Source organism: Castor canadensis, chromosome 2 (genome assembly GCF_047511655.1).
Source record: "Castor canadensis chromosome 2, mCasCan1.hap1v2, whole genome shotgun sequence".
Lineage (NCBI taxonomy): Eukaryota > Metazoa > Chordata > Mammalia > Rodentia > Castoridae > Castor > Castor canadensis.
Genome location: NC_133387.1, coordinates 51,137,832 through 52,244,511, shown reverse-complemented (window position 1 = coordinate 52,244,511; position 1,106,680 = coordinate 51,137,832). Strand labels below are relative to the sequence as shown.

Sequence of the window (1,106,680 nt, the reverse complement as noted above, 5' to 3'; positions counted from 1 at the left end):
ATTCACCAAACATGAGAAAAAAGGCAGTGATTCATCCCAATCCCAACCCTGTTACCCTACTAAATAAGACATGAAGTGATGTTGGATGCATCAGTGGTATAAAATAATTCTTTGAACTCTTTTCTGGTTCTGACCACCTGAAATTTTCAGACATTTTAACTAGCATGAATGTGTTAGCTTTCTTGTCACGGAGACAGAATGTCTACAATAAACAACTTAAAAGTAGGAAAGACATATTCTAGCTCAAACTTTCAGAGATTTCAGTCAATCATGGCCAGCTCCATTGTGTCTGGGCCTGAGGTGAGGTAGAGCATTATGGTGGAACGAGCTGTGGAGGGGAGGCTGTTCACTTTATGGTGGAAAGGAAGCAGAGCAAAAACCGGAAGGAGTCAGGCAAAAATATGCTCTTGAAAGATATGCTCCCAGTGACCCACTTCCTCCAACCAGTCCCCACCTTCTAGAATTTCCACCCACATCCCAGTAGTCTATTCAAATTCTGAATCCATCAATGTATTAATCCATTCATTAAGGCAAAACCCTTATGATCTAATTATCCCTGGAAACACCCTCACAGACATGCCCAGAGGTGTGCTTTATTAATCTCCTAGGCGTCTCTCAAACCAATCATGTTGACAATCAAGATTAACCATCACAATTAACATAAGTTTATGAACTTTAGTGTTCCTTAATTAAATTTTAAAAAATTTGGTGTCAGGAATTGAACTCAACATGCTCTATGAATGAGCTTTACCCTCACCACCTAAGTTTAATTTGGAGGGACAGATGGTAGAACATAAGTAGGTAGGGAAAGATGGCCGATTCCACAAGGCACCAGTGGAGCATGGATATGCCCTTGGTCTGGGGAGATCCCTGTGCTTCCATTCTTGTGTAGTGCTTGTGCGCAAAGATAGGGGAACCAATGGAAAGGATGCTTTCCTACCTCCTGCATATAGGTGGAGGATCCAGTCAGGGACAGAAAAAAACCACATGGACAGAGGGTATACCCATCCACCTAGGGGGAGGAAAGGGAGGATCTTAAAAGGTGATATCCCGAAGGACATCAGCGGACTACCAGTTTCCATGTCCCCTTCTCATTGGAGAAGTTCCTGCTTTACTTTCACTTTTTATTTCCACAATTAATCTCTGCCACAATTTTCCTGCCTCTTAATTCTTTATCAGGCAAAGAGAAAGAACCCATACCCCTAAATGGTAACAACTTTATTTAAAGTTGTCTTTTACTTTTAACTGACATATAAAATTTGTACTTATTTATTATATACAGTTCATAATTCAACACATGTATGTAGTATTCAATGATCAAATTAGGGTAGCTGAAACTGTGGCTCAAGTAGTAGAGTGCCTGCCTAGCAAGCATAAAACCCTGAGTTCAAACCCCAGTACCACCAAAGGAAAGAAAAAATAATAAGGGTAACCAGCATTTTCATTTTCTCAAATATTATTGTTTCTATGTTGGGAAACCTCAGACTCTTCTCTTGTAGTTATTTTGAAATGTGTAATTAGTTGTTTGTAGATGTAGTTATCCAGTTATGCTATATAAGTACCACCTCTCCTTTTTAATTTTGTTTTGGTACCTACTACCCACCCTCTCAGTACCACCTCTGTGCCTCCTAGACTCTAGTGACCTCTATTCTCTCAACTTCTGTGTGCTCAGCTTTTATTTTCCACAAATCAGTGAGAACATATGGTATTTGTCTTTCTATGCCTGGCTTATTTCACTTAACATAATGTCCTTCAGTTCCATCCATGTTTGTGCTACACTTTTTAGAGAAATGTTGTGCTGGATTGATATAGCTTTGACTCAGTTGTAATTCCTATGTGACTACATGAAATAAAATGAATCAACATTACTCAGTTTTATGTCCTATCTGAATCTAATTCTGTCCTTTTATATCTAGCCGTATAGTAATGTTTTACAAGCAATCTTTGTTTGCTTTCTTATTGTAACACTTTAATATCTTAGAAGGAATAACATGAAATTGAGGTTTTTTTCCTCCTCTGTGAACTCTAAGTAATCTTTATATATTATATATCTCATCTTCTTTCAAGAGTCTTCCTTAGCTAATAAAACACATTTTTCTTTGCTAAAAATAAAAAACTACCTTTCATCTATGAGAAGATTTACTGTCAGAAGACTGAGCTAAATTTTTTTCTTATATAGATAAAAGAATTATATAACATCAAGGGTTTGAAGGATTATAGTATCTTTTGATAACTTTTTTCTGCCCTTTATTAGCATTCAGTTTGTTCAACAAAATGGGGCATATCCCATAACTTTAATTAACTCAATAGTGGACATTCCCAGGCCAAATAGGATATAGACCAAGGAAAGGGTGTAGTGAGTACAATCTTTGGCAAACAGTAAGAACAGAAAGTTCTGATGTGCTGAAAAGTGACTGGCATGTGTAATGAATATGAAATTTTCTGAACGCTCCTCAGTAATCAATTGATTCAGTGTTGTGCAAGAACTAGATGAATAAATGAATTTAAAAGTCACATAAAATTACCACATGTATAATTTTTTAAAAACTACAACTTTTAAATGCTTATGACCCTTTAAAATGTTAAAAAGAAACTTTAGTGATCTATTGAAATCTTGAATCCAATGATTTCTCAATAAAACCTTATCTCTGTGTATAATCATATCCTCCAATAAACTGTGCACTCTTCTCCTTCTGATAGTGTACTCTGTGCAGACTCTACAATGGATGCATTGTACACAAGTGCTATTCCATCCTAAAGTGGGAATGTAACACATATGGAATAATAGTCTATCATATGTGGTAGGACAATGACTAACATACTCTTACAATACTTTGTTTTAGAGACTAGCCGATTAGTTTATGATGTAATATTAAAAAAAGACTTAAAATAATATGAATATGCTAATATAGACATTTATTTCCTTATTTTTGTTTCTTATTCAGATTACCTAAAAATTCTATTCTGCTGTTATCAATACCTTTATGAGATCTAAGTAACAATCAACAATGAAGGTAAACTAGGCAAATGAGAATTCTGAATACACTCCCAACTTTTCTGCTATATGAGTATTGTTTTGTATAAGGACCAAGCATTATTATGAAAGTCCCTTCTGAAAATTCCACTGTCTATCATACCTGTTGATGACTGAAAGAAAATGTAAAAAAGTAATTGATGATTAATAACATAGTAGAAACACCTTAAAATATTTTTATTCCTGTAGGGCAAGTGATTGATAGTGAGTGGTAGTACTAAAAATAATGCAAGTTAAAGTAACCTTCAAATGACATCTTTCAAATTAAAAAACAAGGTGTATAAGAACAAATCAATGTTCAACAAGAATATTTTTGCTACTCACTATGCATTTAGGTATCAAAAGATTAACATTTGCTTCTTTCTGCCATTAATACAACTATTCTACTTAGCTATTGCTGCTTAGCTAATCCAGTTATCATGACAATGTTCCAGCACATAGCTGAATGTATGGGGCAAACTAGGAATTCAGAAACTGTTGTACAAATGAATGAATGAATGAACTGTAAATAGCTTGGAAAAAAGGCAATAAGATGGATCCATTTTTTTCCTTCATGGATGTCCTATATAAGGATAATAATTACTGTCCTGAGGCCCTCACTTTGACAATTTAGAGATAAAGATCTTAGCTGGTGTAATTTTAATCCAGTTATCATTTGGGAGAATTTAAATGATTTCATCTTACATTATAAAAGCCTAATTTACAATGGTTCTCAGAGTAACAATATTTTGAATAACATGAAACAAAGAATATTCGTGATGTTATTTTGGGGTGATTATAAAGCTAAAATAAGAATAATTCTATTCACCATGTCAAGTAATTCATATGCTGTAGGAGTTAGCATTCTAGCTATATTGTCTTTCTTTTGAATAAATTAATAATTAACAAACAAACATTCAGAGTTTCCAAGGTCTGAGTCACATAGAACCTGTTAGGTCCTTTTGGACAAGTATTATAGATAAAAGGTGGGAAACTAATTAACAGCAGGTGGGAAAACAACAACACAGGCTCAGTGGAGATCATCTACAAAATCAAGGTAGTCTGCTAACAAAATTAAGCAATAAAACATTAGATTTGTTAATATATATTTGTACATTTTATGTTTAAAAGAGTAACTACATTAAAATGGTAGTTAGGTTAAATGCAATATGTCCAGTGTTAGATTCTGGAACAGAGAAAGGTTAGAGCAAGTAAGTTCGCAGCTTAGGGCTGGGATGTAGCTCACTGGTACAATGCTTGAGGCTTGAGGCTCTGAGTTCAATCCCTAGCACTGCAAAAAAGAAAAATAAAGTTTTATTTTTAGTTAATAATATTACACCAACATTAACTTTTTCACTTTAAGAATAGTTACATAATATGTTTACATTAGAAGAAGGTAGGCAACGGATATATAGGAACTCTTTGGGTTATCTTTGTAACTTCTGTAAATTAAAAATCATTGCAAAAGAAAATATTTTAAAATTTAGCTTAGGGGCATTCTGGTTTATATTGAAACTGAATCAAATGAAATAAAATTGTGAGTTACACCAATTGGTCATTTGGAACTATTATAGCTTATATGTAAGATTCTCTAGTGCCATTAAGTTTAACGGTTTGCCATTAAACTTTCATCTGAGAATCCATGGAGAAGGCATTCTCTTTTTATAGCAGAAGTATTTTCATTCAGTAATGACTTCTGCTTCTAATTTCATGGGACATTTCACCTCATGTTAATTTTAGTTGTACATTATAAAGGGGACAATGTCCAGATTCACAATGTTTTGTGTTCTTTTTCTACCTGGTAACCAGAGCCATACTAAATACTTCAGGCTCTGAGCATGTTTTGTTCAAGATAAATATTATGCTTTCTCCTTTGTTTCCAGCACACAATCAGTCTCAGCATTTTGAGATAACCATTTCTCGTTTATTTTTATTTGATGTTATGATTTTCCCATATATGTATATAATATGGGAAAGAAAATGGATATGTTCATTAATAAAAAATAAGCATTACAACATTAAGTACATTAGGTCAACATTATCTGACATAAAATCAGATAGTAATTTTAATGGCAGCAAATGTCATCAAGACTCATTTAAAACATTTAACAGTAACAACCCAAAGTCCTGATTAAATAAGTTTGCCAATGGAGACAAATATCTGATAATATTTGTGTTACTATTCAACATTAAAGTAATCCATACAGGCAAAATACATATACCAATAACAGGTTCTATGGCAAGTTCAGCTTCACTGATGGTGAAGAAGGAGAGGTCCAGTAACAGTGAAGGGAGTCGAGACAGACAGTTTACACATCGTCTACTTGACAGGTGAGGGGACTGTCACGTTGAGGTGTGAAAAGGATTCTAGAAATTAATAATCTCAGCCTGCTCAGATCCTCTTGCCCAAGCCGAGCTAGGGCAACTTTCCTAATCTCACAGAGAGGCGCGCTTCAAGTGACAGCTGGGTTAAAAAGCAACACAAAAAAACTTGGCTTCCTGACTGGGAGACACTACGCTCTCACACTTGATGACAAGTTTCTGTCCTCCACTACATACAGCATTCTCACAGATCTGTGAGCTTGGTAAATTTTTTTTAAATAATACTTTTGTGCCACCAGTTTAATTCAGTTTCCTGAAGCTTCAGTTTTGGCTGGCGATTACTCAACTCGTGATTGAACAGCTTTTTCTTCTGTTGAGTTTCCGTGGTTGTATTTCTGTAGGTGGAACCTCATAGTTTCCTCCACTAGCATAAACATTGGGCCAAAGCGCTCGGTCTCCAGTTCCATTCCATTCAAAATGTTAATTCCTGAGGCACCTACTCTGCTTCCTGCACTTCTTCTACGTTATTTCAGCGCCTTTATTTCGCTTTACCTGCAAAGACAAGCCATCTCTATCCGCCTCCCTGGGAGTTGGAGGGAAGATCACGGACCCCAACTACCAGCAACGCACAGAGCGCATGCGCCTCTTCCGGCCCCCAACACTCCACACCGCGCATGTGCCAGTCCGTCTGCGGCCTGTGGTGACGTAGAAAAAGCGTCGCACTAAGGTTGGCGCGGCTTCGGCGGCGGGCAGTCCTGGCTGGTCGTAGGCATGGTGCATTGCGGTTGCACGTTGTTTCGAAAGGTCCGTACCTGGTGCCCTCACTCCACGTCAGGGCCCTGTGGCTTCCTCGCTCCCCTTTTCGCTTTGGGGCCTCCTTTCTGCTTGGTTTTGCCAGTTCTCTCCGCCCCTCCCGAAGTCGGGCTTTGCCAACTGGGGGTCGGAAGGGTGTGTCCATGACATGATCAGAAGGTTTGTTAGTCTTTTAAATATCCTCAGCCACTTTTTATAGGTATCCCCTTCAGTGCACTGTTTTTAAGGTATTTTTAAAGAAGACTTACCAAAAAACAAAGATGTGTAATTGCGGTGCTTATTACAGAAAATTTAGGTTAGTTTTTATATAGTGTCGGTCTTGGAATACTTTCCATAAAAGTTGACAGCTGCTTCCATTTCTCCAAGTAAATAAAACCCACGGACAACCCCCCTCTCAACCTATAAAGGCTTTACTAGTAATGCTTTTTGAAGGATTTTTTTGGGGGGGGAGCAGTACTGGTTTGAACTTAGGGCCTCATACTTGCTAGGCAGGCGCTCTTCCACTTAAGCCCTCTAGTAATGCTTCTTGAAAGCCTGCCGGCATCACATTTTGGTCATTACCTTATTTCGAAGGGCCACTGTAAGATATTATTTTTAAGCTTACGAATTGGATGAATCTATAGAAGTGAAAAAGTCAAATATTAAATGGAACTTAGAAAGCCCTCCTCAGCAATATGATGAATAGTCAGAACAGTCACTGTTTCAATTTTTGAAATTCCCAGATATTTTTGATACTTACAGCTATCCTAAATGACTAAAAATGTGTTGATTATCAAAGAAATTACTCTATTGTGATAGTCTGGGAGGTTAATATTGCAAGGAATTGTTTAAATTTAAACAATTGAGGAAAACGAGCTAAATACAGTATAAGGTTTGAAAGGTGTAATAATAGAGATAAAATCAAATTGCTAAGAATGCCAGCAAAAGTCAGGGGAAGCACTGATGAAAGGAATTAAGAAATCCGTTCCTTTAGTGCTTTCTGAAATAATGGAACCATATTTTGAACCACATTTTGGCTCCATTATTTTAAAGTACATTTAAATTAAGGTGGGTCAATGATGGAAAAGAACAAATGGCATTCTAAATAGAGGAAAAGCATAAATAGAGTGGCATAGAGAGAAAACAGAGCATCATATAGAAAAGAAAAGAGAAAGAGGAGAATGAGAAGTGTTACACCAATGAAAATCCTGGGATGGCTGAAGAAGGGCTTTGTATACAGTATTATGAACTTTAGCCATTAAATAATAAAAAAACCCAAAAAGTCATGGTGGTTGTGAGTAGGGGAGAAACAAAATTAGAGATCAGATTCATTTCAGAAAAACAGCACTTATAAACAAAATGAAGGATGCATCACAGATGGAATGACTAGACACTGAAAGACCATTTAAGAGTTAACGTATTGGTCAAGGTTCTCAGGCAGAGATATTGGATAAGAGAAAGTAGGACTTCTGGGAAAGAAGTAAGTATAGTCTGAAAGACAACTATTTGTTCAGTATCAATGAATAGATAAACTATAATTTCCATTATTTGAGGAAACATTGGAGGGGTAGAGTTTGTGTGGAGCACTTGATTTTGTTAACATTTGTTTTTGAGGTGAGTATTATCCATTCAACTGATACCTACCAGATTATATTAGGGGGTTTTCAAATAGAAGTGAAGTACAGATCCTCCCTCACTTGCTTTAAACTACTCAAAGCTTAATCCTCTTGGAGAGCTCCAATACACTGGATGTAGAAAATATTTCACCTAGATGAAGAAAATATTTCACCTAGATGATAGTTACTGGTATAGGCTGAGATTGCCGGGGAAAGAAATTTAGAATGAAAAGGAGTCCAAAGTCAGAGACTGTGAAGATAAATGGGACAATAATTGATAATTGAAAAAAGAGGGTCCTAAAAGAGATGAATGGGAAAAGAAAGTGATACAGGGTGTAAGGTAAGAAAAGGCTATAGAATTGGTATACAGAAGCCATTATTGATTCTTTCTTTAAAAAAGTCTTAGTAGAACAAAACTAGAAAGGATGTCTATGTGGATAAACACATTTTATATACAAATGTTTCTCTCTCTTTCTCTTAAGTATGGAAATTTTATCGATAACCTGAGACTCTTCACCAAGGGAGGAAGTGGTGGAATGGGTTATCCTCGCTTAGGTGGAGAAGGTGGAAAAGGTGGTGACGTCTGGGTTGTAGCCCATAAAAAAATGACATTAAAACAACTCAAAGACAAATATCCTCAGAAACGGTTTGTGGCTGGAGGAGGGGCAAACAGTAGGTAAGTGCTTACTGAATGACTTTAATTTTATAAAATCAAACCTTTCTGGAAGAAAAAAAGTCTTAAAACTGGTAATTTTAAGTAAATGATTTACTATATTTGTAACCGGGCAAAAGTCTAAAGTGTCAAAACTCATAAAAAGCTGTTACTAAGTATTTTTTGGGTTTTAAAAACTTTATTCATTTCTTCTGACAGAAAATGATCTGAATCCCTGTTATTTTTTTCTAAGCTTACTTTAGACAACCTTTAGGAGACCTTTCTAAAATTTGAACTATGTTACCCCACCCCATCACCATGAAATATCAATTACTTACAATTCTTTCACCCAGAAATGATTGCTATTAATCTTTTCTTGACTTTCTAAGACTTTTATGTGTGTACAAGTGTGATCAGGTATATATGTATAAAATCCAGCACCAAAAGAAGAAAAATGAGAGCACAGTATTTTACAGTCTCTTCTTTTTACTGAAGTTTTTTCATGTCTGAAAATTATTCAAAATGTTGTATCTTATTATAGAACCTGAATCAACAATTTATTTTTATCACTTGTTCATTTAGGTTATTGTTGATTTCTGTTTGGTTTGGTTTTGTTTGCTGTCATAGCCACAATGTGACATCCGTATGTACATATTCTTAACACAGTTATTCAGTTTTTTAAATAAATTTCCAGAAGTGTAATTACTAAGTGAGAAATCTATACTCTCATAAGAAGTTTCAGAGTAGCTTTTTGTAATTTAAGTACTGTCATTAAATTTCATGGATTTTCTAAGTTGTCGCCGCCCCCCCCAACTTATTTGTATTGTAGCAATGATCTCTGTTTTTCAGACATTCAATACATTAGTTTATTTTGGATTAAAATGACTTTTGGTGGTTAGTTTGTTAACTTAAATCATTAGCATTTATGTAGGATACAGTAAACTAAAGTACAGCAAATAGGGATAATATGGGTTTTCCTTTAATATTTGACTATTTAATATCTGCATTAGCAGAAGAGTTGATTGCTGTTCTTTGTAAGCCATTATATTTGCTTAAAGAAGTATAAACCAGCCGGGCACCAGTGGTTCATGCCTATAGTCTTAGCTATTCAGAAGGATCAGGGTTTGAGGCCAGTCCCAGGCAAATAGTCCCAGAGAACCTATCTCAAAAATACCCAACACAAAACAGATGGAGTGGCTCAAGTGGTAGAGTACCTGTCTAGCAAGTGTGAGGTCCTGAGTTCAAGCCCCAGTACCACAAAAATTAAAAAAAAAAAAATAGTATATAAAGTATTTGTGGATTTCCCTTATTTTAATTTAGGGTTTTTGTTTTTTTGGTTTTGGTAGGGTCAGTGCATTGAAAGGCTCTAAAGGAAAAGACTGTGAAATCCCTGCACCTGTAGGTATTTCCATAACTGATGAAAATGGCAAAATTATAGGTGAGTGTATTGATGAAGGGTTTTGGGAAATAGCTTGCCTTGAGTTTCAGAAGAATTTTTTTAAACAATAATTTTTGCTGCTAACTTACAAAAAAGAAAAATATCATATTATTGATTTCATTTATTAATCTTTGCTATAAGTATTTTTCTCCTTCTTTTAAAGGAGAACTCAATAAAGAGGAAGACAGAATTTTGGTAGCTGAAGGTGGCCTTGGTGGTAAATTACTTACAAATTTCTTACCTTTGAAAGGCCAGAAACGAGTAATTCACCTTGATCTAAAACTTATAGCAGATGTAGGCCTAGTAGGGTAAGTACATATTTTTATTTTACTTTCAGAGACAGTTCATGAATAAGAAATAAATGTAAATAGTAATTTGCAGTCAGAATTATTGGTAGTTTATGGAATTTGTGTGCTGTACTTTGAGGATATGCTGCTGAGAATACAGTTGGCAGTTTAACAATGAAGTAGTTGGGGTGCCAATCCCATCACTACTACCCCTGCAGTCAAAAATCTAGATAGAATTACTAATAGTCTTCTGTTAATCAGAAGCCTTATGGATAGCAAAAATAGTCAACATGTATTTTCTGTATGACGAAAAGTATATAAGAACTGCAAGAGATCACTTTTTACCCTGATAGGCAGTTTATCAGACAGATAAACTACTTTTGTGCAGATGATTAACATCATGTTTTAAGTGGGTATTTGCAACACTTGAGCTCACTGCAATAGTACCAGGAGGTGGCTATGGAATTTTTACAGTAATTCAATATGTCCTACATTTAATTGTATGCCGTTATGATTTAATACTGCATCTTTTTGTTACATTTCTCTTAACTGTGAATGACACTGGGTATGATCTTTGTGATGGTCTTGATTGTCAACTCGGTTACACTGAAAAGCACCTAGAACATAAGTAAATGTTTGTGAGGGCATTTCCAGAGAGGATTAACTAAGGGAGAAAGACCCACTATTAATGCTCGCAGCACCATCCCATAGGCTGAGGGCCTGGATGGAACAAAGAGAAAAAGAAGAAAGCCCACTAGTGCAGACTTTATTTCAGTCTCTCTGTCTAGGTCTGTCTGTGTCTGTCTCTGTTTCTCCCTCCCTTTCTCCCCTGCCACCCCTGCTCATCCTTCTTGCCTATCATGAAATGCTCTCTTCTGCTTTGCCATGTCCTTCCACCATGATGGACTGAAACCTTTGAAACTATGAGTCAAAATATATTTGTTATTCCTTCAAGTGGGGTTGTTGCTCTGACTACCTAACCATGTAGTTCAGAAGTTTTTAGAACTGGTTTGTGGGAGGAATTTGAAAAAGTTTGGAAAAATGGGCTATAGAAAGTCAAGAATGCTATAAGCTCAGCTTAATGGGAGATTTGGGAGCTCAGAAGAACAGAATGCCAATAGGAATGTGGACAGCAAAGACTGTTGATGAAGTTTCAGAATTCGACTAGAGGCCATTTGTATCACATTGTGGTAAAGAGCCTGCCCTGAGACTATGAAGCTGGGTTTAAAGGTCATGGACTGATTAATCTGATGGAGGAAATTTCAAGGCAGCCTAGCATTCCAACTGTGGCATGGTCATTGCTAACTGCTTTTAGCCAACTTTATATAGATAATTGTGAGCAAAATCAGAGCAGAAATGTTTGGAAAATGCAGTTTGGCCAGAAAAGAAGCCTGTGTAAAACTGGGGCCAAGGAAAGTGGAACTGGTGAAAAAATTAGGACCATTTAAAAGAAGGCAAGTACTTTGGATTGGGAAGATGTTGCTTTGAGAAGAAAACTCTGGGGCCACCCAGAAGTGTTTCCTCCCTGTTCAACCATCCAGGCACTCAAAGGCTGCTGCAAGTCCTGGTCCAAGAAGGCCTGGCTGCTGCTTGAGCAGCAGACCTTGGCATCATTCATGCGATGCTGGTTTTGGAGACATGCAGATGCAACAGTTACAGGGCCATTGAGGCTTCCACCAAGTTTTCTAAGGAAAGCCTGGGAGGGCAGGCAATGTGTGGCAGAGACAGGATCCTTGTAGGCAGCCTCTGAGAGGGCGATGCACGAAGCTGTGAAAGTGACAGGCAGGAGAGACAGCCAAAGAGGAGCTATGCAGGCAGCAAAGAGCAAGACTGGAGTGGCACCACTGTTCAAGCCCTTTGCAACTCACCTCACACCACCATGCGCCCCAGATGCCAGGTGTGGAGCTAGCTACAGGATGTAATGTTTGCCCTACTGGGGCTGGGTCTTGCTTTGGTCCCATTCCTCCTTTCCATTCCCCTGTCTCCTTTTTGCAATGCAGATGTTTACTTTGTACCACTGTAGTCAGAAGTATGTAACTTTTTATATACTTGCTTTTTAAGTTTTATAGGGACTCACAGTCAAGAGTTTCTCTTGAGTCTCAGGAAAGACTTTGGAGTTGGGCTTTTTGAACAGTGTTGAAACTGTTAAGACCATGGGGACTCGAGATAGACTTAATGCATTTTACGTTTTGAGCCTTTGGGGCCCGTGGGTGGTATATTATGGTTCGAACTTAAAATGTCCCCCAAATATACACTGTTGAAGGCTTGTTCCTCAGCTGGTGGAGTTATTTGAGGTTCTGGAAACTTGAGGAGGTGGGGCTTCCCTGGAGGAAATAGGTTACTGGGGACATGTCCTGGGGGACTATATTTTATCTCATATCCCTCTCTCTGCCTTCTGTCCATTGTGATGTGAGTAGCCTCTCCCACATGTTCCCACTGCCATGTTCTGCCGGTATTGTCCTCTTCCACCAGTCTCCATTCTTTTATTAAACAATGCTATTTAGCTGTAGGGTTTCCAGTGCTGATACTCACTGAAGAAGGCTGCATAGCAAGGTAGAAAGCAGATAAGGGAAGAAAAAAACTTAAATTTGCTTTTCTGTTCTCTCTTGTCATCCTCTTCCTAGACCCCTAATACAGCATTGCAATTATTCAGGTAAAAAGCTTAAAGAAAAGGTAGGGAAAATTGCCTTATTGGTGCTATACTCCAAATTTCTAGTCTGTTCCTTTCCCAAAGGAATATCTCACCTCTTCTTTAAGTCTAAATTCCTTACCCTCCCTGACCAGCTACTAGGTGTTAACCACCGTTGACTTAAGAGTTCCCAGATGCCTCATCCTGCTAAAGTTATAACAGGGGAAGATGTAATCCTGGCTTTCCATTTACATTTAATTTTTAAATAAAACATAGTTATGAGAGATATGCATAACTTCTGTAGTCTATATTCTTAATAGGGTTTTGTAGACAAGACTGGGAGTCTAGCCATTCACAGTCTCATTTGGTAGAAGAATGTGTTTCACATTCTAAAGAGACACCTTTACAGACTAAGAAGAGGCTGAGTAGTAACGGTATGGGGTTCAGGTTAGATTATTTGGGTTAGAATCTCAAATCTTCCAGAGGCTGGCAGACTGTTATAGATAAGTTATACAGCCTTTCTTAGCCTGTGTTTTCTCATCATTAATAGTAGATGGAGAGAGTTATCATCTTAAGAGGTTTGTAAGATAATGTGTTAATGTATGTTCAGTGAATTGTAGTGCTGTCATCACAATTGCCAATTTATTGGAGACTTCATGTAGTGAATACTGGACTTTTCAGAATTAGGTTTAAAACTGCAGTCTGTAATTAAAGCACCAAAGTTATTAAGCAGAATGTTTAACCTGTGTATTCTAAAGCTTTTAGCTGGCTTCAGGAATGAATTGAACCTTACATGAAAGTTATGTAATTAGTGCACTGTACTGCTGTTCTCACATTTGATATTTGCATAGGTTAGATTTTAGCCTCTAAAATTTTAATTAGGTACATGCCAAGAAAAATCTCAAATCTATTGTTCAGCCATTAGCATCCTTCTTGTACTCATACTTTCTAGAATTTATAAATTTTTATAGAATTCCAAAGTAATATTTATAAACCATGACACCATTATTCCAAATGAAAGTTTGGCAGGCTTTTGAAAGCGCTTCCTCAAATATGAATGAAAATTCTGAAGGCAGAGATTGTGTTTGTTTCATGCTGTATTTCTGATGCTTAGTGTACTTATTGCCTGATGTAGTCAGTGCTCAATAAATGTTTGTTGGAGAAACTTAGTGAAAATATGTGAGTGAGAGTTAGAAAGACTCTTAAGTGACTCCTCTTCTAACTACTTTTTAAAAATACATGATTTCCCTTTCTTGAGGGGAAATTTAGCAATAAAATCAAGAGCCTTTAAAATGAGCATATATTTTAATGCAGTATTTCTTCATGTAGAAATCTACCAAGAAAGAAATTAAAGATATGTGCAAAGGTTTAAGGCTAGCCACCGCATTGTTTAAAGTTTTTAGAAAAAAGACAAGTAATATACGCATTTGCAGAAAGAAATGTATATTAATCTCACCACTCCAAAAAATGCTTATTACCAATGTATGTCTTTTTAGCTGTATCCATGTTTTTGCAAATGTTGTTCATAATCACAAAAGTTAGAGGCAATGTAAATCTCTATAAATAAAAAATTAGTTAAAAAATTGTATTTCATCGTTGAAAGGTGTTCATCCTAATGTTACTCGGTAAAAGGAACCCAACCAACAATTATGAAGTAGTCTTTAAAAAAAAAAAAAGAATTTATAACTACCAATTTATAGAAAATACAAGGCAAAGGAACATGTTAAATGATACCATGTAAATATCAGTAGAAAAATTCAGACTATGGAAAAACTGTAGGACAAATGACCCAGTTTCTTAAAAAATAAATTGCAAAGGAGAAATAAGATGGAAGAAAAGCTTACATCAAAAGAGATTTAAAAGATCCAGCTAATTGTAATGTTGGGACCTTATTTGGCTCTCTACTTAAACCAGATTTTAAAAATTATATTGGTAATGTGTTGGTATTTGTTGGAGCAAGATGATGATTAGATTGGATACATTACTTTTCTCTACTTTTGTATGTCTTTGAAGTTTTTTTAAAATTTTTTAAAGGCCATGCAAAATACAATATGAGTAATATTTTGTCAATGTTTGGTTAGAGAGCAGATTGCTGTTTTTGTTTTGTTTGTTTTTGTTTCTTTTGGTTTTTTTAGTGAAGGTTTTTCTTTACATAGAGTAGCAGTTACTTTACTCTCATAATTCTGAAATATTTTCAATGTCTAGTGTAAATTTATCTTTACCATTTCCGTAAGCATGTTTTGTCCTCAAGTTTTTTCAAGACTATTTTAGATTTATATTCTATGTTTTGGTGCTAGAGGGATTAAACTTAGGTCCTCACTCATCTAAGTATGCAGTATACCACTGAGATACTCAATATTTTACTTTTAGTTCCAGTAATATTTAAGAAGCCTATTTTTTGAATTGTTGAGAATTCAGAAATAAGCAATCATTAGTAATATTGATATTTATTGTAATGGATAGCTGTGTTTACTCATTTCAGATTCCCAAATGCAGGAAAATCCTCTTTGCTAAGTCAGGTTTCTCATGCAAAACCTATGATTGCAGATTATGCATGTAAGTACAATTTATGTATTTTAATGTGTGGACCAATTTTCCTCTGAGTATAAATAAAATGACAACTCCTGAGGATAGCCTTAGTTTGAAAATTTTTAGCAATTAGAATGCATGCATTTCTTTTTAATTTTTGGAATCTCTAAGTTTCTTGTACTTGTTAGTTTGTTACATTTATTTTTCTTATGCATAATTATTTGTTTTCTGTAGGATTTTATAGGCTACTTGCCTTTTTTTAAGCACTGCGATTAATACTAGGAAGGCACAGATGGATACTTTAACTCATTTTGCAAGTACTTATTTCTAGGAACCACGTTGGGGTCATAAGGTTACAAAGCCTGGTAAGCAGAACCAGCTAATGTTCTGACATTAACTGCACTTAACAGACAAGTGGGGAAAGGCATACGTATCACTAATGAGTATAAGGAAATATAAAAGTGTTCTATGAAAGAGCATAGACAACTGCTTGAGATTTCCTTAGGAAGTGTGATTCTTGAGCTGAGATATGATGAATAATTGGAAGTGAAGGGTCTTTAAATCAGAGGAAACAGCTGATACACAAAGGCTCAGTAGTGGGAGATTTGTGTGTCTAGAGAACATGAAGTAAGGGAAAGAAGGAATTGAGGTGAGGTGGAAACCATATCACATAGACCAGTATTTCACTTTATTAATAATCTTAAGAATAATTGGAATTAAGGGCTAAAATATTTAGATTTGTTTTTTCACATGTTCTCTCTGGAGGGTTGGGGGATATGACTTAAGTGGTAGAGCATGAAGCCCTGAGTTCCACCCCTAGTACCTCAAAAAAAAAAAAAAAAAAAAACAAGTTCTCTCTGTCTATATTGTAGAAATTGGTTGGCATGGGGCATTAATGGGTCTGGGAATACTAGTAGGCTATTATAGTAGCTAAATGAGATATAATGAAAGCTTAGGTTAAGAGTAGTGAGTTAATATGACAGGATTTCTGCCATTATTAAACAAAAAGACTTTAGAACACCATTAACCAGGAAAATGAAATTAAACCATTCAAAAATTATACTGATCAAGTAGAGTTAGTTCAGGACTAACTGCTATAAATTACATGGTCAGTATTAGTTAAAATACATAGGACACTTGAGAAGGAAAGGAGGAAAAGCAAAAAGTCACAGGAAAGCACCTAGAGTAGGATGGAAGGCTTAAAAGTAACGGCACAAGAAAAGATCAGAAGAATTTCCCCTAAAGGCCTAGAGATAGAAACCTAAATTCTGAGGTCCCTAAACTTCATTACCATGCTCCTTAAAGTACAGCAGAACATTGAGGCCCAGTAATTAGGTTAGTCTTCTGCGTATGCAGATGATAAAAATCTGTATGTGTCGTTTTTCAAGTACGTTGTAAATGACAATGATAATGGTAGCTTCCATTTCAACAAATTAGAAAAAAGCTGAATGAAACTGTTCACAAAAATAAAATATGATTTATTCTAGACATAATGTTAAGACAATTTTGAGAGAACTAGTCTTCATTTTGGCCTTATTTTATCATTCTTCCTTTCAGTTACAACATTAAAGCCTGAACTTGGAAAGATTATTTATAATGATTTTAAACAGGTAAGGATTTTTTAAGTAAAACACTAGCTTAAAAGTGAAAGTACTTTGTTTTGGTACTAGGACTTCATAATATTTTCCTTTGCCTGTGGTCTTAGGGAAAGAAGTAGTAAGATTTTATTTTATGAAAAATGAAACTATGGTCAAATTAATTATGCTCCGTACTGTCATAGTAAAATACTGTGTAAGAATTTAATTTCTGTTCTTCCAAATGTTATGTCCAGTCTATCCCTATCATACTATGTCTTCCTTAATCTCTGTTTCTTAATACAAGAAGTATTGATTGTCTGTGTTTTACTACCATAGCAGATTATTGATCTCCATTTCCTAGTAACAGTTTCTAAAGTTCATGGAAATAATTTTATTCCCACTTTCTTTTGTGGGGGGAAAAACTTTCATGGCGTTTTGAGCTCATCTAATTATTAAAATTTATTTTTCTTTGATATGGAAGAACTATAGATCTTTCTGCCCACATAAAAGCCTTTATGTGGATATTTATAGTAGCTTTATTCATAATTACCTAAACTTGGAAACAGCCAATATATCTTTTAGGAAGTCAAGGATAACTAAACTGTGTTACATCTAGAAAATGGAATATTGAGCTGTAAAAATAAATGGGCTATCCACGAAAAGGTATGGAAGAATCTTGAATATATTACTAAGTGAAAGGAACCAATCTGAATAAGCTATATACTATATGATTCCAACTATTTGACATTCTAGCAAAAGCAGAACTATGGAGAAAGCAAAGATCAGTTGTCAGCAGGATTAAGGAGGAAGGAGAGATGAATGGGCAGAATACAGAGACTTTTTAGGGTAGTGAAACTATTCTGTGTGATAATGCAGTGGGATACATCTTTCAAAACACACAAAGTATACAACACTAAGAATGAATCCTAACGTAAAGTATGAACTTTAAGTGATAATGATGTGTCAGTGTAGGTCCATATAATTCTCTGACATAATTCTGAAGATAAGAAAGGTTTATATTTATTGTTAATAGTGACATAAGTGGAAAATAAAATATTAATTAGTGTAAGATAGAATATTATAGTAAGTAAGCTTGTATATACTACATTGTATAATATCTATTAGCATAGATTCATTGTAGAAGGGAGATTCATTGTAGAAGGGAGATTCATTGTAGAAGGGAAATTCATTGTGACAATTCTGGATAGCCTTACATTGTACATTGGTTAGATCACTCAAGAACATTTTTTATACCTAACTTTTTTTTGGTGGGGGGGAGCGGTACAGGGGTTTGAACTCAGGGTCTCACATTTACTAGTCAGGTGCTCTACCACTTGAGCCACTCTGCCACCTCTTTTTGCGTGTGTGTGTGTTCAGTTTTTTCAAGATAGGGTCTCATGAACTATTTACCTTAGTTGGCTTCAAACTTCGATCCTCCTGATCTCTGCCTCCTGAGTAGCTAGGATCACAGGCGTAGACACTAGCATCTGGCTATACCTAATTTACAAGAGAAATCAATAGAGAACCTCTAAAGAAACTTTCAGGACATGAGACCTCCATTGTGTACACTTCTTTGTCATATAGCCACAACTTACCTTTATGACTCTGAAGTTCTTATCCACACTGAGCAATGGATATAGAGCACTGCTTCTCTCCCCTTTACTGCACATCAAAATCATCTGGATGACCCTTAGAAGAACAGCATTAATAAATTGCTCCTGGGGCCTAGAGATTCCAAACTAAATCTCTTGGGGGTAGGGCCTGGCCATCTGTTATTTCTAGGAGTTTGCTAAGTGACTATGATCATACACAGTAAGGTTTATAAAGCACAAGAGTAGAGTAATGGCTAATAATTCTTATCACCTCCAGAAGTATAGGGATGCTACATTCTTTCACTTGTAAGAACAGTCAGTAATTCTTTAAAACTTAAAGCTATAGGGCTATACTGAGTAAATATCTGCTACATATTATAATGTCCCCATAAGCTTTAATGAATTCAGAGTATAAAACATGTTAAAAAGAAAAAAAATCCAAAGAGTTGAAATTCTATAAAAAATTCATAATTAACAATACAGTTTATGGAATTACAGACTTGAGTGATTAGTAAGTGAAAGCAGTAAATGTTAAACCAATCCCCCAAATTCATAGATTGTTAGATTAATAAATTAAAATGGGACTCTAGTATAGCAAAGAATTTTTGATTCCTTACATTTATTTTACTGTAAAGATATCTCTTGGCTTTTCAAAGATGTAGTAGAGATCGTAAATCAGGAACTGTGTGTATTTGAAATATGAAAATGTTAGCATATAATTGAGCTTTGGTTTTGATTATTTTTCTTTCTTATTAACTTTTTACTAGATATCAGTAGCTGATCTTCCAGGTTTGATAGAAGGAGCTTATATGAACAAAGGAATGGGCCACAAATTCCTCAAGCACATAGAGAGAACTAGGCAACTACTTTTTGTTGTAAGTCCCACATATCAATGTGATGTTTAAACGAATGAACTTAGTTTTCCTAGAAATATTTTACAAGTAGATTTAAAAATACAGTCATGTACCACAATCATGTTTTCATCAGTGATGGGCTGTATGTATCTTATGTTGCTACCATAAGATTGTATTGAATAATGACCCCACAGCTATCTTAGTTTGATCTGTAAACACACTCTGTGATGTTCACACAATGATGAAATCATTTAATGCATTTCTCAGAGTGCATCCCCATTGATAAGACTTAATTCCTTAAGATTTCTGTCACACTATTAAGTTAGTCTCTCTTATATATTGTTGATGATATTTGAATAGTATATATATGAAATTGTCTATATTGGTATAAATTATCTTACCTATTACAGTTTTTATTTTATTAATGGGTGTCATTTTATCAGAATAACTAGTTATCTTGATACCTCAGTTTCTGTTATTTATTTTAAATTGCTAGATTATAGTAGAATGTAGATTGAGAAATTATTTTTAACTTGAAAGAATAAAGCATTTCAAAGCATAGAAACGTGTAACCATTCTTATGTTAAAGACTGTATTTCCCTTCTTTTTTAGGTTGATATTTCTGGATTTCAACTTTCTTCCAGAACTCAATACAGAGCTGCCTTTGAAACCATAATACTGCTTACAAAAGTAGAGTTTTCTGTTTTACTGTCTTTTCTATCTATTGTAATATGTAAGCATGTAACATAGTAACTAGAATAAGTACATTTTCCACCTTTTTAAAGATTTTATATCAATTAACAAATTACACTTGACATCTCCAGTTCTTCACTATTCACCTACTCCTCAAACTATTGCAATGGTAAAACTTTCCTGGACTTCTAAATCCCTAATGCATACTTCTCACATTTTCTCATTCTTCAGCTTTGCTGTGTCTATTTCTTCTTGAAACATTTCTCTTTTCTTAGCTTCATCAACCATAATTTCCTGGTTTTATTCCTACTTCATGGACTGTTTCTCATTGTACTTTTTAGGTTCCTTTCTATTCATTTTTTACTTTATTGGTGGTGCTTGGGATCAGACCAGGTCCTCACAAATGGTAGGAACTGTTTGTAAATCAATACCTAGTACCCAGATCTTGTGATTGTGCTTTATGTAAGATACTTGTTGGGAATTTTTGATTGGATGTCTTATCAATATTCATAAAATGAGGTTTTAGTTTTTTTTTAAAAAAAACCAAAAAACTCTATCTCTAGACCTTTATTGAGTATATAAGCCAGAAACCTGGGTGGTGTTCTCAATTCTGTCTTCTCACCACCTGCATGAAGCTCTGTCAGTTTTATATCCTGAATCTCTGAAAGGAATCCACATGCCTTCAACCATAGTTACAATCATCAGCCCCTTTCACTGGAATGTATCTGATTCTGTCTTGTCTCTGTACATCCAGTCTTGCTTCTCTCTAGTCCATTTTTATGTGGCAGCTAGAGTGATCTTTGTAAGAGAATCAACCTCATGTTTGTTCCCTACTTAAAACACTTAGATTGTCTCCTGTTGATGTTGGGTTAAAGTCAAATTTCACCATGATCTGTGAGGTCTAGTAAATTTGGGCTCTTACCTAGTATCTCTTCCTCCCACTTCTTCCCTTACAGGCTACATTCCAGCTGTATGATTTCTGTGTAATACAATATGATGTTGTTTATGATGTAATACAATATGATGATGTTCCCAGAGTTTGTAGATCATGTTTTGTTTGCCTCATGTTACCTGTGATGGGTAACATGTAATGGTTGCAGGTAATGTTGCTATGAACATTTGTGTAAAGGTTTTTGTGAAGACATGTTTTCATTTCTCTTGGATATATACCTACTAGTGGAATTGCTGGATCATATGTTAACTCTCTGTTTAACATTTTGAGGTACTGCCAGACTGCTTCCCAAATTGGCTATACCACTGTACCATTTTACAATCCAACCAGCAGTGTGTGAAGGTTCTTGTATTTGACATCAATGTTAATACTTGTTATGGTCTTTTCTTTGTGGGGGGAGTTGCTTTGTGGGGTTTTTTGGTGGTACTGGGGTTTGAAGTCAAGGCTCCCTGCTCGCAGGGCTGGTGCTCTACCACTTGAGCCATGCCTCCAGCCCATTTCTGTCATTTTTATTTTAGCCATCTTAGTGGAAGTGCAGTGTCATTTCATTATGATTTTGATTTGTATTTCTCTTATGATTAGTGATGCTGAGCGTATTTTCATGTGTTTACCAGTCATTTGTATGTCTTCAGAGAAATGTCTATTCAGATTATTTCCCTGTTTTTTTAAGTTTATTTTTTAACTGATACATAAAAACCTAAAAACTATACACTTTAAGGGTGTACCATGTAATGTTTTAACCCATGCATAGTGTAATGTTTAAATCAGTTTAAACATATTTATCTCAAACATTTATGATTTCTTTATGGTAAAAACATTCAAAACCTTTCTTCCAGTCTTTTGAAATATACAGTACATTACTATTATCTATGTTGTCACCCTACTGTGCAATAGCACACCAAAACTTCTATCAGATTGTAATTTAGTACCCATTGATCAATCTTCCCTTCCCCCCAGCCCTTGGGTACCTGACATTCTACTCTCAACTGCTGTAAGTTCAACTTTTTAGATTCCATATATGAGTGAGGTCAGGTAGTACTTGTCTTTTTTGTCCCTGGCTTATTTCATTTAACATAATGATATCTAGTTTCATTCATGTTACCGAAAATGATGGGATTTCATTCTTATAACTGAACAGTATTCAATTGTATGTGTATTCTTAGTGCAGCAGTGAACATGGAAGTACAGATGTCTGTTGAACATACTGATTTCATTTCTTGTGGCTATATACCTGGTGAGGCAATTGCTGGATCATATGCTAGTTCTATTTTTAATTTTTTGCATAACTTCTATACTGTTTTCCATATGGTTATACTTATTTACATTCCCTCATTTTACATCCTTGCTAGCACACAGGTTATTTTTTGTCTTTTTGATAATGGCTATCTTAACAGGCAAAATTTATATCCTTTTTTTCTTTCTTTTTTGGCAATACTAGAGATTGAATCCAGTGCCTTGCTCATCCTAGGCAAATACTTATACAACTTAAGCCACGCTCCACCATTGTTTGTTTTTGATTTCTTTTTTTCAATATTGGGGTTTGAACTTAGGGCCTCACATTTGCTAGGCAGGCACTCTATCACTTGAGCCATGTCACCAGCCCTGTATTTTGTTTTTAAGACAGGGTTTCATTGCTACCTTTGGTAGGGATGGCCTCAAATTTACGATTCTCCTTCCTGCACCTCCTGAATTGCTGGAATTACGGTACTGACAAAAAAAAAAAAAAAAAGACACATAGACCAATGGAACAGAATAGAGAGTCCAGAAATAAATCTATACATTTACAGTAAACTGAATTTTGACAAAGATGCTAAAAACATTCAATGAGGAAAAGATAGTCTCTTTATAAATGATGTTGGAAAATGATATCCTGAGGAATGAAATTCAACCTTTATGCCATCACATATACAAAAGTCAAGTCAAAATGGATTGTAGACTTAAAGTAATTCTTTTTCTTTGTAGTGCTAGAGATTAAATTTGGGGCCTTGACCATTCTAAGCATGTGCTCTACCACTGAGCTACACCCCAGCAAATGTAAGACTTGAAAATGTAAAGCTAATAAAAGACAACATAAGGAAAAAATTTCATGATGTTGTTAGAATGTTGTGGGTTTTTGGATATGCCCCCACTAGCACGGTGAACAAAAGTGAAAGTAGGTAAGTGAAATTATATTAAAATCTTGTGCACAGCAAAAGAAACAGTCAACAGAGTAAAGAGACAACCTTCAGAATGGGGGAAAATTTTGTAAACTATACATCTAACAAGGGATTATAATCCAAAATATATTAGGAACTCAGTTGGGCACAATGTCACACTCCTTAGTCTCAGCTACTTAGGGAGGCTGACATAGAAGGACCAGGAGTTGAGAGGCCTAAATCATGAGACCCTGTCTTAAAAGCAAAAAATACCACATAAAAACAAACTCAAAATATATATGTATTAGGAGTTCAACTTAATAACAAAAAAAAGTTTTTAATTTTGGTCAAGTGTCATGTCATATTTTTTCTTTTGCTTATGATTTTGATATTATATCTTAAGAAACTTTTGTCCAATCCAAAGTGATAAGGATTTGCTCCCAAGTACGTTTATGTTTTCCAAGAATAGTATAGGTATAACATTAAATTACTATCTTTTTTATCATGCTGTTGTTGTCATGGGGGAACGCTGTGACATTATAAAAGTTCTTACAATACATCAAAGATGAATTCACCCCCTCTATTCTCTTTTATTCCCCCCCCCTCCTACTCCTGGAATAGTTTTAAAAGGTTAAATTGTTAATTTAAGAATTTTATGTCTATGAAGTCCAGGTACTGTATTTGGCTCTATACATAAAGTCAGCTGTCTCTGGGAAGTCATATGGGCTAATTCCCATGACTTAACCAGAAGCATTTTCTGATTTCCTTTGTTAGTTTTTATGGTTGTTGGGACTTACTGCATTTCAGTGATATGAATGAGCTCTAGATTTCCCAGGTCATTAAAGAAAGATACCACATATAGTTAATTTACAAATATTGTTATATTTTGTTTTTATCTTTTATTTAAAGGAGTTGGAGTTGTACAAAGAGGAACTTCACACAAAACCTGCACTCTTGGCAGTTAATAAAATGGACTTGCCAAATGCCCAAGATAAATTTCATGAACTGATGAACCAACTCCAGAATCCTAAAGGTAAATCACTCATTCACTGAATTCTAGATTAATGGGTATTTACTGTGCTCAGAGAATGTTAAATGTTATAATCAGTGGAAAAGAAAACTGATAGTTTCTACTCTTAATAACTGGATGTGTTTGAAGAAAGAACACATACCATATAAACATTTAAATAACAACAAAATGTGTGATGTGGACAATAAGAGGAGATAAAAGGAAAGAAAGATTAATTTGATCTGAAAAGGTTAGGCTTTATGAAGATGTGTAACTTAAACTGGTCCCTTAAAGAGTTCATGGGACTTTTGATAAAAGGAGGAAGAAGTCAGCATTTACACGTGAACTCTTTCACCTTAATAGGGGTGCTTCATTCCCCTAGTAAACCATACATTTAAGAACAGACCCAGTAGTTCTGAAGAGATATGTTTCTTTGGAACACACTCCATAGATCTCTGAAGAGTATTAATCTTTTAAAAAGAACTTCAGTACTACATATTGTGACACAGAAAAATAGATGCTGTTACTCCAAAAGGATTCCTCTGAAATTTTAAATGGACTATTTTGTATAAGGAAACTTAAAGGGACCCTCTGAAGTTTTAATGTTGACTATTATCCTGTGGTGATGATGTTTTCAGTTTTCTGAGTGTCATAGAGAGCCTCATGTACAAATGAGGAAAAGTACAGCACGTGGTAGATGGCTAACATTTTTTTAAATAATACTAATTTCTTTGTTTTTATCCTTGGAATAATAATTGGGAAAAATAAGTTATAGAGTACTAGGACCAGTACCCAGAAGGTTCTTTCTCTCCTTTTGAAAATCTGTGCCCTAAGAAATGTATGTGTTGGAGTTGTCCTTGAGTTAGCAAGTTACTCTTAGAATATAAATAGTCACAAATATTATTATATAGTCTTTATTCCTTAAATCATTTGCTTTATAATGTTGTTAGTTCTGTGTGCTAGTTGGTCTTACAAAGAAGAGAATTTTACCAGAAGTGAGGGTAACTATGCTGGACTGTCATAATTCTTGAGTTAACTTCTGATTCTCTTGGAGATTTACAAATTTCAGAAACCAAGCTCCATATTGACTTGCCAGTTGTTTTCATTCTAGCCTTTTGCTAATCCTTACAGTCACTTTACTATCCACCTCCCATTGCCATGGTGGCAGAGAAAAGGAAAAAGCAAAAAAAAAAAAAAAAAATGTTAGTCCCTGAAAGTGATAGAAATGATCTCTCCTTGACTGTTCCCACTTCTTCAGTTTCAAGGTGGATCCTACCATCGGTGACCAGGGAAGTTAAAGTTCTCCTGTGTAGTAACATCAGCTAGAATGTCCCAAACTATAAATTATTATTTTTTATGAGAAACTTTCAGAGCCATCAGTGTTATTGATAGATACTTTGTTGAGCCCCCTCAAAAAGCAAATTCTGTTATTTCTGTAAGTATATAGTCTTCTGATTCATCTTTTGTTTATCTTTAGTTTGGTTTAAAATATATTCATTCAATAATTACTTACTAAGTAGCTATCATGTACCAAGAACCTTACCATTGTCATTAGTAAAATTCAGAGGTTCTGAGAGCTTATTAAAGAAGGAAAAACAGGAATTTAAAATGTTAAATTTTTGGTTTCCTCCCTGCTTCACATATCAAACCTCTTAACATAGTGTGGACACACTTTCAAAGACAATAGAAATAACCTTAGCTTTCTGTTCTTTGTTTCAGATTTTTTGCATTTATTTGAAAAAAACATGATTCCAGAAAAGATTGTGGAGTTCCAACATATCATCCCCATCTCTGCACTAACAGGAGAAGGAATTGAAGAATTAAAAGACTGTATAAGAGCGTCACTGGATGAACAGGCCAACCAGGAAAATGATGCATATCATAAGAAACAGCTGCTTGATTTAAGGATTTCCAATACAATATCTTATAGTAGGCTACCATCAGAGCATACTGTCGCTAGTTCAGAAATGATATAATTTAAATCTAGTAAAAATACTATTAATGGAATACTGTTCATTCCTAAAAAGAAGGAAATCATGTCATTTTCAGCAATATGGTTGAGCCTGTAATATATTATGTTCAGAGTAATAAGCTAGGCACAGAAAGATAAATACCACATTAACTAAATTATATTTGGTTTAAAAAAATTTGAACTCATAGAAGCAGAATAGAATGGCTGTTATCAGGGGTTGGGGAGATAAGAGGTATTGTTTACCCAAGATACAAAGTTTCAGTTAGCATAAATAAGTTCTGAGGCTCTGTTGTAGAGCATGGTGGCTATAGTTACAATAATATCAGATTTTGAAAGTTGGTAATAAAGTAGGTTTAAGGGTTCATACCACACAAAAAAAAAAATCTAAGGAAATACATGCTGTTTAGCTTGATGAGCCATTCCACAGTGTATGCATACTTCAAAACATGCTGTACATGATAATTATGTACAATTTGTATATGTTAGTTAAAAATGGTATTGAAATTGCATTAATTTTAAAGCTTTCCACACTTTTTATTATTTAGTGCCATCATTCAGGAACGATAGGTTTTAAAGTTATTATTTTATAACAAAGAATATAAACAGCAAAAATGTAACTGTGAGTTAAAGTTTGTAAAAAATGTTTTATGGTCAATCCACTTGTTATAACATTCTCTGATATTCCTTTACTTATAGTGTTCCCACTGAAATCATTTTTTAAAAATTATATAGGAGGGCTCCCTTGATAATTAGAATGAGCAACTAGGATTTGATAGCTTGTTTGTTTTGGGTCTTTCATACACCTGGTTGCACAAAATAACAATTCTCTTTTGTGGAAAATCTTAAAACTAAATTTGAACCTATGGTCAGTGAAAATAGAGATCACTGATAATACTTAACAGAAAACAGCAGATCAGTGTCTGATTTGAGCTTTTGGAAAAAGCTAAGTATGATGAGTATTTTATTTCCCTGCTTTGGATACTGGTTTATATATCTCATTTTCTTATGTCCCACTCTTTTCATTTTCCTCTTTCATATTTTATTAAAGAGAGAATAAATAGGAAGTGCCAGCTTTAAACAATATCAGTCATTAATATATTTGGAAGAGATTAAATTTCTAAATTTCTCCCTGAGTTTGTAAAAAATAATTACAAATAGGATTTTTTCTCTTTAAATGAGTTTTATTATAAAATGTACATCTTCATTGTGAAAAAAAAGATTCAAACAGTGCAAAAGCATGTAATGAAAAACAGTTCCTTCTTCTTCCATGAGGCCCCTTAATCCTTCCCAGAGAAAGCCAGTTTTAATAGTTTATGGGGTTTTTTTTCCTCCATTGTTCTGATAGTGGTATTTCTTTTTTTTTTTTTTTTCTTTTTCTTTTTTTGGTTTTTTGTTTGTTTTTGTTCATTTATTCACATGTGCATACACTGTTTGGGTCATTTCTCCACCCTGCCCCCTCCCCCACCCTTCCCCACCTAAATTTAGTTTATGTTCTTGCAGAAGTTTTTTATACCTATAGATTTTTTGCCCAAATGGGTTAATCTATAAATTTCCAACTTTATTTTACAAAATAGTAGCAAGCTAATAACCCCTAAAAATGTTCTTCGAAGCTACTTTTTATTCAAAATTATTTTGGAATTTAAAGACTGTGGCTATTCCTCCCTCCGTAAATTATTAAATAAAAAATGTTGTTTTGGACTTAACTTTTTTCTATTTTGACAATGTGGATGACGTTTTACAAGTGTTATATCCCTTTGTTCTGCTTTCTCCCATTCTAGTCCTAGACTGGCTTTTCTTGTGTCCTTTTTTTCTTCATTACATCGGTACTTGTTGAGTATCTCTCTTGTGCCACACACTGTGCAGGGTGCTCCCTATGTGATTTTGATGAGAACAGACAGGTCCTGCCCCTCTCTGAGTTCACATTCCATAGTGGAGATGGCCGGGAATTGCAATGGCCTAGTTCCATTTCACAACAAAAGAGTCAGAGTGGGGAAAAGCATTTGGAGTTTACACTGATGTGACCATATTTTATATTGGATATGTTACACACTTGTAACTTCAGTGTCATTTTGGGTTTCTTAACTATATACTTCCTAAAATAAATAAGTGGCAATCTGAGCATGGTTTCATGAGATGAATTTCAAAAATTCCTAACACCATAATCTTACTTTGTGCTGTGACAAATGACAGTAGATATTAAGGTTTAAGAGAAAATTGTTTTGTCAGTAATCTGGGAGTACCACTCCAGCATTAACTACAGCATTTTATGGTTCATTATATAATTCATTAAAATATTCCATTCATTAGTGTTTTCTGGTTATTGAAAGTATAGTCTTATATACCCTTTTCTGACCTTTCATTTTTATTCTTAACAAAAGGAGAAAAATCCAAATTCACTTATTAATTTTATAAAAAAATTGAAAGGGCTGGAGTATAGTTCACTGGTAGAGCATTTATGCAACATATGCAAGGCCTTGGGTTTGACCTCAGCACTACAAAAATATTTTTTGTACTTGAAAGATTTATTTAGAAGTAAATCTTTTCACGTTATTTCATATGCATTTTATTTTGCCTGTGTGAAAGACTTCATTTTTACCTTTCAAATTACATCAATCAAAATGTATACCATTTGGATTACTTAATGATTATATTATTATATAACCAAATTATCAATATGCTATGCATAGCAAATTTTTAGTAAGTCTCAGCCATATATCACATTTATTTATCATCATGAAATACAAATTTATACTAACAGGCAGTTGTCAGGTACTATATTGTTCTCTGAAACTGGATCTGTGCTTTGAAGATTTTACCTATGAATATTCCAGAGTGCCTATTATTTATGCTTTTTGTAATTTTCAGCTGTTCATTACTTAACAAAAGGGTTACAGTCTAAGAAATGTATCCTTAGAGATTTCCTAGTTATACAAACATCAGAGTACACCTATACAAACTAACTACATTGTCACTATTGACAGCTACATTGTAATATTGGCTAGAATAAGTATGAAAAGGCCAGGGCCAATTTTAGGTATCATTTCTGATCAGTACCCACTAATTTTAGTCATTCTAATTTTAAACAATTTATTTTCAACATATGACAGTTGCTTAATAATTGTTGGGTACCTGGGAGACTTAGAGGAAGTAATCACCTTTGTATGTATTATTAAAGTGTTTATAATAGAAATTAAATCCTTTGAGATGCCCAGATACCAAGCTAAGTAAAGCCTAATTATCACCTAAATCATGTCCTTTGAAATACTTGGCATTTGAAGAACAGGATATGCAGTTTATATTATAACTAATTTTGGAGCAATATATGACAATGTAATTTTTCCTATTTATTTTGTAAACTCTTGAGTGCACTCAAAGTTGAAAGCAAAGGACAAAAGCTTCCTTTGTTCATGGCCCTACTCCAGTGTATTTTTCCAAAATTGGCAATATCTTCTGATCAATGCCTTCATTATTATTTCTATATAGGAAGCTTTTTGAAGACTGATGTAATTTTCTTATTAAGAAAAAAGATATAATTATGCAGCTAAAATATACCTCCATTTTTTTTTGTCTATAGTTTGCTACAAATTGAGGGAGATGAAGAATATTTTAACTCAAGGACGGATGTTGAGTAAAAATCTATGACTGGGTAGATCATGATTAAATGACAGCACATAAAAGCCCCATGTCAACTGAATCCTAATGGAGAAAATAAGACTACTATATAATCATTGAGCCCAGCTTCAAAACAAATCTTTCCAGGAAGTGGTACTGGGATCAAGAGAAACAACTATATTATGAGTACACATGAACTTTCCTATAAAAATATGAACTAGAAAAACTGTTTCAAAGAATCATTGATACTATAATGCCAGATATATAGTACATTTTTTCAAAAGTTTAACATACAGGTTTATTTTTTTTAAAACTGGGTGGAAAAAAACCATGGTGGTGGTCATGGTTATGGTAGAAACATAGGTTTTAAACACCTGAAAGCAATTACTTATTGACAAATTCTTTCATAAGTTGCTCACCTTCCTCCTGTCTCCCTCTTCACTAGTAACCAAATGTGCCATCATACTACTATTGCATTGTGCACGGTATGTTCCTAACAGTTCTTGAAAAGATAAAAGCTTTGGTTTATCAGAGGAGAGACCATCAAGGGCATGTTCTTCCTCTTGTCCTTTGTTTTTCTATTATTTCCTTTTGTTTTCTTTGAAACTAAAAGCATGCACCACCAGGCCCAGCTACCTGATGGTTTTTTATCTATCACTGCTTGATATATTCAGATTTTTCTTCCTTTATTAATTATCTTGGGATTGTGTAACAAAATACCACAAACTGGGTGGTTTAAACAACAAAAGTTTATTGTCTCAGGCAGAAGTCTGAGATCAAGGTGTGACAGGGCTGTACTTCTGAGGGCTATGAGAGAATCTGTTCTGTACCTCTATCCTAGTTTTTGATGGTTTACTGACAGTATTTGGCATTCCTTGACTTGTAGAGGCATTACTCAGTCTCTGTTTTCATCTTCACATGGTATTCTCCCTGTGTGGTGTTTTTCTCCAAATTTCCCCTTTTTATAACAATACCAGTCATTGCATAAAGACCTACTCTAATGACCTCATTTTAACTCCATTACCTTTGTAGTGACCCTATCTCCAAATCAGGTTGCACTCTGGGATGCTGCAGTTAGGATGGCAATATATGAATGAGTGTGCTGGGAGGGAACAACTCAACTGGTAACACTTTCCTATTTTTCTCTCTAAATTCCTCAACTAAAAATAATAATAATACACCTTCTAATTAATAGGTAATATTACCTTTTATTTGACAGGCTCTTCTAAAGAAAAATAGCATATAGGGAAAACTTTTTCTTTTGTATGTTGAATTTCAGTTACAGACTTAGAAATACTTTGGTGAGATATGACTAACATAAAAAGGGAACAATATATGCAAGTTAGTTTGCAATTTGGAGTTGATAAATTGTATATAATGAAGGTACAGATATTCAGAGAAGGGAGGGAATGTAGATAGGATTTTGGTGGGCAAAAATCATAGTAGGAGGCCATTCCAAGTTCAAGAATAGCTTCAATGATCCGGTGCCGATGGTTCACACCTGTAATCCTGCTATTTGGGAGGCTAAGATTGAGAGGATCTCAGTTCAAGGCCAACCTGGTCAAATAATTCGAGACCCTGTCTCCAAAAATAACCACAGCAAAATGGACTGCACATGTAGCTGAAGTAGGTAGAGCATCTGCTTTACAGGCATGAAGCCCTGAGTTCAAATCCTAGTCCCACCAAAAAAATAAAGTGTAGCTTCAATGAGCATTTAAAATAAAATCTTAGAGGAGAAATCCAAAATAAGGAAACTGGCCTGTGTGTAGAGTTCTGAACAGTGACAGCAACCTTCTAGGAAGCTCCACAACTTAATACATCTCAATTTTGGGCAAGTTATCTAACCTTCCACATCTCAGTTTACTTATCAGTAACGCAGGGCTATTAAAACTAGATGATCCATGAAAAAAGAGCCCAAGTGCCTGGTATGAAATAAGAAATCAATGTTATTTATTATGTTTAGTTGAGCTCAATATGTAAGGAAATTGTTTACCTACCTTGTTGTAAAGTGGCAAAGGCTTGAACAGGATCACAATTCTTTGTAGTGAATGAAGGACAAGGAAATATTTCAAAGGAAGAATCAAGATGTGGTTCCTACTCTTAGCAAAAGTATGATAGACAATAGAAAGTAAAGTGAAACCACTGGTGAAATAAGGAATAGTGGAAGACATAGGTGTACAATTATTAATTTGTACTTGGAAAACACTGAAATTGGTGTACTAGCCATCAACCATATGAGTTGGTAATTAGAAATAATAAAGTTCTTGAAAGTCTGGGCCAAAAGGTTTGGATTTGGAGAGATAGAAATGGGGTGGTTTTCTTCCTTCAAGGAAGTTTATTGACTGGGGAGTTGTGAGGACAGAACCTTTTGATAAATAGATTAGAGAATGAGAAGAAGAAAGTAAAAGCCACAGGTTGGCAGGGAACTAACTAGATAAACTAGAGCTAGAAATATTGACATTTCCAATTTCAAGGAAAAGGGGTTTAGGAAAAAAGAAGTGGCCAAATTGCACAATATAGATATGAAAGTGGAAGTGAATTAGGACAAAAAAGGTCAGACCTTTTTGGATTCAGCCCTGAAGAGATTTTTAGGAACTATGATAGGCAGGATAATGATCTCCTAAGGATGTTCACTCCTCATCCCTGGAATCTGTGAATTGAGGTTTTGTATAGAATTAAAATTGCCAAACACATGACCATAAAGTACATTATTCTAAGTGATTTGAGTGGATCCAGGTCATCACAGGCTTCTTAAAAGTTGGAAGAGGGAGGCAGAAGAGTAACTGTGACAAGGCCTTGACCGACTGGTTTTGAAGCAAGGAAATTCAGGTATGTTCTGAAAGCTAGAAAAGGGAAGAAAATAGATTCTCCCCTAGAGCCTCCAAACACATACACACACACACACACACACACACACACACACACACACACACACACACACACGTGTGTGCTGGAGGTGGGGGTAGGGAATAGAGCCTTGTGGACATCTTGATTTTAGCCCAGTGAAACCGGAGTCAGACTTCTGAACTTGGGAACTATAAGATTAATAAACTTATAGTTTTAAGCCTCTGTGTTTGTCGTGATTTGTTATAGCAGCAATGTAAAACTAGTCCAGTGACCAAATGGGAATATTTGTGGAATTTTGGTGGTAAACAGTATATTGCAGTCAATTTGCTGTACTATTTGACTTTCTCATTAAGTTAAGGAATCTCTGTTGAGAAAACAAGAAAAGCCAGAATTGCTAATTGCTGAACTAATGTCTTAATCTAAAGTGCTTTTGAAAATTGTATTCTAATAGTCTAATCACTGAATCTCACTGTGCTTTTACATGTTCTGTTCCATCTTTGCTATACCAAGGTAAATGAACTATAGACCCCCAACTAGATCAATAAGGAAGAAGGTTGTCTTCCCCTCCTTTTTGTGCAAGTAGTTAAAAAATTATAATCCACTACATATAGATTCCAGCCGAAGTCTGCTAACCAAGTAGCATTCATCAAGGATTGGTAAATATATTATGTAACGATTTTGTACACATGATTCAATTTAGTTTTTGGAGATAAGATGATTGAAGTTCAGGGCAAAGTGATTATTCTGTGTCAAACAGCCATCATCCATCAGTTACCCCAACTCTGACGTGGAGTCAAGGATCTTTTTGTACCCAGAGATCTTTTCATTATTCACACCTATCTTTCTTCCTCATTATTACATTTTCCAGTCTGGTTTTTGGATAGGATTGCTTCTGACTTTAGAAGTCCTTATTTATTCTGTGATGCAATATGGCAATAATAAAGGGGTAATAGTGGACAGCTAAAATAGCCTTTCCCCTTTTTCTGTAACAGTCCCATTATTATGAGAGCAACACAAAATGGAAAATGCAAATAGCAAACAGTCCGTTATTGACAGATACTGTTGTAAACTTCTCTATTTTCTGTGAAAACTAAACTCATTTTCAATTCTCATCATGATTTTCTTTTTTTTATTGTTATATTTTAAAATTGAATTTAGAGATTCCCCAAAGAAGATACATGGACAGCATAAATATGCTATACTAATATTTATGAAATTTCACCATGAATTTCTGATGTGAATATACTATTGCTACAGATAAGAACCTGAGGCACAAAGAGGTGACTTAACTTGCCCAAGATCATACAGGATAGGGATGAGTGCAATCCTTTTGTGTAAATTGTGATACCTTTTTTCCTTTTTCTACTGAACATTTTCAAAGCTACTGAGAATTTGAAGGAATAACGCAAGAAGCACCCATATATTTGTCCTTAGATTCAACAGTTGTCAATACTTGCCACATTTTCTGTATCCCCATTTGTGTATGTATGCGTGTGATCGATTGGAAATAATTCTTAAAATCAGATCACTTCTATATAGGAATCGTTTAGTTTAGTTCAGATATTCATTCACCTGCACATTTAAGAGAAGCCCAGAAAGGGGACTGTTGAAATTGTGGGAGAATAGTTAATTTAAATATGTAATAGCTATATACACAGTACGGAATTTCAAGACAATGTTACTATGTAGGTAATCTTACCCCTATCTTTACAGGTAACCTCAGACAGAGAGGTCACTGAGAGGTAATTTGCCTAGGGCCACCCAATTACTCTGGTAATTGACAGAGTCCCTGCAAACTTCAGTTGTCTGGTTCTGGGTTTAAGCTCTTTTTCGTTTTGCACCTAGGTAAATATTTTGTCGCGGTAGAAGATTTAAGAGATTTTTGCGAGCATTTAATAGGATGCGCTGCGGCCGGCGCCCGGAGCATTGTGGGAACTGTAGTCCCAGGCTTCCCGGGTATTCCCACTCGCGCTCCCACAAGCCTCCGGGCGGCTTCTTCTCTGGAACGCACTTCCGGAGACGCGGAGACGCGGAGACGGAGACTGAGACGCTCCTTGGTGTGGGCGACTAAGGTTCCCTGGCAGTGAGGGACAGGTAGGTGTAGTGAGTGGTGTTCTGGTGTCTGAGTCTTTTTGCGTAAGTAACTGGGGGTTTTATGTAAAATAACTGAGTCGAAAGGCATTGAAAGATGCTTACCACATCTGTGATGTGAAAATCGCGTGCGGAGGAATTGGATGAAGCTTCATGTTTTCTAGAAGGAGCATGGAGGTGTCGCGGGGTGCGGACGGATCATCCGCCCTGCGCACTCTACATACCCAGCCAGTGCTAGTTGTCTAATGGTGACCCGCTAGCGGTTCCGACCACGCAGTGGAGGGACGGGCTCGCGCCCGGATGCGGTCTTTCCATTGGCTCTGACCCGCGGCCCCCACCTCACTCCGCTCCATTGCTGCCAGCTCTGGTTCCTCTGAGGACACCGCGGGGGGAGGGGGTAGGATGCGGGGTACCGGGAAGCCCCGTTAGCTTTCCTCTAAAACCCAGATTCTGTGTTCCTGGCCTTGGAAGGGGCCGGTCATCACAGTAGAAGACCGCCAGGCTCGGTGACCTCACTCGACCTCTTGTGTGTTATTCATTATAAAACATCTCCTCTGACTTTGAAACAATTATGCTGGATAACAACTCAAGAATCGTCCTTGGAGGAGGGGAACTTGGTTAAACCTCAGTGCAGACAACGTTCTGTATAATGATCATAATAGCAGGGGTGATAAACGCTTTAACCCAGGAAGCTCGCGGGCGTTTACAAGTTTTCACTCACTCTACCTCTTCGAGCTAAATAGCATTCGAAGAGGAAGTTGCTGATGTTCGGAGATTATGGAAACATCTTTAAATGGCAGGTTGAGCCATTGGCGGAACCATAAACTTAAGAGAGCTTTCTGGTTGCAAGTTTTAAAATGCAGAATGCAGATCAGCTTTGTCTGGTTTTGTTGTCAGTATCCTTTTAACGAATATTAAAAAGCAGTGTTTCTTTTGCTTCCAAGATGACTTCATAGTGTTTCCTTATCCTCTTTATTCTTTTACTCTAGTCATGGAAAGGATCTTTAAAAATTCGTTAAATATTGATCATATATTTCCAAGACAGTAAAGTGATTTTTTATCCTTAATTCTATCTTCTCAAACCACAAAATAAGTTATTTTTCTTCTGTAGACTACACATAACAATGCATGAATTTAAGAATAGACTACCCTTTTATTATTATTTTTTAGCTTGTGCATGCTAAAAAGTGCTCTACCACTGGGCTACACCCCCAATCCTAGAGTGCCTTCTTGAAAAACTTACTGTCTCCCCTACTTGGCATAATATTTCATTAGTTTTAGGTGATCGCTATTATTTTTTCTAATTCCATGTGAATTCAAATGAGAAACACTGTATCAATTGGGGCACTTTTCCTATTTCTGTAGGCCACATCATCTGTACTGTGTGTTCATTCAGATGTGCATGTGTTTCTTCTAAGTTGACTAGAGCCGTTTTAGAGCTATCAGGTACCTCAAAGGGTAAGTACATCCTTTGATTATATCTTATTTCCATGCTTCCTGCTATCTTAGTCAATAATAATGCTTCTCTTCAACAAAATAAAGGTATAGAAGGGACTTCCAGTGTTACCATAAGGAATTAATTTAGCTGATAATGCGACATCTTTTATAGCTATTCCTTAGAATTGTCCCTGAAAAGATTGTAATTAGTCTGTGAAGCCACTATCTCTGCTCCATCCTTCTTTGAACTCTATTCAAAAACCACAGAAAAATACATCCTTTTGAAAATATTTTTATTCAAAATGGTATCTTTGATAACATTTAATTGCATGCCAAATTTTTCTGAAAATCCCCATGGAACAGATAGTCAAATGACTAATGTGAAGTTCTTGTTTTGAAACAGAGTCTATTTGATTTGGTCAATAACTCCTTCAAAAAGAATGCTCTGTCATTATCATTACATGACTATAACCATCTGTGGTTGTTTGCTGAGGATCCAGAAGAAAAGTGTGTTTCTACCTGCAGAAAGCAAATAACTTAATAATAATCATTACAGACTTAATTTCTGACCACATTCTGGTGGGCAAAGAGTTTTACTATTCATCATCTCACAACTATCGTAACAGACATTTTACTTATTAGAAACTTGAAATTCAGGGAACATAGATAACTTGTTCAGTTTGTAAGTGATAGATTGGAAGGGAGATTAGTCTTCTAGATAACAGTGTCAATCTGTCCTCACATCTGTATATATGACCCAGCTCAGAGCTATCACCCAGCTAGTGTTCGGAAGTGCTCATCAGATTTGCTAAGGTGTTTTCTTACTCTGCTACATTTTCCACAGTCCCTAATTAGGAGTTTTCATATGGCAAAAGATATGTTTTTAGCTGGTGATAGTGGCTCATGCTTGTAATCACAGCTGCCCTGAAGGCAAAGGTAGAGATTCAGGAGGATTATTATTTGAGGCTATCCTGGGCAAAAAGTTAGTGAGACCCCCATCTCAACAGTAGTTGGATGTTGTGATGCATGTTTATCATCTCAGCTGTGCAGAAAGCATAAATAGGACCACAGTCCAGGATGGCCTTGAACGAAAACTTAATGCCCTATCCTAAAGTAACTAAAGTCGTGGAGGGCATAACTCAAGTGATAGAATGCCTGCCTACCAAGCTCAAGGCCCTGAGTTCAGTCCCCAGCACCACCAAAAAAAAAAAAAAGTAGATGTTTTTCCCCAATACTATGAAAAGGTATGTAAATACAAATGCAATAAATCAGATAGCTTTGATAAATGAACATTAATTTGATACATTATTAAACCACTCCTAACAATGAGGGGCATATCCCATTAAGCAGTGTGGCCAAACATATAATATTTCTAGACATAGTCTCTATGTAAATATTTGGAAATAACCTCACGTTTTCTGATCACGTGTTTCTGGGGGAAGATAATAAACTTGCTTTTTACAAAAGTGAGAGAGACTTTTGGCCAGAAAGGAGCAGAAAGAAAGGCATAGTATAGAAATAGCCTGAATGCTTCAGAGTACAGGATGGAGTGAACTGTTCCAAATGAAATGAGTAGAACTGAAACTAAAGCAAATTTATAACTTTCTCTTTGTCCTGTCCAAACTTGTATAGAATTTGTATTTGTTCATTCCCTTATTCATCAAGTAACTTAGTGCCTTCCATGTGCCAGTACTGAGGGTTCTTTGTTCAAGGTTCTCTGTTCTGGAATTCATAATGTAGTAGGATAACAATACCAGAATCAGGAATTATAAGCATGATCACTACTATCAAAGAAAAAGTGTAATGGTGCTACCACAACATACAACTAGGGCTGGGAGAAGGCTAATGATGGAGGCAATAAAGGGAAGAGTTAGGGCAGGCCTCCCTAGAAACAAGAAAAATGCATAGATGTTAACTAAGCAAAGAAGAGGTGGATTTAAGAAAGTTCTCAGAGAAAGAATAGCACATAAACTATGGTACATAAGGTTGTAGAGTGGCATATAAAAAGGTTGAAAATTCCGGCAGGAAGCAGATAGTCTGAGCTGTGGGGAAGATTTGAAACTTTAAATATGTTATTCTGCGGAAATTGTTAAACTGTTGAATAGGAAAAAGACAGAATGACATGATCAGCTTTACATTTGAAAAAAATTTTTTTCTGAAAGCAGAATTAATTAACATAGAACAAAAGTAGAGGTCTTTTTATGCTCTCACATATGAACAAATCCTAGTCTGAAGGTCAGCATTTATATTTCAGTTTGAAAATTAAACATTTTTTCCTCAACTATCCTATATAAAGTGTAATAATCTCTCTAGTAGAATACATGATATATTATCAAGTCACAGATACATAGAATTATTAAAAGGCATAAAAAGTTAAAGCAACCACAGGAAATTACTTATAGAGATTCATTCTAACACCAAGGTTGAAATTTAGTTTAAGAATTGAGGTTTATAGTATTCCCTTTCTGAAAAAAAAAACATGCCATTGTATCTTTGTTGACTCTGTACAAAAAAACTTTTGAGTCAATGCTTGAAATCTGAGCTAAGCATCCTTCATCGAAAGTAAGTTCAGGGAATTCCTGTAACACTTGTATTGATTTGATGCAGAATGTAGCTAAACATACTTACTACTGAAATAAATACTGGCTCACTTCTGTTCATTAATGTTGATAGTCTATAGGCTAAGAATTATAGGAAATTTTTAATAATTATCTTGATCTTGTTTCTCACTGCCTTTGGATTATAATTGGTGATAAAGGACAGGCTGAAGAAATTTCAGTTACTTTGAAATTCCAAGTACTTGTTCCCTATCTCTGGAAACAAGAAAGACTCGTGATTAGGTTAGGAATTTGAGTGGGTTAACTAGAGTCTCAAAAATTTGAAAGAAGCATAGGCAACCTTTTTTTTGGTGGTGGTGGTACTAGGGTTTGAACTCTGGGTCTCATGCTTGGTAGGCAAATGTTCTACCACATGAGCCACTCTGCCAACCCTTTTTTGTGATGGTTATTTTTGACATATGGGGTCTCGAACTATTTGCGTAGACTGGCCTTGAACTTGCAGTCCTCCTGATCTCTGTAATAGCTGGGATTCAGGGGGTGAGCCACTGGCCTGGCTAACTTTTTTTTTTTTTGTCTTTAATGTCTCCACAACTTTAATCAAATTTTTATTCTCCTTTATTGCTTAGTCTTTCACTGACTCAGGATGATAGATTTTTATTTACAGATACATTATACCAAAGTTCACTTTGGTAGCTTGATACCTAAAAATAACCACTTACTATGTAGTAATCATACAATTAATGCATCATCAATGTTTTGAGTTTACATAAAACAACATATTCCTTAGGACTATTAACACACTGGGAATCCGGCCTGTATCTCAGTGTCCTTCCAGAGCCTAAGAGACTGTTTTGCATATGCAGAATACTCAGCACACTATAAATACTTGTTGAATGAATGATTGCTTAGTCATAGTTATTTCCTTCTCCACTTCTACATTATCAGTGCCCCACTTGTGTGAGTGACTTGTTCTTGATACAGGGCCTACTACTCACTTATTCAAATAATCGTAGATGACTTTTATGCCAGGCTCTGTGGAAGTTACCATGTATGAGGAGATAAACAAATAAATGGTCAAAAACCAACAGGTAAATTCTGGAGTTTAGTGTTATTGGTAGCCTTTCCCAATGTATACATTCTCAAATCTACAGTAGTGTTTCCATTGCTAGACCAAGATTTTTGGTTGCTAAAATTAAGTGAGTCAGGGTTTTGGTTTTTTTTCCCCATTTGCATGAGAAAAGAACTAATTGTCTTTTCATTGATAATATTTTCTGAAACAACTGCAATAATACTGACAGGGCAACATAATAAGTAGTAAACTAATAGCAATGGAAAAACTTAGAACTAGCCGTGTTTAATTTGAGAACTTTTAATTCAAGGTTATTTGCATCTAAACATTTAGATGCTCTTATATTGTATACTTATAAATATATAATTGAAATATATGTATTACAGAGGCATATAATTTTTGCTAATGAGACTGGAGGCATGGAGCACCTACCTAACAAGTACAATGCCCCGAGTTAAAGCTCCAAAACAACACAAAAAACTAGGATGTTAACTCTTTTAGCTGGGTGTAGTGGTTCATGTCTGTAATACCACCTACTAGAAATCCTCTGGGAGGATCTCAATTCAAGGCTAGCCTGGGCATAAAGTTAGCAAGACCCCATCTTAACCAATAAATCAGGTATTGTGGTGCACACCTGTGATCTTAGCTTCTCAAGAGACTGTAAGTAGGGGACTTGTGGTCTAAGGCTCTATCAAGCAAAAATTTGAGACACTACCTGAAATTTAACTAAAGCAATAAAAAGGCTGGGGGCATGACTTAACTGAAGCCCTGACTTCCATCCCCACTGCTACAAAAAAGAAATTTGCTAGTGAAATTATTGCTAATTCATATGACTACATTAAATATGTAAACAGCATTGTTTTCTAAGGAATGTTGTGCTCTTTACTGGAACACATTGGTGAAACAAGTCCTAACCCAGTTTCTTAGCATTTTGGTCATGGTTGTCTTTCTGATCCTGACCTCCTGGCAATGTTCCTCCACTATCTCAGCAGGTAATATGTGATTCTGCTAAAGATGATGGAGTCTGTAAACTAATTATATTGTATCCAGAAATAAAAATTCTTTTCAGTTTGCCCATTTATTGTGCTGTGACCCAAAAAGGTAAATGCACTACCTTGAAGTTGTCTGCTCTGTTGCTTTATGGTAGAAAACACATTTGAGTAGTCTTTTGAGGTGAATTTCAAATCCTTGAAGAAATTAAAGCTGAGTAGGATACTGGTTTTTATAGTTTGTCATACAGTTTTTTAATTTGCGATGAGAAAAAGGCCCGGCTGCTGTTTTTCTTACAGTAGCACTAATAGAATCATGTTGTCATTACTCAGAAATCTTTGCATTCATCTTATATGAGCACTAATAGCATAATAACCACCAAATGCTATAGATTTTCCTGAAAAGCACTTGGGCCATCTTGAATCAGCCAGGAAATAGTTGAACAGAGTAATTTTAGGGAACTTTATACTCATCTACTCATTTGACTACTCTTTGAATGCGAGCCCACTCGCTTCTCACAATTCCCTGGTATGCCTCATATGTAGAAATAAGATCAGTTTGCTTTTTCTTAATATTGAGCCAACAAGTGTTGGTTAAACTCCAGGGTGCCAGGCACTGAGCTGTTTACTGAATGCTAAGAAGTAGTCAACTTTCACAAAGCATAGTGCTCCAGACATGTTTTAAAACTTAACATTATATTAACCCTTTGAATCCATAAAACAACCCCATGAGGAAGGCACTGTTGTCTTATTCATTTTACAGATGAGGGATGTGAGGTACAGGCAAGTTCTGAGGCTGACTCAAGGTCAGTTAGCTAATAAGTGAGGAGGGGATAAGAATCCAAGCAGTTTAGCTTGGGGTCAGCTCTCTACCACTCTGCTGCAGTGCTTCTTTCCCCATTCCTTTGCCTTTTATGAGCCACTTTCACCTCTGCTGTGTGCTAGTCTTATTTTATACTTGCATGACCATTTGAGGCTGAATTTGTGATGTTTTAAGCTAATTGACAGTTGATAAGAGGCCTGGCCTTTGCTGTATATTTGTATGCCTGATACATAAAAGTGGCTAATATATGTGTGCTGAGTGGATATTGACAACCAAGAGAATTTTAGGTATCATGTTGAGAATTGACATAATTTTGTTTGTTGCTCTCATTAACTGTGATGAAAATACTGATGACTGAAGATTTTCATTGTTTTTGACACAGTAAGTGATAACCAAGCATGTGTGTGGGTGCACCTGAGCTCCAAGCCTACATGCTTATGCATTTATAAACATTTATACTGTTCTGAGAGGAAACATTGCATTGACATTTCACCATTAAATGTGTTACCAGGTGGTACCACTTTCCTGCTGTGCTTTCCTCTTGTCTTCTGATTTGTCCTCTTGTATGTCACCCCTAGTCTGTCTGATAGTACTGCGCAAGCCTGCCTGCCATGGGCTGTCGGGATGTCCACGCAGCCACAGTCCTCTCTTTCCTATGTGGAATTGCCTCAGTTGCAGGCCTCTTTGCGGGGACTCTGCTTCCCAACTGGAGAAAATTACGACTGATCACATTCAACCGAAATGAGAAGAACCTGACTGTTTATACAGGCCTGTGGGTGAAATGTGCCCGGTACGACGGAAGCAGTGACTGCCTCATGTATGACACTACTTGGTACTCATCAGTTGACCAGCTAGACCTGCGTGTCCTCCAGTTTGCCCTGCCCCTCAGCATCCTGATTGCAATGGGTGCCTTGCTGCTTTGCCTGATTGGAATGTGTAACACAGCCTTCAGGTCCTCAGTGCCCAACATCAAACTGGCCAAGTGTCTGGTCAATAGTGCAGGCTGCCATCTGGTGGCTGGTCTGCTGTTTTTTCTGGCAGGTACTGTGAGCCTCTCTCCATCCATCTGGGTCTTCTTTTATAACGTCCATCTGAACAAGAAGTTTGAGCCAGTCTTTACATTTGACTATGCAGTGTATGTCACTATTGCTAGTGCTGGAGGTCTGTTTATGACTGCCCTTCTACTGTGTATTTGGTATTGTGCATGCAAGTCTTTGCCTTCTCCTTTCTGGCAGCCACTGTACTCTCATCCTCCCAATATGCATGCTTATTCACAGCCCTATTCAGCACGTTCCCGCCTCTCTGCCATTGAAATTGACATTCCAGTAGTTTCACACACTACTTAACAGGGATATAATTAATGGGTTTTTTTTAAAAGTTCTTGTAGCCACATATTCCCCTTGTGCAAAGAGCCTTTTTGAACCTATATACATTTTCCTTTGTTCCTGAACAGTCACTGGAGCCAAATTGGTATATCTTGGTAGAATGAAGTGCTGCTAGTTTTTATGAGAAGTAAATTACACTATTTTAAGTACTCTTTTTGTCTTCTTATACTGGGAAGAGTTTTAACCTCCTTATTGACATCTGCTCAGTTATTCAAGTGGAAAGGATCTATGCCACAATTGAAGTGATTTAGAACAACATAGTAAAGAATGATGGCCAAGATAAGTTGTATACAATCTTTATGAATATTTCAGATTGTGTATTATCCTTTTTCTGTGCCCTAAACTGAAAAAAAAAGCAATTTCTAATATAAGAAGTTCTCAGATAAGGGTAATATTTTGACAGTAGTCAGTTATCTACCACTTATGGTTGTAACCTCTACTTCTCTCTTGGGGCTAATTGTATCGAACAGCCTTCAGTGCATTGAAGATTACTTTATTCTGTGAGTTTCTTATCTTCTACCTCATACCAGTGTTTAAGGGTAAAATGCATTTTAAGAGATGTCAGAGTAAGACTAACATTTTAAATATCTATTATTAATAACATTTAACTTTTGGGTGAGGCCGTACTTGGGTTTGAACTCAGGGCCTACACCTTGAGCCCTCCACCAGTCCCTTCACCTTGAGCCCCTCCACCAGTCCCTTTTCGTGATGGTTTTTTTTTTGAGATAGGGTCTCTCGAACTATTTGCCTGGGTTGGCTTCAAACCATTATCCTATTGATCTCTGCCTCCTGAGTAGCTAGGATTACAGGTGTGAGCCACCGTTGCCCAGCTAGTTAACATAACTTTTAAAGCTAGCAATTCCATAAGTTATACTGTTGGAATTAAAATGTGCCATATGAGATTGGTGCTTCCTCAGATACAGAAAGCTTTTTTTTTTTCCCAGATACCATCCATTAAACACTATCTATTCCCATGGCCATATATAGTCTCTTAGTGACTAAGAGAAATTAATAAAAGTTTGTTTAAACCAATGGTTTCTTCTCTTTTAAATATAGGTGGTAAGGGGCAAGAGTCGGTTCTTCAGTAACAATGTAAGAGATTCACTCTGATGACTGCTACGTTAGTAAGTGGGTGAAGTAAGGTCTGGCTTTACTGTGACCACATTGACCCTTGATTCAGTTCCTGCCCCATCACTGATTATATCCTGAGTATATTCACCTAATACTTTAGTGGGTGCTTTGAGGATCTGTGAAAAGTAGGAGATTTGGTCCCATATGTGAAGAAATTTTAATCTAGTAGAGAAGATCAAACTGTTACCTGACAACTAGGGAACAGTCTGATTTCACTGACACCTGGCCTTAACTTCTCAATTGTTGATTGAGGAATATATTTCAACCAGAGACATGACTTTCTGACAAACACCAGCAATATCATGGACCCTAGAAATTCACTTTTATTTAAATTCATTGGATCCTTAGGACATCCACCTTACTTTACATTCTGTAATAGCACTATATCAGATTCATGAAAATGGGAAAAGTGGTAGAGAAATGGTATCCTTTCCACCGCTGAAAGTATGATGTATTAAGAAGGAATGAGTCTTTTACATCTCTCTTCTAAAGCTGGGCCTGGTGGTGCACATCTGAAATCTCATCAGTCAGGAGACTGAGTCAGGAAGATAATGAGTTCAAGGCCAGCCTGGGCTATGTAGAAAGACCCTGTCTCAAGGAAAAAAGAAAAACCACAATTCTAATGTGGTATCAATTACATGAGCTAGCACTTAGAAATTCAGGGATATTTGGTCTTTACCCATATGGACTTGAGCTGCTTGCTTAATTGGTATAATTTGCTACATATTAGCATTATGTTTATAAGGATTTTGTTTTATTAACCATTACAAATTTTACAAACAGCTTATAGTAGGGTAAACAGATTGTTATGCCTCTTTTACAAACTTGAGTATAATTCTGGTATTTCTATGGATACATGTACGACTTTTTTTCCTAATTTCAACATTATGTATATAGCAAATTCAGTCATATAATTTTTAAATGCCATCAATAGAAAGCATGCAAAACTGATTTTTAATTGTAGCTTCTGATTTCTTTTATTTCTGATTCTTTTCATTCTTCTTAGATGTAGCTGAGTCTTGATCATTCCAAGACAATGGCAAGTGGAATTTTGACATTTGATATTAATTTCCCTCTTCATAAATCAATTTGAGTCCTTTCTTTCACTTAACTTTTGTCCAGAAGAATCAAGAATTCCACCATCCGTTGGTCTTTGTACAGTGTTAAAGAAAAGTAGACTCAACCATTAAGACACTAGATAATTTTTAGTTCATGGGATTATAAACATTAAGCTTTTGAATGAGAATCTTTTGACTGCATAATCTATAGCCTCAAACTAGTATTTACTATGGATTCACTGAGGAAAAGGAACAGCTTTTTCCCTTAATTATCTTTTCCTTTTTACTATTTCAGATTTGCTATCAGTAGCTGTTTTTTAAAGCCATCAAAGGAAAGCAAGTCTTTACAGTTCTTTTTAAAAAGTCATTTTTGAGCACTCATCAGGCTGTTATTGTGATTGTGACTCTTTTTGTTGTTGTTAAAAGCCTATTAATGTTGAAGGTCTTTTACAGAAGCCAACTTGGAAAACAACCTTAAATGTTGGTGCACCAGGTTTGGTTTATCCAGCTACAGAAGAAAATTAAAAACAAGAACCTGAGTTTACTTTGCTTATATATATGTATATATATACAAGTAAAAAATATATATATATTTTACATATATATATACACACACACATTATAATACATAGTATGTTTCTTGTAAACTGCTAGGTAAAACCTCAATAAAAGTGTACTGTACTTCTTGATGTTTATTAAAATATGTATTTTTACAAGTTTCCGCTTCTGTTCTTTTCTCAGCTTTAAATTAATCTGTTTTGAGAAATATTTCTTAAGTGTATGTAAACTGATGATAACACAGTTCCATTTAAAGCCCTGCAGAAATTGGAAAGGTAAATATGAAATTATTCTAGAACTGTCAAGACCCTTGATCCATTTCTAAGTGTGGCTCTAGGAGTTCCCTGGAATATTTTAACAGTTCACAAAAAAACACTGAGTGAAGTCCTATGCCAGATTTGCCTCATCAGTGGACTTCTCTAATGGCCTGTGATCTTGGAGATTGGAGGTTCTCAGATAGTTTAAATAAGGGAACTTTCCTTATTCCAAAGTTTGATGTTACCAGAAGTGGCAGGCAAGACACTTCAACATTTTCTAAACCTGTAATGAGCTTTTAGTTTTGGATTATAGCCATCTGGAGACATTCTCACAAAATCTCCTTACTGAAACCCACAGCTCTGTGATAGTATACTAGATGGTGGAGCCATACGTTTTACAGGAAATCAAAAGCTACTTCAAGTTGGGTATCTGCATCTAATTACATGAAGGCACAACAATCCAGTCTACCCTCTGTTCAGTATGTTCACTCCAGGTGACTAAATGCTAGAGAATCCTTTTATGATAACCATACAAGAAACAGGTTTATCAACCAGAAGTTGCAACAGTTATCTAAGACCAGTTTTTAAAAATGAGCCCTGCACAGAGCTTGGAAAAAAGCCTGATTTCAGTGCTGCCACAGGGAGAGTACCAGGTGAGCCCAGCACATCTTGTTCTATCAGAAAGTAAGGAAATGCTCAAAGAATCATGAAGGCTCATCAGATTACACAGCAGCTATCTCAAACGAGCCACCACTGCCACTGGTCAATTAGAGTATCAAAATAAATTATAGTAATGGGTTGCAGCCTATTGAATAAAACAGAACTATGTGACCACGTTAGTAGAAATAAGTGGGAAAGAAAGAAAAGCTTACAGTTAAATTTTTAAAATGAGAGAAAAACATAACTGGTTATGTGAAAGAGGTCCTTGATTCAACTGGTCTCTTGTGTTCCCAACCTGCTAACCTGCTTTTCTGGCTGCTTCTGCTTCTGCTTTTAAGGACTCAAAGGTAGCAGTGGAGTACTGGAGCCAAGTGGTACTGACCAATAAGAACCAACTGGGCACATCTCTTCCCAGCACCTTGAGCAGTGACACCATTTTAGTAGCTTGAAACTGGTAGAGTATTTATGCTCCAGAAGTTGGTAAATGCTACAAGTTAGGGCTTTTCTTTTACCACTGCTCCAGAGAAGAAAATTTGCTGAGTTTTGTGTTAATTGATGAGGAAACTAAGAATCATAGAAAATGTTGAGAGTTGTAAAATTTTATCTGTGATGAATGGACCGTTTGAAATGGCCCCATAATAGATCACTGTCTTTAGTGTTGCTCCATCTCCCTCCCTACATGAACCCATCCTATACACAGACAACAGAATGATCCTAATAAAATGTAACTGACCTAATTTCTTCCATACTTAACATATCCCCTCAAGAGTGTAAGCTCTTGCTTTAAGTCCAAATGGAAAGTCTCTTTGCAGTGGGATAAACAGAAGTACATAAAAGAATTTGGGGCCAGGAAAAGCAGACTGCCTGGTATAGCCCAGAGACATAGGTGTTATTTAGAAGGAGGAATTTTTCATGGGGTCCAAAGCTAGTCAGATTCTTAGGATTATTGACATTGATAATATCTCACAAAACTAATGTTTTAAGGGAATCCAATAATAGTAGGGAATATCTATTTTCTGTCACTAAAATTGACACATTCCTTATTCCAGAATTTCTGTTTCCTACATTATGGAAAGAGACAAATAAACATAGCTAGTCACTAAGGTAGCCCCCAATGATCCCATCTTTTGTCGTTCATACCCATTGTAGTCCCATCCCCCATTGAAAGGGCTTACTTATGTTACCAAAAGGGTTTTGCAGAAATGATAGTAGGTGATTTCTGAAATTATAGTCCATAAAGGACATGGTAGCTTTAGCTGAAGCTACATGAAGTACATGGATCATGTACTCTTCAGGAAAGCCGGTCACAAGATTGTGAGGACACATGGAGCTGAATGATTAACATAGGAGGAACCCTCTCCCATGCCACCAACCAGTACCAATTTTCAGCCATGTCAGAGAACCATCTTGAAGGTAGATTTTCCCAAACCCAGAGAGAATGTCAGATGACTGCAGCCCTGACCAACATATTTTTTAAAACAGTGTTATATTAGCACATATTAATTATACAGAGGGATCTCATGATATTTCTATATATGCATATAATTTACTTAAATCACTCCATTATACTTACCCTCTTTCCCCCTTTTAAACAGTTTTAATGAGTTTTATTATTTTATTCTGACACATGTTTATGACATAGTTTGATTGTATTTACCCCCACCTCACCCTCTCCTTTTACCCTCTCACTGGTTCTTCTCCCAAACAGTGCCCCCACTTTACATTCATGTCATTCTTTTTTTAACGTATAGATTCCACATATGAGAGAGAATGTGAAATACTTGTTTTTCTCCATCTGGCTTATTTCACTTAACATGATTTCCAGTTCCATCCATTTTCCTGCAAATGACATAATTTCATTCTTTATGGATGTATATCTTTCCGTATCTATAAAGGTATATAGATTCACTTCCTGGTAAACCTCTTAATTGCAACCTGATTGAGAGACCCAGTCTAAAGAATTACTTATTTCTATGTTATGAGGCATTTTGAGCTTTCCTTGTTCCATGTCAAAAAGATCTCTTTCATAGCCCCAAATTCCCTTGGAAAGTCCAGAATGTTTTTTATGAAAAGGTAGTGAACAACCAGATCAGAAGGTATGGAAGAGGGAAGATCTGAACTTAGACTGGGAGCCACAGTTCGAATTTAGGGTAGATATGAGTGACTGTTCTTACTACCAAAGCAATAAACACTGATCAGACAAGAGTTTGGAATAGACATCAAATACATTTACAGTCAAGCTGATACATATATAATGGTAATGTTGTCCTATTGTTACCAGGAACAACTAAACTATTCCTATTTTAAAATAAATCATTTGTCTTTAATTATATCTGGGGTCACTATTTAGGAAGGAAACACAGTGGGTATTTTCCCAGGTGGAAATGGAAATGCTAATTTTAAGAACCATTAGTAGTTGAGTTGACAAGCTTCTCTCTAGTAAAACACATGGCAAGATAAAAGCCTGCAGCAGTGGTTGTGAGATAAGGGTTGGGAGAAGGTAACTGATTGTACTGACATTTTAGTACAGTAAATTTAATCTGATTATTTTCCTAACATTTGGCCAAATGGAATGGCTTCAGACTCACAAAGAGCACACCACTTCTTGATTGGACAGTGAAAGAGTTCAATTGTAGAAGAAAATCTGACACAGGTGAAAGGATGGCTTTCTTTCCCCTATCTTTTTAAGCTCTCTTCTCTCCCTCAGCCTGCATAACTTGTTAGGAACTAAGGTTGAGAAAGCCATAAATGATAAAAGTGGAGTAAGGAAGACCTAGTTTTTCTCCAGGTGGAACCACATTGCCTGTGGTCTTAAGATAGCTTTGACAGAGAGTAGAACATAAAATAAGGAAGTCCTAAACACCTTGTGGCTAATGAGAAGTACCTGTAGCTCAGTTTAAGTGAAATTCTGTGCCTTAAAAGTGATACAGAAAATGAATGGTGAGCACAAATTCAGTTTATTCAGAGAACAAAAATATGTAAGTATGAAGGATATAAAGGTATCAATTTAAAGATAATTCAAAGAAAGAAATGGCAAAGAGGAAATGGTTGTCTTTTTTTTTTTCTATGTAAAAACTCTGCCGTATCAAGACACTGGAAACCTTGGAAACCTGTCTTTCTATGTTTATGTATTTTTTGTTTCTCAGATGCCTCTGAAATCTTTGTTAGAAGCAAAGGCTCTCAGACTGCCAAGAGAAATTAGCAGGGCTTCCAAGTGGCACAGCCATGAATCATGTCTATGATTCAGGACAGAGAGAAGTACCCTGTATGCACTCCCCCAACACCCACTAGATCTGTCTTTTGGAAGACACTGTGACATGAGGCAGGGCTATCATGAGCATGAGACTTACGCGGTGGTACAGGACCCAGCACTCAGAAAGGCACTACTCTTGGTGTAATATTCTGTGGTTATCGTCTTCAAATCCTTAATTTTCAAACAAGGGACCTTCAATTTTCACTTTGTCCCTGCCCCACAAATTATGCAGCCCCATCTTCCATGAAGGTCTGTGAAAGACAATACACAGGTTTGGAGGCAAGCAGACTTGGAATCCTACCCCAATGCCTCCTTACTTGCTGTGCAACGGGAAAGCTATTTATCCCCTGGATTTCAGATTTTCATCTGCAACAAGGACAATGCTGCCGACCTCCTAGGGTGATTTTTATGAAGATTAGATGTTGTTGTGAAGGAATGCAGGTAAAATACCTAGAACCGTGTAGCTGGCTTCACTACAATTATTATTCATAAAAGTCTATATATTTAACCCCAAATGATGTTAGTGTTGGTCATAAAAGTAACTATCTTTAGAAAAATAGTTCTCTATTTTACATGGAGTTATGGACTTAACATTGTCACCACTATCACCAGTATCTTCATAGCTTCTACTGCAGCTGCAGTCATAATAGAGACTAATTAATGATCCTCTCAGATGTTAGCTACTACTTGTAATGTAGTTTTGTTTTTCATGATTCTGTACCGGAAACAAAAGTCAGTGAATTTCCCTGACTACTAGGAGATATGAAGGTGACTAGAATATGAAATTAAATATATGTATGAATATATGTGTATGTGTAATGGTGCCCTTTCTAATAGTCTTAGACAAAGGATTTTTGTACTGTTGTCATTGTTCCTGTTATCAAAACAAGAGGTCTTGTTACCAAAACCATCCCCCAAAAAAGTTTCAGAGAAAAATACTTTGCTGTTCATTACTTTGAAAGAAAGAGTGATGGAACACCAATTCATCAAACCCAAACCAAATCTTAAGAACTACCTTGATGTGCTTTGTAGTCCCCACAGTAGGAGAGGACAGGGAAGAATGATATTATGTAAGACTGAGATGATGTAACTCAAACACATATGAGGTTTTGTCCAAAGTAGTCTGTTTTATTCATAATAGTTATGTTCTATAAAGTCACCATAAACACTTTATTAGCAAATACATTGCTCCTAGGGGAAACATGGGGTTAGATACCTGGAAACTTCTGGTTATATTTTAATCAATTGTTACTTAATAAATAACCTTGTTTTATGTGTTCCTTTTTAGAGGTACCTTATTTAATGTACATTGTTGATTTATTAACATTGAATTCATTGCCAACAGCATTATAACTCATGACTAGGGAAGCTTATCTAATGTACATAGCATTTCCCCTATAAGGCACTCTCAATCTTCTGCTTGTGAACACTATATAACACTTCCAAACTGTACTTGGAGGACATTTTAAGCAGCAAAATCACAAAGAAAGGTAGAAAAATACAAAAATGTGGCCCTAAATAGATTACAAAAAGGACACTTGTTTTTAGCATGAGAGCTGAAACAAAAAGGCAAAGAGTTGCTTTCTTAGACTTCAACTGAGAACATGTATATTGAACAGTTTTGCAGCTCTGCACATATCTGAGCGTTGCCACAAAAGCACAGTGAGTGTTTATTCTGGCGTCACAAATTTTTGTGGATAGGCAAATTTGCAAATATAGAATCCACAAATAATGAGTATCAACTCCATATGGAAGTTAAGAGATAGTAATTCTACTGCCTTTCTGTACTTAAAGAGAAAAATTAATCCAGAGTATTGGTTAAGAGATACACATTGTTGGTTGTGATAGTGCACTGCTGTAATTCCAGCACTCAGAGATTGAGGTAGGACAATTGAGATTTTGAGACTAGCCTGGACTACATATCAAGGCCTCATCTCCAAAAAGAAAGGAAAAAAACCCCACAAATTTGTGACAATGGATTATGTCTTGCATATCATTTTTAAGTGGATACAGGAGAGAGCATGCAATCAGAAGAACAAGATATCTGTAGTTCCAGGTCTTTGTCTTACTGGATATATTTGGCATGTGAAACTCCTGTTTCTCAGTTTCCACATTTGTGAGTTAAGAGCAATAATATTCATCTTACATCTATCAGTGTGTCCATGAAGGTACAGTGGATTTTTCTGTTTTTAATTTCTCACTATTACCTAATGCTGGGGCTGGCAGGAAAAAAGGTGAAGCAAGTGTCATTATGTGCATCAGAATTTCTCTTTGTAGATGATTTTTTTCCCAGAGATACATGCCAAGTCCCAGCGAATACTGGGATTTGAATAATGGGTATGTTTTCATTTAAAATATATTACGAATTCAGGAGAAAAGAATATAATCACAAGAATTTTCTGATTAAACTGGCTGTCCTAGATAAAATAAAGTAGTTGAGTAAGTAGTTTAAAAGTCCTACCCCACTTTTTCTAGGAATTTTTTTTGAGATAGGGTCTCACTATATAGCCTGGGCTGGTCACCAACTCCCAATCTTCCTGCCTTAGGCCCCTGAGTTCTGGGATTATAGATGTGGTCTACCAAGCCCAGCTTCTGGAAGGATTTTAAGAGGAAAATGGGAATGGGACATAACATTAACCTTCTGATGCAACAGAAGTTCCCAGTGAAAAGTTGGTTCTGCTGTGATGGACAGGATTTGGGATACGTAGAGGAGATACTACAAAAAAGAACAGCTCTCAACCAGCCTGGAGCCACTACAAAAATCCTCCATCCTGTTGAGTTAAAGTGTCAGGTTAAGTTGGAGTGCCAGATTAAAGAATATTGAATTTAGTGAAACCTATACATAGGTTAGAGAAAATTGACAACAAGGCTGTTAGTGTGGTTAATATCAATACAAAAAGGTAATTTTTCGGAGAAAGACAAATAAAATAATGCATGAAAATCTGCTTTAAAAATTGTAGGCTGCTCCAAAGACAAAATATTAGGAATTGACTAAAATTTACAGCTAAGTTATACTTCCAAATATTACTTTATTATTGTAATTCCTTTCCAAAAATGTCTAAAAAGCAGCTGTGTCTTCAGGTTTTGTATTCCACATTCATTTTGCCAACATGAGGTCTTCTCAGTCCTGTTTATTATTATAATTTTATTTTATACTTAATAGAAACTAAATTAATGAGTGACTAGTTCCAAAAGTTATTAACTAACATAGTTGATATACTTTCCTGCTTAATCTGTGTCTCCTGATTCTTTTTTTGAAGAAGAAATTCATTTTTTATGGTCATTTATTTAACCTTGTGTCTGCATGCAATTGTTATATTTGGAACTCTTTAATCAGAAACTACATGTGGACTTGGTTTCAGTATTTGCTTCAATGATCAGTATGAGTATGGAAACAAATAAAGTGATATCTATTTCCTAATATATTTGTGCTTATTTATTTTAGATCAACATAAGATACACCACTCCACTTCTAAGTAAGCTATGACAACATGAATTTTTATATGTCTCAAGTTTCATGGTGTGGTCACGCTTCTCAGTGCACTAAACTGTAATTTTCAGCTCGAAGGATAATAGAGTGGATATCGAGAGCCCAGGCTAAGAGCATCTTTTCCTACTGTGCTGTCACCCCACCCCATCCCTTTTCCTTAGGCCTCTGTCTTATGTTTCACTCATAGGTATCCTTTTCTTTTAAAATCCAACAAATCTTTAAGACCACTCAGTAACAGTACTTTAGGGGTCACTCTTTCCAGAGACACTTTACAGTTTAACACGCTACTCTGAAAGATTGGAAACTCAAGCTCCTCAAAATTAATGGTGGACTTTGAGGTGTCAAGCATACTAGAGATGAGAGATTCTGGTGCCCCAGTTCCTCTTGGAATCTGACCTTACCCAATTTTAGTGATTTTAGGCTAAAGACTCATAAAAGCATTTAAATATGAGTCTTCTTTATGAGGACATTTCTAAGAGAAAATTTGAACATCATTCTATGACATGCTGTTTTGGAAAGCACTATACCATATGGCTACATATCTGTATTTCAGAGCTTTCACTGAGTGGCATGTATAAGCACTACTTACTTTAAAGTGGAGGAGTACAGATTAGGATTCTTTACAATTTCCACATTCACCGTAGCCTGATCTTTATTTCTGTGGAACAATCATGACATCTAGTGGTCCACCCAAGTAATTCCAAGGAATGGTTTCACTTCCTATTTTTTCTTCACTAAATTTACTGAAGTGTGAGAACGTGCTAATAGAATAATACTGTAAGAAATATCCTTGCACACATCTCTTTACCTACTTAATTATGGGATAAAGACCAAGAAGTAGAATTCCTAATGAAAGGATATGTCTACTTGGAATGTTGACATTGCCAAATCACCCTGCAGAAGTGGTTGCATCAATTTGCCCCCACAGTGGGTTAGAACAGTTCTTCACAACCGGCCAACCGTGTTATCAAATGCGATCATTTTTTGTGTTAATTTTCATTTATTAATGAATAAAGCAGTTTGTATTTTTATTTTTCCTTCATTTTTGTTTTTATTTTGTTTGGCTTTTTGCATTTCCTTTATTATTTATTTACTTACTTAGTTCGTTATATTTTGGCAATACTGGGGTTTGAATTCAGGGCTTCACACTTGTTAAAGCAGGTACTCTACTGCTTTAGCCCCATTCATATTTCTTTATCAGTGAAATGCCAACTCATGTCTGTATCCCATCTTTTATTTACTGGTTCATGAGCATCTTTTTTTTTAATTTGTAAAAGGTTTTTGCATACTGAGGGAATTATTCATTTATCCATCCTCTGCATTAAAAAACCTTTCTCAGTTTGTCCTTTATTGTTTATATTTTGAGATTCTTTTGCTTTTTCAAGTTTTTTCATATAATAAGATATATATTTTCCTTTATAATTTTAGTTTTTTGCCATATTTAAAATGTCTGTTTCTGGTGTTGGCGAGGATGTGGGGAAAAAGGAACCCTCTTACACTGTTGGTGGGAATGTAGACTAGTACAACCACTCTGGAAAAAAATTTGGAGGCTACTTAAAAAGCTGGACATCGATCTACCATTTGATCCAGCAATACCACTCTTGGGGATATACCCAAAAGACTGTTACTCCAGAGGCACCTGCACATCCATGTTTATTGCGGCACTATTCACAATAGCCAAGTTATGGAAACAGCCAAGATGCCCCAGCACTGACGAATGGATTAAGAAAATGTGGTACCTATACACAATGGAATTTTATGCAGCCATGAAGAAGAACGAAATGTTATCATTCGCTGGTAAATGGATGGAATTGGAGAACATCATTCTGAGTGAGGTTAGCCTGGCTCAAAAGACCAAAAATCGTATGTTCTCCCTCATATGTGGACATTAGATCAAGGGCAAACACAACAAGGGGATTGGACTATGAGCACATGATAAAAGCGAGAGCACACAAGGGAGGGGTGAGGATAGGTAAGACACCTAAAAAACTAGCTAGCATTTGTTGCCCTTAATGCAGAGAAACTAAAGCAGATACCTTAAAGCAACTGAGGCCAATAGGAAAAGGAGACCAGGAACTAGAGAAAAGGTTAGATTAAAAAGAATTAACCTAGAAGGTAACACCCACGCACAGGAAATCAATGTGAGTCAATGCCCTGTATAGCTATCCTTATCTCAACCAGCAAAACCCCTTGTTCCTTCCTATTATTGCTTATACTCTCTCTACAACAAAATTAGAGATAAGGGCAAAATAGTTTCTGCTGGGTATTGAGGGGAGGAGCGGGAGGGGGTGGAGTGGGTGGTAAGGGAGGGGGTGGGGTCAGGGGGGAGAAATAAACCAAGCCTTGTATGCACATATGAATAATAAAAGAAAAATGAAAAAAAAAATAAAAAATAAAATGTCTGTTTCTCCCAGAAGTTAAAAGTTTAAATCATATATGTTTATTTATGCAGCATAATCTTGTATGTTATGTATGGTTGAATTCTTTTCTCATTTATCCCTTTCATCTATCTGATATTTTGGTAAAATAGGAAAGGCAGAGATCCAACTTTATTTTTTGCCTCACAATATAAAGGAGATTAGTTAATCTAACTATGGCTATTAAAAAAGATTGAGGTAGGATTCCATATATACTAATGAGAAGAGATGCCAAAATATACAGAGACTAGAACAATATTGATAATATTCTATTCATGTCAAAAATTATTTCCCACAAAGGCAAAAAAAATGACTGTAAGGAGAGATTGAAAGAGAGATGCTTATGCACATTACTATTTATAGTGAATTCTTTTACCTATAGAATATTGGCATGATAAGCAGAGTTTTACTTTTACTTCTATACAGTTCTCTACTTTTTGAATATATTACCATAAACAAACATTACATATAAAGATTTCTTTTTAAAGAGTGTTAAAAAATATGGGAGGAGGCTATAGTTTGGGTCTGGAATGTTTCCTGAAGGCCCATATGTTAAAGACTTGGTCTCCAGCTTGGTGCTTTAGGAGAGTGGTAGAGCTTTTAAGAGGTGGGGCCCCATGAAAGGTCTTAGGTCATTAGTCATGCCCTCAAAGAGCATAGAGGAACCATAACTTTTGCTTTTGCTTCTAGTCATGAGGTGAAGGCTTTCTCCACCACACACTATTGCCATGAGGGCCCAGCCCCAAAAGCAATGGGCTAACTGGCTATGGACTGGAACCTCCAAAGCTGTGAACCAAAAGGAATCTTTCATCTTTTTAAGTTGATTATCTTAGGTATTTTGTAACAGAAATAAGACAAACACAGAAAATATTTAGATCTATAGTTAACTGCAAATTATAAAACAACTAAAATGCCATAATATTATTTTACAAAATAAAGAAATGTCTATGCAAAGAAAAAAGACTGAGTAGATATATAACAAAAATGTTAACAATGACCTCAGAGTGAAAGGATCTGGATGATTTTTGTTGTTTTCTTTTGTACTAATCTCTATTCTCTAAACACTTTACAGTGGGCATGGATTATATTTGTGACCAGAAGAAGTAAAAAATCGCATCACAATTCGTGTATTTGTTTGCATAGATATCTATAAGATATTTCAGTTTTAAGTAACTTAAGTTTTACTTTTCCAAAGCTGAACTGCCTTTCTCTCTGTTAGCTGGACATGGTAGAACATGCCTGTAATTCCAGTACTTGGGAGGCTCAAGCAGGAAGACCATTAATTTGAGACCAGTCTGGACTACACAGCAAGACCTTGTCTCCAAGATAAAAAGTTGACTCATCAGGCATTTCTTTTAAAGTAAGATGGTGTGCTTCATTAATAGCTTTACAAGAAGAAATTTCTGGTTCACGGAGACAGGAGATAATGGATACAAAAGTATCTGATACACCAGTTATTTTTTTCACCAAATTTCAGTCATAAAAGACTTAATCCTTGGATTTCCCCTCCATACACGACTGGTTTCATCTGTATTGTATCTGAAATAAGTAGCAAATACTTCTGAAGTTCTTTGAATTCTTTTAAAGTTGTTTATATAAGTATATTCAGTCTTGTTTCAGAAAGAATATAAAGTAGCTAGTAAAAACATGTAAAGTTTAAAAATAAATCGAATATAAAGTAAAATATAAGTGAGTGAAGAAATCAGGACAAAGAAATATGAGAGAAGAAAAGGAAATCACAAGATGAAATTTATCCCTTAATAAGGACTAGCACTCTCTTTGTGGGGGATACTAACTTTCCTAGCAACCCCTAATCTCCCTCCCGCCAAAAAGAGACCACAGTTGGAGAAGGTCACACTGTCCTGAGACTGAGACCAAAAAAGAAGTCATTCCAGAGCCTGGGGACTATGTAGCCAGTATCAACAATGACAGCAACACCTACTTAGGTTTCCTAAGGGACATGAACAGCATTAAGCTCTTTAAGTCATGATTTTATTCACTCCTCAGAGTAGCCCCCTTGTTAGTATGTCAGTCAGCTTTCTATCACTAAAACAAATATCTTATATAACCAACTTATAAAAAGAAAAAGTTTCTTTTGGCTTCAGAGGATTCAGTTCATGAATTGTTGACTCCTTTCTTTGAGCCTGTGATGAATTGTTGACTCCTTTCCTTGAGACTGTGGTAGCACATCATGGTGAGATGTGTGGCAATCAGAACTACTCATCTAATGGGTGGGAAGTGAAAGAAAAGAAGAGGAAGGGGCTGGTTTCCACAATCCCCCTCAAGGGAAGGTCTTCAATGACCCAGGACCTCTCACTAGGCCCCACCTCTTCAAGGTTCCACCACTTCCCAATAACATCAGGCTGAGGGTACAGCTTTTAACATATGGGTCTTTGTGGAACATTTAAGATCCAAACAATAGCTGTGAGGAATATTTTTTTCCTGATTCCCATGTTTCCATTACAGAGGCAGCAGGAGAAAAGCTAATGTCCAATTGACTACTAGGAGGAAAACATTGGGTGGAACCCTCTGGACTGCTCAATTTTGTCTCCTTCCTTATTTATTTTTCCTCAGGATAAGCTTGTTAGAGTTAAGTTTAAGAAATGATCAATTTCAGTTTCTCTATCCCATGAGGATCTCTGCCCCTCCGTTCACTAACCTTACTCTGCAGAGCTCTGCCTCTGTACTTGTGGACGCCTGATATGTCCAATTCAGGTTTGTCAGTTAGTGTCTTAGTTACTTTTGTTGTTGCTGTGACCAAATACCTTGCAGAAACAACTTAAGGGAGAAAAGATTTTTTTGACTAATTGTTTCAGAGGGTTCAGTCCGTCATAGTGAGGAGAGAATGGCAAAGCAGACAAATTCATATCATTGTCAGTGAGGAAGGGAGAACGGGCATACAGGAAGAGGCCAGAGCAAGATATATCCCTCAAGGACATGGCTTCCAGTGAACTGCTTCCTCCAATTAGTCCCCATCTCCTGTCCTTCATCACCTCCGAATAATGCCATCATATTATGAATCCATCAAGGGATCATCAGAGCCCTCATGATCTAATAGTCTCTGGAAATGTCCTCACAGTTGCACTCAGGGATGTGCTTTAGAGTAACCATCACAGTTAGTTTTTGTTACTGTAACAAAATACCTGAGAAAACAACTTAAAAGGAGGAAAGATTTATCTTGGCATACAGTTTTAAAGGTTTCAGTCCCTGGTCTCTTGGTCCCATCCCTGTGGGTCTACGGAGAGGCAAAGTATTGTTACATGCTGGTGTCAAAGTGTTGCAGGCCAGTGTCGAGAGTCCTTGCCTTCACAGGCCAGGGAACTGGCTCATGAGGCAGCTGAATGATGAGCCAAAGCTGGGATTTATTAGAGAGAAAGGACAGGCTACAGCTAGAGAAGTGCAGTGGAGCCCAGAAGCCGAGAGAGCTCACTGCTCAGGTGAAGGCTGGGGTTTTTATGGATGTTTTAACTCTGGGTTGGGGAGCGGTTCTCATTGGCTGTGGATTCACAGGCTTTCTCAGGTGAACTGGTATAGATAACACCTTTATTGGGGGAAGGGAACAATCTTGAGACCATTTTGCTCATCAGCCCTGTGGCAGATCTATCAGACTCTGTATCTGTCCTTTAGGATGCAGGAATGCAGGCCTCCATCTCCTCAGGATACAGGAATGATATTGCTCTCCATGGGGGATGGGATATCACTCATCTGCCTTAGGTCTCCAGACCCAACAGTATCATGGTGGAGAGAGGGGAGTGGAGCAGAGCAACTCACTTTATAGTGGCCAGAAAGCAAGGAGTGAGACAGAAAAGGGTCAGGGACAAGAAATATCCTTCAAAGGCACTTAAAAGGAAGTGACCTCCTTCCTCACACCAGATCTCACCTTCTGGTTTCCACTACCTCTCAATAAAGTCATCAAATTATGATTCTGTCAATGGGTTAATCCATTATGTCAGAGCCCTCATGATCCAGAGCCCTCACTTCTCTATGATTGGATCCGGAACTGGGAATCAAGCCTTCAACATGAGAGCCTTTTGTGGGATACTTCATATCCAAACTATCAATCAGCAATAAACCTCACCCCATCCACAATGTTTATCTGAAACTCCTGGGCCAGCTGGGTTTCAAATTCATAACCTTTCAGATTTTAGAGATGTTACATGGTTTATATACAGGCTTTGGGGCAACACCCCACCAAACACATTTTTACTTCTGCAATATAGGTATGATATTCACAGAGTATAATTAGTTAAGACTACATTGCATCAATTCTGGTCAGATTTTACTGTCAATTAAGTTTAGGTGATGTTGGATTTTGTGGTCAAATGAGTTATAAAAATTTTTGAGGCAGACTAGAGTTAGGGAAAGTTTGGGACTCACAGAAAAGATATAACTTAATATTGCATTTCAGATTGACCTTGCTCTGAGGGATCACCCATGCCCCTCCTCACTCATTGATTATTGAACGGGAATCACCTGGTTCTTCCCTTCCCATAGGTTAGCATAGGTTTTATAAGTACCTGGAAAAGAGAAGCATGCTCCCTGCCTCCAGATTCCACCTGGCCCCACCATGCTGGCTTTTATATTTCCCTTCCCTAACTTCTAATAAGGATCCATGTGTCCTGCTATGGATTCTTCCACGTGGGACACAAAGAATTTGAAAGTCTGATCACAGACTGCACCGTGGCCATTAACATGTGGCAAGCCAGCCAGAAGAAAGGGTAAAGCCCCATAATCCTCTAAAGGATTAAATCCTATTAAAGAGCCATTTCTACTCTGTTTTCTTCTGTTCCTTCAGCTTCAGTCTCTCTGAAACCACAACCAAGGAAATGGGATGAGGTCTTCCCTGGGGAAATGCAGCTGGACCACGGATCCCAGAGTACCCAGCAGTGTCTGTCTGCTTGACACATGGTGTCTCACACCCCACCAGAGTCCAAGATCTCCTCTAGGCTACATGTGGGGGCACATGCCTGTCTGCCTTAAAACCAGGATGCTCTTCCCCCTTCTTCCTTCTCCCCCCATGCCCCCCGCTCCCTTTTTGCACGATAGGCTTGCAGTCCAGCACCATCTCTTCCAAAAATGCCACTGTGTGGAGTGCCAGTGCCAGAGTCTCTGACCACTGGGCCCAGGCAGCTGGATGGCCTGGGAGGGTAATCAGGACAGTCCCAGAGCCCTGGGTAAAGCTAGCCATGGTGGCTATCACCTCGAGCACTCAGGCTGGACTCCTCTCCACCCACCCTCCACCTCCTAATCTGACCCATGCTATAGGCCTCCAGCAGGGCCCTGGAGGGCAAATGAGAGGCGCGCCTCACCCAGTGGAGTTACCTGTAGCTGTTTCCTGCAGTTACCATGTGTCCACACCCTTCTTTCTCTTTCTCCCCTATCCTGATTCTCTGCCTGTCTACCCTCCAAGCCTCTGTTTGCTCTGGGGCCATCCCATCCCAACTATCACTCCCAACTATCCTTGTCCCCATGGCCTGTAAGGGTGCAGAAATGCTAATCCTGAGGTCACATTCCCATCCCAGGGACACATGCTCCATGCTCTCACCCTTCACTGATGGGGGCTTTTGGGGTCAGATACCAGATTCTAAAGATAGTTTCTAAGTCTCCTTTCTCTAGGTAAGCTAACAAAGACTGGAAGAATGCCTCAAATGATAATATGCTTGCCTAGCAAATTTGAGGCCATGAGTTCAAATCCCACCTTAGTGTGCTTCATTATTTGGTCTCTTCATTAGGATAACAATTAGGTTAGCATGCAAGATCAGCATTCTATTAAAGAGCCCCATGAAGGGGTGGAGAGGTGGTCATTAGGAAAACAGTTGACTCAAAGTAAGGAGCCCCAGCCCCTCTTGTTCACTCCAGAGATCTGACAGGAACCAGGTCAAAAGGAAGCTTCCTTGGTACAAAGGGACATATTGTGGATCTCAATAGTTTTCACTTTCTCTAAAAGTGCAAAAATTACCCCTTCTCTTTCCCTCTCTCTCCACCAGCCAGCATAGGGGAAGCCAGCATATTCATCACTTGGCTGCATCCTTAAATACTGGGAGCACTTTGATCTTGCTAACCTAAAAAAAGTGCCTTAATCCCTACAGTACTAACTCACATGGGCAATAACACCAATCTGTCAGGGGGAGATCTTTTATTCCTATAACAGATTGCCATTTTGAGCCTGTATGTTGCATGTAACATGTCTTTATGTTCCATTGGGATCCCCTTTTGGAGAGACCATGTTGTCACAGAAAATGCTCCCACCATGATGGAGCCACCACATGTCCAGCACCATCTTGCCATTCCCGAGGGATAGGAAACTCATGGGCGACGCCATCTTCTCATCCCCCAGGAAAATTATAACTAACTTGTGCTTAAAATTCTCTAGATTAATATAGTTTTGTACATGTTTTTAATGCATTACTCTGTTAAGGACTGAACAAAACTGGAGTATTTGTGTTAAAAATCTGTTGTTAAACTACTTAAAATCTAGCTGACTAACCTAAAAATAATGGCAAACAAATGATTTATTTATGAGTGCACTCTGAATTCGTGTGTTGTTTTGTGTGTCATTGTGTGCTTTCTGTGTACATCTTAGTCTGTTGCCTACCAATTGTGGCCGTTTAATTTTTACTTTTTTTTGAGTTCTTACATGTGCACTTAAATTGACATTTTTTAGCATGCCTAGGTAAAGACATGTATATGTGTGAAATAGTTTTAGGATGATTCTTAAACTAGTTTTATGAAGTTAATATGTAAAACTGTCTCAAAAGTTATCTAAAGTTCTGATCCCAACCAGGTCTAAGTATCCTCTGTCTTAGAACTAAAGAAAAATTATGGACAATAATCTGTTTCATTCAATTGTGCGTGTAATTTACATTTAACTCTTTTATAATTAGGTGTATCAACCCATGTAGATCACTATTATAAAAAATTGTTTAATTTACTTTTCTTTCTGAGTCTTTTAAAGTATAAGTTTGTTAAGAATATTTAATTAAAAACAATGTTATCTAAATTTGGGTTTTTACAAAGGTTGTTTCAAGATACAAATTAAGGTCTTAAAGTTTATAAGTTTATATGTTGAATGATTGAGTTGGCTATAGTTTAAAGTTTGCCTAGAAAATTTTCTGAGGTCAAAATTTAAGGGACTAATGTATGTCTAAAATTGGGTTTTAATATTAGCTCTTTTATCTAAGGTACATTCTATCTAATAAGGTCCTTGACATCTCTGCTGTTTATAAGTGCTAAAAGTTCTGACATTAAGGCCTGACATTTTTTTGTCAGGTAAACATTGGTTCATTTGACATTGGTTACATAAACATTGTTTTATATATATGATATGCAATTGAACATTTAAAAAGGGGCTATTTGGGATTATTGATGCTGCCTTTTCCTAACTAATAAAAAATTTAGAGTTTTTAATTGTCAGCACTCTATTGTCAGTACTGATAACCACTAGCCTGTTACTTTAACCAAAATTTGAGGCTTCTGTTAGGTGTCTTTGTGTTCCTCAAGTATATAAGCCTTCTAAAATAGAGTTTTAAAAAGACACTGTACCAAGCTGGTGTCTCAGCCTCTTTTCTTAATTGTAATAAGAGGCTTAGTAATACTGTATACAATAAAAATAATTAGACTATTATGTTAATTGCTAAACTGATAACCATGGGTACTTTAAGTTTTGTCATTGCAGTTCTGATACTTCTGGAAAATTTATAGACAAGTCCATGAAAAATTACTGATAAGTAATTTATCAGTCAACTAGGATACAGTCTTAAGCACTGGGGTCATTTTGTACTTTTCTTGTAAAACTTTTTAACTGTTACCTGTTAACACTTTACAACAATTTAAAGGTGTCAGTACATTCTTAATGGGACAGACAATTAGATTTAATTAAGCCCAGCCTAAGAGCCATTTTTTAAAATAAATCTCTTTGTTGCTTAATTTGACCAGAAATGTTGGATTGGCACTGACTTTCAAACTGTTTGATGCTTTACTCCCCCTCCTCCTTGGGACAAAAATCTGACTTTCTAGGAGAAGCTACCCTGGCTCTGAGGAACAAAACTGCCAAATTGCCAAAATCTTCAGAGGCAACTGTCCAGAGAAACAGTTTAAGAAGACTGCAGTTCAAAAGGACTACATAAATGTGGGATTTATCTAGAGAAAGTCAATAATGCCAGATCTCTAAAAGTAAGCCAGGAGATTTTAAGAAGGGGCTCGTACACACGTCCTTTAATATTTAAGCCTTCTTGGCTTCTGGCAAAAGGCAAACACATGTCTTTGGCTGAAGCCTTCTGTTTAAGCAAAGGCAATATGACTTTCACTGGTATCTAATTTCTGGTTAGGGATACAGTGAGTCTTTTTTCTGTACAAAACTGACTTATTGATGTTTACCCTCTACTTGGACTGGCACCTACCCTCTGTTCCACATGGCCCCTAATGTAGATATTGCCCCAAACAATCAATCCTTAACTACTCAATACAGTGGGAGTCCAGAGGGCCATCCAAGGGTTAGGTAGATATTCCTATGGCTATAGGTATAGATACCTATAGAAAAAATAACCAAAAGATTGGTTGTCACCTTTTTAAAAAGTGCTGGATCTGGCATGTCCCTTCTAATGCTCCTATCAATGTCATACCTTCTAAACCAATTTTATCTCTTCCAGGATAGCAGCCTTTAGGACCTAAATCATAAAGCAACAGGCCTATTGATCTCTACAGATAAATGAGATCTCTATGAACAACCTAGATCTCCAGGCGGAACCTTGATTATACTTGACTATAATTCAGACATTTGTGTCCAAATGAGTCCCAAGGAAGAGAAGTAGGAAAGACAATTTCCCCCTTGTAGGTAGTGTCTGCTGCCCCTTGTCAGCTTGAAGCAAATTCAGAAGAGAACTCCAGCCCCTCAGCAACTTAAAATGATTTTTTTTCAGGATCTTTTCTCTCAGGGGGATGTTGGGGCAGACTACAGTTAGGGAAAGTTTGGGACTCATAGAAAATATATGACTTAATATTACATTTCAGATTGACCATGCCCTAGCCCAGGGACCACTCTCTTACCTGGCACAGGAGCCATCCATGCCCCTTCCCACTGATTGATTATTGGATGGGAACCACCTGGTTCTTCCCTTCCCATAAATTAGCATACATTTTTTAAGTACCTGGAAGGAGAAGCATGCTCCCTACTTCCAGATTCCAACTGGATCCACCATGCTCCCTTTTATATTTCCCTTCCCTAACTTTTAATAAGCTCCAATTATACCTACATGTCCTTGCTATGATTCTTCCACACAGGACACAAAGACTTTGGAAGTCTCCTGATCACAGACTGCACCGTCACCATTAACACTTTTAGTGTTTAGAGCTTCTTGGATTTTGGAAGAGTAGGTGAGGGATGTTTGGTTGTCTTTTGACCTGTTTGACTTCTTTATCCACTTTCTCAGTTGGGTCTTGGCTTACAGAGTGGAAGAAGGCCTAAGTGAATGTACTACAAAGATAATGAAGTATTAACTTTAGTCATTCTCAATTGCACAGGCCCTTTCTTTGGCCCCACAACTTATTTGTAATTTTGCATTCTCTTTCTTTAAATAGAATCTTCAAATATACAAACTTTAAGCTTTGCAAACCTAGATGCCCCTAGGAGAGAGGTATTATTGCTTCCTCTGAAACCCTGGTGCCCAAAAGGTAGGTACTGGTAGCATCACCATTTCATGTATGTAAAGACTGAGGCAATTCAGTTATAAATGGCAAAGTGTGACTTCAAACCTACAGTCTCACTCCTGAATTTGTGCTTTTAATCACTGTCTTTCTACATCTGTGGATAAAAATAAGAAAATATTTGAAATTCTCTTTCCAGCTAAAGTAAATCCCATAGGGTGTGCTTTATCTCAACAAAAAATATCTGAAGGAATCTTAATTTTTATTGAAATCTCAGTCTGATTTCAGACAGAGAAAGTGAAGTTCTTTAAAAGAAGTCCTAATAATTCAGGAAAAGTGTCCTTTAATATACTTCTGTCTAAGGAGAATCCCGGGGATTAAATCCTATTGGAACCTTGCCATTTTGCTAATAAGGAGTCTTTAACATTAGGCAGATTCTTTCTCTCCTCTTTTTCCCCAAAATGTAATTGTATCTTCACTCCCCAACATTTTAACTAGGTTTGCTTTTTCATGATATTTGATCTTGAAATGAGTGCAACTGTACACAGAATCCTCTAACATTTCTATAATGGTGAACAGTCTCACAGTTACACAACCCCATTTATACAGCAAACCCATAGAAAGAGTAAGCAGTGAATACCCACATTTTATAAATGAAAACACAGTGAACAGGAGGAAATAACTTCTTGCAAGATCACCATGTAGTTGGCAAAATTTGCACCCAGATTTGGGATATTTCCCCTTAGTACAGCATCACTACAATTACCTCTATTGTATAGAAACTTGAGAGGTAAGTTTCTCCATAGCAGAATATTTATCAAAACAGTATTAACTCTAGACATGCAGGTTACAACTTTGTGCATTACTCCATCTGCTGACTAAAATGCTAATGACGTTTTCCAAAACAAAACCATTCACACATTAAGGCTGATTCATATTTCATTTTCAGATTCTGCAACAGGAATAAAAGACCAACAAAGAAAATTTCATTTTACTCCACACAAGTACTATAATACTTAAAAACATTTTATTATAAAATGTAAATAAGATGGTAGAGAATAATGAAGGGCAATAATAATGATGTTCTCCACCCAGGAGTAACATAACATTTTGCCATACATTTGTTTTGGACTTTTTTCTTAAGTAATAAAATCCCTTCAACTCTTTCTGGAATTCCATTCTTTTCTTGTACTACCCAGAGGTAACCAGTAATCTGAATTTTGTATATCAATTCATAGATATTTATATAGTACTTTTAATTTAACATTTTTAAATACAGGATTTTTGTATTTATAAAAGTGACAAATTTATCATCTATATAAATATGTCTGCCATTCTACAACTTTTTTTTTACATTTCATGTTGTTTTGAGATTTATGTTGATATTTAGAGCTAGTGGACTCATGTGTTTAGCTTTTGTGATATTATGAATAGATCTTTATGTTGAATAGCAGCTAGACATAAGAGGAAACAAGGAAAAAAAAATCATTGTAACTCAACTTTACAACTCCCCTAATCTCTATTAAGATGAAGTAGCCAGAGCCCAGAGGTTATCACAGAATGTTTTGAAATTAGCCCCATATCTAAAGCTTAATCCACTCTTTACTTAAGAGTAATCCACATCTTAAATATCAACTAGGCCTGGTGCTGGGAGTTTACTCAGGTAAATTTAACCAAACAAAGACCCAGACCTAAAAGCTGGATAGAGCAAAGGTTAGGAATTTCAAACAGAAACTCTCTATCAATTAGAGCAGGAACTCATAGTTTACATAGGTAAACTCTCAATGAACAAGACAATGATCCAAATGCTGGAAACCATCCCAGGGGCCAAATGGACTCAAAGCTAAAACTTCTTCAATAGTCCAACTTTAAAACCTGATGGAATATTCTCTCCCTTGAGGCGAACCACTTTCAGTCCATTGAAAGTGTATTCCTTTCCTAATAAACTTTATTATTACTTTTACTATAATCTTTGTGTCTTGCTTAAATTCTCCTGCCAGACACAAGAACCAAGGTATTTATCAGAGCTATTTTTTCAGTAACATTTATTTTTGTACATGTTCTAATTAGGATCGCTAATGACTTGGAATCAAGGAAACATTCTGGATTATTTATTAGTTTGTAACAGTGTGTAGTTTTTCTTGGACTTTCTGTGTGGGCTATTTACTAAAAGTAAGAATGGGCAAGTGTGATTATCTTTCTCAGTGCGATCTACTATTTTGCAGACTCAAAAGCTCACGGAATTTCTGATTTGTAAACTAAAATCATTCTTCAATATCCACAAACATATTATTCCAATGCATATATTCAGGACTAACTCATCACCCATCATCAATTTTTTTCAAGAGATATAATTATAGCAATGCTTTTTTGTTCTACCTCCCAAAGATTTTATTCACCAAGGATTTCTTCAAATAAAGCACTATAAAGTAGAATTGGAAGCCAATGGGTGATTTTTCTTTTTATCAAGGAAAGCATATTACCTCACTTAAGAATACCTGTAATTTCAGCTACTTGGGAGGCTGAGATCTGGAGAATTATGGTCCAGGCCAGCCTGGGCAAAAAGTGAGACCTTATCTGCAAAATAACCAGGGCAAAAAGGACTGGGGTCATGGTTCAGGTGATAGTGTGCTTGCCTAATGAGTGCAAGGCCCTGAATTCAAACACCAGTATTAACACACACACACACACACACACACACACACACAAAAGAATACCTGTAATTTGACTTAGTAGTGAACATTTTTGAGAAATAGTATTTGTATTTAGGAAGTTTCTAATCAGATTTCTGAATAAATAAATTGAAACAACAGTATTCCCTTTTTGCTTGTCAATAACAAAAGCTGAAGAAACACAGTGAGTTCGACATCATCTGCTCCCATTGGGAAGAAAAGAGTCACATAATAAAAATAAAGGTCAAAGACCCATTATCTTTGTGGCATTTATTCTGACCACCTCTCAGTGCTAAGGAAAAAGACCAGTAGTCTTAATAAAGCAAGGTCTCCTGGGAAAGCATCGTCTGGTTTCAATGTGAATTGGAAAGCCAGAGCTTTTGCTGTATGTCATTTCTCATTATTTTGAACTGACATTGTTAAAAGACATTTTCCCAAAATTCTGCTCACTAGAAAACATCACCAAATTAACATGTGCCAAGTAGGGTTCTTGGAAGCAAACAATAGAATCTGACTAACTTAAACAAACAAGTTATTGGAAGTATTCTGGATAGCTTAGGGAGTCTCAGGAAATGTCAAGAAATTAAACTTCAGGAAGAAAAGGTCTGGGAATCTGTAGCAGGCACTAATGTATAATCTGTTCAGAGAACTGCCATGTGTCAGCTCTCACATATTCCTGTCTGTGTCATTCCATTCAAGAGCCACTCTCCTGGAAGAGATTCATCTGCCTGATTCATGCCATCTGGCCCCCTCCATGATATGTGCACTGGTAGCAGAAGTACAGAGGCAGGGAGGGAACCCTCATTTTCATGTCCTTCCCAGATTATCCACAATGGTGAGGGGAAAGTTCCCAAGGGAAATCAAGGCTTTCTGTAGGAGAAGTTTGCCCTATAGGGGCACACATCAGGCCGTGGGTTGCACTCCTATTGTGCTTTTTTATCAGGACTTAATATAGCAGTCTCTTAGCAGCACCAGCATAGCACCAGAGCAGTCCCAGAAGGAGATGACTCCAATTCCAGTGAGAATTTGGGGAAGGGAAATTCCATCAAGTCCCCTGGGTGTTGGGAGGATCAGGCTGTCAGAATGGACCTCAGTCATCTCAAAGTAGCCTATCACACACGTGAATAATGGGGGCTGAGGCTTTCAAAACTGACAAGTCTGTTTAGTGAGCACTTACCAGTGGGCTGACCTGGAAAGCTTCCAGAAAAGCAAAAATGTCCCTAAAAGACTTTTTTTTAAACTTCTTTCTATTGTTGGCAGTAGATCCCTTGGGAGACTTTGGTGCCCATCTCCTCAACTGACTACAGAACTCAGGTTTCTTCCTATAATGTGTCTCCCAATCATCCTTGTTTTTCTTTGCTGCTACTCCTTGCCCGACTGTAAAGCTAGCAAATGCAACAATTCTAGGGTGGACCATGGGTTCAAATTCTGACTGTACCACCTTCTTCCTAGGTGACATTAATCCCAATTAATATGATTGACTACTGCCTTATGATTTATAGCTTTAGTCTCTCACTAATTGTCCCTCATTCTAGACAAGATTTATTAAGATACACAATCATAGAATTACTCCTACTTCTTGTCAGCATTCATTCAGGGACATGTCCTACTTCCTTAAGACCACTCCCGAATCCCCTAACATAAGACCAAAATCTACAGTAGATCCTTTCAAACACCCTCTTACAAAGACATCCCTCATTTCCCCATGATGTGAATTCTCTCTGTAATAAGAAATAAAGCCAAGACAACAACCGAAATACAACTGTATGCTGAAAAATTTACTGAAACTATATTGCATTTGAACTTGGGACACTTTGTGGTGTTTTGGTTTTTTGGGGTTTTTTTTCCCTTTTGATGAGACAATGACAGAACTACTTCTGAGACACCATCTCCAGGTTTGGAGGCTGAGGGACTAACACGAAAATTATTAAGACTGAAACTTTATTGCATTTGAACTTGGAGATTTTTTTAAATCCTCTTTCTGTCTCTCTAATGCCTGTTTAGCTTACTATTGATTAGTACACTATCTCTCCCTGTTTATATCTTTGACAGTGTTTTTGTTTGTTTGGTTTGGTTTTTTTACTTGTTTATTTGTTGTTCCCTTTTTCTTTACCTTCTTTCCTTTCCCTCTTCTCTCACCCTTCCATTCTAAATATCACCATTGTTATTATTACAAGCAAGAAAATACTTAATTGCACACAGTACAGGGACAGTAACAATACCAAAGACAATAATAGGAAGACAGAAAAAAGAGGGAAACCAGTTTCCCCACAGCAAAAAATTAGTACAGGAACCAGAGGGAAATGAAGAAAACAGAAACTCAGATCCAGACTCCAACAAAACGAAGATAAACTATGCCAAAGAACCCAATGAAGCTCACAAGAATAATCTGAAAGAAAAAATCCTCCAAGTAATCAATGAGAATTTTATAGAGATGATACTGAATAGGGTCAACCAAAACGTACAGGAAACACTCAAGAAATCCCAAGCCAACAAAAATAGAGAATTTGAAAAGCACAAGAACAAATAACAGAAACCATAGAAGCACTATATAAACACCAAAGTGAAACAAAAAAAACGATTAATAAAAAGATAAATGAACTCAGGACAAAAATAGACAACATTAAAGAGGAAATGACTCAAGATATGGAAAACCTCAGAAAAAAGAATGAAACAGAAATGCAAAACAAAATGGAAGGCCAATCCAGCAGAATAGAACAAGCAGAAGAGAGAATCTGAGAACTTGAAGATGAAATGGTAATTAAAGGAAAAATCAAAGAACTATTAGTTAAACAACTCAAAACCTGTGAAAAGAGAATGCAAGAATGCACTGACTCCATCAAAAGACCAAACCTGAGAATCAAGGGCATTGAAGAAGGAGAAGAGGAGCAAGCAAAGGGAATACATAATATATTCAACAAAATAATAACAGGAAATTTCCCAAATTTAGAGAAATCCATGCCCATACAGATGCAAGAGGCCTCCAGAACACCAAACAGACCAGACCAAAATAGAACTACCCCAAGGCATATTATCATTAAAACAACAAGTACAGAGACTCGAGAAAGTATATTGAAGGCTGTAAGACAGAAAAAACAAATAACATACACAGGTAAACACATCAAAATCACAGCAGACTTCTCAACAGAAACATTAAAAGCAAGAAGAACTTGAGGTGAGATCTTCCAGGCACTGAATGAAAATAACTTCAACCCTAGGATACTCTACCCAGCAAAACTATCGTTCAAAATAGATGAAGCAATAAAAGTCTGCCATGATAAACAGAAACTAAAACAATATGTGACCATAAAGCCACCATTACAAAAGACTCTTCAAGGGATTCTGCACACAGAAAGTGAAACCCAACATAACCATGAAAGGGCAGGCAACACCAAACTACAGGAAAAGAAAAAGCAAGAAAGTAGAGAGTGACCTCAACTTAGGTACACACAATCAAACCTTCAAACAACTAAGACAACTAAATGACAGGAATCACCACATACCTATCAGTACTAACACTTAATGTTAACAGACTTAATTCACCCATCAAAAGGCACTGTTTGATGAACTGGATTAAAAAGGAAGATCCAACAATTTGTTGCATACAGGAGAACCATCTCACTGACAGAAATAAGCATAGGCTTAGGATGAAAGGCTGGAAGAAGACTTACCAAGCCAATAGCCCCCAAAACAGGCAGGATAGCAATCCTTATCTCTGACAAAGTAGACTTCAAACCTACATTGATCAAACAAGATAAAGAAGGACATTCCATACTAATAAAAGGGGAAATAGACCAAAAGGAAATAACAATTATCAGCCTATATGCACCCAATGTCAATGCACCCAATTTCATCAAACATAACCTAAAGGACCTAGAAGCATATATTAACTCCAACACAGTGGTTGTGGGAGACTTTAATACCCCATTATCATCAATAGATAGGTCATCCAAACAAAAAATCAATAAAGAAATCCTAGATCTAAAATATACCACAGATCAAATGGACATAGTTGATGTCTACAGAACATTTCATCCAACTTCTACACAATATACATTCTTCTCATCAGCTCATGGAACCTTCTCCAAAATAGATCATATCCTGGGGCACAAAGGAAGCCTCAGCAAATATAAGAAAACAGAAATTATACCATGCATTCTATCAGATCACAATGCAATAAAACTAGAACTCAACAACAAAAATACAGACAAAAAACATGGAAATAGCTGGAAACTGAATAACTCATTGCTTAATGAGCAATGGGTCATTGATGAAATAAAAGAGGAAATTAAAAAGTTCCTGGAAGTCAATGAAAATGAAAACACAAGCTACTGGAAACTATGGGACACAGCAAAGGCAGTCCTGAGAGGAAAGATTATAGCCATTAGTGCATATATTAAAAAGACTGAAAGATCTCAAATCAGTGACCTAATGATACATCTCAAACTCCTAGAAAAACAAGAACAAGAAAATCCCAAAACAAATAAAAGGAGAGAAATAATAAAAATAAGAGCTGAAATCAATGAACTAGAAGCCAAAAAAAACATACAAAGAATTAATGAAACAAAAAGTTGGTTCTTTGGAAAAATAAACAAGATCGACAGACCCCTGGCAAAGCTGACTAAAATGAGGAGAGAAAAAAACCCAAATTAGTAGAATCAGGAATGCAAAAGGAGAGATAGCAACAAACACCATGGAAGTCCAGGAAATCATCACAGACTACTTTGAGATCCTATATTCAAATAAATTTGAAAATCTAAAAGAAATGGACAGATTTCTAGATACATACGATCATCCAAAAAAAAAAACTGAACCAAGAGGAAATTAATCACCTGAATAGACCTATAACACAAAATGAAATTGAAGCAGCAATCAAGAGTCTCCCCAAAAAGAAAAGTCCAGGACCTGATGGATTCTCTGCTGAATTCCATCAGACCTTTAAAGAAGAACTGATACCAACACTCCTTAAACTGTTCCACAAAATAGGAAGGGAAGGAAAACTGCCAAACACATTTTATGAAGCCAGTATTACACTTATCCCAAAACCAGGCAAAGACACCTCCAAAAAGGAGAACTATAGGCCAATCTCCTTAATGAACATTGATGCAAAAATCCTCAATAAAATAATGGAAAACCAAATTCAACAACACATCAAAAAGATCATTCATCACAACCAAGTAGACTTCATCCCAGGAATGCAGGGGTGGTTCAACATACGAAAATCAATAAACATAATAAACCACATTAACAGAAGCAAAGACAAAAACCACTTGATCATCTCAATAGATGCAGAAAAAGTCTTTGATAAGATCCAAAACCATTTCATGATAAAAGCTCTAAGAAAAATAGGAATAGAAGGAAAGTACCTCAACATTATAAAAGCTATATATGATAAACCTACAGCCAGCATTATACTTAATGGAGAAAAATTGAACCCATTCCCTCTAAAATCAGGAACCAGACAAGGATGCCCACTATCTCCACTCCTATTCAACATAGTACTGGAATTCCTAGCCAGAGCAATTAGGCAAGAAGAGGAAATAAAAGGAATACAAATAGGTAAAGAAATTGTCAAAATATCCCTATTTGCAGTTAGATAGATTTGCAGATACTATACCTTAAAGACCCAAAAACTCTACTCAAAAGCTCTAGACACCAACAATAGCTATAGCAAGGTAGCAGGATATAAAATCAACATAGAAAAATCATTAGCATTTCTATACACTAATAATAAACAAACTGATAAAGAATATATGAAACAATTCTATTTACAATAGCCTCAAAAAAAAAAAATCAAATACCTAGGTGTAAACCTAACAAAGGATGTAAACAACCTCTACAAGGAAAACTATAAACTTCTGAAGAAAGAGATTGAGGAAGACTATAAAAAGTGGAGAGATCTCCCATGCTCATGGACTGGTGGAATCAACATAATAAAAATGTCTATACTCCCAAAAGTAATCTACATGTTTAATGCAATTCCCATCAAAATCCCAATGACATTCATTAAAGAGATTGAAAAATCTACTGTGAAATTTGTATGGAAACACAAGAGGCCACAAATAGCCAAGGCATTAAATATTCAGTCAAAAGAACAATGCTGGAGGTATCACGATACCTGACTTCAAACTATATTACAAAGCAATAACAATAAAAACAGTATGGTACTGGCACAAAAACAGACCTGAAGACCAGTGGAACAGAATAGAGGACCCAGATATGAAGCCACACACTATAACCAACTTGTGTTCAACAAAGGCACTAAAAATATATGATGGAGAAAAGACAGCCTCTTCAACAAAAACTGCTGGGAAAACTGGTGAGCAGCCTGCAAAAAACTGAAACTAGATCCATGTTTATCACTCTATACCAATATTAATTCAAAATTTATTTATGATCTTAATATCAGACCCCAAACTCTAAAGTTGGTTCAGGAAGGAGTAGGAAATACTCTGGAATTAATAGGTATAGGCAAGAACTTTCTCAATGGAACCCCAGCAGCACAGCAACTAAGAGATAGCATAGATAAATGGGACTTCATAAAACTAAAAAGCTTCTGCTCAACAAAAGAAATGGTCTCTCAACTGAAGAGACCACCCACAGAGTGGGAGAAAATAGTTGCCAGCTACACATCAGACAAAAGACTGATAACCAGAATATATAGGGAACTCAAAAAACTAAATTCTCCCAAAATTAATGAACCAATAAAGAAATGGGCAACCGATCTAAACAGAACTTTCTCAAAAGAAGAAATTCAAGTGGCCAAAAAACACATGAAAAAATGCTCAGCATCTCTAGCTATAAAGGAAATGCAAATAAAACCACATGAAGATTCCACCTCACCCCTGTTAGCATAGCCATCATTAGCAACACCACTAACAACAGGTGTTGGCGAGGTTGCAGGGGAAAAGGAACCCTCATACACTGTTGGTGGGAATGTAAACTAGTACAACCTCTCTGGAAAAAAATTTGGAGGCTTTTTAAAAATGTAAACATTGATCTACCATTTGATCCAGCAATACCACTCTTGGGGATATACCCAAAAGACTGTGACACAGGTTACTCCAGAGGCACCTGCACATCCATGTTTATTGCAGCACTATTCACAATAGCCAAGTTATGGAAACAGCCAAGATGCCCCACCACTGATGAATGTATTAAGAAAATGTGGTATTTATACACAATGGAATTTTATGCAGCCATGAAGAAGAATGAAATGTTATCATTCTCTGGTAAATGGATGGAATTGGAGGACATCATTCTGAGTGAGGTTAGCCTGGCCCAAAAGACCAAAAATCGTATGTTCTCCCTCATATGCAGACATTAGATCAAGGGCAAACACAACAAGGGAATTGAACTTTGATCACAAGATAAAGTGAGAGCACACAAGGAAGGTATGAGGATACGTAAGACACCCAAAAAATTAGCTAGCATTTTGTTGCCCTCAATGCAGAGAAACTAAAGCAGATACTTAAAGCAACTGAGGCCAACAGAAGGGGACCAGGAACTAGAGAAAATGTTAGTTTGAGAAGAATTAACTTAGAAGGTAACACACATGTACAGGAAATTAATGTGAGTCAACTCCCTATATAGCTATCCTTATCTTAACTAGCAAAAACCCTTGGTCCTTCCTATTATTGCTTATACTCTCTCTTCAACAAAATTAGAGATAAGGACAGAATAGTTTCTGCTGGGTAGCTAGGGGTAAGGGGGGGTAAGGGAGGGAGTGGGGCTGGGGGTAAGGGAGGAGGCAGGTGGAATGGGGGAGAAATGATCCAAACATTGTATGCACATATGAATAAAATAAAAATTTTTTAAAAAAGAAAAGAAATAAAGCCCACTTATTTACAGGTGGCTTTCTGGTAGTCTTAGTTGGTAAGTATTGATACAATTATGGGCATTAAAATGTGAGTGGCTTGGAATCCTTTCTCCACCACTTACAGCAACATGACCTAAGTCAGGTATCAATCTCCCTGTGCCTCAGTAATTCATTTGTAAAATGCAGGTAATTATAGTGCTTTTCTCATTAAACTGCTATGAGTATTAAAATGTAAGGATCTTAGCACAGGGCCTTACATATGACAAGTTATCAATATTAACTTTTCCTTTCATTGAAAAAAATTGTATATTTTTATAATATATAACATAATTGTTTTGAAAAATATATACATTGTGGATAGCTCAATTTAACTAATTAGCATATGCATTATGGGACATACTTATCATTTTTTTGTGTTAAGAACACTTAAAATCTCTCAGCAAATACATTATTTACTATAATCATTATGCTATGCAATAGATCTCTTTAACTTATTCCTCCTAGCTAGTTGAAATTTTTTATCCCTTGGCTAACATCTCTCACCCCCAGCCTGTGGTAACCATCATTCTGCTCTCTTATGAGTTCAACTTTTTAAAATTCCACATATGAGTGAGACTATAAGATATTTGTCTTTTTGTGCTTAGCTTGTTTCACTTACCATAATGTCCTCCAGAATCATCTGTGATTTCCTTTGTGTTAAAGCTGAAGAGTATCTCATTGTTTATATAGACCATATTTTCACTTAGATCGATTCTATTTCTTGGATACTGTGCATAATGCTGTAATGAACATGAGAATGCAAATATCTTTTGCTGTACTGATTTCACAGCCTTTGGATATATACCCAGTAGTGGAATTGCTGACATGTTTTTGTTTCTTGAGGAACTTCCATGCTATTTGACATAATGGCTATGCTAAAATGCATTTCCGTCATCAGTGCCAAGTTCCCTTTTCTCCACATCATTGCCAGCACATATTGTCTCTCTTTTTAATGATACCCATTCTAGCAAGTGTGAGATGGTATCTCATTGTGGTTTTAATCAGATATTAGAGATGTTAAGCATTTTTTCATATGCCCACTGACCATTTGTATGTTTTGTTTGAAGAAATGTCTATTCAAGCCCTCAGTACATTTTAACTGAATTATTTTAGGGTTGTCTGAGTTCATATATTTTGCATGTAACCCTCTACCACATAAATGGTTTACAAATATTTTCATTCATTCCATAGTTCGTTTCTTCACTCAGATGACTTTCCTTTGCTGTATAAATCTTTTTAGCTAAATGCCATGTCATTTGTCTATTTTTGCTTTTGTTGCCTGTGCTTTTGGCATCATATCTAAAGTATCACTGCCCAGGCCACAATCATGGAGTCTCCCCATGTTTTCTTCTAGTAGTTTTAGTTTCTGGCCTTACATTTACATCTTTAAATTCCAGTTGAGATATATATATATATATGATATATTGAATGAGGGTCTAATTTCATTCTTCCAGTTTCCCCAGCAGCAAGTATTGAGGAAGATGTCCTTTCATCCATTTTGTGTTCAAGGAACCTTTGTCAAAAGTCTGTTCTTTATTTATGAGCTTTCTATTCTGTTCCATTGGTCTCTGAGTTTATTTTTATGCCACTATCATGCTGTTTTGATTACTGTAGCTCTGCAGTTATATTTTGAAGTCAGGTAGTATGATGGCTCCAGATTAGTTGTTTTTATTTAATAGTATTTTGGCTATTTTTTGTGTGTGTATTTCCATATAAGTATTAGGTTTTCTTCTAGCTTGTGAAAAAGGTATTGGAATTTTGAAAGGGATTGCATTGAATCTATTGATCACTTTGAGTAGGATGGACATTTTAACAATGTTCTTCAAATTCATAAATACAGGGTATCTTCTATTTCTTTTATCAATTTTTATAGTTTTAAGTATACAGGTTTTCCAAATTCTTGCCTAACTTTACTGTGTGTGTGTGTGTGTGTGTGTGTGTGTGTGTGTGTGTGTGTGTGTGTAGCTACTGTGAATGAGATTGATTCTCGCAATTTCTTTTTCAGATATTTCCTTGTTAGTGGACAGGAATGCTAATGATTTTTATACATTGATTTTGCATCCTGTAACTTCACTGAATTTGTTTTTGACTTTTAACAGGTTTTTAAGAAGGCTTTATAGTTTTCTTTGATGTTTTGTTTTAAAAATACATTTATTGAGTTACAATTAACATGTAATAAATATTATACATCTAAAGAGTACAATTCAAGTTTCAACACATACATATACCAGTGGAACCATCATTACAATAGATACAATAAACATACCTATCACCCCTGAAATTTCCTTGTGCTCTTTTGTAATCTATCTTTCTATTCTTCCCATTCCAACCTCCATCCCCAGGAATAAACTGATCTACTTTCTGTTACTAGACAAGTTGGCATTTTTTGGGTTCATGCACTGTATATTCTCTGTTGACTGACTTCTTTCAGCATAATTATTTTGAAATTTTGTTGCATCTTTATTCTTTCAATTGTGAGTAATATTCCCTTTTGTGGTATATGAGAGTTATTTATCCATAAACCTGCTGATAACCATTTGGGTTGATTCAAATTTTGAGCTAGCACAAATAATAGTTCTATGGTAGCCTATCAGATAAATATGTAGGAGCAGAATGGCCAGATCATATGGTAGGTATTATTTTAACTTAAGAAATTGCCAACTTCTTCTCTAATCACTTCATTGTCAACAGTTGATATGTTCACTATTTGTTATTGCAGATCTTGAATAAGTGCTGTAGAAACCCACTGTTGTTGTTTTGTTGTTTTGTTTTTTGTGGAGGGAGTTCTTTGTATTATTTCATTTTTGCAGTGCTGGAGATTCAAGCCAGGGCCTTGCACTCTACAACTGAGCTACATCCTTACCTTCATTGTGATTTTTAACTTGCATTTCCCTTATGAATAATAATATTGAACTATCAAGATTACTTATTGTCTCTATATTTTTTAGTTAGCAGACATTAATTGTACAAAATATTGTGTTTCATTATTACATTTCCATACATGCATATAACATACTTTGATCATATTCACTCCTTCTATTACCTTCTCTTATATCTCTTCTCCTGTCCCCCTTCTCCCCTACCACATCCCTAATAGTCACACTTTTATTTTCATGTCCCTTTTTTCCTTCATAAATTCCTCATATGAGAGAAAACATTTGATCCTAGTCTTTCTGAGTGTGGCTTATTTCACTTAACATGCTGACCTTCAGTTCCATTTTCCTGTAAAGGACATAATTTCATTCTTCTTTATGGATAAATAAAATTCCATTGTATGTGTGCATTTGTGTGTGTGTATGTGTGTATTACATTTTCTTTTTTAAATAAGTTTTTGTTAGGATATATTCATGATGGGGAGGAGTTCATAGTGACTTATATTCAGATTAGACTTATATTGTACGTTTTTTACATTGCCCCCATTGTCTCTCCCCTCAACCCCCTCCCCACCTCATTTAAAGCAATTGCAAGAGGTTTTCTAGTTTTTTTCATATAGGCATATGAAGTCCATCTACCATATAACATCACCTTAATCTCCTTTGGTCACCCTCCCCCTCGACTACTAGTACCCCCCCACACACACACTATGCCTATTTTATAGTCTTGGTTTTTGTAATTAATATTTGAGTTGATGCTTAGAGTGGTGTCTCAATGTATGCCCTCTGTGTGTGTGCTTTACTTTGGTCTGTTCAATCTCTTAGAATACTCCACCTTACCCCTTCCCCCCTCCACCATTTTTCAACACCTTTCAATATACATTCTTATATCCTCTATCTTCACATCTGTGGTATGTGATATTACTGTTGCTCCATACTACATTTTCCTTGTATATATCATCTGTGGATGGACCTCAAGGATATTTCCATGATGGCTATTGTGAATAGTGGTGCAGTAAACATGGATGTAGTGGTGTCTCTATTGTATGCTGACTTTGATTTCTTTGGGTATATAGCAAGGAGTGGTATAGCAGGATCATATGGTAATTCAATTTTTAGTTTCTTGATGAATCCTCATATTGACCTGCTTAATGATTACACTAATCTGTATTCTCACCAGCAGTGTATAAGGGTCCCCCATTATCCTTGTCAGCCTTTATTGGGTTTTTGTTGTTGTTTTGTTTTGTTTTTGATAGTAGCCATTCTGACTCAGGTGAGATGGAATCTCAGTGTGGTTTTGGTCTGCATTTCCCTGATGGTGAAAGATGTTGAACATTTTTCATGCATCTATTGGCCCTTTGGATTTATTCTTTTGAAAAAAGATCAGTTCATTTGCCCACTTTGTGATTGGATAATTTCCTCTTCATGTTTAGGGCTTATTTTAAAATATTAGATCATGTCCTCAGGAAACAGTAACAATTTGTCTTCCTCCTTTCTAAATTATTTCTTTCTCTTGCCTGATAGCTCTAGTTTGGATGTCTGGTGCTCTGTTGAATGAAAGTAGTGAAAATGGGCATCCTTGTCTTGGTCCAGATCTTAGAAAGCTTTCAGCTTTTCCCCATTAAGTGTGATGTTGGCTGTGGACTTGTTATACATGGCTTTTATTATGTTGAGGCACATTCCCTCTATACTTAATTTGGCCAGAGTTTTTGTAATGAAGGGATGTTGAATTTTATTAAATGCCTTTTCTTCATCTATTAAGATGATCATATAGTTTTGTCCTTCATTCTGCTTATATGGTATATCACATTTATTGATCATCATGTGTTGAGCCACCCTTGCATCCCTGGGATGAATCTCACTTGATCATGGTGAATGACCCTTTTAATGTGCTGTTGAATTCAGTTTTCTGGTTTTTGTTGAGGATTTTTGCATCTGCTTTCACTGGAGAGGCTGAGCTGTCATTTTCTTCTAATCTGATTTTGGTATTAGGGCAATGCTGGCTTTGTAAACTGAATTTGGAAGTATTGGCTCATCATCCATTTTTAAAGCGAGTTTGGGAATAATTGATGTTCTTCAAAAGTTTTATGCAATTCAGAATGGATCAAGGGATCCAAAATGGCAGTTAGGGTAGGGAATCAGAAATCCTAAAGTCCATGACCCCACAAATCTCCTTGAAATGTTGGAACTACACTTGAGTAATTCTGATCACTCTTAGCCAAACTAATAACCACCATGACATATCTTAAGGATTTAAGATAAATCCTTAAATGAGCCTTTATTCACACCTAACAGCCATGAAAATCCCACATGACACAGCTAGCAAGGCATGTCCTGCCCTGGGAAACCCACCCCCCAGCCATTTCCCTTTTCTTTGTTTTTTCTTTCTCCCAATAAGCAGAAGACAGAACATCAATGAGAATCAAGTTCTGCAACACTGTGGACCTCTGGCCCATGGAAAGCCTCCCTATGCTACACTGCACTGAAAAAAAGGACAAACATTTCTCCCTGCCAGCCAGCTCCAAAGCTGCTTGCATGAAACTGCAGAATGAGCAGGTGAGCATCACACACAACACGTGACATCGCTACCCACCCCCAGGGAAATAATCCATCAAGGCCTCTGGGCAGACTGAAAGTCTCCCATAGAAAAACTGAAAAACATAAACAGTGAACTGCAATCTAACACTGACAGTGGAGGTGGAGGTGGAACTCTGAACCTGACCCAGAGAATGGGGGTGGATCAAGGAGCCAAACTCTCAGCACTAAACTCTCAGTGAGCTAACATGTATGCAAAGCAGCAAAGGCTGAAAGCAGGATCAGGGTGACAAGCCAACCTCCCAGAGGAGCCACTGACACCCAGCAGAGATTGCAAAAAGCACAAAAGCTGAGAACGGGGGTGGGGCAATAGGCCAACTCCCAAAAGCAGGGCAGGTGATGGATCCTGGAGCTGAACTCTGGGACAGAGGGCAGCATTCAAAACTGAATTGCCCCACCTGGCTGGGGTAGTAGCTGACCAAACAGAACTGCAGCTGAAGGGCAATGCAGTTGCTGCCTGGTGAAAACAACAGCTCTGACCACTCTGCTCTGACCACTCTGCATGAGCTGGCAGTCTTACCTCACCTCACAACTCCAACTAATCTTGTAGATATAAGGTCCACTTCAAGGGATTTTCTATATAATATGTAAACAACTGGTCTGGGATTGAACCTGTGAGTTTGTTATTGCTATATTACACCTCCAGACCAGGGACAGAAAGAGTACATCAACCTAGCTAACAACCAAGTCAGTCACAACACAAAAATTAAATCAGGGAAAGAAATCAGGCAATCAAAGCTACCAAATAACCTATCAAAAACATAGTTGACATTACAAAGTGGAGTGATGGGAATAAGAAAAAGAAACCACTCTCCTAAAAAAAAAAATCAATACAGGATTCAGTGGGAAATGAAGGAAATGGATACCCAATTTCTGACCTCAACAAAACAATGATAAATGTCACTAAGGAGCCCAGTGACACCCATATAAAAATGCACAAAGAAGAAATTTTGGAAGCTATCACCAAGAAATTCATGGAGAAAATGCTAGACATGATTAATCAGAATGTACAAGATGCATTTAAGAACATTCAAAAAACCAAATATAAAGAACATGAGAAGACACAGAAACAAATAAAGGAACTCAGAGAGGACCTCAACAAACATCAAAATGACACAAAGGACACTACAAAAAGGAAGATATATGAGTTAAAGACAACAACATAAAATATAAAAGAGGAGTTGAACAAAATATGGAAAACCTCAGAAAAAAAGAATCAACAGAAATCTTGGAAATGAAAAGTCTCTTTAGTCCAACAAAAAACACAGTGGAAGGCCACTCCAGCAGACTAGTGAAAGACAGAATCTCAGACCTCAAAGATAAAATAGAAATTAAAGAAAAAACAGGAGAAATCTTAGACAGCTCAAGAGCTATGAAAGGAATATGCAAGAACTCAGTGACTCCATCAAAGACAAAACCTGAGAATCATGGGCATTGAAGAAGGAGAAGAGGTGCAAGCCAAAGGGATATGTAATATATTTAATAAAATAATAACAGTAAATTTCCCAATTCTTGAGGAACTTTTGCCCATTCAGGCACAGGAAGCCTCCAGGACACTGAACAGTCTTAACCAAAATAGAACCTCTCCACAACATATTATCATTAAAATAACAAGCAGAGAGAACAGAAAAATAATATTGAAGACTGTGAGACAGAAAACACAAATAACATATAAAGGTAAACCCATCAAAATAACACCATATTTCTCAATGGAGGAGATTCCAAGATGGCGGCTAGAGGTAGGAAGCAGAAAGCGACCCTCCTATAGTGAAATCTTGGAGAGACGCTGGAGACACACTTTGCAGGCATAATCACCGAGAAAAGGCATAACTTTGACTCCTCCACATCTCCAGCCGGCGCAGAGAATCTCCACTTCACGTTAAACGGAGAACCGAGGAGGCCCCCGGGCCGCCAGTGGCCGGCGCCCATACGGCTTGGGAAGACGCGGACCAGGTGAGCTTCGCGGTACCGCGGTTCCCCCACAGACAAGCCTGGGCCAGAGCAGCATAGCCCCCTGGACAGACTGACCTCCACCCGGGAAAAAAAGAGAAACTGAGTACTAAGCAATAAGAACAGTTAAGACACGCTGGAAAGAGGGTGGGGCGCCCTGAGCGCTGAAGATTGGGGGAAGGGAATCCTTCCCGGGACTGTAAATAAACGAGCCGGGCGGGCCGGAGAGGCTCTGGCGGGAGCGGGGCGCGCCAGCAACCAGGAGCAGGGACGCTAATGAGAGGAGGGAAGACCCACTTCCCACGTGAACTGTAAATAAACACGCAGGCCTGACAACGCAGGGCAGTGTCACCTTTCCCAGTGCTTGGAAAGGGAAAAGCCTGTAGCAGAGGCCCCCCTCCCCCGCACAGGAGAACTCTGAGCAAACAAAGCCTGTGGGACCAGGTGAGTGCTAAGCTCACCCCAGAGATCTGCATAAATAACGCCGCCAGCTACAGGCGGAGAGCAGCAGGCAGGCAAGCCACAGTTGCAGATACCACTCTCAGAACTGCCTCCAGACGCTTTTTTTTTCTTTTACTCCCTACCTTTGATGAGAGAACAACCGAATTACACCTGCAAGCTGAAAAACGTACTGAAACTGTATTGCATTTGAACTGGGGACACTTGGTGGGGCTTTTTTTTTTTTTTCTTCTGTGTGTGTGTGAGTGTAGTTTTGTTCTACTTTATGCATCCCCTTTGATGAGACAACTACAGAACAACATCTGAGGCACCAACTCCAGGACTGGAGATTGAGACGGACATCCAAATTATTAAGACTGAAATTGCATTGCATATAAACTTGGAAGTTTTTTGGTTTTTTGGGTTTTTTTTGTTTTTTTTAATTTTCTATTTTCCATTTTATTTTAATTCATTTTTATAAATAGATATTACTTTCATATACTTATTTTTTATTTTTTTTATCTTTGATTTTCAATCCTCTCTCTGTCACTCTATTGTCTGTTCAGCTTACTGTCGATTAGTACACTAACACTCCCTGTTTATACCTTTGAAACTCTCTTGTCTGATACCTTGTTCTGCTTTCTCCCTCTTGTCTGTATATTTGTTTTCCCCTTTTCTTTAACTTCTTGCTTTCCATCTCAGCTCACTCTTCCATTCTCAATATTACCATTGTTATTATTACAAGCTAGAAAATACTTAATTACACACAGTACAGGGACAGTAACAACACCAAGGACAATGACAGGAAGACAGAAAAAACAAGGAAACCAGTTTCCCCACAGCAAAAAATTAGTACAGGAACCAGAGGGGAATGAAGAGAACAGAAACTCAGAGCCAGACTCCAACAAAATGAAGATAAACTATGCCAAAGGACCCAATGAAGCCTACAAGAATAATTTAAAAGAAGACATACTACAAGTACTCAATGAGAATTTTATAGAGATGATACTGGATAGGGTCAACCAAAATGTACAGGAGACACTCAAGAAATTCCAAGACAATAAAAATAGAGAATTTGAAAAAGCAAAAGAAGAAATAAAGGAAACCATAGAAGCACTGTATAAACACCAAAGTGAAAGAGAGAACACAATGAATAAATGGATAAATGAACTCAGGACAAAAATAGACAACAATAAAGAAGAAAACAGCCAGGATATGGAAAACCTCAGAAAAAAGAATGAAACAGAACTGCAAAACAAAACGGAAGGCCAATCCAGCAGAATAGAACAAACAGAAGACAGAATCTCAGAACTTGAAGATGAAATGGTAATTAAAGGAAAAACTGAAGAACTACTAATTAAACAACTCAAGACCTGTGAAAAGAAAATGCAAGAACTCACTGACTCCATCAAAAGACCAAACTTGAGAATCATGGGCATCGAAGAAGGAGAAGAGGTGCAAGCGAAGGGAATGCGTAATATATTCAACAAAATAATGACGGAAAATTTCCCAAATCTAGAGAAAGATATTCCCATACAAATGCAAGAGGCCTCCAGGACACCAAACAGACCAGATCAAAATAGAACTACTCCACGACATATCATCATTAAAACAACAAGTTCAGAAACTAAGGAAAGAATATTGAAGGCTGCAAGAGAGAAAAAACAAGTAACATACAAAGGTAAACCCATCAAAATCACAGCAGACTTCTCAACAGAAACATTAAAAGCAAGAAGAGCATGGGGTGAGATCTTCCGGGCACTGAATGAAAATAACTTCAACCCCAGGATACTCTACCCAGCAAAGCTATCATTCAAAATAGATGGAGCAATAAAAGTCTTCCATGATAAACAGAAACTAAAACAATATGTGACCACAAAGCCACCATTACAAAAGATTCTGCAAGGGATCCTGCACACAGAAAGTGACACCCAACTTAACCATGAAAAGGCAGGCAGCACCAAACCACAGGATAAGAAAAAGCAAGACAGTAGAGAGTAACATCAAGTTAGGTACACACAATCAAACCTTCAAACAACTAAGATAACTAAATGGCAGGAATCACCACATACCTATCAGTACTAACACTTAATGTTAATGGACTTAATTCACCCATCAAAAGACACCGTTTGACAAAATGGATTAAAAAAGAAGATCCAACAATTTGTTGCTTACAGGAGACTCATCTCACCGACAGAAATAAGCATATGCTTAGGATGAAAGGCTGGAAGAAGATTTACCAAGCCAATGGCCCCCGAAAACAAGCAGGAGTAGCAATACTTATCTCTGACAAAGTAGACTTCAAACCTACATTGATCAAACGAGACAAAGAAGGACATTCCATACTAATAAAAGGGGAAATAGACCAAAAGGAAATAATAATCATCAATCTGTACGCACCCAATGTCAACGCACCCAATTTCATCAAACATACCCTGAAAGACCTAAAAGCATATATAAACGCCAACACAGTGGTTGTGGGAGACTTTAACACTCCATTATCATCAATAGATAGGTCATCCAAACAAAAACTCAATAAAGAAATCCAAGATCTAAAATATGCAATAGATCAAGTGGACCTAGTAGATGTCTACAGAACATTTCATCCAACCTCTACACAATATACATTCTTCTCAGCAGCCCATGGAACCTTCTCCAAAATAGATCATATCCTAGGGCACAAAGCAAGCCTCAGCAAATATAAGAAAATAGAAATAATACCATGCATACTATCTGACCACAATGCAGTAAAAGTAGAACTCAACAACAAAAGTAAAGACAAAAAACATGCAAACAGCTGGAAACTAAATAACTCATTACTTAATGAAGAATGGATCATCGATGCAATAAATGAGGAAATTAAAAAGTTCCTAGAAGTCAATGAAAATGAAAACACAACCTACCAGAACCTATGGGACACAGCTAAGGCAGTCTTGAGAGGAAAGTTTATAGCCATGAGTGCATATATTAAAAAGATTGAAAGATCCCAAATCAATGACCTAATGATACATCTCAAACTCCTAGAAAAACAAGAACAAGCAAATCCCAAAACAAATAGAAGGAGAGAAATAATAAAAATAAGAGCTGAAATCAACGAAATAGAAACCAAAAAAACCATAAAAGAATTCATGAAACAAAAAGTTGGTTCTTTGAAAAAATAAACAAGATCGATAGACCCCTGGCAAACCTGACTAAAACGAGGAGAGAAAAAACCCAAATTAGTAGAATTAGGAATGCAAAAGGGGAGATAACAACAAACACCATGGAAGTCCAGGAAATCATCAGAGACTACTTTGAGAACCTATATTCAAATAAATTTGAAAATCTAAAAGAAATGGACAGATTTCTAGATACATATGATCATCCAAAACTGAACCAAGAGGAAATTAATCACCTGAAAAGACCTATAACACAAAATGAAATTGAAGCAGCAATCAAGAGTCTCCCCAAAAAGAAAAGTCCAGGACCTGATGGATTCTCTGCTGAATTCTATCAGACCTTTAAAGAAGAACTGATACCAACCCTCCTTAAACTGTTCCATGAAATAGAAAGGGAAGGAAAACTGCCAAACACATTTTATGAAGCCACTATTACACTTATCCCAAAACCAGGCAAAGACACCTCCAAAAAGGAGAACTATAGGCCAATCTCCTTAATGAACATTGATGCAAAAATCCTCAACAAAATAATGGCAAATCGAATTCAGCAACACATCAAAAAGATTACTCACCACGACCAGGTAGGCTTCATCCCAGGGATGCAGGGGTGGTTCAACATACGAAAATCAATAAACGTAATAAACCACATTAACAGAAGCAAAGACAAAAACCACTTGATCATCTCAATAGATGCAGAAAAAGCCTTTGATAAGATCCAACATCATTTCATGATAAAAGCTCTAAGAAAACTAGGAATAGAAGGAAAGTTCCTCAACATTATAAAAGCTATATATGACAAACCTACAGCCAGCATTATACTTAACGGAGAAAAATTAAAACCATTCCCTCTAAAATCAGGAACCAGACAAGGATGCCCACTATCTCCACTCCTATTCAACATAGTACTGGAATTCCTAGCCAGAGCAATTAGGCAAGAAGAAGGAATAAAAGGAATACAAATAGGTAAAGAAACTGTCAAAATATCCCTATTTGCAGACGACATGATCCTATACCTTAAAGACCCAAAAAACTCTACTCAGAAGCTTCTAGACATCATCAATAGCTATAGCAAGGTAGCAGGATATAAAATCAACATAGAAAAATCATTAGCATTTCTATACACTAACAATGAGCAAACGGAAAAAGAATGTATGAAAACAATTCCATTTACAATAGCCTCAAAAAAAATCAAATACCTAGGTGTAAACCTAACAAAAGATGTGAAAGACCTCTACAAGGAAAACTATACACTTCTGAAGAAAGAGATTGAGGAAGACTATAGAAAGTGGAGAGATCTCCCATGCTCATGGATTGGTAGAATCAACATAGTAAAAATGTCTATAGTCCCAAAAGTAATCTACATGTTTAATGCAATTCCCATCAAAATTCCAATGACATTCATCAAAGAGATTGAAAAATCTACTGTTAAATTTATATGGAAACACAAGAGGCCACGAATAGCCAAAGCAATACTCAGTCTAAAGAACAATGCAGGAGGTATCACAATACCTGACTTCAAACTATATTACAAAGCAATAATAATAAAAACAGCATGGTACTGGCACAAAAACAGACATGAAGACCAGTGGAACAGAATAGAGGATCCAGATATGAAGCCACACAACTATAAGCAACTTATCTTTGACAAAGGAGCTAAAAATATACGATGGAGAAATAGCAGCCTCTTCAACAAAAACTGCTGGGAAAACTGGTTAGCAGTCTGCAAAAAACTGAAACTAGATCCATGTATATCACCCTATACCAAGATTAACTCAAAATGGATCAAGGATCTTAATATCAGACCCCAAAGTCTTAAGTTGATACAAGAAAGAGTAGGAAATACTCTGGAGTTAGTAAGTATAGGTAAGAACTTTCTCAATGAAACCCCAGCAGCACAGCAACTAAGAGATAGCATAGATAAATGGGACCTCATAAAACTAAAAAGCTTCTGTTCATCAAAAGAAATGGTCTCTAAACTGAAGAGAACACCCACAGAGTGGGAGAAAATATTTGCCAACTATACATCAGACAAAGGACTGATAACCAGAATATACAGGGAACTTAAAAAACTAAATTCTCCCAAAACTAATGAACCAATAAAGAAATGGGCACGTGAACTAAACAGAACTTTCTCAAAAGAAGAAATTCAAATGGCCAGAAAACACATGAAAAAATGCTCACCATCTCTAGCAATAAAGGAAATGCAAATTAAAACCACACTAAGATTCCACCTCACCCCTGTTAGAATAGCCATCATCAGCAACACCAACAACAACAGGTGTTGGCGAGGATGCAGGGAAAAAGGAACCCTCTTACACTGTTGGTGGGAATGTAGACTAGTACAACCACTCTGGAAAAAAATTTGGAGGCTACTTAAAAAGCTGGACATCGATCTACCATTTGATCCAGCAATACCACTCTTGGGGATATACCCAAAAGACTGTTACTCCAGAGGCACCTGCACATCCATGTTTATTGCGGCACTATTCACAATAGCCAAGTTATGGAAACAGCCAAGATGCCCCAGCACTGACGAATGGATTAAGAAAATGTGGTATCTATACACAATGGAATTTTATGCAGCCATGAAGAAGAACGAAATGTTATCATTCGCTGGTAAATGGATGGAATTGGAGAACATCATTCTGAGTGAGGTTAGCCTGGCTCAAAAGACCAAAAATCGTATGTTCTCCCTCATATGTGGACATTAGATCAAGGGCAAACACAACAAGGGGATTGGACTATGAGCACATGATAAAAGCGAGAGCACACAAGGGAGGGGTGAGGATAGGTAAGACACCTAAAAAACTAGCTAGCATTTGTTGCCCTTAATGCAGAGAAACTAAAGCAGATACCTTAAAGCAACTGAGGCCAATAGGAAAAGGGGACCAGGAACTAGAGAAAAGGTTAGATTAAAAAGAATTAACCTAGAAGGTAACACCCACGCACAGGAAATCAATGTGAGTCAATGCCCTGTATAGCTATCCTTATCTCAACCAGCAAAACCCCTTGTTCCTTCCTATTATTGCTTATACTCTCTCTACAACAAAATTAGAGATAAGGGCAAAATAGTTTCTGCTGGGTATTGAGGGGGGGAGCGGGAGGGGGTGGAGTGGGTGGTAAGGGAGGGGGTGGGGGCAGGGGGGAGAAATAAACCAAGCCTTGTATGCACATATGAATAATAAAAGAAAAATGAAAAAAAAATATTTCTCAATGGAACCCTTAAAAGCAAAAAGGGCATGAAGTGAGGTATTTTGGACACTGAATGAATATAACTTCAGCTCTAGGATACTCTACCCAGCAAAACTTTCATTCAAAATTAATGAAGCAATAAAAATCTTCCATGATAAACAGAAGCTAAAACAGTGTATGACCACCAAACCACCATTACAGAAGATTCTACAAAGAATTCTGCACACAAAAGATGAAAGCAAAGAAAACCACAAGAGGACAGGAAGCATCAAAACACAGAAGAAAAGACAAGTAATCAGAGAATGGCATTGCTTCTACTGCACACAATCAAATCCTTAACCAACTAAATGGCAGGAATGACCACATACCTATCAATGTTAACATTAAATGTTAATGGACTCACCCCCCCCCCATCAAAAGACACCTCTTAGCAAACTGGATTAAAAAGGAAGATCTGACAATCTGTTGTTTGCAAGAGACCCATCTTATTGACAAAAATAAACACTGGCTTAGGGTGAAAGGCTAGAAGATTTACCAAGCTTCTGGCTGCCAAAAGCAGGATGGAGTAGCAGTACTTATATCAGACAAAGTAGACTTCAAATCTACATTGGTCAAATGCAATAAAGGATACTTCATACTAATAAAAGTGGAAATACATCAAAAAGAAATAACAATTATCAATCTATATGCACCCAAAGTCAGTGCACCCAATTTCATCAAACACACTCTAAGGGATTTAAAAGCATATGCAGACTCCAACACAGTGGTAGTGGCATACTTTAATACCCCTCTATTATCAGTAGATAGATCATTCAACAAAAAATCAACAAAGAAATCCTAGAACAAAGTGACACCATAAATCAAATGGACCTAACTGATGGCTACAGAATAGTTCATCCAACAACAGCTCAATAGACATTCCTCTCAGCAGCCCATGGAGTTTTCTCCAAAATATATCATATCTTAGGGCACAAAGGAATCCTCAGCAAATGTAAGAAAATAGAAATAACCCCTGCATTCTATCTGATCACAATGCATTAAAACTAGAACTCAACAATGAAAACAACAGCAGAATATACGCAAATAACTGGAGACTAAATAAAACATTGCTGGGAGGATTCCAAGATGGCGACTAGAGGGAGGAAGCAGAAAGCGTGCTTCCTAAAGTAAAATCTTTGAGAGGCACTGGAGATACATCTTGCAGGAAAAACCACCAAGAAGAGGCAAAACTCCGACACCTCCACACACCCAGCCCACGCATAGCATCCCCACTCCATGTTAAATGGAGAAACCAGGAGGGCTCCACACCACCAGACACCAGCTCCTAATCTGCTTGAGAGAAGCAGACCACCAGGTGAGCTAAGCAGCACACAGTACTCCCACAGACAACCCTGGAACAAATCAGCATAGCACCCTGGACAGACTGACCCCCACCCAGGGAAAAAAATGAGGAAAAAAAAATAAACTGAATAATAAACAAGCAGCTGAAAAAAAAAAGAGACATGTAGCAAAGAGGGCAGGGCACCCTGAGCTCCAGAGAGTGGGGGAGGGGCACTCCGCAATCCAACTGTTAATAAACAAGCTGGCCAGAGAAGGCAGGAGTGATACCACCTCCCCCAGTGTGCTTGGAGAAGGGAAGGCTTGTAACAGTGCCTAAAGTGTGGCACACTCCACCAGAGAATGGGGCAGGGACACCTCTCCACATGAACTCTAAATTTAAAAAAGACTGCAATTGCAATAGGGGGGTAGGGCTATATACTGAAGAAAACAAAAGGGGCATTCCTCCATGAGAACTCTAAATTAACAAAGCCTGCAGGGCTAAGTGAGTGTAAAGCTCATTCCTGAGATCTACAATAAATAAAGCCTGCAACAGCATCTGGCAGACAGCAGGTGGAAGGTGAGCCGCAGCCTCAGATAGGCATCCATAAAGCTGTCTCCAGACTCTTTTTTTTTTTCCTCTTCCTTTGATGAGACAATGACAGAACTAGGACTGGATGCTGAAGGACTAACTGAAACTGTATTGCATTTGAACTTGGGGTTTTTTTTTATTGTTTGGGGTTATTTTGTTTGTATCTTTTCCCCTTTGATGAGATAACAACAGAAATACTTCTCAGGCACCAACACCAGGACTGGAGGCTGAAGGACAAACACCAAAATTATTAAGACTGAAACTTTATTGCATTTGAACTTGAGGATTTTTTTTTCTTTTTTTATCCTCTCTCCATCTCTAATGCCTGTTTAGCTTGCCATTGATTAGTACACTATCTCTCCCTGTTTATTTCTTTGGCTCTGTTTTTTTGTTTTGTTTTGTTTTGTTTTTGTGTGTTTTGTTTTTTTCTCCCCTTTTTCTTTACCTTCTTTGCTTTACCTCTCCTCTCACCCTTCCATTCTAGATATCACTGTTATTATTACAAGCTAGACAATACTGAATTACACATAGTAAGGGACAGTAACAATAGCAAGGGCAATGATGGGAAGATGGAAAAAAGAGGGAAACTATTTCACCCCAATAATAAATTAGTACAGGAACCAGAGAGAAATGAAGAAATCAGATACCCAGAACCAATGTGATGAAACAATGTGGGTTGCCATACATATGTGCATGGAAGCAACACTAGGAATCTCTCTGTATAGCTATCTTTATCTCAAACTAGCAAAAACACTGTCTTTCTTGTTATCTCTTATGTTTTCTCTTCAACAAAATTGGAGAAAAAGAGGTTCTGCCCAAAAGCCAGAGTAAGGGATGGGGGGATGCAGATGTGGCCCAAACAATACATACACATGTAAGTAAATGTAAAAATGATAATATAAAAGAAAGAAAGAGAAAAGAAAAGTAAATCATAAAGCCCATGGTGAGTGAGGGGATTCAGAATGGATCCATTTTTCCTGAGATTTTCTTTGATGAGAGCTTTTTGTTGTTGTTGTTTGGGATTTTTGTTTTGTTTTGTTTTGTTTTAGAGTCAGGGTGTCACTATATAGCCCAGGCTCACCTCAAACTCACAATACCTCTACCTCAGCCTCCTGAATTCTGGGATTACAGGCATGTACCACCACACCAGGACTTGATGGGAGATTTTTGTTGTTACTGATTAATTCTCCTTACTCATTATTAGTCTCTTCAGATTTCCTATTCATGATTTAGCCTTGCAAAGTTGTGTGTTTGTTGGAATTTATCCATTTCTTGAAGGTTATCAAATTTGTTGAATTATAGCTGTTTATAGTAATCTCTTATGATCACTTATATTTCTATGGTAGCAACTGTAATGTCTCCTCTTTCACTTTGTTTTTAAAAATGTTAATAGTTTTATTTTGAATTAGTATACATTAATAACATGGGGAGTTTCATTGTAATAACTGATAATTCCATACATGAATACAGTGCACTTTGTGTAAGTTCACCTCCTCCATTTCATTTCCTTCCACACTCCTCCCCTCCTCCTCAAAGCACTTGATGGGTTTCATTATGCTGCATTCTTGTATGTGTGTGTGTGGGTGTGTGTGTGTTCTACTTTCACCTTCTTCACCCCTCAGCATTCTTTCCTTCCCTTACTCCTCCTCCCAGTGATCTCCTGCCGGACACATATTTCACATTTCTATGTCTGCTTTCATTTCTAATTTTATTTATTTGAAACTTCCTTTTTCTTAGTTGAGCTAAAGGTTTGTTGATTTGTGTCATCTTTTCAAATGACACAAATACCCAAATCTTTTTCAAAATACCCAAATCTTATTATTTATTATTGGTTTTTGAGTTGGGCATCTCACTATTTTTCCCTGGCTGGTAGTGGAGAGTGCCAGGAGAATAGATGTGAAACAACATGCCCAGCTTTCCAAGTCTTATTTGATCCTTTCTATTGCATTCTACTCTCTATTTCATTGATTTCTACTCACAGCTTTATGGCTACTCTCCTCCTATTAACTGTGAACTTAGTTTGTCCTTCTTTTCCAGTTCCTTTAGGTTTAATGTTAGGTTGTTTCTTTGAAATCATTTTTTAATGTAAGTATTTATTGCTATAAACTCCCCATAACTTTTGGTATGTTGTGTTTTCCTTCTCATTGTCTCAAGATATTTTTATTTCAATTTTATGTTATGTTTATTTTACCAATTTTTTTTCCTAGAAATAACATCTTTATTGAGATTTACAATGTTTATTACCAAGGTTTTCAAATCCACATTAACATTATTTTCAAAATCTCCCTTTTAATTTCTTCTTTGGCCTGTTGGTTGTTCAGAAACATGTTTAATTTTCATGAATCTGCTAATTTTCCTAAATTCCTCCTATTACTGATTCCTAGTTTCCTACCATTGTGGTTGGAAAAGTTACTCCACATGATTTCAGTCTTCTTAAACTTGTTAAGACTTGTTTCATGTCCTAAATTATGGTCTTGGATAATGTTCTATGTGTACAGGTACTTTATGTATCTTTTAACAGTGAGTACACAAAGGACAATAATGAAAATAACTTAATAGTTCGTGTTTAATTAAATGTAATTTAATTCTTATGTTTCCTTATTAGAAACGCAGATCATCTGGATGATTCATTGCTAAGGCAGGTTATTGAAGTCTCTTACTATTGTTGTATTACTGTCTCTCTCTCTCTCTTGTCATATCTATTAATGTTTGCTTGATGTGTTTAGTTGTGCCAATGTTGGGTGAAAATATATTTATAATTATTAAAATCCTTTTGTTGAAGTCCTTATCATTAAATAATGACCTCCTTTGTCTTGTTTTGTACTTTTTAAAAAAATTATTGTGCTGGGGATACATTGTGACATTTAGAAAGATTCTTACAATAATTCAACTTCCATTCTGTTTTCTACTTTTTTTTAAATTAAACTCTAAAAAGCTACCCTTGCTTTCATTTGGTTTTCATTTGCATGGAATATCTTTTTTATTCTTTCACATTGAAATGAATCTTACTTACATACCATAATGTTGGATCTGTTTTTGGTTTTGTTTTTGGACAGTCTTACTAAGTAGCCCAAGCTGTCCTCAAACTGGTTATATTCGAGGTTCTCTAATTCACAATCCTCCTGGCCCAGATTTTTAAGTGCTGGGATTATAAGTGTGTACCACTATGGTTTATTGATGTGTTTGGTTTTGGCGGGACTGAGGCTTGAACTCAGGGCTTCACACTTACAAAGCAGGTAATCTACCATTTGAGCCACTCCTCCAGTCCAAAATGATGTGGTTCATCCATTCCTTTATTTGATAAGTATTTATTTATTTATTTATTTATTGGTGGCATTGTGGTTTGAACTCAGGGCCACAAATTTGCTAGGCAGGCTCTCTACTACTTGAGCCACTTCAACAAGCCTGGTGTGTACCACTCTTCCTGGCTTTCTTTTTTTCTTTATCCAATCAGTCACTTCATGTCTTCTGATTATAGAATTTTATCTATTTGCATTTTATTTATTTTTTAAAATTTTTATTTCTTTTATTCATAAGTGCATACAATGTTTGGGTCATTTCTCCCCCCTTCCCCCCACAACCCTCCCTCTTCTCCCACCCCCTCACTACCAGGAAGAAACTATTTTGCCCTTATCTCTAATTCTGTTAGAGAGAGAGTGTAAGCAATAATAGGAAGGAACAAGGGTTTTTGCTAGTTGAGATAAGGATAGCTATACAGGGAGTTGACTTGCATTGCTTCCCTGTGCATGTGTGTTAGCTTCTAAATTAATTCTTCTCAAAGTGGTTCCTGTTCCCTTCTCCTATTGGCCTCTGTTGCTTTAAAGTATCTGCATTGGTTTCTCTGCATTGAGGGCAACAAATGCTATCTAGATTTGGGTGTCTTATCTGTCCTCATACCTTGCAAGTGTGCAGTTGCCATATCATGTGATCAAAGTCCAATCCCCTTGTTCTGTTTGCCCTTGATCTAATGTCCACATATGATGGAGAACATATGATTTTTGGTCTTTTGAACCAGGCTACCCTCACTTGGAATGATGTTTTCCAAGTCCATCCATTTACTTGTGAATGATAACATTTCATTCTTCTTCATGGTTGCATAAAATTCCATTGTGTATAAATATGACATTTTCTTTTTTATTATTATTATTCATATGTGCATAGAATGCTTGGGTCATTTCTTCCCCCTGCCCCCACCCCCTCCCTTACCACCCACTCTGCCCCCTCCCTCTCCCACCCACCCCTTGATACCCAGCAGAAACTATCTTGCCCTTATCTCTAATTTTGTTGTAGAGAGAGTATAAGCAATAATAGGAAGGAACAAGGGTTTTTGCTAGTTGAGATAAGAATAGCTATACAGGGAGTTGACTCACATTAATTTCCTGTACATGTGTGTTACCTTCTAAGTTAATTCTTTTTGATCTAACCTTTTCTCTAGTTCCTGGTCCCCTTCTCCTATTGGCCTCAGTTGCTTTTAAGGTATCTGCTTTAGTTTCTCTGCATTGAGGGCAACAAATGCTAGCTAATTTTTTAGGTGTCTTACCTATCCTTAAAACTCCCTTGTGTACTCTTGCTTTTATCATGTGCTCAAAGTCCAGTCCCCTTGTTGTGTTTGCCCTTGATCTAATGTATGAATATGAGGGAGAACATATGATTTTTGGTCTTTTGGGCCAGGCTAACCTCACTCAGAATGATGTCCTCCAATTCCATCCATTTATCAGTGAATGATAACATTTCGTTCTTCTTCATGGCTGCATAAAATTCCATTGTGTATAGATCTACATTTTCATGATCCATTCATCAGTAGTGGGGCATCTTGGCTGTTTCCATAACTTGGCTATTGTGAATAGGGCTGTTATAAACATGGGTGTGCAGGTGCCTCTGGAGTAACCTGTTCACAATCTTTTGGGTATATCCCCAAGAATGATATTGCTGGATCAAATGGTAGATCAATGTTTAGTTTTTTAAGTAGCCTCCAAAATTTTTTCCAGAGTGGTTGTACTAGTCTACATTCCCACCAACAGTGTAAGAGGGTTCCTTTTCCCCCACATCCTCTCCAACACCTGTTGGTGGTGGTGTTGCTGATGATGGCTATTCTAACAAGGGTGAGGTGGAATCTTAGTGTTGTTTTAATTTGCATTTCCTTTATAGCTAGAGATGGTGAGCATTTTTTCATGTGTTTTTTGGCCATTTGAATTTCTTCTTTTGAGAAAGTCCTGTTTAGATCACTTGCCCATTTCTTTATTGGTTCATTAGTTTTGGAAGAATTTAGTTTTTTGAGTTCCCTATATATTCTGGTTATCAGTCCTTTGTCTGATGTGTAGCTGGCAAATATTTTCTCCCACTCTGTGGGTATTTTGGTGTCTAGGAGCTTCTGAGTAGAGTTTTTTGGGTCTTTACGGTATAGGATCATATCATCTGCAAATAGGGATATTTTGACAGTTTCTTTACCTATTTGTATTCCTTTCATTCCTTCTTTTTTTCTTGCCAAATTGCTCTGGCTAGGAATTCCAGTACAATGTTGAATAGGAGTGCAGATAGTGGGCATCCTTGTCTGGTTGCTGATTTTAGAGGGAATGGTTTCAGTTTTTCACCATTAAGTATAATGCTGGTAGCCCCCTGGACAGACCGACCCCCACCTGGGGAAAAAAGAGAAACTGAGTAATAAGCAATAAGAACAATAAAGACACATAGCAAAGAGTGTGGAGCTCCCTGAGCGCTGAAGAGGGGGGAGGGGAATCTCTCCCGGAACTGTAAATAAACAAGCCAGGCCTGGCCGGAGAGGGCTGGAGCAGGGGCATGCGCCCAGCCACCAGGAACTGTAAAGCTTATGAGAGTGGCGGAGGGAGGAAAACTCCATAGGAGAGGGGGGATAAACACGCCAGCCGGCAGGAGCAGCAGCACACACCCAGCAATCAGGAGTTGGAAAGCTTGTATAAGCAGCAGTGGGAGGAAAACTCCACAAGTGGGGTGAAGACCCACTTCCCACATGAACTGTAAATAAACATGCAGGCCTGAGAAAGTGTGTGTAGTGTCACCTCCCCCAGTGTGCTTGGAAAGGGGAAAGCTTGTAGCAGTGGCATCCACAGAGCTCTAAGTAAACAAAGCCTGTGGGGCCAGTTGAGTGCTAAGCTTACCCCAGAGATCTGCATAAATAAAGCCTCCAGCAACATCAGGCTGACAGCAGCAGGCAGGCAAGCCACAGCAGCAGATAGCCATTCACAGACCTGTTTCCAAACTCTTTTTTCTCTCTCCCTACCTTTGATGAGAAAACAACCAAACTACACCTGCATGCTGAAAAACTTACTGAAATTGTATTGCATTTGAACTTGGGACAATATGTGGGTTTTTTTTTTCTTGTTTTGTGCAGTTTTCTTCTATTTTTATGTTACCCCTTTGATGAGACATCTACAGAACAACATCTGAGGCACAATCTCCAGGATTTGAGAATGAGGGACGAACACCAAAATTATTAAGACTGAAACTTAATTGCATTTGAACTTGGAGGTTTTTTAAAAATTTTTATTTATTTATTTATTTTAGTTTTAATTTTATTATATATATATATATATATATACTTTTTTCTTTCATTTACTTATTTTTTTATTTTTATTCTTATCTTTATTCTTTTTATTTTATTTTTTATTTTTTATTTTCAATCCTCTCTCTCTGTCTCTCTAATGCCTTTTCAGTTTATGGTTGATTAGTACACTATTTCTCCCTGTTTATATCTTTGAAACTTTTTGGTTTGATTCTTGGTTTGTTTTTTTTTTTCTACTTGATTATTTGTTTTTCCCTTTTCCTTTAACTTCTTTGCTTTCTATCCTCTCTCATACTTCCATTCTAAATATAACTAGTGCTATTATTATAGCCAGAAAATACTTAATCGCACACAGTACAGGGACAATAACAACAAAAAGGGCAATGACAGGAAGACAGAAAAAACAGGGAAACCAGTTTTCCCACAGCAAAAAATTAGTACAGGAACCAGAGGGAAATGAAGAAAATACATACTCAGATCCAGACTCCAACAAAATGAAGAACACAATGAAGTGTGTGCCAAAGAACACAATGAAGCCCACAAGAATAATTTAAAAGAAGACATACTACAGGTAGTCAATGAGAATTTTATAGAGATAATACTGGATATGGTCAACCAAAATGTAGAGGAGACACTCAAGAAATTCCAAGACAACAAAAATAGAGAATTTGAAAAAGCAAAAGAAGAAATAAAGGAAAGCATAGAAGCACTGTATAAACACCAAAGTGAAACAGAGAACACAATTAATAAAGAGATAAATGAACTCAGGACAAAAATAGACAACATCAAAGAGGAAATGACCCAGGATATGGAAACCCATAGAAAAAAGAACAAAATAGAATTGCAAAACAAAATGCAAGGCCAATCCAGCAGAATAGAACAAACACAAGACAGAATCTCAAACTCAAAGATGAAATGGTAATTAAAGGAAAAACCAAAGAACTATAAATTAAACAACTCAAGACCTGTGGAAAAAAAATGCAAGAGCTCACCGACTCCATCAAAAGACCAAACTTGAGAATCATGGGCATCAAAGAAGGAGAAGAGGTGCAAGCAAAGGGAATGTGTAATATATTCAACAAAATAATAACAGAAAATTTCCCAAATGTAGAGACAGATATTCCCATACAATCCAAGAGGTCTCCTGAACACCAAACAGACCAGATCAAAATAGAACTATCCCACAACATATCATCATTAAAACAACAAGTTTAGAAACTAGGGAAAGAATATTGAAGGCTGTAAGAGAGAAAAAACAAATAACATACAAAGCTAAACCCATCAAATACACAGAAGACTTCTCAACAGAAACATTAAAAGCAAGAAGAGCTTAAGGTGAGGTCTTCCAGGCTCTGAATGAAACTAACTTCAACCCCAGGATACTCTACCAGCAAAACTATCATTCAAAATAGATGGAGCAATAAAAGTCTTCCATGATAAGCAGAAACTAAAACAATATGTGACCACAAAGCCACCACTACAAAAGATTCTTCAAGAAATTCTGCACACAGAAAGTGAAACCCAACTTAACCATGAAAGGACAGTCAGCACCAAACTACAGGAAAAGAAAAAGCAAGAAAGTAGAGAGTGACCTCAACTTAGGTACACACAATCAAACCTTCAAACAACTAAGACAACTAAATGACAGGAATCACCACATACCTATCAGTACTAACACTTAATGTTAGCAGACTTAATTCACCCATCAAAAGGCACCATCCGATGAAATGGATTAAAAAGGAAGTTCCCACAATTTGTTGCTCACAGGAGACCCATCTCACTGACAGAAATAAACATTGGCTTAGGATAAAAGGCTGGAAGAAGATTTACCAAACCAATGGCACCCAAAAACAGGCAGAGTAGCAATACTTACCTCTGACAAAGTAGACTTCAAACCTACATTGATCAAACAAGATAAAGAAGGTCATTCCATACTAATAAAAGGGGAAATAGACCAAAAGGAAATAACAATTATCAGCCTATATGCACCCAATGTCAATGCACCCAATTTCATCAAACATACCTTGAAAGACCTAAAAGCATATATTAACTCCAACACAGTGGTTGTGGGAGACTTTAATACCCCACTATCATCAATAGATAGGTCATCCAAACTAAAAATCAATGAAGAAATCCTAGGTCTAAATTATACAATAGATCAAACAAGCATACTTGACGTCTACATCACATTTCATCCAACTTCTACATAATATACATTCTTCTCAGGAGCCCACGCAACCTTCTCCAAAATAGATCATATCCTGGGTCACAAAGGAAGCCTCAGCAAATATAAGAAACAGAAATTATACCAAGCATTCTATCAGATCACAATGCAATAAAACTAGAACTCAAAAACAAAAATAAAGACAAAAAACATGGAAATAGTTGGAAACTGAATAACTCATTGCTTAATGAACAATGGGTCATTGATGAAATAAAAGAGGAAATTAAAAAGTTCCTGGAAGTCAATGAAAATGAAAACACAACCTACCGGAACCTATGGGACACAGCTAAGGCAGTCTTGAGAGGAAACATTATAGCCATGAGTGCATATATTAAAAAGACTGAAAGATCCCAAATCAGCGACCTAATGATACATCTCAAACTCCTAGAAAACAAGAACAAGCAAATCCCAAAACAAATAAAAGGAGAGAAATAATAAAAATAAGAGCTGAAATCAATGAACTAGAAACCAAAAAAGCCATACAAAGAATTAATGAAACAAAAAGTTGGTTCTTTGAAAAAATAAACAAAATCAACAAACCTGACTAAAATGAGGAGAGAAAAAACCCAAATTAGTAGAATCAGGAATGCAAAAGGGGAGATAACAACAAACATTATGGAAGTCCAGGAAATCATCACAGACTATTTTGAGATCCTATATTCAAATAAATTTGAAAATCTTAAAGAAATGAACAGATTTTAGATACATAGGATCATCCATAACTGAACCAAGAGGATATTAATCACCTGAATAGATCTATAACACAAAATGAAATTGAAGCAGCAAATCAAGAGTCTCCCCAAAAAGAAAAGTCCAGGACCTGATGGATTCTCTGCTGAATTCTATCAGACCTTTAAAGAAGAACTGATACCAACACTCCTTAAACTGTTCCACAAAATAGGAAGGGAAGGAAAACTACCTAACACATTTTATGAAGCCAGTATTACATTTATTCCAAAACCAGGCAATGATACCTCCAAAAAAGAGAACTATAGGCCAATCTCCTTAATGAATATTGATGCAAAAATCCTCAAAAAAAATTGGCAAATCGAATTCAACAACACATCAAAAAGATTATTCACCACGACCAAGTAGGCTTCATCCCAGGGATGCAGGGGTGGTTCAACATATGAAAATCAATAAATATAATAAACCACATTAACAGAAGCAAAGACAAAAACCACTTGATCATCTCAATAGATGCAGAAAAAGCCTTTGATAAGATCCAACACCATGTCATGACAAAAGTCTAAGAAAACTAGGAACAGAAGGAAAGTATCTTTCTTTTGTATAGCTTTTATAATGTTGAGGTACTTTCCTTCTATTCTAAAGATGTCTTTGACTGGTTTTGGGATAAGTGTAATACTGGCTTCAAAATTTGTTAGACAGGTTTCCTTCCCTTTCTATTTTGTGGAACAGTTTAAGGAGGGTTGGTATCAGTTCTTCTTTAAAGGTCTGATAGAATTCAGCAGAGAATCCATCAGGTCCTGGACTTTTCTTTTTGGGGAGACTCTTGATTGCTGCTTCAATTTCATTCTATGTTATAGATCTATTCAGGTGTTTAATGTCCTCTTGGTTCAATTTTGGGTGATCATATGTATAGAAATCTGTCCATTCAAGGTTTTCATATTATTTGAATACAGGTTCTCAAAGTAGTCGCTGATGATTTCCTGGACTTCCATAGTGTTTGTTGCTATCTCCCCTTTTGCATTCCTGATTTTACCAATTTGGGTTTTTTCTTTCCTCATTTTAGTCAGGTTTGCCAGGGGTCTGTCGATCTTGTTTATTTTTTCAAAGAACAAACTTTTTGTTTCATTATTTCTTTGTATTTTTTTTTTTCTATTTCATTGATTTCAGCTCTTATTTTTATTATTTCTCTCCTATTTGTTTTGGGATTTTCTTGTTCTTGTTTTTCTAGGAGTTTGAGATGTATCATTAGGTCACTGATTTGAGATCTTTCAGTCTTTTTAATTTATGCACTCATGGGTATAAACTTTCCTCTCAGGACTGCCTTAGCTGTGTCCCATAGGTTCCAGTAGGTTGTGTTTTCATTTTCATTGACTTCCAGGAACTTTTAAATTTCCTCTTTTATTTCATCAATGACCCATTGTTCATTAAGCAATGAGTTGTTCAGTTTCTAGCTGTTTCCATGTTTTTTGTCTTTATTTTTGTTGTTAAGTTCTAGTTTTATTGCATTGTGATCTGATGCAATACATGGTATAATTTCTATTTTTTTATATTTGCTGAGGCTTGTTTTCTGCCCAGGATATGATCTATTTTGAAGAAGGTCCTGTGAGCTGCTGAGAAGAATGTATATTGTTTAGAAATTGGATGAAATGTTCTGTAGACATCAAGTAGGTCCATTTGATCTATGGTATGTTTCAGATCTTGAATTTCTTTATTTTTAGTTTGGATGACCTATCTATTGATGATAGTGGGGTGTTAAATTCTCCCATGACCACTGTGTTGGAGTTAATATATGCTTTTAGGTCCTTCAGGGTTTGTTTGATGAAACTGGGTGTGTTGACATTGGGTGCATATAGGTTGATAATTGTTATTTCCTTTTGGTCTATTTCCCCTTTTGTTAGTATGGAATGTCCTTCTTTATCTTGTTTGATCAATGTAGGTTTGAAGTCTACTTTGTCAGAGATAAGTATTGCTACTCCTACCTATTTTGGAAGGCCTTTGGCTTGGTAAATCTTCTTCCAGCTTTTCATCCTAAGCCTATGCTTATTTCTATCAATGAGATGGGTCTCCTGTAAGCAACATATTTTTGATCTTCCTTTTTAATCCAGTTTGTCAGATGGTGCCTTTTGGTGGGGGAATTAAGTCCATTAACATTAAGTGTTAGTACTGATAGGTATGTGGTGATTCCTGTCATTTAGTTGTCTTAGTTGTTTGAGGGTTTGATTGTGTGTAGCAAAGTCAATGTTACTCTCTACTTTCTTGGTTTTTCTTTTCCTGTAGTTTGGTACTGCCTGCCCTTTCATGGCTATGTTGGATTTCACTTTCTGTGTGCAGAATTTCTTGAAGAATCTTTTGTAGTGGTGGCTTTGTGGTCATATATGGTTTTAGTTTCTGCTTATCATGGAAGACTTTTATTGCTCCATCTATTTTGAATGATAGTTTTGCTGGGTATAGTATCCTAGGGTTGAAGTTATTTTCATTCAGTGCCCGGAAGACCTCACCTTAAGCTCTTCTTGATTTTAATGTTTCTGTTGAGAATTTTGTTGTGATTTTGATGGGTTTACCTTTGTATGCTATTTGTTTTTTCTCTCTTACAGCCTTCAATATTCTTTCTCTAGTCTCTGTTCTTATTGTTTTAATGATAATATTTTGCAGGGTTTTTCTATTTTGATCTGGTCTGTTTGGTGTTCTGTAGGCTTCCTCTAGCTGTATGGGCATAGTTTTCTCTAGATTTGGGAAATTTTCTGTAATTATTTTGTTGAGTATGTTATTCAATCCTCTTTCTTGCACTTCTTCTCCTTCTTCAATGCCCATGATTCTCAGATTTGGTCTTTTGATGGTGTCAGTAAGTTCTTGCATTTTCTTTTCACAGGTCTTGAGTTGTTGATCTAATAGTTCTTCAGTTTTTCCTTTAATTACCATTTCATCTTGGAGTTCTGTGATTCTGTCTTCTGCTTGTTTTAGTCTGTGGAATGGCCTTCCATTTGTTCTGCATTTCTATTTCATTCTTTTTTCTGAGGTTTTCCATCTCCTGAATCACTTCCTCCTTAATATTGTGTATTTTCATCCTGAGTTCATTTATCTCTTTATTTATCATGTTCTTTGTTTCACTTTGGTGTTTATACAGTGTTAATGGTTTCTTTTATTTGTTCTTGTGCTTTCTCAAATTCTCTATTTTTGTTGTCTTGTAATTTCTTGAGTGACTCCTGTACATTTTGGTTGATCATATCCAGGACCATCTCTATAAAATTCTCATTGATTACTTGCAGGATTTCTTCTCTCAGAATGTTCTTGTGGGTTTCTTTGGGGTCTTTGGCATAGTTTATCTTCATTTCGTTGGAGCCTGGATCTCGGTATCTGATTTCTTCATTTCCCGCTGGTTCCTGTACTAATTTATTATTGGGGGAAAATTATTTCCCTCTTTTTTCCCTCTTCCCATCATTTCCCTTGCTATTGTTACTGTTCCTGTACTGTGTGTAATTCAGTATTGTCTAGCTTGTATTAATAACAATGGTGATGTCTAGAATGGAAGGGTGAGAGGAGAGGGAAAGCAAAGAAGGTAAACAAAAAGGGGGAAAAACCAAACCAACCAAACAAAAACAGAGCCAAAGAAATAAACAGGGAGAGATAGTGTACTAATCAACAGTAAGCTTAACAGGCATTAGAGAGACAGAGAGAGGATAATGATAATAATAAAGAAAAACACACACACACAAAAAAACTCCAAGTTCATATGCAGTAAAGTTTCAGACTTAATAATTTTGGTGTTAGTCCTTCAGCCTCCAGTCCTGAAGACTTCTCAGTGTCTGTGCAGTAGTTCTGTTGTTTTCTCATCATGGGGTAAAAATAAACAAAAAAAAAAACCAAAAAAAATTAAAAATCCCAAGTTCAAATGCAATACAGTTTCAGTTAGTCCTTTAGCATCTGGTGTGGTTGTCTCATCAAAGGAAGAGGGCAAAAAAAAAAAAAAGAGGGTCTGGAGACAGATTTGTGAATGTCTATCTGAGGCTGTGGCTCACCTGCCTCCTACTGTCAGCCATCTGCTGCTGCAGGCTTTGTTTATTTAGAGTTCTCCTGGATGCATGTTCCTATTGTATTCTCCTGTATACAGCCCTACCTGCCTTTTCAATTGTCATCTTTTTTTTTTATTTACAGTTCACATGAGGATTGCCCCTTTCGCCTCCTCCAGTGGAGCTTTCAACAGAACAGGCCGCAGTTACAAGCTTTCCCCTCTCCAAGGTTGCTGTATGGGTGCCACCACTCCTGCCTTCTCAGGCCAACTTGTTTTTTTACAGTTCACCTGAGGGAATGCCCCTCCCCTACTCTCCAGAGCTGGGGCTCCCTGCCCTCTTTCCTACATGTCTTTTTTTTTTCAGCTGCTTGTTTATTATTCAGTTTAGGGGGCTATGCTGATCTGGCCCAGGGTTGTCTGTGGGACTACCGCATGCCGCTTAGCTTACCTCGCGGAGCTGGAGTCTGGTAGCATGGGAGCCCTCCTGGTCTCTCCATTTAATGTGGAGTGGGGATTCTATGAGCAGGCTGGGGGTGTGGAGGCATCGGAGTTTTGCCTCTTCTTGATGGTTTTTCCTGCAAGGTGTATCTCCAGTGTCTCTCCAAGATTTTACTTTAGGAAGCATGCTTTCTGCTTCATCCCTCCAGTTGCCATCTTGGAATCTCCCAATTCTCTGTTTCTATGTCTTCAGTTGTGACTCTGGTGTTCTTCAGGGGTCTTATTTGTAATATTCCCAGTATCCAGAACAGTGTCTGGCATCATGCCTAGGACCAGGGTCCCTTACACAGGAAAAACGGGCTGGACCCCAAGTTCTCCAGCATCTGAGGAAAGCCTGGGACCTTGGTCCTTCATAGGAAGACACAAATCCCCTCTATTTGTATTTTAGTTAATTACTAATAGGTAAGAACTTACTATGACCAGTATCATGTTCCTTAAAAAATTAAAAATAGAACTCCATATGACCCATTGATACCACTTTTGGGCATATATCTGAAGGAATGTAAGATGGGATATAATAGAGATACTTATTATACTTATTGAGGCACTATTCACAATAGCCAAGCTTTGGAATCAGCCTAGATGCCCTTCAACTGATGAGTGCATAGAGAAAATATGGTATATATACACAACAGAGCATTATTCAGTCATAAAGAAGATTGAAATTATGGCATTTCCAGGAAAATAGATAGATCAGGGGATGATCACAATGAGTAAAGTAAGTCAGGTTCAGAAGGACAAAGGTTGCACATTCTCATAATTAGAATCTAGGCCTAACACACACTCTCACACACACACACACACACACACACACACACACACACACACTCATGCATGCATACAAAAACATGACTAATAAAGGGACTGTCTGGGGGGGAGAGAAGGGAATGGGGGAGAAGGAAAGAGAGTGATAGGGGAAACAATGCCAAAATACCTTGTGTTTATGTATGAAGATAGCACAAGGCAACTTGCTAGAAGCTGTTAAAAAATAGGAGTGAGAAGGCACAGGGAAAAGAGAGAAAATAGAGGGGGTTAATTTGATCAATATGTAATATATGAATGTGTGAAACACCATGGGATAATCGCTTTGTACAACTGGTATACAGAGAAAGGAAGGAAGAGAAGAAGGAAAAGAAAGAAAAAGATAAAAAAGGAAAAAGAAAAAGCAAGAAAGAGAGAGGTAAGGGATGGAGAGAGGGAGAGAAAAGAAGGAAGGAAGGAGAGAAAGGAAAGAAGGAAGGAAGGAAGGAAGGAAGGAAGGAAGGAAGGAAGGAAGGAAGGAAGGAAGGAAGGAAGGAAGGAAAGAAAAAGAAAGAAACAAAGAAAGAAAGAAAGTTGCCACATTATTTTCAGGTTGTTTTCTGGATCCCTTGTTCCTGTCTTCCACGTTTTGTTGTCCTCCTCTTTAATTAGGTGATTTTCTCTAGTTGTATGCTTTGACTCCTTTCTTTTGTCCTTTATAAATACACTACCCATTTTTGCTTTGTGATTTCTATGGGGCTTTCATAAAGATTTTTTTAATTTTAACTGTATTTTAAGCAGATAACAGCTTCACTTTGATAGTACACTTTTACTCTCCCTTCATTTTATGTTCACTGTCACAAATTATATCTTTTTGTATTTGTATCCCTTAATGAATCATTGCACATATTCATTTTAGTAGTTTTGTCTATTAGCCCTCAGTTCTGCTGAAAGGACCTGCTATCCAGCCATCTTTCTGAAGAATGTGAACTGATTTAAGTCTGAAGCAAAGATTTATATTTAATATTCAATTCCTTGCCAATGAGATGGCCTTCAATATTTTCCCCAAAAAATATCTTTTAGAGCCTGCAAAACAAATTCAACTCACATAAGAATGTAAATCAAGCTAGTATATGAAATCACATATGCTACTTACTGGCTCCATACATGTTTGACAGTAGAGTTTAAGTTGCAGCACATTTCGAGATACCTGAGAAGACCTTTCAATTCATGGAATTATTAAATGATTAAAATTGCTCTTTAATAATTAAACATGCCATCTGTATAAGGCAGTATGACCTTTCACCCAGGGTCTCTTAGGCTGTTCTAGAATTTCTGCAGTTGGCACATGTGGTATCAGAAATCCATTGCTATTCTTCCTTTGAAATCTTAGAGGGGTGGACTTAGAGCAGCTGTTTTTGTGCTGCCAGATTTCATTGAAATGTGGGTTTTAAAAGCCCTTGGCCTGTCATTTTGAGTTAGCATACCTTAATCACAAATCTCACCATAATATAATTCAACTGATGCCTGAAATTCAATATAGCGGAACATTTGCTGAACAGTGCACTTAGCAACAATAACCAACCAGAATATATGTTTTCCATTGAAATGTTCTTTCATGTTCTATGTGGCCTCAGAAATGCTGATAGATTATAAATATTACTTTTTCTATAACAACAAAACACAAACAGTTTCCATTATGCTTTCCCCTCTCCCTCCTCTTATTGGGAATATGTAAGGGAATATGACATTTGGAAAATTATCTGCTGTAAGATTTAGAGGGTGACAGAACTACTAAAAAATTGATGTGACCCAGACATTAAGCTAACTGAAGCAATTAAACAGCCAGTGATGAACACATTTCTTTTTTATATTGTATTAAATGTCATATCAGACATTTCCACAGTTCAGTGACTGACAGTTAAAATGGTCAGAGCAATGGAATATCAGTCACCATAAATGTAATTCCTCTGTGTGTTTGGGAGAAAAGGTATGAACTCTGGCTATAACCATGCTCACCAATTAATTAACCTATGGGATACTAGAGACTTTTTATCTGCTTGCCTTTAGCAAGGTGCCTTTTTTTAAAAGTTTGTTAGACTGCTTTTGAATGTGTTCTGTATTGACTTTAGTGCTGCTTTTAGAGATAAACTTGACTCCACTTCCATTTAAAGCTTATGTTGTGGGGTTTTAGCCACATACAAAGACAGGTAAAGTTAGTCTCATTTTAAAAATATACCACAAATTTTTATGTTTAAAAAACACTCTGGGTCTTAAAATCTGTCATTTGAGTTTGTTTCACACATAAAATTATACTCAGGAATCAAGAAACGTTACCTTAGTCAATTTATTGATGTATTTATTGTATTTAGAATTGAAACTCGATGTACTGAATTCCACATGGATTTTCTGGGCATTAAAACACAACATAAAGTAGGTTACACTTGCCCTTTTTTCTCTCCAGCAGGATTTTAAGTCATAGAGATAGATAAGGAGTATTCACTTTTCTTTTACTTATTTTAGAATATTTATTTATGAACTCCTTCTATAATAGGTATAGGAGTACTCACCGCCATGGATAAGACATTTAAGAACTCAACCAATTAATAAAGGTAGCCAAGTATGTAAAACAAGTATCTGTAATGCAAAATGATTTTTATTTTATATATGTGTGTGAGGAGAGAGAACTTTGTTTTTAGAAGGGAAAGTTAACCCTCCAAATCAATTTTCCATGCTTCTCTGCCTGCCCTGCCTTTTACAGATTACATTACCAGAGTTTCTCTGCTTCTCTGGCTTTGGGAAGATAGATAGTAGAAGAAGAAAATTCCTGGCAATTATTCTCCCCACTGTCTCCTCCAAATTATGGCTACAGTTCCTGTTGGGTAGCTTTTCTTTAGTTGTCACTGATCCTACCTCCCCACTCCTGGGTTAGTCTCTACAGTTCCGGGGCTAATAATATCGTCCCTCTGTTATTAGTTCCTGGGTTCTTCACCATCCTTTGTTCTTATTACTCCTGTCACACCTCTGTACTTTGTCTCTTCATTGAGATTTCAGTTAACTCTTGGGTTTAGCTACTACCTGACATGAAGGAGTACAGAATGAAAAGGGAGATATCAGAGGCAGAGGTTAGTTTACCTTCACATTTTCAACATATACCCTCACTAGATCAGAACAAAACTAAAACCATGTCATTTCTGCTGCCACCAAGAGATGGCATAAGTGGTCACACTTACACAATTTAAGACTATGAATTGTTCTTTTCTTGAGTTTTGACTATTTTTGTCTTTTTTAGATGTTTAAAAAATATTAACTTATACCTGTCAAATTTGAATTTAGTGAAAGTGTTCCAAAAACTATTTAATTGGCATACATTTGCTTATAATTAAGACAAAAATAGAGACTATTTGAAACAATGGAAAGATGAGAGAAAACAACACAGGTTGTATGTGCATATGGAATGATTTTGTGGGGGGGGACAGAAGCAATTCTGAAAGATAAAAAGTAAATTAAATGATGAGTTTAAAAAGTGCTATGCTTAGCTGTTATGGGCTGAACTGTATGTTCCATCCATCCTCAACTCATATGTGGAAGCCTTAACGCCCAATACGACTATATTTGGAGGTAGGGCCTTTAAGGACTTAATTAAGGGTAAATGAAGTCATAAGAGTGGAGCCCTATTCTATGAGAACTGCTGTCCTTATATGAAGAAGAAGAGACAGCAGCTGTGTGTGTGCATGGAAGAAAGCACAAGTGAGGACACAGTGAGAAGGTGGCTGTCTATACTTCAAGGAGAGAAGCCTCAGGAGAAAGCAACCATGGCGGTACCTTGTTCCTGGATTTCTAGCTTCAGAACTGTAACAATCTATGTGTTGTGGAAGCCAATCAGTCTGTGGTGTTTTCTTATGGTACCTCTACGCAGACTAATAACAATGGACAGTTTTCCACAGGAGATTAAGGCTGAAGCAGTTAAAAAAAGAAAAGTTTGCTTGTGTTTTCTTAGAACACTTCCATCAGTATTTGTTTTACTTTAGGTCCTTCAAGAATCACCCCATCTACCAAAGTGTGTAAGATGTTTATTGGGAGAAATGTTGGAAAAGATTAAGGAGATGTGCTGAAGGTAAGGAGAACCTTCAAACAGTGATGCAGGTCTGACACCTGAGAAGAAGAGAGGAAAGAAGGAAGATTTTGTCAGTAGAATGTCAGAGTACAGGAAAGTTTCAAACTGATTGAGAGTCCTCAAGCCAAAATCTTCCATTAAAAGCATTCCACATTAGTTCCTCTGCATGTTTAGTCTTGACTGAGAGCAGCTTGTAGGAAGAATGGACTTGGAATAAACATGAAGAAATTTGAGGGACAGCAGCTGAGGTCATTAGTCAGTTATGCTTTGATATAGGCATTTTCACAGCCCATGGATATCATACTCCATATGATATCGAGACAGTTTTTAGCAGATATGGAGACCAAATCCTTCCAAGTTTGAATTCAGAGATGATAGGCTTCTCAGCCCCAGCATTCTTAGTAAAAGCCCTGAAACCGTCTTGGATGGGACTCATTTAGGTAAGGTTCCCACCTCTGAGCTAGTTATGGTGCAAGGATAATTCCATGTCCTGATTTGCTCAAGTGTAATTTTTAATGCCCTTCTTCCAGGGTAGAAGTTGTAGCTCCACCCATACTATGAGAATTGAAGAGCAGTGAGAGGCAGATTCCCTGACTACATGCATTTCCTATACAGAATATATATATATATATATTATTTTATTTTATTTTAATAGGTTTAGCCAGGTTGCTTCCTTAAGAATTCAGTTCTATAAAAAAGTATCATGGTACCTTTTCACCCACATCATCACCAGCAATTTATGTTAGCTTTCTTTTAGATGTTTGCCTACCTGATGGATACAAAGCTAGACAGCTCATTATTACTTTGATTTATACCTTCCTAATACTAGTGTTTAAATCTCTTCCCATACTATTTATTCCCAACTTGGATTTTATTTTCTGTAGATGGACTTCATATTCCTTGTCCATTTTCCTATTTTCTCTTTGTCCTTTCCTTGCAGGTTGATAAGGACACATTTTGTTTATAGCTATAGTCCTCTATGAGTTGTCTACATTGCAAATAAGAAAAGAAAAAGTAAGGTCTGTGCATCTTCCCTTTCTCCATGTTTATTATCAGTTCTAAGATCCATCATCCTCAAGAGGCAGTCTAGATCAGTATCCCAGGAATGTATGAGACAGCTCCATCACTTATCACTTCTTGCAATAGCCTTTAAATTGTGTACTATCATTTATATTTCTGAAAATTGACTTCTTAACAAGATTTACTTTAAAAGGAAAGCTAATATTAATGTGATTACAATATTGTAACTACTAGTTATATTTTCCAATACACATTAAATTCAAAGCTATGAAAATAAGTTATTCATTTGCATACCACTGAAAACCACACTGTAAATTTGGGAACTGCATTACAGCACTTGAGAGTGCCATCAGACTAGTCAAGGTCAAGAGCAAAGATTTTCAGGGTTTAGGGTTTCCTGGTTTTGCTACTTACTGATGATGCTACCACTCCCATGAAGTGGGGTGGATGGTGAGTTCACTCACATCTGAGGAAAGGCCATCAGGAGGGTGCAACTACTTTCCATGCTATGGAGTAGTGGAAATTAGAATCCAGGTCTTTCTCCAAAACAACAGCATAACAGGGAAAAAGCAGTGAGCTTTGAAGAGAAATAGACCTGGAATCCAATGCAGTGGATGAACCATATGTGGCGTTCAAGGCTCAGGAAGTCGGGACCTCACGCAGACCAGGACAGCATTCTCAACGTTCCTCATTCTCGCTGGAACACTGGATGTTCTAAGATTCGGCTAATTGTTCTGGATCCAGGGCTCAGAAGGCAGAGCCTCAAGACCTGGGACTGCCATGGTCACAGTCCCTCTGACGGCCACTTTCCCACTCAGGCCACTGGGAACCAGGAGCAATGTGCGGGCTGAGGGCATGGAGCCACATCCTCCTGCCGGTCTTCCTCTCCCTAGCACTCATCCAATTGCTTATCAGCTTCTCAGATAGTAACTTGCCCCAAATCTACAAACACAGGACCCAGCAGACGCAAAACAAGTCGACTGAAGAAAGTGAGTGATGCGAGTCCCTAAGCTGGTGCCACACCTCCGCCGCTGCTCATCCTCCCTTCTGGTTGTGACACCTGGCCCCATAAAGTTGCCATTTCGTGTTTGTGAAAGATTTTTAAAGACTGTGAACGTTTTTTGGGAAACCTAGTTAAACTGGACTCCAACTAATTTGCTTTAAAACGTAAAATGTGGAGTAACACAGGTTTAAATTTGCAAAAGGCAGCCGAGCGTCCCAGCGCTTGAGGGTTTGTGGCAGCAGTATCATGAATTCGAGGCCAGCCTGGGCTATACAATGAGTCCCTGCCTAAAAAACAAACAAAAAACAGGAAAAGCGTGTTTTCTTCCTTTCACTTTTTGCGTGACCTATATCAAAAGAGCTTTGTGCTGTGAATAAGTGTGAATAAGACCCCAAAGAGTCATTGACCATTTTTTTTCCTGATGTTTTAAGGTCTCAGCTAATAAATTGCTTATTTTTTTTCCTTATGAATTACTTCAGTTGGAGGTTTCTCTTGGTTTTCCTCACCAGCTGAAGACATTTTGAAATGTTAGAAGTCATGTGCATTAAATTTATGTACCTGGAAATAAAGTTTTTAATACCCCAAATTGAAATTATATTGATAAAGATAGAATTTGACTTATTTGGCAAATGCCCTGAAAGCCAAGATTGCCATTTTTATGAAGACAGAATAATTACTGTTGTCTCCTTTCCAGAGTATAAATGAATGTTAGTTTGTGTAAGCAAATCAGTCTTCCTCACTAAAACCCGGCCTACAGTTCTCAGCTTTGCACTGAAATAAGAATCTTTTTTGAAGGATGTGGATGGGAAGAGATTGAACCAAAGGGCCTAGCTTGTTACTTTTGGCCTCATTTTTCCCATGGATTTCTCTTTTTTAACTTCTTGGTCATGACCATACATATTCCAAGAGAAACTGTGTTCCTGTTCCATCTTCTCCCCTTCTCCTTAGAAACAATGCCAGTGGTATATATATGGGGACACTCTTTACCTTGGTGTTCTAGCAAAATGAAGTCATACTAGAATTTTTCAAAAGATGGTTTTTAAATGGTAAAGAAGAACAAAAAGAAAGTAAGCAAACAAAACAATTTGAGAAACAGAGCCTAGTGTGGACACCAAAGACTGAAGTTTCTGAGTCTTGTGTCTTGGATCTGGTCAACCCTGGTCCATGTTTCTGAGAGAACAGCTTGCCTGTACCTGGGGACCCTGATTCACCCTGACATGGGCTCCCTGGGTGTTTGCTCCTAGCCTCAGACAGATTTCCCTTGTGCTCAAATTCAACTTTTCCCTATAATAGGATTTGGTTTCTTAGCCATAATACTTTTCACTTCCAAAACCAAGAAGGGTATTCTATACTCTGAATGACAGGTAACAGATAAGACTGTATAGAATTTCCAACCTAACACTGAGTTCAGCTAAATATTTACTCAAAAAAGTCTGAATTTATTGCTTTAACTTGAATTTCCAGGCTTAAGTTTTTCTACCACTTGCAGAAATGGGGGGAGGGGTAGAGTTATGCTGAGTTGTGATATAAAACTAAATTCTTATATTGAGAAAACTAGATCAAATTCTTTCTCTTTTCTGATGTCTTCCTTAATCTGAGTGGATAATTGTTTCTATCCTTAGCTTTGCCTCTCTGACAGTCCACATTTCATTCTAAAAGGAGATAACTCAGAGATCAAGAGCAACAGCTGAGACACCTGGACTCACCTCCCAGCTTTGTCACTTACCAGGCCCATCATTACTGTTCCACAGTTTCCTTATCAGTTAAATGGAAATAGTATCTTCCTCAAATGGTGGTTGTGAGGATCAAATGAGCTAATACATATGCATTCACATCACAGTGAGTGTCCATGAGAGCGCTGGAAAGCAAGATGAAGGCATGAATGTTAAGCATCTGAAAAACAGAAAGCAGTTGAAATCAGACTGATGGAAAACCCACAGATAGGAGGACTTTAAAGATAGATATGGTTCTAGGGTTGCTTCAACCTCAGCAGCAATGATTACAAAGACTGTGAGGGAGCTGTGCAGCAATTAGCAGGGTGGTTATCTTGGAACACTAAAACTGATTGCCCCTCCACTTTCTCAGTTGTCTCAAGAAGTAGGCAGTAGAAGCAACAGAGGTGACTGCCCAAGTTAGCAATGAATGTAAATTCTTGCCCAACACACAGAGCCTGCCTGGTAGCATGGCCCAACTCTCCCACATCATGGATGTGAAAATAAAATCTGTATCTAGACATATAAAAAATAGCACAGAGTCAACAATCATGAAACCCAACAAATAAAAAAAGTAATTTATTAAGAAACATTTAACAGAAAGAAAAAACACTATGAATCCTTGTAGAGGAGTAACAAGATTCCAAAAGAGACGACTAAGCTAGAAAGCAGGTTGGCTTTACCATTCCACAAGTGCTAAAAGTATGCAGTGAGACTCATTGGATCATAGTAAGACAGTTAATTACTCATAGAACAGCAAACAGCAGGAATGTCAGCATGGGAACAGTAGTCTTTTTGCCCACAAGTGCCATGGAGCAATGCAATGGGACCAGATAGTAGCAGTGCTACAGGTGAAGAACCCAGGGCTAAGAGCGTATGACTTTTTTTTGCAAGCAGCAAAAAAATCTAATCCCCTGGGGAATGAGTAGTTGTAAGCGCAGTCACACTGTGGTTTCTTTGATCTATTTAATTGACTGTGACCAGACATAGAATGTGCTCAGGGTCAAAGTTGATTAAGCCACGAAGTTTGGCATACTCACAAAGGAAATACAGTGATACTCAGGGCCTACGTGGATGGCATCTCCTAACATAACAATTAATTTCTCATTAGGAATATCCAAGAAACAAGATCAGAGTATTATGATTAAGTATCTTGGAAATCAAAAATATAACAAAAATGAACATAGCTATAGAGTGAATTACCAAGCTCAATGATAGAATCAGGGAATTCTTACTGAGTACAGCATGAATGGACAGGAGATAATAGACAGCATGGAGAAAAAAGAGAAGCGTTTATGTCAACATTAGTGTAAGAGGAGTTTCAAGAAGAGAGAGAAATGGAAGAGAGGAGATACTCAGAAAGTTTATAGAAAAAGCCTTTAAATTTTTAAGATTTTAAACTAGAACATATAAACATATAAGCAAGAGATGTTCAGCTTTAGAATATGTGAAATAAAAGCATTTGAATACCTAAAGAATCAAAGAGTTTATCATTCACAGTCCCTGTCTAAGAAAGATACTGAAGAATATAATTAGTAAAATGAAAAATGAATCTAAGAAGGAAAATGTGGAATTTAAGAAAGTGCAATTTGCAAAGAAACTAGCAAAATTAGAGTTAATTCTAAATGATTGAGTCATTAGCAACTTAAATGTGAAAATGGTCTAATAACCATTAGTGATTATTTAATAATAGTTACAGTTTCCTATGCTTTCTCCTTAGGAAGTGGCATGGGGAAGAAGAGGATAGTAAAAACATATTAGGGCTTTCTCATTAGACAATGACATAAAGATACATATAAAATATCTTTCAAAAAATTAAAATCACAGCTCAAGAATAAGATGTATGACTTTGAAAACAGAGGAAATAAAAGAATTAATTGGTAGTGTAAAACATCTTGTGAATGCTATTGAATAAGAAAATGTAGCAATATTAAGTAAAAAAGAATTCAAGTTGCAAAATAATTAAGTAGATGAATGTCATTAATATTCCTTATTGACATAGAGTACAATATACCAAGATGACACATTTGTGAACCTGTTTTTGCAGCTAACAGTATAGTTTTGAAATAGATACGGCAAAAGCCAGTCAAAATAAAGAAGAACATTAGACAAACTCAAAACCACATGAACTCACATTACATGTCTCTATCAGAAATCAACAGATCAAGTAAATAAAACATAAGGGTACAGTATAGACATTTTAATTTTATTCATCTTTTGCTCTTAGCTGTCCTTGAAAAAAAATTCTCTTCCAGATAACGTCATTTGTCTACACGATTAACTTACTAATTTCAATGCCCAAAAGGAAGTTTTGATTTGGTATAAAGCATAATGTTTTGATGCCAGGCATCCTAGGTATTTGAAATTGTGATCCTTCATGGCAGAAGAGGAGGACATAAGTGGACCTTTTAACAACATTCTGCATATCGGAAGTAGTAGTAGAACCAGAGAAACTCACAATGGCTGAAGATGTTCCAAGAGAACCAGCAGAGAATGATGTTGCAGAAATTATGAAAACTATAATCAAGAGGAAGGGAGTAACCAGATGGAAATTAAATATACAAACATCAAGTACTAGAGTGAAGTATTTGGTACCTGATAATGCTATAGAAATAGCTAGTACCTCCTTCTTCAGGAGTCAAACGAAAGAAAGAATCTACAGATTCATATACCACATAAATGACTGTCCCTTCATTAATTTTCCAAAGAGGGAAAGAATGACTGCTAAAGAGTTTGCTGAGCCAGATGCCGATGGTTCATGCTTATAATCCTAGGTACTTGGGAGGCTGAGATCTGTAGGATCACAGTTCCAGATCAGCCCAGGTCAAAAAGGAAAAGAGTTTGTGAGACTCCGGTTTACTGGAAAAAAGTTGGTTGTGGTGGTGTGCACCTGTCATCCCAGCAACAATGGGAACCACAAAATAAGAGGATCATGGTTCAGCCAAGCCTTGGTAAAGAGCAAGACCCTGTCTCCAAAATAACCAGAGCAAAAAGGTCTGGAGGCACCTGCCTAGCAAGAGCAAAGCCCTGAGTTCAAATGCAAGTACCAAAAAAAGAGAAAAAGAAATTGATTCCTGGTTAGTTACAAAAAACTCTGAACCTCTGGTATAGAACCAGTTCACGCCATGTGACACAATGTATTGAGGAGAGTGATTCACTTTGCCAGTGTTCTTTGTCAAAAATCATATCCCAGTCTAACCAGGTGAAAAGCATCAGATGAATACAAATTGAGAGATGTCTTCTTACAAGACATATGACTAGCCAAAACTGTAGGGGTCATGAGCAAAATGAAAGACTGAGAAACCGTCACAGACCAGAGAAGACATGACGACTACATGCAATGTGGAATCCCAGATGGGATCCTGGAACAGAAAAGGGACATTAGCACAAACACTAATGAAATCCTAGTAAAATCTGGAGTTTAGTTAAAAGCAATGCATTAACGTATGGTTCTTTATTTTGATAAAATGTTCCACAGCAGTGTAGGATGTTAACAATAAGGAAACGGAATGAAGGGTATATAAGAGCTCCTTATACAATATTTACATTTCAGTAAGTCTGAAATTATTCCACAACAAAAATATAATTAACAACAACAAAAAAGCTGTGAAAGCTGAGTTTGGACAATGATGGACAAGTTGTGTACCACATGTTTCCATGCTCTAGCCTACAAAACTAAGCCTGAGGCCAGCTGTCTGGACATAGTTGAAGCAGGAGAATCTTTCCCATTTACCTTGCCTTTTCTTCTACTCATCTTTCCCATGGGAACTTTAAGGATTCTGTTGGGAAGGAGGAAGTAAGATTCAAAAGACTTAGTATGAAATCTGAATTGTTAGTCTTTCCCTAGCCAGGTCAGATCTGCATCTAATCAAACAATTTGACACTAAATAGACCTTTTCCACAGAGTCTGTGGAAATTCTGTCCCCCAAAATAATATGTGGAGTGAATTTATTGCTACTGTGTCACAAAACAACTAGCGCATTAATTCCATACCTTTCCTTTCAGAAGACATTGGAGTAATGAACCATCAAAATGGTTTTTTGCTGAACTAAAAATTCTAGATCTAAAAATACAAGTTGTAGTATTTATTTTTTCCCCAAACTTCATTTGGGGGATGTTTTTAAAACTTTGTGACAAAGAGAGAATGGAGAGTTACTTTTCTTTTAATAAAGGACTAATTAATTAATTAATCAGGAATATTTTGCAAAACCATGCTAAACAACCAATGAGTTATTAAAAGAGGTTTTTAAAGGTATAATGTTTTAAATATACAGTAGTATTGTCAATTCATTTTTAGCTATTTTTTTAGAAGCTGTTTTTAGAACTTGGCTAATCTACATTCAGTGATGCCATTTCATGGTTTTCCATAAAACGAGGAAATGGTGGGAAAGTATCTAGATATGTTAAAATAATAAAATAAAATGCTTGACTTTGAATGAATATGGCTTGAAACAGGATTGACTAAATGAAATATACTTTTTTAATAAAATGGCATGATAAAAAGTCTTCAGATTTACATTTTTGAACATCATTTTTTTCTTATAGTATGTGCCCAAAAGAAAAATTGTCAAGTATGCACAGAAGACAAGAAAGTAAGTTAACTTTTTTTGTGTTTTGTTTTGGTTTTTTTTGGTGGTGGTGCTGGTGTTTGAACTCAATGCCTTGCTCTTACTAGGCAGGCACATCACCATTTGAGCTCCACCCCCAACCCTGTAAGTTAACTTTCTTCTGAGGAAATTTTCTTGGGAATGATGTAAACTCAACATTTATAGTTGTCATCTAAAAAATATGCTGACCTTTGTTTTACACAATTTTTTATAACAGGAATGGCTAATAACTGCTAAGATTTATTTCTCCATTTCAAATAATTTCTGAGGGCCTACAAGTAAACAACGGAAATAATTTAATATAAGTATGTACTTCTTGATAGAAACTTATACTTCAAAAAGAAAACAATTCTTTGAAAGACTTATGGTGAAATTTCAGAAATTTTTGTAAGGCAAAGGGAAAGAAATGCCTTTTGAGATGTGGTGAAAATTTCCTTCTTTCTTCTTATTCTTAAAGACTAGAAAGTGGCACACCATTCCTTAACCACAATGTGGGTAAGATCCCTTCTTCGATGGTTAAATATCTGACACCATTATTCTTCACTTTGGATTTGAAAGAAAGCAGGAAAGTCAGACATCCCAAGGGAAATGGCATTACTTAGCTTTGTAGCAACACTTTACAAACCATTTTAGTATAATTTGTATTGGAGAACTGACACCAAAGACACAGATGCAGAATCACTAACTAGAAAAAGACCCATAATGGTAGTTGGTATCTGTCATAGTGACCTGGACATACCACCCTCTGCCTTTTATCTTCTTCCAGCTCAGTTGTCTGTCTTAATGAGGACCTGGGATTCTGGCTTAAGGAATTTTCCCCCCAATCCCTACCATGACTTCCATACTCTGTACAGCCAGGGACAGCCCTGACACACAGTGTTCTGACTTCCTGAACCCTGTACATTAGGATATCACTTTCATGATACAACCTGAGCCCTACACAATCTACACTAGCTACTACTTTCTTATTTCCTCACACTGTACCTACTCTTGGGCCTCACTGAGGTAAACCTATTCCCCAATCCTTTATTTTTCCTCCCTTCATTTTTCCTTCAGGTTACAAACCCTTAGCTTGAATTCTCATGGTTGTTCACCTGAATATTCTCCTACTTTTTGTTATAAATTTTAAACACATAAAAATAGAGACAACAGAGCCTGGTACTATGGCATATGCCTGTTGTGCCAGTAACCTGGGAAGATGAGGCAAGAGGATTGTCTGAGTCCAGGAGTTCAAGGCCAAGAAGAGAAAGGAAGGAAGAGGATTCCATTTAATTTTTTGCCAGGAATATTTCATGCTAAAGACTTTCATTAGGACATAAATAAGGATCATTGCCTAGTATTTGGTTATGTTAGCAGGTTATAATATTCATTGCCTGGATCCATTATATTCTTAGAGGTTACAAAAACCATGACTACTTTACTAGCCTTCCCTTCTTTTTGTGTGTGTACGGGCAGTAGGGGCAGGGGTTGGTTGCAATTTGAACTCAGGGCTTCGCACTTGCAAAGCGGGCACTCTACCACTTGAGCCATACCTTCAACCTGTGCCCTCTTATTTTAACTGTGCCTATTTTACATTCCTCAGCCTCTGACTGGTTCTTCAGTTTATCCATTTGCCATGCATTATTAGCTGATTACTGCTCAAGCATATTACATTAAAGTCTGCATTGGTAGAACTACAAATTTACAATTTCTGGATTACCTGAGCTCTGGTACTAACCCTTACTTGCCTTTGGTTAGCAGTATTTCCTAAAATGTACCTTAACAGCAATTCCAAAACTTTGTAAACATCCTTAAAATGCCACTATTATCCCTCATCTCATCAATCTGATTTTATAGATAAAAATAGAGGTTCTAGGTGTTGACTTCACTCCCCAAATTGATAAAATTTCTGCCATTTTTTATCCAATCTTACTCATCCTTATCCTTCTTGTTAGAGGAAGAAGAATACCTCCTCTAGTTCCCTTATTCCTTTTGGGCTTGAGCATATATACTTTTAAAACGGTAACTCATGTCATATAAGTTGTTTTTATTTTCCTCTTCCCTTGTTCTCAGTTCTCCAAGGACATAGTCTATGTTTTATTCGTCATTGTACCTCTAACACCTCATACATTTTCCAGCCCGTGGCAAGTGTTCAATAACTATTGAATTAGCTCTTGGCCATTAGAAGATGGTTAAATTATAGTTAATACACTCTGTAATGTAACATGGTAAGGAATTTTATCTTAAAATATTTTCAAGCACAAGCCATTATGGAAATTACCACATTATGGGATATATGTATTTTAGTGTAATTTTTACAATAGTCCTAGTACCTCACAGAAAAAGACTAAAGGATAGCATAGAATTAGGGTGTTATCTTTTGGAAAAGGATTCTCTGTCCTCCCAGAAATTCCAAGGACTCTGGCTTTTACTGACAGTTTCTGCCAACCTCCTGTACTCCAAGAGAGAGTGTCATGTTTATAGATGGCAATTCATGAAGCAACCAAGAACATTTATGTTCTTCTTGACTAAAAGTAGTGTTATGTCCAGGACTGTCCTAGTTGATGTGCATTGACCAAGAGAAATTCTTCAAATCTGCTCCTAATTTCCCGTAACATTCTAGTTTGGATGATAAATTATATGCTTATCCTTAGCTATAAGGGAATCTTCTTTAGATTCTATCTGAAATTTTTCCTTGTAACTTACTAGTACAGATAAGCCTTCTTACATACTGAAAATTTCTTACCAGAAACAAATCCGTAAGAAACAACTTGTTTTCAACCCTACCCCAGAACACTACTCATAAACACAGCTTATGAAAAATATGTTTTTGCTGATATATTCTTTTCCATCAGAAATAAAACTTCAAAAACCATGCCAACTAAAACAAGGTAAGCACCCTTTCACCTGGGCTTTCATTGCCATTTAGAGTTGTTATGCATCACTGTTGAATAGTTGATAGTTCCCAGTCATGGTGTCATAATGGTGAGATCATAATTAACTTTAATTTAGTTAAATAAGAGTTATAAGACTAAGTTTTGAAATTGACTCAAAAAATAAAGCAGAATACACTCTAGTTTTTTCTCCATAATCAATTCTTTCTCATTCATTGCATCCTCTTATAGATGACTGGTCAGGACAGAAAGGAGTGAAATTGCAACAAACTTAATGGAACTTGTAAATCTCCCACAGCTTAATTTATCTGTTAAATAGTTTATGAGATGTGACCATTATGCACACACTTGTAATATCCATTTATAAGTGTCATACTTCACATGCTACAAAGATACCCATTTTGATATTTATTTTTCTGAAAAAAGTGTGTGTGGAGGAGCGGAAAGTGGGCAGGGTTACGAGTCCAAGTCTGGATGTGCCAGTGAGCATGTGGATATCACTCAGCTAAAAATGAAGAAGAGAGACATGTATATTTTCCATGGCAGCTATTCCCAACACCTTATGTGCTCTTGGCATGACCTTCCTTTTGAGATCTGACTGGCCCTCCTTCTGGAGTTCTTGAGAAATATAAGGCCATCTGTTAGACTCAATTTCCCTCATTTTTCTTCTGAACCAACTCTGTCTTCTCTTTTATAGTCTCTTTCCTCTTAAGAAACCTATTAAACCTATTTTCATTCCCAAGGCTAATCTCCTTAGTCTTTGCTTCTATGCATGCATCATTCTCAAATACATGCACATTTACAAACTCAGAGCCTTTCTCATTTCCTCATTCTGTCTGTGACAAATCCAGTATATTTCTCTGCTTTACTTTCTTCGTTTCTGAGTTCAGACAAAGTGGGAAAAAAAACCCAAATCTTTTTGTTTCTTCTTAGTTGCTAAATATTTATTCTACTACCTCTTGTCACACAGTGTGATTTAATCTTTAGCAAATGAATTCAAAGGTTACAAAAGGCTCCCCACAATCAAATGCAATGACCTGTCGGATTAGTCACTCATTCTTCTGGAAACTTGTTCCTTCCTTGGTGGTCTTGACTTCATACACTGCCTATTTTTTCTCTCGCCACTGTTTCACTTACCAACTCTCCTCTTTGTATTCCTAAATGAGAGCATTTCTTAATACTGTGGGCTCATCTTCCTACTATCTCACCTACAGTCAATGGCTTCTACCACTAGCTGCATATAAGGAAATCTCAAATGTGCATCTGTTTACCTAATGGGTCCTCCAGTAGACATGCTCACAGTTGCTTGACTGACATTTCCTCCAGAATAGTTTTTTTAAAAAAGCATCTCAAGCTCAAAATATTTATAAATAAATTTAGCATTTTTTCTTCCCCAAAGAAATTTTAGCTCCTTTAAAACATCTGTTATCCATTATTTTTCTTTCAACTGAAGCAATTCTAGACTTCCTACACTGCTGTCCCACCCTGTCTCCCCACTTTCATCCCTCTAGTCTCTCCTATGCTGTATTCATCTTCTTTAATTATTACTTCTATTATATCTTCTTTTAGCTCCAAATAATTCAGTTGAATCTCTGCTGTTAAATAAAACACAAAACAAAAACTCCTTAGTCTGACATTCAGAACCCATCACAATCTAAAAGGAGTTTATCTTTTCAAATTATCCTACAAAACTCCACCATGATAGATTTTTACTCTTGCCACATGGTACATGCCCTTTCATTCTAAGTGCTTCCCCTTTGTGGCAGAAATTTTACCTATTCCTAAAGACCTATACCAAATTCTTCTTCTTTGAAAGAAATCTTATCTAGTCATTCCCACTAGAAATTAGTACTTTCTTTTCTTAACTATCACATTTTAAATATCATATATTCAATCATTTTGAAATTATAATATTCTTACATTTAGAGATGTATATTGTTTTGCTGTAAAGTGTACATAAATACCTGCCAATTAAATTGACCCTCTAGAAAGCAAACACAGTGTTTTGTGTGGCCATCTGTGTGACCTCTGCTGCATCTAGCATGTGCTTGACTTATAAATTCCTCTTTGCACAGTAACACTCATTTTCTACAATATTAAGCCATTTGTTATATACAATGTTAGCAAACCACTAAACATTATTATGTACTTTCTCTATATTTTCATTTTAATGGTATCTTCTTATGAAAATTGCAATTTTGTTGTCCATATAAGCTCATGAAAACAAGCTTCTTCCCAAAAATGAGTACTGAAATTTTCTCATGGAACAATAACTATCACCTTAAGCCTGGCTTCTCAGTAGTTACACACCTAAGAAGCTAAGATTGGTAAGACCTGAGATTTATAGGAGCCATATTCCTTAGCTATAAGAAAAATCAGTGTAATTTGTCCTAAATTGTAGGCATGTTAAATATATTATACTGCTCCTCTGGGCAATGAATGTGAAGTTCTGCTCTTTGAAGATTTTTTAGAGTTAGTAAAAGTAGTTAAGGTATCACATCTTCTTGTGTAAATGGCAGAAACTCACCTCAAGCTAACTTAATAAAAGTGGGAATTCATTGCCTCATAAAATTTGGTGGCCTTGACTTCAAGCTCAACTGACTTTCAAAGGATCTCATGCCCATTCCTTTCTTTCCTTTCATCTTCTAGCTCTGCCTCCCCAAGTCATTGACCTAATTTTCTCCTCTAGTAAATGGACATTCTGCATACTGCTGAGGAAGAGGCTGGCTGCCATGTCTTTCTCAATGTCTGTATATAAATCCAAAGAAGATTCTAATTGGTTTTGAGTCTTACATCCAGACCAGCACAAGTTACTGGACTAGAGATATGAACTACCCTGAGTTCCACTACTTGGGTCAAATGACTACTCTAGTAGTAGAAAAGAGTCAAGACAAAGCTAATTGACAGCTGCACGACCAACCAGAGTTGGGGGAAGAAGTCTGCAAAGGGTAGAGGATATGACCACCATAAGAAGAATGGGAACAGAGATGGGCAGACAAGCATTTAAGAAAATAAGTGAGCCAGGTGCTGGTGGCACATGCTTATCATCCCAAGCTACAGCCTGAGATTGGGAGGACTGAGGTTCAGGCCGAGATTGGGAGGACTGAGGTTCAGGCCAGCCTGGGCAAAAAGTTTGTGAGACCTCATCTCAATGGGATAAAGCTGGGCATGGTGGTGTGTGCCTGTCATCCCAGTGAGAACGAGAAGCATAAAATAGGAAGATCATGGTCTAGGCCAATTTGGACAAAGAATGAGACCCTTTCTCCAAAAAATAACCCTAACAAAAAGGACTGGAGCCATGGCTCAAGTGGTAAAGCCACCAAGTGTAAAGGTCTGAATTCAAACCCCATTACCACCAAAATTTTTTTTTAATTACTAGAAAACAACTTCAGTCTACTTTGCCCTTTCAGGACACACATATTCTATGTCCTGCCCTATATTTTAAAACATGCATGCTGTTTATCTTCATATTTTTTAAAATGTTCCTCACAAAATAATGCAACTAACCAACTAAAATTGTGTAAGTCACTGTCAGCTTCTGCTCCCAGCAGTAAGTCTGGAGTCTCAGAGAGATGTTCTTTATTCTTGATCATGTTTGAACAAGCTTCTCATGCTGCATACTCCAACTCAGCCATACAATCAATTAAACCAACTCAATCTCCCAAACGAGCTTTAGTAGAAAAGGAAACCAGATAGCAACAGTAAAAACTCCCAGTCAGAAATGAGGGTTGTGGTCAGTGTTCCTATGATGTACTGAGTCTATTATACTCTGTTGAGTTTCCCTAGTTGAACAGTGAGTTGGTTGGTCACTAGTTTGGTGGTGCCAGGCTTGGTCTTATGAAGGAGTTCCCTTTTCCAGTGTTTTCTGAGCCCCCATCAGAGAGAGGAATAGGAGAGAATTCTGAAGACTGAGCTGCTTTAGGAGCTCAATTGCTATGGACTTGGTTATTGGGGCCAGTGAATCAGCTTAGCACTAGAGTAACCATGAGCTCCTCTCTTCTGGGTTCACATTCATTTTGGCAATTTATCTCCCTTAAAACTGTTAGATATTATGGGCTTGATTTCTAGAAACTCTGAGAACTAATATCCAAAGTCAGAAGTGTCTGCAGGCTATAGTCCTTGAATCAAAGCCTTATCTTTTTTATTTGTAGTCTTAAAACAACAATCTAAGAGGATGGCGCCCATTCTGCCTAAGTGGCTTCAATCTTAGATTTGCTTAAATGGCTTGACTTGACCTTTGATCTTGGTCAACATGAACAAAAGCTGACCTGTGATATACCTGCTTCTCTCAGGTACTATCTAAGGGGTGGTTCTTTACATTGAGTGAATCATTACCTCTGCTGGTCTCAGAATATACAGTAAGAAGTGACTGGGAGGGTCTGGGTCCAGTCTTATGGGACTGATTACTAGCACAGAAACAGGCTGCTTAGGTCATAGCCCAGGCTCTCCTATTTACTAGGTATATGACAGTATTATGTTAGTCACTTAACTGCCGTGTACCTTAATGTCCTCATTTAAAAGTGTACAGAATAAAATCTAACTCACAGAGTTGTCATGGTGATAAATGAGTTAGTATATATGAAAGACTAAGAACAGTACCTGTCACATGGTAGGCCCTATGTGACAGCCATTTTTATCACTCTGTTCTCATTTTCTTTTGACTCTTACAGGTTCCTGTATTATCTCCCACAATAGTTTTCACCATTGTGCCTTTTTTTGTTTACTTTAACAAGGGACTTAGAATTCAGTTTTCCTGAATTCTGATCATCAGGAAGGAAAAGGTATAGGGAAGTGAGCAAAGGCTGGTTGACAGCACCATCAGGGCCGCATGAAACAGATTCCTCAGAGGAAAGAGCAGATACTGCAGAACGGGGGAATGGGAAGAATGCTGGAGATGTTTTCTAAAAAACATCTAATGCAGTCCTTATTACTACTTTGTGAAACAATGTCTTGGGCTTAGTTCTCTAAATGCAGAGGCATAAAAAGAGATTCAGATGCGTGTGATTTTTAAGTGACTGCTCTTTAGCAAAATCCCATGAAGGAATAAGGGATCCCAGGAAAACAAGGGATAAGAGCCAAGAAAAGATGGGGTCCCAGCTAAAGCCCACATTTGGCCTGAATCATTGACAGTCCTTGGGCAAAAAAATCACATAGCAGAGTTGTGCTGACTTGAGGCAAGGATGTCCCTTTTTTTGGAATCCTGTATTAATCACTTACCCTATGAGAATAGTAACCTCAAGGGCAAGATGGTCCTCTTCCACAAAGGGCAAGTATTCAAAGGATTTGTAGCCACTGGCAGCAACACTCATGCACCTGAGGTGTGTGAGCCTGGTAAAGATCTAGACAGACCACCAATGGTATCTACTACAATAGTAGTAGTAATAATGATGATGATCATGATGATGACTGTTATTTATTGAATAATTATTGAACTAGTCTAAAAACTTACTGTGATCATGGTTATGTTACTTGGACACTGTTTTATTTGTTTCTTTCCAAATACAGTGTATTTGGTGCAAAGAAGAAATGGCTTGCAAAAAATACTGTTTTCCATATTCCGGATGTCAATTCAGTTCTATATTTTGGGCAAACTGTAAAAGTGAGTTCTCTTTATTTAAATTTTTATGTACTTTATTTCAGTTGGCTTGCAAATAGTAATAATTTGTTCCATTTGAAGGACATTAAGTTTTTATATATTTTTAGTAACATGCAGCAGTCCAGAGCTGTTTATCAGTGCTTCCCTGATACATACTCATTGATTGTTCCAGCCAGTGTTGATTCGTGTTAAGTCAGCCCTTTCCTTACTGGTAGAAGACTCAACATGGCACTTGTTAAATAGCTTAAATTTCATTTCTAAAAAACTGATGTATGGTATTGTTATGTGCTGGAGTGAACTGTTGTGGGCTGGTGTTGAGGGTTCTTGCCTTCACAGGCCAAAGAACTGGCTCATGAGGCAGCTGATTGACTTGTGAGACAAGGTTGGTACACAAAGTAGGATTTATTAGTGAGAAAGGAAAAGGCTAGAGCAGTGTAGCAGAGCCCGGAAACCGTTGGCTCCCTGCTCAGGTGAAGGCTGGGGATTTTTATGGATGCTTTAATTCTGGGTTAGGGTAAGGGTTAGGGGGGTTCTTATCATTGGCCTTGGATTCGCACATGGGGGCTCTCTTTGACGATATGGTGTGTTTGTCCCTTATGGGGGAAACAACCTTGAGAGCATTCTGTTTATCAGCCCCGTGGCAGATTTATGAGACCTGTATCTCCTCCTCAGGGTGCAGGAATGCAGATTTATGAGACCATGTAACTCCTTCTCAAGGTGCAGGGCTCACAGTGCTCTCCATGGGGGATGGGATACTCACTCACTCATCTGTCCCTTAGGCTCCCAGACCCAACAGTATCCATATTCTAGTTAAGGGATGTTTGTGCTTTTATGTTATTTTAGGAACTCTAAGAGTTCTTTTTTTTATATTCATTTATTCATATGTGCATACATTGTTTGGACCATTTCTGCCCCCTGCCTCTGCCCCCTCCCTCTCCCCCTACAATCCCTAGCTTCCAGGCAGAACCTGTTCTGCCCTTTTCTCCAAATTTGTTTAAGAGTAGACATAAGCAATAATAAGAAAGACATAGTGTTTTTGCAAGTTGAGATAAGGACAGCTATACAGAGAGATTCCTAGCTGGAAAGAGTGCATACTTAACATAGAATGTATTTCCTCAGTTAATATATTCTATTTTTAAATTTGCTATTCAGAATGATTAATCCTTAAAGAGTGAGAAAATATCAATCATTGAAGAATCTTTAAATTATATCCATAATGCCATACTTTTGGTATGTTATATGATGTTTACCAAGACAGGAAGATGTACCCGTATCTTTTAAGGAGTGTTCTAGAAAATTTGAAACAGACTTTCCATTCCAGGCGAACCCTAACCATATGAGAAAACTCAATCTAGAACAATTAGTTTGACTGTTTTTTTTCCTTAAGTGAAAAGATACAAATTTTCCCTCCAATCTCTGTTTGCTTCAGGCACTATTAGGTATATTTAAATTATGTCTTTGTAGTTTATAAAGAAGTAATAATGTAATTAATATGAACAGAAACTTTAGTCCCCTTTTCATTTTTTCCCTTCAAGTTGCATTTTATAGTACACCAAGCTAGTAAGCTGCACAGGACTGAAGGAGGGAAAATATTTACTGGAGTTAGAAATCTGCTTGCCAACACACATGGGTTGTCTGTTTGATCGTGAATTGCTGAAACTCAAACATCATGCCCATCTCTTTATTGAAACAGCAACATGAGGGATCTGCTATTTTATCTGTTGAGAAAATACCAAAAATGAAATTAGAGGTAAAACAAAGGAAGAATAAATCAGTGGTCTAATGATTTACCAATCTGAAAAGAAAGGATTCAAATGTTTCCTCCTTTTTAGCAACCCAGATTATTTTCAAAATGCTACTGATTGTTGTGCTAAAGGCAGTTTTACGATCCATATTATTGTGTCATTATTTTCAATGACGTATGAATGTGTATTTAAGACTATATGATACTAGAAAAGATACAAATGTAAGAAAGTTTTGATTTCTGTCATTAACATACATTTCTTTTCATACATTTCAGTTGACCTGTTTGGAATCCTGACGCTGATACTCACTGGAATATTAATCATGGCATTCTTGTGGTGTTGCTGTTCCTATTACTTTTACCTCAATGAGTATGTTCATTTCTATCCTGCGTAAGAATGCACTTTGGAATAGTATCATTGAAGAAAATGCTAAACTAGTTATTGGGAAATGTTTTATGGATTTTTTTTTTATTGGTGGGACTGGGGTTTAGACTCAGAACTTCACACTTGCAAAACAGGCACTCTACCACTTAAGCCACACCTCCAGTCCATTTTGAGCTGGAATTTTGAAGATGGAGCCTTGTGAACTATTTGCCCTGGCTGGCCTTGTACCACAATCCTCCCAATCTCAGCATCCTAAGTAGCTAGGATTATGGGTGAGCCAACATCTCCCAGCTACTTTATGTTTTTTATGTAATCAAAATAATATATCCACATGGTAAGGAAAAATCAAAAAGTACAGAAAATTGTAAGATGAAAGGAAAATATAAATAAATTTCCTATCCCCATCTCCACCCTTTAACACCTCCTTCTTAGAAGTAATCCTTTTAGTATGGTTCAATTTGTAGGGCTTCTGTTGATTATATGCTTAAACCAGATTGTTACCTCTTCTTTCCATATTAATGTTATGTGTTAATCCAATTCCCCATCATGAAAGTTGAAATTTTTATTTTGCACTATTCAGGTATTTTTGTAATTTTTCTGTTAGTGGATAGTATCATTTTATGATTTTTGGATTTTTAACTTTTGCTTTTCATTGTTTTTAGTTATGGATCTTAAGATTACTAAGATTTCTTTCTGGTCATCTTTTTTATTTTGAGTAGTTCCTTTAATTCCCTGTTTGTATATCTCAGTCCTTCCCCCATTATTTAAGATAAGAAAATTTGATTCTCTATGCTTTCTTCCATTTATTCTCCTTTCTTTCAATATCCTAAAATCTGTACATTTCTCATTAATGTGATCTTAGCAAAAGTGTACCATTTATAGCATAATTATGTCTCAAAATGGATTCTCTTTCCTTATGCTCCTTTTCTCAAAATCATGTTACATTTCAGCTTGCTTCAAGTGTCCATTGTGACTTTCTTATCCAGTTTTTGCATTTTCTGGTTTCTTGTTAAAAATACATGTATCTTTAGTTACATCACTTTGGTTATTTATCTTTGCATTTGATAAAATATTGTCACCTTCTTACAGGCATTCTTCTGAAAGTCTTCTGATATCATATTCTAATTTATAAAAATTGGCTTCTCTTCCTTGCTCCATTACATTGGGAGAATTTTTTGGATTTCCTTTCTTTCTCTTTTTGGGACTCTTCCCCACCTCCCTTTTCCTGGAGTACATTTTAAAGTAACTTTTTCCAAAGGGAGTTTGCAGAAAGTTTAGCAAGTATTTCTATAGTTCACACCTACCTACAAATTTGTTTTTTCTCTATTCTCCTATATCCCAGCATGATACGATTTTCCTTTTTTTTTAATTATGTACCTTTTGTAAAGAAGGACCCATAGACAAAGTAGATAGAGCCAAAGATAAAAATCAATGCATACTAACAGGCCTGTCCATAAGTCACAGACTAATTAAAAGACACAAGATGGCCAAATGTTGTGTTTGTTTGGTTGAGACTTCCACTGTGTCTAGAAATTTGTATTTTCTGGTTTCAAGATTTTATGTCCTTTCTTTATTAATACATAAGCACAAGGCAGGTAAGACAGAAAATATTCCTTATTCTTTACCCTCAAACAACAACAAAAAATTAAGAGAGAAAAATAATAAGACACATCAAATATATGGCAAAATGGTGTGGCTTATTTACTTTTTACATCTTGTTTCCAAAATATTAATTTATTGTGTCATCAGTTTTCTGTATGGTGCTCATGAGTAAGTGACTAATTCCCCTTAAGAGCAGGGGCCTGAGAAAATACCCATTCTAACACTAGTTTTATCTACAATTCAAAAGAAGAAGCCTGGATCTTCTCTGCAAATATGATCCAACAATTGTACTTGGTTCCAGTTTAATTTAGCTATTCACCCATCACCTCTTCTTTTTGAATGTCTTATAGAGATATTCTAGAGTTTGTTAGTTAAATGGATGCTGTGCTCTGTGAGAGAAACTTATCCTATTAAGGATTTATTATACTTCAAAATCCAACAATCATGCTTGGGTTCTAGACACATCAGTCTCCTGGGAATGTGGTTCAATGTTGGGGCACTTGTCTAGCACACATGAGGTCCTGGGTTCAATACTCAGCACTTCCTCCAGCAAAAAAACAATTCCTTGTAGAACTGTCATTCTTTCTTTTAAGAATACCCTTGAATGACCAAGGAAGCATCAAAATATCAATTGCTACATTTTGTATAATATTCTACTTATTCAGCAGATATGATTATAAAAATTAAAGTACTTTAAAATTTTTGAAAAACCATTCTAAATATTAAGAGAATATAAATGCTTGACTTCCCATGTACTTCTTACCTCCTTGACTCTTATCTATTCTTTCAGCAAATAATCACTAAATATTTATCATATATATGCAATATCTCTGTCACTTGGGATATGATGGATAAAAAAGAAAGATTAAATCATTGCTTTCATGGAGCTTACATGCCACTAAGGGGACACAGATAAGTAGACAAGCAATTGTTAACTCTATTGCTAATTTGTTCATTTTAATTTCTATTCCATTTATTTTTAATTGTATTTTTCTCTACAACTTTAATTATCCTGGTAGATAGATAAAAGGAGAATTCAACTTATAAAGCAAGGATAATAATAAAATACTACATAAATGTAGTCTATCTAATGAAATAAAGTAATTTCAATTATAACTAACTATGAAAATAAACCTAATCCTAAATTCACCATCATTTTGAACAGACGTCAAGCCTTTGTTTATGGAAGACAAGAAACAGTTCCTGTTTACGACTTGTAAGCCCCTGGCAAGTGCTTTTATTTATTTGATAGAATATTCCAGGATTTTTCAGTAACTGACAGCTGGAAATCATTACTTGTTCCAGACATCAAAATTAAAGTATGAGTAGAAAACATGACAACAGCTTTCACTGCTCTCACTTCTAATATATACCTCAATGGCTACACTAGGATTGATAAAATCACAATATTGATAGCGAAGGATTAAAGTTTTTCAACCTATTTGGGGATTTGGCTTCCCCAGTTTGTAGAGTTGCCTAGTATCTCCTCTTCTCAATTTCTTTTTTGGTGCTACTTGGGTTTGAACTCAAGCCTTCAGGCTTGTGATGCAGGCACTCAACTGCATGAGCCATGCCTCCAACCCTTTTTACTCTAGTCATTTTGGACACAGAGTCTTGCTTTTTTGGCCCAGGGCCTGGACCATGATCTGCGATTTTAAGCTTCCAGCTGTAACAAAGATGACAGGCACACGCCACCAAGCCCAGGTTTTACCATAATCAGCTTTTCTTTTCTTTTTTTTTTCTGTTGTGAAATGAAAAATGGTTTTGCCCAGGTTGACCTGGAAACATGATCCTCCCAATCTCAGGTCCCAACTAGTTAGGATTACAAGCATAAGCCACTTATACCTGGCTTCAACTTAATTCTTTAAACTTTCCATTAGTTAAAGGCTGTCTCTTACTCGATGTCCTTTGGCTTATCCCCCACAGCTCCTTAGCAGGCCCTTTTGCCCCTCCTTTGCTCAGGTTTGGATTCTAGAACCCACTGGAGTCAGAGCTGTGGACCTTGCTCACTGGAGTAATAGGACCACAAAACTTTTAGCTCTGACTACTATGACTAACAAAGGGCACTACATGGCCCTGTCTAATTACCATTAAAGATAACTTTTTAAAAACTATTGTGTTGCTCAGGGATGTAAAGACACAGTGCTACAGAATGCAGAAAAGCCTGGGAACCATGTTTTAGGTTACAAAATTTGAGTGAAAAGTAGGGTGAACCTTAAAGCCAGGATGAAAGGTTAAGCTCATACACATACATTGCCAACTTCTAGGTCTTTTTATATAGAAATTGTTTGGGGGGGAATGGAATCATTATGTTTCAGAAAGCAATTTCTGGAAGGGAATTAAGGTGCAGGGCACTTGCTACTTCTTCCTTGGGTTGAAATCAAACCAGAAACCTGAAGAGAATGATATCACATTTCAATTTTTCTCCCTCCATTTAAAATTGCACATGAATTTCTAGGAGAAATGCTTGGAAAAAGAACCTAAGACTGGGTATTTCTTTAGGTAGAAACAGTTCACAAAATAAGGGTCATTTGCTACATCAGATTCTTTATAGGGAATAAAACCCAGACAGATATGCCAAGCAGGGTTTTTTTCCTTTCCATCCAGGAGAGAGCTCAAGAGGAATCCCATGTAAAGGGTATCTTAAGGGAAAGAGAATCTTGCATCCACAGGTTTTCTGAAGCTGGAGACAACTAGTCTTGTGGCTTCCTCAAATATGTAGCCTTTTCATCTCTGACAATTTCACACCCAGATTGGTACTATCTAATAATAAAATAGCAGTAACATTAAAATCTCAGAATAGAAATTGTTTTATTATTCATGAATATTATGTTTTTTTTAATTAGGTAAGTTTTTGTTGGCATTTTTTAGAAAAAATTAAAAAAGGTAAATTCATTTTCTCTTTTTATTTTTATTTTTTTCATTTTTCTTTTATTATTCATATGTGCATACAAGGCTTGGTTTATTTCTCCCCCCTGCCCCCACCCCCTCCCTTACCACCCACTCCACCCCCTCCCGCTCCCCCCCTCAATACCCAGCAGAAACTATTTTGCCCTTATCTCTAATTTTGTTGTAGAGAGAGTATAAGCAATAATAGGAAGGAACAAGGGGTTTTGCTGGTTGAGATAAGGATAGCTATACAGGGCATTGACTCACATTGATTTCCTGTGCGTGGGTGTTACCTTCTAGGTTAATTCTTTTTAATCTAACCTTTTCTCTAGTTCCTGGTCCCCTTTTCCTATTGGCCTCAGTTGCTTTAAGGTATCTGCTTTAGTTTCTCTGCATTAAGGGCAACAAATGCTAGCTAGTTTTTTAGGTGTCTTACCTATCCTCACCCCTCCCTTGTGTGCTCTCGCTTTTATCATGTGCTCATAGACCAATCCCCTTGTTGTGTTTGCCCTTGATCTAATGTCCACATATGAGGGAGAACATACGATTTTTGGTCTTTTGAGCCAGGCTAACCTCACTCAGAATGATGTTCTCCAATTCCATCCATTTACCAGCGAATGATAACATTTCGTTCTTCTTCATGGCTGCATAAAATTCCATTGTGTATAGATACCACATTTTCTTAATCCATTCGTCAGTGCTGGGGCATCTTGGCTGTTTCCATAACTTGGCTATTGTGAATAGTGCCGCAATAAACATGGATGTGCAGGTGCCTCTGGAGTAACAGTCTTTTGGGTATATCCCCAAGAGTGGTATTGCTGGATCAAATGGTAGATCGATGTCCAGCTTTTTAAGTAGCCTCCAAATTTTTTTCCAGAGTGGTTGTACTAGTCTACATTCCCACCAACAGTGTAAGAGGGTTCCTTTTTCCCCGCATCCTCGCCAACACCTGTTGTTGGTGGTGTTGCTGATGATGGCTATTCTAACAGGGGTGAGGTGGAATCTTAGTGTGGTTTTAATTTGCATTTCCTTTATTGCTAGAGATGGTGAGCATTTTTTCATGTGTTTTCTGGCCATTTGAATTTCTTCTTTTGAGAAAGTTCTGTTTAGTTCACATGCCCATTTCTTTATTGGTTCATTAGTTTTGGGAGAATTTAGTTTTTTAAGTTCCCTGTATATTCTGGTTATCAGTCCTTTGTCTGATGTATAATTGGCAAATATTTTCTCCCACTCTGTGGGTGTTCTCTTCAGTTTAGAGACCATTTCTTTTGATGAACAGAAGCTTTTTAGTTTTATGAGGTCCCATTTATCTATGCTATCTCTTAGTTGCTGTGCTGCTGGGGTTTCATTGAGAAAGTTCTTACCTATACCTACTAACTCCAGAGTATTTCCTACTCTTTCTTGTATCAACTTAAGAGTTTGGGGTCTGATATTAAGATCCTTGATCCATTTTGAGTTAATCTTGGTATAGGGTGATATACATGGATCTAGTTTCAGTTTTTTGCAGACTGCTAACCAGTTTTCCCAGCAGTTTTTGTTGAAGAGGCTGCTATTTCTCCATCGTATATTTTTAGCTCCTTTGTCAAAGATAAGTTGCTTATAGTTGTGTGGCTTCATATCTGGATCCTCTATTCTGTTCCACTGGTCTTCATGTCTGTTTTTGTGCCAGTACCATGCTGTTTTTATTATTATTGCTTTGTAATATAGTTTGAAGTCAGGTATTGTGATACCTCCTGCATTGTTCTTTTGACTGAGTATTGCCTTGGCTATTCGTGGCCTCTTGTGTTTCCATATAAATTTAACAGTAGATTTTTCAATCTCTTTGATGAATGTCATTGGAATTTTGATGGGAATTGCATTAAACATGTAGATTACTTTTGGGACTATAGACATTTTTACTATGTTGATTCTACCAATCCATGAGCATGGGAGATCTCTCCACTTTCTATAGTCTTCCTCAATCTCTTTCTTCAGAAGTGTATAGTTTTCCTTGTGGAGGTCTTTCACATCTTTTGTTAGGTTTACACCTAGGTATTTGATTTTTTTTGAGGCTATTGTAAATGGAATTGTTTTCATACATTCTTTTTCCGTTTGCTCATTGTTAGTGTATAGAAATGCTAATGATTTTTCTATGTTGATTTTATATCCTGCTACCTTGCTATAGCTATTGATGATGTCTAGAAGCTTCTGAGTAGAGTTTTTTGGGTCTTTAAGGTATAGGATCATGTTGTCTGCAAATAGGGATATTTTGACAGTTTCTTTACCTATTTGTATTCCTTTTATTCCTTCTTCTTGCCTAATTGCTCTGGCTAGGAATTCCAGTACTATGTTGAATAGGAGTGGAGATAGTGGGCATCCTTGTCTGGTTCCTGATTTTAGAGGGAATGGTTTTAATTTTTCTCCGTTAAGTATAATGCTGGCTGTAGGTTTGTCATATATAGCTTTTATAATGTTGAGGAACTTTCCTTCTATTCCTAGTTTTCTTAGAGCTTTTATCATGAAATGATGTTGGATCTTATCAAAGGCTTTTTCTGCATCTATTGAGATGATCAAGTGGTTTTTGTCTTTGCTTCTGTTAATGTGGTTTATTACGTTTATTGATTTTTGTATGTTGAACCACCCCTGCATCCCTGGGATGAAGCCTACCTGGTCGTGGTGAATAATCTTTTTGATGTGTTGCTGAATTCGATTTGCCATTATTTTGTTGAGGATTTTTGCATCAATGTTCATTAAGGAGATTGGCCTATAGTTCTCCTTTTTGGAGGTGTCTTTGCCTGGTTTTGGGATAAGTATAATAGTGGCTTCATAAAATGTGTTTGGCAGTTTTCCTTCCCTTTCTATTTCATGGAACAGTTTAAGGAGGGTTGGTATCAGTTCTTCTTTAAAGGTCTGATAGAATTCAGCAGAGAATCCATCAGGTCCTGGACTTTTCTTTTTGGGGAGACTCTTGATTGCTGCTTCAATTTCATTTTGTGTTATAGGTCTATTCAGGTGATTAATTTCCTCTTGGTTCAGTTTTGGATGATCATATGTATCTAGAAATCTGTCCATTTCTTTTAGATTTTCAAATTTATTTGAATATAGGTTCTCAAAGTAGTCTCTGATGATTTCCTGGACTTCCATGGTGTTTGTTGTTATCTCCCCTTTTGCATTCCTGATTCTACTAATTTGGGTTTTTTCTCTCCTCATTTTAGTCAGGTTTGCCAGGAGTCTATCGATCTTGTTTATTTTTTCAAAGAACCAACTTTTTGTTTCATTAATTCTTTGTATGGTTTTTTTGGTTTCTATTTCGTTGATTTCAGCTCTTATTTTTATTATTTCTCTCCTTCTATTTGTTTTGGGATTTGCTTGTTCTTGTTTTTCTAGGAGTTTGAGTTGTATCATTAGGTCATAGATTTGGGATCTTTCAATCTTTTTAATATATGCACTCATGGCTATAAACTTTCCTCTCAAGACTGCCTTAGCTGTGTCCCATAGGTTCTGGTAGGTTGTGTTTTCATTTTCATTGACTTCTAGGAACTTTTTAATTTCCTCTTTTATTGCATCGATGATCCATTCTTCATTAAGTAATGAGTTATTTAGTTTCCAGCTGTTTGCATGTTTTTTGTCTTTACTTTTGTTGTTGAGTTCTACTTTTACTGCATTGTGGTCAGATAGTATGCATGGTATTATTTCTATTTTCTTATATTTGCTGAGGCTTGCTTTGTGCCCTAGGATATGATCTATTTTGGAGAAGGTTCCATGGGCTGCTGAGAAGAATGTATATTGTGTAGAGGTTGGATGAAATGTTCTGTAGACATCTACTAGGTCCACTTGATCTATTGCATATTTTAGATCTTGGATTTCTTTATTGAGTTTTTGTTTGGATGACCTATCTATTGATGATAATGGAGTGTTAAAGTCTCCCACAACCACTGTGTTGGCGTTTATATATGCTTTTAGGTCTTTTAGGGTATGTTTGATGAAATTGGGTGCGTTGACATTGGGTGTGTACAGATTGATGAGTATTATTTCCTTTTGGTCTATTTCCCCTTTTATTAGTATGGAATGTCCTTCTTTGTCTCGTTTGATCAATGTAGGTTTGAAGTCTACTTTGTCAGAGATAAGTATTGCTACTCCTGCTTGTTTTCAGGGGCCATTGGCTTGGTAAATCTTCTTCCAGCCTTTCATCCTAAGCCTATGCTTATTTCTGTCGGTGAGATGAGTCTCCTGTAAGCAACAAATTGTTGGATCTTCTTTTTTAATCCATTTTGTCAAATGGTGTCTTTTGATGGGTGAATTAAGTCCGTTAACATTAAGTGTTAGTACTGATAGGTATGTGGTGATTCCTGCCATTTAGTTATCTTAGTTGTTTGAAGGTTTGATTGTGTGTACCTAACTTGATGTTACTCTCTACTGTCTTGCTTTTTCTTATCCTGTGGTTTGGTGCTGCCTGCCTTTTCATGGTTAAGTTGGGTGTCACTTTCTGTGTGCAGGATCCCTTGCAGAATCTTTTGTAATGGTGGCTTTGTGGTCACATATTGTTTTAGTTTCTGCTTATCATGGAAGACTTTTATTGCTCCATCTATTTTGAATGATAGCTTTGCTGGGTAGAGTATCCTGGGGTTGAAGTTATTTTCATTCAGTGCCCGGAAGATCTCACCCCACGCTCTTCTTGCTTTTAATGTTTCTGTTGAGAAGTCTGCTGTGATTTTGATGGGTTTACCTTTGTATGTTACTTGTTTTTTCTCTCTTGCAGCCTTCAATATTCTTTCCTTAGTTTCTGAACTTGTTGTTTTAATGATGATATGTCGTGGAGTAGTTCTATTTTGATCTGGTCTGTTTGGTGTCCTGGAGGCCTCTTGCATTTGTATGGGAATATCTTTCTCTAGATTTGGGAAATTTTCCGTTATTATTTTGTTGAATATATTACGCATTCCCTTCGCTTGCACCTCTTCTCCTTCTTCGATGCCCATGATTCTCAAGTTTGGTCTTTTGATGGAGTCAGTGAGTTCTTGCATTTTCTTTTCACAGGTCTTGAGTTGTTTAATTAGTAGTTCTTCAGTTTTTCCTTTAATTACCATTTCATCTTCAAGTTCTGAGATTCTGTCTTCTGTTTGTTCTATTCTGCTGGATTGGCCTTCCGTTTTGTTTTGCAGTTCTGTTTCGTTCTTTTTTCTGAGGTTTTCCATATCCTGGCTGTTTTCTTCTTTATTGTTGTCTATTTTTGTCCTGAGTTCATTTATCCATTTATTCATTGTGTTCTCTCTTTCACTTTGGTGTTTATACAGTGCTTCTATGGTTTCCTTTATTTCTTCTTTTGCTTTTTCAAATTCTCTATTTTTGTTGTCTTGGAATTTCTTGAGTGTCTCCTGTACATTTTGGTTGACCCTATCCAGTATCATCTCTATAAAATTCTCATTGAGTACTTGTAGTATGTCTTCTTTTAAATTATTCTTGTAGGCTTCATTGGGTCCTTTGGCATAGTTTATCTTCATTTTGTTGGAGTCTGGCTCTGAGTTTCTGTTCTCTTCATTCCCCTCTGGTTCCTGTACTAATTTTTTGCTGTGGGGAAACTGGTTTCCTTGTTTTTTCTGTCTTCCTGTCATTGTCCTTGGTGTTGTTACTGTCCCTGTACTGTGTGTAGTTAAGTATTTTCTAGCTTGTAATAATAACAATGGTAATATTGAGAATGGAAGAGTGAGCTGAGATGGAAAGCAAGAAATTAAAGAAAAGGGGAAAACAAATATACAGACAAGAGGGAGAAAGCAGAACAAGGTATCAGACAAGAGAGTTTCAAAGGTATAAACAGGGAGTGTTAATGTACTAATCGACAGTAAGCTGAACAGACAATAGAGTGACAGAGAGAGGATTGAAAGTCAAAGATAAAAAAAATAAAAAATAAGTATATGAAAGTAATATCTATTTATAAAAATGAATTAAAATAAAATGGAAAATAGAAAATTAAAAAAAACAAAAAAAACCCAAAAAACCAAAAAACTTCCAAGTTTATATGCAATGCAATTTCAGTCTTAATAATTTGGATGTCCGTCTCAATCTCCAGTCCTGGAGTTGGTGCCTCAGATGTTGTTCTGTAGTTGTCTCATCAAAGGGGATGCATAAAGTAGAACAAAACTACACTCACACACACACAGAAGAAAAAAAAAAAAAAGTCCCACCAAGTGTCCCCAGTTCAAATGCAATACAGTTTCAGTAAGTTTTTCGGCTTGCAGGTGTAATTCAGTTGTTCTCTCATCAAAGGTAGGGAGAAAAAGAAAAAAAAGCGTCTGGAGGCAGTTCTGAGAGTGGTATCTGCAACTGTGGCTTGCCTGCCTGCTGCTCTCAGCCTGTAGCTGGCGGCGTTATTTATGCAGATCTCTGGGGTGAGCTTAGCACTCACCTGGTCCCACAGGCTTTGTTTGCTCAGAGTTCTCCTGTGCGGGGGAGGGGGGCCTCTGCTACAGGCTTTTCCCTTTCCAAGCACTGGGAAAGGCGACACTGCCCCGCGTTGTCAGGCCTGCGTGTTTATTTACAGTTCACGTGGGAAGTGGGTCTTCCCTCCTCTCACAAGCGTCCCCGCTCCTGGTTGCTGGCGCGCCCCGCTCCCGCCAGAGCCTCTCCGGCCCGCCCGGCTCGTTTATTTACAGTCCCGGGAAGGATTCCCTTCCCCCAATCTTCAGCGCTCAGGGCGCCCCACCCTCTTTCCAGCGTGTCTTAACTGTTCTTATTGCTTAGTACTCAGTTTCTCTTTTTTTCCCGGGTGGAGGTCAGTCTGTCCAGGGGGCTATGCTGCTCTGGCCCAGGCTTGTCTGTGGGGGAACCGCGGTACCGCGAAGCTCACCTGGTCCGCGTCTTCCCACGCCGTATGGGCGCCAGCCACTGGCGGCCCGGGGGCCTCCTCGGTTCTCCGTTTAACGTGAAGTGGAGATTTTCTGCGCCGGCTGGAGATGTGGAGGAGTCAAAGTTATGCCTTTTCTCGGTGATTATGCCTGCAAAGTGTGTCTCCAGCGTCTCTCCAAGATTTCACTATAGGAGGCTCGCTTTCTGCTTCCTACCTCTAGCCGCCATCTTGGAATTCCCTCTCATTTTCTCTTTTTATAGCATATGGAAAATAGATAACTGAAAAGATAGATCTTCTGGAGAGAGAAGGAGAAAGTTTCTTCAATGGTAAAGTTTTCAGTAACATTGCATGAATTTTCTGTTTGCTTTTTCCCCCCTCCTATTAAGCAGCTTTTTAGGAATGTAATCAAAATTAAGAAAGAAAATGGAAATCAAATCTGTTAATTATAGATAAACTTTCAAATGCATGAACATGTAAGAGAAGGCAACAGGAAATGGGGATATAGCCATTTCTAAGTCAGGCTATCTTAGTTGATGTCTGGGCTTTGTCTGGTTAAACGTTTGTTAATTAATATATTTTATCTTTTTACTTATTTATTTATTTATTTTTGACAGTACTGGGGACTGAACTCAGGGCCTCATACTTGCTAAACAAGCACTGTACCACTTGAACAGGCAGGATCTCACATTTTTGCCCAGGCTGGCCTTGAGCCGTAATCCTCCTGTCCTTCTGAGAATCTGAATTAAGATGTGTATCACCATGTCTGACTGATATGTTATGTTTAAAAAATTATTTTTAAATTAGAATACATTTAATAATAGGAGGGGATTGCATTGTGATAATTCCATACATGTGGACAGGGTAACTGGCACAAGTTCACTCCCTCCATTTTTACCCTACCTATTTTCCAGAGTGTTTGGTGGATTTCATTATGTTGTCTTCATAAGTAGGTATGTACTATGCTTCAGTCCTCTTCACCCCTCAGTGTCCTTTCCTTTCTGCCCCTTCCCTTGATCCTGCCCAGTCTCCCAATATGCATTCATATCCATTATCATTATTGTTATCATTATTATTTTGTAATTGATATTGGCTATCTTTTTTTTTCATTTTTCTTTTATTATTCATATGTGCATACAAGGCTTGGTTCATTTCTCCCCCCTGCCCCCACCCCCTCCCTTACCACCCACTCCGCCCCCTCCTTCTCCCCCGCCTCAATACCCAGCAGAAACTATTTTGCCCTTATTTCTAATTTTGTTGAAGAGAGAGTATAAGCAATAATAGGAAGGAACAAGGGTTTTTGCTGGTTGAGATAAGGATAGCTATACAGGGCGTTGACTCACATTGATTTCCTGTGCATGGGTGTTACCTTCTAGGTTAATTCTTTTTGATCTAACCTTTTCTCTAGTACCTGTTCCCCTTTTCCTATTGGCCTCAGTTGCTTTAAGGTATCTGCTTTAGTTTCTCTGCATTAAGGGCAACAAATGCTAGCTAGTTTTTTAGGTGTCTTATCTATCCTCACCCCTTACTTGTGTGCTCTCGCTTTTATCATGTGCTCATAGTCCAATCCCCTTGTTGTGTTTGCCCTTGATCTAATGTCCACATATGAGGGAGAACATACGATTTTTGGTCTTTTGGGCCAGGCTAACCTCACTCAGAATGATGGCTATCTTTTTAAAAAATAACTATTAGTTTTCTATTCTTTTTCTAGTTTAGATTTCATTTATTTCTAATCTTTACTACTGCCTTTTTCTACCAACTTTGGACTTAGTAATTCTTCTGTTTCAAGTTCTTTAACATGTGGGATTAGGTTGTTTATTTGAGATTCTTCTTTTTCAGTGGTCACTTATGGCTATAAAGTTCCTTCTGATAACTACTTTTGCTGCATCCTACAAATTTTGGTATGTTGTTTGTCTCAAGATAGTCTTTTATTTTCCTTTGACTTCTTGGATTCATTGGCTGTTCAGAAGAATGTTGATTAATTTCCACATACCTGTGAATTTTCCAAATTTTCTCCTGTTATTGATTTCTACTTTCATATTACTGTGGTCAGATAGGGCACTTGATATGATTTTTGTGGTTTTGTTAATACTTATTTCATGGGTGAATGTGAAATGTTTCCTGTGCCCTTGAAAAGAATGTGTGCTCTGCTGCTGCTTAATGGAATGTTCTGCATATGTCTCTATGTCCATTTAGTTTAAAGTATAGTTCAAATCCAACTTTTCCTTATTGGTTTTCTCTCTAGATGTTCTATACATTATGGAAAGTGGGGTATTAAAACTCCTTCTTATTGTTGTGTTTTGTCTGTCCCTTCAGATCTATTAAATATTTGCTCTATATATTTAAGGTGTCCCAATGTTGGGTATATATTTTCTTGATGAATTGACCCCTTTAACATTGTATAGTAAATAACAGTAATAAATCCACACCTTCAAGGTAAATGCACTAAATTCTTCAATCAAAAGACTCAGCTTCATTATGTACCCAATGTTGGTACATCCAACTTTATTAAACATACACTACTAGACTTAAAAACACAGATAGACCCCAACACAATGATAGTGTTGAATGGATTAAAAAACAAAACCCAACAATGTGCTGCCTACAAGAGACTCTCTCCACCTTTAAGGACACACATAGTTTGAAAGTAAAGATATAGTAAAAGACACTGTATGTAAATGGAAATCAAAATTGAGCAGGGCTGCCTATATTTATATCAAACAAAATAGAATTTAAGTCAAAAGTGAGGCATTCTTTTAGAAGGGGTGAGGGATAAAGTCATCACATTTGTAAGGAAACATACCTTGAATTAGGTATGTGTTATTAGGGGGGGCAGGGAAGTTTTGGGGTTGGTGAGTCCTTTAGGAAGGGAGATTTAGGCAGAAAGAACAGTTTTAAAGGAAGTTTTGATGAGAATGGTGAATTTATGGTAATAGCAAGTCATGCAGGTTGGAATTCTATTCAGGACTTGGGACTGTGGGACTGGAGTTGGAGGTGTTTGGGCTGGAGGCCCAAGTGATGAAATAGTGTACCATGAAGCCCTAGGTGTGGGCAAAAATAACTGTGAAATGCATAGAGAGAAGAGATGAAGGCTAAGAATGGATCTTTCAAGATGGCACAGATCTACATGGTGGAGGGACACTGTGGTGTTGGAGGAGGCTCTCACAAGGCCAGTGAGCCAGAACATACAGTACTGAGATGTGGCATAAGGACAGTCAGGAGCAACTTGGCACAGGCCAAAGTTGTTCATACTCAGTCTATCTTGTAAACTGCAGTAATGCTTTTTAACTATTAAGGTGTTTTCAAGGTATTAAGAAGCACTTTGCTAAATAACAGGTCCTACAGCAGCTGAAAATGGATTGTAGTTTTCCAAAGTGCCTTGAATTGCGGGATACATTTTATATGCTAGGAGAATGGTCCGACACTGAAAATATTATACCTTGCAAGACAGTGGTTTCCTGGAGCATCGTGTAGAGAAGGAAGCTAAGCAATGCCCGGGTGGGACAGAGCACTGTGATCTACTGGCAATGTCTGCCTTGTGTGGAGGAGTGGGACTACTGAGCCTCAGCACCCCTTCCCTCCATTTCATGCTTTCTACTGCACCGTTAAAACGGCATTCCTATGATTACCAGCATGTAGTTTATTGTACATGTAAGCCTTACAAAAAGGAAAAGAAAAAAAAGAAGGCAAATGTCTCCTCACGATTTTGTAGCAGCACAGTTTTCCAGTGCCTACATTTGTGAAATGAAGCTGAATGTCTGGCTCTCAAGAATGAACAAATGAAAAAATTATGTGCTTTTGATAGGATAAATAAGGGACAATAATGAACACACCTTAAACTCAATCTTTGCCTAATATAAGATTTGTGTGTGCACACACGTGTGGGTTTGCGTGTGTGTGTGTGTGCATGTCACTTTAGTTTGGGACTTTAGAAAGATACTCTAAGTGGAAGATGGGAATGTGTAAGGTGAAGTAAAGGTGTATGTTTCTTACTAAAAAAGAAAAAAGGTGATTTACTTTTCTCCAGCCCAAGAACGTTTCTTGTAGAAAGTCACAGGCAGAGAACATAAAAAACAGAAGCGAAGCTGGATTGTTCGCTGGGGGAATTCGTGGCAGCCACATCAATAATTATAGATGAGGCTCTGCACTGCTCTATGTAAGTAGCTATGCTGAAGTTTTTATTTTATAAGTATTCATCATAGAAATTTACTGGCTTTAGTTTTCAAAAATTAATGCATAAACACTTTTAAAATACTCTTGTAATTTAAATAACTATTGGAGTTAATTTTTAAATAATTTTGTTTTACAAATTTGTGGTCTGAAACTCTTTGTATTTCTTGTAGCATAGTTGTCAGAATTTACAGAGATCATCATTTCTGCATCAGAATATAAGCTCTTTAGGGCAAGGACATTATTTTGTCACTGTATCATTGGCAAATAAAGCTGGTATAGTGCCTGGCATCTGTCCAGTCTACTCTGACCTTTCTCCTTGCCCACTGACATTTTCAGAGTCTGCTCTCATAACCCCTATTAGGAAAGTACAAGATTTTGATGGCATCTGCCATCAGAAGCCTTAAAATCCAACTTCTGAGAAGAAAGTCACTAGAAACAGATAATGAACAAAGGAGTGTTACTAATAACATAGAGAATAGGTATACAGTAGTTACCACAGTAATTTAAAATTTTTTTATTCCTTTTACAGCCCCAGATGGGTTCCTTAGTGAGATACATAAGGACTTGTACCATTCGGGCTCAGGAGATGGAAGAAGATGTCATAACTGTGCTATTGCTATTTCCTGCACACACTTAGTGTCTCTTTCCCCTGTAGGTGTGTTCCATTTTCTTTTCAATAAAAGCCAGTTCCTAGTATTTGTTAAAACTCTAACTTTTCAAAACTTGACTTAACTGCCATCTCTAATTGTCCCTGGTCTCCCATAAGCAGATGTTCTCTCTTTCTTCTTAAATTTCCAAATCACTTTCCTTTCCCCTCACTCCTGGTTCTCATGGTAAGGTGGAAATCATGTTTTACTCAAGAGAGAGAGTAATCCCAGCTCTATCATTAACTGTTTGTGATACTTTGGCACATTATTAATCTTTTCATGTCTCAGTTTCCTAATCTATAAAAAAGTAGATACTTAAACATTCACATATTCTCACAGTTGGAGGTAGTAGAATGAGATGCTGTACGTTAAGCACAGATAACAGTGTCTAGCATGTAATACGCACTCAGCAAATAATAACTATTGTAGCAACATCTTACAGTTCCTGGCATATAGTAGATACATACTGACTTAAATAATAATGATGAAATTGAGTAATAATGAGTTCATTTTATTTGGGATTCCACAACAATAAAGAGAGTTGAAATGAGATAGATTAGGGTGGGATAAACTTGATTGAACAAGCATTTATTGAGATTTTGTTGTGTGACAGACACTGGGTATACAACTTGAACAAGACAGCCAAAGATCTCTTCCCTTAGGGAACATATAGTTTCCTGTGTGAATATAAAAAAAGCAAGGAGCAGTGAAAATTGTGACACTACTGGAAGAAAAGAAGAGACTAAAACTGGAAATAGGTGGGGTAACCTATTTTAAAAAGTAGGAAGGTTCTCTCTGAGGGAGTAGGGTTTAATCAAAGACCAAAATATGATAAGGAGTCATCCAGAAGAGTGGGAGAAGAAACATTCTAGATGGAGGTTCTGAGGAGGGACTGCCTGGCCTGTTACAGAAACTGGAAGGTCAATGTGACTGGAGACTCTGGAGACTCATTCAAGGATGTGTAGGAATTTAGAGGCCATTCTGAGGAGTTAGGCTTGCACTAGATCTAACTGAGAGGGTGCAGTTTTCAGTTGGGCTTAAAACTATGTAAAACAGAAATATGTGGAAGTAGAAATTTGAGATGGAAAGACAAAGTCATGGGGTTTGACTTAGAATGACACTAGGGGAGACAAGCTGGTATGATGAAGCTGAGAAGGTGCATTGAAGAATATGAGCAACTTCTCCTTAGGAAGGTGTAAGTCCACAGCACAGCTGCTGCTCTGCAATGATGGACTTTTCTCATAGCAAAAGAAAAGCTGAGCTGATGTGGCAACATTTTGAAATAAATGGTTTCTTTACTGCCAAGTCAAACCCTTTCTGAGAATGTTTGTGCTGGGTGGTGAGCTCTCTAACCCTAGTGTATAGTGGGTAAATGCTATTCTACAGGAACATTCAACTCATTCCATTTCATGTCAGCAGAAGGAAATAAATCATTTATGTTCATTTGGGTAATTGAAGAAGCTTTACACTTCCAATTTACTCTGGCATGTGTGACTAATTTGAGGTTATAATCATTGCCCATGTTAGCTTTTCAAGAGATAAACCATGAGTTAAAAAACATTATACTTGTATAAAAATCAGAATGATGTCTTGAACTTTAACTTTCTATTTTGAACATAAAACTAAGAGTTAATTCTGTCTTATATTTCCAGTAATGACTGTGTCCTTTTACTTTCAGGCTTCTTTCAGCATTTTAATCATCTCTACAATCTTTTTGAGAATGGTTGAACATCAAATTCCCTTTAGTTAAAACTTTGAATTCTACCAAACATTTTTGTAGAGTATTTCATTATTTTCACATTATATCTTGTAATTTGAGATCATATTAGACAAGATTTCCTGGTTAGGTTTTTTCAAAAAGAGTTCTGAATAATCTCCTTCCTATATAGTTTCATGATCTTTGTATTCTTCTCTTTGAACAAAAGGTGGTATAAATACAGACTGTTCAAGCACCAGACATGTAAATTTTTATATGGCTTGAGTTTTAGAGTTTATGATTGTTTTGGACATTATTTTCTTATCAGTGCTACCAGAGAACAAATAAATACTCTAATTTTAATTTTGTTTATATTTATTATTATAAAATGCTTCACTGTTTAAATCTTCCCTACAATAGTAAATTTGAAATAATGATTTATATTATTTGATAATGTTTTAAAAATATGTATATATTTGTATGCCCGAACAAAAGAGATGAAGGCTCTTTACAAACCGAGAAGAATATTAGAGGATTGGTTTTTCTTTTTGGTTTCTTGAGGCAGGGTCTCACTCTGTGTTCAGGCTGGCCTTGAATTCACTGTGTAGCATTGCTACTGTTTGGTATAATGGGTTTCCGGTAAGTAAGTTGAGCTGCATGAAGTGACAATGGCATGAGCAGCAGACTCTACTTCTCCAGCTCATCCTTGCCATCATCCTACTTGGCACCCTGACCTTCATGTCTTGGGATGGTGAGCGGGATGGGGCCATGCACATAGCTTTTCTTTCAGATCAAAATGAGGGCAGGATAGCCCATGAAGAACATGACTGTTGCCACAATTGTCCTCCATTTGTTAGTGTCCCCATTCAGCTCAGCAAATTGGATTCACTAGAACTCCACTCTCTGGTCCCTAGACAGACTGCTGCAGGAGGCTTCTGGCAGGCAGACACCTACTTGACCTGAACCTCATCAGGGAAAATGTAGTCAAGCCATGGTCAAAACTGGGGAGAGCAGAGTTGTCACTCTTCACAATACTCCCATGTGCTCACACATGGAAAGAGCTCACTTTGCCAATTAGACTAAATACTCTGGCAGCTGACACTGCTGTCACTACCTGGCCACAATTACTACAACTATCCTCTGCACCCTGGCTGCCCATGACCAAAGAGCAAGTCCGTGACTGGAAGCACCAACTTTTTTTTTTAAATGTCCGCCTGTTAGGCAAAATTTGGAAATACTTAAAACTGTTTCTGTTTGCAGTAGTATGTTGATCTAAAACTAACAACTTGAGCAGAACTCATGGACATGGAGCATGCAGTTTCAAAATTTGTGAGAAAAAAATTATCTACTGTCCCAAAGGGGTAAAGTTTTCCCTAAGACAGCAAAGCAAGAATTACTTGAGCTAAGAAAAACTAAATTTGTCTAAGTTGAGGTGGCTGTAACTCCAGCAAGACATATCTTGAACTGGATCAAAGATTGATTTTTATCTTATACAATATGTAGTCAACTTTCTGTTACTGTCACATAATACCTGAGAAACTCAACTTGAAAGGAGGAAAGGTTTATTTTGGTTCACAGTTTTAGAGGTTTCATTCCATGCTTCCTTGACTCCATTGTTTTTGTTTCTGTGGCTAGGCAGAACATCATGGTGGGGGAGCATTCATTTCCCCTAATTATTTCATAGTGGCAGAGAGAAGAGAGAGACAGAGAGAGAGAAGACTGACAAACAAGCATTTAACACATGGTGGGCCCTCGGGAGACATTTGATATTCAAATTATAGCAGGCAGAACTTTGACTTTGGGCAAAGAACTGAAACAGCAATGTGGAAATAGTGATCTAATTTGCTCTGCCAGAATCCCAGAGCTTCCTCTGCCCCATTAACAAACGGTCACTAGTCAACTGAGGCAGACTTCCCTCTGCCTTGTTACTTCCTTGCACATCAATTGTATTCTGGAGTCTAACCTCACTGTCAAAGGAGGATATCACAGTATGCTCGACCTTTTTTTTTTTGGCAGCACTGGAGTTCGAACTTGAGGTCTCACACTTGCTACTCAGGTGCTCTTACCTCTGAGTCACTCTGCTGGTCCTCAATTAGCCTTATGGTTGCTTCTTTGGTGATAATTTTTTCAGTAGCTTTTCTGCAATTTATGCCTATCACATAAACCTAGTCAGTCTGCCTCTTTGGTTGGAAATATAATGTTGGCACAAAGATACAGTAAACAGACAGATGGAGCCCAAGAAATTCAAATTTTATTAAACTTGCTTATAATTCTGGGTAAAGGTGAGATATTTATGTGTAGAACAATTAGGAAGAATGACTGGAGGGCATATTTGTTTTGACTGTGATACTACAATTGCCAGCTTTAAATATGCCTTTTTAAAAAGAATCCATACACCAAAAATATGCTTTTAGAATTTTAAAAGTATACCCAGTTTTTGCTAATTCTTTACTTATGGACATTTTCACCTACCTTTCAAAAATCTCATTAATTGATGTCTCTGTGGGAACTTAATTTTTTCTCCTTTCCCCATAACAAATTCCAGTGTAGCATCTTAGTTCAATCTGCTATAGATTCAAACTGATATAGATTCAATCTTAGTTCAATCTGCTTAGTAATCTGCTATAGAAGGTCATGTGACAAAAATATCCTTTAATTATATCACCTGAATATGGCTTTTGATTTATAATCATCTGAAAAGCACTAAAGAAAATAAAAGATATTAAAGCCATAGTAAGAACTTTTATTTTCTTGTAATTATAGTGGCTTTTTCAATTAATTTCTTCATGATTAGCCCTGATTAATTTATTTTAGACTCTATCATGATTTTATGGTTACAAAAACCATTCATTGCCTTTTTGGGGTATTGGGAATTGAAACCTGTGCCTCATATAACATAGGCAAGTGCTCTACTTCTTGAGTTTTGACCTCAGCCCTTTTTCTGTTTGGATTTTGTTTCTAAGATGGGACCTTGACAGCTTTGCCTGGACTGGTCTTGAAGTTGCAATCCTCCTGTCTCTGCTTTCGGAGTAGCTAGGAATATATGTGCGAGCCATTATGCCTGACGTTTTTCAGCCTTTTAATGCTTTATCAGATACAATCGCTATCGGTATGTCATAATTTTAAAATGCATAATACTGTATAGAAAATATTCGATTTTTTTTCATATTAAATGAAATTATTAACGGCCTTGTTCTTTGTGTGTTTGAGTTTTTTCTTTCATCACCATCAGTGAATTTTAAAAAGTGCCACTCAGCCTTTGAAGAATAATGATTTGAGGTGAGAATAAGTTGATAATGTAGTAATAAGGACTGGTGATAGATTTCCCAGGAAATTTGCTATGCAAAAATGATGGAAGCCTGCTTATCATTGCACATGGAGTGCTGACATTCTCGACTTTACAGGAAAGCGTTTATCTTTTTGCACCTGCTCCAATGTATGACTAACTGTCATGTACTCCACAAGAAAGAGGAAATACTGTCACAATGATTTAAGAATATGCATTGGCATAAGAAAAAGCAAAATATTTTGAGCTCTTAGAATTTATTTTTTGCCCTATGATGCCTGGTTTCTACAGTGAATGATTTAAGTTTTGTTTGGTAGTATTAATATTTTCTATTGAGTTCATAAGTATGACTTCATCATTCTGGAAAGCTCTGTGAATTATTAAAGAGTGCCTGTGTCCATGCTGTAGAAATGAAAGCTTGGTGCATTTAGGATTCTTCCATCTTCAGTGGTGTGTATCAAAATGAAACATTCAGATACAATCTAAATGCAATTTTTAGAATTATGTCATTAAGATATAAAATTTAAAGTTGATAAAATTAAAAATTATGCCTAAAATTACACTAATGAAAGTAACCAAAATAATGAAATAAAGTGTACTTTGAAATTATTAAAAAACCAAAGGCTTTTTACAAGATTTTTAGATTCCTGACATGTTGACCATGGGCTGAGCCTTTAAATGGGTAAAAAAATACTGAAATGAAACTGCCTTTCTTCCTGAATATTACTGTTTTCCTGCATAAAATTATGAAATAATCCTGTCAACTCTCTTTTACAGTGATGTTTTTCTAGCGAGTGTTTTTTCCCATGGCATTTTACATGCTAATTTTTCTTCTGCTGCTATATTTTAACTTGCCTTTTAAAAATATGGAAGAGATTTTAATATTATACACACCCAAGCCACCACTGAGTGATATACATATATATGATATACAGATAGTTTAATTTGACTCATCTTTTAACAAACATTCTAAAATGAAGACCCAAAGTAATTTTCTTCCTTGAGAGCATTCACTGTGGGGAATTACTTCTTTTAATACTACTGATATTTAAAATGTCTTTGGACCTCTCCCTTTGAAATGTCCTTAATAATCTGCAGGACATTTAAAATATATAAATATTCAGTGGTGCAGGGCAGTAATCTTTGAGGATGGTTGAGAAAAGCAGACAAAAGAATATGTTTTTGAAGTATTAGAAAGGCATTCAGAGCTGTATATGATGAACAGGTAACTAATTGTTTCAGATAATCCATTTTTGTTCAATGTCAAATTCTATAATTTGTTACGTTTGGGGGAGACCAAAACTGAAAAATCAGGGAAGAAAAGGAGGGACCCAAACAGACTATGATAGCAATTTGAAAAGAAAAGGCAGAAATTGTTTCAGCCATTGTTGAAAGAAACAGAGTTTTCCTTGGTGACAACTTTTTTGAAAGAAGTGCAATCATTTGGAACTACTGACAACCCATGAGGCTCTGAGATTTTGTTTCCATTTCTATTTCTGAGCCCATTAAATCCACATTGGGATTTAAAGTGAACAGCATATAAATTAAAACTGAATCTGAGTGATTCTTCCTAAGGTGCTTCGATCTACCTAGTATCTAGTCTCACCTCCCTTGTACCAGCCTATTAATGGAAAGGTATCTTCTTAGCTTTGTTCAGTCTCTGAAAACCGTTGTGTTGCACAGATAAAGGTGAATGAAGGAAGTATCAGCTTTGGACAGAGGGAGCAAAGAAAAGAAGAAAAGGATCCTTGAACTTTGGGCAGTTTTCACATTAGAAGCTACAATCTGGCCAGGCTTCAAAAACGACCAATTTAATCAGATGCTAGCTGAAACTTCATACCTATTATCCAATCTTCTTCAAGAGACTAGCGCTATGCTTGGAACAGGAAATCAAATTTTAGACTTAGGAGACTTCATCCTGGTTCAGCTCTGACATTAACCTACTGGTGAATTGACAAATGACTTGAAAAAAATGGTGAGACAAATACTAGAGCTTCCATTTTATAGGTAAGGAATTTTGTAAACAAGTCAGTCAAGGCAAAGCAAATTGCCTGAGATCATATGGTTTTAAGAGATGGAGCTAAGATTTGAAGCACAGCTTTTGTCTGATAGGAAGCTGGCGATTTGTGAGATAACAGCTCAAAAATTTCCTTCAAATTTATCTGAAATCATTTGAAAGAGGTTAATGGTCTAGAAAAGACTCCCCTGTCAATGAAATGGAACAGTGATGAAGGAAAATGCTTTCTCAACTGTATGCAGTCAGCCAGAAAAATTCATGCTGGATTTAAAGTTGAGGAGAGGTAACATTTTCTATTACTCTCTCCTTCCAGTGATTTACTGCTCAATGTTTTCGTTGTTCATCACTGAAAAATCCTACAGTATATTTTTTGGTGGTACTGAGATTTGAACTCAGGATCTCCTGTGTGCTAATTAGGTACTCCACTGCTTGAGCAATGTCCCTAGTCCTTTATGGTGTTGGTTAATTTTTAAATAAGCCCTTGCTTTTTTGTCCAGCTGACCTCAATCCACAATCCTCCTACGTACCATCTCCTGTGTAGCTAGGATGACAGCCATGCACAACCATGCATGACTTGTTGGTTGAACTGGGATCTCACTCACTTTTTGTCCATGTTGGCCTCAAACTTCCAACCTCCCTATCTCTGCCTCAAAAGTAGCTGGGATTATAGACATGAGCCACCACAACTTGCCTAAGATTACATTAAAGGTGGTCTTCTAGTAATGTGGAAATCAAATATTAAAATCTTAAGGAATGTTGTCCCATTTTAGGAATTGTTTTATATCTAATGTTTGATCTAACTAGCAGCATTTGAGAGTCTACTATGCACAAAGCATTATAGGTTGCTCAGAATAATTACAATAACAACATTGCATATAAAAATATTACATAAGGCTACTAGACATCACACACTGTGGATACAGCTTGTAACTTATAGAAAGGGTATTTTCATACCCTTTTGTAGTTGCTTCTCTAGCCTATAGGCCAGGGTTATTTTGAAAGATAGTTACAACAAAGAAGATATCATTGGAATGTTCACAATTCTCTCCAATGGCCATTACGTCTTTTTTATGAGAAGAAAGAATATCCAATCACCGTGGTTCAAAATGTTTAGTCAGCTGTCTCTGATTCTCTATAATTTCTCCTCAAAGATATCTGGCTCACTCTCCAAAAGAACCCTCATCAGTCTATAATTTTACACACATTGATTTGTGGCACTAAGAGAAAAATAAAGTCTGGGTTGTTTAGATGGTAGAACCATTCATGATGGCTAATGACATTGAGCCATCTGAAATGTAATAGGAGTTGATTACCATGTTGTGCTATCTAGTATATGCATTCTGATGTTTTATAGTATATATCATTTCACTTAAAGCTAAATATATTTGAGGATATTCAATTAAAATTTATTATTTTATTTTGTGTTTTAATTTTTACTTATTTGTTTTTGCAGTGCTGGGGATTGAACCCAGAGCTTCTCTGTTGTTAGGCAAGCAACTTGAGCCATACTCATAGCCCTTTTATTTGTATTTTGTTTTTATAATAGAGTCTAGCTAACTTTGCCTGAGTTGGCTTTGAACTCAAAATCCTCCTGCACAGCTAGGACTTTCTGAATAACTAAGTCAGGAATGCACTGCCATGCCCAGTGTTCATTTTAACATAGTATTTTTCTCAACAAGGGGATTGGACTTCGATCACATGATAAAGTGAGAGCACACTTGGGAGATACGAGGATAGGAAAGACACCCAAAAAACTAGATAGCATTTGTTACCCTCAATGCAGATACTTTAAAGAGACAGAGGTCAATAGGAGAAGGGGACCAGGAACTAGAGAAAAGATTAGTTCAAGAAGAATTAATTTAGAAGGTAACACACATGCACAGGAAAGCAATACGAGTCAACTCCTTGTATAGCTATCCTTATCTCAACTAGCAAAAACCCTTGGTCCTTCCTATTACTGCTTATACTCTCTCTTCAACAAAATTAGAGATAAGGGCAGAATAGTTTCTGCCTGGGAGCAAGGAGTATGGGGGGATAAGGGGGAAAGGAGGAAGAAATGACCCAAACATTGTATGCACATATGAATAAAATAAAAATTAAAGAAAAAAAAACTAGCAAAAACTCTTGGTCCTTCCTATTATTGCTTATAATCTCTCTTCAACAAAATTAGAGATAAGGGAAAAATAGTTTCTGCCTGGTAGCTAGGGGGTAGGGGAGAAGAGGGAGGGGGTGGGGGGAAGGGGGGAGAAATGACCCAAACATTGTATGCACATATAAATAAAAGAAAAAAAAACATAGTAGTTTTCTAACTTTTACAAAATGTGGACCCTCAGATTTTAAGATGTAACTTTTGCCATATTTTTCCTTTGAGTATAAAAGAATCAGCTTGCATTATTATTAGTTTACATTATAAACATGAATAAAATATTATGTAATGCTATGTTATCAAAGCACTGTCACAGTATTATAGCCCATGGAAACAGGCTTTCCCTTCATGTCCTTCTCCCTTCACTTCCTTCATTCTTCTTTGTCTATTCCACTTTGCCCATGAATATCCCAATTTATTCCTGTCATCTTGGTGTAATGAAAACTTGAGCTCTCTCAAGCAAGCATATGAAAACATATCCACCATCATCAATCTGTAGGAAAATGGAAAATAAAACTAAATTTAGATGCTCACTAGAATAGTTAAAGTAAAAAACATTGATCATACAATTGACAGGATGAGGAGAAACTCATTACTGTATAGTTTTACACATTACTGTAAAATGAATAAAAAATGTTGGAACCACTTTGGAAAATTATTTGACAATTTTATGAAAACTTTGATACATCTACAATCCATCCAGCAATTCCACTTCTAGGTATCTGAACAATAAAAATGAATATAAATGTCTACACCAAAGCTTTTACATGAATGTTGATTACAGCTTTATTTATAGTAATTCCAAACTGGAAACCCAAATATCCACCAGCAGGAGAATGGTATATCCATACAAAGAAATACTACTCAGAAATAAACAGGACTAGACTATTTTTACACACAACATGTAAGAATCTCTAGTTATGTGAATGAAGTCAAATGACAACATAGTATATGATTCTGTTTATATGAAAATTCTCAAAAGTGTGAACTATAGTACCAGAAACCAAATTGGGAGTTTCTTGGAGATAGGAAAGGGGAATGAAAAGGGGGACTATGAAGAGACATGAGGAAACTCTCTGAGATGTGAACATATCTATCATCCTGACTATGGCAATGGTTTCCCAGGCAAATGTAAAAATGCAACAAACTGTACAATATATGCAGTCTTTGTTGTATGTAAATTATGTCTCAGGATATGAAAAATAGTGCAGTGCCACATTTCAATCTCATTAGTATCTCAGTTTGAATGTTGGTGATACTTTATTTTTTGACCTGGAAGCTGGTTTAATAGAGTTTTAATCTGGGTGTTCGTTTCATACATTTACTCAGTTTGTGAAAATCTACTTAAAACATGCATACTTTTCTGTATATATTTCTATTTCAGCAACCCAGGCTTTACCAAAAAAAGAAAAATAACCTAAAAGGATCCCTCCTGAAGGGGACACACATAATGTATCTCAGTAGTACCACAAATTATAGGGAAACTTATTTTTTTCTTTCTCTTTTTCCAACATAGAAGCAAACTAGGATTTAGAAACAACTTACAAAAATAGTAAATATTTCAGTGGAGAATTTAGGTAGGCATTTAAAATAATCTATGTGCTTTCTTATGTTTTTCAGGCCAGTGAAAGGACTGGCCTATGAAGGTTATGTTAAAAAAATGATATTTATTCCTTTATGGTCATTCCTTATGCTTCCATACCATAATTTACAATGACTAACATCAAATTCCTTCAATGACGAATAACATTCACTTCAATAGTTACAGCAAGTTATGGAATACAAAATAACTGAGCTTTGTCGGTTACCATGATGTTGCCAATATGGTCTTTGGGACAAAGAATTGTTATTTAAAAAAAGTGATTTAAGGAAACAAAAGACCTCCTGCTAATGGAGAATATAGTTATTATCATAGAAAGAAACAACAAGCAGATGAAAATAATATATGCAACAGAATTTTGAGGTACCATGAATAATTACTTAAGAAGAAAAGCTCATGCATTTTGGGGTTATTTTACTTTTTTTTTTATTTTATGGTTTAAGATTTTCTAACTCAGTGGACAATCTTTGCCCTTTGGAATATTATTCATTACCAATTTAAAAAGAAGAAAGCAAATGAACCTCTGATATTAAACAGCAATTTATTATAGAAATTGACTTACAAACTAATAAGCTGAGTTAAGTAGTAAGTTTCATGTAAATTTAATACACGTACTCTGAAAATTAAGTCATATTAACAAGATGTTTTGCATGTAGTAGGCCCTCAAAGTGGTGCAGACCAATTTTAGTTCATGAGTACTTATAGAAGGAGAGGGAAGGAGAAGGGGTAAGACAAGTAGGGAAGAGAAAGAAAAATATAGCACAGGAGAGCAAGAAACAGTTGAAAAATGTCCCCTAAGTTTTAATAATGTATTTTCAGTGATCTTCAACTGTTACTTGGGGCTTTGGTCCCTTTTATAGTATAAAAGATACTATTGGTTGCTACCCAACTTCTGTATCCCCACAAACATGCTAAAATGCTCCTAACTTTGTTCAAATAACCATCCTTCTCGCTATGGTCATGTATTTGAGTGAGGCAGGCCTGATTCCCAGCAAATGCTAATTGATCTATGGCACTCCCATTTTAGTTGCCATTAATTTTTTAAAAAGAACAAATAACCCAATTCTGCACAATCAGAAATAAGAAATTTGATGGCATTTTCTAGGAAAGAGTCTTCCACTTTTAAACAAGACACATGAAAGACACTTTCCTTTCTAGCTGGACAATATTTTATGTATATGCGAGTTCCTGAGCTGCTTCAGCTACTTTCCTATAATAAACGTTTGTGGGAAAAGTCAAAATGTTGAGTGGAACAGAACTGAAAATTGAAAAGAATGTAGCCCTTGATCATGCTGTTGAACCACTAAGTAATCCAATTCTATAGTTGCTACTAACCAGCCATGTAACCTTGAAGGGTTGGTCTGGGCCTGTTTCCTCAAATCTAGAATGAGGAGGGCCATTCTTTTTTTTTTTTTTTTAAGTTGATCCATCTGGGACTCTTCAATTCTACTGGCATTCCATGGATCTCACAATCTACACACTATTTCTCTAAAGCTACTGAGCATGCTCTTTACTGGTGAAAATATAAATGGGACCAGTGAGCTCTAACATGATTTGTTTCAGCATAATTTTTAGGAACACGAGTTTTAAAAGTTGGCTAGAGCCAAACTATTAAAAGATTTCCAGTCGTTCCAAATATCACAGGCTGATATATACCCAGTATTGACATAACGTGAAAAGTAATTGGTAAAAATCCAGAGTAAGCATCAGCCAGCAGTGTGCAGGCTGGAACTCCCACTGCTCCTATTATTATATTGTGTACTCTGTACAAGAAGAAATGGTAGTCCAGGTAATCTCACCTCACCCATTTTGCGTTGAACTGTTAGACAAACCTATGTTTTGTGGCATTTCAGAAGTTGGTGATTTTCATGCTACTCTGTTTCTATAATTTTGAATCTCAGCTTAAATGAAACCAAATGGAATTGTTCTTTGTGCCAGGAGGTCATGGGGGGAGTCTATTTTTTACTTTACATGGTATTGCTTCTACTACCTAGCTGTTAACTTACAACCAATATTTTAAAGACATTTTCCCTTGGTCTGGGTTTGTAGCAATGTTTTAGAATTGCTGGGCACTTATTTTCAAAGCCAAAAACAAAAGGAAGAGAATTCTTGCATCCAATAAAAGTGTAAGGTAAATGCTCCTTAAGGACTTATTAAACATTTTTTCCAGTAGAATACTTCTGATAGAAAAGAAATTTCTTGGGCGGGGATGACCACTCTAGTGACCTTAAAGATCCCATCTCCATACCCAGTCACTTTCTGAGGACCTGGAGATTAGAACTTCAGCATATGTATTTTGAGATGCTACAATCTGGCCCATAATGACATTCAATCTGAATATTTGAGAGTTTAATATGTGCTGTTCTAATTACTGGGGACAACTCTGAAAAAGAAAATCCCTCTTACCCACCCTCATAAAGGTTAAAACCTTAAAGGCTTTTTTTTTTTTTTAATTGAGAATGCTGTTTAAGCCCCTGTAACAGAGACCTCGGAAAATTACATGTTGAAGTTTCTCTCCCACATGAGTCTCAAGGTAGAAAGCCCAAGCCTGCCAGCTGCTTGCGCCATCCTACCAATGGCTCTCTCTCTGGGATCAGGGTTGCTTCTCTGGTTCACATAATTTCCTGCACATCACAACCAGTGGGAAAGAGAAAAGGAAAGGCACATTTCTTCCAAGGTATCACCAGAAGTCCCATTTATTATTTTTGCTCATGTCCCTTTGGTCAAAAGAGAGTCATAAACCCACAGCCGACTACAGGAAGGCTTTAAACATTACCTAAATAGTCACAAGCATAGCTAAAACACAATTTGCTAAGGATAAAAGGGAAAATGGATAGTAGGTGACAATTAATAGAGACAAAGTCTGCGATGGTTTGGGTCTTATATGCTTATATGTTGAAGGACTGGTCAGCTGATGGTGCCATTGGGAGGTAGCTAAAACTTTAGGAAGTAAAGCCTAGTTGGAGGAAGGTCATTAGCACATTGGGGCCCTGGCCCTTCCCACCCCCCAGCTGCCATGAGGTGAGCATCTTTCTTCTTCCACATGTGTTGTGCTGTGAGTTACTAACTCACCACAGGCCCAAAAGTAATCGGTGAAGTGACCATAAACTGAAACCACTGAATCGTGAGCCAAAATAAAACTTTTAAAGTTTTTAAGTTGATTTCTCAAGGCATTTTATCATAGTGTACTAATACAGAGGCCATCCCAGGCAATGATTCTATAGAAAAGGACACTATGTATAGAAGCAGAAAACACTGGTGTAAAGAAAGAGATGGAAATATATAGAAAAGTGGAAATCAGAGACCAAAAATGCAGAAAGAGGACAAATAAGAGAAGAGCCATGCTCCTTTTTAGATCCCAATTCTGATCCTTCATATTGTGACTGCACTTCCTATTCCTGTTTTAAAATCCTAAATTGTTTATAAATTCAGGTTTTAGTCTCCTTTCAAAGTTACTTTTCTATTTCCAATGCCTACTTACCTGCCAAGAAAGCACCAGCCTTCAACCAATAATTCAGAAAAACAGGTCTTACTGTTTATAATTATTGAAAAATAATTGCCATGATAACAAGTGAAAAAGAAGTCAGATCCATGGTTTCTTGGTAATATACACTGATGCTTTAACTATGTAACTACAAAAGAAAACACATGAAAAAGATATGTGTAAAAGGTATTGAAAGTTATTAATAAGTCTTGCTAAACCTATTTTATTTTTGCCAAACCCTTTTATGTTAGAGTAAATCAACCTTCTAAAGAAATAGTTCTCATAGAAAATGCTTAGCACATATTAGAAATTGCCACCAACAGGACTGTTTCATTTTCTAGCAATAAGATTTCTTTGTAAGGTATGATAAACATATGCAAAGCCATCCCATCGAAAGTTTTGATTGAGTAGTGGTTAGAAAAGCTCCGGTAATCTTACAGAAGTTTAAAGGGGAAATTTAATCATTTTATATGTTTCCTGGATTGATTTCTAAATGAAGGCTCATAAAATATTTGTTGTTAATAATCTAGGACTTTGAAATGTGTTCACTCTTAATGTCAGAGACCTCAGACTGATAGATTTGACCTACAAATGTTTGGAATTTAACCAACATTCATTCTGCTTTCTTAACAGCATCCCAGTTTTCTTTGGGAAACTACCTTTTCTGAATTGTAAATACTTTTGGTAAAATGATAAATTCAGGTAACTTCTATCCCACTACGAATGAAAAAGGGGACTTCTGAGGCTCCTTCCACCAGCACCTTCCACTCAACAACCAGATGGAGCTAAATAGCCAGCACCTCACATAAGCTAGGCTGATTTAAAGTTCACGCCTATGAATTTAAGTCTTGGATACAGTGCCATAGAAACTCAGCAGAATTTACTTAGTTTTGCACTAGCACTGTACTCATGTAGTCCATGTCTAGATTTTCAAAGACTTGAAAAAATTTTAATTAAATTAACTCCTAAATTATTCCGTTTTCTTTAAGTACAGCAGATTTTATTTCCATAATTTCCCAGTCCAATAGTCCTAAGAATTGACCTATCTACTAATTTATAAATTGACCATATTTAACGATGACTCAAAAAAATAAACAAGTAGAAACCCCAACTGTTGTTAACCCCTAAACCAATGAAGGAATTTAAGCAGAAACCACCTAATTAAAAAATTGACAAAAAGGGCAGAAATATGGATAAAGCTATTACAAAGCTTCCTCACATTTTTCAGAAATCTTCTGAAGTATGGTAATTGTTCCCAATAGGAAAGGTTTTTTAAAAAACGTATCTATGAGTCCCAAAAAATAGTTCAACTTCATCAGTAATCAGAGAGATTAAAATAGAAGTATATGTTGGCTTTTTCAGTGCTATTCAAAGGGTGGAGAGACTAGCATTTTCATAAACTTCTGGTGGGTGTGGAACTGATTAGGAGCTTTCAGGAAAGCAATCTGGCAATGTGTACTAAGAACCATCAAAAATATTCATATTGTACTAGACAGGAAAGCAGAACCTCCAGAAAGGTCACAGAATGAGAGATATGTAATATTAATAGACCTTACACAACTGTGGGGAAGGCTAGGGAAGTGAAATTTCCAGATAGGGAAGTTTTGAGAATCAGAAGAAAGAGTCATTAACTAATCCTCCACCCATGGGGTGGGTAGACAACCAATGCTTGCAGAAAAAATCTAAGTAACTAATGTGGACACAGATGTTGAAATTCTGAAAAGGAGATTTTTTTGGAGAAGTCTTTAGAAAGCCATTGTCCCTGGAGATCTGCAGCTAGGCAGGTGATGACAGGTCTGGGGCCACTGTCCATCAGCAGGGTCAGCAATCAGGAGGAAGGGGAGAAGAGTGAGGACAACATGAGACCTTCCCTGTTCTGATAGCAAAAACCTTTGGAAAGTAAAGGAAGCCATTGCCTCACTTCTACTGCTCAAATCTCCCTCAAGTTCCTCTTTTGGCCAACCCCATCTCTAAACACCAGGGAAAGGAATTCTGGGAATTTTAGTCCTCAGCTTAATGAAGTTGATAGTAGAGCAATCCAACACTCACATCTTCTGACCCTGTGATCCATTTCATACCTACAAATGAGTTCTGATGAGGGAGAAAATGTAGTCATAGATTAAAAAACTATTGAGTGCCATAGTTAAAATAGGTAAAACTGGAAACAAGTTAATTTCCCCACAGTAGGAGAAAGTTAAAATAAATTGAGGTAAAACATAAATAAGACTTCCCTAGATATTTTTTAAAAAGTACTGCAAATAACTTCCAATGACCTAGTTATACTCTCATGATAAAGAATTTTAAAAGTATACACAAAACTGTTCTTATATTGGAAATACACTCATAAGTTTAATTTTCTTTTTTACACTTCTTTATACGCTCCCTTATTCATTCTCACAAAGAAGCCAAAGTCACCTTTTAAAAATGAGTATCAGATCATGTGTATCCCTTGGTTAAAATTTCAACAGGTGTTTCTATTACAACTACAACAAAATGCACATCCATCCGACAGTCCACAAGTTCATTCACGGTTCTGCTGTGCTGGCTGCTGTAACTGCTTTCTGACAGCTCTCAGCTTGCCTCACCCAGCTCTAGCCTCACTGGGCTTCGGTCAGTATCTAGCATAGGCCAAACTCTCTCCAATAATAACATTTTGGAAATAATTATTGCTTTCACTTAAAAGCCTCTTTCCTCAGGTGCCATTATTCATATCTCAGATCAAGCATCACTTTCTTAAACAGACCTTTGTCTGCATACCACATCTAACATGTCCCCATTCCCCACCCCCCTCAGAAGTCACTCTCCTGCTGTTTACCTTGCATATTTTTTCTTCATGAACTAAAATTATTAAGATTTTACTCAGTAGTCTCCCTCACTAAGCTATATGGCTCACTAGAGAAGAGGCCTTTGTTCACTGTTGTAGTCCTAGGTCTCCAATACGGCCATCAAGATCTCTATGTTTTGACTGAATGAATGGATTCACAGATGAATCAACTTTTCAAGTTTTCTACAATGACTATTTTTCCATGTAGAGTAAGAAAAAATAAAGGGCAAAACATTTAGAAGGGATATGTTGCTTGAAGAATCTTGTGTCAGGATGCATTTCACTTGTAATGTAACTTAAGCCCTCTCAGTTGTTACATCTACCAGTGATCATCCAGGCCTGACTTGCATTTCTGTTCTAGTAGATCTGGATAGTACTCTCCACTCTACAAAAGAGTGGTAAAGTAAATGATTGTAATATACACAGGAATCTGGAAATAATTCTCCTGTATAAATCAAGTCATGTTAGCAGTTATGCCCGTAATGGCATAATGACACTGTAAAACTCCCAGAGATCATGGATTCAAGCCCTGCCTCTCTGCAGCTCACAGGTTCAGTCACTTTCACCACCTCTAGTCTATCTTGTCCATACCATATACACACACACCCCTCCCTACCCCTTCTGTGACAGTTCTGCTCTGTCCATATCTCAGCCCCTCCTGCCTTCATGTCCTATTCTTTCATGGCCCATTTGTCAACAATTCTAGTGGTTAATCCTAAACTTATTTGTTTTTCATCTTTCAGCACCTGAAAAAATTCTCAACTATCAAGAAATGTACCTGCCTTTTTCTCCACATATGTGCTTTGTTTTTAAGCAAAGTTTTATCTCTTTTTGCCTTAGAATGTCTTTTAATGTTGCAGTCTTCCAATGGCTCTTGAATAAGTAAAACTGAATGAAGTCAAGCCTATTTTATCCAGAAAGGTAGGAGACAGTACTGTTTATGTGTTTGTTAGGCCCTTCCCTCCGCTGCAGTGGGCAAGCTTACCTGACAGTCAACAGGAGAAGCAAAATATCTACCTGAACCCTGTACCTAGCTAGGATTCCAGTCGAGGGAATCTGTCACATTCTTCTTGGAACAGGGAAAAAATTTTTGTGTGAAAAATAAAAGCATCAAAGTTTAATTAGGTTTTATTCAGAAGGTAGAATTTCTCAAAAGCTCATTTTGGGAATTTTTTATAAGATAATCTTCCTAATCTAATCAGTGAAAAAATTTTAATCCTCTTCTGTGACTGCTAGATTTGATTTTATTAGCAAACATGAATGCCAGTAAAGGCAGCTAAATAGAAAACTTTATGACATGGAATTTAGCAGTCTGGATTACTTTTTGATAACCTGATTTCTCTGTGATTCTTTGCAGCAAATGAAACTCTGTGTGACAGGTCCCTTTTTTAGGTTTGGAAACTGGCAGCTCTTTTGTTAGATTTTTTTTTGTGTGATTATATGAATTTTGGTATCAGTCTTAGAAGTTCTTCATGCTTTCAATGACCCCCTAAGGAAAGTGGGCAGTTATTAGAAATCAGTCACAGAGCACTCCTCTTGCTTCTTACTAACGGGGCAGACTGATTTTACTGTAAATTTATGAACATCTACTTCAGCGGGTCCACAACATTCCCAGCCAATCCTGTTTCCCAACTCACCTCTTTTCCTCAGTCTCAACATGATTTTTTTCAAACCTTCTCTACCATTTTCACACCCCTATCTACTTCTGTACTATTAATCCTCAAATCACTCCAATTCTCTCTTCACTTTCAGAAAAACTCTTCCTCTGCATAGCAAATAGAAGTCATCTGAAGGTACTTGTTTCATTCTTACCACAATCATACAAAACTAGTCTAGATGCCTTTCTGATGCCATGGAAGAGGTCTTTCCATCTCCTAAAAGTTCATCTCTCTGTAGTGGGGACATGTAAGATGGTTCCCAACAATCCCCACTTCTTGGTTTTTTATGTCCTTTTCTACTCTCTCTCCTCTTAAAGAAAGATTAGACATAATGACTTGATTCTAACAACTAGAATATAGCAAAAGGGACAGAATGTCACTTCTGAGGTTACTTTAAAAAATACTGTCTATATTTTCTGGGGCACCCTATAGGTCTCTCCTGCTTTTTCACTCTGAAAGAAGCCAGCGACCATGTTGTGAGCTGCCCTATAGGAGTTTAGGTTGTAAGGAAAGCCTGTTCCTGACAAGGAACTGAGGTTTTCAGACTAACAGTCTATGAAAAACTGAACGGTGACAACAGCCATCGCCACAAACTTGGAAGCAGATTTTCCCTCTAGTTTTTTTTTTTTTTTTCATTTTTCTTTTATTATTCATATGTGCATACAAGGCTTGGTTCATTTCTCCCCCCTGCCCCCACCCCCTCCCTTACCACCCACTCCACCCCCTCCCGCTCCCCCCCTCAATACCCAGCAGAAACTATTTTGCCCTTATCTCTAATTTTGTTGTAGAGAGAGTATAAGCAATAATAGGAAGGAACAAGGGGTTTTGCTGGTTGAGATAAGGATAGCTATACAGGGCATTGACTCACATTGATTTCCTGTGCGTGGGTGTTACCTTCTAGGTTAATTCTTTTTGATCTAACCTTTTCTCTAGTTCCTGGTCCCCTTTTCCTATTGGCCTCAGTTGCTTTAAGGTATCTGCTTTAGTTTCTCTGCATTAAGGGCAACAAATGCTAGCTAGTTTTTTAGGTGTCTTACCTATCCTCACCCCTCCCTTGTGTGCTCTCGCTTTTATCATGTGCTCATAGTCCAATCCACTTGTTGTGTTTGCCCTTGATCTAATGTCCACATATGAGGGAGAACATACGATTTTTGGTCTTTTGAGCCAGGCTAACCTCACTCAGAATGATGTTCTCCAATTCCATCCATTTACCAGCGAATGATAACATTTCGTTCTTCTTCATGGCTGCATAAAATTCCATTGTGTATAGATACCACATTTTCTTAATCCATTCGTAGGTGCTGGGACATCTTGGCTGTTTCCATAACTTGGCTATTGTGAATAGTGCCGCAATAAACATGGATGTGCAGGTGCCTCTGGAGTAACAGTCTTTTGGGTATATCCCCAAGAGTGGTATTGCTGGATCAAATGGTAGATCGATGTCCAGCTTTTTAAGTAGCCTCCAAATTTTTTTCCAGAGTGGTTGTACTAGTCTACATTCCCACCAACAGTGTAAAAGGGTTCCTTTTTCCCCGCATCCTCGCCAACACCTGTTGTTGGTGGTGTTGCTGATGATGGCTATTCTAACAGGGGTGAGGTGGAATCTTAGTGTGGTTTTAATTTGCATTTCCTTTATTGCTAGAGATGGTGAGCATTTTTTCATGTGTTTTCTGGCCATTTGAATTTCTTCTTTTGAGAAAGTTCTGTTTAGTTCACATGCCCATTTCTTTATTGGTTCATTAGTTTTGGGAGAATTTAGTTTTTTAAGTTCCCTGTATATTCTGGTTATCAGTCCTTTGTCTGATGTATAATTGGCAAATATTTTCTCCCACTCTGTGGGTGTTCTCTTCAGTTTAGAGACCATTTCTTTTGATGAACAGAAGCTTTTTAGTTTTATGAGGTCCCATTTATCTATGCTATCTCTTAGTTGCTGTGCTGCTGGGGTTTCATTGAGAAAGTTCTTACCTATACCTACTAACTCCAGAGTATTTCCTATCTTTCTTGTATCAACTTAAGAGTTTGGGGTCTGATATTAAGATCCTTGATCCATTTTGAGTTAATCTTGGTATAGGGTGATATACATGGATCTAGTTTCAGTTTTTTGCAGACTGCTAACCAGTTTTCCCAGCAGTTTTTGTTAAAGAGGCTGCTATTTCTCCATCGTATATTTTTAGCTCCTTTGTCAAAGATAAGTTGCTCATAGTTGTGTGGCTTCATATCTGGATCCTCTATTCTGTTCCACTGGTCTTCATGTCTGTTTTTGTGCCAGTACCATGCTGTTTTTATTGTTATTGCTTTGTAATATAGTTTGAAGTCAGGTATTGTGATACCTCCTGCATTGTTCTTTTGACTGAGTATTGCCTTGGCTATTCGTGGCCTCTTGTGTTTCCATATAAATTTCACAGTAGATTTTTCAATCTCTTTAATGAATGTCATTGGAATTTTGATGGGAATTGCATTAAACATGTAGATTACTTTGGGGAGTATCGACATTTTTACTATGTTGATTCTACCAATCCATGAGCATGGGAGATCTCTCCACTTTCTATAGTCTTCCTCAATCTCTTTCTTCAGAAGTGTATAGTTTTCCTTGTAGAGGTCTTTCACATCTTTTGTTAGGTTTACACCTAGGTATTTGATTTTGTTTGAGGCTATTGTAAATGGAATTGTTTTCATACATTCTTTTTCCGTTTGCTCATTGTTAGTGTATAGAAATGCTAATGATTTTTCTATGTTGATTTTATATCCTGCTACTTTGCTATAGCTATTGATGATGTCTAGAAGCTTCTGAGTAGAGTTTTTTGGGTCTTTAAGGTATAGGATCATGTCGTCTGCAAATAGGGATATTTTGACAGTTTCTTTACCTATTTGTATTCCTTTTATTCCTTCTTCTTGCCTAATTGCTCTGGCTAGGAATTCCAGTACTATGTTGAATAGGAGTGGAGATAGTGGGCATCCTTGTCTGGTTCCTGATTTTAGAGGGAACGGTTTTAATTTTTCTCCGTTAAGTATAATGCTGGCTGTAGGTTTGTCATATATAGCTTTTATAATGTTGAGGAACTTTCCTTCTATTCCTAGTTTTCTTAGAGCTTTTATCATGAAATGATGTTGGATCTTATCAAAGGCTTTTTCTGCATCTATTGAGATGATCAAGTGGTTTTTGTCTTTGCTTCTGTTAATGTGGTTGATTACGTTTATTGATTTTCATATGTTGAACCACCCCTGCATCCCTGGGATGAAGCCTACCTGGTCGTGGTGAATAATCTTTTTGATGTGTTGCTGAATTCGATTTGCCATTATTTTGTTGAGGATTTTTGCATCAATGTTCATTAAGGAGATTGGCCTATAGTTCTCCTTTTTGGAGGTGTCTTTGCCTGGTTTTGGGATAAGTGTAATACTGGCTTCATAAAATGTGTTTGGCAGTTTTCCTTCCCTTTCTATTTCATGGAACAGTTTAAGGAGGGTTGGTATCAGTTCTTCTTTAAAGGTCTGATAGAATTCAGCAGAGAATCCATCAGGTCCTGGACTTTTCTTTTTGGGGAGACTCTTGATTGCTGCTTCAATTTCATTTTGTGTTATAGGTCTATTCAGGTGATTAATTTCCTCTTGGTTCAGTTTTGGATGATCATATGTATCTAGAAATCTGTCCATTTCTTTTAGATTTTCAAATTTATTTGAATATAGGTTCTCAAAGTAGTCTCTGATGATTTCCTGGACTTCCATGGTGTTTGTTGTTATCTCCCCTTTTGCATTCCTGATTCTACTAATTTGGGTTTTTTCTCTCCTCATTTTAGTCAGGTTTGCCAGGAGTCTATCGATCTTGTTTATTTTTTCAAAGAACCAACTTTTTGTTTCATTAATTCTCTGTATGGTTTTTTTGGTTTCTATTTCGTTGATTTCAGCTCTTATTTTTATTATTTCTCTCCTTCTATTTGTTTTGGGATTTGCTTGTTCTTGTTTTTCTAGGAGTTTGAGATGTATCATTAGGTCATTGATTTGGGATCTTTCAATCTTTTTAATATATGCACTCATGGCTATAAACTTTCCTCTCAAGACTGCCTTAGCTGTGTCCCATAGGTTCCGGTAGGTTGTGTTTTCATTTTCATTGACTTCTAGGAACTTTTTAATTTCCTCTTTTATTGCATCGATGATCCATTCTTCATTAAGTAATGAGTTATTTAGTTTCCAGCTGTTTGCATGTTTTTTGTCTTTACTTTTGTTGTTGAGTTCTACTTTTACTGCATTGTGGTCAGATAGTATGCATGGTATTATTTCTATTTTCTTATATTTGCTGAGGCTTGCTTTGTGCCCTAGGATATGATCTATTTTGGAGAAGGTTCCATGGGCTGCTGAGAAGAATGTATATTGTGTAGAGGTTGGATGAAATGTTCTGTAGACATCTACTAGGTCCACTTGATCTATTGCATATTTTAGATCTTGGATTTCTTTATTGAGTTTTTGTTTGGATGACCTATCTATTGATGATAATGGAGTGTTAAAGTCTCCCACAACCACTGTGTTGGCGTTTATATATGCTTTTAGGTCTTTTAGGGTATGTTTGATGAAATTGGGTGCGTTGACATTGGGTGTGTACAGATTGATGAGTATTATTTCCTTTTGGTCTATTTCCCCTTTTATTAGTATGGAATGTCCTTCTTTGTCTCGTTTGATCAATGTAGGTTTGAAGTCTACTTTGTCAGAGATAAGTATTGCTACTCCTGCTTGTTTTCGGGGGCCATTGGCTTGGTAAATCTTCTTCCAGCCTTTCATCCTAAGCATATGCTTATTTCTGTCGGTGAGATGAGTCTCCTGTAAGCAACAAATTGTTGGATCTTCTTTTTTAATCCATTTTGTCAAACGGTGTCTTTTGATGGGTGAATTAAGTCCATTAACATTAAGTGTTAGTACTGATAGGTATGTGGTGATTCCTGCCATTTAGTTATCTTAGTTGTTTGAAGGTTTGATTGTGTGTACCAAACTTGATGTTACTCTCTACTGTCTTGCTTTTTCTTATCCTGTGGTTTGGTGCTGCCTGCCTTTTCATGGTTAAGTTGGGTGTCACTTTCTGTGTGCAGGATCCCTTGCAGAATCTTTTGTAATGGTGGCTTTGTGGTCACATATTGTTTTAGTTTCTGCTTATCATGGAAGACTTTTATTGCTCCATCTATTTTGAATGATAGCTTTGCTGGGTAGAGTATCCTGGGGTTGAAGTTATTTTCATTCAGTGCCCAGAAGATCTCACCCCATGCTCTTCTTGCTTTTAATGTTTCTGTTGAGAAGTCTGCTGTGATTTTGATGGGTTTACCTTTGTATGTTACTTGTTTTTTCTCTCTTGCAGCCTTCAATATTCTTTCCTTAGTTTCTGAACTTGCTGTTTTAATGATGATATGTCGTGGAGTAGTTCTATTTTGATCTGGTCTGTTTGGTGTCTGGAGGCCTCTTGCATTTGTATGGGAATATCTTTCTCTAGATTTGGGAAATTTTCCGTTATTATTTTGTTGAATATATTACGCATTCCCTTCGCTTGCACCTCTTCTCCTTCTTCGATGCCCATGATTCTCAAGTTTGGTCTTTTGATGGAGTCAGTGAGTTCTTGCATTTTTTTTTTCACAGGTCTTGAGTTGTTTAATTAATAGTTCTTTGGTTTTTCCTTTAATTACCATTTCATCTTCAAGTTCTGAGATTCTGTCTTCTGTTTGTTCTATTCTGCTGGATTGGCCTTCCGTTTTGTTTTGCAGTTCTGTTTCGTTCTTTTTTCTGAGGTTTTCCATATCCTGACTGTTTTCTTCTTTATTGTTGTCTATTTTTGTCCTGAGTTCATTTATCCATTTATTCATTGTGTTCTCTCTTTCACTTTGGTGTTTATACAGTGCTTCTATGGTTTCCTTTATTTCTTCTTTTGCTTTTTCAAATTCTCTATTTTTATTGTCTTGGAATTTCTTGAGTGTCTCCTGTACATTTTGGTTGACCCTATCCAGTATCATCTCTATAAAATTCTCATTGAGTACTTGTAGTATGTCTTCTTTTAAATTATTCTTGTAGGCTTCATTGGGTCCTTTGGCATAGTTTATCTTCATTTTGTTGGAATCTGGCTCTGAGTTTCTGTTCTCTTCATTCCCCTCTGGTTCCTGTACTAATTTTTTGCTGTGGGGAAACTGGTTTCCTTGTTTTTTCTGTCTTCCTGTCATTGTCCTTGGTGTTGTTACTGTCCCTGTACTGTGTGTAATTAAGTATTTTCTAGCTTGTAATAATAACAATGGTAATATTGAGAATGGAAGAGTGAGCTGAGATGGAAAGCAAGAAGTTAAAGAAAAGGGGAAAACAAATATACAGACAAGAGGGAGAAAGCAGAACAAGGTATCAGACAAGAGAGTTTCAAAGGTATAAACAGGGAGCGTTAGTGTACTAATCGACAGTAAGCTGAACAGACAATAGAGAGACAGAGAGAGGATTGAAAGTCAAAGATAAAAAAAATAAAAAATAAGTATATGAAAGTAATATCTATTTATAAAAATGAATTAAAATAAAATGGAAAATAGGAAATTAAAAAACAAAAAACAAAAAACAAAAAACTTCCAAGTTTATATGCAATGCAATTTCAGTCTTAATAATTTGGATGTCCGTCTCAATCTCCAGTCCTGGAGTTGGTGCCTCAGATGTTGTTCTGTAGTTGTCTCATCAAAGGGGATGCATAAAGTAGAACAAAACTACACTCACACACACACAGAAGAAAAAAAAAAAAAAAGCCCCACCAAGTGTCCCCAGTTCAAATGCAATACAGTTTCAGTAAGTTTTTCGGCTTGCAGGTGTAATTCGGTTGTTCTCTCATCAAAGGTAGGGAGAAAAAGAAAAAAAAGCGTCTGGAGACAGTTCTGAGAGTGGTATCTGCAACTGTGGTTTGCCTGCCTGCTGCTCTCAGCCTGTAGCTGGCGGCGTTATTTATGCAGATCTCTGGGGTGAGCTTAGCACTCACCTGGTCCCACAGGCTTTGTTTGCTCAGAGTTCTCCTGTGCGGCCTTTCCCCTTTCCAAGCACTGGGAAAGGTGCCACTGCCCCGCGTTGTCAGGCCTGCGTGTTTATTTACAGTTCACATGGGAAGTGGGTCTTCCCTCCTCTCACAAGCGTCCCTGCTCCTGGTTGATGAGCGCGCCCCGCTCCCGCCAGAGCCTCTCTGGCCGCCCGGCTTGTTTATTTACAGTCCCGGGAAGGATTCCCTTCCCCCAATCTTTAGCACTCAGGGCGCCCCACCCTCTTTCCAGCGTGTCTTAACTGTTCTTATTGCTTAGTACTCAGTTTCTCTTTTTTTCCCTGGTGGAGGTCAGTCTGTCCAGGGGGCTATGCTGCTCTGGCCCAGGCTTGTCTGTGGGGGAACCGCGGTACCGCGAAGCTCACCTGGTCCGCGTCTTCCCAAGCCGTATGGGCGCCGGCCACTGGCGGCCCCGGGGGCCTCCTCGGTTCTCCGTTTAACGTGAAGTGGAGATTCTCTGCGCCGGCTGGAGGTGTGGAGGGGTCAAAGTTATGCCTTTTCTCGGTGATTATGCCTGCAAAGTGTGTCTCCAGCGTCTCTCCAAGATTTCACTATAGGAGGCTCGCTTTCTGCTTCCTACCTCTAGCCGCCATCTTGGAATCCTTCCCCCTCTAGTTTTTATAAGACCACAGTCCAAGCAACAACCCTGCCAGCAACCTTCTGAAACATCTTGAACCAGAAGTACCCAGTGAGGCCGAGCACTGGCTTATGACCATGAAAACTGTTAGATAAGTTTGTCATTTTATGTTGCTAAATTTTGGGGCAATTTGTTGTGGAGCAGTAGATAAAACACTCATGCGTGAACCAGATCCTTCTCACCTGCTTCTCCCTTTTCTTCAAATCTTCCTTCTCTATCCATTTTTTAGCAATGAAACATGGCAGAGGATGAGTAGTTTAAAAAAATACACTTCAATTCCAATTCTTATTTCAGCCACTGCTACATTTCTCCCCTCCTCTTTAGAATCACAATTGGGTTATCAACATTTACTGTCTCTATTTCCCCTCCATTCCATTCACCCCTAACACATTCCAGTGTAATGTAGTTTTTACCTCATCAGCTTCACAGAAACTTCTCTCATCAGCATCTCCAAAGAGCCCAATGGGCATTTTGCACCTTATTCTATGTGAAATTTTGTATCATTCAGCAAAGCCTATCCCTCTCAAAAATGTTTTTCTTCCTTTATATCTATTATAAAGGAGTCCCTGGGTTTCCTTTTATCCTTTGGACCTTTCTCTTCAAGTCTCCCTTGCTGGCTCTCATATTGTGCCCTAAAAGTTTATGCTTCTCAGGGCTCAGCCCTAGGTTGTCTGTACCTCACAATATGCACCTCACCTGTGTAATCTCACTTCCTAATGAATCTCATAGTGATACCCCAATATCTCCTTAGCTCCAGACACAAATATCCATACGTTCTCCTCAGAGAATATAGAGCTAAACTTATCTTTAGCTGCCACCTTCATCTTCCTCTTTTTCCTCTTCTTCCTATCATAGTAAATGGCATTACTACCTGGTCATTTTTTGCCCAAGATAGAAAAGTAGTCAACTTGACTCTCACCTGTCTGTATACCTAATTGTCTAGTCTCCTTAATCCTTTATAATTCTGTCCACTTCTTTCCACTCACAATGCCATGCCTATGGCCCAAGACACCATCATACTTTACCTGGATAACCATAACAACTTCTAACAGGTCTATAACTTGTTATTCTCTCTGAAGTCTGAGGAATTATCCAAAAGTACTTAAAAACAACAACCCCCTGCTTAAAATTCTTCAATATTTTCCCATTGCCCTTAGTATAAAGTCAAAGTTTTATATCACAGCTCGTAGGTGGTACGGCCATTTAATTTATCATCCAAATGGTATTTTTGAGAGTAAAAAGGAAGTGCTGTCAATAACTATAGAGACAGATATAAGCAGAGTCTGGGAAAATGAGACATAGGTTATCTTACTTGTAAGGCCATGCATGATCTGGTCTGTTGAATGTATGAAATCTGTAATTTTACTTTTATTTAAATTTACACAATTTAAAGTTAAGTGGCCTCATGTGACTTTAGTGACAATGCACCTCTAGAGCCGTGATTTTCAACTGAACATCAGAATGATCTAAAAGGCTGAAATCAAAGATCTCTGTGCCCTCCCAGCTGAAGTTTCCAATATAATACTTTTAAAGCAGGGTCTGGAATTTGCACTCTGATCTGTTACTGAGTGAAACTGATGCTGCTGGTCCAGGGACCACACTTTGAGAACACTGCTCCAGATTGCCAAAAATATAGACTCTCGGGTTTCACTCTAGTTCTATGAAATCAGAACCTACATTTTAATAAAGTCCTCAGGTTATCTGAATGAACATTAAAGCTTGAGAAGCACTCATTTAGAAGTCAGACAATTCCAAGTTTATCCCATGCATCAAGCTTTTATGCTATAGAATTATTGTTATATTCTTACTTAACCTTCACATTTCAAACTGACTTTTAAAAAAAGAGTCAAACCCGAATGGATTAGGAAAATGTGGTATTTATATACAATGGAATTTTGGTTAACTAAAAAGAAGAGTGAAATTTTGTCATTTGCAGGTAAATGGATGGAACTGGAGAACATCATCTCAAGTGAAGTTAGCCAGGTTCAGAAAGTGAACAGTCACATGTCTTCTCTCATGTGTGTACACCCAATACAATTAAAGCAATATTATGAAAAACAGGTCATTCTAAGGGGAGGTCACATAAAGAAGGGGAGGGTAAAAGAAGGAAGTTAAGAAGGTGAATATGGTTGATGTACTCTCTATACAGGAATGAAGATAGAATTCTTAAACCAGCTGAAACCACCATAAGAAAGGACTGAGGGAGAATGAAAAAAAATAGAGATGAACCAGTTGGGGTTATAATACATATATATATAGACATATCACAAGGAAACTTCCTGTGTCACTACCTTTATCTTAAACAAGCAAAAATGTCATTTTTCTCTTTTTCCTTCTACAAAATTGAAGGACATTAAGGTGGAGCAGGTCTTGTCCATGGGGTTTGGTACCAGTGGGAGGTGGGAGGTGATGGGGAAAATGTGTAAGAGGGTGAATACGGTACAAAAAATGTGCACTCATGTATGTAAATGCAAAAATGATACCTGCTGAAACCATTCCAGGAATGGGGAGAGGGATAAAGGAGAGCGGTAGAGGTGAACTCAAGTATGATATAGTTGATTCATTGTAAGAACTTTTATAATTGCCACAATGTACCCCCACCCAGCACAATTTTTAAAAAGTCAAGTAATATATTCGACCCTAATCTTTGTCACTTTAATTTTTTTCTTGATCTGAAGAGTCCTTCTTGAAAACAGAAATCTTAGCAAATACCTGATGCTTCACAGATGTCAGATTATAATGTTCCATCTAAACCAAAGGCTTGATTTTCTCTCTGTGATTTGTATTCTGCTTTCAAATTTTTCAGTTTTTATTTTGGGCTTTTCACAAGTTACCTGACCCCCAACATTCCAATTTAACTCCAAGCTGAAGCACATCCCCTCTCAAAGGTTTGGGCTTCATGGAATGGAAACGGCAAAAAAGCAGCAGCTGTGCTTCAACAATTCATAAGCCACGCCTTTCCCAAAGGTGTCCAACTGTGACTTCATTCCTTGATGTGCTGTTAAGATGTCCTTCACCTGTTTCACTCTTGACCCCTGCCGTCTATTCCACGTTTATGCCTTCTTCCAAATTCCTGTCTACCGAGAACACAAACCCTATCTCATCTGAGGACCTGACAGGAAAAAGATCTAGTTCTCCCTCTTGCCCTGGTCTAATGCCGGCCCCAGCCCAGAATGTGTCGCCTTTTGTGGTTTCACGTTTTGGAATCCCTAAAACCCTCCATTCTGCAAGAGAGTTTGCTTTTATCTTTGCATAATGAAAACATTCATCAAAAGTTTCCAATCACCATTTATCCCTGTAAAGAAAAATTTACCTGCTTTCAGAGGCATTTAGCGAGACAGAAAAGTGCTGCAGGTTTTCAAAAAAAAAGTTAGATTTCTATTGTAGATAGAGCAACTTTTCCATATAAAATAGTTTTGTTAGTTAAGATAATAGCTCTTGCTGTCAGAAATTCATGTGTCATGACTGTATTTTTTAAAAAGTATATTAATCATCATTTTTGTATGCTTGCTGTTTGAGTACAAAGAATGATTCAAATATGAGTCAAGGACCCTTCTTACTTCTAATTTCCTTTTGTAATCTTTCAAAAGTTTCCTGTTTCTTGACATACTTTCAGTGGAATTAAGCTAGAATAGTACTGGAACAACAGATATTTATATGAATAAAAAATGGTCCTCAACTAACACCTCACATTGTATACAGATTTGAGAAGGATTTTTCTAAAACAGAATATCTAAAATTCTCATGCTTCTAAAAGGAATCATGAGAAAATATCCTTTGCAACCTTGGGTAGGCAAAGATTTGTTAAGGCGAACACTGAAAGGACTAACCGCTGAGAGGAAAAAAGGTAAATTGGACTCCATCAAACTTAAAAACCTTCAAAGATCACAGTAAGAGAATGAAAAGACAAGTCACAGGCTGGGAGAATATATCTGCAACACATATATGTAACCAAACACTTGTGCCAAACGTGTATACAGAACACCTACAACTGATTTTATGTGTATGATCATTTTTATTATTATTGTACTAGGAGTACCATGTGACATTTAGAAAAGTTCTTATATCATTCCTGAACTCACCCCTCCATCATTCTTCTTTACCCCTCTTCCCCCATTCCTGGAATAGTTTCATTCTTATTTTTTAATAATTATTTTAAATAAATAAACTTGAAACAGTGTAAGTACATGATTTCACTACATACCTAAGCTTCATGTGAGGAGTTCAAGAATAGACACAAGTGCTCTTTAGTTACAGGAATCAGAATCTGGAGGGAGGAGGGAGGGATAACTGTAGGGGCTGAGGGACTTTCCTGCCATGACAGTATTTAACATATGTTGATCAGGGTGTTGGTTACATAGGTGTCAAAACTGATCAGACTATTCGTATAAGATCCGTGCATTTTCTCTATGTTTTTGTATTTTAAAAAATTTAAGCAGTTTGAAATACTCAGGCTGTTATAACCACTGATCCTACCAACTCAAGGAGTAAAAGTAATTATTCAAAGATGATAGGGAGTGGCTGGTTTATGTATGTTGTCTAGCCAAAACTGTTGTTATAAATCTGATTTTTGCTAAACAGCTTCAGATTTCAATCCTATATTTAACTGTAACACACTATTGATTTGTGTTTTTTTTTAAATAGCTGATTTTCAAACTCAATTCTGTCAATGTTTTTCACCAACACATAATTCCCTTATGTGATTTTATTTGTGTTTATTTTCTGTTCTGAGGCAAATGTCTTCAACATGTTCTCTACTACAGTCCTATAATCTGTCACAGTCCTGATCCAGTCCGTTTCCTCTAGGCAGCTTTATCTCCCCTGCAGCTAACACAGCTGTTGATTCTTTTCTGAACTAGTGAGACACTTTTATTTTCCCAAGCTCTAATTCCCATGATGATGTCACAGTTTAAAATGCAGTTGGAGCTTCTTTCTGGAATGTCCTTCTTTTCCATAGTGTAAATAACAAGACTAGGCACATAGAAAGTTTTCAAGTACCTAAATAAATATTTGATCTCAAAAAGTATTTAATCCTGGCTGGACATAGTTGTTCATGTCTTTAATCCCAGCTACTCCAAAGGTGGAGATTGAGAGAATTGTGGTTCAAAGCTAGCCTCGGCAAAAAGTTAACAAAACCCCATCTCAATCAATAAGGCAGGAATAGTGCCATGTACCTGTAATCCAGCTCTGCAGGAGGTGTCAATAAAAGAATCATAGTCTGAGGCTGGCCCCTGGCAAAAATTCCAGACTCTATTTGAAAAATATCTAAAACAAAAAAAGGACTGAGGGCATGGCTCAAGTGGTAGAGTTCCTGCCTAGCAAGCACTCAAGGGCTTGAGTTCAAACCCCATTACTGCCAAAAAAGAAAAAAAAAAGGTTTAATTTCATATACTGTGGGTCTCTTTCCTGTGAACTCAGAGTATATACATGATAAAATAAATAATTTAAGTAGTCCAAATAGATATTGCCTTGGCTAAAAAGAACAATCAGAAAGATTGGATGATACCCTAACTTTTAAACTCTTAAAGTGAAAATACATTGTTCTTATAGCCAAGGTCATTATAGATATTAAAGTCACTACACTGGATAAAGTTCAACAAAATAAAACAAAAAGTATTGGCTATTTTGATTTTTTTCTTCAAATGATGAGATGGTTTAACTAGAAGTATCTGTTTTCAACAGACATATCCTGCTTACCTTTGGCAGAAAGTTAAAAGTTCTGTATTTCAAATTATTTGGTCCAGTGATAAATATTCAGCAAATTTATTAATGAGAATAACTTACGTTTCTATTGCAGAGATTAGCTATTTTGTTTTGTGTGATATAAGCGTTTCTAATATGTATTATGGGCAATCACTAAGCAATTATATTTTAATTTTCAGGTGTTTTGGTTGCTATATTCCATACTTTGTGACTGAGGCTCCTACCACTCAGTCTGCACTATGATAACAGTAAGAGAAATAATGCTAATGAGTGATGTAATTACATTGGATGTCGGTGAATTTCCTAGTTGTTTTTTCCTGTTCTGCATATTAGCCAGTGTCCATTCTTATTAAACGAATATATCTAAAAGGCTCTGATGGAAAAGTACATATAAGAAATAGGAACTAGGATGATACTAAACAAACTACAATAGTTTAAATATACCACACATCAGGTATTAAGGAAGTTAACAAGTTTATCAAATTAAAAGCCACCAGAGGGCAGCTTAATACACTGGTGATGGAATACTGAAAACAATCCCATTGGTATACTGTTCTAAGTAACTTGAGTATGACAGATGCTAGATACAGTGTCATATCGATGCACATTTTAGTAGAATACTTTAAATTCAAGTATTAATTTAAATTATGCTTCCTCCTTCCTTCCTTCTCACCTCCCTCCCTTCCTCTTTTCCTTCCTTCCTTCCCTCCTTTCTCTTCTTTCTTTTTTTTTTGTGACAAAATTGGCTAGGAGGTCAAGCAATTTGGCCAGTATTTACTTTTTGTGTGATGCTGAGTATCAAACCAAGGACTTGGTGCGTGCTAGACAAGCAAGCACATACTTATGAGGTATATACATATACACAGCCCCAAATTTTAAACAATGTGGTTTTGTTTTGTTTGGTTTGGTTTGGTTTTATTGAGATAGGGTCTCAACATGGCTGGCCTGGAGCTCTCTATGCAGTCCAGGCTGGCCTTTAACTCTCCATCTTCCTGCACTGCCTCATGAATGCTGGGATTATAGGCTTGCACTACCACACCTGACTGTAAATAATGTTACCTTGAAGGCCCCCCTACTGCTCAGTAACCACCACTCCTCATGTAAAAAGAAATTAGCACCATTAACTTGGGGTTTTTTTCATTTAATGGAATTTAAAACATAAATTATGATGTGATAATTCTCTTTAAAGTATTTCTAATGATTTTTAATCATTTGATGCTTAATGCACTTGTTCTTTGTCTCATCCCAGCTGGATGGTCCCAGGAGGTCAGGACATTTACTTCAAGGAACTTGCTGAACACAGTGAGTGGATAGCAGTGGAACTTCAATAAATATCTGTTAACTCATTTAAGTAATTAATTGTAAATTCTTTAGGGAATAACCTTTCTAGAGGGTATTTTGCATTTTCTTGTAGTCAGTAGCCAGTCAGGCAGTCATCAACCCATTCATCCATTGCCCATCCATTCGTTTATCCCTATAGACATCTAACTGTCAAAGCAATCTTCAGAAAAGGTTCTTTTCTCTTTGGTAACTGAAAAATTACTGTTCTCAGTGAAGGGATATTCTAGTTCAAAACCTTCCTGAACACATGAAGTTGCTTGTGTATTTTTTTTCAATAGGAGTAGTACCACTTACAGACTCCCAGCTTCCCTCAATTTCTCCCCTTAGCCAATTCACTAGCAAAAGAGCATATAGCATTACTCTTCATGTCTAACTCTAAAACTGGTGGTGCAGGTTAGGAGCTACTTTTGGCAAAGTAGTTCTCTTTTATAGAATTTGTTTCTCTGTCTTATAAGATACCAGATTTTTTGAAGAAATTTCACTGCTACTTCTTGTGGTTTCTTAATAACAAATAACCTCTCAGACTCTTTGCTCTGGGCCAGGATCTCTTCTCATTCATAAGCCCTACTAGTTCAACCATCATCTCTATATTATACCTAACAAACCTGTACCTTGGACCCTGCCTGCTTCCCTGAACTTCAGGTTTTCAGGGATGACACACAGCTATTTTTCATACATAGTGGGAAGGTACAAAAAGAAAAGGAAAGTACGAATGGGAGAAGAGAAGAGAGAGAAAAGAGAGATTGGTATTTTTGTAGAGTTTACTTCCCACCTCTTCTCCCTTCCTTAAAAACCATGAGAATCGAGGCTTCCAGAGAATTCCAGCATCCATCAGTGACAGGGATGTGTACTCCAACCATGTAGAAGTTTTGGAGGAAGATGACATACAAAAAGCCCGAAGACAGTGTGGGATTGTCTCAGTCGACTGGTGTCTCATCTTTTCAGCAGAAATGGATGGAGAAGAGCCCTCACTCCCCAGTTCTTCCAAGTCTGCATGAGGCAGAAAGAAGAGACAAATGGTCTACATCCTGGAGGTTGGAGCCAGTGGCCAGCCAGAAGTCACCGGGAGGAGCTCACTTAGAAGTGAGGGGTAGCATAGTGGAGGGATCAAGTACAGAAGTAGAGTCAGGGATGGGGACAAATTGACAGCCACAGGACACTACTAGTATGTGTGCCAAGAGAAGAGATCAGAGGGCAAACTGTCCAGGTACTCAAAAAGCACAAAAATTGAATCAAAAATCATCCCCACCTAGTGTCAGCAGGAACCGGCAAGGGAGGGCCAGAGACCAGAGTCCTACCCCCAATGCTGTTATGTTCTGAAAACTACCCCCTCCCCCAGAGATCCTGAGAAGAAAGAAGGGACAAAATCTTGAGAAATAAAGACCAAGTTCAAACTTTGAAGTAATAAAATAATAAGTTTTCTCTGGTTGGACTTCTCCAAAAGGGGAAAATTATTATGCTGAAAAATAACTAAGCTACCTGTATTTGGCAAGATTTCAAAACAAATTGAGCTGAGTTTGGAGTAAGAAAGTAGTTTACCTAGATAAAAATCTTCTAAAAGTTTTATTAACTATCTTGTCTGTCTCCTTTTATGCATAACACCAAACTTTCATAATGTTCATTATTTTGGTTCATACTAAAATTTATTAATGCTTTTTAACCAGTTCTTTTTCATACAACTAAAAATCCCAGACATATCTCCAAATATTTTTCCTCGGTATTTTTAACAGCTACATGGTAATTGTTTGTATTGATATTTGGCAGGTAAATTAACTTACTCTTTTATTTTGTTTTGTTTTTGTTTTAGTAAAACTAAGATTCTTTCCTCTTTTCTGTTATTATGAATAGCAAGATTATGAAGAACCCTATATATATCTTTAGGGGCTCCAAACATAATTTCCTCTTCAAATTTTATTTTAATTAATTAATTTTGAGACAAGGTCTCACTATGCTACCCATGCAGGTCTTGAACTGTGTGTGGCTCAGGCTGTCCTCAAACTCACGATTTCTCTACCTCAGCCTCCTGAGTATGTGCCACCAGGCCTGGCCTGACCCAAATATAAATTTTTTAACAGTAAATTCCTTAAAGTGGAGTTTCTGGATGAAACAGTACACATATTTTAAAGGCTTTTGATGCTTCTGGCTAAATTTGCCTTGGGAAAAGTTATGCTACTTTAAATTCAAAACCGCAGTGTACGAGGACCTTCCTTCCTTCCTTTCTCAACAATGGGCATTGAAGTGCTTGAATTCTCTTTTCTTGAAAAACATCATTCAACTGAAAACCCCGTGTTGTTGTAGTTTGTAATTACAGATTATCGGGGAATCGGACTCTACATGTGGATGGGACAATCTCTCGCTCTAGTAAGGATGCCAGAACTTTGCCATGTACTACCAACACCTCTCCTTCCCCGCTTAGTTTTTGAGTGAATCCATAGAGACCAAAAGCAGACTATGGTTGCCAGAGGTGGGGAGGAGGGAATGGGGACTGACTGCTAATGGGTACAGGGTTTCCTTTTGGCATGATGAAAATGTTCTGGAATTAGACAGTGGTAATGTTGCACAATTTTGTGAAAGTTCTAAAAGCCACTAAATTATATATTTAAAAGGGTGAAGCTTTATGGTATGTGAATTATATATCAATAAAACCATTATTTTTTTTTTCATTTTTCTTTTATTATTCATATGTGCATACAAGGCTTGGTTCATTTCTCCCCCCTGCCCCCACCCCCTCCCTTACCACCCACTCCACCCCCTCCCGCTCCCCCCCTCAATACCCAGCAGAAACTATTTTGCCCTTATCTCTAATTTTGTTGTAGAGAGAGTATAAGCAATAATAGGAAGGAGCAAGGGGTTTTGCTGGTTGAGATAAGGATAGCTATACAGGGCATTGACTCACATTGATTTCCTGTGCGTGGGTGTTACCTTCTAGGTTAATTCTTTTTAATCTAACCTTTTCTCTAGTTCCTGGTCCCCTTTTCCTATTGGCCTCAGTTGCTTTAAGGTATCTGCTTTAGTTTCTCTGCATTAAGGGCAACAAATGCTAGCTAGTTTTTTAGGTGTCTTACCTATCCTCACCCCTCCCTTGTGTGCTCTAGCTTTTATCATGTGCTCATTGTCCAATCCCCTTGTTGTGTTTGCCCTTGATCTAATGTCCACATATGAGGGAGAACATACGATTTTTGGTCTTTTGAGCCAGGCTAACCTCACTCAGAATGATGTTCTCCAATTCCATCCATTTACCAGCGAATGATAACATTTCGTTCTTCTTCATGGCTGCATAAAATTCCATTGTGTATAGATACCACATTTTCTTAATCCATTCGTCAGTGCTGGGGCATCTTGGCTGTTTCCATAACTTGGCTATTGTGAATAGTGCCGCAATAAACATGGGTGTGCAGGTGCCTCTGGAGTAACAGTCTTTTGGGTATATCCCCAAGAGTGGTATTGCTGGATCAAATGGTAGATCGATGTCCAGCTTTTTAAGTAGCCTCCAAATTTTTTTCCAGAGTGGTTGTACTAGTCTACATTCCCACCAACAGTGTAAGAGGGTTCCTTTTTCCCCGCATCCTCGCCAACACCTGTTGTTGGTGGTGTTGCTGATGATGGCTATTCTAACAGGGGTGAGGTGGAATCTTAGTGTGGTTTTAATTTGCATTTCCTTTATTGCTAGAGATGGTGAGCATTTTTTCATGTGTTTTCTGGCCATTTGAATTTCTTCTTTTGAGAAAGTTCTGTTTAGTTCACATGCCCATTTCTTTATTGGTTCATTAGTTTTGGGAGAATTTAGTTTTTTAAGTTCCCTGTATATTCTGGTTATCAGTCCTTTGTCTGATGTATATTTGGCAAATATTTTCTCCCACTCTGTGGGTGTTCTCTTCAGTTTAGAGACCATTTCTTTTGATGAACAGAAGCTTTTTAGTTTTATGAGGTCCCATTTATCTATGCTATCTCTTAGTTGCTGTGCTGCTGGGGTTTCATTGAGAAAGTTCTTACCTATACCTACTAACTCCAGAGTATTTCCTATCTTTCTTGTATCAACTTAAGAGTTTGGGGTCTGATATTAAGATCCTTGATCCATTTTGAGTTAATCTTGGTATAGGGTGATATACATGGATCTAGTTTCAGTTTTTTGCAGACTGCTAACCAGTTTTCCCAGCAGTTTTTGTTAAAGAGGCTGCTATTTCTCCATCGTATATTTTTAGCTCCTTTGTCAAAGATAAGTTGCTCATAGTTGTGTGGCTTCATGTCTGGATCCTCTATTCTGTTCCACTGGTCTTCATGTCTGTTTTTGTGCCAGTACCATGCTGTAAAACCATTATTTTTAAAAAGTTGATGTGCTTATATTTCAAATACAAAGATGATATTTAAATTTGAGTAAAAAGGACAAGATATTTTAAATCATTTTCCCAAATCAAAGGGTCAAGAGTCTGGGACTCTAGACTTACTGATCTAATATTATTTCATAGCTAATGGGTTTACAGTTTCTATGTGAAGTAGTGAAAAATTTTGGAATTAGAGGACAGTGATGGCAGTATAGCCTTGTGAATAAACTGAAACCTAGTCGAGTATAGAATTTGAAATGGTGACTTTTGTAGTCTGTGAATTGTACCTCAATATTTTGTTTGGTGGTCCTGAGATTTGAACTCAAAGCCTCCCGCTTGCTAGGTAGATACTTGAGCTGTGACTCCAGCCCTGGCATCTCAAGAAAGAAAAGGCTAGACTCTCTCTCTCTCTCTCTCTCTCTCTCTCTCTCTCTCTCTATATATATATATATATATATATATGTACACATATATATACTCATACTCGTGTACCTGAATGTTTATAGCAGCGTTATTCATAACAGCTCCAAAGTGAAAGCAACCCAAATGTTTATGAAATCATGAAACGACAAAGTGTTGCATATCCATGTGGTGGAAATTACCCAGGAACAAACAGAAGTGAAATTCTGCAGCAAGAACGAACTTTGAAAACACTATGCCAGGTGAAAGAATCCATTGCAAAAGGCCATAAATTGTATAGCAAATTTACAGAAACTAAATTAGCAGTGTCCCCAGGACAGGGAGAAATGGGGAGGGATTGTTAGGTAGGGGCTTTTTGAGGAGTGATGAAAATGTTCTCAAATGAGGTGGTGATTATTTGCCTTGTGAGTATATTGAAAACCACTGAATTGTGCGTTTTAAGTAGATGAGTTGTATGGTATGAAAATTGGGTTCCAATAAAGCAATTGAAAAAAAGAAAAAAAAACTGACAAGTGGAAAATGTTTAGACAAAGGTTGAAAGGAGACAGATGGCAGAAGACTCTGTTAACAGACAAAAAAGAAACCCTCTTTTTTTTTCCCAGCATCTTCATGAATTGTAGCTAGTATTTACCAATGTCTTGAATCTATATGATTTCTTTACCATTTTCTATGTCTCAAGAACATTAGTTTAGATTTATTTAACCCTCCCCTATCCCTTGGGGACTCACTTTTCAATGTCCACACATTTCAAAGTTTGAATGTTCTGTCTCCTCACAGTTTATGAAATTCATGTGAATTTTTTGCTTAAGGTTATGCTGTAATATATTACAATGAGAAGTACAATGCTGTCTTCAAGTTTTTAGCACCTTTTCATAAATAGAAATGTTAAATTAAGCATTCATGCCAAATGGTCACCAAAATTGTTGATTCTGCCAGAAGACCATTTACCACTAGGCTCTGGTTCTTGTTATTATTCAACCGCCTCTCCAAAAAAAATTGTGTCTCCTTAGTAATGAGGTTGTTTTGGCAATTGTTTTGACTTTTAATGGCCTTGGGAGTGGAATCTTGTCAAGTGGTTTAAATTATAGCACTTCCTAATTCATTCAACAAACATTTATTGAGTGCTTACTATTGCCAGACACCTTCTGTTTATAACTAACATTAAAGAACTCCAGTTGATTAATTAAGTGTGACTTTTCTCTTACAGATACTGGTAAGAGCACTTCAAAGATGTGAATGGAATTCATTCAGGCCTGTTGCTCCTGGAGATAAGTCAGTCTACCTGTTGTTGTGGTAGACAGAAAAGAAATTATTAAGAAAAAGTTATTTGAGTAAATTCCTTTTGCATTTGTAGACTGCTTTTGTTTTTGATATACATATTCATATATATATATATATATTCTACACATATATTAGAAGATAGCCTCTGTTAACAACAACAAAAAAAATCCTCGTTTTCTTCCCAACCTTTTCATGAATCGTAGCCAGCATTTACCAATATCTTGAATCTGTAATATTCTTCAATTCACTTTCTAGGTTTCTGTATTATACATACACGCACATAATCCTCAAAAAACCTTGGGAGTTAGACTGGATATCTTTTCTCCATGGTTCTTCTGTGGAGGAAGAATGGATTCAGGGAGGTTATATGATGTGCTTACTCCCTCAGATGTTCACATGAATTCATAAAGTCCCACCCTTATTTCAACTTGTCCTCTAGAAGCAAACAAAATTGATTGTCAAGTCTCCTAACATTTTATAAACCATATATTTTAATCAAATTGGAATCTAAACTGAAGTTGCCTGTAATGAGGAAAGAACCTCTCCTAGCCATCTGCTCAGTAGGGTCTGAATTCCACCTAATCTCCATATATCAATATACACATATTGACCAAGGTTAAAAACAAAACTGAATCTTTTTTGGGGGATAGTAGAGTTGATCAATTTATCTGAAAGGGTTAAAAAGGTAAATTGATCTAAAAAAAAATCAAACAGAAACCCTTGAAACGAAACATTCCTTAAGTCAAATAAAAAATACAGTTGAAAGCCACTCCAGCAGACTGGGACAAGTGGAAGGCAGAATTTCAGGGCTCGAAGACAAAGTAGATGCTAAAGAAAAAACAGAAGAATGTAAAGTCAGGTTGCAATAAAGGCACCTGCACACCCATGTTTATTGTAGCATTATTCACAATAGCTAAGCTATGGAAACAGCCAAGATGCCCCACTACTGATGAAAGGATTAAGAAAATGTGGTGTTTATATGCAATGGAATTTCATTCAACCATAAAGAAAAATGAAATTTTGTCTTTTTCAGGTAAATGGATGGAACTGGAGAACATGATCTTAAAGTGAGGTTAGCCAGGTTCAGAAGGCCAAAGGCCACATGTTTTCTCTCATATGTGGAATGTAGACCTAACACAAATACAGTAATGTTACGAAAAAACAGGTTACGCTAAGGAGAGGTCACATATGAGAGAGGGAGGATAAAACAGAAAGTTAAGAAGGTGAAAATGATTGGTTTATTTCCTATACAAAAATGAATATAGCATTTTAAAACCTATTGGAATCACCATAAGAAGGGGACTAAGGAGAAAAGAGAAAACTAGAGAGGATGAACTAATTCAGGTTGTGATACATATATACATGGAAATGTCATGATGAAACACCCTGTATAGTTCTCTTAAACAAACAAAAATGTCATTTGTTTTACAAAAACAGAAAACAGGAACACAAAACAGGTTCTGTGTTAAGGACTGGTACCATTGTGTGTGGGGGAGATATAAAGAAAGGTAGGAAGGCGGATACAGTAGAAGTATTATATACTCATGTATAAAAATGGAAAAATGAGACCTCTTGAAACTATTTCAGGAATGGAAGGAGGGGGGATAAAGGAGAATGATGGAGGGAGTGGAGTCAACTATGATAAAATGTAAGAACTTGTATAAATGTCACTATGTGCCCCTAGTACAAGAATAATAAAAAACAATTTACCCATAGCCCTAATACAAAAGATATAAGACAAAAATATTAAGAAAAACTACAACAGTAAAAAAAGAAAAAAAGGTAAATTGAATCTCTGCTCTTTGGTGAGACAAGATTAGAAATGTCTGCATTTTATTACGAACATTTCACAATGTTTATCTTTGGCTCAAGATTAAGTATGAAAAGTCTACCCATTGAAAATGATAATTTTTGCAAAATTATACATAAGAACAAATGGATCAGCTTCTTTAGGTTCTGCAGCAGTTTTGAGTAGTTTAACTATTGCTCATATGTATATAAATGCTGTGTTTGGGGCCATTTTTATACTAATAATTTCTCACTTTTATTGAGCATGAGTTATATACCCAAAACTATTATTCTAAGTGGTTCATAGTATTAACTTAGCTCTCATACACACTGAAGTGAACTCCTTAAAATAACACAATGTAACATCATCTGCTCTAACTTGATAAAAAATAATGTAACACAATGATAAGTCCACACCATTTTATAGATGAGGGACCTGAGACAGAGAGAATGAGTTTCTTTTTTTGTGATGCTGGAGTTTGAAATCAGGGCCTCATTCTTGTTAAACATGTACTCTACCACTTGAGTCATTCTACCAGCCTAATATTGAGTTTCTTGATCAATGTCTCTTCTAAGGAAAAAGGCCAAGATTTGAACCCATGCACTTAGGCACTACTGTTTTCTATCTTACTTAGATTGAGCACTCTTGTGTTAAGTGTAGTTCTGTTTGTGTTCCCACCACTCCAAATTTATATGTTGAAAACTTAACCCCAAAGGTAATTAATGGTTAGGAAGTGAGGTCTGTGATTGGTAATTAGGTCATGAGAATAAAGCCCTAGTGAATGGGATTGGCACACTTATAAAAGAGGTCCTAGAGAGCTGCCTTGCCCCTTTCACTGTGTGACAACACAGGGAGAAGATAACTATCTACAAACCAGGGTAAGAAGTTTCTTACCATACCCCTGATCAGCAGGCATCTTGATCTTGAACTTTCTAGCCTCCAGAAGTATGACTAATAGACATCTGTGGTTTAAGCCATTCAGTCTACAGTATTTTTGTGCCAGTAAACTAAGATACATTCTTAGTTTAAATACCAACAGCTTCCCCCATTTTAATCAAAAGCAAACAGTGAGTTCACCATCACTAGAGCCTTAGGCAAGGGTTAAAACCTTTCTTCACATATTTCCATTTCCCTATATATATATGTCTTCCTCTTCTTTCTCTTTGTCTGTCCTTTTCCTCCCTCCCATGGCCTCTGGTTCTGGTCTCTGATGCTCATGGAGACCAATCCAGGGCATGTAACCCTTCTTTGTTCTGAATCTAAATGCCTCCACTGCACCTCAGCTGTTATGAACTAAGACATATGTCTCATGGGAACCTATTGATTTAGGCCAGAGTAAATCTAGTTAGGATTTGAAGGTGAGTGAGAATAATGACTTGTAACTTTGCTTTCTCTTTGGTTTACTGCAAACAGCAGAAAACCAATGTGAAGAATAAACAAGATGACAAGAAGAAAATACACACATATATATAACCCATAAAATATATTGTATATAATAATTTTAATGATTTTGCACAAGTTAAATGCTCTTACAATACATTTAAAGTTGGCATTGCACAACGTAAAGATAAATGATAAGATTCATGTTAATAATTTCTTTTTCTTTTTTATTTAAATTATTGTTGTTGTACTTGGGGTAAATTGTGACATTTACAAAAGTTCTTATAATATATTATAGTTGAATTTACCCCTCCATCATTCTCCTTTATCACCCCCTCTGCCATTCCTGGAATAGTTTCCATAGGTCTCATTTTCTGATTTATATATATGTGTACACAATATTTCCACTTTATTCACCCTCCTACACCCTTTCTTTATATCCTTCACCTCCTGCTTCATGTTAATTTAAATTTTTAATTTTTCTTTATTTAGAATGATGCTGAGTGGAAAATTTAAAAACATAACAAGTTGAGAGAGAGAGAGAGAGAGAACCTTTAACCTCATTTTTTCCTTGCTTCTTTTCAATTTGCACTGAGCTCCACATATTAGGTAGTAGGCCTCTATGAAAGAGGGTGCATTCCACCAACAGCCAAAGTTCCTGATGGGGGCTCATCTCTGGAAGCTACAGGTCTCCCTGGATTCCAAAAGTTGTTTACTTCCCCTTGTGTCTTTAAGTTGGCTCCTGGTAGTACTTCCCATTGTCACCAGCTCTGGGATGGGTGGGGGAGAGGGATGTCAGTGAAGGAAGAAGGGAGACTTCACCTTCCCTTATTTTCCTTTAACTCTGTCCACGCCTTCATAAGTCTTTCTTATACTCCTTCTTTTGTCTATATTTTATTACAGCCTATTCAAACAGTCAAATAGAGTTCAGAATAGTACAATGGATGTTCATGTACCCAGCTTCAACAAAAACTTTTTGCTCCTTTGTAGTGTGCTATTTATTTCCTGCTGCAATCATGGCAGTGTAAGTGCTTATTGTGTGTTTTGTGTATTCAGGGTCACTGCACCCTCTCTTGCATGGGGAGAAGCAACTTGGCTGCCGATTTCTAAAAAGAAATTAATGATCATTAACCCACAGATTAAAGTGGTGAAGTGCCCTTAAGTATGTTCCTTGCCTGCCATGAAGTTTGGTCCCCTCTCTCCCTCCTGAGTATTGGGGTTCATCTTAAACAATGCTTTGCTTTGCACATAAAGCTGCAAAGAGAATTATATTAACTAACAGTATTTATTCCCTCAGATTAATAAATGCTTCATCTTTTCAGAAGATAAGGAAAAAGGAAGAAAGGAAACACTTGGGGAGAATTATTTTCTTTGTGAGGAGGTCCTCTTTGTGAGAGGATTGATTACATTGTCTTAGGTCAGCAATATATTTGTCTTCCACAATTTCATGAAAATAATTTTGTCATTAATGAGATTTGCTAGTAAAGCAAAAAGGTCATATCCACAGAGATAAGTCATTTGTAACACAAGACCCTGCTCCCTTTTCTCAGCAAGGAAAGAAATATATCATTTCATGTACAGTCTTTTTACTAGGAGACAATATAAAGATGTATTTTACTAGTATACAATATAAATATGTATTTGGAACAAGACTCTTCTTCATCACATCCCATCAGAGGTACGATAGAATTGTCCAAATCAATAGGAAAGTAGAAGAGGAAGGGTTGGGGAAAGAACGAATATTCACTGGATTCTTCTTGCTATGAGTACTCATTTATTATCAATTTAATCCTCATAGTAATTCTGGGAGGTAGAGGTTATTGCTCCTGTGCTAGAGAGAGAAGTAAAGCTCAAGGAGGATAAATTGCCCCAAAGCACACAGCTACATAAATAATTACAAAAGCCACTGATTCTGGGTGTGGTGGTGCACATTGTAATACCAGCACTCAGGAGGCAGAAGCAGGCGGCAGGAGGATTTTGAGTTCAAAGCCAGCCTGGACTACATAGGAAGACACTATCTCAAAAAAAGAGGGGGGCTACAATAGCCACTGTTTGTGCTCTGCTGTACTTGACTATGCAAAGACCTTTACATCCATTATGAAATCCAACTCTGTGGTAAGTCACATAATGCCATAAATAGATGAGCTGAGTTAAGCATCTTGTCTGTGGTCACGCTGATAATCACAAGCACAGTCAGAATTCTGAGTCAGTCCTGTTTGACTCAGATTCTTGCTCTTTCACTACTTCTCTGGTTTCCAAGGGAGATGGCTGTTACAGTTTGTTTTTCCATCTTGAGCTTCCTCTTTACTGATGCTCATTCAATCATTCTGAGGTAGATCTTCTCTTTGATAAAGGACACAAAAGCAAATGTGAGTAGACAGGCTCTTTGTTATCATATTGCACAGTTAGTCTCAACAGTAGACCTATTCTTTCCTGTGACAAAAAGGATTATTAAAAATATTCTACTCAGTTTCTCAAAACAACATCAGTTTGTAGAGGACATTTCATATTCAAGCCATCTTGCATGTCCAGAGATGACAAGCTAGGCAATGCACTCGTAAGTTTGGGATGGGTATGAGGTCTGTCTCTCTATTGTCAAGCTCTAAAAGAAAAGTAACTACAGGAGAGGCAGGAAAGGAGAACAGCCTGATGCCTGATCCATACAAAGTTTCTTGGGTCAACTTAGCACATCTTATCTGAAGACAGATTCCCCTGAAACTGTCCATGTCCATTTACCCTTGGTAAGACTTCTTTCACCTCCCACTCCTCAATGGGAAGGTGGCTGATCCTGGGAAGGTAACTGATCTCTAGCACTTGTTTTGTCCAAGCCTGGTGCTTTAGCATCCTTGTACTGTAGCTAGTCTCTTACCATTGTGCTATGGAATGGGCTTTCACTCTCCCTTTTATGGGCCAGACTTTAACTACCCTGGCCAATTGAATTGGGGTGGGGGGGTGATGGAGAGAGAGATACAGAGAGAGAGAAAGAGCAGGGAGGCAGAAATCACAAATACTCTCAAAGATGGAATTTTAAATTACAAGAGATAATTCTATATGAAAAGTTATACATGGAGTCTCAGGATTCAGTTCTCTCTCCCACACTTATACCAACATTGCTCACCTCTGTTCAGCATCTATTCCTCAAGAGCACTCACAGCTCATTCTTAATGATAAGGCTTTGGTGATTTATCCCATCTCAACTCTAGGGTTGAGATTTTTAGTTGTTGACCTAGGTCAATCCCATACTCTTGGCTATAGGAATTGTTTGGTTTAAGTTAGCACATAATTCAATCCAAAAGATGGTGCCTGTACTTCTGGGCTGAAAGAAAACATACACAATTTAAAATATACATTAAATAGATATTTAATGTATTTGCTGCTGGGCATAAGTGAGGTAATATAGCAAGTATCTTAAAACAGACCCATGGACTAAGAGCATGGCTCAAGTGGTAAAGCACTTGACTAGTGTGCAAGAGGTCCCAAATTCAATCCCCAGCACTAAAAAAAGAAAAGAAGATCCAATGCTTTTTGTCTTTATTACAACTCCTTTTTCCATTTTAAGATTCTGAGAGCTCTTGGTAGAGCCAAGAATTAAGAGAAAGAAACTGGATACTGGCCATGGTAATTTGTCTGGGATTAATCTCCACCTCATCCAAACAGATCCCCAACTACACTGTTGTGTGAACTGTCAAAGGACAAAATTATAGTAATTTAATTTAGCAATCTTTATTTTTGATGATAGAATCAGATAACACTTCATTCCATAAAATAAAATGAGAATTCTTCTGAGCCAAGCAGAGGAGGTTGGTTTTATAGACAGACAAGAGCAGAAAAAATACTAAAAGCAGATTGGTCATTTCAAAGTTACTTTCCTTCTAAGGCAAGGACAAAGAGACGGAATAAAAAAACAGAGCTGATTGGTTAACATCAGGTTACCTTCCATAACATTTTTTATGAGAGGATAAAGGCAGAGGGAACCTCATCAGGCCAATTGAAACTGGCCTTTTTGAAAAATTTGGCTGTTATGTTTCTAATCCTGATTTCTCAGGTCAAATAAATAGCTTGGTGAAATGGGACTTTGGCATGAATGACTCCATTTCAATTTTTAGCCTGGTCTGTTGGGGCCTAATGCAGGCGCTTAGTCCAAAACAATGGTCTCCTGTAAATTTTATTTAACAGAACTAATGAAATTTCCTTACCATTTTGTCAATTTGAATTGGATTTCTGTTACTTACAGAAACAATGATAAGTTATATAAGAATGGTAACTTAGAATCACCCACTGTAATCAGAGTATCTCTACATTTATTTTACTGTGATTTTGTTTTCTGCATAGGGATTCACATGGTTTAAAGAAAGAATACCCTTGTTAACAACACTGAGAAGATTCAGACCCTGGATCTCCACTCATGTCAGGGAAGAGACATTGATGTATACAGGGCTCAATTACTAGCATCCCCTTTTCTCTACCTGATCTCCAAAGCCTTTGAGCTTCCCACCAACGTGTTAGCACTCTTACTAACAGAGCTGCTGCCGTCATGACTCAGATGTATCGTTGCAATGGGCTTCTTAATACTTCAGACCTGACATCTCTTCTTCTGATTTTGTATAACAGTACATCAATATTTCAGCTGTAAACATGCTAAATTTGAGATACATAGTTGAGATTCAACTATATGGAGAGGTGAATCTGGAGTTTAAAGGAAATGTTTAGTCTGGAGATACACACTTGACAATTAATCAGCAAATAGATGGCATTTAAAGCCATAGGAATGATTGAAAGCCCCTATAGAGAGGACAGATGAAGAGAATAGGCCCAAAGAATTGTAACCAGAGGCCCAACTCCATTTTTTATACATGTCAGATCTGGCCATTCACCTCAATACACCAAATAAAGAGACAAGTAGTAGTGAAGGACAGAAAAAGAAAATTTATTACACGGCACAGTTACGCCACAGGAAGAGGAAAAGTATGCATGTCAGCCCATCTTTGGGGGTACAGACATGAGCCTTAGGTTTGACAAAGGAAGAATTGGGGCAGGGGAGAGAGGTGTACATAATTACACAGTCCCAGAGTGTGGTCTAGTGATGATTATCTCAGTTCTGGTTCTATGAAGGGTTCTGGAGAAGCTGTTATTGGAGGAATGTGGTTCCTGTAATAAGATTACTCCTGCTTCAGAGCGCAAACTCCTCATTACAGATAATTGTCCTCATTTGGGAGTGGGCTGTACTGCAAAGGCTCTGTTGCTCCTTTCCTTGGGGGTAGACTCTGTCCCTCATCATAAAGATGCTATCATTTAGTCCTGTCCTTCCTGGAATCCAGGGTAACTGAAGGGGAGAGAATAAAGGAAACAGATGTAAAATGGAGGTAGGGAGGCCTTGTTTTTATCTTGCTTTTAGTTAACTTGTGGGGCCAAATGAGGAGTCATTGTGCTTTAGCAAAAGCAGTTCCTAAGTACCTGCTATAGTATCAGAGAATCCCCACTTTGTAGAGGTTTGACAGAATGAAAGGAGCTCGAGAATGGGTAGCCCACTAGGTAGATAGAAAACCAGAGCATAGCATCATGGAAGTTAAGTGAAGAGTATTTCAAGGAAGGTGTGGTCAATTGTAACACTTGTACAGCAAGAGCACTGTAAGATGAGGACACAGAAGTCTTTTGCATCTTTCTCATGGAAGTTTTAGCTTGCCCTTGACAAGTGCAATTTCAGTAGGGGAAGGAAAGCTAATTCATTAAATAATGAATCGGATGGGGCAAGGATAGTCTTATCGCTAAATGGTGTTGCGACAAGTGGATATCTGTGTGCAGAAGAATGAAATTAGACTCTTACCTCATTCATGTAGATTAAAAAAAACTGAAAATGGATTAAAGATTTAAACATATACCCAAAGCTCTAAAACTGTTAGAAGGAAGCATAGGGGAAATGCTTCATGATAGAAGTCTGGGCAATGTTTTCTTTTTAATATGATTAAAAGTACAGATAACAATAATAAAAATACACAAATGAGATTTCATCAAACTAAAATCTACAACATAGCAAAGGAAACAATCAACAGACTAACGACATACCCACAAAATTGGAGAAAATATTTGCAAACTATATATGTGATAAGGGATTAATATTCAAAATACATAAGGAACTCAAGTAATCAATAGTAAGAAACAAATAACAAACTAAAATATGTGTAAGAGATTTAAATAGACATTTCTCAAAACAGAACATACAAATGACAAGCAAGCATAGGAAAACTACTCAAATTTACTAGTCATCAAGGAAATGTAAATTAAAATCACAAGGAGATCCCCCTTAAATCTGCTGGAATAGTCATTCTCCAAATGCAAAATATCACAAGTGTTGGTGAGGATGTGGAGAAAAGGGCACACTTGTACTCTTTGGGAATGCAAATTAGATCAGGCATTATGGAAAACGTTCATCAGACAACTAAAACTAGAACTCTCATGTGATCCACAATCCCACTTCTGGATATAAATCCAAAAAAGAAACCTGTGGCATAAGAAAAAACTGTACTCACATTGCAGCACTATTTGCAATACCCAAGATACAGTGTCAATCTAAGTGTCCGTAGACAGATAAATGGATGAAATCAGAGCAGCATATGCACACATATGGAATACTGTTCAGCCTTACTAGAGATGGAAATCTTAAAATTTGTGACATGGCTGAACCTAAAGGGCATTTCATTATGCTAAGTGAAATAAGTCAGGCACAGAAGTGCAAATACTATATGATTTCACTCATATGTGGAATCTAAAAACGTTGAACTCATAGAAGTTGAGAGTAGAATAGTGAGTACCAGCAGCGGGGGGAGGAGGATTGGGGAAATGTCAGACTAAGGATACAACATTTCAGTTAGAGGTGAAGAATGACTACCCTCAATAAAAATTTATTGTTCACTTGAAACACCACTAGGAGTGTAGGATTTATGTCTTCTTATCTCAAAGAAATGATAAGAATGTGAGGTAGCAGATGTGTGAATTAGCTCTATTTAGTCATTCTACCATGTGCACATATTTCAAAACATTTTGCATACCATAAATATACATAATTTTCATTTATCAATTAAAAATAAACCATTAAAATAAACAGCTGAAATAAATTTTAGTGAAAATATAACTAAAAGTTTAGAGAAAACAATAATTTAAATATAAAGAAAAAAGAATGGTTGGTGAAGAAATGGAAAGAGAGCTGCAGGCAACTCTTGAAATCTTGCTGTGAAGGGGAGATACAGGGCTAAGGGAGTGTTTGCGTATGTATGTGTTTGCTTACAGAGAAGAGACTCTTGTTTGCTGGTGAAGATGACCTGGAGGTTATGACATATAGAGAAAGAGGGCTGAAGCCACTCAGAGACATCCTGGAGAGCAGAGAGAAGACAATTCAGAACATAAAGATAGTGAGACTGAAAACTGAGGGTAAAGGCCTGTCATCTGCCTAGCAGAAGACAGAAGGCAGGCTCAGAAATGAGAAAGCAAATAATATGAGGAAGTTTCCATTTCTACCCTATATTTTCTTACTGCTGTTCAAGGCCTAGGATAGAGTAATATGGCTGTATCACTGTACAGATGTTCAATGTCTTATAATTATGTTTTTTAAATGTGGCTATAAATAAATCAAATTATGGTTTAATTTATAACATTGTGAGTCTTTCTATAGACATAAATTCACAAGGAAAAACAAATTATTGGTTAAAGCATGTGTGCAAGTTTTTAAAAGATAAGTACATTCTAATTGGCCACATTTAGGGTTAAATATGGGAATCAAGAGTGTTCTACAATTGTGATTATAGATACAATGACAAACATTTGGAATCTGCTTGCTTGAGTAGACCAAATAATTACAATATTATGGTAAATGGCTGAGGCTCAAATCTAGAAAGGGCTGAGAGCTTTGCAGGGATAAAAATTTCCATGGCTAGAGAACTACATTCTTAACCTGGGCCAGGTATTTCAAAAATATGTTCTTTGGAACATAAGGGAGTCAGGGAGGAGGAAGAGTGGGTGGGGAAGGAAACAGTACAGATGGCTGTGTGTACTCATCACCCCTGTAGGAAAAACACCACGAAACCACAACCCAGTCTATAACATTATCTTTGGCCTATAATGAACCAGTACATTTTTTGGCTGAGTGTCACTCCATAATTTATCTCATTGTTACATAGCATATTTCCTTAAGAAGACTCAACAAACCCAACACATGTTATTTCATTTGTCTTCATAACATTCTGAGGCTGACACCAGCTTAACTTCAAGGGAAGTTGTCCAGACTAATGCTGATCAATAGAAATATAACTTGAGTCATATATGTAATTTAAAATTGTCTAGTAGCTACATTTTTTTAAAAAGGAAAAATAAACAGGCAAAATTAATTCAAATGTTATAGTTTATTGATCACAATATATGTAAAATATTGTCACTTCAACATGTAATGAAAATAAACAATTGCTCATGAAACCAAGTACATTCTTTTGTTTGTACTGTGTTTGAGATCTAGGGTGCATTTTATACTACACATTTCAGTTTGAAACAGTCACATTTCAAATGCTCAGTAGTCACATGACAGCACAACTCTCAAGAATCAGAAAAAGGTGATGGTCACAGAATTCAAAGTCTGGACTGTACCGCAAGCTAATATAATGTGAGTCAGAGTTTGTCATTGTCACTTCCCTGCTTCAAATCCTCTAAAGTCTTCCTGTCACATCTGGACAGCTAAAGGCTTACCCATGAGACTGTATATGGTACAGTCCCTGCCTGCCTTGCTGATTTCATAGACTTTCAATTTCCCCCTAGATCTGCCCCATGTAGGGTTGCTGAGTCAGGTTTATTCCATCTCTGGGTCATTGCACTTCTTACTCCTTCAGCTTCGAGTGCATCTTCTCATGTCTCAAACTTTGAATTGACTTAGGTTTTTGCTGAAACATCATCTTAGAAAAGCCTATTATCAAAAGTAAAAACAGCTTTCTTCTCTAACCTCTCTCCAATGACTATTTCCTTAGCATTCATTGCACCAAGTACTGAAGGTACACAGAGTTTGCTTACTGTCTATGTCTTCCACTACAGAGTGAGGCACGAGGTCAGGGGCTTTGCTTTGTATACTGTTGAATTGCCAGCACTTGGAACACAGTAGCTCTGGCACACAGTAAGCTTGCTTAATAAATGAGTGAGTAGTGTTATTTTGGGCAGATCATTTGGAGGGGACAGTGTGATATTTAAGAGTTCGCACTCTGGAATCAGACTAGAGTTCAAATTCTAGCCTGACTACTGCCTAGTTTAATTCCTGTGAATAACTGCTTCACCTCCTTCCACTTCAGTTTCCTAACCTAAAAACAAAGGTACTAGTAATAGCATCTATTCCATGAAGGTGATGTTATTTCAAGGATTAAATGAGATGAAGTATGTAAAGTACTTGATATAATATCTAGCCCATAATAAGCTCTTGAGAAAATTTGCTATTATTATCTGATAAAGAGAGATTCAAGTGAGTGTGTGTGTTTAAATGTACTCCAGAGACATGACTCTGGTTCTGCCCCTCCATGTGACCACATATCTATCTCAGTTACCTTTTTGGTACCACTACAGATATTGGACATTCTCTTTCACTATTCCCACAGTGCATAGACTTTCCTACTCCTTCTCTCTTGTCCATTTTTACCCTTGTTTCAGCTCTTTTCGTCTTTCTTTTTATATTCCTTCAGGCTCTACCTTGGATACTGATTACTCCATGATCCCCTTCCCCCATGTTACATTTTATCTATCTATCTATCTATCTATCTATCTATCTATCTATCTATCTATCTATATTTATAGATAGATATATAAAATTACCACTTTAACCATTTTTACATGTAGAATTTAGTGCTATTAAATATTTATAATGTTACACAATCATCACCAGCATTCATCTTCATAACTCTTTTCATCTTATAAAACTGAAACTACACAACTAAATGATAACTCTCCATTGCCCAGTCCTCCTATCCCATGGTATCCACAGTTTCACTCTTTTCTGCTTTGAGTTTAATTACTCAAGGCACCTCATATAAGTAGAATTATACAGTATTTGTCCTTTTCCAACTGGTTTACTGCACTTAACACAATGTCCTCAAGGACATTATTTTTATGGCTGAATAATATTCCATTGTGTATATTACCACACTTTGCTTATGCATTCATCTGTGAATTGACACTTAGGCTGCTTCCAGGTTTTAGTTATTGTGAAAAATGCTGCTATGAAAATGGCTGTACAAATATCTCTTTGAGACCCTGGCTTCAGTTTGGGGGTATATACCCAGACACTGACTACGCTTTACACAACCCTCTGATCAATCTCATTCACCCGTAGGACTTCAGCTGGCATTTCTAATGCTAATTCCAAATCTTCATCTCCAACCCAGTTTTCTCTCCTGAGTTCCAGGTCCATGTCCGTGAAGGGCTTATAGCCATGCTACTTGGATATACAATGAAATCAACTCATTTCCTCCAACCCCATTCCTCTTTAGTTTTTCCTGAGAAAATGAAAGGCATCCCCACACACCCATTATCTAAATCAGAAAATGTAGTGACAGTTTTGGGTCCTCCTTCTTCCATCCCACAATCACAGATCTGTTTCCTTCTATGGATCTGGGCCACCATACTTGAATCCAAGCCAGTAACACTTCTGTCCACTTCCTAGATTCCAGGCTTCCGTTAACTAACAGCATCTTTATAAATACCCCTGCATCCATTCTTTTCTCCTTTAAATTCTTCTCTGTAAAAATAATGAGTAATTTTAACAAAATGTAAATCTGATTGTACTATCAGATGATCAGAGCTTCATTGTTCATAGCTCCAAGGTGACAGGAGGTCCTCAGTGCTTTTAAAACAAAGTAAACTGGGGTGGGAAACATTAATAATTAGTATTAAAAGTTATAGCATGGTGGCACAGACCTATAATCTCTGGTTGCTGAGGAGGCTGAAGACATGAGTTCGAGGTCAGCCTGGGCTTCATAGCAAGACCCTGTCTCAAAAAACAAAACAAAACAAAAACAAAACACAAATGGCAATCTCCAACAGACTGTCTCTCACATCACTGTCCACTATTTATTATGCCTCAACTCGCTAGGAGCAACCACTTCAAACATAACCATCTACCTGATTCTTCTGGAATATTTCCGTATTTCTAATTTACATGTTTGTATTGCTACCTTTTTTTCAATTAGTGACTTCTAACTCTAGAAATGAAGACTTAGCTCACTTTCACCAAACTGTATGGGACCTACATATATGCACACCTCCCATTCCTCATCTTCTCAATATAGCCATGACAATATTATTGAATTCATCGTTTGCAATAATTACTTTTTATAATTTTTTCACATCAGTCACAGAGGATCGAGGATATTATGCTGTGAATGCTTTTCTATTCCTCTATAACCTTTTGCTTTTTCAGGAGTCAACTTTTTTTTCTCCCCCCTTAGCTTGGTTTTTGAATGAGAACGCTGATTTCTTCCTTCCTTCCTTCTTTCTTTTTTTTTTTTTCTTTGTGGTACTGGAGTTTGAACTTAGGGTTTCTCACTTAAGAGGCAGATGCTATATCATTTGAGCCACACCTCCAGCCTCTGATTCCATTTTTGATGTCTGACAGCTTTTACTCTCCATCCCTCTTTCCTATCTCTCCCATATCTGGGCAAACAAGATAAAAGAACTTCTGTAGGCCTTGCCTTTGAGAATCAGTGGGAATTTCAAACTAGACTCTAGAGGAAATTCAGACCTTCACACCATGCTGACTGCTATCCATAAAAAAGCTCCAGCAATTTGTTCATCTCATCAGTGCATAAGCACTTTCCCTGTAAGGAGCCCCAGATTAGTGTGAATACTAAATGCACTTTATTTATATTCACTAGAGAATACATTGATTATCTGGTTATCTAAATAAATTCCTAAATGGGCAATTATGCCCATCTCTGGGGAGATTGATCAAAACAGTTTTCTAGTATTTATTAATATGTCCCCAAATTGTCCTTACCTCCAGTTTTTCAAAACTTCCCTACCATGCTCTAAATATTGGGCATTTTATCAATGTTCTTTTCTTTTCTTGGCAGTACTAGGGTTTGAACTTGGAGCCTCACACTTGCTAGACAGGTGCTGTACCACTTAATTCACTCCACCAACCCCAATGTAATTTTCTTGATGAGTTTTCTTCTAGGGTCTTCTACCCTGCTCTAGTCCTTGGTCAGCATCCTTCAGAGTTGTGGTCCTGGGTTTTCTCTTTGCCTTCATTGTACCTTTCTCATATATTAGAACCCCATTTCCTGAATCCCCATTTTCTAATTTTTTTGTTTTGGTTGAACAAATCTTCTAATAGCTTTCTGAGAAATGGACCAGTGAGGTAAGTGTTTCTTTTACCTTTTGTTTCTGAAAACATCTATATTTTACTGTCCCACCTAAGTAGTAATTGGCTGGGAACAGAATTCTAGATTGGCATCATTCTCTTCTAATATTTTCTTGCATTTGTTGTTGCTGTGCAGAACTCTGAAGCCATTCTGATAGCTGATCTATTTGGAATCCTAGCTTTCTGTTTCGAAAGCTTTTAAAATATTCTCTTTGTCCATAGGGTTTTACAGTTTCATAAGGGTGTGCCTCAGTGTACGTCTGTTTTCATCCAATAATTTGGTAGCTCAATAGGAGGTTTTAATTTGAAAGTCAGCTCTTCTTGTTGCAGGAAAATTTCTTGAATTGTTTCTTTGGTAATTTACCCCTCTCTATTTTCTCTTTTCTTTCTTTCTAGAACTCACATTGTTCAGATATTGAACTTCCTGGACTAGTCTGCACCTTTCTCATCTTTTATTCTCATTTTCCATATCTTTATCTTTTTTGCTATATTCTCTAGAAGACTTTCTCAGCTTTATATTTCAAACTTTCATCTGAAGTTTTCTTTTACACTGTGGTTTTAATATTCAAGACTTTTTTTTGCCCTCTGACTGCTATTTTTTGGTAGTCAAAATTTATAGTAAAGCCAGAACAAATTTAACAGCCCTAAATTTGTAGATGGATAGGGCCAGATTAAATGTCTGTCTCTGAATTATATATGAGGAAACAGAGGATTGCTATTATTCAGGTTATGAGAGAAGAGTCTAGAACTTAGATATATCATCTGCTTCACTGTCTAACATCCATCCAGGATGTTGTCTGTCTTAGTCATTTTTCATCACTGTGACAAAATCTCTGAGAAAACAACTTAACAGGAGGAAGATTTATCCGGCTTACAGTTTCAGAGGCTTTGGTCCATGGCGAGCTCCACTGCTATTGGCCAGATGTGAGGCTAAACCATCACAATGCCAAGTGTGTGATGGAGTACACCTGCTCACCTCATGGCTGGGAAGCAGAGGGCTGAGACTGAGCCTGTGTTGATGGACTCCCTCCTTCTGCTTTGATTCTGTTGGGATTCCTAATCTATTGGATGCGGTCACCCATATTCACGACAGGTCTTTCCCTCTCAGTTGCTGTCCCATGTGCCTGCTGGTTGTCTCTGGAAATACCCTCACAGATACACCAGAGATATGCTTTGCCAATCTCCTAGGCATCTCTCAATCCAATCAAGTTAACCATTTCACTCTCCAAACCTATCATCCTTCGTCTTCTATAGACATCTCCATATTGTCCTGTATATCTGACTGTCATCAAATAGTTGCTATTGCTTGCTATTCCAGTGACTAACTCAGTGATTCTTACCTGGTGGGGGGTAGTGAAATAATCACCTTGGAGGGTTTTTAAATCTGCACCTCCTGCTTCTTCTTTGCTGTTCTACTTCCTGCCTAGAGTGGTATTTTGAAAATGTTCCCCAAGTAATTTTGGTATTACTCATCCTCATAGGTATGGAATATTTGATTAGATATTAATCATGACCGAGCTGACTACTGATCCAGCACTGATACTAGTAGTACTACATGAACCAAATAACAGCTTTACAATTGGATTGACCTGCTACTTACCAGCTAGGCTGGCTTATTGCATTTTAACCTTTTATTTTTAAAATCTATCAGCCTGCTGAAAGTTGAAAGAAAAATACCATGAATGCTGTATGTGCTTCAGCTATGCTCACCACTTGTTAACATTTTGTTACATTTGCTGCCTTCTCTCCTCTCTGTTCTCTTCTCTCTTTGTTGGACCATTTGAAATCAATTTATATATGTCATGACATTTTATAAATAAATACCCACAGTACTTAAGAAAATTAACTTTAATTCAGCAGTATCATCAAAAACACAGTTGTTTTAATTTTCCATTCTCTCAAACATATTTTATAACTTTGTGTTATATACTGTGTGTTATTTGGTTTATTTTATTCTTGGCAGGACTAGGGTTTGAACTCAAGGCTTTGCACTTGCTAGGCAGGCACTATACCTTTTGAGCCATGCCTCCAGCCCTTTTTGCTTTAGTTATTTTTCTAATAGAAAGACCAAGATCTTCTTATTTACACTTCCCATGTAGCTGAGATGACAGGTACACACCGCCACACCCAGCTTTTCATTGGTTGATATGGGATCTCTCACACTTTTTTTTCCCCAGCTGGCCTTAAATTGTGTTCCTCTTGATCTCTGCTTCCAGAGTAGCTAGGATTATAGGCATGAGCTATGCTGGGTTTGATTGTATTTTTGAATCCAGGATTCAATTAAAGTTTGTATCTGACTTTTGATTGTTGTTTCTTCATTCCTTTTAATTTAGAACAATCTTCTTGCCTTTGTTTTGTTTCCTTGAACAAACATAAATATTGAACATTTTGAAAAATCCAGGTCAATAATCCTGTAGAAGGTCTCACATTCTGAATCTGTCTGTCTGATCAATAAACACTGTTGGCAAAAATACTAAACAGGTATTGTGTGTGTCACTTATTCCTTTATATCAGGAAGAATGTATACAAAATTAAAAAAATAATATACATCATGCTACAAGGATGATTAATTTAAAAACACTTCTTGGTAACCAAAAGTGCATTTCAATGTAAAACTGGAACCTTGGGAGAAATGACCCAAACATTGTATGCACATATAAATTAAAGAAAAAAAAAACTGGAACCAGTGTGCTGATCTTGGACATGTTCTCTTGTATCTGTAGGTCCGTTTCTATGTGTGCATAGTGATGATGATAATGTCTCTATGAGTAGTATGGGCTCAGATAAAATGAGCTCATTAATTCATAACTTGTCATAAAGCATAAATTATTTTAATTACATTTTAAAATTACAAATAGTTAAGTCATTTTAGTTAGGGAATGTGATGCATGTGATTATTCTATAGATTAATTTTGGGCTTGGAAGTACTTGATTAGAATAGACACGTGAATGCAAATGAATTGCCAAGGGATGTGGAAGGAAAGACTAGGATGCTTTTGATAGCACAGCTACATTTTTTAACTTAATTGCTCCTTACGTGGCTTGTCTGGATTGCTCAAAAGGCATTAGATTTTAGTTCTCTAAGGTATTAGCTTCTGACCATTTATGTATCTATGTTCAGAGTCAATTACAGTACGGGCTTCTTAATTTTAGTTCTGATAGATGCCACACAATACATTGAAATTGATAATATTCATAAATAAGGATCCTTAGCTAATGATATATCTGTACCACACACACAAGAAGCACCAAATGGTACAATTAAGCAAATTTTATTTTAGTTAGAAATGGTGGTAGATATTTTTCATATAAATTTCAATGGTACAAATTATATAATAATGAAAACCAGGAATGACATGCCATTATAATTTTTAAGCATAGTTTAATAGGAAAAGGGAATTTACTAATTTTTAAATGCATGCTTTGACCTTAGTAGTTTCTCATCTTCAGATCTGTTCTGTGCTAATTCATGTTTAACATCATTTGGAAGATTTTGTTTTTGGTTGCTTGTTTATAACTTTGTTCTTCTTAGAGTCATTTGCAAGTAGATCAATTTATTTATGTCACTAGGTCTCCTTAAATGTATATGAAAAAATATAGGCTTACCTATAAAACAATTAGGCAAATGTAGGTCTTATTTCTGAATAAACATGGAGGTTTGTGTCAGCAAAGAACACTTTCTGTAAACGTGAAAAGTATATGAATTAGGAGTGAGCAGGCAATGATGGCTGATGGATGATTAGGAGGAGAGATGGGAGAGCCTTCACTTACCTGACTGTGAATGTACTGGTTCCTGTCATCATTTATACTCCTCTCCATTTCTGATTTCAATTTCTCCTTGTCGAAACAACAACAACAACAACAAAACAAACAAAAACAAAATGAGTGAACTCTGTCTAACACTTGTAAGAGACAGTGACAAAGAGTTTTGGATTCCAATGTACTGATTTCACAGATGACTCATTGAAAAAGTTTAAGTCAGTTAACCTTGTGCTACTTCAGTTCCTGGAGTGGTTCAAAAAAAGGATAATATTGATCCTAAAAATAATTAACTAGGGGGACTTCTTAGAGTTAAGAGGATATTTAATTATGCAAATTTTACCACTGAATATTCACACTCTGGATATCAATCTTTACATTTTGACTAAATTCTAAAATTTTACATTAATAAACATATTTTCTTTTGTCAACTTCATTTTCCATCTCTGTTATCTACATCCTTGATTTCCTTGTTGCATGCAATTCTTTTCTTTGATAATATCTTCTCATACTGTTTCCTGTCTGAGAGTCTACTTCTGCTTTGCTGGTACTTGAATTCTATTCAAATCTTTTATATTACATCTTATTTGTGTTAGCATTCTTTCCCTTAATATCTACTGCCAGCATATTAACCTTTTCTTGTATGGAAAGGATACATAACATTTTATTTTATAATAAAAGCACACTTTATGCTGAATGTAACTAGAAATAATATATCTTAAACATTATGTAATTTTTGTTAATGGATCTATCTTATTTCTATATGAATACTCTCCTGTGATACATCTACCTTTGGTATGTAAGGTGGGAGAAGGAACATTTCACCATCAAATTTAGGATCAGACATTTGCAACTGTGAATGACTACAGAGGTCATCTAGTTTGAATATTCCATTTTATAGATAAGGGAGTTGAGAATCACTTGCTGAAGGCTACATAGCCCTTAATGATGGAGTCGGGACTAGAACTCATGGGTCCTGGGTCCCCAGCCCTTGGTGTTACCTCTCCAGGCCTAATATGCTTGCATACTTTAAGTGATGAGCTCGGCAGGTCAACCTATGGCAGGTTCAGCACCGAGATAAGCTTATCTGTACTTGGGCACTGCACCTTTAATTCAGGCCATCCAAAACTATAACCTTCTGATCTAGCCATAGAGACAGAAAATTGGCAGAGACAGATCCTCCCGCTGAAAAGACATATGCCACACAGCCGCTCATAGTCATCTTTGTATCCAAAAACAACACATCAGTTCTCTCAATGACAGCAATCCATGCTACATTCATTTGAGAAACATTTAATTTGTGTCCTCTGTGAAGCAGTCACTGTGTTTTTCCCATCTCAGGGTCCCTTCCCTGAAGGAACTTATAATCTAAGATGAAGGCAAATGTGAAAAAAGTAACTACACAAAGAATCAAATCCTTAAATAGAAGTATGCATATCTTAAAAGCATTAAGTTAATAACCTTTGCATTGTAATTTCTTGCAAAATTTGCCACTTTCATATATAAACAAGAAAGTAATCAGGTAAGCATATAATAAAAACTTAGAAGAAAAATAGAGGAGAAGAACCAAATCAGGCTATAATACATATAAACATGGAAGTGCCACAAGGAAACTCTCTGTGTAGCTATCTTAAACAACCAAAAATGTCATTTTTCCCTCTTCTTTTCTTATACAAAATCAGAGAACAGGAGCACAAAACAAGTCCTACCTAGGGGTTTTTGGTATGGGGGGGGGGGAAGAGGTAGGGAAACGGTGAAGGAGGGTAAATGAATAGAGTGCAAAATACTGTGTACATACCATGTATTATAAATGGAATAATGATGTCTGTTGAAACTTGGGGGCAGGTCAGGATGAAGGAGAATGGTGGAGAGGGTGAATTCAAGCACAATATATTTGATATATTGTAAGAACTTTTGTAAATGCCACAATGTACTCCCACCCAGCACAACAATAAAAAAAGTGAAAAAAAAAGAAAGTTGGTTATTCAAAATTGCCAAGTTTGATTTGGCCCATGATTAAACACCTGTTTCTCTGCCACATACACTGTTGGAGTTGGGAGAGCTGAAGTTTTGGGTCAGGTAGAAAAAGGAAGTAAATATCCATTGCCTTTTAAATTAGTTTTTTTTTAACTATATAAAAGTAATGCATTCTTTGGGTAAGATATTAAAACTATAGTCACAGGTATAAAGTACAAAGGCAAATTTGTCTCTCATCTATGTATGTACTCTTAACAATTTTTGTCCTTTTTTCCAGAAAATTTCTATGTACACAGAACCATATATATATATGTATATTTTTGCTACAGGTAGCTTACCATTAAACTTGCTTTTACACTTACCTTAGACATACCAGTATGGGTTGATCTATCTTATTTTTTTAAATGGCTGTATATTACAGCTTTGTATGAATAGATGGTAATTTAAGCAGAAGTTGACTTTTTTAAAATCAGAAATACTGTGGAGGTAAAAACAAAGGTGTGTGTATATATGCATATATGCTGAATTTTAGAGCAAGCACTCTAGAACTGAGTCACACCACTGAGTTGTGAACAATAGCATAGCCGTAGACATCTAGTAGTCAAAGTTTATTAAATTAGTGACTTTCTTCACCTTTGTTGATTGAGTCCAGCAATGTATTGGTTGCTTGCTTTTTTTCTTTTCATTCATAACTGCTGACAACTTTCTTCCTACCTAATCTGAGGAAGTAGTAAAAGTAAAACCTTTTTCCTGCATGAGGCCACACTTGGTGCTGTCTATGATTGTTTGATATGGCTGCCATCGTACCATATCCTTGCATTTTAATCCCTACTGAGTTTCCTCATGAATTCCTGGCTCTCCTCTGCTCTGCACTTGGCTTGGCTTCCTGCCTTTTATCAGTGGCAATCTATCAAGACCCTGTAATGTGCTCAGTGCAGGGCAGAACAAATCAGTGTTCCACTTCACAATTTAAGGAAGGCAGGGGGCTAGTTTTTGTTTTAAGATAAAATCTTTCAATGGAACATAAACTCCCCAAAACTTCCTTTAAACCAACCAGCATTGTCACACCCTCACAAGCTTTTACTACATAAAGCCAGATGACTCAAGACTACTAACATTTCTATTCATGAGGAGTTTCTTGGCCCCAAGTCAACACATTCAGTCCCTCCCCCATCTTCCTCTTCTCTCCCCAGGGAGACTGATATTTGGAGCTCTTACCACACTAGCACCAAGTTTATTAGAATAAAGACCATGTGTGTTGTTGCTGGAACCATTTGTCCTGACTTATTTTTTTCCTCTTTTTTTGGTGGGACTGGGGTTTGAACTCAGGGCTTTGTCCTTGCAAAGCAGACATTCTACCCCTTAAGCCACATCTCCTTTCCATTTTTCTCTTCTTATTTTGGAGATAGGGTCTAGGGAACTATTTGCCTGTGCTGGCCTTGAATGGCCATCCTCCTAATCTCATTCTCCCAAGTAGCTAGGATTCCAGGCCTCCCCTACCACTTTTTAAAGTTCATTTTCTGAGGTGGGAAAAAAGGAGCTCAGAATCTTCTTAGCTTCTAGAGTTCCAATTCAGAAATATGTTGTAAAAATTGGATGTATTTACTGAAGAACACAGAGAAAAAGAAATCATATCAGAAACCACCTACATGTACGTTCCTGTCATCCAGTGTTGGAGATGGGGCCTTCTGGGGGAGAGGGGAATACAGTTGAAGCTTCAGTTTCTGCACTCAACCTCAAAAGCCAAAAAAAGCAAAACAAAACAAAAACCTGGCCCAACTTTCCCTTTGGATCTTTCGCTTCACATCTTTCTCTGCAAAATCAAAATAAAAAAATCAAATCTTCACTAAAGCTGAATGCGTCTCCGACCTGGGACACCCCCATCCAAGCCCGCGCCTTTGTCGCTCGCGGTGATGGCCCAGAGAAAGCCGCTGGGACCAGGGGGACTCTGTCCGTTTGCTTTGGGGTAGCCTCGGCACAGCCCGAGACGAGCTGCGGGTTGGCGGCCCTCCGCGGCCGCGGTCGTAAGCGCGCGGGCGGGGCGGGTAGAGCGCGGGGCGGCCGGGAGGGGGCGCCGCAAGGGCGCGGGCCGCCAGGAGGACCGCGGAGGACGCGGACTTGGATTGCGGAGCGGGGTCGCGCCGGGGTCCTGCGCCCGCGGGCCTTCGCCGAGGGGGAGGCGGGGCGGCAGCGGCAGTCGGGACCGCGCGGGCGGAGGTTTCCCGCCGTGGCTTTTCTGCCGAGCGCCCGCAAGTCGGGGCTGAGAACTTCTCCCCGCCTGCGCCCCGCGCCCCGGCCCTCCGGCGGCTCCCGCACCTTGTCCCGGGTCCCTTGTCCCTGGCCCGCCCCCGCCTCCTCCTCCTCGGGCCGCGCTCCCCCCCTGCCGGCCGCCCGCCGCGCCTCTCTCAGTTACAAAGGAGGGAAAATGAGCCGGGCGGCGGCGGCGCGGCGAGGGGCCACCTCGGAGGCGGTGGCGAGCGCGGCCGGCCCCGGCTCCGCGTAAAGCTCCCCCGCCTGCCCAGCGGCGGCCCAGGCCCGAGCGGAGCTCGTCCCCCGCTTCCCGAACCCTAAGCGTCGACTCCCGGCCCCGGAGGCGCTGGAGCCCGAGCAGGAGGCGCCGCCTTCCCCGCGCCGCGCGCCCTCGCCGTTGTCTGCGCTCTGCTCTGGACCAGTTTGGGGAAGTTGCCGGGGCCCCGCGTCGCCCAGATGTGCGACCTCATTGAACCGCAGCCGGCCGAGAAGATCGGCAAGATGAAGAAGTTGCGGAGAACTTTGTCGGAGAGTTTCAGCCGCATCGGTGAGTGGCGAGCTGTCTCCGGCATCCAGCCAGGCGTTCCCCCGCGCCCGCTCCCTCGGCCCCGCGCCCCCGCCGCGCTCCTGGCACTGGCGGTACAGCTGCCACTCGGGGGGTTGAGCTGCAGACAGGGGATGGAGTGCTGGGGACTCGGGGGAGGATCGGGACCAGAAGGAGAGACACCGTCTCCCCAGGATTTGGGCTTGATTTGTGGACTGTCTCAAGCCTTCAGTTTGGGTTCCTCCTCCCTGCCACTAGTGCTGTATCTTCGCGCCAGCAGGGGACAGACGAAGGGACACCCGGCCCCCACCTCCCACGGGTTGGAGGACCGCTCATGTCACTTGTTTTTTTTTTTTTTTTTTTTTTTTTTTTTTAACGCGCAGGCTTTCGTATTGGGTGTTTAGTCAGTAATTTAGCTTTGAAAATTGTTGAAACGCTGGTTTGTGCCCTAGTATTGTTTAACGTAGCCAACCTAAAGGGAAGTGGGACAGATACCTTGGGACCTTTTGTTCCGTACTTCGGGTCCTAGAAAGCGAGATTTGGGTGTTCACTCCCAAGGTTCTGACTCTCCTAGCTGCTGGAGAGAAATGCGTCCTGTGAAGTTGCCTGAATATTTAGGAATAACTCATTTCACTTACTAGATCAGGGGCTATTGTCCTCACCCACCCAACAAAAACCGGCCAAGGAATGTGCGGGATACTTGAACATAAATCCAGGTCACAGGCTATGACAGGGTGACAACAGCGTCATGTAGAATGGGTTTGTTCAATTCTGAGTTTTAGACATAGAAAATGCCTTTTAACCGGAAGACATAGCTGCCTCCCCAACTGTCATAACTTTCATTGACATAGGTAACTGCTCAGCCAGAGAATTCTACCAAAAAATAACCTATCAGCATGCCTAAGAAACCTCCTAGCCTTTGTTTCACATGTCATCCATGTTAAGAAAGGTGCTCATGGAAATTAACCATGAAGGTGCTAATTCCTTAGAACTCTGGAGTGCCAATGAGTGTTACAGTATGTTCCACCCATTTATTGTAAAAGCAAACTTTCTTCAAGTGAGAGAAAACATGTATCAAAATTTAGTCAAATTTTTTTTTTTTTTACTTACACTTTTGTGTTGGTATACAGAATCTTTCTCGAATTGACTGTAAGTTATGTGGTGAAACTAACATACAGTCCTGGTTTTATTTGTTACACGTATCAGATGTTTATAGTTTCTTCAGAGTGAGAGATGCATACATTCAAATGGAGTTTGAAACCAGGAAGAGTGTGAGAGAGCAAGGTGTCAGTCCTGTGCATTATTAACAAGGATGTCTCAACCCGGACCCAAATCATCACAGAGGCAGGTTCTGGAGTCCATTAAGCCCTGTTCTAAAACACATTAACTGTATATTTACTAATGCTAATGACTTTGTTGGAGTCTTTCCAGTTTTGTGCTAAATAATTCATTAAAATTGAGTCTCAGTAAGAAACCCAAGGACATTAATATAAAAATTCCTTATGTTTAAATAGTTTCAAGGTTTTGATTGAAAATCAGTAAAATTTGGATTAACTGGAATGCTGGCAAGTGAGGTATTATAGTTAATTGGATTTTCTAGCTTACTGAGATTTAGTGATGTGAAACTCCTCTTTAGTTCAACTCTTGTTAAATATGTCTTCTAAGATCTATTGGATTTTATATCCTCCCTTTAGGAAACAGTACAGTGCAGCGAACATAATTGATTATTTCTGATCTTATGGGAGAAATGTTCAGAATAGCAGTCACACTATGGAATACTGTAAGAGGAGGTAGTGAAGTTTGAGGTGATTAGAGTTGCACTGTATGTGTAACCAAGCCCAGGGTATTTATTAGAAATAGCATTAGAGAAAAGTAAATCTTATCTATTTATTTTCTTGATTATTTTCAAAATTAAAAATGTTAGAAGTTTGATGATTTACAGGGTTTTTGAGATACAGAGGCTGTTAACCTAAGGCTTTGCTATGGGTTTATACAGTCCATAGCTAGGAATGTGGGCTGTGTCAGATGACTGGGAATTCCTGGTGTTGCACTCTTTGCTGAGTGACCTTGAACAGGTCCCTCAACTCCTCTGAGCTTCAGTTTTTCATGGACAGTTCAGTTTTCTTGGCCCTTAGTTAAATAGGAAATAGAATGTCATGTGTTGTATGTGAGAATCAATAAATGTTCCCAATATGATATGATTAGAGATCGTATCATACTGGCATAACTGATTTTACAGATAGAAAGCAAAAGAGAAGGTCAAAGAGGTGGCCACTGATTTGTAGTATAGTCAGCCTGAAAACAGGATGGGTTTTAGACTCAGACAGGCCTGGATTTGAACCCTATTTCCCCTGCATGCTGTGTGTCTTAGGCAACCAGTAGCAATTCACAGAACTCCTCATCTGTGAATATTCATATGGTTGTTGAAAAGATTGTATCATACACAATACCTATCTGACACAGTATCTATCACATAGTGAAGATCAATACTGAAGTTGTTTTTATTCCTTCAGTTTCTCTGTTTATCCCCTGTTATCCTCTTCTCTTCATTGGCACCTTAGAAGGAGATCAAGGAGTAAATGGTTTATTCCTGTTGGACAAACCCACATTGCAGTGTATTCATTTCCTTTGACTAATCTTTGATGGCTTTATTTCACTTTTTTAGAATGATTCAAAAGTGTGGCTTGTTAATATGGTGAGATGTATACTGTTACTCTTTAGCTATAAGAAATCAATAAGAGTTATCTATAGGAAAAGAGGACAATGTTTAAAAGTATGTGATAGCCAGTCAGTGTTTATTAATAATAACCATTCTGAATACAGGAAGTAGGAAATGCTAGTGTTTCATTTGTTCACACATCAGAGATCATGCTGATTTGGTCACTACTCACAACCAAATCTCAGCTTATCTGAGATCACTACATTCTAAAAGATCTAATAAAACACATTGGCTTTCAAGTCATAGTACTCTAATTTATGACATCTGTCAGGGAGTAACTATAATATAGCCATGGTCTTTTATAAGATGGTTATAATTGAATTTTAAAGTCAACCATCAGTTTCAGTAGTGAATATTTATGGTTTTCTGCTAAATAGTGTCAGTGTGGTCACTTATTTAGGATTTGCTGCAGACTCACACTTTTTTTTTTTTTTTACTTCTAGGATGAATACAAATAGGAATTTAATTTTTGAATAGTTTCAATATAATAACAACTTGCTTTACTTGTTTTCTATTTTTGAATGATGGATTAGGAGGAGGAAGGCTCTGTGAATACAGTGTATGATTAAGGTGAAACTTGCACTTCTTTATATTCATTTGAATCAATTTCTTCACACTTATTTGGATCTTCTCCTAGAGGAAGGAAGTTTGTACTCTCTAATATTGGAGGTGAACCCATGCATACTATTTCGTTAAAGAATGTGGTTTGTGAGAGAACTGAATCAAAAGAGGCTGTGATTACCCAGAAATTTTGGGTTTGTTACCTTCTGCTGTGTGTAATTCTAGAGTCCAGTTGTCATTTGTTGAGCTCATTCTGTCAAAAAAGAGAAATGTAACGTTAAAGGTTCAAACACAGAATTTAACCGTTGGACCATATCCTTTCCCAAAGCAATTTCGAAAGATTTCAATTTGGGCCAGGGATGTAACTCAGGAGTTAGAACCCTTGCGTATCATGCAGGAGGTCCCAGGATCAATCCCAACCACTAGGGAAATATTTTTTAATTTGAATATTATAAGATGGAACTTCTATCTATAGGTCTTCCATAAGATAGAAAAATTATACTTTTATGTGCCACAACTTTAGTGTATCTCAAAATATGAGATGGAATCCTTTTGCCACTGAGATAGGACTCATTAATCAAACACATTATTATTGGGTACCTCCTGTGTGCTGGAAGTGCTGGCACTCAGGTTTAGTGACCATGTGGCTTGTCCTTCTTAAGCCAGTGAATGAGAACTGGAAGACAAGCCAGTGAATGAGAATTCACCATATAAAGTGAAACTTCTACCAGGAAGATTAGTGAAATTTGCTGTTGGAGAACATAGGAGGAGCACCACTTTGATCATGGTGAGGTCATGGGAAGCTTTCTAGAGCACAGTATCTGAGCAAAGGACTGAATAGGATTTCTGATCATATTAAATGATTTAAAATGTAATCTTTTGTTAAACCAGAATAATGCAATATGCTTATTGTTCTGTAATCCTTGAAGACAATTGTGGTTTTATATTAACATAAATGATTAATGACAATTAGGAAATGTTGTGTGCATGTTTTGGTCAGAGTTTACTCATATAAATATCTGACAAGGACATCTTTAATTGGTCTTTGTTGTCACTATTACTTTTTAGGACAAGAATTCAATATTTAGAAGAAACCATATATAAAGTTTCAAGGTAGCAATGAAAGATTTCAACTAAGTAATGGACTTCTTGGTCTACATATGCCCTGCCTGATGATACACAGGTCTTGTGAGTGTTGTTCAGGGGACAGAATTGGTTTCCTACCACTAGTATCTTAGTAAATGCACCTGAAATTTTTTCCTTTATTTTCTCCTTCTCTTGCTACCTTCAGGATGCCCCCCCCCCCTTTTTATCCAGGATGATGGAAAATTGTCAAGAAGAAATAGGCAATCTAGATGTTCAAAACATTCTGTTTTTCTGCTCTCTTTATTTCTTAACTTGGGGGGGGGTCTTCATTCGGTGTCTGCAATTCCCCAAGGTATAGTATCTAGTTCAATCTGCTCAAGAAAACCCATAGCTAAATTTTCATAACTTTTTTTTTTTGGTGGTAAGGGGATGGTACTTGTGTTTTAACTGAAGGCCTCGTGCGTGCTGGGTAGATGCTCTACCATTTCAACCATGCTCCCAGTCCCCAGAAATTTTATAATGTTCAAAGTAGAGAAAATATATTTAAAGGTCTATGCTCTGAATTACAAGCTTTCTGTTATAGCTTTGCATCTTGAATAGCAGTCACGTATGTGCTCCATTAACCTTTGTTCAGTGAAGTAGATATAGGACTCTATGATAATCTGCTTTATATGCAACTTTGTATTTAAAATCAGTGAATCATTTACTTAATCCAAATATATGTATTTTTAAAAATGGAGCAACTTGTCTACTTAGAATTATGTTACTAATATTGTGTAAAAGACTCACTAGTCAAGTATATTAATTAAAAGACACACCTTGGGTTGAGGAAGTAAGGAGTTAAGGTACAGTCTAGTAATGTTCACTGGGACTTAAAGAGAACCTTCCAGATTAGAAGTTAAATTCTAGTGAAAAGGTAGCTCTTAGGAGTCAACTAGATTAGTATATCTTTCTGTCAAAATATGTTATTTTAGATTTAACATAAATTAAGTCAATTCTGTAATAAATTATGTGCAAATAATCGAATGCAACATTAGCCATTTGAGACAGGACAAAATATTGTATTTTAATTATCCATTCAGTGTAAATTGTTCTCTGACAAAGTACAGAATTTATCATAGATTAGTTTCTCAAGTGAAAGAGAAAAACTAAGAACAAACCATAAGAACTGTTCTCTCTTCTTTAGCAAGCCTGCACCACCCTTAACCCACCACCATAGTTGATCTTCTTGGAAAGACAAGTTTGCTATATAAAGCAGGAAATAATATAGTATGTGATAGCTTCCATTTAGGCACATTACTGTTTTGGAGCTTAATTATCAGATAATTTGCTTTTCTTTGCTTTTTTCAGAACATAGTTTTAAAGTAGTAACTACCCAGGTCCTTTTATTATAGACCATTGAACACCTAAATTTGAAACATTTCTGCAAGTAGTGATTTCAGATAGATTATTTTTGTGTATTTCCCTTACTACGAAGCATTATAAGTAGCATTCAAGGAACTAAATATCTGCTATAAATATCAGCTATAATTGATATTGTTCTCCTACTCTTTCAAGTGGTAAAATTCCAGTGCTAAATCTACATGTATTTAAAATAAATTTAAAGTATTTGTTCTTATAAAATACTTTGACCATTGTTTTTGGAAATATTTTGCTGTAAAAGTTGTCAAGTTAAAATGTTTAAATTATATTTCTTACTCTTCAATGCTTACTTTACATGCTTGGTCTCTTATCACTGTACTTAAGTTCTGTTATTATGAAAATATCATTTAGGGCACCATACAGAATAGATTATCATCCCGATTGGTTTAGAGGTCCATAGACTATGATGATAATTGCTCAAAAACCAGGAGTTTAAGGGGAAATTTCTTCAAGCTTACGTTGAGCTTTTTTTTATTCTTTCATTAGAACATGTTCAGCTACAGAAGAAAAAGGGGAAAGTTATGCATGATTCTTTTCCCTATCTGGGAGGATGGCTCCATTTACATATTTATGAAAAGTGTTTCAGAAAGATGCATGCTGTGCAATTCTCTCTCTCATTTGCAGTTTCCATATTTGTATCATAACATTGTTATTCAGGTTGAGGTACAGTTTTGCTATCTGAAATGAAAACACTACACTGCCTTTTTTTTTTTTTTTCTGTTTTCTAGAACTTAGATACAACTCTTTGGGATGTTTCACAATAACTGTGTCCTTTCCATTTTCATTTTACAGCTTTGAAGAAAGACGACACCACCTTTGATGAGGTAGGCCAAATTTCTTTATCTAATGTTAGGTGTATTTAATTACTGCTAGGTAAAGTTAGTAAGTGCCAACTTTGCATTTAGAAACTGAAAAGAAAGTGCCTTAGGAAACAAAGACAGCATTTGTTTAGTTGCATTATATTGTTTTCAAATTTGTAGCAATCATCAGAAACATGTCTTTAAAAATCAATAAGCAAACTTACTAGAGGACATACGCAGTTGTTGTGTTGTTGCCTCTTGCTGGTGGTAGTGCTTGAGAAACTCAGTGTGCTGAGCTTGCTTTATGGCAAGTCTGGAGATGTTGGTAATTTGGACACCAAAGCTCCCTTGCTGACCTGGGCTGAATCAGGTGTGATGTGGTGTTGACGCCACATATTGTCTACTAGTCTCCCAAAGGACCAGCTGACTTTTCCTGTTCTACTTTCCCTATTCTTTGTATCAGATGTGTCTTGATTACTTGCTACAAAGTTGTAAAAAAAAAATAAAAAGCCTGTCTAAGTAAGACAGAGGGTTCATATGTAATTAATCGCATTCTGAATGTGATTTTTAAATTGTACTTTTTCCTGAGTTTTTGTTACTGCCCTTAGAGTGCAATACAATGAAGTGTTTTATTGTAACCATCCAAAGCCACAGTCATTGATCTGTGTTGTGAAGTGGCCACCTGTGTGTGCACAGTGTATGTATTTATATATGAACAGAGATGTATCCAGACAATGTGCTGACCCTACAGCCTAGTGAAGACATAGATTAGGTTGCTTTGGTTGTTTGATTTGTTTTCGCACTTTAAGATCCATAAAATGTGCTACCTGTCCTCCGTCTGCAGCAGAGCTTCAGTGCTGAAAGAGTTTGTGTGTTCATGGAATGTCTTCATGGCCTTGTGGTTAGCAGGTCCACTCAGGGAGAACCCGCTGCAGGCCAGGATTTCTGGATGGGGCCAGCGTCACTTGGCTGTCACAGTCTGCTTCTTCATGTACTGCACCTGTTCTTTTTTTTTCTGGTCTGAGCTCTACAAAGCTGTGTTCCCGAACTCCAAAACAACTCCCCTTGCAGGCATTCCTATAACATCTTCTAAAACTTAATTTTTCTAGACCTGAAGCAATAGAATTTTTTTCTTTCCCATCCATAGTAGATGATATTAGTGTTTTCCTCTAAACTTGTATTTCTGGAATTTCTACCATGTTGTTACCGGAGTGTTTTCAGGAGAGTATTTTCTTTTCTTCTCAGGAGAAATCAGTGTGAGAATATTGGGCATTCTTTCTCTCTTTATAAAGAAAGGTCTTCCCTCTAATTATAGAGGTAATCTAATCTTATATGAGAAAAGTCAGGAAAAAAATTGGAGTAAAAAAACAATCTCTTAAATACTGTTATCCAGACAGAACCACTGTTAAATAGTCTTTCTTCTTTCCCTGTGTTTTAAAATCATAGCTCATTATTATGTCCTGCTCTTTCCCCTTAAGATAAAGCATGATATTTTCCCATGTTTTTGCAAATTCCTCCTAATAATAATTATGAATTAAAAAAAAGAAAAACTATGTTTAAGTATCACTGTTTGGTTGTGTGTTATTCTGTCATGTGTCTATGTGTACCTTTTGCTTAAATGAACAAAAGAGCAAACGATACTGAGGGTAGAATCCAGATGTAAGGTAAGAGAATATAAGGATATGGGTGTATCAGGCCTGTTCCTACTCTCCTACACTTATTTTATTCTGAACCTCTGCACAGTCAGAGGTCTGGAGTTTGTAATTTGGAGCAAAATCATCTTCAGCTTTTTCAGTGTTTCCTTCCTCTGTGGCACAAGAGATTGGCTAAATACCATAAATCAGTAAATCACTGAGTGGTAGGCTTAGAACAACCATCAGAAATCATAATTTCCCCACCCTGTCATTTTACAGATAAAGAAATTAAGATCCCCAGGGGGTCAGGGTCATTTCCAGCTAATCAAGCCCTACCGCAGCCACCCTCTGATTCAGCAATTCACTACTTATTCCATGGGCTTTGTAAGATAGAGATTATAGTCTCTCCCTCTTAGGGTAGTTGAGAGAATTAAATAAACTAATGTATGTAAAGATTCCAGAATAATGACTGGCAGACACTACATGTCTTATAATTGGTATGGTCATCTTCATTGCATCGTCAGTCTTGCTATCATCACCACAATCATTGATGTGCTAACCATGACATTCACCTTCTGAAGGGCAACAAAGAAGACAGAAGGATTCAATTGGAAATTAAGAATTAGGGTTATGAAGGGAGTAATTTTCAGATAGTCCTCCTAAATTCTATATAAAGATTTGTATGATGATTTACATACTAAAACTAAAAATATCTGAAAATCTACCCAACGTTTAGATTCCTTAAGGGGATGATTGCTTTTGGCTTTGCAATCCCTGTGTGTGTTGTACATGGTTAACATCCAATAAATGTCTACCAAATATGAGTAGGTATCTGTTGCAGAGTAGAGAAAGCAATGAACTGAGTGTCAGGCAATATGGAGTCTCACCACTTCCTAGCTATTTGGGAAGTTATTTAATTTACCCCAATCTCAGTTTACGCATTTGTAAATCATTCATTTGAACTATAGTCTTTAAATTGCTTTCTAGCTCAAAGTGTAGGATTCCAAGCAACACAACAACCCACACAAAGTTACAATTTTGTCAAATCAGAGAAGAGCTTAGGTGCTTATATAAGTAGGAAGTAACTGATTTTCTTTCTTAAGTATTTTTTTGAGATGAGACTTGCTATGTAGTGTAGGCTCTCTTCAAACTCATGATCCTCTTGCCTTTGCCTCCCAAGTGCTGGAATTACAGCACATCTGAGTGTAACTGAGTTCATTTGTGATTATTTTCAGATCATAGTGGTAGACGTTTTCTTGAAAGGGTGGTTTTCTACTTTTCCTCCCTTGGAGTTGGGATGCTCAGTATCTCTTGGAATTCCATTGAGATTAGAAACTTCCACACTGGGTCAGTTTCTTAGCTATGAAGCAAGGTGTGGACAGCCTTCTCCTCACTGTTTATCAGCCAGAGGCTTCTTATCTCAAGGAGTGGTCTCCCCCAGAGGGTGCCTAGCTGGAGGGTAGTTGCTACTCCCTGATTCTTTTGGAAGATTCCTCTACTGTGTGGTAAATGTTTGATCTTGAACAGAGTAGAAAAAGAAATATAGATGTAGATATACTTGCTTATTCTTTGACTTAAAACCTTGACTGCTAATTTTCAAAGCAGCTTGGAATTGTGTTCAGGAACTGTGTGCTAATGCGTATTGTAAAGCAGGCTGTGTGTGTGTGTTACATGTGAAGAGTTTGGAAATTAAGTACTGAGATCTTCAGATATTTGCAGCAATTAGAAAATAATAGGAAATTTGCTGAAGTCTATCAAAATTGGAGAAAGTAAATTTTAAGAATGGTCATTTCCCCCTTTATTCATTGTATATTTGGGCCCTAACTAAAATGTTAGAAAATTTATGTTCTGTGGATTTAACCTACAGATTTGACTTAATGGATTAATCATTTAAGGGATATATATATATATAGATATATATATATATCTATATATATATATATTTATTTATTTATTTTTTTGGTGGTACCAGGGTTTGAACTCAGGACTTCATGCTTGCTATGCAAGCACTCTTACTGCTTGAACCACTTTGCTAGCCCTCCCCAACTTTTTGATGTTTGGATCCTCAGGGGCTAAATAAGAAACTGTGTGCAAATCTTATTGTAAAGTAGGCTGTCTTTGTGTGTGTGTGTGTTGTGTGTGATGATATGTGAACAGAAACAAGCTAGACTGAAGGTGAAAGAAGATTGGTGTCTTGTGTCATAATTTTTAGTGGACACCGTGTTTTGGAGGAGGCCTCCAGTAAGTGTGAATTTCATGTTTATATACTATTGTAGAACTTTCTAAATGTCTTTTTAGCATTTCTTCCCCAGTAAGTGCAACAGCTGTGTCCCTTGAGTAGCCACTTTCTTCCTGAATGGTTGAACAATGATGTTAGGTGGGTTGTTAAATCTTGTTTTTTTACTTAATTATTTATTTTAGAATAATAATGATACATAATGTATCAAAATATGAGAAAATATAGTTAATCTTTACCACATATAAAAACTTTTGAACTTTGGAGACAAAAACTCCAACTAAGTGTGAATAGATGTGTGCAGAAAGACCTGGAAGTGTGCAGACCTGCAGCAATTCATGACCTGTTCTTGAATAAATTAAAAGGCTAAACTATATAGTTCCTCTTCATGCCTCTGTTAAATAAAATAAGCTCAGATGAGGAGTCAAAGTGTTGACTCTGCTTGGCATTTTGGTGAGAAGTACAAAAATTTTAGTGATTGAAATAAACCTTTAGAATGTAAAGAGTTTCATTTGTTTATGGTACATAATGTAGAGAGTTAAGTATGTATTTAACATGGTCAATCTTTTCTAGCTATTCCCCATCCTGCTCAAGTTACTTCATGTTTGTGAAACAGAAGTGTGGGCAGTACTTATTTTGGCATTTTCTACCTATTTTGTTTTTTGAATCCTAGGAAAATGTATAGAAAACATATGAAAATTTAAAATTTTTTTCATCTGATCTGAGTGCGTCAAGAACATTTTGTAGACTCATCTGCTCATTATATGTTTAATGTACTACTTCTGATAGATACATGGAGACAGTGCACGTTGATCTCAACTTCTTGTTCATGTCCATCTTTGTCATTTTCTACAAAGATGTAATACCTGCAATGATAAATGTAACTGATTTTTTTTTTTTTAATGAGAGCCAGTGGCCAGGGAACATACAAAGATGATTTGGGGGTATTCCTGGACACTGTTTCATTCATTGAAATAAGTGGAATTTGGTGCAGTCTTTTCTCCCCATCATTGTCACAGGCAGTCTCATTGTCCATACCAATGATGGGCAGCAGTCCAGCTCCAGAGTTTCCTGACTTCCTTAATTCGTGCCTCTCTCACCCATACTCAGTTTCTGGGGAAACTGGATCATTTCACTGGGATAGTCAGTAATCTAAAATATTAAATCCCAGTCACAATCTTTCCTTCTTAGCTCTCTTGCTCCTTTTCTACTCTCTGTATCTCTGTTGGTTTCTCTTTACCACAGGCCTCTTTGCCTGCCCCCTCCCACTGTCCCTGCCCACAACTCCCCCCTCCCTCCTTTTTTTGCTTCTTCCTGTTCACTCAGGGCACATCACTTTCTGGCCAGTATCTTCAGTGGCCTCCCCACTTTGTACTTTGTTTGTAATCCACTCTACCAGCCCTGGGTTTTGATCTGTCCTCTTTTTCTCTCTTACATAGTAGCTGCCAGGAGCTACTTGAGAAAATCACTCTCCAGATAAATTTATCATTTCCAGCCTTAGCTGAAACCTCAGGCAACTGGGGCAGGCCTACATTTGTTTACTGTGTTTCTGGTCTGTTTCCTGCTGAACCTTTTCTGCTTTCCTCAAACTCTCTCCTTTAGTAGATGCCTTCCCCTCTGTATTCATTTCCTAGGACTGCTCTAGCAAGGTGCCACAAACTGGGTGGCTTCAACAACAGAAGTTGTATTGTTTTGTAGCTCTGGAGACCACGAATCAGAAATCAAAGTGTTGGTTGAAGTTAGTTCTTTCCGTGGGCTGTGAGTAAAGACCTATCCCAGGGCCCTCTCTTTTCTTGTAGATGGCCATCTTTTCCCTGTGTCTCTTTATATCATTTTCCTTCATTGTGTGTCTTTTTATCCAAATTTATTTATTTATACATGTATTTAGAGATAGTGACTCACTAGGTAGCCCAGACTGCCTGGAACTCATGATCCTCCTGACTCCATGCTGAGTGCTGGGATTAAATTTCCCCCTTTAAAAAGGACACCAGTCAGATTGGATCAGGTACTTACCCTACTCCAGTATGACCTCCTTTTAATTTTGCTAATTACATTTGTAACTATCTCTTTTTCCAAATAAGATCACTTTTGGAAGTACTGGGGGTTAAAATTTGAGCATAAGAATTTTTAGTGGACACAACTTAATGAGTAAGATCCTTCGACTTCTAAGAACACTCAGTACTGTTAGGTGTCAGTTCCCTGCCCACGCATGTACCTTCCTTGGTGCCAATCTTGTTTTCTTTCTCTCTGATGTCAGGGTGTGTTTGACTTTTCTCCAGTTTGGGCCAGTTACTTCATATCCTCTCCATTCCTTCCCCTCCTTTCTATTCTAGAAGCTTTTATGATTGATTCTTTACTAACTCTTCCTTTTTTGTAGCTATTTTGGCATAGACTCTGAACATCACCCCATCTCTTCCATCATAACTGTGGCCCTCTGTCCTCTGCAGTCATTTTTCTCATGCTCTCATTGAGAGGTTCATCTGTCCCTTGTTTTTGGCTCCTTGCTTATTGTACTCACATTGATGTGGCTGACTCAGCCTTCCATCTGTACTCTGCTTCCAGATGTCAACTGCCCACTTAGATGTTTCTACCCCTGTGCCTCACAGTCTTCTTGGTGCCAGTGTACACCAAGTATCACTAGTTCTTGTATTCTCCAAATGTGCACTTTCTCTTTTCCTCAGGTTGGCAATCATTTCTCCCAGCCACTTGATTTTCTGAGGTAGAAACCTAACACATCCAAAACTCTCCAAACCCTGCACAGGCATTGGCTTGGTTCTTGTTCTCTGCCATTACCTCCCTTCCTACTCCTAATGTTCACCTCATCATCTCTTGCCTAAACGTGCAGTAGTCTTCTGTCTTTCCTGCTTATTGCTTACTTCCCATTCCAACAGAATGATGGCTCTGAAATACAAATTGTGTTATTGTGCCACGTCGTACTTTAAAGGTCCCTTCCAGCTGCAAGTTCAAGTACAGTCTCCTGACTTGGCACCCAAGGCCTTTTGTGATCTACCTTCTGCCTGCCCTATCACTTGCATCAAACATTTATTTCTTATTTTAGAGCCTGAATTACCATTTCAGCTCCTGCCATGTTAGTCATTTCAGAGCTTTATCACTTTTACTTACTTTCTGTTAAAGAGCTCTTCATTGGTCTCACTGCTCCACCTCTTTGCTTTGCTCATAGATAGCCATTGTTCTCTCTCTTATTCCTATACTCTAGCCTTTCCAAAACATCTTTCTTGTTGTGATACTCTTTAAAATACTCATGCATTTAGCCATGTGTGGCTGTACAGGTCTGTAATCCCAGCACTTGGGAGGCTGAGGCAGGAAGATCACAAGTTAAAGCACAGATTTGGCTACATAGTAAGGCCTTGTCTCAAAAAATTAAAAGAAAAAAAAAAGATTTGTGCATCATGTACTTAACTGGTGACTGTTTTGTGATGTACAGTGGATGTGCTTTCAGTCTAATTCTTGATCTAGTCAGACTCATAGTGGTCAGTATTGCAGGCATTTAGAGGTTGAACAGTTCTTGGCATCTTTTAGCGTTGGGCCTGGGCAAAGATTCAATCTTACTCTTTCTAATAGGAAGATTTTTAAAATTACCTTATGTACTGTTTTATTTTCACCATGTTCATGTCTGCCAACCTTAGATGATAGGAACCTATCATCCAGGAATCTACAGACTGTTCTTTGATTATGGCAGAAACCCAGTAAGTCATTATATGCCAAATTCAACATTTTGGATGATTTGAAAAAGAACCTCACTTCATCCTAATTCTCTCCTTGCAGATTTAGTTTAAATTTTTAGATACTTAAAACTTTTTGTGATTTGGTTTTTTCTTCCTATAAATGTTTGATCAGATTTGCCATCTCCCTAATTATGGTAGAGAAAATTACCATAATTATGTCTAGTCCCAGACAGTGGCTAGAATGTCTGAGGAGTTCTGTAAAGAGTCAGAGAGGAAGTACATGTCACAAAATGTAAAATATATGACATTGGGAGAATTAGTCACTTTTGTGTTCCTCCTTCCCAAAAAGCAGAGTGTTGCAGAAATTGAAAGATTTGAGTAGTGTCCTCTTCTTCTGTGAGCACTTTGCATCCTGAAGGCAGGCTCATTAGGCTGCAGGAAGTCCCTCCTGTGAGGGGTGAGTGCTCCATCCTGGGTGATGGCCTGATTTGCATGTTTGAATACATTTTTAGAAAGCTGACCTTTGACATAGGGAGGTGTTTTTGTAAGCTTAAGAACTTATGATTTTCTTTAAGTCCAAAGTGGGCCCAGCTGCAAGGACTATGTTATGCCCATTACTTCTGACTGGAATTTGGAATACTGATTTATAAATCCTCAAGTTACTTACTTGTGGCTGAGATGCCCTCTCAGACTAGAAGCTAAATGGTAACTGAAATATGCTAAGCTTGGGTGGGTGGTGAGTGGATAAGGTTTTAAAGGACTGTAATCTGTAGTGTACATTTGATTTTTTTATAGTCTCAACAAACTTACCTCTTTTTTTTCTCGCTATCATAAAATTTTCAAATGGCAGAATTACAAAATATTGGACCAGCAGTGTGCTCTCAGTTTTACAAACTTAGTTTGTTTAGGACACATTGGTGTTTTTAAGTCCTTGAAGGAGCTCTTTTACCATGTAAGAACAGTAAGTAAGGTAATACTTCTCCCCTCTGAGTCTATTTTGTTTTTAATATGTAAAGTTGTTCTTGGTTATCTTTTGTTTTAAAATTTTGTTTCTCTCTTTCTTAATACCTTTTAATCAATAATTTTTTAAAAGCATATGAGCCTGGAGATTGTCTTAAAATTTTAAAAATGATGTGAAACTATGGTAGTACTATTTAATACAGTGTCTTATAGTACATTATATGCTTAATTTTTAAATAATGAGATTAATAGTTTTCCTCATGTCTTTTCAATAGCTACTTTAAATGCTACATTAAATGTCATATGTATGGGTAAGGAATTTGTTGAAAAAATCTTTTAAAGGTTTTTATGACCATATAGTTAAAATAGAAAAAAATGTTCCACATTTACTTGTATACCCTGACTGAAATGCACCAGGAAAGTACACACTTGACTTTTCACTGATAAAAACATTTTTTCATGCCTTAAAAATCATACTTGTAAATATTGTAAGAGACTTGGAATTTGAGAGAGAATCCAGGGAATCTTGGAATTTCCAATTCTATTTGCTTATTTTGTTTTTCTCAGTCTGTGGACACCCTCATGTGAGGTGTCTGTAAAGTGTGATGTTTGGAAGATAGCTTCGTATTCAGAGTTTGGGAAATACCTTTTTAGTCTAACAGACCTTAAGTGTGTTGCTCCACCTGTGTTCTAATCAGCTGAAATGTTGAACTGTGCAACTCATTTCCTTTAAAAAAAATAGAGCAGCTTGATGTCAACTTCTCAGTTGTGTTTTGATGATTCTCTGGAGCTGGAATGAAAGGGGAAGAGTTGCATTTAGAGTACCAGGAATTTGGCAATTTCAGAGTTTGCCTGGGCCAAGTATGAAATTATCACCCATGACATATGTTTTGGTAGAAACAAACTGAAATTTGTTTCTCTAAACTATTTCCTGCTTTAAGGCCAGGCTGTGACTACAACTTAGTTATCTGTGAGCATTACTTATTCTATTTTAAATGATTTTTAAAAGAAGAAGAGTGCAGCTGTGCTGTAAAGCAGTTAGGAACCATGGTGGAGGTGGAAGGTAAGAGCTTGCTAAACACTCACTGGAGATTTTGTTCAGGCCCCTTCACTTCCCCTAAGCAGAAGTCACACACCTTTGCAGCACTGCGTCTATAGTAAGCCAGGGTGAGTTTTGGGAGTGTGTCATATCCCTCAAATGGATTTGGATGATAAAAATGGATACTGGGGTTTGAACTTAGGGCTTTGTGCTTGTTAGGCACGTGTTTTCCCTCTTGAGTCATGCTTCCAGCCTTTTTTGCTTTTGTTATTTTGAAGTGGGTCTTCTGTCTTAGGGTGGCCTGAACTGCAGTCCTCCTATTTTATTTATGTTTGCTGCTGTAGTTGGAAAAACAGGGGCATGCCACCACATCCAGCTGCCTTCTGTTGAGCTGGGATCTCATAAACTTTTTTGCCCAGGCTGACCTGGAACTGCAGTCCTCCCCATTTAAGCCTCTCAAGTAGCGAGGATTATAGGCATGAGCCACCAGTGTCTGGCTCGAGAGCCTCTCTTTAAAAATATCTATTATTTAAGTATTAGAAAGGAGTTGAAGATAGATATTGCTATAGTCATGTGAAGTCTTAATTTTTTGGAAGAGATTTTGATTTCAGATCATGCTTTCTGATTTTTTTAAATTAGAAAATCTCTTATTTCTCAAATGTGCATTTATTAATATCAGATTAACATTCTAGATATTTTAGCCCAAAGAAAAACTGAGACAGTGATATAAAAATTTTTTAACAAAGCAAGGGATACATGAACATTATTTCATAGTAGCTAAAAATGAATTATTGTTAATGTTTTCTTTTAATGAAAATGTTTTTAATTTAAAGGGATTGTAGAAAAGTAAGAAATAAGGTTAATGGGATCAAATTGTGTGTTAATCATAGCCACTCAATGCATGAATTACAAACTCTTGTTTTGAAGGGGCTCATTTATTTTAAACCTTCAGCTCTATGGCTCTCTTTAGCTCTCTGTTTCAAGTGAATATGATGGAGAGTGCCCTGCAGTGCTTGGTTCTCATCTCTTAAAAGGGAGACTGTTTAATCTTACAAGTGAGGATCCTTGGGTCATTAGATGTTGGGGTTCAGGTGTGCAAAGGCTTAGTAACATATGGCCTGTCCCCAGATGCCTTAATTGAGTTAGAACTTTCCCCAGGAGGTTTGCGTTACTTTAACCAAGTGATATGCAATAAAAAGTACTTCAGTCATAAAAAGAAAACCAAATATGTACTTTGCAAGATACACTGCAAAGTGTGCTGCGTATTAGTTTCTGCGTAGTTATTAGAAGGTAAAAAATTAATAACCCATATGATGGACATGAATTGGATGACTACAGTTTTGGCTGACTCGCTTTAACTATCTTCACCATTCCCTTTATTTTCCTTATTATATCAGCTTACATATACGTTATATGTGGATTTTTTTTTCAGGTAACATAGGCTTATTAAGTGCAACCTGGACTTTTAAAAAATTTCAGTACTTTTCCCTATTAAAACATTATGTAGTTTTCATTGCTATCAAGAAAAGTAGTTATGTTGCTTGAAGAAAATATATAAAATACTAAAAGGCATAAAGTAATATTTACAGCGTTAATGTGAAAACAACCATTTGTATGTGGAGTATGATCTCTGCTTTGTGAGACATGAATGTCCGCTGCATGGGGGGAGACATCCAGAAAAAGGAAAGACAATGAAGGATGATATGGACACTCAGGGTCCTCGAAGCTGTGACTTGAGTCCCTGAGCCGAAGTATCTTCAACCATGATTTCAGCCTAGATTCTACCTGCAGAGAGTGTGTGTGCACAGTATTTTACTAGGCTGCCTCCCAGAGGAAGGGAGAAACACCACACAGGAGGTATGTGGTGGGTGGCGTCCGGACCAGGAAAGAACCCAGAGTTCTTATAGAGAGACACCTGATGTTTGGTAGTAATTCTAGCAGATGTACTTTGTTTGTTTTCCTAATAAGGTACAACAATAAGTGAACCTAAATGATTTCTGTAGGAGATTTATGTCAGTTTTAAGCCAAGTTACATCCGTTTTACCAAGAAGAAACTGAGGCCTAAGTACATTAAATCATTCAGTGTTGTTGAAGTTATTTTCATTAGTTATTGTGAAACCAAAGGAGTCTCTGTCCTAAATTATTCTTTCTATTTCAAGTTTTAGTTTCAATGTTATTTTAAACTATGTATTGCCGTTTTCATCTGTATTTAGGGATTGGGTGGAATTGTTTGGTGAGATGTGAGCTTGGTAATATAAATTTCTGGTTAGACTTGAAGGCTCTGTAGACAACGTAGGTTTGGAGGGATAACTGTTAGACAAGGTACCATGAACACCTACATGAATTATAGACTGGTTGAAGCCAGGATGGAATGAGTGTGATGAGAAGATATGGTATGTGTTTTAACTGGTGTGTTCTGAAAACAGTGTCAGAACATTTTTCAGTGGCTGTAAATCACCTTTGTTGAAGAATCAAAATGGTTAGTGTTGAACAGCAATTGCTAGATAATAAATTCATTGTTTTTTGAGTTCTGACCTGGGTTATCCTGTATGTGAAATATAAGTGTATGTGAAATGACTCCACCTTCATATTTATTTCATATCCTGAGAGCTGAAATCTTTGCATAGGTTAAAAATATAGAGGAAATGGGCAGCTCTTTTCAATACTTACATTTAGAAAGCAAGATGAAAGACTTTCAGTGGGTATGGGGAGTGACATTGAATACTTGAATTCTTTTTTATTGGTAGGGTTGGTGCTGAGGAAATGGACTAATTTTTTCCTTTCTTTTCCTCCTCTTCCCTATGATTCCAATTTCATTGGGTTTTTTTTTTTTTTTTTCCTGAAAACTGCCTGGTTTTGGTGGAAACAGGTATCTGTCTCATCTGTAGTCAATGGTTCAGCTGCCAGCCTCTTGAGCTGCCTCTGTCTTGATCCTGTTTACAGCCTGGGCACTGGGCCTAGTAAGTTTAGTGGCCTTTCAGTGCCTTCCTTCCACTGAGACAGATGTACTTTTCTGGTGTGTGACCCAAGCAGACCAGAGAAGAAGGGTCTCATTTTGCTATGAGACAACAGACTCATGACCCTCATAAAAAGACTTGGACCTCCGTTGCTCTCCACTGCATTTGTGACTAGTTCTGGCTTGAACCTCATTTGATTTACACTTTTACCTCCAGTTGAGTTGGGAAGATGTGAGGACACACATATATGTGAAGAGTGATTTCAGATTCTTCTTGGGTATGGTTTGGACTCAGAAGTATGAGAATTTGTTTCTTATTAGTGGTTTCTTTCTTTTTGATGAGGAGTAGAGAAGTGAAAAATCTCAAGAGAGCAGGATCAGTTTTCCGGTCACCAAGCTCATTAAGTTAATATTTACTTTTAAAATGATTGTGTATTTGCCAGCCCTTCCTGTTGTTTGTTGGGGAAGCATTTTATGTACATTTGAGAGCCTCAAATTAGTTTCCACTTCCACTGGATTCTTAACAAACTCTGAGGCTGGCAGCTAGTGTGTGCCGACCACTTGTGACATTGGCTTTACTTCAGGTCACGTTCACTTTGAGGATAAGGAAGGGAAAGAAATGAAGCTAAGTCAGTTTTCCTGTTTCTTTATATCTGCTGCTCAATCTTGCTCAAATGATATTTAACATTCCTAGTGCTTTTAAATTCATTTCTAATAACCTAACTGACACATATGTAAGAGTTTAAGAAAACTGATCTTTCAGAGGTGCTGGGATTTGTACTCAGGGTTTGGGGGCAGGCAGTGTACCACTTGAGCCACGCCCCAGCTCTTTTTGCTTTGTTTCTTTTTTTTGACAGTCTTACATTTTAACCCAGGGTTGGCCTTAGGCCTTGATCAATCCTCCTACCTTTGCCTCATGAGTAGCTGTGATTACACCACACCCAGCTTGTTTTGTTGAGATGGGGTTTCAGTAATTTTTTGTTGGGACTGGCCTCAAACTGCAGTCTTCCTCATCTTCCCCCTCATCCCACCCCATTGGATACTTGATTAAAGATACAACCTGAAAACTCAAGATTACATTTGAAAATTGTTTATATTTTTGTTATTAATTCTAATACTGTTGACATTCTTTTATTACAAAAATAGCACCTGGTCCTTAATAGAAAGATGAAAAATACAGATGATGTAGAAATTTTGCAAGTTTCATTTCATTTCATTTTATCAAAAAAATAGTTTTTTGATATTTAAAAAAGAATATTCATTCCAGTTATACTCCCCTCATGGCAGAACATCTTATGTCCAAGTACCGTTTAACTCTTTCCTTTATTTTTTATTAGTGTTTATTAGTTGTATAAAGGGGTTTCACCATATTTCTGTACATGCATATAATATGCCTCAACCAAATTCACCCTGTCTATCCCAACCCTGACCCTGCCCTCTCTCCCCTTAAAACAATTTTAACAGTTTTCATAGCTCGGCTGCATTCGCGGGCTTCTATACCTCAATCATATTACCCCTCACCTTCCCCTTTTGCCTTCTCTCCTCTCAGTGGTATCCACCCCCAAACAGGACCTACTTTACATTCTTGTTCTTTTTTTTTTTTTTCTTTTCTGGCCCTACTGGGGCTTGAACTCAGGTCCTACACCTTGAGCCACTCTAGCAGTCCTTTTTTGTGATGGGTATTTTTGAGATTGGGCCTCATGAACTGTTTGTCTGGAACTGCTGGCCTGAAACCTTGATCCTCCTGATCTCTGCCTTGTAAATAGCTAGGATTATAGGTGTGAGCGACCTGTTCAAATTACACCTTAGTGGTATAATTTTTTTTAAACCTTCCTTTATTGTCATTTTGAGGCATCTTTTAAAATAAATTGGTAGCTAACAAGGAAAATCACTTTATATTGTTCTTAATCCTATACATTTTTATAAATTTATTCTGCATTTTGATATTTTCACTAAACTCTATTGATTCCAGTAATTTTCAGAGGTTTCATTTGGGTTTTCTAGGTATATTATCATCTGCAAATAGATTTTTTTAAAAAAAATCTCTTTCTTTCCAGTACTGCAAGAAATGTTTTCCACTTTTTTCCTCCCTTGGCACTTGTAACTTTCTAAATGAAAGCTTTGTTTTTCTTTAGGTCTCCAGTATTTCTTCAATATAAAAATACTAATGAACATAAAATGTTCATTATTTCAGTTTCTCTAGATATTTAATAAAAGGCCCTCTGATATGTTTTATAGTCAGTTTTGTTGATGAGTTTTAAAGGCACTTGTGTTAGAGAACTATCAACTTAATTATTTGGAGGCTCTTTTGAGGAATCTTTAAAGTCATGTTGAAGAAAAAGAGATAGGGCTGGTGGAGTGGCTCAAGTGGTAGAGCGCCTGCCTAGCAAACGTGAGGCCCTGAGTCCCAACCCCAGTACTGCCAAAAAAGAAAAAGAGATATATTCTTCTTTCTTTATTCTCTGTATGACGACATCTCTTGGCTCTTAGAAGTATGTGTAGTAAATGCTGCTGTAATGAAATCCACAAGTAAGTCCTGCAGGCTGTTGCAATCCTAGTGTGGTAGTTGTGTTTTGCTGAAACCTGAGACAGTTTATTTATTTATGTTGGTTTTAAGGATGGAACTCAGGGCCTTTTCCATGGTAGGCAGGTGCTTTATCGCTGAGTTGTGTTCCCAGCCCAGAGGCTCAGGGGCACGTAGTACTTGTCTAGCTTTATCTTGGACACTAGTGATGTAATTTTAGGAGCATCCTCATTTTAAAGATGAGGAAACTGAGGCTGTAAAGCCTAAATTTAGTGGTTCCTTCTCCTTGCCATGGCCACTTACTGACTGGATCTGGCAACAAATAGTGTCTGCTGGTGGCATTTGTCTGCCAGGTGGTTCTTGGTGGGGAGAAGTTTTACATCTTACCAGACAGGAACTTTTGTGAGCACTATTAACCAATGGCTTATAAGGAAGCAAGTTTGGTATGCATCACATCTACAGTGTGCATCTGGTGGCAGGAATTTTTAGACAGATCAGTGATGATTATCCTGGGTTATAGAGGAAGGAAAAATCTTCCTCTCACTTCTGGTTTGGTGCCTCCCTGGTAGGCTCTGCCATTTCTATTTGGTTCTTTTTTTTTTTAATTTTTATTTTATTTATATGTGCATACATTGTTTGGGTCATTTCTCCCCCCTTCCCCCTGCCCCCATCCTTATCCCCCTTCCCGTCACCCCCTCCCTTCCCCCTTCCCCCAATTTGGTTCTTTTTCTTGGTTACCAACATTTTTACTGGAACATATTCATTTGCCAGGCTAGGGAAGCCTCCTTTTCCCTCTTCCATGTGTTCTGTGTTCATGCGTTGAATAATTGGGGCATTTTCTCCATCAGGATGTTCTTTACTCTTAGACACTGAGTATCAAGATCTGTTGTTTGGGCAAATGTTCACATCCTTAAAGTCATGTCTCCTCTCCCCCATCAGTGTATAGGGTTTCTGAGGGCACAGTTAGCACTTCTCCCTCTCTCCATATCTCATTTGTTTAGCACAGTCCTTTGCACTTAGGTGCTTAATATGTATTCCTTGAAAGAATAAACAGCCAACACATTTTAACGTAGTTTTGGTGAGTTTATTTGAATAATTTGGACTTTTAGTCTTTCTTTCAGAATGCCATTAGGAATTCACCAATCTGTATAGATCAGGATGAGTCTTAAATTTTTTTTTTGTTTATGTATATTAGTTAAATTTCTCAATTAGTAATGCCCAGGTTGGCATTACTATTTCTGTTTTTACAAATAGGGAAAAACTGAGGCTTAGAGCTAACTCAGGGCAATATGATAGCAGCTGAGGATGGCCTGTTAAATTGTTGGCCTTTGAAAAGGAACATTGAAAGTTTCTTGCTTTGAATGATGATTGAGTTACATTTACTGTTGAATTGTAGCTTTCTTCTTATACAGTTCTTTATTAGAATATATTCATTATATAGGGGGGTTTCGAAGTGACAATTCCAATCAGACTTATATTGAACATTATTTACATTTCCCCCATTGTCTCTCCCATTCAGCCCTCTCCCCACTCCACCCAAAGAGGTTTTTTAGTTCTGTTTTATCAACTATATACCATCACCTTAATCTCCTTCCTTCACCTTCCCCCCTTCTACAAGTTACCCCCTCCCACACACACTGTGCCTATTTTACAGTCCTGGTACCTGTTATTAATATTTAAGTTGACTTTCAAAGGGGTGTCTTCTCAGTGTATGTCCGTTGTGGGTGTGCATTACTTTGGGCTGTTTAATCTGTTCCATTGCTCACCCTTACTCCTTTACCTCCCACCTGAATTGTAACTTTTAAGTTGCAAATTAATTCTGAGAGAGTGTATTAGGGAGCCTTTGGCTCTGGGACTTAATTGAGAAACAAAACAAAGTACAAAAGGAAAGTACAAATTGACTTTCCTACTTATAGTGGATATTTAGTATAAATTCTGTGGCATTTGCCTTAAGGAGTCTTTCTTACTTAATTAAAAAGTACAGGTCAGATGTTGAGCACTGCCAATAATTCAGAGAACACGTCTTTTTTTTGTATCTATTATTTGTTTGGAAACAGTTCAAGAATAATCTGAGCACATTATTTAAAAACATAAAATGACCATCTGATTGTGAGATAGTGCTCCCCCCACCCCATGAATGTGTGTTGTCATTTTGAGGTTATGCATTTTCTGTACTGATCTTGAAATTTCCAGAAAAATCCAGTGTGGTGACCTTTCTCACTAGTCCCCAGCTTGTAATTGGATTAAAAAAAAAAGTTGTGATCCCTGAGCACATATTTTGGGGTTAATTCTACTTGTGCTTGGGTTTTCTTCTTCAGTCCTAAGATTTATGAAAGTTAAACACTTGAGTGCATTGGATTTTTATCTGGTGTCCCTTCTCTAAGTGGAGAATAGGGGGTGTGGAAAGGGGCATACCTATTGACTTTATTAGTAATTTGGGAGATGTTTTATCCTTATTCCAACGCCCTAAGCAAACACTACCCTGGGTGTTGTTTTACTGAAAGCTCTTCCTGTCATTCTGAGTAGTTTATGCTGTTTATTTATTTACCTTGTGTAAGGAAATTCCTTCTTTATCATCACATCTTTTTTTTTTTTTCATTTTTCTTTTATTATTCATATGTGCATACAAGGCTTGGTTTATTTCTCCCCCCTGCCCCCACCCCCTCCCTTACCACCCACTCCACCCCCTCCCGCTCCCCCCCCTCAATACCCAGCAGAAACTATTTTGCCCTTATCTCTAATTTTGTTGTAGAGAGAGTATAAGCAATAATAGGAAGGAACAAGGGGTTTTGCTGGTTGAGATAAGGATAGCTATACAGGGCATTGACTCACATTGATTTCCTGTGCGTGGGTGTTACCTTCTAGGTTAATTCTTTTTAATCTAACCTTTTCTCTAGTTCCTGGTCCCCTTTTATCATCACATCTTATTGTAGATCAAAGTTTCCACCTAAGGTCCTTATTTAAATAGTATTTTCAGAGGCTTCCTATTCTCCTTTTCCTTCTTTCTTTAAAATATGTCATTATTATTATCATCTTTTTTTTTTTTTTGCACTGCTGTGGATTGAATTCAGGGTCTTCACAGGCTAGACAACTGCTCTACTACTTAGCTCTATCCCCAGTCCTCTTTCTTTTTTAAAATTTTCTGAGGTTTCTGCCTCATCTGTACTCTGTTTTTCATTTCTTCTATTTATGACTGTTGTATAATGAATATTCATAGTTTCCATTATTGACATAATCACTTGCCATTTGTCAGCTTTTGGTTTTCTTCAATTAAAAATCTTCTGTATTTGTTTTTAGATTTTTATTGTCTGGTTTTTTTTTTATTAGAATTTGTGGTCATTTGAATTTTCTCCTCTAACAGATATGTGTGTAGCTTTAAAACTGCACAGTGCAATGTCAAATGATTTAAAAATATTTCTGCCATCGCCTGAAATAGTGACTCTGCCCTTCTGAGGGTTTTGCCTGACTGCATGAATACCAGTAATTAGGTACCTTTTAAGAGGCAGGTAGCTAGTTGTGTAATCAAATTTGGAGATCTTTAGTCATTTTGTTCTTTTTAAGAGGCTAGTCTCCATATAATCATCTCTTTAATAAGGATGGTAGAGTGGAATACTGGCATAATGACAGTTTGAAACAAGGAAGAAAAAAAGCACACCTATAAAGGAGAATCGGAAGGGTTCTGAACATTAGATTTTAAGGTATAAGATTTATTTTCTCATACTTTTTTTCCAGTCTGTTTTTAAAAAGTAGAATAGCTAAGCATTGTGTCTTTCATTTCATTTTCAAATGATTTTCACCATGTCACACTTGATCAGAGCCTAGCAATTAACACTCCCTTCATCCATCCCTGGAAGACTTGATTAGGGTGGCAGTTGCAGTGGCAATAATGCCTTCTTGCAGGTTCCAAGCCTTTCATTTAAATCAGTGCTTGTTATCTCTCATGCTTGTTTAAAGACACAGCTCCTGCACATCAGATCCAGTGATGATTTTATCTGGAAGGTTGGGTTATTGGATGTGTGGGATTTAGAGGGACAGATAACTGCCTCCTCTTCCTCCTCCTCCTCTTCCTCCTCCTCCTTCTTCTTCTCTTCCTTCTCCTTTCTTTTCTTTTCTTTCTTCTTCTTTTTTTTTAAATCATCAGAGGCCCTGAAACCCCTTCTTATGCTGACTAATATCAAGCAAAAGTGTCACTGTATAATCATGACAGATTTTGTAGGCTTTCAGAGTTTACAAAACAGTTCCATTTTTTTTCAGTGTGTTCTTGCAACTCTGTAAAGTAGTGGATCTACCTTTCTGTTTCTGTTTTGTATAGGAAAACTGTACTTGTCGAAGTAAATACTGTGCCTCAGACATTCTGTTCTTACAGTGGAGCTTTGTCTGGAACCCAGGTTTCTTGTCCTCCCACCTCACCTCATTATTCTGCTTCACCTGAGAAAGTCAGAATTTAACGACATTGCAGTTAGCATCAGATTAGGGGACAAATGTGACATAGAAACTCTTAGTAATGTGGATTTCAAAATGATACCTATTTCCTCAATATTATAACATTAGTATTTAAAATAGTATGAGTCATTAAATCGTGTATTCAGACAGATGCATTTCATTTTCTGTGTTTTGGTTCCTAAGTTCCAGATTTATAAATCTCAATATTTGATTTTGCATACTTTTGAGAGCATAAAGCCTATGTTGTATTCTTTATATGCCTGAAGAGCCAAAAGTTCCAGCTAGGGTAAGAGTACTGGCAGTCTGTCTAAAAGGTGAGAAAGGAGAAATGGTTAGCAACCATCTCCATGAGGACAGGAGAAAATAAGGAACATCTGACAGCATTACAAACTGGGGTGAAGGAAGCCACTTAGGAGAAGGACTTAACATTGGATGTAGGCTCAAGTCTGCGCTTCAGCATAGAAGCTTTGTTACCATGAACAGACAGCTGCTTAATCACTCTGAGCCTCAGCATCTTCATCTGGGCGTGAAGGCTGTGAAGCATCTTATATCTTATAGAGTATGAAGTCAGGGTGTTGGGGCTGAGCTGCCTGGTGCCATAACTTACAGCCCCATCTAGGCTCCCACACTCTAAAAGTTAGTTTTTGCTGAGTGGGGTTAAGTTGGAGAAGTACCTAACTCTGAGTGTATTAGTGTCTTTCTCTTGCATATAGATGTGGTGAGGGTAAGCCTAATGAAAGGAATTTAAAAATGATTAGGATATAATATTTTAATATTTGCATCAAATTTAACTCATGTACCAACTGGACTTTTACATCTTGGGCATATATTTTTAAAATACGAGATTTTTGCACTACTCATCACTTAAAATACTGTCTCATATCATGTCTAGGAAATTCATTATAAGCCTTCTAAGAGAGAAGGCTTTGTGATGGAAGCCAGCTGCCCAGATGTTTCTTCCCTCCTCTCCCATCCCCCGGCAGGCTGCAGAAGCAGGGTGTTGGCAGAGCTCCAGATTTCCTAAGTGCTGGGATTGTTCCCAGGCCAGGAATGAGAGGAATCTGCCTGGATTGGAGATGGCTTGAGCTACTTTGCTGGCTTCAGATTTGTAGTCGTACTCCCTAACTAAATTTGACCCAGCACCATTTTCCAAGGTTGGGGCTGCTGTTATAACACTGCTACATGTGGAGTTCTTGCTATTAAAAAAAGATTTGAGTCTACTGTTTAATCCCTTGGCAGTTTTTGTTTGTCTTTGTACTGTGGAAGAACTGTGAGTTAATTTTAATCTATAGTCCGGTCTCCATAAGTCAATATAATCAGCTCCTGACTGGGTTCCACAAGTAGCAGCTCTCAATATCTTAGGCAAATGTGGAGACGGAGGTTTTGCTTTCCTCATTTTTCTTAGAGGTGGGAAGGTTTAATTATTTGAATGGCTTAAACCGGTAAATTATTGGCTATTGTCATTGGAATTTGTTTATCTTTTCCACTCCTGCATTCCTAGACTGTGAGAGCATTGGTCATCCTTGTGAGTGTATTTGGTTTCTTTTTTTTTTTTTTTTTCAGCTTCTCTTCTTTACTTTCTCTTTATTAAATGCTAGATGTTTCTTTCTCCTTTGGGTATAAATTCAGGGACCCCATGCCGACACTTCAGAAAGGACTGTCTACCCCTTGAGCCACACCTCCAGCACTGTGCCTTTACACTTACTTGTTTTGTTGTTATCATCATCGAGCAGGGGAGTGACCCAAGGGCCTTGCACATACTAGGCAAGTGCTCTACTAGCAAGCTGTACTTTCAGCCCTCATATATATATATTTTTTTTAACCCAAAATAATGAAAAATATTGTAATCTGGCCATGCAGTCAATATATAAAATATTTTTAAGGTATTTTCCTCTTTTATTTTACTGAGGCTTCAAACCTCTGCTTGTATGTTTTGTATTTACAGCCCATCTCAATTTGGAATAGCCACAGTTCATGTGCTCAAAGAGATGCTTAACATCCCTGGCCATAAAGGAAATGCAAACCTAAACCCCATTGAGGTCCCACCTCACTCCCATTAGAATAGCTACCATCAAGAACACAAGCAACAACAAAGGTTGGCAAGGATGCAGGGAGAAAACGGAACGCTCATACACTGCTGGTGAGAATGTAAACTAGTATGATCACTGTGGAAAACAGTATGGAGGCTCCTCAAAAAAGCAAAAATAGAAATGACTTATGATCCAGCAATACCATCTCCTAGGAATATACTCGAATGAATGTAAATCAGGTTACAACAAAGGTACCTGCACACTCATGTTTATTGCAGCACTGTTCACAATAGCTAAGCTATGGAAACAGCCAAGATGCCCCACTACTGATGAATGGATTAAGAAATGAGGTATTTATAGAAAAAGGAATTTTATTCAGTCACAAAGAAGAATGAAATTTTGTCATTTGCAGGTAAATGGATGGAACTGGAGAACATCATCTTAAGTGAAGTTAGTCAGGTTCAGAAGACCAAAAGCAGCATGTTTTCTCTCATATGTGGAATATAGACCTAATACAGGTATAGCAATATTGTGAAAAACAAGTCATGCTAAGGGGAGATCAGATATAAGAGGGGGAAGGTAAAAGAAGGAAGTTAAGAAGGTGAATATGGTTGATATACTCTCTATACAAGAATGAATATAGAATTTTTAAACCTGTTGAAACCACCATATGAAGGGGACTAAGGTAGAAAGAAGAAAAATAGAGGAGATGAACCAATTCAGTTATAATACATATGTACATGGAAGTGTCACAAAGATACTTCCTGTGTAGCTATCTTAAACAAGTAAAATGTTATTTTTTTTCTTTCACAAAATTAGAGAACAGGAAGGCGGAACAGGTCCTGGGGAGGGTGGTTAGTACCAGTGGGAGTGGGGAGGAGGTGGGGAAAGGACTTGGGAGGGTGAATATACTGCAAATATTGTGTACACATGTATATAAATGGAAAAATGAGACATGTTGAAACTCTTCCAGGAAAGTGGGGGTGCTAAAGGAGAATGTTGGAGGGGGTGAATTCAGTTATGATATTTTTGAGATATGGCAAATGCCACAATGTACCCACACCCAGCACAACCATAAATAATATAAAAGATAAAAATAAAATAAGTAAGTAGCTACATATAGCTACTAGCTACTATTGGTCAGCAGAGATTTACAGTGTAACTTTTCTTCCATCTAGAAAAGGTATTGCATCACACTGGCAGTTACTTTCCTATCAACATGGCCAGGAAAAAAAAGGCATGAATCTGTATCATGTCCTTGCTCATAATTAACACATGTAGAGGTTTCCTTTGTTAGAAAACCTAATTGTGGGATAAGAGATCCCAAAAAATGAATTCATATGTAGCATGTGTCAAGTCGCCAAAACAATAGGCTGACTTCTTAATTGATAGTCATAAAATTTTGCCTTGTCTTGTGGCCAAAGTTAACAGTCAGTACATGACAGCATTTGGCATTTGGGTACAGTTGCTCATGTAGAAGATGTGGAGCTTTGTTTTATGTGAAGTCTGCTGCAAAGCTGTGAATTATTATTTGTTTGAGATTGGTACTTTGTTGTTTTTTTTCTTTCCAATTCCTGTTCAAGGTCATGTAGTTTAACCTGTGAAATGTGATTGAGTTTTAGGATACTAACTTGTCTGTTTTATGTTTCATCTTGCACACTGATTTTTCTAGGATCCCTCAATTACCTTCTTTGGAAAATGGTTTTCAGGTGTTGAAGGTCATTGCTGAATCTTAAGTGCATGTGGCCGATGATGAATTTCAGCCATTGGAGGATTCAGTTCAAACTAGATCTCTCCTAGTACAAAGCTCCACACACTTCAGGGTAGATGTGAATCTCCTGGGGATCTTGTTAAGTGAGATTTGATCCACGAGGCCTGAGGTGGGGCTGGAAATTTTGCTTTTCTCACAAACTCTCAGGTGATGCTATTGCTGCTGGTTCACAGACCACACTTGGAGCAGCAAGGATCTTGCGTGATGGTAACAAAAAAATGCAAGTCTCTCACAAGTTTTTACCAACCTGCAGCCAAAAGGGTTCTAAAATAAGGATAACGTGGTAAGATTTTCACCAAGCTAAAAGTAATAAGCAAACTTCCTGTTTTATTTTTTTTTAAATTCACATAGTTTCCTTCTTTTCTTGTTGCCATAGTTATTGTAAATGGTAGTTATTATTTTTTAAAATGATATTTTTAGCAAAATTCAAAAGCTTTTTGAATTTTGTCTCTGAGTTAATAAAATAAAATTATTTTACTGGTCGACAAACTCTGAGAGTCTGATGTTTCCCTACTGTCTAAAACTATAGCATTTACAGTGTTTTGCATTATGTAATTACTTGGGTAGTTGCTTTATGTCAACTACTTTACGTTTCCTAGATTTAGGCTCCATTTTTTAAACAATCACTTGGTCATTAGTGTCTAGTATTGACTCTGGTGTCTGTTGGTTCCAAGTGAATACTTTTAGAGTGGTTTTATTCAGTGGGAGTGGCACTGACTCCTAATGGAATATTTTGGAAATTATTGGGAGCTAAATTTGGTGTCCCAGAGAGTGTGGCATGGTAGTGGTATTGGATGGGCAGGGTAATAAGGGATGTTAGGCATTCTCTAGTATATAGAATGGCCAAGCAAATGAAGGCTTGTTCTGTGAATTTTGTAAAATCTTCATTTGAGTGTTCTTATTGGAGATTTAGTTGGTGAAAGCCCATCTACAATTACCAAGCAAAAAACCGGGCTCTATTTAACCTATAAAGACAAACTCTGTGTGTGTGCATGCTCAGTTTTAGTGTATCCTAAAATTTTCAAGATCACGACTGCTGAGCCCTTCAAAAATTCTGCTTGATTTATTGTTTATTTTATAGAGAAATTTCTATCATTTGGTCAAGTCTTATCATTGATAGCAGTGGTGCTTGTGGTATTTGAGTTATACACACACCTGCACTAATGCACAGTTGTAGGAAAGATGGTGATTTTGAATATGTGTATATGTATATGTACATATATTTTTAGCTCTTATTTCCAAGTAACCTAATAAGAAGTGCTGAAAATACTCAGTTGGATTATTTTTATTTGTGTAAAATTCAAACTTACTTATTGAAAGTAGTTGTAAGCATCTTACTACATAATTAAATCATTTAGTGTAGTGAAGGCCTAGTATTTATATCTTGACATATACATAAAAATACACACATGTATGCACACACGTATACACATACATATATATGTACATACATACAGATTATATTTATTGTCCTTAATAAAGGGCAGTAAACATCATTCTTCTTTTGCCTTTACATTGCAGTTTAGACATTTTATTGTTTCTCTCTCTCTGTGTACATACTATCTCTATAGATTACAAACATTTGTTTTCCAAAGGTGGCACTAGACAGAGTTGTGAACTCTTGCTCCTATGGAAGCAGTGTGGGTCTGTGATTTTGTAAATTCTGGTCTTGGTTCAGTTTTTCAAGCTGTTTATTTACGTACTCTGAATTCACTAGTTGAGCCACGTCATTTCTGATAAGGTAACAAGTCATTGTGTGGAAAGTCACAGTAAGTGTTTTGTGGATGGACCTGTGGAAAATGCCTTGGCTTCCTTGGTGGCTCCTCAGAAAGGCAAACTGTCCACTTGAGACCCAGTGTTCTGTTTCACTTCCATCTTCAGTTAGAGGAGACAGACCATCTTGGAGATTTGAAGTGGTGTGGGAATGGTGCTAGTGTTGATGAAGCAGTATGAATGAATTAAAAGATCATGTTAGTCAAGCAAATAAAATTAGACTGTTGTAATTTTCTAGGAAGAAGTTATGATCCATAGAGTAGGGACAAGTATTGCAAAAGGTTTTGATACTTCCATGTTTTCTGTTACGAGTGCTCCACAACAAAACATGGATTGGAGAGAGTGTGTTGCTCAGCATTTGCCTTGGGGTGGGCCAAAAAGCTGGAAGGCCAAAAAAGGAGTACAGACTGCATGCTTACCATGACAGGAAAGGGGATAAATTGAATTGGTGATAAACCATACCAGGTTCCCCAGCAGAAAGCCCCTTCAAAGCAAATAATTTTATTCTGCTTAGATCTGGCTATAATGTTGTTCATTAATTGGATCCAGAAGGCTGACTGGAAAAAGGTCACTGAATGTGAATCCAGATGAAACAAATATCAAAATTTCATGGTTAAGTTTGATTGGAATTGGCTCTTTATAGAAAATAAGATGAAAAGAATAATCCGAAAATAAATTGAAAGTAATCATGAAAAGAAAGTATATTGTTTTTACTTGCAGCCATGTGCTAACTCTTGGAAAAAGCAAATGATGTAAGATTTTTTTAGAACATTTTCTTCTACCGATTTTATATGATAATAAAATAATACTACTATCCTTTATTTCAGTGTAATCACAAGGAAGGTCCTATATACTTGTTTTTATTTTCCAAGGGTTAAAAACCACTTTGTATATGTTTCATTCACTTTAAAAGAGCTGTAGGATTTTCTTCTTTAATTATTAATTATAAAGAGGATTCTGAGATTCTTATTTTCTGTGGCTGTTTATGTGGCTTAAGCAGTTTTCCAAAGTCACTTTGACTGTTGTCTGTTTTTCAAGCTTGTAGTTCCTTTGTGTTTTCACACCATTGGTGGAGAGGGTGTTCAGGAAAGAATGTTTGAACTGATTTCAGAAATGATAGTTTCCTTAAGAACATTTTTGAATTATGTAAACCTAAATTTGGGGATAAATATTTAGATTACAAGTTCCCCTGTAACCCTCAGTCTCTTTATGTATTTGGTGGTTGTCAGAATCTTTTCAAGGGCAAAGTGTGTATGTCATCCACAGTTTCTATCACAGGGTCTTAAGCAAGGTAAATTTTTAAGTAAATGCTTGTTGGATGATATTGTTGAATATTATGACTTTATAGTCTTCTAGGATTTAATATTTACAAAATTTCTCTGATTTGCCCATTATATGTGTGTGTGTGTGTGTGTGTGTGTGTGTGTGTATGTGTGTGTGTGTGTGTGTGTGTGTGTAGTACTGGGATTTTTTTTTGGTAGTACTGGGATTTGAACTCAGGGCCTCACACTTGCTAGTCAGGTGCTGTACCACTTGAGCTATTCTGCCAGCCCTGTATTTCTTTTTATGTTATATTTTATAAGGTAACATTTTCACCTAAGATTTGGATCGTGGCTGTTAAAGGTTTGCTTCAAAAAGAACGCTTTGTTCTTTGAAATTAATAATAATTAGAAAACCCCACACAGTGGATAGCATCTGTGCAGGGATCTTCCCCCTCAATGTTATGAGCAGTTATCAATCATGACCAAAGAGCAGCCTTGTAAATTATGAATATTCTGAAAACAATGAGGCATCTTCTTCTGTTACAAAGATAATGCTAGAGTTAATGGAAGTGCCATATGCCTAGGGGAAGATGTCATTTAGACAAACATTTAGTTTGTCAAAGTGACATTTACATGACTGTAAGCAATATTAATCCAGTCATAAGCTCATGTCAAGCTTAGTCTGATTTTAAAAATAGTAATTTTGGCCTACTTGTAGCAAGTGATTTGAAGCCATCACACTTTTAGAGTGAAAATTAGAAACTGGAATAAAATTAAATCAGCATTTGGATGTGAATACAACTCTTCTTGGTTATTTGAACTGCCCCCAATTACTTTGTTATTTTATTTTAAAATATCAAAGAACATAAATTTCTTTCTCCATATGTTTCCAGTTCTGCCCTGTATAGAAAGAGGTGTTAGCAAAGAGAGACTGTGTGTAATGTATCAGGAATTCATCATGCATTGCCATCCAAGAGAGTGTAACAGTGTCTAGGATCCTCTAAAGCAGTCTTCTTCCAACCGAGGAATAGAATGGCCTTCCAAGAGGTATGTAGGCCTGGTATTTACAAGAGAATTGATCTTCAGATCCTCAACTCCTGATATATTCTTTCTGAAAATTGATCTGCCTGAAAACACACCAATGTTCTAGGCATCACGCAGAATCTTCTTTCCTACTTTTTCTTCTACCACAGCTTAATTCTGTTTTCCAGAATAATCCCATTCTTCCTTAGCCATAATCTTACTATGGTATGTTGACTCAGGGTTTCAAAGCCCTGATCATCAAAGGACCAGTTCATAGTTTGATGTCAGGCAGATTTTAAGGCCCCCATAACCACCCCTTACCCCATCTATCTTATTAGGTAATACATTACCAATAAAATTTATTTCTTATGTTTATAACTCTGCTGTATCAAGGAAATAATATGTTTATTGTGTTCTGTTAATAATTATATTAACAGAATCCAGAAAAAGTATTTAAAGCTCAGGTTTTATTGTAATAGGAACTTAAAAATTTCAAAGTATGTACAGTTTTTTTGTTGTTGTTGTTGCAGAGCAACATGATAGAGTGTAAATAAGGGAAAAAACTTTCAAGTATGAAACACATTACGTTAGGGGGAAATTCTTGGGGGGGGCAAATGAAATATGATTTTAAGGAGGAAAGTATATGATATAAAATTTTCTAGTTTTTTTCACATATATTTTATGTGGTAGGAATGAAATCTCCCTGGTAGTTAGTGTTCTCTGGAAACATTTAAAAGAATGTTAAGAAAGTGAAAAGAAGGGCCAAAGAGTGGGAAACATTTTTCCAAATCATATATTTGGTAAGGTGTTACTATACAGAACATATAAAAATCTGTTACAACTCAATAATGGAAGACAACCCAATTAAAAGTTGGAAACAGTTCTTATTAAACATTTCTTCAAAGAAATCCAAATGATAAGTCAGCATTTGAAAAGATGCTGAGCACTATTAGTCATTGGGGAAATGCAAATCACAAGCACAATGAGATACCTCTTCACACTCTCCTGGATGGCTGTAATAAAAAAGACAGGAATTACAAGTGTTGGTGAACACATAGTGAAATTGGAACCCTGCTACCCTGGCATTGTAATGGGTTCAGCTGCTTTGGAAAGCATTTAGTAGTTCTTCAAACTGTTAAGCATAGAGTTATGACATGAGCCAATAATGTCACCCCTGGTATTTGTTCAAGAGGAATGAAAATATATCCACACAAAACTTATACACCAGTGTTCATAGCAGCACTATTCTACATGTCCATCAGTGGCTGCATGGGTAAATAAAATGTGGTATATTTATACAATGGAATGTTATTCATCAATAAAAAGAAATGTAGTACTGTACTGATAGATGCTAAAACAAACGAACTTTGATGACATTATGACAAATGGACCACATATTGTATGATTCCACTTATATAAATTATCCAAAATAGGCTTGTCTGTACAGACAGAAAGTAGATTATTGCTTTCCTAGGTCTGGTGTGGAGGATGTGATGGAAGGATGTGAAATTAACAGTTAAAGAGTATGGAGTTTCTTTTTGAGGTAATTGAAATGTTCTTAAATTGTGTTGATGTTTGCACCATTCTATGAATGTACTAAAAGTTGTTGAATTTCGCACTTAAAGTGAGTATGTTGTACGTTAAGCAAATTATATCTCGAGCTGTTTAAAGAAATAATGTAATAGTTTTATTTTTAAAATGAAAGTTTTATAATATGCCAAAAATGGCATACTTTATACCCTCCAAACCAGCTCATGATGAACAGTTCCAGGTAAAAACATGTACCATATTTTCATAGTCTTAAATGATTAGTTTTAATGGTTTTATTTCCTTGGGGATGTAGATACTCTGTTCACTCTCCTCCTGTTTAACTACTTCACATATTTTGATGTTTTAAATAATGACAGTTTCTGTCCACATTAGTTTTATTGTTTGGATAAAATCCTGCTTTACTCTCAGGAATGAATAGATTGTTGAGGTTTTAAATAGATGCTATGTTACTTTTCTTCCTGGCTACACCAATTTTTTAATCACTTGGAAAAGCTTGTTGCTATTTTGTTAGGTATATAGAGTGTTACCCAACATAGTAAAAGTTACATTAAATTGTACTTCTTCAGGAGTGGCATATGTTTTTATTTATTCAGTGAGTAGTTGCTGAATAACCACTGTGTGCCACGACTTTGTGCCAGATGCTAACGATTGGAGATGCGAAGATGAGAAGGCTTAGATTACAATAGGTAAAATGAAGGCTTCAATCAAAGAATAAAGAAGTGTTTGAGGAGAAACCTAGAGTATGTGGCCAGCGTAGGATGGGAGGAGGGATGTACGCTTACAGCTTGGAAGATGAGTAGCTTTTGCCTGGTGGCTAGAGAAGGGGCAAGGAGAGGACATTGCCTCTAGTTATGAGCCCCGCCTTCAAACACCGTGATGTGTGTAGGCAGGAAGTTCCCAGAGATTCCCTTTGGCTGGAGTATATTCAGTTCCCATTTATTTGTTAGCATGTGCAGCTGCTTTGGTTTGCTTGTTTATTTTGCATCTGTTCTTTTCATTCCATGGACATATAAGTAGTAATGTTAGTTTTTGTCATTTTAATGACAGATACTTTCATTTAGTCTGTTCTTTGACCATTTATCTTAGTTATTTTACATCTAACTTTTACATTCTGCTCACATTAGATTATGACAACTTGTTTTGATGTACATTATATGATACAGTTTAAATTTGTAACATGGATTTAGCTGTCCAGTAGTGGTTTTCCCACGAAAGGTTGAGAAGAGTTGTAAGATATATGTGGGTCCTGGATATCTCATGCCCAAATTCTTCCTATGTCTGACCCCTTTATGATAGCACAGACTGGTATTCTCCTGAGAGCTGAGCAAGGGAAGTCAGAGGACAGCTTCTCTTTACTTGCCCATCCCCTAGAGGAGCGTGGATTTATTCATTCTACTGAAGAGGCAAGCCATTTTTTTACTCACAGTGAGTCTCTATAAGTCTGTGGCAGCAATAAATAAATAAATAATAACATAAATAAATAATAAATAAATAGAAAAACCTGTTCACATGTCAACAGTCTGAAATATTTATTCTTTTGGTAATATAGTGGATATTGTGGAGTGAGAGGGTAGAAATCAGATGGAAGAGCAATGGCTATGAACTGAATTTTGCCCCTATCCCAAATTCATGTTGAAACGCTAACTCCCAATGTGACTGTATTTGGAGACAGGGTCTTTACAGGAGTAAGTGAAGTCATAAGCATAGATCCCTGGTCTAGTAGGATTAGTGTTCTTATAGGAAGAGAAAGAGCTCTCTTCTTGAACGGTAGGAAGAGAATATACCGGGAACCAAACCATTTGTTTTGGACATTGCGTCTTCTGGGATTGTGAGAAAATAAGTTTCGGTTGTTTGAGTCACCTGGTCTGCGGTATTTTGTTATTGCAGCCTGAACAAACTAAGATAGCAATACAGTTATTGATTGCTCAATATATGCTCACTTCGAATGTCTACACAGCAATTATTAAGTTGTCATATCTTTATCCTCCATTCTATAGGTAAGAAATCTGATGATTAAATAACTTGTCTTAGGTCTCAGTCCTGAGAATGTGAATCTGTTGCTAAGCTTGTGTTTAATTTGAGGAAACAACTCTATGTAGTTCATTTAGGTATTTTAGGGCAAACAAGATGAAGATTACAAAATGTTTTCTGCTTAAATAAGTTTGGGAAACTGAAATCCTCTTCTTGGCGAATCACATTTGCTGCTCAAGGCTCTAAGGAATCCTGCAGCGAAGAATTCTGTTTAGCTTTACCTTCATGTTTCTGAGAGCGCTTACGTGGGGTATCTGTGGTGATGCCCTGGAGAGTGATGTTTCATAGCCACCAGTCTGGGTAGTTCAGATCCCTGCACTGGCCACCAAAGTCTTATTTAATTCATACTGCACTGAATGTTTGATTAGAATATGTTAGTCAACTTTCTGGCATTTAACAAAATACCTAGATAAATAACTTAAAGGAGAAAAGAATTATTTTCACTCAACGTTTTTAGTCTATGATTGCTTGACCCTATTGCTTTGGACCTGTGGCAAAGCACAACATAATGGCAGCAGAGAGTGTGTTGGTGGAGCAAAGCTGCTCGAATCATGGTGTGTGGCAAGCAATGAAAGAGAGAGGGAGGGGTTGCTGGCCCAGTGTACCCTTCAAGGACAACACGCCCAATGACCTAACTTCCTCCCACTATTCTCCACCTCCTACAGGTTCCACCACCTCCCAGTAGTACCATCAGGTAGAGACCAAGCCTTCAGCACATGAACTTTTGGGGGACATTTAAGATCTAAACCATAACAACATATGTGCTCATTAAAATTTATTGAATTAAAAATGTAACTAGAATATATGTTCCTGTTACTCCAAGAAATTCTATTAAATTTAGGATTTCTTTTTATATAAAAATTAGGCAGAAACCACAAGGTGTAGCTAGTTGTGAACTTTACACATCTTACTCTAAGAGAAGAAACTAGGTGTCTGTATAAAAGAAGGTCTGTAGATCTTCTTTGATTCTAGGGAGCACCAAATGTGGCAGGCATTTAGCAGGGCAGAAAAAACGAGGGTCTGAGTCTCATGGGATTTACATTGTATGGGAGATGTGGAGATTAAGGGTTATGCATGCCCTTTTCAATGTGTGTATGTAGATTTAAATTATTATTAGGAGATTTTTTTCTTTTGATTATATCTTTGGGTATTTGGCATTTTCTTTGTAACTAAGTCCGTGGTTTTTTCAGGCATTGGTGTTTTGATTATGGAAAATGACTTTGGGCCCATGCTTGGCTTATAAGTTTTAGTCTTCAAATGAATCACATTTATAACTGCTATTAAAAGAATTATATCCCTTTAAGCAACTTAAAAAAAATCTCTTAAGAGCCTGGTTAATTCTGTAAACATTCCCCCACTTTTTATATAACTTAAAAAAAATTTAGAATTTTTTTCAGGTCTGAGTTGAAAGAGAATTTGAGCAGCTGGGTGAAGGCATTGTTAGAGTTGTCTGGAAGGTTTTCTGTCTAATATCATAGCATTGCTTAAATAATTTATAAGGGGAACTCTGGGTATTTTCCTTCTTTTTTAAAGTTGGACTTAACACATACTTGATATTACTTAAAACGAATGTTTCTAAGACAGCTATAATGTATTTATACTTAGATGAACAAAATGCACTTTATTTTCTGATACTAAATGCAAGCCTATTTCAAGACAGGATCTCATCTTTAACACATTGACCTTTTTTTTGAAAGTGTGTTATCCTACTTTAATTTCTCTTCTATGTAATGCACACTGAGAATAATTAACAGCCACTTTCAAGCCTCTTGCAAAGCAGATCCAGGATGTAGAGAGTGCTCTCTTAGTCTCAGAAAGGGTTTGGTCAGTGGAAAAGAAAATAGCAACTGGCATTTATGGGTAGAGTCAGAGGCCAGGAGCAGCCAGCTTTTTTAACGGCAGTTGTATGGTCCGGGTGACTTGCACCAGTTGGTAAAATGAAGACTGTCTTCCTTTTTGTTTCTTTAACCTCACTATTTTCCTAAACATTCAAAGAAAGGCAATTCCATTACATTCATGATCCATAAAGCTTAGGTCAGGAGGATATTCATCTCATGGATGCCTCTGGTTGTTGAGTTAGTGGTTTGTGTTAAGATGACAAGAGAAAGCTCTTGGTTCTTAATTACTGAGAGACCTAGTGACAGTGTGAAGGGTCCTTTTGACGGTTGAATGTGCACGTGAGTGTTTTAGGCCCAAAGCTGGAGCCTGGCTACTTTGATCAACTGCCACGCATACACTTTTATTTTTTTCTCTTCTTTATATTTTCCGCATTAAGCTTTTTTCCTCTACTTTAAAAAAAAACCAAAAATATAATGTATGTATATAGTATAAAATAACGTATAATAAAAAGTTTTACTCCTTGTCCTAAGTTCCAGTTACTCTTCCTGTAGGTGACCACGAACATCATTTTAAACACTGCTTCTGACACTTTCTTTGTTTGTGGGTCCCTTTTCTCCTTTTTTACACCAGTGGGAAATCTCTTGTATCTTTGAAAGTGTTTTATATCATCACACATACAGTACCGATTTGTTCTGCTTATAGGTTGTAAGCTATTTACTGTTTGGGTATGCTGTAATTTGTTTACCCATTTTAAAGTTGGTGAACATTTAGATGTTGTACAAGTTTTGTCTGTACAGAGATGAGTGGCCAGTTTTGTTCAGCACTGTAAATGTACTTCACACAAGCTATGTACCTTTAAAATTTTCATATAGTCATGTGTCTCTTAGTGATGGGGACCCATTCTGAGAAATGCAGTGCATCCTTAGGAAATTTCACTGTGAACATCTGAGTGTATCTACACAAACTAAGATTGCTATCACATCACTAGGTGAGACAGTTTTATGGGACCAGTGTTGTATATGTGGTCTGTCATTGATAAGCAGCTCATAACTATATTTTGCCCAAATTGGCATCTTTTCTTTTTTTGTTTATAAGCCATTTTAATTTTTTCTTTCTTGTGAATAACAGGCTACTTTCAATACTTAGTTATACCTGATGAGAATTACTGCATAGCTTTGGGGAACACACAAAGGCTTGTGTTTTAGAAATGCCTAGCCTTTTCAGGAGCTTGCAGTTCCCTACTACCAGCTGTGTAAGAAACATTTTTTTATACCCTCTGTGACTTAGTCTTTGATCATCTGCTTGAATGCTTCCAGTATTAGGGGGCTTAAAACCCCATGGGCATCTAATTCCTCTGTTGGCTTTAGTTGACAGAAAATTGAATATATGTTAAAAGGTTAGTTGAATAAATAGGATGAGAGCAGCTGGCCTCTTTAAATAAGCTATATTAATGGAGCTACAAGACCAATTGGGGGACCAAGAACAATGCATGTTTAATGAGTCTTGTCCATTTGACTAGGGCATGAGACAGTATAATCAAGGAGAGCCCTTTGAGAATATGTTAGTTATCTGGTGCTGCTTAGTATGTTATCCTTAAAATCTAGTGTTTTAAAACAGCAGTAAGCATCTATTGTCTCACAGAGTTCCTGTGGGTCAGGAATTTGGGAGGGGCACACATGGATGGTTCTGGCTCTGGAGTCTCTGAGGTTGTAGGGAGGATGCTGGTTGGAGCTGCAGTTATCTGAAGGCTTGACTGGGCCAGGAGGTCTGCTTGCACAGTGACTCACTCACATGGCTGTTGGCAGAAGGCCTCAGCTCCTCGCCACGTGGATCTTTCTGCAGGACGGCCCAAGTGTCCTCACATTCTGGTGGCTGGCTTCTCCCAGAGAAAGTAAAGCAGTTTAAGAGAAAGCGCCTGGAAGTCACGTCTTCAGTGATCTGGGAAGTTGCACATGGTCGTTTCTGCGGTACTCCATTGGTTGTACAGGTTAGCCTGTTCAATACGGGAGTACATATTATGAGGTAGAGATCTGTGGGTATTTTTTGGAGAGTGACTACCTTTTGATCTTCAAAGATTCACATCTCTCCCATTTGCCAAACAAGATATACTCACTCCTCTCTCAAGACCCTGAGTCTTTTTCTAATATGGAGTCCAATTTTGTATAAGAGGATGAGGAGATACTTAAACAGATTTTGGAAACCAGGAATCTATTAAGAATTTTCCTGTATTGGAAGAAATTGTTGGATTTGGGTAGTGTTCTTAATTATAAAAGAATTTTTTTGTTCTCTGTCCTATGAAATTTCTGGCCTAAATAAATAGGAAATAGATTTATAATCAAGAGAGAGGAATGGAAGTCTAGTGCAATATTCCAATGTGTTTTTAGTCAGAAAAGTTTTGTAACATTCACTGGTTCTGAAATATGTGGGTTAGGTTCCTGGAAAACCCGTGGTGGGGAGTTCTCAGTTGAGGAACTTGAAACCTAATAGGGAAAGTATGGATATCAAACTACACTGGCCGTTTAGCTGTGGTTTAGCTTTAAACCTCCCATTTTATATTTTGTTTTGTGAGATTGGGGTTAGAACTCCATAAATTATGCTTCCCAGATTCCCCTGCCTGTGGATTCCTGTTCATTTTTGGCAGTAGGAGGTAGTGGTAGAAGACCAAAATGTAGGAGAAAGAGGTGGGGCACAGATTTTGTGGCTGTTTCCAGCTCCTGTCTGCATTTCTCCTGGGCCAGCTCCAGCACTACCTTCTATAGTGATCCATTGTGGTTCTAGAAATGCTATTATACAGAATGCCAGATAGTTTTGTTTAATCCGCTTAACTTAACTCCTTAAACAAACAAAAAACATCATCAACAACAAGAAATAAAACCTATTTCCCAATACCAGGGCCATGTCGGGGTATGTTTGGTGCTCCCACCTCTTCCTGATACCTAAGCCTCTTCTACATACTACTTAGTGGCCTATCTCACAGACCCTGCTTACCAGCATGCAGTTCCAGCACCTGCACTAATTTTCCCTTATCTTCTTTTATTTTTCCCCAAACTTTTATTCCTGCTCTGCCATCTGCTTTATTTCCTGTTTTTTATTCTCAAACCCTAATTCCCTCTTTTTCTTATTATCCCCAATTGGAATGATTGATAGTTTGTGTATATTAAAATTTGAAGCACTTGCTGGGAAGATATATCTGCTGAATTACTTGAATTTTACACAAGGAGAACTCCTGCATGAAGAAGCATAATTATGTCAACTTATGATTCAAATGAGCACTTTATAGACCCAGGGAAAACAGCTAGTGAAGTGATTTCATTAATGGTACCTCTGTTCTTCAGGTTAATAACTTGAGTAAACCTTTCTACTTTTATTAGAGGGGTTATAGGTTTCTTTAGTAAACACTTATCTTGTTGCCCTGTTTGCACAGCATTGTCAGGCAGGTGCACTGGGGGAAGACAGCCGAGTAGAATGACCTAGCTCTTGTCTTCTTGAAAGATTTCACTGGAAGGCAGACGTATACATTAAATAGAAAAGGGATAGAAATAAGTATGGGATGATGTGATTGAAATGCTATTTAAATATATGCTGTGGGGAAGATAATAGTGGTACTTCCTGTGCACAGGCACTGAACACTTTCTGTTGTCTTATTTAATCCTTACATCTCTAAGTAGTTACTCTATTTAGTTGTATTTTACAAGTGATGAATCTGAGGCATAGAGGTTAAGTCATTTGCCCAAAGATATACATGTACAGAGTGACCAAAGTTAGGATTTGAATCGTAGCTGGCCTGAGTAGAAAGATTATGATATGTCAAATACATACAACTGTGCCCATGCTTGTGTGTTCTTATGTTTTGAGATGCGCTAGGTAGTTCCACATGCTCCCTTGGATTCCTTTTCCATCTTGCCCTGTGACCTAGCTAGCTGACCTGCATGGATTTCACCATAAAAGCCCTTATTTCTTGGTCCCAGTCAGTCAGGTTGGAACAGTGGAAAGAGGAACTCAGGACATCAGAGAACAGGTCAAGAAAAATATTAGATGTTTATTTCTCCTGCTCTTCTCTGCTGGATATCCATACCTCTGTAAGTCTTTCTGTCCCTTTTTTAGCCTCTCTCCCTTTGCACACTTTCTTGCCTTGATTTTAGGATTCCTCTTACCTTTTTACTTTTCCAGCACCATTCCTTGTTAGTGATAACCCTTCCTACCACTTTAAAAGTTGTCCCTTGATCAAACTCAATTTGAATGTATCATAACCAATTTGAGTGTGTCATGTATTCCTGCTGAGACTCTGAGTGCTTTAGGGAAAATTTTGAAGACATTCCATTCTTCCCCCCCCCCCCTTTTCTTCTGTCCTATTTCAATATGTTGAACATTGAGGATAAGAAAAAGCTAAGACATGGTCCCTGCCCTCAAGGAATTTACAGTATAGGTTAAAATTTGATTCATAACAATGGAAATGAATACATGTATGAAAATATAATGAAACCCATTTTTATACAATTAATATATGCTAATAAAACCCAAAGTATAATCTAGTAAAGGCATTATTTAGTTATCCACAACTTTTACAAGCCTTATTTCAGAATATCTATCATAGGTAACTTTTTTCTAAATTATGGTTGCCTCTCTCCCCACACCCCCAGAAAACTAGTAATGTACTTAAGAAAGCAGAGTGACTGAAGAGAGAATCTAGCACATAAAATTGGTTGATTATGTGATTGCAAACACAGAAAGAAATTCAAAGTTTGGTTGCTTATTCTTTTTACCAGGTATATAAACTATTCCTTGGCCAAAATTTTCTTTCTTTGTTTAACTTAATAAAACATCAAAAAGAGTTTAAAGACATTTTAAAAAATGGCATGACTGAAACTCTTTTTCAGAACTCATCGTTTTACTAAAAGAAAAGTTTACCATAAGAGGTGTCCATCAAATCACATTACTGACTGACACCTCTGAATGTAACATGCATTCGAAGTTTGGGAAGGCCTACTGATTTTAAAAAAATAATTAGACTTAATTTTTTGGCATAGTTGTAGGTTTTTAGAAAAGTTGTGAAGAAAGTAAAAAGTTTTAATATCATCTTTCCTATCCCCCATCTCTAGTACTGGATATTTGTTACATTTGGTGAACCAATATTGTTCATTATTATAAACAGGTTTTTCCTTGCGGTTCACTCTGTGTTGCACATATCTAGGGATTTTGACAAATGCATGACATGTATTTACCATTTAATATGAACAGAATAGTTCCAGTGAACTGAAGAAAATTCCCTGTGCTGCACCCGTTATTCATTCTTCTCTCCTTGCCTGTGACCCCCGGTACCACTGATCATCTTACTGTCTCCCTAGTTTTGACTTTTCCAGAATGCCCTGTAGGCATGAACAAATAGTACACAGCCTTTCATACTAGCTTCTTTCAATTAGCAATGTGCGTTTCAGGTTCCTCCATGTCTTTTTGAGTTGGTAACCCATTTTTTTCTTATCTTTGAATAATACTCTATTGTCTTGATGTACCATAGTTTATCTTTCACCTATTGATGGATATCTTGGTTGCTTCCAATTTTGAGAATTGTGGATGAAGTAGTATCAACATTCTTGTAGAAGGTATTGTGTGGGCCTAAGTTTTGAATTGGTGTCCTAGGATTTAAGATTCATGTGGAGTTCTGAAAAGGAGTATCAGGGGTTTCTTTTTAAAGAGGTAGGAAAAATGTAGGTTTTTTGGTCTCTGCTAGTGTTTAATTTTCATACTTTTATAATGGCTTGGCTGTTATAATGGCTTAGCTGACTAAACAAACACCAAGGCAAGAACATAATATCAGAAGTTAATGTGGGAAAGGAAGTATTTCTCAGGTAAATTCTGAAAAAGGAGCTTCTTCTAACTAGTCAAAGCCAAGGGCAGATGTTGACTTCCTTGCCACTCTTGAGCTTGTTTAATTTATTAATATATTACATACTCATATATCAGCTAAGAATTAGAGTTGAAACACAAACAATATCTGGCAAGTCAAGTATAAAATATTTATGTTTGTTATTTTACATAAGTAACTTACTCACTAATACTTGTTTCAAACTGAGAACACCAAACACATTGCAAATGCATATCTGGAGTATGAACACATCTTTGGGATGCTAATGTGGCTCTTGCTTGCTTTTGAGTAAGCAGAGGGCCATTCTTTCAAGACTTCCTGTGGTCACCAATAATTCTGCAAAGGGCTTTCACATCCTGGGATTTTGCCAACCTTTCTTTAGAGACTGACTCATGGCTGAAGCACTTGAAAGTTTCTAGTGCTCTGTTTAAGTCTTCTGGTTCAGTGCATGTGTGTGTTGAGCCAGAACATACAAATTCCCACCTGAAAATCTAATTCTGAATGGTATAACTTCAGGAGAGCCCCTTTAACTTTTTTGTGTTTTAGAGAATATCAGGCTTCTCTCTGCTGCCTGGGGATTATAAAGGTGGATTAGTCCTCGTTTTTAAAGCTCTTACAGTTCTCAGGGGAAATTGCTATGCAACTTCTAGGCATAATTACTGGTATATTCTAGCTGGAATAAGGCAAAGTGCACTCGATTTAAAGCCAAATGCTCACCCATTTTTTTCCACAGATTCCATTTAGTTCCTTCAGAGGAGTACTTTACCTTGGATGTGAAAGCATCTGAGTTGCAATGGGGAATATTTTAATTATTCAATATTCCATCATAAATCTGGACTTATTTTTTATTTTAATATTGGAACCTAAATATGTCATACACAGTGGCCTAGAATCTTCCTTAACCAAAGTTGAAGTAAACAGATGCTTCTTATTTTGAAGAACACTCCTGGCTTCTTGATATGGTCGTGCCTGATTAATGGAAGCATTCCAGTCTGAGTATTGTCCCTGTGGTTGGAACATGAATGTGACAAAAAAGTGACCAAATTGAAGAACGACTTTCTAATTTCCTATAATTACTCATAAAGATTATAAAGAGGAAGCTTTTTATATATGTACAAGACACACACAACGAACAGTAGTGAAAAAATCAGGCTGTTTCATAGAAAATGAGTTTTGCTAAAATCTGACAACATCTTGCTGCTCTTGGAGATTGAAGTCTCTTTCTGATGACTTAAGCAGGGTCATGTGAGCTGAAAATAAACTCAGAGAAAGAGATATTTTAAAATGTTTTCTGTAAACATAATTTATTGATGAAAAATTGTGTCACAAACATTTAGTTGATTAGAGATTGCTGTTTCTCATTCATTTAAACTCTTTGTTTTGTAGAATCAGAAGACTATCATAGTTTTACATGTTGAAAGTGCTTATTCAACATGCTTAGATGATTAACTATGGTGAGGACTTTGGTTTCAATTTGATTCATTTTTGCTTCTTGTTTGAAATACCTTTCTCAGATGTTTTCAGCGAGCATTCAACTTAATTTTTTTCTCCATATTTGTCTTGACAATAAAAGTAGTTGATACTAATGATCTGTAGTTGATACCAATAATTTCTTGGAATGTAATAGTTTATTCCTAGGTGTAAACATAGGCATAATTTGAGTATCTTTAATTCCCTAGTCAGTGATGGTAGAATTGTTCTAGGTCTATGTACCTTTATTTTTCAATGTTTTTCTAGATAAAGTCTAATGTTGTAGCCAGTAGACACTTGTGGCTACTCAGTATGTGGAATGTGGCTCATGTGAGTGAAGAACTGAATTTTAAATTTTAATTAATATAAATACTGTGGTGAGTGGTTACTGTATTGGGTAGCATAACTCAAGAGACTCATTTGGTTTCTAAAGGATTACCTTAAACTTTATCTTAATGTCCTGGCAGACTTAACAATAAAAATAAAAGTTTACTGGGCAGTTTTTTTACTCCATACTGAGAATATCACTGCATATTTAATTTTTTTTTTTACCATGTGTAAGAACCCCGTGAGCTCCTGTTTTACTTCAAGAAAACCAAGACCCAGTGAGTATCAGTAACTTGACCAAGGTCATGGAGCTAGTTCACAACTTTGCTCTTTCTATTTTGCCATAAGATCTTATTTTGGTTCAAACTATAGGTTTTATTCTTTTGTGAAATATTTCCTAAGTTATGCTTGTCTGATATTTTCTTAAATTAGATAGCAGCTTTCCAATATTTTTATTACCCAAAAATGAAACCTCCTGCTCACTAGCAGTCATTGCCCATTCCTCCCTCTCCTAACCTCGGGTAACTAATTTCCTCTTTTCTGTCTTTAAAGATTTCCCTGTTCCAGAGGTTTCACATAAACAGAATCACATACTGTCTTAGTCCACTCATGGTCATGTTAACAGAATACTTTTAGACTGGCCTACAAACAAAAGATGTTTATTGCTTACAGCTTTGGAGGCTGCAGATCTGAGAGTAGGGCAGCAGCCTGGTTAAGTTCTGGTGAGAGTACTTTGCTGGGTTGTAGGACTGCTAACTTTTGTGTGCTCAGATGATGGAAGGGATACTCTGCTCTCCTTAGACCTTTATAAGGGGGCTGATTGCGTTTATAAGGGCTCTACCCTCATGATCTAATCACTTTCCAAAGGCCCCATTTTCTACGTCATCTCCTACTGGAGATTAGACTGAAATATAATGAATTTTGGGTTGGGTATACAAACATTCAGAGCATAGCATATACTATATAGTCTTTTGTGATTGAGTTCTTTCATTTATTGTTTTCAAAGTTCATCCATGTTACTACGTGTATCAGTACTTTTTATTCCTTTCTTATGACTTAATAATACTCCATATTGTTACGTGCTGCTGTGAACTGTTGTGGGCTGGTGTCGAGAGTTCTTGCCTTCACAGGCCAGAGAACTGGCTCGTGAGGCAGCTGATTGACTCTTGAGCCAAGTCCAGTACACAAATTAGGATTTATTAGAGAGAAAGGAAAGGCTATGACTAGAGCATTGTAGCAGAGCCTGGAAACTGGTGGCTCCCTGCTCAGGTGAAGGCTGGGGTTTTTATGGACGCTTTAACTCTGGGTTAGGGTAAGGGTTAGGTGGGTTTTTACTGTTGGCTGTGGATTCATGTGCAGGGGCTCTCTTCCATGAGGTGGTCTGTTTGCCCCTTATGGGGGGGCAGGGAACAACCTTGAGAGCATTCTGTTTATCAGCCCCGTGGCAGATTTATCAGACCTGTATCTCCTCCTCAGGGTGCAGGAATGCAGATTTATAACTCTGTCTCAGCATGCAGGGCTCACAGTGCTCTCCATGGGGGATGGGATACTCACTCACTTCCTTTAGGCTCCCAGACCCAGCACTACATGGATATACCATGTTTTGTTTATTCATTCATCAGTTGATGGGGATAGAAGATGCTGTCCTTTTTATGGTTATAAATAATGCTGTTGTAAAGATTCATGAATAGGTTTTTATGGAGAAATATAGTTTCAGTTTCTGTAAGTATGTAGCTAAGGGTACAATCGCTGAGTTTATATTTAACTCTATATTTAGCATTCCTGAGTCAGAGGTATTTTGTTTGCTTCTTTCTTTTTCTGTGGTACTGGGGATTGAACTCAGGATCTTATGCTTGCTAGGCCAGCCCTCTACCACTTGAGCCAGTCCACCAGCCTGCTAGCCTGGTAATTTCCTTTTGATAAACGTGTTCTACTTCTTCTTTCTGGTGGTTTCTCTGCAGTAATGAATTAGGGTTAGAGCAGAGTGTAGACTTAAAACAACAATAGTTAATGAACAATAGTGTATCCGTACTCTCCATCAGTTCTTGATTATTTAAAAACCTTTCTGTTTTAAATAATTAATACTTGTTTTTGGAGTTTTGCAGATGCTGTTAAACATTGGGGAATTAAGTAAATACATGAACACTTTCCTTCTTATGTGTTCAACTTTTATTTAAAAGACATATAGGTTGTTTATGTAAGTGACAGTCCCACTATAATATGGAGAACATGAATTCATAGATTGTTAGTAGAATATTAATTGAAAAAGCAATCTTCATTTTTGAGTAAGTATTAAACATATCTGGGGGAAATTTTATGAACTCAAAGCAGGACAATGATCTCTGTTATTGATATCATTTTTCTTGGCCTTACTGTGTTCATATCCTGAAGGATTGGGTTACATGCTTCCCTGCTGATCTGTCTGCAGTTTTAAGGCAATATAGCTTCTTTTTTGTTCAATGAACAGACATTTCTTGCTGAAATGACAGAAACCTGAAACTCTTTTTTTAAAAATGCAGTTTAATAGTTCCATGTACATTGCCAGAAATGTTCTTATTAAAGTAAGATATGGTAGACTTGGGCTTATAAGAATATTACCCTGAATTATAGTGCAGTTGATGAAGAAAGAAAAAAAATTTGCACACTTGGATGTTGTCCTGACTTCTTGTTTTATCAAGGAGCTTATGCAAATAATGACTTAAGGCAGAAATGAAGAAAAATGTCCAGGAATGGTGCAAAGGTCTGTGGGAAACTTCCAAGCAGTTCAGAAGGAGCCCAACAGTCTGAGGCCCTTGGAGGGGTGGAGCTGTTGTGTGTGTGTGTTTTGCATGTATGTGCATGTGTGTGTGTATGTGCACGTGTGTGTGTTGTGTACATGTATGTGGATGTGTGTGTAAATCTTTGGACCGATTCTTAACAGTAAAAGCACAATGTTATTACTCTGCACTCCAATAGTTTGGAAATTATTATAAATGAATAAGAATTGAGCTTAAAATTTAGATTTGGTTTTTTGAGAAATTGTTTCAGTCAGGGTTCTTCAGAGGAATAGAATCAATAATATATATGTGTGTGTGCATATATATGTATATATATATAATTCTAACAGGGAATTTCTTAACTTGGCTTATCCATTTGGATGCATAGTTCCACAATGACTGCCTGCAGGATGGAGAATTTGGGAAACCAGTCAGTGCTCAGTCCAAGAGGCTGGAAGCCTTAGAACAGTGGACCAGTGATATAGCCCCCAAAAGCTCCTTGGGGAGTGGCTGGTGCAAGTCCACATTCAGAAACTGATGATCTTCCGTCTAATGTCCATGGGCAGTGATAGCAGCAAAAATACCCCATGGAGGAAGAGTGGGATGTGTTCATGTGCAAGCTTCCCGCTTTTCTACTTTTTTGTTCCATCCAGCCCACCAGCCTACTGGATGATGCCACCCATGTTTGGGGATGTTGCTCCCACTCAGTTTGCTGCTGCACATGCTGGTTTTCTCTGGAAACATCCTCACAAGCACACCCAGAGGTGTACTTTACCCGTTTTTTGTGCATCTCTTAATCCAGTCATGTTGACAACCAAGATAAGTGACATAAATTATATAAATACTTGACTTATTTAGGCAAAGATAATTGCTTAGAGCAATTCTATAACAAAGGATCTATAATTATTTCAAGCAACACTTAGTGAGTATATGGAATGTTGGAAAAGAATAGCGCATTCGCTAAGCGCACAGGCTAACTTCAGACTCCCTGGTGTCAAACATTGGTCCTACCAGTTACTAGTTCTGTTGCTTAATTTCTCTGAGTCTCAGTTTCTTCTTCTGTAAGATTGGGATAATAGTCTTGACTACCTCTTAGCATTACTGTGAGGATTAAATTTATTAATACACAAAAATACCTAGACTCATACCTGGTACCCAACAAAAGCTCAGTAAGTGGTAACTATTATTTTGGCACTGGGCTAAGGGCAGTGGAGTACTAAAAGAAAATTTAAGGTGTCAGAAATCTCCCAGTCTAGCAAGTAAAACAACATGCATGGATATATACATACAAATTCAGCATACTATAGTTCAAATAGGTGCATATTTTCTTAAAAAACAAAACCTTTTTTTGCAAAATTTATGTTGGCAAAAGTTACTTGTGCCTACTGTTGCTCTTTTTGTCTTTTTTCTTTCTTTTCTTTTTCCTTTTAACTTCATTGCTATTTTAGAAGTGTGCTGAGCAGGGATACTGCAGTGCACAGCTCCAGGGGACACCACTCGTAGAGATACTATGTAAAGTGTGCCCCCTGGAATTGTGAAGTACATGACCTGCACAGACACACATGGAGAGCCTAGTGCTAAGTTTGGTTCTTGGTCGTGTTCTTAGAACCTAATGTAACAAGTTCTCTGGAACGTGTACTGGTCTTGTTGATGAAATTTGGCATTTAATTGGATGAGATCTTGAGCTACAAATATTCAGATGACCCTGTATTTTATCACATGCTTTCTATGTCTGCTGGCACTAACCCAAACTCTCACTGTTACCACACAATTTATAACATGTTTTACTGTAAGTCATCTAGGGACTGTTTTAAAGAATTTCTAACCCTTGTGTACAGGGACTCCACAAAGCAGTTTTTGCTTTTAACCCTGGCTTGTGTTATTAAAGCCAGTGTTGCTGGTATGGATCCTTCTGTTGTTGCTTGAAGTTCTGCAAGGTTATAAATGTGTTGATGTTTGTGTGCTGGAGGCTGCTCTAGCTCACACAGAATGGCTGGCTGTGCTGCCAGCTGCCACAGGCACAGACTCTGGCAACTGCAACAGCTGCCTGGGAGCAGTCAGGACTCTCCTACATGGCAGAAAGATTAAATGTGCTACATGCTAAAGCAGTGTCTGGTAGGAGGCTTAGAACTTTTCTAAGAAGTAAAAGCAAAACTGTATTTCAACAAGGAGTAAGAAAGTTGACACCTATCTCCATGAAGTCACTTTACTTTGGACAAAAAGTTTGTAGGGTATGCTGTTTGTTTTAACCCAACTGTGTAGGTACTTTGAGGAATATTGAAGTTTGTGATTCTCACTTAGGAAAAAAATTAGCTGTAACATGATGATTTATGTTGCTTATACAGGTTATTATGAATTTATGTTTACTTATCAGCAGAATAGATCACTAATTGTTTATACCCAGATTTATTTTGTCACATTTTGGTAGAAAGCATGTCTATCTACATCACAGCCATTTAGAAGTGGACAAAGTTCTGATCATGAGCTCTTCATTTCACAGGTGACAAAGCGAAGGCCTTGGGAAACTAAGTAACTTGTGGGAAGTCACAAGTCACAGAGAACATGGGTAGTAGGATCTGCTTTGCTCTTTTGAGTCTTTCTCCAGGGTGCCCTTGGAGAAATTAGAAACCCACTTGGGGCATTAAAACAATTCCTCTTTGCAGCTGAGGTTATTTCTCATTTGAACCCTTCTTTGGCATAGTATGGTATAATGCTAATGAAAAACTGTGTCATTTATTAGAAGAATGAACTTGGGCAGTGAGTTAACCTCTCTGTGCTTCTCTTTTCTAATCTGCAAAATCATATTTATTTCCTCATAGAAATGCAGAGATGGTATATGCTAACACTGCTTGCAGCAGTGTGTGGCACAGAGTAAATGCTGTGCAGCTATGTGCTGTTGGGATTATGTGGTAAAAGTTGCCTTTTAACTTTTTAAAACATATATAGAAGAGAGGAGATATCTATGGGAAGGTTAAAATAGTCATCAAATTGTGATCTTGCTTATATTACAAGGGGCCAGGCATGTATGTATGCATCTGTAATCTCAGCTACTTGGGAGGCTAAAGCAGGGGGATTACAAGTTCAAGGTCAACACAGTTGATCCCATCCCCCACCATCTAAAAAAAAAGAATATATGAAAAGGGAAGAGACTTTGGCATAGACAATCACGAGTTTGAATCTGGGCTCTTGTACTTTCTAGCAGTAGATGGCCTGCCACTTGTTCAGTTTGCACATCTGTAAATTGGAGATAAAATGATATGCCTTAAAGTGAAGATTAGAGGAAATGGATGGGAAACCCAGCCTTAGCCAAGGGTGCCTTTTATTCCTTTTTTGCTTTGAATGGATACACTTTGGGATTATTGGAATGTGGATGGAAACACACACACACACACACACACACACACACACACACACGATGATGTTCTAATTCCTCCCTGAAGCTCCCCTTTCTAAAATACTCTCCAACTGTCATGATCTCTCGCCATGTAAACTATGCCACATCCCTTCATGTGTGTTGTCTTGAGTTACCTAAAATCACTTAGTTTTTATTTACTTCGTCTCAGAAGCTGAATGCTTCTTGAGAAAAGCATTAATGTACATATTCTGGACTACCCCTTCCTTAGTACTGAGGTGTCATGGGTCCTCGGGAAGGGATTGTTGATGCTTATGGATGAATCCACAGCAGTAACCAAGGAGTGGGCCTCCATGTCCAGAATCTATAGCTTCAGGTTTCTTCTCCCTCTGTCAGTGAGTCTTCAGTCTCAGGCCCTCAGTGTTAGTGGTATCTGCTTTTGATCTCTGAAGAGATGCCATTATTCCCTTGTTTCCATTTCTCTAGTTCAGGAAACTACAAATATTCCTGGACAGAGACTTGTTAGTAGCAAAATTTCTGCTTAAAGCTTTTGGTGATATTCATTTATTAGAGTGTTCCTGGTAAAATTCATTGTGCCCTTCAGTCACCTTTAATTTTAATAAAACAAAACCAGATTTCCATCCACTTTCATGGTTCAGGAACTCCTTGATAATACTTGCATTTTATAATACTTTTGCTCTGCAGAGTAGAACTTGCTTTTCAAAAAATGTTATAGAGATTGAAGCCAGTGAACATTATTTATACCATCCACCTGGAATCCTTTAAAATGTAATCTTTGCTAATCTGTTTTCTATAGCTAATTTTTACATTCTACTCACATTTGCTGAAAAACTTTCTTTTTTTATTATTCATTTATTCACATGTGCATTCATTGTTTGGGTCACGTCTCAAATCCTGCCCCCTCCCCCCTCCCCCCCCCTCCTCCCCTGCCCCCATTGTTTCCCCCCTCCCCCCATTCTCTCTTCCCCTCCCCCTTGCTTCCAGGCAGAACCTGTTCTGCCCCTATCTCTAATTTTGTTGAAGAAAAGACACAAGCATAATAAGGAAGACAAAGCATTTTTGCTAGTTGAGTTAAGAATAACTATACAGAAATATTCCTAGCATTGCTTTCATGTACAAATGTGTTACAACCCATGTTGATTCATCTCTAACTGATCTTTACACTGGTTCCTGATCCCCTTTTCATGTTAACCTCTGTCGCTTTAAGGTTTCTGTATTAGTTCCTCTGGAGTGGGGACATCAAATGCTTTCATGTTTTGGGTTTTCTACCTATTCCTATATCTCCCATATGTGCTCTCCCCTTGTCATGTGATCCAAGTCCAACCACATTGCTTCATTTGCTCTAGATGTAAAGTCCGCATATGAGGGAGAACATACGATTTTTGGTCTTCTGAGCCTGGCTAACCTCACTCAGAATGAAGTTCTCCAGTTCCATCCATTTACCTACAAATGATAAGATTTCATTCTTCTTCATGGCTGAGTAAAATTCCAGTATGTACAAGTACCACATTTTCTTGATCCATTTATCAGTAGTGGGGCATCTTGGTTATTTCCATAACTTGGCTATTGTAAATAGTGCTGCAATAAACATGGGTGTGCAGGTGCCTCTGGAGTAACCTGTGTTGCATTCCTTTGGGTATATCCCCAGGAGTGGGATTGCTGGATCATATGGCAGATCTATGTTTAGATTTTTAAGAAGCCTTCAAATTTATTTCCAGAGTGGTTGCACCAGCTTGCATTCCCACCAACAGTGTACGAGGGTTCCTTTTTCCCCACATCCTCACCAATACTGTTGTTGGCGGTGTTTTTGATGATGGCTATTCTAACAGAGACGGAAGTGGAATCTTAGTATAGTTTTGATTTGCATTTCCTTTATGGCTAGAGATGGTGAGCATTTTTTCATATGTTTTTTGGCCATTTGAATTTCTTCTTTTGAGAACGCTCTGTTTAGTTCAGTTGCCCATTTCTTTATTGGTTCATTGATTTTGGGAGAGTTTAGTTTTTTGAGTTCCCTGTATATTCTGGTTATCAGTCCTTTGTCTGATATATAGCTAGAAAATATTTTCTCCTACTCTGTGGTTGATCTCTTCAGTTTAGAGACCATTTCTTTTGTTGTGCAGAAGCTTTTTAATTTTATGAAGTCCCATTTGTCCATCCTTTCTCTTAGTTGCTGGGCTGCTGGGGTTCTATTGAGGAAGTCCTTGCCTATACCTGTTAGTTCCAGAGTGTTTCCTGCTCCTTCCTATAGTAACTTCAGAGTTTCAGGTCTAATATTAAGGTCCTTGATCCATTTTGAGTTGATACTAGTACAAGGTGATAGACATGGATCTAGTTTCAGTTTCTTACAGACAGGTAACCATTTTTCCCAGCAACATTTGAAGAGGCTGTCTTTTCTCCATCATATATTTTTGGTACCTTTGTCAAAAATGAGGTGGGTATAGCTGTGTGGATTCATATCTGGGTCCTCTGTTCTGTTCCCCTGGTCTTCATGTCTGTTTTTGTGCCAGTACCATGCTGTTTTTATTGCTGTTGCTTTGTAATATAGTTTGAAGTCAGGTATTGTGATACCTCCAGCATTGCTTTTTTTTTGCTGAGTATTGCCTTGGCTATTCGTAGTCTCTTGTGTTTCCAAATGAACTTTAGGGTAGATTTCAAAAGTATCATTCAAAATAGATGGAGCAATAAAAGTCTTCCATGATAAGCAGAAACTAAAACAACATATGACCACCAAGCCACCACTACAAAAGATTCTCCAAGGAATTGTGCAAACAGAAAATGAAAGCAAACAAAACCATGAAAGGGCGGGCAATACCAAACCACAGGAGAAGAAAAGGCAAGAAAGTAGAGAGTAACATTGATTCAGCTACACACAATCAAACCCTTAATCAACAAAGAAACTACATGACAGGGATCGCCACATACCTATCAATACTAACACTGAATATTAATGGACTAAATTCCCCCATACACTGATTGGCAAACTGGATTAGAAAGGAATATCCAGCAATCTGCTGCCTATAGGAGATCTACCTCTCAGCACTGGCTGAGAGTGAAAAACTTTCTGAATTGAATTTTTTCCATGAGTGTTACTTAAAAACTATGTTGTTGTTAATATTATTTAAAAAGTATTAACTTATCCCATATTTGTTGTGCTATCAAAGGTGCTGTGGTAGGTCCTGGGAATATAGTAGTGAATGACCCAAACTTGGCTTTTACCCTTGAAGAGTTTACAATGTAGTGGAAAGCAGTTAAAAAAAAAAAAAACAAAACAAAAAGAAAATCAAAAACAAAAGCCTTCAAATGAAATAATCACTGAAAAAGAATTAAAGTTAGCAGAAATTACTAAATTTTACCAGCACTAAAACTAATGAATATTAAAAAAATGTTCAATAGATAATGATATGGTGAAACAGGTCAGGACCAATGTATTTTCCTCCATGATTACTTAGTTTTGCACATCTATAATATTTTATGTCTCTAAACTTTTAAATGTGGCGCAGAACTCAAAGGATCTTAGAGCTTTTCTTGCAGCCATCTGACAGCACAAATAAAACCTTTGGAACAGTGTCTGAGACTCTGTGTGCAGCAAATCAAGGTAAAGAAAAAATATCATTCTGTAAAATTTAAGATTGTAAGTAGCCACAAGGTGATTCTCCTGCCATGTCCATCAGAAAAAGGACAGTGCACCCTAAGCTAGATGAAACTTTGTGTACCTTTACTGTGTGTTAGCTAATTATCTGGTAATTGTAACATTTTGGGTTATCACAGTAAGAGTCACCTTCTTGAAGGCAAAAGAACACAAACAAATAACCTCTTTAAGTCTTCTTTTTCCTCTACAGATTGATATTATGTAAGTTATACTCACATGTAGTGTGAAATGTTTTCCCATTTTGAAAGAGGGAAACAATTGACTATTAAGATAGAAGTAGCTAAAGGAAGAACCAGCAGAATGCAATACATTAGCAATGTTTAAAATTCATAAACGATTTAGGGCCTTTATCTTCTAACAGACATTACCTACATGGATTAGATTGATAACCCATAGCAAGACCACAGCAATATGGAGGCTATTGTGTTCTACAGAGAATTTATAACAATCTAAAAAGCAAAGCAAGTTAAAGGAATTCTGCTGTCAGGTTGATGGGGTATGATGATCCACTCTAAAGTTTTACTTGAGGAAAAATAACTTGAAATTATGTATTACTTAGGCAAGGTCAGGATTCAGCTGCAGCAATTAATGTCCAAGCTACCAGGGAATTTTGTTTGCTTGTTACTTGTAACTGATGGGTATTGTTTTTATTGTCAGTTATCTTGTTTTATCTATCTATCTATCTATCTGTCTATCTATCTATCATCTATCTATCGGCAGTACTGGGGTTTGAACTCAGGACTTTGTGCTAACTAGGCAGGTGCTCTGCCATTTGAGCCATACATGCATCCCAGTTAGCCTGCTTTTATGTATTTGATAAACTGATTACATTTTTTGGATGACATTTTGATAAGTCTGTTTCTCTTTCAATAAAAATAAAACTAGGATCATAACCCCTGTTAAATGAATGTAAATGTATAAAGTGTGTGTGTGTGTGTGTGTGTGTGTGTGTGCATGTACTTGATCTGTTTGAAAGGCTCATCTAAGGCAGGGATTGGGGTGTGTGGAGGACAGTCCAGATACTTTATCTTCAGTTGTTATAGGCTGCATAATTCCAAACTCAATATTGTCAGATCTTCAAAACTATCAGGGAACTCGGGAAATCCAGGTTTCCATGTTAAATCTTTAAATGTTCTTAGCTAATTTTTTTCCCCAAAAGGACAATAAATGACAACAAACTAGTTAACAAGCAAATCCGTAGACACAAGGCAAGGGGACAGTTTTTAACCTTATTTGTGGTCAGGGTTGTTAATTAAAAGTATAGCAAAGAAATGACTGGGAGTGGCTTTTAAGTAATGTGGGGAATTTCTTTCAAGCGGCAGCATATCCTGGAAGCATTCTCCTGTCTCCAGAAATCCTAGCATCTTGAGAAAAATATGAGGATTTTAGAAAGATACCGTCCAGTGTTTATAACACAGGATAGTCACCCATGTAAGAATGCTTGCATTTTCAGCCGTAGTAGGATTAGTTGTAGTAGTAGTATTGTACCTTGTAGTAGTGAAGTACACCTAGGCTGAATTACAGATGCAAACTAGTTCTCATGTTGACACATGGCTTACCCAGGGTGATTCATTTTGCTTAGGATGGATGTACATCTGTTTGGGGCGCCAAAAAGTGACTGCAGATTTGACTACATCACTCTGTTCAGTCCTTAAATTGGCTTTTCACTTTTCACATACCCAATTCAATAGTCCAGCAGAGTTCCCTGCCTGCTCCTGTAGCTTCATCTTCTGCCAGCCTTTCTCCCCTGTGAACTTGTGTTTCCCAGTAATAGGTGCTTCATGGGTCCTTGTGTGCTTGGTTAACTCCATGTTTTATTTCCAGTCTCAGCTCCAATCTTTATCTGTAAGGCAGCCTTTCATAAACTCTGGTTTAAGTTGGATCTTAGAAGATGGGCAAGAGCCAGGCGTGGTGGTGTGGTAGAACACACTGTAAGTCCAGTAACTTGGGAAACTGAGGCAAGACCTGGGCCACACAGCAAGACCCTATCTTAACTCCCCCTTCAAGAAAAAAGGCAGATAAAAGTTGTACTTACCTTGGGTTCTGGAACTGATTCTGATTCTCTGCCATGGTTGTAACCCTGTGGCTTTTTAAGAAGTACTTTATGAGAAGTACTATATGAGATATATGAGATAGACATGCTGTAGTAATAAGTGAATTCACACGTTTCCCAAATGAGGCATGCTGTTGCTCCTTTTGGATGACTCCCCACACATGTGAGCATATTAAAGGCTCTGAGAACTGGGTGCCTGTGGCTCACTCCTGTATATAGCTACTCAGGAGGCAGAGATCAGGAGGATCACAGTTCGAAGCCATCCTGGGCAAAACAAGACCCTATCCCAAAAAACCTTTCACAAAAATAGGGCTGGTGGAGTGGCTCAAGGTGAAGGCCCTAAGTTCAAACCCCAGTACTGCAAAATAAATAAATAAATGAATAAATAAATAAATGAGAAGTCTCTAGGAATTACTGTAGCAAATACATTAACTTGATCTAGTGTTTCTCAGGCTTATTTGACCATTGGACACTTGTTTGAAAACATCTGTTTTTATCTTGAAAAATGTTTGATATTTCATAGAATGTACTTTGGGAAAATGTCTTAAAATGTGGTTTTGATTAATTAGAGGAAATGTCTTAGGAAGGAATGTTCTGGAAGAAATGGAAATATCAGACAGATTTTGTCTATCTCTTTGAATAGACTCCATGACTTAGCTTTGGTATTTCAGTATTTATTTCATTATCAGTGGATACTTTCTAATGCCATGTTGGCCTAATTGTCACATAATCCAAGCACAAGAAATGCAAACTTTGTATCACAATCTCTTTTAATAATTTTTATTTGAAAAAGTTCAAACTCACACAAAAGTAGAAAGAATATTCAGAATCAACTATTATCAAGACTGTGCGATATTATTTATCATTTTCTTTTTTTTCTTTGCAAAACTATTTTAAAGCATAATAAAAACATGCATTTCATTCTTACATTATTTAATGTGCGTATTTTTTGGAGGGGTGCTGTGCTGAGGGTTGAACACAGAGCCTTGTGAATATTGCGTACACACTCTGCAACTGAGCTGTCTCTCCACCCTCTGTGTGGGTGAGTCTGTGCTTTATATTTCACCATTAGTATTAGTGCACCTACCAAAATTGCAGTAATTTCTGGGTAATGACTAATACTCAATCCATATTCAGTCTTTAAAAACTGAGATATAAATTATATGGTAAAAAATTCATTTTTTTACTGTGCATTCAGTAGTTTTTCATATATAGATAGTTATGCAGTCATTACCAGTAACTAATTCCAGAATATTTTTTTTTATCACATCCAATTAGCAATCACTCCTGATTTTTCTCTCTCCTCTACTGCTAAATTTTCTGTGTTTGCATTTTGCCTGTTCTGGATACTATATGGCCATTGTGACCAGCTTCCTTCATTTATCTTAATATTTTCAAAGTTTACCCATGATATATCACATTGTATTTATCCATTCATTAATTGGTGGACACTTGGGTTGTTCCCACATTTCCATTGTTCTGAACACTAATGTATAAATTTTTGTGTTGACACATATTTTCATTTCTTTTAGGTATATTCTTAAGAGTAGAATTACTGGGGCATACAATGACTGTATAACTTTTTGTTGAACTGTCACACTTTTCCAAAGTGAAGGCCACATTTATAGTCCCACTAGCAACTTAAGAGGTTTCTAATTTTCTACATCCTTTCTGATATCTGCTTGATTTTTAGCCATCTTAGTGGACGTGAATTGTACCTCATTGTGCTTTTAGTTTGCATTTCTTTATGATTAATGACTTATCATTTAACCATTAATGGTATTACCCATTGTAAGTCTTCTTTGGAGAAATGTCTATTCATCCTTCCCTGGTTTTTAAGTGGGTTATTTGTCTTTTAATTATTGAGTTGAAAGAATTCTTTATTGATTCTAGATGTTTAGTACCTTATCAGATGTAGGAACTGCAAAATTTTCTCCTATCCTTTGGTTTATATTTTTACTTTCTTGATAATATACTTTTAATACAAAAGTTTTAAATTTTGATTAAGTCCAGTTCATTTTTCTTTTGTTCTTTGTGGGGTTTGTGCATATCTGAGAAGTCATTGTCTAATATAAGTCATATAGATTTACAACTTTATTTTCTTCTAAGAGTTTTATAGTTTTAATCTTAGGTCATTGGTCTGTTTTGAGTTAATTTTTGTATATGCTGTGAGGAAAAGTCACACTCTTAAAAGTAAAATTTTAACTTCAGTTTAGGGTGACTTAGAAAGGTAGCGTTTTCTTTTTGCTTCCATCCACTTGTGTTCCCTATCTCCCAGCCCAGCTCCTTCATCCTTGACCAGTCATGACATAGTTTGTTGAATATGTGTAGTAGGTATAGCACAATTAGAATCTGTGAGAGGACAAAGTCTCTATTACAAATCTGATTACATTTAATTAAGCAAACAACCAAGTTGTAATGGACATCTGCTGTTTTTGCCTTTCTTGCTATTCTTTCTATTTTTCTGGAAATGTAACATGGTTTGTTCTTTGTGATTTTTCCCTTTCTACAGTTTAGTGTATAGACTGACTTTACTTAAGAAGTGGGCAAATTGTGCTCACTTGACCATAAGAATTTTGTCTTTAGAGCCACTGTGTGGTTCAGAAATGTACACAGATCCAAAAAAGGGTAATGAGGGAGATAACTAGGATTCGTGGGAAAGAAAACCAGTGTAACATGGATGTACTTTTATCTCACCACACTGAAGGGGCATCTTTCTGCTTATGAAGTCAACATGAAGAACAGTGAGATAAAAGATGGAGGGAGATGGACTCTTAACTACCAGCTAGATCTAGCTGTGCCTGAAGATTAAACTATTACTGGATCTTTCAGTACACGTGTCTGAACATTCCTTTTTAGGTTTGTACCTGAAGTAGTTGTGATTGTTAACGCAAATATAGTGCTGGAAGCCAAGGACACAAAATATATGTTTAAAGCCTTTGTGAACTTGACAGCCTAAGAGCAAGACAGACACAGAAACAAATAAATGACAAATGCAAGAATAGACATCTGTATGAAATAGACTGACAGCACAGAGGAGGAAGTAGGTAACTATTGGGGAGAGGTTAAAGAATTGGAGAAAGTCCTCAATAATCACAGTTCCTGACAGATGAATTCACATTCACCAAGATGAATTTACATTCACCAAGTCTTTGTATCAACAACAAAATCACAGCAGCCTGTAAAAGTAATGGAAATTACTTTTGAGAAGTTGAGTGTGGGGTTATTTTCTGGTACTGACCACTGTTAATGGCACTGACCATCAGATAGGCACACCATGGAACTTTTCTAATAACCATGAATAGGATGTAGAAAGTACATGTAGCAGGTTATCTGAAAATTGATAATTTGAGAAGTGGCATTCAGATTTTCAGAACTTTATTTTATTTAATTCACTTTTGAATAAAGGTCATTGTAGGATGGTGGTTTAAATTGATCTGCTTGAGTAGACTTTGGTCATTTAGTCTAACTTATTCATTTCAGAGGAAAAAAAAACTGTAGCACAGACAGACTGCAGAATGTGCCAAAAGTTGCAGGGCTGGAAGTATTATTTTGGTTTCCTTTGCTGCAGTCTTTCTTGCTATTTCATATGTTCATCTGTATGAGGCTTGTTCTTAAGAAGGAGGTCTTAAAGAAGAACCAAAATTGACTCTTGCTTCTAGAAGAAGACCCCTGTCTTCAAAAAGCTGGTGGACTTTACAGTAAAATTCCCGAGGGAAAAGATAAAGATTAGGTTGATTTTTATGTGGATGAGCCTTTGTTTAGCACATTGCCAGCTGGATGTTTTCATCCTCAGCATGGTGCCCAGGCTCCACTGGAATGGCTGGATGGCTGCCATTTTCACCCAGATGGTGCTCCCTGGTCTTGCTAACTCAGGCAGGAAGTTGTGATCCTAAGTGCAGATTGTCAGCATTCCTATTTCCAGCTGTCAGGATTTCCAGCAACTGAATTTAAAAAGGGGCACTCATTAGCAGGGACAGATTCCTCTTTCCTAACTCTTAGAAGATGACTTCTTTTTGCAGTGATAGGGGGGTAGAATCTTCTTTACTGAGCCGCCATCTATCTTCTCCCCTCTGCAGCCTCCACAGTAAGGTTATACAGACTCACCATAGGTATGAATAAGGCTATATGAAGTAATTATGAAGATCTTAGAATGTAAGCAAATGAAAGAAAAAAGAGAGAGGGAGAGAGGGAGAGGGCAATGGAGGGGAAGGGGGAGAGCAGGGAGGGAGGGAGGGGGAGAGAGAGAAGGTTCACTTTTTTCCTTCTTTAACACAAAGTGTATATATGCTATATTAATTTTAGGTCCTTTCCGGTGTGTACTCCTTTGTGTGACAGTTGGTATGGGATGACTTGTCTTGTACTTTCATGTGGGTAATATTTTCTTATCTTATATGCTATTTAGGGTAGCTGACTAGGGAGCAGCTGATAGGATTGTGGGCAGAAGAGTAATGATCCTCAATTTAGGCATTTGTGTCACCACTGGTCATTGTTTTGTATCTTCTCTGATGGTCAGTGGAACTGTTTCTCATGAATTTTTCACTGTTATGGCTATGAAACATGGCCAAAAAATAAGCAATAAGCAGTTCCTTTGGCACATTTACTAGATGGTCTATAAAAACAAACCCAAAATCAATATGGCCTAAGCCCACTAAAACTTGTCTGCCTAAAACTGAGGGTGATATAAAAAGACAACTGTGTTTAAGCCCAGCTGTAAATTATTCTGCCTCCTTCTGATGTCCAAGTGCAATTTTTCAGAGCTTCAGGAGGTGAGTAGCCTGTTAGTTGTCTTTATCTTGAATGTAGTTCATGTTTGAGGAATAAGTAAAGTAGGAAGCATAACTTTTGGAGTTACTTAGAGAATGTGTGGAAAGGTGACTGAAAAAGGTAAAGTCTGAATAAAGTCAAGAGAAAAGAATATGATGAGAAGTACACACGAATACATGTATAATTTTGGTAATCACTTTATTGAGCTAATTCACATGCTATACAATTCACTTAAAGTTTGTATTTCAGTGATTTAAAAACTATTTATAGAGTTGTGCAGCCATTATTATAGTCAATTTTAGAGCATTTTCATCACCTCAAAAAGAAACCTCTTATTCTTTAGCTATTAACCTATCACTGTCTCCTAGATTTAATCAGTTACTAATACACATTTTTTGGGGTGTTGGGAATTGAGCCAGGGCATTGTGCATGCCCTGCTACCACTGAGCTGTACCCCCAGCCCTGCTCTTTTTATCTCCGTGTGTTTGCCTATCTCAAAACTTTTTTTTTTTAATAAATGGAATCAAACAATGTTGGCTTTTGTATCTGACTTCTTTCATTTAGCATTTTATTAACAAAGTTCATCTGTGTTGTACTGTGATCAGTACTTACTTTGTTCCTTTTAATAGCTGAATAGATGTATGGCTATACCATATTTTAAAAATTCATTCATCAGTTGATTGACATTTGAGGCTTTTCTAATTTTGAGTTACTTTAATAATTGCCACTGTAAACATTTGTGTATGTGTTTACTACTCTATGAATGTAATACAATGGAGTAGGTCAGCAGAACAATTATTCTAACATGCCAGAAATATTTTAGTTGGCCAGCATTTAAATTCTGGTTGATCTTTTATAACATAAAACACCATGTTTACTTCTAAGGAGAAGATAAAAAAGGTTAGAAGACTGGTTTTAAATCAGCTGGAGCTTCCCAAGTGGTTCCATTCTGAGTAATTATTAAGTTTGTCTCCTTATACGCTGTTAAAGGTAGTGGTTTTCACACTTTTATCAGTTCAGTCTGTCTTCAGTTTCTCCCATCAGAATCTGTGAGGCCCTGTGGCAGTGTTTCTTTTTCTTTTTCTGTAGTACTGGGAGTCAATTTCAGGGCCTTGTATTTGCTAAGCAGGTACTCTATTACTTGAGACAATTCCTTTTTGTGTTGGTTATTTGCTTTATGTCTTGGCTGGCCTGGACCTTGATTCTTCCATGTAGCTGGGATGATTGACATGAGCCTCCATGCTCAGTCATTGGTTGAGGTGGGGTCTTGTGAATTTTTTGCCCAGGCTGCACTCGAACCATGATCCTCCCAATCTCCACCTTCCAAGTAGTTAGGATTATAGACTTGAGCCACTGTGCCTGGCTCCTGAGGTAGTGTTTTTTGTGGAGTACGAAGGGACAGCAAGTTGAAGAAACAAACCCAAGGATAAACATCAGTTTGTGGTGCCATTCTAGGTTTGCCAAAGGTTGGGAAAGATGAGGGAGTGACAATCATCCTGAAAGTGTCAGGGAAGGCTTAACTTTACAGATGGGGCCACATTCAAATTTGAAGTTTAAAAAACCAAATGAGAACCTGGATTTCTTTTTGCAATAAAAAATAATTTAAATTTTTTGTTGCATTGTAATCGATATTGTTTAACATATGTGTTCGTTTTCTCATACTACTCCTTTAAGAGGGAAATAAAATGAACCCCACTTATAAAACACATCCAAACTTTTTTAGTTATTCAGAGTTTAAAGAAATTTCTGTGAACTTCTGTTATTGGTACATTCTTCTGAGCTATTTTGTATTTGTATTTTGACTAACTTATATTTTGATAAAATACTTTTTATTGTCTATTATCCACCTGTGGTCATAGAAACTTGGATATTAATGAAGAGAAATAGGTGGACCTTAGGTCTTGGTGTTGAAAACATATTCTACTAGAGTTAAAAATGTTAGCTATAGTCTTCCAATTAATGGAAGTGTTTGTATAAGTTTTCACAAATGACACTGGAGGCCCCAGATTAGTGTTCAGAAAACACTGCTAACACAAAATATTTTTTTATAAAATTGCTTATGCTATTTTGTTAAAAGTTTTAGAATTTGGAGGAAACTGAATTAAGTCCAGGAGATGGTTCTTGAATAATATCTCTCTGAGGACTTCAGTATGATAATTGTCCTCATGCACATGGTTACACTGAGAACAATCTGGACATGAATAATCAAAGACTCATCTTTTTATAAGTCATAACGCTACAAATATCCTGCCCTATTTACTGTGCAGTGCATCTTTGCTTTTGTGGTTACTACTGATTGTATCATTAAGATAATCGAAGAATACGATTGATAAAGTTTTAAGTATTCTGACATTGATGATTTAACAATTAAAACTTATTTTTATGTACATATTGAGGACCTAATAAACTGAGTAAACAGCTTGTTTATCACTCCATGTATGCATACTTGCAGCTTTTATGGAATGTTCAATTGTGCTGATTGCATTGTGGAGAATGTTTTGTTATGGAAACATTATTTGGCTTCTAGGCCCTAAATTAAGTTGACTGTCTTGGATCCTGTTTCCATCTTGAGATAGTCCATTGTTCATAATGAAGAGGATATCAGATTGCACAAAGTTAAGTTTTGTGAAAGAGCTGTGTCCAAGACAATTAAAAAAATACGGTTGTCTGTAACAAAGAAAAAAGTGTAACTTTTGAAACAGAGTCCAATATGAATTACTGGACTATGAGTCAGCTAGGGTAGAGTCAGGAGGGGGAGTATCACTGGTGGAGGTGAGTAGAGACATGTGGTTGGATTGGAAGTTTTAGTCTTAGAGAGAGAACAGTCATAGCTAGAGAAGGATATCAGTTTGGAGAGGAATTTCGTGTATGAAAGGTAAACTGTTGCAGATGTAGCCATGTTCAGGGTGAGAAGAAAAATGAGCCTCTAGATTTACCTCAGTGGCTTAATTTGCATCCATGATTATATTTGGAAATGGGAAAGTAAAAACAATTTTAGGCTTTTAGATTCAGACATTTAAGGAGGATTCTCCTCTTAGAGAGCTAAAAAAAACCCATAACATGCATAATTATGGTTTGTGCAAGTTTAATTTGTCTGGGCAATTTAAAAAATGATGAGTAGAAACCATAGTGACACACTTGCCTTCCCCTCCAAAGCAGTGCCCTTCCCACCCTGCACATCAGGCACTATAATCCTCCCGGGACAGGGCCAAGGCCCCTCTCCAGAACTCCTGTCTGTCTGGGCCACCAAACAGGTGCTTTTCTCCCCTCTCTTTTCCTGCCTGGGCAGGGGTACCCTGTCCCCAAAGGTGGAGCCTGGCCCTGTCCCAGTGAGATTGTTGAATATTCTGTAGAAGATTTAAATGTCCACCAAATAGTCAATTTTAGGAGCCACATTTATTGGTTATAGTTCTTTTTCATTATGTGGTTCTTGGCCATGTTTGGGACAGAGGGAAACTTTTTAGTGACTTACCAACGAGTCTGATGAATGCAGAGAGGTTTAGGGTTGAGGGATGGTTTTGAGGATGAGAGTGTGGAATCCTGTCCACTGACCTTGATATATAGTAGGGATTTTTATTTTATTTTATTTTTATTTTTTTATTATTCATATGTGCATACGATGCTTGGGTCATTTCTCCCCCCTGCCCCCACCCCCTCCCTTACCACCCACTCCGCCCCCTCGCTCTTCCCCCGACCCCCTCTATACCTGGCAGAAACTATTTTGCCATTATTTCTAATTTTGTTGAAGAGAGAGTATAAGCAATAATAGGAAGGACCAAGGGTTTTGCTAGTTGAGATAAGGATACCTATACAGGGAGTTGACTCACATTAATTTCCTGTGCATGTGTGTTACCTTCTAGGTTAATTCTTCTTGATCTACCTTTTCTCTAGTTCCTGGTCCCCTTCTCCTATTGGCCTCAGTTGCTTTTAAGGTATCTGCTTTAGTTTCTCTGTGTTGCTCTCGCTTTTATCTTGTGATCAAAGTCCAATCCCCTTGTTGTGTTTGCCCTTGATCTAATGTCCGCATAAGAGGGAGAACATAACGATTATTGGTCTTTTGGGCCAGGCTAACCTCACTCAGAATGATGTTCTCCAATTCCATCCATTTACCAGCGAATGATAACATTTCGTTCTTCTTCATGGCTGCATAAAATTCCATTGTGTATCAGTACCACATTTTCTTGATCCATTCGTCAGTAGTGGGTCATCTTGGCTGTTTCCATAACTTGGCTATTGTGAATAGTGCTGCAATAAACATGGGTGTGCAGGTGCCTCTGGAGTAACCTGTGAGTAGGGATGTTTTTTCTTGAGGTATTATTTTCCATTTATTTACTTATGTAGCTATGTACCAAAACTGTGCTGTTATTATTATTTTTTTTATTGCATCCATGTAACATATCCTAAAACCTAGTGTGGCTAATATGGTCTTTAATTCATTATTTTCAAACTTAACTATTTTCATCTATTTGAATGCTTTACTTTTAAGGCCTGAATATAAGCTTTTTTTCCTTCCCAAAGGAATGTTCACATAGACCATTTAAAACATTTTCTTTGAAATATAGATCTGGCAACTGCTAGCAAAGTCCCAACAGTTAATTTTAGGTATGAAACTATGAGGAAGGGATGTCTGGGTGTGTGGGGGATTCTCTATAAAACAGCCAGCCAACTATAGTAATTCTTACGAGTTTGTATGTGAAAGTTTAAACAGCACTTTCTTGAATTTTACTCAGAAGTAAAACCAATTTAATGTACTTATGTTACTGATTCTGTTCTCTGTATATGCCAAGCCAGCTTTTTTGTGTATCAGTTAAGTATTAGTCTCCTTTCTGTGTTTTATATGAATATGATATTATAGTAAAATGAGTCAAAGATTGCAAAAACATCTAAAATGGAGGGGCAGAGAGAGAGAGAGAGAGAGAGAGAGAGAGAGAGAGAACCTTTTGTGGTGATCATATCACATTTACTGAGTGATTTCTTTACTTCATGTTTACTTTCATGAATGACTCTTTATAATAAAAGTCCATTTTTAGTAAGACCTAAAACAGTAAGTACAGGATTGAAGAAGAAAACTAGAAGAGGAGGGGATGGGCAAAGGTCCTATGAAGTGGAGTCAGCAGACCTGGAACACATCAAGAAGGCAGGCTGGAGACCAACCTAAGCGCAGATTTTGTTTGGATTTACTCATTTACCCAGGAAATAGTTGCTGAGCATCTACCATACACCAGGAGCTTTTTTAGGCACTGGAAATGTAGTAGTAAGCAGCTGAAACAGAAGTCCTGGCCGTCATGGAGTTCACATTTTAGTGATAGGGAGACAGTAAACAAAATGCACAGTCTGTTTAGTACACCAGTAATAACTCTGAGGAGAAAAAAAGCAGTGAAGAGTGACAGGAGGTGTTGTGGTGGTTGTGGGGTTACATTTCTTACGGAATGACCAGGGAAGGCCTCCCTGAGGAACTAACTTTGGATCAAAAGGCTATGAGGGAGCTGAAGGGGCGTCAGGCAGGGGCTCCTGACAGAAGAAGTAGGCAGTGCAGGGCCCTGCTGGGCTTTTAGGAGAAGGTGGGGAGGGGGGTGGTGGAGTGGGTGAGGGCACATTGCCCTGAGGTGCATTGTGATTGGCACTTGCAGCTGAGGACCAGCTGCAGATGTGTAGAGGTCTTTGGAATAGAAGGGGCAGAGACCCAAATAAAAACCAAAGAAACTGGCCATGGTAATCCCAGGTGTACACTCGGGGGGTGGAGATCGGGAGGATTATGGTTTGAGGCCAGTCTGGACAAGGTGGGCACGGTGGTGCATGCCTGTAATCCCAGCTACAGGGGAGGAATAGGTCGGTGGATTGCAGTCTTGCACAAAATGTGTGAGACCCTAGCTTAAAAATAACTAATGCAAAAAAGAGCTGGAGGTGTGGGTAAACTGGTAGAATGTCTTCCTAGCAAGCATGAAGCCTGGAGTTCAAAACCCACTACCACAAAGGACAAAACAAAGCATAAGAAAATAAATTTAAAAACTTAAGAAACTATCGCTACCATGTTTTCTTCATGCTTATTCAGTTGTATATCAAGTTTCTTAATATGCTGGAGTTTCCAACACTTGCAGAATGAAGAGAAGAAAAGATGTCCACAGATACAAGTTTTATGATTTCTTTCATATGTATTTTGATACAGACCATTTTGTAATCTTAGTAGACATTTGAGGACATGCTTCTAAATTTGATGCCTGTTTATTTTGAAAGCACGTAAGAAGACCTCTGTACATCCACTTAGCATTATGACTACCTAAACATACACCCACGGTAAAAATATTGTGCTGTATAAGATGATGAGCTTTGAGATTGGTAATCTTGCTTAAGCCATCAGAGTTGCAAATAATGATCCCTCAAAATATAATTTCCTGTCTTCCATTTGCCTGTGATTTTCCCGCCAAACTTATTGGTGCCCAAAAACTTACTGGAAGCTTGAGCTGCTCGTAGTAATTAATTTCAGACTAATTTTACTTTTTTTTTTTCTAGACAAAGATGCCTTAAAATTATGCTGCTGAAGTCCTGTAATCATTTTCACACTGTGTCACTGTGTTCTAGGCTTTTTTCTTATCTTCTGATTTAAAGAAAGTAAAGTGATATGTGTAAAATCATGGTTTCAGTTCTACTCCAATAAAAAACCTAACTTAGTAAGTCATTTTACTGAGGTCTCTTCTGTGTATTCACTCCAGAAAGCAAATCACTTTGCTTTTTAGAGGTGATGGAGAAGAATACATAATGTGTTTTTCTGGAAGCTGTTCTTTCTTCTTATGAATAGGAGGACAGCCTCCCAGCTGTACCCCATGCATGTATAATCAAGCCTGTTTTCTTTGAAGTTGGTATTTGGTGCCTCAGACAAGTTGATTTTTCTTCCATTTTTGTGGCATTTGTGAATATTACCCCTTGGTTTAATGGAAGTGGGAAATGGGAGCATGTATTCCAAAGGTCAGGTCTCTGTGGATGATACATTACTCCCCCACCCCAGGGAGTGCTGTTCTTTAGGCTGCCAGGGAAATGGGTCAGGAAGATGCCCAGTGGGGCCAGCTGTGTGGCTGACAGGCAGCTGGCCACAGAGGCGCCTCTTGGACAGAGTCAACAGTTGGTCCCAAGAGGCTGTGACTCAGCAATGAATGTCAACATTTGCTTAGTTTAAATGATTAGAAGCTGAGCATCTAGTTTCTGGTTATTAGCTGATAATAAGAGGAAAGCCACAGCCTTTGTTGGAGAACAGTGCTATTAGAAGCACAGAACCTCAGGCTTCAGGAAAGCCACTTGGGTTCAGAATATCAGATGAAGTCACAGCTTTTGGAGGACCTGTGGTTGGTGGGTGCTTCCAAGCTGTTCAGAGTTACCAGCAGAGGGGAGGATGGAAGTGGTTTACCAGCTCCCTGGGACCAGGCTTTGTTGGAGATGAGGGGGTAGTTGCTGGCTCTCTTCACAGTCATGTCGGTTGTTAAAGGAACCAATAAACCTGACCCCAAGCTGAAGAGGAGAGGAATGAGGGAAGCACTAGCCATATTGTTATTTGCTTGGGTTATGTTTACCCTGGCAGACTGTGGATGTCCTGAGGGTAGTGTATGTGCTTATTTGTCTTACATCTTCAGCATTATAGAAGTGAATCAAAAAGATGAGATGAACTCCTCTTTTTAATGTACCATATTTTCAAACATTTTCAGGCTGATAACTTGTTTAGACATAGTCTGAGGAGCACAGAGTCTATAACATCACTTTTCACTTTTTAAAGGATTTGTTGATGAAGGATTGTACAAGAACAGAGGGCAGGGTTCTCTTTATATAAATACAGAAGTCATCATTGGTTACTGTCCATCCATCTGTCCATCCATCAGATATGTAATGGGTATATCTGTTATATATAGGAGCTGGAAATGCACGTCTTCATGCCCTGAAAAAGAACTCGCATCCTGCTGTGTTTGAGATAATAAGGACAAGGGAATAATTTTCCACTTATACATAGTTGTCTCTAAAGGAATTACATTCGGAAGAGTTACAAGACAGTTGGGAAGAGTTCTTAAGAAATCTAGCTCAGAGGTAATATTACATGATCAGCTTAAAATGTATTAACTGATTGCAACTTGAATTAAGATAATTTGTGCTACATATTCAAACAAAAACATTTAAAAGCTTGTTACTTAAGATAATTTTGTCATGATAATTTACCCAAAGTATTTCTATTTATGTTTTTAATAATACTAATGACTTATTAGAGTAATAACATACCGCCTCTTTAATAGCCTGTGGTAGAAATTATCCTCATTGAATAAATGTATATTAAGTTGTTTGCCATGTATTCCTTCTGAGGACCTCCATCCAGCAGTTTGTTTTAAGTGTGCTCTAGGTAAACCAGGTGTACTTTCTATACTCTTCAAATGTTCTGCACATGGTGATTATGCAGGCAGTGCTCTTCAGTGACCCCAGAAGTTTCATTACATCGAAGCAGGTAGTTTTCTATTTACAGATCAATCCATTTTTGCTGTCATTGTGTGGCTGTTTTGTACAAATCATTGGATCTCACTTTTTAGAATGAATTTTTAAAATGATCTTTTGTTGTATATATACAGTCACTGTAGGTTATTGAGGAGACCGTCTCAGAGTGTTGAGGATGGATATCTCCAACTTAGAAAAGCACCTGGCTCTCCGAGGCCATTGACTACATACTATTTCTCCTAGTGCCTTAAATGGGATTAAAAATAATTCTTTGTAATTGAGCATGAGGGGCATATAGCATTATTATTCTATTTTTGTTTATATACATAATTCTTGTTTTATATATTTATTACATATATTTGTGTGTTTATGTGTATATTCTCATGAAAACTTTATGGTAATTTGCAGAATAAATAAGAAAATTTCTGCACAAAGATAGGAGTCTTGTGTAGCATCTGAAATTTTTTTAAATTGTGAAATACTACCTTAGCTAATGATAGAAGGACATTGGTTTATATCATCATTGGATTTTATAACAACCTTTTTGAGGTGAATTCATTAAACATAATTTTTGATGTCTAATTAAAAAGCATTCAGTTTATTTGAATGTTATTTTAGGTCACCAAATATTTAATATAGTTAAATTTCTATATGCATAACACAATGGGGATAGAAGACCACCACTTCATTGATTGAAGAATAAAAATACACATGAATAATAAATTCAAAAGCATGGCACTTAATCTAATTTATTTTTGTGTATCTCCACTTTAGACGTCAGTTTTGCTTTGTCCAGTTACTGGTGGTATCCGCTACATTGCTAGTGGTGTATAATACCTTTAAGTTTGCCTATAATCTGTTTATTCACTGAGGCTGTATTTGAGCCTTATTAATTTGTTATTTTTATAATTCAGTTAGAGGCCTAGAATATTAAAATTTACATTTTCACTATCTAGTAAGATATATGGAAAACAATAATAACCTAGAAAGTTCTTTAGGGGAAATATGTAAATATCTAAAAAAAGACTTATGTGTAGAAGTAAGCTAAATATGTTTTAAGACTTTTATTTGGAAATAAATTTATAGAAAAGTTTAAAAAATAATAGAGTGTTAAAATATCCTTTACAATTTTCTTTGTCTATTCCCTCTCTCTCATTTTCTTTCTCCCTCTTCTATCTGTCTATCCATCCGTCCATCTACCTGCCTACCTACCTACCTATCATTGCATGTGTAGATACATAGGTAGACATGCACCTTTTTCTGAGCTGAGAATAAGGTGCATATAAGATAGTATATATTAAGACAATCATATTATCTAGTATAGTTGTCAACTTCAATATATTTAACATTTATTCAATACTTTTAATCTAACGCATGATTTACTTTCCAATTTTGTTAGTTGACCCAAACAATTCTGTTGTATGGCATCTTTTCACCTCTAGGGCAGACCCAAGTCTAGAATCACATACTGTGTTTTCTTTTTTAGGTGTTTTATTTAGTTTTCTTTAATCTGGCATAGTTCTTGAGACCTTTTTCTATATTTGTGGCATTAGCATTTCTAAATAAATGATTTTTTCTTTTTGAAGAATAGAATGTCTTCATGTTACGTTTGTGTGCTGTCTCCTCTTGCCTAGATTTAGATTATGTATTCCCTGCCAGAAACATTACGTAACTAATGCTGTTCCCTCAGGATGTCACATCTGGAGGCACATGATGTCCATCTGCTCCTCAGAGTTGATGGTAATGTTGATCATCCAGTTAAGGTGATGCTATTTTTACTCTTGCTACCATAGGCAATAAATGGGTAGACATTTTAATTCCCTGAACATATCTTGCTCCTTATCAAAATATTCTGCCCTACCTTCCACATTTAGCATCCATGGATAGTTCTTCATTGTGGTAGTTTATGGTGAGATTTCCCTCCACATTTTGGCCTTCTCATGTAAGCAAGTGCTCTTTTTTTCTCTTTCTTTACTCATTTCTATTGGTATGTACTTAATGATTTTCATTTACCCCAATAGTTTGTAATTTATTACCTTTTTTGTGGCTGTGCTGGGGTTTGAATTCAGGGCTTCATGTTTGCTAGGCAGGTGCTTCTCCTTGACCCATTGCCTCTAGCCCTGTAATTCATTACCTTTTAATAAGTCATTTTGCTGCTTAAACTGTCTGAATGGGCAAGAAGAGGCACTTCAAGTTGGCCCTACTTAAGGTTGGCACTTATGTCTTTGTGATAGGCCCAACTATTTTGTTTAAGCACCTTTCTTACTTTATGACATATCTAGATTTTACAGGCTTTTATGCTTTGCCCCAGCATTTCCCTAAAAAGCCCTGATTCCTTTGAGTGGGGAGTGATATTAGAAACCAAGTTCTGGGTAGGTGTTTTCATTGCTACTGGGGAGTCTGCTTCTTGAGCCTTTGAACACACAGAGCTAGAATATAGACACACATATACACACATACATTTACACATGTATATAGCTGTCTTATGTACATGGATATATACATACATACATATTTTAGAAATGTTAAGTTCACAGAAAACCTCAAGCCTGATCCAGCCCACAGAGTTTTGTTGTGTTCCTGATTTTACATTTGTATCGCTTTTCCTTCATGGCTAGAACCCTAGCTCCCAACAACTACATATATTTACTCATTTCCTCAAATCTGTGGTGTACCTAGAGTAGTATTGCTATAGCACTACAGAATCAAATCTAATAGAGTTTAAGGTTGTTTATACTCTGTCCCTTCCCACCAAGAATATCCTGTAACTGAATACTGTTTTCATAAACTTGCAAAGCTTTTTGTTCTTCTTTTTTGTATGTATTTAATATGCTTAAACCATGATGTCTTGATAGATATGTACATCATATGTCACGATATATGTGATTACTGTAACAAATCCATGATCTCATGTATTTGCTTCTCTTCTTTTTTGTGGCAGTGTGGTTATTATTTGAAATACAATAAATGAGTTTATTTAAGTTTTATTTCAACTTTCCCATCCGTGTTGCTTAATTTATATTTTTGAATATCAGTAACATTTACATACTTCCAAAAGTCAGAACGATTGAGAACGATATACTCAGGAGAAGTAGTTCTGTCTCTAGTGTCCTTTCTGCTGTTTCTCCCTTCTAGCTAACGTATAGGTAACAAACTTCAATAGTTTCCTGGTGCAGCTCACATGGAAAGGGAGGGGAGTTAGGATATATCTTTTGAGGGGAGGCGTATCAAAGAATTTAGATACATATTTTAAAACCACTGCAGCATGCTTATGTTCCTTAAAAGTTAGCTGTGCGTCCTACCATCTAGCCAGCGAGCACAAACATATGCATGCTTCCTTTCAGATTCTACTCACAGTCTCTCTCACACACAAATAGGATCCTCTGTGTCATATAACCTGTTTTTCATTTCTAATATATTGTGCACATGAGCATATTAAAGTTTTTGAGAAACTTAAAAGTTAAATGTCAAATTTTTCAAATTTCTTTGACCACAAATTTCCTTCTCCCCTTTTTAATAATGTCCCAAAGAACTCAGGCTCCCACATACAAACTTTTTTCTGGTAGCATCTTTAAGTAGGATGTTTGCTACTGTTTTCATATAAATCTCTTCATTATGTTAAGTAAATCCCTTTTTCTGCTTAGCTGACTGATTTTTTTTGTTTCCCTTCTTTGTTGGGGATGGATTGAACCTAAGCCTCAGGCATGTTCAGCCAGTGCTATACAATTGAGATACCCCACAGTCCGGGTAATTTATTCAAAAAAGTTTTCACCATTTTCCAATCCATGAACCTGTGTGGGCTGCAAAATACCATATAAAAGTGAGAACTAGGAATTTTTAAAGGATGTCTAGAGTAGTGAAATATATGTTTATAAGAGTTTTTCTAAGCCTAGAAAGTCATCTCTAGGATGAATTTCCTATAACTGACCAGTGTTACTGGTTTAATTCGGGTTGGTCTGTACATTAGGCTGACAGGAAGAACTACTCGACTGTTGGGTCCAGGGAAACTAATTAAAACAAGAACTGTGAGAGGAAAAAAAGCTTTACTTAGAAGGGGGGTTAAAATTACGTTCTTAAGGGTGAGTGGGGTTTTGGTTCGGTAGAGGTAGAAAAACTAGTTTTACTGGACAGGGGGAAAGATGGAGTGGCATTACTGAAAACAGAAATAATTATGAGATATGAGACCAGAACTGATGTAGGCACATATTAATAGTTAAATGTGTAATGAGAGGGGGAAATGAAGAAAGGATGTGCTAGGTTTTGATACCTAGGCAAAAGGTTTTTACCTGTGTCCTTGGGGTTAAGAATCTCTCTCTTCCTCCCAGAAGGATTTAGGTGGTTATTTAAAATAGTATTTTACCTTTAAAACACAGTTAACTTTTTTTTTCCCCCCAAAGGAACTCAAAAGAGAAAGACATTATTAATCTTGAAGAACAACTTAGATTTAAAAGCAATTCTTGAGGTATGCTGATAAATATAGTTGCAAAATGACATTTTTCTACTGCTGATGATCTAAAACAAATAGAAACTGTCCCTGCAGCTAAAAGCGATGGCATCTGTGGAAGGACAGAAAAGAAAGACAATAAAGACTTGATTTAAGTTACCAGATTTGACAGCTGAGAAATGTGACTTAGAATTATGATTCATTTTTCTAAGTCTCACCCAAATCAATATGAACAATATCAGAATGACAAGAAATGAAGTAAAAGGCTCAGGCTATGAGGAAAGATTTCTGAGGAAAGTTCAAGAGGTCCAGGTTGGGTTGTAATAATCACAGCACTCAGAATATACATGTATAGCACACTCATATGACCTATCTAAAATGAAGTGAATAAATGGATTGCTTCAGAGATATCTTGTGGACATCCAATATCTGATTTTGACACCTGGGATCATTCATAGTACAGTGAATACAGATTTCTAATGGAAGTCAGTAATGACACCTGAGCGGATAAATAAAGAATGGAAAAGTAAATGGGTGTCGCTTAACCTGAAGACTGTCTTGGGATGTAATTAGCCTTCCCTATATGCTACTAGGTCAAATTACATAATTAAAATCTATTTAGTAAATATTGTTTTTCATTGTTTGTTAAATGCATGGAAATGACTTAGCAATCATTTGTGTTAAAGCACTGAATCTGTAATTCATGGGCAACGACAGTAACAGATATTTACAAAAAACCAAACCAAATCAAAACAAAAAACCCCAAGGGCTAATAGAGTATTACCAAAGCAAACTGGAAAAAACAGTGTGTGATATATTGTAAGTATACATGATAATGTTGAAAGTGTATTATGGTAATGTAATAAAACTCTTCTTAGCGACCCAATGGGAGAGTGTCTTAAATTGGGTTTTCTGATACAGCAGACACTGCACTCTAATGACTTCAGAGACAGTTTTAAATAACATTCATGTGTATTTTCAATGTTTACAATGTGATGATGTCACTCTGTCAACCCATAAGCTATAACAAACATGCAGTTACACCCTTCCCTTTCTTCTCTTCATTCTTCCATCCATTCACCACGACTGTGCTCTTTACCTGTGTGGGTTGTAGTGGCTAATAAACAAGACAGAACAGCCTCTTCCTCTCCCATGATGTTTAACTCATTGAAACTTGAATTCTGCCCTCCTAACTCTTCCACCTGCGGTGCCCCCAGTTTTTAAACAAGTAATCAGACAACATACAGTGCCAATATGTGTGTGGGAGAATTCTAGCATAAAAAGACAAGCAACTCTGGCTGACAGTGGATGAAGGGAGTTTGTTTTTGTGGGTGTTGTTCTAGGGTTTGAACTCAAGTGCTATGCAGGCACTCAAGCAAACCATTCCCCAGCCCAGTTATGGAGTTCTTAGGGGCTGTGGTTACTTTCAGGCCTCATAGAAGAGGATGGTGATGATTCTAAATGATTAACCCCCAAAATTCTGGTTTTCTTTTAATCTGGTACAGATTAGACACTACCTTTATTTTATCTGCTATCTCTAGGATCTTTTGTTGTTTTATATATGGATCAAAGGGATTTTCAGGGAGGCTGAATATGAGAAGAGAACCTCTTTAAGTTGAGCAAGAAATGACAGAGCATGGAGGAAAGACTGTGCTTGAATGAAAACAGAATTGCTTCCTTAATTAAGCCCTTGATCTCCTTTGAGGAGAAAAAAACCAGAAGGTATTGTTACCATCAAATTTCCTTTTACTGCCGCAGGGGACATTGTTAACACAGAGTAGTTTAGTTTCTGACAAAAGTCTTCCTTGGGGAAGGGGAAGCAAATTCATGGCTTTGGGAATAGCCACATCCAGTGTTCATGAAGTTCCATAACTCAGGGAATTTTGACCTCAAACTGGCATTTGAAAATATATATAATTTGTTGTAAATGCTTGGATGACACAAAACACATTTTGTCTATTTTTGGGTTCTAGGTAGTTAATAGTTCACTAAATGGATGAAAGAATTTAAAAGTTGGTTATAAACTGTTACTTGGAAATCATTCTTTGACAATCTAATGGAAAGGGAAAATTGTGGTATTTGAGAAAATTTTCATAGAATTTTAGGATTTCTGGTTGTTGCTAAGAATTATATTATGGATTGTAGTTATAGTATTAATGATGGAACCTATATTTTTAGTTTATCTTTACATTTGAAAAATTAATGCATTTTTAAATGGATCCATATAAAACTACATTAGAAGAATCCAATAATTTATCCTGGGCATCTTAGTTTCTAATAAAGTGATGTACCCTCAAAACTGAATGTCCACATCTGTAGACCGTAAACCCTATAAGGTGGTCTCAACCTATTATTATTTTTTATTTTTTTAAGTACATGGAGTTTATTTATTTATTGGTGGGACTGGGGTTTGAACTCAGGGCTTCACACTTGCAAAGCAGGCCCTCACTGCCTGAACCACACATCTAGTCCATTTTGCTCTGGTTATTTTGAGATAGGGTCTCAGGAACTATTTGCCCTAGCTGACCTTCAATGGTGATTCTCCAGATCTCATCCTCCCAAGTATCTAAGATTATAGGCCTTGGGTCACCAGCACTTGGTGAGTTTTTTTCTTTATTATTGTTATTATTATTATTTAATTTTGGCACTACTGGAGTTTGAACTCAAGTCCTTTCACTTGCTAGTCAGGCACTCTACCATACCTTCAGACTCAATTGATTTTTAAATGCAGTTTGTTTATGAAGTATTTGTTCAGTAAACAAAATATCGCAACTTAATTTATTTCATCTTAAAAGGAAGTTCCTTTAGAAATACTGAGTACTATTCAGCACAGTAGTGTGGTTTCTCTCACACTGAGCCAGATGGCGTTCTCTAGGTACAGAATGAGGACTCCTTTAGCTGTGTCATTTTATGAGCAATTACATACATTACTTTAAGTTATAGTTAACGCAAAATTAAAAAATTTATCTTACAAAGGTATAGAATTTTTACAATTAGAATTGTGACCAAGTGAATTTTGCATCCAGTTATTTTAATAGCAACAAAGGATGCATTAAAATAATTACATTGCTAGTGTTTGTTTTGACAAAGATTATTTTAGAGATAAGAAATAAGAATAAAACCAGAAATCATCTATAAGTTTGTTTGTCAACATGACCAGTACTCCCTTGATGCCCAACTTGGATTTAAGGACTCTGTCTACTCTGTATTGTGATTTTTTAAAATTTTATTCATGGCAATACTTACTTTAAAAAAAAATCTTTAAAATATATTTTAAAAAACCTTTAAAAGGTTGGTTACATGCAGCTTGGTAATTTGCAGATCACTTCCTTCATAAATGTTTTTTAAACATCTGGGATGTGTTTCTCTGTCCTGAGCCATGAGGATACAGTGGTGAACAAAACAAGTAAAAATCCTGCCTTCCTGGAACTTAATTGTGAAGTGAGGCAGGCAGTAAACTTATAGGTTAAAGTTGTTTGATGGGAGTAAGTACTAGGGAGAAAAATAAAGCAAGGGAGGAGCGAGGAAGGCTTATGACTTTAAATAGACGGTAAGGGAAGACTTCACAGAAAATGCTACTTTTGAGCCTAAATGTGAGGCCAAGAGGTGGTGAAGCATATGCTGCACCAGAGAGTGGTATTTTCTATGGACGGATGGTAAGGAGGCCACTGTGGGTGGAACCGTGTGAGCAGTGGGGAGAGTAGTAGGAAAGAGCCAACAAGATCTGCAACAAATAGGATATTAAATTGGTGCCATCAAAATTTCAGGTCTGAATAATTTGAAGGTTGTAATGACCATAAATGAGGTTTTAGGGAATTGTTGTAGGAATTGATTTCAGGATTGTGTGGGGCAGGATCAATTTTGATTCAGGTGAGTTGAATTTGTGTGGAGAGGTACAGGTTTCTACAGGTAGTCTCATTCCACATGTGTGTTAAACTCAAAGATGTAAAAAATAAACAATAAAATATGGTGTTCTTTATTCTGAGAAGTATATGTGTCTTACATTTGGAATTTTTCTTTAAGATACACTTTATTGCAACTATTTGGGAACCTGCTGTTTTGACTTTCCTCCTTATTGGTGTTGATCCATCTAACTGGGGCATGAACTTAGGGTCCACACCTTGACCCACTCTACTAGCCATTTTTTTATGAAGGGGTTTTTTTCAAGATAGGGTCTTGAAAGCTATTTCTCCAGGCTGACTTTGAACTGTGATCCTCCTGATATCTGCCTCCTCAGTAGCTAGGATTATAGGTGTGAGTCACCGGTGCTTGGCCTAACACTTCTTATGTAAACCAAGAATGTAGTTTTTGTTTCATTACCTTGTTTTTCAGACATTCTGTTACATATCAGTCTTTAAAAGACATATCTTTCAAGAACAGTGGTGCAAAATAAAGATGGATGTGCAAGTGTCTCTATTGTATCTTGACTTACACTCCTTTGGATATATGTCCAGGACTGGTATCACTGGGTTGCATAATAGTTCTATTGTTAGTTATTTTGAGGAGCTTCCATAGTGGTTTCCATAGTGGTTGCACTAATTTACATTCCCATCAACAGTGAATAAGGGCTCCTTTTCCTTGCATCCTCACCAGCATTTGTTGTCTGTGTTCTTGATGCTAGCCATTCCACTAGAGTGAGGTGAAACCTCAGTGTCATTTTGATTTACATTTCCTTTATGGCCTGGGTATTTGAGCATTTATTCATGTATATTGGTCATTAGTACTTCTTCTGTGGAGAGTTGTCTGTTCCACTCATTTGCCCATTTATTCATTGGGTTGTTTGTTTCTGTTTTCTAAATTTCTTTGATTTTGTTTTCTAATTTCTTGATTTATATTTTTATCATATTTTTAATGTTCTCAGTCATCTGTCTTGGTCAGTGATGATTTCTTTTATATGGCATTCTGTTCTTATTTTCTATATGCAGTGTCTTCTTCCTCTGAATATACTAATTATAGGTTCTATTTGTTTTGTCTGTACTTAAAGTATTAAGTGTGGGGAGTGGATTATGAAAAGCCTATGAGAACTAGATGTAAGCAATGTGAGATGCAGCTTAATTGCTTTTAGCTGTAGGTCAAGATAGGCACAGCCCCGGTCACAAAACAGAAAAAGCACAACAGCTGTGTCTCCTAAGCTTGCTTCAGAGAAGCAGAAACGCAGGTTTCTCTTGTTACAATGTCAATGTCAAGACTCTCCCAAGAGCCTCTGCACCACCCTGTTTGCTTTATAAAAGGCCTGCTGAAGCAGGGTGGGGGGCTTTTTCCTTTGCCTTTGGCTTTTGGTTTGGAGGGCTTTTTGGGCTTGGATTTTTTTGGGGCTTTGGCTTGATTCTTTTGCTTTGGGCTTTTTGGTGTGAGAAGCTTTTGGAAGGGAAAAGAATTAGTGAAGGGAAAAGAATGGCTGAAGAGGGGTTGATAGAAAGTCTGCACTGATAACTTTAACATTAGGCTTTCTTAGGAAAGCAAAGCCAAAGAAAGACCTTTAACATAGGCTTTAGAAGCTAAAGAAAAGCCAGAGAGAATATGGGACAGTGCAAGAGAGAGGACAGACACTTGCAAGTCTGAACACTGAGGCTTTAAGAAAGCTAAAGAGAGAATGCCAAAGAAAAGCTGCAAGCCTTGGGGCAAGAGACTTTAAGTGCGATTAAACTAAAGATAAGCTAAGAGAAAACCTGGGACAGATCGAGTCTAAGGAAAGGGTTTGAAGCAAGGTTTTAAAGAACTGTAAGGAGTAAGGCCTTAGGGAATAAAGATAGAGAAAAGAAGCAATGAGGGTTGAGCGTCCAACAAACCTGACCCCACTTTCTATCTGTCTGTCTATCCTGTGCCTTTTCTGAATCTCCAGTCACCCCCAGTTAAGCCCAGTTTGGCTTGGTAATAACCAGGGAGGGTGAGAGAAAAAGCTCGCTTTAACAAGGGAGGGAGAGAAAAACAGCAAACCCTCCAATTGAGGAATAATAATTAAGGGATAAATTTAATATTCTGTAAGGAACAGTAAATGTAGTTAAAAAAAAAAGTTTCTTTCTAAGTATTTTTCTGTTCTTTATAATATCTGTTATCTCCAGACCTCCTTTTTTCCTGCTTATTTTGTGTGTTGCTCTTGATGTATGAAGCTGTTCCTGTATGCATGGCTATTTTCCATCCAGTGTTTACCAGTGAGGCCTGACATGCTGATTAGCACCTGTATATGCATATAAGCTTTATTAGCAGGTTGCTTGGCTGTATGATGATAAAATAGCAAACAAGCTGCTTCCTTCGAGGTGTCAAATGTCATTATATGAGACTTTTTTTCTTAGAGACCAGAGGATAGGTACTCTTCTAACCTCTTAGATGGGGAAGTTGAACTCTGTGTGTAGGAGCAGTCAAGGGAGTATACCTGAGGGTCCCAGTGTTGTTCAGTGTTCATTCAACACCTTTGAATTTCATCCTGATCCTCACTGTACTTGCCCTTGATGGTATCTCTCACCTTCAAGTGTCTAGAGGTCAGTATCTCAAGAGAATACCCTGGCTTACATTGGGCAGGACACGCCACCCAACTTTTCCTATTTCAGTTTTGCTTCTTACCCCCTCTCCCTGGTTTTTTATCTGTGTGTGAATTGGCTTACATCTCCTGGCAGCAACTTGACTAGCAACTTCCTCTGTTTTCTCGAACCAGTAATTGCTCCTCCAGAATTGTTGAGTTGTTTCAAATGTTCTTTTTGACCTGGATAGTTTATATTCTTTTATTCCAGGCAAGTATCTTGGTGGGGGAGTGGTTAATCTGCCATGTTTAACCAGATGTGCCATCCATCTATTTGAATTTTTGTTTTAACTTGGTGAGTTGTAAGCATTTCAGTCTACTGTGTAATCATTTCTGGAACAAAGCTGGGTATAAAAACATTTCAAAGCTCCTTTTGAATGATGGCGCTATGTGTTAGTATGCAACTGCAATATACTATGGAACACAGAATTGAAAGTCCAATGAAACTTTAATATAGTATGATTGTGAGAAGAATTTAATGGAGTGAAAGACATTCTTTACATTTTTACATGACTGAAATATATAAACACTGTTGTTTTTCTACTCAGATTATCTTTTCCCCAAAAGAAAGAGAAAAAGTCCAAAGAATGATAGTTTGCTCTCTGGCCTACTTTTTTCTCTATTACAAACATTCTCTTACTGGCTTTATGGTTACTTCAGAAATATGGGCATCTTGTAAGATAGCTATGACCATCTTAATTTTTTACAAATCCTATTACTGAAAGTAGATTTTAAAATAAAAGGAATTCCGATTTTCAAGGTTTTATCTGTATGTATTTTCTATCTGATAGAACAATTCCACGAATTGACAGAACACTGATGACTTATTACCTGTTACTTTCCAAGGATATCTACCATTTAGTAATCATATGAAAAACAATTTTAGTTAGGCAAGGGAAAACTTTAAAAAAATTATATTTGTGTTGGATTAAATAGTGTAACTAGGACATCTATTTAGAGTCTTATGAAGAAAACATGAAAACTTTCTCATACTTGTTTTATATATATATGTGTATATATATATGTATATATATATATATATATATATATATATATATATATAATAAAACATTTCTGTCCACATCTCCTAAATGGAGAATAATTCACTACAAAAAGCATAGTTTTGCTGGCACCTGTGGCTCATGCCTATAATCCTAGCTATTCAGAAAGCAGAGATAAGGAGGATTGAGGTTCGAAGCCAGCCTGGCCAAATAATTTGTGAGACCCTATCTTGAAAAACAGGACTGCCAGGGTGACTCAAGTGGAAGAGTGCCTGCCTAGCAAGCATGAGACCCTGAGATGAAATCCCAGAACCTCCAAAAAAAAGAAAAACGAAAAAAAACAAAACCCAAAACAAACGTAGTTTCCTTGCCACGTATTTTTTGTTTCTTATTATATAATAATGTATATTTATAAGACATATTTCTTACATTGATATAGGTATAAGTCTTAAGTTAATTACCCTTTGAGTTCATTGTAATTGGTTTCCCATCTCACTGCTTAGTGCAGTGGCAAAAGCTCAGTATTTAGTCAGCATTATTTTTATTTTATATACTAAATATCTCTATCATCTATCTGGATATGTTTATTATGTGCAAATTATTGTTCTAGTCTTTTACAATAATCAATTAACTTAACAGTCCTCAGTGGTCGGTACTATTATTCCCATTTTCCCGCAGGTGAACTCAGAGGGCTGAAGGAACTTGGGGGTCAGACCTGGCAAGTGGATCATGATCTATATCACTGTGACTTAAAATAGACACTGACACCAGAATTATGCTGACTTTGTTTAAACATAAAATTGTTATATCTCCTTTAGCATTTACCTGAATCATGACAGACATTAAAGGGCTTGCAGAATAACTGTAAAATTCCAAACAATGCAAAAGTCTATGAAAGAAAGAGCTGTTGGCTGTACTAATATTAGTACAATAAAAACAACAAATTGAGAACCTTATCACCTGTACATGCAATGATCCTGAAAAAGGAAAGCATGAGTCTGTCTGTATCCCCTTTCAGAAACTGTAGCTGGGATGAAAGTCATGTACCATCATGCCTAGATTTTCATTGGTTGAGATGAGATCTCCCTAACTCTTTGCCCAGGCTGGGCTTGAGCCATGATCCTCCTGATCTCTGGCTCCCAAGTAGCTAGGATTACAGGCGTGAGCTGCCATGCTTGGTGTTATTGTCTGTCTTGAAAGTACTATGCCAGTTGGGTTTGGCAGTTACCTGGGAGATTTTAGATCCAAAGAGTCACACAATAGGCAGGAGGAATAATACCTCAAGTATCTCAGAGGTATATGTACTGTTGACCAAATCCTAAAACATCCTCCTCTCTCTGTAATCATTCTCATTGTGTGACTGGGAGGAGATGGACTGAGCACATTTTCAGAGGTCATAAAATAAATCTATGTCTGTATATTTTCCTTATGAGGTCCTAATCCACACAGGCATTAGATTGCTATAAACCTTGATGCTCGTGTCCTTCTTACAGTAGTGGGTCAGCAAATAAACTCCCCTCCCAAACCCAGCTCTTCATTAACTTGGGGAAAAATGAAAAGCCTTGTAGGTCAGGGTGGACTGTAGCTAGGTCATCTGGTTCTTCATTAGCAGGTAAGGCTGTGTTGGATGGAGAACTGCATACAATTCAATACCAGAGCTGCAGCTACTGCTGCAAGGCCATGGGGTTTAAGTGGGAAGTGCAGAATGTCCTGCTTTGTGTCCAAAGCCAACAAGGCACTCATGTGTTACGTGAGGAAGAGGCTATCCCTACTGTAAAAGACATGCCATCAGGATACTCAGAAACCAGAATAGGAGGAGTGCTATGGAAATCCATTGTCTCACAATAACGTGTGGATGCCTTTAGGAAAATAATGTTTTTTGGCTACCCACAAATTCAGAATCCTGAGAGACTTTGGAGTGTCGGCAACAGTGTGGCCTGAGGGCTATGGCATCAGCAGACTCAGGCTTGAATTCCAGTTCCACCACTTATCTTATAACCTTGGATGTGCTGCAGCTCAGCATCTCTGAACTTCATTTTATTCTTAGGCAAAGTGGGAAAGAATAATAATTACCGTTCTAGAACAGTAAATAGTGTTAGGAGAGAGAATCTGAACAAGAGATTAACGGTGTTTGTAACGACTGGCACACTGGAACACCCACTGAATTTTAATAGTGATTGTATTAGTTGCAGCCGTTACCATTATCATCATCAGCGACTGCCACACTTCCCTCTTTTAGTATCCTCATCCTATGGATTTCATGTGCAAAATATTTCCTAAATTTCTTTTCTGCTCCTGTCACTTCAGTTTTAGTTTTCATCTGTCGCCGTTACTATTATAGGAGTGTCTGGTTTGTCTTCAAATTGACTCACTTAGTACATCTAAAATTTATCCTCATTTTGCTTGTACACTTTCTAAAACTGAAATGTGCTGGTGTCCCTTCACAGCTGAATCGGTGCTCCACATGGTCTTCAGCAAATGCCCAGTTTATTTAGCACGGAACTAAAGCCCATATACTTAGTAATCCTTCTCATAGTTTGCAGGAGAGTCTGTTTTAGGTTTGAGACATGGTAGGTTGTTTTCAGTTGTTACAGGCTACCCTTCACAGACTTGGAGAAAGGGACTCAGAGTTCCCCTTTCTTATTCTGCCCTAGATCACTGAGTCAGCCGCTGAAGGGCCATCATTGTTGCACTGCGCATTTCTATGAAAGAGATAATAATCTCAAGACTACCATCCATAATCTTCAGTCAAGCCTGTAAATATTTATGGAAAATCCTCTCAGCATTTGGCGAAATAGACTGGACTTGTTCTTTCTGAATCTCAGTCTGATGCCTTTTTCATTTAAATAAGTTTTATGTTTACTGTAGGCTGGAAATCTTATTGGAATGTGATGGAAAATAGGGTCTGCATGTTAGGTATTTTCACCTTATTTGGACTCCCCTAGTATTTCTATGTTACCTCTTTTGATAATATAGAAAATTTGGGAGGAAGGCTGGTAATCACAGTTAGCCTCCCAGTAGTATCCAGGTCTCCTGTGGAAAGATATCATTATCAGGAGGGGGTTCCTACATGCCTAGGCTTATTTGTATTTTCTTTGTTTCAATTGCCTGAAGGAACTCTAAAGTTATAGATCTGACACCCTTGCAGATACAAACCCAGGTTTCGTTTTCTACCTTATAGCATTGATTTGCGTTTTTCCTTTTATTTTGCATAGAGAGTGTCACTGTGCTACTCTGATGAGAAAGAAAAACTGCTTTAAATTCCAGCCACTTATTCTGTGAAGTTAAAAAAAATTTTTTTCCCCCCCAGAGAAAAAGCATTTTGCTAGCAGGGTTCTGTAGCTTGGGGGTTGTACTAGGAAAAGGTTCATAAACATATGACGCACATGAATGAAAGAATGCTACTTTTAGCTGCATATGAAAAGTAGGTTCCTTTTTCATGTTGCTATAGGAAGTATCTCAGATTTTGTGCATATTTGCTCTTTTTCCATTTTGAAATGGTTGCACTGTGTATTCTTCCCAAAGGTATTTAAAATGTGACTGCTTCTGTGGAATGTAAATATTAATGTTCATGTCTAAAGGTCGTTTTTAAAATTTAAAACATCTGCACTCCTTCATACTTAAATATTTATTGAACAAAGGTGTGTAAATTGGTGGGGCAGCCTGACCTGGAGTAGACCCTCATCTGTGATGCTAGCACAGATTTGGCGGAAGTGTGCTAAGGTTAGTTCTCACCAGGTAGGTGCTCCCTGCTGGGACAGACATTTTTAGGGTTTTCCCCTGCTGTTCTATAATGAATAGCTTATGCAGATACCTGTCTTTGTGACTTTCCCTGTGATGCCATACATTCATGGTTGTACTTTTGGAACTTCTAGGAAAGGCTCCTTCAGGAATGTGGATCAGGAGGGCAGAAATTGGATGTTTGTGCAACAAAAGGAACTGTGCTTTGGTGCTTCCTTGCCCCTAGAGTCAATTCTGTGGACTTAGTGTACATGAAGAAGTCCCAGTGAGATAATATCCACTTAATCATTGACTTTGGGTCTTCTGTCTTTGTCCATTCTTCTTAATGGTTCTCTTTCTAAGTTCTGTCTTTATGACATTAGTCACAGACTTGCTAATTAAGCAGAGAGAAATTGTTTAAGATAGCTCTGCTGTCATGCATTATTCATTTTTTGATTGCTTCTTTTAAAAAATGAATCTATAGTGGAAAGAGGCTAATGTAAGAAAGATCATTGAGGAGGAGCAAATATGCCATTGGAATTAAGTCTTTTGGATAAAATATAAAGGTAGATCTAGAAAGCCATATACATTACAGACGCCACATACATTAAAGAGATAGTGGCAGGGGGGAGAAATGACCCAAGCATTGTATGCACATGTGAATAATAAAACAATAAAAATTAAATTAAAAAAAAAAGATAGTGCCATTGTGGATGCCTAAGAGATGGGAAGGAAGAATGGTGGGTAGGTGGGCTGACAAGTGGATCTGAAGTGGTTAGAGGGTTTATCTTTTTTTTTTTTTTAATATTTGCATCTTAGTGCTTGGCACGGTACCTGATGAGTAGTAGGTGTCCACTATGTTTTATGAAGCAATCAAAGATGGAATAGGTGCTAATTGTGATGTGGGTAGTGATCTAAGATATGAAAAAAGTAATGATTTTATTAATAATGATACAGAGCAAGCCAAGAAAAGAAGGCAAGTGATTGGGGAAAAAAACTATCAAAACATGCAATTTTAATTGAAGGGCATTTGATTAAAAGAGAAACTTAGTAAACCAACGGTATGCATTATATATTAAGCTTTTTATACTAGTAAATATTAAATACTAAAATGAAACCTGTCTCAACCTGAAAATATAGGACTTATGTTTCTTACTTAAATTAGGTGAACTCTCATATATTTTTATTAACAGATATTAAGTTCACAAAATAATTTCATTGTGACATTTTCATACATGTGTATGTTTACTGCTTGTATTATTCTCTTATCTCCTGCTCCCCCATCACCTTTCTCTTTAATAGTTCTCCTTCTACTTTCATGTTTTGGTTTTTTTCCATTTTGCACATATGAGAGAAAACTTGTAATATTTGTCTTTCTGTGAACTCATATTTTAACTTGAAGTTTGTGTAGTGGATAAACTAGATGATCTTGGTATTTTACTAATTAAAACAACTATATTTGAATTTTCTTATTGAATATTTCACTACCCTAAGTAGTATTAACATTTAACATGTTAAGTTAACTGATTGTGCATAACAGGAATCTGTGTGTGTTAATTAAATATTTTGTAAGTGCTCTTGAAGAGCTAATTGACTAAAAGCTGAAACTTTTCGAATTGACATGCTGAGAAAATATCTTATTGGGGAAACTGATCAGTTTAACGTTCATGAGCAAAATAAAACCCTCTGGATACCTTTTTAGGTATGAATGATAAGAGATTAAATAATCATTTGTGACTGACATGGTTGTATGTCTTTGTACTTCTCTGGAGCAGCAAGGTTACTACTTCAACTAATAATAGACATGTTTATGTGGGTTATGCAGTCTTATGTGTTCAGTCACTTTTCAATTGAAATTTCTGCTTGTTGTTTTCATGCTTATGACACCTTACTACCTATAAGTTGACATTCAATTCTCAGGCCAGCACACAAGATCCTTTATCTTGCCTTTCACCTTATCCCACATCTCATCTTCCACCTGTCCTCCTTCCTAATCACCCCCACTCTCCCCAACTTTGCTGTAGGTAACTCCCTGTATTCCCTGAAATGTGTTCTTATAATTATTAGCTTGTTGTTTTTCCCAAGCTGCTCCTTTTGCAGAAAGTAGATGTCTCTTACCTGCCATTATAAAGCTCTAAAAATTATTTATTGCTTCATTTTGACATTATACCATATGTATTGCATCAATAATTGGAATATATATTCTCTACCTCAGTAAGCAATATGTAATTATAGAAATGATTCATTCATGTATAAATTCAACAAATGTTTACTGAGCACTCACTGTTTACCAGGTACTGCTCTTTTTTCTTTAATTTTAATTTTTTTTCTTTTATTCATGTATGCATACAATGTTTGGGTCATTTCTACTCCCTTCCCTCTCCTCCCCTACCCCCTTGCTATCAGGCAGAAATTTTTTTGCCCTTATCTCTAATTTTGTTGAAGAGAGAGGATAAGCAATAATAGGAAGGACCAAGGGTTTTTGCTAGTTGAAATAAGGATAACTATACAGGGAGTTGACATGCATTGATTTCCTGTGCATGTGTGTTACCTTCTAAATTAATTCTTCTTGAACTAACCTTTTCTCTAGTTCATGGGCTCTGTCGCTTTAAAGTATCTGCATTAGTTTCTCTGCATTGAGGGCAACAAATGCTATCTAGGTTTTTGGGTGTCTTACCTATCCTCATACCTCCCTTGGGTGCTCTCGCTTTATCATGTGATCAAAGTTCAGTCCCCTTGTTGTGTTTGCCCTTGATCTAATGTCCACATATGAGGGAGAACGTACGATTTTTAGTCTTTTGGGCCAGGCTAACCTCACTGAGAATGATGTTCTCCAGTTCCATCCATTTACTTGTGAATGATAACATTTCATTCTTCTTCGTGGCTGCATAAAATTCCATTGTGTATAGATACCACATTTTCTTAATCCATTCGTCAGTGGTGGGGCATCTTGGCTGTTTCCATAACTTGGCTATTGTGAATAGTGCTGCAATAAACATGGGTGCTACAGGCACTGCTCTTGATCCTGAAGTTTTAAGTGAGCAATGTAGACAAGTCTCTGCCACCATGAAACTGTTACCATAGTCTGGGTAATAGGCAGGTAATCAACAGATGTATAATCTGGTCAAGAGTACAAGGAATATAAACTAAAGCAAAGAAAGACAAGAGCCATGGAGAGCATTGATAATGTGGTCAGGGAAGATATTTCTGAGAAGCTGCTCACTGAATATAGTTCTGAAAGAAGGGAGGGAGGAAATCCTACGAATGTTTGGTGGGAGAATTGGTCCAGAAAAAGGTACAACAACCTGGAGGTTTAGAGAGCTTAATGTCCTTAAGAATCAGAAAGGTACTCAAGGTGGCTGGAGTGCAGTGAGTAACATGCCTGGTGAGAAGGTCAGAGACATACCCTGCTGGCCATGGTTAAGATATAACATTTTATTCCAAGTAAGAAGCAATTTGGGGTTTTGATACTTTTAAAAACTCTGGCCTTTGTGTACAGCATAGTCTGGGGCAGGGGGAAGATAGGTGTAAGTGGCAGAAAGACAAGGCAGGCGACCTTTTTGCTTATCTCAGTGAGATGTGATGGTGGCTTGGACTAGGATGGAAGCTTTGTAGGTACTGAGAAGTGGTTGGATTTGAATATTTCTGAAATTATAGTCAAGAGACCAAGCTGTTGGGTTAATTGTAGGGTACCAAAGCATAATGAAGGATTCTTGAGTTTTATCTAAAGAAATTGAGTGAGTTAAAGGTGTGGCTATTTTGAGGTGGGAATAATGGAAGGAGGAGCAGGTTATGGAATCAGGAATTTGGGTTTTGAGGTTGCTAGTAGATATGTGAAAAGAGTGGTTGCATAAGTAGTTGGGTGCATGTATCTGAAGATGATGGAAATAGTAGAAGATACAAGTTTGGGAACCCTCGGTGTACTGATGGTGTTTAAACATGGGACATAATAAGATCACCTATGGAGGGAGTGCAGAAAGAGATGAAAAGAAATCTGAGGTCCCTGTACTGGATATCCCAGTCTTCAGAAGTTGGGAAGAGGAGGAGTGTCCAGAAAAGGCTTCTAAGAAGGAACAGCCAGGGAAGTAGGAGAGAACTGGGGGTCCTAGTTTGAGCCCAGCAAAAAAAGGGTTTGAGGAAGGAGGAGATGATCATTTGTGTCAGATGCTGCTCAGAGGTTCAGGGAAGGCCTAGGGATTGCCCAGTGGAATTGGCCTGGTGGAGGCCATCACTGACCTTTAGTGGAATAGAGAGAAAATAGAAGTCTGATGAACATGGGTTGAAGAATGAGTGGAAAAAGAAGAAGTTGTGTTCAGCTATTCCTTTGAGGAGTTTTGATATACAGGAAAATAGAGAAATGGAGTTTTAACTGGGAAAGGTTGAGGGGTTAAGAGAGATTTAGTGTGAAAAATAACTTTGGAAGTAAGGACAGTTTCATTCCCTTTTTGCATTTGTTAAACAATAGACTTTTTTTTAAAAACCTGACCAAATACTTAGTTCTAATACTTAAAGTTCTGTAATCATGAGCAATTCATCATTGAAAGAGATAGAGCTTATTCCATTCTCTGTGGTACTAAAAGTCTTTTTATAAGGTATCAGATCTCATTATAGTTATAGCATACTTTCTTCCTTAAATTTTCAGATGGTCTTTTTGAACTGATACAATGCTGAAAGTTCCTGTATGAGATTTTTCTATAAACCTGGAAGTAATCTCAGAATAAAAATTTTAAGAGAAGACTTCTAGTCTGAAGCAAAGTTGGTACAATATTCCAGTTCTTTTGAAATATCTAAGTAGGGTTAAAAGAGTCATTCATTTTTCCAAGCAATTATTCCTACTTAAATAGAAGCATTTCATGGGAATGCCAAGTGTTTAAAACTAAAGTACTTAAATACTTGATGAAAATTAGCTAACCAATGCTACATGGCGTTTGTTCTGATACATAGGGTTAGTTTTGGTTAAAATTAATTGTCCAATTATATGCTTACATTTTTTGATACTGGGGAGATGTCTTTGAGGAAAGGATATCTGCTGAGCATCGGGGTAGTGACACTTCACTTGTGCTTGTATGTATTTTACTAAGTAGTTTTCACTAGTATTTATATTCTTATTTTATTTTCATGCTAGTTGCAATGATACCTATTATTGGATTATTGTTTCTTAGTTGTCATACCTTATGCTATACTTTTGTATGTGAGAGGAAGAGTAGAATGGTAATGCAGTTTTCTGACTGAGATATAACACATGTGGGTAGATGTTGCTTCTACTTAGATATATGCATCATGGATGATTCACCAGAATTTTGTAAAGAAAGCCAGTTATTTGTGTATGTATTAAAAGCTGATGTCTCATAATTTTATTCCTTCTTTGATCAAATAGAACATTTTGTTTAGTGCTCTCTCAGAAGACAGAGTCCTGCTTCCTGATTGACATCAATTATCATAAAACATCTCCAATTTCTTTTGAAATATGTGCTTGACAATTTGAAACTCTTTACCTGAAAAGTTACTTGGTTGCTATTGGTGAAATTGATTCCTGATGAGTTTTTGGTTTTTTAAAATCTTCTCTTGTTCAATATTTATAGTGTCAGTTAAGTATGAATGCATTACATAGTTGTATGTATGTGTATATATATATATGTATATGTATATATATATATATATATAATTTTCTTGTAGGTAAATTTCACTGCTTCTTCCAGCATTTGCTGCCCACTAAATTTCCCTTGTGTATTGTAGATGGTGGTAACATCTCTTCTCATCATTCTAATTTGTTCAGTAAACCTTTTTGCAGTTTTATTATGTAACCATGGGTTTGGTTCTGACTTGACTCTTACCTGCAGCTTTGTACTTAATAATGGGAAAATATGATGCAGAGAAAAGGAAGAAAGGAGGAGGGAAGGGGGAGGAGGAAAAGAGAGAGTAGAGTAGGTGCTAAGGGCTCTAAACTTTCTCATTAAAGCCTTTGTTGAACTATAAATAGCTGTTTCTACCTCTAGCCAAAGGAAATCATAGGAAATATCAAGAAAGCCTGTGGGGATAGCCCAATAACTCTTAAAAATGTTTGAATTTCTTGGAATGGTGTGGAAGTAAAGTACAGAAGCAGTAGAAATATAGATACTGGGGAAGAATCAATAGAACTAATAAAATTAAGAAGTGACTCAGAGGTGGACCTCATAGCCCAGCTGATACAGACGTAGACAACCTGGCTGATATGAACCAAGAGAACTGTGATGGTACACCAAATCTCATGCAAAAGTGTGAACCTCAGGAGGCAGGTTCTGTGATGCATAGAAGCTTAGTGCCTGTGCAGACCTAAAGATCCATTATGTTATCACTGGGTTATGAAGTTTCTTTCTTTGTTGAGCACTGTTCTAAGCAGTTTGTATACCAGTTAGCTTCTCAACAACCTTCTTAAGTATAGGAACTGCTATTCTTATTATTCACGAGTGTCTTGCCTAAGGCCTAGATTAGGAACCCAGGTTTGTTCTATTCTTGAGCTCACGTCCATCTAGCTCTGAATTTGTTGTAGTGCTCCACCCTATGGTTTCATCTGTTATGTTGTTGCATTTCCTATCATCACACTTGTTTTATCCCTTAGAGTTCTGAGGTAAACTCCCTTGGTGGATGTGCCGAGAAATATCTGAACCAAGGTGAATTGGCACTGCATTGTGATTCCGTGAAGTTGGGTGGTCCTGCTGGTGTTGTAGTCAGCCTTTGCCCTCAGAAGAGACTGGTTGTGATGGTCCAGTCAGAACGCAGCTTTGTATTTTATCAGAGCTGAATCTTCCTTGAATGAGTAGGAGAAACACGATTAATGAGGGAGTCAGGGGCTTTAGGAGAGGATTGAAAAAAACTAAGTTAATTGATTTGCCTTTGCATTGTGATAAGTAAAACCTCACCTTTTCTAAACTAGAATCAATATTGGGGAGAGGAATAGAGAAGTAAAGATGGTTTCCAAGTTCCTCATGTTGAACTGTTGCAGCAATTCCCAAAGCGAAATTTTCCTTAAGGAACATGGAATAAGTGTGGTTGTCTGCATCCAGGGCAACTAGGAAAAAACACATCTTTGAACCATATGGGTAGGCAGTGTACTTGGAGACTGGAGTTCATCCAGATAATCTTCCACCAGAGGGGAGAAAAGAACCATTGTTCGAAAGAGTTCTAGTTACAGAACTTGTTTCACTCTTCTAGGCTGTGTTCCTATTATATTACAAAGCCTGTTTGTTATATTATCAAATTACATCCAGATATAGATAACAGTTCTTATGCTAAGAGTGATCATTGCTGGTCTTTGTATGTATAGGTCTCCACCTCACCACCCCATCATCTTTCTATTCAGAATTTGATTACCTAAAGTGAAAACCTGCCAGTTTTGCTTGATCCATCTTTCTGAAGCCTCCCTTAATCTGAACTCCATAATATTTTCTGTTACCTTCTCTATGGGAATCATTTCCTGTATTATATTTATTTGTATAAGTATCTGTGAGAGCAGTGGTTGTGTCCCATTCATCTTTATACCCCATATAGCGCCTAATACAAAAAGCTCAGTAAATGGCTGGGAGAAACTTCAGGAGTGAAACACAGAAATCATAATTCATTTTATCATGTCTTTTTAGTACTTTCTTTACATGCTCCACAAGTCCCTAGCATACTTTTGTAGCCTTTTTCTAAAATCCCCTTGCTATTACTTCTTTAATAACCTTCTTTCCTTCATTACCAGAATTGATAAAGGCCAGGATTGGTACAACAAACTGTTTTCACTGTCACTGTTTCTGTGACATTCCTAGCTAGTTATGGATAGTGATATTAACCAACAATTTATATATGGTATTTGTAATGCTAGTCAGTTTATTTCCTTGTGGGTATTGTGCCTGAAGTTTAGTATGTGCTACCTCAGTAACTTGGATACCTGGCAAAACTAATTGGTAAAAGCATTCGGGCTTGCTATAGATGCAGATGATTGATTGGTAGCTAAGACTCCATGGCTTTTCCTTATAAATTATAAGAATGAACAATATTTTAATAAGTGATATGCAATTTAATAGAAATTTATAGAGTTATTATATATAGTTGGGTGGGTGAAGTAGCTTTGTAAAAACCTTTGATGTTTACTAAACCCATCCTTTCCAATATGATATATGTAAGTGAACATCAACCTGATTATCTTCCTTTCTTAGAGTTGAAAACAGCATATTTTAAAACTGTTTCATCTTCTGTCATTAGTGCTTCATCCTAATTGTATGGGTCAATATCCTAATTGTATGTCCATGTGTACTAGCACTCTTGGTTCTAAGGAAGAGAAAAATCAGCTTCAAGTGTCTAAAATTTAAAAAATGAAATTTATTGGGAGGGTAGGTGTGGTGAAATAGAAACAAAGGCTAAGCAACTTTGCCTTAGACAGCTAGTCAGCCAGCAGCACTAAGGACTGTGGGGATGGGGCCAGGCACCCATCAGTGCCATCTGTCTCGTCCTCATCTCTACTCTTCCCACCAGAGCTTCAGGATCTCAGTCCAGCTCCTCATGTAGAGACACTGCCACTGGCTGCTTCTAAGCTGACACCTGCTCTGCTTTGCCATCATTAAAGGTGGAGGGATAGAGTGCTGCTGAGGTGGAGGGAAAGAAGACTGATCTAAGTTGGATCCCTTGTCTGGTCCTCCCCAACCGGACATGGATAGGGAGGTGGCACTCCCTAGGAGAGAGAAAGGTTGTGCTGGCTATTCCAACAACTGATTCTACTTCCTTTTGGAAGTAGGAATCTATCCTATTTTAACCACTTCAGAAAAAGATTCCAAAAGGAATGACAGAAAGGATTCAACTGATGTTTGAGTGCTGCTGTTGACATTGTTGTCCAGGACACAAAGGATTGTGGAGTGAGTGAGAGCATTTCAGAGTTCTTAATGTCTCTTCTACACCAGTGAGATTAGACTGGTTAAGTGCTCACATGATGCATCCTCCTTAGCCAAATGCCAGCTTCAGTTTGCCTTCTGTTCTTTGAGGATGGTGTACATGCGGTTTTAGGATGACCTAAATTATGCCAGTCTTACCTTGAAAAGGCAAACATGAAAAAGAGGCCACAGGAAAGTCAAATTATCTACCAGCACATGTTTTGATTTCTGAGTTTTTTCGGTTGGCTGTCTTTTTCATCATAAGTGTTTATTGTTGCATGTATTGCCTTGTTACCCATTCTTTCCTATCATCCTGTTTTCTATTTTGTGCTGTTTCTTAGGTATAATAGGTGATATATAGATATATAATTTATATATAGATTATATATACATATATAATTTGAAAAGATAGCAAATTATTTAATGAATAATTTTTGTTTTAACATTTAAAGTCCATACTATATCAGTGATAGTTTTAACAGATTTTTTTATTCATATTTACACACAATGTTTGGGTCATTTCTCCCTCCTTCCCCCACCCCTTTTCTTACCCTCCCTGCCCCCTCCCTCTTCCCACCACCTCCTTGCTACCCAGCAGAAACTGTTTTGCCCTTATCTCTAATTTTGTTGAAGAGAGAGTATAAGCAATAATAGGAAGGACCAAGGGTTTTTGCTAGCTGAGATAAGGATAGCTATACAGGGAGTTGACTCACATTGATTTCCTGTGCATGTGTGTTACCTTCTAAGTTAATTCTTCTTTCTTTTTTGTTTTTTATTGTTTTATTATACATATGTGCATACAAGGCTTGGGTCATTTCTTCCCCCTGCCCCCACCCCCTCCCTTACCACCCACTCTGCCCCCTCCCTCTCCCCCCAACCCCCTCAATACCCAGCAGAAACTATTTTGCCCTTATCTCTAATTTTGTTGAAGAGAGAGTATAAGCAATAATAGGAAGGAACAAGGGTTTTTGCTGGTTGAGATAAGGATAGCTATACAGGGAGTTGACTCACATTAATTTCCTGTGCATGTGTGTTACCTGCTAGGTTAATTCTTTTTGATCTACCCTTTTCTCTAGTTCCTGGTCCCCTTCTCCTATTGGCCTCAGTTGCTTTTAAGGTATCTGCTTTAGTTTCTCTGCATTGAGGGCAACAAATGCTAGCTAATTTTTTAGGTGTCTTACGTATCCTCATATCTCCCTTGTGTGCTCTCGCTTTATCTTGTGATCAAAGTCCAGTCCCTTGTTGTGTTTGCCCTTGATCTAATGTCCACATATGAGGGAGAACATACGATTGTTGGTCTTTTGGGCCAGGCTAACCTCACTCAGAATGATGTTCTCCAGTTCCATCCATTTACCAGCAAATGATAACTTTTCATTCTTGTTCATGGCTGCATAAAATTCCATTGTGTATAAAGACCACATTTTCTTAATCCATTTGTCAGTGGTGGGGCATCTTGGCTGTTTCCATAACTTGGCTATTGTGAATAGTGCTGCAATAAACATGGGTGTGCAGGTGCCTCTGAGTAACCTGTGTCACATTCTTTTGGGTATATCCCCAAGAGTGGTATTGCTGGATCATATGGTAAATCAATGTTTAGATATTTAAATAGCCTCCAAATTTTTTTCCAGAGTGGTTGTACTAGTTTACATTCCCACCAGCAGTGTAAGAGGGTTCCTTTTCCCCCATATCCTCGCCAACACCTGTTGTTCGTGGTGTTGCTGATGATGGCTATGCTAACAGGGGTGAGGTGGAATCTTAGTGTGGTTTTTAACTTGCATTTCCTTTATTGCTAGAGATGGTGAGCATTTTTCATGTGGTTTTTGGCCATTTGAATTTCTTCTTTTGAGAAAGTTCTGTTTAGTTCACTTGCCCATTTCTTTATTGGTTCATTAGTTTTGGGAGAATTGAGTTTTTTAAGTTCCCTATATATTCTGGTTATCAGTCCTTTGTCTGATGTGTAGCTGGCAAATATTTTCTCCCACTCTGGGTGCTCTCTTCAGTTTAGAGAACATTTCTTTTGATGAGCAGAAGCTTTTTAGTTCTATGAAGTCCCATTTATCTATGTTGTCTCTTAGTTGCTGTGCTGCTGGGGTTTCATTGAGAAAGTTCTTACCTATACCTATTAATTCCAGAGTATTTCCTAATCTTTCCTGTACCAACTTTAGAGTTTGTGGTCTGATGTTAAGGTCCTTGATCCATTTTGAGTTAATCTTGGTATAGGGTGATATACATGGATCTAGTTTCAGTTTTTTGCAGACTGCTAACCAGTTTTCCCAGCAGTTTTTGTTAAAGAGGCTGCTATTTCTCCATTGTATATTTTTTGCACCTTTGTCAAAGACAAGTTGGTTATAGTTGTGTGGCTTCATATCCGGGTCCTCTATTCTGTTCCACTGGTCTTCATGTCTGTTTTTGTGCCAGTACCATGCTGTTTTTATTGTTATTGCTTTGTAATATATCAGGTATCGTGATACCTCCAGCATTGTACTTTTGACTGAATATTGCCTTGGCTATTCATGGCCTCTTGTTTTTCCATATAAATTTAAAAGTAGATTTTTCAATCTCTTTAATGAACGTCATTGGAATTTTGATGGGAATTGCATTAAACATGTAGATTACTTTTGGGACTATAGACATTTTTACTATGTTGATTCTACCAATCCATGAGCATGGGAGATCTCTCCACTTTCTATAGTCTTCCTCAATCTCTTTCTTCAGAAGTTTATAGTTTTCCTTGTAGAGGTCTTTCACATCCTTTGTTAGGTTTACTCCTAGGTATTTGATTTTTTTTTTTTTTTGAGGCTATTGTAAATGGAATTGTTCTCATATATTCTTTCTCAGTTTATTAGTGTATAGAAATGCTAATGATTTTTCTATGTTGATTTTATATCCTGCTACCTTGCTATAGCTATTGATGGTGTCTGGGAGCTTTTGAGTAGAGGTTTTTGGGTCTTTAAGGTGCAGGATCATTTCGTCTGCAAATAGGGATATTTTAACAGTTTCTTTACCTATTTGTATTCCTTTTATTCCTTTTTCTTGCCTAATTGTTCTGACTAGGAATTCCAGTACTATGTTGAATAGGAGTGGAGATAGTGGGCATCCTTGCCTAGTTCCTGATTTTAGAGGGAATGATTTCATTTTTTCTCCATTAAGTGTAATGCTGGCTGTAAGTTTGTCATATATAGCTTTTATAATTTTGAGGTACTTTCCTTCTATTCCTAGTTTTCTTAGAGCTGTTATCATGAAATGGTGTTGGATCTTATCAAAGGCTTTTTCTGCATCTGTTGAGATGATCAATTGGTTTTTGTCTTTGCTTCTGTTGATGTGGTTTATTACGTTTATTGATTTTCATATGTTGAACTACCCCTGCATTCCTGGGATGAAGCCTACTTGGTCGTGGTGAATGATCTTTTTGATGTGTTGTTGAATTCGGTTTGCCATTTTGTTGAGGATTTTTGCATCAGTGTTCATTAAGGAGATTGGCCTATAGTTGTCCTTTATGGAGCTGTCTTTGCCTGGTTTTGGGATAAGTGTAATACTGGCTTCATAAAATGTGTTAGGCAGTTTTCCTTCCCTTTTTATTTCGTGGAACAGTTTAAGGAGGGTTGGTATCAGTTCTTCTTTAAAGGTCTGATAGAATTCAGCAGAGAATCCATCAGGTCCTGGACTTTTCTTTTTGGGGAGACTCTTGATTGCTGCTTCAATTTCATTTTGTGTTATAGGTCTATTGAGGTGATTAATTTCCTCTTGGTTCAGTTTTGGATGATCGTATGTATCTAGAAATCTGTCCATTTCTTTCGTTCTTTTTTCTGAGGTTTTCCATATCCTGAGTAGTTTCCTCTTTAATGTTGTCTATTTTTGCCTGAGTTCATTTATCTCTTTATTGATCATGTTCTTTGTTTTACTTTGGTGTTTATATGGTGCTTCTATGGTTCTTTTATTTTTTGTTGTGCTTTTTCAAATTCTCTATTTTTGTTGTCTTGGAATTTCTTGAGTGTCTCCTGTACATTTTGGTTGACCATATCCAGTGTCATTTCTATAAAATTCTCATTGATTACCTGTAGTATGTCTTCTTTTAGATTTTTCTTGTGGGCTTCATTGGGTTCTTTGGCATAGTTTATCTTCATTTTGTTGGAGTCTGGATCTGAGTATCTGTTTTCTTCATTTCCCTCTGGTTCCTGTACTCTTTTTTTGCTGTGGGGAAACTGGTTTCACTGTTTTTTCTGTCTTCCCGTCATTGCCCTTGGTGTTGCTATTGTCCCTGTACTGTGTGCAATTAAGTATTTTCTAGCTTGTAATAATAACAATGGTAGTATTTAGAATGGAAGGGTGAAAGGAGATGGAAAGTAAAGAAGTTAAAGAAAAAGGGAAAAATAAATAAACAAGTAGAAAAAACAAAAGAAAGAAAGAAACAAACAAAAGTTTCAAAGATATAAACAGGGAGAGATAGTGTACTAATCAACCGTAAACTGAACAGGCAATAGAGAGACAGAGAGAGGATTGAAAAAAAATTATTAAATGAAAAAAAAATCTCCAAGTTCAAATGCAATAAAGTTTCTGTTTTAATAATTTTGGTGTCAGTCCCTCAGCCTCCAATCCTGGAGTTGGTGTCTCAGAAGAAGTTCTGTTGTGTCATCAAAGGGGGAAAAAGTCCAAACCAAACCAAAACAAAACAGCACAAACAAAAAAAACCCACAAGGTGTCCCAAGTTCAAATGAAATACAGTTTCAGTAAGTTTTTCAGCATGCAGGTGTAGTTTGGTTGTTGTGTCATCAAAGGTAGGGAGAAAAAAAAGTCTGGAGACAGTTATGTGAATGGCTATCTGTATCTATGGCTTGCCTGCCTGCTACTGTCAGCCTGCTGTTGCTGGAGGCTTTATTTATGCAGATCTCAGGAGTGAGCTTAACACTCACCTGGCCCCTCAGGCTATGTTTACTTAGAGTTCTCCTGGGCAAAACCGCCACTGCTACAAGCTTTACCTTTTCCAAGCACACTGGGGGAGGTGACACTGCACCTGCTTTCTCATGCAGTGGGCGTTGCCCCTCTCCTGTGGAGTTTTCCTCCCACCGCCACTTTTACAAGCTTTCCCGTTCCTGGTTGCTGGGCAGTGCCACTGCTCCTGCCTTCTCCAGCTGGCTTGTTGTGAGGGATTTTCCCTACCCACCTTCGTGCTTAGGGTGCCCCGCCCTCTTTGCTATGTGTCTTTTTTGTTGTTATTATTAGTCAGTTTTTCTTTTTTCACTGGGTGGACGTCGGCCTGTCCAGGGGGTATGCTGATCTGGCCCAGGGTTGTGTGTGGGAGTACCGTGTACCGCTTAGCTCACCTTGTGGTCTGCGTCTTCCCAAGCCGTCTGGGCGCTGGCATCTGGCGGCAGCACGGGACCCCTCCTGGTTTCTCGTTTAACGTGAAGTGGAGATGCTCTGTGCAGGCTGGAGGTGTGGAGGAGTTGAGTTTTAACATAGTTAATGATGTCAGATGTATTTAAAAATTATTTCTGTATGTTTATGTGACATTCAGTTAGAAAATTTTCTTTCTCTTGGTATTTTCCCAATTTTCTAATTAATTAAAATTTTAGAAAGCTGGGATAAGTTTCCTAAAGGTAGGAAAGCTGACTTATGAACTAGAAAACTTCTCCCCACCCCCACCTTTTTCACAGTTCATTCAAAAACGTAGGTAAGTTTTTTTTTTTTTTTAAATGGGACTTAGTTATTTAAGGAACCTTTTGACAGTTGAGGACTTACAGCTTTGGTCCTCACTGGCATCATGACACCAGCAAGAGGGGAAAAATACATCTTTTCACAATGCCTTTTCCTCCTTATTCTGCTGCAGTGTGAAGATTGTGTTTGTCAATGAAGTTTTATAATTTCATTTCCATTTCTTAGATCATAGTATCTAACCATTTTGAATTCTCTGTTAGTATACTTTTGTGAATGTGGTCATAATAAAAATCACTTTTACAGCTGAGTTTTCTCCATTCTACATAGTTGGTGTGAGTGTCACAACTGCAGTTGTGTTTCTGCTGGGTTATAGATAGGAGAAATGCCCATGTATTTTACATATTCTCTCAATACATAATCAATAAATAATCGTGCATATATATGTATGTAGAGACCATAGCCCTAGTGGGTTTGTTCAAAACCAATATCTTTTGCAATGCAAATACAAATCTGTGTGACTGATAACACAAGACTTTACGATTAGAAATTTAATCAAGGGATAGCAATAACTGATGCAGAGAAGTTGTTCCCCAAATTAACTGAGGACATGGAATGTGGAAAATCCTTCCATGAGAAGGAGTAGCCTGAAAACTTGAATGGAAGTGTAACTGGGCCTGACTTGAGTTTTTTTTGAAAGCCAGGCAGTGGTGAGACCTGCCTTTTATTACTACAGTCCTCATCGACCTGTTTCTGTTATTAGAGTCATGATTCTCACTTGGCTGCTGCTTGTTGAGAGCCATAACCATCTAGAGTTCCTCTGCAATAGCTCTCATTTTTGGACTTTTAATTTCCAGCCAGATGCAGTTCATAATCGAACTTCTGGACTTATTTTCTGCAGTTTGCCATGACCAATGTAAGATTTATCTCAGCCATGAAACAGTATCTATCATATACAAGACTGAATCAGCACTGTCGGGAATTCAGAGAGGAAGACACAGATCTGCAGTCTCATTTATGGGTATCTACCCCCAAATATTTGAAATCAGCTTTCTGAAGAGGCATCTATACTTCCATGTTCATTGAAGCTGTGTTCACAATAACCAAGTTGTAACCTATGTATACACCAGCAGATGAATGGATAAAAACAGTGTGGTCCATGTAATGGAATATGGCTCCGCCTTCTGTCATTTGTGACAACATGGATGGAACAGGAGAACATTATGCAAAATGTGATAAGCCAGGCCCAGAAAGATAAATACCACATATTCTCTTACATGTGGTATCTAAAGCAATTTAACTCATAGAAGCAGAGAGTAGAGTGTTTCTCAAAGAAGTTGGGGCATGGGGAAATGGGTGTTAATGTCAGAAGGTTCAAAGTCTCAGGAGGAATAAGATTTTATTTATTTATTTTTTAGAACTTTTGCACAGAATGGTGAGTGCAGTTAACAATAGTGTATTGTACACTTCAAAATTGCCAAGAGAAATTTCAAATGCTCTCACCACCAAAATAAGTATTTAAGATGATGGGCATGTTAATTTTTATTAACTTAATACTAATTATTATTCCACAATGTGTGTTTATAAATCATAATATCACTTTATACATAAATTATATGATTTAAATTTTTTCAATTAAAATTAAAAATAAAATATGGACCATGTGAATGTTTCTACTAGAATTTTTTGTTATTGTTGTGGATGTATGAATTTTCAGTGGTATACCTCTCAGTCTTATCTTCCTGATAATGTCTCTTGGTTTTAGGGTGCAATTTAAAAGAATGCAGCTTTTTTTCAAGAACTACTTTATTGGGTTGTGATAAAATCACTTGTATTTATTGATAAAATTGGCTCCATTTTACCCCTTAGAATCCAGAAAATCCCAAAGTTGGGTAATATTAAGAGGAAAGTCCTGAAGTTACCATGAAATGGCACTGGTTTCACATGGATAATTTAGACATTGTGGTTTAGAGATGGCTTTTAAACATTCAACTCCTAAGTCCTCCAGAGTTTCTCAGTGTTTTGAGAAAGCATTTTCAGTAAATGACATTTCTACAAATATATGGGAGTGTTAAGTACCAAATGGTATCAGTGCAAAAGAGTTAAACTTTAAAAATTTTCAAGTTCACTAAAAAGTTAGGGCTTAGCTTTAGGAAAACAATATGAATCTTTAAAAATCAGTCAATATAATATGAATATTTCATTGTAAATTTTTGCTATAGAAAAATTGCTAAGGTTATATGGAATCATAACCATTTGAAACCCATCTTATTTTTGGAAATTTTCTATTTTTCTTTATCACTTTTCCAAGTAGAATATATTTTTTTCTCATTTATACTTAGAGTTAATGAAATTAAGTCATAAAGTAGGTGACTTTAATTAGAGTTACATGCATAGCCTTTTCTCCTACCACCTGCCTAATCTTTAAAATCTTAATGTTTCTTTTTCTAGGTTCAGTTATATGTTTCTTTCTTCAAATACAGTTTTTTTCTCCATTCTTTTCCTCTCTCTGTGTGATCCTTCGTTTGTGAAATCAGGCATCTGATAGTGTCTGGTGTCTGCAAAATCTCCAGGTTGGTCGGTATAAAACAAGGGTGCCTAAATAGACAAGGACAACCACACAGCCTGTGGGCTGAAGCCTACACATTTTCTTCTCTGGAGAAAATTCTGCAGTCTACTTTGAAGACTCAGATCCTTCCTCTAATCACGTTCTCTTAGATAAGCCTATTTGCCCAATACGAAGATGATTAAAGGAGCTTGTGGCGAGACTGAGAAAGTTCTTAGAAGGGGAGGTCATAGGAAAGCCTGATGGGCAAGAGAGAATGAATCATAAAATGAAGGAGGGACATGACAAATGTCAGGTTATTCAGATTAGCAACCTGTCATTCCTGTGTATCCATGGTTAAACCCTGAAGCCTGTCACTCATGTTCGTGATTGACCCCATCATCAGCTGAAGTAATTCGACGAGTGTGCTTACTATAATCAACTTAAAAAGTCAGAGATGTGCATTACACATTGTAGAATTATATAAAAAAACTCACATAAAGGAGGGAGGGATTTCAGAGGCTCAATTTTTGTTTACCTGCAAAGTATCTAGATGTCAGATACTAGCCTTTTTGTTGGTCAGTCTTCTTCCCATCTTTCTTTCTGTGTCCAGTGAAGTCATATTTGGTTTTTTGTTTGTTTTTAGAAGACTTTTTGTCTTTTTTTCTTTGAAACTAAAAACTCTGTTTTAATCTCTACTATATTCTTCCGCAGTGTGGTTTCACATACATCAGTGTCCCTAAGAAAGATGCTCTTCATAGCATGAATATAATGATTAACATCCTGCAGCTTTGTCCCCTAGCCACTGTCTTTACTGCTGCCTTATAGCCAAACATAAAGTTACATTTGTTGACACTGCTTTTTTCTTCTCACACATTTCTTAAGCTCCCCATCCATTTCCACCTCACAGTCATCCACACAATTTGTTTGAACTACTGTCACTGGCAACTCCTCCTAGTGTTTATTTATTCAGCAAGGACCGAGTGCTATTCTAGAGGCTGGGGAGACACAGGAGGACAGATGTAAATCATGGCAGTTTCTATTCTAGCAGGGGATGAAGATAAATAAACAAAGCAAGTTAGTGAACAAAAACAGCAGTGTGATTGAGATGGGGAGGATTTTGAGGAGGGGATTCCAACATCCAGGTAAGTAATGAGAAGGAGTTAGCCAAGTGATCACCTGTGAAGAACATTCTAGCTAGGCAGAGAGAACAAGATAAAGATGCCTGAGGCAGGAATCAGCTTTAAGGAAACAAAAATTTTCTTGTATGACTGAACCATAGTTTGAGGGGAGCTGTAGGTACCTTCTGTGACCCTCTTGGTTGTGGGAGCCTAGCCTACATGGAAGCCCTTGTTCTCCAGGCCCCAGTCAGTGGTTGACAGGCCAGGGTTACAAGTGGCTAATGTTGGGTGCAAGTGTTTTATGTGTGGCCACATTCTTCTTTGGCTTTTCCCCTCCTTGTTGACCTCTTTGCTCCTTTTTATGGAGAGCATGCCCGCAATAAATCAGGTGAACAAGGATCCTGGCTCAGCTCTGTTTCTAGGAAACCATGGCCCAGGCACGTAGTCACATTTTTGACCTGGCTTCTGAGATGCAGACCCTTCTGTGGCAGCCTGTTCTGCATGGCCACTTGCATGTGCCAGAGATACCTAAAACTCAGTGTGCAGAAAGGCAACTCATGATAGTTTCCCTTCTTCAAGCTGCTGCTCTTCCTGTATCTACTCTTCTATTTTATGATCCCCTCTTTCACCTATAGTTATACTAGGAATTTAGAGTCATAATTGAATTTTCCCTTTCAGTTAGACCTCATGTCCAGTCACGAAACAAGGAACTCATACCAAATATCTCTCATACCCTTTGTCTTTCCATCTCCAGTTTCTTTGCCTTGTGTGGGATCTTGTCTAAGCCCCTCCTTTTCTCTTCCTTCATCTCTACAAACCTGTTTTCTTTGTTTACAATGAAAAATCCTATCCAGCCCATCGTCTTCCTTTTGGATTAAATGGTGACCTCCTGTTTAGGCATTGGACCGCCTTTCCTTCAGCCTCCACAGCTGCCACTGCTGTGCACACCACATGGTTGTTTCCTCAGGTAGCTTCCAGTTTCAGACCTCATGCTGTCCCTCAAATGCCCTTCCCTGCCTGGCCTGGGCAGAGCCTGCAGCCTTAGCGTTATGCTTCTTCTGCTGTGAAGTCTTTTCTGAGTCATCTGAGGGCGGTCATGTGTGCCCAACCAAGTGTTTTTAACAACTGCTTTTGCCTGGTGTGCTGGCACACACCTTAATCCCAGCAGTCAGGGAATGAGGCAGAATGATTGTGAGTTCAAGGCCAGCCTGGGCTACATAGAGAGTTTGAGCCCATCCTGGGCTAGCTATATAGTGAGACCCTGCCTCAGAAACAAAACAAAATAAAACTTAATCCATTGTATTATAAAAAATTTTGGTGGTATAATCACTTTCACTTTTTTCCCTTGAGTTTCTATTTTTATTGATGTATACTAAATTGTACACAGGGGTTTCATGTTGACATTTCCATACATGTATATAATGTAATTTGATCATATATTTTCATTTTCTTTAGATTTTTTTCTGATAGATTTTATTAAGTATTTGGAGTTAGAGCTCATCTAAACTATTTGCATTTTATTCTAATTTCTCACAAACATGTGTTTGATAATTCCACATACTCTCACTATCCTATAATTCTACATCTATCTTGTGTGTGTCTTTGTGGTGCTGAGAGTTGAACCCAGGGCCTTGCACATGCTAGGTGAGCTCTCTGCCACCGACTTGCTTTTTTTCCAGTCACTCATTTGTTTTCTGGAATGTAGAGAACATGGCTGTTCACGTTCCTGTGCACATCAATGCATGTTTGTTGAATGAATGAATGAAAATACGAAGGCAGAAATGTTATTGAAGTAAGCTTGTTGATTTTTATACAGGGTACCTTAGTAAACACAAACAGTTCATATGCTTTTCTCAGCCACCTTGATGGGGAAAAAAGACATTGGAACTATTTAGATGACGTGAATAAGGTGGTACTTCTAATGTGAATTTTTCTCAGGGACCATTGAGTGACATTAGCCCTGAAATATGGAGTTGGGAAGTTCATTAATTATTTTCCATATTTATTTGATATTTGCTAGATACCCAGGCTTGTGCAATGTGCTATGAATGAATAAAAAAATATACAGTTGACATGGTTTGTGTCTCAAGCACCTTAAAAGAGGGAAAATGCCAGTGGTGCAAAAGAGTTTTCTGAGACAGTCAATGACTTAATTCTAAATGATCCAAATAGAAAGTGCTCTTGGTTCTGACAAGAGAGTTGTGTGATGGAGGAATAAGCAACCACATGTTGACTCATATGTCGAAATAAAGTCTACTCTGCAGAAATGATGTTCAGTAATTTTCAGATGTTAAGGACATATCTATCTTTCTTGACTTTGATGAAGAAGTACAAAATAGTTGTATTTTAAGAAGAACCTTTTTGGGGGAGCAGTGATAAAGGAGAATGATAGAGAGGGTAAATTCAACTATGATACACTGTAAGGAATTTTATAAATGTCACAATGTATTCCCAGTACATTAAAAAAATAAAAATACAGCATAAATCACAAAGAGAAGAACTTTTTGTAAGATTTTCAATGAGCTTTTGTACTGTGGAAAAAGATAAAGTTGAATGTCTTCATGATGTAGTGCGAAGTGATGATGGTGAAGATGATTTTCAGGTAGGGAGGAAGCTGATTCATTTAAGCCGAGTCGGATGTGAAGGGAGCGTGCTTTCCCCAGCCTTCTGATCATCAGTGTGTATGTTCGCATGCGGTCAAGCCCATTGAACACTCGTCACTGACACAGCAGTCACCTCCTCTTGTACCTCAGTTTCTCAAACAAGTGAGGTCCGATTTCATGTTTGACCTTTTAGTTTCTTGTCTAAAGTGTTTCTCAGTTGTATTCCTGTGTCTTAATCGAATTCTTGAACTTTTGTGTTTTGTTTCTGAGGACAGCAAATCCTTTAAATAAGGATGAACTGTAGGTCAACCACTCTCCTGTAGGGGGCGCTCAGAGAGTAGCAGTTTGGCATCCTTCCTTTGCCACCCAGCGCCTTGTGGCATGACTTGGCACAATTTGCCTAAGGATTGTGAGATGTGGTTTGTGTTGGCATTTTACTTTTGAGCGTGGGATGAGGTATAAGCTCATTGAGGATTCTGTGGCCTCATAACTATGCATTCTGTCACTTTAGTTTCATAAATCTTACACCTGTGCATTTTTTTTAAACCTCACATGTTTGGTACATGGTTATTTTAGAATTGTCATTATGCTCCATTTGCATATGACAAATGTACATACATAGACACATAAAGACGTTTTCCCGGCTTTTGCAGCATTAATGATGGTAGCCTAAACTTGGCCCTTCTGTAGGACCTCAGATTCTTATTTAATGGGGTTGTCACTCAGGACACTTACTGGCTTACTCTAGCACTTTTAAAAATTGAATTGTGCATGGTGAGGCATCTCCTTGATTAAATGTGTTTTCCTCCCTTGCAATCACCATTAGCTGTTTGGCTCCCATTCTGTATTCTTTTGAAGCAGCCCTGTATGGCAAATCAATATCTTTCTGAACAGACAGTGTGTTGTGGATTGCCTGGACAGCATATGCACGGTTACTTTGGCTGCAATGCTGCTGCAGAGCCCGGTTACTCTGCCTTCCTGGGAACTCCACAGGCAAGTCCATCGTGTTTGGAGGAAAAGAAAAAAGATTTTATGGGGAAAAATTGAAGTGTTAAAGCTATTGATACAAATGTTAGCATGTCCTTTTTGCTCTTTTGAAACCATTTTTGGTCTTACTCCTCTGAGATCAGCTTCTTTTAGGTGATTTCTGGATTCTTTTTTTTTGCTTGTGCTTCCCCCTTTCTTGGTTGTAGTACGACCGTACCATTTCAGCTTGCTAGTGCAGAAAGATGTGAATTCAGTAGCTGTGTGAGGCTGGCCTGGTGCAAACACATAGCTAGAGACATGTTAAAGAGTTCCAGGTGAATCGAGCCTGAGACAGACAACAGCAAAACGGTAAGACAGAGCATGCCTAAAATTATAGCAAGGGCTTTAATTTTGGAGCCTCTCGGCAAGTATGAATCCTGACTCACTCACTTACAACTTGAAAAGGATTCATTTAATGCATGTCATTTTACTCACTCCCTTCTATTGAACTGCCAAAACCATCATAAATTGATAAAGGGGTGTTTAAATTAGGGATTGGAGAGGAGGCTCCTCATGGAAGTCTCTGGATGTCCCCGAGGCTATGGGTTGTAGTTTGTAAACACCAGTAGCAGGGATAAGATGAGGAAAATGTTCAAAGACTGCTTCTTTGCCATAGCTGAGTCTTATTTCTTTGGAAACTAGTCTTATTTATTATAGCTTAAAGAGAGCTTATAGATTGTCTTGACTGGCTATGCTTGGCTGAATGTCCTCTGAATCAATCAAGTGAAGGACAGGAGACTACTTTTTTTTTTCCTCTTTGGGTGAACTGATGAACATGAATTTAGCTGGATTGGATCTGGGTGGATTAAATATCTCTAATGTGTTAGAGAACTGGAGCTTTCCCCCTTCATCTCATCCTCTTTCCTCTTAGAGCACAGAAATGCACCTGCCTTAAGTGTGTGCTGCGAGCAGAGGTCAGTGTGCTGTTATTTTGCATCGTTGCACCTGTAGTGGTTATGCTTTCATGTACAGAAGTGATAATCGTACATGCAGTTATGCTGGCTGTAGTACTGGACTCTTAGCATTTTGGATGCTGATGGAGAACCCCTGCATCCCTGAAAGACCAGGGCAGCAGAAAGGCTACTCCAAAATGATGCTCACCTGCTCCTAAAGCAGATAAAATCAAGAGATTAAAATGTAAACCTTGTCAACTACAGAGGTAGAATTTCTTTTTCCTTTCCTAATTGGCACACAGTATTTGGAAGTGAGGGGTTTGAAGTCGAAGGACATGTCTTAATATTGTTCAGAGTGAGACTAATACACTGAATGGTCTTGGTGAGTTGATTTAGATCCACCTATTATGTAGGTGTTGAATGTTAAGAATGTCAGCATTTGATTTTTTTGCATTAAAGTCTTGTGTTTATATAAACTTTAACTTAATAATTCATGTGAAATGTAAGTGTAATGGACAGTGAATATCAGTTGACAAGATCATTAGTAACTTGCATGTTGACCATTAGCCAGTTGTGTATAATTTTGTGATACACATAAATTAAAGAAAGAATACCTCATAAATTGATAGGCTAGTTGACAGAAATATTGATAAGATGTTATGGTGCAAAATAAATAATTTTTTGGAGGGGGCAGCCTTAAATGTAATTCTGTATTTATTCAATTATTTAAAGTTTGGACATTGATTTTTAGAAAAGAATATTGGAGTTTTCTTCTAAAGGGGGCTGAAATTTTCTTTTATTTTGATCATTCATTATATCCTAAAAAAAATCTTTCTTTTAAAAATTCTATTTAGAAGACAATATGCCCTGTGTTTGCTGTTTTCTTTTCTCAGGGTGATATGTTCTAGCTATTTATATTCTTACCTTCACTTGTGTAAGCTGTGAGGTCTACTTTATTATCTCATGACAGAGGGAAATCTACATCTGCAAATAGTAATTTTTAAAAAGGGGAATAGTAGAGAAGTAATGTGAAGTAATCACATTTCTCTTGTATTGTACAAACATTAGCCACCTACTGTGTGTGAGACATGCTGTGAAGGAAGCTCAGATGAAACAGACTTTAGTCTAGTAGAGTTGTATTTTCTCTTGGAGTATGTCCCATCATACTTTCTCATGGATACTAAGTATGATGCTCTTTAAGTATTATATTTCCTACTTAGGAGAACCCTTCCTTTTACTTTCTTTTAAGCATTTATTTATTGAACAAGCATTTATGGAGAATCCTCTGTGCAATAATGGTGAATAAAACAGATCTGGTCCCTGTCCTCATGGAACTTATGATTTACTCATTTTTAAAATAGTTCATGGGAAATTCTGTGGCAAGTTTTTGTTTGTTTGTTTCCATTTTGGTAATTGTGAAAGAGATACTGTATGCTTTCATTTTAAAAATTGTGTTTAAAAAACATACTACACAAAATTTACCATTTTAACCATTTTTAAGTTTATACTTCAGTGGCATTAAGTATATGCAGTGCTTTGAAATCATTACCACTTTCCTTTTCCAGAACCTTTCTATCATCTCAAATGTAACTCTGAAGTCATTAAATACTAATTTTCCATACTCTCTCCCCAAGCCTCTGGTAAAGTTTGCTCTACTTTCTTTGCCTGTTACTTCACCTGCTCTATGGGCCTCATTTCATATCAAGTGAAATCATACAATATTTGGCCTTTTGTGTGTGACTTACCATGTTTCCAAAGTTAGCTATGTTGTAGCATATATCAGAATTTCATTCCTTTTTAGTGTTATGCTTTGATTTTTATATGGACAAGACAGCAGTTTTTCCCTCATTATGATGTCAGTAGATCAAGTTCCCACATGATCACCATAATAAATAATGTACAGCTACTAAAAATAATAACTTGTGGGAATGGACAAGGAATACGGAATAGAAATGCACCAATGGAAAAATCTATTGATATATTTGGGCTCTTTATATGTCCTGGTAATTGAGCATGCTAATTGGGCTGCTAAGATTTTCATGTCTGATATTTGCTGATAGAGAGCAACAATCAGCTGAAATACTCAATGAGACGCTAGATTGAGGCTTTTGTCATTGTTAACATTAGGATTTCATCCACTGTGCTTGTAGTCCCTCACTCAGTCCAGCTTTATAATCAGAAAGTGGTGAAAACCCTACTCAAGTCTCCTGAATCGTATTTGAGACCATCTTTCATTCCCTGTTCCTGTTTTCAGTGGACAGTCAATCAGAAACCCCCAGATATTCCCTGAATTATCAGGGAGAACAGAAGAGGGTATAAGTATGATGCATAGTAAGAAGTTTCCCATTGGATGAGGTAATACTAGCTTCATCAATAATTTTCTCTTTCTTGATTTTCTTTTTTTCCTGATACTGTTTCCCTTAAATCCAGATTGAATTTCTGATGGGGGATCCTTTTGAGAAAGCCAAGGTAAGGCCCCCAACCTGTGCATTTGTTTCTCATCAACTGATTTGATGATTTCCATACTAGGTCAGTCACCAGTTTACATCTGTGACTTTAGCTCCTGTCCTGGGGACCCAAACATATGTGAGAGGAAGATTCATAGGCAGTGTCTGTTACCTGAATCATCCCATCTTCCCCAGTAGCCCAGTCCTTCTTAATGAGTCTTACTGCTTTCTGCTCCCCTGTTTTTCTGCTATCGCCTGAGTTTTGATATGAGGCTGATTCAGTATTAGGTTAGTTAAATGCATGGTCAGTTGGGTGGTGGTTGGGAGGAGGGAAGGATTGGCCAGCAAGCCACAGACCAGTTGTTTTCATGCTGCTTGAAAGTGCTGTTTGTTTTGCATTAGGAGAGGTAAGAGAGAATAAAGAGAAGTATGGCAAGTCAGGACAATCCTTATGACTCGTCCCAGGACCTAAGTCTCAGAGGACATGTAAGAAGGACAACACAGTGGTCAAGAGCTTATGCTTTGTAGTTTGAATCCTGCAATAAATCTCATCTCCAGTGAGGCTTTAGGCATGTTGCTTAACTCAGGTGTGCCTAACTTTAATCACCTGTAAAACTGAGAAAATGATAACCCCCACCATGGGGTTGTTATGTAGCTTGAGAAACTATGTTTAAAGCTATTTTCATACTAACAGTTGTATAATGAGAGCTCCATCAAAGTTAGCCAAGGTGACCATCATTGTTACATCTAGAGTCCTCAGTTTCCATTTTTTCCTAGGACTGCATTATAGCTTATTATAGTTGCTTGATTATAGAGAGCATATATGAATATTTCTTACTGCGCTTGGGGATGAGTGGATAAAAGGAAGAGTTAATCGAAATGTGCCAGTTTTCTGTTACCTCACAGACTTTGGAAGTGTGGGTGTTCAGTAGAGTTTCTCTTTCCCCAGTTGATAACACATTTGCCCAACAACCAAAGAGATCTTGCTAAAAATACCTAGTCGACAGTGAAATGCTTCTGGAAGCCCAGGGGTTTGTTTTCAGGTGGCAGACAAGCAGCGGGATATGAGCATTCAACTGCTCTGCTCTATTCACCTTGGATAGCTCGGTTAGGAATCACTATTGACTTTTCTCAGTTGTAGGAAAGGTTTACAAAAGTCCTCATGAAATTAGCAAGGTCTTTATTAATGGATTGCTGTCAAATTTATTATTACTAAAATTTTAGCTCTTTACAGTAGATGGACCAATTTTGTTAGAGCTGCATTTAAAGATTCTTCCATTTTCTTTTCAAAGGCTTATTGTTCCCTCTGCTTCTCTTCATAAGCTCTGTGTGGTTACTGACCCATATATAATTCTCTGAAAATGTTAAGAGCTTCAAAAGTCAATCCTATATTGAGCAGTGTCCTATATATTTCTGAATTCTTTGGGGTTTAAATTTAGGTTGATTTTATTGGAAGACAAAAATCAAACTTTTTAAACTTTATAACATTACTCTTAAAATTAACCACTACAGTATTATTTAAGTACTAATAATGCATTTCAACTTTATTAAAAAGAAGGCTGTTATAGATGAAAAGAAACAAGTTGTGTTTATATAGCCATCTGTTTCAGAGTGAAATGATTCTATACACAATTTTATTTCTCCTTCAAGAAAGGAATTTAAAAATACTCATAATCTTTAGTTTTAAATGGTGTTCATCTGGCTACCCAGGGGAAAGAATTCAGGTCCTAATGGATCACTCATACCTCCAGTTGTGGATTTTCCTTTGGTTTCCATTTTTTAATGTTATTGCACTTTCTGGATGCTTTATCTTGCACCAGGGAACAGAATAGCAAGCTACAGATATTTGAAAGGTATAAACACAAAGGAAGACCTGGGCTGGTATAGTACAAACAAGCTAGAGGTGGTTCAGTGAAACTCAGAAGTGAAACAACAGGATTCAAATGGCACCTGAGACTGTTGCCTTTGAGACAAATGACAGCTTTTATAGTCTCTTATGGTGTTTTAAAAAAACATCAAACACCAAGCAGGTATATATAGGTACAAACTATCTAGAACCATGTTATTAATTTCAAATTCAGCCTATTTTGTTAAATAGTTATTAGTACTTTTGAGCTGGTACATTTTCTTAGTTTTAAAATTGCTGTAGTTAACATTAGTCAGTCTCCCTGGCCAGGTTATTTCACACTTCCGTACCATGTGAGGTCCTTTGAAAATGGACTGTGATTTCCCTTTCTTAGGCAGGACCCAAGATAATACTTAATGAAAAGAAGAGCTATATTTAAACCTTTGCATTCTATGACAGTGGAAAAAATGCCCCTATGTGCAAGAAAAGACTTTTTTCTTTTATAGAATAAGATCTTTAAGGGAATAGTGTCTTGATGAAGAAACTAATTAGCCATGCAGTGTGAGCTACTTTGTGTAGCTTGATTCTTCTATTCTGTTGAGAATGGGTATTCCATTTCCCGCTGCAGCTGTAGGAATTTTGTAAGTTGGCATGGGCTTTTGTTTTGTGGAATCTCAGGACAAAGTCACTCCCTTACTGTGCATGTAGATTCTTATCACATATGCCCCATTTCTGAGCTCTCTGGCTAGAAATATGAAGTGCGGGGAGCAACGTAGATGTTGGTTCTAACATTGCACTTCCAGCACCGGTACTTGTTTAGCCATCTGATATAAATGCCACACCATTGACTTTATCTTTTTTCCATGATAGAATTTTAACCAAATTATAATTATGGATATCAAATGGGAGTCAGAAAATGTACACTCCTTCTTCTTTCTCCCTTGATCTTTTTGGGATATTCAGTAAATTTTTAGTGGAAACAGTTTCTGAAATATGTCTCACTCAGAATAGGCGTAGGAGTTTCCTTCTCCAATATGGAGGGAGAAATGTTCAGTTCTGCCATATAGGCAAAGGGTTTATTTTTTTCCCCCCAAGAAGGACCTGTTTTAAGGTACATGGTACTCTTCACAAATACAAGTACCTTTAAAAATTTATTCTCTGGATCCAGGAGTGACTTCCTTCTATATTTTTTTCCTAAACTTGCCAAATAAACCCTGATAAGTAAAAAGCAAAGCAAAGTTCTGCGTTCAGTTCTCTTTAGAAAAATCTTGTGGCAGTTTTCTTTTTTTTTTATGGTTATGGTGGCCAATGGCAAAAACAGTTCTATTGTGTTAGAAATGTGTAACTCCCTAAATTTCTATGTAAGAAGTAGTATCACATATGCTTTCTTTCTTGACAGTACTGGGGTTTCAACTGAGGGTTTCACATATGCTGTTATGATACATGTATATTCTTCTCTATTCCTCACTGTAATCCCATTGTTTTTTGTATTCTTACATATATTGGCTATACATTATTAGCAAACTTATTTCAGTATTCAAAATTATATTAAAGAATTATCTAAAATTGCCATGATATTCTGTGGAAAGTTTCAGCAAAATGTTACATTATTTTCACTTCCGTTGTATCCAGAGACTGAAACAAATTTTGCCTCTAAAGGAGTTGACTTCTCTCACAGTTTTAATCCCTTATTTGACTATAAAGCAGAATGTATCATTGGATGGTGTGGAGTGCCATTTCTCACACTTTAATGTATGTGCAAATCAAATTCAGCTTCTGACCTAGTAGGACTGTAGTGGGCCTGACATCCCAGGCTATGCCAGGGAATCTTCTGCAAGCAGCACATGGTTAGAGGACACCCCACATGAAATTCTGATCTCCAAAGATAACATGCTGAAAAATCTATATTGGCCTCAACTAATAATAGAGAGGATGCTTTACCTTTGCTATGAGTGTTCATTAAACCTTGTGTTAAACTTACCATTATGATTTGGAAAAAATGAAGAACCTAGAGGTCAGTAAGTAGATGCATCTATTTATATGAGCCTATAAGCATATCTCATATATCTGATCTGAAGTATGTAATTATAACAGAAGATGAAGCAGCTAAATAAAAAATTTTAGCAATATTCATCAAAACTTAAGCTGCTGGAAAGACTACCTAAATATTTCATAATAGAATTAGTACAATGGTTACCCAGCCTGTTTATGATAAGCATTGCAGCCCAGGAAGGGTTGTAACCATACCACAGTCACTGAAGCCACATAAAAGAATGCACTGTCCTCAAGAATTTTCCATTTGACTCTGTCCACTGGTTGATGGATTCAGGGTACAAATGAAATTAGGTCAGGCCTCAAAGAAACTGGTCATTAGAGAAATAGACATTTTAGAACGAAATCACAATATTAGACATTGAATTGTGGTGAGTAGAAATAGTTGGTGAAAGCATTTTCATTGACTGGAAAAGATATCAACTCTGAAGGTGCCTCATTTTAATGTAGTTTCTCAGAACTAATATTTTAAGGGCCTGCTTTTAGTTAAAGGGAGACATTTAAAATAAAGAAAACAACCCATTATTGAATAACTACTAACAGAACACCCATCTCATGGCCAGTGCTTTCGGACACTGAAGATATGGAAAATAAGGTTGATGTACTTAAGCTGTTTACAGTTAGGTCATGGAAGTATAATTAATAAATGAGAAAGAGCACCAAATAAAGATGGACTTCTTGCCCCACAACAACATATACCAAATATATGAAAATTCTACAGTAGTTTATATGAAAATGTATGATAGCAACATATATTTAAATGACAACAACATATATTTATGAGGTACAATCTAAAAGTGACATAGTACATCGTGAGGGTAGTTTTGCAGCAGTGATAGTGATGTAGGGGCATGGTTAGCATTTAATAGGCAGAACCAGGTTTGCCAAATCTCCTATAATATATACTGCTAAGAAGACTGGAAACATCAAGAGAAGTGCTCATGGTGTGTTTCTGTCTTCATCCTTTCTAAACCCTAAAATCCTAAGGTGAAAGGAATGTAAAAAGAAATACAAAGTGAATTTATGTGTCTGGTTCTGTCTAGTTGATCAATTTAAAGTAATTTGCCAGCTACAATATGCTGGCCAGGGTTCATAGTAAGAGTGTCAGAGCTGTGAAAGACCGACAGAGCTGCAGTTCAGCTGTTGTCATTTACCAAACAAAAAGACTGAGACCTGGAGAGTTTAAGAGGCTTGTTCTAAGTGACTTTGTTCTGACTTATGGGTATTAGCTAATATTCTGAAGGTGATTTGGGGTAAGAGCTAGATTTTGATAAAATACAGCTATAAAGTAAAGCCCTCATACACATATCCCCTGTGTACATACAAGTAATACAACCTGTATCTTTGCTCCATGTGGCCATTCATACTGCCATTTCTACCTACACACATGTTCACAGATACACAGACATACTCAGAAGCCCTATTGAGGAGAGAAAACTACAACCCACAACCAAAGATAGGACAGCATGCTTTTAGATCCTGCAGGTGGAAATAACAGATGAAGAGAGCTGTCATGTGTACACTTCCAGTGGCATTAGAAATTCTTCCTATCCCCTTCTACCCCAAGACACTGTGCCCATTTCTCCCTTGTTGCTGAAATTACTTTCACAAGGGTTGAAAAATTTAAAGTTCAGGTAATTCTGCGAGAGGTAATACTTGGATTTAAGTACTCATAAATGACTGATGATGTTTTTCTCTTTTTTTAAATTGGGAGAAGAATTTTAGAGGAGGTATTCAGTAGAAGGAAGCACTCAGTCCCTCATGGGTTAATGGGAAAGGAGGAAAAACAAATGTAAGATGTTGCAAGATTTTTATTTGATGCACAGTATTGCATTGACTCTGTGATAGATATTCCTTTCATGAATGTTGGAAGATCATGACCTAGCTACTGCCTCATACTTGGTGCATATTCACTGTAGGTCACCTTGGAGTTTTTAAAACCAATTCTTTTCCAATGTCTGTCCTCAACTAAGAGTGTGGAGTGAAAAGTAGAAAAGAGTACACTGGGAACTTAGAAAAATGCCGATCATCAGAAAATGGTTGATTCAAAGGGACAATTTCAGCTCAAATGAATTCACTTGCAGTAATACCAGCCTTAACTGAATTAAGTTGTGCTCTTTCACACCCACTGATGAGACTGCAGGAGATGGTTGTCTGGGTTTCACATGGCTCTAAGCTAAAATCGTAGGTCAACTGTGGCTTTGGAGCCTCTAATGCTATTTGAATTTCTAACAGTTTTTATTGAGCTTAGGGTCTGCCAGCAAATGACAAATCTCTGTTAGATAGTGGACCAAATTAATTAAGATGAGGATTCATATGTGTGGTTGTTTCTTTCACCTAGACTGAAATTCTAAGTTCTTTTGAATTTACTGGGAAAAAAAAATGAAAGAAGTTTATTTTTGTTATTTGTGATGATTTCTTCTTTTTATGTGTTTACAAGCACCACGAGACATCCTTGCTTATGCGATTTTTGTCACTTCAGTTTCTAAATGGAATAAATAGAAAAAAATGCTTCCCCTATGAATGCTTATCATTAATGTGCATTAATATGTGAATGTCTTGTTTTCACGTGGGGCGATAACATATTATTTACTGAGATGGGCCTTGGGCACACGTACACAGGGTGTTTTCTTCTGGCCCCAAGATTTGAGAAAAATCACTTTCAAACCACAGAAACCTCTTATTTTTCATGAGTTAGTCAATAAACGTTTACTAGAGAATTCCAGAGGAGATTTGAAAGCAAAGGTGCTCTTAGGGGGTATAAAATAGATGTAAGACACACTCATTTCCTTATGGGGGAGATAATCAGGTTGTTGAGATTGTTATTAAAAGAAATAATTACAACTTAAGGTATGCAAAATATTGGAGCAGGCTAAATGCAATCACTGAGGTGATTTCCAATAAAGGATTGGCTTGAGTAGAATGGACTTAATCAGCAGGGGCTTCTGGGCAAAGGTAATTTTTGAGACCATTTGTGGCTTTGTGTGTCAGGAAGGTGTTTTCAATGGAGACCGCTGACAAAGTGTGTGTAAAGACAGTGAAAGCTAGTGGTGTGTGGAATGTCTGAGGTAGCTTGTGGTCTTTACTTGGGGGAGTACCTACTTTCTTAAAAATATATGTAGCTAATAAAAGTAATTTTGAAAACCAATTTGTCTCTCAATTTAAGCACTGATTGCAGACTTAATTAAATATCCTAATTTTACATACTAATTTAGTGTGATTGATTATTTCAACATATTTCAGATACTTTAAACAAAGAAGACATGCACAAAAAAAAGATTATTGCAATTATATTGTTACATTTACATTTACTGTGTTTTCAAACATTAACAATGTGGGTTGGGTTAATTTCATTATTATTTTTCATTCCCTTTATACTTTTCCAGGCTTATAAACCTACTCATTTATATTCTTTTAAGGGCAGTGAGTAATAACATTTTTTTGTGTCTTGGGGTTGTGTTTTCTTGAGAATCTCATGTAGAACACTTTTCTCAGAGCAGCCTGGGTTACAGTTCCTGTCATTGACCATTGAGGTCTTAGCTGCTTTTTCCAAATTAGTGATTCAGATTTGAATCATTGGTTGGCAGTCCAGATGAATTTCCTTTTTAGGGGTTAAATTTCACATATGTCTTGAAAGCTAACTTTTCTTGTTGTTTAAATAAGTTATTTTTAAATAAAGCATTTTTACACCTTCTGCACTGGTTTCACGTAGGTTTTCTTTGCAACCTGGTGTCTCGGTGCCAGGTGTGTACTTTGTAAAATGTTGCTTAGAGATCATTACCTATGCTTTAGTGTAGTTTTGTTGTACTTCCCTGATCTTTTATTAGTGGAGCAGACTGTATTCCTCTTCTTTCTGCTCTGGAGCTGCTTGGCCTTTCTCCCCACATTCCCCAGGAGCTATTCCTATTCTTGGGACAGTTCCTACTTTGTCTAGTGCTGTTTGGCTACTTACCAGTCTCTGTGTTAAAACCAACCATATACATTCGTTCTTCTTTTATTTGCCCTTTGTAGTAACTTTTCTCTTTTGGAATTATAATGAACTCATGGTCTTTCATTAACTTGTTCCATTGAACCACAATTTTATTTTTCTTTATGGTGATCAACTAATCAAAGTTTTGTTAGTGGGATCCCTTTTAGGCAGATTTGTCCTGCTAGCATTCTCCTTGATGATTTTGAAGGGCTCTTAATTTTCTGGTAATAGTTAGCTATTTCCCCTGCTTCTTTTTCTGTTTTCATTTTCTTTTTTCTTTCTTTCTTCCTTTTTTTGTGCTTCTAGCAATGAACTGGAATCCATTATTTTGCAAGGATTCCTTTTTTCTTTCTTAGTGGAGAACTGTAACACAGGCCAACATCTGGGCATACATCACAGATGCCCATGCCATGCCATGTTTCTATCCTTACTTTTCCTGTCTATGGGGCTTATATCTTTTACCAAGACTTTCTGGCACACTGTAAGCATTTTGTAGGGGAAAAAAGACAAATTCTACTTGGGAGCAGAGAGTTTATTTGGGTTGACGACAGGTTGATACAACAATTCACTTGAAAATATACTGCTGGGGTAGCCACAGTGTCATCTGTTCTTCAGTACCCTTGTCCTCTGCTGGATGCAGGTTGAGTACTTTTCTCTTCATGCACGCTGGGCACATCGATCATTTTATCCTTAAGATTTGCAAGAAATTGCAGCTTTTGGCAATCAGTGAACACTGTTCTTTCTTCACCTTGTTGGGTCCTTCTTTAAGTCAAACCTCTTGTTTTTATATTTAGGGTCTGCAGGGTGAACTGCCAGACAAGCATGGGAGGTCAACAGACTGGCTCCTCAGCTCCTTAAGAAGGATTCTGTGTGCTTGCAGTAAACAGAGATACTCAGATCTCATTTGAGTAGTTTGCCCCAAATATTGGAAACTTGAAACTTTTCCACAAGTTACTTTGCCCTATGTGGAAAATTCAGTATAGATTGCTTTCCTGGATGAAGATGCATTGTGCAAAGCATGTGCTGATAACAGTATTATTCACACAAACCTGGCCGAAGTGGAGACCACTATAAATTGTGTATAAATTTAATTATTTGGAGAACATGTTCATGAGCTTTAGAATAGTGATAGAATTATGGCATATCTTGTATATGGTCAATATTGATAGCAGTTATGAGAATAATTGCTTATTTTCTCCTGGATTTGATGCAGTGTACGAAATTTGGAAAGTGGTATGTGTAACAGTGTTCCTTAAGAGCATTCTGCTAAAAAACAAAGTGCTTCAAGCAAGTTCAATAAAAGGAGTATATATTTTTCTTCTGTGTAATACAGTACCACAATCACACTGGCTTATTATCTCACAGTTTCATAGGTTCCAAATCTGGGTGCGATGTGGCTGGTTTCTTTGCCCAGGATCTCACCAGGCTGAAATAGAGTATTGTCTGTGGTTGTGATTCTTATCTGGAACTCAGGGTCCTCTTTCAAGGTTGCTAGTTAGTAGAAGAAATAATTTTCTTGTGCCAACCAGACAGTGATCTCCATTTTCTCTCCAGGCAAAGACCATTCTATGCCATGTGGTCCTATAGACAGTTTACAGCATGAATGTTTGCTTTCTTTCAAGCTAGCCATATCACATCCCTCTGACTTTTATTTCTGCCACTAGCTGGAGAAAATGCTCTAATTTTAAAGGGCTCACCTGGTTTTGTCAGGCCCACTCAGGTAATCTCTCATTTGCCATATAACATAACATAATCATAGGAAATCTCATTATAATCACTCTCAAAAGGGTGAGTGTTATTCAAAAGCAAGGGATATTGGATGACATTTTAGAACTCAGCTTATCACTCAGCCTTTTTTGAGTTTGCAATCAAAAAAGTCAGATGTTGGTAGCATTTTATGAGTATATGGACTTATATATTATTTTTGTGTCAAGTTTGTACTTTTTTTTGATAACTTTTGGATAATGAATGTCTCTTTACCAAGGAATTACAAACATTACCTATTTAGATGGATTTTCTTGACTCTGACTTGTTAATTCAACAAAATCTTCTTAAGCCTTACTGTAGGTCAGTATCTGAGTAAGGCATTGTAGGAAAGGATGCAGTAAAACAGGAGTATCCTTATTTGCAAGGAACCTAGGTAAGAAGATACTGAGTCTCACTTGCATTTTGATGGTGGGGTGCCTGAAAAATATGGTACTCTGAAACCACTATAACATACTGCTGTATTTTAAAATAAACATTTGAGCTAGGAACTAATTAGCAAGAAATATATTTGTGAACGTAGTAGATAAAATCACTGCCACAGATGTGTGTCTGTAAAAGTATACTGTTCATAAGAAATTTGCACAATGTTGATTGTTTTCTCTCTGTATTTTGTTATGTACTAGTAGTGGATGGAAAAAATGATAAATGTGAAATGTTTAAGAATTTTCATAGGAAATACTTTAGACTTAAATGTTTAAATATTACTTCCACCCCCACTTAAACATTAAGAAAAGGCTGCCACTCTTCTGTCTTAATGGTAGAATACTTTAGAGAAGCTGATTTTCCATAGGCACGTAGTTTTCACTGATCTGTACAATTGAGAACTCTGCCATAGGGGCTGGAGGATTGGCTCAAGTGGTAGAGTGCCTGCCTAACAAGTGGGAAGCCCTGAATTCAAACCCCAGTACCACCAAAAAAAAAAAAAAAAACCAGAAAAAAAACCAAGGGTGCCATAGTCAGAGCCATTGAATGACAGCCCCTTAAGGCATAAAGATGGAGATAAGGCTTTACTTTCAGTAGATTCCGTAACAATATCTATTGCTTAAATTGTATGTGCTCAGAGATGTATCAGAATTTCCAACTCCAGCACTCCTCTCTCCTACAGCCAACAGAGACCTGTGAGTCTTAGTCTCACTGGCATTGGTAGCCCGAAGGGCTACATATGGAAGTGTTATATGAGTTTATGTGATTTTATGAACTGGTGGAATGTATAGTTCACGATTTTAGTTCTCTGCTGCCCTCGTTGTTCTTCTCTCCTATGCTGTCATTGTTTTACCCTTGCTAATCTTTTTCCTTCTGTGGCTGTGCTGGTATAATATGCTACATTTATTCTTCATTGTAAGCTTTTCCCCTCAGATTTTTAAGTTAGCAAAATAGAGCTTTTGTCTGAAAAATCTAATTAAGTAATACGGTTCAATGACCTTTACTGAAAACTAGAATATAAGGTTAAATTTAGTTTCATATTCTATTTGGAGGAATCAAGAGATGTTTCTGTGGGTTTTATGTTCCTGGTGCTGATTTGTAGGAATAGGGATGAATTCAAAACGTGCTACCATTTCCCTATTATGCATGTGTCAATTCAAATCGTATTTACATCTTTTTATATTACCATTTTACATACATTTATTATTTTACCACACTTAATTCACATAAATGTGTAAATCTACTTTTAATTTAGAAACTAGTATTTTATAATTGGACCATAGAGATTAGATTCTTCATAAAAGTGTCATAGTACATTTCAAGACTCATGAATTAGTCCCTCTCTTTTTGTCCTGTCAGTCTCCCACCTTCCATGATCTTACGTTTTGCTTCTCTCTGCCATTTTTTGTATTTTCTCTGATTAGATTTTATACAGCTTCTGTCAGGTTTATCACTAAATATTTTGTAGGGTTTGATGCTTTTGTAAACAGTGTTTTTGAAAATTTAAATACTTATTGTTTTTTTCTACTATTTATATTTAGAAACATAATACTATTATATTTAGAAATATGTTTTCTGTCCATTGGTTTTTTTATCTTGCACCCTTGCACCCTTGATAAATATCATTTATCTTTATAAGTGGCTTTTTTGGTGTTTTTTTAATTGTTGTGCTGGGTGGGGATACATGGTAGTATTTACAAAAGTTCTTACAATATATCAAACATATCATATTTAAATTTGCCTTCTCCACCACTCTCCTTTATTCCTCCCTTCCCCCATTCCTACAACAGTTTCAGCAGGTATCATTTTTCCATTTATTTACATATGTACCACAGTATTTGTACTATATTCACCCTCCCAAGCTTTTTCCCTACCTCCATCCTCCTCCTACTGGGATCCCTCCCAGGTAGAATCTGTTCTGCCCTTCCATTCTCTGATTGTAAAAGAAAAAAAAATGACATTTTTTGTTTAAGATAGCTACACAGGTACTTTCCTTGTGACATTTCCATGTATATATGTACTGTAACCCAAATTGGTTCATCTCTACTTTTCTTTTTTCTGCCTTAGTCCCCTTTGTGATTTTACATGTTTAAAAATCCTATATTCATTCTTGTTTATATCAATTACATTCACCTTCTTAACTTCCTTCTTTTACCCTCCCCCTCCCATATGTGACCTCCCCTTAGTGTGACCTGTTTTTCATAATAGTGTTGTATTTGTATTAGGTCTGTATTCTATAAGTGAATTTTTGTTGATAGAGTTCATTGTACTTTCTACGTAGATGAGCATGTCTTCTGTGAATATAGTCAGTTTTCTACCTTTCTGATGTGAATGACTCTTTTTTTTTTTTGCCTTATTGCATCTAGAACATCTTTGCTGCATAAGAAGCTATACCATCACTTAATATTTTAGAATGACCAGTGTTTTTATTTTTTCTCACAGTTTCTGTGAGGCTTAAATCTAGGTGCTTCTTAGGTGGATGCCTCTGACTGTGGGCCTTTCACAGGGTTCCAGTCAAGCTGTGGTTGGATGTGAGACTCTACTCATCTGGTTGTTTTCAGGCCTTAGTTCTTCTGCAGATGTGCCTCTCCAAGGGCTGTCTCATGACATGGTAGCTGATTTCCCCAGGGACAGTGATATAAGGGAGGAAATGAGAAGGAGGGAGCACCAATACAGAATTCACACTTTTTTTTTCCCCAAATAGTATTTTCACAGAAATAGTATCCCAAGATTTCCACCACACTTTCTACACTGGATACAAGACAATAAATACAGCCTACACTTAAAAGAAATGAAGAGTGGGACTGCTGCTGGGCCCTGGTAGCTCATGCATGTAAACCTAGCTGCCTGGGAGGTAGAGATCATGAGGATCTTGGTTCAAAGCCAATCTGGACAAATACCTTGAATCCACCCCCCCACAAAAAACGGGGCTAGCAAAGTGCCTCAAGTGATAGAGTGCCTTCCTAGCAAGTATGAACTCCTGAGTTCAAACCTCAGTACTGCCAAAAAACAAGTAAATAAATAGAATGTGACTACCTAGACACACAGGCAATACTGAGACCCATCTTAGAGTGATATTGAGAGCCATCTTAGAAACTACCTGTCATTGTATATTAAATTGATAATTATACATTATTGAATTTAAGCCAACCTTGCATTCCTGAGATTAGTAATATTGTCATGATTTATTATCTATTATTGAATATATTATTCACTATTATTATTGAATATATTATATTATTGGATTCAGTTTCTTAAACATGGAACTATAATTTTTTGCACCTATGCTCATGAATGAGATTGATCTGTAGTTTCTTTATAATGTCTAATTTTAGTGTTGGAACAATGTTGACCTTGTACTGAGAAGTATTTGTTCCTCTTCACTGTTTTGGAAGAATTTCTTGTAGAGTTGATGTGATTTTTGTTTCCCTTAAATATATGGTTTATGTAACCACTGGTACATGACCACAAATGGAATGTTTTTAGTAGGCATGGGCCTGTTCAGTTTATGTATGTATTCTACAGTAAGTTTTGGTAGTTTTTGTCTTTTAAGTAATTTGTTATCTATATTGCTGAATTTATTGACATAAAGTTGTTCATAATATCTGTAGAATTTGTTGTAATGTCATCTCTCCATTTCTAATATTGGCAGTGTATACTTTCTACCTTTCCTTATCACTCTGGTTACGGGCTTCTCATTTTTTTATCTTCAACTTTTGTTTTTATTGGTTTTTGTTTTGCTTTCTGTTTTCTTTATTTCATTCAGGTTTTTTGCTTTTTATGATTTCAGTCTTCTGCTTATTTTGGGTTTCCTTTGCTTTGTATCTTATTATTTTCTTGGTACCTTATAGTAGAATCCAGAGTCATTGCTTTGAGATGTTTCTTCCTTTTTATATGCATTTAATATTATAAATTTGATTTTGATGTGCTTTTACATATTTTTCTTTGAACTTCTTGTGTTTGGAATTCATTGTCTTTGGGAACAATATGTTTATAATTGAATAGCCTCAGTTATATGGGTGGTTTCTCATTTATTGTCTTCATATATTTAAGAATACAAATCTTTAAAGCTATTGAGTACATTTAACCTACTTATGGTAAATTGTTAGGCTTCAATCATGAGTAGAATATTGTACCTTCAGTCTTTAAAAAATATTTTCAGTGATTTTTTTGTTGTGTTAAAAGCATGATAGTATCCTTCTCATTTGATTTAATTAAAATTCAACCTGTGCTTAGCGGTAAAGACACTCTTGGGACAGTGTTAATGCTTAATATTTAATTTAAAATATTTTGTTTCAAAAACATGAAAGAACTTAGTTTCATTATATGCTTTCCTATCTTAGTGGGTTTTAAAAAATAATATAATTTGGTATATTTGTTATGTAATTTAAAGGATATTAGAACATATAAAAATTACTAATCTTAGCCTTTACCTGTGAAGTTTTGGAGGTATTTGAAGTTAAGCTTGGTGTGTTTTCTCCTATTCTCTTCACTGCTTATATACACACCCAAATATTGATGTCTGTATCTGTGTCTGGGTTTATATCTCTGTCTGTATATATCCATATACATAGATACATTTAATCTCTATGTGAAATCAACCTACACATATTATTCCAAAAATTTACATTTTTACTTTAATAATATGGACTTTTCCTGAATATCTTCTGGTTTTCCTCATTTGATAGCATATAAGGATGTGAAACTAAAAGCAGTTTTATTTTAAGTTATGCTGTCTTTGGAGAAAATAATAAAATTTAATACTTAAGCTTTCTGTTCTGTGACAAAATACCTAAGATAAACAACTTAAAAACATGAAAAACTTATTTGTGCTCACAGATTCAGAGGTTTCAGTCTGCGGTCACGTTGCTCTGTTGTGTTTGGGCCTGTGGTGAGGCAGAACGTCATCATGATGGGGAGCACGTTGTTGAGCAGAGCTGCTCACCTCTTGGTGCCTGGAAAGCAAAGGAGACAATGGAAGGGGTTAGGGTTCCAATAGTAAGAAAATGACTGTAGATACTGGAAAGGAAGCAAAGGCCTAGTGAGGTAATGTAAACAAACTTTTGAAATGAGTGTTACTCAATGTTTTTTGTTAATAATAATATTACTCTTTTTTTTCTGTTAGCTTTGGAATTAAAAAGAAGATACCACCATTGTCCTCATTATTTAATATCTCTAACCATTGTTTCTATTCCATTTAGAAGATGAAATCAAGATGGGAACAGATTTCAAACATATGTATTCAGACATAAACCTTTAAACAAAACAATGGCTTTTTCCCCTCAAACCTTCATCAACTGCTTTTGAGATGACCCTTCAGTTAGTAGCTATCTAATTCAGCCAAGCTGTTTTTTTTTTTTTCAACTAAGTTAACCACCCTTTTAATTATTCAGAAATATCTTCTTATAATCAGGTGGTGAATCATGTGACAGTGTTGAAGAACCACATAATGTTCTTGTGGTCTATACTGTGAGCTTGTTGTTTTGGGGATAGTTTTGCCCTCCCCTCCCCTCTCTTCCCTTTTAAAACATAAGCTCTATGCCACTATAAACAAAGTGGTTATAAGGAATTTTTCATATTGTGATTGAGCTGGTTTAATTTTTATAATGTGGGCTTTTTGGGTATTTCCTGAAATTGAAGTTAGCACACTTTCTAGAATAAGAAGTCAGCATATTTAAGTGCTATTAAAGTTTCGGTGGAGAGTTCTGAATTTAATTTCTCTTATTTTCCAGATATGTGTCACAAAGATGTCTACACGGAACTGCCAGGGAATGGACTCAGTGATCAAACACCTGGACACAATTCCTGAGGATAAAAAAGTCAGGGTTCAGAGGACACAGAGCACTTTTGACCCATTTGAGAAACCGACTAATCAAGTAAAAAGGGTACATTCGGAGAACAATGCTTGCATTAACTTTAAGTCCTCCTCAGCTGGCAAAGAGTCACCTAAAGTTAGGCGGCACTCCAGCCCAAGCTCGGTAAGTCCAGCCTTCCCGTTTATCACCAAGTAAACGGAAGGACCAGCACTCTATCCCTTCTGATAAGTAGTAACACACTGTGCTGGAAGAGCTCAGATGGTATAATCAGTGAGGTTTTATGCATTTTCTCCCAGGGTGGTTTCATGGTTTGAAGGAAAGTGAGCAAATTATATTGGACTCTTGGCTTATAACCATCTAGCAAGATAATGAAATGATTCAACTTATTTTTGGAAAAATCCTTTTTTTTTAGGAGTTTTTAATTAGAAGGATTTATAATTAAAACTCATTTATAGTTCAAACTCTTAGGTTCTTGAACTTTACTGTTTTGGGGAAGTTTTGAAACTGACGAAACTTACAGGAATTTCATTTCAGAATAAATGTTAAAATTTGTTCACATATGATTTTATAATTGGTTCCTAATGGAAATCTTTTAAAATGTAACAGCTAGTCATTGAAATTGATCTTCAGAGAAATTCTGTTTGTTGTAATGAAATTCACTAAACTCTAAATCAAGGCAATTTTTGCCTTTCAGCTTCAGGCAGTTGTTGGGCTGCTAAAACAGAATATCAGACTGAATGGCTTAAACAACTGAAATTTATTTCTTGCAATTGTAGAGCTGGGAAGTCCAGGATCAAGGCTCTAGCAAACCTGGTGTCGGAGTGCCCTATTGCAGATGGCCATCTTCTCCCATGTGGCAGAGAGACAGGGAGGGAGGGAGAAAGAGAGAGAGAGAGACAGAGAGGAGAGAGAAGAGACAGAAGAGAGAGATCATGGAGATTAAGTCTTTTCAACATTAATTTTAGGTGAATACAAATATTCAGTTTATAGAAGAGGCATAAAATTCTAAGGTGATTGCTACTTTTTGCCTAGAACTCATATTTTCAAGTCTGTCTTGCATTTAACATTATTTTAAAAAAATCCTCCTTTTTGAATTTAAGTAATTTTCAGATTTAAGCCATACTTAGAATCTTTTGACATAGATGCTGTAAGAGTTAAAAATGTAAGAGGAGAATATTCAGAGAATTTTGATTCTGTTACCTTACTAATAAACACATGCCATTTCACAAATTTTAAGTTGTAACTTTCATGAAGTCAAAACCTGAGCATGAAATATCAACTGTTAGAACACTGAAACTTCAATTTTATTAAGCTCTGTGACATTGCACAGGTCTTGTGTTACATTTTATGTTAATAAAGCTGAAGCAAGTACTGTTGATGTAACATTTGTGAGAATTCACTATCCAGTTTTCCCAAAACTGTCCCCTGTTATCTTTATCTGTGATTATAAGATAGGGTCCACCTATGTCACAGGTATGTTACTAACTCCTAGAAGAGCTTTTAGATTTAGAATCATGTAGAAGAAATGAAAGAAATTGTTGAGAATGATAAAACCCATGCTATGCAGTGAATTACATATGTCTTACTACATAGTTATCTTAATGTTATATATATCAACCTATAAAATATATAGAAGTTGGCATACCAGATATTACAATGAGGTGTTCTTATACTAAAAAATATTCATTCTATCTGAAATTCACGTTTAACTGATTATCGTGTATTCTATCTGGGAATCCTAATTACAATCCACTGGTATATTATTTTTTTTCCATTGTTGTACTAATCATTCTTGTTTTTTTAGGTGTTCTTTTGAGATGTTTTCATCCCCTTGAATATTTCCTGTCCTATAAGATGCTCTTGGTTTATAATTATATTTTTCCCTGTCTCTGATCTAGAATCAGCCATTTTTTCAAAGCGCTCTTGTTCTTTTTATGGGTGAATGATACTTAGAAACAAGTGTCTGGGTGCTGGGTGCACTTACTGCTTATTGAGGGTCATGAAGTTTTCAAAGCCATGCTTAGATCATATTATAAATAATAATGGCAGGATTTTGATATTCATTTTTGATCTTTAATAAGGAATTAATTCAAATCCTTATCCAGGAAAGTTGGGACTCATCTGTCTGATGTGCTCTGTATTTCTTTCTCTTTAAAGTTAAGTTTTATTTTATTGAAGAATTACTTGAACATAGCTTGAAAGATCAAATAGGAGAGGACTCTGGGAAGATGCTAGAGGTGTATGTTTTTAAAGCTCTCATGTAATTAGAGAAATTAGTATAGTAAAACCAAAATCAGTGGATAATATCTATAACAAAGATAGATGACAGAGTATCTCTCTGAACCTCACCATAGGAGTGATTTGACAATTCAGAAACAGTTTTAAGACATAGGCAATATCAGAGAAAATGTTAGAGATTAAGCTCAGGGAAGGCATAGGGATTGGTGACTCCTCTCAAAACCCTGAGAACCCCAACCTGTCATCAAGTACCCAGTGGTAGCTCATTGGGCTATTCTTAGGACAGCAGTGGCTACTAGGAGGGGACCTTAATGGTTTCTGTGAAGAGACCTATGGTAGTGGGATAGTACTTATTATTCCTTTTGACACTTTTCTAAAATGACAAATTGAAGCACTTTCATGCCCTAAATAGCAGTTGTTGGAGTAAATTGTGTACATGACAGTTTTAATAGGACCAAAGAAAGACAAGGTCAAGGAAGAAATGTTGTAGGGAAATAAACTGTAGATATAATTAGTGATTTACAGGATAAAAAGGAACACAGTTATGTCTGTCTGTATGTATATATGTGTGCATCCACACACACATCACATATATATTGTACACTATTTACATACTGGATATTGTCTGTATTAGGAGCCATGACTGAAATCAAGGAACCAAGAATGCCTTGGTGTTAGTGGCCATCATGTTAGTCTACACTATGCCACTTTAAAATTCGGGCATAGTGTAAACAATGTGACTTTATTTCAGTTAGCATATTTCAATGGAGTGTTTGATTTTATTTATTTGCTTCAAACATTTTTTAAGTGTCTACTTTCCACAGGGCTAGGCCCTAGGTAGTGTTTAGTACTATCACTGACATGATAACCCTTCACTATCCTTTCCTATCATTTGCCTTAACCCAGCTCAATAGCTACAACTATTGAAAGAACCATAGTTAAACTGCTTGTCTTACTGGCTCAAGTTAGAAGAGATTTAATTAAGCTGTACTGTTTTAAACTAAGCTTAAAGAGAGCATATTTTCAGAAATTCATATGTAAGTTTCTCTATAGATTCTAAAAATTGCTCTAAGTTTACCTCTTTAGATCCCCTGATAGATAGGCCTATCTAGAGAGAGAGAGAGAGGAGGAAGGTATAGACCTGCAAATGAGAATGCTACTTAATTTCTCAGCTACTCTTTCTTAGGGAAATTTCCGTTTATCATTGCTTTCTTCTTATGAGGAATAAAAAGTTCCCAGATAGAATCAAGACCCCTATCAGCTCATTACCATGTGTGGTTTTGGTTCATCCATCTATCCAGTATTTACATTTATTTTACAGTCAAGTTACCTGTCAACTGTGGGTATAAATGGTGTGTAGTACAGCCTTTTCTGGAGGTCAAAGGCAAAAGTCAGATTTGACTTCAAATTTTTGTATAATGTGGTCATGTAGATCTGAATGAATCCTTTCTAGTTCATTCTCACACTCACTTTCACAGTTACAGTACAATATACTATAGCAGTGATTCTTTCCTTGTTTTTGTTTTTGTGGGGACTAAGGTTTGAACTCAGAGCTTTGAACTTGAAAAGCAGGCTCTCTACTGCTTGAGCCACACCTCCAGTGCATTTTGGTCTGGTTACTTAGGAAATGGGAGTCTCATGAACTGTTTGTCCAGTCTGGCCTCCAACCTCCATTCTCCTGATTTTATTCTTCCAAGTAGCTAGGAGTAAAGTTGTGAGCCACTGGCACTTGGCAGCAGTGATTCTTAGTTGTGGTTTTCCTGCAGTTTAGAGTGACAGGGTATGGATCTTAAAGGTCCATCCCCCAACGGCCGTGTGTGGAAGGGTGGTCAACCAAGCCTTTAGGAGATGAAGCCTACTGGAAGGAAGTTGGGTTATTGGAGACAGGCCCTTGAATGGAATGTTGGGGCCACTTCCCCATTCTCTCTTATGCTGCTTCCTGGTCAGCATGAAGTGAACAGAATTCTTCTGCTGCGTGCTCCAATATGATACGCTGTGTTGCTGCAAGCCCAAAGCAGTGGGACCACACAGTCCTGGACTGAAACCATGTCCCAAACTGAGCTGTTCCTCCTTTAAGATGTTTATCTTAGGTGTTTCCTCATGGTGATGCAAAGTTGACCACACACAGGGGGCACTCAGCAATCTCTAACAAAGGGTTTGGCTAGAGTTAAAATTGATTTTCAACAAAGTCAATACCAAACTGTGGACATCCTTATGGCCATTTCATTGTATTATTACAGTGAACACTGAGGACTGTACATGCAGTTTATAAAGAAGCAATTCAACAGCCTATCGCTGCTTCTAGGAATGAGGTTTTTGTAGTAGATTGACTCGTGTGATTAGTATCTCCTTCATTTGGGTGGTAATTGAGACTTTATGGGAATATTCCATAAGGAGAGTAGCGGTAAAGAAAATAGATTCTTCATTCTGATAATTTTGTTTGGATTCTAGTTCTGCCGGTTCCTATAGGATCTTAGATGAGTTACGTTATTTCTCTAGTCTTTACATTCTTTGTGTTCAAAAGGGGATAGTAACAGAACTGATCTCATGGTGAGATTTTTTAGGGATTAAATTTAGGTAATGTATGTAAACTCAAAGCCTGGCACATACTAAACACTCACTATTTGTTGGTAGTTATTATTATACAAACAATGAAAAAGAGCCATTAAGGTTCTTAATGGCAGGATGGCAAGTGCTGTTCAGCTGGAACATTATCTGCACTTTCATTATCCACGCCAGCGTTCCCCTCCACTGGTCCAGACAATTGACAGTTCTCTGTATTTTATTTTGGTTTTGAAAAATGTATTAACATTATCTCATTAAATTCCACATCTCTATGTAGTTAGTGTCTGTTAGCAATTGAAGATTAGCCCTCTGTATTTCCAAGTCACTAATGTGCTATCTCCAGCCTGCATTTTAAACACGGAAGTAGTGATAAGAAGAAATTAGTTGTCTCACAAAGCACCTGACATCAAAGAGCCAAAGATAATGTTTAGGACTGACTACATCTTAGTTTGGTCTTTGTTTAAATGTAATGATTTAATGAAGTTGCAAGAAAAAAGGCAAACAAAAGGGCCAAATTTTAATTATTAAACAAAATAGGACCTCTCTTCTGAATTTTTCTTAGTTATGTTCATTTGATAGAAAGGATTTTATTATTGCCTCTTTATAAACTTGGCATTTGGATTCCTTCTTTATATGCACAGTAATTATGGGTCTGACTATTTCTGCATACTTAAAATAGGAGACTTACTTTATAAGAATCTAACTCTTAAAACTCATACTATCTCATAGACGTGGCCTATCCCATAAGATCGTTCTTTTGTAGATTAGAACAATTTTTAGAAAGGAATTATGTTCCTGTAATTCTCCCTTTGAAACCAGTGTGATTGATCTGTAAATTATAGTGTATTTCTACAATGTCTACATATCAGTTTCACTGGGCAAATAGCTGACTGTTTTACCACTAGATGTGGCAAAATATTAATTTTCTGCCATTGGAGTGTTAATACAATATATTTTAACTATGGCAGCTAATGCATCCAAAACCATTTAGAGTATATGGTACCATAAGCATATTCGCTTATTTTTTTGTGACTAAATGGAGATTGTTCCTACAACAAGAAAATTTTCCTTGTTTTTAGAATTTCTTAGTTCATTTTTTAAAGTGTATGCTCTGTTTTGTCTTAACTAATTACATATACAAGGCAGATTATGAAGATATACAAGGCAGATTATGAAGAGCAAAACACATAATTTTTAGAAAAATACTTGTGCCTTTCTCAAAAGAGAAAATATTGGCTTCTACTCTCTTGCCAATTTTGTGGGACTGTGTCTTGTACTTGCTCTAAATATGCATTATTAGTTTATTTCCTAACAAGAGTTTAAGTTTTCTGCCTTAGATTGGATTCATTCTTAAAGGAGCAGAAAAGCAAACACAGACCTCTCATTCTGATTTTAAATAATTTAGAGTGGAACTGTGAACACAATATTTTCCTCATTGAAGATCATTTTATACTGAAGTTTAATATAGGTTTTTAAATTTCTTTTTAAAACTTGGGCTCAGGAGGGTGATGGTAAAGTGTGACATTCGCAAGCTGTTTCCTGGTGATGAAAAATGCATGAGAACATAACCCACACAGGACTAGTCAGGCGACTTTGGATGTAATTTTCCATTAAATTTTACTTGATTTAACTTAACACATGGTTTATATCTTCCAAGTGTCTTGAAGGAAAAGAAAACAAATGGTCCTAGGTGAATGTAATTTCTGGAGCTCAGAGGGATCATCTTTGTAATCTATGGTTTAAGTCACATGGGAACTAATTAAATTCCCTGAAAACCATCTCTTAACTCATCATCCCTTCTTCCCTTCCCTTCCTTCCTTTCTGCATTAAATGCCTATAAATATATTTGTCTGTCTGTCTGTCTATCTATCTATCATTAATCTATCTTACCTAGCTTTTCTATGGACTGAATTGTGTTTGCCCAAAATTCATATGTTGAAATTCCAAAATCCAGTATCTCAGAATGTAATCATATTTAGAAACAAGGACTTTAAAGGGGTGGTTATGTTAAAATGAGTTTTTTTTTGTGGGGGGTAGGGCCCCAAGGACTGATGTCCTTATAAGATATAGAGACACATACCGTATAAAGACACAGTGAGAAGATTGCAATCTGCAGGAAACAGAGAAGAGGACTCAGGAGAAGTCAAACCTTCTGACTCTTTGATCTTGAAATTGTAGCTTCCTGAATAGTGAGAAAATTTTTGTTGTTGTTGTTGAAGCAGCCTAATCTGTGACATTTTGGCACATCTAGCAAACTAATGCAAACATATAAAATAAACCATTGCTATCTCGTTAGGATGCTCCCTTAAAATGTTATAGTGTTTTTGCTACTTTTCCCCTCCTCATCCTGAGTGGTAAATGAGAACACATTAAATAGATGGGTCTTCTTTGAGGAAAAATATGTTTAATTAAAACTTAGTGTATGGTCTTGGACAAATTGGTCTTTCTGGGAGGTTTTCCTATTTATACATTTATATTAGAGTCAATGATTCTGAAAGCACTATACAGCCTTATGAATTCTGATATTGAGAAGGCAGGAATTCTATTTTTCATTAAAAATTAGCAACACATAATCATGGAGCTTGGGATGAAATTGTCCGTACATTGGATTTTTGTTTAGGAAGTGGGTTACTGTGGTGTTCAGTTCTGTGGCAGATTTGGTAACTGACCCTGAAAGCATTCTTGTAGCATTTATTAAATTTCTCAGCAGTTGTTTCTGCATTTGCCACATTCTTCCCATGAAGATGCTCAGTCATTGTCTGGAGACATGCTGGATTAACACTCAGGACTTTTAGAAATGAATTCTTTCTTTCTCCTCTTTTATTAGCATTAATGATGAGTAGCAGAAGTTGCCTTCCTAATCATGCTTCCTCAGCATGTGCAGCTTTACATTGCCATGAGTTAGCTACACTTTAAGACTTGAATTTAGACTAGGAACAATCTTTAGTTCAGCACACAAATCCTGTTCTTTGTCATTACACAGAACAAGTGGTTGTTAAGGAAGTAACATGAGAGCCTACCTGTAGTGGGTTGAATTTCAATCCTTGAAACTTCAGAATACTTACAGGTGATTTAGGATGTAGAAAATTTGCATGTGTACTTGTTTTCTGCAGTCTCTGTTTCATTAATTTTAGGCCCCTAACATTCAGATTTATTTAGAGATTTATTTGTTGGTGTAAGGATTAAGATAGTAGATTCCTATTTTGTGTAAGATGTTAGTTTTTAAAGCACAAATGCTTGTAAATGACTCTTACATAGTGGAAATTGGGAGGATTCCTTGTCTTGTTCTTTAAAATTCATGAATCTAATGTTTCACCATTAAATATGAAGCTTATTATAGATTTTAATGAAATAATCTGTAGTAAATTAGGAATCTTTTGTTTCTAGATTACATGATTTTCCTTTTTTGTTATTTCAGATGTATACAGACTTTAAAAATTATTTTCCAGAATTTATTATAGCTAGCATATTTGTTTTTCCATATGCAGTGAAATACACACACATACACACACATACACACATATACAAACACATACACACTTATATACACATACACATACTTACACACTCACATACACACAAAATTATTATTTTTTTGGTGGTATTGGTGTTTGAACTCAGGTTCTTGTGTTTGCTAGGCAGGCTGTCTACTATTTGAGTTACTTGCCTAGTTCTTTTAGCTTTAGTTATTTTTCTGATTAGGTTGTATGCTTTTGACCAGGCTAGCCTTGAATTATACTCCTCCTACCTCTGTTTAGGTTAAAGATGTGTACCACCGTACCTGGCTCTCAGTAAATTTTTTTTTGTGATTGAGTTATTCTTGAATTCATGGTTTTGATGTGTTGTTTTACCACATTTGCAGAAATTGTTTCTCTTGCATATATGCTTCCATGTTCATAATATTTGCCATTAGAGTTTTGATAGTTTCAGAAAATGAACTTGGTAGCATTTGATATTTTTGAGGTATTTGCTCTATACAACTTAGTAATTATTCATTATCTGAGTTTAAGTAGAAATTGATCTTAGTAGGCTGTTACTAAGTTTTATCTTTTAAATTTGTTTTATTCTTTTTGTGTTTTGCTTAGGTCAATTTGGGTAATTGGTATTTTTCTAGAAAATAGTGTATTTCTTCTAAATTTCAAGAATGTTGCTATAAAACTATATGTAGTATTCCAGGTTAGTTAATGACAGTTAAATATCTGTTCTTATTCTGAGTAACACTTTCCTTTGAATCTTGATGTTTATTTGGTTCTGTCTTTCTTTAGTGATCCAGGGAATTATCTCTTTTAACAGTCTTTACAAGTAGAATTTGGTTTTACTGATCATGTTTACAGTAGTTTTGCATTCTATTTCATCAGTATCTTCCATTCTTTTTATTAGTAGTTAAAAGTCTAAATCATATTCCTTTCTTCTTTCTTAGCATAGGGATATATATTTAACTTTTCTTTTACATATTGATTTGGCTGGTCTTAAAATGTCATATTCTTATTGCCACATATTCATGAATTTTTAGTTTGGATTTCTGTTTAACTCAAGTGGCAAAATTGTTTAGTTTTCCTTTTATTTTAAAATAAAATTTTAAAGTATATAAAATGATGTTATGGGACATATGCACACATACACATCTAGATAGTTAGATCGATAGATAGATAGGAGATAGTAAAATGATTACTGTAGTGAAAAAATTACTGTATCCATCATCTCTCTAGTTACCCAGTGTCTGTTACTGTTGTAAGCAAGAGCAGTTACAATGTAGCTATTTAGCCAGAATCTCAAATTCAGTACAGTTTTACTAATGGTAGTCTTAATTTCTAATCTTACTGTATCTTGTTTAGAAAAACTAACTTGGAGTGAAATGTTTCTGTAATTTTTATTTTGAGATATTCTGCTTTGTTTGTTTTGCAATAGGGGAACAAACCCAGGGTCTTATGCATGCTATGCACTCAGCTGCACCCCAGTCTTTAATTTTGAGATATACTTTGTGACCTAATCTGTGAACATTTTAAAATTACTGTTAAGTGTGTATTGAAAAGAATATAAACATGTATTAACCTATGGACTGGACTAAGATTTAATGCTATCCTCAAGTCTGTAGATTCCTTACTTATTGGTTATCTGCTTGCTTTCTTGATGTGTGAGCAGTTTAGACAAACTGTTATCACCATGGATTTGACAGATTCTCATTTTATTACTGCCAACAAATGTTTAATGTCTTCAAAGTGATGTTATAGGCTTTTATTAGTTTATAATTATTAAAATTCTCAGTAAAATTTATCATTCATTTTATAGGATATTCTAACTTAAGCTATTTCTTGCTTTGTGAATTCTGTCGTATCTGCCATCAGTGCTACTATAATCATTACTTTCCTCTTTACTCACCCTATGGTTCCCCCCCTTCTTTATTTTCAGATTTACTCTTATTTTAGTTTTGTCTCTTCTTAATAACATACTGTAAATTTTCCTTGTTTTTTTCAGTCTGAGAACTTTTCTGTTGCTATGGGAATTTGATTCGTTTATGTTTATTGTAATGATATGTTTGAATTTAATTTTCTTCATATTTGATATTTTACTTAGCATGGTCTTTTATTGAGAATTCTCTCCCTACCTCACACTTCTTACCATCTTCCCCTTTCTTCACTGCTTTTTTCCTCCATTCCCTTTTCCTTAGTTTGAGATTTGTACAGCTTATTTATACCAGTCTAGTGATTATCTTTTGAGAGTTAAGAAATATGGTAAAATTTGTATCTTTGGAATTAATCAGTATCTGCAGTCTGTCCTGATTATTTCAAGAAATCTCAACATATTATTTTTCTTTTCCCACTATTTCTTGCCTTCCTGCCTTCCTGTACTTCTTCCATTACTCCAACTAAGTCTTGTATTGAGATGATGTGGAACTTTACATTTTTTACCTACAGGTGATAAAATTCCACTGCATCCATATTTCATTTGGGAGGGTAACTTGAGTGTTATATTAGTGATGTGAAATCATTTCCTCTTTTAATTTTGAAACTATTGCTTAATTGTCATTTTGTAGCCACTGTCATCTGTGAAAATACTATGCTTGTTGAATAATTTTTCTAGTTAGATGCAGTCTCTTCCCAATTTTTTTGTGAGAGAATTCTGTTCAAACATTGACCTTACTAGCTTTGCAACTATATCTGTTCCTCTATTCACTATCGAATAAATGTTTTATGTCACTGATTCAATATTTAATCTTTAAGATTTCTGGTTGTTTTGTATTTTAAAGGCTGTGGTATCTTCTCAAAGCTTCTTGAAGTATCAGTTATTTATATTTAAAATTATTTTTACCTTTGTCCTGTCAACTCTGTTTCAGGGTTTCAGTTATCTGTCTATTAAATTTTGTGCTTCTCTCAGGGTTTTGATTTTTTTGAAATGATTTGTGATTGATTTTGGGGTATATACTCATCTCTGTATTTAAGAATCCCTTTCAACTTATTCTACTTTCAGTAAATTTGTCTTTATTGCTTGTGTAAAAGAGGCAGTTATGACAGTTTAGGGGATGTGGAAACACTGCCCTTTCTCTGGATGTTTGGCTCATTGAATCTTTGCTCATTCTTAACAGTCTACTTCTTCAAATGTCCCTCTAGCTTGCTTGGGAAGACACTATGTGTTCAATATATTGGTCAGTCTCATGTATTCCTGATGATTTCATCTAATAGTCTTCTCATAGGATTGGGACTTTTCTCTGAAGTTTTGCTCTCAGTTACTTTGTAACTTCCAGGATACCTAAAAATTTCTGTTTTGATATTAATGCTCATTTTCCTGATTCTGATTTATTATTTAAAAGTATTTCTTAGTCACTGTGGGGTATTTTGGGTGGGAAGCCAGTAAGAAGCATGTGTTTATGGAATATATGCCTCATGGAATCTTATCAATGCTGGGAGTCTGAATCATTGCCCAGGTATCACTTGTTTTTTCATAGATGGTACAAGAGTACACTGTAATATAACATTCACTTGGGAATAGTGTCTATAAACTTTCTGTTGGAAGTTCTTTACCTAAACTTCTAAAGTTGTTTGTTTATGAACTATCAGTAAATTTTAATGAATATATATGTACTTACAACTGTGGCTAGATAGTCCCTTTTTGAGATATTTTAAATTCCTATGTAATTATAATTTTCTAATATATTTTGATAGTAATCTTTTATAAAGTCATTAAGGTAATAGATAATTTCCTATTGAAATAAGAGGTGAATACTTCTCTCCCACAGAGGACAGGACTCCTGTTTTCTTGCCCCATGGTAGAATTTGGGACTAAGTTGGGCACAGGAAGGGTGATGAGGTTACCCATGCTTAGCATGTTTTACTCATGGTGGGTTGTGACCTTTCTAGAGGAAGAGTAATTTTGTAGCAGCTGAATTTATGGATGGGTTTTTACATAAAGGAGTTTCATGTTGTATAATTAATTATATCTGAATGATACATCTTTGATTATCTGTTTGCATTATGACTAAAAGGTGTTGGAGGAGTATCTTTATATGACTATGATAGTCATGATTTATAAATAATATTTTCAGCTTTGTCAGTGATATGATCTCTATTTCAGCCACAGCTCTGTTGTAACTAGAAAGCCATAAGCTATTTGTAAGCGATGAGCACAACCATTCTAATAAAACTTTACAGATACTAAAATTTGAATTTTATGTGATAAATTTTATTATACTTTTGGTCCCTTCCTCACCATTAAAAAAAAAAGTAAAAAACATTTTAAGCTCATAGGATGTACAGAAACAGGTGGTGGGCTGGGTTTGACCCATGGATCATAGTCTGGTGTCCCCTTAATTTAGAAAATTATGTAACAACATGGAAAATATTCATAATATAGTTGATTAAAAAGGCAGATTATAAAATAGAATGTGTAAAATAGTGTGATACAATCTAATGTAAAAAGTACAAGATAGTAATGGAAGATGAGATATCATAATACTTATGCTGGTTCCTTAGATTGTGGATACATTTATTTCTGCATGTGTTCATTTGCATGTTTTGAGTTTTATACTATGAGCATTTATTGTGTTGTTTTTAAAGAAACTATTCTTATTTCAGAAAAAGTTATTTAATAAGTGTGAGATTCTCTACATTCTCAGCAAAATCAGTGTATTTATTGTTAAATAATTTGATATAATCGGTTTTGTTTGCCCTCTGTTTCATTCTTAGCCAACAAGTCCCAAATTTGGAAAAGCTGACTCATATGAAAAACTGGAAAAGCTAGGAGAAGGATCTTATGCTACAGTATACAAAGGGAAAAGCAAGTGAGTTTATTATTCTTTGAATATGTCATATGTAAAATATATCTGCTCTCTGAAATTTATATGCCTACTTAAATAAGTATTTATTTACTTAAATAATTCTCATCTGAATTATTCTCATCCAATATACCATAGAGTTTTCTTCTGTTGGTTTCCTTTTTCTTTTCCCCCTAAAGAAGTGTCAAAGCCAGTGGAATTGGTTTTTCCCTGCTAGAAAATCGTTTTTCAGACTTGTCCAAATTATGTTTTCTGTTTTACCCTCCCCTAACTTTGCTTCCTGTTTCTCAGTGGAATTGGGACCCTCTAATGAGAATTCATTTTCAAGTGAATGATATGATTAATTTCTTTTGAGAAAACATTTTTTTGGCCTATATTACCTATACAGGGGATTTCATTGTAACATTTCCATATATGCTTACAGTGTTTCTCAGTTCGGTTCATTGCCATCTTCGTTCTCTCTCATCCCCCTCCCTCCTACTTAAAATGATTTCAGTAGGTTTCCGTGTTCTATTCACACAGGTATATAAAGTACAAAGGACATATTCATCCTCCTTTACCCTCTCCATTTGCCCTCCTTATCTCACTAGTGCCTTCCCCCAACAGGACCTGTTTTACCTTCCTGCCCTTTGTAATTTAAGTGTGTATTCATTGTTCAAAGGGGTTTTTGCCATGGTATTTCTCCTGCGAATATATTGTACTTTAATCATGATTAATTTCTCATGGAGGTTTAGTGTTAAGAATAAGACCAATGATTTGACAAAGTCAAGTGACATCTTTTTAAACTGAAGGTTTTACTCCATCTGTCAGAAAGTCACTTAGTTAAAAAAAAACCTGCAAAAATTCTTTGTCTTTTTTTGGCATTTTGCTGTATGTATTTCACACAGAAGAGCAACACTTCCACTTAGTCCTTTCTCCCACCATTGCTATGCTTGGGTCAGGACACACGTTTAAATTCTTAAAATCTCTTCCACATGTATTTCTCAGTGACCTCCTCCTCTCCCTTATCTACTGTATTTAGCTGCATGTAGCTTGTAGAAAACTTACTGCTGTTTTTGCTTTACTTCAGGAGAGACATAAGCTTTGTTTTCCCTTCATAATTTTACCAAGTGATGTTGAAGAACAATTTTGTAAACAATCCCTGTTGTTTCTTATACAATCTTCACAGAAATAGGATCTTGTAACCTAATATACCTATTAAATAATAAAGATATAAATGAGAATTCTCCGAGGCACTATTTCAAAGACATATTTAGAAATTTTGACTAAGTGCAAATTTAGGTAATCTGGCTTTTTCTTATATACTCTTATAATTTTGTTCATGGTTTTTAAGATAAAGAAATATTCCATATAAAATGTTTCTTTATGAAACAGAATCTTTAGGTGCAGAAATGCTATGAGTAAATTTTAAGAGTTGTAAATAAGAATAAAAGGTCTGTTTTTTATTTGAATGAGAAATCAATATAATGGGAAATAGAAAACAAAACTAAATCAAAGTTGCTAGGGAATTATGGATTTCTTTCCTTTTTTTTTTTGTGGGACTGGGGTTTGAACTCGGGGCTTCATGTTTGCAATACAGGTGCTCTATTACAGCCACACTCCCAGTCCATTTTGCTCTGGTTATTTTGGAGATGGGCTCCCACAAAGTATCTCCCTGGACTTATCTCAAACCACAATCTTCCTGATCGCAACCTCCCAAGTAGCTAGGATTACAGGTGGGAGCCACAAGCGCCTGGCTTCGTTGAGCTAATTTTAACAGAGGTGTGTCCCAAGCTTTTATATTCTTTCCTAAAGAAAAATTTAATACTCTACTCTCTGAAAATTACTTGAACATTTAAATTAAAAATGTAATGCTAACTTCCCTTCATTAAGTAACCTTTATATAAAATAGAATACATTCTTTTGTCTCATTTAGTCCTCCCAATGTCCTAAATGATATGGTTTTTTTTTGTTAGTCATCTTCATTTGACAAGTCAGGCATCTTGTGAGTAGAGAATTTTCACAACTTGCCTATGTGCACACTGGTGATTAGTAGCAATGCTTGTTTTATCTCATGTATTTTCTGGCTTGAAGCCATTTTTTTTCTCTAACCAGCATATCATTACTGCTTTATATATGGTAAAGGCCTTAGAAAAAATTGATCCTTGTTGAATAGCCCAAATATTTTTCATATAGGCTCTGACTTGTTTTAATTGTGACTCAAACAGAAAGGAACACACTATTTCATTCAAGAAAACAAACCAAGAACTTGGAACTGCCTGTTCGCAAAGATGTGCTCAGTCGACTTGCAGAAATAACTTAATAACTCTACTAAATGCTTAACTTGAAATCTTGTAGATGGTTGAGAAAATTTCCCTTTATTATGCCTGAATACAAGAAAGACCTTATAAGTACATGTAATCTTTGAGAAGGATTTTTGTGGACAGTTGATAGTTTTTACTCCTGCAGACCTAAATTTATCTTGTCAGCTTTTCTTGAGCAGTTTCAAGTCTGTTGGTCACATGTAAAATTTAGTTTCCTCTGGCTAGACATGAAAGCCATTGCTTGCTCACCTGCTTTAAGAGATGACAGGCTGCCTGAGTTTGCTTGCTTTAAGGTGGCAAGGTCAGTCAGGATGAGGAACCACAGCTACATAGGTATCCTGTAGCAAGACTTGAGAGTTGTATTACTTTGTTGTGTCTCCAGAATACTACATAATTTAAAGAGTCAGCTAAATAAATAGTGGGGTCCTGTTTCAGTACTCCTTATTACCTTTCTGTAAATACCTGTACCCTGCTTCCCCCATCGTTCGACATCCTCTTTAGCATCCCCCTTAAGAGTGGCTCTCATTATTTTGAAGTAAAGTTGCCTGGCATTTGAGAAAGAACCATAAATCAGATGGGTTAAACACCAAAAATTCTTTTTTTTTCTTGGTGATTCAAGGGTTTAAACTAGGAGTCTTGTGCTTGCTAGGCATGCACTCTACCAGGATAGCTATACCTTCAGCCCTTTTTTGCTTTGGTCACTTTCCAGATAGGGTCATGTGCTTTTTGCTTGAGCTGACCTCAGACCCTGATCCTCCTACTCTGCCTCATGCATAGCTGGGATTACCAACATGCACCACCATGCTCAGCTTTTTTTTCAGATAGGGTCTTTCTTTGTCTGGGCTGACCTTGAATCGCCATCCTCCTATCTCCACATCCCACATAGTTGAAATTTCTGGTGTGAAGCACCACATCTGACCCCAGAAATTTATCATTTCACACTTCTTGAGGCTAGAACGGTAAGATCCAAAGTTCCTTTTAAGTGCTGTGTTGTATGCCTCTGACCTAGCTTCTGGTGGTATGCTGGCACTCCTGTTTAGATGCATCACCCTGACCTCTCTGCCTGTGTGTGTGTGTGTGTGTGTGTGTGTGTGTGTGCCTGTCTTTGTTCAAATTTCCCTTTCCCTTCCCTTTATTTTCCTTGAGTGCTGGGGTTACAGATGTAAGCCACCACACCTGGCTCTCCTGATGATCAGGACAAGTCTTTTGGATTAGGGCATTCCCTAATGACTTGATTTTTAACCTGATACCTCTTTAAAAGCCCTACTTTCAAATTGTCAAATAAAAATTCACATTCTGAGGTGGTTAGAATACCAAACAGTTTTTTTTTGGGGGGGGGGACACAGTTCAATTCATACAGTTATCAATTTCAAATACCCCTAATATGGCATTGTATCCAGTACAGCAGTTTTCTTTGTCTTCCTGTAGTATATGTCAAGAGTCCTTTATTTTATGGTTGGTCCTTATGCAATGTAAATAAGGCATTTTACTCTCATGAAGAGGTTGATGTAATTTTTGATTTTGGAATCATTGCAGTTAGCTATAGTTTAGAAACTTGAGGAGGAATAGAAAGGGGTTCTCTTACTCTTGAATTCTCCTGGGTCACCTATTCTTATAGGAACACATACACTGGGAGAAGCTGACTTAGATTCCTATAGGTAGCCTGTTGGGTAGTGAGCTTGGTGTGTAAAGAATGGTTGACTGACTGTGTATATGTCAAATATAGTAATCAACAAATGCAATTTAAAGTTTGAACTTTTCATATTTGAGCAAAAAGTTATTTTTTGTTGTTTGTTTTTATTGGTATTCTCCATCCTTTTTCTACAATGTGTGTGTGTGTGTAAGTGTGCATGCATTTGCAGTAGAGAAGCAATTTGTCATTAAAGGTGCCACTAATTTCTCTTCTGGTTTAGTTTCCTGATTATGTTCTCCTTTCTATGTTCCTGTATCATTTAATGTAGATGTAAAAAATCATGCCTTGTCATTTTGCATTTTAAAATATATTGTATTTTAAATTTCCTTTAATTCAGCATCTCAAAATTGCCTTTCAGTTTGCTAGGGACTTTTTTGTATTGCGACTTGTTAATATTTTTGAAGCTCATTCAGTCAATGTTGAATGGTTATTTTTTATATAATTATGCCCTTCAATGCTATCAGTGAAAAGAGGTAACTCAAATGTGGATTTTGCCCTTGGGAAATGTAATCTTGAAAGGAGATGGTACATACACATAAATAATTCTACATAAGTTAGAATGTAATATATGCTACATGAGCAAGAATGCAGTAAGATAGGCCTAGGTAAGTAAGAGGTTGTATGGTTTCAAAAGGAAGAAATAATGATGTTGATTACATTATTTTAAATGTGTTGTTTCCAGTGGTGACCCAGTTCAGAACCCATAGACTTGTGTGTTTGTAAATCAGGCCTCCTTAATTCCTGCGTGTCCTGGTGGGATCCATAGCATGGTTCTTTTGTGGTTTATTGCCCCTAATGTCTCCAACAAATATAATGAAATTTTCACCTTTTGGTTTATCAGACCAAATCTTTTGAACCCTGTCAGCCTTATAGTAAAAGCAAACAGATTCATTTTGATATTCTGCAAATTTTGATTAGGCAAACATATTGTTTGATCATTAAAGTGGAATTGGCTGTAACCAATAAAATTTGGAAGGATTAGTGGTTTGCTTTTGTGTGGGTACCCATGAATAATACCTGGCTGTTGTTAATAAGATCTAAGATCACCAGCCAGATCAGCCCCCAGAGTAGAGCCCATATTCTCCAATCACTTGAGTTCTTCCTCTCTCCTGGATGCCTAAATCCAACGTGTATGATAAAGCCACAAGCTTTTGCTCTCCCCAGCTGAACCTGGAGAGGCTGTGAGACTGTAGCTGCTTCTGATTTTCTCAGACTTTTTGTGCCATTTAGAGGAAGAACAACATGCTCTTTGTTCTGTCTCTGGACTTGAAACATCTGTCCAAGTCATCCCACAGATGGTCCTGATCACTGGTCATTTTCTCTGCTTATCTTCAGTTTCTGTTGAGGTGGAGATGACAGACCTTACTTTTGGAGGAGCCTGCTAAGTTGCTAAGAAGAAGCCTGCCTGCACTAGTTTGTGCCAGCAGTAAATTGTTACCTCAGAGGTCAATAAGAACAATGCAGTGATTTACTCACTTGTGTAACACTAGATTTATGTGATTGAAAGTGCCAATCTTCTTTTAGCATTTCATTCTGCCAATTTGTGCTGAATAATTGAACTTGAATTAAACGACCTCATAAATTGAGAGACTAGCCAAACCCAGACTGAAATATACTAAATTCATTTCAAAGTGTTCTTTAAAACCCCAGGAGAAATAAGGTAAAGAAATGCTGTTAATTAAAACAAGCAACAGCAAGAAGAAAGGCAGTAGGAGTTAACCATCTTTCCAGAATATGTGAGTTAAAGATGTGGCTCTTACTGCTTTCCCTGAAGGTCAACTGCATTGAAATACTATCAGGAAGACTTTGCAGAATTGTAAAAGTCAGAAATCCCCAGGTAGAAAACAATGGGCTCCTGGTTCATTGGAGTTTTAATCTTAAGTGTTGATACCTGGTCTGCCACACTGACTTCAAGGGTCCCTAGAGGTCTCCTGCCCACAAATGGGAACTTTGTACTAAGGAGGCAAATCTGATCACATTTTATAAGCTCTGCTGTAGGATGCTCCTGAGACCCACTCTGTGTTTCTCATTAGGTCTGCTCCAGTTTCGTTTAGACTTGGGATCCATGGGCCTAAGCTTATTATTGTAGCTTGCTTTAAAGATCAAGCCTGTAACATCATTAGCCATAGGATATGAAAATGAAATTATAGTATACTACAGTCAGTGAGAGTTAGTAATTTAATGTGTAAAATATGGTGTTAAAATGTACAACAGGGGAAACTGAGCTTTTTAAAAAAGTAGAATAAATGAAGTTTGTACATGGGATTTTAAGACCCCTATTCCTTGTGTATAGGTGAAATAGGAAAAAGTAGGGCTCATCCTTACCTTGTCCAAGGAAGATAATAGTGCACCCACCATCTGTTAATCTTATTTTTAAAAATATCTGAAAGCCTACTCAATTATAGATTCAGCCCTGACTTCCTTTGAAGGAAGAATACAAGCATTAGAGTCTGGTTCCTTGGTACAGCTGGTTTCATTTAGCTGCAGCAGATAAAACAAACAATGCCTAATCTTTTTGACAAAAGTGACAATGAGGTTATTGTTTAAGTAAGAAGCATGATTTCAATTATTAGACAAAAGTACACTGGAATAAATTTCCTATTAGACAATGCTTAAGGCCTCTGTTAGCCATTTTTGTTATCAGGACTCTTTGATCGTTAGATTAGGAGACCCTCACAATAACAATCAGTGATATTTGTTGTGTTCAACAAATATCTGAGGTGTTAGTGTTTTCACAAATGATTCAACTCATCATGTCAGGGCTCCTAGAATCTCCCTCCTGTAGTTTGGTTTAAGTGATTCTTGAGGAGAACCATGGGACTGATGGTGAAGAGACTGGTTTCTGTTGCTTCATTATTATTACCATCTGTTTAGTTTAAATCAAGATGCTAGAAAGTAGCACATTTCTAGTCTAAACCGGAGGTTCTCAGAGACAGTTTTGTTCACTAGGATGCATTTGATAGTGTCTGTCAACATTTTTGGTTTTCACAGCTTGGGAAGTGGTGTTGGTGTTTCAGGCATCTAATGGGTTAAGACCAGGGTTGCTTGTCTTATCTCTCTCAACATGATTGTCTTCCATGTTTATTGCAGCACTATTCACAGTAGCTAAACTATGGAATCAGCCTAGGTGCCCGCCCATCAACCCAATCCAATGAATGGATAAAGAAAATGTTGGTATATATGCACAATAGAATGTTATTGAGCCATAAAGGAAAATGGAGCCATGTTTTACTACCTCACATGGACATGGATTTTAGTCTAGTATGAAGTAAATCTTTGCTCAGAGGTCTTTCAGTTATCTTTTCTGAGCACTTACTTCTTTGTGAATTAACCTTATTAAATTTTTAAACATATTCTTGAGAAGGGTGAGGATTTGGTATAAGTTGCTTTATGTAGAAGGAGACCTTATTTCATGATTTGCCTTGCATAGCCCTGATTTATGCTGTTTTTATATGAGGTCCCCCCTTTCCCCCTCCCCCAGCCCCAGTGAGACAGGGTCTCCCTATTTGGGATTTGCTATGTAGCCCATGCTGACTTCAAACTTGTGAACCTTCTGCCTCAGCCTCCTGAGTGCTAGAATTACAGATACACAGATATTGTGTCCATTGGGAGAGATTTTGAAGTATACTGGATTCTGGTAGGTGTGGTAGACCAGGATCAAAAGGGAGGGCTTTGGACAAAGTAATGACCCTTCCCTTAAGTATGCTTGGTTTGTAAGGGAAGTTCAACTTCAAGGGTCTGTTTATGGCTTCATCCTGAAATGCTGGAGAGTGGTATTTATCTTTGTCAGTAGAATCTGAAAATGACAATGATACAAGTTTACTGGCTTTGATCCAGGAAAGTATCTAAGCTTGAAGAGTCTCCCAGATAAAGGAAATTATTTAAAGATCTCAGATGCAAGACATTTTTCATGCTTAATGGTTGATTCCTGAGCAGATTTTTTTCTCTCTTCTGAAGTTCCAAGGATACAGATGCATTTCTCTGCATAAACAAATTTTTTGAAAACTTAAAAGATAAATCTGTCTCTAGTTCAGAATGGCCTCTTTGGGATTGCAATATAATTTTTAACTATCTCTGTTTTCAGGGATTTAAATCAGTGATCCTGTAGACCTGTAAGCATTATATGAGCCAGGGAAAACTGTAAACAGACACTTTGGTTAATAGTTGAAAGCTCTGTATGATCCAGTGGAGAATAAGATGGAAGTTGTTCCTAATTGGTGAGATGGAGAGTGAATTCTGAAGCAGTTTAGCAGCCATCACAGGTATTGACAGATAGAAAAAGGCCCTGAGGCCATAGGAGAGGAACCAGAGGCTTTTGCTACATATTTGATGAAACCTCTTAGGAGAAAGAACAGGGAAATTGAGAAACCAAGTAAGTGTTGTTACAAAGGGGACCTACTGGAGATCCCAAAGAAAGCTGTATTCCTAATGAGAAAGAAATAGATTAAACAGGGACGAGATTAAAAAAAAAAAAAAATATATATATATATATATATATATATATATTTTTTTTTTTTTTTTTTTTGGAAAAAAACAACTTCCTGTTCTCAGTAAGTGTCAATGCTAAGCTGTAGAGAGTTGAGGTCACCCTGGACTGCCCAAAGTAAAGCATATAAATTAAAATAGAACATCTCTTTCTGAATGGGACAGTAAGTAAAAGAACAGCAATGTTTAGTTAGATAAAGGGAGGAACAAAGAGCAGGAAGGGGATTGCCTAGAGAGAAAGGAAGGAAGGAAAGGAGGGAGGGAGGAAGGAAGGAAAGAAGGAAGGGAGGGAGGGAATTAGTTTCTGAAGTGGGCGAATAATCCATGGCATTTTGCAATCAGGAAGGTTTTTGGGGACTAGTAGGAACAGAGACCTAGAGAAGTAAAAAAAGGAAGGTGAAATATAAGGTAACTCTTGAGGAATGAGGCAGGGAAAAGTGTTTCTGGTTATTTTTGTTTTAAATCAAATGGAAAAGAATTGAGTATGTATAGAGACTAGAATGATGGAGTCGGTAGAAAGGAGTGGGCATCTGATTAAAGAAAGATTTGAAGTGTGGTTTTTTTGGGGGGGATGGGACTGGAATTTGAACTCAGGGCTTCACAGTTGCAAAGTGGACACTCTACTGCTTGAGCAGTAGAGTCCATTTTTCCCTGGTTATTTTGGAGATGGAGTCTCCAGAACTGTTTGTCTGGACTGGCCTCTAACCACCACAGTCCTCCTGAACTCAGCCAACAAAGTAGCTAGGATTACAGGTAGGAGCCCCAGGATACCTGCTAAAGTATATTGTTGATGGAAAATTTTGAGGAGCTCTGCTTTCTTTGTCACTTGATTCTTATTCCACATGTCCCAGAAAATTGGTCTTCCCCTTTCTTGTGCTGATAATTTAAAGATCTGAAATAGTTCTTTTGATTGTCAGCTTCATCTCATTTAGGATTTAGACTTACAAGGAAATTCTTCTTACATATTTCTGCCCTCTTTTTATTCACATCCTTTTAAAATTCAGGTACATCACGGAATTCTTTGTGTATATCATTAGTTTTTCTTCTTAGCTCTTTTTTTCTTCTTTGATCCTAGTTGTAATTTTAAAATATGTTTTTTTGTGAATCTCCCTTGATACTACCGTCCTCTTTGTAATTTAGAGTCATGAAATAAAGGCAATATTTTATTGAGCACTGGGCCAAACTCCATTGTTTTCAGCCGTAAAAATAGTTAAAAAAGAGAATTGGTTGCATACAGCTGTGAAGAATACATGTGAGTGAATGCATTTAAAATGTTTAGAATATTCTCTCCCATACAGTACATATTCAGTGAGTACTAGCCGTTTCATGTGTCCCATATTTCTTATAGTAATCCCAGAGAAGAACTGAAATTAACCAATTTCTCCCACTTCATACATGAAGCAACTGAAACCCTAACAGTCAGTCAAGTAAATTGACTGCAGTCACATAGATAAGTGAAAGAGCCAGAATTTGTATCATGTCAGTCCAACTCCATATCTGAGTTTTAATTTTTAACATTTTGGGGGAAAGTTAAAAAAATTTTCCATGTTACCCTTCCTTGTTAATTAACTCTAGAGGTACAGAGCCAGTTTCTTCCATTGCTTCCATTTCTTCCCTCTGTGCCAGTGTGGTAATTTCTTCTTAGTTGTTTGCCATTCATTTTTCCACTGTCCTGGGAAACTCCACAGTGACATCATGGCTGTTACCCTGCTTATTTCACCCAAGTGATTTATAGATTGCCAGGTGCTATGACAGGTAGAACCCTTACTAATCTGTTTTCTTTCTATTGGGTAGACTTTTTTGGGGGAAGATTTTGTGTTACTTTGCTGCCTTCTCCTATGGACCTCAGCCCAGGATTTCATGGCACCCATTTCTCTTACTACTGTTTCATTCATTGCCATGAGTATATGGCAAACACAACTCTTGACCTGCTAGCACCGTTACAACCCTTTTATACTTTTTACAAATAACAGCAGAATGATGTTATAGTAAGAGCTGTATCTTAAAAGATATAAATTTCTTTTTTAAGTTTTTGAGAAACATTTTTTTCAGAAACATTGTTATGCCCCACCTGATGTATATCCCTGTTTCTTGTTGTGAATGTAGCTAGTATTCTTAAAAAGATGAGATAAAAGAAAACATTATTTTCTGTATCTGTGTGTCCTTTGAAACTCTTGCCAAATTTTCATGGCTTTTGTTCTCAGCTTTAGCCACTTCATTGTGTATTTCATCTAAGTAGGAACATTCATATTGTTTGTATATACTCACACACAGTGTCACATGTATTGGACTTTCTTAAATTGTTAATAATTTTTGTGATAATTAATGTGACTTCAACTAATTTACCATTGACCCCTCTCTTTATAAAAGGGTTTATTTAATTAATAAAGCTTGGAGAAAAACATGGTATTTAAGGCTATTTTCTACTAAATATGGTTGTATAGATGATGCTAATAATCATACATGCAATTTTTGTAGCAGATCTCTGCTTAGAGGTAATGTTAGTAGCCCCACTTAATAATCAGCCTGTATAGCTAGGCACCAGTGGCTCACACCTATTATGCTACCTACTTGGGAGGCTGAGCTCAGGACAATCATAGTTATATAGTTCATGAGACCCTCATCTCCAAAATATCCACAGCAAAATGGACTGGAGGTGTGTCTCAAGTGGTGGAGCACCTACTTTGCAAGTATGCAAGCTCTGTCTTCAAACCCCAGTTCCATGCAAATATATATGTGTACACACACACATACACACACACACACACGCCTGTATAGTTATATTTACCTTTCTACTCTTCAAAAGCTTTTCCTTGTATTTTGTGTGTGTGTGTGTGTGTGTGTATGTTAAAAAACCTCCAAGACATTGCAAACATTGTCCTTGAAAGTTGGGGAAAGCAGAGTTGGCAGGTTAAATGATGGAGCTGCATGAACATACCTGGTCAGTAAAGATCTGCATGGAAAACATGGGTGTCTCCACTTCTCATCTGTCACTTTCTTGCTATACTGTAGAGTTGGCACCCTTCCATCTGTCAGAAATGGGTAAGTCATTCTCACTATTCAAATGTCCTATAATTTGTTCATGTGTTTCTTAGTCACTCAAAAGTAGTGAGTTTTTGTAGCATACTGATTGGATGCTTATGTGACACACGAGTGACCATGTTGTCTCACTTTCTTAAGTTCAAAATCTGTAAGTCCAGTTGACTAATTAGTAGTCTAGATTTTTAAGATCATGGTAGAAGGACAAAAATAAATAATGTATTTTCTTTAAATATTTGTGTTTTTCAAAACAAAGAGAAGTGTGCTATTAAAACCAAAGTTCTTCTGCCATGGGCAAGGACATTAGTTTTATAGTATCTTATTTTTGATACTAATTTATATATGGCTATTTTACATTTGTAATAAGAAAAGAGTAGAAAAATATTACAAGAGGCAAAAAGTAGACAATTGCTAATCAGAGATTAAAACCATTATCTGCAGATTTTTGACATAAAAAGACTTAGATGTATGTATTTACTACGCTTTTAAAAAAACCTTTTTATACATCCTCTTTCAGATTCAATAGAATTCGTTGCCCATTTTGGATTAAAAATGAGCAAATGTCTAATTGCTTTTGAGTGTGTTGCCCATGAGACCAGGGACTTTTCTTCTTTAACTTTCATTTTCAACTTAAGTGAATGCATATCAGAATGCTTTCTGTTGGTGACTGTGAGGGTTGACAGACATGAAGGAGAGACATTTAGGAAAGCTGATTTTTGTGACTTCTTAATTATATACATTGTTCCAGGAACAGGAAGAGCTGATGTAATCTGTCTTTTGTAGTTATTTGCTGTTTTGGTCCTCATTTGAGAACGTTGACTTCATTCTTTCTCTCATATATTGAAGGTAGACTTCAGGAAGGGCATTTAGTACAAGGAAGAGCTGTACAACATGGATTTTTCTTGAAGGGGTTAAATTGTGTTTTCTCTCATGAAAGTTAATTAGATTTCTTATTAGAAAACGGATTTGGTAGTTGAGGTCTGACTTTGCTGGCTAGCTTTTGATTAAGACCTTGTAAGTTTTCCTCGTGTTGTAGCACTAAGCCTAGCAAAACAGGTATCTCTGTAGGAATGGGAAGTGAAAGCCCTGCCTGATGATGGTGAGCATAATATATGACACTATATTTAATTTCATTCAAAACATGTTTGACCACATTTTTACTGGTGAAAATAGAAATATCTCAGAATCCTCTTGGCTTAATAGAAGTATCCAGAGTCCTCGTGTGAAATATTCTTTGTTAGTTCTCCATGGGCATTTGTAGGCACACCAAAAAAAAAAACCCAAAACAACAGAAAATACTAGCCTGCTATTCTAGTTGTAACATGAACTCAAGGGGGTTTGTATGTGTGTTTTGGTCTTTGTTGGAATGGTAGAGAATAGTGTGAACTCTGAATACCCCTGCCTGAATCACTCTCCAGGGTTGCTTTAATTGGTTTACCCTGCTGTTCCAAACTTCACTTAATTTTGCATGGTTATTTTTGCATGGGAAAGGCAAGATCTCTGTGGTTAACGCTACTTGGCAATGAGTATGTGGGGACTCTGCAAAGCCTCGTAGTGAGCATGATGTGCTTTTTGGTGCATCTCATTTAGCTCCTTTAGAGATGCTTATTTCCTAGTAATACAAACTTGACTTCTGTCTTATACTGCTGGACATGTATTCCTCTGCCAGAGGAAGGGTGTCATTTATGACTCTGCTGGAGAAATAAGAACATCATGCATTGAACCTATCTTTGGGCCAGGGTGCTTGAAGTGCTGTAAGGTTCAGCATCAGATCTTATCTTCTTTTCCTTAATCTCCACTCATATAATGACTCACTCTGATCGTGATGCTGTAGTTAGATTTTTTTAAAAAGAAAATCATGAATGAATGGGTTTGACTTTGATTTTTGGATGTAGTTTAAAATACAGTATATAAGAATTAACCACAACACTGGAAAAAATGATAAGATCATCAAGAAGTATATCCGTTTTTTTTTTTTTCTCTCTCTTTTTTGGAAACATTTTTTGTGGGGACAAAAAAAAAAGCCACTGAAGATAAAAATCTATTTGAAGTGGCAGCTTGACCTCAGAGAGAAGAAAATTTGATTTCTCTAGAAATGTAAAATGCAGGCTTTTCAAAGCCCTCAGTTAATGTGTTTTTCTAGAGACGTGTACTTGAAAGTAGGGCTAGGGGAAAACAAGAAAATCCCAACTAATGCAGTTTTTTTTTTTTTTTTTTACATTTGGTGTTTCTTTGCCTTCACTTCATCTCTTCATCCTTAACTTTCAGTGCATGCGGGCCCATGTACATGTCATATGTTTATGAGTGTAAGTTTCATGTTTATGGATAAAAACTTCACAGAACTAATTAAAGCAGTAAGTTTCAAATCTCACTTTTTGTGGAAGTCAATCGAGAAAAACTCCTCATGAGGAATTACATTTACTTATTTTGAGTGACAGCACCGTGGCCAGTTCAGGAGTGTGTGCAGCCAGCTATCTCCATGTCTGTTGGTGCCAGACCATTCTGAGCTTTGCCTTCACCTGATTATCTTGGCAATACCTCTTTCCTGTCCTTTGATAACTGTCATACTTTTCTGTAGAAATTTGCCTTTCACTCTTTACTCTTCCTGCATTTTGGTTGCTTCATACTGTTTCTTCTTTCTTTCTTTTTCATGTTGAGACAATGTCTTATTATGTAGGCCAGACTGACCTCAAATTCATGATCCTCCTGTCTCAGCTTCTGGAATACTGGGATTGCAAGTGTGCACACCATGCCTGGCTTTTGATACTGTCTTGTCTCCTCTGTTAGCCAGTAATCTCCTCGAGGGCTGTCTTGTCACCCCAGAATGGTTCCTTAAATCCAGGAGTTGTTCCTTTTTCAAGTTCTGAGAAGGGTGCAGTCCACTGCCCTATTACTCCAGGAGGTTAATGTATCAAAGTAGATGAAAGAAACCTCTTGAAACTGAACAGACAAACATCGAACCAGATGAGGGTAGCTCACCTCAGTGAGTATGGGGAAGCTAAGGATGAGCTCGGGTGTGAAGTCTACACATAGAAGATGCTACTGGCATAGATAGGTGACAATGAACAGTTGTGGTTACTCACATTCTGTTTTGCTTGCATCATTGCTACAAAGGAGAAGTAGTATAAGGTGTAAAAGTACAGAACAAATAAAGGAGTGTCTGAGGATGTTTAATAGCACTGTGGTTCTCCAGGGAGTTTTGTTTTATGACCTGAAATGACTGTTTCATGGAATTTTAAGGATATTTGGAGTTGAGACTGTTCCATCACTGTCAGTTATCTAGAGGAACTATGAAAAATTACAGCAGCATTAGGAGCCTTGAGATTCCCCACATAGTCACAGAAGGTGATGAATTCTATGAAACAGAGCCCAGGTAATAAATGTTTATGAATGGTTGTTGGCCGGGTGATTTCCGAGCAATTAGAAAGCAAAATAGTGAGGAGTTAAAAAAAAAAATCTTATCTAAATAACTTTCTTTTTCTGATCAGATTGTTACACTAGTGGATGAACACCGTGGACACTGTCTACATACTTGCTTCTTATGTCTTGGTAAATATTTCTGATTATGTAATGGTAGATAAAAATGTTATAGTCAGTCAGATGATATGTTGTTGCTGCTATTGATTTGAAACGGGCTGATTAACCTAAGAATGGTAAGAATTCCAATACGTGATGTTTCATTACTTCTTTTATATGGTAAGGGATTGGCTCATTTGTTCACCAGAGCGCTGAACTGTGTGTGAGAAACTGTGCTAGGTGCATATTTTCCAGCACAGTCCAGTGGTAGAGGTAGACTGTCCATCCAGTGGTTAGTGATAGAGACAAAGCCTGTCTGAGAGAGGGGGCATGGAGAGCAAGTGTGAAAGTGAAAGACAGGTTGAGGGAGTGGATAGTAAGAATATAATGAATGAAACCAAGACTCCCTGGGGATATACTCAAAGGAATGTGACACAAGTTACTCCAGAGGCACTTGCACACCCATGTTTATTGCAGCACTATTCACAATAGCCAAGTTATGGAAACAGCCAAGATGGCCCACTACTGATGAATGGATTAAGAAAATGTGATATTTATACACAATGGAATTCTACTCAGCCACGAAGAAGAATGAAATCTTATCATTCGCAAGTAAATGGATGGAACTGGAGAACATCATCCTGAGTGAGGTTAGCCAGGCTCAGAAGACCAAAAATCATATGTTCTCCCTCATATTTGGACTTTAGATCAAGGGCAAATACAGCAAGGGGATTGGACTTTGGTCACATGATAAGATGAGAGCACACAAGGGATGTATGAGGATAGGTAAGAAACTCAAAAAAACATGATAGCATTGGATGTCCTCAGTGCAAAGGAACTAATGCAGAAACTTTAAAGCAACAGAGGCCAATAGGAGAAGGGGACCAGGAACTAGAGAAAAGGTCAGTTCCAGAAGAATCAACTTAGAATGTAACACATATGTACATGAAAGCAATGTGAGGAATCTCCCTGTATAGCTATCCTTATCTCAAGTAGCAAAAACTCTTGGTCCTTCTTATTATTGTTTATATTCTCTCTTCAACAAAATTAGAGATAAGGGCAGAACAGTTTCTGCCTGGAAGCGAGGGTTAAGGGGGAAGAGAGGGAGGGGGTGGGGGAATGGAGGAGAAATGACCCAAACATTGTATGCACATATGAATAAAAGATAAAAAAAAAAGAGACAAATATGTACATTGAAAAAAAAAAACAACAAAAAAATCCAAGGTTCTCAAAAGGTGGATGTGTGGGGTCAATAGTAGAGTATCAAAGAACACAGTGCTGGGCCACCTCCTGTTCAGTGTTTTCATTCCTACCTAGCATGAGGACACATAGGATGATGGGCAGCCTATGCCTGTTGTAAGCAGGGTTGGAATTTAGAACTGACAGGTGGAGGTGTGGGTATTTGGTGGCTGCTAACAAGTTGGTGTAGGAACCTAAAGGCTTAACACCCTGGCTCTCAGCCCTGGTGTCAAGTTAGAATTAGTAAGAGTGTTTTAAAAGCACAGATGCTAGGACCCCACTCCACTCCAGTAGAATTGGGGATGGGACCAGCCACATCTATGGATTAGCTCCCTCGGTAATAATTCTATGTATCCAGGGCTGAGAAATTCTATCATAATCTTTTGCATAACTCCAAAGACCGAATGCATCCGTCTGTATGTCTAGCCTTGTGCACACAGAGGCTGCTGTGCTGGGAAGCAGACCCTATTCCACTGCTTCCAAGGGACTGTCAAAGTGGAGTCTCTTTTTCCTCCTTCCTCCATTTATCCCAGACACTGGTCAAGACATAAAACTCTCTGATCACCCACTCTTTCCCAGAACTCATGTCCATGTTTCTTAGTACACCCCATATTCTGTTACTTCTCGCATCCTTCAGGCTCTTCTCATGTCTTCTTGATCTTGAACACTGTTCCAAGATGAGCAGATTTTTACCTAATTTCTTTCTCTTTTTTGAGTGTTTTTTTCCTTCTCTCCTGCTTTAACAGAAAATTGGCTGTCCTCTGTGGTACTCTAAGTGACTCACAAATCTATGTCTGGCTTAGATTTTGTACTGAGGTTCAGACCCATAAATACCAGTGCTTCCTTTACATCTCTGAATGTTTCCAGACCAGTTATCTTCCAAACAGAACTTGTGGTCTAAGTCTTCCATTCTTTAGTTTCCCTCACCTCAATAAAGGGTACCTACAAACATCCACATGCTGAAATGAGGAATTGGTAGTCATACTTTTTAATTTCCCTACACTCAATCCAGTTGGTTTTCTTTTCAGAATTGCTCCTACCAATCCTATGGTGTTAGTGCCACCACGTTTCACCTGGACCACATTATCAGCTCCCTGACTGCCCCTTTTGTGCTCTGTCAGGAAGTCTCCATACCACAGGGAGTGAGCTGCAGACACAACGTAACCATGCTGGTGCCTTCTTCTTTCAATCCTTTCTGTGGCCTGAAGGGACATCCAAGATTGGCTACCTCCCCCATTCTCCCAGCTAGCTCTGCCCACATTTCTTCCTTTCCTGGCTTCCTAGCTCCTTCCTACCTCCCTCTTTCTTATGTTTTCATTTACCATCATGTTCTTTACCTCTGGACTTTTATGCAGGTTGTTCCATTTGCCAAAAGTGTTATTTACTTACTCTTCTTTTTTTTAGCTTAAATACTGTATTTTCAGAAAGTCTTTTCCTAATTGCATAATCCAAAACTGGTTGTTTTATCTTTTTTTACATGGCACGTTGCAGCTTTCCTTTATCACATTTATCCCAATTCATACTAGTTTTTTTTTTTTAACAGAACTTTTAATGGAAAACAATTAGTAGAAAATACAGTCATAGTATACCACTATGAACTTATCTCTCAGCTTCACATATTGGCAACCTTATGACTGGTATTGTTTTGTCAGTGTTCTTTTCTTCTAGTAATTTTGAAACAAATCCCAAATATTATTATTATTTCATCGTGTATTTATTCTTTGAAAGATGATGATTCTGTTTTAAAATATATAGCCATGTCAAGTAATAACATGACAAAATTTAAAATAATGGTTTTTTAATATCATTAATAGTCTGTTAAAATTCACTTTATTTGAATCAAGGAAAAAATTGGATCCATATATTGCAATAAATTGCAGTTGGTTGATATGTCTGTCTCTCCTTTAACTTGTGGGTGCTTCCTCCCACCTCCCCCTTTTTTCCTTAGAATTTATTTGTTGAGGTTCTTTCGTCTTACAAGAATATTGTTATGTAGTCTGGATTTTTTAGGTTTTATCTCGATGGTATTTTTTATTTGTCCATTATGTCCTTTAAATAAGTACTCGGCTTTAGGTGTGGTCAGATTTGGGTGGATTCATCTCATGGAGGGACATGAACTTTCCTCCTGAGGTACATAATATTTGGTAGCTTCTTTTTATGATTTTAGCAACCATTGATAACACAGTACCTGATTAAGGTTATTAAAAAGGGTGGTATTTTAATTGTTTCATTCCCTCTCCATTCATTACATGCCATGAATCTTTTCTGAGAAACTCCCCCATATCAACTACTTGGTTATACTGAAGGAAAAGTAAATGCTTTATCCAGCTTCCTTATTTAATAGTTTTGAAACTGAAATGGTTCCATAATACCCCAAATATGGCCAATTAGTTTTCTTTCTTAGTTTCATTGTAAGCATATGAGTTTAAAGATATTTGATGTCTTTCAATTGCCATTATTATTTTATTGATGACCAAATCTTCCCATTTGACATGTGGGAGCCTGCTAACGCCCTTTGACCACAGGCCTCAGTCATGCTTGTACTTAGGTGGTCTGTCCGTCTCCTTGGCTGGACTGTCAGATCCTTAAATGTAAAGATGAAATATTTATTACTTATCCAAAGTACAAACTCACGATCTCTCAATATTTGTTGAATGAGAGACGGGAAATTAAAAGTTCACTTAATGAAGGCCTGTTTTGTAGGGGAGAACTTAGTTTAGTCTTTGTATATTCAGAACATAAAGCAGAGAGTAGAACTCAAACTTAGAGGAAGCATATTTTTGTCTCAACAGCGGAGGAATTAAATAATTTGGAAGACTATAGAGGAGTTTGAGCTCCAGCAAAGTCTTCGAGAGACTACTTTTTTCTTCCCAGGGCTAGTACTAAGGTAGTCAAGTGAAGGAGGATCTTTTTTGTCTACTTAGGAGCTTGAATTGTCACTGAGGTGACTTCTATTCACAAGATAACAAGATTTAAAAAAAAAATCCTTTGTTGATAGATTTAATTTTTGGAAAGGTGCAAAGTTGACCCGTTTAAAATTGTTGAAATGTACATAATTCTGTTTCTTCCATGAACATTATTCATGTTCAAAGCATTCAAAACACTAATTTTGTTTTAAAGCATTATTAGTTTAATCTAATTATGCTTTTGTAGCAATCAATTATTTGTATATGTAATAATCATTGATTGAACATGGCCTTTCTCATTTCATTAAATTCGTAGACCTTGTATTGTTAATCACATCCTAATAGCCATTATACTATCATTTTATTACTCTTAGATTTTATTTTAAAAGAAATTAATTTAAAAGGAACTGGTATTATTCTTGTAGGACATCTGTGTATCATTTTACTAAAGATTAGGGCAAGATATAATTATGGACGGTTTACCTTGAACTTCAAGTTATTCTAATTTTTTTTCCAGAATGAACTGTAGTAGATAGCACTGTCAAGATATGCCAGAGCAGCAAAGGTGAAATAGTATTGAGATGACTTTTTTATTCACACCTGAATAAAAATTGAATTTACATAACATTAGCAAGACCATAGTTGTTTTTAATTATTGAAATGTGTATATAATTCAGGACAGTGAGCATTTTAACTATTTTAAAGAGACTATTAATGAATGAAGATTAGTATAATTTTTGAAATATTTTTAATATTTTGTCAAAAATTAATAAACTCAGCCCCAAATATTAACCTTGCAATATGGCATCTACAATATCTTCTACTGTCTCTCTACCAATATAGAATGGCAACAAGAGAAGTGAAGTTGATATTATTTTTCGTTGCAGTTTCTCTTGAGACAAAATCATACTGGATGAGAGGCAGAATATATTAAATTTCCCAGAGTATATTAAATTTCTTTTAGGTATATTGCTTTAATTTCCTTTATATCCTCCAGATATAATTTCTTCTAGGTGTTAGCACATGGACACTCTTTTCAAAGATGACCTAGATAATATTTATAATTTTATTTTATTGTACTAAGTTATCCTATTAATTTGAGGTAAATAATAGAATAGAAATCTTTTAGGCTTTCCTTTGAGAATTGTTTATTTTAAAGGAAATTCTTTTGGGGCCTTATCTTTTGAAACTGAAAAATGTACTCTGAACAAAGAGGGAACTTTTCCTTTGTAGGTTTTGCATACCTTTGAATGAATGGATAAAAAACCAAATAAGCTATGCTCTATATTCAAAGCTTCTACACCTCCCTTCATTTTCACAAGAGAATTTTTAATCTACAAATATAAAAGGCACACAGAATTGTGGGCAGGTTCTAAAGGTGTCAGAGTTTCTGATTTGTGGTTGGAACCAGTTTGAAAGTTGGACCTGATTTCATCATGGCTCTGCCTGGCTATCCATTGTCCCCATGTATCTGTTCCTACTATGTGTGCAACTCTCCCTTGTGCTACACTTGACAACTCCACCTGTGTGATGAACAGACTAAAGCAATGAGTTGCTCATCCCTGGTTCTGAAGTGTGTCTTGCAGTTAGGCCACACTAGGAATTACAGTTGTTGAAGAATAAGAGACAAATGTGAAGTAAAATGGCTGTCTGTGTAGCTTAGAGCAACTGGATGCAAAGGTTGCAGTATCTCCAATAGAGCTCTGTGGTACTATCAAAACAATTTAAAGCATTTTTCCCACCATGTTGTTTACATGAATTAATGTCTTCACTGGCAATCAAACCTTGATTACCTTCTATTCATTAGCTTTTGATTTAATTAATAAGACTTGTTAAAGAGGAATCCTCAATGTTTTCATGTAAACAGCTTTAATTTATTGATTCAATTCGAATTTTGTGTTTACTTAAATCAGTGCTTGAATTACATGTTTTGAACCTTCATAAAGTAACATAAACCTACAAGATAATTAGAAGATACAATGTTCAGTTTGTTTTTCCATAGAATAACAGGTATTAATATCTTTAAAATTTTGACATGTTTACATGAGTTAGTAACATAATTTTAAGCATTTCAGGCAATATGAAAGTTTAAGACACATGCGTGTGTGGGTGCATGCACACGCATGTACAACATTAGAAATTTCATAATAATTTTTTTTTCAAAAGTACCTTTTCTAAAAGTAGAGTCAATGACTGAACATTTACTAGGCTTTAAAACTGAGGGACTTAGCAGTTGGTGAGTGTCCAGACATGTAGAGAAAAACTAATTAAGAAAGGAGAAAGTCACGGTGACTCTTAGGTTAAAGAGCAATTTGATGATCAATATGATTCTTAATGGGAAACCAATGAAGCATTTGGAGAAGAGGGAGATGGTGGGTAGCCGTTCATGTTCAGATCATTAAAGGATAGTGAGTGTTTTGTTGGGTGTAAGAAAGTTAATTAACAAACCATTCTACAAATTCTAAACTTGAATGAAATGAAAAGTTACCTGTATCGACATGCATCAAAAACAGAGATTGCATCTTTAATCTGAATACAGGAAAATAAAGAAATAGTTAAATCAGATGTGAAAGGACACATTCTGATATTTTGGGATTTTTGGAAATAATTTTTGTAACTTATTCTGCTTTTATTTTGTATGAGGAAGAAAATATCAATGTATTTTAGCAGTCTGGATACTCATTTAGTAAAACGTACCCTGTGTTAGTAAGATTCTAGCTATTGGGCACATATCAGTTAACAAAACAGTCTCTGCTTTGTAACTTATAGTGTAGTATGAATATTAGGGAAATGTTTAGTTTCAAATAACTGTTAACTATTGCAATTATCATAGCAAAAGTAACACTTGGAGGTTTGATTCGTAGCGATTTCAGAATTAGAATTCCAGGAACTGGGTCTTTTTCTTTTATGTGGTTATCAAAAGCACATTAAATTTTATTTTCCCCACAAAATGATGCAAATTAGTTTATGAGTACTCATAGGGTTCCATTTTTAGTTGCATTTAAAGAGTAAGTGCTGACCTTCAGCCTGCTTTCAGTGTGTTACAGGCCAGTCATCGTATCATGGCCTGAGAGTGTATTTTAAGTATATAACCTTTACAAGCCTGAGGCCTCTGTATTCCAGAATTCAGTTCTTGGTACATACAAGTTTGCTTCTCAAGGGAAGTGGAAAGCCTTCTGGGAAGAAGGCTATGTGTGTGTTTTATGAGTGAGGGGAAAATATCTGTAAATGAGGGGAAAATCCAAGGCATTCCTGGAATCAGTTACTGCTTCCTCAGGGATCCAGGGATGAGCTCAGCTGGGCTGATGAAAATCTGTGCAGATGTCAGCACTGACTGCATCGCAGCCTCAAGCCCTGCCAAAGGCTTTCTCAGTCCTAAAGGACAAAGTGAAGAGCACAAGGCACAGTCTCCAGCTGAACCCCACATAGTTGATCAGTTTTTGCCTGCACCTGGGTACCTAGAGCACAAACAGAATTAGAGGAATCAAGGTAATGTACCCAGGAGAGGAGGTTGTGGGACAAAAAAGCAGCAGACTGGTCTTTCTAGCTGAAACACAAGGAAAAACCAGAACAACTTCTAACCTCCAGGAGATGGCACACTGTGGAACCTCATAAGCAGATGTCCTTATACTGTTACCACAACTAGTAATAATGGAGTTAGCAATCATTTCCATGAGAAATGCAACAGGGACAGTGGGCTGTGATGAATTCTTTGGCCTTTTTGTTTCTGTGGCAGTATTTTGAGCAAAAATAGACCAAGTAGATGTAGTTTTTAAAAAAAGACATTAAATATTATTTCAGACTCAGGTACTAGATTCTCTGGGCCACATGAACTCTCCTTTTTGGTTCCTCTGAAAAACTTTGGTAGCAATTTAAATTTCAGTGTAAAACTCTTTTTGACCTATCAGACTGGCAAAACCAAACATTGATAACATATAGTATAGGTGATAGAGGGAAGGAATAGGAACTTCTCTGTGTGTGTGTGTGTTTGTGTGTGTGAGTGACACACCCATTCTTCATTCTTCTAATTTTGATGAGTATTATACATTTATAACACTCATCAAAATTAGAAGTTAGAAATAATGTGTACCTTTTGAACTTGAAACTCTGTTTTTAGGAGTTTATCATATATTTTTTCAGGGATGAAATTACATGCACAAGAATATTCACTGCATCATTGTTTGTCATAGTACAGTTAGCAACAAGCTAATGCCAGTTAGTAGAGAGATTAAATCAAGTGTGCTATACTCACACCCGGTGGCCTTTGAGAGCAAGAGGCAGTTTTCTGCAAGTTTATAAGAAAATCACCAAAATGCATTGCTAAGTGACAAAAGCAATATAGAATCTACTTTGTATTGTATACTATCATTTGTGTATATGTGTATGTTCATGTGATACAGATACATGGAAGTCTGTAGATCTGAAACCACAGAAACAGTGGTAAGTGGTGGCATCAGAGGATGGCAGCTAGTGGCTGAAGGATGGTGTGGCAGGGAGATTTACTTTTTACCAAATACCTTTTGCACTTTTCACATTTTAATCTTGTACTTTGTAAAAAATAAACCCTATTTTAATAACAAATGAATCACATAAAGTAAACTATCATAGAGATAGAGCAGTCAAGAAGAAGACCAATGTAGACAGTTAATGTTTTTGATAGTTGACAGAATGAAATGGATGAGACGTTAACTCCATAGTGTAATCTTACTTTTAATTAGAGCTAACACACATTTAGAATGTGTCTGGAAGAACCATCTGCTTTGGATAGGTCGTGTGTTATCTTGTAATAGTATATTCATAACTTTTTGATAATCTATAATATAAAACACAACCAGATCAAAGATAATTTTAGAAGGCTCTTATTTAAAAAACAGGAAAAATGGAAAAATGAAAGAGTGGGTGTAACACAGAGAGAGAGAGAGAAAGAGAGAGAGAGAGGAGGCTGAGTGTCAATTTCTGTCCTTGGGGATTGAATGACCTCATTCAAAAAGTGAAGAAACAAAGAAGGAGTTTTGAGGAATATAGGAAAAGAATTATTTCTGCTTGCTTTCTAATTAATCTGAGAATAATTGTCAAGCATGGTGATTTTGTTAAATACTAGTTTCTTACTGGAAAGAACAGAATGAGTCATAGAAAACTCCAGTTAAATCTTGGCCTATGCAAATGTGAATATTTAAAATGTGAATATTTTTTGATGATGATACCGAGTTTCTAGCCTTACTGAAATTAATCTTGCTGTAGCAGTGTAATTGAGTCACTGACATTTTCAGTGCAAAATTGCATAAAATATAAATCGTAAGGAAGATAATTAGAACCATAATAGGTCCATACTTTCAGATTCGCTTTTCATCTTTTCTTTCATTTCCCACAGGGTAAACGGGAAATTGGTAGCCCTGAAGGTGATCAGGCTGCAAGAAGAAGAAGGTACACCTTTCACAGCCATCAGGGAAGGTAGGCACTTTTGTTATCTTTGCTTTTGTGTTTGTATGACGCTTGAAATGGTGTAGAATGCATCTCTGAATATATGGAATTTTTAAATTACATTGGTGTATCTCTCATTGTTGGATGTAAGTGGAAATTAAAAATTCAGTACCTCTTATAATCTTAATAAGTCATGTTAAATAAGACAAGGCCTCAGACTGTATGTTGAGAGGTAAGTTAAAACATTGATGATACAACTATCTAGATAGCTGGGTGCTGGTGGCTCACACCTGTAATCCTAGCTACTAGGGAGGCAGAGATCAGGAGGATTGTGGTTCAAAGCCAGCCTGGGCAAATAGTTCCGCGAGACCCTATCTCAAAAAAACCCTTCACTCGAAAGGGCTGGAATGGCTCAAGGTGTAGGCCCTGAGTTCAAGTCCCAGTACAGAAAAAAGAAAAGAAAGAAAGAAAAGAAAGAAAGCTACCTAGATAAGAATTTTTTTACATCAGTTTGTTTGCAGAGCTCCTAAAATACATATTAGTGTGACATTCTATATTTATGACTCTTACATGAAATTCTTAAAAATGGGGGGTTAATATTATCTTATTAGTCGTTTGAATTTATTTATCATCTTTCAATCAGTTTATCTGTCTGTCTGTCTGTCTATCCATACATCCATCCATCTTCGTGATACTGGGTTTGGAACTCATCTTCTTGTGCTTGCTGTGCTAGGCACACTACCAGTTCAATCATGCCTCCAACCCTTTTTTGTGTGTGTGTGCTGTAGTTGTTTGGGCTCTTATTTTTTTTTTTTGCATTATTGGAGTGTGTACATCTTAAGCCACTCCACCAGCCCTTTTTTGTGGTAGATTTTTTTTTTTTTAGATAGGGTTTCTCCAACTATTTGCCTGGGCTGGCTTCAAACTGCAGTCCTCCTGATCTCTGTAGCTAGGATTACAGGTGTGAGCCATCGGCACCTGGCTCGTAATTATTTTTTAGGTAGGGCCTTGTGCTTTAGCACAGGCTGGCCTGGGCCACAATCTCCCTCATAGCTGAGATGACAGGAGTGCACCACTATGCACACTGTATTGGTGGAGATGGGGTCTCAGTAACTTTTTGCCTGGGCTGACCTTGAACCTCAATCCTCTTGATCTCTGCTTGCTTCCAGAGTAGCTGGGATTACAAGTGTGAAGCACCATACCCAGTCAGCTTTCTTTTTTCTTAATTTCCTTGTTCCCATACTTTATTGTATTTTCTACTGACTTTCTCATTTCTGCAAAGATATTCTTTATATATTAGGGTCACATATATTGAAATATTTCTCCCACTTTTTCATTTTTTAAAAACTTTATGATATATGTGTTTTGTATGTATAAGATTTTAATTTTTATGATCTAAAATTACTCTTTTACTTCATTAATTTCTGTATAGAGAGGTTTTTCTGCTTGAAGAGACATAAAATATCCTCTCCTTGGGAATTTTCAATTCAGTTTCATAACTCTTAGAATTAGTAATTTAACTTCTGCTACATTTTTAAAAGTACAAATTATCTTGACTTAAGATCTCAATTTATTTTTGTATTGAAGGGATTACAGCTACTTGTTCTGAAGAGCAGAACAAAATAAATATCACTGGCTTGCCATAATGGTTTTGTCAAGGTATTGATGAATTAAACCTACTCTGTCTCTGTTCTGGTTGGTTATCCACAACTATCAATATGATTCATGCTATTTTTGAAAAATCACCTTTCTGTTTTTACTATCTCTTCTCTCCTTTTCATTTCAGTCTGGCTTCCTTCATTCCTATTTAGCTGAAGCTGTTCTTATACAGTTCATCAATTACCTCCTTATTAATAATCAAATACATACTTCTTTTTTTTAATACAACTTTTTAGCAGATTGCACATAGATGAAACATTCTTTTCTGTGACATTACATTTTCCATATATGCAGGTTTTTTCTTTCTCTTGTGTTGGCTCCTTCTCTCTCTACATCTGTCTATTGTGTATGGATTTCATCTCATAGTAGTAGCAAAGAAAAGTAACAAACATGTTTGTTATATGAAGAGGGCACTGGTAGAAAAAGTAAAGAAAAGCAGTAAATGTTATTGTTATATAATGAGAGCACTGAGTCTGATGGGATTGCAAACAGTGGCTGAGATGGATCTTGGGTTCCTACTGAGTTGTGGAGGAAAGCAAGATTGACAGTGCTATTGAGTTTTATTCTGCTAGACACTAAATGTGAGAGAATGGAAGAGGGGCAAGAGACATTAGGCTAAGAAGGAAGCAGGAGGAGAATGGAATTGGTCAGCAGGCATGCTCCTTAGTATGTTGAGTATATACTAGAATCAACAAACCTAACCTTGTTGGTGTTGGTCCAAGTTCAAGGTTAAGAGCAAGTACATAACAACATTACAGAATCCATTGCAACAGGTGAGGCCATTAATAGAAAGTTCAAGGAAAGAAGCAAGTAGGATCAAATTGAAATTGTTGGTGATCTACTTGTTCATATTGGCTTGGTATGAAACCAGGTCCATGGCCACCTGAAAAGGTAGGCTTAAAGGCAGTACAGGGGATCAAAGAACACAGCGATGCTTGGCACAGTGAGGGCTGGTTGGCTGCCAAGATGACTTCATTTAAAGCCACGAGATGAGCTTACCAGTTGACATTGGTCTGCAGTTGTGTTGTAGAATACAGGGCTGCATAGGTGGGAACTCAATCTGTATGTTAGTAGATCTCTAAAGGGTTTTGAGCTGGCTATGTCAGGAAGAGAAATCTGATGTCAGGGTGTGTTAGATTAGATTAGGAGGAAACTGGAGGCTAATAAACCAGTCATTCAAAGTATTGAAAATTTGAAATTATGGATTTGTTAGAAGCCAAGAACAAATATGAGAGGAAAATAATGTCAGAGCTATGCAAATTATTGATATAGATGATATATGAAAGTTTTGAGTTTTTATGAGTGGAGAGTGGTGCCAGAAATAGAACTAGTTCATGATTGTATGGGGAATTGCTTTTTTTTTTTTCCTTTTATTATTCATATGTGCATACAAGGCTTGGGTCATTTCTCCCCTCTGCCCCCACCCCCTCCCTTACCACCCACTCTGCCCCCTCCCTCTCTCCCCCACCCCCTCAATACCCAGCAGAAACTATTTTGCCCTTATTTCTAATTTTGTTGTAGAGAGAGTATAAGCAATAATAGGAAGGAACAAGGGTTTTTGCTGATTGAGATAAGGATAGCTATACAGGGCGTTGACTCACATTGATTTCCTGTGCGTGTGTGTTACCTTCTAAGTTAATTCTTTTTGATCTAACCTTTTCTCTAGTTCCTTCCCTTTTCCTATTGGCCTCAGTTGCTTTTAAGGTATCTGCTTTAGTTTCTCTGCGTTAAGGGCAACAAATTTTAACACTTTGTAGTTTGAAAGGATTGTGACTTGACTTAATCTCCAAATTATCCCTTATTCTATGGTATTTATATTATTTATGGAATTTGTCATATAAATATGGAATTGAGGCTCAGTGGAGTCAGATAACATGTTTAAAGAGTTGGCTCTTGTACATAGACCTTGTTAGATTCCAAAATAGTATAATGGCCAACTTTTTGAAGTGGTTGATTTGGATTGTAGACCTTTTGAGTTTGTGAGGCATCTATATGAAACTGTCTTGTTTCTGGAGGACCTCACACAACCATTTAGTGTAAGCAGTATATTTATCATGGTCTTTAAGAACTTGCGCTCATTTAAGATTTTTAAAAATGTAGATCAGGAATTTATTTTGCTGGCAGCTCCGCAGGCTAGGGAGTGTAAGAGTAAGGCCCTGGCTCCTGATGAGGGCCTTTTTACTGTGTCATCCGATTCCAGGAGACAGAACACAAGAGAGGGGAAGAGTGAGAAAGAGAGCAAAAGCCAGAGGCACATTTAAGGCTTTTGATAGAGAGAACTTTGAGTGTAGACAAGGAGGTCATTGCGAAGCTTTTAGTAAGAGGAAACCCTGTGGGTTTTGGAGTTTGGAATGCTGGGGTTTGACCCTCTCTCTGTCATTTTTCATTGTATCATATAAGATAAGCCGTCTGTATTAGCCTCCCAGGGTTGCTGTGACAAGGTCTCACAGGCTAGGTGGTTCAAATAACAGGAAGTATTTGAACTCTTAGAGTTCGGGAGGTCAAAGTGTCATGACCTTCTTTATTGGGGCTGATAGGGAGGTCAAGTTGTCATGACCTTTATTAGGGCTGCCAGAGAAGGATCTATTCTAGGTCTCCTTCTTTGGCTTGTAAATAGATATTTCCCTGTGCCCTCTCATGGTTTTCCTTCTGTGCTTATCTGTGTCTAAATACCTTCTTTTTGTAAGGATACCAGCAATATTGGATAAGGGTCCACCCTAATGACCTCATTTGAACATAACTACCTCTGTAAAGACCCTGTCTCCACAATCACATGTTATGAAGTACTGGGGTTAGGACTTCAACGTGCAATTTTTTTTTTTTTTTTTTTTTGAGGAGAGGCACATTTAGGCCCACTTAATAGTTTAAGGCTGTAGTAACCCTACTTGCAGAAAACCCTATTCTTAAGAACTGTCTACTTCAGCACTAAGCTTTTGATTTTCCCAGAGAGTCTTTAAATCAAGAATGATAGAAGAATTGTTGAGGCCTGAATGGACTTACCACAACATGACATTGTGTTTTCTTTTTTATGCAATATTTTGAGGTTTTTCTAATAAAGTCTGACTTCTAAGTGATCTCTGATAAAGGTCAAATGGCTTTATGGTAATAGGAAGAATTAAACTCTGGGTCAGTTTATGTTCTCTGTTTCTCTTTTGCCTTTTCATTACAGTCGTTCATGGTCACTTTTCTGCTGTTTATATGTGGAAGCAAAAGCTGTTATTAACTATCGCTGACTCTTTCTGACTTTTTCCATTAATACATGTAGAATTGCATGCACAATAATTCTGGTGTGTATTTTGTGGCAGAACTTGAAATGTTTAGGAGGGTGGGAGATACTTGGGTTATGTTCATTTTCCATTGACAAAGGGACAGCAAGGCTAGTTCAGTGGAGAGGCAGCACTTGAATTTGAGTTCCTCTCTCTTCTGCTGTTCTGGTCAGTTCTTGATTCACAAAATGTCAACAGCAGGAAGAGTTCGAAGTAGGAAAGCAGTATTCTCAGTGGTATTCAAGTGGCTGCTTTCCACTTAGAGGCTTACCTAGGAATTTAAGTTTTAACATATAATTTTCAACTAAAGTGGAAATGCTTAGCAACCCTAATCTTACCTCGAATTATGTCTGGAGTTGGACTTTGAATTTTATCTTATCAAGATAGACTGTGTAACAGCTTAATCTGGGTGTAGGTGCTTTGAGATTTACTCTGTCTTTGATGGCAGCTTAGAGAAATTAAGTACCAGTACAGAGGCCAGCTTTTCTATTTTAATTTAAAATCCTGTGTCATATCATCGTGGTACATGGTGCCACTTATAGTCCGTCAAGAGATACAGGAAAAATTTGAAAGGGCATTGATAAAATGTCTTAGGATATCCTGTCTTTAAAACAACTTCAAAGTGTATGTGTTCTTACTCTGTGATGTCATATTCTAGATATAATACAATTTTTTTCTCTAAGATTTCCCTAGGCCTGAAGGTAAGAGAACCCACTTTCACGTTCATGGATTCTTAAATATATAATGGATTTCATAGGCAAGGATATAGAGAAATATAAATACTAGAGTATTTGAAGAACAAATTTAAATTAAAATAGTAACAATATCAATAGACAGTGTACTGGAAAACCCATACTCCCTACAATGGTCGTAGGGAAGAAATCCTTGCTCACCTTTTCCTAGCTTTTGTTGGCTCCCAGAAATCTTTGGTGTTCTTTAGTTTAATCCACCAGCACTCCAGTTTGTGCCTCTGTCTTCTCTGTGTGTACTTCTCTATGTGGACTGTGTGTCTTAATCCTCTTCTTATAAGGAAATCAGTCATTGTATTTCAGGCCTATCCTAATCTAGTATGGCTTTATCTTAGTTGTGTCTGTGAAGACAGTCTGCAAATAAGGTCACATTTTTTCAGGTCCAGGTGGACATGAATTTTGGTTAGATGCTGTTCAAACCACTACAGGTGTTTATTCTTCTCAATTTCACAGAGACATTTGTAAGTAATAGTGGATGGAGCCCTGCATTTCACCTTCAAAAGCTTTGATGAAAAATGTACTATATAGTTGTTTTGATACAATTTACTAAAGTTTTTGAATATCAGTTTCTGAAAGGAATGAATAGATTAACTTTCTTCAAGGTGACTGGGCTCTTGTTATTGTTCATTTGTTTTGACTTTTAAGAAAAAATGAAATTCTTCCTGGATGTTGAAATATTTACAATCGTGGCATTTGTGGAGATAGATTATATCTTATCAGAGCATTGTCATTGGACTTAGTTTGGGGTTGAAGATAGGGAGAACTGATACGATGGTGATCCCCAAGGCTACTAAATAAATGTGAAATGATAAATGCCTACTCCTACAATTCTATGGTTTGGTTGTTGGGATTTCAGATACATTTACTCAAAGACGTAGTGTTATAAATCTTGATTCGCTTTTTAGAATAGTCCACAAGAGTGAGTCTCTCTCCCTCTCCCTCTCTATTTTCCTCCCTCTCTCTTTCTCTCTCTCAAATCTAGATATGCAGTCTATGAAATTATAACTTCAGTGACTAAATAGAACTTGACTGATAGCTATATAATCATTTTTGGTTATAATATAAATAATCTTTTCAAATGTCTGGATGCCAAGGCATACCTTATTCCATCACCTTCTTGATGAAAAGAGAATATCCAAGGGAGCTCAGGCCTTTAGTTCTCTCTCTCTTCTCTTAAATGGGGGTCGGCATGCTCAGGCTTGTGGGAGCTACCTTGAGAGAATGGGCACAGTTTCCCTCTGTAACACAATGGGAGGGTGGTCCTGGGGAGGGGCAAGGAAGACAACTGTTTGCTTACAAGTTTGTTTTTTATCAGTATCAGTATTTCGAACTGTTCATCAACTTGGAATGCTTTCAAAGTTGATAGGAGACTAAGAGCAGAATTTTTAGTTATCCCTTACCATATGTTAATGCAACATCTGGCCCTATGCAATAGGTAATAGATTAAATTAGGTGTCTCCCCAGATCTTAATGGCTTTAGAATTCAGCAGTTCTATTCTCAGCTTAGACATTTCTGACTTAAGCTGTTCTATCTGAAAGTGTTTTTTAAGTCACTAGTTGTGCTATAATCACATGAAGTACATTAATCCTATATGAGCTAATTTGGAAGCTAAGTCAGATCTTAGAGATTCCCTTGTCCAGAGGTTTTTCATTTATGTACTGTCAGGGCTCAAGCTGCATGCTTGGCTCTTACAGTGAATGTTACTTAATGGGATTAGTGCCAGTAAGAGGCAGTTTAGTGTAGTGGTTAAGTGCCTAGGCTCTGAAGCCCAATTGCCTGAATTCAAATTTGACCTGTATTCCTGCCTGAGTATATGATTTTGAGCAACTTTTAAATTTTCTGTGCCTTAGTTTCTTCTTCTATATAAAAGGTAAAAATACCCCTAATCTTATAAGGTCATTAGGATATTGTATCCATTAAATATGAATGTGGAACCATAAAATGGAAATAATCAAGAAATAATGAATATTTATTAGAAACAAAACTGCATTACTAATGGAGATACTTTAAAGTGACAGAGGCCAATAGGAGAAGGGGACCAGGAACTGGAGAAAAGGTTAGTTTGAGAAGAATTAATTTAGAAGGTAACACACATGTACAGGAAAGCAATGCAAGTCAACTCCCTGTATAGCTATCCTTATCTCAACAGGAGTTAAAAATTTAGAAAAAGAATTTGGTGGTGACTTTTAGGATATCTTCTAAAAGAAGATCAAGAAGAGTTTCTTCTCTTATATCTTTGAGGATAAATTTTATAATTCTGTGACTTTTCTTCCTTATTGTCTCTGCCTCATTTTTACCCTTGTTAGTTTTTGGTTTCTTTCTTATTGAAATCATCCTTCACCTGCCTGAAGGTCTTGAATTTCAGTTGATATTTAAGAGTCGGATACTCATATGTTGACTGGAAGCCTGGGTGCTTGGACAGGGGATGTTGGTTTCTGGGCTTCACTGTAGTAGATAAGGATAAATTAATCATTTTTTTCCTTGCAGTCTGTCCAGTGTCAGTATATAGAGGTCTTTTCTTGGGAGGAAGCTTCAGTTTCTGCATGGAAGAATTGTTGAATCTCCTGACTAGAAGATTTAAGTTTGCTGCATTATGAAGACTAATTAAGAGAAAGAGGTTGCAGAGAATTCTCACTTTTCAAAATAGAGATCTTTATCGAACCTCCCTGTTTTCAGATCAATGAAAAGGTATTGAAATAGTTAAGAAAAAAAATGAAAGGGGCTTCTTTTAAAAAGGCCTGGGCAGTAATGAGAGATGAGAGATGAATGTATGGGCCTTATGAGGAATGCCTGGTAGGTTCTGGTGTTTAACTAGACATCAAATTTGATGGAGGTGGAAGTATTCAAGGTGACTTCCAGGATTTGGGGTTGGGTGATGGGGTAGATATAGGAGCCAATGATAAGAGGCATCCTATGAGAGGAAGGGCACGTAGGAAAGATGCTGAATTCAGTCTCATATGTATCAGGTTTGAGACCCAGCAATCATGTACCAGTTGTTTACATGGTAGTGTAATTTAGGTAACAGGTTAATTATACCTAAACTGAAAATCTTGCTAGTCATATTCAAAGTACATAATGTGATATTTTAAAAACATTGTGAGGAAGGTTGATGCTAATTAAGAACCTGAAGTCCAAGGAGATTTTTGTCCAAAGTTACACAGATAATTAAATACAGAGTTCAGCTAGGTTCTTCTAACCAGTGCCTGTAAAACTGTGTGGCAGATGATAGGTACTCATTACAGTTTGAACAACCAAGTGAATGAATGAGTGAATAAACTCTAAATCCTTTCTTTTTATTCTGTACTGCTTTGGTGTTAAGACAGAAACCCACATGATTAAAAACTACTTCCAGATTGTTTTACCTCTGCTAAGAAACAGAGAGAGATGAGGTTTGGAAATACCATAAGTAAGTCAGAAAATTTTAACTCTTAATGGATACTGTGCCACTAACCATGTGATTATGAGCAAGTACTTAATGTATTTCATTTTCATTTTTAACATGAAATTGGTACAGTTTTGGAGCTTTTGTTTTAAATTTATAACACTATCATGAATTTCTTACCTGGTGGAAGAATGCATAATTGCATCATTAGTGTTGTTCATATACACATACTGTAATATTATGCACATTTTTAGTGTTACAATATTTCTTTTAAACCCTCTAATGATAACCCTTTAGTCTATCACTGCAAAAATGAATATGGATTGCTTTGGAGCATTCTACAGTGACAGGCAAAATTTTGTAAATCAAAGACAAAATTCCATTAGTCTAGACAACCTATGTAAGCTTATGTAAATTGCCACAATTGTTATTCTTTTTACGTATGAATAATTTGATGAATATCTGCCAACTGATGTCAACAAAAATTTGTAAGCTAGCAGATCACGTGACTTTAGAAACTATGAAAGTCATGTTTTATTTTTCATGTCATTAATTTTAAAGATTAAAATTTGCTTTTTTTAATAAAGTGACTGATTTCTTGCTGTTTTAAATTTGCAAAACTTTATATTACATTTAGTTCTATTTTGTCAAGAAGAACTATAATTTGAGGTACAATACTTTTATATTTAAGATGTTTTTTAAAGGATTATGTGACAAGTTTTCATCTGAATACATTTGTAATTGTCTAAAAATCCATGGACCTTTTCAGTTCTTACCTTGCTAATCTTTAAAAATGCTACCTTATGGAGGTTGCCAGTTCTTTTCCTTCCATCTTTTGTTGACACATTTGTGTCATGTTGTTTTTCAGACCCTTATTATTTCTTTATGGGAATTCATTTCTTTCCTATTTGAAAATTTTTAGTGTTTCTCTGGCTCCATGGTTCTCTCTCATTCATTCTCTTCTTTCACCACATGCTATGGCTTGAATGTCCCTCCAAAACTCTTGTTGACGTTTACCTCCCTTTGTAATAATGGTGAGAGGCTTCTAAGAGGTGACTAGGTCAGGAGGGCTCTGCCTCCTTGAATGGATTAGCACTGATATGGTGGGTGTGGGTTCCTGATAAAAGGATGAGTTTGGCCAAGTTCCCTCTTGTTTTTCTGCCTCCTTCCATGGATGACCCTGGACAGATCTGGCACCATAGTCCAATAAACATCTACCGGTTATAAGTTAAAAAAAACAAATAAAAATGCTACCTTATATAATTCTCACAATAATCCTATGTTAATATGTACAAGTTACAGATAAGGAAGTTGAGACCGGGAGATAGGTAGATTGTGCTTTGTCACACAATTTGCCAGTAAACAAGATTTTAACTGATACTTTTAACTAAAATGTTTGTTCAAAGGTAATACATTCTTCACTTAAAAATTTCTTGGCTAAATTTAGATAGTGATGTGGATTCATAATCTACATGTAAACTGCTTATCATAATAGTTATTTAAAAAACTACTATGAATTGATTTTAACATGGAACTCTTGGTATACTTTTGTTAACTTCTTAATCTTTGAGAAACTGCTTATTGTTTAGCCACATAAGCCATGTACTGTCTAGTAATGCAGAAATAGGCAAAGGATGACAAACCAAGAATAGCAATTCATAACCACTGACATAGTTTAGGGCTCTATATATCTTCATGCTCTAGATTAAGACACATTGTCTTGCACATTTAAGGGACACTTAAGGAATATAGCAAACAAGGAGATTCTTTAGTGGTCATTTTAAAAAACAGGTACATCATGAATATTGGAGCAAACTTTCTGGAAAGGAATTTGATAGTTCCACAAAAAGAGGAAGCAGATGTGAAAAAAATATTAAAAATTCTCAAAGAAAATCTTTAAATTTGACTAATCTATTATTTCAAGTAGATTAGTGAACCACAATTAAGAGAAACATAAAAAGAGCCAATACTAGATTCATAATAGTAAACCTGTTTAAAGAAAAAGACAAAGAGACAACCTTGAAGGCGTGAAGAATAAAACAACTCATAATAAACAGAGAAAATTACATTTAAGAGCTGACCTTTCATCTAAACCACTAGAGGCAGGAAGGCAATATACTGACCTATTCAGAGTACTTAGAGACAAAAGAAAAGAAAACAAACTTACCAGCTGAAATTTTGCATCTAACAAAACTGTCCTTCAAAAAGTGAAGGCTAAAGACATTTTCTTTTTTTTAAATTTTATTATTCATATGTGCATACAAGGCTTGGGTCATTTCTCCCCCCTGCCCCCACCCCCTCCCTTACCACCCACTCCACCCCCTCCCTCTCCCCCCCCCCAATACCCAGCAGAAACTATTTTGCCCTTATTTCTAATTTTGTTGTTGAGAGAGTATAAGCAATAATAGGAAGGAACAAGGGTTTTTGCCGGTTGAGATAAGGATAGCTGTACAGGGCATTGACTCACATTGATTTCCTGTGCGTGGGTGTTACCTTCTAGGTTAATTCTTTTTGATCTAACCTTTTCTCTAGCTCCTGGTCCCCTTTTCCTATAAGACATTTTCAAATCAGCAAAGCCTGAGAGAAATACTAAAGTCCATTAGGCTGAAAAACAAGTGATACTCAATAGCAGTTCACTCCCAGAGGAAAAACGTGAACATCCTAAACGGTAATAGGTGACCAAATATACAAGGTTTTGTAACTCTAAACTTTCTTCTTAGTGCTGCCTCTGCTGTTAAATTCTAGTTTAATTTCATTATAGTCTGAAAAGATACAGGAAGTTATTTCAGTTTTCTTATATTTGCTAAGACTTCATCATGCCCTAAGATATGATCTGTTTTGGAGTAAGTTTCTTGGGCTGCTAGGAAGAATTTGTGTTGTGCAGCTGTTGGATGAAATACTCTGTAGATGTCTGTTAAGTCCATTTGGTTTGTGGTGTCATATAATTCTGAGATTTCTTTGTTGATTTTCTTGTCCTGATGACTTGTCTATTTGTGAGAGTGGTGTCTTGAAGTCTCCCATTATTATTGTTTGGGGCCTATCTATGCTTTTAAATTCAGTAGTGTTTATTTAATGAAGCTGTGTGCACCAACACTTGGCACATATACGTTAATAATATTATTTCCTCTTGATTTACTGTTCCCTTTATTAATATGAATTCACCTTCTTTGTGTATTCTGATTAATCTTGGCTTGAAGTCTACTATATCAGATATGAGTATTGCTATTATTGCCTGCTTTGAGGGGAGTCCACTTGCTTGGAAGACTGTTTTCTACCCTGTCACCCTAAGCCAGTGTTTAATTTTGTCAGTGAGATGAATTTTTTGCAGGCATCAAGTGATCAGTTCCTGCTTTTTGGTCCAACCTGATCTCCAACTCTTGGAAAATTAAGACCAGTAATATTTAGTGCTAATATAGAAGAATATGCAGTAATTCCTACCATTTTGTTGTATTTACCGGGGGTCTCAAATAATTAGCCTAATGATGCATCTCAAGCTCTTAGAAAAACAAGAACAAGTCGAATCTCAAATTAGCGTATGGAAAGAAATAATAAAGATCAAGGCAGAAATTAATGAAATAGAAACCAAAAAATTATACAAAGAATCCACAAAACAAAAAAAAATGGTTATTTGGAAAGATATGATTGATAAACTCTTTGCCAATCTGATGAAAAGGAGGGAAAAGACACAAATTAATAAAATTAGAGATAAAAAGGTATTATAACAAATATCAGTGAACTCCAGAGGATCCTGAGAGAATACTTTGAAAACCTATATTTCAACAATCTGGAAAATATACAAGAAATGGATAAATTTCTAGATGCATTTGAGCTACCAAAATTGAAGAGGATACAAACCTCTTAAATAGAACTTTAACAAGCAATGAGATTGAAGCAGTAATCAAGGATCTCCCAACAAACAAAAGCCTAGAACCTGATGGATTCCCTGCCAAATTCTGTCAGACCTTTAAAGAAGAACTAATACCAGTACTCCTTAAACTATTCCAGGAAATAGAAAGGGAAGGAACATTTCTAAACTCATTCTGAGTTTCGAAGATAAGGAAAAACTTCATCCTACAAAGCTAGATTATCCTTGTATCACTGCCAAAAACATTGTTTACAAATGAACTGTATTCTGCTATCCCACATAAACATGTGTGCAAAATTCCTTTCCAAAGTATTAGCAAACTGAATCCAGAAACATATCAAAAGATAATGTAACATGACCTGGAGGAAGTAACCTTGGGAACTCAAGTTTAGTTTGACACTCCCAAATTACTAAACTATTTCATGCTAACAGTATAAAGTTTGAAAACCACATTATCATTCTAATAGATGTTTTTAAAAGTAAAATATTAGCACCTATTTATATTAAATATTTAAAAGTTTTGGAATAGAAAGTAATTTGCTCAGCACACTGTTGTATTTGTATATGCTAGCAATGAAGATATATAAAGATTTAGAACACACCATTTAAAACCAATCCAAATAACTATTAAACAAGAAAATCCAGGGATAAATCTTAAAAAAAAAGTTCAGAATTTATATGTTGAGAACTGCAAAACCTTGATAAAAATATCAACTTTAAATTAAATGGAAAGACATACTATGGTCATGGAGTGAGGAGGCAATGGTTTTAAGATGTCAGTGTATTCTTATTTTTCTATTATTCAGTGCTATCCAGGTGTTTATAGAAATTAATAATATGCTCCTTAAATTATATGGAAGTGGATTGAGTTAGAATTGTTAAAGCATTTCTGAGAAAAAAAACAAAGAATACATGAAGAATTATCCTACATGATTTCAAAATTTTGTATGGTTGATGTACTTTTTTATACAAGAATGAATATGGAATTTTTAAACCTGTTGAAATCACCATAACAAGAGGACTAAGGTAGAAAGCAGAAAAATAAAGAAATAAAGGAGATGAACCAATTTGGATTAATACATATTCATATAGATATGTACATATATGGAAATGTCACTATTCCCGGTATAGCTATCTTAAACAAACAAAAATTTAATTCCTTTTTCTTTTACAAAATCAGAGAACAGGAGGGAGGAGCAGGTTCTGCCTGGGGGTGTTGGTATCAGTGTGGGGGGGAAGAGGTGGGAATAGGGCATGTAAATATAGTGCATATATTGTGTGCACATGTATGTAAGTGGAAAAAATGATACCTGTTAAACTATTTCAGGAATGGGAGGGAAGGGGGTTAAAGGTAAACGATGAAGGGGTGAATTCCAGTATGATATATTTGATAGATTGTAAGAACTTTTGTAAATGTCACACTGTACCCCCAGCACAACAATAAAAAGAAATTGCTTACTCAAAATGTAATATATATGTATTTTAGTGGTTAAGGCAGCACATTACTGAAGTAAAAGTAGATATATTGGCTGATGGAATAGAATGAAAAGTTCAAAATTAAATTTGTGTGTAATTAAATTTCAATTGAGTTGCCAAGCCAATTCAGTAGAGAAATGATAGTTTTTCTACAGATGGTGCTATGACAATAAGACATTTATATTCTTACCTCATAATATCCACAAATATCAACTCAAAATTATAACAGGCCACAGTGTATAGATACAGAACTATAAAATTTCTGGAAGAAAATCTAGTAGAAATTTATTGTAACAGTGGGTTAGGCAAAGATATCGTAGATGTGATAACAAAAGCAAAATTTGCAAATGAAAATAGTTAATAAAATCCTTCCTCGCTCCTGAATTCTTTATGGCTTTCATAGAAATGACTTTGTGCTTTTCTTAATTTGTTTTGTTGGTGTTGCATACTTACACACTTCTCTTTTAGTGCTTACCATGTTGTACTTATGGTGTAGCTTGTTGTATTCAGTGGTAAACTACTGGTGACTTCTTGGAGCTTTACAGGGCTGTAGTGTGAAGCAAGCACTGACTAGTTAATAACGTGCTCTTTCCCTTCTGCCATCAAAGTGGAAGTAATCCAGAGTCTAGTTACTGTTTTAATAGAACTTAAGTAGCAATAAAAAGGACCATAGTGGGTTATGAATTGAAAGAGAAAGAAATCCCTGGTGCAGTCCTGGGAGAGACAAGATTTAGTCCAAGACTGCAAGGATAGATAGGATTCATATACCAAGAAATGAACAGAGAAAGTCATACTGCAAAGGTAGTTGGCTTAAGTAAAGTAGAAATAACCTTCCTGCCAGCCAGTCTTCCTACCAATTCGGCTGGCACACAGGGAATTAAACCTCTTGTTATGTTCCTGAAAGTTTTCTAATGAAACTCCAGTTGTTCTTGTATTCATTATTATTTTACTGAAATGCTAATTTGTGTATTGTTCTGGGCAGTATTTCAGGACTTCTTTTAAATTGTATTTTGTTACTATTGCATTTGTTACTAGAGTCTGAACTTTACTGTTGATGTTGGGTCATAAATCTAGCCAAGACACTTGTAGCGATTAGTGAGAAGAAAACCAGGTGACCCAGAAGTTGATAAGAAAGTGTCACAAAGTTCGGGAAAAAGGAGGTAGAACAAGGTATCAAAGACTGTGGTCCATTCAGGGGATTCGTTATTTCTGAGAACAATTTGAGTGTCGTATTAAGTAAGGATGAGTTTGAGGTTGAAGTCAGATGTGGCAGCAGTTGTAGGGCCGGAGTTACTGGGTTCATGCTTCATTATGCTGAACCTGAGGTGACAGCCGTTTATCCGTAAGAAGTTACTGAATCCTAGGATACGAGAGCAGAGAGCAGAGAAGAGCATTGGAGGGTATGCAAGCTGATCCTTTCATTTTACAAAAGAGCCAACTGTGTCCTGGACAGAAATGTTAAGCGATCAGCGGGAGTTGAGGCCCAGAATGGGAGCCCTCTAAATTGTCATTTGTCAGAATATGGTCAGTGAGTCACATCTTTAAAATGCAGCTCTCACCACAGATTTTTATCTGGTCTTGGTGTGAAGTGCCAAAAAATAGGTCATTCAGATTTCTCTGTATTTCTCATTTTATTCTGATATTTTGGAAGGTGTTAGAACTCTTCATAGAACCACCAAGTAATTCCTATTTTAATTAAAAAAATTAATACCATATGTGGGGGAAAATGTACCATACAATATATTGTGGGAAAAGTTAGAAGTAGAAAGTTAAAGGAAATTTTAGCCTGGGACATTTATATTTTTTGGATACATGCCATCTCAGTCTGAGTATACCCGTGAGAATTGAACTGATAATAGCACTATTTTAAAGCCTTAGTAATTTGAACGGGACCCAAGAAAAAGAATTAAAGGAAATAATAAGCACGAACTTGGCAGTGGTTCTGTTATCTGTGAGCTGTTTCTGTTTTTTCTGACCTACATCTGAGGGCTGGTATGGGCAGGACCCAACAGTAGGGGTCAGTTTTAATGATGACAACTTGGTTTTACAGAAATATCTATTATTATAAAATTTTCTTCATGGAGAATAATTTTTCTATAGGAGCATTTTGTTTTAATTTGACCATGTAATTGTGCCAGTTTCCATGATGAACAGCAAACTGGTTGGGTTTCCTTGTTTAAGGTGACCTGTATAATATTTTTTTAAAGTGCTAAAAACATAATAGCCACTTAACAAATGGTTGTCTCTGACCAATTTCCTCCCCCCACCACCTCTCCCCCTCTCTCCCTCCCTCCCTATTTCATTTTTCCATTCATTCTTTCCTTCCTCTTTTAGGTTTTTGAGATTATGTCTCACTATGTAAGACAAATTTGTGATCCTCCTGCCTCAGCATCCTGAGTGCTGGGATTACACATCCAGATCAGATGTTGCTTTTTTATTTTTCCCCCTGTGGTTCTGGGTCTTGTGATTGCTTGGCAGGTACTCTAACACTTGGGCCATGCCCCTAGCCCTCTGTTGTTACTTTCTATTATCTTCAATTAAATTATGAAAATTGTAAGCCTGTGAGAAGCAGTTAAACATTTCTACTCTCCCAGGGACATCAGAGTTGGTTTGGATCAGGAGTAGGTTTTTCCCTCTTCCCCTTTTATGTTACTACATTTGGAATATCGCAGATGGATGATGGCTAAGGTAACTGATTTCTCATCATCGACCATTTCTAATCAGTGGGTTGCAGATCCACAGATCTGATCAGGTGGATTCAAACCTATGTCCATCTGTTCTAAAGCACAGGTCTTAATACTGGGATGAGCTCCTTCCTGAGGTAAGATCATAGAAGACTTAACTCCTCAATGATCTGCCACTCACTTGGTCAGGAGCTTCAGGCCCATACCACAACTCCTGCTCCAGATTTCTGCTCTAGCCTAACATGTACATCCTCTCTAGGAGGATTATGACCTGTTAGAAAACTATCAAGACTTAGAAATTCACTCATAACCCGTTCAATCTCGAAAAATCTGACTAACCAAATATTAAACAGCTTGCTATTTGATAAGACAATTAATAAAGCAGAGCTTATTGATACTGCACACAGTGGAATAATTGGTGTAAAAGAAAAAAAATTACAGTGTTGCTCTATCATGAAAGATATCAAACTGAAGATGGAAAATACATGAATGTACACTTGCTGTATTACACAGTTTTGTTTTCATATGCAAGCTTTGGTGTTTTCAAATTTGAAGAACACTGTCAGTTTAGCTATATTTTGAAAAACTATACTTCTAGATACTTCTTAGACATGCCAAAGATTTTCACCTCAGTAGTAGTTTATTGAAAATATTTGACAAATAGTCCCATGTAATTACAATTTTGGATTTACCTAAGCTGTTAAAAATAAAATCACCAGAATATCTGAGTGAACAAATGATAATAAACATGGTTTGTTAGAAATAATGTCTTCTCAACATTGAGGTTAAGTAGTTTATGGAAAAGTACTCACATTGAATTGTAGTATTTAATAGGAAATCCTACTTTCTTTAAATAAAACATTCATTAATCCAAAAATAGTTTTGAGCAGACCAAAATCTTAAAATCCACAAAGAGCAAAATGGCCAATATTTTTGAATATGTATAATTTATTACCCAAAGTTATATTTGCTGCCATATTTATTGTACATAATGCTATATTTGGAGCAAAAATATGAATAGAGAAATATATGGGCTTATTATTTTAGTGATTTGATAAACCTGTATATTGCTTTTGGGTTTCATAAAGCATCTAGGCAAACCCTTAAGTAGAGTGATATATTGCTTAGATCTTTGTGTGGAGTTTTTAGTGGAAGCTTTATGTGTCATTGGAGGGCAGTATATGGCCTTTTATATTTCAGAGATGAAGTATAATGCAAAAACAAATTTGAGGTGACAGTCAAGCACCAAGATTTGCAAACCTATAGACTTTTCTTATGAAGAGTGTTTATTCTTCATTGGTTACAAGGAAGTAACTGAAATGATTTGTTTTGCAGATGTGACCCAGGGGGTACACAGCAAGCTTTTTTTATTGCTAATATATCCAAGTACAGTCCTTTCTGTATCCATATACATCCACACATTCCTACAAATTAAATGCTTATTTTAGAAAACTCATGTTTAATGAGTGCAGTTTGTGTTTTACATTTCCCTGGTGAGGACGATTTAAAAAAAAAATCATGAAAATAAACATGTAGAAAACTGTCTTTTTAATTGCTGTGGGCCCCTTGAGTCATGGAATCACCCTAAGCAATTTATAGTCTTTAAAGAGAGAGTGAGGACACTTCTTCAAGATTTGAAATGGTCATTTAAATGCATATATTAATATAGAAAAACAGTCTTTTGTGAGCTTCCAGATTTGTGGGGAAAATTTGTTACCCTTTCCACAGTAGGCAGAGGAGGAGTTACAGTACCTGATCTTTGCTGTTTTTCTGGAAGGGCAATGGTATTCTTCTCTTTGAGGCAGTTTTCCTAGAGGAATAATTTAACAGGTACTGCATAAGGTAAGAAAAGAACAACATAGTAATTCAAACACAGGAAGTAATTAATCTTTCATAGAATTTAAAAAATAATGACTACAATATTTTCCCCAAGGCTGTCAGAGCCTTCCACTTAGCAAAAACTCATGACCCTTTCAAAGTTTTAATACACCATTTGTGATTTGACACCATCAACAGCTGTCTCTTTCCTTAGATTCTATTATGCTGTGCCAGAGAAAATACAGAATGGCTGGGTAAGTTTGAATTTTTAAGATGAACTATAAAATATATATTGAGTGTAAGGATGACCTTTGCACTATTAGCTGGGCATACTGTGTTTTTATTTGCTAAGTTGGTCATGTTGAAGTGGTCTCTCCTGCTTCTGGTGTTCTTTTCTTTCTGCTTTCTTTGGCCATCCCAGAAATCCATGGTGGACAGCCTTGCAAGATCTCTGCTCTGCCAGGCCACGCCCCTAAGGCCTGCCTTGCCTGAGATACAAACACGCACTATCTCTGTTCAGCTGGGCCAGGACCCCAAGGCCTACTCAGCCCTACAGGAGCTCTGTTTCGCTCTGTTTCTTGTTGGCCACGCCCCCAAGACCTGCACAGAAATCCATGGTGTTGATTCTCTTTGCTTCTTAGTGAGAGTTAGTCTACTCTGATGGCACTAGCTGTCAAGGTCTTTGTGATAATTCCCAATTCACATCTCTACCTCCTGTCAGCCCCAAAGTTCATATCACCTAGTGTAACTAGCTGGATGTGCCTCTAGTCTCTCGAGCTTCACACCAAACCAAACTCTATTCTGAATGTCCTGAACCAAATATCCCAGTGTTCAGGGTTAGCATTGTTTTCACTGACTCCTGGATTGTCTATGGTTGTGATCATGTTAGATTCCCCTTTTTCCTCATAAGAAAGCTATCAATTTTATCTAAAATGCTTGTAGAATTTTCATGCCAGTCCTTTTCAGCTTCATGGTGTTGTAGGCTCCATCAATCTCTTATCAAAAGATTCCCAAATTCTTGGTGTCACTCTTGGAAGAATTCAGGCAGAACATGCAGTAAGGAAGGTAACAGAGTTTATTAAACGTGGGAAAGGGGAGGCACCACAAAAAGCAGTGGTGGCTCCATCTGCTGGGTGGGCCAGGTGGGATGGAAGCATGCATGCTGGAAAAAGGAAAATGGAAGGGAGCAGCCATCTGTTTCGAGGCCCTTTAAACTACCTGTAACCTGTGTGAGGGGAGGGGTTTGGGGGTGTCTGGACTAGAGTAATGGGTCACTCTGCATACACTTATGCTAATTCTCAGGTACCCTAACTTCATGTAGATGGAAGTTTCAATAACTTTTTACCCCCTAACTGCAGCTAGCAGAGGATTTGCAGTTGAAAAGGAGGCTAAGGAGGGGTGAAGGGAGGGTGTCAAATCTGAAATGCCCTAGGTTATGTTATAGAAGTTTAAGAGTCCCAGCCTTTCCCTATTTCTAATGTGCCTCAATTGCTGTTATCTTATCTAGGTATAAAATAGTTAAGAGCCTTCAAACAATTTCCTTTCTGGGCCCCTCACTCACATGGTATCCCTTCTTTCAGTTTTATCCTACATTCTACCAGTAGGTCCAGTAGGTCAGTCCTTTAAAAACACAGTCTTAGATCAGGTTCCCTGGAAACAGACCTGGAGGTAGAGTCACATTTAAGTTTTTTTGCGGGAGTGTATCAGGAGATATAATTCTAAGGAAGTGAGGAAAGTTAGGGCAGGCAGAGAGAGAAGTTGACCCATGATGAAATTGTACCTGAAGTCTCAGCTGATTCTCCACAGTGGGAATAGGCTTTAAGAGTAAGCAAAAGGTCTACTCTGAAATAGGTAGGTAGTGAGAGCAAGGGTATCTCACTTAGTGGTCCTGAGGTGACATTTCAAAGGGCCTCTAATTTTTCTCTGGCATGGCTATCCTTTGCTCTGTGACTACAGTAATAGTCTCTTTGTTTGTTCCTCCTGAAATACCATCATAAAGTAGGGGAGATTCTTCCTATAGCCAAAGTCTGTTCCTTCCAAATGTCACAGCTGTGGAGCCACACAGTGACACATGTGTTGGCACTGATAAGGCCTTCAGGCCATCCACTACACCCAGGATCAACATGTTACTTTACTATTGGAACCTCTGATGGTTCCCTATCACCTGCTTCTTCAAGTTGAATGTGAAAGTCAGACTTCAAGGATCCCTCCTTTATCTCACCCACTTTTTCTGTTACTGAGCCCAGATTTTACCATCTCCAGGGTATACCCTGCAGTCCAGAAAGGGTTATCCACACCTGGAAGTTTGAGCTTCCTCCACCCACTGGCCTACTCTGTCTTCATTTAGGCCTCAGACCTTTGTTTCTGGTGTCTGCCTTCTGGATTTTCCCTCTTCTGTAAGCTTTCTGTTCTTCTCTAATCTCGAACCTGTGAGTCCTGTTTATGGGATTATTAGTACTGAGAGTGATGAAATAAGATGGAGGAGTTTTCTAGAATGATTGTATTTGAGCTGAAGGGATTGAGTTTTCTCAGTTTCAGGGTTACATATCTTTAAATGTTTGTATGGCTACTGTGTGAATGACCTGTAGGATCATGAAGGAGCTTCTGTTTCCTTCTCCTCTTGTACTGGTTCATGCTTGCACACTGAGCTGTGTCCAGAGCAGCATTGGAGTCCCTTCTCTGTGATTATAGTTCACATTTAGGAATTGACCCCTGTCCCAATATTCTCCATTCCTTGCCATCCTTAACTATTCTGTAATTAAATTCCCTTCCCTTATGCAAAGAGAAGCCCCTCCAGGACAATACCACTGAGCCCTGAATCTTTTTGACCTGCTTTCCTATTAAAAACTTAGGTATATCAGTGAAGGAACCCTAATCACAGAAAGCAAAACATGGTGTTGGCTGAAAGAATGCAGCCCATACAACAGCACATAATGATTGTTGCAAAAATAGGTAAAACTGGGCTGGTGCAAGTATTAGAGTGCCTGCCTAGCAAGTGTGAGGCCGTGAGTTCAAGCCCTAGTAACACCAAAAAAAAAAAGAAAAAAATAGACAAAACTAATATATGGCATTAAAATCAGGATAGTGGCAACTCATGGAAGAAATATTAAAAGAGGAAATGAGGGGCATCTAGAAATCTAGCCATCTTTTATTTTTTGATCCAGGCACAGTTTATTTGCACTATGTACTTGTTACTTACACTTCTTTGTATGTTTATGATACTCTGATTAAAAAGTTACTCAAAATTATCACTCTCCTTGGTAAGCTGAGACCTCCTGTGAATAGGGCTAATGTGTTGTTCTTTCCAGTGGTGCAGATTTAGAGATAAACAGAAAGAGAGAATCATAAACTTGGTCCTCTTTGTTTGTCCTCTGCATGGTAGCTCTGGGGAGAAGTTGGAAGATATCAAGCTTGTCTATATTTTAGTACTTCAAACTCATGTTCAAAGTCTTAAATTTTCTCTCAATTGTGCCAAGCTATCAGACTCTTTTTCCTTTATGTCTTATTAGTTCCTCTACCCTAAAGGAAATGTTTTTACTCCTTATCATCAGAAATATTTAAAGAAGAGTTGTTGATGACAATTCTCCTTAGGCATTCTAAGCAGAACATTAATTAGTTTGGTGTGAAGGAAAAAAAAATCCACAATTAAATACTTCAGAATGCTGAGAAGGGGAAGAATGAGGTAGAATGAATGATTCTTACTTTTTAGTTTCTTTGCTTACATCATTCATTTTGCATGTACTTTTTTATGGTGTCAAGGCTTCCAGCGATAGACCTTGTTGGACTTTTGCATTTTGCTTGGGTGGTTAGCATTAATGTTCCCAGATGGGAAAAGTAGAAGGAAGGAACAGGAGTATTGGTAGCAGATTGGTCAGCCTACCTCATCTCTAGCCTGGGTCCTGGCACTTGTTAGGAACATGAACTTGGGCAGGTTGTTTAACCCATCCTCTAACAGGCAGTGGCCATGCTCTCTTCCTATGCCAGGTTCTTGTGTAGACTGAACATAATGAGCATGAAGCTCTAGACGCAGGTTGTGGTAGTTTCTGGAACAGAGAGGACATACGCTTCCAGATTATTATTTGTAGTGCACACTATTTTGATATGGATAATACTTAGAATTCGTTTTTGTCTTTTGGGGAAGTAAAAATAAATAAAATGAAACAATCCCTCCTCTTCAAACAAAAACCATAATTTTTTGTGAAAGAACTAAACAATTTTATGGTGCTATATTGGCAAATGGTCCACAAACCTTTCATCGACACAAAGGGAATCTAAAGTAAATGAAGAATTTTGTGAAATGGGGTTTGTCAGGGAAGACCTGTGTTACCAGATGTAGTTGAGCCAAGAGCTGCATTTTTGGAAATTAATTGTAGGGATGATACACAAATTTGATTCTGCATGGACTGTAAGCTGCATGTGTTATCTCGTGGAACCCACGGAACTGCCCTGTGAGACGTTGTTATTGGCCTTTTCTCCATTGCAGATGAGAAAAACCAAAGCTTCAGGGAGAGGATGTAGCTTGCTCAGAACCACATAATTAGTGAGGTAGTGGGGCAAGGTCTCTTTCCAAAGCCCTGTGGCTATCTGAATCATCCTAAGAGTAAACAGGTATCAGTAGGAGATGGTGCCAAAATAGTTTTGGAAACAGTTGCTCTCAGGGGAGCTGTGAGTCAATTGGAGACTCAGTAATTCTGCTTCTATTTTCTAAAACACAATGAAACAGCAACTTGATAAAAGGTTGTGTTGTGTAGTGGAAGGAATGTGGATTTAGAGTGAGACCTGGTTTCAAGACTCTGCCTCTTGATAAGCTGCTTTGTGGCCACGGAAAAGTTACTCAACAAAGCTGGGCATCTCTTTCACTTGAAAGAGGTTCAAGAAATAATGTAATTTGCCATTTTGCTCTCTGGAGCTCTTGTGGGCTTATGAAATTGTCATGTGTTACAAAATAAATTCTTTCTATTAATAGTCTAAAAGGCATGATATACTAATGATGAGTATGATGGTATAATAAAAATGATAATAGTAATTTTAAGAAGTAATAAAAATGGACAATAATAGCTTGGAGTCAAATGGCCACAACAATTGAATTACCCTTTGCTGGCAATGTTTCAAGCATTTGCTGATTGAGTTATTTTGGTAGATATTCAGTTTATGTCCTTCTTGGCTCAAACAAGCAATTAAATTCTCCTCAGGAAGTCATGAAAGGTTACCTTTGGTTGTACAGCCCACACTGCTGAAATTTTGGCTTCAGCTCAGGATCATGGACACATTAACATTGGAATCACTGGAGGCCTGTTCTTCATAAAAGATAGGATTTGCACACCACTGAAACGTGTGTACATAGCTAAAGTAACTTGAATTTTAGAATGTAGCCGGGAGGTGGAGACCGTGCTCCTATACTCCATTCAGACTGAAAAGTAGCCAGCTAAGGGTCTTTGGTAGTGTTTATACATAAGTAAGTGCCTGACATTGGCTGGAGCTTGCTAATTTCTTATAGCATGCACCCACATTAGCAACTGAGATTTGCAAAGGGTCCCATAGAACCCTCCAGGAAATGATCCTATAAATGAGAAATAATGGCCTCATTACAGTCATTTGCAGATCCTCTAAGTAAAATGCCTGTGAAAACCACTACAACCATACTATAATTACTTCTAAAAATTTAATTCTAATATGCTTAGAGGGATATCTTCAGAGGTAGAAGATGTTTATTGCATACTTATAGTAGTCTTTGTCCTTTGCAGCCTTGCTGTGGTAAAAGTAATGGAGATGTATATATACAAACAATTATCTTGGAAGTGACTCTTTTTAGATATAGGTTTGGAGAATCTTTTTTAGAAAAAGATAGTGTGATATGAAAATTATAGCAAATATGCTTCTTATGCATTTTTAATGGTGGAATGAACCTGCCTACTAGGAATTTGTGAATTATTTTTAATAAGCTGCTTTGCTAAGATGATTAATTCTGATTGATATGATGTCTGTATAATACATCGCTTTATCATTCTTTAAAAATTTTATTACTCATGTTTTGGAAAGGATTCTTTGAGAATATATTAATGTAAAAATGACCAAATAGAGTCTGGTAGTTATGTCTCTGTTATTCAAAAGTCTTAGCAGTTTTATTTTTTTAATTAAAGACTTGATTAGTCATCTGGATAGAAATTTCAAGAAATCACTTTTGCAATTATAGCTATCATAGAAGAATTTCTTCCAGGGAAATTGAGCAAGAGTGCCAATTAATTCCAGCTGTTGGAGTGAATTATTTGTGAATGTCTGTGAGTTCAACCTCCAGTAACTTAGGGAAAAGCTTTATATGTTATAAATGGCAACTAAAAAACTTTGTAGGCTGTTAGTGCATTCACTTTGACTGAATTCTTGAATGAATCATAAGTTTCTTCATATTATTTTTAAAGAACTCTATGTCCCTGGCACTTTGGTCATCTTTGTTGAGACGCTAGTTCTGGTAGGAAGGCAAAGTTGTGGAAGATTTTACTTAAAGGCTTACTTAAATTTTTTTTTATTATTTTAAAATTTCTTTTTATTTAAATTTGCATATTAATTTCATGTTTTTTATTTTAAATTTATTGGCTTCATTTTTTAGAGCAGTTTTGGTTTATACAAAAATTGATTGCAGAGTTCAGCATTCCAAGAAACCCCTCTTATTAGCGTCTTGTATTAATGTGGTACCTTTGTTACAAGTGAACACATCCTGATACATTATTATTAACTAAAGCCATGTTTTACATTGGGGTTTACTCTGTGCTGTACAGGTTTGTGGGGTTAAACAAATGCATGATATCACCTATGTATCATTACAGTTTCACACAGAATAGTTTTATGACCCTAAAAATTTCCCTTGCTCCCCCTGAAACTCACCCCAAGCCCTGTGAACCATTGATCTTTTTAGTGTTTCTATAGGTTTCTTTTCGTAGGATGTGGTATAGTTGGAACCATAGATTTTGTAGGCTTTTCAGATTGGCCTCTTTCACTCAGCAATATGCATTTAAAGGTCTTGTATGTCTTTCTGTAGCTTGATAGCTCATTTCTTTTTGTATATAACAGTATTCCATTATATGGATGTACTACAGATTGTCTGTTCACCTACTGAAGAACATCTTGATTGCTTCCAAATTTAGGCAATTATGAATAAAGTGACTATTAATATTCTTGTGCAGGTTTGTGGGTGGACATGCATTTTCAGTTCATTTTGAGTACTGTGTTAGTCAGACTTTCCACCACTGAGAGATATGATTTTAGATGAAAGGTATATTTTGGCTCATGGTTTCAGAAGTTTCAGTCTGTAGTCAGCTGGTGCCATTGCTGTGGACTTGTGAAGCAGAAACTTCATAGTTAAATGGCATGGCGGAAGCAATCTAGTCACCTCATAGTGTCCAGAAAGCAGAGAGGCATGACAGAAGGGGGCCATGGACACAATATACCCTTCAAAGACACACCCCCAGTGACTTATTTCCTCTTGCTATGTGACACATAGTTTCTACCACCTCTCAGTAGTGCCACCAGCTGGGGACCAAGCGTTGAATACATGAGCCTATGGTGCGCGCATTCTAGATCCACACTGTAACAGGTACTGAATTTCTCTTAACTAACATGGCAATCAGGTAGACACCGAGTATGTAGATGAGGGTCAAGAAAAGCTCACATTCTTATGGGAGTGGGAGATGGGGGAGACTGACTCTAGAAGGTGTAAAGTTTGGGTCTGGCAAAAATGCCAGCCTGTCACCTGCCAGTGGGTAAGAGGAAAGTGTGGGAAGCGGGAAGGGCATTTTTCTGCTTGGTTACAGTCAGAACAGCTGAGAGAAGTACCAACTAAGTCCCAGTTACAAGCCTGGTTAACTGAATTTCACAAACACTTTTAAACTACATTTGTAAATTTAATATGCTTGGCTCTTTTTAGATATTCAAATGCCTTCATCTAATAACCAAAATTTCTCCAAGTACTTAACCTCTTCTTGTAATCCTAATAAAGAAAAAAAATTAAGTTTAATTCATCTGAAGCAGTCCAATATTGGTAGAACCTAGTAAAACCCTCTCATACCTTTTATTTCAAGTTTAAAAACAAAATTATAAGCATGGTTTATTAATATATCAAACCGACTTATAACAAACACTTCATTAACTAAATATGGAACCCAGTTCAAATGATTGCACATTAATTCCAAAACTTGATATCAAAGGTTGTAGTACTGTGATTTTGATGCAGAATTGTTATCTTTTGATTTAAAAGTGAACATTCTTAGAGTCCTTTTAATCAGGGCGATCAGGAGGTTTCATCCCAGAAGTGGCCTTGTTCTACAACATGATGTAGATGACTTGACCAGCTGGAAATCTGAGGTATGGTGGAGATTGCTCCAATGTCCAGTGGCATTATCCTCTACCAGCCTCTGAAGGACACCTGATCTTTTTTGTGGTATCAGTATCATAAACAGAGGACACCAAGTCTCTACTCTGGTTATGCTTTCATTTTGAATTTTTATTCCTCCAAATCAGGAGGCATTTAGCTCCCTCCAGCTGATCTCCTCAAATTCTCATTGAATTTTATATTCTTTACATTTTTTTCTTGTTGGTTAGCTCAGAACTCTTAAGGTTATTTTAATCTAATATTACTGAATTCTCCCTCTTTCTCATGCCTGTGACTGACATCTATGCTTAACTGAGTTTCCCATTGAGATATTCTTCTGTTGGTTGAATGACTTACTGACAGAGTAGCCACCACTGAATCATATGTATTAAGGAATGTTAAAGAAATAATGTCCTTTTACAACTGAGATATTTGAGTTCTTGTGTGACATTTATATTGTGTATGAGTATCTCTTGCAAGTGGCAGAAGAAAATTTAAATACAACTAAAGGTTTTTCATAAAAATTACGTTATGAATTATAATTTCTAAATTAAATTGCCTTTTTCAGCCCCACATCTAATCCATCAGTGGATTCCACTGACTGTGCCTAAAGAATTATTTTGGAACATGACTACTTCTTCCTGCTTACTTGGCTTCCATTATCTGTAGCCTGGGCTGTACTGTTAAAAAGGCTCCTAACTGTCTCCTCCCTCCTCTCCATAGGGCACTTTCCACATAGCAATTACCATCATCTTAAAACATAAATCCAATGGTTATTCTCTCAGTGTCAACCCTCCAGTGGCTTTAGTCATAACAGAGTGAAATCTGGTCTTTACCTATGTCTGCTAGATCCTGGCTTCTCTCCAACTTCACATCACATTAGTGTCCTTAGCCAGACTGGCCTTCTGTGATGTTCTTTGATTACTCAGCACATGGGAGGTTCTACCTCAGGACCTTTGGGCTTACTGTGATTCATCCTTCACCTCTTGGCCCTCATGTGTTAGCTTGTCCTTCTCCACTTCAAAGTTCTGTTCCTCAGAGAGATGTTCAGAAAACACATATGATCATCCTTGCTGATTTAAACTCCCTCCCTGCCTCTGAATACACTCTACCCTAGTCCCAGTCACATTGTAGTCTTTTCACTGGCTAATTTTATCCTCAGCAACAGCTGGAATTTTTCTGTGTATTTATTTGTTTTTGTTATTGTAAGTGCATGGCAGTAACTTCAGCATCTAGAAGAGTTCCTGACACTGACATGTTCACCAGCATTTGTAGCACACATACTTGTTGAATAGATGAATAAATGGCTCCTTCATTAGAATGAAAGCCCAATAAAAGCAAAGGCTTTGCCTCTCTAGTTTATACCTGTGTCTCAGTGATGACAGCTGTCAAGCACCCAATAAATATTTATTGAATGAATGACAGACTGATTTGAATTCAGTTCGGTGAGGCATTTCAAATCCTGGTCTTAGATTCCCTTGACCATATCTTCTTTACTGACAGTAGCCTTCTTCCCACCTCCTTGGCTGTTTTCATACCTCCCCAGTGATAGAGTGACCCAAGTGAGTCTTCTGTAATTTACACATAAGAGACCAAATTCAAACACTTGTGACTGGGCCCTGAGTGGATTGATTTAGTTTTCGTTCTGTCCTGTACTTTTTATGTCACATAATATCTGTAAGCACAAAAGAGAATAAAATGAAATACTGGAAATTATTTGAAGACTTATCATTGCTAAGGTAACTTATTAACCCGAAGCACAGAATTTTTATTAAACATTGCCATTTACAGCTATTTAAAACACCACTTTATATACAGAGTAATTTATAGTAAAATGCATAGTATTTAAAACAAGATATTCATGTTTAAAAGGAATAGAGCTGTAAATTGTCTAAATAAGTTTGAATTTAAAAAATGTAAGTCAGGATGAATAGAAATAAATATATTGCTGAATACTGAATTGTTACTAAGGACAAAATATTCCCTTGGGTGGAAAGGGCCTTCCAGTGCCGGAAGCACTCACCCCATTATCTTACGCACGTGTGGGCCTCAGATCAAGTTTAATAAAATTGTTAAAGTTTCAGAATGTAGGTAATGAAGAGAAGCTCATGTAGATGAAACCAAGTAAGTTCTTTCAGAGGATGCCACTCAGCCCACAGTGAGTACCATTCCTACAATGAATCAAGGAGATGAGAAAATTAAAATGAGGAAGGCCTTGTGAATATTTCTAGAACTGGCAGTGCACTGGGAGTTGATATATTCTTGTGTCCATCTGCCTCCCACACCTCCAACCTCCTCCTTGTCCCTGGATTGTCAGGTGAGGCTCTCCACTCTTTGCTCTTGTCTTTTCTCTGGAGAGGAAGTAGAGCAGTTAGATTGTGGGATTCAGAATCATCAGGCCTGAGCATGGCCTCAGCTTTGTCACTTCCTGTCTCATTGGTCCACTTCATTTTAACTCTTATTTATGTTCTGTAAAGATGGGGATGCTTCCAGCTATTAATTGATTGGCATTGGAAGCCACTTCACTTCTAAAATTTGTGCAGTTATTAGGTAAATAATGGCTATAATGTGAACACCATGGAAGCGCTTTGAAGTTGTGATTTGGGAACATAACTGCTCACCATGATCCCCAGAGAGCACTGGGAACATTCCTAAGTGTATACCCCACATCTGCGAATCAGGTTTAGGGATCTTATTGAGTTCCCAGGGGTTTTGATCCACCGTCATGTTTGAGACTACTCTTCTGGGATGTACAACAAGAATTTTAAGACTCTTGAGTCTAGTTAGAAAATGAAAATAGAAGTGGCTCAATTAGACAATTTATTGGAATTTTTTTGTTTGTTTGTTTTTGTGTTTGATTGACATCAATGTAGGGGAGTGTAGATTAGACAGCATGAGGTTAAACATTTGATTTATTGTTGGGTAAGGTACCAGATAGTATGAGTAGTATAACAAGGTTTATTTTAAGGTGTAGCATTCTAATTAAATAATATTCCTCCTCCCTTCTCACAGCTGATAAGATTTTTCAAGCCAAGGACTTAAAAACAGACCCCAGCCATTTTGGTTTAGTTTGTTTTTATTGCTAAAATAAATAAGAATACAACATCTTTTATAAATTAAGTTACATTTATTTCAAGTTCTTATAAGAATGAGAAATTTTGATACTGCACATTAGTTCTTATAATTTTAACAACTGTTAGGAAGCTCTTTTGGAATTTGCTAAATGATTCCTTGGTGATAATGAAATTTATTAGTACTTTTCAGTGTTTGTCCTCATACTTTTATGGCCAAACAGGTCAGTGACTTTCAGAATCATTATTGTACAGATTTCTATAAGTGATCTGAAAATAAGATGAAATCAATTAGAGAAATAATTCCCTACTTTGTATCTCCCGCTCATGAATGATTTATTTATGATGATATATATCTTCCTAGAAATTAAAGGAGATACTAGGATGTTCTCTGAGCACAAAGTCATGATTATCACATCAATTCATTTTTTTAGAACAATGGAAATACATTCCGCATAAAGATTTTCTTGTTTGAAGATTAGTAAAAAGCCAGTGAGACTGGCAGCTGAAGTATAGAGACTGAGGGTGATGCTCAGTAGAATGGCATCTAGTGTGAAAAGTTACAATTTTATTATGAGTGCAATGGGAGACCATTGGAGTGACTGGAAAGAAATAGGAGGTTTCGTTTGTTTGCAAGGGGAAGTAAATGGTGCTGGGGTAGTTTTTTGGTGGCACTAATAGGAATTGGGATAAGAGAAAAATCAGCATCAAGGCCAGCTTCTAGGATTTATTTGTTTAGCAGGTAACAAAATGTGATCATTTTGTGAATAATGGGATAGATTCTGGGGCAAATCTGGGAGAAATAAAAGATTCTTTGAGATTGTTACCCATTTTGAGATATTTGTTTGACTGCCGGATATATAAGGTTAGTGCTAAAAGGGTCACCCAGACTAGAGGAAAAGGCTGGAGATTTATCAGTGAATACAGGGTCTTTAAAGTCCCAGAAATGGATGAGATGATTTATTAAGTGACCGTAGATAGAAAAGAGGACTTAGGACGCAGCCCAGTGTTTAGATAACAGGTAAAGGAGGAGTAAGCAAAGGTGACTGTCAAAGGATTTAGAGGGGAATATACATCAGGGAATAAAGGCATCCCAGGAAAGAAGAGTAAAATTCGTCAGATGTTTTTGAAAGACAGAAATTGAGTTAAAAAAAATGAAAGGCAAGTATGCCAAATTAGGTTGTGGACCAATCAGAAAATAATCAGAGGAATCAGAAAGGATTGTCAGGGGTAGGAACAGTAAATGAAGATTGGCTGTTAAGGGTTGCTAAGGGTGGCAGGTGAGGAGTGGGGAAATTGAAGTCAAGGGAGAGCCTTAAAGATCATGCTAAGGTATATTTGAGGACATTGATATAGTAGAAAGAGAAGAAGGATAGCAAGAGAGGACAGATAGATACTGTAAGGAAGAGAAAGGAGAGATGATTGAGTTTGCCCTTGATAGAAGCAGTGGAGTGAAGAGACTATGAATACAATTCCTTCTGCTGTATGCAGGACTCTATAAGATAGTGACAATGAAAGTCAACCTGAAGTGCTGCATAAATGTGAAGCAATGCTATCTCTTACCAGGACTTCCACTGTTATTGGAGGCACTCCTTCCTTCTGCCTCTGTCTCAGCTTCCACCAAGTCACATGTAGTAGAACAGTAATAGTATGGTAATGTGTGTGTGTATTTCTCCATCCATTGAGCAGCAGGTAGGGTGCCCACTTCTTTTTGTCACAGATTCTTTTGAAATCTTGCATAAGCAATGAACCCTCTCCTCACCAGAAAAAGAACTCTTTAGAAGTAGCATGCATTTTAGGGGTTTCTTGGACACCTGGTACTGGCCCAGTGTCTCAGTTTTTGAGTCAGTTGTAGAATTTAATGAAGTAACTAAGCCATTTCCCTCAATTCCTTTTGGACCACATGGCAGTAACTAATCCTGGGTATTGTGTTTAAGTGCAATTTTATGTTAGAGAAAATCAGTACCCTATGCAGAGTTCATTTTTAAATTGCTATACTTCTGCAGAATAGTTTTTGTAATATTTATAAATAAAATTCTAGACTGCTGAATGATAAGCTTAGTATGTTAGGACATGATTTCAGAGTCATTACAGATTACAGAGTGGTCTAGTAATGGCCCAACTGCCACTCTTTCATAAAAGCCCCTTTCTTTTTGCTCTCCTCTGATTTTATAGTCAAAGACTGTTGTACCATCTTTATGGAGAGAAAGACTTGTGGGTCCTCTAGGAGGCTGGCCAGAGCATCAGTGATACATTCAGAAGCCCAGCAGAGCTGCTCCTTCTGTGGCTCTTACTATTGAATTCTGCCTTTTGGACTCCTATCTCCCCTGATCAGGGGCAGTTAGGCAGACAGATTTAGAAGGCGTCATCTCTGGTCTGTGGTATGCCTAGGTTTTATAAGATGAACCTGATTTTATAGATTCTCAAAATATTATTGTTCTAAGGCTTATTGAGTATTATCTAGTGCAATGACTTTCAAGCCTAGTGGGCTGCATATCAGGATTTTGGTGGGGAGGCAAAACCTGTGCTGTTTAATAAAGCATGCTGTCACGTGTGCTATTTCCATATACAAATTATAGAACAAATGCTGATCAAAGCTCTCTCTGCTGCAGCAGCTTTGCTGGTGGTCAATGAGAAAGTTTTATAGAAAGTTTGGATTTAAAAATGTTGAAGTCTGGTCTTTATTTAAGAGGTGAGGAGTTGAATCAAGTCCCAGACACTAATTGAGTTACCCAAGGTTGAAGAGTTGGTATTGTAGAATTGGAACTATGACTTGTAGCCCTCTGCTTTTTCCTGTTGGGCATAAATCCCTTAACTCCATACAAAGAAGTTCATTGGCCATAGTGAACGGCCTGGCTGTTCCATTGTGGCAGCATAACTTTCTGGCGACAGAGATGGTGAGCAGGAAAGGTCTCTGCTGACTCAATCCTTGCCCATCTATTCTTTTCCCTGAATACGGTACTTAAATGGTTTCTATTTACTGCTGTGTATGTCTCAAGAGTCAAGAATCTTAGAAAGGTCTTGTGGAAATTGCATATTACATGTAAGAGACAAAAAATTTTCTGGTCATTTTTCAGACTTCTTCCAAATGGCATAACTGCTATGCTTACCCTCCCTCTCTAATATGAACTATTGATTTTATAAATGTAACTTATTATAAACAATAGAGTTTCTTTTCTTCTTTATTTCTTTTTTATGATACTAGAGTTTGAACTCAGGAGACTTTACTCTCCCACTTCCAGTCTTAAACAATAGAGTTTTATTCATGGTTTTCATTCATGAACAAAGTGGAATAGGTTCCTAAGTGCTTTGGGATAGTGGATATTTTTTTCCTTTTTGAAATTGTTTCTCAGCATTATGGTGAATTTTCAATGCCTCCATTTTGTACTGATGCACTGTCTCCTTGCTGGAGCATTCAATTCAATGCACCCAGCATTGGTGGTATACCTACCATGTAGACATCTGGAAAGATACACAAGAACAAAGAGTGAGAGTTAAGCAGGCTGTCATTTAAATTTCAGGATGAGAGCCTAGCCATAACTTGCTTCCGAGACAAGGCTACATATATTTTCCTTCTAAGAAGGATTTGCTCTCTTACTACCTTGTCACTGTCACCAAACACTGTTGACTTTTCACGCTAAGATCTTCTTTTCTCCAATTTTCTTCAAGCCTAGCAACTGCCTATCTTCCTTTCAGTGCCCCACTTTATTTTAAATAGTGCAAAAGATGGTGAGTGCAGTTTTTTTTTTATTGGCTGAGTGATTTTCAAAAACCAATGGATGAGTGGTGCTCAGTTCTTTCTTGTCATTTGAGCTATAACATTTGGAAAGTTCATAATCCTTAAAAGTAAAAATATAAGAAAGCTTTTAGTTTTCTTTAAAGCCTTATTGATGTGCCAAAAAACATCCAGCAGAAAAACCAAAGTAGAACATTCCCTGATAAAATATACAAAAAGTAAAAATATAAGAAAGCTTTTAGTTTTCTTTAAAGCCTTAGTAATCTGCCAAAAACAAATTCAATACAAAAACCGAAGTAGGACATTCTCCTAAAATTATAAAACCCCTTTTGATATATTAAGACTTAGGCAGACAGGGAGAAAGAAGTTAAAGTACTTCCTTGTGTATTTGGCAATGGTCTTTCTCAACCTTTACTTTCCTAGGTAGGGCTGGTGGTAGAGAATTGAACACAAAAAGAAACTTGTAACCTGAGTTTAAAACGGGAAAATCTGGAAAAGTTGTATCAATACAAACTGAGCAATGGTGCAAGGCACCGTTGCTCCTTACCCTTTCTTATTTATTCACTCACACTACAATGTTCTCTTCTTTCACAACCAAATACTTGGGCTTTACCCTTTGCAGTAGAAGATGAGACAGACCATTTAACATGGATTCTCATAGACCAAGATCTGGTCTGCATTGAAAAGTGTAATAAGTATTGGGGTTTTGGAAATTCTGGAAGATCTTCATTTTTTTTCATTGATATTGTGTCTGTTGATTAAAATACAAATTAATAAGGGAAATACACACATGCACACACACACATTTGCATAAATTACATATATGGTAACATGAATAGAAAAAAAAAGAAAGGAAAAGACTCCAAATCCCAGTTTCTACCAACTGGGATTATGATAGATTTTCACTTTTTACCTTTTGGAATTGTTAAACTTTTTTAGTGAGTATACTTTTATTTTATAATTGAAGTGAAAACACAAAACATAAAAATTGCAGGCAAGTTTTAGGACACCGAAACTACTCTGTCATACGGTAATCTTAGACTTATTTCCTATTTGTCACAACCCATAGAGTGTACAACACAACCAGTGAACATGACTATGGATTTGAGCTAATAAAAATAATCATTATGAACTCATCAACTATAACATCTTAAATTAGCCCACTAATTTAAGATGTTTTTGTAAATATAAGACTATTCTAATAATAAGGTCTATTGCTTAAAAATAAAAGTAGTATTGACTCCTGTTAAATTTGTGGTGGCAACTGAACATGTTGGGGCGTCACATGCAGCAACACTTATGTATGAAATTTCTGGTGGAGTAATGATACTTTCATCATATGTGTATCAGCATCAACTTTCTTGGTGGAACAAAGGGAGCTTTGGGAAGATTAAAAGCTGGATCATGGCTAATTGAGGATACATCTTCTAATTTAATTTATATTTTGCTATGTTTTGACTAACATGTATTGATTGTACATATCAGTGGAGTTCAGCATGATTTTTCAACACACACATACACTGTGCACTGAGGCAGTGAGCATTTTGCTCTCCCTGTCATTTATGTTTTTAGCTTTCGAGATCCTCTTTTACAGATTTGTGTAAAATATGCAACTGGTTATTGTGAACTATAGTCATTTTCTCTGTGCTGTTAAGTACCAGAACTCATTCCTTCTATCTATCTGTGTGCTCATTATCTATTATCCCTTTATGGGGTACTTACATCCCTGGTAATTTCAGATACTTGCTTATGAAAAGAAGGAAACTAATTTTTATGGTGTGGCCTTGTAATATAGGTCTTAACTTAATGTTATAAATCAGGACAAACTTGAACAAGTTCACAAACTAGCAGGGACAATGCCAAAAATTCAGTGATCTGACCCTATGTTCTTCTGGCTTACTGTAGTCAAAACTATGGTATAACTTAGTTTGTTATGTAGTAGACAAATTTAGTACCTTATTTTATATGTTTTTCCACAAGATGTTATTTTAATCTATTAATCTGTTATTTGACATCTTGGCAATGGTATTAGACATCTGGTTATATTTTTTTGGTTCTGTCAAACAGCTTCCAAGAGTCTTTGGTATACTGTGTGAGTCTCCTGTGCAAGCTTGGTAAGACTTTGAAAGATGTCACCTTAAGGTGGGAAGTGTTCACTTATTAATGAACCATCATTAATCAATACAACAGTGTTAGTAGGCACTGAAAATAGTTTGGTACTGTAACTAAAGAAACGAGGGCAGAAAGTAAGGGGCTTGGGAAAAAGTGATATGGAATGGAGAAGGCAGAAACCACTAGAAAAGTCTTTTCAAACAAAAGGATGATTTTCCTCAAAAGAACCAGACTATATTAAAAACAATCTGAAAGCTGAACACTCCTGTGGCGTGAGTGTGTGTGTGTGTGTGTGTGTGTGTGCCTGAACATACATGTATACAGTTGCCATCTTTGGTGGTAAAAATTGGTTCCATAGTTATCAGGTGGCTATTACTGAGTACTCTGTGTAACTAGAAGATTATATTAGATGCAACCTGGAATCCTACTTTGTAAAACTTAGTAATCTTTCTCATATGGTCTGAGTTGAATAGGATTTCAACTTATATGGAGTGACAGCATTTCCTAATTTGTCCTACACATCTTTCACAGTGCTACCTTTAGTGCTATTGCTGCTTTTGTCTGAGAGATTTTCACAGTAATGAAGATTTTCCCATTTGGTTTTATTGGGACCAAAGCTTATTGTACTCCTGGAAAGTGTTCTGCTGTTAATTTTTTTTTTTTTGCTTGTTTTAAGTACATGAGAAAAATTCTGGTAACTCCTTTCATCCACAGCTTCTTCATTAAGGATGGGAGCTTGTGATGTTTGATTTGATGTCCTGCGAATTTGACATAAACAATGATTTTAAGAAATAGTACTACTCCTTTTCTAGCCCTAATATTTGAGTTCCTAGTCCATTAGTCTCAGTCATCTTTTCATTAGAACAATATGTATTATAGTTGTATTGTAACTCAGAAATACTCATGACACAGAGATATACAAGTTTCAATGTTAAAAGTAGTTGCCAGGCACTGCTGCTCATGCCTGTAATTATAACTACTCAGGTGGCAGCGATCAGGAGGATCACCGTTCAAAGCCAGCCTGGGCAAATAGTTCATGAGACCCTGTCTTGAAAAAACCCATCACAAAAACGTGCTGGTGGAGTGGTTCAAGGTGTAGGCCCTGTGTTCAAGTCCCGGTACCACAAAAAATGTAGTGATTTGTCTTAATGATTTGATAATTTTATTCATTAGAATTAATAGTGCTATTTCTTAAGCCGCTCAAAACTATCTCCAACGCGGTAGGTAATCCTTGAATGTATGAGAGATTTTATCTTTTTTTTATTGTTTTATTATTCATATGTGCATACAAGGCTTGGGTCATTTCTCCCCTCTGCCCCCACCCCCTCCCTTACCACCCACTACGCCCCCTCCCTCTCCCCTCCACCCCCTCAATACCCGGCAGAAACTATTTTGCCCTTATCTCTAATTTTGTTGTAGAGAGAGTATAAGCAATAACAGGAAGGAACAAGTGTTTTTGCTAAGTTGAGATAAGGATAGCTATACAGGGAGTTGACTCACATTGATTTCCTGTGTGTGTGTGTTACCTTCTAGGTTAATTCTTTTTGATCTCACCTTTTCTCTAGTTTCTGGTCCCCTTTTCCTATTGGCCTCAGTTGCTTTTAAGGTATCTGCTTTAGTTTCTCTGCGTTAAGGGCGGCAAATGCTAGCTAGTTTTTTAGGAGTCTTACCTATCCTCACCCCTTCCTTGTGTGCTCTTGCTTTTATCATGTGCTCAAAGTCCAATCCCCTTGTTGTGTTTGCCGTTGATCTAATGTCCACATATGAGGGAGAACATACAATTTTTGGTCTTTTGGGCCAGGCTAACCTCACTCAGAATGATGTTCTCCAATTCCATCCATTTACCAGCGAATGATAACATTTCGTTCTTCTTCATGGCTGCATAAAATTCCATTGTGTATAGATACCACATTTTCTTAATCCATTCATCAGTGGTGGGGCATCTTTTATCTTAATTCTGTATTTTAAGGATAATTGTTGTCCTACAACCACATCAATGGCTTCCATCCTGAGTTCCCTGCTGTCTGAGCCAGAGAATCCTGCATGAGAAGATGAGGCAGTGGCTGTTTGTACTGTGTCATCTGAAGCCCATTCTCTATTCACTATTTCTAGTGGGACTCCACTAGAAATATTAACACTATGTTTTTATCTTTTACTGAGAATATTCCAGAAGATGGACTATAAATTTAGGGAACATTTAAGGTAGAAATTCATGCTATGAAGATAGAACAGACAACTTCTTCACTCTCCAAAATCTGAGGCAAGCACCATATGACATTATGACTTGAATAAAGATGCAGAGAACTTAAAAAAAAAAAAAAGAAAAACAGCATCTTGGAAAATGATTGTGGCTCTGGTCTCCGTATTGCTGGTGTAATGGAAGAGAGGCCCTTTGAACCCAGACCTATGATGGCAAGGCTGCCTGGGACAGAGGCCCATTCACCTGAAAATGAGAGTTCACCTGTGCATAAGAGCCAGGAGAATCTCTAGGGACTTTTTCTGGTCTGGAAGCCAAAGTTTTCCTCCTGATTAGAGGAAGGAAAATATTTATAAAATCAGGGTATAGGAGACTTAATAGCCTGTATTGAATCTGAGTGACTTTTATACCTTTTTTGCCTCAGGTAATGAAGTTTTTAGCTGATGCATATTAAACTATAATTTTTACTGATGTATGTTCTATTGCCAATCTTCTATTGGTTTAACATTTGGAAAATTTTGCTAAGGTAAGAGTTACCATCCTGTTTCCACAGAGCTGCCAAGTTAGGATTTTGATTTTTCAGTTTAAAATGGAATGGATTAAAAAAAATTCCCATTGCTCCTTGGAGTGCCCTTAGCCACAGGCATGTAACAGAGCAATAACAAGGTCTTTAAAGTTTAGAAAGATTTTGAAAAAATTAGAAAAGCACTTCAATAGCTAATTGCATAGGCAATTAATACTGAAGCTTGGAGGGAGGTGACCTCTGCAAATGTCGTTGTGACTGGGAATTAGAGGTGAATCTAATCTGCTTTTTATAAACCTTGACCTTCGTCAAGGAATTTAACTTCCTAACATCTTAAGTGAGTTTTTAGGGGAGCTAGAATGAGGAGGGGTACAGTTTTTAGTCTACCAAATGAAGGGATGGATTTGATGATCTGTAACCTGCCTTTCAACCTCCATTGTCTTTGTCTAGAACAGATGGTGCAAAGAGCTCTGGCCATAGAACGAGGTAAGGTTTCTACGTCCCTGTGCTATGTTTTGGACTTTGTATGCTCAGAGCTTCTATATAGAAAATTATCTGCTTTATGACTTTTGTTCATATTTTATTTGCACAGATTTACAGAGGATGCTATGAATAGTTGGGTTTCTTTTCTAAGTTTCAGGTTGTGGTTCATATGATCTTAACCTGCTCTGAAGTCAACAAATGACCCAGAAGGAAGACTCAGAGGCATATATGTATCAGGGTATTTCAGCTGCAAGTCCCGGACTACCTTTTCTCAAAGTATTTAAATAAAAATGAAATGTATTATTTCACACAGTTAAAAAGTCCAAAGGGAAGGTGAGGCTCCAGATGGGGTGTGATACCCCTTCCCCACCTCTGCAGCTCTTGCCTTAGGGTTGGCTTCATTTCAAAATGATAACCGTTGAGTCAACCATAACACTGCAAGCTTGTGGGCACCTGTCTAGCAGGAAAGAGAGAGCAGTGGGCATGAAAACTTTATTTTTCTCCTTGGCAGTTATCACATCTAACAAACTACAAGTTTTATACTTCTCTTTTTGGATTGTCTCTGCTGGCCAGAATATAACCATCAAGAGGGCAAGATTATTTATTTATTCATTTGGTGATGCTGGAGATTGAAGCCAGGACCTCATGCATGTTTTAGGAAGCACTCTATCACTGAGATACATCTCTAGCCCCTGTTTTACTTATTTTTGTCTTTTCTTTAGTGCTGTATCTTTCACATGTAGCCCTGTTACTCTCACATAGAAGTCGCTCAACAAATATTTGTCAGATGAATACGTCAGTTCATTTAACATTATATAAGCAAGTATTGCCTTGCATATATCTGTAAGCTTTAAAGCTACATCTTCTGTTTTCAGTTATAGAAAATACATTATGTAAACCTGGCTAACCATTTTTGGGCATCAGTATTTTTATTACACTCATCTAAAGGTTTCATTTAATTTCTCTTTTCTGTCTTTCTACTTCTCTCTGTCTCTGTCTCTCTTTGTCTTTTTTTTTTTCCTTTTTTTGAGATAGGATCTCTTTGTGTAGCTCAGGTGACCATGAACCCCCCTGCCTTGGCCACCTCAGTGCTGAGATTACATGTGTGAGCCACCACATCTGGCTTCTTTATTTCTTTAAATTTTTTAAATGGAAACATTTCCATAGGGAAATTGAGTAAGTTCCTCATTTGAATTTCTCTTATAATTCATTTTTTCTTCAAAATGCAGTGATAATTTCAAGCCAGAAGAAAAGAAAATACTGAATTTTAAATGGGACATGTATAGGCGAGGAGAGGAGATTGTTTTTGCTAGCTGTCTTTTCTGGTGCCACTCATGTTTGTATACATTTTCAATAGATCTTCTTGCTAAACTCACAGTAAATTATATTACTCATATGACAAGTAGCAGGCAGCACTCAGTGCTAACCTTTTATTAGACATATGCCATTTTCATTTCAGTTATAATATCTATATGAGTTTTTCCAAAAAAGTAAAATGAGAATTGTCCTCCCCCTACTACTTCCCCCATTGACATTATTATGTCGCTAAGCTAGGATGGCAGTCATTAATCTGGCTTAGCCATTAATAGCTATTCTATAGTTGTCTCTAGAATAGTGCATTCAGGTAGTTTTATGGGCGAGGACACCCTCTTTTTCAACCTTAATCCATCCTCTGTTTTCCTGCTGGTTGAATCTTCTAGAAACTCAATTCTTATTTATAACCCTTCCCTCTTTTTTTTTTTTTAAAACATATGTATTGGTACACACAGCTATAAGAATCTGAACAGTAGGAACCTTTGCCTCCATCTTTTTCCCCATCATTTGCCATCAGATATTTTGAGTTTTAGCCACAATACTCTATATATTTCTCGATGATTTGTTTTTTCCCCATACTAAAGTTCTTGGAGCTTAGAGTGTCCTCTTACTATGACATATTCCCAGGGTTTTTGTCTAAATTTTTAGTAGTATATAGTCATTATACAAGGGGGATTCATAGTGACAATTCCAGTTAGACATATATTGTACATTATTTATGTTGTGTCCATTGTCTCTCCCCCTCAATGTCTTCCCTGCTCTACTTAAAGCAATTGCAAGAGAAATCTTAGTTCTGTTTCATACAGGTATATGAAGTCCATCTACCATAGGCCATCACCTTAATCTCCTTCATTGACCCTCCCTCCCCCCCAGTTGTACCACCCCCCCACACTGTGCCTGTTTTACAGTCCTATTTTTCATTATTAAAATTTAAGATGATGTTCAAATGAGTGTCTCAATGTATACCCATTGTGAGTATGCTTTACTTTGGTCCATTCAAACCCTTCCATTACTCTCCCTTACCTCCATTTTTCAACAGCAGTCAATACACACACACACACACACACACGTTATATCCTCTTCCTTCACATCTTATGTTATGCCTTATCACTGGTGCTGTATCATTGTCTTTTCCTTTCCCTCTTTTTCTGACTTGAATAGAGTAGTTACACTGTTACAAACATGTTCTACATCTGAGTTTGTATATGATCATGCTTGGTTTTGTGTATATGTTTATCTTTGGACCTATCTTCCATGTATGAGAGAAAACGTGTGGCTCTCATGTTTCTGAGTCTGGCTTACTTCACTTAACATGATGTCTTCCAGTTGCATCTATTTACCTTCAAACCACATGTCATTATTCCTTATGGCTGAGTTATACTCCATTGGGTATCTATACTACATTTTCTTGATTCAGTCATCCATTGAGGGGACCTGGGTTGTTTCCAGAGCTTGACTATTGTGAATAGTGCTGCAGTGAACATCGATGTGCAGGTGTCTCTATTGTATCCTGACTTATGTTCTTTTGGGTAGATGCCCAGGAGTGGTATCACTGGATCATATGGTGCTTCTATCTTTAGCTTTTTGGGGAATCTCCATGCTGCTTTCCATAGTGGTTGTACTAATTTGCATTCCCTCCAACAGTGTGTAAGGGTTCCTATTCACAAGTTCTTGAAGAGCAGCTCATATGACACCTGTATTTAAGGTTCTGTCCTTTGTCCCCATTGGGCATTATCTTTCCTCTCTCTTCATTCCCTTAGTATTTTAGTTCTTCAGTTATTATACTCTCATGGCATTTATACAAATCTGTTATAGTAATTTTTATTTGTGTGTCTCATAGATACTTACATAGAAGTTTTGCTTGAAGTGAGTATCTTGGCAAGATTCTTGTTTGGAGTGTTGTGATTTGGGCTGTTGTGGAACATTCTCTTGACTAGCTTCAGGAACATTTTGCACAGAAACCATTTCAGTTTTGCTGACATTGCTCACTTCCACATTTCCACCATATGAAGCAGTACCTGATGCTAAAAAGGGGGAAAAAAAGAAAACTATTTCCATCATAGTAGGAGAAAAGAAAAACAAGCAAACACCTCAGTCACTTAGTGCCCTGTGTCAGAGTGGGATTAGAGCTGTGATCAGGGTTGGGTACATGTGGCCAGCAACAGGTATGATCAGCCGTCAGCTAGTTGTGACCCATCACTTGGTGCCTTAGTTTTATGAGGTGACCTCCTTGGAAAGATTGAACATCACCTAACAAACCCAAATAGAACATAGTGGTCTAACATTTGGGACTAGCCTCTGTGTATCCTTCCTACTGCACTTCTCCCTCCTCTCTCTCCCTACCCTTGTAAAGGCAGTCCATTTTTTTGTTGGTCCATTTCTGTAGAGCTATTCTAGATAAATGAAAAAAGGACAGAAAGAACCTTGTTTTTCATTGCCTTCTCTTAAGTCCGTCAGAGGATGTTTTGGGGAGACAAGGATTCTGATTCATTTTTTATTCGTTTGCTTTAACTTAGGTAAGCAAGGCTTGCAGTTTTACTTAGCAAAACATTTGCCTCGGCAGGCCATACCAAACGGTCTGTAGTTATTCTTGGATGCTTTTCTACATAGCTCACCTATGTATTATATAGTTTTTGCTTATATTCCAGGAGGAGTAAAATCTTAAAAGTGTCTCAGCACATGCTTTACCTTTCTACATCTTCTCAGGTTAGATCATCATACACAGGACATGATTGTTAAATAAATATTAGTTGAGTGAATGAGTAAGTAGTTTGTTAGCTACTTTTCTATGAAAAGAGAAGAAAACAAGGAACTTAAAAAATATTTCTGCTAATTTTTATTCCTTATAATTATGACATAAAACTATAAATTATTTAGGTAAAAAATTAAATAATCAATGTAGGTTAAAAGGTAACCCACCACTTTACCCACACTTCCTACACCTCTGTTTATAGCTTCTAGAATATGTCAACCTTCTCCTCTTTCTTTTTAAAAACATGTAGTTCTCAAAGTTTTTTCCCACTAAATATATCTTAGATATGTTCTAATATCAGTATACACGGAACTGTCACATGCTTTTAAATATCTGCATAATTTTCTGTTATATGAATAACAGAACACAATGAGCGACAGTTTAGATTATTTCTAGTTTTTCATTGTGAATATTGCAATTAAGATTTTTGTCTTTGTTTCTTTCTGCCCTAATGTCTATAAGGATGAATTCTCAGGATAAATCTGCTTCAAACACTGTGAGAAATATTTTAGTTTTTGATAGACATTGCCCAATCTCTCCTTACCCCAGTCATACTCTAACTTCAGAAAAGCTGAGTGTTGTTTTTTTTCCTTTAGTTCTTGCCAATGTCAAGTATTATTTTGGTGAATTTACTCTGAGTTTCATGTGATAGGTTTCCTGTCTGATGATTGTCTTTTCCCCAGTGTATTCCTCCTGTGTGTGTGTGTGTGTGTGTTGGGGGCAGGGTCCGTCCAGCCATTGTAAGCATTGCCTGTAGCTTTCTTAGGGCAAATTCTGCAGTTTTACATGTGAAAGCTTGAAGACATGGCGTGGGAAACAGAAACCTGGCTCTTCGCCCACGTTTGCATTTGGCTGTTTGTTGCTACATTGAATATATCCATTTCATTTCTCTATTCCTAATTTTCCTATGGGGTAAATACCAGAAATTGAATGTCTACCTGAGTTTTCAAAGACTGTGAGAATGAACTGGAAAATAGAGGTAAAAAATGGGAAGAGACATACCAAATTGTCTGATTTTTTTACATCATTCTGGGTAAAGAAAAAGTGTATTATTTGGACTGAGTGTCCTCCAAAATCTATTTAGCTTTGTCAGTCAGTGAATCTATATTCAGAGTGACATAGTAAAAAAAAAAAAACACACACACAAAACAAAACCCTCAGAAAAGTCTTCTACTGGCAACCCTAAGGTCTGCTTTTCTACTTAGTGGGAGTCATGGGTGTGTTTTGATAAATCATAATTGTTTTTTCTGCCTGTTCTTTAGCAGGAATTATGGGCATACTGTAATTGCTTCTCCCTCATTCTTTTTCCTTTTCTTCCTCTTTTTGTAGATTTGTGGGACCTATAAAATCCACTTTGAATAGGCTACTTCCATTTTCCTCATAATTATTTCTTTATCATGTACAACCAAAGTGATATTGGATTTTTACAGATCACATTCAAATATTAATTCAGGGATTACAAACTTAGATGTCTGGCAGATAACCGGGTTTCTAAGAGCTTCTACTCTTGGATGGTGGGGAACCGTAGCACTGAAGCTTATATAAGAGACCTGTTTTGTAACTCCAGATGAAAAGCATTTGCCCACATCATGAAGCATGGGATGGTAAGAATTCTGATTTTTCTGGAAAATCAAGAGTTGTGCATTGTATGGGAAATTCTCTAATCTTTATGTACCTAATGAAGGTTTTAAAACATTGCACAACCCAAACAAAGCAAGTCTTTCTGTTGGTTCTATTTGGCTGTATTGTGAATCCACGTATGGTCAAACATCTGCCTTTTCTCTCTGATACTGCCTTCTTGTGTATAAGCTTACTTCATGCTGGGTACAATACTGGGCTGCAATTCTAGTTTCTGATATGAGGCTCCAGAAATGAATGATAATTTCAAAGCAAACATTTTGCCATCTTTCCATATTCTGAATTTGAGTGGAGATAGAAAGATGAATTTTTAGTGAGAGCATTAAGCGTAGCATTTCACCCACTTATGAAAGGAGAGTTCCTGATGACATTCTATAGGATGTTTCTTTGTTTCTTTTTAAAATTCAGTGAAACATGTGGCTCCAGTGTGTTTGTCAGTAATATGAAAATGAAACAGATTTATCTTTATTAAGGTATCCAGGCTGAACTAAACACGTGGTGATATATCCAGTATGCAGCAGAATGTAATGCTAAAAACTGTTGCTATAAACTGTCCTTGCAACGATTTATGGAATATCATTTAAGGATTTTATTTTTCTTGTTCCTGCTTGTGTTATTCAACCTGTGCTTAAGAGACATCTTCCATAAACTCAGTATTGAATTGAGTGCATATAATGCAGGAATAAGTGCATATATGAGTGAGTAAGGGGTGCAGACAGATGGAAATAGGTCATCAGATAATTATACAACACTGACAGTGCAGCACTTTGTGTTGAACTACTGGTAGAATATGCACCTAACAAATTTGGGATGGAAGTTCAGGGAATATTTCCAAAGGAAAAAAATAGCTAAGTTAAGATCTGAAGATAAGGTGGTAATTGATGAGGCCCAGAGGCTATGAGATAGACAGAAAGGGTAACTTTGCAGAAGAGATCTTGTAGCTTTGAGATCCAAGGAGAGTGCCACATGGCTGGAGTTTGGAATGTAGGAGGACTGTGGGGAGAGCACCCACCAAGGGTCTGTTGTGCAGGTCCCCATGAATCCTGTTAAGATGCTGTTGAAAGAAGAGAAGTGACTTGATCAGATAAAGGAAACTTTAAAAAGCCCATGTGTGCAGTAATTTTCCCTTTTACTCCCATCTTTACTTATTACGATCAGTGGTAATGCTGCAAGCAAACAGTAGTCATAAGTAATTCAAAATATATCTAGTGTCCTTCTGGTCTTTTTAGCTTGAGGTTTTTCCTTCCTCAACACGTGTAATCATTAAGATAAATGGAAAACAAGAAGTACAGTAAAAAACTAGGAACAAAGGTAAGAAAATGAAGAAAAAGGGAGAAGTAGAAAATTCTTACTTTGATTATAAAAGCAGAATTGTACTGTATTGGGAGAATAGAGTTTAAGATCTGTGGTCAGATTTCTCTATTTTGGTGTCTGTAATTGTCAAGTGAAGTATTGGATTTGATGCTCTTGAAGGTGACATTTACCTTTTCAGTTCTCGAGGATTATTTCAGTTGTGAACGTTAAATCAGTCACCTTTGTATAAGTCAAATAATAGATGTATTTAATACACTAAGGTTTTGTGTGCATATCTGTGCAGGTGTAATGCACATGAAACAAGATGGCATATTTTAGAAAGGGAAATGGGGGTCAATGGAAGTTGAATCCATTTGCAAAAGTGAAGACAATGGACTGGATCCCAAGGCAGGATGGAGGAGCAGGTGGGTCAGTACAAGTAAGGGTACCTTGCAGAGACATGAAGGAAGCCCCTCTGTTGTCACTCTGTTTGTGATTCAAAGTGTCAGGATCAGATAGTTTCTTACATAGAGGAATGTATGGTCAGATTACCTTGACCCCCAATACCTCTGATAGGGGTAGAGACGAAGATGCAAAATTCTTGAAATTTTTAGTCTGTTGTAGAGAAAGCTGTCTTCTTACCCTTTGCCATTTTCTTGAATAGATGGTATTTTTTTTAATCATGGCAATCTGAAATTACCTTCTTAATTCAGAAACAAAATATATAATGCACAATTAGCTGTTACTTTACTCATAGTTTTCATAGTCAATTATATTTTCAAATGTCTTGTCATAAGTGATTCATACTCTCATGAATTCTAGCACTTCTAAGGTATTACTGGTTTCTGACAAGTATACATGACTTTAATAAAATCTTTGAGATGGGCGTGATGGCTCATGACTGTAATCTCAGCTACACAGAAGGCAGAGGAAAGAGGATCGTACGTAGTCTGAGGCTGTCACGGCAAAAACTAGAGACTCTATACGACAAAAAAGTACTTAAAGCAAAAAGAGATAGGTGTGTGGCTCAAGTGGTAGAGCCCTTTCTAGGTAAGTGTCAGACCTTATGTTCAAACCCCAGTACAACAAAAAAAGTCTCTTAAAGTTGTCAGTGTTATTTTTACTAAAGTAGCTTTTTTAGTATCAAGGAGATTTAGAAAATTCTCATTCACAGAAAAAGTTGGGAGAAGAATCTTCCCCAAATCATTAGATAACATTTTGCTGGGTGTAACTTTATTTAAATAATTTATTTTTATAACTACAGTCTCTGAATGCTGCATTAGTTAGAGTAGTTTGAAGCAGGAGAGAAGTAAGACCACACAGAAACTGTGATTCTTGTCTTTTCTACTATATAGTTGGAGAGTCTGACTGAATCCATAGTTACTTTTCACTGATTAAATATCTTGTAAAGATCATGGACATTTGTTTGTTGCTAGAGTGGACCAAGTGTTGTATCATCTGCAGACACTGAGAGGAAAGGTTAGCATGGGTGACAAGGGAACAATTTGGAGCTCAGTGTGTTAGTTATCCTACTGTAATTGGCTTAGCTCAGTCAGGGCCACTGCTGTTTGGAGATTGTATGGAGGAAATTAAGGCTCTGTCCAGGCCTAGATATAATTTACTGGGTTTTGCCAGGAGTGCTGTAGGGGTGAAGGTGACATGACTGTCTGCGTGTGAACTGATTCTAAAGAACAGGTTCTGAAAGTGTACACTTTCCCCTGTCTTGTGCTCTAATTTGTCACTTGTTAGCATGGACTTTGTTATTCAGTCCCATGAAAAAGTAGTATGTTTGAAATTTCAATTCAGCGCCAACCCAAATTCATACTTGTTTTTTGTGATCCTTCCCTTCTCTTCCCTCTCTGCTCATGACCTGTTTATAGCATCACCAGAGCTGCCTGTGTCTCTGCTTCCCAAAGCACTAGTTCTGGAGCATTTTACAGCAAATCTTATTCACAGACTTTAGAAATTGCTGTGGGTTTGAAAATGCCATATAATCGTGATCTTATCGATGTTTTATTCTCACTGAAAAACTATATGCTAACGTATTTTGGCTTTTTGTACTGAAAGGAGAAAACTGAGCAGGTCAAAATATCATCAGAGTTTCAGAATAAAGAATTCCTTCTCCCTTCTAGCTCAAGATCCTAACTTTCAGTGGAGTCTTGTTCAATGGCTCTATGTGTGTGTATATGTGTGTGTGTGTGTGTGTGTGTGTGTGTGTAAGAGAGAAAGAGACAGAGAGAGAGAGAGAGAGAGAGAAATGAACCAAGCAATCAGTGACTTTGCTGTTTCTGTTGATTTGCTTGTGAAACTGTGAGTATACTGAACTGTAACTAAGTATGTAAACACACAGAGACACACACGCACACACACACAAGCATCCCATAAACATACTACCCCCTATATCAAAGCCATAGCACAATGATTTCGAAATTTAGGATGCATAAATATTGTGTAGAAAGCTTGGTCAAATATATAGAATATAAGCTTCATGAGAACATGAGTTTTTGTCCATATTTGACTTGCTTTATCCCTAGTACCTAGTGACTGGCACATAGTAAATATTAAACAGATATTTGTTAGATGATTCATTGGGTTCTATCTATGTTTGTTCACTTTCGTGTTATTGTACAAAATACCTGCGAAACAACTTAAGGGAGGTGAGATTTTATTTTGGCTCCTGGTTTCAGAGGTTTCAGTCCATCATGGTGTGGAGGGGGACATGGTAGAGTTAAGACCAGGTAAGATCATTGTGGCCAGAAGGAGAGGGAGAGGGTACCTGAGCTAGGGGAGTTTTTTTCTTTTTTTCTCCACTGGGCCCCAGCTTATGGGATTGTGCTGCCCTCATTCGGGGCAAGTCTTCCCTTTTCATTAATCCTCTCTGGAAATGTACTCATAGACATATCTAGTGGTATATTTGTCTAATCTCCTAGGCACTTCTTAGTCCAATCACATTGACAATCGAGATTGACCATGACACTATCCCTAAACACTCAAATTGGTTTGGGGATGGTAACTAATGAATCTGCATTCAAATCAGGTGCATAAGTTTAATTTGATGTAGGGGGATAGAGAGTCACACTTTGAGAAACACTACATGTGAGCTCATGGCTGTTATGAAGTGAACATCCTGCTTCTAGATGAAGCTGGGTAGTCTAATGTGTCTAGTCTAAATATGCTTCAAAACTAAGTGTTGTGGAGGAATCTGATACTGCTCCATCTTCATTGAGTGTCCTGTGTCACACCTTCAGGCCCTGGGATGTGTAGCCATGATGAAGGTCACATTTCTGACTTTAAATGTATCTTTATTTGTACAAAATAATAACAATTATTCATATAGTTTATGTAAAGAGAGGTTGGTTTAAGCCTAGTCTAGGAGCAATAGCCAATATGATATAAATGTTTATTCTTCTGAATGAGAATACATAATTCATTTTTTTATTAGGGGCTTTCTAGAGTTCTTACTGAATATGTGTACATCCCATGTGTAATAAAGTATAAAACAATAACTGAAGCAAGCTGCCTAGAAGATTTTAACCTAGCTTTTATAGCCTAATTAAAACTAACTCTAGGTTATCAAATCCTCCAAAACCCCTCTGTTCCTGAATTGGCTCTTTTCTGCCTGAGGACAGTTCTTGAAGCATAATCACTGCCATTGACACTTCTGTTGCTAATAAAAAGTTCAATATCTGCAGAAGTTACTAGTAGTGTTTGCATTTGAGAGGAACCATGTGTCCACAGTCTGAACAGATCTTTCTAGTTGCAAACAGGAAGAGACTAGCTAGACCATGAAAAACCAGCTGATGGGTCATTTACAGGATGAACTGGCATTAATTGGACACAATAAGACTTGATGTGTTTTGCACTGAGCAAATTAATTTTAACTGTAGGGAAATAAGTATTTAGACAAGGAATAGTTTCAACATTTTGAATTAATGTGAGATGTTACAGCAAATTATAGGTTGATATAGGGCCTGTAGTGTATTAGGGTTAAAAAAAAAAGATACTCTTATACTGTAAGTGTTTCCACCAATATCCTATAAGGAGGGAATAGTAGTGAAGAATCTCATGTCAGTAATAATGCCTCATTATTGTAATTCTGTGGTTGCATACTAATTGTGTGTTTAAGCATCTGTATTTTTATTTTGTAGTGTTTAATTTCTTTAGTCAAGCCATTGAAATTAAAAAATTCTAGATACTTCTTTTTGTTATAAAAGTAATAGATCTTTATCATAACCAAGTCAAATGATGCAGAAAGGAACACATAGGAAATTAAATTGTTTCTGTGTCCCTCCCCTTAGTTATAACAATAGTTTGATAGCCGTGTTATTCTTATTTTTTTCCTATGTATGCCATTCTTGGCTATTTGCTGGCACATTGATTGGTTTTGATATTCATGGTAGGAAAAGTAAATGCATTTATGAAAAAGTTGAAGTTGCTTTGAAACAGATAACCTCTGTTAGGCTGAAATATGCAATATTGCTGAGTTTGTTGGTCCAATCTGTCAAATATTTACAGTTTCATGTGGGTAAGCTGTACTATTAGAGGAGTTTGTTCTTTGAATTAGTTGCTAATGTGGTCATGTGAGGCTGCAGTGTGGAAATAGCCCCCAGCTGACTGCTCTTTGCTAGTAGTCGAGCGATGGAGAAACCGGTTATTGATGGTAAGAAGCAGTGAGAGAGGTAGGAATTTCCAACATGGCATTTCTGTTCTGTGATGTTACAGAAATCAGAGCAGGCAGAACAGGGAGAATATGCAGTGGGATTGAATTTTTGCCCATCCCCCAATAGCAAAACTTAGTTAAAAGCAAGTAAAAATTAGATGCAGACTTTTTGATGGTTATAAAAAATTATGTGCTACTTATAAAATATTCCTAATCTGTTTTATTATCTTTTCATGTTTACATGACATCTGGTGAACAAAAAATATGTCTGTAAATCCTGACTGTGATATGTGATGTCACATTTATTTTAACCTTGTGTTTTGGGTGAGCTGTGACTTCTCTCTCCATAGCCCAGAGAGTTGACATTTTGGTATGTGTGTATAAAATATAAAAAGAAAATACGGAATCAAAGATAATAGTCCTACTTCTTATTAGTCTAAGATTGTGTATGTGTTTGTGTATATTTAAAATATTAAATATTATTAAGGGGAAGGGCAGGAAATGAGCAGAACACAGCATTTATAATTGCTCTCCCAGTATATAGAACAAATTAGGCAAAATGTCTTATACAACATTGACGAAGAAACCAGCTGCCTATCAGTCATCAGGGTTCATGCATGCTTTTCTTCTAGCTAATCCATCTATTCATTACAGACAATTCTGTTTTTCTGTTTCATTCTTTTAGTTCAAGATTTTCCCACTCAGAATATTTTAGCTATGAAAATATTCAGAATCCACTGACTGAGACAGAAGTTCTTAGTTGAAAGTAGTTTTACTGTTTTCAGTAAAAAGTGAATGTCAACAACTGTAGAGCTATCTTGCTGTGGGCTTGAAGAAAGAGTTGATATCTGTTGTATTTGTAACTTGAGATGGGGTCAGATCTTTGGGTTTTATGGACAATAATTCTTATTGTCTAGAAAAATCAGACAGCAGCTTCTGCATCCCATCCCATTGAAGAAGAACCTGCAGGAAGGATGAGAGGAAAATGTGAATGCACTATTTTTTCCATACTTGGTGGAATAGGTAAGAGAGGATGGGTTATGTAAATTTGTGACCTTCTCTCCCTTCATAGGAGAATGTCAAGCAATGGCATAGAAAATCATCTCAAATGTTAATGAAGGTTTCTTTTTTAATTATTAACATTGCTTTTTATACAAAAAACTATTCCAATAAGAACCTGATAAAATGAGTCTACTCTGCCTTTCTGTATTAACACAAATTTTATTTTAAGCATGATGGGATTGGATGTTAGATAAAATGAAATCCATGTTTTCCACGTCTGAATGGAAAAAAGATGTTTTTTCCCAAAGTGGGAGGCCAAAGTGTGGATATGGTTGATGAATCTGAAACCTGTTGTCCAATTAAGAGAGAGCTCCTGTTGTTGGTCTGTCCTATGGATACTTTATCAGAAGCATATTTACCTTTATGAATGGAAAGTTTCCATTTTTGTATAATTTTAATATCATAGCCCCAAAACAATTGTGATTTTCATATTCAACTTTAATTTCAAGTATACTGGGGCTTGAACTCAGGGCCTGCACACAAGTGCTATATAAATTGAGTCATCCCCTCAGCCCTTTTTACTTCAGTTATTTTTCACGAAGCCTCTTTTGCTTTTAGCCTGGGCTGGCCTTGAACCATGTTCTTCCTGTCTCTACCTCACAAGTAGCACCTGACTTGAAATCTTTTACATCTTGTAAGATGGTACTGATTCTAACCTTACTGGTGAGTGAATTTGAAATGTTTCCACATGTTAACGTAAAACTTGTGGAGAAAGCAAGTGTGCTGGCATTACCAAAGCAAATGTTGCAGGATTTGATTTGTATGCCAATGGTTAGAGGATAATAGCATTAGGATTACATGAAGCATTATTTTGACAATGTTTGTCACAGAGAGAGACATACTAGCTCCAGAACTTGAAGTGCTTAATCACCAGACTGTTGGAAACTCACTTGCCTTGGTGGCAGTGGGAACTCCAGTATCTGGCACCTTGTTGTGACCTGTGGCTACTGCACTGGCCGCTTCCAAGTTGGTTGTGTCTGTCACCTCCTCTGATGTTGGGATGTCATTGGCTGTTTTCTGTCCTTGTATGCCATTTTTCTGCCATTACCTTTGGAATTATTAGCCCTGTCCTTTTCTAGCTACAAAATAATGTTAGTCTCAAAAAAGGGCTTGCTTTTAAATTCAGGCATTGGTACATAAGTTCCTGCTGATGTGTTTCAAACGTTTATATAAGTGTATTCTGAAATCTAAAATTTGTACTAATTGAGATTTATTTGAATGAAGTGTGGAGGCTTTGAGACTTCATGTAGAATTGGTCAAAAATATAAAATGTTACATGCTTCTTGCTGTTTTAGGCATTATCAGGAAAACAGTGTTTTTTCCCAAGGTGAATGATGGTGAGGACTTGATGTTAATGAAATTGTTGGGACACAATTGTGGGACACAATGGGTGTGAAGACTTTGCTTCCAGAAATGAGAAACCATTTAGCTCTAAGTGTTGAGAGAAGAAAAGCAGTAATGGTGAGAAATGGGGAAGAAAAATCCCAAGACAAAGGGGCGTCAGGATATGAGATTCTTAATAAAGGAGAAGCTGCAGTGCCTTTTTGCAGTTTTTAGCCATAAGGATCGATCATCATCAAAGTTGACAACCTAAGGAATAACTTGAGAAATGAAATTGGACAAGGTTACAAATAACGTTACATAATATGTTTCCAAACTAGCTCCACAAAGTTATGTTCCTATCTGGCAACATGATATTCAGTAGGTCCTTAATTCCTTTCACTGTAAACAGTCCTGAACAGGTTAGGTGTTAAATACCATGTCTGACCATCATTTCTGATACTTTATTGTTGTTTGATATGATGATCTTTGAGGAAAGGCAGCCTCAGAAGAGTAGGGCAGAAATGAATATCCTTCTGAAAATGTACAAATGTGAAGTTGTTCCCCAGATTAATATCTGAATGCTAGCTATTTAATAAGGTTTTAATTGTTTAAGATTTATGGGCTAGCTGAGCAATTAAAAGTGAGGATTGTAAATTATTAGAATGAACTATAATAAAGTATCTTAAATCTGTGGTGGTGGTTTCTTCAAAGTTCTTGCACTGTGATTGCAATTTTTATAATTATTTTCTCATTTGTGTACTATGTTGTAGAGATAATATAATGTTCAGATTTTTTACTGTAAGGTTTTCAGTATACAACACTAACATCCTTGCCGTATATATGTGGGGTGAAAGAGAAGGCCTCTTTGCAATAGTGAGATTATACTTGGCTGGCCTTGAAATAGACATTGTTGTTGCTGATTCAGTTTCAGAGAGAACTTCCTTCTTATTGACTTCTTGTGTTATAAGCAACTGTACAAATCACCTGTGTGTATGAATGACCTCCTTTCAACCAATTGTGGGTTTATGAAAGTTTATTCTGAACTTAACAGTTTACATACTTTATCCTTACCTTCTGTAGGTACTGTCTAACTGTATGGTAATTGCATATCTAAAATACTGTTGTATTTGAGTGAGTAAAATATTAAATAATATAGATTATATATTAGTATATATATATATAGTATATATATATCCTTTAGTATATTTAACATGGGTAAATCACTTGATTTTTAATAGACTTTATTTTGTAAGGAAATTCTAGCTTCACTGCAAAATTGAGCAAAAGTGCAAAGAGTTCCCACACACCCTGCAGCCCCACACAAAAGCACAACCTTCAGTTACCAGTAATCCTCTACCAGAGTGGTGGTGCATTTGTTGCTGTCATTGAGCCTAGGTTAACACATCATAACCACTCAAAGTCCATAGTTTTTAATAGAGTTCACTATTGGTTGCTTAAATCTCTTTTTAAAGATGTGATGTTGCAATATTATTGTTTGTGAAAGATCAAGGTGTGCTCAGGTCTGCCAGTGCCTGCAACAGGATTTTGAGTAAACATTTGATGAATAAATGAGTTATTTCAAATTCTTGATAGAATATGTTCAAAACATTTTGCTTTTACTTTTTATTTTGTGCAGGTTCTTAAGCCAAAAAGAATGATTGCTGTTAAAAAGTAGGATAGTTCTGGTACTTCTCTTCTTATTGTGGATGAAGTAGGGTTTACTATTAAGTTAATACTTATGCTTATGAGTATATAAAATATTCATATGTATTAATTTAAATTATTTATTAGTATAAAGGTTTTGATTATTTGAAAGGATGGGTTAATTGCTTTGTGTAGTATTATGTTTTCGTATTTTTCCTTTCTGTCATAGTTCTCTTAATTCTTACAGGGAATTAGAAAAATGAGAGAGTGAATGTACCACCCAGATTTAATGTCTAGTGTATGCTAAGGAATACCAGTACCAGTACCAGCCCCTTTCACTTTCAGCCTCCAGTGCTGTGAACCATCTCAAGGTTCAGCTTTCTCTTTCTGGAGTGTCTTTTGAACTTATAGTTCCATTTTAACAATTTACTATGAGGAAGAAATCTAAAATAAGAAAAAATACCCAGTTATATCTTTTGTAATATTATTCATAAAAACTGAAATTTTAATCTTATTTTTTTGAGATGAGCAATGTCACAAAGAGTCTGATTACAGATTGAGGTTGCCTTGTTCCTTTTTGTAATCAAAGGGAAAGAGGCTTATATGTTGAAAGGAATGTTATTTAAGAGGCAGTATTTTCTTGCTCAGGTCTTGAAATGCTACTACTGGTAATTGGTCTTCTGGATTTTTGGAAGCCCTATGTTGAAACTTGAGTGTCCTTAGCCTTAAATTTGGGGCTGGTGCTAGTCTCAGAGGTAGAAGCAGAGCTAGAGGAAGAACTGCTAAGTGGCGGCAGGCCATTTTCATTCAAGGAATAGGCACTCCATCCCTGGGGCACTCATATGACAGCCGATAAACTTGAGTTCAGTAAATTTGAGTTCCTACTATGTATCACGCCTTGATTTAGGTATAGTGATATACCAATGGAAGTAGAAGTCCCTGTTCTTGTGCAGTGAGAAGTTTGGAAGATAATGAATGGTGGCTTCTGGTTTTGACCGACACTCTCAAAAAGAAATAAATTGAACATAGAGAACAAATAAACGACCATATGATCCACAACCTCAGGACCCAGAACTTCAAGATTAGAAAACAACAGCAAGCCTGTAAGTGCAGAGTGTAGTCCTGGGGAAGCTTAAGAGAGAATTAAGAGACTGGAAAAGAGTACAGGTAGAGACTTGATTGAAAGACAGGCACAATCATTATAGAAAGAGAAAGCTGGAGCTTGATGTGGTTCATAGCACTGGCTATGGAGAAGGATGTTGGAAGTGGAATGGACTGGGACCGGTAGCCCTTACTTCTTGGGGAGCTTTTATCATATAGAGAAAAGGAGGGGTGCATGATCATGAGGGTAAAGAATGACTGAAAAGAGAAAATTAAAGATCTCATGGAAATGGAAAGAAATAAAACATCTCACTTTCTATCTTACATTTCTCTTTCCAGCACCAAACATGAAAACTATAGAGAGGGGATAAAAGTGACAGAAGACAGGACTCTCAAACTAGGAATGCAGTCCATTAAATGAGTAGGAATAGAACAAAGTAGACCACATCTATATGAATCTGCTATAAAAGTGAGAAAATATAGTGTATATATTTTAGCTTATACAATCTCTGTAAAAGCCAACCATGACTTAAAGGAAACTATACACAACAGTGTAATATGAATTAAATATTCTCACTCACTAAAACAAACAAATAGTTCACTAAATTGGAAATCTAAAAGAAATCTTCAAAAACCAAAATGAAGTGAAATGAAAGTCAATTGAACTCTTACAAAATAAAGGAGAGAAGACAAAATGAAAACTAACTTGTAAGGTACTTAAAGGAAAAAAATAGATGAAAGTGATAGGTAACCTCACATATTAATGTCTACATTAACTATAAATGGCCTGACCACATCAATTAAAAGTCAGAGATTGATAATGGACTTAAAAAGTACATGACCCATGCCAGTTATAAAAATGCACTTCAAGTATAGTGATATTGGTAGAATTTAAAAATGAGTCATGACGAATGGATTAAGAAAATGTGGTATCTATACACAATGGAATTTTATGCAGCCATGAAGAAGAACGAAATGTTATCATTCGCTGGTAAATGGATAGAATTGGAGAACATCATTCTGAGTGAGGTTAGCCTGGCCCAAAAGACCAAAAATCATATGTTCTCCCTCATATGTGGACATTAGATCAACGGCAAACACAACAAGGGGATTGGACTTTGAGCACATGATAAAAGCGAGAGCACACAAGGAAGGGGTGAGGATAGGTAAGACACCTAAAAAACTAGCTAGCATTTGTTGCCCTTAACGCAGAGAAACTAAAGCAGATACCTTAAAGCAACTGAGGCCAATAGGAAAAGGGGAACAGGTACTAGAGAAAAGGTTAGATCAAAAAGAATTAACCTAGAAGGTAACACCCACGCACAGGAAATCAATGTGAGTCAATGCCCTGTATAGCTATCCTTATCTCAACCAGCAAAAACCCTTGTTCCTTCCTATTATTGCTTATACTCTCTCTACAACAAAATTAGAAATAAGAGCAAAATAGTTTCTGCTGGGTATTGAGCGGGGGCGGGGACAGGGAGGGGGGGAGTGGGTGGTAAGGGAGGGGGTGGGGGCAGGGGGGAGAAATGAACCAAGCCTTATATGCACATATGAATAATAAAAGAAAAATGAAAAAAACAAAACAAAACAAAAACAAAAACAAAAAAATAAAAATGAGTCATGAAAGACGTACCATGTAAACACTAATCAAAAGGAAATTGGAGTACTTTACTAATTATAAGACAACATACTTTGGAGCACAAAACAAATCAGGAACAAGAAGAGCATTATATATTGATAAAAGGGTCAATTCACAAAGACATAGCAATCTTACAGCTTTTTTTTTTCTTTTTTGGTGGTACTGGGGTTTGAACTCAGTTCTTCCCACTTGCTAGGCAGTTGCTCTACCACTTAAGCCACACCCCCCAGCCCAAAGACATAGCAATCTTAAATTTATATGAAGTAAGTAACAGAGCTTCAAAATACAAGAAGCAAAAAAATAAAACTGTAGAGAACTCAAATGCTAAATTGATAAATATAAAAATTATAGTTGGGATATCAATACTGCTCTCTTGAGGGGTGAGGATAGGTAAGACACCTAAAAAATTAGCTAGCATTTGTTGCCCTTAACACAGAGAAACTAAAGCAGATACCTTAAAAGCAACTGAGGCCAATAGGAAAAGGGGACCAGGATCTAGAGAAGAGGTTAGATCAAAAAGAATTAACCTAGAAGGCAACACACATGTACAGGAAATTAATGTGAGTCAACTCCCTGTATAGCTATCCTTATCTCAACCAGGAACACTTGTTCCTTCCTATTACTCCCTATAATCTCTCTTCAACAAAATTAGAGATAAGGGCAAAATAGTTTATGCTGGGTATTGAGGAGATGGGGGGGGGAGTTGGAAGGGGCGGAGTGGGTGGTAAGGGAGGGGGTGGAGGCAGGGGGGAGAAATGACCCAAGCCTTGTATGCACATATGAATAATAAAACAATAAAAAAAAATTAAAAAAAATACTGCTCTCTTTCTAATTGGCAATTTTTATTCAGAAAATCAGCAAAGATGTAGAAGAACTCAATGACACCATCAATTTCAGAATCTATTGATATTTTTAGAACTCTATCAACTTCAGCAGGATATGTGTACCATTTATAAAGATTAACCATATTCTTAAAAAACAGTCCTCATTAAAACAAATCTAAATAATTTGAAAGAGTTGAAATCATGCTCTTATTATGTTCTCTGAATGTAATAGAACCTATAAAATGACAGATGACATATTTGGGAGAGTCCTATCTAAATGAAAACCTTGTTCCTCTAACCAAGATTCTTAACTGTTATTACTATTAGTGTGGAACTTGGGAAAATATTTATCTTTCATTTGACAGTGTGCCAAAATGATAATGAAGCATGTAGTTGATTGTTACCCATGATAAATTATTTCTCTGTCCACTTTATTTTACAGCTTCTCTATTAAAAGGACTAAAACATGCTAACATAGTACTGCTTCATGATATCATCCATACAAAGGAGACGCTGACACTTGTCTTTGAATATGTGGTAAGTTAAGTAAGAATTCAGGCTTTTAAAACATGAATAATATTCTTACAGTGTTATCAAAGAGTTTTATTTTTGGATTTCTATACTGAAGTAAGTTTTATCTGAGTACTTGAGATATAATTTTGCATGAAATAGTGACCTTATAAGGGATTTATGGATATTTATCTGAACAGAATGTCCAAAAAAATGTCAAGTTGAACTATTGTATATATTGTCTATTTATGGTCACTTGTTTTCTAGAATACATTATCATTTTTAGACTTACAGGGTTAAACATCATATGATGGTCACCATCAAAGGAAGGTCAAAGATGATAAAAATGTTTTTCCTTTGAATTGTAACTTAGTTTCACAAAAGCATCTTCATGAAGATTTTTTTTGTTTTGGAGGAAAGCCTGATACTTACAATTTAGGTTTCAAAGTTTTCCCCCTCAGTTGGTATTTCAGCTATTAATTAAGACTTCCAATTTGCATCGTGCACAATGTAATGATCTTATTGTGTTGAGAGTATTACTGCTAGAAGACTTGGACTTTAACTCATAATTAGTCTTTCTTCATTTCCCTTAGAAAAACGTGGTATTTGTATAGCAGCACTTCAGCATTTAACTGTGGAATCATGAAATGTAACCATGATAATTAACATCCCAATTTTAACAGATGGATCTGAGAACATGTAATTTATAAGATACAAATGACATTGGTGCAGACTTTTTATTGAGAAGAATAGCTATTGGTATTGTGAATGCATTAAGGTCCCATTTTGTAATTACCACACTCATTTAAAAAAAAAATTGAAATAGTTTCCATTTGCCTTAAAAAGTATAAAAGAGTGAATATTTGAAACATTTTTATCTTGCTAATGTCTGCCTGTGTCTGTTTGTCATTTGAAAATTGTTGTCTCATGAAGAAGCCATTCATCTTGTATATTTACATATAAATGATAGCTACATTTGAATAATATTGTAATGCGGCTACACGGACAGCTAGAGCTGAACAGTTGCATATATTACATGCTACCAAGAATGGATGCAGATTCACACATCAATGCAAATATAATTTCTTTTGTTTAATACATGATTTGGAGTCAATAGTATATTCAGCTGATTTAGACTTGGAAGTTTTGACTCAGATTTTCCAACATGTCTAATTTATATATTTCAATGAAATCTAAATTTTTCTAACTTTTCTGATGTTTTAAAGAAAAGGTATTTCAAAACTGCACTTATTTCCCTCCTCAAATTGGATAACTGAACTAAGAGGAAAAAAAATAGTTTAGGTACCAAAATTATTGATATTGAAACAAACAACAAGGATGTGAAATATGTTCTCCAAATCTTAAAAGAAAATGAAATATATTTGTGACACTACAAAATATTACAATCAAATATGATTGATCACTTTATATTTTTTGGAGTTGCCACAAAAAAGGAAAGCAATTCTCTGCCTTGTGATATTTGCTGATTAAGACTGATTTTTTAAAACATAATCATTGTTTTTTGTGTGAGTGAAGTTTTCTTTGGTCCCAATCCTTGGGGAGATGTTCCAGGTTGACTTAGTTCAACCACATAATAGCTTGGATTTATACGGTACTCTACCAGTAACATTTTCTCCCTAACTTTTCTGGGGCGGTAAGACGTGTTATAGATAATTCTTTCAGAAAACAAACAACCTGTGTTAATCATGCTATATGACCACCCTGACTTTTCTTTATTTCTCCTCTCAGCTTTTATATCCTTCCCTTCCCTCTGTTTCTTGCTCTTTTTCTTATCTTCTCTTTACTATTTTCTGTATTGCTACCTTTTTGTTCTGTCTGGTGAAGCACTTTACCTGTTATACCTAAAGTCGTTTTTTGCTTAAGTAAAATATTTTTCAGAGTTTGAAAAGGGAAGAGCTTTGTTCTATAGAATATTTTGAAAGTTTTGCCAGTTAGGGTAGGGGAGTGTGGACTCCTGAGCAGGATTAGCCTGACTGTGGTAATTTCCCAGTAAAAAATAACTTGGCTGAATATTGTCTAAAGTCTTTATTTTCTTGCACTTCTTTCTGATTGCTTATTCTTTGTACACATGCTGATACCTCAAGAAGAACTATGGTTCTTACATATTTTAGTGGATTAATCTGATTGTTCTTCTGACAGTGTCTAGCAGCAATGAACTCCACCATTTTCTTGCATGTTTCATAGTAGTGGGAGGCAACAGCGATTTTGCAGCATGCCTTAAGCATGCCTTAAGAATGAGATCAGATGTTAGTGGGAAACATAGAGTGGGAACTCGGAGAGTACTGCAGGTTTGGCTTGAAACGTGAGGGATGCAAAACAGGAGTTGAAAAAATGTTCAAGACAACTATGTCTCCTGAAAACCGCCACTGTTTTAACTTGTGGAGTTATAGGCAGGGCTCTGGCAAAGGGGTTTATATTCATTGCAGTGTTTGTTGTGCTCCGCACCTGCATGGAACTCTGGCCATAACATCTACAAGGGAGAGTCCAAAGGATTGGGGGATTGAGTAGCTTTTCCAGGGTTTTATACTGCGTAAGGTAGATGCATGCCTATCTTACTCTGAGTTGTAATCAGAATATATTTCCTGCTCTTTTTTGCAGTTTTACTTCGATGGAGCCTTTGGTCAGAAGAGGGAAGGGACTTTCCTTTTTTTTTCTACAACCCTGTTTTTCTGTACTTAAGATCATGAGTCCAGTTAAATTTTAAGTACAGTTAAACTGCTTTATAATGCTTATAATTTTACCAACTTGTCAAAAACCTAGCCATTTCCACTTTTTAAAGTTTCTATTGCCTCGTTATTTATAAATTCATATATAAGATTACTGGCAACCATGTAACAATGGAAATTTTCATTAGAATAGTGGAATTCTAAAATCATTTATGAGCTTGCCACTGTTACTTGCACTTTCAGCATGGTCAAAAATTTAATAAACATGCAAAGGAGATGCATTGATTCAGAGGAACTATGGAAAAATAACAATGACATATATAAAATTTCAAATGAAAATTTGAGTTGATCAAGTAATTGCTTAGAAATGAAGGCAGGCACTCTGCATCTATCCCAATAATACTTCAGAATAAAAGGAAAAGTCACATACTGAAAGGTTAAAATTAGAACTGCTACTAAACTATTCTAAATGGTTTATTTCAATTACAAAATGTGAAAGTTTTCATAAAAGCAAATTTCCAAGTTACTGTATTGGCCCATATTTTCCACATGTATATATACACACACACACAAGCACAGAACTTTGTTGTTTAGCAAGTTTTAAAATTCATATCAAAGATTTCAATGTAAAATTTCATGACCTAATGGATGGGATTACCATATTTCAAAGATGTTAACATCAAAGTTATTTTCCAAGTAATGTTGATTTTCTAATTCTATATAATTAACAGCACCTCTTTTTTTGAGGGATCTGACATAACAAGTTAAGCAGTTTAGGAAAAATCAATACCCCATGCTCATTAAAACCCTAGATATGAAAAAGAAGCAAAAAAAAAATTAAAGGTTTGTTAGGCAGTATTGGATATTTCCTTTTGACTTCAGAGTTAAGTGTTTAAGGGCTTTCTGAGACACATCTGTAATATGAGTCTTACTAAATGTGGGATTCTTATTTATGGTAATGTACAGACTGTATAAATATATTTCTGTTCCGTGCCTTAAAGAAGAGCTGTAATCCAAGATCTTTTATAGTATTCCAGTGAATGGTATTTTAGGTTTCATAAAAGTCGTCTGAGGGCCACAGTAATGAAATAAGTGATGAAAATCTAGTGATGTGGAGGAATACTCCAGGAAATGACTTTGGAGGTAATTATTAAAGCATTTCAGTGGGTAATAGAGTATATTGGCTCTCTCTTAAGTATTAGGAAAAGCTTCTGAAATATTCTGAAATGTAGATTGCTGCACAGTGTGTAGATAGGATGATCTGAAGCCTCAAGGTTGGGAACATGGTGGGCAATGTGTTCCCTCTGTTGCATCTGTCTCAGTCACGTGACACAGGGATCCCGTGGTACATGCTTTTTTCAGCACTGCCCTCCTCCAATAGTTGTCAGATGTAAGGGAGCATCTTTAATCCAGGAGTGTCTCAGTTAGCTTCGTAAGTAAACTGGTTTCATAATCATCTACCAAATTGTTAACAGCTACCTTTTTACCTGCATAGGTTTAAGATATGGGAGAGAAATATAGGAAGTAGCACAGAAACATTGATTCCAGAATATATGTAATGTTAAAGTGCTGACACACTTTCTTTTTACTTAAACAGGTAGCTAAGTGTGTGTGTGTATTTTGTTTTTGGTGGGCCTGGGGTTTGAACTCAGGGCTTCAAGCTTGCAAAGCAGGAACTCTACCACTTGAGCTACCCCTCCAGTCTCTGTGTTCTGTGTACTTATTTCTCTAAAAACAAATTAGTACCATATTACCCTATTTAACACCATTTTGAAAAATTTAAAGCATATTTCATAAATGGAAGCTAGAATGTTAAAATAAACATGATTATGAAATTATACATTTCCATTAAGCTCATAACTATTCTGTTTTATTTTAAATTACAAAAGAACAAACCATGTGGAGCATCATTTTCCTCACTGATTTAATAATTACTGATAAAAAGAAAAGTTATATAGAGTGGCAATTTCCAGAGTATGAGGAGTAGGGGGAAATGGAAGGTTATTAAATGAGTATAAAGTTTCAATATTACAAGATATATAGGTTCTAGAGATTACTGTGAAATATAGTACCTAAAATTAACAATATGATATGTGAGCTTGAAAATCTGTTAGGACGATAGATCTTAGGTTAATTGTGTTTACCACCAAAACAATAAAAGCAAAGGGATGCAAAAAATTGTGGGAGTAGATATTTTTATTACTTGGTTATCTTGGTTGCATATTCGTGTCATACACATGAACCTATGTTCAAATTCATCAGATTGTGTACATTAAATATATGTGGTTGTTGTATCAGTTACAGAGCAACAGAAGTGTACAAAGAGGAAGGAAACCAGTGAACTCATGGCTAACCATGGTATTGTTAGAAGCAGTCTTTTTAATTCAATAATGCTGTAAACTAATAAAATATATCAAACTAATATATGGCATTACCTTTTAAACAGTCTTTAAAAGCATAAGATTTTTCTAGGTAAAAAAAGTCTGTGATGTATCTTTAAAATCCCATAAAATGTTTTTATAGTTCTATATATTTTACAAAGCACTCCCATACATATTATCTCATTAGATTCCACCTTAGCCTTTTGTGGTACATAGACATGCATTTTCATCTGCTATATTATTGATGAGAAAAAAAATAATGAGTGGAGAACTGAAAGCAAATTTATTAAAATCACTCAGCTAAGTTAAGGATAAATATGAGGTTGCAACTCAATGAAGAGACATTGTTAGTTTTGCCCTGTAGGCTGATTGTGTTACCCATCTTCATCATTTTCTGTGATGATCTGAAGTTTTTATGACGTGGGCCTGGGAGCTAAAAGTCATGTTTTATCTTCAAAGATTGCCACATGGTTTACCTAATGATGTAGTCTCTGCCTCATACATTTTTATTTTCAAATCTATGAAGACTGCTTTAATTAGCATGATTTTATATCACATCTCTTTGTGAAAAACTATAACCCTCCATCAATATTCTGGTTTCCAAATTAAGCTGAGAGCAGCTGAACATTTTTCTGCTTTCCCACAAAATAAATCCTATGTGCACACAAACTTGCACATACAGCTTTCAATGGGTTGGTCAAGATAGGCTTCCACAAGAAGATGAAGGAGGCTGGCTCACATACATTTGGGAGAAGAACATTCCAGACAAAAGGCTTATGTGTGGAGCAGCAGGTCTTCTGTGGATGTAATGCAGAGAGCAAGTATAACAGGAGGAAGACACAAATTCCAAGCTGTGTTGTGAGTCCAGAATGTGTTGGGCTTGTAAGGTTTTGTTCTACTGAGTTTGGTTTTAACACCAAATCTATGGAAAGCAGCCAAAGGGTGGTGGGCTAAGAAGTGGTCTGATATGACTTACATCTTAATTGGATCTTGCTTGAGACTGAAGGTGTGCAAGTTCTGTAATAGGGAGACCAATCAGGAGGCTTTTTCTGTATAATCTAAGCCAGAAAGGTTGTCAAGAGAGGAGGTGGGAAGAAGTGATTGGGCTCTGGATTTCATCTCAAGGTTGAGATGATAACATTTGGTGTGAGAGTTGAGAGATTTTCTATAACTAAAAAGATTTAGTCTTTAAAAACCATAGTAGTGGATATTCTGTGAAGAATGGTAGGGCAAACTGTAGGAGGGAGAATGTGAGAAGATATAAATTGGCTTGAAATGTGTTAAGTTTGAGATGGCTGTTGCTTAAAGCCACTAAGTCCTTAAGCAACTAATACCCCATATGAGAAAATGAAGATAGAAAATTGAAGAGAGTTCCATGGACTGAACACTGGGACACTCCAATATTAAGGGTCACAGTGAATGACCACCAAAGGATATTGAAGCAAATCCACCACTATAGGAAATTACTCATAGTTTCAGATAAAACTCATTTGAAAGTCTGAACTAGATGAACTGAGTTTCACAGGACAGGAGCTATCTCTCAAGTACCTAACAGATTATCTGGTACATCTTAGGTGTTTGTCAAATACTTTTTATCTGAATGAATGAATGAATGAATGAGTACTACTTGAAGCAGGAAGAACAAAAGACTATAATAGTTCTACTGTATAAGGCAAGGAACAAAATGAAAGAACTACGTAACTCATTTAATTCTTTTCATTTCTCTACCTATTGTATCTATATAATATCTATATTTTCTATGTATAATCTTTATTTTTCTACCAGTGCAAATCCTTTGTCAAGTTGAAGATGCAGAATAAACCCACTCCCTAGCAGTTAGAGCAGGCCTCAGACAATACCATAGTTGCAGACAACTACTTATTGTCACATCATTCTTTTTGTCAAAGGAATCAAATAATCTGGTTGCTTTGAATGAATGTACCAGTCAGAGTTTTCAACTGCAAGCAACAGAAATTCTGCTTGGCTGATTTAATCAGAACAATTTGCAGAGGGGATATCAGGGTTTCCCAGCCCTGTTGGGAAGACTTTAAAATGAGCAAGAACAGTGTGAGGCTGGACAGCTAGAACTTGAGCCAGAATCATGCCATGGAACTGTCTGCTCAGTAGCCTATTGCCACTAGGAGAGTTGAAACTGGACATTGTCTCTTAATTTGCTTGCCTAACTGCCCTGGGTGACTAGTGTTATTGCTCTGCTAATGATGTCCAAGTTACATCTCTGTTCTCAGTGTGTCCTGCCTACTGTTACCTTCCAGTGATAAACCAAGACTAGCTGTATTTGATTGTCTGAGACAAAGTCACATGCTATGTTTTCACTGTATAGGACCCTAAAAAAGTATCTAGCATTTTGGCTTTTGTAATGGTGAATAGGTCCTGTCTCGTATTAAGATGCACAAAGCAAGGAATTTTCCTGACATAGGAAATGTATTTGGATATAGGACATGCTTCCCTTGGTTTCCTGAACCATCTCATAAACATCCACTAGAATGACTTTATTATCTACTCTCTGGGAAGTTCCATCTAGAGTGTGAAATGAATTGCAGGTGCCATATTCACAGATCTTTGAGAAATCATCAGAAATGCATATAGGTGAGAATAATACTGGTTTTAAAAAGGCTGTGGGGAACAGATTTCTACATCTATAGACATACAAGCTTATTGCAGAACATTACTGTAATTCAAACCTATTTATTTAGACCTTAAGTTTTGTTAATCTTTGTTCTGTTTCTCTTAAAAACAGAATAGAAATGAAACCTAGTTGTTAGATTATTTTTTTTTCAGTTTATCTCTGGTTGAACAATTTTACCCAAAGCCTATTGATTAATGAATTGACATCATTGAGGAGAAAAGTCAATTGGCGAGTGCTAGTGGGTACTGTCCGTGACCTTGTTCTACTTTATATTTTTATAATGACTCAGATGAAGACATGGTGATGATATGCTTGACCTGTTTGTGTGCATGTATGCCATAACTAGGAGCCATAATTAATTAGGGTCCATGACTTAGGGTCATAGAATTAAGGGTCAGAAAATAATCTGATGAGATGAATATAACCTACAAGGTGAATTTCCATGGGAGTAAGTAAAACAATTTATTAGATTAAATAAAAAAGACAGCTCATCCTATTACAGAAAAAGAAAGTGGAACAAAGTTAAGTAATTTATATATATGTGAACTGACAGTGAGGTATAGCTACAACAATAGAAAAGTCATAGTAGAGCATGTGTCCTGACAGGAACTGAAGCAAATCCGAGTGGATGGAGGAGGGAAAATAAGATGACAAGATGGCACCAAAGAAAGCGCTGAGTAGCTTATTCAGGAGAAGTAAAGACATTCGAGAAAGGGAAGAAAAAGGTGGCATGCACATTCATTCTAGACAGGTTAAGAAAGCCAAGTATGAGAGTTTGAGGAGGCTGGTTTTAGCTTAATCTTGGAAAGAATGTTGAAATGCTTTGTGTTACCTGTAAATTAAATCAGTACTTTGAAGTATACTGCATAGCTTATCATTAAAAGTATTCAAGTAGAGGATAAATAGATCCACATCAGAAGTACATAGTAAGGGAAAGTTCCTAACTTGTATTGCATTATAATATGTAATTTAGGTCTTTAATTTCACATAGTGCTAACTGACTACCAGTTAGGTATAAGGGCCTCCCATTTTGCAGATGCCAAATACTTTATGCCCTTTCCTGTCGCTGCATCACATTTTCTCCTGAGTCAAGTGTCAGTCCAGTTAATCCCAGTTTACACTGCAAAGTACTGCCTGATTTTTTGCAACTTTTACATAGATGTGTACCATTTGGTATAATTTTTGGAAATAAAAACAGAACTCATTATGGTCATTCACTTAACCAGTCATTGATTCCTTTATTTTTTTTTCCTTCAGCATATATGGATTGTCTTCTGATGCTAGGGAATATCGTTAGATTCTGGAGATACAAATATGCAAAGCCAGACCTGGTGGCTCATACCTGTAATTCCAGTACTTGGAAGGCTGAGGCAGGTGATCTTTTGAGGTTAGCCTGGGCTCCATAGCAGTTTTAAACCAGTGCTACCCAGTCTGGAAGTATATATGGCCCTTGCTTTTAAAGCGATTGAAGTCCTCTGATCTTTGTCTCTCTAATCCTCTATGGAACATTTGAGTTACAAGTTAATGTCATATTTCTACATGTGTCATGAGACTACAATATATTTGTGTGTTCATGAAAATTGTTGAAAAAGTGGATTTGACTCACGGACTTTTCTTCATGGAAGGCTTTCAGGGATGTTTTTGTTTCGTATACAGAGAGCTAGTTATGCAGTACAGTCCTGTGATTGCATACTCTGAAGGAGGAGTTTGCCATTCGGAACCAAGTACCAAATGTGAAGGGACAGATGTAAGCATTGTGGATGACTGAATGTGCAGGCAGTGTAAGATGGAGGGATTCTGAGCTATAATGAGAAATTAAATAAGTGAAAGGGAAACAAGCTAGCTTCCAATCAGTGTGCTTTATGAACTCTTGTTTTCTCTAATTGGTAGGATAGAGTCAATTAACTTCTTTTCTGTCCTTTTCTCTAATGACTTTTCTCATCTAATAAGGAACCATGGTTTATTTCAGTCATTTTCAACTGTTTGCTCATTGCCACATTGGGTGCGGAGATATTAGTTGTCTTTTTCTTTCAGTTGATATTCTAGTTTCGTTTCATGTGGTTGTCATCCTTTTCATGTACCTCTAATCATAAATCAGGGTTTACTTCGGATGATCTAAGGCAGAAGTACATTTGTACATAAACTTACTGTAGTAAATGCCTGGTGATCCACAAAAACACAGCACTGAGTATATTCTAATACAGATTAGGCTGTTGCATGAGAATACCTTATAATTCTGTGGTTTAATTTTTTTTTTAATTTTACATAGTTTGTCACTTTATTTTAGAATGTCATTGTTTAAATTATAGACATTTAATGGTACAAAAATCATAAGGAAGAAAAGAACAGTAATAAAAGGAGAATTCCTTTGGAAGGAAAAGAATAAACTTCTCATTTTCTTTTTCCTCACAGGAATTATTGTCAGATTTGTGATGTTAAGAAAACAGTAATCATGAAAAACCATGCATGTTGGAGGGACTAGGAGAGGCAGGAGAGTAATACATTAAGTGTAATTAAATGACATAATAATCACCTTGGAGAAATTAGAGAAAAGCTTTGGAGAAAGGTATTAAGGTTGCTATTTGATGAAAGTACCCAAGATCAGGATGAAGGTGATCAATAATTCCAGTTACTTGCACGTTAAGTTTGATTAGGTCAGTAGGTAATTGGAGAAAAAAATCACTATCAAGTTCAGCTCTAAGTGGGAAAGTATACACTATTATATGTCTTGCAAATTCGAGTGTCTAAAACTTTTCACCAATTTTCATTGTCAGGAATTTGACAAATATATAACATTGTAATATTGATATCTTTCATTTTATTTACTTTAAAATTTTTATTACTATTTATTGAATTTCAGGAATGGTTTGTTAATGCCTCATAATGTTTTTGTTTAATGTACATTCTTTGCTTTGGTAAAGGAATATTAAGCCACTCTAGTTTTAATTCAGTTTTGTTGCTGTAATAAATGTTATACTTGTATATGGATAAAAAGGAGTCCATTAATGGTAGGTATGTTATGAGAAACAGAAGTTCGTACCTTCAACTTTTTACTTTTTTAGCTGATTCTATTTTTTTCTAAATAAAACTTAATTTGACAGTTACTTTTTGATTACTCATCTCCAGGATCAGCCATTGATCCCGGAGATGAATTCTCCTGTAACGGGAAGTGGTAATTTAGGATTTTCCCTCATTCCTCCACTCTAAAACAAAAAGACCCATCTTCTCCTGCCAGCCTCACAGTAGAGTTGTGTTACAATTGTGACTAGATTAGAACTGAATATTTACAGTCTTACGTCCGCGTAAGACTTTATTGCAGAGGCAGGAAGTATCCTGTGATTACCTTTCTCTCTCTGTTCAACTTGTGGGCTCTCTGGAGTTAGTATTGTTTTCCTATTTTTCATTTTTATCAATTCAAGGTTTCCCTCAGACTGGATTATCTTCCTTGATTTCCTGGCATGCCCTTCCCCTCTTTCTTGGCTTGGGCTGTTTCCCTCTCCATCTTATTGTTGTTTTGTTTCAAAGAACATGGTTCCTAATACACTCTTGGAAAGGGTGTATGGAAGATTGCTGTGAAGCATTGCACTTCTAAAAATATCTTTATTCAGCTTTCATGCTTGATTGACACTTTGGCTTAATGTTGAATTTTTGGTTGGAAGTAACTCCAGTAGAATTTCAATAGAATTGCTCCATTGTTGTCTAGTATTGTTTCTGTTAAAACTTTTCATTTTCAGAGTTCTAAAATTTTTTGTGGAAGCAAAAATGAAACCAAGATGTAACTTTAATTTCATTGGGTCCACCCTTTCAACCTAAAATCTAATTCCTCCTCCTTTTCCTCCTCCTCTTCCATCTTCTCTCTCTTCGCCCCCACCTCTCTCACACACACACTTACACATAGAAATACAGCTATATGAAATATAACTTTTGTAACAACTTTCACTCTTTTAAGTAAACAGTTCATTATTTTGTAGTATATTCACAGAGTTGTGGGATAATCACCACTATGCATTTTACAGTATTGTATCTCCCTTAAAAGAAGCCCCATATTGATTAGCAATTACTCCTAATTCACCACCCCACTACTGCTCATACTAATGACTCATCTGAATACGTCTCTGTGCATTTTCCTGGACATTAAATATAAACGGAGTTGTATTTATGTGTGACCTTTTGCGACTTGCTTCTTTCACTTATTATAATGTTTTAACATATATCAATACTTCATTATATTTTTAAGGCTGAATAAAAATTCCATGGCATGGGGGGTATACCATGTTTTGTTTATCCATTCATCTATTGATGCATTTTTGTTTGTTTTTTTTTCACCTTTTGGCTGTGGTGAATAGTACTGCTATGACTTTATTGTATACCAGCATTTTTCTGGGTGCTTATTTTCCATTTTGGGGTTATATACCTAGGAATTACAGAATCATCGTACATCGAACTTTCTGAGGGACTGCCAAACTGTTTTCCAAAGTATATGCACTATTTTGTGATCTAACTGTGGGGGTTCTAATTTCTCTCACTCTCACCAACGCTTGTTATTATCTGCCTTTTGGATTCTGGTAGATTTTTAGTGGTATATGGTTATCATTTGATTTGAATTTTTCTTATGACCTAGTGATGTTGAGTATCTTTTAATGTGCATATTTCCTTCTGTTTTAAGAAATTATCTTAATTTGCTTTGTTATATTTTCCTCCCTTCATCTTCTCTTTGCTCTACTTTCTGGATCTTTTATTATTTGAATATGTGACATCTGGATTGCTTTTCCAATTTTCTTTTTTTTAATCTCCCATTTTATAATTAGAAATGATAAAGAGCATTTCCTCAATTTTGCATTTCACATATTGAATTGAAACTTATAAAATTATTACACTATTAATTACTAAGATATCTTGTCTCAGACTATTCTGCTAGTATCATTTTTTGCTTATTTTAAACTTACAATATCCTTCATCTTTTTTCTTTTGAAAGTATTGATAATAGTCTTTTTGAAGTTTTTCTAATAGTAAAACTGTTACCACCAAGTTATTTATTTTTTTCCTCTTATTTTTTCCAGGCTCTGTCTTTAATATCAGAGCTTTGTCAGGTAGCTTGTACAGAAACAATCTGATTGGGAACTCCAAGCATATGGATAGGTATGAACTTCATTACAGTGACTAAGTCATTTTGTTGAGAAACCCTAATGTCAGCATCCATCTTTCCTGAAGTGCTTGAGATTCTTCTAAACTCCCGTTTGGAGTTGAATGCTCTGAAGAAGTGTTGGGATAGGATTCCACTTAATTCTCCTGTTTCAGAGCAGTATCACTGTCCTTAACTGGTTAGGTTTCTCAATTCAGACACCTTTTCTGTGTTTGGGAATGGAACCTATCTGTATAAACAGTGGGAAAGGGGATCTAAGGATTTCAATAGCTACTGAAGATTTTCAACAAATCTGCTGTGCCATAGACTTTTATATTAGATGTTTATATACTTTTATATTAAACTTTTATATTAGTTGTTCATTCTTACTTTGTGGTGTCACCGATGATTCCTCAGTCTTTTGGTTGGTGAGTGCATACATAGTGTTGCTTCTAGGCTTTCCCCATCACCAGTTTAGCACACTATTTGTTTGTAATTTTCTATGCCAATGTTGCTGTCTGTTGTGGAGCATCTAATATTGTTGAGTAGGGATTTGGCAGAGGTCAGAGTAGATGTGCATATTCAATTTGCCACATTTGTTTTTGAGACAGTGTCTTACTGTGTAGCCCAGGCTGCCTAAAGCTCCTGCCTCTGCCTCCTGAATGTTGGAATTACAGGCAGGTGAGACTATGCCTGCCTTCAGTTTGCCATTTTATCTTGGAATCTCATCCATTCTTAATCAGTTTAAATATGAGCAAATGGTTTACTATTTTTATACTATTGTAATCAGGTCATCTTTTCACATTAATCTTGTGAAGCATATATGTTTTCTGCTATTTATCGATTGTCAGAGTTTATCAAATGTTATTAAAATTTTAGATACATAAGTAGGGTCTGAATTAGAAATGTGCCTTGATTATGATGTACTTCATGGATAGTATTTATACTTGTTAATTGACTGGTTAATCATTACTTTGATGTTTGTTCTGAGCTGTTAAGACAATTGTGGAATGTTGACACTCAAATACACATTCATATATTTGCTAGTATTTTAAAAGCAAGAACATATTTACAATGTGAGTGTAGATTTAAGGAAATACACAGTGTCTGAGTTTAAAACTTAATTAGTGAGAATAAATACATTTTTCACTTTACAGTCTCATATTATTAAAGAACTCATTTTTTTTCATTTTTCTTTTATTATTCATATGTGCATACAAGGCTTGGTTCATTTCTCCCCCCTGCCCCCACCCCCTCCCTTACCACCCACTCCGCCCCCTCCCTCTCCCCCCCCTCAATACCCAGCAGAAACTATTTTGCCCTTATTTCTAATTTTGTTGTAGAGAGAGTATAAGCAATAATAGGAAGGAACAAGGGTTTTTGCTGGTTGAGATAAGGATAGCTATACAGGGCATTGACTCACATTGATTTCCTGTGCGTGGGTGTTACCTTCTAGGTTAATTCTTTTTGATCTAACCTTTTCTCTAGTACCTGTTCCCCTTTTCCTATTGGCCTCAGTTGCTTTAAGGTATCTGCTTTAGTTTCTCTGCGTTAAGAGCAACAAATGCTAGCTAGTTTTTTAGGTGTCTTACCTATCCTCACCCCTTCCTTGTGTGCTCTCGCTTTTATCATGTGCTCATAGTCCAATCCCCTTGTTGTGTTTGCCCTTGATCTAATGTCCACATATGAGGGAGAACATATGATTTTTGGTCTTTTGGGCCAGGCTAACCTCACTCAGAATGATGTTCTCCAATTCCATCCATTTACCAGCGAATGATAACATTTCGTTCTTCTTCATGGCTGCATAAAATTCCATTGTGTATAGATACCACATTTTCTTAATCCATTCGTCAGTGGTGGGGCATCTAGGCTGTTTCCATAACTTGGCTATTGTGAATAGTGCCGCAATAAACATGGATGTGCAGGTGCCTCTGGAGTAACAGTCTTTTGGGTATATCCCCAAGAGTGGTATTGCTGGATCAAATGGTAGATTGATGTCCAGCTTTTTAAGTAGCCTCCAAATTTTTTTCCAGAGTGGTTGTACTAGTCTATATTCCCACCAACAGTGTAAGAGGGTTCCTTTTTCCCCCGCATCCTCGCCAACACCTGTTGTTGGTGGTGTTGCTGATGATGGCTATTCTAACAGGGGTGAGGTGGAATCTTAGCATGGTTTTAATTTGCATTTCCTTTATGGCTAGAGATGGTGAGCATTTTTTCATGTGTTTTCTGGCCATTTGAATTTCTTCTTTTGAGAAAGTTCTGTTTAGTTCATGTGCCCATTTCTTTATTGGTTCATTAGTTTTGGGAGAATTTAGTTTTTTAAGTTCCCTATATATTCTGGTTATCAGTCCTTTGTCTGATATATAGTTGGCAAATATTTTCTCCCACTCTGTGGGTGTTCTCTTCAGTTTAGAGACCATTTCTTTTGATGAACAGAAGCTTTTTAGTTTTATGAGGTCCCATTTATCTATGCTATCTCTTAGTTGCTGTGCTGCTGGGGTTTCATTGAGAAAGTTCTTTCCTATACCTACTAACTCCAGAGTATTTCCTACTCTTTCTTGTATCAACTTAAGAGTTTGGGGTCTGATATTAAGATCCTTGATCCATTTTGAGTTAATCTTGGTATAGGGTGATATACATGGATCTAGTTTCAGTTTTTTGCAGACTGCTAACCAGTTTTCCCAGCAGTTTTTGTTGAAGAGGCTGCTATTTCTCCATCGTATATTTTTAGCTCCTTTGTCAAAGATAAGTTGCTTATAGTTGTGTGGCTTCATATCTGGGTCCTCTATTTGTTCCACTGGTCTTCATGTCTGTTTTTGTGCCAGTACCATGCTGTTTTTATTGTTATTGCTTTGTAATATAGTTTGAAGTCAGGTATTGTGATACCTCCTGCGTTGTTCTTTTGACTGAGTATTGCCTTGGCTATTCATGGCCTCTTGTGTTTCCATATAAATTTAACAGTAGATTTTTCAATCTCTATAATGAATGTCATTGGCATTTTGATGGGAATTGCATTAAACATGTAGATTACTTTGGGGAGTATCGACATTTTTCCTATGTTGATTCTACCAATCCATGAGCATGGGAGATCTCTCCACTTTCTATAGTCTTCCTCAGTCTCTTTCTTCAGAAGTGTATAGTTTTCCTTGTAGAGGTCTTTCACATCTTTTGTTAGGTTTACACCTAGGTATTTGATTTTGTTTGAGGCTATTGTAAATGGAATTGTTTTCTTACATTCTTTTTCAGTTTGCTCATTGTTAGTGTATAGAAATGCTAATGATTTTTCTATGTTGATTTTATATCCTGCTACCTTGCTATAGCTATTGATGATGTCTAGAAGCTTCTGAGTAGAGTTTTTTGGGTCTTTAAGGTATAGGATCTTGTCGTCTGCAAATAGGGATATTTTGACAGTTTCTTTACCTATTTGTATTCCTTTTATTCCTTCTTCTTGCCTAATTACTCTGGCTAGGAATTCCAGTACTATGTTGAATAGGAGTGGAGATAGTGGGCATCCTTGTCTGGTTCCTGATTTTAGAGGGAATGGTTTTAATTTTTCTCCGTTAAGTATAATGCTGGCTATAGGTTTGTCATATATAGCTTTTATAATGTTGAGGAACTTTCCTTCTATTCCTAGTTTTCTTAGAGCTTTTATCATGAAATGATGTTGTTGGATCTTATCAAAGGCTTTTTCTGCATCTATTGAGATGATCAAGTGGTTTTTGCCTTTGCTTCTGTTAATGTAGTTGATTACGTTTATTGATTTTCGTATGTTGAACCACCCCTGCATCCCTGGGATGAAGCCTACTTGGTCGTGGTGAATAATCTTTTTGATGTGTTCCTGAATTCGGTTTGCCATTATTTTGTTGAGGATTTTTGCATCAATGTTCATTAAGGAGATTGGCCTATAGTTCTCCTTTTTGGAGGTGTCTTTGCCTGGTTTTGGGATAAGTGTAATACTGGCTTCATAAAATGTGTTTGGCAGTTTTCCTTCCCTTTCTATTTCGTGGAACAGTTTAAGGAGGGTTGGTATCAGTTCTTCTTTAAAGGTCTGATAGAATTCAGCAATGAATCCATCAGGTCCTGGACTTTTCTTTTTGGGGAGACTCTTGATTGCTGCTTCAATTTCATTTTGTGTTATAGGTCTATTGAGGTGATTAATTTCCTCTTGGTTCAGTTTTGGATGATCATATGTATCTAGAAATCTGTCCATTTCTTTTAGATTTTCAAATTGATTCGAATATAGGTTCTCAAAGTAGTCTCTGATGATTTCCTGGACTTCCATGGTGTTTGTTGTTATCTCCCCTTTTGCATTCCTAATTCTACTAATTTGGGTTTTTTCTCTCCTCATTTTATTCAGGTTTGCCAGGGATCTATCGATCTTGTTTATTTTTTCAAAGAACCAACTTTTTGTTTCATGAATTCTTTGTATGGTTTTTTTGGTTTCTATTTTGTTGATTTCAGCTCTTATTTTTATTATTTCTCTCCTATTTGTTTTGGGATTTGCTTGTTCTTGTTTTTCTAGGAGTTTGAGATGTATCATTAGGTCATTGATTTGGGATCTTTCAATCTTTTTAATATATGCACTCATGGGTATAAACTTTCCTCTCAAGACTGCCTTAGCTGTGTCCCATAGGTTCCGGTAGGTTGTGTTTTCATTTTCATTGACTTCCAGGAACTTTTTAATTTCCTCTTTTATTGCATCGATGATCCATTCTTCATTAAGTAATGAGTTATTTAGTTTCCAGCTGTTTGCATGTTTTTGTCATTACTTTTGTTGTTGAGTTCTACTTTTACTGCATTGTGGTCAGATAGTATGCATGGTATTATTTCTATTTTCTTATATTTGCTGAGGCTTGCTTTGTGCCCTAGGATATGATCTATTTTGGAGAAGGTTCCATGGGCTGCTGAGAAGAATGTATATTGTGTAGAGGTTGGATGAAATGTTCTGTAGACATCTACTAGGTCCACTTGATCTATTGCATATTTTAGATCTTGGATTTCTTTATTGAGTTTTTGTTTGGATGACCTATCTATTGATGATAATGGAGTGTTAAAGTCTCCCACAACCACTGTGTTGGCGTTTATATATGCTTTTAGGTCTTTCAGGGTATGTGTGATGAAATTGGGTGCGTTGACATTGGGTGCGTACAGATTGATGACTATTATTTGCTTTTGGTCTATTTCCCCTTTTATTAGTATGGAATGTCCTTCTTTATCTCGTTTGATCAATGTAGGTTTGAAGTCTACTTTGTCAGAGATAAGTATTGCTACTCCTGCTTGTTTTCGGGGGCCATTGGCTTGGTAAATCTTCTTCCAGCCTTTCATCCTAAGCATATGCTTATTTCTGTCAGTGAGATGAGTCTCCTGTAAGCAACAAATTGTTGGATCTTCTTTTTTAATCCATTTTGTCAAACGGTGTCTTTTGATGGGTGAATTAAGTCCATTAACATTAAGTGTTAGTACTGATAGGTATGTAGTGATTCCTGCCATTTAGTTGTCTTAGTTGTTTGAAGGTTTGATTGTGTGTACCTAACTTGATGTTACTCTCTACTGTCTTGCTTTTTCTTATCCTGTGGTTTGGTGCTGCCTGCCTTTTCATGGTTAAGTTGGGTGTCACTTTCTGTGTGCAGGATCCCTTGCAGAATCTTTTGTAATGGTGGCTTTGTGGTCACATATTGTTTTAGTTTCTGCTTATCATGGAAGACTTTTATTGCTCCATCTATTTTGAATGATAGCTTTGCTGGGTAGAGTATCCTGGGGTTGAAGTTATTTTCATTCAGTGCCCGGAAGATCTCACCCCATGCTCTTCTTGCTTTTAATGTTTCTGTTGAGAAGTCTGCTGTGATTTTGATGGGTTTACCTTTGTATGTTACTTGTTTTTTCTCTCTTGCAGCCTTCAATATTCTTTCCTTAGTTTCTGAACTTGTTGTTTTAATGATGATATGTTGTGGAGTAGTTCTATTTTGATCTGGTCTGTTTGGTGTCCTGGAGGCCTCTTGCATTTGTATGGGAATATCTTTCTCTAGATTTGGGAAATTTTCCGTTATTATTTTGTTGAATATATTACGCATTCCCTTCGCTTGCACCTCTTCTCCTTCTTCGATGCCCATGATTCTCAAGTTTGGTCTTTTGATGGAGTCAGTGAGTTCTTGCATTTTCTTTTCACAGGTCTTGAGTTGTTTAATTAATAGTTCTTCGGTTTTTCCTTTAATTACCATTTCATCTTCAAGTTCTGAGATTCTGTCTTCTGTTTGTTCTATTCTGCTGGATTGGCCTTCCGTTTTGTTTTGCAGTTCTGTTTCGTTCTTTTTTCTGAGGTTTTCCATATCCTGGCAGTTTTCTTCTTTATTGTTGTCTATTTTTGTCCTGAGTTCATTTATCCATTTATTCATTGTGTTCTCTCTTTCACTTTGGTGTTTATACAGTGCTTCTATGGTTTCCTTTATTTCTTCTTTTGCTTTTTCAAATTCTCTATTTTTATTGTCTTGGAATTTTTCGAGTGTCTCCTGTACATTTTGGTTGACCCTATCCAGTATCATCTCTATAAAATTCTCATTGAGTACTTGTAGTATGTCTTCTTTTAAATTATTCTTGTGGGCTTCATTGGGTCCTTTGGCATAGTTTATCTTCATTTTGTTGGAGTCTGGATCTGAGTTTCTGTTCTCTTCATTCCCCTCTGGTTCCTGTACTAATTTTTTGCTGTGGGGAAACTGGTTTCCCTGTTTTTTCTGTCTTCCCGTCATTGTCCTTGGTGTTGTTACTGTCCCTGTACTGTGTGTAATTAAGTATTTTCTAGCTTGTAATAATAACAATGGTAATATTTAGAATGGAAGAGTGAGCTGAGATGGAAAGCAAGAAGTTAAAGAAAAGGGTAAAACAAATATACAGACAAGAGGGAGAAAGCAGAACAAGGTATCAGACAAGAGAGTTTCAAAGGTATAAACAGGGAGTGTTAGTATACTAATGGACAGTAAGCTGGTCCGCGTCTTCCCAAGCTGTATGGGCGCCGGCCACTGGGGGCCCTCCTCGTTTTCATTCTTTTTTTAGAGACTGAATTTTAGTGTTCTGCGTAAACATCAGCTCCAGTGAATAATTTACTCCTTTTTCACTGGCAAATACAACCCAGTTATAAATCCCAAACAGATGCTCATGCTTCATTTCTGTTTCATAATTCAGGAACTAAGAAGATAATTGTCATGGTAGCTATTTGCTAAGTAAGACTTCTTTTTTCTCTAATATGTGATCTTTGTTTCACAATGTTGGATCTCAGTTATCACCTTCTGTGTCACCCATTGGTGAGGAACATGAAAGTATAAATTGATTCTTTTCTCTCCTGTTTCATTACCCTTTTTACTTAGATTGGAAGTTAGAATCAGCAAGGAAAGACAAAATACTACATAATGTACTTAGAATTTTAGGAAATATATTCAGGAAAATTATCTAAATTTACAACAGGATAGTCAACAGTGCTGAAGGAAAGAGGTATGCAGAGAATATGATTGTTAGTTGACTATTTTGAGAGGAAAAGAAAGGACTAGGGATCTTTATTTTTATTAGTGTATGTTAATTGTATAAAGGGGTTTCATTGTGATATTTTCACATAGGCATGCAATGTACTTTGAACAAATTCACCCCCTCTGTTACTATTTCTTTTTATCCCTTCCACCCATTTTAGGATAATTTTAATGGGTCTCATTATTTCTGTTTTCATACATGTATGTGTAGCGCTTTGTCCATATTCATCTCCCTTCATCCTTTTTCATCACCCTCCGCCCTCCTGCTGCCTCCCACTTCCAAATCGACCACCTTTTTTATACTCCTGTCCTCCTCCTCCTTCTCCTTTTTCTTCTTTTTCTGTTCCTCCTTCTTTCTAGATTACACATGTGAGAGAGAACATGCAAATTTTTTTTGAAAAAAAATCAGATTTCAGCTGACTGAAAAATGCCATAAATTGAGTGGCAAATTTTAAAGCGTTCAGAGGTCATCTTGACCCTTCGGTTTGTCATAATGGCAGCTGTATAGATGAACAGGCAGCCTGACTCCCTCAGGGCTAGAACAAGTTTCTCATCTTGTGTACCTTCTAGTCCCAGTTGTACTACGCACTCTATAAATCTTGGCCAATTTGAAGTGAATATTTCCACAGAGCAGAAGAATGGACATGTGTGTGTCTGTGTGTATAACAGAATACAGAGTCATTTTTCAAAGCTTTCATTAAAACACCCTTACAAAGTGTGGTAGTCACTAAGATTTAGTGGCTGTACCCTCCATCAAGAGAGACCTTGCTGCTTAGCTACAGAAACTACTGCTAGTAGAATGCCTCCAGCTGTTAGCTCCTCTAGATATGTGTCAGCTGCAGAAAAATCATGAATGCAGTCAGGCCTTTCCCCGGGCCTGCTGTATCGGGAGACTGTGAAAGGGGTGGATGTGGCTCTGGCTACTTCAGTCCAGTGAAGGGCAGCTCTGTGAAAGCTGGCCAAGGGTTTATTAGGCAACATCATACTCTGACATCCTTTATGCAGACTCCCTTCCTTCTCTTTTATTTCAGCTCTTTTCATTTTATCCCTCTTATGTAATTACTGCTTAAACATAAATATTATCTCATTCCCTTTACATAATAAGCACACTGTACCTCACTCTTTATCTGGAGGACCAAACCTATGTCAAAGAGTCATAAAGACTAATTTATAAATATCCTCCAGCTTACCAGAGATTTGTTGTCTTTTAGGCAAGTTACAGTCAGAATATAGGGTTTTTGCTTTTTTTTAAGTATCCACATACTTGAGACATGATAGCAGAAAATCAGGAGATTCTTAGAGTTCAGAAGGAAAAAAAATAGCATGATGTAACATGAATAGCTAGAAAGTTAATTTTGAAAGAGAAGCAATTAAACAACTTAATCCAATTTTAGCATTTTTTGAAAGTTGCTGAATTTCTGATCAAACTCTTTTAAAATTCAGTACAAATATATACACATGTGTATGTATTTAATATTCTTGTATTCTTTTTATATTACCCATGAAGAGAAATTTGTTTGTGTGTGGTATTTGTCTAATGTCAAACATAGTATTACTATTCTCAAATATTTGAATCCCACTCCCTTCAAGAAAAGTGTATCTCCTTCCCTGTTATTCTTATCTTTGGCCATGTCCTTTGCTTTGGGTAATAAATTATGACCAAAGTTATTTGTTATTACAGCATAACTTGGCCTGTCCTGACTAATAGGTCCCAAATTACTTGCTCTTCATTCACCCTGGAGAGAGCCAGCATTATCTAAGAAGACTTGAGGTTTATATTCACATACATGTGTTATGTGTATATTCTTGCTTATGTATTTATGTATATACTATTTTCAGCTACTACTCGTACCTTTTTAAACATTTTTATCCTTGCAGACATTAACACTACCACCATTCCAGATCAATAAATGTGATTATGTATCAATTTTACTCACATTTAAAAGCCATGCAACCTTTTTACTGAGATATAAATTCCATGTTCACCTCTGATGTCATTTTAAATTTTGTATAAATAAAAATTCCTCCTAAAATAAATGTAAGTAATGATGATTTTAAAATATTTTGTTAATTGCATGATTCTTGCTTTTTAGCATTTAAGGGCATAGTGTTTTCTCAGTGAGGACAGTGAGTCAGCTTGTTTATCATAAGCTTTTGTACCACAGATAGCGTCCAGAGTGGAATGAAAGTGTGGTCACTGTCACCTTCCTTGCCAAGTGTGGATTATGTGCTTTTCTTTGACAGAAATGACTAAAACCAGCTTCCTATGTTGATTATGGTAATTACAGCCAAGGCTGCTAATTTGTTTAGAACTAAATATTGAGAGATATTTTACTAGAAATACCCTAAGATGATTTTCTGAAGTTATTTTTGGTAATTGATTTAAATTAGAGCACAAATGTTAAAATTTTTAAATTTTGCTCAGGCTGACTTTCCAGTGGAATTTTCAGCCCCACATGAGGAAAGCATTACCGAATTCAGACACACAGACTATGTGAGATTTCATGCTTTCCTTTGAATTTTTTTCAGTAGTCTTTTAATGGCACATGCCCTAAGTCAAGAGAATGGAGGGATATTTTTAGCTCTGATTCACTGACTAGATGTTGGCATAGAAGCTTTAAACATATCATGAGGAGCGGTAATGTTGGTTTCTGTTCTGGAAGTCTGAGGATTCATACTCAAAACATCAACTTTATCTGCAGAATATGTCAAGTTCCTGGGAAAGTTATCATCTTTGAAAGTTTGCAAGTGTCTGATAATTGAGGGGAAAACCTGTTCATTTTTCAGGGTATCTTTAATTTCACACTTGTGCAGTAAGAGTTTTAAGCACATTTTCTTTATCCTTGCATTGTGTAAAACTAGAATCAAAAAAAGAAGAGAAAGCATGAAGAGTTTATCTTTGGAATTATTTTTTTAATCAAAGGCAAGCCAGCAGTTTGACTGTTGGCTGCCGATACCAAGAACAAGGTAGTTTAGAATATTTATTCCCTTGTCACTTTTGGAAGTACTCAGAGTACAAGCATTTATAAATCTTCTCCCACCCTAACTTTGTGACCTTTTTATTGTTTGCTACTTAAAGAGCTGCTTGAAGTAAGATTTTTAAATTTTATGAATTTTTAATAGTATATTTCAGTACTCCTCATATTCTTGTAGTTTGAATATTATATATTTTGTACGTAAAAACTTGAATTTTTTACTCGTTGTTGAAAACATAGATTACTTTTCCCTTTTGTGTATACAAAAGGGAAATAAAAAATAAATAAAATAAAAAATAAAATTCTATTTGGAAACAAATATTTACCTAAAAATATTCATGCCTCTAGTATACCATAGGAATAATAATATAAATTGCCTCTGTCATCATATATATACAACAAACAGACATTTCATATACTTCATTGCATCAGGACTTTCTCTAAAAGTATTGTCATTCTATGTTGTGCATTATGTCTACCAGAAAGATACATGTGTAATACAAATTTATTTTCCAAGTTATATTTTCTAATTGAAGAGCTTTTTGATTTGTCCCAGCTTGGTGTCTGTAGACCACAACTCTTCTCCAATAAAAAATTAGATATTCATAATTGTGTTGGAGAACTCCACAGCATTTTGCATTGTAAAATCTTTGTAACATTGGTTCTAATCCTTCTCTATTGCCTTGGGGAAAGTCTCCACAAATTTTTACCCATCAGTTAAATATATGAACAAGATTATATATGTTTTATTTTACTTAACAAGAAGGGTAGAGATCAGGAGGACCACAGTTCAGGACCAGCCCAGGCAAAAAGTTAGTGAGTCCCCATCTCAACAAATAAGCTAGGTATGGTGGTGCATGACTATGATCCCAACTAAATGGAAATCATAGGGAAGTCAGGGGTGAGCTGGGCAAAGCCTCTACCCGGAAAAAATAACTATAAAGCAAAAAAGGTCTGGGGGCATGGCTTACTCAAGTGGTAGAGCACCTGCATAGCACGTGTGAAGCCCTGAGTTCAAACCTCAATACCACTAGTGAGTTTTCAATAAGCTCCTAAATAATGAATATTTTTATTCACTTTTGTACTAACTTTACAATTATTCACTCATTGTAAGCGTTTGAAAATCAGTATTGATTTTTAGATGGCATGTCAAGAAATGGGTGAAAAAAATAATTAAAATGGTTCCTTTCTATAATTACTGTTTTTAAAATTAAAAATAACATCACCAAAGCTCATTACAATGTAGCTCAGAGAGTTTTCCAAGCTGTGCATTTAGTCTGGCCAATTCCTATGTAGGTGTTACTCTTACCCTTTTAAGACCAAGCTGATAAAAATGTCTCTTCTATCCAGCAAAAGTTATCCCAGGTGTCATTCATTGTTTCTTTTGTCTTCTTTCCCTGGTCTTTGTCTCTTGTGTCTCTTTAATTCTAGAATTCTAGAATTAATTCTAATTCTAGAGAATTAATAAGTTGTCTAAATTAATTCTAGTTCCTTAATAAATTAATTTTCGAAATTAATTCTAGTTCCTTTCATTTATGTTGCTCTTAACCTGTTATTTTAGCATGTCTCATATTTCTAACAGGGTAGCTTTAGTATTTTCAGACTTAAGATATTTCTGAGTGATACTCCAGTTCCATTTTACTTTTCTGTCTCAAGTTTTGACTCTAAATTTTTTGTGTAGCCCACTTTAACCTTTTTTTTTCTTTTTCCAAATTCTTAAGGAAATTGTATATTCAGAACATTCCATTCGCTATAGTCATTGGCCTTTTATTTTTCCTTAAAAAACTGCCTGTTTTCTAAGTAGTATGAAAGTCTTTTTAAATTGGCTATTTGATGTTGATGCCTTTAATATTTTTATGTGGTTTAGGCTTGTGAATGGTTTGCCACAAGGTGTATAAACTGTACTGAGTAGCCTCCCCTGAGTTAAGACACATTTTGTGTGTGTTTCTGTAGAATGTCTTCTTTTAGGATTTCCACACATTTCTTGACATGTCACATAATTATACACTGGATTTATTTAACCTTAAAAAGGAAAACTATTTTCTCTCTTAGAAGTTTTCTAAAACAGTAAATTAGTTATCAATAAATTACATTGGTAAAGATGTGGATAGGTTTGGGTTTAAGAATTAACTTCCACAATATTGAAACTACTTCAGAGATACACTCTTGGAGCCTGAATATCTACATATCTTTTTATAAGAGAAGAATGACTTGTAACTGTCTTCCTGCCTTGGGAGAGCTGTCCAATCTGTCTCCCTATGATGTCATTGCCAGAAGTCAAATAGTAAGAGCTTTGTTTTAATGGGAGAGATTTTTCAGGTTGCTGGTTTTACATGATGGGAATGTGGTTGGAAATGTTTCCTGATCCAGTCACCAGCCCCAGGCTGCTCATGTGTTTTGGATTCAGAAATGACAGCTGAAACTATTTAGGCAGAATTATGGGACAACCACATACAGGTTTAGTATTACCAAAAAGCAGGGGAATATATCCTATGATTAAAAAGAAATTGATAATTTAATTAGGAATGAACTGCAACATTGTGATTACTATGGAAAAATTTTTATGTAGCCTAAACTACTTTGTGTATTAACTAACTTTACCCTCCCTAAGGAAGATGTGTGGGATTTACTGGCAGAATTTCAAACATTTCCTGTGTGGCTTAAAACCAGGAAAAAATGAAATAGTATGAAAAATCATTCTTTGCAGGAGTAATTAATTCTTTGAGAATAACCTATTTTTGTGTGATGATGGAATAGAATGGGAAGCCATATTATTTCTGTTGCTGTGTCTTGTGATTTAATCTGAAGGACAATGATCTAGTTGTAATCAGAATCTCTAAACCTGGTGCTGTGTCCCAACCTTGTAATCCTAGCTACTTGGGAGTAGAGATCTGGAGGATCAGGGTTTGAGGCCAGCCAGGGCAAAAAGTTCCCAATGCTCCATCTCAACCAATGAAAAGCTGGACATTGTATCACATGCCTGTCATTCCTGCTACATGGGAAATGTAAATAGGAAGATCACATCCCAGCTGGTCCCCTCATAAATGTGAGACCTTATCTCAAAAATAACTATAGCACAAGCGGCTCATGAGGTAAGTCTCCTGTCTATCAGACACAAGACCCTGAGCTCAAACCCCAAAACCACCAAGAAAGAGATCCTCTGCTTAAGAGGAAAGAGGCTTTAGTGTTGGTTTATATGTGTGTTGTTTTTGTTGTTAAAAATGGTAGGGTATTTTAATGCATTAGCATAAATATTTGTTTGGATACTTACAAAGTTTTTATTTTTTTGTTTGGAATAATGGCTTTTATTAATATGATTTTAAAATAAAGGAGACGTTGGAGCTGGAGGAAGGAAGCACATAAATCCCTGGAGATTTGCTTCTCCCATTCCGATTTATAATCAGAACTTTCATTCTGTTTTTTTTTATTGTTATGCTGGGTGAGGGTACATTGTGGTATTTACAAAAGTCTCTACAATGTATCAAATATCTCATACTTGAATTCACCCCCTCACCATTCTCCTTTATTCTCCTTCCCCCCATTCCTGCAATTGTTTCAGTAGGTCTCGTTTTTCCATTTACATACATGTGTATACAGTATTTGCTCCATGTTCACCCTCTTTCACCATTTCTCCACTAGTACCAGCCCCCCAGGCAGGACCTGTTCTGCCCTCCTGTTCTACGATTTTGTAAAAGGGAAAAAAATATGACAGTTTTGATTGTTTAAAATAGCTTTAAAAATGGGCCCCTCTGATATATAGTGACTGCACACTTCCTTCATTAAACATTCTGAATACCTATGATTTTTGTTTTAAAGCAATGAGTTGGTTAAGGTTTCTTTTTATTTTTCACTGTTAATGAATGAATCTCATGGTTTGGAACTCACAACATTATGATTTCACTGTTAGGATTTGAGAGTGAAATAGATGAGTACTATAAAGCTTCATGGGGAAAATACAGTTTTGAAGTCAATTTAAATCCGTGGATTGCACATAAGAGCAGTTTGAATCTAACTGCTCAGTAATTTGAAGTTTTGATTCTCACAGCAACGTGGGCTGATTAAAATGGAGGTTATACCTAGTGAAAAATGCAGTGATTGCTGAGAAGAGAGGAAGGCTCAGGTATTATAAGTTTTCTTCAATTCCCTCTAGCAATCATAATTCCCCAGTGAATTATGTGACTGTAACTAGGTACAGGTAAAATAGATTAACAATGATAGTGCATTCTTCCAAAGTTCAGACCCCCCCCACCATGTGGTTTTAGTTAGAATGCAGGTGTGTGTGTTTGTGTGTGCGCGCGTGCGCGTGTGTGTGTGTGTGTGTGTGTGTTGTCCCAGACATGGAATAATTGTGATGTTAGGCAGTGGTAGAACAGTCTGACCACACTTGCCTTGGTCACATTACTGTCATTGCTTTAAATTTTGAGACCACACAGGAGATCATGGGATAGCACTGAAGAGTAGAAAATAATTGTCCTTTATATGCAGAAAATTGAAAATTATTGATTTATAATTTATTGATCTCTTAATATTAAGACTACTAGTAGTTGTTCTCTGTTTGAGGCCTGTTTGAGGGTGTGTTATATAAAATAAAACTTGATAGTGGGCTAGGAGGCTTCTTAAACCATCAAAGATCAGAAAAGGGAAGGGACGGCTATATATTTTTGTCCTTCCAATTTGCTATAATGTCATTTAACTCCTACCATATCTCACCTTTTTAAAGAATCATGTTTCCTCTTAATTTTTTTCCCTTGTAAATCACATTTCATTTGTTTAAACATATAAAAAAGCCCACCAATTAAGAATACAGAAATTCAGAATTAGTTTTATCTTCTGTAATCATTGAATATTCTTATGCAACTTTCTTTTTTTTTTTTTTGGTGGTATAAAGACTTCACCAAGCTTGAATGTATGGACTCTCCTCTCATGGTCAAATGGAAAAACAAATGAACAGAATTAAAGGATATGGAGGCTATATTTAACATAACTTCAAAATGAAGATTTCTGTTGATTATCTCTGTGAGAAGACTTCCTTATTTTTGCCTTGATCCTTAAAAATAGGGCTGTGCTGTTTTCAGTCTCCCATTTTGGCACTATTCTGTAGGAAATCAGAATTAGCCAACAAAATATTAATATTCGTAGATGACAGAAATGAATGCATGTGTTTGGAAAGGGGCTTTATTTGCTTAATGAGGAAAGTCCATTCTGAAAGCTAAGGTTATTGCGAAAGCAGAATCACTCTCAAGAATGTAATACCTCTTGAACACGTTTGGTTATTTGAAGGGTCAACCACTGAACAACTTCATGACTAAGAAATTAGATAAAATCAAAAGGCACATAAATACATAATGAATGGTGAGACCTACTTAACAATTGATATATACTTGTTTCTGCCCTGGAAAATGGGCAAAATGTCATGTCCAAGAGGATGCCTGCATTTCAGATAATCTTACCAGTGGTTTATGTGGAGATATATTGCTTCTTTCTCCCAACCCAGGTCCGATTCAAAAAGGGAAAGGGATGGGGAGTTGAAAAGGTGAATGTCACAGTTCTGCTCCTACCCATCCTTTTCTTCTGCTGGCTTCTCTCTCTCCTGGTACTGTTTTAAAGAGCTGTTATCCACTCAGGTTGTATGAAAGTTGTCATGATGTACATAATTTATTTTTGCAGTTTTCTTTCTTGTGCTTCATTTAAGCCTCATGACTGTGTGTACCACATCACTAATGCTGGTCACTGTGGTTCTCAGACCTACATCTGACTGAAATTCAACAAGACCCAACTGAGTGAAAGTGCTTATGACTAAAACGTCATTTCAGTTTTCTATGGTCCTGCCATTTTACTAAGGAAGTGTTCTCTCTAAATTGGTCCCACCATAAGAATTCAGTTCAATATGGGCAAAGGCAAATTCTAAACACAGAAAATTCTTTTACAGTAAATATTTATCCTCCAGGGGTTTCTGATTTTAGATGCTCTTCTCAGATTCCTTCCACTAGAAACATCCCTGCACCTTTGTAAACTGAATAATTGCAACCCATTGAGTAATCAGGTGAGGAAAAGAAGACATCTGGGTGTGGACTGAGCCTGCATTCCCATTGTCATCTGTTAAGTCTGTAAGTCTAGCCAGGCTTGGCAGCTTCCTTTGGAAGCACCCATGCCATGGAGTATTGGTGTGCTGTTCCTAGATATTCAGGAACTTAAGAAGAACTTCGTTTCTAATGGCATTATCCTGAAGAACAGTAGTAGTGATGAAGTGGATGAAGGGAGGTGTGGGAAAACAAGGTGAAGCACAACATAGGGAGGAAAGGGATTTGACTCAGAACCATGGTAGACATTGGAGGGAAATAAGTCATGTCATCGAGAAAAATAAGTAGAGAAAGATAAAACATTTCTTAGACACAGGCAATGACAACTATATCCCAAGTACTTCTTGGGGAATAGCAAATAATGGTATGATTCCATTATCAAAAATGGAAAGAATTGTATCTGTTGAGTTGATGAAATATACTATACTTTGATATAAATTTTATTCAGTTATATGGAAAGAGTATAATATGACTTCTGCTTTCTAGGATTTTTTGAGATTTTTCTCTTTCCCTAATACTTGTCAATTTCTATGACTATGTCATAGAAACATGCAGCTTAAGTCTACTGGGCTTAGAAGTAAAAAATTATAATTTTTTGTGGTATTTGTACCTTTTGTGGATTTACTTTTTGCCAACTCCATTTGTTTTTTGAAAAAAGACAGTAATCCTTTCAGATTTTGAGGAACTTTTCATTTTCTTACCTTTTATGTATTAAATATTGCTTTATAATGATATGCCCTATTGTTAGGTACTTAAGTGTTAAACACATGTTTGGTGAATTCAAAGTACAAGGAGGGACCAGGGTAATAAGAAGACTTCTACCTACATTAAAACTGTTTCTTTCTCCTTCATATGCCTAAATTACAAATTACATCTGTTCATTCTTTATAACTTCTCAGTTTATTGGATTATGGGACCCTTATCACTTACACTTGTCCAGAAATTTATTAATACAATTATAATATCTAGTTCCTTTTTGTTGTTGTATAGCAGTATAAAGCAAAATGTAAAAAATATAATATAAAATATCTCTTTATTTTCAAACCTCTCTTGTATTTAGAAAACTATGATTTTGATTTTGTTTGGTGAGTTGAGGTTTTGTTTTTAATAACTATTTTAGTACATCATGGATATATTACAGTGTTAGTCTGTTTTCTGTTACTATAACAAAATACCTGAGGCTAGATACTAAGAAAAGAGGTTCATTTAGCTCATAGTTTTGGAGACTGAAAGTACAAATAGCACAATGCTCGCTCTGTCAAGGGCCAACTCCTTCACCTCAGCCCCAGCTGTGTCAACCATGATTTAGGGCATTATGTTGGAAGCATGTATGGAAAGCTAGATGCTAAGCTGTGGTTCAGGGATCAGACCTACAACTAGCTGTCAGTCAGTTGTGGGGGTTCATTACCTGTAATCCCAGCACTCAGGAAGCAGAGGCAGAAGGACTGTGAATTCAAGGCCAGCCTGGGCTGCATAGCAAGACCCTGTCTAAAACTAAAACAAAACAAAAAGCAGTATCCCATGGTCTTGAGAAACTTCCCAGGGTTCCTCAAGCACTACCATGTTCCTTCCAAGGGCATACTCCGATGTCTTATGACCTTCTACAAGGGTCTGTCTCTTCAAAATGCTACCTTTTAACACTTCATTCTGGGAACCATGCTTCCAGCACAAGAATAGGGAACATACTTAAACCATATCAGATCATAGCATTGAGTATTGATATGACTGGATGTGCTTTTTCTTTTTAACATGTTGTTTGTTTTATGTGAGGCATTGAACACATTAAATATCATTCTTTCCCTTATGCGTCTTAATGTATTACTGGGCAGTGTTTAAATAGTACCTTATTTTTATGTGCTAAAATCTTCTTACAAGTAAAATGCACTTTTTCATGTACTATTTTGTGTGTTCTTCGGAAACAACTGTTCTCATGTTCTTTTTTGCTTTTCTCTGAGAGTAGTTTTACCTATATTTGAAAGGATACAGACATGAATAATGTGCAGTTATGGAGTGGCGTTTTTGAGCCCTAAATTCATTTGTTTTTAAATCATGAAATAATTACTCAGAAAAAAAAGTCCATGAAGCCCACTATACTTATATTTTAGGGTTGTTTTTAATGATCTTATCTTATATGTAAAACAGTTTCTACCTGTATCGCTTTCCTTCTGTGTGTAGGATACTGCCTAGACAATTTTTTCTAAATCAAACACAGTTTCTCCTGTTGCAGAGTGTGACTTTGGTTTGAGAGCTAACCTTCTTGGGTATGGTCCTAAATAAAAGCAGTTTTGTCTGAGACCGTACCTACCAACACTTCTGTCCTCTTTTATTTGGCTTTACACCTCAATGTCTTCTGTTTTAAAAGACACTTTTATTAGCATATGATATTTATGCAGGGGGTTTCATTGTGACATTTCCATTATATACATGTACTGTATTCCAGCTTGATTCATCTGCTCCATTGTTTTCTCTCTTACCCCATCCCCCTTCTGAAAGAATTGTGGAGGGAGAGAATTCAAGTACAATATATTGATATATTGCAAGAACTTTTGTAAATGCCACACATTGTACCCCCATCCAGCACAACAATAAAAAAATAACTTCAACAGGTTTCATTGTTCATATTCATACATGTATGGACATTATATCAGCCATGTACAGGTTCCTTTCCCCTCTTCATTTACCTTCTTCCTCCCACTAGTGTCCTCCCTTAACACAACGTGTTTTACACTCCTGTCCTTCATTTTTTTATGTCTGTTCATTTTCAGTGGGGATTTTGCCTTGGTATTTTACCTATAAATATATTGTGTTTAAATCAGTCTAACTCCTTCCACTGTTCTTCCTCCGCCTTTTCATTGTACGCTGTGTTGTTTAACAGTTTTTCAGTGTGTTACTTAAAACTAACTTCTTCCAAAGGACTTTCTGAAAATTTTAAGCCATATTAGGTTCTCCCTGATGTAAACTCAGTCAATACATGATCATAACTGCATGTCTGATCTCTTCCCACTTTTGTCCATTTCTTCCCATTCTGTGACCTTAAATGATTAGTGTCGTGCCTAGAACCTAAAAATGGCTCAAGTAGTACAGGTGAATGAATGAAGATTAGAATTTTACTCAATATCATCAGCAGTTCCCATCTGGCATGCAATAGAAATAACAGCATTTGAATTGTTGTTGTGATGATTGGTGCAGTGTTCTTGAATATGTTATAAGTCTTGAAATTCCTCACTAATTCAATCCTAATAATGAGGCTCAAAATGATTATTTGTCTTGCAAATTGTATAGTACCTTCCAATAAGAGAAGAAAAATTTGGATAGTAACCCTACATGATTTTCAAAAACTCTGTGTAATTCATCATATAAACAGAAAATGAAGTAAGAGAAATACAGTTGTTGGCAAATTGAAGTTGCCTTATGTAAATAAACAACAGTATAAGATGTTATCTGAGAATATCCTCTTTAACATACATGTGGATGTCTTTTGGTCAGTTATAACTTTGAAAGTGTTTCTTTTAAATTATAAAGTTCATTCACTCAAATGTATTCAGGAGTTCTGGAAAGCAAAAGTATAGATATGAAAATTTAAGGCAGTCTAGTGGTTAATTTTATTACCATAATTGTTTGAGTGTTTTATTTCATAAAATAAATAATACAAATTTCCACTTGAAGTTGGAAAATATGAGATAAATAAAATTGCAAGTGAATTATTTTTTCTTGTAGGGATCAATATTCAATGGGGAGAAAATTAGACATTGAACAAATTATGGATATGTATTCCTTTAAATACATGGACAGGTTTAACATAAAACTTAAAGGTTGTGCTTACAATCGGGGATGAGGGAACATGCAACTGCGTACACTAGAAAATCCTCTACTTGTCTTATATTTGCTTTGTTCAGAAGGTAATGGTGACTTTGAAGTAGAAAAATATTGATTCATCATGTTATAGCTAGGGGATATTAATGCATTTTCCCTTTTTTTTTCTAGCACACTGATTTATGTCAGTACATGGACAAGCACCCTGGGGGGCTCCATCCAGATAATGTGAAGGTACGAAAAGGGATTTTTAAGCCAAGTGTTAATATTCTTCATGTGCATTTTTGTGCCTAAGTCTAATATCTCTACCATAATTAAAAATTTAAATATTTTGCATAAAAAGAAGTAGTATGAAAGTGAACCACAGTCCTTCTTTCCCTCATTTGGTGGAAACTGTGTTTTAACATTAAAATTTTTCTCTGTTAATTCTTATTTAGATTTTACTCTATTTTGCCCTTATGGAGTATATTTGCCAACATTGAGTAGGATACATGGGACCCTATTTTAACAGTACTTTCAGTAGAGAGGAGTGTGGTAGCTCTCATTTGGAAACCCATACTGAAGTCAACATAAGGCATTGTTGATCCAAAACAGTGTTCTAATGGGTTCACAGTGCACCATTTTTGATTCGTGTGTCCAAAATATCAAACCATTCACCTTCCTGCTGATCTTTTTCATTTCTAGAAACTTGATAGCTATTTATCCAAACAACTATGTTTTTCTAAGACTTAACCTCCCCACCCTCTTGGCAAATGATTCAAAAACTTCAAACTTAAAGCAGAAGACTTTTTTAAAGCATATGCTAGGGAATTAGAAGACACGGAAGTTATATCTGAAGAACTAATGATGTGCTTACTTTTTGTACTCATAACTGAGTACATTTCATGATCCTGAGAACCAGGTGAATATTACAGATGTATGTGAAATAAAACTGTTTGCCTCCATTCATTATCTATATTGCTCTTCAAAAATGTTTATTAGTATAAATTAATTATAAGAGAGAATTCATTATGATATTTACATACAGATATATGACATAGTTTGATAAAATTCATGCCATCTATATTACTCTTTCTTAAGCTCTTTCCCTTCCCCCCATCCTTTTTAACAGTTTTTGGTGGGTTTCATAATGCAATTTTCATACATCTATATTATGTATTTTGATCATATTCAGCCCCGCCACTCTCTTCTTTCCTCCTTCCTGCTCTTGATGGCTGCCCTCCCCACACCATCCCCCTTTGTCAATCATGGCATATTGAATACCACTCTTTGCAACATCATATGTTTTTTATTTTATATTGTTTCCTTTATATATGCAAATATGGTATTTGGGTATTTATTTCTTTTTCCTTGAAATATGAATTCTTTTTTCATTTAAAATAATATATCATGGGTATGCTTTGTTTTTTTCTGAAGGTGCTGGGGTTTGAACTAAGGGCCTCACACTGCCTAGGCAAAAGCTCTCTCAGTTCAGCCATGACTCCATCCTCCCCTACCCTCCCCCTTTTATTTTTTGCTTTAGTTATTTTTTGGATATGGTCTTCTGCTTTTTTTTTTTTTGCATAGGCCAAACTCAGGCCACCATCTTCTTATCTTTGCCTCCTGCATAGTTAGGATTGCAAGTTTGCACTACCACACCCAGCCATGGATTTCCATTAGAATCAATATGTCATCATTTAGCTCAGGCTTCCATATAATTGTATATTTTTCCAGAGTATGAAGAAACCATAATTTTCAGCAGTGCTTTAATCATGAATATTTGGGTCGTTTCCAGAATGTTATCATTGATTCTTGAGTAAATATTAGCATAGAACCATTATACTATTATTTCTCTTGGCCATTTAGTTAACAGGTTTTCTTTATTTAGTCAGAGGCATGGTTTCTGCATTAATGAATTTGACAAGCATATTTACACACAAGATTATAAATTCCAGAAAGACTGTTTTCATCTGCTCTTATCAATCATCTGGCATAGCCATCGTTTTAAGTTTTGCCTGTCTGATGAGTACGAATGGAATGTCTTATCTTGATACTTGATTACTAGTGACATTGAACATGTTTTCACATTTCCTGACCATTTGTAGTACTGCTGTTACAAGTTACCTTTCCTATACATTATTTTTCTCTGTTTACTTTTTTTTTTAATAAGTTATGGGTTCTTTTTAACATTTATGATATTAATAATGAAGGTTTTTATTTTGGTCAGTTATGTTATCCCATTTAATAATGCAGGAAGTTAAAGGAACTCTGGCCAAACATTTTAAAAATAAATAATCAATATGGCATTTTTAACCTGTTAATTTTTCATATATTTTCTTTTTTATGATAGATTTTCCTTTTCTATTTATAAAGTTACATTTTTTAAATTCTATTTTTCTTGAAAATATGTATGTATTGACATGGTTTTTAGTAGTTAAATTCAGGAAGAAATTTTAACAAAAAAAAGTACTTGTTTTATTAATGTTGCCATTTCTCATCTAACCATAAACATTAATATAACACGAACATAATTTTTTAAATGAAACAATCTCAAGTTCTCTCATTTATACATTCAAAAATTTTCTTTATAGGATTGATTGGGTTGAAAGTCAGTGGTACCGTATATCCTTATTTCTGTTTCCCACTCTTGTTCTGGAAATCTGTAGAGAACTCAGCTAATAAGACCTTTTGCTGTGGGGAGTACAAAGGCCTATCAACCACAATGGAATTTAGCAATCATTCTAAACTACCTGCTGACCCAAAGTCAGTGGCAGGAATCAGATTAAGAACTGACTCTACCTTTTCAGACAGCCATGATATCACAGGATTTTATTATACTAGTTCAGTTTACTCATTAACCCTCTGTGGGTTACTAGGTATGGGCAAGTGTTGGTTGAGAATTTTGTCAGTGAAACAAAGAAGATTCATTCCACAAAGTATTGTGTGTTCTTTCTTCTTAGGTCTGTGTCATGAGTGAATTTTTGCTACATTTTTATCGTATGTTCTGCTTCTTCCATTATATTTCATTTTTCCTCATCTCCTAATGGTCATTGGGAGATGTATGTTTTCAATAACTAGGCTGTACTTGAAACTTGTTTCAGCAGCTCTTAGCCACATATACATGCTGTTCTTTCATATGACCATTCATCATACTTCAGGCACTTAAAATTTGCTACTTACTCACTGTGACAATAAGGACTGATACTGTGAGAGTTGGTGGATCTTGGGATATGTTACGTAACTTAATGGTGAATGAGATGTAGATTCAGCATACATATAATGTAGGAATTAGAAGTGACATCTGAAGTGAATCTAGGTACTAGTTATATACAACATGAATTATTTCCCCTCACAAGTTGTCTAACATGGTCACAGTTTGATGGTCTATTACATTTTTTGTAAACAAAATGTATAATTTTCATATATCTTTTTTGAATAATTGAAAGTCAGCAACATATATTGATACATGGTGTCCCTTTCCACATAGCTAATTCATTGGTTCTTTGAGGATTTTCCAAGATACACTGGACTTCATTTCTCAGAATGATTAAGGGTACAACAAACTTCAGAAATTGTATAAGGCCTTCAAACAGCTCAACATGTGACTCTTCATATATATGATCTATCTATCTATCTATCTATCTATCTATCTTTCTATCTAGATATCTCCTTACCTTCCTGAATCAGAATCAGTTAACTCTGTTTAAGTAGGAAAAGTGGGTATTTTCTCAGACTGAAGGTAGAGAATCTGGAGTTCTCCATGAGTTGTGGTGGTGCCTTGCTTCCTCTATGACTGGTGGTGGCATCTTGCTTCCTCCATGACTTGTAGTGGCTCCTTACTTTCTCTGCTGCTCTGCATATCTCCAATTTTTCCTCCCACCATATGTGCTTGCCAGTGATCCTGATCTGTTGCTCTCTCTCAACCCTGCAGCCTGCCTACCTCCATTGTTCCTCACTCTGCCAGAAGAAGAGAGAAAATAAGTTAGCTAAAGTTTTTTTTACAACCTCCCATGGTCAGGTCAGGTGGGAGAGCACATGCAGAGAGTAAAAAACAGGATTTGGCTTAGGATCCTTCAGAAAACACATTTCGTGTCTTCAGGAAGAAGATTGCAACAATCATCTGTGGAGAATTTGATCGATCAGGAGAAGAGACCCAAAGAATCCAGTCTTCTAAAGTGAAGAACCCTGTTTACAAAATCAGTAACTTTGAGTAGGCAAAGTTGTTTGTGTTGATTGAATATGGAATGATAAAGAAGGCAATTTCAAAATAAATTGTCACTAATAGTCTCAGAGAGGTTAAAAAATAGGATAGTTCATCAACAAAACAAGAATGATGTGTTAATTTTTCTTTCTATTTTCTGGTTTTTGGTGGTACTTGGGTTTGAACTCAGGGCCTTTTGCTTGCTAGTCAGGGGCTCTATCCCTGAAACATGCTCCCAGCAGTTGTGTTGTTTTTTAAAAGCAGAATTTAGTGAACAAAAAAATAACTCTTGGAAATTAAAAGTATAACAAGTTAAACATACAACAACAATGAAAAGGTAGAAGATAAAGTTGGAGAAAATTTCCAGAAAATAGAGCAATTTATATAAAAATTGGAAAGGATCTAAAACTTAGAAGTCTAGTCTAGAAGATCCAACATCTGAGTAATTTGAGGAGACAGAAAGAGGAAGGGCTCAGTAAACTAATAATTACTAAATTATATATTTTCAGAAATAAAGAATACGAATTTTTATATTAAGTAGTTCCATTAAATGCCTGAAATAGTTAATGAAAATAGGCTGGCAGTAGTGTTCATTATTGCAAAATTTCAGAGCATTGGATTCAAAGTAAAACCCAATAAAAATGAAACAGTTTTAGTTCATAATACTAAGAAGTACAATGAAATTAGACTTTCTTTTTTCTTTTTTGTAGTACTGGCATTAGAACTCAGGGCCTCATGTTTGCAAGGCAGGCATCTACCACTTGAGCCATTCTGCCAGCCTTTTTTTGTGTTGGGTATTTTCAAGATGGTTCTTGGAAACAATTTGCTCAAACTTTATTTTTTTATTTATTATAAATTTTTTATTAGGATATATTCATGATACAGGGGAGACTCATAGTGACAATTCCAATTGGACTGATATTGTACATTATTTACATTGTCCCCATTGTATCTCCCCCCTTCCGCCTCCCCACCCCACTTTAAGCAATCAAGGTTTTTTTAGTTCTGTTTCATACAGGTATATGAAGTCCATCAACCATATGCCCTCACCTTAATCTCTGTCCTTCACCCTCTCCCCTCCCAGTAGAAAACTCCCCCTCACCCCACACACACTGTACCTAGTTTTCAGTCCTGATTTTTGTTATTAATTTTTAAGTTGATGTCCAAAGGGGCATCTCAATGTATGCCCATGGCAGGTGTGCTTTACTTTGGTCTGTTTAATCCCTTCGAATACTCTCCCTTTACCTCCTACCCTCCATTTTTCAACAGTTTTCAGTACACATCCCGGTATCCTCTAACTTCACGTCTTACATGATACGCACTATTACTGAAGCTCTGTGATTCTCTTTTACTTTCCCTCTTTCACCAAGTTGCATAGAGTAGTTACACTGTTAAAAACTCGTTCTACATCTGTGTTTGTATATGATCATGCTTGTTTTTGTATGTACTGTTTATCTTTGGATCTGTCTTCCACCCATGAGAGAAAACATGTGCTTTTTGTGTTTCTGATCCTGGCTATTTCACTAAGCATGATTTCCTCCAATTGCATCCATTTACCTTCAAACCCCATGTCATTATTCCTTGTGGCTAAGTAATACTCCATTGTGTATATGTGCCACATTTTCATGTTCCATTCATCAGTTGTAGGGCATCTGGGTTGTTCCCAGAGCTGAGATATCGTGAATAGGGCTGTGATGAACATCATTGTACAGGTGTCTCTACTGAATCCTGTCTTATGTTCTTTTGGGTAGATGCCCAGGAGCAGTATCACGGGATCATATGGCAGTTCTATCTCTAGTTTTTTTGAGAAATCTCTATACTATTTTCTATAGTGGTTGTATTAACTTGCATTCCCATCAGCAGTGTATAGGGTTCCTGTTTCACCCCATCCTCACCAGCATTTGTTGTTTTTATTACCTTTGATTATGGTCATTCTAACTGGGATGAGATGAAATCTAAGAGTTGTTTGGATTTGTATCTTTTTTATAACCAGGGAAGTTGAATACTTCATCCTGTATTTACAGGCCATTTGTACCTCTTCCTTTGAAAATTCTTTGTTTAATTCATGTGCCCATTGTTTTCATTAGGGTGTTGATTCTTTGGGGGCTGAGTTTTTTGAGTTACCTGTAGATTCTGGATATTGGTCCCTTATTAGATGAGTAGCTGGCCAAGATTTTCTCCCATTCTGTGGGCTGGCTCTTGAGTCTGATGCCTGTTTTCTTTGCCAGGCAGAAGCTCTTTAGTTTGATACAGTCACATTTGTTCATTGTTGCTCTTAGATGCTGAGCCTTTTAAGTTCTGTTTAGGAAGTCACTCCCTATACCTGTCTGTTCCAATGTATTTCCTATTGCTTCTTGAAGTTGTTTAAGAGTTTAAGGCCTTATATTAAGATCTTTGATCCACTTTGAGTTGATTTCAGTACAGGGTGAAAGACAGGAATCTAGTTTCAGTCTTTACATGTGGATACCAGTTTTTGCAGCAGCAGTTGTTGAAGAGACTATCTTTTCTCCATTGTGTGTTTTGAGCCACTTTGTCAAAGATCAGTTGGCTATAGATGCATGGGTTTATGTCTGAATCTTCTATTCTGATCCATTGGTCTTCCTGTGTGTTTTTGTGCCAATACCATGTTGTTTTTATTGTTATGGCTCTGTAGTGTAGTTTGAAGTCGGGTATTGTGATGCTGCCATTATTGGACTTTTCACTCAGAATTGCTTTGGCTATTCGAGGTCTTTTGTGTTTCCATGTGTATTTCATGATTTTTTTTCTATTTCTTTGCAGAATGTCACTGGAATTTTGGTAGGGATTGTGTTCAACATGTACATTGCTTTTGGTAGTGTGGCCATTTTCACAATGTTGATTCTGCCGATCCATGAACAAGAAAGGTGTTTCCATCTTCTGCTGTCTTCTTCGATTTCTCTCTTCAGTGGTTTATATTTTTCATTAAAAAGGTCTTTGGTTTCTTTTGTTAAATTTATTCTAAGGTACTTTAGTGTTTTTGAGGCCATTATATTTGGGATTGTTTCCCTGATTTCTTTCTGAGTCTGTGCATGGTTGGTATATAGAAAAGCTACTGATTTCTGTATGTTAATAGTATGTTAATACTATATTAATAGTTAGTATGTATCCTACTACTTTGTTGAAAGAGTTTATGATTTCTAGTAGTTTTTTGGTAGAGTTGTCCATTTGAAAGGTCTCTGGTATTTTGATGTAGGCACTTATAGCTATAAACTTTCATCTTAGCATGGCCTTTGCTGTGTCCCACAGATCCTCGTAGGTTGTATTTTCATCTTCATTGTATTCTAGGAACTTTTTGATTTCTTCCCTTAATACTTTGGTCACCCATTGGTTTTTCAGCAGTGTGTTGTTCAGTCTCCATGTGTTTGAATATTTTCTGGGGGTTCTTTTGTTGTTGAGGTCTATTTTTATTCTGTTGTGGTCTGATTATGATGCAGGGAGTTATTATTTCAGTTTTTTTAAATCTGTTGAGACTTGCTTTGTGTCCTAAAATATGATCTATTTTGGAGAAAGTTCCATGAGCTGCAGAAAAGAATGTGTATTGCCTAGTTGTTGAGTGAAATACTCTGTAATCAACCATGTCTGTTTGGTCTAATGTGTGGAGAAGCTCTGAACTTTCTATGTTGATCTTTTGTTTGGATGACCTATCTATTGGTGACAGTGGGGTATTCAGGTCTCCCTCTATCACTGTGTTAGCATCTATCTGTACTCTTAGGACCATTAGATTTTTTTTTTAAATGTAGATGGGTGCCCTGTGTCTGGTGCATATATGTTAAGGATTGATATTTCCTCTTGATGAATTAATTATTCCTTTCATGAATATGCAGTGACCTTCATTGTCTCTTCTAATTGGTTTTAGTATTAAGTCTACTTTGTCACACATGAGTATGACTACTCCTGCCTTTTTATGGTGTTGATTTGCTTGAAAAACTTTTTTCCAGCCTTTGACTCTAAGCCAGTGTTTATTTTTTTCAGTGAGCTGAGTCTCTGGTAAGCAACATATGGTTGGGTCTTGTTTTTTAACTCAATTTGCTATTCTTTGTCTTTTGATTGGGAGCTTTGAGGCCATTTACGTTCAGTGTTAATATTGAAATGTGCCAGTTTCCAGTCATTCTTGTTCCTCTGTTGTTTTGTTTTACCTATTCCTTGTTTACTGGTCTGCTTGTTCAAAAGGATTTATTCATTCTCGAGTCTTCCTGTCTCACTCTAGTTTCTTTTTCTATATGTATAAGTCCTTTAAGTATCTTCTGTAGTGCTGGCTTTGTGGTTTCAGTTTCCTTTAATTTTTCCTTGTTGTAGAAGGTTTTAATTTCTCCTTCAATTAGGAAGATTAGTTTTGCTGGGTAGACTAGTCTAGGTTGACAGTTGCTTTCTTTCAGGGCCTAAATTATGTCTTTCTTGACCTTCCTCTGTTTAGAGTTGAGAAATCTGGCATTATTCTAATGGTTTGCCTTTATATGTGACTTGTCTTTTCTCTTTTGCAGCTTTTAGAACTCTTTCTTTGTTCTGTGTGCTGAGTGTTTTGATTATGGTTTGTCTGGGGGTGTTTCTTTTTTGTTTCTGATGGTTTGGTGTTCTGCAAGCTTCCTGCACCTGATTGACTCTCTCTTTCTCGAGGTTAGGGAAGTTTTCAGCTATTAATCTATTGAATAGGTTGCCAATGCCTTTAGTTTGTATCTCCTGTCTTTTTTTTCTTTATAGCCATGATTTGTAGGTTTGGTCTTTTCATGGTGTCCCAGATATCTTGCATGTTCCATTCGTATTTTGTTAGCATTCTTTCATGATCTTTTTTTGTTTGTTCTAATTCCTCTAGTTTGTACTCTGTTCCTGATACTCTATTTTCAACTTGTTCCACTTTGTTTGCCAAGCTTTCAATTGAGATATTTATTTGGAATATTGACTTTTTTCAGATTATTTTTCAGGGTTTCCATATCTTTATTGATTTCCTCTTTCATATTCTGGATATCTTAATTTCCTTCATCTATTTTTTTGTATTCTCTTTGAGGTCACTTAATTGTTCATTTACATTCTCTTTGAGGTCAAGTACTAACTTTCATGTTTGTTCTTTGAGGTCATTAATCATTATTATTATTGTTTTTTTGATTTTGTTATTTGATAGCTCATCCTCTATGTAGGTGTTTGGATCCTTAGTGGTAGAATTGGCTTTTGATGGAGACTGATTATTTTGTTTCATTCTCTGTTGAGATTTATGCATCTGGAGTTGTTTTTCATTAGGGTTTTAATTCCTTGTTGTTGGGGTTTCAAATTTTTTTCTCCTTGAGCTCCAGCAGTGTTCCTCAAAGAGGGGTATGCTTAATATATTACTCCTTGCTGGTTTCTTGCTGTGGTGCCAATTACCTCTTCTCTATTCAGCAAAGGGGGCTGGCGTTCCTGCTCTTTGGTGGGAGCACAGGGGCTCTCCTGCAGTTGCAGTGGGGAGCGCTGGACCTCTGTGCACCATGGCAGGCAGGTCTCCATCACCAGCAGAGTAGAGAATTGCCACTTACTGGAGAATCTGGGATTCCAGCTCTTGGACAGGAGAGAAGTGGCTCTTCTGCAGGGACGTTGGGATGAATTGCTGGGCTTCTGTGTGTGTGTGGGGTGGGGGGAACAGGGCTTCTGGTGCTGCCTGCAGAGTAGCAGGTTGTAGCTTTCCTCCCCTTAGGGAGTCTGGTTTTCTTGCTCTTTGAAGGGGGTGTGAGAACCTTCTAGAGACAGTGGGGAGTGTGGGACCTCCATGCCCTCTGGGGAGGGAAGTCTCCTGGAACCAGCAGAAAAGCAAAGCATGTGGTTTACTTATATGTGTGGTGGCAGGCTCCTGATTTCCTGCATGGGTTTCAGAGAGAGCAGTTCAGTGGCTTTGCTTTAGGCTCCACAGAACCAAGCCTGTAAGCAGCAGAAGTTCTGGGACCTGATTTCCCATATTGGCTTCAGAGAGCAGAGTTCTGCAGTTCTGTTTTGTTGCTTCTGCAGAAACTGAGCTCGCTGGCTTGCATTTTCTGTTACCTGTGTAGCAGTGGGAGCCCTGGGTCCTGCTTACATAGGGACACTGGTTTCCCTGGCATTTCAGGGTGAAGGTAGCAGGTCCTGTAGTATGTGGAACATGGAGTTCTGAGTGTATATGTGTGCCAGGAAGCAGGATGTACTGCCAAACAAGCACCCAGTAATGGAGCCTGGAGCCTAGAGCCATGCAGCAACTTCAGTGGCAGGGGATGGGGGGGGGAGTTGAGCTGTGAGTTGTTCTTCCCATTCTTCCTGTGGTTATTTGCTTCTCTATTTGCAGGTTTGGAGAGGGCTTTGCTTCTTGCTGTTTATGGGACCCTGTGGGTGCTTTTGAGGTCCTCTGATCTTCCTTTTTCAGGGTACTTAGTCACTGCTGGGCTGTAGGAATGTCAACAATCCGCCATCTTTGCTTTTTCCCACCTGTAGTGAGCTTGACCACCAAGAAGGTCAGGGCGTACTTGTGCCACATGGCCCTGGCTCACGGAATTGTTCACTTTTTCCGCACTGACCCGTTGCCCTCTCAGGCAAGGCCAGCACAGGTCAGAGCCCATCTGAGAGGATGGAAGCTCCGGAAACCTGTCAGACTGACTTTGATCTGCAATCCTCTTGATTGCTGCCTCCTGAGTAGCTTGGATTACAGGTGTGAGTCACTGGTGCTGGGCTGAAATTAGACTTTCCAACAGCAGCCCAAGCAGGAGAATGCTTGTGGGAAAAATACCTTGCGAATTTGGATGTAAAATTATTTCTAGCCTAGAATTCCATGTGGACTGCCAGTGGCCTCTGAAAGTAAATTGACCACTTAAGTTGTTGAAGGAGTTGAAAATTTTGCCTGCCCTTTACCCTTCTCAGCAAGCTACTTGAAGATTTTCTCCACCAAAATTAGGGAATAAACCAAGGAAGAGAAGACCAGGAAACCAAGTAATAGAGTACATGGCAGGAGAGAGGTGAAGGAAATAACTAGGAAAATAATCAGGAGATTCCAAGAGGATAATTAGGCATCTGGCTCAGAATCACATCCCAGTGGGGACAGGTCCAGAGTCTCCAGGAGACATTGTGTCAGGAACACAAAATGGTTACCTATGTATTTGCATTGATTTATGTGATGAGAAGAGAGTCTTGTGTTGACTTGGTGAATAATGCCAAAGAAAGCTAATCAGAGGAAAACACACCAACAAACTAAAGAACTAGATTATTACTAACATCAGTGAAAACTAATATTTCAAAGCAAAAGTATTTATGGCAAACTTCACTACTTACCTTTAAATAATATTTATGTGATCATAGTAACTTAAACATTGAATATTGATATGAAAAAGAATAAACCAAAACACACTGTTTAAAATTTTCCTGCTATAGCCAAGTCCATTCAAGGACTAGCATCCTAGAACTGTAGTCTATTCTGGCTCCCAGTTCTGTAGAAATCAATGTCAGGATCATTGGGATGAAGAAACTTGTTAATGGGCTTTTTGACTCTTTGTCCAATATTTTTTTCCCTGTACCACATGATAAATATATTAAATTACTACAGTTAGTTTGATTATTTGTGACCTTTACTGGAACTCATTCATATAGGTTTATTATAATTTTCATATTGAAGATAATAATGATATCTTCTCTGAGTTTATGGAAAATTAAGAAATAGATGCAGCTCGCTACCTTGTGTTCTGGCATCTGAATAGCAAAGCAGGGAAGCAGGCAGACCTTATTACCATTTTGGTTTCCATGGGAGGCCATTCACCTAATTATGCATTGGCTTGTCCTTACTGTTTATGCTAAGAGACAAGCCACCCCTAGAGTTACATGTAGGATCTGCACTGCAGGTGAAATTATTCTCAAAGAAGTCAGACTATGACATAGTGACAGATGTCCCATGGGTATTTCTGTTGATGTATTAACATTTTTTTCCTGTGGTGATGTTTATTGTCACTTAAATCCATGAATACAAAACAAAGAACATAAGAATAATATTTACTAAGATAACAGCTGTTTGTAATGCTGTGCTAGATATTAATTAAAAGAAAGCCAATTAAGCTCAAGTAAGCCATTGTCCTAGTTCTTCCAAGATTTAAGGAGATGTTAAAACCAGATGATATATATATATTATTATCTGTAAAAGAGAATGTCTCTTTAACCAATCTGATGCTTTGTGTTTGGTTAAATGCTTCATAGATTATTAAATGATCAGAATGTAATGGATCCCAGACTTTTGGTTTCATCACTGTGCAGCCTGAAAATATATAGAAACATTTTAAACATTTGTCTTGAATTTAATAAATATACATTATTAGACATTACTTTATTGCAAAAATGTGAATGCTATGCACATAAGAATTGAAGAGATTGTTCTTGGGTAGAATTTCAAGGATTAGAAAAGTATCATGGAAGGATGGAAGGTTTTGAGAACAGCAGGATCACCTGAGTTTATGAAAAATTTTACAGTAAAACATGAAGGGTCTTAAGTTCATTTTGTACTAACTTTCAGTAAAACATCTCTGAAAGTTTTAGCATTTGTTGAATATTCCTTATAAGTACAGGAGTAGACTCAAGCAAAAGGAGTCAGTGTTAACTAGATTTCTAAAATTGTTTTGCTACTTTCATTGCCTATAGCATGTGTCTGTTGTCAGTATGGCATTCTGAAATAAATATTCACTTTAAGTAATGGTTTGCTTCTAAGCATTTTTATCAATTTTTGACAAATGAGTAATTGTAGCAATTAATTATTTGTAGGGCAATTTAAAACCTGAATCAGAAGCCTGAAGACATTGGCCTTATTATAAATATTCATGATGATTAAAGCCATAGTAACAATTTCTGGAACATGACAACTGGTATCATGGAAACAGTTTAGATTTTTTGAAGACTAATTAATTTTCCCCCTTTTATATAATACTTGTTTCAAATTGTGTTTGGGTTTGCATAACATAGTTCAGTTGAATACAAACTTGTTCGCAATTTTATATTTCTCTGTGAGTAGCAGATTGACTATTGAATTTTTTAAATGACCATAATAGTCTAAATTCCTCATTTATTCAGTTTTTCATGTATTCTTTAAAAATTGATAAGCATGAGTGACTGAAAATTAAGTTGATGAAAAAAAGAAAAGATTAATTGATGCTGTCTCCAGCTGATGTCTTGAACTGTCGATGTCCTCATCTTATTACCATGATAAGAATGAATCGTCCTGTGCTTTTGTGTAATGTGCTTCCGTTTCCATGGTATAATGACTTTTCTAGAAGGTTTTCTGAAAAATGACATTTGCCATATTTTTTTGAGCTATTAAAAATCACCGAAGTAATTTTGAACTCCCTGCATTATTCTCTGATGCATTTGAAATCCTATTGGCATAAACCTGATTTTTGTTTTTCATTTTAGTAGATGTACTAATTAAAGAGATATGAAGTTCATTATGGTTGAAAAGTTGCTATTTTTATTTCATAGTCCAGAAAACAAGCAGGTGTATAACAGATAGAGTAATGTTATGCCAAATTAAGATTGTCTTATGCAGATGGTGCAGGGAATTGATTCCTAAATGAGACTTTCTAATGCTCAGATAGAAGAATCAAATGACACATGATTTTCTCCATATTCTTCATTAGAATGACCATATTTCGTAATGATTTCCTACTCTGCATTACTTGGAATATGATAGGACCTTTCCTTCTGTATGTTAGGAAATGTGATTATTTTGTGAGGCCAGTTAGGAGTGTTTTTAAAAATTCGACATACAGTCTCAATATCTGTCCAGGCTTCTTCAAATGTTCTTAATCCTATTTTTGTTATAAGAAAATAACATATCTAGAATTTGGAAGGTTAACAATAAAATAAATATGAAATTTTATATAGTAGTTAATATTGTGTTAGACATTCAAAGTGGAGCTGGGGAGTGAATTTTATGGTGAAGATGTGGAGCCAGGATTCAGTGGTTTTGAACATGTCTTTTGCATTCTTGGCATCATCTCCTGATCTGCTTGTTAGCAATTTGGAGCCAACAAAGGAATGAAAACCAGCTAAACAGTGTACTCTTCTCTAGAGGGGCCTTAAAACCCAGGTTGAAAAGGAATCATCCAATGAATGATAAAATGCAGACAACCATCTGAAGTATATTATGTGCTACTGTAACTGTAAGATGGAGATACTCACTTTGGGGAGTACCCATTGGGAACAGGAGAAAATTTCTCCTAGAAGTCAGTCTTAAAGCAGCTCTGCAACTTCCCTCTCTCTGCTTTGATGGAGCCTGTGCAGAATTTCTTTTTTCGCATGTTTACCAAGATAGACATGACATGGTGCTCCATGAGGAAAATCAGCCCATGTAATTGGAAATACACTAACCAGGATTTTTCTGCTTGTCTTTGATAGGGACAACTTTCAGGAGACAAACCAATAGAGCTCATAAATATTTTCTCACTAGTATATAAATTCCTATTACTTCACACTTCTCTAAGGGAATATTGAGAGAATTCTGTTGATTGCATGTATCCAAATTGATAAGTCTTTATTACATTCCATGTGAAATTAATTTTCTGTCTTATAGTTTGCTTTGGGGAACTTTCTCTAAGACTTTTAGATTCATCACCTTTTTCCGTTTTCCAGCATGCATCTCTCTTTTTAAAAAAATAAGAAAAGAAGTTATATTAGCCTTCTCAATTGGTATTAAGAGACTTCATATTGATTTAGTATCTAAGATGTTAACATTGGAACTACAACCATTTCAAGTCTAAATATTTGTGCATGAATGAATGATCCTGTATTTAGGAAATGTAGTATATATTCCCAAGGGAAGTTGAGTAGAAAAGTTGCTGACTCATCCTTTATCAATTTGTATTTCCTGCTGTTTCTTTGTAGTTGAATAAAGCACTCAGTCCTTTGTATAATTGTATAATTCTGACAGACAGAAACTTTACAATAATGGAAGAATATTTGAATTTCTTAAAACATCTCCTTCACTTTCATCTTTTATAATTATGTTGGATAACAAATCTTACAACTAAAATTTGATCATCTTGACTTTTAAGAGTTTCTACTCAGCTAGAAATACTAGATTTAGACTGATGACTGACTTCATTAAAGGGAAGACTCAGCCCTGCCCACTTTCCTCATCAGATACACAAATACTAACAACATGGAAGTCCACTTACTCTACTAGGTCTGCTTTCACAGGGCTTGATCCAAAAATAATAATAAAAAAATTTGTCATACAAGTCCCATCTTACTCCTTATAAGTCTCACAGTTCTGGATCCTGAGACTTCAAACTGCTTGCTCACTATGAGTACCTCCGTCCTGGAAGGACACCTTGCTTGAGCTCTACCTCTGTATTGAGTGGCAAGCCAGCAGGCTAGAACGAGAGATTTACTGACTTAGAAATTCAAGGGTCACAAAAATGGCAAGCAGTTATTTCCTTAAGTGATTATCACATACTTCAAACTCTCATTTTTTGAGTTATTCTTCTTCAGAAAGCTATCACATGTAGGAAAAGCATATTAATAATGTCCCAAGATCTTAGGTAAATTAATTGTGGTTACATTATCTAGCAGTTATGGAACATGCTATGTATCTCAGGGCCTTGAAGGAATGTACTGAAGAAGCAGAAAATACAATGAGAAAACTCAGGATAGAAAAGTAGTAAGACAGTCTTCCTCTTCTACTCACACTTTCCCAGAGCTGGACCTAGATGAAATGCATTGCAAAAGAGGACACATGTGTGGCCTGGTGCCCTGGTATGAATACTTGTGTCTTATACCATCCCAGTAGCACATGCAATACTTTCAAGTATGTCCAAAATGACAGTATAAATTATACCATGATGTTGAATAGTTAGGTTTTTATTTCTGTCTCTTTTATAGTTCTGTATACCTTTCTAATTACTTCTTAAAATTTAACACATCAGGCTGGGCACAGTGGTTCATGTCTGTAATCCCAGATACTTGGGAGGCAGAGATCTAGAGGATCATGGTTCAAGGTCAGTCCAGGCAAAAAGTTAGTAAGATTCAGTACCAACAAATAAACTGGATGTCTTGGTGGTCATATCTGTAATCCCTGCTATGTAGAAGGCTGTAGGTAGTAGATTCATGATCTGAGACCAGCCCTAGGCAAAAATGTGATCCCCCTATCTGAAAAATAACCAAAGCAAAATAAGGCTGGGAGTGTGGCTCAAGTGGTAGAGCACCTCCCTAACAGGCTCAAGGCCCTGAGTTCAAATCTCAGTACTGTCAAAAAAAATCAGCACATTAAATTGCAATGTTGATTTGTAAAATGAAATTAAAGGTACTTGCATGTATGTTAGTTACATTGTATTACATACTAGGTTTTTTCAAAATCAGAGTGAATTATGATGAATCATTCTGTCACTTTTAAAAATTGAAGACCTAGTATTGCAATAAAGCCCTTATCTGATACATATAAAATATTATGACATTCCTTAGACATTTTAGGGACTCAAAGTTTCTAATTGTCATTTCTATATGGGGTTTAAAATAACACAGTGTTAAATATATCACATATTATTTTAAGTATTATCCAGGTTCAGCTTTGATTTACTTGCCATTGTGATCCTCTGTCTCACACAATGTAGAAATACTTCAATCAAATAGTATGTGTACTTTTCGGGCTAGCAGTATTCTTAATTACAGTGTCAGAGTAAGACAAAAGTGGGCTCAGTTATCAGGACTACTGCCTCTTATTTGCTATGTGTCTCTGTATTCAATTCATATAATTTCTCTGGGCCTTTATTTCTTTTTCTGTGAAATAGTGGTAATAATATCTACGTAAGGGTATTGTGAGAATTGAATTATCTAACAAATATACAATATTTGACACATTGTCTATCAAAGTAAGTTCTCAGTAAATGGCAGATATTATAGTTTGATTTATACAGTCTTATCCATTTTCTATTTTTCACAAAATGATGGAATGATATAAATTTATAATGTAAATGACTATTACTGGCATCTAAGACTCAAGTAGTTTTCAAGATGAGAAACCTAAGATCCAGAGATAAGAAACAACTCCAGATGACAGGAAAGTAGCTTAGCTGTCTTTGTCATATATGGCAGGTGTGCCACGAGGACACACAGTCCATTGCTAATAGCTCTTACTAGTAGACTTGGTAGTCCTCTGTCATCCCTAGGAGACCCTGGACATTTATGTCTTGAAAAACTGCAAGTTCTTTGCTTTTCATATCAAGTGGAACCACACATATTAAAGAATCCATGTATTTCTGACCATTCTTGCAACATAATGACTCTAGACATTGAAGAAATGAGCATCTGAACTCACATGTTTAGACTTTAGTGGAAGGGGTTATTTATAAATCTTGTTGGTCAGTATAAGTGCCAGTAACTCTTCTAAGAGGTAAACATACTATATTATGTCTAGTACTGTTTGTTTTTTATCAACTTACTTTAAATGTTGTGATCCAATACCTGAGGCCAATATGTATTACCTTACTTAAAGTTTAAAGAATTTCAGAAGGGAATAGATGAAGTATTAAGAGATACTCCAGAGAAGTATGTGTCATGGCACTGAGAGGGTAGACTGCTTCCTGCAGGAGATAGCAAGACAATGGGACTAAAAATAGATTTATTGATGACAAAAGTATCCCTACTCATCAAATCATTGCTTTTAAAGGCATTTCTCATTGGCATTTTTATTACAGAAATTGAACATACTCAAACTAGAATATAAAATCTTTAGTGATCATACTGATGGATTTGGAGGAATTTCCTTTCATAAAAACTGAGTATATATCCTGAGTTGACAAAGTGTTCTTTGGAAGACCTTTTGATGAGCTCCTACAGTAGGAGATGGGAAGACAGTTCCTAATATTATTTATCAACATCACAACATCACATTGCCTTTTGTCATGCTTTTATTTCTGAGATTTTAAATAGCAGAAATTGAAATTCACAAAACTTGTGTTTGTTGTACTATATGCTAATTGAGGCTTTTACAAAGTTCATTAAAAAATAAAAGCACTTTGGTTATTTGGGTATATAACTATACTCATCCTTGTATTTAGTAAACATCAGCCTCTAAGAAACATCACACATTAAATGCTGTGTGATGGTAAATAGCTTTGAGTAAGTTCTGTGGTTTTTTAGAGCTTTAGTTTTCTCATACATTGAAAAAGAAAAGAAAAATACAAAATTTAAGAGAGGATTAAGCAGTATATGTTAAAGTTCTTGGGAACAGCTTCTAGACTGAGCCTTTAGTTAATACTAGCCTCCCTTTTGTTTTCAATACCTGAGATTTCATTCAGCAAAGCTGATTCTTACTCTTTCTATGAGTAGCTCCCTCTTTGGTGGTCCTTCTTGTTTTCACATTGTCCTCTGGTATTTAGAAAATCAAGATTGATAGTTGTAACATGGTTTATACAACAACCAAGAGAAGTGACTTTCTTGAAAATTTGAATAGGGAGATTAGGCATTCTTCTGTGTGTCTAAAGAAAGAAATCCCCAAGATTGATTTCTCTACACCTTCCCAAATAGTGCATGGGGCATTCATTTAACTCAGCAAGGGGCTGAGTCCTTAGGGCTTCCAAGTTCTACCTACCAGCGCATATGCTGTTAACCACATGGTTTCAATGACATCTTTTATTGTCCCTTTGCCACCATTATTTTTATGGTATTAGGTTGGTAGTTTAATAATTTTGTGTTTTATCTTCTTTTATTTGTTTATTTTTTCTTCTGAATTTATGTTATACCTGCTTGCTTGGTCTCCTGATCATTTCCCTCAGATAACAAGGGCTTTATCATGTCTTCATTTCAACTTCTGTGTCTAGTGAATGCTCAAGTCAGTTTCCTTTTAAATTTTTATGCATAATGAATTCTGTTTTCAGAGTGGCACGTTTCCTGATTTTTTTCTTCTGACAGGCTATTCTTCCTATAATGACAGAATCAATCCTCAATCTTCTGTGTTGTTAGAGCCTCTCTCCTCTGTGTCTTCAGTATACTCAGTGTGCACTACCGTTCTGGTGCAAATCTCTTTAAGTGGCAGTGATCTGCTCATGTGTCAGTTAAAGCCAATGCAGTATGAGTTCCTCAGTCCAGAGATCACATCTTATACCTAGTTGCCTTTGCACCACTTTTGCATAACAGTACCTACAACATACAGTTGGTGCTTCATTAAATTTTCTGTGAATTTACTGTATGGAGATTTGTTGTTATTTAACTTTGTGCATTGCTCAAAGAGCTAAAACTTTGTTTGGGGCTGTATTTGTCATGTTTGGGACTTGTGTTCACTTACAACTACAGTGTGGAGTTGCATTCTTTCCTAATACTGATTTTCCTAATCTCTTTTTAGGTGGTATCCTATTTGAATAGCTTCTGGATTAGCATGAGGATTATGTATTTTCACTAATTATCAAGAGTATTAAAAGAAGAGCCCTTTGCTACTGCTTGACCTTCCTACTTCTCTCTTTAGCTGCTAGAGAATCATATTCTAGGGTTTCATATCTATTATTATTATTTTATTTGCCACCATACAGATGTTTTAAGTTCAATTCGGTAATCCCATTACTGGTGTAGCAATGCCAACTACTCAATTTACGAAGGTGATTGAGTCACATGATCCATGGAGGGAGGGTAAATACCACACAGGTTAGGTATGTGCAGAGGCCATACAGGGAGGACAGAGAAAGAGCATCACACAGACCAGAGGGGCTGAGAGTGAGCGCCTTGGTCAGGGAAGGCTCCGGGGAGGAGGAGATTCCTGAGAAGAGACATAAAGAATAATGGAGATTCGTAGGCAAAGGATAGAGGGTTTTTCTGATAGGAATGAGTTGAAGACGCAGTTACCAAGTTGAGGGGCACCATGCTCTGAGAGTGGGTGTGGGCAAAGTTTGCTTGGGTCCAGAGAGTGTAGAGTAATAATGACTGAGCACCCAGTTGGAATCTATTCCCAGTTTAGTGGCCTTAGAGGCCATGTTGTTTGATGTTCATATTTTAACCTGTCAGTGGGGAAAGCAGCTTCTGTACAAACATTTTGCCTACTTTTGTTGATTTCTGGCCATAATTCCTATAGTGGGCTGACTGATGGCAGAGGATTTGTAATCAGACTGTCTGAGTTTGAACTGTGACTGTGCCCTTAATTGTTGTGTGATCTTAAGAAACTCCACTCAGTTTATTCACTATACTGGAGATTATGATAGACCTACTTCATTGCAGTTGTCAAACGTTAAATGAGATGGTGTTCTGCAATGCATAGGAAAGCAGCCAGTGTGTGGTGACAGTTATGTGTTTATTAAATTAAAAAGCATTGCTGTAGTGTAAATAGACAACCAACCTACATCACTGCTAGGTTCCAAAGATCAGTTAGCACCTTTCAGAATTCCAAACTGTTTCCTTCCAAACTGCTTATTTTTTTAATTGAATTTGTTATATAGTCTGCCTTTGTGTGTGTTTGCCTTAATTTGCCCATCCTTTATTCCTTCTGTATAAAGGAGAGTGGATATTCTTAGAAGTTATAAATTTGAAATTTCAGGATGTAGGAGACAGAAGTAAGGAATGACACTGGAAGCTGCTGTTAATGGTGGAGTTATCAAGACTTTCCATCTTGTACACAAGAAAGGTTAAGAGCAGGTGAAGTCTAGAGAGATGTTTGCTTCCTGTGTTCTGAGGTTTTAAGGCAGTATTTTAATCTACAGTAATACAGATTTCCACATTCTGGTACTTAGACTCTGAAACCATGACAACAGCCTGTCATTGCCCCATGCATATTATTATACACAAAGGTTTTGAGATCAATTAATTCTACTGTAAAAATGTATACTTGGCTTTTATGGCCTATAGTTAGTTGGAATATCCCAAAAGTGCCAGCTTTTGTGATACTCAAGGAGCTGCTAATCTTTTGCACTTGTATGATCCAGAATCCTTATATTGTCCGTCTTCAAACTCATTTAAAAGTCCTTGAAATTGTCTTTTATTACTAGCTGGTTATATAGACTAAATACTGTTGGCACTTAAAAGTAAGAACACTTATTTTTATTTTTGTTTTTTTAAAATACTATGCCAATTAGATTAAGTTGACAAGTAAATTGTTTTAAACTAGCCTCTTTTTCATAAGCAGACTAATGAATTACACTTTTTGTTATCAAATTATAAACATTTGATAAGGTCCAATAGAAACTTCACAGAGGAGGCCATTAAGTTATATATCCTGCAAAAGAATTGCTCCTGGATATTTGACATCTCTGTATTCCATTTCTTCTCCCTTTAGCATAGGTCTGCTCTGTAATTAGTGAAGGTACACATCTATCTTTAGGTATCAGCCAAATCCCTATGGCCATATGTGCAAAAGCAGTATAATTACAATGTAGTATTAAGTGGACCATGTGACTGTTTTTGTTTTAATTATTTTAAATCATCTTAACTGTCTATTCCTTGAAGTATTTTAATGCGTAAGTTCATGGGCACCATGTTTATGTCATTTTTGCATATTATATTTACATAAACATAGTAAACAGTTCTACAGTTGTCCTTTTTTCTCTATTAGACATCATTTTAGGCCTATAGAAATAAAATATAAAGAACTGATATTTTACATTTGGCTTAATTTATGAAACACAGATTATAGCTCTCTCTGGTAGAGGAGGTATCAATGTGGGTTGATATAATAGGTTTTTAGAAATTTTCAGATTTATTGTCTAATGAATTAGTATTTATATGACAGTATTGCATATTATGTTTAATAATTTAGTAGGAACTTTAGCAGTGAGTCCCCATTTTCATTAAATGTAGACTGTATGTAGAAACTGGCATTTATCTGAATTCAGATTTTAACTTGTGTCTCCTTATTTTTTTTCAGTTGTTTTTATTTCAGTTACTGCGAGGGCTGTCTTATATCCACCAGCGTTATATTTTGCACAGAGACCTGAAACCACAGAACCTCCTGATCAGTGACACGGGGGAGTTGAAGCTGGCAGATTTTGGTAGGAAAACAGTTAATTACCAGTATATTTTGTCACCCTGTGAGAATACCAGGCAGATGGTGGCACTGCATTTGTTTAGGTGCACTTCTGTCATCATAGATCATGGTAAAATTTTTTCTGGAAAGAAGAATTTTTGTCTGTCTTTTCTAACATAAAATATAATGGTTGGTGGGTTTTTATAAAATTTAGGTCATTTCTTTGAGTCTTTCTTAAATAATCATAAGGAAAAATCAGATCTCAGTATATATTATCAAAGAAAAAGTCAGAAAATTTTTGAGCATAATATACTCAAGGATTTTTTTAACTTTTTATTATGAAATTATCAATCATATTCAAAAGTAAAAGAATGGTATAGCCCATCATCCAGCTTCAGAATGAACCAATATTTTGCCAACTTGAAGAAACCTGAAGTGAAACCTCTGGACCATTGAGGGCATTGTAGGATGCACAGTTTTCAGTAGTGTATGTTGCCCTAAGGATTTAATAACTTAGAAATCTAGGGACAGTTTAACCTTTCAAGAAGGAGTATTTTTTTAACATTATAAATGCAGACACTTACTCCTGTTTAAATTTCAGTTAGAGTCAGCCCATGATAAGTTACTCCTTCCTTACAAGTTTTGGTCTTTTACAACTTAGACAATTTCCTCCAGACATGTCTTTGAGCATCCAAGGGGGAGTAAAACTGATGTAGCCTCCTCCCCAGATCCCCTTTCCTCCATAGAGTCTGATGTTTCTGCATTACCCAGGCTCTCTATCCCATCAGCATCCTGTTCAGTTGGTGCCCGGCACTGGGGAATGATGCCTGATGGCAGCCTGATATGTTGACATCGCATTGCCTCAATTATTTTTGAATACATATTCCGATTAGAAATTTGTTCCATTAAGAATGGAATGAAAATATTACTCTTGAGACATAAGGATGCCTGAGGTTGGCACATGGGCTTCTGCTGAAATGTGACTGTCATTTCCCACTCCAATCCCGAACAAATAATGGAAAATGGGAAATGATTATTTCTCATTTCAAGGTTAGTAGACAGTTGAATTAATGCCTTTGAGTGAGTGTACTCTGTTGGGTTTGGTGTATTTTTTTTCTTCAAAAAATTAAACAAAATTTAGCATGATTAGAGTTATATTCCAAAACTTGGTTGTCTGTCTTCATCTACTCTGATGAAAATAATTACGCTCTGTGTGTGTGTGTGTATTTCTGTGTGTATTGTTTATTGCCAAATCTGGCATTTAGATTATAGGTGGCTAGGTGTAAAGTCTTTCTATTATAGATTAGAAAATAATGGGAGGAGGGTTGATGAAGGAGAAAAGGTTTGCAGTTCCTGAAATCCAAGGTTAGTAGATTTGCCTTGAACATATTTTGTAATTTATCAGTAACAGTAAATTTAAAAGGATTTACAGTGATGTTCTTATGGCATGCTAATACACTATAAAATATTTGTTATAATAAATTATTATTTTGAACGTTTAATTGTATCGAACATATTTTTGTTTGTTTATAAAATATATTTTGTTAGAATTATTTGTGTACGTGACTAAGGATTTGTCTACATAACTGCACTCAATGGGATTATATGTAGGTTCTTTCTGGGCATAATTTTTTAAGATGTTTTTATTATAATATCCTGGTAAATTCATCTTAGAAGAGTCTCACGAATCTTTAAAATTGACATTTGATAATATCATATTCAGAAACATATTAAAGCATAATTTTATAAACTTAAAATTGTTTTTAAAGAAAATTAGTATATTTAAAAAGTATGAACAACTCAGAGATGACAAATGTTAACAATCCAATTGTATCTATCTTCTTCCTTTTCCTTTCTTGCTTCGTCTGCTTCTTATATACCCCCCAAAAAAAGAAACATGCTACTTTATAGATATTTTTATATAAGAATAACTGAATGTTTTCTCATGTTATTAAGTATTTGTAACAACTGAAATTTTTCCATTACTGGCCCAAACTTAGTGTCAGTACAATCCTTTATCAATGAGAATTTTAGTGCTTTCTAATTATTTATAATTATACACAGTCCTGTTTTGAAACTGTTTGTAGTGAATGCTATCAGTGCTACAACGTGCAATGGTGAGGGTTTTAAAGCAATTGATTTTTCAACCCACACTGCTCTGCAGAGTTGTACCCCTGCTCCTCCCCTCAGTGTCAAGGACCCAGGCATATAGCTTGAGATGCATACTTGGCATACATCCTGTGCACAGGGTGTAATAAGTGAGACTCATTCACCAACTGACAGTTTCCTGCAATTAATTGTGCATTATTTTTGTCTTTTAATTTAAGACATGCAATTAACTGTGATTTACTGTGTTGGGCACGTGAGTGTCTGAGATGAAGGAAACTATAGAGAAGCTTAATACTCAAAATGAGATAGTTTCAGGCAGCAGAACAATTAGAAACACAAGTCTTAACTCAGAGTTTGGCATATGAGGAGCTTTAGAAACCACTTCTTTGTCTTACCTTTTCTTATATGAACAATACCACAAAATTTTGATTAAAAAAGGAAATGCAATTTGTATGTTTGCATTTCGCATATTGTAAATGCTACTTGCTTATTAGAAAACACATTGGGAGGTAATAACGCTTAAATTTATTAGGTTTTCTCTATGTTCTAGACACTTAGAAATTCTTTCTTTATTATCCCATCAACCAAGTAAGGTGTAGTAGTAAGTAACCCATCTGTTTTGAGAGTGGCATGAGGTTCAGAGAGGCTTAGAAGCTTGGGCTAAAATTGCAAAGCCAGAATTTCATATCTTCCAATCTAAGGTGGCCCAAGCTCTTTATTTTTATATGTATAGATTTTTTGCTTTATAGGGCTGCCTAATTCTCTAGTAAATTATTGATCATTTTACAGATATATACATACACACATATATGTATTTACTGTTTTCTGCATATAGCAAATATGATACTCATACCACATAAATAGATTGCACTAATACAAAAAATGCATCTCATAACAAGAATATTTGTCACTTGACTAAGTCATTAGTCATTGTGAGTTCACACTTGATACTTGGCAGATGGTTTATCTCCTGACCAGTAATTTATTTACAGACCCATTCAGCTTTTTAAACAGAATGTAGTTCTGAATTCTCAGTGGTCAGAATGCTTCAGCAAGTTTTTTTCTGATAGGAAAAGTCATCTTTGAGCACTTACCTGAGCCTTATTTTCAAAATGTATTTGGAATATGCAAATTCTTATGGATTTAGAATCATTGGGGCTTTCCTATTGTACCATTAAATTGAGCAGGGGCATTCAGACTCATTTTCAACTAGAGTTTGTCTAGTTGTTTGTCTTCACATTATCTATAAGAAAAATATTTCAAATTTCTTTGTCATCCTGTGTCTTCATCACCTTACTGCTCAGTGTACACTGTGGTGCAACCAGATCCCACATTTGTTCCCATTGTCACTGCCTTTTCCTTGGCCTTTCCCTTTATCTGTGATAATACTTCTCATATCACTGTCTTTCTCATCTTAGAGCTTTAGTTCGTGTAAGTAGAACCTTTCTCATTATCATCCATCTTAACTGCTTCAATAGCACTTCTGTTACAATGAAATTCTTTTGTTCATTTATTTTTTTTGCCTCAGCTACTTAATTATAAAGTCTAAAAGTACAGAAACTTGTAGTCCTGCTCCAACTGCATAGTAGATGCTTAGTATATAGTGGATGCTCAGTAAATGTTGGTTGAATGAATAAGAAATATGCATGACCAAACCAACTGTCTGAAGACTAATACTCACTTGAATTTATGAATTACTGCTTGATTAGCATTAGCAAACTAGAAGTTTATAAAATATTTTTCCTTATCAGTGCTGTCCTGGATCTGCACAAAGTGTGGATCGATTTGATGCGTGTATGTAGTGCTGAGCTTCAAGATTGTGTCAAGTCTCTTACATATAAGCCTCGCACACATGCATGGTATTTATTGTTTTGTAACCTCAGGCTGCAGAAATAATCATCACTGAGTGAATGTAAACATACCCAAAAGATGCATAAGATACGAATTTTTAGTCTGCACATCACAACTCATTGCCTAGTTGAACTATTCTTATAGCAAAGTTTGCAAATACTGAAGTCAGAAATCTGTCTCTGTAATGAAATGTGGCTTTAAAGAAATCATTTATCCCTTTTGAAACTCATACTCCCTATATGGAAGAGAGAGGGAGAAAGGGAGAGAGGGAGGGAGAGAGATAGAAAGGGAGAAAGGAAGAGAAGGAGGGAGAGAGGGAGGAAGGGAGGAGAGGAACAGATAGTTTTTAAGGTTCATTTGCTGCTAGTCTTTTATGTTGTACATTTCTGAAAATTTTAATCTGTTTTCTAATGACCAGATATTTCCTGGAGGTGAAATCTCTCTGCTGAGTCTGGAAACAGTGCTATACCATCCCACCCTAGACTCTAGCTTTTTGTGCGATTTTCTGAAAAGTCAAGTAGAGGAAATGTATGCTTTTGTGATATGTATCGAGTGCACATTAAAAGAAAATTGTTGAAGCTCTACAAGTAAATGCATAAATGTACCCAGTAGTTAAAGTTTATAATAGTTATGAAAACCTAAAGGTATTTTTCCATCTAAGTGAGACTAAAGCAAAATGGATAAGTCTCTAGAATTGCAGCTTCCTGCAATTCATGAAGATTGTGTTGGTGTCATCCACATTTGACAGCAATCTTGTGCTATTTTTAAGGGTTATATTCTAACAGTGTTGAAAGACAGTTGGGTTAAATTTGTCCTTGAAAAAGAGAGACAGAAAGAAGTCTGTTGTGTAAACATTTAAAGTCTTGGCTTATTTTATTGGCTTTCCTAATAAAGGAACCGAGTTAAACAGCTCTATGGTTTTAATCGAGTAAATCACACAGATCTCTTTGCCTCCCGAGGCCTGAAACACTACCTTCCTAGTGTTGATGCTTTTTTCCTCCAGGCTGTTCCTTGACTAGAGTTTAGAAAGGAAATTATTGTACATCACATTTTAGATTAATTTAAGGAACATACCAGAAATGTGACTGTGTAGAGGACATAGTAAGTGCATTGTTTGTTTGTTATATGCCTCTCAGAATTCACCTAGGAAGTAATAGAAAACAGAAAGAGATCAGCTTCTTTCAGATACAAAGTAGAGTCTATCAGTTTGATAAATATAAATTCTCTAAGTAAAAGTCTCAAAGGTATAGACACTTACCTATATTTTATCATTCACATACAAATTTATCATTGTAGGTATAGTTAAAATTAAAGTTCGATATAGTTTACCCATGTGTTTTAAAGTCTGCCAGATTCAATTTTACTATATTTTTAGCACACATTTTCTACTAACAAAATGACTTTATTACCTAATGCAGTATCACTCTAATTTAAACAGGTCCTTGAACAGTTTAACACATAAACAGTTTCAATGCAAAGTTTAGACAGTTGCTTTTATGTAGATCTAAAAGTGAAGGATATATTTAGAATAATTGATGCTCCAATATAAGATAAATAAAGGGCTCTTTTCCTCCCCCCAGTTTTTTCTAGGAAACTCCATTAAAGCTGCCAATGAAAATGTGTGTACTTTAAAATCTATCTAGTAGATCATCACAATTACATGTTAGAGATAATTTTGATTTGATGTGTGAACTAGACAATTATTTTCACTGGACTCATTATTTTTAAAATGTAGCTTTTGAAAAGGAATATTAATCTTAAAGTTTTCTTCTCCCTGACCTTAAAATCCATCATTCATATTCATAGTTTAAATTTTGTCTAATATCCTACTCCTCCTCAAGTTGTTTTCCATTTATGAGGAAAAATGGTGGTGATGATGGTGTTAATATTGTTTTTCTGTTTTTTGTTATCAAAATGCAACATTTCCAAGGCATGTTAAAATGCTAAATGTATGAAATTTTTTTTTCTTTAAAAAAAACTACTTTTAGGTTTAGAGCAACTTTGAAGAACAGGCTCCCATTCTGTCAATATGTGCCAGAAAAGCGGCATCTTTGTAATAACTGCTGAACCTATATTACCCATCAGTATCACTCCAACTCCATATTTATTAGAATGACATTTATAAACTATTACAGTGTTATTCAGAATAGTTTCACTGCCCTGAAACTCATCTAGATGAATTTTTTAAAAAGCTGATACATGAAAAGAAGGATGCATATGAATTGCAACTAATACGCATACATGAATATCTATGCAAAATCTCTCTGTGCAGTCACCATAAACCAGATTGAAGCAATGTGGATAGGGGTTGATTGCTAAGAACTGCAGCTTTAAACTCCATGGAAATGAGAAAATTTGAAAGAGTTAGCTCAGTTTCAGCCAAATCATATACGTGAGGTAATGAGACATCTTTAAATACAGAACATACTGCTACAAATAGAGCTGATCATCTTATTCTCCTCTGTTGATGGAAATCTTCTGGGCAGAGGGATTTCAATATGCAAAAATATTGTGGGTTTTTTTTCCCTATATAATATGAGGAAAGAATTTTGTGCAGTGAATCAGATAAGTGATACTGGATTTGAGTAGAAATATAGCCATGTATCCTTAGGAAATATACCCATAGGGAAAGACTTTATGGGCAAAACATGGTAACTGGAGTGGAAAGGTGGTAGATGATGTTAAGAAGAGTAGCCAAGAATTATGAACCATGCCACTATGTCACACCTGCTGGTCTGATGACATATGTCAGCTGAGCAGTGAGAGTCCATGAGGAAGGTGGGACCCAGAATACAGATATCACTGTGTACCACAACTGAAACTACAACATATGACTTAAATAAGCTGCAAGAAATGACACAAAGAACATTTCTCACAAGTAGACTTATAGGAAACCTTGTTGGAAATAAAAGTTGGAATGAAGTCTCAATAATTTTTGAATTATGGAACCACTCTTTTTAATTGTATTCCTGGAAGAAATTAAGGCATTCAGAAGCCATTTAGGCAGATGAAGCCTGAATTGACTTAAACAGTGTGACTAGTTCCACCGAAAAAATATACTTGACTTCTTCCAGTGGGAGTAATTTTCTGGTCACCTGTCTTTTCCATGGTACTCTGCTCTTTTTCACTCGTAACACTTTTAACACCAACTTTTTTTTTTTGCAACCATGATCTATTTTTTTCATTTTTCTTTTATTATTCATATGTGCATACAAGGCTTGGTTCATTTCTCCCCCCTGCCCCCACCCCCTCCCTTACCACCCACTCCGCCCCCTCCCTCTCCCCCCCCTCAATACCCAGCAGAAACTATTTTGCCCTTATTTCTAATTTTGTTGTAGAGAAAGTATAAGCAATAATAGGAAGGAACAAGGGTTTTTGCTGGTTAAGATAAGGATAGCTATACAGGGCATTGACTCACATTGATTTCCTGTGCGTGGGTGTTACCTTCTAGGTTAATTCTTTTTGATCTAACCTTTTCTCTAGTAACTGTTCCCCTTTTCCTATTGGCCTCAGTTGCTTTAAGGTATCTGCTTTAGTTTCTCTGCGTTAAGGGCAACAAATGCTAGCTAGTTTTTTAGGTGTCTTACCTATCCTCACCCCTCCCTTGTGTGCTCTCGCTTTTATCATGTGCTCACAGTCCAATCCCCTTGTTGTGTTTGCCCTTGATCTAATGTCCACATATGAGGGAGAACATACGATTTTTGGTTTTTTGAGCCAGGCTAACCTCACTCAGAATGATGTTCTCCAATTCCATCCATTTACCAGCGAATGATAACATTTCGTTCTTCTTCATGGCTGCATAAAATTCCATTGTGTATAGATACCACATTTTCTTAATCCATTCGTCAGTGGTGGGGCATCTAGGCTGTTTCCATAACTTGGCTATTGTGAATAGTGCCGCAATAAACATGGATGTGCAGGTGCCTCTGGAGTAACAGTCTTTTGGGTATATCCCCAAGAGTGGTATTGCTGGATCAAATGGTAGATCGATGTCCAGCTTTTTAAGTAGCCTCCAAATTTTTTTCCAGAGTGGTTGTACTAGTCTACATTCCCACCAACAGTGTAAGAGGGTTCCTTTTTCCCCGCATCCTCGCCAACACCTGTTGTTGGTGGTGTTGCTGATGATGGCTATTCTAACAGGGGTGAGGTGGAATCTTAGCGTGGTTTTAACTTGCATTTCCTTTATTGCTAGAGATGGTGAGCATTTTTTCATGTGTTTTCTGGCCATTTGAATTTCTTCTTTTGAGAAAGTTCTGTTTAGTTCACGTTAACACCAACTTTTAAAAGATTTCCTCCCCACAGCAAAAACTAGTTAGCCAACCACTCTTTACACCAACAGGGTCTAAGATTTAATTTAATCCTGACACTAACTACCTAGAGTTTTCACAGACCCCATAGGTTAAGGGATCTGACCTACAAGACTGACTCAATGTTATTTATTTACTTTTTTTTTTTTTTTTTTGGTGTCACTGGGGTTAGAACTCAGGGCTTTGTGCTTGCCAGGCAGCGATTCTATTGCTTCAGCCACTCGCCCAGCCCTTTAGTCTCTGGTTATTTTTTATAGTGGCTCACTTTTTGTCCAGGCCATTCTGCACTGTGATCTTCCTATTTTATGTTTCCTAGTGTAGCTAATGTGGCAGTCATGCACAACCATGCTGGTTTTTCCTACTGAGATGGTGTCTTGAGAACTCTCCCACTTCCTGGGCTGTATTGGAACCATGATCCTCCTGATCTCAGCCTCCCAAGTAGCTAGGTTTATAGATAGCTACTATAAACCTAGTGGTTTATAGTAGCCTATCATGCCCCCACTTTAGGTACCAGTGGCAAGTCCCAGACCTCATATATTTTTGAATGACCAGCTATTATTTGGGCTTCCCACAACTCCCTCCTTGGTTTCAGTAATTTGCTAAAATGGCTTACAGAACTCAAAAGCACAATTTGCGTAGATTTACTGGTTTACTATAGGGATCATCTTGGGAGCACCCAAATGGAAGAAGTGCAAAGGGAAGGGTGTGAAGGGAGGGGAGTACTTTGCTTCCATGTTCTTTCCAGGATTGTCAACGTCTCAGAACATCATTGTGTTCACCAACCTGGAAACTCTCTGAACCTCACCATTTATCTATAGAACCCATCCATCAGTCAGTCATCTGCTTAGCATTCAAAGAAGATAGTCCTATTGCTCTGGAGATTCCTAGGGTCTTATGAGTCCTTCTGTCAGGAACTGAGGACTAGAGACCAAATGTTACAAACAATCACTCTTGTCCACCCCTTAGGAAATTCCGAGAGTTTTAGGGGTTTAGAACTCTGATAAGATCAGAGCTGAAGATCAAATCTATATTTCTTAATATATCATTATATCATATACAGGTTAGAAATACAGTACACATTCTGTGTTACTCCTCTAGGTAAAGGTGTAACAGAGCTCTGTGTAAAAATGAATGAGTCTGAAAGGTAAAACTTTTTACACGGAAGCAAATATTCTCAAGTGAAAAGTCAAGCTAAAGTAAAGTGCACCCAGATGAATATAGTACAGATCCTCCAGCCACATGAATAAGTTTGAATCCCAACTCAGCTGCTTATAACTAGTGTGTCTTTGGGTAAGTTACCAAAATTCTTTGTGCCTTAACTCACTTATTAAAATGGGGATGATGGCAATACTGTATACTTCACAAAATTGTTAAAAGAACTTAAAAAGTTAATACCCGCAAATCATTTTATAACAGGGACTTGCTTGTAGATAGTCATGTGAATTTCATGCTTATCACTAACCTCTCAGATGTTCACAATGCTATTTATTTTTACCCTAAAATGTATGAGAAACCTTCTTGCTTTCCTGAACAAGGATACTATAAGAATTAAAATTCAGTAGTTCATTCAACAGATTTTTAATGAGTGCATATTATATACCCCAGCACTATATTAGATGCTGGGTATCCACTGCTAAGTCAGAGATGTCGTTCAGATCAAGGATCCATGGCTCCTATACTCCTCCTCTAAGTTTTCTTTTCAGCCTTGGGCATCACCATTTTAAGTTATCAGTTACCATGTTATACAAAGGTATAACCTGGGAACTAAGGAAATTTTTAAAGGATTGATTATTTAATTATTATGTTGCATATTTTATGGTAATTATCATCTATTTTAAAGCCTAACAATTTAAAAAAGAATTATCTCTGTAATAATGTTAACAACTTTCTGTTGTTTGTACTTCAGAATTAAAAATATGTTCCCATCATGGTGCTATTCAACTTAACTTTCTGGTAGAAACACTAAGACTAATTTAATAAAAGGGAATCATCCATATGCTAACATTTTTATGTCAGATTTATATCTCTAGTGTCATGCCTCAAGAATAAAATTGTACTTCCTGTTAATTCCTTTAAAAGATAGAACACTTTCTTAGCTTAATGTGAAACCACTGGTATTATAATATTCTCTTCTCATAAACAACTGAGTGGCTTTTGCCAAATGTTTTCATTAGAAGGAAGTTATAAATGAAAAAATTCTGTGGCCCATAGGAAAAATCAGTCCTAAAGAAAAGCATTATACCTTGCTTGGTACATGCAGCTGGCTTTTGTATTCCAGGTCCCCCTCTGAGGATTCAGACATCTGCAGATGAAAAACATTTGAATAAAAAAAATGACATCTCTCCTGAGCACATACAGACTTTTTCTTCCTGCCACTGTTCTCTAAACCATAAATTTGGTAACTATTTGCATAATAATCACTTTGTATTAGATATTATTAGTAATCCAGAAAGGATTTAAAGTATAGGGAAATTGTTTAGATTATATGCAAATAATATGCTATTTTGTATAATGGACTTAGCATCCTCAGATTTTTAGTATCTGGGGGGATTCTTTGGAGATACAGACAGATCAGTTTAAAAAATTCTAGATGGGGAAGGTCCCAATCTAAAAGGAACAAGACTGCTGTTCAGCATCAATGTTTGTGGTCTTTTGAGAACAAATCTTGCTGAAAGTATTACTTGTCTATTGTTAAGTAACATGGAAGCTAAATGTGAAATGGAGTTTTGATTTCTAGAAGTCTTTCACTGCTCTGTAAAACAGTGAAATTAGAAGAAAAGTAAAGATCATTATAACTTGTTTTCTAGGGCTTTTGGCAGCTTTTTTCTTAATTAGATTGATGTCATAGTTTATTTGAACAGTTTTTAAATCTCAAGATAATAGATATACAACTAGAAATATGCATAAATTAAGGAAGACCCTTACATTCTTTAATAAGATGTGGATAAATTATCAAAATGAATGACTCGAAATAGTGGTCAATTGTGGATTCTTCAGCAGTTTCATATAAATCAAGTGATTTGTAGCTTGTATCCTTCCTTTCACTGAAAAATGTCAGTACCCTACAGTTTTTCAGCATTGTCTGTTGACAGTAAACTGTATCATTAGATCTTGAGATTTGCTTTTTTATTTGACTTCCTGTGTGAATGAAATGTGTGTGGTCTGCTTTGGATGTGGGTACCAGTATAGAAATAAAGAACTAGAGTTTTGCCTGCTACCAGATGGCAGAAGTCAGTCTGAAGAGTATTCTGACTTCTGAATATTAACTTCAACATTTGGAAGCATTCTAGTTGTTGAATTATACGGACATTTGATCTGCAGCAGTTGACATAGATTGCTTTTAGGACATGAAATTGACTCCATTTTCAGTTATTTTCAATTACAGTAATAGCCTTTTAGTGTTTACAAAGTGTTTCTTAGCTCTTTATTTTATTTTATTCTCAACCCGGTGAAGTAGGCAGGACAAGACTCATTACCCTCTTTTTGTGTAAATTTGTCTTGTTGGAAAACAGTGTGTGATCTGCTTTTGCTCCTAAAGATATCATGCTTGGATATTTAGAGAGATGCCAGAGAATACTATGGAAATATTTGAAAACCTTTTTGTCCTTGAATGATTTTTAGGAGGAGTTAGTCATTTTCCTCCAATTAGATGATTATTAGCCCTTTTGCTCACCTATCCTGCCTTGTTTCTGAGGCATTCAGCTTTGGATTTCTGCATCTTTTAACTACTTCTGTAAATCTAAATCTAAAACGTCATTTCTAAAACTGTGTTCCATGGTACATACATTAATGAAAACTAATTTTAAAAATCATAAGTTTCCTTGGTCAAATCCATTTAGGAGTGAACTGAATATGAATCTTGTCCCTCCCTCCTCCCTCCAGTGGAACAATACCCATTAGCTAGTGATTAAAGGAAGGCTCTTAGTCTTTTTGTATTTAAAATAAAATCTGCCATTGTTTTTCTTAGATTTATTGATTAAGGACAAATTTTTGGCAGCATAGAACATAAATTTGCTGCAATCAGTCAGCCAGTTCTTCTGAAGGATCTACTGAGGAATCATTGGTTCTTTGAGTCTGGTGGACTGAGTGCTTCAGCTCCAAGCTTGTTGTTGGCTAGAGGACCCTGGTAGTCCCTGCCTTTGTGGACCTCTCCAGTTGAATGCTTGCTTCATTCAACAAAGTAACAAGTAACTTTTTATGCTGAACATGAGATCAGAAAGGGCATGAGAGTTTTACTTGAGAGATTTAGAGGGGACAATCCAAAGTCATTTCAAAAAATGAGCAGGATTTAATAAAGTTTCTGAGACAAAGACCAAGATAGGGCCTAGTATTAGTAAAGGTGGGTGAGGTTTTTACAATCCTTTACTACTAACATACCAAAGGACATGAGCAGAGATGGTGATGGGTGTGTGCGCAGCAAATCGGAGTAGATTACATGTCAGTTAGGGTGGCAGCAGCATCAGATAACAACTTCTTGGTTATAATTTTTGAAAATTTATTCGCAGCCTCTCTCCATATGGCTATTAAGCAACTGCTGACTGAGGTCCTCTTGATTTATTCTCTTTAGCTCACAGACTGTGCTAGGCAGACTTGTTTCCATCTACCACCTGCCCCTCCTGGTGGTGGTCTCCAAGTGCTGCCTTTGCTCAGGTACATCTGGAAAGGCAGTCAAATGCAGGGCCCAGGGCCACAGGGCTATGGCACAAGAGGATTGCAATACACATTTCTCTGGACTCCAGTCAGCTATAACCTGCTGCCAGTACTTGGGCTAGAACCAAGCCCTGCTGAGCTATGCCTTGGGAACCTTGCCAGAGCCCTGAGCTGGGTGCCTGCAATTGTCTGCGTTGCCATGTACACAGCCAGTTGACAGATGCAGGGAGGGCAAGGCTGAGAGAGTAAGTCCTGATCCTCTGGGTAGAAGGAGACAGACAGCCAAGATTGGCATCAAAGACTGAGACTGAAATGCTAAGAACCCACATCTTCTCCAGAAGCATTTCCCTTGTGCAGAGCTGACCGCAACAAAAGGCAGACTCATTTAGTAGTGAAATGTGCTCAAAATAAAACATGCTAGCAAAGGATCTGGAAGAAAATATTTCTTCTGTTACTAATTAGCTGATTGACCTTGAACAAGTCATTCAAATGGATAGTTTTGTTTTTTTTAAGTTAAAAAAATAGGACTAGATTTCAGTGATCATTATGCTTTAAATTCCAGGCTTTGATACTTTAAAATGTGCCTTAAAACTATCTCTTATGTAAGTTTTTTCCATTCCTTACCAGATGTATATATAATCTCTGACCATTTCCTTAAACATATCTTTGCTAACTTCAAAGTAAATTTCTGCTTGGCCCATGAGAAATGAAAGAAACTAACAAATACAGATTCATTGTGACTGCCAACCTTATTTGGAATGAAGATTTTATGGTTATTTTAGTCATTTTCTCTAGTCCATTCTACTCTGCTTATAACAGAATATCACAGACTAGGTAATTTGTAAAGAATAGGCATTTCTTTCTTCATAGTTCTGGCGGCTGAGAAGTGCAAAATTAAGGTGCCAGCATGGAGCAAAAGCCTTCTTGATGCATCCTGCCATGATGGAAGGTGGAATGACAAGTGACTCTGTGTGTGTGTGTGTGTGTGTGTGTTTGAGGTAGGAGAAGTGGGCTGAACTTCTTCATTCATAATGAACCCACTCCTGCAATAATGACATTATTCCACTTGTGAAAATAGATTCCTTATTGTCTAATCACCTCTTAAAGATCCTACTTCTTAGTACTGTTACCATGACCCTTAAACTTCAACGTGATTTTGAGAGTGGACAGTACTCAGACCATAGCAGTCATCATTCCAGTTGCTGCAAAAGGTACTAAGAAAAAGAGTAGTAACATTTTTAACGCTTTTAAAAATTTTTGTTTTTAAAAGTGAACAAGGCAATTTTTTTTCCAGTACTTGGGTTCAAAACCAGAGTCTCATGCATGGTAGGCAAGTGCGCTACCACTGAGCTGTATACCTAGCCCTTCAAGTCAAAATTTGAAAAGAATCATTCTTTTCCTTGCATTAAAAAAGGCAATGCAAAAAATAAAGAAAAAGCAATGCACAATTTTTCCTTTCTTTCTTTATATGTATTCATTGTTGTAAATGTTAAGAATAAGATAATACCAAATAAAAATAATCTAAAACTCTTGCTTATTATCTTTTGAATGTAATCACAGTAGCTATTTAATTGTTTTCTAAATACCTTCAATTCCTTACTTTCATGCATGTCTCTGCATAATGGAAGTTATACCATTGATAATATTGATAGTTTTTTTCACTAATGTACCAGTGAGATTTTTTCATATATTAGCTTTTTTAGTTTTAAGTGTTATTTTTAAAGGAGGTTATAAATAGTTTTTTTTTTTTCATTTTTCTTTTATTATTCATATGTGCATACAAGGCTTGGTTCATTTCTCCCCCCTGCCCCCACCCCCTCCCTTACCACCCACTCCACCCCCTCCCGCTCCCCCCCTCAATACCCAGCAGAAACTATTTTGCCCTTATTTCTAATTTTGTTGTAGAGAGAGTATAAGCAATAATAGGAAGGAACAAGGGGTTTTGCTGGTTGAGATAAGGATAGCTATACAGGGCATTGACTCACATTGATTTCCTGTGCGTGGGTGTTACCTTCTAGGTTAATTCTTTTTAATCTAACCTTTTCTCTAGTTCCTGGTCCCCTTTTCCTATTGGCCTCAGTTGCTTTAAGGTATCTGCTTTAGTTTCTTTGCATTAAGGGCAACAAATGCTAGCTAGTTTTTTAGGTGTCTTACCTATCCTCACCCCTCCCTTGTGTGCTCTCGCTTTTATCATGTGCTCATAGTCCAATCCCCTTGTTGTGTTTGCCCTTGATCTAATGTCCACATATGAGGGAGAACATACGATTTTTGGTCTTTTGAGCCAGGCTAACCTCACTCAGAATGATGTTCTCCAATTCCATCCATTTACCAGCGAATGGTAACATTTCGTTCTTCTTCATGGCTGCATAAAATTCCATTGTGTATAGATACCACATTTTCTTAATCCATTCGTCAGTGGTGGGGCATCTAGGCTGTTTCCATAACTTGGCTATTGTGAATAGTGCCGCAATAAACATGGATGTGCAGGTGCCTCTGGAGTAACAGTCTTTTGGGTATATCCCCAAGAGTGGTATTGCTGGATCAAATGGTAGATCGATGTCCAGCTTTTTAAGTAGCCTCCAAATTTTTTTCCAGAGTGGTTGTACTAGTCTACATTCCCACCAACAGTGTAAGAGGGTTCCTTTTTCCCCGCATCCTCGCCAACACCTGTTGTTGGTGGTGTTGCTGATGATGGCTATTCTAACAGGGGTGAGGTGGAATCTTAGCATGGTTTTAATTTGCATTTCCTTTATGGCTAGAGATGGTGAGCATTTTTTCATGTGTTTTCTGGCCATTTGAATTTCTTCTTTTGAGAAAGTTCTGTTTAGTTCACCTGCCCATTTCTTTATTGGTTCATTAGTTTTGGGAGAATTTAGTTTTTTAAGTTCCCTGTATATTCTGGTTATCAGTCCTTTGTCTGATGTATAGTTGGCAAATATTTTCTCCCACTCTGTGGGTGTTCTCTTCAGTTTAGAGACCATTTCTTTTGATGAACAGAAGCTTTTTAGTTTTATGAGGTCCCATTTATCTATGCTATCTCTTAGTTGCTGTGCTGCTGGGGTTTCATTGAGAAAGTTCTTACCTATACCTACTAACTCCAGAGTATTTACTATCTTTCTTGTATCAACTTAAGAGTTTGGGGTCTGATATTAAGATCCTTGATCCATTTTGAGTTAATCTTGGTATAGGGTGATATACATGGATCTAGTTTCAGTTTTTTGCAGACTGCTAACCAGTTTTCCCAGCAGTTTTTGTTGAAGAGGCTGCTATTTCTCCATCGTATATTTTTAGCTCCTTTGTCAAAGATAAGTTGCTTATAGTTGTGTGGCTTCATATCTGGATCCTCTATTCTGTTCCACTGGTCTTCATGTCTGTTTTTGTGCCAGTACCATGCTGTTTTTATTATTATTGCTTTGTAATATAGTTTGAAGTCAGGTATTGTGATACCTCCTGCATTGTTCTTTTGACTGAGTATTGCCTTGGCTATTCGTGGCCTCTTGTGTTTCCATATAAATTTAACAGTAGATTTTTCAATCTCTTTGATGAATGTCATTGGGATTTTGATGGGAATTGCATTAAACATGTAGATTACTTTTGGGAGTATAGACATTTTTACTATGTTGATTCTACCAATCCATGAGCATGGGAGATCTCTCCACTTTCTATAGTTTTCCTCAATCTCTTTCTTCAGAAGTGTATAGTTTTCCTTGTAGAGGTCTTTCACATCTTTTGTTAGGTTTACACCTAGGTATTTGATTTTTTTTGAGGCTATTGTAAATGGAATTGTTTTCATACATTCTTTTTCCGTTTGCTCATTGTTAGTGTATAGAAATGCTAATGATTTTTCTATGTTGATTTTATATCCTGCTACCTTGCTATAGCTATTGATGATGTCTAGAAGCTTCTGAGTAGAGTTTTTTGGGTCTTTAAGGTATAGGATCATGTCGTCTGCAAATAGGGATATTTTGACAGTTTCTTTACCTATTTGTATTCCTTTTATTCCTTCTTCTTGCCTAATTGCTCTGGCTAGGAATTCCAGTACTATGTTGAATAGGAGTGGAGATAGTGGGCATCCTTGTCTGGTTCCTGATTTTAGAGGGAATGGTTTTAATTTTTCTCCGTTAAGTATAATGTTGGCTGTAGGTTTGTCATATATAGCTTTTATAATGTTGAGGAAATTTCCTTCTATTCCTAGTTTTCTTAGAGCTTTTATCATGAAATGATGTTGGATCTTATCAAAGGCTTTTTCTGCATCTATTGAGATGATCAAGTGGTTTTTGTCTTTGCTTCTGTTAATGTGGTTTATTACGTTTATTGATTTTCGTATGTTGAACCACCCCTGCATCCCTGGGATGAAGCCTACTTGGTCGTGGTGAATAATCTTTTTGATGTGTTGCTGAATTCGGTTTGCCATTATTTTGTTGAGGATTTTTGCATCAATGTTCATTAAGGAGATTGGCCTATAGTTCTCCTTTTTGGAGGTGTCTTTGCCTGGTTTTGGGATAAGTGTAATACTGGCTTCATAAAATGTGTTTGGCAGTTTTCCTTCCCTTTCTATTTCATGGAACAGTTTAAGGAGGGTTGGTATCAGTTCTTCTTTAAAGGTCTGATAGAATTCAGCAGAGAATCCATCAGGTCCTGGACTTTTCTTTTTGGGGAGACTCTTGATTTCTGCTTCAATTTCATTTTGTGTTATAGGTCTATTCAGGTGATTAATTTCCTCTTGGTTCAGTTTTGGATGATCATATGTATCTAGAAATCTGTCCATTTCTTTTAGATTTTCAAATTTATTTGAATATAGGTTCTCAAAGTAGTCTCTGATGATTTCCTGGACTTCCATGGTGTTTGTGGTTATCTCCCCTTTTGCATTCCTGATTCTACTAATTTGGGTTTTTTCTCTCCTCATTTTAGTCAGGTTTGCCAGGGGTCTATCGATCTTGTTTATTTTTTCAAAGAAGCAACTTTTTGTTTCATTAATTCTTTGTATGGTTTTTTTGGTTTCTATTTCGTTGATTTCAGCTCTTATTTTTATTATTTCTCTCCTTCTATTTGTTTTGGGATTTGCTTGTTCTTGTTTTTCTAGGAGTTTGAGATGTATCATTAGGTCATTGATTTGGGATCGTTCAATCTTTTTAATATATGCACTCATGGGTATAAACTTTCCTCTCAAGACTGCCTTAGCTGTGTCCCATAGGTTCTGGTAGGTTGTGTTTTCATTTTCATTGACTTCTAGGAACTTTTTAATTTCCTCTTTTATTGCATCGATGATCCATTCTTCATTAAGTAATGAGTTATTTAGTTTCCAGCTGTTTGCATGTTTTTTGTCTTTACTTTTGTTGTTGAGTTCTACTTTTACTGCATTGTGGTCAGATAGTATGCATGGTATTATTTCTATTTTCTTATATTTGCTGAGGCTTGCTTTGTGCCCTAGGATATGATCTATTTTGGAGAAGGTTCCATGGGCTGCTGAGAAGAATGTATATTGTGTAGAGGTTGGATGAAATGTTCTGTAGACATCTACTAGGACCACTTGATCTATTGCATATTTTAGATCTTGGATTTCTTTATTGAGTTTTTGTTTGGATGACCTATCTATTGATGATAATGGAGTGTTAAAGTCTCCCACAACCACTGTGTTGGCGTTTATGTATGCTTTTAGGTCTTTCAGGGTATGTTTGATGAAATTGGGTGCGTTGACTTTGGGTGCGTACAGATTGATGATTATTATTTCCTTTTGGTCTATTTCCCCTTTTATTAGTATGGAATGTCCTTCTTTATCTCGTTTGATCAATGTAGGTTTGAAGTCTACTTTGTCAGAGATAAGTATTGCTACTCCTGCTTGTTTTCGGGGTCCATTGGCTTGGTAAATCTTCTTCCAGCCTTTCATCCTAAGCATATGCTTATTTCTGTCGGTGAGATGAGTCTCTTGTAAGCAACAAATTGTTGGATCTTCTTTTTTAATCTATTTTGTCAAACGGTGTCTTTTGATGGGTGAATTAAGTCCATTAACATTAAGTGTTAGTACTGATAGGTATGTGGTGATTCCTGCCATTTAGTTATCTTAGTTGTTTGAAGGTTTGATTGTGTGTACCTAACTTGATGTTACTCTCTACTGTCTTGCTTTTTCTTATCCTGTGGTTTGGTGCTGCCTGCCTTTTCATGGTTAAGTTGGGTGTCACTTTCTGTGTGCAGGATCCCTTGCAGAATCTTTTGTAATGGTGGCTTTGTGGTCACATATTGTTTTAGTTTCTGCTTATCATGGAAGACTTTTATTGCTCCATCTATTTTGAATGATAGCTTTGCTGGGTAGAGTATCCTGGGGTTGAAGTTATTTTCATTCAGTGCCCGGAAGATCTCACCCCACGCTCTTCTTGCTTTTAATGTTTCTGTTGAGAAGTCTGCTGTGATTTTGATGGGTTTACCTTTGTATGTTACTTGTTTTTTCTCTCTTGCAGCCTTCAATATTCTTTCCTTAGTTTCTGAACTTGTTGTTTTAATGATGATATGTCGTGGAGTAGTTCTATTTTGATCTGGTCTGTTTGGTGTCCTGGAGGCCTCTTGCATCTGTTTGGGAATATCTTTCTCTAGATTTGGGAAATTTTCCGTTATTATTTTGTTGAATATATTACGCATTCCCTTCGCTTGCACCTCTTCTCCTTCTTCGATGCCCATGATTCTCAAGTTTGGTCTTTTGATGGAGTCGGTGAGTTCTTGCATTTTCTTTTCACAGGTCTTGAGTTGTTTAATTAGTAGTTCTTCAGTTTTTCCTTTAATTACCATTTCATCTTCAAGTTCTGAGATTCTGTCTTCTGTTTGTTCTATTCTGCTGGATTGGCCTTCCGTTTTGTTTTGCAGTTCTGTTTCGTTCTTTTTTCTGAGGTTTTCCATATCCTGGCTGTTTTCTTCTTTATTGTTGTCTATTTTTGTCCTGAGTTCATTTATCCATTTATTCATTGTGTTCTCTCTTTCACTTTGGTGTTTATACAGTGCTTCTATAGTTTCCTTTATTTCTTCTTTTGCTTTTTCAAATTCTCTATTTTTATTGTCTTGGAATTTCTTGAGTGTCTCCTGTACATTTTGGTTGACCCTATCCAGTATCATCTCTATAAAATTCTCATTGAGTACTTGTAGTATGTCTTCTTTTAAATTATTCTTGTAGGCTTCATTGGGTCCTTTGGCATAGTTTATCTTCATTTTGTTGGAGTCTGGATCTGAGTTTCTGTTCTCTTCATTCCCCTCTGGTTCCTGTACTAATTTTTTGCTGTGGGGAAACTGGTTTCCTTGTTTTTTCTGTCTTCCTGTCATTGTCCTTGGTGTTGTTACTGTCCCTGTACTGTGTGTAATTAAGTATTTTCTGGCTTGTAATAATAACAATGGTAATATTGAGAATGGAAGAGTGAGCTGAGATGGAAAGCAAGAAGTTAAAGAAAAGGGGAAAACAAATATACAGACAAGAGGGAGAAAGCAGAACAAGGTATCAGACAAGAGAGTTTCAAAGGTATAAACAGGGAGTGTTAGTGTACTAATCGACAGTAAGCTGAACAGACAATAGAGAGACAGAGAGAGGATTGAAAGTCAAAGATAAAAAAAAATAAAAAATAAGTATATGAAAGTAATATCTATTTATAAAAATGAATTAAAATAAAATGGAAAATAGAAAATTAAAAGAAACAAAAACAAACAAAAAAAACCAAAAAACTTCCAAGTTTATATGCAATGCAATTTCAGTCTTAATAATTTGGATGTCTGTCTCAATCTCCAGTCCTGGATTTGGTGCCTCAGATGTTGTTCTGTAGTTGTCTCATCAAAGGGGATGCATAAAGTAGAACAAAACTACACTCACACACACACAGAAGAAAAAAAAAAAAAAAAAGCCCCACCAAGTGTCCCCAGTTCAAATGCAATACAGTTTCAGTAAGTTTTTCAGCTTGCAGGTGTAATTCGGTTGTTCTCTCATCAAAGGTAGGGAGAAAAAGAAAAAAAAAGCGTCTGGAGGCAGTTCTGAGAGTGGTATCTGCAACTGTGGCTTGCCTGCCTGCTGCTCTCAGCCTGTAGCTGGTGGCGTTATTTATGCAGATCTCTGGGGTGAGCTTAGCACTCACCTGGTCCCACAGGCTTTGTTTGCTCAGAGTTCGCCTGTGCGGGGGAGGGGGGCCTCTGCCACAGGCTTTTCCCTTTCCAAGCACTGGGAAAGGTGCCACTGCCCCGCGTTGTCAGGCCTGCGTGTTTATCTACAGTTCATGTGGGAAGTGGGTCTTCCCTCCTCTCACAAGCGTCCCTGCTCCTGGTTGCTGGGAGCGCCCCGCAACCGCCAGAGCCTCTCCTGCCCGCCCAGCTTGTTTATTTACAGTCCCGGGAAGGAGTCCCTTCCCCCAATCTTCAGCGCTTAGGGCGCCCCACCCTCTTTCCAGCGTGTCTTAACTGTTCTTATTGCTTAGTACTCAGTTTCTCTTTTTTTCCCTGGTGGAGGTCAGTCTGTCCAGGGGGCTATGCTGCTCTGGCCCAGGCTTGTCTGTGGGGGAACCGCGGTACCGCGAAGCTCACCTGGTCCGCGTCTTCCCAAGCCGTATGGGCGCCGGCCACTGGCGGCCCGGGGGCCTCCTCGGTTCTCCGTTTAACGTGAAGTGGAGATTCTCTGCGCCGGCTGGAGATGTGGAGGAGTCAAAGTTATGCCTTTTCTCGGTGATTATGCCTGCAAAGTGTGTCTCCAGCGTCTCCCCAAGATTTCACTATAGGAGGCTCGCTTTCTGCTTCCTACCTCTAGCCGCCATCTTGGAATTCTTAGTTATAAAAAAGAAAATAACCATTATCTGCTACCTTCCTTCCCTAATACACCCTGTTAGCATAATTTATAGGTGTTCATTGTACTTACACATGCCACATTTTTCTTTTTTAAAAAGTTGCTTTATTATTACTTTTTTTTTTTTACCAGCTGTGTTAGATTTCCATCACTATGACAAAGTGCCTGAGAAAATCAAACTTAAAGGGAGGAAAGGTTTCTGGATTTTGGTTTCAGAGGTCTCAGTCCATGTGTGGTGGACTCTGCTGTTTTTTGAGATACATGGCAAGGCAGACCATTATGATGGAGGGAGCTGTGTGGTATAGCAAAGCTGCTCACTTTATGCAGCTGGGTAAGAGTGAGCGAGATGGGGGCCATCATCCATAAGCCCCTTCAAGAGCATGCCCCAATGACTTAACTTCCTTCATAAGACCCCACCTCCTACTAGCACCACAATCTGGTAACCATTTCTTTAACAAATGTGCCTTTGGGAGACAGTTAAGATCCAAACCAACACCAGCACAAATGCTTCCTTTAAGGCTGTATGATTTTATTCATTTGGTGATTTTTCTTGTCAGGCAATCACTAGTGTATTAGCTGTTCCAAATGGAATTCTTAGTAAAGTCAAGTTTTATGTGAGATATCAGAAATACAGTAAGAAGTGGACAAATGTTATTCTATAAAATAGTAATAATCTTTATGTTGAAATCAAGTAAGAGTGCATTCCAACATAAATAAGCCTTCTGTTCCTTTTTTTCTCAATATTCAAAGAATGTACTATTAATATTTTTAATGAAGGATAAAACTTGTATAATCTAGATTAATGCCATTTCTCTTTTTTTGCTTTGAACTGATTGTAGTTATTAGATTTGCTTAATAGGTAATAGATTTCTTCAAATGTATGAAGTGGTCATTGTTTTAATTTTTGATGTGTATATAAACTGAATAATTCTTTAAGTCCATCTAAAACTTCAACTTTGGTGTCCTTAGGAAGGTGTATAGTTTTCCTCAAAAAATAACTAACCATCCCTTGGTCCATCCCTGACCAGTCATGTTGACTCTACCATCTAAATTAAACTATCATGGATAATTAAAATTACATGACATACATGGTGTCTATTATATAACTACAAAACATAATTAGAATGAGTCTGTGTTGCCCAATTTTCATTATAGTGGCAAAGAGATAATGAAAAATTACATAGTTTGAATTTATATTTGTATTAAAAGCCAAAATATAAATTACAGATATTAAATCATACTGCTGACCTATAAAACTTTTATAGATTATTGGCTTCCATCACACTATATTTTCTTTTTATGCACTATTGCAGAGTACAGTTATTTTCCTGCAGCAAATGGCATAAGTCTTTTCAAACAATGAATAATCTGTGTTTTGTAAGTTTTTTGTAATTATTTGAATGACTCTAGGAAATCTCGAAGGTTAGGTAGCTTGTTGTAGAAGTGTTAGCCTTGGGTTCATGGAGCACACTTGCAGTCTAGGCATTGATTAGAGTACTTTTGGACACTGCAATTCTGCCTTCTGGACATAGGGCCTTTGTCATGGGCATCTCTTCTCTCCTCAGAAATCCAATTTGCTAATGTCATTTGGGGTCAGGTCAAAGTCGATGATTATTTTTTATAAAAACTGGCCATCTGTGACTCTATGATAATAATAGTGAAAACAATGGGTGTTAGTATAAAGTAGTTTTAGGAAAAGTATGTTAGATGGCTTTCCTTTTAAGTTAAAAGTGAGTGATGAGGAATTCCAAGATGGCAGCTAGAGGGAGGAAGCAGAAAGTGTGCCTCCTATAGTGAAATGTTGGAGAGACGCTGGAGACACACCTTGCAGGCAAAACCACTGAGAAGAGGCAAAACTTTGACCCCTCCTCACCTCCAGCCGGTGCAGAGAATCTCCACTTCATGTTAAACAGATAAACCAGAAGGGCCCCTGGGCCGCCAGTCACCCGTGCCAGACGTCTTGGGAAGACGTGGACAAGTTTTGTTCTACTTTATGTGTCCCCTTTGATGAGACAACTACAGAACGAAAAATGAGGCACCATCTCCAGGATTGGAGGCTGAGATGGACACCAAAATTATTAAGACTGAACCTTCATTGCATTTAAACTTGGAGGTTTTTTTTTTTCTATTTTTTCATTGTCTTTTATTTATATATATTTTTTCTTTCATTTATTTTTTATTTTTATTCTTCTCTTTATTCTTTTTATTTTTTATTTTCAATCCTCTCTCTGTCTCTCTAATGCCTGTTCAGCTTACTGTCGATTAGTACACTAACGCTCCCTGTTTATATCTTTGACACTTTTTTGTTTGATTCTTTGTTTTGTTTTTTCCTACTTGTCTGTGTATTTGTTTTTCCCTTTTTCTTTAACTTCTTTGCTTTCCATCTCCTCTCACCCTTCCATTCTAAATATCACCCTTGTTATTATTACAAGCTAGAAAATACTTAATTGCACACAGTACAGGGCAGTAACAACACCAAGGGCAATGATGGGAAGACAGAAAAAATAGGGAAACCAGTTTCCCCACAGCAAAAAATTAGTACAGGAACCTGAGGGAAATGAAGAAAACAGACACTCAGATCCAGACTCCAACAAAATGAAGATAAACTATGCCAAAGAACCCAATGAAGCCCACAAGAATAATTTAAAAGAAGACATACTACAGATACTCAATGAGAATTTTATAGAGATGATACTGGATATGGTCAACCAAAATATACAGGAGACACTCAAGAAATTCCAAGACAACAAAAAATAGAGAATTTGAAAAAGCAAAAGAAGAAATAAAGGAAACCATAGAAGCACTGTATAAACACCAAAGTGAAACAGAGAACATGATGAATAAACAGATAAATGAACTCAGGACAAAAATAGACAACATGAAAGAGGAAACCACCCAGGATATGGAAACCTCAGAAAAAAGAATGAAACAGAACTGAAAAAGAAAACAGAAGGCCAATCCAGCAGATTAGATCAAACAGAAGACAGAATTTCAGACAAGAAGATGAAATGGTAATTAAAGGAAAAACCAAAGAACCATTAATTAAACAACTCAAGACCTGTGAAAAGAAAATGCAAGAACTCACCGACTCCATCAAAAGACCAAACTTTGAGAATCATGGGCATCAAAGAAGGAGAAGAGGTGCAAGCGAAGGGAATGCATAATATATTCAACAAAATAATAACAGAAAATTTCCCAGATCTAGAGAAAGATATTCCCATACAGATGCAAGAGGCCTCCAGGACACCAAACAGACCAGATCAAAATAGAAATAACCCATGACATATCATCATTAAAACAACAAGTTCAGAAACTAGGGAAAGAATATTGAAGGCTGTAAGAGAGAAAACAAATAACATACAAAGGTAAATGCATCAAAATCACAGCAGATTTCTCAACAGAAACATTAAAAGCAAGAAGAGCATGGGGTGAAATCTTCCGGGCACTGAATGAAAATAACTTCAACCCCAGGATACTCTACCCAGCAAAACTATCATTCAAAATAGATGGAGCAATAAAAGACTTCCATGAGAAGCAGAAACTAAAACAATATGTGACCACAAAGCCACCACTACAAAAGATTCTTCAAGGGATTCTGCACACAGAAAGTGACACCCAACTTAACCATGAAAAGACAGGCAGCACCAAACCACAAGAAAAGAAAAAGCAAGAAAGTAGAGAGTAACCTTAACTTAGGTACACACAATTAAACCTTCAAACAACTAAGACAACTAAATGACAGGATCACCACATACCTATCAGTACTAACAATTAATGTTAACGGACTTAATTCACCCATCAAAAGGCACTACTTGATGAAATGGAATAAAAAGGAAGATCCAACAATTTGTTGTGTACAGGAGACCCATCTCACCAACAGAAATAAGATAGGCTTACGATGAAAGGCTGGAAGAAGATTTACCAAGCCAATGGCCCACGAAAACAGGCAGGAGTAGCAATACTTATCCCTGACAAAGTAAACTTACATTGATCAAATGAGATAAAGTAGGACATTCCATACTAATAAAAGGGGAAATAACAAAAAGGAAATAATAATCATCATCCTGTATTCACCCAATGTCAACACACCCAATGTCAACACACCCAATTTCATCAAACATACCCTGAAAGACCTAAAAGCATATATTAACTCCAACACAGTTGTTGTGGGAGACTTTGACACCCCATTATCATCAATAGATAGGTCATCCAAAAAAAATCAATAAAGAAATCCAAAATATAAAATATACAATAGATCAAATGGACCTAGTTGATGTCTACAGACATCATCCAACTTCTACACAATGTACATTCTTCTCAGCAGCCCATGGAACCTTCTCCAAAATAGATCATATCCTAGGGCACAAAGCAAGCCTCAGCAAAGATAAGAAAATAGAAATTATACCGTGCATACTGTCTGATCACAATGCAATAAAACTAGAACTCAACAACAAAAGTAAAGACAAAAACATGCAAACAGCTGGAAACTGAATAACTCATTACTTAATGAACAATGGATCATTCATGAAATAAAAGAGGAAATTAAAAAGTTCCTGGAAGTCAATGAAAATGAAAACACAATCTACTGGAACCTATGGGACACAGCAAAGGCAATCCTGAGAGGAAAGTTATAGGCACGAGTGCTTATATTAAAAAGACTGAAAGATCCCATATCAATGACCTAATGATACATCTCAAACTCCTAGAACAACAAGAACAAGCAAATCCCAAAACAAATAGGAGAGAAAAAATAAAAATAAGAGCTGAAATCAATGAAATAGAAACCAAAAAACCATACAAAGAATTAATGAAACAAAAAGGTGGTTCCTTGAAAAAATAAACAAGATCGATAGAACCCTGGCAAACCTGAATAAAATGAGGAGAGAAAAAAACCCAAATTAGTAGAATCAGGAATGCAAAAGGGGAGATAACAACAAACACCATGGAAGTCCAGGAAATCATCAGAGACTACTTTGAGAACCTATATTCAAATAAATTTGAAATCTTAAAGAAATGGGCAGATTTCTAGATACATATGATCATCCAAAACTGAACCAAGAAGAAATTAATCACCTGAATAGATCCATAACACAAAATGAAATTGAAGCAGCAATCAAGAGTCTCCCTAAAAAGAAAAGTCCAGGACCTGATGGATTCTCTGCTGAATTCTATCAGACCTTTAAAGAAGAACTGATACCAACCCTCCTTAAACTGTTCCATGATATAGAAAGAGAAGGAAAACTGCCAAACACATTTTATGAAGCCAGTATTACACTTATCCCAAAACCAGGCAAAGGCACCTCCATAAAGGAGAACTATAGGCCAATCTCCTTAATGAACATTGATGCAAAAATCCTCAACAAAATAATGGCAAACCGAATTCAACAACACATCAAAAAGATTATTCACCATGACCAAGTAGGCTTCATCCCAGGGATGCAGGGGTGGGTCAACATACGAAAATCAATAAATGTAATAAACCACATTAACAGAAGCAAAGACAAAAACCACTTGATCATCTCAATAGATGCAGAAAAAGCCTTTGATAAGATCCAACATCATTTCATGATAAAAGCTCTAAGAAAACTAGGAATAGAAGGAAAGTACCTCAACATTATAAAAGCTATATATGACAGACCTACAGCCAGCATTATACTTAACAGAGAAAAACTGAAACCATTCCCTCTAAAATCAGGAACCAGACAAGGATGCCCACTGTCTCCACTCCTATTCAACACAGTACTGGAATTCCTAGCCAGAGCAATTAGGCAACAAGAAGGAATAAAAGGAATACAAATAAGTAAAAAAATTGTCAAAATATCCCTATTTGCAGATGACATGATCCTATACCTTAAAGACCCCAAAAAGTCTACTCAGAAGCTTCTAGACATCATCAATAGCTACGGCAAGGTAGCAGGATATAAAATCAACATAGAAAAATCATTAGCATTTCTATACACTAACAGTGAGCAAACTGAAAAAGAATGTATGAAAACAATTCCATTTACATTAGATCAAGGCCAAACACAACAAGTGCCTTGGACTTTGAGCACATGATAAAAGCGAAAGCACCCAAGGGAGGGGTGAGGATAGGTAAGACACCTAAAAAATTAGCTAGCATTTGTTGCCCTCAATGCAGAGAAACTAAAGCAGGTACCTTAAAAGCAACTGAGGCCAATAGGAGAAGGGGACCAGGAACTAGAGAAAAGGTTAGATCAAAAAGAATTAACCTAGAGGGTAACACACACGCACAGGAAATTAATGTGAGTCAACTCCCTGTATAGATATCCTTATCTCAACCAGCAAAAACCCTTGTTCCTTCCTATTATTGCTTATACTCTGTCTTCAACAAAATTAGAGATAAGGGCAAAATAGTTTCTGCTGTGTATTGAGGTGGTGGGGGTGAGAAGGAGGGGGTGTAGTGGGTGGTAAGGGAGGGGGTGGGGGCAGGGAGGAGAAATGACCCAAGCATTGTATGCACATATGAATAATAAAACAATAAAAATGTGAGTGATATTTAAAGTCACCATCATGTAATAACAGAAAAAAGATTTAGAGAAAATAATTGATTGTGTAAAGGATATATGTTGAAAAATTGTCAATATTTTATTTTGAACATTAATTCCTTTGAAAATTAATTTTAGAAATGTATACTACATTGATTACAAAATTTGTAAAACTGTCATCTATAAATCCTCGGCATTGATTTAGATAATTTACATCCATGAGTTACTGCTTTTTGGAAATTTTGATATACAGTCATGAATTCAAAGATTAATCCACAATGTACTAAATTTCACTTAACTTCATCACATACTTTTGCTCCTGCAGTGGACTATTCAACAAAAGAAATTGTCAATAAAAGAATAGACAACAAAAAGAAAGTGCTTTATGATTCTAGAACTCAAATTTGGCTTGAAGACAGCTTCTAAATTTAAAATATCTTTAGCTATATGTTGTAAGATTTCAAATAAAGTTTTATTGGAGATAATATGTGCTTTGGACAAATCATTTGGACTGACAAGATGAGCATATTTGAAGTACACTTAACAGACTCAGAAGAAGTAGGGCATGTGCTTCAGATGTTAGGTTTCTGTGTGTAATTCTTAAAAGATAAGAGAGCTGTCTAGTATAGCATAAGATGGGTTTACATTTTATGGCTGAGAGCTCTTTTAAAACCATAGCAGTCTTCTGGGAACATTTTTGATCCTCTAAACTTAGCTGTGTGATGTTTGCTGACAAGCGAAGATACATGGCTTGTCAGGTTGCTGATTATGAGTTCAAACTCCCAAAGTCTGTCCAACTACATTCTTGCATCCATTAGTTCTTATTTAAATCATTCCTTATTTAGAACACATTTGGATGCAGAAATGAAACATTTGCGGTATTCATTGTATGAATTGAAATTTAAAAAAAAAGCCTAGCTGCTCAGCCAGTTTTGAAAGTTTCATCTTATCAAAATCTACTGAGTTTTATACTGCAAGTTTCCCTTTAAGATAGATTTAAGCTCAGAATTGCTTGATGATTCAGATTGCTCATGCAAGCTAATCCCAAGTTTTAGTAGCTAAACTGGCTATTATGGAGTCAAGCCTGAGCTTTTAGAAGGCAATGTGGTATACTGGTGAGAATAGTTAAATAATAGTTTATTTCAGCTGGTTCCACCCAGTCATTAACTCACTGCTGCCAGCCACCAGTTTCCCTGCCATGCCAGAAAAGCCTGTCATTTACAACCAATGACAACTATTTTAGGACTGTACTATAAAGAAATAAGGCTGGCGTTTTGGGGGCGATGGGTTGCCAGGCTAGGTGAGAACTTATTTGACCTTTTTTCTTTCTTTGTTTTAATTTTTTTTTCAGTAAGTAACATGCACATACAAAATAGACGTTTCAAAGAATATAAAATGGAGGACAGTGAAAAATAAATTTCCTTCTCCCTCCTATTTTCTTGTTCCTTTCCCTATAGGCAGTTGCCTTTAGAATTTTCTTCATTATGTTTTTAGAGATGTAATATGCATCAATAAGCACATATTTTTATGCAAATAGTCCATAATATGCCCTCATATCCTATTTGCTTTTTTCCATAGCAATATATTTTTCTTTGTTTTATATTAGTATTTATAAATTTATTGGCCTTATCTACATTTTATGTCTGTACCATAATTTATTTAGGTGGTTCTTTCCTGGAGCTTTGGGCTGTTTTAGACTTGCAATAAACAATGTTACAATGAATCTCCATGAAGTTATGTCCCTGTGTGGATAAACATAGGATAAACACCTGATGTTGCCATTTATTACTCTCTGAAACTTTTGAAACATAACCTGTGACTTCTAAGCTAAGTTCAGTGAGTCAACTCAATAAGCAAATTACTCCTGTGTTGGTTCTTGCGGGCTTTCAAGAATCAGACACAAGCTGGGTGCTGGTGACTCACACCTGTAATCCTAGCTACTCAGGAGGCAGAGATCAGAAGGATCACGATCTGAAGCCAGCCCAGGCAAATAGTTCACAAGAACCTATCTTGAAAAAAATCCATTATGAAAAGGGTGGGGTGGGGGGCAAGGGCTCAAGGTGTAGGCCCTGAGTTCAAACCCCAGCACTGAAAGAAATAAAAAAATCAGACACAGCCTCCTGCCTCACTTGGTCAGCGACACTCCCCTGGACTATTATACTTTAAGGTATGGTTCTAGGTGTCAAATCACCACCTTCTATAGAACCTTCAACAGTAGGAAGAACTAACTTGCATTCTCAGGGTGAAGGGAGAATTGTATAAAGGATTGGAATTAGATTTAGATATGGGAGTTGGCAGGAACGGTCAAGTTGGGAGGATGCCTCTAAGCCTGGGAGCTCCAAAGTGCAGCAGGGCACATGGCACTACATCACATAGTCCTCGGTACCACTTTTAAATGCCATGCTCACATCTATCTCAGAACATAAGAAATGCTACCTGGAGTTCATGTCCCCCAACCTGGACCACTTCCCCAGATTTCTTTTTAACTTGTTCATTTTCCTGTGATGTGCACAAGACATCAGAGCTACTCAGCATGGGCCCTGCCATTTTTACAAGTGCTCCAGTATTGGCCTGTTTTTTTCAGAAATAGGCATGACCCATCCTCTACTCTGATGTTTCTTTTGGTGCCATCATAAAAGCGCCTCTCATTATGACCCTTACTGGCTCTTCCCTGTGTATTCCAGCACTGCCATGCCCCATGGCCATTCTGCCCAAAGACAAAGCAGACCGTTCTCTTAGGCCAGTACAGTGTATCTGATATCAGGCTATCATTTTCAACAGGTTTTTATGAAGGTTGGACATTTTGGGTGGAGTTGAGGAAAACAGGACTAAGCAAGCTTATTACACGCTTCTCTTCAAGTTATTCCTTTAAGAACCTGGAGGTCCATATAGCATGGGGACTTCTGCTCATCTGTTTCTGACTAGAACTGGCTTCTCTCCTCCTAAAATGTTTTTATCCTACAAATGCTACCTGGAATTTAGAACCCCTATCCCCAAGGCTTGGGAGAAAAGAAGTACCTTTCTCATGAGAATCTAAGACCCTAAGAATCTAATTTCAGACCTTGGGGTTCATCTCCCATCTTTCAGCCACAGGACTGAGACCTCCTTCTCCAGTCACAATAATTAATCATAGCACTTAATGCATATGCCAGAACACAACCTACAGTCCAGTCTCAGTACTCCTTGTGAGACTTAGACTTAAATGTTACTTGGGCTTTGTTGGTCCTGTTCTGTCCTTTTGAAAGGTGAAGAATCACTCACCACACACACTTTCTTCAGTTCTCTGTTTTATGAAAACCTCTAATCAAGAACTGAGGGTTCCTTTTTCCCCGCATCCTCGCCAACACCTGTTGTTGGTGGTGTTGCTGATGATGGCTATTCTAACAGGGGTGAGGTAGAATCTTAGCGTGGTTTTAATTTGCATTTCCTTTTTTTTTTTCATTTTTCTTTTATTATTCATATGTGCATACAAGGATTGGTTCATTTCTCCCCATTGCCCCCACCCCCTCCCTTATCACCCACTCCGCCCCCTCCCTCTCCCCCCCCTCAATACCCAGCAGAAACTATTTTGCCCTTATTTCTAATTTTGTTGTAGAGAGAGTATCAGCAATAATAGGAAGGAACAAGGGTTTTTGCTGGTTGAGATAAGGATAGCTATACAGGGCATTGACTCACATTGATTTCCTGTGCGTGGGTGTTACCTTCTAGGTTAATTCTTTTTGATCTAACCTTTTCTCTAGTAACTGTTCCCCTTTTCCTATTGGCCTCAGTTGCTTTAAGGTATCTGCTTTAGTTTCTCTGCGTTAAGGGCAACAAATGCTAGCTAGTTTTTTAGGTGTCTTACCTATCCTCACCCCTCCCTTGTGTGCTCTCGCTTTTATCATGTGCTCATAGTCCAATCCCCTTGTTGTGTTTGCCCTTGATCTAATGTCCACATATGAGGGAGAACATACGATTTTTGGTTTTTTGAGCCAGGCTAACCTCACTCAGAATGATGTTCTCCAATTCCATCCATTTACCAGCGAATGATAACATTTCGTTCTTCTTCATGGCTGCATAAAATTCCATTGTGTATAGATACCACATTTTCTTAATCCATTCGTCAGTGGTGGGACATCTTGGCTGTTTCCATTACTTGGCTATTGTGAATAGTGCCACAATAAACATGGATGTGCAGGTGCCTCTGGAGTAACAGTCTTTTGGGTATATCCCCAAGAGTGGTATTGCTGGATCAAATGGTAGATCGATGTCCAGCTTTTTAAGTAGCCTCCAAATTTTTTTCCAGAGTGGTTGTACTAGTCTACATTCCCACCAACAGTGTAAGAGGGTTCCTTTTTCCCCCGCATCCTCGCCAACACCTGTTGTTGGTGGTGTTGCTCATGATGGCTATTCTAACAGGGGTGAGGTGGAATCTTAGCGTGGTTTTAACTTGCATTTCCTTTATTGCTAGAGATGGTGAGCATTTTTTCATGTGTTTTCTGGCCATTTGAATTTCTTCTTTTGAGAAAGTTTTGTTTAGTTCACTTGCCCATTTCTTTATTGGTTCATTAGTTTTGGGAGAATTTAGTTTTTTAAGTTCCCTATATATTCTGGTTATCAGTCCTTTGTCTGATGTATATTTGGCAAATATTTTCTCCCACTCTGTGGGTGTTCTCTTCAGTTTAGAGATCATTTCTTTTGATGAACAGAAGCTTTTTAGTTTTATGAGGTCCCATTTATCTATGCTATCTCTTAGTTGCTGTGCTGCTGGGGTTTCATTGAGAAAGTTCTTACCTATACCTACTAACTCCAGAGTATTTCCTACTCTTTCCTGTATCAACTTAAGAGTTTGGGGTCTGATATTAAGATCCTTGATCCATTTTGAGTTAATCTTGGTATAGGGTGATATACATGAATCTAGTTTCAGTTTTTTGCAGACTGCTAACCAGTTTTCCCAGCAGTTTTTGTTGAAGAGGCTTGTTCCTTCTTATTATTGCTTATACTCTCTCTACAACAAAATTAGAAATAAGGGCAAAATAGTTTCTGCTGGGTATTGGGGCGGGGGTAGAGGGAGGGGGCAGAGTGTGTGGTAAGGGTGGGGGTGGGGGCAGGGGGGAAAAATGAACCAAGCCTTGTATGCACATATGAATAATAAAAGAAAAATGAAAAAAAAAAAAAAGAACTGAAGGAAGCATCACTGTGCATTTCTGTTTCCTGAGGCAGCAAACATCTTCTGCAAAGAAACCACAGAGCCTCTGAAAACCAGCTGTGCCAGTACATGTACCCAGTTTACGCTAAACATTTTCCCTGTTTCAAACATCAAGATGCAGGTTAATTTCACAGTTTGCCCCGGAACAGTAGGGAGGGATTTGCTTTACATTATGTAACAGGAATTGCCATTAAGTTAGTTTTCATAGAACAAAGAAACAGCCTCAAAGGTAAATTCAGGTTTCTGAAACTGAACAGCTGGAAGCTTTGAAATGAGTGTTTTTGTACTTTTGCCCATCAAGGCTTTAAAAACTCTTGAGTTAACTTTCTGAGAAGCAGATAAGTATCAGGAAAGCCTGACACTACTATGGTTGAGATCTGATCTGATTTAACACATCTGAGTATTATAATTTATAGCATGAAATCCAAATAATAGGAAAACTGATGCCCTTTCTGAATCTGCTTCAGATAGACTTAGTCTTTTCTAAGTTCTGAATTTTATAGATCTTCAGTTATGTTGTGCAGAAGGGGTGGAGAATAAAGGTAAGACTTGGTGTATCTATAAGAAATGATCCTTGCTCTTAAGGAGCTTATGGTATAGCTAGAGCGATAAACACAGAGATAAATATATGAACTAAAACAGTAATATACGCTGACTGCTAAGTAGAGGAGAGATAATATAAAAGTTTACAGGAGAGATTGTTTAATTATTGAGGTGTTATTTATGTAACTTTTAAGTAAAGTATATAAATTTTGAGAAATTATGAAAATGTACCAGGAAAGTTCATCTTTTACGATATATTATAGAACCAGAGCCAGGTACAAGAGTTCTCCTCTATAATCTCAGCAACTCTGGAGATGGGGATCAAGAGTATCACAGTTTGAGGCTAGCCTGGGCAAAATGTTAGTGATACTCCATGTCTATGAATAAGCTAGACATGGTGGTACACTTCTGTAATTCTAGGTAAGCAGGAGGCCATAGGTAGGATGATTGTGATCTGAGGCTGGCCAAGGGGAATAAAATCAGAGATGCTACCTGAAAGAATAACTAATGCAAAAAAAGCACTGGGGTTTGACTCGAGTGGCAGAGCACCTGCCTAGCAATATTGTGTCTCAAAAGGAAAGAAAGGAGGGGTGGAGGGGAGGGAGGAAAGGAAGGAGGAAGGAGGGAAAGAAAGGCCACTAACTTGTACAGTGATTGGTTTATTGCTATGATACCTTTTATATTTTCATTTAAAGTGTATGTACATCATAAAGGAATTTCATTAATTCATATAAGTTTTAAGGCTACTTATCCACAAACTAGATGTTGTGACTGTGTTTCAACTCACATTAGGTGTTTAAACATTTTACAATCCAACAACAGTTTTTTAAGTTGACGTCCCAAGGTGTTATATAGATGAAAACAGATGTGCTGTAGATGAGGTGGGTTGGGGTTAACTCCCCATTGGCCAGGACCACTAAGAGGGCATAGTTGCAGATGTTCATGCAAGGTGGCTGTTCTTGCTACCTGTCACTTCAACAATAGACACCATTCCAAAAGCTGGGGCTACAACGTAAGCAAATGAACTGTGATCCTGCTTTCAGGGAAACTGGTCTTATGTGGGGCAGGTGGAGACTAACATGTAAGTAACTGCTGTGGGATGTCTGTCTGTCCAAGTGCAGGACTGAAGTCATTCAGAGCACAAAGGAAGGTTCGCTACCTGATCCAGAAGGGAAGGGTGAGTCAGTGAAGCTTGTGCGGGGTTAAGTCGGAGTAGAGTTTTGAAGGACACGCAGGATTTCATTAGTTGAATAAGGCTGCGCAGGTCAGGAGACCATGTTGTACCAAGCAGCCAACAGAAGAGAACATTGAGGATAGGTTACCCATTGAGGGTAGTTACTGATTAACAATTGGCTAGAGCACAGAAAGCCACAGGAAGAAACGAGGCAGCAGGAGCCCTGGGGCACTTTTACTCCTCAGCGTTTATACTTTAGAATACAGCCTAGGGATCCCATTAGGTCCTTCAGCAGAGGAATGACCCAGTCGTGTGGAGGTATAGTTAATGTACTTATGTAAGTACATTATGTTTTTTCATGCACAGTTTTCTATGTTTTATCAAATTTAACTGACACAAATACTCTGTGAGTCAGATGTGGTGATTGCATCAGAGATCCTCGAAGGAAATCAAGGCCAACTCAAATGGGGCATTGAGAGTTTGATGAAGGAACTGTGCATGAAGCTGTGGGCAGGGTTAAGGGTTTGAAACCCCTGCAAGCTAGCAAAAGTGAAGAGCTTTTGCCACTCCACCTCCTCAGAGTTAAAAGCAAATTGATTCTGGAACCACCTGAGCAAGAGCTGGAGCCTTCCAAGGGAGGATTTAGTCATTGCTAAGTCCTGCCAAACTGGGACGGAGCCATGGGAACAAGTACAATCAATGACCTCACTTTTTTCTTTCTCTCTGATTTTTGGTCAATATGCCTGCCTTGGCCAAACTGAACTTGAGGCTCTGGGAGCCTAAAATTGGGTGCGGAAGAGTCTACAAAACATCAGGAGGGGTGAATAGAGAATATCCAGCAGAATTGTCACATGCATTTTAGGTCACACAGTAGAAACTGAGCCAGGTTGCCTTTTGCCCCATATCACACAACATGTAAGAGGTGGTCCTGCCTGACCCAAAGAGTAAGCTGATACATGCATGAAACACTGTCTTCTTCATAGGGAAGAAAAGGGACAGGAAGGCAAACTTTGAGGTTGAGACGGTAACTAGGAGTTCTTTCTAAGGTTCAAGACCCTGAAAAGTAAGGATCTGAGGTAGCAAGGGGGACAGAGACAGTGGAGGCAGAATGGGCAGAACTTTGGACATCTATTTCCTTCCTGCTTAAAAATACGTATAATATTATAGAAGACACAGGATGTCTTAGATTGTTTTCAGCATGGAAACTGTGGTGATTCTTCTCTGCAGTGATTACAATGTATATTTATTGCATAGAATTAAATTAGATTTGAAGTTGTGACAATCATTTTTTTAGATTAGCAGTGCCCACCTCCAATTTCAGGATAACCAAGATTGTAATCAGGTATCATAATTCATGTTTAAAATCACCAAAAATGAACACAGGCATCTCTATTAGTAGATACTTGCTTCTAATTATTTTGTTTGAAATCCTATATTGGATTGTGTTGAGGTTCCAAAATTAACTTGACCTCTCTTCAAAAAGAACTAAAAGGATATTGTGTTACACCCATAAGATTGAAAAGTATTACAATATTTCAATATGATCTAAACATTTTTCCTTAAATTGATTCAGTAATTGCCTAATTAATGTGCACTGGTTTAGATGGTCATTTACCGTTGTTAAAATGTAAAATCCTCTTAATTCAAGTTTGAAAGTAATTGCCTATTTTCAATCTCGTGGAACATTTTAAATTTTGTTTTGATCAAGGTATTTTGAAGAGTCTTTTCTTTCAGTGTGATTTATTGCATCCCCTTTAGAATGGTTTTGACTATACCCTGGATTGAGGTTCTGAAAAAAGGGGAGGGGGGCTTGGGATCCTGTAAGATAAATAGGCCACCCCCATCTCTCCAACAGTTTCCTTTTCCAAGGGCTAGAAGTGTAGCTCAGTGGTAGAGTACTTGCTTAGCATGTGTGAGCCCTGAGTTCATACTCAGAACCACACCCACAAAAAGAAATCTCCATTTTCACTTACCCTGCAAGCATTCACAGCCACCTAGTTAACTGTTCCAGTTCTGGACTAATGCAGTCTACCATTTCCACTTTAAAACAAACCAACAAATAAATGCTGTTCACATTTCAACAGCCAGACCCTATCTTGAAGATTCCTAAGCCTTTCTCTGCTGTCCTTCTTTATCAAATTTCTCTTTTTTCTTAAGAGCTGTTTGTGTGATTATTATGAGTCTCTCTAAACAAATCATTCCTTTGGTCCAATTTGCTTATATTTTCGGGTTTTTCCTCCCTGCTCCTTCTTCTCTCCCTTGCTTTCCTTCTGCCAACCCCATCCTTCTCTGTCTCTCTCATCAGAATAATCTGTCACTGTTCTGGATTTTGGAGCTGCTGAGTCTAGGCCACCATCCAGTTAGAGTCCAGGCACTGGTCCCCAGGCTCACATCTTCCTAGGGAGACGGTCACATTGCATACATTCAAACCCTGGCCCACTCATTAGTTATCACTGTGTGACCTAGAGCAAATTAGTGTGTGTTGGTACTAGATTTCTTTCCATTAAATTGGGAGTCTAATAATCATACTGCATTATTGCTTGGTGTAACCATTAAACAATATAATACATTCAAAACCCTGAGAATACCTAACAGATTGTCGTTGTTTAATAAATTCTTATCATTTTGCCTCTGTGTCCTAAACACTAGCATATCCAGTGATTTTCAAGTTTTTGTATTATCTGTAGTAAGACCAAGTAAGGACTTTGTTATCATTTAACTGTATCCCCCAAAAGGCCAAATGTTAGAAATTTAACTCAGAAATTTACATGTTGCTGGCATTTGGAGGTTGGGTCTCTGGGAGGCAGTTAGGATTAGATGAGGTCATTAGCATAGGGTCCCCATGATGTCATCACTGTTTTTATAAGAAGTAGGAAAAGGTACTCTGCTAGTGCATTTGCTCTGTCTCGCCATGTGCTGTAGAAAAGGCCCTCTCCAATGCTGAGCAGTTGTTGGCGCCATGTTCTCAGACTTCTTAGCCACCAAATAAATTCTATTCTTTGTAAGTTACCTATCCATGGGTATTTTGTTAGAGCAACATAAAACAGACTAAGATACTGCCCTCTTTCCCTACTTAAAAAAAAAGGCAATCTAGGAAGGAAATGTGAATGTTTTTCTCACAAGGCTCCCAGAGAAACACTTGTCCTAAATTCATTTTTATTTTAAAAGCAATAGGAATTAATACATAAATAAGAGTCTATAGTATCATTTCAAATAGTATGCTTATATAATATAGATTTTAGATTGGCTTCTTTCCTATCAAGTATAGATCACACCTCAGGCATAAGATAATACTTATTCTTACCTTATTTGACCTAATTATAGTTGTTATTATTTCAATAAACATTTTTTCTTGAACATATCCAGATCTGTATGCATATGATATTCTGGTCACATATTAGTACACATTTATAAATAAATGCCATAAAGGTCTATGCCCTACATCTTGATTTAAAACTTAGAGTCTCATGATGAATTTGGTGTTTTTTGCCTTTAATTTTTAAAAAGTGGAAACAAATCAGCATGGCAGTGGAAATTCACTAAAATTGCCAATTTAGTCAAGTCAGGAAATCTGTTTTCTACATTGTAGTGTCATCTAGCATTGGAATGATAACTATGAGTTTCATTAACTGAGAAGCAGAGCCTAGAAAGTGAAATGTAAACCAGTGAGCTGTGAAAATGATGACATTCACATGTACTCCACCGAAAATGATTTTGAATTCTCTGCTAATGCAGATGTGATGTGATGAGATCATTTATTGAGATGGAATTGCTTACTGAATAGGCTTCTTAAGAACTTGGGCATATATAATCATACATCTAGTGAACAAGATTTTTAACATTTTCATAAGATCACTGATTTGGGATACTTGGATGAATCTTAAAGTTAACTTAGGCCCAAAGGTCAGCAAACCATTTCTTAAAGGACCAGATAGTAAATATTGTAGTCTTATGGTTCAGTTGGTCAGTTAACTACTCAGCTTGGCTGCTTAATGCAAAAGCAGCCTTTGCCATATGGCAGTAAGTGGGTATAGTTGTTTTCCAATAAAACATAAAAAGAAAGGTGGCCGTCTATTAGGCCATAATTTGCTGACCCCAGATCTCAACCCTCTCATTGGACACATAACAAAATCAAGGCTGGAGAGCTCCAGAAACATAATCAAGGAGACACAACTAACTAGGTATTGCCAGAACTAGGCACTTAGTTTTGCCATATTTGCAGTCTTTCAGTACTAATACAACAACAAAAGTGGGTTTATCGTGGTTTTTAGCCAAAGAATTCTAACTAATTGACCTTATCATGTCTATTAATTTCAACTTTGTTTAAAGAGGTATCACCCAGAGAATCATATTATTTTTATTTTCTATGAAAAAATAGAAAATTAAAAATTTTTCCTGTATATGAAACTTAATTGCTTCAACATTTTATTTCTTCTTTGGAACATCTTTATTAAAATGTTATAATTCCTGTTGTTTAAAACTGAAAGAGGAAAAAACCTACGCCCTTTAGGATAGACAAATTAGACATAGCTTGTTGATGCTCAAAAATTGGGGATAATTAAATAAAAGCAGAATTAATTAAAATATTGCCTCAATATTTAGAAGTCTCCAGATTTACTTTTCATTTTATTATAGCAAAGATTATTCTTACTCAGTAAAAGACTGGCAAATGCTAGTAAAAATATGTTTAAGGGATTTTGGTATCTTATAAGAAATATTAAAAAAATAGCTTTTTTTAAAGTAGAAGTATAAATAGAAACCAAAACAAAAATGTTACATTTATTGGAAAGAAAAGAGCATCATAATTGTAGTCTTTACAGTGTTTTCCACTTTAGACAATGTCACACAATGTTAAATGTAGGAAAACTATAAATCTGCCTTTAAGATGCCCTGGTTTTCTGGGAAATATGTTCCCTGTGATGGCAAATTACATGGAGGCATTTGGAAGGTTGTCATCTTTCATGGTCATTCTATGGGAAGATTGGGAATCTAAGTCTTTTGCTACTCACAGTGAAGAATGTTTCAATTAAACTTTAATTTTCAGTAAAATTAATTTCAACAAAGGCACATCATTTATTGCCTAGAATGTATTTTGAAATCAATTACATTGTTCCATGGACAGATTTGAAGATAGCGTAAGATGGTAATGAAGACCTAAAAGGAAGAAAGGAGGGAAGTTGTACGTAAAATCCACTGAATTTTGTGATTTTTTTTTTAACTGGAAGGAGTCTATGATGAAACAAGTCTTTGGGTTTTGGTGACTGAATGGCTGAAGATCTGTATAGTAAGCTATGAATACTGGAGGAGAAATGGAGACAGGACAAATGTTTAAGATCAGATGCAATACAAGTACAAGCAATATAATGAAAAACAGGTTAAGCTAAGAGGAAGTCACTAATGGGAAATGGAGGGTAGAAGGAAGTTAAGCAGGTGAATATGGTTGATGTACTTTCTATGCAAGAATGAATATAGACTTTTTAAACCTATTGAAATTATCATAAGAATGGGACCAAGGTAGAAAGGAGAAAAATAGAGGAGATGTACCAATTTTGGCTATAATACATATATTATAGCTATACATATGTATAGCTATCTTAAACAAGCAAAATGCCTTTTTTTAAAAACAAAGAATAAGAAAGTAAAACAGGTTCTGTTTGTAAGGAAAGGGTGTGGGAGGGTGAATGTAGTGGAAATATTCTGTAGTCATGTATGAAATTGGAAAAATGAGACTATTCCAGAAAATGGGGGAGCAGGGGATAAAGGAGAATGATGTGATGAATTCAACTATGATCTATTGTACGAAATTTTGTACACATTGTACAGTTTTGTTGCAGTGTACCCCCAGTACAACAATAACATGATAATTTTAAAAACATTTAAAATTTTAAAAGGACATTTCTTATATAGAAGTCTGAAGCTTTAGGGAAAGATTTATGCTAGAAATATGTGTTTGGAATTATCAGCATATGGGTAGTTATTGAATCAGTGGGATTAAATAAGATTTTCCAGAGAACACTGTCAAGTGCAAAGGGAAGAGATTATATATCCCAGAACCCTGGAGAACACCAGAAGAAAATACTTGTTTTATTTTTTCTGTTGGTTGTTTAGTGACATACTGTAAAAGCAGTAATGAAAAGTCTTAAAACAGCTTCAGCACATCCTAAGATACTTTATAAAGCCAGCAAAAAGGAGATCATTAAGATATTTTAAAAAAAAAAATAAATTCTTGGTCCATCACAGGGACTGTGGAATGGGAAGGAAATCTAAAAGACTCCCTGTGCCCTAACATTGTGAACCTACCTACACAGAATCAAGGCTTCAAGACTTTCTCTAGCTTCATTGCATGATGGTAAAATATTAAGTAGGTATTTCGTTTCTTTTTGGAATCATGTCATGAAGAAAGAAGCCATTCTTCTAGAAATAATGATTTTCTAATTAACCTAAGCATGCACACTTTCTCTGATTGTTTGGGAAATGAGGTGTGGGAGTGGCTCTAATATAAAATGAAACCACCGTCAAGCACACATAGCACACATAGCCTGTTCTCTGGAAAGTCTCTGCATTAGTCAAAGATACTCCTGTACACCATGTTTTGGTTGACTGATTCATATTCATCTAGCTCACACCCTTATTAATTCCACTTTAACTAGAAAGGAGCAAGTCAATGTTACCAGTTCCTTCTCAATTTCTTAGACAATGCAGGGAAATAAGAACTATCATTTTGGAACCCCCATCCTAGATTCATTAATTTTCTCCATAATGTTAAGAGTTCCAAATTTCCAACCAGTTTTACCAACTACAAAGAAAGGATGTATTGGAACTTGAAACAATTATTATATATGCCTGAAACATAAAAGAGGTTTGGCTGTTTTCGGGACCTATAACTGTTTGCTAGTAAAATACATTCCTTCCTAGACTCTTAAGGTACATTCCCTGTACTGATTCTGATCAGGGTTGTATTTGGTGCCAGAAAGACACCCTAGTTCATGTGTTCTTAGGAAAGTAGATAGAACATATCTGAAGCCCAAGGATAAGTGTGAGAATGAAGAAAAATTTTGGAAGCAATCACTTATGCATGGTAGTTAAAAACATAACTTTAGCCACAATGACATACATAGCATATACCATTTGAGTAAGCACTGTGTGTTAGTTTTCATCACTGTGACAAAATACCTGAGAAAAAAAACTTTAAGGAGGAAATAATTATTTCAACTCATGGTTTCAAAGGTTTTAGTCCATGGTCACTTGAATCAATTGTTTCTGGTCTACAGTGAGGCAGTACATCATGGCAGGGAACAGATTGTAGAGCAAAACTGCTCACCTGATGGCAGAAAGGAAGCAGAGAAAGAGAGGAACTCTGGGATGAGAGATAAGCTCTTCAAAAGCATCTCAGTGACCCACTTCCTCCTGCGAGGCCCTATCTTGGTTTTAGTTACCTCCCAGTAATACGCTCACATTGTGAATCCATCAATAGAGTGAGAGCTTTCACAATCTATCTCATCACTTCCTAAAAGCCCCACCTCTGAGGATTGCACTGGGGACCACGCATTCAACACAGAACTTTTTGAGAGTTATTTCATTTCTAAACCATGACACACTGATTTGAGTGTATGGTCCTAGACAAAACAAGCAAAAGGCAAATAGGGAAGGTTCCAGAAAGAGGCTGAGTCGTTCCTGGTTAACTGTTCTGTAGCAGAGAAGGGAGGAAACTTAAAATAATGGGAGTGGTCAGCAGAGCCTAAGGCAGAAGAGAGAGCTAATATGATAAGGCTTGAAGTGTCTCCATTGTTTGATGTAGAAGGGCTGATCTGCTTAGGCAAGTGCTGTACTGTCCTGTGGTTTATTCTGTATCCATGCCAGAGGATTAAATACACTTGAGATGGCAGCAGGTGTTATCTCTAAGGTAGTCATTTTATAGAGATATGAAAAGGACTCTTTTCACTGGTAAGTGGTTAGCTATAAAGCCTGTTAACTCCTGTGGAAATCTAAGATTGTGCTATGCCAGTATCAGGGCAGTCCAATTTTAAGTCATTGGCAATAGTTCTTGACTATCAGGATTTTCTCCTGTACTCTAGGGCCTTTCATTAGTTAGAAATGGCAACAAATTAGCTAGGTACACTGAATTGTTGCGCAAGACATCTTAGGTGTCCGTAGGAACTCGTACCCCTTTGTGTGCACAGACTTAGCCAAAGCAGCAATGTGCAAGTAACATGCACTCATCTGGTTAGCATCTCACTTTGCTTTTTGACTTTTAATTCAAACTAAACATTAGTATAAGAAGTTTTGATAATAACCCGTGAACTTCATCTTTTTTTAAAAGGTAGTGTCTCTCTCTTCCTGTAGTGTAACCATAGCAACTGACAAGGAACAGAGAAAGAAAGCTTTCACACATGCTGTGCTAATTAATCCTGTCCTACAGTTTTCCTTCAGCTGGAAAGTGCCGTTTAATAAATTTTGCATGAGTAAGTGTGTTTTGATTCATGAACTATATAAATACATGGAACCATCTTTAAACTATTTGGATAAAATATAGTTATGTATTCATACTTTAATATGAATATATTTTCTTTCTTTCTTTTTGGAGCCATTGTTTTAATAATTTGCTTCTTCTCTGAAAAGTTTGGGATCTTGTTGATTGAATAGAACCATCAGGGTGCCGTATCAACATATGGGACACTTTTTACAAAGTGGTTTTTAATTGATTATTATTAAGGTGAGAGAGGTTTTATTCCACGTTATACAGAAGACTATCTTATTTTTTTTTCTTTTATTATTCATATGTGCATACAAGGCTTGGGTCATTTCACCCCCCTGCCCCCTCCCCCTCCCTTACCACCCACTCCGCCCCCTCCCTCTCCCCCCCACCCCCTCAGTACCCAGCAGAAGCTATTTTGCCCTTATTTCTAATTTTGTTGTAGAAAGAGTATAAGCAATAATAGGAAGGAACAAGGGTTTTTGCTGTAGAAGACTATCTTAAAACACAACACTCTTAATGTTATATGACACACTTAAATGCAAGCCATTTTAAGAAACTCAGTCTTAGTACTTTGAAAAGTTAGATTTTAAAAACTCATTTTCATTGTTGTCATTTTGAGAAGTTATGTGGCCCATCTGAAGAGTTTGGGGTATTCATGTAGAAAGAAAATAATGTGGACTAAGAACTTTATCTATTTATATTTTCCACAATTATTTAACCGATTAAACAAACTCATATTTGATCTGAAATTCCATGTAATTATTTTGATTTATACTATATTTCCATGTTATTTTAAGGGTTTTTGTTGTTGTTGTTTTATAGTTGGGAATATCACATTTCCTTATTACTAGTGTGGTCTCTGGTCTGCCAAAAAATTTTCATGTTTTTCCATTTGCCTAACTTTCTGACAATAGGACCTTGGGAAAACCAAGAGAATTCAGCCTGTATTATTTATTTATTTATTTATTTATGCATCCCACTTGACAGCAACATATAGGATGAGCCAGAACCTACTTGAGAACCTGCGTGTAGCTCTTTGGTCTCTCTGAGGAAGTACAACAGTCATGTGGAGAACCAGATCTTTGATGTAATACCAAATTTTGAGTCACTTTCCTATCCTGATTGTCTTCTCTGTTGTTCAGTTTTGCCTAAATTGAGGTAGTATAAAACCTTATCGAGAATAATAGAGGTTATTATGGAAATCTGTCGTTGAAAATAGATTTGGTACCATGAATGTGTATGTTTTTACATGTATAGTCTGTACATTTTAATATGAAGATTTATAAGCATTTTATAACATGCCCTCACATTATCATAAAACCGCATTGTAGAAAAACATGGACTGTAACCACAGTTGAATGCACTAGAATTCTTTATCTGACCAGTATTCCTATTAATTTTTAAAAGTGCATATAATACAGAAAATGGATTGTTGTGTTCAGTAAATAGTTAAAGGTCATCTTACATGCTATATAAAAATTTAAATATTCTGGGGCTTGGACTGATTTTCTCTAGCCCGTCCCACATGAGAGTCTTTGTTTTTCTTTTCTAATAAAACTTCTGTCACTTTGCAAAAATACTAAATATTCTGAACATATGGAAAATGAACATACCGTGTGGTAGGTTTACTATAAAATGTCTTGTGCTTTGAACATCATAGTAACTAAAATACTTTATACTTGTTGTGTTTATCAGCTTTCCATTGCTGGGGGAAAATATCCGAAATAACTGACATAATAGAATGAAAGGTTTATTTTGGTTCATAGTTTCAGTCCATGGTTGGTTGACTTTGTTGTTTTTGAACCTGTGGAGAGGCAAGACTTCATGGCAAGGGAGCATGTGGTTGAACAAAGCTGTTTAACTCATGTCAGCCTAGAAAGAAGAGGGATGGGGAGGAAAAGAGAGAGAGAGAGTCATTCCCCAATGACCCAACTTCCTTCTGCTGTGCCCTACCTCCCTAAGGTTACAGAAACTCCCAGTAGCACCACATCCTTGTGACCAGTCCTTCAACACATGAGCCATTGGGGAACAATTCAGATCTAGACTGCAGCACTTGTCATTAGTGAACATAGCCAGAAAGAGTAAGTTTTGTGACTTTTAAAAAAATTATATATTCATTGCACAAAACTTGGGGGAAAAAAGCTCAGCAAAACTAAGTTAAAAATAATGGATGATCTTATATTCCAGAAGTAATACTGAAGACATTTAAATATATTTTCTGCCAGTTTTTTTCTATACATGAGTATTTATGGTTTGTAGTTCAAATTTCATATACTTTTTCACTAAAAATATTATTGTGATCATTTCCCAGTTGCTAAAAATTTAGAAGACATTTTAATTTATTATATCCTATTTCATCTTCTATATGTATAAGATTTATTTGACTATTCCTTCAAAATGACTTTGTTGGTTTTCAAATAAAGTTTCTCAGTACACATTTCCTAGTTTTGATAGAGCACTGAAACTATAAGTTTTAAGACAACTCCTTTTGAAAAGTGTTGTGCTTTCATCTTGCAGATTCACAAAAAGCATTAGAAAAATTGGTGGCACCAAGAAGTCTCACAATTGGGAAACTCTTTGCTTCCTAAACCCATGTGTTCTCTAAATTATTTGACCAAGATACCTTTTCTGCTAAGACTTATAAATTTATAACACTCAGAACTGGACTTCTGTCAGATATAACTCTGAAAATTTCAAATTTCTAAGCTTTCCCCATTATATCTAACAGTTTATGATGTACTTGTTTACTCTGCCAATATTTTATTAGGTATGTGACATAGGTGCTTTACTTGGAAATATAATTGATTTAATGGTTATTAGCATTGCTGCAAAACATAGAAACCATATGTGTTCTCTCCAACCTTTCTGTTACCCTTGACTTGCGTTCATGATTCTGAATTACAATGGTGTATTTGACCTTTTAAAATTGCAAACATTCACGTTTAAAATTCTTGTTCTATTATAGCCCTTTTAACTTCTTTATGTTTCATGTAACCCACAGGTCTTGCAAGAGCAAAATCCGTCCCTAGCCACACATATTCCAATGAAGTGGTTACCTTGTGGTACAGACCTCCAGATGTCCTTCTGGGCTCCACAGAATATTCCACCTGCCTTGACATGTGGTGAGAAATGAATGCTTTACACTTGCTAAACTATGTACAGTGCTTGGTCTGGGTCAAGCCTAGACAAACATCCTAACCATTTGGATGAAGATTAATGATGCAGGAGTGTTTTCTGTGTGTGGCAGTACTCCTAGATTTTTGAAACATGATTGGGAATGTTCCCTAATCAGAGTCTGCCTACAGATGGTGTCTGGTAATGGTTTTTGATGGACAGAGACATTTTTCTAACAGTCAGTACTATGATTGTCTCCTTATAGATCTTAATTTGGCTTCATTTTATAATAAGGGACATGTACATCTCCAAATAGCAATAGAGTTGGAAGTAACAGGGAGCATATTTAAATGCACACCAAAATTCAGCTAAGTGGTCTGAAAATTTTAATGTAAATGCTAGGCACTAAATTGGCTAATGATATACCACTTTAAAACTGTTGATAGTAACTACTCAAAATGAAATTAAATGATTACTTTTTAGAAATATTTCATTTCAGGAGAGTCCCAGTTTTGCAGAATAGTTCAGCAGAGCTCAAAATCTATTTTATGACATTCAATGACTGGTAAGATTTAATACATAATTATTATCAATCATAGAGTATTATGAGTTCCTAATCAAATGTAAACTTATTTTTAGCATTCAGGACAGCCTCACTCTTGGCTGTCAAGCATGTCTTCTCTTTACAGAAAAGTCCCCTTTATAGAATTATTGTGTTCAAGAAAAACAACTCACATAGTGCATGGCTATTTTATATCAGGAATCATCTTTCCTGAAGATGCCTCTGAATATAGAATTCAGCTACATGGTCATGAAATGTTTATGACCTCAGCAAAACTCCTACATGTCTTACTTCTCTTATTGCTCTATATTTATTTCACAGCTTTGCCCCCAGGAATCTTGGCTTTTAGTAAGTTAAGTGTTGATGAATTCTTGCTTCTTCCATGATCCGTTTGATCAAAAGAAAAAAAATTGGTGAGAAAACAATCAACTTTTGCAATGTAGGGCACACAGAAGACTTTCTTAATACAGGTTTCAGCAATCTCTTAGAAATGAGATTTGAGGATCTGTAAAGCCACTGAAAATATAAGAAATATTTTATGTATATACAGTTATTTTTATTTATTATAAGATGTAGGTATGTAGTCTTCAATAAAGGAAAAATAAATCTGGGTCATTAAACATCCTAAGGACCATTGTCATAAATTTTGTAATGCCTTGTAATAAATCCAAAACCATTTTAATGATTAAATACTGAGATTAAACATAACCATCTCTCATTGAGCTAATCCATTTTTTCATCACACTTCTTTGCTTTTTATTTTAAGGTTATTTACACAATTAATTTCTTCCCCAAGGATAGGCATGTCCTTGGGCAAAATAGATATTTAGATCAGTAATTGTAATGGAGAAAAGCTTAGAAATAAAAGCCAGTGCACACATCAGGATAGCACTTGCTAACTCTTTCATTCCCTTTCTACTTTCTGCTCTTAGTTGAGAGTTGCTATACAAATAGCCAACTAAAATGTCACTCAATATTTTTGAGTTATGGAATGCTTTTCTCTATTTTTTGAGTGTGGAAATTCTAGATTGTTTTTCAATGAGTTCAGTTAAGGACTTTGCTAATAAAACATAGCTTAGGAACATTTGTGGCTTGGAGCCAGTTTTGTCTTAGTTGCTTGACAGTTAAGTGTGTATCCTTATAATCATGAGAAATTGTTTTTAATACTCCACTGGCTAATTTTTCCCAAAACTTTAAAAATATTCTTTAAAATACAAACAATTGCATGGAGTCTGATTTGCTAATGTCTGTTTCTAATGTATAGTATTTGCTTTCCAGTCTGTGTGTCCAACTCCACCCCACGTTTCTTTCTCTCCCCTTTCTCTCTCCTCTCTCTCTCTCTCTCTCTCTCTCGCTCTCTCTCCCCTCTCTCTCTCCCCTCTCTCTCTCTCCGATTCATTCTCTCTCTCTCTCCGATTCATTCTCCTAAGAAAGATGGTTGGGCACTCTGTGCCAATTGCTTTGAGCTGAGCCATAATGGGAGCATAAGAAAGAGAGTGTAATTTAAGAGGAAGGGAGGTAAACTGACAGCAAATAGTGGACCCCAAATGCCCTTTTCTCTACACACCAAGATTATTTATTGCCAATGACAAATAGCAAATGTGTTAGGCTTGAGCAGCTTCCTATGCTTCTTTTCACTTCACTTCCAAGCCCTAAAATCTGAGTTATGTCTAGGCTATGCCTGTCATTCCAAACCTGATTTCATTCCTAGCCATTTTCTAAAAGCCATTTTGTTATTGTGCTTTAAGTCAGGTAGAATGTATGTTTTTTCCAATTAGAAAGACGTTCACAGGGCACTGATTTTTACATAATAAATGACATCAATGCTGGATATTTAGACACCTAGAAATGGGATTATAATTGAGTCATAGCTCAGCTGTACCACAAAGGAGTGCAAATATTACCTCATGGAGAATAGCAGAGAGGCAGGTGGCAATAGTTTTGGGCTGTTATTAGTTCATCTGCCCCATCCTGCGGCAGTACGTAAAAACTAATGGTCCCTGCACAATGTTACATCTTCCAGGTTTTTGTTTAAGCAGCCATAGGCAATAAAAATATTAATGAAGACACACACACATTAACATTGTCAGCAAGTGATGGAAATCAGAGCTGGCCCTGTTATGATCTACTCCTCTATATCTCCAACACTATAGAGATGTGTGCATTCACTGTGTGATTTGAGAACTCCTCAAGAAAGATAGTTTTTGATACTTTTGTCTCTGTCTTTAAATGAAGAACTAAGCATTAGAATCAAATTGACATTGTATAACTCCTCTTAATTCTTGGATTTTATAATTCTTGAAAGTCAGAGGAAAGGAAATCATTGCCAAGCTTCTAAACCAAAAAGGCTTACCACGTTCTGAAAGCCACATTAAGAGAGGCACAGATGTAAAAGGCAGTTTATCTGTGTAGTTATTCCCTTGCCGCTGTTAAGGTCATTGCTCTAAATAAATTTATATTCCTTCATAGAAGTGCATAAATATGTTTACAGCTACATTTGCTTTGTAAAGCAGAATGTTGTTTGGGATTACTATAAGGGATTAATTTTTAAAGCAGGTAACAAAGTTATCTCTAGCTAATAAATGATTATCTGATCACGATCACAGTGCATTTTTTGGGGGGAGGGGAATTGTGTTATCAGCTTCACTGTTCCCCAACACAATATGCAAAGAATGATAGTGTGTCAGTCTCTTCCTTTCATCATCTTTCTAAAAGCTAATTAACATATTAACTATGCTTGTCAAAATGTGGGGCAAATCATTTATAAATAAGCCTGTCAAATGTAATGAGATTGCATATTAAATCACCCGTTTCTCTATTACATCTCTGATTGAAGATTAAAATTAATTTATTTAACATTGTAGCAGCTGGGTGGTTAGGGAAAATTTCCATACCAGTCTTGATATATAGGGGAAAGTTTGCATCAAAATTGATTTTGCATATATCAGGAAAGAAATTGTCTGTTTATTAAGTATTATAAAACCATTTAGCATTGCTTTTTATTAAATAAGTCTAATCACCATACATATTGGCAATATACAAAATTCTGCCATTATCTTTAATGATTTCCCTTGAACCATGGAGCTCTATGTAATAAAATAAATTGTCCTAGGACTTAGGTTTAGTTACCATTGTTTTAAGAGAGAGAATCATAAATGAACCTTGCTGCAGCTTCCACCCTGAAAATACATTTGTTGTATATGAGGTCCTTTGGTTTAATTTGAAACTTGAGCAATAATAATAGTAACAGTAATAGGTAGTGTTATTGAGCCCAAACTGTACTCTAAATCCTGCATTGCTTATTCCTATGCCATGACACAGGAAAGGAAAAGAAAACCTAGACAGACTAAATAGTATAGTTAAATAGAGCTAACATTCAGATACAAGGCCAACACACTTAAAGCCCTTTGTCCTTTCAACATATTATATAATCTTTTAAGATGATTTATAATAAATTGGTCTTATCTTACTACTAAAATTACTTTAAAATACAAACACAGTAAAATTCCTATTTTATAGTGTAAACTATATTCTGAGTTATGCTAGGTCCTTTGTGTAGTTCAAATATATTGTATAGCTTTCACTCCCTCTCAATGACCTATAGACTTTTCCTGACAACAATGTTCTAATAGATTGTAGTATATAATTTTGTCACAGGAAGAGTTTTTTGAAATAAACAAAGACATGAATCAGTGGATTGAATACATTTTCATTGTACTATTATCTGTTCTGGCATATATTTTTCCAACTCCTAGTCATTACTCATTTACCCCTTCTGTTAAAATAAATGAGTCCATTTTAAATAGAATGCTAGTAAGAATGAGAATTTGAGTTACTCAGCTGCATAAAGTCATCTCTCTGTCAACATTGTTTGCACATTTTCCAATCAATCAGGTCATAAGACCAAGGAGTACATGAATTAGTCATTGTCAAATGTAACAACTCTTTAAAGCCCTTTGGAGCTTTTCAAATAATGCATGATCCAAGTGTCTTGTGGTGAAGATGCAGTGGAACATAACAAAAGAACTGATGACAGTCAGAAGGGTATGCAGGTATTTGGAAACTGAGTTCATGGTGGTTGCTTTGATTTCTGAGTCCACTCCCACCATGCCATGAAACCTTTGAGAGTTCATAATTCTTTTTTTTTTAATTATTCATATGTGCATACAAGGCTTGGGTCATTTCTCCCCCCTGCCCCCTCCCCCTCCCTTACCACCCACTCCACCCCCTCCCTCTCCCCCCCACCCCCTCAATACCCAGCAGAAACTATTTTGCCCTTATTTCTAATTTTGTTGTAGAGAGAGTATAAGCAATAATAGGAAGGAACAAGGGTTTTTGCTGGTTGAGATAAGGATAGCTATACAGGGAGTTGACTCACATTAATTTCCTGTGCGTGTGTGTTACCTTCTAGGTTAATTCTTTTTGATCTCACCTTTTCTCTAGTTCCTGGTCCCTTTTCCTATTGGCCTCAGTTGCTTTTAAGGTATCTGCTTTAGTTTCTCATAATTCTTTAAGAACAGTAGGCAGTCTAACTGTCAGATGTGGTTGCCTATCTTATAATACAGAAAAATAATTTGATAAACACTCTAATCAGAAGAAATTTAATGTATTGCAGTGGTTAATTAACACTTAAGGATTCTTGTTTACAAATTCAAATTCCTTGCAGAAAACATAGGCTATATTGCTGTGAATTATCTCCATAAGTACAGTTGTATTGCCTATTGTTATTATTATACAGTTAACATTATTACTATTGCATTGTAGATTAACTATCAGGGTGCCTAATTTATTGATGGCTTTGGAGACCTGAATGGAAGCAGTCCTGTTTTTCTATCAGAAATTTAATGTGATTATGGTTTTTACATCTCATTTATTAATGTACTTTTGATAGAAGTATATTTGTGTTTTCCATCAATATATTTGGTGATTTAGTAGAGGTCCATTAGTTGAATGAGAATATATAAAGTGAGGTCACTGTATATAGATAGTCTTCATTACTAAATTAAATTTTTCCTATTTTAATTACTGTTAGCACATTAATTGACTACCCCCAAACTGGTTTTTGGATAGTTTTTTTTTAATAGCCAATCACATTAACATGTTTCATGTCATTATTATAACTTTTGGTATACTCATCTGCCTCACTAGTTTATAAGAAGGGTAAGAAATCACTTAATGAAATTGTGTAGGAAATATAAAATTAACAACTGTTGGGAATCATGTTCTTATAATTCTTAGTACGTCAATTAACACCTAAAAATATATTGTGTTTCTTTTGGGGTATAGCATCCACAGTTGCAGTGGGATATAAAAAGGAAGTAGAAGAAGATTAACATACAGTCTCTTTCTCAAGAATTAGAAGTTTTGGCTCAACATATCGTCATCCTATGTTCATATATATTTGTCAGTTTAGAAGTATATAAGTCAGTGATCAAAGTTTGGAGAACATTGGTTGTAAGCTAGTCTCCTGCATGTTTTAAATTTTGTGTAAATTCATGTAGAAATCATTTCACTGAACATGCAACTAGCAGTGGCTTGTTGTGTAATGCGGAGACAATGTTGTAGTAGAAAGCAAATTAAAATCCAAAGTTAATTTCTTCTTGCCACTTCTTAGCTGTGTGTCCAAACACCCTAAATACTCTTTTCTTTTGTTTCTGAATCAGAAAAACTATATCAATAAAACATATTCTAGGCATAGCCAGTATCTAACAGCTACCACAAGTGACAATAGCAGAATAGTGATCTCTTACTTCACGCATTCCACCCTTTAAATTCCCAGGAGTAGCTATGTGCTTTCAACTCTTTGGGCAAGAGTAACTACTTCATAGGTCTTACATAATTGTATGTATTGTTATTTATCAGTTTACTATTTTAGACATTATCTACTAAGAAGGCATTACAGTAGATGAGGACTTAGCTTTCTTCCATCAACCTTGTCCCAGTCCACTTTCACCTCATTCCCCCAATGAAGAATCTGCATCACATTTATAAACATGAATATGTTAATAGTAATGGTAAGTCAAGTAGCGTTCATAATTATATCTCCTTTCTTGTATACCTTTTGCTTTCTCTGGACATAATTATCTATGATTTTTATCAGTTTAGTTGTCTTCCTTCCTAGTACTAGTCATTTGCAGTTATAAAATGTTTGTGAATTACCCAGGAAGAAAATGTTTTCCAAATGCTCAATACATCAGCAAACCTGTCATTCCTATTTAATTTAAAATTTTTTAATTTGGACATCATTTGCAGGGGTACATTGTGGTAATTCAATACATATATGCAACATGTATTATGCAACAGGGCAATATATATACATATTTATCTCTTCAACCATTAATCATTTTTATTTGTTAAGAATTTTCATAGTCATGTTACTATGTAACATATAGGTTGTTCTGCCCAATAGTTACCATACTATGCTACAGAATAACCAGGAATGGTTCCTGAATACCATTTTTCATTCCCCCTGTTGAATTTCTTTCTCTACCCCCACCCTTTTCCCTTCCCCAGTCTCCAGTGACCATAGCGTCATTCCATTCTTCTACTACTTAATTTTCTTGACATCTTCCTCTCTAAGCTTTCTTCTCAACACTTTTTTCTTTCTACCCTCTGATTTCTTGTTGAATATCTGTCATCACAAAATGCCATTTGTCCCCTCACCCTTCTCATTGTTGTAGGCCCTTAACTCCAATTCCATTTTCTATTCTCTTCTGCACTGTCCTATTTCTTGGGTGACTTACCCCTATGGAATGCATCCTCCAGTGTGCCTTACTTAGTGGTTTCCAGTTGGGTTCAGACAAAAGGAATAGAACCAGAGGAAAGAGAATGGATATTTTCCTCTATTTCATCTGGCTATATCTGTGAGGATGCCCCTCTTTCCTGGCTGAAGCTGTCAGTAGACTCTAAAATCACATAAGGACTTAGGGAAATAGAAGGAACCTACTAGATCTCATGCTAGCTTCTAGACATTTAAATATGTCATATTGACTCCCTTATACTTCTCTTAGTAGTTACTTCTAGAATGGATTAGTTTTCCTTCTGGAACTTTGCTGCTTGCTTATTCCCTATATGCTGAGATCTATATCTACCTCCTTTAGTTTTTGAAGAAGGGATGCATTAGAGAGATAATTTTTAAATTTTAGTTTTGCAAAAATGTCTTTGTTCCCACACAAGACTGATGAAGTTTAGTCTGTTTTTCCTCAGCATTTTCAATGTGTTACTTCATTTTTCTAGAGCTTCTACATAGACAGATAAATATACATATGTATATATAGTCATAAACATATACATACACATGTACTAATTATCCCTTCCTCCTTTTCCTCTCATTTCTATTGGAAGCTTTCATCAAATGTGGAGATAGGGGGATACTTGACTGTCCATTTACCTTTATAAATCTGTATACTTAGGAGGGACCAATTGACTGGCCAGGTCATTGCACACTGTTCCAGCATAGAGCTGGACTTTTCAGTGAGAGAGCCATGGATGTCGGTGTCAGGTGTTGAAGACCTGTTCCTGGATCTGCCTCAGATGCTGATTCCTAGCAGCTGATATCTTCAGATCACATTCATACAGACCAATAAAAACACTTTCCATTGGACTCTCCTTTCTTCATCTCTTCAGTGCCCCACCCTGCTCTTGACTGCAACTCTTGCCCTCAGTTTGAAGCCTTTTGGATTCAGTTTCATGTGCCCTACTGGCATGTGTTTGGGTTAAAGAGGGTCAAAGAGGGAGATGATTGGAAGAGGTCTGTACATCAATTGCTTTTCATATAAACACTCCATCTACAACCCCATTTTCAGCTGTTAGTCTCATCATTACAACTTTTACAACCTGTGTCTCCAAGTCCTTAGGCATTTCTGAGTTTCTGTAGATAAATCTTTAGACTGTACCTTGAAGCTGTAGCTGCCTGTGGGCTGCCCAGATTGCTACCTTCTGAAAACAGAAGATGCCTTCACATATATTTCTTTTACACATGTGTATTGTTCCTTAACACATATTGTTTCATCCTGGTCTCTTTGGAGAGGAAAGAATGAATCATGCATATTTTACTGCATGTCCTGCTCTTGTTGACAATTTAATATTCATGGCTTTAACTATAAATAGTGACTACTAGGGTCCTTTCCCTGTGGAAATTTGTAACTTTACTGGGGTACAGATTTCAGTTTCAGGTGCCTGTGAGTGGGAGCCAAATTTTATGGTTGCTAGCATCTTAGTGTGATGATGGAAATTATAATCCTTACCATTTAACTGTTAATGAAATAACAACAGCTTTATTTATGAAAGCAGATGTGAAAGAAAAAAGCCATATCCTGGTGTGGTTGATGAGCTAGTGATAAAAAGGAATAAAATGTGAGTAATAGTTCGTTTAAAGATACAAATTTTAAGACCACACACAATGGCTCGCATACTTAATCTCAGCTAGTGGGAGTCAGAAGGTGGGAGGATCATGGTCTGAGTCTGGCTCAGGCAGAAAACACGAGACTCTATCCAAAAGCTGACTGAAGCCAAAAAAAGTTTGGGAACCTGACTCAAGTGGTAGAGCACATACATAGCAAGTGTGAGTCCTTGAGTTCTAACACCAGTACTACAAAAAAAAAAAAAAAAGAAATTTTTACATAAATTCAAAACTGGGGTGTAGAAAGTAGCATTTTTGGATTCATGGAATGTATGAATCCATTATTAACTGGCTATTAAAACAAGCAAAATGGCCAGGTGTGTTAATGCATACCTGCAAACACAACTACTCTAGAGGTGGAGACAGGAGAATCAGAGTTCTAGGCCAGTTCAAGTTATCACAAGAGCTATCTGAAAAATAAACTAAAAACTGAGGGATGTGGCTCAAATTGTAGTGTACTTGCCTAACAAGCAAGATGCCCTGAGTTCAGTTCTCCACTTCAGAATTCTCCATTTCAGTTCTCCATTTCTGAATTCAGTACCACCATTTTTATTTAAAAAAAAAAAAAAGCAAAAGTATTGGATAATTAGTTGAACTCTTTCAACAAATGGTTAACCCAACACTTCTAGGCCAATGAAGCTGGCTTATATGCACAGGAATGATATAGCTAAATGGAAATGTGATTGGACAGAAATCAGGAACCTCTACGTCCTCGTGTAAGAGTAGTTAGTAAGTGGACTAAATTACCTACTCCATAATGCTATTGAAGGATGGAAGTGGGACTTCTACACGATTGTGATTTTTGTGAATTCATTCCTCAAACGACTGAGTTGCCTAGGGTATATTTGGAGTCAGAATCACAATTTTATTTACAGGCATTGCGCTGTATAAATAGATACGTACTAGTAGTGTTCATTATTTTAAAATGGTAAATCACCTAATTTATAAATTCAGAAGTTTGTAGGTTTTTTGTTTTCACTTTTCTCTTCAAATATATTATCCTTGGATTCTTATTGGTGAAAGACAACATTAGAAAGAAAGAAAAGCAATAATCGAAAATAATTAAAGTCAAACATAACTAAACTAACCCATTAGTATCCAAGAAACAACTTGCTAAATTCCATTAGAAATACACGAAACTTAATCATAGTATATGTCGGACACTTAGTGATTTCTCATGAGTGAATATGACTAGTTTTATGTTCTCCTATACACATGTGGGTAGTTCACCTCTTACTATGGCATTTTATATTTCTCTGTATTTCCATATGTGATGATAGATTTAATGAGTGAGATGTTTATCTAAGTACATTTTTTCTAGAGCATGGCAAGGCTTTTATCATTCTCTCTGATTGATAATTCAGTGGTTCTTCCTTTATTGCTAGCTTTTATCCTGTTTGCTTTTAAAAATTGAACATAGTCATAGCCTGAAAGAACGCAACAGATTAAAAACTTCTTTTTTATAGTAACTGTAAACTTTCATCTATTTATCATAGTTAATCCTAATACATTTAACTTAGAAACTGTTTCAGAATTTCTTTTACTATTGTTTTATGGCCACATTTAAAACATGAATGTGTTTGGCTATATATCCCATATTGGCTATTTGGTGGTGGCATAGAAAAACAACAACAAAAAGAAAAAATCACAAAACATAAAAAACAGTTGTAGAATCTCAGGACAGCCCCCTTTCCATAAATTCTTCCTTATACAGTGTCCCTGTCCATTCATTCAGTCATTCCACAAAACCTTACAGAATGTTCAAGAGTAAAAAAGACCTGGTCCCTGCTGTAAGCAGCATCCCCTGACTCTATAGTTGGTTGCACAATTCCAGCAGGCATTGTTAGTTGTTGAGTGTCCAGCATGCACAGACAGTATTCTAGGGAAAGTCTTTCACAATACTCCAAGAACCTCACAGTTTTCATTTAAAAAAATGGAGGATTTATAATGGAAAGGTTTTGGCCTGCTGATCTTTCATGTACCATCTAAGATATTAGATGGCTGTCAAATATTTTACTGCCAAATATCAGCTATTCTGCCATATATCTTAGTAGTGCCCATTTCAATATTCTTAACCCAACTTCAGCTATGATTTTCATGACTGAGACTAAATATATCATCTTACTGTTCTACATGGGCATTCAGAATTCTGGTAGGAGGGTAATTTCCTCCTGCTTCACCAGTGACTTCTCTTCATGATATGCCAGATATGGTTTCTAGAAAAGATGGCTTGAGCATGTCATTTGCTGTGATCTTTAAGGTAATTACCCATGAACAAGTTTTCCTAATTAATTCTCTATATTATTGCACAAGGATTAATATATTTACAGAGAGAAACTTTAATATATTACTTCCATATTCTGCATCAGCTGTCATATAAGTTGAAATTATAAATGTGCAAGGCTTACTAATTTGCTTTTTCTTGTTCTGGTTGTTTTATGCTTACCCCTTGGAAAAGTGCCATCACCAGCAGTATTTAAAATGATTTATCATAACTTCTCAATACAAAAAAATTTCTCTGATGCTCAATACAGTATTTTGCATTTTCTGTATATTTTTTTGCTTTCAATAGTCTTCCGTAAGGGCATTCTCTCTCTCTCTCTCTCTCTCTCTCTCTCTCTCTCTCTCTCTCTCTCTCTCTCTCTCTCATATATATATATATGTAATTATAGATATATATTATACATGATTGTCCCGTCCTGCAGGACACATCAGCGTGGGTAGCGAACCTAGAAGGGGAAGAATGAAGGGACAAGAGACACGAAGGAGACAGCAAGACAGGAGTTCTGATCAAGCTGCAAAATTTTATTGTTCACACAGGGGTATTTATGTGCTGAGGGAGTGAGGGGTATGAGGAGGTGCAGGCTGGTTGGCTGGTTCTGCTATAGGACTTCTGATAGGGTGCACATTCGCGCCGGCGGCAAGGTAAACTCCTGGAAGAGAAGCAGGGACGGCGCCATCTTGTGCTGGAGGTGGAGAAGTTGGGACAAACAACCGCAAAATATTCCAGGACAAGGTCAAGACAGAATGGCTCACAAAGGGAGCCTTGTCTCCGACACATGATAATAATATACAATAATGTATATTATTGATTGTGACTGACTTCTGAATGTTACTATTGTGAATATTCCTAGCTATCTGTGTATTATTTTGAGACTTTTATTTCTAGAGACTTCTTTATCCATATTTGTCTATTTTAATTTTCAAACATTTTAAAGCATCAACAGCTATCATATTTTGATGGTACTAGTGATGGTGGAAAACTTAGTTTTTTAGAGTAGTTTTATTGTGTTCCTCTGAACAAACTCTAATTTTGAATACCTGATTTCAGTTTTCTCTTTATCCTTGCTAGCCTAGCATCTGTGTCAACTATAGTGAAAACAAACTTGCTATCCTTTTTTCTTTACTCTGACCATACTGATCTAATAAAGATACATTATTCTATTTGGGGTGGCAGCATAGCATAATGAAGGAAGCCCTGGCCTAGGCGATAGGAAGTGAAGTTTCTATTATGGTTCAGAAATGCTTAGGTATATAATATGGATGCTTTATATGTGAAAAAATCTAAATATTTTTTAACCATTCTCCAAAGTTCTGCTATCTCTAAATTTTAGCATGTGAGGAAACTATACTTCTGAACCAGAGGTTTCCATGGAGACTGCTGGAGTTCCTTCATAGTGTCTTATAAATGAAGTTAGGGTTGATATATTTTGGTAAAATTAATGAATTGATTTTTTTAGTGCTTAATTTCAGACGGTAATATTAGTTCTCAACTTTCTCTCCTGCTATCTCATGTGTATACTCCATGACTACTTTATATAATTCATTCATTCATTCATTTTAAAGATACCTACTGATCACTTTACACTGTCATGTCCTGGAGCTACAAGAATGAGAAAGGCCCATTCATGCATTCAAGATCAAAGGGAAAGGCAGTGTGATGAGTAATAACATAGGAATATAGTCAGTGGAGTGGTGACTATAGTCACCACTATAGTAAGTAAAGGTAAAAACTTTATCCATGGTAGATGATGAAGAGGTGCGGGTCAAAGGTGCTTTGCCCTGTCATAGTTAACCAACATGACTTGAGAAAGCCATCCTTCTAAGTTGACAGTGCTCAGGTTGAAAGACAGTGGCTCATGCCATGGACCAAGGCATCACTAAGAGGTAAGACAGTTGATATTGTGGATAGCACTTGGGAAGCAGGTGGAAAAGAAGGAAGGAAAGAAGGGAAAGGAAAAGTGGCTGAAGATCAGAATGGAAGAAGTATTTAGGAATACTTAGGACATGAAAACAGTAAGGGACAGGCAAGGATTTCAGATATTCCTGTTTCTGGTTCAGGTAACACAGTCAGCTTTGTCATTTGATTAAAAAATACTACTAATAAAACACACACATATGTACATACTACTTACACTGTATGAGCAAAAATTATCATTGGACCAAAGGACATATATGCTGGTTGGCCTCATAACATGGTTGGGCTTCTTGCTTTTCCCTGTCAGTCTTACTGCAGATACAGGCTGTGGTCTGGGGACTCCAAGTCACCTTGAAGGCCTCCTGTGAAGTCAGCAGTGGGCCTCACTGGGCCTTGACTCTTCTGAGCTACATTAATTTTCTCTCTTGCCTTCTTTATTATTATTTAACTTTCATTTTGATGTGCTTCATTTGTAAGTACACCTTGCTAGAGAAATAATTTTGTTAAATAGTTTGAATAAGTCTTAAAGTTTCACTTTATATAAAACCTTACCATTTTATTCTAATGGCTTCTAAAAGGCATTACTTTTACTCGCAGTCTAGGGTTTTGTTTTTGGTTACTTGAGAGCTAAGTACTCCGTAGAAGTATTTGACTAAGATATATTGTGCCTGCAGGTGCCTAATGAAGCACTAACCACATTAAATGATGAGTGACAGTTTAATCAATTCAGTTCCTTCAGTAGTCACCAAGGGTATGGTGGAATGTAATTTTTCAATCTTTCACTTCTCAACTTTGAAAGCCAAAGTGAAAAGATCACATCTGCTATATATAGTATGTTTTCTTACAGGTTATAGCAAAGAAAAAAAAGTTGGTTTTAAATTCTGTTCTTTTAGAAGCTGATTCCTAGAACCAAGCTCTTTGGTTGGTTTTTTACTAGTATATACATTCCTTCAGAAAAAAGCAAGGTAAATATATGGCTGCCGTGGTGATCAAATGGCTCCAGCTTTCATTGCATAATGTTGGATTTCTGTGAACCGTGACTAAGTAAAATTACCCACTAGGTTAGTGAATGTGGAGGCTTTCTGAGCTAGTATTGCATCCTCTCTGTGTTAAATTTTGCATTTGATTTAACTTGTTTTACTCATCTACTGTTTCTTTGTTGTCCCTTTGGCTAGAGCCTGAATACATACTCAGAAATTGATCTTCATGAACAAAACTCCTTTGGAAACAGAATTACCCAGTCTCCTTCAGATTCTTGCTCTTCACTCTCTGACTTTGAGAATAGCAGCATAGCATCTCTTGGAAGCTTATTAGAAACACAGACTCTCAGGCCTCAGTGCATAGTTAGTAATCAGAATGTAGATTCTAGCAAGATCCATGTGAGAACCATACACATTAAACAGGGAGAAGCACAGCTTTGACCGTTTTTTGTTTTGTTTTTTGATGGACACATAAGCTTTGAGGAAATTTCTGGTACCAACATAATGTTGAAAGGGAGACAGGCAAGAGAATTAGCTTGAATTATGTTCTGTTAATCTGCTTGCTTCCTATAAATGCAGCCTGGCAGTGTCCTGATCTACAACCTTCTTTTCAAGGACTTTGACAATGTGGATGTACTCAGTGGCTCCAGTGGTTTCCTGAACTCAAGAACTCTCGCTGAGGCCTCCTAGTCTGTGCCATGTCACAATCCCCAATCCACCAGACCTTGTGAGCAAATGATGCCACTTGAGAGTGAAACTCATTCTATTTAAAAGCTCTCTGTGCTAAGGAATCTTAAATCTTTGCTTAATGAATTAAATTAGAAACTAAAATCTGTGAAATTTTTCAAAATTTTAATTGCATTATAGTTTAAAATATTAAAGTCTTTCTGCATTGTTGACCTTGAACCAATACTGTTCTGAGAATTATGAAAGGAAAGCAGTATTTCATTTTTTAAAATATTTTGGCTAAGACCAATGTTAGGTTAATTTCAGCTAGAGGAATAATAATATCTAGGCACTATTTTACCTTTCTTCATGTGGAATAATCCTTTATTGGATTAATTGCCATCCTGGATGCAACAGTAATGTCTTTCTGAGAAAATTGAGCACATTATGCTTGAAATATTATGTTTCCGGCTGCCCAGGGTGGCTCACACATGTAATTCCAGCTACTCAGGAGTTGGAGATCTGGAGGATGGAGATTCAAGGCCAATCCCAGGCAAAAAGTTAGCAAGAGTCCCCATCAAAAAATCTGAGCATGATGGTATGCTTGTACGGGTATGCAGGAGACATAAGTTGGGCGGGGGGGGGGGGGGTGCGGCGGAGCGGGGCTCACGGTCCAAACTAGTCTGGGCAAACAATGCAAGACTCTATCCAGAAAAAGAACAGTAACTAAAGCAAAAGGAGCTAGGTGCATGACTCAAGTAGTAGAGCCTCTGCCTGCGGAACCACAAGGTCCTGAGTTCAAACCCCAATACCACCTATAAAAAAAGAAAGAAATATCATTTGTCAAAGGGAGGTATTCTTGAATACTGATGAATGTAATTAATCCCTATCCCTATGTGTTTTTCCTTGGGTAATGGGCAGGATCTTGCTATGTAGCTCAGGCTGGCCTAGAACTCATAATCCCCATGCCTCAGCCTCCTGAGTGCTAGGATTACAGATGTGCACCACCATGCCTGACAAACCTCATTTTAGTTGAAAGATATCAAAGTTTTCCTGAACCAGAAAATCTCAACACAGCTTTAGAAAGCAGGTATTTTAGAATGCATATTAGCTGCTGGACACAGTGGTTCATGTCTATAATCTTATCTACTTGGGTGGCAGAGATCAGCATGGGCAAAAAGTTCATGAGACTCCCATCTCAAGTAACAAAAGCTGGGCATGGTAGTAAATGGGAGACCCTATGCAAAAATGTATAAAACAAAATGGGAGACCCTATGCAAAAATGTATAAAACAAAATGCACTGGGGACATGGCTCAATGGTAGAGCCTACCTGGTAAGTGCAAGACCCTGAGTTTAAACCCAGTATGCAAAAAAAAAGTCTTATTTGCTGGTGACTTTATTGACCTAACCCTGTTTCACCCAGGTCTTGGAGGTGTTACCATATTGCCATCACCCCTTTCATATGTTTGCCCTATGTCTTTAAAATGCTGGTGGCTAAGACATATATAAGTAAGTAATAAAATAAAGTTGTAGAATGTGTAATGGGAGTTAGGGAATTAGCTCAGTCTGAGAGGTTGGGAAGACTTCCAAAGACATAACATTGAACTTTTCTGTTCCCACTCTATTGGAGAGAAGTTCTCATATCTTTCTGTCTTCCATTTTTTCTCTGCATTCTACACACTATTATTTTCCAATTTGAATTTCTTTTTCATAGAGTGTATTAGTTTTTAAATGACTCCTTATCAAGATTACAGAATCTTTTATTTGCTTGCTGCCCATGTTCTTTAAGATTGAACCTCATCTACCTCACATTCTGAGCCTACATTTCTAGATTGCTCTTGTTGTTTACAAGAAAAATATCATCAAAATGTTTTTTCATTGTTTGTTTTTCCACTTATATAGAAAAAACTAGAAATGCTGCCACTTTTCTACTTATGTGACTACTTCTCTGTCCTTTTCCATTTTGCCTTTTTTAAAAATTCACTTTTAATTTTAGAATAGCTTCATATTTTCAGAAATGTTGGAAATATATTAGAAACAGTTTTCACCCAGGCCTCCCTATGGCTAACATCTTACGTAACTGTAGTACATTTGTCACAGTAAGGAGCCCACATTAGTACATTATTACTTACTAAGTGTGTGTGTGTGTGTGTGTGTGTGTGTGTGTGTGTGTGTGTGACTGGGGATGGAGTTGAGCCCAGGGCCTTGCACATGCTAGACAAGCACTCTACCACTTGAGCTATGCCCCCAGCTATTTAACTTATTTTTCTTACTTGTTAAAGATGGGGTCTTACTATGTTGCCCAGGCTGGTCCTGAACACATGGACTGAAGTGATCCTACTGTCTCTGCTTTTTGAGCAGCTGGGACTATAGGCATGAACCACCATCACTGGCTCCTAAATAACTTCATTTTAATTATGCTAGTTTTTCCCTAACTTCCTATTCCTGTTTTCGATCTCATCCAGGATTAATATCAAGTAATACAAGTAATTACATTTACTTGTCATGTGCCGTTAGCTTTTACAGGGTTATGATTGCTCTCACTTTCCTTTTTTATGGCATTCATAATTTTGAGGAATACTTAACAGGTATTTTGCAAATTATCCCCTCAATTGGGATTTGTCTAATGTTTTGGGAAGAAGGCAGCAGAGATAAAGTGACATTCTCAGACATTCTCGTTATATCCTGTCCAACAGTACATGCTATCAACATGATTTTTCATGATGCTAACCTTGACTGTATGGCTCAGGTTTCCAGTTTGTTTGCCAGTTTTCTCCATTGTGAGGTGGCTAATCACTCCTCTGTGCTGTAATTTGGATACAAGTCATAAACTCAGCTCACCCTGGGTAGCTGGGGGGAGAGAGGGTTGCATTGCTTTTGATTCATTCAACAAATTTTTGAACCTGACACTGTGCTGTTTCCTAGGGATAAGACCATAACTATAAGCTTGTTTCCAGTCTTCTAGATCTTCCATTTGGAGGAGATGTATCCCAAAAACATAAGACAATTTAACAGTTTTAAAATGTTACAAAGGAAACTAATGCAAGGAGGGTGAGACATGAGGCTAGGTAGCAGGTAAGACCTTGGCTTTCATATGATGGCTGGGAAAGGCATTTCCAAACAAAGCCATTTGAGCTGTCCCTGAATGACAAGAAACATCCATGCACAGAGTAGGGAGAGGGAACAACAACTCATGCAGAGATCCTGACATGGGACAGTTTCTGCATATTTTAGGAGTAGACAGCAGAGCAGTAGAGCTAGAATCAGTCTCAGGAATAGAGGTATGATGTGAATTTGGACAGCAAGGTCAGCAGTATGGTATATGGGGCCTTTATTGCCCCTGCTATGGCTTGGATATGGTTTAAGTGTGTTCCTAACAGTGGTTCTTGTGTTAGAAGCTTGGGCATAATAAGCATAACACCCAATTGGGGTAATACCCCAGGGTGGTGTTATTGGGAGGTGGTAGAACCTTTGATATCTGGGGTCTCATGGGAGGTCTTTGGAAGGGATTGAGTTATTTCTCATTGACTCTGTTCAGTTCTTGCAAGAGGGTTGTTTAAACAAACAAACACAAGAAGCCTGGACTAACCCAGTTGCTTTGTCTTCCTAGTTCAAGATGTGACCTTTTTCCCACCACTTCTGCCATCATAATTCACCCTATGAGGTAACACAGCCAAGGTAGGGGCACCCATCAGATCCTGCACCATGTGTTTTGGACTTTTGCCTCCCAAACTGGGTGGCTTTTCTTTATAAAGTCATATTGCCACAGATACTTCATTACAGTAGCAAAAATACAGACTAATGCAGCCTCTAATCCCCATATTGATCTTAAGGGTTCCTCTCCTTTATCAACATAAAGACAGTGATGTAGGGCATGGGTAGTGTGGACAGATGGGGAAGAAAATCCCCTGAGCTTCTTTCTGGTCCTTCTGAAGCTAAATTCCTTGTAACTCAGGGCTGTGGGTAAGGCCAAAGTAGAGGAGAGTCCCTAAGCATTAGCCTTCAGGGCAGGAACCAGCTCTTCCTACAGTTCAGTTCAGCAGTCATTTGTAGTCATTGCCATTGCTGAAGAGTCAAGAGGAAAAATCAATGGCTGTTAGACTTCTGAAATCCATATACCAGGAACTGGTAACCTTCCAAGAGATAGCTGTAGTCATCTTCCAAAAGAAGTGGGATTCTTTATGTTCTTCTCAAAGGCATTTGTACTGTAATGTGATGTTAGAGAACTGTAGGATCTTGGTTTTCTAAGCCAAGCACAATACTATTGTTCAAACAAGGAAAAGAGCTGTGGATGGCAAAGAAAGAGCTGAGAAGATGGCTTGTGCCAAGGTCTGTAATCCTGCTGGGATTAATTTTTGAACATTACTTGAAGCTGCATATCTGTGTGTGAGACTGAACAACTAACCCTAAAACAGGAACTTTATAATCATCCCAGAAGGCACTAAAGAAACTTACCACTATTGGCCTTGATGTCCTAGTAGGTGACAGAAGAAATTACAATCCTTGGCCTTGTGTACTCCAGCTTGAGGGAAAAGTGGAAATGTGAAGGCCATTTTGAGAGGCAACCAGCACATCAGAAGGCATTTTTCAAGGTCTTCCTTGAAAATGATCTTAGTAAGATGATCACTTCTAAGAATCCCTTATTAATGAGAGAGAACAGAATATAACAAATCTTGGGAAAGTTTCCATCAGAACACACTGCTTCATGTGCAACAGATAATCCTCAAAAGAGGAGAAAAGATATAAAGGTGACATATGTAAGAATAACATTTAAAAGTTTCATAGCTATTAAGCTTAAGAGTGCCTATGCAAAGAACAAACTTTTTTGAAATACAATGACTTTTAAAAAGTCTTCAGCCAGAGCTCATCCCTCGCTCTTCATCAAAGACTTCATACTGGAGAGAAATCCTGTAAGTGTGTAGAATGTGTAAAAGCCATCAGCCAGAGATCAAACCTTTTGCAGCATCACAGAATGCCCACTGGAGAGAAATCCAATGAATGTAAGGTACATACAAAAACCTTCAGTCAGAATGAACATGTAGTTCAACATCAGAGCGTTCATACTGGAGAGAAACCCTATGACCGTATTAAATGCAGGATCATATTTAGCAATAGAACATCAGTCACTCAACACCAGAGAGTGTGTATTGAGGGAAACCTTGTGAATATAATGTTTGTAAGAAAGCATTTAGCCTTCATGCATACCTTATTGTACATTAGAGAATACATATGAGAGAGAGGCCCTATGAACAGAAGTAATGTGGAAAGGCCATCAGCAAGAATGCACACCTTGCTCTACATCAGAGAATTCATACTGGACAAAAACCTTTTCAATGTCAGCAACATAGAAAAGCATTCAGCCAGATTGCCCACCTTGCTCAACATCAAGGAGTTCATACTGGAGAGAATCCCTGTGAATATATTAAATGTGAGAAGACTTTTAGCAATGGCTCATCCCTTACTAAACACCAGAAAGTTCATAGTGGAGAGAAACCTTATAGATGTAATGTTTGCAGGAAGGATTTTATTACTGTGGGCCCCTTACCCAACATCAGTTTCTTCATACCAATAATGGACCGTGTGATTGTAATGAATGTAAGAAAACCTTCGCACAACATGCACATCTTGCTCATTATCAGAGAATTCACATTGGGGATTCACTCTCACCACCCAACCCAGGTGATCACCAAGTCCTGTAAATTCTATATTCTGAGTATTTCTGGAATCCACACTCTTTTACTTTATCATTAGTTGTCACATTAGTCTAAGTCTCATCTCACTGGGATCACTGCTGTTGCTTTATAAATAACCTTCCTGTATCCATTTCTGTTTCCCTTAAATTTACTTCCCACATGCACCCAAACTGGTCTTTTTAAAAAATTAATATATCATTGTCTCCAGTTAAATGTGTCCTTTGCTTGCTATTGTTTTTGACTCACAGCCTTTAAAGTAGTCTAGGTAGCCCTCCATTATCTGGTTCTTACATACTATTCAGGATGATTTTATTCAGTCTCCTCTAGGCACTAGCACTTCCCAGTACTAAGAGTTTACATTCTGGAATCATAGTTCTACCATTACAATGACATTGTGTGACCTTGAACAATTTACTCAACTACACCTCAGGGTTTTCTTCAGTGCTTAAAATAGAGATAATAAAGACTACTGTATTGTAAAAATGTGTTAAATGAAGGTGAATATTGTAAATTGATGCATACAAAATGAGAAGTTTGCATTTAAAGTACTTCATGTAGTATGTCAGCCATAGCAAATATTCAGTAAGAAATAACAGGCAACTTGTATTGAGTGTCTACCATTTTCTAGGTACTGTTCTGCATACTGAACATATATTAACTCATTGACTTCTCATAGCTAAAACAGCATTTGTTAGTAAACAAAGTAGAGCATTCTTGGAAAGCACCAGATTAAAACTGAGAAAACCTAAACTTTTTAGAACATAAGTGACAGACTTTGTTCTCTGGGTATATAATCAATATGGACATAGGTAGTAGAACTGTAATGCTTTTAACTAGCTTTATAAAGAGATGGAGTGAATAAACCAATAAAATAAAGAGAATTCTCTGGGAAGAATGCAGCGCTTACATTCAGATCAAGGAAATAATAGAAATAATCATAATTAACTCTAAACAAATACAGAAATTAGCATTAAGTCCCATAAAAGACACCAAACCCAGATAATTGTATGGGGGAATCCAGGTAATTTTGAAAGTATGTAAATAGTTCTATACTATAGAAAAAAATGTACATTTTCTAAGTTTTTATCCAGTGGTTGCAAAATTGACATCAAAAGGGGAGAACAGGAGAAAAACTACAGCCCTCCATTCACTGAATGAATGTTAAATAGCTGCATTTGCTAGATAGGGTTTGAGAAATGAGAATACAATGAGGAACATGAAGACCACATTCTCATGAATTAAATTCCAGAGGCTGAAACTGTTAAATTAATACTGAGATATAAAATAATAGAATTTTCTAAATCCAAAAACATGAACAATAACGAGAATAAATTAAGGACCATTATACAGCATAGACTGAAAAGATTCAATAAAGTTGGCAGTTCTTCCTAATTTACAAATTCACTGCAATCCCAACCAAAATTCTCCAAAGAATCCTTTTGTCCTTTAATTTCCCAGGTTGTTCTGAAATTCATCTGTGAAGTATAAATTCTTAAGAATGGCAAAAAATTATTGAATCTAATTATATTTGTTGAAATCTGAATACGACAGTGACGGTTCACAGCAGTAGATAATTGGTGAATTGGGGAATATTTTAGTTTTTGACTCTATGTATCTCTAGTAGAAAGTTCCATGCAAAATAAAACCACAGGAGCCATTTCAAAATCATCACATTGGCAAACACATTACAGTGGAAAGATGTGGCCCAATAGGAACGTTCATACAGTGCTAATGGAAGCGATTGTATTTAGCATGATTTGGCCATATCCAATACACTTGAGGGTGGGAATATGCTTTGTCCCAGTGATTCTACACTTAAACTTCTGAAGAGTCTCTCCTAATGTTTCACAAGCATTGCTTGTGAAAATGAACTGTTGAAATCAATCTAATAACTATTAGGCTGAATATGAGTTAGAATGCAAATAAAATGGATAGTTGGAAATACTTCTATCAGCATGAATCAATTTCAAAAATAGTATTAACAAAATTAAGCTAGAGAGTGTTTTGTGTGGTGCGTTACCAGAAAGCTTGGCAATATGCACATTAATCTTACATATATTTTCAATGACTAACTAAATATTATATAGGAAGAATGTAAGAAGATTTATGAAAACGACCATGAAATCCATAACAGTGGTGATATCTAGGGAGGAAGAAAAATGAAATTGGGGAAAGGATGCAAAGGGAAATTGGGGAAAGCATTTTTAACTGCTTTAAATATAAGATATACTCAATTCTTACTATTTGATAAAGCAGATTTGTGAGTATAGGGATTGGCTTTTATTCTCTGTATCTTTCTGTCTATTTAAACTGTGTTACAATAAAAAACAAACAGCATTTAAGTGAAAAAATTATCTGGAATCAGTATAGAACATAACAACTATACATTTATACACTTCAATTTAACAAAATTTTCTAATATTTACAACATCAAAGGTAGTACTTTTAATAAATGAGATATTGCCCTCCCCATCTTCTGAGCAAAAACCAAAACTTTTTTTAAAGGTTCATAATGGTTAATTCTTCTACCCCCATTGTGCAAATCAATTCAACAGATCTCCTATTTTGAGAAGAAATTATTATATAAATGAGCATAGAAATATCCTTATTAAAAATCATTATCACAAAATATGTGTATTATATATATACTAATTATTTCTGAGTTAAAATTGAAGACTAAAATGTTCATGCCCAATTGAGAGATTGATAAAAAATTACACTAAGGAGGAGTAAGTTCAATATATCTGTATAATATGGTGATAGTTGTTAATGACAATATATTCTTGAAAAATGCTAAGAGAATATATATCAAGTGTTCTCACCACAGATAATGCAGATGTTAATTTCACCATTACGCAATGTATATATACTTCAACATACCATATTGTATACAAAAAACATATACTTTTATCTGTCAAGTCAGAAATAAATAGCTGGAAGTGAGGTTCAAGTGGTAGAGCCCCTGCCTACCAAGCACAAAGCTCTGACTACAGGAGTGGAGGGAGGAGGGGAAAGAGAAATGGTTAATATTGCTGGCAGAGTGTCTCAAATGTCTCACTTAAGAGTGGCTAAGCATCTGCCTAGCAAGTGTGAGACCCTGAGTTCAAACCCTAGTACCACCAAAAAAACCAAAAAACAGTGCCTCAATTTTTCCTGCCCCATGTCCACCCTGGTTCCAATACCCCATCATCCACCAATTTAAACTTTTGTAGCCCATCAGTCTTCAGGTGTGTAAATTCTTCCTAGACCTCCACACTCAGCACAGCCTGTCCTCCTTTGCTCCTCTAGTATCTTATCATGGAACATTGTAAAGTAGAATAGGCTAGAATTACTGTGTTTATAGCATATAGAAATTTGGCAGAGATTTTCCCAAAATTAACATTTCATAAAGTTTGTATGCCTTACCACCTAAATAATTCTATAACCCTAAATGAAATTGAAGCAGCAATAGAGTCTCCCAAAAAAGAAAAGTCCAGGACCTGATGCATTCTCTGCTGAGTTCTATCAGACGTTTAAAGAAGAACTAGTACCAATGGTCCTTAAACTTTTCCACAAAATAGAAAGGGAAGGAATACTGCCTAACACATTCGATGAAGCCAGTATCACACCCATTCCAAAACCAGACAAAGACATATCAAAAAAGGAGAACTATAGGCCAATCTCCTTAATGAACACCAATGCAAAAATTCTCAATAAAATAATGACAAACCAAATCCAACAATATATCAGAAAGATCATTCACCACAACCAAGTTGGCTTCATCCCAGGGATGCAGGGGTGGTTCAACATACACAAACCTATAAATATAATACAGCATATTAATAGAAGCAAAGACAAAAACTACTTGATCATCTCAATAGATACAGAAAAAGCTTTTGATGAGATTCAGCACCACATCATGACAAAAGCTCTAAGAAAGCTAGGAATAGAAGGAATGTACCTCAATATTAAAAAGGCTGCATATGACAAACCTATAGCCAATATCATACTTAATGGAGAAAAACTGAAACCATTTCCCCTGACATCAGGAATGAGACAAGGGTGCATGCTATCCCCACTCCTATTCAATGTAGTCCTGGAATTCCTAGCCAGAGCAATAAGGCAAGAAGAAGAAATAAAAGGAATACAAATAGGTAAAGAAACTATCAGAATATCCCTATTTGCAGATGACATGATCCTATACCTCAAAGACCCAAAAAACTCTACCCAAAAACTCTTAGACACCATAAACAGCTATAGCAAGGTGGCAGGAAACAAAATCAATTTACAAAAATCATTAGCTTTTCTGTACACCAATAACGAACAAACTGAGAAGGAATATATGGAAACAATTCCATTTACAATAGCCTCAAAAAAAAAATCAAATACATAGGAGTAAATTTAACAAAGGATGCGAATGACCTCTAGAAGAACTACAAACCCCTGAAGAAAGAGATCAGAAAGACTACAGAAGGTGGAAAGATCTTCTGTGCTCATGGATTGGTAGAATCAATCTACATATTTAATGCAATTCCCATCAAAATCCCAATGATATTCATCACAGAGATTGAAACATCTACCCTAAAGTTCATTTGGGAACACAAGAGACTGCGAAGGGCCAAGGCAATAACTTAACAAAAAGAGCAATGCTGGCAGTATCACAATACCGGACTTCAAACTATATTACAAGGCAATAGCAATAAAAACAGCATGGTACTGGCACAAAAACAGATTTGAAGACCAGTGGGACAGAATAGAGGATCCAGATATGAATCCACACAGCTGTGCCCACCTTATCTTTGATAAAGGTGCCAAAAACATACAATGGAAAATAGCCTCTTCAACAAATGTTGCGGGAAAAATGTTATCTGCCTGCAGAAAATGGAAAGTAGATCCATGTTTATCACCCTGTACTAGTATCAACTCAAAATGGATCAAGGACTTTAACATCAAACCCAAAACTATGAAGCTAGTACAGAAAAGGGCAGGGAATATTCTGGAAGCAATAAGTATAGGAAAGGATTTCCTCAATTGAACCCCTAGCAGCTCAGCAACTAAGAGAAAGGATGGACAAGTGGGACTTCATAAAACTAAAAAGCTTCCGCACAACAAAAGAAATGGTCTCTAAACTGAAGAGAACACCCACAGAGTGGGAGAAAATATTTGCCAGCTATACATCAGACAAAGTACTGGTAACCAGAATATTCAGGGAGTTCAAAAAACTAAACACTCCCAAAATCAGTGAACCAATAAAGAAATGGGCAACTGAACTAAAAACATTTTCAAAAAAATCCAAATGGCCAAAAAACACATGAAAAAATGCCCACCATCCCTAGCCATAAACAAATGCAAATCAAAACCACACTAAGGGGAGATTCCAAGATTGTGGCTAGAGGGAGGAAGCAGAAAGCGTGCCTCCTATAGTGAAATCTTGGAGAGACACTGGAGACAAACCTGGCAGGCAAAACCACCGAGAAGAGGCAAAACTTTGACCCCTCCACACCTCCAGCCAGCCCAGAGAATATCCACTTCACGTTAAAAGGAGAAACCAGGAGGGCCTCCAGGCCGCCAGTCGCCTGTGCCCAGACGGCTTGGGAAGATGCGGACAAGGTGAGCTTAGCAGTACCACGGTACTCCCACAGACAACCCTGTGCCAGAGCAGCATAGCCCCCTGGACAGACCGACCTCCACCCAGGGAAAAAAGAGAAACTGAGTAATCAGCAATAAGAACAATAAGGACACGTGGGAAAGAGGGTGGGGCTCACTGAGCGCCAAAGATTGGGGGAAGGGAATCCTTCCCGGAACTGTAAATAAACAAGCCGGGCAGGCCGGAGAGGCTCTGGCAGGAGCGGGGACACGCACAAAGCAACCAGGAGCGGGAAAGCTTGTGAGAGTGGTGGAGGGAGGAAAACTCCAGAGGAGAGGGGGTAAGACGCACCACCCACATGAGCTGTAAACGAACACAGCAGCCGGCAGAAGCAGCAGCACAGGCCCAGCAATCAGGAGCGGGAAAGCTTGTAAAAGCAGCAGTGGGAGGAAAACTCCACAGGAGAGGGGGGAAGACCGACTTCCCATGTGAGCTGTAAACAAACACACAGGTCTGAGAAAGTGGGTGCAGTGTCATGTCCCCCAGTGTGCTTGGAAAGGAGAAAGCTTGTAGCAGAGGCTCATGCACAGAACTCTGAGTAAACAAAGCCTGCAGGGCGAGGTGAGTGTTAAGCTCACTCCTGAGATCTGCATAAATAACGCCTCCAGCAACAGCAGGCTGACAGCAGCGGGCAGGCAAGCCACAGCTGCAGATACCATTCACAGAACTGTCTCCAGACTTTTTTTTTTCCTCTCTGTCCCTACCTTTGATGAGAAAGCAACCGAATTACACTTGCATGCTGAAAAACTTACTGAAACTGTATTGCATTTGAACTTGGGACACTTTGTGGGTTTTTTTTTTTTTTTTTTGGTGCAGGTTTGTTCTACTTTAGTGTTTCCTTTGATAAGACAACTACAGAACAAAATCTGAGACACCATCTCCATTATTGGAGACTGAGACGGACACCAAAATTATTAAGACTGAAACTTCATTGCATTTGAACTTGGAGGTTTTTTTTTTATTTTCTATTTTTCATTTTGTTTTATTTTTTTTATATACACATATATTTCTTTCATTTACTTATTTTTTATTTTTATTCTTATATTTATTCTTTTTATTTTTTATTTTCAATCCTCTCTCTCTCTATTGCCTGTTCAGCTTACTGTCGATTAGTACACTAACACTCCCTGTTTACATCTTTGTCACTTTCTTGTCTGATTCCTTGTTTTGTTTTCTCCTACTTGTCTGTTTATTTGTTTTTCCCTTTTCTTTAACTTCTTCCTTTCCATCTCCTCTCACCCTTCCATTCTAAATATTACCATTGTTATTATTACAAGCTAGAAAATACTTAATTGCATACAGTACAGGGACAGTAACAACACCAAGGACAATGACAGGAAGACAGAAAAATAGGGAAACCAGTTTCCCCACAGCAAAAAAATAATACAGGAACCAGAGAGGAATGAAGAAAACAGATACTCAGAACCAGACTCCAACAAAATGAAGATAAACTATGCCAAAGAACCCATAGAAGCCCACAAAAATAATTTAAAAGAAGACATACTACAGGTACTCAATGACAATTTTATAGAGATGATACTGGATATGATAACCAAAATGTACAGGAGACATTCAATATATTCCAAGAGAACAAAAATAGAGAATTTGAAAAAGCAAAAGAAGAAATAAAGGAAACCACAGAAGCGCTGTATAAACACCAAAGTGAAACAGGGAACATGATAAATAAACAGATAAATGAACTCAGGACAAAAATAGACAACATAAAAGAGGAAACCACCCAGGATATGGAAAACCTCAAAAAGAACGAAACAGAACTGCAGAACAAAACGGAAGGCCAATCCAGCAGAAGAGAACAGAAGACAGAATCTCAGAACTTGAAGATGAAATGGTAATTAAAGGAAAAACCGAAGAACTATTAATTAAACAACTCAAGACCTGTGAAAAGAAAATGCAAGAACTCACCAACTCCATCAAAAGACAAAACTTGAGAATCATGGACATCAAAGAAGGAGAAGAGGGGCAAGCGAAAGGAATGTGTAACATATTCAACAAAATAATAACAGAAAATTTCCCAGATCTAGAGAAAGATACTCCCATACAGATGCAAGAGGCCTCCAGGACACCAAACAGACCAGATCAAAATAGAAATAAGCCATGACATATCATCATTAAAACAACAAGTTCAGAAACTAGGGAAAGAATATTGAAGGCTGTAAGAGAGAAAAAAACAAATAACATATAAAGGTAAACCCATCAAAATCACAGCAGACTTCTCAACAGAAACATTAAAAGCAAGAAGAGCGTGGGGTGAGATCTTCCGGGCACTGAATGAAAATAACTTCAAGCCCAGGATACTCTACCCAGCAAAACTATCATTCAAAATAGATGGGGCAATAAAAGTCTTCCATGATAAGCAGAAACTAAAACAATATGTGACCACAAAGCCACCACTACAAAAGATTCTGCAAGGGATTCTGCACACAGAAAGTGAAACCCAACTTAACCATGAAAAGACAGGCAGCACCAAACCACAGGAAAAAAAAAAGCAAGACAGTAGAGAGTAACCTCAACTTAGGTACACACAATCAAACCTTCAAACAACTAAGACAACTAAATGACAAGAATCACCACATACCTATCAGTACTAATACTTAATGTTAATGGACATAATTCACCCATCAAAAGGCACTGCTTGATGAAATGGATGAAATGGATTAAAAGGGAAGATCCAACAATTTGTTGCTTACAGGAGACCCATCTCACCAACAGAAATAAGCATAGGCTTAGGATGAAAGGCTGGAAGAAGATTTACCAAGCCAATGGCCCACGAAAACAGGAGGAGTAGCAATAATTATTTCTGACAAAGTAGACTTCAAACCTACATTGATCAAATGAGATAAAGAAGGACATTCTACACCAATAAAAGGGGAAATAGACCAAAAGGAAATAATAATCATCAACCTGTATGCACCCAATGTCAACAGACCCAATTTCATCAAACATACCCTGAAAGACCTAAAAGCATATAATAACACCAACACAGTTGTTGTGGGAGAATTTAACACCCCATTATCATCAATAGATAGGTCATCCAAACAAAAAATCAATAAAGAAATCCAAGATCTAAAATATGCAATAGATCAAATGGACCTAGTTGATGTCTACAGAACATTTCATCCAACTTCTACACAATATACATTCTTCTCAGCAGCCCATGGAACCTTCTCCAAAATAGATCATATCCTAGGGCACAAAGCATGCCTCAGCAAATACAAGAATACTATCTGATCACAATGCAGTAAAAGTAGAACTCAACAACAAAAGTAAACACAAAAGACATGCAAACAGCTGGAAACTGAATAACTCATTACTTAATGAACAATGGATCATCGATGAAATAAAAGAGGAAATTAAAAAGTTCCTGGAAGTCAATGAAAATAAAAACACAACCTATCAGAATGTATGGGACACAGCAAAGCCAGTCCTGAGAAGAAAGTTTATAGCCATGAGTGCATATATTAAAAAGATTGAAAGATCCCAAATAAATGACCTAATGATACATCTCAAAATCCTAGAAAAACAAGAACAAGCAAATCCCAAAACAAATAGGAGAGAAATAATAAAAATAAGAGCTGAAATCAACAAACTAGAAAAAAAAAAAAACCATACAAAGAATTAATGAAACAAAAAGTTGGTTCTTTGAAAAAATAAACCAGATTGATAGACCCCTGGCAAACCTGACTAAAATGAGGAGAGAAAAAAACTCAAATTAGTAGAATCAGGAATGCAAAAGGGGAGATAACAACAAACACCATGGAAGTCCAGGAAATCATCAGAGACTACTTCGAGAACCTATATTCAAATAAATTTGAAAATCTTAAAGAAATGGGCAGATTTCTAGATACATATGATCATCCAAAACTGAACCAAGAGGAAATTAATCACCTGAATAGATCTATAACACAAAATGAAGTTGAAGCAGCAATCAAGAGTCTCCCCAAAAAGAAAAGTCCAGGATCTGATGGCTTCTCTACTGAATTCTATCAGACCTTTAAAGAAGAACTGATACCAACCCTCCTTAAACTATTCCATGAAATAGAAAGGGAAGGAAAACTGTCAAACACATTTTATGAAGCCAGTATTACACTTATCCCAAAACCAGGCAAAGACACCTCAAAAAAGGAGAACGATAGGCCAATCTCCTTAATGAACATTGATGCAAAAATCCTCAACAAAATAATGGCAAACCGAATTCAGCAACACATCAAAAAGATTATTCACCACGACCAAGTAGGCTTCATCCCAGGAATGCAGGGGTGGTTCAACATACGAAAATCAATAAACGTAATCAACCACATTAACAGAAGCAAAGACAAAAACCACTTGATCATCTCAATAGATGCAGAAAAAGCCTTTGATAAGATCCAACAACATCATTTCATGATAAAAGCTCTAAGAAAAGTAGGAATAGAAGGAAAGTTCCTCAACATTATAAAAGCTATATATGACAAACCTACAGCCAGCATTATACTTAACGGAGAAAAATTAAAACCATTCCCTCTAAAATCAGGAACCAGACAAGGATGCCCACTATCTCCACTCCTATTCAACATAGTACTGGAATTCCCAGCTAGTGCAATTAGGCAAGAAGAAGGAATAAAAGGAATACAAATAGGTAAAGAAACTGTCAAAATATCCTTTTTTGCAGACAACATGATCCTATACCTTAAAGACCCAAAAAACTACTCAGAAGCTTCTAGACAACATCAATAGCTATAGCAAGGTAGCAGGATATAAAATCAACATAGAAAAATCATTAGCATTTCTATACACTAACAATGAGCAAACGGAAAAAGAATGTATGAAAACAATTCCATTTACAGTAGCCTCAAAAAAAATCAAATACCTAGGTGTAAACCTAACAAAAGATGTGAAAGACCTCTACAAGGAAAACTATACACTTCTGAAGAAAGAGATTGAGGAAGACTATAGAAAGTGGAGAGATCTCCCATGCTCATGGATTGGTAGAATCAACATAGGAAAAATGTCGATACTCCCAAAATTAATCTACATGTTTAATGCAATTCCTATCAAAATTCCAATGACATTCATTAAAGAGATTGAAAAATCTACTGTGAAATTTATATGGAAACACAAGAGGCCACGAATAGCCAAGGCAATACTCAGTCAAAACAACAATGCAGGAGGTATCACAATACCTGACTTCAAACTGTATTACAAAGCAATAACAATAAAAACAGCATGGTACTGGCACAAAAACAGATATGAAGACCAGTGGAACAGAATAGAGGACCCAGATATGAAGCCACACAACTTAACCAACTTGTCTTTGACAAAGGAGCTAAAACTATACTATGGAGAAATAGCAGCCTCTTCAACAAAAACTGCTGGGAAAACTGGTTAGCAGTCTGCAAAAAACTGAAACTAGATCCATGTATATCACCCTATACCAAGATTAACTCAAAATGGATCAAGGATCTTAATATCAGACCCCAAACTCTAAAGTTGATACAGGAAAGAGTAGGAAATACTCTGGAGTTAGTAGGTATAGGTAAGAACTTTCTCAACGAAACCCCAGCAGCACAGCAACTAAGAGATAGCATAGATAAATGGGACCTCGTAAAGCTAAAAAGCTTCTGTTCATCAAAAGAAATGGTCTCTAAACTGAAGAGAACACCCACAGAGTGGGAGAAAATATATGCCAGCTACACATCAGACAAAGGACTGATAACCAGAATATATAGGGAACTTAAAAAACTAAATTCTCCCAAAACTAATGAACCAATAAAGAAATGGGCAAGTGAACTAAACAGAACTTTCTCAAAAGAAAAAATTCAAATGGACAAAAAACACATGAAAAAATGCTCACCATCTCTAGCAATAAAGGAAATGCAAATTAAAACCACGCTAAGATTCCACCTCATCCCTGTTAGAATAGCCATCATCAGCAACACCACCACCAACAGGTGTTGGCGAGGATGGGGGGGGAAAAAGGAACCCTCTTACACTGTTGGTGGGAATGTAGACTAGTACAACCACTGTGGAAAAAAATTTGGAGGCTACTTAAAAAGCTAGACATCGATCTACCATTTGATCCAGCAATACCACTCTTGGGGATATACCCAAAAGACTGTGACACAGGTTACTCCAGAGGCACCTGCACACACATGTTTATTGCAGCACTATTCACAATAGCCAAGTTATGGAAACAGCCAAGATGCCCCACCACTGACGAATGGATTAAGAAAATGTGGTATCTATACACAATGGAATTTTATGCAGTCATGAAGAAGAACGAAATATTAACATTTGCTGCTAAATGGATGGAATTGGAGAACATCATTCTGAGTGAGGTTAGCCTGGCCCAAAAGACCAAAAATCCTATGTTCTCACTCATATGTGGACATTAGATCAAGGGCAAACACAACAATGGGATTGGACTTTGAGCACATGATAAAAGCGAGAGCACACAAGGGACGGGTGAGGATAGATAAGACACCTAAAAATTTAGCTAGCATTTGTAGCCCTTAACGCAGAGAAACTAAAGCAGATGCCTTAAAAGCAACTGAGGCCAATAGGAAAAGGGGACCAGTTACTAGAGAAAAGGTTAGATCAAAAAGAATTAACCTAGAAGGTAACACACATGCACATGAAATCAATGCGAGTCAACTCCCTGTGTAGCTATCCTTATCTCAGCCAGCAAAAACACTTGTTCCTTCCTATTATTGCTTATACTCTCTCTACAACAAAATTAGAAATAAGGGCAAAATAGTTTCTGCTGTGTTTCGAGGGGGTGGGGGAGAGTGGGAGGGGGTGTACTGGGTGGTAAGGGAGGATGTGGGGGCAGGGGGGAGAAATGACCCAAGCCTTGTATGCACATATGAATAATAAAACAATAAAAAAATAATAATAAACCACACTGAGATTCCACCTCACCTCTGTTAGAATACCCATAATTAAAAACACCACCAACAACAAATGTTGGCGAGGATGCGAGGAAGAAGGAACTCTCTTACACTGCTGGTGGGAATGCAACCTACTGCAACCAGTCTTGAAAACAATACAGAGGCTTCTTAAAACACCAAACATAGATCTGCCATATGATCCAGCAATCCCACTCCTACCGATATACCCAAAGGAATGCGACTCAGGTTATTCCAGAGACACCTGCACACCCATGCTTATTGCAGAGCTATTTACAATAGCCATGTTATGGAAACAGCCAAGATGCCCCACTACTGACAAATGGATTAAGAAAATGTGGTATTTATACACAATGAAATTTTACTCAGCCATGAAGAAGAATGAACTCTTATCATTTGCAAGTAAATGGATGGAACTGGAGAACATCATCCTGAGTGAGGTTAGCCAGGCTCAGAGAACCAAAAATCATATGCTCTCCCTCATATATGGATTTTAGATCCAGGGAAAAGGCAGTCATGTTGTTAGACTTTGGTCACAAGACAAGGGGAGAGCACATTCAGGAGTAATGGGAATAGGTAGGAAACCTAAAACTTTAAAGTGTTTGATGTGCCCACTGTAGAGGAACTAATATAGTAATGTTAGATGACAGAGATCACTATGGGAAGGTGACTGGGAAGTTGTAAAGAGGTCTGGTAGAGATGAATCAATTTGTGTTACAATACACATGTGCATGGAAGCAATGGTAGGAATCTCTCTGTATAGCTATCCTTATGCCAAACTAGCAAAAACACTATGTGTTTCTTATTCTTGCTTACGTCTTCTCCAACAAAATTGGAAAAGAGGGCAGAACAGGTTTTACCTGGAAGTGAGGAGGATTGCGGGGAGGGATGGGACAGGCGGCAGGAGGAGAAATGACCCAAACAATGTATGCATATATGAATAAATGAATAAGTAAAAAACTAGGGGAAAAAGTTTATATGACCTTACATAAAATGAAGAAAAAGCAGGTATTATTGTGCTAGAGGAAAGTAAAATTATCTCTATATTCTCCTGCTAGAAAAGGACATTATAAGTCAAGGGGTATAAGTCAATGATAGGGCACTTTCTTAGCATGTGCCAGGCGCTAGGTTCAATCCCAGCATTAAAAGAAAAAAAGGAGAAAGTAAAGTACACTGGTCTGGTAATGTAGTTTAGAAGAACAGAACTTGCCTAGCATGTGCAAAGCACTGGATTTAATCCCCTGTAAAGAAAACTGTAAGATTATTATGCGTTCACTAAAGTCCATGCACCCCAAATTACAGAAAGAAAAGAAATAGATATATCACTTAATCATAAATACTACTGTATTTTTTTCAAATTTTAGGTTATTACATTTGTTAGCTTTTAAAAACTTGTGATATCTTTTGACTAATATTCTCATTCTGAATTCATTTTTGTATTCATTTTTAATTCTTAATTTTATATTCTTTTTCATAACAAAACTCCAAAATTCAATGACATTCATGCCTAAAAGAACATCTGTCTCTGCTTATACTGAGAAAGAATTATCTACATGATTTAAAGTCTCATTTCACATTGTAATTTTAAAACTCAGTCATATACCTGTGACATATGCTGAATTTGGGAATTTTGAGTTCAAAATAATTAAGATGTGTCAGCATGTGTGGTGGGTATTTTACATATTACCTTATCAGTTGACTAATCCCAAAATAAGGGTTTGAACTTATTATTGCATTCTGACATCTTTTAACTGTAAACTTTAGTGACCAGTTGTTATTCTTGAGAAATTTAGACCAAGTGTGTGATAATTATATAATCATTCAAATTCTGAAAAGAAACCACAAATTAGACATATCCTCATACAAGATTATATATCTTCCATATAGTTCTAAAGTAGACGAATTCATTTACAGTAAACCACTTGGTGAAGTCAGTTTAATCTTTTGAGAAAGGCAGCACAGGACTAATGGAGGGAATAAAAGGGGAAAAAACTGGGAAACAGACAATGATCCCTTCATATTAAATTGAAGGGCATTTGCTGTTTGTCGATAAGGTAACTCCAGTAAAAAAAGAAATCTGCTATATTAATATGCTGATTTGTTTTATTATTCTGTTTTTTTCTTGTGCATTATAATTTTGTGTATGTCCTTTAAGTACAATTCGTTCAGCATCATTAGTACACCCTCAAGCATCTTAAAAATAGATGATGTCATAGGAAACATCCATTAGAAATGAAAATCCAAGTTCCTTTGCCAGCCAAGCAGATAAGAACCTATAAACTGTATCATTTCATTCCAGCTGAGTAGCATTTATCTTTTAATTGTTCTAAGTACCATAGTTTGGAGATGATAAAAACTAAGAACAAGTAGTGATAAAGAAAATTCTCTAGATAGTTCTAACAGTGAAATAATTGTCTCCTCATATAGCTAGGTAGCCAGTTTAGCTGTGGCTTATGCTCAGGGACTTCTCAGAGTTGCAGCTTGTGTTGGGAAAGAGGAAGGCTGAGAGGTGGAAAATAGAGAACATATTTTGATGTGAAACCGTGTTTTGACGTAGGTATTAAAGATCTAAAATATTTCACATAAACATAAATAAGAAAACAATAGAAATAGAGGTCTGCAGTCTTAGAAAAGAATTCTTGGCAGAAAATTTGGAAAACCACCATACTGGAATTTTAAATAGACTGAGTCAGACATCTGAAACCCAATATTTATAAACATGCCATTGCATTTTATTTCCTATTTCATCTCTCAGATCTAAAGTTGAAAATAACTTGCTTTAAAATCAATCTAGCTAGAACAATTATTTTAAAACAATTCTTTATTACTTAAATGAAATTATTTTCATGATGTAGGATAGAATTTACTTGATATAGTCATTTTTGGCTCTCTCGATATAAATATGGGTGTGAATATGTGTGTTTAATTTTAATTTAAAAATTATATGGCATAATAGGAAAGGCATTATTGGAAACATATTACTTTAATTCAAAACACTGTTTGTACCCAACTGTGATAACAGGAGCAGCTGTAGAGAACTAGGTCACTTGCTTTTTACCCCATGGGGTTCTGAAATAAGTAAAGACACAAGGGTTTGCTTGCCCTAGATTGAAGTAGAAGCAGTTGAGCAAATGCCTCATTATGTACGTGGTTTTATAAGGATAGTTGCAGGAAATATAAACTCATTCAAAGCAGAGTTATTAAGAAAATATGAAGAATTGCTAAAAGATAATGAGGTCTAGAAAAACATTGAGTAATCTGCAAATCCAACTGTCAAGAAGGTAGGACCCAGATCGTTTCAGGGGACTGAATATTCGAAAATGGTGTTATTCATGATAGCTCTCTACCATTAATGTGACTTGTTCCATCTACCCATTCCTTACTGTCCTACCCCAAAGGGATCGTACCCTCAAGTCCTGGTAGAAGTATGTAACTGTCTATTAATACTATGATTTGGCTATTCCTGTTAGGTTAGTTGCAGGCTGCTATGGTCCGGGAAGAAAGCTTCTCTGACATACTGGACTGCCTTGCTAGATAGGGACTGTACCGTGGCAGAGAAGGTAGGAGAGAAAACTATTGAGTATAGTAGATGACTGATATAGTGAGTAAGGGCATAACCAATAAGCCATAAAGGGAGCTTCTTGTCTGCTTGAAGGTTTCTAGAAGGTTTCCTAGAAGAGATAGCATCAAAACAGGATTATAGAGGTTAAATTGGATTCTGATGTCAAGAACAAATAGGTGAGTAAGGCTGTTCTAGGTAGTGAAGCAATTTGAGCCAAGTTCTATAGGTTTATATTTGACAATAGATCAGTCTGGCTCAGAAATCCTCAGTGTAGCTCCCCTGAACCATCCCAGCCACTCATATCAATGCCTGAGCAGAATCTCTAGGGTTTGTGGTCAGAGCATTTGTGGTTTTTAAAAGTTCCCCCAATGATGATGATGCAAAGAGAATTGAGAACCACTGGTAGTTCTAGAGTAGTATACTACATAAGAAGTTTGTGAAACACAACTAGAAAAAGGATTTTAGAACAGGACTGTGGAAGCTTTTGTCTGTCAAGCCAGGGACCTTCTCAACTATATCCTACAAGTAAAAGGAAGGTACCAAGGCCTACTATTTTATTAGTTTCCACTGTTTTATGAGCCAACACACCTGCAGCTATTGACAGTACTTTCAGGAATTCTTTCAGGGCAGTAAACAGAGTGAGAAGAGGGTCATGGTCTAAGTATGCAGCATAGCTTTGTGCTTATTAAGAATGTTACTTATCTTTCACCTCTCCCCTGTGGCGTGAATATTCTAATCTCAGATTTAGTTTTTTAAGCAGAATGTGTTGAAGCTTCCATCATGATTCTTTCTTCTCTTCAGGGGAGTTGGCTGCATCTTTGTTGAGATGATTCAAGGAGTCGCTGCTTTTCCAGGAATGAAAGACATTCAGGATCAACTTGAGCGAATATTTCTGGTGAGTTCTTTACAGAGTACTTCTGAGAAAAATCGTCTTCTAAGTAGCCACTTAGTGACAAATTCTACAGTAATCAGCAGAAAACATTTTTGAAAAAGTTATCTTTTGTCGCTTTTTGTTCTAATGATTTTGGACCTTTGAAAATAAGGAAATTCATTTAAGGACTGTGTTTTTAAACTACTGTACATGCATAATATGCCAAAATAGAAAGAAAGAGTACAAAAAGAAAGGCCATGTAAAGTAATAGGTCATAATGAGCAAGCACTCAGACATAATAATTCCAAATAATTTACATAGATGCCCACCCCCTTTCAAGTAGGTAGAGCTTATCTACCTGCCACCTTCCATATCTTGTCTATAGGCTATGACTGGTAATGGTCTTCTGTAACCACGAGCATGGAAAGTTGTGGGTGGAGGGAGGCTGGTAACCTTATATTGGAGACACCTGGCAAACAGTACCTCTACCAGGTCTTCAAGACCAACCTCTGGTGATAAGTCATGATGGTAGCATGTGCCCGCGAGGTGATGTGTTGAGAATGGCAATTCATCTCTGTGGTCTTCTTCCCCAAACCATAAACCCAGTATAATTATGAAAAACACATCACATGAAACCAAACTGCAGGAGATGCTATTCAATTCCTGACTAGTATTCTTCAAAACTATTAACATCATCAACAACAAGGAAAGTGAAAAACTGTCTCAGCCCATAGGAGGGTAGGGAGGCAGGACAACTCAATATTATGTGGTCTTGTGGATGGTATCCTGAACCAGATTAAATATATTAATATTTGGACTCCACTTTTATTCAGTGGACATTATTTGGACTCCACTTTTACTCAGTAGGGTGTAGAGTTAATATCAGTGTACCAATGCAGGTTCCTTGGTTGCTACAAATGTGCCATATAATGTAAAACTTTAACAAGATGGGAAGTTGAATGAGAGTTGTACATGAACTTTTTATACAATTTCTGTAAATTTGAATTTATTCTAAAATTAGGAATTTATTTTGATTTTTTAATTTGCAAAAAATAAATGTTCTGGTGCCAGATCATCTGGGTTTAGTACCTTACTCTGTCAGTTTTTAACTGTGTAACCTTGGTCAAGGAACTCAGTAGCTGCCTGAACCTTGGTTTCCCTGTAGGTGAAATGAGGGTTAATAGTAATAACTACCTCATAAGCTGCCTTGAGAAATCACTGACTAATTACACAGAGTGCTTTTAGAATGCCTGGCATATAGTAAATACTCCATTGTTTCATTATATTAGTTTCATACCAAAAATTTTTATTCAGTAAGCTTTTTATGTTAGCTAATCATCATATAAGCCTGTTATTTAAAATACGGAATCAGAACTAGACCAATTGAGGTTTTTGTTAAAAGGATTCCAACTAAATACATTGTAATTACTAACATTATCATATGTTTCTCTTCTTTAATGATCCCCATATGAAATCACTGAGAAATATTTTACTATAGCCTATGTCAAGATATGTACTGATTAGATTATCATTCATTGTATTTTGCCAGCACCACATTAAAATGTTGCTTTTGTCTTGAGTATAAGAATTGCAGTAGGATGTAGGGACATAAATTGAGACTCCGTGACTATTGTGTTCACCTCACTGTCAGCAATAAAGTGATAAGAAAGGAGAGTAGAACCTAGAGAATCAAAGCTCACATGATCCCTTCATGCCATGTCCTGGGTTCTAGTGAGCGCCCATACACAACAGTAAATCGACAAGTGGGAGAGTCCCTGACATAGAAACTCTCTTTCAAAGAATTGTGCTATTGTGTTTTTTTTTTCCTCTCAGAAGCTGTCTTTATCTACTTCCTTTCAGTTTTATTATGCTTGGTGTATATAAATTTGTACATACAAATGTTAAAATGATTTATGACTATGAAATAATGTATTTTTAATTATGAAAAATTCCCACAATGTCAAAAATGTAAAAAAGCTGAAAAACTCTTATTACTCAGAAAAAAAAATCACATTTAGTATTTTGGTATATAGTGTCTATAGGTTTTTTTCTATACATGTTAAAAAATTGAATCATATCTTGTATACTATTTTTATAACTTGGTGCTTTCAATTAACAATATTGTAATGAGCACTTTTCATTAAAAAAATTTCGGAGTGCCGTCATTGTCAATGACACAGGACTGTTTCATGGTGTTGATGAGCTAATGCTTACGTAAACAGCCCAACACTACACCTTTGTTTTGCAGCTTTTCAGTATCGTAATGTGCTGGCACTGTACACCTGTCCTTTTAAGAGCGATTACTAGAATTGAAAGTCCTTAATTCAGTAAAATTTGATTTTCATAAATGTATTGACTATTCTACCTTCATAGCAATTCCTTCTCCCCTTTTCCAACAAAATCTTTCATTTTCTCCATTGGATTATATTGGGCCTATAGATTATATTAGGAACAAGTGGTATAAAATGGAACTTTCCCAACTAAGTAGAAATCATCCATATTTTATGGCCCTTTGTATGTATATGTAATTTTATGAACATGTTCTTTTGTTTTTACTATACAAGCCTTTATTTTCATTCAATTATTTTAAATACATTTTCCACACGTATTTTCTTAAAAGCATCATAGATTTTTTTCACATTTTTGGTACTGGAATAAACACCAAGAAAGAGAATTTTAATGAGCTTTAGTTTGCATCATACAGATTTTTATGTGAAAACATATCCTAATATTTAGCCTTTGAATTTATAAGTATAATAATTTTATCACTTAATTATATTCTGAGAATAATTTCCTGAACTTTAGATTCCACTTAACTTCTTATTCTCTGATAGCTGTGTAATAATAATTATGTAACTTTGTCAAGTTGCTGATTTGTTTTGTGCTAAACTAATTCATTTTTTCTGTATAATAAATCAAAAAATTCAAACAGGATCATATAAAAAGAAGTCATATCTCCATTTATATACTATTTCAGGATGAATTTTAAGGAAAAGGAAGTAGTTACATAAATAAGTTTTATTAAATAGCAATAGAACAAAAATGAGTTTTATGAGAGCATTATTTGTTGATATAGCTTACTTAGTGTTTTTGTTTGAAATATTTATATAATTTAAATAATTTCCAATGGCTAGTATCTTGTTGGATTGCTTCCTCTGTGGGATTTTGCTATTATTTCTTAATTTCATGGTAATAGTTTCCTAATTTTATGGGTATTCAGAGACCTTTGAGCTATGACTAGGCTTTTAATAAGCCAGAAAAATAAGCCACTGCAAATTTCGCATGCGATTATTGATACCCTCTTCTACTATTTGCTTTTGTTTGAACACAGTGACCCTTAAATGCAGATAACCGTCTTGACTAAGGGCAAAACTCTTTAATTTAATGTAGTTATTTTAAATGTGTAATGCTTTGTAAAATAAAGTATCCTTTGATATTTGGAATGAAAGATCATCATTAATTTAAAATTACTGCTTTAAAATCAATTAATGTTACATTTTTACCCTGAAAAATTAGACAAAACCAAAATAAGGGAAAATTCAAAACCTTTTGACATTAAATAGTATCATCTTAAATATTCTGAGTTTAAATTTTAAGATGCTAGCTATATATATATCACATTAAATAAGCAGACTCAGGACTTGTGTGATCATTGAAGGAGAAAATTTTACAAATTCACTATAGTTGAATCACTGGGAAAATACATTTGTCCTCAGTGATCGTTTATTTCTGTTCTGAAGAGGAATGACTGTTAAATCGAGATTAAATCCTCTTTAACAGACTTCTGCTATAAAAACTGTCAGATACTCTTTTCTAAAGTGGTCATTGTATATCCAGCCTCTGGTAAAGCATTGCCATGGAGTTAGTCAACTTTGAAAAGTCATAGAACATGGAATTATTTGGTTTGTTCAGTGTTTTAATACCAGGATTAAGTCCATTCATTTGCCTATGAACTGTACATAGAAAGGTGGTTAATAACTTTGAATTATAAAATTAATAGTGTGTTACCCAAGATAACTAATATAATTAGCTCCCACATACTGGGTCTTTATAAAAAATGTGTAAGACAACAAGGATTAGTCAGTTAAAAGGCTATATATTTTTCTTCCCCCCTTCTTTTATGGAAGGGAGCAGTTCACATTTTTTAACAAATCCAAGAAATCCTTTCTAGAACATTATATATCTATGCAGCTGGCTTTGCTGCAATCTGAGATTTCACCATTAAATCTTTTTTCTTGAAATTGCGATGCTCATATGCAAGAAAGGAAGGAAGGTGATACGATTTTGACAAACTATATCCAAGACACTTTTAGTTACCAAGTGAATAGGTACCTATTTCTCTAAACAGCAATTCTGCTGTTATGTGGGAAGAATGATTTATTTTCATTTCTTCAGCATTACCCATTTTTAAATGTAGCATGATATATTCTATTCACCTCCATTGGTTCCAAAAAACAAACAAACAAATAAACAAGCAGCAGATGGCATTCATTCAGGTGAGTATATATTCAAGAGTGACAAAATCACAACTAATAAAAAGAATTTATTCTAACGACACTATTCTGAATTGAAAAAAGAATTCTACTTGGTGCAACCTTGGGAATATGTGACTCTCACTTCAGAGCAGCTGAACAAATGGCAGAGAGTGCTCATACAGCTGTCTGAAACCTTTGGCAAATGCTTTTGGATTTGTGTGGCTCATGGCCCAGAATACAGCAGTCATGACAGAGGGGGCGAGTGATTCTATTTTTTGGGTTTGTTCTTTTTCTCCCTGTCTTTGAATGTTGATAACCCTGACAGTCTAACTTTTCCCTGCCTACTGGATCACTTGTCTTTTAATAGAATTTTATCTACCAGTTGTTAACCAATTTTATATTATTTGATTGGTATACTTGGTAAAATATTTTTCTTTGGGCTGGAGTTGTGGATCAGTGCTATAGCCCTTGGGTAGAAAGTGCAAGTACCACCAACAAATTTAAATATTCAGGATTTAAGTGTGTGTGTGTGTGTGTGTGTGTGTGTGTGTGAGAGAGAGAGAGAGAGAGAGAGAAACTTGCAACTTTGAATTTTGAGTGAGATTCTTCCTTAAACCCCTGTGTGTAGCACTGAACTGACTATAGAGAAGTAGTCTTGTTGCCCCATTTTGGCACTGTTTCCAGGATCTTAAAATTGGAAACACAATCCTATGGTTTCATAATGGGCTAAGGGAATCTTAGAATGTACAGGAAAGTTGGTACTACCTCCTTTCCATGTGGTGTAGCAGCCATGTAATTAGGGTAGAATATTGGTATTACAGATTTGCCTTAGATCATTTCACTGAACTACTTCAGCACTTTCTCTGCAGCTCTAGACACAATGAGATATAAAGGAATTGTGTGCCACAGTGTCAACCCTGGAGAATATGACCATGACAGTCAAATCAGGTAGGCAAGGCATACCTTTAGAAATGGAGTCATGATTAATTACATGACTCCATGATTAAAAACAAATGATCAGTAGATACAATACCCAGTAACAATACTGGGTCTTACATTAGTTAAAATACTGAACACTAAGAGTTAAGTATTGGGTTCTAATCCTAAATTCTTTGTTACCCTGAAAAAAATTCACCTTTTCTAACTGGATGGTAGCTTTGCATCTGCAAAGGAAAGAGGTGAGCTAAATGATTCCATTGTTCTCTTGCAATTGTAACCTTTTTCATTCTAAAAATGCATGATATTATAGGACTACACCTAAACTAATGGAGTTTAAAGTAGAAATTGCTAATAAAAATTGGGTTACCCATGAAAGAAAATAATAGTTGAATAGTTGAAAATAAAGGGGAAAATGGGGAGAGGAAGCTGGAGGAGTTCTGTATGAGTAGAAGGTGAGACTGAATGTTCCATTCAAGACTGGACTTTTACAAGTTGAAGATTTTTTTATCTTATTCCAGCTGTAAAGCAATAAGAAGATAGTACAACTGTATTGAGAAACAGCTTTTTTGAGAAATAATTCTCAATATTATTGAGACAGGTTTATTGAGAAATAATTCATATAATTATACAATTAAAATTGTTCAATAATAATTCATACAATTCACTCAGTGAAATATATAATTCAGTCACTTTTAGCATATTTATAGAATTGTGCTACCATCACTACAATCAGTTTACTAAAACTTTGATGTAAAAAAGTAACTTCATACTTTTTAGCAGTCACCTCCCATTCCCTTCAAACCTTCCATCCCTAGACAACCACTAATATAGTCTCTGTCTCTGTAGATTTGCCTGTTCTGGCATTTGATATAAATGGAATAGTACAATATGGGTGGATCTTTCATGACTGTTCTCTTTCCTTAGCATAATGTCTTCAAGATTCTTCCAACTATAGAATATATCAGTACTTCATTCCTTTTAATTGCCAAGTACTATTCTGCTGTGTGGATGTACCACATTTATTTACCTCTTTATCAGCTGGTTGACAATTGTTTTTACAATTTTGACTGTTATAAATAATGCTATGAATATTTGTGGACAAACCCTCTTGTCTATATATTTTCATTTCTCTTGGGTATGTAACTTTGAGTAAAACAGCTAAGCCAAAAAAGACAGTATGAAATTTTAACAAGAGAGTAATAATGTTAAAGTAGTATTTTATCAAAATTAGGACAGTGTGATAAAGTAATAAACTCATCTATACAAATATTAAGAACTTATATGAAGAAATAAAGAACTAAGCAGTGCATATTGTGGTGAAAAATATTGAAAACATTAAGCAAAAAAATATTAAGTCAATTTCAGAAAAACAAAGTGGAACAATAGGTTATACCCCTTCTCACTCTGGAACAAATCCCTCTTATCTTGTACATATTTCCTTCAAATCTCCTCAGTAGTCATAGTCATTATGTGGTAAAAAATATTTTTGGAACATTAAGTATATACAAGAAAAACAGAAAAACTTTTAAAATAGTTTGAGAATAAATAAAAGTTATCATTCAGAGGTAACCAGTGTTAAGCTAAGTATTTTTATATTATTTCTTTTTATCTAGTTTTTCACATTTGGATTCATAATAAATTTTTGGCTTTGTATTCAGTTTTACCTTACTTTATTTTAATTCATTTTGTTTATTTTTTGGTACTTAGGATTGATTTGGGGAAGGGGGTATTGGGAATTCTACTCTACCACTGAGCTATCCCCCAACCTTCTTTTTAGACATAATGTAATAGGCAATTTCTGAGCCATTAATATATACTTGAAAAATGTTCCCAAAATTACTAACGCATTCCCTTACTGCTAGATAATTTGGTTTGTTTTTTATGCAGTGAAAAATATTGCATATATTGACCCCATTCAGTTATTCATTTATTCAACAAGGTCATTTAGGCATCTATTTTGTGCCATTCACAGTGCCAATAGGCAGCAACAGAGCACATCTCAAAAGTACAGTCAAGTGACATGCATTTGAAGAGCTTCAGAAAATCTTATCAGAAGGATGTTGTTACAAAACTGTTAGGTCTTGAATAACATACATGGCGAGGAAGAGAAAGGAGTCAAAGATAATGTAAAAGTTTCAAGCTTAGGAAACTAGGTGATTAGTGAGGTCATTGGAAATAATGGGGACATGGAAAAGGAAAACCAGTGAAGGGAGGTAAAGAAAAGAACTTTGTGTTATGGCAGGTAACCCCCAATGGAGATGTCCAGTGTACAACTCATACACAATAGCATAGTAGAAAGATGGGAATCAAAGGCCATTAGTCTTTCATTAAAGAGACAATGATGAGTTACAAACTGCACTCATTCTTGAATCTCTAGAGGGATAATGCAGTGGAACACTGCCTAAACCTTAGGGGATGCTTAGAATTTTGGGGGTAGGGTAGAGGTAGGGAGCTAGACCAGAAGAGAGGCAATCCAACAAGACAAGGGAAGGGTGAGCAATAGATAGTGAAAGATAATAAAATAGAAAAACAACCCCACTCACTTGAATGAGATCATACTTCATCTCATGTGTGTTTAGCTGATGGGGTGAGGGAGTCATGAAGCCAGAGCCTGCCTTTTCTTGAGTTCTCTTAGTGCATTCTTCATAGTGCCCTAGCACACTGTGTATGCTAAGTAAATTAGCCCAGAAGACAAGGGTTTGCCCAAATACATATAAAGGTGAACACAGAAAACACATGTAAGTTTAATTAGGAAAGTGTGCACTTCTCATATTTTTTCAAAGGAGATCTGTGATTCTTCTTGGTGTTCTAGTGATGCAGGAGTGAATGTGGCTATCACCCCACAGGGAAGTACAGATCCAGAGCTCCACTCCTGGTTCTGTCTTTGTTAAGTTGTACATGAAACAAACCACACTGCTGAAAAAAAAATGTTAAAACCCACTGAATTAATGATATCTTGAAGTCCTTCCCATCGAGTTCTATGAAAAAAAACCAGTCCATATATTAGAAAAATCTTGGAGATCCAGTAAAAATGAAGGTATTACAGAAATAAATATTCAGCAACTCAGTGTTGCTCTGAACTTTCGATGTCGGAGACTTCTGTGCTTCCTTGGGTAATAGAAGTGTTGGTAGCAAACTTCACTGGGGTTATTTGTTATAAGAAAAAAACTAAGACAGTGAGCTAATCTACTATGAAATAGTTAATTATATTCTTTTTTGCAAAGAAATGTCTGTTAAAAGACAATCTGGCTGTTATGTAGATATGTTAATTAGCTCACATGGTCAAAAACTATTCTAAATGTTCTTGAATTTATGTTACAAAGTTTATGTAAAATAAAAGTTGAGAGCACTTTATTTTAAATCACTAATGTCCTCACTAAGTTATCCATTTCTTCAACAAGTATTATTTATGTGGTTACTCTATGTTAAATATTCTTTCTGTGTTCTGGAGAGAGATGAATACATAAAAGAAACTCTCTGCTCTCACAGAACTCGCATCTGTATAAGGGAGAAAAGACTGTAAGCAAAGTGTATACTGTATTGCCCAAGTGCTCGATGTGAGATGCATTTTTTCATACCATGTTCTGGGGAGATCTCTCAGAGGTGTTACCTGTTCATTGAAGGTTCATATGTATAAGACATAAAAAAAAAAAAAACCAGAGATCAGAGCATTTCAGACAGAGGAAATAGTTAATGATAATAGTATTAAAATGAGACTTCTCAAGCCTAAATTTGTTAAATTAAGGATCATTCTTCCTAGTGATCAAGGTGATTTCTGATGCCCTTGTTACTTTGACCTCCTTTATACAAAGCATTTTCTTACTTGAGAAGTGTTTGCTTTGTGTGAAACATTCAGATTCTGTATGTTACTATTCAGACATTAGCTTGAGTGAACCCACAAAGACAGCACAAAGTAAACCTGAGTGCATGTTTCAAGTTAAAATTATGCAGGAGATAGAGAGGAGGACTTTCTGAATTAATTCACTGTGAGAGTTGGTGTTGATAGAAGAAAGCAGGGAATGTTTTGGAGATTAGATCTTAGCACAGAGAAGATACTAGGGGAAGAATGTTCAGAGTACAGAAAGCCTGAGAGCATCTTTCTGAAAATCAAAGGTAGAACTATAAAGAGGAAGGATTTATCAACCCCCTCATATAATACAACAAGGCCAGTGGAAGACAGACTGAGAAAAGGCCACACTTGGTAATTTCCCAAAGAATAATTCCAGGAGTTTTGGATGTATAAATCTAGATCATAGTGAGTTTAACACATAACTAGGAAGTGAAAAACTGAAAAACCATTTAGTAATGAAAACTTTGAGAACTGAGTCAGTGAAGAAGACTGATGTCATTCTAAGGGTATTTCAAAATTAATATTTATACATTTTATGATGTGTCATAAATATTCTTAAAATAATGAAGACAGGTATATTTGCAAGATGAAGGACCCTAAAGATTAAGGAAGACATTTAATGGTCAAGGAGCAGGCAAGAGGATGAATGAAAGAGGTAGTATCTTGAAATGTGGGTTGAAATGATATCCAAAAGACAAGAAGGAGGGGAGGGAAGGAGGAAACTTGAATAAATGCTAGAGAGGTGAAAAAGGAATTTGGAAGTGTCATGGTCTGCATGGCCCTTAAATGAAGGAAGGAGCATGACCACCATGGTGATGTGCATATGGGGACAGATGTTGAAGTAAATGGATAATTGATACTGGTAAAATAACAAATATTTGTAACTGTGATATGATGGAGAAGAGGTAATTGTTGACCAACATTAAAATCTATTGTTGATTTGAGGCATTATTCCAATTCCTAATTTGTAAAAGTTTATTTACTTATTAAGACAGGATTACTTTTAGCTATATTCATTCTATCTGTAAATGTTTCCTGGTTGTAATTAATAGTTTTTACCAGACTTTTCTGCGTTAGATATTTTAATTTTTTAGCCTATTATATCCTCATTTTATATTACCATTTCGTTTATACATTAATTCATTGTCAATATATGACTGCTTCATCACTATTCCAGTTGCCTCTTGTCCTGTAAGCACATCAAAACTCTGCTTAAATCAATTATGATCATTTTTTAAATTATCTTTACATAATTTCAGGGTCAGTAACTCAGTAAGGACTTCACTGAGTAGTCCTAGATTTGGGTTGCATACAGAGAGTGGCTAGAGCCACACCAAGCAGGACCTGGAGTAGTTGCTTCTCTCTTTACAGTTTTGGGGCCCTCTATGGGAGCTAATTTGGGCTTCCTTATGGCATGATGTTGGGCCCCAAGAGGAGCAGATGGAACTGTATCATTTCTCTTAACTCAGCATCAGAAGCCACATAGTAACTCTCTGTTGGCCAAAGCAGTCACAAACTCTCACCCATGGTCATGAATGACTGGACCATGTTTTAAAACTGACTCCATAAATTTTCACTAGAATATCTCATCATTGAAGCTGACAGCTTTGTAGGACTGGAAGTATAACTCAAGTAGTAGAGCACTTGTCTAGCAAGTGTGAGGCCCTGAGTCCAAACCTCACTACCACCAAAAAATTAAGTAAGAACAACTTTGTAAGGAAAAACAGTTTTATCAAGCTCCTTATTGTTTTGTACTTTTTCTAGTACTCCTTATAGTCATTACAGGGCTGATTCATATGAAAGTGTGAATTGCTACAGTGTGCTTTGAAGGGAATTTCCTCATCTTTACTTCTTTACTTTTTGACTACCAAGTTCACAGGTGGGTCAGACTGAGAAAAGATGGTGAAATACTGCCATAGTGAGAAAATTTGAGGTGAGTAAGGAGGTGCTGAAACTTCGTTGTAAATTTCCAGGATGTTAGCCTTAAATTAGACTTCCATTAAACTCAAATCTGCCTTAAAACTTTTCTTTCATTTGTAATGTACATCCACATGTAAGTCCTCCACTTCTAAGAACATCAGAAGTGTTATCTTGTATATGCAGCATGTGTACAATCTGTGTAGGCTCCCAGTGAACCCTGTCTTCTGGAGTTTATGTTGTGTGTAATACCTCCTGTTGGGCTGGACCTAGCGACTTGCTTCTAATAAATAGAATTTGGTAGAAACAATGTTATACCACATCTCAGGCTAGGTTACACAGAGGTTACTTCCTCCTGGAATTCTAATAATGAGTGACTAGTATTGTGTACACAGCAAATGAAGATCTGTAATCTTGGTACCACTGTAACTTCTTGTCTTGTCTGATTACTTGATTAACATTCTATTTTCCCCTTTCATTTTCCAACCTACCTTTTCTTATACTTCAGAAGACTTTACCCTCAAGGGTAAGCCTGTACAGGTTGTTAATCTTTTTGTGAAGCATGAGTTCATTTAAAACACGACCTTGCATCATTTCCTGCCTAAACCTCTGCAGGAAAAAAAAGGTTCCTCAAAATATCTTATCCTAAATTGATCTCTCATGTCTTACCTTTGCATAACTTGATAAAAATGCTATAGCTGTTTGATTAAAATTTATCATATAAAATAATCTACCTAAACCTTTGGAGCATGTCCCTTTGAGAACAATTTCATTCTAAGTCAAGTTAACAGATTATCTGACCTTGGAGCTGAATTTGTCTTTTCACTTGTCTCCTTTGACAATGATAGCCATGCATTTTCCAGGTAGTATGTATGCTATGGCATTTTGTAATTCTCCCAAACTCTCTGTGTACGTTTATTTATACTGGGAAAGTGTTGAGAACTGTGTGGTTTAAATATACCATTCCATGAATTTCTTCTTAGAACAGTACATAATCTAGACTGAGTTAGGAATTAACAGAAGTTAATTTTCGATGACTCCAGACATAAAAATTGTCAGTGAATGTGAGTCTCTGGTTGGGGGCATGCTCTTCCTCAGGAAAAAAGAAAATGTTAGTCTTGTAGTACTTTACCTTTCATGTTGGGCAGTCCCTGGGAACCAGACAAGAGTCAACTGAGGGACACATTCTGTGCTAGGCAGCCCCAACTTCTGTACCTTAGCACTTTTCCTGTTGCCTAAATATAACTCATCACTCTAAATACTAAAAGTGTCCCTCATTACATGGTGAATTTTTCTCTGATTTCCCACCTGGAGGTGTTAATCTCCTTCCCCTTCACTTCTGGTATTCGAACCTCTCTGCTGTCTGCCTTCAGTTTTAGTCTCACCCTGCAGATGGTTTTGCTTTTATTCACTAATAGAATTTAGGATTTGGGAATAGGTGTGGGAAGGAAAGGAGTACTTTGTGAGGAGGAAGCATTAGTGTGCACTCTGACACTGCTTAGATACTGATTTGTGATGACTGAATTATTGCAAAGGCAAGGGCATTTCTTGAAATTCTCTTTACTCCTTTTTAAATGCATCATTTGGAGAATTCTGGTGGGATGACTTTAAGAGCCACTTTAAAAATTAAAGATGATTTTGCTTCTTCCATTTGTTTAAAAATAGATGTGAGTCTGTGTCTTCCTTTAGTTTCTCCTTTTGCACATCCTTGTTCTAATAAATGTATAAATCACTGATGCAGATAACATTCAAATGTAGAGTTCATTTTATTGGAACTCAATAGAACAAATTTCTACCAATTTGCTCTAAGCAACATTCAGTATTAAAAATATTTTATGTTTGCCAAGTGGAAAGTAAATAGCTGAAAGATGTTATTGAAACCTTTTTTGAAGCATTATATCAGACTCCAAATCCCATTTCATTCATGACAAAGTGAAATATTTCTTATGTCTCATACAGAGTAGGGATATAGGCACATTTAATCTGGTTATTGACTTGTGGGATATAATTCAGCTCATTCAGCAGTTGTGTCTTTGATATGCCTAGAAGAAGGTTTCAGTGAATTTTATCTTGAAGAAGGTTGGCAAAATTTCCTTTGAATTTTCTTTGTAATAGTATTAGGAGTGCTAATCTAAGAGAATTAGGAAACTAAAATCATAAGGGCACTAAATTTGATTGCAAATTCTTAATTTCCTTCCTTATAATGAAAATCTTTTTAGATATAAATTATCATAAAATGCATAGAATGGTCCATCCCATCCTAACTTCTGTCTTCCTGAGCTGCCATCTTCATTTAGATGTAAAATGGTAAAGACATTAACTTTAGGGAAATTATAACCTTTTGTTAGAAATAACAAAAATAGATAAACAAATGTAATACAGCTTCTGTTCTTCTTTCTACATGTTAAGCCCCATTTTTGCAATAAATAAAATATGATTCCAGGTCGGACATCTCTGTACCTTCCATTCAATTTTGCCATGAACCCCAAACTGCTCTTAAAAGTAAAGTGCGTTTTTAAAAGGTATTATAAATGAATTGAAGCAGAATATTCTCCACAAAATTTATTCTCCTCTTTTAGCTAATAATAAGATTCCCCTTTGGGATTTTTATCTCCTTTATTTCAGTGAGACATGGTATGGAAAAGAATTAGGCACTTGGTCAAGAAAAGTATTTTTGCCTGTGGTAGGTAGGGTAGGGAAGTACAATGATCAGTAAATACCAGGCCCTGCCACAAAAGAACTAGCAGTGTAGTAATGGGAAAAAGTGGAGGCATTAAAACCTATACTCAGTACCATAGGGGTAGTGACTAGGTCACAGGATGTTCCTGTGAAGCATTCTGCTTCCTGTGTATTTACATTGGCACGAGTCAGTTGAAATGGGAACATCTGCTTCATAGAAGAGAAGAGATTGCTCAGTCATATCGTCCCTCACACAAATCTCATTGTCTTCAGTAGAGAATAATGTTTTTACCTTTGAACTTAAAATAGTGGTCTCTTTGTTCAAATGGAAGTATTTTGTGACATTTACAAATATTGAGTTATTAAGATTTGCTAGTAAACTGTTCTATCTCAGCTACCATTTTAGCATTTCTTTCATATCAATTTTTTTCCTTTATTGTTGTGCTGAGTGGGGGTACATTGTGACATTTACAAAGGTTCTTACAAATGTATCGACTATATCATACTCGAATTCACCCCCTTCCACTGCTCTCCTTCAATCCCCCTCCTCCAATTCCTGGAACAATTTCAACAGGTATCATTTTTTGCATTTACATACATGTGTACACATTATTTGCATCATATTCATCCTCCTACCCCTTTCCCCACCACCTTCTACCTCCCACCTGTGCAGTCCCCCTCCACCCCCAACCCTTAGAACTTGCTCTGCCCTCATGTTCTCCAATTTTGTAAAAGAAAAACTTAAAAGCTAAAAAGAGAAACAGGATGTTTTTGCTAGTTTGATATAGATAGCCACACAGGGAGAGCCTTGTGTTGTTTCCGTGTATATATGTATTACAACCTCAACTGATTCATGTCTTCTGGTCCTCTTCACTCCTCTCTAGTCTCCTTCCCATGGTGGCCCCAGCCACTTTAAGATTTCTACATTCATTTCTGTACTTTGAACACATCAACCTTCCTTCCCTTGCCCTACCTCTGCTCTACCTGGCTTCCCCTTAGTGTGACCCACTTCCCATAATATTGCAGCACTTGTAAGTCTACAACCCGCATATGAGGGAGAATGTGGGGCTCTTGGTCTTCTGAGCCTGGCTAACTTCACTTAAATGAGTAAGCCATACAATTAAATAGGTTCATATTCTCTACTGATACATGTTTCTTTGTCCTGAAGTTTCTAATACAATCATTTTGTTTATGAAAATGCTTTAAGAAGGAAGCTGAATTTTTTTGTTTTATTTTTAAATGAGCCAACTGCATACTTTTCCATTGCTCAGAAAATTAAATAACTGAATAAAACACAACATAGTGCTCATTTCCTCTTAACTTTTCTTATCATCCACTTGTAAGCTTGCAGCCCAAGAACTGAGTTTTTTGACAAATTCCAGGAATCTAACAAAACCCTACATTTAAAAAAAAAGAGCTACAAGTCTTCAATAGGCTACTTCTATCTCTTTCCTTACTATTTAACCATCTTTTCTCCTATCCAAAAGAGCAGCCGAGTTTTACTTCTTGCTAATCTGCATACTTATCCTGGTTGTTTCCAATGATGTCAGTCAGCCTGGCTTGATGAGTCATGCCTTATGCTCATAGCATTGGTGTGAGATCCCAGAAAGTATTAGGAAGATAGTGCTACCCCTTCAGGTACCTGAAAAGATGCCGAGCTTCATCTCAGTACAGCCCTTCCTTAAGGTATTATTGCAATGGCAAAGAGTATTCTTTTTTCCTTCCATATAACCTAGACTAGGCTTTGATAACTTTTTTATGCTTCAGAGCTACCTGTGACAATACATTGGATAAGTTTCAGAAAATAGAAAAAGAAAGACAAAGATAATAAATTATTTTAAGAGGCTCTTTCTCAAGCCCTTAAAATACAAGTATTCATGGTTAGGTTGGCACATTTAGTGACTTCTTCAAAAGAGTACCTTATATAAGGAATGATCCAGAATGCTTATGTATACTTCAGGCAACTTTATCAGGACATCAGTGTATTTAACTAAGAGGATTAAACATTGAAAAATCAATGCATTTCTAAATCTCTTTAAAAATGCTGATATTGTCCTCACTGGAATGAAGGTAATAGGAGCAGGTTAGTCATATGTCAGGTGAATTTTCAGAAATATGTAACAATCAGCAGACAAAAAATTTATGTTAGTTGGTTGTTATAGATTTCTTTTTTTAGTCTCAGGATCTCAAACTCCTCGGATTAATGTTTCACTTCGTGCTCTTTAGCAGCTTTAGTTTGAAAATGCATCCTTTTCTTTTGTTCTGGTTCATCTATGATAAATTTTCATTACAATGAAATTGGCTTTTAAATATTGTGGAGAAACAGTACACTCTCTAGGATGACAGATTAATTACCTTTTGTCTCCCTTAAGGGAGTTTGCTAAGAATTTGAAGACATATTGTGGCTGATAGCTTACCCCTAAGGTCTCAGTGTTCTACCAAAAATAATGAAAAAGGGAAATTTAGTCCTGCTACTGACTCAGGATACAGAGCTTTGATAATACCAGCCTGTCATTTTATATGATAAGATAAAAAAATCACTTAGAAAAGAAAGAAGAAAGCAAATGAGATTTTGCTCCACGGTGTGTTGTAGTTTAACCTGCTGTATAAATAATATAGTGGTAATAAAAATATAATCTGTAGGTGGAAGGTGGACTTCAGTAATGGCTCCACTTTTTGTTTTTTCTTTTCATAAAGAAAGGAAGTATTTTTTCAAATGTAAATGTAAAGATATTTTCTTTTTATCCTATTATTATGTCCTTTATTTCTAATTAGTATTTAATTATTTCCACTGAAAACTCAGGGGGAAATTAGGATATATTCTAGTAATTTGCATATTCATCTCCTACCAGTGTTCATAGAATAAAGCTGCTTGAACTGAATACTCTATGCTACCTCCATTAAAATAACTCTTTCATATATAATAGTAACTAGCAGAACCTAAACTCAAATGTGATCTTCAAAGCTCCTTCTCTCTGTATTACACTGTGTTTAAACCCAGGAGAAATGATACAACTTAATCATTTGTTATAAACATATAGAATACATGTTTCCAAGAGGTGACATATAGTAAATATGGAAATATGTCAAAAATGTCCTAAAAATAAATTCTGCAATCAAAGATCAGAATCTCTAGATTAGTTGTTGGAAGACCCAACTTCTAGTCCTAGCTTTATTTGTAAGTAGATATTTTAAAGCAGGTTTCAGTTTATTTACCTATGGAATGAAGTTTGGAGTATCTATAGATTTCAAAGAAAAAATAGTTGTATAATTCCTTTTTGAAATGAAATTTCACCAATAATCCTGAACCTCTGGCTAAAAAAATACATGAAGAAATGCTCAAATCTGTATAAAGGGAATACAGATCAAAACCACATTAAAATTCTATTTCCCTTCTGTTAGAATGGCTGCCATCAAGAACACAAACAACAAATGTTGGCAAGGATGTGAGCAAAAAGGAGCCTCATACACTGCTGGTGGGAATGTAAGCTAGTACAACCACTGTGGAAAACAACATGGAGGCTCCTCAAAAAAATAAAAATAGAACTGCCATCTAATCCAGTAATTCCACTCCTAAGGATATACCCAAAGGAATTTTAGTCAAGTTACAATAAAGGCACACCCATGTTTATTGCAGCATTATTCACAATAGCTAAGCTGTCAAAACAGTCAACATGCCCCACTACTGATGAATGGATTAAGAAAATGTGGTATTTATATACAATGAAATTTCATTCAGCCACAAAGAAGAATGAAATTTTGTCATTTTCAGATAAATGGATGGAAATGGAGAACATCATCTTAAGTGAAGTTAGCCAGGTTCAGAAGGCCAAAAAGCCACATGTTTTCTCTCATATGTGGAATACAGAACTATTACAAATACAGCAATGTTATGAAAAATAAGCCATGCTAAGGGGAGGTCACATACAAGAAGAAGGAGGGTTAAAAAAAAGGAAGTTAAGAAGGTGAATGTGGTTGATGTACTCTCTATACAAGAATGAATACAGAATTTTTAAGCCTGTTGAAACCACAAGAAAGGGACTAAGGTAGAAAAAAGAAAAATAGAGGAGATAAACCAATTTGACATATAATACATATATACATGGAAGTGCCACAAGGAAACCCCCTATGCAAAATTTTTTTTTCTTTTACAGAATTAGAGAACAGGAGGTTGGAACAAGTCCTGTGTGTGTTGGGGGGTGATAACAGTGGGAGGGGGAGGAATGGGGAAAGGGTGTGGAAGGGTGAATGGGTAAATGTAGTATAAATACTGTGTACACATATATGTAAATGAAAAAAATGACACCTACTGAAACTATTCCAGGAAAGGGAGGAGGGAGTCATAAAGGAGAATGTTAGAGGGAGTGAATTCAAGTATGATATATTTTATATATTGTAAGAACTTTTGTAAATGTCACAATGTACTCCCACACTGCACAATAAAAAAAAATCCTGAAACTCCCAAATCCCACCTACTTGACTATCTTCCCCTGCCAGATATGCATCCAAGAATTCCAGGGAACATATATGAAAACAACTAGACCAGATGATTTTTATGGTACCTCCAAAATTGTTCAACTTTTTGTGCCATAGTTATTTTTGTTTTAATCTAATACATTTTTAAATTAATGTCATGAAGATCTTTTTATATCTTGATATACTCTTCTAAGTGTATTATTACCTTCATTAACATATTTTCTCCTGATTTCCTTTAGCTATTTAATTATTTTTACCACTCATGCAATATAGGTAGGTACTTTAATCCAAAAGAATTTTTTATAGTTCATAGTTTGAATTACCTTTTACTAAAACTGATTCATGGACTAATGCCACACCTATTTATTGATTATCTACTTTATGTCAGCTACTGTGTTAGAACCCAGGATATAAAAATAAATAAGACATTGCTCATTCCTCCGTGGTCTGCACATGGTGGCCAGGGAGAAAGACCAAGAAGCAGATAGTTATGATACTACATGGTGAGTGCTGAGTCTGGGCCATGTGTGCACAGCCTTCTTATTAATTCTTTCTCTCGAATGCTTATAAGAATAAAAGATGTAACCTATCTAAATCATGGCTCTTGATGTGTCACAAACAAAATAATTCAAATTTGTTCTTCCCCAAGTTTTTGTATTTGAATAAATGGCAGTATTCTGTACCCATTGGCACTTAAGCCAGCAATTTAAGAATTTTTCTTAATTCTTACCTTCTCCTCATCCTGCACATCAAATTTATTAGTTAATTCTATTTGTTCTAGTTCTAAAGTAGATATTGACATGACCCACAACTCTCCACACTTGTCTAAGTTGCCATTATGTATCACTGCAATAGCCTTCATCTTGTCTCTATCCCTGACAATTTTCCTTCTATTTTCAACTGACGAACAGTATGAGTTAACATATTAGTTTTCCTACTTTAGAAGAGGCAAAAATAATGATATATTTTAAAAAACAGATTATTTCTTATGTGTAATGCAAGCTGGTGGGTCATGCTATGACTCCATGAGCTATCTAGGGTCCAGCATTTCTTATCTCTGTAGCCCCTCTCCTTGGGTGTTGCCATCATCCACATGGTTGAAACTCTCTAACCCACTGTGGCATCCAGGAGATTTTTCTTACTGGTGTGACCTCAAAGTTGTGCCTTGCCACTCAGAAAATTTTGTCCAGAACCCTGGAATATGGTTAGAACATAATGAAAAGAAGAGTGGATCATCATGCATCAGAGAAAATTCAGGATGACTGACTTTTTAATGGAGAAAGTAGAGACTAGTTATAATTAAATGCTCAAACAAAGTGATGACTCCAAAATGTCAGATTATGATAACAGTCCTTAATAACTTTGTACTGTACTTTGATTAAAACACCAGATCCCCTCAAACACCCCATTTCAAAATGTGTGGAATACAGCTAAAGTGGTGCTTTGAGGGAAATTTATAACATTACAAGCTTGTGATAGAAAACAAGCAAGTTTTAATATTGATGATCTATATGTCTAGATTATGACATAGAAGAATAGAAGCAAATTAAATCAAAAACAAACAGAAAAAATAAATGTCAAAGAAGAAATATTTAGATAAAAACAGAAAACCAATAGAAGATGTTAACAGAGTGAAACAGTATTTTTTTAAATGATTAAGAAAGCAGTAAACACTCAGCCAAACTGGTCAGAAAAAAAGGAGGAGGAACATATGGTTAGAATTTGAGAAAGAAAGAACAACCCACTAGATGTCAGACATGGGCAGGTCCATAGCTACGAACAGGTGCAGGTGGCATAGAATCACAAGTCAGGAGTACCTAGCCAGAAGTCCCCCTCTGGGATACCACCGGGCCTATGCTGGTGGGCAGGGCATTCATTGTGAGCAATGAATTGGCTCTTGGGTTCTGGCAGACTGAGCCTGGTGGACAGGTGAGAAACTGTTCCCAGGGCTGGAGAAACGGAAGGCGAGCAGCACTGGGTAGTGGATACACAGCTAGGGACTCCTGTCTCTGGATCAAGCCAAGATCTTCCTCCTCCTGGGTCCCTCCAGCGTCATCTACTGACAAAACTTGCCATGTGTCTGGCAAGGCAGAAATAGTCCAGTGTTACAGGGAGGTGCCAGGAGATATGCTTGGGGATGAATGGCATTACATTTTGATAGCAGAAACAGTTCTTAAAGTCTACAATAAAAAATCATTTAAAATTTCAAAGGCTTTATTTCTTTTTCAATCACATGTAAATACACAGGATTTTATTAGTATCTGAAAGACAGTAAAATCAGTCTTACATATTATAAGTCAAAGGTTATAATTCCAAGTCCAGGAAAGATTACAGCTCCAGTCCAATGAACCTGTACTCAGAGAACCATAGAATACAAACAATTTAAACTGAATTTGCTATGCTTGGAAGAAATGACACATGTTGGCAGAATTTTAAGGTTTACAATTTCACATTCCAGGGTGTGGTTGCTGTATTCTGAAGCAGAATTAGCATCTCTAATTAATGTTATGTAAAACAGAGCCCTGTGAGGCAGAACCATAGGAGACCATTCCTTGTGAAGCCAATAATATTTTTAGGACCAAACCAGATTTTTCTTTTAGGGTCCACATGGCACTTAACAGATGGTGATGTGGGCGGCTGTGGTTTAAGATCTGAAGTAGTTCATAAAGACACCCGGTCTTGTCCCCATCCCACCCTAGAGGCAGAAATGGCTACAGGCTGGTCCAGACAACTCTGCAACAAGATGCTGTCAGCCATCCCCGTGGGTGGACACCACTAGCCCTGCAGACAGGCAGCCCCTGGACTGCAAGTTGCTGGGCACTCAGCCTGCTTCAGCCTGCTGGCTGTGCTCAAAATTAGCATAGCCATGCCTGTTTTAATCTGAAAAAGAACTTGTAGTTTTTCCTCTCATAGCTCTTTTTAGTTCTTAAATAAGTAAGCGTAACATTGAAACTACCCTTTCTCAGAGGGTCCCTCTTTGAATTTTTCCTTAATGTTCCACTCCATCTGCTGTATAGGCTACATTAAGGAGACAAGAGAAAGTCACTTAACATTGTTCTTTTTTTACCAAAAAATATTATGCATTCTCCCTGATAGGAATTCCTTACTATCAAAACAACTATATTATCAAATCCATTTCCTTAGTTTGACCACATCCCATTTTTATCATTTGTTGTCTGTATCAGTATCCTGGTATACTTAAATTTATTTGATCTTATCTTTTTTAACTTCCTAAATTCAAAAGAACTCCGGTTCCCATTAGATTGTGGATGTTCGTAAATTTAAAAGTTAAGCTTTTCCCCGGCATCACTGTGATCCCTTTCCTCGTAACTTTTATTAAAAATTTCATGCACATCCTTTCTTTTACCCCATTCAGTCACTCACGTACATAATATGTGTTTGTGAGTGATATGTGTTTCATTAAAAAATTGCTATAAAATTGTCTGCAACTTAGGTGTTTTTTTTTAAACCTAAATCAGTCATGAATACCTTTCTCAATCATTTCACATAAATCTTAAATTTTGTTCTAACAGCTGCATGCTGATCCATTCTGTGTTGGTCCATATTTATCCTACCTGGTTCTGCAAATTTAGGTTGTTCCCTGTTTTGTTTAGTTTTTTATCATAAAAGGACAGGCATCCGTGTTCATAACCAGATCTTTATATGTTTGCATGTTTTCTCTGGAGAAATGATTTTAAAAGAGGACAGTGGAGTACACCTTTAACATTTTTATAGGTTTTGACAAATAATTCTCAAAACATGGTAAGCCAGCTTGAACTTCCATCAGCAGTAGCGCACATACTTATTACTACTGTTAACTGACTGGTTGGTACTTGTAGCGGTGTTCTTGCTTGGCCATGATTTGTTTTCGTGACACTCAGTGAACTCAACAAAGAGTTGTTTCGTGTCTTAGATAATTTTCCATAGCAGCATTTTTCCCAAGAGAACAGACCAGACCTTCCTGATGCTTAAATACTCTCTGGTTACAATGAGGCGTGAGCCACGTGGCTAAATTAACCAGGGTCAGTTTTCTTCTTTCTGTGGTATGGGAGATTCTAATAGGTATTTTCTAAACCAAATACAAATGTACAGGCAGTACTCTGCTAGACACATTTATAAAATGTATAACAATCAGACAACTATTACCAGTAATTGGCAGTCAAACAAATCTTCCCCAGCTACAACCACCCACCACAGTAGCAAAATAAATGTTATTTTTCCTTTTTTTTCTCCCAGATGAGTAGAAGCCTCAGATTCATTTCAGCTGGATAAAATGAAAAAAACTTCAAGCTAGCAGCTGTCAATCAACTTTTTTTTCCATAAAGACAATATAGCATCAATAAAGACAATTTGTGAAAACTGGAGGGAGAAAAACAAAAGCCCTGACAACTTCTGCATTTACTTTTTTACATGTCCTTCTAATTTGTATCCATCTGTTGGCATTTTTATGTGGTTGAAGTCTTTTCATGAATACAGTTTTACATTCTGATTTTTAAAAAATGTAAATACATTTTGTTAGTCAATGTAATAGTTATAGCCTTTACTGTCAATGTGTGAAAGTTAAGGATGGTGGTGACCTCCCCAGAAAATGCCTTTACTCTTTAAATATCCTGTTAGTGGAAATGGATTGTACATTCTGAGCTTACCAGAGTCATACAGAGTGTCTGGGAATGTGATTCAGTAAACAGTACATAATGGTGACAACATTAGTTGATGTAATTTCTCTCAGGAATTTGTCATATGACACATCACAAAGCTCTGCTGACTCCAGGTGAAGCCAGCGAGCGCCTGGAGTTGTGAATTTATTGTGGCTAGTGGGAACTTCAGAGTAATCAAGGGTAACAGGAAGGCAGATGAGGAAAAATGAACAGTTACCCAATAATCATCGCAGCTTTTGAGCTAAGTTTAGAATAAAGGTTAGATGTAAACTTTCTTGAATTTAGACTGTAATTGAGGTCATTTTTTGAGGTTTCTGTGTATTTGCTGGTAATTTTCCTGGCTTATTTCCCTCCCCTCCCTCCCTTCTCTCCTCCCCTCTCTTCTTCCTTGCCATCTTCCTTCTTTCTTCTTTCTTCCCTCTCTCCTTCTTCCCTCCTTCCCTCTCTTCCTTCTCTTATATTTGCTGTATGTCTTCCAGTGCCTGTTTGATAGTAATTTTTTTAAAATCTTTAAAATAAGGCTCAAAAGGGCTAGAGTTTATCAAAGTGAGTGGAGGATCATTTTCAGTTAAAAAGAAAAGTGTATGCAGTGGTACTGGCACAAAAACAAATACAAAGATCAGTGGAACAGAATAGAGGACCCAGATATGAATCCACACACCTGTGCCCACCTAATTTTTGACAAAGGTGCCAAAAACATACGATGGAGTAAAGATAGCCTTTTCAACAAATGTTGCTGGGAAAACTGGATATCTGCCTGCAGAAAACTGAAACTAGATCCATGTTTCTCACTAGTTGTACTAGTATCAACTCAAAGAGGATTAAAGACCTTAATATCACACATGAAACCTTGAAGCTAGTACAGGAAAAAGCAGGGAATACACTGATACACTGTAAACAGTAGGCATAGGCAAGGACTTCCTCAGTACAACACAAGGGGCTCAGCAACTAAGAGAAAGGATTGACAAATGGGACTACATGAAATTTAAAAGCTTCTGCACAACAAAAGAAATGGTCTCTAAACTGAAAAAACCACCCACAGAGTGGGAGAAAACATTCCCTAGCTTTACATCGGACAAAGGACTGATAACCAGAATATACAGGGAGCTCAAAAACTAAACTCCTCAAAATTAATGACCCAATAAAGCAATGAGCAACTGAACTGAAGAGAACTTTTTCAAGGTCCAGCTGGCCAAAAAACACATGAAAAAATACTTACCACCCCTGGCCATAAAGGAAATGCAAATCAAAACCACACTAAGATTCCATCTCACTACTGTTAACAGCCTCATACACTGCTGGTGGAAATGTAAGCTAGTACAACCAGTATGGAAAACAGTATGGAGGCTCCCTAAAAAACTAAATTTAGATCTGCTATATGATCCAGCAATACCACTTCTAGGGATATATCTGAAGGAATGTGAGTCAGATTACAGCAAGAACACCTGCACATCCATGTTTATTGCAGCACTATTCACAATGGCCAAGTTATGGAAACAGCCAAGATGCCCCACCACTGATGAATGGATTAAGAAAATGTGGTATTTATACACAATGGAATTTTATTCAGCCAGAAGAAGAATGAAATCTTGTCATTTGCAGGTAAATGGGTGGAACTGGAGAACTCCATCTTAAGTGAAGTTAGCCAGGCTCAGAAAGCCAAAAGCTGCATGTTTTCCCTCATATGTGGATTATAGACCCAAAAAAAATGGAGCAATATAATGGAACATGAGTCACACTAAGGGGATGCTTTGCAAAGGAGGGATAGGGCAAGGGAAGGAAACCAAAAACTTGAATGAGGTTGATTACTTACTGTACAAGAATGAATGTAGAAATTTTAAACTGGCCGGGGCCACCGTGGGAAGCAGACTAGAGAGGAGTGAAGAGGACTGGAAAAGTCGAAACAACTGGAATTGTAATACACATATTCATGGAAACAACACAAGGAAACTCCCTGTGTAGGTGTCTTTATCTCAAACTAGTAAAATGACTTATTTCTCATTTTATCTTTTTCTTTTATGTTTTTTTCTTCTACAAGATTGGAGAACAAGAGGGTGGAAGAAGTTCTGCCTGGGGGCGGGGGGGAGGGTTGGCACCAGTGGGAGGGAAGAGGTGGCAGAGAAAGGGTAGGAGGGTGAATATGGAGCAAACAATGTGTTCAGATGTATGTAAATGCAATAATGATTCCTGTGCAAACTGTTACAGGAATTGGTAGGGAGGAGGGGAAATGGGGAAGAGAAATGGAGGGGGGAATCCAGTATGATATATTTGATACATTGTAAGAACCTTTGTAAATGCTACAGTGTACCCACACTCAACACAAAAATTTAAAAAAGCATATGCAGTTATTATTTCTTTTGTCAAGAAGAAACATATGCATACATTGTTTAGGTCATAATTCTGACATTTGAAAAACACTTGAGGGTTCTGTGTTCAAGAGAGGGTGTTGAGTTAACTAAGGAAAGAGAATGTTAGAGAATGAAGTGTTGAAACATCCCATCTGTATATGAATATAATATAAAGTAATGCACTGTAAGCTGTTGGATAATAGGAGAGCTCGGTGGCAGAGAAAGAGTAAGTAATGGGGGATTAATCTGATTAAAGAATGATATATCCATGTCTGAATTGCCAAGGCAAAAACCCCCTTGGGCTTACAATATACACATTAAAAAAATGGAGAGTAGGGTAAAACAGGTCTTTTCTGGAGAACAAGTACCAATGGGAAGGTGGAGGGCATAAGAAAAGGGTGGATGAGGGTGAATATGGTGGATGTATTATGTATTCATATATGAAAAGAGAATAATGAATCCTGCTGAAATTGTTCTAAGAAGGGGGAAGAGGGATAAGGAAGAATGATAAGAGGATGAATCTAAGATATTTTGTAAGCACATATATAAATATCAGTGTCTCCCCTTGTACTAATAAGAAAAATAAATAAATAAAATATAAATTTGGGGGAAAAAGTTCATGAAACACTACCTTGAAACATCCAAAATTGCATTTTATGCTGAATTTTCACCTCTTTAGAAATTCACTTTTTATGAAATTTTAATTGCCTTCTTGAGGTATAACTTACAGATAATAAATTACATGTGTTTAAAATATACAGTGAGTTTCAACATGTATATATAACCATGAAACCATCATCACATTCAAGTTAGTTTTACACACACACACAACCACCCAAATTTATCTGTACCTTGTAATCTCTGTTTGTTTCCGTTCCATCCCCAGGCAACCATTGATCTGTTCATTGTCACTACAGATTAACTTGTACCTTCTTAAATTTAGAATAATTGGAAATAATAGGTGTGGTTTCTTTGTTTGGTGGTCTGGCTATTTTCAGTGAGCACAATTACTTTGAGAGTCATCTCATGTTGTTTCTAATAACAGTATTTCACTCTCTTTTATTGCTGAGTCTCATTCCATTATATGGATATGTCACATTTTTAACCATTCTTCTATTGATAGACATTGTAGTTGTTTCTATATTTGGTTTTTCTGGTTATTACAAATAAAGCTGCTATGAATATTGATCTGAATATGGAAAATTCTTTATGTGGACACATTTCCTTTCCCCTTGAATAAATATGTAGGAGTAGAAAGGGTAGATCATATCATAGATGGATGCCTACCTTTAAAAAAAACTGCCAATCTGTTTTCCAAAGTTGTTATACCATTTTGCATTTCTCTCAGCAGTGTATGAGAATTACAGTTGTTAAATCTTTATTCTTGGGAGTTATGACTGATTCCTACTAGTGGTCTTAGTTTGCATTTCTCTAAGGAGTAATGATGTTGAGTGTCTTTTTATATGTTTCTTTGCTGAAGTGTCTGTTCAGATATTTGTTAATTTTCTGTTGGGCTATTTATTTTTTGATTATTGGGGTTTGAGAGTTCTTTATATATTATGGGTAGAAAATTTACCAGGTATGTGGGTTACAACTATGTTTTACAGTTTGTGAATTGCCTTTTCATTCTTCTAGTAATTTATTTTGAAGAGCAAAGAACATAAATTTAATTAAATAAAAAAAAATCTTGTCCTATCCCATGGTCACAAAGATTTTCTTCTAAGACTCTTATAGTTTGAAGTTTAGGTCCATAGCCTATTTTTAGTTAAAATTTTGGTGCCAGAAATAGTTTAAAAATTCTTTTGCGGGTGGCATACAGTTTTCCACTACCATTTGTAGAAAAGACCATTTCTCCACTTAATTGCCTTTGCAACTTTTCTGAAAATATCCCCACCCAGCACAAAAATAAAAGAGGAAAAAAGGAAATCAGTTGATCATGTTAGTATTCTTACACTCATTCATCTTGATACTAGTAATTCTCAGTCTTGACTTCCATACCTTTCTAATGGAACTTCAAGTTAAGTCGTGTATATCCTTCTCTTTACACAAAGATATTTCCAAAGTTGTTGGACTTTTTTTAGGTCGTTTGTATTCCCATATGAATTTTACACATTCCTGGTAAGTTTCTACAAAAAAAGCCTGCTGGGTATTTGAATTAGTTTAATTGATATGTCATTCTAGAGATAATTGACATTTTTTTTAATCTGAGTCTTCTGAACTATGAACGAAATAGTTATCTCCGTTTATTTAGATCTTTAATTTCTCTCAGAAATGTTTCATATTTTTCAATGTACAGGTCTTGCAAATTCTTTTACAGATTTATTATCTTTAATATTTATACTATTTTACTAGAAATGGCATTTTATTTAAATTTTCAGTTGTTCATTGCTAGTATATGAAAATATGTTTGATTTTGTATATTCATCATGTACCTTAAAATCTTTCTAAAATGAGTTTATTCTTGCAGAATTTTGTAGATTTCATACATTTTCTTTTTTTTTCTTTTTCTTTTATTATTCATATGTGCATAAAAAGCTTGGTTCATTTCTCCCCCTGCCCCCACATCCTCCCTTACCACCCACTCCACCCCCTCTCTCTCCTCCCCACCCCCTCAATACCCAGCAGAAACTATTTTGCCCTTATCTCTAATTTTGTTGTAGAGAGAGTATAAGCAATAACAGGAAGGAACAAGGGTTTTTGCTGGTTGAGATAAGGATAGCTATACAGGGCATTGACTCACATTGATTTCCTGTGCGTGGGTGTTACCTTCTAGGTTAATTCTTTTTGATCTAACCTTTGCTCTAGTACCTGTACCCTTTTCCTATTCGCCTCAGTTGCTTTTAAGGTATCTGCTTTAGTTTCTCTGTGTTAAGGGCAACAAATGCTAGCTAATTTTTTAGGTGTCTTACCTATCCTCACCCCTCCCTTGTGTGCTCTTGCTTTTATCATGTGCTCATAGTCTAATTCCATTGTTGTGTTTACCCTTGATCTAATGTCCACGTATGAGGGTGAACATATGACTTTTGGTCTTTTGGGCCAGGCTAACCTCACTCAGAATGATGTTCTCCAATTCCATCCATTTAGCAGCAAATGATAATATTTCGTTCTTCTTCATGGCTGCATAAAATTCCATTGTGTATAGATACCACATTTTCTTAATCCATTCGTCAGTGCTGGGGCATCTTGGCTGTTTCCATAACTTGGCTATTGTGAATAGTGCCGCAATAAACATGGGTGTGCAGGTGCCTCTGGAGTAACCTGTGTCACAGTCTTTTGGGTATATCCCCAAGAGTGGTATTGCTGGATCAAATGGTAGATCGATGTCTAGCTTTTTAAGTAGCCCCCAAATTTTTTTCCAGAGTGGTTGTACTAGTCTACATTCCCACCAACAGTGTAAGAGGGTTCCTTTTTCCCCGCATCCTCGCCAACACCTGTTGTTGGTGGTGTTGCTGATGATGGCTGTTCTAACAGGGATAAGGTGGAATCTTAGCGTGGTTTTAATTTTCATTTCCTTTATGGCTAGAGATGGTGAGCATTTTTTCATGTGTTTTCTGGCCATTTGAATTTCTTCTTTTGAGAAAGTTCTGTTTAGTTCACTTGCCCATTTCTTTATTGGTTCATTAGTTTTGGGAGAATTTAGTTTTTTAAGTTCCCTATATATTCTGGTTATCAGTCCTTTGTCTGATGTGTAGCTGGCATATATTTTCTCCCACTCTGTGGGTGTTCTCTTCAGTTTAGAGACCATTTCTTTTGATGAACAGAAGCTTTTTAGCTTTACGAGGTCCCATTTATCTATGCTATCTCTTAGTTGCTGTGCTGCTGGGGTTTCGTTGAGAAAGTTCTTACCTATACCTACTAACTCCAGAGTATTTCCTACTCTTTCCTGTATCAACTTTAGAGTTTGGGGTCTGATATTAAGATCCTTGATCCATTTTGAGTTAATCTTGGTGTAGGGTGATATACATGGATCTAGTTTCAGTTTTTTGCAGACTGTTAACCAGTTTTCCCAGCAGTTTTTGTTGAAGAGGCTGCTATTTCTCCATCGTATATTTTTAGCTCCTTTGTCAAAGACAAGTTGGTTAAGTTGTGTGGCTTCATATCTGGGTCCTCTATTCTGTTCAACTGGTCTTCATGTCTGTTTTTGTGCCAGTACCATCTCTTTTTATTGTTATTGCTTTGTAATATAGTTTGAAGTCAGGTATTGTGATACCTCCAGCATTGTTCTTTTGACTGAGTATTGCCTCGGCTATTCGTGGCCTCTTGTGTTTCCATATAAATTTCACAGTAGATTTTTCAATCTCTTTAATGAATGTCATTGGCATTTTGATGGGAATTGTATTAAACATGTAGATTACTTTAGGGAGTATCGACATTTTTACTATGTTGATTCTACCAATCCATGAGCATGGGAGATCTCTCCACTTTCTATAGTCTTCCTCAATCTCTTTCTTCAGAAGTGTATAGTTTTCCTTGTGGAGGTCTTTCACATCTTTTGTTAGGTTTACACCTAGGTATTTGATTTTGTTTGAGGCTATTGTAAATGGAATTGTTTTCATACATTCTTTTTCCGTTTGCTCATTGTTAGTGTATAGAAATGCTAATGATTTTTCTATGTTGATTTCCTGCTACCTTGCTATAGCTATTGATGTTGTCTAGGAGCTTCTGAGTAGAGTTTTTTGGGTCTTTAAGGTATAGGATCATGTCGTCTGCAAATAGGGATATTTTGACAGTTTCTTTACCTATTTGTATTCCTTTTATTCCTTCTTCTTGCCTAATTGCTCTGGTTAGGAATTCCAGTACTATGTTGAATAGCAGTGGAGATAGTGGGCATCCTTGTCTGGTTCCTGATTTTAGAGGGAATGGTTTCAGTTTTTCTCCGTTAAGTATAATGCTGGCTGTAGGTTTGTCATATATAGCTTTTATAATGTTGAGGAACTTTCCTTCTATTCCTAGTTTTCTTAGAGCTGTTATCATGAAATGATGTTGGATCTTATCAAAGACTTTTTCTGCATCTATTGAGATGATCAAGTGGTTTTTGTCTTTGCTTCTGTTAATGTGGTTGATTACGTTTATTGATTTTCGTATGTTGAACCACCCCTGCATTCCTGGGATGAAGCCTACTTGGTCGTGGTGAATAATCTTTTTGATGTGTTGCTGAATTCGGTTTGCCATTATTTTGTTGAGGATTTTTGCATCGATGTTCATTAAGGAGATTGGCCTATCGTTCTCCTTTTTGAAGGTGTCTTTGCCTGGTTTTGGGATAAGTGTAATACTGGCTTCATAAAATGTGTTTGGCAGTTTTCCTTCACTTTCTATTTCGTGGAACAGTTTAAGGAGGGTTGGTATCAGTTCTTCTTTAAAGGTCTGATAAAATTCAGCAGAGAATCCATCAGGTCCTGTACTTTTCTTTTTGGGGAGACTCTTGATTACTGCTTCAATTTCATTTTGTGTTATAGGTCTATTCAGGTGATTAATTTCCTCTTGGTTCAGTTTTAGATGATCATATGTATCTAGAAATCTGTCCATTTCTTTAAGATTTTCAAATTTATTTGAATATAGGTTCTCGACGTAGTCTCTGATGATTTCCTGGACTTCCATGGTGTTTGTTGTTATCTCCCCTTTTGCATTCCTGATTCTACTAATTTGGGTTTTTTCTCTCCTCATTTTAGTCAGGTTTGCCAGGGGTCTATCGATCTTGTTTATATTTTTAAAGAACCAACTTTTTGTTTCATTAATTCTTTGTATGGCTTTTTTGGTTTCTATTTCGTTGATTTCAGCTCTTATTTTTATTATTTCTCTCCTTCTATTTGTTTTGGGATTTGCTTGTTCTTGTTTTTCTAGGATTTTGAGATGTATCATTAGGTCATTGATTTGGGATCTTTCAATCTTTTTAATATATGCACTCATGGCTATAAACTTTCCTCTCAAGACTGCCTTAGCTGTGTCCCATAGGTTCCGGTAGGTTGTATTTTCATTTTCATTGACTTCCAGGAACTTTTTAATTTCCTCTTTTATTTCATCGATGATCCATACTTCATTAAGTAATGAGTTATTTAGTTTCCAGCTGTTTGCATGTTTTTTGTCTTTACTTTTGTTGTTGAGTTCTACTTTTACTGCATTGTGATCAGATAGTATGCACGGTATAATTTCTATTTTCTTATATTTGCTAAGGCTTGCTTTGTGCCCTAGGATATGATCTATTTTGGAGAAGGTTCCATGGGCTGCTGAGAAGAATGTATATTGTGTAGAAGTTGGATGAAATGTTCTGTAGACATCAACTAGGTCCATTTGATCTATTGCATATTTTAGAGCTTGGATTTCTTTATTGAGTTTTTGTTTGGATGACCTATCTATTGATGATAATGGGGTGTTAAAGTCTCCCACAACCCCTGTGTTGGCGTTTATATGTGCTTTAAGTCTTTCAGGGTATATTTGATGAAATTGGGTCTGTTGACATTGGGTGCATACAGGTTGATGACTATTATTTCCTTTTGGTCTATTTCCCCTTTTATTAGTATGGAATGTCCTTCTTTATCTCGTTTGATCAATGTAGGTTTGAAGTCTACTTTGTCAGAGATAAGTATTGTTTCTCCTGCCTGTTTTCAGGGGCCATTGGCTTGGTAAATCTTCTTCCAGCCTTTCATCCTAAGCATATGCTTATTTCTGTCAGTGAGATGAGTCTCCTGTAAGCAACAAATTGTTGGATCTTCTTTTTTAATCCATTTTGTCAAACGGTGTCTTTTGATGGGTGAATTAAGTCCATTAACATTAAGCATTAGTACTGATAGGTATGTGGTGATTCCTGCCATTTAGTTGTCTTAGTTGTTTGAAGGTTTGATTGTGTGTACCTAAGTTGCGGTTACTCTCTATTGTCTTGCTTTTTCTTTTCCTGTGGTTTGGTGCTGCCTGTCTTTTCATGGTTAAGTTGGGTTTCACTTTCTGTGTGCAGAATCCCTTGCAGAATCTTTTGTAGTGGTGGCTTTGTGGTCACATATTGTTTTAGTTTCTGATTATCATGGAAGACTTTTATTGCTCCATCTATTTTGAATGATAGCTTTGCTGGGTAGGGTATCCTGGGGTTGAAGTTATTTTCATTCAGTGCCCGGAAGATCTCACCCCATGCTCTTCTTGCTTTTAGTGTTTCTGTTGAGAAGTCTGCTGTGATTTTGATGGGTTTACCTTTGTATGTTACTTGTTTTTTCTCTCTTACAGCCTTCAATATTCTTTCCCTAGTTTCTGAACTTGTTGTTTTAATGATGATATATCGTGGAGTAGTTCTATTTTGATCTGGTCTGTTTGGTGTCCTGGAGGCCTCTTGCGTCTGTATGGGAATATCTTTCTCTAGATTTGGGAAATTTTCCATTATTATTTTGTTGAATATATTACGCATTCCCTTCGGTTGCACCTCTTCTCCTTCTTCAATGCCCATGATTCTCAAGTTTGGTCTTTTGATGGAGTCGGTGAGTTCTTGAATTTTCTTTTCACAGGTCTTGAGTTGTTTAATTAATAGTTCTTCGGTTTTTCCTTTAATTACCATTTCATCTTCAAGTTCTTAGATTCTGTCTTCTGTTTGTTCTATTCTGCTGCATTGGCCTTCCGTTTTGTTTTGCGGCTCTGTTTCGTTCTTTTTTCTGAGGTTTTCCATATCCTGGCAGTTTTCCTCTTTAATGTTGTCTATTTTTGTCCTGAGTTCATTTATCTGTTTATTCATTGTGTTCTCTCTTTCACTTTGGTGTTTATACAGTGCTTCTATGGTTTCCTTTATTTCTTCTTTTGCTTTTTCAAATTCTCTATTTTTGTTTTCTTGGAATTTCTCAACTGTCTCCTGTACATTTTGATTGACCCTATCCAGTATCATCTCTATAAAATTCTCACTGAGTACTTGTAGTATGTCTTCTTTTAAATTATTCTTGTGGGCTTCATTGGGTCCTTTGGCATAGTTTATCTTCATTTTGTTGTAGTCTGGATCTGAGTTTCTGTTCTCTTCATTCCCCTCTGGTTCCTGTACTAATTTTTTGCTGTGGGGAAACTGGTTTCCCTGTTTTTTCTGTCTTCCCGTCATTGTCTTTGGTGTTGTTACTGTCCCTGTATTGTGTGTAATTAAGTATTTTCTAGCTTGTAATAATAACAATGGTAATATTTAGAATGGAAGGGTGAGCTGATATGGAAAGCAAGAAGTTAAAGAAAAGGGGAAAACAAATACACCAGACAAGAGGGAGAAAGCAGAACAAGGTTTCAGACAAGAAAGTTTCAAAGGTATAAACAGGGAGCGTTAGTGTACTAATAGACCGTAAGCTGAACAGACATTAGAGAGACAGAGAGAGGATTGAAAATCAAAGATAAAAAAAATAAAAAATAAGTAAATGAAAGAAATATCTGTATATAAAAATGAATTAAAATAAAATGGAAAATAGAAAATTAAAAAAAAACAAAAAAAACAAAAAACCTCCAAGTTTATATGCAATGTAGTTTCAGTCTTAATAATTTGGGTGTCCGTCTCAGTCTCCATTCCTGGAGATGGTGCCTCAGATGTTGTTGTGTAGTTGTCTTTTCAAAGGGGATGCATAAAGTAGAACAAAACTACACACATACACACACACACACACACACACACACACACAAAAGCCCCAACAAGTGTCCCAAGTTCAAATGCAATTCAGTTTCAGTAAGTTTTTCGGCTTGCAGGTGTAATTCGGTTGTTCTGTCATCAAAGGTAGGGAGAAAAAGAAAAAAAAAGAGTCTGGAGACAGTTCTGAGAGTGGTATCTGCAACTGTGGCTTGCCTGCCTGCTGCTGTCAGCCTGCTGTTACTGGAGGCGTTATTTATGCAGATCTCTGGGGTGAACTTAGCACTCACCTGGTCCCACAGGCTTTGTTTGTTCAGAGTTCGCCTGTGCGGGAGCCTGTGCTACAGGCTTTCCCCTTTCCAAGCACTGGGAAAGGTGACACTGCCCCCACGTTGTCAGGCCTGTGTGTTTATTTACAGTTCATGTGGGAGGTGGGTCTTCCCTCATCTCCTGTGCTGTTTTCCTCCCACTGCCACTTTCACAAGCTTTCCTTCTCCTGATTACCGGGCGGTGCTGCTGCTCCTGCCAGCTGCCATGTTTATTTACAGTTCATGTGGGAAGTGGGTCTTCCCTCCTCTACTGTGGAGTTTTTCTCCCTCCGCCACTCTCACAAACTTTCCCTCCCCTGGTTGCTGGGCACGTGCCCTGCTCCCGCCAGAGGCTCTCCGGCCTGCCCGGCTTGTTTATTTACTGTCCCAGGAAGGGTTCCCTTCCCCCAATCTTCAGCACTCAGGGCACCCCACCCTCTTTCCAGCGTGTCTTAATTGTTCTTATTGCTTATTACTCAGTTTCTCTTTTTTTCCCTGGGTGGAGGTCAGTCTGTCCAGGGGGCTATGCTGCTCTGGCCCAGGCTTGTCTGTGGGAGAACCGTGGTACCAGGAAGCTCACCTGGTCCACGGCTTCCCAAGCCTTCTGGGTGCCGGCCACTGATGGCCCGGGGGCCCTCCTCATTTCTCCGTTTGAGTGAAGTGGAGATTCTCTGTGCCGGCTGGAGATGTGGAGGGGTCAAAGTTATGCCTTTTCTCAGTGATTATGCCTGCAAAGTGTGTCTCCAGCATCTCTCCAAGATTTCACAATAGGAGGCTCACTTTCTGCTTCCTACCTCTAGCCGCCATCTTGAAATCTCCCCTCATACATTTTCTATGTAAGTGATCAGGTCATCTAAGCATAAAGGTAATTTTTCTTTTTTTTCAATGTTTTGTTCTTTTATTTCTTTTTCTTGTCTTATTACAATGACTAAATACTCCATTGAACAGAAGTGGTGAGAGTTTACTTCCTTGCCTAATTGCTTATAGGGGAAGAACAATCTTTAAACATTACAGATAATGTTTTAGGTTTCTTACAGATTCTATTAATCTGGTTAAGGAGATTCTTTTCTTTTCCTTGGTGGTAGAGTTTTTTTTAAAATCAGTAATAGATGTTAGAGTTTTTCAAATGTTTTTTCTCATGTACTGTTCATATCATATTGGACAAGAAAAGTCTGCCATTCAACTTACTAGTATTCCTCTGTACATAAATGTGTGTTTTTTCTCTGATTGCTTTTGAAATATTCTCTTCATCACTGGATTTAGGCAGTTTGATTATAATATGATTTGGTGTGCTTTCCAGCATGCTTTTTTCCTAAACTTCTTGGGTGTTACTGTATAATTTTTATCAAATCACAAAACTTTTAGGTCATTGATGTTTAGCATTTCATTCCTACCTCCGACTGTTGCTCCTTTCTTTCAGGGACTTCAACTCCATGCCTGTTGAGCCAGTTGATCTGCTGATTATTACATAACTCACTGATTTCTTAGTTCCCCTTCATTCATTTTTCCTTTCTTTTCCCTTCCAGGTTTTAATTACAGTATGCCTGTTGCCGTGTCTTCAGGTTCACTAATCTTTTCTTCTTTGTCTTAATTTGTCATTATTCTCAAATTCTGTCAATTTTGTTATTCTGAACCAGTTTGATAGACTCAGTTTATTTTTATTCTAATTATGGGTTATATTTTCATTCTTCTTTGAATGCCTAGTTTTTTTACACAATTCCATATATTGTAAAATCTTTCTTGGCAGATTTTGTATTTTTTTTATTTCTCTAAATAATCTTCTGCTTATTCTGTAACATATTCAAGTTACTTGAAACAGTCTCACCCTTTGGTCTCATTTTGGGGCCTTGATAAATGGGACCTAAATGGCATTGACACTAAGGTGAGCTTTTCTATACTACTGAAGCAAGATTTTTCTAAGTATTATAAGCAATACCATATAAACTGTAAGGTTTCCTGCTCTTGCCTTAGGGAATAGGTACTATTCCCATACCTATGTAAACTCTGGATGCTATTCCCTCTAAAATTGTGGATAGTTCGTTTCCTAGAATCGGTAGTTTCCTTACTTCATACACTTACAGTATAAGCATCATGGGGGACCTTCTGCAGACCTTCAGAGTTTTCCTATAATACAGATTTATCCTTTCTGATGTTTGTTCCATGTATTGCAGCCTTGGCTTCCCTGGACTCCCAGCTAAAGATTTAGGAGAACACCAGAGTCTTTCTTGTTTTCTCAGATGGTTAATTTTCTTCAGATGGTTAATTAGCGCAATCATAGATTTCATCTTGGGCTTCCTGGAATTGCATCGTGTCCTAGTCAGTCACACAGGTCATCAATGTAGCAGAAGTTTACCTTCTTTTAGTACTGCTAAGTAACAGAAATAATATGGGTATGAACCTGGACAGGTAGGTGTGGTGGCACATGCCTACATGATGCTAGGGATGTGGAGGCAGGAGGATCAGTAGTTCAAATCCAGCATAGACTACATATTGAAACCCTGTCAAAAGAAAGAAAGGAAGGGAATGAAGAAATTTAAGGTGAGGATATTATGGTTGATGGACCTCATGTACTTATATGAAATAGAACAAAGAAACCTCTTACAATTGCTTTAAGTGGGGTGGGGGAAGTGGAGGGGGAGAGAGGATGGGGGTGAGCTAACCAATGTACAAAAGCCTAATTAGAACTGTCACTATGAATCCCCCCCATATAATGAATATATCCTAATAAAAAATTATAATTAAAAAAAGGGAGGGAAGGAGAGAGGGAGGGAAGGCGGGAGGGAGGGAGGGAGAGAGGGAGTGAAGGAGAGAAGGAGGGAAGGAGGGAGAGAGGGAAGGAGGGCATCTAAAACTATATAATTCGTTACCTGACCTGATTAATAAAAGCCAGGGTTGGGGGTGAGGGCATGGACAATAAACCTAGAAGTCATCAAACACAGACTCAGATTTGCATAGTAAACAAAAAGCAAACAGTTCATTCTTCTTTGCTTATGTCTACTAGAACCTCTTTGTACTTTACTTTATTTTCTATGACTCTTCTACAAGCCTAGAAACTCAGTCAAGATTTAAAGAAAGACAGTCTAGATACCATCAAAGGAGTCTACCAGGTTATTTTCCACATGGAGTTTTTCTCCCCCTTTTCTTTCAGTGTGTCACTTTGACATTGAAAATATTTGAGCAATCTGTTACAAACATGATTTCCTATCCTGGCAATTTACCTACATTATCAAGGAAAGATCTTTCTGTAGACCACAGTGTTATTGTCCTTGTGGGTTTTTCTCCTGGTTCTTCTCTTTAATTTACCTTGAGGTAAGAAAAGTTGGTTATGATTTAGGAGAATCTTAGTGTCTGACTATCATAATCCAAACTTTATGTAACAGGATTATTTGAGGAAACATGTAATTAAGACTCCATTGAAAGAAGTTTATTAGCTTGCACAGGAGAGAATGCTAAAGAATCTTTCCAACCTACATGAGTCTCTGTGACTAATAAGATAACTCTTGAAAGATTCTGAAGAGTTGAATTGAAAAGTAGGTTACCTAATTTTATTACCTTTTAAAATTGTAGATGTGTCGAGAGTATCTCACCCAAACTCTTCTCCTGTTTAAGCTGACGACATTTTTTGTTAGGTGTCAAGCTATTAGAACCTTAAAACATCACACTAAGTGACATCTGGAGATCAATCACCAGACTTCACCTTCAGTTTTTTATAATTCAATGCTGACTTTAGAAAATCCAAAGTTTAACTATTTCTATTGCTAGTATAGGGTAGCCAAGGATTGGGAAATGAGGGAATAGAATTTAACTGCAAAACAAACTTCCTTTTGCTTATATTAAGCTGACCACCATTTGTTGTCTCCCTGTTGCTTTCTCAAATTAGTTTATATTTCAGGATTTCCTCTTTTGCGACTCCATATGTTACTATAGACATGGGAAAACTGAAACATGAAGACATCCAGAACAGAAACCAAGATTACATTGTGAATCCCTCTTTCTTTTTCTTGGATCTAAACATGGGATCATGTTTAGAATAATGGTCTAGCCCATATTCTTTTACCAAGACTTTTAAAATATATGTGACCCATTCTACAACATACACCAATAATGGCTTTTTCCCCTTCATCTTTATTAGGAGACCATATATTGTCATCAGGCTAAATGTGACATAAAGGTGGCAGCAGTACTAACCAAGCATAGGGATTTCGTGAGCACTAAACAAGCTAATATTTTAAACAACCATACCACAGGTTAATTTTCATTAAACTAGGCTAGCTTCCTGTAAAGGTTAGTAATTTGTATTATGAAGAAGGGGTTGTTTGATTTGAAATGTAAGTGTTAAATTCTATTGTGTACACCCCAGAATGGGTGAGAAGCCTGCATGTATGAGGAGACTCAGGATTCATAGCCTGAGTGCCTACCTGCAAAGCTGTATAGACCAATCATCTGTGAAGATGCACCTTTGATTGGGGAAACTATGAAAGTCCTTTAGTTTTCATAGGCTATGATTAGTTACTTATTCATATGAAAACCTGTATCCCTCAAAGTTAAGTTGTAAAAACTGTTGCCCAGTGTCATTCATATTTCTTAAATATATTTTCAATATATTTAGTATATTTTCCTTCTAGGATGCTAATGCTATCTTTATGTAATGGAGAATATTCTGTGTAATGAGTCATTTGAATTTGCCTTAACCTATTTGAACTTCTGCTTGTTGTCTTTCTGCTTTAGAAGAAGACCTGACACCTTAATTTCTTCTTTTCTGACTCTACCTCATTTGCTCATTGTTCACTCCATCAGATTTAATCAGTCTCCTTACTAACCAAGCTCATTCTTACTTTTCCTTCTTTCCTTAAACCATAACCCCTCATTAATGTACTCTGTTGTCATTGATTTATCCATACGTTTTATATTCTCACTATTCTGGAGTCTGCAGCCTCAGCAAAGTTTTTCTTTGCTAATTACTCTTCACTGGCAGTTCAGATCACATGGTTGTTCTTATCCCATTTGCCATCTGCACCTGGCATTGCTCACAATAATTACAAATACATCCTGTGACAAACATCTTCCAATAGTTTTTTGTTTCCTCCCAGCAGAACATGATTTTTCATATTCTGTTTGATAGAATATAGGTAAACCTCAATTCCATGTTTATATATTTTAAAAGGTGTATGTACATGTCACAGAACATTTATCTGATTTTTCATGAAGCATCTTGAAATGACAATACCATATTGACAGTGAATACATTAAATACATTTGGGGGAAGCTATATAGCATACCAAAATATTTTCCATTTAAAGTAATGGGAAGTAGGCCATTAGCACTCATGCAGAACGTTGGCTTCCCAGAAATGGACTACTGACCTTAAAGTGAGTGATGCCTGAACTAACCATCACTAAATAAATAGCTGCTTGGCTGGTGTCACGCTGAAGGATGTGGTATGGAGCTGCCTATGAATGAAGTAGCCTATAAGCAGCCCCCACCTGCAGAATATTGCTTGCAGGTTAGTCTTCCCCTGTGAATTTTGATTTGAGAATGTTTGGAATCCAACACGTTTCCTCTCTTGGAAAAAATATAATACTCCAGCATGTTTCTAGCAATTGCCCTTTACATATGCCTCTCATTTTACCATGATTTCTGGAAGCTCTTCAAGTTTCACAGACTGAATTTTGTGTTCCCTATTTTTAAAAGCAGACTATTCAAAACATGCCCTTGAGTATTGTTGAAAAGCTATCAATCCATTATCCTAGATGATATGATCAACTAGACAGAGTTCATTTATTAAATAATAGTATTTATAGATCATACTCTAATTGTTTAATGTCTGCCTTAGGGCCTCGCCTAGACTGTCAACCTCTGCTGAAAGTGAGTAGTCCCCCCCCTCACCCCCCACTCCTTCCCAGCCGACCTTACCTGGCCTCCATTCCTACCAGGCGCTCAGTAAGTGCTTCTGATAGAAGCAGAATTGCAGGGTGAGCCTGAAACTTAAGATACCATTCTTAAGCCTTGCTGTGGCAAATCCACCGTTACCATGTATGTTAGAAGCCTTTTATATTCATCATCTGTAGCAAGTTTTAAGGTTTTAAAAGAAAACAGATTCTGTTGGAGGGATAGAGGTGGTATGAGTGATTTTTTTCTCTCCTCTGTTAAACTTTCAAACAAAACTAAACAAAGCATTGTCAATGGTAAGTTCACATGCACCAGTGCTGCAGAGGCACAGGAGGTGGCCTGGAAGGCACCTCTGTAAATGCCTCTCACAAACTTCAATATGCCTACTATTCCTATTCAGAAAAAGAGGAAAAAGAAATAAGAAACAAAACCCTTACATCAAGGAGGAAGGCAGCCAAAATTCCTAGGAGGCTCTGTGTTTGTCTGTATGTGGGGCCCCAGTGATGTTCCCTTTCTTCACTTGCTCTGCTGGAATCCATTTGTAATGAGCAAAAATGGTTTAAGGACATAGGTCTATTTTCTGTGAAGTTAATACTGCTTAGTGAGATGTATTCCACTTTTCAAAAGAAACTGACCTAGACTTTTATGTCCTACTGTTTTCTCCAATATGGAAAGATCTTCAAGATATGTTAAAAAAAAAAAAAAAAGAAAAAGAAAAGAAAAAAAGCTAAGTCCAAGCTAGGTGTAAGCACTTTTAGTGGGAGGAAGAGAATAGCTGAACAGATGGGCTTGATGTGGTACCCTGGGAGGCATGCAGGACTTCCAGCTGATAATTCCCCCAGCTCCAGGACTGGGTCTAAGCTAATTATTGAATTCTCTCTCTCTCTCTCTCTCTCTCTCTCTCTCTCTCTCTCTCTCTCTCTCTCTCTCTCTCTCTCTCTCTCTCTCTCTCTCTCTCTCTCTCTCTATATATATATATATATATACAGACATAACATACATATATATATATATATATACTGTTAATTATTATTTGTTGTTTGGACATTTACCTGTGATATTTCCTAACTTTTTAAAGTTGGAGACTAAATATTTTTGTAGAGAAGAGACCCCCTTTTTAAAACAAGCGCCTCCTGGCCAGCTTTGATATGAACTTTCTGCTCAACGGTAGGCTGGGCATTGAATGATGCTCTCAGAATGGTGGACTTTCAGTCTGTGCAGTGCTATTATTGATGACTTCCGATGCCTGAATACATGTATGTGCTTGACTTAAGCAGGGCAGTGTCATGCTTTATCATGGATGACTGTCTGGCTTCTGGAATGGCTCTGTGTTCACAGAGCTCTGGTAGGAAAGGCAGATGCCAGTGTATTCTGTTATTGCTCTTATTTTGTGAGTGGGTGAATCTGTGCACCAAGATAACAAAGCATTTTGAATTGCTGGGCCATTAGGGAGCAAGTGCTCACCAGCCTCCAGATTATTTCCATAACTAAATTATGGTGCTACTAACCAACTTCATCCAGTTTTAGTGGTTGGATGAAACCAAATTTCATTCCAACCAAACACAATTTGTTTTAGCCAAATTGTGCTGGCAAACAGTAGACAAATGTGGCCATGTTTCCTAAAAGAAGCATGAGGGAAGTAGTATTTCTGAGTGTATTTAATATATAATTAATGACATTAATTGAGAGTTGAGAAACACTGGACAAATTTGAAATTTCACTGCAAAGGAAACAAGAAGAAACAGAAATGAAAGGAAGCCATTTGGGTTCAGAAGCCCAAAGAGCAGTGAGAATTTATGGAAAGAATCTAGGCCTTGGGGCCAGAGCCTTCTGTTATGGTCCCTGTTCCCTCATCTTCAGTGTACTAGCTATTTGTCCACATACAGTGGACTTCACTTGATTTTTGTAGTACTGGGGCTTGAACTCAGGGCCTTATGCTTGCTAGTCAGGCTCTTTACCACTTGAGCCACTTTACCAGCCCAAACTTCATTTTTTGACCCTTATCTGTACCATAAATATAAGCCTACTATCTTGATCTATTTTGGCTACTATACTAAAATACTGTAAACTGAGTAGCTTATAAATAATAGAAGTTTGTTTCCCATAGTTCTGTAAGCTGGGGAGTCTAAAACCAAGGTTCTGGTATATTTAGTGTCTTGTGAGGGCCCTCTTCCTAACAGAAGGTGTCTTCTCGCTGGATCCTCATATAGTGGAAGGGAAGAACTCTGGTCCCTTAGCTGTTTCAAGGACACTAATCCCATTCATGAGGGCATCACCTTCATGACTTAATCACATCCTTCACTAATACCATCTCTTTGTGGATTAGGTTTTAACATAGGAAATTGGGTGGTAAGTAGGGGAAGGAGGGAACATAAACACTAGTCCATAGCTTGTTGGGATCATTGTGATGACTGAAGAGAGTATTCAGAGAGAGTTTTTGGCAGAGAGAGAGACTGGCATACTATAAGCCCCAGTAAATGAGAATAATTCTGCTATTCTTGTTGGCAGAGATGTAGCGCCACTGTGCTGGGCTGGCTTCCATTTGCATCATCTCCTGAGCCCCAGCGGGCTGGCCTGCCTCTATGAATGGACATTTCATCCAACTGATAGCTCCAACGGACTTCTTCTTTCATGATTTTAACACTCCTACTGCATCTTTACTGAGGGAAAATTACACCAAATAGATCTGGCTTTGATCTGTTTTTCAATTTTGAGTGAATTGTGGACAACAATACACTATTTTAAATTATAGCCAGAGACTCCAGACTACAAAAATTCAAACCCTTTTTAGTATTTTCAGTTCTTAAAAATAGATGATTAACCATTGTCAGCTCTTCATTGACTTGGGCTTTCTTGGCTATTGAACTCCTGGCTCCAATTCACACCTTTAATCCTGCATAATATAATTTTTTTTTAATGCCTTAATTTCAGAACTGTGTATTCATACATTAGTTCTTTTTTAAATCTTATCACAATAATGGTCTTTGGTGTGTTCTATTCTAAAAGTTGTTTTTAATAATGGTTATAAAGCATTCTATAGCTGACAAAAGGACTATCAAAGAATTAATTACACCTGGTTTTACTATTTGGGGTTTTCTTCTTCAGTGTACTAGTGCTCTTAAGATACCATGTTAGGAAAGCTTCTGGTGGACTAGAAACCCAAGGAGCTCTTCCTGTTCCATGATTATGAAACCACCTCTGAGACTGTGGCTCAGAAGAATTATTCTTGTTCCTATGCTCATGGATGGGTTGAAGTAGGCTGATCCAAGCTCAGCTTACCAACTATAGATTGATTGAGTCCAGGTTTGCTCTACATAGTTCTCATCTCCTTTAGACCAGCAGGCTAATCAGTGCCCACTCTTCTCTGGTTATGGCAGAAGGGCAAGAGAGGTGAATGGAAACATGTCATGCCAACTAAATCCCACACTTGTACCTGCCCCTTTCACTTCCAGCCCAATCATATTGGCCATGCAAGTCAAGCCTCCATGAAGGAGCTAGGACATTATATGGCAGAGGGTGCAGTTATAGGAAAGGGTAGAGACTTAAGGTCAGTAATACAGTAGACTGCATCTGCCTTTGCTACTAATCATCAAGGGACTTAGAACAGTCTCCAAACCTCAGTTTTCAGTGATTATATTCATTCATACATTCAACAACAATTTTTTTTACAAAAACCTACCTAATGCCAGGCATTGTTCTGGGTAATGAGAATAACACAGTGAACATAACAGAAACCTTTGCTTATGTGAATTTCATATTGCAGTAGAGAGAACAGCAATAAATAACTAACATGTGCATTTGCATGCATGAGTGTTTAATATGTCAGAAAGGGAAAAGTGCAATGAAGAGTAAGGTATGCAGCCATGGCTTAGCAGGGGCTTACAAGATGGCAGATTGTGTGTTGGCTGTATTGCAGTCCTTTGTGGAGCTTGGGATCCTCTTCCACTCTCTCCTGGTTGTTGGTAGAATTCGGTCCCTTATGGCTGAAGTACTGAAGTCCCATTTTCACGCTGGCTGCTCTCAGCTTCTACACGCCCCACAGCCCTTGCCATTTGCTTCTCTACAGGCCCTATCACAACAGGGCCAGCAGAATTCCTGTCTCTAGTTCACTAAGTCTGCTACAGCACAGTGATATATGACTGTACCACCTTTGCCACATATTGCTGACTGTCTAGTGTCAGAGCTCTGCCTACGTTCAGTGGGAGAGGCCTGTACAAGGGCAAGACTAATTGATCATCGGCTTGGCATTCTGCCTGCCATACTCGGGTACTTAACCTCTCTGTGTTATGTCCCGGTTCCCTCTTCAGTTAAACAGAGCTGATATTAATGTCTACCTAATAGGGTAGTTTTGAGGATTACAGGAATTAAGAGACGTAAAGTCCTTAGAACAATGCTGGCTGCCAGAATCCCTATGTTATGGATTTCTATTATCTGTAATATATGATTTTAAAGATCCTTCCAACCTCAAACATTATGGTTTTGTTTTTGTGCATTATAATATAAAAAATGAACAAATATAGGAATTCCATTGATTAAAAGAGGGAAAGAACAATGTAGGGCCATATTGAAGTTAGCCTAAATAGGCTGTGGCTGTGTTTCCTCTTGGGCCCTCCATAAGTACTCAAAGTTTCTGAGGTGTCTTCTTAAGGGATCCCTTTGTTGTCTGAAGCTCTCCATGTAAGTGCTGCTTTGAGAGAAACTGTTCTCCTTTGATTACCATACTCTCTTCTAAATTAATTGAGGCCCACGAGTCTAAAATAGTCCATTGGATGAAGTCACTGGCTTATAACATAATAGTGTGACTTACAGGTGTCAGTGTTATATTAGAGAAATGAAAGTGTGAATAGCTTTAACCAAACTTTTTAAAACATGAATAACCAGGGCAGTACAGCCTCTGAGTGCCCTTTCCCACCCACACAGGCCCATGAAGGGAGAGCAGTGTAGTCATCTCTCTCTCTTAAGTTAGCTTGAGGCAATGGGACAAGTCCAGGTCTTGCCGTTACTGCTGTGCAGGTGAGAGCTACTGGAGAAAGCAAGTCACCGTCTATGGGGTCATTCCCATGGCATCTCTTTGGATGATGGACTGTCTGGAGTAGTGAGGAGCAAAGAGTAAGCTTCTGTAGTTGTTTGTGTAATTCATTAAGAGACGGTTTCTGAGCAGTAGCACTTGTAACTTTTTCAGCAAGCTCACTCCTTATTGTCTGTGTTCTATGCGTTTGATTATGCTTAACAGCAGCCCTGGTCTTCATCACTAATCGCCAGTAGCTCTCCTCCCCAAACCCCAAGTTATGAGAACTAAAAATGTCTGTAGACATTGCCAGATACCCCCAGCACATTTATGTATTTATTCACTTACACATTGTCATTAATTTTTAAATAAGCAAAACTTGCATAATTTTCATAAATTCAAGCCACACGAGAGGACGAGCAGTGAAATGCGTGTCTTTCACCCCTGCACCCTAGCAATAGATTTCCTCTCCAGAGGCAAACATGTTACCATTAGTTAAGTTACAAGAAATACCCAGAGGTTGCCCTGAATTTTGTGGAAATACACAGTCTACACTGGGTATAGACTTATAATACACCCAGATTGTGCACTTTATATTTTTATTAGTAACTTTTTTTCCATTTGTGTTCAAGATGAAAAGAAAATGACCAGAATGGATCTGCTTTAGTTTTTTTTCATTGTGTTTTTTAAAAGACTTGTCGGCTCTTTCTGGACTAATATACACATTCAAGGAGAGTTATTTCTTACATGGTTGAGAAGCTACATTCCCTCAGCCTTTCACTGTGGCCTCTTTTAATACTGATGCCTTATGGATGTGAGAAAGAGCACTTTGAGGCATCAATATTTTAAGCTCTTGAAGTATATGTTTTTCATCTAATGAAACAACTGAACTCTTCAAAAATCCTAACAACTGTGTTTTCAGTTGTTGTTGGGAATATGTGAACTTTGGTTTTATTGATTTCCTCATGCTATCAAGGACACAGTGTCCATCACAATGCATTTTTCACATTGCAGCACCACCTGACTGCACAGTGGAATACAACGCTCATGTCAAGCATGGCCATTCATCAGTGTGTGTGATACACTGTTTTTCATAATAAATACATTACTGTTCCTGCTACTCCATAAATCTGTTTTTTTTAATTCTGGTACCATAAAACTTAAGTTGGGTTTTTGTTGGTGATGGGGTGGTGGTGTTCTTCATATACTGTTGACTTCCTTAGTTTCAACATGATATATAATCACTCAGGAGCAGTCTTTCAAAATGGTACTTGCTACTTGAGTACTACTAATGGGATTATAAATTGATACAATGATTCCACAGACTAGATTAGAAAGAATTTAAATATATCTATACCATATGATTCAGAAACTAGACTTTTCAGAATGCAAAATAATCACAGAGGCATAGATTTCTTAATAGAAATGTCCATCTGTCGGGAATAGAATGACAAATCGTTTTTATTGGTGCTACTGCTGCTGCTGCATGCAGCTGCTACAATTAAATAGACCTTTGGTATGCATGGGCATATTGTTCTAAGGAGGCCACTATTTAGGAAAAAAACACAAATTCATAGAGCACTATACTGCACATTCTTAATTCACTTTCCCATAACACTGGCCAAGTTCTGCTACAGACATGCCACATTTCAACACATCTAAAAATTTTCACTTTATCACTTCAAGTAAGCAAACGCATGCCCTTTTTGACTTGGGATGATAGCCATAACTTTTACCATGGTTTGGGGGCACCTTTTGCTTGTTGGTAGACATATTTTCACAGTGCAGGGAAACACTCAGCAGATGACACAATTTAAACAACTTATAATAGCACAAGACTGTCTGAGAGCTTCTCTACATCAAGTAAGCTGTGTAATGTACATGTGGGAATTTAAAATTTTTGTTTTAGAACTTTCTTTGATATTTACTTATTTATTTATCTATTTGACCTTGCTTGGTCAAAACTGGGTGTAATAAATCCATGAATATGGAAGGCTTATTTTATTTCCATTAGCTAAGAAAATACCATGCTAAACACGTTTCATGCATTGTGTCTCATTAACTCCCACAATGCTATGAAATAGGTTATTGTCATCCCATATTCCATAAAAGGAAAGTATGCCTTGAAGAAGGTAAGTGACCCATCCAAAATGGTGGTGTTGATGATGGTGATGGCAGCTAATATTTGCTGAGTGCCACTGGGTGTCTTATGGTATTCTTAGTATTTTACATGTGTTACCTTATTTAATGTTTTTACAAAAAACCCAACAAATGCGTATTGTTATCCACTTTTTACCTAACTGGAAACTGAGACACAGGGAGGTTAAATGAGCATAAATTACAGCATTTAAAATATTTAAATTGGGATTTGAATGCAGATAGATATATTTTGGCAGCCACAGTCTTGTCATAGTGTCTACTACCATAATCGTATGGTTGATAAATGGCAGACCCAAACCTAGTCTAACAGACATTCCCTCAATCACTGAGCAGAACAGATCAGTTCATTCCATTTGACTGTTACCATCTTTAGAACTACGTGGAACAGTTCCATAACAGGAAAGGATCACCAGGGATAGGGGATACAAGGAGTTCACCAGGGATGGGGGATACAAGGAGTTCACTTGGGTTAGGATTACCCACACGCCTTGCATGCCTCCAGAATGTCTTGGTGGCTTTCCAACCAGAAAAAATGCCTGTTGGATTAGACAGTTTTCCTCCCAGAAGGATACAGACTGAGCTCAGAACTGAGCAACAAGGTCATATCAAAGAATATGACCTTTGAAGCCAGATACTTAATTTTATTTTTATTATTTGACAAATTGTAATTGTATGTAACTGTGGGGTCCACTGTGATATTATGATGTATGTATAAGACATGGTGTGATTGAATTAAGCTAATTCACATATCCATCACCCTGAATACTTATCATTCATCCTCTGTGAATTGCAGCTCTTTGACCAACATCTCCTCATTTTTCACAAGCCATCAATCTCCGTTCTCTCCTCTGCTTCTATGAGTTCAGTTGTTTTAGATTCTACATATTAGTGAGACCTGTGATAATTTGGCTTTCTGTGCCTGGCTTATTTTACCTAGCAAAAGTCTTCCAAGTTGATCCATCCTGTTACAAATGACTAAACTTCCTTTTTAATATTTCACTGTGCATATGTACTTTTTCTTGCAGCTTTGGAGATGGAACCCGGGACCTTGTGCATGCTAGGCAAGCACTCTAGCAATGAACTATACCGCCACCTCTACCACCTAAGCTTTACCCAGTCCTGTGCTAATAGACACTCAGGTTGTTTCCATGTCTTGGCTATTGTGAGTAATACTGCTGTAAGCATGGAAATGCAGCTGTCTCTTCTATATGTTGATGTCAAGTCCTTATAATATATGCCCCAAAATGGGATTTCTGAATCATATAGTAATTCTAATTTTAGTTTTTCAAAGGGACCCCAACAAAGGACACGACTTTTAAGTCCTTCCTCTTGTGCCTGCTTACCCTTAGTCAAGTATTAGCACTGGTAAGCCTCAGTCTCCTCATCTATAATGTGGAAGAATTTGGCTCACCTGGACCACTGTTGTGTGGATTGGATGAGGTACACTTGGTGGTGTGGCAGAGTCCCTCCATTTCCTTAGCCCTCAGCCGGCACCACCAAGAACTTCTTCCTTACTTACCAGCAACGCCTGAGCACCAATGCTCATGCCCTGCACACAGCCCACCCCTGAAGGCTACAACCTGAACTTTCCTCATACCCAACTAAGAGTTCTTTATCTACCTTAACCTCAGTTCAAACACAGTCCAGCCTGGTCTCAAATACAAATAATGCTGAGTAATTTTGAAGTTGTTTAGGAACTGGGGCTATATGTCTGTAGGTATTGTCAGTAATTGCCTGCTTTGAACCACTGGTATCAACTAAAATAAATGAGGCCTTTTTGCTTGGAGGTTGGGGGGTGTATTTTCAAAGCATTTGCCTCTAACCTAGTAGCAGAGCTTTTCATAGTGCATGTTAATGAGAACCTACTTGTGCTTTGTGTTGTGAACACACCATAACAAAACTGCATTGCTCTGCACTCTGTTGCAGTTGGAACTGTCACTTTGTTCAGATTTCTTCATTCTGAAGTCACATGCTGAGGTAGAGATAGGTTTGTACCAGGGGAATTGTCCAAAGATAGAAATAGAAATTTTAAAATGCATGTTGGGGGAACCTAGCTAGTCAGTTCAAGTAGGAAGTGGTTTAAGGCCTACATAGGGAATAAATTCAGAAATGGCTAGAGTGTTGTACGACTTAAGTCTTATTGAACTGTATGCATGCAAGCCTGGTACCTGGAATGAGAAAGTGATGGAAATGATGATGATTGTTCTTGGACTCAAGTCTAGCACTTTAAGGGACTGTGGGTGACCTTGATCATATGGCTGCTGCCTCCTGTGACAAGGCTAGTGGAGGAAGGAAGGAAGGAAGGAGGGAGGGAGGGAGGGAGGGAGGGAGGGAAGGAAGGAAGGAAGGAAGGAAGGAAGGAAGGAAGGAAGGAAGGAAGGAAGGAAGGGAGGGAGGGAGGGCTATATTTGTGAACTTTAGTGTGGTCTGAAAATGTATATACCAAAGTCAGTCTGGTAATAATCTGAACCCATTCCTGTGCACTATCTCTGTAGCAGTGTAGGAAAATAGGAGCACTGAAGGCTTTCTTTTTTTTAATTTAATTTTTTTTATGTGCTGCCCCAAGACTCTTAAGCAACAGGATGATTATCAACAATCCTGACTTTTTATCTTTCAGTAATCCCTCTCCACTACCAGTCCTGCTCCTCAGCTTGTTGCACTGTGAGCCTATTTTAATCATAAGAAAACAACAACACACAGGTGGCTGAAAATTTAAAATCTGGGCAAGCTCTTTCAGAGGACTGAGGTCACTGACTTTCCAGGGAGCATGATCATCAGATGACCCTGTGCCTTGGTTGGACTGGCTCTGCTCCTGCTTGTTGACAGGGGTCTGGCCAAGCTGTCCCCTCTCCCCACAACCTGTCAGCAGGAGAGGAACACAGTGGAGAGAGTGGTGAGATGCCTCCTTCCGCAGAGACCAGAGGCAGAGCAGCTGCTGCAGCTCAGCTGTGAAGGAGGCCATGCCATGTCAACTGTCCATATCCTAACTTTACGGAAACTTTATCCCTTACTGAAAATAATAAGCCATCTTGGCAATGTCTTGTGAAGTGTTGATAATCCACTGTGAAAACATCTTTTCAAGCAATAACAAAACAGGATGGTCCTATAAGAAATATGATAGAAGTACTGCCCCTGATTTATCTGAGTCTCTTTGATCTCCATTTGGTCTTTCATATAAGGGTAAAACTCTCTGTCAAAGGCCAGCATACATTTAAAAATTATTTTTATGGCATAATCTAATAGCAATTAAATTCCTATTATAGTCTGAAGACCACCCCCTTTCCCTTCTCCTGCCAGTCACGGCTAGCTTTGTGACCCGAGGTAAGTTATTCAACCTATTTCAGGCACCTTTTGTACATATCAGCATAAATCAGGGCTAGGGCTTTGTGTTTATTTTATCACCTTTTGAGGTCACATCTGGCAAAGTCCCCTTCCCCCAGCCCTCAGTTATGAACTTTGTCCAAACTATCACAATGCCAGATAATTTAAAACTTTGTGTGTTTCTCTTGTGGAGATCCTCTACAACAAATTTCCACTTTTTCATTTCCTTGGTCCACTTAGGTAGGCAAAAGATCTTTTTGTTACCTACCCTCATTCTTTCCTATTTAGCTGGGAAGATTATTATAAAAATTGGTCAAGAGGTGAGAAAGAATTATGTATCTGCTTTAATATTAGTCTCTTAGCTAATTTATTTATAACCCACAATGCAAAATTGTTATAATTTCTAGCTTTTGAAAAATCATTGCCCAAATATGTTATTTATGTAGAAATACATTAAAATGTACTGTGAAGTTAACTAGGCATGATGGTGCTCACCTATATTCCCAGCACTTGAGAGGTAGAAGCAGGATAGTGAGTCCAAGGCCAGCCTGGGCTACATGGAAAATTCAAAGTTAGCCTGGGTTACATAGGAAGACCCTTTCTCAAACAAACAAACAACATATGTGTGTATACATATATATAAATATATACATATATGTGTGTATATACATGTATAGTCAAGTTAACCAGATAGCTCACAATTATCTAGGCTGATGCTAAGGATGCAAAATGATTTATAACTTAAACCATAAAATAACAGCAGCTGAAAGAAGCAGCCTACACTAACACTGGTGATAAACTCATACTTCATTGCTGTCCAAAAAACTGCAGAAATTCAGCTTTCTTGATGTACTAGTGGTTATGAGGAGCATCCCAAAGCTGTCAGAGATGTAGCCATCCTTCCTGAGAGAACTCTTAAGGCTTTTTTTAATTTTAGTTTACGAGTGACAAATCTTAGTATTGGGATTCTAAATACCAATCCCTGACCCACTGAGGCCCCATTTGCAGGCAGCAAAATCAGTTGTCAAGAGAGCATTGTATTGGGGGCGGGAGTCTGTTTGTTGACCAGGAATAGGCTTGTTGGCTGTAATTGTTGCCTGCAATTTATGATGGCATCACCCTTTCTTTTTCCAGAGTTGTAGCCTACTTTTTTTTTAATCACAATTCTTGGCAAAAGTAGGCTCATGATAGATGAATAAATAGATAATAGCGTACCCATGTTAAACTTGTGCTTTTACATGTCTAAATGGCATAAATACACAATTTCAAAAGTGAGGTAAAATACTGTAGGTGCAGTACATTTTTATGGAACTATCTTGACCTAAATTTCTTAACACATTTCCTGCTAATACACTTACTTACCAGAGGTTTGGTTGTAACTCACACATTCCTGCATACCCCATTCAAAGCTCTAAAAATAACAGCATCTTTTTTTTAGGACAGGTAAATGTATGGATTTTCTTTGTATAGGCAGGCCTTGACCTACATTCTCCCTGTGTAAGAACAGCTCTTATAGACCAATACCTGCCTCCTGGCACAGTACCCTGGGCTCTGTTCTGCTCACCTTCCTCCCCACTCCACTGTAGACACAACAGTACAGAGGAGGGGACACCTCCTTTCCAGACTCTCCATCTCTTCCAAGAGCCTCTGTTCTGCCTCTCAAATGCTCCATCCTGTGTGCAAGTAGATGCCCCTATAAAAAGTTGTGAAGAAGAGAAAGAAAACCCCAACCTGTCACCTCATGATGGTGCCTGCCAGCAGCCTCCTGACTTCACCTTGTTATTGCTACTCTTTGACAGGTGCTAAAAATGCAGAGAAAACTCGTTTACTTTTTACCGTCCCTAACCCCTTCCACTACAGTTCTTCTCCCTTCTCCTGAATCATATCTCCTTTTCTATTCTTAGCCTCTGAGTCTCCATGTCACCTTCTCCCATGACTTGGCAGCCTCAGGCCTTCCTCCTTGTGGCTGGAATTGCTGCCCCTGACTCCAGCTTGGAGAAGAGAGACCAGAAACCTTGTTCCACTCCCTGGGCTGCCTCCGTCTGAGGACCTCTGTGATGTCTGCAGTGGATGCATTCTTTTTAAATCATAAATGTCTTTGCACCAGGGTAGTTTGTCCCTGTTGGTCTTTTTGGTTTACTGTGAATTCAGCAGTGCATCAACCAAGGACCTACCTACCAAGTAGAGAATTGTTTTGGGGGGAAGTACATTGTGATACAGCTCTCACATTGTTGGAACACAACTCCATTTTAGGTGCCAGTATTTCGTGTTTTCACTATGGAATTGTAGAAGGGTAAAGGGCCAATATCTCATTCCACTTGCCAAGTGCAAGATGCACTTTTCCTTCCTGTAATATGGGCAGAAAGTATAAACAGTGAAGATACCCATCAGCAGCCGAGAGGATGAATAGTATTCCATTCACATAGTAGTTACACGAGAGTTTAAATGACGCTTAGCCATATAATGTAAAGTTTAAAAATCCCCCCAAAGTACCTACAGCACAATATCCTGTACATAAAGTTTAAAATAATCAGTATAAAAATATATCATCTTCACAAGAACAAGAGTTATATAAAAAAAGAAAGACAAAGAATAATGAACACGACTTAGGATAGCGCTTGCTTCAATGGAGGAGCTATAGGATTAGATACGGCTCAAATGACCTAGCCCTTCTCTGTGATAGGGAGCTCGTGGGTTCTTATTAAGTTAATCGAAACAAAGTACTGTGCGCCAGATCCAAAGGAGGAAAAAAATAATAAATACATTCTTGTCTCCTTGGTTTAAGGGTAAACACTTCTCTTACATTTGCCAGGGTCAAATAAAAACGAATCACAAAGTTGGTTTTCATAGTAAGTAGCCATATGGGAATAGCACTCCTTCATTTTGAAACTAAGTTAATGGTGTCCAGGAGGTCAGCAGAAGCCCAGCAGCATCTGCTGGGAGCAAAGGAGTGTCTTAGCAGAGGAGATGGCCTGCGTGACCCCACTGGTCTGTGCTGGTCTTGCTTTACAAATGGGCTGAAATGAATTAAAGTCCTATTAATAATGTCTCATCAGATACATCTGTGTGCTGAGGTGGGGAGGGCACTAGATAAGAGATCATAAATCCAAGTCATGCCCTGGTACTGTTCCTCTCTTCTAGGGGACTTAAGCAGGGACCCTATAATTTTACTCACAGTTGTCCTATTTCATTGTGTCCATACATACCTTGTAAAATTACAAGTGTAAAATTGTAGTTAGCTTATGTGAAGTTACAGCTGTAAATACTCATATTCCAACAGCCTTTTCTGTTTACTTCACAGATTTTATAAGTAAAAAGTATCCATTTTGAGTATCATTTATAAATAATGTCTTATAAATAGTGTTTTTGCTGTATAGTAGGCTAAATAATAGCTGCTCAAAGATATGAAGTAGCACCTTAATACCTGAAATCCTAATTTCACCATATTTGGAAACTGGATCTTTGTGAATGGAATTAAGCTAAGAATCAATGAGATGGAGAGATTGTCTCCAGTCCTGCAGGTCATAAATTTAGTCATCATTGTCTTTCCAAGGGTAGATGGAGAATGATGGAAGGGGTGAATTTTAAGTTTGATGTGTTTGATATATTGTAAGAACATTTGTAAATGCTACAGTGTACTCCCACCCAACACAACAACTACAAAAAAGGTAGATGGAAATTTGAGAAGGCAGGAATTGGAGTGATGTGGTCAGACACTTAGGCAGTAGCCACCAGAAGTTAGAAGAGGCAAGAAATGGTTTGTCCCCCAAAGAGCCTCTGGAGGGAACAAGACCCTGCTGACTTCTTGGTTTCACACCATTGAAACCGATGTTGGACTTTGGGCTCTAAAACTGTGGGAGAATAAATCTCTCTTGTGGTAAGGCACCAAGTTATTGTTGTGTAAACAGCCACAGGACACAAATTCATTCACATTGACACATTTTTTAATAGAATGTATTTTTAAAAACAGACTTGAGGGTGTTGAGGTTTCATAGTGTTGTGAAACAGCTTTGGTAGCTTTGACATATTTAATAATGTAGTCAAAATGAATATTAAAATTAGATATTTAAAATACTACATTTTTTAGGACAAAAGTTAGAGCTATGCATTTTTGCATCTCCTGATAATCAGCACATGAAAACCAGAATTAAAACTAGTTTAACTGATTAAAAAAGATGATGACCAGTTTGGTCAAATTTATATGTCATAAATGTATCAAAATTTTAATTGGCTTCAACTTCACAGCTGAAGGATAAAAGACATTAAAGGATGAACCTGGTATTATTATTTGTGTCCTGCTAGTTTCCAGAAGTGCTTCGGATCCTTTTGCCATAAGAGACATGCAGGCTATGAGACAGTTAAAGGAGAGAGGAGCAGGTGTGGTGGCAAGCTCTGATTTATAAGCACTGAGCCAGTTCTCGGTGCAGATTGGTGACAGCTCCTGATCTGAGGTACCTGCACCACTGACCTTGGGCTTGCTCCCAACCCCTCCTCCCAGGTACTGTTTTAACAAATTATCTAAAATACATCCTCTAGATGAAGGTAGGCCAGTAGCCACTACTTCCTCTCTACTGCTTGTGCTTTTTAGGTTGGAAAATCTAGTTAGAGTGAGTCTTACATCAGTGTACTTTGAATCACCTGAGGTACTTTGAATCACCCCTAGAGTGAGCAGAACTTAAGCATAATACTGTTAGTTGAAGGACCATGCTTTGTTTAGGAGGGCATCTATTGCTCCTGCCTCTACATCCCTCTCCCTAGTTCATATTTCTAGTCTGGAGGCACTGCTCAGACAGTCAGCTGGTTCTGTGTTTGCTTGGCAGCCTCTCCCCGCTCCAGCCTCTGCAGCCTCCACCCTCAGACTATGGAGCGAACAAGTACATTTCATGCCTTTGCTCCTACAGTGCACAGTTGGAGACTAACAGTCTGAGGACCTGTCACAATAACTTCACTCAGTTCTGAAAAGTCATTGAGTTGAGAGTGAAATTGATGAAAGAAGCAAGGTCTAGGCAGACAGAGAATAGAAACAATAGGAGAAATTAGAAAGGGAAAAGAATGAAAATTTAGATGGGCAAAATATTTTAAATGAGCTGCTTTTACTATAGAATTCTCCAGTTAACATAAGCTAAGAGCATTTTCTGGAGTGATTTTTAAAGTCACTTTCTGGTTCCCCTTTACTCTCTCTAATAGCTAACTTTTTGTTTTATTCATTCATCCACTGCAAATCCTTTGTGGCCCTCTGAATCCAAGACAAAAACTTTAAAAATAAATCTAAACCATCTAAACAGCCGACTTAGACTGTTTAGGTCGATGGTCCCAATCCTTGCTAACATTAGAGTCATCTGGGTGGTTTAGAAACTTCCACATTGTCTCTGCTGCTGTTCAGCCAGTTAACGCAGAATCGTTGGGGTTGATCCCAGTAATTTTTTTTTAATTAGATATTTTTTCGGGGGGTCGGGGTAGGGGAGATGAAACTAGGGTTTGAATTTAGGGCCTTATGCTTACTCAGCAGGTACTCTACCACTAAGTCATATCTGTAACCCTTTCTGAGTGGGTAATTTTTTAGATAGGGTCTCTCTTTAAGCCTATACCAGCCTGGACTGTAATTCTCCTTTTTATGCTATTTATGGCTTTGATGACAGGCACATGCCACTGTGCCCAGCTTATTGGTTGAGATGGGGTCTCATGAACTTTCCTCCCAGCCTCCTGAGATAGCCTTGAGCCAAGATCCTCTTGATCTCTGCCTCACAAGAAGCTAGGATTACAGGCATATGGCACCATGCCTGGCCTTCATGAATATTTTTTTAATGTCCCTAGATGATTTCTATATGCTATCAGTACCACTAAGTCAGCTCTTTACCATCTAACAGGATTGAATTCACTTTAAACAAAATTCTAAAATCTGCCCTTTACTTATTTGGGTGCCTTTTCATCTAAACCTTGCCTATGTTGAAAACACTGAATGATATTTTGGAACCACAGTCTTCAATCCAGCACCATCAGCTGAGCAGCCAATTAAATATTCAAGTCACTTTTCAGAAGACCTGGCAGCTTTCGCTTTCTCAGTCTAGGGGCTCCCCCTGCTGGCCTTGCCCAGGTAGCGCTTAACCGTTCTGCAGAACCTTGTTATGGGTTCTGCTGTGCTGCAAAACATACCCCAGAATCACAGCTTTTTAAAGCAGTTTTTTTAATTCCACATCCAACTTGCATGCCCTTGCCAGATGTGAATAGTCAGAGCACTCTAATTCCTTATCAAGTGGAAGTTTAGGTAAGACCTAGGAATGGTAGAGTACATGTGTGTAAGTATGTGCACAGACAGGCAGACACACACATGGCTTCGCGTTTATTGCTACTAGCTTGCCCTGTGGTAGGTACAGATAGTTGTTTCTGCTTAATTAAATGTTGAATGTTGGCTTATCATTAGAATATTAAGTGCACCCCCTCTGGTGTACTGGCGGTTGAACCTAGGGCCTTGTGCGTGTTGAGTATATGCTCTGCCACTGAGCTGTGCCTTCCAACCACTCAGATCCCTTCTGTTGTGCTTTCCATTATGTCAGTGATGAAGATGCTGAAGACCTTGGTGCCAGTGTGTATATGCAGTACACACACACACACACACACACACACACGCATATACACAAACATGTATTTTGGATGAGCAGGAGAGGATGAAAAAAGCCTTGTTCCCAGTGCTCAGAACCTCCTTCGAGAGTGATCAGTGGAATGTGATTCACCTGAGGCCTGTGTCTGTCTAATCCTCCTGGGAACCAAGAAGTATGGCTCTTAAGACCAAAGTCCTTCTAGTCAAACCAACCTGACTGAATTTCAGCTCTATCACTTTATAACTCTGCAACCTTAACCAACCAACTTCTGGGGGACAGTAAGTGACATTGAAAAATGATAGCTTGTTTTGTTAGTGCCTGGTTAAAACCCACATACACTAGAGCAGAGGCCACAAGCTAGCTGTTCTCTAAATTCAGAACATAGACAGGTCCTATCTTACCTACTTCACTTGGGTTTGTTTTAAATTTGAATTAGGTATTTTTCCATAGAAACTTGAAGTAGGTCATTGAGTTAAGATAATTTCACAGGAAATCCAAGGCTCATCTGGTTTTCTTACTAAAATGAAAGTCACAGTGATGCTGGAGCTGCATTCTACACAGCAGCCACAGGCAGGAGGTGTGCAGTCACTGCTGTCCATGGACAGAAGGTGTACCACATTCACCCAGCCAGCGTTCCCCAGGCCTCCACCCAGGCCTTTCCCTTTGTCACCTGCCTGTTTACTGATGCTTAGGATGATTTGCATGTGCATTCTGGTTCTTTGCTTGGAAAGGAGAGTGGAGTGGGAGGGAAAGCCAGAGATACTGAAGTCGAAGAGACCTAGCCTCTACATTGAAAAAGATTAAACCTGACTGTTTTTAGTGAAGTCATCGACCCCTGCAGTTACTCATCTATCATTCATGAGGATCCTTCCTGTCTAAACTGTTCATTCAACAAACATTAATTGCCTGCTTTATGCTACAGTCTTTGATAGGCAAAAGGAACATGAAGTAGGCAAACAAGACAAAACAAAATTTCCCTGTCCAATGAATTAAATGTTGGGTTTAACAGAAATAAATGTAAAATTTTAACTGTGACAATAACTGTGAAGAAGTTCAAAGTGTTACATTATGGGGCTTCTGTCTTAGCATGAAGGTCACAGGGGCTTGAACTGAGAAAGTGATGCTTCAACTCCAAGCTGAAAAATTAATTAGTAGCTAATTAGGTGGAGAGAGCACCGATGTCCGAGCTTCAGAAATGAGTATGTAAAGGCTCTAGGTGGAAGGAGAGCATAACAAGTTCAAGGCACCCAGGAATCAGTGTGAGAAGAGCTCAAAGGGAAAAGGGGCAGGGGCAGAATCTTTCTAGATAGGGAAGATGGACAGTCAGGCCCAAGCTAGGCAGCACCCTGAGTGTGATATGTAGACGAGGGTTCTCCAGAAACAACGAGAAGCCATGGAACCAGTGAAGGATTTTATTCACAGAGTGGCCCTTGATCAAGTTTGATTTTGAAAAGACCACTCAGGAATATGAAGTCATTACTTGAAAGAGGACAAGAATGGAGGCAAGTATACTAGTGGTGAGGGTTCTAGGTATGTGAGGTGATGGGACTTGGTAAGCATGGGCTGCCAGGAGAGGGAGAAAAATAGATGAATTCAAAACCACAGGGAGGTTGAAGTCAGAAACTGTAATGAAAATAAATATGGTTGGAGGGTGGAGACATAAAAATAACAAGCCTAAAGAAGTTAACGAGGAATGTTTCAGGAAATCCCATCCTGACTTTATAGCCCTTCATTCTAGTTTGTCATCCTGACTGGGGTTCTGAAGTAATAACAGGAAGCCCCCAAACACCCATTCTTCACCATTAATCCAGAGGGTGAATCCAAATGCCCTTTCCTGCCATTCTGGCATGAAAGAAATTCAGTATGGAAGAGTAGAAGCCAGCAGATGCCTATTGGGGGCTCTACCTGGTGTCCTCAGTATTCAAGCCTTCCCTCTCTTCGTCTAGGACCATGTATCCCTGAATGGCTATCTTATTCCACTTCTGAGATTTTTGCTGTAGCATCATGGTATACTTTTCATGACTTATTATATTTTCTTTCAACCAACTCATTTCAAGTGATTTTATTTGTTTTTTTCATATCACTGTGGAAAGCAGGAAACCTTTATGATAATTTCCATAAACAGAAAGCAAAGCAAAAATAAAATCAGTGAAGATCAGTGAGTATTCTTATTAAATTGGGTCTTCTTACCGACCTAGGATTCTGACCCTGAGGCCTGCCTTCCCTGTGGAGGGATATGAGCAAGTGCTTGGGAGGTTGTAAAAAAATGAGCACCAAGCTGAGATTTTCTTCTTGATGTTCTCAGAAGAATTGGAAGAGAATCAAAAGGATATTTTCTCATTGTGAGTCAATGTGCCAGCTCCATTTTGTCCTAACATGATTTGCATTATAGGGTCCACACCCCATTCTGGGGACAGCTACTTTAGACCACTGGAGGTAGAATCAGAGTGGAGCTTTTTACAGAGAGCAGATTTAATGATTCTGGGCTGTAACCTAGCCAGAAATATTTTTAAAAACAGTAATTCTCAATAGAAACAGAATGGGGGCATGTTGAAAATTGAGATTTTTTTTTTAACCCTTGGTTTTCATACTAATTAAGGGTAGCACTGACTTTTAGAAGCTGGAGCCATGAGGCTAAATTTAGAACACTGTGTGGGTCCGTCCTGCCCAGTGAGGAACTAAACAGCTCCTAGACACCTGTAAGTGAAACCCCTAGTTAAAAGTTGTCTTAATAAATTAAGTAACACTTGTTCTTATATGCAAACACAACACGCAAGTAATGAAATGAACACAACATGTATAAATACCGTGCTAACTTTGAAGCACAAAATGTTTACTTAGTTTTAATGTGCACTAATTCTGAATATGTACTGAATAATACAGGCCTTTTCTGGGTACCCAAATAATCAGTAACTTCAGTAAATCTTGCCAGTAATAGCATTACTCATACTCATTACTATATTTGAGTCTCCAATGCAACACAGTTAAATTTGTCATTTTTCATAAGTGTGGCCCTATACAGGCTAACTTGACCTTATCAGCAGCTCAAGCGGCCAACAGGTTCACTTTTCTGTTCAGTATCATCCTGGTGGAGTTTTTCCTATTGCAGTGTGTGTGGTTTTAGTAATGTGTTTTTATGTTCTCTTCCATGCAACAGTTATAATGAGATACTGATTTTTTATAGTTATGTTTAGGTACCTTTTGTGGTCTGCACATTCCATTTCTGGAGAGCAGGAACAAGTGTTACAAAGTGTGTTGTAGGAAGGGGACATCAGGCATGTGAAGACTGAGCAGCACTACGAGCAACACTACTTCAGCTGCGTCAGGGTGGTTCTCACATGTGCCAGGTGAGGCCTTGCCTCCACCTCCCCTATGGCCTCTTCACTGATCCTCAACTTCTGGTTGGCCTCCTCCATACCATCTCTGGGAATTTGGTGAGGCACAAATCTGGTCTCATCACTCTTGCCACTTAATTTTGTAAATGTTTGTGTGTTTGTTTTGGCAGTACTGGGGTCTGAACTCAGGGCCTCATGCTTGCTTAGCAGGTACTCTACCACTTGAGTCATGCCCTCAAGCCCTTTGTTGCCTTTAGTTTTTGTTGCTGTTGTTGTTGTTGTTGTTTTGGATAGAGTATCACAGTGTTGCTTGGGGCCATCCTCAGACTTCATGCATCCTATCTATGGAACCCACATAGCTGGGATCATAGACATCTACCATCATGCCTGCCTTGTTGGTTAAGATGAGGTCTTGTGAATTTTTTTCCTGGTCTAGCCTTGAACTGTGATACTCCCAGTTTCTGCCTCATGAGTAATTAGGATTATAAACATGAGCCAGCACACCTGGCCTCTTAATTTTTTAACTTTTATCTTTTGCACCTAGGAAAGGAGTGGCCATGTTGTCAGCACTTAATATATATAAATTTATTACCAGATAGGAAAATATAATTATTGTGTGAAGAGGTAATGTGTATGGTACAAAATTTTAAAAAGTATGCAAGTGTATCCAGTGAAAAGTGAGGGCCTTTCCACCTTTCCACCTCCTTTCCAGAGACCACTGCTTTTACTGCTTTTAGAGATAGTCTGTGCCTGCTCAAGAAGTTATGTAGAACCCAACATTGCAGCACATCCTTGTAATCCCAGCACTTTAAAGGCTGAGGCAAAAGACTTGCAAGTTCCAGGTCATTCTGGGATACCTAGTAAGTTTCAGCTTGGGCTACAGAGTAAGACTGTCTCCAAAAGAAAAACCCTGGAAGGAACACTGCAGTCTGCATCTTTGGGCATTCCTTCAAAGTCACCTTTGACTTTCCCCTTCCTCCTAGCGTAGCCTTCTTAAAATTTATTTCTCACCACCATCCACGAGGCCATTGGACCCCCAGACCTTTCCTCAGTGGTGTGCTGTTTTAGGACAACACAAGCTGTTCTGCACCTCCACTGGATCGTCACCCTACATGGAGAGCACAGCCGATGGTCAGCTTCCTCTGCAGCCCTTCCCAGAGCTCTGTGCGGTCTCTTCCAGTGTGGGGTGTGTAACATCCCAGCAAGGTCTGCAGAGTCACTGCATCGATGTCTTTGGGCTTCTCATCATCTTTGAAAGTGGTACAGTCATGAAGCAATCATTATTTAGAGATATTCTGTGTGCGAGCTCTGCTCTCACAGCTTTAGTCGGAAATCATTTGATTGTTCTCCATTCCTCTAGAACTCACAGCTAAGTCAGTTTGAAATCGTCTAAGTTGTGATGCTCAGAAAACCTGAACCCTTGAAGAGAGAACCCAGCACTTTTGTGTCACCTCCTTAGTACATGCCTGTATGGGCCAGTTTTATTTGTATCCTGTAGGCCAGAGTTCCTGGTGCTAGAGGCTCTGTTAGAGACTTCTCAGCTCCTTGAGTTGGGAGGAGCTGCTGGCAGTCATGATTCTACCTAAGCCCCAGGTGTTCTTGGGAGAAAACAAATGGATTCATGTCACCAAAGACTAGAAAAATGTGAGAACTTATGGAACTATTAATAGTTTGGAAGGGTAAGAAAATATTTCAGGCAAACGCTAGTTCTTGAACACAGCTCCATAAGTTTACTTGTAAAGCAGACATTTCTAGAGGAGGCCCTCTTCTCAGCATCTCCTCTGCTCAGCATAGAGTCTGATATGAAGGGCAGAATTTAATGCCACACCTGTCAGGGCCTAGCCTGGAAGAGCAAATCTAAGCTATCCACCATGAGAGTCAGGAACATAGACCTCCACCAATCAGGTGTGCGCATGCCGTTTTTCTTAACAGATACAAATACTCCAGTGACTCATAGAGACACCCTTCTGGAAGCTGTGTGTGTATAAACAGAGGACGAGAGAAAGTGAGACCGTCCTGTAGCCCATGTGTAACATTCACTTTCTGTCACCATCTATACCCTTAGGAATTCCAAGTATTCCCCTCCTTGTGAAATTCTCTAAGATCCATGTCTTGGGTATGATCTGGCTGTATTTCCAGCTGCCCTTTCCATGCCCCGATCTTGACCTGCAGGACTTGGTGACACTTGGTAGGCCCCAGACTAAACTCATTGCCCTCTGCCTCTAAACTTGCTTTATCTCCTGCATTCTTGATGTCAGCTCTCAACTTCTTATTAGAACTATAATTGCTTTTGAGCAGCTGGATACACATTTTACCTCATGACTCTGTTCCTTTCTTTCTGCCAACAGAGAGACTCAAGTACACCTCCTCTGGGCTCTCACTTCCCTCACCCATGCCTCTAAGTGGCCCCATGATATACTTCAACTCCACCACTGCCCTGTACTTCTGCCCCACTATCCAGGAGCTCCTGGAAGGGGAGCCAAAGTCCGAGCCCTGTATCCTCTGTGAGACACAGGGAGGTACATAAGCTTTGTCACAGGTTTAAGCTGCTTAAATGAATACATAGGAGATGTCTTAGCATATCATAGCACGCTGCATTCAAAATGACAGTGTCCTCAGATATAAACCCACTTATTTAAAGATGTGGAGACCACATTTTAATTGTTATAGCACAGATACAATTTTCTTTTTCACTGTTTAATTTGCAAAAGATTGCTTTTTGACTTCTAGAGAATACTCTTTTTCCTTCAAACATAAAAGTGTCTTGGTAGTGGAATTTATTAGCCAACTAATGCAAATGAATATCAGGCATCAAAGAAAGCACTCACCCAGTTTCCCTGGTACAAAGGAACAGATCATTGCCAATCATCCACTTAGCCCAAACCTCCTTTTCTAGAAAGAATTTTATAGAAAGCAAAATTAAATTTTAATTCTTCTTTTCGTTTCCAAACTTTGCCCAGTTTGCATTTCCTGTGCAAATGCTCCAGGACTGTTGGCAGGAGAAGAAAATTGAGTCTGGAGTCTCAGCAGTTGAGTCATAATTGAAAAAATGACTTATGTATTTTTTTCCTGATAGTTTTTATGAGACAGCTATAATATTTGATAATCACTTTGCAGCTGACCACTGGATATGAGTGAGAGTGATGCCTATGTCTAGGAAACAGTTTTGCATAGTAGAAATAGGGACTACAAACATATCTTTATTAGGGGCAAGAGAACAGGGTTCAGGTTCTGGAGGGACTTTGTTTATAAAATGTTCAGAGGGTCTCTATGTGATGGTCAGGTGGTTTTACTTGAAAGTTCCTCCCTTTGGTTGTTAAAGTTAGTGCTATTGAACACCTCGTCAGCCAGCCTTGAGAATAAAGAGGAGAACTCCCAGATAAGGCCTGTGTGCCACCTGCATTCTTGTTTGCCCCTTCTCTTGAAAGAACGGTTAGAATTATTGAATGGGGAAAATGCCTTTTGTAGAGACCCTGTTACCTCAATTTTTATGTCACAGACAATGCCTTTGTCCCTTTTCCTGTCTTAAAACTCTTCTGGACCACTTGCCTGCCTCCCTCCTCCTTTCCTCCCAGCCCACCAATTATGTAACCTGTTAATGCTAGTATTAATTAGTGAAATTAACTAATTGTGATTTTAAAGAAAAATTGTATTACCTTGGGTGCTGATTTGGTGTTTCAGTGAGGCACATAAATACATGTATTTAACCCTGACTCCCTGAAGGGGGAGGAGTAGGAAGTCAGCTATGAGTAAAACACTCATTGTGTGCGGTCCCTCAGTAAAACCAGGCAAAAATAATTAGAGATCTGCACTACCTGATTGCCTCGCGTTGCCCACTCTCCTCAGAGATAATCAAAATAGGCCTCACTTTCTCCCATAACACCTGCCCTTCTTCCCTCTCCTCTGCCGTTCTCTAGCTTTATCTCTTGCCATTTCATTTCCACTGGACTCCTTATATTTATCCATCATCATTTGAATGTGGAAAAAGTCGGTGTTCTACATTCTCCCACACGGCTGCTGCCTCTCTGACCTGGTCCAGTTTTCCATGGGTACTTTGAATAATGTGTAATACTTACATCACACTTACTACGTGCCAGGTAGTGCTAGCCACACAGGTGAGGCAGGTGCTGTTATCACCCTCCAGCTTACAAATGAGGAAATGAAGCTCAGCCAGGTTCTTTCTTGCCTAAGGTTACATGGCTAGAAAGTACAGGAGCAAGAATTTGACCCAATGGTATCTTCAGGATCTGGCCTTTTAACCCTTAAATTCTGCTATTTTCAATCTCTGATTTACCACAGTCATCGAGTATGAGAGCAATAGATAATGGCACTGAAAATTCAGTTATGTGAATTATTTATATATATGTTATACATGTGAGCTGGATTTGCTCTTGAATTCCTTTCACCAGATCAAACATTGTGGTGATAGAAATTTAAATGGGGAAAGAGAGTAGAAGTAGGAATAGAAAAAGGAGAAAGTATGGGAAAGGCAGCAATCTGGCAAGAAGAAACTATAAATCACATAATTAAAGATTTTAACGGCCATGAGAGAATTTGAGCATTCTAAGTTGTTGCGATTGCTTCTTGGAAATGTTACGATGTTTAGAGGATGTGGGGAAGAAATGACAGCATTCTTAGAACTAATAAATGATGACACATGTGATAGTGAAGAACAAAAAGCTCATGAAAGAATCATAGCGGACACAGACATACTTTCAGTTCCATGAGGATGACATCTTATCATTTGATTCTGTAGCCTACTTGCTAAGTTTGGGCTTGATCAAATGTAGCAGATTGAATGTGTCACATTCAGCTGCATTTGTTAGAGCACAGATTCATCTTGGGTGGTTCTTTAGCTGGGTTTGTTTTTATTGAAATAAAAAATACTGGCACACCATAATGGAAAAAAACCCAGAGTTTCATAATATGCAATATACTGATTTCTACACTTGAGAATTTTGAGTGCTTTGGAACTAATAAGTCTGTTTCCACAATTTCCTCCTCTACACTAGGTTCTTGGAACACCAAATGAGGATACATGGCCTGGAGTTCATTCTTTACCACATTTTAAGCCAGGTATGTTTCATTAATGACAAATGCTAAGTGTGTCCTATATGCAAAGTAACATATATGTGCTAAAAAGTAACATATATATGTAGTAACATATATACATATATATATATATATATAAATGTATGTGTTACTCTCAAGTAATATACTGCTTGAAAAATTCTGGTTCCTTTAACTAGTGTTTATATTATGTATCAGTGGAGTTTTCCACTTTTTTTCACAATCCATTCGTCTGTAAAAAATTGATGGCACACCCCCCACACACACCAAGAGTTTTTTACCACATGAACTTTCTTTGGTTTGACTAAATGATCTTGAAATAATCATTAATCATATTATCAGTTAGGCTAGAGTCCATGCCTATAAAAGCAAAACTTAAATTTGAGCACTACAATTCATGTATATTGCTTCTTTTACTAATGCTGTGAAATTGTAAAAAGGAACATGTTTTTATTTCTTTTTACAAAACTAGTACTATATGGTCAAATAATTTGAATTTAAAAATACAAAATGTTTTGAATGTCCTATTGCACATATTCAGTATGTTTCAATGCAAAACTTTAAATATAAGTCAAGAGAAATGACCCAAACATTATATGCACATATAAATAAAAGAAAAAAATCTTAAAAAAATAAATAAATAAAAGTCAATTTTCCCTCACCAGTAGGTGGCAGTCATGAAACTTTCAGTGTTAAAGATTACAGGAAAATTTCAAACAAGGTCTGCTTAATTTTTATAAAAGAGATGAAAGATTGGAGTTGGAAATTTAATAAAGTCAGTAAAATGAGTTATTGTAAAATTATTCTCATCTTGGTTGTTTTTTTCTTTTCTTAGTTACAAAACATGGTTTATAAAATGCAGACCCACCATAAAATTACTGAAAGGGATTTTATGGAAGATGTACTAATCATCATCCTATCAGGGGAAAAAGCTATGAATAATTTCTGCCAGGGAGCCAAGGATGTTCTTTTTCTCTTCTTCCCCTGTTTTGGGGACTATTAGGAATCAATTATCAATTTCAAAGAATGACTGAGTTGGGAAACTATTTTTATTCCTATTTTTCTTCTGAAAGTGTACAATGTGCAGAAAATTCTTTTATCTTCTTCAGCGGCCCCAAAGACTCTTTGTACTTTTACTGAAAATTCTAAATGACTTCTTTGTTCTGAAAGACTCTAGAAACTTAATTTAAAATGAATTTTTTTAAAGCTAAGTAAGAAGTATCCTCCACTTATTCTTAGGGGAGTCTAAGCCAAGAACTCAGTTCTTTGTAAATGGGCTGTTACAATTATGGGCTGTTAAAGACAGTTAGCTTCCTGTGTTGGGATCTGAAATTTTAAGTCCTAAAGATAAAAGAAGAGAACTTCGCAGGCTGGGGAGAACTCAGTGGTAGAGTGCTTGCCTAGCATGTGCAAGGTTCCAACTTGAGAAGATTTTAAATGAAAAATGTTCAATACAAAATAGGAACGATTAAGGTTCCTATTTTGAACTTCCAACTATCTGGACTAGAAAACATGGAGTAATTTATCTGTTTTGATGTGAATAGAATTTTTCTTCATCAACAACACATACAGGCATTTCAGGCAATTATTAACCATGTTCTGGAAAGTATTATGATGCAAACAGACACATAATAAGTACATAGGCAGCCATAGGAGTTGAGAGCTGCTGCATGTTTAGATGGTGTGAGGCATGGGTGCTGATGGTCATGCAAGATAGTCCAAGCAAAGCTTGGGGCTATGGATGAGAGTAAACATGGGAAGTGATTCCTGAGTGGCCTTCAGGAATCAAGAGGAGACAAATTCTAGACTGAGGCTAAGGAAGCAAATCTGTGCAGCCTTGCATGCAGCCTCATTCTGACCCTAAGGCGAGCCCTACTCTCTGACCTCGCAGACCTCATGCTTCCTGGGAAGAAAACACTCATTCCCCAAAGCAGGAAACTGTCCCACCCGCTCTCTACCTCCTTATTCTACCCCAAAGATTGCCTTGGAGATTCTGAGACCAAAAAACGTTGAGCCATGAATACATAGTTTTTAAACTTTCAATTGATAATAAATTTAAGCAATTTGAAAAAGTAAACAATGTTTACCAAGCCTTCTTCCCACTCCTGCTCCCCATGTGCCCACTTCCCCAGGTACACTGCTCCACCCCAGGCCCTGAATGTATCCGTTTCTTATGTTTCCTTATGTAAATGTAAGAAGTTATTAATATATGTTTCCTATATTAAACACAACTCTTGGTTATGTTAGGGTCCTAGAATCCTATTCCTCCGAGAGACAGAGAGTCACGCGTGAATGCAATCAACAAAGCAGAGTTTATTGAGCTGGCAAGCCAGGGTCAAGCTCCCACACAGACACACAGGTCCGATTGGGCAGACAAGACCCCGAGCATCTTTAGGGATTATATAGGCCCCTACCGGCCGTTACAGCAAAAGCCCGCACAGTACATAGCCAATGAGTTTGTAACACCACATACATTTCCAGCCTATCCATTTAAGAGTACATTACTTCTTAGCCTATAGATTCAAGGGTCAGTATTCGCGCACACGGTTACATTTAGCAAGCAGGCAGGGCACATCTTGCACGTACTTCTAGTTGTCTTTCGCAGTCTGCTCACATTCCTCACATTCCTCACATTCCACCTGCCCCCATCCTGTTTATCTTATCCTGCACGGGCATCCTGTGCTGGCTTTACTGGTTTCTGCTATGGGGATCTGCTGGGGCAAAGGGCACATCCTTTCATTCCCCCCTTTTTTTTTTGGGCTATATTGAGGAATCATTCTCAAGGGGATGAAGAGCCTGGTATTGTTGGCGGAGGACCAGAAGTTGGACAGTGTTAATTCGGTTTTTGATGAAAGTCACAAGTCGGTTTAGAATACCAGTTCCTATTGTTAGAGTTGAGACTGATTGTCGCACACGCTGCAAGGTAAAAAGGGCTCCTGGATGATTTGTTTTGTAGAGTATGACTCCCCAGGATTTACCCAATTCCCAATTTGTCGCCTTTTTTCCTAAATCAGTGAAATTTATCATAATGGGATTACAACTGGGGGGAGTTGGGCATCCCTTATTTATAGGTCTAGGTTGGTGGTATGTAATACCAGATTGAGAGACTCTACTTAACTGAATAAAGTCCCCCTGTTTGGGGGGTGGCCACCATATGTCCCCTGAGCTCTCACAACCCCATGACTTACAATAATAGTCTGCGATTCCTCCACATTTTTTCTGTGGTTGGGTTGGGGAGCAGGGCAGACATAGAAGTAACTTTGGCGCAAATCCCATTGTCCCCTGCCAGTGAATAAGGCCCTTAAGTCAAAGTATAATTTTGGGAACCAGGTGCTGGGAGGGGTCACCTTGGAGGTCTGGTTAAGAATGTCTCCTGTGGATACATCTACAATCATCCAGGTCAGGTTAAAAGGTTGATGTGGATTTGTATGCCCCAAGCAAGTGGTGGACAGGGTTAGAAAAAGGAATAAGGTTACGGAGGTCCAGTTTGCTGAAGTTTGAGTTTGAAGGAATTGTCCTTGTGGTGGGACACCCTTCTTGTTGGCAGGAAGTCTTCCTTCACAGCTACCGGGTCTGCCGGTCTGATGTGGGTGTAGTGGACTCAGGTAATGATCCCATTCTAGGAGGGCTGTGGAGCATCTGGGGTGTTTTCGTTTTCTGGAGCATCTCGTATCAGCCGGAGCTTGAGTGGATTTGTGGGATGCTGTCGTGCAACCCAATTTCCCTGCTCCTCCTGAGGACGTGCCCGTCTCACATGGGAGTGGTGTACCCATGGTGCAATTCCATCAACCTTGAGGGCGGTGGGGGTAGTAAGCAGTACAACATAAGGTCCTTTCCATCTAGGCTCTAGGGTTTTGGACTGATGCCTTTTAACCCATACCATGTCACCCGGGACTATGCCATGTTCCGGAGTCGGGACCCTCTCAGTAGTATGGTACGCTTGAATTAAGGGCCATATTTGTTGTTGCACCTTAGCTAGAGCCTGTAGCATAGTCAGGTAATTTGGGGCCAGATCACCTAGTCCCGGGCTTAAGGTCCTTTGAATGATGGGGGGTGGAGCCCCATACAGGATCTCAAAGGGGGTTAGCCCATGGACATAAGGGGAGTTCCGGACTCGGAAGATGGCCAAGGGAAGGAGTGTCACCCAATCACCGCCAGTCTCCAGGGCCAATTTGGCTAAAGTCTCCTTTAGTGTCCTATTCATCCTTTCTACTTGCCCTGAGCTCTGGGGGTTATATTCACAATGTAGTTTCCAATTGGCCCCCATAGCCTAGGCTAGTCCCTGCAGGACTTTACTAATGAAAGCCGGACCATTATCTGACCCAATTGCCTCAGGCACCCCGTACCTGGGTATGATTTCCTCTAGTAAGGCTTTTGCCACTACCTGACTCATCTCCCTCTTTGTAGGAAATACCTCCACCCAGCCCGAAAAGGTATCTATGAACACTAGCAAATATTTGTACCCAAACTTCCCTGGTTTTACTTCGGTAAAATCCATTTCCCAGCTTCTTCCCGGGGCCCTCCCCCGTTCCCGAATACCTGTGTGGTGCCCCTCCCTTCGTCCTGGTTTCATAGCTGTACAGCTAGCACAATCCTCCACAATTTGACGGACGGCCGTGGTCTGGTTCGGAAATCAGAGTTGTGCAGATGTCAGCAAGTCTAGCAACTTTCTCTGCCCCAAGTGGGTGGACTTATGTAAGTTAGCTAACAGGAATCGGCCGAGTTTCTCGGGCAGGATTAGCTTGCCTTCCAAGTCGCTTCTCCATTCATCCTCCCTTTTTCTAGTGAGGGAGTGGGCTCTCATCCAAGTGAAATCCTCCGAGGAGTACTCTGGTTGGGGAGGTAGCGAAGGGAGCTCGGGGACAGGCACATCTATAGCCGCGACCACGGAGGGACTCACCATTGCTGCTCTCCTAGCTTCTTGATCCACCCTGTTGTTACCGACAGCTTCCGGAGTCTTGGTAGACTGATGGCCTGGGACATACATTACTGCCACTGCCTTCGGTTTTTCCACTGCTATTAATAGACGCTGGACTTTGGCCAGGTTTTTTAAGCCTTTCCCTTCTGCTGTGTGAAATCCCCTTTTGCAATAGATGGCTCCGTGGATGTGGATGGTACCGAAAGCATAGCGGCTATCGGTGTAGATATTGACTCGTTTTCCTTCTGCCCTTTCCAGGGCCTCGGCCAAGGCAATTAATTCTGCCTTTTGGGCTGAGGTTCCGGGTGGGAGGGCGCTGCTCCATACCATGTTTCCTTCTTGGTCGACCACTGCTGCCCCTGCCCTTCAGACTCCATTTTGGACAAAACTGCTTCCATCAGTGTACCAGCTTAATTTACAGCCGGACAGTGGGGTGTCCTTTAGGTTAACCCGTACCTGGGTAACTTCAGAGAGGAACTCCTTGCAGTCATGGACAGGTGTCTGTAGTTCCGGGTTGGGCAACAGGGTGGCAGGGTTCAGAGTTACGGGATCTGTGAAGGTGATCCGAGGGGAATCCAGCAAGAGCCCCTGATAGTGGGTGAGCCTGGCATTCGTCATCCATTTCCCAGGGGGTTGTTTAAGGACTCCCTCCACCGGGTGAGGGGCCGTGACCCGGAGGGCCTGTCCAAAGGTTAATTTGTCTGCTTCTCTCACTAACATGGCAACGGCCGCTATGATGCGGAGGCAGGGGGGCCATCCTGATGCTACTGCGTCTAATTTCTTGGAAAGATATGCCACGGGTCTCTTCCAGGGACCTAACTGTTGGGTCAGGACTCCTTTGGCTAACCCCTTTTTTTATCCACAAACAGAGTGAACGATTTTGTGGGGTATGGTAGGGTCAAGGCAGGGGCCTGAAGAAGGGCGGCCTTTAGCTGGTCAAAGGCTCACTGTTGTTTCTCTCCCCACCTCCAATCTGGAGCCTCTTTGGTGGCCTCATATAGGGGTCTGGCTATCTCCGCAAATCCCGGAATCCAGAGTCTACAGAACCCTGCGGAGCCCAGGAACTCTCTCACTCCCCTAGTGGATGTGGGGGGGTGGAATAGTCAAAATAATCTGTTTCATGGCATCAGTCAGCCATCTTGCCCCATCTGTGATCCGATAACCCAGATATGTCACTAACCTTTCACAGATGTGGGTCTTCTTGGCACTCGCCCGATATCCCAGCTCACCTAACTCCGTTAGCAGGTGTTCAGTAGCCTCGCTGCACTCCTCTCGGATTTCTGCTGCTAACAGTAAGTCATCAACGTACTGTAGTAGAGTGTCTCGCAGGTGACTCCGGTGAAAGGGCTCCAGGTCCTGGCTCAGGGCCTCGTTAAACAGGGTGGGAGAATTTTTAAATCCTTGTGGCAGTCTGGTCCAAGTGAGCTGTCCAGTCCGGCCCCCATCCTCTTGCCATTCGAATGCAAATAGCAGCTGGCTGATTTCTGACAATGGAATGCTGAAGAAAGCATCTTTCAAATCAAGGGTTGTATACCATACTTGTGAGGGCGGTAGGTGACTAAGCAAGGTATAGGGATTCGGTACAGTGGGATGAATGTCCTCCGCCTGCTCATTTACCTTTCGCAGGTCTTGCACAGGCCTATAGTCCCCCGCTTCCCAGCTTTTGGACGGGGAGCAGAGGAGTATTCCAGGCGGACCAACAAGGCCACAGTACTCCTTCCTTTATTAGCCTGCGGATATGAGGGGCTATGCCTCTTCGAGCCTCTTTGGGCATAGGATACTGTTTTACCCGAATGGGAAGAGCGGAAGCCTTCAATTGTATAACTACGGGAGGAAGGTGTTTGGCGAGGCCAATTCCTGCAGTCTCTGCCCAGGCCGTGGGAAACCTTTTTAGCCATTGGGCTATGTCCCCTCCTGGCTCCTGTCAGCTCTCAAACAGTCGATATTCGTCAGCCAATGATAGGGACAGGACGTGTATCAGGCACCCCTCCTGATTTTCCTTTCTCAATTTCTCCTGGGCCTCCCTGTCTTCCTTTCTCCGCCTTTCCTCCCTTTCTTCTGGAGTTTCCCTTGCGGTAAAGACCTTCTCTGCTATCTGTAACATTTCCCTAATGGTTATCTCCCCTAAGTTTTCCTGTTTATTGAGTTTTCTCCTAATGTCTGGAGCTGCCTGATTAATGAATGAGAATACTACAGCAGACCGGTGGAGCTCCGCCTCGGGGTCAATAGGGGTGTACTGACGGTATGCCTCATAGAGGCGCTCTAAGAAACCGGCTGGGCTTTCATTTTCCCCTTGGACAACTGCCTTTACCTTTGCAAAGTTGGTGGGCCTCCTAGCGGCCACTCGGAGACTGGACATAAGAGTCTGGCGGTAGATTCGGAGACGCTCCCTACCTTCTGTGGTCCCGAAATCCCAATCAGGGCGGCGTAGGGGGAAGGCCTCGTCTATGGCCGGTTGGAGGGTTGTGGGTCTCCCGTTGTCCCCCAAGACGTTCTTTCTAGCTTCGTGGAGGATGCGCTCCAGCTCCTCCGTTGTAAAAAGAGTATTGAGCAGCTGGTGACAGTCGTCCCATGTGGGGACGGTGTGTATGCATGACGGACTCCAGGAGATCTATGAGACACTTAGGGTCTTCTGAAAAGGGTGGGTTGTGCGTCCTCCAGTTATATAGATCACTGGAGGAGAAGGGCCAGTACTGAAACTGTTGACCCCTCCCGGTCCTCCTTGGCCTACCGTCCGGACTGGAAATGTGGGGACAGTTTCCTCCCCATGTGTTGATGAGGAGGGCCCATCTTCTCCCTCCCTTTCCTGTACCCCTCGGGGGCGGAGTCTTCAACCCATTCCTCCTCTGGCCGTCGGTCCTGTTGAGGAGGATGAGGAAATTTCCTCCTCCGGAGCACTGGCCTGACCAGGGGGAGTCACGTGTGGGGGCGGCCGATCTTCCTCTACCCCCGCGAGGGATGGGTAAAGGGGGGAACTCTCCAGTAAGACCGGAGGTGGTAAAGAGGGTGTCCTATTTTGAGGACTGGTCAGGGAGGGAAGGGGAGGTTTCTCTTCCTCTTTTATGACCAAGGCAGGCGTGACTGGGGTTTTAGCCCCGGGAGCCGAACTGGAGGGGTGAGTCAGAAAAGCTGTTAACCAAAATGTAGGGGACCTGATCTGGGTGGCGTTGATTGCCTGGTCGGAAAATGACAGCCTTGACCTTAGTGATCAGGTCTAGGGAGAGGGAACCTTCTTGAATGGGCCATCCGACTCCGAAGGTGGGCCATTCTGCAGAACAAAGGGTGTCGAACTTACCTTTCTTAATGACCAGACCCGCATTTAATGCCCTTTTTTTGACTTCTGGAAAGTGAGAGAGAATCAAAGACTTTGGGGTTGCTTGTCCCTGTCCCATTGTGGGATGAGAAGCAACCACCAGGAGAGATAGAACAAAAAGGGTGAAAGCAACAATAACTCCACACACACAGAACACTCTCCACCACTCGCTTGGACTGGTCCTTCTCTCACGCTGGTGCGCACCCCATTCAACCTCCTCACCGTCCAATTTGGATATCAGGCCGAAAGGCGTCCACTTGACGGGTGGTCGGTCGACTAGCTCAATTAGTTCTTCACCTGGCGCCAGGATTCCTGAAATGCTCGAGCCCAAATGAGAGGAAAGCCTCTCCCAGCAGGACCTTGTGGTCCCCTTAACGAGATTCCCAGAATGATTCTCCCTGGGGATTGGCCAAATCCCTGCCACGGCCCAAACAGGAACAATCATCTACCAATTAGTTCCCTCCAAATGAGAATCTCAGACTCTCCCAATGCCTAGGACTTGGAATCACCTCTGCTTTCTCGTGGACGGTCTGCCTTCTCGAAAAAGGGTATCTCAGTGGGACCTCCAAATGTTAGGGTCCGAGAATCCTATTCCTCCGAGAGACAGAGAGTCACGCGTGAATGCAATCAACAAAGCAGAGTTTATTGAGCTGGCAAGCCAGGGTCAAACTCCCACACAGACACACAGGTCCGATTGGGCAGACAAGACCCCAAGCATCTTTAGGGAAGATCTTATATAGGCCCCTACCGGCCGTTACAGCAAAAGCCCGCACAGTACATAGCCAATGAGTTTGTAACACCACATACATTTCCAGCCTATCCATTTAAGAGTACATTACTTCTTAGCCTATAGATTCAAGGGTCAGTATTCACGCACACGGTTACATTTAGCAAGCAGGCAGGGCACATCTTGCATGTACTTCTAGTCGTCTTTCGCAATCTGCTCACATTCCTCACATTCCTCACATTCCACCTGCCCCCATCCTGTTTATCTTATCCTGCACGGGCATCCTGTGCTGGCTTTACTGGTTTCTGCTATGGGGATCTGCTGGGGCAAAGGGCACATCCTTTCAGTTAATGGGTCTTGTGTGTCTTTTTATGTCACTGTACAAGGAGACCATGTGGCTTCCCTCTTATTCCTTAGAGCTGCATTGATTTCTGTTACACAGGCTTGGCTGGATGTCACCCTAATTGTGGCTATTTGGGTTGTTTGCAATATTTTGCCACTATAAGTATTAATGCAGTTAATAAGTTTATATAACATACATATACATTGCAGGTATCTGAAGAACACATTAGAAATAAGATAAAAGGGTCAACAAGTGTAAACAATTATAACTTTTAACACTCTGTCAAATTATTATCCAGAGAGGTGGTACCTTTGTCCCTGTTACCAGCAATACATGAGAATACTTCTTTGCCACAATGTCTTCACTCTGCAGTATGTGATCAAAATCAGTCAGATGACAAAAGGAACCTCACTTTAATTTCAGTTTTGTATACTTTACTTACATTTCCTTTTCTTCTTTTTCTTTCCTTTTTCCTTTTTTTTTTTTTTTTGGCACTACTGGGATTTGAACTTGGGGCCACTTATTCAGTACCACATATCTCTAGGGATGTTGCATTGGGACAGAATACAAAAGATCTCAATCAGGAGACTCATACAGAAAGTAAAACATACAGTATGTGAGGTGGCAGTGAGTACCAGGAGGATAACGGAACAGGAAGCATGCGTGACAAGTGCCAGGTAAAGGGCTGACATTTTTAAATAGGGTAATTAGGAAAAACTCTCTGAAAAGGTGACATCAGACTGAAGGACATGAGAAGAGAGTCATGAAGATATTAGAGAGGGAGACTCTTCAGACAGTGAGAAGAGCAAGTACAAATGCCCCACAGTGGGAAGGAGAAGGCAGTTGAAAATGAAGCCATAGGCTACAGGGGCAAGAACAGGTCATGAAGGACCTTGAGGCTACTATGAGTCTTTCTCCATCTACTCTACCTTTGCTAAGAAGCTCTGGAAGACCGTGAATCAGAGAGTGCAGGAGCTGGGTTATGTGTTAGTAAGATTGCCCTACCTATTGACCTGAGAACTAGAGGTCAGGGCAGAAGCAGGGAGACCAGTCAGGAAGCCATGGCAGGAGTCGGGAGAGATGATGGAATGTACCATGGATGAGATGACCTGACCTTTCCATTCCCCTCAGAATGTGTAACAAAATTGAAGAGACATTTCTGAAGTAATTGTTAAGATAGTAATAAAGCAATTTTATTCTTTAATATTTAGCTTCTGTATTTCCTTCTCTACACTCACACTTGTGCTAACACAATGTTGGATTTCCAAGTGACCAGGTAATCATGACAAACCACTTTGCAATGTATAAATGTATATGTACATGCACAAGTGAGATATAGATATATAGATATATATACCTGTATTTGCAAATAAGGGGTGCTATCTATGTGTGCATGTGTATTCCATATGAGGAGTCTAACCTCAGAAGCTGCTATTTTTCCATCATTTGCTTCCATTTGAATTTCTCTTAGCTTGGCACCAGTGGCTCATGCCTGTAATCCTAGCTACTCAGTAAGCAGAGATCAGGAGGATCAAGGTTCAAAGCCAGCCTGGGCAAATAGTTCACTAGACCCTATCTTGGAAAACTCACAAAAAAGGGCTGGGGGAATGCTCAAGTTGTAGACCCTGAGTTCAAATCCCAGTACCATACACACAAAAATAATCATAATAAATTTCTCTTAAAATAAGTGGGAGGTGGGTCTGTTTCTTCTCTGAGACCTACTGCTGTTTCTTGACCTTCCCCTCCAGAACTGAGTCTCAGTTAGTGATTCAGTAACTGTTTTTCCTATTGTACATCTTAGAATATCATTCTACTTGATGCAGATGACGATTTCTTGTCAACCCTCTTGTAAAAACGTTTAACTGACGGTCTATTTTTTAAATCAGAAAAGTAGAGAGTATCTCATCTCTGTGTTTGATAAAATATGTACACAAAATCTCAAATAACACTTTTCATAAAATGGTTTTGTAGCAAAATACCAGAGACCCATATGATACCTTTATTTCCAACAAAAGGGACATTCAGCAACGATTTAATGACAAATTCTTATTCAGGAGTTCAAGCAGGATGGCACTGTAGAGTTCAAGGAGGAAAAAAATGCTGCCACACTAGAAGCAATTAAAAGCAATGACATTCGAATAAAATAATTATTTTCCTAAAGCAAGGAAACAGAACATTTCTAAAGTGATTTTTTTTTTTTTTTTTTTTTGCGTTTTACCATTGGAGGTTATGTAGGGGGTGGGTGGTATTTTAAGCATACTATGCTGCAAACTAAGCCTGAAGACACACTGACCTTGAAGTCAACATTTATATATGAACTTAATCAGGCTAAGGCTTTGTAATGAAGTAAAAAACTTCTCCTAAAGTCCTGCCTATTCCCGGATAGGGGACCCCAAACCGAATAGAGCAAGGCTTTTAATTCCAAAGGGAGGAAGTAAATTACTTCACACATACAATACCATGGTGACAATACCCTACATTTTATGTTGTGTCTTTATTACTTACAAAACTTTTCAATATATTATCTTATTGTACATTCAGAATAAGTGAGTTATTGGAATAAATTCTCTTAATGTTATTTTCCTATTTTCCATTTCTGTGAAAATTGAGATATCCTGTTTTTTTATATTTTCTTCACATTTGTTATTTATTTGTACTCTACCTATTTTTAAGAAAATTTGAGCCAGATAATACAATTAATATAAAAAATAAATGTTTAGGGGGTGGGAGGTAAAGGGGTAAGGGAGAACAATGGAAGGGGTTGAGTGGACCATGGTAAAGCACACCCACAGTGGGGATACATTGAGAAACCCTTTGAACATTAACTTAAATATTAAGAACAAAAGGCAGGACTGTAAAATAGGTACGGTGTGTGTGGTGGGGTACTGGTGGGAGTGGGGAGAGTGATTGAAGGAGATTAGGTGAGTGCGTATGGCTGATGGACTTCATATACTTATATGAACTAGAACAAAAAAAACCTCTTGCAATTGCTTTAAGTGGGGCAGAGAGAGGGCTGAGACTGGGAGAGACAATGAGGGCCAATGTTACTAATGTACAATATAAGCCTAATCAGAATTGTCACTATGAATCCTCCCTGTACAACACATGTTTCCTAATAAAAAAATTTTTAAATAAATAAAATTGAAAAAGAAGCATCTTTATACTGTTACAGCTTACAGTTATACAGTATTATCCCTATCACTAAATATATCTTCTGCCTGGTATTTTCTTTTGTACTTGCTCTCTATGCTTTTCCTCCAGAACGATTTTTTTTTCTTTTTTTTTAGCTTTTTCTTTTTATTTCATTGATAGCAACTGTGTTTGATTATGGGTCAGGTCTAAGTGTATAAAGAAATAGCTATGCGATGACTGAAAAAATGAACTTACTTTGGGAATTACTTTGCAGATACCTGGTTCTTATCTCAAATTTTATTTCTAGAAGTCCCGAAGGTCTGCTTGATTTAGGTTTAGGACATAGAGAGCTCTCTCCACCCTTTATTTTCTGATGGTGGCAGTCACACTGGGAGGTCACCAGTGGCTGCAAACTGGAGAGCAAGAGCTGAACTTAAGAGTCTGTTCAGCCGGTAGTAACTGCTTTGTATCCACTCAGGAGCTCTGATTCTTTTTGAGTGCTCACTAAGTGCCGGCCAGTTTTGCAGGTGCTGAAGATACAGTCATGAACAAAGAAACAAATCACTGTCCCAGTGGAGCTCATGTGCCAGGGAACAGATAATAGCCAAATTACACGTTCCAAGTGTGGCTGGAGAAGTGTGACCACTGGGAAGGCAACAAGGAATGATAATATAGAGGACCAGGTCCTTGGAAGGCCAGGAAGAATAGTTGAGATTGTATCTGAAGTGTAAGAGGAACCATTGGAGGATTTTGAGAAGGGGAAGAAGTTGATGTTTTGTATTTTCAAAAGGACCCATGGCTATAAAAAGTCACGGACCTATCCTATTTCTGAGCTGGAAAGAGGTTTCATCTCAAGTGTGAACTCCTGTTGATTGGTCCCTTCTGCCGGCAGCCTTAAGAGGTTCTATAAAGGCAAGTCCTGGATCAGAGGGAAATTACTGTCACACAAGTGAGCAGAGATACTAGCAACACAGGGATATTTTTCCCCATATGTTCATAACTCACCAAGGATTTGATATGAAATGTCATGGATATGGCCAATGATATAAAATAATAAAATAAATAAAAAGTAGCCCATAGTCTTGTTAATCACTCAAAAATGTAGAATAATCCAGCTCTTCTCCAATAAACTGAGGATGTCTATAATGAATTATAGAAATCCATTTCAGTGCAAAGCAGGGGCTATGTGTGCCTGCGTTCTCTGCATCTGCTTGAAGAAGTTCCTGTTTACTTTCACCAGAGGGTGTCAGTAATGATGGAAGGTACCAAATCTCTAGAAAATGCTAAAAAAAGCATAATACATTTTCAAGGGGATATGAGGTTCTTCCGATTGTAGACTTATTTTTCAAAATCCTAAAGAAACTTGTTTCACTATTAAAATTCCCTAGAATTTTACAATTTTCAGCACAGGAGTTATCTACTGCTCACCTCACCAAAGTTGGTATGAAACGCCAATCACTAAATAAAGCTTCTCAGTCTTTTAGTAAGCCTAACCCCTTCCCGGGGAGGTGGGGGGGTGGGCGGCATCTAATTTTTGTAATTTGATTACAGTCATATAAACTTTTATCCTTAGAGTTGAGATCAGAATAAGTGCAGACATGAATAACTTTCACGTACTGAAAGAAGCATTATCTCCTTTATAATTGAATATTTGATTGAGTTGTTATATACCAATGGCATTACTATAAACTAGCCAGACGCTTTTTATTTCTGTCTTTAATTTGGAACTTGATGTCTTCTGTTTTTCCTGGTACAAATAAATGCTAGCTATGCATTATATATATCATGCTATGCTTTATAAATCTATGCATTTTAGGGCCAAGTGTGGTAGTGTACATCTATAATCCCAGCTACATGGGAGGCAGTGGTAGGGTAGGTAAGAGGATAGCTGTTTGAGGCCAGCCCAGACACATTACTGTGAGACTTCATCTGAAAAGCAAACTAAAAGCAAAAGAGCTGGGAACATAGCTTAAGTGGTAGAGCACTTGCATAAGAAGCATTAAAAATCCACAGTCCTCCATAACTCAGGACTGAACTTTTAGGTCCCTTTCCAAATATTAAAAAAAAAAAAAAAAAAGCCAGTTGCTGGTGGTCATGCCTGTTGTCCTAGCTACTCAGGATGCAGACATCAGGAAGATCGCAGTTCAAAGCCAGCCTGGGCAAATAGTTCGTGAGACCATAGCTCGAAAAATCCCATTTTCAAGTATAGGCCCTGAGTTCAAGCCCCAGTACCACCAAAAAAAAAAGAAAAAAGAAAAAAAAATCAAGATCTAAGAAGGAAGATGAGTTATTGGAAGTTTGGAGCCAGTTTTCAAGTTGGTTCTTGACAATAGCATCTTGAATAGAAAACTATCTCAGGGAACAAAGTGGAACTTCACAAGACACAAGGCTTGCAAGATTATCCTCCTGATTGTCCTCCCTGAGCACAGTTCCACACTGCCAGGTGACATTCCTAACTAAGTGGTTAAATGAAGGGCAGGATGAAAGGTTTTCTCTCCTTTGTCCCTAGAAACATGGAAAGTACAAAACCCACCCTGGTGCTTGGTAATTTGAGAAGCCATGACTTATTCAACATTTGCAAATTCTTAGAATTACAAATGAAATGACAAAAATTTTAATGCTGGCTTGTTGATTTGTGCTGCATAGTTCCTTATTGTGTTCCAAATGCTGCTACAGACACTACCTCATGAGGGCTTCTTAACAGGGCAGGTAGCCATGGCACAGGGAGGAAAGCACTGTTGATGGTACATGGTAGCCCTGGACATAGGTCAGTTCTGCTATGATGAAGTTCAAAATAAACCACTCCCAAGTCAGTGTCACACAACAATAAGTGTTGGTCATTGTGTGTGCCCTGTGGTGAGCTCAGTTTCAGCTGATCCTGGCTCAGCCCTGCGGTTCTTGGCTCTGAGCTGCAGGTTGGTTGGACTCAGGTGTGTGGCATGTGTCCTTATTCTCCTTGGAGCAGCAGCTGTGGGAGAATGCTCTGCTTACTGTGAAAGGCAAGATCGCAAAGAGCTGCCCCAGTGCCATAGGCAACTTTCAAGCCTCTACTGTGTCCATACCACTAACATGCTGCTGTTCACACAAACTGTCAGTGGGGCACAGAAGTATATCCCACTCATGAAAGAGGGAAGGAGTGATTATTTGCTGAATAATAATTCAATCTCCCCTGCCAGGTCTTCTGACTTCAGGCTTATCAGCTCTTCCTGGCTAAGAGAAATGAATCAAACTCTTATTCTGCTGTTGTTTAAGAACCTCATTAGACCATTTTCATAGGGCTCCTTCAAGACAAGTACATGACCATGGAATAATAATTATGCTAATGTACAGATGAAAGTAAAACCTAGGTTTCCATTATTTAAGATGCAAATAATATTTTGCTCTCCAAATATTCAAGTCAGACCAATAAACTGACTACTAATGATTAGTGATTTGTATATTCTGTTAGTATTCTATAGTGTGAGAAAGAAGGACAACTAGAAATTACTAACTGAATATACAAAGCTGGTTCTAGAGGCACAAGTATCTGTTTGCATGCACATTTATGTCCTTTCTTAATAATACCCATGCAAACATCAATGCCTGTTAGCTACAAGATGCTTTCTGGCAGTGCTGCGTCAAAGACAGGTGTAGGTGAAGGAAATTTCATCAGTTCCTACAACTGCTCCAACCCTCGTTTTCTACTACTACATTAGAATCACAGGATTACTACCAGGCATGATGGTGCACACCTGTTATCCCAGCACTTGAGAGGCAGAGGCAAGCATGGGCTACATAGTGAGTTCAAGGCCAGCCTAACCTACATAGTGAGTTCAAGGCCAGTCTCAAGCAAATAAGAGCTGAGGATGTAGCTCAATGGTAGAGTGATTACCTTGCATGTACAAGGCTGTGGGTTCAATCCCCAGAACTAAGAAAAAAAAATCACAGAATTATATATTGGGAGAAGAGGATTGACATATCTGTGGTTTGTACTCATTTCTTTAAAGGAATAATTTAACACAGATGATTTACTCTCTTTGGAGTGATATTGCTCCCCAGGTATCATATGTCTCCCAGGTACACATATGAGTAATTGCACAAGATGGTCAGTTTTCAAGCATATTATTATTAATAGCTGTGATGACAGCACAATGGCTAACTGGTAGAGCACACATTATCAGCTCTTGAGATGTATTTTCCTATTGTACATTCTCAGTAACTCTGTAAGGTACGAACTGCTATATAATCGTGGGACACTGAGGCACAAGAAGTTTAAGTAGTATGTCCAAAATGACTAGAACTTAGAAAACTCATATCTTGTATTTTCTGTGAATATAAGACAGACTTGTTCTCCTAGGTGTAAAAGGGTAAGGCAGTTGGGCAGCAGGTGGGAAGGACACTAGAAGTAGGGAGTATTGAGTTCTCTTGATCTGTTTGTCCTGGCTTTATGGGCAGGGTGATCCTTTAAGCTTTCGCACCTGAGACCCAGATGTCATGGTAGAGTGCCTGGGAACACAGACTCCACATTCAGAAAGTCTCTGTTCAAGTCCCAGATCTGTCACATGAGCAAGTTGTCCAGTGTCGCTATACCTCAATTTTCCCATATAGACAATAGAGATGATCATGCTCCCTACCACACAATATTGTTATGAGTGTTTAGCTGAACTCATATTTGAAAACCACATAGGACATAGGAAATGTTTACTGAATATCAAACAGGAGGCTTGGGTGTCCAATCGTGTGGCTAAAGTGGCCTGGGAGCAGCGTCCTAGTTCAGCCTCTACCACTAGCCTACGTCATGACCTCAGGCAACTCAGTCTTCCTGACCTCCATGGCTTATTTGTAAGATGAAGTGGGAGCACCACCTGATTGCTTGGATCTGTTCCAGCTCACAGATCTTCTGGAATATGCAGATTCCCCCTTCTTGCTGTTCTCTTTCCCACTTTTGATACATTTTCTATTTTATTTTCTGGGAGTTCTAATTTGTTTGTGAATAGTACATTCTTAACTTTAATAAATGCCCAACTGATTGAACTTTACTTTTCTAGAGAAAAGGGTCTTATGGAAAGACAAGTGTTCTGTGACTTCCAGGTTGAGTAAATGTGGATAGGCAGAATACCTCCTCATGCACTCACAAATGCATATTAGCATGTATGCCACAGCAAGTAACAATGTTTAATAAATAGAATATTTGTTTCTAGAAGGTGCTCAGATATTGCTCATTTCAAAAAGCACACAATTGGGAATTGAAGGATGACTTGTTGCAGACAGTAAGTGTAAATGGATTTATTAAAAGACACATTAAGATGCCATGTCTTCCATTTTTAGGACTGAAAATCACTGCTCAGCCTTGTAAGGTTGCTCCTCTGGTGACAGTGACAGACAGTGCATTTGGGTTCAACATGGATGTGTCACATCAGTGTCTCTTCCTTATAATCCTCATACTATCGATTCTCAGCCACTATATGTTTTGGGGCTATCAAATGTTTTAAAACTGTGAATTGCAGGTGTTTAAGAAACACCTGTCACAATCACTAAGCTCTTGGAGTTAAGATAGTTAAAATCCTCAGAGTTCAGAAAAAGTCTGGCCCTCTCTATTCAACATAAACTCTCTTCTGTTGTTCATGAGTTTTACTTTACTTCTGTTCCAAGGACTATAGATCCAACTTTTTAAATATCTTGATCAGAATCCTAACTGATGTGTTCACTGCTGGTTTGGTTTTCCTAATAAATATAAGAAAGCAAAATGTGTATACAAATTCTCTTGAATGTGTATGAATACAGTTCTTCTATTGAGGGCCATTTAGTGTTGGTTTGCATGATTTATTACAGGCTACTAATACCATTGGATGTTTTGTGCACTGCTGTATTCACAGTGACTGGCAAACAGTAGAAAGAATAAATATTTATGCAATGAATGAGAGAATGAATGTGCCTTCTATCCAAAAGGATTTGATGATGTTAGCTGTTACATAAACAAATAATTAGGGTGATTGTTTGAAAAGTAACCAGAATGATGCAAGACTACACTAATAGATTACCCTTATGAAGGATGAGTCTTTTTTCCCTCCATGAAGCAATCCCAAGAAAGGCATTAAACTCAACACCTCTGCCAGGTGATGGGGTACCCTTGAGAATGGCCTCAGTTCTTTGTTTAAGTCCTTGCTACTTTCTTGCCAGCTCAGTAAGAGTAACTGCATTTATTAAAAGGCAAAAACTCCTAAACTTAAATTGTAAATAGCTGAATACATGATTTAAAGGAGTTAATGATAAAGAGTATCTAGCATTGCATATGGCATTTTGGACATACTCTTTTTATGTTGATTTATAAACTAATGCTTATTCCTCAGTATTACTATATTGTATGATAGCAAGTCTGTTTGGCAAAAATACACTGAAGTTTGAGCCTTTTTATGATCTCCTCTGTTGCCACCTCTCCTTGTCTGCTTCCCTCCCAAAAGAAAAGTATTAGCTAAGAATCCTGCTTCAGCCTTTCAAGTCCTGTGTGCATACCTGAGGTTTTTTTTATTAGTTGCTTGGTTGGTTACTGAAGTTAAAAACACAGCAGTATCTTATAAGATACAAAAACATTGGTGAGAAAAGAATGAGGAGAATAAAATTTTTAACTTAAATTCTTGGCATATACAATGCATACCTATAAGCAAATGAATGAAATACAGTTTAGGTTTTATCTTCATGAGGGTTACAGTTTGCTTTCACAGCGCCTCCAGCCATGTCAGGTCTAGGTCTTTTAAGCTGGGTGACTTTACAATATGTAACATTGTTCTCAGGTTTTCCTGTGGAATGTCAAGGAGTTGCAGAGCATAGCATTGGTTTTGAGGGTAAGCCTTTCCAGCCTTGTAGCATCATGTTGCATAGCATAGGAGTGATTTCTGCTCAGCAGGCTGTTCTCCCTGCTCTCCTGCTGTGCAGAGATCATCCTTTGCAATGTCCCTGCTTGAGAGGAGAAGGTGAAAATCAGCCTGCAGGTTTAAATTAATTGCACTCCTCAGTTATGCTATGAGTTAGCCAATGCTTTAAATAATAACACTCCAAACTTCTAGTTGAAACATAATTGGAAAGAGAAAGTTGACATTAAAATAGCAAGGGAGAGTAAACTTAACTGAAGGTGACCAGTGTAAAACATTCGTATGCAAATGCTTGAGTCTTATTCACAGGCAGTTGACTATTTTTTGAAATACACCTGTTACTAATATAGGACACTAATCTAAACATCTTTTTGTTTCAGACCTTACAGAACTAATTATGTTGCTTTTATTCTAATGGAACATTGCTTTTATTCATGATGGAAGTAGTTTTTAAAATATAATCTTTTGATGTAATTTTCAGCTCACTGCTGAAAATGTTAGAAATGACTCCACTTGAATTTGTGTACTTTGTCAATTAAGATCTGAAAGATGCTAAGTACAAATAATCAGATCTGTGTGCTCCTAGAGCTAGCTGCAGCTGTATGCCTTTGTCTTGTCTTCATTTGAAAAAGAAACAGTTGAGATTGGTGTCTCTGGCTCTAGTTTCTCATGGACTGAGTTCATATCCACATTGTAGCATTCCCACCTGAGTCTATAATTCCACATTGACAATTCTCTGCTACTAAGCTGTTGTCAGGACTTACTCATTTTTGGGTGTCCATTGCCCAGTGCAGTCACCTGGCACACAGGGAGAGCCCAGACAATATTTGCTAAGAGAATGCCCCACCACTGACGAATGGATTAAGAAAATGTGGTATCTATACACAATGGAATTCTATGCAGCCATGAAGAAGAACGAAATGTTATCATTCACTGGTAAATGGATGGAATTGGAGAACATCATTCTGAGTGAGGTTAGCCTGGCCCAAAAGACCAAAAATCATATGTTCTCCCTCATATGTGGACATTAGATCAAGGGTAAACACAACAAGGGGATTGGACTATAAGCACATGATAAAAGCGAGAGCACACAACGAAGGGGTGAGGATAGGTAAGACACCTAAAAAACTAGCTAGCATTTGTTGCCCTTAATGCAGAGAAACTAAAGCAGATACCTTTAAGCAACTGAGGCCAATAGGAAAAGGGGAACAGGTACTAGAGAAAAGGTTAGTTCAAGAAGAATTAACCTAGAAGGTAACACCCATGCACAGGAAATCAATGTGAGTCAATGCCCTGTATAGCTATCCTTATCTCAACCAGCAAAAACCCTTGTTCCTTCCTATTATTGCTTATACTGTCTCTACAACAAAATTAGAAATAAGGGCAAAATAGTTTCTGCTGGGTATTGGGGGGCGAGGGGGGGAGTGGGTGGTAAGGGAGGGGGTGGGGGCAGGGGGGAGAAATGAACCAAGCCTTGTATGCACATATGAATAATAAAAGAAAAATGAAAAAAAAAAGCTATATGGCCAATAAAAATAAATAAATAAATAAATAAATAATAAAAATAGAAATAGAGTTAAGTCCACCTGATTTACAGATTGTTTACAAGCATAGTATGTATGAATATCAAAAGAAATTTCAAAAACAAAAATTTTAAATTCCTGCACACACATCACCCAACTCAGTCCCACGTTATAGTCACTGACACTTAAATCATGTATGATCTGCTGAGTGTTTCTGTGCTCTAATTTTATGAATATCTGCCTCCCCAAAATCAAATTGTCCCCAAAAGCATGGTAAAATTTATAGTAGTCCACCCAAAGCAAAAAGGTGATGTAATGAGCTTAATTTAAGTGATAAAGTGAAAATTGTAGATTTGTTGAAAGGAAGCATGTTTTTAGCAGAAGTTGAATGGTGGTATGAGAAAAAATGAATTATACATAATATCCATAATAAATATCCATAAAAAAGAGCTGGAAATAAGTCTAGTTTGGGGTGAGCAGTAGTAACATGTTCAATAGTAATTTTGTGACAGTGAAGTAGCTTAGTTGATGCGGTTTCAAGTGATGGGTGCTCAGACCTCCCCTATGTACAGTGTAGGTAGACGGGAGTAATTGTAGAGTACTGGACTCTGCCTCTTGGGCATGCATGACTTTTATTCAGTGGAGATCTACTCGGAAGCATCTACCCACAAATACCAAGGGTCTTTGCAGTATATTTATGTAGGGACCTACTGTGAGTGGAGCTCACTGGGTGTCAGTGAGTGAGTGAGTGTGAAGGCCATGGACACGACCCTCCACTTCTGTGGACTGTTTAAAACTGCACTTAGGCTACACTAAATTTATATTTTAAGTTTTTCTTTCTTCAATAATAAATTAGCCTTAGCTCATCTTACTGTAACTTTTTATGTCATAAACTTTAATTTTTGTAAACATTTTGTCTCTTTTGTAATAACACTTCGCGTAAATGCATTGTGCCAAGATATTTATTGAAGCATCGTTTACAAGAGAAAATAACTGGCAGCTATGCTACTTTTATCCCTTGGAATGTTATACAGTTTTAAAACAATTGTTATATATGTTTTCTTCCACTATCTATTACTAAATGCCAAAAAAGTTTCAGAGTAATGTTTTTGTATGATTCATTTAAAATTTAAGATAGTTTATTTGTTTGAATATGAATTATGTATGTGTGTATTTGTAAAGAAATATGTGTAGAAGGCCATATCAAGCCATTAACAATTGGTGTATCATCAGGAGTGAAAAACCAGGAATAGTTGAGATTACTAATATCTATTCCATTCTACTTTATTATTAAAGTTAATAAAAAATGAAATGTGTTCCTTTTTAATTTAAAAACTCTAATAAAATTGTTCAGTAGTAAATGTAAATACACACTACAGGGCATGGGTAGTTTGATATACCATGTATTTTATGAAAGGTGACTTAACATGACTATATTTGGTAAGAGAGATCTTCAAAGATAAAACAGCCAGCAAGTCTCACTTGACCAATGTGTCAATCTTTTTCTGTAAACCTACTTAGAGTTTAGAGATTGGAACTTGCATTACTTTTTTTCAAATTAACTAAAACTTATTCTAAGAAATAATTACTGAAGAAACTAGACTAGGAAATAAATCATCCTAGACAAAAGAAAATAATGTTTTGTTGTTTAAAATGTTGTAATCATCCTTTTCACCTTTATAAGCTGCCCAAAGTTAAGGGAAAGACCCTTCTAGGCTAACCTAACTACAACTAAACCAAGCACTATCTTTTTTTAGAAGTCGAGTTTTACTAGCATGCTTGCAATATGTACATTTGATACAAAGATTTTTTATCATGTTTCTTTTTTATTTCAGAACGCTTTACCCTGTACAGCTCTAAAAACCTTAGACAAGCATGGAATAAGTAAGTCATCATACAGATTTTGCTCATTTCCTTTCTTGCTCTTTCAGTATATTTACACCTCTGATAAAAGTTTGTCTCAGCATTTTTCATTCATTCATGTTGTTACCCATTCATTCATTTAGCCATTAAACCATTAATAAACCCTAACTATGTGTGTTAACTATGTGATCCATCTTGTAACTAAAGTTCAAGAGATATTTTAATATCCACGAAGCAACACTTACAAAATATAATGTAGTAACTGACTTTCTAACTGAAATGATGTTGATGACAGCTTGTGAGCTAGACAAAATTGATGACTTAGAATTTTTTTTCAATTTATGTATTTTCCAAGTTTTATTAGGAAACTAGGTATCTTTATTGTTTGAAGTATTGACTCCATTTTTTTTCATATCTGTTCTCTCATCTGATCTTGTTGAAATAGTTTTATTTATTAGTATCAAAATTTCACTAAATATGAAGTCCTGGGTTGTGCAAGTTATTCACAAGTATTTTAGTGCAAGCCATCCTGTTAGAAAATCAGTGGAAGGTACAAAGTAACTGAGTCACTTGGTTTTAGTCAAGCATCACATTTCAAACAATATGCTGAAAAAATGATAACCAGAGCTTCCTTGATTAAATAAACCACCATTCCTTGTAACAGTATTTTGTCTGTGGGGAATTTGGTATGACAATCTCACTTTTCACTGTTAGGACTTGTTTAATTTTGGATACCATCAGTTATGAAGATAAAAAATAAGAAAAAATCTTTTTCATGTTAAAATACTTTTAATCAATGTCAGTAGAGACAGCAGACATCTGATCTTGACAAACTCATGGAATGAATACATTCAACTCTGCAGTAGTTTATTTGAAGGATAAGTCATTTATTTTTATTGAATCTGTGCTTAGGAGAACACACTAGTATAAATGTTTTTGCATAGTAAGGCTTTGTATTTCCCATAGTAAAGAGTCATTTTCAAATTCTAGAGTCTCTGCTGGGAGGCATGGGGACCCCCCTCAGCCTGCTCCTCATCTTTTACCAACACCTTTTCTGGTCACTGGATTAAAATTTAAGTGTTTTTGTATACCAGTTAATATAAAGTGTGCAGCTCCTACCATAATTTATAATCAAACACACTCCTCTCTCCTAATTCCTCAAAAAGTGTTACTCAGAAAGGTAACTTTTATGAAACAATTCTTGAGAAAGCAGTTGAATTTCCTAGTCCTGTATTTGAAGTAATAGGAAAATCTGACTACAGTGTGATGTGGGGAGTTGACCATTAGGTTACAGAACTTAGAAGTAGAATTAAAGTCATTTAATAAACTGAGTCCCACCTTAGATTTCTTTTAAAATACCTTAGGGAAAATATTAAAGGCTAAGCTTTAAGGTAAAATTTTAAAATGATGATCATGGCTTGTCTAACATTATGCTATTTTAAGTCTCCTTAAGTCTCATTTTTAATGCCTTAAGGGCTTATTTCAGAAACACTAATATTAAACCCATCACTAATTTTTTAAAATATTTCTTTCTTGTATGCCAGTGTTAAGTGCCGAATCTTTGGAACCAAATTGTAGCTTTCAATCAATTCAAACTTAAAAAAATGTAAAGAGAACTAAGAATTCAGAGGCATTAATTATATTATTGATTTTTCCTCTAAATGGACCTTGCAGACATCATTGACATCCCAACATCTCTCACCTCAGGAGTATGGTCTTTATTTTAAAGAACTGCATTAAAAGACTATGAAACAAGTGTTGGATGTCCCATTCCTGCTACTTAATTTGCTTATCTATAGCACAGTTACTAAACTGAGGAAATTGCTAATTTTCTTGTACAGTGATAAAGGCTTAAAATTAAGGGAACTAATTTGTAAGAAGTAATTTGAATGCAATTTAGATGGGTGGGTTAATATAAAAAAGTAAGTTACTATTCAAAATTAAGTAACAGTGTCTTTAAAGATGGGATTAACCTAGCTATTACAGTTGTATGGGTGTTCCACTGCCTTAGAAGATAGGGACTTCTTGAACAATGAATCCTTCAGTCTCTTTGAATAGCTGTTGTGACCCAGTCCCTTTGAGGGGGCCTCATCCCATGTAGTTCCATGGAACTACCCATGTAGCTCCCTGCTAACTTCATTTATTTTATGTCAGTAACCATAAGCATAATTTTTCCCCTTTGAAATATTTTTTAGTATTCTGAGAAAATAAAGCAGTGATGGGGAAAATATCCAAAGATCCAACAGATATCCACATTGAGAGTATAATTTAAAGAAGATATCTTAATTATAGGATTGGGAATAATAAATTTATATCAATAAAAAAGAAAGCCCTTTTATTCTCTCATATTGGAAGCATGTGGCCCATGCATGACCCATGTGAGCTCTTTGTACATAAAGGAGATTTGGGGCTAAATGGAGACAAATCTTAATTTTATAAAAATATGACTGCCTTCAAAACATTCCATTTTATTCTGTTGGAGTTGTACTCTCCCTATTTCTCTTCCAAATCTCTCTATTTATAGTTGTCTGACATTGGCATGTATGTGCAATCAACCAAGAATTTCAGCCACTTAAAAGATCTTTTATTATTTTGGCTGGAGAAGAAGCCTTAGTATATACTCTCCAGCAATGTTAAGGGTAAGATTCCAGGAACACATTTGCTTGTTTTGGAACTTTTTAACAGCTGAACAATTTGGTAGGTTTGAAAGTATCGAAATGAGAACTAAGAATTAGCCACAACAGTACAGAAGACAGATCTGGAAAACACAGCACCTGGCTGGTAAAATGAAGCCAGCCATCCTCAGGCTTTCAGTGAGTGCCAGTCACCTTTTCTTGCTTCTTCCCCTACACAGCAAGTTCTGCTTATCATCTGTTTGTTAGGTAAGGATAGATGAGCCTTACCTAAGGATAGGCTGGATTTCTCCCCAGAGTTTGTGTAAATTGATATATTTTTAAATATGTAGTAAAAATACAGAGACACTGTAATGAAGCCACCTTTTTAGGAATGCAAAAATAGAAAAGAAAACATTTCCCTGCTATGTTTCAATGTCCCAGCAGAGTCACAAGCCCTAATTTGGAAGATTTAGAATGTTTCCCAACTTTGTGCTCATGAACTTTCCTTAACTATTTTAATCTGGCTCCATGCTTAACCCCCAAGACATATTTTGAAGATGACTTGCTAGATAGTTGTGTTACATATGCACAAGACGTGTATATTTAAACTAATATTTACAATAATCTGCATTTCACTTTGTGTATTTATGTTAGAGGTACTCTTTTGTGTTTTTCTTGTCATCATGTCTGATGTATCCCATTAAGATTATTGTCATTCCTCCTGAAGAAACTGAAAGACTCCATTTTCTACTCTATCATGTCCTAAAGTTATCCAACACAACAGTAAACTGCAAAGCAAGTTAGAACTTTACATTTCTTTACTGCCTTAGAACTGTGAGGAAGAAAAATTGCTGTTCGTACACTAGGAGGAGCAGTTGAGTCGAGTCAGAGCTTCATCTTTCCCACTTTGATGTTTTTTCCACTCTTGATTATTTCTGTTAGAATTCTATTTACTTCAAAGTAGCAGTTTTAATTTATTTAGTGCCTGGAGACTTCTTCTCATAATACTGCCAAATAAATTACTCTCTACCTCTTCAATTCACGTTTTGGGGGGTGGGTTTATTGGGGTGAGGTGCTCTGAAGCAGATATTTTGGAATCCCAGGCACTTAACTGGAAGAATGGCCTGTGATTGTCAACCACCCAGCTCTGTGGATTCAAGACCAGCAGTAAAGGCTACATGGGGTATAAGTTCTTCCCCACATCCTGCTCCCTTAAAAATACAGTTTTCAACACATGAATAATCTGTTCCAAGCAGCTCTCCTGACTTTGGCCTTCCATGTTGTGTTTGAAGGTGTTACTTGAAGACCCCAAAGGCTTACCTGCATTCTTGAAAGGTGCAGTTCAGAGTAATTTCTGGGGACACTTGTTTTCACAGGAACAAATATTAGTTCAGTTACTGAAAGCATTATGTGGATATGGCATAATTCAGACTCACTTACCCCCTTGCCACCTAACAGAGAGTAGTTCTAGGAAATTGCAGATTGGATTCCTAAAAGGAAAAAAGAGACTCACCTGAAATAGGAGATGCTTTCTAGGCCCTGGTGTGTGTTCTAGAGAATCTCAAAGAAAGCAGGATTAAGTCTGTCCAAAACCACAGGTTGGAGGCAGGTTCCATGAAGATGAAGAAGAAGCCAAAGTTTGCCAAAGGCTGGGTTACTAGAAACAGCAACAACATAAATGTGAAAACATATGACACATACCTAGCCAAAGGGCTAGTAACACTTATTGCTATAGTCATATGGAGGTGGTGGTGGTGATTAACATTTGGACAGACTTTTGCAATATAGAATGTGCTTTCACATACATTGTCACATCCTCATGTATCCTTACAGCAGGCTTTTGAGGTAGCTGGGGAAGATACTATTATCTCCATTTTATAACTCAAAATAGAAAACATGCTCGAGGTCAAATGATCAATGCAATTGAAAATTACAACGTGGAATGGATGCTTCATAGTGCATTTTCTGAAAACAATCAGGTATTACCAGTTTTAAAACCTTAATATTCATGTGGACTTATAAATGTCTGTTTTATTTTCTTCTCACCACAACTTTGGGTAGAGAGGTATCTTCTGGAATGAATGTCATTCTCTGTCTAGATTTTACATAGCAGAAAAACCAGGATAGAGTGGAAAGCTGACTTCTTCCATCCTGGGGAAAACTGTGTTTTCAGCAGGCTGACCACCCACAACCATCAGCTAGGTCTCTCCTGCATCACTGCTGGGGAATGTGCCAGTGGTGGATTAAGGGCTGGGCTTGTGACAATCTAGTGCCAGAGGTGACAAGCCTGCTGCTACCCACTTACACCCCACTAGTGAGACTTATTGCCTATCCACTAGCATCTTATGTCATTGACAGATTTGTTTTCTTCTCTCTCTCTCTCCCCCTCCCACAACAATAAATTCACTGCCATTAATAATCTCTAATGGTAAGGACTGTAAAACAGATATAGTATGTATGTAGGAGAGGCACTAGTGGGAGTAGGGAGGGTGAAGGAAGGAAGTTAAGGTGATGGTATATGGCAGATGGACTTCATATAGCTATATGAAACAGAACTAAGAAACCTCTTGCAATTGCTTTAAATAGAGTGGGGAGGGGGTTGAGTGGGAGAGACAATGGGGGCAATGTAAATAATGTACAACGTAAGTCTAATCAGAATTGTCATTACGAATCTCCCCCGTATAATGAATATATCCTAATAAAAAATTGTTAAAAAAAAAACTTAAAGCTCCTGTTTATAACACCCCCCCCAAAAAGAATCCCTGGTGGTGGCCAAGGGCTGTCCTCCTGCTATTTGTTATCTACTAAGCACAAGGTTTTTGTTCCCCTTCTGCTGGACAAAAAAAATATCCATCTTCTCTCTTACTAATTGGTGGTACATTCCAGGGTTGGGAATTGGCAACAGCCAGCCATTGTTTTTCATCCTTCTGGATTATGTGTTGGGTTCCTTATCCAAAAGCTAGTACTTCTGGTGTAGCTGATACTACCCTCAGCTGTGAAGCTCATTAGGGAGTAAAACCCATCCCCACTTGTGGGCAGCCCCAAGCTCCCAGGAGTGGGTCAGCTGTTTGTTTCCCACAGGAGGATGATGGAGTTGGGAATTCTTAAACTGTTCCTAAAACAGATTCAGGCAGGGTGAGCTGAAATTCTCCATCTCCCAGTATAAAGTAGCTATCCATGTTCTGTGACTACCAACAGTGACCACAAATTTATTGGCATAAGGCACCACAAATGTTATCTCACTCTTCTGTTTGACAGAAGTCTGTGTGGGCTTATCTACTTTCTTTGCTCTGGATCTGAGAATGCCAAAATCAAAGTGCTGGCCAACTTAGGCTGTTCCCTGGAGTGGGGAGTTTGCTTCTGAGTCCATTCAGGTTGTTGGCAGAATTTAGTTCCTTGTGGGAGTAGAGCTGAGGCCCACTTCCCTTCTGGATGGAAGGAACTCCTGGTTGCCAACCAGGAGCCTCATCCAGTCCCTGAAGGCTTCCTTCATGCTTTATCACATTGGCACGTCCTTCAAACCAGTTCCACATCTCACAACTTCTCCTTCTGCCCCATCTTTTCTGCCTGCATCAGGGGGAAGTGCTCCATGTCTAAAAGTTCATGTAATTAGATTGGGCCCACCTGGCTAACCCAGGTTAATCTCCCTTAATCATATCAGCAAGATCCCCTTTGCATTGAAAAATAGCATGTTCCTAGATCTCAGAGAGTAGCAAGTAGACATTTTTGGGGGCCATTCTGCATACAGTGGGTACTCTTGTTTTCTTTGTAGTCATGAGCCATGGATGAAGCAGACTTCTACTTTGCCCGGTCTCCTGCCCATCAGGTGACAGACATGGGGCTCTGACTGCAATGGATACCCTCACAATGATGTCTAAGGAAACAGTCATTGTCCATACCTCCTGCAGAGAAATAAAAGATGATGCTTAGGAAGGCTGCTGATAACCAGCCCAATGTTGTAGCTATTAGATTGCTATGGCTCTTGAACACTTAAAATGAGATGAGTATGACACAGGAACTAAAATTTAATTTTATTTAAATTTAATTAATTTAAATGTAAAGAGTCACATAAAATTAGTGACTACCATATTGAGCAGTATGTTTCTAAGTCTTCCTGTGAGCTATCTGTTTATTAAGTGCTTGCCATGTTATACAGTCCTGGGTGTCTGATGCTTTGGAAACTATGCTTAAGAGAATAGAATTGTTTACATTTTATACCCAAGTGTCCAGAGATCTTGCTTTATATTTTTGCCTCTCACTCCTATCTTTTATTTGTAAACACTCTGAGAAAATACTAGCTCTGGAGTACCCAATAAGCGTAATAAATCTGCAGAGGGAATAGTGGAAATATCAAAGAACATCAAGCAAACATGCCTTCCCCTTCTTCTCCCCCGCAGAAGCCATGCTGTTCCCTCCTGAGGGGTGCTGCCTGTTGCAAGTGTCTCTCTGCCTTTCTCCTCCTTGTGTTCTCTCTCTGTCTTTTCTGTTGGGAACTGTTAAGGGTTAGATACACAGCTCTCTACCCTTTTTGAACTCCCTGAAGAATTCACCTCTCTGCTGTTGTTCCCATTCCCCTTGATCTACCCTCACTCTTCTCAGAAAATACTGCAAAGGCTCAGCTTCCTGCTCACCATGTAGGAGATGCTATTGCTCCATTTTCTAAATAAGCCTCCCAAACCAAGTGCCAGGTCTCTCTCCCTGGGCCCCTGTGGGTACATATGTTAATTCTTAGGCTTTAGAATATCAAGAATGGCCACCTTTTAGAAAGTGAAGCATGAACAGAGATTCAGAGGTTTTTTTACCTCTTCATTTAGAACAACTGATATACGATCCCCTTTCTCAACATTTCCTTATATAATTCTCTTTTGATTAAGAAAATGGTTATGGATTTAGTGTATTTTTAGCCTCAAAAAAGAATGATGAACACATCATTCAGCCACATCTCCAGTCCTTTTTGCTCTGGTTATTTTGGAGATAGCATCTTGCTTTTTTGCCCAGGCCAGCCTGGACTTCCATCCTCCTATTTTATGCTTCCCACAGTAGCTGGGATGACAGGTGTGTGCCACCACATCAGCTGTTGATTGAGATAGGGTCTTGGGAACTTTTTACCGAGGCTGGCTTCGAATCATGATCCTCTCAATCATAGACTTCCAAGTAGCTAGGATTACTGGTGTGAATCACTGGTGCCCAGCTAAAAAAGGTGATTTTTAACAACAGTATCTTCCTTTGTGTGTGCTGCCACCAATACCACCTTTACCATGATTGATTGTCATGAAACAAGGCATTTGTCTCACTGGGAAGACTTTCTATAGAAGTGGTGTTCAACTCCCACTTACTACGAGGATATGGTTACCAGACTATTCATGTTGGCTCATGTATCCAACGACTGTTGTGTATTTAGTGGTCCTACTAACCTTCTAAGGAACGTGGTCCACAAATATTATTGATAAGAATCAAGAAAAAGCACAGAAAAGAGGAAGGAAGGTTGTACAACCTAATTATTGGCACAATAATTAGGCCTGAGGCCAGTGTCATCTTTGCCATTGTAGGGACTAAGTATCGACTCTAGATATTGTGCCAGGCAACAGTCAGAAGGCTCCCTAACCTCCAAACCTCAGTTTTTTCAGTTTTTTTTTTAAAGCACTTTTCAATGTTATTGTTTAATCTTTAAATAAAGCATGGATGTAAATTACCTAGCACCTGAGCAACCCCTGTCCTTGGCATACATTAATTTATCTCTGCTGCTGCTTTTCTGAACTCCCTGCCCAACTCAGCCAGAGAGTTTCATTCAGTCCCAAATGAAAACCAGCTGTCCTTGAACACAGATGCTACTCCTATATAAGGTCCCCAGATATCTGGAATATTCTTCCACCTTCCTAAGAGCACATGCTGAGCTGCTTGGTCACCTGTTTTCTTTTTTTTATTTTTTGTGAATACATCTCATGTAGAAACTAGATTTCATTTCCCTCAACAGTTCCTTCCTAAGATTGGTATGTTAACAAATAGCATTTTACATAATTAATGCAAAACTGTGATTTATCTTAAAGCTGAACACACGTCTCCTAGACAGTTTTCCTAATTAGACTGAAAGAAACTCATATGAATCACTGTTACCAAGTTCGAATGTGTGTTAGGCCTTTTCTATGATGTTGTCTGTTCATGCAAGGATGGGTGAGCCTAAGCCAGGGGTATAGGCCCTGAGTGTTCACTTGACCCAGTATTTCAGCGGTGAGACTAAAAGTAATTATTCTTGCTGTTTGGAGCATTTAAATGGCAAGAGTAGGTCACTGTCTCTTGAAACACATTGAATAAAGGCTGGGAGCGTGTCCTTGCTGCATGTGTCACAGGAACAGGAAGAGGGTTCCAAAGGCAACTGGCCTTTTTCTTTAACATTGAGCCAAGTCCATACCCTAAGTCACAAATCCATGTTAAATGACTTTAACAGTAGATTTTAATGTCTTTTTGAAAACAAAAGTATATAGAACTGCCTTTAACACAGAGATACACAATTCCCAAGTCAATCCTTTTTGCCCTACCTCAAAGAACATTTATACATAATTTCAACATTTGGGGGATGTCAGAAAAATCTGGTTGTGGTTTACAATTTAAGTCGCATAGTTCGTGTGTATGTGTGTGTGTTACCTGGTCTATAAATGACATGTAAATGAATAGAAATATTATGCAAAGAGATGGATGTTAGGGTCCTCCCCTCAGTGCATTGTTAAAATGCATATCTTTGTGCATCTGTATGTGAAATGTCTGCTAGTCCTCAGCTGTATTTAATCCCTCAAGACTTGATATACAAACATGATGCCAAATAGAGAACTTCCCTTAAATTATTCAAATCTCCCCATAAGTGATATCCCACTCTTCCTGCAATGGAAAACATTTGATCATAAATTCAATTAAATCAGCCATCCTCTTTGTGATGTTTGTCCAGCTAAATCCTTTAGCGGCTAAACTGATAAACATACCAGCTGTGTGTGTGTTATGTGTGGTGTGTGTGTGCATGTGTGAGTGCATGTGTGGTGTGTGAGTGCATGTGCGGTGTGGTGTGTGCATGTGTGTGTGCTCTGTGTGCAGGTGTGTGTGGCATGTGTGTTTGGTGTGTGTGTGTGGTGTATGCATGTGTGTGGGGTGTGTGCATGTGTGTGGGGTGTGCATGTGTGTGTGGTATGTGCATGTGTGTATTCATGTGTGCATGTGTGTGTGTGGCATGTGTGTGCATGTTTATCACTCAACTGTTGCAGAAAAATTAATCTGAAGTAAACATTAAGGGATAGCTGTTATTTCTTAGGCCAGGTTTTGACCAGTTCACTGCAGTCAGGGTTTAAAACATTAGGGAGAAAATTATGTGTGTTTCTTTAAACTCACTTGCTTTTATTTCTCAATTTAGAACTGAGTTTTAATATATTGAATTTTAGATCAAAACTGATACTGATGCTTTGGAAATATTAGTAAGAGCTGTCAAACTACATCAACCATTCTTCCTCCTCTTTCTTCCCTACTCTACTTCCTAGTTAAAGGCAAAATGACTATGGACATACTTCTTTAAGTTCCTTAAGGAAAATGCCACAATAGGACTATAGTACTATTTTTGATTTTTCAAATCTGTTTGTCAGCTGAGGAGGTAAGGTTTGTTAGAGTCATATGAATGTTGATTGCTTCTCATCTTGATCCTAAAGCCTTTCAGACACACAGATATAACCACCCTCTTCCCTTCTTTTTCATCTTATCTTTATTAATGATTCCATTGATTTGGATATAACTGACCCCTTATTATGTGTATGTTTAAATACATGTATATCCATGTGGCCTGTAGAGGGCAGCATGTTCTGAGGGAAAAACAGATTACTGGGCAGCTACTTATCTCTATAAAATATAAGGTAAGTAGCTGTGTGTGTGTGTGTGTGTGTGTGTGTGTGTGTGTGTGTGTGTTTTGTCAGCTAAACAGGTAAAATATAAATATCTCTGGTGAGAAGCCAGAGCTGATGCCTGCTTTGATCATCTGCCCTTGTCTGCTCTTTGAGGATCTGTCTGGATGATGAATATTTTTATGAATTGGCTCAGCCACTCTGGAAGCTACTTAATTAGGGGTTATACCAGGTCCTAGGCATTTGCCTCAAATGGAGCTCAGCATGTCATTTTATTTGTAAAGAAGAATGCAATGGGATTGTCCATTTGCCTCTCGTTTTGTGCCTATACTTCTTATGTTATTTGTTGGTCTACATGCGGCTTTACTTTCCTGTCTTAGAATTCTACTGACCTTCATCCCTTACTTTCTATGAACACCAAAAGAATTCAACTACAATTTTTCTCAAGGAAATATAAAAAACATTTCCACAGGGAAATGTTCCCTTCTACCATTGTGGACTTGAACCTAAAAGCTGACTCCTCTTCTTGCCAATCAACACATCTGTAGGTAAGTCCATGACCTAACTCTCTTCTCTCTTGCCACATTTATTCATATTTTTTCCTTTTCTCTTTTTTTAGTACCTGGGTTTGAACTCATGACCTCATCCTTGCTAGGCAGGTGCTCTATCACTTGAGCTGTGCCCCCATCCTTTTTTGCTTCTACTTATTTTTTTTTTTCCTGGCTAGGTCTCAGATTTTTACCTGGGGTAAGCCATGGTCTCCCTACTTATGCCTCTCAGATGCTGGAAATACAGGCACGTACCATTACCTCCTTCTTATTGATTGAGATGGGGGAGGGGGCCCACTAATTTGGTTTTGCCCAGTGCTGATCTTTAACTGTGATCTTCCTGATTTCCATCTCTCAGGGTAGCTAGGATTAGAGGTATACACCACCATGCCCAATCTACATTCATTGATTTTCTTTTCTCCTCCTCCTCCTCCTCCTCCTCCTCCTCCCCCCCCCTTTTCTTTCATCTTCTTTCAGTGGTACTAACATTTGAACTCAGGGCCTCACACTTGCTAGGCAGGCACTCTACCAACTTGAGCCATACCCCAATTTTCTTAATCCAGTCTCTACTGTTCATCTAAAGAGCAAATACTCCCAGTGTACAAACTGCATAATTCCTTTAAGAAAATTTAGCAGTTTCTAGAAGCTGCATTAAATTTTTTAAGGACATAGAACAGCACTGTCTAATAGATCTTTGTGCATGGATGGAAGTGTTCTGGACCTTCACTTTCTAATATGGTAGCCTCTAGCCATGTGCAACAATTGTTGAATAATTTAAAATGTGGCTAGTGCAATGGAGGAACTGAATTTTTTGTCATTTAATTTTTTGCTAATTTAAATTTAATCACATGTGGCTAATGGCTACTAAATTTGGCAATCAGGCTAGAGTATGACTTCTGGTCAGTTTGAGGCAAATGATTCGCCTGAGTATATTATGAGGTAGATTGGGTTTTTCAGCTAAAAAACTACTAGCTAGGTTTTTCTTTTCTCATGTATTTCTTTCCCAGATAGTTGTAGACTTAAATCCAAATCCTCTGACTCTGCTCCAGGATTTACTTTCTTTCAGAACATCTGAGAGATTTTCATATTTCAAATTCTTCAATTTTGTTGAATACTGAACATATTTCTCTGGGGCATCCAGAGCGGAGTTTCAAAGCATGGCTTCTCAGCGTGGCTGTGTGGGTGCTGGCTGTTTCATAGGCCAAGCTCTGTCACCATTTATGTCTGCTTTTCCTAAATATAAAACACAACCTAGAACATGTGCTGAAATGCACCAAACTGCACACAAGCTTGACACATGTTAGCATATTTCCTGAATAAATTGTGTGTGTGTGTGTGTGTGTGTGTGTGTGTGAGAGAGAGAGAGAGAGAGAGAGAGAGAGAGAGAGAGAGAGAGAGAGAAGGAGGGAGAGAGAGAGAAACAGCTATTTACATTGACTACAAATGAAGCCTGTGGATGTATTGTCTATTTTGAGATGACCTCAATGTACTTTTGAAAATTTTCATGTAAGTTTCCAAGTAATCTGATAAAATGTTCTTTTCTTTCACTTTTTAAAACACTTGCATACATATAAGCTGCAAATGCATGTCTCCAATTTTCTATATTACACTGATACTGTTGGCTGTAAGACAGATTGTTTTATATATGTCATGTCACCAGCTTCTGACTCATGCTAAGGATGTGCCTGAAAATGCTCAGACCTACATTTAACTAGAAATTACTAGTCAGTGGACCCCAGATGATAGTAAATAAGCAGGTTTTTAATTCCATTCATATCTTACTTCAGTTGTAAAGACAGAAGCAGTGCTCAAAAAGATAAACAACTCTAGCATTCATGCTCATCTTTAAGCCGTGGACATGGGTGATGGCACATTTTATACAAATTATTTTATAGAAAGAATCTGATGTGAAGTTAGTCAGGAATAAAGGAATGTGTGATTTGAAATTGTGCTCACTTTCAAAGATAGCCTCAGACTACTCTATGCTCACCATCCAGCCACTCTTTGTAGCTCCCACACCCCCAGACTCACAGCCTCCTCCACATCACAGACAAATGCAAGGCAGGTGGATAGATTATTCTTTAGGCAACTGACCTCTTTGACAACCCTAGGTGTTCCCTCACAAGGCATGAGAGAGAGAAGTGTAGAGAGAACATGAACGTTTTGTGATGGCCTTTAGGACTGGGCTCCCATGCACAAATTCAGTTCCTTGCCATTTTAAGATTGCTAGGCTTTCCGTTAATGGACATGCAAGCTATCTGCAGAGAAATTGTTCTCCTGAAGTCTCTGTGATGTGCAACCTATTTCTGGATTGTGAGCAGCCATTTGCAAATGCAATCACTTTAGACAATTTGATAATAGTAATGTGTAGGTTCACATAAGGTACGAGGAGAAAATAAAGACAAGGGCTTGGAAGTAGGAGAACACGAGGTATCACGTCTTAGCTCTTCTTCATCACATAGGATTGGAATTCACCCTCTAGATTTGTTGTTAAAAATGAATAATCATAAATTATTCATTCATAGTCAGGCATTGTGGCTCACCTCTGTAATCCCAGCTATGTGGGAGGTAGAGATTGGGAAGGATCGCAGTTCCAGGTCAACCTGATCAAAAAGTTAGCAAGGACACATCTCAACCAATAAAGTTGGGTGTTGCAGCACGTTCCTGACATCCCAGTCATGTAGGAGGCATAAATAGGAAGCTCATGGTCCAGGCCAGTCTAGGCAAAAACATGAAACACTATTTGAAAAAATAACCTTAAAGTAAAAAAGGGCTGAGGGCATGGCTCAAGTGTTAGAGCACTTGCCTAGCAAGCATGAGGCCCCGATTTCAAATGCCAGTATGTGTGTATGTATATGTGTACATGATATATATACATATGTGTGTATGTGAATATAATTCATATATGTAATTCATTCACAATCTAATGTAGGAGGAAATTACATCTTTTCAAGTATATTTATGATATATTTTCTCCAAATATTTAAAAATCTCTCCTCTGATGGGTTCTCATATTAACAGCATACATCACAGAGTAGGAAGATTATTGCCCAGATTTTGAACCACAAAAACAAAACACAACAAATATGTTTTTTATACTAATTTTAGCATCTGCCACATAAGACATCACAGTATTATCACCCCAGTTGCAGCACAGTTGATCTGACTTTTAGTAGCTAATCAGTCTTATACTGTGAAACTCTGAGAGCCCTGGTTCAGATGTTTGTAATTCACTCTTATTTGGAGGCCATTTGAGCACAAGGGCTGGGAAGAAGAAAGGAGGAATGAAGATTCCCCCATTAGAGGACATGCATTTAAATGGTTGTCTTGACCAATCTGGATTTGAGGTCCCTGTTAGTCAAGAGAAGATAAAGTCGTATTAGACTGAGATAGCCAGGGAAGTAGAAACCAATCTAAGCAACTCATAAAATGAAGACTTTGAATATTTAGAAAAAGGAGTGAAGGGGAGATTGGCAGAGAAGTGAATATACTTTAGTAGGTAACACAGTAAAACACAGTTACAAAGCCTTAACATTTGGAGGCAGATTCCGAACATTCTGTTCAAGAGAATGTCTCCCCACTTTAAGAGGTGCAAGATAATATTGAGAACATTTTTACTTAAGATACTCATTGTGCTTTTATTTTAGTGAGTGTTTTTAAAATGATGAGATCTTTTATGTATAAGTTCACTCCTGACCTCAATCCTTCTAACTATTCTTTTTTTCCCCCTGAATTACAACTCTTTGAATGAGGTGTCTGTTACTAAAGGGTTTTTAGAGGTGTATTCTGATGTGAAAAGGAAGATTGCAGTCCTAAAAGGATTATTTTTACTGAATTTAGTACTGGCAGTAGAGTTTTTTGCATGTGTAAATATAATGGAGAAGTAGTATTAAAACAAACAGCTGTGTTTGTCCATGGAACACATGGCTGTGCTAGCTGACATGCCAAATGCGTTGTCTGTATTAGCTCATTTAATCCTGAAAACAACTCTCAAATATTTTTTCTCATAGAAACATTCCAGCTCCTCTTAGGAATTTTATTTTCCTGTCTTCAATTATTTTACAGCCTCAAGAACATATCTATAAAATAATCTCCTTTAGAATATTATATAAAGCAGGGCTGAGACTAGGGTTTAGACAAATAAGGCACTCCCATTGGGTTCTGAATTTCTCAATGGTCAAGATACATAACATTTTAATGTTGTATTTTTAAAATCAAAACATAGTTTCAGCATTTTCTGCTTTCTCCATCAAACTACGTATCCTTGGATAGCACCATTCCCTGAATCCACAGCCTCCTCTTCAGAAACACCAGTACTGATGGGGTTATAAGAACAAGGCTCTTAAGACTGAACAACAATATTGAACCATGTTGGAGGCTCTAACAGTATCGTGGGCACATTCCTGGCATTTGATTTGTAGTTCTGGGAGCTTGGGAATGCACATCAGGATCCCTGCTCTCCTAGACCTCACCCTCTACAGTAGTGAAGACAGTAGACAACTAATAAACTAGGTAAGTTCAGAGCGTGAGAAGTACATTGCCCCACCGAGAGCATTGTGATTAAAGGAAGAACGTTGGCAGATAAGAGTATAGTAAGCGTGGGGAAAGCGAGAGGAGAGGACAGTGGACAGTGGGGAGAGAGACCAAGCAGGGAATGGCCTGGTGGGCTTCAGTTTCAGATTTTACTTTACTTTTACCAGCAAACCTGGGATATTATGTTTTTCACTTAGTAATTTTACTCCTTCATGTTTCTCTTGAAACAAATCAACCAAGTAAAACGCTCGTTGCCCAGAAATTCTCATTACTCAGTTGTAGGTTCAGTTTTTAAAAAGAGTTGGCACCATTTTAACAAAAACTAAGGGAATGAAGATACAGGTTTAATACATCATGGCTCATGAACCCAGAGGAATATTACACAGCAATGTCAGGATAGTATTACAAAGACTAAAGTTAGGAAATTCTTCATGTACTTCCTAAAATGAGTAGAACAAGTAATTGTATGCACACAAACATAACTATTATCATGTCTTTGAAGTATAACTGAAATGTTATGAATGAAAATAGTTGTGTTAATAGAATTTTGAGTGCTTGTATTTCTGCTTTTCAAAAATCATCTTTAAATGTCATTTTAATAAGAAAAACATGTTAATTAGTTTCTATTTAGAGTTCTGTTTAGGGTGATGACAGAATTTTGGAAATAGATAATGATAATGGTTGTGTGATATTTTGGTCCTAATTAATGCCACTGAATTGGATACTTAAATATAGTAAAAATACAATATTTAGGTTTCATGTATATGTGTGTGTGTTTACCTACAATTTAAAAAAACTAGATATCGTCTATAATTATCAATGTGGTCAGCACCTCCAGAATGGCTCCCAATTATCCCATCCTCTAGTCTTAGCACTTTTTGCCTCTCCCACATTATACCAGGGTTGATCATGGTGACCAATAGCATACAGCGGAAGTAATTGCATTTTAGTTCCATGGTTAGCTTGTAAAAGTTACGTCTCCCTTGGACTCTGGCTTGACTCTTTCTGTTCATTGACTCTGGGAAGCCAGCAAACATGTCATGTGGCCAGTCCTATAGAGGCCCGCCTGGTGAGGAACTAAGGCTTTCCAGCAACAGCGTTATGACTAAGCCACCATGGAACTAGATCTACCAGGCTCAGTCAAGTTTCAAATGATCATAATTTTTTCTTCAGTAGAGAGAAAGTGAAAAGCTAATATAACATCAGTATGGACTTGCATCAAACTTCCAGGAGTTTAAGGAGAGTTTTTTACATTCAATTTGTGGAAAGAAAACTTTATCATATGAAAAAATGCATGTTGTTATTAAAAATACAAAGAACTAAAATTATGTCTTTGTTCTGACCTCTACACAGAAGTAAATGTATCTTTTTTGGATATATATTTTAATTATATTATTGCTGTAATGGGATTATATTGTGACATTTACAAAAGTTCTTACAATAGATCATAGTTGAATTCACCCTGTCCATCATTCCTCTTTATTCCTTCCTCTCCCTAGTAAACGTATTTAATTAATAAAAATTAATTGTCTCTGGATGACAATCTTTCTTTCATCCACTCAGGATTTTCTGAATGTTCTAGAGTGATCATGTCTTGCTTTTACAATGAGAAAAAAAGCAAGGCATAAGGAGAGCTTTCAGATGAGACAATGTAGAGAAGTGAGCAGCAGTGTCAAGGCCCGAAGAGCGTGCTCTGCTTCTCACTTGCTCTGTGACCAGGGCCACATTGCTCCTCCTCCCTGAGCCTCAGCTCCCCTATCTGCAAGGTGGAATAAGAATGGTCACTCCATGGGCTGAGAATGTAGAATAAAGAAGAGCTATGTGAAAAGCCTCTAGCACATAGTAACTGTTCAGTAAATGTTTCCTTCTCTCTTTGAATGCCTTAACACGAGGGTTCCATCTCCTAGATGGTCATGTTTTGTGTGATAATGGTGGTAGAGGATCAGATAGTTCAACAGATTGTTGGTTCAGTGTGCATTGTGGGAGACACTGTGTGACAGGGAAGACTGACAGGAGAATCCTTGTGGGAGCAACAAGGATTAAAAAAGAGATTTTTACATTTTTTTACAACAATCAGGCCCTTTTATAGAAGACATCTATTTTTTTATTAGATATAAGCACAGTTTCTCTTTACACCAAAGTGAAATCATCTACTCTCAAATTCCACATGCAACTGTCATAAGATTAAGAATCAACATGGGTCATAACACGTGTACACGAAAGCAATGCTAGGAATATTTCTGTATAGCTATCCTCAACTCAACTAGCAAAAACGCTTTGTCTTCTTTATTAGGCTTGTCTCTTTTCTTCAACAAAATTAGTGATAAAGGCAGAACAGGACCTGCCTGGAACTGATGGGGGAAGAAAGGAGAGGGTGGAAAAGGGGGGAAGAGGGGAGAGGGTGGGAAAGGGGGGAAGGGGGGAGAAATGACCCAAACAATGTATGCACATGTGAATAAAAGAATAAAAAAAAAAAGAAGTTTAAGAAAAAAAAAGAGTGAAGTGAAGTGAAAAAAAAAGAAAACTGAAACTTGAGTCCACAGAAAATGAATTTTTCATTTATTTGAGCTTAACTTCAATAATCCATGGCTTGTGGCCTAACTTCTTGTCTTTCATCATTTTTTAAATGGGAACAATATTTTTGGTGACCTTCTCCAATCCTAGCCATGTACTAGCTTTAATATTCAAGATGATGATGCTTTTAAAAAAAATGTGGGGAAACATCTCTTCCATACCAGCATAGAGGACTCAACTGTATTTTTTTCCCTTAAAAATGAAAATATTCCTTTTTGCACTTTTCTTATTATCTTGGATAATGTCCAGTCTGTCAGGAAATAAACAAGTGAAGAAAGTTCTGTGGAATGTTAACTGTGCTTCAATTTTTCTTCCTTTTATCATGCCCCAAGATTCACCAAAGTTGATATAAATTCACCATGCCTTCTTTAAAAAGCGGAACAGCAAGGCATTCTTCCTGTAGGAGTCAGACTGTAAAAGGTTATTTCCTTTTACTTCATTTGGTTTAAGCTTGTAAAAAGCATTAAGTGAAAAATCTGATATATTTGTTAGGGCATTTATTGCATTACTGAGTTATATTTTCAGTTCTCAGTGAAAGGTTTATTGAGAAAATAAACTTTGAAGAGGTTTTGTTCAGGACTAAAGGTATTTTTTTTTCTTCTCTTTTGCTAAAATAATATCACACAAAATGATGCCTTTCAGGTGCTATTTTTAGCACTGTTTATAGTGGAAGGACACACTGTTCCATTCTGGTGAAGCAGACATCAGCCTTCCAAAACTTCCCTCTGATGATGAGATCTGTGATTTCTATATGATTTCAGAATAACAAATGCTATGAAGCTACCACTTCCATGAACTGTGTACCATAATACAGATGCATCAATAAGTTAAACTTTTTACAGTGAAAATGTTTTTCACACTGTCCATGTAATTTGGACTAAATATTTATTACTATTTATCTGAAATGAGCTATTTGTATTAATATGGATCGATTTAAACTCTCGATTCAATCTCTTAGCATCAAAAAATGAAAATTATCCATTTTGGGTAAAATAGTGCTTTCATCAACCACTTTGAAGTCATAAAAATTGGATAATTTTTATTTCTAAATAACACAGATTTAACATTCACTAACAATTTACTTCTTCACTATTGATTTTCCTTAAAACATTTTAAGAATTGGTAAAATAAGTTTTGGTAGAAAAATACAGTTCTGTGAAGTAGGAAAGGGCTATTGATTACATCCTGATCTGTATCCAGAAGGTGCAAAGGTTGTGAGTCACCTGGCATCCTTGAGGTAAAATGGAATTCCACACGGGCAGGGGCATGCAGTTATGAAGGTCTTGAGCTTATGTGACTGGATATAAACTATAAATTAAATAACTGGATATAAACTGTTAAATAATGGTATAAACTGTAAATTAAATAACTGAATTGGAAATCAATTCTTTTGAATGCACATCTTGGGGTTTTAAGGATATTCTACACTAACTTCAAAGTTTAAAATTTTCAATTAAATATTCTATAGACTTTACGCTTCTGATTACAGGGATAATTATTATTGTAAATGTATTGTTATTTTCTTTGAATGAAATAAAATTTATCTATCTTTTTCTACCATGTCCTTCACTTAGAGGATTACAAAGCTAACTATTAGTGCCTTTTCTACTTTTATCTGCACTGTTAAGTACTTTTAAAAATCACAGAATATGCAGGGGGGAGAAATGAACCAGCCTTGTATGCACATATGAATAATAAAAGAAAAATGAAAAAATAAATAAATAAATAAATAAAAATAAAAATCACAGAATCACACAATAACTGGCCTACAAAATGTAGGACTCTTTTCTAAAACATAACTGAGATACAAGTATATTGCCTAACAGGTTTGTACCATCTTATTTTTTTTAATTAATTTGAAAATATTAATTTGGTACGCTCTGACAAATTATAGTACAGTTTTAAAAATTATAATATTTAGGCATGTAAAATTATAGGATAAGTACACATGGATGCTTTCTTTATATGTATATTATACACTATTAAAAAGTGAAACTTCACAGCTCAAAAAAGTTATCACCACCCCTTGGCATCTGAGAATTGGGAAGGAAATAAAGTATAATCTCTGTAAGAAACGTAGTGAAGTAGTTCTCTGATTCTTTCCTGACAGCAGGTAGAGTGGGAACGTGGTCAACTTTTGTGGTGGTGAAGTGTAAAGACATTTAAATACACAAGAGCTCCTTTAAAAGAATATAGCAAGACGTTTACTTATAATTCATTTTGTCATGAATATTTTATAATCATATGACTACATTAATACATTTATGAAATGCAAATAAAAAAATAATACCATGTTAGCTCATGAGCTGAACTAGTATAATTATGTCATAAGTCAGTTCACTTTTTGTTCGATTTTACAATGAACTTAAGCATTTTTCCAGGGGAAACATTAGCTAATAAAATCAAGGCTGCTAAATTTGAGGTGAATATCAAGCTAATCTCTGAAATTCAATGCAAGAATTTAACATTAACCTTTTTCTGACCCACTTTTTGGCATTTTAGAATAACTTTACTAATCTCAATGTGAATATTTTCAAAAACATGATTCATACAGACCCTGCTGAGGGCTCCTCAGTACTTTCTGTACTTTTCACCAAGTAGAGCTGAGTGGAAGAGTCACAGTGCACTAAGTCAGGGTTGGGTCTGAAGGGGAGGCCTAGCAGTGTATATTTGTATCCCTGGCTGTGGGGATTATTCTTGTCTGTGTTAAGACTGGACTGTCTCTACTGTCTATTAACTATATGACATTAAAGTTGTTAAGACTATAGAATGAATAGTCTCTATAGCAATAGAGATCAGAATTCAAGGAAGAAAAAGAAATACAGAAAAATGTATAACCCAATTACCTCTTTGCCATCTGAGTGATATACAGCTTGCTATGTGCACATTTTAGCAGTAAATTCTAGGCCTGGCATGCAGTAGACATTAAGATTTAAGAGTTGGAAGTCTGGATTCTCTCCATTTTATAAATATGACTCTTTGATCATCTGGATCAAATAAAATAATATATGTGAAACATGTCACAAGCTATAGAGCTACTACAATACTATTAGCATTCTAGAACATTGGTAGTCAGGTGAACTCATTATGGGAACAAGTGTTTGCCAGGGAGATTGTAGCATTAAACAATGGCATTAGAATTTCTAAAAGAATAGGAATTGAGTAATTTTCTATGCACTAAAAACCACAATCTATTTATGGAAACTAATGTAAAAATGTTATCTATTTACCTTGAGGGAAGGAATCTCATTAATTTTTAACAAATTTTTACAAGAAGAACATTGACAAAGGACAACTCAGTGTTAAACAACTTTCTGTCTTCATAATTAATGTGACCAGGACTCTTGCCTCTCATTTCATTGCACAGCCTGGTATCCAGGGTTGAGAAGTCCTCTGCACAGGCCTATAGTTTTCTTTATATTAGTCTTTATTTTTTCAAGGGTTTATTCCAATATAGGAATTCCGTAATGTTATGCTTGACCAATTACTGTCCCTCTTTGCAAGTTGAATAAATTTAATGTTAACTTTCCAAAAATAAGTCTCTTTTTCAAAATGGAAAGGAGTCTTACAACCATAATAAGTCAAAAGCTTTGGTAAAAAGGTGGTTATGTGGACATTTTGCTTTTGAGTTGTGGATAAGACAGAGTGCTGCATTTGACAGTTCTGTTCAGTATTGTTAAAGAAAATGGACAGACTGTTCTTTACCGGTGAGTGGACTGGTTCAAAAGTCCCCCAAATTACTTTTAAGGAGCCAGGTGTCTAACCCAGTGGCCAGTATTCATGTTGGCATCTTTGTCACAGAGTTGACAAATGCAGTGTCAAATAGAAGGATCTAGGCCTTCTAGCTTTGCTCCGTGGAGAGTGTGTGGTGAGCATATCAGAGCATCAAGACCTTCCACATCACTCCAGGTTGCTCCGCTTCCAACTTACAAGAGACAAAGCATACTATTGCACTTCAAACACAGGCTCACTGTCTATGTAATTCTATACCAGCACTGTAGAGAATGCAAGTAAGGAGTGTTCTAGAACTTCTTGTTCCTTGTTTCTTACTTTTAAGCTTTTACATGGAAATTAATATATTGGTTGAATGTTCTAGTAACTAAGTTAAACTTACTATATTTCTACTCTTTGTATCTAGCTTTCATAAACTAAAGCATTAATAAAGGCTAGAGAAGATTTTTATATAGCTACTTAAAAGTCAACCTTAGAAACAAAATGTAACTTCCCTTACATGTTCTATAAGCAGCTCTTTCATCAGTTGTAGAGGGGCTCTTTTGGAACCATAGTATAAAACAAAAGTCAAAAACATGCATTACTACATTATAAAGTAACTTTGAAAAGACAAGGACCAATTTCCTTCCCACTTGCAAAAACAAAATTATATCCTTCCAGGGATGTATATTTTGAAGAGATTCTTTAAGGATCAGGTCTTGAAAAGAAATGTTTTTATTAAAAAAATGATAGTTTACTTTTAAAATTATTATTTCTCATGTAAGATGAAATCTCCACAGGAATAACTTCTATTGAAATACTCAGCCTTGAAGCAAACATTCAGTCATTCAGCAAATGTTTCTCATTTTTCACCAGGAACCATGCCTTCCAGGAAATAGCCCTCTTCACCTTGCCATTGCCAGTAGCCCTCTTCTTCCTGTTTTTTTGCACCATCAGTTTCATCATCTATTTTCCATTCTCTCATCTCAACTTTGGCAGTCTTCTTTAGTCTGACAAAAGATTCTGGGTTTTCTTTGCTCTCTTAATGTTTTCAGGAAGACTAAGAATTTTAGGTGTGCTTCTGACAAGTAGAGAGAGACAAAAGGTACGTTTGTTCTTTTCATTGGTGGCAGGGAAGAGATTCTGCAGGTCAGTCTTTGCAGGCCAGTAAATCTGTATTAACCCTCTTGCCTGTAGTTTTGAGTCACCTGAAAATGCCTGTTGTCTACCCTTCTAGATCAAGATGTAGATCCATCCAAAAAGATTGTCTAGCCCTCCTTTATTAACCCCTCTCACTCTTCCAGACTTAGACAAATACTGATCAATTTCCTGTTTCTATAATTTTGGCTTTTCTAGAATGCTGTATACATACATACATATATATACATATATATATGTATATATACACATATGAATATGCACACAAATATGTATACATGTGCACACACCCATGGAAAGAGAGTGTGTGCCTTTAGCTTTTTCATTAAAGAGAATGCATTTGAGATATATGTGAGAATTGTATGCTGGCCTGGGGCTATAGCTCAGTGGCACAGTGCTTGCCTAGAATGCATGAGGCTCACCAAAAGAATAAAAGTTGTTTGGTGAAAGAACAGTACTCTGACTCAACTTCAGATGGCTTATTTTTGAGGCTAAACAGAGGGAACTTAACAGAATTAGTTGAGAGAGATAACAGAGATGAGGAAACAACAACAATTGAGTTATTCCAGGAATAAAAATCTAAAAGTTACAACTGTAGATGATTTTTTATCAACCAATTAAATTGTGTAGAGTATAAATATGTACCTGTAGTGGGAAAAAAAACTCTTTACTACCACTAAACCTCACCTGCAATGCTAGATAAAAGCTCATCCTTTCAGATGCACAGCAGAACCAACAAGAAAATAAGTAAAATCTCCATAGGGTCAAGAATGAAAAAGGAAAGGATATCAAAGGGATGCAGTTGTCCTGGAACTGTTATGTACTAGGAATATGAAAGCAAAGGTCTAGGCCTGAGAAAGTTAGGACACAGGAATTGAAATTCTCCAGATTGAAGACCCTCATAGCACAGCAATAGTCTTCAGTAATATAAGTCAGCTTCAGAAATGGGCTGCACTAAAAAGAAAATCTGCTTCCAGCAAAGAGAGAATATAAGAATTGTTTGTGCCAGCCTTTCCTCTAAGTGGGAATGAAAAATTCTTCCCAGAGAATTCCTCTGAGATTGCCTTAAATTTACACATTTTGCAGAGTCTTGGAAGCCAACAGCAGGAACTTAGAGTGCTTACCTCTTAAAAGAGTCCCAGGGCTCTTGGAAGAAGTAAAAGAAAATTTCCTATGGAGAAACACATTTAGTCCAGCTCCTCTAAATTCCCACAGATCAACTTTAACTAAGGATTCACTTACAATCCAGAATTATAAAGCAATTAGAAAAAATTATTGGGACTGAGAATCAGTAGCAAAAGTAATAAAATTGAACTGTACACCCACCCAGAACTTCAGTTGGGAATTATTAAACATATTACTATGTACAAAATGTTTAGAAACAAAAGATCAAATGAAAAACTATCAAAACTCAAACAGGGAAAACAGTATAGTAGTTACAAGTGATGAAAAAATTAGTTGAAATAGAAGATAGCTCAGGAGGCAGAGATTAGGAGGATTGTGGTTCAAAGCCAGCCCAGGCAAATAGTTCATGAGACCCTATCTCAAAAAAACCTATCACAGCAAAAGAACTAGTGGAGTGGCTCAAGGTATATGCCTTGAGTTCAAACCCCTGTACTGCAAAAGAAAAAAAAAAAAAGATAGCTCTGAGGTAATTATTGAAATGGGAACAGCAGGACTAACAGGTGCAAAGTTTGAACGAGTGAATAAAGTCATCAAAAGTCTAATGGGACGGCATTGCATTAGCATTGCAAAATGAGCCAATTGGTGAAAGAGAATATTCAAAGGGCAATGACCAGGGTATTTTTCTCTAGAGTTGATGAAGTACATGAAACCTCAAATTCAGAAAACACAATGAATACTAAGCAGGGTCAATAAAAAGAATGCATACATTGCTATTTTAGAACTTAGGAGGGGAAGAGCAAAACTAAAAGGCAGCAGCAACTAGAAGTCTGTGGAATGATATCTTGGGAGGATGAAGGGAACATACTTTGAACCTGGTTATGAAATTATAATACCCAACCAAATTATTATCCCATACTAAAACAAAACAGAATTTACCACTCAATGATCCTCAGAGAAAGAACCTCTATGGTTTGTATTTTTTAAAAAAATCTGGGAAGAGATGTCTAAAACATGAGAAGAAAGGTGATTTAATGAATTACTAAACATAGGTAAATAAGTAATAATAAATAGTAGCAACAATAATAGTGTCTACAAAGAAAGCAGAAAAAAACCCTCTAGCCAGTGCTGCCCCTCTCTTGTGCTACAATCCAATGTTCTCCCTCCCAACTCCTCTTTCTGTCTCTTCTCATTCACTCTCTCCCCCATCTTTGCCTCCCCCTCCTATACTTCCCCAATCTGTTACCACACTACCCCTCCCTACTATACACTCACCACCCACTGACTAGCCTACTTTATCAACTGTATACAACCCCAGCACCCTACAACCCCTAACACAAGTACCCTCCACTACAACAACAAAAATACACCCAAACATGTACAAGGGCCACAAAACCCAGCATCCCCCATACCTTCCCCTCCCACCCCATTTCTTGCCCTCAGCTTTTTTAGTGCCACCTTTACAATTACCCAAATTTCTATATCTAGCCTAATAAACATTAACCCCCCCAACTCCTACTGTTTATAGATATTATCACAAAGGGGTTTTATATATAATATGTAAACAACTGGTCTGGCATTGAGCCTGTGAGTTTGTTATTGATAAATTACACCTCCAGGCCAGGGACAGAAAGAGCACATCAATCTAGTTAACAACCAAATCAGTCACACAAAAAAATTAAATCAAGGGAAAGAAAACATGCAATTAAACTGGTAAACTAGCCTAGCAAGAGTATAGTTGCACAGCACCAAGTGGAGCAATGAGAAGAAGAAGAAGGGATGGAAAACACACTCCTCAAAAAAATAATTCAATAGAGGATTCAGTGGGAAATGAAGAAAGTGTATACCCAGTTCCTGACGCCAACAAAACAATGATAAATGTTACTAAGGAGTCCAGTGACACCCACAAAAAAACCCTCAAAGAGGAAATCTTGGAATAAATCACTGAGAAGTTCATGGAGAAGATATTAGATATGGTTAACCAGAATGTACACGATGCACTCAAGAAATTTCAAGACACCAAAAATAAAGAACATGAGAAGACACAGAAACAAATAAATGAACTCAGAGAGGACTTGAACAAACACCAAACTGAAACAAAGGACACTATAAAAAAAAAGATATATAAATTAAAGAAGACAACACAAAATATAAAAGAATCTTTGAACAAAGACATGGAAAACCTCAGAAAAAAGAATCAAACAGAAGGCCTGAAAATAAAAAGTTCCTTTGGTCAGCAAAAAACACAGTGGAAGGTCACTCCAGCAGACTAGAATAAGTGGAAGACAGAATCTTAGAGCTTAAAGATAAAATACAAGTTAAAGAAAAAATCAGAAGAACTCTTAGGCAAACAACTCAAGAGCTGTGAAAGGAATATACACAAATTCAGCAACTCCATCACAAGACCAAATCTGAGAATCAAGGACATTGAAGAAGGAGAAGATGTGCAAGCCAAAGGGATATGTAATATATTCAATAAAATAGTAACAGAAAATTTCCCAACTCTCAAGAAAGTTTTTCCCATTCAGGTACAGAAAGCCTCCAGGACACCAAACAGATTTGACCAAAATAGAACCTCTCCACAGCATATTATCGTTAAAACAATAAGCACAGACAAAGAAAAAATATTGAAGGCTGTAAGAGAGAAAAAGCAAATAAAGTATAAAGGTAAACCCATCAAAATAACCTTAAAAGCAAGAAGGGCATGGAGTGAGGTATTTCAGACACTGAATGAAAATAATTTCACCCCCAGGATATGCTACCCAGGAAAACAATCATTCAGAATTAATGGAGTGATAAAAGACTTCCCTGATAAATAGAAACTAAAACAATACATGACCACCAAGCCACCACTACAGAAGATTCTACAAGGAATTCTGCACACAGAAGATGAAAGCAAACAAAATCATGAGAGGATGGGAAGTATTAAACCACAGGAGAAGAAAAGACAAGCAATCAGAGAGTAGCATTGATTCACCTGCACACAATCAAATCCTTAACAAAAACAACTAAATGGCAGGAATCACCACATATCTTTCAATATTAACACTGAATGTCAATGGGCTCAACTGCCCCATTAAAAGACACCATCTGGCAAACTGCATTAAAAAGGAAGTTCCAACAATCTGTTGTTTCCAGGTGACCCACCTTAATGACATAAATAAACACTGGCTTAGGGTGAAAGGCTGGAAGAAGGTTTACCAAGCCAGTGACTGCTGAAAACAGGCAGGAGTAGCAATAATTGAATCAGACAAAGCAGACTTCAAACTTACATTGGTCAACAATTGGTCAGACAAAGAAGGACACTTCATACTAATAAAAGGGGCAATACATCAAAAAGAAATAACAATTATCAACCTATATGCACCTAATTTCATCAAACATACCCTAAAGGACTTAAAAACACATATAGACTACAACACAGTGGTAGTGGATGACTTTAATACCCACCTATCACCAGTAGATAGGTCATCCAAACAAAAATCAACAAAGAAATCCTAGACTTACATAACACCATAGACCAAATGGACTTAACTGATGTCTAAGGACTGTTTCATCTGGCAACAGCACAATATACATTCTTCTCAGCAGCCCATGGAATTTTCTCCAAAATAGATCATATCTTAGGGCACAAAGCAAGCCTCACCAAATAGAAAAAAAATAGAAATAACCCCCTGCACAATGCAATAAAACTAGAACTCAACAACAAAAGCAACAACAGAACATACGCAAACAATTGGAAGCTGCATAGCACATTGCTCAACAATCAGTGGCTCATAGAAGAAATAAGAGAGGAAATCAAAATCTTCCTGGAATTTAATGAAAATGAATATACAACCTGTCAGAACCTATGGAACGTAACAAAGGCAGTCCTAAGAGGAAAATTTATATCCATGAGTGCATCTATTAAAAGGTCAGAAAAATCTCAAATAAATGATCTAATGCTATATCTCAAGCTCCTAGAAAAACAAGAACAAGCAAAACCCAAAACACACAGAAGGAAAGAAATAATAAAAATAAAGACCAGAATTAATGAAATAGAGACCAGAAAACTGTACAAAGAATCAATGACACAAGAATCTGGTTCTTTGAAAAACTAAAGATTGACAAGCCCCTGGCAAATCTGACTAAAGTGAGGAAGGAAAAGACCCAAATTAGTAAAATCAGAAAAGAAAAAGGGGAGATAACAACAAACACCAAGGAAATCCAGGGAATCATCAGAGACTACTTTGAAAACCTAATTGGAAAATCTTGAAGAAATGGACAAATTTCTAGATACTTATAGCCATCCAAAACTGAACCAAAAGGATATTAACCACCTAAATAAATCTATAACACATAATGAAATTGAAGCAGCAATAAAGAGTCTCCCAAAAAACAAAAGTCCAGGATCTGACAGATTCTCTGCTAAATTGTACCAGACCTTTAAAGCAGAACTAATACCAACACTCCTTAAATTTTCCATGAACTAGAAAGGGCAGGAACACTGCCTAACTCATTATATGAAGCCAGTATTACACTCATCCTAAAACCAGACAAGGACGCATCTAAAAAGGAGAACTACAGGCCAATCTCCTTAATGAACATTGATATAAAATAATAGCAAACCAAATCCAACAACATAACAGAAAATTCATTCACCACAACCAAGTCAGCTTCATCCCAGGGATGCAGGGATGGTTCAACATGCACAAATCAATAAATGTAATACAGCACATTAATAGAAGCAAAGACAAAAACCACTTGATCATCTCAATAGATGCAAGAAAAGCCTTCTATAAGATACAACAACATTTCATGATAAAAAGCTTTAAGGAAATCAGGAATAGAAGGAATGTACCTCAATATTATAAAGGCTACATATGACAGACATATAGTCAACATCATACTTAATGGGGGAAAACTGAAATCATTTCCCCTAATGTCAGGAACAAGACAAGGGCACCCAGTCTTGCCACTCCTATTCAACATAGTCCTGGGATTCCTAACCAGAAAAATAAGGCAAGAAGAATACAAATAGGTAAAGAAATAATCAAAACTATCCCTATTTTCAGATGACATGATCTTATACCTTAAAGACCTCCCCCTCAAAAAAAATCCACCTAAAAACTCCCAGACACCATAAACAGCTTCAGCAGTGTGCAGGATACAAAATCAACTTAAAAAAATCAGTAGTCTTTCTAGATACCAACAATGAACAAATTGAGAAGAAATATAAGAAAACAATTCTATTTACAGTAGCCTCAAAAAAATCAAATAGCTAGAAACAAACTTAACAAAGGATGTAAATGACCTCTACAAGGAGAATTACAAACATTGAAGAAAGAGATCAAAGAAGGCTACAGAAGGTGGAAAGATCTCCCATGATCATGGATTGACAGAATCAACATAGTAAAAATGGCTATACTGCCAAAAGCAATCTACATGTTTAATGCAATTCCCATCAAAATCCCAATGACATTCATCACAGAGGTTAAAAAATCTACCCTAAAGTTCATTTGGAAACACAAAAGACCACAAATTGCCAAGGCAATTCTCAGCAAAAAGAACAATGCTGGAGGTATCACAATACCTGACTTCAAACTATACTACAGAGCCATAGCAATAAAACTAGCATGGTACTAGCACAAAAACAGATATGAAGACCAGTGGAACAGAATAGAGGACTCAGATATGAATCCATGCAGGTACACCCACCTTATTTTTGACAAAGGTGCCAAAAACATACGATGGAGAGAAAAGGCAGCCTCTTCAACAAATGTTACTTGAAAAAGTGGTTATCTGCCTGCAGGGCACTGAAATAAGATCCATGCTTGTCACCCTGTACTGGTATCAACTCAAAGTAGATTAAAGACCTTAATTTCAAACCCGAAACATCAAAGTTAGTACCTGAAAGAGTGGGGAATACTCTATAACCAATAGGTGTATAGGCAAGAACTTCCTCAGTAGATCTCAAGTGGGCCAGCAAATAAGAGAATGGATTGACAAATGGACTACATGAAATTAAAAAGCTTCTGCACAACATAGAAATGGTCTCTAAATTGAAGAGACCACCCACAGAATGGGAGAAAATCTTTGCTAGCTATACATCATATAAGGGACTGATTACCAAAATATACAGGGTGTTCAAAAAACTAAACTCCCAAAATTAATGAACCAATAAAGAAGTGGGCAACTGAACTAAACAGAACTTTTTCAAAAGAAGAAGTCCAAATGACCAAAAAACACATGAAAAAAATGCTCACTATCCCTGGCCATAAAGGAAATGCAAATCAAAACCACACTAAGATTCCACCTCACCCCTGTTAGGATAGCTATCATCAAGAACACCACCAATAAGGATGCAGAAGTACACTGCTGGTGGGAATGTAAACTCATACAACCACTTTGGAAAACAATATGGAGGCTTCTTAAAAACTAAACATAGATCTGCCATATGGTCCAGCAACACTACTCCTAAGGATATACCTGAAGGAATACGACTGAGGTTATTACAAAGGCACCTTCATGCCCATGTTTATTGAAGCACTATTCACAATAGCCAAGCTATGGAAACAGCCAAGATGCCCCACTACCGACGAATGGATTAAGAAAATGTGGTGTTTATACACAATGGAATTTTACTCGGCCACAAAGAAGAATGAAATTTTGTCATTCACAAGTAAATGGATGGAACTGGAGAATATCATCTTAAGCAAAGTTAGCCAGGCTCAGAAGGCCAAAAATCCCATGTTCTCTCATATGCAGATTATATTCTTAAAACAAATGCAGTAATATTATTTGAAACGGGTAACACACTAAGGGGAGAACACATAGGAGGAATAGGGAAAGGGAAGGAAACCTAAAACTTTAACGTGGTTGATGTGCTCACTGTTGAGGAACAAATAAAGTAACCTTAAACTGGCAGAGGCCACTATGGGAAGGGGACCAGGAAGTAGCGAAGAGGTCTGTTAGAGATGAACCAATGTGGGTTGCAATACACAAGTGCATGGAAGCAATGCTAGGAATCTCTCTGTATAGCTATCTTTATGTCAAACTAGCAAATATGCTATGTCTTATTATCTCTTATGTTTTTTCTTCAATAAAATTGGAGAACAAGAGAGCAGAACAGGTTCTGATTGGAAGTGGGGATAGGGAGGTGGCCTAAATAATGTATACATATGTAAATAAATGTAAAAATGATAAAATTTAAATAAAAAAATAATAGCACATAATGTGTTTCTTTAAAAACATAGAACATAGAAATAAAGTGTTGCACAATAATATAAAAGACGAGAGTAGTATCTTTAGAATTAAAATATTCTGATATTCTTGAATTGTTTGGTAGGAAAGTGAAAATAAAATTTGACTATATACTTTAATAGTCAAAGTTAAATGTTTAAAAGTTAAGGGGTAGGCTAGGGATGGAACTCAGTGGTAGAGTGTTTGCCTAGAATACACAGAGACCTGGGTTTGATCCCTAGTGCTGCGATGAAAAAAAGAAAAGAAAAGCAAGGAGTCATTCACTTGAAGAGCTGAGGGTGAAGGTATAAATTGTGAGAGTTTCTTCTGGTATCTTTTACTATAAAAAGCACTAAGCCAATCTGCCCCCAAGAGAGGTCACTATTAATCGCAATTTGGGCAATTCTTTAAAAGTGTTCTTGGTCACACATTTGTGAGGTGCCTGAAGGCCAGCAGAGATCATTGCCAGACACATATGCATGACTTGTTACTATCCCACCAAGAAGCTCCAATGGAAGGATTGAATTAAAATCAGGAAGGCATTTTACTAGAGTTCTGACCTAGATGGGTAAACCTGGGGGAACTTCCTTTCTATTACCTTATTCCTGGATGAAAGAATTGCTGCTCATGACAAAGTCCATTTCACTTCCTATTACTCCAACTTCATACTCAAAGCACTGAGAATTTCAAATGCAGTTTATTGAAGTTTCCTTACATCATTTCTGTATTCTATATTCAAATCATCTTGATTCTTAATCCTATTGAGTGTTCTTTAACTAGCATGACCTGAATGAACCAGTCGTCTCTTGTGAAATCATATGCAGGATAGTCCAACTAATGTGACCTTAAATAGTGAGACTATAACACTGCTCTCCTGAGGAGGAAGGCATCCTGATTGTGGATTAACCATTTGATCAGACTTGATGACTGGTTATGTCTTATAAAGATGAAGTTTCTTGAAGGACCTGGTTGTTGTATTGCTATCCATGGATTGCAGGTCTTGGAAGAACTAATATTTGTAGCCCAAGCATTAATTGAAGATGGAATAAAATATGAAGGTTCTGTAAAATTCAGACGATTAAAGTAGAATGGAACTTAACTTTTGTATTTGAAGAAATAGTGTCTTAAAACTCAGCTGCACTTCATACACACGGGTAGTTGTAAAAAAAAAATATTACAGTCACTGAAACTGTAAAACTGGACTGTCTGGTGCTATTGCCTTAGGAACAGAACTTAAGACTGGACCAAGCTTATCATACATATTAGCTGATATGAAGGCTTAATGAATTTAACGTTAAGTGTAACAAAGTTTCCACTTGCATGTTGTTTTACCAGGCCTCAATCTTGACAAAATTGCAACTTCTGTGTTTGGATTGTGATCAACCTGTTTGGACACTGAGCAAAAGATGCTTACTGTCCAGCAATTAAGATATGCTTACCATTTGTGTGAACTGACAATTCCTGAAAGCATGCAGTATTATTATATCTTCTTCACATATATTCCCATGCCAGACTCTTACCAATATATGAGAAATGTAGAGCGATTGGGTGCCAAAATACTGAGGAAGAATACTTGTATGTTTTTATTAGCATAAGGAATTAAAATCCCAAGAGCTATGAACAATAGTCTAGACCTTTGTTGTTTAATCCTTCAGTTATTTCAGATATTGGTTGTAGGGCCCACAAGGCTATTTGTCTGCTACTTTAAGTTTGTATCTTCCACACTTCAAACAGTATACATCAGATTTGTGTAATCCTTAATTTTGTTGGGGTTTGTCCAAGTCTTATGATGACCTCTTAATGTCTTTCTATAAATTTTATCTTGTACTGGAATGAAAATTTCCATTTTGAAAATCACAAACTGAAAAGTTTGTGTAAAATCCACATTGTGTAGAAGCACATATCTTTAATGTCTCCACACAAAGATGAAGTTCGTGTTTGTATTGTAGGTTATAACTTGAAAGAAAGAGCCAAAGAAAGAGTTGGAGTGGGCTATTAAGTATTTTTAGAAAAATGTGTTTGCCTTTTGCAGTGTGTATGAATTTTAATTTTGTAAATGTTTTTTAAAGGTAGACATGCTTTGTGGTTTTAGCTAAATCATAAAAACTTGAAAATTTCTGTAATAGTTGTTCACCAACTATTTTTGTTAGAAGGGTGATTTTTTTCTTTCTTTTCCAAATATCTCTTGCAAAAAAAGAAGTGAATTGCTGCTAATGAATTAAGAAGACATTTAATATTTTATATGCCTGTTGAGCAGTATAACTTAATATTTGCATGTAAAAAAACTTACTAAAAGAGCTTAAACATCTAAGAAAATTATGAAACTAAAAAATAAATTAAAGGAAAAAGAAAAGTTAAAGGTAACCACTAAGTACATGGAAGTAAAGTGAAATATAATATGTCATCTCTAAAGTAGAAGATGAAATTCATTGATTTGCAAAGCTTAACTTAAAAGAAGATAGGAAAAGGAAAACAAAAGCAAAGGAAGAATGGGAAATTAAGCTGATGGCAGTAATTCCAAATACATCAGAAATAACAAAATGTAAATGGAGTAAACGTCCTCCTTAGAAGACAAGGATTGTTTGGATAAAAACTAAGCCCAGCTATGTAATATATATGAAAGAAACACTTGCAGAATAAAAAATCATTATTAAAAGTAAGGAGGTGACAAAAGGGGTACCTGGGGTCATTAATTTGGTGGAAAAAAACAATGAATGTTAGCTTAGAAAGTTGTATTAAAGATAGAAAATGTAAAGATTAAATACTCACTTTGCCAGGAAATTATAACAGTGCTAGACTGTTACATATTTAATTACCCAGCCTCACAAATACATAAAACCAAAACTGATGGACTTACAAGGAAAGATTGAAAAAGTGCACCACCATAATGAAAGATCAAAAACAACAACAGTTATTCTAACAATTTGATTGTAAACTTATGGCCTCAGATACAACTTCTAATCATGATATTATACACATAGTCCCCAAAGTGTCGTATTTCATACAACTTAGATGGACTCAAAAAGTGGTTCTAAGGACTGGTGGCATGGCTCAAGTGTTAACAAGTGCAAGGTCCTGAGTTCAAACCCCAGTACTGCCCCAAAAAAGTGGTCTATTAATGAAAAACACTGATATTGAAAATGCATGTAGAGAATTGGAATAAAATTGGTTCTTGAAATGTGGGTGAGGAAATAGTAAAATTTCTAAACTAAAATTTTTAAATATTTGTATATAAGCTTAATAGCACAAAATTTGATTATTAAAATTTAGTCAATTTGGGTGGGAGAAATGAGGCTCTTATATTGGTGAATTTCTTGTATTCGGGTGTATTAATTATATCTAAAGATCAACAATCTGTGCTAAAGCAAAGATACAGCTATAAATATTTATAACTCATCAAACAAATAAAACCATGCTTCAAGTATAATTCATGGTGTGTTGGAGCTGGAGGAACTACAGGCACATATGGTTCACCATCCTTGTTCCATAGATGAAAACCCTAAAATAAAAAATAGTATGTGCTACTTTGTGTTTCATGTGCTTATAGTCATGAGTTTAGTGTTACTTGCATACCAAGTATTACAGCCATCTTCTCTTCCTGCACATGCAACATACACAGTACAGTTTGGATACTTAACAATATTCTTTTTTCTTTTTAACTATTTATTTAAACATTTAAAAATTGTGCTAGGCCTAAAGCTCAGATCTACTTCCAATCTGGCTTTGTTGTTCTGTCAAAGCTATATAAAATTGATACACATATACTATACATGATTATACATATATATTAACTATACTTTCAACTTAAATGCAACTTTTACCACAAAGTGTATCATCTCAAATTGCATTTGATTTTTAAAAATATAAATGAAAAGTTTATCATCAAGAAAGTCTTAAGAAGAAGAAATAACATTATAAACGGCCCTAGGCCCTTTTATAGGGGAGAAAAAAAAACTGATGAATTTTGAGAGTTCTTCCTTTTCCTATAGACAAATTTTTCTGTGCCAGCCATTTAAAATCAATCCATTAATTGTTGGTGCAAAAATAGCCATGTCAGCAGCCAGACACTGAATGTAGTTCTGAGACCTTCACATAGGAAGATTTAGAGAGGTCTCTTAGATTGGTTGTGTAGAGTAAGGTCTTCTTTGCTTTTCTCTACATTACTTCCTTTCCTCTTCTTCAATCCTGACTGCCCTCCCTCCCCGTAAAAAAATTTAAATTAATATTAACTGCTGCTTAAGGAGAATTGTGTTGGTCATTGAGAAAAAAAATGTGGGTTTTTAGAGGAGGAAGGTTGCTTGGTGGGGCATTTTTGCCAATTATTTGCTAATTGTGTGTTTAATACCTTCAAGGCTTTTAAAACAAACTCTCAAAAGTGACTTTCCCCCATACCTCTTCCTGCCTCTTTTGTGGAATTTCAGGGATCCCTGACTAAGACTTGTTAGAGAACAGGATTGCTACTTTAGTGATCACCACCATCTCTGACTCCTCCTAACTTCCCATGCTATCTAATGGGGACCATTAACTTCTGGGTGAAATGTGAAAAGTGTCTGACACATGTTCAACTATCCAGAAATGGTGGGCAGTATTAGGAATACTCTTATTATCAGTATTATGTTAACTATCCATATTTGATTGCTCTGAGCAGAAAAAGAGATTTCATGAAAAGCAAGATTGGGCTACACTGAGCATTGCTGCTACCCATTTCAAAGCTTATACCACATGAAAGACTTGATTTCCATCCTATTTTTTGATAATCTCAACTCACATACTTTTTTACCTACTGTAAAATTGAATTGATTCAGCCCTACATCATTTCAGCTTATCCCCTTTGTTTGAACCTTGTACGTTAATATTATGATGGTTGGCATTTGACAGTGAAGTTGTTTCAATTTTATATTCAGTGCAAAAAAATATAAATTCTTAGAAAAAGTAATTGTAGTAACTAGAGACTTTAATTACACTTGTATTCTAATTCTTCTAATTATTTGGTACTAATTTCATGTAAATGCATCCAGATGTGAATGCAGTGTGAAGATTCTATAAATAAATGCTGGCAACTATTTGGTAGTCTTCTGAAATTTTCTACTTCTGGACTTAGTTTTATCCTTTCTGAAAGTATCCAGCCTTTGCTCATAGTAGAAACATTTTGAATCAATGATACTAGGGTATCAGACATTTTAAGAACCAATGTAAATTCTGCTTGTTTACTTTCAGCAGGTAACCTAAGTTGTTTTCCTCACCACAAATAAATTGAAGTACAGAAAAATTATATGAGCCTATGTCTTACTTAGTAGATTTTCTTCTTTAGCCTGATTTCTTTCTCTTTTGCTTGTGTTTTTAGGCTCAGCTATGTGAATCATGCAGAGGATCTGGCTTCTAAGCTCCTGCAGTGTTCCCCAAAGAACAGGCTATCTGCACAGGCCGCCTTGAGCCATGAGTATTTCAGTGACCTGCCCCCGCGGCTATGGGAACTGACCGATAGTGAGTACTACACTCCTGCAATATGCAATCAAATCATTTTACCATCTGTATGGAATGTGCATGTGTGCACGAACATAAGATTATGTATTATGCACGTGTGCACATTACATATGTGTGTTTGTGCATGGTGGGGGAAGAAAAAGAGAAAGAGTGAGTCACATGTATATATATTCAGTGGAATCCTGCCATTCAGTTGCTAGCTTACCAGACACAGTAAGAAAATGGATTCCTTTTTTGCTATCTCTACTCTGCAGTCTGCAGCTGTGTGTCTTTGTATTTGATTATGTGTGTGTCCAAAAAATGATCTGAGCAGTCATAAAGGAAAAGGAAAATATGATTTACATATTTAGTGCTTTATGCATCCAGTACTATTTTAACTGGCTACAGTACACAGAGGAAAAATGATTAATTTCTGTTTGATTCTCAGAGACCATCTTGGTTGTAACAATAACCTTAAAAAGGACTGCTATGCAGTTTGCTGAAGAACAGAATTGGCAATTGGCTAATGCACTGAATTGACATGTAATTCATTTTAACTACACAGGCTCTTGGTATTCAAACAGACAGCTCTTCTCTGGATCTTTTAAAACAAAACACATTCCTGGGTGGGTTTCTGTTTTGTTTTTACAGAAGTGTTCATATTTACACAGGCTTTTTCAATTATATTTTAAATATTTGGGAAGGATTTATGACTGGGAGGATCTCAGCTTTCTTCCCAAGTGTGAAACCAAATTCTTGTGAAATTTTGCAAAACACTATTGCAGTAGAAATATTTTCATTCAGTGGCAATACATTCTTTCCAAATACCCATTAGAGATATTTCTTCTCATAGTCTTTTCTGATTGCTTTTAAAAATAACACTGCATATATCCATAAATATTTATATTGTTTATTAGTCCTTCTGCATATATCATTTACAATAGACACAAAGTTATTTCCTTTGTCTCTTGGATTCTAGGCTTTCCAGCCCCCATTGCAGTATGGATTTTCCTTAGCAATAATTCTTTATTTAATAATTCTTTATTTTGGAAGTAAATCACAAGTAACAGCTCCTCTTGAATATTCCTACCCTAAATATTTTTTGATATCCTATACTTACTTCAAACTACTTTTGCCCTAAAGTGATCACAGAAATATCAATAATCTACTGATCTCTTTATGCTTAGCAAATCCTTATTAACATTTCATGTATTCCCAGCCCACATTTACTCTATATCCTGCCCACTTCCTTTCTAAAAGTCTACCCACTGATCATTATTACATTTATCCCCAATTTTATAAAAAAAAAAATAGAGATGAAATCCTTATAGAAAGATAGTGAATTGGTGATACATCTTCCTATACTGAAAAAAATGGTCCAGATAGGTCATTAATTTATGGTTCATTGCACTCAGACATATAGTTTGTTTTCCCCATGTAGTGTAACTTGATATCACTCCTCCTTAGTGACATCTCAATCCCATCTGACTTGATTGAGTTTAAGCCAGGATTTTAATGGTCTATGAATTCTGAATTCTGTACTAGTGCTTTTCTGTTAATATGGACTTATTACCCACTTGCCACTTAGTTTATCAGCCAGTGGTTAAATCCAGTTTCTATCAGTGAGTAAATGCCTACACATTATCACTAGGCAGCAGACTGCCAATGGAGACAGCCTTGTTCCCATCATTAACAAGCACAATGTATGCAGAACACCAGAGGGGAATTAAAACCACAAAAAATACCTCAGGGTGGTATTTTTAATATGAGAATTTAATTTGTAATTTCACAGATTAAGAATTTTGGCTGCATTAATCCCTTTATCAGCTCACAGCAGGCTATTTGCAGAAGCATAACCATCAGGCGATATTCATTGGCAGAAACACGTCTTTGCATAACGTTGAACATCAGGAGCAGTGAAACCTTTTGAAGGGGGGAGAATAAAGATGAAAAATCATTATATTTTTAAAGCAAGATTCTACTAAATGCCTCCAGTAACAGTTTTGAGTTACAGAAATTCTATTTCTGTGTCTAGAAGATAATCATTATGAAGCATAAATCCAGTCACACAAGAAAGGACAATCCCAGTATTAATACTACACTCATTTCCATTTAGAACAACGTGGCTATAGTTGTAAACATGTTTACAAAACAAAGAATTCCCAGACTTTGGGAATTAATTCCTTAAAATAAAACGACTGGTTTGGTGACTGTTGTCTGGATTAGAAATCTGCAGACTATATTTAGATACTCTTTAAAGTTCTTCAAATTAAATTTCACCTTAGTGTAGAGTCTTGTAAAAATTCACTGTCTGGGAAAAGGTGGCGGCGGCAGCACAGCTCGCATGTGCTTCCTTTTCAAGGAGATTTGGAAGGAGCTCCACCTGGGAGAAGTGTTGCAGAACCAATAAGTGGATTGTCTTGCAACCAAATCCTAGTGTCGACTCACCAATTCCAGGAACCTCACTGTCTTACTTGGCTTAGATCGCTATGATGAAATACCACAGAGTGGGTGGCTTAAACATTTCTTTCTCACAGTCCTGGGGGATGGGAAGTTCAAACTGAAGGTGCTGGCAGATTCTGTTTCTGGTGAGAGCTCACTTCCTGGCTGTGTCCTCACAGGCTGATGAGATCATTTCTCTCTTCCCTTCCTTATAATTCCGAGCCCTTCCCCTCCCCTCCTTGACCTCATCTAAGCCTAATCACATCCCATCTCCAAATGCTAAGCACATTGGGAGTTAGGGCATAATATATGAATGGTGGGTGGGGGGTACATACTTCAGTCCATAACACTCCCATTTTCTATGATGGTTCCTAGAACTCTTTAAAGAATGTCCACAAAAGGAAAACACTTATATCGACATGAAATAAAACCAAGTTAAAAGGAGAAGATTGGGAACAATAATAAGTCAATTGTGGACTCCAACATGCTTGACCTGTTTTGATCTACCAGGCCTTGAAGGAAGAACATGGGTAACACAGGGCATTGTAACCATCCTGTGGATTAGTAAAAAGATGAGGTGGTATCCATATGCTAGACTTTTACTTGTCTCAGAAGAATATATAACAATTGTGTTATTTTTCTTATTTCATTATTTCTTAAAACCTCATCAGGTTACTGTTCAAGTTTCCCCATCAACCTAGCTGGTAGCTACTGTCTCCAGCAGACACCAGAAACCCAGAGAGAAGAGTACCTGCAAGGGTTCCATCTGCACCTGTTTTTCTAAGGAGTCCTCATCATCAGGGGTCAAATCACAAGCAAAACAACTATAATGTGACAGCTTAAGAGTTTTAGTACTTATAGGGCCTAAGGAATAAATGACATGCCTGTTCAGAGAGGTCAGGGAACACAAGCAAGAAGAAAGAGGAACTATGGGCCAGTGCCTTTCAAGGGCTTCATCCAAACTGACTTCCCTTGGGTAGTTGTAATTGGTGGGTTTAAAGCAAGCAGGCAGAAATGCCTAAAGAGGTGGTTCCTGCAGCCTATCAGAACAGTCAGCACAGGAGGTGATATTTAAGGGACACAGAGGAAATGGAAGGGAGGAGTATAGAACTGGAAACCATGTGACTGATTTCTGCTTTGGGCATGAGAAAATCCAACTTATTTTCAAAATGGATGCCAAAAAACATTAAAACTATAAAAGCATTCATTACAATTATAGAATACTAAAATTTAGAAGTACCAGTGCATCACCAAAGTAGGAGTTAATCAATGTACCAATCAACAATAATTATACAGTTGCCTGGAGATCTGGAGTTAAAGCTGCCTAATTCTGGTGGCACGCTATCATTCTCGCTCCCTCCTGAAACCCCAGCAGCCCACCCCACTTCTTCACAAAGATTTAATTGCAGGGAAGTAAGTTGAGGGCTGATTTAGAAGAAATTCATTATTTTTCCCCAATACACCACAGGGCGTTCCCCTGTGTATACTATCAAGTTACATAAATAATTGAAGTGAACCACCCTTGTCAAAGTAAATGAACAAAATACACTTCACAGCACTGAGTCCTTGATTTCATTACATTGGTTTGCTAATTCACAAAACTCAAATCCAGTAAAGGAAGACCTACCAATTGGTAAGTGTGAAGAGTACCAAGCTGGGAATCAGACCACCCAGATCCTAGCTTCAGCTCCACTGTTACCTAGCTGAGCTACTATTTCAAGTACCTTAGCCTCTCACTTAGAGAACAAGTGAAAAAGACCCTTCCAGATCTAATGTTTGCAGGCTTTGCCCACACAGTCCTGTGTATTATTCTAGAACAATATGATGCCATTATGCAATCAGTACATCTGTGCCCTCCAGTTCCTTAATGTTCATTCTGTCTTCAATCCTTTCCACCCAAGCTTTTGCACCCACAGCTCCTGAGCTATTGTTTTCAAAGTTGTATGCTTTGGGTTTTTCCCAACCTTCATCTTGATCTATCAGCAGAATTTAGAATAATTGGCCACCAACTCATCCTAGTAACAATTGGTTTCCAGGGCAGGATTCTCTCGTGATTTTTCTTTTGCCTCCCTTAACTCTTCTCTTCTGACTACTTTGCTGATTTCCCCTTATCTGTCAAACCTCTCACTCTTAGAGTGTCCTGAAGCTTAATCTTCAGCTCGTTTTCTCTACATACACTCTCTGGAGCCCTGATGATCTCATCCAGCCTCAAGATTTAAATACCATCTAAGCACTGGCAGCTCCCAAAGTTCTATCTCCAGACCTATCTCCCCTGACTCCAGACCTATATATCCAGTGGACTACTAAGCATCTCCACTTGGCCATCTATAGGCATCTCAAACTTAGAATTACCAAAACTGAATGACTAATCTTTCCCCAAGACTTGCTCCTTCTGTAGTCTCCCCTTGTGAATGAGTGACAATATCATTCTTCCAGTTGATGGAGGTTGTCCTTGACTCCTCTTTTGTCACACTCCACATTCAGTTCTTCCAGGACTCTTTAGGTGTCTACCTTCAAAATGAATCACAGCTGTCCTCACTTCATTGCTATCACCTTTCACAAATCATTCACCCTCTTTGTTTGCCTACACTTTCACAGTAGCCTCTTACCTGGTTTGCTGGCTTCCCTTCTTGTCTTCTAGAGTCAGGTCTGGCTGTTTCCTCTTTCAACATTTTGTATTTACTCTCCCTCTAGATAGATGGAGGGCTTGCCCTCCATTCTTTTGAGTCTCTGCTCAAATATTCCTTATCAGAGAGGCCTTCACTGACCTCCTTCTACCCCAAAGTGTCCAATTTCTCTTCCCTGCTTTATTTCCCTTCAGAACATTTACCACTATTTATTATATTTGCTTAGTTATTTACTGTCTGTCACCCCCAGCCAGAATCTACAACACCAGAGATTTCCTGGTTTATTCACTGTAGAATTCTGTAATTCTAGGACACTGTGATTTTTCTTTTGCCTCCCTCAATAAGCATTTCTCTAATGAGTAAAAGAATGGCACAGAAAAAGAGAAAAATATGTTGTTCTTAAATTCAAGTTAATCTCTGAGGATCAGAGGTATGTAAGAAATCATCTGAGTTGTGGTTCCAAGGAGAAGGCAGACTCCCATCGTGTGTGTGTGTGTGTGTGTGTGTGTGTGTGTGTGCTATGATTACTTGACATATCAAAGACTAACAGCACAATGTTCAGTGTGCTTACATGCAGAATTGCCTTTCAATCTCCATCTTAATAAAAGGAAAGACTATAAACACATCTATAAATATGTAAATGAAACTTTTCATTTTGTTCTCAGTGTCTTCTATTTTTACTGTTCCAAATGTGAGATTGCAACCAGAAGCTGGAGAGAGCTTGCGGGCCTTTGGGAAAAACAATAGTTATGGCAAAAGTCTATCAAACAGCAAGCACTGATGAGCACAGCATTCTCAAGAGAGCACAGGTAAGATGACCTACTTTGCTTGGAAGGTAATATTTCATATATATTGAGTAGATCTTTTAAATGAAATATTCCAGACTCAATTTTTCCATTAAATTATCTTCTAAGTCCCCTGCGTTTATCAGGGCATTTATCAAACATTCTACTGAGATAGAGTGCAGTTGGTCATTTCCATGTTTTCAAGTACCTGCTAGATTCTGACTAAAATTATACTGCCTCTTGCACTGCAGTTGTGTAGTCATAAGCAATCCATTTGAGCCAAAAGGAAATCATCTTAACTGTTCACACATTCTTCACTGAGGTTAGAAAAATGTTCTCTGTGGGCTGTGTCTAAGCCACACAGTGTTTTTAATTAGTTATTATTTTTTTTAACTTGAGAGATTTCACATAAAAATCTGGATTTCTACCTTCTTAAAAAATCAGCAGCTTTGGTAAGGCTGCACTCATATTCCTACAAGAAGTTTTTGTGTCACTGAATCATGGTTGCCTCCTTTGGAAAAGACTCAGGCTCCCCAGTTTAGCTCAGCTGCTATCCCCATTTCTGATTCATTTCTGATTTCAGCATGGACTTTATCATTGATGAAGAGTCTCTTTTTCACCATTTGATTTTTTTACCTCTATTATTTTACAGATAGGACATATAATCTAAACATAGTGAGGTCTAGTCATGTCAGCCTGTCCCAGTAATCACACGTACTACACGGTGACACACATGAGATAGGAACTTCTAAAAAAGCTGTGTCTTTCTTGATTGCCAGATGGAAATGTCTGAGGTTTCTTTTTGAGTATGTATGTGTGTGTGTGTGTGTGCATCATATCTATGATATATTAATATACAAATATTGATATATATGTATAATGTTTTATTTCCTTTCAATGTAACATATATCCTGAAGCAAATAGAAAATGAACTTCCCTTTGGAGGAAGGTTCTTTATGCTGGTTCATATAGGGAAATGCACGCTTTTTCCTTACCCCTGAGGATATTCAATAATTAAGTAGTGAAGTGAATTGAAAGATATCTGCAATATTGCAAGAGCTGCTCTTCCCTCCTCTCCTAATCTGAAATATCTTTTTTTTTAATTTTTTTTCTTTTATTATTCATATGTGCATACAAGGCTTGGTTCATTTCTCCCCCCTGCCCCCACCGCCTCCCTTACCACCCACTCCACCCCCTCCCGCTCCCCCCCCTCAATACCCAGCAGAAACTATTTTCCCCTTATCTCTAATTTTGTTGTAGAGACAGTATAAGCATTAGTAGGAAGGAACAAGGGGTTTTGCTGGTTGAGATAAGGATAGCTATACAGGGCATTGACTCACATTGATTTCCTGTGCGTGGGTGTTACCTTCTAGGTTAATTCTTTTTGATCTAACCTTTTCTCTAGTACCTGTTCCCCTTTTCCTATTGGCCTCAGTTGCTTTTAAGGTATCTGCTTTAGTTTCTCTGCATTAAGGGCAACAAATGCTAGCTAGTTTTTTAGGTGTCTTACCTATCCTCACCCCTCCCTTGTGTGCTCTCGCGTTTATCATGTGCTCATAGTCCAATCCACTTGTTGTGTTTGCCCTTGATCTAATGTCCACATATGAGGGAGAACATACGATTTTTGGTCTTTTGGGCCAGGCTAACCTCACTCAGAATGATGTTCTCCAGTTCCATCCATTTACCAGCGAATGATAACATTTCGTTCTTCTTCATGGCTGCATAGAATTCCATTGTGTATAGATACCACATTTTCTTAATCCATTCGTCAGTGCTGGGGCATCTTGGCTGTTTCCATAACTTGGCTATTGTGAATAGTGCCGCAATAAACATGGATGTGCAGGTGCCTCTGGAGTAACAGTCTTTTGGGTATATCCCCAAGAGTGGTATTACTGGAACAAATGGTAGATCGATGTCCAGCTTTTTAAGTAGCCTCCAAATTTTTTTCCAGAGTGGTTGTACTAGTCTACATTCCCACCAACAGTGTAAGAGGGTTCCTTTTTCCCCGCATCCTCGCCAACACCTGTTGTTGGCGGTGTTGCTGATGATGGCTATTCTAACAGGGGTTAGGTGGAATCTTAGCGTGGTTTTAATTTGCATTTCCTTTATTGCTAGGGATGGTGAGCATTTTTTCATGTGTTTTCTGGCCATTTGAATTTCTTCTTTTGAGAAAGTTCTGTTTAGTTCACTTGCCCATTTCTTTTTTTTTTTTTTTTTTTTCATTTTTCTTTTATTATTCATATGTGCATACAAGGCTTGGTTCATTTCTCCCCCCTGACCCCACCCCCTCCCTTACCACCCACTCCACCCCCTCCCGCTCCCCCCCTCAATACCCAGCAGAAACTATTTTGCCCTTATCTCTAATTTTGTTGTAGAGACAGTATAAGCAATAATAGGAAGGAACAAGGGGTTTTGCTGGTTGAGATAAGGATAGCTATACAGGGCATTGACTCACATTGATTTCCTGTGCGTGGGTGTTACCTTCTAGGTTAATTCTTTTTAATCTAACCTTTTCTCTAGTTCCTGGTCTCCTTTTCCTATTGGCCTCAGTTGCTTTAAGGTATCTGCTTTAGTTTCTCTGCATTAAGGGCAACAAATGCTAGCTAGTTTTTTAGGTGTCTTACCTATCCTCACCCCTCCCTTGTGTGCTCTCGCGTTTATCATGTGCTCATAGTCCAATCCCCTTGTTGTGTTTGCCCTTGATCTAATGTCCACATATGAGGGAGAACATACAATTTTTGGTCTTTTGAGCCAGGCTAACCTCACTCAGAATGATGTTCTCCAATTCCATCCATTTACCAGCGAATGATAACATTTCGTTCTTCTTCATGGCTGCATAAAATTCCATTGTGTATAGATACCACATTTTCTTAATCCATTCGTCAGTGCTGGGGCATCTTGGCTGTTTCCATAACTTGGCTATTGTGAATAGTGCCGCAATAAACATGGATGTGCAGGTGCCTCTGGAGTAACAGTCTTTTGGGTATATCCCCAAGAGTGGTATTGCTGGATCAAATGGTAGATCGATGTCCAGCTTTTTAAGTAGCCTCCAAATTTTTTTCCAGAGTGGTTGTACTAGTCTACATTCCCACCAACAGTGTAAGAGGGTTCCTTTTTCCCCGCATCCTCGCCAACACCTGTTGTTGGTGGTGTTGCTGATGATGGCTATTCTAACAGGGGTGAGGTGGAATCTTAGTGTGGTTTTAATTTGCATTTCCTTTATTGCTAGAGATGGTGAGCATTTTTTCATGTGTTTTCTGGCCATTTGAATTTCTTCTTTTGAGAAAGTTCTGTTTAGTTCACCTGCCCATTTCTTTATTGGTTCATTAGTTTTGGGAGAATTTAGTTTTTTAAGTTCCCTGTATATTCTGGTTATCAGTCCTTTGTCTGATGTATAGTTGGCAAATATTTTCTCCCACTCTGTGGGTGTTCTCTTCAGTTTAGAGACCATTTCTTTTGATGAACAGAAGCTTTTTAGTTTTATGAGGTCCCATTTATCTATGCTATCTCTTAGTTGCTGTGCTGCTGGGGTTTCATTGAGAAAGTTCTTACCTATACCTACTAACTCCAGAGTATTTCCTACTCTTTCTTGTATCAACTTAAGAGTTTGGGGTCTGATATTAAGATCCTTGATCCATTTTGAGTTAATCTTGGTATAGGGTGATATACATGGATCTAGTTTCAGTTTTTTGCAGACTGCTAACCAGTTTTCCCAGCAGTTTTTGTTGAAGAGGCTGCTATTTCTCCATCGTATATTTTTAGCTCCTTTGTCAAAGATAAGTTGCTCATAGTTGTGTGGCTTCATATCTGGATCCTCTATTCTGTTCCACTGGTCTTCATGTCTGTTTTTGTGCCAGTACCATGCTGTTTTTATTGTTATTGCTTTGTAATATAGTTTGAAGTCAGGTATCGTGATACCTCCTGCATTGTTCTTTTGACTGAGTATTGCATTGGCTATTCGTGGCCTCTTGTGTTTCCATATAAATTTAACAGTAGATTTTTCAATCTCTTTAATGAATGTCATTGGAATTTTGATGGGAATTGTATTAAACATGTAGATTACTTTGGGGAGTATCGACATTTTTACTATGTTGATTCTACCAATCCATGAGCATGGGAGATCTCTCCACTTTCTATAGTCTTCCTCAATCTCTTTCTTCAGAAGTGTATAGTTTTCCTTGTAGAGGTCTTTCACATCTTTTGTTAGGTTTACACCTAGGTATTTGATTTTGTTTGAGGCTATTGTAAATGGAATTGTTTTCATACATTCTTTTTCCGTTTGCTCATTGTTAGTGTATAGAAATGCTAATGATTTTTCTATGTTGATTTTATATCCTGCTACCTTGCTATAGCTATTGATGATGTCTAGAAGCTTCTGAGTAGAGTTTTTTGGGTCTTTAAGGTATAGGATCATGTCATCTGCAAATAGGGATATTTTGACAGTTTCTTTACCTATTTGTATTCCTTTTATTCCTTCTTCTTGCCTAATTGCTCTGGCTAGGAATTCCAGTACTATGTTGAATAGGAGTGGAGATAGTGGGCATCCTTGTCTGGTTCCTGATTTTAGAGGGAATGGTTTTAATTTTTCTCCGTTAAGTATAATGCTGGCTGTAGGTTTGTCATATATAGCTTTTATAATGTTGAGAAACTTTCCTTCTATTCCTAGTTTTCTTAGAGCTTTTATCATGAAATGATGTTGGATCTTATCAAAGGCTTTTTCTGCATCTATTGAGATGATCAAGTGGTTTTTGTCTTTGCTTCTGTTAATGTGGTTTATTACGTTTATTGATTTTCGTATGTTGAACCACCCCTGCATCCCTGGGATGAAGCCTACCAGGTCGTGGTGAATAATCTTTTTGATGTGTTGCTGAATTCGATTTGCCATTATTTTGTTGAGGATTTTTGCATCAATGTTCATTAGGGAGATTGGCCTATAGTTCTCCTTTTTGGAGGTGTCTTTGCCTGGTTTGGGGATAAGTGTAATACTGGCTTCATAAAATGTGTTAGGCAGTTTTCCTTCCCTTTCTATTTCATGGAACAGTTTAAGGAGGGTTGGTATCAGTTCTTCTTTAAAGGTCTGATAGAATTCAGCAGAGAATCCATCAGGTCCTGGACTTTTCTTTTTGGGAAGACTCTTGATTGCTACTTCAATTTCATTCTGTGTTATAGGTCTATTCAGGTGATTAATTTCCTCTTGGTTCAGTTTTGGATGATCATATGTATCTAGAAATCTGTCCATTTCTTTTAGATTTTCAAATTTATTTGAATATAGGTTCTCAAAGTAGTCTTTGATGATTTCCTGGACTTCCATGGTGTTTGTTGTTATCTCCCCTTTTGCATTCCTGATTCTACTAATTTGGGTTTTTTCTCTCCTCATTTTAGTCAGGTTTGCCAGGGGTCTATCGATCTTGTTTATTTTTTCAAAGAACCAACTTTTTGTTTCATTAATTCTTTGTATGGTTTTTTTGGTTTCTATTTCGTTGATTTCAGCTCTTATTTTTATTATTTCTCTCCTTCTATTTGTTTTGGGATTTGCTTGTTCTTGTTTTTCTAGGAGTTTGAGATGTATCATTAGGTCATTGATTTGGGATCTTTCAATCTTTTTAATATATGCACTCATGGGTATAAACGTTCCTCTCAAGACTGCCTTAGCTGTGTCCCATAGGTTCTGGTAGGTTGTGTTTTCATTTTCATTGACTTCTAGGAACTTTTTAATTTCCTCTTTTATTGCATCGATGATCCATTCTTCATTAAGTAATGAGTTATTTAGTTTCCAGCTGTTTGCATGTTTTTTGTCTTTACTTTTGTTGTTGAGTTCTACTTTTACTGCATTGTGGTCAGATAGTATGCATGGTATTATTTCTATTTTCTTATATTTGCTGAGGCTTGCTTTGTGCCCTAGGATATGATCTATTTTGGAGAAGGTTCCATGGGCTGCTGAGAAGAATGTATATTGTGTAGAGGTTGGATGAAATGTTCTGTAGACATCTACTAGGTCCACTTGATCTATTGCATATTTTAGATCTTGGATTTCTTTATTGAGTTTTTGTTTGGATGACCTATCTATTGATGATAATGGAGTGTTAAAGTCTCCCACAACCACTGTGTTGGCGTTTATATCTGCTTTTAGGTCTTTCAGGGTATGTTTGATGAAATTGGGTGCGTTGACATTGGGTGCGTACAGATTGATGATTATTATTTCCTTTTGGTCTATTTCCCCTTTTATTAGTATGGAATGTCCTTCTTTATCTCGTTTGATCAATGTAGGTTTGACGTCTACATTGTCAGAGATAAGTATTGCTACTCCTGCTTGTTTTCGGGGGCCATTGGCTTGGTAAATCTTCTTCCAGCCTTTCATCCTAAGCATATGCTTATTTCTGTCGGTGAGATGAGTCTCCTGTAAGCAACAAATTGTTGGATCTTCTTTTTTAATCCATTTTGTCAAACGGTGTCTTTTGATGGGTGAATTAAGTCCATTAACATTAAGCGTTAGTACTGATAGGTATGTGGTGATTCCTGCCATTTAGTTATCTTAGTTGTTTGGAGGTTTGATTGTGTGTACCTAACTTGATGTTACTCTCTACTGTCTTGCTTTTTCTTATCCTGTGGTTTGGTGCTGCCTGCCTTTTCATGGTTAAGTTGGGTGTCACTTTCTGTGTGCAGGATCCCTTGCAGAATCTTTTGTAATTGTGGCTTTGTGGTCACATATTGTTTTAGTTTCTGCTTATCATGGAAGACTTTTATTGCTCCATCTATTTTGAATGATAGCTTTGCTGGGTAGAGTATCCTGGGGTTGAAGTTATTTTCATTCAGTGCCCGGAAGATCTCACCCCACGCTCTTCTTGCTTTTAATGTTTCTGTTGAGAAGTCTGCTGTGATTTTGATGGGTTTACCTTTGTATGTTACTTGTTTTTTCTCTCTTACAGCCTTCAATATTCTTTCCTTAGTTTCTGAACTTGTTGTTTTAATGATGATATGTCGTGGAGTAGTTCTATTTTGATCTGGTCTGTTTGGTGTCCTGGAGGCCTCTTGCATGTGTATGGGAATATCTTTCTCTAGATTTGGGAAATTTTCCGTTATTATTTTGTTGAATATATTACGCATTCCCTTCGCTTGCACCTCTTCTCCTTCTTCGATGCCCATGATTCTCAAGTTTGGTCTTTTGATGGAGTCAGTGAGTTCTTGCATTTTCTTTTCACAGGTCTTGAGTTGTTTAATTAATAGTTCTTCAGTTTTTCCTTTAATTACCATTTCATCTTCAAGTTCTGAGATTCTGTCTTCTGTTTGTTCTATTCTGCTGGATTGGCCTTCCGTTTTGTTTTGCAGTTCTGTTTCATTCTTTTTTCTGAGGTTTTCCATATCCTGGCTGTTTTCTTCTTTATTGTTGTCTATTTTTGTCCTGAGTTCATTTATCCATTTATTCATTGTGTTCTCTCTTTCACTTTGGTGTTTATACAGTGCTTCTATGGTTTCCTTTATTTCTTCTTTTGCTTTTTCAAATTCTCTATTTTTATTGTCTTGGAATTTCTTGAGTGTCTCCTGTACATTTTGGTTGACCCTATCCAGTATCATCTCTATAAAATTCTCATTGAGTACTTGTAGTATGTCTTCTTTTAAATTATTCTTGTGGGCTTCATTGGGTCCTTTGGCATAGTTTATCTTCATTTTGTTGGAGTCTGGATCTGAGTTTCTGTTCTCTTCATTCCCCTCTGGTTCCTGTACTAATTTTTTGCTGTGGGGAAACTGGTTTCCTTGTTTTTTCTGTCTTCCTGTCATTGTCCTTGGTGTTGTTACTGTCCCTGTACTGTGTGCAATTAAGTATTTTCTAGCTTGCAATAATAACAATGGTAATATTGAGAATGGAAGAGTGAGCTGAGATGGAAAGCAAGAAGTTAAAGAAAAGGGGAAAACAAATATACAGACAAGAGGGAGAAAGCAGAAGAAGGTATCAGACAAGAGAGTTTCAAAGGTATAAACAGGGAGTGTTAGTGTACTAATCGACAGTAAGCTGAACAGACAATAGAGAGACAGAGAGAGGATTGAAAATCAAAGATAAAAAAATAAAAAATAAGTATATGAAAGTAATATCTATTTATAAAAATGAATTAAAATAAAATGGAAAATAGAAAATTAAAAAAAAAAAAAAAACAAAAAACCAAAAACTTCCAAGTTTATATGCAATGCAGTTTCAGTCTTAATAATTTGGATGTCCGTCTCAATCTCCAGTCCTGGAGTTGGTGCCTCAGATGTTGTTCTGTAGTTGTCTCATCAAAGGGGATGCATAAAGTAGAACAAAACTACACTCACACACACACAGAGGATAAAAAAAAAAAAAAAACCCACCAAGTGTCCCCAGTTCAAATGCAATACAGTTTCAGTAAGTTTTTCGGCTTGCAGGTGTAATTCGGTTGTTCTCTCATCAAAGGTAGGGAGAAAAAGAAAAAAAAAGCGTCTGGAGGCAGTTCTGAGAGTGGTATCTGCAACTGTGGCTTGCCTGCCTGCTGCTCTCAGCCTGTAGCTGGCGGCGTTATTTATGCAGATCTCTGGGGTGAGCTTAGCACTCACCTGGTCCCACAGGCTTTGTTTGCTCAGAGTTCTCCTGTGCGGGGGAGGGGGGCCTCTGCTACAGGCTTTTCCCTTTCCAAGCACTGGGAAAGGTGCCACTGCCCCGTGTTGTCAGGCCTGCGTGTTTATTTACAGTTCACATGGGAAGTGGGTCTTCCCTCCTCTCACAAGCTTCCCTGCTCCTGGTTGCTGGGCGCGCCCCGCTCCCGCCAGAGCCTCTCCGCCCGCCCGGCTCGTTTATTTCCAGTCCCGGGAAGGATTCCCTTCCCCCAATCTTCAGCGCTCAGGGCGCCCCACCCTCTTTCCAGCGTGTCTTAACTGTTCTTATTGCTTAGTACTCAGTTTCTCTTTTTTTCCCGGGTGGAGGTCAGTCTGTCCAGGGGGCTATGCTGCTCTGGCCCAGGCTTGTCTGTGGGGGAACCGCGGTACCGCGAAGCTCACCTGGTCCGCGTCTTCCCACGCCGTATGGGCGCCGGCCACTGGCGGCCCCGGGGCCTCCTCGGTTCTCCGTTTAACGTGAAGTGGAGATTCTCTGCGCCGGCTGGAGGTGTGGAGGAGTCAAAGTTATGCCTTTTCTCAGTGATTATGCCTGCAAAGTGTGTCTCCAGCGTCTCTCCAAGATTTCACTATAGGAGGCTCGCTTTCTGCTTCCTCCCTCTAGCCGCCATCTTGGAATCCTAATAATCTGAAATATCTTAAGAAGCTGAAGGGACAGTGCGGCTCACCTGTGCATCGTCCTCTGAGAGGTCTGGCAGTATCTTGAGCTATTTCAGGACTTAGCTTTTCCTGCCCTCAACGTGGGATCCAATTGAATCCAGTTTTGGCCACCTAGAGCTATGACAGTGATTGGTGGATGATTTAGGTAAAAAAAGGCTTCCCAGACAAAATATGATTAAAAGTGAGGTTTTCCTTCTTCAGGTTATTTCTCCCTATTGGATACAAAGTTACCCAGAAGCACAACTTTGTGAACTAGCGTTTGTACTCCCCATAGGAGCTCGAATTGGTCACACAACGTGGGACTGTCCGTTTTGGATAATAGTCTTGATCTGAGGGTGTGGCATATTGCTTTTAAAAGTACTTACCCTTCGCTATCCTAATGAGGGCTCTTGGCTTTATAAATCCAGTAGAGCAATAACAGCAAATGGACTTCGTGTTACTGCCTCATACGCACATGTACACAAGCAAGCCTGAATTTCAATCACAGAACTGTGTCCTTTCTCCTTGGCTCTTTTGAGATCTCCTGACATGAGCCTAGCCCGTCAGAGATGCTAGGACATGTTTCAGGTCAGCTAAGCCTTTTAAAATCAACTCAAGCTGCCTGGACAGAGCATTGACCAGAAAGTCTCAAAAATTCCTAATAGAAAAGAGATTCTTGAAGGTCTCAAAATGGCAGTCATCTGTATTTAAAAACATTTACAGCATGTTTTTTAAAGTAGATCTAAGTTCAAGTTTTTTCTCTAGAATTATTTGTTAGCAGTACAAACATTTTTCTCTGTGAGTCTTGTCTTTTTTCACATCTACTTTTAAAGCTTTAATATTATTGTTGTTCCAAATCCAAATACCTCAGCTCAATTCAACATGATGCTGAGGAAATATCTCATTTTTCTCTTTTCAGAAAAGCTATAAGAAAACTGGGTTCTAACACTTTTCACTCAGTCAGCAAAAAAAGAAATCATTTTACTTGCTCATATTTGCAGGCTTAAAAAATTAATCATATGTGGCCATCTTAAAGATCAAATAATATGCTTTAAAATTGGCCTCATACATTATATGAAATGGCTTTACTCTGACCAATAGCTGAATATCAAATTACAGATGTTATAGAGCAAAAAGTCTACACAAATAATTCAGAGAAAAACATGGACTCTCTAGCCTTTGATTTTCTTATTTTCATTGAATTCATTAACTGTTTAGAACAGACTGTGGCATCCTAAATTTCCCTTGAATGTCCTAGTTCTTTCCAAAGCCCAGAAAGATTGGAAAGGAGAGGGAGGGGGAAGAAATTGGGTGCTCAGTCACTGAATCCAGGCTAGCATTTTAACCACAGCTGTCTGGGGAGTAACAGGGCAGTAAGGGTGGACAGAGCAGTGTGTCCTTCTGTCTTTGAAATGACTGGGGACTGGGAAGACAGGGATGTTTCAAGTCCCGATATTTCTCCCATACCTCAATGTCACATTATTCCTTCCTTTGCATACTAAGGTCACTTCAATTATTTAGTTAATAATGCTGGATCTGCATAAATTGGCCTCAGCAGAAAAGCTAATGAGATGCATTTTGCTTTGCAGCAGAAAGCAATTTTGGTTTTAGATCTTGTAATGAAATTAAAAGAGAACCACAAGCACCTAAGTTAAAAATGGAATAGCTGCCACTGTTGATCAAAATTGTGAGCTTCCTACATTTGAATTGATTGAGGTAGACTAAAGATTTCATAGAGTGTTCCCACTCATTTGATCACTGTTGAAGGGCAAGACTCTTCCAAAGTCTGAGGAAGCCTTAAATGTTTATAGAAATTTTCCTCAGGAAAAGTCCAGAAGCTATATTGAATGCTATAATCATTAGTAGCAGTTATAGATGTATAGGGGGACACCAAAAATATCCCTATGTTGAGTTTAGTTTTCTAGTCATTCTAAACTGACATGGGAAGTGTGTGGTCACTGTCAACTTCTCATTTTACTGAAGACAAGAGATAAGAATGGCTGCTATGTTTTTAGATATCTGTTTTATAATGTTCCTGAAATATTTGTGTTCATTATGGAATATCTCTTTTCAGTGAGTCAGTTAGTATTCAGACCCCATTAAATTCATGGTAATAAAACAAATATCTGCCTATTGGATGGAACAATTTTGTTTGGTTCAAGTGCAAGAGGTTAAGCTGTAAGCATACTTTGGTGACCCTCTCCTTACCTTTTAGCATATTATCTTTGCTACACCATGTTATTTAAGAATTGTAAGACAATGAAAAAATTATTAAATACTCTCCATATAATTCAGTCATTACGCAGTGATTTCCTAAAAGTAGTTCATTAGGTAAAGAAGTGAGAGTGCATTAATTGCTGAAGAAATTTTATTTAAATAAGATAATTTTTTTAGGACCTAGAATTTGGACAGAGCCCAGTGTTCTGGTGCTTCAGAGTCTCTAGCAGCACCCTCTGAACACATAGGAAAGCAGGAGTCTCACACTCTGGACACCAAACTGCTGCCAAGATTTCCAAATCCAGTTCCTGGGGCCCATGACTCTGCATTTTGTCAGTATTAGGGTTTGAACTCATGGCCTTGCACTTTCTAGGCAAGCACTGTACCACTTGCACCAACCCCATCCCTTTTTGCTTCGATTATTTTTGAGATAGTGTCTCACTTTATGCTGAGAACAGCCTGGACTGCATTTCTCCTATTGCCTCCTGCAGAGTTGGAATGAGAGAAGCACACCACCATGCCTACCTATGGGGGTCTCAGGAACTTTTTGCCTTGGCTGGCCTTGAACCTGGATTCTCCCAATCTTCATCCCCTGAATAGCTGGGATTAAAGCATGAGTCACTGCACCAGGCCATGAGCCTGCATTTTAAAGAACTCCAGGGGATGCTGAGGCAGGTAGCCTTTAAACCACAGATAATGAAATCTACAGTAGATATACAGACATTATACATTTATGAAGTAAAATAATCAACTTATTTGGGTTAGGACTGGGTAAAGACAAAGCTGGAAAAATAATCAATGCTCCATTGCATAAAGTGAAGCATTTTCTTTGTTCTTCCCTCCTTCTCCACTTCCTTCCTGCCTATCTCTTTCCTCCCTCCTTTTCTTTTCTTTAAGAAAGAATAGTGTCATGATATTCAGTATGGTAATGGTATGTGCCTATTGCAGTTTAAGTTTTAATTAATTTCAATTAAATTAAGAGTTGCTTTCCTCAGTAGCTCTACCACATTTCCAATGCTCACTAGCTGCATGTGAATAGTAACCACTGTTTAATACAGGCAAGGTACAGGACAGGTCCAGCATCACAAAATGTTCTATTGGACAATGTGGAGAGCATTTCTCCTACCTGCCTTTTAAAAGGAAAAGGAAACTGAGTTTGTTAAGTAAACATGTGTTTTAGGTCTTAGTTATAACCTCATAAGAGCAGTGTAGAGTGTGTGAGGAGGACAAATGTGTGAGTGAAGAAAGAGGCAGGTGCCAAAGTGAGAGGTATGGATCCCAATAACTGAGGACAGAAAGAGCTATGGCAACCCCAACCTGGTGACCATAGGAAGAAGAAAGACTGAGAGAGACTGGGTCTCTCAATATAGGTGCCACTGTGGCAGTGGTCTCTGAAAGGAAGGACAGATTAACAATCTATGTAACTGCAGAGGCAAGCTTCCCAAAGACTGGACTCTGTCAGAAGCCAACAGTAGCTTTAGTTTGTCTTCCAACTCAACTCAAGAAACTGCTCCTAGCAAAACAACCACCTATGGTTCTCCTTCCTGCTGTGACATTATGGTGACCCACATTTTCTGTCTCTGTATCAATCCATGTTGCTTTCATCTTCCCTTCACTGTATGACTTCTGCTGCCTTGTTTCTCCTTCTTCATTGATCTTGTGTATTGTCATTTCCCTTTGTCCTTCTACTTCTTGGGCAGTCTGCTGCTGAGCTCTTTTTGCTTCACATTCAAACCATTCTGAAAAGTAGAGGGCAAGGCTGCTGGGTCAGGTACCTCCACATGAGCTGATGGCCAACTAGAGGCTACTGAACCTGATTCAGTCAGCTGAGCTGTGAACTGGATGGCCAACCTGTTCTTAAGGACCCCTCAGAAGAGGGATTTAGGTCTGGCCATCCCAAGCTTTTGTGAGGCAAACAGTATAACTAGAAAGCACCTTTCCTGGCCTATAAACTATGAAGTAAAAATCAGAGGAGTACAGAAGGAAACCCGATTTTTAATGGAGTGACAACATCTTCATTTTATGATACTTAAGAGCTTCACTGTGTGATATTTTTGACTATTGACTAGAGATTTTTTAAGTCATGTTGCATTTTCTCAACTATAGACACAAAAACAGATAGTGATCATTGGAACATATCACCATATAAAAACAAATTCAAGTGTTAAATCTAGTTTCTTTCATGAAACTTTCTGGTATTTTACCCTCATAAACTATTGTTTTCCATATGCTCCTACACTTTTTTCCTATCGAACACCTACAGTTTTTTTTAAACACCTACAGTTTTATTATCTCTATTGCCTCATGTAGTTGACAATAGTGATGAAAATAATAGGCAGAGAGGAAAATAAACCCTAGTGTTCCTCACAAGTTTTGTCTGAAAAGATCTCTGGTTACTGTCACTAACCCCACATCACTGCAGGTTGAAAGATATGTCTTAGCTGAAAAATTGGCAGTTTTAAGACACAAATGCATGCCACATATTATGAACCCTGGATTGAGAAGACGCCAGGATATTCTTTAAACTCTAACGCAACAAAGCTGCGGAAGTTTGCTTCTTCTATGCCCCTTCTCCTTTTGCTGCTTTTGCACACCTTCCTTTCTTTGGGTCCTCTGTCATCTGTACTTTATGCCATCACCACCCTCAATTCTGTAAAAGGGTCAGCAAAAGACTGAGGTCTTGACACCATAGTCTGCTTAATTATGTCCTAGAATTGTCACGAAACAATAAAAATAATGTCATGCTTCATCCAGAGTGCATTTGTGAAACACTTACTTTTTTATGTTGACATAATCTTTTATCTATAGAAAAGTTGTAAGAATGGCACATAGAATTCCTGACATACTTCACTCACTTTCCCCAAATGTTAACATTTTACACTTATTATATTAATTTTATCAGAGATTCTCTCTCTTCCCTCTATCCCCTCCACACACAAATGTGTGCACACACACATTACTTTTCTAAACCATGTATGTCATTCATATGATGCTCCTTTATCTTTAAATAGTTCATTGTGTTTATCTTGAAAAGACATTCAGCATGGTAATTTTTAAATTAAAAATAATGATAGTCTTTTGACCTTGCTTTTCCTTTACCATTCCCTGATTGAAAGATTTTAAAAGGAAAATGGCGAAAAAGAGAGAAAAATGGCTTGGTACTCCAAAAATTGGTTCACCAGCTTATGGATCCTTGAAAATTGACTATATTTTTCTGGTTCAGCATTTTCAGATTAAATGAGGTTTCACATTGAGGGGGGAGGGGAAAATAACACTGCAGCTTGCATCTTCTGACTTCTTAAAACCCAAATTAATTTCTTGGGGACTGTTTAGCCAACAGCATAATATGAGTGAAGCTTTCTAACAGAGAGTGGGCACAAGATTTGATGTGGTTGATAACTAAGACACCCATCACAATGCTTGGCCAAACTGTTAGAAATTAGCATTCACCTATAGATTGTAGTTACACTCAGTTCAGGTGCTGTTTTTCCTTTTCATTTAATGTGATTCTTATGAATTTGGGATGCAGAGGGAATTGTCTATACTCTTAAGTGCACTGTATTGTATTATTAATACCAGGACAGCAGCTGAGTCCCACTAGACTGTCTTTGTGGTCTGCTGGTACTCTAAGAAGTATCTGAGCATAAAAGGAGGCTGCTTGAGTTGAAATGGGCTGATGGTCTGGGATGACATTTGAATGCACAGAATACAGTGTCTAAATGATAATGTTAGAAAGGAAGACAAAAAAAAAGTTCAAAACTATTCTCATTGTCCCACAGATGTTCATTGCTCCTCCTGAGATGTTCCTCACATGGGAGTGTTGTCTGGGTAGAATGTGGAATGGAATTAGGGAGGGCTAGACATTGGGACCTAGGGACAGAAGTGAAGGGTTCAGGTTCTTAGATGCATTAGAATTCTAAACAGCAAATGTAATGGGAGCCACAGCCAGAATGTATTTCAATAAAGTCAGACATTTTAGGTAAATTATTACAAGTGTAATTAAAATATTTGCAATATTTTGTGATGCTTTTATGAATAAAGCTTTCAGTTTGGTTGTATAGATGAATAATTTGCTGAGTCTCTTGGAATTTAAAACAGCTGCTTCTTCTACCAGCCTACATACACACACACACACACACACACACACACACACACTCACACGCACTCACATGCACTCACACACACACATACATACAAAGTCAAAAAAGTAATTTTTCAACAGTCCTAGAGTTGTTAAGATAAAATTGTGGATTGGTCAGAAGATTACTTTTCCACCTATGGAAATAATGTACAAGGTCTAGAACAAAAACTGAGAAATTGATCAAAATATATCTCACAATAAGTATCCCCATGTATGTCAAGCACATAATCAACTACTGTACTGTTAACTTCCATACCAGGGTGAATCTTTCACTGTGAAGGCGCACCATTCTTTTAATGTAGTTTGCATTATGTATAGTGCCCTTGGATTTTTAATTGCTCTGGATTATCATTTTCAATATGCAATTAGTAAAATGCCCTCAATTACATATAATAATTACTGTATATGAGGCTATTGGCCTAATTACTATAAATGAGGAAAGATGTGTGGTTATCATGTGCAATTAAGTCATATAGAGTATTTATTTTACATTATTACATACAATGGCATAATGATAATACATAACTATGTTGTATCATCCCTTGGTCAACAAATCTACTCCATATTAAGATGTACACAGTTGTAATCCATTGCCAAATTAACCATCTAATGAATCTTTCTTCCAGAAGTAACTGGTTGGTCTGTGAGCCAGAGACCCACTAAGTTTAAATATAATAAATCAACAGATTCTGCATAGGCAGGACATATTTGGAAGGAAAAATATTATTTTACCTCCATTAATTAAGAGTGCCCAGGTTATCCTATTTTGTTGATGTCAAGAATTTAATCATTCCTGAGCTAATACTAACCTGCACCATACCTGTTTGCTTTTTTGTGAATGTGTAAAAACCAACACCCATAACCAGTGGCAACACTGAAAATATGCCTGAGAAAAAAGAGGGCTTTTCTTCACCGTGACAAACATTATAATCATCCCTAGTTTACAAATGCACACTTAACGAGCTTATAGCACATAATTAATTCTGTAAAGGATGCTGTTTGACAGAGTGGGATTATGAGAATTGCATATTGATAGTGGCAGAAGAAATAAACCTATTTTCTCTGAGTAAGGTGGGGTATTCTTGTGTTCTTTAGAAACTGGCACATCTCAGAGGTGTTGCTCTCAAAATGATCTCAGGAAGGAAAGAAATCAGTAATTACAGAGCCAGGCATTCAGTTGTGTCCTAATTTTCCCACCAGTTTTTCAGTGTTTCAGTTGCCTCCGAGACTTAAAGTATTCTCATTAGGTAGCTGCAGAGGCAGCCTCGCCGACTCCTTCATTCTCTCACTCGCTTTTCCTTTTTTTTTCCCTCTTCCATTCCTGCCTTGGGAGTGACTGTGAAGATCATTTGCTGGAATGATTGGCAGGTTAGAGGATTCGATCAGATGAGTTCCTCTTAGTGCAGGTCAAAAAGGCTAGTTAGCAGGAGCTGTCGAAAAATGCCAGCAGCATTCGAAATGGGAAATGTCATGACTTCCAGGCAGGGGGTGCCACCTGGAACAGAAAGCCCTCAGCTCATTAGCAAGTTACAGGATGCAGGCTTAACTGGAGGGAGCGGGAAGGAAAGATAATACCCAATAGGGAAAATGATTGTGAAGTGGAATTGATTTCATGTATAATTTGTTTATCACTAGAGGGGACAAATGCTGTCCTTCTGACATGAGCGGAGGAGTTTGGACTATGAATGAAGCAATTTAGCATAATCTCCAGGTTGAGCTTTGGATTTAAAGAATGCAAACTTCTTTATTCTTAACTGTGGAAATGATCAGGTCATGTTACGTTAATTAAAGCTGACATACTCTCAAATGTTTTATCTGGGCAATTGTGGCAATTTGACAGAAACGGATAGAGATGGGCAACTTTAGAAAATAAGAGGGATTTTTTTTCCCCTCTGCTGATGTGGAAGAGGAGCTCAGTTGCATACTGAATTATAAGAGGGATGGTGTGTATATTCAGTGATTAGCTAGGCTGTACAAATCAAACTGGAGTGCCTGATTCACACGTGATCTCATTAATAAAGGGGACCAAATGCCTCTTGGGAGATTTAGAGCCAACCCATGTTAAAATAGATACGTATGTTCTAGAATTTGATTGTATTACATGTTGATACAGGTTAATATTGTAATCTCCAGTTTTTTAAAGGGGAAGCTCTCCGATTTCATTACTGCCTAGGTGTCAGTTCACCTGTAATTTGGTAGTCAACAATTTGTAGTAGCTTTATTTATAAACAAAACAATTTAAGAAGATGCACTTACAGAGAAAAAGATTCTGCAACTTGTAAAAAGAGATAATATGACAAAATAGATAATATTTCCTAACCTGTGCTCACACTAAGCTCTGAATTTAAAGCTTCCAGTATTTTTTCAATGTATTAAATGAGCCTGTGTGTTAAGCCTTTCCCTACATAAATTCCATTAGAAAATGTATTTTCTTTTGATAAGAAACTTTTACGATATCGTTTATCTTTTGCATGGAGATCTTCATCTTGTTATTTTAAGCCACAAATGCCACAGCTGCAAGTCCTTTTGACTGACCACTAAAGGATGTTTACTCAGCATCCACATTCTGATTAAAACATATATTTTCCACATGCCTCTGCCTTGACTTTCTCTTTTCTCTTACATACTGAGACATTTTATGAGACAGTTGATAAATAGCCAAGGCTTGTTTTATCAAGCAGTCTCAGACTGCTGTCTCATGTGACTAGGAATATTAAACCCTCCCAGTCAAAACACTAGTGCAAAATTCATTCTATTCTGTATTCAGCATAAAAAGCTTAGCATTAAGCTGCTGTATATAGCTGTCATGATATAGTGCATTAGTTAGTTCTGTCAAATCTAAAAATTTAAACATCACTGTGAATCCATTCATCCCCTCATTTGGAAATTTTACTGTGTGGACAAAAAGCTGGCCTTGAAAAAAATTTTTTTTATAAAATACTGTGTGAAATCATCTAAAGTTAATACTTTTCATCATAGTAACTCAGTTTGTTCAAAACTGACAGATTCATTGGGAAATTAAAGACCTTCAAGAGAAAACATTTTCAGTATTTTTTAAATAAAAGAGTTAGAAACCAGAGATGTAGCTCAGTGGTAGAGCATTTGCCTAGCATTTGGGAGGCCCTGGGTTTAATCCCTAGCACCACAAAAACATAAAAAGCAGCAACAACAACAGAATTGGGTACAGTTGTCTAAAAGTGAATTTCCCAGGCTTTATCCCACCCTTAAATAAGAAGTCTGTATTTCTCAGGACAAGCAAGCCTGAGGTAGCTGGCCAGGCAGAGTGGAAGGAAAAGGTTTGTGCAGCCTGGTTTCATTGCATACCTTTTTCCTCATTCCCTGCCCAAACCTCCGCCCTTCAAAGTCTGCTGTGTTCACTTACTTCATACTCTCCACTGTTTTGCATTCCTTCTAATCTCCTCTCCATTAACTAAAATAGTCTCTAATAGATAATGACGTTCTTATATTTATCATTCCCTTTGTTGAGCCTTTCCACATCTGTGTGGATCAAGTGATCATGTGCTAAAAGTCTCACCTTCGGGTTTGTGGATTCTCCTCAGATAAGGCTCCTTTTCTAAGGAAAAGAAATGGCATCCTTATAAGTGCACTCTGTATTAACAAATCTCAAAGTGTGATCCAATACTCTATAGCTCCCCAGTGGCTTGATGAGGTCAAAATGATTTTTATAAGAATACTCTAATGTTCTTTGCCTTTTGAACTGTGTTGGCATATGTACTAGTGGTGTGAAAGCAATGGTAGGTAAAACCACTGGCTCCTCATCATGATGAATCAAGGCAATGGCACCAGGCTGTATTCTCGGGTGGTCATTTTTTTTAAAAAGTCAGTTTCACTGAATACTGTTTTGATGAGGAAGGTCTTAATTTTTATTAAATCTCTATCTCTGAGTAAGTGTCTTTTTAATGTCCTGTGTGACTACGTGAGATTGTGTAAATCATTTCCACTGCATACCCAACCACCATGCTTGCCTCAGGCAAAAGCTCTTGCACAGTTGTTTGAATCACAAGCAACACTATCTACTGTTTTCCTGGAATATGGTTTTTATGTGAAAGAATGACTAATAAACTATGGTTATTCAAACTTGAGTGCATATTTGGCTGATATTTTCTCAAAAATGAGCAAAAAGCGAGTCTTGTTATTTATGGAAAGCAACCAGTAATACTTCCTGCCAGTGATAAATTAGAGTTTTCAATAGAAAATTAAAATTTGGGAAAACTGTGGAAAATTTTGATTTGCTACTGTGAGCAAATCAGTTTCCCAGAAGACTTTTCTAATGAGATTGGTGGTGTTATATAATCAAATGGGATTTTTAAAACTATGTGTAGTGAAATGTGTTGAGATTTGAAAGATCCACATAAACGCATTGCATTGATATTTTCCAAATCCGTGACATTCATGCATGGATGAACTAGTCACTGAAAGTGTAAACCAATAGGCTTTAAACTTAATGGAGTACAGAGTTCATTGATACAGTTTCAGAGTCTAGTACATCCAACTTTTAAGAAACTAGCACTTGTTGGGTTTTGTTGTAGTATTCAAAAGCATATATCTATACTTATCCGAAAAGGCCATTAAAATACTTCTTCATTTTCCGACTACTTACTACTAAGAGGTCTATGTTTTTGCCATTTGCTTCAATCAAATTAGCATATCACAGGAGATTATTGGATGCAGACATGAATATGAGAATCCAACTCTCTTATTCAGCTAGATACTAGAAAGATTTGAATAATTATAAAGCAGTTTCTCCCTGCTCACTAATTCCATTTGTTAAATACATTTTTACTAAATTAGAATTTTACATTAACATGCAATCGATTTTTAAATAAATTTAATACTATCAAATTAACTATTTTGATTTTGAATATGCAGCTATAATCAATGTAAGCAAAAGCTCTTTGCGGGTTCCTCTGTACTTTTTAGCGTTTAAAGGGGTTCTGAGATCAGAAAGTGAGAACCACTTCCATGTTTCTGTAGTATTATATATTTATCCTAACATACTAATTATGTTAGTAACTTTCCCCCCTTGAAGAAATTACTATTCACTGCAGATTTTTTTGCTATACAAAATTAATCCACCTCTGTCAATTTAATTTAATATCTCAAGTTTTTGGGGATACAACAAATAAAACTGTGCTCACACAGGTATCATCTGAAAATCATGAAAAGTGTCATTTACTCTCTTTTGATGTTTCATAGATGCATTTATACAAGACTTCTTGCTGTATGTTAGTTTGGGGGCTAATGTCCATTGGCCCTGTGATACTAAATCATCAGGCTGTTTTACTTAGCATGTTTGTAGAACTCAGAAAGGCTTTCAGCAGAGCCCTGTCAAACAGCATAAATGCAACTTCTTGTCAGGACAAGGGACTCAGAAACTTCCCTGTCCACTTTCTGTGAGGCAGCTTATGGAAATCTGGGTGTATTTTAGGGCTCAGAATCCAAAATAACTACTCAGTATGAGTAGCAGTTATTAGAGTAGTATTTTTTAATTTTTCATTTTGAAATATTTTTAGATTTATAAAAGAGTTAAAAACAAGAACAGAACTTCTAATATTAATAATCTTTATAACCATGGTATGTTGAGCTAAGAAATTAACCTAATTACCATACAATTAATTGCAGTACAACTTTAGATATTACCTGTTTTCACACTCATGTCCTTCTTCTGTTCTAGGAGCTCACACATTATTCCCCATGTCTTCTTAGTCTCCTTTGGTCTGTGATAGTTTCCCAAACCTCTCCTTGTCTTTCATAACCTTGATACTCTCAAGGACAACCATTCAGGTGTTTGTAGAATGATGTTTCCTTATTGTTTTACTGGAGTTATGGATTTGGGGGAAGACTATCATTAAGAAGAAGAACCCCTCCTATCACACCCTGTCAGGAAATACATGATACTCACATGACTTAAACTAGTAATGTGAACCTTGATCAGTTGGTTAAGGCAAATGCTTGTTTTTGTCGTTGGTGGTGGTGTTTTGCTTTTTTAGCCAATGTGTGATAGCACAAAAGTAAAGTCAGAGATGCAGGAGGTCTACAACAGGTTCTCAGTCAAATAGATGGAACTCTTAAGTGGTTACTGAACTGAGGGAAGAGATGCCTGATGTCAGTACCAGAAGAGAAACAGAAGGAAATCATTTTCAAGGCTCCAAGTTTTGTTTGCTTGTTTGTTTTAACACAAAATTGGTAGAAACAAATAAGGAATTATCCACAAAGAGTAAAGTGTCTGAGTTAAGAACCCTGAGGCATTGCAACCTTTAACTTCAGTGATAAAATTTGGCAGTGTGTCTAACAAAGTGTGAACTATATTTTGTGATCATGAATTAATGAATGGGTCTTCTTCACATGTTGTGAGCAAAGAAAGTTTCAGTCCCTTTATATTGAAGTCCTGTTTGTCTGCCTTCACTGGTATCTAAACCTCAGAATACAGAAACTTATTTACTGTTTTATCCTCATTTCACTATTTCTCCATGTCTTACATTGGCACATCATTTATGTCCATTAAATATAAATTTTGATTAAGTAAGTAAATACCCAGTTGACTCCTTATACCATCATCTTCAGTCTTTCAGCAAATATTTTTGAACAACCACTATGTTGGTGCTGGACTAAAGCATCATCTTCTAAAGTAGAAGAACAACCACTATGTTGGTGCTGGACTAAAGCAACATCTTCTAAACTAGAAGATAATTTCTAGTTTCCAGACACTCACAGTTTAGAGACACGATACAGTCATTTAAATTTCAGGGTGGTGAGACTACCTACAGTAGATGTTTATGTGAAGCTACAGGGGAGAACAAATGAGGGAAATTTTATCCAGATTCCCGTGACTCATCCCTATAACCCTAGCTACTTGTGAGGCTGAGATCAGGGGGAGCACAGATCAAGACCAGCCTGGCCAAATAGTTTGTGAGACACCATCTCAACCAATAGCTGGGCTCAGTGGCACATATCTGTTATTCCAAGCTATATAAGAGGATCACAGTTCCAGGCCAGCCAGGCAAAAAAAGGAAGACCCTATCTCGTAACCAGAGTAAAATGAACTGGAGTTGTGACCCAAGCAGTAGAGCACCTGCCTAGCAAGCATGAAGGCCTGAGTTCTAACCTCAGTACCACCAAAAAAAAGAGGTGGGGGGAATATTGATTTTGCTAGAGGGGTTTGTAGAAGTTTTGCCCAAGGAAGACATTTTGAGCAAAAAGAAGATTTGGATTCTATATGAGCATGAAAGATGAGAGTGTTTTCAAACAAAGGAGACAAACACCAAAAGTGAAATCCTGTTACACAGTGCAGCATCTTTCAGAAGTGGTCTAGTAGAGGACAAGGAGTCTGGGAGTGAGCAGAGGTGGGACTGAAAAAGTAAGGAGAAGCCAGAGTTTGAAGGGTCTTGAATGATATGCTAAAGAGCTTAGATTTTAATGTGATTGCCCACCGGGAAATGTGTATGACTTCCTGGTGAGACTCAAAGAATGAAAACATCTTAAAGCTGGAAGATCCTTTAGGAAGCATTTAACAACCCTGAAAGAAGATGTGGTATGTTTTTTTCTTTTCTTTGTACTTATGGTAGATCATGTCTTGGACATAAGTAAAGAAAATGTACAAAATTCCCTTTGCATTTCTATCTAACACAATGTTAGACCTTCTGCCAACACTTAATCTTTTCATTGGCTGAAAACTTACTCATCCTCCAACCCTGAAATTTTGTGCCACTGTTGTAGGAATGGTTCATTTATTATGTATTTGTCAACTTATACACAATATGTTTCTTGAAAAGTTATGCAAAAATTCATCATTTTGAGTTGAAAGAATGTTTTGTTCAAATATCTTTTTATAAAATGAATGCCAACCCCCTTAATTTGACTTTGGTGAATATTCAGAATTCCATATATTAAGAAATATTGACACCATTTAGAGGAAATGCAGAAAAAAAAAAACCTAAAATGTAAGATAGCTAGTTTTTCACAGATAAAAATTTAAAATCATTTTCAAAGATGAAAGAAATGTTCAAGAATTCGGTTTCTTCATGGCTTTACTAAACACTATTTGGCACAACAGTGTTTTCATTAATAAAGTCACGCTGGTGTCTACATACTCTAAATACTTTTAAGTGTTAACTCTAGTTTTTATGCCTACCTTTGCCTAAATCCAAATAAACTGTAAAGTATTTGATGATCTTAAAGTGGGTCTAATCAGATTTTTAAAACCAAGCAATGTTTAGTAACTCAATTTTTGGTAGTGATTATAATTATAAAGAAAATACATTGGCATAGGAAATCAACATAAAGACAGATTCTGCATAAGATATTAAGAATAAAATAAACCTTAAATATTTGTTAAAGAAATCAAATAAATGGAAGTATACTAAACTAGGTCAAATATGATGCAGGCTGGAAAATTGCAGTTACAAAGGCAAGTACATGGAGAAATAACATGTGAATGTGAAAAAAAGTAGAATATTTTGCTTGAATGAATAAAATTTCTGTGTAGCAAAAATGACTGAAAGAAAATACATTAAACTGCTAGATCCTTGGTTTAGCAGAGAAAATATTTTTTACAAATTTTATTGTACAATTAGGAAAGATAGTGTATAGTTTTATAGCCATAGGAGGCTTTCACTATAATGCCAACCTTAAGGTCCCTATAGGTGGGCCCGAGTTTTTTGATTCTATCTCATCCACAGACCCTTCTTTGGATACACAATGACAAGTCTAAAACCAAGCCAGCTAAACTGATTTTATACCCGCAGGGCATTTCATAAGTTAACATTTAAAGTATTTTTTGTTAATGGTCTCTAAACTGAAGAGACCACCCACTGAGTGGGAGAAAATATTTGCCAGCTATACATCAGACAAAGGACTGATAACCAGAATATACAAGAAACTCAAAAAACTAAACTCTCCCAAAATTAACGAACCAATAAAGAAATGGGCAAATGAATTAAACAGAACTTTCTCAAAAGAAGAAATTCAAATGGACAAAAAACACACGAAAAAATGCTCACCATCTCTAGCCATAAAGGAAATGCAAATCAAAACTACACTAAGATTCCACCTCACCCCTGTTAGAATAGCCATCATTAGAAACACCACTAACAACAGGTGTTGGCGAGGATGCAGGGAAAAAGGAACCCACTGCTGGTGGGAATGTAAACTAGTACAACCACTCTGGAAAAAAATTTGGAGGCTACTTAAAAAGCTAAACATTGATCTACCCTATGATCCAGCAATACCACTCTTGGGGATATACCCAAAAGAATGTGACACAGGTTACTCCAGAGGTACTTGTATACCCATGTTTATTGCAGCACTGTTCACAATAGCCAAGTTATAGAAACAGCCAAGATGCCCCACTACTGATGAATAGATTAAGAAAATGTGGTCTTTATACACAATGAAATTTTATGCAGCCATGAAGAAGAATTAAATCTTATCATTTGCAAGCAAATGGATGGAACTGGAGAACATCATCCTGAGTGAGGTTAGCCAGGCCCAGAAGACCAAAAATCGTATGTTCTCTCTCATATGCGGACTTTAGATCAAGGGCAAACACAACAAGGGGATAGGACTTTGATTACATGATAAGGCGAGTGCACACAAGGGAGGTATGAGGATAAGTAGGTAACCCCCCCCCAAAAAAAGGTAGCATTTGATGTCTTCAATGCAAAGGAGATAATGCAGGAACTTTAAAGCAACAGAGACTAATAGGAGAAGGGGACGAGGAACTAGAGAAAAGTTAGTTCGAGAAGAATCAATTTAGAAGGTAACACATATGTACATGGAATCAAAACTAGGAATCTCCCTGTATAGCTATCCTTACCTGAACCAGCAAAAACCCCTGGTCCTCCTTATTAATGTTTATACTCTCTCTTCAACAAAATTAGAGATAAGGGCAAAACAGTATCTGCTTGGAAGTGATAGGGAGGGGGTTGAGGAAAAGAGAGGGGGTGGAGGGGAGGGGGGAGTAATGACCCAATCATTATATGCACATATGAATAAAGGAAATAAAAAATAAAAGTATATTCTGTTATCCCCAAGAAATGCTGCTGAATTAACACTAGAAACAGCAGCGTCCATATGACTAAGAGACAGCATGGAATCATAATTTAGCCCAAAGCTAAAATAGTTAAAGTAGTCAAGTTGGCATAAGAATTTGGGACTTCTCATTCTTCACTTGCTTCTTATCTCAATGGGTTTTTCAAAAGGCTGAGCTTCTTTAGTCTTTCTTATGAAACAGTATGTACTTTCTTATGCCAAGACTAACTCCACAACAGTGCATTGTGGATTGAGGGCATGGCAATGTTGCAAGAAAGCCTTGTTTTCCACATTGTTCCACTGAACTGTAGCAAAACAGCTCATGACTGATGGAGTCTTCAGGGTAAATAAACTTGCTATCACCTCACCTCATCCCCCAGTACCTCTGATTATGTCAGTATTGATATCCTTGCAAGAACATAAGACCTTAGTAGTTCATTGCCACATAGACACTGTTTGTAAGAAGTTAAGATTCCTGACCTTATTTCTGTTTTGTCTGCAGCTTAAGGATAATGATGAGAGAGAAAGCCACTATCTTTTGTTTGTACCCTTTATTTGTAATTCAGGATAAAAATTAATTTTGAGAAGAATCTTATATTAAAATGAATTTGTAGCATTTTTATATGTGTGTATCTATTGTGTGTATATACAAACACATCTGGGGACCAAAACTGGCTTGTTATATCCATCTTACATAAATAATGTTCATATATATATGTATTTATATATTTATATGCACATGTATTTCTGTCAACAAAAACAATGTGTTTCCTTTTTAGTTCTCTCACTTTCTTTGTGGCTTTCCACACAGTGCTTCATCATTCAGTACATTCTGCCATTTCAACTGCCTGTCTTCCTGTAGTTTCCAGTTCCCAACTTCAGTCCATCTCTTTATTTGCAATGTTACGCAGGAAAAGAAAGCAGAAAAAATGGAGGAGGGAGTGTAAAGAAGGCAGAGGGAGGATGACTGCTGAGGGAAAAAAAGATTTGAATGAGAAGTAAGATGAATACTTCACTTGTTGGCTTTTAACACAACTACCATACCTTAGGACTATGCAGGGAATAGTTCATTATGACTAAATGAGCCTCTTTTAGAGCCAGTGGCAGGCCAACTCTGACTGTCAGGGCTGTGAAAGATGCTGACTTGGAAGGCTCGCCTCAGTGTCAGGCAGTGGATGGTCTGCGGCTGAGCCAGACAGAAAAGATAGCTGGGTAAGAGTAGCCTCAAACAAGGGAGCCATGGAGAGCATTTGCATACTTTTCCTGCACAGGGGGTTTAATCCAAAGAAAGAAGGAGATTTCAGTATTGTCAGTCGGCTTTGTTCTGGTGAAGAGCAGAGGGAAATCAGCTGAAGGGCCCTTTCTCAAAGCCTTGCTCTCAGCCTGGAGGTTGTCCCAGTAAAGTTATGTTCTTGGGGCTGTTTGCACACTATTGTCTGTTTGAAGATCTTCTAAACCCAAAGGGCTCAAAATAGCCCCCTTTGCCAGCACAAAAGAAGGAAATTTGTGTGGTAAAAATGACTCGTGTTGCAGACTGAATCCAAGCACCCTTTGTTCTTGCACAGAATATTCTGAAGTTCTGAGGTGCCTTTTGGGGCCAGACTGAGTGAGTCCTACCATAAAAGTCATTGCAGGCCAGAAAACAAGACAAAACTAACCTACACTTGTGTCTTTCTTTGCCAGCCCAAAGGAGTCTTAATGCACTCTCCGGACTCTCCCAAAGAAATCGTGGCTCAAAAAAACCATAGGAGTTAAAAAAACAATTTTCCATTGGCTGGATCATTTTTTGCCCCACCTCCTTATGGGATTTTCTGAGTTGGTAGTGTGTATGTGGAAAGCTGAAGCAAATTATTTGGACCACTAAGCAGTGCAAATTTTCTCACCACTCAAGCAACCTTATTCTGTATGCTATGGTCTATATGTTTTTCTAATAATCTACCCATTTACCATGAGGAGGTGTATCTGCCACACCTGCTTATTTAATGTCTTCCTGGTATATATGGGTCAGAAATCAGGACTTGTTTTAATTTCAGTAGTTGGCTTGAATCTAAGTATAATTCCTACACAGTTCAGGAAAATATGTACTAGAGACTCTGAGGGTTTTCTTTTAAAGGCCAATACGGACAGTTGTGAGTGCCTTTTAAATCGTATCTTAACATATATGTGTGTGTGTGTGTTGTGTGTGTATTTCAAAACATAAAAGCTAAACATTCCTTGCAACTGATCAAGTAGGATATACAATAAAATTTGACATTGTGACATTGGAAATTGGAAAAATATATGTTTTTATATACAGCAATGAATTTAGCCAGCAGGTTTCTTTCTTTTTTTTTTTTTAAAGATACTGCTTTATCAATTTCTTTTTGTGGTTCTTGATCCTTTTCCTAGATTTTTGGCTCATTTCAAAACTTTTTTAGATGACCCTAATATTTTACAAATGTAAAATTAAGTAATGAAGTGTTTAAGTATCTGATAGGCAATGTTTGAGTTTCAAAATAAAGGCAAAACTGATAACAGGTAAAAATGAAGAGAAATTCGCATGAGCCAGCTCCTGGGAGAAAAGGTCTCCCCTCTTCATTGGTGGAGTAATTAGGAGACCTTTTATCAGGGTAAACATACTTGGGGCTTCCACTGCTGTTCTAATGCTAGTGGGTCTGAGCCACAAGGTGAGGTGGGGAGCTAAGACACTGGCAATGACCAGATAAGAGCTCTTTGAAGTTGTAAGTGAGTGTGGTAAAACAGTACTTGCTACTTGCCTAAATGCGTTATTTTTGTTATGGGTGAGATGCTCCTCTCTGATCTAAGTCAACTCTCTTTGCTGGAAGTGCACGTTTCTTTCTCCTGCTTAGCATTTTCCCTGTGAGAAGCGTGTCTGAATTGGGGGGACTTGAATATGCCTCTTTGTTGAGGAGCTTGTCAAGCACAGCACTGTGTTCTCTTTCCCACCAGGAAGGTCAGGCCGCTGGGGGCCAATCTGTTTTCTGAAATGAACCCTACTGTCTGTCCCTGGTGTCTGACAGATTGAAACAGTTGTCTGTGCTGCGGTGCTTTCAATGCTGTTTAAATGACTTGCTTTCTGGGAAAAAGGTAATATATGTAGGCTATGTTGAAAAAAAATTTTTTTAAGGGCTGGACTTAGGATGTTAATATTTATCTAAAAGGCAAATTTAATTAAGTTTTTAAGAACATATTTACAGATCCAGGAAGTTAACTGTATGCACAGTTAACACACATACACACACACACTCACTCACACCAAGATAAGCCTTCACTTCTGAGTTCTACTTCTAAAGATTGTGTGTGTGTGTGTTTAATTGGAGTAATAAAATTATGAAGTATGGAACTGTTTCAATAGTAGACTTACAGAAGTGAGAGTCTTTTGTTCACTTAGATTTCAGTTTCATGTACTTGGATCAGAGGTATGTATAAAGCCTGAAGAAATTTGTACTGTGCCGAGCTTCACTTCAATACTCTCCAGATAATTGAGCTAATTAAATCTTTACCAACATTAACACAACTCCAGCATTCCTTGGACGGTGGATAATTATTGCATGAACATGGCAAGCTTAAACTGAACAGATGAAAATAGAGTTCTATGGAATGGGTATTGAGTTTATTCTTTATTCATCTTTTGATAAGGTTTAATTAAAACTGCCTCTCTCCATTGTGGTGAGAATGAATGTGCTTGTTTTCTTAGTCAAAAGCAAATTATTCACTTCAGCCATGGTTCAGTAATCAAAGCCTTCACAAAGTTTTGGGTTATAGTGTAGCTGTGGGGATATAATTGCAGCAATTCTGTATGAAGGCTTTATCTTTTTTTATTACTTTCTCTTATTTATTTTGTAGAAAGAAATTTATAAAAGCCCGTTTTGTGATTTGGTGTGGAAATGCATATGTTTGAAGCCTTGTTACAGGTTTACTGTGACTACATCTTTTAAAAGGTATATTTCTTAGAAGCTCTTGCTGACATGAGAGGTGAAAAGGGCTCAGACATTTAAATAGGTGGCATGAGAGGTGGATTTTCTATGTTAGTGAAGAAAGTTGAGTAAAACCTTTAAATCCTGTGGCTGCCACTGGACTGACACAGCAAGTTGACATTCCTAAGGGTGGAAACCCATAGATGTTGGGAATCTTTCTGAAAATACATGTTTGCATTCTCTTTAACTTAGTTTAAACCCATCAGAAATATTTTCCACATTCTTTTAATGGGGGTGATTTTGTAACATGAATAAATTGTATGTACCTTGATGACAACTTATCAAACTTACCGTCAAGACTGTGCTACGATTTCTTTCCTTCCTTCTCTCTCCTTTTTTTTTTAATAAAATATGAGATTACATGGGTGTAGGATATTGTATGCAACAACAACAAAAACAAGGTGAGACTATGGACATAAACTGGAAGCAGGGACTTCATAGAGGAGCTTTTTGTCCTCCTCCATCTTTCTGTCACCTTGATTCTGGCATTCCCTACTTCTCTGGTCCACGTGATAGAAACCAGACATAACTTTAAGTCACCTTTCTAATTCCCTACAAAGGGAACCTGCCCTTCTTAGCCCAAGGGAATCAGAACTACAGCCAAATTCAAGTGCCTTCACATACCACTTCTTACCACATTTTGCTTCATCAGTTCCTTAGGGAGGAAGGAGGCACAGACTGGAGCTACAGTTCCTTCATCTGTGGAATTATTTTAAGGATTAGATCATTGGATGCAGTGTTTCTAACTCCCTTAATGGACAGTGATTCTAATGGACTGGAATAGTGTTTATTAAGTAGAATAGACTAAATGGGAGAGAAAAATGTCTGGGTGATCACATGTAGGATTGTTTCTTGAGATTTTTGTCAGCTGTGTGTGTATGTGTGTGTGCACCTGTGTGCACACTTGTGCATGTGCACTATACTGAGTCACTTGATAAAATGTATTTTCTTTACAGTGAGCTGTGGCCAAACAACTTTCAAAGCAGTGCCTGCTCCTCAGATCCCCTTTCTTCAAGGTTTCTCCTGGGAGGCAGGGGGAGGGGAGAGAGCTGGGCAGGGCTCCAACCCCATCACTCTCCCATCAAAGTAGCTCCGCTTTAATCTGCTTTACACTTTGTGCTTTTACCTAAGATATTTTTTAAACAAAGGCTGCAGTGGCCAAAAGTTTGAATGAATGATTTCCCAGGTTCCTTTTTGAGATTTTTAGAGCTAAATGCAGTAGCATTTGGGACCACACGAGGCATTATTTTGTTTTTCTATTTTAGAGAAGGTTTGGGAAACCATCCAGGCCTCAGTGTTTTGGCTTTCTTTATTCTTGCTCCTCTTCTTCTCCTCCCTGCTCCTCTCCTCTCTTTCTCCCTCTCTCCTGCTTTTCCCTACCCATCTCCTTTTCCTCTCTCTCTCTCTCTCTCAATCTCTCTCTCTCTCTCTCCCCCTTCCTCCCTCCCTCTTTCTCCTCTCTCTCTTTCTCTTTTTCTGTTTCCTCTCTCTGAAGTTGAAATGCAGCTTCTCTACTTAAACACATTTTTAAAACTCAGACTCATCATGTAACCAGGATGATACTAAATCTGAATCAATGTTAAATAGCCTTATAATTAAAAAAAAAAGAGAGAGAAAAGCAGTGAGTTCTCCCTAGACTTTTTCCTGTTCTGTTCTTTAGGCAGAAGCAAGCAATGGTGTCATGAGTGAGAAAGACTTCGGCAGCTTTCTCATATGCTGAAATAAGGTCTGTAGAGAACTGAGAATCACGGAAAGAGGCAGTCTCCTTAACAGAAATAAATATAAGAAAACAAAGACTAAACAAGAAATCAAGTGATTTCCCTCAAAGTGTATTTTATGTGACTTCCTTTGGAAAGTTGAAATCTATTTAGTGATTACTCTTTCTACCCTTGACATTGCAGGGTGGATCTAGGTAACACTGACCATCCTAGAACCATACCCTTATGCTGAGCTCTTTTGTTTACTGATGAGTTCTGTGGTGCTTATTTGCAGAAAGATATGAAGAGGCTATGGGCTGCCATTATTTTTACTACTGTTTGTTTGTAGGCCTTTTGATAGTCATTTATTACATTAATCTCAGCCCTGTTTCCAGTGGGCTTCATTTGATGCAACAGTTCTCTCTAACTCAGGCAGTAGTGAGAGGAGGGACTGTTGGCTACTGTTGCCTGACTTATACTGGCATTCTGGGCTCTGAGACTCACTGTGCCACCTACCAGCTCAGTGTCTTGGGCTATCTTCGCTTTTCTAAACCTCAGTTTTCCCAACTTTAAATCAGGATTAGGAATAGTACCTATCCTGTCATCTTGTTGTGAAGATTAAATGGGTTGCATACACACAGTACTTGTGTGGTCCTAATAAGTGCTCAGTAACTATTATGTTTTCTAAATCATGAAGTATGTAATAAAGAAAAGACGGATTTCTGGTATTTTTCTTTTCATTTCCTTTATCTAAAATGAAAAAAAGAGAAAAAGTTAGACAACCTTTCCATATAACATAATACTGGATAGAAATGATACAAAACAATGACAAAAGGAGTAGCAAATCAGGGCTTGGATTGACATGAATTTTAAAGGGAATGAAGAAAAAGGATTGCTGGCAATTGAGAAAAGATGTGCAAGAAAATTTTTAAATCAAAAAGCACAAATTCAGAGCTGAATGTGCTACATACAAGAATTTACTTGAACAAAGCAAAGAAAATAATAAGTGGAAACAGTCTTTGAGCAAGACTATTTAAGTTCCAAGGTCCTCAGTAGGGGCCATTCCAAAGAAGTCAGCAGTATGATATAGTCATGTGGTTGAAATGGGAAGAGATAGGCAGGAAAAGGATTAAAATTGCCTCTGTGTGAGTGGGCAGTAGGTAAGGATAATTTGGCCAAGTCTAGGAATATAAAATAGAAGTCTCCACTAGTTTAGTTTGGTATATCAACATGGTGACGATAGAGATAGATAGATAGATAGATGATAGATAGATGATAGTTAGATGATTGATAGATAAGTGAGAGAGAGAAAAATTAAAAGCAGAACTTAAGGCTTGGTTGCCTCTGCACAATAGCCCTCTGATGGGTAAACATCAATATTCACAAGCTGAGTCACTGTTTCTGTTGCTGAGTTGTGGATAGAGACAACAGAGAGCAAGGTCAGGCTAGAAGACAGAAGTTACAGGTGCAGCTCAGTTGTTGCCATTTCTCCCTAATGACAAACCAGCATACTCCAGCCTACAATTGTAATGTTTTTTTCTTATTTTAAAAACACCTGAAGCAAAAGATGGGAGCCTTTGCAGTGTTCTTAAGTCTTTTAAGAGTCAACTTGTAGAACTATGTAGATTTTATGTAAAAATACACTTTTTATGCATCTCGCTTGAAAAATTAAAAATTGAGCCACCTTGAGCACTCTCTAACATCAGGGACCAGCTAGGACTGAGTAGTGGCTGCCTTCCTTAGAAGGGCTATGACTGAAGTTTGCCACAGTCCCCACCAGTCCTTCTTGTCTCCCTGCCACTAGGAGCTTCGCCCTGAAAGAGGGATGATGTTAATGTAGTAGTAGAAGAAAAGAAAAGTAAAATGTTTCTTGTAACAATGTCACTGCCTTAAATATCAAACTTAAAAATAATCCAAAGGGGCCTTTTGTTGGATGAATTGACAAGAGCATATTGCTTTTATAGAAAATAGTCTAGAACATTTCACTCACTTTTAACTTCTTGTCCTTATTGAGCAGCTGTCTTAGATTTTTTTCTAATTGTGGGGCTGTTAATCAGGTTTAATATCATATTTGTTCACCTTCTTTTCCCAAGGGGACCATGAGGCTTCTTGGAGGTAAACTTTTTGCGTAGTATGTGTATGACGTTGTGCATATGGTGTAGGTGTACTGTTTGCTTATAGTCACTGGGGAACCAGGAGCAAAGGGAATAGAACAAGCTTCCAAGAAAGAAAGATCTTAATGGTAATAAATGACCTAAATGAATGAAAACCAGAACAAAGAAGCAAACATTTATTAAATGCCCACAAATCTCAGGGATTTCGTGAGATATATGAGACATGGTCACTGTTGTCCCCCAGTTTCATTGTGGTAGGTAACATGAGATACAGATGATTAATTTCACCTATTCTAGATTAAATGTGAAAAGTACTATCGGATAAGTATAACTAAGATGCAATTAAAACAGTAGGAACAGAGTTCCTGGAGTTGGGGATTATGGAGAACGTAGCATCTGAGCTAGAGCTTAAATATCGTGTGGGAAGTTCATTGTCATGGACAGGGTCCAGGAAGGGGTACCAGGCCAAGAAAGGCTGAACAGTCCAGAGTGTGTTTGAATCTGGAGAAGATCTGAGATAGCTTCAACAGGAGGGTATGTGAGTGAGGACATGGGTCCCTGCAGAAAGATAGGAAAAATGTGTGACCAGAAGCTGGGTGCTGGTGGCTCACAACTATAATCCCACCTACTTGGGAATGAAGAAGTTCGCAGTTCTGAGGCAATAAATAAATAAATAAATAAATAAAAAGGTTTGGGAGACCCAAATCTCAACAAAAGAAAGCCGATCATGGTGGCACATGTCTGTTTTCCAGCACTGGAGGCAAGCATAAAATAGGAGGATCCAGGCAAGTTTAGGCAAAAAGTGAAACACTATCTCCAAAATAATCAGAGCAAATATGGTTGGAGGTATGGCTCAAGTGGTAGAATGCCTGCCAAGCAAATTGGAAGCCTTGAGTTCAAACCTCACCAAAAAAAATGTGTGATCAGAAACCATTCACTATAGTGTCAGAATAAGCACGAGACACTTTTTTCCATAACCTGTCTCTTTGCTTCTTATTTTAGAGAATTCTGTTACACCATAAAGCACAATAGGATTATTAATACTACTACTGCTATTAATAGTGATAGCATTTCACTTTTCTTCTTGCGCTGCTGGGGATTAAGCCCAGGGCCGGCTACAGGCTCTATGGCACTCTGCCACTGACCTACATCTCCATCTCTTATCACCTTACTTACTGAGTGTGCCAGAAGCCATGGTTAGCCCTTTGCGTGAATGATCTCATTTAGCCCTCACAAGTGAGGGAGGGGTACTTATCCCCATTCTTCAGAGGAAGAGACGGGCACTTCACCTGTTCCCTTAGGTCCCTAGCACCACACCACTGAGAAGTGGTGGAGCTGCAATTGTAAACTAGAAATATGTCATCTCATTACACTGATCACTGGTCTTTTTATTCCTACTTCTGACAAGCCCACTTTATTTCAGACACTTCAATTGTAATCAGTGCAAGCCTATGCAGTTATTTACTTGCAAATGTCCAGAGGAACTTTGGCTACCTCTAGAGATAAAATTAGAGAATCAAGAACTACAGTGCTCCCAAAACCTTGTCCAAATTGAGTTAATTAATCTGTAGCTTGAACACCCTAAAGGCCCTATTTAAATACAATTTCACTGTTAGTGAGAAGCCCCAGGAACCATAATTAAAACTGAATGCAGTGAGAAATAAAAAATGTGAATCTGTCTTTAATCTAAAATTCTCGACATGAAAATGTGGCACTTGTGTCATTGTTTGAGTTGGTTCTTCAAATATATATATCACAGTTGGTTATTAATAAAATGATAATGTTCCATACAAATTTCATGAAAGCACATTGGTCTGAAAACATCTGAGACTTCTACATAAGCATTTGTTTTCCAAAAACATACATTTAAAGTGCTGTCAGTATGGGCTACATTTGAATGGTATTGGCTTGTCATAAATATTTCTGTCAAGAAACAAATGTAGTAGAAGCAGTAAAATCCAGCTGCACCTGTAGTCTCTGACCAGTTTTATCAGATCTAAGCAGCTCTCCCTTGTTTATGTCAGGGTCAGGGAAAAATGACACAGATAAAAGAAATCATTTGGTTTGAGAATGAATTGTTTGAACCACATCTATACTATTGTAGCAGTTGTTGACAAAAATAGTCTAACAGTAAATTCATTTGTATTCCTTAAAATACTTACCGTTTTGGAACAGTTATTCCAGAACATCCTGTGGCCTTGGAGCAAGTCCACAAAAAAGGGATAATCAACTGACAGAGTGCTTTGAAAAAAGTGATTAAAACCAACAAGGCAAAGAATCAAAAATAAAACCTGCCAAAGAGAAATGATTGAAGGGGAAAAACATAAGCTATTTCTACCACTGGACTTTCCAGTTATTTCCTAGAGAGGTGTTAGGGACATTGGGAAAAGAGAAACAAAACGGGAAATTGTTCCTTCCTAAAGGTTCGAGTACAGAGACAGATGGCACCTCTCCTTTCATTTTCACCTTCTGATTCTTACTTAACTAGTTGCTGAATCTTGTGTGAGGAAAGCTACAGGTTTTTGCTGCCCAGATATCAACTACACTTAAAAAACAGAAAGGATTGGTGCTCAGAATTCTAAGGAAAATACTATCTGAAAGATGCAGGGAGAGAGGCAACCTATTCTCTTCAATGTTTTAGGATTTCCCATTGATATTAATAACCAGTGTGTTCGTGAAGACCTGTTCCTATTGAGCCACCTCACTGTGACCCACACAGTGCCTTATTTCTTTAGACATACCTTTTTAGAGGGCTGAAATTTAAATTAATAAACCAGCTAGGGCTGCATGCTGACATGACTTGAAAGTTAACTAGAATTTATTGATCTGCAGCCTACAAGCTGTTCTATGCCGCACTGCACATAAGAAAGCCAGTCTTTAAAGTTGCCAACAATTTTTTTTAATTACCTCAAAAAGGATCTTTTACATCTTTAGACAGCACTGTTGTTTGGCTGAAACCTTCTCCCCTTCACCCCTCTTCCCCTAAATTGGGTCATTAGTGACTAGTGTTGACATCAGCGATAGCTAATTCATGTCATTCTCAATTTTCTGCATTGGTGGAGGGGAAGGGAAGAAGTAACTTGCCAGGCTGGTCACACTTTTCAGTACCTGTCCATAAGGAAGTTTAGTGAGGGCTGCACTTCAAGAGTGTATATCTTGAAGATAATTTCAGAAGGTGGGGATATAGCTCACAGTTCCCCATTTCCTCTGATAGTCTGTTAGACTTCCACCTCCCTGAATTTCCCCAAATCTTTAAGCATATTTGCAGTCTCCCTGTAAACACTTTCTTCTAAACAGTCAGCTGTTGTGTAAATCAGATCTTTCCTGTCATTTGTGTGAAAGCGCCTTTGCAACCTCACAGGCCTTAACTGGCTCTACTGTTGAGACAAGGAGCATAATGACACCCTGTTTGTGTGCTTTGCAGTTTTATAAGCTTTTTCAGCCATTCCTCTCACTTCCATTTTTCCATGCTGACCAGACTGCGTTTTCTGTCTGCCACCATTTTTCTTTGATCACATGCACACACACACACACACACACACACACACACATTCATACTCACGTCCACATATCAATGAAGTTCTCTTCCCTCCATTTAAAAAAATACTGAGAATGCTTTATTCTTCCCCATTTCATTGATTTTTTTTTTAGTCACATATTGTGTAGGACGTAGTAATCAAACCTATGCAAACTGAGCAGATGCAGACAAGCCAAGCCAGGTAGGTACTAGGGTAAGTATATCATCTGTTGTTTACATTTCAGGTTCCCCAACAGCCAGGCCTCTGTCAGTCCTCCCCACCCCGGGACACACACAGATCTTCTCATGCTCTTAGGTGTTTTAGTACCAAAAAAATAAGCTGATCATCCTGCAGATCTCATGTGTATGTGTGTGTGTGCACGCTCTCTTTCAGAGATAATTTTTGTGTCAAATAGAAAATCCAGCTAATGTTAGCTACTAGGCACTTTTAAAACTTCTCTGATAGGAAATGTTGATATACTTGTTATTTCCCATTTTTTCTCCATGAGAAAATACTTCCCCATTTAAATGGGGTGTGTGTGTGTGTGTGTGTGTGTGTGTGTGTGTGTGTGTGTGTGTGTGTTGGTGGGGAGGTGTTACTGTTACTGGAGTTTTAACTCAGGGCCTCATAGTTGCTAGGCAGCGCCTTTTGCTTTGGGATAGGGTCTTGTGTTCGTGTTTAGGGTCAGCCTGGGACCATGATCCTTCCATTATGGCTCCCGTCATAGCTGGAATTACGCGTGGGTACACCACCATATCTGATTTAGTTGTTGAGATAGTGCCTTGCTGACTTTTTGCCTAAGCCAGCCTCAAACCATGATCCTCCTAACTCTGTCTCCTGAGTAGCTGGTATTATAGGCATGCACTACCACAGCCTACCATATGTTGACTTTTTATAAACTATCTTTGATGTAGAACCTTGCCAGAGGGTTTTGAAAGTTTAAATAAATTATGTGCCCTATTTATTTACCATCTAAAATAACTCAAAATGAATGGAGAGACATACCCTCTTTCCATATAAACAATGTTGCCTTTCCCCCAGCTTGTATATGTAACAATTACCTTACATTTTATTGTCGATATCACCAACTTGCATATATGAAATGAGTCTGTAGGTCCCAGGATCTAAACGAAATGGTTTTTCCCCATAAAAATTTGGATAAGTGCATAAGTATTCCTGGGTAACAACCACTGTGAAATTAATTATTCCTCTTTTGATATGATAATACTTCATAGCTTTTGTTCTTCTATGTTTCTGATGAGGTTTACTCATATATGCTGTTGGTGGGATTGTAAATTAATAAGCCACTAAAGAAATCAATATGGAGGTTCCTCAGCACACTAAAAGTGGGGCTACTGTGTGGTCCTGCTATTCCGCTCCTCAGTAGCTACTCATTGGAATCTACTAATATACAATAGATGCCTGCACATCTGTGTTTATTGTAGCATTGTTTGCAGTGCTACAAGTTACAGAATCAGCGTTGGTTCCCATCAACAGATGAACAGATTTTTTTAAAGGTGGTGTATATATACACAGTGGAGTTTTATTCCACACTAAAGAATAATGAAATTATGTTATTTGCAGGAAAATGAATAGAACTGGAAATCATCATGTTCAGTGAAATAAGCTAGACTCAGAAAGAATCTGTTACATCACATGTTTTATATGTAGAATCTAGATTACTTTTAAAAAAAAGACATGAAAATTGGGAAGAAGAAAGGGACCAGTAGGAGAGAGAAGGAGGGGATAAGCAAGGGAAATGGGGTGGGGGGTGAATATAACCAAAATATATTATCTATATGTATGAAAATGCCATAGTGAAATCCATTAAAATGTTCAAAGATTCCCTAAAATTAGCTGCTTAACATATTAAGATCATCACCAATCAAGAAGTAGAGACCTAGAATTAAAAGTTTATGTGTCTATATCTATGTATTCACACATACATATGTGTGTATGTGTACATACACATCAACATCTGTCAGTAACTATCTCAGGACTCTAAAGTGACCTATGAATAATAAAACTACACTGTACAAAATGAAATAAAATTGATTTTAAAAGGGAATTTGCAAATCACATAATAAAGTACATATACTCCCTGTGAGGAGGGCCCGCAGACTAAACAGCATCAATTTTTTTTTGTTTTTTTTCTTTTTTTAATCCTTCAATAATTTTATTTTTTTTTTGTTATTCATATGTGCATACAAGGCTTGGGTCATTTCTCCCCCCTGCCCCCACCCCCTCCCTTACCACCCGCTCCACCCCCTCCCTCTCCCCCCCACCCCCTCAATACCCAGCAGAAACTATTTTGCCCTTATCTCTAATTTTGTTGAAGAGAGAGTATAAGCCATAATAAGAAGGAACAAGGGTTTTTGCTGGTTGAGATAAGGATAGCTATACAGGGCATTGACTCACATTAATTTCCTGTGCGTGTGTGTTACCTTCTAGGTTAATTCTTCTTGATCTACCCTTTTCTCTAGTTCCTGGTCCCCTTTTCCTATTGGCCTCAGTTGCTTTTAAGGTATCTGCTTTAGTTTCTCTGCATTAAGGGCAACAAATACAGCATCAGTTTTTGAAATTTTATATAAAAGCATGACACACCAAATGTGAGAATTTATGATTTTGAAAACTGCCCTGTGTTGGAGACCTAACACTTTCAAAGCCCTCTGGTGGACCGACAATCTTAACCTATTTTTGATTGTAATATTCATTTAGCACTCTTATTTTTGACATCAAACAATTTTACCCTCCTGGAGAAAAAAAAAAGCCTTATTGTGAGAATATAAGCATAAGGATAATTTCCAGATACTAAGTGAGTATATATAGCCCTCAAAGAAGAGAAATTGTAACAAATGTGGGCTATTATTTAGGTGGGAAGAAAAGTTGAGAAGACGTTTGTTTGATAAATTACAAGAACTTTTGTAAATGTATCCCCAGCACAATAATAAAATTAGAAAAAACATTCCTTCCCTCTTCTGCAGTCATCTTTTGAGACATCCTGTTCATATTGAAAGCTTCTTTAAGTTAGAAAAGCACCCCTTTCAGTATGTGTTGCAGCCTAATTCTCGTTCCTCCCTTTCTGACTTTCCCACTCTCCACTGTTTTCTTGGCTTTCCCCATCAGATTCTGAGAATGGAGGTGAACTGCTGATGGAGTGCAAATGACATTCTAATAGTTTTTAGCAGTTCCAGCTTTCTTGGTTAGCTTGTAGCTAATGCATAAAATGTTAATACTGCTTAAAAAGAACATATGTTACAATATCAGTGCCTTGTCATGCACACTGTAATCTGTAAGCAATTTCAGGCTGACAGAAGCTTGTTCTTGGCCGCCTATCTGTCTCTACCGTTTTCTCCGCTGTATATCCTGTGCAAGTTCAAAGCCTGATAATAATATTAAACACACACATCTTGGTTTTTATTAGTTAGCTCCAAACTGTTTTATGTGAACACACTAACTAATTTCACTGTATGGTATTAAATATGCCATATGGATGTGTTACGGTTGCCCTGATACATTCATTTTATTCCACTCCCATTTTCCCCCTCTCTTCAAGGACCCTATGCATCCAGATCTATAATGGGAAAAAAACTGATTGACTCAGAAAGTAGGGGATTGCAATGTAGCGATTTCACGCTCGGTTGTTGGCTAACAAGGCACCATAGTTTTTATTTAGTGAGGCCTGGTGGCAGGAGATGAAGAATTGTGTAGGGCCCAGCTGCCACGGTTACAGAGCAAGCAGCTTAAAGGGTTTCAAGATTCCAAGTGTGAGGGGAATTGTCTCTTCCCAGCAGGTAAGGGATAGATCTAGACAGAGTCTGTTGTGTTCAAGATGCTGACTGGCCTGGTCAATTCATAAATCCAAAAAAATTACAACATCCTGTAGTCTGGAGGAAGTAACAGGGACAGTTAGTGGTGTGGTTAACCTGTTCAGTGCCAAGATATAGAACCTCTTCCTTGGTGGCTGTTTACAGGGGACATTTTTGTGTTTAAAATATTTTATGTAATTCCCCTTTCTATGTCTCCTTTTAAATTAAAAATTATTTAAAATGTATTAGATCAACTAATAAATATGTTTAATGAAACCTGCTCAGTCAGTGCATTTATTTTTGCTGCTGCCACACATTTACATTATTTTTCAGATAGCTCATGATTTCTTTTTCATGTTGGTTCAAAAGAACTAGAAAGTTTTATGCTGATTGTGTGTCACTCACATACCACATTACTAAATTCATGCAATTGTTGAACACTTAAACTTTAGTATATAATTGTTGGTAAGTCTAATGGCCAGGTGAACTTGGCCTTCTCTCCATGTATGAAAAGCAGTTTGCTAAGTCTATTAAGGTTCTGAAGAGAAATGGAAAGAATGGTGTTATCCAGCAAACTGTTTTCAAACACGGTACAATTACTGTTAATATGCTAACTCTAAGTGAGCCCAGGAAGGACCTCTGCTTCTAGTTTCTGTGTGGACTTAAAGATAATAATTGTATCTGTCTAAAGAGTATTAGAATTTAGATTTTGATTCAGATATGTCTTCCAGGCCATTAGTCTAAATTAATTAGGTCTTGCTATAATAAACACAAGATTCATATTTCTTGATTATTTGCCTCATTAATGCATAAGTATTTTTATCTTGTTAATATGAGGAACTCTTTGCTGAAGGATACAGAAGTTATCTTTAGCATTTCCTACTTGGTGCCCACAGTGTCCTAAGGATTGTATATCCCATGAAGCAGCCATAATTTATTCATAAAACTGAAGTTCCCTTGTGGGGAATAGTCCCTGTGTTTCTGCTGCAGTGTTAGCCTCCTGCTCTCTCCCTTACTCCTGTCCACACTGCAGTCTGCAGGCTGTCTCATATTTGGGGACTCAGAACTTGGATAGTACCAGTTTCAAACCAAGTCTGACTTGCTAACAATTACCAGTCAAGGCAAAGCATCTTTGTTTACACAATCATATACTTGATGCAACAAAGCCCTATTAAAAGTGGCTTGTTGTTATTCAAAGCCAGACAACTATAACTCTGATCATGCTCTCACTCATGCAAAGCATAGCTCCACCTGTTCAAGGCTTGAGAGAGTGTGATTAGCCTATAAAATGGAGCAGGGGGGAACTGGATCAAATTTCCATAGCTCCAGAGTTATAATAGGGTTCCACTTAAACCCTTCTTTTTTTAACTTCCTGATTTTACTTCTCTGATTTATTTACTATGGTATTTTAAATAATGTTTGCCACACCTTTGTAACAATCTAAATAGGAACTGGTTTGGAATGACTTGCCTCTTGGGGTTCTGCATGTGATCCCAAAAGGGCACTTTTATTAATTATCCCATAATTCAGAAGAGGAAAACTGCTTCCCTTTTCTATGCATGTTTCTCCGTTTGATCCAGGTTCATGCCTAGATGGATGAAAGAATCCGCTGGCAGCTAGATAATATATCACAGTGGCTAACTTACATCATAAGTTTTGCCCAGCTTATGATGTAATGTGATGGACCACAGTCTCAAAAGAGAGAAGTAATCTAAAGAAATGAAAAACAGGCCAACACTAGATAGAATAGTTCTTGCAGCATACAGACTTAGTTGAAGTTAGAGTCATGCATCATGCAAAACCAAACCTGTGTGTTTGAGATTATGGTGTTCGTAATTGCAACCAGCAGACTTTGTTGGCTATGCAAACCAGTCATACTTTCCTCATGTGGTTACAACTTTTCCAAAGCCCCAAGAAAAATTATAGCTCCCACATAGATCACTTATTCATACAGTGCTGTGTCTTGTGAATCATGGTAGGATCTTTTGGTCTCCACAGATATATAGCAACTTAAGAGTAACTTAGAATTTAGTGGGGGGAATATCAATTTAGAATTACATTGGGAATCACAATCAGTAATTTTCCTCCTCCCCTCACTAATTTTATCACTGAGTCACAATCTTGTAAGAAATCAATATGATGAGTAAGAATTCTATTATATTACATTTTCAGATTTATTTTTATGGTATCTTAGATACCTTGCAAAGCTAAGTGGATATAGGGCATGTTGTTTAACTTTTAACATTCTTTTAATTCATTTCATTTATTTAGTCATTTCTGGTGCTGGTCTCATGTTCCATTCACAAGTCATGTGAAAGTTGTTTTCAGAATTTTCCTCAAGTGACTTATTTTACATACAGACTCACATATTTCCTGTAATCTGCAGTTCATTCATCAAATATTTATTGAGTGACTACCATGTGCTGTGTGCTTGAGTTATTAGGTTTAATTGGATGCTATTATTGTCCTTAAGGAACTGATTATTAGACAACAGACATACATGTAAATATATCACTTCAGTACAGCTGGGAAGTGCAAGACACTATATATAATATACATGTATATATATATATATATATATATATATATATATATATAATACATATAAATAATATACATATATTTGAAAATGTCATAATGAAGTCCATCAGTTAAAAAAAAGGGACTTTTGACAAACCCTAGACAGAGGAAGTTCAATTCTAGTTACAGAAATTTTCAATCTCATACAACAGATGAGTATTGGTGTCCTTGAGTAGGGAAATGATGCTGTGTAAAAAGTACTATGTCAACACTGGTTTACATAACATTCATCGTGGCAGAGGGTTGTGATTTTAAAGTCACATTGTAAAATTTCGAATACGCACGACAATAAATCCCTTAGAATCCCACTACCTAAGAAACAATTTTGTTTATTTTTTTAAAGATTATAGGTTGCCATTGAAAGAAAAATTTTAGTCACGGTACATCAAAGTGGAAAACTTTCATGCATGAAAAATATACTAGCAATCACATGAATAAAAGAAAAAGAAAACATTCCTATGTTTAAGGAAAGATTAAAGTCTTCATAATGTGCCAACTAAATGTGGACACTGATTCTTTTTTTTTCTTTTATTCATATGTGCATACAATGTTTGGGTCATTTCTCCCCTCTAAGAAACAATTTTAGTTAATAGTCTAGTGTATACTTTTTTAGGTTTGAGAGTGGTTTAGTTTTGCTTTGATCCCCTTCTCCTTTTTTGGTACAAAATTGCATTCATTACTTCCCAGAAACTTTTGTAATCTATTTTTTCCTAATTAGTAAATCTTGAAAATTTTCCCTCATGAAATCCTGTGCTGCAATGTCATTCTTACTGGTACATTCATTCCCTCTTATCAGTGTGCTACAGTTATCTTTAACTAGCCTTTGTATACTAAGGTTGTTTCTAAGTTTAAATATTACTATTTATATTGCAATGATGACCCCTGCTTATAAATCTTTCCAATGTCACTAAATATTTCCTTAAGATAGTTTCTGGAAAATTTGACTCAATAAATTTCAAGTAAACACATATGGATAATTCAGATTTCTGATACATATTCCCTGCCACACTTAAAACACTATTTTAAAAATCAAGTAATGTAGTAGGCAGTGGAGCTTGGATGAGAGATTCTGTGAGAAACAATTCAGTCTAGCTCTGAAGAACACAGATGGCTTTTCAAATGGCTTGGGTTCAAATCCTGGATCTTCTTGCTGTTTAATCTCAGTCTAAATTAGTGGAGGGAGGGAAGAAGACAGGGAGGGAGGGAAGAAAGGGAGGAATGGAGGGAGGGAGGGAGAAGAAGGGAAGAAAGGAAATCAAAAGTAGTTTTGGGCATAGGGGAGCAAGCTCTTTGGGTGGTGGCCTCTGGTTTTTACCATGCTGAAGTGGACACATATTGGTTCCTTTAGGTTACAGGGTAGAACTGAGGAAGGGCCTATAGATTTGGGAATGATCAAAAGTGACCTGTTGACACAAAAGAAGATGGAGTCCCAGGAAAAGTGAGGGTTATGAGAGCAGGGCTTAGGATCCTAAACTGCTGGAGATGTTGGAGCTAGGGAGCAGCAGGAAGGCAGACAAACAAGCCAGGGAGGCTGAGAAGACACCATTGCAGAGGTGAATGGAGAACCAAAGCTGTGAGAACCACAAGGATAAAATGTCAAGGATAATGACACAAAGGAGGTGTAGTAAGCCATGCCAAATGGCAGAGGGTTTACAGGTGATAGGAAGTAAAGACAGTTACTAATTCTAATTAATAAATCAAAAGTGAGAGAATTTGACTTCTTTTTGTGCCTTCTATGATAGCTCTTTTGTTAACTTCTAGCTTCTTAAAACTTCTTTAATTTTAGTTGCTATGTCTCCTTGGTTGTTTTCAAACACAACTTAGAAACTTTTTACTGTGCAAATTACATTTTAAGAAAACTTGCAAAGTGGTTGGTCCTCCAACATTGTCCATAACAGATCTTTGTTTTTCGTTCACTATCTGCACACAGTTGCCTGAGCATTTGGTTCATATAACCATTAAAAACACATGAACAAAAATGCTGTAAAATAAACAAGATCGCAATATTTTATGCAATAATCACTTGCCAAATCTCTGCTTTGAAACTGAAGCCATTTTTGTATCATTGAAGTATATAGAATGATCTATAAACAAGATTTCTGTTAAGTTTATATTTTGAAACAGATGTAGTCATTTTAAATAAAATGTTAAAAGTATTTGTTTTCTAGCTCAGACCAAGCTTGATCCAAAAAATATTCACCATTCATCCAAAAATTTTTTTAAATGAAATGAGTTTTGATCACTGATTCATTTGCTGGGTAAAGCTGGGAGATATTTTCAGATATAAAAACTGTCACTATGTAGGTCATTTATTTTGTTCCACTATGTGTAAATTGTATGCAGCTAGTCACTTCAGCGTGCTTACATTTTAAGGTTTAGCTTATTCACACTCATTTATCCCCTTCTAACTTTCTGTGTTGCCTGCTGCTAGTGTTTCCCAATGCCTTTAGAGTACAGTTTGGGTTTTTTTAAGTTTTGTGTTTGCTTTTGAATTTAATTTGAAATGTGATTTCCCTACAGGCCTGTGGTCTACCTGACTTTGCATTAAACCATTCTGAAGTTGATTTTTTTTCCTCAAAAAAACATGTGACCAGGTGATTTTTAAACCTCTCCATTACAGTCAGCTTACATTGGTTTGTTTTTTTTTTTTTCTTTTCTGCTATTTTCTGTTGTTTCTTGGGTGCCCATCACAACACTGAGCCCAGATGGATTCTTTGTAACGGCTGTTTGACAATGATTTGAAGGAGGGAGTAAGGAGAGCCTTTTTTCTTTCTTGCCTACAGCTGCTCTCAATATGGCTCATCGTGACTGAAAGGAAATGAATAAAGATGAGTTATTTGAACCGAAAATCAGCCACAGAGCCGAAGCAATTCATACTCCCCAACTTACCCATGAAACCAGTGAGGAAAGAGAAGCCATTGCTGTCATTTATTTATTCGTATATTTTTAATGGTGGGAGGATTATTTTTTAAATCTTGTACCTTTGAGTAGTGGCCATTTGGAGCATTTATAAAAAGGCATATGGTGTCAAATGAGATTCCCATCACATTCTATGCATTTAAAACCATTTATACTGTGCCTCCTGGCACACTCTACATTTGGAGCATGAGCAGACCCATGAAAATGCTGTAGACACAGCTAAATAACATGCAAATAGCACTTAAGGAAATGGTGGTGGTTTGAAATGACATTTTTGGATCAGCCTTCATTTGACTAATACAACCTATATTTTATTTTAAGCAGTTATCATATCCATATTTTGCACATTACATGTCTCTAGTGATTAATTTCTTTTTGGCTTAGGTATCTTAGCTACTCAAAAACATGTCAAACAGGGAAACGTGGAGGGGGAATTTTGAATTTGGGTTCAGATTACAATGAAGGATAAAGTTCATCAGAAAAGTTGCTGAAAGAGGAACACTTTTCATGTTTCCTCTTTCTCTATAGTAAGAAAGAATGTAAGTGTGAAAGGCAAATTTTAACTAAAATTATCTGGTATTCCCTGAGACTTTGGGATATGAGCACGAGAGCTTTCATCCATGACAAGCAAGAGGTCCACTGTGTCTTGTCCTTCCGAGACTCCATACTGTTTCTGATTGTACTTAATACTCATATGGATCTGGACTCAAATCCTAGCGATATCATTTCTTGTTGTGTGTCTGTGGGCAAGTGACTTAGTCTTTCTAAGGTACATTGAAATGTCCAAGTATGTTTAACACTGATCTTACAAAGCTGTTGTTGAGAATTAATAAGAAAGGAAAGATATCAAGTGCCTCCTGTTTCCAGAGGCATTGAGACATTGTAGCATAGCCATTAGGAGTTCTAGTTCCAGAATCAGCTGACTGGGTTTGAATGCCAGCTCTGAAATTTATTAACTCTGTAGTCGTGGGAAGGTATTCCCCATTTCCTCACCCAGTCATCAAGGGTAATCATATTCACATCCCAGAGACTTGTGATAAGAAGTGACTGAGATGATCCATGTAAAGCATTTAGATGAGATGAGTAGCTGTCTGAAACATGGAGATGCTCAGCACTCTTGTTTGCTGACTGCAGGATGGCGGGGCAGGTGGCATCAATATCTGTGATTCCTGGCTTGTCCTGATCAAGGAGTAAGTGGTAGGTAGCTGCTTTCCTTGCCATCCAGCATAAAGCCCCATTCCACAAGTATTCTTGATTTGATAGATACCCCTGGTTTATCATGGCCTCAGAAGCTTCTGGCCTAGCACTTACCATGTATGATGCTGCCATACTTCTCCAAAGCCATGATGAGTTCAAATGCTTCTTGTGTTGTTCACTTGCCAAACACAGAATATTTTGATATCCAATTGGGCCATCACAGTGCTGGAATCATTACATTGGAGATGTTAATTGGTCATAATTTACAGATTTGTAGAGCATGAAACATTCTAGTTTCAGAGTTTTCTCTGTAAGTGTCCTTCCCTAATAAGGTATGTTATATAGAAAGTTGCTATAAAAAAGGAAGACTGTGAGAGGCCATTCCAGAGTAGGTATATAAGAGAATGATTTTTCTACTCTTTCAGAAGTAAAACACTAATGGGCAAAGGATTGACATCTTTCTTAGGCTTAGATACAGTCAGGCCACAGGTGATATTTAATGCCCTGACTGTACACAGGCAACTCAGAAAAATTATTTTCTTAAATTTTAGGGCTCCAAAAGAGAGTGGTAACCATGTTGTGTAGTGACGATGTACGTTTCCCAGGAGGAGAAAACGTAAAGCTTTTGAAAACTTTATTTAATACCCAACAAATGTGATAAGCTGCTGATAGAATTTTGTGCTTCATGGTAATACAACAATACAGAGTTGATATTTCACTAGCTAGGCTCTAAAAATGCCCTTCTAATGAAAAACAGCACTGTCTGGGCAAACATTTTCTGGCATCTTTATAGCTCCTGTAACTGAAAACAAATTGTGGAGACAGTTTTGCCAAAAAAAATGAAGGAGGCCAGAAGGCTTGGAACTGAGTTCTGGCTACTCGTCTATGACAACATCATGGCCATACATTGGTCTTCTAGCTAAAGGACTCCACATGGTCATGCTATTTCAACTGTTATGTTCTGACACTTAATTCTCTTTCTTCCTGTTGCCTCAGTAGTGAAAAAGGCAGTATGCTGAAGAGAGAAATATTTAGCATTACAAAAATCATAAAGACCCCCAAATTAGGAAATGATATCTGAAATCTAAAATGGATCTAGTTTTCAGTTATCCATAGCCAATTATTCAAAGTCTATATTATCTAAAGCACTGTCCTGCACTTGCTGTCTAGACAAGTGGGGTAGAGAAGTAGAACTGACCCATGGACTAAAAGCACAGTGATCTTAATGAGAGAAGAAAGGGATCAAAACTGGAAAGAAGGCAGAAGTCTGAATTGTGCATCACAGCCAAGAGTCTGCCAGAAGACAGGCAATGAAAACAAATCCAGGGTTACCAGCCTAGACAGGAGGGTCCCAGTGTGACCTAGAGGTAGATTCTGGAGTATGTGGTATTCTCAGGACACTGGCAGTTTCAGCGATGGAGGGCGAGGGAGTTTAGAGACAGAACAGGCGGGATGAACTCTGATAAACTCCAGCTTCCCCCTAGTTTCTAGCTCCTTTGACCATATACCACTTTAAAAAAAAATTCATTAGTCTAGTGGAAGATATTTTTACCATGTTTACACTTGATCTTAGCCAAAAGGCCGAGAAGCAATACCATGTTTAAAAACCAAGATCAGAATTTATCTCAAGAAGGATTATTCCCTCATCTGAAGAAATATTGATTTGAGCTTAGAAATGAGACCTTCCCTAGGGTGGGAAAATGAGATGTTGCCAAGATTTCCTGTAGAAAATCTAAATTACTTTATCCTGGGGAGAAAGAATGAAAACAAAAAAGAGAGAAAGATAATAGAGAGAAAGAGGCTACCTTGGTGCCCTGTTCTCTGTCTTCCTCACATCTTCAGCAAATTCTACTAAAGGCATCCATTGCGAGCTAAAGTTCAGTGTGCATGGCCCCTTCTAGCAGGTAGGGAGGATGCCAGAGCCCAGAACCCTAACAGCGCACGTCCACCCCACCCTGGAATTTGCACATGTTTTGGAGACTGTGGATTCCCCTAAGCTGAGGAATTGGCAAAATCCCCATCAGTTTTACCCAGACTTAAGGGGCAGAGGTCTCCAGCTACTACCTGGGTAATATATCTATAAAGGCTGTGTTATGATAGGGAGAGGAAATAAATACTTGAAATAAGCAACTTGTAGAATATGAATAATGTGCTGAAATGGTAAGTTCAATAGATGATTGAGACCTGTTTCCAAAATTTAGTTTGTAGTTACCTGTTGATGTTACTTGTCCAAGTACACAGGTAATATAATATTCACTCTATACCATATATATTTTCAAAGAGTTTACATCTCTATTTTAAACTCCTTTTACTTTATTCCATATTTTCTGCTTGCTTTTTTCATTTACTTTATATTTAACAGGTTTATGCAAATGGATGCTGTGGGTTTCACAGGTACAAGGTATCACTACAAAGTAATGTAATTATTCTCAGTGGCTATCCAAAAAAGATTCACACTTCTTTTTAAAAAAAATTTTTATTAGCATATATTAGTTGTACAGGGGGTTTCATTGTGACATTTCCATATATGCTTACGATGTACCTTGGTTAGGTTCATCCCCATCATCATTCCCGCTCATCCCCTTCTCCACTTCTAAAAATGATTTCAACAGGTTTTATTGTTATTTTTTTTATTGTTTTATTATTCATATGTGCATACAAGGCTTGGTTCATTTCTCCCCCCTGCCCCCACCCCCTCCCTTACCACCCACTCCGCCCCCTCCCTCTCCCCCCCACCCCCTCAATACCCAGCAGAAACTTTATATACAAGTATATAAAGTACATTGGCTGTATTCACCTTCCTTCACCCTCTCCATTCACCTTCCCCCTCCCACTAGTATGCACCCCCTAACAGGACCTGTTTAACATTCCTGTCTTTCATTTTTTAAGTATATATTCATTGTTCAAAGTGGCTTCAGCATGGTATTTCACCCATGTATATATTATACTTTAATAAAATCAACTCCCTCCATTACTCTCCCTTACCTTTTCCCCCCATCCTCTATTATTCAACAGCTTTCAGCATGTTTCATTATGCAATCTTCCTATACAGATGCAGTGTATTTCAGATTGTATTATAGGCTTTGTATATTTATATCATAGTCCATGTATCATATGGTTGAGGGATGTTCACAAATTCATATACAATACTAAATATAAAATCCATTATTATCTATCACCAAAGTCATAAACTGGGAGGATGATATGAAGATCCACAAAAACCATGAGAAGACAAGTCAGAAGAGAAACAATGTGAAAAGATATGGGCAGTTAGTGTCAAAATTCTGACTTGGAAAACTCGTGGTGGAGGTGGCCTTTGGTCTGGGTCTAGATGAGTCAATAGGATTTTGGATACTGTAGGTAGACAGAGAATTCAAGCAGGACCTATCTGGCACAGAATCAGTGGTGGAACCATCAAGGTTGGTCTTGATGGTAGCACTGGCTAGCAAATGGATTTCTTAGAAAGAGTGGATATAAAGCCAAAAGACTGAATTGTCTTCTTTTAAAAATCAAGACATTCTCCATATAATTTACAGTATATTCTTAGAATATCCAACTGATTAAGGTTCCTGAAATGCATGATGTATTGCTCAAAACAGTGCACTTTTCTACAATGCCAGAGCAAAATGAGATATAACTAAATTTTGATTCTGGCTAACAGAGCAAGGTGTTTCTACAATAGGCTGATCCTAAAAATTGCTGTGAAGGGAAAGTACCCAAATCATGCTTTTACACTTAAGTCATCAACCTCTTCATTACTTTATACTCCCCTGTCAAATCCTTAATGTTTGTTTCAAAACAAATTGAAACAGACAACTTCTATGTAATAAATAAAACCTAAATGAGTCTAAAATGACTTTTGAAACTAAGGTATGATTATAAAAAAGTTATGAATATTTAAACAAAATGCTATAGCTACTGCTAAAATCTTAGCATTCAGTACATAGCTAGAATATAATAAATAAAATATTAGTTTTAGTCTTTCCCTCAATTTGTGAGTCAATACTTTCTATTAACAATTCATAAAGTAGTATGATAATATGAAATTTAAGTACATTTTTATATAACACTAAAGTAATAAAATCTCCACAGACGTCAAGAAAGCAAATTAACCATTCTTTCTTCTCTTAGCTTGATATGTAGGAAAGATTAACTATTCTCAATCTCTCAAAAGTTTGTTATTTTTGCACACAAAAAGAAACAGTTGCTTCCTTCTTTATCAGGCCAGTGGCATTAGCATAGACAAGCTTGTTGGAAAACCTCAGTGGAGGGCTTCATATCTCTTCTTTCAAAAAAGCATCTCCTCAAAAAAAAAATTTAAAAATCTAAATTTACATCTTCCAAAAGCTTTGTCCAATTCCATAGTCCAAAGGGGACCTTACTGATTCATTCACTCAGTGTGTTATTTATTGCATCTTCTGTACAAGACATTGCATGGGATGCATTGGTCCCAAGTTCTCTAAAAGTATGTTGCTTGTATTAAATTGATGGTTTTTTATGTTTCATATTAAGTATTTCTTCTCCAGGTATTCCTAGTCATCATTTGAGCCTTGTATTTAAGAGAAGTGATTTGTTTGTCTATTTAGTAATAGGTTTAATTTCCTCTCACTCTCACAAAAGGCTTCATGACAAAAAGTCATTTTTGAATGGAAAGGGAGGCAGGAGGTGCACTGACTGTCCAGGGAATACACGCTTACTGGTCCTGAGAAGATGCCTGTTGAAGGGCAAATGAGAAGAATGAGTGGCAGGAAGTTGCTCTGTTCTGGGTAGGGGAATTCAGAGGCACTTCCAAACCTATGGCCCTGGGGAAGCACAAACTCCACTTTTACCACTATCTGACTTATAACCTGGGCACATCACTGTGTCCATCAGCTTTTCATCTTTTGGGAAATGCCCGAGAGGAAAGTGTTTATTTGGCTCATGATGTCAGCTGGTTCCGTTGCTTTCAAGTCCAAGTTGAAGCAGAACATGATGGTGAGAAGCTTCTGGTACAGCAGAGCTTCTCTTCTCATGACATCCAGCAAGCAGAGAGAAAGAAAGAAGGTCCCAGGGACATGATAAACCCTTCTAGGGCACACCCCCAGTGACCTGTTTCCTCCATCCAGGTCCCACCTCCTAGTTTCTATCACCTCCGATACTGACATCAAATTGTAAGTCCATCAGTGGATTCATCCACTGATTAAACTAATGGTCTAGAGCCCGCATGATTCAATCACTTCCCCAAAACTGTCAACTGGCAACCAGACCTTTAACACATGAGCCTTTGGAGGACATTTCAGATTTAAACCAAAACAGTTACCTACCCTCCTTATACCTTAAGTTTCTCATTTATCAAATGGTGAAAATAATGGTAATAATAATAATAATAATAATAATATCTACTTCGTAGGCTTGTTGTGATGACTAAATTAATACATACAAAGTACTTAGAATGCTGTCAGGCACACAGTAAGTAATCAATAAACTTAAACCATTATTATTATAGTTATAGGTGCTCTTGGAGAGGGGACATGCAGTCAAGGAAGACAGACAGCCTGTAGGGTGTTGTCAATAGCATTCCCAGAGTCCTTTCTCTGGGAACTGTTCTGATCCCCCAGTGCACAAAACTGGAAGAGCATGCATTTAGAGTACTTGCATTGTGTTTTCTCAGTTAACATGCCTATCTTCAAGAAAATATTTGTCTCCATGTTCCTAAAATAAGCACCTGTGTGACTTGTTCACACTATTCTCAGAAGTCATGATAGGACTTACCCCTGGCCAACATGGTATTTAGTCAGATTTCAATAATTGTGTTGTACAAGTCTGTAGTAGGTGATAGCAGCGAGAAAGATCTTGCTAGAATGTGATTATATTATCCCATGTGCCCTTCAAATTGCTCTTCTTGTCCACTCTGTCTTGCTGGTCCAGGCAACCTGAAATGAATTGGGGCCAGGAGATGTTCCTGTCCTTTAGAAAGCATTGCAAGTGTGATGAAGCTGGTGGTGGTATTACAAATGTAAGTGTTCCACTAATAATAGGTCACGCATTTGAAACTGAGGAGTTTAGGTTAGAGGTCAAAATATCACTGCAGTTAGTCTGAGTTATTATCATTAAAATTGTTTGAATTGATAAATAACAATTGCATGCAGTTACAGAGTATAAGATGTTGATTTCATGTATGTATACAATGTGGATGATTAAGTCAAGTCACCCCACTATCATCTTTTATAGTGACATATTGAAATTCACTCTAAGTTATTATTGTTGACTGTAATCATCCTACTATGCAACATGTATCTAAACTTACTCCTCTTCTGTAATTGAAACTTCATACCTCTTGGTCAGCAACTCCTCATTTCCTCCTCTCCCTCACCTTCTGATAATATTCTGAATTACTAAAAATGAGATGTTCTAGATGACAAAAATTTAAATATGTGGAGTTTGCAACATCAGGTGCACAAACTAATTGTTATTGCAACCATTTTGGATAAGAAAATGGGTAGGAAATAATGGCAAACCGAATTCAACAACACATCAAAAAGATTATTCACCATGACCAAGTAGGCTTCATCCCAGGGATGCAGGGGTGGTTCAGCATACGAAAATCAATAAACGTAATCAACCACATTAACAGAAGCAAAGACAAAAACCACTTGATCATCTCAATAGATGCAGAAAAAGCCTTTGATAAGATCCAACACCATTTCATGATAAAAGCTCTAAGAAAACTAGGAATAGAAGGAAAGTACCTCAACATTATAAAAGCTACATATGACAAACCTACAGCCAGCATTATACTTAACGGAGAAAAACTGAAACCATTCTCTCTAAAATCAGGAACCAGACAAGGATGCCCACTATCTCCACTCCTATTCAACATAGTACTGGAATTCCTAGCCAGAGCAATTAGGCAAGAAGAAGGAATAAAAGGAATACAAATAGGTAAAGAAACTGTCAAAATATCCCTCTTTGCAGACGACATGATCCTATACCTTAAAGACCCAAAAAACTCTACTCAGAAGCTTCTAGACATCATCAGTAGCTATAGCAAGGTAGCAGTATATAAAATCAACATAGAAAAATCATTAGCATTTCTATACACTAACAATGAGCAAACTGAAAAAGAATGTATGAAAACAATTCCATTTACAATAGCCTCAAAAAAAATCAAATACCTAGGTGTAATCCTAACAAAAGATGTGAATGACCTCTAAAAGGAAAACTATAAACTTCTGAAGAAAGAGTTTGAGGAAGACTATAGAAAGTGGAGAGATCTCCCATGCTCATGGATTGGTAGAATCAACATAGTAAAAATGTCAATACTCCCAAAAGTAATCTACATGTTTAATGCAATTCCCATCAAAATTCCAATGACATTCATTAAAGAGATTGAAAAATCTACCGTGAAATTTATATGGAAATACAAGAGGCCACAAATAGCCAAGGCAATACTCAGTCAAAAGAACAATGCAGGAGGTATCACAATACCTGACTTCAAACTGTATTACAAAGCAATAACAATAAAAACAGCATGGTACTGGCACAAAAACAGACATGAAGACCAGTGGAACAGAATAGAGGACCCAGATATGAAGCCACACAACTATAAGCAACTTATCTTTGACAAAGGAGCTAAAAATATACAATGGAGAAATAGCAGCCTCTTCAACAAAAACTGCTGGGAAAACTGGTTAGCAGTCTGCAAAAAACTGAAACTAGATCCATGTATATCACCCTATGCCAATATTAACTCAAAATGGATCAAGGATCTTAATATCAGACCACAAACTCTAAAGTTGATACAGGAAAGAGTAGGAAATACTCTGGACTTAGTAGGTATAGGTAAGAACTTTCTCAACGAAACCCCAACAGCACAGCAACTAAGAGATAGCATAGATAAATGGTACCTCATAAAACTAAAAAGCTTCTGTTCATCAAAAGAAGTGGTCTCTAAACTGAAGAGAACACCCACAGAGTGGGAGAAAATATTTGCCAGCTTCACATCAGACAAAGGACTGATAACCAGAATATATAGGGAACTTAAAAAACTAAATTCTCCCAAAACTAATGAACCAATAAAGAAATGGGCAAGTGAACTAAACAGAACTTTCTCAAAAGAAGAAATTCAAATGGACAAAAAACACATGAAAAAATGCTCACCATCTCTAGCAATAAAGGAAATGCAAATTAAAACCACGCTAAGATTCCACCTCACCCCTGTTAGAATAGCCATCATTAGCAACACCACGAACAACAGGTGTTGGCGAGGATGTGGGGAAAAAGGAACCCTCTTACACTGTTGGTGGGAATGTAAACTAGTACAACCACTCTGGAATAAAATTTGGAGGCTACTTAAAAAGCTAAACATTGATCTACCATTTGATCCAGCAATACCACTCTTGGGGATATACCCAAAAGACTGTGACACAGGTTACTCCAGACACACCTGCACACCCATGTTTATTGCAGCACTATTCACAATAGCCAAGTTATGGAAACAGCCAAGATGCCCCACCACTGACGAATGGATTAAGAAAATGTGGTATCTATACACAATGGAATTTTATGCAGCCACGAAGAAGAACGAAATGTTATCATTCGCTGGTAAATGGATGGAATTGGAGGCTAACCTCTGAGTGAGGTTAGCCTGGCCCAAAAGACCAAAAATTGTATGTTCTCCCTCATACGTGGACATTAGGTCAAGGGCAAACACAACAAGGGGACTGGACTTTGAGCACATGATAAAAGCGAGAGCACATAAGGGAGGGGTGAGGATAGGTAAGACACCTAAAAAATTAGCTAGCATTTGTTGCCCTCAACACAGAGAAACTAAAGCAGATACCTTAAAAGCAACTGAGGCCAATAGGAAAAGGGGACCAGGAGCTAGAGAAAAGGTGAGATCAAAAAGAAGTAACTTAGAAGTTAACACACATGCATAGGAAATTAATGTGAGTCAACTCCCTGTATAGCTATCCTTATCTCAACCAGCAAAAACCCTTGTTCCTTCCTATTATTGCTTATACTCTCTCTACAACAAAATTAGAGATAAGGGCAAAATAGTTTCTGCTGGGTATTGAGGGGGTGGGGAGGAAAGGGAGGGGGTGGAGAGGGTGGTAAGGGAGGGGGTGGGGACAGGGGGGAGAAATGATCCAAGCCTTGTATGCACATATGAATAATAAAACAATAAAAAAAAGAAAATGGGTAGGAAATTAATTAAGGCTTTGGGATCCAAAAGTATGGACTAAAGTGTTGCATATAATACCTACCAGTTGTGTGGTTACCTTGTATAAGTCTTAGTTCATCATTTAGAAAGAATGAGGTGAATTAAAATATCTACCTCATGAGAAAGCCTGAGGAGGATAGATTACTAGAACTGACAGGTACTGTACAACATTGTTTACATAGCAGAACTTTGGAACCACACTGTGTCCAATAATAGGAGAACGGTTGAATAAATTATGATATAGCCATATGATGTTCATTAACTTAACAAACCATTTCCTCACTAATGTAAAAGTGATTGCAATCAGCTGATATCCAAAACGATGAGGAAGTCTTAATTTTGTGGGGTAAAATAATAATTTTATTACAGCTAATCTTTCTTTAATACTTATGTGTCAGACCCTATGTAAGTCCTGTACATAGTACTCTTTAAATCCTCACCACAGTCCTAATAGAGAGCTTCTGTTATTATCCCAAATTCACACATGAGGCTACCAAGACAAAGTCAAGTTAAGAAACATGTCCAGGTAGTAACTAGCCAGTAAAGAGATTGGGGGGTTTGTGAGCAGTTAGGGAGTAGAGAGGATGAAAAATGGCTCCTCCACTGCTCCCTGAGCTCTATGATTTCCTAGGCAAATGTCGAAAGACTTAGCTATGTTACTGATGATTAAAACACACCATTACCGCATTGTCGGCATAGTAGTAGCTGGTCCAGAATTCAAGTGGAAACCATCACTCAGAGTAGAAAGCGCTTCAGATACCAAGATTGGTGGCAGATGATTCTGCATACCCCATATCCAATCACAGACCATTTCTGTCTGCCTGTTTTACACTGTCTGCCTCTATTGAACACAAACTGTGACATACTGAAGGAATCCAAGATACATTTGTAAAACATCATGGCCCTTTTGAGTCCCAGTGTTCCCTGGTGATCCAAGGGTGGAATCTAAAAAACAGAATAGAATAGAGAAGAGGAAGCAGACACCAACCTGCCACAGGTACATGTAGAGTGAAGGAGATATTTTTGTTTAAAAGACAGACAGCTGAGAAATAGTTATTTGATCCCTGCTGCTTGAGGGACAGTGGGGAAAGGAAGGTATTTTTGTGATCACTCCTCAGCATTCCCTATGCAGCATGGTTCTTACAGTCACAACAAAAACCCAAACTCTAATAATACATTGCAGCCAACCGCAGATAGGTTGTAAGCATTCTGCACAGTTGTAACTTAGCATTCAGCTTCCTTTGGATTACTTCCAGGCCTGTAACATTTAGAGTGCTACACATTTCTTCCAGCCTCAGACAACTCGCAGTCAGTAGCCTACATCTAATAATTATGTTCTGTGTCTTTCAGCACACTGACTGTGGCAGAGTGAATGAGCACCGTAGGGGGAGTCCAGAGATGTGGGTTTTGGACTAAATTTAACCTTCTCACCTGTGACCTTGAACATGTCACTTAGTCTCTATGAGATCTCTGATTCCCTGCCCTTCCTGTGAAATAAAGATAGGGCTTTAGTTGACAGGACCCCTCTCAACTCTAAAATCTGTACTAACTTATCAATGAGTTCTGGCTGCTGCTAGGTTAGTGCGCATCACATTCCACAGAGTAAAATCAGAGAAGACAGAAAGCAGACATCCTGGATGCTTTTATGTTTGCCCATCAACTGGAGCTGTTTCAAATAGGTTTTGCTGTCACTAAGCCATGTATAACTTTTATGAAAGAGAAGTAGGAATGTTAACTTGTATTTGAATATTACAAATGTCAAATCCATTTGCAGTGTTTTTATTTTATAAATTCATCGCTATCAAAGTTTGTCTTTCACAAGTGTTGATGAGAAATATAAACATTTTTTTAAAAATTTCACCCAAGTCTTTCCTGGATAAATTTTATTTGCAACATATTTAAAGATTTTTGATTTGTAGGTTGGGTCAGCAAGTGTGTCCTTTTTGAGTAAGCTGACACAGTGTGAGAGAGTAGTTTTCAGTGTTTCCTTTTGCTTGTATTTATAGCTGCCCTTCAGTGTTACATACAGCAAGGTCCCAAAACCAACAATCACAAATGAACGCTTGCCAAATGCCCATTTCCCTAATACTAACAGTCTTAGGTGTAGACGGCCTAGAGAGACAAAATACATATCTGGATTTCTATATAGTTTTTCACAAAAGTTTAACAAATTCATGTAGCCAAATCTTGAAACAGGAAGTGTGTTTGGTAGTTTGAGCCTGCTGTTCTTACAGGCTTTATGTGTCTTCTGTGAACGACCAAATATCATCCCAGCAGACCTGACCTAGTTGAACATAAATACACCATTGAAGAGCAGCTGGCTTCAGAATTAATAAGTTATAAATAAATTGAATGACCTTGTGAAGAGACTAAACTTGAAGTGCCTTTTAATTAATTTTCTTACAACAGCTTATAGCTGCATGACTGGTGCAAAAAGAAACAATCTACAAAATGAAATTGTTCCATAGAAGGCAGTTATATTATTCATATTTTTCAAGGTTACAAAAATGTATTCAACCTATGATGGAATTAGGTAAGAGAAAGAAATAAAAACCATCCTAATTGGAAAAAAATAAGTTAGATTGTCTCTATTTGTTAATTACATGATCTTGTACTAGAAAAACCCTAAAGACTTCACCAACAATCTGTTAGAACTGCTAAACAAATTCAGTAAAGTTGCAGGGTACAAAAACAGCATATAAAAACCAGTAGGGCTTCTGTATACTGATAACAAAGTACTAAAAAAGGAAATTAAGACAACAATCCCATTTACAACAGCAATAAAAAAATTTAAGTACTTACTAAACTGTGAATTTAATCAAAGAAGTAAAAGACTTGTATATTGCAAAGTATAAAGCACTGATGAAAGAAATTGAAGAGAGCACAAATAAATAGAAATATTCCCTGTGCTCATGGGTCAAGAGAATCAATATCGTGAAAATGTCCTCCCTACCCAAAGCATTCTTCAGAGTTAGTACAATCCCTATCAAAATTTCAATGTCTTTTTTTATAGAAATGGAAGAAGAAATCCTTAACTTCATATGTAATACAAAAGTATCCAAATGGCCAAAACAATCTGGAAAAGAAAAAAACTTAGGGACATCACACTTCCAAAATGTATTAAAATGTAACTATAATCAAAATAGTATAGTACTGGTATATAAACATATACTCACCAATGATGACACAGACTAGAAAATCCAGAAATAAATGCATGCTTCTTTGGTCAATTGATTTTTTGACAAAGGTGCCAACAATACAGTAGAGAAAAGACAGTTTCTTCAATAAAAGGTGTTGGAAAAACTGCATATCCATATGCAAAGAAAAAAACTAGATCCTTATCACTCACCACAAACAAAAATCAACTTAAATTGGATTAAACAGTTAAATTTAAATATAAGACCAAAAACTATGCAAGTACTAGGAGAAAACGGGGGAACAAACTCTTTATCACTGGCCTGGGCAGTGGTTTTTTTGGCTATAACACTGAAAACACAGACAAGACAGACAAATGGTATTGCATTAAATTAAAAGGCTTCCACATAGCAAGGGAGACAGTTAACAAAGTGAGGAAACATCTCATAGAATGAAAGAAAGATATTTATAAACTACACATATATTATGACTGAATATCCACAATATTACAAGGTAATCAAACAGTTCGGTAGCAAGAAAGCAAACCCAATTTACAAAAGGGCCTGAACAGACATTTCTCAAAGCAGAGCATGCCAGTGGCCAACAGGCACGTTTTTTCAGAGAAGCCCAGCATCACCCATCATTGGGGAAATGCACATTAAACCACAATGAAACATCACCTCACACCTGTCAGCGTGACTTCCATCACAGAGATGAAAGATGAGTGTTAGAGAGAATGTTGAGAAGGGGGAAGCCTTGTACCACATTGTTGGAAATGTAAATATGGTGATTCCTCAAAATACTAAAAATCGAACTGCCATACAACCAAGTAGTGTTAGTGCTGGGTATGTATTCAAAGGAATTGAAATCAGTATGTCAAAGGAATACCTGCACTCCCATGTTCATCACAGCACTACTCACAACTGCCAAGGTACGGAATCAACCCAGGTGTCCACCAGCTGATGAATGAGTAAAAGAAGTGTGCCATACTTACATAATGGAGTACTGTTGCGCATGAATGAATCTGGAGGACAGTACACAAACTGTACAGAAGGACAAATGCTGCATGATTTCACTTATATTGAGAATGGAGGGGGAAGGACATGGGGAAAGGATATGGGAGGGTGAATATAGTGGAAATACTGTGTACACATGTATGTAAGTAGAAAAATGAGACCTATTGAAACTATTCCAGGAATGGGGGATGAATAAAGGAGAATGATGGAGGGGGTAAGTTCAACTATGATATATTTAATGTATTGTAAGAACTTTTATAAATGCCACAATGTATCCCCAGCACAACAAGAAAAAACATTGAACTCATGAAGGTAGAGAGAGAATAGTGGTTACCTGAGACTGTGTAGGGAGTGGGAGGGTGAAAATGGGGTGTTGGTTATCAAAGAGTAGAAGTTATAGATAGACAGCAGGAATAGAAGTTGAGATCTATTGCACAGCACAGTGACTATAGTCAATGACATTTTATATGTTCTAGCATAACTAAAGAAATAAATTTCAAATGTCTGACCATAAAAATGATAGGTAAATGAGGTGATGGATATGTTGATTAACCTGATGTAAACATGCTACACTGTATACATACATAAAAACATCATACCACATCCCATAAATAGCTATAATTAAGAGTTAAGATGAAAAACAACAGCATTAAAATGTTTTATACTAAAATTTAACATTTTTTCTCAAAAATGTGAAAAAATTTAAACCTTAAATGGGAACATAATAAAGAGCCTTATAGATTTTTCCTATGATGCGGATTGTTGGGGCTACTTACCATCCAAATAATTTAGCATCTTTGCTTTTTTATTCATAAGGTCTGAGTATGTGTGAATGTTTTTGTTATTCATAGAGTGTACACAATCGTCCTGTGACCAGTCCCAATAACCCAGCTCAATCTGAGTCTGAGCTGATCACTATTAAAATTTAGAGAGCTGGGCAGTCTGTGGTCCTGGGCCTGCTGGCAAAGCTCATTATGGAATCAATCACCAATGTGAGCAACCATCCACAAGGCCAGGGAAGGAGCATCCAGGCCTCACTTCATTCGATGATGTTATCTAGAAAAGAGGAATGCATTTCAGTGCTTGCTCACCTAAGCCCAATTTTGAGAAGTAACCATAAAATAGGAGACTGAGAATTATAGTTGGGTCTCTCTGATACAGACAAATTGCACCATCTTCTGATTTTTACTTTAAATCTCCCCTAAAAGGCCACTAGATACAAAAACAATCTTTGTATTTATTGAACGGAAAGCTGCAAAACTTCTGTGTGCAGTTCTGTCTATGCCTGTCTGTGTTACACACTCCCTCTTGTCATCCAATAACAGACAAAATGAATTCAAAGAATTTCTTAACTGTCTTTTAAAAGAATCTTCGAGGACTTAATTTCCAAACGACAATGAAAAATATTTCTAATTAAAAAGGAAGAAAACAAAGGTCCCTACATTTGCCTTTTTATATGATGTCTTTTCTGCCTTCACAGTGGCAAATGTTAGAAGTACATTTCAAGTTGTAATCTACCTGGATGGATGTAGACATGAGCCCACAAGGTGTTTTTTCACCTTCCTTCCTCCAGAAGGTGCACTTCTGACATGGCAGCCACAGCTACACTCACACTAAAATAATTGCCCAGCTTGACTGCTATAATGTAGACGAGGCCATGGCTGCAATGTGAATTTACTCTCTATACCTCATTAGGTTTGAGCTGTTTTCTGGGTTACTAATTAGGTTTCAACCTAGTATCTGTTTGGGATTGCAAATCTGCCAAGTGGACACCACAGATGATAGGCTAGCTTCAAATTCTGATGCAAAGAGGCCATCCAGTGTGGCAGGAACCAGACTTCTAGGGTGGATCCTAGGTTTACTACTTGATTTTTGTGCAAATTACTTAACATCTAGGAACATGCTAATCTCATCTTTAAAAAACAGGCAAAGAGTAGTATCTCCCCATAGACTATAACACAAAATTGTTTTGTAGAAGGTAGTTGATTTGTTCACATTTGACAAAATTAGAGAATGTATCTAACCCAAAATGAGATTATACTTTAAAATCTTATTTTTTGTAAGGTGGTGATCTAACTTAAACACTGATAATTAGAGCCACTTTCTATGTGGTTATGTGAATTAAATTAGCTTTTATAAAGTAGTTGGAACAGCACAGCACCTGGCACACAGTAATCATTTTACTGGTGGTAGCTCTTATTATCAATATAGATTCAGGAACAAGCTTATCATACATAAGCACTTTACAGAAGTAAAATTAAATATTAAATAAAAATATAAGGCAATTTTTGAATTTCTGTTAAAATTTCACCTTGTCAGGTATGGTGCTATATATATATGTAGTCTTATTAAAGATTATATTATACCTGAGAGAACATGAATTTTACTCTGTTAAAAAGAAACTAAGTAGTAAGTATTGGAGGAGCAGAGAGATTTTCAATTTTATACATAAACTGAATACACAAGTTACATCTCATTTCTGAATATTTAAGTATTACATGCTTTATCTGTTACACCATTGTGCTTCATTCCTTTCAACCTTTGAAAAGTCCTTTCTCATAAGGAATTCATTTTTTATTTACTCGTTTTGGTGGGGTAGAGAAGGCAGATATATTTCCAATTTATAACCAACAATACTGAAGTTCTTTGAAACTAAGGTGAAGTGACCATCCAAGGTTGTAAAACAATTCCAGAGTCCAGGACTACAGCTGTGACCAAGCCCTCTTTCCCTCCTTTGTGCAGGTCTGTGGCATTTCCTACTCCATCACATTTCCACCAACCAGTCCTTTCTAAGAACTGAACAACCCACCTGACTTGCATGTTTCCATAACTGTTTATTGTGCTCCTATTCTCTATTCATCTTGTGGATAGTAAGTTTGTCCATTTAAAGACAAGAAAATTCAGTGTTCTGCTGTGGTCTGCTACACATATGTCCACTTTCCTTACGTTTTCTTTGAACAGACACAGTAAAATCCATTGTACAACTCTTCTGCGTGATACAGCTTTGATAGACACTGAGTGACCTGATACACACACTCCCGTGTACTCTAATCTGTGGTCTCCCAGCTCCCACTCGGCAGGAATTCTGAGATGCTGATGGAACCCCGTGATTTAACAGAGCAGCCAGGCTGCCCTTTCACCCCTCACACTGGTTCTGACAGCTGCCTACCATGTGTAGAGAAAACCTCACAGGCTGAAGCCTCACCACAGAGGAAAGGTCTCTGGATAAACATACAAATGCAATCATGCTACTACTTTAAAATGAAACTGTTTTTTAAAATTGAATTTCCGGTTAGGAGCATTTTACAGCCAAAGAGCTGAAGAACCCCCAAGTGTGCCAAGTACCTTCTCCTTTTAAAAATAAAACAAAATAACACACAATAAGCCTGGTTGTATCCACTTACTTGGGTTACTATCTTCTCTCGTAGATTAAGCCATTTACCAGTGCACAGGTTTTCCACTCTTAAACAGTAACAAGCCTGCCAGCATTGGTGTGCAGCATCTCTTGGATTAGTTAGGAATCTCAATTTGTGTTTAAGCTGTTGATTTAATCCACACTGCCTTTTTGCTTTTATCAGGATATTCTTCAGGTAGAAAAGAAAGGAAGGAGGCTTTAGGCATGACTACCATCCTAAATATAAAGTTGGTTAAAAAAAATCCCTCCTCGGCCCAAATAGCATTGTGCTGTATAATTCATTCTTTTCACATACAGTACCCTGCCTTATCATGGCTAATGTTCTCCTGCCGAGCTGCCGTCATCTTTTGTGGAGCTGTCAGGGTATTAAATTGATGCACCTTCCAATTTGGATAGAGGTCATTATCCTGTTGCCTGGTTGCATTGCCTCTGCTGAGCAGGTTAACTGCTTGAGGTCTTTCATCTAGATAAATGTTTCGCCAGCACTTTTGCTGTGTGATGACATGAGCTGTTCCACAGAGGTCAAATAGTGATGCTATGATAAGTTGTTCCCTGTGTGTTCATGGAGCCAGAAAGGACTGGAGCCCAAACTTTATAATAGCTCTAAAAATAATGATAAATGCTCCCTTTAGTATAGTTCTCCCTGAGATGCTGGATTTAGGGCTCTCTTTAAAAATATATGCTTAAACATGGTAGTTTTATAGAGAAAATTTTTGCCTTTAATTATTTTATTAATTTCAGCATCATGAATGATAATACTGTTTGTCAGAATCTATACTTCAGAGATAAATGTGTGTGTAATAGACAGTTGATAACATCATATTGTAAATTTTCAGGTTTTCTGATCTTAATATTGGGAGCAATTTAAAGAACACAGATTTAGATACTTTGATACTGCTTTCCACAGAGGAAGAGGTTTTTAGGTGAAAAGATACAATTAAATCATTTTGTCTCAGGAAAATTGATTTATTAATTTCAAAGAACTTGTTTGCCTGTATGCAATTATTTGTAAAGAAGAATAAGCCAAATAAAAAGGAAAATAATTTCAAGTGATTTATTAAACCAAGTAACTTTTATGACAAAATTATTCTTGAATTCTCAGTTTTTTAACCCAGTTTTTAAGTGATTTTCCAATTGAGGCAGACATGATCTCCCTGTTTGCCGTGACTATTGTTGTCATATGAGATCAAAGATGCTCTTGTGAGTAAGTAAAAAAAAAAATTGACCTTGGAGGAAATGTTAGTTTGAACTGTAGTCTTACTTAATATATAAACACCTACCTTGTTTACACATGGAATTAACTTTCTTAATACTAGATAATTTTAAGCCAAACAGCTTAATTTTATTTTTTTTTATTTTTTTTTTATCAAAAACTTTGAAAGTTGATTTTATTTTTTTTTTCTTTTTTTTTTTATTTTTCTTTTATTATTCATATGTGCATACAAGGCTTGGTTTATTTCTCCCCCCTGCCCCCACCCCCTCCCTTACCACCCACTCCACTCCCTCCCGCTCCCCCCCTCAATACCCAGCAGAAACTATTTTGCCCTTATCTCTACTTTTGTTGTAGAGAGAGTATAAGCAATAATAGGAAGGAACAAGGGGTTTTGCTGGTTGAGATAAGGATAGCTATACAGGGCATTGACTCACATTGATTTCCTGTGTGTGGGTGTTACCTTCTAGGTTAATTCTTTTTAATCTAACCTTTTCTCTAGTTCCTGGTCCCCTTTTCCTATTGGCCTCAGTTGCTTTAAGGTATCTGCTTTAGTTTCTCTTCATTAAGGGCAACAAATGCTAGCTAGTTTTTTAGGTGTCTTACCTATCCTCACCCCTCCCTTGTGTGCTCTCGCTTTTATCATGTGCTCATAGTCCAATCTCCTTGTTGTGTTTGCCCTTGATGCCATGAAGAAGAACGAAATGTTATCATTCGCTGGTAAATGGATGGAATTGGAGAACATCATTCTGAGTGAGGTTAGCCTGGCTCAAAAGACCAAAAATCGTATGTTCGCCCTCATATGTGGACATTAGATCAAGGGCAAACAGCTTAATTTTAATTTCTGACTACCTTGTTTCCTATTTAGTGTTATCCTTTTTAAATGCATACCATTATTTTCAATCATTGACTAAATTTCAAATTGCTACTTTATGACTGAGGGTAAGTTCTACACAGCCCACAAAATTTAAACCCTGTTTAGAGGTAACTCTTACTAAGCTTGGAGTTAGTGAGGTCAGATTCAGCAAAAGTTTTATCTACTTGCTGGTGATATCTGTTGGATGGTGTAGAAAGAAAAGTGAGTGAGACAATGGGTCCTTCTTCAATGGAGGATTCTGTATTCCCTTTCCTACCTGATAGCTATGTAGTTGTGCACACATTTGCCCAACCTAGAAAGCACAGCATCATGACTTTCCCTGTCTCTTAACCTGACATTAACCAAGCCAAGACCTGTTTATCTGCCTTCCAAATAGTGCCTTAAAATCCATTTGCTTTTCTCTACTCCCCACTGTCCTCCTGCCTTAATTGAGGTCCTCTGTATCCTTATCTCTTTCCTAAATTGTCCTCTCCCTCTGGGGACCCCTAGTCCTTACCACCTTCCATCTTTTTTCACTGCCAGGAGAGATGTCTTTCCAAAACATTCATCTGATCAGACATTCCCTACTTAGAAACATTCTATGGGTCCCATCTGCTGGAGGGTGAAGAATAGAATTCAGAGTCCTATATAACCTAGCTGATTGATCTCTCCACCCAGTCCTCAACACCCACTCCTCAGTGCTGTGGCCAAGAAGGTGCTCAGGGTACCAAACACATCTCACTCTCCCACTCTGCCACACTTTGTCCCCTGTGCATGAAATGCCTCTTCCTTATTCTCTTGGGCTTACTCTAAGAAGACTACAAAGTTCTTCCTCTTTGACCTTAGGCCTTACTATTTTATGCACATCAAATTTTATTTCAATTAATTTATATGTCTGCCCCATGACATTATGAATTCCCATGAGGCATGGATCATATCCTATCCCTGTGACAAGTGAAGACACCACTGTCCACCCAAATACTTTCCTGCATTGCCCGTTCTGCCCTGAACTTTGTCTGCCTGACACATATGCTTCTGCTTTCCTAGTGACCTTTCTTCCCTCACCTTTGAGACCATCTTCTCATCCACGCCAGGCTTAAGGTCTATGAACTTCAAAGTCATAAAGAAAAGGTGGGATCCGCCTATTGGTGCAACAAAGCCTCCTCCAGTCACAGCACCCAGATTCATACTAAGATAGGGTACAGTTCTTCCTCAGATACATCAGCCAACTTGGAGAGTAAGGAAGCCACTCTCATCCATGGCATTAGGAGGATGTATTTCCAGTAAAAGTTTAGTTTTATGTTCAATAATTATTTTCAACTTTGTAGTATTTTATTACTTTGATCAATTAAGTACCAATAATAATTATAATGATAATTCGACCCAGAAGAAAAATTTAAATGCTTTTAATCTTATTATCTTGGGAAAAGTTTTAATTTAAATTTACACATATATTTGCACTATGGAGTATGACAGAATGATAGTTGAAAATGTTCCAGGACAAGAATAAATTATGCAACACACCTCCCCATTCACGGTTTCATTTACTTAGAAATAACTAATTCATAAGTTTTAAACTGCATGCTGTTCTGGGAAGTGTAGTGAAATCTCTACCATTCTGCTCCATTCTGCCAAGGACTAAACCCATCCTTTTGTCTATCATATCCACACTGTATACATCACCCACACATTAGTCACTTAGTAGGTATCTGGGTTTTCAGATTAACTGCCTTGGCATCATAGTGCTTGTAGCGAAGTAACCTTTATTTCACTTAAAAATGGAACAAAGCATAAAAGCAGCGATGCCTAGCAATGGGAGCCAGATACAATGGCTCATGCCTATAATCAGGAGGATAAAGGTTTGAGGCCTGCCCTGGCAAACAATTCTCAAAATACCATCTCAACCAATAAAAAGCTGAGCGTGGTAGCACATGCCTGCCATCCCAGCTATGTGTAAGAAGCATGTATAGGAGGATTGTGGTGCACGCCAGCTGGGTATAAAAGCAAAATCTTATTGAAAAATAACTAAAGAAATGGGGCTGGCAGAGTGGCTCAAGCATAAGGCCCTAAATTCAAACCCCAGTACTTCCAAAATAGATAGGTAGACAGACAGATAGATAAATAGATGCAATGGGGTTTAACAAAAACCAAGAGGCTTAAGAGTTTAACGAAAATGTGTGCAAAATAATCAAGCAAAAATGGGTGAAGACTATTAAAATTATTAGATTCTAATCCCAGAAATACTAAGCGTTTGTCTTCTCTGTCTTTTATCTTTTTATTTTAGTGTTATAGATTAAGTAAACAAAATGTTTTCCTCTCAAATACCAAACAATGCATATCCAAAGTCTCGTGACCACCTAGGACTCAGTAAATCTGTAGCTAGGCCTAAGTCAAAAGGCCTGCCTAATCTCGAGTGGTAGAGAATTCACTGAATTTCTTAGAAAAGCACATGTCCTACTGCACCCTACTTGGATTTCTGTCCTTGCTACTAAAATAGTATGAAAGAAGCCGAGTCAAGAGGTTGGTGTTCTTATTTGGATCTGGAATTGTGTAGTTGAGAAAGCAGTGACAGTCAACACTGTCTTTAGATGCACAGATTCTGTTCTTGAGTACTTTTTCTTGTATACCAGGAGCTTGTGGACATTGGATTAAGTGTGTAATAGTGTCCTTTCTAATGGATCCACAAATTTCAAATTCCCCTTGTCAGCTGAGATGCCGAAGCACAATCACATGATTAACCCAATCAGAGGTTCCCCTTGAGTAAATATGATCAGTCATTGACATGTATGAGGAAAGATGCTTTTGTTAGGTTTTTAAGATACAAAGTACATTTTGAATCACTGTCATCTTCAAGTTTACTTTCTAGCTTTGAAGAAAAATATTCATAATAGTAACAGTGCATGCTGCTGCTATTAGTCATTTAAGTAATTTTTAATGACATACTGGAATATACTCTATACCTGTCATTAAATGAGTAAAGTAGGGTGCAACAGAGTTATGTATAGTAAAACCCCAAATCTGTAACTAAAATATACACAGATTTGCATAGAAATAAGACTGAATAATATTAGCAAAATGTTAACAATCTGACTCTTCTGTTTGAGTCAGATTATGGGTGAGTAGATTTGTCTTTGCTCATTTATAACTTTTACAATGAACATCCCTTTTGTAATAAAGAAAAAGGCACTGTCATTATTTTAATTAAAAGAAATAAAAGATTCTCAGTCTGTTACATGAATAATGGAGTAGACAAGGGTCTCTATAAGAGGTCAAGAAGGGGAATTCATGAAGGGATGTTTTGGGTAGAAATGCCTCAAAGGAAAAAGTATAACTTGACCGGGATTTGGAAGAGAAAGAAAGGAGTGTTCAAGAAGCCCGGGAGGGATAGTAGTGGGATGTTGTTGTTGTTATTGTTGTTGTTTACATTTTTCTATTATAGAAAATTTTAAACATGTACAAAAGTAGAGAGACTGAACCCCCATAAACCTAGATTCTGCAGTTATCAACACCTGGCCATTCTCTTTTTCTTCTGATCTCCACCCACTGTCCCCTTCTTACGCAGATTATTTCACCACAAATACAAAACAATATTGCTTCTTCTTTAAATATTTCAGAATATAGTTCTGTAGGTACTTACCTTTCTTTTTATGTTTCCTCTCTTTTTTATTACTGTTATTAATTGAAGTACTTACTTTTTTTTAAGCCTAATCACAACACCATGGTCATAGACACCCAAAATTTCAACATTTCCATAATATCATTAAATATTCAATTGGTATTTACATTTCTGATTCTCTAGTTGTCCTGTATATCATCCCTCTGCCTTCTCCTCTTATCCTTTCTCATCCTTCTCTCTGACACTTTGTTGAGGAAGCCAAGCTACTTGTCCTTTTAGAGTTTCCCATAGTCAATTTTGTTGATGGCATTCCTGTGGTCTCCTTTAACATGTTCCTCCCTCTCATGTTTTCTGTAAGCTGATACTTAGATCAAGAGCTTTGACAAACTTGTGTTCAACTTTTTTTTAAGCAAGATACTTCATGATGGTGATGTGTTCTTCCATAGTCATTGATAATCATTATTAGCCACTGTAATTCAGTAGTGTTTGCAAAATAATGATATTCTAATTCTATCATTTCTTCTTAGTTTATTAGCTAGAATATTTCCATAAAGAAATGCTCCTTCATTAATTATTTTGTTACTTTGAGGCACTGTTTATATGGAAAAGATAACTAAAAGCTTGTCTCTTATTTCACAATAATGAAGATATCCTCCAGAGTTGATCAGTGTGTTTTGATTCATTGCAGTATTTTGTTGTTTTGTTTTATGGTTTTGGTCAGTGGGAAACTCTTCAAGTTGCCTCCTGAATCCTTTTGACAAGATGCTAATACTTTCTAGTGGCTTCCTTTCTTTCTAGTATGACAGGATATCCCAAACACATGTGATGTTTTTCCTGCCCCAGACTCAGAATCAGCCTTTTCTATAGTGAGAACAGAATTTAAGTGCAAAGGGTGCACATTGCTACGAGGCTGATCCGTGTTCCTAGGCCTTTAAGATGGCAAATTATGAGATATGTATTTATTTAAAAGATGAAACACATCATGAGTTTGTACTTCAAATTTAAGATTGTGGCATTTTTTACTTAACCTTGCTGTTTTAGTGTTGTCTCCTTTCCACGTGTTGGCAGTTATGGCCAGAAGACTGCTATCTGCCTTACTGTACACATAATAGCCCCACAAGAGCAATAGCATCAATGAATATGGCTTAAGATTTTTCCTTCCTTCTTTTGTTTTGTATTTTTTTTAATTTTTATTCAGTTTTTCCTATGAGAAATATACTATATAGTCAGATTGTTATACAGTATGATAGGCAAACTCCTACATTTTAAAATTCACTTGAAACAAACAGCCTTATATATCGTCAACTAGATAAACAGGTTTATTCTTTAGGTTTTTTTTAGGATTGCAGTAGTGATGCAAAATAAGCCTCAGAGCATAAAACATGGAGATATTAATCTGCTATTACATGGAAAGACTACAGGACATACAGAAAAAGCATGGAGTATATTGGGTTTGGTACCACCCACTATTCCAGGCATCTACTGGGAATCTGGCAGTTTCTCCTCATTAAAGGGGGACTACTATGTTGTGAAATGCATTTGTAGTTTCAAAGTCAAATCTACAAAACAGGGTATAGTCAAAAGAATCTACCTTCTATCCCTGTCTATCCCTTGCCTTATGTAGTTTTTTTTTAATTTTGTGGGATACTTTCCATCAAGCCATAAATTTATTGTTTACCTTCCACTAATCTATAATTAGAAAGTTAAAACAAGGAGGGAAATTGGACTTTATAATATAAGCAAGTGGATGTCTGTCTTTATAAATGTTCTCTTTCTCAGATAAATGGTGACATGCTTCTCTTTATGATACCATATGCACCTACTACCTGCCATGTCTCCTTTAAGAAGAATTTGAAAGAACAAAAGGAAAAAAAAGTAGATAGAAATCAGTTTAAAAAAAAATGACTTGTATTAGTATAAGATTCATATTAGAAATCTTAACTGAGTTTTTATTAACATTTTAACTAGTTTCTATGTGCTTTTCCTGTGTGCTTGAAGATACGTAGGAACACACTTTGCACCAGAGAAGGGACAGTGTGTGCTAGTTCCCCTGGCTGACAGGGAGCCCTCCATGGCACAGCCATTTGCATGTAACAAGTGTAAACACTGGCTCTGAAATCCAGGCCGCAAACCTCTTATGTTTAGTTGACTTCTAAGGGAGTTAATCAAGTTACATGATAGGATTCAATGCTTAAAAAAAAAGTAATTAAGAAAAATCTTTTCTATGGCAAGAAAAAAGCAGATTGTTTCCATTAATTTTATGAGTGATTTTGTTTTCATTGGCTGAAAAGTAAATCGTGGTTGGGGGTGGTGCACACTGGGAGGGAGGACCGATTGAAACAGCACAGTCTGTTTGTGTCACAGACCTGTCTTGCTACATAATCACATATGCATCATGTGCACATAGCTAGCCACTGACACTCAGCACACCCAAAGCTGGTCTCTTCTCCATTTACATGTTGGCTCCCGCTCAACTTTTCTCTCCTCATTCCTGGTTCCAGTGGACTCCCAGTGGCTGTGGGGCTCCACTCCTCTGTACTTCCTATCAGCCTCTTAGACCTGCCCAACTTCAGTTCCAACAGCCTCTGGAATTCCTGTCCTTTTCTTCATTCTGTCCTTCTCACACTTTGTGAAGTGTCTCCAACCTCAACTGAAAAGCAACTATTGAGTGTTTGCTGTAACTGCAAGCCCTCCCTGGTTCTCCTCTACTCAGAACAGTGACATGAGTCTTCTACAGTGCCAGTTCCATCATGTCCTGTCCCTCCCAGAGATCTAATGTGATCCCTTATTTCTTCCCATCTCAAGTCTAGCCTACTTGATTGAGTTTTAATACCTTTCATGATATGAGTCCACCCTACTAGAAACTACCCTGTCCGATACATAAACTCAAAACCAGCACATGTACATAATATATAGAAATCATGCCCTTCAGTTTCACCTTCCGTATATAACTGCTTTCCATTAGTGCATATTCCTCTAATATTTTACTTCTGTCTCTAGCCACTGATTTGTCATTGTCATCAACATCTTCATGAACTTCATTACAAAATGGGAAAATTACTCCCAATACTGTGGTTTTAGACTTCATACCTAGAGAAAACATAGAATCCTTTTATTTTTACAGCTTTATTGAGATAAATTTCACACACCATAACATCCCACTTAAAGTGTGCAGTTGAATGGGTTTTATATAGTTATAGTTTTACAAATATCACTGCAGCCTAATTCCAGAACATTTCATCATCCCAAAAAGAAACCACATATCCATTAGCAGTCACTCCCCATTCCTACTCCCCTAAGTCTTTCTTAGGGGACTAAGTTCTGTTCGGTGGATTTGATTTGCCAACTCTAGAAATTTCAGGTAATGGAATAATACCTATGTAGCCTTTTATGACTGGCTTCTTTCACTTAGAGTAATGTTTTCAAGGTTTATCCATATTGTAGCAATCGTCCAAATTGTCTCCCTCTCTCCTTCTCTTCTTGCCTCCCTCCTTTCCTTCTTTGTTTCCTTCCTTCCTCCCTTCCTCCCTCACTTCCTACTTTCTTCCTTCCTTTTTTCCTTTCTTCCTTTTTTTGCCAAATACTCCATTCTGTGGATCAACCACATTTTAATTATTCATCCTCCAGTTGATAAACATTTAAGTCATTTCCACTTTTGGGGTACTATAAACAATGCTGTCAGTGGCTACATCCTTTTACATCCCCACCGGTAGTGTATAAGGATTCCAATTTCTCTGTATCATTGTAGAAGTCTTTTGAAAGATGGTCTCTACTCTGAAATAGAATGATCTGAGGTAGACCAGATGGCTGCTAAATGGTCTGTTTGTTTATCTATGTGCAAATTGCAGAAACTTTGTCTTCCAAGTTTATGGTAAGTCTGAAAGGCTGCTTTTAAGTGAACCCTTCTCTTTGGGGAAAAATATGCATATGGGTAATGTTCTTTACCAAAACAATACAGTTAGCTATATTTTTCTTTTAGCAATCACATGGATCCAAAATGTAGGGAATTTTTTTCTTTAAAATCTGAGACAGGGAAAAAGCTTGAGTTTAGACATCAAGTTCTGGACTCTTGCTGACCCTATATAATCTGTGAATATTAAAGTATTCTCTTTGAGGGTCAGTTACATTCTTTAAGGGAGGAATAGGCACATGAAATTATTCTTAGTAACACTTATGAAAATAACAGATAAATCTGCAGACTAAAGTAAAATACTAGTTCAACTAAAGCATGAGAATTGGATCTGTATTAAATGAAGCAGTGATTGAGAGCAGGTATGTTACTAAAAATGATATATGACTATTTCTGTCATATTTCTTTAAGTATTTAAATGTATTTAAACATAATTATTCTCTGCTCATGAAGTAAGGTTGTCTATTTTTTATTTTTAAAAATACAGCCAAATTCTTTTAAGTATTTCTCTGGTAGTTCTTATCCATATGCCATGTGTCTTTACTGCAGTAAAGACACATGGGGATCCATAAAGAGCCACTAAAATGCTAGCTTTAAACCAAAACTTTAGTGATGACAAATATCACAGGAGCTATGTGGGAATCTCTTAAAACAGATGGTCAGAGACTTCTTCCAAACATATTTCTGAACACAGCAGTACACCTCTCACAATTTATTAATCCCATAGTTCTTTTCCTTTTATGGAATCCCCTAGATTGTACCCAGTTGTTAACTTTTTCCTCTGGGTTCTGAATTCATCAGTCAAGAGCTAGGAGTACAGAACCAAAGTTTAGTACATGTGTAAATAAGTAAGTAGATTAGATAGATAGATAGATAGATAGATAGATAGATAGATAGATAGATAGAAACAGATATAGATGATATAATTATTTTTAAATGCCACTAATATCGGTTCAGAAGAGTTTCAAAATCTCTGATTAAATCTTTAAATTAAGATCACAAAGTCCAAATCTTTCATCTTGTTGCTCATTAAAGATTATGGTTAAAGAGAAAATAATCATTTGATTAAAAAAGCAATTTCATTGCCTTACTTCCAATATTGTAGCATACCTCAAAATAGGTGTAATGGTAGAGGCACAGTGTGTCACTACATTGAGCAATTGTCAATCAATTTTGAAATGAGATTCAAACTTAGTCTCCTTTTTGTAAAGGAGAGGACAAAATAAAATCATGTTAAATTTGAAATGTTTATCTTTAATAATGGCAAAAATGACCAGTGATACATAGTTGTTTGGTTTTCTTTCTTCATACATTTTTCTTTTATGATGGAAGTTAGAGAGGTTGCACAACATTTGATGTTCGTGATTATTTTCTATTTAGACACATTTTCCTTACCATTTCAGTTCGTCATTAATGCTTTAAATAGACATCTCTACAAAAAATTACAAAATAATTCTATTTGGATATACACTGTGAAGCATAAAATATATTTACTTCTTTCCATTTCTGAAGAATTTTCTCTTAAACATAAGAATATGTAGCAAAGCACTAAACAATACTGAACAAGTCAAGCTAGGTGTCAGTGCTTATCAATTCAGCCTACTTTCTCATTCCAAATGCCAAAATGTTGCCATCTCACCAGTCAGCAGTTTTGCACACCAATTCTATTGCATGTGATAATTTCATAATCAATAAATGCACTCTTATTGGAAAGTATCCCCCCAAAACATAAAAATATCTAATAAAACTTTAAAGTTCCTACCCTGCAGAAATCTTGATCTCTTCAGTATTAATAGTTGATGAATGTCTTTTCAGATGTTTCTGTGATGCATGGCATCTTATACTTGTAATTTCAAAGAATATTATTACTTGAATTTTACTCAGATTCAAATTATATAAAGTTCAACTTGCCCTAAAAGGTCATATTCTTATAAGACGATACCTGTAAATATTTCCTGTTGCTAGAAGGAAGAAACACAAGCAAAAAATATATATAAAACTTGGCAAATATATCCAGTAGTGCTACTCATTTTTCAACAAAAAAGCATGGGTTTTCTTGCATGGATTGTGGTATTTCTCTCATTATCGATTCTGTTCTATTGTTTCACAAAAATTAATTTTCTTTCTTGCCCACATAATGTGAGAGTTACTTCCTACTTGCCATCACAAGTAGGAAGAGTGTGGGATTTGGAGCAATAAAATCTAGATGCAAGTTCCAACTTTCCTGCTAAGTAGCAGTGAGGAAAAAAAGTAAATTGTCTACTCTTCATTCACTCTGTAGCATGAGGAATGGACAAACTGTATCACTAGAATTGGTGTGGAGAGTACATAAGTTGCAGTTTTTGTCCAAGTATTTATGATCCAAATTAGAGATGATGTATATTGTATCATTCATAATATACCACCAGGGCCAGAAGGCAGAGAGATAGAAATTAGTGAATGACATTAATGTTAACAAACATTAGAGATAGCATGAAGCTTTTCTAGGAAAGGTGGAACATTCTTTGTTATTTCCTTTGATCCCAGAGAGATTGAGAAAGATTCCTAAGAGAGGAAAACCAGTCTGAGGACACAAATGGGAGACTCATGTTCAGGCATAGAAAGATCCTTGGCCTGAAGATGCCAATGAGAAAAGAAAGTGGGAGAAGTGATGACATCAGAGGCAGAATATATGCCCCACACAAGGAACCTCAAAAGCCTCTTGACCTCATCTTTCTGCTCAGTTCCTGGTATTATTTCTGGTATCTGGTCCCATCATTGGCCCTGATGTGCTGTCTTTGGCCTTCTATAGCTTCTGGTATTTCTTTATCATGGAAGTCACTTACCAATCCTGAGTCACCAACATCATGGCTGCTATACTTCACAAACTACTGAAACAACCACAGCAAAGTTTTCTGTCTTATCAGAACCTCTAAAGAGCATTCTATTTTCTTACTGCTTAAAAGTAAAGGAAATAAGTCTCCCTTATTTCAAATGAAAAGCATTCCCAAAAAAAAGGTTTTTTTATTTACTTGCTTTGGTGGTACTGGGGTTTGAACCCAGGGCCTCATGCTTGCCAGGCAAGCACTCTACCACTTGAGCCACTAGCCTGCCCTGTCCTCCGAAAGAAGTTTAGATTTCATTTATACCATGTCCAATTTTTCCTTAAACTTACTTCGGCTTAATTATAAAAGGGTTACAAGGGTACAGGACACTTTAAGTACCATATTTGTATATTTAGAATTTCTCTGTGAAATGTCTCCTCAAAATGTCATACACTGAAGTTCAGTGGAAGGGAACTGGAATGGTTTTGTGAGTATTTTGATGGAAGGGAAAAGAAGAAAAGGGGAAATGTGAAGGTTCAAGAAGGGGAATTGAGGAGTGGTCTTGTGTCATTTCATCAGGTGGAAAACTGTGGTCAGAAACTTTTGTATGCTCTAGCTTTGAAACTCTTAGTCTCTTCTTTATTTAATGATGTTCAAGGGAAGAAATGGTATAAAATTGAGTGGTATAAAATTAAAATTGTGTAGATCAGAGAATTGAAGCAATTCTGTGCAAATTACCTTGAATACCAAAACCAGCAAGCAGATCAGCGGGAGGAGCAAGGTAGAAGGACAGTTAGGTATGGTTGCCATAGCAACTTTATGCTGATTGAAATGATTAAGGAATCATGATTCATGCCAGACTCCACATTCTCCTTTTCTTATGTGGCTCCTGAAGGTTTTCCGTCCTTGGAGGCTTTGCTCGTACCAAGCTAGCTTATAGAAACCATGATACCAGAGGTAGCTGTCTCCTAACAAAGAAGGCACAAGTAACTCATGTATCTGGAATAAATAGGGTGCAAATGTAGATAAGGTTTATCCAAAGAGGTAAAGTGAGCAAGAAGCATCAAAATGCTAAGCCTCCAGTTACATATTGGCATGCCTAGCTCTGAAATTACACAACCAAATAAGAGAATGAAACCAGATCAGTCTCTGACAAGCAGACCATGAGTGTGTCTTCTAAAATAAGAAGAAACATTACTATTGATAAACAAATCTTTGTCCAGAGAAGAAATGGGAAGTACTTTTCCAGCTGGTATTTCTGACCTTTGACTTTCTCAATTATAAGATAAAATAAAAATACCTGGTTGCTATGAGGACAAGAGGCAAAATAAATTTTCCCCAACTACTCAGATTAGTTGCATCCTTTCTGAGAGGGAGAATAGGGTGACCATATTCAGAACAATTGCGAGTTCTTTATGATTGCTGATGTTTCTACCTAAAAAAAGAAAATAAAAATTTAAGGTCATTGGCAAAGCTATGAAAAATATTCATAGTAAGTTTTTATTTTCATAACCAGAAAGTAATAAAGATAGCATACTAACTAGAGTGATTGTTAATGACATTTAAAATCATTAGTAAGAATCAGCACTACAGAATTAATTTCTGTTTATCTTTCATCAAGCCTTAATATTGGTACATCATTGATAATGATGTTAATAGAAAAGAAGAGAAAGGGAGAGTGTGGGTTATGTTCAATAAAAAGAGTTTTCCACTCAGCTTCTCAACAGTGAAAAATCAATTATCTTGGGTGGCCCTGTCACCCAAGTATGCCGCTCCCAGTGGCTGCCACCCTCATCAAATAGAACGTTCCAGATTCCACCTCTTTTCAGGGAAACCTGCTGCATAGGTTGAGACTTTTTCTGTGTGGCTTTGTTTTGTTTCTTTGTGTTTTTATCATATGGGGACAGTGTAGGAAATCATATAGCCTTATTACCCCTTAATAGGGATTTTGTCCCTAGACCATGCCTTTGTTCAAAATTATTTCCTTCAAGTGTTAAATTTTTATGGAAGGAATTTCCCTTGCTCTAAATTGAAGTCTAGCCAGTAGAAATGCTATTTGACGTTTTGGCATTCTGACATCCTAACCCAAGGTTCCTGTTCTGGAGTCCATGGATCTACTGCTGGAATGCAGAAGGTCTGAACCAACTGAAATTGTTTGAAATATGTGCAGTTTTCTGGAGAGGACTTTCTTAATACTCACCTGGTTCTCAAGTCTGGCAGTGATTCAAAAGGTGAAGAATTATCTAATTTGAGTACCCTATGCCTTTTTCATTATTCATAATTATATATATATCAGTATATTTCCCACTCAGGGTTTGGTGAAAGCAGGAAAGAGGGCTGGCATTAAAGAATTTGGGAAAAAAATCATACTTTGTTCAGATTCTGCACTAAAACTGACCCTTCCTATTGTAATATGACATTTCCTCTGTAACACCATTAAAAACTAATCAAGCGATGCTCATAAAATTTGTGCATTTTACTGTAAGTAAAATTTATCTTGTTTTGCGGGGGGCGCTGTACTGGAGTTTGGACGAAGGACTTCATACTTGTGAGGCAGGCACTCTTTTACTTGTGTCATACCCCCAACCCTTTTTGCTCTGGTTATTTTGGATATAGGGTCTCACTTTTTATCCAGACTAACCTGGATTGCAATTGTCCTGTTTTAAACTTCCTGCCATCCCTGGGACTATTGGCAGACACTGCTCATGTCCACCTATTGGTCAAGATAGGAGTCTAGCAAATTCTTCACCGAGACTGTCCTCAAACCACAGTCCTCCCAATCTCAGCCTCCCAAGTAGCTAGGTGTCAGCCACTGGTGCCTAGCTAAAATTTATCTTAAAAATGTAAATAGATGGACTTGAGATGTAGCACAGTCATAGAGCACATTATAGCAGGCATGAGGTCCTGAGTTTAATCCCCAAAATAAAGCAAAGAAACAAAAACAAAAAACATGCAAAACAAATTGCTGATGCTTTGCAGGGCATACTGGTGCATGCTTATAGCCTTTGTCTCAAAAAAGGTATAAATATATGTGGAACTCAAGTTAATGGTGTGTATGCAGGGATTAAATATACTGATATATACAATTTATTTTGAAATGCATCACAATAATAGGATGGATAGAATAAAAGATAAATATGTTAAAAGTAAACATTTTAAATGTGAACTGTAGAATCTATGTAATGGGTACATGGCTGTTCACCATGTACTCGTTTAAATTTTTTGTTTAAAAATTTAAGAAAGCATTGAAAAAATATGTGACCATCAACAGAGTGCATATAATTGTATATGGCATAGCAAACAGGCAGAAGGAAATGAATGGATATTGTTTCAAAGTTTAGATATATATTGAGTCAAACGTTTAAATATCAGTAGCAAAGAATTTATGATCAAGAGAGATTATTTGGCATATGCTTGCTGCTTAGCAAGATAGCCCTCCAAATAGAGACCATGATTACACGTCATGTCAGGTTCAGTAGTGTTTCATTTGGAGGTTCTTCTAACATAAAGTTTGCCATTAATTGATTTTTAAGTCTCTCCAACTATTTCTTTTCTGGATCACACATACCATTGATTGAAATAACTCCCTTCTATCTTGTTCTGGTCTCATTTGAACCACCCATATTTAATATGTAGATAATTCTAACCATATTACATCCCAGAGACCAGAGAACTAAGAAAAAAGTTGCTATATTCTCCTTTACCTCATCAGTCCACACATGTATCAGTCCCTAAAAATAACCTGTTCACAGTTCTTTTAATAAGGAAGTACTGAGTCATATTTATTTGTATCTTATTAATGCAAACACAAATGTTTTGTGTTTAATTGTTGTGAGAATTATACTCAATAATTGGTTGTGAGAATTATATCAACTCTAGCACTGGAACTTGGGAGGTTAGTAATTAAAAATCAAGAGCTTTTCCATTTTAGCATTTCAGGCCCAGTCTCATTGTGCATGACATCTCATTCAGAATAACTGAATCTAATAATTGCAAAAGGAACAAAACCAAAACAGCTTATTGGAGCTGACTGGGCTGACTTTTCAATTTGTATACTTTGCACAATATATACTCTAATTATTATGTTTTAATGGAGCTATGGCAATGTTTCCCATGATAACATGAAACAACTAAGTCACTAGATGTTTCCTTTCTTTAATTCCAAATGACACCAGTATTGAAAAGTCAGAACTTTTGAAAAGGACTTCACAGAGAGTCATGAGACGTGATAGGTGCTTACGGTGCAGTTTTAATGCCAACAGACTGGAAAACAAACAGCACAACCCAGACAAGATGTGACTTTGTTCTTTAGCATCTGTGTGAAGAGGAAATAAGATCTTTCTGGGATGTGCTCCCACTCACAGGTGTGGAAGGGAAAATGTCACATTCTTGACTTCCAGCATTGAATGTGGGATTCTGGCTTGGGGCAAAGCAAAGGAGCATTGCATGTCTCTCACAATAAAGCTCAATTCACTTAAGTCGGTTGGTGCTTTTGTTTCAGCCTGCCATGAGTGGACAGTAAAAAGCATGAAGCCCAGGATGTACTGGCTATGCTCACTGCATTCTCCAGCTTTGTTGCCAAAGGAAGTGAGAGAGTGACCCCAGGCCTACAGCTGTTCTTTGCTTTGCCACTAAACCACTGAGCTGTTGGCACTTTAATTGTTTTATACCAGGAGGAAGCCAATTGTGTTGATGTGAGTGTCTTATTCATCAGGTATTGCAGGCTTCACATTTTCAATGAGCTGAAACTCCTAGTCCAAGACATGCAAACACAGTGAATCGAGACAAGTGATAGAGTGACACGTGTTCTAATTCCATGCAGTTGTTCTTTCAAGGGTTTGATGGTATTTTAGAGTTCCAAACACTGCAATTAGAAAGTCTGTCTGAGGTTATGTGCTGATCAAAAACAGCAAATCATGTTTGAATTATAAAGGACAGAAGAGTAGTAAAGGTTGGTGTTATTCTTGCATATTTTTTCCTTGTAGCTGCATGGACAAATCTAAAAGACAAGTGAACTGTTTATTTACCAGTAAAACTTCTTTCTGGTGTGTGAAAATCTCCACATTATCCCTAAGGACTGTGTTTTGAAAATCATGGTCCTCAGGACCAAGCTTAGTTTCTATGTTGTGTTCATCCCTCACATGAAGCATTTCTCACAGACAGAATAAAATAATGTCAGCATTGAATGTTGCAAAGCCTGGTACTTCATGAGAAATTTCAACAGTCATTTGAAGACGCAGCTACATTATCTGATTTGATGCATCTTAAAGTTATCTGTTTATCCACGGCCCCCCAGCAGCTTAAGACTACATATGTGTGAAAAGTATGTGACTCTCCCTGCCTTGGAACCCGAGACCCCTTCTCAGGCCCCTCTGCTCAGAGCCTCCAGCACTGCATCACTGCGTACAGAATAAAGCCCAATCTCCTGGACCAGGGCGTTTGGAGCCTTTCATCTGCCACCCAGGCCTACCTTTCAGCTTCCCTGCGTCCATCTGCACCCATATCCTGACCTGCAAACCTGTACCTGCTGCACTGGCTGTTTGCTGCTTCCCAGAGCCCTAGCCTGTGCTACATGGCCTCTGTCCTCCTTTCTAGGCATTAAGGTTGTGCTTTCAAAGCAACTGTAGGATTGTACTTACATTTTCCATTTTGACCTAGAGACAGAGAGTTGTGGTCCTTGCCATCTTCTCCTCCAAACTCTTGAGCTCAGTAAGAATAAGATGGTGAATGTTTAACACTTGGCTTCATCAAAAAAGCAGAAGAGTTCTAATTGGTTGTTTGTCTAAGTCCTGTGATATAAATACTCCCACATGGTTGATGTCAAGGGTGGCTGTGTTTGAGAATTGGCTTTCAAAATTTTTGAGAATTTTAATATTTGACTCTCTCAATTCAGTTCAACCGAATTCCAGAACTCCACTGGGACCCTGCTTGATAAACTTGGTAATACCCTCCTATTCCACCCTAAACACTGTGCTTTACTTAAAAGTAGATGCTCAATAATTGTTTTCTGATTGGATTTAGATAGGCTATTGACAGTGTTGTGCTTCTACCACCACTCACTGAAGGAATGCTTCCTGCATCTGTGCCATATTTGTACTTTTTGGGCGGAGGGAGGAGGTGGTACTATGGTTTGAGCTCAGGGCTTCATGATTGCTAGGCAAGTGCTCTACCATACAACCCATGTCCCCAGCCCTTTTTCTTTTAGCCATTATTGGAATAGAGTCTCAAACTTTTGCCCACACCAGCCTCAGACAAAAGTCTTCCTACCTCTACCTGCTGCATAGCTGGATATATGTGTGCCACCTTGCCTGGCTACATTTTCACTTCTTGTCAGTTCAAGGTGGTGGCCTTAGCCATCTCCATGCCACACTGCACAGGTACGTGTGAATTTAAGTACATAGATCTATTGGAAGTTCACCTGAGAATCATGGTGAGTAACAAGTTGATAATCTCAACTTCCACAATCTAATTATCAGATCAGACTGTGATTCTTTATGACTCCAATGGAAACAGAATGAAAAGTAAAAAGCAGAGATTGTGTCTCTTCCAGGGAGATAAGTGAAAAATCCCCGTGTAGTCTGGGGACTTGAGGAGAGAAGGCTGCTGGCCCAGTTCTTGTCTTCCCATCACCAAACCTCTTACTCTTGTTGGTGTGTGATATTTGTAATGCTTTTGTGACTTACATTTTGAGATTGAGGTATTAGCATATTTTTCATTTTAGTTCATGTCATAAAGTACCAATCTTGCCAACTCTGCTTTTATAATAAACATGTGATTCCCGGTAAGGTTTCTAGCTTGTTCTAGTCTGCCCCAGTTTTCAAACCAACCCCCCCTCCCCATACTAGGAACCCTTTCAGTCCAGAACGCTGGGACCACTGGTCGCTTCAGTTCCTATAAAGATTGTGGGCCTCATTGGGAATGCTGAGTATTTAAACCACCAATAGACTTCCTACTGCTGATATTCCAGAAGACATTAAATTGATGACTATAAGGATTTTAGAACTTTTTAAAAATCCAGTTTATAAAAGCTGTTATCTTCTAAAGGAATAGTCCTGTTTTTTCAGGCACTTTCATTAGAATAAATGAGAAAGTGCTTTGGACAGGAGAAAATGCCATGTGAACACAAAATGCTTGTATTTATTGCCCATGATGGTGTCTGTGTTCTGTAATTACATTGCTTAGAACTTATCTTGGATATCAAAGATATGTAGCAACTAATGGTGGAATAATTAATATCAAAATACTTTAAAATGGCCCATTGTAATTTTGTGGGCATGCATACCAGAGGACTTGGCATGTAGATAAAATGTGAGCCTCCACAGATTAGCAGTCCATGTGTCCCTGGTGGAAGAGCTGTTCTTTGGCACTGTGGCAAAGCAGCTTCATGTGGTGAGGCAGTTGTTGGTGGTCAGTGCCCATATCCCTTAGCCTGGACTGCTGAACCAATCTTGTATCTCATAGGAAAGATGTGCTAAAGCAGTGTCCATGGTGTGTCACTTTGTGACAGTGTCAGAATGCATTCCCATAAGAATAGATGAGTCAGGCTGGAAGTATGGCTCAAGCAGTAGAGTGCATGCCTCACAAGGATGAAGCCCTGAGTTCAACCCCCCCATACCACAAAAATAAATAAAAAGAGCAGTTGTGTCTGGTGTAATATGATATTCATGATCCTACTTATGCTCAGTAAAATACCACAGTAAAGATTGTAGAGCTTATAGGAAAAAAACAGTAAGGGGCCAACCTCTCCAGATGTATTAAACTTGATAGTGCAGCACTAACAAAAGAGTAAAAACACTACACAGTTAGTGTTTCACATCAAGAAAGAAGCTTGATGTGAAGGTCAAGGCTACCAAAGCTAGAGAGAAGGCTAGAGAATTCATGAAAACTTAACAGGAACTGTACAATAAACAGTCCAGGCCAGGCACAGTAGCTCAATTTTGTAATTCCAGCATCTTAGGAGGTGGAGATAGGAGGATTGCAGTTTGAGGTCAGCCTGGACAAAAAAGTTAGCAATACCCTATTTCAAAGAACAAGCCAACATGGTAGTACATGCCTGTCTGTAATCCCTGCTACACAGGAGGCATACATAGGCAGACTACAGTCCAAAGACAGTCCTGGCAAAAAGCACCAGACCTTATGTGAAAAAATGAAAGCAAAAAGTACTGGAGGCATGGCTCAAGTGGTAGAGTGCCTGCGTAAGAAGTGCCAGGCCCTGAGTTCAAACTCCGAACACCACCAAAACCAAACAAACAAAAGACTAGTTAATTCCAAGACAGAGTCTGTAGCCAAACCAAACAGAAAGGAAGCCTGTATGATGAATGGCCACTGGGTACAGTACCACATATCTCTCCAGCTTGCACACAAATGTATTTATGCACCCTGCACATGGCTGCTGTTACTTGGTAGGTCAGAAGTTCAGCATTAGAAAGAAATGTCCTGTGAAGCAGCATGGCTTTGGGTCATCATTGTCTATGAACCAATTATATAAGATCTAATTATGCTATGGAAGTGAATATTTCAACTTCGCACATTTCTGATAAATAAGATAGTTCACAAAACAGGTTCAAAATTGTAGGTGATCGTCTATATTGACTTCAAAACCCTAAGCATGGAAACATATTGTACTCCAATGATTTGCACAATAATGCTAGACAATATTTAATTTGGGGAAGAAGAAAAAATTTACCCAAAGTGGAGTTGCTTCTCTCAAATTTTCTCATCAAAGTCCAACACAAGTCCTCAAGTTTCTCTGACTGCCAAATACTTGCCAGTGGTTTTATGAGGTGTGTGTGTACACGCTTTAAGTTATAAGAGATGCACACACTACTGAGTTACATGTCTTTGTACTTGACTTTTTTAAATATAGTTTAATCGGGCTGTAATAGATAAGGAACGATAAAAGGTCAGAATCCTACTTAATTATACTCATCTTTTGTAAAAATAATTTCAATGAGCTCTGTCAACCCTTGAAGATTTTCATATGACTATATTTTATTCATATAGAAATATATTTTAATATATTGACATAATATTTAACTTTTATAGGTTATGTATATAATTTTTGGGGTGGTACTAGGATTTGAATTCAGAGCATTGCACTTGTGTTCTACCACTTGAGCCATGTCCCCAACTGTTTTTGCCTTTAGTTTTTGTTTGAATGGAGTCTCAAGTTTTTGCCTGGGTCAAACTGGACAGTGACTGCCCTCCTAGTTACACCTCCTGCATAGATGGCATGACAGGTACAGGCCACCACACCCAGTTTTATTGATTGAAATGGGAAGTCTCAAGAATTTTTTGCCTGGCCTTAAATTATGATCTTCCTGATCTCTGCCTCTGGAGTGGCCTCCACACACAGCTGTATATAATTTTTTAAAAATAATTCGATGCATCTTGGTGGTTCTGAAAAGGCCTGAATCAGGAATTTCCCAGCAGTCTTTTGGCATTCACTGAGGGAGGAAGTACTCCCAGAATCACCATCCTTTAAGTAGGGCCAGTGTTTTACATTTGCATAAATCTGATTTAATAAGCTGTCACACCATTCTTTTCAATAGGACTAATTACACATCATATAATGCCTGGTCTTTAATGAGGAGCTCAATAAACGTTCGTTGATAATGATGATTATTAAAATGATATGTTAAGCCCATCTCCTCATGTGAGGAAGGCTTTGTTTTGAAATGTTAGACTTACAGCTTTGCCTCAAAATTTTTAATTAAAATCACCACTTTGGCACGAAGCTTAAAATGTGCAAAGTTGCTGCAATTAGTGCATTGTGCATCCATATGGATGTTACCAAACAGCTTTCAACTTAAAGGATTTGGGCTATTTTGAGTGATAGACCTTCTGTTAAGCTTAAAACAAAGCCTGTCCATCTCTGCATTCATTTTAATTAATATTATCTTGCTGGTCTTAAAGATGTGTTCTCTTCTGGAGGGAAGAAGCATGGCTAGCATAAATCAGAAATAAGTTACAGAAGTAGGATTAACTAATTTTCTACTTCCTTCTGTTTCATGCTGTCCTCCCACTCATCCCCCAAGAAGCATGAGTACAGGGTTAGAGAAACTGAAAAACACTGATTTCAGATGTTTTAAAACAAAAACCTTTGTTTCTAGTCAAAGCATAACATAATTAAGCTCACTTAAAAAATTAGTAGTTAAAATGTCCTCGGATTTTTTAAATTCAGTATGAAGTCTAAAAGTTACTTTGAGGACGACAGTGATATAAAATCTAGAGTATAAAAGCTGATTGTGTGTCTTATTGTATATATGCAAATGAAAATGTATATATATTTATATCATATATATATGCACAAGTCCATGTGTGTAAAAGGTTTGTGTATTATATATATATATATATATATACATCTGTGCTTGCCTAGGTTATTTGAGATTAGCAACTATGCTTGAAGATGAATTATATACAAAGATTTACGTTGTTTTCCTTAGTGTTTTAAAGAACATAATTGAAAGTGGCAGAGTGGCATAGGTCCATTTCTTGGTTTTGCCAAATACTTCATGTAAAACCTTATAGACAAGATATTTGTGTGGGGGTGGGGAAACTTTCTGGACTTTGTGCTCCACAAAATCAAAATAAGTTCTATTGACATTTATACATTTTAATAAAAGCCCTGTTTTTCTAACTATTTTCAAATATCTCCCATACAACCACTCTCCACATACCTTCAGAAAGATACTCTGATGGGTGCTGGGATCCACTGATTTGGCACCCAAATAAGTCCAATATTGAATGCTGATTTAAGAATCCGACTGCTAAGGCCAAGTGCCGGTAGCTCACACCTATAATCCTAGCTACTCAGGAGGCAGAGGTCAGGAGGATTGCAGTTCAAAGCCAGCCCAAGCAAATAGTTCTGGAGACCCTATCTTGAAAAACCCTTCACAAAAATAGGGCTGGGGGAGTGGCTCAAGGTGAAGGCCCTGAGTTCAAGCCCAGTACTGCAAAAAAAATAGACTGCTAAAATTAATTTTAAATTGTTCATTGAATTCTTAAGAATAGAGAAAATGTGAAAAATTACAAAGCAGAATTGTAATTTCCCAGAAAAAATGGGTAAGCTAATTCACCCAACATGTGAATAGAAAGGCACAAAATCACTAAGCCCACTAAAGAACACCCATGGCAAGTCTTGATTTTTCTTTTATTTTAGCATTATGGAAACCCATTCCCCATATCCTCTGGATTTGGCACAAGGCCCCCCTAAGTTTTCGATACCATCCTAATTTTTAAATATATGGATTACTTTTATCCTTTTTAAAATTATATAATTAATTACATGCCTACCTTTAAATACCTTCTGTGTACTATTATTTTGAGAAAGACACTGGAATTAGTTTTACTCTAGATCAGAAACAGATAAAGCTAAATTTGGTCAAATGATATTCATTTTTTTCTTAAAAAGAACTTAATTGTCCTATAAATTGTATACTGTATTTGCTGTCATGACGTAACATCCTTTCTGTCAAATTTCTTCCTTCTCTGTTAAGTAGAGACTGCTTCAGAAAGAAATCTCTGAAACAGAAATGAGCAGATTACGCACAGCCTTACATACATCCTACAGAATAAATACCTACGCACAATGTAGGCCATGAAAGGAAAAACCTACAGTTGTTTTAATTTGGAGCTAAAATAATCACTTCTCTCCAGTGAGGGTTAGGGTGGGAGGGGAGGAGGAAGAGTGCCAGAGTCTCCCTGTAGAAAAAAAAGAGTACTTTAAGGAGGGGCAGTGAGCAGAAAAACATAATAAAACAAAAACAAAACCTTAACCTAAACAGACCAGCACGAAACACCCACCAACTGATCACATCAGAGCACCCAAGACTGGGTCCTCGGCTGTGCTGTCCTTCCAGCGTGTAAACCAAGTGCTTGTGTGTAGGGGTGTGTGTGTGTGTGTGTGTGTGCGTGTGTATACACAAACATTTATCAGGAAGCAAAGAGGGAATCAGAAAGGACTGGCCCATTTCTAATTTGGGTCTGTTTGCTTGCGTTTAGCACTCAAGGGCTTCTACATTCAGTTTGCTCAAAAGAGTGATGAAGCACTCCTTGCTTATGCCTCAAATCAGAAATGCATGAAGTGCAGCTGCAGAGATAATACATTTTCCCCAAAGGCTTTGGCTGAGCAAATTAGGTGTCAATGGGGTGCCTGCGCAGGCAGTACTCTCTCTAATTAGTCTCTTGAGCCTAGTTGGTGGCGGGTATGAGATGATCTAATCAATTGGTCTGTGTCTGATGGTTTGTGTAAAAATCCTACCAGGCAGACTCTCTCCCACAGGTCACCCACCTGCACAGCAGGACTGCTCATTTTCATTTTTCATCTCCTCCATCACATGATGCTGACAGTTGGTTTTAAGAAAATTGAATCCAAAAAATATCTAGTTCATAGGGCACATGGGTCAGAACAAAGTTGCATTATGGGTACCAGCAATCCAATTAATTAATATTTATAGCTCAGAAGCTCTATGTAGATATTTCTGAATAAGGACTTTATCAATTGAATCCAATTTCTGGTTTAAAACATTCATTTCTAGAGAAAGAACATTGTAAAAGCTGAAAGCAAGCTAAAAATGGCATCCATTAATCTTAGGATTTATATACCTGTGAGTAGATGTGCACAGAGTTGAGCTTATTCATACTTCATATTCACTGTTCATTTGTATTGTGCATGCAAATATATTTTAATTGTCAATCAAATGTAAGGGAAAGGTTTAATTTGTATCATTTTACTTCCCTGTGATAATATTATACCTTCTTCTCTTCATCTAAATTCTCACCCATCAAGTATGTGAATATATTTAGATTTCTAAATTTTTTCTAACAGTAAACTGACCTACCTTATCTGTACTCATTACAAACAAAGCCAGTGTTGCCCACAGAGAGAGAAGGGATATCCCATGCTCTGTGAGCAGCAACACGCTGGATAGGTGGCACAATATGGACTATTCAGAGTCATCTTACAGAGATGGGAGTTTAACTCTTACTGGCACCGCCTTTATTTTCTTACCCTTGTCTTCTTCCATTAGATGTCAGAACCTAAACCTAAGTAGTGGCTTATTCTAATCACTGCACTCACCATTTATTATCTAATTACTACTATTATTTATCACCCTTAATTATCCTCTTCTGCTTACACCCTACTACATGTGGTTCTCCTAGAGATTACGTTAAAAAATAGGACAAATGCAAGTGCAAAAAACATCAGTGGCTTAAAATGTCTTAAATGAACTCAACAGGATAGTAACATGCTTTTGACTATGGTGATAATATAGTTTATTATTCCATGAAACCCTATATTTTGGAAATTGAATCATTCCTTTCAAATATAGAATCATGGAGTAAAAACTAAGTTTAGCCTTCAGGAAGGTGGTAATCCTATTTACCATTCTTACTGGTGGTGTGTCTGTGGATGGCCTACTCTGTACCCAGCACAGTAGCTGGGTACTGTTTCTTAAATAGCTGATATAAAGCAACTGGTACAAAGCAAGAGCCCAGGCACAGCATTTGCCCCCCAGTGAATGTGCCATTCTGCACCCAAGAATATTATCCACTCCCAAGTTTTCAGATTCTATCTTTTTCCCTTCCTATTCATTCAACAACTACTTTCTGCGTTCCTAGGCCATGCCTGAGCTATGTCCTGGGGATACACTGGATAACAAAACCAAGCTTAATCAATAACATAATGATGACAGCTGCATCCCTATTTGCTTCCTGAGAGGAAGTATGTCAAGATGGACTAAATAAAGTCACTGGTTCAGGAGATCACCTTTGGCACCAAGTTTCCATTCCATTGATTAAAGGTGGTAGAGGCAAGAAGAGTCAAGCAAAGACTATGTCATTTGGATTTGGTGGGAAGAACTCCATGCCTAGACAAACATTTGTCAAGAAAAATCCATGGCTCCTCTGGCTAGGGTGGGAAGGCTGCCTAGAAGAGTTGGAATATCAGCTTCTAGTTCAGCTATGTGAAAGAAAAAGGACATTTTTGCCATCTGCTTGATAAAAGTATCCAAGTTGGTAGTGGGGTTGGTGACTGGATGAAGATGCCTCTGGACAAATGTGCTTGAAATACTGTGGAGGCATTGCTCTCTCTCCTGATGCTATGGCCCAAAAGAGATGCCAGTGCCTAAATCAGAATGCATGCTTCCATGGGAGCCACAGATAGAGCAAAGGTGGATTTTCTTCACTTCCCTGAAGAACAAAGGTGGGATGAAAACTAAAAGGGTTGTTCCATGTAATTATTTTGCTAAAGTGGTGACTTTATAAGGAAGAAGATTAATAAAGGCATATCCAGGCAGCTAGACAGGGGTGAGAGGTGGTCAAAGGAGCCACATAGAAAACTATCTACAAAGCAGCAAGTGTTTGAGATGACAACTGAGGACTTAGGATTTAGAGGTAGCAAAATGCTTATGTGTGATGTCCATCCATACCCAGGTCTCTCCCAGAAACATACTAGAAGGTCTTTTGCTTACATTTTACCTAATCAGAGGGCAGAGAAGTCTCAAGAATTGAAAGTTATACCTACCTCATGTTATGTACAAACTCTTACTGTAAGAGCTAAAACTATATAAAACTCATAGAAGAAAATATGGAAGTAAATCTTTATAACCTTTTATTTCACAATGGATTTATATATGACACCAAAAGTGCAAAGCAACAAAATAAAAAAATGTATCAACTGGACTTCATCAACAGAATGAAAAGGTAATCCATAGAATAGGAGAGAATATTTGCAAGTCATAGATCTGATAAGGGATTAATGTCATTATGCATAAAAAACTCCTACAACTCAATATCAAAAAGACAACCCAATTTTAAAATGAGCAGAGGACTTGTTTAGATACATCTTTAAAGAAGATATTTAAGTAGCAAATAAGCACATATAAAAGTGTTCAACATCACTAACCATCGGGGAAATGCAAATCAATAAACATGGAATGTAAACCAGTTCATCACACTTAGTATGGCTATAATTTAGAAAAACAAAATAGAAAACCACAAATGGTGGTAAGGGTTTGGAGAAATTAGAATCCTTTTGCATTGGTAGAAATGCAAAATGGTGCATCCACTGTGGAAAACAGTTTGCCAGTTCCTCAAACATTTAAACATAGAATTTCCATATGACCTAAAAACTCTACTCCTGGATACATTTGGAAAAGGATTGGAAACAGGTGTTAGGCACATACTTGCACATGAATGTTCATAACAACATTACTCACAATAGCCAAAAAGTGATAGAACTCAAATATGCATTAGCTGATGAATGCCTAAACGAAATGTGGTATATCCATACAATACAATATTATTTAGCCATATAAAACATACTACAACATGGATGAACTTCAACATCTTTATGTTAAGTGAAAGCAGCCAGACACTCGGCAGGTTAGATATTATATTATTCCATTTACATGGCATATCAGAATAGGTGAATCCATAGAGGCAGAACGATGAGTAGTAGTTCCCAGGGAATAGGACAAGGGAAGAATGGGGAATGACTGCATGATGGATATGAGGTCTGCTTTGGGGATGATGACATGTTTTGGAGCCACAATTGTTAACACAACATTGTGAAAACACTAAATGCCACTAAAGCACACACTTTGAAATGGCTAAGTGTATGTTATGAATTTTACCTCAGTAAGGAAAACTTAATGGAAGGTTAACATTCTGAAAAATCATCACAAAAAATGGGAGAGATGAGTTGGGGTGGTGCTTTTTTATGGTTCTTAAGTGTTAATGTAGAACATTTTGCTCTCTTGGTCAAGAAAATGCTAGGTCACTGCCATGCAGCATGGTGTCCTTGATATTATAGCCCATGGGGGCAGCAGCAGGGCAGAAGCACTGTGAAGTCTCCAAAAATGGCCAAACACCTGTAGGATCATGCTTTGAGATTCCCTCTGGGTTAGGAAGGATAATAAGATCTCCCTATAGATAGGGACAAGCAAGCCTGGCCAGGCCTTGGTGGCCAGGAAGGAGCTTCTAAATCTAGTTGATGAGTGGTTGTGGAGCAAAGTGGAGCTGATGTATCCAGCTTTTGCAGCTGTGCATTAAAACTGTAAGTTCCACACCTTACCTGGGCAGAAAGTCTTTTCCCATCCTGCAGATTCAACAAAGGTGCTTAAGGGCTAAAAAGAGTACAGAGAGATGCACAGAGAACATTTCTTTATTCCTCTTTATTCTTCCTGCACGTGGTTACAAAGGTTTAGGCAGGCATCATTGGAAGCATATAGTCTAATGAAGGATGTTGAGAAGAGGATGCAAATTCAGATCATGCTGGCAATTTTCACTCTCCTGAAACTAATATAAACTGATTATAGGCAACCAAGGAACCATACACAAGTTGTTTATTAAAAGCACGTATGTGATCCTTTTTCTATTTCATGTTCATAAAAATGAACACAATATGTCTTTTTAATGGTTGTCTGATGCTATAGGCACTTAATTAAAACCAGTATTACTACTAATGATTTGGGGAAGGAAATTGCTGAATTTCTTTTTCTCTAAATAATCCAAGAAGAAGTGAGCCTATTTGAATTCATGGAGTTAAATTATTTTAAGGTAAGGAAATGCAGTCAGAACATTAATTTATCATATTATAAAGAATGTTTTTGGTTAAGGAAAGCATTCTACCTCAAATATATGTGCTTGGGTGGCTGTGGAGAACACCAGTGGGCTCACTTTGGCCTGACCAATTTTAATGTCTCAAGTAGTTTTGGAAAAATGAATGATGTAAGTTTTTTTATGTAACAATTTTCTCCTTTCCTCCTTCCAGGATTAAGTTGTCATCATTCTGGAAAGAGAAAAAAAAAAAACATTAATGAAGTGGACGATAACGCAAAGGGAATCATGGATTGGTTTCCTTTCACTCCCTGTGGCGGATTTCACTTACAAGAAAATTGAAGCTGGCAAGACCCTGTTTTCTCTGCAATTTATTTAAAACCTTGCACGCATTTGGATACCTTGTGATTTCCAAGAACTATGTGAAGATTAAGTTTTGCTTACTGATACATGGCATGTATTCTTTTCAGTCTTTTGCGTTTGATTTTGTTTGATTTCTCTCTGCAGCACAGTGTCTCTGTAAAGGTTTTTATGCTTTCACCAGCCATGTCTTAAATACATTAAGACAACACATTTGGTGTTCACACTTCTTCAGTAATGTCTGTACTTGAAAGCCACACAGTGGCATGAAACAATGTGTGTTTTCTTTGAGAGCAGTGCACATTTTGCAACCAGTAGGAAGGATATTTTTCGCTAAAGCAAACCCCTGTTCTCTGACTGACTAGACAGCATGGTCCCAGACTGAAGGGCCCCACCTGTCGCTCACCTTTTGAGGACATTTGCAAATGTGGTTTTTTTCTTGGAAATAACCATGCATTTATATACGATATTGAAATCTGCTTAGCATTTTCAAGCTACATACCATGACTGTTTTCTGAGCAGCTTGGAAGTAAGGAAACAAGTACCAAGCAGTAAGAGCAATGACAGGGATAAATTACTTATTTTTCAACCTCTAGAAATTAAGGTAACTTTTTACATGTGTTCTGGGTCTTGTCAACATCTTATTTTTGCCATCCACTCTGTTATACTTTGTGTTTTCTATGGAGGGAAGAATAAGGGATAAAATGTTTAAAATGTGGGTGCAAGAGAGTATGATAGAGTATGATCATATTTCAGATAGCTCTGAAAGCAGTCTTGGATGATTAACACTTAAAAAGCAAATTAGAAAATTATCCAGTACCAACAAAGCACCTTTGAATTACATTTTTTAAAAAACATTCCAAGTTGATTGGAAGGTATCATTGGGTACCTGACTTCTTTAAATCAGTCTCCTGAAATAACTAGTCAAATGCAGCTTTTAGAAACAAGGTCGGGATCTTTCTGTAAAGATGGACACGGGAAAAACAAAAGGCTAGGTTTCTCTTGTTTAAGGAGTCCGGGACCTTGGAGGATGCAGATGATTCTGTGGCACTGAGGAAGAGGGTGCTAGCATGCAAAGTGCTTTGATCTGGAGGGGAGCTGCCTGGTGCAGGCCGGCTCCCATGGGGAGAGCGGAGTGCACATCTTAGTATTACTGAGGCCTGGGGGCAGCTTAAACCTTCATCTAAAGCATGCCCGTGGCTCCTCTGGACACAAATTCCCGAAGACATAGCTTTAGGTACATTGTTTCACATTTTCCTGTTTATCAAAAAGAAGGTTGAAATGTGTCACACTTTTTTAAGACCAAGACTGGGAAATATGATCCAGTTTGACAAGGGCTTTCTGAGAATCATGTTGAGTGGAAAGCTTTTCTATAGTCAAACCCAAGATACCCAGGGACATGGACCCAGAATTCCTAAACTTTAAAAAGATACTGTCTCTGGAGTGGGGTGTGAGTGGATATATCCAGGCCATAACCCATCCTATTGAGATGTTGCATTAGTTGTAATCTCACAAGTGCTAAGCAAGAAATTATTTACTGATTGATTTTAAAGAAAGAAAAAGGACACTCCAGGCTAGAATGTTGACTATTTGCTATCTAGAAATCTTTTTCATTCCTCTTTCATACATTCCAATCCACTGGAAGTCTTTAGGGGTATTTTTATTTAAAATATACTTAAATTAGAATGTCCTAAATATTGGGAGAAAAAATTTACAAGTAATCAAAAATGGCCTTCCCTATGATTTCTTTTGAATCATTCATTCATCTAGGGGAGAAGCATAATGTTTGTATTTCACTAAGTTTAAATCAAGAGCTTAATGGTCAAATCATACTACTAAATAAGGTTTCTGATTTGGTAATATTTAATGTCAAAAGGCTTCAATTAGGAATATGAGGGTGATTAGAAATCTCTGCCTTTGTCACAGACAACTTCTCTTGGGAAATAAACCATAACACCACTCAGTGAGGGAATCTGCATGATGACAGAGACATGCCTCTCAGAATGTGAGAAGGTTTTCAGTTCCCCATCCTTGCCATCAGTATAAGAAATCCAAAGTTTGGTTTGTCTCTCTCTCTCTCTCTCTCCTTTCCTCTCCTGTTTGCAGTCACACTCTACTTTTCTCTCCTGGTTTCTCTGAGGGTGGTCACAAAAATCAATACTGACTATGTTCATTAACAGATTTCTTATACTATTGAGAAAGCACTGGAATGTTTTGTGAGATTATTTTTATATGAAGGAGTAACTTGAGTTCAGACAGCTGGTAAAAATAGCATGAACACCTTAGCATGGTGATTGTATAAACACAACATCACTGCACAACAGGATTCTGAAAGGAGATACCAGGACTTAATTTTCACTTTCTTAAAGGAACAGTTTGATTGACTTAGAAATACAAGATACATAGGAAATGAAAAAATGTGTTTGCAGTCCTCAGCAAAAAATAGAGAGCATAAGGCAGGGTGGCTGTCCACCCACAATGCAAGGGTGAGGAGCTATTTCTACCTCCCAAGAGTAATTAGAAACTTTCCAAGGGAGCCTCTGGCCTTGCACAGAAAGCAAGGCCTCAGGATCCTTTCCTCAGTGTGTATAGGCAGCCAATGTAATCAGTACCCTAGGTGTGCATCCATATAAGACTCTCATCTGTGAATATTACTGGGTTTGTAATCTTTGTTATATAAGAGGATGTTTAGGCTGTATATACTGGGGTAGATTGTTGCCTGCCCCTTATACATAGAAATATGCTGCATAACTGTGCATAACTTCCATCTCCTTCACTGGCTTGTAGACAGAGGAAACTGTGTATGTTACTGCCTTGTAATTTCCTTATACATCAAAATGAAAATTTTTAAATCTCAAAATCAACAATTTCCTACCGTCATTCCCCTTCTTGCAGCAGCATATTTTAGAAGCACATGCAAAATCTATATTCTTTGTTTGGGAGTGAACTTCAAATTTTTTTTGTATCATGCACTGAGATGTGTGCTTTCTAATGAGGTTGGTACCTAAGAAATATGCTAGCACCATTCAGAAAACTATTATACTTCAAAAGGACATGTAGTAAGGAGAATGGAATAGTGTATGTTGCATATTTGTTACCACTTGTAATTTGTCTGTATTATGAAGGATGTAATGGTTTGTCAGCTGTCACTGTTGTTTTCTTGTAACATGATATGGAATAAAGTATAGCAGAATCTCATACATCTTCTTTATGAGTCCCCCAAAAGACTACCTACCATGTCAAAGAAACATTGTCTTAAAACTCTTTGACACAACCCTTCTTAAAGACTGGGGTAAGAGACCAAACACACAGTATGTGGGAAGAAGTAAAGCTACTGGAATGTTCCATGAGTCTTTTAAGCTCTCCCTTTTTCCTTGACTTGCTATACCAAATTTAGGTTATGGAGTGGGGCCCATGCAAAGCAAATCTGTGAGCTGCAGGAATTCCCCTGGCTCTGTGCTGATGTTAACCACATGTTCTATCCATCTCAGATGCATCTGGAGCCTAAATGGTTTTGTTTAATGCCAATCCTATTTATCTTGTTTGGCTTTTCTCTACTCTTGCACATATCCTACAGTGAAGCATGTAGGTTACCCTTCACTGCATACAAATGAAAGCTCTAGTAGTGTTCTCTCACTGAGCTATGTGGACTTCCTTGAACACTGCAAAGGGCTGCCTGCACCTGAATGGGCAAAGCAGTGTTGCAAGCTCACTTTGGACTGACAGTGCCAACTGGATTGACAGGCACCTTTTTATCAGATCTGCTCTAACCCCAAATAAAGCTGCACGATTTGACAAATTCCTAGTAAGTTTCATGCCAAATACAATAATCAATTTGTATATAGTATATTTGATGATGTAAAAGGGTTTGCAAGTCTACGTTCCATGTTAAGAAGACCCAGGCACCTGGCTATCCCTTGAGCAGATCCTCTACCCACTAGGTGCAGCTTGTTTGTCCCTTCCCTTTGGATTCTGTAACCTATGCATTTTCTGCGTTTAAGTCCTTCACAGAGTAACATTCATATAGTCAAATGTCAGTGTTCTCAGCAATGCATATTCCACTCCAGAACAGTTCATAAGCACCACTTTGCAGCCCCCAGCTGCTTCTGCCTTTACCCTAAAGCATGAGACTTCTGTGCATCTTCAGACACCACCGCTGCATTCTGGGACAGAAGAGTACATAGAAGTGGACTTCACAGTAGCCAAAGTAGCAATAATATGCAAATATGTTAGTTAAATGGGAGCTATAAGTTACCCTAGGATTTGACTAGAATGACAGAAGTGTCTATCCAGATAACTTGTTCCAGGGAAGCATTTCAAGGGAGCAAGTTGTATGGCCCTGTTTCAATTCCAAAGAGCTATGTGCCATTTGTAGAGGACATTCCCAGCAGCCTCAGGGGCAAGCTCACATTTTAGAGCTTAACTATGTGTCTACATTGATTTAATCACATGACCTCTTAATAAAAGGGGATGAGGGTTGGTATCTATAAGAGGTCAAAGAAATATCTTTGAAAAATATTTTAAGCTTTTTTAATGTGGCAGTAGAGATGTCAAGCATCCTCTCAGTTCCATAATTGCCCAGTGTACCTGTCTTTTTCAGCAGTCGCTATTCTAGCTCTGGCAGGTTGGTGGATGTGATATGTGCTGGCTGAGGCAAGCAGTTCAAGTCTGGAGGGCAGCACTCCTGTAGTTGCTGTTGGCCCCTAGAGCAAAGAGAAACCAGAAGGGAAGGTGTCGGAGCAACCTTGTGCCACTGGGTTAACACGTACAGTTGCTGAATAATGGCGGGCATTGTAAATCTCTGCAATGAGAACCCCACAGTGGCCCAGCAGCCTGCTGCTACCAGTGGGAGGTGGCGTTATGGGCATTAGCTTTGAGAAGCTTATATAGCAGAGGGGCTAGGATAAAGGACACAAATCAGGGGAAAACTGACAAGATAAAAAAAAAAAGCAAGGTCTCGTATTTACTGTTCATCCCCCATGCTCTCGGTGTGCTATATTGTCTGCGTTGAGTCATGCTGAGAAAGAGCCAGGCACAATAATAGCTCAGAGCAGCCTTGCAGCCCTGAAGCCGTCCTCTGCCAATGGTGCTGACTGTGTTAATAGAGAATGAAATTCTGATAGAGTTGTCTTTTTTCGTCCTTTCCTGTGAGACCACCAATAATTATGGAGGACATACTGCAAAGATGGGGTGAGGGTTCCCTGGTGGGGTGTATCCTGAGAAGTGACCCAGCAGGGTCTCCTGCAAAGGCATGTGTTACCCAGCCCAAGATGTGCCTGCCTGACAGATACCAACAGTGCCAGGGCAATCCAGGGACTCCTTTGAACCAGTGGTTCAAGGATTTAAGGAGGTTAAAATAAAACTGAGCTTTATAAATCATACTGCAGTGGGAAACAATGTCTCTTTCCTCTTTCTTCAGCCAAATCTGGTAACTGAGTGCCTTGCTTTCCCAAAGCAGGACTGCAGTCCACTGAGATCCTTAGACAAAAATGCACAAGTCAAAAAAGCCACACAAAAGCCCTCTACTGAGGGTATAATCAATATAATGAACAAAAATTATTTTGATATAAAAAAGAAGGCACTAGTCCTGTGACCATCTTACCTAAGATTTGAGAAATGTGGGCTCTTATGCATTCCATTTGCTTAACTCAGTGGTCCTCAACCCTGACTCTCATTTGAATCATTAGCAAGTTTACAAACATCTCCACCCCCAACCAATTCATTCCATAAATACTAAGGGTGGGATCTGGCACTGGTCTGTTTTGGGAACTCAACAGGTGAATCTATTGTGCAACCAGCGTGGGAACCACTAGACTCTTTCCTTCCTCCTGCATGTCTGCTACTCTAGGGGGCAGCTGGTAGCTTTGTCTGCAAGGGTCATACAGCGAATATTTTAGACTTTCCAGACTATACAATCTCTGTTATAACAATTCCCTTTGCAGCCATGCACAATCCATAGATGTTCCAGTAATTTGGATTTCATATAATTTTCATAAGCCATGGAATATTTCTTCTGATTTTTAAAAATTATTTAAACATATAAAAACCATTCTTAATTCACAGACCATATAAAAAATTCAGTGGGCAGGAACTGTCCTGGGGTTCTAGTTTGCATACCCTGTTTTAAAATATAGAATGGGAAGGTCTAGGTTGCTTACCTTGGTTAGAATATACCTTGGTTTACAAGACAGAATGGGGTATGATAAGAGTAAAAATAAAGGCTTCCATATCATTATGTAAATATTTAAGATACAAATCCAACTAGCAGAGCATTATATTCTGTTCTTTTACTGTGACAAATGTGCCTCCATAATGACCAAGAAGACCACATTTGCACTTAGAATTCTTTGACTTAGAGTTTTTTACCAAAACACAGCAGTATGGAAGGAGTCAGTTCAGCTTGAGACCTACCTGTTTCTTTTTGCTTCCTACCCCAGCCTCACATATGAAGGGCCACGTGTGTGTGTGTGTGTGTGCACTCAGGGAGGGTGGTATGTAGTCCTCATTCTGTGGGAGAGAGCTTGCTTGCATGCTCCAAAACAGGAGCTCCTCTTGCCTGGCTGTAAAGTCATTACTGGTGGGGGGGGGGGGAGGGGCAGAAAGGGGGAGCCTAAAATGAGCTCCAGTGAGTTTCAGGTCCCTTGTGAGTTTCTCTGGCCCACTCTGCTCCAAACTTGAAATATGCCTCATCACAATGTGAGACAGAACCATGCTGAAAGAAGGGAAAACCCTTTTTTGTAGAACATTTCTTATAATTAATGGGTCTGGTCTTTGTCAGTCACATCACTGAAATTGTTAGATACTCAGGGATCTGTGAGCCAGTTCTTAAATCATTGGTAGCTTGAAATAAGGTGGGGCTGTTTGCACCATAGAAATTGACAAGCTCTATACGTAAGTTTGTTTTTGTTTTATTTGTTTGTTTGAGAACCAGTTTCCCAGCATACTCTCTTTCCTACGTGACCTCCCATCCCTATGTGCACATCCTCCACCTGTTCCATGGTGAACCACCCACTGACCCTGCATATTCCCAGCTTTCTCATGCCACTCCTATTCTTTCTGATTAAATGCCCTTTCCAGTTTGTTTGGTTTTTTTTTTTTTGCAGGCAAATTCCTATTCATCTTTTTAAGACCCTGCTCAAAAATTCTCTGTTGCAAAACAGTTTCTCCTATATAATGTATAGAAGTACATTATATGCAGGTATGAAAATAACATAACGAAACACACCAAAAACTGAGAGGAAGAGGTTCAGAAGGAGTAATATAGATGGGGTGAATTTGGTCAAAATACATTATTTGCATGTTGTAAATATCATAATGAAACCCTTTTGTGCATTAGTTTATGCTAATTAGTATTAAGTTTTTTAAAAAAAGTTTCTCCCTCTTCCAGGCCCCCACATCACTTTAAAAATAGCAACATATTTTTTTCTTGCAAATAATATGCAAGGTATAGCAGATGTTTAGAATTTTTTACACAACATTCACCAAATGCCTTCTATATGTCAGACACTGAGCTGGGCACTGCAGGTAAGAAGCCTATTAGGCACTGCCCTTCCCTTAGTCTCATTGGATGGTGTTCTTTTCATGCAGTAAAGATGTAAGTAAAAGTTACAGAAGTGGTACAGAGGAAGGCTTGATATTTTGCCTTGGTTCCAGGACAGGAGGAAAGAGTAGGAGCAGAGAGGTTGTCTTGGAAAAGACACAAGAGATTTTCTTAGGAGACAAAGGCAGGTTTTCCTGAAAAGCTGAAGAGCAAATGCAAACACAAGGTGGGACCAAACACTGTGCACTTTGATCATGCTAATTCAACTCCAATTCCAGGATTTGGTAATAAAAAACATTAAGGTTTCTGAATTTTCTCTTTTAAAGTTAAGTGGTATAATTCAAGCTACCTCTCAACTTTTCAAATAAATCCTCCCAGGGCATTCTGCACCCTCCTTCCTCAACTTGAACTCCTCCCTTTACCCTCTAGGCCAGTACCTCTCTGGTGCCCCTCAGGATGCTGAGCTCCCTAAGGGGAACAGCCAGTTTTACTCATCTCATTTATGTAGTTGTACCCAGCAGAAATGAGGAGATGAGGAGTAATTGTTTACATAAACTGGAAATGGAGCCTTAATGTATGGACTGGGGCATCCCTTGGGGTCCCCACAGTCAGAGAGGATCTGGGGATAGGAACAGAAAGGGCCTCTATGGTCTTGTGAAGCACGAATGTACAGAAACAGATGTCAGGAAAGTATCAGAGGGAATTCCCAAAGAGAACTAGACTAGAATGCCCCAAAGAGATTAAAATCAAGAAGTACCAGGGGCTGGCCTAAAGCCTTGGTGTCAAATGAAGTCACAACATGGAGCCAAGCAGAGGTAGAAAACCTCGGAATAGGAAAGAGAAAAACTAAGAAATCGAAGAGCCCGGGTGATGTCTACCAATGTCCACCAACACCCACACTAGGTTTGCACAGGCTGCTGTGATATCATCTTGCTAAAGAGCTCCAGGGTTCCACACTCGGACAGAATAAAATGTGAATGGTGATAAATCATCTCCAACATTTAGTGCCTTAAAACAACCATCATTTATTATCTCATACTTTCTATGGGTTAAGAGTTCAGGAGCAGTTTAGTGAAGTGGTTGTGATTTGTCGTGTTTCATGAGATGAGGCAAAAACCAGATAGTGATTGGGCTGGGGTCATCTTTAAGTCTTTGTCACTCACAGATGTAGTACCGGATTTTGGAGGGGTCAATGAACTGGAACTGAAACAATTGGAGCAGAGCACCTCCAACTTAATGTGATCCTCCACAAGGTCTTATAAACCTAATGGCTTTAGCCTGGCTGAACATTGGTGACTCAGGGTTCCAAAACCATGCACCAACAAGACTGCTGGGTGACAGTAGCCTTGCGTTTTATGACTTACCATTGTGCTTGTTAAAAGTAAGTCACTATGGCCAGCCTATCTTTAAGAAGTGAATTAGCTCCCATCTTTTGATGGAAGTAATCAAAGAATTGTGCAAATATTTTAAAGATGTTATGTATATTTATCCCACATGCAAAATCTTCTGTCCCACCTATATTCCCCAAACAAATATATCACCTAGAATGACATCAGTCTCTGGCTTAAGGTCCAGTATCTTATCATCTAAGTCAGGTTTGGATGCTACAGATGAGGCTCCTCAGTGCAGGTCCTCATATTAGCTGCCTTCCCACCCACCCAACATACTCTAGTAGAATTATCATAGGATACCCCAAATACATGTTTCAAAAACAAGATACATACAGTAATCAGTAGTCAGGAGCAATTCTGAAATTCAGACAGTTCCTTGATTAGAGCTCAGAAAATTCTCTAGGAGTGATTCTCCATAGCTCCATTCTCTGGGTTCTTCTTTTCTCCCTCTGAATTATCCTTCTTCTTCTATTAAATGTACCCCATTTCTATGGGTGAATGGTTTTCCCCACCTGCTCCTTCCCCATGGAATTGCAGGGGTCCCAAAGCCTCTTTCACTTATGTACAACCTCTGTTCTTTTTAGTATTCATTGGCAATGTTTCAATGTTTTCATGAGTAAAATCTCTTTAAAACTGTATGTTTCTTATAAATCTTACTAGAATTCTATTTGATAAAAGCCACATCCACAAATCTTATTCAGGTAAGTTTTTCTTTCCCTTAGCTCCCTTGAAAGCTACTATGAGATTGTGCCTTTACGCATTTTTGCTTAATGAAGATATCTGAGAGGTGTGCCCTTATGATCTTTTTAGGGGCTTCTCTTTGAAGAAACCTGTAAGGCACTACCTTAAGTCCACTTGAGGCCTTAACAATGAGTTCTAGAGTCACATTTTTCCCCTTTTTCTATATATGGGAATTACATGTTGTGGTTTTAGCCTCATCTGCCATCCGGAGAGGATGAGACTAAGAAATAGTTCTAATTTTTGAATTCCAAAACTCTCGGCTCTTTTATATTCATCAGTACCTTCATTCCTTTCTCTCCTCTCCTATTTCAGTGGGCCATCTAGAAAACCGGGCAGCACCTTCAAGTTCTGCCTGGCAATCTTCTTATGAGATCATGAGTTCATTAGGCACATTTTCTATTTTATGTACTATTACAGGTAACACATTGCTAGACTTTCCACCACTTCTCAACCAGGGTCTTTCCTCTATCTTCTAATACATCTTGTTCATTTTTCTTAATCCCTCACAGACAACCTCATCAAAACCCTCCCAATCTCTACCTTCTACTTAGTCCCTAAACCGTTGACACGTTTTAAGTTTTGTTACCTCATTTGTAGGTTAAAAAAAAAAACCAACATTCATCTTCTTTTTGACTCTTCAATGTTTTCTATAAATACAACACTCTGAATCAGTTTGTCTGGTTGGTGCTGGATCAGGATCTGTTGCCATCAGATGTTGCTGGGGTTGGAGCCAACTGAAAAACTGTTTCATTTCTGTATCTGGTACATGGGTGGGGGACAACTTGAGCAGATGGAACTGAGTCTGCGGGTTCTCTTTAGGTAGCTTTCTGCTTGTCTCACATCTGTGGTTTCTCTAGCATGTGGTTTCCATGCTCCAGAGGAGTAGCCCTCAAGAGAGAGTCAGGCAGAAGCTCTAGTGTCTTTTATAACTGGTCATGAAAAAAGCCACATGGAATCACTTCTGCACCTTCCCTAAATTAAAACTGAGTCACTAAGGCCAGCCCAATATTTAATAGGAGAGAAATTAGACTCCACCTCTTGATGGGAAGTATTTTGAAAATTTTTCAGACATTCTAAAACCACCACACTTTTGCAGTTGAACAACATAGTAAGTATTTGCTTAATCACCAGGATGAGCTTGGTGAAGTAGGGAGAAAATACCAGATGATAAATTTTCTTAGAATTGTGGAAGTTAGACCCCCTATTTTTTCTTTAAATTATCTACAATTGAATGTTATCCCCCATAACCACTTGGGAAACCTTTGCCTATTCTATCATTTTTGAATCCTGAGGTGCTAACTGCCTGGAGTCCCATTTGACTCACCAGAAACTATGTGTTACACAGGAGAGTTTTGCTCTCTGTCTCTCATTAGCTTCCTGCTTGCCAAAGCCAGGCAGCCACTGTCCCAAAGGAAATGTAATCCTTGTCAAGAAGCCAACAAGCAGCACTCTCTCCATCTCTAGTCTCTAAGACTTACTAAAGCTTGGATTTGACTTAGCCTAGGTAAGTAGCTTTTAAATACTAATTCTTAAAAACCCTGCTGTGAAAAAGAATTAAATAAGCAATCCTTTAGCTTTAAATGTTTCACAGGGAATGAAAATAACATGTTTGGGAATAGACAATCAAGTTTTCAACCCCACCTCATCCAAGGCAGTAAAATCTCTTGTCTACCAGGTTTGATACTATGGAATGTAAATGTGGCCAAAGCTGGGACAATGTGCAGTTTTCCGAATGAAAAGAGACCCTAGGTGTGTAAGATTTTATTTGCTGATAAATGAGGGTGTATATATGAACATGTGGGTGGGGCAGGGAATGAGATATTCAACTCTCCAAGATGACTGGCGTCTCCTTTTCTATATTTAGACTATGTCTTGCAGTTCATGAAAATGCATTGCTTGTTCTTCCCTTAAACCATTCTCTCTCTGTCCCCCTCTCTCCAGACTTTACTTATTTGTGTTTAAAAATAACTTAGTCACATGTGTTTCGTTCCTAAAGCTTAAGACTTATTTTTCGTAACTTACTCAAACACAAATCCTATTGTTCCAATCCTTAGGGAGAGTGAGTTACTCAAGAGGAAAAAGAGGAGAGATTGTGTATACATTTTTGATTCACTGAATAATTTATAGTATGAAAATAAATTGTGCAATAAATGTAAAAGATCTTCGAGTAACCCAAAGATACTGTAGTTTGGATGAGAAGGGAAATAGTTGAAATACACATAGCTTTAGAGGGAGCTGTGAGGGAGAATGTGAATTCAAAGTTTTTTGGCTAACGCTGTCCTTGTCGTTTTGAATGCTGAAGAGTCTGTCTATTGTTCCAGAGGACTCCTTCGGTGACATCATGTTCACTCTCTTCCCCACTGTTGATGAATGCTATTTGGAGTCTATGAAGTTTTGAGAAAGACTCAGCTAAAGTAGATTCCAGATATCATTTCTTTTTATGAGTGAAAGAATCAGCAGGAAGGAAGAAGGCAGGACAGTAGGCTACAGCGACAAAACTTCATATTGAATCAGGTCAACTTCCAGCTCTCTGTCTCTTAATTTCAGTCACATCTTTCCTTCCTGGGCGTCAACAATATTACTGCCAAAACCCTACAGCTAAGAGTGCCATAAACATTTAAATCTACCAGAGACAGATGGCAACATAGATCTCCTTTGTTGATTCTTAGAGGATTGCCAGCCCTGCTGCTGTATGTGGTGAATGGGACATTTGAGGTAACTATTTCCCACAAGACTGCTTTTTAAAATTCACCTTAAAGAAGTTAAGATACTTCACTGATTAAAGAGATATTTTTGGCTAAGATCCTGAGGATTGCAACAGCCAAAGAAAACTAATACTTGAAGAAAAGTCACCAATTAGCAATCTCACCACTTCCTTTCTGTTCAGTCTCCCAGGATAACCATGAGAGTGTCACAGCTGTTTTGTCTCCAAAACTTTGTTCATGACCATACAGAGTGGATAGGCTAATAGATTGTCTTAACTAGAACAAGAGAGAGTTGGGTGATCAAACCTTATTTTTGACCAGAAAAATCCGAAAGAATGTTTTGACTCAATGGCCATGTGCTTAACCAGAATATGATCTTTTGCTGATTTGTCTTAATTTTTTTAATGTCCCACTTTTATGATCTGACACAAACTTTGCCCAAGGTTGATTGATCTTTGCTAAATAGATTATAACATTAACATTCTCAAATATTCCCAAAATTTAGTCCTTTCTATTTAAGAAGCATTTTTGTAGTTGATTTGAAAAAACTAAGTCTAAATAGCTTCAATAATTATTAATGGCTTTCATGGCAATTGGCCTGTCAAGAAAGATTACAGACCTGTGGAGCCATTCTGAAGTGGCTCCTTGATATAATCTCTGGTACCTGGGATGTTTACAGCTGTTTTGAATGACAATAAGGAGTAATACTGGTCTATGTCTGTCTTAGGAGAGAGACTAGAAAGAATATGAGACAAAGTCAGTTTAAGAATCATATTGCACACATATGGCCAAAATAGATTCCTGACAGTTGATGATGACATGTAGGACTGAGAAATTCAAATTAGACTTAGAAAAGGAGATACAGCTCCATAATCTTTGAGTAAAACCAATTCTTCCATGACCATAAAGGTTAAAACAAGCATGTTCTAACAGCAGAGGAAACCCAACTGAATTTAAACATATCCAAATAGGTGTTCTCCCCAGAGTGGAGTTGAATTTAGAGTCTCAAGCATGCTAGGTAAGCACTGTACCGCTAAACCTGATCTCCAGCCCAAAAGAGGGGTTTTAAGGAGGTGTCCTAGCCCAGAGCGGTACATGCATTCAGAATCCTTTGTATAGAAAGAAAATTAAAGCTTTCTAAAGGTTAAATCAGTTAAATCAAAACACCTGTATCTCACAAATACCTGGAGTAAAAATTCTCAGGGTTTTGTCAGCTCTAAACTTGATTGGACATGAGCTTTTGTGAGACTCAAGCTTTCAACATTTCTACCCAAACACCTTCAAATGATTCTTCCTACCTTGCATTCATCCCCCTACAAATCTGGCTTATGACATAGCCAGCAGACTATTTGGAAAGCCTCTACACACACACACACACACACACACACACACACACACACACACACACACACACACAAAGTATTCTTCTGCATTCAGGATCTGGTCCATAGGAAGCACCATGGCAGTTCCTGGTGGCATCCATTTTTTCTCACCTTGCTTCCCACCTTGAATCCTGGTTCCCACCAGCTGGAATCACTTGCCTTGTCTTAGTCTCTCTCACAGGGGGCATTCACTGTATGCCCTCGGAGTACTTCACTAGATCATAACAAGTACCCCCATTTTATTTTAATTGTCCCTTCTGTATGATCCTAAGTTCTGCTTGTCCCCCAATGGGCATTGAGTCTGGCACACAGTGGGCCCATAGCAAATGTACTGGGGAAAGAGTAGATAACTGCCTATACTGCTCCCTTCTGCCAGAAATACCCTGACCATCCTGCAAAGCTACCCCATGAAGCTGCCCCTGACTGCTTCCCTAGCAATCCATGCATAACCTTTCATTTATTTTGTTTTATCTACTTACATTAGATTACAAGTATTTTAGTTACTTAGCTACTAACAACACAGTTGATATTTAGAGGTCAAAAGAGCCCAAATACTAACAATCTCATGTAATTCATCCTTAGGAAAAAGGAGAACACAGTGAGTATATATCAGATAGACCAGGGTTGAATGCTGGCTTCATCAAACTCCTTGGCTTCTCTATGACTTTTTTCTTGCATGTAAAATGGAAATAATAATAGCAACTGCATCATGGAGGTGGTGTGAGGACTCAACAAAGCATGCATGTTGCAACGCAGAACACAAGACTTGTTCATATAGTAAATGCTAGTAGCAGTTATTCTTAAAGAGGGACTGGATGTTAAAAGGAAGAATAATGGATAAAAGCAGGCATGCTTTCTTGGAGCTTTCACTGAAAGCTTAAGAATGTGTCTGAGAAGCACTAAAAATGGGGGAAGTATTTATTGAGTGCTGAACGTGACTGTTTTTCAACTTTTATGCTATGTTGCAGTCATCTAGATGTAGTTTCCCAAGTAGAGAATGGTCTGGGATAGGTCTTGACTATAATCTTTCCCATGCATATAGATCATTCAGTAACTGATACATGGTGGATATTCGACAACTGTGTGTTGAGTAAAACCATGTCTGAATGAATGCACTACAACTGAAGCTCCAAAGACACATGAGGCAGAAGCTTACTAGGTCAGCATTCACAGACAAAACCACCAAGTTCTTCTTCAGAAAACTGAAATTGTCTCATTATGGAAATATATGGGCCAGAGTATAATCACATAAACAAACAAACAAAAAAGAGATACTATTGCCCAGTTTAGCACTCATTCATTCCAGAAACATTCTATGTACAAGGCATGTTGAGGAAACAACTACCATGTAACTGTACTGCTTAATAGTTCTCAGAATCTTGTTATGTTCTCTTCTAACATATGTTTGTGGACATTTATTCACTTACTTAAGGAAGATTTAACAAGAGCCAGCTCTGTACTTGGACTTATTGTTGGCACTATGGACTCAGTGATGAGCAAACCTTTATCAGCCTGTTTCCATGAACCGTGAAGTCCAGTGGTGGAAACAGAGAGAATCAAACAGTTTCATAAATATGTAACTAGACTGCAATTAAAGCAACATAGGAAAAAGAGGATGCAGTGAGATGTAGCAGGGTGCCTATTGTAGGGATTAGGAAAAGCTTACTCAAGAAGTGACTTGTTTTTTTTGGGCACGGTGGGGCATACCTGTATTCCCAGCCCTGGGGTGACGAGGATCTCAAGTTTCATGTCAGCCTGGACAGACCACGTCTTAAAACAAAAAAGAAAAACAAAGCAAACAAAAACAAAAAGAAGTGACTTTTTAACTGAGATCTGAAGACTGAGAAAAAGAGGAGGAAGTGAATTGGAAGAGGCCAGTGTTGGGACAGAGGTTCAAAGTGATGAATCTGAAGAGTTGGGAAGAGGCCAGGGAATTCAGGTCAGATTATAAAATTCAAATAATATTAAGTAAAGATGTGATCTGCTCATATTTAAATTTTTCAGTCTGTTTTTCATCCACTAGATTGTGGGTTCTTTGAGTTTCTAAGGCTGCATCACACTCATTTTTATGTCTCTCACTACATCCAGCAGAGGGCTTTGAATACAGTTGATGTTCAATTAATGCTGATGGAACATATGAAAAGGATGTAAGTGATGACAGTGCACTGGGATACTAAGTGATATTTCTAGTTCAGTGTATATAGAACCTCCAAACTAGGAGGCAGCCCTAGAACTCCCCGGGATTTCCCTTGGCTGTGCAGATCAGAGGTGAAGGGGCTAGGACACTCCAGTTTTCACTCAATCAGTTTAGGTATTTTTTCTAGACAAGGAAGCATTCTCAGCTATTCCCTCATCCTGATTCTCACTAGGAGAATCACTACTCGACCACAATCTTGATTGCAAAACTCAGTGAGCATTGTTCTGATTATTGGGGGGTTATGCTTTGGATACGAAATGTGTCCCAAAAAGGCTTATGTGTTGAAGGCTTGGTGCTCAGGCAGTGGCACAATTAAGAGGTGGGTTAATCCATTGATTAATTCATATTGAATGGGTTATTAATATCGAAACATCTGTGTAGGAAGATGGGATAACAAAATGCACTGAAAGCTGTTGAATAACAGGGGGTAGGGGAGAGTAATAGAGAGAGTTAATGTGTTGAAAATGTGAAGTATTCATGAGTCAAATACCATGGTAAAACCCCTTTGAACAATGAATATACACTTAAAAAAAAATGAAAGACATGAATGTAAAACATGTCCTGTTAGAGGTGAGTACTAGTGGAAGGGGGAGGGTGAATAGAGAAGTTAAAGGAGAGTGAATATGGTCAATGTATACTTGTATAAAAAAGAACAATGAAACCTGTTGAAGTCATTTGTTTTAGAAGTGGGGAGGGGGGGACAAGGGTGAATGATCTAACCAAGATACACTGTAAGTATATATGAAAATATCACAATAAAAGCCCCTTGTACAACTAATATATGCTAATAAAAATGTTTTTTTAAGAAAATAAAAGGTGGAGCCTGGCTGGAGGAAGTAAGTCACTGGAGAGCAAGGGAGTACCAGGAACTAGAGAAAAGGTTAGTTCAAGAAGAATTAATTTAGAAGGTAACACATATGTACAGGAAAGCAATGTGAGTCAACTCCCTGTATAGCTATCCTTATCTCAACTAGCAAAAACCCTTGGTTCTTCCTATTATTGCTTATACTCTCTCTTCAACAAAATTAGAGATAAGGGCAGAATAGTTTCTGCTTGGTAGCGAAGGGGTTGGGGGGAAAGGGAGGGGGAGAGTAGGTAAGGGAGGGGGCAAGGGGAGAAGGGGGGAGAAATGACCCAAACATTGTATGCACATATGAATAAAAGAAAAAATAAATAAATAAATAAAATTTAAAAAGAAAGAAAATAAGAGAAGCCTGAGTGGAGGAAGTAAGTCACTGGAGGGCAAGGGTGTACCTTTGTTCCTTAGCCCCTCCTGTCTTTGTCTTTCGGCCCTCTGTCCACCATGAGGTGATCCACTTTTCCCTGCCATTATGCTGTGCCTCACCATGCACAGACCCAGAACCATCAAGCCAAGAATCCAGAGATGGAAACCATGAGTCAAAATAAATCCTTCCTTCCTTAAGTTGTTTTCTCAGGTATTTCGTCACCATGACAAAAACCTGACTAGCACCTGGGGTGAGAAGTAGATTCTCTTTCCCAGTTTCTTATGGTTCTTTTCCATTACTTAGTGTCTGTGGGCAGTGACTCAGGATTCCATATTCCCTCACCATGTTCTTTCACGTTCTGAAGGTCCTTGTCACCCATTCATTGATCATCACCCAGAGGCCAGTCAGTGGAATTATGGATTGTCCTGTGAGATTGTGATTTCTGTAGAATGGACTCCTTTTATATTATATGAGCGATGCTCAGCAAATTTGATAAATGCTCCTATTCTTTACAAAAAGAAAATGTCACCTCTAAGGTCATTAGCAATGCATTTGCCACCACCATCTTTAGTTACTAAGGGAGAGGTTTTCTGGAATTGGAAGAACAAATAGACATAAATTTCAGAAGCTCTTTTCATGCAGCAACAATTATCTCAAAATGGAACTAGATTTCAAGAATCTCTGTCCCTTTTTTTTCCCATGAGTGGATGGTATGATAATGCAATGACATAAATGCAGTGGGAAGACGAGCCCCTGATCATTCTTTAAATTATTTGATGCTGGCAATGACCATATTTTTTAAGCCACTAGAAATCAGGTTGATGACTAAATTACGGACATTTTTAAACAGCTTCTGTATTTATCAATTTGGCTATTTTTGTCCCTTCTTCCCCTTGTGCCATTCTGAGGTACCGCCTCAGTCTCAGAGATTCAGTGTGGCCGTCTGATGAACACATGAATACTAAAGAATTGGTTTCCCTAGTAACAATAACCATGAGGCAGCTTTCAGAACTTCCTGCCTTTCTGTCTCTCTGACTTTGTTTTCTTTCTCTTGGTCACATGGAAAAATGCCCAGACCAGGCTTGCCCATAAAGAATGCACATAAATCTTGCAACCCATAAACAGAAAGGAGGCTTGTCACAGTTGATTTTATATTTCTTTTCTCAACACGCTGTTCTGTGTGGTTAAGGCTAAGCCCGGGCAACCTCAGAGGTTCATGGGCCATCTCAAAACTTGTTTTCTTTTTTCAGCATCAAAATCTACAACTATAATGCAGGACATATCAGTGAGATGTCCCTTTCTCTATGGGTCACCAAGGTGGAATTTTCCAAAAAAGAATACATTCATTCTGCAGTATTTCAAATTAGAAAAAGAAAATGTTAATGGAGTAGAGAATGGTCTGCTGATTCTCCAGGATTTTTTTAATTAGTGGGGTTTTTGGTTGTGAGAAATGGTCCTGCTCTGCTTCCTGCCTCTCTTAGTAATCCTAGTCAGGATGAAACCAGTGTCCCTACTTTTCCTGAGGGACCAGAGGACATGCCACCTCAGGAGTCATAAACTCACTGTTCTGCCCCTGGGTTTTCATCCTGTTTGTTGCCCAGACTTCTTTGATGGATTCTGTCATCTGACCACATGGGCACATACCAGGGTGCCTAACCCGTGAGTTCATCTCCTCACCTGGATTCCTGGTGGTGGCAGCAGAAGCATCCCTTCCACATGGTAAAACACACACACCATTCCTTCTTGTTTCTGCACTGTATCCACTCTGTACAAAATCAAACAGAGAAGCCTCTTGGCGCTATGCACAATGCCAGACACTTAGGGGAGAATGACTACAACACATAGTTCCTGTCTTCAGAAAGTTCCAGTCTGAAACAATGTGGAGTGGAGGCCAAACATACAATAGAAACTGTAACCAGACAATAAGGATCACTTAAGAGGAAGGTCTAATGCTACCTGTGAAACTGGAGGCAGAACAGGGAAAACCTCCTGGAAAAGTTTATGTTTTACTTGGTCTTAGAAGGAATAGATGAAATATGTTGGACACTTATATACTGGAAACTATGTTCTGTGCATTTGTTTTTTAATTCCCACCCCAGTCCTCTGAAGCAGGTCGTACCTGCTTCACAAAATGAGTCTCAGGAGATAAATTTACATGGAGGGAGAGAGTTGGGAGGCAGTAGAGTCAACAGTCAAACCCAGAACTCTCTGAAAGCCAAATTCAGGATCTTCAGCACAGGGCCAGTGCAAGTGAGGCATCCACAGCCCTCTGGTGCTCTGGGCACACAAGTAGCTTTGCTGGGCTTGCAGTGTGGGTGAAGCATGGAAAGAGGCAGGCAGGGCTGGCTCATGGAGGCCTTACTGATGAGTGCATCTGTGATTCTCCAGGTGAAAGGGCGCTTCAGAGGGGTTTTAAGCAACATGAGGAGATGGTTGATTTGCATTTTGAAAAGATCATTCTGGCAATAGCGAGGAGGATGAATTTGAGGAGACAGAAGGGGAGACAAGATTGGTTAGAAGCCCCTTGCTGTCATTAGTCCTGATGTGAAGTAATGTTGGCTTGACTTTGGACATCAGCAATAGAGATGGAAAAAAAGGACTTCCCAAGACCCATGTAGCACCGTCTGCCAGATCATCCTGCCATTCTTGCACCTACAGCTCAGACCCCAGGGTCATGGGGCTCCTCTCTGATGTGTTTAAGTAATGGCTCCTGCATACCTCACATTTCTCAAACCTCTCTGGGATTATCTACCCTCCCATACCTTCCATTGTATCTCATGTTCTTTTCAACTCCCAGTTCAGCAGTGGGTACCCAGCAAAGGGTGCTGAATGGAAAACTGAATAAATTGGAATAGCTTCCAATTTTCCTCCCTTTCAATAACATGTGGTCCTGGTCATCACAGTCCTCTTGCTGCCCTCCTTCAGAGGTGGTAGGGAAAGCTGGGGGTGGGTTTGCTCTGGTTAAGCATGAGACAGGAGCAATCTGGTGTCAGCAGGTTGCTGACACCTCCTTGAAGGGTTTGTAACATCATTTCCTCTGTTTTGAATATCACACTAAGAACCTGAATGACGTTCGTCAGTCAAACTTTATCCTCCCTTTGCCTAGAAAAGAAAGAACTTAAAAGGTAATTCTTCTGCAGTTTTGTTCTTATATAAAGAGCTAGACATGGGCTCTCTCTGCATAATTTCCTGTCCAATTGAAAAATTGGACAAAAGTCTGGTGAGATGGTGACAGGCTGAATTGGGCATTCCAATCAGGAAAGGGAACACAGTTCACAGCTGATACTTTTAAGGACATCTCCTATCTGATGATCTTAATTTGTCCTTGACTCAGAAGCAGTGAAAATTTTAAGATGAAGACACAAAACCAGAATCAACAATTGTGGGGTAAAATTAATGTGGTAGTAGGTGCAATGGAATAAAGTCTACATAATATAATACGGCCCAGCACCACAAGGAAGAGCCAAGGCTTTCTACTTTTTGTACACGTTCTCAAAAAAAATCTGTAGATATATTATTCCATTTGAAAAAACTATGTATGCCCCATGCCCATTTTATTTTATTTTATTTTTTTATTATTCATATGTGCATACAATGCTTGGGTCATTTCTCGCCCCCTGCTCCCACCCCCTCCCTTACCACCCACCCCACCCCCCATGCCCATTTTAAACAGCTTTAGACCGCATCTCTTTTAAGTATACAATTCAATGATTCCAGTTCAGTTTTAAAACATTTATATCACCCCCCAGAAGATGCTTCTCATTCTTTTTTTTTCCTGCATGTTCTGCAGGGTTTTATTGTGAGTGTTTTTTGTTTTGTTTTGTTTTTGCAGTATTAGGGTTTGAAGTCAGGACCTCACACTTGCTACCCATGTGCCCCACCACTTGAGTCACTCTGTCAGCCCTTTTTGTATTGGTTATTTTTGAGATAGGGTCTAGTTTCATGCCCCACCAACTTGGACTATGATCTTCCTATTTGTGCTTCCTCAGGTAGCAGGAATGACAGGTATCTGCCACCACACCCAGCCATTGGTTGAGATGGGATCTCACAAACACCTTATCCTGGCTGGCCTCAAAGGACAATCCTCTAAATCTCTGCCTCCCGAGCACCTAGTATTACAGGCTTGAGCTACCATGCCTAGCTTTCAAGTATTTTTTGTTTAATTTCATCAAAATTCTAAATGAGACTAATTTTGGTTGATAGGTAGAAGAAAAATATCAAACTTCTAATATGATGAGATGGATCATAACTGAAGTAACAATTTAATGGTGTGACTTGTTAAAATAGACTTTATCCCATTGAATGATTTGTCTCAAATCTGAAAAAAAAAATCATGTAAAATTGTATTCAAGATTTAGGGTTGAAGCTGGTTAAGTGACTGAAGTGGTAAGAGTGCCTGCCTAGCAAGTGTGAGGCCCTGAGTTCAAACCCAATGCCTCCCTGCTTCCCCACCCGAAAAAAGATTTCGGGTTGTAGCCAGGCAACAGTGGATCACACCTTTAATCCTAGCTACTCAGGAAGACAGAGATAAGGAGGATCAGGGTTCCAAGCCAGCATAAGCAAAAAGTTCACCACACCCCATCTCAATCAATAGCTGGGTATGGTGGTACATGCCTGACATCCCAAGCTACATGGGAGGCTGAGACGTGAAGGTTCAAGGTTCCAGGCCATCCTGGACAAAAAAGTTTATGAGACTCCCCATCTCAATGGAAAAAAGCTGAGCGTACTGGCACATACCTGTCATCCCATCAACAAGGAAATGTAAACTAGAACAATGGTAGTCCAGGCCTGCCTGAGCAAAAACTGAGAACTTATCTCCAAAATAACCAGAGCAAGCAAAAAAGGCTGAAGGTATGGCACAAATGGTAGAGCATCTACTTCATAAGTGTAACGTTCTAAGTTCAAACTCCAGTGCCAAAAAAAAAAAAGATTTAGAATTGTATCACTTGACATCAAGTTCATAATAATGGTAAGAAAATTAATTCCAGCACTTAAGAGACTAAGGCAGGAGGATCATGAGTTTGGGGCTACACTGGGCTGCATAGAGAGTTCCTGTTTTAAAATAATAATAATAATGATAAAAATAATAGTAAGAGTAAGAAAGTAAATAAATGAACATGAATTGAGTATTCCTAGTGCCAGTGACAGTCTGAGCCCTGCATTTACCTTCTCATTGCATCTGTAGAGCAAACTATAAGGTCGATACTATAGCACTTTAGAGATAGGAAGTTGGGGTACAGAGAGATTAAATAACTTGCCAAAGTAAGTAGATTGTGGATTATATACAAACTCAAGAGTCTGACCACAGTGGGAGGCTATTCTCAATAACCATCAAGGGCTGCACTGCAGGGAAGTCCAGGAAGGAGTTCCTGAGCAATCAGGGCTCACATTGAAGGTCTCTCTATACACCCTGACTTCCTACTGGCTCCCTTTCCTACACCAGCCACTGGATCTATCACAGAGCACCAAGTTTGGAATGTCCACTCCAGAAGACAGCTGAGCCTGCCAGAGGATGCTAATTCCTGAGAACTAGACACTGACTTTTAACACAGAGCACTTTAGACTTTGCTGCATCATGTCTCAAGAAGCCTAGCTTTGTACACAGCACCTAGAAAATCAGGGCTGAGATAAAAAGAGGATTTGAGGGCCCAACTCGTATGGAATCCTATCCACTTGTACTTACAAGATTATTCCCATTACAAAAATAGAAATATCCAAATAAATACCAAAAGGGAGAGTTACTATAGTTCTCATACTCTGTGATAAAGAAGAGCCTTATGGCCTCTGACTCACTGACAAAAGTGACAAATCCTCCACAATAACTCAAAAAGACATGGGAAAAGACAACTACTTCTCCCAAAACCATACAATATCAATTATCATATGTTAGCATATGGTTCCACACTGAATTATTTCAGTTATAATTAGGTTTCTAATGCAGTGCAGAATGGGACTATATGCTAATTTGGAATACACTTTATCTAATCTGATAGAAATGCAACATTTAGAGGGCCTGACTTTTTTTTTAAACAAGCAATTAAAAAGGACATTTTCAATTTAAGAACTTTAAGATCACATATCACATTCTTTTTTTTTTTATTGTATTTGGCTTTGGTGTGTGTGTGGGTGTGTGTGTGTATGTAAGAGAGAGGAGGGGAGGGAGGAAGAAAGGAAGAGAGAGAGAGAGAGAGAGACTACACTCCGATTATATGCACAAACCATACACTTTTGTCTGATTTCTTTCCAGCATTCATTGAACATTCTCTTCTTTCTTGCCCACCCCCCCTTTCTTTTTTGCCAATGGTGAATTAAGACTGAATTTTCTTCTCTAGGACAATTCTCTGTTCCAGTCATAGTAAATACCAATTTCATTTCCATCCTATTATTTTTCTAATTAAACATTTGTCATGCAAAAGAAGATCTGAGGTGCCTGTGCTTTCCATTATGTAAAATACTCAGTTATGATAATAGCTTTGGAATGGTATCTTGAAATTTTTATGGAAAGAAATAAGGGAAGAAATAAAATAAAACAAACTGGATTTTACCTTGGACTTTCACTTGTTTATTTTTTCCTTAATTTGCCATCAGTGTTAATACTGACAGTTTCCCATCATGAAGAATATAATATCATTAGCATCCTTTAATAAGGAGAATTATATAAAATCTCTATCTAAAATTTGTAAAGGTTAAAAACATAACCCTGTTCTATACCACCTTAGATTCCTTTCCCGTTTTTTTCTCTTTTATTCATACTTACAAAACCTATACTTTTATGCTTGATAAAATATGCTCTGAGCTCTGATTGTTTCAGAACAAAGTAGAAATATGCCAGAAGGACAACCTGATATTTCTTGGAAATTCTTTTTTCCTTCTTATGACAAAGTCCAGGGGGATAGGCTCTGTCAAAGGAGAATTTATTTTCTAAGCTTTTTGAATGCAAAGCTTTGCCATTTTCTGGGGCAAGATTTTTTTCCCCAAACATTTATAATCATACTTAATATAAATACTTAATAAAAACATATATTTTATGTTCACACATATACTTTATATGTATGTATACATATCTATGTGCATAACTTACTATTTGATCTATAAGTTGCTAGAATTTAATTTTCAGTTATTTCATAGTTTGCACAGAATTAGCTATGAAACTGATTTTTATAAAGGTGGAACTATTTCATCTCAAATTCTCAAAATGTAGATTGAGACATTTCTGGTTTGGGAAGGAGCCCTTGTATATTTTCTGAAATTGCTACCTTCTGATACACACCATGGCAGGGTGTGTGTGTCTGTGTGTGTCTGTGTATGATGCACAGGTAGAAAGTACCAGAGTTGGCTCTCACAGTATGTGTTCAGTATTGAGCTGATGCTGCTGCGATGCCCCTCCCAGATTCTTAAGAAATCCCTTACTTATGCAATCCCTGACTCAGACTCTGCTTCAGGAAACTTCTTTTCATTTTGATTTTTCAAGTTCCCTAATCAGTAAAATGTGGATGACAATTCCTGTCCATTTACCAAACTAGTGGTGCAAATGGCAAATTATGTGAAAGAATTTGTTAACACCCAAAGAAGTACAAATATTTTGCAGACAGGATGCTAAATAGTGTTTATCTTAACATGAAACCTTAGGTTCTATGAAAATGTGATTGACTTCCCCCTACTTGGGTTTTTCACACTTTTAGTGAATACCTAATGGGCTCATTTTGTCACCCTTCAGGGGCAGCTAATACCTAAGAATTGCTGACTTGTCTGCTACCTTTCTGTATTTGGACTCTGCAAAACAAGAGTGAATAAAATGTGAGGACAGAGAAAGGCCATGTAAGGCTGGAGAGAGAGCACTCAGTCTCTCTAGGCAGGAACTCTCTCTTTAGTCTAGCTAGGCAGAAACTCAGTGTTACCTGACCATGATTTCAGGAGTTTTAGGTGAAATTCTATATTCATTCTTGTATAGAAAGTACATCACCCATATTCATCTTCTTTACTTCCTTCTTTTACCTTCCCTGTCCTGTTAGTGACCTCCTCTTAGGGTGGCCTATTTTTCATTCTTCTTTAGTTGTCTGTATTTTTGCCTTGGTATTATACCTGTACATGTGTTGTATTTAAGTCAATGTAACCCCCCTCCACTGCACTTCCCTACTCTTTTTCCCCTATCCTGTGTTGTTTAACAGTTTTCAGTGTGTTTCCTTGTGTCTTGTTTTTACACAGATGTGATATACTTCATTATTATTTGCTACTCTATTTCCTTCTTGTCCTCTTCCCCTGATCTCCTCTACCAGTCCCACTTTTGGATATAAGGTCTGTATATATTGGAAGTAAAGAAGGTGAATGTGGGTGATGTAATTTCTATACAAGAAAGAATACAGAATTTTTAAACCTGTTGAAATCACCAGAGGAAGGAGACTGGGGTAGAAAGGAGAAAAACGAGGGAATGAATCAGTTCAGGATATAATACACATATACTACACAGAAATGTCACAATGAAACTCTCTGTGTAGCTTTTTTAGGCAAACAAAAATGCCTTTTTTTAAAAATGGAGAACAGGAAGGTAAAACAGGTCCTGTCTATGAGTTGGTACCAATGGGAAGGGGAACGATATAGGAAAAGGTATAGGAGGGTGACTATGGTAGAAATACTATGTACTCATGTTTGGAATGAGACCTGTTAACTATTCTAAGAATGGGGTGAGGGGAGATAAAGGAGAATGACAGTAAGGGTGAATTTAACTAAGATATATTATAAGCACTTTTGTAAATGTGACAATATACCCCCAGTACAACAACAATGTGATAATAAAAATATTTTTTAAAAAAGAGTTTTAGGTAAAATGTATTTCAATGATAACAACATAGTTTCATACCCTATTATGCATTCAAAACATGACTGGGAGGCCTAAATGGGCTAGTAATGTGTTGCCTCCATTCGAATGGAAGCCCCTAAAAGAACAAACCAAGTGATCCCCACTGAGAGCTCCACATTCAGCACAGTGCTCAGTGTAAGGAAGATGAGAGACCCTGTATGAACAAGACTACCAAGAGAAACATGGGTTTCCAAGGAGTTAAATGGGTTTCCACTAGTTTCAGTAAACAGTTCTCTACTGTGTAAAAAGCACTTATGATTCCTTTCCCTAAACAGTATTACAACATACACAGATTTCTATTCACTTGCCAGCTTGCTATTGCACAATTTTTTCAAGGACTTTACATTGGCTTCCTCATCTATTAAATAGAAACAACTATGCTTGACCTGAAAATAACTGAAAGCATGGAAAAGTGCTTACAAACCATGGTGATCAAGCCACATGGAAGAAATCACTTTTCTCTAACTTCTGCTCTGGGATCTAAATTACATACTCAGAAATTTTGAAGCAAGGAATCATCTTTTTTTTCTAAGATGGTATTTTCTTCACTGTAGTTGGATTTTTGCCTTTAAAAACTGCACTATGATTTTCTATTACTATTAATTGCTTAATCTTGTCTTTATGTCAAATATATTTTTCTTTACTACCAACCATCTCCTTCAACTACCAACTTTATCTTTATCCTAAGCAATAATATCCATGAGCACAGAGTTCTGTCCTATATATAGGTTTTCTATGTATGGAGGAAATATTCATCTGTGTACCATCTTAGATTGCCTCTCTTAGAACCAGTCCCATTTTGGTGTATTCCCACCTTAGAAATAGTAGAGTTTCATTGATGATGCCTGTCTCAGTTTATTAATTTACTCAAACATTTGTCAGCTGTTACTTGTACTATATAAACCTGGAATAGGCAAGAGAAAATTAAAGTCATTGCGTTCCACCACACTGTAAACCTCTCTTAAGAGCGTTGTAAGCGGCTAATGAAATTCAGGTAGGAAACTTATGCTCCAAATCCTCCTACTCCAGATTCCTGTGGATTGCTAATACTCATGAATGACAGAAGGTAACCCTGGGGAGAGTCATATTTGCAAAGTTCTGAGGCTTTCCTAATCCAGGTAGAGCTACAAGTGAGTTTTTAAACACAGCAGTCCAGTGGCGCCTTGTCAGCTGCTTTCATGCAGGAAGCTGTCTGGCACCATGGCCCTAACTATCCCAACCTCCAACACTGTAATTTCTAACATTGGCTTCAGTCATTTAATAAGATAAAAGCATTTAAACAAGTCTCCAGTAGGATATGAGGTGATGCTAATTATTACGATCTGCATTTAGGTGGCGCCTCTCCTGGCAAGTGCTCAGTTCTACAAATGTTATCTCATTTTCATCTTATGACACCTTTGTCAAGCCAGCATTCATTGAACCTCCACAGAGTGCAGCTGAGGAGTGAAGAGTTAAATGGATTGCCCAATCTGAGATCAGATTTGTGATCACAGATCTCAAAACTGGCTTGATGTTGTCTAAAGAAAGTATTCGTAATGCACTATGTGTGGGTTTTACACTGCATGGTAAAAATGACTCTGAATGTCTTTACATTTAGGTTTGTAAACTGAAAGACTTTTAAACCTTGTCACAGTGTAGAACCAATGCTGTGCACCTTCTCTAATCAGCAATCACAGAGGTTTAATTTGAGAGCCTGACAGAGTAACTACCACTAGCCAGATAACTTACTTAATAAATCTCTTCAGCACTTGCATGTGCACTGTTCCAGCTGCTTCATAAACACTAATTTAAACAGGCCGGTGGCTCACACCTGTAATCCTAGTCACTCAGGAGGCAGAAATCAGGAGGATTGCAGCTCAAAGCCAGCCTGGTCAAATAGTTTGCAAGATCCAATCTCAAAAAACTCATCACAAAAAAAAAAATAATAAAACAGCTGATGGAGTGGCTTGAGGTGTAGGTCCTGAGTTCAAGCCCCATTACCACAAAATTTTTTTCCCTTTATTGTTGTGGTGGGTGTGAGTACTTTGTGGCATTTAAAAAGAAATATTCACCCCCTCCACTGTTCTCCTTTATCCCCCACCCGAGGTGTTCTCCTTTATCCCCCATCCCCGACTCCTGGAACCGTTTCAATAGGTATCATTTTTGCATTTACATACATGTGTACACATTATTTTCACTATATTCATCCTCCTCCCCCTTTCCCCACCACCTACCCTTCCTACTAGTGCCAACCCTCCTTCCCACTCTGCAGAACTGGTGCCACCCTTCTGTTCTCTGATTTTGTAGAAGAAAAAACATAAAAGATAAAAAGAGAAACATGGCGGTTTTGCTAGTTTGAGATAAAGATAAATACACAGGAAGTTTCCTTGTGTTGTTTCCATGTATATATATTACAGCCCCAATTGGTTCATCTCTTCTACTTCTCTTCACTCCTCCCTAGTCCCTTCCCATGGTGGCCCCGGCCACTTTAAGATTTCTGCATTCATTCCTGCTTCTTGAGCACATCAACTACATTCAAGTTGATGTGCTCAACTATCCCTTGCCCTATCCCTACTCTGTGCAGCCTCCCCTTAGTGGGACCCTCATCCCGTAATATTGCTGCATTTGTTTTAGGTCTACAATCTGCATATGAGGGAGAACATGTGGCTTTTGCCCTTCTGAGCCTGGCTAACTTCACTTAAGATAATGTTCTCCAGTTCCATACATTTACCTGTGAATGACAAAATTTCATTCTTCTTCCACAAAAGCAATTTTAAAAACCCCACTAACTTATCTAATCTGCATGATGACCCTATGAAGGAGGTACCCTTATGTCCCTTACTATACAGGTATAAAGCCCAGAAAAAGTGGGTGACTTGTCTAGAGTTCCACAGCAGTTAAGTGGCAGCACTGGGATTCAATTCCAAGTCTAGTCCCTAAGTTTATGGCTTTAACAAACAGATTTTTTTTTTAGCCATTAAGATTTTAAGAGTTATTTATTGAAACATGTACTATTTTTCTCTCGCTCTCTCTGTCTTCCTCTCCCTCTCCCTCTCCCTCTCTCTCATGCTAGTCAAAGGGTTGATTTTTCCACAATGATGGTTCTTGTGGTCTAGTTGATAGCTACCTGGGATTCTAGCAGAATAACTAGAAGAGAAGATTTCTAAAAAAACTCAATGACTCATCAATCTATCCCTCTGCGAGTCTGATAAGACACCTCCTAAAAGCAGAGAAGAGAGGAAATCCTTTCTTCATTTGTGCTTTGGACAAAAGAAAAGCAAAATTCTACCACTAGTTTGCCCTAAAATTGGGATGAGTGGTTAGAGTAAGCAAAGACGTTTTTCACAAGTGATTATGCAATGTAGTTTGTGTTTGGAGAGTGATTTCAATGTACTGTATATATTCATTATCTCATTTGATCCTTTCATAACTGCCCAATGAGGTAATCAGGGAAGCTATTTTTATAATAGCCATTTTACAGATGAGAACACTAAGGCCGGGTATCATTAAATAAACTTGTCCAAGTCACCCACATAATGAGCTGCAGAAGCAGAGTATGTCCAGTGTCATACATTAATAAACCCTTTAAATTGTCTCATTCATATTAAGCTTAATAGCTTCTGGTGAAATCATTGCTAAACTCAAACATTTAAACAAATAAAAGTCAGAGTGAGTCCTGCTCAAGGTTTTCAGGGCACTTAAGAACATTTCATGACTTTCAGATTCATCCCCTTCTCCTGTGAGAGAACACAAAATAGTCTTTCCAGGGGCATGGAAAGGAGAAGGGCTTCCAGATGGCCACTTCTACCACACCTAGCACTTGAACTTGTCTGTTTGCCCAGACATTGCCCACCACCAGAGTACAGAGAAACTAGGTTCCAACAAGAGTCATCTCCCTTGTGCCAGGAGTGAGTCCCTTCCTCTGAAGAATTCATTTCTCTAAAGAAGGAATGCAAAGACACTTCACTTGGATGAGTAATGTGTGAGCTAAATGTTGAACTCTAAAGTCAAATCCCACAACTTTTACCCTATTAAGTGTTTTCCATAGAAAATTTCTTATTTTTCTTTTCAAAGTACTTGAACAATTGTAATAAATTACCATTTGTGACTTAAGATATTTTCGTACTTAGTCTTCCTACATATAATACATGTGATTTGATAGTCCTCCAAATAAGTTGTTTTTATAAGCACTGACTTCCCTCCTTTGCATAAGCTCCTCACCTCCAGCTTGACTAGGATCCAACAATCTGATGCGGCTTCTTTTGTTTCCCTCCTACCAATCTAGGATTTCCTGGATTTTCTTCTCCAGTCACTCTTTCATGGGAGAGGTGGCTTCTTCCTTGTCCTCAGCATTTCACTAGAATTTCTCATTCACTAAAATTTCTCATTTGGTGATTTATCCACTTCATTTATTATTGCTTTTCTGTCTGATGGAACATTTTCTTACCAAGTTTCCTTTGAAATAGCAGATGAATTTCCATTTGTAAATAAAAATGCAATGCCCTAAGTAAGCATGATAGCAACTAGGAACCAGCAGAAAATCAAAGGACTAATATGCTATGACCAAATGTATGATGTTTATTCTAAGGATGGAAGTAAAACTTAAAATTAGGAAATATATTAATTTAATTCATCATATTCATAGTTCAAAGTAGACAAAACTCATCTGATTACAGATGAAGGTTGATAAAACTTAACTTTTTTTGGCAGTACTGAGATTTGAACTCAGGACTTCATGCTTTTGAGGCAGGTGATCTTCAGCTTAAGTCACATTTCCAGCCCTTTTTGCTCTGGTTATTTTGGAGACAGAGTCGTACTTTTTGCCCAGGTCAACCAGAGATATTCCTAGTCTATGCTTCCTGCTGCAGCTGGGATGACAGGTGCACACCACTATGCCCAGCTTTTTTTCTGTTGAGATGGAGTCTCAGGAACATTTTTTAAACCTGGGCTGGCCTCAAACTGCTGTCCTCCCAATCTCAGCCTCCATCATATCTTGGGATGGCAGGCACACAGCACTGCACACAACTATTCGTTGAAATGGAGTCTCACAAACTATTTTCCTAGGCTGGCCTTGAACCATGATCCTTCTGATCTTAGCCTCCCAAGTAGCATTGCAGGCATAAGCCACTAGTGCCTATCATTTCTTGATAACAACTTTTAATAATGGGAAAAAGATGGACACTGATTCTTTACCATGTCAAAAAAAGGTGTCACATCTCAAATTTCAGCCTTATTCTATTTTATAGCTTTATTTTTAATGGGAAAGTAGTAGAAGTATTCTCATTAGATCAAGAGGAGGACAATTACACTCAATATCACTAGTATCATTTGATATTCTTCTGAAAGTACTAGCCAACACAATTAGATAAAAGAAAGAAATTAAATAAAAAATAACAAAAGAAGGAAAATTATAATTATCAGAAAATATTAGAGAACCAACTATAAAAACTAAAATAATAGGAAAAATTGTTCAATATGTGTTAGCCAATGTCTAGCAGTTTTGGTCAGTTTTTCATCACTCTGACAACTTACCTGAGAACAGCAACTGAAAGAAAGAAGGATTTATTTTGGCTCAAGGTTTCAGAGTTTCAGTCTACAGTTGCCTGGATCCATTGCTATTCGCCTATGAGGCAGAATATCATGGCAGTGGCAGTGAGTGGTAAGGGAACTTGGTCACCTCATGGCAGCCAGAAGGAAGACAGAGACCGAGAGTGATGATGCACTATTGAGCTGCCTCCTACCGTCACTCTTGTTCCACCCATGCCTCCAGCTAATTGACAGTACTGCCCACATTCAGCATAGGTCTTTTCCCCTCAGTTGCTGTCCCACAGTCCTGTCACCTCTGGAAGTGCCCTCAAGACATACCCAGAACTGCGCTTTATTCATCTCCTACACATCTCTCAATCCAATCAAGTTGGAAATCAAGATTAACCAGCTCTTGTCAACTTGACATTCAAACACATCTTCAGCCATACTTAATCTCCAAAACAAAAATAAAATAAAACAAAGAGCTCATAATCCCATACATCATGATATAACTACCCTGCATATAACCAAAAATGCACTAATTCCTCCTCAAAGTCTCAATAGTCCCAGTATTCATGAAAAGTCCAGGCCCAAATTCTCCTTTGAGATGGCAAGGTAAACTCTCAGCTGTGTACTCTATTAAAAAAAAAAAGCAATTTACATACATCCGACATACAATGATATAGAGTAATCATCCCCATTCCAGGAGAGGGAATAGGAAAATAGAAAGGAGGAATCAGACTAAAGCAAGACCGAAGGCCAGCAGGGCAAACATTAACTTCTGTAGCTCCGTATCCAACCTTCTGAGCGTGTGGTATGATGTGAGAACCTGTGGGATTCGGCAGTCCTTCCTTAGAGATTTGATGGCAGCAGTCCACGTAGCCTCTTTCCTGGGCTGGCTCTACTTGTTGCTGTGGATTTTCATGGCAGATGTTCCACTTTTGGTATCTCCAACTTACTGGAGTCTTCATTTCATCTTGGCTTCCCTCTCACAGTTTCACACACCACTCTCTGAAGGGATTCCTACAGGGAGACCAACTCTGAAATATATTGCCTGGCCCCCTAGGCTTTCCTTTGAAATCTGGGTGGACACCTCCATGATCCTGTTAACTCTTGTACTGTGCATGTGCAAAATCAGCACCCCATAGACAATGCCAAAGTCTACTGCTAGCAGGAGCAGTAACTTTGGACCACAGCTTCAGTGGCCTCTGAGTGCAGATGGCTGAGCACAGAGAAATGTATCCTGAGGAAACAACTTCCTAGGCAGCCCTATGTGAGCAGGACACTCTGGGGGTACTCACTTCTTCAGGAAAAATCTTTCAAACTAATTTCCACTTTTACACCTAGAATCTGTGATGGGGGAATGGTAGTGTCTGCCCAAGGTGGTCCAAGGTAAAAGAATGAGACCCTATCTAAAAATAAACTAAGAAAAAAAAGGCCTGGGGGCATGGCTTAAGTGGTAGAGCACTTGCCTAGCAAGCACAAAACCCTGAGTTCAAATCCCAGTAATACCTTCCCTCCAAAAATGAGGCAGCTTTATGTGTATTCAGCATGGAACTACCTCCAAAATACATTGGTAAGTGATGTAAGAAAGGCATAAAACTATATGAAGTAACAATGGAAAAAGATAACACACATGTTCGTGCTTTATTTCAATCCTGAAGAAACTGCCAAAAGCAATTAACTTTGGGAGTGGAACCAGGTTTAATGTGTGTGTGTGTGTGTGTGAGAAGAGAGAGAGAGAGAGAGAGAGAGAGAGAGAGAGAGAACATGATTATAATGTTATAATAGTGGGACTGTCTGAGGGGACTGGGGGAAGGAGGAGAGGAAAAGAGAATGATAGTGAATAATATCAAAATACGTTGCACCTGTATGTGAAGATGATATAACAAAATACACTGAGAGCTTCTGAGTAACTGGGGGTGGAGGAATAGAGAAAGAGTAATAAAGGGGGTATCACAGGGAGGGAGGATGGTGAATGGAGAGGGTGAAGGAAGGTGAATATGACCTATGCACTTTATATATGTGTATGAAAATAGAACAATAAAACCCAGTGAAATTTTCTTAAGAAGGGGAAAGAAGAATGGGGGAGAATAATGGGGGGTGAGGGTGGGGTGAATCTAACCAAGGTACATATGGAAATGTCACAATGAAACTCCCCTGTGCAACTAATGTATGATAATAAAAATGTTTAAGAGAGAGAGAGATGAGAGGAAGGTTTCTTTTTTTGGCTGTATGATTCTTTTGGTATGTATTATTAGTAGAACATATTTAAAGTATTAATAAAATTTAAAAGTTTAAAAAGCAAAAAAAAATGAATGAATGAAAACAATAACAAAAATCTACTTCCTTCTGAAGAAATAGAAAAGGAACCCACAGTGGAACCTGCGTAGGCATCTATTATTGCATAACAAACCATCTCAAAGCTGAATCGCTTACAATGAGAAAACTTCATCGTGTCTTAACAATTCTGTGGGCTGACTGGGCTGACCGGAGCAGTTCTTCTGCTCCAGAGGGTGTGGCTGACTTCTGTCAGGAGTTGCACACAGCTGGGAGCTTGGCTGGTGCTGGTACCCACAAGATGGCATCTCCACCTCCAGGATTGTTGTGTCCTCTCATTACTCAGTAGTCTACTGGAGCCTCAGTAGACAACTGGCTTCCAGGAACACAAATGTGGGAGCTCATTGACTCATGAAGGCTCAGGCTGAAACCAGCATAATATTACTTCTTCATCATTCTGCTTGTGCTCACTGCAAGCCTCAAGTCCAACCCAGATTTAAAGGAAGAGGAAAGGACCTCCCATCTTAGTTTGGGGGAATGACAAGAAATTTTTGACCATCTTTGGTCTACTACAAATCTCCACATTTTATCAGTTCAAATCACCACAGTTATCACATTTGGAATTATTCCTCAATGTGTTAATAAATGTGGGTCAGAATCTCATCTTATACCATCCCTAATAGCTACTATTCTCCAAAAGAACAGAACTGCTCAATTTCTGGTCTTAGGTTAATAGAAAAATAATTTTATAGACTTAGAATTTAAGAGCTGCTTTGAGAACAACTTAAAATTCAGTTAGAATTTATGGAGGTCTGTTTTATAGACACAAAGATCAGGTAGCATAGCTATGAAATCTAAAGAAAGTAGGTGAAGTAAATTTTAACTAACCTTTTTAAAAAAGAAGTTAACATATTTCTACAAGAAAGTGAATATTTCTGGAAGGCTAAAACAACCGTTAAGTCAGCAATGTCAACCAACTTTATTCCTAACACTAGAGAAGATGCTCCCCCAGGACCTCTGGGGTGCCCTTATTGGACACAAGAATTCCCACTGGCTTCCTGAGATAGCTGATAACAAGGATGTGATGTTTGAGGCAGGACCTCTAGTCTACCAGTTACGATATACCAATGGCTGTAACCCAAACTTCTTACCAGTTCTCTGATGTGTCTTAGTCCTTGCTTCTGAGTTTTTGCAGACATCATTCCTGTTTATCATGATGTCCCACTCTCCTTCTCACACTTTTCCTTTTGATTTAGCTAACTCTTCTTCTTCCTTGTGGTGACAAGGTTATATTTCTCATCCATAGTGAAACTTTCTTTGGTCCCACCCTGCCCCAGATGTTCTTGGGACAATTTCTTGTTTTGTTGTACACACAATTTTTCTGAGGCTGCTTGATCTCTTCAGGGTCTTAACCCAGAGGTAGCCCCCAGAAGCTATGATTGTCCTCTAAAACTACTATCCCTGGCTCAGACCAATTAATTCAAAGGCAGATATAGACTTAAGCTGGATCAATGATGCTCCCTTATTAACTGAAAGAATTGGAGTTGTTTATAATGCAATCACATTAATGAAGCATATCAGAAGGAAGATTCATAAACTCCTGCCAAAGAGGAATAGCCAATTTGGTTCTTGCACTTGTTTATTTCTTCCTTAGACACTGTTAGACATTTCCATGTCTTTAACATGCATTCCTTTCTTTGATGAAGCTTTCCTGAGTTATCTATAACAAACCACAAGCAACACAATTTGTAGTAAGTAGAATGAGCTCATGCATGGATGGATGGATGAATGGTATGAGCATCTGTTTTGTGTCCATTTTTGGAGCTAGAATGAAAGCTCTGTGAAGACAGGAGGGTGTCTTCCTTGATTGGTGTTATATCTTGAGCACCTAGCAGAGTGCCAGGCACATAGTCAACACCCCATAAATGTTTTTTGAATTAATAAATAGACGGAAATACAAGACAGATGCAACTCTTTGGGAAGTGCGTGGGAAGGAATAAGACTTTATTTTGGCTGGATAGAAGGGTTAAAGGACCACTGCGGGTTTGGGTTTCATGTTACTGAGAAATACTTTGAGTTGAAGTCTTACTGAATTGATCAGGTAGTCACTCACTTCAACCTCTGGGAAACATTCTATGTTATCTGATAGAAGAAAGATTAAAGTGCAAAGACCCTAAGTACCTTTGGAGGCCAAGATTGGCTGCAGGAGCTTGCCTACCATAGTCAGGAAAAATCTCTTTAAACTTGGGCAGTGCAGAAGCAGGGGATGGAAGTCCTGGGAAGCAGTGGATACCACAGGACTGTGTGACCCACCATGGACTGAGACTAATGAGAGGCACCTGTGCAGCAGGAGTAATGGTAGCAGTCTTTGGTGGCTGGTGAATGTAGCAAAACAGCCATGACTGCCATTTGCAGCATTCTAGGGGACAATGGGAATGAGGGAATAGGGGAAATTTTATCTTCCATCTATACCAATCCCCACAGATGAGGTAAACTGGAAACAGGGTTGGCAGAGTTAAAATTCCAGCATCTAAATTGGTTCTAAATCCACAGAGCTCAGGCGAACCCCAACTCCCCAAGCCCTTCGAACTTATATGGCTAGTATCACAAGTGTTACGCTCTTCTGTCTGCATGCTGAAATATTTTAGCAAGAAACAGACCACCTGCAGGACACCCGTTTTTTAATTTATTACAGAGGTGTGTCTCTTGGTAATTTTATATTATTAGTAGAACATGAACCTGCTACATAACTTGGTCTGACGTGTGAAAATTGAGTTTAAGAAATAGGAGCATTGTATTCCTGAGCTGATAGTTATCTACTTTCTAATTGCTCTGGAGGATGAAACAATTTTATATTAGAATATGTCTTGATAACAGCCAAATTCTGGGTGCAAAATCATTTCTGAACTATGGAATGATATTCAGCTAAGGACAAAAGCCTTATTTCCCAGCAGTAGCAATACAGTAAGCCTCAGGCCTTATGAGTCACCTCGTTCTTCTTGGGGAAGGTTTCAGTTCTGCCAGTTCAAGCTTGCCCAATCCTATCAGGAAAATACTCTGCCAAGGTACAGGTGTCTGTATAGAGGTGAGACATTTTGTTCAGCTGCTGTGGGTCAAAGACCACCATCTGTTTTAATAACATTTTATTCAAGACATTTCTTAATATTGGTGTGGCCATGTCTTTAAAATTCTGAAAAGTTCTTAAAAGAGTTCACCATAGTTAGCTGAGAAATTATATAGCCCAGTGGTTAAGCTCATTCATGCTATAGTCAAACAGTCTTTGTTCAAATTTCCATTTTACTATTCATTAGGCTGTGGCCAGTTCCTTGGCCTCTCTACACTTTATTTTCCTTTTCTGTGAAATGGAGATAACAATTGGACATCTCTCAAAAAATTGCTGTGACAATTAATTACTACATAGTAACCACTCAAAAAACTGTTATTATTATAGTTATCCATAACACCATAATATAATCTATAATTATCACATACTGTGAATTCAGATTTCTTAGCAGACAGTTAACATAGTCTATATATACACTGTTCCCATTAAGGTAGTGTGTACACTCCCTGCATGTGCTTCTGATCAGACTTGTGACTTTTTCACCACGGAAATACTTTGGAAATGGTGCCAATAACTTCCCGAGCCTCGGTTATGAAAGAACATGTAACCCCCCCCTCCTTGCTTACTGGAATTCTGAGCCACCATGTAAGAAGTCTGTGAGCTGTCTGACTGGCCAGTTCCATTAGAGTCCAGCCACTTTGCCCATTGCTTCAGCCCTCAACTGTTTGAGTCACTCCTAGCTGTTCGAATCCTCTCAGTTGAGTTTTCCAGACTTCGGAACATAGATAAGTCATTCCCACTGTCCACATTCCTGACCCAAGCAATCATGAGAACAGTAGAATGGAAATTCAGTGTTACACCACTAAGTTTGGGGTGCTTTGTTACATAGCAATGGGGAACATTTAGAAAGTAATGAGTGCAGGGGTAATAATGGGATAAAAGTGAAAATAATCATATCAAAATCATCAGCTCTAATCCTGATCTGTGTGCATATTTTTCAAATACATATGTAGTTATAACGAATGCAAAGTTTATTTTCTTTCTAAGTTAAAAGTTCTGTGTTAATCTGAAGGGCCTGCAGCAAACAGTGTGCCACATGACCTTTCCAGACCAAAAGGCCCCAAGGGGAAGCACTCTTAGCCCATGTAGACAGAGATTTCACTTATGTCTGTGCTGGAGAGAACTAAGGGGAAATGAAAGCTGAAAATTAAAGCCCTTGCTTTAAATGGACCCCGATTGCATTTCAACTTATCCGATCAATAATGCAGAGATTCCTAAAATCAATGTGCTGAAAGAGTTTTAACAAATGCACTTGCCTATTGATTAATATCCTGACTTTTAAGTGCAAACACTCATTCCTCTTTATGTGATCGGAATCACAGCATATTAAAGCCAGAAAGGTGAGCAATATCCATTAGCTTATCACTCTAATTTTGTAAGTGAGACAACTGAGGCTCAGAACAGCAAGACAGATTTGCCATAATAAAGGAAACCACAATGCCTTTTGCCCAGGACTAGAGAACACTCCAATGTCCAGGCCTTTCTTCAGGTGCTGAAATAAATGTAAAGATGGAGAGTACAGCCTCTAAAGGTCTACGCCAGTTCAACTAAGATCACAGGAAAGCTATATATTGAATCTATCATTTCACCTTCCTACAGGCTGATTTTCCCAAACTAAGACTGATTTGCCGTTATTCCCTGGGGTTTTATCATGGTTAAGTGTAAGCAATGGCTTTCTGACATTGCCCTTATGGTATTTGATATCCTTTATACTAGCAGATCCAAATGACTGTCTGAGAGCTGGGTTCTGGGAAGAATTTTCTGTTTCCTAATAAGCTTTCCTTAATGAGGTTACAAAAGCCATGGGATGTATTTGTTTTGCTTGGCATGTGGCTGTGGTATCACATGTAGTAACATTTCAATCCTTTTTCTCCCAGTGACAGGCAAGTCAAATTTTTAAGGCTCCAAAACTGTATCTTTAATGAGAGCAATCATCCTGCTACTTGCATCAAAGTGTGAAGATGAAGTCAGGTGCTATGATAGGATGATGACTTTCACAGAAAAAAAAAATTTTTATTTCTCTCTCCACCCTGCTTTTTAAAAGTACTATATTTTTAAAGTACTAGTTTTAGCCTTAGATTTCTAATAAAGCACAAATAGACCAGTGCTTTCCTTTACCCTGGCCTAAGAAATATTGTCATGTCTGCAATAAAAATGTCTGTGTCTGTGTGTGTGTTCCATTTGCTTTTAATCATAATTCTAAGGATGTTATTTTAACAATTTGTACCAACATGTTAACTGGATCGACTTCCTGTTTACCTTTGGCCAGGAGATCTCAGGTCAAAGCAAGAAACAAAGAAAAAGAAAATTTGATCAGATGATGATTTTAAAAGATGTATAAAATTATTTACCCAGTCCACCCCCCCAAAAATTCATCCAGAAGGAAGAACAGAAATGCTCACTTACAGAAGCACAAGTTTTACTTGTTTGCTTAAATTTTTCTTTCTGTACTGAAATGATTGCAAACTCAGTTCCCCTACATCATAGCAACTAAGAGGGGCCCCTTTAAATACATGAGGCATATGGTTTTAATTTATAAGGACTCATCTATATTTCTTTGCCAGCACCTCACAGAAGAACTCCATTCTAAATCCAATACAAATGCCGGTATGTCTTGAAAAAGTTTACCAGATAGTTTACACTGTTTCCAATTGCACAATGCCAACAGAACCAGTTCAGGAACAGTCATGAGATAGCTTTTTAGAGATGGTCTTTTGAAAAACAGAGTAATGTATTCAGCAACACTTTCTTGTATAGTTTAGTCTTGATTACAAGAAAATTTGGGGTAATTGTTATCTTACCTTGAAAATTCAATGATGCTATTCTTCTCCTTCCATACGTCTATTTTTTTAAAAAAGTTCTGTGATATTTGTGTACAAATAATCCGTGATTCACCCATCTATATTAAGTCTTTACATCTTACCATGTCTAAAATGTAAATTTCTAACAAATTGTGATTGACTCTCAAATGACAAGTCAGTTTAGGTTCTTTATATGAGTCAGTTATGTGTACCCTATAAGATAAAACCCAAGATAATCATACTCACCACCTGTTTTATTTTGATTGACACATATTAATTGCATAAATTAATTGGGGTTCAGTATGAGATTTCTATACATATATTCAGGATTTACCTAGCCACTGTTTATCCACCCTCTCTTGTTACTTCCCAACTTCTAGGCCACTATTCTACATGCAGGTCAACTTCTTTCTCCTCCTCCTCCTTCTTCCTTCTTCCTCCTACTGTACCTCCTCGTCCTTCCTCCTACTCTTAACCCTCTTCCTCTTCTTCCTCCTCCTTCTTCCAGCACAGGGGTGAACTCAGAGCTTTTCACTTGCTAGGCAGGTACTCTACCACATGAGCCACGCCCCCCAGGCCTTTTGTTTTTGTTATTTTTCAAATAGGATCTTGTGTTTATGTCCTGACTGGCCTGTATTCGATCCTTCTATTTATGCTTCCACCTCACTGGGATGACTGGGGCATGCCACTGTGCCCAGTTTTGTGTTGGTTGTGATGGGGTCTTGACTACTTTTTACCTGAGCTGTCCTCAAACCTTGATCCTCCCAATCTCTGTCTCCCTAGGATTATAGGCATGAATCATTCTCAACTTTTTTTTAAACTTCCATGTATGAGAGAGAACATGCACTACTTTGACAATCTCTTCTCGTAAGTTGATATACATACACACACACATACACACACACACATGTGTATAATGGACCTTTCAAAGAGAGTTATAAATTGATACTTTGATACTAATTAATCAAAACTATAAAATTATCTCATCAATGTTAAGAACATATTTGTACAAATTAATAAAGAAAGAAAAGACGCTTGTTTTTAGAACTGTTGCAAAAGAACACAAGTGTCTTTGTATATACGAATTAGTGTATGCAGCTAGGTGTCGTGGCACACTCCTACAATCCCAGCATTCAGGCTGAGGCAGAGGATCTTGAGTTCCAGGCCAGTGTGGGCTATATATCAGAGAGAAAAAAAGAGGAGGGGAGAGGGAAGAAGGGAAGAGAATTACTTTATGTAGAAATTTTGGGGATGGGCGTTCAAGAAGAAAAGAGGGAGCTTGGGCAGAGTTGTACCTAATGTGTCTCTAGAAAAACAACATTGTACACTTCTAGGAGATGCTATGCAGAAAGAAGGGGATAGTAGAGACTGAGCTTTATCAGTGTCATCTCCCTAACCAAACAATATCCCTTCCCCAGGAATTCAAAGAGGAACTCAAAACACAACAGGACAAATTTCACTTTCTGCTCCTGACACACCAAAGTGGTACAAAGTGAGAGTCCAGTCTTATAAAATGTAATTTTGAAATACATTATTTCCTTCTCAAACTGTATCCCACAAAGCATTAATGGTAAGCAGAATATTGGAGTATGTGTGTGCATAAATGAAATGGAAGGCAGGACACAGTTTTTATTTTTTTTTTATTTATTTTTTTTTTCATTTTTCTTTTATTATTCATATGTGCATACAAGGCTTGGTTCATTTCTCCCCCCTGCCCCCACCCCCTCCCTTACCACCCAATCCACCCCCTCCCGCTCCCCCCCTCAATACCCAGCAGAAACTATTTTGCCCTTATCTCTAATTTTGTTGTAGAGAGAGTATAAGCAATAATAGGAAGGAACAAGGGGTTTTGCTGGTTGAGATAAGGATAGCTATACAGGGCATTGACTCACATTGATTTCCTGTGTGTGGGTGTTACCTTCTAGGTTAATTCTTTTTGATCTAACCTTTTCTCTAGTTCCTGGTCCCCTTTTCCTATTGGCCTCAGTTGCTTTAAGGTATCTGCTTTAGTTTCTCTGCGTTAAGGGCAACAAATGCTAGCTAGTTTTTTAGGTGTCTTACCTATCCTCACCCCTCCCTTGTGTGCTCTCGCTTTTATCATGTGCTCATAGTCCAATCCCCTTGTTGTGTTTGCCCTTGATCTAATGTCCACATATGAGGGAGAACATACGATTTTTGGTCTTTTGAGCCAGGCTAACCTCACTCAGAATGATGTTCTCCAATTCCATCCATTTACCAGCGAATGATAACATTTCGTTCTTCTTCATGGCTGCATAAAATTCCATTGTGTATAGATACCACATTTTCTTAATCCATTCGTCAGTGCTGGGACATCTTGGCTGTTTCCATAACTTGGCTATTGTGAATAGTGCCGCAATAAACATGGATGTGCAGGTGCCTCTGGAGTAACAGTCTTTTGGGTATATCCCCAAGAGTGGTATTGCTGGATCAAATGGTAGATCGATGTCCATCTTTTTAAGTAGCCTCCAAATTTTTTTCCAGAGTGGTTGTACTAGTCTACATTCCCACCAACAGTGTAAAAGGGTTCCTTTTTCCCCACATCCTCGCCAACACCTGTTGTTGGTGGTGTTGCTGATGATGGCTATTCTAACAGGGGTGAGGTGGAATCTTAGTGTGGTTTTAATTTGCATTTCCTTTATTGCTAGAGATGGTGAGCATTTTTTCATGTGTTTTCTGGCCATTTGAATTTCTTCTTTTGAGAAAGTTCTGTTTAGTTCACATGCCCATTTCCTTATTGGCTCATTAGTTTTGGGAGAATTTAGTTTTTTAAGTTCCCTGTATATTCTGGTTATCAGTCCTTTGTCTGATGTATAATTGGCAAATATTTTCTCCCACTCTGTGGGTGTTCTCTTCAGTTTAGAGACCATTTCTTTTGATGAACAGAAGCTTTTTAGTTTTATGAGGTCCCATTTATCTATGCTATCTCTTAGTTGCTGTGCTGCTGGGGTTTCATTGAGAAAGTTTTTACCTATACCTACTAACTCCAGAGTCTTTCCTACTCTTTCTTGTATCAACTTAAGAGTTTGGGGTCTGATATTAAGATCCTTGATCCATTTTGAGTTAATCTTGGTATAGGGTGATATACATGGATCTAGTTTCAGTTTTTTGCAGACTGCTAACCAGTTTTCCCAGCAGTTTTTGTTGAAGAGGCTGCTATTTCTCCATCGTATATTTTTAGCTCCTTTGTCAAAGATAAGTTGCTCATAGTTGTGTGGCTTCATATCTGGGTCCTCTATTCTGTTCCACTGGTCTTCATGTCTGTTTTTGTGCCAGTACCATGCTGTTTTTATTGTTATTGCTTTGTAATATAGTTTGAAGTCAGGTATTGTGATACCTCCTGCATTGTTCTTTTGACTGAGTATTGCCTTGGCTATTCGTGGCCTCTTGTGTTTCCATATAAATTTCACAGTAGATTTTTCAATCTCTTTAATGAATGTCATTGGAATTTTGATGGGAATTGCATTAAACATGTAGATTACTTTGGGGAGTATCGACATTTTTACTATGTTGATTCTACCAATCCATGAGCATGGGAGATCTCTCCACTTTCTATAGTCTTCCTCAATCTCTTTCTTCAGAAGTGTATAGTTTTCCTTGTAGAGGTCTTTCACATCTTTTGTTAGGTTTACACCTAGGTATTTGATTTTTTTTGAGGCTATTGTAAATGGAATTGTTTTCATACATTCTTTTTCAGTTTGCTCATTGTTAGTGTATAGAAATGCTAATGATTTTTCTATGTTGATTTTATATCCTGCTACTTTGCTATAGCTATTGATGATGTCTAGAAGCTTCTGAGTAGAGTTTTTTGGGTCTTTAAGGTATAGGATCATGTCGTCTGCAAATAGGGATATTTTGACAGTTTCTTTACCTATTTGTATTCCTTTTATTCCTTCTTCTTGCCTAATTGCTCTGGCTAGGAATTCCAGTACTATGTTGAATAGGAGTGGAGATAGTGGGCATCCTTGTCTGGTTCCTGATTTTAGAGGGAACGGTTTTAATTTTTCTCCGTTAAGTATAATGCTGGCTGTAGGTTTGTCATATATAGCTTTTATAATGTTGAGGAACTTTCCTTCTATTCCTAGTTTTCTTAGAGCTTTTATCATGAAATGATGTTGGATCTTATCAAAGGCTTTTTCTGCGTCTATTGAGATGATCAAGTGGTTTTTGTCTTTGCTTCTGTTAATGTGGTTTATTACGTTTATTGATTTTCGTATGTTGAACCACCCCTGCATCCCTGGGATGAAGCCTACCTGGTCGTGGTGGATAATCTTTTTGATGTGTTGCTGAATTCGATTTGCCATTATTTTGTTGAGGATTTTTGCATCAATGTTCATTAAGGAGATTGGCCTATAGTTCTCCTTTTTGGAGGTGTCTTTGCCTGGTTGTGGGATAAGTGTAATAGTGGCTTCATAAAATGTGTTTGGCAGTTTTCCTTCCCTTTCTATTTCATGGAACAGTTTAAGGAGGGTTGGTATCAGTTCTTCTTTAAAGGTCTGATAGAATTCAGCAGAGAATCCATCAGGTCCTGGACTTTTCTTTTTGGGGAGACTCTTGATTGCTGCTTCAATTTCATTTTGTGTTATAGGTCTATTCAGGTGATTAATTTCCTCTTGGTTCAGTTTTGGATGATCATATGTATCTAGAAATCTGTCCATTTCTTTTAGATTTTCAAATTTATTTGAATATAGGTTCTCAAAGTAGTCTCTGATGATTTCCTGGATTTCCATGGTGTTTGTTGTTATCTCCCCTTTTGCATTCCTGATTCTACTAATTTGGGTTTTTTCTCTCCTCATTTTAGTCAGGTTTGCCAGGGGTCTATCGATCTTGTTTATTTTTTCAAAGAACCAACTTTTTGTTTCATTAATTCTTTGTATGGTTTTTTTGGTTTCTATTTCGTTGATTTCAGCTCTTATTTTTATTATTTCTCTCCTTCTATTTGTTTTGGGATTTGCTTGTTCTTGTTTTTCTAGGAGTTTGAGATGTATCATTAGGTCATTGATTTGGGATCTTTCAATCTTTTTAATATATGCACTCATGGCTATAAACTTTCCTCTCAAGACTGCCTTAGCTGTGTCCCATAGGTTCCGGTAGGTTGTGTTTTCATTTTCATTGACTTCTAGGAACTTTTTAATTTCCTCTTTTATTGCATCGATGATCCATTCTTCATTAAGTAATGAGTTATTTAGTTTCCAGCTGTTTGCATGTTTTTTGTCTTTACTTTTGTTGTTGAGTTCTACTTTTACTGCATTGTGGTCAGATAGTATGCACGGTATTATTTCTATTTTCTTATATTTGCTGAGGCTTGCTTTGTGCCCTAGGATATGATCTATTTTGGAGAAGGTTCCATGGGCTGCTGAGAAGAATGTATATTGTGTAGAGGTTGGATGAAATGTTCTATAGACATCTACTAGGTCCACTTGATCTATTGCATATTTTAGATCTTGGATTTCTTTATTGAGTTTTTGTTTGGATGACCTATCTATTGATGATAATGGAGTGTTAAAGTCTCCCACAACCACAGTGTTGGCGTTTATATATGCTTTTAGGTCTTTTAGGGTATGTTTGATGAAATTGGGTGCGTTGACATTGGGTGCGTACAGATTGATGATTATTATTTCCTTTTGGTCTATTTCCCCTTTTATTAGTATGGAATGTCCTTCTTTGTCTCGTTTGATCAATGTAGGTTTGAAGTCTACTTTGTCAGAGATAAGTATTGCTACTCCTGCTTGTTTTCGGGGGCCATTAGCTTGGTAAATCTTCTTCCAGCCTTTCATCCTAAGCATATGCTTATTTCTGTCGGTGAGATGAGTCTCCTGTAAGCAACAAATTGTTGGATCTTCTTTTTTAATCCATTTTGTCAAACGGTGTCTTTTGATGGGTGAATTAAGTCCATTGACATTAAGTGTTAGTACTGATAGGTATGTGGTGATTCCTGCCATTTAGTTATCTTAGTTGTTTGAAGGTTTGATTGTGTGTACCTAACTTGATGTTACTCTCTACTGTCTTGCTTTTTCTTATCCTGTGGTTTGGTGCTGCCTGCCTTTTCATGGTTAAGTTGGGTGTCACTTTCTGTGTGCAGGATCCCTTGCAGAATCTTTTGTAATGGTGGCTTTGTGGTCACATATTGTTTTAGTTTCTGCTTATCATGGAAGACTTTTATTGCTCCATCTATTTTGAATGATAGCTTTGCTGGGTAGAGTATCCTGGGGTTGAAGTTATTTTCATTCAGTGCCCGGAAGATCTCACCCCACGCTCTTCTTGCTTTTAATGTTTCTGTTGAGAAGTCTGCTGTGATTTTGATGGGTTTACCTTTGTATGTTACTTGTTTTTTCTCTCTTGCAGCCTTCAATATTCTTTCCTTAGTTTCTGAACTTGTTGTTTTAATGATGATATGTCGTGGAGTAGTTCTATTTTGATCTGGTCTGTTTGGAGGACACAGTTTTTAAAAAGTTCTTTATCTCAGTGCTTCTCAGAGACTTTATTAGGCTAGTGTGAATCTCCAATAAGGACATAGAATATGGCCTTTCTCCAAGATTCTTTGACCAAATTTATTTCGCAGAGCGCCCTTAGGGAAGATACTGTGTTTCACAGAACAGAATCTGAAAACTGCTGGTCTAACTCATCCATGAATTCCAGTGTATATATTCATGCCATATATATCGTGATACAGAAAACTAGGTTCAATCCTGAGGACCACCATGATGCACACCCAGGAACCACATTTTCCTCTACAATTTTTAGGAGCAGACATGCTCACTAGTATTAATAAGTGGAAAGCCACAGACTTCAGTCGGATACAAGGACACTTACTGGCTATGGAACTTTAAATAAATTATTTGACTGCTTTGAGGCTTATATTCATCTATTAAAAGGGAATAGCAATGAATACTATGTATGTACAGTGAAAACAATGACAAGTATATATAGTAGATTCTCAAAATACAGTCTTAATCCATGTTATAATTTCTGATAGTCAACAAAGACAATTTAAGCATGTCACCCACAAGCCAGCAACAGCTCAGGTTGGAAAGCAGGTGGTCAGGTTGCACTTGGAGCATTCTCCTAGGTGCTTATTGTGTCCATACATCCAAGTGTATCAAACTGGAACTGGATCTTCATCCTCATAGTCATCCACATTCAACTAGTGGATGAGAAACTTTAGAATATTCAAGAAAGGCCTTATAAAATGAGATCTTTGATGTAAGAAAATGTGACTGAGTCTGATGCTTGACAACCCAGTATCAAAAAGGAATGCAGTTACATTTATCAGGTTATTTTGAATGGATTGAAGTGTTTTTATTTCCACATTCATAGTTATTTAGCAATTTTTTGTCTGTGTATCTCAAACCATTCCACATCCTAAGACATAATATGTTTTAAGCTAAGATTAAAATGTGCTGCTCATATTTCTCTTTTACTATGCTCCCTACTGCTTTCATCACCTCCCCAAAACACTTCCTACCATAACATGGGTTGTTATTGGTTGCAACTCTGAATTGTTTTTTACTTTAATAGTTTCTTCTGCATCACACTGGCTCAATAAATAAAATGTTCTATTGGTATAACAAATAGGAAATTGAGTTTGATTATTTTTAACAATGAAAGGGAACTCAGAAAATTATATATTTTTAGATTTTACAGGGTATCTTTGTTCAGTCTATCAAGGGGGAACTATAGAAAACTAACTTTAAAAGCAATAGAAAGAACTATAGTTATTCAGTAAAATATAGAGGTTAAAATAAGCATCTAATGGCCAAACAAGGCCATTTAACCTGAGGCACATCCCTTAATGTGTTCTGGGCCTACTGCTCTCAATTATAAACTGTAAAATCCAGTTCCTAGATAATATCTTTAGTCCTTTTCAGTCCCATGATCAGATCAGAATGACATTTTCCTTCCTGTTTAAAAAAAAAACAAACACTGGCTGCACTTCTGAGATTCTTCCCTCATAAACTTCACTATTGAGCACTTAATAGAAGACGAAACAAATTCAGATTGTATATGTATTTGTGTACACATTTATCTTTTAGGTCTAGCTTCCACATATGAAGGAAAACATGTGAGTTTTGACTTTCTGATCCTTGCTTACTTCATTTAACATGATGATCTCCAGTTCCATCCATTTACCTGCAAACAACCTAATTTCATTCCTCTCTATGGCTGAATAATACTCCATTTTGTATATATACCATATTTTCTTAATCCATTCTCTCTCTCTCTCTCTCTCTCTCTCTCTCTCTATATATATATATATATATACACACACACATACACACATTTATAAATACATACACACATACATAGAGAGAGAGAAAGTGAGAGTCATGATTGTAATAGTGGGTCTGTCTGAGGGGATTAAGGGGAGGTAGGACAGAAAAAGAATGACAGAGAGTGAATAAAATAAAAATGTATTGTGTCTCTATATGAAAATGGTATAACAAAATGTACTCAAAGCTGTTGAATAATAGGGGAGCAAGATGATAGAGAGAGTAAGTAAAAGAGGGGGTTAATCTGATTACAGTACAATATATACATGTCTGTAATACCAAGGTGAAATTCCCTTGAACAATCAATATACACTTTAAAAAGCAAAGGACAGAAAGGTAAAATAGGTCCTGTTCAGAGGTGGATATCAGGGGGAGGGGAGTGAAGGGGGTGGTATGGTCAATGTCCATTGTATACACGTATAAAAATAGAACAATGAAACTTATTGAAATTGTTCTAAGGAGAGGGGAGAGGAGTGAGAGAGAATAATGGAGGGGCGAATCTAGTTAAGACACATTGTAAGCACATATGAAAAAGTAACAATGAAACCCCCATGTACAATTAATGTATGCTAATAAAGATGTAAAAAAAAAAGTTCAGGAATTCATTAGACCAATTTTTTTTTCTCTCACTGACCTTTTATCTAGTTCCTGATCCCCTTCTCATATTGACCTCTGTCGCTTTAAAAGTTTCTGTATTAGTTCCTCTGCAGTGAGGTCATCAAATACTATCATGTTTTGTGTTTCTTACTTATCCCCATACCTCCTGTATGTGCTCTCCCCTTATCATTGACGCAAGTCCAACCACATTGCTGTATTTGCTCTAGAAAAGTGTAGCCCAGGCCGGCCTCATCCTCTTCGCCTCGTTGATTAGCCACCACGACCAGCTCATTGGAACAATTTTTGAAGCAAAAAAGTGTCACCTACTCTGAAAAGGAGGACCCTGTACTCTGCCCTACCAGTTTGGGGAAAAAGGGGGAGGATTTAGAGTGACAGAGGTGGTAGAAGCTTAACCATGTGAGGCTTCTACCTTAGAATAAATTCACTTTTCCTCCAGCCCAGTCACGTAGCATGATCTTGAGAGAGTGGAACACAAGAGAGATAAGTATAAGACCAGAGTGACATAAGAGAGATGGCTTGGCAAGGTCTCTAGCATGGGATACTATCAACTGAGGCATGATCAGAGTAGGAGGCTAGAGACAAAGATTCCCCGGGAGCCTCTGCACTTGGATACTGCAGTAAAATGAGCAGGTTTTGTGTGCGTGTGTGTGTTTTGCAATGATATACATATATATCATTTATGCTGATATATTATGCTAATATATGTACATATTTATATTAGCATAAATTAATTGTACAAAGGGGTTTCATTGTGATATTTGCATACATACACATACAGTACTGTGATCTAATTCATAATCATGCATATTTGTCTAAGTAATGTGTAAAATATTAAAGCAAAATGACATCTATTTGTTTCAGATACATGTAGTATTATTTATATATAATACATTATATATAAATACTTTGCTCATATTCACACAAACTGGTCACCCTCTCCTTTCTCCCCTCCCCCCTTGCTTGCTGGTTAAAATGACCGGTTATTGAATGTGACAGCTCAAAAGGTCTCAGAAAGTAGGCCTCCTTTTCAATATTAATACATATCACCAGTTACAGCCCCCCTCAGAACACATGCTCGCATATGATAACTACTGTCCTATTGTGCACGTGTCCCTGTTTCTTTGGAAAAAAAAAACAATTAGGAATCAGAAATACTTTAAAACAACCCAGACATGGTGGCATGCACCTGTAATCCCAGCTACTTGAGAGAGTGAGGGAGGAGGATCTTGAGAAGTCTGATGTCAGGCTGGGCAACATATCAATACCCTGTCCCCAAAAAGAAAAAGAAAGACAAACTTTAAAGCAATGCAAAACTGTATTTTTTTAATTTGCTGCCTCTATATTTGAAAAATCATATGTGCATCTGAGACAAAATAGATGTCATTTTACTTTAACGTTTTGCGCATTATTTAGACAGGCAAATATGCATGATGATGAAATTCCCAGTGTCCCTTAGTATGTGGACAAGCAATCACATCTTAAGGAATGACCTTCATGTGCTGATGAATGTTGATACTTCTCAGTGTCAGCCCACCCTACCTCTCAACTTGCCCCCTTTCATAGTCATCCAGGAGCCAATCCCGGCTTCTGTAGAGGAAAGTGACCTTCAATCTATCCTCTGCATAATTTGGCTCAGATTTTTTTAGTATGGACCAAAATCTTTTCTCCTGCCACCTCCATCATTCCCCACGCACACTCACCTGTCCTGCTCCTTCACAATTCTTTAGCACCTTCCATGTACATCCTCTCAAAACCCCTCTCCCTCCCCCAACCTGACCTAATTGTTTGTGCCTTTTCAGCCTTGGGGTGGACCTTGTGATCACTGATTTATATTTCTGTGCCCACTCTACTATGTCCTCCTGGAAGCCTAGTCCATGTGTCCTTCATGGACTTCGCACCCTGCCTTCTAGACAGAGCTCCAAGATGCAGCTCCTGAAATGGATAGTACTGTTTTGGAAGTTGGAAGGGAATGTGTAGGTTGGTTTTTGTTTTCAGACTCCGTTTTTGTGCTTGTTTTGTTTTTGTAAACTGGCATCTTCACCTCTGAGTACCACGGAAGATCATGGGGCAACTCAGCTTGTGGAACCTAAATGGGCCAGGTCCGGGAGTTCCCCTCAGAGAAGAGGACGTTCCCAGGCTTTAGAAGGCTCCTCAGAAGGCTCCTCCGGGCTCCCTAAGAGCCCGAGAGCGCCCCCTCCTCCCCCATTACCCTCTGGTCTCACCAGGAGCCCCCCACCGCCCTGGTCTTTGGGTTCTCAAGTTTTTCTCTCCAAAATGTAATGGATAATTTTTCTTTGCCTGTGTTTCTGACTTGATTAAAGAAGGAGGGTGGGGGTGGGGGAAGACTGACTACACGATAGTAGCAGAAGCCGCATCTGGCTTTACTTTCTAAATTCCATCAGAGTTTGTGTTTGTTGTTGTTTTTCTCCGTTTGACAGCGATCCGGTGAACTTCTCCGCTGGGGAAATGGCGTGTCCAAAGCCCGCCAAGCCCAGCCTGTGAGCCTACAATTTTTTGGACTAATATTTTAAACAGAACCTCGACAGATTCAAACTCAAAGGAAACCGTGTTCTCCTTAAGTCAGAGGCATGTGTTCTGATCGCAGCGCTCGGTTAGGCAGTTTGTAACAGGCGTTAAGAGCAATAATGTTTTTTTAAAACATGAAAATGGATGAAAAGAAAAGAAAAAGCTAAATCCTGCGGTCCGCGGACTCCTATTCATTATCTAAAACAGCATATGGGACCATTCTCCTACTTGTCTTCGCCCTTTCTTCCGCAAAAGCAAAAGCAACCGAGCCTGTCCCGCTTCATAGCAAACCCACTCTTTGTGCCTGAGCGGTGCCTCTGCCACCATCACCACTTCCTCCACCTCCTGCCTCCTCCTCCTCCTCCTCCCGCCTGCGGCCGGCTTTTGCACAGGCAAGGAGGCAGCGGGCTCCCTGTGCGCCGGGAAGCCAGTGCCGCGATTGGGCGACGGTCCCTGAGCCTCCAGTTTCGCGTCGGTTTCAAGGCTCCTCCCTCTTGGTGAAAGGCAGACTGCGGGGCGCCTGGAAACCGGTCCGAGGGCGCGCGAGGGAGAGGAGAGCGAGCAAGTTGAGGGATTGACACAAATGGTCAGGCGGCGGCGGCGGAGAAGGAGGCGGAGGCGCAGGGGGGAGCCGAGGCCGCTGGGCTGCGGAGAGTTGCGCGCTCTACCCGGCCGCGGCCACTAGCACGGCGCCGCCAGGCAGGAGCCAGCGAGCCAAGGGCCAGGAAGGCGGGACGCGACCCCGGCGCGCCCGAGCCACCCGGGCTCTCCCCGCCGCCCGCGCTTCATGAACCGCAAGTTTCCGCGGCGGCGGCGGCGGCGGCTGCAGGACGCAGAGCAGAAGCCGGGGCAGCGGGCCGAGAGCGGCTGGGGCTCGACGGGCGCCACCGGAGGGGACCAGATCTCCCTGGACGCGGGGAAAGCCGCCGTCTGCCGCGCCACTGCCACCTCCACCCGAGTAGCTCCAAGAAAGGAGCCGAGAAAGTATGGCTGAGGAGGAGGCGCCTAAGAAGTCCCGGGCCGCTGGCGGCGGCTCAAGCTCGGAACTTTGTTCCGGGGCGCTCCCGGCCCGGCGGGCGGAGGAGGGGAGCAGGGACGCGGAGAGCCACCAACGCCGCCGCCGCCGCCCAGCTGACCTCGGGCGCTCGGCGCGCCGGCTGCTGCTTCTGCTTTGGCTGCTGGAGGCTCCGTTGCTGCTGGGGGTCCGCGCGCAGGCGGCAGGCCAGGGGCCCGGGCCGGGGCAGCAACCCCCGCCACCGCCACCGCCACCTCAGCAGCAGCAGAGCGGGCAGCAGTACAACGGCGAGCGGGGTATCTCCATTCCGGATCACGGCTACTGCCAGCCCATCTCCATCCCTCTGTGCACGGACATCGCGTACAACCAGACCATCATGCCCAACCTGCTGGGCCACACGAATCAGGAGGACGCGGGCCTCGAGGTACACCAGTTCTACCCGCTAGTGAAGGTGCAGTGTTCGGCCGAGCTCAAGTTCTTCCTGTGTTCCATGTATGCGCCCGTGTGCACCGTGCTGGAGCAAGCGCTGCCGCCCTGCCGCTCCCTGTGCGAGCGCGCGCGCCAGGGCTGCGAGGCGCTCATGAACAAGTTCGGCTTCCAGTGGCCAGACACGCTCAAGTGCGAGAAGTTTCCGGTGCACGGCGCGGGAGAGCTGTGCGTGGGCCAGAACACTTCAGATAAAGGCACCCCGACGCCCTCGCTGCTGCCAGAGTTCTGGACCAGCAACCCCCAGCACGGCGGCGGAAGTCACCGCGGCGGCTACCCTGGAGGCGCCGGCTCTTCCGAGCGGGGCAAGTTCTCCTGCCCGCGCGCCCTCAAGGTGCCCTCCTACCTCAACTACCACTTTCTGGGGGAGAAGGACTGCGGCGCGCCCTGTGAGCCCACCAAAGTGTACGGGCTTATGTACTTCGGGCCCGAGGAACTGCGCTTCTCGCGCACCTGGATCGGCATCTGGTCGGTGCTGTGCTGCGCCTCCACGCTCTTCACAGTGCTCACATATCTGGTGGACATGCGGCGCTTCAGCTACCCGGAACGGCCCATCATCTTTCTGTCGGGCTGTTACACTGCAGTGGCCGTGGCCTACATTGCAGGCTTCCTGCTGGAGGACCGGGTGGTGTGTAACGACAAGTTCTCCGAGGACGGGGCGCGCACGGTGGCGCAGGGCACCAAGAAGGAGGGCTGCACCATCCTGTTCATGATGCTCTACTTCTTCAGCATGGCCAGCTCCATCTGGTGGGTGATCCTGTCCCTCACCTGGTTCCTGGCGGCCGGCATGAAGTGGGGCCACGAGGCCATCGAGGCCAATTCACAGTATTTTCACCTGGCCGCGTGGGCCGTGCCAGCCATCAAAACCATCACCATCCTGGCGCTGGGCCAGGTGGACGGAGACGTGCTGAGCGGAGTGTGCTTTGTGGGACTCAACAACGTGGACGCGCTGCGTGGCTTCGTGCTGGCACCCCTCTTTGTGTACCTGTTCATCGGCACGTCTTTCCTGCTGGCGGGTTTCGTATCCCTCTTCCGCATCCGCACCATCATGAAGCACGATGGCACCAAGACCGAGAAGCTGGAGAAGCTCATGGTGCGCATCGGTGTCTTCAGCGTGCTCTACACGGTGCCGGCCACTATCGTCATCGCCTGCTACTTCTATGAGCAGGCCTTCCGGGACCAGTGGGAGCGCAGCTGGGTGGCCCAGAGCTGCAAGAGCTATGCCATCCCTTGTCCTCACCTCCAGGGAGGTGCGGGCGCCCCACCTCATCCGCCTATGAGCCCTGACTTCACAGTCTTCATGATCAAGTACCTTATGACGCTGATCGTGGGCATCACGTCGGGCTTCTGGATCTGGTCTGGCAAGACACTCAACTCCTGGAGGAAGTTCTACACGAGGCTCACCAACAGCAAACAGGGGGAGACCACCGTCTGAAACCCTAGAGGGACTCAACCCATTCCCAGCCTTCAGGGGGCTGGTTCCAGCCATCCCCCAAAAACCAGCCCCGAGAATCCCCGCCAAGCCCTGCTGCCCAAGGCTTCCTCCCGGAGCCACTTTCTCAGGCTCCTTTCGACAGCAGGGCTCCTGCAAAAGCTTCCGTCCCTGGGGAAAATGGACACGAGGGCCCGACTGCCAGAGGAGTGTGGGCCGACCTTTCTTGCCCTCGAACTCTGGTACCAGGACTGTAGGCTTTTATGATTGTAAATAGCCTGTGTAAGATTTTGTAAGTATATTTGTATTTAAAGACTGCCGATCACGCGTTTTTCTTTTCTTTTTTTAAATTTTAATTATTTAGGGCGGTTTAACCATTTGAAGCTTTTCTCTTTTGCCCTTTTCCAAGCATCGCAGAGGGAGTAAAACCCGAGCGCACCCGTTTAGTGCTCTGCTCATCCTGGCGCGCCCCTCCCTGCACTGGCCTGCAGGACCCAGCTCCAGTCCAGCATTGTGGGGTGCGGTAGGGGCTGCAGGCCTGGGTCACTTCCCCTCTCCTCCTTCTGCCCCTCCCTTCCCGTCCTTGCTTGGGGTGGGGACTCAAGGTACAGAAGTCCACACAGCTTCCAAATGCAGAGGTGGACCCCTGCACATTCCTGTTCCTCCCTTGTTCAGCGGCAGATGGTGAAGGTCTAACCCTTTGACTTCCCGAAGCTGAAATTTTGATAATCTTCACCCAATTTCATGGGGGCCCATGAGTGTGGGCACTGGCAGTTCCTGCCCCCCTCCACACTCCTGTCCAACGCCCAGACACTCTCCTTTCACCTAAATTGGATAGAGGATGAGTGGGGTAACCAATGCCAAACTTTTTTAAGTCTATTTTTTGATGGATGAGCTCATTTCATTCTGTAGTGTCTAAAACCTGGTATGGGTTTGGCCAGCGTCATGGAAAGATGTGGTTACTGAGATGTGGGAAGAGCATGAAGCTTTGTGTGGGTTGGGAGAGAGTGAGGAAGGGGGTTATACATGGTAATTCTAATTGTATACGGATGCCTGGCAACCTGCCTTTAAGAGTGAGACAGCCTGTGTTTAGATTTTACCCTTCTGTAAAATGGAAATTTTGAGGCCACCTGAAAAGCTATGTGAAAGAGTTGATCTTTGCTTTCCTTGACAGGACAGCAGAGCAGAAATGGACGTGGAGATGTCAGTGTAATGGACTTCCTCAAAATGAAGTGCTATTTTCTTATTTTAATCAAAGAATTAGACATATATCAGAAAGTTTAAAATGTAAAAGTTGTACACGTTCAGCATATTATTAAGATTATTATTCAGCAACACATCCTGAGGGGAACAGTCTGTACCAGTAATAATAATCTGGTAGGAGTTCAGCAGGCAAAGGAGGTTGGATAATTGATGGGTCAGATCCTGAAAGAAACAAAACATGGAAATTCACATGCTAAAGGGAAAATGCGTGCAGGCCTACTGTATTCAATCCTGTGTGCTCCTTTTTAAATTTACGTAAATGTCTCCAATGTAAATCTCTCAAAGCCATTTGAAGAAGAGGAGAAAAGTAATCTTCCTGACTGTATAGTTTTAAACTTTAAGAGTTTATCAAATTGCCAGTACTTAGGACCTAAATTTATCTATATCTATCATACCCTAAAATGACGTTGGTCTTTGAATTTGGTATGCATTTATTCTGTTCACTATCACAAAATCATTTATATTTATAGAGGAATAGAAGTTTATATATATATAAAATACCATATTTTTAATTTCGCAAATAAAAAATCAGTTTTGTACAAAATTATATTGTTTTTGTGCCTGAAAATATTACAGCTTGAACTGTCTGAACTGCCTTTACATTTTATAGTGTCTACTAGCCAATCCCACAATATGAAAATTTAGGAATTCAATGAAGTCTATCTTTAAATCTTCAGACCAGTCCTTCCAAAGAATAACACTATTTCATTGCTGTGATTGACATTTGTGAATTCTCAAGGAAAGATTATGTTCTTATGACGGTAGAAAATAGAAGTTTACAAATTACTTCTTTATTCAAAGACAATTATCAAAAGGTAACTAATTTTAATATTAAGGCTTTTTAAAGAGGTAAATTTACATGACATAATATGGAAGCTTATTTTTAAATCATTAGCTTTGCCATGATTTTTGTGAGTAACTGTCTCTTCTCCTCCATAATCTTGGATATTCCCAAATCATAAATAGGTGATCAATAAATGATTACCTACTGTGCATTCATAAGCATTGTAGCATAGCAGTTGGGTTTATAAGTCTGTTTTGTTTTCTTCTGAAGACTCCATTTTTATATTGTTCAAGGAATCTTCTCCAGAGGAATTTTCTACTTGGATTACTCTTGCCCAGAATTTATATATGTGTATGCATGTATATGTAAGTGTATATATTTATATATAAAACTATACACAGGTTACTTTTTAAAATAGAAATATACAATTTACTTGTACATTTCATACTATGGAACTACTATTATGAAAAATAGAAAATCTCAGCTGGAAAACTTCAAATACCTTTAAGAAAAAATATCTATTAAATTTTCCTAGAAAAATATTTTTTGCTAAAATGACAAAGGGCTAAAATGAAGATCATCAATACAACAGAGTTATTTTCATGGTTGTAAGGCAACTAATTGTCTCATAAATTATCATTATTCATTTTAAGACAAATAGAAAAATTAACTCATCAAAAATACAGTATTCAACTTTAAGTAGCAAGATACAATTTTATTCTTTTTTGTTACATTAATGTACTATAGTAGATACCTGAGAAGATTTTCTTGTATAAACTCACACACAAAAAAACCAGTAATTCTTTGCCCAAATTAAAATTTGTCTCCTTACTAGATAGTTAAGTTAGGTAATTTCTGAGGGGAAAAAAAAAAAAGACTGCTGGTCTCCATCCAAGGAATAAATCTTAAAGCATTCTTATTGTAGCTGTCCAAAACGATATGATACAACTGCAAATTTGATTCAGAAAGGTTTTGTATGCCGGATTTAGAGTTTCACAAGACATTTTAAGTCACCATCAGGCTTTGAGTTTTTAAAACAATTATAACAATTACGTGGCATACAGAAAACCAGTCAGTTTCTTTTTTTGTTGTTGTTGTTTGTTTGCTTGGGTTTTATTTCTTTCAATATTGATGGTAAAATAGGACTTGCCTGGAAAACCATAAAGCCATCAGGGATATTATCCCATTAGCATGCTGTTTTCCATGGTGAAACATTTTCAGATCATTTTGTGTATACGTATATATACACACACATATATATGAGCAAATTAAATATATATATATTTATGACCAGCTATCTATTGAAGTAAATTTTCTCCCTCACAGTGTACTTGATTTAGATCTTGGAGTAAATGTATATTTAGTATGAAAGCCTTTGAAGCTCTTAAATTTTTTCACTTTAATTTTGTGGGGATAAAGAGTCATATTTCGTCTCAGAGCCAGTCAGTGTTGTGCAAAAGCACAACTGGATTTTTCAGCTTGTCCTGCAGTAGTCAGTCACTTGTCAGCCTGAGTTTATAGTACTGCTTCTTTTGTCTCCACTGCGACTACTGAAGCATTCTGTTACAGTTGTATTTTTCCTAAAGTCCAGCATTTAACTAGGAAAGGAGACCACATTAAAAAGTTGGTGAGTAATTAAGAAAATTCACTCAATCACAGCCCATTTCAAGACTTGGGTGGCTTCAATCACTTTCCTTGTTATGTTTCAACCTTGATACAATTTTTAAAGGCATCATATTGTGTGTGGTGTGTGTGTGTGTGCGTGTGTGTGTGTGTGCTCAGCTCAACTGCTTTTGTTTTTATTGTTTTCTAATCCATCTATTTACAAAAGGCCATATTTTATATACAGCCCACCCAAAAAATTGAAAGCCAGTGTTTTGACAGTGAATACCCTTGATGCATTTCTGATGATAATAGTCTATGTAACTGGTGTCTAAGAGATTAGAAACAAAATGTGGTCGTTCCATAAGTCTAGATGTGGACACTAGTAATATTGTCATTGAACACTTCACAAAATACTCTGATCTCAACATCTTGCAAGATTAACCTATAAAAGTCTAAATTGTAATACTACTTTAAATTCAAAGATTTAAAAAACAAAAAAAACCTTTACATTGGAAATGAGTTCTTACACGGGAAGTGCCAAAAAAGATAAAGTTGACTTTGATGACTACCAAGATATCTCTATAACTTGAGCTGCTGGTAGATGCCAATAGTCTTAAAAATCAAAACAAAATGGTATTTGAGCTTCAATCATGGCTCAGAATACCCATAAATTGTGGGGCATAAATATTTTTATTCACTTCTTTCACACCTTCCTGTACTAGATACATTAAACCATAGAATTATAGTGACAAAGCAGCTTACTCAGAACCTGGCAATTAAAACACAGTCATAGACTAATTTTCCTAAGTTTTATCATGATCTGTGATGCCAAGTGCCTCTGTGCCATTACAGAGTCAAGTTACAAGTTTAACACTTCCTTTGGAGATTTTTGTTTATGGATTGGTTTTGACCTGAACAACAGGCCAAATAAAGATTTCTCACAGACGTCTTCCTCATATAATGTAACAGGTAAACTCAAGGATAATCTTTATACTTCATATGTACTTATGTACATATGCAAATGAACACAAAATAAATATGCCACAAATCATTATCAGTTGTATGAGTCAAGCAGATTCCTAAGTTGCTTGAAAACCTTTTTCCAGTAGAAATTTCTTTAAATAAATTCTTATTTTAAGATTGTAAAGAAGTATAATTTTGAAGGATAAAATTGAAAGAACACTGCATTTTCTTCAGGTATCACTGATACCCTAGTTGAATAGAGTATTTGTGTAATAATTATAAAAGCAAAGTATTAGAATAGCATTGATTCACACATTTTATACACATTTTTTTTAAAAAAGGCAAAATTGGCACTTGAAACAATAATTTTAAAATTTATAATACGCACATTTCAAGTGAGCATCTCAAGAAATTTCCTTCACAGTATAGACCTTGAAAACATGTTAATAGCAATACAGTGATTAACATCAAAAGAACCGTGTTGCTGCTTTGAGATGGTTCTCTGTGGCCTGGATTTCTTTTCTTTCCTTTTTAAAAACCAAGTATCCTCTGATTTGTGGATATCTCCATGTTTCAGATCTCGATACCTGTTTGAATTAAATTTGCAGGGGAATAACTGCAGGATCCCCCTATAGACAAAGTGTGGCCTTTATTTTCTTTCAAGTTGGCGGCATGTCCTTGCTTGAATGCAGCACTCTGAGATACACTGTTCTCTTGCCCTTGGAAATGCTTGTCTTCACAGTGGCAGTAGCAAATACCTGCAAGTCACACAGCTAGTTAGAAGCACATTCCAAATGCCATGTGCTACTTTGTTACAAGGATTATCTTTTTCTTAAAAAATAGAGACCGTTCTTGACCTTATTCCAACTCTTGAAAACATTTAAAAAAGTTAACTTCCACAAATACTCTGTCAAAAACTCATAATTCCTCAGATAAGATAATCAACCATCCAGGTTTCCCTAGGACAGTGAGGTTTCTTGGGATCTGGGAATTTTCAATGGTAAAACCAAGAAAGTCCAGGGTAAATTGCGCAGTTGGAACTCTGTACCGTGGATCAAGCTGTGCTCCCATAAAATAAAGTAAAAGATTATGTTTTGGTCACAGCATATTAAAAGTACTCCACTGGTTGTATTTTTTCACAACCAGGAGAAAAGCTAATGAACACAGCCCTTTTTAAACTGGTCTTCACAGTGACTCTTCAGAAGCAGAGTAGAATATGAAGATATACTAGAACAAACCACACTATCTTGGCCACTCAGCCTTTAGCCTTTTGCCTCCTGTAGAAATGGGGCACAAACACAGGGATCTAACCAGACACTGAACCAGGGTTCAGTGTTTCAGACCTTGCTACTCATGAAATTGGGTGAAATAGCTATTCTTAGAAAAGGTTCTCAAAAAGTATTTCTTTGGAAAGGATTATTTTTGTTTTATTACAAAAAAATGATGTTAATGTTTTTCAGATTGTAAGGAACTATTAGGTTTTGCATATATTTATATTTATTTTATTTTCCTGTATATTAATGTAATCCATTGTAGTGAGGTACATATTCAGGCAGAGATTGCCCCAAGTTATTGTACAACAACACAAATTTAGTCCAAAAATGAAAAGTTTTATCTTCGCGCAGGAAAAAATAAACTAGGTCTTAAAATTCTACTGTTATTATTGACAACTGTAGAATGCAGTGTATGGACAAGCAACCCATGGCTTTCCCTTTCCACATGAAACTCTTCCATTGGAATTGATCTACCCCTCTTTTTTCAGTTCACTGTCATCCACCTTGTAAATGCTCATACAATCTCACAGTCTTTGTTGTTGAAATTGCAATGCTATTCTCACTGTCTCTTAATTAAACTCAGTGTAAATGAATTTAGAAAATATACAGATAATATAATTACTTCAGAAAGCACATAAAGTTGTACATCTGATTTTCAACGTGGGGCAATTTTGCTCCCAGGAGACATTTGGCAATAGGGGCACATATTTTATTGTCATGACTGGAGGAGAAGTATGAGCATTTAGTATATGGAAGCCAGAAATACTTCTGAATATTCTGCAATGCACACAACAGCCCTTGACAACAAGTTATCTGATCCAAGTTACCAAAGCTGAGAAATTAATTATTCCTTCAAGAGGAATAATTAAAATATACATTTTTAAAGAGTAAAATATTTAAAATTTATAAAATACAATTGAGAAAAATATGAATTTACTGTGATTCCGCCACAGGTTTTACTTTTGACTTGCAAAATTTCTTTTAAATTGATGAGAAGCCTGATAATATTGTGAAGTAGTTGATGTCTTTCAGGCTGCCATTCAAAATCCCACAGACTGTGGAGCTCAAACAACAGACATTTATTTTTCCTAGTCCTGGAGGCTGAGAATCTAAGATCAAGGTGCCAGAGGTTTGGTTCCTGTGAAGGCTTTCTTCCTGGCTTGTAGACAGCTGCTTTCCTGATGGGTGCTCCCATGGCCTTTCCTTGGTGCCTTTGGTTGGAGAGACAGATTTCTCTGTCTTCTTTCCTTATAAAGACACTAATCCCATCATGAAAGCCCCACCCTCACAACCTCATCTGAACCTAGTTACTTCCCAAAAGCTATATCACCCAATACCACCCCAGTGGAGATTAGGGCTTCAACAAGTGAATTTGGAGGAGGGACACAAAATTCAGCCTATCGTGGTCAAAAAAATGAAACTACTTTTATTTTTTAAATAGACAGGGATACACAATATCACAATTTCAGTGAAAAAATATATAAATAACATTAAGCAACAAGTTTAATGAAAAAAATCCTTGAAGGTATTTCTTAGTATTATGCTACTATAATTTTACAGTCTACATTTTCCTTGTTATTTATACATTTACCAGCATCACGGAAAGGGTTATGATACAGGGCAAGAACTCCAACCTAGAAGTCAGAAAACCTGGTTTTGGGTCTTGATTCATTAGAGAGAGACCTTAAGTGAGTCTGACCCACAGGATCTAATGGTGTTCCTAATGAAATAACAAATGTGAAAGCCCTTTGGGACATAGTGAGGGCTTGTCAGCATCATGCACATTAATCTAATTAAGGAGGAATTCCAGGGATCTGAAGACTTCTGCTCATCTTTGGAAAAGGATGTTCCAGCTACTGAAGGAATACAAGATGATTGGGAGCCTTTCTGCAGTTTTCCTGGCTACCTGGTCTCTGACTTTACCACTACGACACTTGGGTTCTTCTGAACACATCCAGGCTATTTTCCAGTCTTTATTTTTTTGAGATTCTGCTTAAATTGACTATGATTCAGTTTGCAATGGATCTACTGTATCGACTTCATTATTTTTTTTTTTGGAGTTACTAAGGGTTGAACTTAAGACTTCACACTTGCTAGGCAGGTGTTCTACCTCTTGAACCATGTCTCCAGCCCTTTTTGCTCTGGTTATTTTGGAGATGGGGTTTGCTTTTTGCCCAGGGTGGCCTGGACCACCATCCTTCTATTTTATACTTCCTGCTGTAGCTGGGATGACAGGCAGACAACACCATGCCCAGCTATTGACAGGGTCTCAGGAACTTTTATCCTGGGCTGCCCTTGAACCATGACCCTCTCTGATCTCAGCCTCCCCAGTAGCTAGAATTATAGGTATGAACCAGATGCCCAGCTGCCTGTATCATTTGAATAGAGCTGAATACTACTTAGGAGTGAGGAGATCCTTGTCTGAGAAGTCTGGTATGGAGCAGAAATTCTATTCCAGGAGAGTTTTGAGGTGAGAGGAGGTGTGCAGGGGTTGGGGACTTAGGAGTATATTTTGGGTCCAAATGTGGCAAATTCACAGGCAGACACTCTTGACTGAGAGCCCTCACCATGTGGTGAAGGTTCCCCATGAGTGGTGTTTGTCCATTTGCTCCATGACAAGTTGGGGTAGATGTGTCTTAGGGGTGCTTTATGACCTGAAGATAAGTAGGCTAGGGTCATTTGACATTGGAAAGGCGGAGGTGGGGGGAAGAACAGTATTATGAAAACCAAAGCCAACTACACTGTTCTGGGGCTGGTCCTGGTGGGTGTGGACCAAGAAGTGGAATGGAAACATTTCTGGAATAGGGTCATAACCCCTGATTGGAAATACGACTTTCTTTCCTCCTCCTCGTTTAAACAAGAAATAAATTTAAAGATAATAAGAAACTGTACAGAGAAGCTGAATGTCATCTTGGAAAGAATGTTGGATTTGCAAGACCTGGCTTGAATCCCAACCAGCTCTTAGCCTCAGGTCCATTTATCTAAATGGTAATGATAGCAGTTTTTTTTTTTAACTAATTCACATGGCTGTTGGGAAGATTAGAGAAATAAAGCATATAGTGGTATTTTTAGAACTAAAGAGTCATCTATAAATGTGAGTCTTCTTCTCCCTCCTGCATTTTCTTTTCTCACTTTCTTTTCTCTTATTCTATCCCTACCTGCCCTTTTCTTTTCTCTTTCCTTTTTCCCTCTTTCTCCCTCCTTCTGTAGCCCACTCTTATCATTGATGGAAATTGAAAAGGCATGAAGCAAACTAATGCCATATTTTTTCCTGCATCTTCTTTTTAGGCTACACATTTTTTAAAATAAGACTTAGTCACATAAAGATTAAGTTAATGGGAAACCTTAAGGTTAAACGACACAAATAATGTACCATAATCAACTAACGATATTGCTTTTAAAGCATAAGTGCATTTCTATGCTTTGGAATATACTATTTCAGCTCAGTTTCTTTGTGGCTGCTAACAATTCTGACCTAGTTGGTAGATTGCACACTAGGGTAACATGGCAGCAATCCTTTGAGGCAACTGGAAGAGAATCATAATTTCCTTTTAGAAATACAACTGTCTACTGGATTGGTAACTACTTGAACAATTGCAGGAGTCCTTTGTCCTCATTGACTATATCACTAAATGGAACTTATTCAATATTAATTACGAGGGCTGAGTGTGTAGTAAAAGTAGTAAAGTGCCTGTGTCACAAGCATGAAGCCCTGAGTTCAAACCCCAGTACTCCTCCAAAAAAATGTTAAATGTTAAATAGCAGTTATGAAAGTGTTCCTTTGGAGTTACTGAAATATACTGAATATATTTGATGCATGAAGTTAAGCAGAATTGGTGGCTTATATCAAATAAACAGATTGGTAGTTTCATTATTTTCTCATATAGAAAGAACAGCTAGCCATTTTGGTGCCTTGGTCAAACACTCCCCCCATCCCCACCATGGTCTAAGGTATTAGTTCTCTTTTTATTCTCTTTTGCTGCTGTAACAAATTACCACAAACTTGAAAAGCAAAAATTTAGGAATTTACAGTTCTGTATATGAGAAGTCTGACACTGACATCATTGGACTGTAGGGCAGAATCCATTTCCTTGCCTTTTCCAGATTCTAGAGACCACATGGCATCTGTCTTTCACCTTCAAAGCCAAAGCATTGAGCCAAGTCTTTTTTCTCACTGTCTAATACTCTCTAACTAAAACAGTTCACTGCTTTTAAGGACTCATATGATTAGATCAATATAGGAAAATCTCCTTGCCTCAAAGTTCTTAACTTTAGTCATATATGCAAAGTCTATTTGGTAACATGGGAATCATGTTAAGTAATGAGTCAAGGTTCCAAGGATTAGAGCATACACATGTTTAGGGGACCATTCTTCCACCTGCCACATCTATGTGTAACTGCCAAAAGAGCTGAGTGATGTACCTTCTTTCAGAAGCATTCCTACCACACTCAGTAATTTCACTTTAAAAAACTGTCTTCCTGAATTCCTTCTGTTCTCCATTTCATTCTCTCAAATACACTTTTGTTAATGGTCATTGTTGGTTTTTCCCCTGGGCCTTTACCCCATTTTCTGGCAAGAAGCCTACAGATCAGCCCCAATGCTCTAACTCTACCAGATTTCTCTATGTTATGGATGCTATCTTTCTTCCTCTTTGCTATATGTCCCCTTGTTTGCTGTGCTTTTCATTATCTTACATGTCTTTTGAATACATATGCTTCTAAATTCATGCTTTGTGTGTGTCCCAGAAATAGGCCAGAAAAAAGATGGCGATGAGCTAATGTAAACCCTCTGCTCCTACTGTAATCCTACTGTTTTTTACAACCAGTGACATAACTGTCTGGTGTTCATCAGAAACACATCTTTCAGGTGATTGCATTTTTTTCCCTTTGGTGAAAAAATGTCCCTTTGGTGACTGCGTGTGAGAGATAGTCAGCATAGTTCATTTCATCTTTGATTAACCCAATATGTATTTTTAGTTGTGATTATAGATTTAATTCGTTATGAAGCTACCTTCATGTTCATAGAGGAAAGTTCTCTCATGATCTTTAAATAGTTTTTTCAGAAAAGAGAAGAAATCTTGATTAGGTTTCATTTAATACATATTCAGATAATAAATACTCTTGCCCTAGTTATGTTGACATTTTTGGAGAAGGAATTTTTCTAGCATTATAAATGCATACTTACAATGTTCTTAAAAATGTAATTTTTAATCTACAATAGCAACAAATGCAAGGTTTTTTCCATCTAGTCTGCCATGGCTAAAAGTATATTTTATTCTCCCATGTACATATAAATTGGTCTGAAAAATACGCATTTTCAATGATTATTTTAAGAATGAGGATTTCAAATATTTGTAGATATTCCCAAATATGCATTATTTTTAAGCATGTAAATTTGGAAGGATTATATAGAGATACAACAGAATTTCTAGAAATCAGTGATAAGTTAACATACACAAAGTTATCTTCTAATTCTGTTATCACTAACTTCTTTTAAAGTTTTACATCAATTTTCTTCTTTATAGCTTTTATCACAAATAGTGATAATTCAGGAACAGACTAGAGGTCACATAGATGCAGTAATGGTTCCATAAATAAAGAAGATGAATTTTAATAATGTACAGCTTCATTACGGCCAAGTTGAATTAATCTAAGAAGTAAAATCTCAGATAACACAGGTTATAATAAACCTCATTCAAGAGTCACCAGAACAAAACCAGGCGATTCTCAAAATATACAATGTTTATCAGAGGTGGCAATGGATTGCTATGAATTCTAAAAATTGGGCACATAGCATCACCCCAGGGGGCTTCATTTTCAGAGATTCTGATTTTGTTAGCCAGGGAAGGGCTTTGTGTGCTTGAGTTGCTCCGAAACACTAGGATAAAACATAACTTCAAGACAAAGCCCTAGTGACACCTTCTACCTCCAAACCCTGTCTTACACAGACACTGGGCTCAGAACCTAAAAACTATGGGGACTAGCTTTTCAGAACCCCAGTAGGGAGCAACCTGTCCTTCTGGCACAATCGTCCCTAAAAGATGAATTTGGAAATAGCTTATTGCAGCCTGGTATGCCCCTCTCCAAAGCCACTAAATGGTTTGCTCAGGTCTAAAATTCATTTAACCTTAATTTTTTTTAAAGGGGGAGGGAGTGTTAATTCTACAACTAGAGGCTAATTTAGACTTTTTCTTGAATTTCAGAGTAGAAGTAGTTAAACCATCAGTAACCCATACACATTCCCTTTTGCTTAGCGCCTCTGACAGTGGGCACAGAGAGGGAGCCAGTGCAGCAGGTGTGGGCTTGATGGGCAGGCAAAGGAGAGACTTCAAAAGGCACCTGCTTTCCCCCAGGCTGGGCTCTTTGCTTCCAGTGGGGCTGCCATGGGCAGAAGCTGTGCTGTGGAGACTTCTCAGGCAGCTCAGCCGTTACATTCTTTCAGAACATTTTGTTTGTTTAGCTCTTTAATACAACTGACTTCTTAGAAGACCCTTCCTTCCCAGGACTACTCTATTTATTTCCATAAGCAAATCCTTATGAAAGAACAATCCATTCATTAACGAAGAAATGTGATCATTTCCATTGTTGTATCTGAGAGTTTCAAAGCACCATTGTTGTTACTCACATCAATTAATCCAGGTAACTGGGAAATGTGAGTGAGACAGGACTAAAATATATCCTAACTGGCTTTACAAGATAACAAATAAAATCCAAACCTACAACACTCAAACTCATGTTGTCTTAAGCATCTTAAGAACATTAATTCTTTACAGGAAAGAACCACAATAGAGAAGAAAAGACAGTCAAGTGTTTTTAGAATAAAAAAATTTTCTTCCATAGAATTTACTGTGTGGTACAAAGTGTCAAGTAGCCTCTTTTCTGTGGAAAATTCTGGGAAAAAATACCTCTTCCAGGTATGTAAGATGTATGTTAGCATCTAGCTAGGGAGTAAGTAGGGAAAACAATTCCTGATCATTTTTTAATATGAAAATGTTTGTGTAAACATTCTCATATTATTTACATGAATATTTTAGTAATATATAAAATAAGTATTCCATATAAGAATAGAAGTTCAGTTTCAAAGATAAATACTGGTTCTAACTAATTACCTGAACATAGTCTTAATACTTAATTCACAGGATAGTTCATGACTAATAAAAAAAAAAAGAGTTGGCTATTAGATGGTCATTCAGCAGCCATTGCTTCCAAATGAGATTTGTAAAGAAAGTTCTAACAGAAAGCTTCTGAATTGAGTGTAGCGGGCTAAAGTGATAATGAAGTAAAATTCTTTGCAGAAAAATAAAATTAATCCACCCTTCACACTTCTACCTGCTCCAAACTAATTCTTACAATGATTGATTTTTTTACTGATCTACATTGATTTTGCATCGAGATATAATTTACATACCATGAAATTCACCCTTTTTTCAGTGGGTTTAGTATTTTTTGTATTTCACAGTTATTCAACCCTCACAGCTATCTAATTCCAAAATATTTTATCACACGGTAAAGAAGGCCTGAGCCATTAGAAAACACTCCATTCTCCCTCCCCCATCTCCTAGAAACTACCAAATCTACTCCCTATATAGATATGTCTCCTCAGGATATATTATGTAAAGGGAATCATACATTTGGCTTTTTTGTTTTGCTTCTTTCACTAAGAATAATTCTTTCTACGTACCTGCATGTTTTAGTATGTGACAGAATGTTATTCCTTTTTATGATTAAATAATATTCTGTTGTGTAGCTATCCCACATTTTGCTTATCTATTTATCAGTTAATGGATAATTGGGTTGTTGTCACTTTGGGCTGTTGTTAATAATATTGTTGTGAACTATTGTGTCCAAGTTTTGTGTGAACATATGTTCTCAGTTCTCTTGCATATATTCTTAGAAGTGATGCTGACTTCTGTATTGACTCGATGCTTAATTTTTTGAGAAACCATTGAATTGTTTTAAAGAGACAGTAATTTTACATTCTGATCAACAACATATGATGGTTTTAATTTCTCCACATCCTTGTTATTGTCTGTCTATTATCATAGGCATGTTAATATGGTGAAATGTCATTATGGTTTTGACTTTCGTTTCACTTCTTTCCAATGTTAAAAAATTGATTCACTGGTGGAATAAGAGACAAATTCATGATGGCTTTTGTATCTCTGAATAAACTGGAAGGTGACTTTAGAATTATTTCAAGAGCTACCTATTTATTCATATATCACTCTATTAATAAAAAGGTTTCATATGGCTTATCAAAATAGATAGCCTGACAAAAGTGCAGAAAAATGTAGAGTGTTGGGTAAGTAGGAAATAATATGCAATGGGCACATTGTAAGGTTTTGTACACTAGTCAGAAATGGGTTAAAATTTTGCCTTTGAACTTCTTAGGACCCAAAGTAAAGTGACAAGTTTCAAAATCCATAATGCTGATAAGATTAAAAATAAGTTAGGACACTTTAGCAACTATTCTCTTCATGATCCCTTCCATCTTAAAGGGATCCTGAATCTTGAAGCACTTCTTCACATTGCTAACAATTTCAAATGATAGAAGAGTTAAAATCAGCTTCTTACTTGCATCTATTAATACAGCATTTACTCTTGGATATCCTCAATAGATATGTTCCCCCATTTTCATTCAGCAGTAGAACAACTGTTTGAAGATGTTAAGCACATATAAAACTGTGTTGCTTCTCCAAGCTGAACACTCCATTTTCCTATAACAAGCAACCAATGGCTCCTGTTTTCAAAAGATTTCAGTCCAATCCCACTGGCCCAATTGGTTCCCTACTTCATTTTCCCCTCAGGACCTGATAAGATCCAAGCATCCTGGACTTAATGTTCTTTCTGCCTTGGTAACCTTGTCTACACACCTCCATCTCCTGCCCCTCTTACCAATGAGGAAATGTGACCTCTACTCTTCAAGATTTGTCATCTTTCTTTGGTAAGGTTATTCGTACTCCCACACACAATTAATTTTACTTTCTATGTTATAGAATTTGCTATAGTGACTTGTTTATATGTTTGTCTTCCCTGGTGGACTGTGACTGGTTTCACAGGAGAGCACTGTCTTCATTTTTATATTTTCAGTACTCAGCACAATAAAAGGGGAGTCAAATTGATTTCATAAATCATTTCTGACTCCTCACTTTCCTGTAAATGCCTGGTATTGTCAGTGCCCCATATATCACTTTAAAAATGACCCTGAGAATAATAAAAAAAGCACTTCATATTTTAGTTCATCTGTGTGCCAAGTACCATCACCCTGGAAATTATACTTCTATGATATATTCTCAGAATGTTCATAGACACACTCACTATGGAATCTCAGAAGGCTTTTCTGAATATTGTGATTTATTTTATAGCAAACCACTGCCAGACCATTTAAATGTAAGTCTTCATATTATCCTTAATCAATGTAACCTTGTTTTCTGCCAGAAAAAAAATAACTTCACATCTTCCAGACTAAAATGATAAATTTCAATTTTAATTCTGCCTTTTGTCATATCCACTCTGTCTTCCAGCTTGATATCATCTGCATATGGAAGGATAATATGAAATATGTGCATTTGCTTTATTAATGTAATTATGTATCTGGAGCTGAAGACAATGACCATTATGTCTAATTATTTGTTGGGAAATTTTTGTTGTTCTTCTAATTCAAGATTGTAAAATATCATATTCCCTTTCTCAAACATGACCAAAGATGTTTGAAGATTGTCTTCAGATGGCCTTGGAAAAAATATCCAACCTTTTAATACATATTTCTTCTGCTTTATATCTCCCTGACCCCACAAAGCTGCTTCTGGGCCCTTGTCATGAATTTCTGTAGCATCCTATACCTTCATTATCATAGAGCTCGCCACATTCAGCATTTGCTGTATAATTGTCTTTCTTCCTTACCAGTCTCTAGCCCCTTTTTATTCAAATCTCAATAGCTTAGTACATTGTCTGGCTAAAATTTTATTTGAGTCATATCTACTTTAGATCAATCATATAATATCTGCAAATACTATATTCTTTTTTTATGGTTCCAACATTGGATCAGTCACTAATAAGAAGAACTCTTATTATCTCAAAGTAGCAAGAGACATTATTTCAGGGAAAGGTAAGACAGTTAGCACATCAAAATATTTCTCTGACAGGACCATTTCTGATTTACTATAAACTAATCGAGTAATGATAGTCAGGAAAAATTTAAATCTCCTAAAATATGTGTTGTCCTGAGACTTCTACATTCCTCTAGGCTGCAATGCTGAATCAATTGGGGGCATCTTAGACATTATTCAAGAGGTTTCCTTCCTGAAGCACTAAAAGGCTCTTATTAGAAGTCACTCACAGCTGAAGAAGGTCCCACAGCAGAAATCTAAGGAGAGTGTCAGGGCAAGGATTCTGTATAATTTGATTTTTAAAAATTCTACCATACAAGACGTCCCCGTGACATAAATATTCCTAATTAGCACATTTTGATTAGGAATCAAAATTCCTAATTTTGATTCCTTCATACAAAACACTGCAGTACAATTTGATACTGCTTAACATTATCTTAACTTGTCCCATTTGGCAAACTAAGCCAGGGTCTTAGGAAATGTGGAACTGTAGCAGGAATGCGGGTAGGTTTGGTACCTTCCCCTGGATCTGCAATAGCCTTTTTTTTTTTTTTGACCTGACACTGAATTCTTATGTTTGACCACATTATCAGGATATACCAGCCAGACACTGTCTAATCAGCAAGAGAAAATTCTGGAAAATGGAGGAAAAATAATATGAGAAGTGTAAAACTATCAAAACTAAAGGCTTTCATAAACAGTTTGCTGCTTAATACACATTTGCAGAGCAGCCTTAAAGAAAAGCAGGTTTTCTGTTAGCAAAAGATGAAGAGGGAAAAATACTATTCATATTTGCATCTTTCTCATTGGTTAGGTATTGGATGCTACAAAAAATTATTTCTCCATTTCCTGAATCCATTCAATATTTTAAAAATCTTGACATCTATCCTTACATTCTATCAAGAAGTTAATAATATGAAGGACTCATGATAAACCCTGAGCTTTACTTTTTGAGCCAGTGCAGCAGTTATTAAAGATTCATGTACACATGGTATTGAGTCTGTGGTAGGACCTAGGCTTGTTCTCTAGATATTGACAGCTGAAAAGAAACACTATTCAACAAGAAATATTTCTTTCTCTTTTCTTCCACCACCATAAAAAATAATAAAATAAAGCATAAGAATTAAGAAAAAATGAGTAAGAATCACACTGATAAAATACCCAGGGACTGGAAAATGGTCAAGGACACGTGAATGATGGAAGAAAAAATGAGGCGAAAAGAGAAAGAGAACTGAGTAGATCAGTAGATTTTAAAATGATCACATGTGGCAAATGAGACCACGTGATGATTCAAACATGCCTGTGTATCTAGGTTTCTGTTCTAATCAGGACCAAGGCATCTCCCAGGAAACAACTCACTTTAGGCTAGAGTCAGTCCTCCCAGCTTAGTGGAAGATTAGTACCCAGTTTTGGAAGTAGGATTCACGTGCTTCTTATCTTTGGCTCTATCCTCACGGAATCACGCCCAAAGTCCAAAATAAAGGTAGCCTAAGAATGACCACTGAAAGTGCTGTTTTCAATCGTATCTGTAGAAGATGCTAGTAACATGTTACCCCACTGCACAAAGCACACCAAGATGGAGGCATCTATTTCACAGAATTCATTGTGACTTTGTGAAGCTAAAAGTGTTGTCTCATTGGCAGCTTTAGGACTGCAGGTGCATTTTGTTCTCTAGGGTCATGGTACTACAGCGTCTTTAGTAGAGGGGCATGGAGCAGCTTTGGGGGTAAATAGAGGTGGCCAAGTGCCTGTAGAAGGAGCAGAGGGTGCCATCTATGAGATCCTAGGTGGCATCCTAGAAGATCCATGAATGTTGCATGCTTCAGAAGCAAACCTCAGCAAGAGGAAAATGGCAGACATTTTATAAAGGCCCACGAGGATCATGTTCTGGAGCACGAGTGAGAAAACTGTCGGAGCTCTTGGGGTTAGTGGATGAGGGTGAATATTTGAAACAGAGTGAAAGAGTTCATCACAATTGAGCCTGGGGTGTAGATTATAAATAAGATAACATGCAATCTATCATTCAAATTGGGATACCTTTGAAAATGAAAGGTTTGCAACTAATAATTATGCCAAGACAACAAATGTCAATTACAACTGTCCTAACAAACTGGAAGTGATAGTCATACTATGAGAAACTCACCTTCAACTCTGTTAGTTTTGTAATGTTTGGAATTTTATCCTAAGCATTTATTATTTTTAATAGAATAATATATAAAATTATGGAATGTATATGAAGAAAGGAATATAGGTCTTACAAGTATGACAGGGCAAAGGAGCCTAATGTTTACATTGATATAAAGACCCTAGTTCTAGATCATAATCTAGACAACTTGTCTGTAAAATCCTCCACCCCCACCACCCCACACCACTGGCAACTCCAAAGCCCCCTACTTTGCTTAGCATAGCCGTATTTCCCAAAGGTTCTGATGTGGCCCACTTAAGTTATTTGATTTTACTATCTTCCTCACTCCTCTCTGAGATAGTAGCCTTCCACGGTCCAAAGAGACATTCTTATGTTAAAAGCCTGGGGGTAAAGTTTAGAAACACAATGCTTCCTCATCACAGCTGGCCTTAACAGTCTTGGCAAGAGGCCAATAGCACAATATTTCTTTATAAATAGAGTACCCATGAGAACGAGATCTTAATTTATGTTGTTCCTAATTCACAAAAAGAAGCTGACTCCTTTAAAATAAATTTTAAAAAAAGAAAGAAAAGAAAACCAGTTGAGCTTTTATCCTTAGTTAATTCTTATGGGTAACCAGAAGTTTCCATTGCAAAATACAGTTGTTTCACTCTAAGCTCTTTCTATGTGACTTTATGAATTTTCAAAAGTTTCAGCTTTGGACATCTTCTCCTTTTATAGAGCAGGTACAGATAGGACTACCAACTTTTCTGGCACTATCCCAGCCCACTTCTTTGAGCATTTTTGAGAGACGATATTGGGCATCTCGGCCCCCATTACCCACAGGAGTGTAAATTAAGTTGGAACAGATTCCACTTTTAAGAGTAGATGATCTGTGAGTCCAATGACTATAATTTTCATAGTGTTACGAAAACTGAATAAGGGGCAAAAGACAAGGCAGCAGGAGAATTAGCTGATTATCTGGTTTAAGATCTCTGCCTTGTCTTTCTATAAATTCTCTTTACTAACCATCCTAGTTATTTAAGGTCTATGAGGGCAGGAAGTGTTTTATTCACAGGAGTATTTTCAGGGCCTAGAACGTGGCATATAGTAGGAGTCAAAAATATTTGTTGAATAAAAGAATATTTCTTCATCTTATAAAAAGAGATATTAATAGTACCCATATCTAGGACTGATATTTAACTAGCTTCCTTCTGATACATAACTTCAATGTCACATGGCTGTGAGGATTGCATAAATTAAAACATAAAAAAGCATTTAGGTTAGAACTTGATACATAGTCAGTAGTTAACAAATGATAACTGTTATCCATTTTAAGGCTGGGAGTTTTAGTCAGTTTTGTTGGAAAAGAGTGGAATCCAGTAGGAGGCACCCCTGAGTTCAAGAAGCAATAAATAATAAGTGATGCATGCTAAGTCTCCTTGACTGCAGGAAAGACAAATTGCCAAGGATGCTGTAGTCCTTGCTTCATGGGCTTAGCCTTGAACTCAGCCTTGAACTTGACTAAGAGGTGGGGTGAGATCTGAGGAAAGTGGCCACGGCAGATGCAAGGTTATTGTCAATTGCTCCCCCAATGCAGGAGCTTGTTTACAATCGAACTGTTAGTTGGCTATTCTTTTGATAACACATTGCAATTACATATTTATTCCCTGTTAAAATGCAGACACTCCTTGTGAGAGGTCATACATTAACCTATCATCAGTAAACGGCACTGACAGGATTTGCACAGACATACTGTTCTCGAAGTGAAGAGACAGCAACCTGTGAAAGAACGCGCTGCAAGTCAAGTAAGTTTTGACGAGCAGGCAGATAGATCTTTGAAACACGGGCAGTGCCCAAGAAGTGTAGCCCCATTCTGCCACGGAGGAGGGGGAGTAGGTGGGTGGCTAAGGGTGAGGAGTGAAAAGACATGAGCAGAATGGGAAGAAGGGCCCTGTCATTGAAACATCTGTTGTCTACCTGGGAATAAATTGTGAGAAGCTCAACTTTATACTTACAAGGTCTTTCAAAGTAATTGCTCTGTTCCTTTTCCTAACTAGAATGTTTATCAACTTAGGACCTAGTACACAGCTGTCTTTGGTTAAGTTTACATATATCTAAGAATCAAGTCACTTGTGGAAGCTTAGATTGGGTTGTAATTTGTACTATTTCTGCATTTGCTAATAATTCTTACACTTCACATTTGTAAAATGCATTACATATTATATACAGATAATATCTATAACAACTATATGAAGATAATTCTATGTAATATATGTAATTATCTGTATATAATCTACTTAGTAACTATACATAATGCATAATAAATTATACATAATCTACATAGATTGCATATACAAAATCTATTTGGTTACAATAACTGTGAGATATATAGGGCATATGGCAGTCACTCTATTTAACAGATGAAGAAAGTAAGGCACATCACATTAAGATGTGGGGATAATGGTAGAAGGGCCTGGGGAAGGTGAGATGCCATTTTTGTTGGTGTTCCATTCATTGTCTGAGTAGGAACTCAAACTCTGGTTTTCTGAATTCAGATTCAAAGGTTTTTTAAAAAACCAAACTTGACTGCCTCTCCACCACAAATTAATTGAAAAACCTCTGGGTTTTTGACCATTTTTGTCCCTATTAAATATGGTAACTGGAGAGCAAACTAGTTTTATCTCTAACCTAGTACTTCCAGAGGATATATAAGATAATTCATTGTAATATGGAAAGAGAATATCGGCCTTCATACACATATAGACAAATAGCAATAAATGTGCATAATGTATAAGTAAGTGCATTTGCAAATATTAAGATGCATTTTGTTGTTGTCTCTTGTTTTAAGTAAGGCTTCAGGCTCAAAAATGTCTGGAAATCATTGTTCATAACACCATTAGTAACTACTTTGCCTAAAATGTCTGAGTTGCTTGCATCTAAGCATACTTCTTTTGTTTCTTTGTGCAATAGAGTATAACCAACAGGCTGCTATTCCAAAATAACAGAAGCTTTGAGTGAGAAGGGCTTGGAGGGATCAGTTCGCCTAACTCCTTCATTTGACAGGGAAAGAAACTGAGGCTTATTGGGGTTAAGGGATTTGCCCAACCTGACAAGTTAAGGGTGAGCTCAACACTATGGGAAATGGATGGAAAATCCTGTTAATGCTTAGCTAGCCATAGTAATGTGTCATGGGACTGAACACATTACAGAAATTAAATCCTTTAATAATCCCCAAACCTTATTTTAGCCAGAAAATTTTAAATGCCTTACCTTACCCATCAAACCTTTTGCTAAAAATGATAAAGTAATGGCTTTGTTTTTCTGGGCAACCAAGAATGTCTGCCTTGACCAAAAATGTCACACACACACACGATGCATGCTGGGTATTTGGTTACATTATCAGTACACATGCAGAGAATTTCTGTAGCTCTTTAATTATATACATCAATTGGCACAATTGGATTGAAACAAATATACTTCCCACCCTGGCTTGTTGTAAAGAATGGAGAAAACTTGTAATGTTTTCCAGTAGGCAAACAATTGCTCATGCAAAATCCCCTGGATCTTGAAGTACTACAAATTCTCCTCTGAAGGAACTTTCATGTCAGTATTTAAGACCAAACAAATCTTGGACTATTTATTGTATGCTAAATTCCAGTAATCATTTCTACTTCTGAACTGTCTGTTCTCTTCCATTGATTTGGTCAAGTATTTAATTACCAGAACCTTAAAGTTTTATTTACTGGAATATTAAGACAGGCAAGACTGGTCCCCCTTTATTATTCTTGTATTTTCTAAAAATTAAACACCATGGACTTTGTAAATCACTTTGACTATTTAAAAGCAAAGCAAAATGACATTCCCAAACTGCAATCACCACCACCATCACCAAAACAAAAAACCACTCATGTCTTTAATGAGACATTCATAAAACTTATAGATTGATTTATGAAGGATTGACTTTTTATGCTAAGTCATTTTTCCTCAAAATAGAATACTTACATTTTTAAAATTAGGATATATATCTTTCCTGTTATCCAATCATTTATGTTCCCTTGGTCAAGAGGATTTTTTTGTATTCTATTATGCTTTCTAACTGGTTGTACACTGTATCTAAGAAAGTTGCTGGTACTTTTACAAGTCCCGTTATCTGCCATTTTATTGAATGTACTTATTGTTTATATTAGTTTTTTAATTTTTATTTTATTCATATGTGCATACAATGTTTGGGTCATTTCTCTCCCCTTCCCCCACTCCCTCCCATACCCCTCCCCCTTCCTTACCCCCCCAACCCCTCACTACCTGGCAGAAACTATTTTGCCCTTATCTCCAATTTTGTTGAAAAGAGAGTATAAGCAATAATAGGAAGGAACAAGGGTTTTTGCTAGATGAGATAAGGCTAGTTATACAGGGAGTTGACTCACATTGATTTCCTGTGCATGTGTGTTACCTTCTAAGTTAATTCTTCTTGAACTAACCTTTTCTCTAGTTCCCCTTCTCCTAATGGCCTCAGTTGCTTTAAAGTATCTGCTTTAGTTTCTCTGAGTTGAGAGCAACAAATGCTATCTAGTTTTTTAGGTGTCTTACCTATCCTCACCCCTCCCTTGTGTGCTCTCGCTTTATCATGTAATCAAAGTCCAATCCCCTTATTGTGATTGCCCTTGATGTCATATGAGGGAGAACATACGATTTTTGGTCTTTTGGGCCAGGCTAACCTCACTCAGAATGATGTTCTCTAGTTTTTTAATTGTTTATAGCAGATTTTTTTTTCAAGTATTGGGATCTGAACCCAGGTCTATGAACATGCTAGGCAAATACTATACCACTTAAGGCATACGCCTAGCTTTTTTTTTTTTTTTTTTTTTGAGATAAAATCTCACTACCTTTCCCTGGGCTGGCCTTGAATTTGAGATTCTCTTGCCTCTGTCTTGGGTAGCTGGGATTACAGGATTATAGCATGTGCCATCACACCTTGCTAAATTGTTTTGTTTGTTTGTTTTTGTTTCTGTTTTATCCAGCACTGGGAATCAAACCCAGGACTTTGTGCATGCTGGGCAAGTGCTCTATAAGTGAGCTACATCAGCCCATGGAGCAGATTTGTAACTGATTGTTTTGGGGGTTTTCACAGTATACCTATCTCACTTGTGAATAATGACTGTTTTGGCTCTTTCCAATTTTTATGCTTCTTATTTTGCTCTTTTTTGTTATTGCTAACTACTGCTTCTAGAGCAATTATTTAATTATACCTTAATTATTGATCATTTAAGATTTTTCACATGATAATGGTATTACAGTGAACATTTCTTTGCACCATTTAAACTGTTTGGTATAACAGTTTTAAACTTCCTTGGGATAAATTGCTGCAAGTGTGAATTTTGGGGTGAAAGACATGATAATTTTAGAGACTTTTAACACACATTCATTGTGTTATTACTCTTCCTCAAGGCTCGGTCATGACAACCATCAGCTTTCCTCCATTTTCCATAATCTGGAAGCTCCTACACAAATAGATACCCTTTTCCCAGTCCTTCTTCTATGTGCTTTCCCTTTACTGCCACTGAAGAGGATCCCCAGAAATTCTTAAGTGAAGTCTTTGAAAGCCAAGTCAAAATAAAACACAGAAACGTAGACTTGTTCCTCAAGTAACTGACAATTGACTCGGAGATGAAATTCAAATGATTTGGATGTGATTTGCTCTTTGCCCATTCTACCTGGGAATCATTGCAGACTCCTTCCCTTCATTCCTCATGTTCTAAAAGTCACTAAAACCAGTAGATTTTACCACCTTAACTTCTCTCCTATGCATTCTTCAGTCTCCATGCCCACGGTGATCACTGCCCTAATTCAGACATTCACCCTCTCCCCTGGACCACTGCAATACCATCTAACTACTTTTATTTTTATTTTTAACTGCTCAATCCTATCTCCACTCCTACTCAGAACCCTTCAAAGGCAGGAGGACTCCTTAGGATGGCCACCAACTATTTGTCCAGCTTCTTTTTCCCTGACCACTTAACTACTCCCCTCTGGCCCTACCATACTACGTGCACTTCCCTGACAACTTGCACTGAGTCAGGTCCAAGTCTGTGTTTTTACATGTGCCATACAACTACAGGAATGTCCTTAGAACTCTATTCTCTCAATTCCATGCACCCACAAAATTCTTTTTATTCTTTAAAAGCCAACTCATGGACCTCCTCCCTGGTGACACAGTCCTCATTCAATGCCTCACCCCAGTGGGAAAGCCATCCCCTGATAGAGTATGGCAGTATTCTAGAGGCTATTTTTGTGCCCAGTCACCAGGGCTGTTATATAGGAGGAGCAAAGATTGATAAAAATCTGGTTTTCCTCCCATTTTGGGTGAATTGTATTTGTTTAATGTGACTTGAAGGTTATTCCACAAATCTATTTCCACCATCAGTATAAATACGAAATTGACATTGTAGAAGGCGCCTCTAACTGGAGCTAGGGGAGGGATGTTTAAAAGGTAAGCGTCTACTCTGTGTCTCCCTGCTCTCTCATGCCTGGGGCGCTTGCCTGGCTGACTGTTAATGATCACCTTAGGCCCTGAAGCACAATGATAAGAGACCCCCAGTGATTGTTGCAACTTCAGAAAAAGCTTTTGGTTTTCCCTCTTTTTGGTAGGGGAGCGAATGCAGCAATTCTGTGAGCTAGTTTGATAGAAAGGTAAAATCTTAGAGCTAGAAAGGGGGGTCAGTGTGTCATCTAATCCAATTCTTTGCTTCCAGAAAGACCTGAGGAACTAACCAGTCTTTCCTATTTCTGAAGGTCTGTGGGAATGAAAAGTCCTTTGTTCATCCAAGCCGGCACTTGTTAGCCTTCACCGGCAAGAAATTCCTAGGTCTTACTTCTTATCCTGACTGCTGTCCATCTCTGTAGCTCCATATCCAATGAACAGAAGGAAAAGCTGGTTAGCTGTCACTGGGGTGACTGGTTTAAAATCTCCAGTTTACTGGCACTCTTGGGTGCAAGCATGTTCCCTCTGTTGTGTGGCTCAAACGTACACCAGAAGGATCTCCACTTAATTCAGGTTCTGCAAAAATGTCGAAGTGAATGAAGGAGAGGGTCTCAAATGTCCATGCAGTCCCCATGATTCACTGAGGAAACAGAAGAGGTGCTCCCACCTGAGGTGGGGGAGGGTGAATTGTAGCTGCTCTCTGCAAACTGCTGGAAAGCAGGCCAATTTATTCCAGATTCCACCACAACTGTCTGTTAATATCTATTGAGGGTTCAAAGCCGGTTAACCATCTACTGGTAATGAGGAAGTTCTTTCTTTTGGATTCATTGTAAAGCAGAGACAAAACTGCTAACATATGTTTCTGTTGCTAGACCTTAGTCTTATCACAGTTTGAAACTGTAGAAAATCAATTACGTGCTTTGAATTACTCCCCTTCCTGGCACAAAAGCAATTCTTCATTCTTTTGGGATAGTGAACACTTTGCAACATCTACCGCTAACAGCCTGTTAGGATTCTCTGCTAAATTAATGTAGTACAAATAAACCAGACAGAAGGCCAGTGGAATGCTAACCACCTCCTCTCTCCTCTGTTGTGGCCCCCTTGCAGCTTGGGACCACTCTGCCTCGCCGCTGCAACATCTGGACAGCATTGGAGGTTGTTTCTCAAGGACACAAGCATGCACCTCCGGTGAATTTCAACTTTCAACATCTCTCTGGCTCTAATCTATATTTAATGTTTCATGACTGGTAGTCAAAGAAGCTTCAGCTAAATATCAGGTTGGAATGAAAATGATTCTTGGGAGAACATTTGCTTCCAGCATGCGCCAGCAAAGTATCTGTGACAGAGGCCATCCCCCAGAGACTTGCTGCCCATTCTCTTGCAGTAATAATAATTATGCCTTATGATTGCTATGCCCACATAATCAAAGATCACTTCATCAGATGCCATCCCCTGGGGAAGCTGTCTGGACTCCTAACTGAACGTCAGTCACAGAGAGCAGCACCCCTAGGGATTCCCCCATCTTTTGCTTGCCCTTTTCAGTACTGTGTTGTTGGCTTTGTGTTTCTTCCCATTCTTCTCAATGCAAATGATGTGTAAATCATGCCCTCCAGAAGGCACATGTGGTGAGGGGAGAGGGTGAAAGGGAGTTGGGGGTGTTTTCTTCTCCCTCGGCCTCCTCCACAACCTACCGCAGGGATTTCTTTCATGGAACATAATTACATCTGTGCCATATGGGCTCATTTATATTCTATTACAGGTTAAGCTAATACGACTCAGAAATATGCTGAAAATACCTCAAAGTACTCTAGAGCTGTCAAAATACTTGTCATTTCTTGCTCACTCCTTGATTGCTAGTGTTTTTATTTTTGTTGGGAGATTCAAACAGCTTGGAAAGCATGCTGGTGTACTGGTGTCCAGTCTATAAAAAGGGTTTAATTTCCTGTATTATTGCAGTCTTTGGGCTTGTAAAGAAAAGATCTTTCTTTATTATCCTGGAATGGCCCCAAGTCATGGGCACTGAAGCCCCATACATGTAGATTTTAATTTCCCAAGAGAAAGAAAATACAGATTTCAGATGTGTGGTTTTGTGAGCTTTAGAATATTTCTTGTCTTTGTTTGATGTAATTGTTCATTGTGATAGAAAAACACCTGCAGCGAGCTGATACACCGTAGAAACATGCAGCTTGAGGTAGAAGATTCGGTTTGGGTGTCAGGCAAATCTTGTCAAGGTTTTACATGGGGCATAATAATGAGAAGTACAATCTGTAATGAGTAATGTATCCAATAATGATTTACAAGGGCTTATTGGGTTGTTTTTATGCAATGGTTAAAGTCCACCAACCCACTAATTTCCACCATCAGTTTGCAAAATTGGTGGATCATGCTCCTATGGACACTTAGTGGTTTGTTTATATAATTGATGTTTTCTTTATTAGTATCTTATTAGTAGAATTTTAAAAAATTAGTCTTGAGAACAAAAGAGCAAGCACAAATACCTCATTTTGCATGATTGAGAAGCAACATTTTCAAAGCACATAAGATGCTAACACATCAGCCATTGGTTAATACACAGGCCATTTAACTGAGAGCCAAATCCACACCAAGGCATACTTCTAACTTGCTAATAACTGTTCTATGCTATCTGGTTGATGGAGTGGTTAAGACAGGGTTCCAACTCAACCTGGCTACTTGATAAGTTGTTATCTTGGAAAACTCCATAATTTGTCCAGTACTCAGTTCCCCCAATCTATAAAATGAGGCTTGAATAACAGCAGCTGCTCATGGGATTGTTTGAAGTACTAAATAAGATAATGTAGCATGCCACTAGACACTGTATCTGGCATGTAGTAGTCACTGGTAAGTATTAGTTATTTTTATAGGTGTTGGTTTTAGTTTTAACAGACAGCTTCTTTACACATTCTATTGTTATTTTTGAAAAGTACTTTTTTGTTTTGATTTTTGATTTATTATACATTAATAATATATATTCTTTTTTGTTTAGCTTACTTTTATCATTATCCTCTTATTATGATATCAAAAAGACTGGAGTTGGCTTACATAAGTACATAAAATAGCATATAATTAACAGTTATTAAGGGGGAATAATATCAGACTAGAAGTAAAATTAGTGTATAAGAATTTTTGTCATAGGTTTTGTGTGTAGAGAGGTGTCTCTAAATATTACTTCATTATGAAGACCTGTATGATGCCTTTGGGAAGACTTGGTATAGCTCCTGAGGGCTCAAGAGATTGGACTTGCAAGGTGATAATTATTAAATACATGTATTAAACATGTATTAAGCACTTGGCACAAATATTTGCTGAATGAACTCAGAAATATCAGGGACCTCAGTCTATGAAGTGTAAGGGTAAGGAAGTCACCTACTGAGGGGTACAATAATTCATATTCTTTACAGTTATGTAACTCTTTTAATTTAAAATATATGTAGTCACCAAAATCATGTTAGCTGTACAAATTTCTTAAATCAGACAGGCCAGAGGTTCTCAGTAGATTTGGATCATACAGCCAAGTTCTTACTTTATTTAGAATCAATAAGATGTTTTATAAATTAGCATGGGAAGAAATTGAGAAATTCCTTATTCATGTACCAAAGGCCGGTTTTTTTATTTAGCATGTAATTAAAAAAACTTGTACATTTAGGATTGCTTAGGATACAAAGTATATGAACTTGGCACTCAAGCCTGTAATCCTGGATACTCAGAAGGCAGAAATCAGGAGTATCACGGTTCAAAGCCAGCCTCGCCACATAGTTCCACAAGACCCTATCTCAAAAAACCCTTCACAAAAATAGGGACTGGCTCAGGGTGAAGGCCCTGAGTTCAAGCTCCAGTACCACACACACACACACACACACACACACACACACACAAAGTATCTGAACTTGGGCAATTGAAATGTGTTGACATAAGAAGGAATTCCAATTTATAGTAAGCAAATGATTGAGCCAGTAATCAAAGCCAAGATTTTAATTTCTGCTTCTTGAAGTCCTTTGAAGTTGTGTGTATATGAGTTTGCATGTGTGCACACGTGTGTGTATGAAGAAGAAAGTTAATACTATTAGATACATGCAGACAAGAGAATTTCATTCTGAGGCCTTCATTTGAGTTTACTTATGTGACCTCATGACCTTGGCTGAGTCACGTGACTTCCTGCTCTGCAAGATTGGCCTCCAGACTACTTCTTAGGCCTTTTTGGCTGCTAACCATAAAAGTAGAATGAGATCCCTTATTATGAGAAGGGCGATAAGTTATCTAGAAACTTCAAACTTTGTATTTTTGCTTTGAAGGTTTAATGTAAATTTGAGCAGAAGTAGTGGTTTTCTTTTCCATTTGATTTGGCTTTGTCCTTAGGGATCAAGGCAACGGCAAAATGAGACACAGACGAGGTTTTTGGCCAGGCAGTAGATGTTAGATTTTCAGACAAGAGTACCAAAAATTTGGAGTTAGTACCCAGTGAACTAGCACCTGCGATTCTCATGGTCTATGAAATTTCATCTTAAAAGCAATACTTTTCAGCTTTTAGAAAATGTTTTTTTTTTCTCTAAGAATCATTCCAGAGATGTTTCTGCAGAGAAAACTAGATACACAAACTTTGAGGGTGAAAGTTCAATCATATTTTTTTTCTTTTAGTTTTCTCCTGTCAAATATATATAAACTGCTTTCAAACAAAATAAACGTTTTCCTCTCTAACCTTACATACTAAAAATGAAAGTCATCTTTAAAATGGTTAGTTAGGCTTGTCCTTAGAGAGGGCCCATCTGAAGCTAATGCTACTATAATTTCATATCATTTTGTGTCATGTGACAAATCTTATGACCATCTACCCTAATGTAGCCCTCTCTGGTCAACATGAGGCTGGGAATGGTACTAAAGACAAGGGTTGGTAGAAACCTATTGGACCCTGAGTCAAGAGGAGGCCTGTGTCTCCCTCCCACCCCATAGACTGTCCCTTAATAGGCCAGGAAAAAATTCTTTATGAAAAGCTAGCAGCAAGAGTGAAACACCATAAAACAGCCACTAAGTTCACAAACACAAACATGTGATTTGTTCCTGGGGGAGAGAGCACAAACTCATTCCTTTCTAGTCCATTTGCTCATACATTCATTGTTTGTTTGATACCTTCTTTTCTCTCCTCTAACCTCTAATACCTCTCCCAAATTTCTCTTATCTTACCTAATGATATTGCATCATTCCTCGTGGAGAAAACTGAAACCATTAGAAGAGCGCTTTCATTGACTCTTCTAACCACATCCCTACCTTTATTCCACCTGCCCCTTCATGTGTGACTTTCCCAACTGCTGTCATAGATGAAGTCTCCATGCTTCTAACCAAGCCAGCCCCTCCACCTGTGCACAAGATCCCATCCCTTCTCATCTCCTCAAGGACACTGTCCCAGCAATTATCCTTTCTCTCTCTTCCATGATCAGAATCTTTATCTTCTACTGGACTGTTCCCAGTATAATACAGCCCAGTATCATTCTCCCATCTTTCCCTAAAAGCTAGCACCCCATTTCTACAGATTCTTTGCAGCAAAATTGTAGAAAGGGATGTCTCTGCTTGCCATTTCTAATTCTTCTCCTTCCTTCTGAAACCTCTCCAATTAGGCTTTGGTTCCCCTCGTCTACTTCACTGAAACTGATCTTGTCAATTCATTATTGATCTCTATGCTGCTAAATCCATTTTACCTGACTTCTTCATTTGTCTTTCTTGGAGTTCTCCTACCTTCCCAATTGCTTCTTCTCAGTCTCTATTGCTAGCCTCTCCCTTTCTTCTTGACATCCCCAGTGCTGAGTTCTTGGTCTTTTTTTCTTCTCAATCTGGACTTACTTCCTTGGTGATTTCATCTAATCTTAGAACTTCAAACACCACCAAAATGCTTACGTTTCTCTCTTCATTCCAGCCTTCCCTCCTGATCTCCAGGCTTATACATAGTTACCTATCAGCATCTTCATTTGGTTATCTCAGATTGAACATGTCATAATCTGAACTCCTGATATAATACCCACACTTAACTCCTCTGACCACCACCTCTGTCTCGGTTGGTGGAAACACCATCTTCCCATGGCTCAGGTCATATCCTTAGCAGCGTCCTTGACTTACTTCTTGTCTCACACTCTATGTCCAGTTCATCAGAAAATCTACTTTACCTTTATCCTATATCCAGAATGTGACTATTTCTCAATGCTGTCTCTGCTACCGCCCAGGTCTGATCTTGCTCAGAATCTTCAAATGTCTCTCTAGCTCATTCAGAGTGAAGCTAATGTTCTCACAATGGTCTATTAAGTCTTGTATGTTTGATCCACTGGTTGTCTGATTCTTCCTTCTCTGTCTAAAGCACCCCATTTCATCCACATTGGCTTTCTTGTTCCTCAGACATGCCAAGCAAATTCCCACCTCAGGGCAATTGCACTGTCCATTCCTGCAATCTGAAAAGCTTTTTCTATTTTTATGCAAATGTCACCATTTTAATAAAGTTTGCCCTTATCACCCTATATTAAATTGCATCCCAACACATCCTGTTCTCCTGATCCTCCTTATCTTTCTTCTTCTTTTCCCTTTTTATTTAGGTAAACTTTCTGTATCATATGGGAAGCTTCTAACAAATCACATAATTTATTTATTATGTTCATGTTTTTATCATCATTACTATGTAAAATACAAGCTTTTATGGTGTCAATGTCTTTACTTTGTTCTCTGAAATATGCTAAATTCTGAGAACAATGTCTGATACACATAACTATTCAGTAGATATTTGTTTAAACAACTTTAATAAATAAGACTACTCATATAGAAAAGGCAAACATTTTGAAGGCATGTTAATCTTCTTACTTCAGTTAATATTTGTTTTGAAAAACCTTTCTGAAGTCAAGTGCAATTTCTGGCTTTGGCTTGGATCACCTTACTTGAAGTTTCACCTTTCCATCATTTGGAAAAGATGACAGTCAAAAAAAAAGTGTTGATGATGAACAAAGTGAGCTAGAATAACCAAGCCTACTGACAAGTAAAGAGAAGAATTATGACAACCATCTAGACATATTAGCTACAAGAACTTCAGCAGTGAATTCCTATCATCCTGTTGAATATATAACTCTCAGCAGAAACAGTTTACCTTGTGTATTGCAGTGTGAATGGTGGTGGGTTGGAATGGGCATGATGAAGAGTTGACAGTGAGAAGGAAATAGAAACTAAAGTGGTAGGAAAATGGCTGTGCTAGAGAAGGCACCAAATAACCAAGCTTAGTGGTCACCTGCTGGAAATGTCTATGCTTTTTGACTAGAAAATGATGATATGCATTTACTGCTCTGCATCGGAGTGGTGGGATTTATCCTTTCCTCAGTTTGAAAGAAAACTGAACTATGAGATGTTCACTTAAACTTCTTTCAACTGCATGATCTGGAGTCTGAGCTCATACTATAACTTCAAGCAGTCATCTATTGGAGTTGTGGGGGATCCAGTGATTTTGAAGAGGTCCTCTTCAAGCATGAAAGCACTTGAATCCATTCAAGGGGACAGGAGGAGCAATGACTACACAAATGTCACATTTGCCAAAGAGCACTGAGAAATAGGGATGCCATGGGGAAGATTTTAAGGAAAGCCTGTTCCACAAAAGAGGAAAGCAAAACCTCCTTACAGAAAGCAAACTGTACACACATGTGTGTTTGTACTGTTCTGCAGCCATTTTCTTTATTATTACTATTATAAATTACTAGAATATATTCATTATAAAAGGGGGATTTGTAGTGAGAATTACAGTTAGACTTACAGTGTATATTAATTACATTGCCCCCATCATGTCTTCCCCTCAGGCTCCTCCCCACTCCACTTAAAGCAATGGCAAGAGGTTTTTTTGTTTTGTTTCATATAAGTATATGAAGTCCATCAACCAAATACTGTCACCCTAATCTCCTTCTTTCACCCTCTCCCCTCCCACTAGTACCCCTGCTTCCTCACACACTGTGCCTATTTTACAGTCCTGATTTTTGTTGTTAATATTTAAGCTGATGTTCAAAAGTCTGTTTCAATGTATGCCCATTGCAGGTGTGCTTTACTTTATAGTCTGTTCAATCCCTTTGAATACTCTCCGTTACCCCTTTACCTACCCCTCCCCCCATTTTTAAACAATTTTCAATACACATTCTTATATGCTCTATGATAATATGATGGTATTACTAATGTTCTATCAATCTCTTTTCCTTTCTCGCTTTCCCCAAGTTCCATAGAGCAGTTCCACTGTTACAAACTTGTTCAACATCTGAGTTTGTATATGATCATGCTTGTTTTTGTATGTATTGTTTATCTTTGGATCTAACTTCCACATATGAGAGAAAACATGCAGCTTTTGTGTTTCTGATCCTGGCTAACTTCACTTAGCATGATGTCCTCCATTGCATCCATTTACCTTCAAACCCCATGTAATTATTCCTAGTGGCTGGGTAATACTCCATTGTGTATATGTACCACAATTTCATGATCCATTCATCAGTTGTAGGGCATCTAGGTTGTTTCTATAGCTTGGCTATTATGAGTAGTGCTGCGATGAACATCAGTACACAGGTGTCTCTACTGTATTCTGTCTTATGTTCTTTTGGGTAGATGCCCAGGAGCGGTGTCATTGTATCATTTTATCCTGATATGTTTTAATCAGGATTTCCTTTTAGATTTTTTTCCCACTTTACTTCCAGTGTTGAAAATAATTATCATTTAATATGGTAGGTGAGGGAATTCAGCAAGATAACTACTCTACTTCTTTATTATTTGCCCATTTTACCTATCTAAGGGAAATAAAAGGAACTTGGGACCAAAATCCCACCAAGGATGCTCAGGAACAATAGGTAGCCAGAGGAGTAGGTGCAACTTTCTCAAGAAAACAGAAAAGGCTGACAGGTAATGGAAGAAAGATAGAGAATGTAAAGATGAATGTATGTTGGTGAGGGGACACTGCAATTTATAATGGAATAGTCAGACAATGTTTCATTGTGGAAAGGAAATATTTGAGCCAAGATCTAAACGGAATGAGGCCCTACGCAGTGGGCAGCAAAGATCCTGGAGTGGGGATGTACATGGTGGTGTTGAAGAATATTAAGGATGTGTAACTGGAATTGAGTGACTGCTTCATTTCTCCATCCAGCACTCAGTACCATCTGAAATGCTTACTATCTTTATCCCCAGCTGCCAGAATAGTTCCTGGCACACAGTAGGCACTATGGAGAACATTGTGCTTTATTACTCAGATCTGCTTTCAGGAACGAAGACTTCTGGGAGAGCTGCCAAAGACAGTTCTCCTCCATCAGCCCTCATTGGAGTTTACCTCCTGCCAAGAAAATTGCACAAAGTCACCCATCCTTCTCATTTGCAAGGCCAGATCATGCTAGTGTATAAAAGTTGGTGCCAGGCCCCAACTTGAGACAAATCTAAAGAGACACCCAAGTTCCAGAATTTTCTATGGGGTTGGCTAAATCCTTCATTGAATGCTCAACTTTTCTCACTGTTCAATTTTGCTTCTTTTCACAGGTATTAATTTCAAGAGTATTTCCTATTTAATGTGCTCTGTCTCAAAGTCTGCTGCCCAAGGACCCCAAACTGAGTTGATGTCAGGAGTGTCACTGAGACTGTAGATGCTCAAATGGGATTATAGAGGTGAACCACTTAGCAACTGGCTGGTGCTGAGGATCCTAACATGAGTAGTATGTGGTGTGAAGTACCAGTGCAATTATTAAAACTTTCATTGATGGTAAACCTGAATGGTATATTAATGAAAATAACCACTGTATGTTGCATATTACACAGGCATTTGAGAAGAATGGGAGAACTGATATCTATAAGGACTTTGAAATTGGGTGGCTAGAGATAAATGTTGAACTCGGCAATTTAAAGTCAAGTGTGAAAGTAACAGGGCCTCCTTGGGAACATATGAAGAACTTCACATTTCTTACAGTGGGAAGGCACCAAAAACTGAGGAATGGGCTGAAGAATTAATAGTAAGAGAAGCTTCAAAGAGTATTATACTCCAAACCAAGAGTGTTCTTTTATCTCAAGATCAGGACCTCATTGTTGGAGAATAAGCTCTGACACATGGAACGGGAACTTCTAGGTTAGTGCCTTTGAAAATCTTGAATGGCTATAGTGGTGTTTGGCAGAACACTTAACAACCAGCTATCAGATAAACTTATTGAACACATTTCCAAGTTTATTCCACATTATCAATGTTTTCTTCATCACTTTCTTTATCTAGACAACCAAGCAAACAAAGAATTGAGTCCTGATTTATAGTGTCCTCCAAGTTTCAGAGGCCAGGACTCCCTCCACAGCCAGGTTCAAGCTACCAGTGTGATGTCACTGAACATGGAGATGGGAAGAGCTGCTCAACAGCACGCCTGTCTGTGGTACTTCCTGCATATAGGGGCAGTGAATGCACATAACCCCAAGAATACAAATAATTATAATAAAATAATTCAAAAGCAATTTAGCTGTATTTATGACTTTTGTTTTATTTATTTAGTTAGTTATTTTGATGGCACTGGGTTTGAACCCAGGGCCTCACACTTCCTAGGCAGTTGCTCTTACCACTTGAGCTATTCCATCAGCCTTTATTTTTAATTTAATTGTAAATTTGCATTTTTTATAATAATGACTATTTTTACAACTAGCTCACAAAGCTTCTGAAAACTGAGCAATCAACTTTCAAGAGCTGGGGCAACCTGGCTCTAGAATTCTAATAAGTAAATTGTGACCAGAGGATATGGTGAAATGACAAGTCTTCAAAACTTATTAGGGTCTAACACATTTGGATTATGCATTTTCTTTATATAATCCATGATATATAGATGAAAATGGTAAATTGTAAATAGATAATCCCTTAGACTATCATTTTGCACCTTTAGTTTGGAAATCACTGAATTTAAAACTTTACCTAACATTTTTTGAAACATTTGCATATGCAAGGGTCATTTCAATTCCCTTTAAAAAAGAACACAACTATTATCTTCCTTGCACCTAATTTTACCAACAACAATGCTTTCTGAGTAACAGAATTCCTGCAGTTGCTTAGGGATTATTTTACAATGTGACAAACGATTGCAATATCAAATTTGTTCCAATTAATCTTCTTAAGATATTTCCTTCCTGCAGGAAGAAATTTTTCTTTTTCTTTAAAGTGGTATGGATTTTCTTTAACATGTTTGGTATTTTAAACCTCCTGTCTCAGCTTAGTGGAGTTGGCCCAGAATAAAGTGGGATGGAGCCAGGCACTTTGGAATGATAGAAAGTAACATGGTCATACCTTTAGATTGCAAAACTAAATTGTGGACAATGATAACATTGGGGTTACTTGTTATATTCCTATGTCTTGAGCTCATGTCCCTCCTGCCTCAGCTTCCCAAGGGGCCACCACACCCAACCTCTCCTTGTGGTTCTTCTATCATTCTGTAATTCCTTAAGAGCTGGAGAAGGAGATTTGGAATTCATCCTCATTAAAGTATAGCTAAGTTAGCTTTTGCAAAGAATTCCTTCACCTTCCTCTGCTTACCTTCTTCTCACAACCTTATGAGTGTTAAGGAAAATGCTCTGAAAAGGAAGTTAAGAGAAAGTCTGTGAAAGAGGAAAGGTTGCTGAAGGGGACTCGATTTCCTGAGCGAAGAAGTGATTTTGTATAGTGCAAGTGTGCAGTGAAGAACCAAGGAGGGAAATGGTAAACTGGGTGAGAGAGCTGGACACTTCTCCATTGTTTTCACAGTTGACACTTCATGCCACAGTTTCACGAAGTTTTTAAAAAACTGTATTAAATTTCCAGAATTTTAGACATAATCTTTTTTCTATTAACTGCAACATCTACAACAGTCTAAAAATACTAACAAATATAATGAGTCTTGGGCTGATAGAGTCATTGGCTTTCCATTTCTGTGTGCAGTTAAAAACTGATTTTATTAATAGGTAATGTTGCCATTGCCCACATCACACCTCTGGTAAGCCTTTGCAGATGCTGTTCTCTGCCTGAAGCCCTCCCACCCTCAATCAACTTTACACAATTAGCTCTGCCGAGGTAACAGTGCAACGGAACCTCTTCAGAGAGGCCTTCCCTGAAAACCCAGTAGAAAGTTGTTCTCTATGTTCTATCATAAAGTCATTGAATTCTTCTTTAGTTTCTTTGTAGCAAATATATTTGCTCATTTTCTTTGTTTTTTTTTTTTAATTTTTGCATCTCCTCCCTTAACCACTCTCTAGGAAAGCAGGGCTCTTATCTACTTTGTTCACTACTCTGTTTTTTCTTTGTGTGTCCTGTGAGTTGTTTTTAATTAATATGTAAGTGAATGGGTACATTTAATTGCTTTGGGTTTCTGTATTACACTCTTAATTGGGAACCCCAAGATGGGTTCCAATATGCAGATGATTTATGTTTGACGTAAGTATTTGTGATTCTCAATGCTGAACTAGCTACTAACTGATTGTCATGGTTCATTTCAAAATATTAAGGGATTTCTTTCTACAATCAGGTTTGTTTCAGACTTTTATAGACCAAGATTTTCATTGAATAGGCTCTGTCTTTTCAAGACATTTATGGACTTCGGTGGTACTTAACACTTTTTACCTAATTTGGATTAATGATTTGAAACTAAAAACTCTGTCTTACAGAGCTATTATCTTGTGTATAGTTTAGGTTGCATATTTTATGACTGAATAAGTGATAAGATAGAGAAGTGACCATGAACCATGTGACTTAAATCTCCAGGAAGCTGTTATCTAAATAAATGAATCTGGGCTCAGAGGCCCAGAAAGTGACAAAAATTTAATCTAATTTAAAATCAAGAGTCATAATTATTATCATCACTGGCAAAGCTGACTGAATTAAACAAACCTTAATCATGCCTTGTTTCACCAGTTTTTAGAATAAATATTGTAAATTGTGATAGCTTAAATAGCAAAACCTACTTGTCCCTCCTAGCAGAAAATCAGGGTTCCCTAGTGTTGCTCAGTTAAAATATTCCTCACAACCCTACAGAAACACCCATGTATTTTTCAACCCACCCTCACTGTTGCTTGTCATCTGGGGCAGGGGTGTGATTGTACATGAATAATAAAATCATTCCAGAAATGGCTGTCTATGCAATGTTCCTAATTTTGTTTTGCTTATGGGTCGCTCTTACCTTTCCCAAGCTCAGCTAATATCAAGCATGATATTAGCATGAATTCTACCAAGGAGTTTGGGGATAACAAAATGATGGCAACCACTTCTCTCATTCTTTGCTTGCTGTTCTACATTGTGAAGACTGTTTACCTTCTGCTATAGGCATGTCTTTTACACATTTCTCACACCTCTTCACCAAGAGGAATTACAAACCTCAAACCCTTCCTTCAGCTTCAAACACATTTCAATGTCTTTATGGAGTCTGGTAGATTGAATTATGGTACCCAAGGCTTTATTACTTCCTACACCCACATCCTTTGGGTTGTACTTTGACATTCTCTCCTTCTACAGTCAGCACATTGCCCTATCTCTTGACTTGGGGTTCAACCCTGTGTTTTGCTCTGGCTGATAAGATGTTAGCAGATGTGATGCAAAAGGAAGCTTGAAATGAGCTTAGGAGGTTGGGTTTGCCCCAGGGTGTGTCTTTGCCATCTCCAGGACAGAATGTGTCTTGAGTAGGGGAATGAAAGATGTGCGGGGAGACAAGACCTGCAGGCCCGTGGTGTAAAGTGAACCAACCCAGTTGACTCACAAATTTGTGAGAAGAAAATATTTTTTTTACAGTCACTGAGTTTTGTTTGTTATATATACACTATTACTGTGGCCAAATCTATTGATACAGGATGTAACTCTTTCCCCAGTAAAGTCAAATGTTTACATCTTTATGCAAAGTAGTTTAGCTACTTATGGTCCCAATCGTCCCCATTCAGAGAGCAGCATTTTGGCTCTAGGTTTGCATATTAAAAATGCATATTAGAATGCTGTCTCACAATAGGAGAAGTCTTCCTAGCAAGGTGATTTTCCCCCTCTATCTGTAGAGATAGAAAAATAAGTATTTTTAAATGATCATGTTTGTATCACTGGAAAAAATATTAAAGTCTAGTATTTTGTTCCACATAAAAACTTGGATTTACAAAAAAGACCAATGAGTGACTGGTTTTCTTTCTGATGAAATATTTCTTTGTAAGTATGCCCTTCATTTGTAAAAAATATTCCTTGGAATAATAATTCTCTTAAGGTGTTTGACTCCTGCCACCTGACCCTATATCTCCTAAGAGCAGGCATAGACTGTATTGTTTATCTATAAGACAATTCCAGTACTAATTCCAGTACCTGGCTCATTGTAATTGGCTAATAGTTGCTTGTTGAGTATTTTATAACTAAATGCAGGTCCTATAGTAATTCGCATGAATAGGAAAAGGCTGAAGACTGGGATGACCTTAGGGAAGATTCAGAGAAGTTGTAATGCTGGTAACCCAGAAAGATTTAATAGGATTTGACCTGACAGAGAAGAGATGGGAAAATATTTATAGTAAGAAATTTCATTTCTTACTATAAAAAGACTGGAAAGCACAAGACTCATTCAGAACTCTTTTAAACATGATTTTTTTAAAAAATATTTTTACATATAGTTTTAAAGAAACAGCTATTGCAAAAATAAATGAAGGTATCTATGATAAACTCAAATGAATGCTAACAGTGTTTCTTTAAGGTATTGAAGAAAGTATAAGTACAATGGAGCTTTGCAAAAAACCAAACCAAGAACAAGCAAACAAAAACTCTAGGTATTTTCTTTTCTCTGGTATTTTGAAATCTGGTGAGCAGAAATTTCAACTTCAGTTCTGCTCTTACCTTAATCTTATTGCTCCCTGTTCCCCTAAAAATTCCTCTGAGATTTGCTTTAATCTCCATCAGCATTCTACATGCCATTTTCTCATTTCTCAGACTTCTCTGAAGCACAGTTGAATCAAATGGGTTCAATATATTTCATGTACTATTTGTCTTTCAGCCCTGCTATGTTGATTTGCATGTTTAAAATAGTTACTGTTATTATTTTAATTAAGAACTCTATTATTAACAGTATCTATGTTAGTAGTAACTAGTGAGTTTGATTCATTATCTCAATTGGACTGTGAAGTTGGCACCAAATTCAAGTCTATTTCTATGTTGAGGAAACTGAGGCTTAGAGAGATTAAATGCTTAAGAGATTATCCACATTTGGAGTAAGTGGCAGCGACATGCCTCGAGTTCCTATCTGCCTAACGCCAACACCATGTTATTTCTAATTGAACTGACACATTTAAGAAGACCATATGGAAACTACTATATTTCTGCCACACTTCCTTCTCCAGTCCATGGCCAAACAAATCATTGTAATGCAAAGTGATGTGTTATATGTTATGTATATACGTGTAAAAGTTACATGCAGAATAACTGACCTTTCTCACTTCCTACTGATAAAACTTGACAAATAATTGTTTTGGTGACACACAAACAGTCCTCACATTTTTTTATTTTGCAAACCCTAGAATGCTCATTTATCTCTCCTCATCTTGGGTGCTACATTGTGTTCATAGCCAGGAAGAGTGAGCCTACCAATGATGCCTTAAAGTCAGTGTTTGAAGAATCTCATAAAAAGTTGAAATTCCCACCTTTATTCAAGCTGTCAGGAAATCTCCCCATAATCCTTTGTATCTGAAAATGCATTATAATTTGTCTAAAGCACTGTGGGAAATAGTTTTACATTTTTTCAGTGGCTCATAAAATCTTATGAGCTGCCAAATGAAAACTGGGGAGGTTTAGTGAATGGGGAACTTCTTTCAAAAACTCCTTTGTAAAATAAAGCTGCCATATCCCTGCTTAATGGCAAGCCTGGTTACTTTATCTTTATATTTATTTCCCAAATAGAAACTAGGAATTCTTTAGGACATCCTTATTAATTAAAATGATATATAACGAATGTTAATGAGTAAAACTGAGACACTGAATATACCCAAAGACTGCTTCCACATAGGAATAATTGAGAACTTGAATGGAGCCATTCTGGGGAAAGTTTTTATATGATATTAAAATTAAATTAGTATTAATTCAAAATAGGTTATTTAAAGCTAAAATGTTAATTCTAATCCCCAGGACAACCACTATGAAAATACCTCTAAAAATACTTCAAAATAAACAAGGGGATTAAAATGGCACACTAGGAAATATCTGTGTGACAGAAAGGAAGGAAATAATGAAGAAATAAAAAGGACATAAGACATATAGAAAACAGCAACTATATATCCTACTTTAGCACGAATTACATCAAATGAAAATGGATTAAATACTTCAATAAAAAGCCAGAGATTGGCAGACTAGATTTTTTAAAAAATGATCTAACTACTTCCTATCTACAAAAGACACAATTTATATTTAAGAAAATACAAATAGGTTGAAATTAAAGGGATAGTGTTAGGGCTTAAATATGAAATGTCCCACACAGGCTCATGTGTTGAATGTTTGGTCCTCAGCTGGTAACCCTATTTTGGGAGATGGTGGAAAGTTAGTCATGTAGGGCCTGGCTGGAGGAAGTAGGTCACTGGGGCCATTCCGGGACTGGTTCCCAGTCCCTTCCTTTTGTGTTCTGCTTTCTGTCTGCCTTGAGGTGAACAGCCTACTCCTCTACATGCTCTTGCCACCATGATATTCTACTTTATCTGGGCGTAAATCAACAGAACCAAGCACTATGGACTGAAATCTCTGAAACTGCGACCTAAAATAAATCCTTTCTCCCTTAAGTTTCTTTTCTCAAGTATTTGGTGATAGTGATACAAAAACAACTAAAACAGATGGGCAAAAAAGTATAACATGCAAGAAATATCCAAAAGAGAGCTGAAGTGCCTATATTAACATCAGAAAAAACAGACTTCATGACAAAAAATGTTAGTAGAGACAAAGGTCATTTTATAATGAATAAAGGGTCAATCTACCAAGAAGACATAATAATTATAAACATATGTGCACTTGATACCAGATCCTCCAAGTACATGAAGCAAAAACTTACAGAATTGAAGAAAGAAAGAAGCAATTCAACAGTAACAGAGATTGCAACATCTCATTTTCAAAGGATAGAACAGGCAGTCGATCAACATGAAAATAGAAGGCTTGGCCAATATTGTAAATCAACCAGATGTAACAAACATCCATTGAACATTCCAATCAACAGTGACAAAATACACGTCCTTTTCAAATTTACATGGAACAATCTTCAGCATAGCTAGTATATTTGCCATGAACAAGTCTCAGTACATTTAAGTAGACTGAAATCATACAAAGTATATTCTCAGATCACAATAAAATTAAATTGAAAAAAATACCAGAAAAAATTTGGAAAATTTACAAATTTCCAGAAATTTAAAAAACATGCTCCTAAATTGAAGAAGCAGTCACAAAGAAATTAGAAAGTACTTTAAGTACATATCATATCAAAATTATGGGATGTAGCTAAATCAGTGCTCCTAGGGGAATTTATAACCCTAAAGAACTATATTTTAAAAAGACAAAAAAAAAAAATCTCTCAACCAAAAACTAACCTTCCACATTAAGAAACTAGAAAAAAAGAAAATGCTACATCTAAACCAAGTAGAAGGAAGAATGAAAAGCATATAATTCTCTAAATGTTAAGGAAAATAGTAGTTCTTCCCTAAATTCTTCATAAAAAATTTCATTTAAAGAGCATATCATTATCTAAAAGTACAGACACTATTTTAAATTTTATTTTGCAATTATAAAAGTCACAGTAGTTCTCTGTAGAAGATTGCCAAAAATCATTTAAAAAATCACAACCTTGTCCATAATAAGAGCTTGGTAAACATCCTTCTGAACTTGGTTGTAAGCCCACATGCATAAAACTTATATAGAGGTTGAGAAACAGAGGCATCTCTTTCTCTATAGGTTTATACTCAATATTTGATTGTTAATTTCCCTGCATTATTAACATTTTTGAGATAATTTAAATAACTGCATCAAACCTTTTCCCTATTTTTGGATATTTAGAGTGCTTCTATTGTTTTTCTTAGAATAAATTTCTAGATGTGAGATTACTAGGTCAATGATCAAACTGCTTTTAAATCTTTCTCCTGTTGTGATGATTTGCTATTCAGAAAAGTTATAGCAATTTACCAGCAGTGTATTGGAATGCCTGTAGAGATAATATTTTCTGAATCCAAGTTAAGTCATATAATGTGACGAATACTAATATAAAGTCAAGACCATTCTGGAAAATTTAAGACATCATTTTTAAAATCAATAAAGAAACTACTATTTTCCTTTCATAAATAACCAAGATCTGAGAAAATTCCAAGATGGCGGCTAGAGGTAGGAAGCAGAAAGCGACCCTCCTATAGTGAAATCTTGGAGAGACGCTGGAGACACACTTTGCAGGCATAATCACCAAGAAAAGGCATAACTTTGACTCCTCCACATCTCCAGCCGGTGCAGAGAATCTCCACCTCACGTTAAACGGAGAACCGAGGAGGGCCCCCGGGGCCGCCAGTGGCCGGCGCCCATACGGCTTGGGAAGACGCGGACCAGGTGAGCTTCACGGTACCGCGGTAGCCCCACAGACAAGCCTGGGCCAGAGCAGCATAGCCCCCTGGACAGACTGACCTCCACCCGGGGAAAAAAAGAGAAACTGAGTAATAAGTAATAAGAACAATTAAGACACGCTGGAAAGAGGGTGGGGTGCCCTGAGTGCTGAAGATTGGGGGAAGGGAATCCTTCCCGGGACTGTAAATAAACAAGCCAGGCGGGCCGGAGAGGCTCTGGGGGGAGCGGGGCGCGCCCAGCAACCAGGAGCGGGGAAGCTTGTGAGAGGAGGGAAGACCCACTTCCCACGTGAACTGTAAATAAACACGCAGGCCTGACAACGCGGGGCAGTGTCACCTTTCCCAGTGCTTGGAAAGGGGAAAGCCTGTAGCAGAGGCTCCCGCACAGGAGAACTCTGAGCAAACAAAGCCTGTGGGACCAGGTGAGTGCTAAGCTCACCCCAGAGATCTGCATAAATAACGCCGCCAGCTACAGGCTGAGAGCAGCAGGCAGGCAAGCCACAGTTGCAGATACCACTCTCAGAACTGCCTCCAGACTCTTTTTTTTCTTTTTCTCCCTACCTTTGATGAGAGAACAACCGAATTACACCTGCAAGCTGAAAAACTTACTGAAACTGTATTGCATTTGAACTGGGGACACTTGGTGGGGCTTTTTTTTTTTTTTCTTCTGTGTGTGTGTGAGTGTAGTTTTGTTCTACTTTATGCATCCCCTTTGATGAGACAACTACAGAACAACATCTGAAGCACCAACTCCAGGACTGGAGATTGAGACGGACATCCAAATTATTAAGACTGAAATTGCATTGCATATAAACTTGGAAGTTTTTTGGTTTTTTTTTTTTTTAATTTTCTATTTTCCATTTTATTTTAATTCATTTTTATAAATAGATATTACTTTCATATACTTATTTTTTATTTTTTTATCTTTGATTTTCAATCCTCTCTCTGTCTCTCTATTGTCTGTTCAGCTTACTGTCGATTAGTACACTAACACTCCCTGTTTATACCTTTGAAACTCTCTTGTCTGATACCTTGTTCTGCTTTCTCCCTCTTGTCTGTATATTTGTTTTCCCCTTTTCTTTAACTTCTTGCTTTCCATCTCAGCTCACTCTTCCATTCTCAATATTACCATTGTTATTATTACAAGCTAGAAAATACTTAATTACACACAGTACAGGGACAGTAACAACACCAAGGACAATGACAGGAAGACAGAAAAAACAGGGAAACCAGTTTCCCCACAGCAAAAAATTAGTACAGGAACCAGAGGGGAATGAAGAGAACAGAAACTCAGATCCAGACTCCAACAAAATGAAGATAAACTATGCCAAAGGACCCAATGAAGCCCACAAGAATAATTTAAAAGAAGACATACTACAAGTACTCAATGAGAATTTTATAGAGATGATACTGGATAGGGTCAACCAAAATGTACAGGAGACACTCAAGAAATTCCAAGACAATAAAAATAGAGAATTTGAAAAAGCAAAAGAAGAAATAAAGGAAACCATAGAAGCACTGTATAAACACCAAAGTGAAAGAGAGAACACAATGAATAAATGGATAAATGAACTCAGGACAAAAATAGACAACAATAAAGAAGAAAACAGCCAGGATATGGAAAACCTCAGAAAAAAGAACGAAACAGAACTGCAAAGCAAAACGGAAGGCCAATCCAGCAGAATAGAACAAACAGAAGACAGAATCTCAGAACTTGAAGATGAAATGGTAATTAAAGGAAAAACTGAAGAACTATTAATTAAACAACTCAAGACCTGTGAAAAGAAAATGCAAGAACTCACTGACTCCATCAAAAGACCAAACTTGAGAATCATGGGCATCGAAGAAGGAGAAGAGGTGCAAGCAAAGGGAATGCGTAATATATTCAACAAAATAATAACGGAAAATTTCCCAAATCTAGAGAAAGATATTCCCATACAAATGCAAGAGGCCTCCAGGACACCAAACAGACCAGATCAAAATAGAACTACTCCATGACATATCATCATTAAAACAACAAGTTCAGAAACTAAGGAAAGACTATTGAAGGCTGTAAGAGAGAAAAAACAAGTAACATACAAAGGTAAACCCATCAAAATAACAGCAGACTTCTCAACTGAAACATTAAAAGCAAGAAGAGCGTGGGGTGAGATCTTCCGGGCACTGAATGAAAATAACTTCAACCCCAGGATACTCTACCCAGCAAAGCTATCATTCAAAATAGATGGAGCAATAAAAGTCTTCCATGATAAGCAGAAACTAAAACAATATGTGACCACAAAGCCACCATTACAAAAGATTCTGCAAGGGATCCTGCACACAGAAAGTGACACCCAACTTAACCATAAAAGGCAGGCAGCACCAAACCACAGGATAAGAAAAAGCAAGACAATAGAGAGTAACATCAAGTTAGGTACACACAATCAAACCTTCAAACAACTAAGATAACTAAATGGCAGGAATCACCACATACCTATCAGTACTAACACTTAATGTTAATGGACTTAATTCACCCATCAAAAGACACCGTTTGACAAAATAGATTAAAAAAGAAGATCCAACAATTTGTTGCTTACAGGAGACTCATCTCACTGACAGAAATAAGCATATGCTTAGGATGAAAGGCTGGAAGAAGATTTACCAAGCCAATGGCCCCCGAAAACAGGCAGGAGTAGCAATACTTATCTCTGACAAAGTAGACTTCAAACCTACATTGATCAAACGAGATAAAGAAGGACATTCCATACTAATAAAAGGGGAAATAGACCAAAAGGAAATAATAATCATCAATCTGTACGCACCCAAAGTCAACGCACCCAATTTCATCAAACATACCCTGAAAGACCTAAAAGCATATATAAACGCCAACACAGTGGTTGTGGGAGACTTTAACACTCCATTATCATCAATAGATAGGTCATCCAAACAAAAACTCAATAAAGAAATCCAAGATCTAAAATATGCAATAGATCAAGTGGACCTAGTAGATGTCTACAGAACATTTCATCCAACCTCTACACAATATACATTCTTCTCAGCAGCCCATGGAACCTTCTCCAAAATAGATCATATCCTAGGGCACAAAGCAAGCCTCAGCAAATATAAGAAAATAGAAATAATGCCATGCATACTATCTGACCACAATGCAGTAAAAGTAGAACTCAACAACAAAAGTAAAGACAAAAAACATGCAAACAGCTGGAAACTAAATAACTCATTACTTAATGAAGAATGGATCACTGATGCAATAAAAGAGGAAATTAAAAAGTTCCTGGAAGTCAATGAAAATGAAAACACAACCTACCGGAACCTATGGGACACAGCTAAGGCAGTCTTGAGAGGAAAGTTTATAGCCATGAGTGCATATATTAAAAAGATTGAAAGATCCCAAATCAATGACCTAATGATACATCTCAAACTCCTAGAAAAACAAGAACAAGCAAATCCCAAAACAAATAGAAGGAGAGAAATAATAAAAATAAGAGCTGAAATCAACGAAATAGAAACCAAAAAAACCATACAAAGAATTAATGAAACAAAAAGTTGGTTCTTTGAAAAAATAAACAAGATCGATAGACCCCTGGCAAACCTGACTAAAATGAGGAGAGAAAAAACCCAAATTAGTAGAATTAGGAATGCAAAAGGGGAGATAACCACAAACACCATGGAAGTCCAGGAAATCATCAGAGACTACTTTGAGAACCTATATTCAAATAAATTTGAAAATCTTAAAGAAATGGACAGATTTCTAGATACATATGATCATCCAAAACTGAACCAAGAGGAAATTAATCACCTGAATAGACCTATAACACAAAATGAAATTGAAGCAGCAATCAAGAGTCTCCCCAAAAAGAAAAGTCCAGGACCTGATGGATTCTCTGCTGAATTCTATCAGACCTTTAAAGAAGAACTGATACCAACCCTCCTTAAACTGTTCCATGAAATAGAAAGGGAAGGAAAACTGCCAAACACATTTTATGAAGCCAGTATTACACTTATCCCACAACCAGGCAAAGACACCTCCAAAAAGGAGAACTATAGGCCAATCTCCTTAATGAACATTGATGCAAAAATCCTCAACAAAATAATGGCAAATCGAATTCAGCAACACATCAAAAAGATTATTCACCATGACCAGGTAGGCTTCATCCCAGGGATGCAGGGGTGGTTCAACATATGAAAATCAATAAACGTAATAAACCACATTAACAGAAGCAAAGACAAAAACCACTTGATCATCTCAATAGATGCAGAAAAAGCCTTTGATAAGATCCAACATCATTTCATGATAAAAGCTCTAAGAAAACTAGGAATAGAAGGAAAGTTCCTCAACATTATAAAAGGTATATATGACAAACCTACAGCCAGCATTATACTTAACGGAGAATAATTAAAACCATTCCCTCTAAAATATTTGCCAATTATACATCAGACAAAGGACTGATAACCAGAATATACAGGGAACTTAAAAAACTAAATTCTCCCAAAACTAATGAACCAATAAAGAAATGGGCAGGTGAACTAAACAGAACTTTCTCAAAAGAAGAAATTCAAATGGCCAGAAAACACATGAAAAAATGCTCACCATCTCTAGCAATAAAGGAAATGCAAATTAAAACCACACTAAGATTCCACCTCACCCCTGTTAGAATAACCATCATGAGCAACACCACCAACAACAGGTGTTGGCGAGGATGCGGGGAAAAAGGAACCCTCTTACACTGTTGGTGGGAATGTAGACTAGTACAACCACTCTGGAAAAAAATTTGGAGGCTACTTAAAAAGCTCGACATCGATCTACCATTTGATCCAGCAATACCACTCTTGGGGATATACCCAAAAGACTGTTACTCCAGAGGCACCTGCACATCCATGTTTATTGCGGCACTATTCACAATAGCCAAGTTATGGAAACAGCCAAGATGCCCCAGCACTGACGAATGGATTAAGAAAATGTGGTATCTATACACAATGGAATTTTATGCAGCCATGAAGAAGAACGAAATGTTATCATTCGCTGGTAAATGGATGGAATTGGAGAACATCATTCTGAGTGAGGTTAGCCTGGCCCAAAAGACCAAAAATCATATGTTCTCCCTCATATGTGGACATTAGATCAAGGGCAAACACAACAAGGGGATTGGACTATGAGCACATGATAAAAGCGAGAGCACACAAGGGAGGGGTGAGGATAGGTAAGACACCTAAAAAACTAGCTAGCATTTATTGTCCTTAACGCAGAGAAACTAAAGCAGATACCTTAAAAGCAACTGAGGCCAATAGGAAAAGGGGACCAGGTACTAGAGAAAAGGTTAGATCAAAAAGAATTAACTTAGAAGGTAACACACACTCACAGAAAATCAATGTGAGTCAATGCCCTGTATAGCTATCCTTATCTCAACCAGCAAAACCCCTTGTTCCTTCCTATTATCGCTTATACTCTCTCTACAACAAAATTAGAGATAAGGGCAAAATAGTTTCTGCTGGGTATTGAGGAGGGGGAGCGGGAGGGGGTGGAGTGGGTGGTAAGAGAGGGGTGGGGGCAGGGGGGAGAAATGAACCAAGCCTTGTATGCACATATGAATAATAAAAGAAAAATGAAAAAAAAAATAAATAAATAAAAATGACAAGAAAAAAAAATAACCAAGATCTACTAGACTGAGTTAAAATATTTGCTACATCTGCTCATAAAGTCTATAAATACAGTAAAATTCAGAACCCATGTTTGCAACCCCCTATATTTTATAGAATAGTTACCTCAAGCTCAGAGAGATAGTGCCAGTGGACCATGGCTGTGCTCATGACTTAGAGTTCATCATACTTGCTTTCAAACAACTTAATAGAAAAATAAGTAATATATGAATATACCTCTATAAAAAATCAAACATTATAGCCATATATAAATATACAGGTAATATATAATGTATAGGTAATACATAATACATAAATATATTTTAAATATATAAATATATGAAAATAATATGCATATAATACACTATTTATTTTTCTATTAGTGACTTTTCTTGTTACTGTGACAAAATACCTGACAAAAACAGCCTATAGAAGGAAGGATTTATTTTAGCTCATGGTTTCAAAGATTTCAGTCCATAGTCCTTGGCTTCATTGATTCTGGGCCCAGGGTAAGGCATCTTGGCAGTGGCATAGGCCTATGGAAGAGGAAGCTGCTCACCACATGGAAGACAGGAAGCACAGAGTGTGGAAGGGACTGGGAGTCAGTCATAACTTTCAAAGGCAAACCCCCAGTGATCTACCTCCAGTGGCTAGGCCCCACCTCCCAAAGTTTCCACCACTTTCCACAGCAGCAATGCCTGCTGGGGACATAAGCCTGGGAGGAACATTTTATTCAAACATGTGTGTGTCTGTGTGTGAGAATATTCCTTCCCCACCCCCCCATCCTCAACTGCATTCTACTTCTCAGAATTAATCAGTCTCTCCATAGATTTGGTCAGGATTCATCTGGACATTTTCCAAGTTCTTAAATTACAAATTTAAATATTTATCACAGTGTATTTTCAACTATTTCTTTCACTTAATATGTTTTGGAGCACTTTTATATCGGTAAGTAGAAATCTTTCTTATTTTTAGCTGCTAAAGGGTAACATATATGAACATACAGTTTATTTAATCATCATTTTTGAAGGGATTCAATTTATTTCAGTCTCTTTCACAATTGATGCTACAACTAACATCTTTGAAAGCAAATTTTTATGCACATGTACAAGTGTTTCTGTAGGACAGATATTCAGATGGCAAGTTGCTGGTTAGTGAGGGATGCATCTGCTGCCAGACTGTTCTCCAAATAGGCCATAATGTCACCATGAGTGGGGCAGGCAGAATAATGCCAATCTCAAGGGTATCCATACCCTAACTCTGAGAATCTATGAATATGTTTCCTTTCATGCCAAAGGAACTTTGCAAATGTGGCTAAGGTAAGGGACCTGGAGATGGAGAGATAATTCTAGATCATACAATTGGGTCCAATCTAGTCACATGAATCTTAAAAGCATAGAATGTGTCTCAACTGTGGTGAAAGAAGGAGACGGCCCTACAAAAGAGTGATCAGAGTGATGCAACACTGCTGGCTTTGATGATGCTTAAAGGAACCCAGGGCTACCATGTCCTCTAGAAGGTGGAAAGGCAAGGAAATGGGTAGAATCCAGGAAGGAATGCAGTCCACTTTGACACCTTAACCTTAGCTCAGTGACACCAATGTCAGACTTTTGACTTACTAAACTGAGAAGTGCTAAGTTTGTGCTCTTTTAAACCACTATATTTATTGCAATTTGGCAATTTGTTAATGTAGCAATAAAAATACTATCAAAATTTATGTAAGAGAATACCCATAATTTTGAAATTCTTAGCAGTGGATATTATCAGTCTCTTTAACTTTTTCAAATATGATAGTCAAAAATAATGAGCCATTGTTGCTTTTACTTCAATTACCCTGGTTTCTGATGAAGCTCAGCTTCTTTTTGTGTGCCTTGACCCTTTGAGTTTCTTCTGCTTCTTGGCAGAGACTAATTCTTCTGTTGGATTATTTGTCATTTCTGATTGATTTGGAAGCTCCTTTATATTTTTGCACCTTTAGAGTGGAGATTGTTTATATTTGTTATGTTTTTGCCAAATATTTCCCCCAATGTGTCACTTGTTTTACTTTCCCACAATCCATCCCACTTTATCAAGTTGCTTGATCTGCTCCCTGACTCCCTAGCTCCTCACTCAGTGCTGTCTGTGAGCAAATGCTGCCTGCCTGTCATATGCTGAAGAATGATACTGAAATGGGAACCAACAATGACAGTACACTCCATCAAGTTCAAACAGATCAAAACACCACCTTCCTCGATGGAGGACAGGTAAAGATATGTTGTTTTAATTGGTGGTGTTGTTTTGCTTTTTTCTTCTTTTTAAAAATGTAAGAATGGTACAGAACAATAGGGAAAATTGTTTTAAGAACCCACAGATCCTGTAAAATCAATGGGCTGAGGAGCTGACAGATTGATTCAGAATGCAGATTTTTAAAGTTAATCTCCATGAACTGCTATACTGAACAAAAAGGTGTTAAGCACTCGGACAATATCTATGTTTAGAACCAGCCCTTTCTTATCCTAGTCTCTTCTCACTAAACCAAAAATTAAGGAAATTCTTAGGGCCCCAGAAAAGCCAGGCACATTAAAAATACAGTATGTGACTAAAAGATTAAAAGCTACTATTTACTGATGGATTACTATGTGCCAAGCTTCCCAGTGAATCCTAGCAATTCCATAATATCCCGTTATGTAGATGAGAAGGCTGAGGCTCACAGAGGTGAGTAACTTGGTCAAGATCTCATTAAATGATAGAACCTGAATTTAAGACTCAGAATCCAGTGATTTTAACTGCTATGAATAAGATAGATATCACATCTAAAACTAGTCTTAGCCATTCTACCCCAAAAACTCTCCAGTAATCAAATCAGTAAAGCATTCTGAATGAAAGCCTGTTTTAGTTATTTTTCAGAATATGCACAGTAACTAAGAACCTGTCTTCAAATGTCCAGTAGATGAGTTTTTCTTTAAATACCTGATTGAATAGACAGTAATCCTTTCTAACTGGTCCTGAGTTTATCTGTTGATTACCTATACTGAAATACTGAAAAATAGCTTTCTCTATCCTTCTGCAATCTTATTTACTCTGCAATTTGCAAAATAGATCTTTAATTCAGAGATAAAACAGAAACTTCATTATAACTTGCATCTGATTTGTCTTAAATTCTCTATCTGTGGAGTTCAAATTAATGAATTTAACGGTTATTAGGTCTTGCATTCTTGGTTTCTCTATGACATGCCTCTGTGGGCGGGGGGAGACAAATAGCTGCCAGTGTGGCAAAGAGAGTGGACCAACTGCCGTCTGGAGAGAAAAACACGTTCTGGGAACATTAGCAGCCCATTCAGAAGCTGCAGATAGCTCTGGGGCTGCAGCAAAGCCTTGAGGCTGGCACTGTGCTGAAGTCCTCATACCCTAAGGGAGCCCCAGGACAACTCACACAGAGCCTCGTAGCTCTCATCAAAGGCCTGTGCATTCCCCACTTACATCACACAATCCTAGTCCACTCACAGGAAAGGCTGGATCAGTTTCATCAATAAAAATTCCTTTCTCTGTTTCATTCCAGAAATTAACTACTAATTACTAAGAAAAATATGACACATTTTAACCAAATAATGGAAGTGTGTGTGTATGTGTTCTTTTAATTTTTTTCAGTTGTAAAAAATGATTTATTAACAAAGCAAAAATACACCTTGAAGGGTAAGAAGGGCAGTTGACTAAGAGTGAATGGCCTAAACAAGGGTTGAGGCCTGCGATTCAGGAAAGGACGGAAGCAGTCAGAACTCAGGGTTTTTTCCTGATAAGGTGGTGTTCCAAGGTGGCCTAAAATCAGGGCCCTCCACTTGTGGTCCTCCCCAAATTGTTTGGCCACTGCCCAGGTGTGAGAAAGCACACTCCTATGTATTTGATCCTCAGTAGTCTTCCTACTTGATCCTCTTTGCCCTTCGGAAGAGGCACCTGATCAGAGTAGAGTTGAGATAGGGCTTCTGGTTTAGAAATGATTTTTTTTAAATCTCTTTTCCTACAGTTGCATTTTAAAATTACAATAGTATTTCATTCCATAACGTTGTATAGATATGGAATGTGTAGTTCACACAGATTGTTTACCAGAATTCTTTGCTTTGGAGAGCCATCTGCTCCCTAGTCTATGCCCCAAATATTCAAGATAGAAATGGGAGCTCAACTGATAGTAAGAATGACCCTGACCTTCAGAGAAGGACTTGGTCCTTTATGATCTTTTGAACCAAAATGTCAAAGTCCTCCTGGGTTTCCTGATAGAATTAGCAGTAAATTCTTTCCCAGTTTTGCAGGTTATTCTCTTTGGAAGTTCAGAAGTTAGCTTACCAGTGGCCATATTCTTTAACTACATGAAAGAGTCACCCGTCTGGAATGAAAGAGAATGAGGACAAAACACAGAGGGAGACAGAATCAGTGGACAGACAAGACCAAAGATATCACCTGAGCCCCAAATCCAGCTACATCTTGGGCAGGCTTCACCTATGCATTCTCAGTGACAGGAACCATTCCTTTTTTAACTTAAGCTAGTTTCTGTTCAGTTTATCTCTTGTACCTAAGGATTCTGAGTAAGACATTCTTCTATGTGTACTCTAAATACCTCTGCCCCTTCTCCCCTTTATAAAAAAGGATCATTCTGTACATGGGGCTTTACAACTTGCTCTTTCACTTAATATGTCATTGGCACTTTTCCAGGTAGTGCATTTAAAGCAACCTCATCCTTTTTAAAACAGCAGAGCCAGCCATATGAGACAACACTGTTTTGCTATTTTTAAATTACTCATCCATGAGTGCAGATTTTGTTGGGTTCCCAGTTTTGATATTACAACCCCAGTCTACAGTATACATCTTGCAAAAAACATCTTTAAGCATTTGGGACAAATATTTTTACAAGCTAAATTCATGGCAGTGGTGCTTCTGGGTCAACAATTTCATAGAATTTTTCATAGAAATGTCATAGAAATTGCCCTCCAGGCTTGTGTCATGTCAATACTAAGCTTACAGCTAAAGTGGAGATGAAAGGGCTCCTTTTCCTTTACCTTAACAAAAATGTGGGATATTACAATTCTCTTTAATCTTCAATAATCTGAGATGTAAACATATATCTCATAGTTTAAGATGAGATTCTTTAATTTTTTACTGACATCAAGATTCTTTCCTTCTGATTAATGGACATGCATATATTTCTTTTTCTGGAACATGCTTATACATACCCTTTGCCAGTTTTCTGCTGGGTTTTTCATGTTTTTCCTGGAAATTTATACTAACTTGTTACATATAAGTGTATTAGTATATAATCTATCAGATACCTGCTATTTTTCCTAAGTTGTCTCATTTTGAATATTCTTGAGAGGAAAAATACCCCATAACCAAGGTTAACAGTAGATGTCTCCCAGGCAATAAGCACAACAAGATGGCAGATGATGGGGAAGAGATAACCATGGCAGAATTTCACACATACACACACAAAAAAAAAAATCAAAAAGGCGTTTGAATTGTTTGATCATGAGTCAAATAATACAGTGGATGTAAGAGAGGCTGGAACAGTTATCAGGTCACTAGGATATGCCCTGGTGAAAGAGGCCCACATGATTGCAGAGACAGAAGAACCTGCCAGAAATGTATAATTTGAAAATATCTTCCAGTGATGGCTAGAGTATTACAAAGAAGATACAGACCAGTCTAGAAGATGTCCTTCTTTAAGTCTTTGAAGCTGTAGATCAAGCTAAATATGAGTCAATTATATAAGTAAAGTATGTAACTAGAGATGGTGATGCTTTTTCTCAAGAGGCAATGGAAGAAATGTTGTTGACCACAACTGATCCAGAATCAAATTCAATTCATTGCAAGAAATGTCTCAGACTGGTGATGGTTAAAAACAAAGTATTCCAAAGACAATTTCTAACTGAAAGAATAATTTTTCAAAAACTAGTTGTCTTTGTTAACTTCCCATTTTATCTTGTAATTCCTGTACCTGATATTTAATGTCTGTGACATAATTATTGCAAGATTTTTTGTTGTTTAAAGATGATCATAATAATTTAAAACAAACATATTTAGTATGTCTAGACTTATGGCATGACAAATTGCTATTTATTTAAAAACTATTCTTATAACATTAATCTGACTTATGATGTCTTTTATCCAGATAAAATTTAATTTTCACATAACCAAATATATAAACATTTTCTTTTAAAAAAATTTTGGGGTATAACTAGGGATTGAACTCGGGGCTTCATGTTTGCTAGGCAAGTGCTATATCACTTGAGCCATGCCCTCAGCCCATCTTGGTTTAGTTTGATTTTGATAGGGTCTCAGCTTTTGCCCCACCTGGCCTCAAACTGTGATATTCCTATCTGTCTCCCAATTAGGTGGAATTTCACACATACCCCACAACAACTGGCAATATTTTCCTTTCTGCTCACTTGAGAATTCAGTAATTTTATGATTCTACTCCCAGCATTTACTTTAAAATGTTTTAATAACTACCTATAAAGAATACAGTTTTGTTAGCTAGAATATTATATGCTAACACTGTTAGGTTACTAGGTGAAATTTGCAGTAATTTTGTGATAATCATATATCTTTTTAAAACCTGTTGTATTTCAAAGAATGTGGTGATTTTGACTCTGGACAAGTGTTTGTAGCTCACCCTGCAATTAAATAATAATTGTCAGAGTTGAGATGGGGTCATTTATTAGGTTTCTAGACCATCTCTGCCACCAGCTTGGTGAATGATTTTATGTGAATTAGGGAAGCTCTCTGGATTTCATTTTCTCCATCTTAGAAAAAGGTTTGGGTATGATAAGATCTGAAAACTCTTCTGGCACCAAACTTTCAAGAGTCAGTAAATTCTTTCTTCATATTTTTATTTATTTAAATCTTATACTCAATAACACATCATTTTCTATTACATAGTGAATAGTACTAGGTACTAGTGTTTTAAACAATACTTTTAGGAGGCTGGAGTGTGGCTCAGTGATAAAGCACTTTCCTAGCATATCTGATGTCCTCAGTTCAATCCCTAGTACTGGCGGGCAGGGAAGGGGCAGAAAGAGAGAGACAGACAGAGAGAGAGAGAGAAAGGAAGGAAGGAAGGAAGGAAGGAAGGAAGGAGCAGGGTTCCAATAGTTCTTTCAAAAGCACACTCCCAATGACCTAACTTCATTCCATTAGGCCCCATGTCACCTTTCAATAGTACACACTGGCAACTAACCCTTTAACATTTGGATCTTTGAGGGATACTTGTCCAAACAAAATAGCTTCATCATCACCTGTTTCTTGTTCATCCTTCCAGAGTTTTTCTATACACATACACGTAAACATACGCTGACTATTTCTTTTCTACTCTAACAATAGCACATTTAATACACTATTGAGTATACTTTTTAATTTAATACTATACTTGAAAAAATTTGCAGACTTATATAGAGAAAGTTTTTCTTCCTTTTTTTGTTTTTATTTTTGTTTTTGGTAGTACCCGGGTTTAAATTCAGGGCCTCACGTTTGCACACTAGGAAAGTGTTCTACCAATTCAGCTAGTCCATCAGCCCCTCTTTCTTCTCTTAAAAGGGCTATAGTATTCCATTATATGGACATGCTATATAACTAATTTAATTAGTTCTCTACTGATTGAGATTTATAATATTTCAATCTTTTTTTGTTCCAAATAATGTTTCCAGGAAAAAATTTGTACATATTATCATTTCACAAATGCATCTATAGCATAGTTACCAAATTTCCACTTGTAATTTTGATAGACATCACCAAATTGACTCTACAGGATTTGTTTCAATTTACACTTGCATCAACAATGCATAAAGGTGTCTGTTTCCCTGTTCTTGCCAACTGAGTTTGCTATCATAAGTTTTAATTTTGCCAAACTGGTATATGAAAAATTCACTCTCAAGGTGAAAATTCATTTCTGCTTTCGTAAGTGAGATTGAAAACTTTTTCTTTAAGTTTTATTTGTATTTTGTTTTCTGTGACCCATCTGCTTATATCTTTTGTCCATTTTTCTATTAGACTATTGATCTTGTTCTTAGTGTTTCTAAGACCGCTTTATGTATTATAAAAAGCTTAAGCCCTTCAAATCACAGTATGTTCCCTAATTTGTTATTTGCATTGTGACTTTGCTGATAGTATTTTTGTCCTACAGAACATTTTAAAAATCTTATCAAATGTAGCATTTTTGTTTCTGTCTTAAGAATTTTATTTTTTACATTAAGTCTTTGATTTAGAGTTTAATCATATATGGTGTGTGCTACAGAACCAACGTTTTTCAGATGGCTGGCCAAAACACTCAATATCATTTACTCAGTGACCCATTTTTCTCATTTTTGTTTTATACTAAATTTCTATATGGCTTTTGTTGCCAATATTGGGACTTCATGTTTTATTCCTTTGAATTATCACTCTGGCTTGAATTGTAGTGGTTTCAAAATATGTTTTTATGTTCGCCAGAATTGTTTTCACCTACAGTTTCCTTTTCCATGAACTTTTCTGTTGAATGTTGCTTGTTCTTTTATTATGATGAAAATTATAATAAACTGGATCCTTGTTCTATATAGTCTATGTAGGAGTTAATTGAATACCATAACCAATCAAAATCTTGTCTGCCAAAACCTTGCTGTGGTTACCCAAGTTCAAAGCATAGCCTCATTGCAATGAATACATGGAAATAGTCACCACATACAACTTTGTTTATGAGTTGAGTTGTTTTAGGTAATGGTCTCCCTGAAGATGTATAAGGGACAGGTCTTACAGTGCTAGTTTTGGACAGAGGCAAATTAAGTGAAGCCAAGAAAAGGTTTATTGGAGTCCATTGGACAATATATGAACTCCACAGAGATAATGGTGCATATTGTGTTTTCAAAGATGGCTGTACCAATATATATCCCATTCCACATGTTCTTTTTATAATAAGAAACTGACATTCCTTCATTAGGAGATGAAGTTTATCATCCGTATACCAGGAAGATCCATTTAACTGCCTTATCATCACGAGATGGTGGAATTGATGCTATGTGACTTTGAAGGCTAGGACCTAATTTGTCTGATAGCTTCCAATTGGCTCTTTCTTGGAATTTTACTCTTGGAAACAAGTTACCACGTTGTACACATGGAGAGTCCAAAAGTGAATGCTCTGGGTGACAGTCCTAGCATCAACCATCACAACCTGTAAGTAAATGAGTCCTCAGATGACTCCAGCCCCTAGCCTTTGAGCTTTCCAGCTTAAAACACAGATATCATGAAGCAGAAATAAACCACCTATAATGTGCTTTGTATGAATTTCTAATGCTCAGAAATGGTGAAAATTAATATTAGCTTTAAGTCACTAAGTTTGGGAATAATTTGTTACAGAGAAATAGAGATTTAATACTGTAAGCACAAGTTTATTGCAATTCCAATAGGGTGTGACTATGACTCTAATAAGAGCTTTGCAAGATACGCATAAGTGGATTTTAGTGTCACAGTGTAGGGAAAACTACTAGCCTCCTCCTCATTTATAAACTATGTATGAACAGTGAACCACTCTGATGCTCTAGGGACTCCAGTAGATCAATAGAAGCTCCAGAAGGATCAGTGCAGAGCCTAGGATGAGAAGATGATACTCAGTGGGAGGTGTGCCATGTACAGGAGCTAAGCAATGCAGTGGTATGTGTCATTTCAGAGCACAAATAAGATACCCTCTGGGAACTCCCAGAAATAGTCTGTGGTTTGCAGGGGGCAGGGGTATGGATGTAGAAGAATTTGAAGAGGGTTTGAAAGTCTGCCTCCATTGGAAAGAGTAATGGTTTGGTCTCATTTGTTTCAAAGGCTGAACAAGCATGAGCAAATTACAAAAGAATAGAGTGGAGAGCCTGATTTATCTGTTAAGAGAGCAGAAAGCACTATCTTTCTTACTTATATGATATGTACCACATAATCCTTGGTTATTTGGACACACAGAATAGCTCTGACCTCTAGGCTCTCTCCAACAGACATCAAGATATCCAACTTTCTCAATGTGTTTGTTAACCTTACTGAAAAGTGATATAGGTCATATCTATATAACTGACCTATGGTACAAGCTACTCATTTAAACAATCATTAAGCACTTTTTATATTGTTGGCTTTTGTAGAAATGACCCAGTTCCCCCTAAATTGAATCCATTATTTCTTCCTAGCACAGTTATAAGTCTTTTTCAGTGCCCCCGTGCTCTCTCTTAACAGCCCACCTTCCCTCTTCTCCCTATTTCATTCACTACCTTTGTTTGAGGAAGTCTCATGGGAAATAGTCCTGAAGTAAGAGTATAAAGAAAGAGAGGGAAAAAGGAAAGGGTTAGGGAATGAAACTGTGGGGTGGCTTTAGAAAAGAGAACTTCCACACTAATGCAGAGTCAAGGAAAGGGCAAGGGGAGAGAGTTTGCAAGAGGCTGCAGTTAACAGTGTTTGCTATTCTAGTGAAGGAACTGGAAGTTAAGAAAAGGTAAGAGATATTATTGGTGATCTTTCAGAGCATAACAGCAATAAATTTGCATTGGAAGATAAGCTCCATGAGGTCAGGAACTTTCTCTTTCTTGTTTATTGCCATAACTTCAGCATCTAAAACATATAACTACATGAAGAGGTCCTCGAAAAACATTTAGTAAATGAATGAACAAAGCAATAGAGGAAGGGATGAAGGAATAGGTTAGGGAGTAAAGAGCAGAGAGTATACAATGAATGGTAGAATGGTAGAAAAGAGTGTCAATGATAAAAACAAAGTGGGTAATGACTAGATGGGGTTGCAAAGTCAAGGGAATATTTAAGTAAGCTCTTATTTAGTTGATACATTAGCCAGGATTTGGTTCAGCTTTTTGTGAGAGAAAACCAATAATAGAAGTTGCTAAAATGGAAGCTTATTTTTCTCTCACACAAGAGAAGGGATCGGCAACTCCAGAATCCTTTGAGTTCTAAGCCCAGCCATTCTTTGTGAATGACTCTTCTCATGGTTTGTGGTAACTTTTCTCTGAAGTTGACCCCCACGGTCCTTCCCTTCTGATCTGCATGAGTTACTCCAACCACTTGATTATGGGTGACTGTTTTGTCCATTAGAATGTGGTAGAAATGATGTTCTAAGACTTCCAAGCTCTGGCTTTAAAAGGATTAGCAGCATTACTTCTTGCTCTTCATAACTCACTCATCCTGCTTTGAGAGGCCCCTTGTGCAAGAGAACTGAGGCTGTCTGCTTGACAGCCCCAACTGATGGCCAATTATAATAATCTGCTATGTGAATGGCCCACTTTCGGAGTCCTGACTGGTGAAGGCCCCAGAAGAACGAACCCAATTGAAACCACACGGAGAAGAACCACATTGCTTAGTTTAGTCGGCCATGGAGTTAGAAGAGATAATAAAATGATTGCTGTTTTGAACCACTAAGTTTTGTGCTTTTTTGTTTCATCAAAATAGACAGATAGCCAAATCACAGTCTAGGAACTGTGTGAATATCAGCCTTGCAAGCAGTAAATGGGCAGAAGAGGATTCCCCTTTTGGCAGAACTGGGGATTGAACTCAGGAACTCTGGCTTGTTAGGCAAGTACACTACCACTTAAGTCATGGCCCCAGTCTTTCTGCTTTTAGTTTGTTTTACAGATAGGGTCTTGTACTTTTGCCTGGGCCAGTCTTGGACCACAATCCTCCTATCTTGCCACCTGAGTAGCTGGGATTATGTGCAGGGTGCCACTATCCCTGGTTCACAGCCCCTTTCTAAAGGAGATGTTTCAAAAGTTGCCAGACTATATTTCTGCTTATGTTTCATTGGCCATATTTGATCACATAACCCCACCCCACTTCTGAAGAAGCTGAAAAATGTAGAATTTTAGCAGGACATTGATGAACTCAGCGAAAAAAATCAGAGGCTTTTTTTTTCTTTTTTAATTTGTGGGGTAGGGAAAACATTGGTATTTGGTGGGCAATTGGAAATGTTTGCCTTAGCTTTTTGTTTGTAATAAAGTTGATCAGGATTAGCATCTAAGTGGGGGCATATTTCCTCAGAGAGGCAAGAAGAAAACAATGCAGAGGAAAACAGATTTGAGAGAACAAAAGAGAAATTGTTAGAAAACCCATCAAAGGTGCATGCACACAACATGAATGAACCTCAAAATAACTGTGCTGAATAAAAGGAGGCAGATAAAAGACAATAGGTATTGCGTGATTCCACTTATGTAAAATTCTACATTGGCAGAATCTGTGGTGACAGAGAGCAAACAGCACATAGACTGGGAAAGAAGAGGCTCATGGGGAGGCAAGGATTACGAAGGGACATGGGGAAACGTTTTGGGGTAAGGATGTGTTCTTTATACTGATTGTGGTGAACATTCCATGGGTGTTTACCTATGACGAAACCCTGAATTGCAGCCTTAAATATGTGCAGCTTATTTGAGGCTCATTACACCCACAATAAAACTGTGAAAATTAAAAAGTGAATGTATCCAGACAGAATTTCTTTTGATTTATCTCAACATGTAAATATACTTATAATGAAGAGAACTAAGAGTCTACTTGTTTTAAAACAAAGATTTTACCAAGTTTTCAGGTTTTTGTTTTGCTTTCTTTTGTTTTTTGGCAGTACTGGGGTTTGAACTCAGGACTACTTGAGCCAAAGGCCACAGCCCTCAAACTTTTTCTTTTCCCCTGCTGGAGATCAAAGGTAAGGCCTCACACACAGTAGGCAAGTGCTTTACCAGTGAGCTATACTCCCCAGGCTTTTAAAAATGTTTCTGATGGAAAACAATGTGAAAAGAAAATCACCAGTTGATCTCGGCATGTATGTACCAGTTTTCCTCTATTATAGATCTCTTGCCTTAAATTCTTCGAATAACCCCAGAATGACTGCTGATAGCACCTGAAGTGGTGAGAAATTAATCTCTGAGGCATAGAGAGAAATGTTGGGTGGGTGGATTTTTTTTTAAGTCTGATAAATAAAAGGCACTTATGATTCTTTGCTCAGATGTAATTTTAGAATAATTCCACACCGATAATATTTGCAAAAAAGTTTTATTTGCTTAAAAAATAAATCTTCTCACCTTTGATTATCAAATGTTTTGAACATGACCTCTTCCACTCTGCTTTTGAACTGAGGATTTGTGAGTAAACATCTAGTAATCTTTTAAGTTCAAATGAGAGGCACTCCAAAGCAGTTAGACATGAGGACACGTGGCTGCTGTGTCCTCTGCTATTACTGACCTCTCTACACATTTTCAGACTTTCTCCTTGGTAGAGCTATCTTGGGACCTGAAGCAAATCTGATCTCTTCATTATAGTCACAAATCCCATACAACGTGATTCTTATGCTTGATAACCCAATTTATCTACCAGATAAAAAAGTTCCTCACTTTTGCAGACTATTTCCAAAATTTAATTACCCCAAATAAACAAAAATTTACAATAATATTTTGAAAAAAATCTTCTCTTTACTTTACTAGTAGATTGCTTAACCAATCCCTTGGCAGAAAGACAAGTTCTTTTATTTTCATCAATACAGGAATAAATCTTTTTTTTTACATTTAGAATTGTCATTAATGTGCTATTTTGGTGGTTAGGATGAATGACAGTAACTGTAGACCTCTACAATGTCAGGGAGAGTACCTTAAGGAGGCACTGAGGTAACTGGCCCCATTGACAGAAATTCAGCTCTCCACAGTCTTCTTTAAAATATTCATGGCCACTTTGACTTGCTCTACTGGATCTTATTCTGGTAACTTACAGTCAACCTTGTTTTGTTTGTTTTATTTCAAAATTAAATTCTCCTCAATAAAAATGCTAGAGCTTATGGACAATCCTACAGCTCTGTATGTAGCACTTGCTACTAAAGATGCTTCCATGAATCATACTGATTACAGGAAAAGCGAAACTGTTGGTATTATACAGTGTGACTCAGTCTTCAAATTTCAAACCTTCCCTATGTGGTCTTTACAGTGCCCTTCTGCCTCTGCCTTCAGCTATGTCCAGTGGGCAGGCAGCATAGCCAGGGCTGCACCTGGGCTCTTCTCTAAGCCTTATCTCCCCAGGATTATCCACCTTTGCTGACACACCTCATGCTAGCAGTGACACCTCATTAATAATAGATATCAGGAAGTACATATTTTATAGTTCAATGACTATGCTATTGTCTGTGAAGCTCATTTTAAAAAGAGGGAAGGGAAGGGTATCCATCAAGCAAATCAACATCCCGAGGTAATTACTTAAAATGTAGTCTGAATTTGTACATGTCTGTATAATTCAGTGGGCCAAGTGTGTCTGATTTTCGTATCTTCTAGCTAGAAAAATCCTAAGAGAAGACCCTATAGGAGAACAATCATAGAATACAACCTCCATCATAATACTAATCTTTTCAGTTATGAATATGTGGAAAACAAGGCTGTCGTCATGTTTATCAACTGATTTGATAAATGGCTAGGCACATTTACTAGCCTTTTCCTTTTCCATCTCTTCTCCCTAACTTAGTGCCACCACATAGAAGAGGAAAAACAAAAATATTAATGAGGTACTCCACCCAGAAGCACTTGTAGGTATAATTTAAAAGAGATCAAAGACTAATAGCTCTCATTTGTTCCTGCTTATTTTTCTAGTGACATGTGTGTGTGTATGTGTGTGTGTTTAGCACAAGCCCTCTGTGTGCACCATAGAGCCCCACTTCTGTGTCTCCCAGCCTCAGGGGACCATATCTCTGAATGATGGGATAGCTCTGTGTCCACACTATTGAACTACTCGCCTTTTTTTGTCAGGGCTGTGACAGGAAAAAGCCTCAGGTCATGTACCTGCACAGAACATATAGGCACCTTCTGCTGATGCTGCTCTCTTGCAGCTTGTAATTGCAAAGTGAAACTTGCTATGTTACTAATCCAGAGAGGCAGCTGGAATTTTCCTGTCTGTTGTCAAATGCCCTGTTAGTGTCATACTGGATTATATGATAATAATGGGATAAATCCTTTAACGAGATATGTCCACCACACTGCAGAGAGCAGAGTACAGCAAAGTGGGCTGGGCAACAACCAGCAAGAAGCAAAGAGGACTGAACCTGTGAATCGCAGTCAGTAAAGTATTGCATCAGACTTTTAGTTCACCATGTAGTCCCTGACCAGGGACCTTGTGGAGTACAAACCAAGCTTCTTTGTCTGTTGACTTGCTTATTTCCCATGGAAAAGTCCTATTACCTGCCATCACTGAGAGGACCTGTACCCATAATTGCTCTTTCTTCCAGTGTCACTCTCAGGAGCATGTGTTGGAGAAGCAGTATTCTTCCAGGGGACCTAGGTCAGGCACTGGACATGCTGGTGGCTCACTTAATGATGACCTATGTTTATTGCTTTTTAACCAACGGCTCTCCTTGGTTGTCACTCTCAAGAGAGGGTTGGTGATGTGGAAAGACTGATGAGTTTTGGATAGAAATTTGGGGCTCAAATCCAGTCTCTGATTTCACCAACTTTGTGACCTCTCTAGCTTCCCATCTTCATCTGTAACCTGCATGGTATGTTACTTTGTCTAAGAATAACAATCACAGGAGACAATTTATATGTAGGAAAAGAGATTTTAAAAACTTAAGGCTTTGTTATCACCCACTAGATCAGTGGTTCCCAATTTGGCAAATCATTGAGTTCTGAGAATACAGAACTCTGGACCCCTATAAAGACCTACCAAATTAGCATCTCTGGAGGTGAGGCCTGGACATCTGTACATTTTAGAGCTTTCTAAGAATTCAGATGATCACTCAGGTTTGAGAATCACAGAAGATGGATACCGGGCATCTTGGTGTTTTGAAATCTCTGCACCTAGCATATGGCATTTATATAGCCAAATAATGATCAGGTATTCATATTATAAATATTTAATAAGGGCCTACTGTGTGCTAGGCACACAGAGAGGCACATAACACCACTAGTCCAATTGCTGGTAGTGGGGGTGTTATGATGAAGGTACAATAGCTTCCATGGAATGTGCTGAGTGCAGTCACATAGGCTGAGCCATTGAACTGTTCTGATCAGTCCTTTGATATGATCTGATGTCATCAGTCTTGCATTTGTTTGACACCTGAGAAGATTCTATTTTTAATTCTTTGTTTTGGGCAATATTTCTTGCAGAAAATAGTGAGAAGCTTTGATGAAAACATTTTGTGGATTTTCCTATCAGTCAGATTTTCTGTTTTATCCTTGTCAGGTACCATGGATATATGCAGTATGTTAATTTTCACACAAACAGCATATTAGAGGGAAATGCTAGTGGATATATGAAGTCTAAACACTACAGGTGCAGAACATAATATGCCAAAGGACATACCATGAAAGGGAAGATTGTGAAAATAGATCCTTTGGGGGGAATCTCATTCCAAGATGAAATGAGCTTTTAAATCATAAAGACACTGAAAGAAGGAAGGTTAAAATTCCAATATCTGTCTTGGGATATGAAATACAGGAATGTTCTTGATTTAACTCGAACATGACCCACTGACCCCAACATCTGACTGACCCTAACAGAGCTGGCTGACCCAAGTTTTGCCCATCCCTTGAACCACACTTGAACCTTATGCAAGCACTTAAGTAATTTGAAAGATCATTTGGAAATACTTTCCTCTCTTTGTCTCCTGGTTTGCTCTGAGATTGCTCTAAGGAGAGCTGTGTGGAGAGGCAAGGGAGAGAGCTGATTTTTCTCTATTCATGTGTGCTTTTATGACCATTTTCCTGCAAGTGATGGTCAAGGAAGAAATGATGAGCATTGAGAAACTCCTTGATTTATGCAGGGTAGTAGGAGAAAATACAGCTCCCCATTGAGGCAATGTTGTAGGAGATGAAGACTCAATGGCCATAGGTCAAGTGTCCTGCTCCAAGTAGCCATGCAAAACACACTGCTGAATGAGTGGAGTGAACCAATGAAAGAATGCCAGCTAGGTGTATGTAAGAAATTTTACCAAACATGAGACTAAAGGAAACAATAACAAGAAACCAAGATTCAGGAGGTTACCACTATGGGGATATAAGCTTGGGCAAGAAGCAGAGTTAAGATGTAGCCCCTGGTAGGAGTTCACAGTCTGAAAACCACCATGCAGTAAACTCTGCCCTGCATAGGCATCTCATAGAAGGAGAGGTCTGGTATTGGGTTCTATATGAAGCAGGAGTTCTATCCTGCTCCGGTTCTGCAGAGCTGCAACATAAAGGGAAAAGAGGACTTGAGTAGGCAAAGGAGAGGGAAGAATGCATATTTAATAACAGGCTAAAAACAAGAGAAAAGCACATGCATGGTTTGAACCATGATGTTAGTGTCTGTGAAAGTCAGCTTACTGAGGTGGCTGAAGGAGGTACTGGGGAGTAGTAGGGAAGCAGATAGACCTTGCAGTGGTCAAGGAGTAAGGATTTGTTGTGGTAGGCAACATGGAACCCTATAGGCTTTTCAGACAAAGAGTGATGTCATGGGTGATTGGTCTAGCAGTGTTGATATCCTCCTACCTACCTCCTGGCCAACTCTTGCTCTTTGAATCACAGCCAAGATTAGGTAGAAATCCAGCTAACATTTCTACTGCTCTCCCAGGAAAAAAGACCTGCAGATGTATGGAGCAACCCAGCAAGCCTCTTACACACTCCCTTGTCCAAATGCTAACCAACATAATAGAGTCTACATCACACACTTTCAAAAACAAACCAAGTCCCTCTTCCCTCTAATATGGTCTGCCAGATGACAGATGATCTCAATCCCTGTAATTAGTTAGATACTTTAATTGACTTTCAGTGGCGGTAATAAGTAACTGGAGTTTAGGCTTGTAGAATTTCCTTCCTAATTGTGGCTGTTAAACTATTCATTACAGGGATAAATAGCACACCACTTTATTTAAACCATTTCCTCCATACATGAAAATTCCAGCGGAAGTGTCCCAGCATTTGCTGGCCCCTGGGAGGGCTGTCTGGGACTAGAAGCATGGTGATACAGCACTGAGAGAGTTATTCAAGCCCTTTGGCTGCTTCCTTTGAATAAGTAAGTCACAAGTTTCCAACACTGACGCACTTCCTAGTGCTTTGGGTTTAAAAGGCTGTAGAAAGGATAATTGACCACAGCTTGTCAGCATGAGAGATTTATTGTCATTAGCACAAACTCAGATGAATTACTTTAATATCATGGAATTAAAAAAAAGGGCCAGATGATTTCCTTTCTCAGTATGTTAAAGGGACTTAAACAGCTTTTCACTGTTCACTTCTGCATTTGGGTGTAAAGGAGGGAGGAAATCATAAAGGGCCCATGAGAGAGAAGTAGGGAAGAGAGGGATTAGCTTGGCAGAGGTAGGAAAAGCAGATCTCAAATTCTCAAACCAAATCCAAATGAGCAAGCTTCTTCAGGGTTGCTTATTTTGGGGATGGTATAAAAGCTAAATAAACATTCAATTTAAAAAAAAGTTTCTAATATTGGTTTCTGTTTTCCATGTAGTACCAATTTAGAAAATTCTGTTACAAATTGGGTTGTTTTTCACTTTATTGTAGGGAGAACTAGTAATTCTGTGATTCAGATTCCAAAGTCTTTATTCAACTGTAGATATCAGCCTGGAAGACCTGAATTGTTTCGTTCAGGGCCAGGCACAGATTTCCCCATGATGTCTCTTATTTTGTTTTTCTTTTGAACCATCCATTTTCCTGAAGATTGTAGGTAAGATGGGCAGTACCCAAGCACAAAGAATGTCTACAACCTGCAGCAGTTTATTTTCATTTTGCTTCCCTATGGTCCCTTTTGCAAAAACATTTGCCTCCTCATTCTTAGAATTCAGTGCAAACCGCCACTACTAATTATTTCATTTTGATTTTCAGGAGGAAGGCTTCATTCCTGTCTGAATGTTGAATCTAGACTTGCTTTACCATCTGTCCTTTGCTTCCACTAACACACAAATATGAAAGCCTGGTTCCTGTTGTTACTGTAACTGGAATGGAACTAATCTCACTCATTTCTGCATGGTCCAGCACTGTGGGTTAATATCTGTGGGTGGCGTTGCCAATTACTACTGCTTTATTAGTCCATGGTACACTCTATTTGTTCTTTTGAGAATTATTTCCCCTTTTTTATTTCTCAGGCACATTGTGACATACCAGAGATATGAAAGTTACAGAATTCCCTTCTGAAAGGAGGGCAGAGTCTGTAAAATCTAACAGCATATTTACTTGCTGTGTATTTGATTTCTTTCTCTTTGCCACAGCAATAACAGAGAGAAATGATATTTCATTAAAAACAAAACAAAACAAACTCATTAGTCGCTGCGTTGCTTAAAGTGCATGAACAACTACAACAATAAACTAAAGGCACCACAAGCCACCTTCTGCATGGTTGAGGGAGTGCAGATTGGGCCATTGAGGATCAGCAGGCATTCTACCCAATGTCTAGTTTCTGACATTTCAAGTTAGGGTTGTTTTGTCTGCATCCCATTAGTCTGATAATGCCTTGCCTCCAATTTGCTTTGAAAGAGCCGTAGTTTTGAGTTTGCTAATCCCATTTTTGAAATTCAAATGGAGCAAAGACCTCAACTCTCAGCTATTTGTCCAGACTTGTGTGTCACAGAGAAAAAATATTCTATTTATATATAAAGAAAAAGTGCATGTTGAAAACAGAGTTATAGGAAAGGAAGACTTGAAGGAGTAAATTCTAAATTGTTGAAACTTAGTTATAAAATGTATTTGCTTCCCCATCCCCATCCCAGATAGGCAGTGATGGAACTACCTCTATTATTGCAAAACGTGTGTGCAGTGATGGCAACCTTCACATAAGAAAACCAAAAAATAGCGAGAAATAGCAGTGTGCCTGACTTGGTTATATTAGTGTGTAATGATTCATTGTTGTAGCCACGGGTCCTTTCATGTCCTCCAACACATTTTGGATCCAGGCCTGACCAGGATGCCAACATTTGCTCTTGAATGGACAGCCATGTGTCCTTTTAAATAAAATCTGCATGATCTATCTCCGCTTGTTGCGCAGCTTTAGCAAGTCTGTTATGTGCCTGGTGGAGTAAGCCCAAAGCAGGCTGGAAGTGAGGCAGCACATCAGATGATAGATGCTTGCAGAAATGCTGGGAAGACCAGAATGCAAAAATAGAGATGGTAGGGGGGATAAACGGAACTTTAAAATTTAAATATGCCAGCCTGACACTTAGACTTCATTCACATCCCTCTCCAGAGATGGCTAGGTCCATATGGCAGGTTTTAAGGAAGTTCAAATTTTCAAAAGAAAGAAGGAAGGAAGAAAGGAAGGAAGGTTTTTTGTGATTTTAGTTATAATTTTATTATTTCAAAAGGAAGGGAAAGAAAAATAAACTGTCAGGTTTTGTTTCTGTGCCTATTTAATTCTTTATAATGGAATGTTAAACAATCTATAATGCCTATTTCAATTGGCTGTTTCCTAACCAGTACGTGTATTTCTGGATACAGTAGGGATATACTGTACTGGATTTCATCTACCTTATGGGATATGCCCCTCATCACTTTCACCTCCTCTCTCCTGACAGCTCAGCATCTCTTTCTGGCATTGGAGAGACCATCAAAACCCAGCAACCCAAGAGCACATCAGGGAAGGTGTGTGGAAAGGCCGACAACTGACTCAAGACTGTGTGTGTAGCAACACCGTTGGAAACTTCCAGATCTTTTCTACAGTCATGATTTTCCCTAATCTTCACCATGTCAAGGGGACTTGGACTTTACAATAGCTATACTGGGTTCCTGAAAACTGGGTGGTATAAATTTTGGTGGTTGAATTTAATACAGGTGTCCTGTAGTATCATAGGGAAATTGATTATAGGACCCCTAACACCTCAGGATCCCAAAATCTGAGGCTGCTCAAGTTCCTTATATAAAATAGTATAGTCTTCGCATATCACCTGTGCGCACCCTCTCGAATACTTTAAATAATCGTTAGATTACTTATAATGACTAATACAATATAAATACTATATGAATAATTATTATGCCACATTATTTAGGAGATAATGACAAGGAAAAAACCTATACAGGTACAGAACAGATGCATTTTTCCAAATATTTTAATCCATAGTCGGTTGAAACTGTGGAAAGGAATCCACACAGATATGGAAAGCTAACTTTATATTTCAATTTGGCAATAATGTATGTGTGCTCCTTGTTATTGTATGTTTCCATCCAATTAAAATAACTTTATTTTATTTTCTTAAGCAATTTATACATCACAAAAAAGCACATAGAAGTGAAATAACCTTTTTCCTCTTTTATTTATTTATTAGCATGTTAGAGTTGTACCAGGGATACACTGTGACATTTGCAAAAGTGCTTACAATGTGTTTTAGTTAGATTCACCCCCTCCATCTTTCTCCTTTATTCTCCCCCTTCTTAGAACACTTTCAGTAGATCTCATTGTTCCATTTTCACACGAGTACATAATACTTCCACTATATTCACCGTCCTTCACCCTTTCCTAATGCCGTCCCCCTTCCCACTGGTATCGATCCCTGGAGAGGTCTTGTTTTGCCTACTTTCCTTCATTTTTAAAAAAAGACATTTTTGTTTGTTTATGATGTTTATACAAGGAGTATCATTGTGACATTTCCATATATGTATATATCATACCCCTAATTAGTTCACCCCTCCATTATTCTCCTTTCTACCTTGATCCCCTTATGATGATTTCAACAGGTTTGAGTGTTCCATACTCATACTTATATAGAAAGTACATCAAATAACTTTAATCTTACCACCCAATGATAATACACTTAATAGTTTGTTAAATATCTTTCTAGGTATTTTTTCTATGCATGTGTGTATAAAAACACACACACGTACAGGTCCAAGAATACAGATATTCTTTTAAAAACCTCCTTTTTTCATTTGGAAACATATCCAAATTTTCACGCCCATAACTATGTTCTACAATACTCCCTCAAATGGTTTCTTACACCATTTGAGGAAATGGCATAATCATTCTTGAAAGCATCATTATATGTGTGTTTTTTTCATTATTACAAAGTATTCTGCAACTTACATATTTGTGGATATGACTTTATGCCCTTTTATGGCATCTTTAGGATAAATTCCTAGAAGTAGACTTGTTGAATTGAAGATAATGCTCATTTGAAATTCAGACGTATGTTCTTATATTGTCTTTTAGAAGTGGATACCAAGACAAATATAATGGATACATTCGTGGTAGAATTTTTTGAAGAGAATGATCACATAGCTATTTCCTGCCTTTCCATGGTACAAAAAACTATTTAACTACTATTTAAGACTTTTCTAGAAAGAGAAGTCATTCTATATACAGATGATTGTTTTGTTAAATTAATAGTTCCTCAGGGTTATTATTTGCTATTGAAACTAAAATTATCAATGAACATTTCTTTAAGTTTTTTTGTGATTTCACTTATAACTTTGTGATTTCAAACTACTCACAGACACAGGTAGTTTGTAGGTACATATATGCACTGAATTCTTGGGAGTTGGTGGTACAAAACAGCTAGATGATTCTTATGGACAGTGTAAAGTCAGACGCATGGGCAGCTCATCCCCCAATTCAGGCTGGGACAATGTCTCACCCCTTAACTAGCAGCAGACAGTATATATATACATTCAGGCCTATGTAGGTGAGAAGGTGTGTGCCATGAAGAAACATGCAGATACAGATTTAAAAGTTCTTAGCTCATTGGTAAAAGAATGTGGCAGTCTTATGAGTGAACAGGACAGGCAAAGTCAGAGTATCATGTGTGAGTGGAGGAAGTTATTGCAGCTGAAAAGTATGGGAAACCTTGGGGTAGGGTGGGAGAAGTTGGGAACAGTAGCACTTTTCCCAGAAACTGCCACATCCAGACTTTTTAAACATCCACAAAATAATTAAATCAAGGCAAAAAAAAATATATAGTGCCTGAGGCAAAACTGAATCTCAGACACAAAACAAACAGTTGTATAAATTTAACCACTTCAATCTTACTGATTTCAGTGTGTGTCATGTGTATGGCTATGAGTTTGCATACATTTCATTGTTCAGTGGTAGTTTGACATACATCACACAGACTAGTGTATTTTAGCATGAAGGTTAGTCCTTCAAACATGAAATCATAGCCAACCCCACTGGGTGCAAATATATGGCATGAGAACAAGTCCATCATCACCTCTGTTATCATCTGTTATCTGGCTGGACCCTCCCTAAATATTTATGGAGTCCCTAGTCTAGGCATAGACTCCTCCATCATTCACTGAACCAATATCATACACTCAAAACAATTTAATCTTGATTTTGAATGTAAAAGAAAAAATTTTTAAATACTTGCCAAAAATGTTTCCCAAAAAATGCACCTCAAGATAGTCTACAGGGCTTTTAAAAAGTCTTTTTTTTCTGAACAGAGAACCCGTGTCCTGTTCTAAAATAACCTTGCAGACAATTTTGGCTCTTGTCCCTATCTAAATGGTTCTCTTTTGAATAATTTTCCTTATCCTACTTCTTAAAAAATATGTTATGTAGAAGAGAGAAAGAGGTAAAAAAAATCCTTCAGTTTGATGAGCACCTCATATATGCTAAGCATGTGACTCATGTACAGAACATATATCAAATCATTCAGTGCCACATTTGAGGCTGTATAATTCACCTCCAGAGAAGCTAAGTCATTTAAACTTGTACATTTATTAATTCTTGATGGAAAAGTAGTCAGACTTAGTGTAGCAAGTGTCTTAGTTTAGTTATATGCCTGTCTTCTGTGCTGCATGCAAAAGCAGCAGAGTTTTCATGATTCCTCATGCCTCTTTGGCACCACAGAAATCATGATCACAAAGAAAATATGGCCCAGAATCTTTGTAATGTACACATAATCCATGCATCATTGTAAAATGTATTTCTTACTCACCTACGTGTGTTCCATGCTGTGCTCTGCATCACAGGGGTGCAAAAGAAGTAAGATGTCTTGGTCTTTGCCTGAGGAGACTTTGTAGAGCTCCTAGTCCAAACTGTATCAATTGGCTACCCCCAGTGCAACTTTAGGCAATACACATTCATAACCAGCCCAGCTGAGATGACTCAAAAGAGAGGAGTTTGTTAACATCACTTGCCTTTCCACCAAAAATGACAAACAGATTTGGAACACTAGCTGTTCTTCAAAGTAGCCAAGTTTTATAACTAGTAACCCTGAAATGTGAAATACTCTGAATATACATTTAATTCTCAACAAATTTCAAAAGAAACATATTCTCGGCAACTTAAAAAGAGACCAGGGGTTATTTTGTAGTTTAAAGATTCTCTTTCCAAGTTACTTGCCCTAATTTTAGCCTTAGACAGTCATAATACTATTGATGATAGTGATGATGAGGAGGAGGAGGGCTAAAATCTAAACACTCACTCCTTGTTAAACTTTGTGCTAACTCCTGTTCTTGTATTATCTCATTTAGTCTTCACAGAGATCTTATGAGGAATGTATACATCTTACTAATAAGGAAATTGAGACCTGGAAAAGTTAAGTGGTTCACTCATTACTCCATAATGCTCTTCTTTAAACATAAGAAATAAATTGTGATCTCTATGAATAACTTGATCTTCATGTCTGCCTAGTGATGCATGCAGGCTGCATGTAATATCTTAAATTGTGTCTATCTATGCACATAGCACTCACCTCACCTCTCTCCACTGGTCTGTTTCTTATTTGACCTATTAGTCTCAGCATCCATGCTCTTCCCTAGCTAGGATGACTATGACTGTGCATTGCCTAATCCTATCTTGAAGGAAGGCTGTAAAAATTGAATGAGAGGATTAATTCTAGACTATTGCTATTGAAAAGTACAACCTAGAAGAGAAGAAAAGGTCCTGGGCGTTGCTTTGGGTGGAGAAAGAGTCTTTTTTAGCATTCTCCTACCTTTGTTTTATTCCCAATGATTAGTGCTTTCTTTGGAAACCATGCAGAAGTTGGGCCATAAATGATTGAACACAGACAGGTTCAGAAACCATCCCAGAAGGTACATGATAGGTTAGAAGGACAAGTGAGGTTACTAGATTGTAGAAGGCACCACTATGTTGATGGACATGAGTGCATACAATGGGTACCCAGCATATTATTGTGCTTATAGCAGTATTGTTTAGAGTTTTAGTAGAAATTGATTTCTTGAGCCATTCCTTTGTGCCGGGGTCTTTGTAAGGTCTTTAAAGGATAAATAGGACAGTCTCTGACTCATATGAAACTTAATGAAATTAATAAGTTCTACTATAAATCAATCAATATTAATTCATCCTAATGCAAATCAGCCAATACTAAAATAGAACAAAGGACTTAGAGGAGATAAAGAAAAGTACAATCAGATGGATGCTCCTATTTCTTTATTTCATGTTCTTACTTTCACTTTGGCCAGATCTTTGAACATGTTTACAATCATGCAAAAACTTATTAACACCTGATTTTGAACCTGGCACCACGCTAAGAAAACAAATAAAATATGGACTATAACTACTCTACAAGTAGGAGAGTGCCTGTCTAGCAAGCCTGAGGCCCTAAGTTCAACACCTATTATACCAAAAAAAAAAAAAAAAAAAAAAAAAGGATATGGACTCATGGTAGAAACAGAGAAGTGGAATAATAACTCAAAGTAGCTAATCATCCTAGACACAGAGTTAAAGGTCTCAAGGTGCATACAAAAAAGGTGTCTTTAGTATGGATTTGCTGGCTGGGGACAGTCGTTTCACATGATGGAGAAGGGCCAACAGCAAGCATACAACAACTATTTGAAAGAGAGAAGGAACTTCAATATGATGTGGACATAAGACATAGGACAAGACTTACAGCTGGAAAAGGCAAGAGATATGGTTCTGGAGGAGGCTGAAGGCTGTGCTTTGGACTTTTGAATGTTCTTAAGTTGCTGAAACCCCATGGAGCTATTTTAACCAAGAAGTGATGTGATCTGTTTTGTTTAGTTTCATTGTTGTTTGTTTGTTTGTTTGTTTTTCAGAACGCATCTGCATTCGATATGACGGACTGGCTGTATGTGGCCTCTTCCCAGGTGTCCCAAGTGGAGTATCATCTTGTTTAACCTGCAACCCATAAAGTTTTTCTCTCCATTTACCCATAAATGGCCCTAAGGTCTGTACTGTCCCTTCTTTCAGCATCAGGCTGGATTATCCTTCTCATAGTCAGACTGCCCTCTGTGCTTCTTTTCTGAGGCAAGCCTCTGATCTAAACATTTATCTGAAACAGGTATTTGGAACCCATCTTCAGGGTTGAACTGATGGGGCAGAAGGGGTCAAGAGATGGTAGAGAAAAAGAGAAACAGGCCTTGGGGTTACTTCTCTGCCTTTGATGATTTAGACTTAACTTTCTTGAGTTATCCAACAAGTGAGCAAGTTAGGAATGTATCTAGCCTCTGGCCTTCCACTTCCACATTTTTTGCACTTCTCACTAGAGAAAAGTCAGTGAACTTTTTATTCCTACATCTCAGGTCTTCAGATTTTCCTGCAATTATGTACTGGATATTAGTGGTGGGAGTCTGTAGAGGATCAAATGTTTCTTCCAAAAATCCATGTATTAAAAACTTAATCCCCAAATTCATATGTTGATGGTATTTGGAGTTCAGGGTTTTGGGAGGTTTTGGGGTTGGAAGAGATCGTGAAGGTGGTGCCCCCATGATGGGATTGGTGACTTTATTTGAAGAAGACAAACTCAAAAGTTTGCATGTTTGCTCTCTTGCTATCACCTGGCAAGAAGACCCTCATAAGATACCAACTCCTAGATATTGGATTTACCAGCTTCCAGAATTATAAGAAATAAATCTCTGTTCTTTATAAAGTACTCAGCCTCAGATATTCAATAATAGCAGAAAAATAGACTAAGATAGAGATCCATTTAGAACCTGTGTTAGGTACATGATTATGATTCAGGCCTACTAGGCATTTCTAAGTAGACTTGCTAGAAATGCTACCAGAAAAGGAACAACCTTCTCTGAAGGGAAGAGGAAGTTTGATAAATGTGACCTGGCAGGACTTCAAGATTATGGTGTTAGGGAATTGTTCTGAGTGCTGAATGGTGTCTGTTGCACAGTGTCCACGAAGACAAGTCTCTGGGAACCCAGTTCATTTACTCAGGGAAGCAATGAGTAAATTTGAAAATAATCATGCTTCAGGATAATTTTGCAAAACATTGTGCCCAAAAAGCACAACTATGTCTCTACCTCACAGAGTATAAAACAAAATGGATCACTGAAAATTTGGCATGTAGATGATTCTGGTGTCTCAGCTGAAGAGAAAACAGCTGTTCCGGGAGGTCATAGCAGGATCATCAGATGCCTAGGGGAAAAATAGTAGAGAAGGGGGACCATAGTAAGCATGGGCATGAGAGCCTCACTGTGGACTCAATAGCAAATCTTTGGAAGGGCTTTTGCAAGCAAGAGCCTTAGAAATCAAAATGTTACCACATTGGTATGTACTGGCCCAAGGAAATGAAAGGCACTTGGAATTTCACAAGGATTTTGGTTCCTCAAAATGCTAACAGATATGGTAGTTTGTTACACTTTTCTTTCAATCCTTCGAATTGGCATTTTCTCCTGGCAGTCCTTGTAGACTATTCTTTTCAAAAGCTTGCAACACATTGCTAGAAACAATATACTTCCAGAACAGTCTGAAGGCTTGGAAGAATGACCTCATCATGTCATTTAGGAATTACCCCAGTGTTCAGACAAGGCTTTCACAGCATCAAAAACAAAACACATCAAATTTAAATGACATTCTGTGTTTTAAGCCACAACTACTATATCCATATTGAAGTAGTTTAAATATAAATGAGGTCTACAGAAATGTCAGGCAAAGTACAATTGCCAGAGTTATAAGATCAGTGGCAAATGTTTGAATGGCAGCTCAGGACTGGGCCTCAAAAGTTGGGAAAGAATTTCCCTAAAGAAACTGAAACTGTGTGAGCACAGTAGGATTTGGAACTCCACCCACTTAAAATTCATTTATTCATTATGTTGAGTGCCTATACATACCTGGCAATGAATTCAGTAATGGAAGTGGTGGGGTATTGTGAAGCTAATAGGAGGAGACTGGGGGAAGGGAGTTAGTATCTCAGCTAACTATTACTCCTAAGCAAACTACCTCAAAATTCAGATAATTGGCATGATCTCCTTATCTCTTATGATATTACTGTAGCTTACTAAGATTGACTGGGCTTAGCTAGATGATTCTTCTACACAATCACTTGGAATCTCTCTTGTGCTAAGAGACGGTGCCTTAAGCTGAGTCATCCATGATGCCTCCACTCACTTGTCTCAAATGTTAACAGTGTTACTAGAATTCAAAGACATGTTTCTTTCTCTCTACATATGGCATGGCCATGGAGCTAGCTTGGGTATTCTAAAATGGGCTTCTTGACACTGAATCTCAAAGTATAAAAGCAGACATTGCCATGTCTTCTATAGGCACAGTCCATTGAAGACCATCTTTGGACACAGTCAAGGTAATACAAGTGACAGAAAAATATACTCTATTCCTAAGCAAATGAAAAGAGCTAACTCAAGTAGATTAAATCCTGTTAACTAGCATGTAAGCATCAGACATTTCCAAAATGCAAAAAGTTATGCTCATGTATAAATAGTTTGAGGGTTTTTTCAGATCCTGAAAGACATATTGCATGACAAAGCATTGGATGCAGGTGACATTGGATGTCTCATTCTGAAAAAAAAATGTGCTCCAAGTAAGGATGACATTAAATTACTACATGAAAAGAAAAACATGACCTTATTTGCTTAGAAGACAAGAAGTAGAAGCATGAAGAGAAGGAAGCATTTCAAACAATAATTTAAAAGGGGAGAAATTCCTTTTTGTGGGAAGTTAGAAGGATGATTACTCAAAGTTGAGAAGGGCACAGTTAAGTTTGACATATGCCTGGAGAATAAGAAACAACTTCAAGTAAAAAGACATGGAGTGACAAGAAGTGTCTGGCTCAGCAATATTGGACTTATAAGCATGCAGTGTGGCCTATTGGTAGATCTCATTGGCAGCATGTCCTCAGAAAGGAATAGTTTGTGAGAATTGCAAGTGTGCTCCTCATTCTGTTCTTTGAAGAAGACTGTGTGAAGATAGCTTAAAGATCTTGGAAGTAACTCCTTTCAGGATCTTTCATCTATCAGATGCCTCACAAAGGAGAATTCAGCTTCCTTCACATGGATGACAATAAACTTTACACACAAAACAAGACTTACAGGACTTATTCTAGTTAACTTCAAATTAGAAAAGATGCTTTCTAAGAAATTTATTTCTGTGATATTTCAAAGTCAACAACTTATAAAGTATTTTATAAAATATTTTTCCTTATATAAGCAAGTCATATTTACAGTATAAAATTGGAAAATATAGACAAAAGACTAAAATTTAAAATTACTCTAATCCCACATCTCAGAAACAACTCTGTCAATAATCTGAGACAAATTCCCATACAGAAATACACATGAAGAAGTAAGTCCATGGGATGGCAGAGATTGGAGTGACACAGCTATAAGCCAAGGAATACAGGATTGCTGCTTCATGAAAGAGTCATGAACATATTTTCTCACAAACCCTACCAATGCCTTGGTTTCAGAATCCTAGTCTTCACAGCAGTGAGAAAATTATTTTGTAAGATTCTTAAGAGCCCATTCTTGTGCTCATTGGAAAATGATCATGGAGAATGGTCTTGAAGAAGTAAGCATGAAGAACAGATTTTAGGGGAGCAAGGTAGACAAATCAGGAGGCTTTTGTGCTGGTCTAGGCAAGAGATAGATGATGGTAGGCCAGACGAGGCTGGTAATGCCCAAATAAGTTGTTTGACCCAAATATATTTTGAAGATATGGCTATTAGGTTTTGCTGGTAGATTCGAACATAGGAGTGAAGGAAACAAAAGAACCCAGATGACTCTTAAGGCTACTGATGCCTTGGGCTGATGTTGGTTATCATATGCTGAGTGGGGAGACATGAAAAAGAGCAGGTTTAGGGAAGCTCTAGAGTTCTGAAGATCAAACCTCCTCATCAGATTTCCTAGGTAAATGCCAATTTACAACTAGTCCCTTTAAGTCCAATTCCTCAGCTAATCCAGAGGCCACTGGGTTTCTGAAATCCTCAATAGACTTTCAATGAGAGTCACCCATGAGACAGGCTGCCTGATAATGAAGTCTGCAGACAGACTGAAAGCAAGCTGATGCCGTTCTTAGCTCTTAGTCTCAAGCCATGCCTAAAGACCCCCTGCTTCTTTAAAGTTTCATTAAGCCAACAAGTTCTCACCTTCCTTATTATTTGTATTAACTTAAATTGGGTTTCTACTGTTGTCTCCAAAAGAAGCCTGAGTACAATAAGAAACATAACCCAGAAAACAGAATTAACAGGACTGATGATGTAGCAATGTGCAATACACATTGATAAAGTTTATTAAAGTGAAGTTTATAATCTATTTCCATTGATTTCCAAGGGGGAGGGGAGAATTTGAGGTCAATATAAAAGGGAATAAAATATAAAAACATGATTTCTTAAGCCACAGTTAAAAGAAATCTCAGTTACTTCTTCATTAAAAAGAAATGAGAGCAAGGTAAGTTGCCCTGAGTTCTGCCTCTTAGCCATGCTTTCTCCCTGGGACACTTGCATGGCTGCATCCATAAAGAGAGATAGCCATGCAGGAGGCAGTGCTTGTCCCACATAACTGCTACTCTTGACAGCCAAATCTCTCATCAGCCACAATCTCCCAGCTTCAGAGTTAGGTCTTCTTTACTGACAGCTGGCTCATGCCTCAGACCCCAGATCCTGCAAGGTGCATCCTTGAGGCTTAGCCCAGGAAGAGCCGTGTAGCACTCATTTCTGAAGCTCCGCAGGAAAGAAAGGGTAGGCCAAGGATGGGAGCCTTGTTAGCTTAGCTCTATTAATAAAATAGGGTTGATGATTTATTCATGGTTGGGACAATGCAGCTGTGCTCTGGAAGACAGCGCAGGGCTGTTACATGAGAGATGAGCATCTGCTGTAGAAGAGCCAGGAGTCTTCTGAGAACTGGTCTCAGATTGTTTCTATGAGGCAGCGAGCAAATTTATCTGACCAAGTCAGAGCTTTCAGGCAATTACTTGTGTACTGTGGATGTTGTAGGATAAATGCTGGTGATGGAGGTCCCTGGAAGGATATCTCTTGCTTTTCCATTTCTCATCTAATGAGTGTTTGTTCACCTTCTTGCTTTATCCTCTCATCCTCAGAACCTGGAAGATGCCTGAGTTTGTAATTCAAGATGTGTTATCTGGGGAATATCGGTATAATACACATCTGAACGTGATCCCCATCAAAGGGGAGCATCCTATGAAGCGGAAGAAAGAAACAGCATTGAGTTCTTCTGGCGCTTGGCTTAATGTACACTATTTTTAAAGATTAAATCCTTTAAAATCATATATCTTTCTTCCCAAATGAACTGCAGAGTTTTGTTTTTTTAAATAAATACATAGAAATGAGGTTTAATACACTGCAGAAAAATAACTGGAAGAGATCATTTTTTAATACCAATTACCGTCCCTCTTGTTAAGGATGAGATAGATGTCTATTAGGTCATTCGTTTGTTGGATGATTAGTTGGTTGGTGTGATTCAGAGGGCAAGACGAGTCAGGATTTGACAATCTCAAGAAAAACAAAAGTGAGAGAAATCACTTCTCAGCAAACCAAACCAGCCTTGATTGGAACAGACAAAAAGAAATCAAATTTATTTATTGCCGTGTTGCTCTTTTTGCTCTTGTGCCCCCATTTGAGCTTCCCTGGCCTCCCCAATGACTTTGAGAGATTCAGATCAAATGTCCAAGAGGAGAGCTGGGTTTCTTCCCCTTTGCTGCCTGACTAGAGGGGAGAATTCAAGGCCACAGGAGGCATTAAGAAAAAAATCTCATTGTTGGTGTATATGTTTCCACACAGCAAGTCTTCCTGAGAGACTCCCCTCCCCTCTGCTCAGTTTCCCTGAGAAGAGATCAAATGTTTCAAAGCAGTTCCACCTTTACTAATTTTTAATGCCTCTGCCAGACAGAGACTTGCCACTGGAAAAAAAAAAAAATCTCTGCTCGTTGAACAGCCAAAAATAAAAGTGATCCTTTAACAGTAGCACATTTAACTTCCTCCATGACTACCAGCAGGAGCCAAGGAATATAGCTTTTGCCCAATATATTAAGCATTAAAAATGTCTTGGGGAAATGATCACACTGGAAATCAGAATATGTTTAAATATAATTCTCAAAATTCAGAGTCTCTTTATGAAAGAATCAAAGAGGCTATCACCCAGATCCCTCCCTGCAGCGCCTCTAGCTCCCAACCCCACCCTGCCCATTCCTTTCCTTTGCTCCTTTGCCCAGTTTTCCCCTAAAGCCATCCACCAGGGTCTATATTGGAGCCAGGAATGTAACCCCAGCATTTGGTTTCCCAGGCCATCAGGAGATAACACTGCCTATCAGCCAAAAAATAAAGCTTCCTGACTGAAGTTGCAGAAATTACAGCTAATTATACGCTCCATGCTTCCTGCAAAAGATATATATTTTAAGCTGCTGGGCTGACTTTCTCCCTTGGCTGTATTTAAAGGTTAGTTTCTGACCTGCTTCCTGGTTTAATGGAATAGTTTAAATATTACAAATCATTACTTGATTCTAATGAATTATACCTCCCCTGGCACCTCACAAAATCCTTATCGTGCCAGAGGAAACCGTTGGAAGGAACAGGGAGTCTCCATGATAATAAACAGAAAAACATGCCATAGGGTTGTAGGTTTCAGGATCCCCGGCTTCTTGGGTGGTTGAAAGCTTCTGGCCCACGGCCTCACACTCCACAGAGCACCTGAGGCATGTGGCTAAGCAGCGTGAACTCCCACTGCCCCGCCTTTCACGATTGTTCACTCAGCTTAATTGTCAGCTCCTGCTAAGAACATGTAACATCTCATTTTCCCAGAGATTGTCAAAGTGTTGAGCTTTGCTTGTGGCCAATTTGGGTAGCTGAATGCACATCGTTTCCTTCCTTAATGCACAAGTGCTGGGAAAGTCTAAACCTATCTCTGTACATGGAGGCCTTTTATCAAATGTGTTTCCAATTCTAGTGACAATCTGAACCCAAACAGATTCTCCTTGTGTGTAATTGTGTGGATAGTCACACTCAACTCTACATATATATTATATATATATTTCATATATTATATATTTTGTATATATTGTTTATATTTCAGATACAGATATATCTTACTGAATAGAAGAAGATACATAAATACTGAAAATACATGTATACAATAACAAAATTTACATTCAAGGCATGGAAGAAAAGCACATGAAAGGCCCTTCTCCCTCCTCCGGAGAGAGGGATGAAATTCAAGTCTCTTGATTGCAGCAAAGCAAAGCGTGGCAAGGTAAGACGTGGAGAGCTCCATCAACCTTGACAGCTGAGTTGTGGATTTCCATGCCGTTAGCTGTTTGACTAAAATAGGCATATGGCAGGTAAAAAATCCAGCCAAGTGTATAGATGACTTGTTTGTGAGGTTCCACATGTCCTGATTTTCCTCTTCGGGCTAGCAGATTTCAAAACGTGTTGAGCAACTGTGTTAATCAGCTTTCTGTCACTATAACAAATACCTGAAATGTCCAGTTTCTAAGGAGAAAAGATGTATTTTGCTTACAGTTTTAGACATATTAGGCCATGACTCCTAGGTCCTGTTGCTGTAGAGCTGTGGCAGCACACTGTGGTGGGAAGGCACAGTAAAGCAAAATCATTTACCTCATGGTCAGGAAGCAAAAGTGAGAGAGTGTGTCCCCTTTACAGACACACCCCCGATGACATGAAGACCTCCTACTAGACTCCATCTCCTAAAGGGTCCATCACCTCCCAATAGCAGCAAGTTGGGCACCAATCTTTAGCACACTGACCTTTAGAGGACATTTAAGATTCAAACTATAGCAGTAACCATTGAAGTATCAATATACATCACATTTCTTGTGACACAAATCCTCTCGAAATATTTCTGGGCTATAAATAAAAGAACTTCTATAGTCAATAATATGTAATTATTTTTAGAAGTGACAAACCTTGTGAGAGGTTGGGTTTAAGTTGCTGAGGAGATATAACACAAACACAAAAGTTTACCTTACTGCCATAACCTATTTGAGAATCTTACATTGCTCTATGCAGTTGCTTCCCCCCATTAGAAACAAATTTATTTTCTCTCAGAAGGTTCCCGTTAAATGGAAAAGGCCTTTGAAGAGATAATTCACCTTAGGAAGGATAAATTATCAGAATGTTTGCTAAGATAATGAGTAAAGCAAGGACTGTAGTGAAAGGGGCTCAGTATCTCTGCCTTACAGACAGAAGATGGTAAGTGTGGAAATGTCCAAGAGATGCTGAAAAAGATTAAAGCAAGCCTGGTCATCTTTGCAATATGCAAACTGCTAGGAGAGGTTCTCTGTGGACCACAGGTAAGAGGGAGAAATCATCTTTCACTCGATAGATATTGGCCTCTTGCAAATACAGAGGCAAATACCCAAATGGAAAAATTGACATTTTGTGTTTGTTGAATATTACACAGTAAAATTAAGTTTTGAAGACTTTTACATTTAAGGTTTCCATTTCTAAGAAAGGCGGCGGGGGGTGGGGGGATCCAAAGTGGAAAAACTATGTCATCAGTGGCCTCAGCGACACTTTCTCGGAGAAAATTAAAGTAAAACCAAAACTGAGCTGAGGGTAGATACAATGAAAGAAAAAGCCACTTTACAAGGAAGATCACATCTAAAAGGAGGGATGTCATGAAACTTGGGGTTTTGATTGTTCAGAGCAGAAGAGAAAATACTGGAAACCAGTGATTCCACAGGTGAAGAAAATCAAAATGTCTCACAAAATCCCATTTTGCTTTAAAAGGAGACGCATCTGATGGGTGTTTCAGCATCTTCATAGATACTGAAAAAGGAAAGTTTTGACTTAATATCTCTGTCAGCCAAATAGTTTATCACACTCAACAGAAATGACAGCAAAATGGAAAAAAGGATGGGAAATCATTCTGGGCGAGCGCAGGGTGACTACAGGATGGGAAAATCCGGCTTCACCAAATATTTATTCCTGTTTATATAAACCTCAATTAGCTCTCTGAGAAGGCTAAGTCAGCTGAAGAGAAGGCACACTTGGAAGTCGTTGGTGTCAGTTATTTTTGCAGCATTGTTGATTAATGTAATTGAAGTCTATATTACAGAAACAGAAAAGGAAATGTGACTTCTTCAGGGACCCATTAATTTCTTAAACACAAAGTGTTTGAAGGTTCAAAGGCTTTGTGGAAGCTTATTTTAAATTTAAAATTCCTATTGCCAGGGGATTGATTACCATTTTTATATTAGCTTTGTCAAACACTAGGTTGGTCTTAGTACTTTTAACGTTTTGTAGCACCTCATTGTTTTCAGAGCATTGTTTTTAAGAGAGAAGATTGTCTTACAAGTTCTCTCAAGTTCTTACAACTTCTTCCTTTTATAAGAAAAGCATGATAAAAATTTCTAAACCTTCACAAGAACAATTCTCATTCTTCTTATCTTTAAGGTCATTTCTGTGAGTCAGTTACCACATCTCCTCATTGGAACACATTCCATATTAGTTTGTGTTTGGTTTTCAACTTTAAAACACCAACTTAGTGTCTTTGTGCATGTGAAGCTTAGTTATTTTGTTCAGGGACTCCTTAGATTTTTCTCACCTCTCCACCCCAAATGACTACACATAGTTCTTTTTATAGCTCTCTCTTGTCTTCCTCTGATCACAGTTTAAGGAATTCTCATAAACAACACCCACTGCAAATGAGCCAGGATGTCCCCAGCACCAGGCTTTATTTTTGCTGTCCTGATAGTGAACTCATTAGTTCAAAAAAAGTCAGACACAGCATTTCCGGCTCTTTAGAAAGCAAGCCAAAAAGCAAACTATCACTTCACACAAAGGCAAGAGCAAGAAATATGTCTTAAGAAATCAGGGTAAGGTGGCACTGCCATCTACCCAGATAAAGGTGGTATGAAAGGATCATGAGGTGACATTAGAAGCAAAAGAATTAAGACCCAAGACTTTGCCCTAAGAAATCAATATTGAGATTGTTGCTACTCTAAGAGGTGTTCAACAGAAAACCTTATTTTCTTTTGAGAAAAAAAGGTATGTTTATTTTTCCTGTCTCTCCTGCTTTCCTGGTATGACATGACATTGGGAGTGTGAAGTCCAACCAGCAGGGGGCTCCCACTGGACCAGGCTTCCTTTAGGGCTCTCTTCAAGTACACTGGGAAAGGTGGAAGTAGGCCGGGCACAGAGCTCCAGCCGTCCCTCCACAGCAGCACCTAAGCCTTGATCCCACACAGTCTACTTGGACTGGTGTGGGAGATTTGCCTCAAGAAATACTATTATTTGCTTTATTTTCAATGTCTCCTATTTCTGTCTAATTTGGGGGATGAGTAACTGGGTCTTATTGCAAATCTCTTGAAGGCAGAGACAGACTGGGTATGCATGAAGATACATGACTTTGAAGATGCTCTGACCTAATTCCTCTGAGTGGTATGCTTTAGGCCTGCTCCTCATTTTGTTCCAGATCTGCACCTCAGCCTTCCCTCTCCCAACCCATGCCCAGTTTTTCTGAAACATATTCCAAGTTTTTGTTTCTGAATCCTCCACCCCCAAAGAGTTGAAAAAGAGTTTAAACTGAAAATGGCTTTAATGTATCCCAATCTCTGTTAACACTCGGTATATTAATCAGATGAAAATAGTGAATAGTGAGAGAGGTGATAGGCAGGAAGAGTCAGGAACTAGTCAAGACCAGTCCCCAGAAGATACCTGGGGACTGGGACGCTTGGGGAGCAGCTTTCTATCATGGCTGAGCAGAGTGGGACCGGTCAGTGGTCTTGAGTAGACAACCAAAGGCCAGCAGATGGGCCCTTAATAAAGGCAATAAATGATGATGATGTGGACTAGGGAAGAAGAGAGATTGTAAAGCAGAAGGACAACACCAGAGGCTATAGTTTCATTAATGCTAACAAGTGTCCCCATTGACTGACTGGTACACAACAAGGAGAAACACTTCAGAAGGTTGGGCTCTGCCATACCAAGCAAGCTTAAATCCCCTCCTGGGTATCACATTCCAGTCCTGGTGAGAACCAGAGAGTCCCTCTCATGGGAAACTCAAAGGTGTCCACTTTTTGCATTGTTTTTCAAACTTTGCAGGCCAGTTTCTTCTACACCTGGAAGTGTGGAGACACCATTGGCATTCTCTACTTTCAAACAGCCTTCTTCTGTGAGGAGCCTCACTACTTTCACAGTAAGAGAGCTGATGCGTATTCTTGGCTCTGTGTTTCTTGTTTATCTGAAAGCAGTTGTTTGCTAACAGTATGAGAATAGATGCCTCAGCAAGGACCTTTTTCCCACCCTCTTACCATTTCTTCAACATTCAACTGGCATGGAATTATGTTCTAGAAATTGTGTCCTAGAAAAATAAATGTGAAAAACTCTAGTGACTTTTTTTCCATTGATATTTCAAATGTTTGAGACTAAAATAGGAAAAGGCATAAAATATCTGGCTCATATCATCTGTAGGGCATTTCCGTTTGGATTCATGCTTTCTGGAAGATTTAAATTGATTAATGTGAATCATGAGAATTATAACTTTTTAACTTAGGAAGATTCAGGGTTAAGCAGCACCTACATTAAACTTGACTATTTAATTTTTTTTTAATGCACTGTTCTAGACATCTGGGATATGCAGGAGTAGGTAATTCCTGCCAGAAGTGCAGAGGTAGATAATAGCATCACCCTTTGAGAGATGACAGAACAGGGTCAGAGAAGTCGAGTGGCTCATAATCAGAGTATCCTAAATCATTTCATTAGCATTCAATTTGAGAACTGAAAGGCCACAAAAGACCACCATAGTTTTCATAGCCATTTCTCTTGGCACCACACAAAGAAACCTATGATACTCCTGTTGCTCTCTCCATGGAATGGATAAAGAACCTGAACTGGAGTGATTGTGAGTGGCCCAAGTCACACTCTGCTACCAAGGCCTAATTAGTGCTCTGACTCAGTCAGTTTAAACTCAGCCACCTTCACAGACAGCCTGGCTTTCCCCTTTAGTTCTGTCATGGACCACTGGATGATGGTGGTGGTAGTGGTGGTGGTAGTGATGATGCTGAGTAAGTTCATGACAACAGCAATAGCAACAACTACTTCTACTATTTACTACCATGTCTACCAACATTGAATTCATTTTTGATAACAGTTTAGGTACAAAGTGCAATACAAATATCAACCCTACAGGTATCATTTTCACTCCCACAGTATAATAGTTCATAGCATAAGCTTTTACATCAAACAGACCTAGGTCTGAATCATCGCTATTATATTTTACAAATGAGGAAGCAGAGGCTCACAGAGTTTGTTACTTATCAGGGATCACATAAAATGTAAGTAGAAACCCATCCCAATATTTGATCTGTTCATGCCTTACTCCAGGGTCTATACTTATTTTCCTGTGCAATGCCATCTACCACTTGATCCCAGAATTGATCTATTAGGTACTTGATATATGTCAAGAACCTTACAAGGCACTTTATGTATGTCATTGAATTATCTTCAATTGACTTATTTCTAAAAAATTATTCACTTCTTACTGAAGATGGAAGGGGACATATAGAGATGTAATAACTTGACCAATAATCTCATAGCTAGAAAGTAGCTTTCAAACAACCCCAGGAATGTCTGGCTCTGAAGTCCATTTTTAGACAACAGAACTGAGAAAGATCAGTGGGTTGGCATGATATTTAAATTTATCTTTCATCACAGAGTGGATGTTTCCATTGCTGCTTTCTTGGATACAGAAAAAGATAGTGCCAGTTTAGATCCCCATGTTAACAGAACAGGTGAAACAAATATACACAAACATAAACCCTCAGCTCACCAAACTTCTGAGTTAAAAGGGACCTTTGAGAACATGTGGCCCAACTTTTTTTTCAGTTGAGAAAGTTGATGTTTCCATATCCCTGCCAGAGGGAGGATTTCATACTTGAAAAAAGTGTATCAGCCTGGAATACCTAAAGTGCATTTTTATCCTCTAAAATTTAATATATTGAGGGCAATGATATCCAAGATTGGATCTGAGTTGTTACTTCTGATAAACATGGTGCTATTTTTAAATTAGCCCTGACTTCCCAACCATGTATTCCCTGGTCATAATGAAACAGTCTCCAACTGTTCATGGTAAAGAGACCTTGCATCAATTTATCTGAGCCATAAATGCACACATTTAGGAGTGCTTATTCTGAACATAAAATAAGAAAAGGAAGTTCTTAGAAGCTCTTAGAAGTTCTTAGAAGTTCCCCTGTCCTGTTGGATCGAATATGTGTAAGGCTATCTTGGTTTCACTTATGGCCACTGTACTCAACACCAGGAGGGCTTGAGTGTGTACTGTCTCCCCTCAGAATGTCTGTTCTCTAGACTTGTAGGGGCTGGATAGACTTGATAGTGACAGTTGCTATGGGATTTTCCTCAAGTAACAAATCAGTCCCATGATACTATAAGGGATTTAGCTCTCACCAATTTGTAATACAAAATATTATCTAATACTTATTGGTTCATTTATTAGTAATATTGAACTTTGTTAAACTTATGCTTTCATTTAAGAATAATAAAGCACTTGCCATTCATCAGTGCTAAGTGCTTTATGTGTAATGTATATCATTTTTCTTTACGTCCTTATGAGATAGGTACTATCACTGGTTTATGGATGAGGAAACTGAGACACAAAGAAGTTAACCATTAAGTATTGGTCCCATGATTCAAAACCAGATCAGTGTGACTCTGAAGCCTTTGTTATTAATAATTTTAAAGTACATCAATAATAGAAATAAAGTGTTCCCTTACCTATCATGCTTTATTTACACCTTATGACCATGATGAAAGTAGTTTCCCACAGGAAACAGACTCAGACATTGTGATTCTTTCATTCCTTTATTTACTTGCTAGATACTTCTGAGGGCTTATTGTGTGCCTGCTGCAGAGCCAGCCCTGATGAAATACTTACAATCAAGCAGAAGATAGGGAAATTCAGAAGCACAGGAGCCAGAGTCAGATACACATGAATTCGAATCTTGGTTCCATATTTTATGCATTTGTTAATTCATTTACTCAACACACATTATTGCATGCCTATTATGTTCCAAACAGTGTGCTAGTCACAAGGCCACCTGGTATACTTTGGGTAAATTGTTGAACCTCTGTGTGCTTCAAGCCCTCAGCTGTCTGAAGATAATGTTACATACCTCACAGTGAGGGTAAGGTTAAATGTGTGAGGTATGTAAAGCTCTTGCTCAATAGTAAAATGTGGTAAAACGATTGATAAATAGTAGACACCAAGAGAAACACTGTGTCTACCTTCACACAGATGACAGGCCAGCAGAGAAGACAAAAGGCCCAACTAAGCAAATACCATAAGAAATGTAGATACTGTGGTAACATGCAAAGAGCATATATTATTAGATGTATTAGTCTTCTTGGGCTGGCATAACAACATGACACAGACTGGGTAGTTTAAACAAAGGAAATTTATATCCTTATAGTTCTGGAGGCTGAAAGTCTAAGATCAAGGTGTCTGCTTGTTTGACTTCTCATGAGGCCTCTCTTCTTGACTTAAGGCAGCTGCCTCCTGGCGATAACCTTGCATGCCCCTTTCTCTGTATATGAAAATTCTTGGTGTCTCCCTTTATATTTTCTCACATCCTCATCTCACTATAAGGACATCAGTCAGATTGGATTACATGTTACCTAAAATGGCCTCCTTTTAACTTAGTTACCTCTTCAAAGGCCAGTTTCTAAATAGCCTCATTCTAAAAAAGTGAGGGTTAGAACTTCAACATATGAATTGAAGGAGAGGACAAAATTCAGCATAATATTAAGAACTCCTATTTGGATTTTGTTGTTGTTGCTGCTGTTTTTTTTTTTTTTTGGTGGCACTGGGGTTTGAACTCAGGGCCTCTTGCTTGCTAGGCAGGTGCTCTTACTGTTTGAGCCATTCCACCAGCCCAAGAACTCCTTTTCTAAAATTTATTTTTAAATTGCTTTTTCTTAGCTCTACTAAGGTATGTTTGACAAGTAAAAATGTGTACATTTAAAGTATAAAACATGAAGATTTGTTACTGTATTGTGTAAAGTGATTTCCACAATCAAGGTAACTAATACATCTGTCATCTCATACAGTTTCTGTGTGTGTGTGTGTGTGTAAAACCATGTAAGATCTACTCTCTTAGCAAGTTTCAAGTACACAGTACAATATTCTTCTGTCATCTCATACAGTTGCTGTGTGTGTGTGTGTGTGTGTGTGTGTGTAAAACCATGTAAGATCTACTCTCTTAGCAAGTTTCAAGTACACAGTACAATATTCTTAACTATAGTCACCAGTTGTACATTAGGTACCCAGAATTAATTTCTTTTATAACTCAAAGTTTATACTATCATAGCAACATGCCCATATTTCTCCTAGCCCCCTGCCCATGGCATTCACCTCTTTCTATTCTCTGCTTCTATGAGTGAGTAGTGCTGCAATTAACATGAAAGCACAGATGTCTCTTCAAGATGCTGATTTCACTTTCTTTGGATATACTCAGAAGTGGGATAGCGGGATCATATAGGAGTTCTATTTTAATTTTTTGAAGAATCTGCATACTGTTTTCCATAATGTCTCTATCAATTTACATCTCCACTGATAGTATATAAGGGTTCTCTTTTCTACACACATTGTATATTTATTTCAGGATTTGATGTCTAGAAAGGACCTTCAAGATCTCTTTGTTATGATTTAGATATATGTAATCAGAGTAACAAACATGTAATGGTTCAACCTAAGCAAAGTTTAATTTTTGCCCACATTGTAGTCCAGGAAGGCTCCTGATTGGCAGAAGTAGGTAGAGTCAGTGTTCTGCTCTACCAAGTTACTGGAGACAAAGACTGATGGAGGGAGTCTCAACTGTCTTCAATACACAGATTTACAGTTGCATAGGAGCTATCAATGAGTGAGCCCCAAGACAAAAGGACACAAAGTAGGGCAAGTGGGATGTTTATGTGGGCCAGGCCTGGGGGTTGCACATTTCACTCTTTACCTCCTTTTTGATGGGAAGAACTTAGGCATATGACCTCAGGAATTCTGGGATGTAGGGTTGAACTGGGTGCTTGTTATCCTTTGAGTCTGAAATGTCCCCCCAAAGACTCATGTCTTAAAGCCTTGGTTGCCAGCTAATGAGGTTCTGGGGAAGTGATTGTATTAAGAGGGCTCTGACTTCACCAGTGGATTAATCTATTGGTGGATTTGTAATTTGATGGTGTAATTGAGAGGTAATAGAAACTAGAAGGCGGGTCCTACCTGGAGAAAGTGAATCACTGGGGGCATGCCTTTGAATGGTATATCTTGTCCCCGTTCCTGCCCCCTTTCTCTGCTTCCTGCCATGAGGTAAGCAGCCTCTTCTGTCACATGCTCCTATCACCATGATGTTCTGCTTTACCACAGGACCAATGGAGCCAGTCAATCATGGGCTAAAACGAGGAGCCAAAGCATATCTTTCCTCCTTTAAGTTGTTTTTCTCAGCTATTTTGTCACAGTTACAGAAACTGACTAACACAGTGCTCAGGAAAAAAAGAAAGGATTTTAGTTCACCGTTCTCAGTCTTTGCCTTTCTTTTCAAGGTCATTTCTACATCTTAGAAACAACTATGTCCTCAGTCACATAACCAATTAACTTTCTTTCACTAAGTTTTCTAGGAAACAAGAACTATCAATGACAGTCAGCAAATCAATGTAAATAATTTTAAGAAAGTAAAAATAAATCTGATAAGGTAGACACAGAGCCCCTGAAGATCAAGAAGCTTCATCACTTTTCATATTTACATCAGTTTTAATTGTAGAGGAGTTTTTAGCAATTTGGAAGATGCTCAAATTGTTTCATGAAATTAATATTCATATGGCCACAATTTTGAAAAAATAGTAGGAAAAATACATTACTATTGAAGATAGAAAGAAAATTTAGATTTTTGTTTCTATGATTGAAATGTACTGTATATATGTACAAAAATGTCATACTGAAACCCATTAAAAATAAAAAAATTGATCCTGGTAAGCATAATAGTATAAATATACAGAAAGACAATTGTATATTAAATTATCAGACTATTTTTTAGAAAGACTTAAAATTTGTTTTAATTTTCACAAGTCTGTTAACTTGTGAATGATATTTTAAATTTTAAATTAATCTAGTTTTTGACTGAACAAAAATTATCTCCACTTATGGGATCTATACATATATCCATTAGGTGATATTTAAATTCAGTTGAATGTGAATTCCTCAAACATTTGTCATTTATTTACGGTGAAGTCATTCACTCTTTTCTTCTAGTTTTTGAAATATAAAATGCCTTATCATTGTATCTAGCCACTCTATTGTACAATATAGCACCAGAACTTCTTACTCCTATGTAACTCAGTAGCCATTGATCAATCTCTTCCCATCCACCCTTTTTTAAAATTGAAAAATGCTAACTGTGAGTGGTAAGATTATTGGAATTTTTTTACTTCAACTTTTGGTATTTTCTGATGCTTTTGGTACACAATCTCCCCATATCTTGAAAAAAACTATTTTTAAAAAGAAATGAACAAATCAGATTTCATTAGCACTAGACAATAGAAGGAAAAAGCACAGGCTTGAGTTACATTAAGTTGGAACATGAGTCTCTGCTCTGCTCCTGTGGTTTGTATGGCATCAGCCACCTGTTAGCACCCCTGAACCCCAGTCTCCATCTGTCCTTGGCTGTTTCTACCTATTTTCCAAGACTGAGGATTAAATGAGATATTGGTGTAAATCATTGTAATTATTTTTCTTCCCTTCCCTTTTAATCTCTACTCTGTCCTTTTCTTTCCCTTTCCTTCTCTTCCCTTCTTCTCACTATTTGTTTTTACCAGTTAGAAATACAACTTGGAGTGGGGATGGGGAACAGAATAGTATATCAAAGTTCCTAAAAGTTTTTAGCAAATGATGAATTACAAAGCCTTGAGATTTTCCTAGGATGTCTAGGATTGGGAACAACAATTAATGAGCTCATAAACATACAACAGGTAAAGAAAAAATTAGACAGGAAGAGGAAGGAGGTGGCTGAGATCCAGTAAGGAAACATTTCAAGAGTCTATAGCATTGTAATTTAAGTTCTCATCTACATCTCATTATCTTAACAATCCAAACAAACAGCCTTACCCAGAAGAAGGATGGGAAATAATTTCCTTGGATAGGATTTCCAGCCTCTCCATCACATTAGATATTATTTCCAAATGTTGAGTGTCAAGGGAAAGTTTCACATTCTCCTAACCATTAAGCAGTTTGGCTCCCTTTGGGGAAGGGACCAGTTTGGCTACTCACAGAGCAATCTCCTAGAAGAGATTTCTCTGGAATTCCAGAGCTCCCCAGTGCTGCCTATGGAGTCTACATAAGAAGTGCTTTACCCAAGCCTGCATCTTCCTTTTGGAGTCCCTACAAATAAAACTCAGTTCAATAGGCCATGTAGGATTTATTTCACTTTTTTTCTCCTGGGAGAGTTTAATGTTTTTAAATGGTTTTATTTTGAAACATTTCAAACTTACAAAAGCATTGCAATAATATGTAAAGGATCTTATATACCCTTCACCCACATTCTTCAAATGTTCATATTTCAGCATTTTTGCTTTGTCTTTCTCTCAAATTACATATAATATTTTCATCATTACTATTTTTAAATCATATCTGCAAGTTGCAGATTCTATACCTCTTTACCCTTAAAGACTGCAGTATAAGTCTCCAAAAAATTGTGGGAGGAGTCATTATTCTTTTATAGACACAGAACAATTATTGTAATCAGGGAATTATCACTTCTCTATCCTTAGACTTTATTCAAACTTCACCACTGCCTCAACAATAGATTTTATGTCAAAAGAATTAAATCCAAGATCCGTGTTGATCTTTAGTCTCCTTTAATTTTGAACTTGTCCTCTGTCATTTTTTTTTTTGTCCACAGGACCTTGACATATTTAAAGAATTTAAACTAGTTATTTTGTAGCATTCCCTTAGAGTTTACCTGATGTTTCTGCATAACTCTTTTCAGGTTAGGTATATTTCACAAGGATATACTGGGTCTTTCTTAATGGACTGTCACACTTGATGTCTGCTTGTCCTGTCAGATCTTCCTAATCTTCATGTGATTGTTCCCTTTGTAATTAATCTCATGAGGAGATACTTTGAGACTATGCAAATATTATGTTTCTCCTCAAACCTTTATCTACTAGCTTAATCTTTTAATGTATTTTAGAAATTGACCCTTTTGTAAGTTTTGGCTAAAAATAACAAAGATATACCATTAGTTAAATCCATCTCCCCAGAAAATCATACATAAAAATGGTGCCCAAGGCAGCCTGTGCCAGAGCCCAGATGCCCCAAGACCAGGCTTGTTCTGTCCCAGCATCTCTAAAGCTTTAAAAGTATGTCTCTGCTACACTACTCCTGGACATATATTCAAAGGAATGTAATATAGATACCTGAACACCCATGTTTATTATAGCATTATTCACAACAGCCAATCTACGGAATCAGCCCAGTTGCCTAACATCTGATGAACAGATAAGATATTATGATACATATACACATGGAGTGTTATTCAGCCACAAAGAAGAAAGAAATTATGTCATTTGTAGGAAAATGGGTGTTATTGGAGATGACATATTGAGCAAGATAAGCCAAGCTCAAAAGGACAAATATAGCATGTTTTCACTCATATGCAGAAACTAGATCGGAAGAAGAAGAAGAGGAGGAAGAGGAAGACAATAAGACATGATTGTCAAAGTGGGACTATTGAGTGGGGAACAAGTGGGGAGGGAAAGGGGGAAAAGAGAGCATGACTATGATCAGAGGTGTGTGTGTGTGTGTGTGTGTGTGTGTGTGTGAAAATAGCACTAAAAACTGCTAAATGGGGGGGAACAGGGAGAAGGGTTAAGAAAGTAGTATAAAATACATATGCATGTATGTAAATATTACAATGAAACCCCTTTGTACAATTAATTTATACTAATAACACTTTTTTAAAGAGTTCCTTCTGCCACTGGGATAAAAGCCTTTCAACAGTCCTCCAAGCTGAAGTGGGACAGATTGGCTCCTGCACGTCTCCCAGAAACCTCCTTGCCAGTTTTACTGTGTCCCCAAGCTTTTCACGGAGCTTTTGTTTGGCTATGCCTGTGGAAATCTTGATAATGACTTCTCTTTGTTTACATTGGACATTGAGGACTTTGGTCTCTAGCAGAAGCCTAAACTCCCAGCCCATGTATGAAGTGGGAGACCATGGATGGTCAAGGCAGGGGGAGGGGCATGAAAAGCCCCTTTCCTGCCTTTTGCACCACCACACTAGAGCTTATGCTCTTTGTTCTGCAGAGACCCTGTGAAAATGTGGACAGCTTTGGAGTTGTAATATGTGCATGACAGCCTCTCTCCCAGGGGGGAATACTTGCTTCTTTGGGCCTCTTCTCACCACAGTCCCCTGATCTTCTCCCCAAAACTGCACCCACAGCAGAGCCCCCACTGAACTTGACAGCAGGTGGGTCTTTGCTTTAAAATCCCTGCTCTTATTTAGAAACAAATGACAAAAAAAGAGAGAGAGAGATAAAGAAATGGACCTTGTTTTCTTTCTGCCCAGGGTCCAGTGGGGGTTTTCAACTGTTAGGGTCTGCAGTACCTGTCACTGTCACTTAGAAAGCCGATGCTGAAACTGTGGACTTCAGCCTCAGCACCAACAGTTATGCTCCAGTCCAGAAGAGACCAAATGAGTTCTCTTTTCTTTCTATTTTTTAAAAAGAACCTGTGATATGAATTGAAGTACAAGGAGTAGTGAGGTTTTTTTAATGACAGCTCTATTGAGCTATATTTCACATACCATAATATTCATCCGAAGTGTACTATTTGAAGGGATTTATGTATTCGAAGTTATGCAACAATTACCATGATCAATTTTACAACATTATGACATTTTCATCACTCTAAAGAGAAACTCTAAACCCATTAGCAGTGACTCTCAAGGGGTGGTTTTACAAATGGCAGACCACATGTTTTTTTGAGCAATAGTTGCACATCTTTTGTCCTCTTCCTGGGCTTAACTATTCTGTCTCTATCTTCCAGCTGAGCTGTGCCTACAGTGGTCTCTTTGTGAAGACTTAATTAATTAATGGCTGCTATGTAGTTGGGTTTTCTTCCCTAGGGGGCATTAACCTGAATTTGTTCTTAGTAAATTTGATTTTGAATTTCTTCAGACTTTTTCCCTAGAGAGTCATGAATGGGTTGTCCTTAGGAAAGTGCAGCATTATGGCACTCATTTTTTCAAGAATTTAGGATTTAAATAGCACTTTCATACACATGATTTTATTTTACCCTCCCTACCAACAGCTAAAAGTAAAAATAACAGTAGAGACCATCTATTATGTGCTTCTTCAGTGCCAGGTGGTTTTAAGTGTTTCCCGTATGTGTATTAATTCATCTATTCCTGCTATGGTCTGCATGTGTCTCCCAAAATTTGTATGCTGAAATTAATTATCAATACGATAGTGATAAGACCAATCACTTTAGAAAGTGATTAAATCGAGAGGCCCCTATCACTACATGGCATAGGGGAGATAAATCCTCTTTTTCCATCTCTTCTACCATATGAGGACACAGACACAGAATGTGGGTTATTCTTTTCTTTTTTTTCTTTTTGGTGGTACTGAGGTTTGAACTCAGGTCCATGAGCTTGCCAGGCAGGTGCTATACCACATGACCCATAACCCAGCCCCTGAATATGAGCCTGGATCTTGGACTTTCCAGCTCCTAGAGCTATAAGAAATAAATTTCTGTTGTTTTAAGTTACAAAGTCTCAGGTAGTTTCTTATAAGCAGCACAAGCAGAATAAGTCCTCAATCTCTAGGTGAGACAGATATTATTAAAACTAACCAGAAGTGCTGAGAGGTTAAGTGACAACAAGCCCAAGGTCACAGAGCTTAGGAAGGGCAGAGCTGAACCATGAGCACATACAATTTGATTCTAATCTGAGCTCTAAAGCACTTCTCTAATTGCTTCCAGTGATCCCAATTTAGAATGAAGGACTGAACCTCTGATGGGATACACATCATGAGAGGGGCTTGATTAGGACTTGAATACAATTGTTCAAACCCCAAAGTTATAGCCAGCCAATAGCCTCCACCAGTGACTTGCACCAATGTCTTGCCAGGTACATAGAACTGAGCTAAGCCCCACTCCCCGCCTCCAAAAAAAGAATAGAAATATCCTCTATTGGAACTTCATATCCTCAAATATATTGTATTATGACATGAGTAATGTACAGAAAACCCAACAAAATATTAAAAGTTTGCCTATATTTTGGTGGGATATGAGCATTTTCCAAACCAATCTTCAAGGTCAATTTTCCCTTCTTTACTCTTGCTTCCCCTTGGTGACCTCTCTCGAGTTCTCCTTTTCACTGGTCCTAGTCGCAAGCAGACACTAAACACGTGGATTTAATAACCACAGCAGTGATTCATGTGTACTTTCATCTGATCAGAAAGAGCAGGGGCAAGCCCAAGAATTCATTTGGCTGTATGTCATTTTAAAAGAGTTGACACACGTGTCCTTTAGAGAGAAAATAATAAAAATTTAAAAAGCAAAAGCCAGCTCAGACCTGCCAGCTGCAATGATTGGTTACCCAGACGAGATCCGTGGAATTCCGAAACCATTTGGGCTTTGTTAAATTTGCTGAAACAGTACCAACTGTGAATCTTTACCATTTAAAACGGTTTAATGACTTTTGGATAAGCCTTCAGAGTTAAATGGTTAGTCACCAAATGCTCCATAAAATAATTATGCAAACAATTTTCTGGCTAATTATCTAACATGAACAGAAGCACACAGCTGCTAAGATATATAACTGCTGTTTTATCAGGGCTAGCTATTGTATTTACAGAATTCCTTTACTGATTTTGCTACAGTTTGTTGGAAGGGCACAAAAGTACTATCTCATGAAATGAAGAAGTAAAAGCACAGCTCTGGTCCCAGCTGGTTGACAATACACTCACTTACAAGTGAAAGTGAATAGATTAAAGATCTTCAAGTCCATGTATGTTTATGTGGTATATGTTAGTCCTTGGGCATGCATATTTTGATTAAGTTTAAGGCAGAGATAAATTTTAACTCTATTAGATACACAAACTATATACAGAATAGTAAACATCTCATAACTGCACAAACTGAATACCCTCAGATGACCAGCAACCAGAGCAAGAAACAGAATATACCCAGGACCCCAGGAGCTCAACACTTCCCCCCTTTCAATATCCACTCTTTCCAAACGTAGCTACTATCCTAACTTCTATTAGCAGAGGTTAAGTTTACTCATTTTTTTCGAAATTTGAAAGTAATCATACAAATGAACTTCTTTATGTGTAGCTGCTTTTGTTCACCATGCTAGTAAGATTCATCCATACCATATTTTACTCATTCTTGTTGCTATATGGTATCCCCTTGTATAAATACACTACAACTTATTTATCATTTTACTATGGGTAAGTGCTTAAATAGTGTTCAGATTGTCAATGCTATGAATACAACTGCTGTGAGAAGAGTATTGCCCATGTCTCTTGGCGAACATATGCACACATTTCACTTGGGTCCAGACCTAAGAGTGGAATGGCTGGGCCATGGGTTTGTGTCTTCAGCTTTATTAGATACTCCAAACACTTTTCCTGAAGATTGCAGCAATTTGCACTCCTACCAGCACTAGAAGGGAGGTGGATGAGTGTTTTGAGGAATTCTAACTGATGCATGCTAAATTTTAAACGGGAGTGCAGAGCAAGGAAAGCATAAGCCACAGGTCTAATGGAAAGAACCTGGAGAGTAATTCGATGGAGGAAGTAGTCACATTTCAGGTCATTTAGTGGGTAGGAGGAGACTCCTTAGAAGTTCAACAGCCACTCTGGGACACACAGCATGTGTCCTAGACACCCCACTCCCATTCTCCATGTTCTTCTCAGTCCACATGGAGCCTGCCGAAGGGCTGCACAGGTCTGAAGCACCATCCTGAAGGCCTGAGGGTGGCTTCCTTCTCCATAGATGGCCGCTCCTGCTGGAGTATACAAACACTTAACGCTGGCGTCTGGCACCGCTGAGCGCTACTATAGACTAAGTGGTTGTCCTCCCTAAAATCCGGAATTTGAAATCTAACCCCTATGTGATGGTATTAGGAGGTGGAACCTTTGCCAGATAATTGGGTCAAGAAGCAGAGTCTTTCGTGACTGGAATTAGCTACTTTAAAAGAACACAGAGAGCTCCCTCATCCTTCCATCACCTGAGGACACAGTGAGATGACAGCGTCTAAAAAACAGAAAGCAGCCCTTACCAGAACCCGACCATACTACCATCTCAATCTCATTCTTCCATTCTCCAGAACTGTGAGAAATAAATTTCTGTTGTTTATAAGGCATCCCCTTTATGGTAATTCCTTTTAGTGGCCCAAACTAAGTCAAAGGGAAATGGAGGATGAAAAGAGCAAGCAAAGAGAAATTTGAACAGAATGAAAACCTGAATTGAGTCCAACTATTTGGGTGTAACTCACATTTCCTGACAGCTCTGTCTTTCCCAGCTACAAAAAGAAAAGTGAAGGCAATAATTAGCTGATGATTAAATGAATTAAAAGAGTAGATGTAGAAATGTTTGGGAAACTTTAAAAAGCAAATATTGGTTACCTTTTTTGACAGGATAGTATTATTAATAGTCAATTTGTCCCTTTAAAGTAGAACTGTATCTCCCTAAGAAGTGACAGTTGTTTCATTTCTCTGTTTGCATTATAATATTTGTATTAACAAACTGAGAAATCATCCTCTCAGTAACGTTTGAGGAATAACAGGCAGGAGGGCTGAAGTGACAATATTTACCCAGGATTCTCCAGGATTCAGTCACTGCTTCACCTATCCAGACTAAAACCCAGTCATTAATTAATTAAGAGACATTTTTGGAGTATTGTTTGTTTGTTTGTTTGTTCGTTTTAGGGCAACTGTAGGCAGAGATTTAAAAACAGACTTCAAGGAATCTCTGAACCTTCTTATCTCATATGTGGGAATGACTTCTACTGAAGCCCTGCTGTAGGGATGTGTGGAATAAAGGAATATGACCACTTTGTGAAATAGTATTTAATTATCTACATAAGAAACAGCAAGTTAAACCAACAGCAGTGTGCCCATGAAGCAAAAGATGCCTGATCTAATATCTTCAAAATGTGGAGGAGAAATAAATATTAACTTAGGGCAATATACCAAACTGGGTAATAATTCAAATGTGGAGACATTTTCAGAAAAACAAAGATTGAGAGAGTTTACTAACTTTAGGTTCTTACAGAAGGAACTTGCTGTGAATATACTTTGGGAAATAGAAATTTTGACCCCAAAGTAAGAAGGGTAGAGCAAGAAGGAATGTTGAGCAATGAAATTTGTAAACATGTTTGTACCTCGAAGAGACATTGTTTTTTAAAAGTTCAATCACAGTGTTATTCAAATAATAAGAAACTGAAAAACTAGAAGGCAATTCATGGACAAGGGAAGTGGGAAAGAATGAAATTCTGCAGTTCAAGCCCATTGCATTGTTTAGGAGGAAGCTAGAAACCAGTTCAATTTGGACTTTAAGCAAGTATGCTTTTAAAAATTTAAGAGTAACTCTAAAAAAAAATAGGGGGGAAATAAAAGTATAAGAGGAAAAATATTTAAAACATTAGACTGGCTTACTAAGAGGCAGGAAGGAAAAAATAAGCTAAGAAAAGCACAATAAATAGAATGAAACAAAACACCTCAGTAAATGTAATGTCAACAATGTAAATAGATTAATTTGCTCAAAGATAGAGATCCTCAGATTATTTTTAGAAAACAAAACCCATGTACGTGCTGTTTGTTGTGAGAGATATACCTAAAATATATAATGCTTAAATGTTGAAAGGATGAAAAAAGGCAAAACAGGTAAAAACTGATATTGCAGCAGAAGCAATATTAAAGCAAACAATCACCATTTACAATTAATAGGGTCATGATCTAGTGAATGAAGAATAATTAACAGAGATGAAACAGAAAAGACTGACATTTTTGCATGCCTCTTTCAGAAACAGATCAAGTAGTAAACATTGACAAAGACTTAGACATTTTGAACAACACAATTAAGCCAGACTAAAACAGACCTGCATGGAAAGCTATATTCCTCAAATAGAGAATTTACACTCTTTTCAAATGCCCACTGCAAACACTGACCACATAAGAGACCACAAAAGAAATCTGAATACCAAGAGTCAATATTACAGACCACATTCTCTTTTAGCAGTGAATAATATTAGACAACGACAACACAAAAAGAGCCATAAAATAATTTTATAAATATTCATGAATCAGAGAATAAATAATAATGGAACTTATGAAATATTTAGAACTGAATGACCATAAAACACTAGCTGTGAACACTTGCAGCATGGCTTTAAATTCATGATTATTAAAACAACATGGTAACTGTAATAATAAAAGTTATTGTGGAGGAGAAGGGGACGAAGGAAGTTTCTATAGGAGGGATTTTTGAACTAGAAAGAAAAGCTAGGTAAGGAAGAGTGGAGGTGTAGCTTAGGGGTAGAGAACTTCCCTAGCATGTGCAAGGCCCTGGATTCAATCCCCAGGATCATATACAAAAAAATGCCAGTTGATAAAAGGTAGACAATAGGAAGGAGGAGATGGAGGAAAAGCCCAGAGGAGAATGTTCTTGAAAAGAATTTGGTAGTAAACTATTACAGGTTATGCTAGTGCTTCAAAAGACCTACAATTACAAGGTCCAATTTTAAAGCAAGAAAAAAACTGAGTTATACTACATATATCTTAATTGCTCCCAGGCTATATGTCATAAAGATACCATTAATTGCTTTCAGATCACATTTTTTTAACAGTGGTATTAAATTTTTACTGTTAGGTAAAGTTGTCCATTTTCAAGTTAAAACTTATGTAAATCTTTTATTTTTTCATTTTCAGTTCTTTTTTAAAATTTATTTTATCTTTAATAAAATATATTAATAATATGAGGGAATTTCTTTGTGATAATTCTATACATGTTTACAGTATACTTTGGACAAGTTCACTCCTTTCATTATCCTTCCATTCATTCCCTTCTTCCTACCTCCCTCCCAATTTGAGGGGTTTCATTGTGCTGCTGCATATGTACACATGTAGCATACTTCCATGCTCTTTACCCCCCAGTATCCATTCCTTTCCCTCCCACTTCACACTTCCTCCCTGGCACTTCCCCACATACATTTATGTCTCACTATAGTTGCTATTATTCTCATCTTCACTTTATTTATTTTTAATTTTTTTAATTTTTATTGTTTTATTATTCATATGTGCATACAATGCTTGGGTCATTTCTCCCCCCTGCCTCCACTCCTTCCCTTACCACCCACTCCGCCCCCTCCCTCTCCCCCCGACCCCATCAATACCCGGCAGAAACTATTTTGCACTTATCTCTAATTTTGTTGAAGACAGAGTATAAGCAATAATAGGAAGGAACAAGGGTGTTTGCTGGTTGAGATAAGGATAGCTATACAGGGAGTTGACTCACATTAATTTCCTGTGCATGTGTGTTACCTTCTAGGTTAATTCATCTTGATCTAACCTTTTCTCTACTTCCTGGTCCCCTTTTTCCTATGGGCGTCAGTTGCTTTTAAGGTATCTGCTTTATTTTCTCTGCGTTGAGGGCAACAAATGCTAGCTAATTTTTTAGGTGTCTTACCTATCCTCACCCCTCCCTTGTGTGCTCTCGCTTTTATCATGTGCTCAAAGTCCAATCCCTTTGTTGTGTTTGCCCTTGATCTGATGTCCACATATGAGGGAGAACATACGATTTTTGGTCTTTTGGGCCAGGCTAACATCACTCAGAATGATGTTCTCCAATTCCATCCATTTACCAGCGAATGATAACATTTCGTTCTTCTTCATGGCTGCATAAAATTCCATTGTGTATAGATACCACATTTTCTTGATCCATTCGTCAGTAGTGGGGCATCTTGGCTGTTTCCATAACTTGGTTATTGTGAATAGTGCTGCAATAAACATGGGTGTGCAGGTGTGTCTGGAGTAACCTGTGTCACAGTCTTTTGGGTATATCCCCAAGAGTGGTATTGCTGGATCAAATGGTAGATCAATGTTTAGCTTTTTAAGTAGCCTCCAAATTTTTTTCCAGAGTGGTTGTACTAGTTTACATTCCCACCAACAGTGTAAAAGGGTTCCTTTTTCCCCGCATCCTCACCAACACCTGTTGGTGGTGGTGTTGCTAATGATGGCTATTCTAACAAGGGTGAGGTGAAATCTTAGTGTGGTTTTAATTTGCATTTCCTTTATTGCTAGAGATGGTGAGCATTTTTTCATGTGTTTTTTTGTCCATTTGAATTTCTTCTTTTGAGAAAGTTCTGTTTAGTTCACTTGCCCATTTCTTTATTGGTTCATTAGTTTTAGGAGAATTTAGTTTTTTAAGTTCCCTATGTATTCTGGTTATCAGTCCTTTGTCTGATGTGTAGCTGGCAAATATTTTCTCCCACTCTGTGGGTGTTCTCTTCAGTTTAGAGACCATTTCTTTTGTTGAGCAGAAGCTTTTTAGTTTTATGAAGTCCGATTTGTCTATGCATCTCTTAGTTGCTGTGCTGCTGGGGTTCCATTGAGAAAGTTCTTACCTATACCTGCTAACTCCAGAGTATTTCCTACTCTTTCCTGTATCAAATTTAGAGTTTGGGGTCTGATATTAAGATCCTTGATCCATTTTGAGTTAATCTTGGTATAGGGTGATATACGTGGATCTAGTTTCAGTTTTTTGCAGACTGCTAACCAGTTTTCCCAGCAGTTTTTGTTGAAGAGGCTGTCTTTTCTCCATCGTGTATTTTCAGCACCTTTTTCAAAGACAAGTTGGTTATAGTTGTGTGGCTTCATATCTGGGTCCTCTATTCTGTTCCACTGGTCTTCATGTCTGTTTTTGTGCCAGTACCATGCTGTTTTTATCATTATTGCTTTGTAATATACTTTGAAGTCAGGTATCGTGATACCTCCTGCATTGTTCTTTTGACTGAGTATTGCCTTGGCTATCCGTGGCCTCTTATGTTTCCATATAAATTTAACATTAGATTTTTCAATGTCTTTAATGAATGTCATTGGAATTTTGATGGGAATTGCATTAAACATGTAGATTACTTTTGGGAGTATAGACATTTTTACTATGTTGATTCTACCAATCCATGAGCATGGGAGATCTCTCCACTTTCTATAGTCTTCCTCAGTCTCTTTCTTCAGAAGTTTATAGTTTTCCTTGTAGAGGTCATTCACATCTTTTGTTAGGTTTACACCTAGGTATTTGATTTTTTTTGAGACTATTGTAAATGGAATTGTTTTCATACATTCTTTTTCCGTTTGCTCATTGTTAGTGTATAGAAATGCTAATGATTTTTGTATGTTGATTTTATATCCTGCTACCTTGCTATAGCTATTGATGATGTCTAGAAGCTTCTGAGTAGAGTTTTTTGGGTCTTTAAGGTATAGGATCATGTCGTCTGCAAATAGGGATATTTTGACAGTTTCTTTACCTATTTGTATTCCTTTTATTCCTTCTTCTTGCCTAATTGCTCTGGCTAGGAATTCCAGTACTATGTTGAATAGGAGTGGAGATAGTGTACATCCTTGTCTAGTTTCTGATTTTAGAGGGAATTGTTTCAGTTTTTCTCCATTAAGTATAATGCTGGCTATAGGTTTGTCATATATAGCTTTTATAATGTTGAGGTACTTTCCTTCTATTCCTAGTTTTCTTAGAGCTTTTATCATGAAATGGTGTTGGATCTTATCAAAAGCTTTTTCTGCATCTATTGAGATGATCTAGTGGTTTTTGTCTTTAGTTCTGTTAATGTGGTTTATTACATTTATTGATTTTCGTATGTTGAACCACCCCTGCATTCCTGAGATGAAGCCTACTTGGTCATGGTGAATAATCTTTTTGATGTGCTGTTGAATTCGGTTTGCCATTATTTTGTTGAAGATTTTTGCATCAATGTTCATAATGGAGATTGGCCTATAGTTCTCCTTTTTGGAGGTGTCTTTGCCTGGTTTGGGGATAAGTGTAATACTGGCTTCATAAAATGTGTTTGGCAGTTTTCCTTCCCTTTCTATTTCATGGAACAGTTTAGGGAGGGTTGGTATCCGTTCTTCTTTAAAGGTCTGATAGAATTCAACAGAGAATCCATCTGGTCCTGGACTTTTCTTTTTGGGGAGACTCTTGATTGCTGCTTCAATATCATTTTGTGTTATAGATCTATTCAGGTGATTAATTTCCTCTTGGTTCAGTTTTGGATGATCATATGTGTCTAGAAATCTGTCCATTTCTTTAAGATTTTCAAATTTATTTGAATATAGGTTCTCAAAGTAGTCTCTGATGATTTCCTGGAATTCCATGGTGTTTGTTATCTCCCCTTTAGCATTCCTGATTCTACTAATTTGGGTTTTTTCTCTCCTCATTTTAGTCAGGTTTGCCAGGCGTCTGTCAATCTTGTTTATTTTTTCAAAGAAACATCTTTTTGTTTCATTAATTCTTTGTATGGTTTTTTGGTTTCTATTTCATTGATTTCAGCTCTTATTTTTATTATTTCTCTCCTTCTATTTGTTTTGGGATTTGCTTGTTCTTGTTTTTCTAGGAGTTTGAGATGTATCATTAGGTCATGATTTGGGATCTTTTAGACTTTTAATATATGCACTCATGGCTATAACCTTTCCTCTCAGGACTGCCTCATCTTCACTTTAGATCCAGGTTCCAACAACTGAGTGAGAACATGCTATATTTGGCCTTTTGAACTTGGTTTATCTCACTTAGCATGATAATCTCCAGTTCCATCCATTTTCCCACAAATGACATAATTTCCATTTGCTTTATAGTTGAGTAATATTTCATATATGTAAATATATACACACACACACATGCATACATACACCATATTTTCTTTATCCATTTATTGGTTGTTGGGCAACCACAGTTCACTTAGCCCAACTAATTCCACAGTTTGGCTATTGTGAACCGAGCTGAAATAAGTATGGTTATACAGGTATCTCTCTTTTACATTGTTGTACACTCTTTTGGATATATGCCTGACTGGTATGGTGGGGTTATAAGGTGAACACATTTTTAGTTTTTTGAGGAACCTCCATATTAATTTCCATAGTGGTTGCACTAGTTTACATTCCCACCAACAGTATATAAAAATTCCTTTCCACCTGCATGCTCACTAACATTTGTTGTTTGTTTTCTTGATGATGGCAATCTGACTGGGATGAGATGGAATCTTAGTGTAGTTTTGATTTACATTTTCTTTATGGATAAGGATGCTGAACATTTCTTCATGTATTTATTACCCATTTATATTTCTTCTCCTGAGAACTATCTTTCCATTTGTTCACCCATTTATTAATTGGGTTATTTGTCCTTTTGATATTTAGCAAAACTTATGTTAATCTTTTAAGATATCAGTCAACATGTACCAAATTCTTTCCTCAGTTTGTCTTGGCAGCATGACATTAAGGCAATAACTTATGTTTCATTGATTACCCACATAATATTTTCTTTGCAATGAAGTGCATCAGACATTATTAAGGATTCACATTTTCACACAGAAAAAAATATGTTCTAGAACTGACTGTAAAAAACAACTGAAACCAACCTTCTCATTTTTCAAATAAGAAAACCAAGCTTCAGGGCCCTTCAAGGACTGCCCAGTGTCACATATCTAATAAGTGAAAGAGCTTGAATTGTTCAAGTTCTTTCAAGCCTCTAGATTCAGAAAGTATCTTAGACAAACCAACATTTAAACAAAATATAGATTTCTTTTTCTACTTTGTTCATGAATTGTTGAAACATACTTGTTACTATGTCTGAAAATGATACCAACACAGCACATTACAGGTCTACTTCCCATCTTCCATTGGGGAATGAATGAAAGGATGGGGGCAGGACCCCTGATGCTGGGAGGTAGTAGGGTTATTCTCATATGATCATCCCTTCTGTACCACTAATATGAGGGAAAGCCAGTTGAAGATTAGGGAATGAAACTAAATTCCATAATTTCCTACAGAGATTAAAAAAATAAGTAAAAAAGTACTGAGCATAGGTAAAAATGGACAATAACTATTGAATTATTTTACTTTTGAAGAAAAGGCTCAAGTCAACTGATTCAACTGTGCTGAAGTATGAATTGGTTATTATAATAGTAAAGACATATATCAGCAACTATTTCCCAATTCAGTTTTTTTACCCAACAGATATAATCCATTACCAAAAGACATTAACTATTGACCCAAAACAACCAAGGTGAGAAGGGTGATCAACAAAGCTTATTTTCAGTAGTGTGTTTTGAAAGAACCACCACAGAAGTGATCACTACTTAAGCAACCATCAGCTGATAGATTCTTCTAGTCCCCTGTTATTCTCTGTTCAACATATTCAGCCTTTCTCATTGGGAGAATTCAGTGGCCTTGGGAGCTTTGACATATGTTTTCTATATAAATTTCACAAAGAGAGGAAATGTGCTGAAAATGACTAAGAAACTTCAGAACCAGAACAAGGGTTGGGTTTTCCCTGGAGTCAGCAACAAACCAGACTGTGAAGGCTGAAAAAGTGGGCTCAGTGCAAGAGAATAACTCTTGGAGAAAACTGTGAACCAATCCTTACAGCAAGGGTACAAATGAGCTACTGTGCACCCTAATCAAAATTCCATTACTTAAATGAGCAGGTGATTTTTTGTCAAGATATTGGTGGTCTTGATAATTTACCCAGTATGGGGGTTTAGTCCATTTTGTGTTGCTATAGAAAAATACCTGAGGCTGGGTACTTAAAAAAAAGTTTTATTTGGCTCATGATTCTGATGGCTAGAAAGTCCAAACAACATTGTGCCAGAATCTAATGAGTTTCCTACCCCCACCCTAGGTTATGTTACAAGCATTACAGAGAAGCAGAACGGGAAATGACTGCATGCAGAAGGGGCCAAGCACATGGTATGGCCTTGCTCTCTAACACCTTCTTTTGAAACCAGCCTGGTCCTGAGAGGATTACCTTGATACTTCAGGGTAGTATCCCCATGACATAATCTCCTTCCACTAGGCCCCACCTCTTAAAATTCCAGTACTTCTCAATACCATTGTACTGGGGACCAAGCTTCCAGCTCATGAACCTTAGGAGAACACACTCAAACCATTCCATCATACCCTCAGGTAACTTCCACAATAAAATCAGGTTGTATTTTCCCCTACTAGCCAATAAAGTGGGCTTTAGAATGGGAAAGATATTGTTAATAAAAGTACATATTGCCTTTATTTAATGCCAAATAATTTTCAAAAAATGCTTTCCCATACATTCTTCAATTCCACTCCTAAAAAAACCTTGTGAAGTATTCTTTACATTTTACAGAGAAGAGAAAACAAGATTTGAAGAGGTGACACACCTGTGGTCACACTGATATGGGTCTTAGATCATAGCCTGGGACTCCCAACTCCAAAGTCAGTCCTTGTCCCACAATCCCATGCTTTCTTAATCAAAGTCTCAGTCCCAAATGATGGCTTTTTTTTCAGATGACTTTCTAGATCTCCATCTGATAATATTATTCACAGAGTAACCAAGGATAGCAGTGGTATATGCCAACCCAGCCCTGCCCCCTGCCTTATTTTTGCTCTACAATCATGAAATAAATTGAAGAAGCAATGCTGCTGCAGCCACGAAGACTCCAATTTCTGGAGCGATTCTTTACTGCATTGGGCACAGACTCAGCCTGAAGAAAAAAATCTGTTAACTGCCAGCATGCTGTCTTTCCTCCACAGTCAGAAAGACAGGTCATTTACTCTCTTCTGTAGAGTTGTATGAGACTTGGCTCACTGTCATTCCACTCTGGCTTTACTGTGGAATGAAATAAAAATGTGAGCTTATAATTCAAAGTATTATATCCTGAAAAGGAGCTATCGTACCCAAAGATAGTTACACTGGGTTTATTGGAACTTTCTTTCAGACACACCCTCTGAATTTTGTTACACAATAAATTTCCTTAAAAATAGCAAGAGAAAATGATTAAAGTGATAAACTCTAATTGGATTCATTGTTTATAGCACAAAATAATTGGTTTGAAAGCTACAGGGAGTTTGGAGCAGTTTCACACACCATTAGGTGGTAATCTCTGAACCAGTGTAAAAAACAGTCCCTGAAAGAGGATACTGCAGAGGAATTAGGACAATGGACTGCAAATTAGAGTCCCAATTCCTGTAAGACCAGAGTGGTGCTTATTGGATTAATGCTCCTGCAAGTAAAATTTATAAATTCTCCATGAAACAATAAAAAATAACTGTTGGAGATATCAGAGAGTGACCAGGGAAGTAGGCAGCAACAGGGCAGTATTTGACCCATGGAAGAAGGTTGTATGTCCTCTGAGAGATTCCCAGGCTTTGTGTTACATAGTGTTGAAACTCAAGAAAAACTCCCACTGTCTTTTAAACCAAAAGGACAATGAAGGGAGAGTTGGCTAGAGAGGCTGGAAACTGAGGAAGGGATCTCAGAAATAAGGAAGCCCTTGCTGTAGTGCTGAGAGCTGAATTTTGCATATTCACTCCCTTCAAATCTTCCACTGACTTTTAAAAAATTAACGCTTATTGTTTGTATTTGAGGTCTACAACATGATGCTATAGGATACATGCAGACAGCAAAATGTTTACTGTAGTGAAGCTGATTAACATATTTGTCATCTCACGTACTTATTTATTTAACAAAATCTCATAAAACACAGTTTTTATTTTTATTCATTATTTTGTACATAAGAGCTGTAAATTCGTTACTCTGCTATTTTGTATCCTTTAATCTACATCTCCCCATTCCCCTGTACCTCTCCCACCCCACACTCTTGTGGGTTAATTCTCTCTTTCTAAAAAAAAAAAAGAAAAATTTCCTTATATAAGTGAAATCACCAACCATGCTTAAATGACTTCTGAGAAGTCATAAACACATAGGATTCCAAAGATCTCAAGAAGAACATAATATCTCAGAGGGAGCCAAAGCTAAAGAAGATTTCAGCTGCTAGAACCACATGGGAAATAAAATTAGGAGTTTGAGTCTGACAAATCAGAAGAATTTTATAAACTCTTTGGACCTCCTATTAAAACACCAGAGAGTCCTTAGGAATAAAGTACATTTAACAACAAATGGGTTCACCCTGAAGCTAAAAGAAAATTAAAATTGATTCAGTTTAGTATGAAACCAAGTCTCTACAAGTTAATGGTGATTTGTTAGTAATTTAATTGCTTACTTGAACAAAAATTGACACTCTTCTGAATAAGATAACAGATTATAGAGTCTTTACAGAATCTCTACAACATATTATTTCAATGTCCAGTACACAATTAAAAATTGCTAGACATGCAAAAAAAAGTAAAAATGTGATAGGCATAGAAAATCAATTAGTAGAAATAGACTGAATCAGATGTTAGAATTAGCAGACAGTATTTTACAACAGCTATTATATTTAAGTTAAAAAAAGCTATATGAATGCATACGTGCATATATACACAAGAGAGTTCTGAGAATGGAAAAGGAAAAAATATAAATCTTAATACTGAAAAATGCACTATCTGAAAATGTAAAAACCATCAAATAGGATTAAAAACACATTTCAAAAAAGGTAAGAAGTCAACAAACTTGAAACTCTTTTTGACTTAGATACAAAGAAAAGAAGATAGGGAAAAACTGAAGTCTCAGCTGGGCACAGTGGCTCACACTTGTAATCCTAGCTGCACAGGAGGCTGAGCTCAGGAGGATCATGGATCAAGGTCAGCAGAGGAGGAAAAAGTTTGAGAGATCCCATCACTACCAATAGCTATGTGCAGTGGCACGCACTTATCACAGCTTCACAGTGATGCACGGATGACATACGCAGGAATTTCAGATGCTCAGGGTTCTTGAGCCTGCTCTGAGAATGAAAGCACAGACAGATTCTAACAGCAGAGGTCGGAAAGATTTTATTTGCAGAGAATTTAGTTGGGGAAAAGAGAAGAGAAAGACTGCATATTGGAGAATGCAGGGGGACCCGGGAAACCGGTGATCCCATAGGTCAGGGTGGGGAGTGGGTTTTATAGCCTAGTTTGCATTGCCTGAGGGTGGAGATGCCTTTCAGATGCAAACAGGCATTTCCTAGGGAGGAGAAGTGTCTCCTTATCGCTTTTTGGGACCTCCCGCAGTATGTCCTTCAGTCCTTCAACAGGAAGCTGAGATCAGGTGAATCATGGCTCACCTGGATTATGATCCAGGAATATCCTGGCAGCTTAAATCTTTCCTTAGCTTTTTCACTCTCCAAAATAACCAAAGGGAAAAAGGCTGAAGATGTGGCTCAAGAGGTAGAGCTCATGCCTCAAAAGATCAAAGTCCTGAGTTTGAACCCCAGTACCACCAAAAAGGAAGAAAGAAAGAAAGAGAAAAGGAACAGAGTCTCAATGAAACATGGTCAGTATAAGTGATCTCACACAGGTGTCAATTGACTTGCAGAAGAGGAAAGAATAGGGAGAGGTTTCCTTTAAATGTCTCAGTATTTTCAAAATTGATTAAGAAATAAACTTGACAGCTTGCAGATCAAGGGTGTTGTAGAATGAATCCCTGTGAGATAACAATCTAAGCAATTCATAGTCAATCCATAAATAAATTAAAAAAAATAAATCTTAATCCAGAAAAAACAAACACACTGAACTCAAGGGACAATGATTAGAAAAACTAACAACTTCAAAGCAGTGGAAGTCAGAGAAAACAGGAGAAGGACATTAAAAAATAAACTCATCATTTAGAATGTTATATCAAGTTACATATTTTTAAAGAAAAACATAAAAAGGACATTTCAGAGAAGATAATATTTGTACTATCAGAACTGAGCACAAAATGCTAAAGATTCCAAATGTCTAAAAATGTTTTTGATTTTAAATTTTTAAATGCAAAAAAAATTCTGAAAAAGGAAATTGGATTGAAAGGAATAGGAGGTCTCAGCGGGCCCCAACCCCCTTGTTGGAGAAACCAGTACCAAACACCCCGTGTAGATAAGATAAGCAATGCGGCAGGGCTCGGTTAGGGCATATAGAATGTGAGGAATGTGAGCCGGAGGTACATGCAAGATGTGAGGTACGTGCAAGATGTGAGGTACACGCAAGATGTGCTCTGCCTGCTTGCCCAATGTTGATAACGAAAATATGCACGCCACCGCGGTCTATATAAGATTTCCCCTAAAGAGGCTCAGGGTCGTTTTTTCCTAACTGGTCCTGCGTGTCCGTGTGGGAGCTCGACCCTGGCTAGCCAGCCCAATAAACTCTGCTTTGTTGATTGCATTCACGCCTGGCTCTCTGTCTCTCGGGGGAATAGGATTCCGGGTCCTAACATTTGGAGGTCCCACCGAGATATCATTTTCTCGAGAGACAGAACCTGCCTGCGAGAAAGCAGGGGCGATCCCAAGTCCTAGGCGTTGGGAGGGGATCCCAGACCCTCATTTGGAGGAACTTGAGTGTTCCATTTGGGCCGTGGCGGGGATTTGGCCAATCCCCAGGGAGATTCATTCTGGGAATCTTGCAAAGAGGACCACAGGGTCCTATTGGGAGAGGCTTTCCTCTCATTTGGGCTTGAGCATTTTAGGAACCCTGGCGCCAGGTGAAGAACTAATTGAACTAGTCGACCGACCACCCGTCAAGTGGACGCCTTTCGGCCTGATATCCCAGTTGGACGGTGAGGAGGTTGAATGGGGTGCACACCAGTGTGAGAGAAGGACCAGTCTGAGCGAGTGCTGGAGAGTGTTTTGTGTGTGTGGAATTATTGTTGTCTTCACCCTTTTTGTTCTCTCTCTCTTGGTGTTTGATTCTCCTTCCACAATGGGACAGGGACAAACAACCCCAAAGTCTTTGATCCTTTCTCACTTTTCAGAAGTTAAAGAAAGGGCCTTAAATGCGGGTCTGGTCATCAAGAAAGGTAAATTCGACACCTTTTGTTCTACAGAGTGGCCCACCTTTGGAGTCGGGTGGCCCATTCAAGGTTCCCTCTCCCTAGACATGATCACTAAGGTTAAAGCAGTCATTTTTCAGCCAGACAATCGAGGCCATCCAGACCAAGTTCCTTACATTTTGGTTTGGGAGGATCTGGTGAGGAACCCTCCCCCTTGGTTAACAGTTTTTCTGACCCACCCCTCAAGTTCGGCCCCCGGGGCTAAAACCCCAGTCACGCCCACCTTGGTCATAAAGGAGGAGGAAAAACTTCCTCTTCCCACCTTGACCGGTCCTCAAATTAGAGCATCTCCTTCACCATCTCTGGTCTTACCAGAGAGTTCCTCCCTTTACCCATCCCTCGCAGGGGCAGAGGAAGATCGGCCGCCTCCATATATGACTCCCCCTAGCCAAGCCAGTGCCCCGGAGGAGGAAATTTCCTCATCCTCCTCAACAGGACTGGCAGCAGGAGGAGGAATGGGTCGAAGACTTCGGCCCCGAGGGATCCGGGAAAGGGAAGGGGAAGACAGGCCCTCCTCATCAACACAGGGGGAGGAAACTGTCCCTACACTTCCAGTCCGGATGGTGAGCCAAGGGGGACTGGGAGAAGGGCAACAGTTTCAGTACTGGCCCTTCTCCTCCAGTGATCTATATAACTGGAGGACGCAGAACCCGCCCTTTTCTGAAGACCCCAAGTGTCTCATAGATCTCTTGGAGTCCATCATGCATACACACCGTCCCACTTGGGATGACTGTCATCAGCTGCTCAATACTCTTTTTACGATGGAGGAACGAGAGCGCATCCTCAACGAAGCGAGGAAGAACGTCTTGGGGGATAATGGGAGACCCACAACTCTCCAACCGGCCATAGACGAGGCTTTTCCCCTACGCCACCCTGATTGGGATTTTGGGACCACAGAAGGTAGGGAGCGTCTTCGGATCTACCGCCAGACTCTTATGGCCAGTCTCCGAGCAGCCGCCAGAAGGCCCACCAATTTTGCAAAAGTGAAAGCAGTCGTTCAAAGGGAAAACGAAAGCCCGGCCGGTTTCTTAGAGCGCCTCTATGAGGCATACCGTCAGTACACCCCTATTGACCCTGAGGCGGACCTCCACCAGTCTGCTGTGGTACTCTCATTCATTAATCAGGCAGCTCCAGACATTAGGAGAAAACTCAATAAACAGGAAAACTTAGGGGAGATGACTATAAGGGAAATGCTACAGGTAGCGGAAAAGGTCTTTACCGCTAGGGAAACTCCAGAAGAAAGGGAGGAAAGACGGAGAAAGGAAGACAAGGAGGCCCAGGAGAGATTGAGAAAGGAGGACCGGGAGTTCCAGGCTAAGGAAAACTGAAAGCAACAGAGAGAAATGGCCCGTATTTTCCTAGTGGGTGTCCGGGACCAACCCAGGGGAGGGGGCCACGCCAGGACCCCAGATAAGGAACACTGTTTTTACTGTAAGGAAACTGGGCATTGGAAGAGAGAATGTCCTAAGTTAAAGGGAAAAAGAGGGTTTGGAAGGAGACCGGGGGAGAACAGGGAAAGGGAACGAGCAGTAGAGCAGGCCAGAGTCCTCCTAGCCGGAGAAGAGGACTGAAGGAGACGGGGCTCGGACCCCCTCCCCGAGTCCTGGGTAACAATGCATGTGGAGGGGAAGCCGATGGGGTTCATGGTGGATACCGGTGCCCAATATTCGGTTTTAAACAAGGCACATGGACCTTTGAACAAGACACGAACAAGTGTTGTTCAGGGGGCCACCGGTACGCAGTTATGTACATGGACTACCAAAAGAAAGGTGAACTTGGGAAAACACCAGGTCACACACTCCTTCTTGGTCATCCCTGAGAGCCCCGCTCCCCTGCTCGGACAGGACCTACTCACCAAAATAGGGGCCCATATCCATTTTGAACCAGATGGAATAATTGTGACTGATCGAGAAGGGAGCCCGATTCATGTCTTATCCCTATCATTGGCTGACGAGCATCATCTGTTTGAGAGTCAACAGGAACCAGGAGGGGACATGACTCATTGGGTAAAAAGATTTCCCACGGCCTGGGCAGAGACTGCAGGAACCAGCCTCGCCAAACACCTCCCACCCGTAGTTATACAATTGAAGGCTTCTGCTCTCCCCATTCGGGTGAAACAGTATCCTATGCCTGAGGAGGCCCGAAGAGGCATAGCCCCTCATATCCACAGGCTAATAAAGGAAGGAGTACTGCGGCCTTGTCAGTCTGCCTGGAATACTCCTCTGCTCCCCGTCCGAAAGCCGGGAAGCGGGGACTATAGGCCTGTGCAAGACCTACGAAAGGTAAACGAGCGGACGGAGGACATTCATCCCACCGTTCCGAATCCCTATACCTTGCTCAGCCACCTACCCCCCTCGCAAGTATGGTATACAACCCTTGATTTGAAAGATGCTTTCTTCAGCATTCCATTGTCAGAAATTAGTCAGCCGCTATTTGCTTTCGAATGGCAAGAAGATGGGGGCCAATCCGGACAGCTCACTTGGACCAGACTGCCGCAAGGATTTAAAAACTCTCCCACCCTGTTTAATGAGGCCCTGAGCCAGGACCTGGAACCTTTTCGCCGGAGCCACCCACGAGTCACTCTATTACAGTATGTTGATGACTTACTGTTAGCGGCAGAAACCCGAGAGGAGTGCATCAAAGCTACTGAACACCTGCTAACGGAATTAGGTGAGCTGGGGTATCGGGCAAGTGCCAAGAAAACTCACATCTGTAAAAGGTCAGTGACATATTTGGGTTATCGGATTGCAGATGGGGCAAGATGGCTGACTGATGCCATGAAACAGACTATTCTGGCTATCCCATCCCCGACATCCACTAGGGGGGTGAGAGAATTCCTGGGCTCCGCAGGGTTCTGTAGACTCTGGATTCCAGGATTTGCGGAAATAGCCAGACCCCTATATGAGGCCACCAAAGAAGCTCCAGATTGGAGTTGGGGAGAGAGAGAACAACAGGCCTTTGATCAGCTAAAAGACGCTCTTTTGCAGTCCCCTGCCTTAACCTTGCCAGATCCTACAAGACCATTCACTCTGTTTGTAGATGAGAAAAAGGGGGTAGCCAAAGGAGTCTTGACCCAACAGCTAGGTCCCTGGAAGAGACCAGTGGCATACTTTTCCAAGAAATTAGACGCAGTAGCGGCAGGATGGCCCCCCTGCCTCCGCATCATAGCGGCCATTGCCGTGCTGGTGAGAGAAGCCGATAAACTAACCTTTGGACAGGCCCTCTGGGTAACGGCCCCTCACCCGGTGGAGGGAATCCTTAAACAACCCCTGGGAAATGGATGACGAATGCCAGGCTCACCCACTACCAGGGGCTCTTGTTGGATTCCCCTCGGATCACATTCACAGATCCCGTAATCCTGAACCCTGCCACCTTGTTGCCTAACCCGGAACTGCAGACACCTGTCCATAACTGCAAAGAATTCCTCTCCGAAGTTACACAGGTATGGGCTGACCTAAAGGATACTCCCCTGTCCGGCTGCAAATTAAACTGGTACACGGATGGAAGCAGTTTTTTCCAAGATGGAGCCCAAAGGGCAGGGGCAGCTGTAGTCGACCAAGAAGGAAATACGGTATGGAGCAGCGCCCTCCCACCCGGAACATCAGCCCAAAAAGCGGAATTAATTGCCTTGGCAGAGGCCCTGGAGAGGGCAAAAGGAAAGCGAGTCAATATCTACACCGATAGCCGCTATGCTTTTGGTACCATCCATGTCCACGGGGCCATCTATCGCGAAAGAGGATTCCGCACAGCAGAAGGAAAACATCTAAAGAACCTAGCTGAAGTCCAGCGTCTATTAATGGCAGTGGAAAAACCAAAGGCAGTGGCAGTGATGTATGTCCCAGGCCACCAGTCTGCCAAGACGCCGGAAGCTGTCGGTAACAACAGAGCAGATCAAGAAGCAAAGAGAGCAGCAATGGTGAGTCCTCCCATGGAGACAGGGCAACCTTCCACGGTTGTGGCGATAGACGTGCCGGTCCCAGAGCTCCCTCCGCTACCCCCCCGACCAGAATACTCCACAGAGGATTTCACTTGGATGAGAGCCCACTCCCCCTTTAGAGAAGGGGAAGACGGATGGAAAAGTGACTTGGAAGGCAAGTTAATTCTGCCTGAAAAACTCGGACGATTCCTGTTGGCTAACTTACATAAGTCCACCCATTTGGGGCGGAGAAAATTACTAGACTTGTTGACATCTGCGCAGCTCCGATTTCCGAACCAGACCAAGGCAGTCTGCCAAATTGTGGAAGATTGTGCCAGCTGCACAATCATGAAACCAGGACGAAGGGAGGGGCACCATACAGGTACTCGGGAATGGGGGAGGGCTCCGGGAAGAAGTTGGGAAGTGGATTTTACTGAGGTAAAACTGGGAAAGTTTGGGTACAAATATTTGCTGGTATTTATAGATACCTTTTCAGGCTGGGTGGAGGCTTTTCCTACAAAGAAGGAGACGAGTCAGGTAGTGGCAAAGGCTTTGCTAGAGGAAATCATACCCAGATATGGGGTGCCCGAGGCAATTGGGTCAGATAATGGTCCGGCTTTCGTTAGTAAAGTCCTGCAGGGACTAGCCCAGACTATGGGGGCCAATTGGAAGCTACATTGTGAATATAACCCCCAGAGCTCAGGGCAAGTAGAAAGGATGAATAGGACACTAAAGGAGACTTTAGCCAAATTGGCCCTGGAGACTGGCGGTGATTGGGTGACGCTCCTTCCCTTGGCCATCTTCCGAGTCCGGAACTCTCCATATGTCCACGGGCTAACTCCCTTTGAGATCCTGTATGGGGCTCCACCCCCCATCATTCAGAGGACCTTAAGCCCGGGACTAGGTGATCTGGCCCCAAATTACCTGACCATGTTACAGGCTCTAGCTAAGGTGCAACAATGGATTTGGCCCTTAATTCAAGCATACCACGCTGTTGAGAGGGTCCCGGCTCTGGAACATGGCATAGTCCCGGGTGACATGGTATGGGTTAAAAGGCATCAGTCCAAAACCCTAGAGCCTAGATGGAAAGGACCTTATGTTGTACTGTTTACTACCCCTACTGCCCTCAAGGTTGATGGCATCGGACCTTGGATCCATTACTCCCACGTGCGTCGAGCCAATCATCAAAAACAAGAAGGGGTCAAGGAGTGGACTGTACGGCGGCACCCAGACAACCCATTAAAGCTAAAGCTTTTGTGGCCCTGGGAACATGCAGAGTCTTCAGGAGCAGCCACGGATGGGGTGGCTGATCGCTCTGATCTTGCTCAATGCCCAGAGTGGGAGCCTCGCAGAAACCAACCCTCACCAGCCCTATAAGCAAACCTGGATACTCACCGATGGGGAGACTCATACCACCCTCAACGAGACTACTCGCACTGCTCCCATAGGAACTTGGTGGCCGGAGCTTCAGTTCTGCTTCAGAGACATCAATCCTGCCTACAAGTCTACTGCCCCGGAGTCAGCCCGACGTTATGGGTTTTATGCCTGCCCTGGCCACAAAAAGAACCAGGAATGTGGGGGGATACAATACTCCTTCTGTAGGTCATGGGCATGTGTCATATCCAATGATGGTGAATGGAAATGGGGGATATCAAAATCAGACCTAGTCAAATTTGCCTTTGTAAATGGGATATTAAGGGGGCACAGAATTCCGATACCCACCCATAAATGCCAGCCCACAGATCTAGATAGAATCAAGGTCACTTTCACTGAAACTGGCAAGAAGGACACCCCTGGGTGGATACAAGGTAAAGTATGGGGACTTGTGTTTTATAAATATGGTGGACATGCTGGCTCGACCATAGTGGTCAGATTAAAGATTGAGCCCATAGGGCCACCGTCCACAGCAGTAGGCCCTAATAAGGTACTTAGGCCGCCCAATGTAAAGCCATCTCCCCAACCTTCCACGACTCACCACCTTCCCTCAACCGTAGCTCGGGCTAATGAGACAACTCCAAGACCATCAGAAACCAGCCCTCCCTTGGTGAGACCCAGTCTCATGACCGGATCTAAAGACCCCCTCTGGGACCTAGTGGATGCTGCATTCCTGACGTTAAACCACACCAACCCTAACATGACTAACTCATGTTGGTTATGTTATGATGTGAGGCCCCCATTCTATGAGGCAATAGGGCTAAACACCACTCACAATACCTCATCTGAGGAAAACCCTACGCAATGTTCCTGGGGAGACCGTAAGAGAGGTCTGACCATACAGCAGGTAAGCGGCCAAGGAACCTGCTTAGGAAAAGTGCCAAAGAACAGACGGGACTTATGTACTGTTATTAACGCCAGTTCTACCTGGGAAAATGTTATTAAATGGGTAATTCCAGAGGGCAATGGGTGGTGGCTATGCTCGTGGTCCGGACTCACCCCATGCCTATCAACTAAGGTGTTTAACAGCTCTAAAGAATTCTGTGTTATAGTGGTTGTGCTGCCCCGCATCCTCTATCATTCAGAGGAAAGTCTATATTCATACTGGAATACAGGAACAGGTGAGAGAAAGAAGAGAGAGCCTATTTCTACACTAACCATTGCTACCCTACTTAGCCTAGGGGTGGCTGGGGCAGGGACCGGCATAGCCTCCCTGGCTACTCAACATAAAGGGATGTCTTCGCTGCGTGCAGCCATAGACGAAGATATAGAGAGAATAGAAACCTCCATTAGCCACCTAGAAAAATCCCTCACTTCTCTGTCTAAGGTAGTACTTCAAAACCGACGAGGTCTGGACTTGTTGTTCCTCCAAAAGGGGGGACTATGTGTTGCTCTAGGGGAAGAATGTTGTTTTTACGCTGACCATACCGGAGTTGTTCGTGACTCCATGTCTAAACTCTGAAAGAGCCTGGAACAAAGAAAACGAGAAAAAGAGGCAGGGGAAAGCTGGTTCGAGTCTTGGTTTAACCAGTCCCCATGGTTGGCTACCCTTTTATCTGCACTGGCAGGGCCAATAATAATCATCCTATTACTTGTTACCATAGGACCCTGGATTCTAAACCGACTTATGACTTTTGTCAAAAGTCGAATTAATACTATCCAACTTCTGGTTCTCCGCCAACAATATCAGGCTCTTCATCCCCTTGAGAATGATTCCTCAATTTAGGCCGTAAGAAAAGGGGGGAATGAAAGGAATAGGAGGTCTCAGCGGGCCCCAACCCCCTTGTTGGAGAAACCAGTACCAAACACCCAGTGTAGATATAAGCAATGCGGCAGGGCTCGGTTAGGGCATATAGAATGTGAGGAATATGAGCCGGAGGTACGTGCAAGATGTGAGGTACGTGCAAGATGTGAGGTACGTGCAAGATGTGCTCTGCCTGCTTGCCCAATGTTGATAACGAAAATATGCACGCCACCGCGGTCTATATAAGATTTCCCCTAAAGAGGCTCAGGGTCGTTTTTTCCTAACTGGTCCTGCGTGTCCGTGTGGGAGCTCGACCCTGGCTAGCCAGCCCAATAAACTCTGCTTTGTTGATTGCATTCACGCCTGGCTCTCTGTCTCTCGGGGGAATAGGATTCCTGGTCCTAACAGGATCAGTTTCAAATTTAGATCTACAGAAAGGAAAGATGAGCACTAGATACAGTAAATATAGTCATGCCTCATTTAATGATAAGGATGTGTTATTTAGGTGATTTTGTTATTGTGTGGACATCCTAGAATATGCTTATACAAACCTAGATGGTATAGCTACCACACACCTAGGCTATATGGAATAGCCTATTGCTGCTACAGTACAAACTTGTGGTGCATGTTACTCTATTGGATAATTATAAGTACTTGTGACACAGGGATATTTTTATATCTAATCATAGCTAAACATAGAAACAGAACATTAAAAATGTGATACAAAAGGTTAGAAGGGGTATGACTGTATATCTTCATGGAGTTTTTGGATGAGAAGTTGCTGTGGGTAAGTCAGTGAGTGGTGTGTGTGTCCTTCTGTACACTTTATAAACACTGCACTTAGATAACACTAAAAAAAAATTTTGTTTCTTCAGTAATAAACTAACCTTAGTCTACTGCACCTTTTTAACTTTGTAAGCTTTTAATTTTTTCAACTTTTTGATTCTTTTGTAATAACATTTATTAAAACACAAGCACATTTTATAGCAGTTCAGAACATTTTCTTTCTATATATCCTTATTTAAAATGAATTTTTCTATTTTCTAATATTTCTATTATTTTTCAAACATCTTGTTAAGAAGTTACATATTTTTAAAAGTCTTCAGCTGCACATCTTGTCACTTGGGAGGTCTTCCGGAGCAACAGCACAGATGGAGGCATATAAATTCCTGAGGACATCTCATGAATTTGTCAGACCTCATCCATGCAGGCTAAAGGGTACAAAGGTTTTAAGTCATTTGAAAGACTTTGCTTTGAGAAAAGAGCTCTGGCACTTCCTTGCCCAAACAGGGCTGCTGAGAGAAGTTTTTTTTCTCCCTGTTCAGCCATTCAGAAGTCACTACAGCTATGGTCCAAGGAAATGGTCTATTGCATAAGATGGCATCAGACCCTGGCATCATGCAAGTAATGCTGGTTTTGTCAGCATGCAGAATACAAGAATTAGGATCACAGTGGCTTCCACCCAGATTCCAAAGGAAAGCCTAGAAACCCAGGCAAGATGGCAGGGTCAGGATCCCTGTAGGCAGTCCTTGAGAGGGTAATGAGTGAAGCTGTGAGGGTGAAGCCTAAGCTGTAATGGATATCCCAAGAAGTTAGAGATGCCCGGAATGGATATGTCTGCCAAGGAAATTTTCAGGCAATAGTGAAAGCAGCCCAGGAGAGAGCCATGTGGGCTGCAACTGGCAAGGCTATGGGAGTGGAGCTATGTAAGCACTGGAGCTCACATCAACAGCATATGCTCTAGATGACAGACTCAGTCCACAGGATGTAATGTTTGCCCTCTGAGTTTCAGTCCTGCAATTGTTCCTTCCCATGCCCACATCTCTCCATTTTGGAATGGGAATGTTTATCCTGTGCCATTGTGTATTAGAAGTATGCACATGTGAATAAATGAATAAAAAAAAGATGTATGTAAATTTCCTTTGGATTTTTACACAGGCTAGCAGCTAAGAGTTTCTTTGAGTCTCAGAAAAGACTTTTGACTTGGGCTTTTGAACAATGCTGGAACTCTTAAGACTATAAGGACTTGGAGATGAACTAAATGCATTTTTGTACTGAGATGGATAATATTGGGGGGCCAAGGGTGAAATGTTGTGGTTTGTATGTGAACTGTCCCCCAAAGGCAATCATGTAGTAAAGGCTTGGTCCCTGATGCAAACAGTGTTCAGAGGTGGGTTTTGAGGAAGTGAATGGACCATGAGGGCTCCAAATTCAGACTTATCCATTGATGGATTCAAAATTTTCAAAGTCTGCACTATATCAGACAAAGTTGACTTCAAGACAAAAAATATTTTCAGAGATAAAGAAGGACATTTTATATTGATAAAAGGAACCAATTCACCCAGAGACCTAACAATCCTAAATGTGTTACATTTACTAATTAAACTATAAATAAACTTGAGTCCCTTGAGGCAGAGTCTTCACATGGGTGCTTCCTTTTGAGTGTTAGGTTATAGTTGGTCCACAAATTGATGAAGTCCTCACAGAGAAGAACTAGCAATCAGTATAAAATCTTGATGATCTACTGTGATAACAATCACACACATGACAACATGCTGAGTCATCCCATTTTTTAATATTTCCCAAAGTTTGTGCTACAATGTTTCATTTGACATGGAGTTGTTTGGAACAACAACTCCATGTCTCTCGAAAATTCCAAGATGGCGGCTAGAGGAAAGACGCAGAAAGCGTGCCTCCTAAAGTAAAATCTTAGAGAGACGCTGGAGATACATCTTACAGAAAAACCACCCAGAAGAGGCAAAACTTTGAACCCACCACACCTCCAGCCTGTGCATAGTATCTCCACTTCACGTTAAACGGAGAAACCAGGAGGTCTCCCATGCCACCGCCAGAAGCCAGCACCCAGACTGCTTTGGAAGATGCAGACCACAAGCTTACTGTTGATTAGTACACTATCTCTCTCTGTTTATATCTTTAAAACTTTTTTTGATGTTTGTTTTGTTTTTTTCTATGTATTTGTTTTTCCCTTTTTCTTTAACTTCTTTGCTTTCCATCTCCTCTCACCCTTCCATTCTAAATACCACCATTGTTGTTATTACAAGATAGAAAATACTTAATTACACACAGTACAGGGACAATAACAACACCAAGGGTAATGACGGGAAGACAGAAAAAACAGGGAAACCAGTTTCCCCACAGCAAAAAAGAGTACAGGAACCAGAGGGAAATGAAGAAAACAGATACTCAGATCCAGACTCCAACAAAATGAAGATAAAGTATGCCAAAGAACCCAAAGAAGCCCACAAGAAAAATCTAAAAGAAGAAATACTACAGGTAATCAATGAGAATTTTATAGAAATGATACTGGATATGGTCAACCAAAATGTACAGGAGACACTCAAGAAATTCCAAGACAACAAAAATAGAGAATTTGAAAAAGCACAAAAAATAAAAGAAACCATAGAAGCACCATATAAACATCAAAGTGAAACAAAGAACATGATCAATAAAGAGATAAATGAACTCAGGACAAAAATAGACAACAATAAAGAGGAAGGGACTCAGTATAGGGAAAACCTCAGAAAAAAGAATGAAACAGAATTGCAAAATAAAACAGAAGGCCAACCCAGCAGAATAGAACAAACAGAAGACAGACTCTCAGAACTCAAAGACGAAATGGTAATTAAAGGAAAAACTGAAGAACTATTAAACAACTCAAGGCCTGTGAAAAGAAAATGCAAGAACTCACCAACTCTATCAAACCTGAGAATCATGGGCATTGAAGAAGGAGAAGAGGTGCAAGCAAAGGGAATGCGTAATATATTCAACAAAATAATAACAGAAAATTTCCCAAATCTAGAGAAATCTACTCCCATACAGATGCAAGAGGCCTCCAAAATACCAAACAGACCAGATCAAAATAGAACTACCCCACAGCATATCATCATTAAAACAACAAGTTCAGAAACTAGGGAAATATTGAAGGCTGTAAGAGAGAAAAAACAAATAACATACAAAGGTAAACCCATCAAAATCACAGCAGACTTCTCAACAGAAACATTAAAAGCAAGAAGAGCTTGGTGTGAGATCTTCTGGGCACTGAATGAAAATAACTTCAACCCCAGGATACTCTACCCAGCAAAAGTATCATTCAAAATAGATGGAGCAATAAAAGTCTTCCATGATAAGCAGAAACTAAAACAATATGTGACCACAAAGCCAACACTACAAAAGATTCTTCAAGAGATTTTGCACACAGAAAGTGAAACCCAACATAACCATGAAAGGGCAGGCAGCACCAAACTACAGGAAAAGAAAAAGCAAGAAAGTAGAGAGTAACCTCAAATTAGGGATACACAATCGAACCTTCAAACAACTAAGACAACTAAATGGCAGGAATCAGCACATACCTATCAGTACTAACGCTTAATGTTAATGGACTTAATTCCCCCATCAAAAGGCACCGTTTGATGAAATGGATTAAGAAGGAAGATCCAACAATTTGTTGCTTACAGGAGACCCATCTCACTGACAGAAATAAGCATAGGCTTAGGATGAAAAGCTGGAAGATTTACCAAGACAATGGCCCTGAAAAAAGGAAGGAGTAACAATACTTATCTCTGACAAAGTAGACTTCAAACCTACATTGATCAAATGAGATAAAAAAGGACATTCCATACTAATAAACGGGGAAATAGACCAAAAGGAAATAACAATTATCAACCTATATGCACCCAATGTCAACACACCCAATTTCACCAAACATACCCTGAAGGACCTAAAAGCATATATTAACTCCAACACAGTGGTTGTGGGAGACTTTAATACCCCATTATCATCAGTAGATAGGTCATCCAAACAAAAAATCAATAAAGAAATCCTAGATCTAAAATATACCATAGATCAAATGGACCTAGTTGATGTCTACAGAACATTTCATCCAACTTCTACACAATATACATTCTTCTCAGCAGCCTACAGAACCTTCTCCAAAATAGATCATATCCTAGGGCACAAAGCAAGCCTCAGCAAATATAAGAAAATAGAAATCATACCATGCATTCTATCTGATCACAATGTAATAAAACTAGAACTCAACAACAAAAGTAAAGACAAGTCAACCACAGTGAGCAGATCTTCAGTAAGTGACTGATAACAGTGTGTACTGGTCCCGACTGGGAGCAGACTCAAGAGACTAGTGTTTTTTGCCAGTAGATATCAGTGGATCCCAGTCTGGGAAGACATCCTGTTGTTGGGTTAGATACTGGCATTTTCCCAGAAGGTAGGGTCTTCTCTCTTTACAAAAGCTCAGGAAAGCCACTTATCATGCCATCATTTTATAAGCTTTCAAGTGCAGTTCAACATGAACTTCTCAAACTGCATCTGGGGCCACACATAACACTGATCCTCAATGAAAAGAACCCGTTACTCATACATTCAATGTTGCAACTACTACCAGCCTTTTCTTCTTCTCTAGGTGGAGATGCAGAGAAACCAAAGGGTTCTATCCCACCTGGGAAGATACAGCAAGTTATTTCAGTGACAGAAGGGCTGGAACAACTTAATATTGTTGGGTAAATCTGTCTGGCTCTGCCTTTAGTAGCTGACAGACAAACCGACAGTTGTGGACCAGCAGAAGAGCTTGAAGATCTGGCTACTGTGGATCTCCAACTGGATCTCCCAATATAGGCATAATTAACCTACCTGTGCCTTTGGAGAAGTTACTTCTTGCCCATAGAACAATGCAGACCACAATCCAAGTTTGGCAGAACATCTTCAGATTGTCAGAACCATAGAGCCAGTTCTGGCACCTCCCTTGGAACTATCCCCTGAAGTTCACCATTGCAATCCTTCCCTTCCCCTGGAAAATATGCTTTACTTTTTCTGGTTCTTTTCATTTCCATGTTTGGTATGTTATCTTACATTTTACTTATAATAAAATTTCAGTATTCATTTATTTTAAATTGGAAAAAAAAAGTAAAGACAAAAAACATGCAAATAGCTGGAAACTAAATAACTCATTACTTAATGAACAATGGGTCATTGATGAAATAAAAGAGGAAATTAAAAAGTTCTTGGAAGTCAATGAAAATGAAAACACAACCTACTGGAACCTATGGGACACAGCAAGGGCAGTCCTGAGAGGAAAGTTTATAGCCATGAAGTACATATATTAAAAGGACTGAAAGATTCCAAATCAATGACCTAATGATACATCTCAAACTCCTAGAAAAACAAGAACAAGAAAATCCCAAAACAAATAGAAGGAGAGAAATAATAAAAATAAGAGCTGAAATCAATGAAATAGAAACCAAAAAACCATACAAAGAATCAATGAAACAAAAAGTTGGTTCTTTGAAAAAATAGAATCAGGAATGCAAAAGGGGAGATAACAACAAACACCACGGAAGTCCAGGAAATCATCAGAGACTACTTTGAGAACCCATATTCAAACAAATTTGAAAATCTTAAAGAAATGGACAGACTTCTAGACACATATGATCATCCAAAACTGAACCAAGAGTATATTAATCACCTGAATAGTCTATAACACAAAATGAAATTGAAGCAGCAATCAAGAGTCTCCCCCCCCAAAAAAAGTCCAGGACCTGATGGATTCTCAGCTGAATTCTATCAGACCTTTAAAGAAGAACTGACACTAACCCTCCTTAAACTGTTCCATGAAATAGAAAGGGAAGGAAACTGCCTAACACATTTTATGAAGCCAGTATTACACTTATCCCCACACCAGGCAAAGACACCTCCTAAAAGGAGAACTATAGGCCAATCTCCTTAATGAACATTGATGCAAAAATCTTCAACAAAATAATAGCAAACCGAATTCAACAACACATCAAAAAGATTATTCACCATGACCAAGTAGGCTTCATCTCAGGAATGCAGGGGTGGTTCAACATACGAAAATCAATAAACATAATAAACCACATTAACAGAACTAAAGACAAAAACCACTTGATCATCTCAATAGATGCAGAAAAAGCTTTTAATAAGATCCAATACCATTTCATGATAAAAGCTCTAAGAAAACTAGGAATAGAAGGAAAGTTCCTCAACATTATAAAAGCCATATATGACAAACCTATAGCCAGCATTATACTTAACAGAGAAAAATTGAAACATTCCCTCTAAAATCAGGAACCAGACAAGGATGCCCATTGTCGCCACTCCTATTCAACATAGTACTGGAATTCCTAGCCAGAGCAATTAGGCAAGAAGAAGAAATAAAAGGAATACAAATAGGTAAAGAAACTGTCAAAATATCCCTATTTGCAGATGACATGATCCTATAGCTTAAAGACCCAAAAAACTCTACTTAAAAGCTCCTAGACACCATCAATAGCTATAGCAAGGTAGCAGGACATAAAATCAATGTAGAAAAATCATTAGCATTTCTATACACTAATAATGAACAAACTGAAAAAGAATATATGAAAACAATTCCATTTACAATAGTCTCAAAAAAAATCAAATACCTAGGTGTAAACCTAACAAAAGATGTGAATGACCTCTACAAGGAAAACTATAAACTTCTGAAGAAAGAGATTGAGGAAGACTATAGAAAGTGGAGAGATCTCCCATGCTCATGGATTGGTAGAATCAACATAGTAAAAATGTCTATACTCCCAAAAGTAATCTACATGTTTAATGCAATTCCCATCAAAATTCCAATGACATTCATTAAAGACATTGAAAAATCTAATGTTAAATTTATATGGAAACACAAGAGGCCACAAATACCCAAGGCAATACTCAGTCAAAAGAACAATGCTGGATGTATCACGATACCAGACTTCAAACTATATTACAAAGCAATAACAATAAAAACAGCATGGTACTGGCACAAAAATGACACGAAGACCAGTGGAACAGAATAGAGGACCCGGATATGAAGGCACACAACTATAACCAACTTGTCTTTGACAAAGGAGCTAAAAATACATGATGGAGAAATAGCAGCCTCTTCAACAAAAACTGCTGGGAAAACTGGTTAGCAGTCTGCAAAAAACTGAAACTAGATCTATGTATATCACCCTATACCAATATTAACTCAAAATGGATCAAGGATCTTCATATCAGACCCCAAATTCTAAATTTGATACAGGAAAGAGTAGGAAATACTCTGGAATTAGTAGGTATAAGTAAGAACTTTCTGAATGGAATCCCAGCAGCACAGCAACTAAGAGATAGCATAGATAAATGGGACTTCATAAAACTAAAAAACTTCTGCTCAACAAAAGAAATGGTCTCTAAACTGAAGAGAACACCCACAGAGTAGGAGAAAATATTTGCCAGCTACACATCAGACAAAGGACTGATAACCAGAATATATAGGAAATTTAAAAAACTAAATTCTCCCAAAATCAATGAACCAATAAAGAAATGGGCAAGTGAACTAAACAAAAATTTCTCAAAAGAAGAAATTCAAATGGCCAAAAAACACATGAAAAAATGCTCACCATCTCTAGCAATAAAGGAAATGCAAATTAAAACCACACTAAGATTTCACCTCACCCTTGTTAGAATAGCCATCATTAGCAACACCACCACCAACAGGTGTTGGTGAGGATGCGGGGAAAAAGGAACCCTTTTACATTGTTGGTGGGAATGTAAACTAGTACAACCACTCTGGAAAAAAATTTGGAGGCTACTTAAAAAGCTAAACATTGATCGACCATTTGATCCAGCAATACCACTCTTGGGGATATACCCAAAAGCCTGTGACACAGGTTACTCCAGACACACCTGCACACCCATGTTTATTGCAGCACTATTCACAATAACCAAGTTATGGAAACAGCCAAGATGCCCCACTACTGACGAATGGATTAAGAAAATGTGGTATTTATACACAATGAAATTTTATGCAGCCATGAAGAAGAACGAAATGTTATCATTTGCAGGTAAATGTATGGAATTGGAGAACATCATTCTGAGTGAGGTTAGCCTGGCCCAAAAGACCAAAAATTGAATGTTCTCCCTCATTGCGGACATTACATCAAGGGCAAACACAATAATGGCATTGGACTTTGAGCACATGATAAAAGTGAGAGCACACAAGGGAGGTATGAGGACAGGTAAGACACCTAAAAAAACAGATAACATTTGTTGCCCTCAGCGCAGAGGAACTAAAGCACATACTTTAAAGCAACTGAGGTCAATAGGAGAAGGGGACCAGGAAGTAGAGAAAAGGTTAGATCAAGAGGAATTAACCTAGAAGTTAACACACATGCACAGGAAATCAATGTGAGTCAACTCCCTGTATAGCTACCCTTATCTCAAGTAGCAAAAACCCTTGTTCCTTCCTATTATTGCTTATACTCTCTCTAAAACAAAATTAGAGATAAGGGCAAAATCATTTCTGCTGGGTAGGGAGAGGGTAGTGGGGGAGAGAGAGGGGGGTGGGAGAGTAAGGGATGGGGTTGGGGGAGGGGGAGAAATGACCCATTGTATACACATATGAGTATAAATAAATAAATAAATAAGAAGTCTCTCATATTTATCCAAGGAAATGAATGATAAGAGAACTATAGGAAAGAAAAATAAGGATTAGAGATCCTTTGAATTCAAAAATTTCAAATCCTTGTCAGTCATCTCAATCAGCAGTTTGTAAATTCTTTGCACATTAACTCAACTGAAAAGGTTGTTGAAGTGCAGATTCCTGAGTCCTATTCACTGAGATTAAAATTTGTGGTCTAGGTTAAGACTCAAGAATTATTAGTATTTTTTTTTACAGGAAATGAGAAAATAGTTAATTCTTACCCTAGTATGAAGACTCAAGAATTAAATTTTCAACAACCTCTGAAAGGCTATGTTGCAGGTATACAGACTTCAGATCACACTCTGAAAAGCACTGACTTAAATGACAGGTGACTTCCAGCATCTATGTGAAGTCCACTGAGAGCTCACCACCTCTTCTCAGCAGTCCATTCCTTTTTAGAAAATTTTCCCTCATACTGAATAGTCTGCTTTTATCTCGTGCATATTCGGGCTCTTCCTTCTGAAATTACACCAAATAAGTCAAATATTTCTCCTGTTATGATAGCCCTTTGAATTTTTGAAAGTAGTTATTGGTATCCTACATAAAGCCTTTTCTTTTCAGGCTAACCACTCCCAGGTTTTGTTTTGTTTTGTTTTTTTACTTTTTCTCAAGTGGTGTGATATTTAAACATATCACCCACATTTGTATTTGTTGTGTGTGGGTTAAGGTCTTATGCATGTTAAGTAAGCACTCTTACCTCTTGAGCTACATTCCCCAGCCCTGCTCTGTGTCTTAAAACTCGCTATCTCAGCTGAAAAACATATTTCAGTTTATCCTCACCATTACAAAGTACGGTGAGGATCATTATCTCCCCTGGTTTGCCCTTATGCTTTTAAAATTCTCTAACATATAGTGTAAAGGTCCAACTTTGTCCTTTTAAAAAGATGTTTTGTCTGTTCTGGGCTAATTGCATTTTCATATAAATTTGTAATCAACTTCTCCAGTTGTGCAAAAGAGCCTGCTGTGATTTCACTTTTTATTGCATTGAATCTATACATCAATTTGGGTAAAATGAACATTTTAACAATATTGATTCTTACAATTCATGAACACAGAAAATTCTCTGCTTACGTGGGTCTTTTAAATTTATTTCTGCCATGTTTTGTGTTTTGTGAGGTTTATCCATAAGTGTGTCATATTTTGATGCTATTGAAAATGATAAAAGTAAAGTTTCAATTGTTTTTTGTTAGTATATTGTAATACAATTAAGTTTTCCTATTAAGGGAAAAATGGCATATATTTTAGTCTTTCTAGGAAATATATTTTCTCTGTCATGTGTTTTCTCTTCGCTTCCTTTTTTCTGTCTTCTTTCCTTCTTTATTTTTAACAAAAATGAATTTTATATAAAAATATTTTTAGAAATTCTTATCCAGTGGGCCATGTACCATAAGTTGCCACCCCCAGACTAGGCGTACATTATACCTCCGATTTTCACAGCTCACACTTGGAGGCAGTAGTACTAAATTGCTTAGTTTCCACCTCTATAGTTTTGGAGTACCAGAGAAATGGAATGAACTGGCAATCTAATTTTAGTCCTTAAATATATACTTTTCAGTAAACTATTCAGAAGGAAAGAATAAACTTTCTGTGTTGACCTATTAATAGTGAAAGATTAGATTGATGGAAGGGGATATAAATATTATCTTAACTAATTGAAACTTACAATACTTTTACCTTTTACTCCTCTACACAGTTCTCTGTCATCAAAGAGAAACACAATCTGTCTTCTGTAGTCTGCATAGGCTAGCCACACACATATTCAAATCTTTCATCCCCTTTATCTCTGCAAATAGTATGTTAAAACTGTTTTTATTGTCACAAACAAACTGAAGGAAGTTGAGCATTTTAGGGGTCTCTTGGGTTCCTATTTTCTCTGTCCATTTTGTCTTCACACAAGAAACTTACTTTTCTACATGCATTTTTTGCATAGAGTAAGAAAACTCCACGAAAGATAAAATTTACATTTTATTAGAGTATATTAATTATACAAAGGGGTTTCATTGTGCTATTGCTATACAAGCATATGCACTTTGATCAAGTTCATCATCCTATTATTCTTTGTTATCCCTTTCCCCACCCTTTAAACAGCTTTTCATGGGCTTCATTACTCTATTTCATATATGCGTATGAAGTGCTTCAATCATTTTCACCCTCCTTTTACTCTCTTCTTCCTTCTGGTTCCCACCTCCAAATTCCCCCAGTTTTACACTGTTGCCATTCATTTCTTTAGGTCTAGATTCTACATTTGAGAAAGAACCTGTTATATTTGTCTTTCTCATTCTGGCTTATTTTATTTAACTTGATGATTTAAAGTTCCACCCATTTTCCTGCAAACAACATAATTTCATCCTTCTTTATAACTGAATACTACTTCATTGTATATACATTTTATTCACCTATTCATCCATTCAGGGACACCTAGGATGATTACATGGTTAGACTATTGTGAGTAGCACTGCTATAAACACGGGTGTACAGGTTTGTCTATGATATGGAGACTTACAGTCCATTGTATATATGCACAGGAGTGGTATAGCAGGATCATATGGCAATTTTGTTTTTATTGGTTGAAGAATCTCCATATGATTTTCATAGTGGCTGCACTAATTTCATTCCCACCGGCAGTGTGTAAGGTTTCCTTTCTCATGATGATTGCCATTCTGACTTGGAGTGAGACATAACCTCCATGTAGTTTTGATTTAAATTCCTTTATGGCTAAGGATGCCAAACATTTCTTCAAGTAGTTATTAGATATTTATACTTCTTTCATGAACTCTGCCCAATTCATCTGCCCATTTGTTAACTGAATTGTTTGTTCTTTTGGTGTTTAATTTCTGGAACTGTTTATATATTCTGGGTATTAATCCTTTATACAATTAATAGCTAACAAAGATTTTCTCCCATTCTGTAGGTTGTCTCTTCATTCTGGTAACTGAATTTTGCAGCTCAGGAGTTTTTTAAAATTTAATAAAATCCCACTTATCAATTCTTGGTATTATTTCCTGAGCAATTAGAGTCCTATTCAGAAAGAAATTACTTATGTCTAAATATTCAAATGTTTTCCTCTAGTAGTTTCAGAGTTTTAGGCCTTACATTTATATCCTTGATACATTTTGAATTAAGTTTTTAGAGGGTGAAAGAAAGGGGGTCGTAGCATCAGTATCCTACTTGCGGATGTCCAGTTTCCCAACACCATTTGTCAAAGAGGCTAGCTTCTTTCCAACACATGTTTTTAGTGCTTTTGTAAAAAGTCAGATGGCTGGGGCTTATTTTGGCTTATTTCTGGATCTTCTATTCTATTTAACTGGTCTACATGTTTGTTTTTGTGCCAGTACCACACTGTTTTTCTTACTACAGCCCTGGAGTATAATTTGAAGTCAGGTATTATGATACCTCTAGCATTGCTCTTTTTGCTTGAGATTGCTTTTGAGCTTCCATATGAATTTTAGAATTGATTTTTCTATTTCTATGAAAAATGATATTGGAATTTTGATGGAGATTGTGCTGAATCTATAGCTTGTTTTTGGCAGTACAGCCATTTTCATAATACTAACTCTGCTGATCCATGAACATGGGAGGGCTTTCCATCATCTAGGACCTTCAATTTCTTTCTTCAAGGGTTGATACTTTTCATTGTAGAGGTCTTTCACCTCCTTTTAGGCTTACTCCTAGTTATTAAAATTTTTAAGGCTATTGTAAATGGAATTGTTTTCCTGATTTCTTTCTCAGTCTGTTCATTATTGGTGTACAGAAAAGCTATTTGTGTTTCCATGTTGGTTTTGTATCCTGCTACTTTGTCAAAAGTGTTTATCAGATCTAAGAGTTTTTTAATGGAGAATTTAGGGTTTCCACTAAATTCTCTAAATATGGAATCATATCATCTACAAATAGGGATAATTTGATTTCTTCCTTTCTTATTTGTATGTCTTATCTTTCTCTTGCTTTGGCTAAGAATTCAAGTATTATATTGAATAAGAATGGATAGAGTGCACACTCTTTTCTCATTCTTGGAACTGAGGAAATGGTTCAGTTTTTCTCAATCTAGTACAATGTTGGCTATAGATTTGTTGTATATAGTATCTATTATGTTCCTTTCATTCCTGGTTTGGTCAGGACTTTTTGAATTTTGACAAAGGTGTTTTCTTCATCTTTTGTGATGATGTGATTTTTGTCTTTTATTGTGTTTACATGTTGCACTGCATTTATTGATTTTCATATGTTGGACCATTTTTGGATCCTTAGAATGAAATCAACTTGATCATTGTGCAGGATCTTTTTAATGTTTTGTTGAATTCAGTTTCCAAGTACTTTATTGAGAATTTTTTCATCTCTGTCCATCAAGAATATTAGTCTGTAATTTTCTTTTTTTGTCATGTTCTTATCCACTTATGGTTTCAAGATTCATAGAATAAGTTTGGTAGCATTCCTTCCCTTTTTATTTCATGGAATAGTTTGAGGAGAATTGGTGTTAGTTCTTCTTTAAAAATTTGATAGAATTTAGTAGTGAATCCATATAGCCCTGGTTTTTTCTTTGTTGGATTACTATTGCTGCTTCAATGTTTGTTAGACATCTGTTTAGATGGTTTATACACTCCTGGTTCAATTTTTGTAGGTCATATGCATCTAGGAATTTATCTGTTTCTTCTAGATGTTCCAGTTTATTAGAATGTAAGTTTTTTAGTATTCTCTAGTGACCCTGTGAAGTTCATTGGTGTTTATTGTGATATTTCCTTTCTCATCTCTAATTTCGTTAATTAGGGTTTTCTTTCTCTTTATTCTGGTCAGTTTGACTAAAGATTTAGCCATCTTGCTTATCTTTTCAAAAAAACAACTTCTTATATCATTAGTTCTCTGTATTGTTCTTTGAGTCTCCATTTTGTTAATTTCTGCCCTTACCTTCATTATTTCTTTCCATCTACTGCTTTTGGGCTTGACTTGCTCTTGTTTTTCAAAGAGCTTGAGGTGCATCAATAAGTAACTTATTTGGGACTGCTCTGATTTTTTTAATGAAGGCACTCATATCTGTAAGCTTCCCACTTGACACGGCCTGTGTCCCAAACATCCGGTAAGGTTTTTTTTCTTTTTCATTTGACTTTAGGAGTTTTTTTTGTTGTTGTTCCCTCTGCTTATTTCTTTGATGCACTACTGATCATTCAAAAGTGAATTGTGCAGTCTCCATGTGTTTAGATATTTTCCATAGTTTCTATCAATTTCTAGTTTTATTGCATTATGGTATGATAAGATACAGAATGTTATTTCAATTTTCTTATATTTATTAAGGCTTACTTTATGACATAAAATATGACCAATTTTGAAAAAAGTTCCATGGGCTTCTGAGAAGAATGTGCATTCTGTTGGGAGAAATATTCTATAGATATCTGTTAAATCCATTTGATTTACAGTGTCATTTAATTCTGAAGTTTCCTGTTGATTTTTTTGTCTGGATGACCTGTCTTCTGGTAAGAGTGGGTTTTGAAGTCACCCACGATTATTGTGTTGGTGTCTATCTGTTTTTATGCCCCATAATGCTTGCTTTATGAAATTGGGTATATTAACATTCAGTGAGTGTGTGTTTAAATTGTTACCTCCTCCTGACACACTGCTCCCTTTAGCCATGTGAAGTGACCAGTGGTGTCTCTTCTGACTAACCTGACTTAAAGTCTGCTTTGTCAGATATGAATATAGCTACTTCAGCTTGCTTTCAGGCTCCATTTGCTTGGATATTTTTTTCCATTCTTTCACTCTAAGCCTATATTTATCTTTGCCAGTGAGCTGTGTTTTTTAGGTAGGAAATAGTTGGATCTTGTTTTGGAATCCAGTTCACTAGTCTCAATTGGAGAATTGAGACCATTCAGTTATTATTGGAAGGTATGTAGTAATTCCTGCCATTTAAATTTTTCCCTACTCTTCATTTGCTTATCTATTTATCTAGTGAGATTTATTCTTTCCCATATTTTTGTGGTTGCATTTATCTTCCTCTTCAAATTGTAGAAGTCTTTTAAGTGTCTTCTGAAGCACTGGTTAAGTGGTTGTGAATTGCTTTAGTTTTTGTTTATCATGGAAGTTTTTGTTTCTCCTTTGATTATGAATGATAGCTGTGCTAAATAGAGGACTCTAGGCTGGCAGCTATTTTCTTTCAGAACTTGAAATATATTGTTCTGTGTCCTCCTTTCTTTTAAAGTTTTTGTTGAGAAATTTGTTGTTACTTGATGGATGTGTTTTGTAGGTGACTTGGCACTTCTCTCTTGCTGCTTTCAATATTCTTTTCTTGTTCTGTATGTCAAACGTCTTAACTGTAATATGCTGTAGGGAGTTCTTTTCTGGTTTTGTCTGTTTGGACTCCTAAAAGCCTCCTATACTTGAATGGCATCTCTTTCTCAAGATTTAGGAAGTCTTCTGTTATTGTTTTATTGAATATATTTTTTATGCCTTTAGCTTGAACCTCTTCTTTTATGCCCATGATTTATAGGTTTGGATTTGTTGTTGTTGCTTAATGATTTTATTAACATATAATAGTTGTATAGGTACAGATTATGATATTTAGTTATGTGCTTACAATATATCTTAGTTAGAATTTAGGTTTGGTTTTCTAATGGTGTCTCAGAGGTTTTACATGTTACATTCACACTTCTTTAGTTTTTTTCCTCTCTGTGTTCATTTTCATGTTCTAACATGTCTACCTTGTCTTCAAGTCCTGATATTCTTCCTTCAACTTGATTCAGTCTATTGGAGAGACTTTCAACTGTATTTTTTATTTGACTTATCGAGCTTTTCATTTCCAGAATTTCAGTTTGATGTTTTTCAGGACTTCTCTTTATTAAATTCCTCATTCATATCCTGCATTGTCTCCTTTATTTCATTCAGTTTTTATTTGATTTTTCTTGAAATTCATTCTGGTATTTAGTTAGGTCCTCTTTCATTTCACTGATTACACTTTTTTTAAAAAATTCTTTGAGATTGCTTCTACTTCACTGCCATTAGTATTTGTTACTGTTAAGTTGTTTAGCTTTGGAAGAATCATGTTGTCTTATTTTTTCTATATAGCCTATATTTCTGCAATGAGATTTGCCCAGCTGAGGCCAAATCTTTGGTTGGAAGTTTTAATCACCTGCAGTCTTTCAGTTGAAATATTCTCAATGTTCAGGCAGGCAGTGCAGTGGCCTGTTTGGGGTACTACTTCTCACTACTGTACTGGGGGTGTTCCTCAGTAGCTAAGAATTCATCCACATGCTCAAGCCATTAGGCCTGATCCCCAGCACTGCTCTGACTGATGTAAACTAACTGTACTTTCTTATAGAAGGACCAGTTGTCTGTTCTGGGCTGCCTTCACAATAGAAGCTTCCCTTCTTTGTATACCAGGAGCTGCTGTTGACTGCAGAAAGCTTTACAGCCTGTGGGCCAGCATTGCTCCATAGCCCCTCAGTTTATGTCCCCAGGGGAACAAATTCAGGGTGTTCCCTGAATATGTCAGAGAGTTGAGGGAACAAACAGAGCACTGAATTCTACATTGACTGGGGGAGAATTGAAGGACGTGGTCATTGTGCCTGCTGATCTCAGTGCTTACAGACTCCATCCCTGTTCACTTCTCCATGTAAAGGAGGAAGCTGTGGAAGTCACCGTGATTCAGATGGTCTGCACTCCAGTCCCTCAGAAAGACTTGGCAGGTAACACATTCTTGGATGCAGTTCCTGGTAGTGGGTCTCATTGCTTTCAGACCCTACCTAGTAGTTGGTCTCCTTACTGGGGGAAGGAAGCTGTGGAAATCATGTGATTCAGAAGGCCTAGACTCTGGGCCCTCAAATTCATCCAGCAGTGAACACATGTTTGGATACAGTTTCTGGGGATATGTCCTAGTGCTTTCGGGCTCAGCCCAACTTCTCTTTCCTGTGTGGTGGAGGAGGCTGTGGATATCACATAATTTGGAAGGTCTGAGCTCAGGGTTCTAACCCACCTAGCCAACAAATGCAGCAGGAGTAAGGCCCTGAGGGCTGAATACTATGCAGCCACAGACTTAGTGCTTGGTTTCCACAAAGGCCCTCTGACAATGGGATTGGCTCCTCACCAGAGAGGGCAGGGCCACAAAACACAGTGCTCTTTGCTGCTGGAGCTCCCTGCTGCTCAAACTTTTCTGTGGGATCACATTAGACCCTCTTCCTTTTCTTAGCCACCTCTTGTGCCTCTCTCACCCTGACACTGTGTGTGTGTATGTGTGGGGGGGTCCCAAGACATCCTGAGTTGTGACTGTTTCTTCTTTAAAGCCCCTAGAGTATCTCATTCACAAACAATTGGCCCTCTCTCAAGATGTTATCTTGCTATAATACTCAAAGATAAAGGCAACAACAGAATGTCTTTCTTTGCTGAGTCCATCCCTCCACCCAGGAGCAATCACTGTCTCATCAAATCTCCATACTTGGTTTAAGGCTTTCAGGAGGTATGTCATTACCTTGTACTAGGATTGCCAATCTCTCACCAGGGCCAACTGTCTAATCTTGTGACTGTGTTTTTAGTGGCCCCTCTCCCTCCCAGGGAGCTGGAAATAGGACTTGGAACTGTATGCTGCTTTTCTCTGTTCCCTCAGTTTCTCTGTACTTTTCTGTTGTCCTGCTACCTCTTTCTGCCTTTCTGTGTTCTGAATTCAGTCTCTCCTGTGTTACCTGTCTCTTCTTATATATGAATTCAAAATGGTTGACGTTTCTGATCTGCCATCTTGCCAACAGTCATGTATTTCATTTTTTGAAGCTATTCTAAATGGCATGTATTTCTTTTTTTTTTTTTTACATTTTATTGCTTAAATACAGAGATAGATGGTTGATACATAGAGATACACAGATAGATACAACTGATATATGAGCTGACCTTTTATTTCTATTATTGCTTTATAGAATCCATTAGCAAATACTGAATAATTTCTCATATTATTTACCTTTCACCAGAGAACACAGAGCATTAAACCACTGAGGCTAAAACATAGCATAGAAGCATAACAAGAAGGAAGTATGGTTTATGTGAAATAACTCAGGCTTTAATTAAAATGAGACAGCTCTAGGATACCAGCTTCTCTTCTCCACTGCTTCTCAGATGTATCACTTCAGGTGATTTCTTTGCATAGGTCTAGCACTCTATAAGCTCTCATCATTTATAACTTTCTTGAAGGAGAGAAAATGGAAAGTCCTGAACCATGATTTCCAGATATTTTTGGCAGTACTGGGGTTTGAACTCAGGGATTCATGCTTGCTAGGTTAGTGTTTACCACTTGAGCCATGCCTCCAGCTCTTTTTTGCTTTAGTTATTTTTTAGGTAGGGTCTCATGTTTTAGCTCAGGGCTGTCCTCAGACCACGATACTCCTATCTATAGCTTTCCACATAGCTGGGATCACAGGTGCATGCTACCATGCCTGGCTTGATGGTTGATATGGGATCTCCTGGACTTTTTATGTGGCTGGATTCAAGCTGAGATCCTCCCAATCTCTACCTCCTGTGTAGCCTCAATTATAGGCATGAGATAATGCACTTAGACCTCATTTCCAGATCTTTTCCTCCCTTTTAAAGCATTGAGCTCTTCCTACAGAAGAGCTACAGATTATGTCAAACTGATAAAAATGGAATTGCTCTAGAGCACATATATAACACATACATGGTATCCTAGCCATACTTTTGTTGTCTGTTTCTGGATCCCACCCTATCCTTTCAGCAATGCCCACTATACTAGAATTTCAAGAGCACTGTTTGAGAAAAACTTGTCTTCTGTGTGGATAGAGAAACCCTTATTAAGGTGGTCAAACTCCTGGGGTCAGAGCAGAGATGTAAGTATACAACCTTGCTTTTCAAAGTGTAGCCCTTAGATCAGGAGCATCACCTGAAACCCAGATCATTACTGACCTACTAAATTAGAATCTTCATTCTACAGGTTTACCTGCTGATCTGTTTACCCATTAGAGTTTCAGAAGTCCTGGAACCATGTGAAGAGAGAGAAAGATGGTATGTTAGAGTCTTCAAAAACTGTGAAGTCTCTACCAAAAGAGCTCAACTAAATTTAGCCAAAATTCCTTACATTAGTTTGCCAGAAATTTAATATTATTAGCATTCTATAATTTCTTCAGGGAGTATGAATTCATTAAAATAATTAAATATTTTATCTTTTCATGTTGATTTGCAGACTTCTTTTTTGATTTCTAAATTACTTTTGATAATGTCAACAAATTCCTACCCCGTGGGGATTAGTGGCTTGTAATTATTTTGTTTAAAAAAAATAACTTTCCAGCCACAAACAGAAAGTCCATAGTAGTCTGACTCTCAAATGTGAACTGTTGATGGAAGCATAGGTACTTGAGTAAAATGGTACTACACACAAAATATGAAACAAGGTAGAGAACACATAAGAGAAAATATCAACTCTTTTTCTACCACAGTGGGTCTGCTGCTGTCCATCTATACACTGGCATTCTTTTTTGTAAATTATTGATTTTTCCACATTGGAATACTGACAAATCTATAACCAGCTCTAATGTTAATATTGTGCCTGGATGAAAAGCAGAATAATAATGACACAGCAGGGATTATAACATTGAAAGCAAAATTGAGAATTCAGCATATTGAAAATGGATTTTGTTATCGATTTCTTTTGTAGCATGACCTGGAGTCCAGAAGTTGTGATGTCCTTCTAGCTCCTTCTTCTATAATACTTAGATTACTTGTGATTTTCAAATTATTCCATAGCTATGAAAACATTTATGTGAAGGAAATGGTATATGAGCATCCTATGCTTGGACAAAGGAAAAAGTGTAACTTGGGTAGAGAGCCAGGTTTGAAACTCCTGGGAAACTTATCTCTAAGGTGTCATATAGCTCTGAAAAATGGGGAAGTACAAAAAAGCAGTGCTGAAAAACAAAAAGGTTGAAGCTAACTTGTGTTTATCTAAGTGATTTTGTATTTATTCTTGAGAGAAAACAATTTACAAATTATGAGGGAGTATCTGTTAAGTAAGTGGACTGTAGCTGTTACTGGGTTGAGAACAGTTGTATTCAAGGTCATCAGTTCTTTCTGAGCAATACATTTCCAATTCACATTCTTCTTTCAGTTCCCACTGCTACTCTATTACTTCTAGCAAACATAATTGCTACCTGGACAATTATGACAGCCTTCCAAAGAAACTCCCTCTCCCTCCAGTGTTTTGAAAGGCAAAGCCAAGGTTCATACAAAACCAAACAGGAAGGACATCCTGCAATTTGTTCACAGTTTTATTATATGGTCTATTACCAGGGAGAGCAGAATCCCAAATCCCTTACTAGGCATGAAGAATTCTCTACTATGTGGCCTCTACTGAACTTTCTATTTTTAATTACATTCTTTGGTAAATTTTATAATCTAGTCAATTAGAGATTGTCTGGTTCTCTAATTTACATTCTATCCACTGTCTTTCTCTCTCAATACTCCCTTTTTCTAGCATATCTTGTCTGTCCTCTAAATAATACCTATCTTTCAAAGACTACTTCTTCACTGAAATCCTTCCCAAGTCTCTGTCTTTCCCAATGTCTTCTCCATCAATACTCCTAAACTATTAACCACCTTATTACTTAATATTTATGTGGATCCCACTCTGAACACTTACTCCACTCTATTCTGAGTTGTAGCTCTATACTTCTAGATTATACCACGTTATTGTAGGCTTTCATTGTCTCCACTGTTGGCTTTTTAGAGGATGGATCATCTCTTCTTTGGTTCTGGATTCCTTATTGTGTATAAACACACTCCAGATACCTAGCAGATATTTGATAAGTAAAATATGTCTTCCATAATATGATTATTGCCTCTTTGAGAAAAATCTGTTATAAAACAGATTGTTTCAACAGGAAAATCAAGAAGTTAGTGTTATTAAATTTCAGTCTGTAAAAAAATACTTTTTCCAACAGGAATTTCAAGAATAAAGTTTTTCAATAATTCTAAATATTTTTATTAGTGCCAGCAGATATATAATATTGGGTAAACATAAATCATTAAAACAACATAAATGCTTCTTTTTTGCCTTTAACTCACCCATAAGGAGCTTCTTGATATCCCTTATCACCCTTAGCAAAACATTTTATAGACCAACATAAAAATTAAGAAAAAAACCTACGAAAACAAATTACATTAAAAAGGGTAAGAGGGAGGAGCTAAAAGGGATTAGCACATTAGCCCCAAGGAGCTATTTTTTTTTTTCAAGAAGAAAATGTTCTGAATTTGTGATTTTGTTTATAAAACAGTTCCCAACTAATCACAGTGAATGAAATATAGGGAAAATAATTAAAAGACCAGGAAACAACAGAGAAGTCAGCCATCAAAATCAATTATGAATCTTTTCTGCTCCAAGGTCTACAGATGATTGGAGACTATTTTTCCAAAAGAGTCCATATGTCAGGTAGATCTTCTAACCTGAATTCAGGAAAGTGTTAGAAAGTTTATATGTTTGCCTCAGTTCTAAGCTGTGTTCTCCAATCCAGATATTACCAGATACTGTACTTTGAAGAATATTGGGTGCTTTCTCTACCAGCTGCAATGTGTATAGTTGGTTCTCTTTGGTTTATTTATACGTATTCTCTATCAGTCAGAACATAGAAGAGGAAAAAGTGAGTCTTAGGTTCTCCAGTCTCTGACACAAAAACTCCCATGCATTTGTAAATATTTTATAATTTATGGAGCATGTTTACTTCTAGTGGCTCACTTAACTCTTACAAGCCTCAGAGATACCTTAAGATCTTCCTAGCCTCACCCATCATTTTTCAGTGGCAGATGATCCAGGTCTTCTGACACCAGGAAAGTACTCACTACTCCATCCTGAAATTGTCCCTTATTAATGATTTCTTCTATCCTGCTTTGTGTAAGTTAGGGCTAGAAATTCTACTTAGCAACACTCTCAGTTTCCCATGAATTAGGGGTAAAGTTACATGAATAGAGGAGGAAGCCTACAAAATGGATTTAAGAGGAAGTGATAGGAAAAAGGAATGTGGCTAGTAAGTGATTAACATGGAAAACCATCATCTGTGGCAGAAATGCTGGACAAGAAAGAGGACTTGAGAGATCATGTCTTCATTCCCTTGGTCTATTGACTTTTAGGCAACTAGGTAAATCTAGTTTTGAAATCTATAATAAGATGTAATATACTCTGGTATTGAGTTGAGTCACCTGGAAGAACTAAGAAAGTATATGGAGTTGATGTCAAGCTGATACTGATACCAGAAGGCAGTTAAATATTAATGATCCTTAATTCAAGCAGGAACAAATCTATCTTCTATTCTACTGATCATCTCCAAATCAATGCATACTTCTAGACAGAGGTATAAATGCTGCTTGAACCACTTTCCCATTTATTTCCCAGAGATAAGAAGCACTGTCTGAAATTTCTGCTTGGCAACCTTGAATTAAGACCTTCACCATAGGGGCCAATCATGTAATCTGTACATATGATTCCCAACAGAAGTATATCTATGAACACAAACATGAAAAATTTAAAGCTGGGCTCTTGAAATCTGGCTGCTCCCCTTCTAGTGGGCACTGCATGGCATGTTTGCTCTATAGCTTGCCAGACTGGCTTTTACCTATATGGCTTTTTTGGGTTGCCCCAGTGAAGATTTCTCACACTACCCCATAAGAAAAAGGTGTTGAAAGAAGAAAAGGAAAGGAAAATTTATCGAGCATATATCATTTTCTCGGGCAGGATGCCAGATAACTTACAAAAATTATTACACTTACCATCACCCCACAGGGGAAGTCAAGGTTTTAGATGGTACCTCACATTTATTAAATGGTCCTCAGCCTATAATTCATATAAATTATTACCTCATTTTATCTTCACAATGGTCCTATTATGAATAGAGAATGTTCCATGTGTTAGAAATGGAAAAACAGGACTCAAGGGGGCTGATCAATAAACACAGGACACAAGAGAGTTTAGAGAAAGGTAACACTGACACCCAGATTAGTATTCATTCCACTGAGGCCAGAAAGGTATGACTTCAATGTAAGAACGGTCCTGCAGACATAGAAAAAATCTAGGCTTCAGAATCATCCAGATGTGGATTCAAATTCTGGCTCTGGCACATCCTATCTTTTAACCTCAGAGAGCTCTATTTTCTTCATCCAAAATGGGAAGAATAAGATTTATCTAATAAAATAGTTACACAATTTAAATAAGATGAATAAACACTATATATAATTATACTATATTCTTGGAGCTTAATGGTTTTCAACAAATGTTCACTTCCTTTTCTATTCATCTTCCAAAGCTAGTAATGGAGCTGGTACCAATGGAAGTGTAAGTGGGAGAAAGATCCAGAATTAGAATCTGGAGGTGTATTGTCAGCAATGTAAGTATATGTTTATCAAAGAAGAGAATTCCCTTGTAATGTGGAAAGCTACTCCTCCAGAATTAATCTGTGATCAGATATTTTATTGAACATTTTCTTCATCCAAAGCACCCCGTTGGATGCTAAAGTGGAATAAAGACATTGTCCTGAGGTCAGAGAGTAAGCTTTAGTCTCCTGTGAACATCTGTTCTTCCAAGGACCACTGTGGAACAAAATGAAGATTCTTGGATTCTAGGTTACTCTCATGTCCCTAAGCAAGTCTTCATCCTTGTGTGTTTTCCCAAGAAGTTTTCTGGAAATAACAGGGTCAAACAATAAAGGACAAAGTTTAAAAGTTATAAGAAAATTTATAGTCTTCCAGCAATTGTACTTCTAGCAATTTCTCAGAATGTGCTTGGAGTTACGTTTGCCCATCTCTCTCAGCTCATGTCCTCCAGTCTTGGAAGTCAGCCATGCTTAATTGCTCTAACATAGTTTTCTCATTAGTGGGTCATGAAGTCAATTTAATAGGTCTTGACCAACATTTTTTTAAATTAAAAAGACTGGAGTAGATTATAAAAAATCCAAATGCATCCTTCTTATCCTTAGTAAGTTTTTTTTCCCCATGAAATATTAGCCTGATATATAAGGTTTTTTTAAAATGCTGTGTGGCCATCAAAAATATTTGAAAACATGTTTTTAAAAAACACAGTCTTTATACATTATAATTGCCAAGAGTGTTCATGGAATCAGTGGCAGGGATTAATTTTAGTTTTAAATTTAGCACTTTAGAAATTTTCTTCTAGGCATTTACATTAAATCATATGTAGCTGCCATCAGATAAATGGCTGCCTGGACCAATTAGCTAGATTTTCTCCTGAGGTTGTTTTCATCTTTACCACAACCATCACCATTACAGGCTGGAGTATCTCTGTTGTTATTTTCTGAATGTGGATATATGATCCTGAAAACTGATAATATGATCAGTCCACAACAAGAAGTAGCCCAGTGTTACTCACAACTGTCTAACAATCCACATGGAGTCCAAAGATTCAGGCAGATTTGTGCTGTTGTCACTATTTTTGTTTTCCCCAAGCTACCTTGTGCTGTATTGACTCTGACATTCATGGGATTTCCAACTTCATCCTTTTCTAACCACTTACTAGGTAACTCAGTTTCCTACTGGCAGCACTTCCTTTATGTAAATCAGGTAGTCTCACTTCAAACCATCATCACTCAGACTAATTAGCAAATTCTTTTTACCTGGATCTTCCCATTCTTCATAGTGGAGTTCTTTTAAAATTAAAACCTTATGCTGACTGATTCCGCTCACTCCTCAAGACATAACTATGCATTGTTATGATTAAAAGAGACAATAATGGAAAGGGGCAAAGAGAATGAATTGGATAGAGTACCTGACTCTGCCACACTTGTCTTACTGAATTAGACTGGTCTCTGTTCTCTGCATCACAGGAGGTCTCCACATTGGACAGTCAGTGAGCTGAGATTCAGATGTCTAAAAAAAACTCATACTTTTATCTCACTGAATAGTGTTTGATTGAATCAAGAGATATTTAAAATATTGATACACATTTGTTCCCTCCTAGTGTTCCATAGTTTCATAGTTGTTCAGAGAGTTGTTGAGGACTGGAATGAGGGTGGAATCCTTCAAACCATTCATGTGGCTTCAACTGAACTTATGTGAAACAACATAAAAGAGGGCCTTGCAGGCAAATAGGACAAACAAACATCTCCCAGAGAAGACTTGGGAGATGCTGCAGGAGTGGGTGGACCAGGCTGATGGGATGCAGACTTCGACTGGAACGCTGTTGTAAGGTAGTATGGAAATGTAGAACAAGACCAGATTTTCATGGAAACACTTAACTTCCAAGAATAAAGGGGAGATCTTGAGGATTTTTGACCAAATGAAAATGATGTGTAAGGGAGACTACCATTCTAGTTTGTGGATCAGAATTTCTGCTCTAGCAAAGTAGATCTTATAAGGAGCCACAGTAATCTAGGCTTGAGGCAACCAGGGCATCAACTAAAGTCACATAGTGGGAACCAAGAGGAACACATGGATGTAAAGCTTTTACAAGACAGTGTGCCATCAATTTAGGGCAATCTGACCAGCCACATTATATTTATATGCTCAGTCTTGAACCAGTTAATTTGCCCTTCAGATGTATCTTTTCTGAATATGTAAAGTCTCTCATTAAGATAGAAGCCATATGCCTGCTTTGAAGCTAGGCCAGACCCCACCTAATGCTGGCCTTTACCTCTTTCTTCTCATTGGTAATCAGCTCACTGAAGCAGATGTTACTTCCTGAGTCCAGAGATGCCAACAGTCTCAAAAAGAAATGGATTATAGAACTGGGGTCTGCACTCAGCATGATCCAAAAATGGAAATCAAACTGAGGGCTTCTTAGGCTCTGTGCTTGGCAAGGAGACTGAAAAAGGGCTTAATGTTGGGCCTCAAAAAACACTGTGGTTACCAAGGCCCTGGTGGGCCCATATACTTGCCCGCAGAAGGTCTTACCAGTAGAAACAATTAAAACTAATGGCGTACTTTCAACCTATCTTCATGGATTAATTGGACAAATATTTATTGGCTATGCACCAGGTACCAAACAAGGTTGTGGGGATAAAAAGATGCAAAAGCCACAGTTCTTGTCTTTGATAAAGTTTCCAGCAGAGTAGAGGAGACAGACCTATAAACAAGTAAATAATATTACTGTGGAGTGTTTTGGTCTGTGCTTGTCCCAAATTGTAATGAGCCGATACTATAAAAATCAGTAATTTGGGATTAAAATCTTTCCACTATATACTTTTCAATAATCACTCATGCAGACAAAAAAACCACAAACACCTTACACTAAATCCTTTATTTGAATAGAAACAAAAAAGGGAACTAAAATCAAGTCTTCAGTAAAACCTGGGAATTTTCCCCAGAATTGTTTTTAATTTTCCTTAGTCCTTTATTTAACCTGCTGTGTTTACACTGTCTGATCCTCCTTTTACAGAAGCCTTGATTTTTGTGAAGTGAAGATCCTTATTCTTGGTCCCTAGAGTGAGCCCGACCATCAGTTCTTAGCAAAGAGAATTTCAACTGACAGCAATAGGCAAAGTAGGAGCTGGAATGAAGAAAACCCAAGCTCCTAGCTAAATCCTTGTGCAAGAGTCCTGGAAGTATATAGGCTAAAGAAATTTTGTTCAGGAAGTTTAGTAAAAATAAAATGCTTGTTAAGGAACATTTAATCTGTTCTGTGAATCATAATCTTTCCTTACTCACCAAATCCTGTCTCTGAATGGGCATTGCTTCCTGGCCATAATAATACAAGTACAACTTAGGAACAATTCAACCAAGTAAAGAAAAGATTATGCCATTCATCATTTAATTTATATTCTTCTGTAATGAACCTTTTGTCTTTACCAAGAGTTAGAGCCATATACCATTATGAAAACTACTTGCTTTTCTTTTTGTGTTATAGTAATTTCTTCTTTTTTAATTTAAGTGAGTGGTTTCTAGTGGTGTGGGGTAAGCAAAGTTGAGATTAGAACAGGCTAACAAAATAGATGTTGACTGGAAATAAATACTATAATTACATTGGTTTTAAGGATTAATTTCAAATCGTAGTAAGAAAAGAAGGTATTTAGAACATTTTTTAAAAATACAAATTGTAGTTACCATTTCTCTAAGTAGATTCAGGCTAGTTTCCTTGGATATTATTACTGCCTCCTTTCCTCCCCCACCTTGTTAGGTTTAGCTTAATAATAATGCAAGGGGCCAAAAAAGCTTTTAAAGCTGATTTCCTTCAGCTTGCAATTCTTTGCCAGGAGCTAGAGGACTAATTGGCCAGGCCCCCTTTAGTGTCCTGGCTATTTGTGAAAATATAAAATGAAACAAAGTGCACATGCCTACATGTACACACACACAAACACACACACACACACACACAGAGAACGAAAGAGAGTATGTTAGTTCAGAGCATAACAGTACCACAGAAAACATATGTTCACATTAACTTGATTTCGCTAAAACTGGAAGCAGTAAGAGGAATGATAAATACCATTAATAGATTATTTTCTTGTCCTCAAAGAGAGGTGCCTGCCAATCAGCAGCTCTTTACAGATAGTTAAGTTACACCTTGCAGTTTGGCCTTGTGGAGACATGACCTGGGTCCTCCGTTAGTTAAGGACATGGGGATTAGAAACAGTGAGGTGAAATCACGTGGCATTGTGTTCTGTGCTTTACAAGTGAACATAAATAACTCAACAGCTGTGTTTCATGCCTCGGAGTCCCCCAAACACCCACCCACTTCAAAAGTCATTTATAGAGGTAGACACCAAAATAATTAGTGAGTTATCTGGTTCATCTATGAAGCCAGGTAACAGATCTAAAATGTAGATTTTAGATGATTACTTAACATATTGAGTTGAAGCAAAAATCCACCATTCCTCTTTTTGCTGATTTATGACTTTTTTCTCTGGTAACACAAAAGATCTCAGAAAGCTGAACAGATCACAAAGTCTCAAGAAAACATCAGTACAACACATGTTGGATCCAACTTGACTAATCACTAAATTATTCTGTCGTCATAGTGTTTCTACATAGCTTAAAAAATAACATTAAAGTATAATTTACCAGCCTTCCAGTAATTCTAACCTGACTCAGAGAGAGAGAGAGAGAGAGATTTCTTTTTCAAATTAACACATGCACAGGGCTTGATTTACCATCTATTAGAAGAAAAGTAGATTTTCAACATTTTTTGGATTTCTACCCATGGCAACTGAGGGAAAGCATTAGATTCATTCATTCAACAAGCATTTATTTGGCACCTAATGTCAAGAATTGCTGGTTACTGGTGGAATAAAGCAAATATAGCCCTTGCCTTCATAGTCTAAAATTTCACACATCTGGGATGTTCCTCTAATAAAAGGCTAGATTTGAATTATGCACAAGAAATTGCAACAAAATGAAGTGTGCATTAACAAAGTGACCAAGGAAGTAAAGAGTCTGGAAGTTATGTAATATGAAAAACAGTTGAAACAAGGTTTGAGGTCATCACAAGTATTATTCTCTATGGCTCAAGCGTGCATACCAAGGCCAATAGATAGCAGATGTCAGTACATTATAAAAAGGGCACAACATCTAGATCTATCTCAGAACAAAATGAGCTGCTTTGGAAGTTGGCAGAAACTCTACTCCTGGATTCAAGTAGCCACCATCTTAGACACCCCCAGTCATTGATCTTATGGTGGCATTTTTGCATCAGGCAAAATTTTGCACCAAATGACATCTAATGAACTTTCCAATTCTGAGATCCTGACTCCATAACCCAATGACCTGTGACCACAGAAGCTACCAGCCCTATTTAGCAATTCATTCTTCATCCTGATAACTGGTAGAGACTTTCATCGCCTTTATTCTAAGTGGAGCAATGCAATATAGCAACAGAAACTGCTCCTACCTCTTGTCTTTCTTCTACCACAGACACATTTTTAAAGGTCAAATCCTTGGGAAGAAGGTCATGGACCAGTGTTTTATGAAAGGGTCCTTCAAAATCATACATGCAAATGTATGCAATATGTAATTTATGCCATAGTAATTTATATAAAAATACCTAACTGAATGAAGGTAGAGTTCAGAAAGTAACTTCACTGTCTGGGTTCAGTTCATTTCTATGGCATGTAGATTGTAAGTGGCAGACCTTGAACATGTTAGGATTGGGACAATTGCCTGTGTTTGAACCACATACTGACCCTAGGACAAGGATCCATTCAGTCCGACAGTCAGTATTTCTTCAGTTCTATCTATGATGTACCAATTCCAACCTTTGGAGTTGCCTAGTTATAAGATTCTGAAGAGAAAAATCCCAAATTTCTCTTCCTTCATTTGCAATTCTCCTTTTTTTCTCTTTTCTTCCAACTTAAACTTTGAGGTTTTATAGATATTTATGTAATCAGACACTTTGTTTCAGAAACAGCATAACTATGTCTTTGTGAGGAAATTCCCTGCAAATGCTCAAAACCTCAAAACAATTTTCAAATCTTTCCTTTCTTTTTTTAAAGAGAGAATAATTAAAGATATTTTAGGGGTGTCTGGAATACAACACCCTCAACTACCTTTCAGGGTATTTTCTTTGGAGGATATGACTACAGCTGTTCAAACTTGAAATTATTTACGTTGAGCAAAAACCTTGATTTTTAAAAGTTGTATGACCTTATATAAACTAAAAAATGGCAAAGAATCAAAACTTGGCACTTTTCATGTACATATCACCCATTGGCTATGGCGTTGGAAGGGTGCTTTGGGGGTCTTGGATTGGTGGGGAATGATAAATGAAGACTGAAGAATGAGAATTTTGCCCAGTGAGTCATATTAGGTTGCAGCTGAATTTGAAAACAGCAGGTAGTCATCAGAAAGGTTTATGTGAAATCTAATGAATCAGAAAGAGAAAGCAGGGGAAATGGTTTCTTTTCATACAGGGCCAGATTCTCATCTGATGTAAGTCTTGGAGAATTAGCTGACATATGGAAATTTCCCCATGTGGTCATGTGGGATAGCAGTATGAGGAATCGTTAAAGGAGCAGGAATATTTAGCTCTGTGAGGAGAGACCTGGGTGGGAGAGATTGCTCTTTTCAAATATTTGCAAGGTCAGCCTGTGGAGAAGGGAGTGTTGTGCATTGCTCCTAAGGGCAAAACAAGGTCAACCACTCAACATAGAAAAGACAGAGTGTGGTTTAATATTTGCTTGTCTCCCACTGGGGTATCAAAACATGGCTATTTTGTCACAGCAAGGAAGGCTAATATGGGGAGAACAGAAATCTGTTTGTGGAGCCTTCCACTAGGAACTGGGTTGAGAAATAAGGAGATGAACCCAGCTCTGGGACTGACAGCAAAGTTCAAGCCTATCAAGAATGGCTTGACTCCAAAAGCATTATCCATATGCAGTTTAGGCAAAAAGACAGCAAGGAAGAGTGGAAGGCCCCCAGCCTTCAAGTTAGAGATGTCTAGGTTGAAACCATGGCCCTGTTATTTATTGTCTCTGTAACCGAGAGTTGCTTGGCCTCTCTGAGCTGCAGTTTCCTGATCTGTACAATAGGAGTAGCATCATCTGTGTTAACAGACAGCAGTTGTTTCTGAGTTTCAGTCAGTATTGCTCTCCTTGCTCTGGTAAAAGCTCCTGATTTCCCCAAGCCTAGCAGAGTCCCAGTATCAATCAAGGTGGCCTACCTACCTCTGGGCAATCAGACAATGTCCCCCTGGAATTTTAATCTTTGAGTGGAGTGATATAAGAATAGGAAGTAGTTGGAGTGCTTTCTTTCTGAGGATGGCACCAGGAAGGGATTGTTGTTCAATTGTTGGTACCTTAATGTTCTGAACCACCAGATTGCTATTCTTGGGGCCAAGTTATTAAGCTTTTCCTAGTCTATAGGTTACCCCACATTCTTCCAGCAGGTTGTGTTTTTTCTTAAGTTAGCTGAATCAGTTTCTGTGGCTTTCAGAAACAAAGAACTGTATCACATGCCCACCTTGATAGGGTTGCTTGGAGGATTAAATGAGAAAATATAAAGTCACTGATACTGACCTGTTGACTGGCATATATATTAATGTGCTATAAATGATAGCTATTGTGACTTTTTGATGCTGTGGACTCAGGATGAGATGAAGAAACAGTTCTAAAAGGTGGGGAAAGACATATTCTGAAATTCTGGTAGGAATATAGCATCAGGAGAATCTCTTCCCAAATATCAGGGCTACTGTCTGTGTAAAGAATTTATAAACCAGGTGTGATGGTACATGCCTGTAATCTCAGATACTCAAGAGATGAAGACCAGGAAAATTATGGTAAAAGGCCAGCTGGGGCAAAAAGTCAGCAAGACCCCATGCCAACAAACAAACCCAGCATGGGAGTGTATATTATAATCCCAGCTACATGGGAGGCAGAGGTAGGAGGAGTACAGTTCAAGGCCAGCCCTAGGAAAAAAATGGTAAGACTCAACATGAAAAAAAAAAAAAATCTAAAGCAAAAAGGGTCTGGGAGAGGTTCAAATAGTAGAGTGCCTGCCTAGTAAGTTTGGGGCCCTGAGTTCAAACCCCAGTACTGCCATAAACAATAAATAAATAAAGGAGAAGAAGATGAGGAGTTTACAGCCTCAACAGCTGACTTGGTCATGAGATTGATAGATCGTCCTGACTCTCAAATTTAGATGGAAGCCCCCTAGTCAGAAGGTCACAGAAAGGCTTCCACACTGGGAGGGAGACTTGGCCTAAGGGTTCCCAACTGTATGTGATTGCATGGGATGAACGCTCAGGCTTAGGAGCCAGGAAACACTTTTGAGTCCTGATCTTACCTGACCCCTCTGCCATCTAACACTGTTGGTGGTCTCTTCTTTTCCCATACTTTTCCCATACCACCTCTCCTTTCTGACTTTCCTAACCTCATTGGCAAAGCCTTTTCATGAGCTATTTCCTCTGCTTTTAATGTCCTTCTTTACTTCAATCATCGGATTGTCCTCTAGCCATCTTTTGAGATTCTGTTTAGGCATGGGGTCTGCCCCAAAGCCTTCCATGCCATTTAACCATCCCAGTGCTTCTCCTGCCCCACCCCAGTACGTCTAAGCACCCTCTGTTCCAGCAGTCAGCACACTGGGTTTTATAGCTGATTCTTCACCCCATGTCAACTTTGAGGTCAAGGAAGAGGCCAGGTCTTGTACCCTTTATCCCCCTGGGGCTCAGCACAATGCTTATTCAGGGAGCAGGTGTCCCAGAAACACTTGCAGAGGAGGGAAGGAGGGAGGGGTAATGCACCAAAGGAAAAAATCTTACATTCCACTTTAGGACTTTATTTGCTCTGGATGTGTTTGTTGGAGGTAAATGTGTTGGCATTTGTTCTTAGAGCTAGGGAGCCAATCTATAAATTTGTTCCCAAATGGGGCAGGTAGAAAACTTTTAGCTGCTCAGAACTGACTCAGCTTTGCTGTCAAGAAACACAGCCAGAATCCAGACAGTGATCCAACCTCAGAGGCTGGTGAGAAGACAAGCAGTGAAACGGACTGGCTGAATACTACAGGCCAGCACTTTAATTTTCTGCTCTGGGTAAGTCCAGCCCTAGATAGCGCCCAGTATGCTTCCCTAGGATGAATGATGGCAGGATGGCGCACGCAAAGTATGCTTGAATGTGCCTGTTGTGGCCTTCCACCAACTGTCCTAAATCACAATATTTACCACGAGTCCAACGAGAACAGAACACACTACCTAATTATTTGCCTTCATTAGTTGAGGAATGGAGTTGGTGATGTGATTAATTGTTTTAATCTCCATAGACCATAAGTCTCTGACTAATTTTAAAATAAAGCAAGAAACAAAGCCTCCACTAGCCTGCCTATTCAGTCCTGGTTTGTTTCCTCTGACTGTCCTTATGAGCATCTCCAGTGGTGAAGAACGTGATGACATCTCACTGAGATGTGTACCATACACAGAACCATGTAGATGACTTGTGGTCATTCTCACTATTTAGGCTTGAATCTGATATATAAAATAAAACCTGTGCTTCTCCCTATACTCTGACTTGTGAGCTCCTGGGGTAGGGATGTGGAATGGTAAGAGGTTGGGACATCGGTGCTATTATTCTCAGGATGTCCTTGCCAGAGTACACACCTTCGGAACCCATCCTCAGCAATAATATTGGTCATGGAACTGTTGAGAGATCAGGAGAAGAAATGTGGAATGCTCACATTTCTTCCTCAAAACAGGCCTGATCTGGAGTTCTGGGAGTCTTAGTATTTCATCTGTGTCCCACCAGCCATGACACATGCAGCAGCCAAGCAGCTGTTTGCTGGAAAGAAGCAAGACTTTACATAGGGTGAGGGAAGATTTGGAGATGGCTTCTAAGATGGGAGAACCTATGAGAACTCTTCAAAAGAGATTAGACTTATTTTCAATAGCCACATTGGGCAGAATTCCAGGGTATATATCTTCCTACTCCATGCAGTAGAGAGCTGTCTATCAGACACAGCTATTCAAAGAGCAAAGGAGATGTTTCAGGAAGGAACTGTGGGGGCTTCATCCACCTCATGGAGACATTGAGAAAGATTTAAGGAAATCTAATGAGTGACTTGGCTAGAAGACCATGAAGATTCCCTTTCTTCCTCAAAAATTTAAGAGACCATAACTTAAGAGAATTTGGGACCATGTCAGAGAGGAAAAAAGTATAAAATAAAATCAGGTTTGTAGGGTCTTCATAAGTATGCTAGGGAGGATAAGAGTAATTTTGATCATTAACCAAAGGAAGGCTTCTCAACAAAAAACACACACATTGCCAGAGTAAGCTGGCAGATACAATCCCAAACCCACAGGGCATTTGACCCACACTGGACAGCATCTAGAACAATTTTTATTAGGCATTCTGAATTGCCTGCTGTGCACAGAGCACTGTTGTAGGTATTGGAAGAGTGACAAAATGTTTATGGCCCATGGAGAGTGTAATATATATGGAGAAAGACATTTTTACTAACCAAAAACTTAAGGTCAACACTGAGAAAAATTTGAAAATATTCAAATATGAAAGAAAAGAAGATTCAGATATGAAAGAAAAGTTGAAGAGGATCCCTGCTATAACTTAGAAGGCTATGCTTCCCTGGATCTTTTTCGTATCTGTATTTAAGTGTTCTTCAAGTGTGGACCTATAATGTGACAGCCCATATCCCTTCTCATTCATCTCGTGGAACTGGTCAAGTTTTGACATAGGGTAGGATGAGAAAGAACTCTGTTCTTGGTGGGAGCTTTTACTTTCATTCAGCATGTTGAATGAAACATGTTGGAGAAAACAGCTCCTGAAAACTCTTAACTTCACTTTATGGATATTTTTCATCTTATTTCAATGCTGCTTTACTGATACTTTTCACTTCCTCCACAGATTGGTGGAGGGAGCATTCATGGGACAGTCAGGAAAAGAGAGCGTGGAGAGACAGAAGAAGAGAACACAACATCTACATCCCCACCTTTAAGCTGCACCATTAATTTTTACAGTCCAGATGATGCCAAATCTCACCATGCCAAGGGAGGGTCCACGTGATCCCAGCATCACAAGTTGCCTCCAGGACCAGTGGGTTTCTATTTGACTGTGTTTTATACACAGACACACACACACAGACACACACATTTTGCACTCAGGTTTGGGAGAATTAATGCTCTGTTAATTCTCATTTGAACCAAATACCAGAGAACATCATTTCAATGTGAAAACAACTGCTTTCATGGACTTTTAGATCACATAGAAAAATACTAATTCCATAGGGCTTAAGAAGGAAGGGCATAAGAAGGAAGGGAAGTATAAGCCAGGAGGAACTCTTGACAAACAATTTCAATGGAGCTTTGTTTTCCAAAGCAGTCTTAAATCATGAAGTAGGCCACCCAGCTATCCCAGAAAAGTAGGTCAGCATAATATTTTCACAGGTGAGGAAACTGAGATACAGTGTTCAATAGCTCACTCAAGTATGAGCAAGCTAGGAATACAAACTTTAGGATTTCTATCCAGAAACTCATTCAACTAAGCTGCCTTTTTCCCAGAAAGACCAGAATACAAGCATTTAAAAACTTTTATTTTATATTTTTATATTCTACCTATGCTAAAACATCACTGCTATAGACTAAGACGTCTTGAGTTGCTAGCAAATCAAATTATTCTCAACCTACTTTGTAGTTCACATTCTCTCTTCTACGGATATGGAGGCCAAGAAAATTGCTGGAGAATCAGGAGGTCTGGATTCAGGATTAAGTTGCGTGACTTTGCAAAAGTCACTTAAGCTTTCTGAGACTAGCTTTTTCATTTTTAAAATAAAGAGAATATTTTTGAAATTTCTTCACATTAAAAATGCATAAAAATAAAATAGTTAACTCACCCCTAATTCCACTGTACTTTCTGAAGTATATAAGGAAAGAAGTGACAGTGCCCTTCTCTAGCCCTTCAATAACTTTCAGTTTGATGCATATCTTTCCAGGCTCAAATTTGTAATTACATGCATTGTATGACTATACATATACATGCAAAATTCAAACTCTGATAAATTTTTAAATAAAAAAGGGAATTATTCTATATATTCTTCTACAATGTCTTCTTTTACTTATGTCATTCCACTTCACCTTGATCTTGTCTTAATGGTTATAAAAATACTCCATTACATAGCAATTTCTTTTCTGATTTTTTAGTAAGGTCCAAAGAAGAAAACATAGCTGAAAGTGCCATAAGGCATAACTTAAATACAGTGCATTATTCTGATTATCAACCGGATATATATGATATAACTACTCTAGTTTTAAGCTCTATACATAAACACTTTGCAGATATATGGAAGAAGAAAAAAGACACTGTCTGCAATGCAGAATCACCATCATCATTTGAAAATCTGATTAATGGCATGAATGTAGATAGAACTGTTGACGATTAAATGTATAATGAAACAAATATTTAACAGGTTTTCTTAGAGAGGAAAATCTATTTTTATCCAATGGGTAACTTCTATTTATTAAGCTATTTTATATTCAAAAGTAAATTTTAAGTCCTATAACTTACTTTTGTAAGTAAAACAAAACTAAAAGTAAAAATCTATAAAGTGTGTCAAAAGAAAGATGTATTGATGTATTCCATGATCTGATGCATTGACTTTTTGTTTTTGTTTTGTATGTGTGTCTGTTATATATGCTTTATTTTTTATTTTAAATTACCCCTGTAACAGAAGTACAGCATTAGCAGTACATCCGCCAGAAAACAGAAATTTTAATATTTACCGAGAAAATCAAAACTGAAATTTCTATCCCCAGTATGCTACCTACAAGTTTAAAACAAATTTCTCACCTGTGTATTTAGGTCTTAAGAGCCTGCTTATAAAGGGCTCTTATTTTCCAAGTTCCTCATATGCACTAATTAACATTGATCAAGGGGCCATTCTCTATTTCATTTTGTCTATGTAAACATAACAGGGTATATACAACAGAATTCACTTTACTCTGTTGAGTATGGGAAATTAGTGACAGCTAATGGGACCATCTCTTAAAGACAGATATGGCTTGCAATCCCTCTTCCTCCCCACCACCCAAAATCAACATAGTCCTTTTCTTATAGAAGAACTGAAAGACAGAGGTTCAAGGGTCAGCTGTTTCTGCTACTACCTTCCACTCTATAAAAATACAAAATTAGCAGTACCTGTTAGATTTCTGAGGACACATTCCCAAGTGGAAGGAGCATCATCAATGTTGCAGTAGAATCTAGCCCACCAGCAGCCAGTCCACAAACATGAGATAACCATGCACTAATGGTGACTGGGTTCTCAACTTTTTTTCTTCCATGTTATACCTGGTGAATATCATTCACAAACATAGCCCATCGCCACAGACACAAGCTGTAAGGTGGGGCTGCAAGTGCTGTTCCTGGCACACTGAATTTGTTTCTCAGGAAAAAAAAAATTTAAAAATACATTAACATAGGGATCATTTTTAATCCCTTCATAAAGAGTTGGCATTTTGCTCACAACTGATTATGACCCACCAGTGTGTCCCAGTGCAACAACTCAGGATCTCTGGACACTGTTCAGGTGTCTTTCACCTTTTGACTTTTGAAAGAGACGCACATCCAAGTCACAACCAGGAAGCAGTTCCACTTAGGACTTTGATCAACCAGAGTGATTTTGTACAGAAGCATTCAAAAGACTGACTGACAAGTGGGCTTTCTCTCCCATATAGAAGAGATATTTCCTAGTGTGTGGCTTAGACAGACCATCCCTCTGCCCCCTTCCCTATTTCCCTATTCACAAAGAAATTTCTCCCTCTAGATAAAGCATTTTTATGAGGTGGTTTCAGACAATAGGCAGAAACCCAGCTATGTATCACATAAAAGTGCATCCAGGAAAAGACTGACAGAGGACAGGATCTAAGGAAGTCAATAAAACTAAGTATCAAGTATTTGAATATTAAGTGTTTGTGTCCTGATCACTTTCCTTTTCTTTGGTTCTGGGTCACTAAATAAAGGTTTTTCACAGGTAGTGTCTTCTCTCTATTTAAGCTTACTCAGAGATAGTGTTGAAAACGTGTCTCTGAAAGTTTAATGCCACCCTCACCCTCCGAGAGGAAAGAGTGGATGAAGTTCTTTGCATGGAGCTCTCCCACCTTCACTAATACATCTTTTCCAGTTGATGGACATTTACACCTGTACTGTTAAACAGTGTGGATCTCATTGCTCTCGAGTGCTCGTACATGCAAGGGAAATGTCACTAAATGCTGCTTCTTGCTGAGCTGTTGATTTTGAATGGATAGGAGCACTATGGTAACGACCCACTGAGCTAATCTTCACACAAAAGAGGGTTATACTACCATCACTCTCACTCTAGAAAGTTCCTTACTTAACCTCCTGTGTATGAAACATGAAGGCACATGTCATAAAAGTGTTCTGCATATAAATGAAATAATGCAAAGCAATTATTATGCTTGCTAAGAATGCAACAATATGATTATGAAATGTAAGGTGTTAATGAGTAAAATATGTTACAACTTGTTCAAAATTATTTGTGTCTTGCTTAAATGCAATATGTGCAACTAAAACAAGTAAAGACGCCTCATCCAAATAGTTTGGAAAAGGCAGAAACCTAAACACAACAGAAACAAAAGCCAAAACCAAAAAGGCAAGTTCAATGTTAATCTATCCACATTAGCTGTCAATATTATTCAAATTATCAGAGTAATTGCCAGATCTCCACTTTACTCCAAGCTATGTAGATGGAACTTGCATCAAAATTAGATGCTTATAAGTGGGTCTTTTGATGTTATCTTTAAATTCATCTCCTTTCCAAAGAAGGGTTATTAAAGCAGTTTCTACAGTGGCAACAACATTTCCAACTAAAGTAAAATAGCTTAAATGCTTAATGGGCCCGATTCTCTGCCAAAGCTACTGTTCACTACCCCCCATTCCCCACCCCAGGCAAAGATGCTACGAATAAGTACTTAGTAAGCTCTGTCACTACAGGAGGCACAGGTGGAGGAGGGCAGGAGGAGGGAAGTAGGTAGGGAAGAAGATGGCCTTTTCCCTTCTCCTACCTTCAGGGCACTCAGTAAAGGTAATGGGGACTAAGCATAACCAATTATATTCATAACCTTAGTGCTGTCAATCCAGCTCATCCTCTTCCTCTTGTCATGTCTCCATCTTTTCAACCTCCAAGCCATCCCCCTGCTCACACACCTGTCTTCCTATCCTCTTCACAGATAAACATCAGAGATACCATCCAGGAAGCTTTCTCTTTTCCCATATCATGTTTACAAACCACTCCCATTCACAAGCATGCCCTCTTCCTGCAACTTTTTAGGGTGAACTTCTCCACCTCGGCTTTGGACCCCATCCCTTAGGACTTCCCAGGGACTTTAAGCCACTCTTGAATACACCTTCTCTTCTCTTTGTTTATATTCAACTGACCCCTTAAAATCATACTGTTCCCATTGACATTAAACACTGAAAATGTCATTTCACCAGAGGAGGTTTGTTAGATAAAATACAGAATTTCCAGTTAAATTTGAATTTCAAATACAAAATGCATAATGTTTTTGGTATAATTATGTCCCCAATATTGCATGGGATATGCTCATATTGATAAAAGGTTTAGTTGTTTCTGAACTTCAAATCTAACTGGGTGTCCTGTATCTTTATTTGCTAAATCTCACAGCCACACACCAGAGAGGTCTTTCCTGATCACCTATTATATAAAACAGTACTTGTACCTATTCAGACACTTTCTGTCACCTTCCTTTATTTGTCTTCATATGGCATCACCATTCAGTATATCAATTTTTATATGTTAGTTTGTTGTCACACTCCCCACAAGAATGTACCATGCAAACAGGGATTTTATAATCTTCTGTTGCATCCTCATTGCCTCATGCTAAAATGTAAATGCTTAAGCCTTTCTTCTCATTTTAACAGTTGTCACGAAACCCCACAATCTCCTTAAATCTAATTCTTCATCTCTCCCTCCCACTTCAGAACCAAACCTCTACAGAGGTCTTAACACTGCCCCTGATACTTCATCTCTTAGTTCCTTGTTTCCCACTTCACTTTAGTTCTGATCTTATCATTCCACCAAAATGGCCTTGGCCAAAGTCACTAATTACCCCTAAGTGGTTAAATCATGTGGACATTTTTTACCAGCACCTAGTCTCTAAATGAGATTTGATGCTACTGACCACTCCCTCCTGATGGAAGAAAGCCCTATTTCCTGACACTATACTCTCCTGGCTTTCCTCCTACTCTTATGATCACTCCTTAATATCCTTTGCCAATCCATCGTTCTCTATGAGACCATTAAAAGTTGGAATTAGTCCTAGGCCCTCCTGTCTCTTCACTCTATTTTCTCTTCTTCAGATATCTATTTTCTGATGACTCCCAAATCTATGTATCCAGTTCAATACCCCTCTTAGTTCCAGATCTTGGTATATCCAATTGCCTACTGGCTATCTCCACTGTATATCTCAAAGTTATCTCAAACTTGATTGTCTAAGACTGAATTTAAAACATCCTCTGCTCACTCTTACTCTGATCTTCTGTTGCTTACATCCCAATGAATCATACCTCTATGCAACTAAAAGAACAAGCCAGAAAACTAACAGTCATTCTTCACTCCTATAAATCTAATTTCTCAAATAATTCTTGCATCCATCCAATTCACTTTATCTCTGCAGTTATACAGAACACAGTACAGTTACCTCTTGCTAGACCACTTCAATAGCTTTTTGTTGTTGTTGTTTTGAGATTTGTTTTCTTTTTCTTTTTTATTGTTGTGCTTGGTGGGGATATATTGTGGCATTTGCAAAAGTTCTTACAATATATCAAATATATCATAGTTGAATTCACCCCCTCCATCACTGTCCTTTATCCCCCTTCCTCCCCCCATTTCTGGAGTAGTTTTGATAGGTATCATTTTACATTTACATAAAGGTATGCACAGTATTTCTACCATATTTACCTCCCTACACACTTTCTTCACATCCTCCCCTTCCCACTGGTACCAATCCCCCAAGACAGGACCTGTTCTACCCTCCCATTCTGCAATTTTGTAGAAGAAAATTAAAATGACATTTTTGTTTGTTTAAGATAGCCATACAGGGAGTTTCCCTGTGATATTTCCATGTATATATGTGTTATAACTCAAATTCATTCATCTCTATTTTTCTGCTTTCTACTTTAGTCCCCTTCTTATGGTGATTTCAACAGGTTTAAAAATTCTATATGCATTCTTGTTTAGAGAATACATCAACCATATTCACTTTCTTAATCAAAAGAGCTATATTCATGTCTAAGACCTTCTTTCAATCAGTTCTCCACATTTATAATTAACATGATTTTTTTCACCTGTTGAAAATTCTACTTTGGGTTCTTAGGAGACCTTAACATCTCTTTCCAGTTTGATCTCACACCACTCTCTCCATTCTCTCAATTAAAGCAACACTGGACAGGAACTGATTTCTTAAATGCAATGATAAATTCATAGAGGACTGCATGAGAAATTGATGACAAGGTTGCACATGAAAACCTGGTATCAGCCATCTGCCAAAATCATAACATAAAATTTAGGGCTGAAAGAGCCTTGACATATCATCTGGTCTAATTTTCTTTTTCCCAATAAAGAAGCCATAAATTGAAGTCCAGAGAGATGAAGGGACTGGCTAAAGTTGCATAGCTATCTAACAGTACAGCTAGATCTGCTTGAATCCAAATTCATATTTCTTTCTTCAATCAAAAATAGAGTAATGAGGAAGAAAGGAACCTGAGAATTGTTGTAGTTCTAAAGGCATTGATGAGACAGAGGCAGATGAAAGGAGCTAAAGTCAGTCCACCAGTGAACCAGCAAACTTAACGAGAACTAGTGAGCCTTCAGACACAAGAATCAGGAACTTTTTCAATGACCTTTTCAACAAGTTTCAACCCTACTGTAGACAGATGCCAGCATAATCATCAATAGGCATGGACAGGGCCAGGACTGGGGACTCAGTGGAATACCTATATAAGGAAACAAGAAGTAGGTCGTAAGCAAACTCCCAAATGAGAGTCCTTCTTCTATGAGCCTGCCATATAAGCCATCTGATACCACCTGGGATATCTCTTGGAGCCCTCTCCCTCTTCCATGACTGCTGAAAGTAATCAACTTAGTGTCCACAGAAAGTTATAAAATGAGGGCAATGAATTCAGTGGTGTCATTATTTCTTGACATTAGGCAAGGATATCATCTGCAAGATCCTAGACCATTTCCTTTCAAAGGAAATCCCAAACTCCTGAGCACAATCCATACTTTGAAACCAAAGTCATCATTCAATAGCCAAGGGAAGCTTTTTGGAGGACTCTTCCCCTGAGATCAAGGCAGGCCGAGTAAATACCCTGTGACTTATCACTCTGGGCACTGATGTGCAAATGAGTGTGAAATTTGCCTTTTGGTGTCAAAAGCCCTGACAAGATTCTTTTCCAAATGGGATTGGAATTATTAGTAAATTTGTTGAGCTGAGAGGCACTCTTTATCAGCTGTAAGTATTTTTAATTGGTTTCCAGGGAACACCTGTGTTAGGGTTATAGCATCAAAGGTGATAAACAACTTAATTATCGCTCCAGAACCATTAGGAAAAAGTATCACTGTTGGTGAATTTTCTTTGATGCCATCTTTTGAAATGCCATCCTGCTACTATTGTGGGGCTATTTGTAGTTTATTTCCTGGAGCTTTGATGTTCCCTTCATAAATGAAAAGGCTGTTAGAAGTAGATTAATGACACTGGAAACATTTGCACTGGTCAGATGTATTTGGATTTACCATTGGACACAGCGTCTCCTCGGAGAAGCAGCAAGTTTAGAGAAACAGAAACCTTAAGAGCATCTTGTGGATATGACAGAAAGCTTATGAGGAGACAGAAAGGCCTGGGTATAGTGCCATTTCTTTACCATGGTAGTTTCTAAGGAAAAGAAGTTGCCAACCATAGAGGCTGTTACAGGAAGGAAGGAAAAGAGATTTTATTTTGTTTAATTTCAGTTCTTATCTTTAATTTTTCATAAATATAAACTGAGATCTGGAGGCAGAGGATGGTAGTAGCTGTTAGTAGGACAGACATTCTCTGAAAAATACCTTTCTTCTCTAAGATTCCTCCTGGGGATATTGAAGGTTGTGTTCATTTTCTAGACTTATTCCAATACAATGTCACTAAGAGTTGGTTTGTTTTTTTTTTAAGTTGTGACCATAACAAAGAACAATAACTATTCTACAGACAGCAAGGAACAATCAGAAAGTCGATTCAAGTAGAGGCCAGAGTTGGACTTTCCCAAATTCACATTTTCTCAGGACTACCCCTGAGTGACAGTATTTTGGTATTTCCTCCTCTTATTTCTCTATCACATAAAAAAAAAAAACTGGCTCTTGCTTTTACTCTGAAATGTCTTTTTACCGAGCAGAAATGAATGAAAGACTATGCTTTGAACTCCACAAGAAGAGGTGCTATAGAGACTAAAGGAATAGACTACAATCATTTTTAAACACTTCATGTTTTAAAAACTGCTGACTGAGTTGAAAATCAGAGTTGTAAAATGATGACAGGGAACCTATTCCTATCTCACTTTATGAATGAGGAAACTGAAACCCATACAGAAAATGAAACTGTGAGTGCAAGGCTCCTGCTGAATTACCTGATGGCCTTTCCACTTGATTCTGGAGAAGGAAATTCTGTACTATGTCTTTCTCAGCTATCCCTTGTCATTTCTGCCTCTGAGTGGTAGCTAGTATCCCTATTATAGCATCTGACCAGGGTCTTACCTCCCTAAACAGCTCATCTCACTACTGTAACCCTAGCTCCCTTACTTAAACTATATCTTGTCATATCAAGGTTCTCCTTAATCAAAACATTAGTATGCTGTGTTCCTTCTCCTCAACATCACGCCGACACCAGTAGGAGAGTTAATACATCAGCACATGATAAGGTTATATGGACAAGGAATATATCCCTTAACAGTATGTGCTTTAAAGTCAAACTGTGATACCTGCCCAGCCAAGCAGGGATGTCATTATTGTATTGTTATTGTCATCAACAACAGCAGAGCTATTAATGGTGTGATGATCGTCTTCTCCACGTATCATCATTATTCTAGAGGCTTCCAATGACTTTACCTTTTGAAGCAGGTAATGTGAATGAGCACTTCTGTTTCTACCTGTCCAGTGTGGGTATGGTCTTGCTGAGATTTTTATTTTTCGGTACTGGGGTTTGAGCTCAGTGTCTTGTACTGTTCTACCACTTGAACCATGCCTCCAGCCCTTGCTGAGGTATTTTCAATCCGTCTAATCCCTCTCTCGTCCTTCACTAAAGGCTGGGCCTACTCAAGCCTGTGGAAGGTACCGAGTCACAAACTGCAAGCAGGACTGAGAGAGCACACTGCAAAGGAGGAACTAGCCAGGTGGGGTGGGCTAGACTTGAAGTCCCTTCACTTCCTCTCCTCTCAGAAGCCATAGAACAAGTTCCAAGCTAAAATTCATGGTGTGTCTTTAAGCTCAGTGTAGGGCAAACAGATAAGAAAAGCTAAGAGTTTCCTTTCTCTGATTTAAACTCAACATTCTTAGAGCTTATGGCGTAGTTCAAGTACAGAGCAGTGGTCTCCTAAACGTGAAGCCATGAGTTCAAACCCAAGTACTGAAAAAAAAATGTACAAATTGCTAAACTCAGCAGTCTTAATATTCCACATGATAAATAAAGAAGCTTTCCTAATGTGTGTGTGTGTGTGAGAGAGAGAGAGAAAGAATCAGCCAACTGTGTCCCCTTCCCCTTACTTGCCCACAGTGGCACAGGAATGAGAATCTCCTGAACCACCAATAAGTGGACCTAGCCAAATGCCGAATGAAGGTATTTCAGAGTGAGCCAGTGGTTAAGACTGATTGTGGGCCTTTCCCATCTCTCTGCAGTAACTGGAGAGTTTTCAAGGTAAGGATACTAACACTGAGCCATGTGCCAAAAACTGTACTTTGCTGGCTTTGTTATGCTGGCTATAAAGTAGAACATATTTCTCAAGAGAGTTAATGCCTATTTACTTTGTTGAAATATGTAATTATCATAAATGACACTTAATTGTTTAATTACTAAACCAAAGGGAAGATAAGTGCTTGCTGCAAGGAAGATATAAGACTAAGCTTCCCTGTGTATATAAAAGGCATATATATTATATATGCATATGAGCCACCATGTTTATACATATCTAGAAGTATTTTATATGAGTGTTTATATAAATCTATACTTGTACATATTTTTGGCATACCATATTGTGATGAGTCTGATTCAGTGGTCATATCTGTGGAACTCAGGAGAGATGCAGCTTGCATGAACAAATGGTTTGTTGTCTCCTTTAGAACAGCGCTGCTTTAACAGTACTATCACTAAAGACTCTTAAGAAGACAACTCTGTTGAACAGCGTTGACGCTGTCCTCTTGCTGTTCTCCTATTTGACAAAAATCACAGTGTGGTGAGAGTCCATAGTAATTGAATTGCATATGCTGTCAGTTCAAGATGGAGCGAGGGTGGGTCAATCTAAGTAAGGTTTCTTTCATTTCTGAAATCTAGTTCTTACTCCAAAGAAGGAATGATCCTTTGAGGATATATGAAGAAATGGATATTCTCTTTTAACCCCCTTTGTGACAGTTACTGTACATCTGAAGTGTTGATCTTACTTTTCACCAGAGGAAAACATATAAGACCTGAAAATTTTAGGAAAGGAATCAATTTGTCTCACAACCAAATCTTTTCAGAGACACTGTTCTTTTTGAACCATCTCCTAAATACAGTCACTGCAGCCTTTGGAAAGTTATTCCAGCTTACAATGATTAGCAATATTACCTCCTATTAGTTGAACACTTGCTACATGTCAAGTAGTTAGTAAGTGCTCAATTTGCATTTATCCATTTATTTCTTACAATGATTTTACCAGGTATTTCCTACATTTATCTTCATTTTAAAGATAAAGAAATTAATGGTCAGGGAAAGTAAATAACAGGCCTATTGTCACACAAATATAAGTGGCAGAAGTAGAATTTGAATCCAGACAGACTCTGGAGTCTACCATTTTAACCATCAACCTGTACCAATACAGATTAATTGACTTGCAACTATTGCTTAAGGTTTCAAGAACTCAGAACATCACTTTCCAGCAATTCTAAAAATTCTCAGGGGCTGAAAGAAAATAGCTACCAAGAAAATGAAAACAACAGCAGTGGAGCTTCTGATAAAAGCAGTGCTCATCCTGTTATTGCTTATACTCTCTCTACAACAAAATTAGAAATAAGGGCAAAATAGTTTCTGCTGGGTATTGGGGGGGGAGAGGGAGGGGGCGGAGTGGGTGGTAAGGGAGGGGGTGGGGGCAGGGGGGAGAAATGAACCAAGCCTTGTATGCACATATGAATAATAAAAGAAAAAGGAAAAAAAAAGCAGTGCTCAATGCAGCTCAACCCTTAGGAACAAGTCAAGACTCATATTCTTCCCTTCTTGGCACTGATGGCTACAGCAGAAGCAGGAGGCATAGAGGAGGTTAACTGTGCCTCCCCTGTGTATTTAGCAGCTCCCACTCCTCAGGCTCATTAACACAAGGTGACGGACATCACAGAAATGGTACAAGTTACTCAGGGAAGAACCGGATAATGATACCAGGCTCGTGTTCTCAAGCCCAGAGGTAAGTTACACATTCCCCTCAGAAGAATCTTTTAGTGTTGTCACAAAAATATTAAGACTGTTAAGAGAAAAAACGGACAGTTAAATCTAGCTGGTATCATCATATGTGTACTTAATATTTTGAAAAGAGGCTTGAGATGTCATGAAACTCACAGAGGATTTTATAATAATTGTTTTGTACAAAGTTATCCCTAATGATTTTGTTAATGTCTGAGATGACATTTGGAAACTGCTTCATTTTGCAATGGATATTTTACAACATAAGTGGCCTGCAAAGCTCCTACCCCTGAGGGAAGAGGAGAGGACACCTTATTCTGTGTCTGGAGTGAAGGGGACTTTCTATGTATTCCTTCAGCAATGTTGTCAGGAACCTCTGCTGTGTTTACCTGGGGAAAAACTGAGGAAAACACAGGGATAGATGTCATGGTCCTTTCTTTGAAAAAGACTTTGAAGTAAAGTCAGCAGTGATCAGAATGTGACTCATTCTATCATATGAACATACTTTCTGTGTAACCACCATTTCATCCAGGCCATCCTCCGTTGTTACCCCACACTCAAGTCCCTTCTACCCTCAGAAGAAACAAGCAAGCACAAACTGTTTGAGAGGGACAAAATTGAAAATAGAATACCACAGAAAATGTTCTGAAGTTCAATTTATTTTAGATTCCAAGCTCTCAACTCATTCTGAAGTAGGAATAAGTCTTGTGGTGCCACATTTCTGAAGATAAGAGTCATGAGAATCATCATTTCTAGGAGAGAAAGGTTGAATTGGCTACTTGGTGCACCCAAAGGCAGGAAAAGCATCTTCTGGGTAAACTATTAGCTTATGACTCTAGACCTGCCACTTACCTGCTATGTTAATGCTGTAATTTGTAGACACCATGAGCTTTCATTTTCTTCATATTGTACCTGCTCTGCCTGCCTACAAAAGATGGTGTGAGATTAAAATGAGATGTAAATGTTTAGTGCAATTCCCATCAAAATCCCAATGACTTTCATCACAGAGATTGAAAAATCTACCCTAAAATTCATTTAAAAACACAAGAGACCACAAATAGCCAAGGCAATACTCAGCAAAAAGAGCAATGCTGGCGGTATCACAATACCCGACTTCAAACTATATTACAAAGCAATAAAATAAAATAAAAACAGCATGGTACTGGCACAAAAACAGACATGAAAACCAGTGGAACAGAATAGAGGACCCGGATATGAATCCACACAACTATACCCACTTCATTTTTGACAAAGGTGCCAAAAATATACGATGGAGAAAAGACAGCCTCTTCAACAAATGTTGCTGGGAAAAGTGGTTATCTGCTTGCAAGAAACTGAAACTAGATCCATGGCTATCACTCTGTACTAGTATCAACTCAAAATGGATCAAGGACCTTAATATCAGACCTGAAACTCTGAAGTTACTACAGGAAGGAGCAGGAAACACTCTGGAACAAATAGGTATAGGCAAAGACTTTCTCAATAGAACTCCAGCAGCCCAGCAACTAAGTGAAAGGATAAATAAATGGAACTTCATAAAATTAAAAAGCCTCTGCACAACAAAAGAAATGGTCCCTAAACTGAAAAGACCACCCACAGAGTGGGAGAAAATATTTGCCAGCTATACATCAGACAAAGGATTGATAACCAGAATATACAGGGAACTTAAGAAACTAAACTCTCCTAAAATCAATGAACCAATTAAGAAATGGACAATTGAACTAAACAGAACTTTTTCAAAAGAAGAAATTCAATAGCCCAAAAAAACACATGAAAAAGTGCTCACCATCTCTGGCCATAAAGGAAATTCAAATCAAAACCACACTCAGATTCTACTTCAATCCTGTTAGAATAGCCATCATCAAAATCACCACCAACAACAGGTGTTGGCAAGGATGTGGGGGAAAAGGAGCCCTAATCCACTGCTGGTGGGAATGCAAGCTGGTGCAGCCACTCTGGAAAAAAATTTGGAGACTTCTTAAAAATCTAAACATAGACCTGCCATATGATCCAGCAATCCCACTCCTGGGGATGTCCTCAAAGGAATGCAACACAGGTTACTCCAGAGGCACCTGCACACCCATGTTTGCTGCAGCACTATTCACAATAGCCAACTTATGGAAACAACCAAGATGCCCCACTACTGATGAATGGATCAAGAAAATGTGGTACTTGTACACCATGGAATTTTACTCAGCCATAAAGAAGAATGAAATCTTATCATTTGCAAGTAAATGGATGGAACTTGAGAACATCATTCTGAGCGAGGTTAGCCAGCTCAGAAGACCAAAAATCATATGTTCTCACTCATATGCAGACTTTAGATCTAGGGCAAATATAGCAATGTGGTGGGACTTGGATCACATGACAAGGGGAGAGCACATACGGGAGATATAGGAATAGGTAGAAAACCCAAAACATGAAAGTGTTTGATGTCCCCATCCAGAGAAACTAATACAGAAACCTTAAATCGACAGGTTATCACGAGCAGGGGATCAGGAACCAATGTAAAGATCAGTTAGAGATGAATCAACATGGGACGTAACACATGGGTACATGAGAGCAATAGTAGGAATCTCTCTGTATAGCTATTCTTAACTCAACTAGCAAAAACACTGTGTCTTCCTTATTATGCTTATGTCTTTTCCTCAACAAAATTAGTGATAAGGGAAGAACGGGACCTGCCTGGAACTGAGGGGTGAGTGGGGGGAGGATGGGGAAGGGGGGGCAGGTGGAGAAATGACCCAAACAATGTATGCACATGTGAATAAATGAACAAAAATTTAAAAATTATACCTAAAATGAGATGTATAATACAACATACTCCAGAACTGAATTCTTTTTGAAAGTAAAAGTGGATGAGACCATGGGTTTTTAACCTTCGTTAATTTTTCTTTATTTGCTTATTTATTTGTTTAGGTAACATAGAAATAGAAACTGGAAAGACCTTCATCTCAGACCCTGACATACACCATGGATGATCCTTTTTGTCTTGCTGTCTCTAACTCCAGCCACTGCTATGGTGACTAGTTGTGCATGGGTGCTGATAAATGTACCCAGGATAAACCTCATAGTGATGTACTGGATGCCCTGACTTTTTACCCTCTGCCAAAGGGTCCCCATGTTATACAGAAGTTTTGAATGCCACAGAACCTTGCTAGGCACTCATGTAAAAACAACCTGGAAATGCAATGGTTTTGCACCCCCTCATGGGAAGAAAACTTGACCAGTAGAAGGCAGGAGCCCAGGAATTGATTTATTTCCTTTCTCCTCCTATAGAATCTGACCTGAGAAGAAGTTATATAGTTTCTCAGAGGATTGTTTTGCAACCTTAAGCTGGAACTTGGCAGTAACCTGCTTGAATAGCATACTTATATCTCCCTCCATCCTTTTCTGCTTCGTAATCTAGTCCTCATTCTAGATTATACTCCCTAACAAAGTAGTACTGTGTAAGCCTCTGGTATAGGCTTTGTGTTCTGAGGAACCAAGGTTAAGACAATTGATATCACAGTGACTCCAAAAAGAAGCCTTTCAAGAAGATATTTTTGGATCTAGGTTATAAAGACCACAATGCTTTCAGTGTAGTGGCAATGATAACATTCCTGAGTAGTGGCATGATGATAACGAAGACTCACCTGTGGTTAATTAGGCTGAGATGTGGGTGGTAAACAAAGGGTCCATGATAGTTAAAAGCATGGATAAAATGAAAATTATAGAAACAGTGTAAGTGATATGATTGTTGTTAACTGCACTGAAGCTTTGGAAAATCAAAGCTAGATTGTAGGGAAGCCAACTGTTAAGTCAAGTCATGCTGAGAAAGTTAGAGATCTTCTATGGCAGCTGCAATGAGAGCTGTCATTCATGGAACCACAGCAAAAACCACACAGAAATCAAGTCAGGATCTAGCTTTAGAGGTGGCTGAACTACAAAGGAGAGTGAACACACAAGCGTAGATCTCCTATATCAAGGTCTGGTCCTTGATGGGAAGAGAGTGGGTGGGAATACATGGTTGATCCAACCTGACAGTCCTCAACTCCTAGATTCCAGCAAACCCTCCAGGATCCTTATCAGAGGAGAGGAGTAGCTGCCTGCCTGGGACTGTCCAAGAACTTCCTCCTCAAGCAAGTACTTCATAAGATAATTATTCTTTTTGAGATCAGTCCCCAGCATTGCTGCTTGCCGGTAGACTGTTGATTAAGGTGAAGTCTCAGGCCAGTTCTAGCACTACTCCTATTGAAAATATTTTATCTGACCAAAGAATTGTAGAAACCAAGCTCATGTGATCTGATAAGAATAGAAAGCTAAATATGAGGGAATGGAGCTTGAAGGTCTTGGACTACAAAATAGTTAGAATATAAGACTGGATACAGAAAAGTTCACTAACATGAGGATACCACCCATGATCAGAGTTCAGTGCCCTGCAAGGAGTCCCTGGTGGTCATCCAGATAGTTGAGTTGTATCTTGAGACTTTGTGGAGAGAAAGCTAACATCAACAACCATGGAGGAAAATCACCATCCCATTACCCTGTTCCCAGATCTAAATCAGCTCATAGACCCAGAGTTCAGTGAATGATGGGGACATCAGGATCCCTTGCAGAAGAACCCTTCAATGCCATCACAAGTAAGTAGAGTAAACATTCCTTTGATTCTTACTGAAATGTACCTGTGGCAAAGCAACTGCATACTGCTGAAAGGGGGGTACCCAGACCTGTTAAAATCTGTTAGATAAGGGGTTTGGGCTAAGATGATATCAAGGGACCTGAAATGCTATCAATGATCTCCAGTTAGAGTGGAAGCTAATCTAGACAAGTGATAATGGACTTTTGGGCCAAGTTTGTTTTAAAGTGTTCACACATCCATCCTAAGATTTTTGTCACACGCCTTATGTATAACTAGGATAAATATATTTATCAGCTGATATAGCTCTCATAGTTTCCTAGATATGTCATATAAAGGCTTTTATGAGGGAAGGGACCAGTAGAAGCCCCTATAACTTTCTCTATCCTTGTCCAAGGCCATAATTCAGAAGTAACACTGTGAAGAGGAAATGCAGAGATTAGTGCCACAAATTGTCAAAAGATACAAGGATGATGGTCTCCATTATATCCCCAGTCCAATTCTCCTATATGTTCATTTCAGGGCTTCTTTGTCACTGAAAATTTTGAGAATTATGGTGAATAATGGTAAATTATCATAAATATACCAGATGTTAGGCCCAAATGCACCTGTGATTTACTATGGGTGAATTATCAGGTCTTGTTTTTTAATGGAAATCAGTATTTTGTGGCTTTTCAGAAATTTTGAAACTTTTCTGAACTTACATAATTTGTAATGACTTGTTCCATGGTGAAAACTCTCCTCAAAGCCTCTAAACTTTAAGAATGGAAGTTAAAAAGGTGAATATGGTTGATGTACTTTCTACACAAGAATGAACATAGAATTTTTAAACCTCTTGAAACCACCATAAGAATGGACTAAGGTAAAAAGGAGAAAAATAGAGGAGATTAACCAACTCAGTTTATAGTACATATATACATGGAAATTTCATAATAAAACTCCCTGTATAGCTATCTTAAAGAAACAAAAATGATTTTTTTTTAAAAAAATTGGAGAATAGGAAGGTAAAACGGTCCTGTCTGGGGATTGGCACCTGTGTGGGAGGGAATATAAGAAAAGGGTGTTAGGAGGGTGAATACAGTATTATATACTCATGTATGAAAATGGAAAAATAAGACCTGTTGAAACTATTCTAGGAATGGAGGGAGAGGGATAAAGGAGAATGATGGAGGGAGTAAATTCAACTGTAATATATTTCAAGAACTTTTGTAAATGTCACAATGGACTCCCAGTGCAACAATAATAATTTAAAAAACAGTCTAAAAGTAAAAACAGAAAAGAATTACCTGGGGCTGGAGAAGCTCCAATTAGGGTTGTAAAACCTTCAAAGAGCCTCATAATTGAAGGGCTTCCTCTATACAAAATCCATAGCTCTTCCCCATGCCCCTCTTCAAGGGTTTTTCTGTACTGTGATCTGTGAGGCTGCTGTTGCTGGTGAAGGGTTCTTTACCAGCCCAAACAAGTGCAGCTTCTGCACAGGTGGATCAGCCTATTGCAAAATGTCTTTCAAGGCTGGGACATTATGTCAGAGGAGTGAGTCTTCTGTGTGGATGGGCCTACCTTTTACTCCTCAACTGTGACACTCCTCCCACAGAAACTCTCTGAACAGATGCCTCCTTATCCTCTGTGCCCATAACCTTGGGCAGGGGGGTGATAAGTGCAAACTTCTCTAGCATCATAGCAGGTCTTCTAACACAAGTTACGTGTAATTGATGCAGTGAATGTGTCCTTCTCAATGCTCATAAGAAGGATGGATCAGAACAGTTTACCTTCACACTATGGGGACAGAAGCAACTTTCTTATGAAATTTTAATTCCTGTCTTCATAACCTTGAAGGTCCTCGTTTCCATTGCAGGGTGGATAAGAGTAGAGGAACTTCTTCTACAAGGCACACAGAAAGAGTTCCACTGAGCTCAAAGCTTTAACTATCATTTTTGGGTTCCTCACATATTGGCAATGGTAATAAGCACTGATTACAATGGGAATCTAGAGCTGCTGCTATACAACCCACATGGGGAGGAGTATGGCTCTTGTCCCATGTTTCATGTTAAGGTGATGCACTTAGTGATAGCTCTCTTAATGTCCCATACTAATATTGGCTCTTTCTCCTTCCCGGCCTCACCCTTCTTGCCTCTCACTACATCTCCCTGGGAATACACCCCTAACAAAGTGGTAACATGGAAGCCTTTGCTTCTGGCTTCACTTCCAGGCTTGGATCTGAAATGTACCCCCAAAGTTCATGTGTTGAAGACTTAGTCCCCAATGCAGCAGTGTTATGAGGTGGGGATTTGGGGAAGTGATTGTATAATGAGGGCTCTGACCTCAGCAAAGGATTACTTCATTGATGGGTTCATAATTTGATTGGTTGTTGGGAGACAGTGGAAACTTAGCATGTGGAACCTTGTTGAAGGGAGTGGGTCCTTGGGGACATGCCATTGGGACTACATGTTGTCACTGGCCTCTCTCTCTTTCTCTCTCTCTCTCTCTCCTTCACTGCCTCCATGAGGTGAACAGCTTTGTTCTGCCACCTGCTCCCCGTCATGATATTTAGTCTGGCCTAAGGCCCAAAACAACCATGGACTGAAACCTCTGAAACCATGAGCCAAAAATAAATCTTCCCACCTTTTAAGTCAATATTCTGAGGCATTTTGTCACAGTGATGGACAGCTGATTAACATATCCCAAGCTTAGACTGTTGTTCCACTGGCAGATTCTCATGTACTTATTTACAAGGAGAGAACATATACACCAGACATTTTGCATATTTCATTTCTCTTAATCCTCATGACAATCTTGAGAAGTAGAATAATTGTTTCTGTTTTCCAAAAGAAAGAGACAGATAAGTCAGAGAACTTCCCAAAGGGCATATAGCTTTTGAGTAGCACAATCAAGCTTTGAATCAGGAAGTGTGTAAGTCTAAAGCTCTGTTCTCTTTCCTCCACAACTTATGGCCTAGGTCAGCAAAGATAAAAATGAGTGCTCAGAATGAAGGCAATTTCTTCTCTTCTATTACTTGCTAACCCCTTTCCTGTATCACTGATGTTTTTCACTTTAAGCTTTCATTTTTCTTTCTAACCTGTAATTTAGTATACAGTGCATTTTTATGCAGGTAAATACTGAAGGAAGGTAAAAGGGAACAACAGACTCATTTCCAAGAACCTACTTAAGTTTCCATCATTTTGAAATGTGATAGAGGAAAAAGATGTGTGTTCTTTGAAACAAAAATCAGGATCTAAAAGGTGAAGATAAAGTTAAAAGTCAGCTCATTGAATTTTTTTCTCTTTCAGGAAATAATTTGTTTTTAAAATAAATTCAGCACAATAAAAGGCATGAAAGAAGAAAAATGTGAAACCTTATCATATAATTTCAAGTCTGATTATGTCACCAAACAAACTAAATGGCAATAAAGTAGGAAGAAATATAACCCATAAAGGAAGTGAGAAAGGTTAAAGAAGTCAACAGTAATTAAATGGTGACTGAAGCTGAATGGAAATGGATCTGTATTAGCTGAAGGCCATTCCTGTCTTTTAGAATGTTATGCATCAGTGAAGAGAGAAAAGAAAGGTCTCTGCTATTTTGGTATAAAAATATGTCAATTCTAAGCCAAGGTTGCTAATTCAAAACAGCAGTAGATTCTCAGTACACACATTGTAATAATCTGCACCTGCTGGCAGGTATTAAAATAGATAAGATCCTTTAATAAGGCTGTGAGGGGCTGACTCATAAGAGCTTCACTGCCTTCTCTCTGCTCACCCTTGTGGAAGCTGAAAGCAGATTGACCCAATCCAATGCAAATTTAGCCCAGCTTTGACCTGACAGAGCCTCTGATGGATGGATGGCCATCTGTCCCCAGGGATATATCTGCTCCAAAGGGACTCAGCTGAGACCAAGAGGCTGGAAAAGCCTGTGCTCTTCTTAGGATTCTGTCAAGATGTTGCTTCTAGATATCAGGGCGTTCTCATTTAACACAGGTAACAGGAAGCAATACTGAGTGATGTTTATATTTTGAATGGTAGCATTATGAACAATTGATCGTTATTATTAATGATGATGACAATGACTAGTTGTTGAGTAAGTTCTAGGTGCTGGAATTGTGCCTGGTGCTGAAGTTGAGGAAAACAAGGAAAAAAGTAACGCAGGGATGAATGACAGACCTAGAAGGAGTTCTGACACTTTATTCATCAAATTGGTTTCTGTTGTACTTATAGCAATCCTTCTTTTAGTAGCCCAATGCAAGTACTTCAATCTGGATAAATTTAATATATCTACATTTTATCCTTGAGGTAATTCTCAACCCAAACCACCTGGAAGTCAGGGTTTTCTTGATAGATTGCCATGGAATACCATCAAAGAGACTGACAATTTATCCCCAAGTCTGGTTCCTCTTCCTTACATCCTTAGACTACATCTCCCAGCCTCGCTTGCAGTTAGCTTGCCTACAGCTGAGTCGTAGCCAATAGCAAGTCTGTGAAGGTGCCAGGCACCACTTCTTCCCTTGTTCCCTAGACAGCTCCTTTAGAGCTTTCTCTTATCATACAGCAGAAGAGTCTAAGATTCTACAGCCACATGCGAAAGATATCAGAGACAAACATGGACAGAACTATAGCCCTGAAAGGCTACTTAGAGGGCCACCTTTTCAGGAATCCAACATTGAATGATTTTATGAGCAAGAAATAAAGTTAAGGCATTTAATTTTGATTTTTTTGGCAGTACTAGGGTCTGAACTCAGAGCCTCATGATTTCTAGGCAAGTGCCCTGTCACTTGAAATACAACTTCAGCTCTTCTTGGTTTAGTTTGCTTTTTAGATGAGGTCTCTTGCTTTTGCCCCAGTAGCCTCAGACTACTATCCTCCCATCTCCATCTCCCCATCAGCTGAGATTACAGGCATGTGTCACCAAGCCTTGCCAGTTTTTTTAAATTACAGCAGCTAGTACTACCCAAATACAAATAGTAACATAAGCATTCAACAAATAATTTATTTGAAGGCTGTTACATATTTAATTCCCTCTCTCCTAGAAATATTTCTAATAGCAGTTAATACAATTGCATTATTACATATGGGTCTCCTCATTTCAATAATCAGTAATGCATGCAATATTTTAAATCACATTTCTGAATTTTTCTCTTACTGCTGATTTGTTGTTTGGACATTTTTGTCCTCTACTAGGATTTGCTAGCTAACAAGTAAGTTGGTGAATGTATTTTATTCCCTGGGGAAGAAAATACAAAGTTGAGAACTTAAAGTTGATGGTTTATGAAAGAGAAACTCTTTAGCCTGGGAAAAGATTTCCTAGCATCTGTTTTGCTGCCTCAAGCTAACCAATGTAGAGGCACAGCGAGAGTTGACAAGAAGGAGCCTAATGTGAGCTCCCCTGATCAAATCCTGAGCATCTCCTAGAAATGACACCATTCTGTTCATTCGTTGAAAGATATGACACAAAGAGCTGAGGCAAGTCTTTGAGTAAGGGAAAGACTGCCTGCCCACTCCACTGCCCAAATTGGAGGCAGCCACATGTGGTAGGAAGCACGTAGATTTTGCTATCAAACCCTGCCTGTACTCTGCACTCTTTCACTTGCAACCAGCTTTTCTAAACACTTTGAATTTCTCAAAAAAAAAATCTACTTCTCAAAAATGTCATGGGGGTTAGAGGCAAAGTTTCCAAAGTGCTAATGAATTAAGCATCTCCATATATGGTGATTCTTCTTAGATCTGTCTTTAATTGTGCTTACAGTATTTGAAAAAAGCACACAAAGAAATCTTGAGCCATTTGCACCAAGGTGTAGTATAAGACAAGATGTTTGGGTTACTAATTTTGAAGCTTCTCATTTGTGCTATAGAAAAATTAAAGTCATTCTATTCTGTATCATTCCATAATTAAGGCAAAAATCAGGCCAATCATTTCTAGAAATCTTTCGGAAATGCAATTCAGCAAATACTCCTCAAGTGTCTTCAGTGTGCAACATTGGAGCTGGTTTCTAAATATGTTAAATCTTGTATTTTATTTGGCTGTATTGTCACCAGGATAAGAATCACTGTATCTCTGGAGAACTGAGATGTTTCTTTTCCTTCTAAAGAACTTCTCAAAGGAACATTGAGAGGCAGAGGTGCTTGTTGCTATATCCCTATTTGACTCACAGTATCCCATGGTGATGTCTAGTGCACTGAGCACATGAGCTTCTTATAAAAGATTTAGAAGCAATGAGCAGAAGTTAATTTGTAGAATGTGTATATTTAATGCTCTGGGATTGGAGAATAGCACTACACAGATTAGTGAAATAAGGGGCAAAGAATGAAGGCCCTTTCTTTTTGTTCCCACGTGTCATCAAGCAATATATTCTAATACGTCATGACCTAGAGCTTACCACAGACAAGGAGCACAATACGCTTGGTTTGGGCATGGTATAATTTTAAGAGTGTGAGTTTTCTCAAGCCCTGGGGTATTATTTTGATAGCATTGGAGTTCGAGCTCAGAGCTTCATGGTTGCTAGCAAGTATTCTACCACTTGAGTCAAACCTCTAGCCCTTTTCATTTTAGTTATTTTGCATTTAAGTTCTCACACCCTAAATAAGGCTTACGGCCATTCTCAGACCATGATCCTCATACCTATGCCTCCTTCAGTAGCTAGGATTATAATGTGTGCTATAATACCTGGCTTATTTGTTGAGATGAGTTCCCACTAACTTTTTGCCTAGGCTGGACTTAAACCTAGATCCTCCTGATCTCTGCATCCCAAGAAGCTGGGATTACAGGCATGAATTATCACACACAGCCGTGAGACTATCCAGTCTTACAGATACTTTAACCTCTTAGCAATCAAGTAGCATACCTACTTCATGGCATACTGTCACCATAGTTACTATTAGTCATTATTACTGACAGGACCAGCCATCTTCCCCTCATCCACATTCCTGAGCTCTCTGCTACATGCTAAAGAGCAAAGATGTGAAAGTCTTGCAGGCAGGCTTCTGATGCACAGGTAATACATCATATTGGCCATAATAAGAATGCATGGGATCCCCTCTGGAAAGGCCCTTTTGTGGTCCATCTCCCTGGAGTGCAGTAGCATCTAAAGAAGTGCTTCTCTTAAAGCATCCTTTATATTCACAGTGGAATACTCTTGAGTTTTGCAAATCATCAAACACACAAAAAAGTTTTTTTTGTAATAGTTAAGGAAATAAGCCTAAAGAAAATGTGTACCTAATCCTATTAGCTGACTTAATATAGAATTATTAAAAGCCTTGATATACAGGATTTAACACAATCTTTCTAGCAGGATGTGATGTAATCTGTTTTTGTTCTTCAGCTAGCAGATGGCTTACCTTTAAGTAATTTCCAATATGTTAAGAGATCAAAAACCACCCTCTTGCCACCAAGGCAGTAATCGCTCCTCTCTGCTGGGGGTTGCTTGGTACTATAGTAGGGATATGCAAAGGCTCCTGGCATTTCCAAAGATAGAAGGGCGACATTTCTTCCGACTTTGAAGTTAATAATCCTTCAGAAGTTGAAAACTGACGGATTTTTCAAAACTCTTTTAATGTTCTATATGCCATGTGCTAAGTAAATATCTTTAAGAAATCACCTAGGGTTGGTGAGAAGCTTGATGCAGTGCTCTACAACCTCACATCGTGGACTGGCGCAATCTCTTCTCGCTGAGGGTGTGAATAGATCAAGCTTCCATCCAATAACATTCTTTGCGCATTGAATGTCTTGAGAATAGTGTTGAAATAGATGAGAAATTCATGGAAACACTGTCTTTGCATACCCCACATTGAAGCGTTTCTGGTGGGCTCAATGGGCAGTTAAGATGTGACCTTTCCTAAACATAGAAACTTTTAACTGCTTCCCCCAGCATTTGTATAGTTGCTGAAGGTGATCTGCCAGTGAAGAGATGGGGTAAATTTGCATTCGGGATTCTGTTTGATCTTTACTACTCTAGATAAAAAAAAAAATGTTCTGCATATCAACAGTTTAATATGCTCCTAATGGATCTAGAGCTCACAGACATTCTTCTAAAAATCCAGTCCAGATTTTCATGATGTACTGAGTGATAGAACCCTGCTGAATTTTGACTTAGATAAACCAAAGTGTCTCAGGATTTGTTACCACCTTTGCTTAAGGCACTTGCTTTTGATATGGAAAGGTTTCATTTTATTCCTTGGACCAGTTATTTTTCAGGCTGCTTAAAACAAGAGATGTCTCAGTAGGAAAATATATTCTTAAGCATACAAGAGGCCCAAGGTTAGCTCTTCTCTTAGAGATAAAACAGAGTTTTAACTTAAATGCCAGTCTCTTCTACTTTCTCCCCTTCTTCCTTCTCACCATTTTGGATTATACATTCTTAACAGCTGGGAGATTGCCAGGCTATGGATGGATAAATGAGCATCTAGTTGTTGAAAGCTAGAGGAGAAAATATGAAATAAAATTTCAGAGATATGTGCAAGAAGCCTGCAAGCACCATGTTTCATATGGGTAAGAAATATGGATAAATGGCCTGGGAACAATAAAAAGGATGAGCTGAAGACCATGCATGAATAGAGAGCACTGATTTTCCAAAAGAGACTCACAGAACTCTTTGATTATAAGTAATATCTGCTGTCTGTTCTAACCTTCAGTCAACAAGGAGTACTATCATCCCCCCACCAAAAAAAAATCCTCAAAAAACCTCTATCTCAACTATACTACAGTGCATTTTTATTTATATTTTTCTATTATCTTAAGTATCTTGAAATGATTGATCCAAACAATGTGATAAAACTTTTCCATATCAAAAGCAATAGGTGGTAGGAGACAGGTAGATAATTTGCAAAACTCTTTCACAAATCTCCTCAGTGGATTTTGAGCTCCTTTCCTTTTTTCATAATGATCTCAGTACAACTTCTCTCCATACTCTGTGTAATCTCTTTTCTCAAAAACTGCTGTCATAACTCTGCTTTGTTCTCTTCATGATTTAAGACCTCTTGCTTTCTTGTGGGTCACATATAAGTTTGCTATCCTCCAAATTGCAAAGGAGAGTACAGAATGTGGGAACTGAAGTAGAAGGCTAAGCTATGGCAGCCACTGGTTTTTTTCAGTCATGAATATGAAGATAGTCTAACCTTGACAGTCTAGCCTTGAACTTTAGAATGTCTAAAGCCTCAATATAAATTCCTGGAGAGCCTGGAAAAAGATGAATTTTAGAAAGTCACTTATTGTATTTGATTATTGGTAGGTCAGTTTGGATAACTGCCTATCCTCTGAAATTACAGAGGTAAAGCAGTCAACTGTCCTTGGACTGGGTAAGTGAATAAAGGGTGAGGCAGGAGGGTAGAGATGGAAAAAAAAAAAAAAGAAACTAGAGGGTTTTTGAGATAAGGTCTTACTAACTTTTTTGCTCCTGCTTGCCTTGAACTACAATTTTCCTATGTCTGGCTCCAGAGTTCCTAGGATTAAAAATGTGTGCCTTTGAGGGAGGATCCAAGATGACAACCAGAGGAAGGAAGCAAACAGCATGAGCTCCGTAAATCAAAAATCTTGCTGAGACACTGGAGGCACACTTGGCAGAAATAAAAAACACCAAGAAGAAGCAAAACTCCAACACCCTGAACCCCCAGCTTGCACAAAGTTTCTCCATGCCATGTTACACTGAGAAAACAGTGGGCTCCTGCACCACCAGATGCCAGCTCCAAACATGCTTGGGAGATGCAGACCAACAGATGAACAAATAAGCAGTGCATGGTACTCCCACAGCCACACCTGGTATAAACCAGCATAACCCCCTGGACAGACTGACCCCCACTCTGCAAAAAAAACAAAAAGACTGAATAATAAACAAGGAACTGAAAAGGACATGCAGCAGAGGGGGCAAGGTAGTCTGAATGCACTGGAGAAGGGGAGAGGGACAAGGAGCTGATCTCCATGTGAACTTTCAGCAAACAGAGCCTGGAAAAGTAGACAGCTGACAGTAGGTGGGTGATGAGCCACTGCCTGAAGTAGGGCAGATAGTGGTTCACAAAACTCGTCTCCTGACCCAACCAAATGGCAAGACTATGACAGAGCTACTGCTTAAATCCCCACAGCAGGACTGGATGCTGATGGAGTAACACCAGAACTACTAAGACTGAAATTCTATTGTTCCTGAATCTGGAATTTTTAAATTTTATTTCTCTGTAAGTGTTTGTGTTGTTCACTGTTTGTTAGTCCACCATCTCTCCTGTTGATTTCTTTGGTTCTCTCGTTTTTTGTTTTTTTTTTTTTTCTTTTCTTTTTTCTCTTTCTTTCTTGGTTTCATTAGTTTTACTACTGTAAATTAGCTAATACTAAATTACACACAGACAAGGGACAGAAACAGCACCAAGTAGAATGATAAGAAGACAAAAAAGGGATGGAAACATACAGGATTCAGAGAAAAATGAAGAAAACGGATACCCAGTTCCAGACTCTAACAAAACAAAGAGAGACTATCCCAAGGAACCCAATGAAGCCCACAAGAACACTCTGAAAGAAGAAATCCTGCAAGAAATCAATGAGAATTTCATGGAGATGTTACTAGACATGGTCAACCAAAACATACAGGAGTTACTCAAGAAATTCCAAGACAACAAAAATAAAGAAAATGACAGGACACAAATGAACTCATAGGAGTCCTAAATAAATACCAAAGTGAAACAGAGAACACCATAAATGGAGAGAGATAAATGAATTAAGGATGAAAACTGACAATATTAAAGAGGAAGTGAACCACAAGATGGAAAATCTCAGAAAAAAGAATGAAACAGAAATACAAAACACAATGGAAGGCCACTCCAGCAGAGTAGAACAAGCAGAAGACAAAATCTCAGAACTTGAAGAAGAAGTGAAAATTAAAGGAAAAACTGAAGAGCTGTTAGTCAAACAATCCAAGTCCTGAGAAAGGAATATGCAAGAACTCACCAACTACAAAAGACCAAACCTGAGAATCCTGGGCACTGAAGGAGAAGAGGACCAAACAGAAGGGATGTGTAATGTATTCAATAAAATTATAACAGGAAATTTCCCAAATCTAGAGAAAGTTATGCCATTTAGGTATAGGAAGCCTCCAGGACACCAAACAGACTTGACCAAAATAGAATCTCCCCATGACATATTATAATAAAAACAATAAGCACAGAAAATAGAAAGAATATTGAAGGCTGTAAGAGAGAAAAAAAAAACATATAAAGGTAAACCCATCAAAATCACAGCAGATTTCTCACAGAAACTTTAAAAGCAAGAAAGCATGGACTGAGGTCTTCAAGGCACTGAATGAAAATAACTTCAACCCTAAGATACTCTACCCAGCAAAACTATCATTCAAAATATATGGAGCAATAAAAGTCTTCCATGATAAGCAGAAACTAAAACAATATGTGACCACCAAGCCACCACTACAAAAGATTCTTCAAGGAATTCTGCACACAGAAAATGAAAGCAAACAAAACCATGAAAGGACAGGCAGTACCAAAACACAGGAGAAGAAAAGGCAAGAAAGTAGAGAGTAACATTGATTCAGCTGCACACAATCAAACTCTTAAACAACAAAGACAACTAAATGACAGGAATCACCACATACCTATCAATACTAACACTGAATGTTAACAGACTTAACACCCCCATCAAAAGACAACATTTGGCAAACTGGATTAAAAAGGAAGATCTAACAATCTGTTGCTTACAGGAGACCATCTCATCAAAAGAAACAAGCACTGGCTTAGTGTTAAAGGCTGGAAGAAGATTTACGAAGCCAATGGCCACCAAAAACAGGCAGGAGTAGCAATACTTACCTTGGACAAAGTAGACTTCAAACCTACATTGATCAAATGAGATAAAGAAGGACATCCCATACTAATAAAGGGGGAAATACACCAAAAGGAAATAATAATTATCTACCTATATGCACCCAACGTCAATGCACCAAATTTTATCAAATATACTCTGAAGTACTAAAAACAGATATAAACTCCAACACAGTGGTAGTAGGAGATTTTAATACCCCCCTATCAACAATAGGTAGGTCATCCAAACAAAAAATACACAAATAAAATCTTAGTTCTAAATCACACCATAGATCAAATGGACCTAGCTGATGTCTACAGAATATTTCACCCAACTTCTGCACAACATACATTCTTCTCAACAGCCCATGGAACTTTCTCCAAAATTGATCATATCTTAGGACACAAAGCAAGCCTTAGCAAATATAAGAAAATAGAAATACTCCCATGCATTCAATCAGATCACAATGCATTAAAGCTAGAACTCAACAACAAAAATAACAGTAAAAAAACATGCAAACAATTGGAAGCTGAACAACACATTGCTCAGTAACCAGTGGGTCATTGATGAACTAGAGGAAATTAAAAGGTTTGTGGAAGTTAATGAAAATGAAAACACGACCTACCGGAAACTATGGGACACGAAAAAGGCAGTCCTGAGAGAAAGTTTATAGCCATGAGTGCATACATTAAAAGGACAGAAAGATCTCAAATCAATGACTTGATGCTACATCTCAAACTCCTAGAAAAACAAGAACAAGTGAATCCCAAAATAAGATGAAGAGAGAAAAAAATTTAAATGAGGGCTGAAATCAATGAACTAGAAACAAACAAAAACAAAAAACCACACAAAAAAATCAATGAAATAAAAAGTTAAATGCTTGAAAAAATAAATAAGATTGACAGACCCCTGGCAAATCTGACTAAAACGAGAAGAGAAAAAATCCAAATCAGTAAAATCAGAAATGCAAAAGGGGAGATAACAACAAACACCACAGAAATCCAGGAAATCATCAGAAACTACTTTGAGAACCAATAGTCTAATAAATTTGAAAATCTTGAAGAAATGGACAGATTTCTAGATACTTATGACCATCCAAATTTGAACCAAGAGGACATTACACCTGAATAGATCTATAACGCAAAATGAAATTGAAGCAGCAATAAAGAGTCTCCCAAAAAAGAAAAGTCCAGAACCTGATGGATTCTCTACTGAATTCTATCAGACCTTTAAAGAACTAATAGCAACCCTCCTTAAACTGTTCCGTGAAATAGAAAGGGAAAGAACACTGCCTAACTCAGTCTATGAAGACAGTATTATACTCATCCTAAAACCAAACAAAGACACCTCCAAAAAGGAGAACTATAGGCCAATCTCCTTAATGGTTGATCGAGGCAAAAAATCCTCAATAAAATAATGGCAAACCGAATCCAACAACATATCAGAAAGATCATTCACCATGACCAAGTCGGCTTCACCCCAGGGATGCAGGGGTGGTTCAACATACATAAATCTATGAATGTAATACAGCACATTAAGAAGCAAAGACAAAAACCACTTGATCATCTCAATTGATGCAGACAAAGCCTTCAACAAGATCCAACACCACTTTATGATAAAAACCTCTAAGAAAACTAGGAATAGAAGGAAAGTACCTCAACATTGTAAAGGCTATATATGACAAACCTATAGTCAACATCATACTCAGTGGAGAAAAACTGAAACCATTTCCCCCAAATCAAGAATGAGACAAGGGTGCCCACTCTCCCCACTCCTATTCAACATGGTACTGGAATTCCTAGCCAGAGCAATTAGGCAAGAAGAAGAAATAAAAGGAATACAAATAGGTAAAGAAACTGTCAAAATATCCCTATTTGCAGATGACATGATTCTGTATCTTAAAGACCCAAAAAACTCCACCCAAAAACTCCTAGACACCAAAAACAGCTACAGCAAGGTGGCAGGATACAAAATCAACTTGCAGAAATCATTAGCTTTTCTATACACCAACAACAAACAAATTGAGAAAGAATATATGGAAACAATTCCATTTACAATAGCCTCAAAAAAAATCAAATACCTAGGAGTAAACTTAACAAAGGATGTGAATGACCTCTACAAGGAGAACTACAAACTACTGAAGAAAGAGATCAGGAAGACTACAGAAGGTAGAAAGATCTTCTGTGCTCATGGATTGGTAGAATAAACATAGTAAAAATGGCTATATTACCAAAAGCAACCTACATGTTTAATGCAATTCCCATCAAAATCCCAATGACATTCATCACAGATTGAAAAATCTACCCTAAAATTCATTTGGAAACACAAGAGATCGCAAATAGCCAAGGCAATACTCAGCAAAAAGAGCAATGCTGGAGGTATCACAATACCTGTCTTCAAACTATATTGCAAAGCAATAGCAATAAAAACAACATGGTACTGGCATAAAAGCAGACATGAAGACCAGTGGAACAGAACAGAGGAACCGGCTATAATTCCACACAGCTATGCCCACCTTATTTTTGACAAAGGCTCCAAAGACATACGATGGAGAAAAGTCAGCCTCTTCAACAAATGTTGCTGGGAAAAGTGGTTATCTGCCTGCAAAAAACTGAAAATACATCCATGTTTATCACCTTGTGCTAGTATCAACTCAAAATAGACCTTAATATCTAGTCTGAAACTCTGAAGTTAGTACAGGAAAGAGCAGAAAACATTCTGGAAGTAATAGGTATAGGCAAGGACTTCCTCAATACAATCCCAGCAGCTCAACAACTAAGAGGAAAAAAGTATGGACAAATGGGACTTCATAAAACTAAAAAGCTTCTGTGCAACAAAAGAAATGGTCTCTAAACTGAAAAGAACATCCACAGAGTGGGAGAAAATATTTGCCAACTATACATCAGACAAAGGACTGATAACAAGAATATACAGGGAACTTCAAAAACTAAACTCTCCCAAAATCAATGAACCAATAAAGAAATGGGCAAGTGAACTAAACAGAACTTTCTCAAAAGAAGAAATTCAAATGGCCAAAAAACACATGAAAAAATGCTCACCATCTCTAGCAATAAAGGAAATGCAAATTAAAACCACGCTAAGATTCCACCTCACCCCTGTTAGAATAGCCATCATCAGCAACACCAACACCGACAGGTGTTGGCGAGGATGCGGGGAAAAAGGAACCCTCTTACACTGTTGGTGGGAATGTAGACTAGTACAACCACTCTGGAAAAAAATTTGGAGGCTACTTAAAAAGCTCGACATCGATCTACCATTTGATCCAGCAATACCACTCTTGGGGATATACCCAAAAGACTGTTAGTCCAGAGGCACCTGCACATCCATGTTTATTGCGGCACTATTCACAATAGCCAAGTTATGGAAACAGCCAAGATGCCCCAGCACTGACGAATGGATTAAGAAAATGTGGTATCTATACACAATGGAATTTTATGCAGCCATGAAGAAGAACGAAATGTTATCATTCGCAGGGAAATGGATGGAATTGGAGAACATCATTCTGAGTGAGGTTAGCCTGGCTCAAAAAACCAAAAATCGTATGTTCTCCCTCATATGTGGACATTAGATCAAGGGCAAACACAACAAGGGGATTGGACTATGAGCACATGATAAAAGCGAGAGCACACAAGGGAGGGGTGAGGATAGGTAAGACACCTAAAAAACTAGCTAGCATTTGTTGCCTTTAACGCAGAGAAACTAAAGCAGATACCTTAAAGCAACTGAGGCCAATAGGAAAAGGGGAACAGGTACTAGAGAAAAGGTTAGATCAAAAAGAATTAACCTAGAAGGTAACACCCACGCACAGGAAATCAATGTGAGTCAATGCCCTGTATAGCTATCCTTATCTCAACCAGCAAAAACCCTTGTTCCTTCCTATTATTGCTTATACTCTCTCTACAACAAAATTAGAGATAAGGGCAAAATAGTTTCTGCTGGGTATTGGGGGAGGAGAGGGAGGGGGCGGAGTGGGTGGTAAGGGAGGGGGTGGGGGCAGGGGGGAGAAATGAACCAAGCCTTGTATGCACATATGAATAATAAAAGAAAAATGAAAAAAAAAAAAAAGAATTAATCTAGAAGGTAACACCCATGCACAGGAAATTAATGTGAGCCAACTCCCTGTATAGCTATCCTTATCTCAACCAGCAAAAACCCTTGTTCCTTCCTATTATGGCTTATACTCTCTCTACAACAAAATTAGAAATAAGGGCAAAATAGTTTCTGCTGGGTATTGAGGGGGTAGGGGGAAGAGAGCCATCACCAAAATCACCACCAACAACAGGTGTTAGCAAGTATGTGGGGGGAAAGGAACCGTCGTACACTGCTGGTGCAAATGCAAGCTAGTGCAACCACTCTGGAAAACAATATGGAGGCTTCTTACCTACCATATGATCCAGCAATCCCACTCCTGGGGATATACCCAAAGGAATGCGACACAGGTTACTCCAGAGGCACCTGCACACCCATGTTTATTGCGGCACTATTCACAATAGCCAAGTTATGGAAACAGCCAAGATGCCCCACTACTGATGAATGGATTAAGAAAATGTGGTATTTATACACAATGGAATTTTACTTAGCTGTGAAGAAGAATGAAATCTTATCATTTGCAAGTAAATGAATGGAACTGGAGAACATCATCTTAAGTGAAGTTAGCCAGGCTCAAAAAGCCAAAAATTGTATGATTTCCCTCAAATGCGGACTTTAGATCTAAAACAAATTCAGTAATATTATTAGACTGTGGTCACATGCTAAGGGGATGACACATACAGAAAGAATAGAGAAAGGTAGGAAACCTAAAACTTGAAAGTGTTTGATGTGCCCATTGCAGAAGAGCTAATACAGTAACCTTAAAATGACAGAGGTCAATATGGGAAGGTGACCAGGAAGTGGTGAAGAGGTCAGGTAGAGATGATTCAATTCAGGTTGTAATACACTTGTGTATGGAAGCAATGCTAGGAATCTCTCTGTATAGCTATCCTATCTCAACTAGTAAAAACACTATGTTTTCTTATTATGTTTATGTCTACTCTTCAACAAAATTGGAGAAAAGGGCAGAATAGGTTCTGCCTGGAAGCAACAGGGGTGGGTGGAGAGGGAGGGGGCTGGGGGCAGGGAGGAGAAATGGCCTAAACAATGTATGCACATTTGAATAAATGAATAAAGAATAAAAAAGACCAAACAGTCCAGAAAAGGTCAGAGCTTGGCCAGCATGTGAAGGCATGTACAATTACCTAAATCAGCTGTCTCTGAGGCTATGTTCCTGCTGCAGAGTAGTGTGGTGGGATACCTGGGACTTACAGGTTAAGGACAGGGCAGATGGTGGGTGATGTGTCCTGAGATGCTGTAAACTAAGCAATCTGATTTTTAGTAAGTTTAATGGTGCTCCTGCTCTCAGTGGGCATAGACTTCTTGGGCTTCCAGGTCTTGGGCCAAGACATGGAAAAAAGCTTGCCCTTCACCTTTTTGTGATAGAGATAAGGCAATGAGAAGCACAGGCTTACAGCCCCAGATCTTTTCAACCAGCCTCCAATAGTAAACATTTTTTTATTTCTCTTATTGCAAAGAAAATGAAAGTGACATAGCCAGTGATTTTTCTAAATTAATTCACTATTTAAAACTAATGAGTCTATCTGTGATTAATTCTAATTCTCTGTGGATCAATTTCTTCCACACAAGTCTGCTCAGCAGGCTGTTAAAAAGCCCAGTCATCATACAATGTCATGCATCATTGTGGGGCAAGGTTCCAATTATTGTTTAATAGAAGTGTTTGCTACTCAGAAAATAATAATAAGGCTCATAAGGAATCTTGTAGAGAAAAGAGAATTACCTCAAAAAAGAAGTTGTCTTTTCATGATGTTTTGGGGGAAAAGTTCGGCCTGCGATATTCAAAGATTCAGTTGAAGACATCTGTTTTAGTTTTCAGTCCATAACTATAACAGAATACTTGAAATAATCAAGTTATATGGAAAAAAATCCTTTGTTTGGGCTCAATTTTGGAAGTTCCAGTCCATGATCAGTTGGCCTCATAGTTTTGGGCCTGTGGAAAGGCTGCACTTCATGGTGGGGAAAAACCAGTCACCTTGTGGTCAGGAAGCAAAAGACAAGAAAGGAGGGAGTCCAGGTGCCACAATCCCCTTCTAGGCCATTTCCCTAACAGCCTAAAAACTTCCTACTGAGCTCCACATCTCAAAGATTCCATCATATTTTCAATAAAGCCACATGGAACCAAATGTTAAATAATGAACTTTTTTGGGAATATTCAAGATCCAAATTATAGACCCATTCCTTTCTGTTATGTGCTTGGGCCTTCCTAGGTCAATGAGTGCTGCATGTCCAGTACTGTCAGTATCCACAGCACCCCCAGGTGGTGCCCTCCTCTGGGACCCTGGGATTCTGTGGGCCAGTTGGTGGGACTAACTGACTAACTCTGCTTCTGTCACCATATCTCTCTAAGGGAAAGTAGCTTTCAATTGGCATTCTCTTGCTTTGTTCCTCATGGCACCAGAGCCCAGGAAGGAAATGAAGCTACCTACTCATATTTGACTCTGAATTTCTTTAGTCTTCTTCAAATGTGAGAACAGAATGAGAAACCCCATTTGTTTAATTGGTTAAAATCCCAAGTACATTGTCTTAGTTAATATCCCTGTTGATAATGCTACACTCAGCAAGCATACCTTTTTCTTTTCTTTCCTAGTCTTGCTCTTTTTCTTCTTTCTTTGTGTGACGGGTATGTAGCAGTTCTGTGAAGTCCCTGGAGCAAGTTGTGAATGATGTATGAAGTAAAAAGTCTTTACCTAGGGCACAATAGGAATACAGAAAGTGCTGTGCATTCACTGCTGGGCTGAGTTTTTGACTGTGAGCTGTAGAGACAGACAGCCTGCATTCAGCCTACACTGCCTCAAAATCTCAGGAAATCTAGATCCAGTGGCAAGCCACCCAGTCCTGCAGAAAAGCAGAGATGAATTTACTGACCCCCCCCCCAAATTCTCCTTGGCTCTGTGATTCTGCTTTCACTACAGGTAGATTTTAAAAAATTTTTGCTGTAATTTTAACTAAGAGACAAGAATGTGAACCCAAGGTCTGAGTCCAGGGTGTGAAAATTAACCCACTTTCTATAATGTGGAAGTTGGAGATAATGACTGGTGATAGTCAGCACTCTGCAGGCTAATCTCACTAGAAGAGGGTATGTTTCCCATATCTTGGTTTATGAAAAAATACTGTTATGCCCTGAGAAGCCAGGAGAAGAAATCTGACCTTGTGATTTATGTAGTATTTTCTTTCCAAGAAACACAGAACTCTCTGAAAATCACTAAAATTTTCTGTGACCTGAGTGTCACAATGGTGCACAATCTAAAATCCTTTGTGTTTCCAAACTAGATGCCTGATTATCCACCAAGTATCTCATACAATTAATTTAACATTTTCCAGTGTTGGCTGATCTATGGATTATCTGTGGTTTAAATGAAGCAGGATTGTGGGGTACACACTCAAGGAGAGGTGTAGAAAGGACAGAGCACTCACACTTAGTTTGTTCCTTATATCTCTCAATGGGAAGGCCAGAAACTTCGAGTCTTGACTCCTCTCTTTTGGGGAGAGGCAGAAAATCTAAGTAACTGTTCCTTAAACATTAAATAAATATTCAGGGGTCAGAGCACGTTGTAGACATATTTCTCCTTCTCCTCCTCCTCCTCCTCCTTCTCCTCCTCCTTCTCCTCCTCCTCCTTCTTCTTCTTCTTCCTCCTTCTCCTCCTTCTTTTTCTTCATCTATTTTCCTTTTCTTATGACTATATGATAGCCATAGGGGTTTTCACTGTGACATTTCCATAATATGCATACATTGTATCTCAGTTTGGTTGAATACAACACTTCTTAATCAACTTAGTTCAATGCTGAATAGTTAAGCAATATCTCTAAATTTCATCTTTTTAAATTTATTCATTTATTCATTTATTCACATGTTCATACAGTCTTTGGGCCATTTATCTCCCCTCCCCCCTCCCCCTCCCTCTCACCCCATCCCCCACCACTTCTTCCCTTAACTCTAATTTTGTTGAAGAGAAAACATATGAAATAATAAAAGAGACAAAAGCATTTTTGCTGGTTGAGTTAAGAATAACTATACAGATAGATTCCTAGCATTGCTTTCATGTACAAATGTGTTACATTCCAAGTTGTTGATCTCTAACTGACCTTTTCACTAGTTCCTGATCCCCTTCTCATATTGACCTTTGTCACTTTAAGGTTTCTGTATCAGTTCCTCTGCAGTAGGGACATCAAATACTTTCATGTTTTGGATTTCCCCAGACCTCCTGTATGTGCTCTCACCTTATCATGTGCCCCAAGTCCAACCACATTGCTGTATTTGTCCTAGATCTGAAGTCCGCATATGAGGGAGAACATACAATTTTTGATCTTCTGAATCTGGCTAACCTTATCAGGATGATGTTCTCCAGTTCCATCCATTTACTTGCAAATGATAAGAATTCATTCTTCTTCATGGCTGAGTAAAATTCCATTGTGTATGAATATCACATTTTCTTAATCCATTCATCAGTAGTGTGGCATTTTGGCTGTTTCCACAACTTGGCTATTGTAAATAGTGCTGCAATAAACATGGGTGTGCAGGTGCCTCTGGAGTAACCTGTGTCACATTCCGTTAGGTAAATCCCCAGAAGGGAGCTGCTGGATCATATGGCAAACCCATGTTTGGTTTTTAAGAAGCCTCAAAATGTTTTTCCAGAGTGGTTGTACTAGCTTGCATTCCCACCAGCAGTGTATGATGGTTCCTTTTCCCCCACATCCTTACTAACACCTGTTGGTGGTGGTGATTTTGATGATGGCTATTCTAACAGGGGTAAGGTGGAATCTCAGTGTGATTTTGATTTGCATTTCCTTTATGGCTAGAGATGGTGAGCATTTTTTCATGTGTTTTTTGGTCATTTGAATTTCTTCTTTTAAAAAGTTCTGTTTAGTTCACTTCCCATTTCTTTATTGGTTCATTAATTTAGGGAGAATTTAGTTTTTTAAGTTCCCTGTATATTCTTGTTATCAGTCCTTTTTCTGATGTATAGTTGGCAAATATTTTCTCCCACTCTGTGAGTGGTCTCTTCAGTTCAGAAACCATTTCTTTTGTTGTGCAGAAGATTTTAGTTTTATGAAGTGCCATTTATCTATGCTATCTCTTAGTTGCTGTGCTGCTGGGGTTACACTGAGAAAGTTCTTACCTATATCTATTAATTACAGAGTATTTCCTACTCTTTCCTGTATCAACTTTAGAGTTTGTGGTCTGATATTAAGATCCTTGATCCATTTTGAGTTAATATTGGTATAGGGTGATATACATGGATCTAGTTTCAGTTTTTTGCAGACTGCTAACCAGTTTTCCCAGCAGTTTTTGTTGAAGAGGCTGCTATTTCTCCATCGTATATTTTTAGCGCCTTTGTCAAAGACAAGTTGGTTATAGTTGTGTGGCTTCATATCCAGGTCCTCTTGTGTTCCACTGGTCTTCATGTCTGTTTTTGTGCCAGTACCATGCTGTTTTTATTATTATTGCTTTGTAATTTTGTTTGAAGTCGGATATCGTGATACATCCAGCATTGTTCTTTTGATTGAGTATTGCCTTGGCTATTTGTGGCCTCTTGTGTTTCCATATAAATTTAACATTAGATTTTTCAATGTCTTTAATGAATGTCATTGGAATTTTGATGGGAATTGCATTAAACATGTAGATTACTTTTGGGACTATAGACATTTTTACTATGTTGATTCTACCAATCCATGAACATGGGAGATCTCTCCACTTTCTATAGTCTTCCTCAATCTCTTTCTTCAGAAGTTTACAGCTTTCCTGTAGAGGTCATTCACATCCTTTGTTAGGTTTACACCTAGGTATTTGATTTTGTTTTTGAGGCTATTGTAAATGGAATTGTTTTCATATATTCTTTCTCAGTTTGTTCATTATTAGTGAATAGAAATGCTAATGATTTTTCTATATTGATTTTATATCCTGCTACCTTGCTGTAGCTATTGATAGTGTCTAGGAGCTTTTGAGTAGAGTCTTTTGGGCCTTTAAGGTATAGGATCATGTCATCTGCAAATAGGGATATTTTGAAAGTTTCTTTACCTATTTGTATTCCTTTTATTCCTTCTTCTTGCCTAATTGCTCTGGCTAGAAATTCCAGTACTGTCTTGAATAGGAGTGGAGATAGTGGGCATCCTTGTCTAGTTCCTGATTATAGAGGGAATGGTTTCAGTTTTTCTCCATTAAGTATAATGCTGTATGTTTGTCATATATAGCTTTTATAATGTTGAGGTACTTTAATTCTATTCCTAGTTTTCTTAGATTTTTTATCATGAAATGGTGTTGGATCTTATCAAATACTTTTTCTGCATCATCATTGAGATGAACAGTGTTTTTTGTCTTTGCTTCTGTTAATGTGGTTTATTGGTTTATTGATTTTCGTATTTTGAACCACTCCTGTATTCCTGGGATGAAGCCTAGTTGGTGGTGGTGAATAATCTTTTTGATGTGTTGTTGAATTCGGTTTGCCATTATTTTATTGAGGATTTTTTAATCAATGTTCATTAAGGAGATTGGCCTATACTTCTCCTTTTTGGAGGTGTCTTTGCCTGGTTTTGGGATAAGTGTAATACTGGCCTCATAAAATGTGTTAGGCAGTTTTCCTTCTCTTTCTATTTCGTGGAACAGTTTAAGGAGGGTTGGTATCAGTTCTTCTTTAAAGGTTTGATAGAATTCAGCAGAGAATCCATCAGGTCCTGGACTTTTCTCGTTTGGGAGACTCTTGATTGCTGCTTCAATTTCATTTTGTGTTATAGATCTATTCAGGTGATTAATTTCCTCTTGGTTCAGTTTTGGATGATCATATGTATCTAGAAATCTGTCCATCTCTTTAAAATTTTCGAAATTATTTGAATATAGGTTCTCAAAGTAGTCTCTGATGATTTCCTGGACTTCCATGGTGTTTGTTGTTATCTCCCCTTTCGCATTCCTGATTCTACTAATTTGGGTTTTTTTCTCTTCTCATTTTAATCAGGTTTGCCAGGGGTCTATCAATCTTGTTTATTTTTTCAAAGAACCAACTTTTTATTTCATTAATTCTTTTTATGATGTTTTCGGTTTCTATTTCATTGATTTCAGTTCTTATTTTTATTTCTCTCCTTCTATTTGTTTTGGGATTTTCTTGTTCTTGTTTTTCTAGAAGTTTGAGATGTATCATTAGGTCATTGATTTGGGATCTTTCAGTCTCTTTAATATATGCACTCATGGCTATAAACTTTCCTCTCAGGACTGCCTTTGCTGTGTCCCATAGGTTCCAGTAAGTTGTGTTTTCATTTTCACTGACTTCCAGGAACTTTTTAATTTCCTCTTTTATTTCATTAATGACCCACTGTTCATTAAGCAATGAGTTATTCAGTTTCCAGGTGTTTGCATGTTTTTTGTCTACTTTTGTTGTTGAGTTCTGGTTTTATTGCATTCCGATCAGATAGAATGCATGGTATAATTTCTGTTTTCTTACATTTGCTGAGGCTTGCATTGTGCCTTAGGATATGATCTATTTTGGAGAAGGTTCCATGGGCTGCTGAGAAGAATGTATATTGTGTAGAAGTTGGATGAAATGTTCTGTAGACATCAACGAGGTCCATTTGATCTATAGTATATTTTAGATCTAGGATTTATTTATTGATTTTTTTGTTCAGATGACTTATCTAATGATGATAATGAGGTGTTAGAGTCTCCCACAACCACTGTTTTGGAGTTAATATAATGCTTTTAGGTATTTCAGGGTATGTTTGATGAAATTGGGTGCATTGACATTGGGTGCATATAGGTTGATAATTGTTATTTCCTTTTGGTCTATTTCCCCTTTTATATATATGGAATGTCCTTCTTTATCTCATTTGATCAATGTAGGTTTGAAGTCTACTTTGTCAGAGATAAGTACTGCCTCTCCTGCCTGTTTTTGGGGGCCAATGGCTTGGTAAATTTTCTTCCAGCCTTTCATCCTAAGCCTACGCTTATTTCTGTCGGTGCGATAAGTCTCCTGGAAGCAACAAATTGTTGGATCTTCCTTTTTAATCCATTTTGTCAAACAGTGCCTTTTGATGGAGGAATTAAGTCCATTAACATTAATGGACTTAATTAATTAGTACTGATAAGTATGTGCTGATCCCTGTTATTTAGTTGTCTTAGTTGTTTGAAGGTTCAATTGTGTGTCCCTAATTTGAGGTTACTCTCTACTTTCTTGCTTTTTCTTTTCCTGTAGTTTGATGCTGCCTGCCCTGTCATGGTTATGTTGGGTTTCACTTTCTGTGTGCAGAATCCCTTGAAGAATCTTTTTTAGTGGTGGCTTTGTGGTCACATATTGTTTTAGTTTCTGCTTATCATGGAAGACTTTTATTGCTCCATCTATTTTGAATGATACTTTTGCTGGGTAGAGTATCCTGGGATTGAAGTTATTTTCATTCAGTGCCCGGAAGATCTCACCCCACACTCTTCTTGCTTTTAATGTTTCTGTTGAGAATTCTGCTGTGATTTTGATGGATTTACCTTTGTATGTTACTTGTTTTTTCTCTCTTACAACATTCAATATTCTTTCCCTAGTTTCCGAACTTGTTGTTTTAATGATGATATGCCATTGGGGTAGTTCTATTTTGATCTGGTCTGTTTGATGTCCTGGAGGCCTCTTGCATCTGTATGGGAATATCTTTCTCTATATTTGGGAAATTTTTTGTTATTATTTTGTTGAATATATTACGCATTCCCTTTGCTTGCACCTCCTCTCCTTCTTCAATGCACATGATTCTCAGATTTGGTGTTTTGTAGGAGTCGGTGAGTTCTTGCATTTTCTTTTCACAGGTCTTGAGTTATTTAATAATTCTTCAGTTTTTCCTTTAATTACCATTTCATCTTCGAGTTCTGAGATTCTGTCTTCTGTTTGTTTTATTCTGCTGGATTGGCCTTCTGTTTTGTTTTGCAATTCTGTTTTGTTCTTTTTTCTGAGGTTTTCCATATCCTGGGTTGTTTCCTCTTTAATGTTGTCTATTTTTGTCCTGAGTTCATTTATCTCTTTATTAATCATGTTCTTTGTTTCACTTTTTTGTTTATACAGTGCTTCTATGGTTTCTTTTATTTCTTCTTGTGTTTTTTCAAATTCTCTATTTTTGTTATCTTGGAATTTCTTGAGTGTCTCCTGTACATTTTGGTTGACCCTATCCAATATCATCTCTATAAAATTCTCATTGAGTACCTGTAGTATTTCTTCTTTTAGATTATTCTTGTGGGCTTCATTGGGTTCTTTGGCACAGTTCATCTTCATTTTGCTGGAGTCTGGATCTGAGTATTTGTTTTCTTCATTTCCCTCTGGTTCCTGTACTAATTTTTTGCTGTGGGGAAACTGGTTTCCCTGTTTTTTCTGTCTTCCTGTCATTGCCCTTGGTGTTGTTATTGTCCCTGTACTGTGTGCAATTAAGTATTTTCTGATTTGTAATAATAAGTATGGTGATGTTTAGAATGAAAGGGTGAGAGGAGATGGAAAGCAAGAAGTAAAAGGAAAAGGAAAAAACAAATAAACAAGTAGAAAAAAACAAGACATAGAAACAAACAAAAAGTTTCAAAGATATAAACAGGGAAAGATAGTGTACTAATCAACAGTAAGCTAAACAGGCATTAGAGAGACAGAGAGAGGATTGAAAAAAAAAATCTCCAAGTTCAAATGCAATAAAGTTTCAGTCTTAATAATTTTGCTGTTCGTCCCTCAGCCTCCAATCCTGGAGATTGTGCCTCAGAAGTAGTTCTATAATTGTCTCATCAAAGGGGAAAACAACTGGAAAAAACAAAATAACACAAAACTGCGCAAAACAAAAAAAAAAACCCACAAAGTGTCCCAAGTTCAAGTGCAATACAGTTTCAGTAAGTTTTTCAGCATGCAGGTGTAGTCGGTTGTTGTCTCATCAAAGGTAGGGAGAGAGAAAAAAAAGTCTGGAGACAGTTCTGAGAATGGTATCTGCAGCTGTGGCTCACCTGCCTGCTACTGTCAGCCTGCTGTTGCTGGAGGCTTTATTTATGCAGTTCACTGGGGTGAGTTTAACACTCACCTAGCCCCACAGGCTTTGTTTACTCAGAGTTCTCCAGTACCTGAGCCTCTGCTATAAGCTTTCCCCTTTCCAAGCACACTGAGGGAGGTGACACTGCACCTGCTTTCTCAGGCCATGGTGTTTATTTACAGCTCATGTGGGAAGTGGTCTTCCTCCCTCTCCTGTGGAGTTTTCCTCCCACCACCACTTTTACAAGCTTCATTAAGTAATGAGTTATTTAGTTTCCAGCTGTTTGAATGTTTTTTGTCTTTACTTTTGTTGTTGACTTCTACTTTTACTGCATTATGATCAGATAGTATGCATGGTATAATTTCTATTTTCTTATATTTGCTGAGACTTGCTTTGTGCCCTAGGATGTGATCTATTTTGGAGAAGGTTCCATGGGCTGCTGAGAAGAATGTATATTGTGTAGAGGTTGGATGAAATGTTCTGTAGACATCAACTAGGTCCATTTAATCTATTGTATATTTTAGAACTAGGATTTCTTTATTGATTTTTTGTTTGAATGACCTATCTATTGATGATAATGGGGTGTTAAATTCTCCCACAACCACTGTGTTGGTGTTAATATATGCTTTTAGGTCTTTCAGGGTATGTTTGATGAAATTGGGTGCGTTGACATTCGGTGCATACAGGTTGATGATTATTATTTCCTTTTGGTCTATTTCCCCTTTTATATATATGGAATGTCCTTCTTTATCTCATTTGATCAATGTAGTTTGAAGTCTACTTTGTCAGAGAGAAGTGTTGCTACTCCTGCCTGTTTTCAGGGGCCATTGGCTTGGTAAATCTTCTTCCAGCCTTTCATCCTAAGCCTATGCTTATTTCTGTTGGTGAGATGCATCTCCTGTAAGCAACAAATTGTTGGATCTTCCTTTTTAATCCATTTTGTCAAGCAGTGCATTTTGATGAGTGAATTATGTCCATTAACATTAAGTGTTTGTACTGATAGGTATGTGGTGATTCCTGTCATTAGTTGTCTTAATTGTTTGAAGGTTTGATTGTGTGTACCTAAGTTGAAGTTACTCTCTACTGTCTTGCTTTTTCTTTTCCTGTAGTTTGGTGCTGCCTGTCTCTTCATGGTTAAGTTGGGTTTCACTTTCTGTGTGCTGAATCCCTTGCAGAATCTTTTGTAGTGGTGGCTTTGTGGTCACATATTGTTTTAGTTTCTGCTTATCATGGAAGACTTTTATTGCTCCATCTATTTTGAATGATACTTTTGCTGGGTAGAGTATCCTGGGATTGAAGTTATTTTCATTCAGTGCCCGGAAGATCTCACCCCATGCTCTTCTTGCTTTTAATGTTTCTGTTGAGAAGTCTGCTGTGATTTTGATGGGTTTACCTTTGTATGTTACTTGTTTTTTCTCTCTTACAGTGTTCAATATTCTTTCCCTAGTTTCTGAACTTGTTGTTTTAATGATGATATGCCATGGGGTAGTTCTATTTTGATCTGGTCTGTTTGGTGTCCTGGAGGCCTCTTGCGTCTGTATGGGAATATCTTTCTCTATATTTGGGAAATTTTCCGTTATTATTTTGATGAATATATACGCGTTCCCTTTGCTTACACCTCTTCTCCTTCTTCGATGCCAATGATTCTCACGTTTGGTCTTTTGATGGAGTCAGTGAGTTCTTGCATTTTCTTTTCACAGGTCTTGAGTTGTTTAATTAATAGTTCTTTGGTTTTTCCTTTAATTACCATTTCATCTTCAAGTTCTGAGATTCTGTCTTCTGTTTGCTCTATTCTCCTGGATTGGCCTTCTGTTTTGTTTTGCAGTTCTGTTTTGTTCTTTTTTCTGAGATTTTCCATATCCTGGGTGGTTTCCTCTTTTATGTTGTCTATTTTTTTCCTGAGTTCATTTATCTGTTTATTCATTGTGTTCTCTGTTTCACTTTGGTGTTTATACAGTGCTTCTATGGTTTCCTTTATTTCATCTTTTGCTTTTTCAAATTCTCTATTTTTGTTGTCTTGGAATTTCTTGAGTGTCTCCTGTACATTTTGGTTGACCCTATCCAGTATCATCTCTATAAAATTCTCATACTACATACCTGTAGTATGTCTTCTTTTAAATTATTCTTGTGGGCTTCATTGGGTCCTTTGGCATAGTTTATCTTCATTTTGTTGGAGTCTGGATCTGAGTATCTGTTTTCTTCATTTCCCTCTGGTTCCTGTACTAATTTTTTTGCTGTGGGGAAACTGGTTTCCCTGTTTTTTCTGTCTTCCTGTCATTGTCTTTGGTTTTGTTACTGTCCCTGTACTGTGTGCAATTAAGTATTTTCTAGCTTGTAATAATAACAATGGTGATATTTAGAATGGAAGGGTGAGAAGAAATGTAAAGCAAGAAGTTAAAGAAAAGGGAAAAACAAATAAACAGACAAGAAGGAGAAAAACAGAACAAGGAATCAGAGAAGAAAGTTTCAAAGGTATAAACAGGGAGCGTTAGTGTACTAATCGACAGTAAGATGAACAGGCATTAGAGAGACAGAGAGAGGATTGAAAATTAAAAAAAAGATAAGAATAAAACTAAAAAATAAGTAAATGAAAGAAATACATATATATTAAAATGAAAAATAGAAAATTTAAAAAACACCAAAAAACCAAAAAACCTCCAAGTTCAAATGTAATGAAGTTTCAGTCTTAATAATTTGGGTGTCCATCTCAGTCTCCAACCTGGAGATGGTGCCTCAGATGTTGTTCTGTAGTTGTCTCATCAAAGGGGATGCGTAAAGTAGAACAAAACTACACACACACACACACACACAAAACCCACCAAGTGTCCCAAGTTCAAATGCAATACAGTTTCAGTAAGTTTTTCAGCATGCAGATGCAATTCGGTTGTTCTTTCATCAGAGGTAGGGAGAAAAACAGAAAAAAAAAAAAGAGTCTGGAGACAGTTCTGAGAATGGTATCTGCGGCTGTGGCTTGCCTGCCCGCTGCTGTCAGCCTGCTGTTGCTGGAGGTGTTATTTATGCAGATCTCTGGGGTGAGCTTAGCACTCATCTGGCCCTGCAGGCTTTGTTTACTCAGAGTTCTCCTGTGCATGAGCCTCTGCTACAAGCTTTCCTCTTTCCATGCACACTGTGGAAGGTGACACTACACCCACATTCACAGGCTTGTGTGTTTATTTACAGTTCATGTGGGAAGTGGGTCTTCCCCCCTCTCCTGTGCAGTTTTCCTCCCACCACCACTTTTACAAGCTTTCCTGCTCCTGATTACTGGGCAGTGCTGCTGCTCCTGCCTGCCGCCATGTTTATTTACAGCTCACATGGGAAGTGGGTCTTCCCTCCTCTCCTGTGGAGTTTTCCTCCTTCTGCCACTCTCACAAGCTTTCCCGCTCCTGGTTACTGGGTGTGCGCCCCCGCTCCCACTGGAGCCTCTCTGGCCCACCCAGCTTGTTTACTTACAGACGCGGGAAGGATTCCCTTCCCCCAATCTTTGGTGCTCAGTGCGCCCCACCCTCTTTCCCATGTGTCTTTATTGTTCTTATTGCTTATTAGTCAGTTTCTCTTTTTATCCCTGGGTGGAGGTCGGTCTGTCCAGGGGGCTATGCTGCTCTGGCCCAGGCTTGTCTGTGGGAGTACCCATGGTACCACGAAGCTCACCTTGTCTGCGTCTTCCCAAGCCATCTGGGCGCGGACGACTGGTGGCCTGGGGGCCCTCCTTGTTTCTCTGTTTAACGAAGTGGAGATTCTCTGTGCTGGCTGGAGGTGTGGAGGGGTCAAAGTTTTGCCTCTTCTCAGTGATTTTGCCTGCAAAGTATGTCCCTGTTTATTGTTCAGTTTTGTTTTTGTGTGTGTGTGTGTGAAGTGGGGGGTCAGTCTGCCCTGGGGGCTATGCTGGTTTATCCTGGAAGTGGCTGGGGAAATACCGCATGATGCTTGGCACTCACCTGTTAGTCTGCTGAATGTCTCCCAAGCAGGCTTGGAGGCAGCTTCTGGTGGCAGCAGGAGCCCTCCTGTTTTCTCATTGTAACATGGCATGGAGAAGCTTTCTATGGGCTAGGGGTTCAGGATGTCTAAGTTTTGGTTCTCCTTGATGCTTTGTTTCCACCAAGTGTGGCTCCAGCATCTCAGCAAGGTTTTGGAGTCATAGAGCTCATGCTGTCTGGTTCTGCACCCTAGTCACCATCCTGGATCCTCTTTGGTCTCTTGATCTCTATTTTTTTCCTGCTCTTTCCCCTGGACTTCCACATTCTTTCCTAACCCTAGATTTGGGGGCATATATTCTGATTCCACTTTCTGGACTACTAAAAAAAATGTAGTAGCTTGCCTCTCCTCAACTCTGAGCTTGGCCCATTCCCATGATTTGGACAGTTGGACACTTTGGACCATTGGACAGTTGGACAGTTTTGAGCAAAGCTCCCTCCATCAGACCAGTCTTGTGAAATCCTATTGGATTTGATCCCATTTATCTAGAAAAGGGACTGGGTGTTTTTAGGTTTGCACTGAACAGCTGTAGGGTAGAGTGGAAAGCTCTGAGAATTCTGAGTTCTATTTTCCTTCCCCATGTAAGGGGTTAGTCTTCAAAGAGAAAATTAAGGACTAGATGTTCATTGGGGAGAACCAAACTCACACACTTGTACATTCAGTCATTCATGATCCAATTAATATTTGTTAAGTTGCTACTACATGCCTAGCATTCTGTTAGACTTTAAGATGCTGCTAGGCCCTGTGCCTGTGCTTCTGAAGAGGAGATAACCAATGCTTATCACATATAAACAGGTTTAGAATAAAACCACTGTGGAGTGTTGTAATTTTACTTGGACAACCAACAATCTACATGTTTCATTGTTGGCATGATCCAGTTGCCAAAAACATGTTCCTAAAAAGATGACTACAGCACACTGCTTATAGAAAACAGCATGTGTAAACCTAGGTCAGATGTGTTATCTCAAGGTGATATCTAATTCCATTATCTCTCCCTTACCATTACTTCTACCAATTATTGTGAGATCTGCTTTTTGCTTGAAACCTACCCATATGATCCTAACTGAATGACTCATCTATTTATCATCATTCAGCTTGCAGATTCTAATATTCTCCATGTGTATGAGTGGCTTTTCTGCTTCTTGCCTGGCAACTCAGCTGAGAAGAAATCCAAAATTACAAGATAATGGAACGGAGATTTAAATTTCTTAGTATAAATTGCTGGCTTTGTTTTCCAGAAAAAAAAGTCAAAGCATAGTATGCAACTGGCAGACTAGTCCACATTACCCTCAGAAGAAATAGGACCATCACAGTCAGGAATAAAAATCTATGACAAGAGGAGAGTAATAGAGTGTGCTCACATAAAAATGAGTTTTGGTATCCCTGTCTGGTAGCTTGGGAAGGTGACAAACAGTGTGAGGTTTAGAAATGAATGTGATTCTGATGGTTTCACTGTGCACCAGTACAATGGTTTATTTTCAATGGTACTGCAGGCAGAGACCAATTTAATGACACTTACTCATAAAGGCAATGCAGACTGCATAGTTTGGAAACTCAAGAGAGAAATCCTTTAGATAAAAAAAGTGTAGAGTTTTTATAGCAGCTTCATTTGATCAGTTATTATTTCTCAGAAGTCTTTAATAACTCTGTGGTGCCTATAATGAAAAGCTTTCCTCAACAAAGGTAGAGTTACTTTAAAAAGACAACTTTCTAATACTGGCCTTAAAGATACAGAGAAGGTATTGAAAATCAATTGAATAACCATAGGTATGTTGCCTTTCTGTGATTGCTAGAGATTTGGAAGAATTTCTGCCTAAATTGTGCTGGAATTATAAAGATTTCCGGGACAGTATTTGGATTCAGACTAGATTTGTTCAAAGCACTAAAGAGGTGTAAGGGGTACATGCAATAGAAGGACATGATTAGGACAGCAGGTTTTAAACTTGGAGAGCAGAGTGGCTCCCTAAAGTCACCGACTACATTTTCTCCCACATATATCACTGGGGAAAGTGCTAGATGCTTAGAAGGTGAGCAAATGGCTGCCCAACTTCCTGTGAAATAAGGAGGGAAATACCTCAGAAGCCCAGCAGCCCTCCATCATTGGTCCTGCTGGTGCTACTGATCTAGGTGGACTAACAGGAGCAGCTGTTTGTAATGTGGGCTGTGTTCCAACATTTGACTTCATGCTTTCAGAATGGAGTCTATAGTAACAAGGAGCACACTAGTTGCTCTGCAGATTTTCTAAAAGTTACTTTTCCAACAGAAATGGAAGCAACATTAATATGTTATTAAAGCTCCTTTAAGACAACTCTAAAATATTCAGAGACTGAAAGTGCAATTCTTCTCAGAGACAAATATGAATAAACTTAATATAATAATTACCAACATCTGCACAGTTTGCACTGCTCAAGTTCAAACCCTGGTTCTACCTAATATATTTACTACTAATAAGTTGGAATTTACTAATACACTATATGCATTAGTATAAACTTTAGTTTCCTCATTTGTAAAAGAAGGGAATAGCTGTATCTACTTTATAGTGTTACCATGAGGATTATGTGAAATAATGTATTTGAAGTGGTAACCAGAGTACCTGGCCTATTGTAAGAGCTCAGTATTAGCTATAACTATTACTTGTTATTACCTATAAATTGTATCTAATAACTTCAACACAAAAATTAAACACTATCCAAATAGACATTCTAATTGAAGAAAGAGGAAAACACAAGGTGGCTGAATAAACCCCATCTGCTCAACATCTTACACAAAGGAAATCTCTTCATAAAAGTGACATTTCTAGTAATTTGAAAAAAAGTCTGAAAATTCATTTCTTTAATTATTGAAGGCTAAAGAATCTAACCCCAATAAAATAAAAAACAGACAAGCAAAATAAACTCAAAGAAAATAGAAAGAAGGAAAAATGATAAAAACAGAAATTGATGAAATAGAAAAGATTACACAATGAAGAGAATAAACAAAGCCAATCATTGATTCTTTGAAAAAACTAACCAAATTGATAACCTCTAGCAAAACCAGTCAAGGACAGAGCAAGAGAGAGAGAGAGAGAGAGAGAGAGAGCAGCAACTAGTACAGGAATGTAAATGTACAGAAGTGGGTATCATTTCATATCCTGAAGATACTAAACAAAAAAAATAAGAAAATGTGATGAAAATTTTGTGTGTATTTGAAGCTTTTAGTGAAATGAATAAATTCCACAAAAAGCATTTGATCATATTCAATGTTATTTATCATTTTTAAAACTCAGAAAACTAGAAAGAAAAACAAATTTTCTTTGATTAAAAGTATATGATATATACAAGTAAAAAAACCATAGAAAATCCTTATAATTACTGGTAAAACATCAAAAGCTTTTCTTTTGCAATCAGAAACAAAACAAGAGTGCCTCTTTCAACTATTTCTATTCAACATTGTGCCAAGGTCCTACTCAAGGCAGTAAGGAATAAAAGAAAAATACAACATATTTTGTACTTTAAAAAATAACATTACTAAATTATTAGAAAGATTATAAAATACAAAGGCATTTAAAAATATCATCTAAAAATAAACTATGTATTGGCACACACATATGCACACCCTAGTCACACAATTAAAAATTTTAAAGCACTTGTAGTAAACCTAACAAAAGATGTGCTGAGTGGAAAAATTATAAAATTTTATTAATGGACATTAAAGAACACCTAAATATATATATATGACCATATATGCCATCCTGATGAAAATTATACTATGTGTATATATATTTAACTTGATAAATTGATTCTAAAATATGTGAAAATTTGATGATCCAAGAGTGACCTCCTCAAAAGAAGCACAGTGTAAGTGGACATTTACAAAATGTGATGGGCTTATTACAAATTATAGTAACTAAGTGAATGTGATATTGGCAAAAATAAACAAATAGGTCAACCAAAAAAATAGAGACCCAAAACAGAATCATGAAGTTAGAAACTTGATTTATGAGAAAGATGGCATACAGAAGAGTCAGGAAAGTAAGTCTATTCAAGACTTTTAAAAATATGATAAGTAAAAGCTGGGAGTGGTAGTACATGCTTATAATCTCAGCTGTCAGGTAGCTGAGGTAGGAGTACCACAAGTTGAAGGCCAGTCTAGGCTGCACAGAAATACCCTGTCTCAAAACAAAACACAACATATATAAATAAATAGTTTGTGACATCAAGCAGGGAAGGAGTTACTAAATAATGTCAAAAATGTACAATCAAAAAGGAAAATATAGATAAATTTGACTGTAAAAATAAAAAAATTGTCATCAGAAAATATTATAGAGAATGAAAGGAGAAGTTATGGAGTAGGAGAAGATATTTGAAACATATGATCAATAAAAGACCCTTATCCAGAACTTAAAACACATTCACAATACTACAAAAAAAAAAATAAGAAAAAAGAAAGTGTAATGGAAAAATGAACAAGAGATTTCACCTGGAACTTCATAAAAGGGAAAGTCTAAATGGCCAGGAAACAGATGGAAAAGTACTCACACATATTAGTAATCAGAAAAATGCAAATTAAAATTATTATGTAATTCTACTACACACCTACCAAAATGGCTAAAATGTAAAGACAAAATTTGGCAAAGACTCAGAACAACCAACAAATCACATGCACTGCGGATGAGAATGTAAATTGGCTTACTCCTTTTAGAAATCTATTTAGAAGTGCCAGTTGAACAACTCTAAAATGAAAATTCAGAATCTGAAATGCTGCAAAATTTGAAACTTACTGAGCACCGACATGATGCACAATTGTAAAATTCCACACCTGACCTCAAGTGAAAGGTCTAGTCAAAGCACAGGTGCACACTAGGTGTGGTGGCAAATGCCTGCAATCCCAACACTTGGGAGGTTCAGGTGGAAGGATTGAGAATTCAAGGCCAGCCTGGTCTACATATTGAGCCCATGTTTCAACACACAACAACAAAACAGTAGACAAAGAAGAAAGAAAAACACAGGTGCAGTAAAAATATTGTATAAATTTATCCTCAGGCCATGTATATAAGGTGTATATAAAGTATAAATGAATTCCGAGTTTAGACTTGGGTCCCATCCCCAAGATACCTCATTATATATATAATTATAATAACATATATAATTATATATGTGCAAATATTCTAAAATCTGAAAAAAAAAACCTGAAACCCAAAACATTTCTGGTCCTGAACATTTTGGATAAGAGAGACTCAATCTGTGTCCACTAACACTTTATGTATACCTCATCACCTCATCAGACATTACATCTTTATGTCCCTACCCAGCAGAAATGCACGCACATACTCACATGTACATGAATGTTCATAGCAGAAGTATTTGAAATAGATTCATACTGTAAAGTACCTAAATTCCTACCAAGAAGAAAATGGACAGAGCTCTATATAGCCATGTGTATTAGAAGACTTGCAACAAAAAAAATAAATCTTATGAATAGCACAGTAAATGTGAGAAGACAGGCAAAAGAGTTCATACTAAATGAGTTCATTTACTTAAGCTCAAAATAGGCAGTTATTATTTGTTGAAAGTTAGGGTACTGGTTACTCTTAGGGTATGTAAGTAGCACAAAGAAACCTTTTGTTTCTTTTTCTGAGTTCTGATTAAAGGGCTGCACTGAGTTTGTGAAAATGTACTGAGCAATACATTTATGTTTTGTGCACTTTTCTATGCATATATTTTTCTTCGAGTCCCCTCCTATAAGATTCATGTCATAAAAAAAAACAATGACTTCCCTATATAGCAGAAATGATGAATTTGAATATATAATAGAAGATCTTGTTTACAAAGTAACAAGAAGTACAAAACATCTAGGAACATGCTTATAATCTTCAAGCTCTCTGGAAGCAAAAATTTTTCAATAAATGAAGATGCATACAATGTTCATGGAAGAGAAAGCTCCCTGTAATTCAGTAGATCAATCATGTTTGTAGAAACTTAGCTACATGTATATGCAACCCATTTGTGGACCACCCAATCATGATAAAGCAATGCCAATTCTAGGACTTAGATTAGGTGAGACAGACTGTTGTAAAATCTCACTTTTGACAGAACATTGGAGGCTGTGCTACTAAAATGTGGGCATTATCTAGCTTTCTGCTTGATAAGACAAAGAGAAAGTAAAATTCTCTGGACAGTGTGTGTGTTTCAGGCTGTATAATTTCCACCTCACTTTTTAAAAAAGAATCAAAGTGCAGTATTGTACTGAAAGAGGAAATGGCTCTCATTTTAGAAGCATCAAAGACAAGTTCCTCCCCTACTGTGTATTAAGATAGATATAAAACTCTAGTGATTTTAGCAGAGTCAAACTGTCATAATAACAGACGGATCAATGGAAAACAATAGTTAAAAAAACAAATCCACATAAATGAGCAGATAGCATCTAACACTTGTCTTGGCAGATCATTCATTTATTTTATCATCAATTTAATATATGTATAAAGATAGACACAAATTATAAGGTGTTAGACACCTTGCTTTATTCCAAAATTACAGGTTAGAATAATGAGATCAGTTGAAACAGAGAAGCACTAATTGTCACAGTGCCTTATTTAATATTCACTTTTATCTCCAGATTATAATTTTTCTATTGGTTTATTATACAGATATAAACTAAACTAATATGAATTAATGTAAACTAATGTTACATGATTCCTAAAAGATAACAGAGATTAATCTTGTAATTCTATGTTCACAGTAAATTGCCAAAAATGAAAAGTCTGGCAATAGCAATGTAGGTGGTGATGTGAAGTAAAGACATCACTCATGCACTCCTGTAGGACTGAAAATTAATGCATTTACTCTGACATCACTTAACTACGTTAACTGTATGCATAACCCATATCCCAGCAACTCCACACAAAACTGTATTTGCAGGAAACATGTATAAGAATGTTTGCAGTAGCCTATTTCCAAATGTGGAAACTATCCACATTCTCATCAGAAGTAAGCTGTGGAATAGCATATAATACAATACCATACAGCAGTGAAAATAAATGAATGTCTGCTGTATGCATATGATGTCAAGTGATAAAGCCAGACACATTCAATTCAAAAGTCAGGCATAACGACACTCTAGTGTTTATAGATACATAACTAGGTGGCAAAGAGACAAAAGCAAAAGGGTGCAAAGTGTAAAAGGAAAGTAGTAACCTCTGAGGGAGTGGGATTAGGAAGGAACACATGGACGCTCCTGGGGTGTTGTTAATTGATTTCTTTATCCAGTTCATAGCCACATAGGTGACACTTCACTTATTAAACACATCCTTAGATTTATCACTTTTGTATATATGTGTTATATTTCTCAGTTCTTTAAACTGGTAAAAAAAAAAAGTTAAAATGGATACTATTTCTTGGGGAGCTGAAGACATAGGTCTCTGGGCCATGGTTTTCCTTTCCTTGTGGTTAGACTCCCCCTCCCAAGACCCAGAACTCCTGGTAATTCAGGCTTACTGCATGTCAGGAAATAAAGAATTCACGCTCCTGAGATGCTTCACGTTTCACAGGAAGCAGAGCTAGCTCAGCATTCTCTATGTTTTAAATCTGGATTTATTTCTCCTCATGGGATAAATTATGAATCTGTAGCTGACCTTTAAAAAAAAACAGCTATGCTTTAGAAATAAATCCAGTCTGTTTTCAAGTGCAGTTTTGATCTAGTAAAATAGAGAGTGCTGTCAATGAGATATTCTGAGTACCATCTGTTTGTTATCACTTAGTAATATGATATGCCTTGTGTAGCCACTTTGGAGCTACTTCTGTATTTGCCACTATTACAAAATCAATCAGATATGACCAAAAGCAACTCGAATGACCCAAAACTGAGATTTGAGCTGCCAAAACAAGTAGTAAAATAGTTTTTACTAGCTCTATTGATTGTCAGAAAGATAACAGCTATAAACTTTATTTCAAGTATGTTTCTAAAGATCTGAGAATGTGATTATTGAGATGTAGATTATACAGAATTTTATGTCCACTCATTATTCACAGGTGCAAATTATCTTACAAGGGGAAACACTATGATATCGCAAAGATGTTCTGAAGTTAGTACTGTGCTGTGTTTTTACATTAGGATCATTCTGCTCATTCTTTTCAAAGACGATTTTTACAGTTTATATTCTTTCATGAATGTAAATGATCAGGTGAGAATTGTTCAAACATGCCAACATATTAACCACACTTCCTTTCAGACGGACAGATAAAAGTTGTCATTTTTGCTTTATATATTTTGGGTCCATATGGTTTTGGTTAATTGAGTAGTTCTTAATTGTATTGCATGTCATATTCAAAATTTATATTAAAATCAAGATTAAAAATGAAACTCACCATTATAGTTTGCTTTCCCCACTCATCCCCTTCTTTGCATGGCTGTCTCCATTTTACTTTTACTTGTGTGTATGTGTGTGTGGTAATAGGGTTTGAATTCAGAGCTTGTACTTGCTAAGCAGTTGGTTTGCCTTTTGAGTTAGACTCCAGCCCTTTTTGCTATGTTTATTTGGATAGGGTCTCACTTTTTGCTGAGGCTGACGATCCTCCTTATTATTTTAGGCATCCCACAAGTCACTGGGATGACAGGCATACAACCACCATGCCTACCTTTTATCCATTGGGATGGGGTCTTGCAATTTTATTTTTAACCTGGGCTGACCTGGAACCACAATCCTCCCCATCTCAGCCTCCCAAGTAGCTAAGATTGCAGGTGTGAGCCACTGGCACCCAGCTCATTTTACTCTTTACATGTCGGATTGAAACCCTCTGATTTGCTCTCTCTCTCTCTCTCTCTCTCTCTCTCTCTCTCTCTCTCTCTCGGAGGCAGGTTCTTCTTGTTCTCTCTCATAGTAATTTATTCTACTTTGGGGGATTTTTCACAATTTATAATCATTACATATTTATGTATTTTGTTCTGTCTGCCACATTAGATTGGAGTCTCCAGCAAGGAAGTACAGTGCCTATTTTATTCACCACTTTATAGTAATCTCGAGCACAGTTCCAGACATGTAGTAGTCACTCAAATATCTGGTGAAAGAATGAAAAATAATGAATTAATTAATTAAAATTATCAGATTGAAACTATCAAATGAAAACTATGACATTGTATTCACAGCTATACTCCTTGTTTTATTTCACAGACACTTGTGTACACTAAAGATAGCGCAACACTGGGAGTTCAGCGTTACAGACTCCATCTGGATGGCCAACAAACACACTGAGTTAAAGCAGGTTTCACCTGGGGTCAGAGATGCCTTTCTTTCTGACTCCATCATCACACACACTAACATTCAGCCCCTTCTCTGTCCCCCAAAAGGCAATGTAATGAAGATAAATAGGCATTTTGCAGACAGGTAATCTCATGATAACAGATACCTGTTATTTACAAAGGCTTTTCCAGTGTCAGGACTTGCCTGTGCCCACCAGGGTCAGATTCTGTCATTGGTGATCTGTAAAGGTGCAGGGTTCATTAGGACTCCCAGAACAGCTGTCCATGTCTGCCAAGGATCCGATTACAGGATCTCATTAACTCAGTCTCCTTGACTATATCAAGCCTTTTGTTAAAATCAAGACCTATGATTTCAACTTGTCTGCTGTTAAGAGGACCAGGAGCTGAGGGTTTTATCTTACCTATTTCTGTTCAGTATCATTTAAAAATACAGGCAAAGGGAAAGCAATAACAACGTGTATTGCAAATGTTACTATAAAATACAAAATTGTTTCATGCCTCTAAGCAACCACTTCCTGTTTGAAATTTCCTAGTTATCAAGAACGATGTAGTTTAAATTTTGTTCAATTTACAATAGACTCTTAAATATGGAGAAATCAATAAAATTCCTAGGAAGTTTTTGTCATTTTATGTTGCTTCATTGTATTATGTTTTGATTTGGTAACTAAGTCAAGTACAAAAAGGAAAATATTGCTAAAGACAATGTCCAGAGCTGGGGATGTAACTCATTCATGGTAGCTTGCTCGTCATGAACAAGGCCCCAGTTTCAATCCCCAGCACTGTAATAAATCAACAGATTAATTCACTAATTAATAAGTTAATAAATTAATAAGTTAACAAATTAATAAATAAATGCATGTCTACTTGGCGTTCACTCAGCCCATCAGGCTTAGCTCAGCGCTTTAATTCTTGAAAGTGCCAATTACAAAGGCTCACTGTTCTTCTGCAAGAGTCTGCTTGTGAGCAAATGAAAAAAATAAAACAGCACATTAAATCTGAGGTCTTTATATACAAGAAATGTTGCCAAAACAATTAGATACAAATCAAGAGCTCAGAGAGAGGACTTTCATCAATTCACACTATGGACATAGGTGAGATGGCCTAGCAAGAGAAAACAAAGTGAGAAAAGAGGACCTCTAAGTTAGCTCTAGCAAGCTCTAACATCTAATAGTGACAGAGGAGAACTAGAGAAGAGACTGAGTACAAACCGTCACAGAAATAGAAGGAAAACATAACAAATGGAGAATAATGGGTAAGGGAAGCCAAGGAAAGAGAAGATTTCAAGATAGGAATCGTGATCAATGGTGGAAGGATGGGGGTGAATGTTCAAGCACCTATTTGGTGCCTGAACTGAAAGTTCTTGAACCAAGAACTGAAAATTGTCTGCAAGATTTAGAAATAAGGTGATCACAGGTAACTCTAGCAGAGGTATTTTGTTAGCATGAAGGAACAAAAGGTCAAAATGAAATTGGTTTCTGGAGGAGTTAGTGAAATGTGAGGAAACAGAGAAAGTGAATAAAGAATTTTGACAGCTTTCACTGTGAAGAAAAAAGGGAAAAGAAAAAGAACAAAGGGAAGGCTGAGAGATGAAAGGGAAGGCACAGAAAATGGTGCTTCTTTTCTTTTCTTCTTATTAATTAAGAGAGGTGGAGCAAGTATTTAAATATTGATGGGAATGAACCAGTTGAGAGGGATGGATTTAATAAACAGGAAAGAAAGGTGCTCAGTGGCTCTAAGGTCTAAGGATACATGCTGCTGGTGGTATTATCACACTTCCTGGGGGGTCTGTGTTAATTGCAGATCAGACCCTCCTTCACCCCCTTCTTGGCTATCACCAGACACCACAGAAATGGGGTCCTTTTTCTGCCAACCATTGTCTTCAACTTAGGCCTCCTGAACCATCTAACCTCCCCTTTGGCCTAGTCTCTTGCTTATCCTTCAAACTGTAGTAGTCTTTCTCCTTGGAATCAGTCCAGTCCAGTGTTCTAAATTTGTTTCTTTGCTCCAGGGCCATAGCTATACCCAATGCCTAGTCATGGATCTTAAGGGCTGTAACCTAGGTCAGATCCCCAGGCTCCCCACTTGACCAGGATGGGAAGTGAAAAGAATAAAACAGTAAACTCACAAAAAATCAAAACTGTTCAATGGTCAGAAATATTTTCCCCACAACATAGGAAGAACTGATACCCAATTTCTAACTTCATCTTTAAGAACACCCAACTTAAAGGACAACCTGTAAAGGTAAGCTAGGTGCTGTATACTCTTGAGATTCCATACCAAGTCAGGGCCCTGCTTGGGTGTGCTTTGTGGATTTTCCTCTCAGACCTCCCTCTGACTAGCTTTCCATTAAATTCAATATAGCTATCACTTCACAGAAAAATCTAGTTCCATCTGTTTCATGTTTCTTTCTGGACCTTTTAATGTCCTAACTTACTTCTTTGGAGAAAATTTTGAAAGCTGAAAGTAGCCGATAAAGATTTGTGTTCAGGAAACAAGCTGTCAGCAGAGATGTATGGTATAATTTTTACCAAAAGTTCAATATTACCTTAATGTGTATTCAGGGAAAAAGCTATAAATAAAATGTTCACTCTAAATGGGATCATAAAATACTAGAATATTTTCATAGTTTTCTTTTACCCAGATGTTGGTTTGAGGCAGTTTGATATTCAGTGATTTCTGATTCTTATGTGATTATTATTGGGGTTTCATACAAGCAGGGAAGGAAAGATGGAAAGAAGGAAAGAAAGAAGGAAGGAAGGAAGGAAGGAAGGAAGGAAGGAAGGAAGGAAGGAAGGAAGGAAGGAAGGAAGGAAGGAAGGAAGGAAAGGAAAGAAGTTAGAAAGCATGTAGGCAACTAGTTTAAAACTCCAGAATCCTGTGATAGTGCATTTTGTTCCATCTCTGTCCACCTCATGCACAATACAGTGATGGGAGCATGGGCTGTAGAGACAGATCTGGGCTCAAATGTCAGTATCATTGTTCACCATCTATGAGACTTGGGCATAGGCTCTAACTCTTTGAGCCTCCTATTCTTCATCCATAATAATCTTAGCCTTGCTGGGTCAGTGTAAGGATTACATATAATTAAGTTTGCAAAATGAATTACTTATCAATAATTACAGTTATAGTTGCAAAATGGACTGAGACCCAACACATGCCTACTGGGAGAAAATAATCTAAATGTAATTAGAGCCATCTGTTGCCGATGGAGGCTTTTGCACTAAATGAACTCATTCACACTCAAGTTGTGATTCTCATACAGGAGGAGTCTAATTGCTCTTAGCATGATAATTTCAGCATTATTTTTCCCATGAAATATGCTTTATTCATATGAGACTATACTGCAAAGTTCTTTGAGGTAGGTATGGAGGAGGGGTAAATGGAAATGAATGCTTGCTTTGATGAATAAGCTTGCTTATTAGGGTCAGAGGAAACTGGCTACAACTCTTTCTGGCGGGGAAATAAATCAAGGAACTTTTTATCCTTTCAACTCATAAATCCAGAGCACACATTCCCCCAATGGAGTCTGCAAAGCTTAAAAAGCTTGAGTTTGTGACACCATAAAGAACATACAAAAGGAAACACCAGTGAGGAGCAATGGAGATTACTGTGGGAGGGTGGGGAGTTTGGACACTGAACTGGGGAGTCAGGAAGTAGATATAAGAAGACAGGAGAAAAAATTCAGGAAAGTGGAAGAGGGTTGGGAAAGAGGAATAACCACATGGAGTATACTTTATGCCTTCCTTCTGAAGATATGTCTGTAAGCTCCTCACACACCTTTTTATAGTAAGAAAAAGACAGAATTTGGTGTTTACGGTTGGTATTGTTCAATGGGATGTTCCTGAACTTGTCTAAAAGGAATATGGGTGCCTTTTTTGAGTTATGGTGTTTATATCTGGCCTGGGGAAATTAGCAAGGCAAGACCTGCTTAGGATGGAAAGGGTTGTGATTTCCCAATCACCCTATAAGGGGCTCCCTTGTTATCCCCCCAACTAGTCACACTTCGCACACATTATCTTCCTCTACAGAAAGACCATGAGCTAACTGCAGCTGAGACTACTCACTAAACCAGATGGAATTCCCAGATTCCCTCCCCTAACTAACTGTAGGAGAGAAAAAGATGAGTCTATCTGTCCAGCATGGAGAGTTCCTTCTTGGTATACTTTATGAACTTCTCTGTCCAGCAAAGCCTAACATCACCCTATGTTAGCATGATCATACTCCCCAGCCTAACTTTACTGCTCATACTCCCATAAGCCTTTCTTCTCCCAAACTTTGCCAAGTTTTTTCATTTCACACAAAATTCCTACTTTCACCAGCTATTAATATCTAAGTGTGTAATTGGCATTCACTTATTATACTTTATTTAAACATGAGCATATATAAAACATACCTACTTCCTCCCATCTTTCTACAGGGGAAGAGATTTAGAAATCAGTAATGGCTCATTGTGTATGTGCATTGGTATAGATATATACCAGAATAACATGGAGTAGACTGCAGCAGTAAATATTGAGAGAAAAATTATAAAGGAAGAAGAAAGAGAAAAGCCTTTTAAGTAGTTGATATACAAGCTTTGCAGTGACAGATGGATGAAAAGAAATTGTAAGATAGTTTGCTTGGTGATACACTGTTTAAACTCCATATCACTCATCCAAGAATGCCTTCAGAAGTCATCCACATAGCTCTTCTAAATCTTTTATAATTGTATTTGGGTTTTTATTCAGTTGTATTGATAGAAGAGTCATACCTTAAAGGTGGTCTTTCTTATATGGTTTAAAGGTTAGAAATCAAAGTAATTTAGGGGTAAAGGACAGAAGTCTAAATAAGTCAGTGCCAAAGCCCAGAAAAGAGAGATTTAGGTTGGATTTCTTCAGAAATCCATGCCACACATGGGTTAAAGATCTGGGCTACTAAATTAGGAAAAGCATAGGCCCTATGGCTATAAAAACTTCAAATTGTAAGCACCAATCCTAGATTTATTTTAATTATCTACCTTCTGGATCAGAGATTTCACTAAGACCGATTCTAAGTCATGGTCAAGTGTGTGAAGCCAACATTTTCGACTTCCTTTTATGGCATTTCTCAGACTCAACATGTCCAGTATTGAACACAACCCCTTCATTCTTCATTCCCTGTAGCTTTGTTAAGGTTAAAACTACCCAGGTACTCAGGTACTCCTCTACCTCACTCTCTACATCCAATTAGACAACCAATGTAGTGGTTTTTACTTACTAAAGCTCACTATGCATCATCCTTTCCTTTTGAACATATTCTCTCTTCTCCATTTCAGATATTCATCACTAGCTTCCTAACTAGTTTCCCAACTAATATTTTTTTTATATGTCACCATCTACACTGTCATTCTGCTGACAGTGCAGATGGTGAAGCAAAAATACTTCATCATGAAACCTAAAATATTTTAATGGCTCCTTTTGTCCATTGGATTTAGTATAAACCCCCATGGAGTTTCATCATTGACTTTATACTCTACCCTGACATTCCTTCGGGCTCAGGTCCCACCATCTTTCCACAGTGTTCCTATCAGAGTAATATTGTTACCTCATGGCTCCATGTTCTTTCACATTTTCAAATCATGACTCCCAGCCAGAATGTCCTTTGCTTGCCTGTCTGCTACAAAATTTGACACAAATTTTACTTTCTCTGAATCCTTCCTTGATTTACCCTACTAAAATCAATTTCTTCTTTCTTGAAAATCCCATAGTATTTTATACGTGACTTGATCGTCATATTAATAGTTTCTGTTTACATGTTTGTCTGTACTAGTATATTATAAAGTGGTATAGGACAGAGATTGTATCCTATTTGTGTTTGAATCCTTGTGCCTAAAATAATACCTATGACAAATACCTCAGCATTTGTTGAGGTATTCAATATGATACTATGTCTGAGATATCATGGGCTTATTCTTACATGATAATCAACAAGTTATTAAGATATTTAAAAACTAAGTGAATAATAAACTAGGAATAGAAGAATTCTTTGTTAGTTTAATACAAAAAGCAAGAAAATCTTTATCTTTATCTAGCATAATTCTTTTTTTTTTTTTTTTTTTTTTGGTGGCACTGGGTTTTGATCTCAGGGCTTCATGTTTCCTAGCAGGCACTCTACCACTTGAGCCACTCCACCAGTCCACTAGCATAATTCTTAATGTGAAATGTTCAAAGCCTTCCTCCTTAGATCAAGAATAAGAAAAAGACATATACTATAACTGTTTCTCTCCAACATCTTACTGGCAGTCTAGCTAGTGCAAAAGGGCAAGAAAAAGAAATATGCCTTATGTAAAAATGCATTAAACTATACATTATAGCCAAGTATACTTTATATATTTAATATATTTTTGCCAAAAATTATTTCTAATATGCATTATGCCAAGAGAACCCTAAAAGAGAAAATAGAATATAAAATTATCATGAAATATTAGCTTAAGTATTCTCTTTGAACTGAGCTTATATCTATAGTTTAATGTCCAATCAAGCAAGTATGCATTTTTACTCTATATTTATATTGTTCACTATAGTCGCTAGTTAGTATATAGTAGAGTGCTAAAAACAGGACAGCTGAGCTGATTCTTTTGACTTTGTTGGGACTGGGAGTTGAACTCAGGGCTTTGTGCTTACAAAGTAAGCACTCTACTGCTTGAGCCATTTTACTATGGTTATTTTGGAAGTGGGGTCTTACAAACTATTTGCCTGGACCGGTCTTAAACTATGAGCCTCCTGATCTCAACCTCCCCAAGTAGCTAAGATTACAGGTGTAAGCCACCAGAGCCCAGCTTGTTGTTTACCACCACACCTAGTACCCTGAATTGATTCTTCGTAGAGAGCACTTACTCAACCCATGACTGGTAAAAAGGCTGCTCCCCACCATGCTGCTTGTGTTTCAGTTATAATATGACTGGGGAAGCCCTATCATTACTATGAGGCTTATCTAAGCTTTAGCAAGAACTGCCAGGGTACTGCAGTATTAGCATTTACCTGGTTAGTATCTCTAAGATAAATCCTTTAGATTATAATCATTGAATCACCTGAATGTTGGAGTGGGGCCTTGAGAGCTTCATTTTTAAAACTCACCAAGTGATTCTTATACTCACAGAAATTAAGAGATTCACAAGTTTAAGTGATGCCTACTGTTGCCTACAAAAATTCTCTGATTGTATAGTGAACTAGGTGACCTTAATCTCCATTTTTCTCCTTATAAAATGAGAGGATTGAATTAGGTAATTTCAAAGATATCTGAAAGAACCTATGTTATGTGATTCTAGAGAATATATGTTCTGCTAAAAGGAAAGAATTTTCTCCTTAAAATATTTTCGTTTTTGTTCACGAGATAGGTGTATTCAGCAACTGCTGACAGTTTTGTTTATAGTCTTATGATTTTTTTCTCTTTTTTCCAAGTTAAAGTACACGATCTAGTGGTTTTTAATATATGTATATAAGGTTGTGACAGCCTTATCACTATCTAATACCAGAATATTTAAGGACCCTAAAAAGACACACAGTGCTCATTAGCAGTCACTTCCCATTCCCCTACCTCACCCTAATCCCTAGAAACCACCAACTTACTTTCTGAATCTATGGAATTGCCCATTCTAAATATCCCATGTAAAAGAAGTCATAGAATATGTGCCCTTTTTGTGAAAGACAACTGATTTTAAAGAAAAACTAATAACATTGTAAAGAAGAGTTTATAATGGACATAGAAATTTTAAAAATGACAAAATAACATAAAACTCTAGAGTAGTGGTTAGGGGTAGGAGGCAGAATATGGCCCTGCCAACTTGCCTACATCCTAATCTCTGGAAACTATGAATATATTAAGCTATATGACAAAAAGGAATTCAGGTTGAAGATGGAATTAAGGAAGCTAAACAGTTTACTGTAGAATAGAGAGATTGTGCTGGATACACTCAGTCTAATCACATTATCTCTTAAAAGTACAAGAGTGAGGTGCAGAATGAGTCAGAGTAGTATGTTATGAAAAGGACTCAACACACCAGTAGTGACTGGTTTTGAAGATGGAAAAGATGGCTAGAAGCTAAGGAAAGTAATGTCCTCTAGAAACTAGTAGTCTTAGCTCACAGCCAGCAAGAATGAGAATCTTGGTTCTATCTCAAGTAACTGAATTCTGCCAGTGACTCAAATAAGTGGGAAATGGATTCTTCCCTAAAGTCTCCAGAAAGGAACACAGTCTTGCCAACAATTTGGTGTTATCCCAATGAGATCCATTCTTTAGGCCAGAATTCGGGCCTAAAGAACTATAAAATATTAAATTTGTATTATTTTGGCTTTTTAAATTTGGCATAATTTGTGATGGCAGCAATTGAAAACTAATACAATAGGTAAATGGAATGCATACAGTTGTAAAATTATAACTCAGGAGGTGAAAGTAGGTAATTTAAATATGAAGTTGGAAGCATAAATGGTCCATTGCTGACTGGCAATGAACTTTGGTATGTTAAGAATATACTTTGGTAGACTTTTGGTAGACCTAAAGCAACTAAAGAAAAACAAATAATAATAAAAAGAAGTTAGCCAAAACACAAATAGAAGCAAACTGAAGTGCTAAAAAATCTTTGTTTAACTCAAATAAGGCAGAACAGTGATCCATAGAAGACCAAAATCCTAAAGGACAGGTAGAATAGCAATAGCAAGATATAGACTTAACTGGGCATGGTAATAATGTCTTCAATCCCAGGAAGGAAGGGAGGGAGGGAGAAAAGAAAGGAAGGGAGGGAGAAAAGAAGGAACAGAAGGAAGATAGGGAGTAAGGGAGGGATGGAAGGAAAGGAAGGAAGAGAGAGAGGTAACATACATTATCAATACAAAACATGAAAGAGGTAGGTATAAATAGTTATTAATGAAAGCTAATAGGAGAATATTACCAACTTTAAATAAAGCAGTGAAATTCCTTGAAAATACCCACCAAAACTGACTCAAAGAGTTTAAAATCTGAATAGCTCTACACCTATCAAGCAATTAAATACATACTTAATGAAATTAAATTAAAATTCACATTTAAAACCCTTCCAACTGATTTTTATCAATAATGAAAGAGTTGGTATAAAATCCCACTCCACCTTCATGTGAAATATCACTCAACATCATTAGTCACCATTCCTCTAAATGCAAATTACAACCAAAACCAGGTACCAGTTCGTATCCATTTTCATGGCTAAAATTAAAAAAACTGACAAAACTGAGCATTAGTGAGAAAGTTTAGCAACTAGAAGTCTCATAGATTCTGTTGGGAGTGTAAAATGGCACAACCATTTTATTTGTTTGTTTGTCTTGGCAGTTATAGGGGTTGAACCTGGGGCCTTGCACTTGCTAAGCAAGTGCTCTACTACTTGAGCCACATCTCCAGCCCTTGTTTATATAAATTATTTTTGAGATAGGGTCTCAAATTTTTGCCAGGGATGGCCTCAGATCGTGACCCTTCTGCCTAGACTCCTGTACAGTTGGGATCACATATATGTACCACCACGCTCAACTTGCTCATTGAGATAAGGTCTCGCTAAAGTTTTGCCTGGTTTGGCCTTCAACCTCACTCCTCCCAATCTCTGCCTCTTGCTTAACTGACATTAGAGGCATGAGTTACCATGCCCTGCCCAGTACAACCACTTTAGAAAACTGAAATATTTTGTGCAATTAAATAAAATTTACCATATAACTCAGCACCTTTACTCTGAGGCAGAATGGAAAAGTGTGTCCATAGAAAGACTTACACATAAATGTTCATAACAATTTTATTGATAATAACTCCAAACTAAAACAGCATAAATAAATATCCATGAGCAGATAAATGAGTAAATGAATGTTGGCATACTACACAATGGAAAGTTACTTAGCACTAAAAGGGAAGTGTTATCTATAAGACCAACAACACAGACAAATCTCAAAAATCTGAGCCTGAGTGTGAGTCTCAGAGAGTTCATGGTACAGGTATTTTCTCATTTAAGTGAAGAGATAAAACAAGCAAGTCATCCATGAAATGGAAAGCAAATCAGTGGCTGATTGGGGCAGAAGGTGGAGTGCATTGACTGCAAAAGGCCACGAGGAAACAACAGAGTGATGGAAATGACTGTCTTGGTTAAAAAGGTGACACATATTTACATACCACAGAACAAAACACATTAAAATGTGTACATATTATGGTATGCAAAAGTCTTCAAAGAGTTGCAAACAAACTTACATATGTTAGGTGATATTGTATATTACATAAAAACTTCATTGCATGTTGGCAGACAGACATGCCTGTTAACCCATTAATCTTAACTCTGCTATCAACTAGGCTGTGTTACCTGGTACAAAAATACTTTCTTCTCTGAACTCCCACATTCTTACCTGAAGGCCTCACTCAACCCTGGCTATACATTTGAGTTACCTGAGAAGTTTATAAAAACTGTATATCCCTGATGCTACACTTAAACACTGTCATTTTTTCAGATACTTCTTTACCAATACTAACAAGTGATAAATATATTTATATCTATATCTTTATATAGATATTGACGTATGTATATTGATATGTATTATAAAGTATAAGTGTAAGAACCAGGGATTTAGAAAGTTTATTGGAAGAGAAACCTGAAGTCTTTTCTCCATGGAAATTGTTCCCTAAGAATAGCACATTGATTATTGGACTATGGTTTAGACATTGTGAAAATGCTGGGAGGGCTGCCTAGAGACAGGAAGTGGCATCAATTTTGCCAAAGTATTAGTTAGATGGAGAGTCATTTTGTATGAAGAACAAATGCTCGATGAGCAGATCAGCTTTCCCCATCATTATCGTTGACTTGCTAGATTTAAAAGATACATTATTTGCTTTAGAGGAACCATCTTCTAAGATAAAATAATCAAAATATACTTGAATTTTGAGAATTTTGAATCCATTTTGAATTTGTACTAGCCCAAATGACCACTTTTATATAATAGAGCTAACTGGTTAGGAAGCTGACTGTTTCTTTCTTGATAGCCTACCCAAGAGGCAATTTAATTTTTAGGCTCTTAAAGTGATTGAGGAAGTTATAGAAGTTTTTGTGCTTGCTCTCAGTGAATCAGCAGGAGAACTCACAAGTTCCTTTTAATATTTTGAAGCCATTCAAAAGTATAATCCAACTTGGTAATTCAAGTATCGATTTTGTCTTTGTATCCACAAAGCACCATCTCTCTCATCCTTTTTTGGTTACTTGACCACCAATTGTCTGTTTCTACATTGGAAAAGAAGCTTGGACACTTTGAGGAGAACCAGGTCATAACTGAACATATCTATTTATTTCTCAATAGCTCCATTTATGAAAAGAAATGGAAACTATCTACTAAAACAGAGTTTTAGAATTCTCCTAAAATCTTCCATAACAAAGTCTCTATATCTTGATGCTATTGGGTGTGTGTGTGTGTGTGTGTGTGTGTGTGTGTGTGTGTTGTGTGTTGGGAAAGGGGTGAGATGGTTATGATAAACAGTACACTCAAGAGTTCATCCTTGAAACTTGGGACTAATTCTATTTTTAAAAGCTGTCATTTGCCAAAGTAGCTTTTCTTCCTATTCAACCTGCTATGTCTTTGTCATGAGGTTCTGGGAGTACAACCAATGTCATTCTTTAAAAAATTATCCCAATGGAGCCAATAGGGATCTTGGGAAGGAAAACCCTGACTTGGCACTGCAATAACATATGGTCTAACAAATTCACAATTCAGTGATTTCTCTTGCAGCTGTGGTTCAAATTATAAGCATTTCAGATGTTTAATGCTGACTTTAATTTACTGTGAGGAAGTGCATGCTGAGCATCTGGAAGGACATGATTTTACTTTAATCATTTTGATTTAGGTGACAGTAATTATAAGTATCATCCTACCCTATAGAAAAACAAAATGGTTTTACTGTTACCAGCCAAGACTTGTTTCCATCCTAACAGGGCATTTCTTCTCTTAAACTAAGAGGGGTTAAATCACCATCTGAAAGTTTCAGCTAGCACCCTCCCTACTCCTTTTAGATGCTAAGTTACAGGAACAGGGTGACACAAAGGAGCTACCTGCTTCTGTTTTCCTCTATGAGATGTTAACAAGCTGCAAGGATCCTTGGATGGGTGGAGAATAATCATGTCTAGCAAAGGGAAGTTCAAAAGTACACCTATTTTTCCTGTGATTTGGGTGAGCCAGAATGACCCCCTTTCCCCCACCCCATTTTAACAGCCATCTCAGTCACCCAGGCCCATTATCTTGGACCACATGTATTCTGCTAGCTCTTGAGTATAAGACTAACAGGTGGGGGCCATCATTTTGAGTCTTTGCCCCCATTTCCTGTGTGGGGAACAGGGAATCTTTCTCTTTTTCTGTGCCCCCCTTGTCTATACTTTATCCTGTTATACTAAAATAAATATATGCTAAAACTTCAAAAATATAGATAAAGTAACTGGGAAAAACTGTGTAAATATGCTCCAGAGATGTTATAGCTAAGCAGGTATAACAACTTGAAAGACCAGGAAAGAACATAAACTGTTTCTGTTTCTGACTGCACAGGTAGTTTTGGAAAAATAACTACCAGGTACACAGCCAAGAAGTCATTAAATATGGACTGAGGCAGTAGCCTTTCTGTTAACTCTTGAGTCATTCTATGCCCTATTTTGAAGACATAGAATAGAAAGGTTAGAATAATCATTCAACTATAAATACAAAGAAAATATTTAAACTCAAGATCAAAATATCTCAACTAACCAGAACACTTTTCAAACCAGAGGGCATATCTGGAAGGTTCCATTGAACATGCTTCAATACAGAGACATCATTAAGCATGCATAGGGCATGGTAGGTATTCAATAATGTTTACTGAATGAATGAATGATAATACCAAACAATCAAAACTTTGTTAAAAGCTGTTTGTCTGACACCTGCTAGATTTTTAAAGTTTTTTCCAAATAGAAGCATCTCAATGGTTTAAAAATTAGGTAGAATCCCCTAAAGACTACTTTTCCATTGGAAGGATCAAACTCTGTTCCTGGTTCTGCAGGTGTTATTTTATACCTCTGAGTCTTATTTTTTACCTGTAATATGAAGCCTATCACATATTTTCTTTCTACATCACTATGTGCTGTTGAAAATTACATGAGAAAATAGCAGTGCTTTATAAACTAAAGAAAATTAAAAAGACAGTGTTTTCTATATTATTCTATTTATACATTCCCATAAAAGATTCTCCCTTTTCCCCTGCTTCTCTCACACATATATAATAAGAAAGATGTTCGAGATCCAAGCACAGTGCTTTTTCTGGACTTGTAGATAGTAATTTTGTCAGTCATGGGATCATTCAGGGAGTATGCACTCAATTATGATGATCAAGCCCAGTCTTGTTTAGCTGGGTTTGTTCTCTCTTTGGCGTGCTCTCTCTCTCTGGCAATCTGCTTTGAAGCAATTTCTTTCCTTATTAGTACCTCCTTCCAAGAAGATACAGCAATTAAAGAACACCCAACATCATATTTTCTTAGAGTTAAAAGTAGGCATTAGAGACTCCAACTCAGACCAGTCTGATACCTACACCTAAGGGCACATAGAGAAAGCCCCTTGAGCACACATCTGCATATAGCAAACCTAGGTGTCCCCAGTTCCTTATCCAGGGCTTTTTCCAGTGCTCTAGTCTAATTGTTTGAGTAGTAAAGATGCTTTTGGCACAGAGGGGCAGAAGGCCTAAGTTAAAATGGAGATGATGGTTTTTTTCTCTGCCCTCGTTACTCTCTTTTTGCCTGGACATGTGAGAAGTGGGTGAGAAGTCCCAGAGCCTGTAATGAAGATATTTAAAGCATGGACTCTGCTGGTGTTTGGTTCTGTCCTTTAGTTTCATCCTTTAAAATCCATAGAACACAGATTCTTAAGAAATACTCTTAACATCAGACGCTTTTAATGGCTAGGTTATAAAAAAAATTCAGTACCTCTATTCAAATTAGAATATATTCTGGGTTAATAACTTATTGAACTGATACATAAAGGGGTTTCTGTTACAGAAACTTGAGTGAACTACTTCTCAGGTAAAGGGTCAGGTATGCATTCTCCAAGCATAAATTCTTCCCTAATCAATTAGACTCCTTCTCCTGTTGATCTCGTTCACCTGCTAGTACATGGGTTAGGAAAAGCATATGATCTGATTGTAGTCAATGATACATGAAGGAAGGTTTGATGGGGGTGGTTTCTGGGAATGATTTCCTTCCTGCCAAAAGACGGGGCCCATTTTCTCCTCTGAATAGAGTTATATCTGAATGTGATTCTCAATCTGAGAATGAAATCAACATGCAAGCACTGCAGAGTGAAGGGGAGTGTGTTCAAAGAGATAAAGACAGAGCCCCGAGGAACTGTGTCTCTGGTAAAAAAACAAATTATCTTAGCCTGCTTAATACAGGTGTCCTGTTACTGCAGCTAAAAGCATCCTAATTAAAAATTTGGGTGACAGACACTAAGTTTAGCATTAATGACCCATGCTCACACTCTCACCTCTATGAAAATGCTCTGAAATATGTAGTTTGTTGATGAATGGACATTCTCTGTGAATTTCTCTGGAAGGAATGTGGATTTCAAAGCAGAGAAAAAAATAATTATTTGTAAGGATTCTTTCAGGGTAATGTTTCAGGTAGGTTTAATAAAGAATATAATTAACCTGCTGGGTACCTGAGGCTCACACCTATAATCCTAGCTCCTTGGAAGGCTGAGATTGGGAAGGTCAAGGTTTTGAGGCCAGCCTGGGGAAAAAGTTTGGGAGACCAAATCTCAACAGAAATAAACTGGACATGGAGGCCTGTACCTGTCATCCCAGTAACAGTGAGAAATATATAATAGGAGGAGCACAACCCAGCCCAGCCTGGGCAAAAATCAAGACTGTATCTCCAAAATAACCAAAGTTCTGGTGGTAGAGCACCTGCCTTACAAATATTAACCACTAGGGTCAAACCCTAGTATGAGAAAGAGAGAGACAGAGAGAGAGAGAGAGAGAGAGAGAGAGAGAGAGAGAGAGAGAGGAAGAATTAAAAAGAATATAATTAACCAGAGAAAAGCGAAAAAAATCAATCAAGTCTTTACTATCAACCAGTGCCTAGCATCTTACCAGGAATTTAACCAAAAACAGATACACTATTTGTATTATATTCATGAGAAAGGCTTAATTGTTCATACTCGATTGTCAGTTTCTAAAGGAAGTATCTTTAATTTAAAACCTGATAGCTCTTAGGTTGTTAGTATCTAGTTCAGAAAAATGTGTTTGATGAATGTGTTTGACTTTTCTTTGCTAGCCAACATGAAAACAACCAGTCCCTGCCAAAATCATCACTAAAACTATTTCTCATGAGTAATAACAATAATATTATTTTCCTTTATAGCACCTTGAATCCAAAAATCTTAAGCCTATATAAACATTTACCCAATGATCTTCTCAAAATCTCAGTATTTGGTTGATAGGGAAATACAACTTGATGCAAGAACACGGAAATAAAAAGAGCCCAGAGTTCTGACTCATAATACTCTTTCAATCTATTGTCCCCACCTATTCATTCAAGGAAAATAAAAAGTTAAAGAGGTTTCAGAAAAATAAACAACCAATCTTTTCCAACTCCAGTGGATGGATGATTCATTTTTATTTTCTTGTGATTTAATTTTTATTCATTTTCATTATATATTTTTTTACACTGGGAGTTCAGAAAGCCAAAGTATGAGGAAATTGAGCTAATTAGGACTCTGAATATCTTGCATCTGTAAAAAAAATTTTTTAAAGGGCAATAATTGAGAAGTGAGGTCTCCTTGGATATTTACAGAGCTTCTTGATATCCTATTGTCAAAACCACCTTTTTCTTGGTTCTTAAGCAACTCTCTTCCTAAATTGAAATGGAAGAGGAAAACATGGAACCAAATTTTAGAGGAGTAAAAATTATGATGCATTGAATTTCCAATATTCTGACTTTCAGCAGCTTATAGGGAGAGCTTTGAACTCTACTTTTTGGAATTTAGGATAAATCAGCAGAAGCTAAGAAGTTGATCTTTGAATAGCAAAGCAATTTTTAAAAATTCATAGTAAAATTAACATTTCATAACATTACATATTAGACAACAAACTATCTTGAACATAAATGAAAATTAATAAGCTGATTATAACTTAACCATTTCCACTAATAAAGTAGACCCACCAGACTCTGAACTTGTCAACACTTTGGTGAAATCCATTTTGGTTGATTGATGATTACTCTATCCTGATCCATAAGGAGTTGGAATTGAAATATGCTCTTAGAAAATAATAGGATTGCATTTTTTAAAAGAAATTCTACTTAATTTATTCAATTTGGGTATCCTTTCAGTTGGGAAATTCTTGGCCATGGATCTGATTCAGTCTATGAAGCATCCTGTAAAAATTATCAGTCTGCTCTCAGAAGGCAGCTAGACAGGGAAGATCTTACTAAACTCCATCATGTGTGCCTGCAGCTGAGTTCTCAAAGAGCACAAAATATAATGTGGGTTTTCCTTTCCCTTGCATTTTTGAACCTTTCATTAATAACTCTTGTCAGGGATCTATGCTGAAGTTGTGAAATAAAAGTATTCCTTAAAGCTAAAATTTAATATGGAAACCCAAGACATCACAGGAAATAGTCTTGGATTTAATAGGTGGGACCACTATGCCAAGCCGTATGCTTTACTGGAGGTATACTTTTATTTCTTATTTTAGATTAGGCAAGACCTGTCCAACTGTTGATCTCAGGTTGTTAAAACTTGCTCTGAAATAACTGATGGGTAATTTCTAATTTTTGAGAAATCTTATTATTACTTTATACATTGACTGCTCAGAATTGCCATATGAAATAGCTTGAGCGAGCGTTATTATCTCCACCATTTTCACTGGCTCCAGGTGGCCCAGTTGTTAAATTGGCATTAGAATGCAGTCTCCTGATTTTTCATCTATTGATCTTTCCTCTCCACAACTGTGATGCTCTTACAACTCTGAAATATGTATGGATAGCCCTAGTAATCTAGCTCCTTTCTTTAAAATATTGTCACTGTATTCCGCTTTATTTTCCTGCGCTAACTCCATATGAGCTGAATCACCACAATAAATCCCCATTTCTAGACATAATGTCTCCATAGTGTTTGTTGCTATAAATTATTCAATAGATTTATTCTGCCTCCCAAAGTTCAACTAACTTCATTGTGAAAATTACCTCTCCATTGCATACCATTATTGGTATCCTATTGAACCATATCTGCATGACAAAAATCTTTATAACATTTTTATAATTTGAAATTGCTATAAGCTACCCCATTTGGAAAGGGGAACATAATTAAAAGTATTCCCACTGTACCACAAATTTTGTACTGTGTGAGCCATCTTTACTACTCTACTGTGGAAGAAATCCAAAGACCAACAAACTTGGACCGTCTATAAGTCTCTTCACTATTATGATCTCTGCTATAATGAAGTACTTTATCTGGCATCAAAATTACATTAATGCCCTATTCACACTCCTCTTGCAGGAAACAAATACTTCTTTGTGTCTGAGTCTTCCACATGGTTGCCCTGATGAAACATGCCATTGGAGGACAAACATATTGATGCAAGTAAAAAAGAACAAATTAATTCCAGAACCTAGTTAGAGATAAAAGACACCATTTCCTTATTTTCTAAAATGCAGCTTATATAAAATGTCACACTGGGCTTTATTTGTGGAGGAAATGTGTGCTGCAACTTCATAACTGACAATTTTTCTAACTTGACATTTTACCCATTCCAAAATTACTGAACCGAATTGTGACAACTTCCTACCACTTTTGGTGAACCCATTCAGTAACTTCTGATGTTATTATTGAAAATGAATGAACCACCCAAGGTTTTAGAAACTTGATTCCAAAAATCTCTAATAAAGGTTTGGTACAAATATGAAGAGTCAAATTCAGAATTTTCCTGGATCAGCAAAAATTTTCTTTCCTAAGAGGACTTATAATGCTTCTTTTTCTAGTTGAGTTGTGATTCTGCAAGATTTTCTTGACAATTTTGGTACTCTTGCCAGAAATAGGAGAATAAATGGGAGAAACTAAACCATTGTTAATAGTTGCCCAGAATAATTACCAGTAAGCACTCACTTCATTGAATAATTTCTTTCATTCTTTCTTTTTTTGTGATATTGGAGCTTGAATTCAGGGCCTACACCTTGAGCCACTCCACCAGTCCTTTTTTGTGATGTGTTTTTTTTCCAGGTAGGGTCTTGCAAACTATTTGTCTGGGTTGGCTTTGAACTGTGATCCTCCTGGTCTCTGCCTCCTGAGAAGCTAGGATTATAGGTGTGAGCCACCATCGTCCAGCTCTTTCATTGAGTAATTTCTTGCTGGAACACCTAGCCCAGTAGACAGAGATCTCTATATAGGAAGACAATGCTTTTACTCTCAAGCAGCACAAATAACCCACTAAGTGAAAAAGTAAAACAAGTTTCAATAATGATGCTAAACACAATCTGAATGAATACAAAACATTCGTGCCTTTTTATTTTTATCTGTTTCACTTAAACAGTTTGTAAGATTAGACATAGCCTCAGATACGTCTGTGGTTTCTGGCAGAAACAACATACTGACTGTGAAGTTCTAATACTCAGTCTTTTAAAATAACACACACTTCTTTTGTCATCATACAGCCCAGTCCCTGATGTATATAAATCAATTCAGAAATAATAAATGGACGAATATGTAGGAATAGAGTCTATGCTGTTTGGTAAATGATGCCTTCCTTCTCTTGAAAATGTAACTCTTCATTCTTATGTAAAGCACCCTTGAAAAAAAATAATTTAAACTTGATGCTAGTGGTCAAGTGTGAGTTAGAAGAAGAGGAAGGAAGGAGGAAAATGGGCTAGTCAGACCTTATAAGATTTAACAAGACTGATTTCCTGTTCTCACTTCAGAATTTGTTTCTATACCAGTTCTCTTAAAGGAAAAATAGCAGGAAACTGGGGCTTTAACTTCTATTGAAAACAAAAACAAAAAACAACCCTAGACCTTAGCTCTTCTCTGGAATTTAAAAATTGGTCTTGGAATATGTTGGTTCATAGTATTTTGAAGTTGAACAGAAGCATACCATACACTGGCATAAAAGGACTTTTGCAGGTTTTGGGAAGGTTTCTGTATCATACAGTAGCTTGAAGTCTTCCTCTGGTAATATTTTCTCATACATTTGATCTCTCCTCATATTGCAGAATTCCCACTGGTTTCAAAGAAGTTTTGAGTAGAAATAGGATGCAAATTAAAGATCCTACCCAACACTTAAAAATTTTGACTAGAAATAAGATGCAAAACCCAAGATCCTACCCAATACATTTTTTTCTGCCAAATTGGCTTCCTATTCACAAATATTCTCAATCCTGCCAAAATCAATTAAAGGTAACCTATATCATGTTATAATACAAAAATGTAAGACTTTAAGGGGTCCTGAATATCAAAATCAAGCACAGTCAGCCAAATTATCTTTTTGGCTGGTTTTCTTATCAAATAAAACCAAAAGGTTTTGAGTAAAATATAAACAGCTCCAATATAATAAAAGAGATAGACTATAGCATGACTAGAGTTACTAACTGTAGGATAATAAGTGACTGAAAGCATAGTTTGCTGTATAGATAAAACTAGGTATGGAGCTCGTGATAGCTAGGAAGAAGTGCAGTTAGAAGGGCTCAGAGGAGGGTAGCTTGTTGAAAGAGTGGCTTATTGAATTTATTGAATACTTGTTACAGGTCTCCTATAGGTAATATATTTGTAGTTCAAGCACAAGTTCTACAGAGGTGTAATTGTGTGTATATATAGTCCACCCTAAGCTTTATCCCTTTTTCATTTTTTGACTACCTATCCTATCGGTGCTTTGTAAATGAATGAATCTGGTCATTCAGGTTACTTGCCTCTGGATGGCTGGAAATAATCTTTAAATTAGAAATTGCTTGGAATTAATGGACATAGGCCCACGGTGAAAGAATTGAATTCAATTCCTGTTGTCTTTAATACACTGTTGGGTCCTTTATGGTCCATGTGCAACTCTAGTCCACATGGTCAGTTGGCACCCTAGAGACCTGATTCATACATACCAACTCAGCCCCAAGTTGTAATTGAATCATGTTTCAAATTTACTCAAATATCTCATCATAAAACCCTAACAGTTTTAAGATTTGACTCCTGATAGTACTAGATATTGGAATTGGGAAATTTTTTTCCTCTCTGCCAAAGTTAAATTTCAATTAGCTGATAATGCCCAAACATATATCTTTTTATTTCTAAAATGTAGTATTCCTTACATAGAAAATTTCCAAAGAAAATAGCCTGTATAAACTCTGGCTATAAAAGATGCTCACCATAGTGTTATTTATAATGCCTCCAAATGTAAAAGACCATAAATATCCACAAATGTCATTTTTGTCAAATAAACTTAGGTTAAAATAAGATAATGGGAAATACTTTATTTTCATTTTAAATTAAAAATCATAGTTGTACATATTTATGTGGTACAAAGTGATGTTATGATTTGTAATTCAACCTAGAATAATTAAATCAAGCTAACTAACATATTCATTAGCCCAGAAGCTTATCACTATTTTTGTGGTAAGAACATTTGCAATGTACTATCTTAGTGATTTTGAAAAGTGTAATACTATATTCACTGTGCTGTGCACTATATCTCAAATTTAAAAAGCTTTTTCCTCCTGTTTGAGCTTTTATACCCTTGACTATCCCATCTTCCCATTTTGTATGCCCTCTTTTTTTTTATTCTTCAGGGAGGTATTTTTTAAATTATGCAACTATATGCTATCTACCAAAGACTCATTTCAGATCTAAAGACACAAATAGGTTGAAAAAGAAAAGGTATAAATAATATGTATTTCATACAAAATAGTAAACAAATAAAAGTTGGGGTTTCTATAACAGATAAAATAGACTACATCAAAAATTTTTGTTAAGAACATTATATGATGATAAATGGGTTAATACAGTAAAAAGATAAATAGTTATAAACATATACACACCAAACAGCAAAGATAGAGAAGGCCAAAAATCACGGGAAAGAAGCAAGAGATAGATAGTTCTACACTGACAGTTAGATACTTCCACACCCCACTTTCAATACAGATAAAACAACTAATCAGAAGATCAATAAGGGGAATAAGGACTGGAACAACACTGTAAACCAACTAGATCTACTAGGTATGTAGAACAGCCCACCCAACAGCACTAAATACATACATTCTTTGTAAATGGCCATGCAACATTCTGTAGGATAGACCATATGATAGGCCACAAAATGACTTTCAACAAATTTTGAAAGATTAAAATTTTCTCAAACCACCATGGAATGAAGTTACAAATGGGAATTCACAAATATGTAGGAATTAGCACACTCTTAACCAATGGGTCAAAGAAAAACTGCACAAGAAGCTAGAGAATATGTGAGATTAATTATAACAAAAATATTCTATAAAGATTCTGAAAGATAAAATACAACCATTAAAACTGGTACATAAGCCAGGTGCCACTGGCTCATGCCTGTAATCTAGCTACTTGGGAAGCCGAGATCAGGAGGACCAACGTTTAAGGCCAGCACAGGCAAATCGTTTGCAACCCCATCTCCAAAACAACCTGAGCAAAATGGACTGTAGATATGGCTCAGGTGGTAGAGTGCCTGCTTTGTGAGTACCTGCTTTACAAGCATAAAGTCTTGAATTCAAACCCCTGTCCCACCAAAAAAAAAAAGAAAAAAAAAAAAACTAAGAAAAACCTGCTACATAAGTATATGTATTGACATAGACAAATATTCATATTACACCAAGTTTTTTTTTTATTCATATGTGCATACAATGTTTGGGTCATTTCTCCCCCATCCCCCCACCCCCTCCTTTACCCCCCTGTCCCTCCCTCTCCCCCACACCCCCTCGATACCCGGCAGAAACTATTTTGCCCTTATCTCTAATTTTGTTGAAGAGAGAGTATAAGCAATAGTAGGAAGGACCAAGGGTTTTTGCTGGTTGAGATAAGGATAGCTATACAGGGAGTTGACTCATATTGATTTCCTGTGTGTGTGTGTTACCTTCTAGGTTAATTCTTTTTGATCTAACCTTTTCTCTAGTTCCTGGTCCCCTTTTCCTATTGGCCTCAGTTGCTTTTAAGGTATCTGCTTTAGTTTCTCTGCGTTAAGGGCAACAAATGCTACCTAGTTTTTTAGGTGTCTTACCTATCCTCACCCCTCCCTTGTGTGCTCTCGCTTTTATCATGTGCTCAAAGTCCAATCCCCTTGTTGTGTTTGCCCTTGATCTAATGTCTGCATATGAGGGAGAACATATGATTTTTGGTCTTTTGGGCCAGGCTAACCTCACTCAGAATGATGTTCTCCAATTCCATCCATTTACCAGCGAATGATAACATTTTGTTCTTCTTCTTGGCTGCATAAAATTCCACTGTGTATAAATACCACATTTTCTTAATCTATTCGTCAGTAGTGGGGCATCTTGGCCATTTCCATAACTTGGCTATTGTGAATAGTGCTGCAATAAACATGGGTGTGCAGGTGCCTCTGGAGTAACCTGTGTCACAGTCTTTTGGGTATATCCCCAAGAGTGGTATTGCTGGATCATATGGTAGATCAATGTTTAGCTTTTTAAGTAGCCTCCAAATTTTTTTCCAGAGTGGTTGTACTAGTTTACATTCCCACCAGCAGTGTAAGAGGGTTCCTTTTTCCCCGCATCCTCGCCAACACCTGTTGTTAGTGGTGTTGCTGATGATGGCTATTCTAACAGGGGTAAGGTGGAATCTTAGTGATTACACCAAGTTTTAAAAAGGAAAAGGGACAAGTGCAAAATGTAGGTGTATACAGGAAGACCTCTTTAAATTGACCTCTTTAAATTCAGAAAAACATCTGAACAGACATAAAGCAAAACTCTATCAGGGTTGTCTTTAGGTGATTATTTTTGATACTATGTTTACTTTTCTCTCTTTTTGTCTGTATTTTCTAATTTTCCTCAGTGAATATATATTACTTAAGTTACACTTAATGTGAAATTTAATGAAACATAAATAGGTGCCATTATGAGAGGATAATTATACATGTGGTTTTAATAGTATTATTTCTTCTGTTCTCATTTTAATTCAGAAAATTAATGAAACAAGCAGATGGAAAAAAATGAAAGAGACGTTATTTAAGACCAGCAAAATGTAGCATGCACATAACAAATTTCAACAAGATTGTTATATAATGTAGGTTTCTGAAGAATTTTCAGTCAGCATATTGGCCACTGTCCTGGTTTCTCTTTGATGTGATTTATAGTTCGGTAACTTAGGCTTCAGTGATAAAGTAAACACACCCTCGCATTAAGAGGCTCGATTTCAGGTGAATGATTATTTCACTGCTACCAGTATTTGAAATAACCATTTCAGGATGATTGATCCTCTGGGGAAAGGAAAGGAATTTCCCTTCTTTGACAATCTGAGACCCCCTTAGGCCTCTCAGCAGTGCTTGCTTTGTTTTTACATTGCTCGAAATCCTGTTGAATTAGATTATCTTCAAGGATTAAAATGTTATGGGAATAAAATATCCAAATATATTTTCTCTCTGGAGCTTTGTCTTATTCTGACATAAGGAAACTTATCATCTCAAAATCATCTATAAATTTGGTAAGGAAAAACTGAGATCATAAAATGTAAATCAAATTGTGGACTATGGACTTAAATGGCAATGGGAACCCAAGGACTGGCCTCGCTTTTTATTTCTGATCTTACTACCAAATATGGCTTTTCTTTATGAAAGAATTAGGCTTGAGAACTGATCTACCCTGTTACAGAGTAGAGAGAAGACGTACTGATGGCATTTTGTCTTTCCATTATTTTCTGTAATGTAAGATGCTTCTCATGGAGCAACTTTGTAGAAATCCAATCTAAACAGCACACACACACACACACACACACACACACACACACACATACGAATAGAATGAGGACAAATCTACATTTGCAACATACCTTAAATTTCTTAAACAAAATCCTGCTCCACATGGCCCCTGACATTTCTAAGTCCTGCATCTTGTTTCCCACTAGCTTTGTTCTCAGAGAGCAGGATTTCATCTTTCTCTAAGACGCTTAATCACTATGCTGCCTTTTCTAGTTTGCCTCAACATTTAGCTAAGCAGTAGACCTTCTCCATTTTCACTTGTAAATTGTGCCTGTGCCTTCTTCCTTGACAACAACAGGAAGCTCTTACATGTAAATTACAGTCACATAATTTAGAGCTATTTTATACCAACCAATAACATGACATTGCATGTTGAATTCAAAGAGGAAAAAAAATGACAACTTGTAATGCCTCAGAGCTACCTAGAGAGAAATTTCTGACTTCATCCTACAGGTGCAGTGGCACTGAACATCTAGACAAAAATGATCTGGCTTTCTCAGCACTCCAGTGGATACTTCTGACCTTCTGCTGCCAGAAGAAGAGCTACTCCACTGCAAATTTTTGCTTGTCTTTTTACCATTTCATTAGACTGTGGATACTTTCAAAGTCAGAAACATTTCCTCAACCATGCCAGTGACTTACATGTATTAGGCTCAATGAATTTTGTGAATTCATGTCTCTAATGATTCCCTGCAAAGTTGGGAATCCAAATGGACACTAGGAACAGAATCCAGCTATCAAGTCAAAGCATAGGCCCTTCTCGGAATGCAGGTGTGGTGAGCTGACAAGGACCAGTAACAAAATCAGTCTTCTCCATGGGCTGAAGCTGGCATCTCACACCACCTGCAGACTGACCACTCTGTATTATTTAACCCACCAGCATTCACTTGTCTCAGTCTCCACCACAGTTTTCAAATGAGATTAATTTCCAATACTTTTCTTAGAAATTATACACAACATTAGTAGTGGCTTTTTTTTTTAATTTTAAGTGACACAGACAGCAATATAAAAAATAATGTTTGGGGACAAAAAATATTTCATACAACATCAGTTGAATGTTTACAAAGGAATTTAATAGTCAACACATTTTTCCTTCTATTAATATGTTAATCTAATGCTAGATTTTGGAGGTTAAGTATAGAAGCAGTGTACATTTTTTTATTCATATGTGCATACATTGTTTGGGCCATCTCTCCCCGCTGCTCCCTTCCCCTGGCTCCCACCTTCTCCCTCACACCTCCCTCACTTGCAGGCAGAACCTGTTCTACCCTCTTCTCCAATTTTTTTGAAGAGAAAACATAAGAGATAATAAGAAAGACATAGCGTTTTTGCTAGTTTGAGATAAGGGTAGATACACAGAGATTCCTAGCATTGTTTCCATGCACATGTGTGTTACAACCCGAATTGGTTCATCTCTACCAGACCTCTTCACTACTTCCCGGTCACCTTCCCATAGTGACCTCTGTCATTTTAAGGTTACTATATTAGGTCCTCTACAGTGGGCACATCAAACACTTTCAAGTTTTGGGTTTCTTACCTTCCCCTATTCCTCCTGTATGCGTTCTCGCCTTACTTAGTGTGTGACCCCGTCCACTATGTTACTGCATTTGTAGAAACAGTGTACATGGTTCATAACAATATCCTACCCTTAAAACTCCAAAATTCTTAATTTTGATAAGATTCAATTTACTTAGTTCTACTGATTTTTACTTAATGTTTCAAAATGTTGTTATAAGACCAAAAACATCTGTGATTATATTTTATTCATAATTTGTTTTTAATTGACTTGAAATGTCTTTTTTATTCTCTTAATGCCTTTCTTCATCCATTCTGAATATAATATTGACTCTGTGTGTATATAAAAGATATACATCTCATTCAGAACCATTGGAAATAGCCCTGTTTACTTCAAAATTACATTCAGAAATGTGTGGTCAGGTCAGGAGCCAGTGGCTCATGCCTATAATCCTAGCTACTAAGGAGGCAGTGATCAGGAGGATCATGGTTCAAAGCCAGCCCAAGGCAAATAGTTTGAGACTCTATCTTGAAAATTTCAATAGAAAACAGGGCTTGAAAAATTCAATATAAAACTCAAGTGGTAGAGTGCCTGCCTAGCAAGCCTAGCAACTATGAGGCTCTAGGTTCAAGACCCAATACTGCCAAAAAAGAAAAAGAAAAAAGAAATATATGGTCAGAATTAAAGGTAATACATGCCAAAATCAAATGGGGCAATCATTTCAACAAATGTCAGTTACAAAAATTATATAACTCTAGTGTCTATGGCTATTACTGCTAACAAATAAAACTGACAATGTCCCATAATAACTGCAGTTCATTGACTACAAAATTCAAACAAAATAAGACTATATATTATATATGGATATGATTATTCAACTACACTTAACATAAAAAGGCCCTAAATTGAAATCTTTTATTACAAATGCTAAATAAAAAATAGATTCCTCAATCAGTAAAAAAGCTTGTAACAGCCTGTCTTACAAAAGCCTAATAATCCAAGATGGAATCACTGAGGCTTGTCCACACACTTGGACCTCTGGGAAAATCCAGGCTCTCTCCATCTACCACTGATGCTGTTCTCAAGAAAGATAGGGACCTTAGTGCACACAGCATAGGCCATGATGCTCGGGGAGTTTAAATGGGACATTGTCCTCTCGTCTTTGATCTTAGAACACTCTGCCTTTGGATGATCCAACCTCTCCTTTCTCATCCTCCTATGACCATGTGATTAGCATGATGCTTGGTTGAAGGCCCAATAGCTACCAGGGGAAGTAGTTGGAGAAAGAAAGCATTAATTGTGTAAGCTAGCTCTAATCCAGGCCTGGAAAAAAAAAAGTCTTCTTTTTACATCTCCTTTTCAGTCAAAGCAGAAAGGCAGTGTCAGGGCAGGATAAGACCTTGAGGGAAAAGAATTAATGAGCAACTTAGATAAAAGGAAGCCATGAAACCCAATTGTGATCCAATGCAGCTCAGAATTTAGAGGCAAGCTAGGTATTTTTTGTTGTTTTGTTGTTGTTTTTGTTTTGTTTGGGGGGAAGTCTCTATTTATTTATCATTAATAACATTAATGCATTGTAAAAATTTCATAGATGTGAACAGTGTACTTTGAACAAGTTCCTCCCACTTGTGCTGGCTCTCCCCCATCCCTTTAGAAATAATATTTGATAATTTTCATTATGCTATCTTCATACATATACATGTAATATACGTCAAACCTCTTTACCTTCCAGTGAGGGACTACCAGGGAAGGTAGCACTTCCTAGTCATAAATATTGTCCACTTGCCTAAGATGTTAATTCTAGAATTCAGAAGTCTTCACTACAAACAACCAAGGATTAGTTTCATTCTTACAGAATTTTTTTTTCTCTCTACCAGATTAGAGGAGTCTCTCATTGCTTCTAGGCCCATACTGGTGGAAGAGCATCTCAAGAACTAGAGAGGCCCCAAAGTTAAAAATACTCAAAAAGTCTTTCATAAATAACTTCTTATAGTTCCAGATTCAAAATAATCTGTTTTTCAGGAACAAGACAAAGGTGCCCACTATCCCCACTCTTACTCAACATAGTACTGGAATTCCTAGCCAGAGCAATTAGGCAAGAAGAAGAAATAAAAGGAACACAAATGGGAAAAGAAACTGTCAAAATATCCCTATATACAGATGACATGATCCTATACCTTAAAGACCCAAAAAACTCTGCCCAAAAACTCCTAGAAAAATATCAACAGTTATAGCAAGGTGGTAGGATACAAAATCAACTTACAAAAATCATTAGCTATATACACTAATAACGAACAAACTGAGAAAGAATATATGAAAACAATTCCATTTACAATAGCCTCAAAAAAAATCAAATACCTAGGAGTAAACTTAACAAAGGATGTGAATGACCTCTACAAGGAGAACTACAAACCCCTGAAGAAAGAGATCAGGGAAGACTACAGAAGGTAGAAAGATCTTCTGTGCTCATGGCTCAGAAGAATCAACATAGTAAAAATGGCTACACTAACAAAAGCAATCTACATGTTTAATGCAATTCCCATCAAAATCCCAATGACTTTCATCACAGAGATTGAAAAATCTACCCTAAAATTCATTTGGAAACACAAGAGACCACGAATAGCCAAGGCAATACTCAGCAAAAAGAGCAATGCTGGCGGTATTACAATACCCAACTTCAAACTATATTACAAAGCAATAGCAATAAAAACAGCATGGTAATGGCACAAAAACAGACATGAAGACCAGTGGAACAGAATAGAGGACCTGGATATGAATCCACACAACTATGCCCACCTTATTTTTGACAAAGTCACTAAAAATATGTGATGGAGAAAAGATAGCCTCTTCAACAAATGTTGCTGGGAAAAGTAGTTACCCATCTGCAAAAAACTGAAACTAGATCCATGTTTATCACCCTGTACTAGTATCAACTCAAAATGGATCAAGGACCTAAATATCAGACCCCAAACTCTAAAGTTGGTACAGGAAAGAGTAGGAAACACTTTGGAATTAAGAGGTATAGGCAAGGACTTCTTCAATAGAACCCCAGCAGCTCAGCAACTAAGAGAAAGTACAGACAAATGGAACTTCATAAAACTAAAAATCTTCTGCACAACAAAAGAAATGGTCTCTAAACTGAAGAGAACACCCACAGAGTAGGAGAAAATATTTGCCAGCTATACATCAAAGGATTGATAACCAGAATATATAGGAAACTCAAAAAACTAAACTCTCCCAAAATTAATGAACCAATAAAGAAATGGGGAAGTGTACTAAACAGAACTTTTTCAAAAGAAGAAACTCAAATGGCCAAAAAACACATGAAAAAATGCTCACCATCTCTAGCCATAAAGGAAGTGCAAATCAAAACCACACTAAGATTCCATCTCACCCCTGTTAGAACAGCCATCATTAGCAACACCACTAACAACAGGTGTTGGTGAGGATGTTGGGAAAAAGGAACCCTCTTACATTGTTGGTGGGAATGCAAACTAGTGCAATCACTCTGGAAAAAAATTTGGAGGCTTCTTAAAAATCTAAACATAGATCTGCCATATAATCCAGCAATACCATTCTTGGGGATATATCCAAAGGATTGTGACACAGGTTACTCCAGAGGCACCTGCACACCCATGTTTATTGCAGCACTATTCACAATAGCCAAGTTATGGAAATGGCCAAGATGCCCCACTATCGATGAATGGATTAAGAAAATGTGGTATTCATATACAATGGAATACTACTCAGCCATAAAGAAGAATTAAATCTTATCATTTGCAGGTAAATGGATGGAACTGGAGAACTTCATCCTGAGCAAGGTTAGCCAGGCTCAGAAGACCAAAAATTGTATGTTCTCCCTCATATGCAGACTTTAGATCTAGGGCAAATACAGCAATGTGCTTGAACTTGGTTCACATGATAAGGTGAGAGCACACACAGGAGGTATGGGGATAGGTAAGAAACCCAAAAAACAAGATAGTACTTGATGTCATCACTGCAGAGGAGCTAATACAGAAACTTTAAAGTGACAGAGGTCAATAGGAGAAGGGGATCAGGAACTAGAGAAAAGGTCAGTTGGAGAAGAATCAACTTAAAATGTAACACATATGTACATGAAAGCAATGCAAGGAATCTCCCTGTATAGCTATCCTTACCTCAACTAGCAAAAAAAAATGCTTTGTTCTTCTTATTATTGTTTATACTCTCTCTTCAACAAAATTAGAGATAAGGGCAGAACAGTTTCTGCCAGAAGGGGAGTGGGTGGTAGGAGGGAGAAATGGCCCAAACATTGTATGCATATAGGAATAAATGAAAAAATAAAATAAAATAAATCTAGAACTAATCTCCAAGAAGTTGTTCAAACAGTGGAGGAAAAACATAGCATATTCACTTAAATAGTAAGTTGTACATACGTTTTAATAAAATAAAAATACTTTGGTATCTATTGAAAAAACCAAAATAGTCTGTTCTTATTTTCTCTACCATTTTTCTGTATCTATCTATCTACCTATCATCTATCCATCTGTCTATCTTGTAGTGGAATAGCTGGGAATAATTTCTGGATCCTTTATACACCAAATGCAGATCATGTGAAAGCAGGAGTGCCAGAAATTCCTGCACAGACATCATAGATTTCCCTCAGCTCTTGCTATCTGTGATGGTTAGTCTCACATGTTAACTTGACTGGTGTCACAGTGAAAGTATTTCATAGATGTGGTTAATATTTAATATTGGTTGACATTTAGTAAAAGAGATTATCCTTAATAAAATGAGTGGGTCTCATCCAATCTATTGAAAGGTCTTAGCTTTAACATTGAGGTTTCCCTAAGAAGAAAGTCTACATCAAGATTGCAGCATCCACTTCTATCTGAGAGTTTATAGCCTTCCAGTATTAACTACAGCTTTTGGACTTGCCAGAAACCAAAATTACATGACAATTCTTTGAAATAAATCTCTTACATGCACATATAAAAAGCTACATGCTGCATATTTTCTGCTGGTTTTATTTTTATTTCATAGGTCAGGAAACCCTGACCTATACATTATCCTATTTCCTAATACAAGCTACTCTATCATGAAGCTCAACATGAAGGTTATGTAAATCAACTGAGATTTGGTGTTATCTGTTACAGAGTATTGTTATGGCAAACAGCTGACTGATTGAGTAGCCCTGTAAAATAAATTACTCTTGCATGTGCTAGATTTTATGTGACTCATAGTAGTTCAATTCAAATTGTGTATCTGACTTTCCATCTTAATCGGGTATTTTTGTGAATTAACAAAGTAAAACAGTTGGTGCTATGCAGTTTTTGTAACCACACTGGGTAAATACAGCAGACATGTATCTGCATTTTAGTCCTCAGCTGCTGCTGTAACAAAATACCATAAATTGAGTAATTTATAAACAATAGAACTTTACTTGTTACAGTTCTGGGTTGGTAAGTCCAAGGTCAAGACACCAGCTGATCCCATGTCTGCTAAAGACTTGTTCTCTGCTTCAAGATGTTTTCTCTTGTTACATCCTCATAGGAGAAAGGGCAGAAAGGAAACACACTGTGCCCTCACGTGAAAGAAAAGATGGAAGGGTCAAGAAGCTCTCCAAAATCTCTTTTGTAAGGGTATTAATCTCATTCACAAAGGCACAGCCCACATAATTTAATCACTCCCCCCAAAATTTTACTTCTTAATGCCATCATCTTAAGGTTTAAGTTCCAACATATGCATTTTGGAGGGACACATTCATTCAAACCATAGCAACATGCATTTTCCCATTAGGTCATATTTCAACTGTTTTCTACCAGCAGGTGAGGAACCCAGCAAGGTCTTTACACATTCAAGGCTTTCTACTTCACCTTGGAGGATAGCCACTCTTGACAGACTTCATGGCAACCAGTGGGAGAGGAAATTACACTTCCTCATGACCACATGTTCACTTATACAACTGTAGCACAAGGCAGTATTCTCGCAATTTGATAGAAAAATAAACTAGATATGACTTTTGATATTTGTGTGTTGCCACAGGTAGGTATCTCTTCCACATTATGCTCACATCTGTGATGGCCTTTCTAAATAACTCAGGACATCAGTGCATTGCTCTCTCCTGTGAGCCGAGATAACTTTGGCAAGCACATCTGTATAACGTGTGCACTGGGCACATTTCCTTGTTGAATTATTCAATTAAATCTGATAATGAGAGCACATAGACACAGTTAAACACTCAGGTGAATAAAAGATTCACTTTGAAGTGCAGAAAATTCTGGAGTCATCTGTGTGTTAACAAGTGATGATTCCATGACTACCATCATCCAGGGAGGAGAAACTTTAGAAAAGGTAAGCTAGAGTTGAGCATGCTGGAGGCCTTTTCTGGCATAATTTCAGAAGATGAAAGGTAGAGACCATTTCCAATGTTCATTTGAGCCAACAATCTTTTTAGAATAAATGTACTGAATTTTAAGAGACAGAAAAGCAAGATCCACTTCTCAAGAGAATCTTTTTCCCCTGAACATAGAGAGATGAACACTAGCATAGTCATCAACACATCTGATCTTCCCTCTGCAAAGCCCCTTATCACAGCCTCACAAAAATGTTAGCCCTTTGCCATCTTAGTTCTCACTCTGTAAAATGGGACAGTTTTTCCAGTTTCCCATTAATGCCTTAGTACATTTTATAAAACACCAACAAACTTTATTTGCAACAAACTTGTTGCAAATAAAAAAGCCATCCATCAATACAAATCTGATAATTTACTTATATATTATGTACAAATTATGAAACACCTGACAGTCATCCTGACTGTGTCTAAAGCAAAGGCATAATTACTAACAGTGAACTGGCACTTGCAAATGACAGCTTGCACTGTTATTTGCCTGCTGTCTTTCCAACTAGTCCTTATACTCCTTATAATAAGGACTGTTTCTTTTTTTAAATTTTGCTTCATGATATATTTATGGACTGAAATACAGTAAACAACAGATAAAAGGCATAATCCTCCGTATTAACTTAAAAGATAAAAATCATTGTATTTTATCAAAGAGAGACAAATAAAAATGTAAATTTTTTTGTATGACCTGTAAACAAAGGAAAAGCATTATTTCTTAACTACCTTTTAGTCTTTATGACTTAGCACAATACAGAAAGCACTGGGCAAGTCATTTCTTGAAAGTAGTTAACAGCTGTCATTTATTGATCCTCTTCCTTATACGAGACCCTGTCCCAGGAATTTTGTACACACTATCTCTAACTTGTACAAAGGTACAATAACTTCAAAAAAATATTAGCCTCATTGTACAATCAAGAAAACAGAGTCTAAGCCATGGTCACATTGCTAGCTTAATGACATTAATTGTGCATTTAATGAAAAATATGTTTAAAATAATTCAATGTTTTTGGTTAATAGTCTAGAGAAGCATGAACTAGATAGAAGTATTTCATATGCATGTATGAAAATAGATAATAAGAACCATTAAAATTGTTTTTAAAATGGGGGAAGGGGGATAAGAAAAGAAGGAAAACAGACACTAAAGTATGACTACTAATTGTTAATTGTTGACACATTTTACTGTCCTCATCAACTATTTATTCAGAGTCTGCTAGGATGGAAGCTGCCTCAGGTATCACTTAGTGTCTAAACCCAAAGCTTTGCCTGCAGATTAGTGTCTAGAGAAGAAATTAAATGTACGTGAATTTTGCTTTCTTAACACAGAGATCAGGACAATCACATATCTGGCCTAAATCTTCCTTTCCAAATCTTTACATACAACTTATGAAGGAGAACTGTTTTGTCAGTCTTTGGTTCACTGGTCATTAAAATAATGTCTACTCAGCCATATTTATAGTTTATATGCTATTTACCCCAACATTAGCTAAAGAAGAAAAACCTAAAAGCAAGACTACAGATAGGATTGGGGGGTAAATGATACAACATATTTTTTTTAAATGCTTAACCTTTCTAACTAAAGTAATTAAGCCATTCCCTTTAAAAGGCAGAAAACTAATCATTTTCTCCTCAAGCTGTGAAAATGTTACCCTAAATTTATATCAGTTGGGTGCTATTTCTCCACGGACCTCCTCACAATCACAATTCAATAATATGGATGAGCCATTTAGATAAGTTTCTTCCTCACAATATCTCATTCATGATAGGAAAAGAACCATTTAGCTAACCACTCTCTTTGTCTCTGAGGAAATCAGAGCCCAGACAGATGAAGTGACCAGATTGTGGTCAGTCAGCTGGCCAATGTCAGAGCTGCAATTAGAAGCCAGACTTTCTTTCCATTATCCCAACCCCCAAGTTCCAAATTATACTTTTAAAAATGCATTACCCTTTTCTTATACAATAATTAAGAAACATGACAGAAGTTTAAGAAATACATATTTTTCTTCAGTCATGAATTAACTAATGACTTGAAGAGTAAGTCTTTGAAAATAATTTTTCAGATCTAATTTTTTAAAAATCAACTCTGCTTACCCCCAGCAGCAGGAGAACCCTTTTTTCTTCATAAAGAAGCTCACATTTAGTGTTATGTTTAGTCCTCACTGAAATCCTTTAAGCTCTTGTTATGAACTTGAATTTGTAGACAAGGAACTGTTGATCAAGGAGACTAAATCATCCAGCTAGTGGGTGGCAGAGTCAGAACTCAAAAAATGACTTTATAAATTCAACTTCATTGCTTTCTCTATTTCAACACAGTTCCTGATTTTTCTCATAGCACAGTTGCCTAACGATCGCCCAGTGGGTTCAAGTTCCCACTTGCAGAGTGGAGAGTTTAGGCCAGGCCCTGGCTTCCTGAACAGTGACTATATCCACAGCTCCATGGCCATTTGAGTAAGTCCCTGTAGTGAGCACTCATCAGTGGAATATGAACAGAAGTGTATGTGTCAGAAAAAGATAGCCCTTTACCCTCCTTCCCCACCATCCATTGGCTTATGTCAATTTCCAGGGTGTCCTTGGGAGGCACTTGAACATGCCAAAGTCACAGAGCCTTGGTCTCTAAAGAACAGTGGGGCAAAAATGTCTTCCACCTCTTGGCTCTGTTTACCAGTAATTGCCACAATGGAGCATTAATTATTTATTAATGAGAAAAAATGTTTCTTGTCAAAGCCACTGAAGTTGCAGGTTTTGTCTGTTACAACAACAAACATGCCATAATTAAAATGCCCATTTTTTTTTATTGGAGACTAGAATTCAGCTTTCTGTTATTCCGTGACAAATCTCCATAGCTCTTGTTTACTAATTCAGTCATTTTAATGAGTCACTTTCCTGATGATCTCATTTACTGTGCCTTGCTTTCCCATAGTTTAAGGCTAGTGATATTTACCACCCCAAATTTTTATCTGTGGTACTCAAACAATAATATCATAAAAGCCCTTTATATGACCAAAAATGAAATTAAGAAGACTTGCATTTTTAAAACTTGTCCAATCACTCCTCATGTTCGAAAATAATTTTGAGAAAAATTTGCATCTCAGGCTGGGAAAGGAGTGGTGGTCTGGAATTAATCAGCAAGGATTTTTGAGTATCCTAAGTGTAAGGCTTATATGTAGGTTTCCCTGTTAGTTGGCAACCCTCAAAAGCCTTAACCCTTAGGCTATTCCCTCAGGAACACACAGAACCGTTGTTTGGGCACTACTACCAAATGTAGTCTAAAACACCATGCTAGGGACTTAAATCTCTTCCACTTCCCACCACGTGAGGGTCTGAGGCCTTTACTCCTGACACTTCCTTGATGCAGTTGCTCCAGAAATGAGAGGAGGGGAGAAAACGCTTTTGAGAAAGGTACCTAGAGAAAGCAACTCCTCCACCCAAGGCTTTACACTTTTTCTTTCTCCTCAAAACTTCAAAGCATTACTCTTTGTAATATCTCAAGTCTAAAACCTGAATCCAAAATCCAAACAGAAGGACAGTTTTGCCCTAAAGCAGCCCCCATAGCAAATGATGAATGTTCCAAGTGCTTTTTGAGAAAAAATCCTGAAAGCAGAGTTCGGTCACTGGAGTAAATCCCCATAGAAAAAGAAATAAATCTCTGTGACATCTGCTAATGTACACCATTTCCCTTAAACACCTCTTCCTGTCCAGTTTCCACACCTCCTTCCCTCTTTTCCCAATGCTCCTTTTGTTCTGTGTTTTGGGCCTTCAGGGAATGACTTAGCCAGCAGACGTACCAGGAAAACCAAGGGTATTGCATCCAGCTGTGTGTGAGCAGATTGGTAAATTAAAGTCCCACACTTAAGATCTGAAATAAAAACCAATGTAAAAAGCAAAAAGATGGATGCTTTTTTCCAAGCCTTCTTCATTCATTTTCTCAAGAAGCATTTGTCATTTACCTATGGTGTTAGGACTGTGCAAAGCAATGGAGAAATAAAGATAAAAGAGATGTGGTCTCTATTTCCCAGGTGCCAAGTTATGTACTTCAGGACCCAAAATGAACTATGCTACTAAAACTGAAGAATCAGGACCAGTTAGATGAAAAACGTGCATGTGTGGGAACACATGAGGCCGATGAGTCAGGAAAGATGCACTGTTTGTTTGTTTGTTTGTTTGAGAACTGCCATAGGATGGATTCTCAGAAACCACACCAGGGACAACCTTGGACTGCATACATTGGAGTCAGACTCTTAATTATAGCCTGGGATTCAGATTAGCTCTCCTCGGTTACAGACATGTGAATCCAGGGAGAGTCTAGTGGAGATCCTCAGAGGTGATGAAGGCCTTGCAAAAAAGGGCTCTGAAGTTGCTGACAGAAGCAACTGTGGGCTCCCATTAGAGCTGGATTCACACTCAGCTCTATCATGGATCAAACTCCAAATGACTCCTAAGCAGACTGTCCAGACTAAACTTCCACCATGGAACATTCACTCTTTTATGACTATTTTGATGTCAAAATGGGCCAATCCAGAGTAGCCCCGTGATTCACCTTGAACTCTGACTGCTTTGCATTATTGCCTCTTGAGTCTCTTCCCTGGAGGTTCTTCAGACAGCTGGACTGCATTGTGGCATGACATGCTTCTCATTTTCCCCACAAACATCACTGATTGAAGGCAGATGACACACGACCTTAAGCTCACCTTTAGGAAACTGTGCTAAGCCTGGTTTAGCACAGCCAGGTTGTAGCATGGATGTTATTTCTATCTTCCAACCCTGTGGGTCATGGGTTATTTTATAGCACTCCAGCTGTTGTACATTGCCAGAGAGATCAGAACCAGATTGAAATGGTGTTTAAGTTAAACATCCAGATAATTACACCCTGAACCCAACTATTGAGGAGTCATTAAGAACAGAATAGATATTTACCTGTCTTAGATGTTTAGATACTATTCTTCATAAAAGATGCATTCTTGATATGCTTTTCAATGCTATAACTGTAAATCCCAAAATGCAGGTACTGGCATTTCACCTAGCTTTTATTTCCTCTTTTGTCCACATGTTTAAGAACTGTAGGAATGGAAGGGAGGTGGAATATCTGGAAACAAACATTAGCAACCTTATAGATTTTCCATGGGTTTGGAAATGTCCCAATAATTTTTAAATCTGATTAACTCTTGCTTCATTTAAATACATTTTCTTAGCTTGATTTTTGTGGCATACTTTTTGATGTCTTTCATCTTTTTCATCACATCCTTATCATCATCATCCCTAAACTATATTGAGCTCTCATTCTAGGACAGGTTCTGTAGTAACTGCCTTATATATACTGTGTATATATACATATTTCTTGTAAACCTCACAATAACCCTCTTAGGTATATACTAGCAGTGTACTCCTTTTTTTTTTTTTTTTTTTGAGACAAGGTCTCACCAGATGGCCCTGGCTGGTCTGGACCATGTTATGTAATCAAATTGGCCTTGAATTTGAGATCCTCCTGTCTCAGCCTCCAGAATGCTAGGATTACAGGCATGTATAATGGCTGGAGTGCCCATTTTTGCATGTAAGAAAACAAACTGAAAGAGTTTATGTGACTTGCCCATTGATAATGATGATATCTGTTTTGGGGGCTACTAGTAAAAATAAGCATCAATAAGAAAACACTCTTTTGACTTGAGACCTTATATTTATAAGGTGGTCTGAATTTTTTGCTTGTTTTTGAGACATAGTCTCACTATATTGTCCAGGCTTGCCCTTAACTCTTGAACTCAAGCTGTCCTCCTACTTCAGTCTCCCAGTAGCTGGAACTATAGATGAGTACCCAGATATTCTGCTTTTCTTGAATTTCAAGTGACTGAAACCCTGAATCCTTTACTCTCAAGCCTCTGTAATACCTGTCTCCTCTCTGCTCTTTTTCTTGTGGGGGGTGGAACTGGGGATCCACGCCAGGACCTTATGCATGTGAGGCAAACACTAAACCACAGGGCTTCATCCCCAGCCCTCCTCTTTGTTTTTGATATCTATTATCTTCTCTTTCCTCCTTGTGTTCAATTTCATCCTTATCCTCATCACCATCCTCATTATGATTGTCTCGGCACTTTTTCTTCCACCCTTTTCTTCCCTCCTACCTATGTGAGGTCAAAGTACAATACACAGGTACACAGGAGCTTTTATTTGCAAGAAATCCTAAGGGCTTTATGACAAAGAAAGAACTTTATCCTGCTCTCAGTATTTGGCAAGTTTCCAAACTCACAATGAAGTAATTTATTCCCTGTGAAAAACAAAAACAACAACTAACTTAAGCATTTTATGCACCTGACACCATCACATTAACGACATCAGATTACATATTCAATAAGTACTTCTGCCACATGCTGTTGTAATTAACCACATGGGAATGTGTAGGCCAGGACTCCTCACAGTTACTCAATCAGTGACATAGTACAATATAGGAGCACCAAGAACTGAAAATGCCCTTGGAACTGAATTCTCTATTTCGTTAGGAAATGAAATTGTGACTTTCCTGGGAATGACAGCTCTGGCAAAAAGAGATGGCAGCCTGGGTTTTTAGTTGTCACCAGGGGAGTAACTACTCTTTAATTCTCCAACTTTATGTCAGGTCTTTAATAAAGAAATTCCAAGGAAATTTTGAGATGGTTTGACTGAGACATGGCCTAAACCAGTCCCTATAGATTTTAGATGCCTAACCACTCAAGAAAAGCCAGTTGGCAGCTAGGTTAAGCAGTTCACTAGTCCTTAATCCAGACATTATGGAGACCAAGGGAGATCAATACAGCTGATGCCTACAGCACCTGCCCCAAAATATGCAAAATAGCACCTAAGAATTCAGCTTCTGAAACTGTTCTCTCTACTTCCAACTTTTCCAAGGACCCTGGCACACTCAAATACCTCCCATTCTGTTCATGGCTCCCAGCCAAAGCTTCCTTCTCTGCTCAGAATTCCAGATAGGGACCTACTTTTCCTCTATGCCCCTCTCATCTCCACCTGTTGAGGGCCTCATTTCTGACAGGTACTCCAAACTCTATTCTGGAACTGTACTATCTAAGGAAACAGAAATTTGAAGGCCATTATTTTATGACTTATCTTTTCTATCTTCAACTTGATTTACAATGGGGACATACTAAGTAATAATTCTGCTCAGTGGTGTAATATTAGGTAATGAAGAAATAAAACAATTTAGAAGTCCTGTATGAAATTCTGAGTCCTGACTCCTGACCAGCATAACCCTCAAAACAGGTATGATTTTAGTACAGCAGAGAAAATCTGTCCTGTGGAAAAATTTGTGTAGCCAGTGCCAATTGTCAAATTGGAGGTTAAGGAAAGCAGACATTGGTCATGAAGATGGCAGAGGACTGAGTAGGCCAGTGTCTACAATTAACCTATCAAGAAGCCATACCAAAATCAGTTGGGAAGCTAGCACGAAATATGTTCTTTTCCCTACTTATCAGCAGATATTTAAGTACCTTAATAAAGATAGTATTTATGTTATTGGCACTTACTATTATAGACTGTGTCAGAGGTGGTGCTATGTGCTCATAAAATCTCTTTTCGTATTTATTCTAGGCATAAAACTGGATCATATTTTCCAGACTCCCTGGAATTTGGTTCACCATATGACTGAGTTCTGGCCAAAGGAATGTGGGCAGAAGTGATGCTAAGACCTAGATGCAAAATCCTGTGTCATCTCCATGAGCTCTCTCTTTCCCCATGTATCAGCCTAATACAGTGAAGAACATAGACTGCCCCGTGGCAGTCATGCTGCAGAAGGACCAGAAGTCCTGGAACAACTGTGCTGAGAACAACATATACCACCTCTGATATCACACTACAGTGTGATATCAGTAAGAAATTGTCTCAGACATCCCCCAAATAGCAGTGACTTGTAACAACAGTTATCCTGATCAACAAATGTACTTCCTTTGTGTTCAGGGAGGTTCACTGAGTACCAGTGAAATAATTGGCTCAGCCAGTGCCAGGACACAAATAAGAGTAAATTACCACGGGTATGGCTTCAAGATAGATGCTAATTACTCCCTTCTTTTGAAGTAGGATACTTGGGGCATATTATTGTTGAGAAACATCTATTGTTCTTCCCATCTTCCTGTTTTCCTTACTGAATAATAAGGCAACATTCTTTGTAGGCCAGTGCTCTTTCCACCCACCTTTGTGGACTGTTGGGACCCCACAGCTATGTGCAGGGAATTCTACAACCACTCGGTGGTTTTCAGCTGAGTGAATTCAAACAAAAGGAATGTGGTGATGAAGGCAATAATCCCAGCCCCTTGGGATCTTTGGCCTTTCACCGAGAGCATATGTCCACAGCCAAAGCACTCCGGATTCAGACCGAGTATGAGTGTACAGCGTATGGGAGGGAGGATGACTTAAAACAGATGAGGGCTTGAAGTTCAGTCTGTGCTCAACAGTTAAATTCAATTTAGAGACTTCCCAAAACCTTTCTGAAATTACAAAAGGGCCATGAGAAATCAGCTTCTTTCTTTTGTGGTTGCAGATTTAATTCTGCAGTTCACGAAGCTGCGTCAAAGTGCTTGCATAACACTGCAAGCTGTTGCTGATGGAAAGGAGGATGGTTTCTTCTTTGTTGTTAAATACCTAGCGTTCCTCCACAAACAGTCAGCCCCCACCATTGTGTTAGATGTGTGAGCTGTGATTCCTGCCCCTAGAGAATTCAAAGTGTGGTGAAACATCCACTGAAAATGCCTTAGAAAGGAAAATGCTACTAGCAGACCTGGTTCCTTAGAGGTTAAACTTGAAAAGCCCATCCCTAGAAGGAAAGACTTGAAAGTCTGGGGAAAATACTTGGGTAAAGTTACAGGACCAGAGGAGTGCTGAGACTGGAGACACTTCCTGCTGAGATCACATTCCCTGCCTCTGCGTGGTCAGCACAGGCCTTTTTCAGCATCACAGAAAATCTGCCTGCTCCTAAAGTGCTCCTCAAAATCGAAATGATGGTTTAGGATTATGTCCTGGGAGATGCAAGCTCTAGTATCCTCAACCCTTTATACCTCCTAGATATGCTGTACTATTTCTTTTTTTAATACTGAATAATCTGAAGTTGAAAGCTAGAAATATGGTTCCCATCCCATAATTAATTGGTTGGTGATGTGACTATTTCTGTGAAAGAAATAGTCAAATGGTCACAGAGAGCGCTAGTGATTAGAAGAAACTTAATGTAGGAGATGGGAATTAAAGTGAATCTAAAAGAAAATGTAAAGTAAATGAGGAAGGATCAAGAAGGCCTTTTTGAAAGAGAGACAGTCATGAACAAAACATGGTGCATATTTGATACAAAGATTGGGACATGTCACATTTTGGATGGCCTGGGAATTTGGCTTTGCATGGCCATTAATTAATGCAAAGCCAACGACAAATTACTAATGTGGCAGCCAAGTGATCAGAGCTCTATCGTGAAAACATCAGTCTTAGAGCAGTCTGTGCAGTGGTAATGCCTAGTTGCCCTCAGATTCATTTTTTATCTTTATTTTCATCATTTTTTGTTCTTCTCCTGATCTGTGTCTTAGTGAGGCTAACCAACGGGCTCTATTTGACCAATAAGACTGAAGAGTGAGTACAAAGGAAAAGCCATAGTTATTTGACCAAATCTTGACCAAGACCTTGCAGCGCAAATCCAGGTCATGGTGAAACATTTCCTGTATCATTTATACAGATAAGTAATACTCATGTTTGGGTCTCACTCCAGGCCAACCAAATCATCATATCTGAAGATGGGTTCAGGCATGTCAATTTGGAAATGACTTCCTGAGTGGTTCCCGTAAACTCCATCTTTATCTGTTTTCCCCCCGTCACCACTGAGAAGCTTTTGACATGATGAAGCTGCAGAAAAAGAGCAGAAGAAGTAAAAGGATAAGGAGTCAGAGGGAAAAAAAATCATATAAAGCAAAATAGCATCTACTGTAAATTTATGACTAGAAATTAACATTGAATAGAAAGATCTTATAAAAATGTTTCCTGTTTGTCTTACATATTAGCTCTAAAAAAAAGCACATGTTTCAAATATATTAACATAGGAAGAACTTGGGGAAATACAGATAATTTTAAAGACAAAGACTTTGCTGTCTAAAAATCCTAAATAAAAGAGAGAAATTCCATTTGGAGCAATATGATTTTCTAAACCACAAGACCTATGAAGGAAGATCCAATAAACAACAGCATTTTAAATGCCAAATTAGAATGAATAAATAAATAAATGACCTTCCCAAGGGAAAGCTGGCTTTCTTGAAATTTCGGCAAATAGAGTTATAATTGCCAGATTTCCTTATTTATGGAAAACTAAGCTTCATTAATAATGAACTTGCCAGTTGTCTGCATGAGGAACAAAGATTCTTGTGAAACAGAGATTCAATAATTAGTATTTACCTCTTCATTAAAACATAAGAATAGCAAGAAAATCATCAACTCAGTCTTGAACTCTACAAGCATACAAATTATCTTTTGATATCAGAACGCCATTTAATGGGATATTCAATAAAGAATTTATGAAAAGCACCTAACAAGTGAATTCAAGGTTTAATTGAGGTGAAAAGTTTTATTATATTTAATGAGACACCCCAACCCCATCCACAGACTTAACTTTTAAAATACTAAAATCTCTAAACCAGACAAAGAAGCAATTTAATGAGCAAATGTTCCTCATAGGGACGAGCCCAGAGCTAAGCAAACTCCTCAGAAATAGAAGAGCCCCACTACACTATAGCTCTCAAGGTCTGGCCTCCCACCCCAGGGTTGTTTGTGAAGAATGTCTGTTCTCCCCAGTGAAGCAAGTATGGAGATGCCAGCCTTCTGTTGTACACACAACACCCTAGGTTTATGCAGTGCCAGTGTAAGTTATGAGGACACCCCCATTGTGAAAGTCTAAAAATTGGGATAGCAAGGAAAAAAATAGTGGCAGATGGGATTCCATATGGCTCTTCAGTGCCTGGGAAAGGTGAAAATGAAGAAAACAAAGGAGATTTAAGTAAATCTAAGGCAGTCTCCCAAATGTTTTCAGGTGCCAAAAATGATTATTGGTGTTTTTAATTCTTACACATAACTTAACATCCTTTTGACTACAGAAAGTATGACTATTATATAGATATGCATGTTTATGTGTATGTATAAATATATATATGTGTGTGTGTGTGTGTGTGTGTATAAATACATATACTCAATACAAAATCATTGCCACATGTCTTGCAAAACAAGTTGTGAGCTAAATACAAGGGTTGCTTCTCAGTTTGCCTATTAACATTTCTCGGCTTGTTCGTTTTGTCATCTGCTAGTATTCACAACCAAACAAGTGGTTACAATTTCCAATGGTTTAAGAAGTAATTTATGGGAGAAAAACATAAAATCAAGGAGATTATTCATTAACATATTTCTGAGAATTGGAAAAAGACTACTATAATTGTATTTTAGAGGAAATTAGTTTGGTCCATTATAAAAAACACTCAAAATTACTAAGACCCTTAAACTGT

General features: G+C 37.5%; 5 protein-coding genes, 2 long non-coding RNA genes and 2 pseudogenes across 14 annotated transcripts; 7 read left to right on the top strand and 2 right to left on the bottom strand.

Moving 5' to 3' along the window:
• Nucleotides 1-5,994: 5,994 nt before the first annotated feature.
• Nucleotides 5,995-28,368, top strand: Gtpbp10 (GTP binding protein 10). 4 transcript variants are annotated; one of them, XM_074064783.1, is made up of 11 exons: nt 5,995-6,139; nt 8,226-8,419; nt 9,742-9,833; nt 9,997-10,141; nt 15,232-15,305; nt 16,836-16,888; nt 19,215-19,322; nt 19,914-19,991; nt 20,336-20,400; nt 23,991-24,114; nt 25,810-25,948. In XM_074064783.1, the coding sequence occupies exons 1-10, from the start codon at nt 6,107-6,109 to the stop codon at nt 24,088-24,090; spliced, it is 942 nt and encodes a 313-aa protein (XP_073920884.1). In that variant the 5' UTR covers nt 5,995-6,106; the 3' UTR covers nt 24,091-24,114; nt 25,810-25,948. The 4 variants fall into 4 exon arrangements, with proteins under 4 accessions (XP_073920884.1, XP_020034964.1, XP_073920885.1 ...); XM_020179375.2 differs by lacking the exon at nt 20,336-20,400 and having other exon boundaries at nt 25,810-28,368; XM_074064782.1 differs by lacking the exons at nt 5,995-6,139; nt 20,336-20,400 and adding an exon at nt 6,169-6,307 and having other exon boundaries at nt 25,810-28,368.
• Nucleotides 28,369-34,465: 6,097 nt separating this feature from the next.
• On the top strand, nt 34,466-43,832 carry Cldn12 (claudin 12). The gene is made up of 3 exons (XM_020179376.2): nt 34,466-34,615; nt 35,978-36,070; nt 42,067-43,832. Exon 3 carries the CDS (start codon nt 42,100-42,102, stop codon nt 42,832-42,834), a length of 735 nt encoding a protein of 244 aa, XP_020034965.1. The 5' UTR covers nt 34,466-34,615; nt 35,978-36,070; nt 42,067-42,099; the 3' UTR covers nt 42,835-43,832.
• A 68,827-nt stretch (nt 43,833-112,659) lies between these two features.
• Pttg1ip2 (PTTG1IP family member 2) lies at nt 112,660-132,563 on the top strand. The gene is made up of 5 exons (XM_074057855.1): nt 112,660-112,810; nt 119,082-119,128; nt 127,522-127,615; nt 129,633-129,726; nt 132,500-132,563. The coding sequence occupies exons 1-5, from the start codon at nt 112,660-112,662 to the stop codon at nt 132,561-132,563; spliced, it is 450 nt and encodes a 149-aa protein (XP_073913956.1).
• Nucleotides 132,564-204,377: 71,814 nt separating this feature from the next.
• LOC141417327 (uncharacterized) lies at nt 204,378-208,555 on the bottom strand. Its single transcript, XR_012441852.1, has 3 exons — nt 208,245-208,555; nt 204,631-204,696; nt 204,378-204,539 (listed from the first exon to the last, which is right to left on the bottom strand). It is a non-coding gene; the product is annotated as an uncharacterized lncRNA (long non-coding RNA).
• Nucleotides 208,556-209,156: 601 nt separating this feature from the next.
• On the top strand, nt 209,157-802,207 carry Cdk14 (cyclin dependent kinase 14). Of its 5 annotated transcripts, XM_074064778.1 has the most exons (15): nt 209,157-209,392; nt 215,970-216,001; nt 338,101-338,346; nt 351,168-351,262; nt 375,809-375,888; nt 434,938-435,032; nt 468,396-468,458; nt 490,223-490,346; nt 536,927-537,047; nt 574,435-574,528; nt 640,045-640,108; nt 662,742-662,790; nt 699,470-699,609; nt 705,323-705,466; nt 798,864-802,207. In XM_074064778.1, exons 1-14 carry the CDS (start codon nt 209,302-209,304, stop codon nt 705,436-705,438), a joined length of 1,410 nt encoding a protein of 469 aa, XP_073920879.1. In that variant the 5' UTR covers nt 209,157-209,301; the 3' UTR covers nt 705,439-705,466; nt 798,864-802,207. The 5 variants fall into 5 exon arrangements, with proteins under 5 accessions (XP_073920879.1, XP_073920878.1, XP_073920880.1 ...); XM_074064777.1 differs by lacking the exons at nt 209,157-209,392; nt 215,970-216,001 and adding an exon at nt 318,803-318,937; XM_074064779.1 differs by lacking the exons at nt 209,157-209,392; nt 215,970-216,001 and adding an exon at nt 319,123-319,279.
• LOC141416828 (uncharacterized) lies at nt 550,024-560,261 on the top strand (annotated as a pseudogene).
• A 1,395-nt stretch (nt 802,208-803,602) lies between the features above and the next one.
• LOC141420652 (uncharacterized) lies at nt 803,603-830,721 on the bottom strand. The gene is made up of 3 exons (XR_012445163.1): nt 830,560-830,721; nt 817,869-817,956; nt 803,603-803,712 (listed from the first exon to the last, which is right to left on the bottom strand). It is a non-coding gene; the product is annotated as an uncharacterized lncRNA (long non-coding RNA).
• Nucleotides 830,722-851,039: 20,318 nt separating this feature from the next.
• Nucleotides 851,040-854,930, top strand: Fzd1 (frizzled class receptor 1). The gene has a single exon (XM_020153440.2). The coding sequence runs from the start codon at nt 851,177-851,179 to the stop codon at nt 853,124-853,126; it is 1,950 nt and encodes a 649-aa protein (XP_020009029.1). The 5' UTR covers nt 851,040-851,176; the 3' UTR covers nt 853,127-854,930.
• A 52,402-nt stretch (nt 854,931-907,332) lies between these two features.
• LOC141418028 (dynein regulatory complex protein 8 pseudogene) lies at nt 907,333-1,008,021 on the top strand (annotated as a pseudogene).
• Nucleotides 1,008,022-1,106,680: the final 98,659 nt, after the last annotated feature.

Coding starts and splice junctions, on each gene's coding strand:
- Gtpbp10 (XM_020179375.2), top strand. CDS start 6,107: ATGGTGCATTGCGGTTGCACGTTGTTTCGAAAG. Junction 8,420..9,741: donor GGAGGAGGGGCAAACAGTAG/GTAAGTGCTTAC, acceptor TGGTTTTGGTAG/GGTCAGTGCATTGAAAGGCT. Junction 9,834..9,996: donor TGAAAATGGCAAAATTATAG/GTGAGTGTATTG, acceptor CTTCTTTTAAAG/GAGAACTCAATAAAGAGGAA.
- Cdk14 (XM_074064777.1), top strand. CDS start 318,812: ATGGCAAATCAATATCTTTCTGAACAGACAGTGTGTTGTGGATTGCCT. Junction 351,263..375,808: donor GTATACAAAGGGAAAAGCAA/GTGAGTTTATTA, acceptor CATTTCCCACAG/GGTAAACGGGAAATTGGTAG. Junction 435,033..468,395: donor CACTTGTCTTTGAATATGTG/GTAAGTTAAGTA, acceptor TTTTTTTTCTAG/CACACTGATTTATGTCAGTA.
- Fzd1 (XM_020153440.2), top strand. CDS start 851,177: ATGGCTGAGGAGGAGGCGCCTAAGAAGTCCCGGGCCGCTGGCGGCGGC.
- Cldn12 (XM_020179376.2), top strand. CDS start 42,100: ATGGGCTGTCGGGATGTCCACGCAGCCACAGTCCTCTCTTTCCTATGT.
- Pttg1ip2 (XM_074057855.1), top strand. CDS start 112,660: ATGTGCGGGCTGAGGGCATGGAGCCACATCCTCCTGCCGGTCTTCCTC. Junction 119,129..127,521: donor TATGCACAGAAGACAAGAAA/GTAAGTTAACTT, acceptor TTCCAAATACAG/TGTATTTGGTGCAAAGAAGA. Junction 127,616..129,632: donor ATTTTGGGCAAACTGTAAAA/GTGAGTTCTCTT, acceptor CATACATTTCAG/TTGACCTGTTTGGAATCCTG.